This window comes from Lynx canadensis, chromosome A2 (genome assembly GCF_007474595.2).
Source record: "Lynx canadensis isolate LIC74 chromosome A2, mLynCan4.pri.v2, whole genome shotgun sequence".
NCBI classification, from domain to species: domain Eukaryota; kingdom Metazoa; phylum Chordata; class Mammalia; order Carnivora; family Felidae; genus Lynx; species Lynx canadensis.
Genome location: NC_044304.2, coordinates 43009452 through 44162884, shown reverse-complemented (window position 1 = coordinate 44162884; position 1153433 = coordinate 43009452). Strand labels below are relative to the sequence as shown.

At 36.6% G+C, this 1153433-nt stretch overlaps 1 protein-coding gene and 3 pseudogenes across 4 annotated transcripts; 1 reads left to right on the top strand and 3 right to left on the bottom strand.

Annotated features, from left to right (window-relative positions):
- Positions 1-347936: 347936 nt before the first annotated feature.
- On the bottom strand, positions 347937-349636 carry LOC115508495 (annotated as a pseudogene).
- A 31386-nt stretch (positions 349637-381022) lies between these two features.
- LOC115508493 lies at positions 381023-988567 on the top strand (annotated as a pseudogene).
- On the bottom strand, positions 418717-419355 carry LOC115508494 (annotated as a pseudogene).
- On the bottom strand, positions 726925-890499 carry CNTN6 (contactin 6). 4 transcript variants are annotated; one of them, XM_032592341.1, is made up of 20 exons: positions 890330-890499; positions 848086-848181; positions 833706-833909; positions 831344-831446; positions 810276-810460; positions 806361-806497; positions 804747-804876; positions 802616-802766; positions 775197-775324; positions 754148-754323; positions 753686-753803; positions 752874-753032; positions 752612-752761; positions 748687-748757; positions 741015-741249; positions 740786-740901; positions 738973-739159; positions 729080-729192; positions 728152-728320; positions 726925-727299 (listed from the first exon to the last, which is right to left on the bottom strand). In XM_032592341.1, exons 1-20 carry the CDS (start codon positions 890469-890471, stop codon positions 727199-727201), a joined length of 2871 nt encoding a protein of 956 aa, XP_032448232.1. In that variant the 5' UTR covers positions 890472-890499; the 3' UTR covers positions 726925-727198. The 4 variants fall into 4 exon arrangements, with proteins under 4 accessions (XP_032448232.1, XP_032448233.1, XP_032448234.1 ...); XM_032592342.1 differs by lacking the exon at positions 831344-831446 and having other exon boundaries at positions 810276-810455; XM_032592343.1 differs by lacking the exons at positions 831344-831446; positions 833706-833909 and having other exon boundaries at positions 810276-810455.
- Positions 988568-1153433: the final 164866 nt, after the last annotated feature.

The window sequence follows — 1153433 nt, the reverse complement described above, 5'->3', positions numbered from 1 at the left end:
ATTGCTATATATATTTAAAATAGAACATTTCTTAAGAATTACAATGCTAAGAGATTATTTTCCCTTATGCAGAACTTCCTCTTTTCAACTGACAATGACAGTTTAAATTAGTACTAAATCAGACTCTTAGATTATATTTTACTATACTGAAGACTATACACATTGAAATTTATTTATTATGTACCTACTGGATTGCAGCATAAGGCCCTCCCTTTAGGGAGAAATGCTATCCTACCGAAGGCTTTGATGGTTCACAGGATCATGGATTCATTTCATGTGCTTTTTTCTCTGAGTGAAAATTTTTACACTGTCAATTTTGACTTTAGGAGATTTATACTCTAATGTCAACTAATGATGTCAAAATTCAGTCATGCATAAATTCCTTCTTCTTCCATCTAAGACACTGCCTGATTTACTACCATTACTAATTTTGAAAAGAAAAAAGAAAGATAAAAGTTCAACACTAAACAAATATAAATCTGAACAACTATCTGATCACGCCTGACTGCCATGACAATACCATTTAAGACGTTCCACTATATTCTACTCACCAACTGTCCAAATTTAGAAATAAGCATGAATTCATCTTAAGTGTTGGGTTGTTTGGGGATGCAGCAATATTCAGACTTCAACTCAACTATTTGTACCTGTATCCCTTAGCTACAAGGAAAACAATTTCCACACTCAGAAGCCTGATGTATTTGAACCATATAACCCATGTCTCTAGGAGTAAACCTACTGAACAAATACTTTTTTTTTTTTTTAATTAGCACTATTTTATAATCGTAGATACTCAGTTTAAAGCCCAGGTTGAAAGAGTGCAAAATTTTAAGCACGAAATTTGAGTGAAACGAACAATACTCAGCCACATGACATGACGTAATGAATCCCAGTTTGAAACAAGCCTACTGGCATTTTCTAAACTCATTTCTGAGCATAGGAGCTGTGCCATGCCAATGAGCCCATTCCACCCAAAAAAGTAAAAGAATACTTCAAGTCCATTGATGTAGTTTGTTGCTAATCACACCCCAAATTCTGTAATCTTAGTTGTGTACAATATAACAAAATAGTAACAGAAATAGATCCTCAATTTCTACACTTTTGTTACCTGATGCTCCCAGGGAAATAATTTCCTATGAGAAAGGGACCATCTCATTTCACCAAGGTACCACTTAACCACATAAAAACAAAACCTGCTTTTCAAGGGGAAACATAGTTTTGGTGACTGGCAACTGGGAACACTGATGGGAGCCTGGAGAACATTTGATCTATTGGCAACAGAAACCCTTACACTGCACTCTGCCTTGGCATCAGCTAAATCTGAGACCTCTGCAACTTGAGTTTATACATTAATGCTGATTGCTACTTCTCAGTGGAGAAACATTGCAGAAGGTACAGGTGTAGAACACATTCCAGTTTTTTTTTTTTTTCTTCTTCTAGAAAATAACACACATCTGTTCACTGTAAAGTAATTACTGAATGGTAATTAGAACTTAGCACTGGGGTTTAAATAACAAATGGTAGAATTTTTAGGATCTGGCTCAAAAGGAACTGAAGTCTGAAGTCCTATGATATTTCACAAGGCTCCCTGGAGGAAAGGGTAAAACGAAGAGTACCAGACTGTCAGCTAGGAGCCTCAAAGTCCCAGTTCTTCATCTGACTAGTTGTATTCTATCATCCCTCTGGGTCTCAACTTCCTCATCCACAAAATGAGTGAGTTTAACTAAAGACCACTAAATCTCTCAATTCTGACACTATAACCATCCTTTGATTTTTCAGATATTTTAAAACAGTAATTTCAGTTAGTAAGTCAGAGTCCCAATTTGCTAACCAACACCAAACAAAACAATTTATGAAATTGGTGCTAATATTGGCAACATACCTAGAAGCCTCTGAAACTGAAAAATTCATTTATTCATATCAGGAATAAAATCTGTATTAATATTATAAGAGCTTCAATGATCACAAAGTTTCATAACAATCCCCAAATATCTATGGATCACACTTTGAGATTTCTTCTCAAAATTCTTCAACCTCAGTTACACGTAGCCATCAAACAGGGTCAATTTAAAAAATACGTGTTTTGGGGCACCTGGGTGGCTCAGTCAGTTAAGCAGCCAACTCTTGACTTCGGTTCAGGTCATGATCTCATGGTTCATGGGTTCGAGCCCCACATCCGGCTCTGCACTAACAGGGCAGAGCCAGCTGGGAATTCTCTCTCTCCCTTTCTCTCTCTGCCCCTCCCTGTTCACTCCCTCTCTCTCTCTCTAAAAATAGGCATTTAAAAAAAAAAAAAAAAAAAACAACTGCATTTTGGCTCACATCTAAAGTCAGTTAAATAAGAATCGCTGGGGTCAGCCTTTGTCATTCCTATTTTTTAAGTCCCCAGACAATTTTAATGTTCAAGACTGAACTTTAAGGGCATGTTTGAGAGACAGAGCGCAAGCAGGGGAGGGGCAGAGAGAGAGGAAGACAAAGAATCCGAAGTAGGCTCCAGGCTCTGACCTGTCAGCACAGAGTCCAACATGGGGCTGAACTCAGGAATAGCCAGATCACAACCTGAGCCGAAGTCAGACACTTAACCAACTGCATCACCAGGTGACCCTTTTTAATTTTTTTTCAATGTTTATTTTTGAGAGACAGAGTACAAGTGGGGAAGGGCAGAGAGAGAGGGAGACAGAAACTCGAAAGCAAGCTTTAGGTTCTGTCTGAGCTGTTAGCACAGAGCCCTATGTTGGCCTCGAACCCACAAACCACGAGATCATGACCTGAGCAGAAGTCAGACACTTAACGGACTGAGCTTTCCAGGTGCCCCTCAATCAAGCTCTGAAATACCTTCAATATAGAAATTTATTTTTATATCAAACAGGTTTTGGAATGCCTTTAACACGGGAATTTAAAAGAAGAGTTGATTCTAATTCATGTCAGGAAACATGTATCTAGTTCTCTACAGAAAAAGAACAAACTAAAGTAATAGTGGAGACCTGACCCAAGAAGCCTTTGAAAATCCAATTATCAGAGAAATTATATTATTGCCTAAAATATGATAATTGTTAAATAAATATTGTCACTGTCATTCATTAATTAACTACTATTTGCTTTTCTACTCTGTGTTTACCTTTGGGGGGGGGACAATAAAAAGGCTTTTCTTCTGTTGAGCTTTTGATGTGGTGAAGGAAGTAGGCAGATTCAAACAATTCAAAGATGGTAAGAAATAAATGAGGGGCGCCTGGGTGGCACAGTCAGTTAAGCGTCCGACTTCAGCCAGGTCACGATCTCGCGGACCGTGAGTTCGAGCCCCGCGTCGGGCTCTGGGCTGATGGCTCAGAGCCTGGAGCCCGTTTCCGATTCTGTGTCTCCCTCTCTCTCTGCCCCTCCCCCGTTAATGCTCTGTCTCTCTCTGTCCCAAAAATAAATAAACGTTGAAAAAAAAAATTAAAAAAAAAATAAATAAATAAATAAATGCGAACAAAAGAGGGTGGAAACAGAGTTGAGAACCTAAATAAATTAGTAAGGGATAGGAAAAGGAAACAAGAACTAACCTGTTTCTACACCCAGTAAGGACTTGAGTGTGCCAGGACCTAGGTTCCCAACTATGACCAACTATATCCATCACAACACAACACATTACATGCTCGAAGTTTTTTCTACCCTCCCCCCATTACTGGACCCTCTGCCACTTTGTTCTACCTCAGCCTGTGTGGTTGCTGTGAAATTTCATGTGAGCCCACTAGATTTTTCCTCCTGAAGGCCAAGTGCCACATGCCCCCAAATCCCTGCTACCCACTGTTAAGTTCACATTTAGATGATTCACTGCAGCACATGTGGAATCCACTTCCTAAGCATCTTCACAGGACCGGGATGATGGAATGCATATGCATGGGGGAGTTTACCTACAGGAGACCTGAAGGAGCCAGCAGACAATTCTCTCAGAGCTCCTCTTTCTTTTTTTTTTTTTTTTTAAATTTTTTTTTTCAACGTTTATTTATTTTCGGGACAGAGAGAGACAGAGCATGAACAGGGGAGGGGCAGAGAGAGAGGGAGACACAGAATCGGAAACAGGCTCCAGGCTCCGAGCCATCAGCCCAGAGCCGGACGCGGGGCTCGAACTCACGGACCGCGAGATCGTGACCTGGCTGAAGTCGGACGCTTAACCGACTGCGCCACCCAGGCGCCCCAGAGCTCCTCTTTCTGATGAGATGTGCTTTCCTTTAAGATGTGTTGTTGTGTACACACATCAGGAATGTCTCACACAGTCAAAGACGCTGTCCCTGTCAAGCAACCATTCTTGATCTCAAGCAGATCATAAAGCAGTGGCCACCTTGGTAACACGCCTCTCTGCTGTGTCTTCTTGTCTTTCTCATCACCCTTTGTCCTCACTCTCTCCGTTGTAGGACTGCACCTCCCAGTAAAATGTTAACACTGTGTCTTCTTTCTGTTTTTTAGGAACCCAGGATAAGACATGGAGCTTTTCATAGTCACACTGAGGGTAAACTTTCAGTTTTTAATAAAAGAAAAAAATACACAAAACATCTGTTACAAAGATCACACTGGCTATTGTGTGGAAAAAGGATTAGAGGGGCCAAAGCAGAGGTAGGAAGACCATTATTTGGTGATTCAGGCAAAAGATGGCAGTAAGTGGAACTACATCAGGAATAATGCTAGATGCCATCACCTCCTCCAGCTCTCTTCCTGTGAAGTCTCACAAAAGTGGGAATAAAGTTTTTATTGACATTATGAAATAACATATATATATATATAATTTTATGTATTTGTCAACTTACATTTTTGACATAATCATAGATCATGGACATCTTTTCATGTAGGGTAAATACAGGCTTAAATTGTAACTGTTGTATGAGTTCTATATATTCTATTGTGTGGTTATAGCATAAATTTCAACCATACTTATTAAATAAGACTTGAATAAATATCATTGGATACACAGACACAGGGACATGGCCATATTTATTTACTTCTAAAAAAATTCCTGTAAGACAGACATACTATGTTACCATTCAGAAAAGGCTAGGCTATGCTTCAGTAACAATCACACCACAAAATAAAAACTCAGTGCCTTATACAAATTTTTACTTGTCACTCGTACTCCACACTAGCCATGGTTCTGCAGAAGGACCCTGCTCATCACTCTCAATAGGAACAAAGGTTGACAAAACAGCTCCCAACTGGAGCACTACGTGTTGTCATGATAGTAGAATGAGCTAGCACAGGAAATGCCAGCTGGTTCTTGAAATTTTCCCCAAAGTTGTACTTATTACTTCTGTTTTAGGATTTCAGCATTGTCAATGGAGCTACAGCAAGGTCTAAAGGAGGCCCCTGCACAGAGCATAAGGTCAAAGCTTAGTTTGCATCTCCCTGACTAATCTTTCCATTGGGAAGATACTATGTGATTCCAAGGTAAATCACAGGAAGGTAGCGCACTATACAGCCCAGGGTTTAATGAGAAGGCAATGATTACAAACACAGACTTTTAGACAGATGTGGTATCACCATTAGCCATGTATATGATATCAGATATTATTTGAACTTTAGGTCTTATTTTCCTATCTATAAAAGGAGAAATAACACCCCCTTGTGGAAGAGATTAGCTACTTGTTCACCAAACTTAAATTTCTCTCCCCCCTGCACACAGGCCTGGATTATATTTCCCAGGCTCCCTTGCAATGAGGTGTACCACATGACCAAGTTCTTGCCAACAGAATGTGGCTAAAGGGGTAGATGCCTCCTCCAGGTCTGGCTCATGTAAAACCATCTCTCTGTCTCCCCCTCTTGTGTCAGATGGAAGAGAACCTTCCAAAGGACTCAAAAGCTCTGTGAAACGGTGGGCAACACCTAGAAGGACAAATTGTATTAAACTCTTAGGTGAAATAAAAACATCTATTGTGTGGCAGGTGCTACATATAGCATTTAGCTTACACTACTGTACTCTCTTATGAGTTATAAAAATTAATGAAAAATCAAAAGAAAATTCGTATCAGAGTGTCCATAAATACTGCACACTAAACAACTACTAGCTATGAAGTAGTAGTAGTAGTACTGTTCTGACATTTACCAGTTGATACATAGGAGTTTTTTTTTACATAGTCATTTTCAACTTGTATAGGTACCATGCCTGACCAATAAACACATTCAAAACAAAATGAGCTCCAAAGTCATTCTTCGTATCACTATCTTAATATCAAATACTGTCCAATAATAGTCCAAAAGTAAATATGGCTTCCTACTTTTTAGTCAAAAACCCAATCCATAAAAATGTTATTTCAGGGTAAAGCAGTACTCATACTCATTTTTTAGAAAACACTGGTGCAAATGTATATCGATTTTTAGGTTTTGTAATGAAATTTGCTTGATGTGGTTTTCTTCACAAATGAAATGAACATTGACCTGCCTGATTGCATATTGACAATGAAATCATCTTTAGATACAGAAGCCTGTATAGATACTGTCAAATAAGTTAGACATGATGAGCGGGCTCTTTTATAAGTTGACAATACTGGTTCCGACCCTAACTTTGATCTCTCCCTATTGTTTAGCAAGAGGAAGCAGGGAGGTATTATTTCTCTTCTTCTTCATTTTACCTCAAGAGTCCTGTTTCAATGACTGACTTGAGAAGTAAAAGAAGGGAAGAGAGTGCAGGCAAGGAAAAAGCACGTCCTGAGAACTTCTATCTATGAAACAAGTACAGGCAAAATATTCTCACCTGTCAGGAAACATAACTATCTACTAAGACACAGAAATGGAATAGCTGGAATACTCTTGAGTATTCACCACCTCTGTACTTTAAATGCAAAGAAATGGGATGTATTCAATTACTTCACATTTCTTCAAAATGAGACTTTTATTTTTCAGAACTACTGATTCATTGTTTCCTTAGTTACGTGCATAGGATATACCATGTTAGCCACTCATTACACAAGTTTATTTAATAATGTTGTTTCTGAAAAAGAAAAAACCAACAGCCAGTGTTTTGAGAGCCATGTACATGTCACTTTGCTGAGACAAATATTATTCCTATTTCATTCTGGGTTTCTAATATTCTTATTTGGACTCCAGGGCAAAAGAACTGAGGGACTATTTTTAAACTGCATAATCATAATTGTTGTTCATTACTGAATAGCCACTATGCACCTGACAGTGTGTTAGCCTATTGAGAACGAGACATATATAACCCCTGCCCTCTGGGAGCTTATAATTAAGAACATCCTATGTTGCATTTAGGCCCAAAATGGTACCAGGGTGATAGAAGTCCCTATAATTAAATTGCAAGTCTCTGATAGAAGTTTCACTTGGAAAAAAAAAAAAGTATGGCTCCTGAAATGGTCAAAAAAATCTAAAATTAGGTTGCGGAATCCCACTTAAACCAGCGATTATACTTTTCTGCGTTTTCATGGTATTCTTTCTTAATTAGAAAAAAAAATAGTGGTATGTCAAAATGTGAAATACTTTGTATTATTAAATAATATCTTGGATATGACAGAAAATCATCCACATATTAAAAAGTACAGTGAGAAGGCTAAAAAGCTGTTTTAAACTCAACAGTCCATAAGAAAAGACAGTTAACACTGTGGAATTATCTTGCTAAAGATAATTCATTGTTATGACCCCTTTCGTACCAAAAACTCAAAAAAAAATTGTGATTATTAAAAAGAAAAAAAAAATCAGTGACAAAGGACCCAGGTGTCTCAGTCGGTTAAGTGTCTGACTCTTGATTTTGGCTCAGGTCATGATCCCGGGGTCATGGGATCAAGCCCTGCATCTGGCTCCACATAGGACACAGACCTTGCTAGGGATTATCTCTCTCCTTCTCTGTCTGCCCCTCCCCCTCTCTCTCTTAAAAAAAAATAGTAACAGTAAATAAAAATAAATGTAAATATTTAAGTATAAATACTGAAATACAAATGAGATATTTTCATTTTCAAAGTGGATTTCACAGCATTCTATATTGATAATTATGATACATTTGTATATTATTAGGCCCAGAAATCTTGCCCTAATTCAACTTTCTCAATTATCTACTCAGTAAATTATTATTTCAAACTCCAAGTGGTTCTTCAAGAGTTGACAGGTTGATATTCCTCTGACCAGGGTAATTTTATCCAATGTGATGCCTTTGAGAATCCTGGCCTAAAAATTAACACATTTTTCTCAAAAAATTTTTTTTCTTTTGTGCCCTAAATCAGGGAGGAGGAAAAAGGTTCAAAAGTAATTGTTTTTTCTTAATTAAACACTATTTATTTAAAGCATTTTTTTCAAGGCTGTGTAGAATTTTAAAAGCCATCCAGAAGTCTTATGTTGCTTAACCAAAACAGAAGCAGAAATACACAAAAGCGCAAAACTCCAAAAAGAATCTGTGAACAGATTCTACAATTGCAAAAGAAACAGTTTACCTATTTTTTAGGATCAAAAGAGAAGCTTATGCTATTTTTTTGTGTAGTTGCATACAATTTCATTAAATGTGTATAATAACATCAAAGGAATTAATTCATTGTTAAGATTTGAAGGCACTGAAAGTTTGGGAATAATTAAAAAGATGTATGCAATTTTTTTGCTGAGTAATGAATATGTCAATAAATATGAATTACACTAGACCTATTTATTCAAGTGTATACATCAAAGATCCTGAAAGATAACCACTTCTCTGCATTTCCAAGTATCCATAAGAACTCCTCATGGGATACGACAGTGAATGAATATAAAACTTAAAATACAAGTTACAAAACAGAATTTACAATGAAACTCAAAAACTTAAAAATTATAATCGTTTGCTACATTTATGATGAACTTCTGAATATACAGATGTAAAATAAATGCCTGACACTCATATAAATTATTTATGAAGAGATTCCAAGAAAAAAGGAAAGAAATTTGAAGAAACCTTGTTTTATATATTAATATATAACCAAGTCAACATACTGCTTCTGTTCTTACTGGCTAGGCAACTCTGGGCTTATAGTTTGAACTTCTATGTTATTTTTGCCACCTATGTAAAGAGATTATGCCCAGAATCCTATTTCTTGACTAGGAAAAGGGAGGAAATTGATCTGAATTTGACAATTTTAGGGCACTGATTGGGCCACATCTCGTGTGGGTAGAGCTTCCAAGGGGCGTGGAGGGTCAATGCACCTAGATATGCTCTGACATTTTCCCTTTTCTCTCAATATGACCATCTAGGATGATACGCTGACTTGGTACCTGATCCCTCTATGTAACAAAGAAATGCATGCACTCAGAATGGAACTGAGCAAGCCAAACTAGGCCAAGTATAGACTAAGTAGCTTAAGGAGAGTGAACCCTTCCATGCAGTTAATAATATAACACTTCAATTCTATATTAGCCCAAGTCCAGGTTAACATAAAGTGCTCAATTTTGCTTTCTTTTCCTCTCTTTATGCATTTATTTCTCTCATAAATATGATAGGAAGGAAAGAATCTGTGGACAAGCAGACTATGGATATTATCCACATGCACGGCCATCATACCACCATAATGATAGCACACCATTTCTCAGAGAGAGCACTTAGCATCGTATCTTGTACACAGTGTGCATCGCTAAAATGGTAGGTAATGATACATATTGTCTCCAGCAGTCAAGAACCAACTAGTCATTTTGTAATCATTTAGTCCAAATCCTTTCATTTTATACAACGGAAAAGTTAATTTCAAGGATACAATAAATGAACATCCCCTGACTCCTGGATAAGAAAGCATTAACCAGTAAATAAAATAAAGCAATATATAAAATATACATTTACGGTTATATATTTAAAAAATATACAAAGGATAAAATATATGAAGTACGTAAAGTAATACAAATAATACCATGCTGGATTGGTCTTTCTCTGATTTATTTCAACGAACATAGCACCCATGAGGTCCATCCACGTTGTTGTAAATGGCAGGATTTCCTTCTTTCTAGTGGCTGAATAATATTCTACTGTATGTGTGTGTGTGTGTGTGTGTGTGTGTGTGTGCACAACCAATGATGGTCACGTAAGTTGTTTCCATAATGTGGCTATTGTGAATAATGCTGCAATGAACATGGGAATACAGATTTCTCTTTGAGCTCCACTTTCCCGTGGATATATACCCAAGAAGTGGAATTGCTGTATCACATGGTAATTCTGTATTTAATGTTTTTAGGAATCTCCATACTGTTTTTGATAGTAGCTGCATCAATATATTCCCATCAACAGTGCACAAGGATACCTTTTACACACCAACAATTGGTATTTCTCATCCTTTTTGATAATGACCATTCTAACAAGTATAAAATGGTATCTCATTGTAGTTTTGATTCGCATTTCCCTAATAATTAGTAATGTTGAGCATCTCTTAATCTACCTTTTGGTCCTTTGTATTTCTTCCTTGGAAAAAGGTCTATTTAGTTCATCTGCCCAATTTAATATTTTGTTGTTACTGAGTTACATAAGCTCCTTATACAGTCTAGATATTAACCCTTTAATGGATAAATTATTTACACATAATTTTTCCCATTCAGAAGGTTCCCATTTCATTTTGTTGGTGGTTTTATTTGCTGGACAGAAGCTTTTTACTTTGGTGTAGTCCCATTTATTTTTGCTTACAGTACCTTTGCTTTTGGTGTCAAATCTTCCCCCCATCCCCCTCCCCCCAAAAAATACTGCAAAGACCAAAGTCAAAGAGCTTACTCCCAATGTTTGTTTTTGTTTTTCCCCTAGGAGTTTTATGGTCTCAGGTCTTACTTTCAAGTTTTTACTGCATTTTCAGCTGATTTTTGTATATGGTATAAGATAGGGGTCTGGTCTGATTCTTTTGCATGTGGCTGTCCAGTCATGCCAACACAATGTATTGAAGAGACTATTCTTTCTCTATGGTCTGTTCTTGGTTCCTTTGCTGCAAATTAACTGAGCATGTATGCACGGGTTTATTTGGGGCCTCTCAATTCCACTGATCTATTTGTCTGTTTTCATGCCAATATCATACTTTTTTTGATTACTAAAACTTTGTAATGCAGTTTGGAATCAGGAAGTATGAAGTCATGAGGCCTCCAGCTTTGTTCCCCTTTCTCAAGATGGCTTTGGCAATTCAGTCTTTTGCCATTCCATATGAATTTTAGAATGAGTTGTTCTCTTTCTGTAAAAAATGCCATTGGAATTTTTATAGGGTTAGCAATGAATCTATAGATGCCTTTAGGTAGTATGGATATTTTAACAAGATTAATTTTTCTAATCCATCAACAAGGAATATCTATTTATTTGTATTTTGTTTAATTTCTTTAATCAATGATTTCTACTCTCCAGTGTATAGATTTTTACCTCCTTGTTTAAATTTATTCCTAGGTTTCTTGTTTTCTGATTCAATTGTAATTGGGATTATTTTCTTAATATCTTTTTCTGGTAGTTGTTGTTAGTGTATAGAAACACTTCATTTTTGGATGTTGCTTTTGTACCTTGCATCTTTACTGAATTCATTTATTAGCTCTAATAGCTTTTTGGTGGAGTCTTTAAGGTTTTCTATACATACTCTCAGGCTACCTGCAAATAGAGACACTTTAACTTCTACTTTTCTGATTTAGACACCTTTTATTTCTTTTTCTTACCTAATTGCTCTGGCTAGGATTTCCAGTAATATGTTGAATAGAAGTGGTAAAAGTGGGCATCTTTATCTTGTTCCTGATGTTGGAAAAAAAGCTTTCAGTTTTTCATTACTGAGTATGATGTTAGGTGTGGATTTCTTACACATGGCTTTATTATGTTGAGGCACATTCCCTCTAAGGTTGTTGAGTTTTTATGCATATATATAGTAAGATATGTATATATTTTAGTAATAAATTATTATGTTACTAAAAAGGTATAGCCATTCTCAGATTAAATAAGCAGCTAATAAACTGCAGAAGGAGCCATTTTGTGGGCCAGCAGATTTCATTTAAAGTCCAAGCTCTACCAGCAGCTAGCTATGTAACCCTGAGTACATTACTTAGCTTCTCTGAACCTTAAATTTCTATAGTCTGCAAATTGAAGAAAATGAATTACAAGTAATGTAAAAATATTGGGAGATTGACCGTGAAAGGTTCCATCGCCTGAGAGTTTGGAAAAAACCCACCCTCAGTAAGTCCTAACAATCCCATCTCGTTTCAAATCCATGTGGGTATGGTTCTTACATTCCAGAAAGTTTCAAATACACCTAACAAAATGACCCCTTCTACTTAAAAATTCCTACATTTAAGCTGAAAGTCAATGTACGTGACTTGCCCAAGGCCACAGAGGTAGTTTTTAACAGTGCTAAACTTAGAACAAATACTTGTAACTCCTATTTCCATGGTTTTTCTAAGGAAAGCATAGGTGACAACACATCGTGGTGATCATCCCGTTATGTTATTAAATAAGAACCAGGAAACTTGAAGTCAGGGAGTTTTGAAAACATGCACTGTTTTTCTCCAACCAGAAAATGTTTGGGGATCTATATGTATCCTTCAAAATGAAGAATTGCTTAATGGCTACTAAAGCCAGAGAAAGAAATAGAAGCTGCTCTTTGAAGGCAGAAAAAAAAGTCATATTTCCTTCAAAAAGCAAAAGAAAAATGCCTGTAGGAATGTCTCATTCTAACAAGTGACTCTACTATATGGCTTAAGAGCTTTGTTCTCCTAGTTGGTAATACTGAAAATAGCCTCCTCTTTAAGACTAAAAACACTTTCATATATTTTATTTTATATAAAGGAGACTGTAGAGGAGGTTGACGAGGATTGGGATCAGAAGATAACTAAGAATCTTTCAAACAAAGAAAATCATGCATTATATCAGTTTTAGCATATTATCATGATTGTGGCTCACTATCTATGTGATAGATGCTATCATACAATGTCTGAATGCAAAGAGAAAAGTCTGGAACTTTTAAGTGATAAAGACTAAAAAAGAAAAAAAAAAATTTCTCCCCAGCAGAATATGCCAGCTGAAGGATTCTCAAGACTTTCTATTCTGGGGTCATTTCCTAGTACTTCATTCTCTAGTACTTTTTTCTAGCTGCCTGCTGGACCTGGCCATCAATCTAAGTAAGGAGGTCTTCTGAAAAGAAATGAATCTTTTGATAACTGGTTATTTTTAGCAATTTTAAAAAATGTTTAGTCAATGACTGGAGGAATAAGGTACCTGGGTGTAATTAGCAACTTTGTTAATTCTCTATATTTTCAGTTCTGCATTTTTAATTCTCTTCTTGTTTATTTGAACTTGTTGATTAAGTGATTCTCTGCCAGCTACTGTATGGATCTGCCTAGCCATTGATTACTTCAAATGACTGCCTTGAATATTTACTGCTGGTTAAATCTTTTAAACTTCTACCAACATTATCTTGTACCCAATTAAGAACTCATTGAGGTATTTTTTTTTTCTTAACCTCTCTTTTATTGTATTCTTGAAGTGAATTGCAGGTAAAGCAGACTTGTTCTCCTCATTTTGAGGCAGAACTCCTTGGAGGGAGGTGTCTTGTCCTGTGCGAAGTTGCTAACAACAGCTTGGTGCAGAGTCCTGGGTGTGGTGGGTGCTGACTGCTGGAGACAGAAGGAATGAAGAACTGGCTCGTCCATCCATGCCTCCACTCTCTCTCCAGTCTCTTTAATTTCCTTGACATTTCTTAGGGGGAAAGGTGGCACAATCCTCCTGACATTTCCTGTTCTCCCACCCACCACTTTATCTTAAAACTAAAAGTTTACTTTGAAACCTATTTCCAGTGAATTTTATAATTAACCTTTCTACAACATAATTTTAAATGGTGCCTATAGGGGAGTTGAAAAAAAACTTTGAAATTAAAATTTTCAATTCTTCTTTGCTACTCTACTGAAGCATGATGGGGCTAATACCCAAAGTACCACAGTCAAAAAATGCACCACATTCATTCAGGAGAAGATGTCCCTTAAATTAGTTAACTGTGAGAATTTATTGTCTTTATCCCAAAAGACATTGTAAAATCGAGGCATCAGTAACACTTTGTACAGAATTTAAAACTCTCATCCTGCTTTATAATATATTGTTTCAGCTAATCCTCACAATCTCTTTGTGAAGTGGGTAAATGTATTTCAGGATTTCTCCACCTAGGCACTATTGACATTTGAGGCCAGAGGATTCTTTGTTGAGGCAGCTGTCCTGTATACTGCAGGATTTTAGCATCATCTCTGGTCTCTACCCACTAGTCACTAGTAGCATCAACACCATATACAGTTGTGACTATTAAAACTATCTCCAGATATTGCCACATGTCCCCAAGTTTGGGGATGAATGATGACATAATCACCCCAAGCTGGGAATCAATGATGTATCTATAAATCTGGTTTTATGAAGGGCCTGCCATTAGAAACATTTAAGCCACTTATCTAAGTTTGCAAAGACAAACTTCTTTCTTTAATTAACCTCCCAAACCTTCAGAAAATCTTTAACTCTACCTCAAGCATATCCCACAATCTATCCGTCCATCTCCATGTTCATTACCAGGAATAAATGCCAACAAACTGCCTCATGCTTGGGTGAGTATCATCATTTCCTATCTAGGATCACTACTACCTCTCTTCTCTATCAAATCCATTCTCCAAACACCACATGAGTAATACTGATCATATAATACCACTCTGCAGTTTGAAACCTACAAAACCACCCAAGAATATAAAATCCAAACCACTCATCCTCATCTCCCTGGCATCTCACCCTCACCCAACACACTGGTGATAGTGATCTCCTTCACATTCTTCAAACAACTTGATTGTTGCCTTATGGTCTCTGCATAAACTGTTCTCCCTGACCTTCACAGTCCATTTCTTCAGATCTCAGCTAAATTAAACACGAATCTAAAATTACAACTTAAAAATTTCCTATTTTAATTCCCTACATACCACTTACTTGATGTTTCTCCTGCTCTGTTATTTATCTTCTGTCTTTTCCATAGAATGCAAACTCCAGAATAACAGGAATGTCTTGTCTATAGCTGGACTGTTTGTTCACCACTATATTCCTAACATTTTGAACAATCTGTCACAAAGTAGACACTCAATTAATGCATACTGAATCAAAGTATCAATTAATGACTAATAAGTTGTGAACCAGAAATCACATGATTCTTCCATTATAGTATTAAAAAACAGTGATCTCAAAGCTATCAATTATTATAATAGAAATAAGGTCATGACAGGGGGATGGAAGGTCAGTAGAGTCTGCAGGGAAAAGCTTACAATCCATGGCAGAATCACGTGTGCATGCATGAGCGCTCACATGCACACACACTTTTTAAAAAGCACATGTGAGAAATGCCAAAACACTGGTAAAGACATGAAGCAGTGGGGAAGGGAGGGAGGGAGGGAGGGAGGGAGGGAGGGAGGGAGGGAGGGAGGGAGGAAGGAAGGAAGGAAGGAAGAACAGGGTGGGATCACAGAAGTCTGCATTGAGGAAGCAAGCTTAAGCTGCATCTTGAAGAAAGCATAGGTCAATATATATTTCAGCAAACTGCAGCCTGTTAACACTTTGGCCTTTAGGAGGTCAGGATTAATGATGCCAAGTGAGAGGAAACTACCAGCTAGACTATGAGCTAATTACATTGCCTTTATGTTTGCTCTAAGTATTCAGACATTTCTTGGCCGTGGGCTGTAGGACCCAGAGAGATGCTCCTTTCTTGTCTGAGTGAAATGGTGATTCAGCTTCCCCAGCCATTTCTTTGTGTGCTTGCACAGAACAAAAGCTGTCATCTGTGCTGAATGTTGCCAATGTGGCCCTCGGCTGGGATATTGCAACAGCCACTGAATGAGATGAGAACATAAAACTAGTATCTTTTGTGATCAGCATAATTTAAGAACTTGGGATCTGTGACAATAATGACTAAAATGATAAGAGTTGGTTTTCAAATAAAGTGTAATGGGAAGCCTGAAAAAGAAATCGCTCTGAAAATGAAGCTCGAAATGAAGCAAATTAAGTCTCAAGTACATTTATGCAAGTCCCTGATGATTGTGGGGTATGGAGGAAAGAGGAAGAGTATTTTATTTCTTTGACTATACTCTTTTTCTTCTTGACTGAATCCATGCAAAATCAGAGGTCTGAAGTTATTTATAAATTTAGACACTTGAAATGAAAATTGGGGAGGAGGGTTAATCAGAACAAGCATTTTGTGATTCTGATATAACATACGCCTGTATGATTTCACAACCATAGTTAAATTGTTGTGAAGTTAGTAAATAGTAAAAATCATCATGTTACAAATACTTTCATATTCTCCATGTGCTGACTAAAATCAGCATAATACCAATTTGAAAACTAGCACAAGTTTGAATTCCACATGTTCAAACATTACAATAAATCATTCAAAGGCATTATTTTATTTTGCTGTGATATGAGAAGATATATATGTATATGTGTATGTATATATTATGTATGTATATATATATATAACATATATATATATATATACATATACATATTTCAGTAACAATAAAATTGAGAGCAACCAAGCTAACAGGAAAAACCTAAAATCATCCAAAGCTAAAAAGAGTATTCAGAAGACAACTATGTCTTCCACCTTGTATGACAGTATTACAGATCTGCAGTTCAGTATGAATTTGTCACTAATCAAGAACTCCATGTGGTGAAACCAAAATGTCTGCCACACTGTTCCCTCAAGAGAATTCATGCACTATTGAAGAAAATCCTCTGTTTTAAAAACTATGTACCTATCAGCTTGTATCTCTTCACAAGACCAACAGACTTTATTTAGGATAGCTTTAAAAGACAAAAGCATTTATGCCAGAAAGCCTGGAGTTCAAATACAAATTTGACCATTAATGAAATATACTAACAAGAGACAGTGACAAAACCTCTAAGCCTCAGACTTCTCATCTATAAAATGAGGAAAGTAACTTCTACCCTGAAGTATTATTTTGAGGATTACTAGAAAGGTAGCACACTATGGCACAGAATCAGCAGCCCTGGTACATTATATGCATTCAAGAGATGTTAAATGTAGAATAATTCGGATGTATTCTATTCTGGTTATTCTTTTGTTAAAAAAAATTAATCCAAGCAAGCAAACCAAGAAGGTATGAAAAGGGAACTACAATATTTTGAATTTAAAAATGGACCATCAACCTTCATGACATAACACAGGATGAACCCAGGTAAACAGGGCATCCGGGAAAATCTACCAAGAACATTAGAGGCTGAGGAGCCAATTTGCAGTAGGAAGAACTAGAGAAGTGATGCTAAGTTGTGAAGATTTCTTACAAGTTGGTACAACTTCAGGAAGGCCTATGCTTCAATTTACTATTGGAAAAGTTCCAAGGGCAAGTGTCTTTCACAGGTCAGGGGTGGATCACTGCACAAAGCACAGGAGAAGAAAGGATGAATTCATAGAGAAGACACCATAGTCAACTAAGCCAAGAGTTTCACACAAAGATCAGTCGTCTGCCTCCTTTCATGCCTGGCACATGGTAAGCACTATTATTTGCTGAATGATGAATGAATGATACCAACAAAAAATAATGGAAGAGAAATCAGAGATTAAGTGATTCAGTGCTCAGTACTTTCTCTATTGAACAAATGAATGAAGGTTACTTTGAGTCTACCAAGCAACTAACGAATAAAAGGACAAATATATTCTCAGAGTATCCTGTCAATGAAAGAAGTCAAAGTCCATGATAGAAACTAGGATTTATAGTAGGGGTCACAGGAGAGCAAGAATATCCAGTTGGCCATCTTAAAAAAACACTCTGGTACCAAAGTTCTCTCCACCCTGAGCCCTTCAGATACACACCTCAGACTATCTCTTTTTTTTTTTTTTTTTAATGTTTATTTAGTTTTTTGACAGAGACAGAGCAGGAGTGGTAGAGGGACAGAGAGAGGGGGAGACACAGAATTGGAAGTAGGCTCCAGGCTTCAAGCTGTCAGCACAGAGCCCGATGCGGGGCTCGAACTCACAGACCAGGAGATCATGACCTGAGCCACCCAGTCGCCCCCAAACTATCTCTTTCTAAATGAAGCATCAAAGCAAGGTACCAGAAAAACAGCAAAGAAGTGTTAATTCCAGGGGCAGCTGGTTGGCTCAGTCCGTTGAGTGTCCGACATCAGCTCAGGTCATGATCTCACAGCCTGAGTTCGAGCCCCGCGTCGGGCTCTGTGCTGACAGCTCAGAGCCTGGAGCCTGCTTCGGATTCTGTGTCTCCCTCTCTCTCTGCCCCTCCCCCGCTCATGCTCTGTCTTTAATAAACATTAAAAAAAATAGTGTTAATTCCAGCCTGTTCCCTTTACAGGAGATAACTTATAGATGATGCAACTCTGTGTAAATTACTATCTTCAGAAGTTGGATCAGACACAGATACTACTGATTACAGGACCTGCTTCCTTATTCCCATGCTATCTGTAGATTTTTGGGAGAAGTTTTCACTCAAAAGAGGATCAAACAAACACATTGGAGTACTTACTAAAAGCCTAGCAATACATCAGGAAATACTACAACTGTTACCAATAAATCACTGAGAAAGTGGACTTATTTTCTTCCCTGGCAATTAAAATTGAACATGTCTCTAAGCATACCACTTCATCTCCAAAAATAAGTCAGTCGATAAGGAGCTTGAGGATGCTTCAAGCCAAACTACCTGACTGTCACTACAATATTACCTTGAAATACTGGAAAATTGCCCACCATTGTTTTTGAAGTCAACTCTCCACAGGTTGGACGAGTCATGCGATCCCCAGGGTGACACCTATCAGTGAAAGGTTTACCTGATATGATGGAACCAGAATTGTGCTAAACATTTAAAAGGTGTCACTAACTTCCTGTTCTATACTAGCAACTAATGTTTAAACAGATGTTAATTTTGTAAATATTTTTAAATAATAATTAATAATTATTTTAAGTATTTTTAATAATTATTTTAAGTATTTAATAATTATTTTAAGTATTTTTTCTTGTAAGCTGTAATATTATACATAGCACCAGAGTAACAGTTATTTCCAAATGTTATTATATGACAACAGAACTTTTATTTTTTGTATGTTAGGTCAAATTCCTGACAAATCAGATTTTTTTTTCAAATTATAATGCATATACTATAACTCTTATAGCATCATGAGTGAAGGAGATGTTGCTCAAGCAAATATAAAGAAAATATATTCAACATTACTTAACATATGTACTTCCTCATGTTCTATATAACTTGTTTCCAGTGGTAATATTTAAATTGTCTCACTTAGGGGGTGCCTGGGTGGCTCAGTTGGTTAAGCATCCGACTTCGGCTCAGGTCATGATCTCACAGCTGGTGAATTCGAGTCCTGCACCAGGCTCTGTGCTGACAGCTCAGAGCCTGCTTTGGATTCTGTGGTTCCCTCTCTCTCTGCCCCTAACCCGGCACATTCTGTCTCTGTCTCTCTCAAAAATAAATAAACATTAAAAAAAATTTTAAATTGTCTCAGCAATCTGCACTCATTGTTTTACCATATGTCTTTTGATCCATTAAAACCACCAATGGCACTAGAGTTAATAGAATAGAATCACCTCCTTTTGTGACTCCTGAGTTAATGATAAATTTAGATCTGATTATAAAAAGTACACACATATTCTAGGAAGCAAAATTAAAAGGAATTAAATTTGATAACTACTTCCTTGAGTATTCATCTCTAACTGAACTAAATGGCATAGAAAACTACCACATCCTGGTTCTCAAAGCTGAACCAAAAGTTTGTTAGCTTCTTTAAAACTATTTTTTACAGGGGTGCTTAGCTGGGTCAGTTGGTAGAGCATGTGACTCTTGATCTTGGGGTCATGAGTTCAAGCCCCACATTGAGGGTAAAGATTACTTAATAGATAAATTATTTTAAAAATACCTTTTCATATCTCTATTTTAATATAAAAAAAATCTCAAACTTAACATGAGGGACCTTGTGTAGGGCACACAGTTGCTTATACAAAAGCCATTATCCTTCTCTTAATTGGAAAAAGAGCCCTGGTTTTGTTTGGGTTCAACGATTTCTCCTCAAACCTGAGGATGTGATGAAGAGATCAACCATATTAGTCTATTTCAGGAGTCAGCAAAGCAATGCAGGCCATATGTTGTATAAATAAAGTTTTACTGAGACAAAGCATACCATTCCTTTACATATATATCTCTAATCGAGTAACTGCAGCAAAGTCTGTGTTGCCTGCAAAGTCTAAAGTATTCCTTATCCGACCCTTTACAGAAAATGTTTGCCACCCCCTAGTATAAACGGATTCTGACCATCTCATTTCATTTATCAATGACCAGTTTGAATAAATGGATATGACACAATCCTAGCCAGTAAGATATGTGGAAAAGTCTATGAAGAACTTCTAGAAAGATCACCCTTGCTGACCAAGAGGAACCCACATAAATAAACCCTTTTCTTCTTTTCAATATTTATAGGTCTGCATACAGTAAATAAAATCTAGGCAGTATGTTTTTGTTTGTTTCTTTGCTTCCTTAATAGAAGAAAAAACTGTTCGTTGAAGCTATCTGAGTGAAAATAACACGGTCCCCTGATGAAGTCACTGAATCACCAGATTAATCAACCTTGAAGGCTGTCTAACTGAGAGCTTTTTAGGTAAAATATAATAAAGATGCTCATTTTTAAGCCTAGTGGGTTAGGGCTTGCTTTTACTTGCAGCCAAAACATCCTAATAATAATATTCCCATATCCTGGAACAGGAATGTCAGAGAAAGAAAAGATTGGCTGGAGAAAATATAAGGGAACCGATGTGAGTGGGCTAAGGAAGCACCTCCTCTTAAAAGACATTTTATTTTTAGAACACAAGATTTGAAGGGTGATGGAAGATCCAAACTGCTTTCTACCGAAAGCAGTAAGAATTCTGTATTTATTGTACATTTTAAAATTCTACTCTAAGTAATTAGGGCTACTTGCAACTAATCCATGATTGCAAACAGTTGCTATTACAGTTATATATTTTAGAGAGAGTGAGAATGTTAGTAGGGGAGAGGGGCAGAGAGACAGGATCATAAGTAGGCTCCATGTTCAGCACAGAGCCCAGTGTAGGGCTTGATCCCATGACCTGGGATCATGACCTAAGCCAAAATCAAGAGTCAGACACTCAATCATCTGAGCCACCCAGGAACCCCATACAGCTATATATTTTTTAAACAAAAGGACAGATTATCTCACAGGTAACTAGAGAAGGAAGAGATGACTAAATTTACATTTACTTTAAAAGTTTTCTACCAATGTATGTAGTATGACTTAAGTCAATCACATTTGAAATGCCATCCATTCAACAGGTATTTCCTCAACACCCACTATGTGCTAGGCAAGTGAGATATAGCAAAATACAACAACAAAAGATCCTTGCTCTTAAGGAGTTTATGTTATAATGGGAGCAGTGAAACGACAATCCATAAGGTTAATAAGCAATATAAACAGTATCACAGAAGGTAACATAACATGCTAACAAGTTCTAGAACTATATAGGGATTTGGGGGGAAGGAGAGGATTCACTATTAAATAGGAGGGTCCACATGAATTCAATGATAGATATTTTGAGCAAATACTTAATGGAATTAAAGGGGTAAAGGAGTAAGTCCATCAGAGGCTTCAAAGAGTACAAAGTTAAAACGCAGGTTTGTGCCTGTCATGTGGCAGGACCAGAGCAACTGAGGAGTAGTAAAAGAAGAAATTACAAGGCCACATCATGTAAAAATTTGTAGGTTATTCTAAGGACTTCAGCTTATACTCAGAGTGAAACAGGAAGTGCTGTAGGACTTTAAGGAGAGAAATGTCAGGATTTGACACACAATTTAAATACATCCCACTTGGTGAAACTAGCAGTGATTGGGAAGTGGGGCAAGCATAAAGGTAGAGGAAACTATTAAAAGGTTTTATGGTAATCTAGGAGAGACATGAAGGTTAACTCAGACCAAGGGGATTGAAGTGAAGGTGGTAAAAAATGGCATCCATTTTTGAGTGTTGCAAGTGTGTATTTCTATCTCAAAAATCTTTTTTCATCTTGCAGTAATTTCAACTACACTGAAAGTTGCAAGGACAGTTAAAAACACCCCTAAACCCTTTACCTACATTCACCTACCAAGTTAGTTTCCAAGGGCTACTGTAACAAAGTACTACCAACTGGGTGGCTTAAAACCATAGAAATTTATTGTCTCACAGTTTGGGAAGCCAGAAGTCTGAAATGAAGGTGTCAGCTCTAAAACCTGTAGTGGAATCCTTCCTGCTCTCTTTCTAGCTCCTGGTGGTTCAGAGGAAAGCTTTGCAGTTCTTTGGTTTGCAGATGCTTAACTCCAATTTCCACCTCTGTTTACATGGCATTCTCCTAGGATGTCTCTATGTCCTCACATGGCCTGCTTCTTAAAAGAACACCACTCATTAAATGAGGGGCCCATCCTAGTCCAGTGTGCCCCATCTTAACTAATTATGTATGCAATGGCCCCATTTCCAAATAAAGTCACATTCTGAGGTCCTGGAGGTTAGGACTTCAATGCAGCTCTTCTCAGTGGACACAATTCAACCCATAACACGGAGTTACACCATTTTGTCCTGTTTGTTACAAAGTAGAAGAGAAAAATCAGTAGATGTTTCACAGAGAAAGTAGCCATAGTTGTAATTCAAAACAAATCCCATGTTACTTTAAGTAACTCCAACTGCTCTCCTAAAGGATTTAATTTTCCAACAGATGGCCTAGGCCACTCCCCCAATCAAGAGGTGTTTATTTATGCAACATGGAGCCAGGTCTTAGAATACCTCAATTGCTCAGTATGAATATGTGAAAAAAAAGTTTTAAATACTGAAGGAGTAGAGAGGTCTCTGCAGAGAGGGACCAGCCTAATGAGGCACTGGGGGAGTGGAGGGTGGGGGGTGAGAGGCCTCAGGGCAAAGCAGTCCAAAAAGTACAAGAATGGCAAACAATGAACAAGAAAGGTTTTTCTAATTATTTGCTATGGGTTATACTCACACATTTCTCCAGTTTTATCCCTCTTATAGTATCTTTAATACAGAGGCTACACTACTTACTGATTTTTTTTGTGTATAAAAATATATTTATTCAGGGTAAACTTGAATGGGACATGGGAATTGAGTTCTATATGCGCGCTAATGCCCCCCAAAAAAGAACTATATTACACTGGGAAGCCTGAGATGAGAATAGAGGAGATTCTTACAGAGTGAAAGGCTAGGGATTAGTAAAAATTCCTGGGAAAAATCCAGATTTTCAAGGCTATTGAACTGGTAAAGTAAAACCCATTAAGTCCAAGGAATAAAGATGAACCCAACTAATACCTGCATATATGTGGAATATTTACAGAACTTTACTAAGGAGTGTGTGTGAGTGAGTGAGTGTGTGTGTGTATGTGTGTGTGTGTGGAAGAGGTTGAGCAGGACAAAGGTCGGAGTGGCGTGTAGGGCTTCCAGACAAAGATCACGCATGAACTCACAGAGGACTCCAGGGTAGAATCGGAAACACTGATTATGTGACCTTGAATTGAACTAGTAAGGAAGAGTAAGATACCAGCAGGACAGCAGAATACCATTTTCATCTTCCCACTTGAAGTGATGCTGTTCCAAGCCTTTGTGTTCGGACTGTTCTAGAGAGCAATACTCAGCCTCTATAAACCTCTGATTACATGGTAAAAGCTTAGCTCTGGTCTCTATAAGTCTAAGATTCTATACCCATCCTCAGCAGAGAACTAGAGACTAGATATTCAACATTTACCTGAGGGTCACTTACAGAGAGCTCTTCATAATTTGAGTTTTGCAAAGAAGGAATATGGGAAAATATTTTTATCCACTTTAAAAAATGAATTTTTATCCTCTTCAAAGAACAGAAGGAACACAGAGCTCCACCAATTCAAAGTAGAAAAATGTATTTTTCATGAATAATGAACATTTCCAGCTGGCCTAGACAGAATAGAGTGGAAAATGGGTCCCAGCCCCTCCATCTTTTCCTGTCTTTCAGGGGCAATGTAAAGTTAAGAAGACAATGGCCTCACATGACTCCTCACTGTCAGGATCCCATTTTCTCACACCTATCCACCTCCTCCATGAATCCAACTTATTGACTTGCCTGGTATCTTTCAACACCAGCCCTCCTTACTCCAGCACCACCACCTGACACTTTAAATCAATCTGACATGCTTCTCATTCTACTGAATATCATCCCAGAGAGATTTTCTACAGAGTTTCTCAGGGGGTTTCCTTCTCCCATTCTATTATTTCCAGGTATGATCCACACCTTCCATATCAGCCTACTGGTGGACATCTGCATAGGATTTGTTGCATCCCACTTCCTCACATTGTATTCTACTCCAAGAGCACCTTTCTACCCAATCCATCACAGACCTCTCTCTGGGTATACCCTAAATGTGCAAGCCAGTAAGCCCCTCCTCTTTGGCTTATATGTCAATAACCACTTAGAGATACACAGTAATAAAGATAATGTATTTGCAGATTTGGGCAAAAAAAGTAAAGAAGGAGGTCCATTCCTGAAACAACTCAGGCAAATTGTATTAGAAGGCTATGTGATGAAAATGATACTCTAGGACCTACAAATCTTCGAGAGTAGCTGAAGGGAAACAAGAGAAGATGCACAGAAACAGCCTCTCCCAAATCCCAGGAACTTGGGTGATAATTTGCAGCACAAATGGAACCAGCTCTTCCAGGATCTCTTGGTTAGACACAAGAAGGCTTTTTTTGGCTATAGTCCTGGTCTGTAGCAACTGTTCTTAAGGAGAGTTTCCCTTTGTCTTATTCAATGTAAAACCTATCTTCACCCAAAGCCTAATGCAGGCGAAAGAATCCCTACCGCTTTCTCAGCTGCAGCCTCTGCCCTACCCTAAGGCCCAGATCCAGGGCCTGTCTGGAATTCAGCCTCAATTACTGCTCTTACATGCATGTGACTCTGGTTGTAGCCCCAGGCCCACTCTCAAGCCTGTCTCCCAATCAGATCTAGGTCTGTATAACCACTGTAAAAACCAGAAAGAGGAGCAGCTTCTCACCCAATCCGAAATTCTACACTTGAAATGGCATTTGTGGCAGAAACAGCTATACAATTTGTGGGCTTAACTTACCATCTGAGGTCCAAAGATCTCAGAAAGGCTTTACTCCCCCAGCTCTCAACATCCCACAGGACAGCATGAACTTCCAAGCCTACAGGCTAGTCCTTCCTGAAGGATTTGTTCTAAGCAAGGAAATGTGGAAGCAACTTTTGTGTCGCCTTCAAAACAGATACAGAAGAAGGGAGGAATCAGTCCACATCATACAAAAGACTGTGGCGCTAATTAAGCCTAAATATAAGTTACCAGAAATGTCTCAAGCCTGAAAGGCCAATAAGGACTCTCATAGCCCTCTGTGTTGAAGGGTCAAGTGATCTCAAGGAAACTCAACTGAAGCACCCAGGAAGATTCTACTTAGAGGATTCAGATAATTCCCACTAAGAAATGACCTGAGGAGGGGTATAGGCCATAACTTGGGGACTGGCCCAAAAGATAAGCTACGAAGGGGCTGAAAAAGCTATCCAATGAAGACTCACTCTCAGAAGCTTATGCTAAGAAGGAGACAAAGGATTTTGAGTCACTCATGGATTTATCCAGTGGCCCTAGGAAGATCTCCACCAGCAGCATCCTGAAAACACCTAGAACATATACCTGGGCAAGAAGGAAAGACAGATTAATGAGGGGTATGATCCATGAGAGTGAGCATCCTTCCAGGATTATTGGCCATTCTATGCTACCCTCTCCTTAAAAGTCCCATTATCTCCTTTAAATCAGAAACTTGGTACTCTCAGTAAGTCAGAATTATTTTGGGAGCCTTCCTTGATCCTTTCTAGAAACAAGTCTTGGGGCTACAAGCCAAATTGATTTGCTTTCAAGAATGGCAAAAGTGGAGCCTACTTCTCAAGATCCTTTAATTCATAAAACTATGGTATTAGATGTAAAGGTCTCAATATGACCTTTTAACAAACCACATTTTCCTACTCAGTCACCCATGTTTCAAGGGCAGATTTACTCAATAGCTGAGCTGGGGAATACAGGTATTTTTAAATTATCTGGATCATCTTCTCTTGTGGGTGAGCACAGCCAGAATCATGACGTGGTCCCACTTTCATATTTGTGATGATCTTACACAATCTCATCAGGCTAGAGAAGATGGCAAATACATTTCCAACCCTCACACTCTGCAACAAAGAGAAAACCTGGCAGAGTAGAACTTAACTGGAAGCCAACAGGGTATCCCAGAGATGATTATCAGTCTAGCAAGAACAGACTTTGAACCTAGGAATAAGATTGGGAATTGTGCCTCAGAAGATTCCTGCCATCACATAGACGTACCTCAGAGAGTGAAGATATGAGGCATAAAGTTGGAGGTGCTTAGAAGGGACAGTAGTTCCAAGAAGATAGTACAGTTAATGGCTACAGAGTCCACAGTGCCAAAAAACAAAGAAAAGAAGAGAGAGCCACAGAGCTCAGAAATTGCCATTACTAACTGGGAACCTAAGTAATCTAAGGTTTATAATAACTAAGGAATATCCTCATGACCATTATTGTTGATAACCTAAAATATAGGGAAAATGTACTGTAAACACCATCTTTCTTCTCAGTTCAAGATTAAAACAGAAGTAGAGCCTCAGAGCCATGCTCATAACGGTGTCACCAAAGTGCCTCCACCCTGACTCAGTTTGGCTGCTACTGGCAGCCCCACGCCCAAAGCATGCACAGCACCTTCCCATGTTTTATATAACTACATGGAGGGGAGGGCAAGCACTCTAGCGTAGCAGGAGCATGGATCTTCTAAGTTTCAGACCCTGAGATAAATCTAGAGTATTAATGTAGATCCAAATGAAGAAAGTCAGTACACTAGCAGCCCCAAACAAGTAGAGAATCCAGAGGTAATACAGATTTGGGGACCTTCCACACCAGAGAGAAAAAGCCACTCTGCAAAAAGAGACGAACAACAGAGACCTGCTGAGTGAGATATCGCAGTACCTTCCCCAAAAGGGTACAGGCTCCTCAAAAAACAATTCAAAGAAAGGAAGAGTCATTTGTCTCAGTGGGTTCATCCAAGAAAAGGGAAAAGTCAGCAATGTTCCCTGCAGAATGCCAAGTCAGTATCAGCCTCTGAGCAGAGCTCAGGTTCTGTTCAAAACAGAGTTGCCTTTTGGGTAGTATGGACACTGAAGGCCTGGAGCACACATCAATCATGGGCTTGATCCAGGAGAGAAGACTGCATCTAAGGCATATACTTCAGGCAAGACAGCACAGACAACGCATCAAAGAACTCCAGGCTCAGGGAGAGCCCACAGCTGAACAATCCTATAATTACAGACCTTCCTCCTCCCTTAACCAAAGCAAAGTGACAAGTGCCACATTCCACAACCTTTAAGCACATTCTAAGGGCCTGGATTTTTTGAGCAGGAGCAGGCAGTTCAGAAACAGGGACTGATGTCCTAGAAACAATCAAAGTCAACCTTGTCTAAGGATCCTCTTTCCATGCCTCCCAAGAAGTCTGTGTCCCCATTCTAGCCCCACTAGCTGCTGTCCAAGATGGAAGACACCACAGCTCACTCCTGCTCCTGCTCTGGGCTCTGTCTTTTGAGACTGTCATTTCAAGTATGCCTGAAAAGTCCTCCTCCGTTTTCTCCTATGAGGGAAATATCTTTCAGTGAAAATTTTCAGTCCATGTGGACAAAATGTATTTCAACTGCTCTTTCTCTTAAGAAGTTGTTCTCAGTTTCTCCTTCCAAGAATCTTCCCAATCATACGGGTTTCTTCTAATGAGAGAGTAGTGTCTTTGCTACATTTATAGTCAAGGTTTATATAATCTTGGTAGCTTCGGCTGATTAAGTGAGCATCATTCTCAAATAGGACATCCCATCCAAGGTTTTAGTTGCATAGTCATTATTTCCAGTTATATACAATCCAGATATCAAAGAGCTACTCTCCTTCCCAGTGGGGGAAAAAATTGATTTAGGCTCAAAATTGATAAGAACACCAACAGTTAAAGACTAATAAAACAGATTATCATCTTTCACCCAACAGAGAACGGATCTCTATAAACCACTAATTAGCTCACAGAGACTGCCAAATGGTCAGACCATAAAACAAAATTCCCAATCATTCTTGTCACTAATGAAGAAGAACTTATCAGGCCAATAATAAACTCAAACAAACACACACCATGGAATCAGTATATAACAAAATTAAAATGAGAAAAACTAAGTCAACAAAACTCTATGTTTCTTTAGATTTATTTCTAGGAGTAAAGACATGAGTAGGTGTAAATTTCCCATATTTTCCTATATTCCTATATTTTTTGGTGACAAAATTTAGCTGGTTCTAACAATGAAACTTACTGAATATCTCAGTTGAAGATTTCCAAAGCTCTTAAATACAATTAATTGTTAGGAAGTTAAAATCATGATTTTCATACAGCTAAAGGACTGACAGGCATTAAAGACTTTATTTTACTCATAATGAGCTAACCAGTCAGATGTTATGACTGCATCCTGTTTCTAGATATATTCTGAAAGTAGATCCAAAGATTTCCTGAAAGATGGAATGTGTGATGTGATTTACTGGACTCACTTCTTTAGAATATGTGAATCAGAGCTAAAATTTTATCTCCAAACCATATGTATACAGCTTTTTTTTATCCAGCATTTTTATAGTTGGTTTTTCAGTATTTGTGAACACCAAAAGCATGTTCAGTATAATTCAAAACAAAGAAGAAAGCACCTGCTGTTAGGAACAGTCATTTTAAGTTGAAGAAAATTATTCAGGAGGAAAAAAAACACACACACACACATGCTGGGTTAGTGGCTTTATCTTGAAAGTGCCGGTTCTCAACAAAGACAAAAACAAACTTAGGGGGAAATTTTGCTTGGAAAATAGCTCCCAAATCACCAATAATTGGATTATAGGAAGACATTTTGGTTCTACTAATGTTATAATGAATTATATATTCAATAGCCTTTTGGCTGATTGACCCATAATTTTAAACACTAACTCAGATATTTCATATTATATACAATGAGCTGCATATTAAATGGCTTTTTTGGCTGGCTACCCAATAATTTTAAGCACCAATTCAGATAGTTCATAATGCATATAGATGGTAGATATTACATACTGGCTGTTTATTAATAAAATCTTGGGATCTCCTGTTTGGTGATAAAGGGATAAACAAGATACGACTAATGTTGGATCTTCACACTTTACGAAAGATGATTAGCAACTTACTATCACCTCTATTTAGTTAATTTTATTGTGAATTTATTTATGATGTTGCCTTTGAGTAAATAACTAATAGGTAGGGTAGGTAGGTAGGTAGGTAGGTAGGAAGGAAGGAGGGTAGGCAGATAAAGAGATGAATCTGTGTAAAAAATAAGAAAAGTAAAGTTGATAAAAATTGATTTTCCAGTTAGAAATAGCAATCACTCACTCCATCCTGAAACAGGCACCCGCCAGGGTAGTATACTTGCTGAGATTCCAACCTCAGCAGTACTGTCCCAAATATGCTGGAGCGTAAGTGTAAACATGATGAAACATCATGTAATTGATGATAACATTACACTTTGCTAGAACCTATTGGTTCTAACTTACTGTTTTCTCAAGAATCTGTTCATTGTTGGAATGGATTTGCTGTGGTTACTGTAAATGCCTAGAAGCATTTAATACCTATTCTTGCAGAGGAACGAGCAATGACATACAGAACACCAACTAAAATTGGTTCATATTACTTGCTTATGTAGTTTCTATTTTGTATATGGAAATGTAACTACCAAACCACCAAAACTGGTGCTATTGTTATCTTCTCTGAAAATTTATGTTTGATTGGCCCACATCTGTTTGCTCAACCTGTGGTCAACAGGACACATTGTTTGTGTGCTTGTTTGTTTGTTTGATAGTCTAGTTAGAACAATATGGTAGTTAAAAACAGAATGACAATTACTAATTCATAAGTGGCTAAAGGCAACTTTGGCTTTTCTATCATTAATTTTAAGCCAGTCAGGCACTATATTTGAAACTTACTAATTTACAAAGACAGCAAAGTTATAAAAGGAAATGACACTGAATTAATAATCAGACTGGAAACCCCATTCTAAGTATAAAATGCCAATAAACATTTGATTTCACCCCCTTAAGTTTTCCGTTTTTGTACTCAAAAATAAACCAAATATTTTGCAGGTGGAGTTTCAGGATGTTTGACACATTTTGTTGAATATGAATTTTCAGAATTTCACACAAGTCACCTGTCCCTTTATGCATGACTTAGTAGTGATACCCCATCACATTTTACTCCCCACACATGTAATATACAGATTAGCTAACAGTCTTTCAACATTCTGGGGTTTCTAAAACTCCTGGGGTGGCCAAGTTTGTTTTCTGTTACTATTTAAGAAGTTATGCACCAATTCATGAGCGCCATTTTCAGCATGTAATATATTTTTTAAGTAATGCATCAAAAACAATGAAAAAACAATTTACAACATAGTTATGACAATTTTCCAAATACAGGTTTTTTGAAGGTCATGGTAGAGTCATTATAGCTGATGGATTTTCAGGTTCACTTTAAGCAGAACCATTTTGTGTTGCAGATAAAACATCTTTCACTGATAAACTGAAAACAAACAAGTTTCCCATGTAGTTGCCCTCAATAAAATGTTAACACAATGAGTCCAGTCTAATCATGAGCAGTAACCAGATGGCTAGGCAATATTTGACACATGACTTATCTGTCAATGCTTATAGCCACACACTAAATTCACTCTGGGTTTGACCTTGATTGTCTTACAGACTCTGTCAATCACAATGGCATGTGATTCTTCAATCCAAGGTAAATTTCCTCTATAACTACAATCAGATGGTTGCTAAGGCATTGCTGTCAGTCAATGAGTTATCCCCAAAGGTAGGCTTTCTGTAACTGTGTGTGATAGTCAACAAACTTTCAGTTAAAATGCCATCAAAAGACAATTTATGCTGTATTTGAGATAAGTGTTCCAGGCCTAGCTATCAGGAGAGTCCAATAAAAGAGAGTGAATTGGGAACTTAATTCAATGGATAAGAAGGTCAAGAGTAAACCTAACAATCAAATTATAATTTTAAGAAACTCCTTTCTAATCAAACCTGTCACACAATATTTAGCAAAGTCTGGGTCTTTCAGAATCCTCTTGCTAGGACTACCAAATAAGCAAGTGGCCCCCAAATATGTGTTTCTTATTTGAAAAGCAGAAGACAAAATTTGTTGTCAAAGACAGCTAACTTTGGATCGCAGCTCACTATTCATCATACAACTTTGATAAGGTGAAACTTTCTGTGAGCCTCACTTTTCCACTCTGCAATGTAAGGATACACAACTTTTTGGGCTATATGAGATTAAGTTAAGTAATAAATATAAATGTACTTAGCATCATATATGACCTAGTAAAACAGTTCATAAATGTTGGCTTTATTCCTATCCTTCTAGCAAACTTTTTAATATAAAAAGTAGGAGTTTGTTTAGGCTAAATGTATTTTTTACCAGATTATGAAATATAAACTGACAGAAAACCTATAAATCAGAAATCAAACTATACATTATGACTCCTATTTCTATCACATAGATATGATCAATATAATCAATATACCTACACTATTAATTCGGTAGTCACAAGCTACATGTGACTAATGAGAAACAGAAATGTGTATAAATTGGGGAGTGTGCTTAAAACGACAATAAACATTTATTATTTCACATAATTTTGGGGTCAGAAATTTGGGAGCAACTTAGCTGGTGGTTCTGGAGGTTGCAGTCAAGATATCATCCAGAGAGGCACCTGACTCAGATGAAGATCTGCCTCCAAGAGGATTCACTCACATGACCAGCAACTTGATGCTCGTTTTGGCGGTATGTCGTAGTTCTTTGTCATGTGAACATCTCCATGACGCTGTCTGGGCATCCTTAAGCCTCCACATGGCCTCTGGCCTCCCCTAGAGCAAGTGATCCAAGAGAGCAAGGCAAAAGCTGCCATGTCTTTAATGACCTAGTCATGGAAGTCATATTCTGTCATTTAGAAAATGTGACTAATCTGAAATGAAATGTGCTATAATTAAAATACATATCAGATTTCAAAAACTTACTACAAAAAAAGTTAAGTCATTAATAATTTTTAAACTGAAAATCTTTGAGTTAATGATTGTTTTAAATAAAATATATGACTAAAATTAATTTTACCTGCTTCTTGCTGCTTTTTTCATGTGACTACAAGAGAAATTTAAATTGGATATGTGGTTTACATATTATTCTAAAGGACCATGCTGATATATATAGTTGATCTTTATGGATGTCTAAATGGACAAATTTAGGAATTGGTTTTACAATCACACATATAGCTCACCCCATCCTAAATAAAGCTTGTGCGGGGCGCCCGGGTGGTTCAGTCCATTAACACCCAACTCTTGATTTCAGCTCAGGTCATGATCTCAGCGTTCATGAGTTTGAGGCCTGCATCAGGCTCTGTGGTGACAGTGTGGAACCTGCTTGGGATTCTCTCTCTCCTTCTCTCTTTGCGCCTCCCCCTCTCAAAATAAATAAATAAACTTAAAGAAAATAAATAAAGCTTTTGAAAATTAAAAAAAAAAAAAACACTGAGTAGATGAATAGTAAAAGTTCTGAAGAAAAAATTCTGTGAAAAAAAGTCCAGTGTAAAATTGCTAATGGAGGTATTGGACATGAAAAACACATTGTCCTCAATGACATTCATAGTGTATACTCTTAATAGGGTAATATTTTTTGTTATAGTTACAGGAGGGAAAGCATTCATCCATGCTGAAAGTTGAAGTTTATTATCTCAACTTCATTGGATGTATGAAGAATCCTATTAATAAAATCTAACTTTCGCCTCTCCTTACTAGCTCATCCTATTTGGGGTAATATGGAAATGTCAGTTTGATGGCTCATCTTTATCTATAAAAGGGAAGACAAGGAACAAAACTTTCTTATCCCCCCCCCAAAAAAAATTGTCCCATGGATAATTCGTATTTGACCAGAAATATTTTAATCATGTGAGCACTTAATAAGGTACAAATAATTACGTGCAATTACATGATAATTACTTTCAATGTAATTACCATGCCTTTGCAGCTTTGTTAGAGATAATCAGATGGTTACTGGTGAACTGCAAATTAATTGATAACAGGACATTTATAATTGCAAATGATCATGATTACCTTGGAGTGCTATGAGCACATTAGAAATATGAGTAGGATGGCAGGAAGATCAGGGACATTCATTTAACAGGAATGTCACAGAATAAGTAAGATGAGATCATAAATCTACCTGCTTCAGTTCGAGGCTAAAGAATGCCCCGCGCCTGCTGTTAGCAAAATTTTTCGTCCTGTTTCATTCAATATACATATAGCCTATTTGGGGTTAGTCAACCAGTTAGAGATGTTCTCCCTGCATGCACCATCTGCATTGTGTATTTAAAGGGATCTAAGCAACAAATTAGTTTTAGACTTGGAAGATAAATTGATCAAGTGCTATGTAAAAAAGAAATAAAGAGGATGAGAAAAGTAAAATGGCTTAGATTACACAGTGTGAGAGAGCTAAATAATTTTAGATCTCATCATTTTCAGTCTAGTATTACATGACATTAATATTTCACAAACCCAATTCCTTTACATACTATTTCATTTTAGTGCCATACTTATACCTCGACCCTCTCTGACTTAATAATTGATTCAACTGTAACACAGTTCCATTTTAACCTCATCCTAAATGTTAATACCTTAAAATTTATTAGTTTGATGTTAATTCCACTTTTTCTAAATCATATTAAAATTAGTATGCATCGATTAATAAAAATATGATACTCTGTGACAGAATGCCTACCACACTTTGTGAAACACTATGCTATATCACACTCCCACTGTAGGCTAGAATTCCTTAAGGTTAAGAATGACTTAAAATAGTACCCTGGCACTTCAGAAAACAAAAAATGGTAAGCACCTTGTATACAGCAATGTATTATATAATAAATGCAAGGATCTGTGGGTTACCACCATGGCCCTCAAGAAACTCAAAGTTCTCATACAATATAAAAGCCTTACACAAATAAATTCAATACCAGGGAGCATGAAATGCATGCTTTAAAAATGGTACATCCTCCTACAGAATGTCACAGGTCTTAGTTATGTCATTCCTGGCTGAGGTAAACAGTAATGGCTTTGCAATAGAAGAAGAAAATGAGCTAGGGCTTTAAGGGTATTAAAGTCTAGGAATGTCAAGTAAGGACACCTAAGGCAGAAAATATAAAACAAAAAATCATTCTGATGGAAAAAAAAAAGTATGGCATATGTGGTGGTTAACTTTTATGTATCAACTTAACTAGGCTATGATGACCAGTTATTTGGAAACAGTAGTCTTCACATTGCTGTAAAAGTATTTTGTAGATATAATCAACTACTATAATCAGCTGAATTTAAGTAACAGCTACCCTCAATAAGGTGGTGGGCCTCAGCCAAACAGGTTTCCTGGAAAAGAAGGAATTCTGCCTCAAGACTGTAACATAAAAATTTGTCTGTGTTTCCAGCCAGCCACCTTTCCCTACAAATTTCAAATTCAACAGTACAACATCAACTCCTGTCTATGTATCTAGCCTGCCAGTCTGCTCTTCACATTTGAACCTCAAGACTTCAACATTAACTCTTGCCTGAGTTTCTAGCCTGAAATCCTACCCCATAGATTTTGGACTTACCAGCTTCTGCAACTATATGGACCAATTCCTTACTGTACATATGTATACTATACATAATAAACATATTCCTTAACACACACACACAATCCTACTGGTTGTTTCTCTGGACAACCTGACTGATACAGCATGTGAAGATAAAAAGTAAACAAACACAAGAATAAAGGGAAACAAATGCAAAGTAGATTTCGAACAGATAGCACACAAACGCTGAAGAATTCAGATGTGAGGAGGAATTCATAAAGTAGCCACTCAAGATGTGTGATCAGAGGAGGAATACGATCCAAGAGGTACTTTAGGGAGACACATGTCAGTAGTATACCTGATGGATCAAAGAGACAAAAGATACCAGATGTAGAGAAACCAGGTAGAAGGTTATTACCAACATTTAATAGTTACTTTACCAAATCAATAAAGTCTGTGAAAATCACACTGATAATGTTGAAATTCTCTCCTGTAATAAAAAATGGTATGATGATGAAACTATACACTTTCAATTGTACATCTGACTTAAGAGCTCTTTTGAAAAAACACTCAGTATTGCTCATTCTTGCTTTAAACTTTCTTTTTTCATAATCCCTTAATGGGTATGCACCCTAGAATTACTCACCACCACAATTTTGCTTTTATCTGTGTTTGTGTAATTATCTGACATGCAACATGGAAATGGGTATGCAGTGGTATTTATGAAAAAAAATCTCTCTTTCTCTTGAAAGTGACTTTTTAAATTTTTATTCTTGCATGCATCTATATGTGACTGCAGGTTTCTTGGACGCTAGCTACAAAAGTAACTCGTTGTTGATTTTCTATTGACTTCTATCCAACACAAAAGTAACTTCTCAATAAATTCTTAAAACTCAGAGAAAAGTCCATTTTCATGTTACTGACCTTGCTGTGGTATTTACTTCTTGCAATATTAGTGCCAGTACAGATTACAATTTCTTTATTTTACATTTAAACTAACTTTTTTGTCATATTTATTTTTGAGAGAGAGACCGTGCGTGAGCACCCCTGAGTTGAGGAAAGGCAGATAGAGGAAGACAGAGGATCTGAAGTAGGCTCCGTGCTAATGACAGAGGACCCCATGCTGGGCTTGAACTCACAAAGAGCGAGATCATGACAGAAGTTGAAGTTGCCAAAGATGGACACTTAACCAACTGAGCCACCTAGGTGCCCCACATTTAAACTGACTTTTAAATATACATCTCCCAAAGTATATAAAATATCTTAGAATATATCCAATAAATTTAGAAAGCAAAAATGAAGGTGATAATCTTATTCCAGTTTGCCTGTGGCATATCATGCTAATCTTGTAACACTTTTTATTCAAATAATTCTTAATTATAGTCATTAGTAAACATCCTCCATTATTTTGACCATATGGGTACATCACCAAAGCTGTTTATGTACTTAATATTTTAAATTTGTTTTTTTAATGTTTATTCATTTATTTTTTCACAGAGAGAACAAGCATGCACAGGGGAGGGACGTAGAGGAAGAGAGAGAATCCCAAGCAGGCTCCCTGCTGTCAGCCGTGAGAGCCCGATGCCTAACCTACTGAGCTACCCAGGAGCCCCTTAATATTTTAAATTTAAATGCTTACTTCCTATCTGCCATAACCAAGAGAATCTAAGAAACCATGGATTTGTCATGCTAGGTCTATATTCTAATATACATTATAATAGATACATAACTATTAAAACAAAAGTGAATGTAAAATATGCCACACAAAATAACCATGGTCCCAGTAAGTAGTATGAATATTGTACTTAGCAAAACTCTATCAATAAGTAAGTTTAACAGGGATGCCTGGATGGCTCAGTCAATTGAGCGCCCAACTTCGGCTCAGGTCATGATCTGGGCTGACAGCTCAGAGCCTAAAGCCTGCTTCGGAATCTGTGTCTCCCTCTCTCTCTGACCCTCCCCCACATACTCTCTGTCTCTCTCTCAAAAATAAAATTAAAAAAAATTTTTTTTAAAGTAAGTTTTATACCATTTCTTACTGGGGAATAGTGGTAAAAGAGGAACGATATGAAGTCCTCAGTAATGTTTCCTATAAAAAACAGGAATCCCCCCATTGCTGAAAGATCTGTCTATTCCAGAAGGCATATCACTGGCCAGAGGGTTACTGCATGTTCTATAGGATTTCAGAAAGCATGCCAACTACTTTTACAAGGAAGCTACAGAGAGGCATTTTTAAACTAAACATAAGAGAGAATCCCTTCTATCACAGAAATTACAAAATGATGCCACGTTAGGTGCTTTATTTCCATATATAAGGAATAAGCAACCTTTTCAGGTCACTTCAGTTAATAAGGTTTACTGTACAGCTAAACAAGTTGGTAAAGAAGACCAGTTATCTTCCTGTGCGTCTAGTAACTACTTTCTTTACCTTGACTTTATGCTGTCTTGTTTGCCCATAGTATCTGATAACTGCCCTCTCTTTACGCCTTCCAGCTTCATCCAATCCACTTTCTGATCATTTCTTCCATTTTGCCTGACTGGTCAGAGCAACTACAAAGTAGTGAGCCAGAGCTCTGCCAAGCCACTTTTTAAAGATCACCATCCTGCAGCGGCAGGGAGCCATCTCTGGTTCGTTAAACCATGGTTAGTGAGATGCATCATTTGGTATCAAGCACTACCCAAGCTAAATCCTCAGTATGGCATTCAGGGGCCTCTGTTTCAAATCCTTGCCCATGTTTTTTGTTTTTTTTTAAGTTTATTTATTTATTTTGAGAGAGAGCAGAGACAGAGACAGAGAGAGAGAGAGAGAGAGAGAGAGAGAGAATGAGAATCACAAGCTGTCTCTGCACTGTTACCACAGAGCCCAACATGGGGCTCAATCTCACGAATCATGAGATCACGACCTGAGCCAAAATCAAGAGTCTGACACTTAACTGACTGAGCCACCCAGACGCCCCACCCTTCCCCATGTTCTTAAATTGATTCTCACCTTTCTCTGAAGGAGTTTACTACAATGTAGTAAGATAAAAAGAGATTTATATGCAAACATATACAACACCAGACTATTTGAAATTCATGCTATAATAGCAGTCCAAAGTGCTGCCAAATTTGAGATCTTACTCCTGGTTGCAGTCAAAGGAAATTACTATGCTAAGGAGGAAGACTGTAAACTGGGTCTTGAAGAATTAGAGATTTCTATGTTTAGAAATGTCAAGTGAGGGTAGTCTATGCAAGAAATCACACACACACACACACACACACACACACACACACACACACACACACTCAAGGCTCCAGAGGAAAAGGAAGCCATCAGAAGTTTAGGAGACTGATGACATTCTGAGGCTTCTTAAATAGGACAGTAAACCTGGAAGGTACTTTTAATGACCTGTCCAAGTACTTTACTTTTATAAATTTTAAAAAAAAATGACCTATACATATTTATACAGGGAAATGGTCTAGTGCTTGCTTCCACATACACCAAGGATTATTATAGTTTTACCATTATTTGTTTAATCTAAATGATCAATTGTAGCCTCCCTTTCCACAGAAAAGACAACATGGTACATTCTAGAATAACCAAGTCATTGCACCCTTCTACCTTAAAAAGTAAAACCAAAAGAATGAAGACTTTCTTGGTCCTCTACACAACTATTAACCAAACAAACATAGTCTCAATAACGTTTTCTTAGCTCGTGGTTGATAGTTCTAGTCAAATGTACTGAAGATGTACACTTACTTTCCCCTCAAAATCTGCACACTTCTAGTTGACTCTCAAAGCTTATTCCATAATAAAAGAAAATAATAGTAACAACAACAGCTACCCTTATTGAGAAATTATTTCTGCAGATTCCGTGTTAAATGTTGCATATGCATGATTTCATTTACCTCTTATACCAACCCTATGATAAAACTATTATTATGTCTAACAAATGCAAACCAGGGTTCAAGTCAGACCAAATTCTCTCAGGAAGTAAACACTTGAGTTGGCTTTGAACTTGTAAAGACATTTTTTTTTTTTTTTACTCCATTCCTCTAATTTTCCTGCCATGGCATATCCAAACTTCAAACCTTGGTTCACACTGATCTACCTTCCAAGAATATTAAATCTATCCCTTGATAGCCATTAACAGCTCTTATATCCTGTAACAAGCTCTGCTCAAGATGCATAAACCATCACTGTAATAAAAATCTAAATGAGGGGCACCTGGGTGGCTCAGTGGTTGAGCATCTGACTCTTTGTCTCAGGTCATGATCTCACATTTTGGGAGATCAAGCCCCACACCAGGCTCTGTGCTGACAGCATGGAGTCTGCTTGGGATTCTTTCTCTCTCTCAAAATAAATAATCTTAAAAAAAATGTAAATGAAGTACTATACAAACTTTGCAGAAGGAGCATTTAGGTTTCTGGATAAACTCTAATACAGGTAAATTAGGTTATGGGATGAAAACTAATTGATCATTCAGATTCCTGAAGGCTCTACTGCACTGGCTTCCAACTATTCCAGGTCTTGGCTGACATCCATCAACAAGCTAGTACCATCCCTAATCAGCAAGTTAGAAGACTATGCCTGTGTTGTCATTTCTGTTTAAGCCAAACGGTGTGTTTGATCATGGTATCATCCTATTAGGAGTCCTTAACCCATCATATTTGATGATTCTGGCAAAGTACTCAACTCTATCTGTGTTCTCTTGTGTTTTAATGCTAATCAATGGGAATTTTAACCACCATTTTGATTAACTGAAAGCCCCAATTTACACATCTGAACAAACCAATCATTTTCCTGATGACTAATAGCACAATCTACCAATAGAGAGATCACTGACAGTCATTCTAATCCGTAGTCCCAATGATAACTGTCACCTAAGCTTAAAATTTCAAACTTTGTTATTTGTTTCTTTTTAGCCCCTACAGCAAATCAGTAACCAAGTCCTTTGCTCATATTCACTATCTCTTACTTGCCTCTTCCTTTCCAATTCTATTTTTTAAATCTAACACAGGTTTTTTGTTATTTTTTGTTTGATCTATTTAATAGCCTCCTTCCTAACTTGCCTCTATCCCCAGTGTCAGTTCCCACAATCCACTATACACTACTACAGAACAGGTGTCATGCTATCTACCAAAAGAAAGCAGAAACAAAAAACTCCAACTTACCATGTATTCAAGGGTTCCCATGGACTGGCCTGTAGCAATTAATTTTCTAATCACTGTCAATAAATCCTCTGATACTAAGGGGAAAAATCAACGTATAATAAAACTTGTCTTGCTAAAAATCATTCTTTCCCCTGAATGCATTCCACAGGAGTGATTCTCAAACTAATACTTATCAGAGACAACTGGAATGCTTCTTCAAACACAGATTCTGGGAGTAGGATGTAGCAGTTTCTGATTCACAAAGTCTGGGGGATAGCTTGAGAATCTGCATTTCTAACAAGTTCCCAGGTGCTATTGATCCAAGGGCAACACTTTGAAAAACACTTGTCACGTTAAGAGTATCAAAGACAATGCTAACACTAAACACATCAAGAATATGACACTCGGTAAATTAAGTAAATATACATATGATCTGTTCTTGTCCTTTATAGTATTTGAGGCAATTGGATATAATGTTTCACTCATTACTGAACAGACACTAACAATGAGCATGCTTCTATGCGCTTTGGGATGTGTCATTCAGAACAACTCCAAGAATCACAGTTTGGCTTAGGGATCTTGCTTAACAGGTAGAAAATAGACTGTAACTTCCCACTTAATTTCTTACCTAAAATGGAAATTGCTCTACTTATTCCAATTATTAAAATGAAGAATGTTCATCATAAATTTCCAATAATTTAGAAATAAATAATACTAACGTTAAAAATCTCCACTCTTGTCATTTTAGCTACTGCATTCTTGAGAGTCTGGTATTTATTTTCACATCTTTTTTTTTCTATACACAAGACACAAGATTACAAAAATATATATATATCACAAATTACCTCCAATTTTATAACTGTTGTTTACTTCCAAAAATGTAATGAACATTTTCTAAGTCAATCATATAGACTGACCTCATCATTAGTTAGAATCGTTCACACATTCTTTTGTAAGAATGTGCTATTTTTATTTAATTTTGTGTTAGATACATAGGTGCCTAAATTTTCATGTGATCAAAACTTACAGCAACAATAAATAAATAAATACATACATACATACATACATACATACATACATACATACATACCTAGTACCTATACTTTGTGTTTATGGGGAATTTCTAACTTACAGAATTTAAGTTTTTAAGAAAACTTGCCTTTTTATTCTTTTATAGTTCCTGAATTTGGATCAAGCTAAGGAGGTCCTTCCCCAAAAGTGAAAAATATCTTAATATTTCATCTAGTAGTGTGTAATTATTTTCATATTTAAATTTCAGTCTAATGTAAATTTTTTGTTTGGAGGGTTGGTCCAATAAGCAAGTGGGCCCTTTGTATTATGTCATTAATCCATACTACTATTCATTTCATTTGACATTTAATTAACTCTTAAATTTCTAACTATAATTTATTGTTTCTATTAATCTGTATCTGCACAATTTTTTTTTACTCTACAGTTTTTTTAAATTATTTAGCACTTTATTCACTTTTATATCTAATAAAATCCTATATCGCCTCTTCCACAATGCTGTTTCTAAATATCCTATACTTTTCTAGCCACATTTCCTCTAGATCATATTTTGATTCATTAAGTTCAGCCTGCCCTAAATCTAAGTACAAAAATTAATAAAACTGTTGAGATTTTTATTTGTACTTCAATAAACTTATGTATTAATTTGCACACAACTGACATCCTTAGAACGATAGTTCTTTCAACTGTAAGAACATGATGTGCTTTTGGGGGCACCTGGATGGGTCAGTCGGTTAAGCATCTGACTTCCACTCTGGTCATGATCTCACAGTTCCTGAGTTCGAGCCCTACGTTAGGCTCTGTGCTGACAGCTCAGAGCCTAGAGCCTGCTTCAGACTCTGTCTCCCTTTCTCTCTGCCCCATCCGCCCTCATACTCTGTCTCTCTCAAAAATAAACAAAATTAAAATTTATTTTTAAAAAAGATGGTGTGCTTTATATGTCAATCAAGCATTTGTTTTATATTATTTAATAAACGGCAATACTTTTTTCATGCAGCTCGAGCATTTCCTGTTAACCTTATTTCTATGTTTTATTTGTTTTTTCTATGTATATTAATAGTATTTCCTTCACACTTCTGATTGTTATAAGCTACTGGTTTTGTTGATCTGTTACCTGGTATAAAACTCATTAGTTTTAAAAGTTTATAAGTAACTGTAAAACTTTTGTTGTACAATGCAAATATAATCTGAAAACAGTAATATGTCCCTTCACACTATTAATTCTTTTTTTAAATTTTTTTCATGTTCACTTATTTTTGAGAGACAAAGCGTGAGCAGAAAAGGGGCAGATAGAGGAGACACAGAATCTGACGCAGGTTCCAGACTCCAAGCTGTCAGCACAGAGCCTGACACCAGGCTCCAACTCAAGAATTGTGAGATCATGACCAGAGAAGTCGGGTGCTTAACCAACCGAGCCACTCAGGCACCCCTCTTCATTATTAATTCTTAATGTTGTTTCCCTTTACTTTCTACAACCTTCACAGCATTATTGACTAAGCACTGATAAGGGGCATTTCTGTCCCTTTCTGATTGTGAAAAGGAATGCTGTTAGTGTTTATAATAAATTGTCAGGTTTACTATTATTTTTCATAAATATCCTCAATTATAATCCTGCTAAGACATTTTTCTTTATTTTTTTCTAGTTTACTAAGAGCTTTATTGGGGAATGCCTATTCAATTTTATCAAAAGTCTTTTAACATCTATCAAAATAATAATATGGAATATGGAATATTTATCTTTTTCATGGATTGTGATGAATTACATTAATATTCCTCTGAACACTGATCTGTTCATACATTTTTAGAATAAATTTGAAAAGTTTATATCATTTAATGTAATATTGACTTTGACTCACTAATATTTACATCAGCAATCACAAGGAAAATGGTCTACATTTTGTTGTTACCTGGTGCAGGCTTTATCAAATAATATATTTATTTCAGCCTCTCAAAACATAACATTTACATCAGACAGAAAATGTTCTCTTTTAGTTTTAAAATTGAAGTGCTTAAATTACTTAGAGATGGTTTGTTTCTTGAACTATTTCTTTTTGTTTCAATTTTTTATTTAGTTTATAGTTAACATATAGTGTAATATTGATTTCAGGAATAGAATTTTGATTCATCACTTAGATACAACACCCAGTGCTCATCATAAGCGCCCTCCTCATACCAGTAACCCATTTAGCCCATCTGCCCACCTCTCTCCTCTATAAGCCCTCAGTTTGTTCTTCATGGTTAACAGTCTCTTAACAGTTTGCATCCCTCTCTTTTCCCTTTCCTCTATGTTCATCTGTTTTGTTTCTTTCATTTAACTATAAAACCAGCTGATTCTGTGCATTTTGCAGAACTGAGAGTAAATCTAAGACAGTATTTTGCATTTTTCCCTGCAGGTTATTCATTTAATTGGGAATTTTTCTTTTCCTGAATAATATGGTACTGTTTTCTCAAAGAAAATCATCAATTCTGATTGCATGTGTATATCCATAACTGATGACTTTGAAAATTTATTACATATCTAAGGTCTTATCCATTTTACATTTTAATATTACCTATTTATGGACTTCTCATTTTTCTGAATCAGAAATGACAAGTTTCGCTGTTCATTTTACCAGTCTTTTCAAAACACAGGCTATGTTTAATTCTATATATTTTGTAGGTAAACAATTCACTGATTTTTTATTTTTACATTACTAATACTTTTTACTAATTTCTCCTATTTTTACTATTTGTTTTCTAACTTCATGAGTTAAATATTTTGTTTACTAAATTTCAATCTTTAGTATTTAAAAAAAGCAATAATGTTTGTTAAAATATCTATGCATAAATAGCTGACCACATATCAGAATACTGAGTATCTCCAGTATCTTTGAACTTTTTTTTTTTTTTAATAGCCAAAATTTTAGTTAGGCTTCCCTCTTTGACCCAAGAGCCATTCGGAAGTTGTCTTTTTTCTTTTAATTTCCAAGTAATTCTACTTTTCTACCTGTCAACTTATAGTTCTACTGCGCTTTAATTAGAGAATGTAATCAGTGAAACTTAAATCTCCTAATGAGAATCTTCTTTTAGGTCTATTATGTAACAAATTTTCATGAACATTCCACAACACTTTTTAAGGATTATAAAGGCTACACGTGTAGTATAGAACTTTCACATTATGCCTTTGAATTAAATCTTAATTTTAATATTCAAATCAGTGATCCTCAAATGAGAAAAGTGAAACTGTACATACTACAATAACCTAAAAGGTCATACCAAAATGGATGAGATGTGTGAACAACGAATTATTTTACTATAATGCTTTAGTTTACTTTTAGTTACTAAATTAATTTTAATTTAAAATTAGAATGATATTAGGGGCACCTGGGTGGCTCAGTCGGTTGAGTGTCCAACTTCGACTCAGGTCATGAGGTCGCAGTTCGTGAGTTCGAACCCCGCGTCGGGCTCTGTGCTGACAGCTCAGAGCCTGGAGCCTGTTTCGGATTCTATGTCTCCCTCTCTCTCTGCCCCTTCCCCGTTCATGCTCTGTCTCTGTCTCTCAAAAATGAATAAACGTTAAAAAAATTTAAAAAAAATAAAATTAGAATATTAGAAGATGTAGAAGTTTGTGTTATCAAAGAAGAAATATGAGCTTAAAACTGTAAAAACAAAAATCACATTACACTTTTTACATTGAATTTCTCTAATACAATTCTAGGAAGTATGTTAAAATTTCCCAGACTGGTAGCACTGGTGTTAATTTTTCCATGGATTTTTAAGTTTCAAATCCATCATACTTTAATGCATGCTTTTCAGTGCATAAGGGTTTAATACTACTATATCTTGCTTAATGGTTGAATTTTTAACAATAGAAATATTCGTTGGGGCACCTGGGTGGCTCAGTTGGTTAAGCGTCCGACTTCGGCTCAGGTCATGATCTCACGGTTGGTGAGTTCAAGCCCCGGGTCAGGCTCCGTGCGGACAGCTCAGAGCCTGGGTCCTGCTCCGGATTCTGTGTCTCCCTCTCTCTCTCTGCCCCTCCCCAGCTTGCACTCTGTCTCTCCCTCTCTCAAAAGTAAATAAACATTAAAAAAAAAAAAGAAATATTCATGTGTGCCATCTAATACTTTATTAAGTGGACTGTGATAATGGTATAATTAACCCTGATTTTTTTTGGGGGGGTGGGGTGGTGATGGTGGTTGAAGGCTCTTATATCTTTGCACATCCATTGATTCCATGAGTTGACAACCATTTTTTAACCACAAGCTCAACCATGCTAAGCGTAAGTTGTGTAATGGTGAATAACCTCATAATTTTGTGCCATTTTCTTCAAATGTGCCCTCTTTTAAATAGTAAATGCATTATACTTTTAATGTGATATAAGAATATGTTTTATAATTAAGATTTAACTGCCTTCAGTTATAACTTGTATCTTTTCTATCACTTTATTTTAGTTTTTGTGTTTATATTTACTTCTTTCTTTCCCCCCAATTTTTTCAAATTATCAAAGACTTATTTTTCTTGTTTATTATATTCCATTCTCTAGCATACAGATCTCTTCATCTTATCTCTACTATACTTAGTTATCTTAAAATATGTAAGCATATTATCTTACAATACAAACAGACGCAACATCAGTGCTCAATCATTAAACTGTCTCTAAGAGCTCCCTCTTCAAGAACAGCACATAGCATCTGTTCAGTGATCCCTTCACCCTACCCTCCCCTTTTCACTCTAACTTGTACACATTGCCTACTTCTGATATAAGGTGAATTTTAGTTTTAGGAAAAAATATTTACATTGTATTCTTTCTAGTTAAATACTTTCCCTAAACCATTACGTTAACATTTCATGAGTACATTATCAACAGTAAGTTAGTTATGTAATTTACTGGACTTTTACAGGTTACCAAATATGGCTGGGTGTTGGGGCGCCTGGGTGGCTTGGTCGGTTAAGCGTCCGACTTCGGCTCAGGTCATGATCTCACAGTCCGTGAGTTCGAGGCCCGCGTCGGGCTCTGTGCTGACAGCTCAGAGCCTGGAGCCTGTTTCAGATTCTGTGTCTCCCTCTCTCTCTGCCCCTCCCCTGTTCATGCTCTGTCTCTCTCTGTCTCAAAATTAAATAAACATTAAAAAAAATATATGGCTGGGTGTTAAGTCACCTGGGGAACTTATTAAAAATACAGACTTCCAGGCCTTATCTCAAGTTTATATATTTCATCCCTAACTTTGGACTCTAAGAATCAGCATTAAAAGTCTGATGACAGAATTTTAATGCAGTCAGCCCAGGGCAGCATATGTGACCATTATATCATGTCCTCCTCATTCATGACATATTCTGACTCATTTTTAGTTTGGGTATAGTACCTCATTACATTTCCCCTCCTCTCTTTTTCTTTTTCTTTATCTTTATTTGTCAACTCCCCCACCCCCTTATCCCCCCTCCCCCCTCTCCTTTAGGAACAATTCATTTATAGAATTCTTTGAATCCTGTTTTGTATCAAAATGTACTCTTTCCTGGGGCCCCTGGGTGGCTCAGTCAGTTAAGTGTCTGACTTTGGCTCAGGTCATGATCTCATGGTTCAAGAGTTTGAGCCCCGCATAGGGCTCTGTGAAGACAGCTCAGAGCCTGGAGCCTGCTTTGGACTCTGTGTCTCCTTCTCTGTCTCTCTGCCCCTCCCCGCCCCTCTCTCTCTCTCTCAAAAATAAACAAAGATTAAAAAAAATTTTTTTTTAATGTACTCTTTCCCTTCCTGTATGTGCAAAGAGTTTGATTAAAGAATACCAGAGTTGTAACTCTTCACTCAGAGTTATGTTGCACTATCCTCCAGCATTTTGTGTTAGAGATGACAAATTAGGTAACAAATTCTCATTTCCTTGTAAGTGAACTATTTTTTTGTGTGTCAATTATTCTATGAATTTTCTTTTTGTCCTTGGAATTCAAAATTTTCACCATGATATGTCTAAAAGGTTTTATTTTCATTAATCTTCACCAGTCTGTGGTGGGTTCACTTAATGTGAAGGATTCAAGACTTAGTTCCACTTAGGGGAAATGGTAATCTATAACTTTATACTTCTTCCTCATATCTGTTCTATTTCTAAAACTCCTATGAGTAGCTATGAGATGAGCCCCAGGACTTACAGTTTCATCTCCTTTATAAACGGTCTTTTTGTTTGTAGTTATGCTCATTTTGCCAGACCTCCCTTAATTAATTTGGTTTCCAGTAATACCCTTTCTGATATTTACAGTGTTGACTAAGGCGGATGATTTGTGTTTTTTCCTACCTTTCTCTCTCTTTCTGTTTTGTTTTGTTGATTAATTTTTAAAGTTTCCCTATTTTTTTTCATGATTGTTTTTGTTTGATAAATGCAACATGCCCTTGTGTCACTGGAAACCTCAACTGGTCTATTAATTTAGTCATCTCCTATATGTGCCTTTAAACTTTCTCAAAACAGTGGTGGTACAGACTGTGACAGTTCATCTGGCCAGTAGATAACAAGAGTATCTTTCATCATTCCCTAAGTTTGGCAAATAGTGTGAAGTCAATAAACAGGTCACAACAACTCACCTACACTTCTTTTTTGCATGAATGGTAGCCTTGGATACACCTCAAAATTTCAAGTGTATGGGGACCCTTAACCATTTCCCAGTTGTGGGGCACAGTCTTCCCTATTATGTTGTAGAGAGTTAAAAAAGAACCAAAGTCCCAAATAAAACAAAACAAAATCCTGATTGAAGTGCCAGTGTGGTCTAACGTTCAAATTTCTTCACAATGAAAGATTTTTAATTTTTTTTTAAAAATCCACATACATACACATGTGTACATTATGTGAATATTAAAAGCGAGTATTTTTGAATACAACGAACAGAATTTTGAAAACTTAATTCTCAATCAGATAGAAACCTCAAGGCAATGAACAAAAATCAATTCATGTGCAAATCAAGTTCAATCATAATATGTCGAAATGAATAAAATGTATATAAGAAAACTACACCAAATTATGTGGTATTTTTATTTTGCCCTCATTCACACCTACACTACATTTAGTCTGAAGCTTAGGTTCTCATTGAAAAAGAATAAAACTAAAGAAAAAATAAGATATTTAAGACACTGGTAAAAGATGCACAATCAATATCTTATGTACAAACAGCAGTGGTTTCAGCTTAATTTCAGAAGCAAGCATTCCAATCAATCAATTTATACTAAAGAACTGATTCCAGGTTTCTATTAAAAAGTGATTGATTGATGGGCACGTGGGTGACTCAGTCAGTTAAGCTTCCAACTCTTGATTTCAGCTCAGATCATAATTTCACATTTCATGGGATGATGAGGTCATGGTTCATGAATTCGAGCCCCAGTGTCAGCACAGAGCCTGCTTGGGATTCTCTCTCTCTCCCTTTTTCTCTGCCCCTCCCCAACACTCACTCACTCTCTCTCTCTAAGTAAATAAACTTTTAAAAAACTAATTAATATAATTGACCTAAGTAGTTTCTGGGATTCCTGTAAGTGAACACTGTACCTAGCAAAACAACATGAAACAAGAATACTTCCATTCTGATTAACATACACAAACCTCATAATGCACTACTATATGAACCCCCTGTATTTCATGGTCTTATTACTTAACATATTTGAAATAGAAATATGTTCTAATCATGACTTAGTCTTCTACTTCTTTCTCTGTGACACTGTGATTTATAATAACAAACATACATTTGGTCTTTATCCATGGTTCCTCACACAGACCTGCTTTAACTCTTGTAATTTCCCTATTGATAAGAGTACTAGGAGTATCTTTTGCTCTAGTTTTTGGTCTATAATTCTGGTTCCTGACACAGAGATCTTAAATTTCCTAGATCGTAGGAGCATCTTTTTTTTTTCTTTCCCCCTAATGGCACATTCCTTGGTAGTCTAATGAACAGTTCCTGAATGCAGTCTGGTCACCAAGAAGACCAAGCCATTATTAGAAACTTAAAACTTTCAGCCCCAAACCCTATCCTCAGGAAAGGGAAGAGGGCCTAGAGATTGAGTGAATGATTCAACACATCTCCATGATGAAGCCTCCATACAAATTCCAAAAGTATAGGGTTTGGGAGAACTTCCCAGTCAGTGAACACATCCCCCATGCTGGGAGGGTGGGACACCCCAACTCCATGGGGAAAGAAGCTGCTGCAATCAGGGCCCTTCCAGACCTTGCCCTATGTTTCTCTTCTTCAAACTGTTCATCTATACCTTTATCATATCCTCTATTATGTACTAAATGTAAATGTAAGTAAGTCACTGAGTTCTGGGAGCTATTCCAGAAAATGGCCAAACCCAAGGAGGGGATCCATGGGAACCTGTGAATTACACCCAATTGGAAAGAAGTTGTAGGTAACCTGGGAAACTACCCCTTGCATTCGGCGTCTGATGTAGGGGACAGTCTTGGAGAACTGAGGGGTCTCTGCAGACTCTGGCTGATGTCAGAAATGAACTGTGGGGCATTCCACTGGTGTCACAGACATATGCCTGCTGTAGGGAAAAGCCCCACACATCTGGTGCCACATGTGTTTGCAGTGTGGTAGTAGTGTGAAAATGGAGGAGAAACACACAGCAGGAGTGTGTTTTTCTTATACACTCTCTACAGTGCAGTCCATCATTTCAGTCAGTCTTGTGCCAGAACCTGGCACTCTTCTATGCTCAGACTGCATCTGGGAAAATTCTGATCATATATCAACATGCATAATATCTAGAGCTCAAGCCTGAAGAGGAGTCATTCTTGGCACCTCTTCCCACCTCTGCCAACACCCCAACTACAAACCCAGGTCCTTCACTGTGACTTCTGAGCACCTCTCAGATCTCTCTCTACCCTCACTCTTCAAACCTCATTACAAGCCACCATCTAACCCAAATAGCTCTGTTTCTCATCTTCTTCCCTCAACCTATTCTTCATAAGTGCTAAAATGATCTTTTAAAAATACCTGCTCATGACATTTTATGCTTATAATCTTCCAATAACCTTCCATTCCCTCATAATTAAACCCAGAAAACTTAACACAGCCTAAAAATTCATAATCTAGGCTCCTTCCTCTCCACTTACAACCTCCAGCATCTACTTGCTTCAGCCACAATGAATTTCTATCCATTCCTGGAATTACAGTGCTTTTCTCTCCCTGCACCTCTGCAGGGTCTCTGCAAAACACACAGTTTTCTGCACAAATGCCTACCTAAAACCTATCTGCCCTACAAATCTCCATGTTGACCCCCTCTTTTACTCACTCATAGTAACTGATACTCATTTTTGTTCCTTACCACAATCATAAATCAAGTACAATTGTTTATAATCTATTCATCCACCCCAAAACATAAGCTCTGTGAGGATAGCTGTTGTGCCCTGTCGCTCCCAACTATATGATCAGATATAAGTACAGAACCATGTACACAGAAGGAAGGTGCTCAATACGTACTTACTGAATTTATGAATCAAATGTGAAAAATGGAAATCGGGGTGGGGGTGCAAACTTAATAATATACATCCATATACATTGCTGAACAACTTAAAGATGGCCTCAAAAAATGGTAACACACACTTAGCGTCTGTTGAGGAAGTGAACAGCCTCAAGAAAGCCTTCAGCTGGTATGGAAGCAATGCTAGAACTGGGTGATAAAATCACCCTAGCTACTGGTCAGAATATGGAGCATGACAGTGACAACAATAACAACTCAGTGAGGACTTGCTATGGGCAAGGCACTGCCATGCAGCTGGTGTGGATTCTATTCCTTACTCCTCATCACAACCCTCTGAAGTGAGTACCATTGTTACCTCCATTTCAAAATTGTTGAAACCGTGCCTCAGAAACGTCATTTGGCTTGCCTGAAGTCACAGCAAGATAATTAATACTTGGTCACCCAATCGGGACACAAACCCAGTTTTGTCTGCCTTCATAGCCTAAGCTCTTAACCACTATGTAATGCTATCTCCTGATTCCAACACTAGCATTTGTATGACCTTGGCCAAGATAGCTCTCCTACTTGTTTCACAGTTGCCTTTTCAGTAAAAGGATGGTTTTGGACCAAATGACTGCCAAATTGCACTCTACTGCTAACAATCAACAGAACATATATTTATAGAGTCATAGACAGAACACCATGAGATTGACAGTCAATGATACAAATTTTATTTTTCTAAAGATTTTAAGTAATCTCTACACCCAACATCGGGCTCGAAGTCACAACCCCAAAATCAAGAGTTGCATGTTCTACTGAATGAGCCAGCCAGGTACCCCGCAATGATAAAAATTCTAAATTACAATTTAGTAACATGTCCTTCCCATCCCACTTTGGCTTTTCCACAAGCAAATTAGGTAACTCTGCATTTAACTAGACTATTATTTTTCAATAACTTTATCAATACTAGCATAATATATTAGAAAGAGGGGAAAGCAAAGCTAAGAAAAATAACAGTCTGGGGGAAATTTGAAGTTAAATAACAGTGGAAAAGAAACATGCATTTCCTAACAGCAAATCACATACATACCAGCCAGGGCAGGTGGTCCAAGGTTAAACATAAATGTGGGTAAAGGTTTGTCAAAGGATTAAACATTAAAAAAAAAAAAAAGCTGTCAAACTGACAAAAAAAGATTATAGTAGGACAAACATAATCCATTCAAACACTGCTTTAAAAATAAAATAGGGTATTTTAATGGCTGCTTACAGATCTCATATTCTACAAATCACCTGCAAAAAAATGTCTCACATCACAAAACAGAATGCTTCAATAGTCCTCAGAGAAAGGCAGTGAAGGGGGAAGGTTGAAAGTGCCTGGCAGATAGATAATCTATTTAATATGAAATCCACAGGGCAGAGACATTGGATACCTTTCATGAGGACAGTCTCAAAACCAAACTTCTGTTGCCTTTTCTGTTATTTCCTACCGCTCTGAGACCCCTACAATCTCCCAATGATCAGGCAAAAATGGCTTGTATCACCATTTAGATCATAGGTTCATAAGGAACCTAAGGTAGGTTAGAACAAGAGGGGGCAAAATATGCCTAATGGTTTTGTGTTCTGCTTTCATTTATTTATATGTATATATAAAAATACATATACATACACTTTTTTTAATATTAAGAAAGTTCATAAGGAAGAGTTAGGAAGGCATAGATATGGTAGCTTTGGGGATATGCTGAAAAATATTATTTTCTTTTAAAACGCAAAAAAAAGTTCAAATTCATGAAAGCAGTGTGTTTATACTGAGGAGCAGACGTCTCAGTAGGAAGATCCTTTTTAAAAGTATCAATTCTGGAGCATCACTGTTACACAACCAAGTCCCTGATCAGATTTTGTCTTGGGCTAAGAGAGTTAATCAGCACTCCAGGAAATTTTGTAGGCTTGATGCCAAGATTGCTGACGGTGATCTCAGACTTCATCCCTACTTTACACTCTGCCTCTCAGGATCCCCTCATCATACATTAGGCTCAGAGGCTTTGAACTGAAAGCCTATGGGCCAATTATACCTCACAGAAATGTCCTATCTAGCCTGCAGAGTGCTGCCTCCAGTGTCTCATGCTTGATAAAGAATGTTGGGCTGGTTCCCCACATTTTTAAATCTGGAGATGTAACCCCTTCAAAAACAAACAAAGAAAAACCAAAAGATGCCTTGATTCTATTGAAGATCTTAAGAAACGACTTCAAGTTCACAAATGGCAAGAATGGACGGGCAGTGATCAGCCACACATACATACCTTCTCTGCAGCAGCTCCAGCCTCTGCAGATTCAGCCATTCATATATTCTGTAACTAGTCTGATTCTCTTATTTAGATTGCCTGATGGTCTTTGTGGCTCCTGCTGGAATAGACATTTTCAGTTCCCTGTAGGCTCTTTTCACATGTGGTACAGAAAAGAAAATGAGGATAATCTGTCCAGCCATTTTCATGTAAGAATCAAACATTTCTGATGGTTGTCTTTGGTATAACAGGTCCATTTGTCCTTCATAATTCTTTCAGTAGTTGCTAAGACCACAACTACATTTGTATGGTAAGAAACTGTTAAATAAAGCTTTTATTTCTTTATTATTTATGAACTTTATTTTAAGAAACATTGACTATGTATATACTAAAATATTAATGGACAAATAATGAAGGACAGTAGACTTCTGGACACATGTCTACACTTCTTACATTAATACTTCTGGAAAGCAACATACCCCCTTTGGTCTTTTTGTTATAACCTCCATTTTCTGGAACATGAAATTTACCAGAGCTGTTAGAAAGCTCTTCAAACATTTTCATTTCCCACATAGTACAGCATGCCCAAGATTAAAGAACATGTGAATTAAATCTTGGCAACTTCTACTAAAATGAATCCAAGCACTAGTCCTTGTAATTTAGGGTATGAAGTTGAGACTCTACTCTAATTTCAGTATAAATGAAATCATCCTCCTTAATTTGGGGTTCTTTTCATTCATTTTCATAGATTTCTGGGAGTGATTTTATGTAAATGTGTGCTTAATCATGCCTCTTGAATGAAAACAATGATTTATTCTACACCTACTTATGAAAGACTATTAATTTCTGAGAGAATCCAAAGGGAAAGTTTATGTCAAGAACTAAATAAGTAAAGATAAACTGAAAACATTCATTCAAAACTATAGCTTAATGAATACTACAGTTTGGATGGACTATGTATTGAAATATAAAACTAGTATTTATAGGACGCCTCCTCTGAACCAGCGCTGCCCTAGGACATCTTATGGGACGTTTCACTTTATCGTCAGAAAAAACAATTTTTACACCTGAGTCTTAGATCTTAAAAAGTTTTTCCAAAATCATCGAGGTAGTAAACAATAAAGTCACATTTTGAAACCAGACATTATTCCAAAGCTTTCTCATGTTACTTTGCAGAGGTAATCCTCAGTTTATACATGCAAAACCTATGAAGATTCCTTACCAGTCAGCTGCACCCGTAACAGTTTCCAATTTTATAAGCTCTTCTAATGATCTTCAGGAACCAGTCCTTTGGCAGCTTAGGGTTCCACTGATTCCAGAGATTTCTTCCTAAGCCATCCTTTCCTCAGTTGGTTGTGACTAATCCCACCAAGTCTTACCAACTCTCTTCTCTCAACCCCAACAAATACACATACCTTGTTCTTCCCCCCCATCTCACTTCTCTCTGGGTCGCAAATTTTTTATCTATATCTTCTATCTCATATCTGTATCTACATCTCCTATCTCAAAACCCTCTTCCTCTAAGAAGCCATCATTATTCCTACCCCATTCTCTCTTTGATTATCTGCCAGGCATCACATAATCTATTTTTTATATTAATATGTGCGTATCACACTTATCTCACTTCTAAAACATTTTCTTCCATTTGTTACATGTGTAAGATAGTAATTTCATATCAGAAAGCAAAACTCTTTCCTTAGAAATCTATTCAAGGGGCGCATGGGTGGCTCAGTCAGTTGAGCATCCGACTTCAGCTCAGGTCATGATCTCAGTTTGTGGGTTCAAACCCCGCATCAGGCTCTGTGCTGACAGCTTGCTCAGAGCCTGCAGCCTGCTTCAGATTCTGTGTCTCCTTCTCTCTCTCTGACCCTCCCAGGCTCATGCTCTATCTCTCACTGTCTCTTAAAAATAAATAAATGTTTAAAAAAAAATTTTTTTAAAGAAATCTATTTAAGAGGGTCTTCTGGGTGGCTCAGTACATCAAGCATCCAACTTCAGCTCAGGTCATGATCTCACAGCTCGGGAGTTCAAGTCCCACATTGGGCTCTGGGCTGACAGCTCAGAGCCTGGAGCCCGCTTGGGATTCTGTGTCTCCCTGTTTTACTGCCCCTGCCCCGCTCATGCTTTGTCTCTCTCTTCTTCAAAAATAAATAAACATTAAAAATTTTAAAAAGAAAAAAAAGTCTATTCAAGAAAGTGGTGAAAGAAAAATGCATCAGAGGTGCCTGGGTGGCAGTTAAGCATCCAACTTCGGTTCATTCGAGCCCCACATCAGGCTCTGTGCTGACAGCTGACAGGGAAACCTAATGTACACTGGAGTGTGCTTTCGGACGAAGTGACATATAAACTGAGATTATAAAGATGAATAGGTATTACAGAGGGGCACTAAGGAGAAATAAACCACAAACACAAGGACACTTGCCAATGACAGTGACAGCTTCGGATTCTGTGTCTCCCTCTCTCTCTACCCACCCCCCCAAAAATAAATAATCATAAAAAACTGCGTCAAAGAGGCAGGGAGAAAGAAAAGGAAGGAGATTACTAGGGAAACTGGAAAGAGGACGTACAGACATACAGATGAGAGATTTTAATGACCCCCCCCCCAAAAAATGATTCAGAGACTTGTGAAATAAGCACCTCATGAACACACACTTACCTATTCCAAAATATTCATGACATGCTGTCTTAATGAGGGAATGGACCATGACCGCTTAATATAGTTCACAGCAATATGTCTAGTTTTTTTCATGATGTTCAACCACAGAACTGACAAAACTGGGGCCAGAAAATTAACATATTCATATCCTAATTTTATCATCACTTAATGCTGTGATCCTGTAATAAGGTATTTGACTGAGTCTCTTAGCCTCCATCTCCTCATCTATATAAGAATCTACAATGAATCTTACACTCCAATGGAAACAAATTATTACCTAAATCAAGGTTCATATACAGTTGTATTTCTTATTCTTCTGATTTCTGTCTTCATGTCTCACATACGTAATGGGAAGTCCTTGAACATCCACCCCAGGGAGTAGATATCCAATCACTGCCATTGCTAAGTACGGCCACATGGTGGCACTATTTAAAGGATGCTGCCTGGTAGGTTAAGCCATTGCGGCAATGGCTTTTCCTGGTATATAGATCCTTGTACATCTTCCACGGGGCATATGGAAGACAATATCATTTTTTTGAATGCTTAGTTCATCAAAGATGGCCAGTACTTGTGCTTCCCAGTTTATCATGGCTCGGTTGTTTGTTTGCTTGTTTAATTCCCACAAACAGCCACCTCCTGGGCACCAGCAAGTCATGGAAATACTGAGCAAGAATGGTTCAGGCATGTACCATCTAAAATTCCACGTCTTCTCTCAACGATACCAAATATTTTACTTTTAGGCTCAATATTCCCCCTTCTGGGGCAGCCATGCTACTGGCCTGCCCTTATGGGGAAATTCACATATATGCTTTCAAGGGGAGTCATTTTGGAGTATCTGTCACTAAAGAAGAGAAGAAGCAAACCCAAGTGTAACAACCCTCCCCCCTTTTGTAGGACCTCATCTACAAAACATAACTATAAATAGGTCAAATATTTTGATAGAAAAGTAAAGATGCAGTGAGGACAATACAGGGAAACCTAATGTAGACTAGAGGGTGCCTTCTGAGGAAGTGGCACATAAACTGAGATTATAAAGATGAATGGGGATTATAAAGGGGCATTTAAGGAGAAATAAACCACAAACACAAGGACACTTGCCAATGTGGTTTCACAGTAGAGAACAAGGTAGAGAGTGAGAAGATGATGAACCTGGAGAGGAAAGTCAGGTGCAGATCAAGTGGAGCCTAGGACTACATGGTCTCCAAGACACTTCCAAATGACCCTCTGTTGGAGTCAATGGCCATCAGTAACCTGGTAGAAACAAATTTAGTTGTCATTCAAGTCAGTGACAAGAGAAAGGAGCTGGATCCTATAACATAGAGAGAGACTTTAAGGGTGTCCTCTATCCTTATCATCACTCTTCTGAGTAGCTGACCCTTGGAGACCCCAACTCACAAAATTACCTCCCAGGGACAGATAATCTGTGCTTGCATATGTTGTGGCATCCGGTGCCCCACTCCCCTATAAAAGACACAGAGCCTCCACTTTCAGAAGCTGAAAAGCCAGACAGATATCTGAAGCAAATATGCATCGCTATACAGGAATTAATTAATGCAGGCAAGTAAGCATGGGGGGGGGGGGAGAGAGAGAAGGTGAGAGATGGGGGAGGGAGATAGGGTGAGGGACAGAGAGAGAGATGGGAAATCCAGGTTTTAAATTAACCTCTAAACATGATGAGAAGATTATGTATAAGGCTCACTGTATTAAAATCCTAAGCTATTCCTGGAAACAAACCTTTCAGGGCAAAAACAAGTTAAATGAAAACGACTGGCAAGATGCCAAAGTCTAAGACACCAAAATACTCAAATTTTGAAAAGGTACTTCAACTGAGAAAGAGGCAGATGATGGAAGAGGTTTTGTTATTGTCAGATTTGGGACAATGAGCTTTTTTTGCCATCCATCAAATTTATTTACCATGAGCAGAACTTTTTTCCCTGGACAGTCCCATACAGAGAGAGAGATTCTAGTGATTTAATTTCCTCTGTATTTCTTGCTCTTTCAAGGATCACACAGAAGATGATTAAATGGCTTTTCTGTATTGTTTGTTAAATTTGACTCTTCCCACGAATTGGGGGTGGTTCCCATGGGAACCTCTAGCCGCGGTGTAAGAGCAAAACAGATCACAGACAATCATCTGAATCTCCACTGAAAGCACAATTGGCAAAATAATTTATTCAGCGTTTCTATAGGAGCAATTCTTGATAAATGTATAAATACGACTCCAAGATATAAGTGAGTAAAAGTCTGTTTCATTGTTGCTTAACCTTCTCCCCAAGTAAAGATCATGAAACATTTTCCTTTCAAAAAAAGTTATTTTGCACACAAACTCACACAAGGACATTATACCAGAAACTGTCTCTAATGTTACCAGCAAAATAGGCCAGTGTCACTGGAATGGTTCAGAGTGGAATGGAATTTCAGGGAGAAAACAATGACTGTATGCATTTTTCTGGAGACAACAGATTACCATTTTGAAAAATGGCAGAATGTAAATTTAATTAACCAGTATAACCTCATATTGCTTCAAGTAGGCACTATTCACATAAGGTACATCTAGAAATAAATTATACAAAGTAATTCTCTTGTACATTTGTGATTTTTCATTCAGTCCCAAAAACTTTTTAAAAATCTTGAAGATCCCACACTTTCTAATACAATTACCTTGTTGTACAATTTATGCATGACTTCTACATCTCCAGTGCTGTTAACTCTAGTGGAAGCAAACACAATCTCTCATCTAGGAAACAGAAATAGCCTCTTGACTGCTCTTCTCACATCCTTCCCTACAACGCAGCCAGAGCAATATTTAAAAGACAAAGGGATCACTACTTACACACACTTCAAGTACTTCCCACCTCATTCAGAATAAAACCCAATACCATTCTCTCTGTGATGGGGCTAGGATTTAATCTCATATCTATCCTCTTTCCACAAAACTCCTCAGAAAGTTACCTTACTCACCATTTCCAGGTAGTCTCCTTATTATCCACAAACTCATTCCTAATCAGGCTTGCACCTCTGCCTGGGAACTGCATGTATCAAGGTCAACAACAGCCCCCAGGTTACCAATTACAATGACCAATTCTTAGTTGCCTGCCTTTGACAGAGTTTATCACCTTGTCCTCTTCCATATTATTTTTACCCACTTAACTTTTTATAGCAACTCATTTTCCTTCTACCTCACTGGTCGTTCCTTCTCAGTTTTCTCTGCTTGTTGCTCCTCTCTTGGCATCTTGTAATGATGCAGTAATGCAATCTGTGGTTACCTTCTCTACTGCATTCACTCCCATGGTGATCTCATTTCATCCTGTTGTTTTAAATACCACCAATATGCCAATAACTGCTAACTTTCTATCTTCAGGCCAGACCTCTTCTCAACTCCAGACTCTTATATCCAACTCCCTATTTCACTCCACTGTTTAGATGCACTATTGGTTAGTTACTGCCATAAAACTTCTGCGTAACAGATTGCCCTAAAACTCAGTGACTTATAAGCAGCCATCGATTTGCATAGATCTGCAGGTTAGTAAGGGTGTGAAGATCTAAAGTGGGCTCATAGGGCAGCTTCAAGCTGTAGGTCTCGCTGCACTTAGCTGGGACAGATCTGCTTCTCTTGCACTCACTCACACGGGAAGCAACTGGGAGGTCACCAGCTACCCAGGGGAAGTTCTATTCATAACGAAGACAGAAGCACATGAGGCTAAGCCCAACATCTAAATCCCACATTTCATCTCATTTCTAAGGACCCACTGGCCAAAGCCATTTGCACCACAAAGCTTAAGTCAGCAGTGGGGATACACACACTGCCCATAGACAAAGGAGCATTAACCACCATGTGTAACAGATGTCTCCCAGTTGACATATCCAAAACTCACCTAGTCCAAACCTACTCCACTGCACCTCCAGAAGCCTTTAAATTATATTCAGAATCTGACAGTCTTAACTTTGGCTTACTACATTATTGTTCAGGAAGGTATCCCTGCTAACCCTCCAGCGCAGCCCATGCCGCCTAACTTACTCCTCTCCATGCACACACAGATGGTACCTCATTTCATTGAGTCAAAATGAAATACTGACAGTGGTTTAAAGGCCTTACATGAAATACCACTTATTACCTATTCAAACCTGTTTTCAACGACTGTCTTTCTCACTCTGTTCTGCTCAGAAAATTCCCTGAGACTTTATCAATAAACTAGGCTTAATGCTACCTAATGACTTTTGCACTAGTTCCTATCTATGTCTGGCAATTTCCTCTCCTAGGCACAGGTAGCTAACTCCCCTAGCTCCTTCAGTATTTTGCTTGAATGTCACCTGTTCTGTAAGGGCTACCTTACACTCACTATTTTAAATTGTAGCCCACCCACCCCATATTCCTAACCTCCCCCCATTATTTTTTGTTCATATCACTGATCAGCTAATACTCTACATAATTAATCCTTTGTTGGGCTTGCTTATTTTCTTCCCCTTCCGTCCCGGTCCAACCCCTTCCATCTTCTCAGCCTGACAATGTAAATGTCCTAAGAGGAAAAATAAATTTTATTTTATTCATTGGTATATATCCCAAACATCTTGAAAATATCCCCTGGAATCCAGAACGCAACAAAAATGAATTTGTCACTGATACTCATTCTCACCCACACCAAGCTCTTTCTTGCCTTGGAGCCCTGACATTGGCTGTTCCTTCTGCCTGGAATCTTCTTTGCCCAGACAGCTTCCCTCTCATCATTTCTTCTGCCTGGCTGTTCCTTCTGCCTGGAATCTTCTTTCCCCAGATAGCTTCCCTCTCACCATTCCACTCTCTGCCGACAGACCACTTCAACACTGGGGCCGCCCGTGGTCACTTCACCTGAAGTACAACCCTTCTTCTTGGATCTTTGGCCCATTTTCCTGCGTCATTTTACTCATCATACTTTCAAACTTTCAAAAATAACATTTATTTGCTTGTTACTGTCTGTATTCTCCCATGAGATTCAAAGCCCCATGAGAACAGAACCTTGGTTTTTCTTACTCATCACCACCTCCTCAACTCAGCAGTGGACAGTGGGCTAGAGCAACACACACACACACACACACACACACACACACACACACACACACACACACATAGTTGCTTAATAAAGGTCCTCCCTCAAAGAGGAGGAAAAACAAATCTTGGCCACCTAATGTAAAAGAAAAATGATAACTGCACAGAAGGGAGGGAGAGCTTTAAGAAATTAAATAGAGGGAACAAGAGTGTTGTGGTTAAACAGAATGTTCCCAAGTTCAATCATCCTTAAAAGCTATAGGAGAGTGCCCCACTCTTCCCAGATAAACATGCTTGAGAACTACTTTAAGAGGAAAACCAAGAAAAATCAGCTGCTGGTACTCATTTTAGGTTAACTAATTTCCTCAATAAGAAAACATGCATAAAATGAACAAACAAGTTATTTGATGTTTCAAATGATTAAGTGCAAGCTGAGATAGCTTTGAAGTAGCTGCTACATAATCCCCAGGGGAAGATCTGCAGACAAATAACCAGACTATCCCTGGGAAACAGGCTTCTCCAACAAGGGGGAAGAATCAGAAAAACATGTCCTGTATTTGGGTGTAGCTACCTGCAATTTCAAATTTCCAAAGAAATCCAGGAAATGAAGAGACCCTAATTTTCTAAGAATGTTAAGAAATATAATTGTGTTAAGAATTAGTCTTAGAGGGGATCCTAGGTGGCTCAGTCGGTTAAGCATCCGACTTCGGCTCAAGTCATGATCTTGCGGGTTTTGAGTTCGAGCCCCAAGTCGGGATCTGTGCTGACAGCCTGGAGTCTGCCTCAGATTCTGTGTCTCCCTCTCTCTCTCTGCCCCTCTCCTGCTCACGCTCCGTCTCTGTCTCTCAATAATAAATAAATGTTAAAAAATTAAAAAAAAAGAATTAGTCTTAGAATACCTTACAAGTAACAAATAACTGTCATTTAGCCAGTATTTTTATTAGTTTTCTTGCTTATTAAAAACACCATTATAAATGCTTTCATACATTAGTATCTTTATTTCCCACAACCACTGTGCAGTAATTCCCTATTCTATCTCTATTATGGAGATGAGGAAAGAGAGGTACAGATAGTTTTAAAAAGTTATCTGAACTCACTTAGCTTAAACCCAGAGTTTTGCTCCAGGGAGCATGGTCTTAACTCCTACAGTACATGCTTCTTCAAGGGTAATGCCAATATATGAAGGGCTTACAATGAGTCAGCATGGTGCTTAGTGCTATGTAGACATTAGCTGGTAAATATATGTGAATCAACCAAGTCATTATTTTCTCCAAGCTAATCCTGCATATGTCCTTCTGCTTTACAACATAAAAAATAAAAGGCATTCTCCATTTCATCCCATTTTCAGTTTGTGCTGAGACTCAAAGGTTTGCCTGACAATCTTGTGGAAATCCTTTCCAGTTATTGGACTAGAGTGGGTCAAGCTCCCTGTTATGTTGTCACCGTGACAAAGTGAAAACATGTAAGTCAACAATGTAACCTACAAGGCAACTGGTTCTTGCCATTTCACTAAATACTAAAAAATTTTATATTATGGGGAAAACTCACTGCATCAATTTACATAAATTTAAGCATTACTGTTGTAGAAGCCCAGGGCAGTCTACCCCCAAATGTGCCACTGTAGAAAAAGTTTATTTCCAGCTGAAAGTGATAACCCAGGGTGCCTGGGGCGCTCAGTGGGTTAAGTGGCCACCTTTGGCTCAGGTCATGATCTCGCAATTCATGGGTTTAAGCCTGTGTCAGGCTCTGCTGCTGACAGCTCAGAGCCTGGAGCCTGCTTCAGATTTTATGTCTCTCTCTCTCTCTACCCCTCCCCCATTCACAGTCTGTCTCTCTTTCTCTCTCAAAACTAAAATAAACATAAAAAAATAAATCAAAAAAGCGATAAAAACCAAACAGAGGCAGAAAAGTGTTCTGCCTCCATAACTACCTAAATTTACATGGGAAAGAAGAACCTCCAACAAGAAGAGCATTATTAACAGGGGTCCCCTTTACCAAAGGAACTTACTTACCTGCTTAATAGGGCAACCGTGTTTTTCCGAATATCTCCTTTCACCTCCCTGCTAATGAGTTTTCTCCCCTATCCTTCTCCTTAGCTCATATAAACTTCATGCGGCCTGTCTTTGGAATTTCATGTCTGAGAGGATTCCCTGTACATACGCCTATTAAATTTGATTTCCTCCTCAGAAATCGGTCTCATTTCAGTTTGATTCCAAGTCCAGCTAGAGGGACCACAGGGCAGAGGAAGGTCTTCCTCCTGGACAGGGGGCATAGTCGGCAGGATACTTTAACTGGCTGTACACTGCTGACCCCAGACACTGCTTCACCTGAGAGATTCTTGGGACATCTCACAAGCAGCTGGCAGATGAGATTTCTTACCATTTAAGCCTCCTAGTACCTCTATCTGCAGGGTCCTATAGAGCAAGAATGGTGAGAGCCCTTTTCTCTCTTCCTAAATTTACATTAGCAGTAAAAAATATTTGTGGAACTTGTTTCCTGGGCCTAGCGATTTTTTGGTGAAATTTGGTAGAGTACTGTTTGGTTACTGATCCATTTCCTCCCAGATACAGTCCTTGTATTCTTTTGTCTATGTCATTTAATATGCACATGAGGTACAGGCTGTTGCTAAGGGACATATTGGAAGCCAAAGCCACAAAATTAGTGGGCAAGGCTTGAGCACTTAAGAGCTGTGAGAGCTCTCTCCACCTCAAAAAGACTTCTGTGAAAGGCTAAGTTGGTCACTGGAATGGGTGAGATTGACACTCAGTCATCCACCAATCTCAAGAAAACTTCCATGCATCAAGGTACACTGTAAAACAACAAAGTCTCCAACCCTGCAGCATATCCCTCTTAAGTATTAGTGTGGCTCCAAGAGATCCAAGGCTTGGCCAAGACTGGTGATGTGCATATGTTCCCCTCCCCTCCCTGTTTTGTTCTGTGTCTTAAGAGCTTGGCTTTGTGACAGAGAATATTCTCTTTGGTCTCCACCATGGGGGGGGGGGGCACTTTGGTGGGAATCAAATAGACCTTACCTTACTGACTCTGTCCTCTCTCTCTCTGTCTGGCCATGCCAGCTCTCAGGGGTGTTTGTCATGAGAGGTTTTAGCCCATAGGAACCTTTGTCGTCTCAAACTCTGTTCCTCAATAGTACTGGAAAGTCCCATTCCTGTACAGTGTGCCTGGTATGATAGACTAGAGGGCTTGTGACCAGAGGCATCTCACAATTTTGTGTGAGACTAGAGACACCATTTTCACCACAACATCACTGCCTGTGCAACAAAGGTCTTTGCTTTCTTAGACTAATTTTGGAAGTAGACATTGGGTCATGGGGTTGTATCACTTATGCCCTCTTTGGATCTTTGGTTAAGCCTTAAGGCTTACGGGTTTGAGTCACTATTGGATCCTACTCATCAATGGCCAGACAATGCATCCTTTAAGTGGGCTTTTTAAAAGAAAAAATTTGTATTTTAAATTTAAAAGAAATGTAAAATATATTTAAAAGAAAAAAATTAAAAGAAAAAATATATATACATATATACACACATATATATACATATATACATATACGTATATATAGAATATACATATGTATATATGTATATATATGTATATAGAGAGAGTATATATACATATATATTTCAAAGAGTGCTCAGTTGTCCTAGTAGTTTAACTGCTAGCCTTAGGGACTTCCTTGACAAGATAAAATCACAGACATTAGGCTTAAGACTCAGAAACAAAAGTCTACATCCAACATAAATTTCCCTTAAAATCTGACCTCATCTGTCTGTTCTAATTTACCTTTCCCTATAAGGGTGACAAGGAGCACTCAGGCCTAATCTCTAGGTTCAAAGTATACAGGCTGCTCATGTAAATGCTGAAAGCCAGGAAATGAGTTTAACAAAAACACCTGAAAATAGCCATCAGCTTGCTTTGCTCCTATCTTTGAGGCACTGATAATCAGGCTTTGCCAGTTTCGGGCATTCATGTGCAATGCCCATTGCAGGTGTATCCTAGATGCCCCACTGAAAAAGAATTGGTTTCTCTTGGACAGCAGCAAAATCTTTTAAAGTAGAAGCCCCTGTATCTTCACTTTTAAAAGACCCTACAAAATTCAGAGAGAAGTTTAAAAGGTTAATCACTTATTTACTACCCTTCCTTCAGAGGAAAAGGGGACCAAAATTTCTCCTAGTCCCTACAAATGATCTGTGAAAACCAATATTCAAGGATAACAGAAACCAAGGTTGAATTAGAAGGCATTTATTGAAATGCTTTATATAAATAAAATCTTTGGGCTCTAATTTTACTTTAAAATATCCCTATTAGAAAGAAATTTATTTTAAAAGGCAGAGCACCTTTCCTGAATCTACAGGGTTTTTACTACTTATAACTTGAAATAATCTTTATGCCAAAGTGCACATTTTAGGGCACATTTTCCCTGAGAACCTACACTGTTCTTTAAAAAAATGGGAACTTAACCGCATTCCTAAGTATACATTTAAAAAATACATATGATATATCATAGCATCTCTGTAACATACTGTTTTAACGATATCAATCACATAGAGCTACAGAATCTCAAGCAACACTTTTCGTGGTCTAGGGCAATATTACATTCTAACTGTGAAGATTTCTATCTTAATCATATAAACCCAAAGGTGCTTTTAAAGTACACAGTAACTCTGAGGCAGTGGAGCATCTGAAGTACATATACATTCATCTCAAAATGTGAATTTAAGTTCAAGTGACACACTTCTCAATAGGTCCCTCTACAGACTAAAGGTTGCCACTGAACTTGCCATGATAACAATTCTGTGTTATGCATAAAACAACCAAATGCAAGGTGTACACCCCTCAGAGCAACATAAAACCACTGTATACTATTCTGGGATTTTTACAATACTAGTACTCTTTAACCAAACTTGAAGGCCATAGCCAGGCAGACAAAACATTGATATACTAATCCAATGGTGGACATAATGTGGAATCTGCCCAGTTTACTCTCAATCTCAAAACCAAATCTCTCAGATTATAGAAGAATCAATAAAATGTACCTAACTCAATGGAACTGAAGAAAATCTACAATACTCTGGCATTTGAGGCAGCAATAAGAAAACTAATAGACTCACTCTATAGACACCACAAATATTTTTATTTAAATCACTGGAGGAAGGGGTGTAATGTTTAATTGGCACCCAAAGGTAACTGGCTTAATGTTAAAAAGTATTAAATATATATTTCACAGAAAATTATATTTGTCTTTGACTTTGCTTCTCTCAGACCCAAATGTTATTAATTCATCGTAGTATATGATAAATGCCACATACTGGAACTATCTCAAGACATACATTTATATGGAAGGAGAGATATTAACATTCACTGACTCATTTAATTTCATCATCTGATCATTATTAAGTCCATTTATCAAGCCTAATAAGATTTACACCAACTGGATAATTTTACCCCGTCATAGCACAAGAAACAATTTATGCATTTAAAGCTAAGTTGCAGAAGTGCTATTACTCCTACTATGATCTCTGTGAATTATCTTCAGAAATAAAACCTCTCCACCAATCATCTGTATGGGAGCCATGAAATATTTCCAACTTGAGACAGACTATATATGCCTTGCGATATGAAGGAAAAAAGGCCCTAGGCACTATGAAATAAATCAGAGGAAGATAAATGCTGTATAACACTTTTTTATATGGAATCTAAAACAGCTAAACTCAGAACCACAGACTACAATGGTGGTCACCAGGGGCTGGGATGGGGAGATGGGGAGATATTGGTCAAAGAGTATAAACTTCCAGTTAGAAGATGATTGGGTTCTCAAGATCTAATACATAGTGTTGTGATTATAGTTAGCAACAATGTATTACACATTTGGAAGTTGCTAGGACAGTAAATCTTGTTTTCTCATCACAAGAAAGAAAAGGTAACTATGTGATGGAATGGAGGTGTTACTTTAACACTACAGTGGTAATTATATTACAATGCTTAAGTGTATCCAATCAACACATTGTGCATCTTAAATTTATACAATGTTATATGTCAGTCATATCTCATTAAAGCCAGAAAGAAAATATTTTTTTTTTAAATTGGAAGATTATATTTTTCTAGGAGTATGTCCATTTCATTTATTTCAAGTGTGTTTATACAGTGTGATATAAATAAACAATAAAATAAACACATCTATAGGTAAAGTTGAGATTAAAAGATAAAAAAGAAAAAGAAGGAAGGAAGGAAGTTAGGAAAGGAAGGAAGGAAGGAGGGAGGAGGGGTGGGGAGGGGAGGGAAGAAAGAAAAGAAATAAAGAAAGCTGGCCCTAGGAGGGAGCTTCAGAAGAATCAGTGTCATTGGAGTAATATGGGAGTGAGTACGGAATCAGTTACAAGAATCACAATCCAACAGACAGCTCTGATACGAAATGTGAAAACAGAGCAGGGTTATTAATGAGTAGAGACAGACTAAGAGAAGGATACTCCAGGTAAAACATAAGGAAAGGCACAAAGACTAGAAATTGTCATATCTATTTGGGGAAAGACAGATTATCTTGTCTGATCAGAGCAATATGCATAAAGTAGAGACTGGAAAGGAAATAAAACTCCAAAGGTAGGCTAGTCTTGTTTCACGAGAGCTCCAAATCAGGCTGACGAATATATGACAAATATGAAACACAGTAGTGAGCCAGTGAAGGCTGCTGAGGTCGGAAATAACATGATTAAAGATTTGACTGAGAAAGACCTTGCTGGCACCTCCTCAAAAAATGGGCCAGGAAGGTTAAAAAGAACGGAGGCCAAGGGAAAAAAAAAAGTCTTAGAAGATGTTATAAACAGTGGTCATAAAAAAATAACTAACAAATACAAGTAGTCATTTCCATTTGTGACACATAAAAATTAATGAACCCCTAAATTCTGTTCTGGTTTCTGGATTACTTAACATTGATCTATTAAGACTGCTACAAGATTTTTTTTTGCTATTTTTTATTTTTATTGGTTTTCATTTAAGGCCAATAAATGAAAACCACAGTTAAAACTACAAAGAGTATAAAACTCCAATAGCATGCTAGAATGCCCAAACAAAAAGACATTTTCTGCCACACTATGGAATGATAATTAAAGACAAAAGTAAAAACTCTAAAGTCTAAAGAAATGCACATTTACTGAGTGTCTCCCAAGTACCCAGACATGCAACCTCCTAAAGAAATACTGAGTATCACCATGTGATTGATAGGTGACACATAACTAGTAAGTATCTGAATGAAAAACCACCTCATTTTTGACCTACCACACTACACCTGAACAAACTACAAATGGTAGATCATGACTGTCGAGTTATAAAGTCAATATTGTGGGTCAGGACCAGCATATATTTTGAAATGGGATAAAACACACAATATCAGTGAGCATTGATTATATAAAGGGTAATCAATATTTTCTGAAATATTAGTCATATATATAATTGTATGTGTGTATTCAAAAGGATAATACTTTTTTGGCATTAGAGTCAAATAAGTTTAAAAGCTACAGTACTCACTACAAGATCTTCAAACAAGACTTAGGTGGACATTACTCAGGTTACTTTTGGAAATAAATTTTTGGTCTAATCAAATATTCCAAAAGCAATTACTCTATGTTTGTCATATGATGCCTCAATTAGTACAGCAGTCTATTATTTTATTCCCCAAAAGTACAATAAAGAAAATCAATAATACAAGTCCTTGATTTCTAGAATATCCTCAAATGTAAACAAAAATTACTACTTATTTTTAAAATAAACATCATAAATAAAATAATTTAGCAAGTTTAGCTATTTGATGACTTCTAAATTCAGATAAAATAACTACTTCCTTAGTTATCAAACCTCAAAAGTGCTAAAGAAAAAAAAAAACTAATGGCAAGGCATCCTTTTTTAAAAAATTATATTCTAGTACAGTGATAAAAGCATCCAGAATTTGTGTCCCAACCCATGGCTTCAGTCAAATTATTTAACCTTCCTAATCCTCAAATACCCTTGTAATGATAGTGGAAATGATAATACTATTGACCATACCATACTCCATATGTCAAGGGTGGAGTAAGAAAACCAAGCTCTTAGAAAATGTTAAAAAAAATATGACTGAGATTACATTTCATATTTAATGGTTGCTATGATTGATTTATGCAAAAAGCCAATTGTTTCTTTCACTAAATCTCATAACAAACTAAACATGAGGCAAATGAATCACAGAAGCTCAAGTTCTGAAGATATTTTCTCATTATTTCTGATGTTTCATCAATTTTTCTGCCCTTTCCTATCAGTCTTCGTATCCTCTGTTAACTTGGAAAAATTAAAAGCTCTGTCTCCCCTTGCCATACTATTGTGCTTTTTAGGATTATTTCCAAGCCTCTAAGTAGCAATGCCTCAAGTCTCTGTTCTGAAGGATTAATGGTAGAACGGGTAGTGAAGAGAGATGTACTGTGACAAGGCCAGACTTGCTAGACCAGCAACATGACCAACTGTACCTTAAAATTCCCTAAATGGGTTCAGATCACGGTGGTGTGATAAATGTGTGGGCTGCTTTATAAAGAATTGCTTAACAGTGATTTATTTCCGGGGGAAAACAAAATGACACCAGAACTAATTTGATGAAGTGACAAGAGAACACAGATTTTACTTGTGGGTCAGAGATTCTCTTCACCTTTCTGCTATTTTATGTCCAAATGAGCACAGGAAATGTGAGGTTGAGAACTACTCTGTTAAGGGAGAAAATTATGAAAAATAAACCCAGAGCATCAGAGATAACCATCTGTACATCTACTCTCATGAGACCCCCCCCCCCCAAAAAAATGGTTTTAATCTGCAGTGCTTTCCTGGGGAAGGAGAGGTGATGTATATCATGGTGCAAAAACCTTATAGTATTGTCTAATTTCCCTTGCATATGTATTTCTATTTATGTAAGTAAAATAAATTTGGCATGAACAGGGTAACTTCAGTGTTGAGAAATCTGTCCCAGGAAATCCTGGGCAGATTTTTCTCTCTTAGCAAGAAGATACCAGGGTTGCCTGGCTGGCTCAGTCTGTAGAGCATGGAAGTCTTGATTTCAGGGTCATAAGTTCAAGCCCCACATTAGGTATAGAGCTCACTTTAAAAATAAATAAATGAATGAATAAAATATTAAAAAGCAAAACCAAATAAACAAACAAACAAAACCAAGTGGATACCACACCAGCCAGCCACTCGCTGCCTTGTTTCTATTCAGGTCCCCAATTCCAGGTTTACAAATGAGCATTAGCATCATGAACTAGGGACAGAAAGACCAATAAAATACAACCCCAAATCCTCAATAATCTTTGGTGCCATGTGGGCAGAAGGGAATCAACTGCTATAGTAATCAAGTGCCACACCTACCTCCACAACCACCCTTTACACACCTACCCACAATTCCTTGAATGGTGTGTACAGTCAATGAACTTTCTACAATAGGAAACATTCTTCCGAATGGTTCGGAAATGTACTTATTTTTCCCTTCTAGAATCTCTACAAAAACCCATAAGGTAGCCACAAATAAAGTGAGAGGCTATCAAGATTATCATGGAAGCTGTCTATGTGCACATTTTCAGATAAAAAGAACTCATGACTTTTTAATCTAGAAGCAAAATAACAATTTTAAGGCTGGAGGCTAAGATCTCCCGTGTTAAGAACAATCCCAGGGCCTTGTACAAGGGCTGTTGTTAAAAAAATAAAGAAAAAGGATTGTGCTTTATTCACAACTAATTCTAGTTTATCTTCTTAGTCTCAACTACTGCAGTAACTCAAAAAAAGGGGACTCAAAAATCCTACCTCCCATTTATACCACTCACAGTTCAAGTATGATACCTCAGAAGGCCGAAAAGTCACCAAAATATTATGGTATAAATCAACTTGCATTACCCATTGAAATTAGTCACGGATGACTTTTAATTAGCACCTTTACCTTTAATGGCTCATCACAATGCAAGAGCTCAGACTCCAAAGGACACAGCACATCCTTTGGGTTTCTGATTCTGCACTTATTAACAACAGAACCTTGGGCAATCACTCAACCATGAACTCATTTTCCCCTCCTATAAATCAAAGATAATAACAGTGCATAGGTTTGTGAATTAGTTGAGTGAACGTAAGTAAAGGACTAGGAACAATGCCTAGCACACAGCATATACTTAATAAATATTGGTTATTAATAAAATTGGTAAAGAGGTATAACAGAAGGAATAAAGATTTAGACCAAAAATCTGGGTTCAAAATTACACTCTGGAAAGTGACATCACTAAGATGGTACCTAGGTCATCCCTTATTTCACTCTCCCTCACAAGAACACTACCAAGTCTACAAGAACAATATACTACTGAAAATTATAACTTATGGCGGTGAGGCTGAAACATTCCTTCCTACCCTGCACCACAGAGAATGAGAAAGACAACATTAGAATGGTGAGAGAAGCAGCTATATACACTGACTACTTTCTGTCTCCCCCAGGCCAGCAGAGTACCATGATGAGAGGTCGCCCCTGAGCCTCCAGTTCCTCTAGTGGGAAGACAGAGCCTGTGGGGGACAAACATCCCCACGCCCAGCATGGTGGGTCACTTTGTGAGAGCCACTACTCTGATCTCACACCATGGGGATGCAAGGCAATGTGGGGCTCAACCACTAGGAAGATGACTGTAACCAAGAAGGTGGGGAAGGGCCTGCAAAAACGAGCACATGGATCCTGGCAGACTGAGTTTTTATCTGCGAACAAATAGTAATTGTAACTAGCATTTTTGCCCATCTACAGAACCAAGTGGGGAATCCACTCTGACCAGAAAACTCGGCAGGGTGCGGATATGACTGATCTGGATCCTCAAACAAGGAGTTCTGCTGGCCCTACAGCCCAGTTCGCCCACATTCAGGTAAGGAGCTGAATCCCAGCCCCCACCTGTTGTAGACAGTGTTTTGGGCCCCATCTGGTCAGAAGGCCCAGTGGTAAGTCCTATAAGTTATGCGGCCCAGCAGCGCTCAGGCTAAGAAGCAGAACAAAGCCAGTGGCTCTGTTCAGTAAGGGAAGTGGGGGTATAGGTGAGCTTAAACCAACAAACAGATTGTTTTATGGACTTCAGAGCTGCTTCTCCTGCTTCTCTACAGGCAGAGACCAAAATTCATAGCTCTTACTCATTGCTGAATACAGCCTTCAGCCTGTCTGACCAGGAAACCCAACCACCCCAGCACATGGAAAGCTGCAGAGCCCTTTCAACAGCCCTACTTTCAGTGGCACTCTGAACAGACAGCACAGCCTGTGGCTTCTCCCGTTTGCAGACTGAAACTAGTGGCCTCACCCGACAAAGAATGCAGGGCGTATTATTGGCCGGACTGAGGTTCCCAAACAATGAGCTGTATAGGCCCTGCATTTGGTCCTGTTGCCCAGCAAGGGCAGGGAAGATAACTCATAGTCCTCTCAACTACTGAATATAATACTCCCAAATAGTAGGCCTGACCAGAGAATCTAAATTTCAGAGCACAACCTACAGCCTCACTTGGGTAGGAAACCAAGCCATCTGTTCTCAGCCAGTAGCACAGCCCCCATCTCTATCTTCACAGCTAGATTACCCCAAAATAGACCCTAACAGCAGACCCCCGCCTAACCAAGGACAGGGTAACCCAAATGACCTAACTGGTGATGAACTGTCTCTGTCAAAGCAAACCTGTAAAGCCTAGAAGAGGAGCGCAATTACTCAAATACATAGATATCAACCTGAGGAATCAAGGATCATGAAAAATCAGGTAAACATGATAACACCCAAGAAAAGTAATGAAGCCCCAATAACTAACCCTAAAGAAATGGATAACTATGAACTGTCAAATATTTCAGAACAATCCTTTTAAGGAAATGTAGAGAACTATAGAAAACATAGGTAACTAAGTGATATTATTAGGGAAGCAATGCATGATCAAAAGGAGAAATTTGACAGAAAATAGCAACCACCAAAAGAAAACTAAGTAAGTGAACAAAAGAACACAAGAGAGAGTTTCAAAACTGGACTTGACCTGTACAAAAATGATTCAGTTATCTGGAGAATAGGACATTGAAAATCACCCAGAGGAACAAAAATAAAAAAGAATGGAAGAAAGTAAAGAAAGCCTATAAGATTAGAGTTCACACCACCAACAACCATGACAACAACAACAAAAAATCTGCATTATGGAAATTCCAGAAGAAGAGAAAGAAGAAAGGATAGTAAGTATATTTAAAGCAATAATAGCTGAAAACTTCCAATCTGGGAAAAGAAATGGTCATTCAGATCCACAAGGCCCAAAAGATGCTGCATAGATTGAACCTCGATATAGCTACACCAAGATACATTGTAACTTAATTGCCAAAGAGAAAAAGTATTTTTAAACACAGCAAAAGAAAAGAAAGAAGTTACATAAAAAAGGAACCTCCAAGAGACTACTAGTAGATTTTCCAAAACAAACTTTTCAGGGTGGGAGAGAATGGGATGACATATTCAAAATATTGAAAGTAAAGGTCAACCATTAATTCTCGACTGAGCAAAGCTGTCCTTCCCAGACAAAGAAGGGATAAAGACTTCCCCACCAACCAAAAAAAAAAAAAAAAAAAAAAAAGAAGAAGAAAGAGTTTATTACCACCACACCTGCCTTACAGGAAATGCTAAACTGAATAGTTCTTTGAGTGAAAGTAAAAGAAAGGTAATTAACATCCTAAAAATATTAAAAAGGAAGAATAAATCTCACTGGTAATCATAAACGTATAGTCATTGTTAGATTCTATAATAAGTAATACTGATGCATAATTACACTTCTAATTTAGAAGTTAAAAAAATGAACATAGCAAACATAACATCTATAATAATTTGTTACTAGTTACACCCTATAAAAAAAACATTAAATTGTAACATCAATAACCAAAATGGTGAGATGGAGAGGTAAAAATGTACAGTTTATGAATTCTAATGAGGTTGTCAGTTTAAAATAGGTATTGTAAGTTTAAGCTAGTTTATATAAGTCTCATGATAACCATAAGGAAAAACCATGTAGTAATTACACAAAAGAACACAACAAAGATATTTCAAGCACATGGTAAACAAACAAAAAGCAGAGGTAGTTAAGATATTTCAAGCACACGGTAAACAAACAAAAAGCAGAGGTAGTTAAATTCATACCAGACAAAATGAACTTTAAACTAGTGAAAAAAAAAAAGACAAAGAAGATCATTACATAATGATAACTTGATCAATATGCCAAGAAGATGTAACAGTTTTAAATATTTAGGTGCTTAACATTGAAGCACCTAAATATATAAAACTCACAGAGCTAAAAGAAGAAATATACTTTAATACTGTATTAGTTGTGAATTTCAATACTCTACTCTCAACAACAGACAGATCATCCAGACAGGGAATCCATAAGGAAACAGTACATTTGAAGAACAGTATAGACCAAATGAATCTAACAAATATATACAGAACAGTTTATCCAATGATAGAACAATACACATTTTTCTCAAGCAAAATGGAACATTTTCTAGAAAAAGACCATATGTTAGGCCACAAAATAAGTCTTAGAAAATTCAAAAAGGCTGATCTCATACCAAGTATCTTCTCTGGACACAACACATGAAACGAGAATCATTAACAAGCAGTTCTAAGAGGGAAGGAAGTACATGGCAATAAACACCTACATTGAGAAGCAAGAAAGGTATAAACAATCCAGCTCTATACCTTAAGGAACTAGAAAAAGAACATACTAAGCCCAAAGTTAGCAGAAAAAAGGAAAAAACAGATTAGAACAAAAATAAATGAAATGGAGAACAGATAAACAATGGAGAAGATAAACTGAACTAAAAGTTGGCCCTTTGAAGTGAAACAAAATTGGCAAACACTTAGCTACACTAACCAAGGGAAAAATAAAGGCGCCAAATCAACAAAATTATAAATGAAAGAGGAAACATTACAATGGATACTTACGATATTACAAAAGAATCATAAGAAGCTACTCTGAATAATTCTACACAACAATAATTCTTTCTCAATTCTTAGAAACATGCAACTTACCAAGACTGAATCAAGAACAGATAGAAAACCTAAATAGACCTATTACTAGCAAGGGTATTGAATCCCGTAATCAACAATCACCCAATGAAGAAAAGCCCCGAACCAGATGGCATCACTGGTAATTTTACCACACATTTAAAAAAGAATTAACACCAGGGACACCTGAATGGCTCAGTGGGTTAAGTGTCCAGCTCAGGTCATGATCTCACAGTTCATGGGTTTGAGCCCCACATTGGGCTCTATGCTGACAGCTCAGAACCTAGAGCCTGCTTCAGATTCTATGTCTCCCTCTCTCTGTGTTGCCCCTCCCCTGCTCTCACTCACTCTCTCATTCTCTCTCTCTCTCTCAAAAACAAATAATCATTAAAATTTTTTTAAAAATAAAAAACTCATTTTATGAGGCCACATTATCCAAATATAAAACCAGAAAAGGATACTATTAGAAAGAAGAACTAGAGACAATATTCCTGATGAATATACTTGCAAAGATTCTCAATAAATAGCAAACCAAATTCAGTAGCACATTAAAAGGATTCACTATGATCAAATGGGATTTTTTTCATTTTTTTTTAACCATTATTTATTTTTGAGACAGAGAGAGACAGAACATGAATGGGGGAGGGTCACAGAGAGAGAAAGACACAGAATCTGAAACAGGCTCCAGGCTCTGAGCTGTCAGCACAGAGCCCGACGCGGAGCTCGAACCCATGGACCTTGAGATCATGACCTGAGTCGAAGTCGTACGCTTAACCGACCGAGCCACCCAGGCGCCCCAATGATCAAATGGGATGTATCCAGGGATGCAAGGATAGTTCAAAATACTCAAATCATTAAGATACATCACAGTAACAGAATGAATGAATCATATGATTATCTAAATAGATGCAGAAAAAGCATCTGACAAAATTCCATATCCATTCATGATGAAAGTGCGTAACAAATTAGGCACAGAAGAAACATATCTCAACATAATGAAGGCTATATAGTACAGCTACATACTGTATATATACCCACAGCTAACATTATACTCATTGCCATAGAGTAGATTTTCCTATAAGATCATGAACAAGATAAGGGTACTTCTCTTACCATACCTATTCAACAGAGTACTGGCAGTCCAAACTAGAACAATCAGGCAAGAAAAACTGCATTCTGCTGGTGACTTTCTGAGCCTCGAATTCATCTCAAAAATGGGAACATTTTCACCTCCTTGTAGAAGTTTTTGTGAAGACAAAATAAAAAAGGAATATTACTGAACCTAATAGAGTTTTGTCACGTAGTTTATACAAAACTAGAATTGACAATCTTTAGTTTAACCTCATTAGCAATCAAAACATCTATGAAAATACGAGCAGTTGGGTGGCTCAGTTGGTTGAGCTTCTGACTCCTGATTTCAGATAAGGTCATGATCTCATGGTTGGTGAGATGGAGCCCTGCATTGGGCTCTGCACAGACACCACAGAGCCTGCTTGGAATTCTCTCTCCCTCCCTCTGCCTCTCCCCCCACCATCAAAAAAATAAAAAGTAAAACACTGTTAAAAATATGTGAAAACAACTGTGAACCAAATCCGCAAATAAAGGAAGAAGAAAACATAGATAAACAGAATTATTTCATTTGTTAATTTGGTCATGGTTCATTCCAAGTTACAAAGAAAATGGGAAACCTTAAAAAAAATGCAGTCTATAAAATGAAGCAATGAAGATGTACCAGGAGATGGTCAGAAAATATGTGGCTATACTGCAGTATGGTGAGTTTAATCCAGAGGGGATGAGCATTGATACTTCAGGTGACCTTGAGATTAACCACCTATGTAATGAAGGCACAAAGGAGGACATACATTTGAATCTAGTTAAGAGAAAAAGGAGGTTAAGGGCAAAGAGTACTCATCTTGTTTCTTCAGGGGAGCATAGAAATACAGTTCAGTTTCACTAGCTCACAATCACAAAAAATAGAGGCAGCTCATCCACAAAACCTGAAAACCACATGCAAACTTTCTCCTGTATTCTCTTTTTTCAAATTTACTTATTTATTTTGAGAGAGAGAGGCAGAGATGGAGAGAGAAAATCCCAAGTAGGTTCCATGCTATCAGCACAGAGCCCGAAGCGAGGCTCAAACTCACAAACCTTGAGATCATGACCTGAGCTGAAATCAAGAGTCAGATGTTTAATTGACTGAGCCACCCAGGCACCCCTCTCCTGGATTCTCTCTTAAGATCATGCATCATATGCATGAAATCAAACCCTTAATTTCTATTGAGTGCTGCTGCTTCCCCTTCTCCTTTCTCATCCCCCTCCCCAGCCATTCCCCATCCAATCTTTCCCCTTCCCCTCCCCATCCTCGACCATGTGCAAAGGTAGCTGGGCAAGTTTCCAAACTGGTAAGGGAGGTGATGATTAAGAAAACTCAAGTGAGAAATGAAAGAATATCCAAAAGACAGGAATTTAAAGGCCCAAGCTCTAAAAAAACGGAGGGGGGGAGCATATTTTGAAGGGATTACAAAATAGTTTTATGAACAAACAGCACATTCATAGTAGTCATTTGTAGAGCTACATGCTTCCACATATATGGGGAGAAGATGTATGCATCCACACTGAACATTCCTGGCTTCTATTCTTGGCTGTAGCCCCATGGAAAAGCAAAACAATGTCCTACAGGTTTATGTGTACATTATTAACAGGTCTATGACAGAAACAATTAAAGTGTCATAAAGTAAATATAACAGGATGAAGAAATATGTACTGATGGTAGCAAGGTCCACTAGCCAAAGGTTTATTTTTGTATGCCCACCCTTAGTTCTTGACTAAGGCACTAACAGGCAATGATTTAGTGCATTTCAGTCTTTGCATTTATTGAAGCTGGATTCATAAATTGGATCCATCCGCCAAAGGCTTTCAGCTTTTTGGAGGCAATCATCAGAACTCCATGTAAAAAGTATATGATGGTGAGAGTACATGCCTGAACAGAAGCATGGTATAATTAATTCTGCTTGTGGGAAACATGAGAATGGTAAAGGTGATTATATAGTTATCAGTTTGACACTTTGAGAGCCGTAACATTCTAGAGCGTGCATTACTATGGTTTCTTCAACTTCACACCTATAATTCCTTTCATATTGCTGATGTGAAAAATTACAACAAATGTAGGGCTTTATATCCATATGAATTTATTATCTTACAGTTCTGGAAGTCAAAAGTCTGAAATGGGTCTCACTAGGCTAAAATTAACAGTTGACAGGTTGCATTCCTTTTGAGGGGTCTTGTAGAATATGTTTTCTTGCCTTTTCTAGCTTCTAGAGGGGGTTCTCATTCTTTCATTTGTAGCCCTCTTCACCTTCAAAGACAGCTATCTCATCACTCTGACCTCTGCTGACATGGTTCCATCTCTTTCTCTCCCTTACCTCCCTCTTTGCAGAGATCAGGACATTTGGATCTTTGGTGGGGGCCAAAGATCTAGTGGTCTGTCCACCACAACACCCTGTATGACAACTTAATAGAAAGCTGCCTTTTGTAATAGAGGAAATGTATTATAATGCTAAGGTTCTCTACACTTTAGGAATATTTCCCCAACTTTCCCAGAAACTATTATTCCAGCTGAAACACAAATAAGTGATACATAATTTGAGGGCTCCATGTTATCCTCTACCCTGTAGACTCAACACTGAGATTGGTCAGGCTGGTAAATTATAAAACTTGAGAACTTTAAAAGAAAATAGCAAAAACAGAGAGTACTCTTATCACAATGACACAGTCGACTCACATAAATAACAGACCCAGGCATAGACAAGTAGAGAGCAAATGAAAAAGGAGCTAAGGAAAAAAAAAAAAGGAAGTATTTTTTCCAAATGCAATATAAATTTTCAGATAAACTCCAACTTTGTACTAATATACACAGTACCAAAAAAAAAAAAAAAAAAAAAAAAAGGAGAACCATGTTTTCAGATACACCTAAATCTTTATTGGCCTTATCTGGGCAGCAAAGGTACTTATCTTTTTGCTAATCATGTAAGAAGATGTACCGTTCATGAGTCAATATATATTTTAAAAGCTACAGTATGTTAGGTGAGTTTCATGAATTAACAAGAAAAGGCTGCACACATCTGTGATAAATGCCCAATTTAGGAAAGGAAACAGAACAGAAGGAGGGTGGCTACACCAAGAAAAAGTGTTTACTGTGCACTGTAGCAGAGCTTTTGCCATCTCTTTGTTCTGGAACCATCCAGCTGCTGTCACACTCCCAATCAAGCAGTGCTGGAAGATCTCACTTATCTCAAATTTCCATCACCATCCCATCAGAACTTCACTAACAACAAAGCTCCGTAGTTCCAAAGTTGTGTTCCACTTTCAAGATAGTTTGAGGGAGTTCATTTTCAACAATAGATTGCAATACATTCATTCCTTCTGATGGTCGTATCTTTGCAAAGCTGGGTCTATACCAATGCTGTGACAAAATGCAATGGATGAAAATAAACGTGGACAGGAAATAGGGTGACAGTGTCAAATCCAATACCAATATTTGACATGTAATTCAGAGCACAACAAGGAGACACCACCTATTTGAAAGCAATTACGGTTAAGACTGCAATAAAAGTCTTTTTCTTTTAATCGGTGCAGATTTTTTCAACTGGTATAATTTCTTTCAAGTTATGTTGTGACATAAATGCTTAGTCATTTGATCTGGCTCTCTTATTTCATTAACAAAACGCAATAGCCAGAAGGGCACATCTTCTTCTGTTGGAGGAAAAAAGATACAGTATCCAAGTCTCCTAGAAAAACCTTCCTTTCTCTCCCGCTTTCCAGAAAACTTATCTCCTCTACCCAAAATACCATACCGTGACAATTACCTGTTCTTTGGCTGCCAAGCATTTGAAGCCTCTTCTCTTTAGGAAAGTCCCCACCATAAGAAGATATATTTGGAGACAAGTGCTGTTATAGAAACCAAAATAGCAGACTACTCACATCCCCAGCCTCCTTGCTGCTTGGGAACAAATGCCTGATACATGCTTAGCCAACAAGATACACTGTTCCCAGGACTACGAGTGGGATTCAAAGAAGCAAAAATGTTAGGAGTGGTGTGAACACAGTGGCTACAAAGACAGCAATAATCAGTCTCAAGGACAGCAGGAGCAGTGGTACCAGTAGGAACATCCAATGTCACTGTAGCAGCCAGGACTGAGCAGTCGTTGGTGTCCAAAACACTGTTTCCCCGGGAAATTGTAGCTATGGGGATCCCTGCCTGGCCTCGCTGATCCTTGCCATTTTCTAAGACTGACTCTCCAACATTGAATACACTTCAAAAAAACTTCATTTAATTCCACTTAAATCATCTGTGGTAACCTTCTGCCACTTGTGAGTAAAACCATGATGGGTATAGCTCCCCAAACACAATCTTCCTTGTACAGAATGTTCCTGAGCCTCCCAACATGATAAGGTTACATAAAATAACACAAAACTCAAGCAAGTGAACCAACTCGAGACAACAAAACTCATTTTGAATACATCTTTCAAAAAGTTACACACCCCACAATTATCACAGGGAATTCGAATATGGAAATGTAAAGAGAAGACATCCTTTCTTGGAGCACCACACAGTCCCAGAGTTAGGACACTGGAGACATATGCTGCCTGTCCATACATTCCCTTTGTCTGCAGTGGGAAAGTAGTGCCATTGCTGGTACCTCTGCTTAGTTCATTTAGAGTAAGACCTAAATCACTTGCTTTTTATGGGTAAGGCTGACATAACCTTAAGTAGAGCAATATGAAATGTGCCACTATAACGTATGAAATTGACATTTCATGTCCATTTCAGATACAGCTTGATGACCTTAGTCTAAAAGAGCCATTTTAAGTGAGAGCTAGAGTTTTATTTTTTGACAGATGGGTGCCATGGCTAGAGAATTTATCTAGGTTATATCTGAACTCAAATATGATCTACACGATTATTTAGATTTAATGGATTTAGACACTGAAAATATTCTTCTTCTCCCAGATTCTAATTTGTTATGTCACAGATGTCCTATTTAAAGACTATTTTTTTTCTTTTGCATTTCATCAATCACATGAAGCAGAATGACATGCACTTAGTCCTTCAAACTGATAATCCATGTATTTCTATCTTTACTCATTCTGGGTTGTTGGTTAAGAACAGAAATTATAACTAATTCCTACAGTACACTAATAAAAAAAGCAAACAAACACAGTCAATTGTGTTGAGTGGTATTTTTAATTACAAATATCATAAAATGTATTGCCTCTGTTTACACACCCAGAACACTGGGTTCCTTTCCTTCTTTCTTTCTTCTTCTTTTTCACCAAGGAAGCAATGTAGCCATTTTTCTTTTTTAAGTTTTTGTTTTAATGTTTATTGACTTTAGAAAGACAGACAGAGAGAAAGAGAAAGAGAAAGAGCGTGAGCAGGGGAGGAGTAGAGAGAGAGGGAGACATAGAATCTGAAGAAGACTCCAGGCTCTGAGTTTGTCAGCACAGAGCCTGACATGGGGCTCGAACTCATGAGTTGCAAGATCATGACCAAAGTGTGATGCTGAACCTATGGAGCCACTCAAGTGCCCCAGTAGCCCTTTAATTTTTAAGAATTCTCATCTTGCAAATTACTATATCACTTCTGAAATATAATTCTCTAAAAATATTAAAAAGTGCCTTAAATTAAACATTAACAGAGAGAACCTGTGCATTTTGTTAAATTCACTAAAACACAAACATCTAAAAATAGGAGAAAATTATAAATATGTTCAAAAAGACTAAATTAATAGAGTATGAAAAACTAGTCTTGAGTTATTACTTGGCAATAACATCCCTTTCTTGTACAGTTTCTCCTATATCAGTGTATGTTTAGTAACTTTTTCAGTCATCAAAAAGGAAAATACAACACAATCTGGTAAAATCAAAATGAAAATGTAATTGTTTACATAAGTAAATTCTGTGACTAAAGTGGCTTCAGGTACAGCTTCATCTAGAAACACAAACTGTATTATGTCTCCCAAGCTCCTTTCTCCTTTGAATTGAAAACATTTTCAGTCAGTACTTCCCTTCAGGATGGTGAGATAATAGCCAAGAACTTGAGATTACATCCTCACACCTCAAAATATAGAAGTAAAGAAAGCAAAGTCTTATAATTAGCATCAAGCATCACCAGACCTCAATGGATTACCTGAGATCATGGATCAATGCCTCAATGAGAATTATGGCCAAATGTCTCTGAGATACTGCCTACAACACAAACTCAACCCTAAAGCCAGGGATGAAGTCAAGAGCTCTCAGACCAAACAAACCAAATATGGACAGCAGTATCCCTGGCCTCTACTCATTGGGGGACAGCACATCCCCCAAGAGAAAATCAGTAGGTATTTATCACAAGAGTGAAGGACTATGAACTTCAATGGGTTACTGCTGTTTCACAGCAGTAGCCTCTTCTCTCCAATTAGACATAAGTTACAAGAAGCCAGGAACCATTTCCCATACTTAAGATAACCCCATCCACTCTGAACAATGGACACAGATAAGGCAATTAGAGATGCAGTTATAAGGACAATAAACAGTGCATTTTAAATCACATGGTTCGCATACTACTCTTTCATCTGCAATGACCAGCTCCACCTCTCCCCGCAAAAAGTTCTGCCAACACTATCGTCCCATTACTAGCCCTAGAGAGACAACATCAATTATCAATTGATCAATTGATAATCAATTGATTCTTACTTGAATGCTTCCTTCTGGTGACAACAACCCCAGAATGTTAATTTACCATTATATTCTCTCTGACTCACTTATGCTACCATTCTCTTTTGTTTCTGGTTTTCAAGGTTCAAAATTATCATTAGAGTGTATAGGATGGAAAAGATTTACTATCTTAAAGCTGATCTTAAATACACCTTGTTTTTTTCAGACTATAAGATGTATTATATTTTTTATTTTATCTGACACTTTGTGAGGAAATCATATTCCAAAGAATATGCCCCTTTCTAAAATCTTAATATGCATTAGAATCCTTCCTCCTCCTGTCTCTAGCCTTCAGCCTATTTTCATGCCTTCCCTTTCTCCTTATCTCATCCAGCTTCCTCAAGGTCCACACAGGCCATCCAAATGTTCTACTGCCTGGTCTGTAACCCCGTTTTCAATGCTGGAGCCCACAATACTTTTATTTAAGGATTTCAGTGTTCTTCACTAGATTAGAGTTCCTCAACCTTGGCACTGTTGACATTTTGGACTAATACAGGAACTCTCTTGATCATTATAGTGTGTTTAGCAGTATCCCTGGCCTCTACTCATTAGATGCCAATAGCATCCCCATAGTTATGATAACTAAAATGTCTCCAGACATTGCTAAATATCCCCTGGAGACAACACTGCCTCACTGGGCAAAACTGCCCCACTGGGCTGAGACCCCCTGTGCTAGAAGTTAACTAGAGGCACCATCAGGACAACTGAGGACACAAATATGTCTTAGAAATATCAGACGTTTTTATCAGTTATTATGTCAAAGATCACAATACCCAAGTGTTTCTTAAATTAAGGATGCCTCCATGTTCTCTTCTTATAGCTTTCCTATGCTTCAGACTAGATTCTATCATCCACCAACCTGCTGTCCTGTCTGTAGTTTTCTGACCCAGACTGTGGATGAATTCAAATCACCTGTGAGGCCCAGGAGATTTTTTTTTTTTCATTTCATAAACCTGGTTGTGGGGCCAGGGAATCTCTATTAATAAAAAATTTCATAGCTGATTCTGATACATTTCCCTGTATAAGCATAACTTTCCTAAAACTGCATCAAGGATTGAGAGGCAAATGACCCCCAGGAGACCGAACACCTCTGGACACAAGCAAGTATTCTGCCCCCTAATGGAAGTCAGGATGGGCATGCCCCAACTCAACTGTCTTTCCAGTAAGTGAAGAAAGATCATAAAATGTTCTTTTACTTCTGTAGGCTACTGCATCAGATGAGGTCAATTTTTTTTAATCTCATCAGTTCTTAAAGAATTATCATTCATAACCAAAGCATAGGCAAAGTCATAGAAAAGAAATACAAGCTTTATAAGACACATACTCAATTTTCATAAGAAAATCATAAGAAAATAATAAGGTTTTAAATCTAATTCTGGAAAGTGACTTTTAATAAATCAAAAGATTGTTAAAGGACCTAGCCAGTGATAAATGTGAAAAGGAAAGTAACCCTAAATTGAATAATTCATGAACTCAGGCATACAATTTCCTAAAATTATCTAACAATTCAAGCTGCAGTACACATATATTTACTTTGCTATATTAGAATATAAATTTCTCATCCCCAAAGGCTTTCATTTGTCCATTTTAACTCTATAGAGAATCAGTAAATATTAAGGATAATGTAAACAATGTACTTGTTTCAGATTACAAATAAGAAACAGGCTCTTTGATTCTAGGTTTATGATCTGAGACCTAGAAACTGTCCAAACTGAGATAAGAATCCAAGTATTCAGATTCTAAGTTCAATATGTAAAATTTTCCTTGAAATAAAAATCTTTGTACAGTTAAGGAATATACAGAAATCAGAGGCTTTTTAAAAAGCTATGGAGAAACTCTGAGTTATTCTCTTCTGAGAAGAGATCAACATTGGAATGTGTAACTTACTCTTTGCAAAACAGTATTATCTTCTTCTAGTCCGCTCTACTAGCAACAACCACTGTATGTGCAGAGACTCTATATTTGATGAGACAATGACACTTAAGAATACCAGGAAAAACAGACTTTGCAGAAAATGCCCTTTGACTGCAAACAACTACAGCAAAAAGAAAACAATCCAGGTCACCTTTTTTCTTTTTCCAGAAAGAAAAAAAAACTAAATAAAGCTAGAATTAATCAGATAGGAGGGAACGCGCCCATTAGGTGATGATGTCCCAACCAACCCTTACTTGCTCCTCTCTCTCTTCCAACTCCTCCCTTTCAAACTACTACAGGTTGTTCTGGTGTTCCAATATCAAATCCTTCATTTCTTCCCCTCTGTGTACCTCCTACTTCTTTCTTCTTTATTTCATTATCTGCTTGCATGTAACACCACCAAAAAACCAATTTCTCTTTGACATTCACTCTAGCAGCCTTTCCAATTGCTGGAAAGCTGCTCAGGCAACTATTCTATGACTCTTGCTGCCACTTTTTCAAAATCCAACACATCTTATTTCCCCTATAGTTTCCTAGACAAATAGTCTATAAAAACAGAGAAATGAGCCCTGTATTGTCCAGAAGAAGGATCCATCAGATGTTTTACATATACTTATTATCATAACAATAAAGATCTGTTATTGTAGGAAATCCACTTATTATGAAAAAAATAAATATGAATAAAGAAAAGATAGAATTTTTAAAACTCCTCCAGTAAGGAAAAAGAATGACCAACTTGGCCGCAAGCCAACCACAAATATTCACTCTCTATACTTGTCCAGGGAATACAGAATGATCACTATCCTCATCACAATGGCAAATTATAATGAAACCTCTGAGGATATTAGGGAGAAAGGCCTTGGTTTCGGGATTGTGAAAACAATTATAATAAAACAGCTGCTCACCTTCATTTGAGGAGTTTAACACATTATCTCCCTTCTTCTTCATAACAAACCTGATTCTGAATATCTACTGTTGGATAACAAACCACCCAGCAACTCTATGACTTATTACCATGAATTATTATTTCTCAAATTTCTGTAAATGGGCTCAGCTGGGCAGCTATCCCTTGGGGTCTTCCATGCAATTACAGTCAGATGGCACTTAAGACTGAAATTATCTGATGGGTTGGCTGGGCAGGGGTGCCCAAGGTAATTCATGTGTCTGGCCCATCAGTTGGGACAGCTGGAACAGTACTTGTTTGACCACAAGTCACTTTCTCCACATGGCTAGCTTGAGCTTCCTCACAGCATATTATTCATCAGACTTCTAAAATGGCAGTGGCTTTCCCCAAAGTAAACATGCCATAAAATAAGTGGATGCTGCAAGACTCCTTGAGACATGGTCGCAGACGTCGCAGCATCATTTCCACTGCAGCTACTGATTGCACAAAGCCAGTGCAGATTCAGTGTGGGAGATAACTACACAGGGTAGAAATTTCCAGAGGCTCTTTGGGCCATCTTAGCTAACACAATGCCTAATGGGTAACTAGGGAGATAGTGTTTCAAAATACAAACAAGAAATAGGCTCTTTGATTATAAATCTTATGCCCTGTGTCCTAGAAATTATCCAAAATGGGACAGGATTCCAAGTAGTCAGATTCCAAATTCAATATTCAGCCCATACCAGTCAGATCACAATGTTAAAATAGATTACACTTAAAAAGATGAATTAAGCTTTCATCCAAATGTTAATTTCATCTACAATTAATTGTCCATAGGGTGGACACTTTTCAGGGCAGCCTCCTATCCCACATTAATCACACCTTCTTTTGCTAACAGCCATCAATTTTTCCTCAGAAACACTGCTCCACCCACACTGGATTCCAGATGTTGTGCTCTGCCATAGCTAAGGGGAGCACATGCTCAACTATCTCCTCTCTCTTCCACATATGAATCGTAAACACAGTGGCAAAAGGACTGCAGTGTTTGAAGCACATTTTTTCTAGTGGCAATGTCCTAGAAAGAATGCCAACTAATTGTTGCTAATGAAACCCATCCCTTACCCTTGTTATCCCCTGGGGCTGGTAGTCTGGCTACGTGATGCCTTTGCCATAAACTCCCTTTGTACAGATTTAAGCCAGAGTTTACGGCTCACAGGTGAGATACCCTAGGTATGTAATGGTGGGAATAGGAAGGACACTGTAGTCATTGTGATCACCAGCTCTGGGATCTAACTTAGTTCAGTTTAAATAGGATTCTGCCACTTCCTAACTAGGTGTATGTATCCTTAGGCAAATAACTTAAATTCTATCAAGTTGCTCCTCATCCATAAAACAAAATTAACAGTATCTTCAAAGAAATGCCAAGATTACATGAGATGATACGAGTATAGCACAATGTCTGGCTTGTAAGCTCCTCAATAATTGTTAGCTAAGACATTTAATATTACAGGTCCATAATTACTTATTTGCAATTCTATCTAAAAAGCTGTGAAAACCAAACCCACTGACAACAAAACCTGACCTGAGTGAAATGGAGCTCCTCGCGATCTTCACCTCAGTCAAGTGACTATTCTGCTTTCACTGCAGAAACATCAGTATGCTTGGGTGTGGCCCCAAACCCTACTGGAATGGCACATGGCACATAGCACAGGTAGCATATTACCCTTTCTCAAAGGTACAATTCTAAACCACTCTTGACCCCAAGGGTTTCAAATAAAAGAGTACAGACGTATTTATTATTATTCAAGAAATTTAGGGGCACCTGGGTTGCTCAGTAGGTTGAGCATCCGACTCTTGATTTTGGCTCAGCTCATGATCTCAGCGTTCATGAAATGGAGCTCTGTGCTAACAGCATGGAGCCTGCTTGGGATTCTTTCTCTCCCTCTCTCTCTCTCTGCTCCTCCACCACTCATGTGCTTGCACTCTCTCTCTCTCTCAAAATAAATACTAAAAAAAAAAAAAGGAATCTAAAATAAAAACTGCATGCACTGAGACGAGTGGCTATGGAGAGCTGTGAATGATTCTACAAAATGCAACTCTATATCAACATCCACAAGTTATACTAGAAGCCAATTTTAAAACGAACAAACATTTTATACTGAATACTGCTTCTATAGGCAAATTGTGCTGAAGGAACAAATTTACATATAATTGAATAAGCTACTCTACAAATATCGTACTTCCAGTTAAGGCATGTAATTAGAACTGCATCTTCTGGCTTTTTAATTTAGTGTGTGTTTAAGAATTATATTTTATTACCTGAATTAAATACCATTGGTTCCACATTTGTAGGTTTCTCACGGGCTTGCTGTTCAGTCATATCATATCCTCTTACTCATAAAGAATTGGAAAAAATCAGAGATTTGAATTATAATCCCAACCTGGGAATGCTACTTTTGCCTATACTGTCAGATGTGGCTCTCAATGGTTCTGAGCTCCAGAATAAAAGACTAAGCCACTGCAGCATCTTTTCTCTAGGGCTAAATTTTAACTTCATACGAAAGATAGGGAGGCTCTATTTCCAAAATTAAAATGTCAAGCTGAGGATAAACATGTACAAATCCTCATATGACAAAAATAAAAATTGTTAACTTGTTAAAAAGGAGAAAGCAGGCCAAAAATACAGTCACTTGTGTTAAACCACCTATCAACAAAGCGAGACTTAAAAATATCTAACGTAACTGCAGTTTCAGGAATGTAACCTTTAACGGAATTACCTGGTCAGCATAAGTGAAGTATTCCACAGGGCAGACCCTTCCATTCCCCTTAGGAGGGTGGCCTTGCCTAAACAGTGCATTCTTTGCTAATAATTTCCTCTCCCCATCCCTTTTCTGCCTTCAAAAACCTTTCCTTTTCTACAACTCTGCAGAGTTCCTTTCTATTACTATATGGGATGCCGCCCAAATCATGAATTGCTACATAAAGCCAATTTGATCTTTAAATTTACACACCTGAATTTTCATTTAACAATTCAAACCAGAAGGACATATGGAGAGCCTTATTACTTCTGACAATGAGTAAAGTTGTGATGTACTCTATCATTTTTCCACTGTAGTTTTTTAGATCCTTTTTAAAAATTCTTAAGATATATCTTATTTTTTATTAACTTTTTAAAATTTTAATTCCAGTACAATTAACATACAATGTTATATTCGTTTCAGGTGTACAATAACTCAACAATTCCATACATTACTCAGGGCTCATCATGAGAAGTGTGATCTTTAATCCCCAACACCTCTTTCACCCATCCCCCACCCACTCACCCCAGGTTTAAGGTGTATTTTAATTCACAGTGTAAATGGTTTTGGGGAGCAGGCAAATGATAACAGGTAAAATTTACACATAATGCTAGTTGTGAAAAAAACCTTCATTTTGGAAAACAGGTCTATCTGCCAAGCTGCAATATTTTCATGAAATCACCAATATAAATTTGTTTGAAAGGATCTATCTGTTCATACAAACTCTGATATGTGCTATGTCATTTTATGTACAATCTGGTTAAGTAAGTAGGTAAATGAAGAAAATGAGTCTTACAAAAGCCAGGAAGTGTGTTCAAGGTCATGTAGTTAAGTGCCAAGCAGATGATGCAAAAGACCATTCATTAAAAACAACCTAATAACAGGGTGAAGAGCTTCTCTCCAAAGTCTCCAGTTTATTTTCAGTTTTCATGAATTTTTCAGAGAGCATCTGTTTTTAAGTAAGTAGAAACATACCTAGGGAAAATAAGACCCGTTATAAGAAATTAAAATCAAAGTCCAGAAACATGTTCTTCTTTACAAGTGTGCTAAAGGAAATTTAAAGCCATCTACACTTATTTCTGAGAATATAAGGGAATGCAAAATGGCATATCTAAAATAACTTTCTTTATCCATCCCTGCACTGTCCAAAACTACTGATTTCTTCTCATAAATCCCCTAAGGAAACCAGAATTTCTTTTGTTTCTCATTACAAATAGCTACATCCAATACCCAAAGAAGGTCTCTGCATCCATACCCAAAGAATACTGTTTTGGGTAGGTTTAGATGAGTATTTGAGAACAAGGTTGCATGAGCAAGTACCACAAGAAGAGTTCTGTTCTATTTTAAAATAATAATAAATTTAAAATCTTGAGAAATTCAGGGATAAATTGAGAAATTCTTTTATTTTGTTTTCCTGAATAATTTATTGGCCTTTAATGTTCTAATATATATTATGAATTGACAAGAAAAGCATTTCTCAAATATTTATCCTTAGAAAATTATGGTTTGTACTTCTTGAATGTGCCATACGGTGTATTTTGGATAATGTTTCTCAATAATACATCATAATCAATCCATCGATTTAGGATACCTATAAAACCAAAATCTAGCCTATTTTTGAATATTTCTAGTGATATCTCACTACATGCTGAAACAATTTATTTTAAGACCATTCCACTAAGTTGCCTCCCTGTGGTTCCTTTAATATGTCTTGGTTCTTATCTCTTTGCAGATGCAAAACAGATCTTCCACTTGAAAGTCTTTTGTATATATGAAGGCTTCTACTCTAATCCCTTGATGAGAATCCCTGAGTCTCCATCACTATGAACTAACCATCCTAAATTCTTCATGGTTTGGGAGGCTGTCCCTTGCCAAACTGACCTCCTCATGATATATGCTTGTTTGGGAGATAAAAGTAGTGTAGAACGCAGTCCTCAGAGTGTGATCATGTCCACACAGGATGAAAACTGACCCAGTTTTCCAAGGTCCAAGTCCTGAATATGTCACTCACCATGTGAGACTTGACAAGTTAGCTAACTTGGTCTAAGCATCAATCCACTCATTAGTCAAACAGTAGTAACAATAGTTCTTGACATCGTGAGGTTTCTGTGACCATTAAACTTAAAATACTGAATGTGCCACATAATAAGTATTCAGTAAGTATTAGCTACTATCAATATGTCCATTTTGAAATATGTATTTTCTTTTAGCCAATTTAAAAAAAATAAAATTTACCAAGTACTCAACCTTGACTGATTGGCTCAGGGTTGTAATCAGCAGGTAATGGAACAATGAGGAAAGGAAATGGCAGAGGATTAAAAATAAGCCACAAATTATCGGCAAGTAGATAAAGCCCTGACTGTATAATCGTTACCAAACAGACTTTATCTTTGTCTTCCCATGTAGTAACATGTCACTTTCTTTGAACGGTTTCATTGAAACACACTCTGCAAAAGCTTTCAATTTGAACAAAAAATAGGGTGTATAGAAATAAACATCTTTTAACGGCATAAACTTCAACTTTTCCCTGCCCTGCTTGAAAGAATGGCATTCAGAGGCAGAACAAAATTCAGTGTCAAGTAATTTTCTACTCATGATCTGATGCCACTCAACTTTGAGCTTGCTTTTGGCTATACCAGTGGAGCTTACAATCTTTTAATTCAGTGCATGAGTTATAGTTCCCTGTAGCACCTTTTAAGCACTGGCAGAGTTCTACAACAATGATGAATGTATTTCCATTTAGCCCAAACCTCTAGCATCTCTCATAGGCGCAAGAATTGTTGGAACTGAGGAGCTGAACTGAACATAGCATATATTTCCAATATACATTCTGATCCTTCTATAATTGGTGGAGTTGTGAGCTCTTGGCACGAGTATAAAAAGTTGAGACTCAAATTATCTGTCATTCAACTTCTTTGATATTTTAGGAATGTTCTTGATTTTTATCAATTAAAAAAAGTGAATAGAGGAAACAGACTGGTTTCAATCATGTACTTGTTCTCAAAGGATTATTGAGTATTACATAGTTAAGGTAGCCTCAATTTCCCACTATATTAGGATCATATAACATCTCTCTCTTTCACTCCATTTAATTTGATCAAATATTGAGTTCTTTCAACTGAATTCTTAAGAAAAAAAAAACGGGGGGGGGGGGTCGACAGAGATGAGAGAGAAAGAGAGACAGCGATAAAGAAAGAGATACAGAAAAGAGAGAAACAAAGAAACAAAAGAGGAAAAGGCATCCACTAGGTTCTCAAGGATGATTCCCCAGAAAGACACTTCTGAGACTTCTCTGATCCGTTATCTCAGAACATGAAGCTATACCCTCAGCCACACAGGACTGTGGTGGACACCCGGTAAAGGGTAGGTGATCATAGGGTAGTAGTCTACCAGATAAGATAGCCCATAGCAAAGGAACTGCTCCCAGAACTGGGGGATCCAGTCTTTTCATGAAAAAAAAAAAAAAAAAAAAAAAAAAACAGGTAGGAGCACCTGGGATGGCTCAGTCGGTTAAGCATCCAACTTTGGCTCAGGTCATGATCTTGAGGTTCGTGAGTTTCAGCCCCACATCGGGCTCTGTGCAGACAGCACAGAGCCTGGGTCCTACTTCGGATTTTATGTCTCCTTCCCTCTCTGTCCCTCCCCTGCTTACACTGTCTCTCTTTCAAAAATAAATAAATATTTTTAAAAATTAAAAAAAAAAGCAGATAATTCACTGGAAAAGACCGGGGGAAAAAAAAAAACCACAGATAAGAAAGATGAGCAAGACAGAATGAATGGGTAAATCTTATTCAGTGTACAACAGTGGAATAACGATCCTTCAACTATTAAAGCTCCTAATGAGGTCAATGTAAAAAAATCGCATATAACCTTCTAGTCCTGAACTGCCTTCTGCTGGCTGAGGTCAATGTATACTACAGTTGTGTACCTTTCCCAAAACTCACATCCAAACCTTCTATGTGGAAGATATTTCTCTCTTCTTTATTTCTGTATTTCACCTTCCAATAAATTCCCCTTACTTAATAGAACTTAAATAAGTCTCCACTGCTTGCAACCAAAGGAGAGCAAAGCACATCTAAAATTAAAAAAGCCATTACTTGATGAGTTTTCAACCATGTTTAAAGTTACAGTCTCTCCTCCTCCCCTCAATCTTTTCATACACAGCACTTAGTTTTGTATATCTAATTAACCTAATTATCATTCCATTCAAAACAATTATGTGCTAAGGAGCTAACACCATCAAGTATAGGACTATAGAACTGCAAGGTTCACAGTAAATCTTATTAGTTAATGATTAAACAAAGCCCAAAGGACAAAAAAATTATTAAATCAATATTTCTTAATTATAAAGCATAAATCTACTAGAAACCCAGATCTCTACTTCTTCCTGCCCAGAAAGTACAAGAAAAGGTGTCAGATAAAGAAACCAAAAGTAGAATTCACTCATACATTTACTAAGCATTTAATATTAAGGACTGTGTAACACATTGAAAAGTGTCATCCTTTGGGAACACAAAGGAAAAACACAGTCAATTATATTTTTTTTTCCATTTTGGCTCATAAGAGCCTGAGGGTTCTAATTAGATAGAAATCAGTGAGCTCCTCAAAAAATCAAAAGCAAAACCATATATGCATTGGTGGATACTCCATAAAGACAGTGAATTTTTGGAGTGCCTGGGTGGCTCAGTCAGAGCCCTCAGTTCAAGTCCCACATTGGGCTCCAAACTGGATGTGAAGCCTACTTTAAAAATTTAATTAAAAATATAAAAAGTAGAAAAAAATCAGGGGTCACCTGGGTGGCTCAGTCGGTTAAGTGTCCAGCTTCAGCTCAGGTCATAATCTTACAGTTTGTGAGTTTGAGTCCCACGTCAGGCTCTGTGCTGACAGCTCAGAGCCTGGAGCCTGCTTGGGACTCTTTGTCTCCCTCTCTCTCTGCCCCTCCCCCACTCATGCTCTCTCTCTGTCTCAGAAATAAAATTTAAAAAAAAATTTTTAATAAAAAAAGAAAAAAATCAAGCAACAGGGCATTTATTTTTTTAATATTCACTTATTTTTGAGAGAGAAAGAGCAGGGCAGGGGCAGAGAGAGAGAGACAGAATCCAGAGCAGGCTCCAGGCTCTCAGCTATCAGCACAGACCCTGATGTGGGGCTCAAACCCACAAACCATGAAATCAATATCTGAGCCAAAGTGGGATGCTTAATAGATTGAGCAACACAGGTGCCCCTGCGGGGCATTTATTTATTTATTAAAAAAAAAAAAAAAAGCCAGTGAATTGCTTAATACTCAGACCTGCCAATGGCTATATTCACAACTCCAGAGTCAATAAGACAACAGGTCTTAGTAAGTCATAATAAGATAACACTACAGGAAGGGTTTCTGATACAACACAGCGACAATCAATGTCAAATATATCCATCAGGAAAGAAATCCTAAACATGGTGGGAGTTTTAAAATTAAAACACACACACACACACACACAAACACACACACACACACACACTAACAACATACACTAACAACATAAAAACTCAGGGACCTAGAAGTCTTAATAGAAATCTATGCAGACAATGCCTTTGAGAAAAGGGTGACTTCAAAGAGAAAAGAATCCTCTATTTACCAAGCCACTGTTACCTAAAAATGCCCCATTTTAACAACATTCCAAGATGATTTTAATGACATGGTTACTGGGGTTGAGAAAACTAGTGTGAATGCAAGCTGACATTGACATTTTCTCACTACTACACTGTTCATACTTTTTGGATAATCCCTTCTCCTGTCCCTTACTACCTCACCTCTCCAAAATGTTTCATTGGGCTGGACATTTAACCTGACTTCTTTGGCAAACTCTTAGACTGAATATGTTGCTGAACTATTTTAAGTCATTTCCCTCTAATCTGCATTCTATGTGCAAGCCTTGCCACAGGGAGATTCCTCTTGCTCTGCATGCTTTATAGTCTAAGGTTCTGGCTTCTGGCTTCTTTGTCTTTGTGGAATTGTTAGAAATCTTCCTAGGTTCTTGGCTTTGACTAGCCCACAACTTAAAGTATTTTTATCTGTTTATCTATTTACAAACTCACCAGGGCCTAATCAAGAAGAATTAATCTAGTCATGTACCTTCTTCAGCACTCTTAATTGTTGTACATTTCATTTTTACTTGGGAGACTGAGTCAAGATGGTGTCAAGTTGCCTGGTGATCCCAAATGTAGCTTTGATGTGTTAAGTGGTGCAGGACAAGAATTGTAAATCTGAAACTCCAACAGTCATCTCTTAGCCCCAACACACAAAGTAAATTTCTAAGGAAACCTCCAGCAATAAATCATCATATGTCAGCGACTAATTACAGTCATTGTAGTGCTAGAAAACTGCAGCATCTCAATAAATCTTGGGAGATGTCATTTCAAAAACAGGTCATGGGTGGTATGAGAGGACACAGTACTGCTGGATTCAGGACAAGAAGACATATCTGAGCATCCCTCTAAGAGTAATGGCACAGTAGCTGGATCAATCAAAGAAAGGGACCCTTTAGGGGCATGTGGGTGGCTCAGTCAGTTAAGCATCACTTTGGCTCAGGTCATGATCTCATGGTTCATGAGTTTGAGCTCTGCATCAGGCTCTGCATTGACAGTTCAGAGCCTGGAGCCTACTTCTGGTTTCTGTGTCTCCCTCTCTTTCTGCCCCTCCCTCCCTCCCTCTCTCTCATAAATAAACATTAAAATTAAAAAAAAAAAAAAAAAAGAAAGGGACCCTTTAGACAAAGCACCATTTAAAACTGCCTGGATATTGGTCACCAAGGACCTCTTTAACACGTAAAGATCAGTATATGTATGTGATTCTGAAAGCTCACTTGCAATGATGTAAAATAAAAGGGAAAATACTCATGGAAGCAGGTGTAGCTATGTCACAAAAGTCAACCATGACCTTGTACGAGAATGCCTAATATAAGCTGCTCTGCATAGGTATGTGATCACTTATAAGGCTTTGTGAAAATCACTAATGTTGACAGATTATGGAATGAACTTCTGCTAATCACTGAGGGAATACTAAATCAATTCAAAAGTTATGAAGACATTGTTAGGAAAATGTAAATTGTGATGATTTCTTTGGAGGGCAATCTGGAAATAACTATAAATGTCAAAAATGCAAAATGTACTACTTTTAGACTGCGAAATTCCAATTCCTCCTTCAAGAATGTATTCTACAGGTATATTCACATATATCTACAAAACTAATGTTTATAGTAACAAAGGCCTGTCAAGAACATAAATGACAATGAACAGGGTTCCAGTATTATAACTTTGGTACAAGGAAATAAATATTCCAAGTAGTCATTGGCAAGCAAAAAATAGCTATGTATATAGACTGATGGGTACTGATATCTAAAATTCACCTTCATGTGAAGAAAGGTATTCCATTCACTGTTTATATATATATATATATATATATATATATATATATATGTGTGTGTGTGTGTGTGTGTGTGTGTGTGTGTATGTGTGTGTGCGTGTGTATATATATATATAATGTATGCATTATATAAATTTTTATATTGCCTTTTAATTAAAGAAGTAACATACATGTGCTCATAAAAAGTAAACATCTCTGGAAAGTTAAACAAATAATAATAACAGTGACTCCAGAGAAACAGCTAGCAGAAGATGACAGAAAGGAAGTTTAGTTTTGACCAGATACCCTTTCATACTATTAAAATGCATACTCACAGACACATAACCTTTACAGGAAAATAATTAAGAAAAAAATACAAAGGGTTATAAAGGCAAACTGAAATGGAAAGTTCAGACATTATCCAGGGAAATTAAACAACATTAATAGCCAGTCCAAATCAATCAAGGTCCCAGACCCTACTTTTTCATCAGTACCAGATTTTTTCTTTTTAATAATATGGATAATTACCTTAACTCTTCAACAGTGTAGACAATACATTAAATTCTTCAAACTATGAAATGGAATCTCTGCCAAGTTACAGGTTTGACATTTGCTTTAATTCTTCAGTGAGAGGTTTCTTGTATAGCACAAGTTCTACAGTAACCTATTTAACAATTCTACAGGACTGGAGGACAAAGAGGTACAGCCATATAACTTCTTTGAGTTGAGTGAAAATGATACTCAGGGCTGTAATGACTTCCTATCCTTTGGTAGTGACTTGAGAATGAATGAATGAATGAATGAATGAATGAAAGCAAGCAAGCAAGCAAGCAAACAAGCAGGCAGGCAAAAGAAGGGAAGGGGTGGAAAGAAAAGAAGAGGAAACGAAAAAAGACAACACAAGAGACAATCATATTTTTAAATTCAGTAAGTTGGTAAGCCTAGAGTTTCAAGACACTTCAGATATTGAGATAGCCTCCGAGTCAACAATATGACATTCTAAGATTTAAGATCTAGACAAGCATCCATGAGCCAGCCTTACATAGTAATCTATGTTCATGACATTCATAGTCATACTAAAAAAGAAAACACAAAAACAAACAACAAGCCAGCCTTAGATAGTAATCTATATGCACGACAGTCATAGTAAAAAAGAACAAACAAAAAAAAGCTATTTATTATGTAGATGCTTCATGTACGATTTACAAGGTATGAAAGCTAAACATATTTAAAAACTAGTCCAGTGTGAAATTAAGGTTTTCTCTATAATACTCTTAAACTTGAATCCACCTAAATTAACTTCATTTTACCAGTGTTACATTTTCCTACAACCTTCTATTCACGACCTTCACTCCCAACATCCACCTTCACTCAGTTTAGTCTAAGGTTTTCTTGACCAACCACAATTTGATCATTTACACATAATAACAAATCAAGTTATGAATCAACCTCTTCCTTGCCTACTGTCTGGAACTTTGCTAATTATTTGTAAGATTAGCATCTCAAGTTTCAGCTTCAAAATTCATATTCACTATGCCATCTAAGGTAGATCCTTCCTACATTACTCTCCATTGTAGCACCCTCATCTCCTTCACAACACCTATTTCAGTTTTTGTTTTTAATGTAAGTATTAATTAACTTTTTTTATAGTCTTCCCTACTAGAGTCAAAGCTCCATGAAGCCAGGGTCCATTTCTGGCATTTTTCTTTTATACTGACAGGACCTACTGTTGCCCTAGTACTTAGAAGTACTCATTATGATAGGTTCCATGGATGAAAGAAGTGAATTGTAGAAGAATAGTCCACTCACATTTTTCTAAATTATCCCACTTTGACAAGAAGACCAAAGCTGCATCTGAAAACCTATAATGCCACAAAATCATAGGGAGCAACAAATTCTATTTTGAACTTTCTATGATCTTATTTACTCTATATGGCATTTATGAAATTGCCCAATACATGTGAAAATATCACCAATGTAGGAGATGGAAGAATTTGGTGTCATCTGTTGCTCCTCATACTTCAAACATATGATGGCAAGTAGATTTATTTTAAGAAAATGGCTTACAAAGGGGTACCTGGGTGGCTCAGTCAGGTAAGTGGCTGGTTGACTTTGGCTTAGGTCATGATCTCGTGGTTAATGAGTTTGAGCCCCGCATCGGGCTCTAGGCTGACAGCTCTGAGCCAGGAACCTGCTTCGGATTCTATGTCTCCCTCTCCCAAAAATAAACATGAAAAAAAGGAAGAAGAAAGAAGAAAGGAAGGAAGGAAGGAAGGAAGGAAGGAAGGAAGGAAGGAAGGAAGGAAGGAAGGAAGGAAGGAAGTGGCTGACATGATCATGGAAGCTATCAAGTACAAAATTTGCAGAGTAGGCAGGAGACCTATAGGCAGAAGACGTGGGGAAGAGTTGGTGTTGCAGCTTGAGTCTGAAAGCAGTCTGTTGGAAGAACTCTCAGTCTTCCTTGGGGGAGGTCAGTGTTACTTAGAGCCTTCAACTGAAGGCATGAAGCCTATCCACATTATGGATCTCCTTTATTCAAAGTCTCCTGATTTAAATGTTACTATCACCTAAAAAAATTTCATAGCATCACCCAGACATGTTAGACCAAATATATGGACCGTGGTCTAACTAACCAAGTTGACGCATAAGATTAGCCATTATACTTTATTAAAAACACTGTACTGTCATTTACATTTACCCAATTTATTTTATCTGGCAAAATGAAAGACAAAAAACTGAAAACTTGTTATATCATCACAACATATGAAGGTAAGTGTATTTAAAATGAAACATCATTTTCTGAGTGACTAATAAGCATGCAATTGAACCCATACATAAATCCACTAAGTTTTATTGCCAATAGTCAAATCATTTTTTCCCTTTGTTTAAATTTGTGGCCAGAATAACAAAATCTGTCAAACACAGTATTTTCTAGAAGCTTAGCAATACCTAAAAGCCTATACTGATGAAAAATGTTTATACATTGAATTTTGAGTATTCAAACACATTCAGAATAATATATCATTTACCTACACAAATTATCAATTTACTGTAACTACAAAAATTCTGTTTACCTGCATATGCCAATCTCTGTTTGAAAACCCTATTTTCATATGGTTCTCAACATCTGAAATACCTTCCCACACCCTTATAATTTATGAAGACTTACCATGCCTCCAATATAGTTCTGAAAGCATGTACATACTGACGTCTTTTAGCCATATATCGATCATTAAACATAAAAATCTCTTCCTCAGACAGGATTTCAAACTGGTTTAAAGCTTTAGGTCACAGACAGGCATACTAGGGATCTGACATAAGTACTGATATTTACTAGTTGTATGACCTGAATCAAGTTATTTAATCTCTTAGTTTTCTCATCACAATACCTAGCTCATAGGATGGTAAGTTTCAATGATAATAAAAGAATTTAACAACTTGCCAGTACATTGCTAAGTATTCGATTAATGCTACTCATTATGATTAGAATTTACTTAGACAACCCATAGATATATAATCTCTACATGTTTTACATGTATATATCTAGATATATAGATAGATAGATATAGATATATTTTGGATATATATTTAGATATATAGACAGATTTTTTTTCTTTTTTTTTCTCAGAGAGTGTCTCCAATAACTGGGCATATTTCTTCCTAAAAAGAAGTTTCTATTATAAGCAGGAAAATAAAGGTATTTGAATAACTACCTGGAAACTATAGCATAATTTATGTATTTATAGATATATACACATACACAAGTGTGTATGTTTATGTACATATATATGTAAATTAAGTAAAGCCACCCCACACGTGAAACATTTTTAAAAAACTGGATGATATGAAACACACAGTAGGACAAAATTTCCTAAAGGATATTCCAAAGAATATTTCACTCTGTCTTTGGTCTCAAAACTTGCTGCATTTAATGAAAATCATCTGGGAAGCTTTTAAAAAATTCCATTACCCAGAACCCACCTTTATTCTACAGCAACTAAACCAAATTATTTTAATGAGCTGCCAGGGCTGATAGCCACAACCATTAGATGTTTAGGAGACAGGGACTGTCACTGGACACTGCAAGTTTGCCAAAATTCTTACGTCGAAACCTTACCCCCTTGTGATGGTAAATGAAAGTTGGGCCTCTGAGAGGTGTTTGGCCATGAAGGCAGAGCGCTCATGAATAGGAGTAGGGTCTTTATTTTAAAAAGATCCCAACCAAGGGTGCCTGGGTGGCTCAACTGATTAACCATCCAACTTCAGGTCATTATCTCAGGGCTGGTGAATTTAAGCCATAGGGCTCTGGGCTGACAGCTAGGAGCCTGGAGCCTGCCTCAGATTCTGTGTCTCCATCTCTCTCTGCCCCTCCTCTGCTTGCATGTGCGCTTGCTCTCTGTCTCTCTGTCCCTGTCTCTGTCTCTCTCTCAAATATAAATAAACATTAGAAAAAACTGTTTAAAAAAAAAGACTCAGAGTTTACAGTGCTGGTTGCTCATGAACAAGAAAGTAGGTTCTCATCACACACTGTATATGGCAGCAATTTGATCCTGGATTTTCCAGCCTTCAGAACCATAAGGAATAAATTTCTGTTGTTTACAAGGCACTTCATCTATGGTACTCTGATAAAATTAACCCAAACAGCTTACAACATTACTCAAATAAATTTCAGAAACATGTATTCACAAAGCACATAAAGATTCTGAGATGTACTAATGTAAAAAAAAAAAAAAAAAAAAAAAAAAAAGCAAACAAAACCTGTTTAAAAATCCAGAACTTCCTAAGCTCATTTTCCTAAGGAAAAAAAAATTTCCTATGAAAAAATTTTAAAGGGAATCTATTTATATCTTGAAGAATTAGTGTTCTTCAGAACATGCTCTAGTTCCTAAAACTGGCTGAACATCAGAATCACATGGGGAGTATATTCAAAATATAGCTTCCTAAAATTCATCCCTAGAGACTCTGATTCAATACCTCTAGAGCTGGGCTGTCAATCTTTATTTTCTTGCAAAGTGCCAAGGTTTTTCTCACAATCATATTTTGTAGCACTTACCCCCAGAGCTTTTTTTCAGTCCCATAAACATGGCCCCCTCTTCTACTTCCAAGTTAAGATCATGGAATGGTCTTTATACCTAATAATAGGCCTCCTACAACGCCTTGTTTCTAACAGAAAGTAAAAGTTTAGTGGTCAATGGCTATATATGAAAGAGTATTAGAAGATCATTGGGCCTGGGATGCAACTCAAGTAACAATGCCGGATCTAAGCTACATCAGAGACTTTTATTTTCAGGCTACTAGAAGGCACCCTGGAGAAATATTAGGTCTAAGGATAGTAACACCAAGACTCCTATATTTGGAGGTAACAAGTTTGCAGGCTAAGCCCCAAAAGCTAAGCTTTAGCTCCTTACTAGATAACAGAGCCTCCAGAAAGACCTATGTAGAAAAGACTTATCAGTATCAGAGATGCCAAGGTGGGAACTTGCGGCTTCTGATGTTATGAATTATGATGTTACATGAATTACTCATAAAAGACACAGGCTTATGAAGAATCAACATAGTGTCTGTAATTGCATGAAATGTTAGAACTCTTTTTGGATAATATCACTTATCCAAACCTGAAAAAAGGAAGGCAGAAAGATTTGCATGCCAAATTTCCAGCCTTCTTTCCCTATTCTACAGAACCCTGGGATGAGAGTACTCAATTGTAAACTGTGGAAAATGTCATAGGCTGGTGAAGGGAATGACTTTTCCAATTCCTAGAAAGGCCTCAAACTAGTAACTGATGCCTCTTGAAAAGGTAACCTATGTGTCTGTGGTGTACAAGTTCCCAACAGAAAGATAAGGGGATAACATTATAAGGCAGGCGGCAAATAAAAAGTATCTCCAAACATATGCACATACCAGAATAACTTCTTTACATTTCTTTGGTAGCAAGCAAGAATAACCAACTCTGAAAGCCTAAGAAAAAGGGACCTTATAAAAAGCATCTGTGCAAATCACAGGACAGAAGAAAGAAACAGGGAATCAAGCAGCCCCAAAAATCCCCAGGAGCAGATACCACTGGACAGTTAGGCCAGGACAATAACAAAGTAAAAATATATATATATAAATAAACCCTCGTGTTTCTTCAGCCTACATCACTGAGCTCAAGATTCCACATGAGGAGACAGATGCTGATAATTTGAACATTCAGAGGTGCAGGTCACATGCCTGCACATTTGGTACACTGAGGCAGAGGAAGGGCCTAGCTGAGAAAGTCACCAGAAAAACTTCCCCAAACACTTCCTAGATAGAAGTGGACTTGGGATTTATCAACCAACAAGACCAAAAATAGTGGAAGCAATTTTGCTGTTGAGAAGGTGGACTTGTTCCTGTGAATTAAAAGAAAAATATGTCCACTACAGTATGAATACTTATTAGAAATGTTGTCAAGCAGTGTTAATTTCCCTTCAACAATATCTTAGGACAGCAAATGCAAAGGAATCCACCTCAGTCACAGGAGAGAGATATGAAATGAAGCCAGAAAATATGATGGATAGCAGATGGGCACTGGACAACTTGATATGTAAACCTCTGATATTTCAAATAAAATGTATTTAAGAAAAGAATATCTTATACTTAATTGAAATTGCCCACTTGATAACCTACATCCATAAGTCAATTGTTTTCATACTGCAATATAAAATCACTTAATTACCTTGTGAGATGCATTTTTTTCATTACATGCATAAGAACCTTTGTTGTTTGCTCATTTTCTGAGTTTTCTAATTTAAGCCCCATTCACTTATTAATCCCTATGCATAGTGAATTTAAATATGAAATAAAATACATTAAACAAGTATAAATATTTCATATAAATAAAATGAAAATGCAGTTTTGTACTCAGTTTACTGTTATCCTACATAATTAACATGAACTAGCATAGGAAATAAGAACTAATCATAGGTCAGGGATACATCTAAAAGCCTAGACAACTTATGGATACCACTCTACATACTACCCCAAATACATTATTCATATCTCACACAAAATTCAGATAGACTTTCAAATTTAACAATCTGATGTCATCCTGACACTTTAAAATACTTCATGACTGTCCATGGTCTACAGAATATGGTCCAAATTTCTCTTATTCTCCAAATTATCTCACAGGTTACAGATGCTAGTTCGTACAATTCTATGATTCACAAATGACAATCACAACTTGTTCTCTACCCGACCCATGGCGCATCATTCTCATTCTAGTCTATGAAACTGTATAATGCTAAGACTCTGCTGCCATTCTCCCACATCCCTAAGGTTCACTCACATCATACCCAGCTCTTTGTCATTCTCTTTGTCATTCTCTGTCATTTTCTCTCATGACCCATAACACTGTATACACTACACCCTCTTTAAGTGTTCTTTCCAAACCCAACATTCAAATATTGTCCATCTTTCCACTTTATCTCAATTATGAATTCTTCCCCATAATCTCTATACAAGTGCTATCATAATATCCCACACCACATTGTAATTTGAGTTTTCATACTAAACAAAGAACTTTTTGAAAACACAAGTGACATGTCTTTTCACACAAACACATACGCATGCGTGCTTACACCAGAAATCTATCCTTAGAAGTGGCTGTGTAAAAATTCACTAAAGGCTAATCAATTACAAAGATGGGTAAAATGGTAGCTATTGTTCTCAAGGTTGCTAAACTCAGCATAAGCAAGAATGGCTTGAGAGACTCCACCAATAAGGGCTTCAAAAAGAACATGATGAGAACATATTCCCAAGAAATGAAAAAGCTTCCGTACAATGATTTCCAAAGCATTTTCTATTCCATTCATGTTGGCCATATTCTATCTGAATTTCTAAAAAAGTGTGTTTGTGTGTGCGTGTGTGTGTGTGTGTGTGTGTGTGTATGTAGTATCCACCCTAATAGATTCTGACCATCCTTTGACCAAACTTTACTGTACCTATCTTTAATCCTGTAGTACTGGGTTCTTAACATATAATTAAGCACGCTGAGTATATACTTGACACTTAGGCGTAGTATCAGGTAACTAGTCACTTAAGTTAGTTAAGAATATGATATAAATCAATGCCTATCAATCTTTAATGTGAATACAAATCACCTGGAAAAATGAAGATCCTGAATATAAGCCTGAATGGCAGCCAAAGTCCTGTATTTTTCACACAAGTTCCCAGGAAATGCCATCTACTGACTACAATAGCATGAAGGTTTTGCGCAAACTTCCTCTATGAATGATATTCTTTTCTAAACTACAGACTGTATACATAAGCCCTGATAGAATGGATGTTCTTAGTCAATGAGATATAGAGCACAAAACATCAAGGATCAATAGCAAAATGAAATAAGTGATGGACAATTCATTGTATTATTTTCAGACATAAGAGAAACCGTCCCTATACCCCCTTAACTTACTCAGCCAGGTAATTTTAGTAATTGGGGATAGTGTAATCCATCAGTGTAAATATGTTTCTATAGTGCTTTCTAACACCTAAAAGCCTAAGAAGACAGAAATGGCAGGATTTCTACCATCCTTTCCATTCAAAGTGTATCCTTTAGGACTTTCACAAATACTTGGTCTGGTCCTCTGAAGAATCAGAGGTGTAGTACACAATGCATTCGGGAAATAATCTAATGACAGAGAGTACCAGGACATTAATGATTAAACCTGCAGTCAGGCTAATTTCCACAACAAAGCCACAACTTAGATTCTATAAGGTATAAGTAATGGATGGAAATCTGTCAGTGAATTAAGATTCTAATGTGAATCAACTTAGTAGATAGTAGGGGGACAATGTATATCACAATGGAAACCAGTAAACAAGTTCTTATTGTATGCGTTAGAAATACAGAAAGAATCATAAAAGTAATTAAGAAATCTAGTAAGATTAAAAGATCAATTATAAACAAAACTATATAAAAGTATTATTTGAATCCCATAAACTACATAGTAAACATATGTGTATATATATAAGGAGGAAGTAGACAAACCTTAATGTTTCATTCCTTAATGGTTATACAAATAGGAAGTAAAATAACACTAACTCGTTTCTCTTCAAATATGTAAAACTCCTTAGTTGTAGGCATATTAATAATACACCAGTCATTATGTTACATTTGCTAAGTTTTGAAATGCAAAGCACTCATAAAGAGGCTGCTGCTCTCCAGAAGACACTGAAATTCATTTCTCAGTAATGTCACTATTACAAATAAAAAAAATGTGTAAATCTTTTGAAAATTTTCAATCATATTTGACTGAAAGCAACTGGAAACATTTTTATATTTCTACTCTGTCACATGTCAGCATATCCTTTTGCAACATGGCAAGATGGGCTATAGCTGAAATAAAAAGAATACAAATGAGAACCTATTCAGTAATTCATTCTTTTTAATAAACAAGACTCTTGACCACAGCCAAAACCATTTTTCCAAAGTGAAATCTCAAATAGTGCTAATCATATCTCAGTTCCGATACAGTGGCTCCTTATAATAGTCAACCATAAAACAACATCCTATAGAGATGTTGCCTTCCTCTTTTACACAGCCAAGAGAGCTATATCCATGGATAAAGACACAGGAACAAACATAAATCACTTCATTAAGTATTTTAAAAGAATGACATTTCAAGCGCATAAATCATAACTTTCACATGTTTCATCAACATAGGCGTCCTATCAAATAAAGGCATGAAAACAACAGGATCATAATAAGAAACTCAGCATTTTAAGGGGTGATCTAATTATGTGCCTGCCACTAGGCTATGTGTATATATGAATAACTAATTTTAGTCTCACAACCTTGCAACAATACCCCCATCATACAGATGGGAAAATAAAGCTAGGAGTGGGTATATAAGTTAGGCTAATACTACATATATAATACTGGTAGAGCCAGAATTTGAATCATCAAAGCAATCTGAATCACCAAGTCTACCTATAGCCTCTCTTTTACATCACATAAAATAGTAGACTGAATCCTAACCTAAAACACGGAATTCATCATTTGGGATACGCATTGTATTATGTTCCTTTTCTTAAGGAATTAACTTTAATAGGGGCTCCTGCCTGGCTCATTTGGTGGAGCATGCGACTACTGACCTTGGGGTTGAGAGTTCAAGCTTCACAGTGGGGTACAGGGATCATATAAAAATATAATCTTTTAGGGGTACCTGGGTGGCTCGGTGGGTTAAGCGTCCAACTTGAGCTCAGATCACAATCTCACAGTTTGTGGGTTCGAGCCCCGCCCTCAGCCTCTGTGCTGACAGCTCAGAGCCTGGAGCCTGCTTTAGATTCTGTGTCTCCCTTTCTCTCTACCCCTTCCCCACTCTTGCAGTTTCTCAAAAAATGAATAAACATTAAAATCAATTTAAAACAAAATCTTTAAAAAAAAAAAGGGTTAACCTTAACACAATGAATTAAGATGCTACTTTATTTTTTTTTACTGTTTTTAAATTTTTTTTAACGTTTATTTTTGAGACAGAGAGAGACAGAGCATGAGCAGGGGAGGGGCAGAGAGAGAGGGAGACACAGAATCCGAAACGGGCTCCAGGCTCTGAACTGTCAGCACAGAGCCCGACACGGGGTTCGAACTCACAGAACGTGAGATCATGACCTGAGCTAAAGTCAGATGCTCAACTGACTGAGCCACCCAGGCGACTCTAAGATGCTACTTTAAAGAAAACTACTAAAATTTGTAAAAGTTTATGAATTCAGAACAACAGAGGACTGTGGCTCTGAGCCACAGTAACATTAAAAAAAATTTTTTTTAACGTTTATTTATTTTTGAGACAGAGACAGACAGAGCATGAATGGGGGAGGGTCACAGAGAGAGAGGGAGACACAGAATCTGAAACAGGCTCCAGGCTCTGCACTGTCAGCACAGAGCCCGACACGGGGCTCGAACTCATGGATGTGAGATCATGACCTGGGCCGAAGTCGGACACTCAACCGACTGAGCCACCCAGGCGCCCCTGAGCCACAGTAACATTTAAAAAACTTCATTTCAGTTATTGCATAGAATACAAATGACAATACGCTGGTGAACTGCTACTAATAAAAGAAGTGAGCAGAGTTATTGGAACTATGAATCCATGATAATCTATGTTATACAGTGCATATACAGACATTACCACCATCTTAATCATATCTAGAATTGTTGCAGTGTCTCGAACTCTGACTGTTCAGTTCAAACAAGAAAATGGAGAGGAAATACTAGTAATTTTAGGTAAGAATCTACTACCTGGTGAAAGAGACCTGGAAAAGTGCTGAAGAAGATAAAAGGGAATGTCTTTGTATAGTAAAGACAATGAGTACAGACTTTTGAACAAATTTTATTGTACTGCAGGTAAGACAGTCAACATTTCACACCTGTAACACAGGAATCTTCACAAATGTGATTCTGGTGCAAAGCGTATCACAAACACGTCACAATTTATCAAAGCAGTTAATTTTCTATTTCTACTATACTGCATTAACACTTTACCTCTCAGTTCCTCAGTCAGGATCTAGGAAAAGGTGAAACTGAGAAAACAGAAAATGTAAAATATCTGTATTACTCTCTCACTCAAAAAAAAAAAAAAAGTCTGTTCGGTGGATGTGGGGTGGGGAGGTGGGTAGTGAGGAGAAAAAAAGAAAAGGTCCTTCAGAGCCTCATTCAGAATCTAGTCAAATTATTACATATAGTTTGAATGGCTTGTATATCTCTTATTTTCTAGTTCACAAACAGTAAGAAACAGCCAACAAATGGCTAATTCATCAAAGCAAAGAATTAAATATGACCCTCTTAAAGGCATCAGAAAGCAGAGTTCACTCAAGGTAGGTACCCGTATCTCAGCTGCACTTGATGTGATCCTATGGACACAGACCAGTATAACATTATTTATTTCAACAAATATATAAAGCAACTACATGTACTATGTTCTCTATAAACTGCAAAGATTATAATATAAGGAAAATTCACTTAGTGCTTAGAATATGCCATGAACACTGTACTAGTCTTAATTATCATTTAATGTTCACAGAGTCTCTGTAAGGTAGGCACATTCAACTTCACAGATTTTAAAAAATGCCTTGGGAAGGGTTAAGAACATGTTCAAGATCACACAGCTGGCAAGTGGCAGAACAAATCTAGGTCTGTCTGAATAGAAGGCCCATGCACGCTCTAGTCTAGACTACTATCCTATGTTCATCATGGTGATGCTCTGTCATCAAGAAGTAAATCAAACTTAGCCACCTATTTAAAGGGTGAAGTACTATTTTTACACAGATTCCCATTTACAAAAAAACTATTATTAAAGACAAACCTCTATTTATAATTAGTTCCAAGAATTGTAGACAACCATGTTTATATTATAATTTTTACCAGGAATTGGAAATGTGATGTGAGTAAACATTTTATTTTTAAGGATGTCATTCATCTAATTAAATACAGTAAAAAAATAGTCCTTGGACTTGTAATTAATTTGCTAATTTGTGCAAAGCCTAGAATCAATAGCTGGCTAACAGCTAATCAAATGAGTTAATAATGAAGGCAAAAAAAAACCCCACTCATATTTATATTTGATAATTGAAGAGCAATAATAATATAGGTAATAATACAAATCTCTACAATTCAAAATGATGGAAATGTGCCTAGAATCATGCATCAGAATACATATTTAGGGATTTGAGTCACGTCATTTTTTGCTCACTGTTCTTCTCCAAACTGGACCGATCTCAGCATAAGCACAATTGTAACACCTGTCCTCACTGGAAATTTCCATGACAAATCTAAAAGGCACAGGAAATATGAATTATCAAGGTCTCCATTAGGACAAATGTGCAAGGTACAAATTTTCACACACAACAGTTCCAGTCAAAGGTGGAGAGGATACCTTACACGGTATGAACAAAGGAGACTTCTGTATGCATTTTTTTAAACCTCCAGACCATTATGGAATCAGCAGGGCTTCTGCTCTCCTAACCCTCATTTTCTCATGAACCAAACTCCCTTCCCAGAAATACATCACTTTTATTTAGTTAATAGTGATAAATACTTATTTTAACTGCTATGAGCTGAAACTGACCTTGTCCAAATATGGAAAATAGTTTCTCTTTCCAAAACATGAAAACTGCTGACTCTGGCTTTAAATAAACCAGAAAATGCAAACCTTGTCTAAAGAAGAACCAATCTCACAGCCAATTCCTGCTTTCTCAAATATCTCCTAATTACTCTCATGGACTTGTTTGCTCTAGTTATTATAAATTCCTGGTAATATCATTAATGCTCCATGAACATGTATTTTCTGAGCTTAATTTTATTTTTGATGTCTACCATGTTTTAGGCATGTGATATCAAAATATGAATATCATTAATGAATCGAAATATGTTTATTGGAAGCTTACTAGGATTTAGGCACTGAACTAAAAGTACTTTGCAAGTAGTATTACATATAGTATTCAGAAAATTCCTGTGCCTTTAGGTACTATCCAAATAGTATTTGTCCATCAATAAACAAGTGATTTTAATTTATTATATCCTTTAAGTATCTGAAAATTGCAAAATGCGTATCATCCCATTATACAGCTGATGAACCTGAAATCTAGAAAAGGTAGATAACCTGCTATGACACACAATTACACAGAGTACAAAATGGATTTAAGACTGGGACGCCTGGGTGGCTCAGTAGGTCAGGCATCTGACCCTTGATTTCAGTTCAGGTCCTGATCACACAGTTCTGAGTCTGAGCCCCACCTGGGGCTCTTGCACTGACAACTGAGAATCCTGCTTGGACTTCTCTCTCTCCCCCCCCCCCCCAGTCTCTCTGCCCATCCCCTACTCATGCTCTATCTGTCTTGCGTGTAGTTTTCTCTATGTCTCATATAAATAAACATTTTACACAAAATGGATTTAGGACTGGTAGGAAATCTGTGTGACTCCAAAGTCCAAGCCCTTATCCACTGTCTCCAGGAACTCTCATGGTACTGAGTGACAAGCAAGATAACACTACAATGTAATATGTAGGACACTGAATTTGTCCCAATTTGCCCAGGACTTGACAGGTTTTAACACTGAACTTCCTGCATCCTAGGACCCTTCAGTCTTGGGAAAACCAGGAGGGGTGGTTACTTTCATGATAGGTGTCTTATCAGTGGCATGGAAAAAAAAATAAAATAGGAGTCTGTACAGAAAAAGGCAATCATTTTTTATGCCTTAATAGTATTGAAAGAGGCTAAACAGAGTGACAATTGAGTTGAGCATTACACAAACTGTAATAAACACCCTGGAGAAAGATGGCAAGAGTAGACCAGACACAAAGGCAATGTAAACAAACACATGCAAAAAAATCAACTGGCAGGCTCTAGGGTGGGCACCTAGACTGCAGATCTGAAAGGGGGAAACAGGGAAGTGCAAATGGAAAGGAAAACATCATCTAGGAAGGAACAGGATAAACCTTATAAAAAGAAATTAAGCATGAGGATGCGGTTTTAACTTCCACTTCCCTTCACAGTTCTACAGAGATAGACTTTAAAGAAATAAGAGCTTTCACTTTATGATTTAGCAATGAATATATGTGCCTTGGTAGGGGAATGCCAAGTGACTTATTATAAGCAGCAAAAGATCTCGCCTTTCTACAGTCATTCTCACAGTGCACTAGGCCCTTTCTGGCAATGATTATTGTGGATAGGGAGAACTAATGCTCTTTCTTAAGTAGAAGGGCATGTTTCAATCCTTCAGTAGGCAAGAGAGTTTTGCCCAGACCATATGCACTAAGTATGGGATAGAACCCAACGATGGAATATCCTTAAGCACTAAAAATGAGAGAGCGGGAGATGCGAACAGGCAGAGCACAGAGACCTTTTAGGGCAGTGAAAATACTCTGTATGTTATTATAATGATGGATAATATGTCATCATACATTTATGTGTCCAAACTCATAGAAGTACAACACCAACAGTGAATCCTAAGGTAAACTATGAACTTAGGGTGATTATGGTGTTTCAATTTAGGTTCACGTTGGGTAAAAAATGTACCATTCTGGTGAGTGATGTTGATAATGTCTGGGAGCAGGAGCATATGAGGAATCTCTGTACAGCCCTGTAAATTTTGTCATAAATCTGAAACTGCTCTTAAAAACCAAAGTCTTAAAACAAAGGAATGGGATAGTAACAAAGGCCAACATTAAAAGGAAGTAAAGAGGGGCACCTGGGTGGCTCAGTCAGTTAAGCATCCAACCTTGGCTCAGGTCATGATCTCACGGTTCATGAGTTTCAACTGCCTTGGACACTGAACTGCCAGATTCTCTCTCTCCCCCCACTCAAAACAAATAAACAAACATTTTTAAAAAGGAAGAAAAGGAATAGATACTTATCAGGCAAATAACACACACACACACACACACACACACACACACCCACACCGCTTTCTCCATACCTAAAGTGAGAGAAATAGAGAATTGGCCAGTAATCTCACATTTATTTATTAGAAATCTGTGACTTACCATTTGTTGAAAATCTGCTAGTTATTCACCATACCACTTTTTCTGGGCACTCAGTGTGACTCCATTTCTTAGCTTTCCTTGCAGGGAGGAATGGCCAAGTAAAAAAGTTCTGCTCAATGCAGTGTTAGCAAAAGCCATGATAACCACTCCCAGTATGGGCATATAAAAACATCCTATGAAACTTGCCAGGACATTTCTCTCCTCACTCCTTGCCTGAATATGGACTCAGGGGACTTAGGAGGACGAAGCCAGGAAGAGGATAAAGAACTTGATTCCTCGAATGACCCAATGGAAAGCCACTTTATCAGGACTTAAGTACTGAACTATGCCACATGAGCAAGAAGTAGAAAGTATTTTAAGTCACTAACAATTTAGACTTTACCTGTTACACTTTTCACTAGGCCCTGTGGGACCTCACTCACTGGGACTCTGAAAACATTATAATAAGCAAGTTTAAACCTTTCTGTCCTTCTACCCCATTAAATCATAAAAAGGGACTTACAACACACACACACATATATATGTATATATATATACATAGCACGGGTGTGAAGAAGTTTGGATGCAAGGTAAATTTAAAAAAGAATAAAGCACATTTCTTAGAACAAAAGGTTCAGGGAAAATGAGAAGGAAATGAACATGGTCTTTTGAGAAAGAGGTGACTGAGAAGCATCCAAGTTTATCTGTTCACCTACATGATGAGAACACGAGTCATTAATTAATTGGGAAGATGCCACAAATACATACTGAACAAGAAGGAAAAAATGACTCCATAATATTGGAAAATGAATGGTCTTGGCAAAAAATACACTCTCAGTATTAACCAACTCACATTTCTACTGCGGCTATTTGGAAACAAAACTGTAAGAGGTATTTTTGCAAAGGACAAACACACAAGAAAGGTGAGAAGAGGCAAATTGTCTAATATAACTGGGACACCATAACAGGATGAGAACAAAGGGATCATTTTCTTTTACAGGAGACTAGGATTACAAGTAAAAGTCCCTTTAGTCATGCAGTAAGTACTCAAAAAGTTTTGCAAAGCTGAGAAAACAAGGGAAGAATTTTCTTTCTTGGAATTTGGGGATGTTGATGAAGAACAATGCTTTTGATCAAAAGGAAGATGAGGGGAGAATATTTTACTTGTGAAATTGCCAGAAGGAATATGTGCTTAGGCTAAGAAGTTAACAAGAATTTATCTTTACATACTGCAGCATAAAAACGGTAGTCAAGGATTCCCACAATGAAAGTTTCAGAAAAAGGTTATAATTCAAGGCATATATCCTGAAAATTAATTATAAATGAAGAAGCCTAGTCATAGAGAGTCTTACTTTAAATACCTGACCCAAGCAGGTATTCAAGATAAAGCTATATCATATCTAATTATACTCCATTAAATGTTAGATTAGAGATCATCTTTTTTCTTCTTTAGGATTTTTAATTTCCCTCCAGCTTTTTTATACACACAAAAAGAAAACAGTAGTCCAATGGCTACAACAAGAAAAGTATTAAGGCAAGAATAAACAAGAAGTGTAATGAAGCTGTTAAGAAAATCAACTCTAGAGCCAAAGAACTGGTTCAAATCCCAGCTGGGCCCACTTACTGGCTATGTTGAGCAAATGACTGAATTTCTCTAAACCAAGTTTTCCTTATATATACAACAGAAACAATAATAATACCGATCTAGCAGGGCAAAGAACTTAGAAAAATATCTCAAAAATAATAAGTACTATGCATGTTTTAACTGCTTCTATTATCTTTTTCCTTATAACTGTCCTGGCTTTTCCGCCAGGAAAACCAGGGTTGGGGGAAGGAAAAGGAAGTAACATTACCTGAACATGGAGGAAATGTCACATATAGTGATAGAGTGTCAGAAGTGCTGGCTGTTCCCCCAACCATTTCTTCTCCTTCCTGGAAACCCAGCTGTACCACATTGCCAGCCTCTCTTATCGTAAGATCCACCCACATACAACTGAGTTCTGGCCAATGGAATGAAAGCAAAAGTTATATGGAGACCTGCAGGTCTGAGCAATTCTCCAAGTCCTTCTCCTTCCAAGGCTGAAGTGACCCTGCTGAAGATGACAGAAGTCTTGGAGGAATGCTGCCAAGATCATCCAGTTGGGGACTTAACAGGAATGACAGTATGTCATATTGGAGGAAGTACACTTTTCTGATTCATTTGTTACAGCTGTTAACCTCCCCAACCTAACAGAACTAAGCTCCATACCTATACTCTCAGGTTTAATCCCTATCATGATGGCTCGAAATAAATGTTATCAAAGTTTATAGCTAAGGAAACGAAAACTCCAAGAAGTTATGGAACTATCCTGTCCAATATCATGAATGTAATAAGTGGTAGGGCCACATCCAGGTTAATCTCCAAGGTTTTTGATCTTTCCACCCTCCACACAATACTGCAACATGGAAAATGTCTTTCTTTTCCTCACTCTTACTGATTTCCTCACTTTTTTAACCACTGGAACTTCATTCTTTAAATTTAAACTTTTTTTTTCATCTGTATATCCCATTTGGGAGATCCAGGATGACCCCTCTATTACATTCATCTCTTCTGCCTCATTCCATCCACATGTGTTCATGACCAGGAAACAATGCTCTTAACCCATCTGTCACAGGAGACACAGATTTCTAGCAGTTTTCCAACTGGCTACTGTATCAAAGATGGTGAATGGCAAAGCCAGAGATAAGAAAAGGTAAAAACTCCCAAACTATCAGTGATTTCCAAAGTGGGCTGTATTCACTGGAGTACATAAAAATATTAGAACTTCTGTCTCATAATTTTTGCCTTATTTATCCTTTAGCTTTTTATACACATTTTGTAATATAAATATTATATGAATATAACAGTATATGTGTATAACTTAGAAATAAATTTTAGTGAGTATGGTCAAATTTTCTTCTGATAGTATATAATAAAAAATAAAGACCAGTAAGTCTAGGTAATAAATCTGGTCTCCCCCCTCAGATTTAAGATACTGTGTTACAGAAAGTGAAAACAAGAAAACTTTCCACATCTGTGCATACAGACATCTCCCTGCTTACCAAATAAAATAAACTAATTCAATTAAAATCATATAAAAACATGTTTTCACAAACGATTAAATTCTTTAAATAAAAATCAAGATTAAAGCTAAAGTACATGATGTCAATGTCTCTGAGTATAATCAAGAAGAATCCGACAAGTTAAAACAATTATCAAACTTGGCATTATTTGGAACTATAAAGGAGTTTTCTTCTGAAAAGTATAATCACTCAGGTTACCTTTATTTTTAAGAAATAAACTCAAGTAACAGATGTCCTGTGTACCTTTCAGAAGAAAAATTCCAGCCAAAAGATTTAGTGCTTACAGGGAAAATAATTAGAAAACCTACTTCTGAATAAAAAAAAAAAGAAAAAAAGAAAGTGAACTAGGTAAAATCAGTGGATGATATAAAAGCCAACGTTAAAAGGCTTGCTCTCTATTCACTCTTAATGTCCCACCAATATGAAATGACTAGAGAAAGAGGTGCTAGGCTGACTCAAGGAGACAAAGTCCCCCAAGTTAAAGGAACTAAAAGCTGTTTTCATAAAGACTGCAAAATAGAAAATCTGCCTCTGCTGAAATTTTCATGCATCTGACCTGCACCCTTAAACAGCAGGTCTTTTCCCTGATTAGTCTTACCCCCTAATTTAAAAAGGTCAGTTTCTCAATGCAGGTCACCTCCAACCTGGCAGAATCCACACTGAAAAATAATGAGGTTTACCATTACCATTCCTTCTCATCAATCCAGAGCAGTTGAAGTTGGTTTAAACAAACAAAAATCAGTAGCATTTTATAAGGTGGCGAAAACAATATTCCCAAGCAATTTTTTTTTTTTATCCTTAGCAACCTAACATTCCCACCCTGCATTGTGGACAGTCACCTAAGTCTTGAATGAAATCAAGGCAAAGAGAGCAAGAATAAAGTTATGGGAGAAACGTGACTTTTCTCATGAATGCCACAAAAAGCACCTCGAGGTGTCTGTCTCCTTGACACAGTGTTCTTTTTCACTCACTTGGGCAGAGACAGAACAAACTTGCTCATCAGCCCGAATGTAAATGCTTCTGCGTGGACCTGCCTGCTGCAAATCTACCCCACTCCTTAAAGGACATAAACCGTAGATCTCAAAATACAAAAATAAGAGCACATTCCAAATTATTCCTCTGAGTGACTAAACAAATCAATTACATGGAATTATTCCTTAAAATATCAAGCTCCCATCACAAGAAACTGCAGACTCTTCCCGTGCAATCAAAAGACAGTTATTCCGACAAACATGTCCCCGCCCCTATGTTGATTTCAGCAGGAAAACTAGAAAAAGTTCCAGGAGCTTTCCTTCCAGGAGCTCCTCCTTGCAAACAAACCTCCAACGCACCCCAAGATCCACCACCCCACCTCCACGCAGACCACCCACCCAGAGTGATCAGTCACACTGATTCGCCCTACACTACCTCCGCAAGCCTTTTCGCTGCAAATCTGGAGACCCCAGCCAGCAGCAACCAACCTCCTTAGCTTCGCTTTGCGCGAAGCTGCCTCCTTGCTGGGGATCCGCTGTGCTGCAAGAATGTTCCCATGCATCAGACTCCTTGACTGGCTCGCGTCCTCTTACCCCCAACTCCACACCTTTAGTAAGTAACAATGTATACACGAAGCACAAAGAGAAAATGCACACAGGTTTTGAGCCCTCTGCTCCGTTCCAGAAGCAGAGTGCGGGTTGGTGTCCGTGGGGTGCCCGGCGCACATCTCGTGGACGTCTGGGTCGAAGGAGCAGACGAGGCGGTAGTCTTTGCCATTGCAAAGAAACTGCAAATCCCCCTGAAATTGGTGGAAATTTTCACGCCACCCCGACAAGCTCCCTGGGCAGAGCCTGGGTATACCACGTAATGTGTCACAAGAGCGGGGACCCGGACGGAGTGATTCGCCGCTATACCTCCCGCGCTCAGACAGAGCCTGGCACAGAGTGGGCGCCTCCAAAGTCCATGTCTGTTTCGCCAGGGCTCCCTCCACCACGGCTACCGACCCCCTGTTCCCCTGAGTCCTAAATCGCCTCAAATAACAGCCCAAGTTCGCCTTTCTCTACCGTGGGCTGCACAGCCGGGCAATCGGAGCCCGGAGTATCAACATCGGAAGGAAACTCTCGCCAAGAACCGGGCGCCGGGAGCGAGGGCGCACGGAGAAGGGGCAACAGCCCGAACCAGCTGAAGGAACGGATTCTAACGATTCCCCAAGCATTATGCGGTCTAGGCTACTTGTTCTCTAGTTGCCCGGCAGAGCAACAAACTTATTTTCTGACTAAAAAGGGTCGCCGTGGGGTGATGGTGGCGCCGTCGGTGCCCTGCCTACTCCCGGCTTCAGGGCGCTCAGTTCCGGCTGCGCCCCGCCCGCAGGGCTGCCCGGCTCAGGGCAGTACGGCCCTCAGCCCCTGCCCAGCCCTGCAGGAGTGGGAGCCCCAGGGAGCCCCTCTACACTCGGCAGCCTCCGAGAACCATGCCCTTTCCCCAAAATCCGCGAGCCGGAAAGCCCCGGGGCAGCAGGCGCCCAGGCTGGAGCGGACCCTGCCTGCTCGCGCCTCACTTACCCTCAGCACCTGAGCGCGGCGCCCACTACAGCCTCCGGCGCGACGCGGGCACAGCCCGAGGGTCCCGCTGTAGTGGCGAAGCTTCCTACTTGCGACCAATCCTGATGTTGAACCCGGTGCTCGGTCTGGTGCCGCGCTCCGCTCCCTCCCAGCGCTCGCGGCGCCTCCAAAAACCTGGCGCGGCGGAGTTCAGGCAGCCGGCTCCCCAGCCTCGAGGAGGCGGAGACGCGTGGAAAAGAGGAGAGACGCTGGGGGGCGGGGGGAGCCGGCGCGCAGCCGGGCTGAGCATGCGCAGCGCGCGGCCCGAGGAGGCGCGATCCCGGGTGCAGCAGCACCTGCCCGCCCCTGGCCGGGAGACGAGACTCCCAGCCCCTGCGCGCAAATCCGCGAAAGGACGCCTCACCTGAACTCGAAACACCTGAAGACAATTAACCCGGTTCCGGTGCAGGAGTGTGAAGGATGTCCTGCTGCGCTAGCGATGGGGAATAACAGCCGCGATGCCTCCTTCCTTGGCTACCCTAGTATAGGGGCACAAGGAGGCGCGACCTGCGCGGTACACAAACCTCGGGCCTCCCGCAGACCGGGAATTCGTGGAATCTTTAAGGCGCTCTAGCCAGGGAAACAAACACTTCTGCTTTGGGGCTGAGAATCGGCGAATCCGGGGGGGTGGGGTGGAGAATGAGGTGGGGGGGGGGGGACAACGCTGAACTTGAGAAGCCGGAAGAGGGCATTTGGAAGGTTTTACCTACTTGTCCTTAGGCAGAGGGCATTGGCCAGACAGGCTGTGTTACCGACCTGTAGTCTCATACAGTGTGCTTTCAAGCGGGCGGGGGGTGGGGGGGGGGGGCCGTGAAGGGGAGAGAACAGTTGCTATGAAGTAAGTACAAGGATCAATTTGCGGTGTGTGGGGCTGGAGGGGGGAAGCACTGAAAGCTTTGTTTATTCAAAAGCATGTGCTTTGGACAATGACGTTACCCCGAAATTTCTACAGAATGTTGTATTTTCTCGCAGAAATGGCTCTCTTCACCCCCAGCTCAAAACCTCAGGGTAACAATGTCCCAGCCCCTCACCAACTTTGTGCAAAGTGAGTCTGACAGGCAGAGGAACGCCAGTCGGGTCAAACTCATTGGCATGCATTTCCAGCAACCCCAAGAGAAACCCGGGTTCCTCCGAAGGGAAGAAATCTCCAAGGGCTTTGCTGAATCCCAGTCTTGTGCGTCGTTCAGCAGTTCAGAGCTACATAAACAGCTTCCGACCGTTTACACAATCATGTAAACCTACACTGACATCTCCATTATGTGGAAAAGATGTTAACTGGAAAACTATTTTTAAACTACTGGAGTAAGCAACCAACTCCTACAAATACATGCAGCTACCTTGGTCACACAGTTTTGTGTTTTATGGTTTTGATTTTTTTTTTCATTCCTGCTCAGGTAGTGGGCAAATTCAGAATTGGTGGTGTGTTATTCTTGCGATCAAAGTGTTCACCACTTGAAATTCCTCGGTTTTCCTTGTTTCTGAGATTAACGCTAAAGAAAAGAGTTTTTGTTACTGTTCCCCAGATTTCTTGATTGCTTAAATTTGGATAGATATTGTAAGTCCCCTTCCCCACATCCATGTGGTGCGTTTCTCCAATGCAGGCACTTTTGCAATACCGGAATGTTGGTAATGCAAGAATTTTCCATGGTAAATAACTAGTTAAGATGAATTGTTTTTACTCACTCTAAAGGCTTTTGTGTTCCTGCCAGAACCATGACTTATAATGTAATGACTTTTAGGTTGATTGTTTTTCTGCACCTAGTCACTTAAAATTACACATATGATTTTCAGTAAAAATATATGTGACAAAAAAAATGCCTGGCCAGAATTCTCCAGAAAATATTCCTATATATACATGCATAGTCTTAACATGTTCAGAAAAAAAAGTGATGCTTTAAACTTGAAATAAAATTTCAATGAGAAAAGAATAAAGTAGGCTGTTACAGTCTCCCAAAGAGACTACAAATTGAAGCAATTTTCAAAGTTTTATTAAGATTTAGGGCAAAGTCTCTTAACGGTGTTTCCAAATTTCAAATTCAAATAGTTTTGTTTGCATTCTTTCCTTTAACCCTTCTTCTATATCTATTATAAGCAACACATTGTATTCTAGTAGGTTCTGGGAAACTAAAAATGACCAAAACTTAATATCTGCTCCACTGTTTACCATGCAGTTGGAAAGACAGGCATTATGTATCAGGAGAGACAGATTTGGGTCGTGTTGAGGGGATGTCAGTTAAACATTATGATGAGAGGCATTTTTTTTTCTTTTCATCAATAGGGCTACACAGATCAAATGCTAATCTTTATCAGCACATCCCCAACATTTTCAGAGAAGAGCCATATCCCCAACATTTCCCTGAGAAGAACAGTGGCTAGTTTAAAATACAACAAATAACTCAGTCCCTTTTTTCAATCCCACAGGAAAGACTGACACCTCTACCAAGATAGAAAGCCTCTCACTGAAGCTCCCAGGATTGGAGAGTTTTCTTAGGAGAACCAGCCCCTGCCAGGAGATAAGACGACATCCTCACACGTGTGTCCCTGCATATCTGGGGCCCTGGCTGTGTGTCAGTTCCTTGCTCAGGGAAGCTGTCATTGGGATTCTGTGGGGGGAAATGTTCCAAACGAATCAATTAATGCTGCCAGCAACAAGTTCAATACCACTGCACTGAATCCCCTGCTCTATCTGTATCAGTGCATGAATGAATGATTGGTGCTCATGTAATTTGCAAATAATCATCATTGTAATGCAGTGAAAAATGTCTCCTGCCCCAGTAGCCTAGGTAGCATGTAAGCAAAGAACTGCAATAACTCCACCCATCACACCGCCTAAAATAATTACTTACACACATGTGAGGTTTTACTTCCAGGTCTTTTAATATAGCACTATCTATGTGGACACAAGGTCACCTCCTACACTCATTAAACCAATCTGAACAAAGTGTGATAATTCTTAAGGGAAATCAACGCTGAAAATGCTTTTGACTTTTTGGAGACATGGGCAGAATACATCATCAGGTTAGAGTCAGCATGCAACAGTTCTAAAAACTCCAGATAGGATATCTCCCTGTCTCCTCTTGTTATTCCTTCCCTCTACATCCAGGGGAGTTGGGGCTGAGGGGTGGGGGGGTGGGGGTGGGGAGTAGTTGTGGCTTTAATATAGGAGGAAGGAGGAGGAAGGAGGAAGAATATCACAGGAAAAGAATTATGTCTCTTCTGACCAATCTAATTCGATTCAATTTTCTTCTTACACTTTGTATCCAGTAGGATATAAACAAACTCAAAAACAGCACCCTCTTTGTTCTAAATGAGTTGAATAATGTCATCCAATGACAGGGGTGCCTCACTCAGATAATATGCACCTTAGTTTTGTCATTTTGTTTATTTTAATGTATTTGGTGATTAGATAGATCTTCGGGTATAAAGCACCACTTCTGTCCTATCCCCATTTTAAAACCTACCTTCAAATTCACTCTAATCAAGTGGATAAAACAGTATTTTTTAAAGAACTGTGTCACAAAGAGCTTTATGTAACAGATATAATAAAACAGAGCTCAGGTAAGGACTTTGAGACCAGTCTTCCCAAGCTTCCTTCTATGCAATTGTTTTAGGTGACTGATTGATGCCTGAGCTTCAAACTAAGGGCATCAGAATAATAATGGCCGCATAGTGCGATAATGATAATTAGCACACAAAAGCATCATTAATTGCCATGCAGGTTGTGACACACACTGACAGACAGAGCTAAAGTAAACTAGAAGCCTGACACCCCAGCCAAAACACCTTTATAAACATGGCTGTGAGACTCCCACTGAATTTAAGCATAATGAAGTGAAATTAGGAATCAGCTGTGCTCCCCTCCACACTTTTTCCAGATTTTATTAGATTCTTTACATACAAATGCCAAAATAGAAGTTCCAGACGTCCTTACTTTGCAAAAGTAGGTAGTTGATTTTTGTTGTGTGCGGTAGTTATGTTCTATAAACTTTCTGCGAACAATGAATTAGTAACTACTAAAACCATTGCTCCTAGGAGAAATAGGTTCCTGGGACCCTCTGGTGATGAGATTTTTCACAAACCTTTCACAATCAATACACAAACCTTGTTTTATGTGTGCTTCTGCTTAGACACCTTATTTAATATGTATTGTTGATTCATTAACATTGAACTCACAGCCAGCAGCATACTCATGCCTGAACAAAGCTTACCCAGCACATGCATTTTCTCCGTAAGGCACAGCACATGGCCTTCCTGCATTTAGGAACATGAGACAGCACTTCAGCATTATACTTTGGGCCACTTCAAATAGCAAGATAACCATAAAAAGCACAAAAATTTTGAAAAATGTGGCAGCAGATGAACTGCCAAAAAGACACCGCTTTATAATAGGAGAGATAAAACAGGAAGGCACAGCATCATCTTCAGGTATAAAGCACCACTTGTTTTTATCCCTGTAGACTTGTAGACTTCAATGGGGAAACTTGGCAACTGGAATTTTTCACTATTCTGTGTCCACAAATGACGCAAAAGTGTCACAAATATTGACTTGGGGTTTACAAATGAATTTTGGCAAGTAGGCAGGGCAAATAAATTTTACATATGCAAATATGGAATCTGTGAATAATGAAGATAACTATGAAAAATCCCTTTTCAATGGCTAGCCACATTAGTTCATACAATATGTGATTCAGTTTACAGATACTCAATTTACACTCATTTGTTTTAGGAACCCATTATTCTGAGGAAAAAGGTGTATTTTGTACTATCAAAGACTGTCTTCTGCCAGCTTCCTCAAAAAAGTTTTATATTACAATCACATAGGACTTATCTGTTTTTACAGACTACAGCCACTTTGTGTTGATTCCAAAGTGGATTTTGGTATTTTTGTTATTGTTCAACTTTATAATTCATGTAGTTGTTCACAAAGTAGAATAATTTCCAAAACTAAGGAGAAACAAAGATGAAGCTCAATGAACTGAAAAGTGTATCTTTTTAGGAACTGAGAAAACTGGATTTCTGGTCTTGACCCCCAAACAATGTAATCTTAGATAACATAAGACTGGCAATTATCCATGCAGAAGGCTAGATGCAGAGGAAGCCAATCCATGGGCTAAAATTAATCAGTCAGATTCTACCTATCAAATTTTTTTGTTCTATTAAAACTATTTAGGAAATAAATGATTTGTATATGAATCCTTTACAAATGTTGTTAACAATTAAAAAAATAAACATTGTTAACAATTCAGGTTTAAGGGTCCAGCCCATGTTAGGAATTGTTACAAGATACTCCCCACCAATCCAGGCTTTCTAGTATTCATGTCCTTATTTAATTCCTTTCCTTTTAACTGTTGGCTAGACTTACTGATTCACTATTATTGATTCATTAAAATGATGGATGTCACTTTCAACATTAGGTTACACAAAGACTGTGGCTTCTATCTTGAGTGCGCTCACTCTCCCAGATTGCCGGCTTCCACATGGTGAAGAAAATCAGTCAGTCTATGGAAAACCCCACATGGCAAATAACTAAGACCTGCCAGAATTCATTGGAATAAGTTTAGAGGTGGACCTACTGAGTCTTACCAATGGCTATGTAAGTGACTTTGGAAGCAGATGATCCAGTCCCTGTGAAATCTTAATGAATCACTGGCCAACAGCTTGACTTTGACTTCATGAGAAACCCTCAGCCAGAAACACTCCCACTGAGAGGTACCTAGATGGCAGAGAAAAATAATTAATAATAATAATAATAATAATAATAGAACAATTAGTGTTTATTAGTTTAAGATCCTATGTTTTGTTGAAATTTGTTACATAGATAGCTAATTCACCCCCAAGATATTCTGATTTAATAAGTTTGGGGTATGTGGGTCACCTGGGTGGCTCAGTCAGTTAAGCGTCCGACTTCAGCTCAGGTTATGATCTGGCGGTTTGTGAGTTTGAGCCCCAATTCGGGCTCTGTGCTGACGGCTCAGAGCCTGGAGCCTGCTTTGGATTCTGTGCCTCACTCTCTCTCTCTGCCCCTCCCCTGCTCATGCTCTGTCTCTCTGTGTCTCAAAAATAAATAAAACATTAAAAAAAATTAGTAAGTTTGGGGTATGTGAGTTTTTTAAAGAAACCAAGTGATACTAATGCATGTGGTTCCTCAACAACTCTCTTATAAACCCTGGTGTTTGGAGATGAAAGAGTTACAAAGAAATTAGAAAGTTAGTCAATCATATATCTTTCATTTTGTCCTAAACAATTGATCCTATATCCACATAAGCACAATTATATATTTTCTAAAATATTTATTTTCATATTTCACATATTGTTTTAATATCATTTTCTTCCTTGACAATGTGTCCTCCATTTTTTCCCTATCACTAGTTTTCTATGCCCTAATTTTTAAAATCTTGATATTTTATTTTAGAATATGCCAAAAATTAATCAATTATCCACCAATTGTTCAATATTAAATCATGTATGTTTTGCTATGATAAGTAAATCCTTGATAAACATATTGAAGTGATATTTTACATAAATCCTTTATTATTGTTTATTTGTTTTAGAGAGAGAGAGCAAGTATGAGTGGGGGAGAGGAGTAGAGGGAGGGAGTAGAGAGTATGGTGGGGAGAGAATTTTTTTTTATTGAAGTTATCATATAGTGTAATAATGATTTCAGGAATATAATTTAGTGCTATTCACCACTTACATATTACACCCAGTGCTCATCCCAACAAGTGCCTTCCTTAATACCCATCACCCATTTAGCCCATCCCCCCACCCTACACCACACCAGCAACCCTCAGTTCTCTGTATTTAAGAGGAGAGACAGAGAGAGAGAGAGTTCATCTTAAAGCAGGCTCCATGCTCAATGGAGAGCCCAGCATAGGGCTCAATCCCAGGTCCCTGGGATACAGACCTTACTGAAATCAAAAGTCAGATGCTCAACCAACTGAGCCACCCAGGCTCCACTCATTCTTTATTCTTTTAATATTTTTTTAAAGTTTATTTATTTTGAGAGAGAGAGAGAGAGAGAGAGAGAGAGCAAGTGTGCACAGGGTGGAGGGAGGGGCAAAGAGAGTGAGAAAGAGAATCCCCAGCAGGCTCAGCGCTGTCAGCACAGAGCCTGACTCAGGGCTCAAACTCATGAACCATGAGATCACAACCTGAGCCAAAACCAAGAGTCAGGCACTTAACCCACTGAGCTACCCGGGTGCCCTGGGACCCCTCATTTTTAATTATTAAATTCTTTGGGGTAGATATTCACGATTTCCAAAAACTAAAGGTAGGTGACAGCTCTATGTCTAATTCTCAACACCCTCAAAACAATGTAGTAAATTATAATCAAAGAAGATTCAAGTCTAAATTCTGCACATGTAAGAACAGAGCAAGCCCATGTAAAAACCAATCATTCAACTGTGAGCTCAACAAAGTGCCAACTCTGTATCCTATAGGCTCTCCAATGACTCTTTGAATGAAAGATTCCCTAGAGGCAAATGCAACAATATTGCAAAGGCAAGATTCAGTTAACATTTTAATTGGAGTCCGGCAAAAAATCCTCTGAAAAGTGCTCAACACAGAAATGATTGCAAGCATAAGCATAGGACACCATTCCCAGGAATATAAACTATTGAGCACACCAGATTCTCATCCCATGTTCTGCAGAGCAACATTCACTGCAATCTTTCTAGTCAAACCCATATCTTGAGCACCACTCATTTTACCAGTGAATAATCATTGCTACCTTCAATTATGCCAATGAACAAAGCTTTTATCATTGATCTTAAATACAGTTAATTGAATCTCACGTGGTTTCTGATAAGAGGCTTTTCGATGCTAACTACCCACGTCTGGAATATATATTCTTGATTAGGGAACTACAAAAGTTAACTAACCCTGGCAAGAGGGTACATTAAAACCAACACACACGGGTCGCCTGGGTGGCGCAGTCGGTTAAGCGTCCGACTTCAGCCAGGTCACGATCTCGCGGTCCGGGAGTTCGAGCCTCGCGTCAGGCTCTGGGCTGATGGCTCAGAGCCTGGAGCCTGTTTCCAATTCTGTGTCTCCCTCTCTCTCTGCCCCCCCCCCCCCCAACCCCGTTCATGCTCTGTCTCTCTCTGTCCCAAAAATAAATAAACGTTGAAAACCAACGCACACATGCACATAGCCACTAACCATACATCACACTCTGCTAACATTTTTAAATGGACTGAACGCCACATAGCAAAGTAATGCACACTTTTAATATTACGTTTATTTTGCCAAAGTTTGCATCAAGTTACTCTTTCATCAGTGATATATTTTCCCAGTTCCTTGCAAACTTGCTAACAGAATAATATAATTCTACTTATATCTTTTCTAACTTGTGGACATAAAGTGTTCCTCACTCTTCTTTCTTTATTGCTTGTAGGGTCAAACTTTTACATACTCATTTGTTTTCTGCATCTTATGAAATGCCAGTTTGTGTGCTTTGTTCATTTAATTATTTAAGCACTAATCTTCATCCTAAAGATTTTCCAAAGTTTTTGGTATATTTAAGATAATACTATTTTATCTGTTGCTAATATTTCCTTGAGTTTTCTTTCCAACTTTAGAAATATACATATATTTTACATCCTTGTGTACTCAAATTTATTACCTTTTCTTTATATTTCTATCTTTTTTCCAGCTTTGTTAAGATATAAGTGACACACAGTATTGCATAAATTTAAAATATACAATGGGATGTTTGGTAGATGGACATGTTGTGAAATATTTACCACAGTAAGATTAATACATTCTTCACATCATGTAATTACCTTTTTTTGTTACTGTTGAGAACATTTAAGATTTACTTTGTTTCTTCATTCCTTTTCTTTTTTTGTTTGTTTGTTTTATTTTGTTTTGCTCCTCTATCTGAATAATTTTGAATAATGTCTCTAAGCTCACTGATTCTTCCTTTGACTGGGTCAGTCGGCTGTTGAAGCTTTCTGCTGAATTCTTCCCTTTGACCACCTTATGCCTCAATTCCAAAATTTCTGTTTGGTTCTGTTTATGTTTCCTATCTCTCTGTTGAATCTCTCACTTTATTCGTGTATTGCTTTCTTTTCTTTTTTTTTTTTTTTAACATTTTTTTAGTTTTATTTATTTATTTTCAGAGAGACAGAGACAGTGTGAGAAGGGGAGGGGTAGAGACAGAAGGAGAGAGAGAATCCCAATCAGGCTATGCAGTCATCACAGAGCCCAAACTTACAAGGGCTCACAAGCTCAAACTCACAAACTCGCAGGGCCCAAACTCACAAAACTATGAAGTCAGGACCTGAGCTGAGATGGAGAGTCAGATGCTTAACCCACTGAGCCACCTGGCACCCCTCGTATTGCTTTCTTGATTTATGTAAATTGTGTATCTGTGTTTCCTTGTAGCGTTCTAAGCATTTTTAGTACACTTACTTTATATTTTGTTTCTGTCCATTACTTTGGGATCAGTTACTGAAAGATTACTATGCTCCTTTTGTGATACCATGTTTTCCTGATTCCTCATGATCCCTGAAGTCTTGCATAAGTGTCTGCACATTTGAAAAAATAGTCACCTCTTCCAGACATTATGGACTGATTTCAGTAAGGAAAGACTTTAACCTATACTTGGGTCCACCCGGGAGCATGCTGTAACCCCAGTTCTAGTAGTGCAGGGTCCCAAGAGCAGCGGTATGTGGCAGCTACTGGTATGGAGGACATAATGTCTCACTGACTCAGGTCTTGAAGTCCATTACATGGCCAACAGTGCGATCCTTAGAGAGAGCTGCAGGGGCTCTGCAAAGGTTTGAGACCTGTCAGGTTCTCAGTGGTGCCCCTGTCTCTAGCTGCTAAGGACGAGGGCAGACAGCTATGGTTGCCAGAGCCATGATGTGCTTTGCTGCACTGGCCATCTCCAGGTGCCTGTGCTGTCAAAGGGGCCTGCTAAAGACATACCCATAGTGGTGAGAGCCAAGGCTAGCAGCAGAGGCTGGGGCCGGTTGTGGGAAAGCTAACAGTTGCAAGGGTCATGGCTATCAGCATGTACTCCTGTGGCTGCACAATCTCACCACAGGCATGTGCAATGGACGCTAGTGACAGAAGTTAGGTCAGAAGCATACATGTGCATAGCCTCAGGGGAAAACTAAGGGTGCACACACAGTTTTGGGAATCGGCCATGGAGAGCTCTAAGCTGGTGTCTTATACGTGCAGCCACAGAGGTTATGTGGGATGTGAGGGAGGGAGCAGAGAGAGACTTAGGAAGCTGGTGTCTATGGCAGCAAAAACCTGTGGGGCAAAATCAGCAGGAGGTGCATAGTGATTCTGCTGGCCATTGGTTTCTCCAGTGGCAAAAATTTCGGGGGTCCTCTCAGGAGCAGAGAACCATGGTCATTCCTTTTGTGTGGCTATTATTAGTAACCCATGTCTTTCTTGTTTGCAGCTATCTTTAGATGAGTCAATTTGGCAGTTGAAACCAAAGCGGATGCATCCTGCAGTGCACCCCAAAGCTAGGGAAACTGTTTGCTAACTTCATCCTCCCATTCCTGGATAGGAGAACTCTTGAGGTGGGGAGTTCCCTCTTACCACTGAGCAGCACTGGCCTGGGGGATAGGTAAATTGAAACTGTTCTTCCAAATGTTTTTGTATAGTTATTCTCAGAGTTTTTGTTCCACTGCATTTCTAAAGCTTCCTGAGTGGACTCCTGACTTCTCCCAGAGCTATTTTTGTTTGTGGATAGCTGTCTAATTGTCAATCTTTGTAGCTCACAGAGACTGGGATCCCCCACCCCAACTTGGTAACATCACTCCTTACATTTCTATCTTTAATGTCATATTTTTAAACTACCTAGAAAAACAGGCATAAGGGAGGTGAAATTATGTTTAAGTGATTTTAAATGATTTGCAACAAACACATCTAAAGTCTCTAGAAGTGGTTTTAAGGGATGACATCAAATGGAGAAACATTTATTCAAGAAACTCTAATAAAACTCAGAAGAGTGAGACTCTACCATTTGAATCATGATACCCACCCCCACCCCACACCCCAGTTCAGATTAAACTCTCAACTCCAGATGGAATTAAGAATACAGGACTCCTTACTCCTCACCACCCCCTCACCACCCAGCTCCTGATGGAAAGATATGGTATCTTAATGGAAGGGACAGGCCTTTAGTATTTCTTGTCTTACTCCCAACTACCTATTGCAGTAGCTAAACGGCAGGTGAGTGTGGCTGAGAAGTCAGGGTTACCTTCTTCTACCATGACCTTACTCTTATAGCAGACATTCTACCTCTGGCATGACAGATTGAGAGTAATAGAAACCAAATCATCCTTGCCCCAACATATTTGTAGGGTGGAGTTTCCATGTCAAGACAGTTAAGTCTAGAATACCAGATGCTAATCCCTCCCCTCACCCCCTGCCACCATCCAGAGCTCTTCTAAGTCTAGGGGTCACTCAGAGAGAATCATACCAGTGACCCCCACAATCATTTCCAAAGCCATGGCTCAGAGATTTTGCTCTGGTGGAGGAGTAGGCCATAAGAATAGAGAGCTTCTATAGTATCTGGGGAAACAAACAAACACAGAAAAGACAAGAACAACATTGAGTTTATTTGAAAAAGTGTGAGTAAGTTCAATTCTAAGCATGCTCTCAAAACCAGTGTAGGTTTAGTAGAAAGTGACAAGAGGAGGTTGGTTGCTTCCTGAGGGATATTAGGTAAATCATAAGCCAATATGTTTACCAGAGACAGCAAAGAAGAGCCTTCCTTGGGTAGGAACAAAGCTTCAATGTTAAAAACAAGAGAAAAATCAGCTGGTAATTAGTAGAGCTTAGCAGCTGGATGTGATCAGGGGAAAAGACAGACTGAAAAAGCCCTCCTAAAACCACTGTCATCCAAGGTGACTATGTGCATGTCAGGCCTGTGCTCTGTAAGAAGCAAAATATACTTCACACTGTGGAAGAAATGATACTTCTTCATAATAATCCAGTAAGTGACTAAGGAAGTAAACAAGAAAACAATAATCACAAATACCTGAGGCAAAAGGGGAGCCTCCAGAGGTGTTACATTATATCATTTTAAATATCCAGGGGTGCCTGGGTGGCTCAGTCAATTAAGCATCTGGCTCTTGATTTCAGCTCAGTTTATAATCGCACAGTTGTAAGATCGAGCCCTGTGTCAGGCTCCGAGGTGTGCAGGAAGCCTGCTTAAGGTTCTCCCTCTCCCTCTCCAACTGCCCCTCTCCCCTGCTTGTGTGCTCTCTCATGCTCTCTCTCTCTTTCAAAAAAAAATAAATAAATAAAAATAAAATAAAGTAAAATATCCAGTTTTCAGGGGCACCTGGCTGGCTCAGTCAGTTGAGCATACAGTTCTTTATCACAGGGCTGTGAGTTGAGACCCATATTGGGTGTAGAGATTACTTAAAAAAATAGAAAAATAAAAAATAAAATCTTTAAAATAGCCAATTTTCAAGAAAATATTATGACACACAAAGAATCACTAATATGTGACCCATACAACAGAAAGAAAAAAAAAGCCAAGCAATAGAAAGTGCCCATGAGTGTGACCAGATGTCAGATTTAAGCAAAAAAGACTTCAGAGAGCCATTATAAACATGCTTAAAAGATTAAAGAAAAACATGGTTAAAGAAGTAAAAGAAGGGACGAGGACAATGTTTCATCAAATAGAGAATATCAATAAAGAGATAAAAATTATTAAAAAAAAGAACCAAATGGAATTTCTGGAGTTGAAAAGTACAGTAACTGAATCTATATATGAATGTTTGGAGCAGTATTATTTATAATAAGCAAAAAGGTGAAACAACCCAAATATCCATCAAATAATGAATAAGTAAACAAAATGTGGTAGATCCATAAATTGAATATTATTTGGCCATATAAAGGAACGAAGTAATGATAGAAGATAAATGAGCTTTGAAAACATGATAAATTGAAGAAGCTAGTCACAAAACCACATACTATTCAATTCCATTCACTTGAAATGTCCAGAACAGGGAAACCCAGGAAGGCAAAGTAGATTAGTGGCTGCTTCGGGCTGGGTGTTAGGGGTGAGGAGGATAGGGCTGGATAACGGGGTAGTGGTGAAAGATTACAGGGCCCATTTGGGGGATGATGAAAGTGCTCAAAAATTGATTCTCGTGATGTTTATAGTTCTGTAAATACACTAAAAAACAAGTGTATGGTATGTGAACTATATCTCAATAAAGCTGTCACCAAAAAGCCCCTCTATTCTCATCTCAAGGGAACATAAAATCCTAACTATATTTTCTCTTACCATATTTATGCTTTTATTTAAAAATTCACAGTTGGTGGGTTCGAGCCCCATGTTGGGCTCTGTGCTGACAACTTGGAGCCTGAGGCCTGCTTCAGATTCTGTGTCTTCCTCTCTCTGTGCCCCTCTCATGCTTATGTTCTGTCCCTCTGTCTCTCCAAAATAAATAAATGTTAAAAAAATTTTTTTAAATCGTAAAAATAAGAAATAATTGTCTCTAGTTCATCTAGCATTAATTTCAGTTTATAGGTGATTTTAATTTTTAAGCTATTTTTTAATCTACTAAATGATGAGCCCGTTGTCCCCATATCATTGTAAATGCTAGTTCAGCCATAATATTATCAATTCTACTTTTGCCTAAGAAATTAGGCTGTCTTTTGAATTATGTGAAATAAAATGCTAATTAAAAGAGCACAATTAAGATGCTAAAAAAAATTTAAAGATACAGCACGTGGTTGGAAACATTTAACTTAAAGATCCTGCTTTGGGGAAGAACAAATATGAAATAAAAGAGTGACTAACTCTTGGGGAAAAAAAAAGAATCTTTTCATGAGAGCATACTGAAGAAAGAGCAACAGGGGAAGTAGACCAGGTAGGGTATCAGGCAATAAGTCATTCGCTGCTGAAATAAATACAACACCAACTCAGGCATATTCTATTTTTCTTTTTTTTTCTTTTTTTTTTTAAATGTTTTTTAACGTTTATTTTTGAGACAGAGAGAGACACAGCATGAACAGGGGAGGAGCAGAGAGAGAGGGAGACAGAATCTGAAGGCTCCAGGCTCTGAGCTGTCAGCACAGAGCCCGACGCGGGGCTCGAACTCACGGACCGCGAGATCATGACCTGAGCCGAAGTCGGAGGCTTAAGAGACGGAGCCACTCAGGCACCCCATGCATATTCTATTTTTCTAACAAGTCTGTTCTTCAATGAATCTGAAACGCTAATTTGTTTTTTTTTATAAAATATGACATGTATTTAATTAAATATACATATGGATTATTCATTATATTCTTGGAGACCTATGCCAGTATTATTCTTACTGATTATTATATATGTTATATTTTAATATTTGCTAGGATAAGTAATCATTTATATTCTTTTTTCACTGTAGGTTTTGACGATTTTTGTTAGCTGATTCTTCTGAATATACATTAGAATGATCTTGTCAGAGTAAAAATTACTTGGATTGTATAAAGTATAAAAAAATGATGAAAATAATATCTACACACATTTATCAAGTGCTTTTGATGTGCCAGAAAATAAGCATAATCCTTATGTGCCCTATGGCCTTGATCTTTATAAGGCCTCTATGGGATAGGTTTTTTAACTTTTTAAATTATGAAATAAACACATAGAGAAAAGTACATAAAAGCAGAGATCAATAAATTGTTACAAAGTGGACTTCTATGCAACCAGTAAATATATCAAGAACTAGAATATTGCCAGCATCCCAAAAGATCCCAATACCCCCTTACAATTGCTACTTTTTTCTCTTCCCTAAAGATAACCACACTACTGACTGCTAACAAACATTATGTAATGTTATATTTAAGGCACGTTACTTGCAATTAGTGTATAATTGTGATTTATTTCATTTCTTAAATTCCAGTTTGACAATCTTTATCTTTTAAGTAGAATAATTTTTCAGTTAAGTGAAATTAATGATATATTTATGTTTAAATCCACTACATTATTTGTCCTGCCTCTGGTATATTCTTTCCTCCCCCCATCTTGTCTTCTTTTTTAAGGGGGGGGGGGGGATTAATTGTGTTTATCAATCAATTTCCTCTTCTATTAGTTTGATATTTACCCAATCTTTTAGCCATCTTTGGGAAGCTACACTAGAAATCACAAGTGCATCCCTGATTTATGAAGTTTATGTTCCTTAGAATGTTTACCATTTTTTTCAGTAATTTATGAACCTTAGAACATTAAACTCCATTTATCCCTCTCCAAACTTACTGCTATTAGTATTGTGATTTTTAATTCTCTCCTCTATCTATCTAATATGACTTATGTATTTGCCTATATATCTATCTAATCTACTAAGGCACTATAACTATTACATGCAGTCATTACTCATTGTTATTTATCCACATAGTTACCATTTCAGTCTCTTTTCATCTTTTCTGCATCTCTTATTTGTTTATCTGGATTCATTTGGAATTTCCTATATGGAGATCTGCTGTTAATGAGTTCTCTGATACATTGCTTGTCTGAAAATGTCCATATTTCTTTACATGTAAACAATATACTGGCTACACTTGGGGTTCTATCAGGTACCTTTTGCTCTATAAAATCATCATCCCAAAACTTACAGGCTTAAAACAACACTTTGATTTGGCTCAGATTCTGAGTATCAGCAATTTGGATTTTTCTTCTACTGATCCTGGCTACTTTACTACGTGATCGAAGTCAGCTAGAAGGTTGACTAGGGATGGCTATTTTTAGATGATCTCTTCCTCATGTCTGGTGTTGTAAGTGAGACATTGGTTGGACATCCTTCATGTGGATTCCCATTCTCAAGGAGACTAGCCTTGGCTTCTTCACTCATTCTTGTGCAATGAAGCTAGATGGCTTCTTAAAGCCTTACTTGGAATTCTTTTTGCGTAGTTGAAAGGGTCTACTAATCACCTTCTTAAATCTTTCTGAGATCTCAGTAAAGGATGATTTGATCTTTTCTCTGAGGCAAATTCTTTGAGAATATTTTGTTAGCTGGGAGGTTAGAGGATGAGAAACAGCTTTATTTTCTAAACTAGAAAGTCCTGAGCCCCCTATGTTTCCCCTACATTCTGCTTGCAAACAGTTCTTGAATCTGTGACCACTGGATCATAATCACCTGGAATGATAGTTAAAAATTAATATGCCTGGGCCCTACCTCATATCTATTAAATTTTAGTTAAGGCAGTGGAGCCAGGAGTCTGTTTAAAATAAATGTCTCCAGGCAATTATCATGCAAATGTAAGTTAGAAAGCCTCAGCTTCTAGAGCTGGACACTTCCCTTAAAGGCAGCAGTAGAGGGGTTAAATGTAGGGCCATGGAAAAGTCAGAATTAGAAGAATTGTGGAACACACAAAAAATTCAGATGTGAGGGAAACCAGAGTGATAATATATAACCCCAATGCTTTACTGCACACAGGAAAGCTGAGACAAACAAGGTCACCCAGCTGGTTAGTGACAGACTCAGGAGAGGAAGCCAGAACAGGTGGCCTCCAATCAAGCACTCTCCATTTTACCATGCTGCTGCTGCCTCTTCAGTATATTCAAAACTAGAGATTATTTTAGGAAAATTATTTAGACAAACTAGAATTTAGTGATAATATAAACCATCCAATGTTATCTCTCATGTAAAATATATATCTTATTCATGTTGGGTTTTTTTTGTAAAAAAAAAATCAGCCATTTACTTCAGCATTTCATGGTTAAGATTTCTAAATGCTTCTAAAGAAGATGAGTGCATATTTCTTTTTAAGGAAAAATGTTCTTTGTAGGTTTTTCAATGTAACCCACAAATGTATTATTTGCAGTCATTTTAATGCAAGGCAAGACTTTGAATTGGAAGCCCTGAAGCTTTTCCAATCAACGAATGCAAAGCAATTTCAATTGAGATTTAGATTTTAAGAAGTCATCTACCTAGAAATCTTCAAGGGATATACTTGTTTTATTTCATTATGTAGCTCTGAACTTGAAATGGTTAAAAAAAAAAAGGAATGCTTTCTTTCCAATTATTACAGAGATATGTATTTCAGAAAAGAGAAGAGATGTTTAAATGCCTTATTAAAACTTGTTCAAAATGGCTTGCATAAACAAAAAAAAAGTTTAAAACTTGGGAAAAACAGCAGTTTCAGGAAAATTTGTGAAACTCAGACTATATTAGCACTTTAAATTTTCTTAAAATTTTTTTTTCAAGAGAGTAACTTTTGCCCATGGATTACAGGACATGAAATCTCCACAGCACTGAGTAGTTAATTCATTAGGCAGATCCTGGGAGCCCAGGGCTACTGTTGGGGCTTCCTCCGTGTTCCTTCCCAATGTCCCCGTGGTAGCCAAACTCAGCTTTATATTCATGGCTGTCTCTTGCAGAGAGGGGTTTCTTACCATCTGCACCAGTTTCTTACCTTTGCTTTCTATCTGTACAACATTCTGTGTGAAAGGTTTTCCTACCACCCCCCCTTTGCTTCTAATACTTTCCCCTGAAACAGTGCTTCTTTGCCAGGTTTCAGGAGGCTGGGAAATTTTATATTGCTGCCACCATAGATTATGGCTTATTTACGTGGTGGAGGAAAGGATCTGGAGGTGTAAATCAGGTTTTCTTCCTGTATGCCATTAAAAGTTCCCTGTCTAGTCTTTGTTTTGCCCACAATCTTTCTTATGAGCACTTAAGTGAGCCCTAAGGGAAAGAGCTTTCAGAGAACAGACTTCCATTAAGATTGGAGCCAAAACTACTCTGAACTCATAGGCTAACCCACACTTTGTCTTTAACAATTCACTAAAATTTTAGCTATTTTCTTTCAACCCACCTTAATGGCAGCCACCTCTTCTTTGCTCTGCTAAAGGTGAAATAGTTTATCAAGTTCCATCTCTTCTTGGAGGGACTTGGCACTTCAGGGATTCAGTTCGCTCAGTTACATAAAACTGGGCTCTAATGGGCTCAGAAAAAGTTATGATTTTGTAGTTCATTCAGCATTGGCTCATTATTTGGTTGGGAGTAGCATCTTCTTGATGTTTACTTCCTTATTATACTTTTAATGTCTGTTGGAGCTTTTGGCATATCCCCTATTTTAATCCCGATATTGGTGATTTGTGTTTTATCTATTTGTTTTTGATCAGTTTTCATAGATGTGTGTCGATTTTATTCATCTATTCAAAGATCCAACATTTTCTTTCATGATTTTTTTTTTCTTTCACTCATCTACTTTCTATTTCATTGATATTTTTTTAAGTTTATTTATTTAGGGGTACCTGGAGACTCAGTCCATTAAGCATGTGACTCTAGGTTTTGGCTCAGATCATGATTTCAGGGTTTGTGCATTTGAGCCCCAAGTTAAGCTCTGTGCTGTGTCAGCATGGAACTCGCTTGGAATTCTCTCTCTCCATCTCTCAGAATAAATAACTAAACCTTAAAAATATTTAAAAAAATAAAGTTTAATTTGTTTTGTTTTTTTTGAGAGAGAGAGAGAGAAAGAGCACATGAGCAGGCAGGGGAGGGAGGGAGGGAGGGAGAGAGAGAGAGAGAGAAGGAATCTTAAATAGGCTCTGTCAGTGCAGAGCCAAATGCGGGACCCGATCTCCATCTTGTGATCCGTGAGATCATGACCTGAGCTAAAACCAAGAGTCAGACACTTAACCAACTGAGCCAACAGGTGCCCCTTAAATTTTCTTTTTAATATATACATTTGTAATTTTGTGGTTACATTTGTAAATTTCCCTGAAAAGTGTATCTTCAGTTACATCTACATATTTTGATATGTTGTATTTTCATTACCACTTAGTTCAAAATTATTATTTCTATTTTGGTTTCTTCTTTGACCCATGGTCTATTTAGAAGTGTGTGGTTTGATAACCAAATATTTAGGTCTCTTTCCTATTACTTTTTATTACGGATTATGATTTTAATTCCATTTGGGTCTAAGCATATACTAAGATTTTAATCTATTTGAATTTATTGAGTGAGACTCAAAAAATAAATCCCTGTATATGGTCTATCTTGGTGAATGGTCCATGTGCATTAGAAAACAATTTTATCATTTTTATAGTTGGTGGATATAAATATAAATAAGGTCAAGATGGTTAACAGTGTTGTACACACTTTTTCTATCCTTATCTTTATGATTGCAGATTTTAAAAATCCATCCTGTTTTGTCATTTATGGTTCTGTGTTTTGAAGCTCTACTATGAGATATATACACGTTTGGAGCTAATAGCTCCTTCTGCTTAGTTGATTCTTTTATCATTATAAAATGATACTCATGTCTGATAACACTTCTTGTTGCTTTCTTGTTCCTCATTCCTACCTTCCCTTTTTACTCTTCCTCCTCCTTCTTCCATAACAATACATTTTTACCTATCCTTTTACTTTTATCTTATTTGTGTCTTTGATTCTCAAACTGCATCTCATATAAACAAAAAGCTTTCTCTTTTTCTAAATTCAGTTGGACAATTTCTGTCTTTAAACTGGAGTATAATTCTATTTATATTTTATGTAATTATATACCTGGTTAGCTTAAGCATACTATATACTTGACCCATCTTTTCTTCTTCTTTTTTTTTTTTGTTTCCTCATTGTATTTATTTTTAAAAAATGTTTTATTTATTATTTATTTTTGAGAGTGACACAGACAGAGCATGAGTTGGGGAAGGGTAGAGAGAAAAGGAGACACAGAATCTGAAGCAGGCTCCAGGCTCTAGGCTGTCAGCACAGAGCCTGACAAGAGGCTCAGACTCATGAACCAGCATATCATGACCTGAGCTGAAGTCAGACACTTAACCTACTGAGCCACCCAGGCACCCCTATTTCCTCATTTTAGATTGACTGTATTTTTTAATATTTCATTTTATCTTTCTTCTCCACTGTCTTTTTGGTTGTTCTTTTTGTCATATATTTTACTTCTACATATGTTTTTAATCCTACAACATATTTTAAAATATTTGCTTAAACAGACAATAGTCTTCTAAATATTATTTTTATTTTTATTTTTATTTTTTTTTTTTAAATTTTTTTTTTCAACGTTTATTTATTTTTGGGACAGAGAGAGACAGAGCATGAACGGGGGAGGGGCAGAGAGAGAGGGAGACACAGAATCAGAAACAGGCTCCAGGCTCTGAGCCATCAGCCCAGAGCCTGACGCGGGGCTTGAACTCACGGACCGCGAGATCGTGACCTGGCTGAAGTCAGACGCTTAACCGACTGCGCCACCCAGGCGCCCCTAAATATTATTTTTAATGTCTAATTTTATTTAGCCTTTTATTCTTAAATTATTTCAACCCACCTGAAAATAAAATTTCCTTTTGGCATGGGGGTCCTGGAAACAAATTCTATCAAATCTTGTTTCTGTAGAAATTTCTGTTACAATTGATGAACTTAAAACAACACATCATAATCACCCAAAAGGATTCACTCTTGATGTTGTACACTCTATGGACTTAGACAAATATATAATATTTTCCCATATTATCATCGAGGGGTCTTACAGGTTTTCATTTTATATACACACCTATGATTTACTTTGAGTTGATTATTATCAAAGACTTAAAATCAGTGTTTAGATTATTTTTAAAAAATGTTTTGGCATTTTTCCCCAGTATCATTTATTGAAAATCTTTTCCATTGTTTTAAATTCTGTGTTTTATCTATAATTAAATTCGAATGATTTCTATTGCCCTATATTTCAGTTCACTGATCCTTTCTCTTTGTCCAGTGATCTGTAAAGCATGTCCAATAAATTTTCATTTTTAATATTACATTTTTCAAATCTAGAATTTCAAATTATTCTTTAACTTTTGCATTTTCTCTTGAAATTCTCCATGTCTTCCCTCATTTTGTCCATCCATCTCTGTGTATCTTTTTTTTTTTTTAACGTTTATTTATTTTTTGAGAGAGAGAGAAAGAGACAGAGCATGAGTGGCAGAAGGGCAGAGACAGAGGGAGACACAGAAACCAAAGCAGGCTCCAGGCTCTGAGCTGTCATCAGAGTCCGATGCAGGGCTCAAACTCACAAACTGCTGTGAGATCATGACCTGAGCTGAAGTCAGGCATTCAATTACTGAGTCACCCGGGTGTCCTTTCCCTCAGTTTCACACCACTCTGGCAGTCCTAAACTCCATTTTCCATATCATCAGCCCTGTCTCATTATGCCTGATTTCTTCTCCTATTTGTCATAGTGAACTGGGATGTGCACTTAAGGAAACCTTGGGTAAATAGAGTTCACCTATTGTCATGCCCTTCTTTTATAGACGACTTTTAATTGTTATCTAAAGGGAGATATAGCTGATAGAACATGCTCTGTCCTTAATGGATGCAAAATATCTCCCTTCCCAATAATAGTTATTACAAAATCCCCATGTGACAATCCCAATTTCTCAACAATATTGGATCTGTTTCTATAATCTGTATTTTTATCCTTAGTGTTTTGTCACTTGTCTTTTCTAACATTTTGGTAAATTTGAGGTCAGAACATTGAGCACAAAAAATTATAGAGCCTCTGGAGGATGTTATCTTACTCTAGGAAGGATTAATTTTCTTTTAGTAACATCTAAAGCACAAATATACTGAGATGAGAGGAGTTAAGATAGCAGAGAAGTAAGGGAACACTGGGCTTTCCTTATCCCCCAAACACAGCTGTATTGAGATCAGATCACTTGGAACACCTAGGAAATTTATTTGAGAACTGGCAGAAGGATCTCCAAGGTTGGAGGGAGACAGTGTGGCAAGTGTGAGGTGTATGAAAGTGAATTCAGGGAGAGAAAAAAAGCGGTGCTTTAGAAGGGAGGAACCCTTCCCATGGAGAAACAAAAGGAAGAGAAAGAGAGAGGGGTTGAGAGAGTGCAGCATTGGGTTAGCACAGGAAGAAATCCTCTCTAAGCCATCGACTGGGGAGCGAGAGGTACTGAGTATTACAGGTTTTGTTTTGTTTTGTTTTGTTTTGTTTTGTTTTTTTAAACAGTGTATGGTGTTCAAACTGAGATTTTGGAAGTGTACGACTTTCTCTGGAGCAAGCTGTGGCAAACACTCCTGGGGAGAAGGAGGGCCCAATCCCGGGAGTACATAGCATTCTGTAGGGATTTTCTGGGTCACAGTGGGAAAGAACATTCCCCTCCCTGGAGTACATTTGGAAGAGGGTATATTGCCTCTCCAAGGACAAAACACCCTATAGGGACCAGCAAAAGGCCATTCACAGGTAGGGGACAGAGGGATACAAAGAGGGCAAATAACCTGGTTGCTGTTTTCACAGTGTTACACCACAGATTCCATGTACCACACAGGTGTGGGACTGTTTTTCTGGGACAAAGGACATCAGATACAGGTCGGAGAGTCTCTACTCTGGAAGAGGGGGTGGGTCTGTGCAGTGCCAGGTCCTTTCAGATAATGAGTTTTGAATCTCAGCCATGCACCAAAGAAAAGATGCAGGACAGCTGTGGCGTTGGGCAGACTGACTGCCCTCACTATTCTGAGAGGGCTTCCTGAATGGCATGGGGTGTGTGAGATCCCCTGTCTGGGCATGAGAGAGTTGGTGGCGCCATTTTGCCACCAACACCAACAAGGTTGGACTTCAGAGAGCAGCATGGCAGCCCCCAGTGGAGGCAGGAACTGCTTCCATCAAACCCTGCCTTCCTGTGCCTGGCAACCACATATTTACTGGGGCAGCACTGACTGAGTCAGCACAGATGGCATCTCCTCCAGAAGACCAGCAGAGGCAATAACCTGCATGCACCAAGTGTACTGATCATAGAATGCATCAAAGTGTCATCTGTAGTTCTGGTAGAAACAGGAACAGGCTTACTTCTTCTTCTTCTTTTATTTCCTTTGGATGCAGGCTTATAGTTTTTTTGTTTGTTTGTTTGTTTGTTTCATTTCCTCCCTCTCCCCGCTTTTTTTTTTTTTTTTGGTATGGCTTCTTTTTTATTTTCTTTTTTTATTTTTTTTCATTCCTTTTCCTTTTCTCTCCCTCTTTTAAATGAAGCTGTTTTGTTTTTCAGTTTTTTCTAGGTTTATTTTGACAAACAAATCAACACATACATGGTTAAATGTCTAAACACTCCCTGCAAACAAGGAGGAACTCTGCAGAGGACTGGCCAGTGGGAAAGAGTGGCGAAAATGCAATAGCACAAGGCACACCACATACACCAAAAACACCTCCTGAAGTGCCAGGCGCTGGAGAGTGTATGACCCCTTTTTAATATAGCATTACTCTCAGATACAGGAAACATAACAAGCATTCAAAACATGTAAAAGACAGAAACTTAGCCAAAATGATAAGATGGAGGTATTCTGTCCAAAAGAAACATCAAGAAGAAATCACAGCCAGGGACTTGCTCAAAACAGATATAAGCAATATATCTGAACAAAAATTTAGAACAACAGTCATAAGGCTACTAGCTGGGCTTGAAAAAAGCATAGAAGACACCAGTGAAACCCTTTCTACAGACATCAAAGACTTAAAAAATGGTCAGGCTGAAATAAAAAATACTGTAACTTAGATGCAAAACTGACTGGATATGGTCACAATGAGAAATGAAGAAGCTGAAGAGAGAATATGTGATGTAGAAGATAAAATTATGGAAAATAATGAAGCTAAAAAGAATAAGGAAAGAAAACTATTAGATCACAAAGGTAGACTTAGGGAACTCATCGATTCCATAAAGTGATGTAATATAGATATCAAAGGAGTCCCAGAAGAAGAAGAGTAGGGAAAAGGGGAAGAAGGTTTATTTAAATAAATTATAGTTAACCACTTCCCTAATTTGGAGAAGGAAACAGGCATTTGGGTCAATGAGGCACAGAGAACACCCCTCAAAATCAAGAAAAACAGGTTAACACCACAACATATCATAGTGAAACTTGCAAAATACAAAAATAAAGAGACAGCTCTGAAAGCAGCTAGGAACAAAAGGTCCTTAACCTATAAGGATAGACACATAAGGTTAGCAACAGACCTGTCCACTGAAACTTGGCAGGCCAGAAGGGAGTGGCAAAAAATATTCAATGTGTGAATGGGAAAAATAAGTAGTCAAGAATTTTTTATCCAGCAAAACTGTCATTCAGAGTAGAACGAGATATAAAGAGTTTCCAAGACAAAGAAAAACTGAAAGAGTTTGTGACCACTAAACCAGCTCTCCAAGAAATTTTAAGGGGGACTCTTTGAGTAGAGGGGGAAAAAAACCAAAGGAACAAAAACCAGAAAGGACCAGAGACATCACCAGAAACACCAACTGTACAGGTAACAAAAAGGCATTAAATTTGTATCTTTCAATAATCAGACTATAAACAGACTAAATATTCCAATGATAAAACAGGCTATCAGAATGGATTTAAAAAAATAGAATATCCATCCATATGTTGCCTATAAGAGACTCATTTTTGACACCTGCAGATTGAAAGTAAGGGGATAGAAAACCATCTCTCATGCTAATGGACATCAAAAGAAAGGTAGAAAGGAAAAGCATTACACGCTCATGGATTGGAAGAACAAATATTGTTAATGTATCTATCATACCCAAAGCAATCTACATATTCAATGCAATGCATATCAAAATGCCACCAGCATTTTTCATAGAACTAGAACAAACAATCCTAAAATTTATATGAAGCCACAAAAGATCCCAAATAGCCTAAGCCATCCTAAAAAAAGAAAAAGAAAAAAAAAAGAAAACTGGAGGCATTACAATTCTCGATTTCATGCTATATTACAAAGCTGTAGTCATGACTGTCTATCACTAAGACTTCATAGTACTGGCACAAAAATTGACACATAGATCAATGGAACAGAATACAAAATCCAGAATTGGACTCACAGCTATGTTGTCAACTAATCTTGGATCAACAGGAAAGAATATCTAATGGATAAAAGACAGTGTTTCTGGTGTTGGTAAAACTGGATGGTGACATGTGGAAGAATTAAACTGGACCATTTTCTTATACCACACACAAAAATACGTTCAAAATGTATTGAAATACCTGAATGTGAGACATGAGACCATCGAATCCACAGAAGACCTGTGTTCTTACTAGACAAGTTGCAGAAGGCAAGGGAAACAAAAGCAAACATGAACTATTGGGACTTCATCAAGGTAAAATGTTTCTGCACAGTGAAGCTACAAAATGGGAGAAGATATTTGCAAGTGACATATCTGATAAAGGGTTAGTATCCAAGATCTATAAAGAACTTATCAAACTCAACACCCAAAAAGCAAACAACCCAGTTAAGATATGGGCAAAAGACATGAATAGACACTTTTCCTAAGAAGACACCCAGATGACTAACAGACTTATGAAAAGATGGTCAATATCACTCATCATCAGGGAAATACAAATCAAAACCATGAAGAGAGGCCACCTCACACTGGTCAGAGTGGCTAAAATTAACAATAGAAGAAACCACAGATGTTGGCGAGGATGTGGAGAAAGGGGAACCCTCTTGCACTGTTGGTGGGAATGCAAACTGGTGCAGCCACTCTGGAGAACAGTATGGAGGCTCCTCAAAACACTGAAAATAGAACTACCCTACACGCTAGCAATTGCACTATTAGGTATTTACAAAATATGGATTCAAAGTGGTACATGCACCCCAATGTTTATAGCAGCATTATCAATAATAGCCAAACTATGTATAGAGCCCAAATATCCATCGAATAATAAATGGATAATGAAGATGTGGTGTGTGTGTATGTGTATATATGTATATGTGTATATGTACATATACACATGTACATATATACACATATATATACACACATACATATATACACACATATATATGTATATATGTGTGTGCGTATATATATATATATATATACATATATATAAAATTCAGGCATCAAAAAGAATGAAATCCTGTCATTTGCAACAACATGGATAGAGCTAGAATGTATTATGTTAAGTGAAATAAGTCAGTCAGAAAAAGACAAATACCATATGATTTCACTCATATGTTGAATTTAAGAAACAAAACAGAAGAATATATGGCAAGGGGGGTGGAGAGAAGAGAGGAACACCAACCACAAGAGACTCTTAACTACAGAGAACAAAAGAGGGTTGCTGGAGGGGAGGTGGGTGGGAGATGGGCTAGATGACTGATGAGTATTAAGGAGGGCACTTGTGATGAGCACTGGGTACTGAATGTAAGTAATGAATCACTGAATTCTACTCTTGAAACCAATATTGCACTGCATGTTATGTAACTAAAATATAAGTAAAAAAATAAATAAATAAAAATAAAGCACAAGTGTATCACTTTAATACAACCAGGAGTGAGATGATCCAAAGTCATATTTTAGGTTTCACACTGAATTTAGGAGGGGTGTTAACGTTCTTAAGGTGAGGAAGAAGGAAGATTTCATTGGGAAATCATTTGCATCTTACAGGTCATTTTTTGAACTGTTATTACATACTGCACTATGTTTTATGACTTCTTGCAAATACTGAAAATATAAATCACAGCATTTATTATGTGCAAAATATTGCATTTGAATTATACTCTAATAGAGATAAAAATGTGCCTTGTGCTAATCTTAGAGCACTTATACCTCCTCAGACTTAGGTGTCAGGAGACTTGGGGACCTGAAACCTCATGATAAAGAACAGAGTGTAGGAGAGTAAGTCTGGATTGGATTTTTAAAAAAATACCCCAAGTAATTTAGCTAGCCAGCATTCAAATCCCAAAGATAATTTACATATTCTGGAGCAAAGGCAGTCTACTGCATTGAATATGAATAAATGAAATGTCCAGGTGATGACTTTATAATTTTCCATAAAAATAAGCTCATTTCTTTCATAAATGTCTTATTTTTCTGATCTCCTAAATTCTCATTTCAAAATGGGACCTGTTTTTCTGTTTCCACATTTGGTAGGTTAAAAAGATCTGTACTGGTGGTTGGCTAACTCCAAACATTGCTTTATACTAAATGTCCAATGTGTAAGATAGTTCAAATGTGATCTACTCTTGTTAAAGCAGAGATGAGAGTACATCCATTTTACCTGTTAGGAATCACAGGCCTAGGGCCTATAAACTTTTAGCACCTTGAGAACATTTAATAACTGGAAAACACATATAGTCTCCAAAAAAAAAACCTTCAAAAGATAAACTAATAAATATTTGACTGGTTATTTGTGAACATATTTTGTTAACTTCAGTATTCATAAAAATTTCATCACTTATGAGAACATTGTGTGGATTAGACTTTTTTCAATTTGCAAGAATTCCTAAATATGCATTATGATTGTTGAGAAATCATATGCAATAAATTAACTGAATTTCTTGTAGCCACAAAATGTCAACAATATAGTTATAAAGGTATTTCAAATATTTTATTCATGTGGGTGCATTTTGATGTTTGATAATATCTTTGAATGAGGGGTGTCTTAAAATCACAACTGCCTGCCTCCTCCTTCAACCTGTTCCCTTCTGCAGAGGTTTGAGAATGTAGAATTTTAAAACCACAGTAATTAGTATTCTCTCAAGTCTCTTTAAGCTTGTAACACTTATTATTAGCTCAGTTTATTTCCAGAATTACAGTGTGGTTGTTACACATTGAGTAAGACAGAGAAAAGTCCCATGTAGTTTACTTCATGGTTAGGATTATAAATGGCAATATATAATCGCAGTTATTTAAGCTAGGAAACAGTTTAGTATGGAAGTAGAAATAATTCCTGAATGATTTTCAACTTGTTCTTTAGCAACATTGCCTTAGAGATTAAAACAACAACAAAACAAAACAAACAAAAAACCAAAAGTAGGCTGTGGTTAAAGAATGTATTTGAAACTCTGGACTCAACATCCCATGCATTAGATTGCTGTTAATTATCATGTTATCTTAGAAAAACTTATGGGACATGAACCAAACTGCACTCAAATACTACCTGAACTCTCCATATGAAAGATGTTCTTAGAGTTAAAAACACTAGGGAAGTAACAACACAGAGCATCTGGTTATATGTTATGACACTGAGTTCTGAAAAAATATAATCTCTTGAGTCTTTAATTGAATGTCTTAAAATCTCTTGTATTAAAGTTATTTTGGATATACAAGTCGAGATCAGCACATTTTCTGAGCTAGTTTTAAAGGAATATTGAAGAATAGTGTTGTTCTTTATTTAGGTCATTGGAAAATGGTACATTCTCGACGAAAGAAAGAAAGAAAGAAAGAAAGAAAGAAAGAAAGAAAGAAAGAAAGAAAAGGAAATAAAAGAAAGAGGAGGAAAGGAAGGAAGGAAGGAAGGAAGAGAAAGAAGGAAGGAAAGAAAGGAAGAAAGGAAGAGAAAAAAAGGAGAAAAAAGAAAGGAAAGGGAGGAAGAAAAGAAAGAAAGAAAAGGAAAGAAAATGAAAACTAGCATATTAGAAAACATCTTTCTGAGAAATTTACAACTAGAGATATCATCAAACAGCCTTAGCTAGAAGCATTTTCTATTTACTCTTGGTAATTTAAGTTCTGAATACAGTTTAAGCATAACTTGCTTGTTGGGAAATTGTACCAACACAGGAGAATTTCACATTTTTTACTACGTTATTGCTGTGCAGGGCCCTTTTGTGTATGTTAGCATTCGACTTATTGTTAAAAATTTGACCCTGATTAGGACCATAAAACCCTAACTTGCTTACTAAGTGTACCCTTTTATTCTTTTGGAGAAGTGATAAAAATACACACATGGATTTATTCTTCAAATAGGTAAGCATAAATGTATTTGTCCTTCTCCTTAATATTGACAGAATACTCTACTCCAGCAACTTTCCTGCAACCTATTATTACATGAATAAGCTTTATTTGTTATTCATCAGCTTTCAACTACATACTACTCTATCATTTATTTTGATTTTTTTTTTTTACTCTTCATTGTCTGTAATTGCTTCTTAAATACTTTCAAATAAGACTTCTTTACTTATCATTTCTATTCTTTCCAAAATCATTTTCTGTCGTCATGGTGAATCACTGCCACCCTTTTCTTACTGTTTTGTGCTAAACAAGCATATTTTACTGTGGCCTATGTGACTAATTTCATTTCCTGCTGTACTAACAGAAATCTCCCAGCCCTCTGAAATCAGTCTTAGAGGGACTGCTGAAAGACTATTTCTCAGTATGTATAGAATTCTCTAATATTTGTTTCTCCTGGTGACAGAGACTACTGTTTAATTGACTATACTTCCTTTAAAATATAAGGACTTTTTATGAAGTAAGTATGACAGAACGGGTTTTAGTTTTTGTGATTATTCTATTTTTCTAAATTTTTGTGATTATTCTATTACTACAAATATATATATAATATGTATGTATATATATATATATATATAGAGAGAGAGAGAGAGAGAGAGAGAGAGGAGAGAAAGAGAGAGTGTCAAGTGTCTGGTGGCTTGGTCCTAAGGCATAAAGGACTACAGTTGTTAGTATCTACTTGGCAGAGAGGAAAGAAATAAAGAGTTTAATTCAATCAAATAATGTGATATTGTTTGCTATATGTTATTCTAATCTGTCAGAATATTAGATATGTGAATGTTGTACATCAACATCAGAGCTCTTCACCCAGACTGTTGTGGCATAGGAAGGCCAGAGGAAACTGACTTCCATCTTCAATGAATTCCTTGGAGTTCTATGTGTCTGCTGCTAATCATCTTAAACGTGTCAAGCATTAGGGAAATATATTTTGAGGGACCCTTAGACCCACCCCTGAATAATAACTGGGTCATTGCTGAAGGCAGTGAAACACTACAAAGATGTAGTCTTGGCTCACTGTGTCTTGAAAGTTGAATAGTACTCCCAAAGCATTGGATTCAAATAGAGGGTCGTGTAATATACGTCCTTCGCAAGAGTTCGTGCATTCGATGCAAGATTGATTACATATCTCATGAAAGCTGTAGCCTCAGACTACTACTGAAAAGCTCCTGCTAGACCAACAAACCAAGAACTGCTTCCACAGCAGAAACAAAATCTATTAAAGGCACTAGAGACTCAGCCTGTCCTGGAGATTCTCCAAGTTCATCAGGAAATGGGAAAGGTGTGGCTACAAAATGCAATAACCAAATCACCTTGTTACCTAGCATTGCAATAAGGCTAACATACATTACTCATTCATTCATTTGTTCATTCATTCATTCATTCATTCATTTATATAACAATATTTTTTTGAGCATCCACAACATACCAGGCAGTGCTAAGACATGGTATAGGGTGATGTCTGTTTTGTCTTTGTAAGTCCAATACTTGTTTTCTGTGCTTGATACACTGTCCTTGCCTTCAAATTGCAGGATGTGTATTCCACTGACCACAATACATGATACACTGTTAGAGAATCATTAAAAATGAGAAGTCACTTTCAAATATTATGTTCTTAATTCTTTAAATATTTATTCCTCTTCCTCGGCTTTTTTTTTTTTTTTTTTGACTTTCAAACTTTCAAACAGTATTTTCTATCTATTATTCCTTCCCATATAATAATATTTGCATAAAGTATTTGTCTATTATTCTTTCTACTACACTCATATTTGAAAGACAAAACCCATATCATAGGGCACGCCTGGCAATCACAATCAGGCAGCGGCTTAAAATTAGTTTTTAATGTTATCTTCAAATAAGACATAATATGTAGTTGCAGAAATAGTGACAGAATTGAAAAACTTTCATTGGACATTTGTTTGTTATATGTAAACATTTGAAACATCTTATAATTTTGTTGCCCTGGTGTTGATGTTTCCTAATTTTTTTTTTTTAATTTTTTTTTCAACGTTTATTTATTTTTGGGACAGAGAGAGACAGAGCATGAACGGGGGAGGGGCAGAGAGAGAGGGAGACACAGAATTGGAAACAGGCTCCAGGCTCCGAGCCATCAGCCCAGAGCCTGACGCGGGGCTCGAACTCCCGGACTGCGAGATCGTGACCTGGCTGAAGTCGGACGCTTAACCGACTGCGCCACCCAGGCGCCCCTGATGTTTCCTAATTTTTAATATGCCAGGGATGCAGAAAATGAAAATGTTCTGGGTCTCTCTTGACCTCTGAGAAGCCTGAATGAATCTGTAGGATTATCTATGAAATATATATATATATATATACACATACATACATACATATATATATACATATACATATATAACATGAAATATTATACATATATCATGAAATATATATATATATATATATCATGTTTGCATGTAACTGTGACTGTGTTCACTTCTGTGATAGTATCAGTGGCTTATTTATTTGTTGATGATGGTTATTTTCACTAGAGTCTGTTACCGACAGAAAAACTGGTATAAAAATCTACCAGTGTTGAGAACCCTGACAACAAAGAGTACTGCTTGTTAGCTTCTGTAACAACTTTATTAATGAGGTGGGAGGCCCAAATGTGCTCTGTGGAGGTGTTAAAAAAAAATTCATTAACAGGGCACCTGGATGGCTTAGTGGGCTAAGTCTGACTTCAGCTCAGGTCATGATCTCATGGTTCTTGGGTTCTTGTCCTAAACTGGGCTCTGTGCTGACAGCTAGGAACCTGGAGTCTGCTTCAGATTCTGTGTCTCCCTCTCTCTCTGCCCCTCTTCTGCTTGTGCTCTGTCTCTCTCTTTCAAAAATAAACATTAAAAATTTTTTTAAATTCATTAACAATATATATATTTTTTAAAGATTTTACTTTTTAAGTGATTGGTTGTTTGTTGAGAGAGAGAGAGAGAGAGAGAGCAGAGGAGGGACAGAGAGAGAGAGAGAGAGAGAGAGAGAGAGAATCCCAGGGAGGCTCCACACTGTCAGCATAGGGTTTGATCTCATAGAGCCCAACATAGGGTTTGATCTCACGAACTGCAGGATCATGACCTGAACCAAAATCAAGAGTTGGATGCTTAAGTGACTGAGCCACCCAGGCACTCCTAAAGATTTTATTTTTAACACCTCTCTACACCCAGTGTGGGAACTTACAGCCCCGAGATCCAGAGTTGCAGGCTTGACTGACTGAGCCAGTCAAACACCCCTCATGAACAATATTTTTCATCAGTTTAGTATCAGTTCTAATCATTAGATTAGAACATTAACATAGTTAATCAGTCCAGTGGTCAGCAGGCTTCACTGCTACTATCTGTCAGGACAGATAGTGGGCTTATGTTACAAGTATAGACAAATTTTATACATATTACACCTGTTAGCTGGGACCCCAGACTCAATAGTCTTTTGTCTTAAGGGCAATCATTAGCAAACCATTAGATCTCCATTGACTTGTCATACAATTGTTGATAAATGAAGTGTCCCTAAGGCTCAGATTCCTGTAGTTGCTAGAATTCTGAAGAGGTTCATTAGCTTTCATTCACCTAGATATCAATGTCTGTTTATTAGGGTGTGTGTGTGTGTGTGTGTGTATGTTACCCTGTTTTAGCAATAGACAATTTGTGGGATTGAGGAGTCATGTATGTTAGTAGAGTATGTGTGGAGCTGCTCTGCAGCACTTAGATGTGTTAAGTATCAATAACAAGTAATGTGAGAGCATTACACTTGGAAATCTCCTGCCCCTGGCCACATTCACAGTCCTTCCATCTGCATTCATTTTCAAGTATTTAACTTAGATTATCTTGTTACAAATCTAGTGCTTTGAGACATGCTGGCTCCATTTGGTAGAAATACTTTATTTTGACCTTTTTGTTTCCTCACCACCTTTTGCACTGCTTTTCTGTATAGCATGCTTAGGTAATTTTTTGAGAGCCCAAGTTATGAATCGTTGGCAAACATCAGACAGCGTGAATATGCTAATGGTGTGAAAATACATATTACACATTCAATAACTCTGATTTATATATGTGACATATTCTAGTTATTTTACTCCCCAAACTGTTAATAATAATGTTCAGGGGGCAAAATATGTCCTTCTTTTGACCTTTGAAAATAAAACCAGCATTGTATATGCAGTTTTTAAAGGCAACATTTTGACCTTGCAAACATACAGATTTAGCTGCTTTTAAGTCTGTATTTGATTGTTTTAACAACTTTAATAATACTGAGGTTGCTAAATTGCTGATGACTTTCTACTTCTCTTTTGTTCTAAAAAACTCAGGTGGCACACATTTACCCTGGAATACTTGCAAAATAAGGTGATGAAAGATTGTTGCATATACATGTGAATAATATTAACATCAGTAATTTAGTAATCTATGATTGCTGATGACAACTCAGATCCATTTCAACATTGCACCTTTCATTTGTGTAGAGCTTGATGGTTTAGAAAATGATTATCCATACATTGCCTTATTCTGATTTTGATAATCACTGTGATTATTGCCATCATCATCTTCATCATCATTATCTTCATCAAGGATTTATTTATTGTTTATACAATACAAAACAGTGAATAAGAAATTGATGGATACAAAATCCAGTCTTTGATGTTAAAGACAATATTTTTTTCCAAGTAAATGTACAGATGACTTGATACTTTATTTTTCAATTTTTCATATGATTGCAGAGAATTAGGAAGGTTCCACAAAAAAGAAAAAACTAGGCTTAAAATAGGTAAAAGTAGCTTATCTAAGGAAAAAAACACCAGCATCAAAGAACTAGGTAGTTCTACTGATAGTCTAGAATGTTCCTTATCAATTTATTCTCTTCTGAAGGGAGGGACTGAAATATTTTAATAATTGAGAGGTAACATTGTGAAAACACAGCAAAATGAAGTTCTTTTGTGGAACAATAAGAATATAGATAATATCTAAAATAGATTTCAACCTTTTCTTCAAGTTAAAAACAAAGCAATCAAACAAAACCAACCAAACTACATTTATTTTTTCTGACCACTATATTGGAAAGTGGTACTAAGTAAAGATGTCTGAAATCACAGAGTTCTCTAGTGATTCTAAAATTAGCTATAGATTCTGTTTTAGTTTGAGTCATTAGACTATCCCTGACAAAGTTTTTTACAAGAGATCTATTTGGATTAAAAATGACTGATGACTCCTTTCATTGCAGTGAACAAGCAAATTAGTCTGTGTGTGCTCCTTTCCAGAAAGCATATAATAGTATAAATGATATTTACAACAACTGCCCCTGATGAGCCCAGATACACCCTAAATTGCTGTTCTTTCAGCAAAGATAAATATTGACATTTCACTTCTATGTCTACCACTGTCCTAGAAACACATGATCATACCTTCAGCCTTCTCACTTTCTGGGTTATATATTACTGCATTGAGATGTCAAATTCATTCCAAGGGTCAGCAATGGTGCCTTTGGTCATCAATGCCCCTACTCACATCTATCTTCTCTATGCTGCCAGGATCTCAATTCTTTCTCAATGATCTCTTGGTGTGGGAATGATGTTGCATTTACCAGATAACTCACAGATTTGTGCACACATCTTGGAATCTGATGCTAACTACTTTGCAAACACTTAAGAGCATCAAGATTTGCCCCACCTCCGTCTGCTACCTTAGGTAAAATGAAGTACAATGCTCGGTAATCTAGAAGGCATTCTTCCTCACCTAGAGCTCTACCAAGCCTGGGTGTATTCTAAAGAGCTTAATCCTTTAGCAACCCCTCAAACCATTATGCTGGTAAATATTTCTTCAATATTTATCTAGAAGATAGTCTGAGGTATGGGTAGGAAACAGATGGAGATGGAAAAGCATGGCTGTTGGCAGTTTTCAACCTAGATTTTTTTTTTCCTGAACAAATAATTCACCTTTGGTGACAGATTAGCAGATTCCAATCGGAAAAACAAGACTCAACAGGCGCCTGGGTGGCTCAGTGGGTTAAGTGTCCTACTTTGGCTAAGGTCACAATCTCACAGTTAGTGAGTTCAAGCCCCACAGTGGGCTCTCTGTCAGCATGGGGCCCGCTTTGGATCCTCTGTCCCCCTCTCCCTTCCCCTCCCCAATTTGTGCGCTCTCTGTCTCTCTTTCAAAAAAAAAAAACATTTAAAAAATTAGAAAAACAGGCCCTCCAGTTACAGACTGCTTTTTCTTAGAAGACACTTTGGAGGCTCCTCTTCCATGATCATATTTCTTAGGTCTCACCTCCATCCTGTATAACTCCTCAAACTAGTCTTTTCAAACGAACTTTTCCTCACAAGGACTCTGATAAATTTTTTACCCACTTCATTTAATGTGTGTGTGTATGTATAAATTAATATATATATGTATATATATATATATATATATATATATATATATACACACACACACACAAATATTAATGTTGGTGAAGTTTCAGAGCCCTTTATCAAATGACACTCCTGACATTAATCCCAATCAGCTCTTTCCCCCCAGATAATCTACTTACTGACCTCAAAGCCTCCACTATTTGCAGGAGACACATGTTTTGGGGAAAAATATTTTAGTACAATGCAATTCCTTTCTCATAACAATGAATAAGTAGAGGTCCTAAGAAGGGCAATGGTTTACCGAAAGTCATCCAGTATTAGTACTATCAGAAGTAGCTTAGAGCCTAGGTTAGTACTTGTTCAATAAATGTATTTAGATTAAAAAATATGTGAATGAAAAAGGTAATAAAATATAAGGTATTCCATATCCTTAAACAAGTTTAAAAAAACTTATTAAAGGTTATGTAAGATCTCTTTCAATATCTTAACTTTGACTCTCAGGACATATTTTTGGGGTCTCATTATATCTTCCATTTTTCCCCTTTTCCCCTTGGCCCAGGAACCTCTTATACCCTTCATCTAGTTAATTCCTTTGTTTTTTTTTTTTTTTTTTTTTTTTTTTTTTGTAGATCATCTTAGGCATCATTTTCTGTAAGAATCCTTTCCTGACTATATACATTAAATACTTTTTTTCTACTCTCGTCCTTATGAGTAGAACTTATTCAACTGTAATTAATTGTAATTTATATTTGTTTAACAATTTCTCTTGCATACTGTCCTGCAAGCTCTGACAAGCACAGAGACATATCTGTTTTGATTATTTTTTTCTACATTTCTTTTGGAGACCATGCTAATTGTGGCCACAGATTTTGGTATGTGACACAGCCTCAACCAGATTGCTCACATCAGTGTAATCAATCTGGAGAGTGGCGTATGAGCCATAAAGGAGTTGTAAAACTCTAAATGGTGAGGAAGATAGTATTTTTCCTCCTGATTGATAGGATATAATCCAAGTGTTTAAGGCCCTGGAACCATCCTCTTAGGAGCAGCTAGAGAGATACAGACAGAGATAAAGACAGAGGTAGTGAGGTTTTAAGGATTAGAGTTCTGGAATTAAGGTATCCCAACGCTGGCTCCATTCTGCTCCTGCCACAGGATGGTTAATTGAATCCAAGAAATTCAATTTTTAATTTTTTGTTTATTTTGCTTTAGCTAATATGAGTTGAGTTACTTTCTCTTGCAAGCACATTTCTAATAATTCACTGTATTTATAGCATCAAGTATAGTATCACATGTGCTCAAATAATTCTTAAATAAGAAACAAATAAATATTTTTGGATTTAATTCTGAAAATACCTGTCTCACAATAAGGGGTATCTATATTGGTTCTATTCATGCCTTTGAATCAACTGAGATTTAAATATGCTAAATTTTTGATAATCCAATTGACTAATGACTTATAGACTTTAGAAAAACCTTATGAAACAAAATTATGTAGAAATATGAAGTAGAATGAATCTAACAAAATCCTTACATTATAACTTTAAAACACAGAAGTTAAAAACGAGGTTGAAATAAGCAGGACATCAAACAGAAATAAGCCCTATACCTCGGGAATTCAGACATACTAAACTAGGGTCATTTGATTCAATGGCAGGTTGGTTAACTCTTACAGACTATCAGAATAAAGGAATTTATGACTTATTTGGTCTGAACCTCTGTTTCTTCATCTGTAAACTAGAGATAACCATTCCACAAAATGAAGATAATAATTGTGGCATGGTATTTTTATCAGACTTTGGATGTCCTATATGCAAATCTGCCTACCTCTAGCTCACATTGGAGCTTGACTGTGTAAGTTTTCAATAGAAAATCATGTCCATTCTACTATAGAATCTGAATATTCTTTTTCTTCCCTAGCACATAACTTTGACTTGACCAATCAGGTGCTTTATCACTTGAGTAAGTGATAAAAGTATTTGCAATGTTGTAAGTGTTTTATTGCAAGGAGCACATGGTATACCAAACAGTCATTGTTTTTAGGAGACTATTGGGATTTTTGCAGTCTACACCACTAGAGATGTTTTGCCTCCTTCTCCAACACCTGTTCTCTAGATCCCAGCAATTTGGTTGTCTCTCTAATCTCTTTTTAATTAATTCCTTTTAGCTTGATTTATCTAGAACTGGGTTGTGTAATGTGAATACTAGATAATACCAATACCTACTCTAAAAGAACTTTTGTAAAAATTAAATGAGATTTTGTAGGATACTTAATGATGAGTTTGGTTCATGGACCTGCTGCAATAACCTAGTGAAAAGCATAGTTCCTGACATATAATAGGACTACTAAATATTTACATAATGGACATATAATTACAGGAAGAAGTGAAAATGCTAAACCAGAGCACACACTCATACAATTTTGCATGCTTTATGAAAGGAAATCCTGTGTCTTGTAGTTAACGTGGACATTGAGCTATATACATTTGTGTTTAAACCAAAATGCTCAGTATAACAGAAATCATTCTTGAAAACAGGTTGGATCACATCCCTGAAACTTACCTGTAGGCTAGGAATTTGATGTGCTAATTGGCTTGAGTTGGAGGTGTGTTCAACCTTTGCTCTTCAGGTAAAGCTGAACCCACCCCCAACTTAAGCCAATAAACACATGCAATTCCCAAGGCCACAGGTAAGTTTCAGGGCATAAAAATCAAGGGGGACCAATTAGATATGAGCAGATATTTAATGAGGGCTTCTGAGAAAGAGGCTTCCTTGCACTTTTAAACGAGCTGTTGGGATACTGTTCTCTTGACTTACAGGAAGAGAGCAAAGAAATATGTAACTCTTATAGCTTATGGGGACTATTTTCTAACAGCATTAAGATGAAAACAGCTACTGCAAAGGGTGAAGCAAATATATAGAAATAAATTAGGTCTTTGTAATATTGGTGGCCAGCTTAATCCTGATGAACCTTTAGTCTTTACAGTTACTTGTGCCATTAACTACCATTACTGTTTAATCCTACTTGAATGAGACATTCTTTCATTTATAACAAATAGCTTCTTAGTGATTCATCTGCTTTGCCACAATCCAGGTTAAAATAAGTCCTCTGTCAGATAGATATCCATGATCTAAACCCATAATAATCACCCAAACGCCTTGCATCTGCCAATAAAGGATGCCTTTAAGGTATAAAATGTCAGTTGGAATTTTTTCACTTCCAAGTGATGGAAAAGACCAAGTTAACTTAAATGAAAATATTACTCATATTACTGAAGATCTTAGGAGAAGTTTGAGTTAAGGATTCAAGAAACATTGACATGTCACACTTTAAATCCATACATTGGTTATGCACACCTATTAGTCTAAATCTTAATGTCCATCAAGTGGCCAAATGGCCAACAGTAGCTCCATACATACATCTTTCTGCTTCCAAGTTCAGCAGGAAAGGAAAAAAAAAAACTTCTCTTGGACGAGTGTGGAAAAATAAGTCTTACCTCTGATGTCTGACCAGAATTGGGCTACCTCTTGTCTATAGAATAATTACTGTGGTAAAGAGTATATGATTAACTAGGCTGAAGTCACAGGTGCAGTTAGAGGGCCAGAGATGGAGGCAATTCTGCTTGAAAATCTGATGCTGAGACTGAGAAAAAGGGTGGTTCACTGAAGGACAACTGGGGACTCTGACACCAGACAATTTGGGGATAGGAAAGAAATGGAAGACAGCAAATGCGGACTGCATTCAATTAACAGAAATCAAATTCTCAGCAATTTAGAGTTGTATTTTTAATTATAGCTCATATACACTTTTAGAATTAGATGAGACCTACTTGGGTACTTGAGCTTCTGGGAAGTATGAGGCATATAACCAACGTCATTTGGTGACATATCCAGGATTAGAACTCAGAACTTCTCATTTTGGTATGCCTCCAGAATTACAGGAAGAGCATGGACCCTACAACTGGACAAATCTCTGAGTCTCAGTTTCTGCTGTTAAATGGGGATAAGTTTCTTTTGAAGATTAATTCAGATATTAAAGGCCTTTGAAGTGCCAAGTATGAGTCTGGAACAAAGGAGATTCTATTATGACTCTATTGTATTTTGTTATTTTACAAAGTTATGGTTTTTCTTTACCTAAAGGATCATGTAAGTGGTACTATCCTGTTTCATGGAGGACAGAGACATCTTTTCAGACTTCAACATTCTCCAGAATGTCTTCAATATTCTCAGAGAACATCCAAGTGAGTTGTTACTAGAATATATATTCTCCCTAAGCCCAGAAGCAAGTTTTATCCAAGAGAACAGAAGCACTCAAGGATAAGAAATTTCTGGTTTAAATGATCAAGGTTTATCTATAAGGTCACTGGACTGTCTCTACTACGGGCTCAACTTTAAGCATGTGTGACCTTTGACATGTCACATAGCTTCCCTGGCTTTGGTATCTTTATCTGTAAAATGGGAATAACTTTCCACTTTTCTACATAGCATTATTGGGATAATTAAATAAGAAACTGTATAAAAGCAATCTACAGAAATCTCTTGCATTGCTATATACCAATAATGAAGGAGCATAAAAAGAAATGAAGAAAACAACTCCATTTACAACTGCACTCAAAATCATAATATACCTAGGAATCAACCTAACCAAAGAGTTGAAAGATCTGTACTCTAAAAACTATAAGACACTGATGAAAGAAATTGAAGATGACCCCAAGAAATGGAAAGGCATTCCATGCTCATGGATTAGAAGAAAAAAATGTTATTAAAATGTCTATACTATTCAATGTAATCTACACATGTAATGCAATACCTATCAAAATGCCAACAGTATTTTTCACAGAGATAGAACAACCAATCCTAAAATTTGTATGAAACCACAATAGACCCTGAATAGCAAAAGCAAGCTTAAGAAACAAAAGCAGAGCTGGAGGCATCACAATTCTGGACTTCAAGTTATATTACAAAGCTGTAGGCGATCAAAACAGTATGGTACTGGCAGAAAAATAGACACATAGATCAATGGAACAGAGTAGAAAAACCAGAAACACACACACAGTTATATGGTCAATTAATCCTTGACAAAGTAGCAAAGAATATCTCATGGGAAAAAGATAGTTTCTTTAACAAATGGTGTTGGGAAAACTAGACAGCAACAAGCAAAAGAATGAAACTGGACGACTTTCTTACACTACTGACAAAAATAAATTCAAACTGGATTAAAAAGCCACAGTGAGACACCACTTCACATCTGTCAGAATGGCTAACCTCAACAACACAAGAAACAACAGGTATTGGTGAGGATGGAGAGAAAGGGGAACTGTCTTGCACTGTTGGTGAGGATGCAAACTGGTGCGGCCACTCTGGAAAACAGTATAGAGGTTAATCAAAAAGTTAGAAATAGAACTACCCTACAATCCAGCAAATGCACTCCTAGGTATTTACCCAAAGAATAAAAAAATACAGATTCAAATGGATACATGCACTCTGATGTTTACAACAGCATTATTTACAATAGCCAAGATATGGAAGTGGCCCAAGTGTTCATGGATTGATGAGTGGATAAAAAAGATGAGGTATACACATAAAATGGAATATTATTCAACCATAAGAAGAACGAAATCTTGCCTTTGGAACAACATGGATGGAGCTAGAGAGTATAATGCTAAGCAAAATAAGTCAGAGAGAGTAAGACAAATACCATACGATTTCACTCATATGTAGAATTTAAGAAACAAAACAAATGAACAAAGGGGAAAGAGAGAGAGAGAGAGAGATAAACCAAGAAACAGACTCTTAACTACAGAGTACAAATTGATGGTTACCAGAGGGGAGGTGATTGTTGGGGGGATGGGTGAAATAGGTGATGGGGATTAAAGAGTGCACCGTGTGACAAGTGACGGGCACTTGATGATTAAAATAAAAACTTAAAAAGAAAAGATTAAAAAAAAGATAGAAATTCAACCCTCAGGGGGCACAGTGCTCTCTCCTTCCCTCTCCTATCTCCAGAGTGTACCTTCACTATAATAAACTTTCCCTCTTGTGTTACTTGAAAAAAATCAATCAATAAATAAGAAACTGTACATGAAAGCATTGTGTAAACTATAAAGCACTATAAAACATTGATACACAATTATATATTTTATTCACATTAGTAAGCTTGATATTTAATATAGTATCCTTTATATCACTATACATTTACCCCTTTGAATATATTTGTACTTTTCGGCCAATTATGGAAAGGGCTGAACAATATGAAATTGCCATTTTTGTTCTGTATCAAAGATTTTAATTAATACAAAGTATAAATGCTCTTTAATACTTATCCTTTAAGTGGAGAACAAAGTTACTTTTTCCCTCTTTCCTATATATATGGATGAATTGCAGAAGGACAAGAGGGAATCTGACTTCTTTCCTTCTGTTTCTTCTTTATCCTTTCCCCCTTTCTTTTACTAATAGAAATAGTTTCCATTTCACAGTGGTTCACAACCTTGGTTAAAATTTGAATCAGTTGGGGGTTTTAAAGCCTGATGCTTGGGCTATCCCCCAAATCAATGACATGAGCATGTCTGTGACTGGGACCCAGACATCAGTGTTTCTGAAGCTCCCATGAGATTCTGGTATGCAGCCAACCTTGACAATCATTACTCCAGTCACTTCATTGGCAGCTATCTCCACCAACGTTTTCCCTATTGCAAAGTCACTCAACTTATGGTAGTTAACTAAGAAATGGCCACAGTAGGTAGAATGTTCTTTTCCAGGAGGATTCAGAGGTTTAATTTTGACCAAAAAAAATCAAAGATTGATATCAATTTTATTTTCTTTGACATGATCTTAGTTTCAATTTTCTAATTTTTTTTTTCAACGTTTATTTATTTTTGGGACAGAGAGAGAGAGCATGAACGGGGGAGGGGCAGAGAGAGAGGGAGACACAGAATCGGAAACAGGCTCCAGGCTCCGAGCCATCAGCCCAGAGCCCGACGCGGGGCTCGAACTCACATACCGCGAGATCGTGACCTGGCTGAAGTCGGATGCTTAACCGACTGCGCCACCCAGGCGCCCCAAATTTTCTGTTTTTAGTGAGAAATAAAAGGAATAGCAAATTTTCAATGGTATATTCTTTGTACTCTGTAGAAACTATTATCACGTTCCTGAAAATCATATTTTCACCTCCAAAGGTGCATTTCCATGATTTGTTTGGTGATATAACAGTTCCAGTATGCGATTCACACTTTCAAAATAAGCCGTATCACCCTTTCTTCATATGCCTTTTTCCTCTTAAAGTTTTCACCTGCAATTGCATCTTTTAAAGGCATGTTTGCTACCTTTTATGTTGTGAAACTTAAATGTCGAAGGTAAAAAAAAAAAAGTTAGGAAGGGATAATAAGGCCTGAAAGCTTATAAATAAGACCATGGAAGTTTTTGATAAAGGACTTGCTCCTGTATTCTCTTTTGCCTTATAATCAACTCAATGAGCACTCAACAAATCACCATACCGGAAGCACAAAAAGAGAAAATGTGAAGACCAGTGCACAGAGAAAATGTCATAAATAGATTGGGGAAAAGAAGTATACTACAACAGGTATATGTGACGGATATGGACAGTAGAGATTTCCTGAGATCCTGCAGCTTGAAATTTAAAATTCCCAAACTTTTCTACCCAGTGGTCTGCAGGGAGAAAGGAAGGTAACTGCCTGTGGTATGTCATTTACATTCACAATTTGAGCATCAAATATGTCATCTTACTGAGTTTAAAGTTTGGTCATATTTATTTTCAGTGCCCACAATTATATTTCTATTCTGGTGACTTACAGCAAAGAAATAAAAAATTAAACAGGGGTATTGGAAGATTATTTTACTTATAAACACTAGAGTAGAAACTAATATTTCTTAACTTTACATTTTTAAAAACTTATTGCTTCAAAATTGACTAGATAATGCCTTGCCCTATGCCCTGAAGAAAAATGAAGAAGCAGAAGCAGCAGAAGAAGAAAGATCCAATAAAATAAAGTGTTTAAAATTAAAATAAAACAAAGTGGAATACACTTGTAGGAAAACGGAAAAAAGGAGTTAACTGAAAGCCTGCTCTGAACAAGTCCTGTTATTCATCCCTAAATGTAACTATACAGCTCTGGACAGGAAAACTGAGAGACCATCCATTTCATATGTCTGATAACAAAAATCATCTGAGTGAACTTACTGCCACCCAGTATTAATGAATAATGTTGACATAAAAAAAATGAAGAAACAATGTACATTTAGCACACTTGACAACATAAGCAAGGTGATTAAATATCTTAAGGCGACAGCTTGGCTCTAAGAGGCATTTACAGAGGAGTAAAGCTTATGGTAAAATGGAGAGCAAATACTCATGTTAAGTGGATAGCAAGTATTTAGATCAGACTGATTGTGGGCATCTGAAAATGGGAAGCAAATATTTCTAGACCTTCTCATTTCTTTTTTTGTTTGTTTTGTTCTTTTTGCAAGAAAAGCCAGACATCTGGAATTTTATGTGAAAGATTTCACATTATGATCACTTCACATGAATGATTATGTCATGTTGAGAGTTAACTGAATTTATAAAAAAAATATGAGATGTCTAATATTTAATTGAAGGCTGAATATAGTCCACAGGTCAGTTACTTTATTGATGTCTGATTTCTTTGTATTTTAATCACTTAGCTGTATAATTTATTCTTTTAAATCCCATTAATTTATTTTGAATGGATTCTCAATCCTATCTGATGGTTACCAAAAGTTGTCAGTTTTTATTTATGCCTTCAAGTTAACTTTAAGCTTATAGACTTGAGTGGAAGTTTCCCTATCTGTATAATGGGAATTATAAGAGGGCCTAACTGCAAAGTTGGTTTGGGTTTTAAATGAGTTGATGTATACCAGCTTCTATATCTTTGTAAGTGGTAAATGTAAGTCTATATTGCAATTTGCCAGGATCTATCCAATGAGCTTTCACATAGAGGATGCTTTTAAAATATAAGTTGATTGACTAATAGATAGATCAATAGGTTTATGGCAACAAATACCCACTGAAGAATTCTTCTCACCCTATTATACTTGGATATGATCTAGTAACAGAAGGATATAATTGAGAAGAATCAGATTTTAGTTTTAGCCCATGATTGCATGTGGAAGCTTAATTCTTGAAATAATTATAGTATAAACATTTTTGCAATAAATAAAATATGTCTAAATAGCTTCATAAATATTTAAACAGTGAATCCACAAATCCCACCTGTGCTTTCCAGGCAGCATACTTTGAAAGCAACAACATTTTATTAGTTTCATGTACACCATTAGAGCACATTATTTATACAAATACAATTCCATTCTCAGGCCACCTAACCCACTCCCACTTCAGAGGAAAGCCCAGTAGTCCTCAAGAAATGAAATGGATTTCACTCTGGATCTGTAGCTCAAACGACTAAAAAAATGAGGACAGAGCTGAAAATTATCCTTTTGTGGGGAAAATATAAGTGATAAGTAGAAATATTTTCTTTTTGTGATGAAGTCAGCTGTTGAATAATCATGCTGTAGATTTGCGTAGTAAGGAAATCACCTGGATTCAATGATATCTCTCTTCCAGTTTGAAAAATCTAATAATAATAGCTGATGCATATAACTGTAATTATGAAAGCAATACATGTTTTCCTTTTTAGTTCCCTTGTGATAAAAAAGTGTTCTAATCATCGTGTAGAAATGCATATTCCTTTCCTTCAAGTAGTTTAACATTTATGAGAGAATGTGTACATATGAGGAAAAATCATACAAGAAAAAAATTCAGGGAGAAAATAATAGAATATAAATTTTTTTGATATTTTTCCTGAGAAGTGAAGTGAAAATCTGAAGACATAAAGACTTTATGGAATAGGTTCACTTAGGGGAAAAAAAGAAAGCAGTATTGCAAAAAGGAAATAACACAGATTGATTGGCTGGGGGGTCTGAAAAAGGAACAAATAATTTAAAGATTTAGTAAGCATGTTAGTATGATTTTAGGAATGGGTAGCAATTAGAGAATAATAAAAATTAGAAAACTCTGCTTACACACTTTTTATTCAGAGATGAACAAGGCAAAATATAGTGAGGAGACACTGAATTCTTCAGAATAATTTGAGTTCACAGTCCAGTGGCTATTTAATTTTTCATTGTCAGGAAAGATGTTAATTTCTCTCTGTTTCCTTCTCTATAGAAATTGTATGAGGAGTGTTAGCCTACTTTCAGACACTAAGAAAATGTTAAAATATGGCAGGTTTTAGTACTTAAATTACTCATGAAAAAGCCAACTGTTCTGAAAACTAATGCTATAAAAAAAAAGCTCAAGTCCTGTGGAAAGCACTCCAAACTTGACAGAAATATTTAAAAGGTCCTGATTTTTCTAATATTCTAGGTCAGAAAAACTTTACTGTTTTTCATTCAAAGAAATAGTAGAGCAATAGGAATGACATGGCTTTATAGTACTCAGCTTCTCTGATAATACACACATTATAATTTGAAAAAATAAAATTAAATCTATAAAACTTTACCCCCTATCATAAATGTTGTGCATAACATAAACATGTGAATGCGTACATGCATATACCTTATGAATGTAAATTGGCTGTAATTCAAGAGCTCAAAGTTGCCCCTGATAAAATTACTGAAAATAGAAAGATAAATGTAAATAGAGTAGTAGATGACTAACTTAATCAGCTTGTGACAAATCAAGTTTACAAACTGTAAGCATTGGTGACCAAATAAACATTAACTAACAAGGTCGATCTGACTAACAATATATTGATGTGCTTCATTTTACTATAAAGAGAAAAAGACCTTCTTTTTAAGAGCACATAAAACATTCATAAAAATTGGACAACTGTTGGGGCATTAGGTAAATGTTAATAAATTTGTAAAGGGAGAATTTATACAGACAGTATTCCCTGATCATGGTGAAAGAAAATTATGAATGTATAATGAACTTAGTCTCAAAGAGATTCTTTTACTTGGGAACTTAAATCCTTTCTCTCAGTTTATTTTGTTTTGTTTAGAGAGACAGATCACAAGCAGGGAGGGCCAGAGGAAGAGGAAGAGAGAATCTTAAGCAGGCTCCATACTCATACAGAGCCTGATTCAGAACTTGATCCCACAACTGTGAGATCATGACTTGGGCTGAAATCAAGAGTAAGACACTTAACTAAAAAAAAAAAAAAAAAAAAAAAAAAAATTAACGTTTATTTATTTTTGAGACAGAGAGAGATAGAGCATGAACGGGGGAGGGTCAGAGAGAGGGAGACGTAGAATCTGAAACAGGATCCAGGCTCCAAGCTGTCAGCACAGAGCCCGACACGGGGCTCGAACTCACGGACTGCGAGATCATGACCTGAGCCGAAGTCAGTCGCCCAACCGACTGAGCCACCCAGGCGCCCCATAGACGCTTAACTAAATGAATAACTCAAGTGCCCCTAAATACTCTCTCTTGAACAACTCTTAGTTCAAAGAAGAAAGACCGAAACTGAAGAAAATACACAGAAAAAATAAACGTGATATCTATCAGAACCCAAGGGACACCATGTTCAGAGGGAAACTGATAACCTTGAAACATACTTTGATTTTTTAAAAAAGAAAATTGAGGGGCACCTAGGTGGCTCAGTTGGTTAAGCGCCGGACTTCGACACAGGTCGTGATCTCACGGTTCATGGGTTTGAGCCCTGTGTCGGGCTCTGTGCTGACAGCTCAGGGCATGGAGCCTGCTTCGGATTCTGTGTCTCCCTCTCTCTCTGCTTCTCCCCCACTCATGCTCTGTCTCGCTCTCAAAAATAAAACAAGATAAATAAACATGAAAAAAAATTTTAAAAGAAAAATGAGAGCAAAAAAAAAAAGCATCAGATGCAAAAAAGTTTAGAAAAATAACATAAAATGAAGGAAATATAACTAAAAATCTATAAAAAAGGTAAATTCATGAATATTATGGAAACTTTCAAAAATTGTATGCAAATTTTTAAAAACTGGGAGGAAAATAATAAACTACTAAAGAGTCTAATTAAGGAAAAAGGAAAAGAGAAGTGACAACTCTTTAGAGCTGGAGACACTATACCCCAATGAGCCAGGAATATATACTCACTCATAGGTCAAGATCTTTCCCTACAATAGGCAGTTCATAAAGTTTGCAAGAGGTAACTGCCTTTCAAATGCACAGACATTAGCACATGGATACAAGGAACATGAAAAGTCAAGGAAACATGACATATCAAAAGGAAACCAATAATATCTCAGTAACCAACCCCAAAGAAATGACTATCTATGAAATGGTTGACACATAATATAATATAAAATAATTGCTATAAAGTCCAGAAAGCTACTTGAGAACACAGACAACTCAATGAAATCAGAAAAAAAAAGTCTACAAGAAGAAAACAAAAAGTTCAACAAAGAGATGTAAATCATAAAAAAAGAGCTACACAGAAATTCTAAGTGGAGGAATACAATGGATGAAATGAAAAAATACAATAGAGAGCTTCAACATCAGACTTGATCAAGAAGAAGAAGAAGCAGTCTGTGGACTCAGAAATACATCATTATAAATGATCTAGTCAGAGGAGAAAAAAGAAAAAAAACAGTTTTAAAAACAGTAATGAAAACCTATGGGATTTATGGGACATCATAAATGGATTCAATATATGCATTATAGGGGTTTCAGTAAGAGAACAGAGAGGAAAAGGGAAGAAAACTTATTTAAAGAAATTATGACCAAAAACTTCCAAAATCTTGGTAGTGAAGTAAATACTTGGATTCATAATGCTAAAAGATTCCCAAACAGTATCAACTTGAGGAAGAGTACATTCAGACACATTATAATCACATTATTTAATATCAAGGAAAAAGAGAATTTTTTATATTTAATATTTAATATCAAAGGAAAAATGACTCAGTAAATACAAGGAATATCCAAAAGATTGTCAATGAGTTTCTCAGCAGAAAACTTGCAGGCCAGGAGAGAATGTAATGATATATTCAAAGTACTAAAAAAAAAAAAAAAAAAAGAAAAAGAAAACCAAAAAACTGCTGACCAAGAACAATGTACCTGGGAAAATTATCTTTTAAAAATGAAACAGAGGGGCGCCTGGGTGGCTCAGTCGGTTAAGCGTCCGACTTCGGCTCAGGTCACGATCTCGCGGTATGTGAGTTCGAGTCCTGCGTCGGGCTCTGTGCTGACTGCTCAGAGCCTGGAGCCTGTTTCAGATTGTGTCTCCCTCTCTCTCTGAAACCTCTCCAGTTCATGCTCTGTCTCTCTCTGTCTCAAAAATAAATAAATTTCAAAAAAAAATTAAAAAAAAATAAAAATGAAACAGATAAAGCTTTTCCCAGATAAACAAAAACTGAGGGAGTTCTTTCTTCATTGTTAGATCTGTCTTAGGAGAAATTCTTAAGGGAGTTCTTAAATTGAAATGAAAACAGACTAAAAAACAAGGTAAAAGCATATGGAAACATATATCTCACACAGAAAAGTAAATATAGGCAGATAGAGATTAATGTAATATTGTAAAGGAGGTGTGTAAATCACTTTTAACCTTTTTTTTTAAATTTATTTTTTAATTTCTTATTTTTTAAATTAATTTTTACACCAAACGTGGGGCTCAAACTTACAACTTTGAAAACCAAGAGTCACATGCTGTACAGAGTGAGCCAGCCAGGCATCCCTACTTTTACCATTAATATAAAAGGTAAAAGATAAAAATTGTTAATGAACATAAAATGCAAAAAGAAGCAAACCAACCATAAGAACCCACAGTGTGTGTATGTGGGAAGCAAGAAAAATGCAGAGATTTTGTATGCAATTGAAGTTAAGCTGTTATCAATATAAAATATATTGTGGTTATAACTACAAGATATTTTACACAAGCCTCAAGCTAACCACAAAGAAAAAAATCTAAAATAGAGACACAAAAGATAGAGAAACTAATGAAAGGAAATCACTACAAAGATTGATTAAATAACAAAGTATGATAGCAAGAAGAGAGAAAGAAAACAACTACACAATGGGGCAGAAAACAATGAACAAAATGGCAATAATAAGTGTTCATTTATCAAGAATTATTTTAAAGGTAAATGAATTAAACTCATCAAAGGTAGAGTGTGGATGAATGAATAAAAACTAGGTCCAGTGTTATAATGTCTACAGAAGACTCACTTGAGATTCAAAGAATTACATAAGTTGAAAGGAAAGATATGGGGAAAGCTATTTCATGCAATTGGTAACAAAAAGGAAGCAGAAGGTGACTATGTTGTGTCAGGCAAATTAGATTTTAAGTCTAAAACTTTCTCTAGAGACAAGGGAAGTCATTACATAAGGACGAAAAGTTTAATTCAACACGAAGGAAACAATTATAATATATACGCACCAAGAATCTGAGCACCTAAATACATAAAGCAAATATTGACAGATTTGAAGGCAGAAATTGACAGCAATATAGTAACAGTAAGAAACTTAAATATCCCACTTACATTAATGGATATAACCTTTCGACAGAAAATCAAAAAAGAAATAGCTGACTTGAACAATTCTATAAACCAAATCAACTTTTCACCCAATAACAGAATAATGAACATTCTTCTGGAAATTTCTCCAGGATAGATCACATGTTGTTGAAACAAGCTTAACAAATCTAAAATATTGAAATCATCCTGGAAAAGCTGCAGTGTGAGGATGCTCTAGACTGAGTACTGCCATCAGTGTCTTTCCACCTACTCCTCCTGCAATGGCAGTGGCAGCAACAGCAGCACTTAGCAGTGGCAACTTGAGGCTGTACCCTGGGCAAGCCACACACCCCCTGGGTGATGCTCAGCTGAAGGGGTGCTCAGAGCCCCTAAGGGGTGTGTGTAGGGTGGGGTTGCCACCTGGTACCAGCTGGTATCCTGAAAAACCTCCCATACACCCACACATGCCTTTTGTATTACAGGATGCCCCTCCACGAGCACAGGCAGTAAGAGGAAGTGTGTCCTGCACAGGTCCACATGGGAAAAGCAGTGGGAATGGAGACCAGCACTATGCTCTTGTCCTCCCTCCAGAGAAAACAGGAAAATGAGAACCAGCAAGAGTCTGGGTGACAAATGCCTGGATTGAGATTGGAGGACTGTTCATTTGGCTATTGCTTTATTCCTCAAAATTGTGTTACAAGTGCCTAATTAAGGAAAACAATCTGAGGATTAAGAGAACAATCTGCACAATTAAAGGGAGAGAATGTGGCAGGAGTAGAAAATATAACAAGATTTCATAACACACAAAAGACAGAAAGCTAGACAAAATGACAAAATTGAGGAATTCTCCCCAAAAGAAAAACCAAGAAGAAATCATAGCCAGGAATGTACTCAAAACAGATATAAGCAATATATCTGAAGAAGAATTCAGAACAGCAGTCTAGTTGGGCTTGAAAGAAGCATAAAAGACACCACAGAAATGCTTGCTGAAGAGATAAAAAAAATAGGCCAAAATAAAAATTGCTATAATTGAGATACAAAACTAACTAGATGTAATCACAATGAAGATGGAAGAAATAGAAGAAGCAAATAGGTGATATAGAAGAAATATTTTTGTAAAATAATGAGTGAAAAAAAGAAGGAAAGAAAACTATTAGATCACAAATGTAAACTTAAAGAACTTAGTCACTCCATAAAGTGCAATAATATCATACGAGTCCCAGAAGAAGAGAAAGAAAAAGGGAAAGAAGGTTTATTTGAACAAATTATAGCTGAGAATTTCCATAATATGGGGAAGGAAATAGGCATTCAAGTCCAAGAGGCACAAAGTACTCCCCTCAAAATCAACAAAAACAGGTTGACACCAAGACATATCATAGTGAAACTTGAAAAATACAAAGATAAAGAGAGAATACTGAAACCACGTAGGGACAAAGGGTAGCTATATAAGGTTAGCAGCAGACCTGTCCATAGAAACCTGGAAGGCCAGAAGGGAGTGGCATGATAGATTCAATATGCTAAATGGGAAAATATACACCCAAGAATCCTTTACCCAGCAAGGCTGTCATTCGGAATAGAAGGAGAGGTAAAGAGTTTCTAAGATAAGTGAATACTAAAGGAGTTTGAGAACACTAAACCAACTCCAATCAAAAGACATAAGGTATTGGAACAGGTTTAAAAAAAATAAGTCCCATCGATACACTGCTTACAAGAGACTCATTTTAGACCCAAAGACATCTCCAGATTGAAAGCGAGGGGATGGAGAACCCTGTTTAATATTAATGAAAATTAAAAAAAAAGTGGGAGTAGCCATATTTATATCAGATAAACTCGATTTTAAACCAAAGACTATAATAAGAGATGAAGAAGGACACTATATAACAAGAAGATCTAACAATTGTAAATAATTATATGGCCAACTTGAAAGTAGTCAAATATGTAAATCAATTAATAACAAACTTATAGAAACTCATTGAGGGGCTTCTGGGTGGCTCAGTTGGTTGTGTTCAACTCTTGATTTGGCTTATGTCATGATCTCATGGTTCGTGAGTCCAAGCCCCGCATTGGGCTCTGTGCTGACAGTGTGGAGCCCGCTTGGGCTTCCACCTCTCCCTTTCTCTCTGCCCTTACCCTGCTCATGCTCTTTCTCTCTCTCAAAATAAATATATAAACACTTTTTTAAAAAGAAACTTGTTAATAATAATAATAATACAATAACAGCAGGGGCCTTTAACACCCCCTTGCAGCAATGGACAAATTATCTAAGCAGAAGATCCACAAGGAAACAATGGCTTTGAATGACGCACTGAACCAGATGGACTTAGCAGATATACTCAGAGCATTTCATCCTAAAGCAGCAGGATACACATTCTTTTCAAGTGCACATGGAACATTCTCCAGAATAGATCACACACTGGGTCACAAATCATCCCTCAAGAAGTACAAGAAGAAAAAAAAAAAGAAGTACAAAAAGATCAAGATCATACCATGCATATTTTTAGACCAGAATGTTATGAAACTTGAAATCAATCACAAGAAAAAAATTGAAAAGACCACAAATACATGGAGGTTAAAAACATCTGGCTAAAGAATAAATGGGTTAACCAGGAAATTAAATAAGAAATAAAAAAAAATACATGGAAGCAAATGATAATGAAAATAGGACAGTCCAAAATCACTGGGGATGCAGCAAAGGTGATCATAAGAGGGAAGTATACAGCAATACAGTGTACCTCAAGAAGCAAGAAAATCTCAAATACCCAGACCAACCTTACACCTAAGGAGCTGGAAAAAGAACAGCTAATAAAGACTAAAGCAAGCAGAAGAAGGGAAATAATGAAGATTAGAGTAGAAATACATGATATAGAAATTAAAACAAACAAACAAACAAACAGTAAAACAGATCAAGAAAACTAGGAGTTGGCCTTTAGAAAGACTTAACAAAGTTGATAAACTCCTAGCTAGAATTTTCAGAAAGAAAAAAGATCCAAAGAAATAAAAACACAAATGAAAGAGGAGCAATCACAACCAACACCACGGAAATACAAACAATTATGAGAGAATATTGTGAACAATTATATGCTAACAAAGTGGGAAATGAGTAAGTTCCTAGAAACATATAAACTACCAAAACTGAAATAGGAGGAAGTGGAAATTTGAACAGATCCATAACCAGCAAAGAAATTGAATCAGTAACCAAAAATCTCCCAAAAAATAAGAGTCTAGGGCTGGATGGCTTGCCAGGGAAATTTTATCAAACATTTAAAGAAGAGTTAACACCTATTCTCATGAAACTGTTCCTAAAAATAGAAATAGAAGGAAAACTTCCAAATTCATTCTATGAAGCCAGCATTACCTTGATTCCAAAATCAGACAAAGGCCCTACTAAAAAGGAGAATTAGAGATCAATATTCCTAATGAATTCCAAATTTGTATGGAACCAGAAAAGACCTCAGATAGCTAAAATCAAGTTGAAAAAGCAAAGCAAGGTGGGAGGCATCACAATTAAGATGTATTACAAAGCTGTAATGATCAAGACAGTATTGGCACAAAAACAGACACATAGATCAATGGAACAGAATAGAGAACCCAGAAACGAACCCACAAATATATGGCAAACTAATCTTTCACAAAGCAGGAAAGAATATCCAATGGAAAAAAGATATTTTTTTCCATCAGCAAATTGTGTTGGGCAAACTGCACAGAGAAATGCAGAAGAATGAACCTGGACCACTTTCTTACACCATACACAAAGATAAATTCAAAATGGATGAAAAGAGGTAAACACAAGACAGGGAGCCATCAAAATCCTAGAGGAGAAAGGAGGCTACAACCTCTTTGACCTTGGCCGCAGCAACTTCTTAATTGACATGTCGCCAGAGGCAAGGGAAATAAAAGCAAAACTGAACTAGTGGGATTTCATCATGATAAAAAACTTTTCCACACTGAAGGAAACAATCAACAAAACTAAAAGGCAACCTATGGAATGGAAAAGATATTCGCAAATGACTTATTGGATAAAAGACTGGTATATAAAATCTATAAAGAAGTTACCAAATACAACACCCAAAAACCAAACAACCCAGTTAAAAAATGGGCAGAGGCACATAGATGGCTCAGTTGGTTAAGCATCTGCCTTTGACTGAGGTCATGATCTCACAGTTTGTGAGTTTGAGTCCTGCATTGGGCCCTGTGCTGACAGCTCAGAGCCTGGAGCCTGCTTCAGATTCTGTGTCTCCCCCTCTCTCTGCCCCTCCCCCCACTCACACTCTGTCTCTCTCTCAAAAGTAAATAAATATTAAAAAAAAAAAAAAAAAGAGAAATGGGCAGAAGACATGAACAGATATTTCCCCAAAGAAGACATACAAATGTCTAACATACACATGAAAGATGCTCAATATCAGTCATCATCAGGGAAATACAAATCAAAACCATAAGAGATATCACATTACAACTGTCAGAATGACTAAAATTAACAACTCAGGAAACAACAGATGTTGGCAAAGATGCAGAGAAAGAGGAACCCTCTTGCACTGTTGGTGGGAATGCAAACTTATGCAGCCATTCTGAAAAACAGTATGGAGAGTCCTCAAAAAGTTAAAAATAGGGGCGCCTGTGTGCTTCAGTCCATTGAGCATCCGACTTCAGCTCAGGTCATGATCTCATGGTTTGTGGTTTCGAGCCCCACATCAGGCTGTGTGCTGATAGCTCTGAAAGTGGAGCTTGCTTTGGATTCTGTATCTTGCTCTCTCTCTGCCCCTCCCCTGCTCACATTCTGTCTCTCTCTCTCTCTCCAAAATAAATAAAACATTAAAAAAAAAAGTTAAAAATAGAACTAAACCCATGACCCAGCAATTGCACTACTAGATATTTATCCAAAGGATAAAAAAATACTGATGCAAATGTATACATGAACCCCAATGTTTATAGCAGCATTATCAACAATAGCCAAATTATGGAAAGAGCCCAAATGTCCATTAACTGATGAATGGATAAAGAAGAAGAGGTATGTATATGTATATATACATATATGTATATACTTATACATATAAGTGGTATACGTGTGTGTGTATATATACATGTATATATACATATATATATATAATGGAATGTTAGTCATCAAAAAGAATGAAATCTTGCTATTTGTAATGACTTGGATGGAAATAGAGTATATTAGACTAACTGAAATAAGTCAATCAGAGAAAGACAAATACCATATGATTCACTCATATGTGGAGTTTAAGCAACAAAACACATGAACACTGGAAGAAGGAAGGAAAAATAAAATAATAAAAAACTAATGGGCATTAACGAGGGCACTTGTTGGGATAAGCACTGGGTGTTATATGTAAGTGAGAATCACCAAGGTCTACTCCTAAAACCAATACTACACCTTATGTTAACTAACTTGAATTTAAATAAAAACCTGGAACAAAATAAAAACAAAAACAAAAAAACTATAAACATAGAATTGATATAAAAATACTGAAATAAAAAAAAAGACTGAAATCCTTTTTAAGGTAGCACAGTAAAGCTGCATAATTGCACTCAGTGAAGACATTTCTTTTGGGGCACCTGGGTGGCTCAGTCAGTTAAGCATTTGACTTTGGCTCAGGTCATGATCTGATGGTTTTGTGAGTTCAAGCCCTGTGTCAGGCTCTGTGCAGTGACTTCACAAAGCCTGCTTGGGATTCTCTCTCTCTCTCTCTCTCTCTCTCTCTCTCTCTCTCCCCCTTGGCCCCTTCACTGTTCACACTCTCTCCATTTCTCTCAAAATAAATAAATAAAAACAAAATTATTTTGAAAACAGCTAATTCATTAGGTTTCCTAGGTGCTCTTTTCTTTTAATTTTTTTAAGTTTATTCATTTTGAGAGAGACAGAGAGAGCGAGCAGGGGAGGGGCAGAGAGAGGGAGAGAGAGAATCCCAAGCAGGCTCTGCACTGTCAGCGTGGAGCCTGATGTGGGGCTTAAATTCACAAACTCTGAGGTCATGACCTGAGCCAAAACCAAGAGTTAGACGTTTAACTGACTGAGCTACCCAGGCACCCCTCTAGATGCTTTTTTTTCTTTTTAAAGACATTTCTTTCTATATAATCTTTGAAGGAGCTCAGACAACTTGCTAGATTTACAGAGTTGCTAGATATAGTAAATAAAAATATAGCATTCCAAGTTAAATTTCAAATAGATTAACAACGAATAATTTTTAATATAATCGTGTCCCATACAATATTTGGGACATACAACCCAGATGGTCTGAATGGTGCCCTCAGGTACAGTAAACTTTAGACAGGTTTCTTCCTGACTCAGACCCTTGCCTTCCCTTTCTTAGAACATTTATTCTAGGAAACTGGCAATTGTAAATTATCTCTTCCCTTTTGAAGTATAAATCTTGCACAACCCAGGAATGTCTTTCTCAAGGACCTGGGAGCCTTCTCTTGGAAATATAATCATCACAAAAGATAGGGCCTTTATCTCCCAGCTTCTGTGGGAAGATAGTAGCCTAACTATCACAAGCACCAGTTATAAATTCACATTGACCAACCTCCCTCAATGTCTTCTGATACTTTTTCAGTAGCTCACCCTGCACTGAAAAACTCTCTTGTCTTTTTCTTCAATATAGTTAAGTCTAACCTCTCTCGCATATTGCAAATGTATTTCTCTATTGGAATAGTCTTTAAAATTTTTTTAAATGTTTTATTTATTTTTGAGAGAAAGAGAGAGAGACAGAGACAGAGAGAGTGAGTGCAAGCAGGGGAGGGGCAGATAGAGGGAAACACAGAATCTGAAGCAGGATCCAGGCTCTGAGCTGTCAGCACAGAGCCTGATGCAGAGCTTGAGCCCATGAACAGTGAAATCATGACCTGAGTCAAAGTTGGATGCTTAATCGACTGAGCCACTCAGATGCTCCTCCACTGAAATAGTCTTGAATTAAGTTTTCCTTGCATGTTTAACTAGTCTTTAATCCATATTTATACTAAAATATCATACCAAAAAATCTGTCATTTATCTGAAGTTGTAATTTGACTGGGTGTTATAAATTTTATCTGACAACCATATAGTTTTGTAAGATATAATAATAGAAAGCAAACAAACTGAATAGGAAAAAGAAAAAAAGAATAAAAAATAATCAGCTCAGCAGCTCATCAAGCATAATAAGGGATCTCAGCAAAACATCAAGCAAAATAACATTTACATTATAGGGATTCCAGAAGGAGAAGAGACAGAAAAGGGGGCAGAAAATTACGTGATGAAATAATAGCTTAAAACTTCCCTAATCTAGGGAAGGAAAGGGAAATCCAGATCCAGGAGGCACAGAGAGCCCCAAACAAGATCAACCCAAAGACGTCCACAACAAGACACATAATATTTAAAATGTCAAAAAGTAGTGAAAGAGAATTTTAAGAGCAGCAAGACAGGGGCGGCTGGGTGGCTCTGTTGGTTAAAGGTCAGATTTTTGGTTTTGGCTCAGGCCCTGATCTCACATTTTGTGAGACAGAACCGTGCATTGGACTCTGCATTGACAGTGCAGAACCTGCTTGGGATTCTCTATCTGCCTCTCTCTGTCTGCCCCTCCCCTGCTCTCTCTTTCTGTCAAAAATAAATAAATAAACTTAAAAAAATAAAAGCAGCAAGAGAAAAGAAAACAGTTACATACAAGGGAAACCCAGAAATCTATCAGCTGATTTTTCAGCAGAAATTTTGCAGGCCTTAAGGGAGCAGCATGATATATTCAAAGTGCTGGAAGGAAAATCCTGCAACCAAGAATACTCTATGCAGCAAGGCTATCACTGACACTAGAAGGAGAGATAAAGACTTTCCCAAACAAAAGTCAAAGGAATTCATCACCACTAAACAAGTCTTACAATAAAGGTTAAAGAGAATTCTTTGAATGGAAAGCAAAGACCACTATCAAGAGTAAGAAACTTAAGGAAGTAATAGATTTCACAGGTACATATAAATATAACAAAAGTAGTAGATTAATCACTTAAAAAAATACAAAAGCAGTAAAATCAATTATATATAATTATATTAACTTATATATTAATATATAAAGTAATATAATTATATATATTATATTAATTTATATATATAATATATATATATATGTTTTTATTCTTGGTGATCCCTTCATAAACTGACCCTGAAATTATTCATCTATGAAAAGTACAATTTGACTAATAAAGCAGTTCTTAAATAAATACAAAATAGGAAGATCTTTTATCACTGCAATATTCACTTTCCAAAGTAACCAGAGACCCAGAGTCTCAGTCAGATGTGAAGGAAGCAGGTGAGAGTTCTGAGCCACACAAGGATCAGGATAGAAATGGTGAGAAGCACACTGGAAATAAATAGACCTGAAGTTTAGACCAGAAGTGCAGAGGGCATGAGTTTTGCTGATGGGAAACAGAAAAGACAGGGGTTGGCATCCTAACACTAGACATGAAAAGACACCTCAACATAGGCAAAAGGATCAAAGGCAACATGGAACAAAAGCCAGGATGATGAGAAATCCCCTGCCCCACACTTTGGATTCAGGCTGTCAGGGCAGAGAGGGAGAGAGGAAGGGAAGGGGGTGAATCTTACATTTAACTACTTTCCCAAAAGTGATTGAGTTTTAAATAACAGATGACCAATACACTTTGAATTAATGTGTAATTATTTTAAGTACTCCTTTAAAATGGGAACTCATGAGCTATGTTGAATTCAGTTACTGAAAAATGAAATTACTCATTTTCTGACAATGTTGCTTTTATAAATTTCAACATCACTACATGTGGATTTGATCCAGCAAATCTCAATATAGGAATTTACTCAAGAAAAATATATGCTAACATAAATAAGCAAATGTTTGCATATAACAAAGTTAATTATAGCTTTTTATCTTATGGTAAAAAGCTAAAAGAAATCCAAATGAATGAAATCTTGCCATTTGCAACAATGTGGATGGAACTGGAGGGTATTAGGCTAAGCGAAATAAGTCAGTCAGAGAAAGACTAGATATATGATTTCACTCATGTGTGGAAATTGAGAGACTCAACACATGAACATAGTGGAGCAGAAGGAAGGAAAAATAAGATAAAAACAGAGAGGGAAATAAATCGTAAAAGACTCTTAAATACAGAGAACGAACTGAGGGTTGCTGGAGGGGAGGTTGCTGGAGGGGAGGGGGATGGGTTAAATGAATGATGGGCATTAAGGAGGGCACTTTTTGGGATGAGCACCGGGTGTCAAGTAAGAGATGAATCACTGGATTCTACTCCTGAAGTCAAGACTACACTGTATATTAACTAACTCAAATCTAAATTAAAAAACTAATAAATAAAAGAGGGGCGCCTGGGTGGCTCAGATGGTTAAGTGTCGACTTTGACTCAGGTCATGATCTCGTGGTTTGTGGGCTTAAGCTCTGCGTCTGGCTCTGTGCTGACAGCTCAGAGCCTGGAGCCTGCTTCGGATTCTCTGCCTCCCTCTCTGGGTCTCCCTCCCCAGCTTGCACTCTGTCTCTGTCTCTTTCTCTCAAAAATAAATAAAATCTTTTTAAAAAAAGAAAAAAAGAAATCCAAATGACCAGGAACGAGGATTTATGAAAATGAATTCTGGTATATCCATATAATGGAATAATATTTCGCTGTCAAAAAATAGATCCTCAGGAATTTGCATTTTGAGGTGCTTCCTTAATATTTAATTAAGATCATTTGACAGTTTTCAATGAGAATGTAAAAGTTTGGTGACAAGTTCTCATAGTATTTACCTTACCCTTGGTATTCATTATAAGGTGAATTGTTGACTATCATATAATGAAATAGAGTATTCCCATGTAAACTTTTTCTTATGTTCTGGATGCTTTGTTTAAATAAAACTTCTTTCATATATATACTGCATTTAAAACATACCAACCTATTTGACATATCTACTTCAGCGTGAAAATTTTGTGAGCCAAGAAGATACAACCTGAGCTAGTCATTGCTTCATTATTTTGAACACTAGAGAGAACAATATTAAGATGTTCTTAATTCAAAGTGTTGTGGTGAGATATCACTAGGCTTTATATAACTCAGTAACAAGTAAATCCCATAATGCCTGGGGAATAAGAGGTTCTGTTTAATTAAATATTCTATTTTACTCAGAGTTATCACATAAACTATAGATGGTTTCAACTTTAAAGTATTTGACAAATTAAAAAATGAAATGCTGTAAAAATAAAAACTGGAATATAACATACTTTAATTTTGATTTATTTTTAGAGTCTTTAATGTTTCAGAGCCATAGGAAAAAAAACTGTTAGACACCAACAGGAAAAGTATGGTACACAAATGGAAAACTTTTTAGCTTCCTTGAATTTATGTACTATATAAGTCTGCTAGAATTGCAGTAACAGAATACCATGGGCTTCAACAGCAGGAATTTATTTCTCACAGTTTTGGAGGCTAAGATGTCTAAGCTCAAGGTTCAGGCCAATTCAATCCCCTGGTGAGGACCCTCCTTCCTGCAGATGACTACCTCCTTGCTGTGTCTTTTTTTTTTTTAATGTTTATTTATTTTTGAGAAAGAGAGAGAGTGGGGGGGGTAGGATGAGGGGCAGAGAGAGGGAGACAGAGAATCTAAGCACGTTCCACTCTGTCAGTGCCGAGCCCAATGTGGGGCTCCAACTCATGAACTGTGAGATCATGACCTGAGCTGAAGTTGGAAGCTGAACCAACTGAGCCATCCAGGAACCTCTTCACTGTGTCTTCATAGAGCAAAGAGAGAGAGCAAGAGAGAGAGATGGGAATTGACAAAGAGAGAGAGAGAGGGAAAGAGAGAATGAATAACAGAGCATATCTTGGTTTCTTCTCCTCTTCTTATAAGGACACTAACCTCATAATGGGAGTGCCACCCATATCTAAATTTAATTACCTTTCAAAGTTCCCACTTCCAAGTATCATCGCATTGGGGGTTAGGGCTTCACTCTATAAATTTGGTTGGGCATGGGGGACACAACTCAGTCCATAGGACCCACTAACTTTACAAAAGGGAAAGCTTTATTCAGAGAGGGAACAAATTTACTAGCCTAGAATGGCATATAACTATCAGCAGAGCTCAGCTGGGCCCCAAAGCTCCCTAGTCTTGGTCAGTAAAATCTGAGAGTACTCTATCAGGCTGTTTCATAGTACACATTTCTCTTTCTTCTTTATTATAGTTGTTTTTCTACAAAATTCATATATTTTTTTTTTCTACAAATGATATTGATCCTACCAATCTGTAAGTTCTCCGAATACAGAGAATCCATATCTGAAGCATCAACTGACTTATTGTCCATACATTAATTATTTTGTTTCATAAAAATTAAGTTGTCAATTCAGGAGGGCTGTCAAGTGTCTGAATTTTCTAGTTGTTAAGAATTCAAGTATATTAGAATTTACTGCAGTATTTTAGTGATATATTTTATCCTTATTATTTTAGTCTTATAATTTTATATAGGCTTTGTATGAAATTTTGAGCAACAGCATTTACTATACATTACACATGTCTACCTTCCATGTTGCCACTCACTAGTGTTAATAACTAGGCACTTAATTTTTTTCTGATGTGGTTCTGGTTATATTATTTTTCATTAAATTATAGCTTATATAGACAGCATATGGAACATGACAGTGCCATAGACTATGTCTCTTTGGTTTACTCCTTGGACATATGCTTTACATACAAAAAGATATTTCAATTCACCATATGTGATCCACATTTAAAAGTGGAAACAGAGCCTCACAGGAGATGTATCAAAATAGCACAGGCAAACATTTACTATTTGTGCCAGTAAGTGGATCTTTAGCAGAAAACTCAACAACTACCATAGGCAGCAGCTGTTATTCAGTGGACCAAAAATAACGGCCTGGAACGATGCAAGCTGCAGTTTCAGCAGATTTGAACCCCATCCACCTAGCAAATACTTATCTCTCAAAATCCATTCGAATGCCTAAAAAGGCTCTTCAATCGCAATTAACCACTATAATTGTTCTGACCCAGACATGCTAGTTAGGGAGACGTACTCCAAGAAAAAGTTTCCTGAGAGAACAGGTAATTGCCGGGAGGGAAAAAACAACACAGTAAACAGATTGTCGGTTCCCTAGGACAATTTTTGGAACTCAACAAAAAATATTTTCAATAAGTCTTTGGATGGCAAATATGGCTGGAACAATAACTTGTAAAATTTAAGAAAATTAACTAGTTTATCATCAGATGCCTCTCTGAAATACCACAAAAGGTTTTTTTTATGTAAAGTATTTTATTTCATCAGATTTTTTGGTCAGCAGAAATAGCCAACGTGAGTATGTGTTAATATGTGTTGGAAGACAGTCAGAACCAGACATGCTGGCAGTTAATTTTTGATGCATTGTGATAATGATGCATTAAACTCTGACTACTGTTATGGTAGTAGTGGGGAATGCAAGGTTCAGCTAACAAAGTCACCAGCTTAGAACTCCAGCTCTATCACGTGCTTATAGGTAAGTCCCTGAGAAACCTCAATTTCCTCTGGTACAAAGATGATAATTTCATTATCATCTGATAATCAGTGCTTCTGATTATTTCAAAGAGTCATGGTGAGGCCAGGTGTACAATGACCATTACTGCTATCTGACATCATTTATTGAATTCATACTCTGTATCATGTCATTTAACCTTCAAATCAACCTACAAGCTAGTTTATTTCTATCCTGTTTCAACATACAAACCTGCAAATCTCAGTGATTTTACACAAAAAATTCTCATGTAGAATCAGGTGAATCTTCAGAGAAGTTCTATGGCATGCTGTGACTCAGAGATTCATGGTGCTTTAATTTTGTGACGACACCATTTCAACACATGCCTCCCAGGTCCCCAAATCTGGAAAAGAGAGATCCGGAGAGCTGCCATCTGCTCTTAAATGCTTTAGCCCAGAATTGACTAAGAAGAGCCCATTGGCCATGGCTACCACATGACCTGCCTGCACGTAGGGGGCAGAGAATCTGGGGAAGCACACAGTTACTAGATGAGCAGTCAACATATCCACCACAGACAGCGCGGTTTTCCCTGTTTGACAAGTGAGGGGACAGAGGCCCAGAGGCATTATGTAAATTACCTAAGTCACGTAGATGTTTTGTAGGAGAATCTATTTACATCCTAATTTTTTTGATTTAGGATCTTTATTAATATTTTGATAATTTATTACCATGTATTAGTGAATCATAACAGGCCCACAAAAGATATGTTTTTATAATTCTTTCTTAATTAATGACCTTCGCAAATGATGAGAAAATAATTATTTCATTAGGTTCTTCTTTCATGTCATGAAGAAAAAGTTTCTACTGTTTTATTTCTGAAGTTTGGGAAATTCAGACTCAAATTCCTCAGACACTATTAAAACAGGAATTATTTGAAATAAGACAATTTAAACATTTCAATATACACTTGGATATTGTTTATCTTGGATAAACATATACATACTGTTTTAAGAGGGAAGAATAAATGCACATTTTGGATGTGTGTTTAAAAATACGGAAAACATTAAGAAAACCTAACTTTGGTACTCATATATAGAAATTAGGAAAATTAGGAATTCAAGTTAGAAATTCAATTATTTTGTTTGAAATAATTACTTCACTGTGTTTGTGGAATGTGCATATCAGAAAGTGAGTAAGACATATAAGGATTTTAAGAGACAAAACAGATGAACCTAAGGGAAGGGAAACAAAAATGATATAAAAACAGGGAGGGGGACAAAACAGAAGAGACTCATAAATATGGAGAACAAACTGAGGGTTACCAGAGGGGTTGTGGGAGTGGGGATGGGCTAAATGGGTAAGGGACATTAAGGAATCTACTCCTGAAATCATTGTTGCACCATATGCTGACTAATTTGGATGTAAATTAAAAAAAAAAAAAAGAAAGGGAGTAAGAAAGTCTCGTGTTATGAAAATAGCAAAATAAATAAAAAAATATTCTAATGTACTTAAAATTATAAAATGGAACAATACACAAATCATTTGTAATATGGAACATACTACCAGAACATAGCATATGGCTTAATATTTGGGTGTTGCATATGGTAAATGTTTGCTTGCCATATTTGTACTCTTATTTATGGCTTTTCTCATAGTTCTTACAAGAACTAGGAAAACAGAATAATCCAAAGATTCTGATAGGAAAAGAATAGACTGTGATTCTGTTAGCTTTACAGATAGCCATGGGCAAATAAAATTGTATGCAAGACCAGGAAAGCTGATTTTATTGTACTCATGGCTCATCTTCAGAAGTAGCGTGAAATTCTGAAAAGAGAACTATATCAAGCAATTTTGGGAAGTGCTTTTATTGTAACCACTGATCATATTAGCTTTATGTAATAGCACAATCTTTCCTTTTCTTCTCCCATAGACTGTACTCAAGAACCACGATGTGTATTTCTATTCCCAAGAGTTTCGACACCTCAGTTCCTCCTTTCAAATTGGAACCTTAAATAAAATGCACTTTCCTATTTGTTTTTTTTTTCCTAGTCTAAATTCAAAACCTATTTGGCATGGTTTGGGGATATATGATCTATATATAAAGATGGATGGAAACAGATACATGTGGTCATTTACGGACATCAGAAGGAAGGAATAACATCAAAGATGGTTAACATTTTTTTGGTAAGTGTAATGTTCCAGTCACGTTCTAACAGCAATAAATAACTCATAACAAAAATAATAGCTAGTCTTTATTGAGTTATCAGGCTTGGTTTTTTACCAGGCTTCGTTCTCAGTGGTTTACATACAAGAAATCATTTGGTTCCTACAGCCTAAGAGGAGGGTGCTAATATTGATATCTTCACTTTACAGTTGAGAAAACTGGTGCTTAGAATAGTGAAGTGAATTGCCCAAATCACACAAGTCAAATGGGACGCAGGTCACTTGTGAGCCCCTGGCTCCATGACTCCAAGGTATAACTTCCTTTCTTTATACTATGAAGCTCCCTCTATCTACTTGTCATCTTCACCTGTGGCCTCTGAGCAGTTGTCATTGTGTCTCCATGCCCAGTGGTCTGAGTCAAGGGTAGGAAAGAGTATTTCTTCATGCTAACAAAGTTGTCAATGGCATGGTTGGAAACTGTTGATTTCAGAATGGTGGCTAAGATAAATCTGACCAAGTGAGGCTCAAAGAAATTCATTGTTCTTGTGCTCTCAAGTAAAAAGCATTAGAGTATTTCATTCTCTTTACGGAAGAGATTAGAAAAGAACAATTAACAGGCAAAGCTATTCTCCAATCCCTACAAAGCCACTATAAAATAGTATACATCCTTCTTAAAATGGGGGTTTTGGCTCCTGCTAATGAGGGAAAACTATTCTCAAATTACTACTTAATGTCATGTGAAATATATGAAAAACACTATTAAATTGATTTTAAGACTCCTGTCAAAAGCGTTGCCTGCTATATCATTTAACAGTTCCTATTTAAGTTTCCATGTTAGAAAGAAAGTCCTTCTGTGGAAATTATTTTCAGGGAAGGCTTCTTCTCCCCTAAGGAACTATATTTCTTGTCTTAGTAACATGTTTCATTTTTACCCTGGTGGTGGGGCAGCTCAATCCAATATGAATGCTCTATCAAAGAAATCATTTAGCATCTGTGGCAGTCGCTTTATCCTTTTCCTATTTTCCCTTCTTACTGAGGGCACAACTAGGCTATTTTCCAGCCTTCTCTGCAGGTAGATAACTAATGTGAATCAACGAGATGTAAGTAAAAGCTATGTGTGTCATGTTCAGCCTGGCCACCCACTGTTGATTTTCTCTCCCTTCCCCAAATTGCTTGCTGATTCACGATGCCAAGGGTCATCGTTGAAGGTGTGTATTGAAGAGAGGAGCGCCTCTTTCAACCCCACATTCCCACCTCCCTGCCGACAGATATATCTCACATGGCCAATAAATAAACTTCTAATGTTTGAAGCCACTAAGGCTTCAGAGGGTATCAATTACAGGGCCTACTATTTTATTAATTACTAAAGAAATGTGTAACAAACACTGAGTGTTTTTCTTTTGTTCCCCATTTTTAAGCTCTAGTGAAGTAAGATGTGGGGTAGGTAGCAGAGTGAGTTCTAGTTCACAAAGACATTCAGGATCCCATAGGCTCTGCCATCTTTTAAACATCCCTTCCAAGGTTATCCTTTGCTTAGCTGTTAATTAGTGGTTAGCAAGAAAAAAACTGGTGTCAGAGGCAAGAAAGATATAAATGCAAGTTATTCAGTGGCAAAGCATTTGTTTGCCTCTGATAACCTGAAGACAGACAATATGTATACAAAAATTTTGGCTATAGGAAAAGGGGTTGAAAAATGGTATCATTGGTGAGGACTGGTTTCCACTGGCTGAGCAAAACCTGGTGTTAGAGGAAATAAGATTGAACGATAATTAGCTGTGTTTCACAGAGAAAGAAAAACAATAGAAAGTGTCTGGAAATTTAAGGTTCTGCAAGATTTGAGAAACCTGATCGAAAAAGTAGAAGCCAAACAGAAAGTAAGATCAAAAAACTTCAGACTGACAAAGATTCATTTGTACCCAACTATGCAGCAAAATTCCAATTGATACAGAGCTTCCCACTTAAACCAAAAAGCTTCAATATAGCCAATATGTATTTGCAAAAGACGCATGCATAAAGAAGAAAAACAAGAACGAAAACATCACACTTGAAAAACTATGACGCAGAAAAAAAACTGTTAGTCTATCAGAGCATGGAACTGACTAGAGCCAGTTAAATCAGATGCCTAGTAAGATCATGAAGGTATTGCATTTTGAAAAAACCTGCAAATCTAGACTAAAAATATAAGTTTGACTTCTTAAGTGTTAAAATTGGATGAAAGCACATTGAGGGAATTGACCAGTCTCTGAGAAGGACATTCTCATCACCTACTTCAGATCTGGCCAAGCAGAGGAGAAAACATGGAAAAGCCAGTAGGGGTAGGGTCAGAGAATATAGACAACAATGACAATCCCCCTGGCTCCTCAGAAAGCAAAAATTAGGATGTACTTAAGAAACTAACTCACTGCTAGGGCAAAGGTATCTAGCATTATAGACATATATCATTCCATATGACCTACATATAGACCAGAGCACACCAGTGACTGCTTGGTGTTCTTTCATTTTGTAAAAGGACTTTATTGAGATGATTCTGTTGCTTCTTCTCCGCTTAAGTGTGTGTGTGTGTGTGTGTGTGTGTGTGTGCTCAGTGAGGTGGTATATGATACTTTGCCCTTCTTTTTAGAAGGTTATTTATTTATTTTGATAAGGAGAGAGAGAGAGAGAGAGAGAGAGAGAGAGAGAGAACAAGCCAGGAATGGGTAGAGAGAAGGAGAGACAAAAGTCCAAACAGTCTCCACGTCATCAGGACAGAGCCTGATGAGGGGTTTGAACTCAGGAACTGCAAGATCATGACCTGAACCCAGATCAAGAGTAGGGCGACCGTACCAACTCGGCACCCCAATACTTTGCCTTTTTAATCATAGGTGATTAATCGTAGGTGGAGCCATACTGGGTCCTCACGGAGGTATGTGTGCTTCCCTCAGAAACCTCAGAAACTGAGCTACTGCACAGACTGGTTGGGACTGGGAAGGAGATTGATGTGTTCTATGTTAGGTATGACGAGTAAACCAGATACTGATCAGCAGGGTGAACTGTGGCAAAGATTGGCTAACAATTTTCAAACCAATTCCTTTTTCTTTTTCTCTAGGGCATGGTATTGGACTGTATCTCAACATCTGTTGCAGTTAGTTGTGGCCACATGACTGAGTTTATGCCAAAGGAATGCTAACAGAGGGGACATCACTTCCAAGTCTGGCCCATAAAAACGTGTGCAATCTCATCTCTCTTCTTCCCTATCTGCTGATAAAAAGTTAACACTCCGGAGACCTTGCAAAAAATGTGTTGACGATGGTAACGTTCTCTTAGCCTAGAGCTTGAATAAATGCCTGGAGTAAACATCTAGTCCCATTCCAAACAACCTTTATTTACTTGAGAAAGAAATACACTTCTGTTTTGTTAATCCATTGAGATTTCAGTTTTCATTTACAATAGCAGCTGGCATTATTTCTCTTCATTTCCTAATTTTTAGTTAACTATAATTTTTGATGATATATTTTAACATTTCTTTGGTGCAAACTACATTCAATTCATTCAATACAAAAGAGGGAGGTATAAATATAACAAAACATACCAATAAAGTGGATGGCTGTGAATTCATGAAACTCAGGAGATAGTCTAATTTACTTCCATGAAATCAGGAAATTCAGTTCATGCAATTTTGGTGAGTTAAGTAAAGTAAGAAAGAGTAACTGTTACAAATGTGCCCATATGTTTTTGATAATCATCTATCTGCCTAACGAGTATATTTCTGATACTACCAGATATACTACAGCAGCAATTACTTTTATTACTCATACAGAGTCTGACAGACTTTTTAAAGTGAGATACGATTATATTATTTATTTTTTAAGCTATGCATGATAAGGTCAAGCCTATAGAATAATGCTGACGAGCTGTTTCAACACAATACTTTTTGTTTCTTTTAATAGAGAGAATTTTTGTTTTTGTTTTTGCTTTTGTTTTGTTTTTTGGTTTCCTCAGTGTAGACCATATCCAAGTACAAATAAACTCCTATTCACTCAGGAATGATCTCCAGTCCTCCAAGATTAGAGAGCAGGAGCAAAGCTCTTCAACAAATTTAGGTGCTGCCTGAATTCCTTTTGACTACCACCATGCTCCCCTAAATCCCCATGCGCTAATGATCAAGGTGCTTCTCATAATTACAGTCTTGCCTCGCTCAGCTTGGCCTAGTCATTGGAATATGCCCTCTACCTTCGACTCTCTTATTTCAGCTAATGATGCCACCAGTCATATAATCACCCTGACCTGAAATCTTATAGTCAATTTAATACCTCCTTCTTTCTAACCCTGTACATCCATCCAATCAATTTCTAAATTACATATATCTACCTCTACAAAGGCTTTCACATCTTTAACCTTCCTTCTATTCCTGTTGCCTGCACCTCAGTTCAGATCCTCATTACTTTCCTACCTTCTGTGCTATAATAACTTAGTAATTGGCTTCTCTACTTCTATGTCTCCCCATTCCAATTCATCTTAACACTGCTGCAAGATTAATCTTCTTAAACTGCATCTCTGATCATAGAATCGCAGACTCTCAAGATAAAAGAGGCCCTTAAAGGTCAACTGATCCAACCTTCGTTCTTTTCTTTTCATTTCTTAATAAATATCAGAATCGGACATATGTACTTTGTTTTATTATAGAAGTAATGGTTTAAAAAAATCGAACAGTACAAAATAAAAAGCAAAAATCTTACTTCTCTCTTCTATCCCCAGTTTTATTTCCCAGAAGCAACTACTATATGTGCTTTTAGTTTGACTTTTTTATTCTCCTGGTGGTTACTATTATAATTTCTGTAATATAGTTATTACTTTCTTTTCTTGATGTAATAACATTTAATGAAATATATATTTACTTCCCATTGTGAAACATGAGTAAACTAGTATACTTACTCCTTTTACCTACCTTTTAGTTTTTGTTAGTTTTATTATTGTCTGTTTTTTCATATTTCCAGAGCTTATGTTATTTATTTATTTATTTATTTATTAAATATATGAAATTTATTGTCAAATTGGTTTCCATACAACACCCAGTGCTCATCCCAACAGGTGCCCTCCTCAATACCCATCACCCACTCTCTCCTCTCTCCCATCCCCCTTCAGCCAGAGCTTATGTAATTTAAATTCTGTTCTACAAGTCCTCTATTCTTTGCATATAGCTTAATTCTAAAAGTTGGCAAAAACTCCAGCTTCTAAAATGTTATTATTAAATTATATCAGTGTAGAATCTGCAGTGTAGTTTGAAATCTACAAAGGGACATTAAAATAAGCAAAAAAGAGATACAGTGAGAGGGCAGTAATGTACAGATGAGCAGGTTGTGTCCTGCACAAGAGCATTTGTTCAAACGGGTGAGTGTGACTACAATCCCAATTACTGTGCTCTGCTCTGTGCATTAGCACAGCAGAATCACATTTTTCTAATTTCCGAAAAATGACATCAGTGCTAGCCGACATGCTAAGTGGAAGGAAAACAAGGTGAATACAAAGTCATCAAAACCAAGAAAGTTTCAACATAGAGGGAATGGTAAGGGTGTCAAATATTACAAAAGATTAAATAAGAAAAGGATTGTGATATTTTCCATTGGTTACCAATAGGTTTTTGGTTACTAGTGACCTCAGCAAAATCAGATATATTGATCAACGTGGAAGGTAGGCTTTAGTACCTTCATGAGAGAGTATTCAGACCAGAAAGCCTGAGAATATAGACAATTTTTTCTAAAAATTTGGATGGTTAGGGAAAAAAAGAAATCATTTGATTGCAAGTAGTCAAATCTAATAATTTTTTCTTTGTAACATCTTTTATTGCTTTCGAATTTAGATATGTCTTCAGTGTATAAGTATTCACTTATATTTTCTTCAAGTTCAAATATGATTTAATATTTAAAATTTTAAATTTAAAATCCATCTGTTATATATTTTCATATGCAGCATTATATGAGGCTTTAACTCAAACTTTATTTTTATAAACAATCCATTGTACCAATAACCCATCTTCTCTCTGCTAACCTGGAACATCACCTTTATCAATTAATTAATTTTTTATTTTGGGGAATCATTTTTCTGAGTGCTCTTCTGTTCCCTTATTCTAATTCTAAATTACTGAGTCAATGTCAACCTAATTTTATTAGAGCCCAATATTTGGTTATGATTTTTCATGAGAAAGCTCGAGAAGAAGCTAAGGAAAACATTCTTTGCTTGGTTTGAATCTTGTTTCTGTTCCATTTGTATAGATTAAAAAGACTCATTAGCTGAAGGCTGAATCCCCGTTTTCAGTCCTGGCTATCTACAATTTTTCTATTGTCGTTTTCATTCCTTTGTCCTTTTTTGTCTGTTCTCAGAGAGCGTCTCACAGTCTGCTTCCAGCAATAACATTTTCTGCAATGTCGGTTCATCTCCTTACTGCCAGCAGTCTTGCTCAACTTTAGTATCCTAGCATTTATGTTTTAGAGTTTATTTTAATTTTATTTTTTTAGATTTACATCCAAGTTAGTTAGCATATAGTCCAACAATGATTTCAGGAGTAGATTCCTTATTGCCTCTTACCTATTTAGCCCATCGCCCCTCTCACACCCCATCCAGTAACTCTCTGTTTTTTCTCCATATTTATGAGTCCCTCATGCTTTGTCCCCCTTCCTGTTTTTATATTATTTTTGTTTCCCTTCCCTTATGTTCATCCGTTTTGTCTCTTAAAGTCCTCGTATGAGTGGTCATATGATATTTGTCTTTCTCTAATTTCACTTAGCATAATACCCTCCGGTTCTATCCACATAGTTGCAAACGTCAAGATTTCATTCTTTTGACTACTGAGTAATACTCCGTTGTATATATATACCACGTTTTCTTTATCCATTCATCTGTCGATGGACATTTGGGCTCTTTCCATACTTTGGTTACTGTTGATAGTGCTGCTATAAACATGGGGGTGCATGTGTCCCTTCGAAACAGCATCCCTGTATCCCTTGATAAATACCTAGTAGTGCAATTGCTGGGTTGTAGGCTAGTTCCATTTTTAGTTTTTTGAGGAGCCTTCATACTGTTTTCCAGAGTGGCTGCACCAGCTTGCGTTCCCAATTCTAGCATTTTTTCTTATCTCACCAATCAACGTATACTTCTAACCTGTAATTTCATGTCATCTATATTCTCTTATTTTTGCTTTTTCATACCTCCTTAAAGTCTATTCAGAACATAAACCTGGTTTTGCATTTCTTTTTCCTTTATGAAATGCTTGTGTATGTGTATATATGTGTGTGTGTGTGTGTGTGTGTGTGTGTGTGTATGTATATATACACACACACACACACACATATATACGTATATATGTATATTTTCTCCAAATTATGAATGCAAATGAGCCTTTTTATGGCACACGATCTTTTCTTAGATCCCCCACTTTTTAATTCTATACTTCCCTTTGCATGAGAAGCTGTTTACCTCTCATCCTGTTTCAAGTAAAAATGGGACGGTAGATTCTTTATTGCTTCATGCCATGTGGCTGCTACTAAGATCTTCAGATTGAACCCCTAATCTGTTTGTAGAACCTCTGGTCAAATGGTAGGTACTGAACCACTGTTGGCCTAATCTGACTGTGCTGTTTTGAAGGAGGAGATGTCTGATGTTATCTGGCCACATGACAACACAGAAGTAATTTTATTCTTTGTTTATGTGAAAAAGTGCTTGGTTTTTCTTTTGTCGGGGGGGGGGTGAGAAAAGTACCAAAACTCCCAGATTCACTCTTCTTTTAGTCATTTCCATCTACTTCCTACTACCGGCCCTTCATCCTAGAATGCAGGGCACACCAGCACTGCCCCCTTCCTCTCCCTCTGCCCCTTTGCATCTGTGGCCACTCTAGAGATGTAGAAAGAGGTACTGAGGTGAGGGAAAGACTAATAAAGTAGCCATTGGCTTTCTAGCAGGTGAAGGTACTCATTTTTGAGGAAGATGACTTCAGAAATCTTCCTAAGTTTTCGTTATGCTGTATGGCCTTATTACCATTCCTGCTTGTGCCAGATTTTAGTGCTCCTAAAACTTTCTCTCTCTCTATTTGCAAATATTTAGGTCAGGACTTGGTAACTCATTTGATGTCTCATGCCTACCAATCTGCTGCTTCAAAACAGTCACTGTTACCCATTGCTCAGGGAATAGAACCCAGACTGCCCTGAGCCACCTACAGCATCACCCCACCTTTACTGTATCTATAGTCTGATTGCTTTGAGGCTACTTTCAGGTGCCAAATCACCTTCCTTTCCTTACTTGGACCCTTCGTTTTCCTGCCTCCAGAACTTTTTGCATCTTACTACCTCACTTGTTGTGATTTTGTCCATTTTTAAGGGAATTCTCTCTTCATTAGTCTTCCTTACATGGTTGTCAGATGACTCTTGGCAGGAATATAGTCTTGATATACACATTTTGACGTTTGACCATAGCATTTATACAGTCTTCGATTGAATTAATGAAATCTGTGCAACTTGAGGCCACAAATATTTTTAACATTTAACATGTGTGAAATAATAACAATAATCATTAACAACAACAATAATTTCAATCAGTAGGAGACTTGTATTTGAACTTCACCTGTATTCACAAGGTTAGGACCCCAATAGTATTCTTTTTTTCTTCTTTTTCAAACTTTTATTGAAATTCCAGTTAGTTAACATACAGTGTAATATTAGTTCCAGGTGCCCAAAAGCTTTCTTTAGCATCTATTACTGGTGTCATTTTTCCTATATAGATGTGTCAGCCACAGGATGGGTGCTTTCCAACAGCACCTTACAGTAGATGCTCTCTCCATTTTAGTCTCCTCTTAACTGCTACTGCTTCTACACAGGCAGCAGGTTGCACTCCTGCTGACCTTTTGGTGTACAAGGAAGAAAATGAGTTTCCCTTACAGCCTCCATGGCAAGTACACATGTGATTTCATTGGTTTCTTACACTGGTCTTCTTGCATTCTCTTCCTTTTAGCCGGTTCTCTGTCTCTCTGTGTTTATACCTATGTGTGCGTATGTATCAACTTGTCTCTATTTATCTTATATCAAAACCCTCAGCTACAAAAACAGCCACTTAAAAGACACCCTTATCTCATTCCCCCCTTCTATTCCTTTGAGAAGTAATGCTCCAAGTGGGTACTAAACTTCATGTCACTCTGAAAGTCAGCTAATCATCTAAATGACAGCAGTGACATTTGGGACTGCAGGACTCTTGTCTACTGGCTTTATAAGCCCATCTTACAATTTTCATTTATTGACATCAAACAGCTTGGCAATAAAGTGTTTCTTGAAGCCTTGATGAACCCAGATTTCAGATACAAAATCAATTTAATTTGAAAAGTTTGAATGAAAAAGGTGCACTAAACCAGGAGACTGGAAGTCTGGACAGTGAGGGCAGGCTGGTATAGGGAAAGTTAGAACTGGGTTTAAGCATCATGGTTTGTGGTCTAATATAATAGTTCATATCTTAGCTTCTTGATGTACTAGGTAGGTGAATCTTTGGCAAGTTACTCAACAATCCCGAGTGCTTTGCTCACTGCAAATGGAATGTAGAAGTTTAATAGAATGGAATATAAAGTTCCTAGAAAGGTGTTTGAGTGAAAGTTGGCATTATTGCTATTATTGCACTAGATATGCCACTATATTGCCATGTGGCTCTCTATGTATTACTTGACTTTACAGGGCCTTTGTTTCCCTCCTACAACATTAAAGAAACTTGTCAGATGATTTCTAAGCCTGCTTCCAGTTTTTAAGCTTTATTTTTCCAACTGGTAGAACTGGAAGAATAATATTTGGTTTGTTTTCATTCTGGTGTGTTTGTAAGTCTGACCAATAAATCTCTAATCTTCAGGGCCATATCTACAATAGTTTAATACCAGTTCTATACCGGACAGCTCATTAGAATGTGGCCTGACAAAATTTCACAACAAAGTGCCTCCTGGCCTCTTAGTCAATCAATGGCAAAGTGATCTTTTTCTTTAGATTTGGGAGAGCCTGACATCAATCATTAAGACAACCAGAGTTGGAGGCCACTGACCAATTTTACTTATATATTTTCAGACTTATCAATCATGGCCTATTGTACATAAATGTCATTTAGGAGCAGGACCTTGAGGAAGGCACAGTTCTACCCACAACAGGAATGTGGCCCACAGTTTAGATTTGAATAGACATTAAGGTGGAGCGTAGGTGTAAGCAGAAGCCTGGCACGTTTCAGCGTGGTTGTATTCTGACAAGAAAACTCAACAGCTTTTCCATATCTCTGGAACACACTTGGCCTTGTCTTTGATTCATCTCTCCATGATGGGTAGAATAAAGCTGCAATGATCTTTTAAATGATGAAGCCCATCAAAATGCTGGAAGATACTCACCTGTGGTGAGTAGGAAAGCTAATTGTGACTTTTGAAAAGTGACTAAGCTAACAGGGGTATGTATCTTCATCTATTAAAACAAAGGGATGATTCACATAATCTATCTTGAGGCAAATTTTCTATCTCTCTGCCACTTTCTTTTCTTTCCTTTTTTTGTTTATTTATTTGTTTTGAGAGTGTGAGAGAGAGAGCGTGAGTGGGAGAGGGGCAGAGAGAGAGAGGGAGAGAGAAAATCCCAAGTAGGCTCACTGCTGTCAGCATAGAGCCCAATGTGGGGCTCAATCTCATGAACCATGAGATCATGACCTGAGTGGAAATCAAGAGTTGGACATTCAACCGAGTCACCCAGGTGCTCCTCTATGACATTTTCATATGCAATGTTTAATTAGAATCATGTGATAAGTGTGCCAAAAATGCAGATTTCCTGATCCCAAGTCCATTTATTCTGATTAAGTTAAAATAGTGAGGACTGAAGACATACACTTTTTTTAGCATTCATATTTAGAATTCAAGATTCAAGCCTGCAATAATGACAGTGACATTCACACTGGTATAATGGCCATGCATCCTTAATGGATCACTTAAATGTACTAAGACATTATAAATCTTCACTGACTAGCTCTGTGAGATAGGCATTCTTGCTAATTTTACCTATAAAGAGATGGGGTCCTAAAAATATGTAGCAAATAGCTGCATACATATAGTTAGCCGATGGAAAGACCAGAATTTGAGCAGATTGTCCGAACCCAAATCCTGTGGCCTTAACTACTATCTTGCTTCTCAGGGCCATGCTAAAGTTTCCCGCAGCTATCAACATGTCAGTCGTCATTCTCTATTTTTGATAGACTGTCAGACTGGACCCGGAATTTCAAAACCACCTAATTTAACCTCACTTGTTGAGGCCTTCCTGCTTTTGTTTCTGAACTAACTGGAATGGTACCATAATAGTTAACCTTAGAAGTGGAGAGTGAAAAAAAAAAATCAACTTTCACTTCTTTGATTTAGAGCAACCAGGGCACTGCAAGGACCATATGGTAGCTTTGTGTGAGACAGAAAAATACACTTCTTCTAGATGATCCAAATAAATACAGCCAGGGGTAGAACTAATTGGAAAACTTATTCATTCATACCAATGTAGCACCAAGAGTTCTGGGGCTTAGAGAACAGAACTCAGATTGGATTTAAGTCCTGATTGATGCCTTTGACTGGTGCCTTATTCAGGAAACAACCTGTGCAACTGTACTCTGTGCCCCCGTAGGGCGGGAGCGTTTACTCTCTCTGCCCTTCAGTTTCCCCTTCAAAGTCCTATACCTGAAGTTATCTGGCAAAGTTGTGCAAACAAAAACGCAGGTAGAAAATAGGGTACTAGAAACAAAGAAATATGTTTAACTTAGATTCCCATATGTGGAAGTCAACACATAAAGGGCAAGCTTATGTGGAAAAAGTGAAATCTATTCTAGGCGTAATTTATCTTTGTCAGGTGTCAATGGACCTGGCCTTTATTTGAAAGCAATTTAATTAATGAGATTAGTGCCCCTGAAGTTCTTCAATGCTGAAATAAGTGAATCCATATATCCTAATGTCTTGCACAAATTTCTCCCTCACCCCCAACCCTGGTTTAATATACTTTCCAAATACCAATCATTGATCATTCACTCATCAGAATTGAAAAAAAAAAAAAAAAAGGAAAAGGAAAACCTCCAAATTAGCTTTGGATTTCAGGAGAAACAAAACAAAATAAAACACTTGATGGTGGTTGAAAATAAACCATATCGAGGTTTGTGTTCCAGATTTGTTTGTCAAACAGAAACAAAAAACAACAACAACAATGACAATAAAAGCCCCAACCCTTACTTTGATGCTGTTCAAAAGCCTGAGGCAGTTTCTACCCCATTTGTATTTCTGGATTTTTTTCAGCCCCATCTGTTTATTTTCTATTGAGCAATCATAGCAAAACAGAAAGCCAGCTTCTGAGGATCTGAAAGCAGGTGGGATTTGGAGGTAATTTGAAAGGCATGATGATACATTCTCAGAATAGATGATCTCAGATTTGTCCAATACCATTGTTGTTTGGCATTTAATAGTTCCTTTATTTTTAAAAATTTTTTTTTCAACGTTTATTTATTTTTGGGACAGAGAGAGACAGAGCATGAACGGGGGAGGGGCAGAGAGAGAGGGAGACACAGAATCGGAAACAGGCTCCAGGCTCTGAGCCATCAGCCCAGAGCCTGACGCGGGGCTCGAACTCCCGGACCGCGAGATCGTGACCTGGCTGAAGTCGGACGCTCAACCGACTGCGCCACCCAGGCGCCCCTTTAATAGTTCCTTTAAGTTTATGTAGTATTTATATGAAGTAGAATTTATTTGTAGTGAGACAATCTGAAATGCTCAGAAATAATCTGAAATTGAGATCTTTAAATATGTGATTTTTTTTATAACTAGGAGATATAATTTTGGGTCTTAAGAATGGGGAGATACTTTCTTACACTCTTCTAGTAAAGTCCCAGGTTATAACATAAAAACCAGGAGATATATTTTAAACTTTCTTCCTTAAATCTAAACATTTGATTCTGATGCAGTACATTTCAGAAAGTCAAACAGCACAGAATTTTATTCAAATAGTAGCTTCATTTCAGATTGTTGAAACTGATAAGATCCAGAATACCATATATTAAAAAAAAAGACCTATTTCTATAAAAATGGGAAGGGGAAGGGCACCTGGGTGGCTCAGTTGATTAAGTGTCTGACTCTTGATTTCAACTCAGGTCATGATCTCCTGGTTCCTGAGATTGACAGCACGGAGCCTGCTCAGGATTCTCTCTCTCTCCTTCTCCCTCTGCCCCTCCCCCGCTGCTGCTGTGACTCTGTTTCTCAGAATAAATAAACATTTAAAAAATAAAAAATGGGGAGGGGGGAAGATGGCAACATTACTTTGCCTTGACTTTCATTTTACATTTTTGCATGATGAAATTTTGACAGAAAGTCATTCTTGCCAAAGATTCTGAACAAATGTCTTTGGTTTTCCTGGACTTGTGCCAGAAAGGAGCACAGGTTTTTATGACTTGTCTCAACAGAGGGGCAATGGTGACTACTATGGAAAATTTACACACCCCTTTCATTATAGGTGGGCAGAGAGACTTCAGTATGCCCACCCACATACTAAAGGCTACAGGTGACAATGAGCTCACTTCCTAATCAGACACGCATCATCATCTCCAATTTCTATGTACTGAGAACCCAGAGGGTTGTTCATGCCATTAGGAAGCACTGGCTAATGGCCGATTCTGGGCATGCTGCTAACGGCTAACACATAAAAAAATTCTGTCTTCCAAGGAAGAGTGTCTCTGAGGTGATGGAAAAGACATGCATTGATGGATAGATATCTCCATTTTTAACCCAGGAGCAATTAAACTTCAGCATTAGTCAGATTAGGTTAGGGTCTGATTACCCCCAAATCTCAGTCACTTAATAGAATGTTTCACATAAGCTCATTCCAGTGAATACTGGGCAGCCCTTCTGCATCTTGTAGCCATGCCACACAAAAAATACAGCTTCTAAGGACACTGCAGGGAACCGGGGGAATGGATGGACTGTCTTAGCTGAGACATATTACATGTCACTTTCTGTCAGCATCCATGGGCCAAACTACATACATCGGCCTAGCATAATTTCAAAAGAAGTCTGGGAAATGCAGGGGAACACATGGAATAATTGTTGAGCACTAAATATTCTGCAAAAACCACGCTGTAGTACAAGCCTGGGGTTTTCATACTAAAATAGAAAAAAAAAATCTGAAAAAGGAAAGAAACTAGTTTTGCATATCACTTGAGATTAGCCTTGGAAGCTATTTTCTCTTGGTAAAATCTTAAAAAATGAAAGGATACATGGGATTTATGGAGTTTATTTCTGTAGGTTGAGCAGAGCAATCAGCCATTAATTTACTTTAGCAATCTGACTCAAATGAATCTATTTACTCATACCAATACCTAGAGTTTGAATGGAACAGTATTAAGAGGTTTAGCTGTAAAGACAAACTACTTAGCTTCAAAACCTGTCTCTAGTACCTTCTAGGTGCTTTATGAGCAAGTTGTGCAATCCCTCTGAGACCAAGTTTCCACAGTTGAAGTGGGAGTGATGATGTTCATGAGAGTGCAGCTTCCTGGGCTACCATAAAGAGTAAATGAAATGATATGTGCATAGTACAGTGCTTCACATATAGTATACACTCTGTAGCACATGGATATTTCCAATAAGAAAATCCAATACACCAGTTTATTCTATTTTCTAAGAATTCCTTGTGATCAGTGTTTCTTCAGTAGTTATGACCAATAGCTAGCAATAGTCGTTAGCGGAGGACTATTCACAAGTTTGTAACCTATGCATGTGTAGCAAGAGACATAGTACTGAAATAAATGAAGACTCAAAAAGGGGTTCCAAAAAAGAACTTGTTAATTCCCTGAAGATTCAAAGTTAAGGACTGCATCTCATCACCTCCTCATAGGCTCAAAACAGTTAACTCCTGCTCAGAAAAAAAAAAAAGTAATTATATTATTGAATAAGTGACTGATATTTGGGTAATATCTTTGATAATGCCTGCTACTGTGAGAGGTAGTCCACAAGATCTAACTAGACAGATTTTCTTGTACTATAGTCACATTGAATCCTGAGCCAAAATATATACTTGTTAATGCTTTTAAAAAAATATTTATTTTGGGGGGGCAGGCAGAGAGAGAGGGAGACACAAAATCCAGAGCAGGCTTCAGGCTCTGAGCTGTCAGCACAGAGCGCAAAGCAGGGCTTGAACTCACAAACTGTGAGATCATGACCAGAGCCGAAGTCGGATGCTAAACCAACTGAGCCACCCAGGTTCCCCCACCTGTTAATGCTTTAAACTTTCTTTTTTTGTGATAAATTTAACCATCAAACTTCACAGCATGACAAATTTATTTTTCTGCCAAATAATTAACTAGATGCCTCTTCCATATACTGTTTTCTAAAGAGGATTTATTTATTTGTTTGTTTGTTTGTTTATTTATTTATTTACACATCAGAAGCTTCCAGTGGGAGACAGCATACTAACTCTAAGCTGCTAATTCCAACATGATCCCAACTGCTTTAAACTGACTGGTGAATTAACCTAGCTACTGAGATTTATCTGTGAATGGTTAAGATATTTGGTGGGTAATAAGCTATAGAATTTCAGTACCCTTTTTCTGCATACCTTAATTATATCTAATGAGATGTTTTCGAAAAGAAACAAACTTCATACATTTTTGTCTAAACTTCTACATCAAAACCATGTTGTATCAGCTGAAATTGTTCTCATTAAGTGGATGGATGTGAGTGTGCTAATCAGTAACACGGTCTAGGAAGGTGCCAGGAGTCAGCTTCTCTTGTATCACCGGGGACCAGCAATCTGAGTTTTATTTATTCATTTATTTATGTGAGAATAGCTGATACCAATTAAGTAAAATGATTCCAAATGCTAAGAATAAATCCTCTAATGTAAAAATATATTAGCATTCATACTCTTTGTAAACATTTAAAAATGAATGCATTCCACTTTTAACTAATGGCACTCATATTAGTACCTACGGGTCATGGGATGTTGTTGTCCATTAAGTAGATCTTTATGTTAGAGCATGTATAAGAAATATTAGCAAAAAAGAAAACCCAAAAAACTTTCTCTAAACTACCGAACATATTAATATAGTCCAGGTTTGAAAATAAATGGTGTAGAGGAGTAAAGGCTTAATTATATAAGAGTTTTGCATGCTAGACAAACAGCTGTTAGATATTAATCTAGAGGAACACAGGAAACAACAAATCATTGGGGATCAAATAAAGGGCAAAAACGTCAACAAACAGACTGTCAGAAGGCCTAGTATGGAATTGAAGCAAAAAGATGGCATCTGCCAAGGTAAAAATCTTGATTAAAGTTGTCCAAATTATAAAGTTGTTACAGTGCTGAAAATCAGCTCCCAGCAGCAGACTGCTGGAGATATTTAACAGGTGGGCTGGTTTGGATGCTGGAAAGCTCTTAACTATACTGATGAGGGAAAAAGAGTTCAGTATTTTAATGATGGATTAACTTCATACACCTTTGGAGACTGCTTCTAATATGTCTTGAAAATAAAAATGTTTCTTTTTCTCGTCACAGGCTTTGATATAAACTACAGACACCTGGGAGCCTACTGGAGGTGGAACTCTCTTTGGACTGTGTGGTGCTTGGATAGAAGTCGTCACGTAAGTGGGTTTGGATGAGACTGAGCAGGGGCCCTGGCTTGGTGGGAAGGTTTGCTGTGGTCAGGGACTAGTATGGGCAGCAGACCAGGAAGCCACATAAATAAAACAAAGATTAAGGAATACACAATTATTAAAATGTAGAAAAGTAAGTACTAAATGCCAGCAAAAAGGTAACCCTGAAACCAAGACTCTGATGATCCCACCAAATGTTTCATATAGAAATGCATGAACTAACCTGAACAACAACAAGGAAAGAACAGGCAAGTGACTGTACCTAAGGAGGAAAAGCAATTGGAAGTAGGTGAACTAGATTCTGATTATGGGTTGAATCGTGTTGTACCCACAGACATCAGTTTTTCCACCTGAGGGACCCAGAACTATGGTTTACTCATTCCCATAGCCACCTCTCAGCTTTAATGTGATATATTTTTATATCGCCATTTCTTTGATGTGAACAAGACGGTCAGATTTTATTCAAGAATTTAATTTAATTCGAAAAGAGAAATATGGCCGAACATTATATTTCCTATTGTCTGTTCACTGCTTTCCTGTCTGGGCAACATTGGATATTGGTGGGGGAAAAGGGCCTTTTAGCTAGATGATCCTGAGTTTGAAATTTGTCATCATGTTCTCATTTTCTCAAGGTGAATAAAAAATTGGGGCCAGTTACTTAACTTCTCTGAGCTTCAAGTCCCTTGTACCTGAAATAGGAAATAGGAAATGTATCTCCGACATTGAGTCATATCATGATGTAAAAAAGTACTTAGAAGAGAACCTAAAATTAGGAACAGCTTAATCCAGTCTTCATCCTTCTGAATCCTGTCTTCATCATGGCAAAGCAGATGACACAAAATCCTTGTCACAGAACTAACAATTTTGGGGACTGGGAGTGACTTCCCTGTTTAGACAGAGCATTTTCTCTCCAGACAACCATCCTCACTCTGCAATATTATTTATTCATTTACATTAGCTACCTGTTCCTTATAGGCACATGGATAGGTTACCCTTAGGTAAAGTCATAAATAAGTGTTGGTCAGTACCTTAGTTTTTACAAATTTCAGGTGTAAAGAAAATGAGGTGACGTGGCAAAATGGCTTCAATGCAGTATGTAACAACTAAGTGATCAGAGTGTCTTTGTGCAAAACTCAACATCTAATAATACTTTTCAGTCCGTTTTCATTCTAATATTAATTATTTTTCCTATGTTGACTTTATGACATAGAATTTGGAGCAGGAGGAATCTGAATGATTGCCCAGTGCATGCTATTAATTTGCCGAATGAAAAAAATGGAGGCCCACAGAAGAAAAGGTTTTGGCGTCGTAGAAGATCTCATAGTGACTGAACAAGGAATAAAAGCTGGGTCACCTTATTGACTGTTTAACGCTTTCAACTACATCTCAAATTTCTCCCTGAAAGAGTTTACACAAAACATTTACTACTGAGCCTGGCACAGACTCAACACTCCAAAAGTTAGCTGTTAGAATTGCTATTTCCATCTCTTTCCTTTCTTCATACGGTTTCATGCACCTATGACATTCTACTCCTTTCAAGGAATCAAGGTCTGACTTGTACTTTGAACCTGACTTTAGACTCAGTTTCTGGTTATACCACATATTCAAAACTAGCTCTTTCTCTCAGGAAGTCCAATAACTGTTACTCTCTATCACTTCTCAGCACATAATCTGTTGCCTAATGTTGTTACTGAGTTTTTCTTCTTTATGTTTATTCATTTTTGAGAGAGAGAGAGATACAGAGAGAGAGAGAGACAGAGACAGAGAGAGAGAGACAGAGACAGAGAGAGAGAGACAGAGACAGAGCATGAGAGGGGAAGGGACAGAGAGAGAGGGAGAAACACAATGTGAAGCAGGTTCCAGGCTCTGAGCTGTCAGCACAGAGCCCAATGTGGGGCTTGAACTCACTTATTGTGAGATCATGACTTGAGCAGAAGTCAGAGGCTTAACCTTCTGAGCCACTAGGTGCCCCTCTTTTTTCTTTCTTTTTTTTTCTGGAAGTTTACTTATTTATTTTGAGGGGGGGAAAGAGAGAGAGAAAGAGAGAATGAGGGGGGAACAGTGGGGGAGTAGCAGAGAGAGAGAGAGAGAAAGAGAATTCCAAGCAGGCTCCACACTGTCAGCACCACAACCCAACACAGGCCTTGTTCCCACAAACCGTGAGATCATGACCTGAGCTAAAATTAAGAGTCAGACACTCAACCAACTAAGCCACACAGGAACCCCGAATTTCTTTCTTATATGTGTACTGCTCATCTTCTCAACACAATTTCAATTCTATCAGAGGGTAGGGAAGATCTTTGCATTCTAGTCAACTCCCATAGTGCAGTATGCTCAGTACTTTGCTGATTGATGGATGGAGGGACGTACACTCTGTTCCGAGTAACACAATGATAAAACTCACCTCAACTCAGTACATCTATGTCCCGTGTCATCTACTGCTGAGAACAACCAGACCACCACGGCAAAGTTATGACAAATAGAAATTTAAGCTCGCTACACTGGGAATACTGTTATCTTTTCTAGAACAGCTAAGCTTGGAATTTACAAAGTACAGTACTATTGCAACCCCTCAATAAAGAGAACGTAAACCTCTTGCCTCGTTTCCAACACTGCAGAGACCAGACGATCCGTTAGAATTTCAGGCACTACCATCCAAGTTACGTGCTGTCAGTACTTAGTAAAAGGGTCATATTACTAATGTAGGTGAATGTGAAAACCAGAAGTAGAATCTGCTTAGGAATAATTTAGAAACAAGTCTTTGTTTATTCAGCAATGCATGCATGAACTGATTTCCTTGTTTTTACCTCAAAAATGAGGGCTGGCACCCAAATGGACTTTGCAGGTTTAGAGTGAAGATACACAATTCAGTTAAACTCCACACCAATGAGTTAATCATGAATAATAACACATCTCAAAGTTTAGTAACACAACTCAAATTTCCTTTCCTTGCTGCCTTTTTTTTTCCAAGTAGAAGCAAATATAAATTTTAATAGAGCAGATACCTGGAGCATAATGGGGCATTATCAGTGCAGTGTCACAAAAATGAAACCAGAGGTTGTTAAGAACGTTCAGCTCAAAGAGACTATTGGTTTGGGTAGAAATGAATGTGACTATATTTCAAGGAGTTCAATATTCCACAGATTGTGGAAAGGGTCTTAGAAGTTAGTTCAGTGAGGAATGGTTTCTGATTCCTTTCCTTCCTCTTCTGTTCTTGACTTCCATTTGACTTATGAATCTAAGCAAGATCAAGTAACTGTGTACAGTTGGAAAGTGTGGCGGCTCAAATTGCAGGGTACTTTCCTCTGAGTGTTCAGACTTGCTGTGTGTTTTAAGTAGAAAGCAAGATCAGGCTCCTAAGTGTAACTGATAAACTTGTACAGTAAATCAGTGAGTAAGAGAGAGAACGACACAGCAGGTATATCTTGCGTAATAAGTCACATCTCTGACATGAATGAAATTACTTTAAGTCCTACAGCATACTCCAACTCTTACTGATATCGGTTACCCAAGAGATTGCGAATGAAGTCTCATTTTTAAAGTACAGTAGTTGCTGGGGGAGAATATTTCTCCTTCTCATTTAATCCTGTATCATTTTCTTTATAGGAATTCCCAAAATGCCTCCTTAATCTTAGCAGAATGCTGGTAGCGGGAAGGCAGCACAAGGTTTTCATTCTCTTTTCTCATAAGTTGCTTCATAGGTAAAACAATTATCACATAACTGGTCGCACGCCTGTGTCTGACTAATAAATTGCTATATTGCTATTTACAAGGTGAGTGGAACAGCAAGAATTAGCACTGGGACTGAGACGCCTATGCAGATACCTAACTCTCATGTATTGACAACCAACTCTGCTGTAGGATATGCCACACAAAACATTTATTCACTGTATTCCTTTAGCTATTCTTTACTGAGAGACTTGTGCCTGGGCTGGATGTACATAAGTATATAAGAAATGGTCCTTGGATTCCATGTGTCCTGGTCTGAAGGGAAGGAAACATGTTAACAGATATTATGTTTCCCATAATAGATACAATTTTACAATGCTGTTGTTACGGTTTAAAAAGTAGACAGGTTGGGACAGAGAATACTCATTATACTTGGCAGTTTGTTATCACTGAAAATTTCTGAGATTATATCCTCTTTAAATTTTTTCAATGTTTATTTTTGAGAGAGAGAGAGAGAGAGAGCGAGCAGGGGAGGGACAGAGAGAGAGGGAGACACAGAATCCGAAGCTGTCTCCAGGCTCTGAGCTGTCAGCACAGAGCCTGAGGTGGGGCTGGAACTCACAAACGGCAAGATCATGACCTGAGCCTAAGTCGGACCCTTAACCGACTGAGCCACCCAGGCACCCCCGGTATATCCTCTTTAGAAGGGTAGAACCAGAGAGGTGATTGGAAGGTGACTACTAAGAGAGAATGTACTGAGCAGAAACACAGCCGCTAAGTATAGGGCTGGATAAAGAGACTGGGACTGAGCCTGGCTGTGCCACTCTTAAACAGTTTACTTCAAATTTCTGAGCATCAATTTTCTGTGGAGATTAAAAATAGGGCCTACCTATTAAAGATGTTTTGAAAATTAAATGAAGTACTGAGATAATACTTGTAAGAAACTTAGCATAGGTCCCAGAGCCTGTGTTGCATTAATGTTAGTTGCTGGTGTTGGAATTGTTGTTACAACATTACATTATTACAGAGATGAAGGCATTATTTTTAGGTTATTTGTAATCAGTGTTAACAAGACCACAGACTCAGCAGAGTGGATGGGCCCAGAAGTCAGACTGTAAGGTAGATTTTAAAAATGAATGAAGTTAGATGTAAGAGACACTGACAGCAGACTCTCTTTAAAGGATTTTGATGGCAGGAGGGTAAGAGAAAACCATAAGTTTATGAAGAAGCAGGGCTGAATCAGAGTCCATTTACAAATGGCAAAGACTTAGGAATGTCTCTGAGATTGTAGAACAGAGCCCCGGTAGAGACAGACTTTAGAGATAAATGCAAGAGGAGGGGAGGAGAGGAGGAAAACAAATAAATGCAAAGAAATTTCCACACATAAGGGGTGTCAGAGGGAAATGTTTACACATACAAGGCTCTATGTGCACACACATTCATTCTGGGAAGAGCACTGAGGAAGTAAGAGATGGAAAACAAATTAGGCCAAGTGCAAAGTTCAATAAATTCACTGAGCTCTTTGAAGTGGTGCCATATATACTCACTGTCCTTCATGGGCACTCTGAGAAGAATTGAAATGCATCATATATATGATCTATATGCATATAGAGATGTAGAGTACAGAAAGACAGAGAAAGAAAAGCTACTTCACATGAGTTATTTTCTGTTTTTAGTCAATAGAGCAGGGCAACTAAGGTTTCAAAAGATATAATTCATACTGCTGATATGAAAATATAATAGAAGGGAAAGTGAATTTCTGAAATTTGAAACGTGAAAAGTTTCTGTAGATGATTGATGATGTATCCTTTTATCTTATGGTCTCCATTTGGTATTTTAGCATGAAAACTTTTGTAAAACAAGAATATCCATCCACGGTATATTTTATTTCATGTCATGGGTAGGACACATTTGTTGTTTTCTCTGACCAGCCTCCATCTTTCCCTTCTGGTGACAGCTCCTTGGTTTCTGCCTTTACTCTCAGTCCAGCAGTTAGAGGGGGCTGATCAAATCCCCACCTTCTAGGATACCCAGGAGACTTTACGTAGCTAGTTCTAGTCCTAATTTGGGTGTCCCAAGTTTGGGAATAAGAGTTAATCCTGTAACTCTTGCTGGAAATTTTGGGAAAGAGGATTCTTTTTACCGAGGTTGTTAAGCTGGTTGAATACAGATCTTGAGTTGCACGGTCAACCATAAGGGAAAAGCCCTGCTGAGCACAAAACCAGCATGTAATTCTGGATAACATTGAGTATGTGGATCCAGCCATGATGGAGGACTGTCCCTAGACTCAATGACATGGCCAAGTCGATTTGAATTAAACTTCTCTTATTTGCTAATAAAGATTTTTGAGATTCTGTTTTCCAAACCATAAAAATTCATTGTATTTTGTCAGCCACCTTCCTAGTTGGCAGCCCCACTGTGAGTCATTTCAGTTATGATCTCATCATCTCTAACAACCTACAGTGGCTTACTTATTTGACTTTTGACCAGCACAGTTCTTTTACATTGTCAATCCTATATGTATAACTCTCAATATTACAAAGATTAGGGTAAAGATTTTTAAAATTCTATATGGCGTACAAGTATAACTTTTTGGACATTTCTTTAGTACCAAGTGAATTAGTTTTCATTATCTTTTATATGTAGGATTATATTTTGAATAAAACTACATTTGAGGCATCAGAATAACACTTTTATATAGGTTATACTTATAAACATATGTAATGAAATGAAGGCATTATTATGATCTAAAATGAAAACAAGATACAATGTAGAGACAAAATAAAGTGTAGTCAGTAGTTCAAGGGAAGTTTAATAGGGAAAGTGAATTTTTAGCAGAGCCTGAAAAGATGAGATGTATTTTCTAAATGTTAGGTTATTTGATATAAGTTGATTAGGTCTAGGGAGATGGGGAAGGCAGAGAAGGATACTGGAACGAAGGCTTTCAGGATGATCAGTCTTGCAAAGAATATTTATTTCAAAAGTATTTAATAAATTAAATTAAATAAGGTTGCTATACAACTTTAACTTGTCTTGGAAAATTTCATGTGTCTAAGTGGCTTCAAGAAAAATTTAATACTCCATTTATTTTAAAAACAAAGGGACTTCATCTTACTCCTTTAGTCCTTTTATTGGGTATTGGGATACCCACTATGTATGTCTATGTAATGTGGTACACAGTAGTTGGATTATGAAAGCCATGTATGACATCTAAGTTTTGTTGAATGTGGGTAATAGTTTCAGAAGTAATGCATTTGCTTATATTATTTTGGTTCACATTCCTGTTGTAAAAAAATGTATAAAGTATTTCGAGTATAAAGAACATTTTTCCAACAAAGGGAAGGACACGTAATTATACTTGTGAAATACATGCATTTATACACACAAATGTGAGACTCTATAGTATTATACTCCTAGCACATTGCACTATGTCTGGCACAAGAGAGACTGAGTAAATATTTGTTGCATGAATAAATAAACAGAATAATGCTATTTTGTCATTCTTGGAGTTATGCCATGGAACAAGTATATATGCAAATTCGACTACAATGAAATATTTTAGTTGCTCCTCTAAAGAAAGCATGTTGGATGCACTTTAAGGTGGTACTTACTGTTGGATTTTGCTTCATGATGAACCATGTTTAACAAGGTAGCAATATACTTGAAAACATAACAAAGTTGTATCTACATGACACTAAATTTCCTAGATAAAACCTAAAAAGTTCAATAAAAAATATAGATGTTCAATGTGTTAAAGCCAGACGTAAGGCTATTTGATATGCATGGACAATTGATTGCCTTAAATTTTTTTTTTGTCTAGGTATTTGGCTGAGTATCAGGAGAACTAATTAGTGCTTTGTCTTTAAAAAGAAAAAGAATAGATTTAGAGTGCTAACATGGCCCAGTGAATCAAGTACCTAGACTTTAGGAATTCAGTATATAATAGACCTAAGTACACTTTTCAAGAATGGCAGAGTTAGTGCTGAATGTGATGCTGCTGTTGATGATAATGGTAATGGTGATAATGAGCATGATATCACACTGGAGAATCAACTGCAATCCACCTTCCTTACTCTGAGTTCCATCGTGCAGAGTCAGGTAATGGCACAGACATTAAAATCAATCTTCTTGTTGACTAGATCCTAGGAAAAAGAGCTCCAGATGAATTTTAACTGTCTAATGACAGATTTTATGACTAAGGAATTTGAAAAACTGCCACCAAGGTGCAGGACCAATAAGAGAATGTGTGGTATAGAAAGCCAGACAGCTTCACGCCAAATCTGTTCTAAGTATCTGGGAAGATTCAACTTCTGCTTCAGTGTGGTATCCTGGGGTATGTTAGAATTCCAGGCTTTCTGACTTCAATTAACCTCTTTTACAGATGAAGCCAAAAAAAAGAAACATGCATAATAACTGTTGCAAAGACATATTTCAAAGTCATTAAATGCACATTAATAATCTTGGGAATATATAATTTTGTAGGTGACAGATACTATTTTTACAGCTGTTCTTTAGAGAAAGAATAAGTTTCTCTTCATTAAAGACTAATGAGTGACATTACATTTAAGTGTTCACATTAGATATGCTTCTTTGAATTTAATGATGGGGCAATGAGGCCTTTAATTAAATACTCAAAAATCTCCACTGGGAGAAACAAAACAAATTTATCTGCAATTTTAAAAAATAATGGGATCCATCTGTTATATAATAAAATTGAAAATTTTTGGATATTTAGATATATTACCATTGTACCTATGCAAGCTTACTTCTTGATATCCTAATTTACTGTTATAACAAATTAAGTAATATGGTACTTTGTGTTTTATTATATCTTTTGTTTTGCTTCCATACCTTTCATATTCACTCCATATTCATGGAATATGCAGGAATTCCCTATAACCCTCGGGTTGTTCTCTGAATTACTGTTATTGTCTCAATATCCCACAATAGGAGCAGATCTTTAAACAATAATTGAAAGAAAAATAATTATAAGATTAAAGATTGCTATCTAGAAATTCGATTATAACCAGTTTCCTAAATTATGTGATCTTCCTAAATTAGTTTTTCCCCTATTTTAGACCACAGTATGTCCATTTACCCTATGCTAGAATTCATTATGTATTTATTGGAAATACAAAATGTAATTAAAGTTATTAAAATTTTTAAAATATTAAAAAGGAAGCATAATAACATTACTGAATTTTCACAGTAGGTCACATTTAGATGAAATAATTTCTCACATAGACACTATTATTTTAAAGGTTTCCTAATTTCTGGACAACTAGAAAGAGAAAAGCAGTAGTTAGGTGCAGAGTAATTAAGACTACAGTAAATCAATATATCACTTGGGATATTTACTGAGCACTTAGTTTTGTCCTTAGCTCCTGCTATTGTCTAGTTTCGCTAATGGTCATAATTTTGAAAAATATCAAAGAACAAAGCAAAATGTCATTTCTTAAAAAGGAAAAGGATTAAAATGCCTAGAAGGGATGAGGGAAAAAATAACTCTCTCACAGTCCATTTTGATGGACTTATGATAAAATCTTTCATTAGGCAAAGTCTTGGGAAGCCTACTGATGTGGGATTAGATACCTTAGATGAGACTCAAAGCTTATGTAAGGTTGCTAATTATTGGTGGTTGATTTTTATGTTTTTCACGGAGCTCAAGTCTAATCTATATGCTACCTTAATAGTTTTAATGAAAATTCCTATTAATAAACAGAAGATACTGAAGGTTGTTTTTCAGAAGACCAATGAAAGAGTTTGGAGGGCAACAAACTCCCTTGAATTAAGTCGGGAAAGAAGATGCCATGATTGGAGGACCATTTGAGATAAATAAAGAATCTTAGAACTTCATGTCTTCATAAATTGGAAAGAATGATCTTGAAATATTTTGATGATGTATAGTGTGGGATGTGAAAAGAAAGTAATGATTACTTGAGAGTGAGCTTTGGTTTTCCATTCATTCTTTAAAAATTTTTTTTTTAACATTTAAATAATATTGAGTACAGAGACAGAGCATGAGCAAGGGAGGGGCAGAGAGAGGAGGAGACACAGAATCTGAAGCAGGCTCCAGGCTCTGAGCTGTTAGCACAGAGCTCAGTGCAGGGCTTGAACTCACAAACCACGAGATCATGACTTGAGCCAAAGTCAGATGCTTAACCAACTGAGCCACCCAGGCGCCCCTCCATTCATTCTTTTGAAGCACCTACATTGTTCTAGGCATTATTTTGGGTTTGGAGGATAAAGTAGTGTAAAAAAAGAGATCAAGCTCTGAACTTAGGGATTTGGAATACCATTATTAAAACTTAATATTTGACTACGCACTTCTTCAAAGTTTGCAATATTTATTTTTTTATTTGTTAAGGGTCAAGAGGCAACACTGTGAGAATAAGAGTGGTAGACACAGTATACATTTATAGCACTAGCACACTTCATGTCAAACAACATTTCCAATCCCAACTTCAATTCTGGATGCAGAATCAAGTCTCTTTCTAATATAACTTTTACCCCATGTAATAAGAAAAAAAAACAAACCTATTTTGCTCAGGTACACTATAGCAAAGAGAAAATCAATATAAAATGTATGATCTATATTATATTTTATAAGTTTTAAATGTTTATTTATTTTTGAGAGAGAGCGAGAGAGAGAGAGAGAGAGAGAGAGAGCCAGCACAAGCAGGGGAGGGGCAGGGAGAGAGGGAGACAGAGAATCTGAAGCAAGCTCCAGGCTTTGAGCTGTCAGCCCAGAGCCTGCGTGGGGCTCAAACTCACGAACTGCGAGCTGAAATCAGAGATTTGACTGACTGAGCCACCCAGGCACTGCTATGATGTATTATATTTATAATATTCTTGGTAAATTGCAAAGTGAGATCTGTAATGTAGAAGGATAGTGGACCAGTGGGATTTTAAATACTGACTCTGTTATCAGTGTGCAATTCAAAGTGAACTACTCAAGCATCACATGATAGCTTGTCTGACTTCCTTGGATTCTTAGGTATGGCACGGGATTTCTCAGGGCAGATTATTGTATAAAAATAATAACAAAAACTATATTCATTCACTTCACTAATATTTATTTTAAATTACAAGCCACCAGGGTGCTAGTTTTGGGATTTGGCAATGAACATAACCTGGCATGGTTTTTGCCTTTATGGACTTTGTATTCTTGTGAAAGAGGACAAATATTCATTACATGATCACAAATAGATTTCAAAAATTGTGACTGTGACAAGTGTTACCAGTGAATTCCCAAGGCCACCAAAATAAGTACTGCTTCACTTAGTTTTAGGGTTGTAAAACTCTTCAAGCCATATATAAAGGAAAATATGAAGAAATAAAAGTAATGAGAGAAGCATTCTTATTCCAGGCATAGAGAATAGCAGACATAGAGCCCAGTAGCAGGAGTGAGGTTGGTAGATTGCATGTGCTAACTGGCTGGTGTAGTGGGAAATGAAGGAGCATAATGCAAGAGTAGGCGAGAATATGCAGAGCCTTTGGTCAATCTGAGTATCTTTTTTTTTTTTTTTTAAATTTAAACAGCACTGAGAACCCATGTGATAGTTATAATTTACAAATGACATAATTTCCTTTTTCTTTTTACGATTTTTTATTGTGGTAAAATATATACAACATAATATTTGCCATTTTAACCATTTGTAAGTGTACAATTGAGCGGCATTAATTACATCCGCAATGTTGTACAACCATCGCTATCATCTATCTCCAAAATTTTTATTACCCAAACAAAAATCCGGTATCCATTAAGCAATAGTTCTCTAGTCTCTCCTTCTCCTAACTCCTGGTAAGCTCGGTCTACTTTCTGTCTTTATTAATTGGGCTACTCTAAGTATGTCATGTAAGTAAAATCACACAGTATTTGTTCTTTTGTCTTTGGCTTATGTCATTTAGCATGATGTTTTCGAAGTTCATCCATATTGTATCACATTTCAGAACTTCATATCTCTTTATGGCTGAGTAATATTCTGTTTTATGATTGCACCACAGGTTTTATCCCTTCACATGTGGACAGACACTTCCATAATTTCTACCTCCTGACTACAGTGAACTATGCTGCTATGAACACCGGTGTACAAGTATCTGTCGAGGCTTTGTTTTCAGTACTTTTGGGTATATATCTAGGAGTGGAATTACTGGGTCATAGGGTAGTTCTGTTTAATATTTTGAGGAATCCCAAAACTTTCCCCACAGCATTGTTTTACATTCCTACCAGAAACATATAGGGCATCCAATTTCTTATATCTTCACTTGCTAATGTTTGCTTGTTTTTGGGGGTGTGTGTGTGGGGAGGGTCATAGCCATTCTAATAGGCTTGAAGCTGTATGAATAGTATTTCATTGTGATTTGCAGTCCCTTAGTTACTAATAGTATTGAGCATCTTTTCATTTGTTTACTGGCAACTTGGATATCTACACTGGAAGGTGCCTATTCAATTCCTTGGGTTGTCTTGTTCTGGTTGAGTTGTGGTAGTTCTTTCTATATTTTAGATAGTGATCCCTTGCCAGATATAGGATTTGCAAATATTTATCCTATATTGTGGATTATCTTATCTTTTCCTTGAGAGTGTCCTTTGATACAATTTTAACATTTTAATGAAGTCCAGTTTATCTAAATTTTCTTTTCTTGCATGTGCCTTTGGTGTCATATTTAAGAAACCATTGCCAAATCCAATGTTATACAGATTTGCCCCTACATTTTTTTCTCAGAGTTTTCTAGTTTTAGTTCTTAAATTGAGATCTTTGATATATTTTGAGTTAATTTTTATATGGAGTGCAAAGTAAGGATCCAACTTCATTCATTTGCATGTAGTTTTCCCAGTTTTCCCAGCACCTTTTATTGAAAAGGTGTTCTTTCCCCAGGAAGTGGTCTTGGCACCTTCTAAAAAATTAGTTGACCATAGATGTGAGAGTTTACTTTTGAGCTCCCAAATTAATAAATTATTCCATGGATATATATTTTTCTATCTTTATGTAAGTATCACACTATTTTGAATACTGTAGCTTTAGAATAAGTCTTAAAATCTGTGTTAGTCTTTCAGCTTTGTTCTTTTTCAAGAATGTTTTGGCTATTCTGGCTCTCTTGAAATTCCATATATATTTTAACATATATTTTCCCATTCTGGAAAAAAAAAACATTGGGATTTTGGTAGAGATTGCATCAAATCTGTATATCATTTTGACATCAATGAGTTTTTATGAGAAAATTTTATTTTGAGATTATTGCAGGATCACATGTAGTTGTAAACATAATTGATAGATCCTGTGTACCATGCGCTCCATTCCCTCAATGGTAACATTTTACAAAATCACAGTATAGTATTCTTACCAGGATATGGACATTAATACAGCCCAGGTACATTTCCAACCACAAGAATATCCACTGTCACCTTTTTATAGTTACACCTTCCTACAACTTCTTCTCAAACCCCACACATGACCTCTGGCAGCCAATATTTTTTTCTTCATTTCTATAATTTTTTCATCTTTTGGTTGTATAAATGGAATCACAAAGTGTATAACATTTTGCACTTGGCATTTTCCCCTCAGCTTTGTTCACTTTTTTTCAGTCTATATATTTTTTGGTTTTGGATGGCTTAATATCTATTCCATCTTTCAGTTTGTAGATTATTTTCTGTTTTTTTTTTCCATTTTGGTTGAATCTATCTGCTGAATTTATATTTCAGTTACTGTATTTTACACTTCAAAAGTTTCCATTTGATTATTTATGTCTTCTCTTTCTTTATTGGAGGTTTCTATTTATTTGTTGAGACTTTATTTTTTTCCTTTGTTTTAAGGGAGATTGTAATTACTCAATGGGACATTTTCATTAGGGCTTCTTTAAGTTTTTGTCAGGTAATTCTAACAACTTTGTCATCTAGGTACTGGCATCTATTGATTGCTTTTCTTCATTCAGTTTGAGATCTTTCAGGTTTGGTGTGTTGGGTGATATTCAACTGAAACCTTGACATATTTTTATTAGATTATGGGACAGGATCTTATTTAAATCTATTTTAGCTCGTTTCCTCTGACACTGTGTTTGCAGGAGAAGGGGTAGTGCTTCCTTATTTCAGCCAAGAGAAGTAGAAATCTAGGTTCCCCCTTGGTCTCTGTTGATACCCACAGTGGAAGCATCTTTACTCTCGGGTTAAGGCGGGAGTACCAATTTCCCTCTAGGTGTCCACTGATACCTTTCTGGCTGGGATAAATAGAAGTCCCATGTAAATGATTCCCATGTAGCTACCACTAAAACCACAGGGAGATGGCCTCTTAACACTGACTGTACAGTAGGACTCTTCTGATTCTACCCAAGCCCGGTGAGGAGGGGTGCCTCATTATTTCAAGGTAAAAGTCTATAGATCCCACATGGTCTCTATTGACATTGCAGTGTGTGGAAAGCAGTGAAACCACTTACCACCCAATGGAGGTGAAATTACTGGCTCCTTCCTCAGACTTTTCTGACACTATCCTGATGGTGTTGGGGGAGGGGTGCTGGGGTGCCATGTCTGGTGAGCATGGAACACCCACTCCATATTTGCTGGTGTAGGTATGTGTGGAGCCCCAACTGTTTACTGTGGTGTTTGGGTACAGTAGAGCGCTGTTGTCCAAAGTTTTTCTGTTTTGCTAGGCTGACCCTGGTCCTTCAGCTTTTGAGTAGGTTTTATTTTTTGTTTGATTGTATTTTATTTGTTTGTACTTCTTGTCATTTCCAGGTGCTAGATTATTCAGCCTGTAAAAGTTTGGGCTATATGATGTGAAAAGAACACCTAGAAAACACACTATCGTGATTTTTTTGACAACTGATGTTATCACTTTGGTCCTGAGGTCCCTAGCCAGTCTGTCTTTCTCTCTACCCTTGAAAGTCTCCTTTTATATGTTTTACATATAATTCATAAGATATTAATTGTACATACTGGGAGGAATAGAGAACTGTATGTCTATTTCTTCTTCCTGGAAATTTGTTTAAAAAAAAAACAACTGATTTTACTCTAGTGATTTCATTACAGGAGACAAAACAAGATATATTAATGTATTTAGCCTTTTTTAACATAAATATTTGAAAAAATTCAAAATAATAACATAACCATCCATTTTTATTTTTAATTTTTAACTGTGTTGTCCTGCAGAGATTTCATAAGCCACTCCAATATCTCCAAACTACAGTTGTGTATGTGTGTGTGTGTGTACCCGTATATGCAGGCACATACTTTTTTATTTGGGGGGATATCTTCTTTGTTATTATTCTTCCTCTACATAACTCTTCATAAGTATTCTTGTGAATGTCTTGACACTTCCAAAAAAAGACTCTTTAATTTTATTGCATGGATCGTGAATTCTTTCATAGTTGCTCTTATTAGATTGACCTTCTTTGTCAATTCCCTTTTCCCATATATACAGCATACTCCTTAATTGAAAAATTACTATTTATATTCTCTTGTTACTATTTATATGGTTTGTACTTATTTTCTAATTAAAGCCATCTTTTCCTATCACATTCTTTATATCTAATATTTTGTTTAGTTTTTTTTTTCTGTTTAATATCAAAACATTTTTCTGACCTAACAGAAATATGGGAAATAAAAACAGACGCTGTGCATACAAATGTTATTTACAAAGAGTAAGAAGATATAAGAAAGCTCAGGGTCTGTCCCATACTAAACGCTAATGCTCTCGTATGTTTGTGTCTTTGGAGTAATGCTGTCTTTGTAAATAGTTTTATCGAAAGTTGCTACACTCAGTATTTGTATATTGTCTATGGCTATTTTCATGCTACGATAGCAAAATTGAGTCGTTTCAGCAAAGACCTATGAAGCCCAACAACTAAGATACTTACTATCTGCTCCTTTACAGGAAAACCTTGAAGATCCTTGCTTTAGAAGATTGCCATTATTAAAACCTCTAGAGAAATAAGGTGAACATATGCAATACCCAATATTTCTGAAGAATCCCTGATATCCGCATATGGTAATATATTTAAGAATGTGTGTTCCTTTAAACGTTTAATGCCAAGAGAAGAATGTCAGACTAATATGATGTTATGGTATGCAGAGATGGTCTTAAACATCGCAAATATAGGAAAATGAAGAAGGATATCTTCTCTAAGTATTTTGCATTGGCTTTTATGGAAATATATCCCCTTTCTTTATTTTCTTCCATTATGGAAAAATTTTCATGTTTCTTTTGTAGATGTCTCTATTTCTATCAGTTATTATATGCAGTTCCAAAAAGTCCTGGACTTTATCTCCATCCTCTTCCTAGGCAGCTAGACCCATAGAAACAACTTGATTTAGCATGTATTCATGTGAAAATTAAATATCTCTATCTTAGATCTCACTTTTCAGATCCATACCTGCGTATTCAATTACTTACTAGGCTTCACCACATGAGTGGCTTTCAGGCACATAAAACTGACTGAGTTGAGGACCTTACCAGCCGTAATCTCCTCTACTTCCATTGTTCTTGGTGTCAGTGAAAGGCCACGTCATCTATCATGTTGGGCAAGCCACATACCATATAGTCATCTTTGTTTGTAGTGTTCTTCAAGTTCACTCTCATGTTCTGGTTATGTGATTGATTTTAATTTCTTTAAGTGGCTTTGCCATTCTTCATTAAATTAAATATCTATTCCGTGAACATTCTAGAAAATTCAGAGCAATTATCTCTTCAATTATTTTTTTCTTTATTCTCTCCCTGTTTTCTATTTGGGATCACTGCTTATTCTATTTTCCTTGTCTGCCACATTTTATAGTTTAATTTCTATCTTTGATCTATATGGATCTTGTGATTTATCCTGTTCAAAATCCTTTCTTCTACAGCATATAATTTGCCATTTAAATATTTTTAAGTTTTAAATGTAATTTTATTTTTCTTTTAAGAAGCTACATTCCATTAATTTTTGAGTACATGTGTTATTTTTCCATTGTGTTCTATTCTCTTGTTACGATTTCTATTCCATCTATATTTAAAAAATTTTAATGTTCTCATTTTGTTATCTTTTACAAATAACTCTACTATTTAAAAAAATTTTTTTTAACGTTTTATTTATTTTTGAGACAGGGAGAGACAGAGCATGAACAGGGGAGGGTCAGAGAGAGGGAGACACAGAATCTGAAACAGGCTCCAGGCTCTGAGCTGTCAGCACAGAGCCCGACGCGGGGCTCGAACTCATGGACTGTGAGATCATGACCCGAGCCGAAGTCGGCCGCTTCACCGACTGAGCCACCCAGGCGCCCCTAACTCTACTATTTAAGTCTCATCAAGTTTGTTGCAATTTTCCTTCATTAGAGGTTATCTGCTTTTTTTTTTTTAATTAAGTTCCTTTTAAGTTGGGATTGTATCTTTCATTTATTTATTAAAAAAAATTAATGTTTTGTTTTTTTTTTTTTTGAGAGAGAGAGAGAGAGAGAGAAAGCACAAGTGGGGGAGAGGCAGAGAGAAGGAGAGATAGAATCCCAAGCAGCTTTGCACCATCAGCACAGAGCCGGATGTGGGGTTCAAACTCACAAACCTTGAGATCATGAACTGAGCTGAAATCAAGACTCTGATGCTTAACCAACTGAGCCACCCAAGCATCCCAGGGATTGTATCTTTTATAATGGAAGTCCATGGTATTTGTGGAAAGGTCTGATCAGTAGTTTTACATTAATTTTTTATGTAGCTTCTTTAACCAGGAATTAGAATTTTTCTAGGCCCTTTTATAAGGAGGGCAGGGCTTCCAATGTTCCTCCTTTATACAAATATACAAATTCCAGCTCCTTGACTCACATAGGTTCAAGGACAACCTGTTTCCTCAATACCCTTTTTAATAACCATAGTTCTTTGATCTTCTTTTCTAGGCTACTATTCCTCTTATGATTTTATGAAGAAATCTTTCTTCTTTACTGGATCTTGGAGATATTCTTTTATTTTCTTTTTTTTAGAAGTTTGTATTATATTTATCCAACATTTTTATATGTGTGTAGTGATAGATGTATCAGCTTAACTTAATTTATACGTTGAGATTATCCAAGTAATCTTTTCATAAGCAATTGTGGCAACATTGCGCTTCTTTTAAACTATTCTAATAACTTTGTTGTACTTTTGGGATATTGGCTCTAATTTTTACTCTATCCTGAAATGTCTTGCTATTTCAATTTTTTAAAACTTATCTCATAAAATTCCTTCTCTTGCTTTTTCTGCTTCAACCACTCTGGACTTCTTTCATTTCTCTAAATGCACGCTATGCTCTTCTATTGTATTCTTTACATATGCTGTGCCTTCTGTGTCTGGAACATTTTTCCATACCCTCTTCAATAACCAAGTTTATTGAAACTGATGATCCAGAACTAGAAATCTCTGACCCTCTATTGTTACTTAGACTTATTTATTGCATTCATTCATACAATTATATTCCTTTTCTTCAGATCATTTGTAACATTTTGTAATTATACGATCAGTAATATGATAATTAGTTTAATATACAGTGTTCACCCTTTATCCATAAACTGCATGCCCCTTTAGAGAGGAGGAGCAGAGCACTGTTTATTTTGATTCATCATATCATGCATGGAGTCCAGCACTCATTAAGTGCTTACCAATATTTATTAGGAAATTGTTTGTATCATATTGGTTGGGAGAAGATTCCTCTTATATTGACTTAATATTATTGGGTGTGTATAACCTTAAATATATGAATCTAAATCTATTCAATCAAAAGCTATCATATTGGATTCTGAGTTTGACCAAGATTATAATTTGAAAAATTTATGTTTATTTCACATTAAGTTTGACATAAATTGAATAAAAAAAGAAAATGAGAAACTAAGAGTGCTGTTTAATGAGAAAATTTAGAAAGGAAGAGTCACCCCATTAGACAGAACCAAAATATATTACTACATAGATATAGCACAAACGAATTCTGAGACCATCTGTTCTGCTATCTAAAGCTAATTAAATAAAAAAATCTGAGCAATTAAGAAACAACTATCAGCCTAAAGTCTGAATCAAGAATGATTTGATAATAAAAACTATAGCTATTGAAAATACATTTAATTAGGAAGTACCTGAGTAAAAGTCTACAAGTCATTAAAGTAGATTTGAAACAGTGAAGTATGGTGCAAGGATAGTAAAGGAAAAAAAAATTCCAAGGGGTAATGGTTACCTATTGCATTCGATTAGCCTAATGAATCTAGCCTATCTAGGAAATAAAAGCATGCAATTTTAATAGTTCTGGAAAAACTCATAATACACTTTAGAGTATTAAATAACAATATATTAATTAAAAAGTAGAAAAGCAAAAAAGACATTTCCTTATTATATACTAGATACCTAGTTTTTATTACTGGTATAATCCTCAGTAAATCCATGTTGATCATTTAGTTTCAAAAAAATAACAATTACTGAAACTTCTGTTGAAGCTATGTAGATGTGGTAATAAAGTACTTTTCATTTAACACAGTATTCTTCATGTATTCCGTATTTACAGTACATAAAGTATTTTGTATTTTCACTTATATGTATTATTTGACCTTCCTAAAACCTCTTAGGTGAGTAAAGCAGGTAAAATTAGCCCTATTTGACAAATGAAAAAACAGAGTGGGTTCAAGTTCACATAGATGGATCTTAATTTAGTTTTTCTGACTCTTAAATACACTAAAATTGCAGTATGCTTTTTCTGCTCATCAGATAATTAGTATCTTTAAAATTTTTTAAAAAAATATTTATTTTTGAGAGAGAGAGACAGAGTGTGAATGGGGGAGGAGCAGACAGAGAAGGAGACATGGAATATGAAGCAGGCTCCAACCTCTGAGCCGTCAGCACAGAGCCTGATGTGGGGCTTGAACCATGAACTGTGAGATCATGACCTGAGCCAAAGTTGGATGCTTAACTGACTGAGCCACCCAGGCATCCCCAGATAATCAGTTTCTTTATAGGAAGTTAATAAGACTATTTTGAGGCATATTGGAGGAATCTGGGTGGCTCAGCCAGGTAAGCGTCTGACTCTTGATTTCGGCTCAGGTTATCATCTCATGATTTGTGAGATCAAGCCCCAAATTGGGCTTTTTGGTGGGTGTGGAGCCTGCTTGGGATTCTCCATCTCTCTCTCTCTCTCCCCACCTCTACCCCTTCAAAATAAATAAAATAAACTTTAAAAAATGCTCATTTGAGGAATATTATGAAGGGTTTATTTTTCTGTAAGAACAAACTGTCAAATCCTCTAGCTAACCAGGAGATATCTGCGTGTATATTTCACAAATTCTTGAAGTTATAACTATATTGATTTTACATACAAAATCTAGTCTAAGGACAGATAGTCTTCACTGGAGGAAATGCATAGTTATGCATTTGTGAGGGTAAAGTATATCAAGACAAATAAGAAAAAAATCATACCTTAATCTCTTCCCTGATTCTCATCCACAGCCATCAAAGTGTAAGTGGAGCAAACATTCATATCATTGGAGTGTGCTCATTATAAATGAAGATTTTGAGGTCCTACACAATCTATATCTATAGAGGTAATGTCCAGAAACCTGAATGTCTTTATGAGAGCCCCCCGTAAAAATTATGCACAATGTGGTTTTAGAACCATGGCGTGGGTGAATGTTGAAACATGTGGAAGATGATTTAAAATGATTTAGAATGAAATCAAGGGTTTTGACATCTCAGGGGGATAAGGAAAAAGTTCAAAATATAATTATAGTAATATGAACATTTAGCATCATAATTAAGTACACAAATATATTAAGTTAGAGCCAATATTAGTCAAAGGCTTGTAACATATAAAATAAATTTAAATCAATGCAATTTTGATTTTTAGGAGTTTATCAAGGATTTAACATAATTTATTTTGTTCAATGTTTGACCCTGGAACCAAACAGCACTGTATGGATTCTATCAACCCAGAACGGGAAAAATGAACAAGGATCCAATGTTTTGTCATGGGCAATTGTCTCCCCTGTGTTTATAACTAAACAACAGGCTTCCATTTAAAATGGCATCTGGCTAGTCGTCCAACAGGCAGTGTCTCTGAACTTCTCTCTAAAATACCTATTAAGACACAGGAAAACTCACAGCATCACAACAAATGAAGACTGACAGACAACCTATTGCTAGAAAACGGGAGGAATTTCTGCTAACTATAAAGTCGATGGAGTTGGATTGAGAAAAACAATGGTGGCTTCATGAAAGAAAATATCCTCACACTACTGAAAAAGATCAGAAGATACTTTATTTTCCTTAAGTATCCTTCTCTCTTTCTCTCCTTCTTTTCTTTCTCTCTTAGTTACACTGTCTGCTTTCTATATCTAACTTCTAGGATCTTAGACATCCATTCTTCCTTTTTCAATACAGTCATTGCTTTTACAGGTAATCTCAATAATGTCTGTGTCTTCTTTCCTATAGCAAGAACACAATGGAGTAGAAAGTAGGAGTATGAGAGCCCTTAAACAGGGATGCATGCGTACTGAGAAGTGTAGCTCTCCGAAATAAAGCAGTGTAGTTTAAGGCAGAGGATAGAAAAGCTGTGTGGGAAATATATGCAGTAGATTTTCATGTACATCTCTAATTTAATAAGAACTCCTGTGTGTGGGATGAAAGACACCCCTCTTAATTTCAACAGAAAAGACCCTGGGAACTAGGCCAAGAACTGTGCACATCAATTTACTTTTTATATATAGATCTGAAAAGATGATTAAATTTATAATCAAATGGACAGTGGCTGGGGCCAAGGGCATCCTACTAATTGGTAAACACTGTAAATAGGATAGATCTCCATTCATACAAGAAGGAAAACAAAACAACATGTGTTCTATTAAAATCTAATTGCCACAGAGGGAAAGGGGAAAACTGAATATCATTATGAAGGCTCACTTGAAGAACATTTTTAAAAAATGACTTATCAAAGAAAAAGAAGAAAATGTTAAAATATTTCACCTTGAACTAAACCCCAAGATGCAAGAAAAAGTGGTGTCAATGCGTATGCGAGCAGCAAGTATTGAGAGTACAGGCAGTCAGGTATGAAACAGAAGGGGGGTGGGCTGAAAAGAAAACAAGATGAAACACATAGACCAAAGGCTGAGAAGTTAAGAAGCTGATCTAAATAAGGTATCATAAATTAAATCAGGAAAGCATAATTAAAATTTGCATCAGAGACAGTAGAGATAAGAGCTGCTATTGCAGCAAATAAAACCATTCGTGTGAAGCCCACAATTGAGATTCATTCCTGGAAACAAAGGAGAAAGACCAGGGGATTAAAAAAAAAAACAAACAAACTATTAAAGAAAAAGTGAAGCAGATGGAAGTTGGCGAATGGAAATCCAAAATGTGTATTTGAGGTTTTCTCAAAAAAGAAGCCAGAGGAATTAGGATGGAAGTAATCATTAAAGGAAAAAAAAAATGATGAAAAATGTCCCCAGCTGATAAGACTATGACTCTTCTAATAAAAATGCTTCAGGGGCATCTGGGTGACTCAGTCGGTTAAGCATCTGACCTCAGCTCCAGTCATGATCTCACCACTTGAAGGTTCAAGCCCTTGGTTGGGCTCTGTGCTGACAGCTCAGAGCCTGGAGCATGCTTCTGATTCTGTGTCTCCCTCTCTCTCTGCCTCTCCCCTGCTCACGTTCTGTCTCTGTCTCTCTCTCTCAAAAAGAAATAAATATTGGGGCGCCTGGGTGGCTCAGTTGGTTGAGTGTCTGACTTCGGCTCAGGTCATGATCTTGCAGTTTGTGAGTTCGAGCCCCGCATAGGGCTCTGTGCAGACAGCTCAGGGACTGGAGCCTGCTTCAGATCCTGTGTCTCTCTCTCTCTCTGCCCCTTCCCCACTCATGCTCTGTCTCTCTCTCTCAAAAATGAATAAACGTTAAAAAAATTAAAAAAAAGAAAGAAATATTAAAAAAATTTAAAAAAATGCTTCATAATATTCCAAAAAATGGAAATAAAAAGGACCCTCACCAAACCAAAAATTCTAATGAGAATAATTAAGATAAATATTCTTAATAGTATCCAGACAATGAAGTAGGTTATGCATAGAGGAAAAACTTCAATTGGTCTGACTTCTTCAGCGCAAGAGTTATCCCATAAAGGTAAATTTATTGCATTAAAGCCCTCAGAATTTTGCTGTGGTAAATTTGAAACCTAAAAATGTAAATCAAATATCCCTCCATATGTTAAGGCAACAAGAGGATCTTTTCAGATAAAGAAGTGATTAAAATGTACACACACACACACACACACATTCTTAAAAATATTTCTTTAAAATTGATTTAAGTGCATATTACAGCTTATTGAGAAAGGATTAAAAATTTAAAACTCAGGAATGAAGAAAATTACAATCTAGGAGATTTAAGAAATTTTGAAAACATTTAAATACAGGCACTCCCTAACTTATAATGATTTGACTTAACAATTTTTCAATGTTACAATCCTGCAAAAGTCACATGGAGAGAGAGAGAGAGAGAAAGCATGCGAGCAGGGGAGGGGCAGAGAGAGAGGGACACAGAGAATCCAAAGCAGGCTCCAGGCTCTGAGCTGTCAGCACAGAACCCCATGTGGGGCTGGAACCTGTGAACTGCAAGATTATGACCCAAGCTGAAGTCAGACACTTAACCAACTGAACACCTAGGCACCCCTGGTCAAACTGTACTTTGAATTTTGATCTTTCCTTGGCCAGCAATATACAGTATGATACTTTCATGATGCTGGGCAGTGGCAGTCAGCTGCAGCTCCTGGTCAGTCCCCCACCACGAGGGTAAACAACCAACACATTTATAACCCTTTGGTACCACACAATCATTCCGTTTTTCACTCTCAGTATAGTATTCAACAAATTACACGAGATATGTAACACTTTATTATAAAACAGGCTTTGTGTTGGATGATTTTGCCCAACTGTAGGCTGATGGAAGTGTTCTGAGCTTGCTTAATGCATATAAAATATATTGTCAACATATGACATTTTCAGCTAACAATGGGTTTATAGGGACGTAACCCCATCATAAGTAAAGGAAGATCTGTAATTATATCAAATGTTGTAAAGTCACAAGTTTGTGATGAAGGGAGATGTTTAAAATATTAATAATTTAATATCATGATTTGGCTCTAAAATCAAATTTTGTCAAATGAACAGGAGTAAATTTTTTTTTTATTTTTTTTTTATTTTAAAAAAAAATTTTTTTTTTTTCAACGTTTATTTATTTTTGGGACAGAGAGAGACAGAGCATGAACGGGGGAGGGGCAGAGAGAGAGGGAGACACAGAATCGGAAACAGGCTCCAGGCTCCGAGCCGTCAGCCCAGAGCCTGACGCGGGGCTCGAACTCCCGGACCGCGAGATCGTGACCTGGCTGAAGTCGGACGCTTAACCGACTGCGCCACCCAGGCGCCCCGAACAGGAGTAAATTTTAAAAAAGCAGAGAAGTCCAAGCTTGTCAAAATTCTCACCTTTTGTGAATAGATAATAAGGTAGTAAAATGGAATAATTTCATGAAATAACAGAGACTAATTAATGGAGGTTATCATGAAAACAAAAAGCAATTGTTTAAGGAATTTAAAACCAGAGGAAATACTTCAGAATCCTTGAAGATTATGAACAAAAAATACTTTACTATAGAAAAAGGTAGAAAATAGAGGCAAATGCCAGAAAGCATAAAACAAGATTTACGTATGAAAATAAGTATGAAAAGGATTAAACTCTTCTATTAGAAAGTAAAGACAATCAAGGACAAAACATAAGAGATTCATAAATATGGAGAAAAGAGGGTTACTGGAGAGGGTATGGGAGGGGGGGATGGGCTAAATGGGTAAGGGGCACTAAGGAATCTACTCCTGAAATCATTGTTGCACTGTATGCTAACTAATTTGGATGTATATTTAAAAAAATAAAAATTTTTTAAAAAGTAAAGACAATGGGATTTGGCTGACAATCCAATATAGAACTAATTATATGAGCCACACACAAGAGAAAATAATACAGATAAAATTATATTAAAATATTAAAAAATAAAAATGATACCAATTTATCCAGTAAACACACATGAAAATAAAGCAGTGAGAAACTATTTCAGTAAAATAGAAAGCACAAGCATTATACAAGATTAAAAATATCTTTTCACAATAATATGAACTTCAAGAGACTCTATAGCAAAGAGTAAATGAATAAATGAATAAAATAAAATGAATAAAAATATAAGTGAACACAAATACAATTTGACAAGAAGTAATGAGAGAACTCTTGTCTGGCCATATATGAAAATACTCTGTATGATGACAAATACAAAAATCATTTATTGTAATTTACACCATTGTTTTATGTACCACTAAAAAGAAAAAAAATGATTTTCTATGCCATCCTGTAAAAATCATCTCTATTTCAGGGGCACCTGGGTGGCTCAGTTGGTTAAGTGTCCAACTTTGGCTCAGGTCATGACCTCACAGTTCGTGAGTTTGAGCCCCGCGTTGGGCTCTGTGCTGACAGCTCAGAACCTGGAGCCTGCTTCAGTTTCTGTGTCTCCCTCTCTCTCTGCCCCTCCCCATTCATGCTCTCTCTGTCTTAAAAATAAATAAAACATTAAAAAAAATTTAAAAAATCATCTCTATTTCAGAAATGTTTACATATGAAAAAGTGTGCTAATTACAACTGGTGAAGTGCACTATTGTAAAGCTTTTCTAATTGAAACAGCATTACACCAGACACAAAATCCGTAAACAGAAATGTGACGGCCCACAGAACCTTGAAATAAAATGTTTGTATGAATAATATCGTAATTGAGTACATAAGAACTTTAATTTATAATAGGACACTGTAAACGAAATCTAACAAACTGACCGGAAAGGTATAGAATATTCAATAAATGGTATGAAGGAAAAAATACATCTTAGATAAAAATGTTAAGTCCAGTTCACTGAATGGATATATTTGCTTGGGTATAAAAATGATGTAATAAAAGACCAAAGAAATTAAAAGTGAATATTTAAATGACCTTGGGTAGTTAGGACTAGTAAATTACTCTTTTAATAAACAACGAGGGAAAATTACAAAAGGAACTTTTAACTGTGTGAGAAGTTTAAGATTTCTAAACATCAGAAACATTACAAAACTAAAAGCCAAAAATTAGGTTGAGCCATATGGAATCACTGTTTCTGTGGGTTAACATGGCTGAGTATGGGTAACATATGAACAAATTGGGAATAAGTTTAACCAACATGAAAATTAAACTAAACCTTGATTGATTAGAAATCTACAAATTAAAATAAATACAGTAACACACTAGTACCAAAACAGGTGAGGGACAATACTCCATTTCTAGAAGAAACAGATATGGCCAATAAATATAGAAAACATTTCAACTTAACACATATTTTAGATTAAAAAGCAATTAAAAGGGAATATACCAAAATCTTACTTTTGGTCCTCTCTGCGTGTTGAGAATATGGCTGAGTTTAATTTGTGGGATTTTTGGTATTGTTTTATTTTGCTGACACTTTTTTGTATTTGAAAACTATTCTCAAGTGAGCATGAGTTGTTCATTAACATCAGGAACATATATAAATACATATAGTGATTGGGATAGAGCAGATGGTACCCAGCAGAGAGAATAGAACAAATGAAAACAGGAGGCTGAATGTGGAATGTTTCTGTTGGCTGAGGTTGGAGTATGGGAACAGTTACTTGCCTCTCCAAGCTCTACACTTAGACAGCACAGTGTATATTTTAGAGACAAGAGTGTCTGAGGGGGATTTGGTATCACTTTCAACTTAGTAACACTGAAGCCTCAGCATCCTATAACTGAGAATATCTAAGGAGGAAAAACGAGCAAGACTGTATACCTAAAGTAAGAAGTCTGACCCCTTAGTGTCACAGGCCATCTCAATTTTTGTTTATTTTTTTTATCTTCCATACTACTTCATCTATGGTTGATTTAAAGCAAGCAACACATAATTTGATAATTAACTTTTTACATGGGGAAAATGAAACTGATATTAAAGAGGATGGTAAAATTGCTGATACATCCCAATTCCTAATGGTTCCAGGTCCCCAAAATTGCGCGTATTAATATGACCCTAGAAGTAGAAATGGTATCTAGATCAGTAGTTCTCAAAATGTGATCTCAAAATGCATGGGAGTTTGTTAGAAGTACACATTCTCAGACCTCACTAACACCTACTGCATCAGAAATTCTGGAAGTGGGATTCACAGTGTTTCAAAAAATTTTTTAAGGTTTATTTATTTTTAGGAGAGACAGAGAGGAAGAGAGAGCAGGGGAGGGGCAGAGAGAGAGAGAGACAGAGGGCGACAGAGGATCTGAAGGGGACTCTGTACTGACAGCAGAGAGCCTGATGCAGGGCTCAAACCCATGAACCATGAGATCATGAGGTGAGCTGAAGTCGGATGCTTAAGTGACTGAGCCACCCAGGCACCCCCACAATCAATGTTTTAAAAAACCCTTTTGGCAAAAGAACACACAATCCAATTACAAAAAATGGTGGAGATGAATACACATTTTCCCAAAGAAGACATACAGATGGCCAACAGGTATATGAAAAAGTGCTGAGCATCACTATTCAGCAGGTAAATGGAAATCAAAACCACAATAAAAAAATCACCTCAGACATGTTAGAAAGGCTATCATCAAAAAACAAAAGGTAACAAATGTCAGAGAGGATGAGACAATGGAACCCAAGTACACTGTTGGTAGGAATGCAAACTGGTACAGCTGTTATGGAAAACATTATAGTGATTCCTCAAAAAATCAGGAATAGAACTGTCACATGATTCAGCAATCCCACTTGTGATATATGTCCAGTGGAAATGAAAAAAAGATCTTGAAGAGATACCTGCACTTCCATGTTCAGTGCAACATTATTCACAATAGCCAAGACATGGAGCAAACTTAAGTATCTGTCAGTGGATGAATGGATAGAGAAGATGTAGGGTGTGTGTGTGTGTGTGTTTGTGTATGTGTGTGTGTGTGTGTGTGTGTGTGTGTGTTAATATGCAATATTATTCAGCTCTGAGAAACAAGGAAATGCTACCATTTGTGACAACATAGATAGACTTTAGGGCATTACGGTAACTGAAATATATCAGACACAGAAAGACAGATATTATATGAGATCTCTTATGTGTGGAATCTAAAAAAGCCAAATTCATAGAAACGGAGAGCAGAATGGTGGTTAACAGGGGTTGGGGGGTGGGATGAGTGGGGAGATGTTGGTCAAAGGGTATAAACTTCCAGTTACAAGATAAGTTCTGGGTCTAACATACATCATTGTGATTATAGTTAGTAATAGTGTATTATATACTTGAAAGTTACCAATAGAGTATTTCTTAGATGTTCTTACCACTAAAAATAAAAGGAAATCATGTGGCATGATGGAGGTGTTAGCTAAAGCTGTGGTGGTCATCATTTTGCCATATATAAGTGTATCAAATCAACACGTGTACTTTAAACCTACAGTGTTATATGTCAATTATATCCCAATAAATCTGGGGGAAAAAACTCTCTTGCTGATTTTTTTTTTCACACTAAAGGGGCAGGTTTATTTTTAGCCAATAAGTGTCTGGAATTTCAGACCAGAAATATAAATATAAATATAAGCATAAACATAAATATAAATATAAACAGAATATATAAAACCACAGTAAAAATATCACATTTCATTGGGTTCTCCAAAGATGCAAATGATAATCTCAAAAACACCATTTTTCAAATCATGTTCTCCAGAGTTCTAGACAACTGGGTATTTTCTATACCTTTAAAACTTCAGCTTGTAGATTCACAACATATGCTAGCAGCTAAGGATGCTAATAGGTCTAGTAAAGAAACTGTATTTGACCAAGATTGTTTAGTTTTTCTTGGTATCAGGAAATGCCCAATATCATTAGGTGATGGGATATTTACCTAACAACATCATTCAGAACTGCTGTCGCATGAATCATCCTTTGTGAAACATTCTAGCTCTTTCGTCTTCAAGTCCAACAGAGAAAGGGAACAGATCTGCATTTCATACTGGGATTATAGTAGTCAAACTTTTGAAGCTTCCTTTGGAAGGAAAGTGATATGTTTTCCTTCCACGGATATATTCTCCATACATATATTATCCAGCATGGATAAGGAGGGAAAAATATTTAAAGGCTTAATGGAAAATTGTCACACGCCAAACGTCTTATAAGTAACATCCATTGCTACTCTTTTCTCATGGGGAATATGTGCAAAATAATCATTCATTTCATTAGCAAAATTCTCAGAGAATATGAAAATCTTTGCTATTTACATTGAAAAATCCTTTCAAAAATGTATTGAAAAAAGAAATATGGGATGTATATTTATTTTAATTTTGTTATATTTAATTTTGGAAGTAGTTGAGGTCTAAACAAGACTTAAAATTTCTGTGCTCTAGGGGCGCCTGGGTGGCTCAGTTCATTAAGTGTATGACTTCGGCTCAGGTCATTATCTCTCGGGTCGGCTCAGGTCATTATCTCACGGGTCCTGGGTTCAGGCCCCGCTTTGGGCTCTGTGCCGACAGCTCAGAGCCTGGAGCCTGCTTCGAATTTTGTGTCTTTCTCTCTCTCTGCCCCTCCCCTGCTCATGCTCTGTCTGTGTGTGTGTGTCTCTCTCTCTCAAGAATAAACATTAAAAAAAATTAAAAAAAAATTTTCTTTACTCTAAACTTTAAGCTTGTTTCTGTGTTACAACTTTTGCACTTCTAGTTATTCTGCTTGGACTACTGTTCCCCTTTATATTTCCATATCTGGTTCCTTCTTATTATTCAGGATCTATCCCAGAGCATTGACTCAAGGACCTTTTTCTATAAAGGGCTGGACAGTAAATACTTTAGGTTTTGTGCACCATGTGATCTCTCTCATAACTAGTCACCTCTGCCAGGGGCAGCCCAAAATAGCCAGGCATATTATATAAATTTATGAGCTTGGCCATGTTCCAAAAAAACTTAGTTATGAAGAGAGGAGATGGGCTGGGTTTGGCTCATAGGTCTTAGTTCAACAAACCTATTCTACAGTATCAGCAAACAAAACATCACATACTGGAATGGAAACTACCTCCCTTAATCAAGAAAGTGAGCCAAGTGCAACTTGTAGACTTGCGCTGTGAACCTTGACAGGTTTTGGGTATATACTCCAACCAAACACTTTTTTTTAAATACTCTTTTTATTTTAGAAAAATTTTGAGTGACATAAAATTGCAAGAGTAGTACAAAAAATGTTAGCGTACCCTACACCCCATTATTCTATTATTAACATCTTCTACAATAGGGTTCATTTGTTACAATTAGTGAAACAATATTAATATATCATTATTAACTGAAGTCCATATGTTTTCAGTTTTCCTTAGTTTTTACCTATTGCCCTTTTTCTGTTTCAGGGTCCCATTCAGAGTATCACATTGCATTTTACACTCAGCCCTCCTTATGCTAATTATTTTTAAGAGTATAAATTGTTATGGCTTGTCTCTCATTTTTGCTCATTTCCTCTCTTGCTTCTTTCCCCCATTATTCTTTTTTTTTTCAACGTTTATTTATTTTTGGGACAGAGAGAGACAGAGCATGAACGGGGGAGGGGCAGAGAGAGAGGGAGACACAGAATCGGAAACAGGCTCCAGGCTCCGAGCCATCAGCCCAGAGCCCGACGCGGGGCTCGAACTCACGGACCGCGAGATCGTGACCTGGCTGAAGTCGGACGCTTAACCGACTGCGCCACCCAGGCGCCCCACCCCCATTATTCTTTACTCTTCATCCATGTTTGGGCCAAAATATGTTGGTAGCAACTGGTGCAGGTTATAAGATGCTTAGGAAAGCGGCATGGCAGAGCAGATATAAACTTGAGTTTTGCTCATATCCACGAGTTTTCTGGACAGATAATTTAATTCTGTACACATCAGTTTCCATGTTTCTAAGCTAAGAATGGTGGTGAAACTCCTGTCTTTGATGAGCCTGTTTCAGAAGTAAGTGGACTGACCACTTTTTGTGAAAACACTGCCTGAAAGCATTTTGCAAACTCTAAAGCACAATTCCAAAATAAGGATTATCGTTATTATCAAAGGTCAGAATTGTGAGGGCAAAGTGCCCAACCTTTCTTCTTGACTTCAAGGCTGGAAACTACTGTTATTAATTAGATCCACAGTAAAGAGCAATAGACAGAGTTAAGATTGAATTCCTAAGCACTTATGCAGAACTCCTAATGATATTTTATCCTTCACACCAAATTGAATAATCATTAGATATTTTACTGCCAAAATAAAATCTAAGCAGATAAAAATGTATCTCCTGTTTAAAATTCATCATGGTGAACTGTGGAATTATATCAACATGGACATTTTCTATGGATAGCCTCGGTCTTGAGCCAACATGATCTTGTTCCACATACATCAGCATTTGAAAGTGTTACCTGTTTTCCAAGTGTAATGTAAGTAACATAAATATTGATTGGAAAAGCCCCTGTTGTGACTCTGAAAGTGGAAAACACTTCAAAGATGCTTGTAAATAAATTAGAAAATCAGGTGAGCCTACATCAGAATTATTTTAATGTTTGCCTTCTTTTCTCCCCGCCTTGGAGTCTGCAGTATTTTCCTTCCCTTCCTTCCTTCCTTCCTTCCTTCCTTCCTTCCTTCCTTCCTTCCTATCCTTCTTTCCCCCCTTCCTTCCTACCATTCCTTCCTTCCTTCCTTCCTTCCTTCCTCCTCCTAGGAGATGTTTCTCATATCACAAATTATGGACCCTTCTTTGCATAGTGAATGATTGGATTGGACTAAATTCTCTAAAGAGTCGGGGCTATTATTTTGTTTATCGTGGTGCAAGCCCATTTTCACATTTTGTGAAAACACTTCTCTATTGTACTTCTGACTGTGCAACCTACTCTACTAGTTGTAATTGTAACTATTTCTCAGATGCTCTGGAGAAGCACCATCCAACAGACCTTTCTCTGACGGTGGGCATGTACATCTGAACTGTCCACTATGGTCGCCACTAGCCACTTGCAGCTATTGAGCACTTGAAATGTGGCTGGTGCAACTGAGGAAATTATTTTTTAAACCTTTCTTTAAAAAAACACAAAACACGTTTCTTTCATAGTTTTGAGAGAGAGAGCATGCACAGGGGAGGGGCAGAGAGAGGAGACAGAGATTCAGAAGTGGGCTCTGCACTGACAGCAGAGAGCCCAATGCAGTGCTTGAACTCACGAGCCATGAGATCATGACCTGAGCCAAAGTTGGATGCTTAACCGACTGAGCCACCCAGGTGCTCTGATTTTTTAAACTTTTAAACCTTTAATTGATTTAAAGTAAAATGTAAATAAGTGCATGTGGCTAGTGGCTACTATAATGGATGGCACAGATCTAGAGAATTCTTTTACCCTATACATTTTAAAGATGAAAGGCAGTGTAGACAATCTACTTTTTCATTTCATTAAAGTCTAGTTACTATATTTTTGAACCTTCCACTAACCATCCATGTAGGAGAACCTTATTTTAATTCTTGCATTTCTGAAAAATCGTCATAGGAAAAAAAGTACAGAAAATCTGGGGACAAGTTACCTGATTTCTAAAATTGGAAAAAGAGGGGTGCCTGGGTGGCTCAGTCAGTTAAACCTCCAACTTTTGGTTTCAGCTCAGGTCATGATCTTATGGTTTCATGCGTTTGAACTCCAAGTCAGGCTCTGGGCTGGCAACGAGGAGCCTGCTTGGGATTCTCTCTCTCCCTCTCTGTCTGCCCCTCCCCTACTCATGCTATCTCTGTCTCTCTCAAGATAAATAAATATATTAAAAAAATGGAATTGGAAAAATATTTACCTTGCAAAAACAGTTACATTCTATCTTCCAATTGGTTTTTGTCTAAAATCTCTTAGTCTTTCATAATCTCAGACCTGCATCTTTCATAATCTCAGCCCTGCATGGCAGTCTAAAGCAGCCTGACATAAATCAGATATTGTTGCAGCACACATACAGACGATAATACAGTGAAATAGGTGAGAAAACTATTTGTGGTCAAACTAGAGTTACTGCACTCCCTGGGCCATTCTTCTCAGTTCTTGGGACTCCTTTTTTCTTTTCAATCTGTAAGTGGATTTGGTGACAGAAAGTCTCAAGGCTCTCTCTTCTCTATGTAGAGTGGTCTGATTGGCATATTCCACTAATTGTGAACCACTAGTCCTCACTGAGATTTGGCACAGTACAAATCATCCTTGACATAACTGCGGGCACCAAATATTGACAACTTCTTGTGTGCCACACTCTGTTTTAAGTGGTTTTCCTGCATCACCTCTTTACAATAATCCTAAAGACAGGTAACTGCTACTATTTTTTCTATTTTTCAGATGAAGAAACCGAGGTGGCCCAGTTAGAAAGGAGCAAAGCCAATGTTTGAACCCACACAGCAGAATTCCAAAGCTTTCAAAAAAAAAAAAAAAAAAAAAGAATTCCAAAGCTTTCTTTTACCCTTAACTCAATTGTCATGCCAAGATGCCTTGTCAAAAGCTAGGTAGAGGAATTAATGCTACTCCAACATTTGAAGTACTTTCTACCTTGCAATGGGCTTGACCCATTAAATCGATGGTAAATTTAATGTACTTGAAAAAAAAATCTTCTTAATATTTGAACAGAGAGGTTAAAAGAAAATAAGAATGTAAAAACAAATAGATTTCCAAAGAATGCCTCCTAACCTGGCAGCAGCCCCCTAGAGGTAGCAGGCGTTTTGAAAATGAGTTCCAGTGAAGGTGTTGACATATCTTCAGAGGTCTAATTTATTCTGAATTGTTCTCAATTACTTTCTGTTTGAGAAGATGGCAGCATTCTCAATGGTGCCACAATAAACTGTATCATGAATGGTTTAGAAAATAAAGTCAATTAGATACAGAGAATTCATCAGCAGCAAAGTGACAATGGTAGTAAAACTAGCTAACATTAATTAATACACTTACTATGTGCCAGATATTTGTTCTAAGAACTTTATGTGGCTAGCTTTTTTAAATGTTATTCCAGAAACATTTCTAGAATATTAATATGAAGTAAATATTATTATGGCTTCTTTATTATATATGAGAAAATAGAAGCACAGAAAAGTTTAAAATAACTGGCCCAAGGTCACTCAAATGGTAAATGGTGGATCAGGAAGTCCACATCCATTAGGCTGGACTTTCTCTGTGTCAGCAATCCTCAATTCAGGACAAGATGCCTGTGTAGGGATCCTATGGCCTTGATTAGCAACTATATTCCTCTTTTCCCTTCCATAAGAGCTTGCCCAAGAGAAAAGAGAGGAAAAAAATCCAATTATAAAGATGAATGAGATTCAGATCCAACTAAGACAAGGAAAAGGAAACTCAGTTCTGATAGATGAAGTAATTTGCTATATATAACAGAATGCTTCAAGTTACCAGAAGACTGAATATTAACTGTCTTTTAAATTTTTTAAATAAAACACTTTCCTATTTCTGAATGGAAGGCAGTCAGGAAATGTGGAAAAAGGGCAAGCTGAGAAATTACTCAGGTTTCTACCACAACTCTAACAACAAAAAAGTTTCGATCAAACAATGGAGTTCAGGGACACTTATTCTGTGTAATCAACCTTTTAAGAGACTTTGAAATCATATAGAAAGGGTTAAGAACTTCTGGGAATGAAATGCTAGATATAACAATTTCTTAAAAGAACAAAAACAACATTTGATACATTATAATGAATACTTCTTTGAGTTATGAATGGAATTAGCACACATAGTAAGCGTTTAGCACACATAGTAAGCGTTTTAGACGTTTCATTATCTTATTCTTCATGACCTTAGCAAAAAGGCTGCACACCAGGAGACATACAGAATATCCTAATTAAAAACAAACACTTCTAGATTTAACAAAGTTTAGTCTGACAGGTAAAGACATCCAAAGAGTGATGTATTTTTTATCAGTAGTATTCATTTTCCTGCAGCTGAACAGCCATACACTCATCAAATGACAGTTGCTGGAACACACTGAACATAAAAGAATAAATATAATTTTGAGTGCACAGATGATTTGATCTGTTTGTTTTTTGTGGTCATTTCAAAATAGTTAACTCTACAATGTAGACAACGTTTACACAGAGGTAATGTTATTAAACCAGAAAATCTTTAGGTCTTCTCAGAACAGAATCCTGAATTGAAATAAGGCATGATTAATTTATTTCTTTAATGAATATATAAATATAAAGCTGGAATTAGGGCTAGGTCAATAGCAACAGAAGCATAAAGATCCTGAAGAACACCAGTTCATACCTATTGGATCAAGATCCCTGAGGTACATTCAGGAAATTTAATATAAGATCCAGTTCTAGCATGTAGTTGTTACTCAGTGACTTAGTGTCCTCTTCTAGACACTGGAGATAGATAAAAATCTTTGGACTGTCCTCATTACAAGATCATTAAAAAACAAGTAGTATCTTACTGAAAAAGTCCTTTGAAAATTATAAAAGAGATATAAGATATCATTATTGTATAGGTACTAAAAGAACAGGACCAATGCCTGTAGCTTCTAACAAAGTCTATATAGAGCTGGTGTGGTCCCACCAGTCTTGTCTCTTGTATTCAGTTTATATCTCTCATGAGAATCCACCCCAAAATGATCCAAGTGATCCATAATCACCTTGACCTAGGCATGTTGATCTATACCTAATCTTTCTCTCAATCTCTCTCCTTCCCTCCTCCCTCTCCCATCCATTCCCCTACCTCTCTCAAACCAAATAACGGTACATGGATGAAAGAACCAGTAGTTAAGATGCTTTGTAAAGATGATGTTCTTATTGAAACACAAAGCCATTGTTGAAGCATTTCATGTTTTAGAAAGTAAAACTCTTAAAATCTAAAATAAAATCAATAATAGATGAAATGTCAAAGATATTATTAGTGTACCTATTATTATTAGTAAAGCTAATTCAAAGAACACATGATAAAAACAAACTTTTCTTCTCAAGTTAAAATCTCAAATTTGACTTATATCTTTCAGAACTAAAACTGACAATCAGATTTATAGTTCCATTTAATAAGTAAGCACTTATGAAAAAATTCAGATTATTGAAATTCCTCCAAGAACCTAAATCTTAGATAGTTGTACATTATAATGTATAACTGGCTTAGTCAAGTGTGGCAATTCAGAAACACAAGGTTCTTCTGATTGGTAAAAGTCCATATTACCCAACTATGAGAAAGAGAGACAAGAGCTAAAAAGATCCCATCCCCCTCAAATTCCTTCCCAAGACTCAGAGCAAACCTGTTCAAATGTTTATAGCAAAGAGTCACAATAATTCCCATCCCATTTTTCCAGTAAGGTCAATGAAGTCCTAGCTTTCTGTCCAGTTAGGTATTCCAACCATGCCTGCATGACATCATGTTCTCAGCAATCCTCTAATGGCAGGAGAAATGTAAACATCTGGTCAGAGCAAGGTAACCCAAAGTGTCATAATCAGCAGTTAGGCATCAAGGTTAGGACACTGTTCAAAAGGCCAATACTTGTAGGTTCTTACACCATGTTTGTGCAAGGATGGGACCATCTTGACAATTTTCCATACAGGCCACCTTTGTTGAATCCCAACAATTCAGCCAGTGAAAAGCCACCATTAACGCCCTTTATGCTAATTACATGATAATGAACAAATATCCTATTTACTGAAGCTACATTTGGTGTGTGAATTTTCATTGGAGGGAGGCTTCTAAATGTGAGAGTGCCCCAGGAAGATTGTATTTCTCATTCAGTTATCTGTATCTAGATATACAGAAACACACACACATACAGAGTCCATGCAAATTTATGCTAAAGTAAGTTACAGATAATAAAGAATAAACCAATCAGAAGCCATGGTGATTCATGTTAAGCGGCTTTAGCCATCATTACAAACAGCCTGAAATCTAATAAATATCTTAGTCACTGTCGTAGATATCTCTTGATCTTGCTATTTGGAAAGAACCTGGATTGTTGACAGCCAGCAATTATTTACGCTAAAGGCTAATATTTCCATTTTGAAATTATCTCCGTGTTTTTGAACATGATTATTCATAAAATAGTAAAATAATTCTTATCATTTATCTAATGAATTTTCAGCTAAATTTTGATCGGTTTAACAGAGTAGAATATTATATAAACAATTCAAAATAAAACAAAAAACTCTATAAGGAAATGTGAAAATATCCTCAGAATATATTACGTAGATCATTCAGTTTGACTTCAGTGTTTGAAAGAAAAGAGCTCCCCGTGCAAAAAACTTTTGGGGTGGAGGAATAGCAACTGTAAAGTTTCTCATTCAGTTATATTAATTTGACATTATAAAATAAACATATTAAATGATTAATGGTTTTTCCAGTTTGACTGACAACATATCTGCCAAGCTTTTATGAAAAAAAAAACTATTGAATTTAGTGTTAGTAACTGTGTATATAATGTGGAGAAAAGCCTTTAAAATTTTTATTATATTTCCAAAATTGAATTACACTTGAATAGACTTCCAGTTATCTTGCTTTGCAGCGTTGTGCCCCTAGGGATTTCCTCAGGGTTACATAACTTGTAAGAGATTCTGATACATGTTAGTGGCAACTTATATTTATCCAGTGCTTACTCAAGGTACTTGCACTTATTTTATTATTTTATTTCTCTCATAATAGTTCTGAGATTATAATCCGCCTTTTACAGATTAGCAACTGAGGTACAAATAATCACGCAAAGCCTTGTAGCTTGCATGGGGCAGATCTATATTTGAATCCACGCAATATTTCCAGAATGTATACTCTAGAAAGTTATTTTATAGTGCCTTTGTTATATGTTAAATCAGATTTTTAGGTGAAGAAACTTGTTTTTACTGAATCCCACTAATTAACTGAACTAAGAGTAGGTTTGGAGGATTTTTGTGATTAAATGGGTTTAAATTTGAATAGAATATTATAAACTATCACCTGGTTGAGGAGATGAAGTGGTTTTACAGTTTCCAATAAAAAATAAACAAGATTTATTCTGGTTTGGATATTTTCTCCCACCTTCCTTCTACAAATTCAGGAGAATACAGTCCTAACTTTCACTTCTCTTCTGGTCTTGGATTCAACAGGTGGGGCATCCCAATATTCTCGTGTAATGATAACACATAATTACTCCACAATGACTTAAACAAATGAACAATTTTGAGTCCTTTAGAGGACTAAATTACAAATAGTTACTATTTCTGGGTATTTTGTTCTTAAAGTCCTATGGACAGATTTGAACCACTTTTTTCTTAAGGTGTTAAGGTTAAGTCAGGGCAGCCAAGATGTGCACACTGTCATGGAGTAAGCATTCGGCTTATTCAGTAGATGGCACTCTTTCCTTCTATCTACAAACTTAAATTCCTAACATAATCTGGGGAAAATGCTACTGGTGCCATTTTCCAGGAAAAATGTGAGATATATGCCAGGGAAAACTGTTTAATACTCATATTTTTTTCTTTTCTTTTATGAAATAGCACTGTTAAATTCTAAAAAGTAGCACATTAACCAAATTGTTGCGAAAATCTAACCAAAAGTATCTCTATTTTTTCTAGTTTATACCATTAGAGAAAATATATGACATGTTCCACTTCCAAATAGCTATTGCAGATATTAAATACTTAAATATATATGTTGAGAGCATGTGGGTAGAAAAGCAATTTCAGTAACATCAAATTCCAAAATGAAAACTGGGGTATTTTCTTTCTGTTCTTTACTATTTTATGCATCTATAAATGGTCATCTCTTGTTTTCGATTACACAAGAATAATATCTTTGATAACAGCAATCACTATTAATGATAAACTAGTCATTGTGTTCTGCATGGCCAAGTGTTTCTTAGATAAGATTATTTATTAATTTATAAGTATTTATTTTTGAGAGAGAGGGTGCACAAGCACAGGAGGGGCAGAGAAAGGGAGAGAAAGAATCCCGAGCAGGCTCCGTGCTGTCAGCGTAGAGCCCGATGTGGGGCTCAAACTCAATGCACCATGAGAACATGACCTGAGCCTACATCAAGAGGTGCTGAGTCACCCAGGTGCCCCAAGAATTATAATCTATAGCATCTTGTGTGTCAGTGGACTTTAATGTTACTTACATGTAGTTCTTTGACTACCTGTGGCAGCACTTTGGAAATTGTTATAAAAGCATATTTGAAACCCCACCGAACCCCTTCTGAATTTCTAAGGATGGGGACCTGAATTTATATGAACAAGCTGTCCAGGTGATTCTTAAGCAAGTCAGTTTGAGATGCACTGCAGTGGTTTAATGAAGTCAAGTAGCATTAATTGGTAAGACACACCAGGAAAAAGATGTATGTCTCCATGGGATGCGTCCACACCTTTACTCTTTATCTTAGTTTCAAATAAAAATTGGGATTAAAGTGTAAAACATAAAATGTTTCTGATATCCATTTTGTGAGTGAATGAAACTATGAATCACTTCCTTTTTACTACACTCCTAAGTAGATCTGTGACTCTGATAAGCAGAAAACAAAGGATCTTGTGTTTTTGATATAAAGCTTCTCCTTCCCTCACTTTTTTCTCTCCCTCCCTCCCTCCCTGCCTCCCTCCCTCCCTCCCTCCCTGCCTCCCTTCCTTCCCTTCCTTCCTGTCCTTCTTTCTTTTCTTTTCTTTCTTTTTATAAAAGGTTCCAACTTAAATCCCGTGGAATAAACATATAGTATAAATTTAGGACATATCATCTACACAAAGTAAATGAATGGGATCTAAGCAATTATCATTTGCCATTTCCGTAGAGGAAATTATGCCACTTTTTTTTCATTTGCCACATCTGACCTAACCAAACAAGTCTATCAAAGTTTATAATTTTACTCTATAAGAGTGTATTGGATAACTGTAAAAAATTAGGTTTGATTCTAAGTTCTTCAAACACAGAATTAATTTATAAATAATGATAATATATGAACAGGTATTGTTCCTATTATTTGAGATCAAATTGAATCACCAGCACAAACTTATGGAGCACCTGATAGGTCACAGTATAGTTTTAGATATTATGAAGAAAATACCTTGAGCTTAGTTCTTGTCTTGTAGTATAATCCCTTCATGTAATTTGATATACGTGGCTCTCAAAGATATTTGTTCATTTCCACCTTAGGTCAAAAGATCATGGGAGCTTTCCAGTGAAAAATAGGCTTGTGGGTAGCCAAGAATTGGAGAAGAAAAAGATAAAGTGCCATACATTTGTTGCTAGCATCATATAGGAATCTTCTCTCATATCTCAATGAGAGCAGAATCTGTGCTTCTATATGTTTTGAATATAAATTAAACCTATAAAGGTAAATATGCCCCAGTATTTTTTATAATGCTTACCTTGAAAATATTTTGGGAGATATTAAAATAGCATAAAACACAGAACATACAATGTCCATCCAGTAAAATTTGGGACATTGCATGTAAACTTGTTTAAGAAACTGGGTTTAATAATTTCTACTTTGAACTGCAATGTATTGTATGTTTTAAAGTTTAGTTATTGGGGAATAATGTGTTAAAAGTCCTGTTATTGGTAGCAGGTAACACTATTCATGGTAGGATTAATATAACAACTAAATATAACAACATTAATAAACTAAATTGATAATGATGTACTTATAACTTAATATAAAACTTAATATATTAATGGAGAAGGAAGAACAGCAGAAAACAAAACATTAACTAACCCGAGACAACACTAATAGTATAATGACAGCAAAGCAAAATTCAGAATTGCTGGAATTCCAACTTTCCTTGTTCAAAACGATGCCACGTGTCATGAGGCAGCTAAAGTTCTTAAAAGAATACTGAATTGAAGTCTTCAATAAGCTCTAGCAGTACATCAATTTTAGTTTAAGAATACCAAATCTTATCTGTATGCTGAAAACTATAGAAAGCTTATGAAGGTAATTGAAGAAGATTTAAAGAAATGGAAAGACATTCCCTGCTCATGGATTGGAAAAATAAATATTGTCAAAATGTCAATACTACCCAAAGCTATCTACACATTCAATGCAATCCCAATCAAAATTGCACCAGCATTCTTCTCGAAATTAGAACAAGCAATCCTAAAATTCATATGGAACCACAAAAGGCCCCGAATAGCCAAAGGAATTTTGAAGAAGAAGACCAAAGCAGGAGGCATCACAATCCCAGACTTTAGCCTCTACTACAAAGCTGTCATCATCAAGACAGCATGGTATTGGCACAAAAACAGACACACAGACCAATGGAATAGAATAGAAACCCCAGAACTAGACCCACAAACGTATGGCCAACTCATCTTTGACAAAGCAGGAAAGAATATCCAATGGAAAAAAGACAGCCTCTTTAACAAATGGTGCTGGGAGAACTGGACAGCAACATGCAGAAGGTTGAAACTAGACCACTTTCTCACACCATTCACAAAAATAAACTCAAAATGGATAAAGGACCTAAATGTGAGACAGGAAACCATCAGAACCTTAGAGGAGAAAGCAGGAAAAGACCTCTCTGACCTCAGCCGTAGCAATCTCTTACTCGACACATCCCCAAAGGCAAGGGAACTAAAAGCAAAAGTGAATTACTGGGACCTTAGGAAGATAAAAAGCTTCTGCACAGCAAAGGAAACAACCAACAAAACTAAAAGGCAACCAACGGAATGGGAAAAGATATTTGCAAATGACGTATCGGACAAAGGGCTAGTATCCAAAATCTATAAAGAGCTCACCAGACTCTACACCCGAAAAACAAATAATCCAGTGAAGAAATGGGCAGAAAACATGAATAGACACTTCTCTAAAGAAGACATCCAGATGGCCAACAGGCACATGAAAAGATGCTCAACATCACTCCTCATCAGGGAAATACAAATCAAAACCACACTCAGATATCACCTCACGCCAGTCAGAGTGGCCAAAATAAACAAATCAGGAGACTGTAGATGCTGGAGAGGATGTGGAGAAATGGGAACCCTCTTGCACTGTTGGTGGGAATGCAAATTGGTGCAGCCACTCTGGAAAACAGTGTGGAGGTTCCTCAGAAAATTAAAAATAGACCTACCCTATGACCCAGCAATAGCACTGCTAGGAATTTACCCAAGGGATACAGGAGTACTGATGCATAGGGGCACTTGTACCCCAATGTTTATAGCAGCACTCTCAACAATAGCCAAATTATGTAAAGAGCCTAAATGTCCATCAACTGATGAATGGATAAAGAAATTGTGGTTTATATACACAGTGGAGTACTACGTGGCAATGAGAAAGAATGAAATATGGCCCTTTGTAGCAACATGGATTGAACTGGAGAGTGTGATGCTAAGTGAAATAAGCCATACAGAGAAAGACAGATACCATATGTTTTCACTCTTATGTGGATCCTGAGAAACTTAACAGAAACCCATGGGGGAGGGGAAGGAAAAAAAAAAGAGGTTAGAGTGGAAGAGAGCCAAAGCATAAGAGACTCTTAAAAACTGAGAACAAACTGAAGGTTGATGGGGGGTGGGAAGGAGGGGAGGGTGGGTGATGGGTATTGAGGAGGGCACTTTTTGGGATGAGCACTGGGTGTATATGGAAACAAATTTGACAATAAACTTCATATATTGAAGAAGAAAAAAGAAAAAAAGAATACCAAATCTTAGCTACATTTAAGAGCACATTTATTAGGTTAATGGTAAAAATTCCCCAGTTCTATTGCATAAAAGTGAAAAAATCAATGGAATTATACATAATTTACCTGTAATGACTGAGGGAAGGACTTATATGTTTTGCATTACTTCAAAGCCCAATAAGAGAACTGTGCATTTTAGAATAAATCTATTGAGGGAAATGAAATATAAACACTAAACCTAACCTCACCAGAATCATATAAAAATGATGACAATGGAAAGGATGCCCCTATGTAGTATGTGCATAAGACCAAATGATAATAGATATAATGCATATTAATAAGAATTCAGACCACAGAAATCATTTCAACCTGGGATGTGGCTGTTTAAAATAGGCCTTGAATTGTATGAAACCTCTGAAAAGTAAAAGAGGAAGAAAGAATCTTGATGGGTAAATATTATGAGTCAGGTAAGTATTATGAATCAATCAATGTCTAAAGGTCAAGGAATATCCAATTATTACATTTGAAAAATCTGCTCATCTCCAAAATTGAAAAATATGAAGATATATGAATTATAAATACCATATTTACTGGGGTTAATCACAAATCACAAAGTTACATAATATTTTTTTTAAAAAACAAGCAAAACATTTTCAGTGATTCTGGCTCTTACTACCATTGAAAAATTCTATGTTCATGCGATACATGGAAAATCTTACTCAAGATGGTCCAATTTGGGTATTCCATTATGTTTTTAATAGTGGAGTGCATTACTGAGTTGACAAAGGCAATAAACACTTATATAGTGAAAAATAAGCCAATATTGTCAGATTATTTAGTGACGAGGGAATGATACTGGGGGAAGCTTAGAGAGGGGATAGGTAAATGTTTATTTTATTCAGTCCTCCAGATGAAACTGACTTTCATTAATCTTTATATTACATTGATTACAAAAGCACACTGAAGGTTCATCACTATTAACCAAGAAACCAAGAAACATAACTAAGTTGAAAACAGTAAAGATTTCTAAGTCAGTTCACTATAAAATATCAGCTGTGTTCAGTTGAACTTTTGTTTTCTTGTAACAGATATCATTTCTGTTTGTTTACCCTTTGTGATAACTCCTTCTCTCCTTCCTTTGCTTCCTTACTTCATATGCATTTATGCATGTATATAAATGTTAGAGTTCTATCACACTCTTCCAAAAACCTCAGAGGTAACCTCTGTCTTTTAAGTGGATTCCTATCAAATGCCCTGGAGATTATGTGAAAAATGCAGATCCCATTTCTCCAGGTCTCCAGTAGGGTCTGAGACTTTTTTATTTCTAACCAATTAATGTGGTTGGTGATGCTGTGTAGACTACGCTTTGAGTAGCAAAGCTCTGGGCCGATTGGGATTTGGCATATGTGACTAGCACAGCTGTCCCTTCCATGCTTGCCCAGCTCTGTCGCTTTTGTGTTTGAACAGGAGGAGATTTTTCTTACTTTCTTGCCAGCTCATCTATGGACTTAAAAGATGTTTCAATTTTTTCTTTTAATTGAGCAGGCTTAAGTGTTTTTTTACTAAAAAAAATTTTAAAGAATAAAGTTCTAAAACATGCTTATTTATTATTTTTTTAAAGATTTTGCATAGAAGTATATGTATATAGACTTGGAGTTTGTGCGTTTGTTTTGGTTTAGACCTGTGGATAGCCTTACTATAAAAAAGCTATAGCAAGTGTTTATATATGGCCTCACGTGAGTTGTCAGTGGAAATTTTAAAATGTGATTTCTAGTCTTTTGATTGTCTACAAAGTAAAACTTGGAAAACAGCAGGCAGTTTAAAATACCTGTTAAGAGCTGTACAATTTGGAATCAGAAATACATGAATTCCAGATAAGTGCTGCTATGTTAAAGCTATGTGACTTTACGAAAAGTACTTTTCTAAGCCTTGGTTTAGTTTATCTTAGTTTATCTGTAAAATAGGTTTAAAGGAATACATACCTTTGTGGGCTGTTATAAGAATTTAGTGATACAGGAAAGCTCTAGTATTACAAATGTTTAAACACTTATCTTTTTAAGACAAGTTTATAAGGGAGACTGTGATTATTTTAAAGAATGATTAAGATAATTCCTCCTTAAAAGACAAATAAAAATCCCCTTCAAAATTATAATTAGAATAATTTCAGAATTACCCATTATATTAATATCCTCATTCCATATAGTAGCCATTAGTCACATGTGGACATTTAAATTTAATTTTAGGGACACCTAGGTGGCTCAGTCTGTTAAGCATCCTACTTCAGCTCAGGTCATGACCTCCCGGTTCATGGGCTCCAGCCCAGTGTTAGGCTCTGTGCTGATAGCTTGGAGCTTGGAGCCTGCTTCAGATTCTGTGTCTTCCTCTGTCTCTGCCCCTCCCCAGCTCACACTCTGTCTCTCTGTCAAAAATAAAGAAAAACATTTAAAAGGCGGGGGCGAGAGGCTGGGTACTTAGTTGGTTAAGCCTCTAACTTTGGCTCAGGTCATGATCTCGTGGTTCATAGGTTCAAGCCTCGCAGTGGGCTTTGTGCTCACAGCATGGAGCCTGGAGCCTGCTTCAGATTCTGTCTCTCTCTCTCTTTCTCTGCCCCTCTACTGCTCATGCTCTCCCTCTCTCAAAAATAAATAAAACATTAAAAAATAAATAAACTTAATTAAAAAAAAATTAAGTTAAAATTTGAGTTTCTCATGTCCATCAGCCACATTTCAAGCACTCAATAGAAACATATGGGTCAGTGAATAATGCATAGAACGTTTCCATCACTGAAGAAAGTTCTATAGATCTTACATAAAAGATATTAAGTTGATAAATATAGGACACAAAAGACTACTATATTTAAATATAATGTATTGCTAATTTATTCCAGTTTTCTTCGTGAGATGACTGATTTGTTTTTTGTTGTTGTTGTTATTTGTTTGTTGTTTAAATGGACTCAGTGATTAGGTTTATAAAAAGAAAGCTTAACAAGTACGAGTCAAAAAACCAAATAAATGAAAACCTGTCATTCCTTCAGAAATGAAACTAAGCCGTGGTTTCTATGTTGTCATTTAATTCTGCTTAGGTCATACTTTTTTCTGAGTGAGAAATGGGGGCTTCAAGAGAGCCACAGATGTGTATCACTTGTGTATCACCATGAACTAACCAACATATTTATAACACTGTGCAATCAGGCAAGGTATTCATCTGGATAGTCAGCATATGACCAAAAAAAAAAAAAAAAAAAAGGTAACCTAAAACCAAATTTTGGGAACATTTCCAAAACATGCAATGCAATATGAGGCGGCACTGAGTAAAGAAGGGATTTTTGGTTGTGTTTCTAGCAAAAACGGAAATAAATCAAATTGAGGGCATCATTACCAATTTGACCTACCATACAGTAAGTATTGGATTGGTCATTATGCGGTATGGAATTCCTTAAGGAAAAGAAAATAGATTTGGAAAACATACAGTTTTGGAAATACTATGAAGGTGACTATTTCAGAGATTTAGTACGTTGAGGAGAAAGGCTAAGGAAATGAATCTGATTCTCACAGGAAAACAGTACACTTCATGATGATTTAATTAAGCATTCAAAATGGGAAAGGGGTTGGATTAATAAAATTGATCTTTAGATCATATTCACACTGGGACAAAACATAGCTGTTAAAAAGAGGAAAAGACACATTATAGTATATTAAAGGAAATACTGCAGAGTAACTAGATTTGGACGCAGTAAGTTTATAAGATAACAGCATTGGAACAGGTCCAACTGCCCAATGTAATCATCACAACTATGTGATCGGCAACAATATCAATAATGTATTCAAATAATATTGAGTCTCCTACTGCAAACAGATGCATTCCTCAACTTAATCTAATTCACATCTCCCCCAAAGATTGCTTTATCAAATGATGTAACTTGCAATAACATAAGAACTGGAATGTATTATTTCAGTGATATCTAGGTATATTCAAATATTCATTAATTTGGAAAGAATGAAACTGGCAACAACAGGATATCCTGTGTGTGTTGATTTATTTTTAATTTCAAAGAGTTAATTAGTGGTAGAAAAATTACAGGTTGCAAATGAGTCAACTGAAAACTGAACACCATGTTCCTAAAACACAGTAGGTGCACAGTAAATATGGGGACTCGATCAATCATCACAGCTGCTGTATTAATACTTTCACTCCATATATCATGGGAAGCGTTGCAGAGACTAAAGAGAGCACAGATGTGTTTCTTCCATAAAGTCTTTATTTCAAGAAAGTTAGCTAACAAGCTACGGAACTAGCAGGGTTCTTCGCAATTTGTAAAGCATACATACAGCTTAAAGGAAAATGAGTTTACATTTTGAAATTCTACTTCATGAGAAAAACTGAGTTTGCAACCATTGTTATTCTCAGAACTATTCCATTTTTAAAACACCTTTATGTAGGGACCAGTGTTAGGTCTTACTCATCTTTATGGTTAGCTATTCCTTCCTTCGTCCCATGTTATCACGGCATGTTTGTTACACACAGTAGGTGCTTATGACACACGCATATTTAAATGAAAAGAGGGCATTACACAATGCTTCTGAAAAGTCATTGTATAGCCAGCCTGTCCTTTTGATATGCTAATCAATTTTAAGTATGGAAATGTGCTAATAAATAATCTTTATGTGTCTCTAACGGGGAAACTATCTGAGACTTAAACATAATTATGCATAAACTTCCTTTGACAAGCAAAATTATTTTCCAATGATTAAATCAAGTCAGAAGACGTATGGAAAAAGAAAATACCTCAACGCAAGTCACTTGTCAAGGCTCCTGACATACTTGCTTTATTTTATTTTATGTCTTTACATCTATTTTTATGGATTAACTGAAATAACAGTTGTGAAAGATTCTCTGGCACTATTAATCAGTGAATGCCCAAAGTGAGTATTCTCATTTTAGCAGGGGCCAAAAGTATTGGACAAATTGTCTGATCTCTCCCCTTGACTGAACATGCAGATACTTAGCTTAATTCACTACTAATTCATGAGAAATTTTTAACAAAGACAATCTGTTTTATGACTTACAACAAATATTTATTGCTACTCTCATTAACCTAGTAAAATCAAGAAAATGTAATGGTTTTCATTTTCTGTGTCACTGTGTTCATTAGTTGGCATATTGTCCTGTATAAATGCAAGGATAAAGTGCTTTGAAATTCTACTTTACATTAAGAGAATAATATCAATACTGCTGTTGAAATATTTTAGTCGTTGGAGAGGAAATTATTGTTTAATGTTTTGATTTTTTAAACAAATAAAATATCCTATTAATATTCTGTCACATCTTAGAAAGGAATATTTAATGAGATTTACTATCATTTTTCCCCAGTAGTATGGTCTCGATGATTTATAATATAATATTAAGGAGATGTTTCAGTTTTCTTGAGGTCTTATACCATCAAATTTTAAAGACCTTTCAATTATTCCATTAACTTTCTATTTTTCACATGCTATCAAACTTTTTCTCTACCAGGACAACAACACCAAGAAGATTCAAAGCATTTGAAAAATTACTGTGGAGGTTTGTGGGGGAAAAGTATTATTATAAGAAAAGTTGTAAGGTGAGTATTGTTTCCTGTGGCTGGAAGAAAGCATGCTGTGTGAGGGTGTTTGTGTATAAATGATGTGAAATCTGATCTGGAAGGAGAAGGCCGGTTGTGCCACAAGAAATATTTTAATGGAACGTTGGAGGCTTTCACAATAGTGCACTACTGTGGCTTTGCAGTCTATTTTGATCATGGACCTATACGTCTGCACTTCCCATACTAACAACGCACATAAAAGATCTTCCAATTCTCTTCTCTCATCTAGTTATGTGTGGTTGGTGAGTCAAATTGCTGGAGCTGATAATATGAACAAAAAGTATTAGGAAATGGTTTCATATTCAACAACACATTACTGGTAAAGAATTACCTTATATTCTAGGAACAGCACAGTACAAGTGAGAGGACGAAATGAAAAAACAAATAATGTTTTAAAATTTGGTGTTCTTTTCATAAAGTACCAGTTTTGGCGATACACTGAACGAGTATTTAAAATGCCATTTAAGGTCATTTGTCCAACATCCCCAAATGCCTTTCCAAAGCTTCCTTTTCAGTTTTTCAATTGTCCATATACCGTATGTGGGATACTATTGTAAAATTATCTTACAAAAATGCTGTTCATTTTATCCCATGGTATAAAAGCATCTCCCCCAAAATGAACAAAATTTAAAATGTGTTTATTATAATGGTTTAAGTGAGGAAATACACATAAATTCTTGACCCCTGTAAAGGCAAATTTACAAGGTGGCTAAATGGTAACTTTTAGTTTTAGAAAACATTCCAGATACCTTTATTTTGACACAGGACAACTAGAAACATGTATTCTGAATATTTATACAAGGCCCTTGCCTTACACAGAATAACAGTGATGTAGCTTGACTCACTGAGTAGATCATAGCCTCTGTGTCCTGGGGCAGCCTCATAAACTAGATGGCTTTCTACCAGGGCTGCTCATTTCTCCCACAAGCAAAGCACTTTGGAATGAGCCCTGAGACAGACCTTCTTAACTACAGAGACACTATTTCACTCTGCACACCATGGCACCCAGTTCTGTATATTGAACACGAGCTTGCTGGAAAGAATTCTGCATTAGTCAGGTACATATGAAGCTTACTGCTGCCATCTGATCTTTTGTCTTATGCTTCTCTTCAAGAATGCCAAAACAAAAGGCCAACATCAACACCATAATGCTAGAAATAGAGGTCTTTGCTCTCCAACACTAATATGAAGGTGTTCTCACACATGGCATGGTCTAGCAATATCATCTGGGTAACTGACATGTTTTTCACTTTTTAACTTGCTTTTGCATGCAGCCATTTATCAATTGTACCTGCACACTTCCATCTTACTGCCAGGCCCTACAAGAGACTTTCCATATCAGAATCGATACACTTTCCAGACACAATGTCTTAATATTTTTTCTTTCTTCTATTTCTTTTCCTTTTCTCTTTTCTTCTCTTCTTTTTCTTCCTTCCTTCCTTCCTTCCTTCCTTCCTTCCTTCCTTCCTTCCTTCTTTTTTTAAAGAGTAGACAAGTGTCTGTGACTTGGCATATTCAACATTCACAGTTGGGACTATTCCTGAGATAACTCTAATATGTGGTAATAGGTCATTTTGTTGAGGTACAAATCTGAATCATTCTAATCTAACATTACAAGGCTGATGGTCAAAGCCAGTCATTTATCCAGTACAAAACTGGTCAAGAGCCCAACTGCAATGTCTCAGTAACTCAGTGAGTTACCTTTCTCACTGCCTCTCAAGATGACAGTCTCTCTTTCTTTTTCAAGTCATCAAGTGAGATATAAAATACTGAAAACTGAAATGGTGGCAAACTAGGGATATGATGTTACATACTGTGGAAAGCCTGTGTGACTCTCTATGGATCCATGATTCAGGACAAACTTACCTCTGTTGGCAAATGTCGGGATTCTGGGAAGTCTCGGGACATATTCCGTGTAAACTTCGACAAGTTGCCTGTTCTTATTTTCATCTTCAACTCTTGTTCAAATTATCCCCTATGTGCAAAATACTCCCTATCTGCTTATTTCTTTTGTTTTACTTTTCTCTTTACTGTTCTATTTTTAGGTATGAGTAAGACATGAATACAGTCTTTAAAATATTTAAATAATACCTCGGTACACAAATAGTGTTAAAGTTCCCATCATCACTTCCTTACTCCTACTTTGCTCTCTGGAAGTAACCACTTACCCATATGGTGTGTGTCCTTCCAGCACCCTTACTACTCAGTTACATAAAAGATTTATGTACATAGATCTTTTCACTTATTTTTATTTTTTACATATATTGGATTAAAGTAGAATAAGTTCAATGAGAGCAGGGACTTTGTTGGCTCTTTGAAATATCCAGAAGTTCGAGATGTACTTGGTACATAGTAAGTCCTTACCTATTTGTTGGGTGAATATAACTTGCTTTTCAACTTAATATGTCTAGGTGACTATCCCATGTTAGTACCTGAATTTGAAGCTACCTCCTTTTTTTAAATACATATGCACAGTATTCTATAATGTGGGTATAAGATAAATTATTTCACCACTCAAAATTCTACTTTCTGTTTACAAGGTGAAGTAACTATTTTATAGGAATCTTTCTCTGTGCACAATGACTTTTATTGGATCTGAAAGACAGTCATTTTGCCCCCTTCACATTGTATCTTTTGGGATTATTAGATCCTTGAAAGTGTCTGCCTTAGATTATGTGTTTCTGAAGGACAGAGATTGGGATATTCACTTCTTTGATAGAAAAGCTACAACAGTGTTTGGAACAAATGTGGACTTTAGGCAATAAAGCATATTGGCATATACCTACATAGTTGGTGACTAATGTCTGGAGGAAGAATTGTACCTAAAATATATTTGGTGGGGAAGATTACAAACTGTGATTTATTATTATAATTTTTAATCACATGGATCTTAGAAAGAGATTGACTATGGTCATTGAACATATCTTCAGACCTAGAAAAAAGTGGGCAGATAATTGGAATTGTCTGGATAAAACACTATTTTCTTTAAATATTAATTAGCACTCTCCACATCACGCTTTCTCACTTAGAAACGTTGACAAGAAGATATGAAGTTTCTCAGATGATAAAAGTTGGCCTTGTATTTATAAACTGCTTGCTGGACATTTAAGACACCGCAAATAATGCTGAACCATATCTGTTAAAATTTGTAAAAATCAGCATTTTGTCTCAGATTGCATTGAAATTAAATTAAGAAAAGTAGGATGATGAAACCTGGAGAAAAGTCTGAACCTTTCTTACAACGACATAACAATTGTTAAGCTAAGCAACGATTTTTTATTCTTGGATGAGCTTAAATAATGATATATCCACACCAAAACCAATATTTTTATCCCTAGGTAAGTGATTGTTTCTGTCTAATAATCTTAAAATATTGCCTTGTTTGTAATTGTTTTCTTGACATAAAAATGATTGAGAACAAGCCAATAAAATTTGTTGCTGAAAAAGAAAAACATTAAATTAGGCCCCGACTTTCAGTAAAATAGAACCATATGGTACATTTAATTATAAGTTGAGGAGATATTTGAAGTTTTAATTTAAATGTTTTACTTACAACATTAGCTCGACTCTTCTGGCCAGATAATGAACATCCAGCCATAGCACCTCACACAGAAAAACAACACCTCAAAAGATAAAATCAAAAACTGACAACTCATGCACTTTTTCTGCACATCAAAAAGACGTCAAACTCAGGGCGCCTGATACACTACATAGTCCACTAGAATGGTAAATGAAGACCCTGCAAAGATCACAGTGGTTTATATATGGAAAGCATAATGGGCACCCAGGTAGCTCAGTCGGTTAAGCATTTGGCTGTTGATTTCAGCCCAGGTCAGGATCTCACAGTTGGTGGCTTCGAGCCTGTGTGGGGCTCTGTGCTGACACCTCAGAGCCTGGAGCCTGCTTCAGATTCTGTCTCCCTTTCTCTCTGCCCCTCTCCCACTTATGTGCATGCGCTCTCTCTCTCTTTCTCTCTCCCTCCTCAAAAATAAATAAACATTTAAAAAATTTTAAAAGTACGTCAGACTGAAAAAGTTCAGTTAATGGGGTCAACTCATAATGAATTCTATTTCTCTTTTTCTCTCACAAGGTACATTGATTATGTAGTTTATGTTGTTTCTTTGCTTTGTCAGTCACATGGATCTATCATGGAATCAGAGCCTTGGGCACAAATGCCTGTTCTGCCAATTAATTTGTTCATTTATTTATCAATTCCTTAATCACGCAACAAATACTGAACGCTTATCGTGTGCCAAGCTAGGCACTCAGGACAAAATGGTGAGCAAAAGTTGGCAAGATGCCTATATTCTTGGAGATTCGAGTTCAACTACTAGGAATTGATTAGCATTTGTCAAATTATTTAGCATCTCTAAGCCTCAGTTTCATCTGTAAAATGCAAAAATGATCCCTACTTCGAAGAACTGTTGCAAGGTTTAAACAGGATAATGAAACATGTAAAGAAAGAGCACAGTGCCTTTCACAAAAGAGATACTGAAAATGCCAGCTACCTTCCCTTACCCATCCTCACCCCGCTCCTTGAACAAACACGGATGTTTAATCACAGTAAGTGAGCATCCTCAGAAAGCACCGCTATATTGCACAGCTTCAGGGTGGCACGTACTGCCGCAGACCTTATCCTCTTGCCAGGACAATGAAGATTGATGAGTAGAGGCGGGGGGAGGCCTGAACGTGGGGCTCCATCAGGCACTTGATGGATCCTGTGATCCCTGCACCTCTCATTTTGCTTGGTTTGAGGCAAGAGGAACAGGGCCAGGAACAGCTGAGCAAACAAAGTAATCCAGATCATACTTGTGGTAACGGTGACAAACTCTACAAAATAACATCAATCATTTCAGGCAATGACTGTCTTCTCAGATTGTGTTCACATGGACTAGAGGCGGGAAAAAATAAGTGGCTGTTCAATACTCTAGAGTAAAAGCTCTTTTCAACAGGGATGGCTTTGTTGTTTTCCTATTACTCACTGTATTTTATCCAGAATACTCACTCTTCTTGTTCCACCTTCACTTTCAGCATCATAAAGCTGACAGCGCAGGCTGTGAAACCAATTCATCGTGTGGCCTGCCCAATGAATTACATTTATTCCCCAATTCTGAAAGGTGTTCTGCACAAACACAAGTGGAACCAGCTCTTCCCTCATTAGATTATCGAATGGTGAAAACCTTGGGTTTCAGATGAAGAAATTCCACTTGAGCAACTTGAGGGAGCATCTCGCCTCCAAAGAATCCAGTCAAGGACGTTGCGCCCCAGTTGACATTAAGCATTATTATATTCCCCTGCTTGCTTTGTTGCAATGCCTTGCGGACAATTTTCACCTTCTCCTTCCAGCCAGTTGACAGTTACTCTGGTGCCAAAGCAATTGCTGCTGTTGCCGCCTACTGCTTTTTTCCTGGTTTAACAACACTAGTACTTTATTATTCACAGTATCATTAATTAATTAATAAGACAGTTGGTGATGATATGAAGGAAGCTGGACCCATTTCAGTTTAGATCGACACTACTCAAGACATTGGCACAATTGGTGTTTGTTCAGAAATAGTAGAGGATGGCAGGGAATCTGGGAGAGAATAATGGATGGCTAATTTGGACCCAACTAATTAGAAAATCATCATAATTTGGATAGGGAGTAAGCTAGTATTTATCTTTTTACAAGTATAAAAATGATTTCTGAAGCAGTGCCATAAGGCAGTGATTCTCAGTGGGGATAGGGAGCTATAGCAGAATCTGTTACCAAGAAGCATGCCAGGTTTGAAAAAGTATATTCACTATACCTATTTCTTACATAAGCCTGAAAGGAAAGCTGGATAAAACTTCTTGACTAGGGAGAGAGGGAATATATAGAATATAGAGTGAGAAATCAATGTAGGAGGCATGTAGAGTGGGAACAAAAAGCCAAGAAATACTTTAAAAACATAAATTAAATATTTGGAAAAGTATTTAACTTATTCATGAGAACAAACAATTTTCAAGTACTTTAGCAGCATATAGTATATATATTTAAAGGTCCTGGTTACCATGGATTTTAATAACTGGCATAGCAAAATCTCCTTTTTTATTTTTTATTACTTTTAAGCCTAATTGGAGAAAGTACTGTGGTGTAGCAGACAGGGTGCTACCGAGATATACTGGCTTTGTTGCTATGCTGCAGTTAAATTCAGTGAACATTTTGAGAGCATACTGAGTATGTGTTCTAGGAACGGTGGGAGTTCACTTCTTCCTTGGACCTGCTTCCTCACCGTAGGTTCCAGTTACTAATACTGTATATCAACCCCCCCACCCCAATTTAGTAGCATGAAACACCCTGGTATCCTGCTTATAGACAGAGCTAGGGTTTTGAACAGGATATAGCCCAGATTGCTTGTCTCTGTACAGCAATGACTGGGGCCTCGGCTGGTTAGCCAGAAAGGCTGGGATGGCTCCAACACTCAGGACAGGAGTCATCTGGAGGCGTCTTCACTCATGTGTCTGGTTGTCAATACCTGCTGCTGATTGGGCTGTCAGGTGGGCTGTTGGACAGAACACCTACATATGGCTTCTCTACGTGACCTTTTTGTGCGGGCTACTTTGGGTTTCTTCACAGAATGACTGCTGAGTTCCAAGAGCGAGTGTCCCAAAAGAGAGCTAGGTGGAAGCTATCCTGGAAAGACTTTTGGTATTACTTTCACCAAAGTCACACAAGCCTGCTGGGATTCAAGAGGTGGGAACATGAGCCCCATCTCTTGATAGAAGGGATGCCAAATTTGCACTGTAATGAAAGCTTATGGGACAGTAGATGTTGCTGGCAGCATATTTGGAAAACTCAGTTCTCCACAGTGCACTTCAGTTTAGCAGATGACTGCTGATGACTGGCTGAAGAAAAGTTCTGACTTTCACACGTGAAAGTCAGAGGATCTAGTGGTTTTCAAACAGCTGTAACATCATAGGGAATATTGTATTTTCTTCAAGAGACATTATGATTCCCTTCTTTCCCAATCCCCAGGAGGTGACTGGTTTTGTTTGGTAAATACTTTGAGCATCCTCTTGAGTTGACAGAACATAAGGCCTCCAAAAACTCTGATTGGTAACAATACATCCCTTGGTAATTAACTTTCTTAAGGAGAAGTCACCCTGAGATTTGCTGGGATTTGTATCCTCCCTCTACCACTTATTACCTGAATGACCTTGGACAAATTACTTACTCCTTCTTTGCCACAGCTTATCTGTCTATAAAACAGGATATAATAGCAGCAACCTTTTGGTCTTCACTGACAGCACAAAGCCTGCTTGGGCTTCTCTCTGTCCCCTTTCCCCACTCATGAACAAGCACGCATGTGCTTGCTCTCTCTCTCTCTGTCTCTCAAAAAATATTAAAAAATAGTAATCTCTTTTATTAGGCTTATTTATTTTGACACACACACACACACACACACACACACACAGAATCCAAAGCTGGCTCCAGGCTCTGAGCTGTCAGCACAGAGCCCCATGTGGGGCTTGAACTCAGAAGCTGTGAGATCATGACCTGAGCAAAAGTCGGACACCCAACCAACTGAGACATCCATGTTCCCACAAAACAGTAACCTCTTAATAGAGTTGTTTTGGAAATAAAAAGGGGTGATTAGCACTATGCTTAGAATATACCAAGCACTCAATAAATGATTGCTGTTATTATTTAGGAGGGTAGCTTAAACTAACTGAAAGTATTTATGTCACTAAGTTGTTAATAATGATTGTTATTCAGTGCAATAGGAGAAATTTTGAGGAGTGGTATGTTGGGAATGATGAAAGAGGTTTATGGCAGAAAGAAACTCTGGTGTTCAGGGCTAGTGATCTTCCTTCCCCTTCTCCACTTAAAATTTTCAATGAAACCACCATTTCCCACCTGTGTGCTATGTGGTTGCGTGTATCTTGAGGCTGCAATAGAGGTGCAGAGTTTTGCTTCAAATGGAGAGAGAATGAGACAGAAGCAGCCTTGAAAGATCACATATTTAAACTGTTTATTACCGAGCAGCCCTTTCAGGGACTACAGTGGGGAAAGGACAGGTGTCACTCAATTTCCTACCTTTGCCTCAATCAAAGCTATTGTTAGGCCTTTTCTTTCTCCTTATTTTTAGGTTCTGCATAAAGAAAGCTTTTCATCTATGATAAAAAATATTATTTGAAAGCCACTGGGTCTACAGATTCCTCCAGCTCTGAGACTTTCTGAGATCTAATTCTGTGTGTTCTTGAATATCATGCAATTGTGATCATAAACAGTCTTCCACAATTTACATTTAAAATTTTAACTTCGATACCTTGGAGCTACATGTAAATCAAAGCAAAGTTGGTAGAAAAGTCATTTTTTAGATTATTCATAGTGCAATCCATTATCAAAACAAAAGTTTGTATGAATATTAAAGCTTACCATCTAATAAAATGAAAGAACAAAGAGCACGTAAGAATCAGATCTCTTTTTATAAGAACGAGCTCCCTGAAACACACACCCTCATATACAACCACCACCACCACCAGATAGTTTCGCCATATCACTAAAAGTGATTTCCATAACAGTTTTTTTTAACCTTTAGTTAAACTGTAGCCACGTTTCCCAAATTTCCTTTGTGTGGTTCCAGATCAAAGGAAGACATTTATTGGGAGATGTAGGAAGTAGAATGGAGCAGCAGCCAGTTTGTACACTCTGAAGGTCAGGGTAGGGTGCTAGCCACTAGGGCAGCTCACGGATACTGTTGCTTACTTACCAACTCACTTTGTTGGTGAGGGGCAGCCCTCAGCCCCTCGGCCTCTTTAGATCCTGCCACCTCTTCTCCGCTGGGTTTTCTGAGCTCTGGGCCAGATGTGAATGCACCTCATCTAACAGATTTCCTCCATCATCAAAAGTGGAGGCAGTGAAAGACCAGTGCAAGAGGGTCCAGTTTGGCCTTGCTCTCCCTCACCCTAAGCTCAACCCCAGAGAGAAAGGTTACAACTTTGCATAGCTCTCTTAACCAGTTCCCATAGTTGCCTACGGTCTAATCTCAATAGTAACTCCATCACTCATAGCATCATAGCAGTGTTACTTCTTTGACTGAAGCCCAACTGATAGCACCTACTATCATGTTTCTTAGTTATTTATAAACCCATACCTCTATAATCATTTCTTACTTTATCTTCTATAAATCCCAAACAGCTAAGAAGATTTTACACAGTTGAAATTTACTGCATTATATAAAATCCAGAGGCACTGAGTGATCTGGCTCCTGGCTACTTCCCTGCTGGACCTTCTACCATCTTCTTCCACCCTAAACTCCAAACACACTGATCTCCTCAATGAGCCTCAAAACCATGGCACTATGATGTCTCATGGTGCCCTTCCTTTCCCTTCCCTTCCCTTCCCTTCCCTTCCCTTCCCTTCCCTTCCCTTCCTTTCCTGTCCCTTCCTTTCCCTTCCCTTCCTTTCCCTTCCTTTCTACGTGACCCTTCCAAACCTTTCCAAATATGTCTATATTGAATTCCTCTATAACATGTACACAAATTATTTAAGCGTATGTATTTCTTTGTCTAGTGTATTATTCATTTTCCTGACCAAAATACAAATGTTATCACGGCAGAGATCTGAGTTTTATTCTCATTTGTGTTCACATTTTCCTAACACAGTGCCTAAAACACAGCAGCCTCCAGTTGGTGAATAAATAAATTCAGTAGCTAAATTACTACGCTGACATATCAATCCAGGTAGGCAGGGTTGCAGACTTGGAGTCACTGTCCTCTGTTGTTGTTAAGTAGTAGTTATGTAAATTTGAACTTGAACTTGTTCTGAGAGCTATCACAAACTTGCAGGTTCATGCTCATATTCTAAATCATGTTAGAGTTTTGACTTTGGAAATTAAATTCAGGAACAAGAGCATACATTTCTTCTTCCCCCAAAACAATTGTGTTTGGTTATAGATTTCTTTTAATAGAAGTGGTAGTTAAAAAATAAAATCCTGACCAATCTTAATAGCTATCAAACTGCATACGTACCCATCTTGGTTATAATATACAGCCCAGTCCAAGACAGTCTGATAAAATGGAACCAGTGACCATTGCACATGAGAAAATATTAGTAATTTTATTAGTAATTTTTATTACTAATTTATTGCTAATTACTAATTTTTATTAGTAATTTTATTAGTAATTTTACTTCTTCCTGAATATTATTTATAGTCATATGCTCTTATAGAGGTGCTGAGTCCAGTTGGAAATGTAAAAAATGTAACTTCTCTCCCTGGATTCATGTAGAAACAGAAATGGTACTGTCTGATCAACCATGCTATTTCTGATGTTCTCTAGAGTCACGTATCTAGAACAGAGCCAATAAAAATGAAAAAAAAAATCACACATACGCCTACCTAGACATTCTCATTCTCTTTTTTTAAAGTTTTCATATCTATTTCTATTGACTATCTGTGAAGAAGCTGACTGCAGTTGGCCACTTGTTTCAAAACAGAAGGAAGAAAAGAGCTGGGTTTGCCACAGTTGTTGCAGCAGAGTCAGTGACACTGAAAGCATCTTGGCTTTGGAGGCTGTCCTTGTGCATTAACCGCCCTGTTCCTGAACACTCAATCACAGCATGTGACCGCAAACCTGTTTTTTTTTCTTAATTCCATTTTGTGACAAAATAGAACCCCTTTATTTATTTGAGGAAAAAAAGTAAAAATCAGAGATAAAATATATGTTCAAAGTATTACTTAGAAACTTTCGCTGACTCCTAACCTACCTCACTTCCCCCCATTATATATCGCATCATTATATCTTGAACTCCCCCTTAATATAACTTAGCATATTGATATAAAAATTAAGTACAATTAAAATAAATAAATAAAAACTTAAAAAAACATTTAAAAGGGAGCACTGGCTTAGTAGATTAAATATCTGACTGTTGATTTTGGCTCAGGTCGTGATCTCACAGTTCAGTTTGAGCCCTGCTTCGGGCCATGCATGGACAGTGCAAAACCTGCTTGGGATTCTCTCTCCCTCCCTCTCTTTCTGCCCCTCCTCTGTTCATGCTCTCTCTCCCCAAATAAATAAATTTAAAAAGAAAGTTTTTAAAATTCTCTCTTCCATATGAGAGTGTAAATTCTTATGGGGACTCTAGTAAGGAACTGTGTTTTCTCTTATTTACTTCTGTGAAACCATAGATATGTACAGTGCTTGACATACAACATGCATTCAATAAATGTTTGCAAAATAAAAGAATAATATATTACCAGCATGGCTCATTTTTACCTACGTTTTCCCTTTTATACCTTCATTTCTATGTGAAAATAGAGAGATGAAAAATCAAGCACTTGCAAAGTTTTCAGATTATCGTCACAGATGTTATGAGACCAGAGCTGACACATAACAACATTACATAAATGCAGATAACATGATGATAATATTGTGGTTTTCAAATCCGAGAAAACTGTACATATTAAACGTTTGACAATATGCTGAGTCTACAAAGTGCGTATTAATCTTAACACTAAGATCATTGGAGAGGTCTACTTCCTTATAGCATGACTTTTACTTCATTGAAGATGAAAAAACACATCAATTCTTCAATAAAACTTTTAGTATCACTGAAATTATCTTGAATGTTTTCTCTGACCTCTTTTTTAAACTTTCAGCCTTAAAAATAAGTAGGATACTTGGTAGACTTAGAGAGGTGAAGAAGTGGGACAAGTCAGGATATGGTAATTAATCACACCAGTAATTAATCATACCACCTAGGGCACTGCTTCCAAATTTGGCTAAAGATAAGAATCACCTGGAGCATTTGATAGAGAAAAGAGAAAGATTACTGGCTGCAACTGAAACCTACTGAATATGAATTCTAGGGGTAAGCAATATATTTAACATTCATCCCTTAAGGATTCTTATCACCAGCCAACCTAGGATGGACGGCTCAAGGTAGCCCAGGCTTGGGGTAAACCCTGGAAGTTGTCCAATAAATAATGAAGGACATAGTGCTCAGAGCACAGATAATCAAGGCAGGCAGGTCTGTAATAATAGGAAGGAACAGAACAAAACAGGTTTTATAAATTACCATAATATAATCACAGGGATTGTGATAAGAGGAGATATGAGTTCTAGTCAGATAAACTAGTTCTTTTATTTTTTTTTTAACAAGACTGTGTAACTTTGCTTTGCTTTCTAATACCTATTATAGGCATTCTATCCATGTTTCCAGTTTTTAGTTCTGCTTACAATGGACTGATGAGTTTGAATCAGCTAGTCTGTCAAAGCCAGACAGAAAGTCGACAGGCTAGCTCTTGGCCTCTAAGATGTTCACCAGCAGGTCACGGGGATGAGGTTGAATGGAAGACCTCTGTTCCTATGGCTAACTTGGTAAATAAAAGGAATGGACACAGTCTCAGAAAAATCAAACAGATAAACAGATTATTATTTGTCAGGTTAACAAAACAATGACTTATAAATGGGAGAAACATGAAAAAACGACCAGATTTTTGGAACTCCATTTTAGGACAGGGCTTTCTTTGGCCTCAGTAACAAGACCAAAACCCAATTATCAGAATGTGGTTATGCTCTGGTATCAACGTGTTACAATTGACTTTGGGGTCATTCATGTTTTGGGGGTAGTGGTTCTTCAATTCCCCATAAGCACCTGGATGATTCGGAGGCCTAGCCTGACATTGTTTCCACAGGTAAGGATCAAGTGGCATCAGTTCTGAATGATTAAGAAGGCACGGCCATGGACTATAGGAGATTTGTTTTTAGTTGATAATAGCAGGTAGTCTGATTTTTTATTAAAAGGGAGAGATTTGAATAATAAGCTGATTGTGTAGTGACAGACAACCGTTTTGCTTAACTGGAATTTACAATAAAAAATAGTCAAGAAGAACTCCCGGGATCCACCACATCAAAGATTCACTCAAGTAAAGAAGGGAACCTCTAAGACTGAAGTGCCCTAATTAACATAATGCTTATTAATTATAGACTTCAAAAAGCTTTTATTTTCAAAGTTTAGAAGCACTGCTGATGACCTTAATATGTCTTATTATGCATATCTTTACCTCACCTTGCCACTGGGGAAGAACAAATTTTAACTCTGATCTGCTAGCTCAAGGTATTAAATAAACGAGCATTTTAAATTGATGTTTCCTAGGTCACTTTTTTCCCCCTTTGAGTGTGTGAAAGAAACAAACAAAAAAAAAAAAAAAAAAGAAAAAAACAAAGAGTTTTCAAAAACTCCTTTGCCCTTCCTAGAAAAGAATTACTTGTAAGATTCTCTGTACTGTATCCTATCCATTCTAGGCCTTATTGTACACACTGCTAAAAAAATGAAGGGTGAACAAAAGAAACAGATCAGAAGGCGATCTACATTTAAAACAGCAGAAGATTTTACTTGTGGCAGAAAGAGAAGGAAGAGAGGGTGTATCATTAAAAACAGCTACTATTTGCTGGGCTCACTTATAAATATTGTATGGGTATTAAATTAGCTCATTTAACTTCATGACAATCCTGAAGGTAGTGTAGGAGACACGATCTTTCCTCTGTTCGGCATCCTATTTCCCACTTCCTTCTCATTGAGAACACTTGAATTTTGTTTGGGGGCAATGTGCCAATTGAAACTACTGACCTTACAATCTTCTCATACTACAGTTCTGGACAATGAGGTATAAGTGGACCTCAACTGGGGATTCACAGGGAATCCCCTTTCCTTCCTCTTCTCTTCCCTTGCCTGCAAGATGGACATGGTGGCTGAAGATGCAGCAACCATCTTGTAAAAGTGAGAGAAGCGTCCATAAAATTATAGAGCATAGGCCCTGGTACTGACTTCCCAAATGAAGGTCAAGCACCACTTCTTACCAGACTTCTTGCTGTATGAGAAATAGATAATCAGATCGTATGAGCAATGGATTACTTTTTCCTGCAACTGAGTTCATTCCTCATTACAACTGGTAGCCATCCTCACTATACAGATGAGACAATTGTGTCACAGTGAGTTTAAATAATTTGCCCAACATTACACAAGGTAGAAAGTGGAGATTAGAGTGATGAGGGTGCTTGGTTGGAATGACTTGGATAGCTGAATTTTAAAGCTGGCCCTGGGGGAGGAGAGTGCTTGGAGAGCATCTCTAGGGATTGCATAAGATACTGAGAGTGATATTGTGGGAAAATAAAAATTTTTTAAATGTTTTGCTTTCTATTGTAAATATACCTTCTCTTTGGTATTTCCTTTAGAGAGACTGTGATAATGATTTAGATGGATTTTATTTACTTATTGGTTGTTGGATTATGGTTCATATTTTAATGATATGTGAAAATCACTTATGCATGCCTGGCACATTTAAAGCATTAAAAATACTAGTTACTATATTATTAATATAACAGTGACATTCAGGACAGTACTGTGCAGTTTTCAAGAAAACCAACCTGACTGTGAGTTAAACAAAGTCCTCCGCTAGAGTTTATCTGTGACTTACAAGAGAAACCCTTCTAGAATATGTCTATTTAATGCCAAGATTCAAGTAGAAAACAACCCCCCCCCCAATATGTACATGCACACACACACACATACACACATACCATATCAGTTATTTGTTTTCAGAAACCTGACCACACTTATCCAAATTAAAAAAATGAATTGGGGCACCTGGGTGGCTCAGTCGGTTAAGTGGTCTGACTTCAGCTCAGGTCATGATCTCGCAGTTCGTGAGTTTGAGCCCTGTGTCAGGCTCTGTGCTGACAGTCAGAGCCTGGAGCCTGCTTCAGATTCTGTGTCTCCCTCTCTCTACCCTTCCCCTGCTCATGCTCTGTCTCTCTCTCTCTCTCTCTCTCTCTCTCAAAAATAAACATTAAAAAATGAATTAATTTTAAAGTATCTTCATTTCAAATTTTCCTCACTCTTGGAAGCACAAGATAGTTATGATTATAATTTCATATTTGAAGATATGGTAGAATCTAAGGCATTAATGATTCAACAAATGTTAACGAGTGCCTATGTATGTGAAATCTTGTAAGTAACAGGTAGGTTATTTTATTTTATTTTACCACGTATTTTCTTCTTATATAACATTAGATTCTATTTTATTTTAATGTTAGGCTTAAATAAAGATACAATTGATGCATATGATTTCCTGCTCAGAGGGAGGGAAATTTCTTATGGAAGTATCATCTTTTGAGCTGGAGATGAAAGAACACATTATGCACAAATAGATGTTAAAGTAGGGATAGGAATGAAATGCATTCTAGATTGAACAAACAAGAGATGGGAGAATGCTCAGCAAATGTTAGCTGTTGTGGATACTGAATTGCAGAATAGTTGTAAAGACATACTAGATTATTCCTAGGAACGTTAAGAAGTATGGTCTTAGTTTAATTTTTCTTTAATGTTTATTTTTGAGAGAGAGAGACACACAGAGTGCGAGTGGAAAGGGTCAAAGAGAGAGCAAGACACAGAATCTGAAGCAGGCTCCAGGCTATGGGCTGTCAGCCCACAGCCCAAAGTGGGGCTTGAACTCACAAACAGTGAGATCAGACCTGAGCTCAAGTCAGACTCTTAAATGACTGAGCCACCCAGGTGCCCGAAGTATGATCTTATTTTAGCATAAAGATAGGACTTGGTTTTTTTTGGCAGTTGTGGAAAATAACCACATTAATCTTTTAGGAAAAAGACATACTTCTGGTAGTAAATATGACAGATTTAGCAACTGGGAGATGAGTTGTAGGAACAATCACCTCTCTACTTGTTTATGCACAGTTTTGTTACAGCTGATTGTGCTCCTAAATAATATAGAGGGCTACAGTAAAGTCCATTTTTACTGAGGAGAAAATTGTGGCTCAATGAGTTTGAACAACTTGCCCTAAATCTCACAGGTAATAAGTAGAAAGAATGTAGAAAAGATAAGATAGTAAGTATTTTTGAGATGTGTAGTGTTAAAATTAGCATGCAATCAGAAAAAATAGTCTAAAAAGGCTGACTAAGAATTTGGAGAATTTTATAGGAACTGACAGGACATTCAAAGAACATCCAACCTGACCTGGACGTTTACATTCTTGGGGAATAATACAGGAGACGTATTTTTCTGGAGAAGTCTTCCACGTTTGGAGCATGGTGAGAGGTCACCACAAGGCAGAAATGACCAGTGCGCAGGTGAAAGCCAGAGGATACGTGGGAGCCCAAGTGTGGAACAAGAGATACAAAATGGAGGAAAGAACCAGGAAATAGAATCTGGGACCTTTGGGAATGGCGACATATAAAGGGATAGCAAAAGGAAATCCTTAAAAATGTCAATGGGCAAATTATGGCTTTCCTTCTTCTGTGACATATGCTGCATGATGAAGTAGATTAAATATGGCTGCTTTTGTTAAGACAGAAAAGCATCACTTTTTTCTGATTATATTTTCATAGAAGTACGCTTCTAAATTAGCTTTCAAAGTAGCTCATCTTAAACCGATCCAATTTTCCACTGAAAATTGTGCTCTGATTTCCAGGAGACATTGGCTAAAAATGAGGAAATATCTACATAATAAGAAGATATATTCGCAATAAATTATCTCATATGCTCAAGAAAATAAAGAAAACAAAACAGAAAGAAACCACATTTTTTACAGAGATTCATTAGGGTATGTCATGATGGGACTATCTCGAGAAAGCAGGTATTTTGTCCTGACAAACCTAACAGTCTATCAAGGAAATTGTGGTTGAAAGCAAACCATACTGAAGAGCTGTGTCCTAGCTCTAGCCCTCCCACCCTCGTCTCCTTTCCCTCATCTCCTTCAAAATAATTCTTAGAAATTGTTCCCGGAACTAAACCCTCCTCTTCCATTTCTATATGAGGCACAGAGAATTTCTCCCAGCCTGGCTTTGAATACTTAATTTCTGGACACATCTGTTTCTCTTCAGGAGTTAACTTTTAAAAATAACCTTTCAGAAGATGAAAGGGAGGCATGAACATTTTTATTTTCTTGAAGACTCTTCCTTTCTCTTCTCTCGGGAGACAATTGCACCCGGGAGCCATCTCATTCACTTTAAGCCACAGCTATTTGTTTCATTTAAAAAGATAAGGAAGAGGAAAAAACAAAATGGTTTGTAAGCAGACGCAAAACTTAAGCAGGTTTTCTTTAATTCGTGCCAATTAGTTGACCACTGGAGTCTTAAGTTCCTGTTTGGTTCAAAAAACTCCTCTACCCACTCGCCAAACATAAATCTCAAACTCATCGTCCACGCCTAACTTTCATCTTTACCACTTTGCTTTCCAACATTTGTACTTTCTCACTTAAAATTAAAAAATAAGGGGAATAATTACAAATATAATTATGTAGTGAAGGGACTGTTTATGTGGTCTGTAGTTAATTACAGAGGCCCCATTATTCTTCCTAAGTCAACCCTTGTACTCTCTTCCCGTGTCTTTTAAGGAAATTACTGAAAACTATTACAACAAATTGATTCTCATGTAATTAGTAGATTCAAATCAGATGATTTACCAGATTGTAATGAATTGGATTACAATTTACCCTCCCATAACATTTGTGCTTTTAAGCATTTGGGGGACTCTTGGGACAATGATATGCTTTGTTTTTATATTAGTCATCCCACATAAAGCTCCTTATAGAGCCTACAAGGCAAAGAAGAGATTACTAACTTCTAATCATTTACTGGTATGACAGCTGTGGTGGTCCAGATTAGCAGTCATAAAAGTTTACCCCTTAGGTTCTTTTGTTTTTCTGCCTAAGTGGAAATAATAGTGATAATTTGTTTTTATAAACAATAATATTGTTTCATTACTCTCTTCTCTTTCCGTCTCCTCTTCCTGAAAGGCAGCCAGGTTTGGGCCCAGCTGAAGTGGGTATCAGATTCCAGTGGCAGCCATCTGGTGTCAAGGCCCATATGAAGAGGGTGTCTCAGCTGTGCAGCAGCCCAATGGGGTCAGAAGGTTAACTGTGTGAAAACTAATAAACGGGAACTTCAGTAAAGTAGACTTGGAATGCTAGAAGGGGAGGCTGGAAGGGGGAGCCAGACCACTCAATGCGAATTACAGGAAGAACTGTCAATTACAGACCCCTAGAGAACAATCCTCAACAGGAAAGAATCCTCAGTTACAGGCCCCCAGAGGGAAAGACACACATTACATTTTCTACAGGAAATTGACTAACCCTGCAACTCAGCCAATGAGAAATCATTATCCCCCTGAACTCTTACTTTTCTCCAATGGACTTTCATTCAAAACAATCCTTCCCAACTTCCTCTTTCTCCATAAAATAATGTTCCTCTCCTTTGTTGGACTCGCCTATGGTTTTGCCAGATTGCAATTTTCTGCGATTCGCAAATAAAACCACCTTTGCTGGTTAAATAACTGGTAGTTTTATTTTTTAAATTAACAATTTTATGCAGGGGATTGAGCAAATAAATACATATATTGAGAGATAATGGGGAGGGGTGCTTTTCTCACTTGGAGAAGGGAGAGGCAAATACGGAAACGGAAAAAACTAGAATGAATATTCTTTGTCGGATGTGAATGAAAACTATTGGTGTGAATTCCTGATTTCAGTACATAAAGATAAATATCAAAATAAATATAGATATAAATGTTTGTGCCCAGTGGAAGGCCCTGGCTACAATACCTCACTAGCAATGAGCCTACTTAGCATTTAGTTTCTAAAAAAAAAAAAAAAAAAAAAAAAATTATCTACTAAAAGGATCAGGGGAGGGGTGCCTGGGTGGCTCACTTGGTTAAGCGTCCTATTCTTGACTTTGGTTCAGGTCATGATCTCACAGTTTGTGACTTGGAGCCCTGTGTTGAGCTCTGTGCTGACAGTACAGAGCCTGCTTGGGATTCTCTGTCTCCCACTGTCTCTGCCCCTCCTTTGCTTGCTGTCTCTCTCTCTCTCAAAAATAAATAAATTAACTTTAAAATAAAATAAAATGATCAGGGGTTCTTGGAAAATGGCTGATTACAGGGCTGCAGCATTTTGTTGTTCCAGAAAGTAGCGACATGTCCAAAGAAAATGGGGACATGTCAAACAGACATAAAAGCCAGATTTAAGGTTCTGCCACTAACTAAATCTGGGACAATTTAAAAAACATTTTTTAAACTTATTTTTGAGAGAGAGAGAGACACAGGGTGTGAGTGGGGGCAGGGTCAGAGAGAGAGGGAGACACAGAATCTGAAGCAGGCTCCAGGCTCTGAGCTGTCAGCACAGAGCCCGATGTGGGGCTCGAACCCACAAACTGTGAGATCATGACCTGAGTGGAAGTCATTTGCTTAACCGACTGAGCCACCCAGGTGCCCCTAAATCTGGGACAATTTGATGAACAATAAAAATAATTATAGCAGTGGGTTATGATCAATCAATTGAATAAGTGGTTCTACAAAATATAAATAAATTAATAAATAAAGGGAGTGGAGAAGTTTTTCCTTTGAGTAGAATGCCAAGTTAATGAATGTAGAAGAAATGACATACATAGAAAGTCACTGCATGACAGCTATCATCATAAAAGATAACTCAGGAAAGAATGGTTACTAGATGCTATAACCGGTAGGTGAAAGTGTTATAAGGAATGGGATTTTACATAATCTCAAAGTTTCTACTCACAACAATCCTTACTGTTTACACAGAGAGGGTAATATTACAGTGAGGAAGCCTGCAGGCACTGTCTGAAGTGATCACAGCTAACAACACTACCTCTAAGGGGACAGATCAATACCGCTGCGCCACCCACGATTCACTGACAAGTTGGCATCACTTGTGTGATCATCCAGCCAATACGCATAACCTGGGTCTAATGATGTGGAATCCCTGGACAAATCCAAATTGAGAAGCATTCTCCAAAATGACTGCTTTTCATCTTTACAAATGCCTCCATCAAATAGGTCAAAAACTGAAGAATATTCCAGACTGAAGGAAGTTATAAGGACATGACAAATGGGTGCAACCTATGATCTGGGATTGGAATTTTAAGAAAAAAAGGCATCATTGGGAAAACTGATGAAACATAAATGAGCTCTGAAGGTGAAGGTTATGTGGAGGTTATCTGTATGGTACTTGGAAATTTTCTGACATTTTGATATTTTTTTCAAAATGAAGGTAAAAAATATTAACATAGTACCATCGGTATGACTCTGTCCTTTATACATGAAAAGGCTACTAAAAATGGGTACTGATCAACACCACTCTACTGTCTAGTAGAGCATAAATTCTGTGAGAACAGACACCTTCTATATCTTGTGTATTTCTAGCTGGGCCTAACAGATAGCTGTCAAGCTTAATAGTTCTGTGAATAGCTAGATAAATGTACTTCCTCATAAAATACTCAATGAACAAGTGAGTTGACAGTATGTAGAATCTATACTTAGGATTCTTTTGTTCTCATTTTGGTAGTGAAAAGCAATCACCATTCTATTGCTGTCCTTATGGAAGGAGAAATACTGCATCCTAGTTTGCAATGTGTTAGAACACAGATCCAGAATGGAGGCTGCCTGGGTCAGAATCCTGGCTGTGAATTTCAATGATGTATGTGAAAGCCTGTGAAAGACAATTTTGTTTCCAAGCCTTGGTATCTTTATATGTGAAATGGGATGGTAAGAGTACTAACCTCTCAGTGTTCTGGGTGGCTGTAAGGGAGATAAATATGATAGATAAGAAGGAGCAAGAAAAACACAGAAGAATTCACCCCTGCTGGTTTTAAGGTATGTATAATCTTGGGGCGCCTGGGTGGCTCGGTTGAGTGTCCTACTTCAGCTCAGGTCATGATCCCACAGTTTGTGGGTTCGAGCCTGCGTCGGGCTCTGTGCTGACAGCTCAGAGCCCAGAGCCTGCTTCAGATTCTGTGTCTGCCTCTCTCTGCCCCTTCCCTGCTCATGCTCTGTCTCTCTCTGTCTCTCAAAGATGAATAAACATTAAAAAAATTAAAAAAAAAAGATATGTGTAATCTCTCTCCTTTTCCCTCTCCCTCTCCCACTCTCCCTAGTTCTCTCTCCCTCTCCCTCCCTCCCTCCCTCCCTCCCTCTCTCTCTCTCTCTCTCCCTCTCTCTCTACACACTAACACTACACAGAGGGTATCTAAATTCTTGTGGTCTAGTCACTCGCAAAGGGGCAATCACAAATAAAACAGGAAGGGAAATACTAATACTAACATTTATTCATTAATTCATTTGTTTATTTCTTATTCATTATTTGTTGAGTGACTACTACGTGCCAAGCACTGTTCTAGACATGAAAGATATGTAAGTGTTATATCAGAAAAAAATACTAAAATTCAGTTGGCCTCAAACTATATAGTGTGTACAGAAGCCATGAACTCAAACCACAGTGTGCATAGAAATCATGACCTCAAACTATAGTATGCATAGGCACTATGACCTTCAACGACACTGCATGTAGAAATCACTATAAGAGGTCCTGATCCTTTTGTCTGGATGGGGCTCAGGAAGATGCACATTTAATAAGCACTTATAGATGCTCAGCACTATTAGCACTTCTAATAATCACTATTACACATTACGAGTGATTTTGAAAATGTATTTACCATTATCTCATTTAATCCTTACAGCAGTCATAGGAATTGGGTGCTGCTATTATGTTTTATGGGTGAACAACCTGAGACAGAAATGGGTGTCTTGATCTTGGTCATAAAGCTAGCATGAGGCCAGTTCAGGGCTTGACCAGTTTTGTCCAAAGCTAAAGCCAGCTCCATGCTAAGCTGCTCCCTTAACAATTTCAGGAAGCAGAGCCATGGACTTTAGCATGTCTTGTAGCAGCTAGTGCAGCGGGCTGGCTCAGTGAACAGGCACAGAACGGCTGGGGCCCGGTGCCTATCTTTCGTCCAAAGGTGTATCCACATGATGACTCCTGATATGTGAGCGTGTTCAATTGAGGTTCATGAACACGAAAAGTTACTGATGAAAACTCAAAAAGAAAGGTCCTAAAAATGATTATGAAACGACAGATGAATGTTGCCTGCAATAAAACAAAGCACGAAAAACGAGGAAAATACAACCTTTTTCTGAACACTATACAGAACCAAAATATTTTAATCCCCTACACATCAACACTCATAACATGTTCGTCTTCAGTGCAGAATGGTGTGGGGAAGACAATGATCGCAAGAAACTGAGGGTCCACCTGCCTTAGTCACAATCTATACAAAGTAAAATTGCAACCTTGACTGCTTTATGCCATGGTAAAACCTGACAGTATCCATGCCAAGCGGCTTTCTATACACAGTTCGTTCCCATCTCTGGCATTCTTGTTACCAGTAAACAAAGTATAGCCCAAAGCTGGATGGGTGGAGAACACTTGATGCTGAAATTCATTATTTTTGGTCTCTTTCTCTGCTTCTTTACACAAAACTCTACATAAATATATGTCCCTCTTGGCCTCTCTCCCAGTCCCCTTTTGTCAAAGAGCCATCATTTTTAGCTTCTAATGAATCAGAGGTCTTGTCTTCAGAGAAATTCAAGAAGCTTTTAAGTTGGTCGGTTTTGTACTTCAGTCATGATAGCCACAAGCTAAAAATGTGTACGAACTGTAGAAACAAGCCCTAGATGAAGTTTCTGGAGTTGATAGTGAGGATGCCATTCACACTCAAGCCTAGTTGCCAAGCCCTTCTTCTAAAATATATCCTGATGGTAAGGAGTCTGCTCTGAAAGTCTTAGGAAGGATGTAGGAAGGGAAGTTTGGCATTTACTCTGAGACATAGTTTCTAAAACACCAGAATCACCTGTGGTATGTGTTAAAAGCGAAGATTTTTAAGCTCCTCCACACAAACGAATCATGATTTCTAGGGATTTTTGCATTTTTAATGCATACTCAAATATGAGCCCTCAGCACTAATAGTTGATGCATGTTACTAACAATGTTTTGTGAGCTGCTGAAGGCTGTAATCAGGATGTCATGCCTCTGCTTTAAGTCTCTATAACAACAACAATAATAAAAACAAGTTACATGTTTGCCATCGTATACTATAGTCCAGATATGCTAGGCGCTACATATTTCATTGAATTCTTAAAACACTATGGCCCATCTACTAATTTTTTTTCTCACTTATAGATGAGAAAAATGACAGTGAGAGAAGTTATGTAAACTGTTGAGGGTCTAAGAGCCAATCCATAGGACAGCTAACTTTGGAAGCAAGGACTGCATGACTCCTAAAAACATACACAGTCTCAAATGCTATATTCCATGTAAAAATTTATAGTTAAAAACACTTGGCAATTTACTAATTGCAAAGGGTTCTGCAAATAATAAGAAACACACACACACCTAGCTAATACTTGGTCTTTGACCCCCATTTCTGATATCGAGCTCCCAAATGAGTGTCATTTCCTGGGTGATAGGAGTGTCTCACACACAACTCCCAAATCCCTAGAATTTCTTGGATGATAGGAACATTTTTTGTTCTAATGAGGTGGTTCTTAGTGGGCTCCTACATGGAACTTTCAGGACCACTGCCCCCTTTCTTCTTCCAGAGAGGGGAGACGGGCAGGAATATGACAATGAATCATGCCTACATGGTAAAGCCTCCATAAAATTCTTAAACTAGGAGGATTGGACAGCGGCCAGGATAGTGAAAACATCTATAGGCCAGGGGGTGGTGCACAGGGTCAGAAGCTCTTGCACTATGGACCCTTCCAGACCTTGCCTTTATTATCTCTTCATATGGGTGTTTATTTGCATCATTTCTCATATCCTTTATTATATAATAAACTGGTAAATGTACTTAAGTGTGCCCTTGAGTTCTGTGAGCTATTCAGCAAGTGACTGAAACAGGAGGGAGTTGTGGGAAGCCCTGATTTGTAGCCAAGTCAGACAGAAGTGAGGGTAACCTGGGAACCCACTACTTACAACTGACATCTCAAGTTGGGGGCTGTCTGGTGGGACTAAGGTCTTAACCTGTGGGGTCTACACTAACTCCAGGCAGTTAGTTTCAAAATTGTTTGCTGTGGAAAACCCATTCATCTGGGGTCAGAGGGTTGTCAGTGTGGTAGTAAGCAGTGTGAGAATTCAAAAGAAACAGTGAGTTTTTCCTTACATGGGTGTTTACTTACATTACCTCTTTTGATTTTCATCAGAACTGAATGGACTAGGAAGCTATTACTAATTCCATCTTACAGAGAGCCTTAGCTGTAGAGTGTCCCCACATTCAGGAATTGGTTTTGCTAAGACCAAGTCTCCAGATTTCTATTGCCCCAATCTCTGGCAGTTTATTTGTTTCATTACCCTATCTAGCAGGCAAAGAGCTTTTAGTTCCTGCTTTCAACCAGGGTGCTATTACACTTTACTTTTAGTAGCTAGCTGCCGGCTGAGCTATTAGTAATAGGCCTATTTGAGAGCATTTGGTGATGACACTTTGACCATGCTGTTTGGCAGGTGAGAAGAATTACTGAAGATGGTAAGAGCCGCCAGAAAAAAAAAAAAAAAAGAAAGAAAAAAACTAATAAGGCATTGTTCACATTTGGAATGGCAACATCTTGCTCTCTTATCTCCAGATAAATGATTCTCATTTCATTTTTGAATCTGGAGCTAGTAACACTGATTTTGAAAATAAACTTCGGGATAATCTGAGCCCCCAGACCTCCAATGCCATTTTCAAAGCTAATGTTGCTTTCTTCTTATCTGGCTGACACCAGGTGTTTCATAGGGAATGTGTAACATCTACTCTTCCATTTGTAATAATTTAGCATTACCTGAAATATTTGAAAAGGGCTTTATGATCATTTTAGCTCATTACTTCTCACTAGCCCTGAGGTAATTCAGCACTGAAGTCATCAGGTAGATATTATTAGAGCTATTAATACTAATAATAGCAATAAGTTTAGAGCTATTGTCATTTTGGCAAACGGCCTGAACCCTGAGGAGCTAAAAGTGATGATTGTCGATCTATAGGTTTAAAAAAATGGTTTAAATCATATTCAGACTGCAGGGTCTAAAGGTGCTGGGGGAATTTTCTGCAGGAGATTCAACTTTATATGCAAAGAATGATGGCCAGCTTCCTCAGATGGCTCATTACAACACATGTCACAGCATAGAAACAACAACAAAATAATACTATACCAGAGAATCATTGTAACAGGGTCACTGTCACATGTAGATCTACAACAAATCTACACTGGATACCACTTAGTAGATGTGTTCTCGTCACATGGGAAAAGTATTTACAAATAGATGCAAACACATACATGATTCTACTTAGAATATAATTTAAACTTCAAGCCCTGGCTTCTAAGTCAGTATGACCTGTCTTCTCCTATTAGTTTATCTACTGATTACCTAATTAAGCCACCATAGTCTCCTCCCTGATTCTTTAACTTTGAGGCTCGTGCTGGATACAGGACTTTTGAATATGCTTTTCATATTCCCTAAATTACTTCTCCGCCAGATTGTTGCATGACTGGCTCCTTCTTCTCAAGCAGAATTCAACTCAAGTGCCAGTCTCAGAAAAGCCTTTGCTGACCATACTAGCAAGAGAGGGCTTTATGACTTCTGTGTGACTGTTCTTTTTCCTTCATAGCACTTATTGACACCTGAAGTTATCTTATTTACCTGTTTAGTTTTTATGTATCCTTCCACCTTGGCCACTGGACTGGAAGCTAAGCAGAGAGTTTGTCTATTTTGTTCCCCCATGTGGAAGAGAGGTTCTGGCAAAAATTAGGTGCCTGATAATTATCAAAAAACAAAAAAACAAAAAACAAAACTAATATTGACTGGATTCATAAGCCAGGCACACACTGTCCTTAGTGACTCGTATGTATTAATGTATTTATTCCTGACAACAACCCTGTGAGTTAGATATTGCTATAGACTGGATATTTGTGTCACCCTCAAATTCATGTTGAAATCCTAACTCACAGTGGTGGTATTAGGAGGTGTGGGATTTTTGGGAGGTGATTAGGTCATGAAAATGGAGCTCTCATGAATGGGACTAGCTCCTTTATTAAAGAGACCCCGGAGAGCTAGCTTGCCCACTCTGCCATGTAAGGACACATTGAGAAGACAGCCATCTTTGAAGAAGTGGGCCCTCACCAGACACCAAACCTGTATGGCACCATGATCTTGCATCCTCCAGTCTCCAGAATTGTGAGGAGTAAATTTTTGTTGTTTACAAGCCACTCAGTCTAGGATAGTATGATAGGACAAGATAGGATTCAGTAGGCAGAGAGGGAAAGATTAGGACCTGATGTCCCTGGGTGGCTTATAAACCATATAAGAAACATATTTTGGAATAATGCTGGGAGGGTCTGACCACAGCCAACCCCTTTGGGCTTAAGGTTCCTCTAAAGAATATAACAGACACCACCTACTCCCCCTCAGCTTCCCCTCAGGAATTTGACCATCAAAATATCTAACTAAAAATAAGTGGTAGACCATAAAAAATGATATGGCCATAGACCACCCCTCATATAATGGAATCAAGCCAATCAGGAATGGACAAACTAGTACCTAGAGTTATCAAGCCAATAAAGGCAGGACCTGAGAAGGAACAAGGGGAAAGGGAAGGGAAGATCGACCAGAAGTTATAAAACAAAGACCCTTGCCTATTGTCATGGGCATTCACTTTCAAGTGTGCCCTCTCTGTAAAGAGAGCTTTCACACTATTCTTCCTTTCTGATCTTATACTCTAATAAACTTTTGCCCACTGCTCACCTTGTGTCCACCTCTTAATTCTTCCAAGTGGCAAGACAACGAATCCTGGGCATTGAGCCAAAAAATCCTTGCGATAGTAGTTCATTAGAGCTGTGCAAATGAAACCACTTAAAAGCATGAAGTTGAACAAAAATCAAAATGGCTGCACTAATGCTCCAGCAAAACTAGATTATAAACTAAGTAACCTTTCTCCTCTTTTCCACAAACTTCTCCTTGTCCCTTCTTAGCCTTTTGTTTCAGGAACCCAGTACCTGAAAACATGACAAGGACAAAGGAGGCTGGCAGCATGGACACAATTCCTGTCAAAACCAGCTAGATCCTGTATTTCCCTATAAAACCCCCAGCCCCTTCCTCCGGAGGCTTGAAGTTTTTGGAAGACCTCAGCCTGCTGCAGCCTCCTTTGCTCAGCAAAGCAATGAAGATATTGTTCCTCTTTATCCCAAACTCTGTCTTCGCATTGTATTTTGGCTCCAAGGTGTGGAAGTTGGTTTCTGACAACACAAATGGACTAAAACAGCTACTACTATTGTCCTTATTTTGCAGATGAGAAAACTGGGTAACAAAGAGTCTAAGCTGTTGCCTTAAGTTTCGCAACTGGTAACAGAACAAGGATTTGAACCCATACAGTCTGGGTAGGAACACACCAGCATAATTAAACTCAGGCTGAATACATCAGTGAAATAATGTACAGACACACGGGATTACACACACGTATACAATATGTTCATACATTTATACGAACACATACACACTCATGTATTTACACAAGTGTACTGCATTTCCAGAAGTTAAAACAGAATTGTGGTGATGCATCCACGGGGTACATATCTCTTCAGGTCATCTGATAAGAGCAATGCGTATTCATTAAGAGGATGGGAGGAACCAAAGAAAGGACTACCAAGATATCAATATTAACCACATTGGTCAGGAAGTTCTAATGTAACTGACAAGATACCTAAATGCCCCAAAGGGGTCAAGATGAGGTGGAATCATTTATAAAACACAAAATGATGGCCCCAAATAAATGTAAAGTTACAGAAAATAGGTAATCATTTTAAAAATAAACTTCCAAAAATAGCAAGCTTCATCATAATATAAAAGTAATGGAATTAGAGGATCTAAATGTTAAAAAATCTTAAAGATCACCTCATTCAATGATTCAAAAGTTGCATGTTCGTTATACTATTTAGAACGTTTTCATAGATGTACAGACACACACGTGTATATGCATATATTTTTTCTCATTTGACCCTGATATCACATAAAAAGGCATGTAAAATTATCCTCATTTTACTAATAAACAAAGTGAGACTAAAAAAATTTTTTGAATAGTTCGTCCAGCATTCATTTGTAGGTGGATCACTCACAAGTATGATTGGAGGAGAGAACTTCGTAGAGAAAAGTATTACAATTTTTTGAATGACTGCTATGTGTAAGCATTATGTTAGATGGTTTCCATGTGCTATTTTACTTAATTATCGCAGCGATGGTTAAGGTAGATCTTACTAGCTGCCCCCACTCACAGGATCCACCTTAAAAGAGAGAACCAATTGCCAATGGTAACACAGCTATTTAATAGGGAGTGAGTGAGAATGCCAAGACAACACTTCTGACAATACAATGCAGAGTTGAAATGATGACTCCATATTCATATGTATATTTTGTACTCTGTCAATACACCCTGAGAAATTTACATTCACAGTGGCAAGTCTTAGTGAGACAGGTATGAAATACTGTCTTTGGGAAGGGGACTATGTGCAGTCAATGTTTTGGGGAATCACTTGCAAATCTACATTCTAAACATTTAGCAGGAAATATTTATTTGTTATTCAATCAATTTTGATTTGTAAAATCTAGCAGCACAAGAAAAGATAAAAAAAAATAATAAGCACCCATTTGGTGGGAATAGATTTTTAGAATAATTTCTTTATATGTAAATAATTTACAAGGTAGTTGAATAATTTTGGCTATTATACCTGAATGTTTGATGAGAAAAATCTTGCTAATTTAAAAGCTGGACTCATGCAGTTCTCACTTTTTAATACAAAATCAAAAAGCATCAAGGATAATTTGCATTTGAATTTCTGCTGTAGAGTTTCAGTTATTAGAGAGCTAGGCATAGCACAGTGTGAAATCATTTATTTTCAAATTTAGCTATATCAACCATTTACAAATAATCATATAATTTCCCTATATCTTCTTTCTAGCATTAATCCACTATCTATTCTAATGACTTCGCTTGAAATATTTTCTCCATTTGATTAAGATACTGAAGATAATACTATAAATTCTTTTCTACTCAAAATTTGTTATCTTCTCAGAAATCTACTATAGATTTCATGTATCTATATATCTCTAGCTATAAATCTATCTTTCATCTATCTATCATCTATTTATGTACCTACTTAACTACCAATCAAAATATTCTCCATTAGTTATATTTTTTCTAGCAAGATATGAAAATTAACTGACTGCCTATATATCATCTATCTATCTATCTATCTATCTATCTAGTCATCCTTCTTATTATAGTGGTTTAATATTCCAAAAGGAATATACCATTAAAAATAAAATTCTTCCATTAAGGAAGAAAAAAGGAAAGTAATTTCTTTGAGCAACGTTTTGTTTTGATTTGAATATATGTACAATTCAAACTTTAAGCTGTCACTACTTTAAAAAAGTAAGTGGTGAAAACATGGTAATTACATAATTAATATCCCTGTTCTGTTTAAAGTAAAATAATATCATGAAAAATCACCATTATCTTCCTTGAAGGTAGAGACAAGAATATAGCCAGTATCTATTTAAAATTTTTATACACATATGCACATCTGTATTGTTAAATAACTTCTATGAAAAATATTACCTAATAAAATAGGAACTAGTTCTTAGACTTCAGAGAAAATCTGACAACCACTTGTGCATTCGTTCACAGAAATGAAAAAAAAATGTCTATTTTTCCCAACACATACATGATATTTTCATTTGAATTAAAACTCTTTTCTTCCCCCATGAAACACATCTTTCTCTTACTATGGACTGTTGGATGGTTTTAATGTATACATATCTCATACTCATATACAACCAACATATTTTTAGAGTAAATTGTTGGAGTATTTTCTTGTGATAGGATTATTTCTATTATTAGAGACCAAAAGGACAGATCATACGGAAAATAAAACAGAGAAAATGCACATGAGGTAAAAGATTTCCTTTTAACAAGAGATGTTTAAAGCTGGAATAGGTTACTTTGGTGGAGAAGACAGAATTATTTTCTCTGAAAATGATTAAAAATGTGAGTGAATCTCTCTGTGGGTCATCTGTGTCATTCTATTTCAAGGCAGTGCATTGATCTTTATTTTTGTTTAACAGAAATACTTCAAAAATTTTTGATCATAGAAATAAAGTGTGCTTATTATAACAGTACAAACTATTGAAAATAAAATAAAATGAACTTGGAATCCTATATCAGAGTTCAACTTTGAATATTTTAATGTTTTACATTCATGTCAATAAATGCAAGCATATTAGTTAATGAATTTCATCATACATACATTTATTCCTTCCGCAAATACTGATAATGCAATTTCTAAGGATTAGTCACTATTCTAGTCTTTGAGGATAGTGGACAAAAGAGAACAGTCCATGGACCCATACGATTTATATTCTAGAGTGAGGAGACAGAAAAGAAAAAAAAAAATCGAAAAGCAAGTTCATGGTTTGACTGATGGTGATATGAGCCTTGGAGAAAAAGCAGGGCTAGGCAAGTGATGAGTTTTACTAGTTTGCGTGAGGTGGTCAGGGAAGGCCTTGTAATGAGACGACAGTGTGAAGAGGCCTGAAGGGACTGACCCACTGCCAGTGACTTGATAATTTAGAGAGAGTAAACCAGCAAAAAACCCCCAAAAAACAAAAAAACAAAAAACTAGGTGACAGCATGGTGTTTAAGGAATCCTACAGAGACTGGGTTAGATGGAAAAGAGCTCAGGAAATCCTGACTTGAATTTCTTTTACTCTTTTCTATTAGACTCTAAGCTTCTCCAAACCTGTCTCTTTCTTTGATATCAACCCAATATCCTTCCCATCATAGTATCTTGCACATAGCAGGTTCATAATCTGACATCAAAGATTTTACAGATTGAGTGCTGCTCTGAAGAATGAATTTTCTATGCAACTGTGGCCCAAAGCATCTGCTATTTATGCCCTATTTCCCAGATCTCCCATAGTGTATATATGTTATCATCTGTTGGCTTGTACAAATAATATAAGCTGTGTTTCTTAATTGATCTTAGAGAGTATACATAATTATGCTTTTTAACTTATTCAGATTCTCATCTATGAGCCCAGAATGAAGAAACTTTAACTTTTGTGCTATTACCAGAAATATCTGGCTTCCCCAGGACATAACATATGCCATATTGCACTTCCCCTTCTTTACCAAGGTGATACAAAAAACGGGAAGAACGCAGAGATGGCTTTAGATACACAAAGTTTGGATGACTCTGATAATCCATGAGTAGTCAATCCGTTAAATATATGGGCCTATCCATATGTATTATCAAGCTTTCTACAGTGTCAATAGTTTTAATTGAATTATTCCATGTGTATAATTTAAAATGAAAAATTTTAGTTTCTAATCCTTCATAATAGCAACAGAAGGATATTAGCTCCAAATAATTTTAAATGCATGAATCACAGCAAATAAACATCTCCCTTTCTATAAAGAAAAGCAACACTGAGATAACAAGATCTCCTCGGGATCTCAGAAGTTCATCGAGTTTAGTTACCTGCTTTTCAGGATAGAGAGTTACATTCATGTACTATTTTGGGAGGGTGATTCTGTGATCTGGCTGAGAATTCTGACCTTTAGTTAAATACATCTAGATGCTTCTTAAAAATAAAGTCTTTCCTTTGGTCTAAAACTCTTGTGATACCAAAGGACCAAAATATCACACTATAAATGAGGAATCCAAATGGCTGAATGCGATCTTAGATGAAATTATCTCTTACCCACCATTCATTAACCAAATAAAATGATTGAGTCCAAGAAAGACTAAGTGACTTGATTGGAGTCATACAAGTGTTCTATGAGAGTCAAGAGCAGAATGTGTGTCTGTGTTTCATATTTGAAAGTGAGGGCCAAAGTCATGTTAAAGTTTAGCTAATCTGAAATTATAGGCAGAAAATTTACTATGAATAATATTCGCAAAGGAAGATTCCATGTAAATGGGAAAACAAACGTTAACATGTAAATCCTGCAGCTGTCAGTACTAATTTGTCCTTTAAGCTCGGGCGATGGCACGGCTCCATTCCTTATTATCTGGGGGTTTGGATATGACTGAAAAATCAATATGGAACCTCATCATCTTCCACAGTTATTGAGCGTCCACTGTGCATGTGGTGCTGAAGTAAGCGCTCTGCACCACAGCGTCTCCCACAAGCTGGCCCCCAGGGCCAGGGCAGCAATTTCTGCCAGTGATATTTGCCTCAGACTAGTTTAGGGAAGGTGTCCCAACCAAATAACAGCCTGTTTCCCAGCTAAAATTGTCATCAAAATTCTTTTTTAAATTTAGTGATTCCTTATCACCAAACACCATGTTCCCAAGTCTTTTAATACACATGCTTTTCCAATACTGCTGGCTGTTTATTTCGAAAGTGTCTCTGCTCAAAAGATTTTCTTAGTCAAGAGACTTTCTATGATTTCAAACAGTATACGATTTCCACTACCTAGAAAATTTTTGTTAATCATTATGCACTGAAAATGTTTAACTGCACATCACCCAGCTAGGGTGTACTCAGGGAGTTTCACCCAATTACAACATAAGCAGAAGAAAACATAAAGCAAATAGATATTGCAGAAATTACATACTGTCTCTACTAATCAAATATAAATTAATTTTACATTAGCTCATGCTTTGGATTATCCATGCCTCATTTGCTCCTGCTGTTACCTTTTACTATCCATAGATGTCAGATTAATGTGGATTGTTTTTTTAACATTTGACAAATGTCAAAACATAGCTTCTCATATCCCACCAGTGACCTCTCTCTGATTTTCAGCCTATACACTCTCATCTCCATGTGAGTTTTTCAGATCTGATCTCTGTGGGAGTCAGATGCATTCACCAGGGTTTTGCAAAATAATGAAATGGAACACCATAATGAAAGTGTATGTCCCTGGTGTCAGGTTTCTTCATGATTTCCAAAATCATTTAGGTTCAGTGACTGAGAATTGGAAGTGCCTTAAATATGATCAAATGGGGATCAGCACACACACAGATACTGACTCCTTTCTAAATGAACTCTTTCTAAAATGTCACCCTTTTTATGATGGAAATTTTTTCCATTGTTACTGAGAAATAATTGATATATATCACTAATAAGTTTAAGGCATAAAGCATGATAGCTTGACTTATATATACTGTCAAATGATTATCACAATAGGTACAGCTAACATCTATCTGCTCATATGAACACAATAGGAAGAAAAGAAAAAAAAAGAAACATAAAAAAATTTTCCATCTTGTAATAAGAATCATGTATGATCTATTCTTTTCACAACTTTCCAGTATATCACACAGCAGCGTTAGCTATTGTCCCCATTCTGTACATTACACCCCCGAACATGTTTATCTTATAACTGGAAGTTTGTATCTTTTGAGCGCCTTCCTCCAATTCCCTCGGCCCCACCCTCTGCCTTTGGTAATTACAAATCTGATCTCTTTTTCCTATTATTTTTGTTTTGTTTTGTTTTTGCTTTTGTGTCTACATATAAGTGAGATCATATAGTATTTGTTTTTGTTCAACTTATTTCACTTGGCATAATGCCTTCACAGTCCATCCGTGTTGTCACAAGTGGTAGGATTTCCTCATTTTTTATGGCTGGATACTACTCCATTGTGTGTGAGTGCATATATATGTGGGGGGGGGGGAGGGTGGGGAGTGTACCACAACGTCTCTATCCATTTAGCCATTGATGGACACTCACGTTGTTTCCATGTCTTGGCTATTACAAATAATGCAGCTATAAACATGGGAGTCCCATGACCGTGCAGTCATGACCTGAGCCAAAATCAAGAATCAGACACTTACTTGACTGAGCCACCCAGGCGCTCCCTGTTCTCTTTCTGTTTTCCTTCTGGAATTCCCACAATGTGAATATTGTTCCTTGTCATTGTGTCTCTTAACTCCTATTGTCTTTCCTCACTTTTTCATTATTTTTCTTTTTGTTTCTCTGAACGGGTGATTTCCAATGTCCTATTGTCCAGGTAGCTGATTCTTTCTTCTGTGTGATTGAGTCTACTTTTGAAACGCTCTGTTGAATTCTTCAGTTCAGTTATTGTATTCTCCAACTGTAGAATTTGGTGTTTTTTTGAAGACTGTTGAACTTCCTGTTTTGTTCATGCATTGTTTTTGGAATTTCATTTAGTTGTCTGTCTTGTTTTCTTGTAGTTTACTAAATTTCCTCAACGCGATTATTCTGAATTCTTTGTCTGACAATTCATAAATCTCCATTTCCTTAGGGCCAGTTATTGGAAAGTTAGAAGTTTCCTTTTGTGGTGTCATATTTACCTGATTTTTCATGATCCTTTATTCTTTACATTGGTATCTGCACATTTGAGTAATCAGGCTCCTCTTCCAGACTTTACATGTTTGCTTTGGCACAGACGCTTCTTTACCAGGTCACTCAGTTTGGGTTTCTGCATATGTCTGCTGGTAATGTCCTCGGGCAGGTGGGACCTACTATTACAGTCAATTTTGGGGCAAGGCAACAGTTTCAGCTCTGAGGTTGGGAATGTAGGGTGTGTGCCACTGGCTGAGAATAGTTGGAAAGGACTGCTGGCTTGGTTCCCTAGCCAAGTGAGGATGGGTTCCATGGTTGCCCAGAGTCTCTGGTCAGGCTTACTAGATGATGGGAACTGGGTACTATATTCAGGAATACAAGGGGCTATGAATTAGCTTCCCTACACTGGCCAGGCAACAGGAGCCTGTGCAGCTCCTTGCTTGGGTACCTAAATCAGGCCAGAGTGTGCACTGAATTCCTTCATTAGGTAAGTTCCGCAGATTTGCTCTCCTGTCGGGGGAAGACACAGGTTGCGTTCTCTGTTCAAGTGCTACTATTCATAGGGCTGTTAAATGGGCTACACAGTTTACCATGTGCTCTGGTTAGGTTCCCTGGTCAGACAGGCTGAATTGAAAGCTGTATTCAGCAAGGAGTGGTGCTATGCAATAGATTCCCTGCCCAGGCACAGCAAGAGAAGCAGCTCTAAAGAAGGTAGAGCTCTCTGTTTGTTATCTTAAATCAAGGCAACACAGCCCATTTTCCTGACGAATAGGGCCATTGGTTTTGCTCTGAAAACTATTGGCTCTGCCCAACTTCCTCTCAGCTTGAGCACTGCTGGGCTGCATTGCTTCTATGAGTTGTCAGCAGCCCTTCAGGTTATATAGAGCCACAAGACATTCTTTTTTTTTCTTATGAATATATTGTCAAATTGGCTTACATACAACAACCAATGCTCATCCCAACAAATGACCTCCTCAATGCCCATCACCCATTTTCCCCTCTCCCCCACCCCGCCCATCCACCCTCAGTTTGTTCTCTGTATTTAAGAATCTCTTGTGGCTTGGCTCTGTCCCTCTCACTTTGTAACTATTTCCCCCTCTTCCCTTTCCCCATGGTCTTCTGTTAAGTTTCTCAAGATCCACATATAAGTGAAAACATATCTGTCCTTCTCTGACTGACTTATTTCACTCAGCATAATACCTCCCAGTTCCATCCACGATGCTGTAAATGGCATGATTTCATTCTTTCTCATTGCCAAGTAGTATTCCACTGTATATCTAAACTGCATCTTCTTTATCCACTGATCAGTGGATGGACATTTAGGCTCCTTCCATAATTTGGCTATTGTTGAAAACGCTGCTCCAAACATTGGGGTACATGTGCCCCTATGCATCAGCACTCCTGTATCCTTGGGTAAATTTCTAGTAGTGCTATTACTGGGTCATAGGGTACTTCTATTTTTAATTTTTTTTTTTGAGATAACTCTACACTGTTTTCCAGAGCAGCTGCACCAGTTTGCATTCCCACCAATAGTGCCAGAGGATTCCCGTTTCTCCACATCCTCGCCAGCATCTGTAGTTTCCTGATTTGTTCATTTTAGCCACTCTGACTGGTGTGAGGTGATACCCAGTGGAGCTTTGATTTGTATTTCCCTGATGATGAGTGATGTTGGGCATCTTTTCATGCCACAAGACATTCTTAACAGTAGGTGGGGCTGTGATTCAGCTCCTTTCCCTGGCATGTATAAATGAGGGTCTAGGGCTGTCAAAACTCTTGGTTTGAGGAACCAAATCAGGCAGTTCTGCCCCCACTTCCCCAAGTTCCCTGGTCAGACTCAATTGTGTAGATGAGCAAAACTGCTGGTTGGGATTACTTCTTGGACTGCAGATATCAACTTGATCTGTCAAGATCCATGTACCGGTTGTTGCAAGTCTCATGCCCTTCTCACTCACAGTTTGATTTCCAGTTTGATTTCCACTGGTCCAGTAGAACCAATGCAGGTTCTGCTGCAATTACCATGGAACTGGGTCATAGCTGGGGCTCCCACAAAGCTACCCACAATGCCAGTGGGATTGTTCTCCCAGGGTTCTCTTTTCCTACTTAAGGAACCAGAAGTTCAGGGGAGACCTCTCCATGTGGTGCTGCATTGTTCTGGGGGGAAAGGAGCAATGGCTAATGTGTGGCTGCTTCTCTTAATTTTCTAGAGCAGTCTGTCTTGGTCTCCATGGTGCAGGGAGTTGCTTCAGTCTTACTCCCATAAGAACAAGGTGGGTAGGACCAAGAATTCTCTCAGTGGTGTCTTGTTCTGAAAAGGTGTTAGTTCTTGTGAAGGGGTAGTGAAGTCAGGATCAACCTACATCACCAATGTGGTAAGGATATATCTTCTCCCTCTTTTTAAATCTGAATTAAGATTGTAAAGGTACACCTGAGTCCTCAGAAATGTCCTTTAACAATCTCCTATGCTACCTGTACCTGTTCAACTCTTTTTATTTCTTTACACAACTCTGCTTATCTGAAAGGCTGTGGGCAGACTGAAGGAGACCAAAAGAGTAATGTGGTTAAAGAACATTATATAGTGTCCGGCAGGAACATATGGCCAGTTTGTGGGCCAGCAAGTTATGCTGCCTGAGAAATTGTAAACTAGGCTTTGAATAATCTGATTAAATTAGTATTAGTATTAGTATTAGTATTAGTATTAGCATTAGCATTAGTATTAGTATTAGTATTGGTATTAGTATTAGTATTAGTATTAGTATTAGTATGAGTATATTCGTTAAGCATTTTCTTGTTATAAATGTGTAATTGTATCAGATTTACTTGGTGGTGGATAATGGAGATGTTACCTTTTAGCTGATCAAGTCTGAACTAACCTTATATTTTGGAGGAAATTCACTGTCTTGGGATTCTTGGCAAGGCCAGAGATCACTTGGTCTCTTTGCTGCAAGTACCTGAGTGCATTACATAGTCAAGCCTGGCTAGCACATTTCCTCCAGAACTAGACCCTTCAGCTTTTGAACTGAAGAAGCAGAGACAGTGGAGAATCCAGTATGGTGGCCCATGGCAGTCTTCATGGCCATTATGTCACATTTCCAAGATGTTTCTATGTGAGCATCCAGTGTAAGGCTGAGAAGTCCAGTGTTTGGTCCTCTTTGAAATAGTTCCACATTGTCCTCTTTTAAGTGGCTCTGTAGTGTGATATTTGTTTTAGCTATAACCATTACCACCACACCTTGTTTATGCTTAGCTTTTGAAGCTGATTCACTGGACAATTTGGTGAATTAGCTAAATTCCTTTCAATACATTTGTTGTCTGCTTAAATTATCCAGAGTTGGTTTCTATTGCTTGCAATTTACAACTCTGACTACTATTGCTACACTGTGCAATGCATATTAGTGGATAATTATGCATTTTACACCTTGTTGATAATTTAGCGCCCTACAGGGAGTTTATCAATTCCTACATTCAAAAGCATCTTTAGTGAATAAAAACAAAAATTATAACAGTTGTCTTTATGACATCCTATGATTATATTTTCATTTAGATTCCATTGCAAAGATACCAGTCTTTAGATTTAGTGGTGCACTGTGGGTTCAATGTGCATCAAGGACGACAGAGTTTTAAAGATTTATAATTTGGTCCTATCTTGTACATGTCTTTGTTTACTGAGCTAAACAGTCAAATGATATATCAAATCTTGTACCACAGTATCTGCAACGACCAAGATTAAACCATCTCAAATCGTGGTTTATAATAAAAATATCCCCCCCACCCAGAGAAACTATGTGTAACCCAAAGAGAAACAGCAGTCCTGAGGCAAAGATTTAGGCTTCAGGGTTATATAACTTTATCCTGTGTGTAATGTGGAGTGTAAAGCTCATGCTGTTGGACAAGAGGTTTTAGACTTCTGAGCAGGAATGTGCTATACTTTCGAAATAAAGAGCAGTGAGAATACCATTGCCTCTCCCGTCACATTAACAGCAAGACTTGCTCTTCAAGTGCTTCCTGCTGGTTCCCGCCGAGCACAGGAAGCAATGTTCTGGTGATTAAGCAGCAATATCATTATAAAAGCCAAATGAATAATCATTGTGTTAATGAACTTTATCTCAGAAAAGATTAGTTTTTTAATGTTAAGCCTCTTCCAAGATGAGAGAGAAAATGTATTTCAATTCCATTTAATCAACCAGAGATGTTCATAATCTATACAATTTCATATCCTGTCTGCACATATCTCTGTAGTTCTGCACACAGAGTAACTTCAATGTATTATGTCTAAAGATTCTCTTAGATATCCCCCTCTCTCCTCACTTACCTTTCCTGTTCCCCCTCTCTTTCTCCCTGTCTCTCTTTCTCCTTGTCTCTCATGTACACACACAGTAACTTCAATGAATACTGATTATTCTATTATATATTTCCACCTGTCCTTCCCCTATCCTATCTCTGTGTCTGTGTCTGTGTCTCTCTGTCTCTTACACACACACACACACACACACACACACACACACTCACACACACACCCCTCTCCAGGAATAGAGCCATAAAATCTTACATGAATTAAACAGATTAGATTTCTTGGTAACAAGCAACATGTGGTTCACAATTTAGTAATGACAATTAAATCACTGAGATACAAATTGTACCACTTGAAAGAAATTTGGAGCGCTTCTTTGGAAAAAAATGAGAGACTAATTCTCTTTGGAAAAGTGGTTTTATGAGCTTTGGGTCCTGAGTTGTATTATGAAGATCAATATCTTCCTAAACACAAAACCCTCCTTCCAAAAAATAAAGACTTTTGCTAGATGACAGAAGAAAATTTTGTCTTTTGACTATACACCCAAAATACCTGCATTCTCTGTCTTTCTATATTTTATATATTCTTAAGGAAATTCCATAGACATAAAATGAGTGTCAATTACTACTATTATCACCCCATTTATCTCTTCCTTTTGATGCCACTGAACAGGATGATAATATGAAAGAATGCCATAGAGGGTTCCTGATGAGTAGGAGTTCATAACTCAGACACTTTTAATCTAGATGAAATCATCCAATAAGAAATGCAGAATTCTCAAACACTCCAAGAGAAGCAAGCGTCTCATCAAAAACTTTTATGTATTCTATCTCAGAATTCTTACCTGTGGTGTCATGGGTCAGTAATAGAGAAGACATGCATGTTTTCTATCTGTACTGTAGGCCAGAATTTTGCAAAGCTTGGTATCATTTTAGATGATACATAAGCAAACATTTGAAAAATGTATTGCTCTCATATTACAATGTGATTTCATGCATAATTTTACCACAGTAGAGACTAAATTAAAAAGTGAATCAATTTTAAACTGACTTAGAATGGTTACTGAGTAAATCATAGTGCAGATGCTAATGCTGGTAGGGCAAAACTATGATGTTTTTATGTGAATAAATGAAGCCAGACAGCACTGTTTTAACCTTAGTGAATTGCCATTTCTGATGAGATTCCAAAAAGTAGTGAAGAACCATTATCCAAGTGTGAGTTCTCACCAAATCAGACTTTAAGACAAGGATTTGGATACTGGTGGTTTATTTGGAGGTGATTCCAGAGTGCAGGAAGGGAGTGGGGAAGAGAGACATGGAAGGGGGAAAGGCAATCCAGGGCATTGAGCTTATAAATAATTCCAGATCATTCTGAGAGATGGTGCAGAACATAGCACTGAACTGTCCCAGTGAAGGGCTAGGAAGCCCGGGTATTTATCCACAACTTACCATTTATCACTGGCTGATGGTCACTCTTGGGGAAATTAGTCTTCTGGCAATTTTGTTCTGCCCTGAGTGGACCAAGTGAGTCAGAGAACAGGAAATTGGCCTCGACCTTGGCCTTGACCTCCATGATAGACAAAGAGATAAGAGAGGCCCTGATAGCATCTGCTTCAAACGTTGCTCTAAATGCTATAGAATTGATTTAAAATGGCTTTTAAATGGCCAGTGATACTTGATTTATTTTCCAGAGTCTTAAAAAAAATTATTACATTGGGCGCCTGGGTGGCTCAGTCGGTTAAGCGTCCGACTTCAGCTCAGGTCACGATCTCGCGGTCCGTGAGTTCGAGCCCCGCGTTGGGCTCTGGGCTGATGGCTCAGAGCCTGGAGACTGCTTCCGATTCTGTGTTTCCCTCTCTCTCTGCCCCTCCCCCATTCATGCTCTGTCTCTCTCTGTCTCAAAAATAAATAAACGTTAAAAAAATTAAAAAAAAATTATTACATTCTAATTAGGGAAAAAATATTCATCCCAATATAGTTTAAATGAAGTAAATTTATTAACCAAACTATCTATTCTACAGCTAGATTGAATCAACAGGAATCCAATTCTCTTTATTTCCCATTTTGTTTGCGAGATTATATTTATAAATGGTGTGGGAGGAATTGGTAGTAATGAGTTAATGCTCATATATTCAATCTGACTGTGAATATTTCCATATCATAGGCTGAATAATTGTGAAAATAAAGAACAAGAAACAAAGTAGATATTTGGAAGGAAAAAGACAAGAAAGATCAACAAATGATTCTTAACTCTATTAGCATCTAAAAGGGTTTTAGTTCATCCCTTTCTCAGTTACCCTCTTACTACTAAATACTTATTTTTTCCCAGTCCTTCTTGTTCAAGTCCATTAGTATTTACTTTCCTAGGCTGAATCCCAATTCATTTCATGCCAGCCATCACTGGCATCCATTTTTTTTTTTTTAGCTCTGCACTTGCTAGAATCTGTACCATCATTCCATTTTTGTCATCTAGATGGATTATCTACTTCTATTTTTACCCTTGAGGCCAGCTAACAATAAATAAAAGTTATGCCTTAAAGCTTTAGTTTTTGAGAAATCTATGTATTAATTGTGATTATAAGCGCCTATCTCAGATGCTCCAGTGAGAAAGTGTAAAAAAAATTTTTGGGGGGGAGTTTACAGCTGGAGTAAGTGAGGTCCACAGAAGAGTGACCTGTCACCACTGTGTCTCTGGTACTAGCTTCTCACTAAGAACAGTGACTGGAGAGAAGGATATGTTTAAAAACAGTAACTTGACTCCTTAGTCATGCTTTGGCAGGGCTCCTCACTATTGATCAGAAATGGAATTGTAGTCTTACTTCTCAGATTGCGAATTTATTTTTACTCCTGCGCAGTCCTGTAGCTAACTCCAATTTAGAACTGCAGTCATAGCTCGGCTTTGTCCTCTGAGGTACTGGTGCTCATTCTCACTCTGGGAACATATTATTTTGCTCTAGTTTCAACAATACCATCCTTTCTGCAAAAGGTAAAACTGGAGTTAATTAATTAAAAAGTGCTAGGAAATGGCTGCATGCACCCAGACTCAAAAGGAATCACAGCCATTCTTAACTGAAAGCACATGGTCGTTCAAACAGGCAATGATGATTTAGTGAAAACTAGAATCTACACATGAGGAAGAATGCTAACTTTTCTATGGCCATTTCTCCTTAATCTTCAAATCTGTCCACAAGGATTGGCACTAGTTATGATTTTAATCAACAATAAGAAACGTTCATTGCGTGTGTACTCTGTGATGGAAAGTGTTTTAGGCTGGAGATAGGGAGATTAAGAAGGGTTACTGCCTTCAAGTTGTTCACAGGGTCCTTACTGTTAGCGGAAAACGCAAAGTGATTTATTCAGTCAATTATGACAGGGAGAGAGGCTTAAGAGGAACAGAGTAGAGATTCACCATCTATCAGCTTGGTGAGCATGCATGGAGGGGCCTCCTTTGCCTCTGCAGCATACAGAACAGAGTAAAAGAGGTGAATGAGAGGGTTCAGGAAAGCGAAAGAGAAAGAAAAAAAATCATTCTGGAATTATATTCAAAACGTAAGCCAGGGCAATGGAGGATTTCTTTTTTTGGTGCCTTATATCCTTTATTCTACAAATATTTGTTAATCCTTACCATGGGCAGGGCCTGGGACAACAATGAGGATCTTTTAAAAGGAAACAAAACGAATTGAAGTAATTTATAGTTTAAAAGATACTGCAGAGATGTATTAGCCAATCATAACTTGGATCCTCATTCAAAAACAATTTTTTTAATATTTATTTATTTTTGAGAGAGAGATAGAGCGTGAACAGGGGAGGTGCAGAGAGAAAAGATGACACAGAATCTAAAGCAGACTACAGGCTCTGAGCTGTCAGCACAGAACTCCACTTGAGGCTTGAACTCATGAACCACGAGGTCATGACCTGAGCCGAAGTCGAAGTTGGACGCTCAACTGAGTTAGCCACCCAGCTGCTCCGATACTCATTCTAACATATTTATAGAAAATTATTAGACACGTGGGAATATTTAAACACTGACTAGCTATTTGAAGTTATGAAATATTGTCATTTCATTTAGGTTTGGTAATACTATTACAGCTAAATTTTTTTAACTGTCCTAATCTTTTAGAGATACATCCTGAGATATGTACAAATAGAATGAGAACAAAGAAGTAAAGTTTAAAAGTAAGAATTTTATTCATGGTTAGGCAGCTTTCAAATAACATGGTGATTACTGTAAGGTTGGTTCTGGTTTAAATGCCATAAGCAATTAACCATCACTTACACTGACTTGTCATAAACATTTATGATACTATGTGACTGGAGTAAACATGTAACATAGTCCTCCCCACCATTCCTTGTACCGCCTGCGCCCAGTTCTTTGTTCTCCCATGTCCGTTTCATAGACTTGGGGTCAAATCATGTCATCTCCCACTTTCAGACTCCCATTCTTTGAGGTTTAATTCAATGGCCATTTTGGACAAGCACCCTTTCACTGGTCACCTGCACCACTGGAAGAAATATGGTGCGACGCATAAATGACAAATTACTGCATTTCAAAACAAATTCTATAAGGGGCCTTTTGAAATGAAGCAAGCTCTAATTTGAAACCATTTCTCTGCTCTCATAACATTGAAAAAGGAATTGCTGCCTTACTCAGACGCCTAAGGGTGGTGAAAGTTTTCCACCCATCGGGGGATGGATTTTAAAGAATGGAAACGTCTTTGAAAGCCATTATGAACAGAATATAGGAATTCCATTTCTCAGCATTTCCCCTTTATGAATGCAACAAAATGGATTCAGAAAATAAACCTAAGCAAGGATTTGTCACTGATAAACCTTCCACTTGCTTGTCAAAAAAAGTGGTCATTGTCTTGCAGCCCAAAGAATTTTTTTCTTAGATGAACTAGAATTCATTTGCTTTACCTACACAGCCTAATCGCCTCTGCTCCTTCTTGGCTGGGATTATACTTTGGTTCTGTCTGATTATACTGTCATTCAGATCTGCATTTAGAGTAGCAGAAAGAATAAGCAAAATATTAAACAGAGTTAGTTCTAAAGAACTATTTCCTAGTTTCTGTATCAGGAGATGAACAGAAGCATTACTCATACAATTATGAGCAAACCCTATTCATACCACAAGTTCTTCCACAAAGTGCCCTTTTTTTCCTGCTGAAATCACGCCAAATGGCTTAGTGTCGCTTGAGTAAATATTATGTACTTACCAGGTTGGCTTGAAAATAGTTTGGGAATTAGCTCTTGATCCATCAATGGGCAACAAGGAAACTGCAGCTACTGAAAGGTCTGTTAACATTCTCCCCCGCTAGCAGTCCCTGAAGTCAGAGTCATTTTCTACTGTAAGAGTTGATTAATGGGAAAAGAACTCTCATACTAAAATAAAATGTCAATAGTTCAGACACTGAACAGTTTAGCTAGACCAGTTTGAAAAGTCTTGCTCTGTATACATTATAGTGTATACATTACAGTGTGAGTCATTCGTTCATTCATTTATTCCTTCATTCATTTTTCTTTTTCACACTACTCCTTGTGGGCTCTAGGATAAAATGGGGGAATACAGAATGTGTATGAGACACTCTCTACCCCTGAGAAGTTTACAATGTAGACTGAGGGATAGTATTTTCAAAGGTGTATTGAACATGTACTTAGTAATATGCTAAATGCTATTTAAAGTAATTTTGACAGATTGTTCAATTTCATCCTCCTAACATTTCTATCAGGTATATACTATTCTAATGTTCATTTTCAGACAAAGAAACTGATGCTTAGGGAATCGTATTTATCCCTAAAAGCTAGAGCACAGTGGGTCAAACGCTCTGAGAATACAGAAATGGGAGAAATATGTCTGAGGTCTGGACTACCTACAAAGGATGGGGTAGTATTTAGATTTAATTCTGAAAGACAAATTGATACCTGATGCCTACTCTTCTATGGATTCAAACACAGCTCTATTACAGTACTTAGGATTGTACTGTATTTAATTGTATACAGCTATTTATTCCCATGGAGTTACGCACGAGCAGGTACCATTTTAAATGCCTAGGGCCTTGACTGTGTTCAGCATAGAGAGTTTTCAATAAATTGATTTTAAATGTATACATTAACACCATCTCATTGGATGTAATAAAGTGAGCTTTCCAGAGAATTAGAACAGCAGGAGATATGGCACAGAGGTATGAATGTGTTGTCTGATGATAAATGAGCATTCCCACAGTTAAATATATAGAGGGTAAGGATTAGAACTGGAGGAGAGGTCAGGAAAAGGGAGAGATAAGAGTAGAAAGGCAAGCTGGAGTCTGGTTCCAAATGATTTGGATTTGACTTTGATTCAAAGTCAGCATGGGGATAGGATGAACATCAAGACATGGGCTACATTGGTAGAAAGATAATTATCAGGCCAAAGATTATCTAGGAAGTGAGCTAGTCCCAGGATGAGATGAAGTTGGCTAACACAAATCCAATGACTGGGATGGAAGTGACTGCATAGAAGGAAATTTAGAAAGTGAAATCAGGAGTATTAGGGACCGATAAGACCAAGGAGATGCTTCAAAGAGAGATATAGACTAGAAGTGTGACCTTGGACTTTGAAGGGGGCCTGGAAATAAAGTCGAGCCGTTAATGCAACACATATTTCAGGGTGAGATGTTTAAAAACTTGGACTTTAAATTCTCAAAAGTCACCCAGAATAGAATAAGAAAAAAAAGTTTGTCTCTAAATTTCTTAGGTATTTTATGACCTGTCTGAGACTTTTCCTGGGCCACCAAATCTAAAGTTCTAGAGCAGTCTTCTTTACCCAAAAGATGGACTATCTGGCATTGGCTATCCTGAACCTTCAAATATAGTCAGTTGGGTTTTCTCAAGGTATGTTCTATAAGAAAAATCTTTAGAATTCAAGTGAACTCCAAAAGAAGCCCCCAGGTTCACTCTAGGTTCTAAAACCCCAGAGACGGAGTGCACAGCAATTCTTGTGTACTTGCCGTAAGACATGGAGAGCAACGTAACATGTCAAAGTACTGAGCCATCTAGATCCTGTTTTCATAGACATTCATGTAGTAGAATACAGCTGTGTAAGCCAACAGAAAGTAACAGAAATCCCATCTCGTACTGACTTAAAATAAGGATATTTATGGCTTCTCATAATTGGGGATCCAGAAGTCAGGTTCATATCAGGAATGACAAAATTCACTTGGTCAGGTGTCCTTGCTCTAGAGTTCTTTGGACCCTGTTTTCTCATCTGTGTGTACATTCAATCCTCAGGAGGGCGATGAAATGACTATAGTAATGGAACACAACAGTGTTTAGAGAAATAATCAGAGAGAGAAGCTACAGGAAAGAAACTGCTTCAAAAATAGATTAAAAGTTAACCCAGACTTCACTCACAAATGTGTCCTGTATTCTCACTGGTACAAATGTACAAGAGGCCATGCTTGAGCCTATCACTGTCAAGTGGGGTAGGATTACTCCTAGAATCAATCAGCACCCTGGAAGGAAAAAGAAATATAGGCTGTTTGGCAATGAAACTGTTACAAAGGCAGAGTGAGCAGTGGGGTCAGGGACGTGACCCAGAGGCCAGTAACTGTAAGAAGCCACTATTGCCCTGTATTTGGAGAACCAAAAGGGGAAGGGCAGTATAACCCAGGGTTGCTCCTGATAAAATTGCGTCTCTGAGACTGGGTAAAAACAACCTAAGAGACGTCTGTCCCACTTACCCTGCTAGAATACATAGTCTCAAGAAGATTCCCTTTGCCACCAATTCCTTTGCCAGAACCAAAATCAGAAACTTCCCATTCCTTATTTCCCATCTAGTGGCTCTCACTGGAAATATTCACCCAACATGACAGTCTAAGAAATGACATTTACAGGCTCCCTGCTGGAGCAGATGAAAGAATGACTAAGACATTGGTGTCTAAGACAAATGGTTAGTGTGCTCTTGCACCAAATAGGAGTGCACGGGTTGCTGAGGAGATGGTGGGTGAGGGTAGAACTACAGCAGGTATCAGCGGTCATAAAGCACACGAACAAAGTGTGTAAGAAATAAATAGCTCAATAAAAGGAGGCTTTGTTAGCATGGAGGAAAGGAGAAAGAGCACCTGGCAGACTAACAACAGTGTGCATGACAGCTGCTGACAAGTAAACTAAAATTTATCTTCAATGCACACCTGGGTGGCTCAGTCGGTTTTGCATCTGACTTCAGCTCGTCATGATCTCACGGTTCATGAGTTCAAGTCCCACATCCATGACTTCGAGCCCTGCTTTGGGTGAGCCCCCACTTCTCTCTCTCCCTTTCTCTCTCTTTCTCTCTGCCCCTCATGGGATTCTCTCTCTCTCTCTTCCTCTCTCTTTCAGCCCTCACTCTCTCTCTCTCCTCTCTCTCTAATAAAAAAAATAATCTTCAATGACTAATCCAAATTTGTGAAGAAACCTTGGAAAATATCGCTTGAATGAAAATCATTTAAAAAGTGTGTATCTCTTGATAGACTGAAAAGATGGCTTTGATTATTTTTGCTTTTATTGTGGAAACACCCTACATGGACCAAGGAGAAGCATTTCTCTGGGGGATATTGTTATCATTACAACACAAGACCTAAAAGAAGTAATTAATGCATTAACTAAGATCACCTCATTAAGAAGGAATGTGTTAGACATGCTCACACACATTATCAGTAAGTTTGACTGCTTTATCACTTAATTGATGCTAACAGATTTCCTTCTCAGAGTTTTCACTTCACGTTGGCTCAGTGGGAGTCCAAGTATCATCACGGCAGGGCTGGGAATAAAGATTTTGTCAACTCTTTTCCTTGATGAACATGTCATTTAGGAGGGATTCCAACGGGTAAGATAATCTAGGTTTCCAGTGTGAATCCCATGCCACAATCCCACTGGACCTATTTCAAGTTGCTTGGCAAAATATAAAAGACTGCTCCATTAACTTACTTCTACCCTACTTACCCTCTAGAAATTTCTAAATTCCATTTCTTGTCAAACAAACATTCTGTTAAAGACTCTTCTTCCTTTTTGATCATGAATACAACTCAAAAGACAAGTAAACTTTTTATGAATTGTAGAGCTATCCATATTTCACATCTACCTATAATCCTATAATGTCATGGGATCATATATCTGCATTTTTTCTTTTTTTTTTTTTAAGTCTCTCACAATTCCATACTGTTTTTCAGACAATAGGGTCTGGTCATGCCCTCCTTCTTTCTGGTTTTCTTACAAAATGTTTTCCTTATCACTGTTTTAATTCTCAAATCCTCAATAATATTTATCATAAATGCAATTACATTAATTTTTTTGCTATTTTTAAACTCCCAAGAAATGTAAACCAGTTGTAACCATTCAAAAGACACAGAAAAATAAAAATACGAATCTCTTCTTCCCCTCCTCAACTTCCTTCCCATTTGTGGAAATCATGCAAGAATATCCTTCAAGATTTGGAAAGGAGAACAACAATTCTTAAATGGAGAATATTTTAAACATAAGAAAAAACTAATGATCATTGAGTTAATAGGTTAAGGGCCCAAATTAGTACTGGGCATATAGTAACTGCTCTTAAACTTTCGTTAAAGTGAAAACATATGCCAAATTATCCATTGTCCAGATTTTACATGTCTTAATATTTTTATATTTTTACATCACATTGCTTTGTGCTGAAGAGAAATAAAACATTACAAGTTCACTAGCATTTCAGGCCCAGAGCTTTCCCCCATCTCTTCCTACTCTGTCTCATTAATCTCCTCATTCCTGCTCTGTAAAGTCTCTCCTTCTGGTGGACCTACTCAGAACAGACCTGTTCATGGGGAATGAGGATAGACAGAAATCCTAGAATTGGATGCTTAGAGGGTAGCACCCTCAAATAAATCTTGGTACTTTTCTACATATGTACACATCCATAACCAATATATGCTATTGTTTTGTGTGTATTTTTTGAATATACAAAACTGGCATTACACCGAACACATTATTTTGCAACTTTCATTTTCCCCTTCTCATTATGCTTTTGAAATCTATCCATTTTAATCCATGTAATTCTTGCTAATTCATTTTAATTTATATATGTTTTTCAACAGTATGACTAAATGGTATTTTACTTACTTGTCTTTTTTTTTTTTTTTTAATTTTTTTTTTTTTTCAACGTTTATTTATTTTTGGGACAGAGAGAGAGCATGAACGGGGGAGGGGCAGAGAGAGAGGGAGACACAGAATCGGAAACAGGCTCCAGGCTCTGAGCCATCAGCCCAGAGCCTGACGCGGGGCTCGAACTCACGGACCGCGAGATCGTGACCTGGCTGAAGTCGGACGCTTAACCGACTGCGCCACCCAGGCGCCCCTTACTTGTCTTTTGTTGAAAGATTCTCAGGTTATGTAAATTACTCTGCTATTAAAAAGGAAGCTAAAATGAATATTCTTGTCCATGTTGCCCTAAGTCCTTATACAAGAGTTGTTTTAGGGCAAAGATCTAAAAACATACACTATCTCAGTTGTAGCAGAAATGTATTTTCATATTTACTAGGTACAAATCGAATTATTTTATAAATTAGCCATATCCGTTGACACTCTCACTGATGAAGCTTGAAGGTTTCCCTCTTTCCTGCATGCTAACAACTGTACATGTACAGAAATTTGAATGTTTGCCAATCTGGGCATGAAATGGTATCTCATTATAACTTTAGTTTGGCTTCCATGAACATTATTGAGGATATGCTATCTTTTTATATGTGGATGGATTATTTGGCTTTACTTTTTCATGCATTAGCCTTTGCTTATTTTTCTGTTGGGTCATTAGTTTTTTTTCATTGTTTTTTTTCACTATTCTTGGTTATTTAAATTATAAATATCTCATCTAGTATGTAGCTTATCTTCTTACTCTGTTTACGGGATGTGTAATTTTAATGTAGTCAAATTTCTCATCTTCATGTTTTCTCTTCTTTTACCTGTTGTAAATAGATTTTTTTTATATCCTCTTTGGAAAGCTTTAAAACTTCACTTGTTGGCTTTTAGGGCTTTAATCTGCCCAGAATTTATATCTGTGTATTATGTAAGAGAAGAATACCATTTTTCCTTTTTTCCATATGAATAGCCAATTGTCCCAGGATCATTTATTCTTTCATAGCTTTTTTTTTTAATGTCAGATTTGTGCTATCCCAAATCCCCATACATTTAGTACATTTTTCTTGGCTCCCTAGTGGCTTCATCTGGTCTATTTTTCTCTCCCCTCTTTTCTATTTTACTTCTCCCCACTATCACCATAATCTTTTAATTACTCGATGTTATTTTAAGAATTATTAGCTAGATTGCATGATAACAAAGCTTTCCTATTAAAATAGGGTTTTTTTTTTTTTGTTTGCTTGTTTCCAGCATGTCTACTTGTTTATAGTGAGAGCAACTTTTGGCAGAATCACACTTTTTCCCTATGTTTATCAGATACTATGTGTTGAGAAAAAAAATGTTCTGTATATAACCCTAAGAATTTTTAGCTCGCTGTTCTTCACTATCAAGGTAGCTGATGTTTCACATTTGTTGCCTGAGAGAAGGGATGACCCTGAGAATGGATGAACAGAGAATTCTACAAGCATCAGAGGGAAGAGAAACATAAGAAAAAAAAAATTGAAAATAGTCAGTAGGCACCTCTCATTTTCTCCACATCCTCTCCTGCCACACCATTAGATTATGCCTATTCCATGAACTGGAATGAGAGAATGAGATATGAAGTCAATGTTTTAGTGGTGGGTCCCCAAGGAACGACCAGTGCACCTCAAATTCTCTTAGCCTTCTTCTTGGGGGTGATAGTGTCAGAAAGAGCTGAAAATCAGAAAGATTTGCTTTGATTTGATTTGAAAATCAGATAGATTTTGAGTCTGCAAATGAAAGCCAAGCATACCCTACGGTAGCATGATATTCCAAATTCCCTTCACTTCCCAGTTCGTCATTGGAGCAGTACAGCAGAAATGACTGCTCTGTCTCCAGGACAATGGGTATCGGTTGGGAAAAGAAGCCCAGGAATATCATGGAGATGTTGAAGGACTTAGAAACCTTAACTAATTTTCCCACAGCCTCTTTGCAGTCCCAGGGCTACAGGATTCTTTTCCCTGGCTATAGGCACCGTCAGCAGCAACCTGTTGGGCTTTTCCTCAACAAAACAAAACCAAAAACAAACAAAAAAAAGTTTTTTGGAGTTTTAAACTACCCTGTGCTCACCTCTGGTAGAAAAAACTAGAGAATTCTACATATAACATGCACTGCAATTGCCTAGAGTTTCCAACAAGATGTTGTGGTTACTTTTTCTTGTTGTTTATTGGTTGTGTGAGGGAGGCGAATTCAGAAATTAACTTGAGGTTGCCACTGACCTTGAATCTTCTGCTACTTTCCTTGTCAGGAATTTAATTAAATTATTTTATATGTGAATATATATACTTTGAATGACTCACTCCCCCCAAAAGATTGAAAGCACCTGGAGAACAAAGAATTATGGTTGCCTATTCACCACTTTATCCCAAGCCAAGCAGAGTACCTGGCATGTGGTGAACATTCAATAAATAATTGTTGAATGAATGAAAAAATAAATCATATATACACAGAAATATAAGGGTCATACCTAGTCATAATAGGAAGAGCCCTGGTGTGGGAATTAGTGACTCTGGGAATAATCCTGATCTATTTACCAATCATATGTGACCTTGACAAGTGATAACCTTTTCAGGGCCACAGTTTCTTTCTCTGTAAAGTGGAAAGGTTACATTAAATCAGAGATTTATAAACTGGGTTTGCTCTGGGGATATTTTTAAGAACTAGAAAGGATTGGAGAAAGTATGCAGTGGGCAGGCTTAGTATCTCTTGTTTCTAGCCCAGTAAATACAAGATTCATTAAAAATTTTTTTAAAAAAATATTTATTTATTTTTGAGAGAGAGAGAGAGAGAGAGACAGAGTGTGAGTAAAGGAGGAGTAGAGAGAGAGAGGGAGACACAGCATCCAAAGCAGGGTCCAGGCTCTGAGCTGTCAGTACAGAGCTCAATGCAGGGCTTGAACCCTCGAAACATGAAATCATGACCTGAGCCAATGTCGGATGCTTAACTGACTGAGCCACCCAGGTGCCCCGATTCATTTTTTAAAAAATATTAGACTAAACATTTGAAGAGTGTCTCTGTAGCTTATACACACACACAAACACACACACACACACACACACAATCAGGAAGAATAGCTCCAAGTTTCCTTACATCTTCTTGGGATAGACACACCAGTCTATAACCAAAACAGACAATACAGTGTTTCTCTCCATCTTAATTTTGTAGTAAATTTTTAAAGTCTCTAAGCAGGAATAGGAACCTAGATTGTTTAGCCAAGAACTGGCAGGAAAAGAGTTATATCTGAGCAAATGCAACAGGAAACTGGTTCTCTATTGTTTAATAACTAGAAACTTCAAGCATATATTCTAGTAAACAGAAAATATATATAAGTATTCTCATAAGTGTTTGGTGTGTGTGTGTGTATGTGATGACATTTTTGCAAGTGCTTAACATGTACTAGGTTTTTATTAAGAAGTTAAAAAAAACTAATAAAATACAGCAACATTATGAAGTAGGTAAAATTGTCACTCATTTTATATTCTTTAGTCAAAATATTGACTGAGCATCTGCTATATCCCTGTTAGTATTCAGTGGAATGGGCAGTGGTTATCAAAGTAAAAATACATAAGTTCCCTACTTTCATGATACTAACATGAGAAGTGAGTGGTGGGGACAGAAAATAAACAAGTAAATTATTCATAACATACTTGGAGAGAGTATTGTGTCTCATCACTTTTACAAAATATTTTCCCATATGTCTGAAGAAAGTAAAAAAGGAACATGGAATAGAACACAATGGAGGTGGAGTGGGGTGAGAAGAGAAGCTACATTTGAAAGAAGTCTTGGGGAAGACCTCTCTGAGTAGAGAATACTGGAGCTGAGATCCGCATAATGACGGGGGATCCATATTGGAGCACGTCCCTGGGGTCATGAAGGAACTAGGCGATTCGGGAGGATAGAAAGAATGAAGAAACTGAGGCACAGATGGTTTAACTAAATTTCCTCACACAACACAGGCAGTATATGTTACCTGGGTTCGCCCACTTCCAAAGTTGTCCTCTTAAACACTAAGCAATATGGCTTCCCTAGAAATGGACTTGGCAGCTATACAGCTAATATCCATAAAACAGATCAGAGAGCTTCTCAGGATAAAAAGTTGGATGGTTTTGATTATGAGGACATTTAATGACTTGAACTATTGAACATTTGGGAATATCACAACAGTATGATCCCGTGGCAATGATTCATCCTTTCATATTTATATTAGGAAAAATCCTGTAAAATGCCCTCTTCCTGCCAACTGCATAGCTGACAGTAAGATGAAGTACCTTAAGGCAAGGACATGGCCAGGTAATTGGAACTGCAAATTGGTAACAATTAGATCTTTTGTACTTGCATAGCATCAAGCAATAATTGTAATTGACAGTGGGGTAGGCTGTAATTGATGTCCATGATTCCAAAGGAGAACAGAGTAGATGACAGGACAAAGGCTTAGACTGTGTTTGTGAGCATAATAAAAATTAGTAACAATATGTTAACGTAGAAAATAGGGTTAGAAAACTAGGCATAAGCCACAAACCTTATAAACATAATCTTTAGTATCTATCTAAGATATAAACTTCCAAAAATAAGGAGTATGCTGATAGATGATCCTTGTGGGGCAGTACAAACTTACCCTTGCTTTGGAGAGGTTTTAGAAATAATTTTAAGCACGGAATTTCTACAACACTGGGACTTATGCTACAGTTTTGCTGCATTTATTCACACAGTTCTTTCCCATTTTCAGGCCCTAAGGGTTTCATGGGTCCCGGGCTCATTAATTTTTATAATGTGCCTCTGTTGTACATATCAAACTTTATTATTACTCAAACGTGAGAAATGGCACACAGAGTGGTTGTGGAATTCACTCTTTATCACAAAGCAATTGAGAAATGCATAGAAAGCTTTAGTCACCAGCACTAAAACTGAGTCATGTATGTACTATGTCCTTGGGTAGACAGGAAGAATGTAGCACCTAAAGAAGAATGATATAATCTGCATGAAGTAAAGGGCTTAAAGAAATATATGCACATTATCTACCCTTAGCAAATTTCATTGATAGCATTTCCTTAGTTACTAAAAATGTATTTTCCATTTCAAATGCATGACTATTTGGAAAGTAAAAAACTATATGAAGAATATTTACATCTGATATTTTCTCTATGATTATTATTTACTTCTGGGATTAAGATTTTTATTGTATATACTTTTCTGTTTCCTGCTTTATAGTTCAATATAACATCACAAATATTTTACCATATCATCACAATCTTCATAAGTAAAATTTCAGTGAGTGACTGTACATCATTTCTCCTAATGCTGGATTCATTTTTCTCAATTTTTATGATAAACATTGCATCTGTGCATAATTTTTACATTTCAGATTATTTTGAGTTGACTTCTAAACTGGGTAAACAAATGGTAATATTTGAAAAATGACATTCACATCCTAAAATTTAAAATATGATACAGCTAGAGTAGCACTTGTCAAATTTAAAGTGTGTGTGAAGTATTTGGAGATATTGTAAAATTAAATTTCTCATTCACTACGGTGGAGATAGGCCTGAGATTCTGCATTCTAACAACCTGGCAAAAGCTGCTAATGCCACTGAGGCTTGCCCCACACTTTGGTAGCAAGGTGCGAGTGATTTTTTCCCTAAATGTGTCAGTGGTAGATATAGTACAAAGTCCATGTGTGTCAAAGTAAACTTGATATTGTTGCCATCCAGAAACAACATTCAGATTAGATATGCATGTTTAGGTCTATGTGGTATTTGAGGAAAATTCTGATCAATCCTTTTCTGTTTTGTAGAAGAGAAGCCTGAGGACACTGGTCTTTGCCCTCACTTGTAGTTAGATACCCTCTTACATTTCTCCTGAGTGTTCATAGGGTCACAATTCAAACATGAAATTCAAGTGGCAAGACCAAGTAAGGTGTGCAGCACTAATGCTCTTGCAGATCCTACCTATGAACTCTAGACAAAATGTAAACAATGATGTGAAGACACTGAGCAGTGAGCAAAAGCAATCATATTCTAGAGGGAAAATGATGTTTAGAAGAAAGAGAAGAGCACAAAGTGAGTTTCTGGAGGTTACAGCTTTAAGTCTGAGGGTTAAGTCATTATCTGTGTCACACAGCCTTGTTAAAACTCCAAAAGAAAACCCACAGTCTTTCTGCCAAGAAGCAGTGAAAGCAAAATTTTGGGTCAACCACTTCCCCCAAAGTCAGAACATAACCCTGAAAATGAGATATTCAGAAAGGGGTGCCCCTGAACCTGTGTATTGACTCTACTGATATCCCTGGCTGAACCCCCAGATCTGCATATATAAAGCAAGCACACCACTAGTAGCTCTGCTAAGGATGAAGGAAATTTTAGATGCCACCATAGGAGACCAACTTTAACAAAATACATGTAGTGCTGAGTTTATTTATCTACTGAAAGGAATTAAAAAACCCTAAAGAAATGGAGAAACATAACTACAGTCATGGTTTAAAAGACCAAATATTATTAAGGTATCAATTTTACCTCAAATTGATCTATATCTTCCAGGTACTCCTTATCAGAATCCCAGAAAACCTGATTTTAAAATTCATATGGAAATGTAAAGGACCTACATTATCCAAGCAATCTTGAGAAAAATGAACAAAGCTTGAAGACTTACACTGCATTACTTTAAGATTAACTACAGCATGTGATGATCTAATAATTATTTTACTGGTAGGGGGATCAATAAATGGGTTAAATTAATAGAGATCTAAGAAATAGATATGTACTTATATATCCACTTGATATTTTTGACAACGATATGAAACCAATCCAATGGGAGAAAGAATAGTCTTAACAAAAGGGGCTGGGAAATCTGGATATCCTTCGAGAAAGCAATATACCTAGACCCCTACCTCACACTAAACCCAAATATTGAGATGTATCACAGACTTGAATGTAAAATCAAAAATGATAAATCTTTTAGAGACACATGTAGGAGAAAATCTTTGTAACTTGTGTGTTGGCAAAAGTTTCTTGGGACACAAACATCAAAATCATAAAAAATATATATAAATTAGATTTCCTCAAAACTAAAAATTGTCATCAAAAAATCCCACTGGGGTGCCTGGGTGGCTCTGTCAGTAGAGCAACCAACTCTTGATCTGGGTTCAAGTCATGATCTCATGGTTAGTGAGATCGAGCCTCACATAGGGTTCCATACTGACAGCACAGAGCCTGCTTGGGATTCTCTTTCTTCCTCTCTATCTGCCCCTCCCTGGCTTACACAAGTGCATGCTCTCTCTCTAAAATAAATAAACTTAAAAAAAATCCCACAATTTTGGCATGGGAGCATGGATACAATTCTTAAAGTATAAATAAATAGAAAGCCAGCAAAGTCGTAGCTGACTGGGCTCCCACTGGCCCAAACTGAGACAATGAAAACCACAAAATTAAAAGAGTAATGGAGTATAACCCTTTAAATATAAATGATCCATGAAACTACTAGGAAATAAATTAAAAAATAAACAAAGTTGAGAGGGGTGACAAGCTGTTTCCTATAGTAGGATGACAACCAGTAAATGAGGATATTTACACAGTCTCAAATATCTATGCCCAGTTTACCTATGAATTACAAAGGGACAGTGGTAACTTTAAAAGAAGGAATATGGCAGACTCTACCTTTTTTTAAATTTTTTTTAATGTTTATTTATTTTTGAGACAGAGAGAGACAGAACATGAATGGGGGAGGGGCAGAGAGAGAGGGAAACACAGAATCGGAAGCAGGTTCCAGGCTCTGAGCCATCAGCCCAGAGCCGGACGCGGGGCCCAAACTCACGGACCGTGAGATCGTGACCTGAGCCGAAGTAAGACGCTTAACCAACTGAGCCACCCAGGCGCCCCTAGATTCTACCTTTAACCAAGAGATCAAAGATTACCTCATGAATAATAAGACAAACTGATAACATTCACTTCTTCATATGACTCACTGAGAAGGACACAGCATTGCTTACATAGTGCTCCCTGAGAAAATTCCAAACTGAAGAACATTCTACAGAACAACTGAACTGTGCTTTTCAAATCTCAATGCCATGAAAAAAAAAAAAAAAAAAAAAAAGAATGAGAGACTCTTGCATTTTAAAGGCTGGAGAACCAAGACAACTAAATGCCATGCATGGTCCTTGATTAGTTCATAAATGTGTGAAAAAGTCCTATAAAAGGTAATTTGTGAAATTGAATAAGAAATTTATTATTACTATTACTACTGTTGAATTTCCTGAATTTGATCATTTATTTCACCTTGGTTATATAAGGGAATGAATGACCTGGTTTTTAGAGACAGAAAAAGAGACTGAGAGAGATAGCATATAACAAATGCATTGAAAAAATTGTTGAAGGGTATATAGGTATTATGTTACTCTTAACCTTTAAGGTTTATTTATTTATTTTTTTTACAAAATAAAAAGATCAAAAACAAAACCCCAAATAATCTAATTCAAAAATTTTTTTCCGTTTACTTAGGAGAGATTTTGTTTATAAATGGTTTCATCTTGATCTGTGATTTAGGGTTTTCCCCAGCACATGTAGGTTTTCTTTAATAATAACATTTATTGATGCTCATTTTACAAATGTTCTTGTTCATTTTTCCACTTAGGAACAAGAATATTTCTTAGATTTTAAATATCATTACCCATTTTACATAGTTAGTATCTTTCTATCCCACCTATTCCTCCCTCCCTCCCTCCATTCAATTATGAAGTTGGGTTCAAAATCCCAGATCTATGCCTTATAAGGTAGTGATTTAGATTCCTTGAGTCTCATTGTTTTCATATATATAGTGTACTTTAGAGCACACAGCGCATGGATTTATGAGTGAACTTTGTTATTTTTAGTGAATGTTTATTCTAAATTTCTTTGTCCTAACTCTGCATTCCAGTGGCTCTTTGGAAGATGGTTCTCCAAGTCACTGATTTTATTTCCACACTGTTAATTTTATTTTCTTCAGCCACCAGTTCAAATTCTATTATCGCATGTTCATTCCCGAAAACTTTCCCCTACCACTTCCCATTTCAGCTCAATCTATACTCTGAAAACCCTTGCTGCTACTCTTTCTTTGAGTGTGTCTACCTATAGCCAAAGATGAGGCCAATTTTACTGAACACTCCTTAGTAATTCATTCTGAGAGGTCTTCTGTTCTGTGAGTTTTCAGATAATGCTTCCTTTCTTGTATATCGTGGCATTTTGTTTTTCACAGATACCATGTTGGACTTTTTTACAGCTGACTCATCCAAAAAGGATGGGAGAGCAAGCAGTTTGCCATTTGCTAAGTAGCAGACTTGTCTAAGTACAGTGTTCCCAATCATTCCAGTGCTTCTATGTTAGACTGAGTTAAGATCGTTATCTTGCTCCCAGTCTGGCTCCCAGCCACGTTTTTTATATATGGAAGACTTTTTAATTTTCCCTGCAGGATGCCCAGCACTGTATTCATAAGATTGTGTTTCCCAGTATTCAAAATGGCTTCAGAGATACCCTCACCTTGCACAGTTATTTATTTATTTTTGGGGTATTTAATCATGGGATGCTTATAGATGTTTCTGTATATGATAGAAAGACAATGGCTAAGTCTTATTTGTTGGTATAGATTTTTTTAACCTAGGTAATAAAGAAAGGTAAATTATTCATTATTCTTTGACCATCATAGAATCATAAATGATTATAATTTTATCCCCCATCCTAGACCTACCAAACTTTTAGAAGGAATTTGGATCTAAACCAAGCTTTCAGGTCTTGGCAATAAAATGAATTTCTGTCTTAGAATTTTAAAAATTGAGTATTAATTACTTTCAAAGTCTTCCAAGTATTTTAATCAAAATTGGTAGAAGATTCATCAGAATCAGATAGTCTAATCATTTTAAGTAATTTCATTATTTTTATCTGTGAAAAAATAAGTTTACATTACCAGTAGAATCAACTTTTGGGTAAAGCAAAGAGTCAACCTAGAGAAAGTAAAATATATTATTTTAAAAGCAATGATGAATGCCTATTTTTCTTTTTGAATTTCTTTTTCTTAGGTTTATTTTCAAAATTCATATTTTGTGTTGTGCAATAACTACAATATACAGAAGCAGGAGCATGTTCTTTATTTTGAAAATTGCTTTGAAGGTATATACCTTAAAATAAATCAAGTTAAGATATAACTTTTGTTATTAGTTTGTGGTTGTATAGTAGTAAATTGCAGTGAATGTGGCTGGATTTATTTCTACTTTTAGGGATTTATTGGTGTTTTTTTTTTATGGCTTGATATATGAGCAATCATTTAAAATGTTCCATTGGCTCTTGAAAAGAAGGAGCAGTACTTATATAGGACTTAGGATGTGAAATACAGTTACACATAAAATATATCCTGTTAATATATTACTCAGACCAGTGTTGTGTTTGCTTTCTCTATCAAAAACCATGTAAAAATTTTTCAATTAAATTTGTGTTTCTGGCTATTTCTATTTCTAAATGTATGTTGTAAGTATTTAAATCCTATGTTAAGTGCTTACAGGTTTACTACTATTTCAACTTTCTGCATACTGTGGCTTCTATTTTTAATATATATGTATATGAACTATATATATTACATATACGCATATATTCATTCTATCCTTTTTTGTTTACTTCATCAAAAGCTGGCAGGTTATATTTAATAAGTTTATGACTGTGTTTCTCTTTCTCCTTATCAGTCTAAGCACTTATTTTATATAATGTACATGACGGGTTTTCACTTCTTAGATGCCCATCAAAGTTCTATGCTTGTGGATTGTATGTTTTCTAACAAAGAACATCTTTACCTACTTAAAAGCTTACCTTGAACTCCACTTTCATATTGTTATTGGAACCCTTGCTTTATTTGTATTACATTTGTATTTTATCCACTTGTCCATCTCCTTCCTTCTAATCTTTCTAGTTTACTTTGTTTCATCCAAGAGTGTTGTTGAAATCACAGTCTGTTTATGTATATGTGTTTGTATGCCCATTTATTTTAGACTATATCCAAGAATAATTTTTAAAATTAAGCACTTTCTTTTTTTTTAAATGATTTTAATTTAATTTTTTTAATGTTTATTTATTTTTGAGAGAGACAGAGAGAGACAGAGCAAGAAAGGGAGGGGCAGACAGAGAGGGAGATACAGAATCTGAAGCAGGCTCCAGGCTCTGAGCTGTCAGCACAGAGCCGCATGTGGGGCTCGAACCCATGAACTATGAGCTCATGACCTGAGCTGAAGTTGGACGCCCATCCACTGGGCCACCCAGGTGCCCCTAAAATTAAGCACTTTCAATGAAGTATAATTTTCATACAGCACAACATGCATTTCTTGCATATTTATAATTTGGTGAGTTAGACATGTAATGAACAGCATTCAAGAGAGAAAACATTTTCATTATCACGGAAACTTCCCCCTCATGTGCTTTTCCAGTCCTACTCACTATCCAGAAAAACCACTCTTTTGATTTTCATAATCACAGATTAATTTTCCTGTCACCAAGATTTATATAAATGTAACCACACCCAAAATAGACATATGTAGTTATATGCACTCCAAATACTGTATTCAAGATTCATCTATTTTGTTGCTTGTATCAGTAAATCATTTTAGTCATTTTTGAGAGGCATTGCATCGTATATGTACATCATAATTTTTAAGCCAATTTTCCTTTTGATGGATATTTAGGTTATTTCCAGGGTTCAGTTATTATGAATAAGAGGCTACTATGAATATTCTTGGACAAGTCTTTTGTAGACATGTGCACTCATTTCTCTTAGGTATATTATGCAGAGTGGAATTGCTCATTCATAGGGTAGGTACGTATTTAAAGCTTATGAAACTACCAAATAATTTCCCACTGTGGTTATACCATATTTAATCCTAACTATAATAGAACAAGTTGCTTTGCAACAGCAGTTATTGGAGTGGAGTATGTGTATTCCTGGGGGCTCCCTGAGACCCTTTTATAAGGTCTGAAAGATCAAAAATTCTTTCATCATAATACTAAGATGTGATTTGTCTTTTTCTATCATATTGATATTTGCACTTCTGGAAGAAAAGCTATGGGAGGGTGCTACAGGAGAGAAATCTGTTGTTCATTTAAGCATAATCTGAGTAGTGACACCAAATTGTACAGGTAGTCATTGTTTTCTTCACTGTCATATACATAGAGTAAAACAAAATAAAGCAAAAAACTAGAAAAAAATGCATAATTATCATATAAGGATACCTTTGATGAAACAGTAAAATTTTCTTATTTTACTGAACAGTGACCCATGAGTAGACTTCACTTTAATATTCCTTGTGACAAAATAGGAAGAACATACAAATCACAACTGTTGCATTTGGAAGTACAATGGCTATCTTGACAAAAAATACTTTCACTGTGATGGAAGCTGACCACTTCATTCATGGAATACCATTTTCACTTAAAAAAAAATGACTGGTATTCTATTATTATTCAGATTGGATATTTGTTAGACAGTTTTCAAAAATTAACTAAGTGTGTCTGTCACTTCAAGGAAAGCAACTGACTGTATGTGTTACCGATGATAAAAGTTGAGATTTTAAGCAAAAATTTGAATTTTAAAAAATGTGTATGCACCAGTTTCATAATGTTTAAAGATGTGTCTGATAAGATTGGTGGTGATATTAATGTATGTGGCTTTTGGTATTACACAGTGAAGTGTGTCTACATTTGGAAGATCTGTATAACTTAGTAAACCAGTATTTTCTAAATAATATATGATGTCAGTAAATCATGCTTGAAATAAAGATCCATTAAAAATTCAAGACAGACAATGGATTTTGATGTAACAGAATGTGAAAAGTTTATAACATTCATTTCAGTTTCCTGGGGCAGCTACACGAATTCCCAAAACCTTGGTGGCTTGAAACAACAGACAGTTATTGTCTCACAGTTCTAGAAATCAGAAATCCAAAACCAAGGTGTTGGCAGGGCCATGCTCCCTCTGAACATTTTATGGGAGAATCCATTCCTTGCCTCTTCCAGCTTCTGGTACTTCCAGATTTTCTTTGGCTAGTGGCCAAATCTCTCCCATCTCTACCTTCATGGTCCCATAAACTCCTCTTCTGTCTCAAAACTTGCTAAGCATACAGGGATACAAGTGATCTCATTTAGGATCCACCCAGATAATCCAAGATAAGCCCTTCCTCTCATGATCCAAATTTAACCACACATTTTGCAACAGAAAGTAATATTCACAGGTTCCGGGGATTAGGGTGTAAATATATCGTTTAGGGAGGCATCATTCAGCCAGCTATATATGGTTTCATATTCCACATTGTAACTAACATTCAAGGTATTACTACTTTGCAAGTTTTGCTATACTATAAAAGAATATCTACATTAGCATATAAGGCATATAAAACTACTCTTTCCTTTTCCAGTTACATTTCTTTTTTTAAAATGTTTATTTATTTTGAGAAAGAGAAAGAGTGTGCACATGCACGTGCAAACAAGTCGGGGTGGGGGGGGCAAAGAGAGAATCCCTAGTAGGCTCTGCACTGACAGCAAAGACCCCAGTGCGGGACTTGATTTCATGAACTGTGAGATCATGACCTGAGATGAAATCAAGAGTCAGACACTTAACTGACTGAGTCCCCCAGCAGCCCCTACATTTCTTTCTTTTTCAAAAGTACATTTGTGTTGTTTTATTTGAAGTTTATTTATTTATTTATTACTTTTAGTAATGGCTACACCCAACATAAGGCTTGAACTTACAACCCTGAGATTAAGAGTATCATGCTCTTTGGACTGAGCTAGCCAGGAGCCCCTCCAACTGCATTTCTCTTTGAGGCTTGATTTTCCTCAGCTACATCAGCCAACAAAACTTGCCACAATAGACTGAATGAAGAAACAAATATAAGAATGCAGCTTCTAGTAAGCCATTTGTTAAAAGATTTATAAAAATGTAAAACTAAGTCACGTCTGTCAACAAATATTTTTATTTTGGAAAATACAGTCATTTTTCAAGAATATGTTATTTAACATTTACAGGGTTTGTTACAATTTTAAAGGCATTAAATAAATGGATATAGTTTTAAAAATTTTAGGGGCGCCTGGGTGGCTCAGTTGGTTGAGCAGCCGACTTCGGCTCAGGTCACGATCTCGCAGTCCGTGAGTTCGAGCTCCGCATCGGGCTCTGTGCTGACAGCTCGGAGCCTGGAGCCTGTTTTGGATTCTGTGTCTCCCTCTCTCTCTGCTCTTCCTCCGTTCATGCTCTGTCTCTCTCTGTCTCAAAAATAAATAAACGTTAAAAAAAAATTAAAAAAAATTTTTTTTTTAGTTTCTAATCCGGTAGATAGTGATAGATAAATACACATTATGGAAACACATGGGATTTTCACTCATTTTTAAGAGTGTAAAGTAATTCTGACACTATAAGTTTGAAAAGCACTACCCTACACCTTTGACAACATTTGTTGCTATCAATCTTTTTAATTTTGCCATTGTAGTGGCTAGGGAACTAGATCTCATTCTGGTTTCAATTTGCCTTATCTTGATGGCAAGTTATGTCCAGCACCTTATTAATTTCTATCTTTTACTAAAAATGTATTTATTTCTAATTCCTTGAAGTATTTGCTCTGACCTAACCAACATTTAAAAGTGCACTGCTTCATTTTCAGATATTTGGGGTTACACACACACATATATGCCTGTTGTTATTGATACTCAATTTATTATGCTGTCATCAGAGAACATACTCTATTTGATTTCATCTTCTGAAATATATTGAGACATAGTTTTGGCCCTGCCTGTGGTCTATCTAGGTGAATGTTCCATGCTCACTTTAAAGGAATGTGTATTATAAAGTATATTTCTTTAGTTCTAGCTTTCTTTCCTTCAATTATTCCTCCATACTTGCCTAAAAAGGTCTTTTCATGTTTCACCCTTCTTTAATTGCCCATGGCTCTCTAATGCCAGATTCCACAGAGATCTTCACTTACTTTTTCAGATTTATCTCTAGTTTTACCAGCAGTGCATTTGAGGTGTTCCTTGAATATGCCATTGCATGCACACTTCTGTACCTTTCCAGTACAGCTCTGTGTACTTCTGTGTACCCTTTCTTCCTCAAATACCTTGTAAGTCTCACACCCAAGACCTTAAAATGTCTTATCTATGACTTACATAAATATTAGATTATTTTGGTGATGATCCTCTTTAAATCTTCACTAGGCTCTCTTATTTTATTTCTACTTGTTTTATGAGAAATGAAGAGAGAATTGTGAAAACCTCCATATGTAATTGTGGATTTGTTTATGTCTCCCCTAGTTCTGTCCATTTACTTCATATACTATATACTTCACATATAATTGGGTTATTATTCCATCTATTCCTCCTTCTTCCTTTGTGTTATTGTTGTCATATATTTTACTTCCATATGTTACAAAATACCTCCAAAATTATTATATATATACACACACACATATATATACAAATATATGTGTATATACATATACATACAAATACATACAAATTTATATATTTCATATATATTTCATATATATATATATATATTTCAAACTAAGAAAAGAAATAGTCATTTAAATTCATATATGTGGCTATTTCTGGTGCTATTCATTTCTTCCTATAAATATGATTTTTCATCTGGTGCCATTAATTTTCAGCTTGAAAAATTATTTCACATTTATTTTAGTGCATTTCCTTTGTGCTGGTAAAAATTTTTGCAGTTTTCTTTTATCTTACAATATATTAATTTCATCTCTTCTTGAAAGTTATTTTTGTTGCATATGGAATTCTACGTTGATAGATTTCCTTTTTTTTTTCTGTCAGCACTTTAAAAATGTTATTGTATTATCTCTGGACTCTTGTTTCTTATGAAAAGTCAACTATTATCCGTATCCCTCTTCCATTATGAACAAAAGAAATACATGTCTTTTACTGCTGGTCGCTTTTAACATTTTGTCTTTATCTTTGTTTTTTGGCATATTCAATTTTGATATGTTTTTATTTCTATTTCTACTACTTGGGATTTTCTGAACTTAAATCTATAAATTCATAGTTTTCAGTAAATTTGGAAGATGTTCACCCCTTGCGTCTTCAAAAATTTTTTCTGCCCCATTTTTTCTAACCTTGTGTGATTCTAATTATACAGAAGTTATACTGCTTGATTTTGTCCCACATGTCCCTAAGGTTTTGTTTATTTCCTTTCTAACTTTATTTTCTCCATTTAAATTCTAATGACCTTTCTACAAGTCCAATAACCTTTTTTTTTCCTGATGTGGACAATGTTCAGTTATATCTACCCAATAATTTTTTTTCAAAAATTGCATTTTTAAATTCTAAAATATTCTTTTGACTATCCAACAGTATAATTTTTCTAATGTGGTTTATCATCATTTTATTAAATCTGTCCTCTTATAAATTTTTAAACATATTTATGATAGCTACTAAATTCTACATCAGGGACATCTGTTGATCTGCTTCTATTGACTGCTTTTTTTCCTCCAGATCATTTGCCATTTTTTTCTCACGGTTTGTACATGTAGTAATGTTCTACTGTATACTTCACATTGTGAATAATACATTGTAGAACTTTTGCATTTTATCTACCTCTAAAGAATATAGAATTTCATATTTTCAGGCAGTTAAATTACTGGTAAATCACATTGATTCTGTAGGGGTGTGGTTTTATGTTTATCATGGGTATGTTTTTGTTTTATTCTTACCTCTGAGGTATATAGGTCTTAGTCTTGAGCTAACTTGTAAGACATAACCTAACCAAGGTGTTAAGGGAAAGCCCATAGTGCTCAATAAGCTATACCAACTTGATGGGACTGGATTTTGGAACTCTGTCTTTTTAGAATCAACTGCTGAAATCTCATTCCCTTGTGTAATACTTTCTTCTGGGCTTCTTGAATCCTCCCTCTGTATACACACCTTTAAATATTGTCCAAGAATCTGAAGGAGTTATGTGCAGAGTTTGGATTTCCCTTCTGTGGCTTTCCATGAATTTTTTTTCCAATTTCTAGCTACTCTGATAGTACCAAGCTTTGTCTCTTTAGTTCATTTCTGTTTGAATTCCAATCTTATTCTGTGGTAGAAAGCTAGGAAATGTGTTTAAGAAAAAAAGCTGTTTAAATAGCATTCGTTGTCTCAAGGATTGTGTCCTTTATACTTTCTGCCTTTTTGTTTGTTTATTGATAGCTTTATTTTATTTTAGCTGAATTTGTTTGCTTATTGATGGTTTAATATTTTGTACATGTTAATGATCACAAGATTAATACAACACAACCTTATCTGTCATTTCCAGAATTGGAGCTTCCTTATTAGAATAATTTTTATGTTAATAAGAATATTTACCTAATTACCAAAGGCAGTAACACAAATTTGTGATCTGTCATCTTATTTCATGTTTTCTGTCTTATATACTTTCTGATATGTTTGACATTTTCAGTATAATTTGTTTTTTTTTCCCTCTAAGAACTTGATGGAACTGAGAACAATAAGTTCCAATAAACTTAGGAAAAGATGGATGGTTTGGTATTCATAGTACAAGTAGCATCATAATCAGTTTTAAAGCTGTTCAATCATGACATATTACCAGTTAAAATATCAATGACAGACTCTTGCTACGAAAGTCAGCCAATCAGAAACAGATTCCCTCCAATATATATGCCACTGACTGCCAAGCAATCAAAAGCAATCTCACCCAAGTAACCATGATTTTAGTGATCATGTCAACTCATTTACACCTTTGAAAATCCACCGGTCTCTGAACTCAGTGCTTTCTAAGAATTCCACATATGATCAACAGTCCACTCTGCAGAGACTGGGTGGTCATTAACATTTTTCTTTACTATAACACGCAATAAATTCAGTTTTTAATAAATTAAAAAAACAATTTAGTTTTTCAGTGGTGGTCATGCCATCCTTTGGCACTATAAAACATGTTCCTAATTCTACTGATTGTTACAATTCACCCTCCTTCCCCATCTCCACTCTAGTGTTGAACTATCAGGGTTATTTTATATATTTACTTGATTATCTTATTATATTCAAAAATAATGTTTTTGTTATTTCATTAAGAGAAGATCTATCCTATATTCATAATGAAAGAGGTTGTTTGGACTCATTTTGTATTTAAGTTGCTTTAATGCTCCTCTCCAGCCTTTTCTCCTTGATTATACTTCTTAATTAGCATGTTCTTTATTTTGATTCATTTTTGGATTACTTGAAATGTGCCCCTGGATAGTTTTTTTTCAAGAGTGCACAAAGTCTATTTCCTGCATTTTACATATCTAAGATTTTTCATTGTTTTGCTTTCAGACTTCAGTAATGTTATGTTTGCCTAGAGTATTTGAAGATCACAGCCTTTCACACTGAACCATCTACAGACCTTGACTCTTGTTTTGTAGCCTTACTACTGTGGAAGTGTAGGATCAGAGAGGAGGAGTTAAGATGGTGGAGTAGCATGGAGACCCTGAACTTGTCTCATTCCTGAAATGCAGCTAGATCAGCATCAAACCATTTTGAAAACCTAGGAAATTGATCTGAGGACTAACACAACAATGTGCATAACTTGAGCCACAAAACTTGGCAGGTACAAAGTGCAGAGAGATGAACTAGGGGAGAGAAAGACCACGGACGGTAGGGAGCTTTTTTGTGGGGAAAGGATACAGAAAGACAAAGGGGGGAGTGCAGCACATCAGGATCGTGCAAGAAAAGCACTCTGTCAAAAGTAGCTGGAGAGAAAGAGAGAAAGAGTGAAAACACTCGCTAGGGACTGAACAAGAAATATGTTCCCCAAAAACACTGACAGGAAGAAAGGAAAGGGTTTCAATACCACCAGGATTCTATTAACAGTGGATCACAGAGTCTGAAGTTTCAGAGCTCAGTGCCTGACCATGCTCTGGTGAGGAAATAGGGCAAATCCCCTGGAGCAGACAGTGGGGTCTGAGGGGTCCATGTACCACATGGAGAGAGAAGCAGGTCCCCTGCTCAAAAGGCATTTGGTACACACCATATGGCCTCCCCACAAGCAAGGGTGCCAGTGGATCCAGGAGAGTAGCTATGTTTGCTGGTATTGGGACAAAGACACCAGAGTGTGTTGAAAGCTGATGCCTGGTGTATGTTGTGATTTGCTATAATTTCTGAACTTTTACTGCTGTGCAATCACACAAATGTTTTCTGGGGTAAGCAAGCACCCAGCCACTGCTCAGCAAGACCCTTCCCCAGAGAGTTGGCTTGGGTCCAAGCCACAGGGATCTCGGAAAATTGGGGATTTGAAACACAACCCCATCTGAGACAAAACTCTGGAGGGAGGTACCACCTGGCAAGTGGATAGCTTGGACACAGACAGGGTAGAGGTGAGAAGTGGATGGAGGCCTGAGACAAAGGAGGGGTGCTTGTTGGCAGGTCAGTGAACATGTGACCAGGGAGCTGGGTGAAGCCATTTCCACCTCTACCATGCATGCACACTGATCCACACCAATAAGCTGAGCAGCACCACCTAGCAGAGAACGGAACCATTACACCAAGCTGCTTCCAACTTGGCCCTCCAAGCACATTTCCTAGAAGACCAGCACAAGTCACTCTACCTGCTTAGTGTAACTACTATAGAGAGCTTCAAAGTTTCAGTTCTGGGGAAAACTAGATGTAACTTCATTCGGGTTTCTTTCTCTTTGCTGGTTCATTTATTTCCTATTATTTTCTTCTGTTTTTGCTTAAATTGTTTTATTTTTTTCTTTTATTTTCTTTCCTTTCTTCCTCATTCTTGCATACAGAAAGATAAATTTTTATTTTTTTACTTAATTTTCTATTTTTAAAAATTTTTAATTCTACTTCATTTTCTTTATTTCATTTTCTTCTATTTTATTATATAATTTTTTTAATTTTTAAATTTTCTTACCTTTCCCCCCCTTTTTTCTTTTCCTTTTTTCCCTATTCTTCAAGCTTCCTTCAACAAGCAGACTAAAACATACCCAGGATCTGGCTTCCTTTATTTGATTTTTTTGCTTTTAATTTTTTAATTTAATTTTTTATTTTATTAATTTTTTTCTTCCTAAAAAATGACAAAACAAAGGTATTCACCCCGAAATAAACAGGAGGAAGAAATGACAGCCAAGGGCTTAATCAACAGATATAAGCAAGATGCCTGAACTAGAATTTAGAACCATGATAATAAGAATACTAGCTGGGGTTGAAAAAAGCATAGAAGACACCAGGGAATCTCTATATGTAGAGATAAAAGAAATAAAATCTAGTCGGGCCAAAATTAAAAATGCTATAACTGAGTGCAATCTCAAATGAATGCCACAACAGCAAGGATGGATGAAGCAGAGCAGCAATCAACAATGTAGAAGATAAAATTATAGAAAATAATAAAGCAGAAAAAAAGAGGGAAACAAAGGCAAAAGATCACGATACAAGACTTAATAACTCATGATACAGTAACTTATTAAAAAGGAATAACATCCAGATCACAGGAGTCCCAGAAGATGAAGAGAGAGAAAAAGGAGCAGAAAGTTTATGTGAGCAAATTATAGCTGAAAACTTTCCGAATCTGGAAAAGGACACAGACATCAAAATCCAAGAAGCACAGAGAACTCCCATTAGACTCAACGAAAACTGACCATCACCAAGGCATATCATAGTCAAATTCACAAAATACACATACAAGAACAGAATTATGAAAGCAGCAAGGGAAAAAAAGTCCTTAACCTGTGAAGGGAAGACAGAAAAGGTTCTGAGCAGATCTATCCACAGAAATTTGGCAGGCCAGAAAGGAGTGGCAGGATATATTCAACATGCTAACTCAGAAAAATATGAAGCCAAGAATTCTTTATTCAGCAAGGCTGCCATTCAGAATAGAAGTAGAGATAAAGAGTTTCCTAGACAAACAAAAACTAAAGGAGTTTGTGGCTAGTAAACAAGCCCTGCAAGAAATTTTAAGGAGGACCCTTGGAGTGGAGGCAAGATGAAACAAAACAAAAAAGACCCAAAGTAACAAAGACTATAAAGGACCAGAGAACATCACCAGAAACACCAACTCAACAGACAACACCATGGTGCTCAATTTATATCCTTCAGTACCCACTCTTAATGTCAATGAACTAAATGCTCCAGTCAGAAGACACAGGGTATCAGAATGGATAAGAAAATAAGACCCATATATATGCTGCTTACAAGAGACTTATTTTAGACCTAAAGACAACTGCAGATTGAAAGTAAGGGGATGGAGAACCATCTATCATACTAATGGTTGTCAAAAGAAAGCTGGAGTAGTCATACTCATATCAGAGAAACAAGATTTTATTTTCATTTAAAAAAATTTTAATGCTATTTTTGAGAGAGAGACAGAGCTCAAGCAAGGGATGGGCAGAGAGAGAGGAAGACAGAGAATCTGAAGTAGGCTCCAGGCTCTGAGCTGTCAGCACAGAGCCCGATGCAAGACTCTAACTCACAAACTGTGAGATCATGACTTGAACTGAAATCGGACACTTAATTGATGGAGCCACCCAAGTGCCCCAGATACTAGATTTTAAAATAAAGAGAGTAGCAAGAGATGAAGAAGGGCATTATATCATAATTAAGGGGTCTATCTACCAAGAATATCTAACAACTGTAAATATATTTGCCCCCTACATGAAAGAACACAAATATATAAATCAGTTAATCACAAACATAAAAAAACTCATTGATAATAATACCATAATAGTAGTGGACTTCAACACTCCACTTACAACAATGGACAGATCATCTAAGCAGAAAATCAACATGGAAACAATGGCTTTCAATGACACATTGGACTAGATGGACTTAACAGATATATTCAGAACATTTCATCCTAATGCAGAATACACATTCTTCTTGAGTGCACATGGAACATTCTCCAGAATAGATCACATACTGGGTCACAATTAGCCTTCAACAAGTACAAAAAGATTGAGATCATACCTTGCATATTTTCATACCACAATGCTATGAAACTCAAAATAAACCACAGGAAAAAATTTGGAAAGACCATGAATACTTGGAGATTAAAGACTAAAGAATCAATGGGTTAACCAAGAAATTAAAGAGGAAATTAAAAAGTACATAGAAGCCAATGAAAATGAAAACATGACAGCCCCAAACCTCTGGGATGCAGCAAAGATGATCATAAGAGGGAAGTATATAGCAATCTAGCCCTTCCTAAAGAAGGAGAAAAGATCTCAAATATATAACTTAACCTTATACCTAAAAGAGCTGGAAAAAGAACAGCAAATAAAGCCCAAACCAAGCAGAAGAAGGGAAATAATAAAGATTAGAGCAGAAATCAATGATGTCAAAATAAAACAAAACAAAACAGAACAAATCAATGAAACCAGGAATTCGTTCTTCAAAAAAATTAACAAAATTGATAAACCTCCAGCCAGTTTGATAAAAAAGAAAAAGGAAAGGACTTAAATAAATAAAATCATGAATGAAAGGGGAGAGATCACAACCAACACCACAGAAATACAAACAATAATAAGAGAATATTGTGAGCAATATATGCCAACAAATTGGGAAATCTAGAAGAAATAAACAAATTCCTAGAAACATATAAACTACCAAAACTGACACAGGAAGAAATAGAAAATTTGGACAGACCCAAAACCAGTAAAGAAATTGAATCAGTAATCAAAAATATCTAACACACAGGAGTCTGGGGTTGGATGGCTTTCCAAGGGAATTCTGCCAAACATTTAAAGAAGAGTTAACAGCTATTCTTTTGAGACTGTTCCAATAAATAAAAATGGAAGGAAAACTTCCAAACTCATTCTATGAGGCCAGCGTTACCTTGATTCCAAAATCAAAGACCCCACTAAAAAGGAAAACTACAGACCAATTTTCCTGATGAACATGAATGCAAAAACCCTCAAAAAGATACTAGCACACTGGAAGTGACAATGTATTAAAATATTTATTCACCGTGATCAATGAGATTTATTCCTGGGATACAGGGCAGGTTCAATATCTGGAAATTGACATAGTACATCACATTAATAAAAGAAAGGATAACAACCACATGATCCTCTCAATAGATGCAGAAAAAACATTTGACATAGAAAAATACAACATTCTACTTGATAAAAACCCTCAAGTAAGTAGGGGTAGAAGGATCATACCTCAAGATCATAAAGGCCATATACAAAAGACCCACAGCTAATATTATCCTCAATGTGGAAAAACTGAGAGCTTTCACCCTAAGGTTAGGAACACAACAGGGATGTCTACTGTCGCCAATGTTATTCAACATATTATTGGAAGTCCCAGCCTCAGCAATCAGGCAACACAAAGAAATAAAAGTTTCCAAACTGGCAAGGAGGAAGTCAAACTTTCAGTCTTCATAGACAACATGATACTCTATATGGAATACCCAAAAGACTACACCAAAAAAACTGCTAGAACTGATACATGAATTCAGCAAAACCACAGGATATAAAATCAATGTATAGAAATTGGTTGTATGTCTATACACCAAAAATGAAGCAAGAGAAGGAAATCACGGAATCGATCCCATTTACAATTGCACCAAAAAACCATAAAATTCCTAGGAATAAACCTAAGCAAAGAGGTTAAAAATCTATACAATGAAAACTATAGAAAGCTTATGAAAGAAATAAAAAAAGACACACAAAAATGAAAAAACATTCCACATTCCTGGAATAGAAGAACAAATATTGTTAAAATATTGATACTACCAGTACCTAAAGCAATCTACATATTCAATCAATCTCTATCAAAGTAACACTAGTATTTTTCACAGAGCTAGAGCAAACAATCCTTAAATTTGTATGGAACAAGAAAATACCCTAAATAGACAAAGCAATCCTGAAAAAGAAAACCAGAGCTGGGGGCATCACAATTCTGGACTTCAAGCTATATTACAAAGCTGAAATCATCAAGACACTGTGGAATGGGCACAAGAACAGACACATAGATCAATGGAACAGAATAGAGAACCCAGAATTGGACCCACAAACATATGGCCAATTAATCTTTGACAAAGCAGGAAAGAGTATCCAATGGAAAAAAGACAGTCTCTTCAGCAAACGGTGCTGGGAAAACTGAACAGTGGCATGCAGAAGAATGAATTTGGACCACTTTCTTACATGATCCACAAAAATAATCTCAAAATGGATGAAAGACAAAATCATAAGACAGGAAGCCATCAAAATCCTAGAGGAGAAAACAGGCAACCAACTCTTTGACTTTGTCTGCAGGAACTTCTTACTTGACATGTCTCCAGAAGAAAGTAAACAAAACCAAAAATGAACCTCGTCAAGATAAAAGTCTTCTGCACATCAAAGGAAGCAATCAGCAACCACCAGAATGGGACAAAATAGTTGCAAATGATGTCAGATAAAGGGTAAGCATCAAAATCTACAAAGAATTTACCAAACTCAACACTAAAAAAAAAAAAAAAAAAAAGCAAATAATCCAGTGAAGAAATGGGCAGAAGACATGAATAGACACTTTTTCAAAGAAGACATCTAGATGGGCAACAGAAACAAGAAAAGGTGCTCAACATCATTCATCTTCAGGGAAATACAAATCAAAACCACAATGAGATACCATTTCACACCTGTCAGAATGCCTAAAAATAACAACTGAGGCAACAACAAATGTTGGCAAGGATGCAGAGAAAGGGGAACCCTTTTGCAGTGTTGGTGGGAATGCACACTAGTGCAGTCACTCTGGAACAGTATGAAGGTTTCTCAAAAAATTAAAAATAGAACTACCCTATGAATCAGCAATTACACTACTAGGTATTTATCTAAAGGATATAAAAATGCTGATTTGAAGGGGCATATGCACCCCAAAGTTTATAGCAGTTCTATCAACAATAGAGAAATTATGGAAAGAGCCCAAATGTCCATCAATGGATGAAGGATAAAGAAGATGTGGTGTATATATACAGTGGAATATTACTTGGAAATCAAAAAGAATGAAATCTTGCCATTTCCAACAATGTGTATGGAACCAGAGTGTATCATGCTCAGCAAAATAAATCAGTCAGAGAAAGACAAATATCACATGGTTTTACTCATATGATGAATTTAAGAAACAAAACAGATGAACATTAGAGAAGGGAAGGAAAAATAAGATAAATAGAGGGAAGGAGACAAACAGTAAGAGACTCTTAAATACAGAGAAAAACTGAGGGTTGCTGGTGGGGTAGTGGGTGGAGGATGGGCTAAATGTGTGAGGGGCATTAAGGAGAACACTTATCGGGATGAGCACTGGGTGTTATACGTAAGTGAAGAAGCACTAAATTCTATTCCTGAAATCATTATTACACTATATTATAACTAACTTGGATTTAAATAAAAAAATAATTCATTCTTTTTTTCTTTTGTTAGTAACCTTAAAATTTTTTAATTCTGTTTGATGTCTTTAGAACACTTCTTAAATCCTTGAAATAAAATACTTTAATGAAGGTTGCTACTGATTTCCATCTCTTGTCATTCATTTTGCCTTATATACAGCTAGTCCTTTGTTCTGAACTCCAAGTTCTTCTTCTTTACATGATGTTACTTCTATATGCTTGAACACTCATTTCTTTCCAATTTAATTTATTCCCTTATTACTCTAGAAGAAAGCCAAAACTGTACATAAGGGAATACAAGGTCTTCACCATTTGGTCACTAAGTATCTTTTATATTTATCTTTTACTGAATTATTTCCTGTTATAACTAATACTTTAGACATATGGACCTGCTTTCTGAATTTTCATGCAGGATTCATAATCAAGAGTCGTATCTTGTAAAGCCTTCTACAGTCCTAGATTTGTTCACTGTATCCATTACACTACCACTGGTATCAATATGTGTTTTACTAGAGCATGTATACTAATATTCTATAACATTGATGTGTTCTACCCCATCTGACAGTAGACACTTAGAGATTAAGTAAATTACCTGATTTGTTCTGTCACCTGCATTTTAGCATAGTGCTTGGCATAAACAAAGTGCTGTATTTAATAAAATTTGTAGAATAAATGAATGGACTTATAATCTTCATTCTCTGGAAGAACACTGATCAGAAAGTCATAAAACTTAGATTTAATCATGCTTGGAGACTTACTAATTGTATGACTGTATCTCTGTGCCCTTGTGTCCTCACTTGTACCTTGATGGGGTTTGGTTAAATCACTAAGTTTTATTCCAGCTCTGAAATGTCATGACTCTTTAAATTCCTTTCTTCAATCACCAATATATTTTATGGTTAGTAAGGCAGATCTGTACAGAAATTCAACAAAATGTAAGCCAATCAAGGAAATAAAACTATAACAACGTGGCTTTTGCTATAGGTAAGACACACCTTTTATCTCGTTTGTTTCTCATAACAACCCACCAATCGAGATAATGTTATTATCTTCATTTTAAGAACAAGCAAATTGAAGAAGATGATGTGAAATGCTAAAATTCACATACCACCTGTAAATGATGAAACTAATATTGGAAAGTAGGTAGAGTGACTCTTGAGTTCTGTGCTCTTACCAGCATGCTATGCTGTTTCTTATTGTTCTAAACAGCCAGAATTCCATTTAAATATATATTTTCCTTTCCAATAAAGGTCATTATTGCATACTTACATTAGATGTTCACTATATATATATATATATATATATATATATATACACTATATATATATACACACACACACACACATACATATATATATATACACACACACATATATATGTATATATATACACACATACATATATATATACACACACACATATATATGTGTGTGTATATATATATATATATATATTTGTTAAATGAATGAATAAATCTTCATTATTTACCTGACCAAGGTGTTGATAGAGAATGCACACTGTAGCTGCCAGCAGTCTATAAATATAACAGAGACTGTCTAATTTGCCTTCTTGAACTTTCCCATGTTTGTGTGTAGTGAATGCTAAAATAAAATGTTATTGAGATCTTTACAAAGCACCAAAAGAAGCACTTAAAAAGGAAAAAAAATTAAAAAACGAAAATATTTTCCAAGTTCTTACATTTCAGTTCAACAATGTCACAAATAAGAGGATTACTTTAAAATATGGTGGCACCTTTTGGGATGAGCACTGGGTGTTGTATGGAAACCAATTTGACAATAAACTTCATATATTGAAAAAAAAGTTATATTCTAATGCAATAAAAGCTGACCTGGAAATAAAAAAAAATAAATAAATAAAATAAAATATGGTGGCAATAATGCCTCCTGCAGATTAGCATGGAGAATGTATATCAGCAATAAAATTGTAAATGTACTAGGCAGGTATAATTCCCTAACTCTGTTCAGTTCAATCAGGATATTGTGGCATTCAAATCTGAACAGAAATTTAGATGTTAGAATAGTCTTTATGATACAGGCTTTGTATTTTTAAAAATAGAATTTAAAAAATCCTGTAATGATAGGTACCCCTCTTTTGAAATGTTAATACATATAGTTTAAGATTAAAACTACCAAATATTCACTACCTAAGAAACAGAAAATACTGGGAAGCAAAAGAATGGAAACCTGTAATCTCACCACTCAAAAATAACCACTGAAAACATTTGGGTATCTCCTTCCTGTCTTGTGTAGGGGTGTGTGTGTGTGTGTGTGTGTGATTGAGAGAGAGAGAATTTGAGTATATTCCAACATGTAGAGGAAGATATGTCGGCAATGACAGTAATAATCCTACTTCAAATGCAATGTCTCCTGCTCCCTCATACTCTTTAAGGATACTCCACCTGTTATGGAGTCTCCCTACATATTTTTGGTACTCTTAGTATTTACTTTGATTCTTCTACTATTTCAGTTTCCCAGTTTAGATTACTCTATGTTCAAAGCCACTTGGTATTGCTACTACTACTGCTATATTTCTATGTGAGAATATCCACGTCTGTGCCAAGAGCTCTCTTCTGATGTTGGTTCCATATGGAATTAGAAAGAATACTATTCTGTAGCCCGTGTTGTACCTAGGGCTGAGAATCTGTGCTCTACTCCCTTCTGTTATTCACATAGTCATTCATGGAGACACCTCCTTCCTTAAAATTGTGCCTGCAACTACAAAAACAAAACAAGGTCATATGAGAGGCCAGGTACTAATAAATCTACTTTGTTTTCTTGACTTTTGTCTGTCTGCAGCCTTGTACTTGGATGCACCACATGAAATCATCAATATCTAATATCTAACCATTTTTTAGAAGTTATATTTAAATTCTGGTTAGTTAATTTATAGTATAATATTGGTTTCAGGTGTACAATATAGAGATTCAACACTTCCATACAATACCCAGGGTTCATCACAACAAGAACACTTCTTAATCCTCATCACCATTTCCACACTCACCTTTCCTCTGGTAACCATCAGTTTTTTCTCTATAGTTAAAAATCTGTTTCTTGGTTTGCCTCTCTTTTTCCCCGCTTTACTCATGTGTTTTGTTTTTTAAATTCCACATGAGTGAAATCATACAGTATTTGTCTTTCTCTGACTTATTTTGCTTAGTGTTATACTCTATGGTTCCATCCATGTCATTGCAAATGTCAAGATTTCATTCATTTTTATGTCTGAATAATATTCTATTGTGTGTGTATACACACACACACTATATATATATATATATATATATATACATATATATATGTATATATATATATATAGTGTATACACACACACACACACACACACACACACACACACACACTACATCCTTTATTCATTCATCTATCAATGGATACTGGGCTGGTTCCATAATTTCGCTATTTTAGATAATGTTGCTATAAACATCAGGACGCATGTATCCCTTTGAATTAGGATTTCTTTTATGCTTTGGGTAAATACCTACTAGTGAAATTGCTGGATTGTAAAGGTAGTTCTATTTTTAAGTTTTGTGGAAACTCCATACTGTTTTCCAAAGTTTCATTCCCACCAACTGTACAGGAAGCGTCCCTTTCTCCACATCTTCACAAACTCCCGTTATTTCTTGTATTGTTGAGGTTAGCCATTATGACATATATGAGGTGATATCTCCTTTTAGTTTTGCTTTATATTTCCCTGATAATTAGTGATATTGAGCATATTTTCATGTATCTGTTGGCCACATGCATGTCTTCTTTGGAAAAATGTCTATTCATGTCTTCTGCCAAGTTTTAAGGGCATTCATTTTTGGGGGTGTTGAGTTTTATACATTCATTATACATTTTGGATACTAAGCCTTTATCAGATATGTCATTTGCAAATATCTTCACACATTCCATAGGTGGCCTTTTAATTTTGTTTATTGTTTTCTTCACTGTGCAAAAGCTTTTCATTTTTTTATTAATAATTTTTTTAATGTTTATTTATTTTTGAGAGAGGGAGAGAGACAGAGCATGAGTGGGGAAGGGGCAGAGAGAGGGAGAAACAGAATCTGAAGAAGGCTCCAGGCTCTGAGCTGTCAGAGCAGAGTCCGATACGGGGCTCAAACTCACAGACGGCAATATCATGACCTGAGCCAAAGTCGGATGCCCAACCAACTGAGCCACCCAAGTGACCCTAAAAGCCTTTAATTTTTATGTAGTTCTGATACTTTATTTCTGCTTTTGTTTCCCTTGCTTCAGGAAACATCTCCAGAAAGAATTTGCTATATCTGATGTCAAAGAGGTTACAGCCTGTATTCTCCTCCAGAATTTTTCAGGTCTCCCATTTGGGTCTTGAATTAATTTTGAATTCACTTTTGTGTATGGTAGAAAAGTGGATCAGTTTCATTATCTTGCATGTTGTTGTCTAGTTTTCCTAAAACCACTTATTGAAAAGACTTTTTCCCATTGGATATTCTTTTTTTAAATGTTTTTTAAATTTATTTTTGAAGGAGAGAGAGAGACAGCATGAGCGGGGGAGGAGCAGAGAGAGAGGGAGACAGAATTCGAAGCAGGCTCCAGGTTCTATGCTGTCAGCACAGAGCCCGACACAGGGTTCGAAGTCACGAACCCTGAGATGATGACCTGAGCTGAAGTCAGATGTTCAACTGACTGAGCCACCCAGGTGCCCCTCCCATTGGATATTCTTTCCTGATTTGTCAAAGATTAACTGACCATATAGATGTGGGTTCATTTCTGGGTTTTCTAGTCTGTTGTGTTAATCTATGGGTCTATTTTTGTGCCAGTAACATACTGTGTTGATCACTACCAATTTGTAATATAACTTGAGGTATGCAATTGTGATGTTTCCAGCTTTTCTTTTCCTCCATTCCTTTCTTCCTTCCTTCCTTCCTTCCTTCCTTCCTTCCTTCCTTCCTTCCTTCCTCCTTTCCTTTCCTTTCCTTTCCTTTCCTTTCCTTTCCTTTCCTTTCCTTTCCTTTCCTTTCCTTTCCTTTCCTTTCCTTTCCTTTCCTTTCCTTTCCTTTCCCTTTTCCATATTGTTTTTGCTATTCAGGGTCTTTTGTGATTCCATACAAATTTTAAAATTGGTTTTTATAGCTCTGTGAAAAATGCTGTTGGTATTTTGATAGGGATTGCATTAAATGTGTAGATTACTGGGGCACCTGGGTGGCTGAGTTGGTTAAGTGTCCGACTTTGGCTCAAGTCACGATCTCACAGTTTGTGGGTTCGAGTCCCACATTGGGCTCTGTGCTGACATCTCAGAGCCTGGAGCCTGCTTCAGATTCTGTGTCTCCCTCTCTTTCTGTCCCCCACCACTCCCCCAGCTTGTGCTCTCTCTCTCTCTCTCAGAAATAAACACTAAAAAAAGGACTACTAAAAGAACATTGAAAAAAATAAATGTGTAGATTGCTTTAGGCAATATAGACATTTTATCATTATTTGTTCTTCTAATCCATGAGCATGAAATGTCTTTGCATTCTTTGTATCCCCTTTAATTTATTTCATCAGTGTTTTATACTTTTCAAAGTACAGGTTTTTCACCACTTTGGTTAGGTTTATTCCTAGGTACCTAATTGTTTTTGGTGCAGTTGTAAATGGGATTCACACTATTTTTTCTTTCTGCTGCTTCATTATGGTGTATAGAAATGTAACATATTTCTGTACATTGATTATGTATCTGGTGACTTGACTGAATTCGTGTATCAGTTCTGGCAGTTTTATCATGGAGTCTTTCAGGTTTTCTATGTAGAATATCAGGTCATCTGCAAATAGTGAAAGTTTTACTTCTTTGCCAATTTGGATGCCTTCTATTTCTTTTGGTAGGACCTACTCTGGTGTTGAATAAAAGTGGTGAGAGTGGAAATCTCTGTCTTGTTCCTGACCATAGAGGAAAAGCTCTCAGTTTATCCCCATTGAGGATGATAATAGCTGTGGGTTTTTCATATATGGCCTTTGTTATGTTGAAGTATGTTCCCTCTAAACCTACTTTGTTGAGGGTTTTTATCATGAAAGGATACTGTAATTTGTCAAATGTTTTTTCTACATCTATGAAAAGGATCATATGGTTCTTATCCCTTCTTTTATTAATGTGGTGTCTCACATTGATTGATTTGAGAATACCGAACCACAGTTGCAACCCAGGAATAAATCTCACCTGTTAATGGGAAATAATTTTTTAAAGATATGGTTGGAATGGTTTGCTAGTATATTGTTGAGAATTTTTAGCCATGTTCACCAGGGATACTGGTCTGTAGATCTCTTTTTTAGTGGAGTCTTTATCTGGTTTAGGAATCAGGGTAATTCTGCCCTCATAGAATGAATTTGGAGGTTTTCCTTCCTTTTCCGTTTTGTGGATTGTTTGAGAAGAACAGCTATTAACTGTTTAAATGTTTGGTAGAATTGGCCTGAGGCTATCTGGCCCTGGACTTTGTTGGTAGTTTTTTGATTCCTGATTCAATTTCCTTCCTGATTATCAGTCTGTTCAAATTTTGTATTTCTTCCTGATTCAGTTTTGGAAGTTTGTGTGTTTCTAGGAATTTATCTATTGACATTATACATTGTCACTTTGTTGGCATATAGTTTTTCATAATATTCTTTTATGTTTGTATTCCTATGGTGTCCGTTATTTCCCCTCTCTCATTTGTGATTTTATTTATTTGGGTCCTTTCTCTTTTCTTTTTGATGAGTCTGGCTACAGTTTATCAATTTTATTGATTTTTTTCAAAGAACCAGCTCTTGGTTTCATTGATATTTTCTATTGTCTATGTAGTTTCTATATCATTTATTTCTGCTCTAATCTTTATTACTTCCTCTCTTATCCTGGATTTAGGCTTCATTTGTGTTCTTTTTTACTCCTTTAGGTATAATGTTAAGTTGTTTATTTGAGATTTTTCCTTCTTTTTGAAGTAGGCCTGTATTGCTATACACTTCTCTCTTAGGACCTCTTTTGCTGCATCCCAAAGGTTTTGAACCATTGTGTTTTCATTTTCATTTGTTTCTGTGTTTTTTTTTCATGTTTTTTTTAAAAATTTCCTCTTAAATTTCTTGGTTGCCCCATTCATAGTTTAGTAGCAAGTTATTTACCCTCTGTGTATTTGTAGTCTTTTCAAATTTAATCTTGTGGTTGACTTCTATTTTCATAGCCCTGTTGTCAGAAAAAAAGGTACATGGTATAATTTCAATTCTTTTGTATTTGTTGCAGCCTGATTTGTGACCCAAGATGTGAGTCTCCTATTCTGGAGAGTGTCCCATGTGCACTTGAAAAGAATGTAAACACATTCTACTATTCTACTATTTTAGGATGGAATGTTTTCAATATATCTTTTAAGTCCACCTGGTCCAGTGTCATTCAAAGCCATTGTTTCCTTGTTGACTTTCTGTTTAGATGATCTGTCCATTGATGTAAGTGGAGTGTTAAAGTCCCCTACTATTATCGTATTTTTATAATTTAATTCCTTCATGTTTGTTATTCATTGTTTTATATACTTTGGTGCTTTCAGGTTGGGTGCATAAATATTAATAATTTTTAGATCTTCTTTTTGGATTGTCCCTTTATTATGATATAGTGTCCTTCTCTGTTTCTTATTACAGTCTTCGTGGTAAAGTCTAGTTTGTCCAAAACAACTATTGCTACTCCAGCTTTCTTTTGACATCCATTTTCATGATAAATTTTTCTCCATCTCCTCATTTTCAATGTTCAGGTGTCTAGGTCTAAAATGAGTCTTGTGTAGGCAGTATATTTCTGGGTTTTATTCTCTTTTTATCCATTCTGACTTTATGTCTTTTGATTGGAAAGTTTATTTGTTTTTACATTGAAGGTAATCATTGATATGTTTGTATTTATTGTCATTGTATTACTTGTTTTTTTGTTGTGAAGATTTTTTCTGACCCTTTCTTGTCTTTGCCACTTTTGTTCTTTCTTTTCCACTCAAAGAGTCTCCTTTAATATTTCCTGCAGGGCTGGTTTAGTGATCACGAGCCCCTTTAGTTTTTGTTTGTCTGGGATACCTTTCTCTCCTATTCTGAATGATAGCATTGCTGGATAGATTATTCCTGGCTACAGATTTTTCCAATTAAGCATTTTGAATACATCATGCCACTCATTGTCTTTTGGCTTGCCATGTTCTTGTTGAGATATCTCCTCCTAGCCTTATGGGTTTTCACTTGTAGGTTAAGGACTCTTTTGTCTTGTTGCTTTTAAGGTTTTCTCCTTTCTCACTACATTTTGCAAATTTAATCGCAATATGTCTTTGTGTTGGCCTGCTTTTTTCATTTTATTGGATTTCTCTGTGCCTTCTAGATCTGGATGTCTGTTTCCCTCCCCAGATTAGGAAAGTTTTCAGCTATCATTCTTTCAAGTAAATTTTCTGCCCCCTTTTTCTCTCTCTTCTTCTTCTGAGACTCCTACAATATGTATGCTATTACATTTTATGGAGTCACTGAGTTCCTTAAGTCTATTCTTGTGCTGCATATTTTCTCTTTTGTTAACCTTTGTTATTTTGTGTTCTAGGCCACTAATTTGTTCCTCTGCTTCTTCCAGCCTGTTGTTAGTTGCATCAAGCCTTTTCCAATCTTGTTTATTGTTTTCTTCATCTCTGATTGATTCTTTTTAACTCTTGGTAAGAGACTCACTGAGGTCTTCCTTTCTTTCTTCCTTTCTTTCTCAAGCTCAGTGAATATTATTATGCTTGCTGCTTTAAATTCTCCATCAGGTGTTTTACTTATATCTGTATCACTTACATCTCTAGCCGTGGGCTTATCTTGTTCTTTCATTTGGGATAAATTTATCTGTCTTGGCATTTTCTCTAAGTCTCTGTCTTCTTCTCTGTGTTGGAAATGCCAATTCTGTCTCATGACCCTTATGGAGCATACAAAAAGTCAGCAATTTCACATGCTTTAACCTAATGACACCTCCTTTCTCCAATTTGAGGCAGAACCCCAAAGGTCCTGTGGATAACTCTTAGCATTCTTCTTTTATCCATTCTCTTTATGTTCTGCATTTCAGTAATAAAATTCACTTTAATTTTAGTTAGACATTCTGCACAGATAGACACTACCTTTCCTTCTACCTCCTCCAGAATGGCATTTAGCACATCTAGCACATTAATGGCCTTTGTGCTCTGCTCAATTGCTCATAAAATTATATATTTATTCTGGAAACAGAATCAGAAGATGAGGGTTAATCTCCTGGTCTGTCAATTGCAAGTAAGATGGCATTGTGAATCTCACTCGGTTCTCTTGGCCTCTGGGTCCTCATCTGGAAGTGTGCTGACTAGCCCAGATGTCTTATACATTACTTCCACGCACTGGTTGGATTCTTGAATCTGTTGCATCTTTAAAATTATGTGATTCTAATGAGCATTCAGAGCCTCTGTTTAAAGTTTTTCAAAGTTGCTTACCCATGTATGTAATTTCATTTACCCTCTTTGGATATTTTTCACAATTCCTGATTTAGTGCCTATTGTGAATATAAAACTATTTTAGCTTATATGCCATATGTAGACATATGCCTCTTTTAAGATGTTCCTTAAGGGTAGAAACCCTGTCCTATATTTTGAATTCCTCATAGCATCCAGCAATAAGACTCATTATACAATTGTCAAGCTACTTAATTCATGGTAAGAAAATAGACCCCAGTCTTTGTGATACACAGTAAAAGTTAGCACATAAAATGTGAGCTGTAAATTCAAAGACACATTTATTTGAAGTTTTAAGCAACTAAAGTGCTATTAAGTAATATACTGCTTGCAGTATACTGTTCTAGCTAATACCCCCATGGCCTAAAAGGATTCATGTGGCTTCCTAATACTATGCCTACTAACAACAATGACAACTACAATAATAAAAATAAAAGATAGTAAAAGTTTGGATCATAATAGGTCATTTTATGCAGTACTAAGAAAAAGCTGTCAATTAAACTATGACATTCTAGTGACTGTAAGATGCATCCTGATTTCAGAGATACAAAAATGTGACACATATGTCTTAGAATTAAAAAATTACTGAAGTAACAGATAATGATACCTACCTCAATAATGTTAATATTACTGTAACTATTTCTCTATGTTAGGTATTATAAGTGCCTTAAATGTATGACTTTATTTAGACCAGGGAGCTGGTACTATTATTTCTATTTTATGATCATAAAATGAATGTTTAGGGGAAAATAATAATTTTCTATGATTGCATGTCTAGCTAGTAATAGATCTAGAAGATGAACCATCTCTATCTGACTCTACAGAGTGACCTCTTAGCAAGTGTACTATAATCTAGGTGTTGTGTAGTTCTTTCCAAAGTAGGTATTTCTACTTGGAGATATGATTGGGTTTGGACTTTGCATCCTTAACATTGGTGAATTGGAATGAATTCTCAGGAGGGTCCTATTCTACTTGTTTCTTTATGCTCATAGCTTATTTTTCTAAGTTAGTAAACAGGCTTTTTTTTTTTCATTCTTGTAAACAAGATGCCAGGGGGATGCAGTATTAACTGTGGGATGAAGTTCAAGTGTTGTAGGGATTCCCTAAACAAAATTTATCTCTGTAGTTGTTAATCAAGCAATGTGTAAAGGATTTACATCAAGGCGTCTACACTGATGATCAATGAAAATTCCCTAATTTCATATCCTTGGATATGTAAAATATAATTGGTGCATTGGATTAAAACAGGTAATGATTAAATCTCTTGTTTGCTGATCAAGGACATGCTTTTGTCTATAAGTAAAAGACTGAAGGATTTTTGATCCAAAGGGAGTAGAAGACAAATTTATACCGTCACTTATCAATTATTTGGGTGCTGATTATTATTTACCTTTCTTGTCCTTTCCTTGTGCAAAGCCCCAGAGTACATTTGAGATCTTTAGTACTCTGAAAGTAACTTGAGAAAGGAAGGGGATACCGCCAGTCACTTATATTTTCAACTTGTTAGCAGCTCTTGAAGAGTTTGGATGGATGAAAATTAACAAGAACCATGTTATGATGACAAGATTGCACAAATCTCCTTCATAAAGCCCTAAGGTTAGTCATCAACAAAACCAAGATGACACAGTCTGTCATCTACCAGACGGGTGGACTTCGATCACTTATCTATCCTGCCAAACTCACACGGCATGTATGAACATCAAAAAATGTACTTATATTTTATAAAATGGAGTGTTTTACAAATTGTAAAGCACTTTGAACATAAGAATTTTTATTCCCCCTTGCTACAATTCATTGGCTAGATTAATTCAATTGTCAACATCACCTAAGGGCAATTAGAATTACTTTTGGGCAATGTTTCTCAAATCGTTTGTGAAAATAACGTTTTTTTAAAAAAATCATCCATTGTACACTAATTTCACAAATATCAAAAATTGACTAGAGAAACTGAGATATTATATATGAAATAGAAATCCAATTATTTCTCATTAAATTCAACAAACATAAAATTAATGTGTCATTGTTATAAAAGTTTCTAAATCCCTCTTCCCCATTACTGTATTTCTTTGTAGATGGGCTATTAACATTTCAGAAACCAACAATGTTATGTGCATCAGACTTTGAATAACACTAGACTAGGGGACCACACAATATGATACTTAACAGAATTATAAACTCTGAAAGACCTGGTCCCTGATTATGCTCAATGCTGCCCCCCTTACTGTTTTTTGAAGGTCTCACTATTACTCCCCACATCAAGACCACTAAGACTTTGGCATGATGTTCCTTCTGTCTGGCATGATTATACCACTTCTCTTTGTCATGATAATATCATTTTACTTTTTAAATTCCAGATTAAATTTTAGTTCTTCAGGAAATCTGTTCTCAGATTCAGTTATCTTATGTTGTTACAGGTTCTCATTACACCCTGGACCTTTCTTTCTAATAATATCCTTACCTATAATTCCTATCTGTAATCACTTGTTGCCTATTACCAACCACATATTAAAACCTCCTCAAAATCAGGACTGTGTAAATGTCTTTTAAGTTCTGAATCCTAGCAATAGCAACTATCTGCCACATAGTAAAAACTCAACAGATATTGGTGAATTTTAGACTACTTTTCTGGGATAGGCAAGTCTAGGAGTTGATTGCACAACACAATTATTTTTAATAAAAACTAATACCTGTCCCCTTTCCCCCGGTGAATTCTTGGGCACATAAGTTAGGTATTTAGCAGGTCAAAGACAAAACAAAATCTGCCCCAGTTCCAGCAGTGAGTAATATATTATAGGCATACTTATTTTTAATATAGTCGTGGCAACTATTCATTGAAGTACAACTTAAAAAAAATCAATTTGTTAAGGATTTTATGTCATTTTCACCCAAGCTGTCGAAATTTTCTTGACAGAGCAATATATTGTGGCAATGACTTTTAGTACTAGTTGGTATCTATATCACTTGTGGTGTTAATGGTAAGAATCTACAAGGCTCAATTTTGTGATAGCACTGCTATTTATATTATTTCAAGAGAACCTCAGAAGCCTTATTTTCCTTCTCTTAAACATCGATTCCAAAAATATCATATATATGCTAGTTTTATAACTACTCATTAAATGAGCAAAGATATCTATTTATGACCTGAAATTTTTACCTAACACATTAACTTGCCTTGGCATGATAAGCTTGGATATTAATTCATCATTTAGTTTGGATCTATTGTAATAATTTATAATTTAAACCTCTTGATTCACCTGATCATTTCCCAGAACTTTCACTTTCATTCTATTAGCTTTTTTATCAATCCATTTTTCAATCATTTATCCATCCATTAATCTATAGTTATATAAGTGTGGGAAACCCTTTAAGAAATATGCTAAGAATTTTGTATAATTCCCCCCCCCCTTTTTTTTTTTTGTAGTTTAGTTTACAGGTGGGATATGTGGTGGGTTGGTATGAGTGAGTGATCATCTTATTTACATGCTTTAAAAACAAACATGTAAAAACAAACATGCCCCCAGGGGGGCGCCTGGGTGGCTCAGTCGGTTGAGCATCTGACTTCGGCTCAGGTCATGATCTCGCGGTTTGTGAGTTCGAGCTCTGAGTCGGGTTCTGTGTTGACAGCTCAGAGCCTGGAGGCTGCTTCAGATTCTGTGTCTCCCTCTCTCTCTGCCCCTCCCCCACTCATGTTCTGTCTCTCTCTCAAAAATAAACATTAAAAAAAATGAAAAAGAAAAAACAAGCAGTCAGATTTCTACCATGGGATGAAAAGTATTAAGCAGTAGCAAGTCAACATTATAGGCCAACAGTTGTAATAACTAGAAAACAAATCAGACTACATTGAAATATATATATTCTTAAAGGTATTAAGGAAATTAATAAATAAGGAAGACTAAACTTCTTTATTAATTTACTATTATTGTGTAACACATATCATCTTAAATTTAGTGGTTTAAAACAGCATCCGCTTATGAGCTCATAGTTCTATATTTCAGAAGTCTGTGCCCAGTATGGCAAGGCTCTTTGCTTGGGGTCTTAAAAGACTGAAATCAGGTTGTTGCTTGGGGCTCAAAATACTTTCACAACTTCACTTGTTGTTGGAAGAGTTTATTTTATTGTGGTTGTACAAATGGAGTCCCAGTTTCTCTAACCCTTGGTAGGGTTACAGGTAGACCTTCCCCATTGGCACTTTACAACATAGAGGCTTGCCTTCCTCAATTTGTGCAGAGTGGTTTATATGAACACCTGTTCTTCAACTAGCCAGAAAAAAACCTGTGTTTCTGAATGGTTACTGTGATTAGATTAGGCCCACCTAAATAATTTCCCTTTCTCAGAGTAAATCATGCCATATAACATTCTAGTTCCAATTGTAAAATCCATTATATTCATGGGTTCAGGGCTATGCAGAGCAGATATACCAGGAATGGGTGATATTAGAAGCTATTTTATTATTCTGCCCACCACGACTCTCAGTGAGAGAAGACAGTCACACACAAATTGAGAATCCCCAGCTACTTTTATCTGTGGGCATTTGCTGATTCTGAGCTTGTGCTAAAGACAAGTCTTGGTCTGTGAAAAGGGATCTATCATGGAAAGGAGAAACCAGTAATAGACTAGCTTGATACACTAAAAATTAAAAGAACCCTAAACATTAGGTCAGTTATCTCTGTTAGACATATGCTGAGTTCTGGGAGGGTGAAACTACAAAAAGAAAGGAAGAGTAATATCTATTGTTCTGTCACGGTACTTAGGAGACAAAATTCTTGTAGAAGGCAGAGACTTCACACAGATGAAGTGTTCACATATTTTAATGGTGCCTGGGTTAGGAGATAAAGAACTAAGCTACAATCTCTGAAGGCAATCTTGAGTTTTTAGAGTTGAGGAGAGAGATAAGCAAGATTCTTAGTCAAAAGCTAGGCTATGTCTGAGGAACAGAGACATACAGTGGTGGATAGATCTTAATAAAGTGCAACCCAGCTCCAACCCAATTCAATCCTGGATTAGGTTAACGTGACCATCCCCCCTCTTATCTGCTTAAGAAAGGACAGAATTCACGTTAACTGGTGAAAGATAATATAAGAAGTTTCCATGATTCATTTATATAAAGCATGTGGCATAAACTTTTTAACAAAACTGCTAGAAATGAAAAGAGTAAGGTAAATGCGACTGATAATCAAGAAATAACACAAATCACAAAAATATGTCTACAAATAAAACTGATATTGGAGTCAAGAGCCAAGGAATTTACAGTAACTATTTAATAGGGTAAGTAAAAGAATAGAAAAGATAGACAAAGTGAAAAAATGAGGAATTCAAACACAGAATTTTTATCTATAAAAATAATCAAAATATAATTCTAGAAGTTAGAAATATAGTGTCTGAAAGTAACGGCTCATTAATTGAACTGAATAGGACACTGGACATAATAAAAATGGATTAATGAACTGAAACATGTTACAATTATCCAAATTATAGTACGTGGAGAAGAGAAAAAAGTAAGAAGAAACAGAAGAAACATGTAGAAGACCAAAAAAAAAAAAAAAAAGTCCAATACATGTGTCATTGGAGTTTCAGATGTAAGGAGAAAGACTAGAGCAAAAGAAATATTTAAAAAGATAACATCTAGAATTTTTCAATCTAACAAAATATGCCAGTCTAATCCATAGATCTAAGAGGCTCACTGAACCAGAAGCAGAAATGTTAGAAAACTACATTAATCATATCTTAGGTTAAACCAGATGAAAATGAAACAGTACAAGCTTCCAGAGGAAAAAAGAAACACAATCTTCAAAGTCAGAACAATAAGATTAATACATGACTTTTCAAGAGAAATTATGGAACCCAGAAGACAACATAATAGTATGTTTATAGTGCTGAACGAAGAAAAGGAAAAAAAAAGAGCCCATTGAAATTCTATGCCTTCAAAGTATCTATCCAAATGAACATAGAATCGATAAGATGCAAATGGAGAGACATTGTCACCAACTAACCATCAGTACAAATAAAACAGTCAAAAATCAATTAAGAGGGATATAAAACAGTTGACCAATGTGTTTAATAGGTTGGCCTAATATAATACAGGATATGTTCTTTGACCTTGATGGAATTAAATTAGAAATAACAGAAAGACAAGTGGGAAAACCCCAATATTTGGAAATTAAATACCAAAATTCTAAATAATCCATTAATCAGTGAATAAACCATAACAGAAATTTCAAAATATTTTGAGGTAATTAGTAATAAAAATCTTACATTAAAATTAAGGGATTCAGCTAAAGCATTCTTTAGCGTTTTTAAAAAGTTGAAAATATATGACTTAAGATTCAAAAATAAAAATCTAGAAAAATATGATATTAAACATATAGAAAATGGAAGAAAACACATACCAATGATAAATGCAGAAATATATTAAATAGAAGGTATCTATAGAGTGAAGAAAATCACCAAAGCTAAAAACTGGTTTGTAAGAAAAATTACTAAACACTTAGTAAAATAAATTACAAACATCAAGGATGAAAAGACAGCATTACTACAGATTCTACAAATAATAAAAAATAATAAAAGGAAAAATATGATGAAAATAGAGAAAGAGGCAAACCATAACAGACCTTTAAATACAGAGAACTGAGGGTGGCTGGAGGGAGGGGTGTTTGCTGGGGGTAAGGGCTAAATGGGTGATGGGCATTAAGGAGGGCATTTTTGGGGATGAGCACTGTGTGATGTATGTAAGTGATGAAACACTAAATTCTATTCCTGAAACCATTTTTACACTACATGTCAAACAACTTGGATTTACATAGAAAATTAAAAAAAAACTTTTTAAAGAGCATACTATAATTTTATGTCAACTCATTTCATAAATCAAATGGAAGAGATAAATTTCTGAAAATCAAAACTGTATAAAACTGACATGTAAAGAAAAAGAAAAATGGACAATTCTATATAATTCATTAATCCACTAAAATCATATCAAAAAAGTGTCAAAATCTGGTATATTTCTTTCATATATTAGGAAATAATACTAATCTTAAATATATTTCTGAAAAATTAGGAAAAAGGAAAAAGTCTCAGCTTATGTTTGGAAGGCAACAAATATAGAGAAATCTAAGAAATATATTACAACAAAGGAAAACTATCACTATCTCTTATATATAAAGATGGAAAAATCCTAAGACATGATTAATTGTATCCAATATTATATAACAAGTATAATGAAGTTTAAGAATTTACAGATGAATAATGCAAGATTGTTTAAAAATCCACTAGTATAATTCCCCACATCACAGAAAAAAGTAAAGAAAAAGATGAGAAAGTAAACGTCTTTGCTAAACAGTAGCTATAATAATGCTACACTTAACGTCACACATAATAGTGAAATAATGAATGATTTCCTCCTGAGATCAAGGAGTAAGACAAAGACGTCTGTGGGAGATAAGCTTAGGAACCCCCTGGGCCTACACCAATGGGTTCACAAGGCATAAAGAAACACAAAGTCATAAAATGCTCACACCCGAGTTTGGGTAACAAGATTGGCACTCCAAGAATAGGGAGGCACAAAGGGGCCAAGAATAGGGAGGTGTAAAGGCACCCTAAAATAGGGCGGGGGTGCTGAACCCCCAAAAATAGAGAGAAGCAAAGGCCTGAAATAGAATCGGCTCAAAGGTGCCCAAAACATAGGAATAACAAGATTAGATATTCAGGGTGAAAGCACCCGAAGTTTAGTATTATAGCAGAAAGCTGCTTTCATAGGAGAATAAGGCCACGTTAGGTAAATTGGTGAACTGGACTTTGGACCACTGTGCTGCAAGCAAAGCAGCCTGGAGCAGAGATGGTTAACAAAAGAAAAGGTGTCTTATTAACCCTGAGGTTATTCCCCCTATCTGTCTTATCCCCTAGGTTGGCAAAGATAATAAACAAGCAAGGCGCCTCCTGTCTACTGTTAACAACCATCTACCCAGCTGCCCGAGCCCTGGATTTTGTTTTATATTGACCCAAACCCCTAACACTGTGTATCTTCAAAATTCCCTTTTCCCCCTCACATCCACAAGTTAATGTTCCTAGTTTGTTTTTTTGTATACGCCCATCATGTTTGCAAGTCTTCTGATCTATATGAATATGGAGCAAGGACCCTTATTCGGGGCTCTTGTCTTTTTCCCGGACATTAGCCATCTTTCGTTTTAATCCTGCATCCGCTCTTTTGCTAGACAAAAGAGAACTTTAGACTTAGAGTCTCGACAGATGTCCACTTTCATGACTAGTATTCAACACTGCATTGGAGTTTCCACATGGTGCAAAATTTTGGGGCAGAAGAAGCAAAACTGTCATTTTTCAGGGATGAAATAACATATTTATTCCACAAATTATTAAAGTTAATGTAAGAAATCTGCTGTTTTTTGGACATAAAGTCTATGAAATAATTGAAAAATCAATTGTTAAACTACACATCAACATAAACAATTGAGAACAGAAAATGAAAATTTAAATCTGAAATTTAAACCAAAAACAAAAGCAACAAAAGCAAAAATAAACAACTGTAACTGTGTAAGGTGATGGATGCAAACTAGACTTATTGTGGTGATCATTTACAAATCTATATAAATATTGAATAATTATGTTGTACACCTGAAACTAATATGTCAAACATACTTTAATTAAAAAAAGAAAATTTAAAATATCATCCACAAAGGCAACCAAAAATGTCAAATAAAAAAAGAGAAATATCTGAAAAATATGTGTAAGACATGTGTGTTGCAAAATACAGCTAATTATTGAGTGAAATTAAATTACACAAACTATATGTATTTCTAAGATTCAACATTATCGAAATGCCATGATACACTTGATCTATTGCTTCAATGTAATTTCAACTGAAATCCTGGCAGCATTTTCTTGTAGAAATTAACAATGCATTTCTATAATTTATATAGAAATGTAATTGATTTGTCATAGCCAAGTCAGTGTTTAATAAGAACAAAGCTGGAGGGCTTAATTTACCAGCTTTTAAAATACAGTATAAATTTACAATAATTAAAACAGTGTTCATTGAGCATGGACAGGCAAAAAGACCAGCAGAACAGAGTCCAGAAGGATACCCAAATGTGATTGCTTAATTTACATCGGAAGTGACACTGCAATTCACTAAAGGAAACTATGGATTTTACAACAAATGGTGCTGGTATATTTGGAGATGTATATGAATACAAATGTATCTCGAAATTTATATCACATTCAAAAATTAATTCTAAATGTAAATAGACCTAAATATAAAATCTAAAATGAAATATCTTCTAGAATAGCACTATTCAATAGAAATGCAACATGAGCCACAAATGTGCCACATATGTAAGTTAAAATGGTAAGTAGTACCATTTAAAGATAATAAGAAGAGGGGGGCCTGGGTGGCTCAGTTTCTCAAGCCTCTGACTTTGGCTCAGGTCATGATCTCATGGTTCATGGGTTTCAGCCCCACATCGGGCTCTGTGCTGACAGCTCAGAGCCTGGAGCCTGCTTCGGATTCTGTCTCCCTCACTCTCTGCTTCTCCCTCAAGCGTGCTCTGTCTCTCAAAAATAAATGTTAAAACATTTTTTAAAAATAATAAAAAGAAACAGGCAAATCTAGTTTTAACAATGTATTTAATTTAAACCAAAGTAATCAAAATATTATTTTAACATGTAATGATTAATATAAAAATCATTTGAGATTTTTAATTTATTTTGAGATATTAACTTACTTTGTGCTAAGTCCTCAAAATCCAGAGTGTGTTTTACACTTAGTATATATCTCAGTTTGAACTAGCCTTATTTCAAAGGGTCAATACTTACATGTGACTAGTGTACAGCCTCATTCTAGATAAATACGTTGGTTAGAGTAGGGAAATATTTCTCAAACAGGGGGCCACAAACTCATCCAAAACAACACTGATAAACTGGACGTAATCAAATTTAGATTCATTCAGGAAACAAACCATTACATTAAGAGAGTGAAAATTCAAATCACAGAGTTGGAGACACTCCCAACTGTATTTAGAATTTATCAAGGACTGTTACTAAGTAAGAAACTAACAAATCAATGGAAAATGGGGAAACTGTGGACTCCTAGGTAATTTTTTCTTTTTTGTATGTATATTTTTTATATTAAAATATGATTTTAGCCTTTACTTCTCAAAAATAACAATGTTTGTAATAGCCATTTGTTTGTGATTACCTTTTCCTGGGAAATGGTTATATATTCATTTTATTTTAATATTTATTTTATGTATTGTTTAAGCTTTGATATATATTGTACATATGAACAATTTTCCATAAGAAATGATTTTATCATATCCTGTTCTTCTCAATTTATTTATACATTATATATAAACATTTATTTCTACCTATTTACATATTTCTAGTCATCCCAACATATATTTTTATTATGAAACACCACCAAATTAAAAAATCTTTGCCACATCTTTATGGAAGATGATTTGTCATTCTAATTTGATTATCTGATGTTATAGATTTTGTATTTTAATATTTAAAGAAAAATGTTCCTCTTTCCTGCTGGTTTATTCACTTTTAAAATTAAAATCATTCATTTATAGCTTAAGAATAAAAGTTTGAAAGATGTAGGACGCTTGGGTGGCTTAGTTGGTTAAAAATCTGACTTCGGCTCAAGTCATGATCCCATGGTTTTTGGGCTTGAGCTCTGCGCCGGGGTCTGTGCTGACAGCACCGAGCCTGCTTCAGATTCTATGACTTCCTCTCTCTCTGACCACCCCCCACCCCTGCTCATACTCTGTCTTTCTGTCTCTCAAAAAATATATGTTAAAAAAATATTTTTTTAAAGTTTGGAAGATGTACATGAGCATAGTGTAAGTAGTCAATTCAAACTAGGAAAAAAAAATCACTTGAGGTATAGTCCAAAATGGAATTTGGCTATTTTTATTTTAAAAAGCACATCTGATTGGGGCGCCTGGGTGGCGCAGTCGGTTAAGCGTCCGACTTCAGCCAGGTCACGATCTCGCGGTCCGTGAGTTCGAGCCCCGCGTCAGGCTCTGGGCTGATGGCTCAGAGCCTGCAGCGTGTTTCCGATTCTGTGTCTCCCTCTGTCTCTGCCCCTCCCCCGTTCATGCTCTGTCTCTCTCTGTCCCAAAAATAAATAAACGTTGAAAAAAAAAAAAAAAGCACATCTGATAAAAACAAACAATGCTATTTTCCTCTGAATAGTATTAAAAATAACAAGATTACATGATTCTGACTGTGAGGTTAGTGTCTTGGTAACATTATATTAAAACGTAGACAATTTAACTTCACCCAGTAATATCATTTTTTCTTAGGAATACTGCACCCTAGAAGTTGGGAGTATTATAAAGCTCTATAAAGTTCTAAAAATACTCAGAGGGAAAACAAAATCCTATGAACTACAAACAGAGGGGTACGTTCCAATTGCAAGATTAAATCAGTACCCGGTGTTTGTAATGAAGTGTGAAAATTTGAAGTCTTAATTAATGGCCGTTTTCTAGGTACCCTCATTGATACGGTGTTTTGGTAACTGGCACAATAGAATCTGAACTCAGATGAGGCAAGAAAAAGTCTTTTGCACTATCAATCAGGTGAAAGTTTTGGAATAAAAGGACCCTATAATTTTGTGAAAAGACAAGTCAGAATCCAGTTCTGTACCTAATCAGGTTGTGTGAGCCATTTATTTATTTATTTATTATTTAAATGTTTATTTATTTTTGAGAGAGATAGGGGGAATGTGAGCAAGGGAGGGACAGACAGAGAGGGGGAGACAGAGAATCCCAAGTGGGTTCCTTGCTGACAGCAGAGAGCCTAATATGCGTCTTCAACTCACAAACTGAGATCATGACCTGAGCTGAAGTCACACTTACCCAACTGAGCCACGGTGGTGCTTCTGTGTGAACCTTTCCGTAAAAGTCATAGACTTTTATTTATATGGGCAAACACTGAAATCATATGCATAATGGATGATAAAAATTTTTCCATTTCTCTTCATCTGGAATTTTCACATGGAATATGCTTACTAACACAAATAAGAGACTTGCCACCGAATATCAAAATCTGGGAAAACCTTAAGCTTAACGGAGCTTAATGCTGGTGAAAGACTTTACATTTTGCAAAATTCTTATATATCTTATCTCACTTGATATTCCCCGGGTCAGGCACCAAGGAAGGCATAACATAAATGAACAGTTTATATGTATTTATGGGCAACATGATCCACCCTACATTATAACCAGACGAAACTTGTGGTTCAGTGTGATACTTTATAAGAGAGTTTTGTTATTTTAACTAGAATTTAATTTGATCAAACGATAGAAAACAAAGAGAACCTATATTCATATCATATAGCCTCATCTGTATTCAAACTACCTTTTCCAGATCACAAATATCAGCAGGGATAAATATGTAAGAATAGTTCCAGGAGTAATGGAATTATGCCGTGCTGTTTGACGCTGTTGGAAACTCTACCAGAAGTATAGGCTCCAGGCAAGGAGAAAGAAAGCTTTTTCACATGGGGAGAATAACGATAATTGGGGAAGGAGGTTCTCATTACTTCCCACAGACACTGTGCGCCAGAGTTTCACTCAAGTGAACAATGAATCTGCTTACATTCTTTATGGCATTTGAATCTCGTGACCCACTTATTAGAGAGTAAGGATCATAAAAAAAAAAAAAAAAAAAGAAAAAAAAAACTTCTGAAAGCGCAAGAGGGCTAGTGGAGGAAACTGTTAGGTTTTGTTTTCAGCCATACCATTCATACCATATGCCACTGGTTTCCTACTCTCTATTTATTGATTCATTAACCCAGCATTCAAGACCTTGAACTAGACTTTAGGTCTGATGTAGTTTGGAATTCAAAGACTGGGCAATTTCTTATTCTTTGTCAACTCCCTTCATGAAGCACTTACGTTACAAAAACACAAGAGGCCAGAGTGCTTGTTTTCAGAATAGAGGCAGTGGGGAAGCAACCAGGTACACCATGAAAGGGTTAGAACCCCCAAAGAACAAAGTGGATAGAGGGAGCTATGGGTCTGAAATCAACTGCAAGGAAGGCGAGGACACAGAAGCCAGTGAAAGAACTCTGGATCTGAGCCATGAGAGGCAGCCAGAGGACTCACTGAACCACACTCTCTCTTTTCATACCCCTGGAACAGAATTCTTGAATCAAAATACAGGATCCTCTTGTTGTCCTGTTGAATATTCATTTTTGAATATTGAGGCCATTATTGTAACCTGCAAAGATCTTTTCTGATTCTGCATCTACTAATCTAGTGTCGGGTATCATCCTGTGTTGTGTATCATGTGCAGTTTTGACAACTCCCCGGCCATAGAGAATTAAGTCATAAATAAAAAGGGCTGAAACAAGAGAGTTCCAAAGGAAAAAAATATTAAAATTGCCACTTAAAACTTAAAATTCTTGGGGCACCTGGATGGTTCAGTCACTTAAGTGCTAGACTCTTGTTTTGGCTCAGGTCATGAACTCATGGTCATGAGTTTGAGCCCTGCATTTGGCTCTGTACTGGGCCTAGAGCCTGCTTAATATTCTCTCTTCCTCTTTCTGTGCCCCTCCCTAGCTTGTGTGCATGTGCTTTGTCTTTCTTTCTCTTTCTCTCTCTCAAAAAAAAAAAAAATAAAATTCTCTTCATGTCTCCTGGTTAGGAGTTTCCTCCAGCTTTATTGATCTCCTGCTCTACTTTCATTTGTTAAATTTCGATCTCCTTTTTCATGTATCAGCAATAGCCAACTCTTTGAAAAGCCTAATGACATGCCAGACATTTAACAGGAATATAGCACTGGCAGAAGCTTTCTTGCAAAGCTTGTCTTCTGCCTTATTTTATTAAAAAATTATTTTAATGTTTATTATATTTTTGAGAGAGACAGGGAGACCATGAGACGGGGAGGGGCAGAGTGGGAGAGGGACAAATGATCTAAAGCCAGCTCTGTGTTGAGAGCAGAGAGCCCAATGCTGGGCTCAAACTCAGGAGTCATGAGATGACCACCCGAGCTGAAGTTGGATGCTCAAACAAATGAGTCACCCAGGTGCCCCTGCCTTGTTTTTTTTTTTTTTTTTTTCAAATTTTTATTTAAATTCTAGTTAGTTAACATATAGTATAATATTGGTTTCAGGAATAGAATTAGTGATTCATCACTTACATGTTACACCCAGGGGTCAAAACAACAAGTGCCTTCCTTATTACCTAAGACCCATTTAGCCCATTCTGCTTTGTTTTAGATGTACTCCCCTATTTCCTTATCCACTTATGTACTCCATAAAATCTGGGATTATATCTTATCCACCATCTTACTCTGCATACACTAAGTAGAGATTCAGGATTTTTTGGTACAATGTTGAGTATCTGGCAAATATCTCATGAGTGTCTAATTGTCTAACCACTCTGGTCTGGCCTATTAAAATCAAGAAGCAAGATTAACAGATTAAAATACAGACTGGGTGGCTCAGTCGGCTAAGCATCCAACTCTAGATTTCGGCTCAAGTCATGGTTTTGCCATTCATGAGTTTGAGCCCCTCACTGGGGCCCCGCATTGACAAGTGTGGAGCCTGCTTGGGATTCTCTCTCTCTCTCTCTCTCTCTCTCTCTCTCTCTCTCTCTCTCTCAAAGTAAATGAACTTAAGAAAAAGGGATTAAAATATATTCTTTCCTTAGAATATATACTTTATTCTGTATGTTTATGGAACATGGACACACTTTCAGCAAAACTAGCTTTTGCATTCAATTTTTTCTCAATTGAAATCAAAAGCAAAAAAAAAAATGAGTGCTATCATCAGCTTATTTCCTAATGTTAGCTTCCTTAGTCTGATTTATTAGACTTTATGGAATTTAATGGCATATGAGCTGGCTTTTCCTTTTCTCAGCTTAAATCACTGAGCAATTCAAAATATGGGGGATCCATATTTATGAGTCCTCCACCCCAAGTAGAAGAGAATTAGAGGTGACTAAAATAAATCCTTAATGTACTTCTGGAGCTGAGTCCCTCCTGAAAGGCCTTACCAGCTACTCCATAAAGATTACAGTTGCCAAAATACAATCAAGCAAATAAATAGGACAGAATTCCATCCAATGTAAGGGAGGTCTCACATATTTTATTGCACAATGTGGTTATCTATGATTTATAACCTTCCATTTTTCATTCAGAGAAAGTTGCATGTATTCCAAGAGGTTATAAACCTTGATTTTTTTTTGATGCATAGTTCAATCAGCATTATTTACTACAGAAAACAACACTCATGGGGCACGTAAATTTTACTTTATCTTCACTGGCATGATAAATGATTTATCAAGTATACTATGGAGAGGAAAAACACTGTAGCTATATACAGTTGTTTGGATATTAATTTGTTCCCAAAATAAAACTCTGGTTTATGATAACCTGTATATAAACCTGGATTAGCCAATATTTTTTGACATTATGCCGATTCTACATGCAAGAATTGCCTGCCATGCTAACAGTGATATAAGTAAGTGCACTATCAACCATTGAATCATATCCTCAATTTTCTGATGGCTCTGGCTCCCCCACTTGCAATTATTCAACTCAGTAGGTTTTGATAGTCCTGGACCATTACTTTGGACATCAGCTGAGAGAATCTGAAACCCATCCAACTTAACTCCTTCACTGTGTTCAAAGGAGAAATATATACGACTTTGGGTTTAGGGTTGACTAAATTACCTAGCCCATAATATTTCATAGGTAGGCATGGTATAGAACTTGAGTTATTATCAAGACCTTCCATTCTGTGTTTTGGATCAGGGATGCCTAGATATACTACTTACCTTTATACATGTAGCCAATTATTATGTTAACAATAAGAACCATTTATTAAGTACTTATTAATGTGTGAGGTGTTTATGATTTAATGTCTTATTTCATTAGTTCTAAGAACCTTTTGAGTTGGAACTGATTCATACTGACTCTTAAGATCTGATTCTGTTCATCTCCTCCCAAGTCCCTATTCATTAATGTTACAATGGGAACTTGGTATAATAATCTCACCATGGAAAATGATAAATGCTACAAATCAGGATTCTTAAGTTTTTGATTTAAAAGCATAACACTGTAATCTTTGGAAGAGGATATTATTATTTCTATTTTATCAGTGAAGTAATTAAGGTGAAATATCCTCCTTGTAGTCAGTATAATCAGTGTGTAAATTTCAGATTAGGTGTTGAATGCTGCTTACCCACTCAAGCAGTGACAGCCATTGTGAATAAACTGAAGGTTCTTCAATAAATTCAATCAAACGTTTACTTTCCCTAATGCTTTGGTTACGTTGAATTTATTTTAAAAATGCTACAGAGAACAAACGGACGGTTACCAGAAGGGAGGTGAGTGGGGGGTGGGGGGGTTAAATAGGTGATTGGGATTAAGGAGTGCACTTGTGATGAGTAAAGGCTGTTGTATGGAGAGCTGAGTCACTATATTGTACAACTGAAACTAATATTACACTGTATGTTGACTCACTGGATTTAAAGAAAAACTTAAAAACAATCAACAACCAAAAAACCCCAGAAAGCAAAACAAAACAGAATGCAAATAGCCAGTTATCTTAGTAAAGTTTTTGCATAATAAAACAGCTGTTTTCAATAGAAGATTTTTTTTTTTTAATGGGGGCGAAGACTGCTAGGATGATGTATTGGCTCCTTTTCCTCTTGGGGATATTGACACATCAATCCTGATAATTTAACATTCACATCCCACCTGACAAATTTAGCAGGAAACGCAAGGGAATGGAATGGAAGGAAGAAGGAAAAGGTGAAAAAAATTAAAATGTATCAAAATATAAGAAACAACATTTTGAAAAGCATGATAAGATTACATTTAAAAGTCTTAGTGGTTTTCCTTCAACAGAATATCAAAACAGCCAAAAAGATCCACAGTTTTTCTCTCCACAGGAAGGATACAATTCCATGTCATTCATTATAGAGATCCAGAACAGTTTCCAAATTCAAACCATTTTACTTGTTTGACTGCTTGTCTTGTTTCTGTAATCTGTTGTTATGGAAATGACTTAAGATGTCAAAACACTGTTCTGTTTGATCCCACAGGGGAAGGAAGAGTTTTAGGAGGAAAACTCTGAAAGAGGTTCAGAGGCAAACTAAAAACAAATTTGGACTTTGCACTTAAAAATCAAAACACATTTTTTTGCTTGGCTGTGCTTTGATTTTCAAACCACTTCTCCCGTGTGGACACTTAATTCTCTGGTTTGTGAAAGGTTCATGAAGCCCATTTTCAGTTGTTTACCATACACTCGTGAACATGAATAAGTCAATGACACCATTTCTGGCTTTGCACCTCAGAAGTAGTTCAACCATTTTGATCGAATTGACCAGCCAAATATTAATGAAATAAATCAAACCAGTTATTTGGAATAATGGACAGGCTAAATGAGTGCTTAAAATACATGCAGTCTGTCAATAGCTTACTTTCTTTTATAAATGTAGACATTTGTTACAAAGGTCAACTCTTTATCAAGAGCAAATCTTTTATCCCGAAATGTTTATTTTAAAGATCAAATGAGTTGCTATAACTTCAATATATGCTTTAAAATGAAGAAAAGAAAAATGAGCTTCAAAACACCATTATAAAAAATGTGTTCTTGTAAATGCATTTATTCATTCTCATTTTAGGATTTAAGGGAATGATTGCAGTAACCACCTTCACCTGTCTGTTTTTTTTGTAAAGACTGGCTAAGTTAGTTGTCTGTAAATAGTAAACCTAAACCGTTACCCTCACTGCCTGGATGCCATGGGTGGAGGAAAGAAACATAAAGATAAAAGCCTAAGATAGCATTTGCTGGGGGCACTTGGGTGGCTCGGTCGGTTAAGTGACTGACTCTTGATATTGGCTCAGGTCATGATCTCATGGCTTTTGAGTTTGAGCCCTGTGTTGGGGTCCACACTGAGCACAGAGCCTGGCTGGGATTCTCTCTCTCTCTTTCTCTCTCTCTGCCCCTCCCCCACTCTTTCTCAAAGTAAATAAAGTTTAAAATCTATTTTTTAAAGATTAAAAAATAAAATAGCATTTTCTGGGCAACAGTCCTCAGTTTGCCAGTCGCCTTTCAGAAGGGTAAATCCCCACATGTTTAAGTCTTTAGAAGCAGATTCCTCCCCTGGAGACCACATGAGACATACAGCTGCCATCATTTGGCAGGTACTAATCTGTCACGGTGATCTACAAAATGATAAAACTGAGGAAGCCTAGAGTTGAGTTTTACTTGTCAGACAAGCCACTGACCCTCTGTGCCATCTTCGTCTTGAATTCTCCCCGTGGCCTGTGAACTGTACAGTGGTGGGGACTCTATCAAGATTATTTAGCAATGGACACAGAGCTCTCCTAGCACAGTGCATAGCACATAGTAGTTTCACAATAAATATTTGTGAAATGAGATCTAGTGAATCTTAACTTTCCTCAGGGTCCATTTACTGGTCTGTAAAATGGGAGTAGGAGAAACTATGACTCAAAATGTGGTTGTTGAGAAGAAAGTGAGACTATACCTGAGGATGTATTTTTAAAAAGGAAGGCTACTCTTATATTTGTTACTTTATAGGTACTTTTGCTTTTCGACTACTTATGGCAGGCATATATAAAATATATACTTTCTTCATTTGGAAAAGATTAGTTACAGGAGGTGTTAGAAAAAAATTAACTCTAAAACCAGGTGATTTTTTCAACCTTGGATTTTCTTTGTGCAAATTTGATGTTTTCTTTTTTTAGTGGAATTATTTCTGTATTATTATGAACTTCTGGCAATATTACCGTAGGCAGTTTGAAGTCATAAGTATTCTATTATTTAACTATATCATGTTACTAGTCCCCTTACTGAAAGAATATTCTGTGGTTGTGTATCCTGGAATTCTCTAGGTAATACTTAAAATGCTTAACATTGCATCTTTGCATATTTTATACTTTTATTCAATTTAATTCTTCTCTTTGAGTGTTCAGTTCCTCTGTGGTTTCTACTTATCTTTCTTAGTTTCAATCAACTACACATAGGTTACTGCTCTAGTCCCCAAATAAGGGAATTAATCACAAGCTTACTGTTGATAAATTGTAACATTAGTTATTCAATGATCAGTCTTTATTATACCACAGAAAAGTTCTCATAAGATAGGGACAGACTGGGGTGCCTGGGTGGCTCAGTCGGGTGAGCATCTAACTTTAGCCTGGGTCATGATCTCGTGGTTTGTGGGTTCAAGCCCTGTGATGGGCTCTGTGCTGACAGTTCGGAGCTTTTAACAATGAAAAAAAAATATCTCTCACCAGGAACCATTTTTCAACTGTAGTATACGTGTATGGTGATTTCAGAATTGTCAACTGTACCCCATGGAAAATAGTTTTACTAACTAGAATACAGTGCTTATGCACAGTTCTTTTTAATTTTAGCCTTACAGGTTCCACTCATGTATAAACTTGCTTACACCAGCACCTTTTCTCCCAACCTCTTCAGTGAGAAAATTCTACACATTTTTAATACTGTTAGATTTTTTTGGTCACTGTCTGCATTCCATCCTTGAATCCTCTGACCTCCTAAATACTTATATTTTATTTTATTTTATTTTATTTTATTTTATTTTGCTTTTCAAGGAACAATTTAATAACAAGGTAGGTAACATACTTGTCTAACATGGTACTTTTAGATCATGGACGCTAAAGCAAAACATCCTGTTCATTGGGTGAAAACAGCCTGCTTAATGGTGTACACTGCAGTGAAATTTAAAAAAATACTGTAATTATAATTTCAGAACTTCAAAATTTGAGTGTCAGTGTTCTCTTTTTCATATGGGAAAGGAAAATGCTTTTGAAAATCATTTGAAGCTTGGACGAAAATTCCATGGCTATATTCTTAGGATCACTCTGTAGTCTTCATGATACAGATGACACAAGGGAAGCTTCAATTCAACCTTTTACAGAAGACATTCCAGCTCGCATGATCTCATCAACCAGGAGAATGTTGGTGGCAATCACAGTGCAGGAGTGAAGAAGCTGTTTCTTTACACAGTAGTTATCCCGTATGCCTACTTCAGCAGCTACCATTGGCTCACCTGTGTTCAAGTCCACACCTACAAGTTGACCTGATTCTGAATGTTCTGCTTGAACTAGTGTTTCTTGAAGGTCAAAACCAGAATTCTGAGCAAGAACCTTGGGAATAATGAGCAATGCATCAGCAAATGCTCGCACTCCAAGCTGGGCCCTGCCCTTTACACTGGGCTTATATTTAATCAAGGCTTCTGCCATTGCCACTTCCACTGCACCAGCACCTGGAACTACACAGCCATCATCGATAGCATTTTTAACAGCCCTCAAGCCATCTCTTATTGCATCTTGATTTGAGTGAGTGTGTGCTTATTTGGTCCTTTGACCAATAATGTGACAGAGTGAGGGTTGTTACATTTCTCAATAAAGGTGAATTTCTCTTCTCCCAATGTCTATTCATAGACAAGTCCTGCATGTCCCAAACAATCAGGATTTAGGTCATCAAAAGAATTTAGAGCTACTCCACCACAAGCAAGAGTCAGCCTTTCCATATTTCTCCTTTTAGCCCTCCGCAGAGCTACTATGCCTTCTTTTGCAAGAGCATCTAAGGAAAAGGGGTCAATTCCCTTTTGATTAATAACCACGAATCCTTTATCTGAATCACCACAGACTTTCTTTTTCAGTTCTATTATTTTTTTTAACTCTATCATCAATGAATTTTCTTTCAGCTTTTACAAGCTTCTCTCTCTCTTCTGCACTCTTGTAAAAAAAGCCAGAATTCACTTGTTTTTTTCATATTCTAATGACACATTGCATGTGAGGATGTATGCATCTTCTACTCTTTTTTTCATATCAGGATGCCGCGCCCCATGGTCTAAAACAAGACCTCTGATTAAGCTTGTATCAGTTTCAGATTTATGTTTCATCTCCATAGTCTCAACCATGAAGAGGTCAATAGGTTCATCTTGTATTTTGATAGCCAAAATGGAATCCACCACAGCCTCTGTTAAGACATCAGCAAGTTCAGCATGCACTTTAGTATGTAGAGATGTTCTGGCCACATCTATAAGTGTTTCTCTGTCCATTTCTTTGCTTACTTTGACTTGTTCCAAAAACTGAAGTACCTTTTCCTTTGCAGCTTCAAATCCTTCTGTTATTATTCTGGGATGAAGACCTTCAGAAATGTAGAGATCCGCCTGTTTCAGTAGTTCTCCAATGATTAGGACATTGGAAGTGGTACCATCACCAGTTATGTCATCCTGGGCTGTTGCTACTTTGGCTACTAAGGAGGCTGTTGGGTGTTGAATTTGCATTTCATGAAGCAGCACATTGCCATCTTTAGTAAGCTTGATGTCTCCAGCACCAGAAACAAGCATCTTCATGGTGTCTTTAGGCCCCAAGTTGGTCCTCAGCACGTCCTGCAGTCCCCGGGCCACGCTGATGTTGACCGCCAGTGCCGTCTGGGCTCTGGCTACCTCGGCCTTAGGGTTCAGGGTCTTCACGGCCGCCATAGCTAACCACCACAGGAAGAGGAGACCCGGCGTGCGGAGTGCCTAAAGCCGGCTCAGTGTGGCCTCTAAATACTTATATTTTAAATGTCAATTAATCTTATCTAAGAAGCACCCTCACAGAAACATTCAGAATAATGTGTGACCAAGTATCTGGTCACCATGGCTGAGCCATGTTGACACAAAAAAATAAGCATCACACCTTCAACTTCTAGTTGGGTGTTTTGTTTTGTTTTTAGTGTTTTTGTCATGAATGGGTTTGAATTTCATCAAATTCTTTTATTGTAGGTATTAGCATGATCATATGTTTTTTAGCCCAGAGCTGAGATTGTGTTTTTTGCTAGAAATGTAGATGTCCTTATACAATCCTGCTATTGACTTGCTCTCCAAATCTGGTTGATTTTTTTTTTTTTTTTTTTAATTTTTTTTTTCAACGTTTATTTATTTTTGGGACAGAGAGAGACAGAGCATGAACGGGGGAGGGGCAGAGAGAGAGGGAGACACAGAATCGGAAACAGGCTCCAGGCTCTGAGCCATCAGCCCAGAGCCCGACGCGGGGCTCGAACTCACGGACCGCGAGATCGTGACCTGGCTGAAGTCGGACGCTTAACCGACTGCGCCACCCAGGCGCCCCCAAATCTGGTTGATTTATGGAAGGTCTAGATCTACTTCTTTGACTGTAGAATTAAAGATTACATTTAGATGAGCTAAAGGGTCTCTTTCAGACCCAAAAATATGACCCCATTTCTACGCATAACAAAACTTGAAATTAAAGGTCGCTTTATGTTTCATAAAGGTCATGGTCTTTGTATTATCTTATCCTCCAGACCACTCCCTGTGGTTGAGTAAAACAGGCATTTTCACTAATGATAGATGGAGTTACTGCAATTCCTAACAGTGATTTATGCTAAGATCATACTGTTTCTACATGGCGTTGGCAGGATTCCAAGTCAAGATCTTTGGGCCAGCATGCCAAATATTTTCATTTTTTATAAGAGCACAGGTTTATTGCATTAATAAATAAAGTGAACTCTCCTAACAAACTCATCCAAAGATATCCCCACCCTTGCTTTTAAAACTTGTTCCATACATGGAAGTCAAATTGCAAGAAAAGTTTCCTGCAGCTTGGACTTATTAAAAACAATGGGATTTGCTCCTAAGCCTACCTGTTCATTCTCTCTTTCTTGTGCTGTATTTACTAAAGTTCAGTTTTCTACTGCAGATGTAAATCATACGATTACATTTTTATTTAATTTTTAAAACACAACTTGGCCTAATCAGCAAAAGTGTAACTGTTGTGCAGTCCAAATTCCAAAATTAGTGTTAGAAGGATATAATTAAATAGCAAGGGAGAGAAGGGAGAGCTTCTGGCACTTCCTTTCCCTTGTGGGAAGGAAGGACCCATGACTCGAATCATATGACAATAACCATCATCATAAAACAGTTACCATTATGAAGTGCTGTGTGTTATGAATTCTAAAAAAAAATACTTAATGCATTCCTTCTCACACTAAACCTTTGAAGTAACGATTAATATTATTCTCAGTATGCAGATGAGGAATCTGAAGTTTAGAGAAGTTGAATTGTTGGCTAGATGATATACAGACACTAACTGGGAGAAGCAGGATTCCAGAAAGGTCGGCCACATTAAAAACTTCCTGCTCTTAGTATAAACATGGCATTGCTCTACTCTCTGAACAAATACGCAACATCAGAACGATAATGAATAATTTCTTAGAACCAGTTCATACTTAACTTCATGTACCATGTTGGACATAGAATGCTAAAATAGGGAAAACCAAACAAAACAACAACAACAAAAGAAATAAACAAACATGGGCTTTAGAATCAGAAAAAAATACAATCTTACCTCCTAGAAAGTGACACTGGCAAGAAAAGATAATCCAAAGGACTATTCTTTCAGGGTAGAATAACCAGAACTCTCAAAGCTGTCTACCCTTTGGTGTATGCACTAATTTTCTATTGCTCATATAATAAGCTACAACATAGTTATGGCTGAAAATAGCACACTTTCATTATCTTATAGTTCTGTATGTTAGATGTCTGTTACAGATCTCTGTGTGTTAAAATCAAGAAGTCACAGGGTTGGTTCCTTTCTGGAGCCTCTAGAAGAGAATCTGCCTTTTGTACATTCCTTCTCTTGTGGACCCAAACCTCCATATTCAAAGCTACCAATGTTGCCTCTCTTTGAACATTTTTCCACAGTCACACCTTCTTTAGACCACAGCTGAGGAAGGTTCTGTGATTTTAAAAATCTATGTAATTATATTAGACCCTAACAGATGACCTTGGATATTCTCCCCACGTCAAGGTCCTTAATTTAATCATACCTGCACAGTGCTTTTTGCCTTGTAGCAGGACATATTCACACCTTCCAGCATTAGGATTATGGACATCATTGGGGGGTCATTATTCTGCCTCCCTCAGTGTACAAAGCTTGGAGCCTGGGGAACAGTGAGCTTGAGATCAAGCACAAGACTAGATGATAAACACAGAAAACACTGTGAACACCAACCTCAGAGTAAGATAATTTGCTAAACATTAAAGAGATGTGTTTTCAATTCAGTCCACCTCTCTCATCTTAGAACTGTAAAAATACTCCCCTTACCTAAAGCTTGATGAAATCTTTTTTCCCCCCTATTATTCCCTGTGAGGCACCAACAATGTTAGAAGCTGGAACAGTGAGGCACAAAGACACCATGGGCCCTATCTTTCCAGATTCTGCCAGTTCTACCTTTAGGCTGTGAAGACAGGGTGTCCTGGAGGGATAAATATCTGTGTCAACTGATCTTGCTTGGGAATACATGGCCTTTCAGAGTTTGGAGGGAGCAAGATTCTAAGGACAATTCTATCTGGTTCAGATCAATAATAAGCATCATATTCTTCTTGAAAGAACACCTTTTCTAGTATTCACCCCTGCATTCCATATATATATAAATTCCATATATATAAATTCTGCCATAGGAAAAAAGGAGAGAGGGTTGTCACCAGAAATTGCTAATAGGATAGACTTGAATCCTACTTCTTTTAACCTGTGTTTAAACATAACAACAACAACAACAACAACAACAACAACAACAAAAATACCCAAAGAATTCACATAGTAAACACTAATATCTAGTTCAGAAAGTCCTCTGAGAGAATCTAAAATACCAGACACCCTTAAAAATATGCAAACACAGGGGCGCCTGGGTGGCGCAGTCGGTTAAGCGTCCGACTTCAGCCAGGTCACGATCTCGCGGTCCGTGAGTTCGAGCCCCGCGTCAGGCTCTGGGCTGATGGCTCAGAGCCTGGAGCCTGTTTCCGATTCTGTGTCTCCCTCTCTCTCTGCCCCTCCCCCGTTCATGCTCTGTCTCTCTCTGTCCCAAAAATAAATAAACGTTGAAAAAAAAAAATTTAAAAAAAAAAAAAAAATATGCAAACACATTCTCTCCAAGCCACACTCTCTATTCAAAAAAATGAATTGCTAACTTTTACATTTAGGGGATTTGTGTGTAAAATACGAATGAACCCATTCAATTTATCATCCTCGAATAAACCTGTCATAGTGTCACAGGAGTAGGGAATAGCCAATTGCTAATATCAAAAGCTGTAAAAATGGTCCAACTTAGGGTTCCTAGGGAGTGACCCATTTTTGCAGCAGAGTGAAAGTAGGTAGCACAAATTATGCTAGAACAATATCAGTGAAATGTTGAATTTGAAAATCCTACTTGGACAAATGAAAGAAACCCATGAAAGCATGTTAACTGAAATATCTTAACATTGCCAGCATAATCACACGCCATAGGTTAGGAACCAGATACATTCCCTGCTGCCCCCATCATAATATTCTTCCAATTTAGGTGGGTTAATGCCATTGTTAAGCACCTATAAAAGAGGTCAAGGATGAGAGTTTACTTAACATGACAGGAAAATTATGTTCCATCAAGATTCTCAAAATTCTGGTCAGTTAGTTTTAAGAAGTTGGTAAAGTATTGGTTTACATCTCGGAACACAGCATACTAAAGGAAAAATTAGTACCACTACATTTAGTCAGAAAAATCTAGGTTGCACCAGGGCAAGAAATACGAAAACCTCAGTGGTTCACACAACCAAAATCTCTTTCAATGTCCGCTGTGGGTCTAGGTGACTTTCCAGGGCAAGTCTCTTCCATGTGGTCCTCAGAATTCCAGGCTTATCACATCTCCATTGTGTATGAGGCTTTCACTTTTCCTGTGATGGAAAGGACTCTGAATGGGAACTCTCTTGCACTATTGGTGGGAATGCAAACTGGTGCAGCCGCTCTGGAAAACAGTGTGTAGGTTCCTCAAAAAATTAAAAATAGATCTACCTTATGACCCAGCAACAGCACTGCTAGGAATTTACCCAAGGGATACAGGAGTGCTGATGCCTAGGGGCACATGCACTCCAATGTTTATAGCAGCACTTTCAACAGTAGCCAAATTATGGAAAGAGCCTAAATGTCCATCAACTGATGAATGGATGAAGAAATTGTGGTTTATATACACAATGTAATACTATGTGGCAATGAGAAAGAATGAAATATGGCCTTTTGTAGCAACATGGATGGAACTGGAGAGTGTTATGCTAAGTGAAATAAGCCATACAGAGAAAGAGATACCATATGTTTTCACTCTTATGTGGATCCTGAGAAACTTAACAGAAGACCATGGGGGAGGGGAAGGAAAAAAAATGGTTAGAGAGGGAGGGAACCAAAACATAAGAAACTCCTAAAAACTGAGAACAAACTGAGGATTTATGGGGGGTGGGAGGGTGGGGTGGGTGGGTAATGGGTATTGAGGAGGGCACCTGTTGGGATGAGCACTGGGTGTTGTATGGAAACCAATTTGACAATAAATTTCATACTAAAAAAAAAAAAAGAAAGGACTCTGGAGAGATACCTATTGGCATATACATAATACAAAATTCCCAGCCCATTTTGCAGAACAAGGTGCAGCAATGCAGCTGGGGGATGTGGTTTCAGTATAGTAGATCTGAAACCATTGGTGAGAACTGGTATTTTTGTCTACCATACACAGGTAGGTAAAACACCTGGAGGTTGTGAAGACCATGGCATATATATGTGACTATCTATAATGAAGAACACAATATTAGGATGTGGTTGGCATTCTATAGGATAGGTACTAAAAGTTGAAACATGATTCACCAATTTTCACTACCGTAGATGTTATTCTTTTGTGCACAGTTTAAGTCTAATTCTGGCGAGATGATGTAGGAGAAATGGAGCTGTAACAACTTTGCTTATCTATACATTGGTAAGGAAACACTGAGCCACTTAGTAGTTATATGTAACATTGATTATGATCACTTTTGTCTCAAAGATGTTAGATGTACTGAGTATCCATGTGACAAGAATCTGTATTTCATATATGTTGTTTCTTCTTCCTTGTATTGGACGTGGTTTAATATCTTTCCTTGCTTAATTTACTTGCTAATGATAAATTCCTTCAGTCATACAACATTTGAACTGCCTTCTTTCAGGATTAGAGCTACATAGAGATGTATCCTTTTATTTTCCAGTTATTTTATTTTTATTTTTTGTTCATTTGTGTGTGTGTGTGTGTGTGTGTGAGAGAGAGAGAGAGAGAGAGAGAGAGAGAGAGAGAGAGAGAGAGATTGCACATGTATCAGTGGGGAGGGGCAGAAAGCGAGGGAAACACTGAATCCGAAGCAAGCTCCAGGCTCTGAGCTGTCAGCACAGAGCCTAACACGAGGCTCAAAGTCATGAACTGCGAGATCCTGACCTGAACTGAAGTCCAGTGCTCAACTGACTAAGCCACCAGGTATCCCTCCAGTTATTTTAAATGTGGGATTCATTTGTATCATTTTAAAACACGTCCAACTATTCATCCTGGCTATGAAGGAGAACATGGTGTAACTCTTCGAAGTTGTAAGGAAATGACAGTGAGTGCCCAAATCTTTCAATGAGCCACATGATATTATTAAGTTTTCCTATAATTTTGCAGGCCGGTCTGGTCTCTGCACTAAATGTAACTGAGACCATTTACCATGTCTGTAACAGTGAATGGGTGTGGGAAACAGAAATGACACATTCCCTCAATTATTTAATAAAACATTGTAACAACTTTCCTTCCTCATTCCTATCTTTCCTTTTTTCTCTTTCCTCAACAAATAATTATTTAAACATTTACTGTGTACAAATTAACTGTGCTACGTACAATGGAGTTTAAGACAGATTTGATATGCTCTCTAATGTAAAGGAACTTAAATAAGATCTTGTTTCCACAGGGATAGTCTACCATCCACTCCAAAGCCCTTTTGTGATGTCATAGATAGCCCTAATGTTTCTTCAAGGCCATATTCCCTGGCAATAATAAAAGAACAAGTATGTTTGCATAGAGCTAGTTTTGCTTTGGCAGTTCAAAACGTAGGGTTTGCAAAAGTCTCTGATTTCTGGACCTGTGTTTTTGCAAAAAAAATCCATGGTGCCTATTATAGTCCCTGAACATTTTGAAATAATATGCTTTACTTTGCAAGGATAGAAATAGCTCCACCTGTGGACCACCTCTAGGCATTCTTCATTCTTTGGCCCCCTGAACACTTCAAGCAACTTTGGCTTTTGGTTCATACACCATAGAAGAACTTACTCACTTGAAATAAAAAGTGATTAACAACATAAATGTTCAATAAACACCCTGTAGTCATCACTCGGCAAAGAACATGTTCAGCCCACTTTCCCTGTGCTTTCCTCATTTGGAAAGACTGACGTACTGTGAAAGTCTAGTCAATAGTTGTTAGCATTTCTGAAAGCCAAGTGAGTGAATTAGAGATACAAAGAATTCTTTGGCAGACTTTCAAAGTCCCTGATCCACTAAATAACAGTTTCCTATAGCAAGACACTGTTTAAGAATCAAGTCATTTTTTACCTTCTAGATTGGCTTTCTTGAGCTATTTTTTTTTTTTAAGAACTTAAGCATTTATTAAACCTGAAACCGGTGTTATTGCACATGTGGGATTAGTCATGCCAAGCACAGGACAGCTGTATGATGAAATATGACAACTTCAGAAGCTTGACAAGAAATGCAAAATGAAAGATCCTTTGTAAACTGTTTTTAGAGGAAAAAGAAAAAAGAGGTGTTTACAAACATTGAACGAGTGTGAATGTGTTTTCATTGTTTTCTTGACACAGAGTCTTTAAACTTGTAAAGGTAACTAGAGTATATGACTCACTGCTGGGTACAGATAGCTGGTTTGCATTTTGACCCTCTAATAAGAGGCACTGTGATCTATAGTTCATTAACAGTCCACTTAATATGGCACTTAGTACAGCCATGACACGGAAGCCACGTAAGGTGCTCTTATGAAGCTGCCATGAAGGCTTTATGATTATTGGTTTGTATGCCAAACCTTAAGATTAATTCAATAAGGACTAATCAGTATTTTTCAGATATATGGGGATGAGGGAAGTAGGTTTGGTGTCAGTATGTCTGAAGCAGGATCTGGGAGCTTGTGTTCAAAACAAGCTCCTATGTAATGCTGATGCTGTTGGTCTATAGGTCATATTTGAGTAGCAAGGGACTAGATCTTATTTGAGAAAAGCTATACAAAGACAGAAAAACTCCCTGAAATAGACAGACAGACTGTCTGGTGAATAAGCTCCTCCGAATGAGACTTGTTAAGTAAAGAAGCATAGATTTAAAAAAGTGAGTTATTGCAGCTAACCTCACTCGTGTCCATCCATGCCTTGTCTACTACTCAGTGAACACTGGATCATAAACCACAAGGACTCAGGTCCCATTGCCAAACTACATTGTGTAATTGATGCATCACAGAAATTCTGAAGCAATTAAACATTTTGTTTATTTACATCATCATCTTCTGATTCTCTGTTTGCTAGGAACTTTTTAAATTGTAACTTACCTTCTCATGTAGGATTATTTAAAAGGAGAGAATGAAGCTAATGGACTGAGTAAGCTGAGAATTTCTCACTGAAAATAACAGATTTACAATAGGAAGAGAATCTGCTGATCAAAGAATGCCGGATACTCCAATATTTCTGACTGTAAATTTTTATTGAAAATTAACAAAATGAAATTTTGGTCAGTCTCATAGTCTTGGTTGATGTGTAATTGTGTGAAATGGATTAACTCTAGAGTACTAACTAAGTAGTTTTCAGTCTGAAAAGCTCATGATTGATCCTAGACCGAAATGACTATAAAGTTGATCTGGGAGAAATAATTTTAGGACAGACAAGGGTGAGATAAAGAGATTTGCCTTATCAGATACTAAAATTTATTATTAGGATTTAATAAGTAAATATTTCAGTATCTATGTCCCTATATGCAACATAGCTCAACGGCAAAAGACAAAATGTAAAAAAAAAAAAATCCATAAAATACAGCATTTTAAGCCAGATAGAGAAAGAATGAATGAGCATAATGATGTGGGACAACTGGCAAATCATTTAGAAAGAAACAAGCTTAAATCCTTATCCCACACTGTCTTCTCAAATGAATACTCTGTGGGTTAAACAAGGAAATCATAAAAGTAATAGAAGTACAGGTAAACACTTTAATTATATTTATTAGTAGGAAGGTCTTTCTAAGGATGGCATCAAGGGTAAAACCATCAAGAATGAGATTAAGAGAAATAACTCCTTTAAAATTAAAGGGCTTACATGGTAATGCTTTTACCCATGTCTCTGCTATAATCAAATTATGAGTCAACTGATAAATATAAATGCAATAAAGTGCATCAGTAATAACTCTATAAAGAGCTTTTATAAATCAACTAGAAAAAGAGAATCAACCAGTACGAAGATGACCTAGGCACTAGAATAAGCAATTATCAAAGGAAAGGTAAAAAAAAAAAACAACAAAAACAAAACAGGCAAATGAACAAAAATACTTGAAATGGTCAGTAAACACATTAAAATGCATTCGTTCCCAGATGTCAAGATTATTGTCAGTTGGTTTGTGATAAAAATAGCTATCAAATACTGTAAAAACATGCATAAGTGTTTATGCACTAGCTCCACTTTTAGCATGCGTTCAAGGATGTTGGCTGAAATGTTAGCAATGGGTGAATTTGAAAAACAAAATAAAAAAAGAATAAAAACATAATGCACAAGTAATTAAATTGTAGCCTTTCAATATAATAAAGGTATCATTATAAGGGTATATATTTATAGATAGATAGATAGATAGATAGATAGATAGATAGATAGAAGAATATGCTCCTCCTATATTTTAGGTGAAAAAGACAGGGTCTACATTAGCATGCATTGTTAGACTGCATATACCATTTATATATTTATTTTGGATGAAACTTTTTTATGTTTAATTGATTTTCTACATTCCACTGTTGTGGATATCATGGAATCAGGGGGCATCTGATTGAAGGGAAGAAGGAAAAGAAGAGAACATCTTTACTTCTTCACACTTAAAACGTGACATCCCAGGGCCTTTCTCTGTGATGCTTTCTCTACATACTCTCTTATGTAGCCTTCATTGTTCTACACCTCTTCTTTAAGATGCAAGGTTGCATTCATAGGACAGAGGAAAAATCTTTCCCTGTATTCTTCCACAAGTTTGTTAGGTCATTATTTACAGAAAATTCAGGTAGTCTAACAATGGTGCATTTCTAAATTATTTAAGAAACATCTATTGGTAATATAAATGCATGGCATATCATTCAAAACAGAAAAGGGACAAAAATAAGTATCATGATACACATATCAAGATAAAGGAATCACAAAGTCAATGCTTTAATGAATTGTGGATGTCCTTTTCAAAAGCTCGTGTTAATTTTTTTCTATATTTATAGAAATTATTTATTCTTATAAGTTACTTATAATTTGGATCATGTTCATTTACCATTTAAAACCGTTATTTGTATATGTATAGGTAGGACAAAAATCCTAGAAAAATATATAGAATATTCACAGAAATGTCAGTAGCCTGTAGGATTAAAGATAATTTTTACTTTCATATTTTAGGTATTTTCAGATCTGTTTATAATAAACAGAAAATAGCTTTAAAATGTAAAGCAGTAAGGCTATTTCCACATAAAAAAAAATAGTATGTAATAACAGATCTTTGGAGGGCTTTTCCTCATAAGTAACACCCATGTATCACCGAAATGGGGCTGAAAGTATATTTATTGAGAAACTTTAAAAGCAGGTCATGAGGCCTGGTGATTTCAGCACAAAAGGTTAATAGGACACCCAAATTTATTTGGTCCCAGATATACTGGGACATCTCACCACTATTTCAGATACAAGAAATAGCATCAGAGCCTGATGAGGAGTGAAAAGTAATGAATACTTGGTATAATCTTACCAATACCTGGTATAATCCTAGTCCTCCTCTTTCATTTTTACACCCTTTTCTCATCTATTTCCAAATCTATTAGATGTATCATATTTTAAGTGTAGGTGTATGTTTCTACTCTAAGTCGACAGAGATGATTAGAATTTTCAATGTAAAGATTCCATTGGTGTTATCTGCTTAAGAAGACAGATATGACTTGTGAATGAGGGAAACAATGAAAATCTTTGTGGTAGAATATGACTTTCTAGAGAATCCAAGGATAATTTCAATAGACAGTAGGCAAAATGGCACTCCAGCTGGGAACAATAAAGTTACTAAAGGTAGGGGGGAGAATGCATGGCTTCTACATGGATTAGAGAAAAGTAGTTTCATCACTAGACTGTGGGCTATGAAATTTGAGAGGAAAAATTAGAAAGGAGTCCATCTTAGAAAATCTTAATTGGAAGGCCATTTATTTGAAGGTTACAAGAAACAACTGAACTTTTGAGAATGTCTGCAGAAGTGATCACAGTCATAAGTCAGTGTGTGAAAGAGCATGGATTGGACTGGAGAAATGAACATTTATAGACAGGACAGCCACTCAGGAAATTACTGTGTTAATAAAGATGAAATTGTGGCTAGAGATGAGAATGCATTCTAGAGTTAATGCAGATGTAGAACCAGAACAATGAAAGACGATTAGAAATGGCAGGCAACAGTCAGAGCCCTCTTAATAATGAATATTTAGAGGGGTGCCTGGGTGGCTCAGTTGGTTAAGCGTCCGACTTCAGCTCAGGTCACGATCTCACGGTCCATGAGTTCGAGCCCCGCGTCAGGCTGTGGGCTGATGGCTCAGAGCCTGGAGCCTGCTTCTGATTCTGTGTCTCCCTCTCTCTCTGCCCCTCCCCCATTCATGCTCTGTCTCTCTCTGTCTCAAAAATAAATAAACGTTAAAAATTTTTTTTTAAATAATGAATATTTAGAAAGATAATGGAAACGGAAACTTTGGGGGAAGTTCACCACAGGGGAAAAAGTTTGTATTTGCTGAGTTACCGATGTACTGATGTGTCCCAGAAGTGGCATCAGTTTTAGGGTGGGGTGGGCTATAGAGAGGATGATGGGCATATAAATATATTGTGGGTGTCTTCAGCAAACAGGCATGAGAAAATGTATAGATGTAGTAAAATTGGTAGACAGCTCTGAGCAAAAAGGCCAAAGGTTCCATGTTGGAAGGTGAGCACATTAAAGAAGTTTGAGGAGGCAAATAGTGATAGAAGAGGTTTTGGCCTGTTTAGCTCACTGTTATATTCCCAATGCCTAAAATTGCACTTGAGGTGTAGAACGCCTCGATAAATGTTATTGAATGAATTAATGTATAAAGGAGGTGGTTTCACGACAAAGATGTTTGTGAACAGTGTGGAGCACTGCCTAGAAAGAAAAGAAAATGAGGTCTTCTGTATTTAGGAGGTCAACACTGATCTCTGAAAAACCAAATTCAGAAGAAATGAGAAAAGACAGAAAAGAGACCTTTTAATAAATCATCCTTTTGGTTCCACTCTCATATCTGAGTAGGTATTCTATCTTTCAAACCAAAAATTTTCTGTCTATAACATTCAAGATCTGAGATATGCATAACAGTATTTTGTTTTCTTTTTTTTTGCAGGAGGCTTTTACCCTTGGAGCTTTATGCTTTACTGAAAAACAAAAACAAAAAACCAAAACCAACTGTGAATTAATTAAATCCAAGTAGCAGCACAATGTCAGTTCAACATGCAATTCAAAATACTAATTCAGTCCTTGGATAAAGTGGGCTTTGTCCTAAATGCTTAAACATTGATTTTGTAAGGAACAATAAATAGCCACCATGAGTGATACAGTTAATTATTTTCAGTTAGTTTCCCAAGCATTATATTGTGAGTCTCCTGTGTGTGTATATGTGTATGTGTGTACCTGGATGGTGATGTTTGTATATGTCACAGCTTTTTGTCTATGCGCGAAATGATTGAGGAATTCAGAGATCAGTGCAACTTATCTCTTTATTTATTTCTTTTTTAATTAAAAAAAATTTTAACATTTATTTATTTGTGAGACAGAGAGAGACAGAGCATGAATGGGGGAGGGGCAGAGAGAGAGGGAGACACAGAATCCAAAACAGGCTCCAGGCTCCGAGCAGTCAGCACAGAGCCTGACACAGGATTCGAACTCACGGACCGCGAGATCATGACCTGAGCCGAAGTCGGATGCTTAACCGACTGAGTCACCCAGGTGCCCTGCAACTTATCTCTTTAAATAGAAGAGAAATTCATGAGGGAAGTGCTTAGATTTGGAGGGAAGGTAATTGCATTCTAGTTTGAGAGATTTTATGTGTACCACTTCGGAGCGTGCTTTGCTTTTGTTGTTTACTCACACATTTTGGTTAGCATCATTGCATTAAAGTGCAACCTTTGAGTTCACCAGAGAAAAGTAACAAAAGCTTAGCATTAAGAAAAACATCAATTTACTCTGCAGGTACCAGCAGACTGTTTACTTCATACCTTAAAATGAATGGTTATACAATACTTATTTTAAAGCATATTTTATTACAAGACCGTAGGATAGATTTTGTTAGATTGGACACTTCGGCAGTGCAAAAGAGATGAAAAATATGTGTAAATTTCACAGATATTCACTCACAGTTACAGGATGTGTTTGGTAGACGACTTACTGCAATTATGCAACTTTGAAAAGGAGCAGGAAACTGTAGTAGAGGAGAAAAAAGCTCTTGAATCAGACCTGTGATCAGTTTGCTTCTCTGTCTCTTACCCATTGTGCACCCACAGGCAAGCCACATAATCTCTCTGATTTCTGTTTGCCCATCTATGTAAAAGCCAATATGGCAGAGTCGCAATGTTAAGAGTCCTGTAAAATATGGGTGTTTGGAAAGATAATGGAGATAAAAATTTAGGAAGAAGCTTATGGGGAACAGCTGCTAAATTCAAAATAGATTTATTTGGACTTATTTATTTTGACTATTTATTTATTTTGACTATTTATTTTGACTTACAGAGGTATTGATGTATTCACGCAGGGGCATCATTTTGGGAGTAGAGACTATGGAGTCTGTAAGGTTTAACACAAAGCTACAATAAAAGTTTATTCAGCACATACCACAATATATACAAGTATTGTGCTGAGTATTTTCATTTACTTTATAATTAGTGTATAAGGGAAGAAATGATTACAATTCAATTTACTTGTGAGAAATCTGAGGTTGTAAGATCCTGACACACGCAAGGTCATGCAAATAAATTGAATCAAAGTTCAAACCAGGGCTGACTGAGGTGAGACTACTAACCACCATGCACCCTTTCCCAAGTGCAACAGTACATGTGAAAGTGGGCTTGAAAGTAAAAGTACTACCAACATATAAAATGAGATACCTACTCAAAAGCTATTGCACATGAAGACTGACTTAGTACAACAATAAATTCTAATATTTGTTGCATGCTACCCATGCAATTATATAAAATTATATATATATATTATATAATTTTTTTCCAAATTATTCAAGTTCACAGGAACTTGACTGCAGGCAATATGGTTTTAGAATCAGAACGTCCAACCAGCCACCATGCAGCCTCACCTGTGCATGATGATACAATGGCAGTTAGGGATTTTCGCAGAGCCTGAGATTGATTAACTGTTTTGAGAAATTCCGTTTCTTGAGTAGGTTCGTGTCTTATAAAAGGAAGGGCTTGAGTGTGTGCAGTCACTTTTTCATGGAAGAGAATATTCTTGTCATAATAAGCTAAGTTGTTTACTTGTTTTGGTCTGATTTTATTTTGATTTGACTAACTCTGACCACCAGTTGGCGTGGATTTTGTGAAGGGAAAGTGTTGCACATCTCAGAGGAAGTAAGCAGCAGAAGCCTTGCCTAACATCTGGCCAAACATGGAAATTGAGGAGCTTAAAGTCAGACTGGTAGTTTCCTAATGTCTACCTTCATAATCTGACTTTGACCTTTACTCCTTTTGACAACCCCTCTTCTCTGCTCTTTTCAATTAATGAATAAAATGCAGACCTTCCACTGCAAATATCACAATCCTACTGTATATTGCAGAAAACTTTAGGAACAACGGTATATATTTTAAAAAATTATAAACAGGTGTTTTTCTTTTTTGGTCTTAAGGCACAGAACCTACTAAGATTGATTAATTAATTAATTAATTATTAATCTTTTTAAAATCTTTTTTTTTAATTTTTAGGAGTTTATTTATTTATTTTGAGAGAGAGTGTGAACAGAGGAGGGTGGAGAGGAGAGAAAAGAGAATCCCAGGCAGGCTCAGCACCAGCAGCACAAAGTCTGATGTGAGGCTCAAACTCACCATGAGATCATGTCCTGAGTTGGAATCAAGAGTCGGACACTTAAATGACTGAGCCACCCAGGCACCCCTTAAATCTTTTTTTATAAGTAAACCCTATGTCGAATGTGGGGCTTGAACTCACAACCCTGAGATCAAGAGTCATATGCTCTACCAACTAAGCCAGCCAGGCACCCTTAACTTATTAAAATTTTAAATCAAGTATCTCTTTTGTTTACATCACATTCATTCTTTCAATTATTCATTAATTCATGTGTTAATTACATCTTTTCTATATGTCATACACTGAACTAGTCACTGGGAATATTAAACAAATCTTTTCTTCTGAAGTTTTATTTTTGTACATATTTAAAAATGATTAGTTTTGATTCTGTTTTTCTATTTATTATTTTGTTTAAATGCTATTATCACTCAGTGATTGGCAATTAAATATGTATATTATATCATTAAATAATATTATATAATATATACATGACATATTACATATGTATATATGTCATATATATATTCTTTTTTACAACTTCTGGCCACTTATTGCACTAAGTAGGGAGTACCACTGAATTCTTTTTGTTTATCAGAATTCAGTTCCTTCCTTTGTAAATTTCAGCTGTTGTTAAATTGCTCCTGCTTTATCTCACTCTAATTTCTTTTTGATTCTCTTTTTAACAGATTAAAATCCAGGGTGGCTCAGTGGCTCAGTCAGTTGAGCGTCTGACGTCAGCTCAGATCATGATGTCATGGTTCGTGAGTTCAAGGCCCACATTGGGCTCTGTGCTGACAGCTCAGAATCTGGAGCCTGCTTCGGATTCTGTGTCTCCCTCTCTCTTTGCCCTTCCCCTGCTCACACTCTGGGTCTGTCTCTCAAAAATAAATAAATACTTTAAAAAGTAAAAAAAAAAAAAAAAAAAAAACAGATTAAAATCGAATAGGTTTTTAAACTGGTCATTCCCTCCCCTCTGAGTTCAAAGAAGTACTAGCCCAGCAGGCTTAATCCTCCTCAGTGGTAATGGAAAATGAACCCATAAAATTTATTAGGCAGAAAAGAAATCAAACATCCAAAAATATTTTACAGCTCCCCAACCTGGAATCTATCCTAAGCTACCCTAATAAGGTTATAAGATTTTTGTTTGTTTTATTAAACCCATTAGCACTGGAATATTGAGAAGGTTGAATCAATAGTGAATCAGTGATGGGATTTGGGAATTCCTTACTCTTATTTCGTGGGTAGGTAGGATACTCAGGGCTATGACAAAGCACATGACAGCATGGGACACACTCAGTAGTGCGCTTTGAGAATTGTTTCTACGTGAATGTCCAGATATTATAAAATATCTAACTTCCATGACCATTTTGAAGTGGCCGAGCTAAGGAGAATGTGAAAAATTCACAATGATTTACAGATCTTTAAAAGCTAATGTTTCACCAACTAATCACTTCAGAGATGCACATTTTCCTTTCCTGAACGAACACTAACTAATCATAGAATGTTTTGCATTTCTAGTGCTTCTTTCTCTCTTCTCCTTTTCCAGCATGTGAAAGAAAAATTGCCTATGATGCACTAATGTACCTGGTGACCCAATTCTGTTCTCCAGGTAGAGATATTGGTGCTTCTTTTAGATGGCCTATAAACACAATGTTTGTCAAACTAATTTACAAGTTAACCTGACCTCTGAGACAACTGTCTCCAAGATCAATGGGGAAAAAAATGAAGAGAAAGCTATGACTCCTTTAGTGTTGGTTTACCTGTAACATTAAGAAAGGCGAATGGAACAATTAGAAGAGATACAGAGCTTGGTTATATTCTGAAAAAAGGCTGAATTAAAGAGTGCATTAGCAAAGGCTTAGATGGTACAGAAAGAGCCTACAGACCTAAAGACATATTACACATCAATTACGTGTCATACTTTCGTAAATCTCAACCCGCCCTACAGAAACAGAGAGTGTTAGAGATGGACAGAGTTTGGGGATGACTGAGAACTGGGAATGCATCTTGAGTGTTGAAGGACCTGCTCTCCTACTCAGAAAGCAAGCAGGAAAAACCCATCTCTGGATCATCAGGTTGGTGGTCTCTTCCCCACCTAGATGTTTATGTTGCTCCATGGTTAAGAATCATGAAACTAACATCTAGAATGTCAAAGTTAACCAATTTGGGTTATTTATAAAATGATAATAATAACGTTTACCTTTTGGATAGACAAATGCTTATAAGTGGAAAGATATAAACATTGTTAACTTTAGGAATTAATAATAATGGGCTTTCTGGTCACACAAATGTCCATTACACATGCATTGGAACTACAGGTATATATATTAACACAGGCTGGAAGTGGATGAGAGAAGTGTTCTGATACCCAGGGGCAAGCTAGCACTTGCTGCTAATAAATGTAGACTTCCTGCCTGATCATATACTGCTTCCTTTCTGTAGCTCATCTGGGGCTTATCTGGAGTTCACAGAATGGGTAAAGTGCCCCAGACTGCATTAAATTATTTTCAGTGTTGCTGTTAACATGGGGAAAGATAGCCACAATTAAGTTAACCCAACTCAGCCCAAGGTGGGGCAGAAATAATGAACTCTCTGACTTATCTGGAATTGCTAAATTCAGTAGCATGAGCTTTATATTGAAGAGAAAATGTATTTTTCCTCTGGACATGGAGAAATGAATATTTCACTAATGAAAACCAGGGAAATTCTGGCCCTGATTTCAAACACAAATCACAATGTTGGGTTATTGTGAAGTTTTGTATGTAAGTTTTAACTATCTTGTGAAATTCTAGGAAGGTGTATCACCATAGTAATGTATTCTGTTTGCCACAGTGTATGAATAAAACACCCATTTTATGAACACTGTAAGTGGGGTGAAAAATAAACTATCCCAAAGTCAAACAATCAAAAAGAGTATACAATTTTTGAGTTGATTTAGAAGTGATTATGACAAATGGACCATATAAATAACACATAAGGAGGAACTAAGGCTTCCGGCATAATAAGAGGCAGGTATCTGATACAGACCATAACAAAACAAACAAAACAACCATGAAAGTCAACCTAGCTTATGCAAAATGAACGTGGAACTCATAAAATTAGTCCGTTTGACTTATTTTCTACAAAACCTAAGTCTGTTCAAAGCTTTCTCAGTGCTACTTATTCTTAGCCAATCTAAATGACTAGAATGCATTCTAATCTAGGTGGATTAAGCATGTTCAAATAAATATAACTCGAGTAAAATATATATTAACTGGAGGGCATTGCAAACTCATGCTCATCTATTTTTAAATTGTCTCTATTATAAATGATATTCTTTTGGCCTTCTGTCCTCTATGAGAATATACATTTCCAGGTGGATAAGGCCTTAAAAAAATCTTTTCTATAAAATTTGCTAACATGAAAATGGGGCTGTATTGGTCAACATGGGTCTTAAAGCATGTTTAGGTTCCTTGAAACTTCATGTGTAATTAAGACATAAGAGATTATTGATGAAATTCAAGCTTTGATCTTTTTTCTGAAAAGATCATCTTTTAATTAATTTTGTTGTGTGAATATTTAAACTCCACTGAAGTGGGGACTCAAAAAGACAAATAAGATAATGCTTAAAAGAAATACACATTGATCTAACCCTAAGACATTTCTAAGTAGCACAGTACATCATGCCACTGACATTTTCTAAGGCATAAGTTAAGATCTTACCATGTTTCTCTGCTACACTTGAAATTTTCACAAAAAGATTGTGTGTGCCTACTGTATGTACAAAATTGTGTTCTCACAGGAGGGAAGAAAAACAAAGGTTATAAAAATGTTTTAATGTTTATTTGTTTTTTTTGAGAGAGAGAGAGAGAGAGAGAGAGAGATAGGGAGACTGATCAAGTGGGGGAGGGGGTAGAGAGAGAATCCCAAGCAGACTTCCCACTTTCACTGTGGAGCCAGATGTGGGGCTCAAACTCATGAACCATGAGATCATGACCTCAGCTGACATCAAGAGTTGGACGCTTAACTGCTGAACCACTCAGGTGCCCCTAAGGGTTATAAATTTTCATTGAGTCATTAGATGTACAAGGATAAAATGTATTAACTTTTTTAAAATATAATTTATTGTCACAAAATTTATTAACTTTCAATGTAATGACTGAGAACCAACCATGCTTTAGTTACTGTGTTAGGTTCTGATATAGGATAGCATATAAAAACAGTGTCCAGGCCACTAACAAATTTATAGTGGTAAATGAACACGCATAATATACATATAAAGTAAATCACACCTGTGAAAAGCAGTGTGACAGAGGAGAGCAAGGTTCTTTGAAAGCACATGATGGGAAGAAATTGACCTACTTAGATTATAGAGGCCTTCCCTAAGGGAATGATAATTGAATGCAGATGTGAATTAAGAGTTCAAGTGAATTAGGTGAAGGGGACTGTGAATGGCATTTTAAAAGTAGGAACTGAATGTGAAAAGGTTCCTAAAAGAAGGAAGCAAGGTTAATTAGGAGATGTGAAAAAAGATTTTTGTGATTGTATCACAGAGAGGGGGAAAGAATTCTGTATGAGGGAGGATGGGCGCCAGGTCATGCAAATTCAAGTAGGCTAAGGATTTCAGTTTGTCCAGAAACCACTGGGAATTCCAATAAAGGTTTTGATAAGGGGTGGCCAGATTTGCATTTTAATGTAGAATCAATCTGGTAATAAATTGAGGTAAACACAAGAGAGGAAATAGGGAGACGAATACGTGGCTATTGCAGTAATCTATGTAAAAAATAATGATTTCTTGGCAATGCAAATGGAAACCATCCAGATTTGTTGATTGATTAGATATAGGGGTGTGGGAGAGGGAGGTGTCAGTACGTCCTCCCATTTTCTAGTTTTCTAATTTCACCCTTCTAGGAAAAATACATATTTACTTGGTTCTAAAAATTCCTGTGTGCCTGGCTAGCTCAGTCAGTAGGGCATGAGACTCTTAAAAATTCCTAGTGTCAAAGGGTAAAAATCTGGTTCCTGTACCTAGACCTTCAACCTCATCAAGGATGAATCTGCTTTTTGGACAGCCACATGCAAAAGAATGAAAGTGAACCAGTTTCTTACACCCCTCACAAAAATAAACTCAAAATGGATTAAGACCTAAATGTGAGACCTGAAACCATAAAGTTCCTAAAAGAAAAGATATCTATGACATCAGGTATAGACATATTTTTCTACATAGTCTTCTTTGGCAAGGGAAACAGAAGCAAAATTAAACTATTGGGACTACACCAAAATAAAAAAACTTTTGCACAGCAATGGAAACCATCAACAAAACAAAAAGATAAACCACCAAATGGGAGAAGATATTTAGAAATTATATATCCAGTAAGTGGTTAATATCCAAAATAAATGAAGAACTTACACTACTCGACAACAAAAAAGTCCAAACAATCCAGTTTAAAAAATTAATCTGTAAGAAGTAAGTAACAATATATAAACTGGGCAGGAAAGCCCTTCCTTACTCTGGAAGTGGAGTTTCCATTGCTGTCTGGGCCAAATTATCTCTTTCTACATTACAATTAAAAATTACTCTATAAGCATCTTTATAAAAAATGAAAATTGTCAAAACTTATCAAATCATTGGCAAGTAGCTGGTAATCCAAAACAGCATTAAAAAAACTGTTTATTTACTGGTTTTGATTAAATTAATACAAACATACCAGAATGCTAGAAGTAAATTAGTGCTCATTTATAGTGATTGGAGGGTTCTCATATGTCTTATGGCATTTTGATTTACTCTATTGCACTGACTGTCTTCTTCAACTTTTACTTTCCTGTCCTGATTGCACCAGGCACACTTAAGTTTAGTTATAACATATCTTGTGAGTATTAAAACAAAATCACTGCATAATTTTTAGTTAGAATACTCTGAAGCAGAGTAAATAGGAGCTAATATATTTTCCCAGTGCCAAAGCTTCTATATTGCACTTGTGTATAAAAGTGAACTGGTAAACTACATGGGGCCAAATAAAAGCTATCATGTTCTATGTAGAAAAAGAATGTGTATTTGAATGTATGCTTCAAAATATATTAATAGAAAAATAAGTGTTGGAAGATGAGAAATACACACTAGGGATTCCATAAAGGAATGGCTCGTGCATTTATAGCTCCCAGTCAATAACTAACTCATATGAGGTTAAGTCCTCTACTCCTATCTTCTCATTTATAGAATATATATAAGAATGTGTAGCCTACTACTCTTAGTCTGTAGTAGAGTTCAAATATAATATAATTTGTGCAGCATTAGACAAAAACATTATGTATATATTTATATTTATTTTTTGGACAGTCACATGCAAAAGAATGAAAGTGAACCACTTTTCTTACACCTTACATAAAAATAAACTCAAAATGGATATATATACACATATATAGTATCTATCCTCCCCTGTAGAGCTGCCATAAGAAAATAACACAAACTGTGTGGCTTAAACAACAGAAATTTGTTTCTCAGTTCTGGAGGCTGGAAGTCCAAGATCAGGAAATTGGCAGGACTGGTTTCTCCTGAGGCCTCCCGCCTTGGCTCACAGATAGTGAATTTCTGGGTCCTCACATGGCCTTTCCTTTGTGTATACCTTCCCGGTGTCTCTTCCTATTATTGTATGGACACCAGAGGTATTGGGTTATAATGCCATACTTACGATCCCATTTAACTCTAATTGCCTACTTAAAAGCTCTATCTCAGAAAGAGTTACACTGAGAAAGGGCGTCAACATATGAATGCAAGGGGGTGCAAATTTGGTCCATAACACCCTCTTTGCTGTTCATATTCTTCATTGTATACTGTACATTCAGGGAGACAAGCATCACATATTTCCCTCATGAACTGATTATAAGAAAGCCTCAAAACCTATGTATTGCTGAATGAAAACAGGCGTATAGCAGAGTTTATTTCTCTTCCTTTGTCTATCTGAAGTAATAATTAGAGGAGAGCTCTCCATGGTAGACTTGCAATAGACATACAGCTGTTCATTCAGTCCCTTTCAGAGCCAAACACACTAGGTAGGACACACAATTTCTAAGTATCTTTGAGAAATGAGGCAGGTGTGTTACAATTAAATGGCTAAAAAAATGTATCCAGGAAGAATAACACAGCAAGAATTCTGCTGAAACCATGCCAAAAAACTGCCCTCCTTTTCCCCATGTTTCAACAGTTGTATATTTGGAGTAGACCAATATGAAATTCCATATTTAGTAACGGCACACAGAGTACAATGTAATAAACCTAAAATTATTCTTTTTGATCTAGGGTAATTTCAGTAAAGTGGCACATTATAATTATAGACAACCTATAGTGTTGTTGTAGTTTAGAAAATGTTCTTTTCCCCACCTCCCCAAAAATCTTATAATTGTTTAGTTTTTATTTTGGAGAAAGAAAATTACTTTTCCTCTACTTCAACTGAGGAACATATGCAGGTATTACAAACTAATGTGGGCTTCTTCCAGATGGTCCCTGTATTTTCACATTTTTATCCAACCTTGGAATCTCCACATGACTGCACACAGGCTTGGAAACCCTGAAGTTATCAACATCTAGGGCACAAACAGAATGATCTAATAAGAGGGAATCTGGACGCAGAGTTTTGTAACTGGCACCGGGTATCAAAACAAAGTCTGAACAGTGGCAGAGAAGGAGGTCATCTTTTGAGCAGCTGATTGATTTATATAACTAACTTTCTTCCAGAAGATTTAAGGCAGCTTACACGGATATGTGAAACATAACAAGATATGATCAAGGCAAAGACAGAAGGGAAAGAAAAAGGGAAAACAAAAACGAGAACAGAAAATGAAATGAGACTAAGAAAATGGCCTGTGATGCGGATTTTTACACTTGCGTCAGCATACAGATTTGGGCTAAGCTTTCCAGCAGCCTAACTTGAAGAGGGAGACACAGCCAGTCACACAGTTCATAGTCTCAAAAAGATAAACCAAACCAATTAACTGCTCATGAGAAGTACAATTATTCTTAGTACTAAAATTAGAAATTTCTACCATGGATACTCATAAAACAGGCAGTGTATGACTTGGTAACATCTCGTTAAAAGCTTATTAAACATCTTCATTTCCAGCTAGAATACGTCAAAGAAAAATCCACTGAAGAGAGAACGGCTGGCTTTTTCAGGGAGCCTTAAATACAATTTTTTAGACATCTGACCTGGTTTCTACCTATTGTCTCATCGTAACTATTAATAGCAGCAAATACACTCTTAAAAATGTCCCAGTTAGGATAAAAGATTATAGGCTCACTCTAGTTAAAAATTAAATGTTTTCTTTATTATGTCAAGATTTATGTGACAGCCAAGTTACATAACTTTTTGACATTCTAACCCGCTCAAATCTAATATCAGTGGTACAGAGAATAATCATCATTCAAAAATTTTTTTCTCAGTGGATTAGTTTTTCCCTAGGACTGTCATAACAAAGTGCCACACACTGGGTGACTTAAATAAATTACAGAAATTTATTTTCTCACAATTCTGGAGGCTAGAAACCTGACATCAAGTTGTTGGCAGGGTTGACTTCTTCTGAGGTCCCTCTCCTTGGCTTGTACTTGGCCATTTTCTCCTGTGCCTTCAAGCGGCTCTGTTTATGTCTGTGGTCTAATCTCCTCTTCCTACAGAGACACCATTCACATTGTCTAGGGCCCACCGATAGGACCTCACTGTATCTTAATCCCTTCTTGAAAGACCCTATCTGCAAATAAGGTCAGATTCTGAGGTCCTCTTATAAGAGTTAGAATTTTAATTTAGGAATTTGGGAGAGAAAACAATATGGCTGATAATACTTGGCATATATATTTATCTTGTTAGTATTACTGAAGATTATTTTATATCAGATTTCAAATGGAGTTATAACAAAGCTTTCTGCATGGCTTTCCCCACTGTATGGTCAGAACACACACAGTTTCTACTAAGGTTCTGGTTGAAATTAAAGAGAGGGTAGAATGTGTTCTGTCCTCTTTGAAATACTTCATTCTAGTGTAGAGGCGATAGGTGTAAGTTCCCACTTTAACACCCTTATCTTTACATATTTCTCTGTATAATCTCTGATTTATAGGGCACTACTCCATTTCCCAAACACCCTTTGCTCATTCATGCCTCTGGGTATTTGTTTCCCTTTGATTTCAACGTTTTTCCACCAGTGTAGAAATCCTACATATACTTCAAATTCAAGATTAATAAGCTTCCCTGATTCAGCTCTTCATAATTAGTTGACCTTTCCTCTGTCTTACACTATGATTAGCTATGCTTTTAGAATATCCTTACTAGAATATGCAATTCCATGCAGATAGAGGTTATGTCTTTTTTATTTTTACACCTCTCTTCTCTGATCCACTTCCCTTTCCCAATGTTTCTCCTTCATCCTGGGTAAATATTACAGCATTTAGTGCCCAGCTTCATGTCCTATTTACCGTTACTGAATAAATCATGTGACCGACAACAGATATTTGCTATCTACACAATTATGCCTAGCATTGCCTTATCCCAAGGTAAACATCATATTCTCCACGGGCCATAGCGGCTTTTTCCCTGTCACTGGAAAACTCAATGTTAATTTATACTTCATGACATTTGGCATATGCGACTTCCTCTCCTAGCATTTCCTCCCTAATTGTAATTCAGATCTCAGTTAAACTGTCACATCTCCAGTAGCCTTTCCCTGATTACCCTAGTTAAAATAGTTTACCTGTTAAGTCATTAGTCTGCTTTATTTTTCATAGTATTCATGACTACTTGAAGTTATTTATATATTTAGATTTATACACTAGAATGTAAACTCAATGAAGGCAGTGGAATGTCTTTTCATTAGTAGGTCTGCATTGTCGGCCCAATGAGGGATGTTGTGGCGGCAGAGGTGTCTTGGAAGCCACTCTGAGGTTAGGTGCCACGTCTGTATGAGGTGGTACAGTGTGGGCCCATCACCCGACCTCTCACTTGCGTTCTCTTCTGTGGTGTATTAGCACTATTTACGAGGGATGAGTGATTTGAGAATCTCCATTTGGTCTCTGAGCTTGTCTGTTCTGTGACCCCTGGGATAGCTTGGTTTGCAGTGTACTTGGAGGCCACCATTGCATCAAGGTGAAGGTACTACGGGCAGATGGCAGCATAGGAGGGCGCTGGGCTCACCTCATCCTGCCAATCACTTAGATTTCTCCCACACCTGCCTAAATAACCCAGCAAACCACCAGAAGACTAGCAGATAGGACTCTCCAGAGTCAAGCATAGACAAGAGGTCCATGGAAGAGGGTATGAAGGGCGGAAAGGCTGTGCGCGCTACACGGACTGGCGGGAGGGATCCGGGGTGGTGGAGGGGCAGCCCACCCAGCAAGGCAGAGCCCCCAAGTCTGGCTTGCAAAAGCGGAAAGGCTGGACTGCATGAGTTCTGACAGCCAGCGGGATTTAACATCTGGAATGTTAAAAGTCAGCAGCTCTGCTCGGAGAGTGGGAGGGCGAGAGGACACCAGGAGGGAGAGTTGTTGAGCCCCTGAGGACAGAGCTCAGCTCAGCGGGGAACAAAGGCGATGGGAAGCGCCATCTCCCTCGTCCATCCCCCAGCCAAAATCCCAAAGGGAACCAGTTCCCATCATGGAACTTGCTTGCACCGTGCAAACACCCAATGCTGTGCTTGTGTGTATCCATCCCTCCTACGGGTCTGCCTCCCTCCTGGTGCCACAGGGCCCCTCCCGAAGCAGACCACCAAAGGCAAAGTGAGCTGAGTCTGCCCTTCCCGCCCCTGTGCAACTTGTGGATCCACCGCAGTCAATATGCCAGATCCCATAGAAGCAGCACCACAAGCCTGGCAGTGTGCAAGTAGCCTGGACAGGGGCCACACCACTCCACAGTGAGTCCTGCCCCTGGGAGAAGGGAAGATAAGGTACACACCAGTTTGACTGTAACCCCAGTGGTGGGCTGGGGTCTGACTGCAGCCCCGCCCACCAACACAAGTTACTCTGGACACCATAGGGGAAGTGCCCTGCAGTTTGGAGCCACTGCAGGGACTAGCCAAAATGACGAAATGGAAGAATTCTCCTCAAAAGAAACTCCAGGAAGTAGCAACAGCTAATGAACTGATCAAAAATGATTTAAGCAATATAACAGAAAATGAATTTAAAATAATAGTCATAAAATTAATCGCTGGGCTTCAAAAAAGTATAGAGGACAGCAGAGAATCTATTGCTACAGAGATCAAGGGACTAAGAAACAGTCAGGAGGAGCTAAAAAAATGTTATAAATGAGGTGCAAAATAAAATGGAGGCGACCACAGCTCGGATTGAAGAGGCAGAGGAGAGAATAGGTGAATTAGAAGATAAAATGTGCAAAAAGAGGAAGCTGAGAAAAAGAGAGGTAAAAAAAATCCAGGAGTATGAGGGGAAAATCAGAGAACTAAGTGATGCAATCAAACAGAACAATATCCGTATCATAGGAATTCCAGAGGAGGAAGAGAGAGAGAAAGGGGCTGAAGGTGTACTTGAACAAATCATAGCTGAGAACTTCCCTGATCTGGGGAAGGAAAAAGGCATTGAAATCCAAGAAGCACAGAGAACTCTCTTCAGATGTAACTTGAATCGATCTTCTGCACGACATATCATAGTAAAACTAGCAACATACAAGGATGAAGAGAAAATTCTGAAAGCAGCTAGGGATAAACACGCTCTAACATATAAAGGGAGACTGATAAGACTAGTGACGGATCTATCTACTGAAACGTGGCAGGCCAGAAAGGAATGGCAGGAAATCTTCAATGTGATGAACAGAAAAAATATGCAGCCGAGAATCCTTTATCCAGCAAGTCCCTCATTCAGGATAGAAGGAGGGTTAAAGGTTTTCCCAAACAAACAAAAACTGAAGGAATTCGTCACCACTAAACCAGCCCTACAAGAGATCCTAAGGGGGATCCTGTGAGACAAAATACCAGAGACATCACTACCAGCATGAAACCTACAGACATCACAATGACTCTAAACCCATATCTTTCTATAATAACACTGAATGTAAATAGACTAAATGCGCCAACCAAAAGACATAGGGTATCAGAATGGATAAAAAAACAAGACCCATATGTTTGCTGTCTACAAGAGACTCATTTTAGACCTGAGGACACCTTCAGATTGAAGTGAGGGGATGGAGAACTATCTATCATGCTACTGGAAGTCAAAAGAAAGCTGAAGTAGCCATACTTATATCAGACAAACTAGACTTTAAATTAAAGGTTGTAACAAGAGATGAAGAAGGGCATTATATAATAATTTATAGGGTCTATCCATCAGGAAGAGCTAACAATTATAAATGTCTATGCACCGAATACGGGAGCCCCCAAATATAGTATGCCTCCATTGTCTAAAACAGCATATTATAGTAACTTTAAAAATGTTTGATGAATGACTATGTGGCAAAAGCTTACATTTTATGTTATTATGTACCTCAGAAAAGATGATATATATCCTTGTAACTTTATTTCATTTCGATGAAAACTATGTCATCAAAGTAACAATGGCATGTATTTTGTACAATTAATGAAGTCAAAATACTTTCAAGCAAAATAAAAACTGGTAATACTCTTATAAATATTCATCCCAATACTCTAAAAAATTACCCTATGGATATAGAATTACTGCCTGCTTAGCAGTACTGCATGTATGTGAATGTATGTATGTGATTAAAAAATATGTACACAACAAAAGCATAAGCAACAAAAGAAAAAATAAAATTTACTTCATCAAAATTTGAAACTTTCATGCATCACAGGACATTATCAAAAAAGTAAAAATAAAACCTGTGTAATAGAAGAAAATATTTACAATTATATATCCGATAAGAGTCTACTTTCTAGAATAAAGAACCCTCCCAACTCAACAACCAAAAGAAAACCCTGTTAAATAGCGGCAAAGGACCTGAAAAGACATTTCGCAAACATGATGTACAAATGGCTGGCAAGCACATGAAAAGATGATCAACATCTTCAGTCTTCAAGGAAATGCAAATCAAAACCACAATGATGTATCACTCCACATTTACTACGGTAGCAAAAATAATGATAATAATAATATAATAATATTTAATAATAATAATGGATAATAGCAAATATTGACAAGGATGTCAGCAAATGGTAAACCTCATACATTGCTAGTGGGAAAGTGAAATGTTTTAGCCACTATATAATACAGTTTGGCATTTCCTTAAAAAGTTAAACATTGGGGGGCGCCTGGGTGGCTCAGTCGGTTAAGCGGCCGACTTCGGCTCAGGTCATGATCTCACAGTCTGTGAGTTCGAGCCCCGCGTCGGGCTCTGTGCTGACAGCTCAGAGCCTGGAGCCTGTTTCAGATTCTGTGTCTCCCTCTCTCTGACCCCCCCCCCCCCCGTTCATGCTCTGTCTCTCTCTGTCTCAAAAATAAATAAACTTTAAAAAAAAAAAAAAAAAAAAAAAAAAAAAAAAGTTAAACATTGGGGCGCCTGGGTGGCGCAGTCGGTTAAGCGTCCGACTTCAGCCAGGTCACGATCTCGCGGCCCGTGAGTTCGAGCCCCGCGTCGGGCTCTGGGCTGATGGCTCAGAGCCTGGAGCCTGTTTCTGGTTCTGTGTCTCCCTCTCTCTCTCTGCCCCTCCCCCGTTCATGCTCTGTCTCTCTCTGTCCCAAAAATAAATAAACGTTGAAAAAAAAAAAATTAAAAAAAAAAAAAAAGTTAAACATTATTATCATATGACCTTAAAATTCTATTCTTAAGTATATACCCAAGAGAACTAGAATTACTCAACAAATACATGTACATACATGCTCTTAACAGCAGTTTTTCCAATTATAAAAAAAAAAAGAAAACAGCCCAAATACCATTTATGCATGAACTGCAAAAACATTATGCTACGTGATAGAAACCAGATACCAAAGTTCATATATCATATGATTCCACTTCTATGAAATATCCAGGACAGGTCAATCAAGAAAGATAGAAAACAGTTTGGCGGGTGCTAAGTGCTGGAAGAAGAGGCATTGGAAGAAACATTTTAATGGATAAAGTATTTTACTCTGGATTGATGAAAACATTCTCGAACTAGACAGACTTGGTAGTTAGTTGTACAACAATGTGAATATACTCGATGTCACTGAACTGTAACTTTAAAATTTTATGTTATGTGAATTTCACCCCAATAAATTATTTTCAAAACTTATGGTTATGGTTTTTCTAGACAGTGATATTTAATTTACTTGATATAGATAATGAATAAATTTCCTAAGTAGGATACAAACTTTATTATGTATAAATAATTATGTAAATACACATATTACTTAAGCCTATAACACCACTCAGTATAAATTGTTTAATTTTATTTAGAGAATGATATTTTTTTTTTCTTTTAGGGTAAGAGAACACTTCCTGTATTACAAAGAGATTTGCCTGTTTAATTCCTTATCCCAACCTCTGGTAACTACAGCATTCCCTTTTGGACAATATTCAAAACTCGTAATAGGCCCATTAGGATGTTCAACATGATTTTCTTGATCAGTAAGTATTCAAATGAGGCATTTACAATTAATTATTGAATTCTTCTAACTACGTATTCTTTGGATCGTTAAAGAAGCAATCCCATCAGCTATACCAAGGCATCCCACAGAGACCCCACAGGAACTAATACATGCTGAGACTGGATGTCACACCAAGGTAAAACAGACCTGGAGGCCAATTCAACTTTGACTTGATGGGCTACAGACACCTTAGCCCTTTGACCCAAATTTCCCTCAATGTGAGAATATGTGAACAGTGTGAATTGCTCAGTCACTTCGCAGTCTGTGGTCTCTATAAGGAGACAGCTCTAACCAATCACACATGTTCCACGTAAATCACCCCTATGATGGGTTGAAGGGTTGAACTGTCTCCTCCTCAAGTTCATATATTGAAGTCCTAACCCTCAGTACTTCACAATGTGACCTTGTTTAGATACATTCTTTGCAGAGCTAACAAAGTTAAAGTGAGGTCATGAGGGTGGGCCCTAATATGACTGACGTCCTTAAAAAAAGGGAAAATCTAGACACAGAAATAAGCAGAGAGAAAAGATGATGTGAGGAGACAGATAAAAGATGGCCATATACAAGTCAGGGAAAGAGGCCTGGAGCAGATCTTTCCCTCATAGCCCCAAGAAAGAATTAACCCTGTCGGCACCTTGATTGTGGACTTCTAGGCTCAATTGCTGTTGTTTAAGCCACCCACCTAGTGGTACTTTGTTATCATAGTCCTAGGAAACTAATACAATTCATAATTCTTTTCTCACTTGCCCATTTCCCTAGAAGGACTGGAAACAAGAAAGCAAACAAACAAGACTTAAACTTAATATTCATTTTCTTTGTCTTCATTATGGTGGAGGAATCAGAACACTGTTCAAGAATGATTGGTTTCTACTAAAAAAGATATAAACACAAATTTAACTTCAGTCAGCAAGGTTAAAGAAGTCTTTTGTGAGAACTTCATGGAAAGCTTGAGTTTTCCTGATAAGAGGAACATATGTCACTGGTCCCTGTCCTTTCTATTTTTTTCTTTCCTTGAACCAGACAGCAAACCAGGGGCTTTAGCAGCCACCTTGGCAGCATGTGGGGAGAAGTTGGTCCATTAAGGATACTAGAGTGGTAATACATAAATGTCCCAGATGATAATATCATGAAGCAGTTGCATGAATACTTTATTGACTACCTCAGTATCTTCTTATTTATTATTATTATTATTGTTGCTGTTGTTTGTGAGACAGAGCACGTGTGAACACAAGTGGGGGAAGGGTGGAAGGAGAGGGAGACAGAGAATCTTAAGCAGGCTCCAGAGTGGAGCCCCATACAGGGCTTGATTTCATACCATTAGATCATGACCTGAGCCAGAATCAAGAGTCGGACACTTAACCACTCAACCAACTGAGCCACCCAGGCATCCCCACAATATCTTTGATATGCACAAAAATGAACTTCTAAAGTAAAAATCACTCAGTTAACCATTAGTCACCTGTAGTCAATAGTTTTCCTGATACATACTCTTAAAACCTTTCTCCAATAAAATAATGTAGACCTTAATTTATTCTTTTTACTCAACAATGCTTTCATCACATCCTCTTTTTTGTTATTGCTTAAAAAGCTCTTCATGTCTAATAAGAAAACCTAAATGAATAAAGCTATTTGTTTATTGAAGCTGGAAGAAAATACTTCAAAATCATGGCAATAGTTATTCTTGAATATAGGAAGTATGGGTACTTTTTATTCCTTATGTATTCTGTATTTTCCAAGGCTTTTTTTTTTTAAGGAACTTTGTTTTCCATCAACCTTATTTCTATTTTCTATTTAAGAGTCTGAGCAAGTACAGTATATGACTACTTACTGGTTGTTCCTACTGTGGTCTGAGCAATGGAAGCTGTGGACCAGTCCTCCAAAGGGAACTGCTGGAAAGGCACCAATGGTACCTGCACACCTTCAGACAGGGTGAGTAGCAACAAACTCAGGAGGTGGTGTGGTCTATTCATCCTTCAATCTCTCCTTAGTCATGGCTTTTCAGCCATGGCTTCTCTATAGAAGCAGAGATCAGGCACAACCACCCACAGGTATTCACCACAGATGGTGCCACACATGCATAGAAATTCCCAGGCCAGGACCCATCACATCAGACTTCCTGAGTATTCTTGTGGTACCACATGGCAATGTCCACTCAGCACAGATCGACAGTAGGCAGGTTAGCATAAGATGCCTCTGTTAGGTGCTGGTAATCAGTCCAGGGATCAGCATCCCCTGGAACTTGTGGCTTCTGGAAAGCTGCCTGGATTGGTTAGTGAAGTTTCCAGGAGTGAAGTGGCCAGCATTAGGAATGTCTCTAGTGGGAGCAACAAACTTCACGTAGGTCGCTGACCAGTATTCCTGGATAATATTACACTGACAGATCAGATATGAAACTGAAATCATCAGTTTTCAATGACAACAATAGCATGAGCTGCCAGCTGAAGCCTCTCCCAGGTTTTCTTGAGATTTATGATGTAGATGCCATCACCTTTCCTATTGTAGATGTACTGTTCCATTTCAAAGTCAATACTGGTGTCAAGGTTTCTGCTGCAAGGAATTTGAGGACATCCTCCTCCCTCATTTGCCTGGTATCAAGGGCTCCAGACACTGTGAAACTTTCCCTTTAACTTATGATGGGAACCCAGAACAACGCCATATGGACCCCTCTCTGGTTAAAATTCCAAGTTTTTTTTTTTTTTAAGTGGCATATATTACTTTGTAAAGTCAAAATAAAATAATGTCACATAAAAAACTAGAATAATGTTAAATTCTATGAATGGGGAACAAAACAGCAATTACTAATTTAAATATATTAGTTTTTATATCAGACAAGGATAGTTGCTTAAATATTCACTCATCACTAAAACATTTTCCATCAGGTTAAGAGCTTATATTCAGTTAAATATTGCATCTTTCCTCACTCACATTTTGATGTGATTTTTAAAATGAGTATCCAGTTACCATGGCAATAAATGACATAGGAATGCATAGATTAAATTGGAATGGAATCAAAAACCAGATAAATTCAGAATGCATGCAACACCTTCATTTCAGACAAGTACTTTTTCTATCCCCACCATCTTCGTAAATGGTAGTCAATCCAAACAATCTGTCCTAAAAAAATATGATCCTAAAATATGCATTTCTGGTGATTGGAGTCCAACATAGTCACTGCAAAAAAATTATGGTGAGATTTTATGTAGATCACTTAATCATGAGCTTTTTGACAAGAGGATAAATAGTTACCAGAATTCTGTGGCCAAATACAATTAATCCTATTTCCTCTGATAAAAACAAGTGATCCTTGAGTAATTAGGTAGTGAATTAAACTCAGAGGGATAAATACTTAATGTAATTAGAAATCATATTTTGTCAAAATGGCATATATATCATTTGTATATATACGTTATTAAAATTCTTGGGATGAAAAAAATCATACAGCTTTAAGCTAAAACAGAACAATTTCCTCCTTTTTTATTCTTTCAACGTGAAGCACTTTTTGTTACCCATGTAGATAGTAAAATGTTTGGGAAAACTGATGAACTTATGAATTTCCTTAAATATCTGGCTAAGAATCGAACTTTATTTTATTTGACTGCAACTATTGTGCTATAATTACACATTTTTCATTTATCAAGAGGTGTTGAAAAATCTTTTAAAGGGACTTCGGCTTACAAGTTGACTAAACTATGAGTCTTTTCCACTCTCCTAACAAAAGGCTACAAGATACTGTTGAAAGTTCAGAGTGGTTTCTCCCTCAAGCAAATAGTGTTTCCAGAGAATAGCTGAGATTCTCCAGTGTTTTGACTGGTTGATCTCCCAGTCATCTTTTAGCCACAAGCCATAGGGATATTGGCAAACATCTGTTTAGCATAAAAATAATAATAATCTTTATGAGAATGTCTATACATGACTAAACCTGCAGGGTCTTAAGAAGCACAAAGTGATCGTGAACATAGGTCCCCTGGGTTAATAGCAGGGAATCAAATGCATTAGGAAGTCCAGCAGGAAGGGGCTGATGAGAAAAATTCTTTGTTCCTTTGGATATAGCAATACTTAAGATAAAACTCAAGTACATTTTAGAGTGTGTCCAAGTCTAACTTCAGGATAAAATATGGAGTGAATATTGAAAAGAACAGCAGGAAAGCATTAAAAAATTTTGTTCTAAATATTTGCAGTTCAAAAAAATTATTTTCCAGTCATTTTAAGGACTCTCTAGTTTTGAAATCACATTGACAAAGAACTGTCATAAATCTAAAAGAGTCACATGGAGCACCTAATATTTATAAAGATAGAAAAACATTACATTTAATATGACTATCAGAATGTATTTGCTTTACGAAATAAGCTATGTGCGTCATGGGTGGGTTAATGTATTATATCATCTTTTTTTTAGTGATTTCAATTATATCACTGATATAATCACTCTTATAATCATATGTCCCCAATTTTGTTGTTTATCTAAACATACACAATTGTTTACATGCTACATAATTTATATTTACAAACAATATTGTACTTTGTACCTGTGGGAATAAATGAAAATCAACCAAATGAGAGCAAGCAAAGGGTATTTATTCAGAACATGCTATAAAATATGTTATTTGGCTGCTAATTTTATCAGTAAGGCTTCCAGTCAACAGTAGGCTATTAGTAGTTGAGTTTTGGGGGAGCCAAAAGATATATGGGAGTTTTCAATTACATGGGGTTAGCACCCCCACCCCTGCTTCCCTGCTTATTGTATATAGTCTCTCTCTCTCTCTCTCTCTCTCTCTCTCTGTATATATATATATATATGTATATACATATATATATATACACACACATATACACATACATACACACACACACACACACACACACACAGTCTAGCATTGTCCGTTTAAGTCTCCAATAGACTACTCATAACTTGATATTTTTCACTTCATGTATGTGCTGCCAAAGTGAGCACTGATATTTTCTCTTAAATGTAAATTGCTGTCAGACCTGCAAGTCAATGCTTGTATGTTTTCCCAATTTTTTGAAGAGCTGCATAATAATATACCATAGTAAAATATACAAACAGTTGTAGTCAACTGTTCTGAAGGACATCCAGATGGCTTTTAGTATTTTGCTATTTCAAAAAATGCTGTAAACAATGTCTTTAACTAACAATCTTAACTTAATGGTATCATTAACAATATTGGTCAAATTCCCAGATTTTAAATTGCTGAGTCAAAGGTTATGTTTATTTGAAATTTTAATACATACATATGCATCATTTTAAGTGCTTTTAACAAAGTCCCTAAAATGGCCATCACTGTTAAAAGCTGACACCCCTGATGCCCTAGCTCTTGACCTGTAGACATCAATACAAATTAGATGATAGATATTCATTTCAGGGTGGCAAACTAAGCATACCTGGAAAGTCCATAGCACCCCATTCCTAAAAGTCATATTCAAAAAATAAATGGAACAAGGGAATTTTGAGCAACCACTGACAGAAAGTGAAGAAGGAAACTGTACCCTGAAAGATCAAGGGATGTCACTATTTCAGAAGGAATGTTGTGGTTTTAAGAAAAAGTGGGAGGAAACCCATGGACAATGTCCTAGGTCACTGGAGCAACCTGACAGTTTAACCTCTGCCAAATGCCTCTTAGGACAGGCAGTGAAAACCCAATATTCTGCTTCCAAGATGAAGTGATGAGTGAATTTACATCAGAGACTCAGGGCAGTTCCTTGTTATCTGGCAATGAATGCCTGAGAGGAATGAGATCACTACAGAGTCCTAACTGTTCTGTCAGTGTCTAGTTCTGTATCTTATCCATTCTCGCTGATAAGTGACAGAAGGAAAGACCATGGCTGGAGCTGGTGAGCTGGACAAAGAATAAAAGATATAGTCTAAGAGGAAATTGCAACTACTATGATGAATACACAATCTCAACACTTGCAGGGAGGCCATGCCATTGGGACAAACTTACACATATGGAAACAAAGTAAGAGGACAAGATTTTGAAAAATTAAAAATAATGTTTTTAAAGGGAGACTACATTTTATGCAATAATAAGATTAGATAGATAGAAGGAGGAACCAACAAAAGCTATAAAAATAAAAACCAATTTGTTGAAACAGGCTAATGCATGAAACACACATAGCTGTAAACGAGAAAGCTGGAAAACAGAAAATAGAAAAAAAAAAACAGTTCACAAAAGAAAATTTAAGACGTGGGTAATAGGTCCAGATATTCCAGAAAAAATCATCTAAATGGAGCTTCAGAAAAAATAATATGAATACAGAGCAGGCAATATTTACAGAGATAAAAAAGGAACTTCTCTAAGGAAAGAATGATATGAGAGATAAAAGGCACACTCATTGTTGAGGAGGGTTTCCAAAATCAAAGCAAAGCAAATCAAACAAAACAACGTAAACAAATCCAAACCAATTAGTTCCAAATATATATGTATATATCTGAAATTTCAGAACATTTAGGTTTGAATGAAAATCCTAATAATCTCCAGAGAAAGTACATTGTAAAAATAAGGACTGATGTCTACAATTAATTTCTATAATTGATCTGTTGGGAGGCTGCCCCATAATGCACTACAGAGGATGGTGTATCTGTAAGGCACCCTGAAAGGGCTCTGGTGGGCATCTGTGTCTTATGGTCTCTTTGCTCTAAAACATTCCATCTCTCTGGCAACTTGTCACTTTCACTTAAGCTTCAGTTGGTCTGTTCTTCTGTACTTTGACTCAATACCCTATTTGCTGTCTTATTTCCTCCCAAAAAAGATTCTTCATGAAAAGATCTTGTGTTCACTAACACTACTTTTCTGGGTTGGCCTGAGGAACTGTGGCCATGGCAGCTCCTATTTCCATCACCTTATCAATGAACACTTAGGTTGTTTCAAAAAATGTTTGATTTATAAAAAATTCTACAATGTACATTAGTGAACACTGCAGGTGTTTGTTATTCTAGAGCACATGAGCAGGAGCAATGTTGGATCACAGGACCCTCAGGTTTGAAATTTTAATACATGGTGCTAAATTCCCCTACAGGATTACTGTATAGATTGACTTTCTCATTAGCAGTTAAAGAGAGTAACCATCCTCAAACTCTCTTAGACACTGGTTATCAAACATTTAAAAGCATGCCAATTGATTGGGTGAAAAATGAAGTCTCATTGTCAACCTCCATTTGCCACTTTATCATATTTTCTTGTGTGTCCTTATGATTTTTCACAAAATTAAACCTAAAATCACCGAAGTATGCAGTCTTACATTTGTAAGTACCCTGAAACCTGAGAGCCACAAATCATTTCCATATATTTGAAAGTAAATTAAGTTTTCCTAATGAAGTTTTCCGTCAAGAATCTCTCACCCATGGCTAAATAAGGGAGTGTTCTTCCAAAATTAGTAATACTGTGTATTTGTCACACAAAAAATTAAATCATAGAACCAAATTTAAACGCAGTGGAAGCTAATTGAAATGTCTGGTCCATGAATTTCAAAAGTTATGGGCCACATTCAGGTTCTGTTCCATAATTCATTGCATTCCAGATATATTTGTATTATGCTTGCATTACTGACATTTTATGATTTGTTTTATTTGTTTCTTCTTTCTTTCCTCTATTTCTCATTTCTTCAAGTGTGTTACATGAACAATTTTTAGAATTCTATCTTGATTTATTTATAGCAGTTTTCAGTGTATCACTTTGTACAATTTTTTTAGTGGTTGCTCTGAATATTAAAATATGGTCTATTGGTATGTTCATTTAACCACTTTAAGTGGAGTGTTAAAAACTTACTTCCTTTTAGGCCCCTTTACTCTTCTAATATTATATGTAATATTATAATATATATCTTATTATATATATGTGATTGTTTTAATCATTTCCTCAGTGTACTGAATGACACAACAAATGTTTCTATATTTTTATTTCTTCCATCAAATATAACTCAAGAGACTCATCAGGAAAATAGTTTATTATATGTGCCCCTATTTTTATCATTTCATTATTCTTCTTTTCTTCTGACATTATGAAGTTTTATAACTTCTGTTATCATTTCTTTTATGTTGGAAAGTTTTCTTCAGACATTCTTTTTTTGTTATTTTTTATTAACAAAATATTTTGATGTTTATTTTTGAAAGAGAGTGAGTGTGAGTAGGGGAGGGGCAGAAAGAGGGGACAAAAGATGTTAGGCATGCTCCACGTTTTGAGCACAGAGCCTAATGTGGGACTTGAACTCATGACTGAGATCATGATCTCAGACAAAACCAAGTGTTGGCCTCTTAACCAACTGAGCCACCCACACACCTCTAGACATTCTTTAAGGGTATTTATGCTTCCAACACATTTTCTCAATTTCCCTATATCTGAAAATGTCTTTGTTTTTCATACATTCCTGATAGACAGTTTCTTCTAGATATAGAATTCACATCTGACAATTCTCTTCTTTCTGCTCATGAAAAATGTTACGCTCATTTATTCTAGTCTCCATAGTTTCAGATGAAAATTTGGCTGTCATTTGATTTGATATCCCTTTGGTTGCTTTAGAATTTTTCTTTCACTGTCTGTACTTTTCAGAAGTTTAATTATGATGTGTCTTGCTTGGATTCCTTTGTGTTTAACCTGTTTGGTTATGCTAAGCTTTTGAAAAGATAGGCTTAGGTGTCCCACCAGATTTGGGAAATTTTTAGCCATATTTTTTCAAATGCCTTTTCAGGCCCAAGATCTTTCTTCTCTTTTCTAGGACTCTAATAATATGGACATTACATCTTTTGTCATTGTACCATATTTTCCTAAGGTTCAGTTCATTATCTTTTGCTGGATGGGGGTTCATTTATTTTCTCTCTATTGCTCAGATCGAGTAAATTCCCCTGTTCTGTTCTCAAGGTTCTTGATTCTATCCTCATTGAACTTCACTTTACTACTGTGTCTATCTAGTGAATTTTCAATTTCGGTTGTATTTTCAGTTCTATAATTCCCATTTCATTCTTTTAAATCATTTTTAGAATAGATATTTTTCAGAATAGCAAATAATATTGCTAGTATTTTTTTTCTTTTTATTCTCTTATGTTGGGAATTTTTAATTACTTATTGAAAACATGGCTGCTTTAAAGTTTATGTCAGATAGTTTCAATGTCTAATTCATCTCAGTATTGGCATCAACAGTCTTTTCTCATTCAAGCTAAGTTTTTCCTGTTCCTGGTACAACACGTGATTTTTGGTTGTATTTTGGACATTCTTGATACTATGTTAAGAAACCCTGCATCTTATTTAAATATTTTATTTTAGCAGAAAGTCCCTGTTAAGGTTTAACAAGCAGGTTATTGCCTACATTTCTGGGCTGTATCCTAATGAGAATTCTGTTTTCTGATTTCTTGCAACATTAATCTGGTCTCCTTCATTCTTCTGACTGTGTTTGAATTCCCAGTGAATTTTGCTGGAGTCACCTTGGGAATGGACAGTACTTCTGTGGGCCACTGGGGGAAGGATGCTGGACTCACAAGAGAGTGCTTTCCCTGGCCTATTGTTTAGCTGTCTAGTTCCAGTGCTCGTCCTCTGAAGTCTCTGCTTGTGTCTCTGAGGCAGAGTAGGTAGGCGTCCCCATTCCCAATCTTTGCCCATAGAGAGGAGGCTTTTCTTCTTTCTTTTTTCGTGTTTTCTATGCCAGTTAGCAATTTCAGATCACAGCCGTCTGTGGTGCCCACTCTAAGATAGATGATATATGAAAAGAAAATCTAGAAAATTACCTGTGGTTTTGTTCTTCTAGTCTTGAGGTTCCTTGCCAGGGCAACAACTTCTTTCAGTTCTTTTATGACTGTCTATAAAATTATTTCTAGAGTATTTAGCTGTATTTAGAGAGGAGGAACAGGAAAAACTGAATCTATGACATTTTGTCACATGAAATACTTCTTGAAATTGCAAAACACTCACCTATCTTCTCAGGTGTTTCTCACCAAAGTCCGGTGGGAGTTGCTCTTAGGAAAGTACAACTCTTTTCATAGGTAAAATTCAAAAGGGCTGGATCTATTATAAATATATCTGACTTTTAGGAAGAAAACTGCTAAGAAATAAGCTTCTACTGTAAAACAAAACAGCCAAAATTTAAGAGCTTAAAATAATTCTTCAGCTCATGAGTGTGTGAATAAACTGGGCCATTCAGAATTGGGTACTTGGCTAATCTCTGCTAGACCTGCGAATGTGTCTGTGGTCACTTTTTAGGTTGACAAAGTCTAGAATGGCTTCACTCATATGTTTTACACTTGTTGGTTGTTTGCTGGTGTGATGGAGATGATAAGCTCAGAGATTTTCTTTCCACAGACTAGCTCTTTCTTTATGGAAGTGGAAGGATTCTAAGTAGAACAAGAGGAGGCAAGCCCCCCAAAAAAGCATTTTTTTTAAGTCTCTGTTTGCCTTATGTTTGATATTATCCCATTGCTTGAAGCAAGTCACAAACCCAAACTTAAAGTCAGTATAAGAGTTAATTCTTAAAGGTGTGGATGTAGGGAGAGGAAGAATTTATGGCTACTGAACAATCTAACACAATCAAGTTCTGACCCAAACACCATCACAAGTTACCTCCTATTTGCATTATTTTACAATTTATAATGCCTATCATGTCTATTATGTCATTTATGTCTCATAAGTATCAGATGCTTGCTATGTGGAAGGCAAAATTGTCCTTCTTGATATAAAATTCAATATGTTTTTGGCTAGTCCAAATGTTGCTAACTTATATTGACAGTTAAACAAACAAACAAAAGAATAAATAAAGGTTTGATATACATTATATTAGGGCATTTTGCAGGTTCTATGAAAGGTTGGGTATAATGTAAGACCTGATGTTTTTATTGTTTTCTCATCCAAGCTATAATGAGATTGGCTGCATTTATTTTTAAATTAAATTTAATTTAATTTAATTAAATATTTATTTTTTAAAAGTTATTTAACATACTGTTTCCAGGGTGGTTGCACCAGTTTCCATTCCCACCAACAGTGCAAAAGTATTCCCCTTTCTGCACATCCTTGCCAAGATCTCTTGTTTCCTGAGTTGTCTATTTTAGCTATTCTGACAGGTGTGAGGTGGTATCTCATTGGTGTTTTAACTTATATTTCTTTTATGATGAGTGATGTTAAACATCTATCTTTTCATGTGTCTGACAGCTATCTTAATGTCTTCTTTGGAAAATTGTTTATTCATGTCTTTTGCCCATTTCTTCACTGGATTATTTGTTTTTTGAATGTTGACTTCTTTAAGTTCTTTATAGACTTTGGGTACTAACTCTTTATATATGATATGTCATTTGCAAATATCTTCTCATATTCCATCGGTTGCCTTTTAGTTTTGTTGATTGTTTTATTCACTGTACAGAAACTTTTTATCTTGATGAGGTTCTCATAGTTCATTTTTGTGTTTGTTTCCCTTGCCTCCGGACATATGTCTAGTAAGAAGTTGCTGTAGCCAAGGTCAAAGAGGTTGGTGCATATTTTCTCCTGCAGAATTTTGATGGTTTCCTATCTCACATTTAGGTCTTAATTCCATTTTTAATTTATTTTTATGTGTAGTGTAAGAAACTGGTCTAGTTTCATTCTTCTGCATGTTGCTGCCCAGATTTCCCAGCACTATGTGCTGATGCGACTCCTTTTTTCATTGGATATTCTTTTCTGCTTTGTAGAAGATTAGTTGGTCATGTATTTGTGGTATGAATTTCTGGGTTCTCTATTCTGTTCCATTGACATATGTGTCTGTTTTTGTGCCAGAACAATTGCTGTCTTGGTGATTACAGATTTGTAATACAGCTTGAAGTCCGGAATTGTGATGCCTCCAGCTTTGGTTTTCTTTTTCAACATTACTTTGGCTATTCATGGTCTTTCCTGGTTCCATACAAATTTTGAATTGTTTGTTCTAGCTGTCTGAAGAATGCTGATGTTATTGTGATAGGGAATGCAATGAATATGTAGATTTTTTTGGGTAGTTTAGAGATTTTAACAATTTTTCTCTTCCAATCCATGAGTGTGCAATGTTTTTCCATTTCTTTCTGTCTTCTCATTTTATTTCATAAGCTTTCTATAGTTTTCAAAATTCAGATCTTTTACCTGTTTGGTTAGGTTTATTCCTAGGTATTTTATGGTTTTTGGCACAATTGTAAATGGGATAACTTCCTTGATTTCTCTCTCTGCTGCTTCATTACTAGTGTATAGAAATGCAACTCATTTATGTACATTGATTTTATATCTTGTGACTTTGCTGAAATCATGTATCAGTTCTAACAGTTCTTTGGTGAAGTCTTTCAGGTTTTCCATGTAGAGTATCATGTCACTTGCGAAGAGTTAAAATTTGACTACTCCTTGCCAAGTTGGATGTCTTTTATTTCTTATTGTTGCCTGGTTGCTGAGGCTAGGACTTCCAGTGGTTTGTTGAACAACAGTGGTGAGAGTGGACAGCCCTGTTGTGTTCCTGACCTTAGGGGGAAAGGTCTCAGTTTTTCCCCATTGAGGATGATATTAGCTGTGGGTCTTTCATATATGGCCTTTATGATGAGGTATGTTCCTTCTATCCCTACTTTCTTGAGGATTTTTTATCAAGAAAGGATGCTGTATTTTGTAAAATGTTTTTTTCTACATCTATTGAGAAGATCAGATGGTTCTTATCCTTTCTTTTATTAATGTGGTGAATCATGTTGATTGATTTGTGAATATTGAACCAGCTCTGCAGCCCAAGAATAAATCCCACTTGATCATGGTGAATAATTCTTTTAATGTACTGTTGAATTCAATTTGGTAATATTTTGTTGAGAATTTTTGCATCCATGTTCATTGGGGAAATTGGTCTATAGTTCTCCTTTTTAGTAGAGTCTTTGGTTTTTGAAACATGGTAATACTAGCTTCATATAATGAGTTTGGACACTTTCCTTCTGTTTCTGTTTGTGGGAACAGTTTGAGGAGAGTAAGTATTAACTGCTGTATTTTTTAAAATTTTTTTAAAATATTTTTTAACGTTTATTTATTTTTGAGACAGAGAGAGAGACAGAGCATGAACGGGCGAGGAGCAGAGAGAGAGAGGGAGACACAGAATGGGAAGCAGGCTCCAGGCTCTGAGCCATCAGCCCAGAACCCGACGCGGGGCTCGAACTCACGGACCGAGAGATCGCAAGATTGTGACCTGAGCTGAAGTCCGACACTTAACCGACTGAGCCACCCAGGCACCCCTAACTGCTGTATTAATTGTAAGTATTATTGCTGCTGTGTTTTAGCTACTCTTTCCCACTGGTCAGAACCCTGCAGAGCCCCTCCTTGCTTGCAGTGGTGAGTGTTTGGACCTGTAAACATGTGTGCTTTGATTTGTTTGTAAAAATAAGCCTGGAATAAAGGGGAAAAAGAAAAAACCCATGATCCCCCCCCAAAAGAGAAAAGGAAGTGAACAACAAAAAACCCAGAGAATCAACAAACTATAAGACTGATTCAAAAAAAAAAAAAAAAAAAAAAAAAAAAAAGAAAAAGAAAAAAGAAAGAAAGAAAGGATAAAAGAAGGCCAGAAAAAAGAAAGAAAAAGAAAATAATAAAGAAGCCTGATCCAAAAACAAGAGAAAAGGAAATGAAAAAACAAACAAACAAAAAAACCAAACAAACAAGAAACTATGAGCTTGGTTCCAAATGAAAAAAAAAAAAAAAAAGATTAAACAATAGAAAAAAAGAATTAAGCCTGGTCCTATTTCCACCAGAACTGCAGATGTCATTTTGAAGCATTCTATTTTTCAGTGGACTGAGTGCATCGGGGGTGCTGGCTTTGCTGGTCTTCCAGAGGAGAGGCCTAGTGCACTGGCTCTGAGTCAGTCTTGCCCCAGTAAATAAGCACTCGCCAGGCACAGGAAGGGAGGGCTTGGTGTAAGTGGGTCCTATCTCCACTGGGGGTCGCTGTGTTGCTCTCTGAAGTCCCAAGGTATGGGTGTTGGGGAAGATGGCAACACCCCAATCTCCTGTCCCCAGACTGGGGATCTCAACCCCCCTGCTGTTCAGGAAGTTCCCACAGATATGTGAGGGCAGTCAACTTGTCCTGTGCCATAACTCTCCTGAGTTTTTTTCCTTTGGCAAGCCGCTGGGATTTAAAACTCAAAGTCTTAAAGGACATGGCACTGTGTGGACTCAATCCTTTTCCACAGTAGAGCCTCTCCAGGCTTTGCTTGAAGACCTTTCTCCCTGAAAAATGCCTGCACAGTGCATGGAATCTATCATGTGGCACCGTTAAAAGCAGCAAGATTATATTCCCTGTGGGTGCGCCTCTGTCCCCTGCTGATGAAAGGCCTTTTGCTGGCACCTGCAAAGTTGTTTGTTCTTGGGAAGGCAATATTTCCTCTTTCAAAAGTACTCCAGGAAGGGGCATGTTCTGTCCCAATGCATCCCAGAGATCCCTACACCACGCTATGCACTTTGGGGCCAGTTCCTTCCTCCCCTGGAGTGTGTGCCACAGCTCAGTTCCAGAGATAGTAGCTCACTTACAAACCCTCTGAGTTTGAACTCCAAAAGCTGTTTGTAAAAAAACAAACAAACAAACAAACAAACAAACAAACAAAAAACCCTGGGACACTCAGTACCTCTCACACCCCAGTCCATGGTCCAGATAGGTTTTCCTCCTGTGCAAACCAATGCCACATTCTTTCAACCCCTCTCTCCCTTTTGTCTCTCCTAGAAAGTGTTCTCTCCTCTCTGCTGCACCGACATTTTTCTATACCTCACTTCGCTTTCACACACCTCACACCTACACATTTTCTCCCTCCAACTGTGGAGATCCTTCAGCCATTCCACCGATCAATTTCCTGGGTTTTCCAAGTGATCTCACCTCAATACAGCTGTGTTTGAGGGATGAGGAAAGCCCAGGGTTGCCTTACTTCTCCACCATCTTAACTCCTCTCCTTGCTTAATTTTTTTGTTGTAGGCTTTGTTGAAAAGTCCATGGCTAACTTTATCACATTTTCCATGAGTTTATATGAAAACTATATAAACTGCACTACATCCTTTGTGCAGGTGGAAATAATGCTTACTTGCAGTCTATTCTTATATACAACTCTTAAATTCATTGATCATATTTATTGTGAGATGCAAAATCACTGAAACTATCATTATGTCTTCTTTAAGGGGCAGTTATAACAAATATACACTGGCATGTTTTGATTTACTGTAATTTATCCAGAAGTAAGGAGAACACTGTCTTTGATGATTGCTTTGGTATTGGTATTATCATCTATATTTTATTCTATTAAAATATCATTTTAATGTCTGTCTTCAGAATCATTAGTCTAATAATTTCAATTTAAATACTATAGTTCTCGTTCTTCTCTAGAGTTAAAACTAGTAATTTAACATTCATTGTTTCACAAAAATCATTTAGATTTCCTCTTAAATATAACACTCAACTGTAGTTGGGCCTGTTTCTGGGCTCTCTGTGATATCCTTATGAATTCTTTCCACAGCTTATCTTCATCAGCTTGTAACTACTTCAGATGAGCTAAGTATCATCTGAAAACTCACATATTCCATTTTGCATATATTCTTTTAAATCAATTATTACGTGAGAAGCTGAACTACTTTATTAAAATGTGAAACAAGTCTAGACACAGTGTATACTCCCAGGTACCCTACTGCAAACAATTCTCCATCCACAAAATTAATAAGCTATCCTTTTTCTTTGTTTGCTTTTTTTTTCTGTTACGTAGGTGGGTATCTATGAAGATGCCTGCCTTCTAACATTTAATGTCAAGAGTGGAGGGAACCAGTGTTTAGTGAAGGTATGAGATTTTGATACATTGCCAAGGGCTTATAAAAGTCAGTAATTGACAGCTATCTCTTCCTTTGGTCTATGCATTTATTTTTCCTCTTGGCAAACCCTAGTAAGGAAAGATTTATACTATTTATCCTTCAGAGTAACAATGTGACATGTTTTCCACCCACCCCCCTCCAATGTAGGTTATGCTTCCTTAAGTGTGCAATGAACCACTCTATCTTATATATTGCACCAATCAGTTAGGCATGCAAGTGAGCTACTGGTCTGAAATTCTAAATCTTTTCACAATGCTTTTTTTTTATAGGTGGTGTCAAAACAAAGGCAAATTCAAAATAAATAAAACCACCACTTTCATTTATAATGTTAGGGCTTAGAACAAGCAAAAACAGGCACAAATATAACAGTCCATTCTAATTCACTCTTTCTTAGTCATTACTGATATTGACACCACCAAGATCAGACTAGCCATACCTCACCAGCTGAATGAAACATAAGATGCAAGAAACCTCCTCCTGCGGTGATTACTTCATTTCTCTGGAATATTTGTTTATGTCACTGATTTTCATCTGGGAGAGAATTTGCCCACTTTGGGACATTTGGCAACGTCTGGAGACATTTTTGGTTTTCACAACTTTGGTGTGATGGTTTTACTACTGTCATGCAATGGGTAGGGGTCAGGGAAGCTGCTAAACATTACCTCTATTGCACAGGTAAGCCCCTTACAACAAAACACGTGGCCCAAAATGTCAATACTGCTGAGATTGAGAAACACTGGTTTTACATCATCTTCTTTTACATGTGTTCACTGATTTGGTTGGCAACTGCTGTCCACGATTGCCAAAAATTCACCATAATCATGAACCCTGACATGTGTTTTTATAAGTGTTCTGCTGTGTATAGGATTTCACATTTGTAGAACACATGTTTTATAACATATCCATATGAAATACATGATTTTGCTTTTATCTTAAATGATCTGATTATTATACTTAAATAAGCATTGTCTTATAGTATATTATCTTTGGACAACTCCTATTGACTCTTATGTTTCCCTAAAACTAAAACACTGCTATCATACTGAAAGTAATTGCAACACTTTTTAATAATGGTCTAGATATCTACATCCAAGATAAATCTGATTTTGAAATTATCCCCATGAAAGTACAGTGTTTCATAGTGAGCATCACACTTGGAAATCACAGTCCACAGCTTCTTGAATTGCAAAATAAAGTACAGAGACAGATCCAGCCAGAAGAGCAGAGTTTGAAAGCAAATAGTCATTTTCAAGAAAATCTGACCGAAGGTAAAGTAATTGAGACACAGAAATGATCAGATGTCCCTTAGGTCCACTCTTTTAATTCATTTAGACCAAATTTAATTTCTTTCAAGCTAAAGCGTAAGAGGAAATGCTAATTTGCATGGGTGCTTTAGCAGTAATATTCATTAAGACTATTATAGTTCACTGCAATGTCAAAAGATACTCTTTTTTTTCTTTTACAAGCTGATATGTATTAATGAGAAACTTACTGACCCCCCTTTTTCCTGTGTGTGACCCATGGAACAAGAAATCATTAGGATAAAATCAGCAATTTCACAGTTCTTATTCTCTGTCAAACAACTACACACTGACAGATCCTTCAAGTTTGATTCATTAGGCGAGTTTTTCGTATGTAAGGCTAATATGCTATGACTTTTAGCTCTCAGTGAATTTAATCATTGAACCATTTATGTGTGCTTATTCACTTTACTTCACTTTACAGGAGGCATATGTGCTTTAAAATATAGTGCCCCATGAGCACAGAATCAGAATTTTAGGGCTTGAGATCATTGAGTCTCAACCTGTCATTTTACAGAGTAGAAACTGAGGCATATAATGAATGCCAGATGGCACATTAATGAGTCAGACTGTGAATTGTCAGTTCTTAACTCATTGTTAAATACTCTTTGTGCTACCATTTTGCTCCTGTCATATGACTACAAAATTGAATTCAAGGTTGATTTTATTACATGATTATTCTTTTCCTACCAAGAACTTTCAAATAATCATTTTATATTATGGATTATAGATCTAGTGAAAGATTTTTTAAATTATGGACTATTTTGTAAAATCATTTTTTTGCAGTATCAAAATTACCTCAGGAATAACTGCAGTCTTTTACTTTTAGAACATGTCTTTTTCTACTATCTTGTATGTAAAGGAGTAATGGACATATCAGATATTAAAAAAAAATCTACTCCTTACTATTTTTGCAACTTTGGGCAGATAACTCAGTTTTCTTACTATGAAATGATGAAAACATGTTATTAGCCATGAACCTCACAGAGAGTAATAAAATAAGGTAAATGAGATCACCTTTATAAACTACAAACACCAGATTAATATAAGTTAATGTCATCATATTATTAAAACGTATTTTGCTCAGATCCAAAAGTCAATTCTTTTGGGTTCTTCTACTCTATTTCTTCTTGTATTGCTTACTTTTGTTATTTGAACAACTATAACTAATACACACTGTCATGTATAAATATATGAAAAAGTTGCTAGCAGTCGATTAAACCTTATGCAAGATTTTTTTTTAAAGCTGACTATTTTTCGGAGTTCCTGTGTGGCTCAGTTGGTTGAGTGTCCAACTCTTAATTCTGGCTCAGGTCATGATCTCATGACTCATGGAATTGAGCCCCACAGTAGGTTCTGCACTGGGGATGAAGTCTGCTTGGGATTCTCTGCTGTTCTCTCTGCTCCTCCCCTACTTGCATGTGTGTGCTCTCTCTCTCTCTCAAAATAAATATAAACTTTTTAAAAATATATACTATTTTTAGAGAATTTTTAGGTTCATATAAAAGTTGAGTAGGAAGTACAGGGAGTTCTCATATCCCCATGTCCCCACAAATGCATAGTGTGCCCTACTCTCAACATTCCCCAACAGAGTGGTACATTTATTTTTTTTAATTTTTTAATGTTTATTTTTTATTCTTGAGAGAGTTAGAGAGATGGAGCATGGGTGGGGGCAGAGAAAGGGAGACAGAATCTGAAGCAGGTTCCAGGCTCTCTGCTGTTAGCACAGAGCCTGGATGCAGGGCTCGAACTTGTGAACCAGGAAATACAACCTGAGCCGAAGTTGGATGCTCAACCGAGTGAGCCACCCAGGTGATCCAGAGTGGTACATTTAGTACAATCAATGAACCTATGTTCACACAGGTTTGCATAAAACCACAAATCAAAAACCATTAATAAATATGCAAAGAATAAAGAGAAAGATATCCAAATATACCACTAAAGAAAACCAGCAAACCATGAAAGAAAGGATCAAAGAAAGTCTTCCCAATCACAAAACAAGTAATAAAATGTCAATAAATATGTATCAATAATTACTTTAGAGAGAGTCAAATCAAGAAACAGATTCAACTACAGAGAACACACTGATGGTTACCAGAAGGGAAAGCTAGAAGGATGGGTGAAATTGGTGATGGGGATTAAGGAATGCACTTGTCATAATGAACAAAAGGTGGTTAACATGAAAATTTTAAATAAATAAATTTAAATATATACATAAATGATTAAAAGAAGAAAAACAAGAAATTTTATTTCACACTGGCTTCTTTTCTAATGTTCTCCCTTTCTTTATATAGATCTAAATTTTTGACATTTATCATTTACATTTAACATTTTTGCAAGGGATGTCTACTTGCAATATATTCCCACAATTTTTGCTTGTTGGCGACAGTCTATTTCTTTTTTCCTTTTGTAGGATAATGTCACTGGATACATAATTCTAGGTTGGTAGGGTTTTTCTCCCCTCTCTCAATACCTTAAATTTTTCACTTCATTCTCTTCTTTCTTGCATAGTTTCTGAGGAGGAATCACATTTGATTTTTATTCTTGCTCCTCTATTGGTATTCTCTGGATTTTTTTTCTCAATCTCTCAGGGTCGCCTTGATGGTTCAGTCAGTTGAGCATTCATCTCTTGATTTTGGCTCAGGTCATGCTCTCACGGTTTGTAAGTGTGAGCCCTGTGTTGGGGTCTGCACTGACAGTGAGGAGTCTGCTTGGGATTCTCTCTCTTCCTCTCTCTGTGTCCTCCCCCTCATTTGTACTCTCTCTCTCTCTCTCTCTCTCAAAATAAATAAACATTTTTAAAAAATATTTCTTTCTCAATCTTCAATTTCTGCAGGTTTAGGACTCACTAATTTGAATATTTTCATCAGGCTTTGATGTACAGAGGCTCTCACTATTTGTCTGGACCTGATCCTGGGATTATTAAAGCAGATGACAGTGGCCCAGAGTGTGAGAACCACTCATGAAAGTGGTTGGGGTATGGACACTAGATTGGTTCATTTGCCTGTGAAAAGCATGTTTATGGGTGAATGATTTACTATTTCTAGGAATTAGCTAATTCTGAGAGAAGCAGTCCCTCCAGAGACAACAGGGCCATAGATGTCACAGCATCAGAAATACAGAAATAAAGACATGGTTAAGATACTTCTTTTCGTCTTCACTTAAAAAAATTATTAAATAATTCTTTGGTTTTTTTGGTGCACCTAGGTGCCTCAGTTAGTTAAGCGTCTGACTCTTGATTTTGGTGATGATCTCACAGTTCAAGATATTGAGCCATGCATTGGGCTCTGCACTGACAGCTCAGAGACTGCTTGGGATTCTCTCTCTGCCCATCCCTGGCTTGTGTTCTCCTCTCCACCTCTCTCTTAAAAATAAATAAATAATCTTTAAAAAAGTTTGCTTTTTTCATTGTCCTATTTACCCCTCCCCCCGAATTATTTAGAAATTATATGCTCTATGTTTATTCCTTAGTGCTTACCTTGACAACATTGATCCTGTTTCTTTTTTAAAAAATATTTATTTACTTTGAGAGAGAAAGAGGCAGGGAGAGAGAGAGAATCCCAACCAGGATCCACACTGTAAGCACAAAGCCCACAAACCGTGAGATCATGACCTGAGCCGATACTGAGTTGGATGCTTAACTGACAGCCATCCAGGTGCCCAGATCATGTTTCTTAATGAAAATCTAAACCAAACAACTTCATTACCTCCTGAACTTACACAGGAGTCTCAGTTTTACCTTCGTGTTAATGCTTGTCTAAGTTTTATTCTACTGATAGTTTGCACTGTTAATTTGCCATATGCCTTTGCTGAATCTTAACTTTGCTTGAGATTTGTTTTCTTGCTGTTCATTATTCCCCATTCTAGTTTCAGCTTATCTTAGATCTGGTGAGCCATGAAATGCATTAGAGACTTTTCATGAAGGAGTCAACGTTTTTGAAGGAGGCAGATCTTTTACAGTAACTAAGCCACTTTACTGTTGATGTCCAACTCATTATAGTTTACAAATTCCCTTTGGCTAAAAGAGCAAGCATGACTACAAGGAGTTATTTCCTAATCCAGAAAATCAACAGTTTTTAACAAAGGGCTGTGTCAAGAACACATGAAGTGACAGTGATGAGACTCCACATCTCCAGCAGCACAGTCAAGAAGGAACTCAAGACTTTGTAAATCTCGACAATTTTCTCACCTTCTCCTCCTTCCTTCCCCCTCACTTTCTGCTCTGAGGTAATCATGAATACCCACCATTCTCCTCATGTTTGTCACTCATGAAAAGAAACCCAGCACTCCCACATTGTTTCTTATCTCTTTTCCTCTAATCTCAATGCTGCTTTGCACATCCCACTTTCTGACCATATCTTCCACACGTCCCTCACTAAGATCAATTCTCAGCAAAATCTCCTGTATATCTAATGCCTTTCAGAATGTTTGCTTTGTTATTCCCTTACTTAAAGTGAATCTGGCTACCTCTGTCCCAGGGTACTGCTTCCCCTGAGCTTTACCAAGTAGTGTCTTTTTTTTTCTTTCTGCACCCCTCATTCTGAGCCTAAAAGTGGAATGTATGTGCTTCTTGTTCTTCACTGATTTTCCTTCTTTCCTCCATAAACTTTCCAAATTTGTATATAAACCATGAATCTTCCATAAGGACCTCCAGCACCCACCCACACAATGGCATCTGTACTTGCTGTTCTTTCTGCCCACTAATTCACATGACTTGCTCCCTCATTCCCTTCAGGTCTTTGCTCAAATGCCATCTTCTTGGGAAAGCCCTTCTAGGTTGAACCTGACAGTCCCTTTCCCTTTTTCCGGGCTTCCTTTTCCTCCATAACATTTACTACCACCCAATATATTATAAAACAGATTTTACATATTTATTTTATTTTTTCTGTCAACTGACTTGAATACACCCTTCAAAAGGGTAGAAATTTTTGATGTTTTAAGAAAGTCCCCTAAATTTCCAGTACCTAGCATAACGACTGGAGCATAGTAGGCACTCAGTAGAGGTATTTAAATGTGTGAATGAATGAAAAGCAGAGTGCTTATCTAGGTGTCACTAGGTGCAAAGACTTGAAATGAACTTTAGGAGGTTATTTCCTCTTTCCCTTGAATTATGTCTTATTAGCTTAAATTCAAGACTTTGCTTGCTGTAGAGCTTCTATATCAGAGATCTATGTCTGTTTCCTTTTGATTTCTATATGTCTAGAACTAAACCCTACTGTTAGCTCCACCCCCTTACTGCATCCATTTAATTTTCCCAGCATACTTCAAAGAAAAAAGTTCCCACAATTCTCTTTCTGCTAAAGAAAGAAAGGCTGTAAGGCAAACCTCCCTCCTAATTTCCAGGTTAGTGACAGCCTAAGAACCTATACTCAAGGCATGTAAGTGATGAGAATAGAACATATGTGTTTTATTTTTCCTCTTGAGAAACTGAGCAGAGCTAGTCAGGATGAATTGCTTCTAAGTGCAAATGAGTTTTGACAAAAATTAATTGTACTATTAACATTTTAAAATCTAATATTTATATTAAATTTGACTCTTCAATGAAGTTCTGCAGTCTGGTACATGTTAAACAAATTCCACATTTCAAAAGATATAATAAAAACAATTTGCATAAGATAGTTGTTAGAAAGATAATTCTATTTCAACATACTCAAAGTAAATGTAGAATCTGGTTTTAGATGTATTTCCTTTTCTCTTTGCCCATTCTGTGAATAACCTTGGTAGCACAGGAAATTCTAATATTATTTCTCCTAGCCAAAATATTTTTGGTCAGATGAAACATCCATTTCTGTATGTCTGCTGTTCAACAATGAATGGTTTCAACCTATTAGCAGGACAAAATAGTGTCATATGTTGGAGGGAAAACATCTAAGACATGACAGTCCTTGCTGGAGACCATAATTTAAGAGAGACATCGTCAAATTAGGATATGTCCTTTAGTATAGCATATGGTTGAATGAGCAGTTTCTACTATAGTCAAACTGACCTGATTCAAGCTGTACTTCCAATATTTGCTCTATTTGCAATTTGGGGTAATTGATATAAATCCTCTCAGTCTGAAAGGGCTTACATTTGTAAAATGTAGACAAAAAGGGAACCTAATTTATCAGGTTGCTGTAATAATTAAATGAGAAAATACATGTAAATGCATAAACGTATATACACAACCTAGCACATTGCCCAGTAAATGTTACTTATTTCTGTTATTATTTTTTTTCTGGGCAGTGAGCAGATGTAAAACAACATCACGAAGTGATTAAAATAACTATAAGCTTACAGAATCGGGGGAGCCATGATAGCTGTCTTCACACATTCCAAAGGCTGTCTTGTAAGAGATGAGTTAGATTTATTCTGTGTGGTTTCAGGGGATACAATAAGCAGTATTGGATGAAATTTAACTGGGAGAAACATGGAACTTAACATCTAGAAGTGCCTTAAGCAGCATAATGGTTATATGTCCACACTCAATCCCTGTCACCTGCAAATACGCTGTGTTACATGGATAGGAATTTACATGGCAGATACGATTAAGGTTGCTAATCAGTTGACCTTAAGATCAGGCTATTGTCCTGAATTCTCCAGAGGGGCTGAATGTAATTCAGTTGAGTTGTTTAGTGTGGAAGAGGTGGGTAGAAGAATCAGTGTGAGAATTATGTGGCATGAAATAACTTGACCAGTTTTTGCTGACCTGGAAGGAGATTGTGAGCATCTAGAAGCTCTAATACTAAAGGAACAGATTTTACTCTAGAACCTCCCAAAAGGAGTGAAGCCCAGCCAACACCTTGATATTAACCCAACGATATCCGATGCAGACTTCTGACTTCCAGAACAAGGGGATAATAAACCTGTCTCATTTTAAGCCACTAAGTTTCTGGTAATTTGTTAAAGCAGCCGCAGGAAAGTAATAAAAGGAGCACACTAAAAACATGAGCTACTCAAACTAGAAGATAAGTATTTCCTGCAAACAGGATGTTTAGAGAGTGGATATTGTTTTGGGGGCAAGTGATCTAACAAAGGATCTAGACATGGAATAGAGAGTTTGATTATATGAAGCTCAGTTTTGTTTAACAGAAAGTATAGTGAGAAAATCATAGTGATTTTTTATACATGGATTCAGCTATTATTCTTGGTAATTCAAATGAAGCAATTACTTATATGCATGAGGTTAAATGCATCACTCTCAAGATGGAGAGCCTATCCTTCAGTGACAGGTTAAAATGTCCCCAGCCCCCTCTCTCTTTTATTTTTCTTCTACTACTTTGAATTTTGAGTCTTTCTCTTAGGCAACAATATAAATGAGAAAGGTGCTTGTCTATTTGACTCTATACCCATATGTACCCTGAATAAGTAACTAAGCAAGTGCAGCTTTTTCTTACCTTTCTGCTTTGCCAAGCCCTTTTCTCCAACTGACGGATGTCATATCTATTTCTTTAAAGGGGAAGCAGATAAGTTTTGACTTAGTGTGGAAACATCTAACTCAGTTAACAGCACCATTTTCTATACTTACTGTCATGAGACAGATGTATGAAGTGAAAGCTAGGTACATTTTGCTGATGAGTAGATTTTTGGTTCACTGCAGAAGTGAAAAAAAAAACACAGTACACTTAATATGGCAGAGGTCATCAAAGGTAATACGTACATTTGTTAAAGAAAAAAGGTGAAAAATACGAAAGATTGTGGAGTCTGCAAAGAAAACTCAGCAACGTCAATTCCTTTGTTTATTGTCACTTGAAAAGAGAGTAATGATATTTGAAAACCAAACAGTGGATTATAGAGAAACAGCCTAGCATTTTTATTTTTTGTTGGATGACAGGTGAACACTATTAAATGAGCATCTTCAATTTTCATATATTATGTGTGCTTGTGGTCCAATCTGTCATGAAAATTATACTCCTCGTCCTACCATTTACAACATAGTGGTGGCAGAGAAACAGGTTTCTGGTACCTAGTGAGTTGATTGGCCTTTGGTGGAACCTACGGATGGCTCTGCTTTTCCTGGAGTACCGGCTGCTGCATGACAGTCTTTTATGTGGCTTTCCTTTCCATGAGTCAGGGCAGTTTGGCAGCATTTAGCCCAACCACATAATTTGTCACCTCCCTGTGTATTTTTAGCTGGATTATTCCGTCGTTACTACGGGATGCTAAAAATGCAACATTGAACCACTTTACTAACCCTGCAAGAAAACACCCCCACTTTTTCCTCCTCCTCCTTCAATTATTTTTACTACCAGCGGGTAGTGCTGATACTACTACATCTACTGGCAGTTAACACTGATCAAGAATTTATGAAACACAAGCAGTTTCGAAATGCTTTACGTACTTCATTTAGTTTTTGCAAAGCATGATAATTATTACCACTTTACAAGTGAGGAAGTTGGGACACAGAGAATTTTGATAACTTGCCTCCAACCACACAAGTATGCAACCATATCCAGTATTCCTCTTAGGGCTGGTGAGTCCAAAGTACTGCAACTAAAAGTTTTTCTGTTTTTCTATACTTTTAACTATGTGTCTACTGGTAACACCTGCTGTTTTCAATGAATTCTTTCTCCCAAACAAAATAAGGTAGCTCCAAGAAAGGTTTAGAAGAGGTTAATATAATCAGTAACATCACAATGCATTACTTGTATTCATTACTGGATATACTCTCATATTTCCTCCTCCTACATTTCTCTCTTTCCCAGAAGGATTGTATATACACAAAGACTTCCATAACTGAAAGCCAAGAGAAGCTTCTGTTTTAGACCAGATTTTACGCTATAGTGACTAAATCAAGAGATATAGGATAATGATACAGTTAAGAAGAAAAAGCAATCCAAAACTCATGAAAAGAGGAAAATATCACTGAAGAGTTTTGTTTTCCAACTCTTTCCATTTTTTTCTGTCACATCATTACTAAACATTTTCCTTGAAAATGGAGAGTGTCACCCAGTCTATGCTTTCGACCTAGTCACACCTCCCATCTTTCTTGTTCTTTTTAAGGTTCGCTACCAAAGCCAGCACTCAGGCGCCAAACAAAAGTGCAACCCTGGTAAATTTCTCCCAGTAGCTTCCTTTTATGCTTTTCAACATGATGTAGAACAGAAGTCTATTCTCTTTGACTCTGGCATCTTTTATTTGGTCACTTTTAAATGGACCTCATTTTATTTTTCTTTTTGGCAGATAGAGCATATCAGCAGACCTCAGCTTCATATAATTATTAAAACAGTGATGCTGGAATATGGTGCCATTAATAGTTTCCCAGTGGTTCACTAGGGATAAACTGACTTCTGGGTTGCATTACCCCATTATTTATAATGGGATACATTTATTTGGGATTTATAATGGGAGACATTATTGAAAACCTAAATCACTTGGCAAATTTCAAGGAGGGCAGAGGCGATTGGGATTACAGACTAGATGAATGTTCCTACATTCTTAACTTATTAAGAATTACACTTCTTAACATATTCTGAAGTGTATATTGCATAGACCATCATTTCTGTCTTCCCACATAATCTTGCTCCCTGCTTTAGAGGCTCTCAAATGAAAGAGATTTACACCACAAATGTATCACATTTATTCCAAAATTTGGCTATCTCTCTCTTTTTTGTATCTTGATCTTGTTCATAACAAGATCCCTTGTTAGCATATGGAACAGCCTATATTCTGTTTTGCAGAATTGAACACAAAGAGGATATGCCTATCAATATGACTGGCTAGAAAATCCATGATTAAAAGTTATGTTACTCATTACCATGGAAAAATCAAAGTGGGAACAATGCTTACTGACCATTTTTGGGAAACAATGTCTTGCTCATTGCTTTCTGTGATCTTTCTTGAAAGCAAAGCTGTAAATTGCCACATTTCATGGAGATGGCAACACACAGTACAATTTGTATTTATGCAAAAAGATCCCATTACTCATTTTTCTTTGAGATTAGTTTCTAAGAGTTTCTACCTGAAGAAGTGCTAACACTGATAATTATTTTAAGATGTATTAGCTGCTATTTTACCGATCAAAACCTCCATGTTTTTGGGTTGACAGATAGCCATCAGTGCTCTTCATTTTCCCAAGGATAATGGCTGGAACATGTGGGTCACAAAATCAATAACATGAATGATTATTTGCCAGTGAAATCAATAAATATAACTCCTAATAAATGTGTCCATCATGAACGAAAAACATTATGATTATGAAGATTCATATTGCCATAGAAAAGTGAACTCTGAGAGCCCCTCAGTTTGTTTACCTGCAGACAGATTTGGAACAAATATAGGAGCACAGAAGTAAAATAGGCTCAAATATAAATAGGTCTTTGAGGGGTCAAAGGGTTGTCACATGGCCCATGTAAAGCCTGGCAACTCTTATTTGCTACGTACCCCAATAAAACATTATGGCATATTGACATGAGAATATATTATCATCTTTAGGTGATAAATGGTATTAAATGTCACTGGATTCAATCCTCTATCTCATACTTGTGTTTCTTTTACTGTGATTTTTTCCACGTACAGTGCAATACCTCCAGAGATGGGGAACTCACTCTCTTTCCAAGCACTCCAAAATAGAAAAAGACAGCAGGATTGGATTAAACAGTATGGGAGTCCACAGGTAGAGCAGTTCTGTAAGGGTCCTCAACAATTACATTACAAAGAAATCATCACTCATTCAGGAGGAAGGGAATTATTTATGAGCTACATTTTAAAATGGTGTCTATAAAAATTGTTGACATTTATAATCATAATTTAGGGGACAAAGCATTAGTGTTCTACAATATTTTATCATATATATCAACTCCTCAGTTGTTGATGAAGAAAAAATGAAGCCTCATCACATTAATTTAAAAATCTACACAAGGGCTCATCATTGCAAAGCATCTGTTTGGTTACTGTAAGGTGAATAAAAGAGACATGATGTTTATGAATGAGCAAAATGGCATTAGACCTTTCAGGATTGGGATCAAGAGGGTAAGAAAAAAACAAGGTAAAAAATGTCCTTTTTAAGTGTACTGTCATGATCTAGGTTGAACTATCAACATTTTAGCCCTGGTGTCATTGGCATCAAAAGCTATTTGACACATAATGAGGACAGTTGGGATTGACCTATGGAGGAGGAAATGGAATATAAACCAGAGGCAAATCAGGGCTTCCGCTTAACTTGGCAAACAGCCTATTTCTCAAATTACCCATACTGCTTCCCAAGGAGATCCTGAATACTAATGATAGAAGTTAGATTTAGGAACCTCACCAGCCTAAGGACAAGTACTTAGCCCAGGTCACCAGAATTACATCTCTATGAATCCAAAGGGCAGATACTCACCCTTAAACTTTTTTTCAGTTTAAATTAAGGGACCATCTTTCTAACTAACGGAGATGTCAAAAAAAAATGCACAGGCTACTCTATGATATGATAGCATGATAACCACTCTATGTGTGGTTACTATGTTTAAAAAATTGCATGACCACTGTTACTGACGAGTTTCATGATGTTTAGATGATCTCTGATGGGCCCTTCTACCTGTTTAATTCTAGTCACTCACTCATTCTTTCATTCATACAATCCAGTAACAAAACTTGATTCCCTGATTTTCATACAAAATGACCTTTTATTTTTTATTATATCTTTGAGTTAACTGGATATTGTGAAAATCTGAAAGAATCAAGGAAGTGAAATATATCTAAGTGTTCGGTTTCATTTATTTTGAGAGAGAGGTGGGGGGGAGAGAGAGAATGCACAAGTGGAGGAGGCAGAGAGAGGCATAGAGAGACAGACAGAATTTTAAACAGACTCCATGCTCAGTGCAGAGTCTAACACAAAGCCCAACATGGAGCGTGACATGAGGCTCCATCTCACAACCGTTTGATCATGACCTCAGCTGAAATCAAGAGTCAGAAGCTTAACCCAGTGAGCCACCAAGGCACCCCAGTTTCATTTTTCAATGTATGGAATCTTAGAACCACCAATCTATTCATTCACTTGATCTGCAAAAAAATAATTGTTTACTAATTCTTGGGTTTCATATAGATAATAAATTATGCTGATTAGTAGCATTTTACAGATTGTATTCATAGCTTGTTCCCTCACCTTGTACAAGGCCCTTTTCAAATGTCCTCATATTGGAAAAGCCTTCTTTGGCCTCCCTACGAAGAATGGCATTCTCACTCAATCACTCTCTACTCTAGTCCTGCTTTATTTTTATTGACAAAATTTATCACCTTATGATACTGTTGTTTATTTTCTGTCCTTCTCCACTAGATTGTAAATTCCCTGAGAATAAGGATTTGACTGTTTTGTTCACTCTTATCTTCCTACTGCTATGATAATATATGGCACATAGGTGATGCACAAAAACATATGTTAAATGAATGAGTAAATAATTGGATGAATGAATAAGTGAATGTAACTGCCTGAATTAATAAATTACTTTGCATAACCTGAGTGAGTTTTGATTGCAAGATACATAAAATAGTTAACATAAAATAAAGCTATTGTTTTACTTTACATTTCAATGCTGATTTACACTAACAGAAGTAAGCTGAAAATGACTAAAGGAATAATTTTTTTTAAGAATTTTAACCACCCCCGACCATGAGAATTCCATATTCTATCCTGCCTTAGAAAAGCAAATGAGACTAACTTGAAACACAAACATTCAAAAACTGTGTCTAAATTTCCAGGTGTTTCAGTCAAATTTAAAGTTCTAGCTCAAGTCACATAAGACCCAGATCAAATTTAATGAGAGAGACTTTTGAAAGTAATTTCTACAATGGTTAATTCTCAAAGGCATTCCATTACTCTGTATCAATTCATGCTACATGACTGCTGGAGAGGATAGAGATTCTAAGGAAAAGACATTGTTTTGATGCTTTGTTATGCATTGGGGATTCTGTAATATATCAAAATGTGTGAGCCTATTGACATTTTAAAATTACTGTGATCTATATAATATTTTCCTGACTGTTGGCCCATCATGGTTTACAGTTTCCTATGACCATTTTAGTGCTGAATACTAATTTTCAAAAATAAATAATGTTTTCCATATACATGAAAATATTTTTCCTAGTTATAATCTATTCAGTTGTTTATTTTAGGTACTGCACTATGAAAACTAAATATGGCCAGTGGAGTTTTCTAATTATCTTTTATATCAAATTCAACAATGCAGCTTACTTAGAACATGGCAAATACATATTACTGTGAATAAAGAAAACTAAAATTCCCTATGTACATCAGCAAATTGCATGAATACAGGAATGAATTCCTAAACAATTTTAGAAGAGATTTTGTGATTAGGTGCTAGAAAATGAAATACAAATCAGTAGGTCTCAAAATACTGTATTTCACCTTTTACATTTTTTAATGTTTATTTATTTTGAGAGAGAGGGAGAGACAGATTGTAAGCGGGGGAGGGGCAGAGAGAGAGGGAGACACAGAATCTGAAGCAGGCTCCAGGCTCTGAGCTATCAGCACAGAGCCCTAGGCAGGGCTCAAATTCACAAACTGCGAGATCATGACCTGAGCTAAAGTCAGATGCTTAACTGACTGAGCCACCCAGGTGTCCCTGTCTTTCATTTTTTAAAGTGGCAATGTAGCTCAACCTTTTGCCTCATACAAGAAAAATATTATTTTTCTAATTAAGTTCAAGTTTGAAAACTAATGTTTGCAAGTAGAAATAATATTTTGGTAGTTCTTGTTTTCTTATTATGAAAGAAGGGCAGCATTGTACAGAAGCAGCACTGGGTGACAAGGAATTTTGGATTGAAAGCATATGTCAGCCAATATTTACCTGTGCAACCCTGAGTTAGCTTTTAAAAAAAAAATTAATGTTTATTAGTTTTGAGAGAGAGAGAGAGACAAAGAGAGAGCAAATAGGAAAGGGGCAGAGAGAGGGAGACACAGAATCGAAAGCAGGCTCCAGGCTCTGAGCTCTCAGCACAGAGCCCGATGCGGGGCTTGGACTCACAGACCACCAGATCATGACCTAAGGTGTAGTCAGCCGCCCAACTGACTGAGCCACCCAGGCGACCCTTGACTCGGATATTATTAACGGAACTACACTTGTTTCTACCTAGGTCTGAAATGCTATGTAAATATCAATTCGTAGCATCAATTATTGCACTTAGAAAAATATAATGCAGAATTTCTGTCCCTGATGCCTCTAGTCACTAGAATGATGCAGGAAATTAGAAGAGTCAACTTTAACAAAATAGCAGAAAGTTGAACCAATACATGAAGTTAATGTTAGAGCTTCAAGGATCGTGGAGATCATTATATCTGACCTCATCATTTTAGATGTGAGGAAACTGTTCTGAAGAGGTAAAGTGGCAGAAATCCATACCATTGGTAATAAGACAACATGAATTAACAGATAAAAAAACAATACTTCAACAAATTTCTCAATACTTCTTTTTCTTTACTCTTCTTTTTTCTCCTTCCCTCACTTACTCTTTCTCTTTTTAAAATATTTCCTTTCTGTAGCTGATAGTTAGATAACTTTTTGCTTCTCCATTTTTACTAAATAAACACACACAGTGGTAAATTTAGAAATCTAGAGAATCAAGAAAAAGTTTTCCATAATATTATCATTCAAAAATTTCCATCATTTTCTGTAAGGGGCCTGTTTCATTATCGATAATTAGGACCATCCTTTATTCGTCATCGAATGGAAATTTCAAAATGCAAAAGAAAAAATTGCAAAGGAAAGTCATAATGGTGAGAACGTTCAAGCCTTGCTTCTCTGATTGTAGGAAAACTTTCATCTGTATAGCATTTTGAGACTCTTTAGGCAAAGACCAAGCCTGCTTTCACATTGCTATTCCATTAGCTGACAATTGGCTGGTGGTATTTGTGTAGCATTTATCTTTGGGATTTTCCACTTCATATAAGTTGGTTTGAGCAACTAGACATATGGAAGAAGTAAAGGCTGTCAACTCTTCAGTTTCCTTAAAACTGCTACATAAAACATGCCAGTGTCCGTGAGTTTAGACAAAGCTGAAGTGGAATATTTAAGGCATCTTATTGGTCACTGAATCAACAAAACTACTTTGCTTTTTTTGTTTTTTAAAAATTATTTTTAGGGATGGGGAGAGATCATATTAGGGATAGAGCTATAATTCATTTGTTTAGTACTACATAGATACCACCTATATGGCATTGTTTGGAGACTCCATTCAATTACAAGTAAACTCTTATGTCAAATGCAAGTATGAAGACATGCTAATATTAATAAAGATCTATTTCTTCCATAAATAACAATAGATAGGAAACGAGCAATTGGATAGGGCTGTGCGCATTCAGATAAGCTCCTCATTAAAACGAAATTTACCAATGGTAGTGTTGTCAGTTAAGATACCATGACACATACACAATGAAATCATATATAATTTAAACTGTTCTCACTTTACAAAATAGACAATTGAACAACTGTAATTGATTCATGTAGTGCAATTTTCATTCCATTACTTGGAATATATATCGAAAATTGGGGCTGTCAATCAGAGAAAATGAAGCCATGTTTTGTATTTCATAATATTAATTGGAGGAGGAAAAATCATTCTTTGTATTTAAATTCAACAGGGCTATGGACATTTTAGGTAATGTAACAGTAAATATACATGTTCCTTCTAGTCATATAATTAGTTTCAGCACCTTGGTAAATATATGAAAATAGGTTAGTATAAAGCCCTGTGAAATAATTAGACTGGTTTTCATTTCATTTGAATTCACTTTATTGATTGTATTGCTATCTAACATTGTCATTTTACTGACTCCTGTATTTACTTTTGTATTTTGGAGGACTCTGCTTTTATTCAGAGTCTATAAAACTATCCTGACATACTAACTCAACATGGTCATCTCATACCTGTGAGGATCAGTGGACTGAAAGATTTTTGTAATGAAATCTGAGACAACACACACACACACACACACACACACACACACACACACACAGAGATGTAAATATTCATGTTACTGAATTCAAAGGTAAGAGTTTTGCATATTAACTTTCTCCAAAGCATACTCTTTCCCAGGTATTTTTAATTCTTGAATTATTTATGATGTGTGACATATTTTCTGTGTATTTAACTCCAGATTCTTCCAATAGCCAGTTTTGAGCATCATTTCACATATACCCTAAATATACCAGGTGGTAAGTGACATATTTATGTTTCAAAAATCAACTAGCATAAGTCCAGATTAATTTTAAAAGAGCAATGGATAAGCACAAGTTTGGTGGAGGTGTCAAGCCTAACTTATCATATAATGAGTCTTAATTATGATAAAATCCATCTTATTTCCTCACTGTCATGGCATTTTTAAATTTTTCTTTGTTATTCTTACTAAGATAAAAATAATGTGGAATTTTTCACCATAGTGTGGTGAGACATGTAATAACCCTCGAAGAGCACACAGATTGAGAGCCATGTATGTAAATTTAAGTTTCAGACTTGATATACACTTGCTTTGTGCACTAAATCTCTGAGCTTTAGAATCCTCAGCAGAAAAATGAGAGGATTCATTCTATTTGTGTTTCTTCACAAGGAAGCATGATAAAAATTGTAAATCTTTGTGAACTTAATGACTTCAGTAGGACAGTGTTGATCATACTGGGGACAGATACAAGACTTGAACATACCTGAGCATTTCGCATTTCACTCCATACAAGTGGTACCTGCAGTCCTTACTCGCGTAGCTGCAGTTCCTTTAGGTCCCAGAGAATCTCAGAGATGAGCAGATGACTCTGTATTTCAGAATTAAAGTAGGATGAGAAACTGTTTTTATTATGCCTAGGACAAACGATAGGAGAACAAATCATAGAAATGTGATCTCTATACTCACCTCAGAATAATAAAATTTAGTTAAGATTTTTCTCAGCTATGTAATCTGCTATGGGCTTCTCAGTCTCTTGACTTGTCCATTTACCACAACTCAAGCCACTCGTCAAGAAAGGCAAAGGACGGGGGCGCCTGGGTGGCGCAGTCGGTTAAGCGTCCGACTTCAGCCAGGTCACGATCTCGCGGTCCGTGAGTTCGAGCCCCGCATCAGGCTCTGGGCTGATGGCTCAGAGCTTGGAGACTGTTTCCGATTCTGTGTCTCCCTCTCTCTCTGCCCCTCCCCCGTTCATGCTCTGTCTCTCTCTGTCCCAAAAAAAAAAAAAAAAAAAAAAAAAAGGCAAAGGACAATCTTCCTATATCTCTCTTCCCTAGTCCTTGTCTCTGTTTAGAACTTATTTCTACTAGCCAATTATCTGTTCACCTGTTCTCAGTTTACCCATTCATGAAGTCTATTGATTCATTCCTAAAATGGTTGTTGAGTTCATGGTAGGCGGCATACAATCTGCTGAATACCAGGGATACAATGACAAGGTAAGGGAGAAAGCCTTTGCCCGGAAATATTATGATCCAGAGATTAATCAAATAATCACAAAAATATTTCATTATAATTGTGTTAACTGCATCAGTGGGGAAATATAAAATGTTAATACTTTTGATGACAGGGGCCTCAAACTGGATATATGTTTGGAAGGAAGGTGGGGGAAGTGGCAGAACCATCAGAATAGGCCGAACATGTAAAAAATTAGTTAACTGCAATACAAAATGTTACATCCTTCCATAGATATAGGTCTTTATACATAAAGTTAAGTGGAAAATTTTGACATTAGGAGATCATGTGGATTATCTGGGTAGACCCTAATGACCAGTTTCTCTTATAAGAGAAATAGAGAGGGAGGTTTGAGAGAGACCTAAGAGGAAAGGACACAGAAGATGTAGAAACAAAGTGACCATAGAGGCAGAGACTGGAGTAAGGCTGAAGGCCAGCCAGGTCAGTGACTGGTAGCTGGAAGAGGCAAAAATCAAAACCTCCACAACAAGAGGTCACCAAGGAAGCAGGCATGGTCCTGCTAACACCTGGGTTTAAGACTTGTAGTATCCTGACACACGAGGCAGTATCTTTCTACTATTTTAAGCTACCAGTTTTGTGACCATTCTGGCAGCCACAGGAAACATCCAGGATGCAACCTACTCTCCTAATATCACAGTTTAAAATTTTTACATCCATAAAGGACAGTATTTTTGGCCAAGCCAGAAGTTGTAGTCACAGAATTCAAACTTAAAATAGTCATGAAAACTTCAGAAATGAATGTGTGTGTGTATAAAATCTGTAGATAGGTAGATGTAAATAGGTATTCTAAATACAGCATATACACAGACAATACCCTTCAGGGAATGAGAGATAATTGGCCAAATGCTATGGGGCTGAAGGGCTGCCTCCTTTGCAGGTTCGAGTCTGAAGGGAGCATTCGGATACCTTTTGTGACAAGAACTACAGTGTGCAAGGGGCTGCCTTGAATACGATTTGTAGACAAAATAGGTAGCTGTGTCACGGGGGAGGAGGGGAGAAGAACCTTACTAGAAAAAACGTCATTATTTGCATATGCTACACATCTATTCAAAAACAATTGTGGGGTGATTAGCAGAATAAAACACCTTACACATCTTTGATGTTCTCTGGAATCTAAGAGTCTTGATTCTCTATCATTTAAGATTTAAGTTAGGAAAACATGCACAGCATTTGAGAAAATAGGAGTGAGCATTTTGGGACACAAGGTAGACCAGTGGTTTGCAAACTACATTATGTAAAGAAAAGCCCTGAGGTTTCATTTGCTGGGGGGGGGTGGGCGTGGGGAGAGGATGGGTTAGGTATGAGAGTGAATGAGCAGAGCAGCCAACAGACTCTCTCTTGCTGCTGTATTTCACAGCACGTCTACAGTTTTGTTTTACATATACTGGCTTTTGTTTTATATTTCTTTCGTGCCATAGGACTCCATCTCTATACTACATTCGAAAAAAAAAAAGCTAGGCTAGATATATTTACTTGGCTCTAAGTGCTCATCTGTGAAAGCAAAAACTGAATGGTGTGGAGCTGAGCCATCTTTCCAATTCTTAGTTTTAAATCATTGTGAAATGAGTAGAGTTCAAACCATATGTTTTCCTTTATGAAATAAGTAGTAGAGGGAAACACTTTTTTACAACGATTAGTTTGTTTCTCTGCTTCCTGTCAACATTGAAGAGAATGATTGGTAGATAAAGATACTATAATTTCTCGTTAAAGATGTTCCTGATTTTGAAGGAGTGTTGTTTAACTTTCTGAATGTTACAAAAGGTTTCCATCAAATTTTGAAATCAGGTGGTATTAACTTTTGACCTCAAAAATTGAGGCTAGCCCTATCAGAAAACAAAGACTTGGTTTTCTTGCTATCATTGTAGATCAATGTGGACACCTTGATACCTCTCTTCCCCCCCACCCCAAGTAAAAATTCCATTCTTCCTCTTCTAGACAAATTCTCACTCCTCCTGTACTTCAGGATAATCAGGGAGCCACATTCAGATTCACAAAGTGGATTTTTAGTTTTTAACATCTTAATTGTTTGAAAGTTCATCAGACAATGACCTCATTTTCATGTGAGCCTGAAGACATTTCCTGCCCAGGCCCTGCCCTGTGAAATTTCCTACAGATAGCTGCATTTCCTGATCAAATTAAAATTTTTCTTAGCTGTATCATTCCTATTGTTGCATATTAAATAATGCTTGCTAGTTCAAAGGAGATGTCCTCTCCACCTTCACTGCTTTCATAGTAGTATGGGTTCAGATTAAAAAAAAAATCTACCGGGGCGCCTGGGTGGCTCGGTCGGTTAAGCGTACGACTTCGGCTCAGGTCATGATCTCGTGGTCCGTGAGTTCGAGCCCCGCGTCGGGCTCTGTGCTGACCGCTCAGAGCCTGAAGCCTGTTTCAGATTCTGTGTCTCCCTCTCTCTCTGACCCTCCCCCGTTCATGCTCTGTCTCTGTCTCAAAAATAAATAAACGTTTAAAAAATAAAAAAAAAAAAATCTACCTAGGTCTTCCCACATAACGTTTTGTCAGTATTTCAATTGATAGTGTAATCCATACACCAGACTCTGTGGCAGTTTCTGACCTAGACTATATCAACGTATTAATCAATCAACATGTAGAGACATTCAAAGTAAATCCCCCCTTGACAGTCACAAAGTTAAGAGAGAAGGCCAGAGGAAGGAAGCAGCACTTTAGATAACACAAATCAAATGGGTTTAGAAAAAACAAACAAACAAACAAACAAACAAACAAACAAACAAAAAACACCTTTAAAGGTCAGTAGGAAAGGAATGTTACATGACAGTTCTCTGGTTTGGTCAACATTTTGAAAAGCTACATTTCCTCCTGTGCCAAACTTAGCATAATGTGCCTAGGTACTGTACATTGAAAATATAATAATAAATTGGAAAAGGAACCACCATTTGCACTGTTTTTTAATGAAATTGCATGGTATTGTTCTAGAGTGTTGCCTGTTCACTTGTTAATTTTGTATAATACTTGGAATTATAAATAATTTAGCAAGAAAACAGAGACATAAATTTGCCATTTGAAGACGTCAGACTGTAAACAATAGCAACTTAAAAAGAAAAATATAAAGACTTATTTGCTTATTCCTACTTCATCATGTTAAAGGAACTTCAGCTGATCAACACTAGGGCAACTCTGTTAGGGAAAACTTTAATGAGAAAGAGTGAAACCGCGTTTAATGATCAAGAGTAAACAGAGATCAGCATGGAGGTTACTGAGAAGCCTGTTTTTCTTACTTAACTAAACAGAAAAATCTTTTACCGACAAGGATGAAGAATTGAAGGTTCAATTTGCTTGCAATTTTCTACAAAGGAACACTGAGTAATCAAAGAAACAATGATGACTGAAACTTCGGAATGGCGATTATGGGGGTATGCTCATTAAAATATTTTTAAACTTTTTTTTAACTTCAGATTCTCTGAAATTCATGAGAAACCATAACCATCATCTCTGCAATATTGGTTTCTTCCTATCATTTTGAAAAATTATCATCTTTTCATCCATCCTCCTCATCTACACACAAGCAGGCACTATAAAGTATTTAATACATGACCTGAGACCTAGGAGATTCCTTGCCAAAAAAAACCCAAAAAACAAAAAAAAAAAACCCCAAAACCAACAACAACAGCATAGTATAGTTGAATATAGTTTTCCTCACACAGATTTAATCACATGGAGAACACTGACCTAGCATTTTAATATTTTTTCTCCACTAAACCTTGTTTTTTAAAAAAATTATTCTTTTAGCTGTGTATAACTCTCATTCACTATTTCTACTGAATTATATTCCACTAAACAACCCACTGTGTTTATTTTATGTATCACCTTCGTGGGACATCTAAGGTGCTTTCAATTCTCTGCTTGTGTAAAACAATGCTGAAAAGAACACTCTGTAATGGCCACCATATGGTTCTATGCATGAGTTTTCCTCCGGGCAGTCAGGTTGTGGGGTGGGGAGTAAAACCAGCAGTGATATTAGATTAATGCACACTCAATTTCATTATATCTGAAGGATTGCTCTCCAGAAAGTCTGTGCCCGTTTACATCTCACCAGCAGAACCCCTAATGGTTCCATTTTTCACTCATCACCAGTTGAAATTCTCTCACTTTCTCATTGTTGTCAATGTGATGGCATAAAATTATATCACATGATAGTTTCAATAACCATTTTTTTCTAATTACTAAATACATGGAATCTCTCTTCATAACCACTTTTTTATCAAATTACATTTTTATTTTTTTCCTTAAAATTTTTTTAATGTTTATGTATTTTTGAGAGACAGAGTACAAGTGGGAGCAGGGCAGATAGAGAGGGAGACAGAGAATCTGGAGCAGGCTCTGAGCTGTCAGCATAAAGCCCGACCCGACACGGGGCTCAGCCTCACGAATGGTGAGAGCATGACCTGAGCTGAAGTGGATGCTTAACCGACTGAGTCACCCAGGCATCCCTTTATTCTTTTGTGTTGTTGTTATCAAGTTTAACAACTTTTGTTGGTATTGTTGATTTGAAGGCATGTATTCCAAAAAGTAATACCTTATTTTATTTTAGATATTAAAAATATATTCTTCCAGACTCTTAATTTGTCTGTGACATCCTATGTAGAAAAGAAATCCATAATTTTGACCTGATCTAATCCATAAACATCTCACTTTGCTGTTTATTCTTTTTTTCATTCTTCAGGTTATCAGTCCTATTCACTTATTTATTTGAGCAACCATCTGATTTATAAAAATATCCAACAACATTTAAAATGATACAAAATATCAACTTCAAAACAACATCACAAAGTTAGTGTATTTAACCATACTCAGCTTGTAACAGAGCAAATGAGTAAGTGGAATAATTCATGCTGTAGCATATGGCTATATGAACTGGCAAGAGAGAAAGTTGGTAAAGGCAGAGGAACTCTATCTTTTAAGAGTTACAACTGAGGAGAGCACCTGGGTGGCTCAGTCGGTTAACAGTCTGACTCTTGGGGCACCTGGGTGGCTCAGTTGGTTGAGCGGCCGACTTCGGCTCGGGTCACTATCTCGCGGTCTGTGGGTTCGAGCCCCGTGTCGGGCTCTGTGCTGACGGCTCAGAGCCTGGAGCCTGTTTCGGATTCTGTGTCTCCCTCTCTCTGACCCTCCCCCGTTCATGCTCTGTCTCTCTCTGTCTCAAAAATAAATAAACGTTAAAAAAATTAAAAAAAAAAAGAGTCTGACTCTTGATTTTGGCTCAGGTCATGATCTTATGGTTGTGAGACGGAGCCTCGTGGTGGGTTCTGTACTCAGAGCACAGAGCCTGCTTGGGATTCTCTCTCTCTCTCTGCCCCTCCCCTGCTTTTGCTTTCTCTCTCTCTCTCTCTCTCTCTCTCTCTCAAAAATAAATAAATAAATTTAAAAAAGAGGGGCTCCATAATCACCTAGCATCCTCTCAATATTGTACCTACGGTTAGAAATATACATGATGGGAACTCCAGGAATATTCCAGACCCTTCAAGGTCCTGATCCTGTATGTATGTATGTATGTATGTATGTGTATGTGTATATATATATGTATGTATATATACATACATTGGCACAATATAACACTTGAACTGAGTTACTCTGTACTAAGCAGTCATCTGCCTAGGTTCCCTTGAGTGTGCATGGTAATTGTTCAAATTGGATCCTAGGCAATTCTTATAGCCACTTGATATTTCTGCCCCAATTTCTCAATTTTGGCCATTACACAGTCAGTTATACAAGGGATACAGACGGTCCGATCAGTGACTGTACTAAGTCAAGTTTGGCTTTAATGGAAAGGTTGATAAAGTTGGTGTCAACCAGGATGAGGTAAGGTGGGCCTAGCTGTGTGCTATATGGGAAAAATTAACAGGAAGGATGTTAGGGGACTTCTCTTTCCTTGACTGTACTAGGATCTTTCTTTTCTTTTTTTGTAGGTTTTAATCTATCCTTCTCTTTAAGCATCTGATCTCAGAGACTAAGCATATGCTTCATTGTCACATACTTTCCTGGTTTCTTTTGCTTCCCCATGTTCATGCTGCACACTTGTCTCTTAGTCCTTACTCTTTAAACAACTTTTTCATTTGGCTTCCAGGACTTGACTTCCTTTCCATTCATTTTAACCATGTCTCTGGCTAATCTTCAGACTCCTTTTATTCATCTTCTTCAGTCTACCTCTCAACATTCCTCACAGCTCCATTTGCTATCTCTACTCATTGCACAGGAAATTGCATCCAGTTTCAGCTAGGATTAATATCTACATGCAATATGTAAGTTTTGTGTTTGATTGACTAACTGGTGACTCTAGCCTAGTCACATGGATACATCAAACCACCAGATGCACGGAGTATATTTCAAATCAAACTCTTACTTCCTTTGTCTTCCTCACCCCAAGTCATCTCCTCACATAGTTTATGCCATTTCAGTTTATGTCAATTCTATTTCGCCAGTTCCTTCCATCAGTAACTGTAGAGTGCCTGTCAATCATTGTGTTTTCTTACACTTTGCAAAACTTGTTAGCACTACCTTCAATATATCCGTAATATGAGCAATTCCTACTAGCACTAAAGAAATGTGGTTTAAGCCTCAATCAACCTATTCCCAGGTTGATGGTAACAGCCTCTCAAATAGGTCTCTATGCCTTTAAGCTTTGGTGTGCAATGGTGTCTTGTCCGTGCAGCAGGCCACATCCAGATCCTGCCAAGGGAAATCATGTCACTGCTCTCTTCAAAATGCCTAGTGACTTCCTATTACAGGGAAAAAAGTGAAAGCAAGAGAATTCATTTTTGTTCAATGAATTAATTAACGTCTTTTATTTGCTATGATTTAAAAAAAAATACTTATTTTGAGAAACAGAGTGTGAGAACGAGTGAGGGAGGGGCAGAGAGGGAGGGAGAGAGAATCCCAAGCAGGCTCTGCATTGTCAGCACAGAATCCAATGCGGGACTTGATCCCATGAACTATGGAATCATGACCTGAGCCGAGATCAAGGTCATATGCTTAACTGACTAAACCATCCAGTCTCCCATCTTTCTATGATTTTTTAAATGGGGGAAGAAACTAATTTGTATGTTCCATACTTGTCCTGTACTACATAAATGTTTTAATTAATAAGGAGAGTAATAGCTAATATTTATAAAGCACTTACTATGTGCCCTGGCACTGTTCTAAGAACTTTAGTTATTATCACAGTTAAGCCTGTGACAACACTATGAAACATACTTTGATTGTTACCAGTTTTCATTCAAGAAAATTGACGCATAGAGAGATAAGTATCTTGTCTAAATTCACAGCTTGTAAGTAATGGAGCTTGTATTTGAACCCAGGCACTCTGAGTTAAGTGCTTGTACTGAAATTCATTTATTGTGGGAAGGGGCTACAATCTTTGTTTATAGGGTTAAAGAAGTTACGATAATAGACAGTAAGGGAGGTTAAAAATTGTCCAGAGCTTCCAGTATAGTTATAGATCACAAAAGCACACACATTTACCACCTAAAAACATGTGAAATTTGCTAAGAAAGATAGATTTATCCAAATTTTTGTGGAAATAATTGGTAGCAAAAATGACCAAATAAACACTGATGGGGTGTAAATTGCTTGAAACATCTTAGAAAGGATGCTTTAACATGACTGAATTTCTTCAGTATTAAAATTGGGGAAATGATGGGTCTTGACCAGTCTGTTGCCTGCTTTTTTTGTATTTTAATAAAATTTTTATTGGAGAATAGCTACCATTGTTTGTTTACATATTGACTGTGGCTGTTTTCATGCTAGGAGGGAGAGTTGAGTAGTTGTGTTAGAAACCATATAATCTGCAAGACTGACAATATTTTATATCTAACCTTTTACAGAAAAAGTTTACTGACCAATGCTTACAAGAAAGCCCTTGGAAATTATTATTTAAAAAACACTTCTGCTTTGTTTTTACAATTGTCCCAAAGTGTCCAGTTGGCTTTGAGGTGAATCTGGTCATAGGGTCATGAAAGCAAATACATCTCCCCAAAATACAAGTAGTCATTATGATTTCTTACAGGTGTTTACATTTAGATAACAAATCTACTTAAAATCATTTAACACAAGTTGCAAGGCAAACTTTGAGCTTTTAGAGTCCTCTGGGAATCATTTGTTTGATTCATTGACTGTTAAACAGATGTCCTCACATTAGAATTTCAGGGTCCATAAAATGTGATAAGATCTGGGAATGCATCTAAAAAAGAGACCATTAAAGACCAGCTCTCTTCTTATGAATTTCTGTGAGCTCTTCTCCCTACCTGCTAGTCCCTACTTTGTCTCTTTCTTTGCTTGTTTTTGCTGCCCAGGTACTCAGTGGTTAAGCTCTCATCAATTTTCCTACCATTCACCTACAAAAATTAGTAATCCCAGATCATTGGTTATATGGTTCAGAAACATTTAAAATGTATATTTTATATTTATTATTAAAAATAGAATTTCTTGCAAGGTAAAACAGAAGTATTTAGAGGAAGCTTCTATTTAGGTGGTAAATGAAAACGAGCTCCTGTTGATTTATATTGTTAAGAAATTTTTCTTTTAATTTTTTTTTTTTTTTTTAGAGAGAGACAGAGCATGAGCAGGGGAGGGGCAGAGAGAGAGGGAGACACAGAATCTGAAGCAGGTTCCGGGCTCTGAGCTGTCAGCACAGACCACAAGATCATGACATTAGCCGAAGTCGGACACTCAAACAACTGAGCCACCCAGGCGTCCCTTTAAAAATTCTATAAAAATATTTCTCAAATAATTTTATACGTATTAACGAGAAGAAGTAAGAGAAAGATAGATTCTTCTATTCTGGGGTAAAGCAGAAAGCATTCTTCCTTTAGATTCTAGCTAATGGTTGAAAGCCAGAGAACTTGTAGATTCTCCTTGGTGGCTAGTGTTTTTCTGTTTTTCTGTTTTTCTTTTCTTTCTTTCTTTTTTTTTTTAACTCTTAAATAGACTTTATGTTTCAGAAGATTTTTAGGTTCACAGCAAAAGTGATCAGAAAGTAGAGGGAGTTCCCATATACTCCCTACCCGCCCCACAACAGGGCTACCCTCCCCTCTACCAACATCCTTTACTAGAGTGCTACATTTTTCCCAAATGACAAAGCTACATTGACACATCATAATTGTCCAAGGTTCATACTTTACGTTAGGTTTTATTCATGGGTACATTCCATGGGCTTTTTTTTAATATGACATTTATTGCCAAATTGGTTTCCATACAACACCCAGTGCTCATCCCAACAGGTGCCCTCCTTAGTACCCATCACCCACCCTCCCCCACCTCCCACCCCCCATCAACCCTCAGTTGGTTCTCAGTTTTTAAGAGTCTCTTATGTTTTGGCTCCCTCCCTCTCTAGCCTTTTTTTTTTTTCCTTCCCCTCCCCCCTGTCTTCTGGTAAGTTTCTCAGGATTTACATAAGAATGAAAACATATGGTATCTGTCTTTCTCTGTATGACTTATTTTACTTAGCATAACACTCTCCAGTTCCATTCCTGTTGCTACAAAAGGCCATATTTCATTCTTTCTCATTGCCACGTAGTACTCCATTGTGTATATAAATCACAATTTATCCATTCATCAGTTGATGGACATTCAGGCTCTTTCCATAATTTGGCTATTGTTGAAAGTGCTGCTATAAACATTGGGGTACAAGTGCCCCTATGCATCAGTACTCCTGTATCCTTGGGTATCCCTAGCAGTGCTATTGCTGGGTCATAGGGTAGATCTATTTTTAATTTTTTGAGGAACCTCCACAGTTTTCCAGAGTGGCTGCACCAGTTTGCATTCCCACCAACAGTGCAAGAGGGTTCCTGTTTCTCCACATCCTCTCCAGCATCTATAGTCTCCTGATTTGTTCATTTTAGCCACTCTGACAGCCGTGAGGTGATATCTGAGTGTGGTTTAGATTTGTATTTCCCTGATGAGGAGTGACGTTGAGCATCTTTTCATGTGCCTGTTGGCCATCTGGATGTCTTCTTTAGAGAAGTGTCTATTCATGTTTTCTGCCCATTTCTTCACTGGGTTATTTGTTTTTCAGGTGTGGAGTTTGGTGAGCTCTTTATAGATTTTGGATACTAGCCCTTTGTCTGATATGTCATTTGCAAATATCTTTTCCCATTCCGTTGGTTGCCTTTTAGTTTTGTTGATAGTTTCCTTTGCTGTGCAGAAGCTTTTTATCTTCTTGAGGTCCCAAAAGTTCATTTTTGCTTTTGATTCCTTTGTGTCCAGTAAGAAATTGCTACAGCTGAGGTCAGAGAGGTTTTTTCCTGCTTTCTCCTCTAGGGTTTTGATGGTTTCCTGTCTCACATTCAGGTCCTTTATCCATTTTGAGTTTATTTTTGTGAGTGGTGTGAGAAAGTGGTCTAGTTTCAACCTTCTGCATGTTGCTGTCCAGTTCTCCCAGCACCACTTGTTAAAGACACTGTCTTTTTTCCATTGGATATTCTTTCCTGCTTTGTCAAAGATTAGTTGGCCATACTTTTGTGGGTACAATTCTGGGGTTTCTATTCTATTCCATTGGTCTATGTGTCTGTTTTTGTGCCAATACCATGCTGTCTTGATGATGACAGCTTTGTAGTAGAGGCTAAAGTCTGGGATTGTGATGCCTCCTGCTTTGGTCTTCTTCAAAATTACTTTGGCTATTCGGGGCCTTTTGTGGTTCCATATGAATTTTAGGATTGCTTGTTCTAGCTTCGAGAAGAATGCTGGTGCAATTTTGATTGGGATTGCATTGAATGTGTAGATAGCTTTGGGTAGTATTGACATTTTGACAATATTTATTCTTCCAATCCATGAGAACGGAATGTTTTTTCATTTCTTTATATCTTCTTCAATTTTCTTCATAAGCTTTCTATAGTTTTCAGCATATAGATCTTTTACATCTTTGGTTAGGTTTATTCCTAGGCATTTTATGATTCTTGGTGCAATTGTGAATGGGATCAGTTTATTTGTCTTTCTGTTGCTTCATTGTTAGTGTATAAGATTGCAACTGATTTCTGTACATTGATTTTGTATCCTGCGACTTTGCTGAATTCATGTATCAGTTCTAGTAGACTTTTGGTGGAGTCTATCGGGTTTTCCATGTATAATATCATGTCATCTGCAAAAAGTGAAAACTTGACTTAAGCTTTGCCAATTTTGATGCCTGTGATTTCCTTTTGTTGTCTGATTGCTGATGCTAGCACTTCCAACACTATATTAAACAACAGCGGTGAGAGTGGACATCCCTGTTGTGTTCCTGATCTCAGGGGGGAAGCTCTCAGTTTTTCCCCACTGAGGATGACATTTGCTGTGAGCTTTTCATAAATGGCTTTTCTGATGTTTAAGTATGTTCCGTCTATCCTGAGTTTCTCAAGGGTTTTTATTAAGAAACAAGGCTGAATTTTGTCAAATGCTTTTTCTGCATCAATTGACAGGATATGGTTCTTATCTTTTCTTTTTTTAATACGATGCATCACATTGATTGATTTGCGAAGGTTGAACCAGCCCTGCAGCCCAGGAATGAATCCGACTTGATCATGGTGAATAATTCCTTTTATATGCTGTTGAATTCGATTTGCTAGTATCTTATTGAGAATTTTTGCATTTGTATTCATCAGGGATATTGGCCTGTAGCTCTCTTTTTTTGCTGAGTCTCTGTCTGGTTTAGGAATGAAAGTAATGCTGGCTTCATAGAATAAGTCTGGAAGTTTTCCTTCCCTTTCTATTTTTTGAAATAGCTTGAGAAGGATAGGTATTATCTCTGCTTTAAATGTCTGGAAGATTTCCCCTGGGAAGCCATCTGGTCCTGGACTCTTATTTGTTGGGAGATTTTTGATAACTGACTCAATTTCTTTGCTGGTTATGGGTCTGTTCAAGCTTCCTATTTCTTCCTGTTTGAATTTTGGAAGTGTGTGGGTGTGTAGGAATTTGTCCATTTCTTCCAGGTCATCCAATTCGTTGGCATATAATTTTTCATAATATTCTCTGATAATTGCTTGTATTTCTGAGGGATTGGTTGTAATAATTCCATTTTCATTCATGATTTTATCTATGTGGGTCATCTCCCTTTTCTTTTTGAGAAGCCTGGCTAGAGGTTTATCAATTTTGTTTATTTTTTCAAAAAACCAACTGTTGGTTTCATTAATCTGCTCTACATACAGTTTTTTTTAGATTCTATATTGTTTATTTCTGCTCTGATCTTTATTATTTCTCTTTTGCTGCTGCGTTTGGGGTGTCTTTGCTGCTCTGCTTGTATTTCCTTTAGGTGTGCTGTTAGATTTTATACTTGGGAGTTTTCTTGTTTCTTGAGATAGCCCTGGATTGCAATGTATTTTCCTCTCAGGACTGCCTTCGCTGCATCCCAAAGCATTTGGGTTGTTGTATTTTCATTTTCATTTGTTTCCATATATTTTTTAATTTCTTCTCTAATTGCCTGGTTGACCATTCATTCTTTAATAGGGTATTCTTTAACCTCCCTGCTTTTGGAGGTTTTCCAGAATTTTTCTTGAGCTTGATTTCAAGCTTCATAGCATTGTGGTAAGTGTTCATGGTATGATCTCAACTCTTTTATACTGATGAAGGGCTGTTTTGTGACCCAGTATGTGATCTATCTTGGAGAATGTTCCATGTGCACTCGAGAAGAAAGTATACTCTGTTGTTTTGGGATGCAGAGTTCTAAATATATCTGTCAAGTCCATCTGATCCAAAGTACCATTCAGGGCCCTTGTTTTTTATTGATCTTGTGTCTAGATGACCTATCCATTTCTGTAAGTGGGGTGTTAAAGTCCCCTGCAATTACCACATTCTTATCCATAAGGTTGCTTGTGTTTGTGATTGTTTTATATATCTGAGGCCTCCCGTATTCGGTGCATAGACGTTTATAATTGTTAGCTCTTCCTGATGGGTAGACCCTATAATTATTATATAATGCCCTTCTCCATCTCTTGTTACAGCCTTTAAAGTCTAGTTTGTCTGATATAAGTATGGCTACTCCAGCTTTATTTTGACTTCCAGTAGCATGATAGATAATTCTTCATCCCCTCACTTTCAATCTGAAGCTGGCCTCAGGTCTAAAATGAATCTCTTGTAGACAGAAAATAGATGTGTCTTGTTTTTTTTATCCATTCTGATACCTTATGTCTTTTGGTTGGTGCATTTAGTCCATTTACATGCAGTGTTATTATATAAAGATATGGGTTTAGCGTCATTGTGATGTCTGTAGGTTTCATGCTGGTAGTGATGTCTCTGGTACTTTGTCTCACAGGATCCCCCTTAGGATCTCTTGTAGGGCTGGTTTAGTGGTGATGAATTCCTTCAGTTTTTGTTTGTTTGGGAAAACCTTTATTTCTCCTATTCTGAATGACATACTTTCTGGATAAAGGATTTTCAGCTGCATATTTTTTCTGTTCATCACATTGAAGATTTCCTACCACTTCTTTCTGGCCTGCCAAGTTTCAGTAGATAGGTTTGCCATGAGTTTTATGGGTCCCCCTTTATATGTTAGAGCATGTTTATCCCTAGCTGCTTTCAGAATTTTCTCTTTCTCCTTGTATTTTGCCAGTTTCACTATATGTCATGCAGAAGATCGATTCAAGTTACGTCTGAAGGGAGTTCTCTGTGCCTCTTGGATTTCAATGCCTTTTTCCTTCCCCAGATCAGGGAAGTTCTCAGCTATGATTTGTTCAAGTACACCTTCAGCCCCTTTCTCTCTCTCTTCCTCCTCTAGAATCCCAATTATGCGTACATTATTTTGTTTAATTATGTCACTTAGTTCTCCAAGTCTCCCCTCATACTCCTGGAATTTTTTCTCTCTCTTTTTCTCAGCTTCTTCTTTTTCCATAATTTTATCTTTTAATTCACCTATTCTCTCCTCTGCCTCTTCAATCTGAGCTGTGGTCACCTCCATTTTATTTTGCAGCTCATTTATAGCATTTTTTAGCTCCTCATGATTGTTTCTTAGTCCCTTGATCTCTGTAGCAATAGATTCTCTGCTGTCCTCTATACTATTTTCAAGCCCAGCAATTAATTTTATGACTATCATTTTAAATTCATTTTGTGTTATATTGTCTAAATCATTTTTGATCAGTTCGTTACCTGTCGCTACTTCCTGGAGTTTCTTTTGAGGAGAATTCTTCTGTTTTGTCATTTTGGATAGTCCCTGGAGTGGCACGGAACTGCAGGGCTCTTCCTCTGTGCTGTCTGGAGTAACTTGTGTTGGTGGGCAGGGCCACAGTCAGACCCGATGTCTGCCCCCAGCCCACCACTGGGGCTACAGTCAGACTGGTGTGTACCTTATCTTCCCCTCTCCCAGGGGCAGGGCTAACTGTGGAGTGGTGTGGCCCCTGTCCGGGCTACTTGCACACTGCCAGGCTTCTGGTGCTGCTTCTATGGGATCTGGCGTATTAGCTGGGGTGGATCTGCAAGTTGCACAGGGGTGGGAGGGGAAGACTCAGCTCACTTTGCCTTTGGTGGTCTGCTTCGGGAGGGGCCCTGTGGCACCAGGAGGGAGGCAGACCCATAGGAGGGATGGATACACAGAAGCACAGCATTGGGTGTTTGCGGTGCAAGCAAGTTCTGTGATGGGAACTGGTTCCCTTTGGGATTTTGGCTGGGGGATGGATGAGGGAGATGGTGCTTCCCATTGCCTTTGTTCCCCACTGAGCTGAGCTCTGTCCTCCGGGGCTCAACACCTCTCCCTCCTGGTGTCCTCTCGCCCTCCCACTCTCTGAGCAGAGCTGCTGACTTTTAACATTCCAGGTGTTAAATCCCGCTGGCTGTCAGAACTCATACAGTCCGGTCCTTCCACTTTTGCAAGCCAGACTTGGGGGCTCTGCCTTTCTGGGCAGGCTGCCCCTCCGCCACCCCGGCTCCCTGCCGCCAGTCAGTCTTAGCGCGCCTAGCCTCTCCACCCTTCCTACCCTCTTCCGTAGGCCTCTTGTCTACACTTGGCTCTGGAGAATCCTATCTGCTAGTCTTCTAGTGGTTTTCTGGGTTATTTAGGCAGGTGTGGGTGGAATTTAAGTGATCACCAGGATGAGGTAAGCCCAGCACTCTCCTATGCCGCCATCTTCCTCAGAAGCTCCATTCTATGGGGTTTAACAAATTTATAATGACATTTGTATACCACAACAGTAACATGGAAAATAGTTTCCCTGTCCTAAAAATCCTTTGTGCTCTGCCTATTCATCTTTCTCTCTCCCCTAAACCATGGCAATCACTGATTTTTTTTAACTGTCTACATACCTTTACTTTTTCTAGAATGTCCTACAGTTAGAAACATACAGTACCTAGCCTTTTCAGACTGGGTTCTTTCAGTCACGAATATGCATTTCAGATTACTCCATGTCTTTTCATATCTTGCAGCTCCTTTATTTTATTTTATTTTATTTTAGCACTGAATAAAAGTCCATTGTCTGGAGGTACCACATTGTATTTATCCATTCACATACTAATGGATATCTTGGTTGCTTTTTAATTCTGGCAATAATAAATAAAACTGCTAAAAATATCCGACAGCAGGTTTTGTTTAGACATAATTCTCCTACTCCTTTGGGTCAATACCAAGAGTACACTTGTACAGTGTTTTTTAAAGAAATTAAATGTGGAAATTAAATGAGACTTGTTTTCTCTAGTTTACTATAAATGCCAACATTCTGTATTATTTTATACCCAGCCCTCTTACATTTATGTTACTTACTTTGGGCATTTGGAATTTAACTATAATAGCTTAATGGTGTTTTATTCATCTTATGGCAAGAGAGAAGTACTTGTCATTGAAAAGGAGGGAGAAGGAAAGAATATATAAATCATACTTACTTTAATTCACTTCTGATTTTGGTAAGCTAGTCTGAGGATGCCCAGCAAAGAAACCTTTGACTTTTACTGGGTGTCTTCAGGAGAATGCAGAATCCTATTCTTTAGAGATCTTTAATAGTGAAATTGATTCATTTTTTGGTTATATTTTGCCAAGGGCTAGATAGCGGCCTTAGAAAACCTGGTTTTGGTCTGAGTGTTGCAGAAAACAGAAATACTCCACTTCTGCCTATTTCATGATTTTTTAAGGAATATATAAACTAAATAAAACCTTCATGTACTATACAGATATCAAAGGGAGCTCTGAATGGCCTTTCATTGTGTTCTATTACTATAACTCTGAGAAATAATTCCAACTTCTCAAACAGTCAAGGCCCAGTTTATCAAACAATTTTCCTCTGGGTGATAGGATGGATTAGATTAATACATTATGAGGACGTTACATGGGGATATTGCTTTGGAGTCACTCCATTCCAGTAGAGTTCATACCACTCTGAAAGAGAAAGCCTGACTGGGGAGGCACTTGTTTACTGCTATAAATTTGTGTTGCCCTGATATATTTTATAGTGGCAGGATCTGCTGACTGAGAGTATAAGGTGTGAAGAAACCAATAATAGAGTTTGTTTAGATAGTGCCAAGAGAAAGACATGGAGGTAAGGGATGGTAAAAATTTGGCTTTGCCTCTAGGTGGAAATGTAGTTCCTTGTTGAAGAAAGTGACATTTTCTAAGTAACGATTATCTACACAGCTATGTGTCTTAATGACTAAACTGTGTGTGAAAATGGCATACAGATCTATCAGGGAGTACAGGCATAGTTAATTATGTCTGAAATAATAAATATATGATTTTCACAGGATAAGGTAAACAGCCAATTAAAATAAGATATGATACACACTTTCTCTACTCATTAGTCAAAGTATAAAACATTTTAACATTGCCTAAATAATTTACCTCTGTTAAAATAAAGGGAAATGCTTAAAACATTAATAGGGTACTTTACAATCTTGAAGTCAATAAGTTGTTATATGATGGTTATGTAAATAATTCACAACTCCATTCAGCAGAAGAGGACTAAGGCTTTTCTGCAGAGTGCTAATACTTCAAATTTGCCATAGATTTCTTCACTGGGTCAAGCTAACTTCAATGGCTTCTCACAGATGAAGCTTGGAGACATTTTTATGCTAATATTCTACTTCTTTTTCTCCCCATGGAAATATTCCTAACTATGAACTTTTACTGATTGTTGCTATGATCCCAGCACTACTCAGGTGCTATGTAAAGGGACAAATACTGTGTGATCATATTTAGCTTCTTAAGGAAAAATAAAATAGAGTTAAGCCAAAAAATTAAGTAACAAATAACAACCTACACACAAATCAGATAAAATTCCCTTTCAATATTCAAATCTTAACAGACTTCATGATTTAGTATGCAAGAGAAATCTTATGTCTACGGAATAATTTGTCCTAATATAATTCATAAAATAGATTACATGCCCCAAATATAGAATACAAGTAAGAGATCAAGAAGGCAAAGGATCACAAAACACCTTCAGTAGGATTCACTTGAGAAGCAAGTGTGGATAAAATTTGAAGTCAGGGGGAGAAGGCAAACTATGTCAGAGGGAAGGAGTGTGCAAAGTAGTTCAAGTGAAGACACTATCAGAGAGGAACACTTGGAATCTTGCTCTCTGAAATGAAGAGTTCTAGCCAACATCCCTGCTTTTGACTAGTTTATACAGAAAATAACTTCGTAGATGTGGCTCTCTACAGAAGATGACATGTTCTCAATATGTCACCTTATGGAACATTTTAATTCCCCATCCGTAATGATCTCATCCCAAGTGAATCTTCCCAAAGTTTTAATTCAATGACTTATTTGGGATATAAGTCTTTTTTTTTTTTTTATTTTTTTTTTTAACATTTATTTTTGAGACAGAGAGAGACAGAGCATGAACGGGGGAGGGGCAGAGAGAGAGGGAGACACAGAATCCGAAGCAGGCTCCAGGCTCCGAGCCATCAGCCCAGAGCCCGACGCGGGGCTCGAACTCACGGACCGCGAGATCGTGACCTGGCTGAAGTCGGACGCTCAACCGACTGAGCCACCCAGGCGCCCCTGGGATATAAGTCTTTTAACAAATATCTAAATGCTTGAATGAAACAGATTGCTAAACCAAGCAAAAGATATTGGCTTATGTAACAAAGGTGTGACTACTGCCATTTTATTTTGACATTTCCAACTATAGGGAGCAAACTACATATCACTACATTATATACAATTAACATGTGTGTTCTTTGATGGCAGTAGGAAAATACAGGCATATCTGTTTAAAAAAAAATCAATGTTGTAATTGGCTTACCAATGCATCCACACTCTTACCATCCCTGGACTCTGATACATATTTGACATGTTTGCTCTAAGAAATTTGACTCCTTTTTCTGAACAGTTCATAACAGCAGACTGGCCAAATAAGAAAAAAATAAAGTATACCACTAACCCGTTTCTCATCACTAATAGATTCTATAATGGAGTCCAATTGCATCTAATCTCTTCTACCTAAGTGTGCTTGAAGATGCAGCCAGAGAATTAGAAGCTGATACTAGAAAATACTTCCGTTCATGAGGGAAGCCCTTCTCCATCTACAGACTACAAGCATTATCACAATTTCTGGAGATAGACCATTCATCATTTTCTTCTACCCTACCTAAAACTACAACAAGTATTCATCATGCACAAAAAGCCATAGACAGACACATGTGATTTCCAAGTGAATGCATACACACTCTCCATCTCATTCCTTTTGGGACATGATGCTCAAGAGATGGTAATTAATTCAACAAAACATACAGTTCGTAGCTATAATGATCATCACAAAAAGAAATGGCTGATTTTTAAAAACTTAAGCACAACAGAAATACACCTATAACTGAAACTTTACAGAGCAGCATTTCAATCTTCCTTCGTTATAGAGTATTTAAATAATGCAGAGTACCAGAAAAAAAATTGCTACACTGATTGTTATATTTCACTGTACATTTTAGAAGTTTATAAAGGACCATAATATTGCTGAGTTAACTATTTCAATATATTCACGGTGACTGCTAGCTTTTTTTTTCTTATCATTTTGTTCTTAATTTGACAAATAAAAGACAATATTCAAAAGGGGATTTCATTTGAGTATTGTTTGTTTGGATTCCAGGCAAATGATTATTTATTAGATTTCTAAAGTTTATATATTGATTAAAAACTACCAAATCAGTAGTATATCACTGACAACTTCAAAGTAGTAAACTCTCACAATAATGCGATTAATATAGCTCTTCCAAATTTGAACAGTTCTGTTTCCTTGCTTTTATAAATGTGTTTGTGTCTACATTAGAAATGATGTTTGAATGAGCTATTTTTATGATAACTGCATGTGTTTTGAAAATATGAAACGTCTAAAAATGTCATTAAAATACTTAAAATATGTCCCTGAAAAGTGGATTTGAGGTATATTACCCACTTAAAGCTTGGAATTTTCAATTGATTTTGCCTTTCTGAACACCATGACTTTATTTTCAATATACAGTGTCAATTATTTTCTTAGTACCAGAGAGAAGATGCCTCAAATTAACACCACGGCGATTGGGGGCACAAGTGATTTGGAAAGTAATTTTTTTTTCCTATTTCCTATATCTTTTCAGGCACACAACATTAAAACAACATCCTATTAAAAAGCTTCATAAAGTCATAATAGGCAAGACAATCTCAAAGTCAAGTGTGTCAGCTAATAAACCTACAGAACCATTTAATCTACGATTTTACCAGCCATTCAGTTTACACCCTACCAAAATAAAACTTGTGGAAATAAGAGGAGCAATTTTAAGCTTCAAATATTAGATGACAACATATTTGGAGTAAGATGGAAACGGAGGTTTTTATTTTTCTAGATGCTATATGGCATGAACCTGAGTAGGGAAGCAGGGGTAAATCACCGTGAGAGTAAAAATGTTGGTGATTGAGTTGTGTCATATAGTAGACACAGGTATGTCCTTCGGCCCTGTAGCCACTGTCCACACACAGTGAAATTAAACCAACTGAATATAAACTAAGTAAAATTAAACTAATTAAAAGGATTGGCTAATTAAAATAAAGTAAAAACTTCATTCGCTCAGTCACTTTAAATGACATTTCAGTTGTTTAATAGACACACATGGCTACTGGCTACTGAATTGGACAGCACAGGAAAGAGCACATTGATCAATGCACGAAGTCTTTTAATTCAGCCCTGGGTAGAATAAAGGAATCACAAATTAGTGTTTCAATTTAATATACCTAATGTTTCAAATAACCTGGGCAGACCGACTCTTTTTAGTCCTAGGAATATGCAAAGTTTGCAATCTTTAACACGGATTCATTTTTTAATATGTTTTGCTAAATACATAGACAGAAAATTGAGTATGGCTGTCAATCTCCATGAATTTTCACAAAATGAACTGAGTCCACCCTTGTAACCAGCACCTGAATAAAGAAACAGAATTCACTACTGGAGTCCCAGAAGTCCCCTTGCCTCCTTATCACTACCTCCACAAGGTAATCACTATTGTGACCTTTACCGATACCAATTACTTTACTTATTTTATTTCATATAAAAGGGATCATATATTATCTAGTTTTCTGTGTTTGACTTTTTTTTCCCATTAGATTATGCCTGCAGGGTTCATTCATATTATACTGTGAATCTGTAAATGACCAATTTTCATTGCTATATAGCAGGAGCCAGTATGTATATACATGTATGTATTTATATGTATATATGTATAATTGTATATATGTATATAGACATATATATGTGTAAATGTATATACATATACACACATGTATGTATATACATACATACATACACACATTTTTAAGAGACAGCAAATATTTTCAGCTTTGTGGGCCATATGGTCTCTTTCACGACTACTTAACTCTGCCATTGTGGAGTCAAAATAACCATAGTCAATGTGTAAATGAATGGATGTAGTAGCCGTGTTCCAATAAAACTTTATTTATAAAAGCAGGCAGTGGTCTCTACCTGTGCCATGCTCTGTAGTTTGCCAATTCCTGCTGTTTAATTTTCCACTGTGTGACTAAACCACAGTCTATTCATTTTACTATTGATGGCCATCTAGAAAATTGCTAGTTTCAGTTATTGTTAGTGTTCAGGAAGTATTTCAGTACATATTTTTGGTGAATATTTGTAACTTCCTTTTTTTCTTTTTCAACGTTTTTTTTTTTTTTTTTTTTTTTTATTTATTTTTGGGACAGAGAGAGACAGAGCATGAACGGGGGAGGGGCAGAGAGAGAGGGAGACACAGAATCGGAAACAGGCTCCAGGCTCCGAGCCATCAGCCCAGAGCCTGACGCGGGGCTCGAACTCACGGGCCGCAAGATCGTGACCTGGCTGAAGTCGGACGCTTAACCGACTGCGCCACCCAGGCGCCCCTGTAACTTCCTTTTTATGCCTCCTCTACTTTCCATGTCCCCCACTCACTGTTCAGGTATTTATCCTTTGGCACATACTCTAAATCTCACCCCCTATTATAGGATCACATTGTGTTCCCCCCAAAGTACTCACCTCCAGTACTGTGAATGTGACCTTATTTGAAAATTGAGTCTTTGTGGATGGATGGTCAAATTAAGATGAGGTCAATAGGGTGGGTCCTAATATAATATGTCTGTGTCCTTACAAAAAAAGGGAAATATGAACCGGTGATAAGCATAGAGGGAAGACAATATGAAGATAAAGGAAAAATGCTATCTACAAGCCATGGAAGGCCTGAGGCTACTAGAAGCTAGGTGAAAAGCATGGAAAAGATTCTGCCTCACAGTCCTGAAAAGACACCGACCCTCTGACACCTTGACCTTGGACTTCTAGCCTGCAGGACCTTGAGACAACAAATTCCCACTTGTGAATTTACACCATTCATTTGTTCTTTGTTATGCAACGCTAGCAAATTAATATACCACCGGAGAGAGGTATCCCTTGAGCACATATCTATAGTAGCACTCTTCCCCTTGCTATCACTTGGCCTTATTTTACTCATCACTTACTTTTCTTGGTTTTTTATTTTCCCTGCTAGGATTAATTTCTATGAGCAAAGACCTCATCCAATATTTGCTCCAATTTTCCTTACACAGCATACCTAGATGATCAATTAATATTTTGAGATAATGGAATGTGCAGGACAGCTGGTGTTGCAATTTTTCTAAAGTATCTAATGCTTTAGAACTGAAAGTAGCTGGAATAGTCAGGTCCACAAGCCCAAGTCAGTTAAGTGTGGAAGAATTAATAGATTTACAAGGCCTGGACTGAGTGACATTAGTATGAGCAGATTAGGAAGAATTTTAAGGAGTGGAAAAATAGAGTTAGTCTCCAAAATTAGTATGTATTGGGCTACCAGGAAACCATTATTATAGCAGGCACTGTCATGTTCTACTGCTATATCCTAGTTTATTTCACTTCTGTAAGCCAGGTTCTTCATGTAGGCAGTGAGAAAAGTAGTAATGCCTGCCCTACAGGATTATTGCATGGAATTATTAAAAAAATGCCTACAATTTACTCTGCACATGGCCCAGTACAGAAAGTGTGCAATAAATGTGAATTTCCTGATTTCACAATGTATTTAATAGAGGAACTAAGCACTGACAATGCCCACAGTCCGCAGCTAGTAAGTGCCAGAATCAAGTTTTGAATCCAGGATTATTTAGCCTAACTGATCATTCTGCATTCCTATTAAATTTTTTTAATGTTTATTTATTGTGGGGGGGGGAGGAGTAGAGAGAGAGGGAGACACAGAATCTGAAGCAGGTTCCAGGCTCCCAGCACAGAGCCTAATGCAGGGCTTAAACTCACGAACGGTGAGATTATGACTTGAGGTAAAGTCAGATGCTTAACCGACTGAGCCACCCAGGTGCCCCTCTACATTCCTAACTATATGCTCTTTCTGGACATTTTTATAGCTATTGGTTTGATTAGTATTCTTTTTGAGAGAGTAAAAGCCTTTTTCTTTTTTTTTTTTTTAAGAGAAAGCAAAATTGGCTGCTTTGAAAGGTTGCCTCAGTTATATTGAAATATGGTCACAACAGGAGCCTTGACGCTTATGTGTCAAACTCAAATTGTAGACCCCAACGCTTGAAGCAACCATAGAAGTTTAAGAGCCGTGTGCCAGGTCAATTTAAATCCAGTTTGGTAATGACAACATCACAGAGCTCTTTCTGATTCTATGATTTTATGCACTCAGAGATACTTTATTTGGAGAGATTTCAAAGTGTTCGCTCTAATGATGGAAATTTGGAGATTTGAAATCTTAATAGAAAAACTGAAACATGATTTTCATCATTGCCAGCAATGACCAGGAACAAAGAGCAATTTTCACTATGATAGATGTCAGTCAGCAGAGGCAAATCATGGTCATCATGAGCGGTTGTGCAGCCTTCAGAAATGAACATAACCTTGGCATGACAATCTGGTAGGTTTGTTTTATTGATTATTTTTTTTACTTACTTACTTAAGAGAGAGAGAGACAGAAGGAGTGTGAGAGAGAAAGGGGCAGAGAGAGGGAGACACAGAATCTGAAGCAGCCTCCAGGCTCTGAGCTTACAGCTCAGAGCCTGACACAGTGCCCAAACCCACAAACTGTGAGATCATGACTTGAGCAGAAGCTGGATGCTTAACCGACTGAGCCACCTAGGTGCCCTTGGTTGGCTTATTTTCAAAAGACATTGATTGCCTTTATCTTTTGCATCTAATACAATATTACACTTCTCTGGCAATACAACAGACAAAAATGTTACATGTTTGTGGAAAATCAACCTTTTTCCTATTGATTTTAATACATGCTGAAACTAAACTGCAGGGACAATAGATTCCTAATTGTAAAGTAGTGATAGTCAGTACTCTAGCCATATACCCCAAAATGCAGTTGTGTATATGAACATATATCTACAAATAAATGTAGATATTTACATTTATCTAGCCATATACCCCAAACTCAAACCCTCTATAATTTAAGCATATTCATGGCAAGAAAGGAGGCCCAGAAGCATCTAGTAGGAATTGTTAATGGTCTCTAGTTTCAGTCAGACCAGGCATCTGGAATAATGATTCCATCAATGTGTACCAAAGTCATGTAGACAATGAATCTGAGGGTATTTGCCATAAAGTATAGGTGATGCTAAGTGAAATAATCATAGCATCTTTGAAAGCAAGAACTTTTCCCACATTAACTCAAGGTCCTAACTGCATGCTATTTTGAGATTTTCACCCTAAATAATGGTCCAGTCTTTCTTTCTCATTCTCAATGTGTAGTTGACAAAAAAATTACAAAGGATTTTGGCTTTGCAATATTTATTAATCAATGTTTTATTGTGTTAAGGAGACATGAAGTCATTTTATATTACAAATATAAACTTTGTCCTATGGAAGAAATATATATATATAGTGTGTATGTATGTATGTATGTATGTATCTATCTATCTATATATATATATCAAGAAAGAGAGGGAGAGAGAAAGGGGGGGCAAATGTGTGAAAAATGTGCAACTATGTATCTACAACTGAATACCTAGCCCTTCCTAGAACCAAACAGCATAAAATCTTTGTGTTTTAACTTTTGAGCTGATCTTGGCTGTCTGATTCAGTGTTCCCTATTCAGGGACATGTCTGCTTCCTTCGGGACATTTTCCGCCTGCTGACGACAAGGATGCTGTTCCAAAATGAAATTTGGAACCCAATTTTAAATTGAATCTCACCCTCCAGAGTAAACAATAGATGGAAGCTGCCTATTAAATCATCAACTTTTAATTAAATCCTTTGCAGCTGTAGGATCTCCATACTCAACAAGGTGATAAATGCATTGTATTTTAATTTAGTTATTTTTTTTGTATTAAACTCAAGGCAAAAGAGAGAGAGAGACAGTGTGTGTGTACATGATATTTAGCAAGTTACCAAGAATGGATTCACGATGACTTCTTCATCACAACATAGTGAAGTGTTTGAAAACATTGGAGTCAGCAATTTAGAGTCAAATCTTGACTCCAGGGCCTACTAACTCTGTGACCATGGACAAATCAAATGATTTCTCTTAGCCTCAGTTTCTTAGGGAGGTTGAATTACTGGTTCCAACTCTCCCTCCAGTTGTCCCTATATCCTCACCATTGTCAGGGCCTAATTGTGAATGGCAGCTATCACTCCTGAACTTGACTTTGAGCTTGAACTTGTTTTCACCAAAGAAAGGTGGGTGGGGGTCAATGTGCCACTTCTGAACTTAGGTCTGAAGAGGCCTTGTGTTTCTGCTTACTCTCTTGCATTCTGTCATCACCAAGAGAAAATTTTATCCTGGCAGCTGCTTCTCTTTATCCTTAGTTTCCTGATAGACATGTGAGGAGTGGAGCTGTCCCTACCCTATCTAGACTAGATGAATTGTCCCAGCTGACTTGTAAGCACATGAATAATAAACACATATTTTATGACAGAGATACTGTGTTACACAACATTAGTAATAGGAACTGATACAATTTTCTCATTGAGGAAATGAGAATTAAGATGGCCTTTTAGTCAGAGCTTTTGGAAAAATTAACAAGAGCACTCACTCAATTAAGGAATAATAAATAAATGCCAACTATCCATGAGAGCCTTTGGTACAAGCTGAGGGGATAAGAGAGATAAAGTTCCTGCCATTAGGAAGACTATATTGAATATATAATGTGCATATTTAAATATTCCAAACATGGGGGATCCTGCGTGGCTCAATTGGTTGAGCGACCAACTCGGCTCATGTCAGGATCTCGCAGTTCATGAGAGCCCCGCCTCGGGCTCTGTGCTGACAGCTCAGATCCTAGGACCTGCTTCGGATTCTGTGTCTCCCTCTCTCTGCCCCTTCCATGCTCATGCTCTGTCTTTCTCTGTCTCTCAAAAATGAATAAACGTCAAAAAAAAAATTAAATATTCCTAACATGGTAAGCATAGTAATAAATACTGAAATAATGACTATGTAAAAAATGTAATACTGATTAATGTTAGTAATTCTGTTACATGTTGATGTAATGGAAAATGACAAACCTAAATGGAAACCATAGTATGGCATGAAAATAGAATACCTAACAATGACCTTCTTGAACAAAAATTTTCAATAAATAACTTGTTCAGTAATGAATAATTTGTGAAAAAACTGCAACATTATGAAACATATAGGTCTTGAAATTAGCAATTACTGTACAGGTTTTTGGAGAGTGAAAAATTTAAAGAAGTAAGTTAATTTATTGACATCATCTAGTATGATGGCTAGTTTTATGTATCATCTTGACTGACCCAGTCAAGGGGGCCCAAACACTTGGTTAACTATTGTTCTGGGTGTGTGGGTGGAAGATGTTTCTTGGATGAGATTAACATTTGAATCAGTAGGCTGAGTAAAGCAGATTGTCCTCCCCATTGTGGGTGGTCACTATCCAACCTGGTCAAGGCCTGAATGAACAAAAAGGCTAAGAGAGAGATTTCCTCTCTGCCTTATGACCATGCAGCCGGGACACTTATCTTTTCCAGCATTTGGACTTGTACTAGGACTGGACCTTATACAATTGTATCTCCTTGCTTGCTGACTGCAGATTATGGAACTTCTCAGCTTCCATAAGAGCATGAGCCAATTTTTATACCCTTATTTTTTTATATCCTAATAATAAATGTCTTTTCTTTCTTTATAGATATATGTGTGTATGTGTCTATATGTGTGTGGGTACACACACACACACACACACATATATATATATATCTTCCCACACACACACACCCTATTGATTTTGTTTCTCTAGAGAGCCCACACTGATACACCCAGAATATAGAAATGGCTCTTTTCTCTTTGACATTCTGTCAGACCACATTTAAACACTGCAAATCTATAAACACATATTCCAAAACAAACGCAAACAACCACAAAAGATATCTCAAATGAAAGAGATGCCATATATTTCCTTAGTATTTTAAATTCTTATCGTAGAGTGTGCATACAAAGAGATAACCTATTTCTGTACTGATGAAATAATAATTTTTAAGTGACACCAGAAAATCTTTGAATGTTACAGCTGAAAGGAAAAATCAGAGAATTACTCATTCATCATTTTACATGAGAAAATTCCCCCCTGGGGGAAACTCAAATTTGCCAAGGTCACAGACAATGTCAAAATTGAGATAACCGTACTAGGAAGACATATCATTGAGTTCTTATGTATCTCCCACATGATTTACTATCATCATTACATTGGATAATCACTGAACAAGTATGTGAGTTATGTGTTATGATTATTCTAATTTTATAAATGACAAAATATCTTAGAAATGTTAAGCAACATCATGTGTGGCCCACAGAAGGAGTCAAATCAGCCTTAAGCCATTTAACTTCAGAGCAGTGTTTCTCAAACTTTAATGTACATACAAATCCTTGAAGATTTCTGTTAAAGTACCTAAACCTCACCTCAGAGAGTCTGATAGAATTGGTATGCTTCCAGTATTAGCATTTAAAAAAATCTCTCCTAGGTGATTCTAATGTGTAGCCCTGGTTACAAGTCTTACTTGGAGGCTGTATGGCTAAATTCTTTTTATATCTCCCTTACCCTTTAGAAAAAGCATTCAGAATTAGGCCATTACAAATTACAAAGTACACAATCTCCTTGTCCTTAATATTCAATTTGACTTTTAGCAAGGAGGGGAAACTGGAAAACAGGGGAGTCATTAAAACATGTTATAATTAGGATGGAAAAGGAAGCCACTTGGGAAAATAGATGTTAATATAACAATGTTAAAAGCCAAAATAATATCAATAATATTAACAATAACAATGTTCCAACTGTTTTAGACTAAAACGTAACACTTCTCTTCCTACAGTGGTAGATTGGCTTAGTCCTTCCAATTGATTTTCTCCCTAACATAGAATTAAATATTCAAGACCTTTGTCATGTGGATTTCTAGCACCTCTACCAGAGTAGGCAACAAGTATGTCTTGCCTCTTACTCACGTAGGCACTGCACGCTGTTGGGGCTTTAAGTGTAGGTGCAGTGTTCACACAGATCTTTCGTCCTTCTGCCATCAATTCTGGGGAGATTTTGCCCCAGGTAGTGACTGGCACCAGAACAGGAGTTTCACAGAACAGATCTGAACCCAATCCCCAGCCTGTCTCATCCAAGCCCTGCAGAATCCCAGCTGATTCACAGAGCTGTGAGTGAGGAATGAATGCTTACTATGTAAACCGCTATGCGCTGGCGTTTGTAATTTAGTATTGTTAGGTAAACAAAAACCAACAATACACAAAAACCAACAACAAAAAACAACTAATACAGCTGCATTTAAATAAAAACACTCTGTGTTACATATTGATTATTCTTTTCACCCAACAGCTTGTGAAATACTCCATACCTTCCTAATGTTTCTGGAATGGCTGAATGAATTCTAGTGGAAGGCACACTCCTTCCTACTATCAAAATGAAAAAGGCCAGCTAGGGTATGAGCACATGCCCAGGCTCAGCACTCAATTATATTCAACTGGTAATTTAATTTTTGTAATGTTTATTTTTGAGAGAGAGAGAGAGAGGCAGAGAGAGAGAGAGGGAGACACAGAATCTGAAACAGGCTCCAGGCTTTGAGCTATCAGCACAGAGCCCAACGAGGGGATTGAACTCCAGGATGGTGAGATCATGACCTAGGCAGAAGTCGGATAGTTAACTGACTGAGCCACCCAGGCACCCCTCAACTGGTAATTTAAATCTCAATAAAGTTAAAGCAGCAGAAATTGTGGCAAATTTCATTTCTGGGGAACAGGAAAGATGTAAGTGATAGCATTAAATTCTGGTGATGGAAGGCATACACTCATGGAGCTCTATATTCAAAGGTGGTTGTAGCATGGTGTCCTAGCTGGACTGCTTCTGGACACTATTTTGGCTGGACTTGGGCTGCTTCTCCTCTATTTTCTCCTGCTCGTTTTCCATGCCTCATTTCTTTAAAAAAAACCAACAACTTTTTTTTTAATGTTTATTTATTTTTCAGAGAGAGGCAGAGAGACAGAGTGCAAGTGGGGAGGGAAAGACAAGAGAGGGAGACACAGAATCGGAAGCAGGCTCCAAGCTCTGAGCTGTCAGCACAGGGACCTCAAACTCATGAACCGTGAGATCATGACTTGAGCCGAAGTCGGATGCTTAACTGATGAGCCCATGCAGGCCTCATTTCAAGTCCCTCATAGGTCTCCTCTGAGCTGTCGATTAATCTTTCAGTAAACATGACTTCTGCTTAAATCAAGCAGGGAAATGCTTCTCACTTGCAACTAAAATCTTTTCCTGTCCTATTTGTCTTTGTTCATTTAATTCTCAAATATTTATCTAGTACCTGCTATGTATCAGGCACTGTGCTAGGCTCTAGAAATAAAGAGTGAGGCTCTACTGTCAAAAGATACATACATATACACACAGTTGATTCTTGTTATAATTATGTTTTACCAAGTTACCACAAACACCCATTATTAAATGTCATTTAATAAATGTTATTTATTCATTAAAAGTTGAGGGGCACCTGGTGGCTCAGTCGGTTAAGTGTCTGACTTTGGGTCAGGTCATAATCTCATGGTTCGTGGGTTCAAGCCCTGTGTCAGGCTCTGTGCTGACAGCTCAGAGCCTGGAGCCTGCTTCAGATTCTGTGTCTCCCTCTCTCTCTGCCCTCCCCTGCTTGTGCTCTCTTTTTCTTTTTCTGTCTCTCAACAATAAATAAAAACATTAAAAACTTTGAATCATGTCAGTGGCACTATAACTCACACCTAAATACAGCTTATCTCACACCTACATTTTCTCTGTAAAGCACAACACAGCATTCCCATGCTTAGTGATACTAGATAGCACTTCAGCCCTACACTTGAGGGCCATTTTAAACAGTAAAATCATCAAGAAAAAAACGCAAAAATGTGAAAAATGGGCACTAAATATATTCTGAGAGGGACATGTGTTTATAGCATGAGAACTGAAAAAAGAACTGAAAATAACGTATAGTAATACGTAATTCTCCCTCAACTGGGGATGTACATGTTGGGTGACACAAATTTGTCACCCATCTGTGCATATCTGTGAATAATCATGAAAGCCCAGTGAGTATTGATTTGGGGATTAAAATAAACTCTAGCATATAGATGAATTCACAAATATGAAATGAGTTAATAATGAAGATTAATTATATAGAGAGATAAAGGTATATAGATATATAGGCATGTATGTGTGTGTGTGTGTGTGTGTGTGTGTGTGTACAGTTGACCTTTGACCAACACAGGGGTTAGGGGAGGTGACTCAATGCATAGTAAAAAATCCACATATAACTTTTGCCTCTCCCCAAACTTAACTACTAAGTAGCCTACTCTTGAGCAGAAGCATCATTGATAACATAAAGCAATTGATTAATACATACTTTGTATATGTATCCTGCACTGTGTTCTTACAGTAAAATAAGCTTGAGAAAATGTTATTAAGAAAAGCATAAAGAAAATACCATACTATATGTGTCTAAAAACCACATGTGCATATAAGTGAACCTGCCCAGTTCAAGCCCATATCATCCTAAGGTCAACTGTAATTTCAATGTATGATGTGTTTGTAGTAAGAATATGTGAGACATAAGGTTTCTGAGAATGCAAAGAAAATCAGAGGACAGTAAAAGAAGGAAAGCCCCATGTGTGGCAGGCATAATAAGGCAGACTTAAGGCATCATATTCGAAGTGTCATTTGGAGATGAACAAGAGGTAGGCTTTCTACAACAAAGGAAAGCTTATGCAAAATTCTAGACAGGAGACATCACAAACCCCTCTGGGAACGACAAACTGTGGAAAAGGAAAAAAAAAGTAATGGTGGTTGAGTAGGAGAGGAAGGTTAAGTTGGGTTCTGAGAATACATCTTAAGTCACACCAATGAGAACAATGGACAGAAGAGGATATGCTCAGATTTGAGCTTTGGAAAGGTAACTTCCATGATTATGTGATAGTTCAATCGACAGATAATGGGCTATGAATTCCCAATGGGAAGGATTCCTAAAAAATAAAGGGTGTGAAAGTCAACAAGATGAGGAAAATGTAAGCAGGCAAAAGTTTCAAATCCACAGGATTTGAGGCTAAATTAAGTATTACAAAGTGGGATGAAGAACCAATGAGGGGGTAATCAGATTTGGTTTTCACCTTTAAAATCTTTAACAAAGCCTGGGTACAAAATGGGCAGTTTTGCTAGTAAAAACCATGAGCCTGGTTTTCTACATGCCAAGATGTAAACAACAATGATACAGCCAAGGAAAGGTATTTCAATCAGTAGTGAAAGTAAGGAAAATATTGCTCAGCATAATTTTTTAATCTCTTGGTCCATGGTTCCTGTATTATCTGAAATAGAAACAATGAAAAGAGACTTAATAGATGTCTTTTGATGATAAATTTGTTATATGAAAATATAACTTTCTTATAAGAAGTGTCCCAGAAATGTTATTATCAGTAGATAATTCTCGTAACTGTAAGTTACAAGCTATGAAATCAACTTTTCAATGTAAAAATATTTTTTGTTTTACTAGACAGAATAGCAATTATGTGTCTGTATATGAAAATGGCACAGATAGATGAATATATTTGAAAAATAGTAATTGTGTGCTTATATGTATAAGACTTACTGTTTTTCCAATTCACAGAAAAACATTAGCACCTTTATGGATTTCTAGATATACAGCAGTGTAGATATCCAAAACATGTATGTGGATGACCTAACTATGATGTGATACTATAAAAATGTATGCCTGATCACATAATATCAATGGTTTCTAGTTAGTGTCCAATAGTAATCCTGAGTGGAAAGTCTTGGGTACATGTTTCTCTTTATTTTATAAATTGACAGAAAAATTAAGCACAATTATAACCTAATTAAAATTATATAGGCAGCACAGTCTTTAGGTATAGCACTATCTGAACTATGTTTTGCGGACCTTTCAAATTAATTAATTATGCTTTTGCTATTTGATGGCTTCCCTTAGCTTATTTTTGTTTTAAATAACAACTTAAGCATAAGGAAACACAAACAAAATAAATATAAAGGCCAACAAGTAGATAAACTGGCAAGCATCATCACATAAACTCGAAAGCTATCAGAAAGAATGAATTCTGTAACATAGTTATCACTCACAAATCCAAGCTTCAGCCACTTACATAGAATGTGTCCTGTCAATTCTTGCTGGCATGCAAAAATGGAAACCTAGAAGACTAAAACTATCAGAAGATCAATCCTAAAGCCACTTAGGTCATTCCTGTGGGTGGCGGGGAGGGGAACTTCTGCAATTAAGGAATAAAGTAGGAGTTAAACTCTAATATAGTCATTGCAGAATTTTCCCTCATCACTTACTCACTCAGCAAGTATTTATCAAGTGTGGATTAGTACATATCTATGTCCCTGGCACTGCTCCAGGAGCTTAGGATGTATCCGTGAACAAAAGAGACAAGGTTTTGCCTTTGAGGACCTTACATTCTACTGGAGAGGCAGAAAATACAAAGTAAACATAATACTAAGTAAATTATCTGTTAGAAGATGATAAGTACCATGGGAAAAAAGAAAGAGTAGAGTAGAGTAAGAGGATTAGGAGTGCTGGAATACAGATTGCAAATATTCACCAGGGTGGTCACTGTAAGCTTCTTTGGGAACAAAATGCTTGAGCCAAGACGAAAAGGAGAGAAGGAGTTAAGCCAATATCTGGGGAAAGAACTTCCCAGAAAACATGAGTTGGAGCAAAGGACCCAAGGCACTACATTCCTAAACATTTAAGGAACAGTAAGAAAGTCAGTGTGGCTGCAGCAAAGTAAGAGACAAGAATAGAAAAGAAGGAGCTTATAAAGGTATCCAGGATCCTGATCAAATAGTGCTTTGTAGACCTTTGAACGACTGTCTGTAGACCTAGACTTTGACAATGAGTGAAATGATACTCTGCTGATGGGTTCTGAGTGGAGGGATATGATACAGCCTTTAGAAAGGTACCTCTGGCTGCTAGACTGAGAATGAACTGGAGAGGAACAAGGGTAGAGATAGGGAAAACTGAGGTGATTGCAATAAATTGTTCTGCCTTTAAACAATGTTACAACCATCAAAGCATAAACGATTACATTCTGCCAAATGATTAAAAGAAAAAAAGATTGTGTATAATTATAAATGATAAGGAAGAAGTGTCTCCCTTTAAAATTTTTTTAATGTTTATTTGAGAGAGAGGGAGAGAGAGTATATGTATGTGTGTGTGTGTGTGTGTGTGTGTGAGAGAGAGAGAGAGAGAGAGAGAGAGAGAGAGAGAGAGAGAAAGCAGGGCAGGGGGAGAGAGACACACAGAATCTAAACTAGGCTCTCAGCTCTGAGCTGTCAGCACAGAGCGCCACACGGGGCTGGAATTCACAAGCCATGAGATCATGACCTGAGCTGAAGTTGGACACCTAACCAACTGAGCCACGCAGGCATCCCTGCCCCTCTTCTAAATTCAGGGGCACTCCACACATATAAATGAATAAAGGGAATGGACAATCTGGCTTCGGGGTGGAGTTAAGTGGAGACTGATTTAAAATCAGTCAATTTCAAGGTTTCAAAATGTTCTCCCCCCACCCCAGTTCTACTGATATATAATTGACATAAAACATTCTTTTTTTTTCTTTTTAAATGTTTGTTTTTGAGGAAGAGAGAGAGAGCATGCGAGCAGGTGACAGGCAGACAAAGAGGGGGACAGAGGATCTGAAGCAGGCTCTGTGCAGACAACAGTGAGCTCAATATGTTGTCTGTGACAGGAACTGTGAGATCCTGACCTGAGGCAAACTCAGATGTTTAATGACTGAGCCACCCAGAAGCTCTTCAGTTTACACCTTTTGACCAGCTTCAGTCATTTTTCCCACCCCCAACCTCTGCTAATAACACCAACCTGTTGCTGTTTCTGGATTAGATTCCACAGATAAGTGAGATAGTACAGTATTTGCCATTCTCTGTCTTAGTCCACTCAGCATAATGCCCTCATGGTCTATCCACATTGTTACAAATGGCAGGATTTCCTTCTCTTTTATGGTTGACTGTCTTGACCAAGAATTATGAGTTGGAGCAGTAAAGGTGTAACTTTCTTATAAGAAGTGTCCCAGAAATGTTATTATCAGTAGAGGATCCTACACCTTTTCCTAAATTATTTTGGTTAGCACATGGTATTTGTTAGCCTTGTGGTTTCTTCATTAGTAAGGTAACTTCCTAAGTGAACTATAGTAGGTACTCCAAGTGCACTGGTCTAAGCTCTACTCTGTAGAGCCCTGATTTTTCTTTTTAGTTTAGCGAACATTTAAACTTGTTAATACTTATTGGCATTATACAACTCCACAGTTTTTCATCACTGAAAATGACCCCAGGAGGAGCTGGAAATTGGATGTACTTTTTAATTCTCTTTGGAGTCCAAGTCTAAATCTTTTCTTCCAGCCTCTGAACTGGGAGTTAATGATCTCAAAAAGAAGTACTCCTCCCTCAGCTCCTATTTTGCACCTGTATTCGGAGAACGAATTCAAAGAGGCCCACTCTAAACCACCTTGCTCATTCATATTTAATTGATGTACAGTAGGAAGTGATGCTCAACAGATCCATCCATCTATTATCTTTAAGTGCTTGGCTGTGATTTTTTTCTTCTTCATCATTGAGTTTCTTCCCATATTCAAATCCATATTTAGTAGGGTGATCATCACTGCCTGGCTAAACCCAGGGGACAGCCAACCTGGTGTATGCATCCCACAATTAAATCCTGTATTTGGGAACATGGCTGGGCACATAATACAGCCATAGGGCTTTTGCCCCCTGTAGTGGTGATTTCTATTGCATTTTATGCCTCTATATAATTGTCCCAGAAGAAAAGGACTAAATGAAACATGTGTGAAGTCCTTTGAGCTAACATTTAATGAAGAGCTTTGAAATTCCCAGGTGTAAAGCACCATAAAAGTTTTAAGCATTATTATCTTCCTAATAAATGACTTTTCCATTTTCTTTCCCTTGTGACATTTTTACTGCTGATTTCCCCCTTCATTTGAATTTAATTTTTAAATGAACAAGAATGTCTCTTACAAACTTATTTTTTTAAAAATAAGAGGAAAACTTGACTAAACTGCTTATATTAATCAACAGCATTTCAGAAAAAAAATATAATACTGTTTCTCCCTCTCTCTCTCTCTCTCCCCCTCTCTCTCTCACCAGAGCACTGCATTTTCTTTTCAACTTTATGCTAGGCTATTGACAATTATATTAATAGGAACCTTCCCTCAGAGAGTTCAAAGATGTATTGAGTGTATGATCATAAAATGGTCAAATACTAAGTGTTTATATAATTCTCAACACTTATTAAATCCACATAAAAAAACAATTAAAAACAGTACACAGATAAATGTGTTGGAAAGGGAAGATGATGGATTTCAACATGGTTTCATTTTCCTTAAAAATTGTTTAAACTATGTTAAGAGATCTATTGGAAATTAGGTCACTACCCTTTTTTCTAACACAATGAGTCAGATATATTTTGTATAATGCTAAAGTGGTAGATGGTATATAGAAAATATTACATCTAAAATATGTACTATATGTAAAATGTTACCATTTGTAATACAAGATACTATACCCCAAATATATTATTCAAATTTTACCAAGTATGACATGGAAGGAAACACTTCAATTTAAAGGGTTTTTTATATTACTACATGTATACACTTTGCTAGTTTTAACTTTGCTTCTCTAGAAAGCACTGGGAAGATAAAAAGCAGTCCAAGAATCCTACAAAACAACAGATAATTAAGAAGCCTGATTAAGAAACTCTTCTTGAGAGGGCAGTATGTTGATTAGTTTGGGCAAAGAGCTTCTTGAGCAGAATCCGGCCTATTTTGCATCCTGAAAATATGGCCATACATTGTGGGTAACTTTTTTCCTAAATATTTTCTCATCAGCTAGCCATGGTGGAAAAGATCTACTAGAGATCAAACAGAGCTCTTGACTTTTCTCCCACAGCACCCTTGTTTTATGGCTGATTCCACATTCTTATCAATGCTGTAGAAACAAATTTTTATCTCAAGTGAATTTTTTATAAGTCTTTGTGTTCTCCACATAGGCTCCTGCCTAGCCAGACTTTTTCCCCTCCAGCTTTACTTTTCTAAATAATCCCTTAAAAAAACTGGTGGGCAAGATCAACTTACACGTTAGTAACACAATAATCTCCTGTCCATTTTAAGCTTATGCTATATGCTCCTGTCCATGCTATCTTGTACCTCAAGTCCCATATGTAAATGGCTGCATCAAAACCTCATTGTCACTTCCCATTCCACCCCAGATTGATTTCCTTGTCAGCAGCCTTGACATTTTCCAGATATCCAAACTCTCTTCTCCACTTATAGCCTTCCTTTGCCCTGTCCAATTTTGTTATTAGTCCCTGTGCCATATGCTCCCATTCCAAGATGTTTAAGCACTTCTGCCTAAACATTCTGTTGGAAGCAGAAGAATAAAGTCTGGAGGTGAAGACAGAATATGGGAGAGTGGCTTAGAGTTTCAACTTTTGAATAATACTATGTCTGAAGCTTGGCTCTAACATCAGTAGCTATTTTATTCAGGGCCACTTATTTGATGCCTTGATCATTCAATTTCTTCAACTAAGAGTCAAACAGAGAAAATAATATTATTGAACTCCTATTTCTTGGGTGAAAGGATGAGGTGATTATTGTAAAATCCTTGGCACACTAGCTACTCAGTAAATCAGCATCGATGTTATTACCACTAGTGGTGGTAGCAGGGGTGGAAGTGATTGCTCACACTTACTTTTCAGGAATGGGTATCTAAACCTGTAATCCAATAAATTCTGACATGCATAGCTTGACAAATGTCCCAAAGCCTAGAACCTTCCCCACTCCTTCACTGATAGGATAGAGAAAGAACAAAGTAGGAATGAATTTTGTGTTTACCCATTTGGAATCTGGATAGTCTTATTCTTGGGAGGTATAACTGTCTGCATAAGTCAAAAGTCCACAGAAGGTGGAGTTGACAGAAGTTTAAGGCAGACCTTGCTCTTGGCCTTTTTTTTTTTTTTTTTTTTTTTTTTTTAAGCTAACAAGAATTATAGCATAGGTTAAATCCAACATCAGGATTACTGAATGAAAAAGGTGGAGAGCCTATTCTTATCACTCTTTCCTGGACTGTGATAAAGCTTTAGCAGCATCTTTGGGTAGAGGCCTGAGGAATAGTTCAAATGCCGAGTAATAATAGGTATAATGAACTGTAAACCCCAGTCCAATGGAACACATAGCTGCTACTATTTTTGTATAGAGTTCCCAAATTAAGAAAGAAAAATTTCATTATATTTTAATACATTTTCCAAGTTTTTAAATATAATTTTGTAGAATTTCAAGTAAAATTTAAATAAACCAAGTCATCCACGGTTCACTTTAGAAAGATGTCAAGAACAAGAGGCCCTTAGTAAGCAATATTTGATAATGATCATAAAACCATATGGTATAAACCAAAGCAAAGGGATAATTCTTATAATGAGAAAGATACCACACTTGTGGGTATAAACCAAAGCAAAGGGATAGCTCTTATAAAGATACCACACTTGTGGGTGGAAGATTAACTATATAGTGCCACAGGATGAAGTTAATTCTTCAAACTCAACAATAATGTAGTGGTGATATTAATAAGCAGAAGTAAGCTATGTATGGACTTAACCCTTGTAGCCATACTGAACCGAATGTTTTGTGAAAGGTTTGGTATTGTTTTGAATAAGGTTAACAGTCTATGTGATGCCCTGACCAAAAGTGTATATTATGCCAAAGTGACCTATTTTTTAAATCTTCTAATGATAAGGTTTGAGCTATTTTATTGAGAAACTGAATGATTTCAGTTTAGCTGAGTGCCTGAGGGTATATGACTCAGTATAGTTGGTACATGTAAAGCACTCAACATACTGGCTGCTTATGTGAAGATTTTAATGTGGCAGGGACCTCTCCAGCTCAGCCTAGAACACTTTGAACATGAGATGACCTGGGACTTTTCACAATATCCACACCCAACATTCTCCTTCCAGAAAGCAAGATGAAAAAGATGAGGTCAATGTTACACAACATGTATACCAACACTTTCCTCTGTTTCTGTGTAACTCCTGATAATGAACTATGATATCCTTTACCTCCGAACAGGGCCTTAGTCTTAGACATACTCTCAGATTTGCATTCAGGGAGCCACTATTAATCAATAGATTAAAGGAACATACAAAACAAAAATTGTTTTCTATCTCTTGGCTAGAGAGGTAGAGAAGAGAAACATTTACAAAGAAATGGATGTTTAAATATTCAAAAGGTTTCATTCCAAATGCACACTAAATATTAAGTGCATGATTCTGCCCTTTATTATAGATGTAACTGTCACTGGAAATTCCAGATACACATAAGCTTTTATTTTTAAAGAAGAATGAAAAGGATCCTATGATTTCAACAAAGCCAATGCTTCCTTTCCTTTTAGCTTCACCATAACTAAATAAATTAACATATCACATGCATACATTTTCTGAACATATTTCAAAGCAAATAATTATGCATTTTATATCTGCTTAAGTGCACTCAGAAGCTCACCAAAATCCCTCCATATGAGGAGTTAATGTTAGTTTTTCAAAATGCACCAATCCTGGGTAAATAACAATTCTTCAGTTTGGTTAAAAAATGGCAAAACTATTAGAGCTAAGGAATTAAAACACAGAAAACATGGATAAATATGCCAACAGTGCCTACGTGAGATGGAACTGATAAAACAACAAGGTGTGTCCTCCATGGTAAGTGGAATACACTATTTAAACAATGCAAAAAAAGAAAGTAATAAAAATTATGAAGGAGAATAGTAAACCTGCCAAAAGTGTGGCCCCCAACTATCAAAATGTTCAGTCAGGTTCTACTACTAATGCCTGAGCAACTGAGAGTAATTAGGGGATTAGCATCATGTATAAAATTGAAAGCATTATTATATCCTTCACTTGAAAAAAAAATCAATTTAGTAAATGGCTCCCAGATGTCTCTCTATTTTGGAATCGCTGACTTCATATGACTGGGGAATGTTCCGTTCTGCAGACCTCAATAACATGACCTAACCTTTGCTGAAATATACATAACATCCTAAGATAACAATAAAATTTTTGACTGGATGATAATACTAATAAAATAACAAAACCCTTTTAAACATTGATCCTTGGATGTAAGAGTTCTGATCAATGATTAAATGGACCACTTTATCTAGTTCCCTGAAGACTACTCAACCAGGAAACTCTAACCTCTTCTAGAAGGACAAGTATAGCAAAAGGCAATTCAAAGAACACTACATTCTCTTTCTACCACTTAAAAGCAGTTTGATGTTGGGTAGCTTACTTAACCCTTCTCAGGGTTGCATCTGCTTTCCTGATATGTAAAATGGACACTCTTACCTTGTGAGGACCAAATGGCTTATTTTATGGAAAGTGACTTGCATAAAATAGTTCAGCAAAAGCTGGTTTCATAATCACCGCTGCCATAGTTTATAGATAGAATTAAACTTATTTCTCGCTAGAAGTAGGTCGTGTCAGCTCCATAGTTTCTTTGAGCATTCTGTCTTTCAGTATCCTCCAGCTTAGATCAAAGATCGAGAGCTGAAAACTACAGGGAGGTAGTTGTCAACTCACTCTAAGGAATAAATCTGTAGTTGTGTCATCTTAAAATCAATGAACTTTGGCTTGTAGTGATTTTCCAACAATGAAGCAGAGACTTCAAGACCTTTTGTTGGGGATCTTATTGAGGGCTGTTGCTGTAAATCAATTCCTAAAGACATCCCAACATATTAATTCTTTAAATTAGTTACTCGTGATTCACTTCCTTCCCCAATCACCATTATATTACTTTTCTATTGTCAAATAACAAATTATCATAAATTACTGGCTTAAAACAAAACGTATTTATTATCTCACAGTTGCCATAGATTGGAAGTCCAGCTTGGTTAAATGAGCTCTCTGCCTAGAGTCTAATAAGGCTAAAATCAAGGTGTCATGTGGTTGGGCTTTTATCTGGAGGCTCTTTGGAAGAATCCACTTTCAAGCTCACTCAGAGTGTCAGCAGGATTCACTCCCTAGTGGTTATAAGACCAAAGACCCTGTTTGCTGGGACTTAGCCTGGGGCTGCTTTCACCTTCTAGAAACTGACTGCGATTTCTTACATGTCCCCTTCCATCTTTAAAGACAACAGTGTGTCAAATACTTCTCATGCTTCTGATCTCTCTGATTTCCTCTTCTGGTGCTATCAAGAAAAAAACTCTCTGCTTTTATAGGGCTTACCTGACTAGGTCAGAACCATTCAGATCATCTGTATATATTCAGATCAACGGACTTGAGACTTTAATTAGATATTTAAAATCTCTTCACAGCAATACTATATTAGTACTGTCTGGACAACCAAGAATAGAAGTGTTGGAAAGTCACCTTCAGAATTTTGCCTACCACACCTGCACAAACCTGGATCAAACTTTTTGCCCAATATCTCATTATAAGATAATGCCACCAACCACACAGAGTATCCTATTTACATTTTATATGTGCTTATAAGCACATATACCCTTTCTGTTTTTGAGAGACAGAGAGAGAGCGCATGCACAAGGGAGTGGGCAAGCAGAGCGAGGGGCAGAGGGAAAGGGCCAGAGAGAGAATCTAAAGCAGGGTCCATACTCACTCAGCCTGGAGCCCCACACAGGGCTTGATCTCACCCACATATGTGAAATCATGACCTGAACTGAAATCAAAAGTCCGACACTTAACGGAGCTACCCAGGCACCCCCTCACACCATTTCTTTATGGTGCTTGTTCTTTTTCATAATTATATATTTAGTTTTTGTGATTATTTAAGTTACTGTATACCCATTTGACTTTAAGACAATTCTCTTTATCAGCATCACATCCTCAACACCTAGCATACTGATTGGACTATGACAGGTGTTTAGTACACATATATTAAAAAAGTAATTCTGTTACTATACCTGGATAGAAAAGTCCTCCTTTTTGGCTTGCCAACTTTAGCAAAGCTGAGTAAGAGGGCAAAGTTGGCGTCTGTCCCACAGCTTGAGCAAGGCAGAGGGAAATTGCTAACATGGATTCTGCCAGCATCAGTTCCTGGAGAGTATCTCTTGCCCCTCAGGCGTACAATTTAAATTAACAAGCCTTTTCACACCGAGTTTGGGTGCTTTCAAAAGGCACCTTCCCTGGGCGCCTGAGTGACTGAGCTTGTGATGGAACCTTCTAAGAGCCAGTTCTTCTGGACGCGAGCCTGGTAGGTTTTCAAAGCTAGGTGTATTAGGAGCTCATTTCTGAGGTGCAGTTATTAAGAGTTGGAGTGTCCTTGTGAGGTTCAAACACTTTGCTCCTCAGGGAGAAGTTCCAGCTTTTGAGGTGGGTCCTGACTGTGTGTCCCCGCCCAGGGATGGGGGTGGGGCTGATGGCAAGATTGTGTCTCACTCTTTGCTACCAGCTTCAAAGTGGTTTCCTTATCTTTCCCCAAATGCAGGAGTTATTCTGTTAATTTCTAGGTATTTTTCTACGGGGAAATTGTCCCATATGTAGCTGTAGATTCTGTGTGTCTGTGGGAGAAAGGGGGTTTAGGACCCTCCTATAACACCATCTTAAACCTGAATCCTTCCTTATTTTTGGCAATATAATGTTTTCAGAACTACAAAGTACCACAGGTGAGTTTTGTTTGTATTTTGTGAAAAATACCTCAAAGGGGGACACCTGGATGGGTCAGTTAAACATCGGACCCTTTGACTCGGGTAATGATCCCAAGGTCATGGGATTGAGCCTCTCATTGGGATCGTCCTGAGTGTGGAACTTGCTTGAGATTCTCTCTCTCTCTCTCTCTCTCTCTCTCTCTCTCTCTGTCTCTCCTTCTTCCCCTCCTCTGCTTGTGCGCACTCTCTTTCAAAAACAACCCTCAAATGGAAAGGGGATAAGCAAGATTTTCCATTAACTTTTCACACAGCATCTGATACATGGCTGTCACAACAGGTTCCCCATTTTCCCCATTTAAATCTCTTCTTAGGCTAGAAAAATCTTCTGGAAATATTCTTAGGCTGGAAAAACCATATTTTATAAGAGACCACAAAATAACAACCCATTCAAAGACTTCTCTAGTTTCTTTTCATAAACTAAGAACATATCTGTCACAATCTGTTCTCTCTTGATCTTTATATTTTTAGGCAATTCCTACCCTTATACTACTCTCCGCTGTGAATTCCATACTTACATTTGTACTAAGTTTAATAGCATCTTCCCAAAACTCACGTCTACCTGGAACTTAGAATGTAATCTTATTTGAAAGTATAGTATTTGCAGGTGAAAATAGTTAAGATGAGGTACTACAACATTAGGGTGGGTGCTAAATCCAGTATTACTGGTATCCTTATAAGAAGGCCATGGAGACACACAGACCCAGGGAAAAAGGCTGTGTGACTTGGGAGGAAAAGGCTGAAATTAGGCTGCCAGAAGTGAAGTATCACCAAGGATACCTGGAAATCACCAGAAACTAGGAAGAGGCAAGGAAGGATTTTTACCTAAAGCCCTACTGATGATGAGGGAACATAAGGCAAGCTGAGTGGCAAAGCACAAGCTAACACCACCGCCTCCACAGGCAGGATATGTGTGACATTCCTCCAACACTCCTGGCTGCATGATAACAAAGGAAAAGGAAAAACCAATGGCTAACTGAAGATCACAGTCATACAGAACATGAGTCTCCATCAGTTTACAAATGTCTTAGTAAATTACAAGAAAAAGGCAATTTCACCAATAGCCTAATCTCCAGAAACCTATAGACTTAGTTTCCTGGAGCCCTAACATCACCCTCCCATCCATAGTGATGTGGGGACCAAAGGCAAGAAGAAAATTAAAATTAAATTTCTTTATAACCTGAAGCCCATTGACAATTATTTGAGATAGGCAGACTAAAACATTCCTCCAATAAACTCCCAATTGTCTTGCCTTCATGTTAATGCCTTACTAGAGGGAAAAATAAGTTTAGCTCAACAATAGCAAGGCCTCCATATCTTATGAGTCCTCTCTGGCATATAAAAGTTCTTTTGGAAACCTCTCTTTTACCTTTATCTCCCCCAACTCCATAGTATATAATCAATCACTCCTCACAACCCCAGTGCAGCTCTTTCTGCCCATGGGTCCTGTCCCTATGCTTTAATAAAATCACCTTTTTGCACCAAAGACATCTCAAGAATTCTTTCTTGCCTGTCAGCTCTGGACCCCCACTACCACTCCAGAACCACATCACTGACACATTGAGTTTGGCCTTCTATCTTCTAGAACTGTGAGCAAATAAATGTATATTGTTTTAAATCAGGAAGTTGTGGTGCTTTGGTACAGCAGCCCTAGGAAAGTAACAAAGAAGGATATTATGTCTCTTAAAAAGTTAAGCTCTCTTTCATTTCAAGATTTTTGCACAGCCTCTTTCCTCAGTGGCTGGTACTTGTAGGGGAATGCTTTGTGATACCTTGTGCTTATTCTGTGTCCCATATGATAGCTGGCATTAATCTTTCAGGAGAACTTAGTAAAGAATATCTATCTCTACCCTGTAGATATACCTGACTCTACTCCTGCAATGTTGTCTCCATGTCTCTGCTCACAAGTTTTGTGATCCCTGCATGACTAGGCTGAAAGAAGAGGCAAGATAGATGATAACTTTTCTGGTACTAGAATTAGAAACTCTAGCCAAGCATGTGTTGGGGGAGAGAACAGATAATCCCCTAGATAGACATACCAAACGTATGCTATACAATTCCAGAATAGCAGTTGGAAGCCCAACTCCATGGGATCAAAGTCATTTCTGTGAATTATCTTTATTAGTACAAGTGAGTTTCTGAGGAACCAGTGAGGTCTTTTTTCCTGCTTATTGCTTGGTTTATTGTCCTGAGTGGCAAATAAACACTGAGGAGAGGCCACATGCAGTTTTAGAGTTGGATTCCAACATTTATAATATTTTCTAGTTTCTGCTACCTTCTGGCTGATTCTATTCACTTGAATGTGGACAGTGTGGACATAGTCATTACTTCCTGGAGAAAGTTGTCCCTGACTTCCTGAGACTGGGGTACCTACATTGTTCTCATGCTTCTCTAGCATAAATACTCTTCCCCATAATGGCAGTGTTAATTGCTCACTTAATTGCCCATATCTTCTACCAGGCTGTAAGGGCCTTTTCCATTGTCTATAATAATGGTAGGAAAATAGTAAGCACTACATACAACTTATTCAAAGGAGAAATGAACTGGTCTGAGGTTCAGAATAATGGAAAAATGCTTTTGGCTTTCTTAAATAGGTCTATGTGCTATTTTTCATGAGGCATATAATAAAAACTGGAGAACTCATTTCTTACTTATAGTGCCAATGTTGTTTTTCAACAGTAGCTTCTCCAGATGTCTATCCTTAAAAGGGCAATAACACTCCACACTTAAAGGATGGCTATCATAAAACAACAGCAATGAAAAACACATACAAAAAACCCAAATGAAAAATAACAAGTGTTGGCAAAGATATGAGGAAATTGAAAAACTTGTGCATGGCTGGTGGGAATATAAAATAGTACAATAAAAAATGTTTTTTTTACAGTACAGTAAAAATGTTTTTTTACAGTACTGTAAAAAATGGTATGGTGGTTCCTCAAAAAATTAAAAATAAAATTACCATCGACCTAGCAATTCCACTTCTGGGTATACACTCAGAAGAACTGAAAGCAGGGACTTGAACAGATAGTTGTCCGTCCATGTTCATAGTAACATTATTCACAATAGCCAGGGAGTTGACGCTATCCAAGTGTCCATTGGTGGGTTAGTGGATAAACAAAATGAGGTGTATACATACAATGGAATATTATTCAGCCTTAAAAAGGATAGAAATTCTGACACATTCTACACTATCAATGAAACTTGAAGACATTATGCTAAACAAATCAGACACTCACAAAAGGGCAAATACTGCATGATTGCATTTACATGAGGCATCTAGGAGTCAGATCCATAAGGACAGAAATTAAAATGGTTGTCGCCATGGATGAGAGGGAAGGGGAAATGAGAATAACTTAAACAGTAACTTATAAAAATAAATATTTAGGTAATTTATAAATAATAATGGGAACAAGGTTTAGTGTGGGAAAATGAGAAAAGTCTGAAGTCAGATGGCGGTGATGGTTGTACAACAATGTGAATGTACTTAATGCTACTGAAGTGTACACTTGAAAATAGTTAAGATGATAAATTTCATGTTATGTATATTTCATCACCATTCAAAATTTTTTAAAAATCACTGAATAATGAAAAGAGTGTCACCAACTGTTCAGGTCTCTCCATTGATTACACTACTTGGAAGAAGGTACCTGTGTGTATTCTCCCTAGTACCTAATGTGGTGGGATTCTGTGCTTAACAACATAATCAATAATGATGAAATGTTCTATTTATTAGTAAAATGTATCCAATATGTTAAGATGTTTTGAACTCCTCTTTGACAAGGTTATTTTACAAACACACATTTCAGAAAGTGCTGTGGAATGAAATTAAAGGAAAGCAAATCAGGGAGAGTCACAGGGTTTCTACGTCAATCCTCTCTGTACTATCTTGCATATTCATATATTCCCTGAGTGTTCCCCACGTTGTTGGTGATATCTTAGCACTGACACCCTATCATTAGATCGTTCAAGAAGAAAAGCTTAATAAACTGAAATTTGAAGTTTAAGTTTCTCGATTTTCCACATGAAATAATTTCCCAAGTTATTTCAGTAGAAGCTAAGACAGTCTAGAGAATTATTTGAAATAAATATTGAGAAAGAGAATTCATTTAAATGGAGCTAATCCTCCCAGAAATGGATAGCAACAAGATATTTAATCACTACATATCCAGTTAAATCACATTCAGAAACTGTTGGAAATGGAGTCTAGACAACTTCCTTAATTTAGAGGACAGTGTAATGCTTAAGACTTTAATCCCCTTATGATAGATATTGGACTTAGGACTTTGGCACAGTTTTCATGATAAAACCTTTACTCTTATTAAGATGTTTTATACATGAGTCAGTACAAGTCATTTGTAAATCAACAAAATTTATTCAGGTGGTCTTCTAGTCTTCTCTTCTTGAGAAAACATGAATATTGACATTTAAAAAATATGTGATATTATTTTTTGTTTATGGTTTGGAAACCTGTTTTCTAAGACTGATTTAATTTTTTTTTAAAAATAAGAGCCCTTTATTATACAAGATTGGAGATGCCTAGAGTCTGGAATCTGTGTATTTGTTTTGAGTACAAAAGAAGACGAAGGAAAGAAAGAACGACAGAAAGACAAAAAGAAAAGAAAAAAGAGAAGAGAAAAGAAGAAAAGGAAAGAAAAGAAAAACAACACATAATGGCCAGTCAGACTAGTACAGAGACCATAGGGCTTGGGCTCTTTTACTAAATGGAATGGGAATAGTAAATTTTGATCTGATATATGTCATGTAAAAGTTACAAAGCATTCTCCATCAAAAGCTCAGAGAATTAAATTAAAATTATATATCTTATCCCCATTCCAGTAGGTAATATAACCTCAGTAGTGAAATAAAGTCCATGAACAGATTTCTAATTAAATCCCTTATTGTATGAAAATAAAAATCATAGAAATAATACAATTTATTATATGATTTGTCATAAAAAATGCTATAGTAAAGCTTATATACACTTGCATGACTTAATAAATCTTTACCACAAAGTAAACAACTTATAGAATTAAAACTCCCCTGTGAAAAAAGTACAGTAATTTATTGCATCATATAATACCCACATAAGCTGAATAAAAATTACCTTTAAATATCTATAGTCTCTAACGTATTTTAGGAAAGAAAACAAGAAAAAAACTACTTATTTCTAAAGATCAAGTTGGCAAATATAACTGTAAATATATTTTATTACTTGGGAGTAGATCTTTAGAGAAAATAAAACAAAGTTACAGCTTGAGAATATGCATAGTAGATTATTTAACTAAATTAAACAAGTACTTTTCAATAAACACAGAATTTTCCATGGATCTTCACAGAGTCCTAGAAGGAGTAACATTTGCATTTGACTATTGACTAATCTTCAGGAACACAGGAATATGAGTTGTTTTTATTTTTAATTTATGAACCTTTAGGTACATGGCTATATTTATAAAGAGTAGTTATTTTCCTGGTCCAGGATTCAAAAAAGCCTTTTACCTAGTATTTTATTTTCAAAATAAAAGTAGTTTTATTGTGTTTGTTTTATTATGAAATATAGTATGCTTAGCCACTCAGAAGTATAAAGGAAAAAGTGACAGTCATATATACTCCACAATTCAGAGATCACTAGTATTCCTATCTTGGAACATATGTTTCAAAACTTATATCTACGCATAAGTGTACAAGCATATACATACATAGAGCATGTATTTACTTAAGGATGGGATATTTACTGAAGGAAAGTAGCTGTAGCTTTGTGACTATTTTTGAACTTTATATTTTTGGCATAATCTATATCAATAAAACACTATATCAAATTTTCAATTAGCTGCTTCCTATTCCATTATAGGCAAATATGATTATTTATATTATATATATAATTTTTATAATTATTAAGATATATATTCTATAAAATATTTTATAATTACATATTATGCTATTATGATCTATAATTATTTAATCATCATTTATTTATACAATCACCCAGTGATTATGCTGTTTTTTACTTTATAAAATACAATTATAGAGGAATTCTTAATCCATCTGTTTCAGAAGCTGAAAGGTCAAGTAGATAAAAAAAATGCAAGGATACACATATACACACATATGAATATATATATATACATATATATATATATACACATATATATATAATGACACACATCTATATAATTATAGATGATTAGATAATGCTTTGGACAATAGAATCAACAATCTTGATGTTTTATACACATGCACACAAATACATATTAATGTTGTTTTTTCCTGTAGGATATATGTATTTCTCATTTATGTCCATGAAACAATTAGAAAAGAAATCAATAATGAAAAGAAGTCATTTGGCCACAAAGAGAACTCCCCAAAGTAGAAATTTTATAAGAAAACTGCTGCTCATGTACCTTCTACTAAATTAATAATCTAAAATGGCATTTAATAACCCCATTTCAAGGAGCAAATAAAAATGTAAATAGTGCTCCTTCCAGACTCAGAAACAAAATACTTTTATCAAAATCCATGGGAGGCAGGAAAAGCTATTCTTTGAAAAAAATGTATATAAGCTTTAAATGCTTTTATCATAAAAAGAATAGTAGTTACAAAAAAAAAAAAAGTTTTGTGGTTTCTCCAAGGCTAACTAAATGAAATCTTAACTTTTCTGATTCAGATTGAACCTCTACGCATATCACTCTTGGAATTACCTATTTTCTCCATATTTCCCCCTTTCCCCTTCTTTCTTCACACATCTTAGTTTCCACTTCCTGCATCAGTATTTATGGATAAAATGAGCTTGCATTACCATTAGTCCATTGCTAACTCTGACCCCCTACCATTCCTTGTGGGATTGTTGTCATATCTTTTACTTCTATATATATGATAAGCTTCACTTATAGTACTATTTTTAATGAAACTTTTTAAGATGTTAATTCAAACTTTAATTTCAAATTTTAATTTCTTGAAAGTAAATTACAGAAAGAAAGAAAATAAAATCTTTTATATTTACCCATTTACTTACATTTTTGATCCTCACCATTCCCTGTTTTCATATTATCTGTCTACTTTCCAACTATAAGGACAGATTTAAGTACTTGCAACAGACATTGTATGGCCCACAGAGCCTAAGTATTTACTGGACATATATTATCGAGCAAGTTTTCTGATCCTTACTCCAGACCACAGTATTTTATGCAAAAGACATGGATTTTGCTTTTAGCTGGACGCAACTGGTGTTAATGAGATATGAATAAGATTGTGTGACGCTGGAATGGTACTGACTTTTCTCTAGTATTTCTATTCTTCTATCAAACACAGAGCAGCAATTCCCTGCTAAATCTCTGGCAGACTTATCCCACCTGCACAGGCACCTAGCCCTCAGCCATACACATGTGAGGACCTGCATGCACAGAGACATCTGGAAGTTTCTGTCTGCAGAGATCCTTCCTTCTAAAATGCCTCAGTCCACAAATTCCATTTCTTTGGACGCCCCAATCTCTGACTCTGCAGCTTAGCAGGACACCATGCTCTGCTCACTGTCCATCTCTGCACTCCATTTGGGAAACTCAGTCCAAACTGAACAAAGAACTCACCTTGAGAGTTTCCCTTCTCTCAGAGATTGCAGTCTGGCATTCCTTCTGTCTATGGTTTCCTCATATATTCTAATTTAAACTTGTTTATAATGAAGGGAGTAGTGTGGTATTGATTGATCTATAATAGCCAGAAGCAAAACTCCCCTTGATAGGCAGGTACTTTCTATAATTTCTATCAATTTACTAATGTAAATACTTCAGGGACATGTTACTGTACTTCCATTAATTCCTTAAGATAAATACTGAAAACGTAACTGGTAGGTCCAAATTATTTTCCTCCTATAGCTCATCTACACCAGTTTGTTCGATTCATCAATTAATCTTCTAAACTTCCTATTAAAAGTTCTATTTTTTGATAATATATTTTCAAATTTGAAGCTTTTTTTTGCCTCTAACTTCTTTCTTTCCTTCTCTTACTCTTCTCTCTTTCTCTCTCCTGTTATTTCATGAGTACAATACCTTCCTTCCTTTCTGAGTATTTAAATTATCACTCCTTCTTTTTCCTTTTCTGTTTCTTCTCTTAGGTTTTCTTTTATCTTTACAGAGCTTTGTTAGTATTTTGTTTCTATGTCTTCATATCATATTCTTACATATCAAAGACTATTCTCAAATTTCTGGTGATCCTGCGTTGTTCTTCCATATTTAATCATGAGCCACCTGAAAGCTAACTCAAGTTCCATGTATATGGGGCAGTTGGCATTTATACTCTGGTGGGTTTCTCTACAGTGTGATCTAATTAACCAGCTTAATTTTTTCTTCCGGAGACTCTCAAAAGTCTTTCCATAGATCTTTTTTTTCCCCTGAAATATTTCATCTCCGCAGAAGAGTTCTTTAATATGTTTCTTAAGAGAGGTAAAGAGAACTGGGTGTGTACGAGCCTGAAAAACCTACTTTCTTAAAGCCTGCTAATGAGATGGAAGAGGCACTCAATGTTCATTATTAAAAATTTCACCTAATTCTACATTTTATAGTTCAGTGTCTCATTCCCCACTCTCCTTGGATCCTAATGCCCCAAGTTCAAAGCTCTTTGCCTCAATTTCTCCAGATAATCAACCTCCATTTCTGTGGGAAGTTGATACCTACAGGTAGAAGAGGTGGGTATCTCTGGTTCTATCTCTTTATATACATATCCATCCAAACCAGGATGTTGAGTTTGAAAACCCTCATGCCTTTTCTTCCTTGTATTCTCTGTGGTATTGGAGATAGTTGGCCACTGGTTTGGCTGCAGTCGCATCCCCTACTTCTAGGATAGCTGATCACTCCAAGGCATGGGTCTTCTGGAGCTTTTCTGGGAGTAACAGTCTCCATAGCAAATATTTAAATTTAGTTTATTCTTCATGGTTAAGTCATTTATGATTCCTCTGTCTACTTTCCACTTACCAAAAAGAGGTATATTTTTATACTAATACTGTTATATATTAACCTTTGCTGTTGTACATTTATACTTTTTAAAAAATACTATTCTAGGGTGCCTAAGTGGGTCAGTCGGTTGAGCGTCCGACTCCAGCTCTGGTCGTGATCTCGAGGTCTGTGAGTTCGAGCCCCGCGTCAGGTTCTGTGCCAACAGCTCGGAGCCTGGAGCCTGTTTTGGATTCTGTGTCTCCCTCTCTCTGACCCTCCCCCATTCATACTCTGTCTCTCTCTGTCTCAAAAAGAAAATGTTAAGAAAAAAATGAAAAAAGAATAAATAAAAACAATAAAAAGTACTATCCTACCTTTGGAGTGGGGTTTTAGAAAGGAATAAGATAAGAATAAGCATAAATATAAATAAAAAACATATAGAATAGATTCCTTCATTGAGTCCTCATAAAAGTCATAAAAGTCAAAAGCAGATGGTATTTTGATTTTTAGTCCTTTTATGGTTGACAAAACTGAGGCTTAGTGAATTTAAGTACTTTTCCAAAGTCCTTACTTTCCATAATGAGTAAATCTAGGATTCAATGTCAAGAAATATGACTCTGCAGAAACTTTGGCTAATATATTGCTACGTAACTTGGGCTACAGCTCAGTTTCCTCATTTGTAAGCTGCTTGGCTTGGTCTCTAAGGTTTCTTTCAGGTCTAAAAGTAATGTACAAGATGGACAGCAGTGTCAAACACCTAGACAACTGCAAGGAGAAGCCAGCTTGAAGGATTTTATATCTAATGTCCAAAGACACTGCGGCAGAAAAGCAAAGGATGAGCCCAAGTTAGATGTGAAATGCAATATATTGTCTTTTAAAGTTTTATTTGGTTATGTCACATGTCCTTTGGAAAAGTAATAGGAATTAAAAAAAAAAGAAAATATATCAAAGCTTATATAGTAGAGAACAAAAGGAACCACATATTTTACACGAGGTCTGAGGACTTTTTATTTAATGTTTTATTTATTTGAGAGGAGAGTGTGCATGAGTAGGGGAAGGAGCAGAAAGAGAGGAGAGAGGGAATCCCAAGCAGGCTTGATGCTGTCAGCACAGACCCCAATGTAGCGCTCAATCCCTGAGCAGAAATCAAGAATCGGATGCTTAAACAACCGAGCCACCCAGGCAACCCCAATCTGATGACATTTTAAAAGTGACCCTCTACCTGCAGTTTTTCCCACTTCTAATATTTAAGAGTTTTTCAGATGTACATGTAATTGGCTTCTTTACTGGTCAGGATCTGTTTACCATAGAATATTATGTCAACATGTTCTTGCCTTATTAGGAAAATAATTATAGTTACCAAAGAGAGACAATGAATTATTGGTTCATTTTTGCACTGGTTATTCCAGGAGGTATTAGAAAAGGTATTCTCATTTTATTTTTTATATTAAATGCTGTCACATTGTGCAGCAGTGTGTGAAAATTATGAAAATGACAATATTTCAGGTAAGAGAACTTCTGTTTCTGGAATAATACCTTTAGGAAAAAGAGAGAAAATTGTTGAGAGTATGTAAAAAATGAAATCAATGAAGTTTTCTTCCTTCTCTTGGTATTTAAACCACATATATGCATATATATGTATATATATGCAATATGTTTATATATGTACATATTTAATGTAATTTGTTTATGTATATACAATCCTATTGGACATGAATTAATAATTGTTTCTAATTTATCGTCAGTGATAGTTTGTACACATATCTTTTCTTGAGGACGATCGGGATTTCCCTGAAGGAGACAAAACTATTGTAATGGTTGTAATCAGAAATGGGAACATGTTTTTTCTTTAAGAATTAAAAACAAGCTATGGAGTTGAGAAGAGAAAAATTCTACATGCAATTTAGAATAGAAGGCTAATATGGGGTATTTTTAAAAATTTATTTTGAGGGTGCGTGGAGAGGACACATTTAGTGAGATCACTCTGTATTTTCAAATCTGGGGCCAAATGAGAGATAGGACACAGGGAACAGAAAAAAAACAGAGACGACTATTAGCCTTATTAGCGGGAGATGCACAACAAAAGTCACATGCTATTATTCCATCTCTCAATCAACTAGGTGGATGTACCCTAATACAGGCAGCGCTGGAAAACTGCCAGCTTCTCTCCTGAGAGCAGGGTCTGTCCTAATGAGCTTATCGCATAGCTGAGAAGGGACCAGAATACACCCACTCTGCCACTTGGCAGATTTCCAAACAAGGAACCTAGGAGGAGCAGAGCTGAATATACTCAATACTTCTAAACCCACCCATCTCTTTTGTTTTTTCTTGTCCCTTTAGAAGAAATAGAGAAACGCAGTGAGGGGCCAAGCTAGGTATATGACTCTTGCCAATGTCCATCCATATGGTATCCTGAGCCCATGGAAAAGGAAGCTAGCCTCCAAAATAATGCTACCAAAAGGGCATTTCTTATCTAAATTATATTTTTTGATTTGGGAGTATGGAGCTTCATGCCACTTAGAACCTCAAAATCAACTAAAATTAATTTATAGCGATAAAGGCTATGGAAATTCTCAGAACTTCACAGACACAAAATGGAAAACCGTCCCACCCAGAATTTGGACTTCCACCATCCAGGAAATAAATGCACTGAATCATCATAGTAATAACTTTTATGGTCTTTGATGAATTTGCCATAAGCTTAGGTAAGACTATGGGCCACTGGTAGGAAACAATGACCACAAGCCATTAGGGGAAATAATCCTTCATCATGTAATATTGAAAAAAAGCCACTCATTTAGATTGATGCCTCAAAATAGATTTGTACAATCAATAGATGCTGAGTAACAAATAGGAAAAAGAAAATAATTATGCTGTCTTATATTCCATTTACATTTTCCTTTTCCTTTACAAACCGTATGAAGTTTAGAAATAATGGAAGAAGTAATACTGAAAACTAAAGTAATTCAAGAATGTGAGGTTTGGATGAGTGAATATTGCTACTGAAAAAATAAGTGTCTGATTTATTATATATCTAAATAGGTTGCTAAAGACTTATAAACATAATTTGAGCAACATTTATTGGGTACTTATATTTTGTCAGGGAACATTCAAGGACCCTTATAATGTATATATGATCCCTATGAGATAGTTACCATTATGGTCTTTGTTTTATCCTTGTTTGGAAATGAAGTTCAGAAAAGTCCCTCACCTGGGGCACCTGAGTGGCTCAGTAGGTTAAGTGTCCAACTTTGGCTCAGGTCATGATCTCCAGGTTTGTGGGTTTGGGCCCCACATTGGGCTCTGTTCTGACAGCTCAGAGACTGGAGCCTGCTTCGGATTCTGTGTCTCCCTCTCTCTCTGCCCCTCCCCTGCTTGCGCTCTGTCTCTGTCTCTCTCTTTCTCTCAAAAAATAAATGGATATTTAAACAAAAATTTAGAAAAGTCACTCACCCAACTCTCATGACTAGCAAGTGGAGAGTCACAGTAGAGAACAATGTGACTTAATACAATGCCCAGGAGGCATGGTAGGTTACTGTTATATAAAATATATTAAGATTGAAACCCATAGATTAAATAAAAGTATGATTCCAGCAAGTTCGTACAGGCTAAATACATCACCAAAGGGAAGTAACTTTTATTAAGTACTTACTCCATGTATTTTCTCAATAGAAGCACATCCTCCCCTCCTGTGATTAAATATTTCTAAATAAAGAAGAGAAGTGAAAAGGATTTGTATCAAATACCTGGGCAAAAAGTGAAAATTATTAGTCAAGTAAGTTGGTTTTTCCAAACATTTAACTGTCTAAAGAACGATTACACTTTTTTTTCTCTACCCCCCCCCCCCCTTAACTGGTCATTCAGGTACATGTTGCATTACTTAATTTTCCTGGGTTCGATTCCTGGCATGGCCACTTACTTGCTACTGGCATTGAAGCTAATTATGACCACTTCTTAGAACTTATTTTTCCCATTTGCTGTGATAGCAGGATAAGGACTCCTCTAAAATGTCATGTTTTAGTCCCCAGAGCCTGTGAATATGTTAGGTCAGGCAAAGTGGAATCAGGTTGCAAATGGAATTAATATTACTAATCAGCTGGCCATAAGATCGGGAGACTCCAACGCAGTCACAAGGACCCTTTAAAGAGTTGTAGAAGATATGACTGTGGAGGACCAAAGAGATAGCACCTTGAGAAGTACCCGGCCTGTAGTTACTGGCTTTGAATTGGAGGAAGAGGGCCATGAGCTAAGGCAACCTCAAAAAGCTGGAAAAGGCAAAGCAACGGACCCTCCTCTACATCCTCTAGAAGAATTTATGGCTCTTCTGACACCTTAAGTTTAGCCTAGTGAGGACTCATTTTAGACTTTTGGCCTTCACAATCATAGATGAATTTGTGCTGTTTAAGCCACCAAGTTTGTGGTAACTCATTAGAGCTGCAATAGGGAACCAATATATCAGCTAATTCAGGATATGAAGAGTATGGTTGTTGGGACGATTACATGGCATGATCTCTGTGAAGCGATTAGTGAAATGCCTGGCACAGGGCAAAAAGTCAATAAATGGTATCTGCTGGTAACCTAATTATTTTTATAAATATTAATACATTATTATCATTATAATATTCATAAAAACAGTCAAAACATATGTGGACTGAACTACATTCTGCTAAAAACAGTAAGAACGCCTGGACCCACTGGTATGTGTTATTCCAGAGAATGATTGAAAACCTTAATATTTATGGTAGGCAGGATATAAACTGTGATAAGTATTAACATTTAGAGAAAACAGAAACCACAGGAGAGTCTCAGTATTTTTTTATCCTACTGAGCACTTTAATGAATATATTTAAATACTTGGAATAAATCTGTGTTTATTTCAACAAAATTTGATAGCATCAAAATTCCTAAGGGTGTAAGATACTTAGAATTTCCATTTTTATGAATAGCCTCATTTTACAGACAACTGAATATATCTAATCTCCATAGGTTGAATTTTGATCGAAATCATTTTAGGTAGCACCTTGTCCCCCAGTCCCAAAGATGAGTGAAATCAATTTTAACAAAGAATTATATTCCAAATGACTTCCACTATCCAGTTTCAAAAGTGATTATTCCGTGATATAGGTGAAGTTTTTTGTTTTGAAGTAAAGCATATTTAATGATACTTATCACATTCATTTACACAAAAATAGTGCTAAAATACTCAGGTTCTGTGTTTTAGTATGATCCTTAGCTTTTCACTTCTGTTTTCTTTGACACGCAAGTTGATATTTTAAGCTTAAAGCAGATTTATTTTCTTTTTCAGAATCAGGGAAGAGTTTTGAGCACTAAGCTTATATTTTAAATTTCTTTAGTGACACTCCTCCTTAAAAACACATTTTTATGGCACTGATACTGGGTAATAAATTCTCTATTGCTCTTCCTCATTCAAAGCATTTCTCTGAGCAGCAAATGAACTGATGTAACATGGGTAACATAGATAATGTGTTGCATAGAACAGCAATTTAATGGTCGGAGACTTAATGGCCACTCTGTAGGGATTGTCTTTAGTCAACCCTTACACAGGGGACAATAGAAATGGATGGACTTACCTTGGGTTAAATGGATACAATGCATTCATTCATTCATGTATACAATATAAATGTGTTTATTACATAAAAATTTTTTCCTTGGTACTAAGGGGATAATACAAAGATAAGTAAGGAGTAGTGAGCAACTCACTGAATTCTGCCAAGAAGAAGGTAATAAGATTCAGGATTAATGCACACAATTTACACAGGGAATAAGATGTAGAATACTGTGAATAACAAATACGGAGTTAGGAGACTGGTAGGTAAGGAGAAACCTCGATTCACAATAGAAGTTTTCACAAGCGTTGTATTTGTGGCACATTTTCAGATACTCAAATTATTGCCACTCATGTGAAATTAGTAAAAGATATAAAGCAACAATTTTTGTGGTGGTTTCATAGACTCTGAACATCCACAATTTTTAGACTATCCTTGGTAGCCTCTCAGCAAATAACCATGTACTGGTAAAACAACCCTTTTTGTTTACCCACAAAGACACACCTTCTTAAATATGTTGGTAGTATTATCTTTTGGGGGGATTTCCTTGATGATGTCATTTTCTCTTTACTTTCCATTTGTCTTATAATCTGGCCAATCATGTTCTCTGTTCTGCTTAAATATAAAACATTTAAACATCCTCTTCTTGCTTCTTGGATATTTCATTCAATCTTTATATTTGCAATTTTTCTTTTTTTTCATTATATATTTTTTTCTTCATACTTTCCATTTTCTCTTTGTCTATTTTCTCTTTCGGTGTTCGTGGTATTCGTCAGGTGTCTAGCAGTTCTTCTTTGTGTAGTCATATTTGAAAGGAGGCGCTGACAAATTCTTTGGGAACTCTGCAGGGAATTTACACTTGCCCGTTTGGGGCATCTATCTAGGATGGTCTGGTTGAATCATTATGTTGGGTACCTCTAAATGCTTATTGTCTTAGGTTTATTCTTTGGGTTGGTCAGGTGCCCAAGGGGGCAATTTTATTGTCTCCTGTCTGATTCACAGTATTCCAGGAATTGAGGGTGGTCTGATTCTAAGCATAATGTAAACATACTTTTAGAGACTTCCAATATTTTGTCTGGGGATAAAGAAGTAGGCAAATCCCTAAGTGTTTTTGAGGATTTCTAGTACAAATGAGGTTGTCACCCTATCCCTACAACCAGCTTGATATTCATTTTTCTTTCTCCCTCTGCTTCCCAAATTACAAATTTTTCTTTCCTTCCTTCTTCCCTCCCTTCTTTCCTTCCTTCCTTCCTTTCCTGCTTCCTTTGTCCCTTCAATGCTTCCTTTATCTTCTATCTGTCATCTATCTATCTATCTATCTATCTATCATCTATCCATCATCATCATCCCCTTTCCTCCTTTCTTTGTTCTTGTGATTCTATGCTATTTGGTAACAATTAAGGATACACACATGTGCACATGTATTCCCAGGCACTTTAGTGCATTTGAAAAATTTCCTGTGCTGTAATTTTTATCTCCCTTATTTATTTTATAACTGGAAGTTTGTACCTCTTAATCCCCTTCACCTGTTTCACCCATCCTGCCACCTCCTCCCCTTTGGTAACTACCAGTTTGTTCTTTGTATTTATGAGTCTGTTTCTGGTTTTTGTTTGCTTATTTGTTTTGGCTTTTAGACTCCACATGTAAGTGAAATCTTAGAATATTTGTCTTTCTTTAATTTATTTGATTTTGCATAATACTCTCTAGGTCCATGCATGTTGTTGCAAATGCCAAGATCTCTCTTTTTTTTTTTTTAGTGTTTTTTCCTTTAATTTATTCTTGAGAGAGAGAGAGAGAGAGAGAGAGAGAGAGTGAGTGGGAGAGGACCAGAGATAGAAGGAGCTTAGGCTCCAGGCTCTGAGCTGTCGGCTGTCGTGGGGCTCAAACTCAGGAACTAAGAGATCGTGACCTGAGCTGAAGTCGGATGCTTAACCAACTGAGCCACTAAGGCGCCCCATGATCTCAATCTTTTTTATGGCTGAGTAATATTTATATATAATCCATATATAGTATGTCCACTATTTTATAACATTTTATACCCAATTATATATTATATATATTGTGTATCCAATATTTTATTATATATCCATATTTTATATTTACATATGTGTTAGTATACATACACATGCATGTACCACATCCTCTTTATCCATTCACCTATCAGTGGACACTTGAGTTGCTTTCGTATCTTGGCTATTATAAATAATGCTGTAATGAGCATAGGGGTGCATTTATCTTTTCAAATAAGCATTTTCATCTTTGAATACTCAGTAGAATTACTGGATTGTACATTATTTCTATTTTTAATGTTTTGAGGAATTTCCATACTGTTTTCCACAGTGGTTGCACCAATTTACATTCCTACCAACAGTGCATGAGGGTTCCCTTTTTCCACATCCTCACCAACACTCGTTATATCTTGTCTTTTTAATAGTACCCATTCTGACTGATGTGAGGTGATCACGTTAATGTATTTTTATGGAGGGAAGAGAAATTTTAAAAAATGTTTTAAATCACTTTTTAAAAGAACTGTTGGTCTTTTAAAAGTTTTTTTTAAGTTTTTAAAAAAATTTATTTTGGAAGAGACAGAGAGTGGGGGAGGGACAGAGACAGAGGAAAAGAGAGAGAATTCCAAGCAGTCTCCATGTGTCAGCGCAGAGCCCAATGCAGCGCTCGAATTCACAACCCGTGAGATCGGGACCTGAACTAAATTTGGACACTTAACCAACTGAGCCACCCAGGCACTCCTCTCTTAAAGGTTTTTAAATTAGGTATTGATGTTATAGGTAATGCAAGAATGTGGACTTCCTCATGTGAAATGGTGCAGTCTAGGGGTTCTGCATTCTTATGGATACCTATTTCCATTGATACACTGAGGATTGTTTAGGCAAAAAACACAATTCTGTCTTTTCCTCCCACTGTAAGGTGCATGGCCTTAATTTCCAGGTTTACATAGGCAGACCTTAACAAGTGAGCACAGTGGCATCCATCGGATTCAATTTCCCTTGCTATGGAAGGAATCCCCTTCTTTTCTGGAACCTACATATTTCACATTATGGTTATTTTTTCATATTATGTGTTTTTAAATGTAAACCTATATTTACATATTTTGAAAGACATATATACTGTATCAATTGTATGTTTGCAGTGGGAGTGGAGGATTTTCACATCAAATCAATTCTCCATCTTGATTGCAGTCTTCTTATTATTAAAACACATTAAAAATGGCAATTTATAATGCTACCTCAATTATTAGGCATAAAATAAAGCAGAAATGAGGCAAGTTTGCCACATGCGAACAGATGACACTTACATTTATATTTTCAGCTTACATTGATATGTTTATGTTGCTACTGGCAGCAGAGAGAAGCTCTGTTCCGCTCACTCACTATGAAGTTTAGTCTGCTAGATCTTTTGATACTTTACTATTCGGCTAATAACATTCACGCCATTCCCTGTCTTGTGTCTTGGGCGGTGTTTTCATCCCAGATAATCTTTCCAATCAGTATTTTTAAGCATCTTCACCCTTGTATCTCTAATAAATACTTTCATCATTAGTTTCTGGAGTACCTCCAAAATTTCTAGAGCTCCATTCATCAGCTGCCAAAACCAGGGTAAGGCACATAGCTATCCACTAACTAGAATGACAAGAGAGGATAGGAAGAGGGATTATCACATCCTTGCTTTTCCCCAGTAGTCTTTTAAAAATTTCTTTGTTTTTATTCACAGGTTTAAACATTTGGCCAACAAAGTTTATAACTTTCATCATGACTGTTTTTGATGTTTCACAGTTATATTTGCATGGGGGCTTATCTGTTAAAATTCTGCACAGTGTTTTTACTGGGAAAAGAAAGACATTTAGACGATTTGATACAAGATTGACCGACAGCCTACAGGGAACTTCATATATCCTCTTGATTCACCCCAATGCCATTTCTGAGGAGAGGAGAATATAAATGGGAAGTGAAGAATGAGGGATGGCTGGACAATTCATTGTTGTCTTTCAGCCAGAAGTGACAATATGCGCCCTGTTTCTTGGGTCAATAGAAAAAGATAACCAGGTCGTGAGCTTACTGTCTTACACTACATTGGTTCCAGTTAGCTCAGGAAATCACACTCAGTTTCTGAAGTGGAGGGCAGAAACGTACATTTTATGTCATATGGAATATTTTTAAAAAACACAACTGTTTTCCTTCTTCAAAATTATGTTTTAAAAAGGTCGCATGTACACTCTGGAAAATTGGTAATACAATTATTTCCAGTTTATAACGTAATTAAAACAATTCAGTACATAATTGTACACAGCTTCTTCATGGACTCTAAAGGTGGTGGCATAAAGAGGACGCATCATTATTTTATGTCTGTCAGTGCTGGATGTTAAGCCATTGTGTCTTCAGGCCCATCCTTTGATGCTCTGCTGTACTGGTGATGCTGGGACTCTGAGACCACGCTCTTCGCTGCCAGCTGGCTCACTTTCACATCTCCCTTCAAGAATTGCTGGAGGGAGAGTGTACGTCTGAGGCAGAAAAAGGGACTGACTCCTTCCTGTTTGTTTTCTTTTCTTCTGTCTCTGAATCCCTTGTCACATAAATGTGTTGAAAATATTTCTCTCATCCATGGTTTGCCTTCTCATTTCCCGGGGTACTTGCCATTTTAGTATTTTCATTTCGATGAATTTACCAACTTTTCTTCTACTTTTAATACTTTGTGTCCCATCCAAGAAATATTGGCCTATCCCAAGGTCACAAAGAGACTCTTCTGTTTCCTTTCAGCAAAACAGTGCTGCTGGGTTTTACATTGGCAGCTACGCTCAAACTTAAAACAACTCTTGTGTACAGGATTATATAGGAGTTGAGACTCTTTTTTTTTTATCATATGAATATTCATTTATTCCAGAATCATTTGTAAATAGAGGCTTCCTTTCCTACTGAATTGCCTTGTCATCTCTGTTGAAAATGACCAACATGTATGAGAATTTCTGGAGTTTTGTTCACTTTCAAATACCTATTTGTGTCTCTATACACCAATACTACTTTTATTGCAATTAGGAGGTTTAAAACCTCCACATATGTTCTTTTTGCTGTTGTTCTCTGTCTTCTCTTCTTCCTCTTCCTCCTCCTCCTTCTTTTTCAACTGTTTTGTGTATTCTAGAGCTGCTGTCCAATATGGTAGTCAGTTGTTCCATATGGCTTTGAGCACTTGAAGTGTAGCGAATCTTATTTTTTTTTAGCTTTCTTTTTTCAATATATGAAATTTATTGTCAAATTGGTTTCCATACAACACCCAGTGCTCATCCCAAAAGGTGCCCTCCTCAATACCCATCACCTACCTTCCCCTCCCTCCCACCCCCCATCAACCCTCAATTTGTTCTCAGTTTTTAAGAGTCTCTTATGTTTTGGCTCCCTCCCTCTCTAACTTTTTTTTTTCCTTCCCCTCCCCCATGGTCTTCTGTTAAGTTTCTCAGGATCCACATAAGAGTGAAAACATATGGTATCTGTCTTTCTCTGTATGGCTTATTTCACTTAGCATCACACTCTCCAGTTCCGTCCACGTTGTTACAAAGGGCCATATTTCATTCTTTCTCATTGCACGTAGTACTCCATTGTGTATATAAACCACAATTTCTTTATCCATTCATCAGTTGATGGACATTTAGGCTCTTTCCATAATTTCGCTATTGTTGAGAGTGCTGAAATGTAGCGAGTCTTAAATGAGATGCCATCTAAGTATAAATGGATACTCATTTCAAAACATAGTTTGAAAAAAATAATGTAAAATTTCTCACTAATAATTTTTAATACTGGTAACATATTAAAATGATACTTTGATTATATTAGATTGAATAAAGTTTATTACTAAAATTTTACAGTTTATTTTTTACTCTTTAATGTGACTACTACAAAAATGAAAATATGTAGCTTACAATATATTTATTTTGATTAGATACTTGCTATTCTTAGATCCTTCTGGTTTCCATACAGATTTTATTATTAACTTATTTTTTTCAAAATATTCTAAGTTTTTAATATGAATTGCAGTGCATCTTTAGGTCCATTCAGAGAGAATGAGTGTCTTAACAATATTGATTCCTTCAGTCAATGTTAGACCTCTGCATTTGTTCAGGTCTTCTTCAATTCTATTATTTGTCGTTTTCACTGTAGGGATCTATTTTACCTTCTATTTTTTTTTTTTTCTTTATGTAGAGTGATAGGCATTTAAAAATGTTTTTTAGGGGCGCCTGGGTGGCGCAGTCGGTTAAGCGTCCGACTTCAGCCAGGTCACGATCTCGCGGACCCTGAGTTCGAGCCCCGCGTCGGGCTCTGGGCTGATGGCTCAGAGCCTGGAGCCTGTTTCCGATTCTGTGTCTCCCTCTCTCTCTGCCCCTCCCCTGTTCATGCTCTGTCTCTCTCTGTCCCAAAAATAAATAAACGTTGGAAAAAAAAATTAAAAAAAAAATGTTTTTTAAATGTTTATTATTTTTTTAAAATTTTTAATGCTTATTTATTTTTGAGAGACAGAGAGAAAGAACATGAGCAGGGGAGGGGCAACAAGAGAGGGAGACAGAGCATCCGAAGCAGGCTGCAGGCTCTGAACTGTCAGCACAGGCTCTGAACTGTCAGAGTCCTTTGTGGGGCTTGAACTCATGACCCTGAGATCAAGAGTCACATGCTCTACCCACTGAGCCAGCCAAGCACCCCAGAATGATAGGCATTTAATGTGTGTCAATGTTCTGTGAAAAGTGTTGTTTTTAAACATTATTTGTAATTTTTCTACGCTTGTTTGTAGGAAAACAGTTTAATTTTGCATACTAACCTTTATCCTATAAGTTGAATACATTTATTCATTAGTTTTGTTTGTAGATTTCTTTAGCTTCTTTATGAACACAATAATTTTTTCATTAACAAAAGGCAATTTTTACTTTCTTCTTTATATTCTTAATGCTTTTTTCCCTTTTACATTATTGTAAAGGCTAGGACACACTATAGCAATTTTAGGACAAAATCATTCAGCCTATCTCCATTAAATATGACTTTAGCTGTAGATTTTTTTTTAGATGGCCTTTATCAGGTTGATGGAACACCATTTTATTACTAGTTTTCCAGATGTTTCTATTATAAGTGAATGTCGAATTTCGTCAAATGTTTTTCTTGCATCTATTGGGAATATCATGTTCTTTTTAAAATTTTATTTTACTAATATGGTATATTATATTCATTGTTGAATATTAAACCAAGCTTACATTCCTAGAATAAAGTTCACTTTGTCATGATGTACTAACATTTTTATGAATTGATAGATTCTGTTTGTTAAAAATCTGCTAAAGATATTTGCACCTATGTCCATGAGGAATATTGCTCCAAAATTTTCCTTTATAATAACTTCTTCAACTTCTGATATTAGAGTTATGGTGGCCTAGTAAAATGAATGGGTAAAGGTAATCTCATCCATAACTTTCAGAAAGAGATTATGTAAGAATTATTTCTTAATTAATTGCTCAGTGGAATTCACTGGTGATGTCTTTGCAAGAGTTTACTTACATGAAAGTTTTTGTAGAGATATAATTTTTCTTTTCAAATTGGAATTATTCAGAGTTTCTACTTATTATTTTGTCAGCTTGAGGAGTTTATGTTTTTTCAAAGAATGTTAGTTTCTTTTTTTTTTTTAATTTAGTGTTTATTTATTTTTGAGAGAGACAGAGACAGAGTGTACTCAGGGGAGGGGCAGAGAAAGAGGGAGACAAGAATCTGAAGCAGGCTCCGGGCCCTGAGCTGTCAGAAAGAGCCCGATGTGGGGCTCAAACCTACACACTGCGAGATCATGACCTAAGCCGAAGTTGAATGCTTAACTGACTGAGCCACCCAGGTGCCCCAAGAATTTGTTAGTTTCATCAAAGCTATTATAGTTATAGTCATAAAGATGTTTATCAATTCCCCAATTCTTTCAGTGTCTAGAGGTTACGAAATGATGTTCCTAGGTTTTTTTTTCCCCCTTAAATTAGTATTGTGCGTTCACTCTATGTTTTCTTTATCAGTCTTGCTCTATGTTTATAATTGTTTTTGCTTTTTTTGGAGAACAGCTTTTAAACTTTGTTGCTGTTCTTTTTCCTCTTCTACTTTATTGATATTTGTTCTTAATTTTAATATTCCTTTTCACATTTTATAGCTTCCATCGCTCTAATGAATTTCTCCACATAGGTACACAAGTGAGCCATTCTTTCCACTAGATCCTTTACTATATCATATTTATTTTAATGTTGCTATGTGATAATTCTAACATCTATGCCATTTCTCATGTATTTCAATTGATCACTTTTATTTAACCCTGTGTCATATGTTTTCTTACTTTTTCATGTGTCATGTAATTTTTACTGCCCACTGGACATTTTGTGTAAAAAATATGGAAACTGAATAAATACTATTATCCTACCAAAATGGCAATGCCTTCTTTTCTCAGGATGCCAATATGGGGGACTATATTCTAGCCTATAGCGGAACTTGGTCTGTTCTTTGTTGTAGTTTTAATTATTTTCAGTTCACCACTTGCTTCAAATATTTTGAGATGAGAAGAATAAATTTACCTTCAGTGATGCTTGGAATCTGAGCATTGATAAGACTCCAGAACTCTCTTTATGCTTTCCAGTTGAGCAAATACCTTTCTGAACTGTGGGATATATCTCTGTTCTTTCCAGCTGGATCCCAGATTTTGGATCACTGGGGATTTCTTTTTGCTCTTCAGTCCTTCTGCCACATTTCTGTGACTTCAGAGATTTCTTACGACTCTGCTGTCCTGCTCCCAGCCTTTGACGAGTCTCTGTAGTATTCCAGTAAGGACCCAGAGAGCTATGGAGGAAGTGTTCTTAGCTATTATGCCCTGACCTCAGTCTTTGCAGGATGACAGTAGGGCACAAAATGAAGGTCCAGAACTTATCCAAAGGAGAGAGGGTTATCTCTCCTCTGCTGCCCTGCCCTTAGCTTTTCATTCCTTAATGTCTAGTTTGCTATGACAAAATTTCTCTTGCTACTCCGTCCTTGGTGAAGACACTCTTTAAGTCTCTCTCAGTTCTTCTTCCTTGACTCCAGCCCTGGCAACCTACCCCTGGGGACTTGCTTAAGGTCACTGGGGAGAACTGGCAGGGCAGGAGACATTTTCTCAGTAAGGACTGAGGACATTTCCTCAGGTAAGGACTCCTCAAGACACTTTCTTCATACCAGCCACATATTGCTGTAAAAATAAGTTTATTAAAAGACTGGATGGTTTTTAATTTTCCTCTTCTACTCACCTTCAGTCTGAGATGGATATCCCATTTTTCAACACTCTGGCAGATATTAAAGAGAAAAAAAAGGCCATGGGTTTCTTCTTGGCAGTTTTATGACTTTCTAGAATTGGATTTATTTAGACTTCTTTATATTCTTAAATTTCAGTTGGGTTTTTTAAATAACAAAACTTTGATTTTATAGTTCATATGTCTTGTTGTCACTGTTCTGGCAGAGGTTGGTCACATGTAATGTTCTGCTTTCTAATCAGAAGAAGCGGTCTAATATGATTTGTCCTAGACTTACATTTTAATTTTTCTTATATCACCAACTTGACTTCTTTTACTCTTTGCTCTTTATAACCTCAACCTATTTTTAACTAACTGCTTCTCATTTCTATTTCAAAGAGCCAACGTTTTCTGCAACTTATACAAGACAGTTTTATAAAATTTTTATCAATAAAAATATTATCATTTATCAAACATCTAGGCTCTATATAAGGAACTTTACCTGAATTACTTATTTAAATCCTAATAATAATTATGAGGTATTTGTTGTGATTCTTGCTAGTCAAAGCTGTAAACTGAGGCATAAAACCTCTAACTAACTTGCTTTACATCATATCTTAGAATTAGAATACAATATGACTAGGATTCTAATAGAGGTCTGTCCAATTCTGAATCTTGCATCCTTAAACAGAATGCTATAGTGTCTGTTACTATACTTTCTTTTGGGTTCCTATTCAGAGGCGTCTTGGAATTTATGAATCTTTAGAATGTCCTTCTATTTTCTCTCCTGTTTTTAATAAATGACATATTAATTTTACTATCATTATTGTTCTTTGTTGTGTTATAAGGAATAATTATGATACTTAAAATGTTTTTTTTTTTTTTCCATGATCAGTCAGGTACAACGTGGATTAATGTCAAAGGGAGACAAATGAAAGGGAGAAAGGCAAGGCATGCCACTCAGGCAGCCATAAGGGGGCTGTATGGGAGCAACATCAAGGGAGTGGACTTTACCAGTATGTGGGGAGATGAGAGAAAGAGAGAGAGAAACACCTATGGACAAGTGCCTTTACTGGGAGTCAGGATGGAGTACATAGGCAAAAGGCATGAGGGGATTTCACTGGAATGCTTGAATGTCACTAGGGCACAGTTGGGAGTGCAAGGAAGTTGAACTTGTGGCAGGGACTTACCTTGGCTGCATGTGTGGGGTACTCACAGACTGTTTATGGGGATGTTGAGGCACCAGGAAAATGAAATTTACAAAAATTTATTCACTGTCTAATGTAGAAAAATCCAGCCAAATTCCGGTGTTTGCCAAAGATATTAAGGGTAAAAACTGCTTCACTCTCTCACAAATTTTGTTTAAATCCCCTTCTCAGAGATGACTGTCCTTAGCTCCTGGTCCAATTCTGTTCTGATGGCTTTTCTCCCATATGCTCTGCCTTACTCTCTGTAACTCTGTACAGATGGAATACTGGAAATACTAATATCAAGGCTCTTCTGTCTCCATTCCTGCATACATGGTTTTACTTGTGGGAATTATACCTTGCCAGCCACATTAAGTCACAGCCATTTGCCTTTCTCCTAACATTTTTTGTTTGTTTCTTTGTTCGTTTTATTTTTAGTTATAGCAATATCTAGCCACATGCAGAAAGAAAGCTTTGGCTTTCCTCAAAAACCAGTGCCCACTCACCAGGGTGAAATGTCCATGGGTTTTAGTAACTTTAGTAGATACAGGTGTACTGTTTTTTTGTTTTTTTTTTTTTTTTAATGGCTGTTGGTTAGCCTATATGAGCAGATAGTAGATTAGCTTTCAGAGAACAATGGCTCAGATGAGTTGACAACTGTAATTTTGAATTAAGCTTTAAAAACTCTAAGTAAGTGGAAAATTTCCCATATTATATAATTATCATGTATTTTGTGTGGATTTAAATTTCTATATTTTCATATATCATTATAAATATTTTAACAAAATATACAGAGAGGCTGAATTCATAATTGCCAACCAGATGCTGTATTAAACGAAAAGCTCTGAATTAGTAAGTACAGACTATTTTTCTAAGATCCTCTGAGAGCTCACTGAAAACCTCTGAATGAGGGATTTTGCCAGTTCACCTTAGCAAGGAACCCTGTATTGGAATAACAAATCTTTAAAAAAAAAATCTGAATACTTAAAAGACACACTTTTAAAAACTCATAGCTTATATCTAGAAGTCAGAATTTAAATTCTCATTTTGGGGGCACCTGGGACTCAGTTGGTTAAATATCCGACTTCAGCTCAGCTCATGAGCTCACGGTTCATGGGTTCGAGCCCCGTGTTGGGGTCTGTGCTCACAGTTCAGAGCCTGGAGCCTACTTCAGATTCTGTTTCCCTCTCTCACTGCCCCTCCCCCACTCATGCTCTGTCTCTCAAAAATGAATAAACATTAAAAAAAATTTAAATTCTCATTTTTACTTAGTTACACTTTGTCTCATTCCAGAAATAAAATATAAGGCAACTCACAAAATATTTACAAATTCAGTGGAATTTAAAAAATGGTGAATAATTACTGCATAGTAAAAAGAGCATAAAACAAGGGATAAGTTTGCACAGAAATTCACTTTATAATATCCTACAAATTATTATCGATAAGCTATGAATGCAATCTGTTTTGGTAGTCACAGTGTCTTTATAACAAATATAAGCCATTTCCTCAGGAGAAAATGAGCTTTTCTTGCTACCGGAGAAACAAAATAATTATCATGGACCTTCATAGAGAAGACCATCTATGATATAGTGAACATCATCACATATTATCCCTCACTGCAAAAAACCCCCCAAATGTCATAATAGCAAACTTGTCTCAGTAAAAGCAGATCTACAAGAAATACAAAACACAGTGTGAATTTTCCTCTTGACAAAGATACGGTCTAATATAGGGATAGCATTTAACATATAAAGTAAGTCCCAGGCAGCAGATTCTGTTAGGCTCTTTTATTTCTCATGTCCTAGTTTTGAAGAAGAGTTGTGAGATTAAGTTTACAATCTCTGGCAAAAACACAGATTGCATGTATTTTATGTTGACAACTAAGGGCATCGCCATAGATTTGACCCTCAATACTGAGAATAGAGAGATCTAAGCAGAGCTACTCTGTAATGAAAACATGATATCCTGACAGTTTGCCTAGGGTGTGGATGTATTTTTCCTCAAAAATACTTCCAGGTAATTTATTTATTTATTTAATGTTTATTTATTTATTTTTTTGAGACAGAGAGAGACAGAGCATGAGCAGGGAAGGGGCAGAGAGAGAGGGAGACACAGAATGTGAAGCAGGCTCCAGGCTCTGAGCTGTCAGGACAGAGCCCAACACGGGGCTCGAACTCACAAACTGTGAGATCATGAACTGAGCCGAAGCCGGATGCTTAACCCACTGAGCTACCCAGGCGCCCCACTTCTAGGTAATTTAGGTGCAGAAACGTGTTTATTTATAATTATTTAGAATTATTAATAAAGTGACAAGCAGAATGACTTGGGAACAAATCAGCCAACAACATCCCTTACAACTGTACCCTGAAATAAAAACCTCACAAGTATTTTTATGTTTTTAGAGCCACGTAAAGTGATTTTAGCTTTTTTCCAATTTCTAAAATTTAAATGCTACGTTGACTAAAGCAATTCTTTATTTGTGTTCCAGCTATAATCTGGCTCCTGCATGATTTAGAGAGCCCTGAATCTTTAGAAAGAGACCCGTACATAACATGTGCATTATTAATGTCTTTCTATCTCTTCCCAAAATTCATATTGATTATGCCATATATTGTAGAGAATCATTGATCACTTAACTTATCAATTCTTTATGCAGAGTGATGAAGTCCAGTCTATAAATCTATGGCAGTAAATTTGTTGGTCCAATTTTTTCACAGGAACTTTGCAGCATTCAAGTTAATGAAGAACTTGATTGTGCCCATTTCCAAACACAATACCATTTACTGACAGCCAGGAATTGATTGGGTGTGTGTCCCTTTAAATCTTAAGATTGCCTGGAGTTGAATGATTTAGGCATCAGCAGAGTGCACTTTAATTAGCCCTGAGGAAATCACAGTGGGGATGAAACAAGTTGGTTTGTTATTTTTCTGTTTGTACTAACGGCAAATAAAAGCATGTAATTGGATTTTTTAAAAGCACTGTCAGTCCCCTAGAGTATGCCCTGTTTACGGTTATGATAGCCTTATCTAATATGAGTGTCACACCTCCCTAAAAAGGGCCTTTTGTAAAGTTGGAGAGGTGTTGCACCAGGAAGACTCTATTTAAATTGTGGCCCCGCTGTTTAGACCTCCATTTTATACATATAAAAGAAGGGCCTGTCATAGTATTCAGTATCCAAGATGCCCTCTGTCACAGCTGTTCTGCCCAGCCCTGGTACACCAATGTGTTTCACACTTGGAACTGCAATAACAGAGAAGGGGAATTCAATGATGGATAAAAGTTACAGGGGTCTATTTGGGCACGTAAGCAATTTAGATGCTTCTCTATACTTCATACAAGTCACAAGGGTCTAGGAAAGAAAACTCTCTTGTATCCTCTTGGGCACCCAGCGAGTATTCCTTTCTTTCATAGAATGTCAGTTTTAACTGGAGAAGTTTGAAGCATACACAGATATCATATAGTGAAAAATATCTTAAATACTTAGATTAAAAAATCATTCAAATTAGGAAAGAGTAAGTATTTTCCCATTTTTTTTCCCACTCCTAAATTACAAACTTAAAGTATAGATATATTTTAAACTCTAAATTTGTTGGAACAAAACATTTAGGGCTAATACTTTTGTGAAATGATTTCTTTTGGATTTGCTCTCTTAAGTGAAAAATAAGAAGGCATTCTTCTAAAGAAATTGTTTAAATTGAATGGAGAGAGGTCTTTGAGGAATTAATTTTTTAATATAAAACAAGGCATAAAAGGACAAGAAAACTACTGACAAGTAGCCCTTAAGAATAAACACGCAAAAATCCTTAACACAATATTAGGAAGCAAGATCCAGGATTATGCAGAAAATAAAATACTATATGATAGTCACTGGGATTTACCCTGGGACTGCAAAGTGGATTTAATATTTGAAAAATCAATCAGTATAGTACATTATATTTACAGAATAAAGGAAAAAAACCATATGATCATCACAATAAGCACATATAATTATTTGACAGAATTCAATATCCATTCATGATAGAAATCTTCAATAAACTAGAGGTAGAAGAAATGTTCACAACCTGATAATGTGGTAGGGTCCCCTCCCTAAGGAAAGAAAAAAAACCCAAAAACTTCAAGGCAACCTGGCTGTACGTGTATGTGACAACATCCCTCAAGGCCTTGTAACATGAGACCACTTAATCAGATTGCATGTTTGTGTGTGTCACCATATATGGTAAACAAAGTAGTAAAAAATGTATAAAAAACTACTCCACGTGGTAGTTCTTTGGGTACAAACCCAACTGAGCTGTGTTGGCACAAATAAAGTTCCTTCCTGGAAAGAAAAGCCTCTGTGTCATGACTCTGGGTGAGAATCCTGCTACAATAAAAGCTAAAATTGTTGGAGTAGGCAGTTAGGTTCTAAGAGGATGTCTGGAGACCAGCAAAGAGCAAGTCAAGGCCAACTACGAAGTCAGAGGCCTGTCCTGGAAGCACTCCAAAAGGGCAAGAAATTGGATCAAATTAGACAGACCCAAGATGGCTGACAAACTGGGCCAAAGTTCACATTATTCCTTCATTATCCTACATAAACATACTAAAATCTCCTCCCTAAGGGTGCCTTGACAGGAAACCTCTGACCAAATAAGGAAGAAAAGGCAGTGCTTCCAAAAAAACCCTGCCTCAAGTAATGAATATTCTACCCTTTTGTTTACAACTGTCCTTAAAAGACAAACCAAACCCCATGGGCACAGCTCTCCCTTAACCTCACCAGCTCTCAAGTATACTTTCACTTTAATATGCTTTCCTGCCTGTACCGCTCATCCACTGTGTTGTGTCTGTACTTGAATTTTCTACTGGTAAGACCAAGAGCCTCCGGTGACATCTTTTGGATGGGCTAGGTGGAGGCCTCAAGGTCCAAGGTCTCCCCAGTCCACCCAGAAGCAGCATTATACTTTACCAGTGAAAACTAAGATGGGGAATAAGAAAAACAAGTCCATTCCCACCACTTTTATACAACATTTTATTGGATAACTTAGCGCCTAAGGGAAAAAACAGGGGATGAGTGTCATAGGCAGACAAATTGGAAAGGAAGCAGTAAAACTTTTTCAAAGACAAAATGATTGAGTGTGAACAAAAGGAATCCACACAAGAAGCCGTTAAGTCAGTGATACATGATCAATATATAAACAACTGCCTTTTTATATATTAGCAACATATTTAGGAAACTAAATTTAAAAAGGAATGCCATTTAGAACAACACCAAAGATATGAAACAATTAGGGTCACATTCAATAAGAAATATAAGACCTATACACTGAAAATGACAAATGTTGCTAAGAGAAATGAAGGGAAACCTACCAATAAATGGAGAGACAAGCTATGATCACAGACGGGAAGGTTCAATATTGTTAAGATCAACTGTCCCCAAATGGATGTGTACTTTCAATACCATATTGTATCAGGTTTTACTTTCTCTAAAAAAAAGAAATTGAAAAGGTAATTCTAAAATTAATGAAGAATGCAAAGGGACTATAGTAATATTATTTTGTATGAAAAGGAACAAAGTTGATCAAATATGAAATCACAATTTGATTTTGACACACTGTTATGCTATAAAAATCCAGATATAAGTAAGACATGCAGATTAAGGGAACAGAACAGTGTCCAAAACTAGACCACACATATCTGTTCAACTGATTTCCTAAGAAGTAGCCATCATAATTCAATGAAGGAAAGAATAGGTTTTTCTACAAATGGAGCTGGGACAATGAGATATTGTTATAGAAAAAAATGAATGTCAACACTTTTATCATGAAATGAGCAAAAGTGATTTCAAAATGGATTATAGTCCCAAATGTAACAACTAAAACTCTACAACTTCTAGAAAATCATAAGAAACACTTAGGTTAAGCAAAGTTTTCTTAGGACATGAAACAGAAAAGATGAATTGATAAATTGCACATCCTCAAAATTAACTACTCTTCTTTAAAAGCAACATAAAGAATATAGTAAAGCAAACTAATATATTTATCTATATTTATATATCTCAAAGGACCTGTATCCTTAATATATAAATAACCCTTATAACTCAATAAAAAGACAATGTCCCCACCACGATTGGCAGAAGATTTGAACAAATATTTCACAAAGGAAGATATACATAAGGCCAATAAGCACATAAAGCAATACTCAATATCATTATTTATCAAAGAAATGCATACTAAAACCACAATGTGGTATTACTACATACTCATTAAAATAAGTAAAATTAAAGACAGTACTAAGTGTTGGTGAGAATATGCAATAACTAGAACACTCATACATTGCTGCAGATAATGTATAATAGTAAACTTACTTTGAAAACATGGTTTTGTAATTTAAAAAAAAGTTAAATATATACAACAGCAACAAAAACCCCAGCAACAAATATACTACTTGGTGTTTCCTTACAAGAAATGAAAAAAAAAAAAATTTATTTACATAGAAGATGTATATAGAATATTCATAGATGCTTAGTTATAATATCCAAAAATGCAAATAGCCTACTGATCCATACAAAAGTGAATGGATAAACAAATTATTGTGTATACATAGAAATGAATACTATTCAGGTATTGTTTTTTTCTTAAAAAGGAAGAAAATACTGGAATATGCAACAACATAGATGTATCTCAAAAGCATGCTGAACAAAATAATCCACCCCCTCCAAAGGAATACAGGCCTGTTATACATTCTGTTTACCAAGTGACTTTAAAAAAGCATAAAATTATTACCAGTGTGATAAGGAAAGTACTGCTGATGGGGCACTGGTATCACTGAGTTCAGTGGAGGATGTCCTCTAAGCCATGGGTAACTACAGGAAACAATGTTATTGAAGTGAGTCACTTAGTAACTACTGGGCTGATAGAAACTCATACTAGTAGTTTTCAGATAATAATAAGATGAGTGCAATTATTCTAGTGAGTGGCAAGGTCAGATAGAGTCAGAGTGACTGCCAGCACGCCTGACAAAGAGTTATAAGAAGGTTAATGGAAGATGGTCTTCGTAGGGTGTCAAGTTAAGGATGTATAATCAAAGGCTCAGGTTAACTCCCCTAGTAAATGTTTCCCATCCTGAGTCATTTCTCAGATTAACAACCCATAGATTGAAGGAGAGGCCAAGATCCTAGAGGAGGGACCATTCAACACCATAGAAACACTAATGATCCTCCCCATACCTTCCCCAAACAAACCACAGCCATATGTTGAAGAAACACACACACTGAAGAAAAAGGAACACCCAGGCATTTTGTTGGACGCAAAACCCAAGTTGACACTGATACTCTGGAGCCAAACGAGTAACCATGGCCCCAAGTTAGAGTAGTGATAAATGATGACTATGTAAGAAATTGAGTTTTGACTCATGTCCAGTTCATTTTTGGGTCCATGAACTTAATTAGTGATCTTTTCTCCAGTCACCAGTATCATTGAAATGGACATATTTAGTAGTAGGAAAAACCTTCATTTTGGTTCTTTGGCCTATGGGGCCTGTGATGTAGGAGCTATTACAGTGATGAAGGCTATGTGGTAGCCTCTAAATAGCACAGATTAGTGCTATTCTTAAGTACTTAAAGGAGTAATGGTGGCTCTCATCACACCCTTATTTAATTCAGCTGTGTGGACTTCCTTCGCAAAAGAAAATTGCATACTGAAAGAGGACTGTGGATTATTGCAGAAGAAAACAGGTAGACCCCAATTTCAGCTTCTCTTTCAGAGGATATTCTTTTAATTTTTTTAATGTTTATTCACTTTTTGAGAGAGAGAGTGTGAGAGAGAGAGAAAGAGAGATCAAGCATGAGTGAGGGAGGTTCAGAGCAGAGGTGATATTCTTGTTAGAGCAGAGTAATACAGCCTTAGGCTCATGGTATTTGGTCAATAGTTGGGCAAAGGTGTTCTTTTCTACACTATCAGAAGGAAAAAAGGAAGGATAAGAAGCAATTTGCATTCAAATGAGACAGGCAACAGTATATTTTAAATTCTTGGACCTTAAGGACTATATTAACTCTTCTGTTCTCTTTATAATATAGTCCGTAGGGATTTGTTCCATAGAACAGCATGTCACTACATTATATCAATGGCATCCTATCAATTTGGCCAGTGAACAGACGTAGAAAATGGGTTGCAGTTCTCAGCATGATACATGTTCTCCACAGAATAGGAGATAAAAGCTAAAAGATTCAGGGATCCAATGGTTACTTCCAAAATTGAGTACGAGCAATGCCAGAGAGCACATGAAAACTGCCCGAGTGGATTGTCAAGAATACCATGTCATTTTTCACTATTGTACTGATGTCTCTCCCTTAGCACACCCCCATATTCTCATAGAGAGTCCCTCTGTCAAATGGATGGAGGAGGAACAACGTCAAATTTGGCTCATGGATGAGTTAGCTCAGTATGTGAATACAGCCAAAAATGGACTGCTGTTGCAGTATGGTACCAGTTGGCAGAAAGATAGCAGTGACAGAAATGCTCCCAGTACACTGAGCTCTGGACTGGTTATTCATTTTATTCTGGTTAACCATTTTATGTGGAAAGAAGAGCAGCCTAAGGTAAGAATATACATAGATTCATGGACAGTGGCAAATGCCTCACCTATTTAGAACTTGGAATGAGAAAGATCCAAGACCAAAGACAAGGAAAACTGGGAGAAAAAAACCTCTAAATGGATTTATGGAGTAAGCAGAAAGATTTTTTATACCATTTTAATACCCGTCCAAGACAACCCACCATGTAAGAGGCAATAAATAACCAAAGAAACAAATGAGTCTGCCAACTGACTTTTGCAACCTTTGTCATAGGCTACTTGAGTGCTGGCCCAAAAAGCTCCTGAAAGAACCAGTCATGGTATAAAAGCATCTACCCATAGATGTATGGGTCCAACATTATGAGCTTCTGCACAATAAAGCTAATTTAGCTACTCTTGAGCCTGAATATCCAATCTGCCAGCAACAGAGACTAATTATGAGCGACTCTGATATGAAGCGATCATCTCTAAAGGAGACTAACAATCCTGTGGTGGTAAGTTGATTACATTAAAAAACTCTCTATCCTTAAGGGGCAGTAATTCGTTCTGATTGGGACTGACATATTTTGAAGGTGAGGGTACCTTTCCTGCCTGCAGAAATGGGAGCAGTGCCATTATCTGAGAACTTACAGAGCATTTGATCCTTCAACATGAGATCTTGCATAACATTTTTCTCAGACCATAAAGTCCATTTTACAACAAAGGAGCTCTGGCAGTGAGGTACATAACCTTGGGGTCCATGGATTCTATCACCAGGTACCAACTATGTAGGATATATGAGTGTGAGAATCCATGGGGGGAGAGAGAACAGCTTTCTTCTCCACAACTTTAGGCTCTGGGGCTCTGGAGGTCCTCTTTCTTCTAGAACAGGTAAAGTTAGAATTCTATCCAGTTTTAGGTTTTGTCTGCCATCTGTTCATTTTAGGCTCCTCATGCAAAAAACCAGTAGAGAAAGAAAGCAATCATCACATTGGTAGGGGTATTTGACTCTAATCACCAAAAGGATATAGTGTCGCTATGACACAATGGGGGCCAGGAAGAGTAAGTTTTACAGTTAAGCGACTCTTGGTACGCTGTTGACTGATTTCAATGGTCATTGGAAAAGGACAGTGGACATAACCTGAGAAGTACACTGTGACACTTGTCTCAAACTTCTGGGTGAAGAGATTGTATGTGACACCACTAGACAAGACGGTTTGAACAGCGGCGACATTAGCAGAATATGAGGGAAATTTAGAATGAGAAACAGAGGAGGAAGATGAGGGGCAGCCTTAAAAGAGCCACAGCAGAGAGAGCTGTAATTCACCCCATTTAATTTCCCCTGGTATGTCTCCATAAGAATGCTGGAAAAACAGCTCCCAAGGAGGGTGAACTTATTATAAGAAACAGATTCATCCCAGTAGCACAAAGGGTAGATTGTAGTGGATGCCACGGTATGTTGACCACGCCCCTCCTTAGAACTGAGGCACCCATTTGCCCAACTATCAGAATTGTTGACTGCTGATGGCTTACAGATGTGTTAGCCTGCAAGCATCACCCTCAGGCAAAATAAACTGCTCGCCAAAGGTTATGTCCTGTTTCCTGGATTAATTCCCCCCCCCCCCAGTATCTACCTAGTATGGAGATACAAAGACCCAATAACGCTTGCCTCAATTCAGAATAACTCTGAAAGGCCATTCTAGCTCCAGATCACCTGAAACCTCTGTTGTCAGTGAAGTGCTGTTCAACTTGTCCTTCTGCCTGATCCTGCTGCCTTCATTTACTTACAGGTGTTGCTGCTCAGTGAACTCAATATGTGGCCTGTGCACAAATCTCCATCCTAGAGTCTATTTTTAGGGACGTGACCAAAGAAATAGAGCATATTGGAGATAGCACGTCCCAGACTCCTGCCATTAAGTGGGAGCATATGACTCTTAGGGCAATAAAGATGAGACTGAATGAAGGATCATTTCCTGGCTGAAGCTACAAAGCCTAGGTTTGAGTTTTTGGTCCTGTAAGAGTCTGGCTCCATTTTTGTCCTTGATACCATAAAGCATACTTGGTCCTTTGATACAATTCTTTTCTGTTTACATCTATTTAACTAGATTTCTTTGTGACCAAAAGTGAATATGATGACTACCTCCTGTCTGAGTCTTAATTTAGTACCAAGAGATAATTTGTATAGGGGAAGAAATTAGAATGTTTATACTCTTAGCTTTGTTTTTTCTTGGATCATTAATGGGGCAGATTGCCTTTTGGTCAGAGACCAACAGTTTGCTATTGACCAGACCCTTAAAATCAACCTTTTCCTGCCAGGAGTTTCTTCTGGGCCTGAACTGTCCAGTATAAATAATGAGAACACTTAGCTCCATTTAAGCTTGGTTTTGCTTCAACCAAAGTTACTACATGAACTTAATGCCTTTCTTTATTCTACTACACAGGGGTCACCACTCTGAGATTTATTTGATTTTGCAGTCTGGCTAATTAATTTGTTCATTCTGTGCCCTCAGCATCAGCAATGGTTTTTTGGAGCAGTGCTACCAAAGCAATAGATTAATTTACACGGTACAATGCATCTAGAATAATCATTATCCCACAGAATTGTTATTATCCAAATTCTGAAGAGAGAGAAGATATTACCCACGGATGTAAAAAATTTCTATTGTAAATTGCAGGGGAAAAAAAAAGAAAATAGGAATGTATGCACATTTTTTTAAATAGCAAGGCTTTCTGGAAATTTTAATTAATATACTATTTTGCTAACCATACTGGACAAGGAGCTTCAAGTTGCAAGGAACAGAAACCCACTAAATCTATCATAAAGATAGGGAAGAATCTTCTAGAAATTTTATGGAGGACATCTAGATATCTAGAATATATGGGAGACATATAGATAAGTTCACTGGATAAAGGCACCAGGACTGCATATTTCTATTTCTCAATTCTCAAAACTGTGTATCTCTTTTCCATGCCATTCATACCTCCCTGTTTCATTTTTATCGTTGTGCAATTTGCTTCTTACTTTCCCTCATCTATTTGGATAAGGTCCATTCTAGCTTACCAGAAAATGGCAGCCTAAGCCCCTTAATCTTCCATGCTATTAGCTCAGCTACCCACTCTCCTTAAGTATCTCTGATGAATCTGACTGACTTAACTTGGATCAGGTGAATACCACAGTTCAATTGGCCAACTGGCTATCAGTAATCAGGGATCTCATCTGGTTCTGTAAGTCCACTCCTTTAGCAGTGACATTTAGTGGGCAGGCAGGCCCAAAACATGTCTTTAATACTGATCCAAAATTTGTCAAATTTTCTGGGTCCCATCTAGAAAAAAATAAAAATGCTTTTATAATTGAGTTTATAGCTGGTTTTAAGGAAAGCAATTAATTAAATTTATGGTGCCAAATGATGGTCCATGGTGTAGAATGCACTATTTAAGCAGGTCAAGCTAACAATATCAGCTGATGTACAATAAGTGGCCAAATGTTAAAAAAAAAAAAAAAAAGAATGAAAGACAAGCTGTCACAATGGCAGTCATTAGCTGCACACAGATGCACTAAGGTTTGGCCTATACAGCAAATATATGCACAAAAATAAAATATCTAGAAAATCCTTTTTTGTTTTGTTCTAAATTATATTTTGTAACATAAACATTAATTGACAAAGAGACATTCAGAATATGATTCATATGAAAGTTTGTTATTTTTTGCCCACTAGAACATTATTTTTAAGTTTATTTATTTTGAGAGAGAGAAAGAGCATGCAGGAGCAGGGGAGGATCAGAGAGACAGGGAGAGAGAGGATCTCAAGCAAGTTCCACATGGTCATCACAGAGCCAGATGCTGGGTCTGGAACTCACATGATATCATGACCTGAGCCAAAACCAAGAGTCAGATGCTCAACTGACTGAGCCACCCAGATACCCTCCACTAGAACATTAGCACAATATATAATTAAGGTATGAAAGTCTTTCCAGAATTTCTCATACTGTGAACTACTATTGAGGTAGAAAACAATTGCCAACGCTGAAGCAAGTGAACATTTCTCATAGATGGAGTTAGTAGTTGTGTATGGTCATCCTAATCTTGACCCTTCCCATCTTTCTCAGTCTGTAAGCACGTTTGTTGCGTTTGTATCTAATAATTATATGACTACAAATCCTATCTGGTCTAATAAGTGCAAAAACAATCGAGTGTGGAAGCTGCTGTAAGCCAAGATTTATCATTACAATTAAAAGAGAAAAAAAAGAAAACTGAACCAAGTCTAATGCCATCAAAATCCTACAACTTTTATTGAATTTAACTTTTCATAGATATGCATATGTCTGTAACTTATATAGTATTTTAATGGGCATAGGGATAACACATACCCACACACTTTGGGAATCTATATGTTCATAGAGGAATTTCTATTTGTGTATGATGCATGCATATCTCTGAATGTACTAAAAAGTTAAATCTGAGAAAAAGAGTTTTTTCCTTTCAACAAAATTGTTTTTCCATCTTCCTTAATTCCCCAATTTATATAGTTTTACCAAAAATGCATTAAAGACAGATGTTAAATCAAGTCAAAAAATGAAATTATTATACTTATAGACAAAAATATGCTTCCATTATCTAACAATTAGAAGTAAAAGCTAGTTATGCATAATATTCTTAAGATGATTGCTAGATAATTTCCTAGCTTGGTTTATGTTATACAGCAAACTAAATCAATGTTTTTCAACCAGTAGAATATGAGAAATATTAAGATGTTGGTTGTATATAGAAAACCATCCAGAATGGAGACTGAAAATCATAGAACAAATTAAAACCACATTTACTGAACATATAATTTCCCAAATATACCATTGTATGTCAACTGTACTTCAATAAAAAAAAAAGGTATTTCCCCACACCACTATGTTCAATTGAACTATTACTATTTCATTCCTGTAATAAAGCTTTATTGAGTAATGATTCATATAATTCTTATAAAAAGTGCACAAAGTATACAACTCAATTTTCTTTAATAAATTCAGACAGTTGTGCATATATGTCACAATCAACTTTAGAGTATTATCACTTCCAAATGGAATCATACAATATGTGTTTTTTTTGTGTCTGAATTCTCTCACTTAACCTATTTTCACAATGTATCCGTGTTGTATAATGTATCAGTACTGGATTTCTTTTTATAACTGGTATTGTACATATGGATATACCATACAGTGTTTACCCATAAGTTGAAGGACATTTGGGTTGTTTTCACATTTTTGACTATTAAGAAAAATGTTGCTGTGAACATACATGTAGAAGATGTGTGTGAGCATATGTTTTCAGTTCTCTTTGGTATATGTCTGGGAATGGAACTGTTGCATCATATGGTGACTACATGTGTGACTTCTGAGAAACTGCCAAACTCTTTTCCATTTTCATCATCAATCATTAGAATTCCAATTTCTTCACATCTTCACGAACTCCTGTTATCTTTTCTCTTTTCAAAAACAATTTTTGTATTGTTTATTTATTTTGAGAGAGAGAGACAGAGACAGAAAGAGAGACAGAAACAGAGCATGAATTGGGGAGGGGCAGAGACAGGAGACACAGAAGCAGAAGCAGGCTCCAGGCTCTGAGCTGTCAGCACAGAGCCTGAGGTGGGGCTCGAACCCATGGACCTGGAGATCATGACCTGAGCTGAAGTCGGATGCTTAACTGAGTGAGCCACCCAGGCACGCCATATCTTTTTTACTATAGTCATCACAGTGAAGTGACATCTCTGTTGATTTACATTTCTCTACAATGACTAATAATGCTAATAATATTTTCATGTGCTTCTTCATATTTCTTCTTTGAACAAATGCCTATTCTAATTCCCCATTTTAAAATTAGATTACTTTTTATTGTTGAGTTGGAAATTATCTTCTTATATTTGGGATATAAGTCCTTTATCAGAGATATGATTTGCAAATATTCTCTTCCATTCTGTGGGTTTTCTTTTCACTTTTTTGATTGTCCTTTGCAAAACAAGGTTTTAATTTTGATGTTACCTATTTTTTTTGTCACTTATACTTTTGTTGTCATAGCTAAGAAGCCACTGGTTAATCAAAGGCCCCAAAGATTTATGCCTAATTTTTCCTAGTGTTTTATGCTTTTAGCTCTAACGTTTAGCTCTTTGATATACTTCATATAAATTTTGTACATAGTAGGAGATAAACATCCAACTGCATTTTTTTTTGCAGGTAGCTATCCAGTTTTCCTAGCATCATTTGCTGAAAAGTGTATTTTTACCCCATTGGATTTCTTGGCACCCATGTTGAAAATCAACTGACCATGCATGTGTAGATTTATTTCTGTTTTTTCAATTCTATCCCAACGATTTATGTATCTGTCCTGTTGCCAGTACCACACTGTCTTAATAGTGTTGCATTGTAGTTAGTTTCGAAATACAAAAGTTTGAGTCTTTTTTATTCTTTTTTTTTTATTTTTTATTTTTTTTATTTTTTAAAAAAATTTTTTTTTTTTCAACGTTTATTTATTTTTGGGACAGAGAGAGACAGAGCATGAACGGGGGAGGGGCAGAGAGAGAGGGAGACACAGAATCGGAAACAGGCTCCAGGCTCTGAGCCATCAGCCCAGAGCCTGACGCGGGGCTCGAACTCCCGGACCGCGAGATCGTGACCTGGCTGAAGTCGGACGCTTAACCGACTGCGCCACCCAGGCGCCCCATGAGTCTTTTTTATTCTTAACTTTCAAGAATGTTATGGCCATTCTGGGCCCCTTGTAATTCTATATAATTTTAGAGTCAGCTTATTAATTTCTATAGAGAAGTCAGCTAGGATTCAGATGGGAATCACACTGAATCTAAACATCTATTTGGGGAGGACTGCCATCTTCACAATGCTGAGTCTTCTAATTCATGAACATGGGATGTTTTTCCAATTATTTAGATCTTCTTTAATTTTTCAACAACATTTTGTAGTTTTCAGAGCATAAGTTTTGCAGTCTATTTGGCAAATGTATTCCTAAGTGTTTTATTCTTTTTACTACTCTCATGAAGAGAATTTGTTTCTTAATTTCATTGTGTGATTTTTCATTGCTAGTGTAGAATTACAATTGATTTTTACATATTGATCTTGAATCCTGCAACCTTGCTATATTCATTTATTAGTCCTGTGTGTGTTTTTGTTGGTGTTGTATTAAGGCTTTCCTATATGCAAAATAGATCTTTTAATATAAATAGTTTTTCTTCTAGTTTTTTCAATCTGAATGAATTTTATTTTTATTTATTACCTTATTATAGTGGTTAGAATTTCCAGTCCTATCCCGAGTAAAAGTGGTGAAGCACACACCCTTGCCTTGATACCAACCTAAGAGGTAAACATTCAATCTTTTCACCATTATGTATGATGTCGGCTGGTGTTTGAGATGGCTTATATTAAGGAAGTTTCCTCTTATTATTATTTGTTGAGAGTTGTCACAGAGGTAGGTCCATGGGATCACTTTGAATTATTTCTTACAATTGATATTAATCATAACTATCTTCAAAATATTTCAGTTAAAATAGTAATTACTTTTTAATGTTTTTTTAATTTATTTTTAAGAGTTAGAGAGAGAGGATCCCAAGCAGGCTCCACACTGTCAGCACAGAGCCTGACATGGGGCTCAAACCCACAAACCACAAGATCATGCATGACCTGAGCCAAAATCAAGAGTTGCAAGTTTAACTGACTGAGCCACCCATGTGCCCTAAAACAGTAATTATTTTAAGTGATGTCCACATGTCTTCTCGCTATATATTTTCTTTTATGGGTATTAGTATGGATTATGCTTAATCACAAGAATGTTTCCGCTCTCTTAGGAATCAACATGGATTGTTCACATTAAACATTTATGCCAGATTCCTCTAAAGCGTGGCTAAAGTTTGGCTAAAGCTTTTCTAGGAGTATTGATTATTAATTAAAAGGCATTTTATCTTCCTTTGAACACTAACTCTTGAAAGGGCTTGGATAAGACACTTTCGCTGAGAACCGAGTAGCAAGCCAGTATTTTCCTTCCCTCAAAATTTATGGCAATTTCTATGGTTATGAGTTTATGAATCATCTTTCCATGTGTTAATAACTCCTGATGGCCTTCCTTCCTTGCCAGGGAAAAAGAAACTCATATAGGCCCATTAGGCTCTGATTTCACAATCACTGGCTTTAGGCTCCTTATTTTCATAGCCTGCCCTCCACTATTCTGACTTTCTAGCTGCTTTTGCAGTCTTCATTACATTTGAAAATGAGAAAGAGACTTCTGTGTTATGATGAGACAAGAGGAAGCCCAGAGCAAATGTGTCTGGGGCCCAGAGTTTTACAGCTCTTTTAATTCACTCAGCTGATCAATTTAAATCCACTCCACCCTAGAGCACTTGCTCCTTCAGGTCAGCAGCTTCAAGATAGTTCCCAATACCAGTTACAAGCTTTCTAAATCTACCTCCCACAACGTGGAAACTTACTTAGGTCCTAAGCACCACTAATAGAATCTGGGGAAATATAACATAACCTTTCTTTTTCTGTGTAACTCTACTCTTGGTATTTTTTATATGCTCCTATGTTTATACACTAAAAATTTTGCAAATAGATAGGGACTACCTAACTATCTTATGTATGAGGATATTTCTATTATATTTTGTCCGTGTCCAGCAGCAACAGATTAGAGTACATGAACACCAAAATTACATACATATCAGTTATGGTCAAGGCAGAAGCTAAACCACTTAAGAATGGAGAAAATGCAAATTCCCATTGATATACTCTTTAAATAGGTAGGGAAACTGTGAGCTGGATTAGTGCCTAATTAGTGAAAAATACACACAGCCAAGGCGGGGCCCTTTTCATGAGGGCCCAAAAGTCTGTAACTCTCCTGGAGAATGTATGCTTAATGAGGAACCCTGGCCTCCACATTAACCATTTTAAGTAATCTTCCATATAACTCTAGGAAATAGGAGTTATCTGCATTTTATAATTAAAGAAACTGAGGTTAAGAGTTATTATATAAACAACCAAGACAGGTAATCAATGGCAGAGTGGGAATTTGAACATAAGTCTTAAAGATTTCAATGTGCGTACTCTTTCCATTACATCTCACTGACAGCCTATGAATCATAACCAAATGTGAAAATAGTTGAACTAAAATACCTGAAAAGACAATGAGAAAATGTTGAAAACAGTGTTTAGTTAAGTAACAATTTATCTAATTCTTAAAGTCATTCAATTTGAATGTTTTAAAGTGTTTTGCAAAAAGTACAAAGGGTTGAAAGAAGAAATTCAAGCGGGGGCACCTGGGTGGCTCAGTCGGTTAAGCGGCCGACTTCGGCCCAGGTCATGATCTCACAGTCTGTGAGTTCGAGCCCCACGTCGGCTCTGTGCTGACAGCCCGGAGCCTGGAGCCTGTTTCAGATTCTGCGTCTCCCTCTCTCTGACCCTCCCCTGTTCATGCTCTGTCTCTCTCTGTCTCAAAAATAAATAAACGTTAAAAAAAAAAAAGAAATTCAAGCAATGAATAGTTAATTTATTATACCAAAGGTAATTCATTAGGGAAAAAGGTTCTATTTGGAAAATGGTGCTATAATAATTAGATAACAATATGCAAAAAACTAACCTAAGCCCTAATGTATAGCCATATACCAAAATTAATTTGAAATGCATCATAGATCTAAACATAAGAGACAAAATAAACATCTAGAAGAAAACAAAGGAGAAAATCTTTGTAACCTTTGGTTAAGCAAAGATTTCTTAGGACATATAAACCATAAACCTAACAGAAAATTTAACAAATTGGAATATATCAATAGTAAAATATTTTGGGTGATTTCTATTACATATAAGTCATACCTCAATAAATCTGAATAAAAAACATTTTTTTCTGAATGTACACTGTAAGTTTATAGGCAGTGTGTACACAAGGAATCCAGTAAAATCCCTCCTTTCAAAGAATTCATAATTTAATGACATCACCTAGACAAATAAGAATAGCTACATAAGAGTGTGTTCAGGGTTATACTAGAGGAATATCTTCAGAGGCTGAAGAAACATATTGTCTACTTTGCCTTGTGAGAGTATAGTATCTCCCCCCCTTATAGATAAGGAAACTGAAACACAGAAATGTTAGGTAACTTGTCCAAGGCTTCACAGGAAATCATACAAATACTTAAAAGAAAAAAACAGGGGCGCCTGGGTGGCTCAGTCCCTTAAGCATCAGACTCTGGGATTTGGCTTGGGTCATGATCTCATGGTTCTTGGGTATGAGCCCTGCCTTTGGCTCCACACTGACAGCACAAGGCCTGTTTGGGATTCTCTCTCTTTGCCTCTCTCTCTGCCCCTACCCTGCTTTCACTCTCAAGCTCTCTCTCACTAAATAAATAAAAAACTTAAAAAAAAAATAGGAAAATGTCATATCTGAATGAAAGCATGTTTCTTAGGATAAGAATTTCAGAGGCCTTAAAAATTACTGAAAAAACTGGATATAAAAATAAAAAATATATCCATATGACAAAACATTAGGTAGGAGGCTAAGAGACAATTGATAATTGAGGAAAATGTTTTTGTAAAAAAATCATAAGCATAGAGACAACTAATTTTCTTAACCTACAAGGGATGCCTAAATATCAAAAATAAAGTATTCAATAAATATAGGTAAAGAATATGAACCTCATTCCTAGAAAAGGAAATGTAAAATGCCTTTAAATGTAAACAGGGGCTAAACTGAAGTTGTAATAATAAAAATGGAAATTAAGAGGGGTGCCTGGGTGGCGCAGTCGGTTAAGTGTCCGACTTCAGCCAGGTCACGATCTCGCGGTCCGTGAGTTCGAGCCCCGCGTCGGGCTCTGGGCTGATGGCTCAGAGCCTGGAGCCTGTTTCCGATTCTGTGTCTCCCTCTCTCTGCCCCTCCCCCGTTCATGCTCTGTCTCTCTCTGTCCCAAAAATAAATAAACGTTGAAAAAAAAAATTAAAAAAAAAAATGGAAATTAAGCAAGATGCTGCTTTTTATTGATCAGATATGCAAAGTTCAAAAATTAAGGGGTGCCTGGCTGGCTCATTGGGCACAGCATATGACTCTTGATCTCAGAGTTGTGAGTTTGAGCCCCACGTTGGGTATAGAGATCATATAAATAAATACAGCTTATTTTTATATTGGCGTGGTGTGGGGCAACATGGATAATTATACATTGATCGTGAAAGTTGAAAATGGTGAACGTAATGGATAGCAACTAGCAATATTTGTTAATATTTATAATGTGCACACTCTGTATAAGTAACAACTTCTTATGTTTACTTTCTATTTAATTTTCTTTCTATTAAAATTTTCTATTTAATTTACATTCTATTCAATTATGTACAAAGGTACGCATATAAAAATATTTTACATGCTCCTTGTAATAATAAACTAATAATAAATAAGAAAAATAAGACAATGAAATAAAATTTAGGCACAGGCAATCAAACAGGCAAAATTATCAACAGCCAGCTTAAAAGAAAAAAAATGTTTGCAATCTACCTAAGCAGAAAAGAGAAAATCACCTAGAAGGGAAAAATCAGGCTGGCTTATCACTGCCACAGCCTCTCAGCACTCCTGAATAAAGGACAACGTCTACCAAACTGTGACAAAAGAATGCTTTAACTGTGAATATCGTTATCTAGCTAAAATATTATTCAGAGATAAAGATCATGGACAGAAGCTTGGAGATACAAAAAAAAAAAAAAAAACAAAAACAAAACAAAAAAAAAAAAACAAAAAAACAACTCAGGGAAGAGTGTTCTAAGAGAACTTCCTGAAAAAAAAAGAAAAGAAACCTACTAGACAACAAATTCAGTCAATTCAATCCTGCTGGAACCAAACTCAGAATCAAAGAAAACAGGCTGACTGACTTATAATTAATGTTGGTGAAAAAAAAATCCCCCAAATATAGAGTGCAGGAAAATGGGGAATTTTTTTTTTAAATCTTGGAGACAAGAGATGACAGGCATGTGACAAATAAGGAAACAAAAAATGTCTTCACCCTTTACAATGGAATATTAAAGAAAATATTCTAGGATTTTAAGCATTACCAGTTGTGGCAGTGGTTATTTTCAATTTTTTTGATGATTTTTAAAAATTTTAAGAATTTTTAGAAATTTATTTTAAAAATTTAAGATAGTTAAAATTTACTGTCTTTAATGTAACTGATTTCTCTTTATTTAGGTTTAGTCCTAGCATAAGGAGCATCATTTCAGAGTCACATGTCAATAAGTATCAATACTGACAATTAGGCAATAATGATAAAGAGGTCATATTCTTTATAAACCTGAAAAAAATTGTATTTACGTAATAATATACAAATAATAAAGCATTACATATACATATATATATAATTTGTATATGCTATAGATAAATGTAAATTTATATCATAGTAATATAGTTATAAATTCTTTACATAAATATATGAAGTCACACATACATGTAAAACAGGACTTTCTCACTTACAAATAAAAAGTAAACCTGTGGGTATGATATATGTGTATATGTATGTATATATGTGGGTGTATGATATATATAGAGAGAGAGAGTGCAACACAACATGCTTAGTATAGTTTAATAGATAATAGATAATAGACAAAAGCATGGACTTTGAGGTCAGAATGTTAACAGTTCTAGTTTCTCCAAAATTTCCTTAATCTGTGACCTCAGTCAGGTTATATAAACTCTGTAAGTCTCAGTTACTCTACCTGTAAAATTGGGCTAATATTATCATCCATATCACAGTACTGGAATTAACTTCATATAAAGTGCCATGCACAGTGCCTGACAGGACAAATGCCTAACATGTATATGTAGTTGTTCAGATATCCTGCATGCTAATATCATTAGAAAACAGGTTCTCAGAAGGAAGGCGAGAAGGGGAGCCAATCTCTGCCAGCATGGTGAATGGAAGATACATGTTAACTTGACAGAACTTGCAAATAATCCTTGTATTCTTTTCTGTCCTCTCATGTGAAAATTGCTGGCATAAATAGTCCTTCGCCAAAGGGTAGAATGGAGGCTACAATTCTGTAATACTCTTCATTAACTTCCTTACAAGGAATTCTTGTTGTTGTTGTTTATCCAATCATTATTGTTTGGTCTATATTATCTCAGTATAGCAATAAGTAAAATATAAATGACAGGACATAATATTTGTTCACAAAAATTACTTTTAGTTATTGGATTGTATTCCAATTTTTTTCCCAAATAACTTATTTTCCTCTTGTTCATTCAATTCTAGTTCCTGAAAAACTTCTAATTAGCTACCTGGAAAAGAGCTCCCCACCCTTGTTTTTGGGCCACTTTATTAATTTTCTGGATTCATTTCAATGAAGTATTTATTCGTAGTGTTTCCTGGTATATACTTGGTATTTCAAAAGCTGGCATTTTTCTTGCTTGTTTCTGGACACTAATATTTAATCATATAATCATAGGAATTGGAGATGTTTGAGACCTAACAATTCAGTCTTCATCTGCCTGCCAAACCTGCTGCTGTTTTCCCTATCATTTGGCATTGATTTCTATAAAACTGGTGATTTATCCACCAACATAGTTTTAAATGCCATATTTTTGCACATATATCAGGAATATCTACTGCCCAAAGTTTTATGTTCATTCTATGGCCATTTTTTTAGATGACTATACCTCTAATAGTAAGTGGGTACTTGTGAGAAGATATATATATATATATATATATATATATATATATATATACAGAATGTCCAAATCACCAACCATTGTGGTTGGTTTAGTGCACCTGTTATTTCAATGCGTAAAATATAAACCAAACAAATGGTTGGGACAGAGATGAATAGCCTATTCAGCCAAAATTTCAGACCCTCCTCCAAGTATCACTATCATCACTGTATGATTTTTAACAACAAAATACTTTCTCAACATTTAAAAATGCATTACAGATTTTATGGTCTTCCACTTCTAAAGAATAAGTTCTTCCATTTTAAAGCTTCTAGCACATTCTAGAGAGACATGGTTCAGGGGGAGGTTTATTAAATTTCAGATGCATAGTGGTAAATGGATTTAAAACATCAAAAGCAATAAATATTACATTCATCTCCAAATATTTTCCTGCCTGAGACTCGCATACACTTGCTTTGAGTTTTATTGCACTTATAAGGCTTCAGTCCATTAAGCAATATCACTGCAAGAATATTTAGAAAATTACCTCAAACTATAGCTTTATGAAATTATTTTGACAGAAGAATGTGATTTATATATGACCCCTTCTTGTAGCTCTTACGTATTCATAGGTAGAGAACATTCTTAGTCAAAAGACATAAACTGACAGACTGAAGCCTAAACCAATCATCTTCTGCGAACTTTTTGTCCAGGACTTCGAACAGTGGATTAAAACACTTCCTTTTCTTCCACACAAATCATGATTGTCCCCATTTGAAAGATAGATGATGATAAATCAATACTTACCCCCCCCCCACACACACACACACTGTACTTCACTGAAATGCACCTTAACTTTATTCATTCTCCTGCATTACTTGTGCGCCAGTCTGTCCCCTACACTTGATGGTAAGCTACTTTGAGGGTAGTTAGATTTTCCTTCAGCATTTCCTGCATTCTGCACACTGCATGTGCTTTATATACTCTAAATGAAAATACATTAAATAAAATAAAAACCCATCATTGCCTCTTAATGATTTGCAAGAAATTACAAGATTTCCTATAGTTTTTGTGTATATCAGGTGGCGAAGTGGTTAGGGAAATTACCCCAAATTAGAAAAGATTAACAGTCTTTGGGAAATTTTGTGTATCTCTAAGTTAGACAAGGTTAGACTTGCAGCTGATGGCAAAAAAAAAAAAAAGTTGGCCGAAGTAACGGTGAACTGACAAGCTCCTCATTAGTTTTGAAAATTCATATTCCTCTTAAACTCTTATCCCAACATAAAAAACCCAACACAAATCTTCAAACTAGTGTACCACAGTATCTTTTTTCTTCAAAGAGACACTATCACAACCTATAATAGAGAAATACACTTAATTTACATTACAGAGACTTTAAGAGCTTGCCCTGAACTTTAAAATCAGCATTTGGGGAACATCTGGGTGGCTCAGTCGGTTAATCATCCAACTCTTGATTTTGGCTCAGATCATGATCTCACAAGTTCTTGAGATCAAGCCCCATGTGGGGCTCCAGGCTGACAGGGTAGAGCCTCTTGCAATTCTCTCCCTTCCTCTCTCTCTGCCCCTCCCCTGCTTGTGTGGGCATGCACAGGTGCGCTCTCTCTCTCTCTCTCAAAATAAACAAATAAACTCTAAAAAAATACAATAAAATCAGCACTTACATAACATCTTCATTCCAACTCTTGCTAACTATAATTCCATGAGAGAGTCAGTTAACCTCTCTGTATCTCATTTTCCTCATCTACAAAATAATGAATGGCTATGCTTTCCTGATAGGAATGATATAAACATAAAATAAATACAATGCTTTTTATCACAATGCCTAGTATATAGCAACTGTACAATAAAGGACAGCTAAAGTTATTAATGTTAACACAGGAGTTACATTTTCTTTCTGATTACTTCTTCTTACTCTCCAAATAATTGTTTCATTGGGGCATGATAGGGAAATCAAAACAAAATACATTTATTTATTTTAGAAAGCAAGAATAAACACATTGCTTATTGAAGAACACAATCCAATGCTATCCCTTAAAAAGTGGTGAACAGGTAGTAAAGATAATTTGAATAAATAAGAAGAGCCATCGCCAAGTAAGATTTTCCATCTTATTAACAATTAACATCTGAGGAGATGACATCATCTCCTTCCATATTCTTTGGACTAATTCTAGAGATGTGACCAAGGAATTAATTTTGGAAAGAGGAGAGTTTTAAGATGCCTCTAAGAAAGTTCAATAAAAGAAAAGGGTGTAGAGTGTACATGTTGCCCTATTCTGAATGTTTTGCATTAAAATAACTTTAATGGCCCTAAATACTCATAACCAGGTTAAATACTATGTATTCAATAGATTAAGAACCTGAAATATAAAACATACCATTATCTCCTAAAGTAACACTCTAGAATACTTTTGACATTAGGAGATATGTCTTTTTTTTGGAGAGTCAACAAAAAATGAAAAAGCACATGTAAGCATTTATTCTGGACATCAAGAACAAATCCAGAGAGAAATAGAAAACATTCCAGACAAAAGTATGTGTGTGGCTTATTTTAGATCAGCAAAATCCACAGATATAGGAGTGAGCAAGAAATGTGCAAAGTTTTATCTTGGAATCATATAAAATGTGTTAATTCTTTGAATCCTTTTTAGAAAAATTTTTTTTGCCCCCAATCTGTCCAAAGCTATAATGTCGCTGTCATCAATACCTACCTCATTTCTTCTGTGGTGACCAATGAGACATTTGATCTAAATTTGGTATTGTCTTTTTTGCTCCTGAAAACTTTCAAGAAGGTCTACTTCGAATAGTAGATAGAACGGTGTTTTTGTCTCCCTATATATTTCTAGAATTTTTGTTTTATTAAAGAGAAATGATCATCTTTTCACTTTCTGATAATTCTAAACATTTGTTCAGTTCTGTGTTCTTTCTCAAAAGGTTATTTTGAGGAAAAAGAAGCACTTATAAGCATATAATAGAGAGATGCATAATTATTTAATACTAGTCCCAATGCTCTACAAGAATATGATACATATATAAGCATATAAGCATATAATATACATATATATAAGGATATAAGCATATGATCAGAATTTATATATTCTTATCTATAAACATATGTAAAGAGTATAAACACTTGTTGCTCTCTGGTGATATACGTACTTGTTGATATCTGATATTTGTTATACTGATCACAGCTACAAATATCTCATTACAGTGTTGCCAATTGTAATACCCACCACCATGTAATTAATCAATAAACATTATATAACATTTCTGCAGGAGCTGACAGCATAGCAGTGGTAAAATAGATGTGATTCTTGCTCTCATCTCACAGAACTATATTCTGGTCAAAAGAAATAGTCTGTGAATAAGTTACCAAATAAAAAGACAAAATCTCAAGGGAAAGTGATGGAGAATATATTTCAGGCTAAACTGGTATGAGTGATAAAGAAAGGGTGCTACTTTACATGAGTGAAGATTTAGATAAATGTAAAGACATATGCATACACACATGCACATACATATTTCTAAAATAAATTACACTGCCCATATTGTTCCACACTTAAATCTTTATGTTTTCGAAAAATTTCATTGTTTAAAATCTTGCCAATATGTATGGTGATCGGCATTTTCCTCCTCCCAGCAGTGTTGTCATGAATATGCATGTACTTCCTTTGTTCACATATGTAACTGCTTGTCTGTAGTAATTCACAAGAAATGGAATTGCAGGGTTAAAAGTGATGTACACTTAGAATTTCAATAAATATTAATGCATATTTTGATCTCTTAACGGAACTATTTCCCCGTATCCTTGGAAGAATATACCAAAGTTTTAATGGCTGCTCATTTGGTAGGTAAAAAAATGGACACAGCATGGGCGCCTGGGTGGCTCAGTTGGTTGGGGGTCTGACTTCAGCCCAGGTCATGATCTCAAGGTTCGTGGGTCCAAGCACCGCATCAGGCTCTGTGCTGACAGCTCAGAGCCTGGAGCCTGCTTTGAATTCTGTGTGTCCCTCTCTCTCTGCCCCTTCCCTACTCACACTCTGTCTCTGTCTCTCAAAAAATAAATAAACATTGGGAAAAAATTCTTTAAAAAATGGACATTGCTATTTTAATTAGCATTTTTGTGGATGTTAGTGAAGTTGAACAAACATCTTTTTCTTCACTTTTAGGATCATTTTTATTTATCTTTTTGACTTTTTCAGTTGTCCAATCTTTTACCCATTACTCTTGGATTTTTATGTATTTAAAAAAATTTTTTAAGCTTATTCATTCTTGAGAAACAGAGAGACAGAGCATGAGGGGCAGAGAGAGAGAGAGGGAGACACAGAATCTGATGCAGTTCCAGGCTCTGAGCTGTCAGCACAGAGCCCCATGTGGGGCATGAACCATGAACTGTGGGATCATGACCTGAGCCAAAGTCAAACACTTAACCAACTGAGCCACCCAGGCGCCCTGGATTTTTATGTATTTTTTATTGATGTGTGTGTGTATGTATGTATAATAGTTTGAATATACGCTATTTACATACAAATAACAGATACACTACACACATACATTCATATTTTTTGTGTGATTATGTATATTTATATTCACATTGATATGTATATGAACGCATAACCACACAAGAATACAAAACTTTGTACATGTACAGTACATATCTCCTTTACTCTTGCTCTTAACATTGTTTAATGCCATTTACTACGGAATGATTTAAATATCATATAGTTAAATTTATCAATGAAATCCAATGGCTTTTATGTTGCATTGTTTTTATTTTTGTTTTATTCCTATTGTAATGTTACATAATAATGACATTTTCTTCCAATATATTCATACTTCTGTTTCTTACATAATGAAATTTATAAACTTGAATTTATTTTTGTGAGTTACACGAGGTTAGGATTTCTTTTTCTTCCTATTGATAGACAATTTACCCAGCACTGTTGATCACCACTGTACTTTTTCCCCACCAATTCAAACTACCACCCTTTCATGCACTGAATTCTCACAGGTTTGTTTGTGGACCATCATCTTTCTTTATTCCTATGTCAATGTTACATTTTCTTACTCAAATTCTATACTAAGTTCTGACATATGGTAAGCAAATCTCTCTTTTCTTACCCTATTGATCTTTTTCAAATGTTCTCTTGGCTTTGCTGGCATATTTCCCTTCTAAGTGAAGTTTATAAGGAGGATTTTGAGTTTCATGAATAACACTAATGGGATTTTTTTATTATACTGCAGTGTATTTACAGGTTAATTTGGAGGAGTATTCTTATCTTTACAATATTGAGTCATCCCATTCAGAATATGGTTTAGCTCACCTTTTATTCAAATCTTCTTTTATGCGCTTCAGTAAAATTTTATAGTATTCTTCATATAGGGCATATAGTTATTTTTACTAGGGTTATCTTTATGCATTTTATAGTTTGGTGGCTATTGTGAAGCAGATCTTATCATCTATTATATGTACTATCATTGCTAGCATACAGGAAAGCTATAGAAAATTGCATCTCTGCCATATGCTGAATATAATGGCAGTTTTTCTTCCTCCTTTTGAAAATTTATACAATTTATTTCTCTTTATTTCTTTCAATGCTTATGCATTTTATTTTTTTATTTCTTGGCTTGGCTGGTACAACATTGATAAACAGTAAGATAGTAAACTTTCTTTTCTTGTTACTGATTTTAAAGGGGAATGCTTCCAATATTTTACTACTACATGTGATATATGTTCTCTGGTTACTTGATAGAAAAAATTTATTAAATCAAGAAATATTTATAGTCAGCTAAGAGTTTTAATTATTAATTTTTAAATCAGAATTTGGTGGAATATTTTATAAAACAGCTTTAACATTGTTTTTCATCTATTGTAGACATTTAATACAGTAAATTATCTTGGTCCCTTTTTACTGCAGAACAAACCTTGCCATTTCTTGGGAAACACATACTTGGTGATGATATGTAATTATTTTCAGGCTCTGCTAGAATTTATTTGCTAATATTTTAATTAGGATATTTACATTTGTGCTCATTAGTAAGATTGGCCTATGCTTTTATTTGTTCTGTTGTTCTCACCCAGTTGTGTCTACTGGTGGATTTTTTTTTTCTCTTTTACTTCTGTAAAACAAATTTAGAAGAACTACATCTTCATCTGTGATCTAAGCAGTTTATATAACAGGGAGGTTTTAATCTGTTCTTTAACAGATACATTACATTACTTAGATCCACCATTTTTAGGAGAAGATGATACTACTTTGCTTCTTAAGTTTTTTAAATATTTTTTAATGTGGGGTGCCTGGGTGGCTCAGTCAGTTGAGCTTCCGACTATGACTCAGATCATGATCTTGCGGTTTGTGGGTTCGAACCCTGCACTGGGCTCTGTGCTGACAGCTCGGAGCCTGGAGCCTGCAGCCTGCTTTGGATTCTGTATCTCCTTCTCTCTCCGCCCATTCCCCACTTGTGCTCTGTCTCTCTCTCTCAAAAATAAATAAATAAATAAAAGTAAAAAAATATTAAAAAAAATTTTTTTAATGTTTATTCTCGACAGAGCACAGGCGCGAGCGGGGGAGGGGCAGAGAAAGGAGACAAAGAACCTGAAGCAGGCTCCAGGCTCTAAGCTGTCAATGCAGAGCCTGAGTTGGGGCTTGAACTCATGAACCACGATATCATGACTTGAACCAAAGTCAGGCACTTAACCAACTAAGCCACCCAGGTGCCCCTGTTTCTTAAATTTTTAAATTCTCTGTTGATCAATTTGTGTTTTTTATATGATTTTGAGCCATCTGTTATATATTCTCAATCGTTTCATGTAAGTTTACAAATTTGTTATAAATAAGATTTTATGTTGTCTTTGTCACAGATTTTTGGGTTCCTCTTGTAATTGTTTGCCTACTTTTTCATATATTTTTTTCACCTTGTTTTCTTTGATCTTGAAAAAGACTTGTTAAGTTTTTACCTATCTTATAAATCATAACAAGCAGCAGGCCTTTGGTTTGTTGATATTCTTTACTTAGTTTGATCATATTGTCCTAATTACTCATCTCTGTTAAACTGATCTTATCATTGAGTAGACTATTAAATTCAGCCCTTTTATCTCTATAGGACTCCAAATTATTATATATTTTCAGACAATGTTTTGAGGGGTGCGGCAGGGTAAAAACATGTTCACTTTCAAAGATTTATGATTTACCTTTTTTCTTTCTTTTTTTAAATTAATGTATTTTTAATTTATATCCAAGTTAGTTAGCATATAGGATTTTAGAAGTCAATTCCAGTGATTCATCCCCTATATATAACACCCAGTGCTCATCCCAAGTGTCTTCCTTAATGCCCCTACCCATTTAGCCCATCCCCCCACCAATAACCCCTCCAGCAACTCTCCATTTTGTTCTCTGTATTTAAGTCTCTTATGTTTTGTTACCCTCCCTGTTTTTATATTATTTTTGCTTCCCTTCCCTTATATTCATCTGTTTTATATCTTAAATTCCACATGAGTGAAGTCATATAATATTTATCTTTCTCTGACTGACTTATTTTGCTTGGTATAATATCCTCTAATATCCATGTAGTTGCAAGTGGCAAGATTTCATTCTTTTTGATTGCCGAGTAATAATCCATTGTATGTATATATACCACATCTTCTTCATCCATTCATCCATCGATGGACATTTGGGCTCTTTCCATACTTTGGTTGTTGTTGATAGCAATGCTATAAACATTGGGGTGCACATGCCCCTTAGAAACAGCACACTTGTATCCTTTGGGTATATACCTAGTAGTACAATTGGTGGGTTGTAGGGTATTTATATTTTTAACTTTTTGAGGAAACTCCATACTATTTTCCAAAGTGGCTGCACCAGCTTGCTTTCCCACCAGCAGTGCAAAGTAGATCCTCTTTCTCCGCATCCTTACCAATGTCTGTTGTTGCCTGAGTTGTTAATTTGAGCCATTCTAACTGGTGTGAGTTGGTATCTCGTGTGTGTGTGTGTGTGTGTGCGTGTGTGTGTGTGTGTTTTAACATTTATTTTTTATTGAGAGACAGAGAGAGACAGAGCATGAGCATGGGAGGGGCAGAGAAAGGGGGAGACACAGAATTGGAAGCAGACTCCAGGCTCTGAGCTGTCAGCACAGAGCCCGATGTAGGGCTTGAACCAACAAACCATGAGATCACAATCTGAGCTGAAGTCGGACGCTTAACTGACTGAGCCATCCAGGCGCCCCTCTCATTGTGGTTTTAATTTATATTTCCCTGATGATGAGTGACACTGAGCATTTTTTCATGTGTCTGTTAGCCATGTGGATGTCTTCTTTGGGAAAGTGTTTATTCATGTCTTTTGCCCATTTCTTCACTAGATTTTTTTTGTTTTTTGGGTGTTGAGTTTGATAAATTCTTTCTAGATTTTGGATACTAACCTTTTATCTGATATGTCATTTGCAATACCTTCTCCCATCTGTTGGTTGCCTTTTAGTTTTGCTGATTGTTTCCTTTCATCATCATTGGGGAAAAACTGAGAGCTTTCCCCCTAAGTTCAGGAACAAGACAGGGATGTCCACTCTCACCAGTGTTATTCAACATAGTATTGGAAGTCCTAGCCTCAGCAATCAGACAACACAAAGGAATAAAAGGCACCTGAATCAGAAAGGAGGAAGTCAAACTTACATTCTTCGCAGACAACATGATACTCTATATGGAAAACCCAAAATATTCCACCAAAAAACTGATAGAACTGGTCCATGGATTTAGCAAAGTTGCAGGATATAAAATCAATGCACAGAAATCGGTTGCATTTCTGTGCACCAATAATGAAGCAACAGAAATATAAATCAAGGAATTTATCCCATTTGTGATTGCCCCTAAAACCACAAAATAAATAGGAATAAACTTAACCAAAGGGGTTAAAAATCTGTCCACTGGAAACTATAGAAAGCATATAAAAGAAATTGAAGAAGATACAAAAGAATGGGAAAATATTCCATGCTCATGGATTGGAAAACAAATATTGTTAAAACGTCGATACTACCCAACGCAATCCACATATTCAATGCAAGACCTATCAAAATAATACCAGCATTCTTCACAGAGCTAGAACAAGCAATTCTAAAATTTGTATGGAACTAGAAAAGACCCTGAATAGCTAAAGCAACACTGAGAAAGAAAACCAAAGCTGGAGGCATCACAATCCCAGACTTCAAGCTGTATTACAAAGCTGTAATCATCAAGAAAGTATGGTATTGGCACAAAAACAGACACTTAGATCAATGGAACAGAATAGAGAACCCAGAAATGGACCCACAAACGTATGGCCAACTAATCTTTGACAAAGCAGGAAAGAATATTCAATGGAATAAAGACAGTCTCTTCAGCAAGTGGTGCTGGGAAAACTGGACAGTGACATGCAGAAGAATGAACCCGGACCACTTTCTTACACCATACACAAAAATGAACTCAAAATGGATGAGAGACCTAAACATGAAAGAGAAGCCATCAAAATCCTCAAGGAGAAAGCAGGCAAAAACCTCTGTGACCTTGGCCGCAGCAACTTCTTATTCAACACATCTTTGGAGGCAAGGAAAACAAAAGCAAAAATGAATTACTGGGACCTCATCAAAATAAAACTTCTGCACAGCAAAGGAAACACACAGCAAAACTACAAGGCCAACAACAGAATGGGAGAGGATATTTGCAAATGATACATCAGATAAAAAGTTAGTATCTGTTCTTAAGGGTCATTTTCAGTCTAAGTTCATCTCTTTCATTTAGAGTCTTACTAAACCCTCCAGTAAGGAGCCAACATACCTCAGCAATGTGCTTTTTTCTACCATTTTCCCATAATTCTACAGCCTCCATAGGTCAATCATCGGTGTCCAAAATACAAAACATGTGACAATTGAACCAAATATTTTGGGACTATCCACAATCGTCCTTAAAATGCCAGCTTCAAATACTGGGTCTTCAACTGCCTTGACACAGATAATTTCGTGTTTTAGATTATTTTCTTTCCAATACCCCATTTGTTATATTTTTGTAAGGCAACATTCATTTGCTTCAGTAACAAAAACCCTTCTGAAGCCCTGGCAGCTGCAGGACTATTATTAAGCCAGCCTCTACCTCACATTCTCTGTGGTTCTCTTGCTCTACAGTCCTCCATCTGTTGTTTTCATCCATATGCCTGCCTGAATTTCAATGTGATACAAAGTCATGATCATCATGGCAGTTCTAGAACAATGTTTATTTTGTTGTCCTAGGAATGAGAAGATTGTTGAGACATGGTGCTAGGGGTGGAGTGTGGGTGTGGTATTTTGGGGAAGGGAGGAGAGAAAGAGGAGCTGGCTATTGTCTTCTGTTGTAATCATTTAATAAAAAAGGACTTTATTTTTGCCTTGCCTCAGAGGGATAGCATGATTTAGTAATCTTTTGTATTACCGATTCAATTATTCTTTTGTTTTTATCTCTGTTTAATGCTGATCCTAAAAATTGTCAAAGGTAAGCTTTTTTCCTAAAATGTTTTTGCTTCCGTTATGTTGCCACTCTTCTTTGTGGCTATACATAGTTATGTTTGCATAAATACTATTGGTGGCTTTCTATAGTTCAAAGTAGCCATTCGTTTACAAATAGGCTCATACCACAGTTTAAATTCTTTATATCCTGCTTGTTGTTGACAACATCCAAGAACAAATATCCTATTTTTCATCCACCAATTCTTATGTGATATCATTGTCCTTTTTTCAAGAATCTGACTTGACTGGGCTGCCTGGGTGGCTCAGTATGTTGAGCGTCTGACTTCGGCTCCAGTCATGATCTTGCAGTTCGTGAGTTCCATCCCCACCTCGGGCTCTCTGCTGTCAGTGCAGAGCCTGCTTTGGATCCTCTGTCTCTCTCTCTCTGCCCCTCCCCCAGTGTGTGTGCACTCTCTCTTTCTCAAAAATAAACATTAAAAAAAAAGAATCTGACTTGACGACATTGGAAGAACAGTTGCCAGTCAGGCCCTCAAATCAATCAAGTAAGAAATAATCAAGTGCACTGACACGTTTATTGTTTACTTAATGCCAAATATTTGCAGCTAGTGTGTTTAAGCTAAAATATAATCAGTGATGTGAATGTTTGGGCCGTAAAATTATTTAAGGAAACAGTTTTAGGAAAGTCTTCCTCTAACCTACAAATCGTGCATTGCTCAAATTCTGAGAATAAGTGATCGCGCAATAAAGTTTTGGTGTCAGAATGTCCTTACCTGGCACAGAGAGTTTTCTGCTGAGATTCGTTAAGCTTACTGTTTTGTCTTCTTTCTCAGCGAAATTGCATTTTTGCATTTCTGTATGTGATGCTAGTTTTTGGCTTATTATTGTATTTTAATTTTCATTTTTAAGCCTCCACCTTCCTAACTCTTGTGACTTTTATAACTTTTGCTCAAATTAGATAAGAGAATGTACTTTCCAGACCACCTGCTAACTTTCTAATCCCTATACCGCTATTTCCTTGCCTCACAAATCTACCTTGTGTGTTGGCTGCAGGCTACCACTCTCCAGTCAGGCTTGTTCTAGGCCTATACTAGCTTCCCACACTCCCAAGTGTGTGTACTTGGGCTCTACAAGTCATGTGCATCTCCGTACCTGACTATTCCACAGTCATGTTCAACTGACTTGATTGAGTTCACCGAATGTAACTAATGATGTAGAACTTTGACTCTCAACCCTTACCATAGGTTAGAATTATGGGGGAGCTTTTAAAAATTGAAATAAATAAATAATCAAGCATCTTGGTCAGGGGCATTTAAAAAAAAAAATCTTTGGATAACTGCAATGTGCAACCTCTCCTGAGGACCATTGCTTCAGAGTGAAAAATGAAACAGTCAGATTCAGGGAGCACATGTGTATTCCCTCTGTTTAAAGGGACAGGGATATGGGGCTCCTGAGTGACTCAGTCGGTTAAGTGTCTGACTTCGGCTCAGGTCATAACCTCACGGTTCGTGAGTTGGAGCCCTGCATTGGGCTCTGTGCTGACAGCTCAGAGCCTGGAGTCTGCTTTCGATTCTGCGTCTCCCTCTCTCTGCCTCCCCCCACCCCGCCCCCCTCTCATGCTTTTTCTCTCTTGGTCTCTCAAAAATGAATAAATGGTAAAAAATTCTTTTTAATTACAAAAAAAAGGACAGGACTATATAACACTGTGACAGCTTCATCTTTCTTTTTTTTTTTTAATTTTTTAAAATGTTTATTTTTGAGATAGAGACAGACAGAGTGCTAGTAGGGGAGGGGGAGAGAGAGAGAGGGAGACACACAATCCAAAGCAGACCAGGATCTGACCTGTCAGCACAGAGCCCGACGTGGGGCTCAAACCCACCAATCATGAGATCATGACCTGAGCCGAAATCGGACACTCACCAACTGAGCCACCCAGGTCCCCCCTCTCTTTTTTTTTTTTAAGTTTATTAATTTACTATGAGACAAAGAGAGGGAGAGAGTAGGGAGGGGCAGAGAGAGAGAGAGAGAGAGAGAGAGAGAGAGAATCCCAAGCAGGCTTCACACATCAGTGCCAAGCTCCATATGGGGCTCGAACACATGAATCATGAGATCGTGACCTGAGCAGAAATAGAGTCAGATGCTCAACCAAGTCACTGAGGTGCCCAACCTCTTCGTCTTTCTAACACTGTTTATTGCCCCTTTTGTTTCCTCCCTAGATCACACATTGACACTGGTGAGAGAAGTCACATCAAAAAGAAGTAATGATTGACAGCTAACCAGGAAGGGAAGAAGAAAAGAGGTCTCTCTTTTTTTTATTCTCCCCTCACTCACCTGTAGCCTAAACTATAGTTGTATGTCAGCTGTAAAAGGCAAGCTCCTTAACTACAATATCCTGTGTGAATAATATCCAAAAGGAAATTTTAAATCCACCTCTGAATATAAAAGAGCATCACTAGAGAAAAATAATTTATGAGTTAGACGCCAAGGGATACATTCCATAATTTATTTTTATATCATGATCTTTGCTCAGACCACTGCAAACTCCTCTTCAGAAAAAGTGCATCAATTATAAGCAAAAAAGGGGGACTTTAATACGAGAATATATATCTTTCATACCTACTATATGCTTATGCATACGCACTGATAATAGATACTTTGTTGGTTCAAATCATTACAAGCTGTGAACCATGAAGAGAAATGAGCAATAAATAAAGGTCCCTGCTTCTTTTAATAAAATGTCCCCGTGTCACAGCCTGGAGAATGCATTGTAACCACAATGAGCTCAAATATGCTCTACCCAATTCTTGAAAAGTAAATACTGTGTGGCTGTTTAAAATTAATTTTTGGAATGCCTTTAAAGTGCCTTACATATGCATGATCAGAAAATTTAGAGGGTGACTATACACACAAGACGAAGCGATTGGACTTTTGGTGTGTAATTAAATCAAACCTCTACATATTTATGGAAAAGTCCCTTTTAGTGTTATTAAGAACAGTTAACATGTATTAAGTATTTTTTATGGTTAAACACGTCACTTAGTATTTTAGACATACTAATTTATCCACAGCTAACAATAATTCAGTAATGTCAACTATAGAGAGGAGAAAACTGACCAGAGAGAAATTAAGGGACTTGCACAAAGTCACCCAGCTAGTGAGAGCTGGAGCTGGGATTCTGATCCAGGCAGGAGAGCTCCAGAGTCCTTGCTCAACTATTGTGGTATATTGTCTTAGATTCAACGCTGCTATAAAAGCAATCATTGTATTAGGACGTTTGGAAAGGATTATTTTTTTAAGGTTTTTATTATCAATTCCAGTTAGTTAACATACAGTGAAATATTTGTTTCAGGTGTACAATACAGTGACTCAACACTTCCATACATCACCCGGTACTCACCACAAGTGCATCCTTAATCCCCATCTCCTGTGTCACTCTGCCCTCTACCCACCTCTCTTCTGGTAACCATCAGTTTGTTCTTTATAGTTAAGAGGCTGTTTCTTGATTTGTTTTTCTTTCTCTGTCTTATGTTTTCCCCTTTGCTCATTTGTGTTGTTTCCTAAATTCCACTTATGAGTGAAATCATATGGTATTTGTCTTTCTCTGACTGACTGATTTTGCTTAGCATTATGTTCTCGAGCTCCATTGATGTTGTTGCAAATGTCAAGATTTCATTCTTTTTAACAGCTGGATGATACTCCGTGGTATATATGTATGCCACATCTTCTTTATCCATTCATCAATTGGTAGACACTTGAGCTCTTCCATATCTTGGCTATAGTAAATAATGCTGCTATAATCATGAGGTGCATGTGTCACTTTGACTTAGTACTTTTGTATTTGTTCAATAGGACAGGATTACTATTTAACTAGCTTCTAACTATGAGCTGTGACAGGAGAAAGAGCTGCAAGAATTCCTTATATATGATTTCCTTGCATTGTGGAAGCTTTGATGTTTTCTCATGGGAGAACAGAAGATAATATTGACTAGAGGGTAATGAGGTTATGAAGAGAATGAGATTATTTCCAATAATCAACACTCATTAAAAAGTGAGTTTGCCTTAAAAATACAGGATCTAATAGTGTGAAAGTTACCTTGAGCTAATGGCTGCTCAGGTCTGGGAGGGAGCAGGCATTAACCAAAGACCGTATATACATTCAATTATAATAATGACAAATGCTGGTAGGAAGGAATGGATACTAAGTGCTAGAATAACATACAATTGGGCATTTAACCTAGTCTGGGAAGGATGGGACACAGTGAGGAAGTCCTATTTCAGCTAAAAGATGAGAAGGAATTAACAACTCTACTCCCAGTGTAGGAGCATTCCACACAGCAGGGAACAGCATGTGCAGTCTTGAGAGAGGAAGGAAGGAGTTAAGGATAGTTAAAATTATGGTCTCTAAAATGGCATATTCATTGGGTATGCAAAGAAAATGTTAGAACTTCTATTTAAATTTACTTATTTCATTTCAACCTCTAAAATGTTTCATTTTATGTTCTTGTATAAGATATATACTGTATTAGTGTATAAACACATATTAGGATTTCATGCTCAAAATATTTATTGGAAATATGTAGAGTGAAACATGTTTGAGAAACAATGGTTTAAACAACCACAAAAGGAACATTATGAGTGAACTCAGAGGTTGGTGGTGATGGAGAAGTGAAACAGGAAACTGTACTGGATGGCCCTGAAGATCATCCACATAGGGCCGGTGGGGACAGGTGACGTAGTCAAGGTTTAACAGCAAAGGAAAGCAACTGAAAGGATTGAAGTCAGGAAATGCACATTTGACTATCTGGAAGACAATCTCAGATGGCTACCAATTAAACCATTTAGAAATAGGTTAGAGAAGACAAAAAGGTAAGCTTCATAGTGGATTCTAAATCTGCCTTTTTAAAATGAATTTCTATGCATCTTTTATCTTGCCAAATGAGAACCATGTACTGTAGACTGAATGTGCTCCTGAAAAAAATAAAATAAAATAAACTTCATGTGTTCAAATTGCAATCCTCAAAGTGATGGTATTTGGAAATGGGGCCTTTGATAATGACCTAGATAATTAGGTCTTGAGGGCAGAGCCCTGATGGTGGAACTAGCCCTTAAAAGAAGAGAAGAGAGAGCTGACTTCCTGTCTCTGCTATCTGCCATGTGATGGTACAAGGATAGTCTTCTTTAAACCAGGAAGTAGGTTCTCACCAGATCCTAGATCTGCCTGCACCTTGATCTTGGACTTCCCATCCTCGAGAAATGTAAGAAATACATGTTTTTACTTTAAGACACCCAATCTATGATAATGTCATAGTAGCCCAAACTAAGATGCCAGGTGAAACATGGTTGGTTCATCCATCACTTACCTCCTCCCTTTATACGAGCTGTTATATGCCCCCTCCAGTTAGGCAGCAGAGTATTTGGCCTACAGTAAATATGCAGTAGGTCTGGTGTATGAATTACATGATGATCTCAAGGTTAGCATATTCCAAATGGATTTCATTTTTTTCCCCTAACCATGCTTGTGCACCTATATTCCCTATCACAATGAATGGTACACACACACTCAGGACTCCAAGTTAGAATAATTATTTCCCTTGACACCCTTATACCCCATATCTAGTCAGACACTAAATTTAGATTATATCTAAGAGAAGCTACCTTAACCTCACTTCTCCTTGCCATCTCATGGCCGTTGTCACAGACCTCACAATTCTGTTTAGTCACTCAAACCCACACAACTCTTTCCCTGTACTTATTAACTAAACATTTACTGGATTCTAAGTTTATGCCACACACATTTAAGGCATTAAATGCATTATCTCCTTTAATCCTCAATATAATCCAATGAAGAGAGTACAATTATTACTATTCCTTTATTTTTGGAGGAATTAAAATTTAGAGAGTTTAAGCAACTTTTCCTGGTTTGGCCAGTGATTAAAAATAGGGCAGCTATTCATATAATCAGTCTTGTCTACAGCTCATATTCTTACCTACCCTACTCCTCCCACCCACAGTTTATTGCAACGGCAGTATATTCACCACAGGTAATTCACTGATTAGTTTGTTCCTTCACTCATTCATTCATTTTCTACCCATTCATGTACATATACACTTAGTGGGTGATGACTCACTTTTATCTATTTTATATGTTGTACAATTAAGACTCTTGTGAAGCATACTATCTAGTAAGGGGCAAACATTAAGCCAAAATTATTCAAATAATGTAATGGCAATAAATGCTAAGCCAGAATATGATCTTTTACATGTAAATCTGATCATGGTATTCATATTTCTGCCATTGAAGAAATGATCTTTCCCTCAAATACCCTTCCTTTTTGTCTATGAAAAAATTGTGTCATCCTTAAATACTCAAATGTACAACTTTCTGTCACAATGCTGTCAGAATTCACAGTTCCCACCTTTGTGTCCTCGAAGATAATACTTATTGGAGCCTCTATTGTAGTAATCATTATACATTACAGTTCCTTAAGTAGATTTCTCAGCATTCTTCAATTTACTCAGGAATTTTAGTGTCATTTCATATACTTTTGTGGTTAATAAAAAAGATAATGCCTGTAAAGTACTTGGCATATGGTAAATTCTTGATAAATACCAACTATATATGTATCTATTTTACCTATTGATATGTCTAAGCTCATGATGGGTGCAGTTGCTGTCTTCATTCACACAGACTCACACACAGACACACACACACACACGCACACACACACACAAGTTATCCACTATACATAAGACACTACACTTGTAGGTGATGTGGATAAATCTATGTAATCACCTTTGGTAACTTGTCCACTTTCTACTATCTGTTCTTTATCTTTTTTGTCTTTTCTATTCTCATATTAGTGCTGACAGCTCAAAGAAGACCAGTTACCACAGAAGGTAGAAATTTGGTAACAATCCCTCATTCCTTAATTTCTCACTGCATCCCTTTAAATCCATCAGAAAATCTTGTGACTTCTTAAGAATTATATCCCAGATCTTCACTTTAGATTTCAGAAAGCATCTGAAAATAGCTGTTAAAAAGAATGACATAGATCCTCAGACACTAACATAAGCACAAGTCTAAGACATATGATTAAGAAAATATCCCTTAATTTCAAAGTGTCATGTCTAGCATTCAAATCTGAGAGAATGCATGAGTAAATCTTTTTTTCTTTGAATCTTGATTCCTACCATCTTAGTGCAGGTGAACAAGGATCTCTTATTGTAACTGATTTCTATCTCCCTACTTCTACTTTGCCTAATCTTGAATCGCTTTCCCATCCAGGGGTAAGAGTGATTTCAAAATATAAATTCGATTATGTTCCTTCATTGCTGGAAACTATTCTGTGAATCCCTATTCCATATGGAAAACAAAATAGGTCTACAAATCTCTGCATTTTATGGTGTTTGCCTAGCCCTATTGCCCTATATTGTGCCCCTTCTCCCAACTCACGTCACTCTCAACTTCTTCCATTTCGTCAAAGATGCTGTACTCATTGGTAGTTTAAGAGACTTTGCACTTATTGTTACTATAATTATCCTGTAATATCTTCCATGCTTCTTTTCAAATGACTACTTCTTTCATTCCCACAGGTCTTAACTGTCACCAATGTAGAAAGAGCATCCTTGATCATCCTACCCAAAAGAGGGAAACTCTCACCATCATTTTCTATTGGAGGCTTTTATTTGTTACCTTAGAGTACTCAGTGCAGTTGGAAAATATGAAATCCATTCACTTCTGGTTCTTTTAAAATTATTTGCCACTTATCTTAGTTTGGGCATTCCCAGAAGTAGATCCTGAGACAAGGATATGAATTCAAATAGGTCAATTTGGGTACTGTCCCAGAAAGCACCAGTAAGAAAATGTAGAAGTAAAAGAAGCTAATTCATGTACATCACTGGACAGGCTACTATTATGGGTGAATGATTCTTAGTCCCACAAAGGAAGTGTGGGGATAGTGGAGACATGCCTCAGAGTGGGGCGAGGGAGCTGGAGTTTTTATGTATCCAATCTCATTTCAATGACTGAGAGGTGATCCCTGATGGTACAGGGGAGAAAGTGGCTACCACAGTTTTCAACAGCCAGATAAATTTCTCATGCAAATCACTGCAGTGCTTTAGTCAGTGTGCTTGAGAATAATGAGTGTGGGGAGAATATAGCTGCTGAATGAAAAGCACCGGTTACTGAAGAGTCTAAGAATCTAACTCCGTGGACACAGTGGCAGAAGTCTTGTTTAAGATTGTATACCCTGGTACTTGGCACAGAGCTGGTGCTCCACCAATTAAAATGAAGAGATAGAAAATAGGGCTAATGGATAATAATAATTTCTTATAATCCAGAGTTTGAAAAGATTATTAAAGTCGGTCTAGATCCTGTTCACGAGAAGAGAATCAGACAATTCAACTTTGTGATGTAATAACCAGAGCTAAATCTAGTAATGAGTCATTTATGTTACAAATCTGTATTCATTTCCTAGAGCTGGCACATCAAAGTATCACAAAATGGGTGGCTTACAACAACAAAAATTTATCATCTCAAAGTTCTGGAGCCTGGAAGTCTGAAATCAAGGTGTCTGCAAGGACATGCTCCCTTATAAGAAAATCTTCCTTGTCTCTTCCTAGCTTCTAATATTTGCTGACAATCTTTAATGTCCCTGGGCTTGCAGCTGTATGTCTCCAGTCTCTGCCTTTGTAGTCATGGTGTCTCCCATCTGTCTTATAAGGACAGGAGTCATACTTGATTAGGGGTCCATCCTACTCCTTATTCTCTTCTTTACTTAACTAATCACATCTGCAAACTAAATTTCCAAATAAGGTCACATTCAGTGGTATTAGGGATTAGGATTCAACATCAGGTTTTTAGAAGACAGTTTGGGGTCCCTGGGTGGCTCAGTCAGTTAAGTATCCAACTCTTGATTTCTGCTCAGGTCATGATCTCAGGGTTTGTTGGATAGAGCCCCCTGTCAGGTTCTGCACAGAAAGCACAGAGCTTGCTTGGGATTCTCTCTCTCCTTTTCTCTCTGCCCCTCCCGCACTCACTTGTGCTCTTTCACTCTCTCTCTCAAAATAAATAAATAAACATTAAAAGAAATACAAGAGACATTTCAACCCATAACAATATCCTTGAAGTTAAAGTCTAGGGAAGAACTTATTACATAGTGAAAAATACTGTTGCTGTGTTTGTCTCAAATCAACGTCCAAAGTCAACCAAAAGAGTGTGTGTTCCAGGAAAGGCGGGGGGAAAAAAGCTTTCAGGATTTTAAATGGCCTAGGCTCACATACAATGTATGGGTATATTGGTCGCATATCTGCTTGCCAGGAGGCAATCTGGTCTGGGCAGTGAGTTCTGGCTCCAAAGGGACAATACGGAGAACATGTGGAAAGAGGGGCAAGATTCAAGGGCAACTCTTGGATACCCCTGTGATCTCATTAAGGAGACAACTCCAGGGCTTTCCCAGGGAAAAAAAAAAATTCTTTACTCCTCAATTCCCACATGCTTGCCATAGGTTTTTAGGAATCATTTATTCTAGTAATCATTTTCAGAAATTATTGCTTCTGCTCATGATAATTTGTAGATAATTACTCTATGCTTGTGTCAGGCTTATTAGAGAAACAAATAGAAATATTTACTCTTAGATTTACTATATAATCAAGTGTCTTTTCTATCCTTACATGTAATTTTCATGAAATCTAACAATAAAAAACTATTTTGCACTTTGCTGCTAAGACTCATTTTGTCACTTTGTATAAGAGCAAAATGTTTGATCATGGATCTCAACTTCTCTTAGAAATCAATGCGACACTTCAGATAAGAGACACTCAAAGTAAAATACATACAACTCTATTTAAGATGACAAAGCCCATTCTTGTTCCACACTGATCACTGTAATGATTCTAATTTACCATTTAACCCATGATTTTAAGGCAAATGGAACTGCCTTCATTTCTCTAAATTCTTAATAGCAATATTAGCAACAATATTCATATGTGATTATATAGGCAGAGTGAAGTGATGAATAAAACCAACTATAGCTAACAGTCAGGATTTAGGGTTTGTGTTTGTGTTTTTAATAACTGAGACTTGTTTGGGTCACATGGCTGATAGCTTTCCCCACATAATTTATTAACCCACATTTTATAAACCAAGTAGCAAAATTAAAATTGATTTTGAAGAACAGAAACCTTGTAACATTGTACAAGTTTTCAACTATTTTAAGAGCCAGAACTTAATACTTGCTGAAAAATAAATAAGCTTATATCTGACCAAAACTTTCCATGCAAGTTGAATGAGTTTATTCAAAAGCAAAGTCTTCTATTTGTATGCCACAACTTTAAAGGTACAAAAGTCACAAAATGCCAAATAAATTAAATAATCCTTACTAAGAATATGTTGTGCCACTAATTTAAAAAGAAGTATGTTTTCTTCACTCTCCAGAAAAATACAGATGGGAAGTTAGTGGACAGAGATCAAAGAGAGGACAATATTTTGTGTAATATGTACTATTTTTCACACAAAAAATTAATGCCTCATTCTGATCTATTTTAAATATTTCACTTTTCATTTCCCTAAATAATTTATATCTGATACACAAATATATAAAAAGTGAAAAATCTTGGGGCACCTGGGTGGCTCTGTTGGTTCAGGTCATGAACTCGCTGCTCGGTGAGTTTGAGCCCCGCATCAGGCTCTGTGCTGACAGTTCAGAGCCTGGAGCCTGCTTAGGATTCTGTGTCTCCCTCTCTTTCTGTTGCTCCCTCACTTGAGCACTCTCTCTCTCTCTCTCAAAAATAAAGATTTTAAAAATTGCCATTTTTTTTCTCTAAAAAAATTGTATTTTTGCACTCAAAATGAATTACACATATATTTTAAATAGAAAGCCATTTGGGCCATATGTTTTGTTGTTTTTGTGTGTGTCTTTACATAATTAATCAATTGGCTGTCTTAAGGTCCCAGGTCATTATTAAGCTACTTGAGAAAGATGATCAATGTGAAATGAAGGTGGTAATTCCCAGAGACTTCAGGAAAAGTTGGAAAGCAAACAAACCAATAAGCAAACAATGGATTTAAATAGTAAGGCAAAGGGCTTTCCAGAGACACCACAGAAATGCTAGCCAGAAAAATAACAGTAGAAACTTATTACTTGAAACTTAGAAGAAAATAAAAGACAAAGAATCATTCCCTCCTCTAATAGTCTACCTGGTGAGAAGTAGGACTTGGCGGGGTGGTGTTAAAATTAAAGGAACGGGAAAAGAGACTACAGACTCTTTTCTTTTTAAAAAAATTTTTTTCAACGTTTATTTATTTTTGGGACAGAGAGAGATAGAGCATGAACGGGGGAGGGGCAGAGAGAGAGGGAGACACAGAATCGGAAACAGGCTCCAGGCTCTGAGCCATCAGCCCAGAGCCCGACGCGAGGCTCGAACTCACGGACCGCGAGATCGTGACCTGGCTGAAGTCGGACGCTTAACCGACTGCGCCACCCAGGCGCCCCTACAGACTCTTTTCAATTGCAGATTCATTTAAGAAGACTTAGCTGCTAATCATAAGGAAAGGTTTCTGACCCTGAGTGAAGGAACCTTCAGTAGCTAGCAAAAGAAAGAATGGGCAGAGGAAACAGGTAATAGACATAAGTGTGAGCTGGTAAAAATTATTCTAACTTTTGGTGCAATAATTCTCCTAAGATAAGGAACTGCTTTTCCTTAGGAAAGTAGCTGATGACATTAAATGGAGGGTAAGCCTTTAAGGCCATTGACTGAAAGGACAGAGTAAAATAAAGAGATATATAAATTGAGTTTCCTGTAAAAGAAGAGGAAGTGAGATATGAAGAAGGGGAGAGAGATAAGAGCTCAGTCTTAAGAGAGAAGGAGCGAGTCACTATGTAGTCCAGAGTCTGCAGAAGAAAATGATGAGTCAAGAATTGACATTAAAGAAGTAACTATAAGACATCAAGAACTAACATCTGTAATCCAATTTTAAGTTTCAAATGCCTAATATCTTTAGAAAGGCCTCCAGAAACAGGCTTATCTGTGTGAGAGCAATGAGAGAAGCCAGAAATAGGATGTGAAATCCACATGAGACGTGAGATGGAAGTACAGCAGACACGGAAACCAAGGCTGGAAGCAACCGTGAGAACATAAGGGGCTCGCAGCTATCACAAAACACAAGGAGACCTTCGTTCCACATTCCTAAACTGTTCAACATTCCTAAAACTGAGGGGGACCTCAGTAAGAACCTAGATTACAAAAATATTTATTGAGATTCAAAAATAAAACACAAATGCAGCTAATAATATGTAGCAAGGGAAAGAGTGGTGCACTACAAATTGCAAGACCTGGTTTCAATGTTTCATTATCTTCCTTCTGATAGCAACGTACTCTTGAGCCTCATTGGTAATAAGGACACCATAACATCAGTCCATCATTGGGTAGTTGAGAGCAACAAATCTAAAATTGTGTATAAAGTCTATATAAAATATAACATCATTGTATTAAAAGTATTACCACCAATAGTAACTACCTGTGTATTTGTATATCTTTATTTACAGCAAAAGAACTTCCATCTTTCATGGTGTCTGGAAAGAGAGAAAAGTTACTTTGACTCCTCCTTGGCCCCTGAGAGTTTCTAAATCTCTAGAATAAAAATGGACACACATCAAGGAAGAACCCAGAAAGGTTATCTAATTAGTGCCTGCTTTTTACAGAACCACTGCCACCATCACCTGTGCTGTTTTTGAAGCCCACTGGAGAAGGAGAGTCCAAATTTATCTTCCATATCCTATCCCAGGGTTAACAGACCTCAATATCATCAAGCCTTCCTCCATCAAACTCCAATTATTAGGCATTAGCAAGTCCATCCAAAAGGATTGGGAAGTACATCACATACTTTCAAAATTAGACTTCGGAACCAAAGGGCTTCTATTTCCATTTTAATGCCATTTCCTTCAGTTTCTTAGTTTGAAAATCATGTGACAATCCTAGTTATGAAAGGGGATTTCTTTGTATGAGTTTAATATACAATCTCTGTTCCCCTCTGAGATAGCTTAGAATCTAGCTTTGTTTTCTAGATGTTCATATAATTGTCACAGCAACACTCTTGAAATTTGTTTTATCCCTGTACAAATTAAACAGAAACTAAATAAGCTCTGTGAAGTAAAATAGTCCTTCAGAAATGTAAACACTTCCTGTGGGAATATTAAAAGATTTCCACTTTTTTTTCCTTCAAAGCTGCATTACTTTAGATTACAATAAAAAATAAATGAGAGATGGGATTTACTCAACACTATCAGCTCTTGAAAGAAAAGAGAAAAGTAACTTGATCTCAAACTCCTCTCTACATTCCTCTTTGTAAGCTTTCTTCACCAGGTCAAGAGTGATGATAAACTCTACAAGACATTTACATCCCAGGGGAAGGAAGACAATTCACACCTCTTCACAGCCAGAAGGAATCCTGAGGAAGCAGTGTATACAGTTGGGAATTCTTCTCGGTAGGGTCTCCATCAACCCTGGGATGCATTATCCCCTAGAAAGGATGCTTGAAGCTGTAATAGATATGCCAGAAAGGTTGACTCTGATTATCAATGGAATAAGAGAAAATACAATCACTAGGGCTCTGCTACAAATAACACTTTCTCCATTACATTGATTTTCCATTTTCTTTTATATCACTTAAGCCTCTGCATCCATTCTCCATCACCAAAGACAGAAGAATGGTCAACCAATATGGAAATGTCTAAATGACCTCTGCTTATCTTCGAAAGTCCTAACTATCTTATGAAAAGTGACTTACATTAGTGCAGAGTCAGCCTCACTAATAACGATTCCTATCTGTAAGGCATTAATTCTTTCCTACTACAGGAAATACTTTACATTGATCTTCTTTATCATTGATTTATCATTGATCCCTGCAGCATTTTTGTCAGAGGAATGAAACATTTCTCAGGACAAAAAAATGGTGGAGGTTTGAAATGCTGGCCATAAAATAACTCATTGTACCTAAACAGTATGATTTGTGCACCATCAGCATTGGCAATAACAAGAAATTTGTGTTATTAAAGAGTGTTATTACTCATTGCTTAAGAGCTTCGTGTCACTGTTGCTTTATAGCAAAGCCCTCCTGCTAACCATTGATTTTAAACAGGAGGTTTATTTCTAAAGGGGATGTCTCCAAACTCAATCTCACTCAACCCCAAACAATCCACTGTGAATGGAGTCATTGTCAATAAATGCAGAAGGCTCTAAAATTACAGATGCAGGAAATCTATTCTTTGCCATGTTTGCCATTTCACTAAAGCGGGGGGTTGCTACTTCAAGATTTATCTTCATTTTTGAATATCATTATTTCATGAACGAATCATTGCAAATATGATAATTGATGGTCATTTTGTTGAGGAATAAACATTGAGAATCAAGAAATATGGGTCAAACTGTTGGGCTGACTGCTTGGTAGGTGTGTGCCTTGAGAATATTTTGGAGTATTCCTATGCCTTCAGTAAATGATCTCTAAGTTTTCATGGAAGTCTCCAATTCCGTGACTCTATAAGATTAAACATACTGGTTACTGCCTTTAAAAAGTACACTCATGGGCTCAAGTTTTGTCTGCATATCATAGGGAAGATAAAAGATACTAACAAACCCTCAATGCAATGTGTTAACGCAGTCTTTCCTTTGAATGGAAAAAAAAAATAAAAACACACTGGAGCAAGCAAAATAAGTATTTTTCCAAACAAAATCTTTAATTTTTTGCCACCTGCTAAATATCCCCCTTAACTAACAATTTCTGTGACTTTTAAATCCATTTCTAGAAGACTAGTTTTCCTAAAGCGGTCCAGTCAATAAAAGTACCATATAAACAAAATGGAAATAATCAGTTTAAAGAGCTGGTAATTATGGTAATTACACACTGCCTCTTTTGTTAAGCCAGGAAGGGGCAAATTTTCCAAATATGTACTGGGGATTCAGCCATTTGTCACCCATTAAAGTTCATTGAAATCACAATCTAATCCTATCCATTACATTGAACTTTATTTCTAAAATTTATTTAGAGGGCTAGTGAGTAATTTCCTTTTCATCAAAATTTTCTTTAATACTAGCATATATTTTTAAATTTTGTGTGTACATACACACATGCACACATACACAAATATCATTTTGGCCATGTTGATTAATATGATAATCATTTATTTTCAGATTATTATTTCAAACTGTATATGCACACACACACAAATCTATATATAAAATGAGTAATATTTAAGATATTATTTTAGTATTTAAAGGAAAGATACTAGAATTTATTACCCAGAAGCCATACTAAAAATGACTGACAGATAATACTGTAAAATTTTTAAACTCCTATCATGACCCTCATTTTTAATATTAATAATCAATTTGGGAAAATTTTAAGAGACAACTGATGTCTTTTTTTTACAACATTAATTCATAAAATATGTGATTTTGACAGTCACAGTCAACAAAAAAATGACTGTAATAATTTTGAATGTTTAAAGTGAAAAAACTACTAAGAAAATAAATTTAAAGAAAATGTTTTATCATAAATATCTGTCAGGGTTTTCTGCATAAATGATAAAGAATGCATGACATGAACAAGACAAAAAAGAATGCAAGTTGGAGAGGTTCTGGAATCTTGCTGGTAAAACTGTCAGAGTCAATCCAAAAAAAAAAACATTAAACAAAATAAATTGCTGTGTGATAAAATATTTAGAAAAGGAATATGCACTGGTATCAATTGTTTGTTGACATACCGTATTCAAAATTCTCTCTTGAAATTTGCTAGTTCCAAAGGTGAATAAAAACCAGGGAGCTAAGTACTAAAAGACAGATTCCATGTACATGAAATTGAATCAGAAATTAGAGGTTTATGTGGAAGTGGTTTTCACTCTTGTTGGAAAAAGGTATAGATACATACATACATATATATGAAGGCATATAATAGGTATATACACACATACACATATACATATATAAATAGAAATATACTTATATATTCAAGATATAACAATTGTTTTCACTGTTATATAACCATATACACATGTGATTCTCTGACTAATCTCCAAAGGTGGTGATTCTCTAAAACACCTAAAGAGGAATGATTCTTATTAAGACAGTGCTAAAAGAGGCTGAAAAATTAATTGAAAATATAACTTCCTGAGACGTGGACCTCAAACTGTTTTTTCTTTATTCTTTCTCTCAAAATTCCAGTTACAAAATATAAAAAGAGAAGCCAACCAAATCCCATTTGCATGCATAGTAAATAGGAATCAGCAAAAGATAGTGTAGCTTATTAAATTTGCAATGTCTTTTATGAACCGGTCTGTTCATTGTCTGTCTTGAAGAGCTTTGCATTTCCTGTAAAGGATGATAAATATAGCAGTAGGTTCCTTTTAAATGTTTAAGTTCTAGAGACCAATAAATAGCTTCTCTGTTTCCTACTGGAAATTATAAAAGTAATCATCATGCAGACATAAAAATGGCTGCATTTATTCCTCTAAATGGGTTCCACAAGATCAGCTGCAGGAAGTTGAAGAAATGACAGTAAAATGGTGATTAAAAAATATATTTTTTAAGTCCAGCTCCACATACTAGCAAATAATCTCAAAACCAAGCCTTTTAAAAAGTTTAATACACATCATCAATAATCCCTATGCACTTCAGATAAAAATAAAGCAGAAATCAGTATTTGTCAAAGAAAGTTCAATGAGGAGTCCCTCAGTGGCAAAGTTCAGAATCTTGGCAAGAACTCAAGGCCACCGAATACTGTTTGTGAGCTCTCCCTGACAGGATAGTAAACAGACTTTAAAGCAGTGTTTCCCAAAGGATGGACAGAAGGCTACAAGGCTCCTCTTGGTGGATTCTAAATTGGCATCTAAACCGAGTGAAGACAAAAAAAACTTGGTTCAGATATACAAGGATGCAAAACAGAGTATTGATTAAAAAGTAAAGGTTTCCGTGACTCGGATGACCAGGTTTGAATACTAGTACCACAATTGTGACTGTGGAAAGGTATTCGATTTCTCTAGATCTTTGTTTCCTCTTCTGCAAAATGGGAAGAAAAGGAAACAGTATGTGCCTCTTAGAGATGTTATGAGGATTAAATGAGCTAATGAATATATGGCATAGTCCAGTGCCGGAAACATAATCATTAAAAAATAATGGTTGTTGTGATTACTATCATTATAAAATAACCTATGACAAAGGACTGCTTTCTAGTAACCTCAGTGAATTATCAGAATTGTTAAGTATATTAATTAAAATTAAAGAATTTTTGGGGCGCCTGGGTGGCGCAGTCGGTTAAGCGTCCGACTTCAGCCAGGTCACGATCTCGCGGTCCGTGAGTTCGAGCCCCGCATCAGGCTCTGGGCTGATGGCTCAGAGCCTGGAGCCTGCTTCCGATTCTGTGTCTCCCTCTCTCTCTGCCCCTCCCCCGTTCATGCTCTGTCTCTCTCTGTCCCAAAAATAAACGTTGAAAAAAAAATTAAAAAAAAAATTAAATTAAAGAATTTTTAGAGTTTATGGAGGATATTTAGCACTACTGCAAATAGCTTACACAGGCAATTGAAATGTTCACAATTTTTAGTAACTTTATGATCATTGTGGTGTTGGACATGTCATGGTTTTTAATTGCTAATATATGTGTTTACTTTTAGTCATCATTTGCTTTTAATTTGCATGGGACTATTACCTGCCATTGCAAGTCTCTCTGTTCTTATAACTCATTATTTATTCCCAGTGGAAAATGAAAACTGGGATACTGGTCTCTGTAGTTCATTCTCTCGCCTATATTTGTCTTAGGACTTTTGTTCTTCCTAAGTGGTGAGAGTCAGAAAAAATTAAGAACCACTATTCTACAGACCTAAGGGAGTTGATGGATTTTCAGAAAATATTCAACTTTTTCTCCAGGAGAAATAGCACAAAGTGACCTAGATAAGTATTCCTTGAACAGAGATTTAAGTATGCCTTCAATATCTGTTATAATTTATTCACCTCTTAAAATTCATTCCACCTGCCAGTGACTTCATTTTTGTCCTCTTACTCTCTCTAAACTGAACTGCTACAGAGCCTTATTTTCCTTTTCCACCAATAATCTCTACCTCCTGCATTTCACATATTTGCAGTTAGCGCTTTTATTTCCAAATAGCAAACCCCTGGTATTTCAGTTTGAGGCTGCTATTATTTTCGCAAATGCAAGCAGATATAATGGCAATGACCAACAGATTTCGCTAATTAATAACAACAATTTTTACTCCTTATGCCAGCATGATAGATATTCTCAATAGCAATTATCAGGCAATTGCTACAAACCAAAAGTGAATGGCCATCTTCAAGAAGGATATGAAGGTGGAAGGAAAGATCTTTCTAGCTTACTAAACTGTTACAAGATTATAGTTTAGTTTTCTTGGTTAAAAAAATCCTTATCTCCAGGAATTCCCTGCTAAAAGCCATATTTTATTGGGAGAAAAATATAATATAATGACGGTTATTAGGCATTAATGTCTTACTTGAAATTAATTTCTATATTAACCAGTCACTTAGCAATATCCAAGCAAAAAGAGTAAGATCCAGAAAAACATTTTATTCTAGAAATTTCCTTCCTTCTCTCCATCCCTATTTCCCTCCTTTATTTCTTTTACCTAAATTTTTGTTTACTGATCTTCGAAAATATACCAGCCATTTGCTGTGAGTTTTTTTTTTACAGAAGAACATATCCAAGTCATTGATTTCCAAGAACTTTTTTTTCGAGGTTGAGGAATAAACCAAAGATTACAGATATAGGGAAGACTTCAGAGATAAAGTGACATTTTGCCTTAGTCTTAGAAAATGGCAGAATTCTCAGGTGGCATCAGGGTCTAGAATTTACTAGGTGAATGAAACAGCTATCAGATTCATAGTTGGTTCTCTTATCTTGTGGACCCCTTAAAAGAATTTGACACTGTTTATCAGTCCTTCCCTTTAGAAACCCTTTGGTGGCTTCCTGGTCACTGCTCTTCCTTTAGTCTCTTCTTATGTAACTGGTTGCTCCTTAGGGGTCTCATTATCTGTTTCCTCTTAAATGTTTGCCTGCAGCCCAGACCTCTCCCCTAAACCCTCATCTAGGATATCCAAATGCCCACACAACATCTCCATGTAGATGCCTAACAGGCATCCTGAGCATAATTTTCCCCAAACCGAACAAATGTAAAGCCTCTAAGGAGGGAAAATGCTCATTACATTCAAGCAACAGCAAGAAAGCTAGTTTTGTTGGAGCAAAGTAAATAAAGAGAATGACAGCAGAGAAAGTCTGAGAGCGACCCAGAGGCATGGTTTTCTCTACCCATCCGATTCCTGCTTAAATCTGCTCAATGACTGCAGAGTACTGCCAAATTCAAGAAATGGGAGATTTCCACATGCTCAGGGCAAATGTTTGGAGTTATCTTTGAATCTCCAGCTTCTCTCTTCCTCTTCTCTTCAAAAAAACACAGCATTAGTTCTTCCTTCAAAGTGTATGCAAATTCTGGGGCACCTGGGTGGCTTAGTCAGCTAAGTCACTGACTCTTGATTTTGGCTCAGGTCCTGACATTGAGCCCCCCCCTCCCCCCCACGGGTGTAGAGCATGCTTAAGATCCTTACTCTCTGCCTCTTCCTCTGCTCCTCCCCTCCCCTACTCTCCCCCCCACCCACCAAAAAAAGGAAACGTATGCAAAATCCAACCATCAGTAACCACTCCATTGTTAATACTTTGATCCAAGCCAGAGTCATCTCTTGCCTGGATCACTGAAATAGCCTCCTAATTGTTCTCTCTGCTTCTCTCTGCTCTGGTTCCCTGGCGCTCTATCCCCTTCACACTGGCAGGAGAGATCCTTATATGACCAGACAGTATCAATATTCCATCCAAAACCTTGTCGGGACTTCACTCAAAAAAACAAACTCCTCAACCTCCAAGATCCTATATGCTCTAGCCTTGGCTATGTCTCCAGTATCACTTTCCACTCTTTTCCCTTTACCCACTCTGCTCCAGTCTTGATGGCTTCCTTGCTGTTCCACGACATTCAAAACCTTGGAAATTATCATCCATTTGTATTTAATTATTCTTTCTTCACATATCCTGTTGCCATTCAAATCCCTTTCAAATGCATAACATTCTACATTAGAGAACACTACTTCTATTCCTTTCTTCTCTATCCCCTTTATCCAGCTTCATTTTTCCAGTTAGCACTATTGCCATCTACTATACACTTATAGTTATTTGTACATTGTCAATAGTCCTATAACCTATATGGTCTTATTAATCCTAAAGGTCCTTCAGGATATGGGCTGTTCCATTCTCTGCTGTGTCCAGGTCCTGGATCCTTGCCCAGCTAATAATAATTGCGGGGAAAAAAAGTCTCTGAATACATCTTACCATTCATACCATAAAAGTATGAGAGGAAATTATTTGAGAAGTATTGTGAAGTTTGGGAGCAGAGGGAAGGTCACACAAGGCATGTGAAACTTCAGTTGGGCAAAAAATAATCCATATAGAGTTTTAGGTATCATGAAACTACCAGTACAGTGAGACTGGAAAGTAAGAGAGGTACAAATGTAAGGGAAATAAAAAAGGCATTTCTCATTTGAAATTGTGCCCAACTTCATCTCTAGCTGTTCTTATAAATAAATCTAGTGTATCCATGATCATATGTAAGGGCAGGCATGCTGCCCCATCTTCTTTTCTTAATTTTTATCCAACAAAATTATTCCTTTATGTTAGCGCGGAAGTGATGGATAGAAATATTTCCAAAACATGATTTTCATCCTAAGAAACTTAAGTGAGGATTTACAATTGGCTTGCAATAAAATTAATAGAGGAGATTTATTGCCAACCCCCTTCTTCTGTATTGCGTTAGGCTGGTTATGATGGCTCTAAGGTCTTTGAGCAATTTACTCTAAGTACCTCTTATTTTCCCATGGCTCATTTATTTCTACTATATATTGCTTATGCTAGGAATAATTTGGTTTTCTTCCTCTGTACCTGCTGATTCTTTCACAATTAAAGCAGTTTCTTTTCTCTGTCACATCCTGCCTTAGGCTCCTTCTCTTTGGTAGTTATGCTGACATTATTCCAAAATGTCCATAATAAAATTATGATGCTAATATAGACAATGGGTCAATTAGTGTCAGAGAATTCTGTTGATTTGTTTTTCTTCATTTACAGATTGACATCATCAATTCTCATACTAGAGGACAAGACGTCACTTTGAAAAAGTGGCAGTGAACTGTAATTTTTTTTTGTTATTAAAAAAAACAAACAAACAAACCTGAACTCTTGGTTCTGTTCCAGTTTTCAACAACTAGATACCCACTATGGTATCTTCCAATCATAACTGATTGAGAAGAGATCATTTACACTAATCCTCTCACTTAAGATATGAAGACATTGAGATGTGAAGTTAACTTGACCAGGGTCATATTAACAGAAACAAGAAGTACAAAGGGGGAACTTTAAATATGATAGCAAATACAGCATCTTTCAGGGAACTAAACTGCTCAGAGCATTTTAAGATAAGAGGTAGGGGCCCCTGGCTGGCTCACTTACAAGAACATGCGACTCTTGATCTCAGGGTTTTGAGTTTGGGCCCCATATTGGGCGTAGAGATTACTAAAAAATACATAAGTAAAAACTTTAAAAAAAAAGAATTAGAAAATCACTTTAATTGTAAATAGTGTGCAATACATACATATTTTACATATAAAAAATAATGATCGCATGTTTTCATTACTACATGCATGTATTACTATATGTGTTTATGTGGTTAAAAAAAAAACAGTGATACTAGCTATATCTACATAGGCAAATAAAAGGGACAATGCTGAACAATATTAAATAAACCATTCATTGTGACTAAATCCCAAGCCACTGTTTTCAGTTTTCCAGATCACTGTGCCCCTTAGACACATTGTACATCATGTGTTTGTTGGTCTGCATGAAGGTGGTTCCATGGGTAAAATCTATTTAATTATTTTAACACTTAAATTTAAGCATATTAAAGGAAAGAAAAAGAAATTTATTAAAGGGAAACAGGTTTGTTCTTGCAATTTTGTGTCTACTCAAGTCTTTTTACAGCTGATAGAACTAACTGTTGAGTATAAGTCACTAAAAATTGTTTATTCAAACCTGTCCATGTATAAAGCACTTCTATATTCAAGTGGTCTCTGGTCTCAAGTTTTAATTTTTAGTGCAAACACCCATAAACTCTATTAGCAAATTTACTGAAACTCATTTGCATTTCAAAATGACAAAACAAAGATATTAAATATCTTAAATTTAGCTTATATACAAATTAGATATACTTTTGTTTGAAGTTAAAAGGATAGACAAAATGACCCATGATTCTTCAGATAGCATCATGCCCTTCGTGAAATTATTTTAATCTAAAATGGAACCAAAGGATATAAAATGGAAAAATATCACACATACACCCTCAAAAGAACAGAACTTAAGAACTGAGAGACTGATTTTTCCCAAACGCCTGATTTATAGCGGATGAAAACTTGTCCCCTGATCAATGAACATCCACCAAGAATCTCTGTCTATCTTCAAGCCAATGAACTTATTGCTTGGACTCTGGCTGGACTTCCTTGTTTTTGCACTCCTTGCCCTTAAATACAGTCCACCTCAAACCCTCAAAAGACTCACAGTAGCTTGCTCCCAGCCTGTGTTTCTTGAATTGCAATTCCTTTGCTCTTCCTGAATAACCTCAATTTGTGGTAATTCGTGCTTGCCTAAATTTAACTATTTATTTAGGTTGATGTCTTATTTCTTGGTATAAGTTCATGGATCTATCAACTAGGAAAACAATTCCCAGCAGATAGGAACTTTGTTGACTTAAAAACACATTTGAAAATGTTTTAAAAATGGTTTTCTGACAGTAAAATGGAACAATATGTGTAGGATAATCATGCAAGTTGGAATTGACATATATTTGTTTCTGCAGGAGTCACAGGAAAGCATCTCAATGTGACCAACATAAGTAATTAAGAACTATTTCCAATATATACCTCTGTTACCCCTTACTCCTTTTATGAATCCCCTTATACTCAGACAAATTCCAGGCCTTCTCCTTTTTCTCTTACCTTTTCAGGATTGTTTTTTCTGATTTTGCATTCCAAAAGATCAGAGAGGGAAAGAATGTGGGCTGAAGTCAAGGAATAGGGAGTAAAGATTCTTATTCATTAGTCAATTATATCCTCTTCTGTCAAGGGGGTTTCTAGATGCTTATATTATTGTGTAAAAGAAGTGATAATAGATCTCAAATGGTATGTGGGGTAAGATTGTAATGTCACTTATAGATTTGCTAAATTTGTTCCAGTATAGCAAATCCCTTACAGGAATGAATCAAATTGTGGAAAGAAAAGATTTCAACTGACCAAATGTAGTAATGAAAAAAATATATAATGGATAACTATACAGTTTGGGGCATGAAATCAACAACTGGACCATTGAAACTGTGGTGGGAATGTGATTCGAGTAAGGTAATTTAAATGTATAAGAAAATGCAGGGGTGCCTGGATGGCTCAGTAGGTTAAGTGTCCCACTTCTAATGAGGTCAGAATCTCACAGTTTGTGAGTTTCAAGCTCAGAGTCAGGCTCTGTGCTGACATTTGGAGCCTGGAGCCTGCTTCAGATTCTGTGTCTCCTTTTCTCTATGTCCCTCTGCACTTAAAATCTGTCTCTCTCTCTCAAAATAAATAAATATTTAAAAAATTTTTAAAAAGAAAAAGAAAATGCAACTCTTCTTTCATTGGCCAGTGGCATGATGTAATTGGCAGGATGTTGTGACCAGGAAAATAGAAGAAAGGAAGGAGAGATGGCTGCTAGATGGGATTCTCCATCATGAACTTCTTAGGCATTGTGCCTACTTCTGTGAAAACTTGAACACACTTAGTATAAATGTACTGAAATGGTGAATTGACTAGAAATCATTTTAAATTAGAAAGCATGGTATATAAAAAGAGAAGACATGAAGGAGAGATTTAATAGCTGTTTTCAAAATCATATCTAAAGTTTCATCAGATGGAACTCAGAATAAATTTATTTTATATGACTTTCATATATAGAACGAGAGTCAATTAAAGAGAGAGCATGATTCAAATTGAAGATGATAAGGGAGCATAAGGCAGGCTGAGGACAAAGTACAAACTAGCACACCTGCCCCCACCTCCCCAATATGTGTGAAATGTGTGATATTCCTTGGACACTCCTGGCTACCCAAATACAGGAAAGGACAGAAAAACAAATGGTTTAACTGCTAAGACTCTTCACTAGTTTACAAGAAAAAGACAATCCCATCAACAGCCTCAAGTCCAGGAACTCCCTACTGTCTCAATGTTAATACCTTGCTAGAGGGAAAAACAACCTTGGCTTGACAGTAGCTAGGCCTCCAGTAATCTGTGAGTCCTTAGAATATGAAAATTTCTTTGGAAACTTCCCTTTTGACTTTACTTCCTCCAGCCCCATAATATAAAATAGTCACTCTTCACACCCAGCACAGCTCTTTCTGCCCAAGGGTCCTGTCCCTATGCTTTAATAAAATCACTTTTTGTACCAAAGACACCTTCAAGAATTCTTTCTTGGCTGTCAGTTCTGAACCTCATGGACCTCACCATCACCCCAAACCTCATCAGAAGAGGCATTTTCTATTATCAGATACTCTAAGAAGGAAATATGTGTGTCAGGGAATACTGAGTACCTGGGCACTTGGTGAGAATGTTCACTTCAAGAAAAATAAGGTTGGAGAAGGAAAAATCCAAAAGACTAACAATCCCTACTATGCTGGAGACTTTTAGATTAAACATAGCAAGATGATCAAATAAAGTGTTCTTTACTCTAAACAGACTTTCTCTTCAAGTGTCTGTGTATTTTTCCTGAGACTTCAAAATCTTAAAATTTTTTCTCCTGAGATAAACATATCTATCTATTTTATGCCACAGACATCTAAAGGCACCATAACTACAAACATAACCATAGTAACAAAAATAATAACAAAATTTACTATACATGGAACCCTCAATAACTAAGCACTTTACAGACATCTCCTTCACCTAACTCCCACAACAGTTCAGGTCATAGGATGGGATTGATGAATGTGACAGGGCACAAGCCTGGTAAGTAGCAGAGCTAGAATTTTGACTCAGGTTTGTCCAAATTTAATCACTATGGCTAACTATTATACTATTGTTATTCCCTGTACTGTAATGCTCCTTTAAATGAAACATGAATAAAAGGAGCATGGAAGCCAATATTATAAAGAGAACTTGTTAAACTACTCAGATATCCCCAGGTATATACCTGCAATTCATAAATTTTCAAAAGGCACTCTATAACAATGTGGACACCTGTCTTAAAATAAGCCTCACAAGTGAACCAAATGGGCATTTTATGATATAAAAGTCAATTCCTAAGATATTACCTCCTAAGCTTAACGCTATCAGTGCTCATATGAAAAATCAGGAATAATTTATTACAATTCTCCAATGAGGTGAACTTGTTCATTATAATTCATAAATATAGAAAGGTTTTACATCTTCTAGACAAAACCAGTTGTTTCTCTGCATCCCTGGGAATGAAGCTAGTCATACAATAAGAATATCTTCATGAAACTTTATAGAATAAGGAGCAAAGTCAAAGAGCAATGTGTTTTGCATTTTTTTGCTTCTTTAAAGAAATTCTTGTTGAATTTTTAGAAAGGTATAAAGGGCAGTGATTGTGTTAAAGTAGTTTTTTTTTTCTTTGAATTAAACCTTAACTAAAAGAGCAAAAATAGAAATGACAATAGCATGTAGACCAAACATAAAAACAGCCATTCAGTAATGCTTCATTGACAGTTAATTTCTCATGTATGCAGAAAGTAATTAATAATCTGAAATGTCAAAAATAGAATTGAGAATGTTAGAGAAACAGCAACAATAACAAAACAATAGCAAAATGTGAGCTCAAACTCTATACACCATGGCTGAGTGACTCTACCAACATAAACTTCTCAGGTCTTCCTTAGATCCCTTTATGCCTTGAGTACTGATTCACAGAAATGTGTAAGACAGAAAAGATTGCTTTAGGCAAATCAATAGTTTAAACTCAAAAAGATGAGAAAAATATCATACAATTATCCTCAAAAACTTAAAACATTCATTTTGAAATAACGTGTTTTTGGAACAATAAAACTATATCGGCTGATGTGATTTTTCTTGGTCTCTCTGCCTCCCCATAGCAGATAGAAGCTCCAGACAATGTCTCAAATTAAGCCTTCTCCATTCGGGAGCTGGAAGACAGGTTGTTGATTTGCTTCAGTGAGGTTGCTTTTTGGCACTGTGAAAGCTGTCTGCATGCTGGCCAGTACACAAATAAGCAGCGAGAAAAAAAAAAATCCACCATGCCTAAAGTGGCCCCTCACAGCCAGAAAGAGGAAGAACAAAGAGAACATTCAGAACAAACATATCACAAAATTGAGCTGTAGGAAGCAGCAAATAAGAACTGGAGCAAATAAAGTAGTGAGGCCAGTGGATGGCTAAGCATAGCACAAAGAAACGTCTTGGGACTGCAATTTATGATTTTGCAAAAGCACTCAGTAGGCAAACAGAAAGCCAATGTGTTAAGAAATAGTAACAAGGACAAAAACAATCCAAAATAAACTTTCCAAAATTTAAAATTATCATTGTAAATATATAGAGAGGGATGGATAGAACTCTGATAAAGTGATATTTAAACGAGTCAGTTCAACAATTGACTGATACAACAAGACAAGTGGTTTCATTTCCTCAACTGAAAATGGACACCACATCTACTCTGTCTGTACTACGGAGTGGTTGGGAGAATCATAGGAAGACATCTCAGAGTGACTTAATTTGCAAATTGTTACAAAAATGGGATGATGATGATTGTGATGATAAAAATATGCCACACTAATGAACAGCGCTCCCTGTAGGATAAAACACTTTCTGGAAAGTTCAGTTATGAGGGTAGTATAAACATAAAGCCAAATTAGTGGTTTTATTTATGTACTGAACAATCATAAACACCAAAACACATTTCTTATTAGAAATGAAGTATCTTGGGCGCCTGGGTGGCTCAGTTGGTTGAGCATCTGTTTCTTGATTTTGGCTCAGGTCATGATCTCACAGTTTCTGAGTTTGAGCCCCGCATTGAGTTCTGCACTGACCCTGTGGAGCCTGTTTGGGTTTTTCTCTCTCTCTTTCTCTCTCTGCCCCTCCCCTGCTCTCTCTCTTTCAAAATAAATAAATTAAAAAATAATAAATTAAATAAAATTTGGAAAAAAATGGAATACCTTACAAATCAAGGAGAAATAAACTTTTAACAGTTTTCTTTCTTGATGGGTGTTAATGTTAGAGTCACATGTCAAAAAAAATGTTGTTTTTTAAATTTAGAAAATATTATTCCAGTAAAAGATGAAGGGGAGTTTTTCTAAGATAAATGTGTTGAAAAATGGTATTCTTTCTTTCTTTCTTTCTTTCTTTCTTTCTTTCTTCTTTCTTTCTTTCTTTCTTTCTTCTCTTTCTTTCTTTCTTTCTTTCTTTCTTCTTTCTTTCTTTCTTTCTTTCTTTCTCTTCTTTCCTTTCTTTCTTTCTTTCTTTCTTTCTTTCTTCTTTCTCTTTCTTCTTTCTTTTGCTCTCTCTCTCTCTCTTTTTGTCTTAAGAATGTGCTTCTAAGATGTGAGAAATTCTGTCAGGAAAAAGAAATATTTTAAGTGTGAACTTTCCTTGATGTGGCTTCTGTTTGGGTCATCAGAAATGGAAAAAGGTCACATGGCTATTCCCTATTCCTTTCTCCTTCAATTGCAATTGATTTTTATTAGTAACCATGAGCATCAGAAAAAGAGTTTCGGTTTCTGTTAATGAACTGAGGTGTGCAGGTGCATATGATATGTTCATATGAATCAGGGCTCTGAAGTGTGCAGATTCTCCCCAATTTTCTACAATATTTTCTGTTTCTTATCATTATGAGTAAATAATGATGGCAAAACTAATGATGCCATTACCCTGTAATTGGGAATTGAGGCTGTTTAGCAATGATAAAGCATGCACTGAGCAGAGTTAATGGGCCAACCAGGCAGCCCCACTGGGTAGCTAGTCCACAAAGCACGAAGACTGAACATTTGCAAGGTAGGATGATGTTCATAAAAGGCAGTGAGCATCAGGAAATATTTCTCACTGATTACTGTCTACTGCTCTATCAGCCTAGGCAAAGTTAAGAGTGCTCAAATAAAGATTTGAGGTAATTCCTGATGTCAAATGTAAAGAGCCCTTCTCTTCATGATTCAATCTTTTACAAACACCTCACTGATGTTACTTTCAACAAAATAATTCATTATTTTTAAAAAAAGTTTTATTTTTAAATGTCTATTTTTTAGAGAGATAGAGACAGGGTATGAGCAGGGGAGGGGGCGGAGAGAGAGAGAGAGAGAGAGAGAGAGAGAGAAAGAGAGAGAAAGAGAGAGAAAGATACACACAGAATCCAAAGCAGGCTCCAGGCTCCCAGCTGTCAGCACAGAGCCCAGCACAGAACTTGAACCCACGAATCATGAGGTCATGACCTGAGCTGAAGTCAGACGCTTAACTGACTGAGCCACCCAGGTGTCCCAATAATTAATTATTTTTTTAATCCAACCATATTTTGTACATTTTACCTCCTAATTTGTATGTGGATGATGCTATAGATCTTAGGGCCTAAAGGCACATATGTTTATTTATAATACTTTTTCCAGCACAACTGCTGGAACAGAGTAGGTGCTCAGTTAGCTACTGGTTCAATCAATACCCTTACACTTTTTATTAAAAAAAGTAAAGTAATACCTTTACTGTGGAATATACCATGGTTCAATTTAGTGCAAGAAAACTGAAATTCTTGAGGATTTTAATATTAAAAAAAAGTTTTCCCCAAACAGGTTATAATGAAAACAGATTCTCTTGGTTCAGAAATAAAGTCTGGGAGCCATGGAGAGAAAAAGCCCATACAGAGTAGCTTACCCCTGAAACTTTTCCCAGGGTTCTGATGCAGCAAAAGCAGGAAGCATTTCCCCAAGGGACCATTCCCTTTTCACAAACAAAACATGTTCTACAATTTTTGTTTTCACCCAGGTTAAGTGAAAACTGAAATGTCACTAGTGTTATTAGAACAATAACTCCCATTTAGTAATAATAATCACTACTTTTTGCAGGCATTATGGTAAACACTTTTGACAGATTATTTTACTTAATCCTCATAATAATCCTATGAAGGGAGCTCGATTAGCTTCCCCATTTCCCCATTTTTCAGTTTGGAAGCATGGGGCTTAGAGAGGTAAAGTTAGTTTGTCCAGGGGTATACTGTCAGTAAGTGGAAAAGAAAAGAGAGAGAGAGAGAGAGAGAGAGAGAGAGAGAGAGAGAGAGAGAGAGAGAGAGATTTAAAAGAAGTATGATTCAAATCCATGGTCTTACCATTAGACCATATCATAGCATATCGCGCAAAGAGCTTTTCACACACTGCCTCAAGTGAGCCATTCAATGTTTCTTCAGTTAGGTTGAACTGGTGCTTTGAGCTCCATTTTACAGATGGAGGTTTTAAGAAGTAAATAACTTGCCTATGATTTACACAGCTATCAAGTAACAAAAATAGGTCACAATCCATTTTTTCCTCTCTCAGAAGCCAGTGTTCCAGGACGTGTAGTGCCTTACATAACACTCCTATCCAATCCTCAGGCCTGGCCTTCAGCACTACATGTTAGAGGAAAGCTCCTCCTTTTTGAAACCTCTCAAATGCTTTCCTTCTGCTAAGAAGGGACATACTCACCTTTGCATCATTCTTTCCTTCCAAGGAGAGAGGATGTTGCAGCCCGGCCCAAGGCTACCTCTCTTCTCTTTCAATCTCTTCACTTAAGCCTTTTTCCCCCTCGCTCACCAAACACATCTGAATCTATGCATTCAGTTTTTCAGGTCATTTTAAGGTGGATCTGTTATCACAGCTTCCGACTGTACAGAATTCGAAAGGACATTCTGCTCTCAATTATACCCATCAGAATGGTCGCTCTTCATCCTATAATCCCTGGGAGGCATCTCTCTGTGGTTTGGGGATTTAGATATTAGCAGAAGCAGCTGTGAGTACAGTAACATTCACCCAGTTGCTACTGTCACTCTAATCATCACAGAAGCAAGCTGCACCACATGCCACAGAAGCAGTCACAGCACAGAGCATGGGGACTCTGGGGATGCAAGCAGCAGCCAGGGACAGCTCTGTTAACCTTCTCCAAATTTCTGACTGTTGTTGCTGTTGTTGTTTACTTCACTCAGGGTTGCCTAAATTAAAATACTATGTCCCATATTCCTCCAGAAATAATTCTGATCAGCCAAGTGGCGCAGGTCAACACAAGACTTCAGACTAAGCATGTCTCTATCCAGAAGAGATTCAAATAAACTTTCCCTTAATTGGGTTTTCCAAGATTTGGCCTCTATTATAGACATGTCTCAACACATTCTGGACATGCAAATAAACAAAGAGTGAGAGTATAATCAAGCACTCATGTAGCCGGGTATATTGACACCAAATAGGAGAATTTAGTACATAGTTATTCTAAACCTAGAAACTTTTATAGATGGAGACCTGGCTGAGGTCCCAAGGAAGCATCATAGATTATGATAGTAATAAAGCACCACCCCAGGTGCATGTAGACAAAGGCAGGTGAAGTTAAAGGCAGAGGGAAGGCTAAACATGTGGCATATACAAGAAAGTACATGGTTTCTTCCTTTCTGTTGTTGTTCATTTTTTTCTTCCTCCTTTCTTCCCTTCTTTCTTCTTTTTCTTTTTGGGCATTGTTCATGAGTTTTGTCTCCTTCACCTATGATGCTTGATGAAAAAATTTCATTTAAGAATGACTTTGTAATTTTTTTTTCTTATGAACAGTTTTTTTTTTTTCCCAACGAACTACATCAGAGAATCTTGACTATAGGTTACTATTCAAGATACCATGGAGACTTAGTTCCAATCATTCATGAGTCCATTAAACCACTGATTAATTTCCTATTGCGTATTCTGGGTAGTTGCTGAGGATTGAATAATGAGTGCTGGTAATAGGAAATAGAAGCAATAGAAGAGTACTTATACAAACTTTCACCCCCAGGAGCAACTGTACCTACATTCTCTGCTTCCATTCATTCCTCTTAATAAAGGTACATTGTCCATACTCCTAGCTAAGACTAATCCTCAAAATGTATACACGGTGCCAAGCCTTTTCATCTACTAAGAACCATCACACCAGCAAATCCCCTCCCTCTCTAATTTTCACTGTTGTCCTCTCCCTACTGAATCACGCTAATCAGTGTATACATATGGTGTTATTCCCCTCCAAACTTGCATTGTTCTAGTTACTGCTATTGTATTTGCTGCCATATAGTTTCTTGAAATAGTTTATATACTCTGGCTCAATGAGATGTTTACCCTTTACTACCCTCTCCATGACCCAAAGTTGGCTAGTTCCGGTAGGCATGATTTTCTTTTATTGAACCCAAAGTCAACTCTCATCATCTTATTGATCCAGCAGCAACATGTGCCAGAGCAGAGAACCCTCTTCCCAGAAATACTTTCTTCTCTTGGCATACTAGATCTCTTTCTCTCTCTCTTTTTTCCTCTTTTCCATCCACCCCCACTCTTCTTCTTCTTCCTCTTCCACTTCTTCTCCTCCTTCTCCCTCATTGGCAGCTCTTTCTATACCTTTTTCTCTTTTTCCTGACTTCTTAATGGTGGATTACTCCAAGAATCATTGCTGAGACTTCTCTATCTACTCCCCTTGTGACATCATATAGTCTAAAGGCATTAAACACTATCTGCATGTTAACCATTCACAAAATATATTTATGGCTTAGATTTCACTGGTGAATTCCAGATTTCTTTGTTCCTCTGCTTATTTGATACTTCTTACTTGGATGCTAATATATATCTCAAGCCAAACATGCTCAAATCTGAGCTTCTAATCTTTCTCTTAATACCTTCTTCAATTATGTCATAGCTAATGACAAGTCAATCTTTGCAGGCACCCCCTAAAGTGAGTCATTCTTTTTTTTTATTAAAATTTTTTTTAACATGTATTTATTTTTGAGACAGAGAGAGACAGAGAATGAATGGGGGAGGGTCAGAGAGAGGGAGACACAGAATCTGAAACAGGATCCAGGCTCTGAGCTGTCAGCACAGAGCCCGACGCGAGGCTCAAACTCATGGACCGCGAGATCATGACCTGAGCTGAAGTCGGCCGCTTAACCGACTGAGCCACCCAGGCGCCCCTAAAGTGAGTTATTCTTGATACATCTTTTTTTTTTCACACCACATAGGCAGTGAAAATATTCTGCTGGCTGTCCATATCCAAAGTCAAATATTTTTTCCTGTCCCCACTGCCAACAGTATCAACTCTCCATTACACCATTGTAATCACTATCTCTGCTTCTATTCTTGCTTCTCTTTGACCTTTTCCAGTTTCTGACAAACACAACAGCCAATAATCCTTTCCTAAACACCAACATCTCCTTTTGTTCAGGCATAGTAAAATCCAAGTCCTTGAAGTGGCCTCTAAATCATAAAATAATCTGTTTCCTCCCCTCCTCTGTTACCTCTCTAACCTCTCCTAATATTACTTTTCCCATGTTCATTCCACTCCAACAACATTTTTCTCTTCTTTGTGCCTCAAGCACACAAGACATATTTCTATCTTAGCACTAGCTTATCCATCATACTAGGATATCCTTCCCACAGATATGAACAGTACTGAAGGCTCATTTCCTCACTTCTTTTTAAAATAAAATTTATATCTTAGAACAGTTTAGGATTTATAGACAAATTATGAAGATAGTATAGAGAGTTCCCATATACCCCACACTCACTTTCTCCTATTGTTAACATCTTACATTAGTATGATATATTTGACAGAATTAATGAACCATTAATGATACAGTATAATTAACTCAAGCCCATACTTTATCCAGATTTCCTTAGTTTTTACCTAATGACCATTTTCTTTTCCAGGATCTCATCCAGAATATTACATACATTTAGTTGTCTTGACCACTTAGTCACACTTACAACATTTAGTTGTCTTGACCACTTACAACATTTACTTGTCTTGACCACTTAGGCTCCTCTTGGTTGTGACAATTTCTTGGACATTACTTGTTTTTGATGACTTTGACAGTTTCAAGAATTTTATATTTTTAGGGTATCCCTCTATTGAGATTTGTCTGATATTTTTCTTATGATTTGATTTGTGTTACGGGTTTTTGAGAGGAAGTCCGTAGAAGTAAAGCACCATTTTCTTCATATCCTATCAAGGGTACGTACCCTCAACACAACTCATCATTTCTGATGTTCACTTTGGTCACCTGGCTGAGGTAGTAATTTTCAGATTTCTCTACTGTAAAGCTACTCTTTTTCATTCCCTATTTGGTATTGTACTTTCTATATGGAAGTCACTATGTAGGACATACTCAATACACAGGTAGTTATGCTCTACCTCTTTGAGGGTCAAGTATTTACATAAATCCTTTTCATGGGAGATTCTTTTGCATAGGATATTTGCCTTTCTCCCTCATGTACCTAGTTATTCAATCATTTATTTATAACAGTATGGTCTCATGGATATTTACTTTCTGCTTTGGAATATAATTCACTACTAATTTATTTAGTCTGTTAAACAAATCATTCCAGCTTTGTCCACTGGGAGGAAGCAAACCAAAAGGATCTCAATGGCCACTTCCCACCACTCCACTTGGTACTCAGTGACTAGAGTGCAGGTGTCTCTAGAAAGAAATTTGCCATTGTCCCCTCCCCAGGCTTCAGAGACCTAGCTCAGATTTTGCTTGGGTAAAGAAGCAGACCATAAAACAGCTCCTATTTTCACAAAGAAACAGACTTCATTTGCAATAGAGTGTGGAAAAGTTTAAGCATGCATGCACTCTCAAGAACACTAGAGGATGTGGTAAAAGGAACCTTAGAAGAAATTTGTAGATTTAATAAAGATACAGCCTAGACTACAGTCTGGCTAATTTGCAGGGGAGAAGCAGTGAATAAGACAATTGAGAGGGGCCCTCCTTTGGTCAGAAAAATTATAATTCACTGACATCAGAAACTATTCCTTCAAAGGAGACACAATTTAATTCAATTTGTTTATAGAGCAGTTTATATTCTAAAGAATTGCTGAAACAATAGAGCAAACAACTCTCCAATTAGTGGAGATTAACAGCTGGGTGTGATTAGGGAAGGAGAGCACTACCCAAACCACTGTTATCCCAGGATGACTATGGGCACACCCAGAACTATACATCAGAGGCTTAAAATTGCATGTTGGGGGAGGGGTTAGACTTCACTAAAAGCATCCAGGCAGTCATTAAAAATAAATAAGAAATAATAAAAAGTCAGGAACCTTGGCATGGAGAGTAGGTGTAGGAAGAGAGAAGGGGAACAAGTTGCTACAATACATTGTCTAAAAATTCCAGGTTCCAACAAAAATTTGAGACATGCACAGAAACAGGAAAGTATGATCCTTACATTGGGGGTGGGGGAGGAAAGCAGGCAATATAAACTGTCGGTGAGAATGACCAGATATAGGATTTAACAGAAAAAGTCTTCAATACAATCATTATCAATATATTAACAGAATTAAAGGAAAGCAGATATAAAGGAAGATATAATTGACAATTTATATCAATAAAGACAGAAATTATGAAAAGGAGTCAAATGGAAATTGTGAAGTTGAAAATGATAATAATTCAAATTTTTAAAAAAGTCACTAGAGGAGGGGCATTTGGGTGGCTCAGTTGGTCAAGTGCCTGACACTTATTTTTGGCTCAGGTCATGATGTCATGGTTCATGAAACAGAGGCCTACATTGGGCTCTGTGCTGACAGCATGGAGCCTGCTTAAGGTTCTCTTTCTCCCCCTCTCTCTCTGCCCCTCACCTGTTCATGCATGCTCTCTCTCTCTCTCTCTCTCTCTCTCTCTCTCAAAATAAATAAATAAACTTTAAAAAAAGTCAAGAGAGGAGCTCAACAATAGATTGGAACAGAGGGAAGAAAGTATCAGTGAATTAAAAAACATAGATCAATAGAGATTATGCAAGATTAGCCAGGCAAGCTAAAAGGCAGAGAAAAGAAAAGTGAACATAACTTCAGATAAATGTGGGATATTATTAAGCACACAAACATGAATAGAAAAATGAGAGGTAGAGAGGTGCCTGGGTGATTCAGTCAGTTAAGCATCAGACTCTTGATTTTGGCTCAGGTCGTGATCTCATGGTCTGAGATCCAGCCCTGCATCAGGCTCCAAGCTGGGCATAGAGCCTGCTTAAGATTCTCTCTCTGCCCCTCACTCGCTTGTGTGCACACATTCTCTCTCTCTCTCAAAAAAAATTAAAAAAACAAAGAAAGAAATATAAGAGGTAGAGGAGAAAAAGAAATGAACAGAAAATAATAATAAAATAATGACCAAAACTTCTGAAAGGTTTTGAAAAACAGTAACCTACACATCAAGGAAAACTCAATAAACTCTACATGGGATAAATTTAAAGAGATCCACAAATAAACACATCATAGTAAAAAGCTGATGGTCGGAGACAAGCAGAAAATGCCAAAACCAGCAAGAGAAAAATAACTCATTATTTACAAGGGGACCCCAAGAAGATTAACAGCTAACTTCTCAGCAGAAATAATGGAGGCAATCAGGTAGTGGGATAACACGTTGAAAGTGCCTAAAGATAAAAACTGTCTATTAGGAATCCTATATCCATCATAACTATGTTTGAAAAATGAAGGTGAGGAGCACCTGGGTGGCTCCGCAGGTTAAGCATGTGACTTGATTTTGGCTCAGGTCATGATCTCACAATTCATGAGATCAACCTCCTTGTTGAGGCTTGGGGCTGACAGCACAGAGCCTATGTGGGATTCTCTCTCTCTCCACCCTTCACCAACTCACATGTGTGTGTGTGCTCTGCTTCTATTATACCCATTATATACCTAATTTATTTAAATAAATAAATAAAATGAAGGTGAAACTTTACCAGATAAACAAAAATTTAGAGAATGTGTTGGTACCAGACCTATCTTACAATAAACACTAAAGAAAGCTCTTGAGACTGAAAGTAAATGATTTCAGATAAGAAATCAAATCCACGTGAAAAAAGACCACTATTTAAGTAATTACGTAAATATGAAAGGCAGTATAAAAGCATATTGTCTCTTAATTGATTTAAAAAGCTCTTGCATTAAATAACAGGTATATAATGCCGGGCAAAAAAAATACAGCAATGCAACATATGTGTAATATACTTGCAAAGAATAGTACAAAGTAGGAGGGCGGGACCGAAGCTGTAAGGGGCTATAGAAATGACTGCAGTTGGTTCAGCTATAAATACAACAATATAATGTTTGATTTGTAACATTAATAGGTGTAATGTATTATCAATAACACACAGAAAAGGGGAGAAGGGAACAGATCTACGTAGAAGTGGTGCTTCTGTATACCACGGTAAGTAAACTAGTAAAAAATGAAATTAATTCTGATAAGTTAAGATGTATATGGTAAATCATAGAGCTACCATTTCAATGGTTTTTAAATACAGTGAATAATCATTTAAGAGTTAAAATACTATATTGGAAAATATTCAGTTAATGCAAAAGAAAGCAATAAGGTAGAGGGACAAAAAGTAAAAATGGCAGACACAAACCCAACTATATTATTAATGACATTAAATGTAACTGAATGAAACATTCCAATCTAAAAGCAAAGATTGTCAGAATGGATAAAAAATGATGCAACTGAATGCTATCTCAAGGAAATATACTTTAGGTTCCATGATACAAATAGAATGAAAGTAAAAGCGTGGAAAAGATAGATCATACCCACAGCATCACAGTAAAGTGGAGGGAGGGGCTCTGACACTCAAATCAGACAAAATATAATTTAAAACCAGGAATGTTGCTAAAGATAAAAAGGAACGTATCATAAGGACAAAAATCTCAGCAGCAAGCAGAAATAAGCGTTTGCTTGTATTATATATAGGCTGGTTTGGGCTGCAGCAGCTTAGCTGGGGGAAGGGGGTGTGCACCACATGTTCACTCCTTTTCCTCAACTAGCGGGCTGTCCTGGGCATGTTTTCCTCATCAAGATGACAGAGCTGAAGCCAAGCAAGTGGTGGCACAAAAAGCCTTTTATGGTGTTGATACAAAACTGGCTCACACTCACGTCTGTCTTTCTTTAAGCAAGTCACATGGCAAAGCCCAATGCCAAGGGGCAGGCACCAATGAATAATAAAGATCTTTAACTTGGACAAACTAAAAAGTTACATGGCAATGTGTTTGAATATAGGAAAGGACGAAGATTTGGGCCAATGACACAATCCATCCTCCACGTTTCCGTAACACACCACCTCCACTATTGATGCGGCAGTGGCGATAGAACCCCAGCTTCTCAGTGATCCTCTTTGCCTCCTTTTTTTAATGTATCAGGCCAGAAGCAAAGGTGAAAGCAGAGCCAAGCAAGCGGAAATCCTGAGCCTGTGTAAGGAGGGCAATAACCACGTCTCCATCAGGGTTGCTAACTTCTCTAAAGCAAACGATGAGGTTTCTCTATCCTAATGATCTGTGCCCACTGCACATACGTTGGAGGCATCAGGGCTTCCCAACAGTGAGTAACTTCATTTAGTGACCTCTTAACTCAAAGGTGAAAATTTTCAGAGACAGGGGATGCTATTCTACATTACCAATCAATCTAAATGTAATTTCTTATTACGTAAAACTAACTTCACAGACCCAAAGACTGATGTTTGTTTTCAGGATATAGTAGTCAAATTTGAATATTTATTATACCATTAATCTAACTTTTAAACAGATAATCAGTATACAGCTAACCCTTGAACAACACAGGGGTTAAAGACACTGACTCCTATTCAGTCAAAAATCCCTGTTTAACTTTTGAGTCCCCCAGAACCTGACTACTAATAACCTACTGTTTGTTGACCAGAAGCCTTACCAATAGCATAAACAGGCGATTAACCCATATTCTGTATGGGTTAATGTTATATACTGTATTTTTACAATAAAGTAGCTAGAGAAAAGAAAATGTTATTAAGATGATACTAAGGAAGAGAAAATATTTTTGTGGTATTGTACTATAAAAAAAATCCATGTATAAGCAGACCTACAGAGTTCAAACTTGAGTGGTTTAAGGTTCAACTGTATTTCCTTTTAATCTATCTTCTATAGATCTTAAATTTTTCAAAAAAGAGAAAAAACAAAGAATTACAAGTACAGACAATGAGAAACTATGACTAACAAAATGACATTTGCTCTCAAATGAACATCTCTTGCTAAAATTGCAAAAAGTGAAAATATGGTATTTTTCATAAGGCATTTGATAGAGGACACAAGTATCTGTTGTAATAAAGCAATATGGTTTGAACTTAAATTCTTTTTTTTTTAAATCATGTAGTTTTAGTTCAGCTCATAGACTATGAAAATGTATGAAGGTTACTCTGGTACTCTTACCAAGTTTAAAATATGAATCTGAAACATTTAAAAGATAAGACCTAGCGAATTTCATTAAGAGCCCACTGTATACTTCAAATGACACTTCGTGTATTTGAAAGTGAATTGAGGCTTGGGTGTTACAGAAGTGCAAAACCATCCATAAATTATCTATGAATGTGGTAAAGCAAATGAATTCTCAGCCTTCGATTATTTTTAGAATCTTCAACTCCTCAGTCTAACATGCAACCATGAAACAAAACACAGGATCTTCCTAAAATGTATCTATGCATAATACAATTTTTCAGATATCATTTTAGAAATGTTTCTTTATATCTGGGACTTCTCATCAAGATAGAAAACTCTTATCTTAATATATGTTAACTTTGGTACTGTTTTTTCCTTAAAATTGTCACCTATATTAAAACACAGACGCCAATGTTTTTACTCAATTATGTGATCTTGATGATTGAGACATACATACCCACATAAATATAAGTCAGTATAAGTTTCTCTATACTTATTTTATCATTTAGCCAGTTAAATAAATTAATTCATGGTTGACTACAATTTCTAATTTAGATAGAGTTAAGAAGTTATGAAGAGATGCATTTTCAGAGCTAGAAATGGCTTAAATGTATATAGTGCCCATGGGGAGACAGTGATTTACACAACACCAAGCCAGAACTGCAATCCAGATGTACGTGTCCCAAGTCAGATTTTATCTTTATGGATAACGATTTATGTTTTGGTTAAAATTTTAAACTTTTTTTATGTTTGTATATTTTATGTTTGTATATGTTTGTATATTTTTTTTATGTTTGTGAATTTTTGAGACAGTGTGACAAGGGAAGGAGCAGAGAGAGAGGGGGAGACACAGAATCTGAGTCAGGTTCCAGGCTCTAAGCTGTCATCACAGAGCCCGATGTGGGGCTCGAACCCACGTGCCATGAGATCATGGTCTGAGCCGAAGTCCAGCGTCCAACCGACTGAGCCACCCAGGCATCCCAAAAATCTACCTTTATATATTTTATGATTTTTTTTTTGGTTAACACTTATAAATGAATGAAAGTAACTTAAACCATCACTGTAGAAATAAAAACTGGAAGATTAATTCCCTTTCTCCTTTAAAAAGATCAATGACAGTAAATAGCATCCATAATCCAACACCAAGAATTTGATTCAGACATTAATCAACTATCCAGATTCTAGAGCTTACTTGTTGTTAAAGTGCCAGTTAGAAATTGTACTCTTCATAATTAACCAACTTACCCAAGAAAGTGACATAGCACTAGATGAATGATGGTTACCTATGTAAAGTCATTTTATCGTTATTCTAATTGCCTATGATCGATTTTCATTGTTTTATCTATTCCTCCCACATAAGGTAAATACATTATCATGTTATCTCAAATTCAGAAGTTTTCAATTCTCTTTTTGGCCTGTGGCACTGAGTGATGCCATCCATGTTTATAGTTACTCGGTTCCAATCTACTTCAAACCTCAGACGTGAAAAGATGACATTTCTTACACATTAAGATAAACAGTGCATTCCTTCTATCACTTCAGGGAATATGTTAGTCAAGTGCTATAATTTTTGCATTTTGCTCTTTATAATATTAATAGCTATGCAATAAGAAGGATACTATCGAACTGTCAAAAATGATTTGTTACCAGATGTTAGCATAATTTGCCAGCTGTCAGATTTTAATAATTTTTATTTGCCTAAAATGTGACACTTAACTTTCATGGTAAATCAAAACATATAGTGGAACTTATTTGATATTACAGAAACTGAGGGAAAGCTAGTGTGTGGCTTGAATTGAGCACACACTTCACAAATGGTATTTCAAAAACATCTTTTTGTCATAAGTTGGAAAGTTTGTGCTTTGTGTTTTTAATTCACTGTGCTTTCTGCAGAGCTAGACAACTTATAGGTCCTCAAAAATTACAAAGCTACAAAATTTACTTCTAGATAATGTTGTGCAGTTGCAAAAACAGGAAAAATGATCCCTTAAAATAAACATGCATTAATGTTTCTACTTTAAAATATTTACGGTTTTTCATCTACTATGTACATAAGGTTAAATAATATAAATTCAGTCTACCAATAATTTTTCCAGGCTCCACAAGTTACCCCTCTTTGATGCTATGGGCCTTATCGCCCTAGGACTATGCTAAAGCTTGATTTGGTCAATCCACTCAAGTGAGTTGCAGCCTAGTGGGCAAAAAAAAAAAAAAAAACCCACCACAACAAAAACCTACCTCCAATGGTATTGGCTTCTTTTCCATTACTTTGCAATCCATTTAAAAATCTTCAGGGGAACCTGGGTGGCTCAGTCAGTTGAGCATCCAACTTCAGTACAAGTCATGATCTCCCGGTTTGTCAGTTCAAGCCCCACATTGGGCTTGCTGCTGTCAGCACAGAATCTGCTTCACATCCTCTGTCCCCTCTTTCTCTGCCCCTTCCCCTCTTGAGCTCTCTCAAAAGTAAATAAGACATTAAAAAATAAAAATAAATAAAAATCTTCAGCCAGCGAGATTGGCAACGAGAAAGAATTAAAGTTATCTACCAATTTCCCAAATCTGAGTTTTTTTTTCTTCTTCTCCATTTTGTAATCTGTGCCTGGGAAAGCTAAAAATCTACACAGTAAGCTTCGCTAAATTCATATGCAACAGTATCTTTGCTGTTGACTTAGTAAACTTATTGAACCTATTATCACTGAAATATTCAAAGGAATTTACAGTGATGAAGAACAAACATATTCATCTTTAATGGAAACATAAGAATGAGCATATTTTAAACAAAATTATCACTGAATGATACAAAATAACAGAGATCATAATATACAAGTGAACCTAATATACCATTTGTGTTTAGCTTCCAAACATGTATCAAATTCATCCACATCCCTCTATCTCTCCTGATGTCATCCTAGATTCAGCTCACAATTTTCTGTGCTGCTACCTCTAACAGCTGCCTGACTTTAAGTAGGTATTTCATTTTTTTTAATTTAAATATTCTCACTGTTTCTTTTACTGTATTTACTTGAGCTATTTTTCTAATGGCTGCCCTGAAATTTAAAAATGAAAATTAACATTTTAAATCATAACTGTCTTGTTTGGATTCTTATCAACTTGCCTCCAATAGTATTTAAAACCTTATTCTTGTATAGGTTCATTCCACTCCTCCTCTGACCTGTTTTTTTTTTTTTTTAATGCAGTTACCTCAGATACACTTTAAGCTCATCAACAGTTTTACATTCATTGCATTATGAAATTACCTTCCAAATAAAATAAGATGAAAAGAAAGATTACAAACAAACATACATCACCTGTCTTTTATCTGTATAACTATTATTGCTTTTATTTTTTCACGTGGACTCATGTTATTGTCTTGGGTCTTTTCAATTCATCCTGAAGTATTCTTTTTATTACTTATTGTACAGCAGGTCTATTATAAATAAATTATCTCTGTTTTTGCTTGTTTTTAAAAGGCTTTGCCCCCAAATATTAAATCCCTTGTTCATAATCCTTTTCTTCAGTACTTGACTATGTCATCCCTCTGTCTTCTGGCCTCTGTGGTATCTGAGAAGGTTCAAGTGTTAATTTTGTGGTGATTTCTCGCTTGCTGCTTTCAAGGTTTCTCTTTGTCTATGGCTAGTTGCTCAGACTAAATTATTAGATATTATTCCTTCATATATTCTTTCTTTATCTTTCTGTTTCTCATCTCCTTCTGCAACTTGCATTATGCATATGTTGATATTCTAGATTGTGATCCAGAGGCCTCTCAGGCCTTGTTCATTTGTTGTTGTTGTTGTTCTGCAAACTCTATCTCCTAAACTATATTCGGATGTGTTGTTCTTTCTTCTGCTAGAAAAAGGCAAATCTACCCTTGAACCACTCTACTAAATTTTTATTTTAGTTAATGTATGTTTCAAGTCCAGAATTTCTAACTGTTTTATTGACATATTGACATATTGTGAAATCATTCTCATTTCTTTGGCTCAGTAGACATGATTATCTTTAGCTCTTAAAATAGCAAACTCAAAGTCTTTGTAATAAGTACAGTAGATGGGCTCTTCAGGGACACTTTCCATTGATTATTTCTTTCCTTGTATATCAGCTCTAGTTTCTGATTTCTTTTCATGTCTCATAATTTTTAGTTGAAACCTGGATACATTAAATAATATGATGTGGCAACTCTGGAAATCAGAATGTGCCCCCTCACTGGGGTTTGCTATTGTTGCTGTTTGTTGTTGATGTTGCTCTCTTTAGTGACTTTCTTGAACTAGTTCCACAAAATTTCAGCTATCTCTGAAATCTCTGCTCAGATGATCTAGTGGTCAGCTAGTGATTAGAAAGAGATTTCCTTAAATGCCTGGAACCAGTAAGTCTACCATTCTTTGCCAGGTGCTCTTAGTATTTATCCAGGGCATGCCTTCAACGATAAGGCAGGGAGTTTACAATTCTTCATTAGCTAGCTATCACTTCATGCTTCACAAAGCCTCAAGGTCAGCCAGAGGTGAGAGATTAGATACTCTTAGTTCTTTCCTGGGCACGTGCCCAATCCTCCTCATTTGTTTAGCCTACTACATCCCCAAATATCTTGGAGCTCTTCAAAGAACTCTATGTATATATTACTTCCCATCTTTTCTTTTTAAGTTTTTGGTCAGCTTCGTGTTTGCTCGAATGATAATGTTATCACCACCTCAGATAGCTGCAATGCTGACTGTTTTAAATAAAAATGCCCTCAAAAAAGGAGTTTGCATGAAAGACATACTCTGTGAACTGTGGTTCCTAGGGAGCTGCCAGATAGGTCAAATCATGACAATTTTCTGGAGATGGGGCTTTGGGGATATTCAAAACCATTTACTGTTTCTATTGGCTGTTGTGCTGCTGTTTTTCATGACTACAATAATTGGAAGTCTCCTCATTTTCAAGGATATCATAGAGCAGGGGAGGAGAAGAAAAGGATAAGTTAAGATGCCACAAACTTCACTGCTATTGCTAAGATTTATCCATTTTTCTTGAACCAGTGTTCCTCAGATTGGGGCCTTTAGTTCATTTCCAGAGCAGATTTTGACAATTTTTACTAGTTCTTATTGCTTTTATAGATGAGTAGGTTTTGGAAGTCCATACTTTGCTTTTTCTGTTGATACCACTTCTCTTCATGGTTCAATTTCAATCCATAAAGTTTATTTAGAGTGGTTGGGTCTGAGGTATCCACTTCCAAGATGGCTTTTTTACTTACTGGTCTGGCACTGTGATGTATCATGAGTGCTTTATCTGTTTCTTCACATATCTTTTTGTGTGCTAGAACCTCTCCACATGGTTTGGGCTTCCTAACAGCATGGTGATGCAGTCAGCTAGAAATATCTGGAGGCACTCACCTGAATGCTGGTGAGCTTCCCACAGACATCTCCCCCGTCCAAACCAATGTTATGACTGGGCCTACCTTTGGCATTCTTATTATGATTGCAAGATGACCTTCAGCAAAATCACTAGGAAGCCCTGAAGAAAAAAAAAGTTTATTTATTATAAGCCCTGTAGTGTAGGAGGGATGCCAGGGGGGCACACCAGTGAGGTCATGTAGACAAGGAGGAAGGGAGGGAGGGAAGGTGGAGAGAGAGAAGGAGGGAGGAAGGGAGGGAGAGGGGGCAAAGGAAGAGGGAGAGAGAGCGATTATGAATTTGAAGCCTTGGTAAGAGAAAAAAAAAAAAACAAAAAACAAAAAACAAGTGGCCTAAATGTTCAGTTTTGGAAATCAACCAAGATCTTTAAAACAAAGGAGCCTGAGTGAAGAAAGGCATCCTGGCTCTTTATCCAGTCTCACAGCTGACAATGTGTTTATCTGAGATAGCCTTCAGTGAAGTACATGTGTGCCTCTTCAGAGTGGATGCCTCAGCAGTGAAAGCTGGAGAGGCTCTTGCATTAACAAAACAAAACAAAACAAAACAAAACAAAACAAAACACCAATGAGTAGTCAGAGCTTACTACCTGGTATCAGGGTACTTTAAGACCATGACTATGACTTGCTTTCACAACACCAAGTCAAAAGCTGCTGGTCTTTTGCAAGGAAATATCATTTCCACCATACCTTCTTGGGTAATGCAGTTACAAACTAGCCCAAATCCAAGAGACTCAAACCTTTTAAGGGAAAGAGTAGCAAATGATTTGTGGTAATCTGCCTATGTGCCCCATATACATCACCTATTTTAATTTTACAAAATTGTATGGGATGCGTATTATTGTTATCACTTTATAAAAGCTTAAAATGAAACTAAATAAGTTAAAATACATAAAAAAGTATGAAATAGTGATTTGAATCTATGTTATGTTGCTCTAACTCAGAATTTGCATTCTCTAATGATTATAGAATGAGGAAGCATTTTTCGAAAAACTTATTTGCAGGAAAGAGAACTTGAAATTTTTCTGAAAGAGAAAAGTGCTAGGTAATGAAATATTTCTTTTTTTTTTTAATTTTTTTTTCAACGTTTATTTATTTTTGGGACAGAGAGAGACAGAGCATGAACGGGGGAGGGGCAGAGAGAGAGGGAGACACAGAATGGGAAACAGGCTCCAGGCTCCGAGCCATCAGCCCAGAGCCTGACGCGGGGCTCGAACTCACGGACCGCGAGATCGTGACCTGGCTGAAGTCGGACGCTTAACCGACTGCGCCACCCAGGCGCCCCGGTAATGAAATATTTCAAAAACAAAGATAAAATCAGCCTATTTGTTTTTTTTTTATTATATGAAATTTATTGTAAAATTAGTTTCCATACAACACCCAGTGCTCATCCCAAAAGATACCCTCTTCAATGCCCATCACCTCCCCTCCCCTCCCTCCCACCCCCCATCAACCCTCAGTTTGTTCTCAGTTTTTAAGAGTCTCTTATGCTTTGGCTCTCTCTCCCACTCTAACCTCTTTTTTTTCTTTTTTTTCCTCCCCCTCCCCCATGGGTTTCTGTTAAGTTTCTCAGGATCCACATAAGAGTGAAAACATATGGTATCTGTCTTTCTCTGTATGGCTTATTTCACTTAGCATCACACTCTCCAGTTCCATCCACGTTCCTACAAAGGGCCATATTTCATTCTTTCTCATTGCCACATAGTACTCCATTGTGTATATAAACCACAATTTCTTTATCCATTCATCAGTTGATGGACAGTTAGGCTTTTTCCACAATTTGGCTATTGTTGAGAGTGCTGCTATAAACATTGGGGTACAAGAAAATCAGCCTATTTGAACTCCATTTCAGAGGCTGTCTATTTTCAAGTAAGGTCCCTTTCACTCCACAAAATAACTATTATGTAAATAACATCTATTATATTCCCATGAAAAATTCATGGAACACACTTTAGGAAAGACTCAGCAGATGATCATTCTTAACATTTACTAAATTAGCTTTAAGGGGGGCAATCATTAGCAAACATCCCTGAAGTCTTAAGACTTAAGAAAATTGCTATGTTTCTAGGTATAAAGTTGAATTATGTGCTTTAAAGAAGGAGGTGGAGAGGGTAGTGTTTAGGCACATATTATTCATTTACCTTATAAGTAAGCTTAGCAGAGCTCAATTACTGTGGAAAGAGATTGTGTTATATGGGTGACTTGGAACATAGCACTTAGGTATATAGACTAGCGAGACTATAACTACCACTTTTCAAATCCTAGCTTCTCCTCTGAATAGAAGAATTAGCCTTGGACAAATTATTTAAGCCACTGCCTCTTGATTCCTTAGTGTAATATGAGAATAAAAATAATGCTCACTTCATAGAACATAAGGTGAAAAGCAGAAATGCTTATAATACCCTGGGCACATTGTAGGTAGTCATTAAGTATATATGACAGTGGTAATTACAAATTTGGGGTATTCAAAAGTCTAACAACAGTCTACTGTGTTCACAACACAATTAGCTTGATACAATAAAGTCAATAAACTAAAGCCAGGACAATTTTTAAGGCAGACTTCAACATGCATACAGAGAGAAATGCAAGTTAGTTTCCTCAATGCTTCACACATTTCAAGATATATTTCATACATCAAAAGTTGCTTACTCTAGTATTTACAAGAATAAATTGAAGACATTAAATTAGAAGACAGAAATGACTTTTTTTTTCATATTTAGAAAATCCATGTAAGTTTCAAGCTATGCTCATACTAACGAAGTATTTTTAAAAATCCAATAAATATTGAATTTATCCATGCTTAAAATATATTACCAAATGAAAGGGATCAGTTGCAAACTAATATGTACATGACACTATTTTTATTAGAAAATAAAAGATGCATACAGTAAAAATGGAGAAATATGGATCAAACTATCCAAAATTCTGTATCTTTATCTTTGGGCAGAATTACATGGAATTGCATGAAATTACTTTTGCTAATATTCCTCAAGTATTTACATTTTAATAATTATATAGATTTTTTAGTTCATAAAACATTTATTTTAAAAAATGGAATGTGTTCAAATAACAACTTAGAAAAAAATTAAAACAAATTGCATGATTTCAAATATTAACTAGCTGCACCCTCCAAATGTCCAAATGATTTCCTTTCTGGTTAAATCCAAATGTCTTTTCCAAGACTTCCAGAATAAAAACAGAGTGTTGATGTGTGATTATTAAAGATGAAAATTAAAATGTCATCTTTATTAATATATGCGATTGGAAACAAAGAAACCTTAAAATAACTAAATTTAAAAATATGTCAGTAAACATTTTGTGAGTCATATGAGGATCTCACTTCTTAGGAATAATTAGTTAATATAAAGATTCCTTAGCTAGGCAGCATGGTATAATGCCTTCAAATAAAAATACTTCAAGTTAATGGTAGAAATAATATTATTTTGAACATTATCCTGAGAAACTAAGATATTTGCATGTTTCCTACATACAAATGATTATGGAATAACAGAAAAAAATAGAGGCCTACTTAAAACAACTGCTGAATTCTATCAAATTTATTTGAAAATGATCATTTTGCCCCCAAAGATTAAAGGCTTATGAATTCATCAATTTAGCAATTTTGCTTCAATTAAATGAGCTTGAGATTTGCATGTCATTTTAATTCATGTCAGAAATGCTCATGATAATGAAAGTTAAAAAAAAAATCCAGTGTTGAAATAGTATCAGAAACATCAAACACATTTATTGCTTGCCATAAAAATACAACATCATATAAAATGCAGTGGATATATTAAAAAGGCATCTTATTTATTATAACAATTAAAATAGCAAAAGCTTAATAACTAATAAACCCTGAGAGAACTTTGTCTTCTAATAAATTTTGTGATAAACGTAATTTTGACAAGCATGTTTTCCATGATATACCTACAACAATGGCAGCTATTTATTGTACTAAGTGATGAAAAACACATTTCCTTACATACAAATAGCTTAAATATGCATTCTGCAATCATCTTGAGAAATTTTAGCTAACTTTAATTAAATGTTTCTAATTAAAATTGTGTAGATAGGAAGGAAATTAATGGCTTTGTTTGAACTATTTGTTTATTTCATTGTCAAGTGTACTGGATATAATTGCAATGCCAAGAAGAAATCATCAAAATTATTCTTTACCCTGTTGATTTTCTGTTATATTAATTCATTTCAGAACCTGCATTTTTCCAGCTTTAAAGGAAAATTGAAAGAGCTAAATATAAGACCTTGACCTAAGGGATTTTTTCCCCCAAAAAACTATTAGCTAGAGATAACATGTATTCAACAAAATAAAGGTTAAGCTTCAATTAAGCATTCTAAATATATTTAGTAAGATATTGAAAAACTCATAATGCTTCTATCTATACAATTCATAAAAAGCTTTGAATAAAGTAAATTAGAACAGAAGCCAAAAGAGTGCTCAGATGGTTTACTGTGTCATGTGGTCCATGGCAAATTATGGTTGCCCTTACATTATATATAGTTGTTTCTATGAGGAAAAAAAAACAAACATGTATTCCAAAAATAAATAAATAAATAAATAAACTTGTTTCATAAAGCTGCCAATATTACAGAAAGTCTTTGAGGGAATAGCTGAATTTAAATCCAGGTAAGTACTTATTTTCTCCTCCCCAGAGGTGAAGTTTTTCTAGAACCTAAAGCTTGGGTGGAAACCAGCTCCCCTACTTGTTACACTTAAGCTCATTGTTGCAACTAGCATACTAGAAATTTTATTCCCTGCCAGAACTGGAAGAATTAATCTATGGCTTCAAACTCGGGACAAAAACTCACCACTAAAGTATAGATTGAGGACAATTTTGCAAGGCGGAAGTAGAGATCATCCCATGGTCCTGGAGGGAGCCATTGTTTCTCTCTGCTGTGCTACTTCTGAGAAAGATTCAGGACGCCGGCTAGAGTGCAATTTTCTGATTCCTCACTGTGAGTCGGCTTGGCACGTCTTTTTCCAGCAAAATTCTTCTTTCCGGTCTGAAACAGGTGTTGGGATTTTAGCTGCCGGTCACAGAGTATAGTGTAAGGGCTTCATTATCATAAGAGTCTCTGAAACAGTGGCTGAGCAGCTCATTCCTCCCCTCTCCAGTTGCTTTGGGTCTGTGTCCGTGCCTCTCCCCAAACTGCACAACTCAGACATTTTGCAAAGAATATCCAACAATGTAATGGGGAAAATGATCCAAAGAGTTATTCGGCATTGTGTATCTGCTCACTCTTTTATTCTGAGGAAGAGAATTATGATCATTGTAGGTGTGTTCAAATTGAATTTAAAGAGCTTAAGTCACATACCTAAAATCATGTAAGTGATTAATAATCAGGAGAGACAGGAATCTAACCCTGGTCAGTCTTATTTTAATGCTTATGCTTTCTCCAGTATATTTTATTGCCATAAAAGTTTTTCTGTGTTTATGTGTTTGTGTATGAAAGAAGAGAGAGAGAAGGACAGAGATAAAGAAAGAAAAAAATTTTATCTTCCTAATATTTGGATTTTCTTTGCTTTTCATAACTACGTCTGGTATCTTTATAGTTTATTGAATTTAACTTCTGGAAAATGTGTTTATACTTGGAATCCTTGAAATAGGAAGATTCATTTTAAGGACACCTATTTAGATGTGACAGTACCCAAACATGTTGTGGATTCTTCTTTGTGTCAATTAAGCCAACCTGAGACAATGGTTCAGTATTTTTGTTCCCTATATGTATAGTATCTGATTAGTATGGACCAAAGGAGACATTTTACATGAGATTTGAAAGGCAAAAATAGAAGAGTGAGTGAATGAGTGTGTGCGCGTGTGTACATATTGCCAGACTGCATTTTTTAGAGCAGTTTTACATTCAAAGTGAAACTGAGTGGAAGGCACAGAGATCGGCTAATAGCCCCTGTCTCCACATATACATAGCCTTCTCCCCTCCTACAGACATCCTGCATGAGAGTGTTACATTTGTTAAAACTGATGACTCTACACGGACTCCACATTCTCACCCAGAGTTCACAGTTTACATTAGGGTTCCCTCTTAGAGTTGTACGGTCTATGGGTTTGGACAAATGTCTGAAGACATATATCTACCGTCATAGTAGATATACAGACAAATTTCTGTATATCTATAGATATAAAGAAAAATTTCACTGCCCTAAAAATCCTGTGTTTCACCCATTCATCCCTCCTCTCCCACTAACCCTTGACAACCACTGGTCTTTTTACTGTCTCCATAATTTTGAGGACGTAAGATTTTCACACACAGAAGTTAGCTGTGTGGCATGTGAAACTGTTGTAGTTCTCACAGGCTGTTGTATCTCTTCTATATTATTTTTTTGGTGATGGACAGAAGCAGTATTCCAGCTCCTTCAGCTTGTGCATTATTGCCTCTTTCAGCTTCTCTGATTCTTAGGCTTCAGGTATATGTTTAGATCTGAGAAGAAGAACACCAAGTTTCTCCCGCAGGATCTGCCTCTCATGAAATCTGGAGGCTTAAAGGTGGTTAGAGCCTGATGTTGGTTCTAGTCGTTCCTCACAGGCTCCTGTTTGGCCATGCCTTTCCCACATCATGTCCCCCTGTCCTCCCCAACTGTCTGTGGATTTCAGACATAAAGATGGCAGTCTTACTTAGAATGTTAACCAGCTCTCAAAATGGCATAGCATAAAGTCAAATCTATACAGTGTAGCTCCTGTGAGATGGAGCAGAGCCCGGAGAGATGGATGGAGCACAGACACACCTGCAAGAGAGAATGAGCTCTCCTACAGTGATTCCATTTCTCTGTTCCCAGATTGATACAGTGTCTGTTCATCTCCCGATTCCTCATTCTCCCCTCCACCACATACTTTGGTTGGTTTTATCACTATTTTGTTTCCTCTATACATATTATAGATTATTTTTCTATTTAGTTTCTTCCTCTCACGGAAGTTAATTTTTTATATGTTGTCTCTCTTTTATCTTCTACTTCTGTTACCTTTTCCCCACATTGTAAGCATAAGCATGTCTTCTCTTCAATTCATATCAATTTCCTGAAGCTGACCTTATTGATCTTTGCTATGACTTGGAGAGTGCCTTCCATTTTGTTTCTTTCAATGTAACTTGTGCTTTCATTGTTTATCTCTTCCATTTCCTCACAAATCCCTTTGTTTACTTATTATGTTCTAACTCTGTTGTTTCTTTCCTCTTCTTTAAACCCTCTGAAGCTTTGAAATTCTAATTTTCATTATTTTTCAGATTTATTATTTATTCATAACTCTCAATTTAAATCTGCTTTGCTCTGCAGCTTTCATGATTCAAATTGTTTTTCTTCCTGCTGTTTTCCAGGTCTCTCATTTCTTGTGGAGAAATTTACATAAATTCCTTGCGTTTGTTGTTGTGGTTACTCATTTTCAAATGAGAGCACTTTTTGTTCTGGACCAGATAATTTTGAAGCACAGTGTCAGGGAGTAGGTGGGAGCATGAGGTGGACCAGCATCTTGGAATTTAGTCTGTTGTTTTAGAACACATTTTCAGAAGAAATCTGCTCCGTGATGTATCTCTATTCTTTGCTCAGATTGAAACCTCGTTTGTTAAAGTTTCTTCTTCTGATTTACATTGGTTACTCTCCACTTTAAAGATTTTTTTTTTAATTTTATGACACCGAGATCAAGAGTCTCACATTGTACCACTGACTGAGCCAGCTAAGGGCACCAACCGCTGTCCACTTTTAATCGGCACTCTGTCAAAATAACATTCTGATTTTGGCCATGACACCTTATCTATGTTTCCTCACTTGGCATGTGATACTCTATTACTGTTGTGCTTGAGGGTAGGAGTTAGGAAAGCTCTATCAGTACAACTAGTACTTTGATAGTCAGTGAAAGGAATTTCCCTTCTTCCAGAAGATGGAAAAGATAGCTTTGAAGAGCTCTGAATACTTGGTCTACAATATTCATAAACAAAATCATGGTGTTTTATTTGTCTAGTTTTTAATTTTCAAAGGATTTTTAGCCCTTTCTTGATTGTGATTCAGTATTATTTCTATTTTTTTTCTGAAGAAACCTCACTTATTTTCTGTTTTTTTCTCCCTTTCTCCTTTTTATTTTTAGTTGGTTTATAAGATTAAAGCTAGAAAGAGACTTTTTACTTAGAAATTTTGACTAAAGCTTACATTATTTTTAACCATGAAACAGAAATAATTAACATGAGCAACTGTTGATTGCTTCCAGTCCTTATTATATTTACTCACTAGTAGTCACTTAAGGACTTCAACTAGCAGTTTCTGCTCCATTGAATCCAATTAAAATTAAAAGTGATTTAAAAAAAATTAGGAGTTCAAGCTCATAAGAAAATAAGCTTTTAGATCAAAGTATATAATATAATATGTCTGGAGATGAATTGCTTGTCATTATAGAGACTCTTCATATTTCTGATTGGTGGCTAGGAACATGTTTTCATACAGCCCAAACACATAGCTGGTAAGCTTGTCTATCAAAAGTGGTTAATGGAAACCTGAAACAAATGAATATGGTGCCATTGATTTCAATAGTATCATTAATATCTGGAATCTTCTGTTGACCTGTCTTCCCAATCTCATCATTATGCCTTGGAGATCTATACCGGTTCAAGCTGGATAGAAGTTTGTCAATCAGAAATTGTGACTTAGCATGTGTGTCAACATTAAAGGAAAGACCGATTCTATAACCAAGTTGTATCTCACACTTCTGGCCTATTTACTCCCTTTCCTTAGCAACTATTTTCTGAGGTTCTTGGAACATCCTTCATTAAACCACACAAGCTATATCTACCATATTGTAATGGGGGGAAAATCAAGATCGAAGGTATACTCTCCTTTAAGGTGATGGACACCAGGTACAGAGCAAATTCTCTATTGCAAAAGTGTCATTCCTGATAAGACAGGGAAAATCGAGGTGATGAATCCAGTTTGATATCATTCTTTACAAGTCAAGAGTTCAGTTATATCATTTCTCATGAAAAGGTGAGTTGTCTTAAGTCAGTTCCTTTACAATGGTATTGGCTAACCCAGTCACTTGTAACTCCATCACTAAGATTGCCTCTTCTTCCTTCCCACCCCCCCCCCCGCCCCAGATATAAGGAAAAGGTGATGGATGACTATAAGCACTGAATCTCTTTTTTTTTTTTTTACATAAAAGCATTTGAATAGTATTATATTGTTTGTATATACACACACATACATTATCCCATTTAGTCTGATTTAATGGAGACTGCTTGGAGCTGGCATGGATTATACATCCATGATAAACCTTATATGATAACCAGAGAGAATTTGAGAGAATTTTCATTAACTTTTTTAATGTATAATTATTTCAATGAGAAAGAAAGTAGTGACAATATGCATCCTTATCTATTATTACAAATTTTGAATAATTATTTGCTAGGATGAGTGATAAAGTCATAGTGAGTAATTTCATAAGTGAATTCAGCATAAGTTATACATGTGAATTTGCAAAATTCATCTAATTTCTCATACCTAGTTTCTTTCATGTTAAAAAAAAAAGTTTTCCCTGACTCAATGGTTAAAGAAGATGTTTGGATTAAAGAATGACCATGTATGATGAAATAAGTGTAAGTCAAACATAATAACAAAGTCAGAAAGTCTTTACACAGGAGGTACCATCTGAACCAGATGTTGAAGGATAAGCACAATTTATGCAGATGTAGACATGTAGAAAGGGGATCTCAGGCAGACAGAACAGTCTATGCAAAGGCACAAAAAGGAATGATAGGAACGGGTAAAGGGGAAATTTAAGCAGCTGGGTGTGAATTAGACTGGAGGGTATATTCAGAAGGAATGAGGGAGTTAGACATCAGATAGGTAGACAGTTAGATTGTTGCTTTATCTCATGCCTACTATTTTAGGCTATTTTAACAAATTGTGTTCAAATGTTATTTTCTTTTTAATTAATTAGGTTTTTTAAAGTTTATTTATCTGTTTTGTGAGAGACATACAGAGGGTGAGCAGGAGGAATACAGAGAGATAGAGAATCTTAAGCAGGTTCTGTGCTGTCAGCACAAAGCCCAACACTGGGCTCAAACCCACAAAACTGTGAGATCATGACCTGAGCTGAAATCAAGAGTTGGATGCTCAACTGACTGAGCTACCCCAGTGCCCTTTTAATTAATTGGTTTTACATTGAGTCATCTGTAATTCCAATCTTATGGTGATGATGATGATGATGATGTGTGTGTGTGTGTGTGTGTGTGCATGTGTGCATGTGTGTGTTTTCTACAGCTAGCACTTTTGTTTCATACAATTTAAAGATGTAAAAGAAATGCTATAGCAAAGTAGCTATAGGCAGCATATAACTACATTTTGCTTTCTTTTTTTTTTTTTAATTTTTTTAACGTTTATTTATTTTTGAGACAGAGAGAGACAGAGCATGAATGGGGGAGGGTCAGAGAGAGGGAGATACAGAATCTGAAACAGGCTCCAGGCTCTGAGCTGTCAGCACAGAGCCTGACGCAGGGCTCGAACTCAAGGACCGCGAGATCATGGCCTGAGCCGAAGTCGGACGCCCAACCGACTGAGCCACCCAGGCGCCCCCATTTTGCTTTCTTTTTAAGTTCAATCTGACAATCATTGCCTTTTGATTTGTACATTTTGTCCTTTTATATTTACTATAATTTATATTTACTATATATGGCAAACCTGGGTTTTAATATACTATATCTTGCTTTTTGTTTTCTATATGTGACATCTGCTTTTAATCTACTTTTTCTCTTTTATTGTTTTGTTTTATATTTAGTATAAAAGAAATATTTTATAGTAAAAATTTTTTATAGCTCCATTTTATTTGGATGGATTAATAATTGCTTTGGAGTTTACAGTATACATTTTAATATAATGAGTCTATGTTTAAGTAATATTATAGCACTTCAGTATATTATTTAAGAAATACAATGGATATATTGAAGAACTTAAAAATTCAACACCCAAATAAACAATTAATAAAATTAAAAATTTGACAGAATGCATGAACATTTTCCAAAAGTAAACATAGACAGCCAACAGACACTTGAAAAGATGCTCAACATCAATTATCATCAGGGAAATGCAAATCAAAACTTCAATGAGATATCACCTCACACCTGTCAGAATGGCTGAAATCAACAACACAAGACACGAGGGGTGTTGGCAAAGATGTGGAGAAAAGGAACCCTCGTGCACTGTTGTTCAGAATGCAAACTGGTGCAGTCAATGTGGAAAACAGTATGGAGGTTCCAATGTGGAAAACAGAACCACGAACTTGTTGGGATGAGCACTGCGTATTGTATGGAAACCAATTTGACATAAATTTCATATTAAAAAAAACAAAACAACCAGAACTATGATCCAGCAATAACACTACTGGGTATTTACCCAAAGAATACAAACAAACAAACAAACAAACAAACAAAAAAACAAAAAAACCCCACCATTCAAAGGGATACATGCACCAATGTTTATAGCAGCAATATTTACAATAGCCAAGATATGGAAGCAGCCCAAGTGTCCACCAATTGATGAATGGATAAAGAAAAAGTGATATACCATACATATATATACACACACACACACACACACACATATATATATACACACACTATATAGTGACATACTATATATATGTACACATATATATACACACAATATTATTATATTATCTATATATTAATGGAATATTATCCAGGCATAGAAAAGAATGAAATCTCACCATCTGCAATGATATGATGAAGCTAGAGACTATTATACCAGGCAAAATCAGTCAGTCAGAAAAAGACAAATATTATATGATTTCACTCATATGTGGAATTTAAGAAAACAAATGAGCAAATGGAAAAAAGAGAGAGACAAACCAAGAAACAGACTCTTAACTATAGAGAACAAACTGATGGTTACCAGAAAGAACGGGGATATGGGTTAAATAGTTGATGTGGATTAAGGAATGTGCTTGTTGTGATGAATACCAGGTAATATGTGGAATTGCTCAATCTCTATATTGTACACCTGAAACTGATAAAACTGCATGTTAACTAAGTGGAATTAATAATAATGCAAAACGCACAATGGTAGATTTTCTTTACCACTCTGTGCTATTGTTTACCTATTTTACTTTGTCATATTTTATAAATCTCACTACATTGTTATTATTTTTGCCTTAAAAAGTCATCTTTTCAATAGCCTTTAAAAATAAAGAAAATATAATACATTTATGTACAAATTTCCCATTTGCATTGCTTTTCATTTCTCTGTGAAGACCAAGATTTCTATATGGCTGCCATTCCCTCCTGCCTCTAGGATTTACTTCAACAGTTCTTTTAATGCATGTCTGCTGGTGGTATATGCTTTCTGCATATTTATACCTGAGGAGTCTTTATTTCATTTTCATTATTGAAAGATATTCCTGCTCTGTATAGAATTCTAGGTTGACAGACTTTTCTTTCAGTACTTAGATATTCCTCCAATGTCTTATGACTTTTGTTTCTTCTGAGAACTCCTCTGCCATTCTTATCTTTGCTTGTCTTTATGTACTGTGTATATTTTTTTCTCAGACTGCTGATAATATATTCTCTTTATCACTGTTCTCCAGAAATTTGTTTCTGGTGTGCACTGGTGTACTTTTCTTTATATGTCACATCCTTGGGTCTTGTTGTGACTCTTAGATCTGTGTGCTTATAGTTTTTATCAAATGTTGAAAATTTCAATCACTAATATAATTTTCTTTTTCTGTTGCTCTTTCTCCTCATTCTCCTTCAGGAATATAATTACACATACGTTAGGCCATGTGAAGTTACCCCAACATCAGTGATGGTGTGTTTACTTTTTAGCTTTTCTCTTGTTGATTTTAAGCAGTGGCTGTTTCTACATCTACATTTCACTGAGCTATTAATCTCTTCCTGGTATCCTTGTACTTCCAGCTCCATTTCCTCAACTCAAGGTGTCCACCGGACTCTGCCTTAGTTTCCTCCTCCCTTACTGCTAGGTGTACACACTCTTCATATAGTCAACTGCTGCAATTTGGAACACACTTCTCACTCTGTCAGGGGTTGCTACCCTGCAGTGAAAATGTTTAATGCAGGAAATAGTTGTTTCACATTTTGTCAGGTTTTCTAGTTGCTTTAGGTAGAATGGTAAATATCTTAGCTGAAAGTGAGGTACTCTTTAAAACCCACTTAAAACACACAAATTGGTTAACATTAAAAGGATAAAAAAACAGAGATCATCCTTAAATTAATCAACACAAAACTGGAGGGTTTATATTGGTATCAAGCCAAATAGATTTCAGAACAAAAATATTACCTGGGATAAAGAGGGTTATTGGATTATGATAAAAAAATCAATTCTGTACGATGATGTAACAATCCAAATATTTATATATTTGGGTTGGAAACAACCCAAATCTCAACAACAGTTGATGGGATATTACTCACAACAAATGAATGAACTATTAATACACAGAACAGCAATGGATTTCAAAATCATTTAATTTTGAAATAAGTTCAAAATTATTTCATTTTGAAATAGGTTCAAAATTATTATTTCAAATTAATTATGTTGAGTGTAAAAAGCCAGGCCAACAACCCCAACACATTCTATGATCCCATTTACAGGAAATCCTAGATATGAAAACTAATCTTTAGTGACAGAAAACATACCAGTGTTTTTCTGATGATCTGTGGGGAGGGCAAAGGAGAGAGTGACAAGTGACAGTAAGGGGAACATACTGTTATGTTCATTATCTTAATTGCAGTGATGATTTATGTCTGTATGCATATATCAAAACCTCTCAAGTTGTATACTTTACATATGGAGCCACTTACTGATTTTTATTAATCACAGCTCAGTCAACCAGACCAAAACCTTAAAACAGGTATGTGAACAGATTCAGAATTTCATCTCTCTTTGTATTGCCTCCCATCTCAGCTCCCTATCAGTAACACTAATAATTCAGAATCATTATGAGGAAACACTTCAATCACTCATTCAACAAATATTTGTTAGTTCCTGTAATGGACCAGTCTGCACTAGGAGGTCTCTAGACTCATTAAGATTACATTCTATTGGGACAGAAAGACAGAAGCAAGTAAAAATAGAAATAATTGCAATGAATGCCATCTAGAGCACAGAAATAGAGAATAAGAGAGACTTACATTAGAATGATCAGGAAGAGACTTCCCTGGGTCTTCTACTTCTCTGAGTCGAGTTGAGGTCTGATGTTTGAGGACTCATATACCAAAGATAATGGAAAAGAAAAATCCATGTATAAGGCTAGAGATTATCAAGGCTAGCCAAGGAGAATAAGCTAGGCTTTTTTTCCAGAAAATGAGAGAAGGTCATTGTAACTCTTCCTCTAGCAGCAACACCTACAAGATCTTGATTCCATGCTAATTTTTCACTGTAATTTTGCAGACTGGGCCCTCCTCTCAGAGGGGTCCTAAGTATCTTCAGCAGCCATTTATAATGTATTCCAAAGCATACATTCCAAGCTTAAGTCACTGTGAAAAACTGGTGGTGGGGGAGGAAGATCTTAGAGCTTTGAAATATTAATAAAGCCACATATGTTGGATGAGAAAAAAATCTTGTTTAATATCATTTTTACTCTACCTGGTTTATAATATCAATTTAAAATGAGAACAAAGATTATCTAATTACACCAAAGTTCCTCTGGGATGAATTCTACTCTTATGTAGGGCATCAGAGCCAACACAAAAAGGATGGATGGATGGATAGATGGATGGGTGGAAGGAAGGAAGGAAGGAGGGAAGGAAGGAAGGAAGGAAGGAAGGAAGGAAGGAAGGAAGGAAGGAAAGGGGAAGGAACATCAAGGATAGGATTAAAGGAACAAATTTACTTTGAAATACATGTTTCAATATTGCCCATAATACCCATCATTACCTCTTCAAGAAGTGCTAGAAGGTGACAATAATATAAAAATAGCAGTCTATCTATACTCCTTATCAACAGGAAGGATACATCAAGAACACTAAAAATATCAGCACTTGTGTTCTCACTAGAATAATCACGTATTCTTCATTTGTGAATGTGTTCTAGCAAAGATGAGGATGCTAAAACTGTTTGCCAATATTATAAAGTACAAGTCAAGGATGCCAAGTGACTATTAACTAACATAAAGCAATCAATAAAGTCCAAAGGTTGCCTTCAAGGAATGGAAGTAATGGTTACAAATATGTGACCCAGCTGCCAGGAAGCAGGATCTGCAAGACCAGCAGGACTGGCCTCCAGGCCAACACAGAGATTAATAAAACTGAGAAGTGTTTCTGGAGAGAAACGCAATGATAAGATGAGTAATTTCTAAAAAGTTCCTAATGTTCTTTCATTTGGTAAAAATGAATCTTAAACGTTTTCCAAATCGAAAGCTAGTGAATTGTGGTGAGAAGGCAATTATTAAGGGAGAAATCTCTAACACAGCCATCCATGTTGCCTTGCCTTGAAGTCTCTCTTAAGGGCTAGTGCCTAAGAGCCTCTGTTCTGTTAGCTTAGCCGGGATAGCAGTTTGGAATTAAACAGCTAACTTGGTAGGACCCGTTACTCAGTGGGTCAACAGGACAGTGATCCTCAATCCAAAGTGGTCAAACACAGTATTGGCTGGTATTATTCAAACAACTCCCGCTATACACAAAAGTAGAAACCCCAGCACAGCTCAGGTCAAAAAGTAAAAAAGAACCAGTTAGATTTTCCCCACTATTAAAACAAGCCTAGATGATTATGACCATGATGAAGAACCATACAGAAGCCAGATAGTTCTGGATCCATCAGTGAACCTTGGACAAGTCAGATTAAATCAAACATACCTGTTTCACCTTTAAAATGAGGCCACATTTTCCTACTTTACAGTTATAGTGTGAGGATTAAATAAGATAAATAATATAAAAGGACAGTGTACATTGTAAAGCCCACACAGATGTTAGCTATTGCTATGGCAATACAGCCAGGATGGCACAGTGTTCTGTTTGTCATCGTATTACCGTGAGGAAAGGTTCTGGCTCAGAATAAATTTGGACGGCGACATAGTTTAAGTCAACCAGTACAGTGGCAGAAAAACAACAGCTGGTTGTCTATATTAGTCTCTTTCACTGTTTTCTTCAGCACTGGTTTCTATCACAGATAATATAGCCCCTAATTATCAAACAGCATGTGGTTTGGAAGGGCTCAGTGGTTTGTGAAATAAAAACCTTCCTGAAGACTCACCATGGTCATAAGCTCAAATGGATCCAGAGGGGCTTGTCAAGAGGCAATGCATGCTTTAATAACTTTTTAATTTGCTTTTTTTTACTCAAAAGAACTGGATTATTGTGTCTCATTGAGCAAATAAGACTCTGAAAAGAAATGTGGCCATACACATACAGATGCATATTAAGAGATAAAGAAAAAAAAAAGACATAAAGGGAGAACCTGGGTGGCTCAGTTAAGAATCAGACTCTTCATTTCAGCTCAGGACATCATCTCATGATGCATGAGCGGGAGCCCCACGATGGGCTCTGTGTGGATCCTGCTTCAGATTCTCTCTCTCCCTCCCCCACCCCTTCTCTCTGCCCCTCCCGTGCTCTCTCTCTCAAAATAAATAAATAAACTTTAAAAAAAGAATAGAGAGAGATAAAGAAACCTGTCAGGGTGAGCTATAAGTAGTGAACATGGCAAGAAAACTTAGACTGGGCTCCTGGGATTGAGACCTAAAAGAAATCATGCTGTGGGCAATTATGCATTTTTATGTAATTGGAAACCCTATCAAAGCTTTAGCACTATAACATTTTTGAGGCTACAAAAGATATTTTGCCTTAACCAGAATTCCTGTGATATTGGGAGAGACAGATGAGAACTGATAGAAGGGCTGGGCTAGTACCCATCATAATTCAATACCTGGTATTTGCCCCTGCATATTCTTTCCAGGAAATTTGTATTGCTAAATACCCATCTCAACAAAAGAAAGCTTAGGTGATTTTTATGTATCACATTTCACTCATTGAAACACATTTTGAGCACCTGATATGCCTAAGATCCTGGGCTTTGCATGCTTTATCCAGGAATTACAAAGACACCAATGTGTATATGGTATCCCACAATAAAAGCAGATATAGGATATCATACTAGGCTTTAGAAGAAAAGATCATTTCTAACATAATTTCTACTGTTACTTTTTCTTGGGTGCACAGCTAACCAATGTGGAGTCAGGGTATAAATCTTACATTGTGACTCAATCCATGTGCCTAACTACTAAGTTATACTGCTTCTCATGTATTCTAAAGAATACTATGGACTGAACCATTTATAGCATCATCCCCATATAGATGCCATGGCCAAGCATAGCTACAAAATAAGTCAGAAAGTTACCCATAAAAAATTCATATAAGTATAACTTTCTGGTAGGAAGGCTATTCATCAAAGAGGAACCAATGAAAATATAACACTTACATTTACCAGCATCCGGCTAATTATCCAAGAGAAGCCATACCCCAAGGAGGCTATGAGGTTAAAATCAGCATTGCCTCTTTCCAGCTGTGTGCCTTGTGATAGGACAATGATTCAAGCTTCAGTTTGCTGTTATTTAACATGGGGGAACAACACTTTAGTTAACTAAGTAAAGTACAATATATATGGAAGATATAAGTAAATAATTTTAATATAAGATATAAAAGGCTAAAGACAGAAAGGTACAAATAAAGTGATACTATAGTCTAATACCAGCTGGTATGGGTCTGTCTCAAATTGCAGGTAATAAGAAATACCCAGATAAGGGTGACTTTAAAGTTTCACTCTTCCTGTGTAACAGGAAGTCTGGAGGAAGGTGGTTGGGTGGCATAATAATGGTAGGACTCTGAATGGACTTTCCTGAGATGGTCTCAACATCCCCATCACAGTGGCAAGTTGGCTACAGAAAATCCCTATGACCGTATCTCAGTTGTACAACTAAAGAAGTAAGGAATGGAAGGGACTTTCCTTATCTATGCTAATATTACCATGGGAGAAATTCTTTCCTAGAAGACTTTTCCTCATGGTGTGAGACTTTTCCTTTTTGGTGTGTTGGCCAAAAACTGGTCACATAGGTAGATACCATAGTGATAAAGAATAAAAGGCTTCTTGTCTTTAAACTGGCCTTATTCTCAATGAACAAAGGTGGAATAACAGCTGTTGGCGATGCCAGCAAAGCTCAGACACAGGAAGGAGCTTTCCTGAAACAGCGAATTGCAGAGGCAAGGCATAGATGGAGAAGAACTATGGAGTAGGCTCGTGGTAGTAGTAGTACTCAGGAAGATAAACGTATTGGTTTAACTGCAGCGTCTGTAATTTGAAGGGAAATAACAGAATGAGATTTTTGTTTTTTCTTTCAGTTACCAATTCCCAAGTTGTTTTTATTCATAGGAGGTATAGTTGTACCTATAGTCCGATTGTTGAAGACCTTCAATGCAAGGTGAAATCATTGTGCTGTAAATACATTTAAAGTTTGAAAATACTGAGAATCCTAAATACTAGGGCATAAATGTCAGCTGACTGATGCCAAGATGTCTACAGCAATTAGTGACAGATTGATGATGAGAATCAAAGAAGAAAATGAGCAAGAAGGCTAGTATGTATTTATAAACCTCTATTTTCTCTGAAGAGCTAAAATTCCCTAAACGTCCTCAGTGTGCTGACATATTACACAGGACTGAGCCGTGGGGCACACATTGTATAAACATGCTCTCTAGTGCTTTATGCTGTATTTCCCTTTCCTGTTGTTTCCCGGGAACCAGCTGGCTTTCTGCATCTCATGGGGACCAAACTGTACCTGTGACTGCGGCTAGGCATTTTGTATATTCATGAACTTTGTCTCAGGGAGGACCAACATAAGAGATACATTTGTACAAATCTACCCATACTACCAGAAAAAGTAAAAGGATCTTGACTACATTGATGATAGAGTATCATTTTTACCATATATGTGTTGTGAGTTCACATACCTCATTTGTCTTGTGCCTTGCTATATATTTCTACAGCCTAGAAGGCAAAAAACACATAGTAGGAAGCCGGGTGGCGAATGATAATTATTTTATTAAGAGATCTATTTACTAGTTATTAGTTTCCCATTCTGATATTTTAAAGGATAGATAATTGCAATGAATAATTATCTCAAAATGAGCCAATGTCTGGGAGTCTGGAGGTATGTGTCCTTTTCCTAGATCTAAAACGAATTCTTTGGGACCTGCAAATTAACTTCCATGGACCCCAAAGTCCTCATCTATCAAATAAGGATACTTGACCCATGGTTTCTGCATTAACTTAATTTCAGCAAACAGGTAATATTTATAAGGACATAAAGAGGTCCCAAAACACTCCAGGACAGAATTTCAACAGGGCTTCTGAAAACAACTAAACCAAGGGAAACCAACTAAACCTTGGGAAAACTCAGCAAACAGTCTCTCTTGTTTGAATATTTGTTTCGTTTCTCTCGTATTTGTTGATCTGCCCTGATTCTGAATATGATAAGGTGCTAGCACCTACAAAGATAGATTTATTCACTGAGTCCAAATTCAGAAAACGTTTAGGGAAGGTATTATAGTCACATCTAAACTGAATTAATTATCTGTATGAACATCAAAAATGAGGGCTCAGAAGATGGATGATGATAAATTGCATGAAATGGCAGGATGGACTCCACTTGTGCCTTAGGAATGCACAGTCACCAACAAGGCAGGGGTTGTTACGAGCTAAGACTGGAACACAATAAGGTCTCCTAACCCTAGTAGTTGAGACTACAGTATAGACTTCTTGTGTGCAACCTTCATCAGCTGGCACTGTAATGCTGTCCTGAGCATCAGAGAAAACTGAAAGGAAAGATATCTGACAAATAAGAATTTATAACCTGAAGTTGAAACAGTGTAAGCACAGAGATTGTTATACTTTTGATTATCAAGTAAATGAGCCATGGCATTAAATAATCGAAAATATCTGATAATGCAGAGATGATACATATTTGTCTCGGGGAATGCATTAAATTTTCCTAGGAAACAGATTTAGCCATTTAAGTGTTTTTTCAGGCTAATATTAAAATTAGTCTGCATTCCCTAAGCACATATCAATTGCTGGAACAGAGAGTGGGATCAGATGTGTGCTGGGAGGCAAAAAGAAAATCAGTCTGAGATTAACCAGTTCTGAATAATTCATAGATGTGTAATTGAGATATGAGTGACAACTGGCAATTGACTGACAAATAACCTTTGCAGGTATTTATAAAATTGTTGTTAAGAGCACAAGATATATTTTAAATGGTAAAGTACATGGTGACATTTTCCCCATTTAAAACCCATTGTATTTGTCAGGGTTCTCCAGAGAAAGAGAACTGATAGGATAGGATATATACACATCTCTGTCTCTGTCTCTGTCTCTGTCAGTCTGTCTGTCTCTACATATTTTTAAAAAGAGATGGAGATACATTAGAGAGAGATTTATTATGAGAAATTGGCTTATTTGATTATGGAGGCTACAAAGTCCATGATCTTTCATCTGTGGGATGGAGACCCAGGAAGGCAATGGTGTAATTCAGTCCAAGTTGGAAGGCCTGAGGACCAGGGGAGCCCATGGTGTAAATCCCAGGGTCAGGGCAGGAGAAGATGAGATGATGCCCCAGCTCAAGTAGTGAGGCAAGGAAAAAAGGAACTAATACTTCTTTCTTCCGCCCTTCATTCTGTTCAAGCCCTCAATGGGTTAGAAGATGCCCACCCACGTTGGAGAAGACAGTCTACTGAGTGAAATGTAATCTCATCTGGAAACACGTTCACAGACACACTCAGAAATAATGTTTAATCTGGGAATCCCATGGTAATCAAGTTGAAATATAAAATTAATCATTACACCTATGGTCCCAGTCTTCTAACACCAATTAAACCAGAGGTTGAATAATTTGCTGGTATGTTCAGGAGTACAGGACATTTGGCAAACTTTAAGCCTATGTGACTTGGTTTTGTTTTATATTGTGGAAGTTTTTCAATAGGATTGTAAAGTCATTTTAGAGATTGTATTAGTTTACTAGGGCTGCCATAACAAAGTAGCACAAATCAGATGGCTTAAACAGCAGAAATTTATAGTTTTGCAGTTCTGGAGTCCAGACATCTTGAAATCAAGGTATGGGCAGGGACAGTCCCTGCTGAGCACGATAAGACAATCTGTTCTGTGATTCTCTTCTTGGCTTCCAGATGTCCTTCTCCTTGTATCTCCTAACATCTTCTTCCCTTTATGCGACTCTCTCTGTATTCCCAAATGTCCTCTTTTTGTAAGGACAGCAGTGACAATGGATTAGGTCCCAGCCTAATGACCTCATTTCGATGTGATTATTCCTTTCAGGACTCAATTTCCAAATAAGATCAAATCTGGAAATAGTAGAGTTTGGGATCCCAATATATGTTTTTTGGACAGACACAATTCAACTTATAACAGAGGCAGTTAATCAAAATCAAAACAAATAATAAAGCAAAACAAATACCCATACAAAGTATGTAGGCCAGTGAAAAATACTATCAAATATTAACTCCATGTGAGGCATGTAGGTAATGTACGATATATATATATATATATATATATATATATATATATACACACACACACACACACACACACACACACACACACACACATTATTATATTTAAACTCTGCCCTCAAAGAGTTTATGTATGTGAAAAGTTAAGCAGTAATACTTAATCTGTAATTGAAGGCAATAAAAGAATTTTTAAAAATGCAACAGGGAAATTCATGTATGATCGACTAATTAAATTTGCAGTAGTGGTTGCCAGAGTTCAGAAAAAGAGAAGTACCCTGTTGACTAGGTGATGAGATATTCCAGTGCTTTCAAGTAGGTTACAAGCTTTGTCTACATAAGTCTAAAACCTATTTAAGAAATATCCAGCTATCCAATAGTTGATGCTTCTATTATACTGACCTGTTCAGTTTGCTAACCAGTGTCCCACAAGTGCCATTCTTACTTTATTTCTCTGTCTTTGGTGCTATTTAGATTAAGATGTCTTGTTGAATTTCCCCCCATCTCTTCTGTCTTTCCATTTTTTTCATCTTCAAATTCAAATTCGTTCTTTAAACTTAAACCCATAAAGCCCCAAATGATTTTCTATTCACCTATTTTGTGATATGTTGCCCTATATCTGTATTACTGCCTATACCTCCCATTAGAATATTCCAATTATTAGATGATAAAACATGATACACTACATTAAATAATGTATCATTACAAGTAAATAGTTCTCCATTTAAGTTGCCTTGAAGTTAAGGATCATGTTTTATTTGTATCTCCAAAGCTTAGCATCCTTATGGTGAAATGATTCTACATTTTTTTTTAAATATTCCACATGGGAAACTGAAGAAGTAAAAATTCCTTCAATTCACAGTCAGATGAAAATTCCATTTTTAATATGTCTTGAAATGGGTCTGGAAATGTCTACATGTTGGTCAGATGAATCAAAGCTGCTATGGCTTGAGAGAGCCCAAGTGCCTACAACTCAAAAGCTTTGGTTACTAATATCCTAGCTATGCATATGCACAAGAATGCCTGCTCTGAGGGAAAATGATACAGTGGTTGGTTTTGTGACCATCACTGTTTGCACTTTCAAGAATAAAGAAAAAGAAGAAAATCTTTGAAAAATTAAAACCTCCTTCCTATAGGAACACCATATGTCTTGTCTAGAATCAGATATGTGGTTTGAAATATATTGAGCAAAGGGTTCAGAAGAGGAAAATAAACTTGGTCTGTTGTGATATGTTATACCGATCTAATTCAGTCCCCTTATTTCACAGATAGTGGTAATAACTAACATTTAAGGGCCATTCTATATGGCAGGGGGCATGTTGAACACTTTCAGTGGATGGAGAAAATGCTCAGCTTTCATGAAGCTATTTGCAAGCATATGATTATATGCAAATGCAACTTTAAGAAGCATTTTCCATTCAAATTTTTTTTCAACGTTTATTTATTTTTGGGACAGAGAGAGACAGATCATGAACAGGGGAGGGGCAGAGAGAGAGGGAGACACAGAATCTGAAACAGGCTCCAGGCTCTGAGCCATCAGCCCAGAGCCTGACTCGGGGCTCGAACTCACGGACCGCGAGATCGTGACCTGGCTGAAGTCGGACGCTTAACCGACTGCGCCACCCAGGCGCCCCGCATTTTCCATTCAAACAGCACTACTTTTTATATAACTGTTAATCATAAATGTAAGAGAGATAATAAACCAGTGAAAAATGCTATCTCATTTTTATGTATCATGAGATTCTATCAATAGAGACTTTCCCTGTGTTTTCCAAGGATCATAAGAAGTTTTCAGTGGAATGGTAAACAGAATGCCAAAAAGTCTACAGAAATGAAATACTGTTTTCTAATTTGCAAGCTACAGAATTTTGTGACTATATATATATTTTAATATTAGCAACTACAGTTTGGAGGTAAAACAGATCAATACATTATAATTTCACCATATATCTCTGCTCTGATGTTTATGTCCTATTAAATCAGATAATGAATTCATTTCTATATTTAGAGTACGACACAATTAATTTCTCTAAATCGGGAGTTTTATGACTAGAGTATTTTAATGGTGAAACTACAGAAAGAAGGATATTTACAATTTAACAGGATCATCTCAGTGAAGATAACCAAAAAGTACCAGAGGAAATCAGATAATTCCATGCTTCCAGTACAGATTTTTTTGGACAAACTAACTTGTCTCATTCGAAGGTATATACTGATAAAGACAAACTGAGAGACCAAATCATCAGTAATTGATTGAATCTACAGTTACTCACCCATTCTGTCATCATCATTTTAGAATGCTTAATTGGAACAGGAAAGCTGTATTGTCTTGAATTACTTCACATAGTATAAACCAGCCAAAGAGTAAAAAATATCTGCTGAAAGATTATTTAATTGGAAAATATTTCCTTAGAAACAAGAAACTATCTGTCTTTAGAATTCTAAGTATGTTAATGTTACAGATGCTGCAGTAGTAAGGATATGTTTTTGTTGATTTCAAACTATACAGTAAGATATTGGAAATTATTATAAAATCATTCTCTAACATTTTCCTCTTTCATAACTAGTTTAGGTATTAGGTCACAGTGTACTAATGCTTGTTCAATTCTTAGATGGCCATACCAGTTCAAATTAACCTTAGAAAACATACTGAACTTGACCAAGTAAAACTGTCATTTGAATATTGAGCCATCAGGATACTGACAGATACATTACTTAGACCTCTTGGAAGGGTGGAGGAATTATTGTATATGAAATTGAGAGCATTTCCTGGATACAGCATTCAAGAAAACAACAATCAAAATAAATTGAAGGAAAGGGCTGAAGGAAGCTCAGATACAGATAAGGCCAAAGCCCACATGATTCCTGAAAAAGTATGTTGTCACTAAAGGCAAGTGTTTCACAGCTTAAACACTTAGGCTTGGGTAAGTGACTTCACCTCTCTTGTTTCCTTACTTGCAAAATGAGGACATTCAAATGAATCAAAGGAGATTATCTCATGGTTTGAGGAGACCCTTGAGAGTACTCAACCAAACGAAGCTAATATAGAAGATCCACTGTGGGTAGCCATTATGGCTCAAGTTAAAGAGAACCTATTACTTGGTTAGATGGCTTGTTCCATGAAGACATAGTTCTTATAGGTATTAATAACATATTTGAAAGTATTGAAATTTAAAAGATGCTTTCATCCATATTACTTTTGATATTCATCATTTGGATGGATAATCACTTGATATGTTTTAACAAACCCAATCTTTCAAATATGGGCTTGACAATTCAAGTGTCTATCCATAGATGAATGGATAAAGAAGGAGTAATACAGACAGACACACACACACACACACACACACACACACACACACACACACTGGAATATTACTCAGCTATAAAAAAAAGAAATGTTGCCATTTGCAACGATATGGATGGATTACAGGGTATAATGCTAAGTGAAATAAGTCAGTCAAAGAAAGACAAATACCGTATGATTTCACTCATCTGTGGAATTTAGGAAACAAAACAAGTGAATAAAGAAAAAAAGAAACAAACAAAAAAAAGATACTCAAGTATAGAAAACAAACTGGTGGTTATCAGAGGGAGGGTGGGAGGGTGGTTGGATGAAACGGATAAAGGGGATTAAGACACGCACTGAGTAATGTACAGAGTTGTTGAATCACTACACTGTACACCCGAGATTAATACAGCAGTTTACATTAACTATACAGGAATTTGATTGGTTTTTGAAAATATGAGCTTGACTCACTGGAGGATCTCTTTAAGGAGCCATTTTCTTGCAACATACAGATAATTGTTGATATGCTTATAAATATATTTGATGGAAAGATTGTGGTGGGGAAAGGAATTAAGAGGGAAATAACAATCTTAAGTGTAATTTAGAAAAAGCCACTGCTAATTATAAATACATGAGAAATTGAGAAGATACCATTCTGAATGAGATATTTAGAAAATATAAGGTAACATTGTGAGGGTAATGGTTTCAGTTAGTCTAGGAAAACTTCATGGCACGGATGAGTATCTTCCAGTATGTGAATTAGAAAATATTCCATGCAGTGTCATTCTTATGAACTTTGTAATCCTATTGTTAGACTTCAGAAAAAAAAATCTGTCAAACGGAGGAAACAAAGTGAAAGCATCTTTTTAAAAATTTTTTTTTTCAACGTTTATTTATTTTTGGGACAGAGAGAGACAGAGCATGAATGGGGGAGGGGCAGAGAGAGAGGGAGACACAGAATCAGAAGCAGGCTCCAGGCTCTGAGCCATCAGCCCAGAGCCTGACTCGGGGCTCGAACTCACGGACCGCGAGATCGTGACCTGGCTGAAGTCGGACGCTTAACCGACTGCGCCACCCAGGCGCCCCGAAAGCATCTTAAAGTATGATGAAGTTGGAAGGCTGCTGCCATCTTGCTTCTACTTGTTACATCTTACACGACAGAAAAACTCCATGATTCTCATGGAGGACACCTCAACCTAGTGATCCTTTTCCTTTCCAGAAGGTACTCCAAACAAATGGCACCCTCATCCATTTACTCCACAAATATAAATGTAACACCTTTTATGAGACAGTTCTGTCAGAGACAGTCACCCGTCAAAATGTAAGTTACTCCTCTACTGATTACAGTAATGGCTGGTAACTGGCTATCCAGGCAGAAAGTACATTCCCCAGCCTCCCTTGCATTTAAATGGAGTCATATGACTATTTCTTGCCAATGGATTGTGAATGAAAGTGGCATTTATCACTATGTCGTGACATGGTTACAATGTATGAATGCCTTCTCTACCCTCTTTTTCTCCTCCTTTATTCTGCCTGAGCACAGAGGACTCCAGAATGGAAGAGAATAAGAGAGTCCCAAGATGGAAAAAAATGAGTTCCTAAGTCATTAGATGGAGTAAAGCCATATTCTGAGTAGAAACCCTGTATCTGAACTGTGACCCAAGAAATAAGCTTCAATTGAGTTATGTCACTAAAATTTTGATGTTTATTTGTCACATCAGCTTGCATTACTCTAGTTAATATAGAATGGCCCTGGTGAATAAGATGGATAAAAGCTGAGATGAGCAAGAATGGGATAAAAGGTCTAGGTTTTGTTGTAGATTTCTTACTCAGTATTGGACATCATGTCTTAGGATGACTTTTCCAGTATGCAAGTCATTCCATATTATATTTTCTATATTTTTTGTAAAATTTCCAAATCAGCAAGTTTTTAAAGTTTAAACTCCTTTTTTTTTGAAGTTTTAAAGGTGAAAATAATTAAACATGTTCCATTTTTTAATGTGTCTTGCTTAGGTTCTACTGAAGTTTCATATGCATAAAAGCACCAGAAAAGAACATGAATTCACACTAGCCTCCCTTTCATTATTTCATCCAGAGAGCATTTGTACCATGAACTCTTCCACTAACTTTGGATTCTTTCCCAGTTTTGCTCTCCTACTAATATTGATTACTAGAACACTCTCCTAATATACTCATTATCAGAGAAGCGCAAAAGATTCTGAAAACAACCCTTAATTGTGTGAGCATTTAAGATTAATTTGGTTTTCATTACCCCATTTTAAATTAGGCTTCATTTTTGCACTAAAAATAGTCATACCTTGATTTTATAACATAACTCATTCACCCCCTTAACGATGTATTTTATTTTTAAATTTTTTTAATGTATGATCTATCAAGAGATCACAAAAGTACAGCAAACGCTATTTAACATCTTATTGGCCATCTGTCATTCTGCGAATGGTAGTCAATAATGATTTGTCAAACAATTAACAAAGTTAATAAATAGTCACAGAGTAACCTATTCTGCCCCCCACCAGTAGTCACTAGTTGGGAATTAATGTGCTGAAACTATTCAGCATCACACCTGATACCCAACCAGATGGAGAGCAAACTTGACATAACAGATGATGATTAATGATAAGGATAATATAATTCACTAATAACATTTTAGATACTGGAAATCCTTTCTCTTCTCTCTCCTCATTAAGTTTGTAAACATGTATCATATGGGAGAGACTAGGCAGAATGGTACAAGCTCTTAGCAGTTTTTGTAAAAACACATATATTAATGTATAAGATAGAACCAAGATCTAAATTATTTATCAATTCTTCATTTGAATCATCCCATGATATGAAAAATTAGAATGTATATTATTATAAAAATTAAAATGTTAACTTTTATCCAAGTCACCAGGGAACCAAGCATTCGTGTTTGTAAAAAAAAAAAAAAACAACAACAACAACAAAAAAAAAACCCTCTCTAATGGCATCTTTGAGATATATGTATAAGTTTGTGTGAATATATATAGATGGGGAGTGGAAGGGAAGGAAACAGTGATGGCGGACAGTATTGCTGATTATTCAGAAACACGGGCTTTCAATCAGATTATCTCAGTGCAAATCCAAGTTCTGCCCTCTTTGCTATGACCCTGGGCAAATTATACATACTATTCACCTTCCATAATAAAAAGATTAAGTTAATTAATGAAGATGGCCTGGCACATGAAAAGTACTTAGTGGATACTTTACTATCTAAACTGTTCTTGAACCTTTGCAATGGAGAGAACTTCATTTCTGCACAAGGCAGATGACTCATGACTGACAATGCCAAGTTGTTAGACACTTCCGTCTTATGTTGTATGTAATATTTTATCCTTGTTAATCTATAGATATTGACCCATGTTCTATCCTTTAGTATAGCAGTTTTCAAAGTGTGATTCTCAGACCAGCAGCTTTAGCATCACCTGGGAGACTTGTGAAAGATATAATATCTCCAGTTCCCCCCCAAATGACCGTATCAGTCAGGGTTCAACCAGAGAAGTATGTGTATGTTTGTATATGTGTATGTATATGTATATGTATGTATACGTGTGTGTATATATATCTAAATAATTTGTACATGTACTTATATGTTACATATACTACATATAGAGAGAAATTCATTATAGAAGTTGGTTTACACAGTTGTAGGAGTTGGCTAAGCAAATTCAAAGTCTTTAGGGCAGTCCTTAGTTAGGAATGGAAGATCACAAATAGGCTGGTAACCCAGGGGCATGGGATGAAGTTATTGCCCACAGTGGGAGTTTTATTCTCTGTGTCTCTCTCTGTGTCCTTGTCTTTCTCTTTCTTTTCCTCTCTGTATCTCTGTCCATCTCAGGTCTAAAGGCTCTTTGAGGACTTACAGCTAAGTAGGTCAGGCCCACCCAAAATAATCTCCCTAATTCAGTCATCTAATTAGAGTTTTAACTGCCTCTGCAAAACCCCTTCATAGCAGCACCTAGATTAGCGTTGGACTGTTATCAGCTGCTGCTCCCCTCCTTCTTCCTACTCTTTCAAGTTGTCTCTTGTAGCCCACCTAACCAGCAACACACAAAAGGGATTCTGGGGGAGGCAGTTTAGCACAGTCAGACTGACACACAAAAGCACATCCAGTGATTCAGAAACTCTGAAAACAGGGCCTAGCAGCCTTAACAAGCCCTCCAGGTGATCCTGATCCAGGATAAAATTTGAGAACTTGCTTTAGAGCAACATAGCAATGTTCAGTTCTTTTTTTCCATGACAACCATTAAATTATTTGAATGTGGTTAGTATATATTCTTAAAATACGTGCTTTGACATCTGTATGGAAAACCTTTGTGAGCTAGTCAAAAAGTACAACATTTTGTCACATTGTTTCAAAAGCACAGGTTTTTTTTTTTAAATACACTATTTTTTTGCATATTCTCTCTGATTCACCTGATTCACTCTGTACTCCCTACATATTACTTATAGTATTTTAAAATTGGTTAAACTATGTCTCTAAGAATTCATGATAATATGACTTTATTATTTTTCCATAATAAACATTATTTGAATTAAATTTCATGCATTCTATAATCTATGTTCCTATCATCATACATCCACAGATATCAATCTCACAAAGACACATCAGTATATTCATTCAAAATTTCAGCAATGATTATGTGTGTTCCCATGATGTCCTAAAATGTGGAGGTAGGGCTTTATGTGTGAAATGAGAATCATAAAGTCTATTGAGAAAAAGGAGTAGCCTATATAACCTTATCTGTTAACAGCACGATCTTTATTTGAGTGGTACTTGAATTAGTCTGGTTCTTTTTAATCATTGAATTCATATAATTGATGCCCCCTGTTTTATTTCTGTGTTCACCAAATACTTTTTCTGTTCATATTCATCATCTTTCACAGCACTGCCAAAGGAGAAAATATATTATATCTACTGATACAAGACTAGTGACTTGATAGTTACATTTCTTATTGACATTTAACCATTCTCATAGTGATAAACCAAGAGCATCTGATTTTACCAAAAATCTTAGATGTAGGAAGTGAACTCAGATCTATGGAGAGATTATCAATACATATAAAATCAATGGAAAACATTATTTTCTCTTGTGCACCCAAAGTGTGGGCACTTCAGTATTGTTTTTGATATTAAAAATGAGACATACCCTAATGTCTATCAAAAAAACATAAGTAGTTTACACAACAATAATCCATACTATGAGATATTATCTTTCAGCTAAAAAGGAGATAGATTCATAGAAAGATCTCCAAAGCATGTTTTTACATATAAATTATGATATTTTGGGAAACAATTCATTCTATATCAAGGATTGGCCAAACACTTATTAAAGAGCCCAATAGTAAATATTAAGCTTTGCAAAACAAGAGACAAAATTGAGCTTTTCGTGTGGTTTCTTGTATAACTATTTAAAATGTAACAATTAAAAAACATAAAACCACCCTTAGCTCACAGGCTCTAAACAGATGGCTGACCAAATGTCACCCAGAGGATAGAACTGTAGGATCCCTATTCTATATGATCCCATTTCTATATACATAAATGACAAACAAATGTCTATGTATAAGTCTGGAAATATGTACACCAAATTGATAGTATACATATCTGGGGAACAGAAATGATATTGGGATGGGGTTCTGGTAGTCTAGTGGTTATTGCTGTGTCTATTACTTGAAATATTTACACAGATTTTATGCAAACACACACACAGATCAACATTCAAAATTGTTGGGAGATGATACAAACAAGAACACTCTACGTAGTAATCTGGCTGGGTACTGCACCAATCCCAGGGCAATTTATGTAGAGCATTACACTCAACTTTTCAGCTTTTCCTCATATATAGGGCCTCCTAAAGAATCAAAGAGTAGAGGGGTGACTATGTGAAGATTCAACTTCCTTCATTACCTACTCAGATTTGGTAGAGTCCAGGGGGAAAGCAAGTCTCTCTTGAGGGCAAAGACTTAAATTTACCCCTGAGCATGTAATACATTTCCTTCTGCTTCAAGATATCCCTTTTTCTCTGGAATATACCTCCCTTTCAAAATCCCTTCCAGATTTTTACTCAAGATGGAGCTAACTAGAGTATATACAGCAAGGCTTCTAATTATTGTTTGTTTCATCTGCATGATGTTATCATGAACATATTTTCATGCTCATGAGTTAGAGTCTGCACTGGCAGACTTAACTTAGATTTAACTCAGTTTGGTCAGATTTCTGCTATAATCTCAGTCTTTCTCACTTTTGTGATCAAAAGGATGCAAGCTATTTGACAGTTATGCTTGTTTTCTTATTGTATTTTTCACTTCATAAGTTTCTTTTGGTCTATAGGTTTTCTCTGGAATTAACTAACTTGTTTTCTCTTATTTCCAGAAGCTAGCCATAATGTCTTCTCCTTCTATTACACAGGAGATTTTTCCACTGTCTTTCCATTATAATTAGTATTTCACACTTAACATTGCAAAAGTTGTCTCTCCTATGAAATAAGCTATAAAGTTAAGAGGGAGTCACTTCAGTATTCTTCCAAGGTGTCAATACATAGGGTGGTGTAAATCCTCCAGAAGGGCTTTTGTTCTTGTTGTCATCTGTGGTTCTCTTTAAGAAATTTCAAGAGGATTTGGTTGGGGTTAATCCTAATAAGCAGAGTCTATCTTTACCCCACTCAATTTAGGTTAGATTCTAGTTCTTTTCAGCATTCCAGCAGGAGCTCTATTACGCATCCTATCTCAAGCTCCAATATTAAAAAAAAAAAAAAGAATGGAACATACATGGAACATACATGAAGCAACAGATTCTTTTCTAGCACTTTCTATTAAAATTACCAATCCCTACAATGATTTCAGAGACATGACGACAGGCTCCTGGGACCATATAAAAAATAGGTTAAAAACCTCTATGTTGTAACTTGTGTGAGCAAAAGACTTTAAAAAACAAAACAAAACACTCTTTAGATCAGTGCTTCTCAAGCTACCTGTACTGAGGAATCAGTATGTTGAGAAACAATATCTATGAGATTGTCATGTTCCCACATGTCTTATGGGTGAACAAGACAGATCTTTATTTCTAACTATCATTACAAGGATGTTTATACAATAAATAACCTTGTTGGATTAAGATAAGGGTCTCCTTTGGAATAAAGCACAAGTTTGCTTACAATCTGGAATGTAGAGATAGCATCTCCCTTAGGAACAAAAGGTAAGTTTATAGTTTATTATAAAAGATTTAGGTTCACTAAATTTGGGATTCCTGTAGGGCAATCTGTAACATGTCCAAGTGTAATCTGACACTCTTCATATCATCTGGCAAGAACTGAATCAATGAAACAATGCAAAAAAATGCTGATGCTCTGGCTACTCTTTTTTTTTTTTTTTTAGTTTATTTGTTTATTTTGAGAGACAGAGCACCAGCAGGGAATGGGCAGAGAGAGAGAATCTCAAGCACTGACAGTACAGAGCCTGAAGCAGTGTTCAAACTCCCCAACCGAACTGTGAGATTGCAGTGTGAGCCAAAGTTAACAGTTGGAAGCTTAACTGACTGAGCCACCCAGGAGCCTCTGGCTACTCTTAGTGCTACAAGTAATAAACTGTCCTTTGTCTCTGAGCTCAGAGTCAGCTGTATTCCTACTAGATTCATGAAATTGTGGCAGGTTAACCTGTTAAAATCTCAATTCCTTCATACTTCATGACACAATATTGTTTTCCATTTAAAAATTAAAAATTAAAATTTTTTTAATGTTTATTTATTTTTCAGAGAGACAGAGACAGAATGTGAGTGGGTTAAGGGCAGAAAGAGAGAGACACACAGAATTTGAAGCAGGCTTCAAGCTCCAAGCTGTCAGCACAGAGGTCGAAGCGGGGCTCAAACTCACGACCTGAGCCGAAGTCAGATGCTCAACCGACTGAGCCACCCAGGTGCCCCTAAAATTTAAAAATTTTTAAATTTAAAAATTTAAATATTTTTAAATTTAAAAATTTAAATATTTTTAAATTTAAAAATTTAAATTTAAAAATTTAAAAATTTCCATTTGATCACAGACTGGTATACTTGTAAAATAGAAGCCTATAGTAGGTAACTTCTAAAATAACTCCCAATGATCCCTGACTCCCATGTAATATTCCCAAAGATCGGGCCAGATGTTGTGACTGTTTTCTAGTGACTAGAACACAGTAAAGGGGTAGGATGTGACTTCCAAGATAAGCTCACACACAGATTCTGGTTTCCATCTTGAATTTCCTTTTCTTTCTCTCTTGCTTGCTCAGTACAGTGAAATCCAGATTCCATGATTTGATTTTCCCTATGGAGAGATCCACATGGCATGGAACTGACAGTCACCTCTATCCTACAGACAGCGATACACTGAAGTCCTCTAACAACCCACTAGGAACTGAACCTTAGTTAAACTCATGTGAGTGAGAATGGAAGCAGATCTCCCCTATTTGAGCCTTCAGACGAGAATGGACTCCTGATGGAAATTTTGATTGCAGCCTGGTGAAAGACTCTGAAACAGAAGTCCCAGTTAATCAATGTCCAGATTCCTGACCTGCAGAAGCTGATAATCAATATGTGCAGTGTTAGTCCGGTACATTTTGGGGATAATCTGTTAAGTGGTTACACAGTTCAAAGAGTGGCATTAGTTCATGGAGCACCCTTGCTCTACTCTAGATAATAAGTTCTGTGAGGGAAGGAGTCTAATCTGTCTTGCTCATGAATGAATCCCTACATAGGTTATGGTAGATGATAGGTCACTAAAAATTAATTTTGAAAAGATTAACGGACCACCGGCCAAATTCAATTATGGCCAGAGTATCTGTTAATGAGACATAAACTGAAGATTGACAAGTGTGAGGGGAGGCGAAAATCAGGCGGGACAGCTATTGTATTATTAAGAGGATGGAAGAGTTTGGAAGTAATGGATGGAAGTTTGGAAGTAATAGTTTAAGTAATAATGTCTGAGATGTATTTTTGATGCACACATAAACATAAATGAATCTAAACACATATCTAAGAGATGTGGCTCAGATATTTGCATATTTAAACAAACCCCTTGCACCTCTCCTTAATTTTCTATCATGTTTAACTTCCATTTATAGATAGAGCTTTAAAAGATTACCATTTTGTTAACAAATCAGTGCTTAAAAACAACTAGAGTTCCAGGCTGTTTCTATTGATTGTATGACTGAAGTTATTTAAACCATGTGGTCCACAGTGACTGCAACTGTAAAAGAACACTCAGTTAAATGGTCTCTAATGTCTCTTCTAAAAAGTAAAAGTTCTGTGAACCCCTGATCCTCCTACAAAAATTAAGTCAGCACATACTGACACTTGGCACTTGGGCACTTGGGTGGCTGAGTTGGTTAAATATCCATCTCTTGATTTTGGCTCAGGTCATGATCTCATGGTTGTGGGATCAAGCCCTACGTTGGGCTCTGTGCTGATAACGTGGAGCCTGCTTGGTTTTCTCTCTCTCTCTCTCTCTCTCTCTCTCTCTGCACCCCCCCACTTGTATACTCTCTCTCTCAAAATAAAAATAAAAACATTAAAAAAATAAAAGGCAGGTTGAGATCTAATTTAAGGCAACCCTGTAAATTTCAAAAACCAATGTTTTAAAAAATAGAGTAAAATAAGTGCTATTTTACTAAAATAGTAAAATAAGTTCTCAAGACTAAAGGAATTACTTTCCAAAAAGAAGCGATTATTTGGAGGTCACCACAATGTCACTTATTTCACAGAAAGGGTCACAGGGAACATTTCACTAAACTTGATACTTTCCTTAAACTATCATTTTAAAAATTTAATTCTTAACCTGTTTTAATTTTATGTCTTTCAAGGGGTTTTATGTTTACTTTGGATTGATTTCGGCTGACAGAATGTCTATCATTTAAAGTTTTTTTTTAATGTTTATTTATATTTGAGAGACAGAGTGTGAATAGGGGGAGGGGCAGAGAGAGAAGGAGATACAGAATCTGAAGCAGGCTCCAGGCTCCGGGCTGTCAGCACAGCTGGGCTCGAACTCACGAACCGTGAGATCATGACCTGAGCTGAAGTTACACGTTTAAACCACTGAGCCACCCAGGCATACCAAGAATATGTGTCATTTTAGCTTATATTTCTTCTCTATTGTCTGATATTCAAGTGAATTTATGACTTGTAAGTAATAAATCAACTAAGAAATTCCATTATGTATTTATAGAAAAATCCATATTTTGTACTAATAAAATTATACCTTATTTCCAATTTTATCTAATGGATTTTCTTATTTTATATATTCAAATTTTCCCCAGTGGATTTCAGGGAAGCAAATCTGTTTAGGTAACAGGCTTAAAAGCTACCTGAAGTTGACTATCACATTTTAATTCAATAAGAAAGATAGAATAGTTACGGTTTAAGAAGTAAATGGATGAATGTAAGATTAAGAAACAATTCAAATTATCAGTGAATAAAAATTTATAAATGAAGTCAACAGTAATTTTTTACAAAACATAATTCACAACAGAAAAGAAAAATAACATCTAAAAGCCTACAGAAATTTTGTTTCAATAGTAAAAGCTTATAAATTTTTAGGATTTAATAAACCAAGGAATGAAAAGTGCTGACTTAGGAGAGATAAAGCACTAAAGTTGTAAATTAAAAAAGTTTCTATGACTTTTACTTTTTTAAAAACACAGTTTCTTTGCTGATAAAAAGCAAATAAGCATTGAAAGTGTTTATATTCATAAAATGGCAGATTTTGACTCTGTCCACAGAATTCCTCCATATGTTGGGTAGAATTTATACAAGGTGCCTTCGCTGAGATTGTTTACTTTTTATGGCAATGTAGTTATTTCTCAGGTTCTACAAAAACACATTCTCTTACCAGGATATAATTGGACAAACTGAATTTGTAACTGTGAACACAACCAGAAATGTCACATTTTAATATAAAACTCAGCTAATCTGCTGTGACAAGCTTACCATTAAGGGACTGGGGCTATACTTCATATGTGGAAACAATGCTTTAAAAACCTCTCAGGAAACTGAGGCATTAAGTATTGTTTTCTGGCATACCAGGGTCATTGGAAAATTTGGAAGGCCTTGGTGAGAGGGGGGAAAACTTCTCTCGTAAATACTGAAGACAAAAATTAGTGGAGATAGATGGTTCTCTTCTCAGAAAATTTGACTTTACAAAACGTTATAAAAAGAAAGACTTTTATGATACTCGCAGACTCACCATATGGATATTCCATAGGGCTTTAGATTTACTGATCATAGAACAAGGGGGCTTTTGCGTATTAACACTTTTTGCAACTATATGGATAAAAGTGGCTACAATGGATAAAGCTCGTATCACATGACTACATGAACTTATATGCTGTATCAAATAGCCACCGAGATAATTTTGGAAATTATTCCCAAATGTGGGGAAGTTATTCAAAGTAATAATACCATATGCTTATCAAAATATATGTTGTATTTTCAAAATCAGGTATGAATATTTAATATAACTAATGTTTCAAAAGTTTTTACAATAATTTAAAGGAGACAGACAGAAAGAAAAACAATGAAGCAATAAATCCATAGAAAAATCCTATCACAAGCATAGAGTTCTTTCCGAAGCTTAGATTTTAAGGTTTCCAGATGGTTGAAGAGAAAATTCTGTAGTGGTTAAAGAGTACAAGTCTCGTAATATGAAAAAAAAATTAAATGCCATTCTGTGGATAGGCTGCTTTGCGTGAAAAAAATTTTGAAATGAAATGAAGACAGTGAAAAATAAATTTTCTTAATTATATTACAGTTTAAGATACTACATATGGTCAAAACTTCAGCTTTTAGATACTGTGTTAGTTTCTTAGATACTATGAAAGTAGGACTTTCTTTTATTTATTAAACTATAAAATATTAATATTATTGACCCAGTGTTAAAATGCATTAATAAGAATAGTACAGCTTAAAATTTAGCAGTAAAACTGTGATGTATATATGCAACACGCCATGCACACAATTAGAAAATTGTACTGAAAATGATTTCTCTGTTCATGACCTCCTTTCACTCTATTTCAGTCTTTGGAACAGAAATGCACACTTACCAAATCTTTGTTTTTATTTCTCTATGATATTGAGATTAAGGCTTCCAAATCTTTTGAAAATATGAGTAGCTCCCCAAGATAAGCTTATTATTCCACAGAATACAAAAAGTGTTTTCTGGGCTCTGATAATACCTCCAGACATGAAGTGAATTCATTGCATGACATCAACTAAAAATGACCAATTCTGCCTTTGGGAAACTCCATATCTTACTAAGAAGTCTAGATACGACATATAAAACAATACAACACATAACTGAGCAATATCAACTTAACACTGAAGAGAACATCTTGATTACCTTTTGTGATACACTTCATAAATCACTCAATAAAAAAACAAGAAAAATATCATTGTGAATTTCACGATTAGAATTTTTTTTAGTTTTTTTTTAATGTTTATTTTATTAATTTTGAGAGAGAGACAGTGCAAGCATGGGATGGGCACAGAGAAGGAGACACAGAATCCGAAGCAGTCTCCAGGCTCCGAACTGATATCAACAAAGAGACTGATATGGGGCTCAAAACCATGGACTGTGAGATCCTGACCTGAGCTGAAGTCGGACGTTTAAGTGATTGAGCCACCCAGGTGCCCCATGATTAGAATTTCTAGTTAAAACAACAGCCACTCATCTCCACAAAATATTATCTCATGAAACCATTAAAATTGGCTTCGACGGGGCACCTGGGTGGCTCAGTCGGTTAAGCGGCCGACTTCAGCTCAGGTCACGATCTCGCGGTCCCTGAGTTCGAGCCCCGCGTCGGTCTCTGTGCTGACAGCTCAGAGCCTGGAGCCTGTTTGAGATTCTGTGTCTCCCTCTCTCTCTGGCCCTCCCCTGTTCATGCTCTGTCTCTGTCTCAAAAATAAATAAATGCTTAAAAAAATTAAAATTTGCTTCGTATCTGCAGTAGATTCTAGGACTGTAATGTATTTTGAGATATCTGAATGGAATGCATTACATCACCATCACTAATGACCATAGTTACTAGGAGCAATTATGTAAGAGTCTAAAATGAAAAGAGAATTATAATGAACTACAGTGACCACTAGAATATATCTCTCTCTACTTGTCTCCTTTCTATGTTCATACTAGGAATAGATAAGAACTTGGGTTCATGATAGTCAACTTTTTTTAAATCTTAATGCTTTACTATAGCAGCTTATAAAACTGTATTTCATAAGCTAATAAAATAATCTTTTTAAATAGGTCTTCCACAGACCGAATGCTGTGTCCTCTCAAAATGCATACATTGAAACCAAATTCCCAAGTGATAGTATTTGGAAGTGGGACCTTTGGGATGTGATAGGTCATGACAGTAGAGCCCTCTTGAATGAAATGAACACTTTTATGAACAAGGTTCTAGAGAACTCCCTTGCCCCTTCCTTGATGTGAGGATGAGGTGAGAGAATGGACTCTGAACCAGGAAGCAGGCCTTGACCAGACATCAAATCTGCTTCTAACTGGATCTTGGACATCTGGGCCCCTGGAGCTGTGAGAAGTAGGTTGTTGTTTATAAGCTACTCTGTCTATATGGTATTCTCTTTCACCAGCCAGAACTAAGACAGGGTTGTTGTCATAGTTTTGCTCATTAAAAAAATCATCAAGTAAAGACATAATCTGAAAACTAAAGGCAATTCTTTTTTTTTTTATTTTTATTTTTTATTTTTAATTTTTTTTTCAACGTTTATTTATTTTTGGGACAGAGAGAGACAGAGCATGAACGGGGGAGGGGCAGAGAGAGAGGGAGACACAGAATCGGAAACAGGCTCCAGGCTCCGAGCCATCAGCCCAGAGCCTGACGCGGGGCTCGAACTCACGGACCGCGAGATCATGACCTGGCTGAAGTCGGACGCTTAACCGACTGCGCCACCCAGGCGCCCTAAAGGCAATTCTTTAAATTAAACAAATTTAGCTCTATGGGAAAACTTTCACTGAAGGGTTCTTATTTTTCTTTTTGCCACAAACCTCTGACTCCACTGGGACTGGGTTTGGAGATTATACTGCTTAAGGGCTCTTTCTCCCATAATCCACATTTTATCTTCCTTCTTGATGAGGACCAGGCTTTTTGTTCCCTAATCTATGACACACACAATTAACCAGAGATTTATGAATATTAGATGATGGGAAAATGCATCTGGGCTTTAAAATCAGCACTACCAAAGGGCCCAACTCTAAGAATCACCTGCATATCATGTTCTGTGTAAATGCTTCCCCCACTCCAAGAGCATGGAGGATACCACATCAATGATAGTTTTGAATCTGAAGAACACAGAACACACCCCCTTGAAATGGAGGACCCTCTGGAATGTGGACAATATCACTTAATTGGTAGATTTGGATTGTTAAAAAAATACCTTTCCCTAAAGCCACCAGAAATCTTTGTATTTTCTTTTTTCCTTCTTTCTTTCTTTTTCTTAAGATCACAATGGGACAAATGTTATTATGGAAAAGCAATAGAAAAACAGGTGGGGAGGGACTAGAGAAGATACAGTTCACCCTTAAACAACACAAGTTTGAAGTGCATGGGTTCGTGTATGGGTAGATTTTTTTCAAAAAATACATTATATTACTATAAATATATTTTCTCTTCCTTTGATTTCCTGAATAACATATTCTTTTCTCAAAATAACTTTCTTTTCTCTAGCTTACTTTATTGTAGGACTATAGATGTAATACACAGAACACACAAAATATGTGTTATTGTTTATGCTATCATTAAGGTTTCTAGTCAACAGTAGGCTATTAGTAATTAAATTTGGGGGAAGTCAAAAGTTACAGACAGGAGGGGGGTTGGTGCATCTAATTCTTGTGGTTTTCACAGGTCAACTGTATTTTGCAAATATTGAAATGTTTCGATTATAATATTCTTTGTATCAGTCAATTAAAGGGACATATTCTATGTTCATGATGTACTCCCAGGTGTTATGAAATCAGGGGAATTCTCAAGGATTCTGTGAATGAGAAAAGGTTTTAACACCTCAGTATTATGCCAGTAGTCTAAAAACTGAGGACAGCCTGTAGAAATTAATAATACTATTACCACTACTTACATATCTAGCCAGGTATCCATAATAGTATGTCATTAAATTATTAAAGAGGGGTGCCTGAGTGGCTCAGTCAGTTGAGCATCTGACTCTTGATTTCAGCTCAGGTCATGATCCCATGGTCGTGGGATGGAGCCCCACAATCAAGCGCACAGCCTGCTTGAGATCTCTCTCTCTCTTTCTGTCTCTTTCTCTGCCCCTCTCCCTCCGACTCTCTTTCTCTCTCTCTCTAAAAAAGGAAAAGTTACCAAGAGATGGGTCTTTATGGCATCAGTAACAATCTTAAGTAGAATTGCTAAAAATCTTAGACCTAAAACCAAATGGTTTACATAATCTGAAACCCTAATCTTAGAGTTTATATGTGTGAATACATCTATTTCAGAAAACCTGGGTTGCTTAGTAGATTCTCCTGCAACATTCTAAGAAGTTCTAATTGGAAGTTACTATTGGATAACACTCAGTTATAAAAATGATTTAAATACTTAACTGAATTTTAAGTAGAACACCAGGAGAGAAAAAGATTTAAGCAAATGGTTTCTTTTTGTCAAAAATACATAAACCCCTTGAAATAGTACCAGACAGACTCTTTAAAACATAAATCCCTGAAAGCAGCGATGACTATAAGTATGACTGGTTTGGGTATAAAATTGAAAAAGGACAATGTACATTAGCTATTAAATGGACATAATTTTTCCATCATGTAATAATAAAGCTATCACCCACTCTACCTATACACCTCTTAACATTAAAATTTACCTGAAATTGGAAAGATTATCTTATAGGATATTTTGTAGACAATGTCAATGCTTATGTAGACAGCAAATCTATACCTTATACTTGTGGATTCTTTGAATTGAAGGCAAAAGCCATCACTGAGGTATAAGCAATCTGTAGAACCTTAAAAAAATACTTTATTTTGTCTTATTTTCAGAAGAAGAGGATTAAAAGGTAGATTCTGCAAATATCACTGCAATCTTATGTAGAGAGCTATCCAGAAAAAATATTTTTAAAATATAGTTTAAATAATCTACTTCAAGGACATCCTTGGTCACTTCATTTCATTTCTATTTTCAACATTAAGGTATTTTTTTTTGTAGAATTTTCCCGATGTGATGAAAATGTATTGCTAGCTCAAATGAAGCTGAGAAGTCTCAAAAATGTTAATGAATAAATTCTCAACTTCTTGATCAGAAATAGTGTCCTACCGAAAAGACTAGTATGTGGCATTAAGTCCATAATTTATCAGTGAGAGAAAAGAAATAAAGATAAATAATCTCTGAATGGACCCAAAGAGGATGGAAGCAAATGATGTCAGATGACTTCTGAATGCATGAGAGATGAAAGAAATTGAATCCCATTATACGATTATTGCTAATGTACACAACTGAGAGGAAGAGAATAGCATAGGACAAAGATGGCTCAATGAAGAAGAATGATTTGAGGCAAACGCTGTTGAATTGAATTGGAAAGAACTAAACCAAACAATGTCATATATCTGCTGCTTAATAAATGAAAAGTGAATGAGAAAGAGCCATGTCAGAAGACAACTGCTGAGCAAATGTGAATCAAACCAAGATAAATAATGTTCAAGGATTGTTACTGAGACCAGCTGGGTGAGGTAAGATAGATGATACAAAATATCAATCTATAAATGAAGTAGTGACAAACAAAAATCAATGTTTCCACATGTAAAAATAAATAAAAAAGGGAGTATCCTGCAGTGGTATTTAGAGATACAATTACAAAAGTTATACTAATGGCTACTATTGACTATCTATTCCAAATGTATCTTCTATCCTTCTTCCTAACATATCCTTAGTTTGGTTCAATTAGCTTCTCACATCCAGCCAGCCTTTCTTAGCCAGATTGGGCAATAGAAGACCTAATTTCCAAAGACATCTGTAATATGTGATGAATTAATATCTCCCATTTATATACAATGGTACCAGCTATATCACCTTTTGGAAAATAGAGAAATTGTTCACTCAAATTAATTTCTGTATATGTCTCCCTCTGGATATAAATCAGGAAGTGTCTTTCTCCAGAAGCTATGGGAAGCCATCTTAAAACCCAAAAGACAGCAGCCTTACCATGAAGCCAATTGTTACCAGGGCAGAGATTACACAGAAACCATCATTAGACACTGAATTAACCAACCCTGTGACTTTCCTAGGCTTTTAATTTCCAATTATATATGTTTCTTATTACTTAGGGCAATCTAAATGTGTAAATTTTTTGTTATTTACAGTAGAAAGAATTCTAAACGGTATGCCCCTTTCCTGATGTAAAATTACTATCCACCATCACCCTCCAAAACACACACACACACACACACACACACACACACACACTGATAAGAAAAACTACCTCCATTTGAAAAACAATTTTTTTTTGCAACGCTTCTCTTTCAACTGCTTAACATTCTTTTAGTTGCTTAACATTAAGTCTCTTAATTTGGATTGATTCTTGAAAAGCCCACCAGTATAAATTGTGAAATCTAGTGCTCAGGTGTTTGGAGACAGACAAGACAAGTATTTAGAACCAATCAGCTTGTGATGAATATGGTCTAGGTCATCCTACACACTAGGACCATGTTGTTACATCCACTGGGAGCTAACCATCACCACTACCTTTTCAAGTTTTTTAATGAACAAAGACTTTAACTGAATGTTTATCTAATATACTTAAGGAGCCAAAATTATATAGAGAAAATGATTTCTGAGAGAAAAGTCTTCAGGATCTTATTTGTCTATATGTCATATGATGAACTATCTATTCACAAAAAAATCTCAAGCCAAAGCAATTTTGAGAAAGAACAAAACTGGAGATATCACAATCCCAGATTTCAAGATATACTACAAAGTTGTAGTAATCATAACAATGTGACACTGACACAAAAATAGACACATAAACAGAATACAGAGTCTAGAAACAAACCCACACTTACGTGATCAATTAATCTATGACAAAGGGGGCAAGAATATACAATGGGACAAAGACAATGTCTTCACTAAATGGTTCTGGGAAAACTGGACAGCTATATACAAAAGAATGAAACTGTTCCACCTTCTTACACCATACACACACACACACACACACACACACACACACACACACCTAAATGTGAGACATGAGACCATAAAACTCCTTGAAGAAATCATAGACAATAATTTCTATGACAATGGCCAGAGCAACACTTTTCTAGATATGTCTCTTCAGGCAAGAGAAAAAAAAAATAAAAAGTAAACTACTAGGACTAAACCAAAATGAAAAATCTTTGTCAAAGCCAAGAAAACTAGCAACAAAATAAAAGGCAACGTGGTACATGGGAAAAGGCATTTGCAAAGGCATATGAGATAAGGGGTTAATAAGCAAAGTATATAATGAATTCATACAACTCAACACCAAAAAATAATTTGATTAAAAATAGGCAGAGGATCTTAAAGGAATTTTTTCCAAAAAAGATGTACCAATGGCCAACAGACACATGAAAAGATGGTCAACATCACTAGTCACCAGGGAGTTCCAAATCAAAACAATGAAATAGCACCTCACACTTGTCAGATGGATGAAGGCATAGAGAAAAAGGAACCCTCATGCACTGTTGGTGGGCATTTATTTTTTTTTAAATTTTTTTTTCAACGTTTATTTATTTTTGGGACAGAGAGAGACAGAGCATGAATGGGGGAGGGGCAGAGAGAGAGGGAGACACAGAATCGGAAACAGGCTCCAGGCTCTGAGCCATCAGCCCAGAGCCTGACGCGGGGCTCGAACTCACGGACCGCAAGATGGTGACCCGGCTGAAGTCGGACGCTTAACCGACTGCGCCACCCAGGCGCCCCTGTTGGTGGGCATTTAAACTGGTGGGAATGTAAACAGTGTGGAATGTCTTCAAAAATTAAAAATAGAAATACCATATGATCCATTAATTCCACTACTGGGTATTTACCCAATGAAAATGAAAATGAAAACATTATTGCAGAAAGATAGATGCACCCTTATGTTTATAGCATCGTTATTTGCAATAACCAAGGTATGGAAGAAATCCAACTGTCTATCAGCAGATGAATGGATAAAGAAGATATGGTATGGGGAAGATATGGAATATTGGCCAGCCATAAAAAGGAGGAGATCTTGCCACTTGCAGCATGGATGGACCCAGAGGGTTTTACGCTAAGTAAAATAAGTCAGACACAGAAAGATAAATACCATATGATTTCACATATATGTAGAATCTAAAAAGTGAAATAAATGAATAAACCAACAAAAACCAGAAAGAGACCCATAAACACAAGGAACAAAAATGGGAAAAATGAGTGAAGGGGATTGAGAGATACAGGTTTCTAGCTAATGAATAATTGACAGGAATAAAAGGTACAGCATAGGACACATACTTAATGGTATTGTAATAGCATTGTATGGTGACAGATGGTAGCTACATTTCTGGTGAGCATAGCATAACATAGGGACTAGTCAAATTACCATGTTATGCACCTGAAACCAATGTAACATTGTCAAATGTGCTTCAATTACATATATATAATATATACATAATATATATAATATGTATATATATCATGTATACATCATATATAATATATAACATGTATGTATCATATATAATATATTTATGATATATATAACATATATATATCATATATATCATATATATATCATGAATATTTTCCATAAAAATTACTATAATTTCTGCATAGTTTTTCATTATGTGGAAATTTATTAACTAATCCTCTTTTATTGGACATTTAAATATTCATTTTTCCTATTTCTAATAGTACTTCTAGAAATATTTTTTTTTAGTTTTTATTCAAATTCCAGTTAGTTAACATACAGTGTGATATCAGTGTTCATCATAACTAGTGTCCTCAATAAATATTCTTACAGCTAAATCTATCTCACATAGTTCCACCTTTTCTGCTAAGGGATATATTCCTCATAAGTAGAATTGTTGGATGAAATGACATGTACTACAAATACACTTTTTTAAGCCTACAGAAAAAGGGGGGGGGTGGGAAATCTCAGCATAGGTTCAGTGAAGGAGTCTTGGAGAACACCAGTCCCTTCACAACCCTTACATTCAAAATCTAGGCATACTCTAGGAAGGTCCCGCTCTAAGTGCTCAGTCTGAGTCTTCTATTCCTCCCATTGTCTATTTTCTTCTTTGAAGGTCTCTTTCACTTACTGGGTTTGAATTCTCCAAGAAGATGACTCCTCATCTATGTCTGACCTCTTTCCTGAACTCAGTTAAATTATTCTCTTTCATTTTCTTTAACTATGCCAACATCTGATGCAGTTGATGACTTTAACTTTCCTTTTCTTTGGCATTAAGATGACACCTAAGGAACGCTTGTTTAGTTAGAGACAGAAGGTTTTGCATGAGGTCCCATTATCCTTGCAGTGTAATTTTCAAGAAATTTAACTAGAAGACTTCCAATCTATGACTCTTCCTCTGAGCTCCAGATTCATAATTCTAATGAGCTGGGTAAGATCAGAGAAGAAACTAACTTCCAGAGCCTCAATTTCTTCAAGTAACTTGACAACTTTACAAGTTGCCCCGGGTATCAAAAAGAACATGTAAATGTCATCTGAAAATTGTAAAGTTCTATTTAGAGTTATGTGATTATTGTAAAACACTTCTTTGAAGCTCTATTTCCTTTCTCATCTCTCATCACAGATTGGGTTCTTAGGGAGCACATGCTGAGTAGAGTTTGGAGTGTAGTATTTTTTCCACCATGAATCAATACCTGTGAAGGGAAGGAGAAAAAGCAGGATGGTGCCAAAGAATCTGAATTGCAATGCAGGCCTGCTTGACATAGTCTTGGCCAACCATGTGGGGGCCAAGGGGTTCTAGAATTATCTGTTGCAAATGCCTCCTGTACAGCCAAGATGGGAGATCTTTGCTTTGTCCAGTCACTGAGTGGGGGCTATATTTGGCATGTTGTTACCTTGTGTGGACCAGCTTTCTGAAGCTCAGGCAGATCTTGAAGAAGCTGACAGCTGGAGGGAGAATGTCTTCTCACTGCCTCTCCACAACAGGACACCTTCCATTGAGGAGGAGCTGAGGGACACATTTCCAAAATGTATCTCTTACATAAGTTTGCTGTATCTTCTAATTTCTCTGACATCCTTGATACAGGTCTCTGTAAGGATTCAGTCTGAGTCTTCTATTTCTCCCATTCTCTATTTTCTTCTTGAAGGTCTCTTTCACTTATTGCATTTGAATTCTCCAAGAAGATGACTCCTAATCTGTGTCTGACCTCTTTCCTGGGCTCTAGTCCACATTTTAATAGTATTGTAAATGTGTTGAATTTGATTCCATTCTAAAAATGAAATCTTTTTAATAATTCTTTCCTATCCATCTCTTTCCATTTCCATACTTATCATCTAAATTGGCACCAAATACTATAGTAAACAGGCCAAAGATCTTCTGACATCACATTCTTCTGCCTCCATCTATATTTCCCAACAAATTATTTGCTGGATTTCTGAGTAAATTTAGTTTTTTCATTCATAAGCTTGACTTAGATGACCTTTTGGATTGTGATCGAAAGCATCACATTCATAATTTTCCTACAAAAGTTCTCCAGTCTGATCCAGATACCATCAACTAGAAAACCCATAATTGACTACATTTGCATATTGGCTCTTGTGCCCCACCCTTTTTAGTAAGCTCTATGCCCAACATGGGGCTTGAACTCACAATCCCAAGATCAAGAGTCATATACCCTGCTAACTGAGCCACCAGGTACACCATAGCCCTTCTTGTTTTCTGAAGTGTCATTATGTTCTTCTCTTTTACATAACTTTTGGTCATTCATCATCTACCTTAAAAAAATGCATTTTGGTGAGCCTAATCTTTTACTCTTTCAATTGTGTATTATTCCTTAATCCTCTAAATTGTAATGACATTATTTTTACTATTCGCCTAAAAAAATGAAGAGTATTTTGATTATGAAATCAAACTGATATTTTAATAATTCTAAAAATTCTTATACACTAATTATGGACCACATATTATATAGGTCTCAATATTCTAAACTGGGGTGGGGGGAGTTGATGTACATGCACAGAGTACAATTTAGTGGGTAGAGAGACGATCAATCGTTGGATAAATAAATGTAATACTGTTATTAGGTCATTAGAATGGCACGTTCTTGGAACTCTGAATGTACATAAGAAGGAATTTGACATTATCAATAAGGCCAGACAAAGATTCCCTTAGAAATTAACTACTGAGCTGAAGTCTACCTAATAAATAGGAGTGAATTAGTTGAAAATGGTAGGATAGAACTGGCTAGAGAAAATCACATATGAAAAGATACTGTAAGGGGGGAAAGCATGGGAATTAAGAGGAATACACAAAATGTTGGTGTAAGAAAAGCAGCAAGGCAAGGGGACTAAGACATGAAATGAGTCTGCATATATAGGCAGGAGCCAGTACATGAAACACCGTGAAAGACAATGAAGGTTTTTCTTTGGTCTTCAACTAAGGGCACTAGGAAGCCATTGCGAAATTTTTAGTGGTGGTATAATAGTAGATTTTTCAGAGTTTAAGTGCAAATGAAACAAAACTCCACTCACATCATCTTTATCTCTGGTGTAGAGAACAGACTGATGGGGTGCAAAGAAAGACCTGAGTGAAATATTTAGAAAACCATGACCTTATATCTGGTAAGAGATAATGGTATCATGGCTTAGAGTGGAGGTAGTGGAAAGTGAGGGATGCAGATAGATTTATGTTTTATTTAGAAGGCAAAAGCTCCAACACTTGGTGTTCAGTTGGCTATGGAAGTTGAGGGAATGGAGATTTATGAAGGCAATGCTTCTGTGTCTGGATTGCCTACCTGAATGTTCCACTGGTATAGAGAACAAAAGAAAAAAAAAAGATCAGGATTACAAAGAAGATCAAGAGATAAGAATGAGATGCCTAAGTATGAGATGCCTTTAAGAACCACAATAAGAGAATTTAAACGAGGCAGAGGGAATTATTGTATGGAGCTCAGAAGAGAGATACAGCCTGGAGATATAAATTTAGGAGTTAAGTACAAGCAAAAACAAAATTTCAAATTCAACTCCATTCTTACTATAAAACAGTGCACAAATACGGCAAATGAATGTACTCCCTAAAAGTATGTTTTCCTTATGCTTGGACATATGGTCATGTAGCTAGTGTTATACTTTGCAGGCCCTCTTATATCTAAGTGTAACCATGTGAATAAATCCTCACAAACAGAATGTGACAGAATTGATGGGACCAACTTCTAGGTGGTTTATTTATTTAGTTAGTTAGTTAGTTAGTTTTTCTTCATAAAAATAACTCCCCTGATTTACCCTTCTCATTCAAGTGGCTGAAATTAGGTACAGTTGAGCCATCATCCCAGTGCTGATATCCCTAGAAATACTTTCTGTAGCAGAAACTGCTTACCTGCCTGATGCCACCACTGCTTTAGAGAAATAAACTTTTATCCTGTTGGATCCACTGCAATTTTGGGGTCTTTCTGTCACGTCGGTTTAGCGTTTACTTAAATTTTTAAGAGCTCAGCTATAATATAATGAACAAATATATTTGGAGAAATTTATAGGTACATGGAATTTTCAAGTGAATTTTTTAGCTTATGGCACCATGTAAGTAATTGTTTATATTTCTATCTAGTTCTGCAAGTTAGGTTTCATTATTCCTATTATATAGATAGTAAAATGAAATTCAAAGAGCTTCAGTAAATTGCCTAATTGAGCTGACAGGTGATCCAGGATTCAAGTACAAGCCCAACTTCAAAGACAACATTGTTTCTAAGACTTTCTGTTACTGGTTTATATGTCTAACTGTTCTAATACCTTGAACATCAGTACCTCATCTTTTATTTTTTATTTTCCTGGGGGCCTAACACGAGGCCTCACACATGGTTGGAACTCATTAAATATTCATTTATTTCCTTAGAATACAGGCCTAACAGTCCAACTAGAGAATTCACTTCCTTCCATAAAATTCAGTAGTGAGAATGAGCCCAAAGAGACTTAATTTTATTTCAGAGAATCCATATCCGACACTACATCACTGTATATTATAATCATGGTTTATTTGCAAAAGGAAGGCTCTGTTCTAATCTGTCTGAACTCTCAGCATTTTCCATTTTGCTCAGGCATGTAAATCAGCATGGAAGCAAACAAAAAACTTTCAATAACCTACATGGTTGTACCGTTGTATTATTTGTTCTGTTTTTATTTTAACCAGCTGGCCTCATTGCCAAAGAGCACATAAGCACTGAAATCAGCATTTCTCCAAACCACTCACTCAACAAAAATAATTAAATAAATGCTCCTCACCTTTGAAGAATAGTCATTTTCAAGAGCAAATCATTTACATACTTATTGTTAATACCCGACCACTGTGTTTATTGGAATTATTATAATTCCATATGGAATTACTGAAAACCTCTCAGTATTAGATTCTGCATGTTTAACCATCTTGACACTCCTTTTCTTTCATTAGTATTCCTTCAGGCTTGCAAATGGAGAAATAACGTAATGAAAACTTAGCCTAAATCAGATCCATATTCACACGGGCATACATGGACTGGGAAGTTCATTTTGGCTGAATGCACAAGCTCTCTGATTTGCTTCTTTATTAATGCTTTCCTTGTAATCATTAATATAGTTTTATTGCATCCTGGGAACAATGTGGGAGTTAAATACGGCCATTAAATAAATTGAAGCATGTGGTTCGGCTTCCCTGCTACTGTACAGATGGCAAGAAAAAACAGAGAAATAGATGTATAAATCACACATGTACAGTCATACCCACTTCTTTATGCCAATAACATGACTTATCAACAGTTCACAGTTGGATATTTAGGGGACTTTCTTCAATAGTGTACAGTGAATTAGCCCATCCTTTACACCCAATTACTAAAAACACTAACAAAAAGGTGTCCAGTAACAACACACACAGGAAACAAACGCTTGCCTATATTGTCTGAAAAATGATGTCGGCTGCCTTTGATATTCTGTAACTTTTCCATTTATACAAAAAAAAAAAACCAACTTAATCTGCTTTTCCAACTTATGCAGAGTGTCAAAAATTGCCTGATCAATTATGAGTAGTGTAAAAGAAACTGAATGCATTAACAGGTGGAAAGAGTAATTATAATCAATTGGTATCTTTAAATTCAAGTTGTAGGATGATAACTTGTTGGTCTTATACAAACACCCTCATTTTATCCTCTTAGGCTAAAGATAAACTCATAATCATATAGTATGATTACTAAGAAAAGTTAACAACAGAATTGAACTCAGTTCATTTTATCAATTAGATTAAGGCCACTTTCTTATGAAAAGATCCCAAGAGGCAACAGATTAACAGTTTAACTCTGGCAAGACATCCTGAAAACCCATAAACTTCATAAAATGTAGCATAATATTTGAGACTGCGTTTGCTCTTACATTTCCTTTCTACATACTATGCATCTTACTATTTCAATTATTTCAGTGATGGTTACATCCTCAAATATGACAAGGATCATATGTCCATCGTTATCTATTATGAATTCCAAAGGCTGTGCACATAATTGCTCAGACCTTAAGTAAATGCAAAAAAGAGAGATGCCTTAAGAACAAGGATCAATTAGGGGTGCATTTTTCAGTATACACTGGATTTTGGGACCATAAATAGGAAACTATTTAGTTCAAACAGTGAAGGGAGAGACAACTCCATTAGGAAGGGAAAACTTTTAGATTAAATGTGTTTAAAAGAGAAGGTCTTCCCTCTCCCTTGATGGAGGAAATGACAAAATGTAACCACAAAGTGCATGAAAAGTAAAGCAGAGAACGAAAAAAAATGTTTTTTCTCTTCTTGCACATCATGCCCTTCTGAAACATAAGAAGGAGAAAGGGAGAGAGAATGAGGAAGAAAAAGAATGCAAGCTGATGAGATTATAGAATAAACACTAAACCAAATTGTTGTTTAGCAAAGAAAGTATTCATACTTATGTGTGCTGGCTTGATATAAATGCAGATGTATTATGAAAATAAACTTTAAAATGTCTACTTGAGGGGCCTCATATAATTTTAACAAATGCATTTCCATGATTTATATTTAATATACACAGATTAATCTACCCTATCCACATACTTAAGAAATGGAATGGTAAGAGATAGGTACCTCTGGCCAATTTTTTTTCTAGCATATTTCCACCTTTCGCTTTGGGTGAGATAGTTGTAAAATGAGAGTTTGAACAGCAAAATTGTTGTAAAAATCTGTGCCCATAGTTGCAACAGGAAATATATACATTTATGTATTTAATTTGTCCCTATATGTATGGATGCATATGATATATATCCGATATATAAATAATATGATCCTATTCTAATAAAAAGAGCTTACCCTCATTTACTGTTGATTCTAGTTGTCTTACCTAAAACCAGAAGGATAGGCAATAGGTTTAAATTAAGAACAGTTAAGCAGGACTGGGTAGATAAGAAATATATGTGGCATTTATAAATTCTGTTTTGAGATACACTTTTCTGAAATCAGAAAATATTTTGTTGACTTTCCTTATCTGTTTCATGACCACTGCTTATCCTGATTCTTATCTGCAAGAGTATTTAGATGAACCACACAATGGCTATCTAGCTATTTTTCATTTATTTTGGCCACTGTAAGTCCAACTGGGAAAGTTGCATGCAATAGAAAGAACCCTGGATTTAGAATCAGACCATCTGGAAATAAAAATCCAACTGGAGCAATTACTAGCTGTGTGATTTTTCAAGTTATTTAAAATATCAGAGCTTCGGTTTTCCTTATATAAAATGGCAATACTCTCTACATCTTCATACTATTGTTAGGATTCTCTGAGAAATTTTTTTTTAAAAAGCTTTTTTTTTTTTTTACACAGATGATGTTGAATAAGTATCTACTGACCAAATAAATAACTACTTAAAAAAGATGTTGAGTTTTAATTGTTTAGTTAAATGTTTCCATTTATCAAAGTGCTGGACCGCTTTTCATACTGTGATCCTGGTGTTTCTTGTGAAGATGCAATGTGGTATGTTCTCTTACGCTTTCTTTGGGCGTCTGCACTGAACTAAGTGTAGTGTTGGGTACACTGTCCGCTTCATGCCTTTGTATTCTGATAATTCTGCAATCACCTAACATAGGAAGTTCATCGGGTTGCTTTTCTTCTTTGCCCGTCTCCCTCGTTGGCAAATTACTTGTGACTTTCCCTTTTTATTAAGAATCTTAAATCAGATGCATGATACCCTATTGTTCTATACTAGGCCTTCAGGAGGGCTGCTGTCCAGAGTCTAAATGAAGATTGAACAAGTAAACAAACGTTACTGAGAACTTCACATTTAAAACCACTCTTAGAAACAGTAGCAGAAATGCTTTGGCGACATGATTTATTTTTATTTTTTTAATTTTTTCAATGTTTTATTTATTTTTGAGACAGCGAGAGACATAGCATGAGCAGGGGGGGGCAGAGAGAGGGGGAGACACAGAATCTGAAGCAAGCTCCAGGCTCTGAGCTGTTAGCACAGAGCCTGATGCGGGGCTCGAACTCACAGAATGTGAGATCATGACCTGAGACGAAGTCGGACGCTCAACCAACTTAGCCACCCAGGCGTCCCAACACGTTTATAACAAAAACAATGTTGGAATAAAAGTAGAAAACAAAACTTTAACATCAAAAGTCCCCCTTGTGATAAACTGGGTACAAGCAAAACCTAAAGAGAATACAAAATCAAAATTTTTTTAAAAAGAAAAGAAAGAAAACAGAAATAAAAGAAAATTTGAAACTACTTAATAGCAAATGGCTTTTTAGAAATGGTGCTCTCTTAGGATATGTTTATGTGCATTCTCTGCCAAACTTCAAAAGCACAGCATACTTTTTTCATGCTTTTGAAGTCAGATCAGTGTTCAGGAATGGTTAGAGTGTGGCCAGAAGCAAAACTGACACTTTGTTGTTGTTTGGGGGGGAAAAAAAAGTGCAGAAGGCCACAAAGGTACATCCCATTAAAGTAGCTGGGGAATTTCTCTAAATGAAGAATTTTGTAGAGGTCCTTTAGGCCCCACTCTACTGAAGCAAAAGACATAAGCAATTAAAAATGACACCTTGACTATAGTCAGAGATGCTAAGGATACAATTTTAAATTATTCAAACAAAGTATATGTGCATCAAAATTATACTTGGTTAGTAACAGTCCTGATGAAACCTCTTCCTACAATATCCTTAAAGTTTGTTTTATTCAAACAAAGTATATGTGCATCAAAATTATACTTGGTTAGTAACAGTCCTGATGAAACCTCTTCCTACAATATCCTTAAAGTTTCTAGAAAAGATGCATACAAACATCATGGAAATGGTGTGATGGTTTTCCTACACAAATTCCCAGAAGAACTCAGGGCCCATGGAATTTAATAAGAAATTAAAAAAAAAAATCAAAGGTGAGTCCCCTGAAATCCTTATCCAGACACAGAGCAACTTTGAGGGAAGATTTCTGGATTTGGCTTATTCATGCAACCATTTTGAAAACCTACTATGTGCCAGGCACTTCCTGGGCAGTGGAACAAAACAGATGATTTCCTGGCTCTGAGGGTTTACATTCTGGAGAAGGGTGGCCGAAAATACACTGATCTTGCATCAGTTCTTTGAGCGAATATGGAACAAAATAAACAGATACAGCTGTTCCCTTGAGAGTCATTTAACGTAATTCCCTAACTATTGTCCCAGAATCCACTTTACTCTATGGTCACTGATTCTTCACTTAAGACGTCTAGCATTTGTCCGTGAAACAATGTCCCTATTCTGGGAGCTGTGCTCTGCGGAGCCTGCCATGCAGGGATCCTCTATTCTCTTTTGTTGACCAAAATCCTATTCTTTGGGTTTCAAATTATTTGTTTTCCAGTTATTAATAAAACACGCATGTCTTCTGAAACCACTGTCCAGTCAGCATGTACAACATTCTTTTAATGGAGAGTGGAGAGGGAAGAAACTGGAGAGAGAAAGGGACAAGCTTGTATGTCCCATTTACCCTCCTATACACATAGATTATTGATTTTTATTGTCTAAAGTCTCAATAAAAAGTTTTAAAAAAATCCCTAAAAATGTATTTATTTTATAGTCAGAAAAATTTAAACTGTTGAATATTTTAATAAGTATTTTAAATTTCATGTAAATGTCATAGACATTTGTTCTTAATTCCAAAAGTAAAGAAAAGGAGAAACAGTGGGTATGTATGTCCTCTTATTAGTCTTCCCAACAACTAACAATTGTAAAATACTTGAAACAAAAAATTATGGCCATGCAAAAATGTAAGGTCATTTGATCTGTATATTAATAGATATAACTATTAAATAAATACATGGCACAATATTAGCCTTGCTAATAGTAAAAAATGCAAAATAAAACAAAATTGCACTGTATAGCTTGAATAGCCTGTAATGTTTAACTTGACTATTCTTACTTGTGAGGTTGATAAAATCACATACTGTTGACTAGAAATGCAGTTGAAGCTAACACTTTGAGAAAACACAATCATTCAAATGTTTATTCCTTTGATACTATAAAAATATTTTCAATTTGTTTCTAAAATAAGTATTTTAAAAAGAAAAATAAAAAACAATTCGATGTATACAGACACTGCTATGTTTGTAAGAAGAAAAATCTATACAACTTAAATATTTAACAGGAAAATGGCTAAGTAAAATTTTCATGGTATTTAATTTCAAGAGATAACAGGCAGCTATTAAAAGAATAACTATAGAGATTACGGAGTAACATGGAAATTTTCTATAATAAATTACAGTCAAAATTAACTATATACATATGTATACACATGCATGCATGCGCTCATATACGGAAATTTTAGGGGAACATGATGCATAAAAATAGACTAAAGGGTAGACATGTGAAAATATTTAACTTTCAACAGGATGTAAATATGGGTGATTTCTCATTCTATTCTTGTCTGTTATTCCTGTTGCTATATCATCATCATGTTTGTATAATTATACTTTGTTAAAGTGACAGAACAAATGCCAATTTATTCTAGCTTTGGGGCCTGTTTATTCTCTCTCTTGGAATCCTCACCTCTCAAATATCCTCATGGCTTTTTCATTCATCTTCTTCGGGTCTTCATAGAAATGTCACCTTCATAGTGAGGACTATCCTGGCTGTCCTGTTTTAAAATTGCATATCTTGCTACCTGCCAAATGTTCTTACTTCTATTTCCCTTTTTAAAGTTTCTCCTTAACACTTATCGCTGTGTAACTTAATATCTCTTTTACCCGTTTATCTGGTTTATTTTCGGTCTTCAACACAAGAGTGTGAGATAAAGTCTGTACTTCTTAACCAGGAAAACAGGGCCCTTCATGATCTTATCTCAGTCTGCTTTTCCAGATGCACCTGTCTCTAAAACCCTTCTTATATCCTTCATTTCTATCACATATTTTTGGAAATCTTCAAAAAAATAAGAAGCATTGAAGAGAATCTATGGACAGATAGAATACATATAATAAGATGTTAACTGCTGAATCTACTTGGTAAATATGCATTCATCATTCTTTTTTTTTTTTCATCGGCTTTGCAGTTTTGAAATTTTTCACATAAAATGCTGGGGAAAATCCCATGAAAGAAATGTCATATAGGGAGCTTATTTTGAACTGACTTGAACAAACTAACTGCAACAGTATTATTGTAGCCAACCAGGAAATATGAACACTGATGGGAAATTAGCTGATAGTAAGGAAATAATGCTATCAGCTTTTTATTTTTTATTTTTTTAAACATTTACTTTGAGAGAGAGAGCATGCATAGGGGAGAGGCAGAGAGGGAAGGAGAGACAGAGATTCCCAAGCAGGCCCCATGCTGCCAGTTGGAGCCCAAAGCTGGGCTCAAACCAACGAACTTGAGATTCTGACCTGAGTCGAAATCAAGAGTCAGATGCTCATCTGACTGGGTTACTCAGGCATCGCATTATTAGCCTCTTAAAGCATCATCATTTAATAGTTCTTGTGATTATCTTTTAAAAGAACTCATCTCTTAGACAAACATATTGAAATGTTTAGTGGATAAAATGCTATTGTGTCTAGGATAAGATTGAGGATAGCATAGAGGTAAAAAATAAAAAGAGAGTTTGCTATACATTAATAACTGATGGAGCTGGTACCTTGGGGTTTACTTTGCTATTCTTTCTATTTTTGTGTTCATTTGAAAGTTTCCATAATAAAAAAAAATTAGGGGCTCCTGGGTGGCTCAGTGAGTTAAGCATCAGACTCTGGATCTCAGCTTAGGTCATGATCTCATGGTTTGTGAGATTGTGTCCTGCACTGGGTTCTGTGCTGACAGTATGGAGCCTGCTTGGGATTCTCTCTTTCCCTTTCTCTCTGCTCCTGCCCCACTTGTGTACTCATGAGCTAGCTCGCTGTCTCTCTCTCTCTCTCTCTCTCTCTCTCTCTCTCTCTCAAAAATAAATAATCTTAACAAATTTAAACAACACTCTTTTCTCCTTTATCATACCACATGGAATCATTTAATTCTACCTCTTTTGCTGGACCATAGTACAACAATAATTTTATCTCCAATTCCTAGCATAGTATTTGCGACTATGGTAGAGGCTCAATGAATAGCCATCAATTATTGAATTGAAAGTGTCAATAGTAGTATAGTGTTATAAATATTAAGTAAAGTTCTAGCAAAGCTACTTTAAAACTTTTCATTCTTCTCTCACTAAGTAATACAGATGGAAGTCACTTTGCTGATTAAGACTACTAATAATCCTCAGAACTGTATGTGACTCTAATAGTATGTTAAGAAAAATTATACTAAGAATCTTGTCCACTACTTTTCCCAATGATCCTCACTTTCTTTCACTTCTTACCTACTGTCTAGCTTTCACAACATATCTTTACAAAGAATCAACTAAGTGATTCTCTATACTTCTCTTGATAAAACTCAATTTTTTCCTCATGTTTTTCTTTTCTTCCCATCTCCTAGATAAGCAGGTATACACTATGAGCTGCACTGGGAAAGTCAGAGCTAAGAGAACTGCAGACTCCTTCCCTCTCAAGAAGCAAATCAACAACCATTCCTCTACTTCCTGGATTTTAAACAGGTGTCAGAGTTCATGGGACAAAAATTATCTTGACTCTCAGAAAATTGCTTCCTGATATAGAGTTGCTGCTACACACACACACACACACACACACACACACACACACACACACACTCACACACACGAATAGAGTGTCTTTGTAATGCATTTGATTCTATACTCTCTGAGTTTTGCTATTCCTTCTGCTCAGTACGTAACTGAAGCTTTCAAAGGAACCATGCCTGAGGAGCTCTAGGAAAGCAAATATAAAGCAAATTATGCAACTGTGTCATCACTAATGCTATTGCATAGACAAATTACATTAGTAAGCCTTAAGGGACAGTTGTTGATGTGTACACTTGGTTGACAGAAGATACCCATTTTTTTTCCAGAACCGAGGACAGTGCATAAACCTCTCCTTAAGCATATGCAGTTACAATGGAAAATGCTAACAATAATGTTTTTAGAAAAAATAAAGTTGCTTAAATCCCTGTGTAACAAACAAATTTACAACATGTAACATTTCCTGCAAAATATGTTATTTCACTTTTAATTCCACATTTCACTATTTGCCTCAGATGTGTAGTTTTCTAAGACATACAACTTCAGTTCCTCAGAGTAAATCAGGAATTAACTTTATAGTGCTGAAAACTAGAAATTATAGAACCAGATGATTCATGAAAAATAAGTGGTGGGCGTCAGTACAAAACCTTTATGACCTTCCTTACATTCATAGGAATGCTTCTGAAATGAGTTCTACTCTGAAGACCTTTATAAATCTCTAGTGAACAAACAATTGGGATTTTTATTTGGTTGCTGGCACATTTTAGAGACTTATGGAATGAAGTGTGTTGTCTGTTTTCTCAACTGAGCAATTCATAAAAATGTTCCTTTTATTACCTCCCCTTCAAAAAAAAATAATAAAACCCTCAGAGAGAAGAACTTTATATTTTTTGTAAATTATAACTGGGAAAAAATTATCTCTGTCCTGGAATAGCAATATTTAACATCTAGAGAATACATATTATATGATGTTATACTTTCCTTATTCCACAAACAGAACTGGTCATATATCTATCTAGTCCCCCAAATTCATCACTGAATCTTTTCAAATGACCAAATGTTTGAATAAAGAAAATATCAACATGACTGATTAAATTTTGATTTGTAATTAATGTTTGATATTTTATAAATGTAACTATATTTGATCCTGTCCTATTATATATTCACTATGTACATATATATGCAAAGACAAATTCTTATACGTAGATTAAATGCAATTCAGAAAAAAAAATCAGTGTTTTACAAAAAGAAAGCCATTTAGTATTTATTGAATTTATTATAACAATCAAGATCATAAAAAAATTATTAATGGAAGGAAGAAACTTTGTCATCATATGTATTTGGGAGGAGGAAGAAAATTATACACTGAATTTCATACGTTTAAAAACAAGATGAACTGTTCATGACACGTTTCTAAACTTGGGAATATGACCATGTTAATTTTGAAGTTGCATGCAGTTGATTTAATAATTTTTTTTGGAGGGCAGGGAGAATATATGATTTTATGTTCTATTGTCCCCTGTATTATTTATTCTACAACCTTAAAACACTTTGAAACCATGGATAAATAGATACTCATTTATTCATTAGTTGGTCAAAAAAGAAAAAAATAATAATTCACACAGATCAGGTTGTAGTGTTTCAGGCTTTAAATCTATAAGGAGTACATGTAGAAGATTGTAATCACTAGAGTGGTATTCTCATCTGGAACCTTCTGTGACACTGGGTTGAACAAATCTTAACCTTATCCAAGAAAAATTCAAAGGCACAAGTCCAGTTTGTGACTTTCCTGTCCTAATTTCAAGCTGACCTAAAGATTCAATTTTCCTTTGATCTATAGAAGGTAGAAAGTTTAGATCATGTTTGAAGGAAATCAAAATCTGAAAAGAAGGCAAGGAATGTGGCATTGCAGAACACACAAAAAAATGGACAGTATTACTCTCTAATATCTATGAAGTAGTAAATATTATTTAAAATATTATTTAAGAGGAACAACTATTATTTTTTTTAAAAAAACTCCCGCTTTAGGTTTATGTGTGTATATAAGCTATGATATTGATATTGCCACCTAAGAGCAATTTGTAACTATAGGTCTTTCAATACATGGAATTGTTTAATTTCTGTCTTGAATTGTACTGACAGAATTCTTTCTAAACTTAAAAAAATTTTTTAATGTTTATTTTGAGTGAGGCAGAGACAGAGAAAGAGAGGGGGGGTGGCAAACAGGAGAGGCACAGAGAGACAGAGAATCCCAAGCAGCAGAGAGCCTGACACAGGGCTTGAACTCAAGATTGAACCACAGGGCTGGAACCACAAAATCATGACCTGAGCTGAAATGAAGAGTTGGACGCTTAACTGACTGAGCCACCCAGGCAGCCCTAAACTTAAAAACATTTTAAAGAAGCTTGCAATTGCAAAAGAAAAACGTAGCCTAACCATTTACACTAATAGTTACTTTGCCTTTTGTCTGAGGAGACTTATTTTTATTAATCTTTTTCTATTTTTAAAAGGTTTTGTTTTAATGTTTATTTTTGAGAGACAGAGAGAGAGCATGAACAGGGGAGGGGCAGAGAGAGAGGGAGACAGAGAATCTGAAGCAGGCCTGTGCTGTCAGTGCAAAGTCCAACACGGGGCTCAAACCCACTAACCATGATTTGATGACCTGAGCTGAAGTTGGATGCTCAACCAACTGAGCCACCCAGGCACCCCTGAGGAGACTTATTTTCAAAACTAGAGAAAATGTTAACAGGTCAAATTATATGAGAGAAAGATGGAGGGGTGAGGGAGGGAGGAGAGAGGGAGAGAGAGACAGAGGCACAGGCAGAGGCAGAGGCACAGAGAAGTAGAGGAAAATGCTAAAGAGAAGTACAGCATGTCTGAAGGAAATGGTGTTTCATCATTTGTGATTTGATATCATACTTTGCAATGCCTTTCCATCTCCAAGGGACCATGGCTTTCTGAATTCGTGATGGCACCATTAAACAGCTGTGCAACGCTCATTCTGAAACAAAAATGCTCAAGCAGGAACACTGGAATTAACTGTGGAGAATACAAATTAGCTAACAGATTTATTCCTCATTCTGACATAAGAAACAAATATTGATGGCTTCCTGTGGTGTAATACATCCTTATTCATTGCTTCACAACTCACTCATAGCTCCTTCATTTTCTCCTCAATGCTTCTAAATGGGTGATTCATCCTATACTTCTCGAAATATTAGTCTGTTTACAGTCTTCAGATAGCTAACAGATTTTATATCATTAAAGGAGCTCTGTGATGGCTTTCACTGTAGATTGTTGCTCTCTTTCAATTTATTTGCTTTTTTTCTTTTGAAAGTTTTTTAAAAAGAGAGGAAAATAAATGGCATCTTTTATTTAGCAATAATATTTTGATTGTACATTATGGTATGATCTTTTTAATAAATTTTAGTTTTCCAAATACATCTTGCATGGCTAAAGTATAAACTATTCAAAGTAAAAATCCATAACAAAAATGTGTATATTTTCCTTTTTTATGTAATATCATAATCCTCCTGCAATTGTATAGTCAATTTGAATGGAACAGCTCTGTCCACCTTTCCATTTAGAGTAATGCTGAGATAGAGAAAATGTCCCTATTTTTCTTAGGATTTTTTTTTTAAGTATGAATGAAGTTTTCACATTTCTACATCATGGAAATGAGTTGGCACTAGAAATACGTACTATACTGTCCATCCCTGAATATTTCATATTTTGTTTAAGTTAGAACAGCTCTCTTAAACATGGGTAGGCACACCATAAAGGGATAAGAGGACACAAAAGAGGGAAAAAGTAACTTATCCCAAATTATGGAATATATCACATTAAGCAGTAACACAAGCCTTAGAGTTTACTCATATAAATTCTGAGAGGCATATATTATCTGTGCTTTAGAAAGCTAAACACAGGCACCTTGGAATGGAAAACCCGACACTCATACCCTTCATATTCATTTGCTCATTGGTTGAACATGGACCAAAGTCACTGATTCCTAGGAAATTTTTATCCCTTACAGATTGCACACTAGGAATCACTGGCAAATATGCCCATTAATGATAATGGACATTCAACATAAATAACTGCATTCATAATTTATCCCTTAGTGTTTACACAATTGTATAGTCAAAAAATCTCATTCTACAGTGTTACTGGGTCTAAATTATTATTAAAATGTATTCTGCTTTGGAAAAGATGACAAGATTAGAGCTAACACAGTAAAGGGTATGTCAGTCACAATTTGGTTGGAACTAATAAAGTTCCTACAGATATATAATCAAGAACTATATAAAGTATTGCATTTGCTTTCAATTCAATATTCTTCTCACTGTAATGCCAGTATTTCAGTTTGATGATGCAGGAACATTCCACTGAGCTCAGTAAATTTAGATGTTACATTGGAGTGACATATATTATTAAGTGTTCAATGATAACAAGACACAAAAAGGAACCAACTACAGATTTTCAGAAGGAAGTTATCAATATGTATGAATCCAAATAGCTATACATCCAATGTCATTTATGCTAAGGAATAACAGTAAGTAATAAGATAATTGATTAAATATTCATATTTATGTAGGTAATGGTTTTGTAAGAATATAAATGTGGCACCTGAAATGATTTGCTACCAAATATCCAAAGACAACATTAAGGGGACAGTTATGCTCTGAGGACTGATTAAGAATGGTATGATAGAAAGAAATGGATTCTGACTCAGACATCCCAAACTTCTAACCCAGCTCTGCTACATACTTAGCAAGTGACTCAACGTCTCTGAGCTCTACAATTTCAACATTTGTGAAATGCACAATAGAGCAATTCTCAGAAGGGTAATCTTGTAAGGAAATATAAATGAAATCTGTTGCAAACTTAAAAATATATATATATTTACATTTATATATATAATATAAAAATATATATAATATAAAAAATATATAATATAAATATATATTTACCATAATACATATATGTTTTATAATATATAAATATTATGTATAATATTATAAATATATAATATAGATTATAAATATATAATATATAAATATGTATCTTATATATATTTATAAAGAAAGTCAATTACTTTTGTTATTATACAGCATCTTGGCAGAGAAACATATGGCCCTTGGTATCTTTGTCACATTCCCCACTAGCATGCATTTCTTCTTTTCTGCAAAATCTACCCTCTTCATGTCAGTAGGAGATGAATGGGGAACCATGGAGGATTGCATTTTGCAATGCATCACATACAGCGTTGTGTACTACTAAGATATTCTTTAACAACTGCATCTTATTGGGTTAATTATTTAATGTCTCTAGACCTCAATTTCCTTGTATATAAATCACAAGAAAAGATTATCATTTATGATGTGAATGGACTAAAAAAAATACGGTATGATTACAAAGTGGCTCCCCAAATAATTGGTATTTATCATAACTTTATGCCAAATTCTTGGTGCTAACTGATTACTGTTAACCTACATAAATGATCTAATGTTTGGATTCATAGTAGCACAGATGTCAAGATCAATTTTTTGTATGTCCTCATTCTTTTAAAGATAGTCTTGATCATAGCAACTAACGTGATGAGAGTCAGGATGCGCTTGTAACCACTCCAACCTCATTTCCTACAGTCTAGGTATCCTTCTGGATAGGAACTAGACTCTCCAAATGCTATTTATATAAACACCAATAGGTTCTACACATCTCCTAAACACTGAGACGTTTGGGTGCTATATTACTATAATTACACTCCTTATATATACAAACACACCCACATTTTGCAAGTTGTGAATAAATATTACAGGACTTTCAAACTGCTTTCACATCAATAATCGGATTGTCTTTAAAACAGCTCTATTTTACATATGAAGAAATCAATGCCCTGAGGTATTAAGTAATTTGCTTAAGTCACCTAACTGGTGAATACCAGAGCAAGATATAGGAACCAAATTATTTATCATTTTATTTTCTTATTTAAATATGTTACTAGAGCTTTTGAAAAGCCCTCAAGACTATCATACATATAATATAAATGGTATGTAATACATATTATATATTTTCAGACAAATTGTGAAATTCAAGATTTTAGGGATAAAATAAAATGAAGCGGTTATATGCACTTTTTAAGAATTTTGAAAGCAATCCCTTTAACTAGAAAGACTTTCTAAACCATTTAGAGACATGTGTTTCAATGTCTCTGTTGCACTATTACATACCACCATCAGGATCCCGTATTAACTTTCAAATACTTCATCTTAAAGTGAGGGATATGTGTCATTTATAGGTCAATGGCTATTTCTAGCAAAATCAATTTGTTCAGTATATTGATTAGTTTATCTGCTCAAAGGGTTGATTTTTTTTTCTTTTTAAAGTGACTAGCTTTATTATACTATGAGCTCTATTTTAACATTAAAAAATAAGTCATGATATTACTAGTTTATTAATTTTACATAATCCCTATGGATTTAGAGAATATTCACTAAGAGCTAGTTGAATGGGCTGTGCTAATATGTTAACAGGTCTACCTCTCCAACCATGGTTCAAGCCATTATCGTCTGCTGTCTAAATTATTTCACCAGGCTCCTAGTTTCTGTATCCTCAACATCCAGATCAAGACCTTATATGTGGATCCTGAGAAACTTAACAGGAACCCATGGGGGAGGGGAAGGACAAAAAAAGAGGTTAGAGTGGGAGAGAGCCAAAGCATACCTGACTCTTAAAAACTGAGAACAAACTGAGGGTTGACGGGAGGTAGGAGGGAGGGGAGGGGAGGTGATGGGCATTGAAGAGGCCATCTTTTGGGATGAGCGCTGGGTGTTGTATGGAAACCAATTTGACAATAAATTTCATATATTAAAAAAAAGACCTTATACATAGTATGCACTCAATATTTACTGAATAAGTGAATAAATGAGTCAATCTACAGTATGAATATATTGTATAATATAAATATATGTATGTGTGTGTGTGTGTGTATATATATATATATATATATATATATATATATATATATACCCTAATACAATGCTGGGGAGTCCAGTCATAAGTTTTGATCTGAGACAAGGTTCTAGTCATCATCATATATCTAACCCATCCTTACTCTGGCTGCAATCTGGGGACAAGCATTTTAACAGCTGCTTATAGACTCTGACACAATACTTTCTAAGCCTCCCCACTATCTGCTGGGCAGTCTACTGTTCAAGCAGTTAGATATTAGGGTTTGGGAATTCTACTACGGTTGTTATAATTCCCATGAACTGATTAGGGTTTTACCTTTAGAGTCATATTGCCATAGCTTGAATCCAATATGATCAGAATTTACCTTATCAAGGCAGTTCATGATTAGCTGCCTCTGTCATTTCCATCTTTATGCTCATCTTCAGAGAAATCCACAGCACACATGCTCTGAGGCAATTTCTCTTACAGAGGAAACATCATTCCTTGTGTATCCCCTCAAAATCAAACGTTGTCTTTAAAGTCCTATAAATTATAGATAATATAGCTCTTGTGTTCCCTGGAGAGTTGATTCTGTCACTGCTGTTCCTCTTTTAACTTCCAAGGTAGTCTCCAAATGCAAAGCTACAGATAATATCTCTCTGCAACATAGCATCTGACTTTCTGGCAGCCATTTCTGACATTGTCTTGGCAGGCTATATGTTCCTTCCAGGTCTCCTCATAGCCTTGGTGTCTGCATAGGGCTGCTTTCTTGGATGAATTGTTTTAGGCTTTATAGGCTTTCTAATATGAGGGTCATCCTTTTTTTTTCTGGACTATGTATGAAAGAAGCAAGTCTACTTAAGCTTGCACATTACCCTAGAGGTCCTGTCCCAAGATTGCCATTTCACCTCCTAGACTTTGAGCCAAGAATCTGCTCTGTGGGCCAAGAGGCACACATTACATTCTGGGCATGTCACATAAATCTGTCTCTTGCCTTCTGGGTCACTTTCTGGTTTTAGAACAGGCACGGGGCAGCTGGCATCTCTATTAAATTTAAGTGGTCCTCATCCAAGTGCAGAACCTCTGCTGTGAGTGAAATTAACAGCAGGTTTGATGCATGGCTGGGACTCCACTAATATGGATTTTTTGACCACACAGCATAGTTAATATGACTGAAGTGTTCAGAAAATAAACCCTTTATGCAAGTTCTGTTCTTGTGGTCAGACGGGATCAATACCTGTCCTAGAGGTTAAGCAAAACCCGTGAGGTTGTGACTGTCATTGTTTCAATTTGGGAGTATGATTTTTTTTCACTGTATGTAATTGGTAAATGCTAACTTAGTAACTAAAATTGAAAGAGACTCTATTTTTTTCACATAATGTTAGGTCTCACGGTGTTGTGAGCTGCTTGAAAGATATGAGCTGCTTGAAAGATATATAATGTACCCAGATCCAACAGTCAGAAATTGAGACAATATGAACTGTAATTAAGGCAAAAATCTATGTTAGATTATAAGAGTGTCATAATAAGGAGATCTCATTATGGGCTACACTAACAGGAAAGGCTTTATCAAAGGTATAGGATTTGAGTGGATCTTTGAATTGGTGAAGTAGTAAATTCTGAAATAAACTGTGTGTACTCTTGAATTCAAATTATTAACTCCAAATCTCTTCAGTTCTATTTTGACCTACTCTGTTTACAAACTTAACCACATTTTCATGTACATATGTCTTTATCACTCCAAACTGCTTTCTTTCTTTCAGATTCCTGCGGTTTCCTACCTTTGCATCTGTTCACAACACAACATCCACACATTAAGGGTTTATTCCTACTTTATAAGTCTCTCCCCAAACTCAAATTTTTCAAGAACTCTTTTGAGATCATTTGAATCAGAGTGAATTTCTTCTCTCCTTATGCTCATCATAGTCAATAATATTCTTGTAAGGCACTTTGGATTTTGGCAGCACTTTCCTTTGGTCTGACCAGATGAAAATTCCTGAGTGGTTATTTATTGTTTTTTATAGAAGATTGAAAATTTCATATATTTCTGTAAAACAATACATCCTACCTGTGCAGGAAAAAAAAAGAAACCAGGAATCCCTTTCAAAGACAAGCAAATATACCTTTTTACTTTATAACCTTGAGCACACAGAAACATTACATATCTACTGTCTTGAACTGGTTTTGGAAAATGGCTACACAGGAGTGAAAGCACAAGGAGATCTGCAAATTGTATTAGGAGAAGGCCACCACAGCTGCCTTTTCCTAGTTCAGTTTGATTCTGTGGATGGCAAAGAGTATGCGTTTCCAATGAAGATGGAATTTTACAATGTCCATGTCTAGTATCATCAAAACCTTTGTGGTCAGGAGTCTTCATGAGAACCTGTTTCCAACAGCAAGCTTCATCTCATCCCACAAGAGATAAAACAGAATCCTTCCTTTTGTGGAATTATTACTCAAAGAGGCAATCTTACATTTTGCTTATGAGACTTGGTCACTGGCTATTGGAATCCAACCTACAATCCTGCGCATGGATCCTATTCTCCCATCTGCTGGGGCATAGCAGAGTTTACTCTGGGAAATTAGTTGCTGCTTTGGTGCACTCCAAGTGCATCAGAACAAAGATGTAAGGATCAAGCATGTAACTTCTTATACTTTTTTTTTTTTTTGTCTTTTCAGGCCTGAGGTCGAATCTATAACCCACATTAAGGTATAACACCTGCAATAAACAAGACAAAGATGCTGCAGCCCCCTTCCTAATTGACATTCTTAGGAGCTAGGTCAATGATATCATTATCAATATAAAAATATAAAAAAGAGCCTTAAAATAAAATAGGCTTCACTCTTGGTTACTTTTCAAAGGAAGTTAAATTGATATAATAATAAATAAAAAACACATGGGTAAAAAAAAAACCCAAAAAAAGCACAAGCACACACATACACACTGGCTTCATCCTAATAGCCCTCATTCATCCCCTCCTGAGCTGACAAAGTTAAGTAGGACAGTCCCATAGTGGTTACTGTGACATACATCCTAGTTTGTATCTTGGAGAGGCTGTCTTGGCAATTGATACATTTTTCTTGGTATCCTCTCCCTGCAGACTTTAAGGAAGGCCTCCAAGGCTCTGTAAACCCTTCATTTACATTTGAAGAATGCTCCTGTGAGGAAGTCTATAGGCTCATATAATGCTGAAGCAGGAAAGCCTCTGCGAGTCATTAAGCCAAACCTCACTTCAGAGATCAAAACTAGAGCTCAGTGAGGAGAGAGATTTGCCCAAGGTAACCCAACAAATTGATGACTGCCTCTTCTTTGGCCTACTGATTCAAAGCCTTGTGTTATTTTTCCATTCCTATGGCTGCCTCTTTCCAACATTAAGCAAGGGTTGCCTTAAATACTTACCTACCCTTTCTCAAAAGCCTAGTGTTTTTTTTTTTTTACACTATATTCATTCCTTGTACAAATTCCCAGATATGAAATCCAAGCAGGTTCTTATATCTATCTGACATTTATTTCTCTGCTTCTCATCAAAAATTTCTAATTTGGGTTCTATTCCCTCAGGATCTTATTAGGTGACCACATAATCCTGGTCCACAATACCACTCATATCTCAGTAGAGTACAGATGATGTTATGTACCATATCATCTCTAGGTAGGCATCCAGGTTTTTTAATGAAGCCCTTACAGAGACTCTGCCTTAATCAAGTATTAATATCACCACGGGAATTTTGACCTGTTAATTCTCCTGCTTTGTACTTGAATCATACTTTGTCTATCACCACCATGTAATTATTAAGTTCCTTCTATAGGTTAAGCCCTATGGATCCAGGAGTGAATGAGACAGCTATACTTCTTACCTATTTGGAGTTTTTATTCTAGTTGGGAGAACTGGGAAATGAGGTGGGGTATGCTACATTAGCCAAGGATATTAGAGAAGGCATTGGTTATGGTGATGTATTTCATTAGAGATCTATAGAAATGGAAGGGAGGCAGTCATACAAAGTAGTGATGGAGGTCAGTGGGAGGATAGGCCAGAAAGAGAAGGGATTTTGAGCAGGGTTAGAAGTTTAGACTATATTCTTATCGCTATAAGAAGACTCGCTTCAAACAGAAGAATGATTGTTGAGTAGATTTATTCTTTTAAGAGAGAACTTCAGTTATTGTGGAGGAAACAGCCTCTAAGATGACAAAAGTGGAAACAGACAATTTATTCAGAGGGTTATTTCAGCAATCCATTGAGGGATGACACGTGGACAGGGTCATTATCTGGTCTGGAGAGAAATCAACTGCAAAACTCCTGTTTTGGGTGAATTGTGCAATTAATTTGCTGAAATAGGGAAGATGGACGTTACAATAATCCAGATGATTATTTTTTTTCACCCTATGGCTACAGACACTTATTCATGTAACAGTTTCTTACTGAGCGAGCCACCACAGACAGGAGGATTATTCTTTATAGAGAACTCACTGGTTGTTCACCCTAATTATTTTTTTTTAAAAAAGAGATATTACTTATTAAGCATTTCTTTTTTTTTTTTTATTTTTAAAAAAATTTTTTTTTCAACGTTTATTTATTTTTGGGACAGAGAGAGATAGAGCATGAACGGGGGAGGGGCAGAGAGAGAGGGAGACACAGAATCGGAAACAGGCTCCAGGCTCTGAGCCATCAGCCCAGAGCTTGACGCGGGGCTCAAACTCACGGACCGCGAGATCGTGACCTGGCTGAAGTCGGACGCTTAACCGACTGCGCCACCCAGGCGCCCCTAGCATTTCTTATTTGTAAGCATTGGGCTAAGCACTTGCTGTTCGGTGCATTTGGTGTTACTGTCTTCCCTGCCAAGAATCTCTACTCTCTCTTTCTTGTAACTTTCTGATTATAGTTAAAAGTGGGTGCATGACATAGAAAGAGAGAAAAGTAAAGTCTTTTCCTGGGATTTGTGTGCTAGAGCTTGAAGGGAAGACCGATTCTTCTTTTGGCGGTCCTTCCTTTGACACATGCAAACACTGAATAAATAAATATTTCATTTCTGTTTTAATGCAGAAATTAGGGGCCAAGAGAGACAATTCTGTTGGAGATGAGTTCACAAATACCTGAAGACTTATGGAGTTTCCTGGATTCTACAGTCCTTCGATCTGTGAACTTCCCTAGTTCCAGGACCCTTGCCAGAGGCACCCTTATATCTCTATATCTCTATCTCTGTATCTGTCTATATCTCCATGTATTTTTACTTAAAGACAGTTCACATTATATTCCTATCTCAACCGACAAAATCTCATCCATTTCACTCCATAGCAACTAGTTAAATTGTAACTATTACCCCATTTCACAGAAGTAGAATTAAAAAGCCTTAGTTATTGGTGCACCTAAGTGGCTCAGTTGGTTAAGCGTCTGACTCTTGGTTTCAGCTCAGGTCATGATCTTATCATTCATGGGTTTGGGCCTTGCATCAGTCTCCATGCTGATAGTACGGAGCCTCCTTAGGATTCTCTCTCTCTGCCCCTTCCCCACTCTCTCTCTCTCTCTCTCTCACAAAATAAATAAATTAACTTAAAAAAAAAAAAAAGCCTAAGCTGACCCTAGCTTTCACATGGTGATCTAAGTTCCGAATTTTGGATCTTTCTCTGTGTTAAGTCCATGTTACTGATAGCCTGTTTAGTGTTATGCCCTATACCCTAGGTGAAAGGTGGGTACTTATGTATGTGCAGGGATCAGAGGATGGAAGAAACAAAACTCAGTCTGACCGCGGTCCTGTCCTCGAGGGCATTATAATTAAAATGTTATAAACATAGCATGTACATAATAAAAAAAAACATGAACATGAAATAATGTCTCTAATAGAGGGTCAATGAAAGTGAAGAGGAAGGATGATTAGTTCTGATCAGGATACCAGGAGAAGGTCTTTGAACTGGACCTTGAAAGACAAACAGTCCATTTATTATGCCTCCCCAGTCTATGCATATTACCTATTTTACTCATCTATTGTTCATAGCTCAAATACAAGTTTTCCTACCAATTATTTTTTTTCTAATATGGCTCACATGCTTGAAACTAAATGTTGTGTCTATATGCCCCAAATTAAAACTATAGAAATTATCCAGTTCGTTTGACCCATAGAAATAAGTGAAAAGAAAATGTACTTTGATTCAAGAACAAATTATACTGATAGTTGTCAAAGCTGAGCTTTATGTTATAAGATGAAATCTCAGTTCCCTGTAGACCTTTGTAGTTATTTTCCCCTAGGCAATTACTTTTTCATTTTTCCACTGCTAACTACATTTTTTTGCCTTATTTCTGATTCTCATCCTCTATTCCAACCCTTTTCCTGGCTCATGCTAACACTTCTGGCTTATTTGGAAATTGCTTCAAATAGACAGCACTGCTTCTGCTCTTGTATACTATTATTTTGTACTAAGGAGGGAGTAGAGAGCTCACGAATGAAACTTATTTGGAACTCTTTCTATTGCACATTTGACAGCTTGTGTTTTTTTTCAAACATTTGCATTATAAGTGAGTTTTGTTTTGTTTCTGCATGTATTAGTGATTGATAATAAATCCCCCTTAAACATTGCTGTACATTTCACATTGCCTGTGGTTCCTGTAGGTGACACTGTTTTTACACATACATTTCAGTTTGTCCTGAGCAAATTAAGAGCAGATCAGATGTGAATTGCTTCTGGGACTTCGTGAAAGCTCACAACTTGGAGAAAAACAGTACAGAGGGGCGCCTGAGTGGCTCCGTTGGTTGAGTCTGACTTGGTTTCTGCTTAAGTCATGATCTCATGGTTTGACAGTTCGAGCCCTGCCTCAGGCTCTGTGCTAGCAGCATGGAGCCTGCTCGGGGTTCTTTCCCTCTCCTCAGCCTGCGTTCATTCTCTCTCTCTCTCTGTGTCTCTCTCTCTGTCTCTCTCTGTCTCTCTCTCTCTCTCTCTCTCTCTCTCTCTCACACACACACACACACACACAAAATAGAGAAACATTAAAAAAAAAAAACAAAAAAACACAGAACAGACATTCCATACCCCGCATGATCTTCTGTCTGTTCTGACTTTCTACTTCTCTCCTTTTTCTCAGCCTCTCCAAGGCCTTGAATTCCCTCCATCCATTTATTCTTATTTTGTTTAATACTACTCTGCGTCTTCTTGACATTAAACCCAAGTGAAAGACACTTTGAAGACAGACTCCTATTAAAGGTTCAGAATAAGAAAAGGGCACTGAATGACATCAAGCGTTTCCCACAGTATTTTGAATATCACAATTTCACTTAGCTATCAATTTAATACAAAATTCATGCACAACTAGACTGTTCTGAAGCTTCATTAACAATATTTGGTGGTTGTCAGGTAGTTTAAAAAATGAATATGCCTTCATAATCTCCCAGCTTTCAACTAGGCAAAGGTAACATGTTTTCCCCTTTTCACTCATTGCACAAGAAAGCCAGAGATTTTTATAGGACTACATCATTGTAATGAAATAGAAAAGAGCGGGAATTGGATTACACTGGATTATCCTTTATACCTAATTACAATCTAGCCCTTCAGGTGAGTATTTCCAAATCCTTCAGAAATGATTCTGAATCTTATTATCAAATCATTCAGCAATCTTATTGCAAGTGACCAATAATCATCGTGAATTTAGCCCTCATTTGCTATGATGGCCTCGACATCAATGGCACTTTCTTGTCAGCGGATAGAAAATAAATACTCTGTAAGAAAATTCCCTTATAAATCTCTTGTAAAAGATTTATTAAGAACCTGAACACAAAGAGATTATTATTTAAAAGAACCACAAACCAAACATACACTGGCATCAGCTTTGAATACGCATTCCTGGTTCTCTTCTGCCCGGTATTTAGCTCTGCTTAGTATCAGACCCTCCAGGAAGCTCTTCCTGAACACCCCTGCCTCACCTGGATAAAATTTCTTGCTTCTTACTATCAGCAGGACCCTGTCAGTATCTCTAAAATGGTCCCTATCATAGGATGACATTCTGTACTTAAATACCTCTCCCTCCCAAAGAGAATAAAGTATTAGAGAGCAGTAAGTGGGTTTTATTTATTCACTTCAAACAAAATTGCTGACATGAACTTGCTCATTCATTTCTCACATCAAGTTTGTGTTATAAATCCTATTTTACAGAGAAGAATATTAAAATTTTGAGCCTTGACCCAGCCACATACACAGCTAGGAACAGCAGGAATAAAATATGAACCCGGGACTGCCTGACCACAAAATCTACACCTAATGTAAGGCATTACAGCTATCATGGGTCAGAAGGATTAATGCTACTTTGGTCTACCTAAGATATGAAGACACAAATTGTTAAAAATAAGTCCACACATCAGATAAAACATTTGTATCTACAATTTATAAAACTCTAACAATTTTGTAATAAAAAGACAAAAATCCATTTAAAAATGAGCAAATGGGCAACTGGGTGGTGTCTTATTCTTGATTTCAGCTTAGGTCATGATCTTCCGGTCGTGAGATCGAGCCCTGCATCAGTAAGGGGCCTGCTTGAGATTCTCTCTCTCTCCCTCTCCTTTTTTCCCTCCCCTGCTTGTGCTCTCACTCTCTCAAAAGAAATAAATAAACATTTTTTTTTTAAATGGGCAAAGGATTTGAATATACGTTTCACCAAAGACAACATGTAAATGGCTATTGAGCATATGAAACATCATTCCTTGTTATTAGGAAAACACACATTCAAAGGAGACAGACCTGGTTAAAATGGAAAGACAAAGGGCAACAAGTATTGGTAGACTTGTGAAAACTGAAAGGGCCGCATCTCACTCATGGGAATGCAATACAGTACAGCCACTTTGGAACACAGGCAATGTCTTAAAACTTTAAGCATCCACTTACCAGATGATAAGTATTTCCACTCCCAGGAATCTACAAAAGACATGTGAAAATATATGTTGTTAATACAAGGACTTGTTGGGGCGCCTGGGTGGCGCAGTCGGTTAAGCGTCCGACTTCAGCCAGGTCACGATCTCGCGGTCCGTGAGTTCGAGCCCCGCGTCAGGCTCTGGGCTGATGGCTCGGAGCCTGGAGCCTGTTTCCGATTCTGTGTCTCCCTCTCTCTCTGCCCCTCCCTTGTTCATGCTCTGTCTCTCTCTGTCCCAAAAATAAATAAAAATGTAAAAAAAAAAAAAAAATACAAGGACTTGTTAGTGAATGTTAACATCAGCAGCATCATTCATAAAAAAACTGAAAACAATCCAAATGTCCTTCACTGGTAAATAGATGAAACATTTTATACCTAAATGATGAATTACCATTTAGTAATCAAAAGGAACACAGTATTAATCATGCTTCTACATGAATGGACCTCAAAAACACTTTCCTAAGTGAAAGAAACCAGATACAAAAGGTGATGTGTTGCATGATTCCATTTATAGGAAATGTCTATAAAAGGCAAATTTATAGAAAAAGGAAGGAGATAAATAGTTGCTTGAAGCTGGGGTTTGGGACTAGGGTTTGAGTGCAAATAGATACAATGGAATTTTTCAGGGTAATGGAAATGCTTAAAAACTTAATTGTGGAGATGGGTGTGCAATTCTATTTATAACTGTGTGACTCTATTATTGAATCATGCTTAAAATAGTGAATTTTATGGTATGTAAATTATGGATCAATGAAGCTTTAATAGAAATAAGTGTGGACTCTTGGATAATTTACTTTTTATGAACCACTTTCAAGATAAATCTGTCTTTACTTTTACCACTAAATCTGCTGAGGGTCTTCCAGCAAAACCTATTCTCAGAATTCACTTATCTTCCAAAACCATATCTAACCACTTGCTATAACTAGATTGCTCCAAACTTGTTCTGTAAAGGGACAGATAAATATTTTGGACTTTACAGGCCAGAGAGTCTCTGATGAACCTATTCAACTCTGCTATTGTAGAACAAAAGCAGCCAACGGATAATATGTAAATGCATGAGTTTCACTATGTTCCAATAAAACTCTACTTATGAGAACAAACAGTGGACAGGATTCTGTGAGCTGTATTCAGCTAACAGCTGCTAAAGACTAAGTAACCTTTGACCTTCTAGTAAAATGTGAAGCGGCAGTTAATTCTACCCTAGAATTTAGAATATGAAGAAACAAGTCCTCAAAGGATTGCTAGTATCCTTTTGCCGACTGCTTCTGACCTGCTGTTTGATTTTTTTTAATATCCTAAGTTTATTTATTTATTTTTTCAATATATGACATTTATTGTCAAATTGGTTTCCATACAACACCCAGTGCTCATCCCAAAAGGTGCCCTCCTCAATACCCATCACTCACCCTCCCCTCCCTCCCACCCCCCATCAACCCTCAGTTTGTTCTCAGGTTTAAGAGTCTCTTATGCTTTGGCTCTCTCCCACTCTAACCTCTTTTTTTTTTTTCCTTCCCCTCACCCATGGGTTTCTGGTAAGTTTCTCAGGACCAACATAAGAGTGAACACATATGGTATCTGTCTTTCTCTGTATGGCTTATTTCACTTAGCATCACACTCTCCAGTTCCATCCACGTTCCTACAAAGGGCCATATTTCATTCTTTCTCATTGCCATGTAGTACTCCATTGTATATATAAACCACAATTTCTTTATCCATTCATCAGTTGATGGACATTTAGGCTCTTTCCATAATTTGGCTATTGTTGAGAGTACTGCTATAAACATTGACCTGCTATTTGTTAAAAAAATCATAGAATTCTAATCACTAAATTGTACCCTTGAAACTAACATAACACTGCATGTTAACTAACAGGAATTAAAATAAAAACTTAAAAAAATAATAAGGCAAAAAAAATCATAGAATTCCAAGTGGAATAACAATAGCTACTAATAAAATCATTGAGTGTCTTCCAGTGGCCAGGTGCTGTTCTAAGAAATTCACGCTCATTGCCTCATTTAATCATATTAATGGCCCAAAGTGGAAAGCCCAGAGAGAAGCTGTGCTTCTTTATCTAATATAAAGGTAGAATGCATTAGACTCAGGAGACAGGCTCAGGTGTTCTATTTCCACAGGCCACATTTTTGTTAACCACTATGCTGTGCTGCCTATAACCATAAATTGGTGACTGTTTTTGAAGAACAAACTGCAATTTCTGGTTTGGTGGATAGGGACGAGCTCCTTCAGTGAGGATGTGGGAAAACAAACAACTCATTATGAGATCTAGAAATTCAGATTATGTGCAACTTACACTTGGAACTACAACACTCAACACAAGATTCCAGATAAGTGGGCTTTGTTCCTAATTAAGGTCCTTTTTATCAGAGCAATAAAAAGTACTTGAAGTTCAATTTTTTAAAAGACATTGAACAGCGATTTCAATCATTAGCTAGAATCGAACTTCTGTCTTCAACAGACTTCTTTAGATCAATCTTTCCCATGACTGTTTTCTGTCACATTATACCTTAAAGAGAGCAACTCCCCATCTGCAGATGTATGCTATATACAATATATTCCAAAACAGTGATGTATTTTGCTGGAAGGAGTGAAATTCAAAAACAACACCGAAATGCCAATTTACTCTTGTTGTTTACCAAATGTAATCAGGGCAGCTACTGTGCAACTCACAGGGGAAGTGAAGCATTTCTAATTCAACCAGTTAATCCTGTGATTTGAGGGATTTGAGGAGAAAAGAAGAAACTGTTTAATGCACTGCATTAGTAAGACAAGCATCCATGAAAATAAAAGGCTATTAAATTGTTCAGATGCAATATTAAAATGCAACAAGTTTATGGATTAGGGAAGAGTGATTTAAAAGAGAGAGCTATACTGTTTGCAAAATATTATAGTGCTAGACAGAGAACAAACCTAGGAACTCATAGGATATAATTCGATCCCTACATTTTGGAGATGCTAAAGACTTCTGACCAATGATGACTCATTCAGAATCTGGAGGAGCCATATTCTAACAGGGGAAGCTCATTGATGAATAAATTGTGATGATGGCATAATCATAGAAATTTATAGAGCATTCATTATCTGTTGGCTGTATCTCAGCTGGGGGTGTCCAAGGGAAGATGCTAAGACACAGATGAATATCTTCACTCCTGCCTAGACTTCCATCATTTCAGTCAAATACTTATTTTGAAACGAAATTGAAATAGGTAGTGTGGTATAATGGAAAGTAGTCTGCAATTAGAACATGGAGATTTAAGTTCCAATCTTTTCATCTTAAATGTGCCAATTATCATCTTCAGTGATAATTCACGGTAAAAGTTTTTAATTTTTTTAAGTGTATTTTTATTTATTTTGAGAGAGACATAGAGACAAGTGGGGATGTGCACAGAGAGAGGGAGGCAGAATCCTAATTGTGCTGTCAGCACACAGTCCATTGCGGGGCTCCATCTCACAAACCGTGAGATCATGACCTGAGCTGAAATCAAGAGTTTGACACTTAACCATGTTAGTTAACATACAGTGTAGTCTTGGCTTCAGGAATAAAATCCAATGATTCATCACTTACTATAATACCCAGTGCTCATTCCAAAAAGTGCCCTCCTTAATGCTCCTCACTGATTTAACCTAATATATACACACACATACACACACACACACCACATCTTCTGTAGCCACCCATTAGTCTATGGAGATTTGGGCTCTTTCTATAATTTGGCTATTGTTGATAGCACTGCTATAAACATTGGGATGCATGTGCCCCTTCAAATCAGCATTTTTGTATCCTTTGGATAAATAGAAAAATACTTAGTAGTGAAATTGCTGGGTTGTAGGGTAGTTCTCTTTTTAATTTTTTGAGGAACCTCCATACTGTTTTCCAGAGTGGCTGCACCAGTTTGCTTTCCCACCAGCAGTGCAAAAGGGTTCACCTTTTCTGTATCCTCACCGACATCTGTTGTTTCCTGAGCTGTTAATCGTAGACACTTTGACAGGTGTGAGGTGGTATCTCATTGTCATTTTGATTTGTATTTCTATTCATAATGTAAGATTTAGACTGGGTGATCCTCAAGAGTCCTCACAGATTCATCATCCCAGAATTGGACTATGCAATACCATTTTTAACCAAACATAAGGCTTCCCATACTGTGTTTTCTCTATAAAAACTTGAAAACTCCATGTAAGAAAAATCTCCTTCCACTTTTCTTCATCACTTTGTTTTTCTCAATACTCATGATGTAGAAGGACAATCAAGTCTTTAATGGCCGTATTTAGATAATCTTTTAACAGTATTTAATCTCAGGCTTGCCTTTTCCCTAGCCTCACTATAATCAATTGATAAATACTGGGGCATAACATGTTATGTTTAAATATAACCTTAGGCAAAGAATTCATCCTGCCAAATAATATCACAATGACTTTGGAAAAGACTTTCTGAGTGATCTATGGAATTATTTATGAGCATTTATAACCATAGGTTGACCTGATATGACTCTTGTGTAGACATTTTGTCATGTTTAGGAAAGATACATTGTTTTTAAAATAGATTAATACAGAACAGAGGGGCCCTTAATATATTGTCTTAGTTTCCTATATAACAAAACTTTTCTTGTTTGCATCTAGAGTCGTAATTATCATAAACAGTACAAAAGTAACACTCCTTATTAACATCCACCTTGAGTTATGAAATAAAGGCCTTGCCTGTATCCCAAGAGACCCAATGCTAATCATGTTGAGCCATTAAGTTTGCAAAAGTTCAACCACCACATAATGCTTTGCTGGCTGAGGGACTGTCAAAGCCACCATGAAAAGATTCCCTTCAACCACCCTGTGTAATATCACTATAATTAAACACTGGCAAAAAAAGGAGTATGTAGACCAAAGACCATACAGGGTGATCTAAGGGTATGACATTTACCACAGCTTCTCTTGTAAATTGTTGTTCCCATCAGTCAAAAATGTAACCACATCAACATTCCACTTACACAGTTTTACCAAGGAAATTCTACACTGTATTAATGAAATGTCAACTGCATCCACACCAGTGTGAGGTGAAAACTTCACATTTAACAACATTAGAGTCTTGTTACCAGAATGAGCTACTCTGGATTCTAAATACATTTTCCTTTTCATTTTAGAGTAATGGGAGATGCCTGGGACAAAAGGAGGTGGGATGTAAAAGAAACAGAAACAAATGTGACAGATTTCCAGAGTTGCCAATGAGTTGCCTCCCTTCCCATTTTCTTCCCCAACTGTTAACCTTCCACTTGACAACATCAAATAAAAACTTTTGCAAACAGCTTTTCAGTTAACACTTTAAAAAACTTACTTTCATAGCCTCTTCAAGTGGTTATGGTTTTTATTTGGTTTTTTTTTTTTTTGTATTTTTGTTTTTTTGTTTTTTTTTAATCCTACTCCAAGGAACAAAGTTTCCAGGCATGCCTAGGTGGCCTAGTCGATCAGGTGTCTGACTCTGGATTGCCTCTCAGGTCATGATCTCACAGTTGGTGGGATCGAGCCCCACATCGGGGGCTGGACTGTCAGAGCAAAGCCTGCTTGGGATTCTCTTTCTCCCTCTCTCTCTCTGCCCCTCTCACGCTCATGCTCTCTCTCTCTATCAAATAAATAAATAAATACGTAAATAAATAAATGCAAAACAAATTTCTAGAATCTTGCCCCATATTTAAATCTCGGTCTCTAAAGCCCCAATAGTCACAGTTGTCCTCTTCTCAATGGATTCTTTGAGAAAGCATCTGCAAGGTGGTATTTAATTTTTTTCCTTTTTTTAAACTTGTCTTCATTGTTAATAAGTTTACTATTTCTGTAGTCAAAGTATTTTCTTTTATTACTTGAATATTTTTTTTACTATTTATATGTTTTATTTTCTTAAAGTTTTTATTTAAATTCCAGTTGGTTAACATCCAGCATAATATTAGTTTTAGGTGTACAATACAGTGATTCAACTGTTTCCAACAACACCTGGTGTGCATCATAAGTGTATTCCTTAATCCCCATCATCTATTAAACTCATCCCCCTCATGCACCTTCCTTCTCTGGTAACCATTAGTTCGTTCTGTACAGTTAAGAGTCTGTTTCTTGGTTTGCCTCTTTTTTTCTTTTTTCCATGTGCCTATTTGTTTCTTAAAAATACACATATGCGGGAAATCATCTAGTATTTACTTTCTCTGACTGACTTATTTTGCTCAGCAGTATGCTCTCTAGTTCCCTTGATGTCCTTGCCAATAGCAAGATTTCATTCTTTTTAATGGCCGAGTAATATTCCATGTATATACACATACCCAATGTCAGTGGACATTTGGGCTTTTCCATAATTTGGCTATTGTAGATAATACAATATTGCTGGATTGTAGGGCAGTTCTATTTTAAACTTCTTGAGGAACCACCATACTGTTTTCCACAGTTGCTGTACCACTTTGCATTCTCACCAGTACAAGAGGGTGCCTCTTCCTCCACAACCTAGCCAACACTTGCTGTTTATTGTGTTGTTGATTTTAGCCATTCTAACAAGCATGAAGTGCTATCTCTGAGGTTTTGATTTGCATTTCTCTGATGATAAATGGTATTGAGGATGTTTTCTTGTGTCTTTTGCCCATCTGTCTTCTTTGGGAAAATGTCTATTCATATCTTCTGCTCATTTATCTTTGGGTTATTTGTTTTTTGAATGCTGAGTATAAGTTCTTTATATATTTTGATACTAATCTATAAGTAAATACTATATATATACTCAGATCTGTCATTTACAAATAAATTCTCCCATTCTGTAGGTTGCCTTTTACTTTTGTTATTTCTTTTGCTGTGCAGAAGCTTTTTATTTTTATGTAGTCCCAGTAGCTTACTTTTGCTGTCCCTTGCCTCAGGGGACACATCTAGAAAAAAAGTTGCTATGGCCGATGTTAAAGAAGTGACTGCCTGTGTTCCCTTCTAGGACTTTTATGTCTTCAGGTCTCACATACAGCTATGGACCATAGAGCTATGGGTCCATTTCTAGATTTTCTATTCTGTTCCATTGACCTATGTGTCTGTTTTTGTGCCAGTATCACATTGTTCTGATGACTTTAGTTTTGTAATATAACTTGAAGTCTGGAAGTATGATGCTTCCAGCCTTGCTGCTCTTTTTCAAGATTGCTTTGGCTTTGTGGTTCCATACAAACTTTAGGATTGTTTGTTCTAGCTCTGGACAAAATGCTAGTGGTATTTTGATAGGGATTACATTAAGTGTGTAGATTGCTTTGTGTAGTATAGATATTTTAACAATACTTGTTCTTGCAATCCATAACCATGGAATGTCTTTCCATTTATTTGCGTCCTCTTCAATTTCTTTCACCAGTGTTTTATAGTTTTCAGAATACGGGTCTTTCACAACTTTTTGTTAGGTTTACCCCCAGGTATCCTATTGGTTTGGTGCAATTATAAATGGGATTGATTCCTTAATTTCTTTTTCTGCTGCTTCATTGGAGTATACAAGTGAAACAGGTATCTGTACATTGATTTTGCATCCTGGGACTTTACTGAATTTGTTTATCAGTCTTAGCAGTTTTTTTGTAGAGTCTTTTGGGTTTTCTATATGGACTATCATGGCATCTGCAAAAAGTGAAAGTTTTACTTCTTCCTGGCCCATTTGGACACCTTTTATTTCTTTTTGTTGTCTGATTGCTGTTGCTTGGATTTCCACTACTATGTTGAATAAAAGTAGTAAGAGTGGATACCTTCTTTCTGACTGTAGAGAAGCTCTTGGTTTTCCCCATTGAGGATGATAATAGCTGTGGGCTTCTCATATACGCCTTTTATTATGTTAAGGTACGTCCCCTCAAAACCTACTTTGTTGAAGGTTTTTATCATGAATAGATATTATACCTTGTCAAATGCTTTTTCTTTGTTGAAAGGATCATATAATTCTTTTCTTAATGTGATATATCAAATTGATTGATGGGCAAATATTGAACTACCCTTTCAACTAAGGATCAAATTCCAATTGATCATGGTGAATAAATTTTTTAATGTACTGTTGGATTTGGTTTGCTAGTATTTTGTTGAGGATTTCTCCATCTATGTTCTTCAGGGATACTGGCCTGCAGTTATCTTTTTTTGTGGTGTCTATCTAGTTTTGATATCAGGATAATGTTGGCCTCATAGAATCAATTTGGAAAATTTCCTTCCTTTTCTATATTTTGGAATAGTTTGAGAAGAAACATATTAACTCTTCTTTAAAAGTTTGGTAGAAATTGCCTCTGAAGCCATCTGGTTCTGGACTTTTGTTTGTTGAGAGTGTTTTTATTATTCAATTTCTTCCCCGGTTATCAGACTATTCAAGTTTTCTCTTTATTTCTGTTTCAGTGTTGAAAATTTATTCGTTTCTAGGCATTTATCCATTCTTATACATTGACCAATTTGTGGCATATAGTTTTCCATAACATTTTCTTTTAATTGTTTGTATTTCCATGATTTTGGCTGTTACTTTTCCTCTCTCATTGGTGATTTTATTTACTTGGGTCCTCTCTCTCTCTCTTTTATCTGGCTTGAGCCTTATCAATTTTATTAATTTTGTCAAAGAACCACCTTCTGGTTTCATTGATCTGTTCTATTATTTTTTTAAATTTCTGTATCATTTATTTCTGCTTCAATCTTTATTATTTCTTTTCTTTGGTTGGCTCTAGGCTTCATTTATTGTTCTTTTTCTAGCTCATTTAGGTGTAAGGTTAGGTTGTTTATTTGAAATTTTTCTTGCTTCTTGAGGTAAGCCTGTATTACTATGTATTTCCCACTTACTACCACTTTTGCTGCATCCTAAAGATTTTGGACGACTGTGTTTTCTTGTATTTGTGTTTCCAAGTACTTTTTTATTTCTTCTTTGATTTCTTGGTTGACACATTCATTGTTTAGTAGCATGTTGATTAACCTACATGTATTTGTGGTCTTTCCAGAAAGTTTCTTGTGGCTCACTTCTAGTTTCATAGCTTTGTGGTCAAAAAAGGTGCATGGTACAATTTCAATCTTCTTGTTATTTGTTGAAGTCTGTTTTGTGACCTAATATGTGATTTATTCTGGAAAATGTTCTGTGTGCACTTGAAAAGAACGTGTACTCTGCTCTTTTAGGATGGAATGTTCTGAACATATCTGTTCATCTGGTCTTGTGTGTCATTCAAAGCCATCATTTCCTTATTTCCTATTTAGATTATCTGTCCACTGAGTAAGTGGGGTGTTAAAGTCCCCCACTGTTATTGTATTACTATCAATTGGTTCCTTTGTGTTTGTTATTATTTTATATATTTGTGAGCTCCCATGTTGGAGCATAAATATTTCTAGTTATTATAACAATTGTTATATACTCTTGTTGAATTATCCCCTTTATTATGATATAGAGTCCTTTGTCTCTTGTTGCAGTCTTTGTTTTAAAGTCTAATTTATCCAATATAAGCATTGCTACTCTAGCTTTCTTTTGACATCCACTTGCCTGATAAATCTTTCTGTCTCCTCACTTTCAATCTGCAGTTATCTTTAGGTCTAAAATGAGTCTCTTGTAGGCAGCATATAGATTCAAATGCTATAGATAGCATTTACATTCAAAGCAATTATTGACTAATATATATTTATTGCCATTTTATTACTAGTTTTGTGGTTGTTTCTGGAGATTTTCTCTTATCCTTTTTTGTCTTTCTCTCTTCCCTGTTTTGATGATTTTCTTTAGTGATATATTTGGACTTCTTTATCTTTATTATTTATATATTTACTAGTGTTTTTTGCTATATCATTACGATTAGGTTTGTTCACAACCTCTTTTGCAAATAGCAGTCTATGTTAATAGTTGTTCAAGTTTGAATACATTCTTTTCTCCTCTACTCCCCATGTTTTAGGTATATGTTATTATATTATTCATCCTTTTTTGTGTGTGAGTTTACTGGTTTACTGGTCATGAACACCTTTCATTTTTCTTTGTCTGGGAAACTCTTTATCTTTTTTTTCTATTCTGAATGATAGCCTTGCTGGATCAAATATTCCTGGCTGCAGATTTTTCCCATTCAACACTAGGAACGTATCGTTACACTCCCTTCTGACTTGCCATGTTCCTGATGAGAAATCTGCTAGCCTTATGGGTTTCTGCTTATAAGTTAAGGACTTCTTTTGTCTGGCTACTTTTAAGGTTTTTTCTTTCTCACTACATTTTGCAAATTTAATTGTAATGTGCCTTGGTGCTGGCATGACTTTTTTTTTATTTTGATGGGAGTTCTCTGTGACTCCTGGATCTAGAGGTCTGTTTCCTTCCTCAGATTAGTGAAGTTTTCTGCTATTATTTCTTGACATAAATTTTCTGCCTCCATCTTCTCTCTCTTCTTCTAAGACTCCTGTAATATGAATGTTACTACATTTTATGGAGTCACTGAATTCCATAAATTTATTCTCATGTTGCATAATTCTTCTCTCTTTTGTTCAGATTCATTGTTTTCCATTACTTTTCTTCTAGGTCATTAATTCATTCCTATGCTTCTTCCATCTTGCTGTTCATTACATTAAGAGTGTTTCTTGTATCATTTATTGCACTCTTCAACTCTGCTTGACTCATTTTTAACTCTTTTGTCTCTTTTCTCAAGCCCATTGAGTATCCTTATGATTACTGTCTTAAGTTCTTCATCAGACATGTAACTTACATCTGTTTCACTTATCTCTCTGGCTATGGCCTTATCTTGTTCTTTCAACGGGATCCATGTCTCCATCTTGGCATATTGTCTGAGTCTCTGCCTTCTCTGTATTAGAAAAGCCAGTTAAGTTTCCTGCTCCTTAATGTCAAGTAAGGACATTAAGTCAACGGCTTTATGAAGAAGAGGTCATGTATTGCCCAGGGCCTGGTGCTTCAGGGAGCATCTCCACTGTGTGCTGTGCATTCTCTGCTGTTGGGTTTTGGCTGCTCTATCTTTCAGGTCAGTCATATGCAGAGGCAAGGCTCTCCTTGCCTGCTGTCAGAAGGGCTTGGTCTCCGGCCTTAACGTGGCAAATTTTAGCTAGGCGTGCTCTGGTCTGCTTACGAAAAGATATTTGTCACCACCTCCACCAAAATGGAGGTCCTCTAAAATGCTCTTCTAAGGAGACTTGGTGTAGGCTGATCCTCTGAGGGAGGGGACTACTGCACTGGTACTGAGGCAAGCATGATTGAGAAGGGCAGTTCCAACAGAGTACAGGAAGGTGGGACTTACTATATGCAAGTTAGGTAGCCAGTATAGGCACTGCACTGCTTCCTGCAGGTGGTTCTGTGTTTATATTGAGCGGGCGGGGAGAAGGGGGGCAGGGGGGTTGGCATAGGCCAGCTCCTTTTTCCCAGAGAGGTATTTCTGTGAATGCTGCCTCTCAGAAACACACTCCAAGAAGAGCAAATAATCTCCCTACTGTGTGCCCCAGGTGCTCTTCAGACCATGGTTTCCATGCTGTCTGCCCTGGGTTACCTGCCTTCTCTCCAGGAGCAGCACAGGGCCCTGTGGGCTCTATCCCAGCTTAGCCTGTTGATCCTTCAAACTGCAGGCTTTAAGCCCCACTGGTTTCAAGAACTCATGAAATTCAGCTACTTTTCTTTTCCAAGCCAATGGCTTCGAGGAAACTTATTCCTTGGGCATCCTGTGTGCTCCTCTCTCCTTTCTGTGACTGAAACTCCCTCCCTTCCATAGCAGCTGGAACCTGTCTCTCCCTTAAACCACATATCTACACTTCCCACCATTTTTGATGTGGCTTCCTCTCTTCCTTTAGATCTGTCAGAAAAGGTGAAACAATTCAGGTGTGGCAAGATGAGCACAGTGGAAAATACTGGTTGTATGCTGTAAAAATAAAATTGAGAACTCTACATCAACCTTTATATAGAAAGAAGAACTCTCTTCCTGGAAAGTTGAATTCTGAGGTACTTAGGATGATCTGATAGTTATTTATTTGTGTTCATGGGGCGAGCTGAGCCTAGGGTCCTCCTACTCTGCCACCATATTCCTGCTCCACCACTTGAGTATTTTACTTCTGATTTATTTTAAGAGGGTGAATTTGAGGATATCATGTGGGAACACAGTGATTGAAAAATTCTCAGTTGGAGAAAAGAAGAACAAATTCAACTTCCAAAGCAGATTTTAAGTTAAAGCTATTTAACACAATTAAATCTGCAGCTTTGAATGTATTCAGAATTAAGAGCTTGAGAAAATTATAGATCTTTATAGGTCCGCTAAATGTTGCCTACTTTGAAAATGCCTTATGGAAATGAATCAATAAATTAAACTAAAAATCCAACAAGCAAATATCCCTCAAATCCCAGCTCTGTCGATGTAGGTTAGCAGTACTTAGTGAACAGGTCACAGAAACTATAAAGTTGTTTTGACCAAGACAGCCTTAATGTCTCCCTTAGCTTGACTAAAATTTAGACAGATTTCTTCCTGATACTGGACTCCTGACCTCCCATTTCTTACAGCATTATGGGGTTTCCCAACCCCATAATTGCCTTTCTCTAGGACCTGGACACACTCCCTTTGAACTGTACGCATCAAGAAAGATAGTGCCCTTGTTTATCAGTCTATGGGAGGATAGGAGCCTAACTTCTGTAAGCACAAATTAGCAAACACAGAAGGCCTAATCACAGTGACCAACCTCCATCCTTCCCAGTGCTTACAAGTTTTTACACCTTTCATTTTAGCAGAGTTGCAATCAATCTCCCTTCTCTACTGGACCTCTACAGGACCTCTAATGGACCTGAATAAAGACTTCCTTAAGAGACTCTCAAAAACTGAGAATAAACTGAGGGTTTATGGGGGGTGGGAGGAAGGGGAAAGTGGGTGATGGTCAATGAGGAGGGCACCTGTTGGGATGAGGACTGGGTGTTGTATGGAAACCAGTTTGACAATAAAATTCATATTTAAAAAAAAAAAGACTTCCTTGTCTGTGTTAATTTTTTTAATTTTTACATATTTTTAAGACAGAAAGAGAGAGACAGAGCACAAACAGGCAAAGAGCAGAGAAAGGGAGAAACAATCTGAAGTAGGCTCCAGGCACCAAGGTGTCATCACAGAACCTGATGCAGGGCTCAAATTCAAGAACCTAGAGATCATGATCTGAGCTGAAATTAAGAGTTAGGCACTTAACCAACTGAGCCACCCAGGATCCCCTAATTCCCACAAAATATTCTAAAAAAGACTGTTAAAAGCATAGTTGTTAGGTACAAGAAAATATCCTATCTCTACATGGAGTGGGGAAAAATTGTTACCTAATGGTTCTACAGGCAAAATTTATCAAATCTGTGAAAGATGGGTACTTCTTATGTTGTTTAATTTGGTGCATAGCATAGAAAAGAGAAAGCTCTTGTACTCATCTACTAAATTAGCAGAGCCACACCTTAAATCTGACAAGATAGAGAAAAAAGAAAGCCAAAGGTATATTCCATTTTTAAGAAAAATAAAACAAAAATAAAAATACCAGCTACCCGTAACTCATTTGTTTAAGGAATGCAAGGATGATTAAGCTTTAGCAAAATTATATTACTATTTTGCATTAATAGATTACAATAAAATTTATTTTGATTTATGTTGAAAAAACCATTTGTTTAACTTCAATATCTGTTTCTACTTTAAAACCGCTTTCAGGATGTGAGAGAGATCACCATGGTTGATTTGGCATATCTGGCTGGATAGGTGGGTGTCCCCTTCCTCCCTCACCTTTCCATGTGCATCCCTCCTAAAGCTGCACACTCGGTTGAAGAGGATGACCTTCCCCAATAGAGGAAGAATGTTCTTCACTCAAGGATCTATGAGTACCTGTGCTCCCCTGCTAGAACCTCCAAACAAGCTCTCAAAACCCATTTGTAGGACAACATAGTGAAGTCAAGCTTCCAAGACTCCAGACACATCCAAATTAGGCACTGCATGTGGCAGTCTGCCTTTCTTTAAAACAAAACAAAAAACTTCTTTCAGCCTCTTAGGAATAGAAAGATGCATCCTTAACACAATAGAGTAAGCCAAAAGAAACCGAGGGTAAACATTCTTAACGGCACCCCAGGAGAGGAATTCTATTTTTGACCAATTGCTCACTGAAAAAAGGCTAAACTGAGCAGAGTAAGTCCCATCTAGATTTCAGGTCAACCACATACTTCTGTCCTTTGGGACAACTATCTATTTATATCATTTAAAAAATTATTGACTTAAAACCCATATTTCTGGCCACTTTCCCATAGTTAGAAAGAAGATTGCCTAATACATCTTCATTCTTTCTAGACCTGTTCCAAGAACTTCAGACCAAGGACTAACGCTTGTGATTTTATATATACATATTTTACGTTTGGTTTTTCTATTAGAAAGTATTTTGGTTTTAAATTTATTGTAGGCAACACAACAATAAACCTAAATATAAAAATATCAACTGTGTTTACTATGGTGATAATGTAAATCAATGTCTTTCTGGACCTATTTTGCCAATTTATGTTCAATATGAATAAGGAAGCTCTTCAAATTCCTTTGACCTAATTAACTACAAGCTTTACAAATACCAGTTGGAGATGTACAGACAAGTGAACAAACAGTCCATGTGATAAGAGTTTAAATTCTTAAACATCTGTTTTTATTTAAAGATCCCTGAGATTTAATTGTTTCCTTGAACCCCTTTAACCTTTAAACACTTCCAGATACTGCATAACAATATAGTCTGTGACAAAGTTTGATTATGCATGTACATTTGGGAACAAAATACGGTGGTATTTTGCCATATGTGAGCTAGTAAGACCACAGTAGGAAACAAAATGTTTTGAAAACGTACCCTTAATTTTAAGAATAAAATTTTCAAAGATACAGAAGAGAGTGGCTTCTTTCCTGTTTTGATTATTTTCTTGAGGGATATATTTGGACTTTTTTGTCTTCACTCTTTTTGTATTTATTAGTGTTTTTTGGTATATGGTTACCATTAGATTTGTATATCATTTCTTTTGCAAATAGCAGTCTATATTAAGTTAATGGTTGTTCAGGTTTCGACACATTTTTTCTCCTCTTCTCCCCATGTTATGGGTATATGTTATTGTATCTTTCATCCTTTTTGTGTGTGTGAGTTGACTTATTTTTACAGAAAGATTCATTTTTACTTTGTGTTTCCTGCCTTTATACTGTCACCTTTTGTCTCTACTTTCCACTCAAAGTATCCCCTTTAATACTTCTTGCAGAGCTGGTTTAGTGGTCATGAACACCTTTAATTTTTGTTGGTCTGAGAAACTCTTTATCTTTCCTTCTATTCTGAATAACAGCCTTGCTGGATAGAGTATTCCTGGGTGCAGATTTTTCCCATTCGGCACTTGGAATATATTGTGCAACTCCCTTCTGACTTGCCAAGTTCCTGGTGAGAAGTCTGCTCTGGTGAGAGTGGGTTTGAAATTTTAGTTAAGTAAATTACTTATCTCTGTTTCATTAGTTCCCCTTTCCCCTCCTTGAGGTCTTTATCTTGTTTGTTTTTTGTTTTTTTGTTCATTTAGAACATATTCCTCTGTTTCTTCATTTTGCTTGACTCTGTCTTGACTTCAATGCATTAGATCAACAAATAGCCAGCTCCCCCAGAATTGAAGGAGTGGCCTTGTGTAAGAGATGAATCTTAAGCTTCAACCCTACCCTAGTTCTTGGTTATTTTGTAAATCTTTGTGTTTTTCCAAGCAACCTATATTATTTTTAGTGGCTCCTAGTAGTGGAGGGGGTGCCCAGACCAATCAGACCCATAGGGGAGGATCTCAGCACCTAGATCAGGGTGATTGGAAGCCAGACTTTCATGCAACAGCTTTTGAAATATGCAAATATATAGAGCCCAAGGGACTACAAGTTTAAGCCCTGTGGGCTACCAGATCCAGGCTATCTAGAGGCATCCCCTGGACAGCACTCATAAAATTCAGGGCTCCAGATAAATATATAAAGCTTCCTTCTGCGAGATACTGGCAAAGGGGAGAGCACAAAGTTGGCAGCCCTTGGCCTATGCTCCCTGAGATCCCCTCTGTACCCTCTACACATGTGACAAATCTAACACCTATCCTTGTGGCCAAAGATCCAGGACAAGCAGTCCTCTTTCTCAGAAAAAATGGGAGATGTTGGGGCACCTGGGTGGCTCAGTTGGTTAAGTGTCTAATTTCAGCTCAGGTCATGATATCCCGGTTTGTGAGTTCAAGTCCCGCTTCGGGCTCTGTGCTGGCAGCTCAGAGCCTGGAGCCTGCTTCAGATTCTGTGTCTCCCTCTCTCTCTTCCCCTCCCCTGTTCGTGCTCTGTATCTCTCTCAAAAATATTTAAAAAAAAAATGGTAGATACCATCTCCTATCTTTGCAGTTACTGTAGGATGGTAGCCTGCCACGAACGACCTCTCCTATTGTTATAGTCCCATGGGACCCAGGAATACAAGGCCCCCTGACCACTAGTGCCAGGCAATCAAGAGATGTCCCCTGGGGGGCACAACGACAGGGTCACCATATGTGAACATTAGGACACCAACCATGTGTAGAAGTTCCCTCTTACACCCTCCCCCTGATGGAGACACTAGTGCTCTGGAGCACAGCAGAACAGTCAGTGCAAATATGGCACTCTCTGGAAAATAAAAAAGAATAAAGAAAATAAGAAATAAAAATGAACTCACCAGCTTTAGCAATGCAGAGAAAGGGCAGGAAGATGGCACCAACCGCCTTTGTCCTGAAGAGTATCCCAGCACGCCCTGGCCCCTTACACCAGTGCTTCAAAATTAGCCAATGAGTCTTTCACATAAAATCTGGCACTTTTCAAAGGGTTGCTTCTTCCCGGGGCACTGAGGTAGATGAGAGAGTCTGCGCACTAGCCCTTTACGAGCCAGTTCTTGATTAGCCACAGCTTTGCAGGTCTCGTGGCACAGCCCCACAGGTTTTCCAAGTCAGATGTTTTGAAGGCTCCTCTCAGGTGCAGGTCTTAAAAGTTGGTGAGGCTCAATGCTGATTCAAAGCCTTCAGTCCTCAGGGAGATAGTCCTTGGTTTGATTTGCCTCCCACCTGTGTGTTGCTGTACTGGTGTTGTTTATGGTGAGGCTGTGTCCCAGATTCTCCTGCCCACTTTGATGTGATCTTCTCATTTGACTGATGTGAATGGGTCACTCTGCCACTTTTTAGGTTCCCCCCCCAGAGGAATTTTTTCATATATAGCTACAGATGCCATGTGTCTGTGGGAGGAAGTGATGTCAACATCTTCTTAGTGGTCTTGAACTGGAACCAAGAATATAGATTAAAGTATAATTAGAAGAAGTATAATGGTTATTCCTATCAGAATAACTGGTTTTATTGGTCTGAAACCTCATGAGCTCCCTGGGTGAAAAGCGAAACTGACCCCCATACATGGGGGGTAGGGAGAGACTGAAGAAAGCCCACCACTCCGTACAGTAGGTGGAAGGTTTAATAAGCAAGAGAACTTAACAAAGGAGGCTTGTCTTTGTGGCTTCAAGAAGAGATCTCCACACCTGCCTGCCAGAATTTTCAAGGTTTATACAGAAGTTTCGAGTGGGTTCACTCATATATACAATCCAAATGTTCTCAACAACACCTTACTATCTCAAAGCTGTATCCTGGGGCAACTTCTAGAGCAGGGAAAGGAGCGGGATGTACATTCGAAGGACAGGGGAGAGAGTGAGGAGCCTCTGATTGACTGCCTCCAGCTCACAGGTCACCCGGCATCACAGATTTTGATGATCTCCCCCAGTGTTACACAAAATTACAAGTATCTTTTTGTGTATCTGTTTTCTTCTCCCACGCTATAGAAACTCTGGAAGTGGACAGTGTACCTTATTCATATTTTTATAGTTTAGTACAATTAACTGCAGATTTTGCTTTCCAAACATTTTTAATATAGTTTCTATACTAAAACCTACTATGGGAGTTTCTACATAATAGGTACTCACTAACACTTATTGAATGAATTAAATTAGAGTTCAAGACAATAATTGAGTACTAATTTTTGCCCCTCAATGAATGAAGAGTTATGAGTTTTAAATAACAAATTCTAAATATTAAAGGATACATTAGCTTTCTTCTAACATATTAGACTATAAGAATTCTCATTTTTATCAAGAGGAAGAAGAAGAAAATGTGATATGAGTGTCTCAAGACACAGAAAAATGTCCTGATAGGGAAATTTTTATTAAGTAAAATAAGTAATTTTAAGGCAGGAATCTTCTTCTCTGATAGGGATATTCACCCAATCATTAAATGTAAATGTGTCAGGCTATATACATGGACACTTTCTCTCACTGTCCTTTCTTTCCTTTGGTTCTATTATTATCATTCAATGCTTTCAATTTAGTTTTCACTCTGGCATGTTAGCAATGAGAAGCACTGATGTTTCCCATGACTTGTAGTGTGTATTGTCTCACTGAAATGTAATCACTTGCAAGTATGCACAAAAACTTAAAAGTAAGATCTACACTCAGATGTACTGTGCAGATTCCATTCTACAAATAATTCCTATTACAGTAGTCCTCTCTTATCTGTGCTTTCACTTTCTGCAGATACAGTACCCATGGTGAACAGTGCTCTGGAAGTAGATGATCCTTCTCCTGACATATCACCAGAAGGTCAGTAGTAGTCTAATGCTACATCACAGTGCCTACATCATTCTCCTCATTTCATCTCATCACATAGGCATTTTATTATCACACATCATCACAGGAAGAAGGATGATTACAGCACAGTAAGATACTTTGACAGAGAGACCATATTGACATAACTATAATTACAGTATATTTTTACAACTATTCTATTGTACTGTTAGTTATCATTGTTAATCTCTTATTGTACCTAATTTAGAAACTAAACTTTATCATAGGCACGCATGTGTAGGAAGAAACATGATATATATATCATAAGAGAGGCTGCTGTATTGACTTTCCCCAAGCAGAGCTCAAATTAAATCAATCTGTTTTACTTATAAAAAGATCATTCAACTCACTTAAAACAGTTTTATAGTCACAAGCATTTGAATGATATTCATAAGAAATACCTAATTTCACTACAATTATGGGTTATACCTGATACCAATTATTCCCGTATCTTTAATCAATCTCTAAAAAATAATCAAAATACTCACAAAAAACCCGATTGTTATATTCTTCACAATAAAGACGATGTCAGTTGCAACTACTATTCCTGCCTCTTTCCTGAATTTCCTCTACATGTTCTTTCCTCTGTCCTCCTCTGTTTACTTGCTGTATCCCCAGCTGGTCATAGCATGGTTATTTACTACTCTGGAATAGTTCATGTCATTTTAATTATTTCCTGAAGAATCAGATATGGGATCAAGTTTAATCCTGCCAGAGATTTAGACAGAATTGAGTGGCATGGTTTAAAATTTCTTAGAGAAATAGGTAGGAAATACGATCACTTTTTGGATAGGTGAATATGTCCACCTGTGCATGGGAAACACACTATGCAGCAAATCAGTCTTTAGCGCTGTGACCAATTTTTTATCTATATTATATATTTTATTTTAAATAAATTTCAAAGGGGCATACCAATTATTTCTTTCTAACATGTGATGTTGACTGCATGTATGGCAGTGGGATAATTTTAAAGATTTTCTGCAACTCTGAGAATAGTAATAATGCCACTTTCTCAAATAAAGATTTGGGTCGGTATAAAAAATAAAAGAATAAATGAAAAACAACATTCCTCCAAAATTATTCATGGCTGCATTATTTTTGATAGCAGAATGCTGGAAAAATCTAAACGTTTTTCCATCGGCAGCTAGTTGAGTAAACTATGATATGACACACAGGAGAACACTGGACACCATAAACAAAAAGAGTGAGGATGATCGCTATGATCTGATAAAGAGTGATTTCCATTACATAATATCAAATAACAAAGTAAGAGTAAGGTGCAAAGAAGTTCATAAAGTAAGCTACCTTCAGTGGAAAAAAGAGAAGATGACTATATACATATATATATATATATAACTGTTATATATGTTATATATATTTAAATGATATATATGTTATATATATGTTATGTATGTTATATATTAACATGTATTAACATATATAATAATGTTATATATGTATATATGTGTTACATATATATAATATATATTAATAAAATAAATACATAGATGTATATTTACATATCTATATAATCAGATTTATTATGCGTGTTTATATGTGTGTGTGTAGCTAAACACACACCTTACATATTTTATAAAGAAACACAGAAATGACAATACAAAACCTATTTCAAACAGTTAACTCTAGGTGGGTCAGTTGGAACAATATAGAGGGAAAAGAAATGGAAATGAAGCTTTAAAGAGTTTACCTTTTTATATTGTGTTGACTTTAGGATCAGGTAAGTGTTTTACATATTCAAAAACAAAATAAAATCAAGACAATTGCAAAAAGGGGAACTCCTAAAATTGAATACAAACAAAAGTAAATGAATATATATATGTGTGTGTATAGCATAAACACACAGGAAAAAAGAATATTTCAAGTTACATTTCACCAGAATACATAGTTATGTTCTTCAAAAAGAATATTTTAACTTTATGTAGGAGATTTTATGTCAGTAGAAACAATGAATATATTCATTTTGAAAATCTTTTGTATGAATTAAGTGATAGAGCAAATGAATAAATACATCATTATGCTTTATAACCAGTTTTTTCAATATTAGGAAAAAAAGGAGAAAAAATATATTGTTGGAATTTTATTTGGCATGATATATAAATTTGTGATTTTTAAAAATAGAAATACTTCCTAATCTTTACACTGAAAGGTCTAGATGAAATAAAATTGCATTAACCATATGGGCATCTAGATTCCAGAACTTGATTTCTAAAGTCATTCCCTGTGATGAAAGGGAGGTGGGGAGTGTGGAAGGGGGTTGGGGGTGGAATGCATGGACCAAACCTTTTAGGGAAAGTGTTGGTTTTGGGTCTGTGACATGGAAAGTACACACAGGCTGAATTAAAGGCCAATGGGGACATGGTCTGTGGACATAAGATCTCTTTAAAAGTTACCATTACAGGGGCGCCTGGGTGGCGCAGTCGGTTAAGCATCCGACTTCAGCCAGGTCACGATCTCGCGGTCCGTGAGTTCGAGCCCCGCGTCGGGCTCTGGGCTGATGGCTCAGAGCCTGGAGTCTGTTTCTGATTCTGTGTCTCCCTCTCTCTCTGTCCCTCCCCCGTTCATGCTCTGTCTCTCTCTGTCCCAAAAATAAATAAATGTTGAAAAAAAATTTTTTAAAAAAAGTTACCATTACAAAAATTAATAGTAAAGTCACAGATGGGGAAAAAAATCCTAATACATATATCTGACAAAAGGCTCTACTCCAGTCCATCTATCTGTCAAAGGGATATGTATACATCTAAGAAACTATTTCAAGTCAACAATAAAAAGAGGAACAAGAACAACTAAAATTCAAAAAATGAGAAAACAAACTGTTCAAAAGAGAAGATATATGAATAGCCAATAAACTCAAAAAAAAAAAAAAAGAGCGCCTCGATATCATTAGTCAATAGGGACATGCAAAATAAAACCACAAAAAGTTACCTCCTCATATCTATTTTAATAGCTTAAAAAAAACAACAAAAATCTTGATAATATCAGATTTGGGGAAAGTGAGAAGGAACTTGGCTCTCATACATCGCAGGGATGAAACCATTGTTTGATAGCTTAACATGCTAAGCATCCATTTATCTTATCCTATGATACAGAAATTCAACTCTGAGGTATTCACCCAACAGAAATTAAAGTATTTGTCAACAAAAAGATTTATAGAGGAATGTTCATTCCAGCTTACTTATAGTAATTAAAAATGAGAATGTACATGTCTAACAGTAGGATAATGGATTAAAAATTATCTTATATTAACATAATGGAATGCTACACAACAATAAAAAGGAACAATATATTGATGCATGTAACTGACATGGATACATCTCAAAAACCACTATGTTGAGTAAAGAAAACAGGACACAAACAAGTACACACTATATGATTCCATTCATACAACATCCAAGAACAGGCAAAAGAATCCATAATGGTACAAGTCTCCTTCCAGGAGAGGTGGTCTGATTCTTTTCTCAAGGTTAGATTCAGTTCAAATACAGATGTTTCCACCTCGGTGTTGATTACTTTCCACTGCATCACTCCAGAGTTACCTAGTGTTAGTTCTGTTGCGGGTGATGCTAAGTTTGCTCATTTGAATAAGTTGGTGTCTGCCAGATGTACGCATTGTAAAAGTATCTTTCCTCCGTTGTACATGTAGAAGAATATTTAGAAAGTATGAATTTTCAGTATTTATTACTTTCATTTTCACTATAATGTATTTATTCATAAATTAATATAATTCAATATTTAGTAAAGGTTATGTTCAACCACTCACCTAATTCCTGATAATTAACAATTTGCTCTCATGACATAAGACAAACTGGCTACAGCACACTACTGTGCCTATATCAATACTGCCTCATAGATAAACAAATGAATTATATAGTACACTGAGACACAATCAATAATTATATCTCAATGATTTAATGAATGCTGATTGAATGTGATATAATCAAATAGGCAGAAATATGCGGAGATAGAAGGTATGACTAATTATGAAAACAAAAGCAAAAATTAATGCCTTGCAATAATAAAAACAATAGAAATGATTACGAGTTCTATAGTATAGACAAACCTTGGACATGACTAAGCAAGAAGAGAAAAAGGATGCAAATATTGTGCAGAACAAAAAAAAAGAGAAGAAAACTAGGTATAGATGTAAACTTTTAAATTTTATGAATAATTTGCACACCAATACATTTTAACACCTAGAATAAATAACTTTATTGAAAACTATAAAATACTATATTTGATGCCCCCCCTCAAAAAAAATCTTGAATAAAAAGGTATAAAAGACACTGAAGTAGTGGTCTATAATTACCATCTTGAAAAATCGTCAGGCTCAGCTGACTTCAAAGTGATCTCTACCAAAGTTTCAAGAGCCTATCTTATGTGAGTTGTTTCAGAGTTCAGAAGACGGAATAGTTATCAATCCATTTAATGAGGTCACACAGTTCTAATACCAAACCAATAAGGACAGTCTAAAATAATTGAATTAAAAACCAATTTCATTATAAACAGATTTTTAACAATTAAATACAATATTGGCTACCATATGTCTCTATCTCATCTCTTTTGTTTGCAGCACTGATGATTCTGCTCATTTCTGCCTTCAATGATATTCTAAGTATGCTAGAATGTTTTTGGTTTCCTTGCAAGTCTTTCTTCCTTTTCATCTCATGCAGTACTATTTTCACATCAATCTGTTTCTCCTTTTGGCTTTCTGCTCCTGTATTAGAAATCATGTCTTTTGAGTCATATTAAAAGTATCAAGCCCTACTTGAAATTTTTCTTTTATTTCCTATAATAACTCTTAATAGTTCATTTACAAAAGACACATTCACCACTTAAAGGACTAGCCCATGAAAAAAGAATGTAAAAAAAGTGGTTGGATTTTTTTCAAGAAATCCTTTGTGCTAAACATAAGAACGAGATTTACAGAACAGTTTGTCTTTGGAAAGCATAAATTTCAATAATATTATTAATAATATGCTAATGATTACTAAAATTTAATCCTCCCAAATTATTGCTTTTATAGTGCTTATTACGTTTCAGAAATGGCTTTGTGTGCTATGCATATTACACATGAGAAAACTGGAACTTAGATGAGTACCTTGTTCAAGATCAGCTGACTAGTTAGCAGAAGACCCAAAATTCAAATCCATCCAGATGTTCTAAACACCACAGATACACTTTACTATTAAATACTGGGCTCTAAAGTATTATTGGACATACAAGGTACTTTGTCTGGATAGATTATAAAGTAATCAATATCAATTCATATTTCTAACATCAGTTCATCTTTATCTATTTTATATTTTTTGTATTCCATTGTTTTTCCCCAAAGCCTCAGACAATTTTGAAAATGAAATCAAAGAATTTAACATTTTTCCCTTAGGTTAAAAGTGTATGTACTTTTACACAGCGATGCCTTAGATGAGAATGTATAATAAAGAAATAACAAGGAATATTAAAGAAAGATAATGCTACACAGATATTCTTTTAAATATTGTAAAATATAGCAAAAACATGATAAATGACAAATGTCTTAAAAGGTATAAACTAAATAAAGTACTGGAATACTGTGAAAACATTAAAACTGATACTGTAGGACAGTTACAACCATGAAAAGATACTGATAAACAACCCAGTTATTGTTTTCATTTAAAAATATTTTCCACTGAAATGTACACTCTAAAAGGGTGACTTTTATGGTATTTGAATTAATGTTTGATTAAAAATGCATTTTTCTATGGCACAAATTAAAACAAGAGAACACTAGTTGAAGTATACCTTTTCTTCAACTCTAAGAATCAAATGTGTCTTTCTCTTAAACAATTTGAATGAAATGTCAACATAATTTCTCATGCATTTTTGTGCATGGAACAGATGCCATCCATGAAAATACTGACATATATCCAGTAATGACACTGACCACCTGTTTGTACCTCAACCCATGGATGATTTTTTTTATTATTTCCACTTAACGGTACCTTCCATTTTTTCCATGTTAAGTGTTGCCTTGCTTTTTAAAGTATAATTTAAAAAATTATATTCTTTACCTTACTGCCAATCCTTCTCCCCAGAGTACTAGTTGAGAGCAGGAATTCTCAGTTATGGTTCTTTGCTTATTTTAAACAGATTACTCCTGCTTTGCATAAAATAATAGGGCAACACTTGCCTATTAGTGGAGTCTTAATTGCCTGGTTGGTTGAGGCTCTCCTAAACACGTTGCATGGAGGTACATGGAATCTACACTTGGGTGGGGCCAAGTGTAGAAATCATAAATTGTAACAATGCATTTTCAAAACGGCCAGATAGACGTGCACTGTTTGGTTTTCCCTTTCCGTCAACAAACTGAAACAAAGGGCAGTGGGGTGAATTATTTCTTATTCCTGCTTAAAATTCATCAAACACACCTTCCCCCTCATCTAGAAAAGAGGCATTAAATAAGATCAACACATAACTGATGTGAAGATTTTATAAGATAATGTGTATATAAGAGACACAGCTATAATTTTTCAGCATATATCATGCAATTCTAAAATAAATATTCTGTAAATCTGAAAAGATACTCTTAATATTTTTTTTTGTTATGAACTTGGCTGGTTCCTAATGAAGGAAACATCCCTCAAACCTAAGTCAGAAATGATTTGTGGTTTATAAGTTTACATGTGTGTCTCTTGCCATGATGATGCCATGCTCATAAAATCTCCTGTGTTGCTTGTGGCAGTGGGTGTTAGGATTATCCTTCTGGAAGTAAACTTGTTAGCTACGTGGCCAATGCTTTCCAGGTTGCCTGAACTAATTTGGATTCCAAAGCCTACTCCACAATGACTGAATCAGAATCAGTGGGGAGGATTTCTTTTTTTTTTTATCTTTTTCAATCAGGAAAATCTGGGAAACAATTTGTTCAGATTAAAGAGACTGACGTTGGAGTCAGAGGAACAGACTGGATGAGACTTCCTCTACCATCCTTTTAATCTCTCTGGGTCTCAGTTTGTTCATCTCTAAAATGAAAACTCAGGGGCGCCTAGGTGATTTGGTTGGGTGGGCATCTGACTTTGGCTCAGGTCATGATCTCACAGTTCATGGGTTTAAGCCCTGTGTTGGGATCTGGGATGTCAGCTAGGAACCTGGAGCCTGCTTCGGATTCTATGTCTCCCTCTCTCTCTGCCCTTTCCCTGCTCATGCTCTATCTCTCTCTGTCTCTCAAAAATAAATAAATGTTAAAAATATATATATATAAAAATAAAAAATCAAAAGAATCTAGATGATTAGGTAATTATGAGGATGGAATTAATGTACGTATATAAAGCACTTAAGATAGTACCTATACAACTACATTCAATCAGTATTTGCTACATCTGTTATTGTTATCATTATTTTTGTAGTGTGTAAAGGAAGATTATTGTACCATTTTCTCTTTCCCAGTAGGTGTATAGAGTGTGCCATAGTAACATTGGCAGTTAAAGTTACCCCATCTGTAGGTAGCCTTTTGTTTAAGACACTCCATGAAATATGTCCAAAGGTTTGAATCTCCTCCACAGATTAACTCTTTCATGCTTATGTCTGTAAAAGTCTCCTGCAATTAATGTTTGCTAGTAGCCGGTCCTTAAATTATATTTTAAGAACGCTTTATTGTATCCCAACTTCATCTGCAGAATCATTTAAAATTCACAAAGCCTTGCTTTATCACACATCAAATGTCACAGTCTGGCAGTTAATCTTATTGAAAGGTTAGTTATGTGTAGCACCTGCAAAGGTGTCTGAACTGAAGATTCCCAGGATTTGATGCTAAATGGGGATGAAGGTAAAATTAAATTGGGGATTGGAAAGGCAGCTGTGTATTAACTGACTTTTGGGTATCTTATGGTCTTAAAATTTCCAGCATATTTTTCATTGGTTATTGATGACAAAAACAACAACATACACAACAAATATCTACCTTCTCTCCAAAAACAAAGTAGTTTGGGGTTTGTTTCTTTCTGTATAATACCAGAATAAGGTTGAAAACTCTTTTAAATGTATTTGTTAATAGAATATTTGGTTTTTATTCTTCCACTAAACTAAGAACTTTTTTAAAGGATATTTAATGCCATAAATACTCAATTAGATATGTGTAAATTATCTCCAGTGTGCAGTAGGATTTAAATATTAGTCTGTTCCCACTATGCAGAGCATCTGTGACCAGTTTTTGCAAGGATGTGTGCTCTGGGAATGTAATCTTTAATATCTAACTCAATCCAAGTGTAATTATGAAGGACAAACTGCTGGGAAAATGAAGGAAAAATGCAGCCTCTTTTGGATTACACACTTTTGATTACTTCTTAGACAGAAATGTCTGGGACAAGGCAGTTAACAAAAGTAAGTGTAACAGGCCAGCTCAGGTGTGTGCGTTTAGTTCAGTGGGATTGGCTGCCCTCTTTTCCACTTCAGTGGGAATGTTAGATCAGCATTACTGGTACTCCTTGATGTGACTCAGTCCTTAAAACCATACCAGGAGGGCCAAACCAAAGCTATCTGAAGACAGAGTGTGGCCCAGAGGCAATTCATTTACTACTTCTGGCAGGGACTGTGAGGGCTAACCATAGGGCAGATGCTTGATTTTAGTGAAAAATACACTCAGAGTGTGTAGGAAACTATTGTTATATGAATATGACCATAGCACAGTATTCTTTGGGGGGATATTTGCCATAAAAATAATTTTATGTCTTCATAACAATGCTGCTTATGTCTTTATGTGACAATAACTGGTTACTAATGACACCATGTATATAACACATATTCAGAAATAGGGAATTTAACTTGCCACTTTCTAAGGGACTCACCATTGAAAGAGAGCAGTGTAGAGAGGAATCTCAAGGCATTCCTGTTTAATTCCACCAAGGTAAAGGGTTTATTTGAAGGGGACGGGATGTATTTTCCTTTCATGCCAGTGCCCCTCCCATCCCCCACCAAATCCAGGAGCCTAAGTCCTTTTTTGCAAGTGTCCTGGGCCAGGGAGTAGGAAGGTTCCCTAATATTTCGGCATTGTAGACTCTGTAAAGATAGTACAGGGGAAGCGTTTTTACTAAAAAATCAAAATTCAAGCTGCTATTACAGGGATTCCCTTCTCAGAAACCAAGGTCAAGGGTGACTAACATTAGCTCCTCTGCCAGAGCAACGTGTAGAATTCAGTAAAATTGCAATGGACTCATTTCTGCAGTAGGCTCAGGTCCCATTGTCATCATCCCTAATCCCAGTTTTGGAATCAGTTGCTCTCTCAAGCAAGACTTGGCCTGGTTTCAACTTAGTTTCTCCAGATCCAAGAGGTCCTATAAGCACCCTATTTATATTCCTCCTTCTCTTAATTCATCCAGCAAGAAATGCTCTCTTCAACCTGCTTTTCATTGTAGTGGTTATACATAAGCTTTGTGCCCTGCTACCTCAGAGTTTTCGGACTTGGACAAAACGTGTGGGGGTGGGTTGTGGGGAAAAGAGGAAGCCATGGATCGTGTCCCTTTGATTTCTGAAGAGAACTGCTGTGGAGAGCACAGTTGACTAGAAGTTTGAGACTCACTTCAGAGAGGGTGAACTAGGCTTCCATGGGCTGCTCACGGACAGTGGCTGAGGCAGGTGGGGGTTCAAGTGCCAGCCTACTCCTGCTCAGTAAAACGTTCTGCTAATAGAAAACTTGTTAAGGGCTCCCCATTGTTCTGGCAAAGAATTGCTCAGATCTCAGCTGTCATCTGGGGTTCTTCCTACTCAATGCTTCCTCCAGTTTCTCCTTTACAGAAGTCAGACCTGCACTGTGGTAGAAAGACTCTCTATGCCTACTTCTCCTTTCTCCAGGGACTCTCTGGAATGAGGCATCTGCTTCTTGTAGGACATATGTGACTGACATATGTGTATGGTGTATTTGTAGGTATGTGTTTATGCACGTGTACATGTGTCTTCTCTGTTACAATGTATGTTTATATAATGTAAACTAGATCACATACAAGTGGCATACAGCAGAAAAAGTAACAGTAAAATGTGGAAATTTTATTCACGTATATTTGATTTTCCCAGCATGTGAGTATTTTGAAGCCATCTGGGACTTGCTTTCCCAGAATTAAAAGAGGAACCAGGAAATAGAAAATACTACATGAGTGCTTTCTGTTAGTACCATTGGTTGAGTGGCTTCAAGAACCACTAAGGTTTGCACAATTTCTCTGCTGAAACTGCCAACACAAAAGAATCTGCAAAGACATTTCCCACGTGTTTAGAAAAAGAGACTGAATGGCGCAGAAGTCTACACTGTGCATCACATTCTTAATTTTGATGAAGCTGGTCTCAGTTGGGAGTATATCCCTGTAAGGAAGTTTACGATGGAGGAAGAGATGTGAGCCTTGGGAGAAACTGATTATCACCTCAGGGACCAAAGCCATTTGAGACATAACTCTGCTAGTGTTTATATTAAGATTTTTATTGTTTTTCTTTGTACTTTGGTTACAAAATTTAGATGGATTTTAGTATTTTGCCTTTTCTTGTTTCCAATAAGATCATCTTTGTGTGTGATGCTGTAGGACACAAGGTTTTTCCACATTATAGAAGAAACTAGTATATGTCATTATAGATGTATATTTGCTCATTCTTTTTAGAAGGCCAGGGTTTGGCAAATTAAAAGCTTTGTTTTGTAAAGTTGTCCTCCAAATGACCTTGAGGGCCTATTTTGGAATTTAAAAGCACTGAATTTAAAAGCACTGAGCACTGAATTTTTCTTTCTCATTTGTGTTCTAGCAATCCTCTTTCCATGCAGGCAATGGATAATCCAACTGAATTCAGGAATAGCCAGTATTAAAAGTACAAGGGAGAAGCAAGTAAGTATGTTCAAAGATAAGCTTTATGTAAGTTTATTGCTGATGCTGACTAGTCACTATTTCACCCTTACTTACCCTCAAGCTCACACATGCATCAGAATGGGGGTGCCTTGGTGGCTCAGTCAGTTAAGCACCTGACTTCAGGTCAGGTGGTGATCTCATGGTTTGTGGGTTTGTCCCCCACATCAACCATCGACCTCTGCACAGAGAGTGCAGAGCCGGCTTGAGATTCTCTCTCTATCCCTGCCTCTCTGCCCCTCTCCTACTGGTGCTCCTTCTCTGTCTCTATCTCAAAATAAATAAATCACCTTAAAAAAATTCATGCAGCAGAAGAAGAGGAGAACATGTACAGGTTATGGAATCAGGATCACTAGGTAAGTGGACACAGTGAAAACCAATGGTCTCCTTTTCTAAGCAAAGAACAGGAGGAGGAAAAAAAATACTTAGAAAAGTATTATTTATTGTATCAGATGCTCCTGGCTACATCTTCACAGATGCAAAGTATTTTCTCCTCCAGTCACTTAAATGATGATCTTTCTCTAGGAAATTTTCATTCTGATTTTCATTCTGATTACCTAAGAGAAGTATCAAAACATAAATATATTTTCAGGATTGCAGAAAAAAATAAATCTCCTATATGGACTATTGTATCCTCAGATAAATTGTATGTCGTCTCTAGGAGGGAAGTCGGAGGTGAACTTCATTAAAGTAAAATCCAGTAGTGAAAAATAGCTTTTCTCCTGCTCCAGTGATGACAAGAGAAATAAGGGGCATGTATCATGACATGAGGGATTTGGAGAAAATATAAAGAAGCCTTTCTTGACGGGGCAGTCCTGAAATACTACAATATTAAAAAGGATTACCAAGAAACAAAGTCAGACATTACAGTCTTTAGAGCAATATGCTCTAAATGAAGATGGAAGGAACAGAGAATGGTCCTGGCTTACAAGGCCCTCACACATAATAAATCTTATCTATCTTATCTGACTTTAATGATACGCTAATGTTCTCAAAACCCCTGCTGTCTCATTCTGTTCATGAAATACTTGTTCCATGATTTTATATTTTCCTATTCATGCGATTAAGAGAAAAATTAAAGATGAAATTAATCTGTTACCATGATTCTGAAACAATGGTAGGCAGTACAATCATTTGAATATATATATATATATATATATATATATATATATATATATGGCGCCTTATCCAAGACTTAATAAATCAGATTTTCTGGGTTTGCAGCTCACACCTCTATTGTTACTTGTTTTTAAAGTTTAATAATCTGTATTTTTTCCTCCAAAGATTTACTTGAAATGCCTATCAAGAACAAAACAGCCATTTTAATTCCCTTATGGAAAATTAAAGAGAAACTATACTATGAAAATTCAAGGCCATCTGGAGCTTTTAAGTTGCATGATGGTCACCTAAAATCCTTAGTGGAAGAGGTCGGGCCTGAATCAAATAAGATGAATTTAAAAGTCACCTTGCTCTTTTTAAAAAACAGACTTGACAACAAAAATGTTGAGAACAGATATCTTAGGAAGACATAGAACCTGTTTTTAACTCTGTGATTTATATTCAATTACGAGTAGGCTTCACCAGAGGTAGTCAAATTTTTTCATGAAATAGTTTAAATTAAATGGCACATTACAAATTACCTCATGATTGAGTAAATTGAGGATCTCTAGTGTACCAACAAGAATTTACAAGGTCAGTTGGAAGGTGGGGAGGGCCACTGATGTGAGGTCTCATGCTATGACTAGTGTCCACAAGACTTTAACAACTTCCCCTCACCCCTCAGAATAATTCTTTTTTTTTAAGTTTATTTATTTTCAGAGAGAGAGAGTGGGGGAAGGGCAGAGAGAGAGAGAGAGAGAGAGACTTTCAAGCAAGCTCTGCACTGTCAGCACAGAGTCCAATGTGGGGCTCAAACTCACGGACCACAACCTCATGACCTGAGCCAAAGTTGGACACAACCAACTAAGCCAACAGGCACCCCTCAAAATAATTCTTAAGTCACTGTAGACAATAAAGGAAGACTCTGGGGTAACAACTATTTAAGAAAATGATTATCTGCTTTGCATTTTTTAACCTTAATTCGAAGCAAAATGATTTCCACCACCTAATCTAATGTAAACAGTCGTCTAATACCTTTTTCATTTTTAGCAAAATGATTCCTACATTCCAGAGCCACAAAGAAAATAAAAAAAAAATAAAATGTGAGATTACAAAAATCATTAGTTATCCAGAGTTTTTCACATATAGGTTTTACATATGGCTGTAATTATAAAAAGAAAGTTTCTGCATTGTCTTTCGTTCTGGTTACTAGAAGTAACGCCCTCTGGCCTCAGCCCATACCACCACAATACTGAACTTCAAAAGGCATTTATAAGATGGACAGTCGCCAGTATGTAGCCTGCTCCCATCCTACTTTAATATTAGTTTAACAACTGGAAGGATCTGGCTGTTTAAATATTAAACACATGTTCAATTATTAACGAGTGAACATTCTTCTCCTGATTATTAAACCTGTACAGAAAGAGCATTGTGCTAATGTACAGTGAGTGTTACCAGTTGCACAGACTGCAATGTCACACATGCTAAATTGTTTCTATACTGTCTTGGGCATCAAAACAAGGCTCAGCAACAACAAAATCTAATGAACGTGCAATTAAAACTATTGCTCAAAGTTTCCAGTGGGCACAATGGATCATTTCCAAGAGGGATGTGCAGATTATTGCTCAAGGCAAAAGGACTGCAGATTATTATTTTGCCATTGATCTAACAGGAAAGAATTCCCAGCTAATGAACCTCAGGAAAAAGATTAATTAAAGGAATAAAAGATAGCTCCTACCCCCACCCTTTCCAAATGTGAGCAAGTCTAACAATAGGATGTGAGATTCATTAAAATTTGACAGTAAGTAAGGAAAAATAAATGTGATAAATACTGAATTTCTCTATAAGTAACAGCGTTCCATAAATACTAAGTCAATTTGCTAATGAAGTTCAATACATTATAACCTTCATGAAATTTAAATATTCAAAGACTTTAATTAATGAGTCTTAAAATTAATTTAGTCATATGCACTACCTCATTGCAGTTGTTGGTTTGAGTAAATTTTAGGGGGCCCCCCTCTTCCTGAACAGATGATTGTGATCAGTGTATTGTATCTTCTCACTTTCTTCTATTCTTATAAAAGCTGGGAAGAGAAAATAGAAAAGAAATTTGGTAGAACTAAGTTTAGAAATAAAATTCCTTGATGTTGCTGTCCAGCATCCAGTATTTCCTATACACAGGAGCGTTCAGCTACCTTACTAGATTACTATAGATCTATATTTTCTTAAAATTAAGGATTATATGAGTCCAGCAAACATGACATAAATTCTCAAATATTAATTAATGACTTGCTTACCTTCAAAACATATCCCTGTTATTGCTTTAGTTATTACATGATGAATTCTTATTTGCTATGTTGCATGATAAACAGGCTGGGCCATGACAGGCAACAAATATCACCATGAGCAATGACATTCAACTCTCAGGAGACCGTATGTGTGGTGGGAGAGTCATGTCCTGGAGTTTGATGATACTGGCTCTACTCCTACTGCTACAATTAGGAGGTTATGTGTCTCCGGACAAGCCCCGTCCCCTCTCTCATTCTCCGTTGCTCCTTTTCACACTAAAATTTTATAATCTGTAAATTAATAAAGGGAAATGTGGCTGAGATAATGCATATGCCTGGAAAATAATAAGTCATTGGCATTTAGCCTCGGGATGTAGCATTTATAGGAAATGACTTTCATATTTATATTTGGCTTGGGAGAGTGTTAAAACTAGTTTCCATTCCCCACTCACGTGACGTGATGAAGTCAGGTGACTCAGCTTTATGCTGGGAACTGGGTGAACCAATATAGGAATAATGCACAAAGCAGTTATAAGTTTTAAGTCATGAGTTAGAGACGACATTTTATGCTAAAGAACCAGAATTCCCATGTACTTAGTGGAGACCACAGTACAATAAGCAAACGTTTATCAAGCGCCTATTTTGATTCTACCAATTGTGTTTGAAACCCTGAGATCCAAAACAGAAATAAAAACTTAAAGTCCCTGCCTTGAGCACATGTACAAATTAGTTGAGAACACTCCAAATGACAATACCGCATGTTATTCAAAATATACACTTTAATTAAACAATAGTTAAACTAACATGCTGGACACTAAGCTCATGTTTCTTAATGACAGTATAAAATAAGTACACAAGAGAAAGCAGGAATCATTCTATTACTATCCAAAAGGAAATATCTTGTGATATGATGAAAAATAAGGCAATTAACTGAAAATCTGAGGAACCTTGAGAAATAGTCAATGATCTTCAAATATTAAGATCATAGATCTCTCACAAGTTATGGAATCAAAGTACCTGATTCAATTTAAGACTTACCTCTTAAAATAATTTCTTTATGTTGACTGTGGTGTGAATTTGTTAGAAGTAGGAACAGACAGGGCATAACCTATACCAGAAATGGAAATACAGTAAAACTTCAGTTTGCGAGCCTAATTTGTTCTAGAAACATGTTTGTGATCCAAAGCACTTATATCAAAGCAAATTTCAAGAACCATTGACTCAGTCATGATCATGTTACATTCGGCATCACATACTACTTGTATTGCAAGACGTCACTTGTTGATCAAGTTAAAATTTGTTAGAAATGTTTTCTCATCTTGTGGAACACTCACACAACAAGATACTCACAATTCAAGGTTTTACTGTGTTACAATGCCTACACATAACATAGAATTACCTGACAAAAATTTTGAAATATTAATTAATGACTTGCTTACCATCACAACATACCCCAGTCATCACTTTAGTTATATGTGATGCATTCCTATTTCACTCACGCATTGGTCAGAATAAATTTGTTTTTGCTCTCGCAACAAAACTCTAAACCTAAAATGATAGAGGTCCATTACTTGCTTCATACCCACTTACTCTGGGACTCAGGCTACTGGAGCAACCTTAGGCTGGACCACTACTACATGTCATGACCAATGAAAAAGAATGGCAACCACATGTTGGTTCTGAGATATTCATTTGCCAAAGTAAGTATCATGTTCAGATTTTAAGTCAGTAGGGCAGGGAGGCAAAGCGAATATTTATAATAACAGTAATTTTGACCACAACCTTCCACTGGCTCCTTCTTATACAATCATTTTTTAATTAAAATTTTCTTCATGACAGTAATGCATTCATGTACTTCAAAAAAGCAATGCTACGAAAGATTTTTAATGGTAAAAATAAAACAAACAAAAAACAAGGGTTTCATGCCCAAACTCCCCTTCACTGAGCCATTTCTCACAGGCGAATATCTTGTACTTTCTAAGTACCTGTTCTAATCTATTTCTATTTCTATATCTATATCTGTATTTGTAACTGCATATCTATATTTATCTCTACATTTCTAAATAATGAACAATATATTAACAATATGTTCATTTTGTTATTTTGTTATTTATTAATTTATTAGTATTAAATGCAGCGCATTTGCCTTCTATTTTACAGGTAAAGATTTATCATTTTTAAACCACCTACTCACTTTCTTTCCCCAATATCCCAATGTAAGTTATATCACAAACATCTACCAAACTGTCAGTGCATTTTTGCATCTACAGAATTACCATTCACTGTTGGGCAAATATATGACCTATTATTATGTTTATTTTTTAATGTTTATGTATTTATTTTGACACTCACCTTCCAGTCCTTTCCTAAACGGGGGGAAATGGGAGCAGAAGATTTTCCTGGTTGTCTCCTCTTACATGTCTGCAATATTTATATAAAATGTCCAACTGATTAATTATTTACTTGGTTATAGGATTCGAGGTTCAAAGTCATTTGAGGATTTTGATCTATTATCTTCTGGCATCCACTGTTACTCTCAGAAAGTCCAATGCAATTCTTTTTTTTTTTTTTTTTTTGATGTTTATTTTTGAGAAAGAGAGAGAGAGTGGGAGAGGGTCAGAGAGATGGGAGACAGAATCCAAAGCAGGCTTCAGGCTCTGAGCTGTCTGCACAGAGCCCGATGCGGGGCTCAAATCCACGAATCATGTGATCATGACCTGAGCTGAAGTCGGACGCTTAGCCGACTGAGCGACCCAGGCACCCCAGTGCAATTCTGATTCTGATCCTATGTATGTGATTTTTCGCCCTATGAAAGTGTATTAGAATGTTCAGGCTGTGAAACAAAATACTGTAGTGGCTTACCCAACAGAAATTTCTTTCTTACCATTCTGGAAGATCAAGGTCCCAGCCAATGGGGTTTCTGGTGAGAGCTCTCTTCCCAGCTTGTAGATAGTGTCTTGCTTCTTGCTGTGTCTTCTGTCTTCACGTAGCAGAGAGAAAGAGTGAGCTTTCTGGTGACTCTTCCTGTAAGGATACTAATCCTTTCAGGTCAGAACTCCACACTTATAACCTCATTTAACCTTAATTACTCCTTTCACCCAAGGATAGTCACATTGGCAGTTAGAATTTTAACACATAAATTTTGAGGATGCACAAATCAGCTCACAGCAGAAAACACTTAGAATCTTTCCTTTATCCCTGGAATTCTGAAAAGTTCATGATGGGTGGGCTTAATTTGGCTAATCCAATCAGTCCATATAAATATAATATCTTACATTCAATATAACTATATATTTAATATGTAATTATACTTAAATATATGATATCAAATATAATTATATATGTAAATTATTTTCTTTCATTTCCTTGACTATAATTTCTATCCCCCAAATGCTGCACCTCTGCCTCTCTTGAACTCATCTTTCAACTTTCTCATATTATTCCACTGTCTTTTTGTCTCATCTTTTTATTCTGCTTTCTAGAAGCTTCCTAAAGTATCATTCAACTTCTCTCTTTAATTTTTATTCAATTATCCAATTTTTATATCACAAGAGCTATCTTTTATTCTGATTTTCTCTCTTTCACTCTCTCTCACTCTTTTTCACTTGACCTTTCCTTACTTAATGCGAGGATGTTAATTTTAGCTTTTGGAAACGTTTTGTCTCATATAACTACGTTTCTTTTTGCCCTCCTTTTCTTCTGGTAGTTCTGTCCTTGACTCTATTCCTTTTAACCTTGTGGATTTTTATTAATTATGCAAACATTATTGTAGACCTGTGAATATTTACGAATGAAACCAAGAAAATAGGATTAAAGCATTGGGGGTGAGTGCGCATAGGTGGGTTTACGGTTTGGTGGACTTCACAATTGAATTACTGCATGATCGGTTGCTTGTCAATGACAGTATGAGAAGGTTTGTTTTCTAGGACTATACAGTTCTTCCAGAGAATCATTTTCTAATTTTCAATTATGTTAATGCTTCTATTAAGAGGAGGACCATCAGCCTTTTTCCCAGTGTCCTGGGAGCAGTTTGTTATTGAGACTCCTCAGTATCCTACCATCCTTGCTTCTGGGGTCCCATACTTCACCATGGCCTTCCACTCTACATGGTGTCCTCAGACCAGGAATCTCTGTTAGTATCTCCAGAAGCTATACATCCTGCTTCCTGCTGGGTAGAGACAGTATGGATCATCAAAACCTTGTGGCTCACAGAGTGTGGAAAGGATCACTTAGATAACGCTCTTGAGACCAATTCTCTCCAGTTTTTACCTCCAAGTCTTACCGCCGTATCCGGTAGGCTTTGGGATGTTATTTCACCTCGCTAATTGAGTTACCACCGTCCCATTTATTTTCTTTCACAGATTTTTTTACGTTTCTTACCCACAGTTTTCTCACCATCCTTTTTATAGCTTTGTTTGTCACAAAGTATTCATAGAGATTGCGGTTTTTGCAAGAGTTTTCTTCAGTGACAAGAAATGAAGACATTTTCATTGTGTGTGTTACCTGAAAATGTACTGTTGGAAATAATGATTTCAATGGTTATGAAGAACCTATCAGAAAACAATCCTCTTTCTATCTGCTGAGTAACATGAATTCTCAGTATCACTCTTGCCCCTTCCTTTTCAGTGAGCAAATGACAACGTTAAAAAAGAATTACTTACTTTCATATAATGGATGACTCATACTTAATATCTCTTAGTTACTACAATGTTTTCATAGAAGAATTTATAACTAAATATATTAGAAGAATCAAATGAAATATAAATGTTTTATATTATGTAATGATTGTGTGGTATTTTACCAATTTCCAAGATAAGATTGATATGTTCTTAATTATTATAATATGGAAATATATTTTTCATGTATTTGGAAGAAAACTGAACTTGAAAACATCAATAGGGGAGAATGGTTAGGAAAGTGAATTTTGGAATTAGACAATCCTTGGGCTTGAGTGCTTTGAAAGACAAGTGACCTTGGACATGACACTAAAATACCCTTCAATTGTCTCAGTTTTCTTAAGTCTAAAATAGGGATAAATACAGTAAGGTATTTTCTTCATAGAATTATATTGAAAATTACCTGAGATAATTCAGGTACATCTTGAAGCGTAGTTACTGACATCAAATGAATGCCCAATACACTTTTCTAACGTTAAAGTTATTGTAATTGATATTAATGAGACACTGATTGGTGTAAGACTCCTGGATCATGAAACGAAGATCTAGAGGAAGCTTAAAACAGTCAAGGGGTGCTTCAGAGTAAAATGTGAAAGAGAATTTGACAACAGAATGAGTGTCTAATTCTAGAGGTATGTGGGCTGAAGAAATACTAGATATATAATGGGAATGTCAGGACACCAAAGAAAATTCAAGACGAAAGAAACCCCTAAAGACAAAGTAAGTTAAATTGTCCATATTTTGCAATTTGTTAGAAATTTTTGAGGTCTTAATACATTCATCTTTTCACAGTTAAAATTAGAATATGGGGAGACTGATTTAAAAGGCAAAGTTTTCCAACTACGTGGTTATTTGAGGTAAGCCAATGTTAGGAGTAAAATTCAATTTATATTAAAAACTGAATACCCACAATTCCACCAGAACACTAGGTCTATGCAGAGTGATAACTCAAATATATATTATGTGAATAGAACACCTGCATGGACTATGTAAAAACGGGCACATTTTCTTTGTTTAGGTGACACTGCATTTATATGGAAAATTCAGTGCTAAGCTTCCATCTATTCATGTTGTGTCACCTTTTGATTCATCTCTTGTAAAAGTCAATATATCACTATTCTCTGTATGTCAGTGAAGACTGATTGGAGGGCTGACTTTAAAGACAGGTCAGAAAGTCATTGCAAAAAAAAGGTAACAACCTTTACTGGAACAGAATCATGCTAAATGTCAAAGAACAAAAGATTTAAATGCAATTGAAAGACTGACATGCAAAATGTTTAACTGTATCACTGTGATATTAGTCTCCAAATCATGCAAAACTGATCCAGGTTCGTGCAACAGCTATGTACAGTCATTCTGGAATACCACTTCCTTCCCAGTTTCTCTGGAAAAGGGAGAGTGAAGAGAAATAACCAAGTATCATTTTATAGAGGAGCACCTATCTACCCTAAGGCAGGTAAGAAATCTCAACACAAAGGGAAAAAAACAATTCCAAGTTCGAATTCTGGGCTTTCAATCTGTCATCAAGTTATTTCTTTCTTTTTTAAGATTTTATTTTTAAGTAATCTCTCTACCAAATGGCGGGGGGGCTCTAACTTATAACCCCGACATGAAAAGTTGCATGCTCTACTGACTGAGCCAGCCAGGTGCCCCTGTCATCAAGTTTTAAATTAAAAATGGTTCTTTCTCTGGAGGAGTGGGGGTCTTCTTCTCCTTCTCCATCTCCTCTTCCTCATTCTTCTTCTTGTGGATACTATACCCATCAAAGATTCATATGAAAGAGACATACTATCTCTAATGTGGATAAAAGCATTTTGTACAATTTATGACACTCTGAGAAAGCCTTTAGCAATTCATTAAACTTTACTTATTGTTATTCCTGGAAAAGGTGTTCAACTTAGGTCATCCTTGAACCTCAACCCATTTGGAAGACTTGCCCAGTGTTGAGTAGGTAAGGATATTAGAGAACCCAAATGAAAATGGACTAAGGCTGAAGAATGTTGGAAGTGAATTAATGCTATGTTTATACTACAGCAAACTGGCCAAAAGTAGGTATATCTATTACTTACATTAGTTTTAAAATTTGACTTTGTTTAACAAAGTCAAAAGGATTTCACTTCTTACATAATTTATGACATTTTAACAAATATATATTTGTGTTTGTCCTACATCCCACATATTGTGCTTAGTGCTGAGAGAAAAACAAAGAACCAGACCTTTGATTTCAAAGTTTACTGTCACATACAAAGTCAGGCACAAACCAGATAATATTACCATTGTGTGGTCAGGTACAAGTCAGCACAAAATGTCTTACAAACAATTAGCTGAATATAAGAGCTCAGAGTCGTCTTCCTTGCAACATCTTAGCTGGGTCTTAAAGAATGTGTAGTGCTTATTATCGAGGGAAACATGAGAACAGCAGAACTACAATGAACAAAGCTATAGAGACATGAATATGCATGATTCATTCAGATACTACAAGTCGTTCAGCACTAATGTGAGAAAACAGTTGGATAGTAAACAGATATGAGACCACAGAACAGTAACGTTTTATGTCCTATTAGAATTTTCTACAATGATGTAGATATTCTATATTTGTACCATCTGACACATAACCACTAGCCACATGTGGCTATTGAGCACTTGAAATGTGGTTAGTGAGCTGAAGAAATGAATTTTTAATTTTATTTAATTTTAATTAATTTCAATTTAAATGGTCACGTGTAGCCAGTAGCTACCATTTCATGCAGCAAAATTACAGAAGGGCATGCTATCCATGTACAGCAGGCAAAGGCCCTTGGATATTATTCTGACAACATTTGAAAGCCCTTGATGATTTTAAAACAAAGAAGTGGTACGGCACAATTTATATTTTAAACAGATTACACTGACGACAGCATAGAGAATGGACTTAAAGGGAGAAATCATGAGTTAGAGAGATTAATTATAACACCATTGTTATTATCTAAATGAGAGAGCCAGTAATAGGGATGAATGGATTGATATGAAAAATATTTAAGAGGTTAGGGGCTTGGTGGGAAGGAGGGCTGACACTAAGATTCTGGGTTGTGTGAGCATGTTCACAGTAGTACTAATGGCATGAAAATTCCATGGTGACAGCGGTGAGATAAGAGAAAGGCATTTATACAGTGAGTTTGCTAAGAAGAGGAGAGGGTCCAATACTGAAAACCATGGATCCCCCAAAATAAATCTGTCCTCAATCAAGAAATCACTGCACACTGGCACCTGCTGTTTCCATCTTGCCTTCTTTTGGTCAATAAATCATTTTCCCAGGGCTGATGTTAATCCTCAATTCCATGGAGAATGTTCCAAAAGTAAAGCTAACATAGAAAGAAGTAGGGCTGGGGGAGATTTCTAATGACATTTTTTTTTAATATATCTGGATCTAGTATTGCCTAAAATCAGACACTTACAGAATTTTTAGTTACATGTTATGAAGACTGGGTGTTATAGGTAAGTGATGAATCACTAAATTCTACTTCTGAAACCAATATTACACTATATGTTAACTAACTAGAATTTAAACAAAAATTTCAAAGGAAAAAAAGAATTTTTAGTCATATGACTCAATAAATTTCCTTTTCCATTTGGGTTTTTTTTTTGGTTTTTGCCTTTTTTTTGTTTTTTTGTTTGTTTTTGGTTAGACAGTCTCTGTTGGATTTGTAACACTCATAAATGAAATAATCCTGTCTAAATTCTGAACTGTAGTCAATCGACAGTGACTGTTTTGCAGCCCTCACTGCCATCACTGCAGGAAATGGTGCTTTGCACACCAGAAGGTGTATCCCAATATTTTCCCCCCGCTTCTCTTTGGTGTAGGGCATTTCAGTGCAATTAGAGATGCTATTATTTTTTATCGAGATTAGATGGCCACATAGAAACTTTCGAGCATGTCTATTTCACCAGCATTTGCTCAGTAACTGAGATAATCTTGGCAAGTAAAATCAGGTAATTCTCGATTTTAATGAAATTCATTATATGACGCTGCTGTCATACGAAAGACAAGACCAACTAAAATGAAATCTCTCTTTCTTCCTTCTTCTCTTCCTATACTTCAGAGAAGGCTCATGGGGTCAAAGGGTGAGGTTGTTAAAACACAAAGTTTAGACCTGAACGAGTAAGTTCTTTTAAACAGCAGCATTGACACTGTCTTAATATAAAAAGCATTCTACTCATGCTTTCAAAACTGTTAACAATGTTTAAAAGTTATAAAATGTCCAGGGTCACCTGGGTGGCTCAGTCTGTTAAGCATCTGACTCTAGATTGTGGCTCAGGTCGCGATTTCGCAGTTGTGAGTTCGAGCCCCATGTCTAGCTCTGCATTGATGGCAAAGAGCTTGTTTGGGATTCTCTCTCTCCCTCTCTCTCTGTTTCTTCCCTACTCATGATCACCCTCTTTTTCCAAAATAAATAAAATTTAAAAAATACTTTAAAAATTTATTAAATGTCCAAATGAATATTTGACATATAGTGGTATTTCAAAGGTGTAACTGTCATGTTATCAGTAATCACTAGATTCTGAGGGAAGGACCTGGGATCTATTGCCTAGATTCACATTTCAGATCCAACACTTACTGTGTGATGTTGGGCAGGTTGCTTAAACACTCTGTGAGCTATATGTTAAATAAACAAATTTGTGCCTGACAAATAGAAAATACGCAAAACATACTAGTTTTTACACTAGGTATGCAGAGGTTTGCCAACTAAATATGAGTTTTTATAACAATGCAAGTTAGAAGTATATAGGTATTAACTAATTTGACTTTAGGAGATAACAGGTGTAGGGAAAATAATTTTAGCTCAAATGATCCAATCATCTGTCTACTGAGTTAAAAATATGAGGAAGTAAAAGAAGCTAAAAGGATAAAAATCTCACCACTTATTCAGCAATTAATTTAAAATTCATTCTATGAGTTATGGTTATAATGTGACTAATGAAATCAAAAGGAAGAGAAGATTCTAGTATACCAGTAGGTAACAGGTGCACAAAAGAAGGCCTTGCCCCTTCAGTCATCAACTCAGTTGGTCTAGTTTGCTGTTTCTTTTTTGTCAAGAAGCATTAGTATCTGATGATCTATGTGATGATTACTCTCTGGTGACCTCAGTGAAATGTGTTTGTTGGCTTACTCCGGTTTTAATTGATTGATGTTCCCGTTATAGAAAACTCGGCTGCACTCCATCCTAAGTGATGGACTGCTGGCAATGTTTGTACAAAGGCCAACGAGTGAACGGACCACAGAGATAGCCTTTTAGTCCAGACGTTGTTCCATTCTTCCTGGGCAGGGAACAGGCTTGCAGGTGAAGAAACAAAGAGCACATCTGGCTGCTGCAGCTGCCTTTGATGTTTATTTTGTAGTTGGCAAATTTCAAAAACAATCATAGATTAAAATACTTGCTCCTGTCTCTTGATTTGGCAGGTTCCAATGGTGTTCTTAAATGCGCCTTATTCACATGTTATATACAGAAAATTTTTTATAATGTAATTCCTAAGTAGCTGGGCTTAGGACAAGGGCTTGAAACCTGGCTCCTCTGGTTAGCCTAAACATACTGGTTAATTAATTTAACCTCCCTAAGCCTCAGCTAGCTCATTTGTAAACAAATCAAAATTACAATAGCTACTTCCTAGAGTGATTGTAGAATAACATTAGATAAGACGTAGAGATGATTGGCACATAGTATGGCTTAATAAATGAGAGATAATAATATTATCATCACAGTAAATCACAAACGTAATTTTGTAAAATACTTATTAAATATTTCAATTTGGCAGGAGTTGTAGAGTCTCCTTTTCTTAATGACATGGCTTAGAGTTTGCCGTTTTCCTTACCCTACTTTAGACAGAGAGAGAATGACAGAAGAATTACTAAGAAGAAGGGGGAGGAGGATGAATGTATGGGGAAGGTGGAAGAGAAAAAGAAAAAAAAAAGATGCTTTGTTGTTAACTTTTCCCAATGTTTTATTACAAAAAATTTCAAAACTCAATGGAGTTGAATTTCACAGTGAATATCACATAGCCACTGCCCATCTGACTTGTTAGAAATTAAGTATTTTAACAGGTATTGAAATAGGAAGGTTCATTCTAGTTCAAGGAAGAGCTAAGTCTTGCAAGTTAGAAGTCAATGCCACAATTGTCCGGCCAAGTCCAGGCTGAAGAGTGGCTGGAGCAGAATCCTGGGCATCCATGTTATTAAATATGGGGGACTTTCTGTGTTATATCAAAACCGGATCCCTGAGACCACCAATGGAAGGACCACTTCCTTCCATTGGGTGTGGAGAGTGTGTGGGCGTGAAGAGTGAGAGTCACCTACATGCACACTGGAATAATGAGGTAGTTGTTTATCTCTGGGGGAAAAGGACAAATGAGTAAACAATAGAGGGCAAATCACAGTCACTTCGAAGAGTGAGAGAGCAGCCAGTCTTACTTTTTTTTTTTTTATCTGTTTGATTTTAGAGGTATCTTCTCATTATACTTCTCAACTCCTGGTTGCTCAATTCCTGGTTATTGCCACTACTTCCTCCAAGCAGACATGTTATGCAACCTTTTTAATTCTCATCCAGTCATGAATAACCCTTGCCCCTTCCTAAGGCTGGTATTTTCATATGTCTATATGTACATCTGTGTCTATATCTATATATGTGTATGTGTATATGTATCTATTTATCTATTTTATCTTTCTAGACATGCACACAGTTGTTTTTTGTTCCCAATTAAATATTAAGGGGGAAATAAAGCAAAGAATTTGTATGCAACAAAATAGTCACATTAACATGTGTGACTGCTGCTCCTATAATAGTTATCAAGACCCAGGATAAATCACAGTCATTTTTGCTCTGAGTTTCCTAAAATAATTACTCCCTTGGATCAAAACCCTAGTATGTTTCATTGACACCTTGCCTGGCTTACGTTCTTTTCCTTTTCCTTCCTGTTAACCATGAGAGACATCTACTTTCTTCCTACTTGACCATGAAAGACATCTACTTTCTTCCTACTTGTGATGGTCTAAATTGCTTAAAGGACACACACTTTTTTTTTGGCATGCTAGAGGATTATCTTTGTAGAAGATGTCACTCAGAGATTTTCTTTAGTCTTCTATAGGCATGAAAATTTAGCAAATTTCGAACACCGGCAAAGAGCAAGTCCAATAATAAGTTATATTTCACTACTTGTATAATTGATTTCCTATCCTTTTGCCAGTTCTGTAACATTTTTTGAGCCTCCAAATGTTTCTCTTGGAAGGTGCTGACACGTGGTACACCAGACCATGCATGTGCAACAACCTATTTGTTCCTTCGCTAACAACTTCAAAAGACCATGTTTCAGCTCAGTCACATGTCAGACCCTTTAGCTGAGTGTGGGTTTCTTGGCACCATTAGAATTTGGGCAGTACTTGACGTGGCATTTCAAGTTCTCCACCTCAATCATTCCACATATAGAATAGCAGCTTTCTTTTTAACATGTCCCAAATATCTGTCTCCACCACCGGCACAAGGATATGACAGCAGAAATGCATGCTTATTGAGTGGATAAATTTGTGTGTAACAATAGCTTCAGCACAACCTCTGTCAATCTGGATGTAGCTCAGGTTGTCACAGATTGACACGAGGTTATCTATTCCAGTTAGAAAAGAGATTATTTGAGGTATCCCACATTTCTTTATCTTCTTCACTTTTACCACCTTCCTCTTCTCCTTTTCTGTTACCTTTTTTTCTGCTGTGTGGTAATGACGTCCAGCGCATGGTGCCTCCTTGGTGGTCCTGTACCTTCCCTAGCTCTCTCTCCCTGATCTGCAGGAACACGCCTCCAAAGTGTTCTTCCTGATCTCCAAGACTTAACAAGCAATATCTGTGCTCCTTGTGCCCTTGAGCTGCTCGAAATGCATCATGGTGTAGCAGCATTATCTCCACATCAGTCCCGTGTGTGAAAATGAGCGAACAATGCTTGCTGTCATCCCTGGACAGATGATGGACTCAGGGTAAACAACAGCCACTCTGTACCCAAAACATGATAAACCTGCACTAGTCTGATTGGTCCTCTCCTCTGACCTTAATTCTCATCGATTTTTCTCTTGCTTTTACAAACACCTAAAAGGACTTCGAGTTGTCTTGAAGATAAGGAGCATGATCTGGACATGAAGCTTTCTCTTTTTCCTTTTTTTTTTTTTTAATCTTTAATCTTTTGCTGAGCCTTACTGAATATCCTGATGTACAATTAAGTGTATTGGAGGAGAGCATCACCATTTTCTACATTGCAAAGTCAACCTAGATAATGGGCACAGACCCCTCCTGCATGGGGTTAATAGAGGGACAGAGGGACGTGAGTATCTTGTCTATCTTTGTGTGTATTCTGTAGCCTTGTGTCAGATAAATTTTAGTGGACTACAACTTTAAGGTTAAGATAAGCAAAACTTGAAAAATTAAAAATGTAGTCAAACTAGACCAAAGGAGTTAGTTACATAATCTTCCCCTTTCTCATCTTAATAATGTTGAATGAAGAGTATATTCTGATGATTGGTTAGTTAGCAGTTATTGAGTGAATGTCTTATGTTGGTTATTTCAATAGGTTTCAAGGTACAGAAGACTTAACTTGCACTGGCTTATGTTATATAACAGGAGAGCCCAGAGGTAGATCTATCTTTAGGTCAATCTGGACAAAGGGTTTCTGGATATGTCCCTAGTATATGACATTTATTCATACCTTAGTGTTACTTGAGACAGTTTTTTCACTCATGATTGCAGGAGGTTTATCAAAAGATTGCTGCATCTACACACTTACAGGTTTAAATTCTAAGAACATCCCTGCGATTTGTCCTATGAACAGCTGAGGTCATGCACTCAATCTAGGGCCAATCACCATGGCTTACAGAATGGGACACACAGGATGGCTTAGACCAAGTCACAAGCTCTATCCTTGATTAGGCCCCACAAAGCCCATATGGACTGAGACTGGTGGCAGATTTCCTCAAGGGAGAAGGCAAAATTGAAATATTCATACCATTACTTACTGTTTTGAGATGTGTGGGGTGGAAGATGAATCCAAAATAGTCCATGCCCCTAAACATAAAGTACATTATAAAGAGAAAAACTCCATCTGAGAGATTAGGAAAATGTGCTATGGAGATCTGGGAGGGGGACACTGAGAGGAGAAAGGCATCAGCAAAAGCTTCAAGGGAGTGCCATTCCAATGGCCTTGGTAGGATTTCTACTTTCAGGAATAAATAGAAGAGATAGGAAAGGCAGAGCAGCTCTTGGGCCTAATCACAAAGCTAATGGAAGACCCACATAGAAAGCTGTGAGGCATAAGCAAAACCACAAAGGGTGAAAATAGTCAACTTTCAGAAAACTATGGCCTTATAACTCTCTTTAAAGCATGTAAAATGAGGGTGGGTTCATCAGAGGTAAGTTTGGAAAGGTTGCTTAAGACAAAGTTATAGAGGTCTTGGTAGCTCTGGATAAGGGCTACTTAACCTTAAGTCTGTAGGCATTGAGGAATCACTGAAGCTCTTCAACACAAGAATAGCATGATCAGGGCTGTCAGTAAGACTAATCTAAAAGTGGAATGTAATAGCTTAGAGGAGGAGACAAGCCAGATAAGAAATAAGAAATCAGTGCAGAATTAATGAAGGCCTTGGACGATTATTCCTAGTTTGTTTTTTTTTTTTTTTTCCCCCTCTCCATAGCTACTAGTGTATATTTGAGACAGAGCAGGCCAAAAATATTAGAGCACCTTGGGTAAAGAAGTGGGAGAAACAGCGCCACCTATGGGTCAGGACAGACGTGAGATTAATTAATTTGGAAACAACCTGGTAGCGTGACTGTTTTTGTGAAATGATTCTCTTGGCACTGTTTGGGGCAAAGTCAGTGGTTCTTAGCATTGGCACATTAGAATGAGGAAGAAATAGTTAGTCTGGGATGGGACCCCAGGTAAGTATATTCTTAAGGTGAACTCCCCACGTAATTCTAGTGTGCAGCAGTTAGGATTGAGAACCACTGATCTAGTGGGAAGAACATTTACCTGCTCACTTAGTAATTCCAGTTCTAGTCCAGCTCTGCCTAAATTTGCTCTAACGGTGCATGAGACATTTAACTTGTTTCTTCATTGACCAAAAGTAATATATACAGACATGCTACATAAAGCAACTTAACATTGTAGGAGGACAAAACACTCATTTTAGAATCAGACCTACTTGAGTTGAATCCAAGTTCTCCTGCTTAGTAGTTGTGTGACCTTGGGTAAATTACTCAACCTTTTTGAGACTCACAGAAAGATTTAGGAACTTGCTCAGGGTCATAAAAGAAATGAGAGGTAGGGATGGCACTTGAATTCAGGTCTGCCTCAAATGAACCTACGCTCAAGCTTCCTTCAGCCAAGGGAACATAAAAGTGCACACTAACAGCCAGAACACTTAAGTTGGTTATTTTATGTCTGAGCCTCAGTTTACGCATTTGCACAATGGTGAAGTTTGGTTCCATGATCTCTTCCAGATTTACAACAGTTGCAGTGAGCATTTATTGACTTCTCAGTGAGTACCAGATGCTATTTAACATGGAAAGTATGCATAAACTTGAATACTCATGAGTAACAAGCTTCGTGTTATCATGGTCTCCATGTTAAACATAGGAGTGGTCAAAGAACTCACCAAAGATCACACAGCTTGTGAGTACAGGTTTTGAAGCTATGTGATCTGTTGCCAGAACCCTCACTTCTAATCACTACACTTTATTTTTAAGGCTTCTGCTACTGCTTATATGCTGTATCAGTTGAAGTCCATTTTAACTGGGAAATGGTATTAAGAGAATGTGCTTTTGAAGTGAAATGCTACTGTAGGCAATGAATGCCTCATGAGGTATCTTAACACACTGGAGGCTCCTGACATGACAAAATTTCAGATCATTTTGCAAAGTAACCTATTTCCTCTTCCTGGAAGGCTGCCTCTCCCTTTAAAGGGTCATGGAATCAGAGTCTACACTGACATTAAGAGAAAGGTGTAAAGAACAATAAAACTGCCTCCTGTGCACAGATATCACAGAAGAGCTAGTATGCAATGGCAATCTCATAAAAAACATTATTAGCGGAGAAAACGGCACTATGAAATCTAGTGGGATTAATGGATGGGCAGTAAATCTGACAGATCTTGAATGAGGAGAATTTGGATTTAATGTCATTTTGAATTTGCCTACATAGAATCAGAATCACTCTGATAAATTATACTGATGTTACGTGAGGTTTATTCTCCTCCTCTCTTTGAAAGGGACTCTCAGAACACTCTATAGGGGATTTTGTGGTTTTGTTTTCTTTCCGGGAAAGAGAAAACAAACAAGATGAGAGAAGAATAGAAGGAATTGATTGCTCCATCTTTAGGCTAAATGACCTCAAACAACCTATGGCTATGGAAATCCTCTGGCTTTGCAAAGAAACAGATTCACTGGTGTTCTTTTAGGGGTGGAGGCAGAGCATCTTACAGACCTCATATAAATTCTCTTATCGACTTCCCCACTTAAGGAGCCTTAAATAGAGGTATGAGGCAAGTGGTACACAGATATAACGAAGTTATGTCAACTCTATATTCTTCTAAGAAAACAGTGTTTATTAGCAAAATCTGCAATATCAGTATTTTAATACTTTACCAAGAATAGTAATAGAAATATGTCATTCGTATAGAAATGTAGAAATATGTCATTCATTAGGCATGCTAGACTTTTAGACGTCCAAAAACATAGTAACAGGCCTTGTTAAATAATAGGCATCTTCTCAGGTTCTCACTATTTGGTGACATGGAAGAACATTGCAGAGATATTAAAATTATAATCGTTTTCTCTAGGTCCCATCAGTTGATGGAAGTGGAAGAGAAAAAAATATATATATTTATAAACATATTATTTATGTTACATACATAAGCACTACCATGAATTATACCATCCCACTTAGAAAACAGGTACAAACACACTAAATTCAGATTTTTCCTGTTTGAGAAAAGAAGAAAGGTATAATGATACCTAATTGCTTGCAATTAAAATTATAAGCACATCAGGCCAATGGTACATGTCCTACGACCTCTAAGGCCAATTGTGCTTTCGTAAAACAGGTTCTGAGTAGATGTTCTGGAATTTCGTTAAGTTGTGGCAGTTCATATGGAGTTAAATCTGTAATTCAGTGTTTGACTACTCACAATGAATCTAAACAGAAGAAAACTCCCAAAGTTTGTGTTTTAATCGCTCAACAATGGTAAAACATTGTAGGTGATATTAACATACATCTAATTCACTGGGCCGTACAAAATGCAAATCAATAAGAGAAAATTTTATATACTTCCTCTGACTCCTTCCTGCTATCAGTGCTAGCCAAGTGCATCTCTACTGAGCAGACTTTATAGCATTTCTACTCTAATTAGACTCTATCAATTTCCTCCCACAGTGAAATGACCTTGAAACATAGAAAGCTCTTTCATTGCCAGCTTAAAAAATTCTTTCTTGTGAGATTTCAAGCTCTTCTTCATTTCTCAGACCTAACATCTTTCCAGCAAGGGCATTCTTAAGAATACTCTTTGGAATGAATATGCCATAAATAAACATGTCTAACCTTCACCTCTTAAAAAATTAGAATTTCTGAGAAAAATGCTTTTTTTTTTAATCCGAACACTGGAAATTTTTGAGAGGGAGCCAGAAGGTAGGTAGTATTTTGTCTGCTCTGATTGTCGTCATCTAAATTCTCTCAAAACTGATAAGCACAAACAGAAAGCAGACATATTAGAACACGTTGGTTTACAATGAAATCTTCATTTAAAACCACGAGTCAGATATTATGACCTTAGTGAATCTAAAGCCTAAGATCGATTACAGGTTCTTTATGAGTTACTTAATTCCTGGAAGAATACATTTATTTTTCAGAAACATAGTATTGTGCTTTGTTGCCAGAGAGACAAAACTTTAAGATTCTATGTAGTTGTAAATGCCAAATGTACACTTGTCTTCAAAACAACCCCAAAATAGATTATTTTCAAGGAATAAATTGAAGAAAACACCCTATATTCTCAAACCTATTTTTTCCTAAAATATATAATTTATATGTTACATTGTAAAGCAATAAAATAAAATGAGACTGAAAATCTGTTGGATTTATTATTCTTACAAGTATAAAATTGTTATTTCTTGGCATCAAAACATGGGTGACTGAAAAGCAGTCTTTGCTTTAGTTTTATATGATAATATATGGATATAAGAAATCATTCTTGCAAAAAGAACAAGGACATCTCATTCTCATTTTTCAAGAAGGGACAGTGCCGTCATGTTTCGCCACCAGACGTACCCTAACATAAGAACCTATGTGTTTCTCCTGCTAGAGCAAATAGCTGAGAAAAAGTTGTTAGCTAAGTTGACATTGGTCCTTGAATTTGAATAATGGAAACAGAGACTGGGACCTGCTCTTGGTCTAAAGATACCTGAAAGCAAGAAAAAATACTGGAGTAATTTGTTTCAGCAGGACATGAAAAGACCCTGTGTGCCTAGGAATGGAAAGGGAATGAGAGCCATCACATCCCAAATCCTGGAGGACTTTGCAAGGTATGGAAGGAGTACAGAAGTGGCCCCAGCGATTCCATAAAAGTTAGATGAGGGACAAGATTCAGGCACAACTCTAATGGAACCTGGGACAAGTTCTACCCCAACCTGTAACGGCAGAGAGAAGGTAGTAATGTTGAGGCTAAAGGGAGATAATGGCTGCCCATTTCGGAACACCATGTGTCACAGATAAAGCCAGGAGAAGCTGAAGGTTGCGCCTGTAAACACACACACACACACACACACACACACACACACATCCCTGAAGAGGTGGAGAGGCTACCACTTTAGATGGGAACAGAACAAACTAGAGAAAAGCCTCTTAACCACCAACTAGAGTCCCTATGTTAATTAACAATATCATTAATAGAGGATGCTCAGTGCCCTTCCATGCCATTTCTTGTCCAAGAAGATAAGCATATCTTTTACCATCTTTTTAAGATAACAGAATAGGAAAATTACCAGGAAGCTTAGAAATAATTTGACTTCACTCTTTCCTGAATATCTTACATTTCGTGGGCTATGAGATACAAGTAAGTGTTTCAAAAAACAAAATAGTTACTTTTCTGTGAACAAATAAACCCATTAAATAATGGAAGCAAAGTTAAAAAGGACTCTTAAATTATTAATTTAAATTTATTTTTTGCTAACACGCTACCATGAATTGGGATCCTCCAAGGTATTGATTACTAAACTCTAATGTACCTAGGAATCACCTGAGGAATTTTGTAAAAGTGAACCAGTATGGGGTGGGGCCTGGGATCACGCATTTCTAACAAATGACCAGATTATGTTGATCCAGTGTCTGGGAACCATATTCTGAGCTCCAAGGCTCAGAGAAGTTTGAAGGAGGTGGTTATCTACTAATCATCATTTCCCAAATTAACTTCACCACAAAACTCCTTATTATTATTTTCACGAACACTAATGTTCCCTAGCATGAAATCTGGAAAATATACATAAATCTAATCTCCTGATTAAAAGGGAAGTGACTACATCCCTTCTACACCATTTCCAGTGAAGTTCTAAGTTTTGGTCTGGTGAACATATTTTAATTTCCCATTATCAGAATCTGCATGAACGAGGTGTTCTGTGTAATTAACTAAAGACAGGACGACAAGAAATATTACAAGGTTAGAGTGAGAAATTTATATTTTATATTTTTTAAGTAGGCATTTTATTTTTTATCAAATAGGAAAGAGTTAAGCTCTGTTGAGGGCTCATTCTTTTCTCTGATGGAAAATAAATAACTAGTATTCCTCAGGGCAGAAACTAAACTCTAACAAGGAGAAAGAAAGGACATGTTCCTACTTTCTCATCTATGTAGGCATTCTGATTGATCCCTGGGGACTTTGCTTCATCTGGGCAACTTTAATTGGCCTCACTTGGAAATTCTTTTCACCTGGAAGAGACGTCAAATCTTAAAAAAAGAGAGAAAACAATTTTTAAAGGAAAAAGAAAATAAAAAGAAGAGAGAGAAAATGAAAGGAAGGGCAAAGGAGAGGGTGGAAGAGATATTGAAAGAGAGGGAGAAGACGAAAGAAAAAGGGCATGATTGTCATTTTCCTTAGGGAATGTGTATGGCTTCTGGATTCCCCAGGATTACTAAATGATAAAGAATTATCCCAAGTTCTCTCAGAAAAACTCAGGTGGATTTTTAATAAAATAATAACACGTGGGCATAGAGGATTAAATATTTGGCCTTGTTAACAGAATTAATGATATTCTGTTTTGTATTTTATGGTTTTAGCATCTCCATTACACATATTTTTCAAAGAATCCCTTTGCTCTTTACTATTAAGTAGAGCCCTAGAAGGATCCTTAGGTTCTAAACTGAAATCACCTGGTCTCATTGATGTTTCATTTGTACTTTTAACACCAAAAGACAAGAAAGAGAAAAAGGAGCATTAGAGACAAATAATCAAGTAGCCATTCTTAGAATACGCCAGTTTGTTTTTTTTTTAATGTGATTACTCATGAAAATTTGCTGTCCAAAGCATTGGTTTTTAAAGGTGGCTGCAGAGGAGAATGACCTGGGTTGTTTTCCAGGTTCATGATGTTTAACGTTTATTTATTTTGGGGACAGAGATAGACAGAGCATGAACGGGGGAGGGGCAGAGACAGAGGGAGACACAGAATCGGAAACAGGCTCCAGGCTCCGAGCCATCAGCCCAGAGCCTGACGCGGGGCTCGAACTCACCGACCGCAAGATCGTGACCTGAGCTGAAGTCGGACGCTTAACCGACTGAGCCACCCAGGCGTCCCCAGGTTCATGATGTTTAGGCCACACCCAGCTTACTCAATTGGAATCGCCGAGGGCTGACCCCAGGTGTCAGTGCTTTTGAAACCTCCCTGCCCCAGTATTACTGTGTATTCAGGGAGAACCACTGGAAAAGAGAGATACAATTGTATCAACTACTTATACAGTGCCTGTAACAATAGTGTTAGCCACTGTGGTAAGCACTTTACATAAACTATTTGACTTAATTTCTCAAAAGAAGCCTATAAGATAAATGTTTACTATCTTCATTTTAGAAATCACAGAGAGGCTGAAAAGAGTTAAATAATAACCTTAAGTTACACACTCAGCGAACTAGGGTGAGAAGCCTGGTCCTCTCAACACCACATACTCCAGAGTTCATGGCAGCCATTAACTTCAAACAACAATCTGGAAGATGATGTTGTATAATCATCTGTAGGTCATGAGTGTTCTGAAACCTCAGTTTTTTTCTGAAACACTAATATACCAACTGTGACATTGATCCATAACCCAAGATTCTCTATGAAAAGTTAAGTCAACTAGAGTGTTATTATAATACTTTAATGGTACCAAGTTTGTATGATCTCCACATCACATCACGGACAAATTTCCTACATTCCCTCTCCCCAACCCTACACATTCAATACCTTCTTAAACTTTACAGAAAAATAGTGACTAAGATGCATTTAAAAGGAATTTTAGAAAACTGTTATCGAACAAAATTTCATCCCCAATTTTAATCGTTTACTTCAAAAACGATGAGCACCAGAGAAGAATTCAGTCTTTATCCTCAAGTGTTAGCACATTTAAAATACCCTGAAATACTCAGTTCCTGTGCAATTTCTGGGATTAAAGAAAAATCATTCTATTTTTTGCCAGGGTTTTAAAATGTAAATGGCCTCTTTGAAAAACCCGAGCAATATTAGCAATGCTAGCTCTCGGCTATCTACCCTAACGTCCTCCAGTGTTTTGTTTTACTGTCCATGTGGTGTTCAAGGCTGTTAACAGACTTCTGTTATAAAACTCAGAGCAAATCTCTGCCATCCATCTATTTAAAGACTTAAGCAAAAAAGAGAAGGTATTCCAGAAGAGAACACATTTAGCCAGTGATGGCTGCTCCTGTTGTAACTAGTGTTAACATTACCTCAGCCCTGGGGCAGCAGCGGGCGTCAGCTTGGCAGCTAATTGCCTGATTTTAATTTATGCACCTGTTTATTTACAAACTCCATGGCCTGTGGGGGGGGGGTGGGTGGGAATGGGATGGTGACTAGAAGTGTGCCAGGAGCAAATTTTCCCTTTTGCCTTACTCTACTGTTTTTTTTCTTGCCTGCTGTTAGCTACTTTCTTCATCAACCTGGATTCCCCGCCATCCCACGTAGCAGGCGTTCACTTCACATTTGGCCCTTTGCTTGATTCTCCGCTGGCCAAAGGGCTCAAGTTGTGGCAAATAATGGCCGAGGCACGCATCAAAGTTGTTTTTCGGCTACCGAAAACAAAACCCCAAGTTTGCTAATGGTGGAAATATACTTGCTTGGAGAGTAGAGATCCGCCACCATTACATCATACACGTTCTGCCCCAGGGTTCTGCTGACAGCCCCTGAACTTTTTCTATGGCTGCCTAGTGACTGTTCAAAGGAGAGAAAGGTAATCGGATAATCCCATAATCAGGCGATAGGTGAATAACCGAAACCCTGGTAAATTTCCAGAGGATAAAAGAAAACAAAGTTTCTGAAGGTCTGAAAGCAAACCTGTAGGCTCACCTGACCACATTTTCTGTAGAACTGGAACACAGGTGAGCTGGAGGCCGGCAGGAAAGTCAACGGAGCTGCTTCAGGACTGTGTCACATGCGCAGTTGTGCAGGACCCACACGCCGGGTTAATGTCCTGTGGCAGCCTTCTTGAAATTCGTAATACAGTCCCAACAAGGGGCCCCACATTTTCATTTTGCTCTGGGTACCACAAATTATGTAGCTAATACAAAGAGTGCCTCACTATCACTGGAATAACTCACAAATACGGTGTCAGTTCACTCAGGTTTCCACAGTTAGTCCTTATAGAGTGGGTGGAACAGAGGGCGCCGCGACGTAGAAAAAATAAGGGCAGAAACAAATACGTCCTTGCTAGTAGCAGTGACCTATCTGACGCTTACGCTCACGTGGGAATTCTGAAGGTCGGATGGTCATATTACTGGGCAGAATGCTGCAAATGTGTCAATCTTGAAGTCACGTCAGTCAAACTTTTGAAACAATACTGAATTGTTTGCTGAAAGGAGTCGTGACCCTCATACTTCCCTAGTGTTTTCACTAACCCCAGACCCCCCAGCTTCTCACCAGGATCCCTCAGAGCCGTCAAACTCTCCCAGGAACCTCCCTCCATTGACTCAATGCTCCTACAGTCCTTATAGGACCTCAAGACCCATCGTCTTCCCCACAGGGTCCCGCAGACTCCCTAAGGCTCACTTAAGACCCTGCAGGACCCTGTACCCTCCTTCATAGCTGCTCAGCTCTCCATAGGCTAGGCCAAGTTCCCAAAAGCCTGAAAAATATCCTCAGTCTTCTCTGAGCCTCATGTGCCCTCGGGTCCCTCAGCAACTCCCAGCTCAGGGTGTCCCAGGCTCCCTTCCTGCACAGAAATTGGGAACATTCTCTTCAGGTGAGGTGTCCTAGGTAGGACAGCAAAGTCCTCCGGCTTGTTAACAACTGGGATGACTACTGACAGCTTCTTGCTTCCTCCAGAAAACGTTGAGTGGAGAGGAGGGCAGTTTGAAAGAATGGGTCCCTGTTCCTTAGTGCTTATTTGGACCTGGGATATGAAACAAGAAAGGTTAAGCTGCCGTTGAGGAATTGTGGGCTCTCAAAGGCCATGTGGGCTCATTGTTTTTCAGAATCCTCAGAAAACCTTCCCCATGGAACAAGGAGTTAAGGAGTTGGGGACAAAAGGGGAATGGGTCAGATAATCTGCAAGCACCTATATTTAGACTTGTGATATTTTTTCCCCAAACATTTTGTCAATTATGGGTATGGTGATATATTTAACACAAACACTTAAAATGATGCTTAATTGCTGTGACCCAATTTTGACATTTCTTCATTTGTAAATATCTGCTGGAAACCTCAAAACAGGAAAGTGCAGAATTTTCTGGCCATTCTCCACATCTGAGTGATTCCATCAGCAAATTCCAGTGCTCAGTTACCACCAGTTCACCCTTCAAAGGACCAGCTGTATCCACTCACTCATTTACTCTTCCTTTCAATAACTATGGCCTGAGAACACACTGTCAGCCACCGCAACAAGGGCAAGAAAGGGTGCTGGCATCTTTCCACACATGGTGCTGTGAGTGAGACATGCAGTTACATGCTGTGTTGAGAATGATGATAAGGGGCACACAGGGCTTGGTGGGAACACTTACTAAGGAAAGCCAACCCAGATTTGGCACATCATGTTGTACCAGAGAAATAAAGAGATGTTGAGTCTGAGATCTGAAGTCTGAGTGAGTGCTTCCTGGCAGAATTAGGTACGATAATTACAAGTAAGAGAAAAGACTGTGTGTGATTCATACTCAAGAAAGAGCATGACACCTTCATAAAGTGAATGGTTCATTATGTCAGGACCATAGATGGTGGTGGGGAGGTGAGAAAAAAATTGGGATAGGGTCTCATATGTCAATCTAAGAAGGCTTAGATTTTATTTGAGGGCATTAGTAAATGCATTTCACATTAAGCCAGGAAATGAAAATATTCTCAACTCTTCAGCAACCAACTCTGGACTCGAAATCATATAAAGATTGACAACTGTACAGTAATAAAGTGAGCTATTTTACTCAGTCATTTGCAAAGTTGTATTGCATGCCTGCTTTGGGACAGAGACGACGCTAAAGGCTGGGGATTACAGTGATGAGCAAAGAAGTTTTGGCTCTTGCCCTCATGCTGTTGCAGTGGAGACAGCTTCTGGGCCAAGTGAAAATGGAAGAAAAATAGAGCCCTCTCAATGTCTTGGTCCCGATTGCCCCAGCTGGCTGCCAGTAGCCAATTTTGCTACCCTGCATTGCACAGATCAATGGAAACCAGGGAACCTTCTGCCTTAGTTACCATAGCTCAGACTAGAGTGAAGAATAAATGGCACTCCCTGCTGCTTTTTACAGTCTGGAGAAAAATTTCCAGGGCTGAGGAAGAGCTACATGATTACTCTTGTGTGTTGGTCTGATTGTGGACAGCTGTGAAGTCAAGCCAGCGGGGAAACAGGCAGACTCACCAGTGAACTAACCATACGTTCTCAGCGGGTGCAGATAACATGGCACATTTTCGGCACTAAATGAAATCCTTATGTTCCACCCAACAGGTAATCTTAACTAATTCCTGAAGTATCCTGTCTCCCTTTTCCTTTTGATCAGACTTTGGGAATTCACCTTTGTTAGAAGGATCCCTGCCACCTTCTGAATTCTCAGAACATACTCACCTCATGTCACCAAGTAAGGAGGACCACTGAATAGACACCAAACCAAATTTCTACACTTGTATGGATTTTTACTGTAGTTATACATATTCATAGAAATACACCAACTTGAAGAGAGCTCTACTTATTTAATGTTGAGAAAATAATTCTAGGCATATAAGGTGGAGGTAATATCAGAGCCTCGGATTTCGAAGAAACCTTTTCAGACTCTTAAAAAAGAGAAAAATTATCACATGGATATGTACATAGACTAGTAACTGAATCATAAGTACAAAAGAGTTTTGAGATTCAAAGCTTCAAAATGCTATTTTCATTATGGTTTTGGTGCCAGCGCAAAGCAATTGAGGTATGTGTGTGCACATGTGCATCTGGGTGTATGTGTGTGTTTGTGTTCTGAGTGCACCTGTTTCTCAAATTGTAAAGTATTTAGCCTTTTCACTCTAAGGGGGACACTAGAGGAAATTATCTGACAATTTCATCTTAAAAAAAAACACACACACACCCAGAGATTTCCATCTTTAGACCAGAGTATATAAACTTGGATTTCAAAAACAAATTACCCACAATTTGCTTTGCTTGAGTTACCAGGATATTGAGGGAGGAGAAAAAAATTAAGCTGGATCTTACTGATACTTATTAATATCTCAGATATTGAGGGAAAATATTTTGATTGGAATCTTACTGCTACATCTTGGTCTCGCTAGTGAGTGGAATTAATGTTGCATTGATGTAGTGTTCAAGTTTTCCACTTACTACACTGCAGGTCTGTAGCAAACACATCATTATTTTCAAGGAATGATTCTTTTAATAATAAAAAACACAATAATACGTCTATAAATGAACTATTGACGTCTATAAATGAACTATTGACGTCTATAAATGAACTATTTATTTTAATTCTGATGTATCACTGAGTTACCCAAGAACTGAATCTTCGTCTGTGCAAAAATGGAAGCATTATTTTTTGAAAACCTATTCTGAGAACATTTGCAAACATGTCATACAGTCCAGATAAGTCAGCTCTTGAAAAGCTGTATATAGAAACACCAGCTTTTTGTTATGGCCTCCTAATGAAAACTTTCTACCCCTGCTTTACTATGTTTCTTTAATAAAGATATTTATCAAAAAAGTGTTTTACAATTGTTTACTACCTTGACTAAAATTGTGTCACAAAATACAGATATAAATACTCTCATGTCTCTCTTGGTATATACATATGTGTGTATGTATATATACATTTTTTTTAAACGTTTATTTATTTTTGGAACAGAGAGAGACAGAGCATGAACGGGGGAGGGGCAGAGAGAGAGGGAGACACAGAATCGGAAACAGGCTCCAGGCTCTGAGCCATCAGCCCAGAGCCTGACGCGGGGCTCGAACCCACGGACCGCGAGATCGTGACCTGGCTGAAGTCGGACGCTTAACCGACTGCGCCACCCAGGCGCCCCTGTATATATACATTTTAAAGATGTTCTATTTTTTATTTGCTGAACATTATTATTTAGTATGAATAGGTGTTGAATTTGTCAAATGTTTTCTCAGCATATGTGTATATACACACACATATATGTCTATTGTGTTTATTTGACATACAGAAAAACATAAATATAGAGTACATTTCATTGAGTTTTAGTAAATATATATATGTGTGTGTGTGTGTGTGTGTGTGTGTGTGTATTAGTGTATTGCTAATTTGTGCTTGGTTACTTTTGTTTGACATAATAGTAAAAAAAAATACTCTATAGTGCATAGAGGAGAAATACCCTATATTCCTCAGTAGTTTCCTATTTTACTAATATACAACAGTTTATTATATTGATGGTCATTTGGGATGTTTCAAACACTAGGCTTTTATGAATGAGTCTCCTATCAGCATTCTTGTACAAACCTTTTATGTACATATACTTTCAAATTTCTTGAGTATTACTGGGTCATAAGATATTACGTATGTGTTTTTAATTTTTAATTTTAATATTTTCTAATTTTAATTTTTTTAATTTCAAGTTTTCTACCTCATTAATTCCTTTTCTCCCTTCAAAATGACAAAACAAAGGAATTCACCCCAAAATAAAGAGCACGAAGAAACGACAGCCAGGGATTTGACCAACACAGATACAAGCAAGATGTCTGAACCAGAATTTAGAATCATGATAATAAGAATACTAGCTGGAGTTGAAAATAGATTAGAATCCCTTTCTGAAGAGATAAAAGAAGTAAAAAATAGCCAGAATGAAATTAAAAATGCTATAACTGAGCTGCAATCACGGATGGATGCAGCGCCGGCAAGGATGGACTTGGCAGAACAGAGCATCAGCGATATAGAGGACAAACTTATAGAGAATAATGAAGCAGGAGAAAAGAGGGAGATTAAGGCAAAAGCGTACGATTTAAGATTTAGAGAAATAAGTTACTCATTAAAAAGGAACAACATCAGAATCCTAGGGGTCCCAGAGGAGGAAGAGAGAGAAATAGGGGTAGAAGGGTTATGTGAGCAAATCATAGCAGAAAACTTTCCTAACCTGGGGAAAGACACAGACATCAAAATCCAGGAAGCACAGGGGACCCCCATTAGATTCAACAAAACCAACCATCAATAAGGCATATCATAGCCAAATTGACAAAATGCTCAGGCAAGGAAAGAATCATGAAAGCAGCAAAGGAAAAAAAGTTCCTAACCTACAAGGGAAGACAGATTAGGTTGGCAGCAGACCTACCCACAGAAACTTGGCAGGCCAGAAAGGAGTGGCGGTATATATTCAGTGTGCTGAATCAGAAAGATATGCAGCCAAAAATTCTTTATCCAGCAAGGCTGTCATTCAAAATAGGAGAGGGGTGCCTGGGTGGCTCAGTCGGTTAAGCATCTGACTTCTGCTCAGGTCATGATCTCACGGTCTGTGAGCTTGAGCCCCGCATCGGGCTCTGTGCTGACAGCTCAGAGCCTGGAGCCTGTTTCAGATTCTGTGTCTCCCTCTCTCTGACCCTCCCCCATTCATGCTCTGTCTCTCTCTGTCTCAAAAATAAATAAACATTAAAACAAAACAAAACAAAATAGAAGGAGAGATCAAAAGTTTCCCAGACAAACAAAAATTAAAGGAGTTTGTGACCACTAAACCAGCCCTGCAAGAAATTTTAAGGGGGACTTTCTGAGGGGAGAAAAAAAGACGGGGGGAAAATACATACATATATATATATATATATATATATATATATCAAAAGGAACAAAAGATTAGAAAGGACCAGAGAACACCACCAGAAACTCCAACTCTACAAGCATCATAATGGCAATAAATTCATATCTTTCAGTACTCACTCTAAACATCAATGGACTCAATGCTCCAATCAAAAGACATAGGGTAACAGAATGGAAGATAAAACAAGATCCATCTATATGCTGTTTATAAGAGACCCACTTTAGACCTAAAGACACCTTCAGATTGAAAACAAGGGGGTGGAGAACCATCTATCATGCTAATGGTCAACCAAAGAAAGCTGGAGTAGCCATACTTATATCAGACAATTTAGACTTTAAAATAAAGACTGTATCAAAAGATGCAGAAGGGAATTATATCATAATGAAGGGGTCAATAGACCACGAAGACCTACAATTGTAAACATTTATGCACCAAATGTGAAAGCACCCAAATATATAAATCAATTAATCACAAACATCAAGAAACTCATCTATAGTAATACCATAATAGTAGGAGACTTCAACACCCCACTCACAGTCACTCATAGCAATGGACACATCATCTAATAAAAAAATCAATAAGGAAACAATGGCTTTGAATGACACACTGGACCAGATGGACTTAACAGATATATTCAGAACATTTCATCCTAAAGCAGCAGAATATACATTCTTCTCCAGTGCACATGGAATGTTCTCCAGAATAGACCATATACTGGGACACAAATCAGCCCTAAGTACAAAAAGATCGAGATCATACAGGGCACATTTTCAGACCACAATGCTATGAAACTCGAAATCAACCACAAGAAAAAAATTGGAAAGGTAACAAATACTTGGAGACTGAAGAACATCCTACTAAATAAAGAATGAATGGGCTAACCAAGAAGTTAAAGAGGAAATTAAAAAGTATATGGAAGTCAATGAAAGTGATAACACCACAACCCAAAACTTCTGGGATGCAGCAAAGGCAGTCATAAGAGGAAAGTATATAGCAATCCAGGCCTTCCTAAAGAAGGAAGAAAGATCTCAGATACACAACCTAAACTTACGCCTTAAGGAGCTGGAAAAAGAACAGCAAATAAAACCCCAAACCAGCAGAAGACAGGAAATAATAAAGATTAGAGCAGAAATTAATGCTATTGAAACCCAAAAAACAGGAGAACAGATCAATGAAACCAGAAGTTGGTTCTTTGAAAGAATTAACAAAATGGATAAACCACTAGCCAGTTTGATCAAGAAGAGAAAGGAAAGGACCCAAATAAAATCAAGAATGAAAGAGGAGAGATCACAACCAACACAACAGAAATAAACACAATAATAAGAGAATATTATGAGCAATTATATGCCAATAAAATGGGTAATCTGGAAGAAATGGACGAATTCCTAGAAACATGTACACTACCAAAACTGAAACAGGAAGAAATAGAAAATTTGAACACACCCCTAATCAGTAAGGAAATCGAATTAGTAATCAAAAATCTGCCAAAAAACAAAGGTCCAGGGCCAGATGGCTTTCCAGGGGAATTCTACCACACATTTAAGGAAAAGTTAACACCTATTCCCCTGAAACTGTTCCAAAAAATAGAAATGGAAGGAAAACTTCCAAACTCTTTCTATGAAGCCAGCATTACCTTGATTCCAAAACCAGACAGAGACCACACTAAAAAGGAGAACTATAGACCAATTTCCCTGGTGAACATGGATGCAAAAATCCTCAAGAAGATATTAGCCAACCGGCCCCAACAATACATTAAAAAAATTATTCATCACGACCAAGTGGGATTTATACCTGGGAAACAGGGCTGGTTCAATATCCGCAAAACAATTAACGTGATTCATCACATCAATAAAAGAAAGAACAAGAACGATGTGATCCTCTCAATAGATGCAGAGAAACCATTTGACAAAATACAGCATCTTTTCTTGATAAAACGCCTCAAGAAAGTAGGGATAGAAGGATAATACCTCGAGACCATAAAAGCCATAAATGAACAACCCAATGCTAATATCATCCTGAATGGGGAAAAAATGAGAGCTTTCCCCGTAAAGTCAGGAACAAGACAGGGATATCTCCTCTCGCCACTGTTATTGAACATAGTATTGGAAGTCTTAGCCTCTGCAATCTGACAACACAAAGAAATAAAAGGCATCCATATCGGCCAGGAGGAGGTCAAACTTTCACTCTGAGCAGATGACATGATACTCAATATGGAAAACTCAAAAGATTCCACCAAAAAACTGCTAGAATTGATTCATGAATTCAGCAAAGTTGCAGGATATAAAATCAATGCACAGATATCGGTTGCATTCCTATACACCAACAGTGAAGCAAAAGAAAGAGAAATCAAGGAATGGATCCCATTTACAGTTGCACAAAAAAAACCATAAAATACCTAGGAATAAATCTAACCAAACAGGTGAAAAATCTATACACTGAAAACTATAGAAAGCTTATGAAAGAAATTGAAGACACAAAGAAATGGAAAAAGATTCCATGCTCCTGGATAGGAAGAACAAATATTGTTAAAACGTTGATACTACCCAAAGCAATCTACATATTCAATGCAATCCCTATCAAAGTAACACCAGCATTCTTCACAGAGCTAGGACAAAGAATCCTAAAATTTGTATGGAACCAGAAAAGACCCTGAATAGCCAAAGCAATCTTGAAAAAGAAAACCAAAGCAGGAGACATCACAATCCCAGACTTCAAGCTATACTACAAAGCTGTAATCACCAAGACAGTATGGTACTGGCACAAGAACAGACACTCAGATCAATGGAACAGAATAAAGAACCCAGAAATGGACCCACAAACATATGGCCAACTAATCTTTGACAAAGCAGGAAAGAATAACTAATGGAATAAATATAGTCTCTTCAGCAAGTGGTGCTGGGAAAACTAGACAGCAACATGCAGAAGAATGAACCTGGACCACTTTTTTACAGCATACACAAAAATAAACTCAAAATGGATGAAAGACCTCAATGTAAGACAGGAAGCCATCAAAATCCTCGAGGAGAAAGCAGTAAAAAACCTCTTTGATCTTCCTTCAGCAACTTCTTACTCAACACGTCTCCAGAGACAAGGGAAGCAAAAGCAAAAAATGAGCTACTAGGACCTCATCAAAATAAAAAGCTTCTGCACAGCAAAGGGAACAATCAGCAAAACTAAAAGGCAACTGACAGAATGGGAGAAGATATTTGCAAATGATACATCAGACAAAAGGTTAGTATCCAAAATCTATAAAGAACTTATCAAACTCAACACCCAAAAAACAAATTATCCAGTGAAGAAATGGGCGAAAGACATGAATAGACATTTCTCCAAGAAAGACATCCAGATGTCCAACTGACACATGAAAACATGCTCAACATCACTCATCATCAGGGAAATACAAATCAGAACCACAATGAGATACCACCTTACACCTGTCAGAATGGCTAACATTAACAACTCAGGCAACAACAGATGTTGGCGAGGATGCTGAGAAAGAGGATCTCTTTTGCATTGTTGGTGGGAATGCAAGCTGGTGCAGCCACTCTGGAAAACAGTATGGAGGTTCCTCAAAAAACTAAAAATAGAATTACCCTATGACCCAGCAATTGCACTACTAGGCATTTATCCAAGGGATACAGGTATGCTGTTTCGAAGGGACACATGCACCCCCATGTTTATAACAGCACTATCAGCAATAGCCAAATTATGGAAAGAGCCCAAATGTCTCTCGATGGATGAATGGATAAAGAAGATGTGGCATATATATATATATATATGTGTGTGTGTGTATATATATATATATATATATACACACATTAAATGGAGTATTACACGGCAACCAAAAAGAATGAAATCTTGCCATTGGCAACTACGTGGATGGAACTGGAGGGTATTATGCCAAGTGAAATTAGTCAGAGAAAGACAAAAATCATATGACTTCACTCATATGAGGACTTTAAGAGACAAAACAGATGAACAGAAGGGAAGGGAAAAAATATAAAAACAGGGAGGGGGACAAAACAGAAGAGACTCATAAATATGGAGAACGAACTGAGGGTTGCTGGACGGGTTGTGGGAGGGGGATGGGCTAAATGGGTAAGGGGCATTAAGGAATCTACTCCTGAAATCATTGCTTCACTCTATGCTAACTAATTTGGATGTAAATTTTAAAAAAAATAAAAAATAAAATTTAAAAAAGATATTATATATGTAATTATATTAGAAACTGAAAAGTTTTGTAATATTGTTGTCTCATTTTATACTCCATGTTCGTTATCTATGAAGCTCAGTTCTTCTCATCCTCCTTAACTCTTGTCATTGTCAGACTTTTTTTAATTTTTATTGTTTTTACTATTAACCATTCTAGTGGATGTCAACCAGCATCTTATTTTGGTTTTAACTCATGTATTTCCATAATAACTAATAATGCCAAGCATCATATGAAGTGCTCATTGGCTTTTTATAATCTCCATGAACTATCTACTCATGAGTGTTTTGCCCACTTTTTAAATTGGGTTACTCTCTTGCTATAAATGGTTTGTATTCTGGACTATAGTCCTTTGTCAATGCCTATTTTATTTTCTTCCAGTTTGTGGTTTACCCTTTCATTTTCCTGACTGTGACATGAGGAAAGATTCTCATTGTGATGAAGTGTGATCTATCAAATATTTTGCATTGCTATTGTTTGCAGAAATCCTTCAATAATCTTTGCCTACACTACTATTATGAAGATACACTTTCACCTTTTCTTCTAGAAGCTGTACAGCTTTAGCTGTTATGTTTAGGTTTATGGTCTATGGTTCATTTTTCTGCATGGTATGAAGTACGGATTTAGGACTCCCTCCACCCCCACCCCCAAAACTTTGCTTTGGCATCAACTGTTGAAAAAAACCTTTTCATTTACCCACTGAATTGCATTAACATGTCAAAAATCAATTTACCATATCTGTCTGTCAATTTCAGCACTTCATATTAGACACCCGTGATTCATTTGTGTAACCTTATGTGAACACCACACTGTCTAATAATTGCAGATTCAAAGTGAATCATGAAATCAGTTGTAGTAAGTCCTTCAGGTTTGTAGCATTTCTTCAAGATTGTGTCACATAGTCTGGGTTCTTTGGGTCTTCATATAATTGCTAAAATAAACTTTTCCATTGCTTAAAAAAAACTTGAGCTTTTGTTGGGTCATGTTGATTCTGTAAATCAATTTGAGAAAAATCGGTATCTTAATATCATATCTTCTAACTCACGTCCAGGGAGATTCTCAATTCTGTATTTGTTTTGTCTATAAATAATATTTTATAGTTTTCTGTCAAATATTTTCTTGCACATGTTTCATTACATTTATCCTTGGTATTTTTGTTTCTTTTTTGATGTTATTGTGAATGGTATTTCTATATTTCTATTTCCCAATTAGTTGTAGACTGTGTGTGTGTGTGTGTGTGTGCATGTTTATGTGTATATTTCACTGACTTGCATTCTGTGCCTGTGCCAAATTCACTTATTAGTTCTGTTAGTTTCCTTGTAAATTCCTTTGGATTTTTTAATGTGCACAATCATATCTTTTAGCATTATTTATGTCTTTTATTTCTTTTTTGTTCTATTACTCTACCAGGACCTCCAGCACAATGTTGAATAGAAGTAGTATGAGAAAACATCTTTCCTGGGGCGCCTGGGTGGCTCAGTCGGCTAAGCGTCCGACTTCGGCTCAGGTCATGATCTCGCGGTCAGTGAGTTCGAGCCCCGCGTTGGGCTCTGTGCTGACAGCTCAGAGCCTGGAGCCTGTTTCAGATTCTGTGTCTCCCTCTCTCTCTGCCCCTCCCCTATTCACGCTCTGTCTCTCTCTGTCTCAAAAGTAAATAAACGTTAAAAAAATTGAAAAAAAAAAAGAAAACATCTTTCCTTATTCCTGATCTTTTTGAAGGAAACTTTTTAATTTCCCAGAGTTAATTATGATGTATACTTTAAGATATTTGCAGATGTACTACATATTAAAGATGTTCTATTTTTTGTTTGCTGAACATTATTTAGTATGAATAGGTGTTTAATTTGTCAAATGTTTTCTTGGTATCTGTTGAAATGATATGGGTTTTCTCCTTTGTTAATGGGGTGAATTCCATTGACTAATTTTCAAATATTAAATTCAACATTTCCTTCCTTACTTGGTTATAGTGTATTATCCAGTGTATTTATCACTAGATTTGATATGTCTATATTTTTAAAGGAATTTTGTGTCTATGTTCCTAAGTTGTGTCAGTTTGTAGTTTTTTCTTTTAAAATCTATGTTATATTTTCATTATAGTATACATATTTGTATTATTTATAATGTATTTATAAACACATATTATTTGTTATGTATGATGTGAATCTTAGTTATAAATTTATATACACATATTTCATTTAATTCTTTATTATTATCTTTATCTTTACCAAATCAGATGGTAAATTTTCACCTTTACTTTATTGTCTTAATAAAGTTACAATTAGTATTATGTCTTCTTTAAATACTTGGTGAATTCACCATATAGTAGTCATCTAGACTAACACGGGGAAGAAAAGAGAGAAAAATAAGCAATTGAAACAATAGGAAGGAAAATAAAGTTCAGAAGGTCAGAATAAAGGTCTTGGTTGCAGAAAGTCATGGGCAATCTCAAGTCTCAGCCTCTTTGCTCATATTTTAATTCTGTGTCACTTTGGTAATGGCCCAACTTTCAGGGAACTGTTTTCCCCCCTTGTTTAGGTCAAATACCAGATTTTTGGCCAAAGGTTAGGAGAGAGAGGCAAGCGACTGAGATTGGTATTCCCAAAAGGAATACTTGGACAGTTGGAAGGGTGTTTCCCAAAGAAAATAAGGGGTGGTACAGAGATAAAAGAGAGAGAAAGGAGTGAATGGGAAGAATAGTGCATATCCATTATAACCACCAGTTAGTATGGAGTTCTCTTATTAAGATGTTTGACTTTCATTACTCTAGGCTCTGAAAAGAGGGTTGAAATCCATGTGTTGTCAGGAGAAGGGGTATATTTCCTTTAATCTAAAGTGTTAATAATACAGTCTTTCCAAAAAGCAGTTTTGATGAGAAATAGTTTTGGGTCCCCAAAGAAGGTACACTGGCAATAGCTATACATCTTGAGTAGATGAGTTCCTCTTAACAACCTGTATTTTTTTTAACCTCAAAGTAACCTACACGCATTTTAATTGCTGGAGTTGCTGGAGTTAATCCTCCAATCATTTTCTAGCCATTGTGGTAAATAATAATCTTCATTAATGCAATGACACTAAACACTAATCTTCTAATTTGCAGTAAGAAGTACAAGGAAAGCATAAAGATCATTACTCAATAGGATAGGGAAAAAAAGGGAAAAGAATGTCACGCAATTTAAAACCTTATAGCTAAAGAGAACCTCAACACATTTAAGATACTTAATTTTCACAACATGCACAGATGCTAATCTTTAAAATCTCATACACTAAATGGAACTTTAACTCTCTTTCAGTTCTTTTTCTCTGGGATCGTAAATTAACTTTCCCATCACGAGATGGAGTTTTTTGGGGTGCCTGGGTGACTCAGACGGTTAAGCATCTGACTTTGGCTGCAGTCATGATCTTGCAGTTTGTGATTTCCAGCCCCGCCCCGCTTTGGGCTCTGTGCTGACATTTCAGAGCTTGGAGCCTGCTTTGGATTCTCTGCCTCCCTCCGTCTCTGCCCCTCCCCTGCTCATGCTCTGTCTCCCTCACTCTCTCTCAAAAAGAAAAAAACATTGAAAAAATTAAAAGAAAATAAATGGATTTTTTTCACTTAATTATTTTGTTAAGCTATTTGGATTGTTCAGCTTTATATGAAATATGAATTAAAGGTCCTTGTGTGATGAGTTAAAAAAATCTTAATGGTAATAAGAAAGACAGTGATGGCAACAAGAGTGCTCTGATGTTTGAATGTAATTGTCTGAAGTTCATATGTTATAGAAGTTACAGACCTTACTGGCCTTCAGTCCAAGATTCAGAGAAAATTCCTTCCAGGTGAGATAAAATGCTTATTGTGGGGAAGGACAGATGAACAAAGTATCTGTTCAGGGTCCCAGAATCATAGAGCTTGTGAGTGAAAATGGATCCTAGGGATCATTCCAGGTTACACCTTTCATATCATTAATAAAAGAATAGGTCCTGAAATAGTAAATGATTTTTCCATTTTACCCAGTCAGCTACTGCATCGAGAACCAAGACTTTAGATTCTGTCTTCAATATTCTTTTCCCTTCACCTCTGTAGGGATCATAAATCAGAAAAATTACATCTATAAAATGCTTTTAACATGACAGGCACTGCGTTAAATGGTTTATGTAAATTTCCAAATTAGTACTCATAACTGTAGGCCAGGTTTGCAAACGCATATATTATTCTGTACCCTCCTCATCCTCCCAAAGGCAATTCTTCCCGCACGGCCCACGGCCAGTCACTATCCCCCACAAAGTCTTTCTTCCTCATCCCTGCTGAAATTTATCTTTTTTTTATTCTTTAAAATTTTTTTTCAATGTTTACGTATTTTTGAGAGACAGAGACAGAGCGCGAGCAGGGGAGGGGCAGAGAGAGAGGGAGACACAGAATCTGAAACAGGCTCCAGGCTCCACACAACCAGCACAGAGCCTGACGTGGGGCTTGAACTCACAAACTGTGAGATCACGACCTGGGCTCAAGTTGGACGCCCAACCGACTGAGCCACCCAGGCGCCCCGATCTTTTTTTTTACTCTAACCTGCACAAATTTTATTGTCTTTTCATATGAAGTGATCACACGAGAATGGCATGCTACTCCATATTTTGACAGGTGTCCCTTTTCCACAAGCTAGAGTGTAAGCTTCCTGAGAACGACAGTGAAGGTTTCTCTGTCCCATTAGTGCTGTGAAAATGCTTTCCCTGCATGTGGTAGATGACTGACAATTCCTCTTGTGTGACTGGTTTAAAAGGTAGCATTGACGAGAAAGCCAGTAAAATTAAACTCATTCTTCTTTTTTTTTTTTTTTTTCTGGAGTATTTAATTCTGTAAGTAGTTATCCTGAAAGGTTGAGAGTATTTTTATTTTTATTTATTTTCAATTTTTTTTTGTTTGTTGACATGTATTTACATTGCATTTACTTATGCATTTTTATTTAAATCCAAGATAGTTAACATATAGTGTAATAATGGTTTCAGGGGTAGAATTTAGTGACTCATCCCTTGTATAAAACACCCAGGGCTCATCCCAACAAGTGCCCTCCTTAATGGCCATCACTCATTTATCCCATCCCCCCACCCACCTCCCCTCCAGCAACCCTCAGTTTGTTCTTTGTATTTAAGAGTCTCTTCTGGGGGCGCCTGGGTGGCGCAGTCGGTTGAGCGTCCGACTTCAGCCAGGTCACGATCTCGCGGTCCGTGAGTTCGAGCCCCGCGTCGGGCTCTGGGCTGATGGCTCGGAGCCTGGAGCCTGTTTCCGATTCTGTGTCTCCCTCTCTCTCTGCCCCTCCCCCGTTCATGCTCTGTCTCTCTCTGTCCCAAAAATAAATAAACGTTGAAAAAAAAAAAAAAAAAAAAGCTGACTGGAGGTTTAAAAAAAAAAAAAAAAGAGTCTCTTCTGGTCTGCCTCAGTCTCTGTTTTAATGTTATTTTTCCTTCCCTTCCCTTATGTTCATGTATTTTGTTTCTTAAATTCCACATATGAGTTTAATCATATGATATCTATCTTTCTCTGGCTGACTTATTTCGCTTAGCATAATACATTCTAGTTCAATCCATGTTGTGGCAAATAGCAAGATTTCACCTTTTTGACCACCGAGTATGTGTATATATATATATATATATATATATATATATATATACCAACCACATCTTCTTTATCCATTCATCAGTCAATAGACATTTGGGCTCTTTCCATAGCTTAGCTATTGTTGGTAATGCTGCTATAAACATTGGGGTGCATGTGCCCCTTTGAATTAGCATCTTTCTTTTAAACACAGTAGTCTGTTACATTCACATGTTTGATATGTGGCTCAGCCTAAGATGGGTTGATTTTCAAACTCAACTTCCCTTATTCCCCAGTATCCATTCCAAGGACAAGGAATAGACAACTTGGGGAACTGGGGTGGGGTGAGGAAGAAGCTTTCTGATCAGTACCAGTGATTACTACCAAAATGGTTAAAAAGTACAATTTAAGGGCACAGTGTTTAAAAACACATTCTGGAGAGCTGGGTACTATAGTTCAAACCACTTAATGTCTATTACCTAGTTCTACCTACATGGACTGGGAAATAATCTCTTCTATGTCTAGTTTTAGTCTCAACACTAATTTTTTGTCACCCTGAAGAATTGACTTACCTCACCAGATCTTAGTTTCTTCTGCTGTTAGACTAGGAATGTGGACAAGTGAATCCAGCTCAGTATGGCTTTTTTAGGCCTGCAGCTACAAATATAAGCAGGCCCTGCTTTGAATGGGAGACCTGGATCAGATGATGCTTTTCAGCCTTCTCTCCACACCTTCACACCTGTTCCTCCACTGCTTCCCACCTTATTGGCTGGACCCGCTGTTGCTCGCTCCTCATTCTGCAGCATGAAGTTGAGGCATGATCTGCGGTAATTGGCACTGCGCTGAAATTTAACAGGGTGAGTGATTATGTTCCAGGATGTTATCCGAACTGCAGACAAGGAAGCCAATATTTAAGTAGAATCTCTTTGGCAGCCACTTACTCTCATTTATTTGAAAAAGGCTCCTTTGAATTGAAGCTTCTTTGAAATACCAACTTTCAGATCACCTTGTGACCAGCACTTGGTAGGAGTAAGCGTTTTACCATGCGAACTAACACATCATGGAGCCAACAGGGAGGTAAAATCTGCTAAGCGGGTAGGAGTTCTGTTTTCAGTATAATTAAACTTTCCCTCGTTATTAAAACATGTCAGAATATAATGCAAATCTGAGTTATTCGTCATGCAGTGATTTGGAGTGTGACAGGACAATACCTCCATCTTATCCTTACTCATGTCTTAAAATGTTATCAAAGTTGTCTTTTTTTTCCTTTCTTTCTCTGTGCTATTTACAAAAAAAAATGTTCTGCTTAGACTTTAGTTCTCAAACTTTAAACTCCTAAGACAGATGAGCAGTTGAACAATAAGACATCTGGTAAACAAAGTGCTGCTAGCCAGGGAATCACCATGGAAACCACCAAAGACGTGGATTATGAAGATGAACAACAGTGAGTTAATTTCTTCTCAGGGTTGTGGCATTTTGGTTCATTGATTCATATGTTGAGGTGTCTTTTAGAGGAAATGCTGTCAGAGACACACAAGAATCTCTCATAATTCATTATGGAGTAAAATCCAGAACAAGTCAGACTCAAGTTCTTCAAGTAAGAAAAACTAACATTCAAAATCTTCCAAAGAAGCATAAATCCTAGCTAAAATATAATCATGCGTAACTTGAAAATTGAACCACTAAGTATATCCCAGGAAAAGCATTACTGTAAGACTGCAATGATTTCTATCATTTCAGATGTTAGATCATAGAATTCCTCCATGTAATGAATCATCAGATGGGGTTCCCTGTCCAACTCCCTGTGCTTATTAAATAGCAGTTAATGCTAAATGTAAAGTGCAGGTTAAATCCAGCTATAGAATATTACATCTATTTTGTAGTTAGATTATATAAAATGTGATCAATGGCAATTTTTTAAAGTTTAGAAATAAGCCACAGTTTAAGGAATATAGTGAGTCCATTTTGAAAACTGAAAAGTTGTCAGATGAAATACAATTGATTAGTAAGAAAATGGGCTGGAAGGGACCTTAAAAACTCATCTGATCCAGCTGGAAGTCTTTAATTTGCACTCCAGCAGTTAAATGTCTAAGCCTTCTAGAACAGATAGATGCCTGTTCTCTACCTGACATTCTCCAGGGAGAAAGTCTCAACAACTTAATTCAATAACCCCTGCCAGGGTTTTATCACCTTGGCAGTCTAGAAGTTCTTCTTTATATTCCACAGAAATCTCTCCTGGAGCCTGTTTTCTGTAGGTGGGTTTGTGGTGAACATAAAACAGAAAGTGTTCTGTGTCCTCCTCAGAAACATTGCTCACATAGCCAAGTTGTTGCCTGTTAATAGTATCTTCTCTGGCCCAAATTACAACCGTTCTCTCAGGTTTTGAACACAGAGGATATATTCCTGGATCCTCTGGAATTCCTTTTTCCCTGACCATGAATTTTTGAAATAGGAAATAGCTTCACTCTAATCTTATGTTAAGCTCTAGGGAAAATAATAACACCTCCATTTGTACAGTACTTTGCAATATACAATCCATTTCAACGTGCATTATTTCATTAGATCTACAACATCAACCGTGTTAATTAGGCAGAGAATGAAATCCTCACTGATATTCTCAGGATTATGTAAACTATGTGTTCGTGTGGATTAAAGTACTGGTAAATAAACCCAGCTGAAAATATTCAGCCCCTGAAGCATACTAGAAACAGAGCTGTTTTGCCATATTATTTTAGGTATTTGCCTGCTATTTATTTCATGTACTCACCAGAGACCGTACATGCATTTTATAGTTAGCATAATCGACTTTTGTATTCATGGTATATGTTTTTATAATATTGTATTTAGAGTATATGTTTTTCCTAAGGCCATAGAGCTGGCAAACAGCAGAGCTGGGATTTGAACTTGTGCGTCCAAAATTAAGGAGCAGAGATTTTCCAGCTTCTAAAGAGCTATCTCTTTCTTGGCATTGTTTCTTGGTAGAGAGACATAAAACACAACAAAATAATAAAGCACTATAATGAATATATTAGGTAATGTCTGAATCAATGCTTAATACAATACGTATCACATAGAAAGTGCTCAATTAATATTAGCTCTTAGTATTATCTGAGTTCAATGCACAATAGAGGAAGAAAGCAGTCAAGTTGAGATCATTAAAACCAAAAGAAAGTGATTACATCTAATGTTAGTTCAAAAATCCTTTAATAAATCCTTATTTTTACAGAAAATTACTTATAATGCAATTCCTATTACTTGAGAAAAACTTCAGAATGACTTAGAAATCTAAAAGTCAAAAATGCAACACAGAAATTCTCCAGAAACTGAAGAAAGCTTGATATTAGGGGTAACCTAGAGTCTATATTTCTGAGTGTAGTGCTGTAGATAAATTAGGTAAATTATTATAGTGGACATTAGATACAAATGTCTACTGCTGTGAAATGTCTAATATTTCAAATCAGCTCTTTGATATTCTCTCAAAGAGAATAATGAATAATTTATTCATCTCTTGACTATGATCATCATTATGTGATGCTTCTGAAATAGAGATTTCTCACTTTTAACCCCTTTTCTTTTAAAGGAACTCAATCTAATGTGATAAGAAATTCTTTTCCTTACCGTTAAAGGACTACAAGTACACTATTTCTTTCTCTAAAAGCATGACAATGCTTTCTTTCTTAGTATTAAAGGTATAAGTAGGCTTTTTATATTTTATCTACTGAGAGCAATGAATTGAGGTTTAAGGGTTAAGTGTTCTGAATTCTAGTTCTCGGTTGTTTTACCATCAAGATCAAGAAACTTAGTTTCTCAGTTCCCTTAGCGCTATGGACAGAGAGTTTGTGTCCCCTCAGATTCCTGTATTGAAACCTAGTGCCAAATGTGATGGTATTAGGAGATGGGACCTTTGGGATGTGCTTAAGTCATGAGGGTAGAGTTTCATGAATGAGATTAGTGTCCCTAAAATAGAAACCCAGAGGACTCCCTCACCGCTTCCTCCTCCCGAGGACCCAGTGAGAAGTCGCCATTGAAAAGCAAGCAAGCTCTCACCTGATACCAAATCTACTGGTGCGTTGACTTCAGACTTTCCAGCAACCAGCACTGTAAGAAATAAAATCCTGTCATTTATAACTACCTAGTCTAAGGCATTTTTTATAACAGTCCAAATGGACTAAAACATATGCCAAATACCAATGTTCTGTTCACAGGGTTGTGTGAATCAGGTAATGCAAATGACAGCACTTTGAAAATAAAGGGTTTTCTTTCCCTGCCCCCACAAAGAGTTTTATAAATATAAAGCACACTTTTTATTGTGTCTTTTATTTATAAGTTTCCTTACAGTTTTTATTTTTTTTTTTAATTTTTAAACGTTTATTTATTTTTGAGACCGAGAGAGACAGAGCATGAACGGGGGAGGTTCAGAGAGAGGGAGACACAGAATCTGAAACAGGCTCCAGGCTCTGAGCTGTCAGCACAGAGCCCGATGCGGGGCTCAAACTCACGGACCACGAGATCATGACCTGAGCCGAAGTTGGCCACTTAACCCACTGAACCACCCAAGCGCCCCTCCTTACAGTTTTTAAACATGCATATTTATGTTGATTAATTGGCACCATACTCCTTTTCCTTCTTCGTTTTCCTTTATTCAACACCTTCTCTGTCTGCAAAGCTCTGACACAATTTTCAAGTTTTAGTCAAACATTTCTTCCTCTGAGAATCCTTAATTAAGTTTCCAAGACTGAGATGGTTACTTTCTCAGTCACTGATCTCATCTCTGGCTTAAGAGTCAAGCTGTTTTTTACTAGACTCAATGCATCACGTAGATCAGGTCATGTTCCTTAGAAACACACATAATGTATAAGGAGTCATTCATTGTAAGTGCTAACCACCATACTTACGTATGGGAACACAGATTCAAATTATTTATCTCACACTCACTCCTCCCTGAAATGAGTCCACACCCATATTATCACAATCAAATTATGCATATATTATGCAGAAATTTTCCCACAGCCACATCTACCTGGCTTCCAAGCCCTGTGCCCAGAAACTCCATCAGCCCCTTACCACGCTCTGTCTCCCAATGTTTTTACTAACTAGGCAACAACGAGGCTCAAGTGGGCTACATAGGTAAGGGCATACCTTTTCTGCCAGAAGGTCTTGGATTGGAAACTTGACTCTGCCATATGTTTTTGTCAAAGCTTGAACAAGTTAACCACTTTGAGTCCCTGTTTACAAATCTGTAAAATGGGGATAAGAACACCTGTATGTTGCAGTGGGCTCAATATATATTAGTTACTTTATAAATATGAAGTGTTATTATTATGGGCTTTCAAATTTGACAATTGTAAGATCCAACTAACACCCCCCAGGAATCAGCTGACTTTGGATAAATTTCAACTTCTGTGTGTATCTGTTTGCTAAAGACACACACACACACACACACACACACACCCCTTCTGTGCTACAATACAAAGAAGAATAACATCATTACACTTGAGGGATTTATCTTTGAGTGTATAGGTACAGGGTACCTCCAAAGCTAGCACTGTAGTACCTCTCTCAATGTTGGTCCCCTGCTAAGGGTGATCTGTTTAGCATCCAGTTGGATCTAGGCCTGCTAGACAGAGATGTTTGATTAACAGGAATCTGTTGTTCCACTTCTTGGAAGTAAAGATGCATCTTTTTTAGCCTTAAATACCTATCAACTCTGTATTTCCTGTACTGTAAAGGCAGTACACTTATTTATGTTCATGTAAATAATAAAGTCCCCAGAGTTCAAGTAGTTTAGTAATTTGCCCATGGTCACAGAACCAGTAACAAAATGATAGCAACCTCAGTTATTACTCATTGGGTTTTTCCCATGAGCTGCCCAGCATAACTGGTATTTTCAATGGGTTGTCTCAGTTGTAGGAGATAGGTATCTCTTATTTTATTTTATTTATTTTATTTTATTTTATTTTATTTACTTATTTGAGAGAGAGGGAGGGAGAGAGAGTGAGAGCAGGGGAGAGGCAGAGGGAGAGGTAGAGAGAGAGAGAGAGAGAGAGAGAGAGGGAAGAGAGAATCTGAAGCAGGCTCCACACCCAGTGCAGGAACCCAACACTGGGCTCAATCTCATGATCATGAAATCATGACCATGAGATCATGACTTGAAATGAAATCAAAAGTCAGATGCTCAACTGACTGAGCCACACAGGCACCCCTTATCTCCATTTTAAAACTTTTTTTAATGTTTATTTTTGAGAGAAAGAGAGAGAGAGAACATGATCAGGGGGAGGGGCAGAGAGAGAGAGAGACAGAATCTGAAGTTAGTTCCAGGTTCTGAGCTGTCAGCACAGAGCCTGACACAGGGCTCAAACCCACAAACTGTAAGGTCATGACCTGAGCTGAAGTTGGAACTCAATCAACTGAGCCACCCAGGCTACCCCTTTTCTCCATTTTAAAGCTAGGGCAACTGAGGCCAACAGCTGTGAAGTGCTCTGCCCAAAGGCCCAGAGGCAAGATCGGAAACAAGTACTGATCCAAAACTTAAGTCCCATCAAGCATTCTCACAGGCATTGTTATCTGATAGACTTGTGGGCTCCTGCATAGGACTGGAGTGTGGCTGCCTTGGTTGGAGTCCTGATCCCATTACACAAGCTGCATGACTGTGGGAACGTTTATCCAATTCTGTACACATCGGTAAGATAGTGATATGATAACAGTCTCAATCTTGGGGTTTTGGAATAATTCACCATTATAATATGGGATTAGTAATTAGTAATTTAATAAAGGTTTAGTAATTAGTAATTTAACAAAGTGCTTAATAACTACTAATTTGTGCGTTTAGTAATTAGTGATTTAATAGAGTGTTTAGTAATTGGTCATTCGATAAAGTGCATATTACATTCTGAATAATGCCTGAATAATTCTATCTATTGCAACACCAGTTGACAATCCCCATTGCTTGTTCATTTCCTTTCTCAATTTTCAATTCTTTAGATTCATACCCTTGTAGTAAGGGAGAAAATTGTGCTTTCATACCTCTCAAGGGGGAGGGGAAAGGTTGCTTTTATGCATTGGTCTTTCCAGCCCACCCAAAAGACCATTGCTTCTCTCCAGAGTTCCTCCACTTCTGCACAGATTTGATTGTTCATTAAAGCTATCTTTCTCTGAGTAAACCTGCTCCTCTTAAAATGGAAAAGAGGATGTCTATGAAAATGATAAAAATGGAAGAGATTACAGACTGCGTCTCAAAGGAAGATATCCTTTTTATTAGAAACAGATTAAAGGAAAGGAAATCAATCTTGTGAGATCATGAAAATCTGGAAGAGTCTAAAGTTGATTTATTTATTTAAGATTTATGCCCAGTCTACTTCCATAAAGGATTCAAGGTAGTGGCAGAGTAGGCTAAAATCATTTTCTTGTAATATGTTTCAGACTGGAATTAGAAGTTCGTTTTCTAGCAGATGAAGTTAAGCTGATTATACCAAATGAGCTATTGAAAATCAATACCATAAAACCATTCCATTAGTACCTGTACAATCATCCCAGGATTATAAGTAATATTTATATTCTCAAACATTGACATTTTCAGGAAATGAGATGCAGAACATTTGCGCGAGGCACAGCCACCTGTGGTTGCTTGGCTTTGATGATTAAAGCATGTTGCTAATGAGGCCAAGGTCATGGGCGAGCTCCCTACATAGCCCAATTATTCCTCCTCTGCTACCCTCTGTTCAACTATGAATGGAACCAGATTCCTGCAACAGCTGCCTTGCTATAATGTGCGAGGTGTTACTGAAGCTAAGAGAGAATTCCTGGATCATGACAAATACATTCCCACAGTTGGATGAACACCCCCAGGTGCATGGCACAATGGCTATGTCTTTCACATGGAAGAGATTGAACACACACACACACACACACAAATGCTCTTTCTTGCACACACACACACACACACACACACACCTCCCTGAGAGAGGCAGAGTGATACAGAGGCACAATACCTGGAGGAAAAAACATCTATTTTGTGCAATCAGAGGGAGTTCAGATCCAGTCCCAACATTGACATATACTGGCAGCAAGGGCTTCGATAGGTAATTTGCCTCAGTTTTCAAAAACCACAAAAATGGACAATATATTTACTTTGGAAGGATGGGGGAATATTAAAAGGCATAATTCATATATTGCACTTATATTAGATACATCGATGATTAAAAACTTATTTTACTGTTAGTATGAACCAGAAATTATAGTAAGTTCCTTACATTATCTCATTTAATCCTCATGAGGTAGGTGCCACTGTTACCCTTTTTTTTTTTCATAGTGAATTAAAGCAAGATTTAAGGATTCTTAGTCTCTTGCCCATTGTCACAGAATGAGAAGAGTTCATAACTAGTGCCCAGACGTAAGCCAGTCTCACTCCTGAGCCCACATGCTCATGGACCGTGCTATATCCATGCTGCTTTCCCTAAGGATGAGCTGCTATTATTCTAGCCTCTGTTACCTGGCCTTTAATGATGTGTTCCATTCTTTGACACAAAAATATAATTTCACCTCGTCTGGGCTGCCTGCCCCTTCAGCACAAATCCTTTGGTGGGTACCATTCCTATCATACCTCAGGAATCTGCTACAGTCACTTTTGGTGGCATACTCCCTCAGGTACCTATGTGACATAAACTCTCCATCTCAGGAGACTCTTGCAAGGAATAGATAAATAAGAACCACAGATTACTTCCTGCTCTATTTGTATACATCTCTTTTTACCCCTGGGAGGTCTAACAAGATGAATTTCTAAAGCAGATGTACTGGGAAACTGCACAACACTAGTCTGTGGCTCATTATTCAGATGTACCCATGATTTGAAATTTATACTTTTTTTTTTTCCAAGTAGGCTCCATGCCCATCTTGGGGCTCGAACTCATGACCCTGAGATGAAGAGTCGCATGCTCCATCAACTCAACCAGCCAGCACCCCTGAATTTGCTACTCGTGAAGGCCAAATAAATTATATCCACCTGATAGTGTTGAAGTACGCTGCTATTGTGAACCCAATCCTTTTTTCTCTGAGAGAAGATATTACAGCTTCAGAACAACCTTTATAAAAGGAAATCCACAAAAAAGAAAAGAGAATGTAAATCCACAAATTCTCAAGTCGACAGTGTTTGCACTCAAGGATATTGTTGGTTAGCTATCAGACCTCTCAGTTTTGGTTTCTGAGATAGTTTGATGAAGTGGAAAGAACATGAATGTTGGAGTAAACTGAGACCTATGTTTTAATTCTGAATCTGCTACTTACTAGCAGTATACTGAGGTGATTGCCCTACCTCTTTGAAATTCTGCTTTCTCATCTGCAAAAAGGGGCTAATGATAATATCTAATTCCAGTCCACAGCGACAGTTATTACAAGTAATGTAAGCAACATGCTTGATGCAAAGTAATCATTATCTATAACTATGAAGCATTATAGTTAGGATTTCCTAGAGAATTACCTCCATTGATTCAGGAGTATAACATATAGCCTAGGCCACTCTTCTTCCAAACAAGTCTCTGATTATTCTTTGAACTGTGATGGTAGGGGTATCAACCAGGGTCCCGATGGCACACTCCAAGTCAGATCTTTTGATGAGGGTTTATGTAAAAATGGACTATTGATAAAGATAATAGATAAAGACAGATCAGTTACTGTAGCAGCTATTGCTTTTGTGTAACAAACATACCTTAAAACAGTGTTTTAAAACAACCATTGATTTGCTCACATTTCTGTGCAGCTATATTACACTGGAATCAGCTAGACAGTCCCTCTTCTGGTCTTGCCTGAGGTTACACAGTTAGATACAATGATCTGGCAGATCTGATTAGATGGTCCCAGACAACCTCATTTACATTTCTGAAGGTCAGTTTTGGCTGTTGGCTGGGCCAGCCTCTTCTTGTGGCCATTCATGTTCAAGGAGTCTAACCAGGCTTCAACAAGAGATGCTGTCAGATTTCCAGGAATGGAAGGGAAGAAGTTACAAAGCCTCTTGAGTCTGATGCTCTGGGACTTGCTTTAAAAAGGTCTCTTTTACCACGTTCTCTTGGTCAAAGCAAGGGGCAAGTTCAGACCTGATTGACAGGATAGGGGAATACACTCCACCTCTATAATGGAGGAGAGAAAAGGCACATTGCAAAGGGGCATTCATACAAGGACAGGAGGAATAATTGCGGCCAATTCTCAAAGCAATCTAAATGCACAAACCCTTGGCTCAAAGGCAAGAGGAACCATAAGAGAGAAAAATGCACAGAATCAACTGCCTTGAGAAAAGCAGTGATGGTAGAAGGACCTTCTTCAAATTTCCTTACAGTGTCCCCTATTAGAGAAGTTTAACTGCAAGCCAGAGAAAAAGTAACTAGTTAACATAATCCTTATAGACAAAAAAAGGGGAGTAAACGGTGGAGAATGGATCTGGAGGAACAAACAAAAGATATACAGCATAGGAAAGGAGTCAGTGTATCATAACGGATACAGAGTCTACATTTTGTAGTTGGCTAGACCTGTGTGAATTCCTGCATGGTACTTGTGAGCCATTTCTTCTCTATCAACTTTAGATTTTCATTTGTGAAACCAGTATTAAAAAATACCTTCTTTGAAAGATTACTGTAAAGGATAAGTTAGATTATATATATGTTACCTAGCACGGTAAACAGGCAATGCATAGTTAGCAATTAAAGACTTGAGTGTCCATAATCATTACACAAAGCCAGTGCATATTGTTTTTCCTAAAACGTACTTCTTATGACTTCCATTGGTTGCCTAGAGATTGGGTCTTAATTTTCTGTTTATCTGTTTCCTTTCTCTTTTGAACTTCGAGTAGGCAAATCCTGACTGGAAGACTCTAGGGTTCATTTCAAGCCTAACAGCCTACAGAGCCCTTCTCTGCCGCTCATTGCCAAGGAGCACATCCTTCAGCTGAGATGCTTCCGCTGGACTGGCGAGAGATGCTGGTAAAAGCCGGGGCTTGATATAACCATGTTTATGCAAATGTCATAGAGGTCTCATTTACCAGCAATTTCTCTTCTCAGCCTCTTGCTTCACACGAAGGGAGTGCATAATCCCCCTGCAGTGGCAATTACAGACACCTTAGATGGCAAGAAAAATTGGTATGTAGTGACACAGAGAAAGAGGAAGCACTTTTTTGTGAAAACTGGTCCCCCAGAAGCAGCCTCTTCCCTCCAGTCTATTCAAGCTGCAATCTAGTCCCATATACTAATGGTCTAAACCATACTCTTCAGCAGGTGCTGAACAGTGTTTCAGAACAGAAGGTTTCAGCACTGAGGACACAGGGGCACCAAGCCATTCCGGTATCCTCTGAAGGAACTATGTACACTCTGGGAGTGACAGACATCTTGGGGAGTTGGGGAATCATCTAATGGAGCATTTCCATCACGGGTTTGGGGACATTATTGGGACATTTCAGTGAAATTTTTACAAATTTCTTGTCTATAGTGTTTACTGTGATCAAATAATTTGGGAAATATTGTATTAGACCAAGTTAATGGTTCTTGAGTGTAGGGTTTCTGGGATCTCTTAGATTGATAAAGTGCCTTGTGAAACTCCTGGAAAGGGGAGAGAGTAGTACTTCCTAAATATAATTGACCATGGAAGATTCCTACTGGGGAAGGATCTCCTGCCTTCGATATTTCATGGTTGAAATGTTGGGAGCAGTTGAACAAATAAAATCAATTAGTGTGTGTGTGTGTGTGTGTGTGTGTGTGTGTGTATGATTCTCCATTTCCAGTATGAAATCCCATAAAGAAGTAGAGACCTATGTGAGGTCTCTCCACAAAATATTGTGAGTTAAGGGACAGATGGTCTTATAACTAGTCTTGTGCTAGACTATCTTAATGGATTAAAATTCAGTGAAAATTTTAATTTTTTTTTAACGTTTATTTATTTTTGAGACAGAGAGAGACAGAGCATGAACGGGGGAGGGTCAGAGAGAGGGAGACACAGAATCCGAAGCAGGCTCCAGGCTCTGAGCTGTCAGCACAGAGCCTGACGCGGGGCTCGAACTCACGGACCGTGAGATCATGACCTGAGCCGAAGTCGGCTGCCCAACCGACTGAGCCACCCAGGCGCCCCTAAAATTCAGTGAAAATTTTAAAAGAGCCTGTGTCCCTCATGCACCAAACTCTACTGGCTCTTTAAATGTAGGACATTTGTTCTGAAAGGAATTCTTCTCTCATAGAGATAATTGGGTTGTGCTCATTCATCCCCAGTCTCTCACTTTGCAGCCTCTGGGGCCAATGATGCAAATTTTTCTTTACTGTGACCAACCTAGGCCTTTAGGAACCACCAGCCCACATCCCTTTCACACGGTGGAACAAATGGCAGGTCAGATGGTGAAACAATGTAATGCTAATATCTTGCTTGTGAGGTGCTTTTAACTCTACAGTGTACTTTCACAAACTGTGTGCAATTTCATCCTCACAACTCTCTGTAGAAGAGACAATGAGTAGAACAAAGTTCTTTAAATCTTATTTAAATATCTGTAAATATTTGTTTGAAAGTCAACACATCCATGAAGCAACAAAGATACAGCTCAAAGTTCTTGAAGTTTTATTCTGTTTTGTGTGTGTGTGTGTGTGTGTGTGTGTGTGTATGTGTTTAAATGTGCACTTCTTACGGTATGTTTTATTGAATTTGTCCCATGTGATTTTCTATGCAAAAAATCGTCCAATAAAATTTGGAAATGCTCCATATCATATAATGCATATCCCTCAAAGAATCACAACACAAAGTAGCATACTGAAGGTTCTCAGAAGCCCTATAATAAAGAATTATAATTCATTTAACCAAGTTTATTTCAAAATGGACATAAGCTCTATGTAGTCTATCATTTAAAAATAGCTTATTTGGCAAAGCAAATTTAAGGGTATATTGCTCTAAAGCATACAAGTATCAATGGAGAGCAGGGCCAAATAAGGAAATAATATTTGTTGAACACTGACACTATCCACGGTGATTTACATGCATTGGATCATTTAGTCATCACACCGGCCTCATGTGGAAATTACTAATATGCTTTTTTATGAGAGAAGAATCAAGTTCAGAGAGGTTAAGTGTACGATTCAATATCATCCAACTGGAAAATGATGGTGTTGCAAACTGATCTCTCTTCTTCCTGGCTCTAGGAAGGGGACATTCACTCTGATTCTCCCCAAACATTCTAAAAATTTCCTGCAAATGACTTCAAAGCCTGGTTTTCAGGAGAGCTTCCCACCTCTCTAATTACACTTGCTATCTGAGCTCATTCATGTACTGGCCCATCCTTCTATGGTCTCTTCACACATTCTTCAGTTCTGGGTTGTCACTTTATGTCTGGTGCCATTAGTTTTGATTTCAAGATTCCTCATATCTAAATTATGAATAATTTATGAGCAATCATTAGTAACCATTACAGTTATAAACATTCTCAGTACTTTAAAAGAAGGTAGATACACACACACACACACACACACACACAGAGTAAAAGAATTCTATGATCCACAATCAATTGACAATCTGAGGATAACTCTGGTAGAACTGTAATTTCTTTTAAGTATTATGTGTGTAGTACATCTTCAGCATCTCATAAAACAGGCTATATAAACAGCATTTAGTAGCACTTTGAAACCAAGTTTATCTTTGCACTTTCATTAGCATAAAGCTGTGCTATTTTCAAATAATCAAAATGAATGAAGCAGTGTAGCACTGGTAATGACACATGTATGTATGTATGTGTACACACACACTAAATATACGTATGCATAATACAGTTGTATATATATACATTTATGCTATGTTTATATATTCATCTCTGTGTGTGTGTGTGTGTGTGTGTGTGTGTGTGTGTGTGTATTCACATGGTTTTGAGTTGTTTTTCCATTGCCAATTACATAAAATGGGTTTTCTTGTTAGACTGTCTGGGTTTTATTTCTAACTCTCCATTCACTGTTTGAACTTGGCAAGTTTTTAAAACTCATTATATTTGCTTCCTATTACTGCTATACCACACACTTAGCAGCTTACAAAAACACAAAGTGGATCTCAATGGGCGAAAATCAAAGATTTGGCAGAAATGCATTCCTTCTGGATGCTCTGGAAGAAAATCTGTTTTCTTGCCTTCCCAGCTTCTAGAGGCTGCCTGTATTCTTTGGATGGTCCCTTGTATCTTCAAAGCCAGCAATGACCCACCTAGTTTTTCTCCAGCCTGGTAACACTGACTCTGCGTCTCTTCTTTTGCCTTTAGCTTCCACCTTTAAAGACCTTTGTGATCATACTGGGTCCATCTGAATGATCCAAAATCATCTTATTGCAAGAGCCACAATTCAATCACATCTTTAAAATCATTTTTGCCATGTAATGTAACATACTTACAGGTCCTGGGGATTAGGACATGGACATCTTTGGAATGGGGAAGCATTTTTCTGCTTATCATACTAACTGTTCTCATAAATCCTATTATCTAAATGATGGGAACCACATTTCAGGTTTTGTATGTAAGAGAACTGGAATAACTGAGACAATATCTGATATGTATTATGAGAGGAAAGAAATCAGCATTCTTTTTGTGAAAAACTTTTTATAACACAACTCTAAAATTTTTAAGGCTATTTTTAATGCATGGTTGGAACCAAAGCAATATGGGTAATTAGAGAGTATGTTCTCCTTCTCATAGTTGCCTGGAAAATTTTGTCTTGCTGATAACAGAAAAAATGAGACTTGTTTCCATTTACTTCTTTTAGGTATTACAGGTCAATTTCATCTCATGAAACCAACAAAGTTAGTAGTGATAGTTGCCCACAGCATTGTAGTAGGAAGGATTCTGATGTTCAGCAGGAACAATTGTCTTGGGTGCAGGAAGTTGGGTTATACATGCCAGGTATTGCCACCTTTATTTCCCTGGTTTTGTGTGTGTGTGTGTGTGTGGGGGGGGGGAATTGTAACTATTGTAGATATGAGATAAAGAGGCATTGCAAATATAATTTAATGAAAATTTCCCTGATTTCTCATTATTTTCTGTCCCATTAGAATGATGAGGAAATCTGAGAACTGCCTTCTAGTTTTGAGGAACAAGTAACACAGCAAAAGCTCCAAGATGAGCTCTATGAAGAGAAAAATCTTTTAGAAAAGATATAAGTAATGATCATTAACTCATTAATTTAACCTTTTGTAATTAAATAAGTTGTGTTTATATATTAGATACTTATTAGAGTTTATTAATTGTTATTTATTTGTTTCTAAATAAGTTCCATTTATTGAGAGCTTCAGAAACTGCGAGGAAATGTATTGGGTTCTGGGGATACAATGATGAACCAAAAACCACATGGCTTCTATCCTCATGGAGCTTATGGTTTACTGGAAATTTTAGGAATTAATTTAAAAATAACACAAATATATTTTGAAGAACTAGAGGCTTGATAAGTGTTAGGGGAGAGTATATTGGTACAATGGGAGATGGTAAGAGGAGAATTTTACTTAATCAGAATGAATAGCAATTAATCTGGTGAAAGAGGCAAGAGTAGCTGTGTGAGGGCAATAGGAGACTCCAGGGCAAGATAATACCATGTGCATAATTCCTGTGGTGAGATGGGGCACATCATGGTTGGAGGGGAATGAAGGTCTGTTGTCTTGGCACCCCAAAAAACCAGGGCTACAGTGATAACAGTGGAGTTTAAAGAGATTATTAAAAGATAAGATAAATAGCAGAGAGATAAGGCAGGAAAATTCCTGAGAAGGGGGCAAAAATCAGTATATGGCAGAAGACTTTTATTTGATAATGGAGATTTCACTCATAGGAAGCTCTTCTAAAGTCATTTAGTTCCTACAACCTGCATCTTATGTTTCTACTTCTCCTCTCTTATTTTACTAGAGCTCCTGTCCCACACCATGAGAGATACTATACCAGGTGTGGAGGTCATGGAGTCCCTGTTCCCCATGGAGTTGCAGATATGAGTGGAGGAAGATGCATTTCCTGTAAGCCAAGTAAGAATCCTAAATGCACTTTCTCAGAGAATCATGGTTTTGTTTTAAGATTTTGTTCTTGAGTTCCATGAATGCTATTCTGTCAACTCTTACAAAGCAATACGCTTTAGTGGGCTGCAGAAGGGACCATTTTCAGCAATATTTCTATGAAACAAAGTGAGCATTATGTTGTAACATCCAAATGACAGCTTTCCTAGAACAACACAATATATTTATAAGCTGGTAACTGTCTATACATTGAAAGTGTCTTATTTCATCTTATCTGTAGACTATAGTTTGGAAACAGCTAGAATTATCCCCCACCAAGAATTCACCTAAACCTCTAGGCATGTCGAATGCCAAGACCGTATAGGTAGGTTAAAAGGGTAAAGGAGAATCCATTTAGGAGAATAAATTAAACATTGATCTTGGTGATAGAGATGTTCAAATCATTTTACCTTTGGATATTAACTTGTCTTCTGGACAATGGAGGAAATAATGCGAGAATTTTCTCTTTGCCTTAAAATGTAAGTTTACAGAGAATAGCTGTTTCTTTAATTGTCACAAAGCCAACAGAGTCGTTAAATACAAATTTCAAAAAATAATTCATGTACAGTCACTTGTCATGATATCTTAAAATGTTTGTTCATCAGCCTGCTTGAGATAAACGAATAAAAGATTCATGTCGATAATAGGCTCCCCCCCATTTCAAGAAACTCTTCTTATAAATATTACAAAAAACGTTTTTCAGGCAAACAACAGTATTTAAGATCATAATTTTATATTCTTCTATTTAGATTACTCTTGTTCTAAACTATATAGCTGGCAAAACACACTCAGACTTGTTAACAAAGAAATAAAACTTTTTTCATTTTCTCCCTGCCTTCTTGTCTTCCTTGTACATTTCTCAAAAGCCTACTACATGCTCAGCATAGTCATTAAGTGCTGGAAAATTCACAGCGTTCAATTATTTTGCCATTATGTGAGAGAAGCTGGAAGGTGAACCAACAATTGAAAGATCAAGTGCCAAATGCGGTGACAGGGATGTATGCAAGGAGCTCAAAGGATAAGTAAAGGTGAGAAGTGCACTCACAGTCTCAGAAGAGTGTGGGACAGAGTGGGAACACTGTGCCAGTGGCTGTCACTAGGGCTGGTTACTGAAGATGCTGTCGAAGGAAGGAGGGCAATCCCTCCAAAAAGGGGGGCATAAGCAAAGGTCTGTAGGAACAAAATACAATGTCAGGGAAGAGCAAACCATTTGGTTACTCTAAACTTACTAATTCAACGTTTGATAATAAACTCTTTTTTGAAATGAAGTCAAAGAAAAAAAAACCCTATAGACGTTCTGTTGGTTTCTCATTTTGGAATTAGGTTAAACTTGAAGAATCTTTCTGTTCTGAACCAATCAGTAGTCAATCTTAATTGCCCAAGTATTTTGCAAATGGAGTTTTCCAATCATTTTGAATGAGAGTTAACTTTATCTCTGAGTATCTTAGGGATAAAAAAAAATGTTTTAACTTAGTAAAGTCAAGGTGGTAATCCGAATTTACCTAATTTGATGGCTGACTCAGGATCTTGCACTGTTCAGGATTTTTGTTATAAAATAGAAGCTATGCATCATTTGTACCATTTAAGTACTACTCCATTACTACTCAATTACCTATATATAATAGTACATTGTAAGGAAGAAAAATCTGATACTTAGAAAACGAAGTAGGTTACTTTGAAAGTCACCTCAGAGGTTAAGGGTCACTACCACCAGTTAATGAAGAAGCTGGATCCCTCAGGGAAAAATGTATTTCTTGACCCCAATTTTAGCGATGTATTCCTTTGACATCTTCACCCAGATATTTCATAGGTATCTCCAACTTACCATGAACCCCCCCCAAATCTTAATGGTCTTCCTATCTTCTGTATTCCTAGGTGTGTTCCTTCTCTAGTTTTAACCACCTGATAATAACAAAAAAATTAAGGCATACCTTACCTGAATTATAGCCAATTGATAATATTTTAAAGTGTGTTGGTGTTTTTTGTTTTTTGTTTTTGTTTTTGTTTTTTTTACATTTATTTATCCTTGAGAGAGAGAGAGAGAGAGAGAGCACAACTTGGGTAGGAGCAGAGAGAGAAGGGGACACAGAATCCAAAGCAGGCTCCAGGCCTCGAGATGTCAGCATACAGCCTGACGCGGGGCTCGAAGTCACAAACTGTGAGATTATGACCTGAGCCGAAGTCGGACGCCAAACCAACCAATTGAGACACCCAGGTGCCCCAATAATTTCTTTTAAGATTTTAATTCCACTTAGTTAACATAGAATGTTATATGAGTTTCAGATGTAGAATGTAGTAATTCAACACTTCCACACAACATGACAAGTGCCCTCCTTAATCCCCATAACCTACTTCACCCATCTCTCCACTGGTAACTATCAGCTTGTTCTCTCTAATTAAGAGTCTCTTGATTTGTTTCTTGTTTTTTTTCCCTTTGCTCATTTGTTTTGTATCTTAAATTGCACATATGAGTAAAATCATACAGTATTTGTCTTTCTCTGACTTACTTCCCTTACCCTTATACTCTCTAGCTCCATGGCAAGATTTCATTCTTTTTTTTAATGGCTGAATAGTATTCCGTTGTATATATATACCACTTCTTCTTTATCCATTCTTGGCCAATTGATAATTCTTGTCAAGTCTACAGGTATCCATCCCCTGCTAAGTCACCATTAACTATCACATGGACTACTGTGAAAAACTCTGGTTCCACCCTTGACTTCCTAACAATTCATTTACCACTCAGTAGCAAGAGTAATGTTCTTAAAACATACATAACATTTAAAACTTAAATGCACATCCCTCCTCATTATCTGCGATGTCCAAGAGGACTGAATTCCAGCTGAACTCTGCATATGCCCCTTCTGGTGCCATTCTCCATCCACACTGGCTTTCCATGAATCATTAAACACACTGACCTCCTTCTCCTTAGACATTTGCATGTATTTTACCTTTTCTGTTTGAAATACCCTTTCTCCCCATTCTTTCCATGTCCAACTTCTTTTCCTTTTTCAGGTCTTGGTATAAATGGAAATTTCTCTAAGAAGATGTCTCTGATCACTTATTCCAATGTTAATTTCCCATTGTGGTATCTTATCACAGCATCTTCCTTATTCCCTCCTAGCATTTACCACAATTTGTAAATATTTTATAACTATTTTTTTTGATGGCAGTGGGGAGTTGGTTGGTATATCACCTCTCCCTAATATATGTCTATTTTTCACTACATTTTCCCCATTTTGTAGAGCCAAGCACAACGTATTGAACATGGTAAACAATTAATGTTTCTTGAATGATTTGATGACATAAACATAGATCTATTTGATGAGTAATTGTAATGTTTCTGACCTGAATATAAACAGAAAGATATGTTTTTTTAAACATTTCATTTTATATAGATATTAGTTTTTCTTACATTAAAGTCATAGTTCATAAAAGCTAAAATGATGTGATCATGTAAATAAGTATAAGGTAATATGCTATAAAAAGCAATGACAATATTTATTACTAGGCTTTCAAAAATGTAGAGTAAACCTGGGAATTAACATAATTAAAGTGGTGACAGAAAGAAGCTATCCCTGCTACCTAATTTGAAAGCCACAATCGGTGTTCCCTAGGACTAACTACATTTCATGAAACACAAAAGTAGCTCACTAGGTTAGTGCCATGCAGGAAGGCAGACCCAGAAGTACCCAAGGAAAGCTGGATTCACATGAAAATTGACTTCTGAACACTGACAACTATATCAATCTTAAAATAAATGAACACTAATGACGTCTAACCTGTCCGGGGTTGGCTTGTGTCTTGGGTTGAAAGTGTGCAACCTCTTTAGTGACAAAGGACTATTTTTTTCCCCTGAAATTTCCAGTAAATCCATCAGGTATTCGGAGCTTTTGGAAACAAATATGACTAAACATTACAATACGGCCTAAGGAAGTAGCATCTGAGAAGAGAATGTCATAGCTTTGTGTTATACTTGCCAACTAAAAATACTCTTCTGGCTGAATATATGGATTTAATATTGCAGCATGACAAGATTATTACATTTCATTATAGTGTATGGTCAAGTATATAGCCTTTAGTTAATTTGGTTGCAGGGAAAAAAATTACAATGTAGAACTTGGAATGATCCAAATGCCTTCTTGACACTGTGGGTGTCACTTCCTAGCTTGACTGTATAATTCTCAGAGTCATGTCTCTACAGACAAACTTATGAGTATTTTTCCCAGTAATAATCTTCCAAGGGAAGGAGAAGGTTTTTCATAATTCTGCGTTATTTTCTATTAAAAATATTGTCCTTTAAATTGTTTTCAATTTTAGAAGACTGAAAAAATATTTTATATGTGGATATAGCTACATCAATTATATATCACACCAAATTATAACATTGTTAAGATGTAAGCTTCATTAAAAGACAACATTATTATGGTAAACTTTACCACTTTTATAGGAGCAGTAATGAGATTCTATCAGTTTATGCCCACAATGTATGCACAGTAATTTATGCCTCCTTTTGGTTGTTTGTTCATCCAGAATCTATTTTTTGAGCAACTATTGGATGTCAGACACTCTACTTATGTGATGGATACAATAGGGGATATAAAGGTAAGGTCCACCTCTTCTGGAACTCATTTTATAGAAAAATGGGACAAGAGGTTAATAATATAATATAATAAAAACATAATGTATACTAATATATAAAATAATTTATATGATATATGATACATAACGTGACATAAGGTAATGTGAAATAATAGAAACCATAGGAAGTTTTCTGGTGAAGAATATTAATTTCAGATAGACACATCCAGGATCTTAATTTTTATCGACAGGTATGAAGTTAACATTAATTTCTCTTCTGTCCATTAATAGCAACAGGTTGTAGGCAATCAAGTTATCTTTAACTAGTTACAATGCATTTTTCAGCAATCATCTAGCTTGAAATACAAATTGATTCTAAACATTGCTCCAAATAATTTAAACCATATCCCTGCTTTACTTTTAAGAGTCTCTTCAGAAATAGCTATACTCTCTTAAGAATGTAGAAGGATGAAATTAGTCCCATGTGAGTTTGCAAGTCTAAATATAACAATAATTTAGGATGACAACACTTTCACTTTTAAACAAATAAGAAAAAAGATCTGATTCAGAAGGCCAGTAATATATTCAATTATGCTTTGCTGTCATTAGAAAATAGGCTGAAATTAATCTGCTCAAAGTTGGGAGATTTTATAACTACTGCACTTAAAGGTAATAAAAGTTGCCTAGAATCATTACTGTTAGTATCTAAAGCCCTTGAGAATACTTGAGGTTTGTTATGAGTAAATATCATTTGAGAAATTCTGTTGCTATGACATTTACTTCACAAGCTGAAAATTCCATCATGGATGGATGTAGATTATTTTGTTTGAATGAAAATTATTTAGTCCATGCAGGCCAATATGAATTTGACTAAAATTTCAGTATCTCAAAATTATTACCTTTCGCACTTTCCAATTACTGTTTTCCTCTAGGCATGGTACCTGGTCTCAGTCACTAATGTATACTTTTTCAAAGTGCCATTGCAAAAAGTCAATATACTTCTGGGAAAAAATTATCATAATAAAAATCATTAGAATTTATGAAGTGCATTCTATCTTCAAAGTGATTCATAAACATTAATTAATCACCATCCAAGAACAGGTACCTACCCAACACACCATTCGGTTCCAGGAATACGTGACAAATTTGCCATGATTTCATCCAGCATGCTTTTATAGGGACAGGGTCTTTGATAGGGACAGGAAGCAAAACACATCATTACATCAGGATTTCTTTTCTCTCTCATTGAGCTGCAACTTACTGCCTTTATTTAAAGTCATCATATTTTCTTCTCTCCTGAGCTTTGCTCTGGACAAGATAAATATCTTCTAAGATATGCCTAACCAGATTGTAAAGTATATGTTTTTCAAAACAGGATCCTTATTCTGATGTTTTCTCGAAACCACTATATTCCAAGAATTTTATTTTTGTGTATTACTTCTTTTAAGAATATATTATTTACCCACCAAAATCTGGACTTTAGGTCAGCTTATTATTTTAGTCAGGCTTATAAAAGAAAAATACTTATTTTCCTAAGGAAAATGGGGGAAAACAAATCTCCCTAACAGTTGGCTGCATAAATCTGTCCAGAAAGCAAAATATGTGTTGTAAGAATCATTCTCTCTACCCAGGACTGTACCAAGTGCTGTCAAGAAGAGGAATATTAAAAATAATGGAGCAGATAAATTTACCTTTTTATAAAAATTCTCTTGCTATGTAAAGAAGTGAAAGAACTCCTAACAACTATTATTTATAATTTCATGAAAGAAAATAAATGTTCATATGAAAAAGTAGAAAGAAAATAACTTCCAAATTAAAAATAAATTAATGTTTATTTATTTTTGAGAGACAGAGATAGAGTGCGAGCAGGGGAGGAGCAGAGAGAGAGACACAGAATCCGAAGCAGGCTCCAGGCTCCGAGCTGTCAGCACAGAGCCTGATGTGAAGCTGGAACTCATAAACTGGGAGATCATGACCTGAGCCGAAGCTGGATGCTTAACTGACTGAGCCACCCAGGCGCCCCTCAGGTTTTAAAATAATGAAGAAATTCAGGATTTTTATATTTTTTCTACATTATTATCTTAATTATATTAATAGCTTGTTATGAAAGGATGAACAGACTTTCTAGGCCTGTGGTTTACATATACAAACAATAATTCCATAGAACACAGCACCTTGCTATTCAACGCATACAGAATAAGACCCTGACATACAAATTTTAGGTCAATAGACCAAGCCAAACTCACTAATTTGATGGTAATGAGATAAAGAAGTTAAAAAAAAAGGTAAACTAACCATCAACTATTTTAAAACTTTTGATTTTCTCAGAAGAATAAAGCTTTAAGTAATGATAATAATTGAATTGATTTTTATAAAGTAACATACTCTTTTTTGTCAAGTAATTTTATTTTAAAATTGAACATGTAAAGCAAACCAGTATTCATGTTCAACTTCATGTCATCAAAGAGTGGACATTTCACCACATAAAGCAAAAAAATGTGTAACCTCTCAAATAGTTCACAAATTATTCATTATTAAAATCTCATCACACTGTATGAATTTTCTCATTTTGCCCTGAACAATGAAAGTTTTATCACAGCTTTGCACTTGGGGACCTCTAAAACACAGCAGCAATTCTCAGTGGAGAGTAGAGATGGGTCAGAATCTCTAAGGGTTCTTTGTGACTTGAAAAAGCATACTCAATTTAATCATTGTTTTAGTAATGAAAATTCAATTAACTCAGAGTTAAAGAAAAGCTCAAGAAAGCTCAACACAATCATTTAGGCTAGTGAAATATAGAAATAAATTGGAAAAGCTATATAGAGTGTGTGTGTGTGTTGTGAAAGGTAATGAAACACTGTCTTATACTAAAAGAAGTCAACTATGCAGCTTGATAGAGAATTGCAAGGTTTTAAAGGAACTCAGAGATCTTGTAATCCAACATCTCATTTTACAGATGAAGTAACTGAGAAGAATATTTCAATAATTGCATGTCAAAAGTTTATAAGGTTAGAATTTAATTATTTGAAATCATCAAAAACAGCAGTGTGATGGTTAATTTTATGTGTCAACTTGCCTGGACTGCAGGGGTTCCAGATATTTAGTTAAACAATATCCTGGGTATGTCTGTGAGGGAGTTTCTAGAAGAGCTGAACATTTGAATCAGTAGATGGAGTGAAGAAAATTGCCCTTCCCAATTTGGCAGGGCCTCATCCAGTCTGCTGAAGGCCTGAATAAAATAAAAGGCTATGGAAGAAAGAACGGTTTCTCTGCCTGACAGTCTGCTCTAGAACATTCATCCTCCCCTGCCTTCGTACTCAGACTCAAAACAGAAATTATACCATGGGTTCTTCTGGTTCCCAGACTTGGATTGGAACTATGCCATTGACTCTTCTGGGTCTGGAATTCTTTGCTTCCATAATTGCATAGCAAGTTCTTAAAATCTTTCTCTCTATATATGTGTATACATTTTTGCAACTGTGTATACACACATCTTCTCTCTCTCTCTCTCTCTCTCTCTCTCTCTCTCTCTGTCTTGGTTCTGTTTCTCAGGAGAACCCTGATTAATGCAAGTACTGAGTTCAACAGTGATGCGATTACCAAATTGTTGATTTCTGTTGAATTAAATATGTAGTTCTATAGCAAATAAAGTAATAAGTATGGCATTTGGGGAGTGTATACAAGTTGACATCTCAAGATGGAGTCTAGACTGATAACATACAGAGGCTTAAAAATAGTAGATTCACTTAGGAGAGAGAACGATTATTTTATCACATTTGAAATCCAAATAGAATCCATACCATCTCTCACCGTATTTTCTGTTAAATAAAGCAAGTCCTCTTATGGGCCACCTTCTGGTGTACAGTTAGAAATCGGACACTGACCTAGAGGATTTTAGTGTGAAGAATAGAAGAGAGGACATGGGGCTGATTTGAACTTCACATTACCTGGCAGCTCAGAGCTTTATAGGGTCGTAAATCTGCTGTGTCAAGTCTCCTAACCCTTATTCCCTTTTCCTCCTTGAGCTGTTTCCAGGTGCAACCACATTTCTTCTCCTTCCTGTAAGAATTATGAAAATAAGTTATCATGTTTATAACAGTTTCTACCAGCAATAAAGGGGTCCACTGGAAATATTTTGTAAATGTTGGGAGTATACACATCACACAGAATGTCTTCCTGAAGTGGATTAATGGAATCATCACTGGTTCCATTCTTTAGTGCCATTTAGTTTCCAGAGTAGGTGGACAACTCATTTTTCTTGCAACTTTTTTGGATTTTGACATAAGCACAGGCTGAATTTGTTAGCATAGTCTATTGGGCACTTAAGGAAGTATAGTAACGTGTTTCATTAGGGGTTTAATTCATAGCGGCAGATGACAGCAGCTCTATTTGTTGAAAACTTGCATTGTGGAATTCATTACACTCAACATTTGTGTACGTTATGTCCTTTAATCCTGATAATAGTGATGTGGGGATGTTAAAAGATGTGTCTAAGGCTTCACTTAGTGTAGAAATTTAAGTAAATTAAGAGCCAAAACAAATGCTATTTAGTATTAACACCAAATTATGTTCCAAAAATTTTAGTATGGGTTGATAAATAATAAATAGCAGATATTGAATAATGTATAGTTTTAAACCTCCAACAATTGTGAATTAAAGCACAACTGCAAACCTATAAGAGTTATTGATAAGAACTGCCTTAGCCTTCGGACTCATACACATACAGCTATGTATCCAATTCGCTTAATCAGTAGAAACAAAAATCTCATAGTATATTTAACTCTCAGTCTCTGCTTTGTGGAGGAAGACACAAATCTTGTCTCTCACTAAGTTGAGAAAACCATTGAGACCTTGTGCCGCTGGTATTTCTGATCAATACAGATGTATCTTGGACAGGCAGCTGTTAACATGAGTGTGCCAAACAACATTTGCTCTTGCTTATTTATTTTGCTCCCTCAAAGCACAGCCATATCTTAGGGCATGGAGGAGAATAAGGCTCATTAATTTGTACTGTATGCTTGACACACTATTCACGCAGGGAGAAATTCTGAACTATGAAAAGTCATTGTCCATCTGCTCCTGACTATACTGGGTATTTTAAATATCTCTAAAATACATTAGAAATGAAAAGAACAAAATCCAATTTTGAGGACTGTGTGATTTGAGGGTTGTGAGGATAATTCAAATATTTTCAACATAATTAAGAGGTTACACCATATGAAGAAGGCAGAACTAGGGTGGCCATTTCTCAACCCTAGCTCCCTAGGACATCAAGACTGATTGGCTAGGAGCTAGTACAAGCTGCCAGGAGGCCAAACTCCTTAAGGCTGTTTGTGAAGGAAATGGATGGCCACATAGAATGGCACTGTCCCACTCATTAACCTTACCTTCACCCAGACTGCTTTCTCCAGAATGTGGATCCAAGAAGTAGAGCCACTGACTGAAATAGGTTCACCTTACAGAAGAGCCAACCCACAAAAATCTTTATAAGACTTGGACAATGTAGGACTATTTTCATAGTTGCAGAGAAGATTGGCTTATATATGTGTGTATTTATTTATCATAGATTTTATTATATGAAAAAAAGGCCACATGCATTGCTAACAATTTGCAATAATTACCTGAGACTTGTTCATGCAACTTTTTTTCTTAGGAGATTTCAAAATTGATTTAAAAAATTAAATTTTGCTGTGAGAAACTGCCTATGATATACCAGACTTGTTAAATTGTTTTAGATGGTTGCTTCTTCCCCTTCTTTTCTTTTTCTTTACCATAAGGCACTTTCTCCTGCCACTATTATTACTGGGATTCTTAGGAAAGTGAGTTGAAAAGAACATCATGTATATACATATATTACTGGGTACAAATATTTCCTGGCCTCACCTCATTCAGATGTAAAAGCACATCACGCTTTGGAAAAGCTTACATTTTTAAAGAATCCCAACTGTAAACAAATAATTACATTTTATTCCAAGTAGGGTGAACATTTTTAATTGTTACATAAATTGCCTGAAGCATGTAAAAATATACATATTTTCTATGATAACTCAAATCTATTTCATATTTATCATCATCATCAAGGGGAGTTATTTATACTTTCCATATAAGTCACTTAAAAGCCATAGCAGTTACAACTCCACGGATCATTTGGCACTTTCAGAATATATGAAATCATGTGCGAACTTTAAAGTTCAAAAGTGTTTAAAACTGTTTTATTAATGTACCATAGATATTTACAAGATCTTAATAATATACATTTTTTTTCTTTCCAAACAAGTCGGTATTAATGATGTATTTTGTGATAGGGGCTGGAGAGCTTATTTACAGAATGATTTGTTTTCAAAAAACTCTCAAAGATTTATGGTTTTATTCATCGTACAAGTGGCTGAATTGCAAAACAGTAAAAAATGATGACAATTGACAGGAAACAGACGCTAGGTTCTAAGACTGGAACTCCTCTGGAACTCAAGTCTGCAAAATATAAAAATAAAATGAAACATCTTGAGAAAAAAATACAATTGCTTGTTAGATTAATTTTCAAGACCTAAAATGCATACTATCATTTGTCTTCAAATAACACGTTTTAGTATACTAGTTTTGTTTATATTATATACAAGGAAGTGTCTTTAGTCCTCTATCCTAGGCTATCTGTTTTAAATGTAAAAATGAAAAAGGAAAATGCTTAAATTGACCAAGTCTGACAGAAGGGTAGATTAGGATTTGCCAACATGTGGTGCCTGATGATTTCACTGAGGCCCAACTTTAAGCAAGTGATTCATCTGAAGCAAAAATAACAAATCTTATTATGTGCTAAATCCAACTGATTGGTGTGACCTGCTTAGAACACTGTATGGAGAGGATCTGAGATTTGGGACTCAGCTCCCTATGCAAGCCATGATTGATTAGTGACGTCTGCAATGGATATGGGAATAGGGGTATAAGTACATGCGTTTCATATTTTCTGTCCCTGCTCCAAGAAGCCTGTGAAAACCCACAGAAACACTTCCTGATTTTTGTACCAAGAGAATGAATTATGTACCAACGACACACAGTTGTGTGTTTTCTTTTCTTTTTTTTTTCTTTTTGAGATTCAAATGAGGAAACATGAAACTGTTTGTAATAAGTATGCATGTTGCAAATTTGAGGAATTATTTAAAGAAAGATTGACTCATCACCTCTTGTTCACAACTGAAAATGGAAACACAGACCTTTTATTTTTTCACACAACATTCAAACAAGAATTGGAAAGCTTCATAGAGCCTAGATTTCAGGCTGCAGCTGTCCAGATTCAAAATCTACAACAGCGATGGTGATTCAACTTACTTGACATTTTTGGTATCCTAATTTCTTCACTGCTGCTTCCATCCCCACCATCACTAACTGTTCTTATTTCAATCAAGTAGTCTTCTTCAAACGGAACCAGAAGCTCAGCCGATGTATTGTTTGTTTCCAAGATATGTGTTTTACTCTGTCTGTTTTGCCGATACAGAATCTAAATAAAATAGTGAATTGAAGTTAAAAGGACATGTTGCTTTTTTAAGGTCCAGACACTCTTATGGAACACTCTACAATGTATCATTATACATGCTGTCCTCCTTGAATGGAAATATCCAGTCTATGCCTTTTCCTTAAATTTAGGCATTAAAAAAAAAAAACAAAAACAAGAACAAAAACAAAGATTTTGTCTTTGGCCAATGCTTCTGAAATGACAATAGATTTATCTCAACTAAATAGCTTGAGGCTATTACCTTTGGAGCTTGCTGTGAAAAGTCACTGGTTAGTTTGGACCCATTTCAAATACTGGATATATGCATTTTCTAGGAGATGATGTCCATTACCAGTGATAGAAATAATTTGCTGTGGGTATTTGGCTATACTCTTGTTAGATTCCTTTTATATTGTTAAAGGCTTACATGCCACTGCAGCCTAAGTTCTAGAAATTCTATTTGAGTATATTCGTAGATTTCATTCTCATCTCACCTTACTACTCACACACACCATCATCTTCTGATGGCAAGGGGGAGTCGCTTGAAGAAAAACTTTATTCTTGTTGTACCATGATGCGTTACTGTCCGCAGTATATAAAAATTTTCAGTGAAGAATTTGAAAGAGGCAATGTTAAGCATTTTTCAAATAAGCTTTAAAGATTCCTGTATTTTCATATGTATAAATTTATTTCTTATTTGGCTGTGACATTCTTGGTTCCTTAGTAATTTAATTGATATTATTAAGGGAGAAACAAAATACTCACCTTGTAGCCCAACACTTCAGACTCATTTTCCATGGTTTTTACATGTTCCCAGTTCAGGCATAATTTAGAGTTTGTCAGCTTCCAGGCAATGTTAGCTGGTGGTTGGCTTGGTGCTTTAAAGAGATAATCAAAGATCCAAATGAATATTAATTAGCTCGTGGTTACTGTATGGCCCATCAACATGAAAAGGGAAAATAAGTCCTGGATGATTATCATAGCAGAAGCACAACTTTTTTCAGTGTCATTTGAAATATCATACTAATTCTAATCAGAATAAGCAAATTCATTTAAATTCTGGTCATTTGGGAATGTGTTTGTGACAAACTTATGAATTAATAATGGCTTGTTACATGTCCAGTATTAATGTATTAATCATTGCTTTTGAATTGGTTTACTTTACCAATATATAACTAGATGGAGGGCTCTGTTATCTAGTGTTCCATGTGGTCATCAATCAAAGAGCATGTCAAGCAAACTCAGGCTACAAACCCTTTATACATATCAACACAGAGGTTACTTCCTAGCAGTCTTTTCCATTTTAATCTTGCATTAGTTAGGACTCTGACTTTAAGTAACACAACAAACTCAAGATACTATAAGCAAAACAGTAAGAGATTATGAAGGATACAGGGGAATCTCTTAGAACCCATGGCAAAATGCAAAAGAGCTTTAAGAGGGACAAAGCAAAAATGTCAAAAAGCCAAGAAGTTCTTTCTGCTTCCCACCGTTGTGTCTGCTGCATGGTCATCTTACTGTAGATGCTACAGATCTCTTTGTCATTCTCAGCGTATGCAGCAGAAATCATGACTGTTCTCCATATCTGACATTTGAAATCTACCCTGTTCAGAAATAGTCCATGCTAGAAGCCCCAGGAGAAAAACGAGGATTGATTGCCTTTGGCCATGTCTATTGCACTCTAATCAATTGTGGCTAAATACTAAGAAAAATGCATGTCATTGAATATAGAGCTGTTCAGAAACCCAGAAAAGAGAAAATAATTACAAACTGGGGGATCATCCCAAAAGGTGTTTACTCTAAATCCAAAATGCAGCTTTTAGTTCCCAGAAATTAAGGTTGTCTAGGAGAAAGGTGGTAAGTAGTAAGAGAAGATGGTCTTCAAATCAGCCTTCTCAGGGCAATAATGGATCTAGTCCAACTGTAGAATTTTACATACAAGAAAACTAGAGTCCAGGTTGGTGGTCCAGTTATCCAAAAGCAAGCAGTTAAAGAGTGACTGAGTCACATCAGAATCCCATTCTCTTGATTTCTAAGCCAGTGTTCCTCCATGACAACATGCTGCTTTTCAAAGATTTGAGTCCACATGATTATTTTTGAGATTTAGGAAACTGGAGAGATTAAAAATAATTTAGCTGGAAAGCAGAGGCAAAGATAAAACTACCCAGCAAGATGTTTTTGGCATCTTATTTGAATTTGTGAGGCTGAATGAGCATAATATTTAACTCATTATAACACTGATGGAAATGATTTCTTTCAGAGCTTTGACTCAACTACTATTTAATCCCTTATAAATTACTGGATGAGTCTTGCTTGGGGTGTCTGAAATTTTATTACCATATATTACCATTGCTGTAAACCCACAGGGACATTACTCTTGTCCACCTAGTTACTGACACCTCAACTGAGACACGGCTGAGAAATGTTTCTCCCCTGCTTCCAGTAGGGCTCAGTTCCTACTTTACAATGGATTTGTCACACTGAATTATAATTATTCTTGATTGTGTGTTTCTTTAACTGTATTGAGGGCATGTACCTTGTTCAACTCTGTATTCTCAACCACTGGCACAGTGGTTGGCACATAGAAGACATACAGGCATATATGTTGAATAAATGACTACAATAAGATAGCTAAAGAAAAACCACTCAGAATCCTGAGTGATTGTCTCAGGCTATATTGATTATGTACTGGGATGTGGTCAGATCCATAGGTGACACAAAGTGGCCAATCCATTCATTATTCTTTCCTATAATCAAGGTCAATTGCCATGGACAAGCCTCAAGCAATTCATATGATTTATAAGATAGGCCAAATGGATTAAACTTTCCCTAGTACATTTCTTGACTATATATACCCAATCATAATTAAAGGCCTAAGAGTTTTGCACTTAGTAAGCACTCAATGCATGTTTGCCAATATGTTTTATTCCTGAAGGACTAGATAGCAACAATAATAGTTTTGTAACTATTCTCCCTCAACTATCCCAGGGTGCCTTTTCTAATATTTTTCTCAGTTATAAAAGAGATCATATAAAAATTCTCAGAAGATACCATAGTTTTAATATCTAGTATGCTCTTGTGGCACATTTCTTTTATTTCTGTTCTTTAAAATGAAGCACTAACATTAACAGCATCATATAATCAATACAGGGAGAATATAAATTTGCTCCTTTGATGTCATTGGCAGTGATGGACTCTGAAGTTTTCATCTATTTTTGTGTCTATTTTGCAGTTCATTCAGAGGAAAAGTACTGTTTTTAACACTACAAATCCACTGGTGAAGCTCCAGGCTGGGAAACAGAACTGACCCTTCTATCAACTATGTTTACAAGGAGTTTATGACTATGGTAATGACACCAAAACGGTTGCATTTGCTTATCTACCCAAGCATAAGTAAAGTGTTCAATGGACATAAAGTGACAAAAGTTCTACCAAGAATGAATTCTTGGTGTGAATGGCCAATGGCATAGATAAATTCTTTGCTATCTTGCTATCTTGGAGGTGGAAAGAGCTGGCCTTTAAAGTCAGAGAGATGTGAATCTGTATCCAGTCTCTTCCAAGAGGACTTGGTTTTTCCATCTTCAGAATGAGTCAAAAATCTCCTAGTTTTTAAGAGTTTTAGCTTATATGCCATAAAATATGAAATGTTCAGCACTTGGTTAGTGTTACATGCTAAAAAGCTCAGTAAATGCTAATTCTCTTTCCTAAGAGTAACAGCTCTCCACTCAGATCTTATGACATAATTAATTTTTTCAATTGTGTTCAAAGTGTTTTTTAATAATAATGTAATTCCAAAGTTTGCAAATGACCCACTTCTTAAATATAATTAGAGTAAATTTAACATTCTCCCTTAATAATATTTCTCTTATTTGGGTTCTGTGGATGGTTTTTTAAAGACAGATCACAACTTCTCTGGTCCTTTTCTGTGTCCGTAGTTTTGTACAGATTTGTTTTTGAGTGTTGAATAGTAAGGACAACATAAGAGGAGTGGTTTTTTTTTTTAAGAAAAAAAATTTTTTGTTGTTGTTGTCATTCCCTTCTCCCTGTTCTGTGGAAGTCCTCATACTGAGAAATTCGTATATTTTATATTAAATCATTTCCTATAGAAAAAAAAAAAGACAGATGGGGGTGCCTGGGTGGCTGAGTTAGTTCAGAGTTTGACTCTTGATTTAGGCTCAGGTCATGATCTCATGGCTCATGAGTTCGAGTCCCATGTCAGGCTCCGGGCTGGCAGAGTGAAGCCCGCTTGGTATCCTCTCTCTCCCTCTCATACTTTCTCTCTCTCAAAATAAATAAATACAGCTTAAAAATTTTAAGAAAATCTCTTATAAAAAAAAGACAGATAAAGTGGTAGAGTTTTAGCTCCTCATAGTCAATCATCTCTCTTATCTTTGTCCATGCAGATGACTCCAATGCCAATGCCTTTTGTCTAGTATTTAAATAAATTTTCTGCAAGTAGCTTTAGAAAGTTGCTTGATATGAACACTATTAAACAGTTCTGGTTTCATGTGCTTAATGTACATAGTTAAACTGGATTTCAAATATCTATGATGACATTGAGATTTCCATTACCTTGAAAATCTAAAACGTTGTCACATGGCTAATGTGAAACACATGCCATGGATATCTGTACCAAGTTGGTCAATGGTAAACTCAACAAAACAAGCACTTTTCTAATTTTTAAAAGCGTTCTATGCAGTTTTCAGAGACGAAATCATTTTCTATTAATCAAATGACGGAGTGACATTAAACTAGCTGTCTACAGCTCTAATGCTTTCCTTGTGATCAATTTTTCTGTAGATGGCATTTATATTCAACTGTAGTTCACACTGTGAACTCAATTCAAAAACAACTTCTTATGTTACACTTCTAAGTAACAGCATGGGGTTGACATTTGGGCAAGAGAGAAAGAACATAAGTGCAAGATGAAATAAAAGCTTAATGCTTCCTTTATGTCTAAATATGGATTGATTGCAAATTTACAGCAAGAAAAATCTAGTACAGAGTACTAGTCAGTCAACGACAGGGGCCAAATTGAACCAAAACTTGCAAACACTTTGTGTTGCTGGGTCTGAATATTTCTTTCTATATATGCAGTAGTTTTTTTTTTTTTTTCTTTTCTTCTTGGAATTGAGGTAAATTTTTTTCTTCCTTTGATTGTAATCTAAATTCCATTTAAGCGATATCTGTGTGGCTCACAATATATTTTCAATGCCCCTCAGTTTTCTTTTAGAAATAGATAATTTTTCACTAAGCTATGATTCTTGTTATATCACTGATATTTACTTAAAAAAAAACAAAAAGGCATCATCATTATCACCAGTAACAATAATAACAAAGACTTCAGAAGCTTTGCATAAGCTGTTCTTTCTGTTTGGAGATCCCTTTGTCCATACCTCTTTTTTTTTTATTTTTCATGCCATATCAAAATATATACCCTTCACTACAAAGCTCCTCCTTTTTATGTATATCTCAGCCTCTTATTTTCTTTGTAGTATTTTTCACAATTTATGATTCTTTAATTTTTTTTTTTTTTTTTTTGCTTTGTTTTCTTTCAGGTTGCCTCTCCATTAAAAGAGAAATTGCCTGAAGGCAGAGATTTTGGCTGTTTTAATCTCCGTCAGCCACCTCACCCTATGCATAGCTCATGTGAAGCACTATTTTTCTTGAGTGATTGACTGATTCATCATGCTTCCAAAAAAAGGCTCTGTCTTCTCTTTAGCTTGCCCAATCAGAATAGGCAGAGATTTTGGTAAATGTGAGCTTTGCTTTCTGAGAATTTACAATGGATGATCAAGTATCAGACTTAAAATCTAGACAGTGACAGTATGAATGTGTGATGGATGCAGAATTTTTGCTGTCACCACTCTTCTGAGGTAATCTTGATGTCATCTCAAGGACATGGAAAATCAAAGTTAGATCCAGGGATAGCATTTGGAATCAGAGCAATCTTCAATGTTTCATTAAAGGCATTCCTCATCTTCGCTTTGGTTGTCCTTTCATGACCCTTGAAGACAATTTCTGCAACAATTTATAAAGAGAAAGAAAGTAGAAAGTGCTTTCCTGTTTTAAGAAATGCAAAGAAAATGAAATCACCACTGCAGAAGAAGTACAATAATGTGTTACGATGCACTGAGCTTGTGCTGTATGGCGGCCTCTGGGGCACCTTGGTGTACATAATATCCTTTAGTTCTCAGAGAAAACTCTGGAGGAAGCCTCATCTGTTTTTCCGATGAGAAAATGGGTTCTGAGTCATCAGGGAATTAGACCTTTCACACAGGTAGTGCATGGCAGAGCTGGGACTCACAGACAACCTTCTTTCACTCAGGAGTCCCTTTCTCTTTCCAACACTATCTCACAATGAGCCAAAGTGGTGGAACACCCAGAAAAATTGCAAATACATTAAAGGGGAAAATAGGGGAAACTTACAATTTGGTAGGAAAGATATTTCACCGTTGACAGGCACGGCAGGGGCACACCACATGGAGAGAATACATGAAGTGAGGTAAGTGAATGTTAAGCTGTGGAAGATCAATAATTCTCATACTACCATGGCTAGCTAGCAAGATAAGTATAGAGAAGGACTTTGGGATAGATGGTGAAAGATCCTCTTGGCCTTTGTTCTGTGGAATAGAGGAGACAATGAAATTCTGGAAGAAGAATAGGACACGATTCCATTTTAGGAACAGAAATCCAAAGACCATTTGAGGTTTACACTGAAGATTTGAGAGTTTGGAAAGAGAGAGACTATGTAGATGGTTAAAGATGAAGATTACAAATTAGCACAGTATTCATGGGATGAAGAGATTCGGAGAATCCATCCATGTTCATTGTGTCTCTCAGTCTAATAGATGCCAAAACAACCTGACTAGGCATTTCTTTTCATATCTAAGGATTAAAATACGAAATTCTTTGATTTGTTATAATAATTAAGTGAGATAATGTATGTGGAAAATTAACACAGGGCTTAGGATATAGACATGCTCAGTATTTTATAGCTGTGGTCAACATAATAAGGCCCTTTCCCTGAAACATTTCCATATCCTCATCCCTGGAATTTGTGGGCTTAATATTTTGTTTAAATTTTTTTGTGTTTATTTCTTTTTGAGAAAGAGATAGAACATGAGTGGGAGAGGGGCAGAGAGAGAGGGAGACACAGAATCCCAAGCAGGCTACAGGCTCCAAGCTGTCAGCACAGAGCCTGACGTGGGGCTCGAACTCCCAAACCACGAGATTGTGACCTGAGCCAAAGTTGGAGGCTTAACTGACTGAGCCACCCAGGTGCCCTCTAATTTTTTTTTTTTTTTTTTAATGGAAAAGAGGACTGTGCCGGGTATGATTAAATTAAGGATCTTTAGATGGGAAGCAATCCTGGATTCTCCAGGTGGGTGAAGTACAATCCTTAAGAGGGAAGGACAGAGGTAGGAGGGCAGAGTCAGAGGAAATACAATGACAGAAGCAGACGGTGAGAGTCACAGGGAGATTTAAAGATAAGGAGCTGCTGGCCTTCAACATAGAGGAAAGGGTCACGGCTAAGGAGTGCAGGTGGTCTCTAGAAGCCAGGAAACACAAAGAAACACATGTTCTTCTAGAGACTCCAAAAGGAGCAGAGCTGACACCAACACCTTGATTTCCAACTGCTGAAAATCATTTCTGGCTTCTGACCTCTAGAAAGGTATGAAAATAAATTTGTATTTCTTTGTACCACTAAGTTGTGGAAATATGAACAGTAACAATAGGAATAGGAAAAAAATTCTATTCTATTTTCATAATGACAATGATATAGAATGTTACAGAAGATAATTAGAGGTTTACTTGGTATTCAAATATAACTCAAATGTAATCAGTTAGAGACCTGTAGAACTTCTTATTCTCAAGTCCTTTTGGCTGGGACACTGAAAGATACAGACTGGTGAAAGCCAACATTAAGAAATATTTGAACAAAATTGCCCTAAAGAAATTAGGAGTTATAAGGGTTTTCATTTGTTTGATTTAATCAGGAAAGAATATGAATGCTTAAAAATAATAAACTGCATTTTAAATTTCCTGAATCTCCTCTCAATTTTCTCTCAGCAGATACATCCTAACATTACATCTTGGTGAAATCGTTCCTTGTTAATCAAACTGTTTTCAAAGGATATGTCCCATACTCTTTGACAACGATGAGCACGTGTGAACACTCAGACAAGCCACCTATGATCATCTTGGCATTTAATCCAAATTTCAGTTAAGGCCACTTGAAGTATCAAGTACTTGAAGGAGGGCAACTGAACAAACATGGGGTCACCATGTCAAAGACGAGTTTTATGCTTAAACACATAGAGTAAGTTGGCACAAACTAATGCATGGTTGATTTAAGTTGTACAGATGATCAAACTAGCAAATTCAGGTTGCAGAAAAGGAAGTTATTTTGAAAGCTTCTTAAAGTAGTTTATTATTCGGGTTCCAGTCCACCCTAAACTGGTCAATATGAGTACAGATAATATGAGCTGACTTAAGCGTTGCCTCAATTACTGCACTATCGTGTCTGTCCATCAATCACAATACAAATCTGTGAGGTTTTTTAAATACTATCTTTACACATTTCAAATCACCCTTGATAGTGCCTGAGATAGGAACTGAATTACACAAACGGGTTTCTGTGAGTTTGGCATCTCTGAATACCTGGACAATCTTAAAACCACTGGAAATTTCCATCCAGATTTGAAGATTAGCTGAAAAAGGTTAGACTCCAGAAGGACTCCAGAAGCAAATCATTCATACCCATATATGGCAATGGCTTCATTGATTTGGTCAGCATGGGATAAAATGGGAAGAGAAAGAGAATTACATTTCTAGTTAATCAGTTCTTGAGGACTGCTCATGACCCAGTCTCTTTCAAACTGGGTAGATTGGAAGAGAGCTGGTTTAAGAATTATTGGCCCCACTCTCCCCTTGAAATGGACTGATCCTCAGAGGCTGTTTGCTACCTGTCTGTTTCTCCCTAGCAGTTTCACAGCACCTTGTATTTTTCAAGGTGCTCCTATAATCAGCACTTCATTTATGCCTCACCAATGATTTGGGAAAGGAGTGAAGGTAGAGAGAATTTCCACTTAGCAGATAAGAAAATTAAAGCAACAAAATGGAATGCCTTGTCCTGTTTCAGGTCATGAATCAGTGATGCATCCAGAATTAGAACCCAGGTCTTTGGCTACTTGACTGGTGATGTGGACATAAATGCATCATGTATTCTATAGTCAAAGGTTTAAGAACTGAGATGATGTCTAAGTTCTTTTTGGATAGGACAAATATATGTTTACGGGAAAAAAACTTTATGTCACTTGATTTTCAAACTGACTTCAACCACCTGTTCTTTTTCAATACACAGAAAAGAATACTGCATTTAACAGAAAGCTATCCTTTTCCTATGTATCCATATCTTAGTCTTCGTCCAAATTCAACAACTATATTTGAACTATATAAGGTTTGAACTGTTTCTCAAAATTCAGCAACTATATTTGAATCCTCTTTTTTATTGGGATTCAGAGACCAAAGAATGTGTTTTTAAAAGCCCGTGAACACAAATAATTTATGTTCACGTGCAACAGGTAAGGAATATACAAGAATTATACAGTCATAAAAAGGACATATGGCAGCTGCTCCTAAATCATATTTGATCACTGTGCCTCATAATATAGAATACTTGTGTAATACCAGGCTCACTCATAGAACATAATGCAACAACGATCAACTACTCATCCTTTATTCAGTAGGCCTTGCCTATGTGGAAGACAGCTGGCTGACTATTAAGGGAGTTAAAAAGAAGCAGAAGAGTTCATTCTTAAATCTGAGGGACTTCTAAGTATACTGCAGTGATAAGTTATTCTAGAAAGAAAGAGCTAGACATCTGGCAGTGCTAGGGCCACATCAGAGTACAGTCTAATTCTCAAATGATAAACAAGACAAAATAGAAACAAATGAAAAACAATTTACCAAGCACGTACTAATGTATGTACTAGATATATTCTTTATGTCTTTCACTCTTGAAGAAAGCCTTGTGAGGAAACAGGTACTATTATTCTCACATTTTCCAGGTGAGGATATTGGGACTCTGCAAGATTAAATAACCACTCAATAATCCAAGAATGAGAGGTCAGTTTTTTTTTTGTTTTGTTTTTTTTTGTTTGTTTTTTAATGTTTATTCATTTTTTGAGAGAGAGAGAGACAGAGCGTAGGAGGGGGAGGGACATAAAGAGAGGGAGACAAAGAATCTGAAGCAGCCTCCAGGCTCTGAGCTATCTCCAACTGGTGAGCCATGAGATCATGATCTGAGCCGAAGTTGCATGCTGAACTGCCTGAGACCCGAGGCACCCCAAGAGGTCAGGTTTTGAACTGAGGTTGGGAGAGGGCATCAGAGTCTATGCTTTTAAACATTACACTCTCCTATCTTGCATCTATATACACAGAATATTTTCTCTTTTGGAATTCCAAAAAATCAAAATGGTTTCTTTTGATTGTTATCAGAAAATTTCAACAATTATCCTTATTTAAGGGACAAACTAACCAAACAAAGCAATAAGTAAGACGAGAAGATGGGAGGAATGAAATGGAGAATGAGCAAAGGAACATGTTTCTATTTATAGATGAATCTTGGTCCCTGCAGTGGGATGCATACTTACGAGACTTTTTGGTGGTAACGTTGACTGGGGGGCTTGAGGGCCCTGCCCCTGCAGTGTTGTAAGCTCTCACGGAAGCAAAGTAGATGGTATTAGCTTTCAGCCCTGTGATGTTTTTGGTTGTGACATTCCCACTGACTCTAATTTTCCCAATCATGGATTCTTTGGAGTCATCTGTCCAATATAATACCTGATCATTAAAAACAAAGAACAAACAATTCATTGTTTGCCAGCAAGTATCAACCATGGTAGGTTATGGGAAGGGAGGAGCATAGGAGCACAAATAGAAGAATATTTTCTAATTACAATGGTTATACAACAACAATAAAATAATCAAAGTCTAAGATTTATAGGGAGGAAATTAAAAAATAAAAATTCACAATGGAAATCAGAGAATCTAGAGTTTTTTTAGGTTACCAAAATAAAATATTGCATGAGCTATCTAAAGGTTATCGACTGTAACAAAGGGTATATATAATCACTTGGACCAAAGCAAGATTCATACCATCAACAAAGGACTTCAGTTACATTTGGTTCTTGATATTTCCTCCAGAGTTCTTTGAGTGACAGGTTAATTAATAATTCAACTTATATCAGGCTCTTCCTATACATTAGTACTGATTTATGCACATTGAAAAAGACAAAAGAGAATAAAGCTTGGTGCCTGCCTTTGAGTCCCTTATAATCTAGTTGAGAGGCTAGAATATATAGGCAAACAAAATGCAGAGGATGCCTTCCAAGTAAGTGATATTGGGAAAAAATGCTCTGGGAATTTGAAGAAATCCAAAATCAGGGAGTGATCAGAGAAGAGTTAGAGGAGGAAACTAGAAATGAGCTTTCATAAATAAATAGGATTCAGATAAGAGGTAAGGCATTCCTGGATTAGAGTAACAGACCTATCATATGAATAGAACTTTCTGTTTGGACTAGAAACTGCATTAAAAACAAAAGCAAAACAAAAACAGTGTAAAGAGCAACTAAAGAGGTATAGATTTATACTTTATTTTTTTATTTTTTTATTTTTTTTTTTAATATTTTTTTCAACGTTTTTATTTATTTTTGGGACAGAGAGAGACAGAGCATGAACAGGGGAGGGACAGAGAGAGAGGGAGACACAGAATCGGAAACAGGCTCCAGGCTCCGAGCCATCAGCCCAGAGCCTGACGCGGGGCTCGAACTCACGGACCGCGAGATCGTGGCCTGGCTGAAGTCGGACGCTTAACCGACTGCGCCACCCAGGCGCCCCCTAGATTTATACTTTTATTGTAACTCCAAAATAAAATAAATGTGTTATCCATTTGGGGAATCACTGAATTTGCAAGCTAAAGAATAAAAAGTAATTAAGAAGTCTCATTGTTTAACTTTGTGAGAATTAAGGCCCATAAATATGATTTACCTCATTCTATACAGACTATAAAGGACAGATTAATGAAAATCTAGGATTTTTTTTCTGATCATTTAACTGCCTTTTCTAAGATGACTACATCTATTCAAGTCCTGCTCCAATTCAAAGACAGCTTTCTCAATAAAATTCTTCTATGATTCAAGATCATTGAGGATTAGATATTTATTATTCCCCAAGAAACAAATATGATGGTGATTTGAATGTATAAATGAGATAATCATCTGGTCACCTTACAAATGGCTACCATTTGTTAATTTGCTTGCTTAAGATAACCTAGAAAGATCTCTTCTGCTCACTCCACAGCTATAGACATACAACCTAAGAACTAGGTTAGTAGCATAGGGCTACTGAACAAGAATTGTATGGTTAGCTGGCATATTCATAAGTGGAAGTGAAATTAATATGGATTACCTCATAGCCCAGGACTCTTCCAGTGTTTCTATTCCAGGCAATAGCATTCCATGAAACCTCCATTTCCGAAGCAGAAAAACTCTGGACAGAAGTTCCTCTTGGAGCCAGCTGAGGTTCTATCATTCAAAAAAAAGACACAATCATCTTCAGTAGAATGGTTCATGGAAAATGAATGCAACATATGCATACATTCCCAAGTATGACCATTCCAGGGCTGACCACAACTTACCATCTTCCCCGGAGTAGACAATGGACACGGTACTCAGAGATCCTTCTCCTTCATTATTATATACACCCACTTTGACTTCAAAGGGAGAGAGGGGGGTGATACTTTCATTTCTGTAAACAAATCTTGATGATTCTACAGATGGTACTCTTTCCTTGGTCCAGGTTGTTGAGCCAACTGGCCGCAACATGATGATGTATCCAAATTCCTCTCCATTCTGTAGTTCTTCTGGAATTGACTTGGGCAGAAGTGATCAATCACTGAGTATTTACAAAAATATTTTATGGAGCTACTATAATTTATATTGATTAATTGGCGTTTCTTTTGTGTAGACAAACATGGATATTAACCTTGTTTAATGAAACATTGAAAAAATAATAATACTTTTATTTGGAACGCCAATTAGGAAAGTGATCCCAATTAAAGATATTCAGATAAATAAATGAAAAATTTAATGGAAATGTAAAACAGGTTTTACATGTTTATATCTCTTTCCATGATTATTCATTAAGTTGCAATAATGAAATGTTATAAAAATAGTTCAGAAGATTGTAAGACTGTATAAGTTAAAACATAATTTGGATATGAATTTTTAAACTCGGCACAAAATTAACTTATTAACTATTTCAATGCTAGCTATATTTTCCTTTCATAAAATTTTCAACATATTCTTAAAAGATACATGTAATTATTATATAATAATATTTGCTTTAAAACTTATAGAGCATCACTCAAACACAAAAGCATAAAAGAACTTCCAGTATTTTTAAAACATACATCTTCATTAGTAGTAACATCAGGGTGTACTTTTCCTGACATTTTTAAAAACAAAACAAAAAAAATTTGCTTATTCTCACAGAGACCAAATCCTGTAAGACTCACTTAAAATGTAAACTTATTAAAATTACAACACAAAAATAGATATTAGTTCCCCAGAACTCTACAGATATTACACTATAAATAATCACGTAAAATAAACACACAAAAATGAATTTATGCTTGAATTTAGACACATATTCCATCTGTTTACAAGAAGTTTGTATTTTAAAATCTATGAAAACGTAGGTTTTTTTTTAAAGAAAAATGTCTTCCTTGTCTTTTCTTTTTGAAATATTTTGATACGTTATTAAAGGCATACCTGACAGGACATTAATGCTCCAGTCCCGCATACCTACAAGTCTTTTTAGGAGGTTTTCCTTGCCCATACATATCCATTCATTGTATCAAATTATCCCAAGACCTGGACCACATCTAATTACCCAGCAATGGGCACCAGAATCAATGGTGCCATTTTAATCACTATGAGGCCCTGGGTGCCAAATCTTTGTGTTCCGTAGTAACTGATGGACCCCATCAATTCCTCTCCCCAACAGAATTTGAATATGAAACATAGGTGGGGCCAATACCTGATAAACTTAGAGTAGGCAAAAAATAGAAAATATACAATGAATATAGTAGGGATAATGGAGCAATAGAAGTTAGGAGGCAATGGCAGCTATAAATCACATAGAGAAGAGACAGAATGTAGCAGTTAGCAAAATAGGAAGTTGTAAGTAAAGGAAACGGGAAGAAGTGAGCACAAGCCATGAGGGACCATTGGAGCTGGATCACCAGAGTAGCCGGCAGCAGACTAGAGCTACTGTGCTCTGAACAGTGATGAACGACGTTCCAGTTCTTCATTTGACCTGCCTGCTTGGTTAGTGAGACTTTTTTCCATCTTCATTACCTCCCATGTAGCTTTAAAAGAAATCCCCATTAACTGAGACGACCTGAGCTGGGCTCTGTTTCTTGCCATGTGGAACAGTCTAACAAATACAGAAAGTGAAAAGAGGAAGAAAAATACAGGTCCAAACACCTGGGGAAGGAAATGTTCCCTTGTACTAGCACTTTTTACAGGGAGATCAGAATTAAAACAGTTAATTTTTTGTGGAATGGAAGAGATTTATGAGACCTTAAGCTACTTGCCAAAGCATGTGATTTGTTTCTGATGCTACTCTGGTCTCAGATTTAATCAAGATGTTTAGCTCATCTGAGAAAGTTAGTGATTTTAGTTTTTGTTAGTCAAGACAATTTGTGTTTCTCATGATGTTCCCTCAAGAAAGGTCTGAGTCTAACATACATAGTTTAGAAGGGTGCGGTGGGGAGCGGTGGGGAGGAGATACTTACAAGATACTTGTTAAGGGTCTTCATTTCATTCTTCCCATATGGGCAGGGGAAAAGGAGCTATTTAAGATGGTCAGGACAAAGCTTCCTTCTTTAAGGAAAGCAAGTGGTCAGTAGAATAAAGAAATTCAGAAATTCTTCTGATAGTAAAATCTATTAACGTTGGTAAAGACTAAGAACGGAATATGTATTTACAACATTTTTTTTAAATGTGTTTATTTATTTTTGACAGAGAGAGAGAGACAGAGTGCGAGTGGGGCAGGGGCAGAAAGAGAGGGAGATACAGAATCCAAAGCATGCTTCGGGCTTTGAGCTGTCAGCACAAAGCCTGACGTGGAGCTCAAACTCACAAACTGCGAGATCATGACCTGGGTCAAAGTTGGAAGCTTAACCAACTGAGTCACCCAGGTGCCCCTGGAATGGAATGTTTCGAATCGACCAAGGACAGCAAACTGGCCTAAGAGCCAAATCTGGTCTGCAGTCTGGTTTTGAAATAAACACAGTCACAACTGTTCATTTATATATGATATGTGGATGCTTTTGATGATGATGGCAGGTTTGGAAAGCTGTGAGGGACAATGTATAGCCCACAAGGCAGAATAATTTTCCTGAGCAGCCCTTTACAAAAAAATGTATATATATAATATATGTTTATCAACTCCCAGTATAGGTGTTTATCTCGTACTTCACAGTACTTTATCCCATATTCCTAATTTTATAGTCCTATTTCATATGACATATTTACCACAAGTATCTCAAACTTGAGAGTATCTTAGAGAATAAATTATGATAATATGTGAATAAAGATACCCCTAAAAAAGGAATTGGCATTTACTACATTCCAAGTTATATATCGTGTGTAGGTTGCTGGAAACAAAACAAACCACAACAAATAAATAAACACAAAATACACATTACTTTGGCACTGGAGAAAACACAAGAAGGATGTTTATTGCAGGCAAATTATACCATGGTGTACTTACATGAGCAGCAGTCTGGAATGACCAGTAAAGCTGTCACTTATAAACCACAATGGTGGATTCTGACTGAATTTAGAATGGTCGCTGGATGTGCATTAGTTTTGAAAGTCCGTCAGGTACTATTACTTCTACCATAGCAATGACTTTGGCCTGGCATGGTCTCTCCACTCCCAATTTCTTTTTTAAAACATACTTGAGATAAGATAGGGTGGTAGCTTTCCTGACCTTCCATGCTGGATTAAGATTGTCCTGTCCTGTTGGTCTCTGAGCATTCAGACCTTTTTAAAATTTATATTTGTAATCCCACTGCTTGGAACAGAGTTCCAACATTCATTTGTGTTCATTGAATTGAAGCAGTTGCTAAATGCCTTCTTGTGGCTTTAACTAATGTATGTGTTGCCTTCTAAAAATATATAGCCTATTCCTGAAGGAAGTTTGGGCATCAGAAGAATTTGGCTCAGTAACTGAATATACATGATGCCAAATGTGAATGATAAATGGGAAACTACATTCATTAATGCAGTTTCTGCAAGTATCTGCATATCTGATACCACAAGAAAAAACACAGAGGAAATTATTTTGATTTATTATCTTTTTTTTAAATAGAGGCCAGCAAATTTTTTTTTTTTGAAAATAGAGGCCAGATAGTAACGATTTTCAGCAATGGGAGACATATAGTCTCTTGCAACAGCATGAAAGCAACAATACATTACACCTGAGAGCACGGATATCGTGTAGGGGAATCTGTATAAAAACAGGGAGCAGGCCATAGGTGATGGTTTTGGGAAACACTTTAAAGAACAAGGACGTTATAAATCATGGAAAGATTTTTTTTCTTCTTGTAACTGACTATTTAAGAATAGTATTCATAGGGGGTGCCTGGGTGTTTCAGTGGGTTAAACATCCAACTCTTGGTTTCAGATTGTGTCATAATCTCATAATTTGTGAGTCTGAGCCCGACATCAGACTCCGTGCTGATAGTACAGAGACTGTTTGGGATTCTCCCCTCTTTCTCTGCCTCTCCCCTGCTTGCTCTCTCTCTCTCTCAAAATAAACAAATAAACAAAAAATAATTGGACAAAAAAAGGATTTCCCATTCATCTCAAATATTGAATGTGCAAAAACATTATCAACCTTCAGCAATTTCTCACCTTAGAGGAGAAAAAATAATGCGCGAAGTCAGGCCAAACTCCTTGTACACTATGATGAAATGTTTATTTGACCTTCAAAGAACACTGAACCCTAAATAACCTACTTAGCATCGCCCAAAAGCATATGTCTTATAGGCTCACTTGGGAGTCAATGTCTTTGTGGGAAATGTGTTCAGAGGACAAGAATAATTTGATAAGGTTACTGCTTAAGGCACACACACAGGGACTCGTGCCTATCCTGAACCATGACATCATGTGCAGAAAAGTGGAATTAAAATTTAACAAAAGAGCATGGAGCAAGAGCTCTGTGTTCAAATGCTGAGCTGCCCATCACCCATATCACATTTATTTTTTTTCTTAATGTTAATTAATTTATTTATTTTGAGAGAGAGAGGGAGAGCAGAAGAAGGGCAGAGAAAGAGAGGGACAGAGAGAATCCCAAGCAGCCTCCGTGCCATCAGTGCAGAGCCTGATGCAGGGCTCAAGCCCACGAACTGTGAGATCATGACTTGAGCTGAAATCAGGAGTCGGACACTTAACCGACTGAGCCACCCAAGTGCCCCTACCCATACCACATTTCTAAGCCTCTGTGTTCTTATCTGAAAGTGGCATTACCCACCTCCTGGCATCACTGTGAGGACTGAATGACAGGAATACCCAGTGTAGCACAGAAGCCCTATACATGCTCTACAAGGGTTGTCCCCTCTCCCTCAGGCCTCTGAGAGTGTCTTCTCTGTCAGGACACATCCACCCATCCAATAGGTACTTGGACAGGCCATACCACATTCCAGGCACTGTGCTGGGTTCACAATGTGTACATGAAACTACATGTTCCAAAGAAGGGATGACTTTCAGAGTAGCTACACCTGGCTTCTGGCTCTGTCATGTACAACTGAGAGAAAACAACATCTCTGTGAAACAGTTTCCTCACAGACAGAAAGGGTTTGCTACCACTACTCCTCTTTCTCTATATTTAATGGAATTCTATAAGGAATAAAATGGACCATGTAGATATAAAAGGTCTTTTGCTACTGCAAGATCATTTACAGATGCAATGAATTACACTTACAGAAACAGGGTTTCTACACCTCGGCATTATTGGCATTTTGGGCCAGACATTCCATGTGGTGGGGGCTGTCCTGTGCACTGCGTCCCGGCCTCCGCTCAAAAGCAAGCCTCCCCCAACTTCTTTGTAACAACCAAACGTGTCTTCAGACATTGTAAAATGTCTCCTGAGAGAATAACATTGTAAAATGTCCCCTCTTGTGCATGTCAGCCGTGATGGTTTTTAATTAAAACATCCATGGCCATCATGCTCTTAAGTGTAATGTTAAAAAGTCCAAGTAAGTGGATGCTTTGGCAGTATGAAAGTTGTTATCAAAATGCCAAAAACATGTACACAGGTAATAAAAAAGGGCAGGGCTCTTTTATCAGTTACACCTGAGGCTCAAAGCTGACAACAAAGTTATGACACAATATGCATTCCAAGGAAAGAAATCAAGCCATTGATAGGCAAAATTTAGCCCATCTTCGATGACAAAGGTATATCAAAGGAGTGTCTGTTTCTTTAGGGATAGATTAGTAGGAAAATATCTCCTCTGACACAGTTGTAGAAAAAGCTGTGCATTCCCACCCCTCTACCTAGGGAAAGTAAAGGGGCCACTTCCTTTTTTTTTTAATTTTTGTAATGTTTATTATTTTTGAGAGAGAGGGAGACAAAGCACAAGCAGGGAAGGGGCAGAGAGAGAGGAAGACACAGAATAAGAAGCAGGCTCCAGGCTCTGAGCTGTCAGCGCAGGGCTCGAACTCACAGAACGTGAGATCATGACCTGAACTGAAGTCAGCCGTTTAAGAGACTGAGCCACCCAGGCACCCCTAAAGAGGCCACTTCTTATCATTTGCCTAACCATCTGAAGAGGCCTCACAAAGAACCAGCCGGTATGTGCTCTCTGGAATTTGGGACACATGGGTTCTTTTAACTAAGAAATGCCTGAGAAACTTGTAAAGGGGAGAGAGATCTGGACAGCACATGGTGGCAGAGTGAAAAGAGAGGTTAAGCAGGCATGTACTATACTCCTAATGAACACAGAGCAAAGGTGTTTGCTGAGGGTAAATGTGCATCTCATGCAAGGGACCTGTCCATGAGCAGCTTTGAAAGGGACTCTATCCACAAAGACCATCTAGAAGAGAAAGATAATCTACTCTAGAAGAGGCTAGTATGAACCAAGCCAGACCCCAGGAATTGAGGAGACTTTTTAGCAGTCAATTGGCTTTGCACCAAGGAATTATAACTAGGAGTCCCCAGTGGGAGATCTTCTGGATGCCCCACTCCCCCAACCAAAAAACAAAAGCAAACAAAAAAAACAAGTACACTATAAAATAACAGCATCTGATGGGTACAGGAGGGGGAAGTGGGGGGGGGGGGCGGTGAAACAGGTGATGGGGATTGAAGAGCACACTTCTCATGATGGGCACTAAATAACGTGCTCTATATTAATGTCACTACATTGTACACCTGTAACTAATATCCCATTGTATGTTAACTACACTGGAATTAAAATTAAAAACTTAATAAAAAAATAACAGCGTCTGGTCATTTGCCACTTTTGGAATACACCAAAATCAAATTACAAGTGTACCAGCAGTCAGGATCTTTTCAGTACTTTTCCTCTTCTCCCAGCCCAAACCCACTATAACTCTGGAGAAACAAGAGGTAACAGTGAATGAGGAAGGAGAAATTCAACAGCAGAATGGGGAATAGGTAAAGATCTGACTCTACATTGCCTTTCACACTGTAGAAGCCCTAGGTTGAGGCAAACCCAAGCTACCAGAAACAAGAAAGGTTACGTTGGAGGAAAGTCTAAAGTTTATGGTAATAAACCAGGCTGAAATTTATAACAAGTATAAAAATGAGCCCATATGTTAATTCATAAGGATAATAATCACAAAACCTACACCATTTGCTCAAGCTTTTATCTAGATGCAGGGAAGGCCTTAAAAAACAGTGATAGGAAAAGAACTTTCTACTTGCACGCTACAGAGTCTAACTCGTGCACAATAGTCCCAGAGACAATAAACACAATAATGTCTAGTCCCTCAAGTAATAATTAAAATGCTACTGACAAACCTGAAATAGACATTGAAGTTGTTTTTCTTATATGTGGGAGAGAATTGTGTTGAGTCTGTTATCCTTTCTCACTTGAGTAGAAATAAGAAGAGTTTCCAATACCTCCTCTAAGTAATTCATCATGGGGAGTCTTTTATAGCATGTATTTTTATATATTCTCCGTAGTGATCAAATAAATCTTTTTGTTTTTCAGTATTCTTCCTGGCCAGCTAAATCTTTTTCTTTCAAAATAACTCAGTTGGACAGAAAATTACCTCCCACGTAATGACGAGTTCCGAACGACTTCCTCCACCTCCGTTGATGTTTGTTGGCGCCACAACAGGCACTGAAAGCAACCAAAAGAAATGTGGGATGGCAATTATTAAAGTACATCTTCATCAGGAGGCATTTTGTTTTTAGATTTCACCTTTCAACATCTCATGCTGCACATTGTGAGACAGTCTTGCATTTTTAATGAACATAAATTATGTTTACACATATCCAAATTTCTAAGACAGAGGACACAGTTGTGTTTGATACATGAGTACCCTGGCTCCAAAATTAATTAAAAATCGAGTAACATCGTGTATTTGACATTATTATGCATCATCTACTAATTGGCAAAATGATGTTCCATTCAGATGGTAACAGTGACACTGCTGATTTAGGGCCTAATTATACAGTTGTGCTGTAAACAAGTTACTGAGGCAGTATATTAATTAATTCTTTTTTTAATAAACAAACTAAAATGATTTTTCTTTTTTTTTTAGTCATCAAGATAGTTTAACATTTAAAAATACATTCTTAAAAATATGTAAGTAAGTCTTGTAATTATAACTCTGTGTTTAAATCTCACATCTCTCAGTACAGAACAGGAAGGTTTCTTCCCCCTAACCTTTCACTTGCCAGCTAAGGACGCGGCCTCCTGTCAGGGATGTGACTGAGGGGATATTCTCCATTTAACTCTAGGACTCTAAGGCTCTGTGGTAGAACATTCCAGATGACGATCATTTTTGTGAATTAGAAAACAATTATGCCCTTCAAGTATACCCTTGTGAGGACTAGTATAATGAATAATAAGTAGTCTGAGGAAAATTACAAAATTGATGACAGTGGTATATGTGGGCCTTGTATATCATCAGAATGGGGTTTTACTTTACACATGTGGAAATGTTAAAATATAATCCTTTCATGGAATAATGGCAGATGTATCCTAACGCTGTGATAATGGATAGCTCTGCAGGATATATATATATATATATAAGTTTAAAGCTTATTTATTCATTTTAAGAGAGCGAGGAAGAGAGAGGGCAGGCTAAGCACCATCAGTGCAGAGCCCTACAGAGCAATGAACCCACCAACTGTGAGATCATGACCTAAGCTAAAATCAAGAGTCACTCAGCGGACTGAGCCACCCAGGTGTTCCTGCAGGATATATTTTCTAAATGTTGAAACATATGCAATTATCTGTCTTTGACCATTTGGATTAAAATCCAGAGGTGGGAGGGTGGGCGTGCCTGGGCACGTTCGCCGACTGGTAGGCAGGAATTAAAATATGCAATGTTTAATTGCCCATTTCAAAATTTTTTTCCCACTGTGGAAACCATTCAGACAAATCTAGACTACTTATTTTATTTACTGCCATTTGATACAGATGTTGAACTTCAGAAACAGCATAGTGATATGATAGTCTAATTGTTCTTTTTAATAATAGCACCTGTCAGGCATGACCCATTTTCATATTCAAATACACCCTAACCTTGCCTGCTTTAACCTTCACATGTATTTAAAAGATTGTCTTGTACCTAGACCCTACTTTCTAAGTCTTCCATGGCCTTTGGCCAAAAACAACGTAAATCAGAGTGGGTTCTATAGTTGCAAGTTTTATGGTACTTGAAAACATATGGTGACACTTTTTCAGAACCATTAAATAGTGTAGATACATAAGGAAATTATTTTAGAGTAAACTTTAATTTGCTTTTTACCAAGTTTCCAATATTCTGGCTAATAAAGTTCCTTTTTTATTCCATTTTCAAATGAACCATATTAAACCTAAAACCATACTAGGAAGAAGGGTCTTTAAGGAGCTACAACAGAAAAGAAAAGAAAAGAAAAGAAAAGAAAAGAAAAGAAAAGAAAAGAAAAGAAAAGAAAAGAAAAGAAAAGAAAGGAAAGGAAAGGAAAGGAAAGGAAAGGAAAGGAAAGGAAAGGAAAGGAAAAAGAACACACTTCATTCAGTATGATTCAGAACCTCAGGGTAATTATTATGAACACCGAGTCTCATTATGCTACTGAAAGAAGAGTGTCAATGGTTAATAGAAAGTAATGTACAATCCTTACTGTAAAACTTTAGTATTAGAGTCAAGCCTGCCAAAGCTACCATGATAGAAATAAGCTGTAAACAAATGACCTAAAACTCAAGCTAATATCAAGTCATAGGCGACCCCTGGAGATTCTTTTCCAATCAGTCTATGGTAAGGCCTGGGAATTTTTATATATACACATCTCCCTGTGCCAATCTCTTGCTCATCTAGATTAAGACCCATGGTTATGGAGAACGCTGATGCCCAAGTCTCAAGGTCTGAGTTCAAATCCTGCCTCTGTCTGAAACAGTCAGCCATGATCCTGATCTTTCTTTTCCTCCTCTGTAAAATGAATGACTCTCCTCTCACCTCTAAACTGCTAGGATGATTTAACTTAAGATATTACTGTCAAATACGTTGTTTTCAGTTCCAATTCTAAAACAAAAATACTTATATTATCTTTAACTTGGAAAAGCCTCACTGACATTGGACAGTTGAGCACACTTAATTGAATTAGTTTGTGCTTGTTAAGCTGAGCCAGGGACAACAGAGCGATCCCTCACTTATGTCGCTGAGTAAGAAAGTGAATTTGTCAGCAGTACGCAGCAAGAAGATCAAATGTGACCGTGGATGTAAAGTTAGGAGTGGAACAAAACGGATCCATTGAAAAAAGCTTAAGAAGGGGTGATTTCTGAGCCAGGTTCCACCTGTATTTTGCTGTTCAGCGAACCAGCTGATGCTCAATTAGTGCTTCTGTTAAATGAGCTCAGGATTTACCTCATTTGCATGGGAAATAATTTATACTATTGCTCAATGAAGCTGCAACTAGGTCAGAGTTGAGAAATAGATGGAAATGTGTGGCTGACTGCACCAACAGAGTCTCAATTAATTCTTGGCTACAACATTTAATGAAACAAGCACTAACTCATTTGCATCTACAAATGTACAGATTCCCTGCTGGAGTTTGGCTAGAAAATAGATGAGAGGAGAGGACAGTTTCTGAAAAACTCTTATTTTTGATATGCCTGCTTAGCTATAATCATCTCTCATTGAACTTATATTTAGGAGAAAATATTCCTTGCTTTGTGTACCTAAAAATGTGAAAATGAAAGCTGCTGGTTTCCTGCCACTGATTTGGGGCCCCAAATCCTACAAGACCCATAAAAATGCTTCTTACTTTTTCTTTGTAAGATCGATACCATAAAGAACAACTGTATTCCCCTTGTATTCAAATATTTCTGCATTAATCAGTGTAGATTACTTGTCATAAAAGACATAGTTTTACTCATATTTTATGTAAAAATAAGTAGTTTATAGAAAACTCTGGACTTCAAAAGACAGCATTTTGTATATGAAAAATGCACCACACAGTTTTTTTTTTAATTCTAAAATTCTAGGTGCAACATTAAAATCCACATACTGGTTGCAGCCCTAGTCTGTGTTAGTTTCATATACTAGGAGAAAAAGGATGTCATTAAGATGATAACTACAATAGTTCATGTAGAGAATTATAATCATATATTCTACCAGTTACCTATTAAATGGTACTTATTAAATATAATCATAATCTTATATTTACTGGTGTGAATATAATATATGTCCTATTTCTGACACAGTTGTGATCATAATTTTCTATTTCACCTAAAGATGCAACATGAAGAGTAAAGATGCATGTTTTCCCTCTCTTATCCAGATTTTGCAACATCAGAATTATACATCTGTCAAGAATCTTACCTGATCTTCCCTGAGTGGCTTCCCTGGGCCATCAGGGTGGCTCAGTCACTTAAGCATCCAACCTGGGCTCAGTTCATGATCTTATGGTTTGTAAGTTCGAGCCTCATGTCAGGCTCTCTGCTATTAGCACAGAGAGCGTGTTTAGAAGACATTAATTTCTTACCTGACGCTTTGGTTCTTAACAATTCTGATGCTTTACTTGGTTCTCCAATCCCAATGCTGTTCCCAGCAACGACACGAAATTCATATTCCACCCAAGGACTCAAACCAACCACTGTTGCATTGTACGTCTTACCATTGAGAATTTCTGGAACTGAAAAGAGGGGGGATTCAGGCAGGAAAACCAGCACTACTTAATATCAACCAATTGAACAAACAGATACACCTGTTTTAGAAAATTACCCCCAAGCCCTGGTGTCACTTACCAGTCGAAACAGCCTGCCAACCCACAGAAAATGGTGTCCGAGCCTGAACAGTAAATATTTGAATGGGACTATTATTATCTGAGCCTGGTCTCCAGCTTAGTTGAGAAGTAGTACTGGAAATGTGTTCCACTCTTACATCCTCAGGGGGACCTGGTGGACCTTGAAAAATACGTTGGATGATAACTATGTTGAAAATTATTAAATTCATTGATTTGGGACGGGGCAGTTTATTTTTCTCTCTTACGCTTAGAAAATAAAATATTGAACACAAGGTATTGTTAACAAATTATATGAGATAAAGCCCTATTAGTTCAGTTTACATGGTGAGATACTAATTTAGAAATGCTTCCTTTGAAGATTAGAAAAATTCAATCATGAGATGGGTGAATATCACCCATTAGGGAGCTACTCTGAAAAATTGAGAACTCTCAAAAATTGGGAACATCTTTCATCTATTCCTTTTTCAAAAGGTACCTTGAGTAAATGAGACTTATATAGAGAACTACAGGAATATATCACTTTGACCCTCTTCTGATAAGAATGCTTTATGATAGATAGAAGGCATGGCTACGTTTTATGGACTGACACTGCTTGCTGAGACTGATCGTTCGTTATAAATACACAAAACCTACTCCATTCAATATCCATATCCACACTACATATGCCATGGAGTCCTGAGGTTTAGAAAATAAAAAATCTGTATTTTTATCTCACTTCTTTATCATGATATGGTTACTCAGAGATCTACCATTCACTTATTAACATTTTTTGCTGTGAATAAAGTGCTCATTTGTTTCCACCATTATGCTTACCTCTAACAATGATATCTGCCACAGCAGATAAACTTTCCAGAGTTGTTTTCACTGTGCATAGATATTTTCCTGAATGATTTAACTGAATATTCCTTATCATCAAATCCCCAACAGATTCCTGCAGATAGAAAGCAAAAAGGGGATAAAACATAATCATACCCAGCAGGGCCCATTTTTTTTTTACAGCTGGATAAATATTAAATATGGGACAGCATTGAAATTAAGAGATATACTAGTATCATTGCCGTTGCTCCTATATGATCCCTTTTCCTATCCCCTTAATTATCTAGAACACAAGTATTACTATGAAAGTCATAAAACAAAATAAAACAAAAACAGATGCAGCTTCATAAACGGGTTATCCATGCAAATAAATATGGGGAGAATAATTATGGAAGATGTTGATTCACGTGAAAAGACTTGATTTATTTTATTAAGTACTTAAAAATTTGGGCAACTTACTCCTCCAATCCTTTCAAAATGAGCCACTCCTTTTTTTAAGTCTATGACATCTCCATTGAAAGACCATATAAATATAACTTCAATGGAGGGGTCATGGGACACCTGGCATGGTAGGACTATACTCTCTCCAACTGTAACATCCATTTTGGAAGGTGGAATGGTAATAACAGTCCTCTCTGTTGAGAAAAAATATTATTATTATGAGAAGCTTATAAAATGTGAGCATATGGCAATAAAATGCATATTTTGAATGGTCATGCAATTGTTTGAAATTGTATAAATACAACTTAGAACTCTACCATATTCAGTAGGAATAAGTGTATTCCCCTTGTATTCAAATATTTCTGCATTAATCAGTGTAGCTTATTACTTGTCATACAAGTAAGACATGGTTTTACTCATATTTTATGTAAAAATAAGTAGTTTATAGAAAACTCTGGACTTCAAAAGACAGCATTTTGTATATGAAAAATGCACCACACAGTTTTTTTTTTTTAATTCTAAAATTCTAGGTGCAACATTAAAATCCACATACTGGTTGCAGCCCTAGTCTGTGTTAGTTTCATATACTAGGAGAAAAAGGATGTCATTAAGATGATAACTACAATAGTTCATGTAGAGAATTATAATCATATATTCTACCAGTTACCTATTAAATGGTACTTATTAAATATAATCATAATCTTATATTTACTGGTGTGAATATAATATATGTCCTATTTCTGACACAGTTGTGATCATAATTTTCTATTTCACCTAAAGATGCAACATGAAGAGTAAAGATGCATGTTTTCCCTCTCTTATCCAGATTTTGCAACATCAGAATTATACATCTGTCAAGAATCTTACCTGATCTTCCCTGAGTGGCTTCCCTGGGCCATCAGGGTGGCTCAGTCACTTAAGCATCCAACCTGGGCTCAGTTCATGATCTTATGGTTTGTAAGTTCAAGCCTCACATCAGGCTCTCTGCTATTAGCGCAGAGCCCTCTTTGGATCCTCTGTCTACCTCTCTATCTGCCCCGTCTCCCACTCTCTCTCTCTCTCTCTCTCAAAAATAAATAAACATTAAAAAAAAAAAAAAACTTCCCTCCAGAAACATCAGTCACAATGTCAACCATTGTTCTACAAGTCCTAGTGTTCCAGTGACCAACATTTCAAAGCTCATTTCCAAAAATACTCTAGTTGAATTTGAGAGTCCTGATTTCCCTGATTAAAAGACAGGCATAGTGGGGCGCCTGGGTGGCTCAGTCAGCTGAGCATCTGACTCCGGCTCAGGTCATGATCTCACAGCTCGTGAGTACGGGCCCCATGTCAGGCTCTGTGCTGACAGCTCGGAGCCTGGATACTGCTTCAGATTCTGTGCCTCCATCTCTCTCTGCCCCAACCCACTCACATTCTGTCTCTGTGTCTCTCAAAAATAAATAAACATTAAACAAAATTTTAAAGAGACTCATAGTAATAGATCACATCTGACTACATTTTTTTTTTATAACAAAATAAATACTTCTGATTTTAGAGGGATAAAGATTGACTGAATAGGAAATTCAGTAACCATAAAGAAGGCCTGGACATACACTTGGACTCAGATATGCACTATCTGACCAAAATAAAATATTTTTTTAAGGAATTTACATTTAAGAAATAGGGGTTTGGGAAAATTCTACTGAAAAAAAAATACTGTACCTAAGGAAGTTTCAAAACTGTGAAATGGGAGACTGGCAGATCTGTTTCTCTAAAGATCATTTGTAAGATAAAGTTTAACCCTAAAGGAGATGGACTGAACATTTTACTTTCCTTCTGTCTTCTTCATGCTACTCCAGAATCCAAACTGTACTGAGCCTGAATTTCTGTGTTCAAATGGATTCGTGTGCCTCTGTGTTCTATCAACAGAATGCTAAGTCTTACTCTAATATTTAAAAATTGCAACTGTTACCTTGGTAAAAGTTCAGGAGCAAAAAATAGAAATTAATAATCTTGGGTTTTAAGGTATGTATTGATAAGAGAGCCATGGAAAAATAAAAACACATACTGTATTTCTGAATATAACACAGAAAATCTAACTCAATCTACCTCAGATGTATCTTTATGCTTACATAATTTAAAAATGTTCTCTCCTTTATTATATTAAATGCATACACTTTTCATTCTAATTATTTTTGGAGAAAAGTTTGAAGAATGATTCTGTGGACTCAATACATTCCTAATTTCAAGACTTCTTCACTGCTCTCCCCCAAAGTAAGGATAAATGATAACCAGGGTTTCAAGAACATTTTTTGGAACTAGAAAATATTTTCCTGATGTAATTTCTTGGAAAAAGAATGTATCACTAATGTCTTATTTACATTTATGGGAGGATGAGTTGGCTAATTGGATGCGTTGGTTGAGCAAAACTGCTCTGATTTAAAGTTTTAGATCATGCAATTAAAGTAATTTTCAAACATTAAAAATGACAGCAACTCCTTCCATTTATGGCACCACAAAGTAGCAAAGTGAGACAAATCATTCCCTGTATACATAGCTCATCGGTAGGACACTAATAATGACTAAAACTTCATGAATAAGAAATATTTGTATTATTATAATTTATAATGTTTAGATATCATCACTAGTTATTTCACTTATTAACTGGTATTTACTGAGCACCTACCAAATTCTAGCAATCTGCTAAGTATTGGAAATACAAAGGAATATGGAGGAAAAAAATCAGCAACAAATAAAAACCATACAGTGCCTGCTTTCACAGAGATTTAAGTCTAAAGTAGGAAGTTGGCATGAATCAAATCATATTAATGGGTACATAATTACAGCTGTGATAAGTGTCATATATTAGAAGTGAATGATTCCATTAAAATGGGGAATCCTGAGGGGTCAGTTTATTGAGAAAGAGTTGTTTTAGCTGAGAGTAAAAGGCAAATAGGAGTTTTGGTAAAGACAGCAGGTAGGGAGAAGGTGCCCATCCCAGCAAGATGCAAGAGCATTTATAAAGAATCTGTGCGAAGAAGAAACATAGTACATGCAGGGCAGTTATTGCTGGAAATCCCAGTATTAGAGAGTAATACAGGAGTAAAATTGGAAAATACGAACCTGGGCCATAGTCATAGTCATAGTGAAGACATAAGCCTGAAATATTTTTAGGATCTGCTACATACTTTGTGGGTCACAGTGTGAAATGAAAATGTGGGGTGACTTGGGTGGCTCAGTCAGTTAAGCATCCGACTCTGGCTCAGGTCATGATCTCAAGGTTTGGGAGACTGAACCCCACGTTGTGCTCTGCACTGACAGCCCAGAGGCTGCTTGGGATTCTCTCTCTCCCTCTCTGTGTCCCTCCCCACTCTTGTCTCTCACAAAATAAATAAACTTAAAAAAATGTACTGAATATAAAGCAACTTTCTTTAGGAATGTTGTATAACTTATAAAATGTAATAGGGTAATAGTGATGCATTGGAGCAACATAAACTTACAAATTGCAAAATATATATATATTTTTGTTGTCAGTTTTATATAATACATTAAATAATGCCTTATTAAGGTTATATCTGGCTTGATCTAAGCTTTCTCTCACCTTTCCACAAATTTGCTTCCTAAATTATTAGAATGTGTTTTACACAATTTCATTTTCACTTGAAGTAACTGATATCGGTTGCTCATGATGAATGCAAAATTACAAATATTTTTCGATATTTGATTTTGCAAAGCATCTTTCTACTGATATAACTGTTACAGAACTGTAAACAGTAGTTTACAGGATGTGACGACATTGGGATAGATATATTTTGAAATATAAATTTTAGAACATCTACAGCTGATGATTCTCATGGGACAATATTTCTTAGAAGATTTAACTCTTCATCCAAATGCATTTCGTGTAATTCTGAATTAAATTTTAGGTGTAAATGTAAACAGTGGAACTTTAATGCTCTTCTGACATACCCTGTAATTTCTGAAGGCTGTACAAGACACTGAAAGTGTCTTCATGACTTGTGTATACTCCCAAATGCCTGTTTACGCATTCTCTTGCCTTATCTTCAGTTACAGGGAAACACTCATTAATAATTAGGTCACCTGGAACTTCCTATAAAAAGTGTTCTTTACCATTGAGTGGAAAAGTCTTTACATTTAATTTGTGTTTTTAAGCCTCTGGATATTAGCTTTCCAATGTTGGACAAATGTTCAAAAACAAGGTATGCTAAACTCTTTGAAGAATGTGAATAACTCTGTGATATGCCTTATTGCAATGCTCAGGTGTAGGCAATTATTTTGTAAGTCTTTGCTAACAAAGTTACTGCCTGAACACTGACAGTTCCGTCCTGGTGCTCAGGTTGAAGAGTCACTATTTGTGCAAGTGTCACAAAGATTACACGGACTCTGGGCCAGCGGGCCTCTCAACGTTACTTCCTGGCACTGACTGCTTTGAGCTCCTCGCTCCTGTGAGGCCCTTTGCAGTCGGCCACTGAAGCTTCTGGGGCTGCTGTGACCAGCACCTCCACCAACCTGATGGACCCACTTTCAGGGCCTCAGAACTCCTGACTGCCACGAGGCAGGGGGGTCTACACGGTACCGACTCTTAGGCGTGGACGCTGTCTGCTTGGTCCATAGGGCTGAGCCTGTTTGCAAATGGGCTGCTGCTGCTGAACCTCACGTGGGCGCACCTGCCGCCACCCAGTATAGTTCCTCTGCTTGCGCGCATGCTCCGCTGTCCCGGTAGACTTCACTGACAAAGTAGGACTTCAGAGACAAGATGACTAAGCATTTCAGGACAGTGACATCAGGGCGATAAACCAAAACGGGGCCTTTCTCAGCACAGGGTCCTATGCGGAGGAGCCGCGCACACCAATGAAGCTAATCCTGGGTGACACGCTTAGAAATGTACTCTTTTTGCGGAAAGAAAATGGGAAGCGTTGAAAATATGAAGCAGAGACATACCATTATCTGTAGGGTGGAAAAATAGATTATATTTAAAAAGAAATAGCTTCTATGTAAATAGGCTTTTTTATCCAAAAGAAGAGATTACCCGAGCGTCATTCCCCTACGCATAGTCTCCTTGTGGGTGAGGGGGTGCTTGGACAAGAAGTCTTTTACCTACTGTGTCTTCTCCCCGCACCACATGCAGATCTGCCCTAATCCTGTGTAGGTGGCTCTGAGCCACCAGGCTGCTCATTGCTACCCTACAGAGCTCTCTCCTACAACCACGCGCAGCTCCGGGCTCACAATTCCAAGTGAATACCCCGCAGAGACAAAATCACACTCGCAGAGAAGGGGAGAGTGGTTCTTGTGCAGCAGAAATATACAGAATCTTTGATGCCATTTTAGGAAAAAAACAAGGACTATTCTTTAGTTCCTTAACCAGTCGAGACTGCTCCTTTGCAAACACTTGCACTCTTAAGAAATTCTAATATCAGACACTTTTATTTTTATTTTTTTCCAAACCATTCAAATCACTCTCAGGGAGTGGAGGGAGGTATATAAACACATTTACTCTTCTCCTTTCTTGGGAGTCCTTAAATACCAATAGAGTAGGTACAATAACATGAAGTTCATGGTTAAGACTGAAGTACTTCTTGTATTTATGGATAAATGAGACCATTATGGCCTGAATTATAACAAATTAAAAAGGAAAGAAGTCACCTATGCTATGCTCTCCCACCTGTGAAACTTTGAAATTCTTTAAGCCTCTTTCTCTTGGAACAAAAGATAGTTGCTCCTTTTCATTCTGAATCATTTTCTACTTCTTGTAGCAAATTCCTTAAGTATTTGTAGAAATTCTAGAAGTTTAATCTTTGTAGCATGCATAACAACTCCTCAGAGAACATGCTCAAAATGTGAAATCCTCAACTCCTACCAGAAATACTGATTCAGTAGGTCTGTGAAGGGAACCAAGAATATGGACTTTTAACAGGCCACTTTTTCAGTCGATTTTGCTGTAGTTAGTCCAGGGACCACATTTTGAGAAATACTGCTTCAGGTTTTGAAATTTGAACCTGAAATTTCTATTTAAGGAAAATCCAAGTTATGTAAATATATTGTCAGAAAGTCTCTAATGCTTTAGATCCAGGAAAAGGTCGTATCTAGTAAAATGGAATTGGTTAGTAATGCTTCAAAAAATAAATACATAAAAATGGACTTTTGAGGTTATTTAAGTGTAATTAATTCTCTATACCATATCTGCCTTTACAGTGCCACAGTATATTTTAGCATATTAAAAGCTCTGAGAATTTTGGATTAAAGGAACTTCTTAGAGCACATTTAATTCTCAGTTTCCTACGCTTACTAGATAGGGACCAGTTTTAATCCATGTAACACCTCTTAATACATCTTGGGATATAAAGATTCTGAAAAACAATGTTTGGAAGTATGATTGTCATGGGTGAAGAGAATTAACACACACACACCATACACACGGATACGTGCTTATCTGTGTGTATTTACTTAGCATATACATATATACAGAAATGCATATTTATGAGACAATCATGTAAATTTGAACTGTAAATAATTCAGAATCATTGCTAATTTTGTAATACAATAAAACTGGTTTATTGTTGTATTAAAAAGAAGATTCCCTTTTCTTTTAAAGATACATTATGAAATATTTACACATGAAATTACGATGTTTATGATTTGCCTCTAGATATCTGAGGTGGATGCTGAGCAAGTAGTAGGTGGGGGTATGGATGAAACAAAGATAGATATGAGTTGATGATTAACAACCCTGACTGATGGGTGAATAAGAGTTCCTTATACTATTTTTTCTACTTTTCTGTGTGTAATACTCATTTGTAATAAAGGAAAAACAGAAAGAAATGATGAAGTTAGTGAATAATTTATGTACAAAATAAGGGGCATCTTTCCCATTCAGCTTGTAAAGTGATGAAATGATGAGGACCCACCACTTTTTTTTTTAAGTTTATTTTGAGAGAGAGAGAGAGAGAGAGAGAGAGAGAGACAGAGAGAGAGGTGTGTGTGTGTGAATGCGAGTACACGGGTGTGCTTGTACATACATGCCAACAGGGGAGGGGCAGAGAGAGAGGGAGAGAGAGTGTCCCAAGAGGCTTCTTGCTGTCAGTCCAGAGCCCGATGTGGGGCTGGATCTCAGGAACCATGAGATCATGACCTGAGCCGAAATCAAGAGTGGGAGGCTTAACTGTCTGAGCCACCCAGGAGCCCAGGACCTATCACTTTTTGAAGATTATTCTAAATATTAATGACAAACATTCATGAAGAGTTAATAAAATTATAGAATTTTAATATTTCCATTTTCAATCTCTTTTCATGAGATACAAATCATATAAAAACAGCTTGATCTAATAATCCTGTTCTGAAGAAGTAAAATGAAAGGTTTAATAAGATCTATAATGCTTTTGATGAATAGCCTTACTCAAATTCATATTGCTGTAATAGCCAAAGATGCTTCCAGAATACATCTTCAGTTATAAGCATCTCAAAACACATGAAAACTAATATTAAAAATTCTGTCAGAATTCCTCAGCATGATTTCTCTAAACACAAATGAGACTTCTTCCATGTATCAATTGCACATTATGATCCCTAACTACATTTTTAGAAGCTAGGGAATGGCAAGAAAATATGTAATTGGGCTTTCTTGACCATCCGGAAAATATTCTTTTGCGTCACTTTGTATTTGTTTCTTTCTTTTGTACCTTCAACTCAGTTGGAACTTTCATCTAAGAGTAATAATCTTTCAGTGTGACTGTTCAGAATAGTAACTTCTCAAGTATTTCTGAAGTTATCAACTTCTCTCCAACAATGGACAAAAACAAGAAAAATCACCAAACCTTTCTTTACTCTGTACAAACGTGAGTCTGCCTTCATTTGTCTAATGACATTATAGAAAATGTTGCTAAGACACCAACATAAAGGAATCTAGTGTACAAATAGCACTTCAAACAGGTGACAAAATTCTCTGATATTGTGAAGGCTAGAAATGAATACTTGAAATTTGGTCCTCTTCCTAAGTCCTCAGAATCTCAATTTAACCTACATAGGAACATACTAACCCTTTCCATGCCTCTTATTTTTTCTTCCATTTACAAGCTTTGATCTGGGATATTTTATTGTAGCCATAGGGATGTCATCAATACTTCCTGTAGTGTACATTTGATAGTGATGGATTCTCAGAGGTTTTGTTTGTATGAAAGCATCTCTAATTTGTGTTCATTAGGGAGGATATTTTTGCTGGGAGTTGAATTCTTATCACTGTGGTCTTTCAGCCCATTAGAAAAGCCATTCCACAGACTTTCGGATTTTCTTATTTCTGTTGTTGTAACAACTGCCAGTCTTATTGTTGTTATTTTGAAGATAATGTATCTATTTTATCAGGATAGTTTTTCTTTTCTTTTTTGGTTTCACTACTATGTGCTTAAACTTTCCTTTGTGTTTACCCTAATTAGGGCTCATAGAATTTCCTGAAAAGGATGGCTGCTGTCATTTTCAGGTTTTTTGTTTGTTTGTTTGTTTGTTTGTTTGTTTTTAAATCTCTGGCAAATACTTCTTCAAATACTGTCCATCCCTCATTTTCTTTCTCTCCTCTCCAGTCCTTGTGGAACTACAGTATCACAATATTGGAACTATTCATATCCAATATATCCTTATGTCCTTTTGTTGTCTTTCTCATTGCATTTTCTCTCCATGTTGCAGTCTGGATATTTTCTGTTTACACACTCTCCATTTTCCTAATTCTTTTCTCTGCCACATCTAATCTGGTATTAAATCAATCTCTATTGTTCTTAATTGTAGCTTTTGTGGTTTTTAGCTCTAGACTTCCAATTGATTCTCTTTTATTGCAGTATAGTTGACACACAATATTATATTAGTTTCAGGTGCACAACATAGTGATTTGACAACTGTATACATTACTCAATGCTCACGATAGTAAACAGTCACCATCTGTCACCGTACAGTGTTATTACAATATTACTGACTATATCTCCTATGCTGTACTTTTAATTTTCATGACTTATTGGTTTTACAACTGCAAATTTGTACCTCTTAATCCCCTTCACCTATTTTGCCCATCGTCCTCATCTCCCTCTCTTCTGGTAACAACCAGTTTATTCTTGTATTTATGAGTCTGTTTCTGTTTGTTTGTTCCTTTCTTTTGTTTTTTAGATTCTACATATAAGTGAATCCATATGGTATTTGTTTTTCTCTGTCCAACTGATTTTTAATACATGTCATTTCCCTTCTAAAATTTGCCATCTTGTCATCTATTTTTTAACATATTAATCACAATTAGTTAAAACCCTTGTCTAATAACTTTCATACTCCTCTTGGCTGTGACTTATTGCTAATGTCTGATGTTCAGCTGGGTTTTGATCCTGGCTCCAGCTATTCCTGGTAATATTTTACTGAATATGCATTGCAATGTAAATAAATGTTGTATTCGTTTATATTTTTTCCAAGAAGATTTATTTTTCTAAGCAGGCAACTAAAAACAGCAGAGTACAATCAGGACTGGATATGAATGGAGACTGAATATCAGTCTTTTTGATCGGTGGTCAATTGTGTTCTGTTTTTATTACCAGGGCAAAGTCCTTCCAGTGCCTCCATTCAAGGTCAGGTTGTATAGTAGGTTCGTTTTATCTGGAAAATTCTGAGCCCCAATTTTTGTCTTCCTTGCACCATGAAGCAACCAAAATTTCTGTTTGAGATATTTTCTGTGTTTGTTTGTTTGTTTTAATTTTTAAATTTTACAAATTCTTGATTCATACTGCTTGGGAAGTGACAAGTTCCTGGAGGAGAAAAACACTGGGGAGTGTTGTGATCACCTATCTGTGCTTTTCTTTTCTCCAGAATATTGTCCCTTATGTTGCAAACACCTTGGTTACTGTCATAATTCCTTGGAACTGCTATTTTTATTCATTTTTAAAAGATTTTAACAATATTTGGGGGCTGATATTGGTGTGAAAATCTACTTTGATTAGTCAGGACAAAAGTTTCTCCAAATATTAATAATGTTTAATAAAAGACTGTGTGTAGGGTTGAAAATATTTAGGCCATTTATCTTTGGGTGTTTATACATTATATAACATATATATATTTGGGTTTATATACATTATATAACATATTTGGGTTGGTATAGTTGGGTTTATATACATTATATAGTGTGTATATATATATATATATATATATATATATATATATATAAAATAACAATTGGAGAAAGAACTGGGTATTACTTCCTATAGAAGTAGAAACCCTTGGGGTGTCTGGGTGGCTCAGTTGGTTGAGTGTCTGACTCTTGATTTTGGCTCAGATCATGAACTCATGACTGTGAGATCGAGCCCCATGTTGGGCTCTGCATGGAGCTTGGAGTCTGCTTAGGATTCTCTCTCCCTCTCTCTCTCTCTCTCTCTGTGCCCCTCTCTCTCTCTCTCTCTCTCTCAAAAAAAGTAGAAACCCTTAACATAAGTGTTTATTCAATGTTTTATTCATAACTCTCTAATTAGTTTCAAATCCTACACCTTCTTTCAGGTGTACATCAGTATGAATAGTGAGCAAATGAAACAACACTGAACTGAAGATCTATTAGAGGACTTCCATCGTAAGAGGCAAAAAATCTCATTTACATTTTAATAGGAATATTCTAGTTTCTAGAGGAGAGACAGGTGGAATCAAGACAAATACTCATGAGGTTGTATGACTGAGTTTCTCAACATCAACATTATTAATGTTTTGAGCCAGATAATTTTGTGTTGCATGTTCGTATGGGTGGATTCAGAGTGAGGTAAGGAGGGGGCCCTGTGCATTACAGGCTATTTAGCAGCATCCTCCACACATTGCCAAAGGTCTCCTTGGAGGTCTCGGAGGCAAAACCAGCTTGGTTAAGCACCTCTGTGCTATAGCAATGCACTGGAAAAAGGATGGTAGTAGTTACAGTTTGGTAATCGCAGTGGTGAGAAGTAGTTAGATTCTGTACATATACAGATGCTAATGCCATTTGTTGGACAACTGGATATGGGGTTTGAAAGAAAGCAAGGTGTAAATATGACTACAAAGATTTGGAGTGGCAACTGTCAGTACAGACTGTTCTGAATACAGAGGGAAAGACCTAAATAGGAGCAAGTTTTGGGAGTAAGAGTTAGGAGGCCAATGTTAGCACGTTGGATTGAGGTAGAAATGTGAACGTGGTGTATCAATTTGGAATTTGCTTACGTTTGGTGTTTAACATAAGAGGACAGAATAAGACACCAAATAAGTGGGAGTAGATATAGCAGAGAATAAATGCAAGGAAAAATCTCTGGCATACCCCAAATTTAGGAAATAGTAAAACTGAAAAAAAAAAAAAAAAAAACAGCGCAGGAAACAAAAAAGAAGTGACTTAAGATGTAAAAGGAAAACCTGACAAATGCAATGTGCAGGCAGCCAAGTGAGGAATGTATTTCAAGAAGGATGTGATCAATAGTCTGATAGGTTAAGTAAATGAGGACTGGGACTGACTACAGTATTTAATAACGTGGAGGTTACTAGTCACCTTGTTAAGAGCAGTGTTGATGAAACGGTAGGGGGAAAAGGCTGGTGGCATTGATTTAAATTAAAGTTGACCAGAAGGTTTGGAAAAAACAAGCTCATATAGATAACTTTTGATATAAAGGAGAATAGTCAAATATGGCAGTAGCTGGAAGGGAAGCAGGGTCAGAAGAGGTCTTTTATTTAAATTATGAGAATAATAATACAAAAGTATTTGGTGGGGATGATGCGTTACACAAAATAACAGAGATGAAGGAGAAAGAATGTGGTAGAGAAAGAGACAGAGACAGAGTGATAGGGAGAAAGAAAATTGGTAGATTGATGTCCCTGAACATAAGAGGGAATCATATCTAGAATACAAGTGGAAGATTTGAGTTCCTGACCCATCCAAACTCTGCTTTATTGATTTCTTGATAAGTTTTATTTAAGCAAGAAATAACTAAAGCTTGGCTTTTTGTAAATGTTGATAGAGAAAAATAGTATCATTATAAAAAATAAGATATATAATATCCTGATGAAGGTAATTGATTAAACACAGTGTTTATTTTCAGTTCTTTAAAAACATTTAATAAATAAAACCCAAAGAAATTTTTTCAAAGATAAAGCAACCAAAACAGGGGTCAAAAGGAGAAACAAAATTTGAGAAATGGTAATGAAATGAAACGATTTCTAACTGATATACCATAAATATCAATCCTATGCTGGTCGTGAAGAAGGCTGAGAAGAAAATTTATTGAATGTGTCAACCCCCCTTTTGCACTTTATGAATAGAAAGCTATATGATTTCTACAGCGTTTTCCAGTCTCAGCAGAAGACTGGCAAAATTATTCTCCAGAGAGGATATGAAACAGAGGGTCTCTGAACTGCTGGGTATGAGCATAGTTGAAGGTGGGGACTCTTACTAAAAACAGGGAAATTAAGGAACATGTACATAGTAAGCGCTGAGATCCATGTCTTATAACATCATTTAGCTCTGAGGGTGCTGTCTGCTGCCCCTCTGCTCTCCAGGCATGAATGTGGGATTAGAAGTGGGGGACAGTTGTCCTAGGCATCTGATAAACCTAAGAGAAAACACCTAAACATAGTGTCTTTAAGAGTTTCCCAAGGATACATCCCAGCCAGATCTTCCTAGTGTGAAGTCCAGCAACTTGGTCAGAGCTTTCTATAAGATTTTTAGTATTCCATTCTTAAATATGAGCAGACAACTAAGATTCACAAAGTATCTCGGTACACCTCTTAGTAAAGGGTGAGGATTAAGACAAAGAGAAGAAAGGAATTTGGGACCACGGAGGCCATGCAGGTAAAACAAGCTAGATAAAAGAAAAACTGAGCAATACTTTTATGAGCAATATTTTTAGACAGAGAGAGAAAAAATGCAAGGTACCATATAAAGGAACAGTCAGAAAATAAAGGACACTTAGAGATTTGAAAAAAAATAGCAAAAACAAAAATTCAATAAAAGGTCTGAAAGACAAAGTAGAGAAAATTTCCCAGAAGATAAAACAAAAAAGATACAAAATGGATACTAAGAGAGAAACAAACAAAATATATAGTTCATATATACATGCATAAAAACTACATCTACTATCTAAATCTATATAAATATGTAAAATATAATAAACTACACACACAGATACATATATATATATATATACATACTTGCACACACATAAACTAGACTACCAGTTTACGTAATCTAACTTCTTCAATAATACGGATTATAGAAGAAGAAATGGAATAAATTAATAAATTATTCAGGAAGATATTCCAGGAAGAAGGGTGCGAGTTTTCAGGATGACAAAGTGTACCAAATGCCCCATGTAAAGGCCGGAAATAGACATGCACCACCTCACATCATCATGCAATTGTGGCATGCTGGGAAAAACCGACAGAGAGACAGACAGAGATATAAAAAAGATGTCACACACAACAGTTCAGAAATCAAAATGGTTTCAGCTCCCAGAGCAGACTAACATCTCCAAATTGCCAAGGATAATGAATTCCAATCTAGAATTCTATTTCCAACTAAGCCATCAAGCAAGTGTAAGCATAGAATGAATACATTTTCAAACAAGAAGGATCTCCAAAATTGGCATTCCTCTTGAATTATTTCTCAAAAATCCACTGGAAGATGCATTAGACCAAAATGAGGGAGCATGTTGAGAAAGGCATGATGCTTAGGCAATGGGGCTCCCAAACACAAGGTCAGGTTGATTTTTTTAAGGGAGACAACTGAGATAGAATTGAGGAATAATTGGCAAGTCCATAGAAAATGCAGCAAACGAACAAAACAAGAAAATTACTAACTCTAGGGAAAGCAAATACAGGAAATTCAAAGCTAATCTCTGAAATAAACCCTGTAGAGAGATAACAAACAAACAAGGAAATCAGTATGATAGAGTCTTTAATTTTCCTCTAGCAAGCCAGAAATGGAGGAATTTTTCATCTGTTATAATGTACTTTTCCTCTTCATATGTCTACTTGCATAAGGCTGGTAAGTTTAGTCAAGAACAAGTTTTATCCGCTCAGACAGATAATTTTTCACAGATTAAAAAAGACACACAGCACTTGGTATATTCTACCATAGGCAGTGTAATAGCTTAATTTCAATGTGTAAAGTAACCATGGTCAATATATTCCAGTTTACCTGCAGGTACTATCACCCATTTATCTTTCACCTCAATATTTAAATGATGTAGAACAAATATGAAAAGCCTTCCAAAATCCCAGAAGAAAAGAAAGAACAGTCCAGAGAAAGTAAATGTCTAAAATTCAAGTTGTCTCAACGAGAAAACATGTCTAAATATCATGCAAGGTAACACTGAAAAATTCCCTAGCAAGTAATAATGTAAAATGTAAACACAGATCTTTTATATCAACAAGTAATCAGAACAGAGTCTGACATCTATTTAAAAAGAACATGCACAGTAGAGTATGCTTAATGAATTAGATACACCAACTACTCAGTTTCGAGGCTGTTACTATGTAATAGGCAATGACTATTTTTGGCATCACATTTATATTTCTTATAAATAGATAACATTCACTCAGTCCTCCAACTGTAACCCTGTGCTAGGCTGTAATAAAACATCAGGTGGAAGAACACTGTAGTTTTATAGGAAATGGAATTAGGAAATTTTATTTTGTTTGGTGGCAGAATCTAGTAGCAAGGGGATGTTTTCTTCTGGACATTTATGTTGAGGTGAGGGGAGGCAAAACGAGACAATAAAAGCTAGAAGATGCTAATCAGGGTGAATTGTATTCATCTGACTACTTTTTTCCCTTTCACCACCACCCTCCTCCAGCACCATCCCTCACTTAGGCTAGAAAGAATCTGCCAACTGCTTCCTTGAGTATTCAGGATCCAGACGCTGAAGACAGAACTTGCACCTGAGGGTCTTTTCCATCCTAATGAAGCACATTATTCCTAAAAAATGGCACCACAACATAAGTGACCACTGTTCCACTTTAGAAAGAGATGGCTTGAGCAACAGAGAAGTATAACAGTTTCTTTTAGCATCAGGCCGGAATCAAAGACATACCAAAGAACTTCTTCTACTTCCTAACCAAATACTCAGGACACATATGTGTACACGTTGGGAAAGGAGATTGAAGACAAAAATACTTACAGTTCAAGATATTTTTCTACTGCACAGACTACACCTACTCTTGGTAAAAGTTTTGTTCTTTTTATGTATGTATGTATATATCTATATCTATCTATCTATCTATATAAATATATATAGATATAGATATAGATATAGATATAGATATAGATATAGATATAGATATAGATGGATAGATATAGATACACTTTTGAGAGAGAGAGAAAGTGCACATGAGCGGAGACAGAGAATCTTAAGCAGGCTCCCTGTTCAGCATGGAGCCCCATATGGGGCTTGATCCCAGGACCCTGGGATCATGACCTGAGCTAAAACCAACAGTCAGATGCTCAGCTGACTGAGTCACCCAGGCACCCCTGTGTTGTTCATTTTTAATAAAATCAGAAAGCAGATACCTAGTGGTTTAAGACAAGTGAAGGAAGCCAGACGCCAAAGCATATATATATTGTATGATGGCATCTGTGTGAAGTCAGTGGCAGAAAAGACTCCTAACAATGGTTGCTTCTACAAGTAGGGTGGGAGCAGGAATTAAAGGATTAAGACGGGGCATAAGGGAAAGTTCTATAGGGTGATGTTAATGTTCTATATTTAGTAGAGTTTGGGATACACTGATTATGCATTTGCCAAAATTCAGCAAACACACTTATTATTTGCATATTTCATTCTATGTAAAGTTCATCTCCAATGGATAAGAGCATATAAATAGATACCGAACTCTAACAAGTGAGAGCTGAAGTATTTAGGGAAAGGACTAATCTTTGCAGGTTACTCTATTTTCCTTTTCGGGGCACTCTAAACAATGCCATGTGAAACTGCATGTGTCTCAGGTAGTTATTATTACATAAAGTTACTGGAAGATAAAACAGAAGAAGGAAAAAAGTTCTGCCACTTACTAAGACAGGGGTCATGGTCAAGTAGTTTTAGTAATCTATGCTTCAGTCTCCCCTTGTGTAAAAGAGATAATAATTATTGGCTTCCCAGTGTTCTGAGGGATCACTGAGATGATGTTCATAAAGCACCTATCACAGTGCCGGGAACACAGTATATATTTGATAAATGGTGGCTAATAAAAAGTGGAATAAAGAATACAACACCAATAACTATAAAAACAAAGTCTTCAAGATGTCAGTAATACAGCTAGGTAGTAATAAAGCTAGTTTATCTAATTCCAAAGTCTGTGCTTTTCAATTCCTTGAGGAGTGGTCTATACTCATCTGTCTGGTTTCCTTCACTTTGCTTAAAAGACTAGCTATCTGCTTCTTATTTTTATTAAGAATAAACAAAACAAAACAAAACATTAACCAGTTTTGATTCAATTTGTTCAGGGGAAAATATCTTGAAGAGTAAAAACAAACCAAAGGAGCAAACCTGTAATTCATTAATATCTGTCCTTCACATTATATATTATACAATATATATTTTGAAAAATAGCGGCTTACTATTTTATCTGAGTGATATGTACTACATTTTTACAAGACTGTGGAGTGAACTGTTACAAAGACTAAAATAACACCGATATTGTATTTGCTTAAACAGATGTTTTTTTTTTTTTGGGGGGGGGTTGTTTGTTTGCATTTCTACTTGCACAGATTATGGAATTCAAGTGTCAAGAATTCACTCAGAAGTATTTTCAATATTGGTGGGGGAAAGAAAATTCCTAGCCAGTGTACAAATTCACTATTTTTTTTAACTTGAAAAATGCTTCCACTAATCATTTTTAAACATTCTGAGGAAAATATTAGCAGTACTGGGAGACTTCTCTGCAGTGGTGCTTTTAGTCACTAAAATATGACAGATATTCCAGCGTCCCTTGTCATTTCGGTGAAATTGTACTTTTGGTTTACTCAATAAAGCTGAGCTTCTCAATAAAGCTGGGCTCAACACCTGAAATCCTTTAAACTACCTTTTAAAGCCACAAAGCCTCCAATTATCTACCGATCTTGGTATTTCTCTTAGTAAATGTAGAACCATAATGGTGCACACCATCATTCCGCTGGAGAAAATGGATAGGCCATTCTCTATGCTGGTATAATAAAGACTTCTATCACAAAGAATAAACAACTAAATGAGCAGCAATAAACTTAATTTGCACATTAGATATGCTTTTCCAAGTTCCGACATTTCAGTTGAAAATAATGCTAAAGCAATGAGGCCTATAATTGAACATCCAAAACTTCTCCAGTGGGGAAACAAAAACAAATGTTGCCTGCAAACAAGATCATTTTTATAGCCTGCTGTTACCCTGCTTTTTAATAATTTTTCAAATGCCAGATCAAATAATTTCCTGTTTTATGTGATCTTCATATACCTCTTAGTGTATGTATACACTGTCATTTTAATCCAACTCCTCCAAAACGAAAGCACTTAAACTCTCTCTCTCTCTCTCTTTTTGATTTCCTGTTTGTAACTATGGAACATGTCCTCAGATTACACTGGGCAACTTCTGAGGCTCTGGTGAGGCTGCTGCTAATTACACTCCCAATGTTTGAATGGAAAATTGCTTTATCCTGCTGCATGAGTGAAAGAGAAATCTCTGACATACAGTGCAGATAACTTCAGAATCCTCTTAACACAGATAAGCCATATCAGCTAAAAAACTAAGCTGGAAAATATCTTACTCTTGTAACTATTATCTTTTTACATGTTATCTAACAACAACATTTCTTGCATGACTGAGGCTGATAAGTAAATTCAAAGAGAGATGATTGTTTTATCAGCTTTGCTGAAATTTCTCATTTGCTCCTTACCACCCTATTACCAGGAAGGTCACTATATGCTGATTTTGGTGTGAGAAATAAAATTATATTTGACTCTGTAATGACAATCAGATGAACATTACAGACTAGAAAATACAAACACACACATACACACAAACCTCAAATCATCTTAAACAATCAGATGACTTCCCTCAATAGTCAAGAAAATGGTTGAATCAATGCGTAATACTACCGTTCTTTCTCAGATTAAAGCTTCAAATTTATAGGTTGTAAAATAATAATTTTTTGTCAGTAATAACTTGAACATTCCCACTTGAAAGAGAATGAGAAGATATGCTAATGACAGACTTATCTTAGACCTGTATTTACATAGCAATCCCATAGTGTAATAAAAATTATACATACAGATCAATAAAAAAATAAAAATTTCTAAAGATGCTTTTATTTGTACAGTATACATTTTGTGTTTAGGTAGTTACTTTTAAATGCATGTATTTGTGTTACTATGTATGTATGTGTTTCTTTGTGTGTGGTTCTTGTCCATGGCAAGAAAGCAAATAGATTCCCTTTAAAACAGAATGTGGGTATTTCATGAAGGTTAAAAATAACAAACACAATTTCCTTCTCATTATTAGATATAAATGAGTGAACATTACTTGATATTCATGCATGTTGATATATGTTTTTTTTGCATATGTAGATGATTCTCTTCTTTGTGCTGAAAATACTGGAATAGTGAGTTCTCTCCATGAAGTCGTAGGATTTTCACATAGCCCCACACTTGCTCCCCATTGAAGAGCAAGGAGTTCTCTATGTATTAGAAATACATGACTACAAACCCTAAAATAGGGAGAGTGAAAGCACTTAGAAGTTCATTATTTCCCTTTGATGCTCTTTGTTGCAAAGTATCCTAAGCTTTACCCCTAAAAAACAGAAAGTTTTCATATTTTAGAGCAAGGGAGTCAGAATGGAAATTATCTAAGAATGAAAGAGTGTAGATAAAATCATTTCACTCAATAGATAATTATCTATTGAACACATACAGTTCCCAGGACATTCCTGCCTTCTTTATGCTTCTTTCTAAAGGAAGGAAAGATGGAGAGAGGACCACAGACGTAACAAATAAGTGAATTATAGAGTATGTAAGAAAATGAAAAATGCTACAGAGGAAGGAAGAATGCAAAAAAATTAAGGTGACCAGGAATGCAGACTAGGATCATTTTTGTTCCAAGAGACCCAGCAAAAGAACACTAGAAACAAACAAAACTAAGTAAAGTTTTTGTGTTTTGTTTTGTTTTAAACTGAGCAACCTTATTTAATTTCTCCCTTGTACAGAGAGTGGAATACTTGGGGATTATGGTGTATTTAATGGACTGTTCCAAATTACAGAAGAAGCTGTTTGTATCCTAAGAACTTGGAACCTATCTAGCAAAAAACATGGCTGTTACATATGTGAAATACCCAAATGCTCCCTTGAGAAGTAAGCACAGTTCAGATGCTCCAGAGTTCCTCAAATTTACCTGAGTCCGCTCCTTTTACTGTTCTCCCACTCAGCACTCAAGGACAGCGTCATGATGCCAAATGTTTGAAATGTGATGAAGAGAAACTATTCATTCAGTCCAATATATCCATTAGATTCCCTCCCCCCACCCCCCTTATTCTCTGAGATGAAGGGTTCTCGATCACTGTATTGTAGAAGCAAAACCATCGGTCTACCTCATGGATCACCAGTGTTCTACGGAAACTTTCACTGAGAAACTACATTTCTACTGCTCATATCCTGTATCATTTACATTTTACATCTGAATTCCCTCTGGATTTCTCCATATTTGGGAAAATTAACTATGATGTTGCCCTCTACCATATCTTAACCTTCTACTGTGATAAAATGAATATATACCATGTACAACTTCTTAATTTGAAACAGGGTAATGAATCTCCTCTTTTTTCCCTTAATGGACATATCATTTCTTTAAACATAAAGCATTTATACATTTCAGTAAATTATTATTACCAAATATTTCCTGGAGAGATATCCTATCATTAGATAGAGCGATAGCATAGTCCTTGAAATGTGAAGTCCATCTCTGTCTTAAAAACCTGATGACAATACAATCTTAAGGAAATCAAGTTTTTAAAAACGTGTGACACTGGTTAGATTTTGACACAAGTTATATCAATCACATTTCCCCTGAGTGTTTCAGACAATTGTCAGCAAGTATAATGTAATATGCTTAAGACAATGTTGGCAGAAATATCTTCCAGGGATAAAGGTATTTTTTTTCCTTGAGACATTTTAAGGGATAGTTGAAGTGTAGTAGCTAACTACTTTTAATTTAATATATTTATTTTTAATAGAAATGATGACAGAGCACCAATTGCTGAATGTAATTATTTGGGCTTAATTAGCTGCTCAAACTACTTTCTCAAGACAGTCATTTTAATCATCCAGGAGGCAAGGAAATGATAAAAGTGACATAGCTTCCAGTAAACATACGAGTTTTATGAACTGAGATTCAACAAAGTAAAGTGGCAAAAATGGGGAATAGATACTTGAATACTAATTATGTCCCTCGGTGATATATGGAGGTACATTTGGATTGACAGTGGCTTCAAAGTCTGAAGAATGGAGAATGCAGTTTTCTCATCACAAATTAAGTGAGCTTATATGTTAACTGCGTTGGGAATATAATAATGACTTTGACAGACACAGATATTTTAATTTCATTCTCTTTGAAACAAACTACTTAGAAAGTGTATGCAAGAGAGTCTGCATTTCACCAGCTCTGCACCTAGAGTTATATAAATAAATGAACTGGTTATGTACTTGGCAATCATATATCCAGGTAAAAATTCCACGTAAAATGAGAGCTTCTGAAGGAAAGTGAACCAAGAAAAATATTATCAACTGACTTTATCAAAATGTCCATAGCTTCCTACAATAAGGCATTTATGAAAATTCAAATGTTTTAGGTGCAGTTGTTAATTCTGTTTAATTACTCACTGACAGCATTTCAACTGCCAAAGTATTCACATCTACCACGTATCCCACTGGCAACGTAAACATACTATTAATGAATATGAGAACACAGCTCTTAAATAAATTGTGAAATCAAATATTTTACATATACAGTATGATACAGGTTTGACACTATGATAGAGACTGTGATATGCATACATATCTCCAATGTTCATCAAGCACAAATGAAGATAATAAAATACCTTTTACGACTAGGCTGCCAGTGTTCTTTGCGATGCCAAACTGATTTGTAGCTGTGCAAGTGTATGATCCGGCATCTGACCTGGTAACATTATATATCTTGAGGCTGCCATCCTCTGAGAGAAACACTCTAAAAATAAAATGCAAAATTAATAGAAGTAAGGCACTTAATATTAAGTCTTAAGCGTTTACTTTCATTTTAAAACATTACTAAAACCACGGACATATTCCTTTCCTTTATTCTATTTTTGACTGTGAGCATCTCTGAATCTCCAAAGAAGAATAAATGACATTTGCTTTTAGTCTGACACAGTGTTGTTAATTATACTATCACTTGAATTATCACTGTTGATTTTGATGCCTATTAAAAATAAAATGGATAGTTGATACTACAATGCCCTTTTGCTTGATTAATAACACATTCACTAAACATTTTGAGAAGTCACCTCCCTGGTGAAAATTGAACCTGATGTTAGAGAAATGCAAGCTAATTTTCATATTGTTTAGTTGTGGCTTTATAAACCAGTTCTTGTTTAGCACTTTCAGTCACCAAACAATGGAGTTCTCAATGACAGTGTTTGCCACAACTAGTGAGTTGGAGGAACCATCGACATGGTTCCAAAGCCAAAGAGCACAGGCTTACCCTGTTATGCAGCTGTCGCACAGAAAAAGGTAAGAGCATAAAAATAATGAAGTCTTCATGAATCAGACTGAACTAAATGGTCCTAAAATACATGTCATCATACAGTACATTATGAAGGGACAGCAGTTTAAGAAGCTCTAATCTTTCATAAAATGATTCTTAAGTTTTCTCTGAAACTCAGAAATAATCGAAAGCAAATATCAGACCACTGTTGTAATCAGGGAAACCCCAAGATTGGTCCTGACAGAATCACCATCAAATATTTTAATAAGCAGAAAAAAACTGAGAAAAATTAAAGCATGTGACCAATTTTATGTCTTAAATTTAAACAACTTAAAAAAATAGCTCTTAAAACATTAGTAGGTAGCCACAGTTGTACAAAAATAAGTGATGAAGGCTAATTTGTAACAACAATAATTTTAAAAGAAATACAGACATAACCATTGGCAAGCATGCCATATCTATAAAAAATACCAAACAGTATTTGTTTAATTGCAAACCTATCATTGTGTCTAATATGTGTATCACACAAAATGTAGCTAATATAATTAATTGTCCACTTTGAAACCTAGAGAATATCAGCCAACTACAATTTTTAGGAAGCCAGGTTCTGATGTCAGGTTTATTATTAGTGATGTGTTCCACATTCTGCCATCAAGTGGGTAGCAGGGGCCACTTCTGGGTTTAGAATGTTCCACGGGCATATAATCAGATTTTTGTTTAAGTCATTATCTTGGAGTGCTTCCCAACAGCAGACATTTGATATCTCATTTATTTTCTGAAATATCTAGATTTCTTGATCACAGTTTACACTAACAATGGAATCATACCATTAATGACATAGTGGTAAATCTATTCTACTATGCAGCAAACTCCTGGCCAAATATAATTCTGTGTCTGATTTAATTAGGAGAGGTCAGTGTGAGAAGCATTTGAGTACATCACTTACTTCTAGTATTTAGGAAAAACTAGGATTTTTCAACAACATAGCAATGTTAAATTTTGGCCAATAAAACAATTTAAGTGATATAAAATATATATATGCTGATATCTAAACACCATCATCCAAATTTCCAAGCTAGAAATGCCAATGTTTATATGTCATATAATTTTTCACATAGCTTTCAGAATAGGACAATTCATATATTAATTTTTTTTTCAACGTTTATTTATTTTTGGGACAGAGAGAGACAGAGCATGAACGGGGGAGGGGCAGAGAGAGAGGGAGACACAGAATCGGAAACAGGCTCCAGGCTCTGAGCCATCAGCCCAGAGCCTGACGCGGGCTTCGAACTCACGGACCACGAGATCGTGACCTGGCTGAAGTCGGACGCTTAACCGACTGCGCCACCCAGGCGCCCCTAGGACAATTCATATAAAAAGTGGTTTAATATTACCCTGAGTCCACTACACTTTTCAGGCTCATGGTAAATGTTCAATAATGTTTGTTAAATTGAATTGAAATTGTCATCATTGAAATTGATTATTTTTATTGAAATCTTTTTTATTAATATTATTTTAATGTTTATTTATTTTTGAGAGAGAGAGAGAAAGAGTGCGAGTAGGGGTGGACCAGAGAGAAAGGGAGACACAAAATCTGAAGCAGGCTCCAGGCTCTGAGCTGTCAGCACAGAACCCGACTCAGGGCTTGACTTCACAAACCATGAGATCATGACCTGAGCCAAGTTGGAGGCTTAACCAAGTTTCTGTGAAATCTTAATCAGTGAACCAATATTTCTCAACAGCCTAGACTGTTTGAAAGAATAAGAATGAAGACTAGGAAAAATTACTATCTGCCCAAAATTAAATAGCTCTTAAGTATTAGAGAATGAATTGAAAGTTATATCTAATTATCTCTAGCACTCATCCTCTATTCAGAAGCATCCATAGTAATTTGCAGTAAACAAATTCTCCACGTTTTTTTTTTTTCTCATTCTGCTTGTTAATTATGACGTTCAAGAAATTCCTGTTGAGTCATCATTAGATGCCCTTAGAAGAGTCATATTGTGTTTGCTTCTCAAATTTGGTCTCATCCCAGACCTCCTGAATCAAACCTTGCATTTTAACAAGATATTCATTGATCGGTCCACAATAACGTTTGAGAAGCAGTGATCAATCAATTATAAGTTAAACTTTAGTCTGTAAAGATTATCTTTATTTCTAAGAAACTACACTTTGTTTATAAGAGCAATATGCAAAACTGTATAAAAATAAAAAAAAATGTTAAATCTAGATATTTTATAAAAGTAACCAAACTAGTAACCGCACTGATTTATCACTTATTAAAAACAGATGATTAAAAAATCATTCAGTAGCAATCTAAGATATAAAAAGACAGAGATTTAACTATAACTGGAAATCTTATAACACAATAAATAGTATGAGTATTTCAACTTATTTAATTTTTTCAAACAATAAGAAGTTAAAATACAGTAAGAAAACTTAATCTATGATAATATAGATGGAATCAAACCACATAATCAGAGCCCTAATTTTATGCAGAATAATTGAACCAAAAATAGTAAAGAAAAGTGAGAATTTCCAGCTCTATTACATATTAAAATATGGCTTACCAGAAATGATTAAAAGAGAGAAAGAAAGAAAGACCCAACTAAGATCAAACTGTACTAAACAGTTGACATTTTCAGATAAGGAAGAATGCACCCATAAAAATTAACTGTAACATTTTAATTCATGGTTTTGGTAATATTCATAGAGAAAGATAAAATTTGAATTTTTCTATTCTGCTTTTAGAATATTCTGGAAGATAGTTTAAAATGGTATCTGGAGGGTTGGAAAAGACATATTAATAAAATACATTAAAATATTCTACCTTGATTTCATATAAGCATCTCTAGTGTTTAAAACAAAACACAGCCACAAGTAAGGTAAGCTTAAGTATCAAAAAAGTGATAAAATATTCTAGTAATAAAAATAAAGATTTTTTGAATAATTAGCCAAGAGAATATAGTTATAGAGAAGGAAGCATAAGGCAATAAATTGATTTACTATATAATATATATATTTATATTCATATTAGGACTTACTGTAGAAATTATACTGCTAATAGACAATAAAAGCATAACTGAAAATATGTGAGCATCATTTAATGTGGTACAGCTTCTGAAAATTCATTAGTAATTTACAAACAGAATAGAGAGTCCAGAAACAAACCCACGATTATATGCTCAATTAATCCATGACCACAGAAGCAAGAATATGCAATGAGAAAAAGACAGTCTCTCCAACAACTGGTGCTGGGAAAACTGGATGGCTACATGCAAAAGAATGAAACTAGACCACTTCCTTACACCATACACAAAAATAAACTCAAAATGGACTAAAGACTTAAATGTGAGACCTAAAACCATGAAACTCCTAGAAGAAAATATCAGCCGTAGAAATATTCTTTTAGATATGTCTCCTCTGGAAAGGGACACAAAAGCAAAGTTAGACTACTGACTAGACCAAAATAAAAAGCTTTTGCACAGCAAAGGAAACCACCAACAAAATGACAAATCAACTTACTGAATGGCAGAAGATATTTGCAAAAAATATAATCGAATAAGTGGTGAATACCCAACATATATAAAGATGTTATACAACTCAACACCTCCCACAAAAAGATAATCCAATTTAAAAATGAACAGAGGACCAGAATAAACATTTTTCCAAAGAAGATACACAGGAGGCAACAGAAACATGACAAGATGCTCAACATCACTAATCATCAGGGAAATGTAAATCAAAACCACAATGAGATATCACCTCACACCTGTTCCTAATGGCTAACATCAAAAAGACAAGAAATAACAAGGGTGGGAAATAACAAGTGTTGGTAAGGATGTGGAGAAAAAGAAACCTTCGCACTGTTACTGGGAATGCAGACTGGTACAGCCACTTTGGAAAACCATATGGAAGTTCTTCAAGAAATTAAAAATATAATTATCATATGACCCAGTAATTCTTCTACTAGGTATTTACCCAAAGGAAAAAAAAGCACAAATTCAAACAGATATATGCACACTTATATTTATTCCAGCATTACTTCTTTCTTTTTTTTAAATGTGTGTGTGTGTGTGTGTGTGTGTGTGTGTGTGTGTGTGTTGAGAGAAAGAGAGAGCGACAGGGTAAGAGCAGGGGAGGGGCAGAGAGTGAGGGAGACACAGGATCTGAAACAGACTCCAGGCTCTGAGCTGTCAGCACAGAGCCCAACACAAGGCTCGAACTGTGAACCATGAGATTATGACCTGAGCCAAAGTCAGACACTTAACCAAGTCACCCAGGCACCCCACAGCATTACTTCTGATAGCCAAGATAGGGAAGCAACCCAAGTATCCATCCATAGAAGAATGGATAAATAATGTGTGGTATGTATTACTCAATGGAATATTACTCAGCCAGAAAAAAAAGAATGAGATCTCGCCATTTGCAACAATAGGGCTGGACCTTCAGGATACAATACTAAGTGAAATATATAGTGTAAGACAAATACCATATGATTTCACTCATATGTGGAATCTAAGAAGTGAAACAAAGAAAGAAAGAGACAAAAAAAAAGTCTTAAATACAGAGAACAAACTGGTGGTTGCCAGAGGGGAGGCAAGTGGGGGTGGGTGAAATAGATAAAGGGAAATAACAAAGAAACTCTAATACCAATTTAAATATACAAATAGAAATGGAGCAATGCTAAGACTTTATTCCTTCCAAATGTATTCAGCAAATACTAATATCTATTGAGTTCAAGACTCAATGTTAGAAGTTAACAATAGAAATAGAGAACTAGGGCGTTAATTAGCAAGGATACACATCTCTATGATTAAACACAGTGGTCAAAATTGAAGGAGGTTATGAACTATATTTACAAATTGACTCTGCACAGGTCCTGTACCAATTGTATAATAAATACCAAATCGCTGAATCTTTAGGTCAGACGGGACTCACAATTGTTACCATCCCCAAGTTTCCTGATGGGGAAACTTAGACACGGAAAGTAGCAGTAATTTGCTGAAATTACCCACTACGTATTGTAGGGCCAAGATTCCGATCTCTCTTTTTCTTTAGAACAGGAAGCAACTACCTGAGCAGATGCTTTTTCACTTCAAGTTTCTAAAGCATAGTTTACTGGTAGTATAGTTCCTAAGATCACAAACCTGAGCAGTTTACATATTTTATATATGTACATAATCTTTGCATAGAATGATCTTTAACATTGGAGATTCTTTTTTTTTTTTTTTTTTTTAATATTGGAGACTGTTAATCTCACCTTCAGGGTCCATATGCATATTTTCTCAGGGTTCTAAATTTTTGTGAAATCTTAAAGGCAAGTTTGATATCTCCCACATTGGGATAGTGTTAAACATAAACATGAGATAATAATGATGGCAATACTAATACTAAGAATTCTCTTTCTTCTTTTCTATGCCATCCTATGCAGTAGGGTATTATTAGCAAAGTTATTAGCAAACACAAAGTTTAGCGTCAAACTGCTGTTACTGAATCTGGGCCCTAAGATTTAATATTTGTAACAAATGGCCAAGTTACTCAACATGCCAAGTCCTCAGCTTCTCACCTGTACCTTGGGGATATTAGTATTATCTGTGTCAGAGTTGTGAGGAATAAGTGATGGAAACTATTGAAAATGCTAGCACTATGCCTGACTGCTAGTTAGCAGGCAATAGGTAGGTTTTTAATGAACCAGTTTCTCATTGTTCCAAAGAATATAGGCACTTTTGTAACTCCATGAACACTGACAACATTATTTTTTGTCACACTTCACTTTGAACAAAGAGACTCGAGAGGTGTATGCCAGGCGTTTTGAAAGGAGCCTAATGCCAGAAAGACTGTTCCCAGCATTAAGTTTCACTGCCTAAGAGGCTTCGCTGAATTCATGCAACCTCCTGTGTAATTGTCAAACTACTCTTTCTGATCCACAATGTTCTCATTTTTATTTTGGGATGGAAAATAGGGTTGCTATGATAATTGAATTAATTAAATGCTAGCTATTAATCTCATGCTTACTCTCCATCGATACTAGTCTTTTGCCTTTGCTCTACTGCACGACTCAGACTAGGAATTTTTCTTTAAATATTTGCATATAGTGCAAGAAAGAGAGAGAGAGAGAGCACATACCTGTGTTGGTAGGAGCAGAGCAGAGAGTGAGAGGGAGAGAGAGAATCCCCAGCAGGCTCCATGCTGTCAGAGCAGAGCCTGATGCAGGGTTTGATCTCACAAACCATGAGATCATGACCTGAGCCAAAATCAAGAGGCAAATGTTTAACCAACTGAGCCATCCAGGTGCCCCTAGGATTTCTGATTCTCATTTTGACTCTTACTCATGCCTGATGTCTTAAAATCCTTTTGTCTGATTGGATTCAGCAGCACATTTTGAGGTTTTCACTAACACATGGTTATCAGTCCCTGACTGTGTTGGATTTGGCATTATGTTCTGATACTCAACTTACACTGTATGTATATTTCCTCCTTAACACTTCCAATATAATCAATTCACAGTTTAAGCAATAAACACCCTTCCTCCCCCTCCCAAGTCTCTATCCTTAAATATTCACTTAATTAGAATATTTAAACTGTTCACACAATTGAATAGAAAAATTTTCCCTAGGGGCACCTATATGGCTCAATTGGTTAAACCTCCAACTTCAGCTCAGGTCAGGATCTCGCTGTCTGTGAGTTCAAGCCCCGCGTCCAGCTCTGTGCTGACATCTTGGACCTGAAGCCTGCTTCAGATTCTGTCTCCCCCTCTAGCTCTGCTCCTCCCCACTCAGGCTCTGTCTCTCTCTCTCTTCCCCCCCCATCAAAAATAAATAAACATTAAAGAAAGAATAAAAAAGAAAGAAAAAAAGAAAAACTTTCCCTATATTACCAAAGCTTAGTACTCTATTCAGATGATTAAATCACAAACAGGCATTTGCATTTAAAATGTTCTGTGAAAATTAGAATTTAAAGACATTTACATGAGTAGATGTATCATCACTATTCAACATTTGAAAAATTAATAGTTGGCATTTGTAATGTACCACACTATTCCTTTAATTGCATTCTGTGCATTAAAAAGTTAGAAATTCAGAACTACAAGCTGGATCTGACAGTCAGGTGACATTGGTAGATTTTGGCATGAGAAAATGGAAAATGTGGAAAACTGTGCCACCAACATAGGTAAACATTTCAAGGTTAATGGATAAGTTGAAGGAACACTATATATAAAGTGACTGAACATCCAACATTTCAATCTTTCTACTGTCAAGGAATGTTAGTGGCACAAACAGAAAACAAAAGTAATATTCAACCCATTTGCCAGATTTCATATCCTTTGACTTCTTCTTAATGAGTTATTGTGAACAAAATACCAGGAAGATGGATTACCAATCAAGTGAAGTCATAGGACTCTTTTACCTGAAACATGTATGTCAACTCTTGTGTCATTATAAGGAACTACAGAAAGACTAATGTAGAATGTTTTTATCCTTGCTTTCCTGGGTTGCATGTGATAACCTATTCGTCCTACATGTCCTAAATATAATAGAGATTCACATTCACATGTAGTTATGACTACAGTGGATCTAATGTATATTCAACCTTCGGTGACCCTACATACAGAAAACAAATCTATATACATAGATCTCACATGAATAAAAATTAAGAAGGCTCTTATTTTGTTTGTTTGATATCAGCCATCACCCATCACAAAGTTTGAGGATGGAGAATACTAGCAATAGCTAAATTTCATGAACTAAAAGAAATTAGGACATCGCACAATTATAATTTCTTATTGCTGAAACTAGAGCAATACTGCTATTTTTATAGTTAAATTATTAACTGGAGTATTGCTTCCAGTTCTGTCTAAAGATAATACCATAGACCATGAAATTTTAATTGACGGACTAATTTTACTGATACCTCAAAAATGTAAAATAGATTGGATTAAAATGAGTTAGATAAGAAGTAGGAAAGTGTGTATAAATTCTAACTACACAATTTAGGTTTAAGGTAAAATATCCCACTGGAATCCATTTTAGATCAAATGTTGATATTACATTTTAATAATTTTAGCACCTGATTATCATAGTTAAGGTATAATATCTATGCCAATTTCACTGTCATTTAATAAGCTATCTTTTAAAAATTCCTTATTTTAGCAAGCTACAAAAAATGACTGACATGATCTACAAACAAATAAATAGCAAAGCTTGCTCATTTAAATCAGAATAAAGTTTCTCCTTTCCATCTTTTTATGTCAATAACTTTAAATAGCTCTAATGGCAATTATACACAAGAAATAGCTTACACCTCTGGCCAAGGGTAATTTAAAGATTTAATCAATGAATTAGTGCAACCCTATTTTATCATTCCTTCCATGACCATCAGAGCAGTAAGAAAAAAAAGAAAGAAAAATGAGATAAACCCACACAAACAACAAAAAAGAGAAAGAGATGAGATAGAATAAAAATGAAGTGCTGTCTCGAGAGATGATTGAATGGGTGACAGAAAAAATCTACCTCTCTACTAAATGATGTAGATCATTCTCAGTAAAGCACCATACACTTACAATATTGAGTCAGTTCTAAACGAGAGGAAATGTATACCAGAACATTCAAGAAAATTTATGGAAGACGTTATTTGTCTCTCGTTTATCTGCCATTCAGGAAAAAAGCGCAAATATTCTTTTCACGAAAGCGTTGTATAAGTCTCAGAGAGAAAACAAATGTTCATAATTTGCAAATATTTCTTAAGAGTGTCTCCTTCACAGAACTGCCAGATGAAAACCTGGATAGAGGCTCTTCCTCAAATACCTGAGGATTTGCACTCCAATTTGCTTAGCTGAATCTCATCCAACTTCCCAAACCTACTCTTGATTCCCACTGTTTCAGACATTCTCTCAGGTTCTCTTAGTGTCATTGGTTGTCAAAGGTCCAGATAATACAAGCCCACCCGCAAAATGGCAGCCAACAGATAACCCTTTTTCTTTCCTTCCAAAGACTTTACCCATGTAGTTTCTGCCTGGAGATACTCTATGTGGCTGACTGATGCCAAACTACCAGTTATGTGTCTGTGTTCTTAAAATGAGTCAGTGGCTAGTGCAATAAAATACCCTGCATTTTGCTGCCTGTCTTTAACTGCCTCAATCTTAGCTCTGTTTCCCGGAGAACCTGGGAAAGCAGCTTTCTCTACCAAACTGCAGCACTTTTTTTCCTCTTTTTCAAAATATTAAAGATTAGTAATTTTTAATAATTTAAACATAGCCAGGATGTAGTCTTCTGATCCTGAGTCAGCACTTTTTCTATTGAATCATTATATGAATCATTATGCTGCCTTGTATTTTGAATTTTCTTTTTTTTTTAAATTTTTAATGTTTATTTACTTTTGAGAGAGACAGAGAGAGACAGAGAGAGAGAGAGACAGAGAGAGATTGAGCACGAGCAGGGGAGGGCCAGAGGAAGAAGGAGACAAGGAATCCAAAGCAGGCTCCAGGCTCTGAGCTGTCAGCACATAGCCCGATGCGGGGCTCAAACCCACGAACCATGAAATCATGACCTGCGCCGAAGTCAGATGCTCAAGTGACTGAGCCACCCAGCCGCCCCTTTCTTCTTTTCTTTCTTCTTTTTTTTTATCACAGGAATTTTAGGTTCATAATAAAATTGAGAGAAGGGTACAGATATCCCATATACCCCTGCACATGCATAGCTCCTCCCATTATCAACATTCCCACTGGTGGTACAGTTGTTACAAGTGAGGAATCCATGCTGACACATCATAATCATCCAGGGGCCAGAGTTTACCTTAGGATTCACCCTTAGTGTTGTATATGCTTGGGGTTTGGAAAAATTTTTAGTGACAGGTATCCATCATTATACTATCACACCAAGAATTTTCACTGTCTTAACAATCTTCTGTGCTCCAACTATTCATTCTTCCCTCTCCTAACCCCTGGCAATCTGATATTTTACTGCCTCCAAAGTTTTGCCTTTTCCAAAATGTCACATAATTGCAATCACCCAGTATGTAACCTTTCAGATTGGTTTCTTTCACTTAGTAATATGCATTTAAAATTCCTCCATATCTTTTCATGGCTTGATAGCTCATTTCTTTTTAGCACTTACTAATATTCCAGTGTCTGGATGTGGCACAGTATATTTATTCATTTACTTACTGAAGAATATCTTGTTTGCTTCCAAGTTTTGGCAATTATGAATAAAGATACTATAAATTATAGAGTGCAGGGTTTTGTATGGAGACAAGTTTCAAGTCCTTTGGGTAAATGTTAGCAGGTATGATACGTGCATTGTATGGAAAGAACATGTTTAGTTTTGTGGGAAACCTCCAAACTGTTTCCTAAAGCGGCTATACCATTTTGAATTCCCATCAGCAATGAATAAGAGTTCCTACTGCTCTACATCCTGACCATTTAGTGTTTGTATTCCAGATTCTGCCATTCCAATAGCCCTGTAGTAGTATTTCATATTTCATTTTAATATGCATGTTCCTGATGACATATGATGTGGAGAATCTTCAAATGTGTGTTTGCCATCTGTATATCTCGTTTGGGGAGGTGTCTGTTCAGGTCTTTGACCCATTTTTTTATGATAATTGTTTTCTTATCCCTGAATTTTAATCAGTGTTTGTGTATTTTAGATAACAGTTCTTTATCAGATGTGTCTCTTACAGATATTTTTTCCTAGTCTGTGGCTTGACTTCTCATTCTGTTGACATTGTCTTTCACAGTACAGTTGTTTTTTTAAAATTATTTTAATTAAGTCCAGCTTATTGTATGTTTTCTTCAGGAGTCTGCCTCTGGTGTTTTATCTAAAAAGTCATGGCCAGGCGTGCCTGGGTGGCTCAGTCTTCTGAGTGTCCAACTTTGGCTCAAGTCATGATCTCACAGTCTGTGAGTTTGAGCCCCGGGTGGGGCTCTGTGCTGACAGTTCAGAGCCTGGAGCCTGCTTCAGATTCCGTGTCTCCTTCTCTCTCTCTGTGATTCTTCCACACACACTCTGTCTCTCTTTCAAAAATAAATAAAAATTTTGGGGCGCCTGGGTGGCTCAGTCAATTAAGCGTTCGACTTCAGCTGAGGTCTTGATTTCAAGGTCCGTGAGTTCGAGCCCTGCATCAGACTCTGTGCTGTCAGTTCAGAGCCTGGAGCCTGCTTTGGATTCTGTGTCTCCTTCTCTCTCTGCCCCTCCCCCAATCACGCTCTGTCTCTCTCTATCAAAAAATGAATAAATGTTAAAAAATTGTTTTTAATAAATAAAAATTTAAAAAAAATTTTAAAGTCATGGCCACACCCAAGGCCATCTAAGTTTTCCCCCAGCTCCTTACCTTCTGGGAGTTTTATAGCTTTGTTTCTATGTTTAGGTCTATGATCCATTTTGAATTCATTTTTGTGAAAGGTGTGAGGTCTGTGTCTAGATTCATTACAAAAATTTGTTTTGCATGTTGGTGTCCAATTGTTCCAGTAGTATTTGTTGAAAAGACTGTCTTTGCTTCATTGTATTGCCTTAGCTCCTTTGTTATAATTATCTTTTTAGACAAGTGTTCATTCTCTAAATAGACTGTAAGGCTGAGTTTTTTGAGGTAACTGCGGGGATTGTAAGACAATGGACTCTAAAGTCTGCTTGCTTTGTCTGTGTGCTGGTTCTCCCTTTATGGCTGTTGCACATTGGAAGCACTTGCTTGATTTCCTTGTAAGATTTACCTGTACCTGGGGATAATGGAAATAATAACAACATTGGTTTGTTTTGAGAGTTACATTTAAAAATATTTTCAAAATGCTGGGCATTAGCCTGGAAGATAATGAAAGCCCCCAACATGGTAACTCTTACTCTTTATTTCTTTGTATTTTCTAAGAATACCTACAATTCATAAATACTTAATAAATACGCTTTTTGATTGTATTTACTCTGAAATCTTTAGCCTTTTTTTTTGTAGGTCTACATGTATATTTATTCATATTATGAGAACATACAGGAAACCAACAGAAAGTCACTCAGACAAATAACCTCTGTGTAAAAATGGACGCTAGGTAGAGGTATAAGCAAAGTCATTATTTGGCTAATTGACTTTCTGTTAGTTTGCAGACTGCCATATAGAGTAGCACAAGAAGAGATACATTCAAATCAGTCTAACCAAGGATAAGACTTGAGTACATACAGCAAACCTTAATCATTCTTTTGTGCAGTTCCAATCTTGAAACTGAAGTTTTAACAAAGGCCATCCTAAAATCTTTTAAAATTATTGTGTTGATATGGACTCTGTTGGGGGGAGGTGGGCATTCCTAACTATTTAACTGACTCACAGAAAATATAGCAGTTATATCTGTAGTATTTTCTTTGCCTCTGTCCTAGCTCCAGACAAATAATAGCGTTTCTTGGGTCTCTGGAACAGAGTTACGTTAGGCACAGCGTGTTTAAATTTATATGTGCAATGGGAGGTGGCTAAGGCAAGGAAAGTAAAAAATGAAAACCTACATGGAGTGGCATCACTAATTGGCAGCACAAATAAATTCAACGTTGCTATGTTTTGCCACAAGGCACATTTCTCTTGGTGCCCTAGAGGAAAACAGGCATGCATGGGTGCTGTAATGTTACCCCTTTATCACCACTCCCAATAAACTAGAGGAACATATATTTTAAACACATTAAATAACTAAAGATATGCTTCCCTAGAAAGGATTAATCAAACATAATTTGGGGGTCATTACACAGCGAACTGAAAGGGTTTAACTCGCAAAGGATTGTTGAGAAGTGTTACCTGGAGATTAAAATGCACTCAAACACTTCTCAATTTATATGGAAGTCAAAACGTCACTGCTACCAGTGTCTAATTTTTTTTTTAATTCCTGATTTTCTGCAGTTGTATTTTATGCCTCATGTGTAATTAATCGGTGCCAACAGTCAAATGTTTCAAAGTTAAGTCCCAGGTTCAACTGTCCTAAATTCCAAAGCAAAAACCAAGCATCAGATATTCAGACCTTAAAATGTATCAAAATGTGACTCTTTATTTAATATATGCAAATAATTTAAGCACCAGCTTTGTAGTGGCTGACACACAACACAAACACAGATTCTGGGTGACTGAATGGTGACACAGATTAGGCGATGGCAGACAAGAGTAGTTGCTAAATAACATAATTATTTGGTGTCATGATATGTCTTTATTCCAACAGCATGCCAGAGTGTGCTGCTGTTTCCCGTGAAATGTTAAGGAAATGTGATTTAACATTAACAAAACAGCATCAGATGGAAAGCTTAGCTAAATTAATCCAGTGAAAGAGGCTGTTCAGTAGAGGAGAAGGAAAGAGAAAGAAAAGTGTCTCCATTTGCTGAAGTATTTTGGGATGCTGGAGAAAACACAAAAGAGAATTAATACAGATTCATATGCTAACGTGCCTCACAACCGAAGCAGAGCAAAAGAAGACATGGGAAATTATAAAGTTGACAAAGGACAAAAAAAGTTTGTGAACACAGGACTTAAAAGGCATTTTTTAAAAAAAAGTATGCTCATAAAATAAGTAGAGGAGAATCAATTGAAAACACAATGAAACAGAAAGAGCTGTGCAGAATGAAAGTTCAAACATTGCCAGGACATTTTGATTATACTTTCATTACATATATGATGATGAGCCTATTGTGGGATCTCAAGACTTTGAAAGTTTGCAAATGTAAAGTTGTATCTGAAGCATACTTTGAGACAGATGAGATTCAGGTACAGCCAGGTGACCTTAAACCTGGAATTTTACCCCTGAGGTCCTTGGTTTCCCTCAAGCATAGCAAGAGAGGAATTTGGGCTGGGACATTTATTATTATTTCCCTTTTCACTCTACCTCTGGGGCGTCTGGGTAGCTCAGTCAGCTACGCGTCCAACTTTGGCTCAGGTCACGATCTCACCATTCATGGGTTCAAGTCCCATGTCAGGCTCTGTGCTGACAGCTCAGAGCATGGAGCCTGCTTTGGAGTCTCTCTCTCTCTCTCTCTCTCTCTCTCTCTCTCAGGCCCTCCTCTGCTCTTGCTCTGTCTCTCAACAACAAATACATGAAAAGAAAAAAATTCACTCTATCTCTGTCCTTCAGCGATTTCAGAAGGTAATATATCTGGGAAATGTTTTCCCCTGCTGTCCTGAATGTGGTTTTGGTGGTAGATGCGAATGGAATCTCCAATTCTGATTCCTTTCTGGCTACTGAACTATTGTATTCCTCAGAGTTTACAGAACCAAACTTACAAACATGGCTGAGGATGGGATACCAACTTAGATGTGACTCCGTGTCTGCTAACTCTAATTATATCTTCTTCTTAATTGTAATACATAATTACATATCTAGATCAAGTCCCTCATGGACCTTAGGGAGTTTATCCTTATTTACCAAATTTGCATATCTATGCCTATATGTCACCAATAATTATATTGTATGTTAAATTAACAATTTAATCAGTCTGGCACGAAACAGACACTCAGATCAATGGAACAGAATAGAGAACCCAGAAATGGACCCACAAACGTATGGCCAGCTAATCTTTGACAAAGCAGGAAAGAATATCCAATGGAATAAAGACAGTCTCTTCAGCAAGTGGTGCTGGGAAAACTGGACAGCGACATGCAGAAAAATGAACCTGGACCACTTTCTTACACCATACACAAAAATAAACTCAAAATGGATGAAAGACCTCAATGTAAGACAGGAAGCCATCAAAATCCTCGAGGAGAAAGCAGGACAAAACCTCTTTCATCTTGGCCGCAGCAACTTCTTACTCAACACATCTCCAGAAGCAAGGGAAAGAAAGGCAAAAATGAACTATTGGGACCTCATCAAAATAAAAGGTTTCTGAACAGTGAAGGAAACAATCATCAAAACTAAAAGGCAACCGACAGAATGGGAGAAGATATTTGCAAATGACATATCAGATAAAGGGTTAGTATCCAAAATCTATAAAGAACTTATCCAACTCAACACCCAAAAAACAAATAATCCAGTGAAGAAATGGGCAGAGACCTGAATAGACACTTCTCTAGGAAAGACATCCAGATGGCCAACCGACACATGAAAAAATGCTCAACATCACTCATCATCAGGGAAATACAAAGCAAAACCACAATGAGATACCACCTCACACCTGTCAGAATGGCTAACATTAACAACTCAGGCAACAACAGATGTTGGCAAGGATGTGGAGAAAGAGGATCTCTTTTGCACTGATTGTGGAAATGCCAGCTGGTGCAGCCATTCTGGAAAACAGGATGGAGGTTCCTCAAAAAATTAAAACTAGAACTACCCTACGACCCAGCAATTGCACTACTAGGTATTTATCCAAGGGATACAGGGATGCTGTTTTGAAGGGACACATACATCCCAATGTTTATAGCAGCACTATCAACAATAGCCAAATTATGGAAAGAGCTCAAATGTCCATCGATGGATGAATGGATAAAGAAGATGTGGTGTATACATACTCACACACACACACACACACACACACACAATGGAGTATTACACGGCAATCCAAAGAGTGAAATCTTGCCATTTGCAACTATGTGGGTAGAACTAGTGGGTATTATGCTAAGCGAAATTAATCAGTTAGAGAAAGACAAATATCATACAACTTCACTCACATGAGGACTTTAGAACACAGATGAACATCAAGGAAGGGAAGCAAAAATAATATAAAAACAGGGAGGGGGACAAAACAGAAGAGACTCTTAAATATGGAGAACAAACAGAGGGTTACTGGAGAGGTTGTGGGAGGGAGGGATGGGCTAAATGGGTAAGGGGCATTAAGGAATCTACTCCTGAAATCATTGTTGCACTATATGCTAATTTGGATGTAAATTAAAAAAAAAAAATTAAAAAATCTAATCAGTCATTTGAATCATTTGAATATTGTAGATAGAGGAGGCTAAGCCATTAAGAGGACTGATTTATTTTATTTTATTGGTGTGAATTAAGACTCCATCTAATGCAACAACATACAGACTTATTCTATACCTTTTATTGATAGAAAATTAGAATGTGACTGTATATATCACTGTTTTTAGAAGAGTTTTAGTCTTAACTAAAAAAAAAAAATGAATAAGTAATGTATATAGTATGACGTTCTGCTTTTGGCTCCACAGATGGACACTGCATTACATCGGAAAACTAACTAAAGGTCTACATGGTGGTACTGAAGATTACACAGAACTTTGGAGTCAGATCTTCCTGGAAGTGAACGTATTTCTATGACTTAAAAGTGTGTAACTTTAGCTGTGATGTTTAACTTCGCTAAGCCTTAGTTCTAACCACCTAAAAAATATAAACAAATAACACACCCCTCATAGGCATCTTTTAAAAGTAAATGAAATGATGTCTCTAACATCGCAACACACTACCCACCCATGATAGGTACTCCATAAGTTGATGTTATTACTAGTACTAGTATTGTTATTATTTGAGGAGACTCAGGGTCAACGACGAGAAAGCCGGATTTCTGACTGTATTTGTTAATTTAACCTTAGAAGGAAAACAAAAATGTGTATATTTAAGTATACCTAAGCATCCCTAAGCAGGCAAAGAGTCAACCATTGGATGGCTCTCAAAATGATTTGTGTCTGTACGTGCAGGAATTATCTCCTGCAAGGAGGAAGGTAGGTGTATATCCAAACCTTTCAACCGGCATCATGTGTGACACTGTGTACGCGGTAAGACAGACACATAATCAACCTGTTCTCCGCACTTTTGTTTTCTAGGAAAAGTTCCTCCCTACACTTCAAGGGCCAGCTCATGTCCCTCCAACCTGCTGAGGCCTTTTCTGAAAGGCTGTAAGCTGAGTCAGTCCTCACCATCTTTTGTCTGTGATAACACACACCCCGTTGCACTGGAGCTATTGACCTGTCTGCTTCCCCCACAAGACTCGGAGCTCATTCAAATTTATAAACCCAGAATTTTTTCACAAGGCCTGTCAAAGTGGTTTGCAACTGTGCGTATAAATAAATGAATAGTTTGACAAGTCACACTTGAGAATCAGATTTGTCACTCCAAATCAGCAATTCTCTAACTGTGCTCTCAGGAAATATAGGGGCTTCTCAGGGCACACTACGGGCTGCTGGAAGGAAGGCAGCTTATGGCTGAGGGCAACTGGGCGGGGCATTGAGAGGGGCTCTGGGTCTCCCTCTTGGACATTAGTCAGATTGGTTCACTATTAGCTGTTTTATGAAATTGGCTCTAGCATTAGCTTCCTTTGGAAACAAAACAAGAACATCTTCCCTGCCAAAAACAAAACAAAACAACAACAACAAAAACAATTCTATGGGAAAAAAAGAAAAAAAAAGACAAAGGAAAATGGGAAATAATAGCCAGTGACTAAAAAAAAAAAAAAAAAAAAAAATGCTCTGACAAGCCTCACTCTTCATTGTGAAGATATTAACAAGACTGACTTTCACACAGTTGGTTGGGCTTTTATTTCTTCAACTGGATCATAATTTCTACAAGACAGCAATTCTATCCATCCCATTTATTTCTATTGATTTACGTTCTAGATGTCCACCAGCATGGATGAAAAGGTGTGGGTGTAACAAATACCTGTAGAGCAACCATTTCATTTCTTTTTTTTTTTTTTTTAATTTTTTTTTTCAACGTTTATTTATTTATTTTTGGGACAGAGAGAGACAGAGCATGAATGGGGGAGGGGCAGAGAGAGAGGGAGACACAGAATCGGAAACAGTCTCCAGGCTCTGAGCCATCAGCCCAGAGCCCGACGTGGGGCTCGAACTCACGGACCGCAAGATCGTGACCTGGCTGAAGTCGGACGCTTAACCGACTGCGCCACCCAGGCGCCCCAACCATTTCATTTCTAAGTAAGTAGCGTTGTATTTTAAGCACATCAAGTAATCACTTCTTTCCACAAACGTCAAACTAAGAACAAAAGGTCATTTGTGTAAATTGCACTAATAACTGACCTTTTCTTCCTATAAAATTATTGCTGCTGAATATTTATGTAAATTTTGGAGGATATAAATGTCACTCAGAAATTAGAAGCACGCACTGAAGTAAGTGGATACCATTCCATGGCCAATTGTATTCATGTTTCCAAACAGCAACTGAACTAAGGACTTCTATCTCCTTGGCAGTGAGATAAGACAAAGAATCAAGCACTTTAAATAGGAAGCAAAGTTCTGGGGGGAAAGGAGATACAATGAAGTTTCTATTTCTCAAGCAGTATGTTTGCATCAAACCAGTGTTTCTCTAGGGGGTGTTCAAAAGTCTCAGCTTCTCCTCAGAGCAGAGGGCGTGAACTTACAATAAAAATGCAGATTCCTCAGTCCCGTTTCATACCCACGGACTGAAAATCTTGGACATGGCTCTGGGATCTGCATTTTTCACAAGGTTCTTATGCATGATCAAGTTTGAAGCCTACTGATACAGACTACAAATTCAAACTCTACAATGGATCTTATATATTTTTCGACATAAGGTACGGTGCAAGAATATAAGGTGCTCTTTATTTGGGGAACTTTTTTGCTTGGTCATATTTGCCCTTGGTTTAAAGCTACAGGATGGTGTTACCCATCATTAAAACATTTCAAATAGGGAACCAGACCAGTAAGAGTCTAACCCAAGGCAGTGGTGTAAAACAGAGCACACTCAGCTGGGCAGGCTGAGTTTAAAGGCAGGCTTTACATCTTTAATGAACCAGAGCTTTCTCTGACCATGGCAGGCAGGTGGTTTCACACGCACTCTGCTGAAGGGTCAGTGCACCGGATCGGTAGAGGCCAGTGGGGATAAAGAAAGAAGGATTGGATGGCAAGAGGGAAAAAAATGAGGGCAAGACTGACAGGGGCGCACAGGATTTCAGCTTGTTAAATCTTTGCGTGACAGAGGCAAGAGTATCAGATGGCTCTTGACATCTTTAGCATGTATTCCCTTGGAAAGGCTCACCTTAACAAGGCTCTCAGGAGTTGAGTAGGAACAATTTAAAATTTTATTACATAGAAGGAGCACAGAAGGGAGATTGTAATAAGCCTGGCATTATGCAGACTGTCATTCTTCCTTAAACATGGGAACATATGGTTCATTTGCCTATTTGATACTCATGCTACCTGATGTACTAAGCACTATTACATTAAGTAGTTGGTGATATGAAATAAAATTAGGTTTATTTGCTTGTTCCATTAGGAAGCTTTGCAAGGAGGAGGAAGAGATAGAAAAGCCTGTGTGCTGGTGACAACATTCTTGTTAAAGTTGCACTGAATAGACTTGTGTGGAGGGGATATTTTATGAAGGTTGAGCACTTGAGGATAAAGGTAAAGGAATAAGGTAAAGTGGTGATAGAGAAAGGAGACATTGAAAGATACATAGAGAAGGGTCAAACAGGAAGGAGGCATCATATCACTGGCTCTCTTGCATCCAGGCGGACAGACCCCCATTAGGTGATAACCCACAAGGTGAGATGGTTGGAAAAAGGCTCCTGGGAAAAGCAGAATGGTGGCAAAATGTTGGGCAATGGCCTATGTAACCAAAGGAACTACTCTGTCTAGCTAGTTTAGCAAAGAGTGGAATGAAGACAAACTGTAATTTTTATTCTCTTCATCTTCTGTGTCAATACGCTAAGGGCTTTCAAGTAGATCCTCCCAAGGGTACTCTTTTTGCTCATGAAGAGAAGAAAGATGACACTACTTGCTCAAGAACCACTGATTCTTTCTTGGCACAGAGAATACCCTGTTTCTCTTACCCTTCTTTCTCTTCATCTCCTACTCACTCATCTCTACTTCCTCTTTCCTACTCATTCACTGCCATTTTTGACTTCCCCCCTTCCCCCGCCCAGCACTTCCTCACAAAGGACTACTGCGTTAAGAGGGAGAGCTCAGGGCATTGGAGCGCTATGCAGTTGGAAGTGGGCCTGCCAGGTTTGGGGCTTGAAGGCAAAAATACTGAATAAACTCCATTACTAGATTCCATGCTATCTAAGGGATTCATATGCTCCCAAAAGGTATATGTACTGTGTCAAGGGCCCAGGGCCACACAGGGTTTCAGAGTATCAGTATTAGAGAATAAAGCACACAAAATTCATGGATGTGAGGTCTGTTTGTAACTCTCCCTCCCTCCTTCCCCCTCTCTCTCTCTCTCTCTCTCTCTCTCTCCCTCTCTCTCCCCCCTCTCTCCCTCTCTCTCTGCCCCCCCCCTTTCCAACCCCAAGTGGATAGAGGTAATAAAATTGGTTCTAGGAGTTCACCAGTCCTCTGATATCAAGTCTGGGAAATATAAAAACATCCTAAGGCCAACTGCCAAGGGCTAGAACCTCTACTTTTCAGTTTGATAGTCAGTGAATCTCCAAGTATCTTTTTATTCAGCTCTTTGAGATTACCCGGGTAAAGATAGTAGAAAAGTAACCATATGTAACTATGTGACAACTTTGTTCCTCAGGAATGTATCTGCATATGAAAAAAGTGTACTTTAATTTTAAGATATATAATGTATCTGATATAATGCCTGACTTATAGAAAGTGTTTAAAATGGTTATTTTCATTATTACTGACCATTTGTCTGCTATATAACAGGATTTTATTTTGTTTTCTTTTGCTTTATTTTATTTTATCTTAGGAAATGAGAGAGAAATGTGTATTTTTCTTTCCTTTTGTTTTTTAGAAGAATGAAGAAATTTGGTGGATTATATATTAATTCAATTATATTTCAATAATGGGAAAACATTCTATCTCTTTATTTTTATTGTTCAGAGATTTTATGCACACTCTGACCAAATCCCAGGTGGTTTAGGCACTGTATTTAATGCTGCCTGTCAGAGGACAACTTTGAGCTGTCTGTCCAGCAGGTTAACATTTCCTATTAAATTTACGAGGTGATCCCTGAGCAGATAGCCAGCAGTCGCTGAGCACAAGGAGATAAATAAATCTAGGCCTTTGATTTCTGTCAGTTCACTTGCTAAGTGGATCCATGAGGAAAAAAAAAGAAGCGATTAATCAAACTTAGCCGATGTGAAATTGATTCCCTCAGTTGCCTCAGAATGCCTTGCAGAGATACCTTTGTGGTTTTTACCCTGGCTGGTAGAGGTAAGAATGTGTAACTAGGATTTGCATGAAGATTAGGATAACAGCAATAAATGCACCCAATAGCAGTAGAGTATAGAGATCACCCAGCCTTTCCACAGATACCACCAACTGAGTCTCATAGAACCATGTGGGAGAGACAAGTACTATTTTCTCTAAGTGAGGACTAGTGAAGTTAAATGACTTGCTAGAAGTTATCAACTACATGAGAGGTAGGGTTGGGACTTGAACCCAGATCCTCTGACTCCCAATAACTTCAAAGACAAACACTTGCTTACGAAAGGATATTATGTGTCACATATTTGACTCGCTTAACATTTTACCCACCACACCTAGTCCAGTGTTTGGAACAAAATAGGTGCTCATTAAATATTTACAGACTGAATGAACACATCTTGGGCCTATTAATTATTAAGTACGTTTTTGGTTTAAATGCAAAATGTCTTAAGTCAGGCGGATACGAACAACCCAAAGTAAATGTTACCTTTCATTGATTTAGCAACACAGAAAATATTTATTGAATGTCTATTATGTCCCAGGTTTGAGCTGGGTGCTGGGCATATAATGGTAAAGGAAACAGTGGTTCTCACCACGCTGTGGTGCTACAGTGTGGCTGCTAGGGCTCTCTAACCTCTGAATCCATCCAATGAGATCATTTTAGCTGTTTCGAACAATTTAAAGCAATCACCATGTCTGGCTCAATCGCTTGGCCACCTGAGGAAACCAGCGCAATATATACAAAATTATAAGTATGATAGCAGCTGCAATTTTAACCTGGCACACTAATGTTTTGCATTGATTTCTATTTCTATTTCTAATATATAAACCCTATTCTGGCAGTCACTACATGGGTATAGGGTTTAATGTTTCTTAAAGTTGTTTTGATTGTAGTTCACCTTAAATAAATCCAGAGAACAGTCACCTCAAAGGAAAAAAAGAGAGCGAGAGAGAGAGAATATGCTAGTGGTTTTATACAAGGTCAGGGCACTCATCAGTGACAGAACTGGGACCAAAATCCCCGTTTTCTTTTTGTTGTTGTTGTTATTTTTAAGTTTTTAATGTTTATTTTTGAAAGAGAGAGAATGAGTGGGAGAGGGGCAGAGAGAGAGGGAGACACAGAATTCAAAGCAGGCTCCAGGCTCTGAGCTGTCAGTACAGAACCCAACACGGGGCTCGAACTCACCATCTGTGAGATCATGACCTGAGTGAATGCAGTCACCCAACCGACGGAGCCACCCAAGCACCCCAAAATCCCCATTTTCTAATTCCCAATGCAGGATTCTTTGCAATACATCCCCGTTTTCACCACAGGAACGTACCTCTGCTTCTGTTCAGTTTAGGTGTTACTGCTAAATGACTTGTAGCTCCAAAAAGAATGAAGTAGATGTCTTAAGACCATACATTCCCAGCAGGAAACCAGGAAGCCTGTGGACTGTAATGCCATCTATCTATTTTCAGATGTAGGAAAACTTTTCTACTTGGACAGTCTGCCATGAATACAAGTACTTATAAAGACAGAAATCGTAAAAGAGTCAAGACTTCAACTGAAGCACACAGGCCAATAAGAAACATATTAATTATATTTAGAATTCTTGCTTGATCTGAATTACCAACACGTGAAAGTAGGTTAAATCATGTAATAACAGCCATTCCAAAAATGAAGAATCAAGTATGCTCTCTGTTACCTGTTGAGTGGAATAGACCTGGAAACAGAGATGGGCAACTTGGCATAGAGTCTAAGCTTTATCACTTACTATATAGGTGATGTATGCTGTCTCATTTCATGTAAGAGTAGAGGAAAGTGTCAAAATATATATATTGCCACAATTTTTTTATAAGTAGGCAATACAGTAAGATTACTTTGAATAAGCTTCTTTTTTTTTTTTTTTCTTTTTCCAACGTTTATTTTATTTTTTTTGGGGACAGAGAGAGACAGAGCATGAACGGGGGAGGAGCAGAGAGAGAGGGAGACACAGAATCGGAAACAGGCTCCAGGCTCTGAGCCATCAGCCCAGAGCCCGACGCGGGGCTCGAACTCACGGACCGCGAGATCGTGACCTGGCTGAAGTCGGACGCTTAACTGACTGCGCCACCCAGGCGCCCCTTGAATAAGCTTCTTTAGAGTCCTTTCAACCATCTCTAGGTAGTTACACTTTACTGGAAGCAAGAGTTAGTGACAATGAAATTTCAAAGGAGACAGCACCGTATACAAGTTTTATAACAGAAAGTAAAAATGTGCATTTTCCCACACAGGTCAAGAACTAAAAACTATTCCTACTTGGGATCATTGTAAACATTTAAGTTGTTGTCCATATGTGGCTTTTTAAACCTTTCTATGTGTACAACTGTGTCATGTTTTAACAGAGGTATGAAAGGGTAGGAATTATATTTCTGTTTCTCCTGAAGTGAAATAAGCAGTCTGGCATGGCATTTCAAAATGTACACTGGGATTCAGTGTTTTTGTCTTTGAATTTAGGATCTAGCTCTGTAAAACTCCTTCCTACTCTCCTTCCTTCCTTCGTTTGTTCCTTCCTTCTCTAATTTTTACCTTCAACTTCTTTGGAAATCCCTATGATGAGACTAGAAAAAACCCATTAAGTCAACACAAATAAAAACACAGGTGCAGTATTTCCCAAAAAGCAGCATGAAGCCATGCACTCAATGAAACCAGTCAGGTCAGAAGGCAATAGAAGTAGGGACAGGACAGGGATCATGCAGAGACACAAAGTCTCATGGATGGTTGTATGACCTTTGCAAATTACTGCTTAAGGTAATCTAGAACTGGCAGAGATACACCTCTGTAATTACTATGTACTTCCGCGGCTCAGATTTATTTTTTTTTTCAATTTTTTAAGATGTGTGCTCAGGAGAAAATTCTTTTTGTTTCTTTTTACTGAAACCTATAATGAAGTCCTATAGCAATGAGAGAACGAAATTAGAGAAGAACCATCTGTGAATAGAAATCACACAGATCACTCCTTTAATTAAAGTGAGACACGGGGTGCCTGGGTGGCTCAGTCGTATGAGCGTCTGACTTCATCTCAGGTCATGATCTTGTGGTTGAGAGTTTGAGCCCCAAGTTGGGCTCTATGCTAACAGCTCAGAGCCTGGGGCCTACTTCAGATTCTGTATCTCCCTCTCCCTGCACTCTGCACTCCCCTGTCACTCAATGCTCTGTCTTGCTCTGTCTCAAAAATAAATATAAACATTAAAAAAATTAATTCTAGTGAGACAATGCTTATTCTGATATGCTCTTAGTGATTATTCAAAAGATGAAAAGGTCCCAAATTCATTCTAGATGGGACAAAACAAAACATAAACCTGAAAAGTCATTTCAAAGCAGTTTCCCTCAAACCTTTTGTTTTCCTCTCATTTCCTTACTTTATTCAAATATTCTTCCTTCTCTTTCTCCTCCCCACATACATGGTGCTTAAGTGTTTAACGTTTATAGAAAGTAAACAACACTCATTCCTGCTCCTTATGTGAGGACTTTGAGTCACTTTAGGAAATGAAGTAATCAATTTGTCCAGACTCTCAGTACGAAGTGCTGCATTTGATACTTTGGAATCTCTTGAGTTTTCTAATTCTACAGCAGTGTCTTCGAACCTCAATTAGGTTTTAGGAATCAAAGAGGAATCATTTAAAAGGAATCCACATCCAAAGCTGTTGAGAATACCTGCAGTGATCTCCTAGGCAGTCTACACAGAGGAAGGAGCGCAGTCAGGGCTAGGGAAACAGATTTCCCCTTCATCAATCTTTTCCCCTTGGCTTTGAAGCTTCTGCTCTTATGTCTCAAGGCATCTTGTCCAGAAGAGCTTTTCCCTAAAGCTGGTGACGTCTTACATATTCATCCTTTTTGACACATTCATTCGTTCCACAGATATTTATTGAGTTTAGGTTCTATACCAAAGGCACAGGGCATGCACAGACAGATTTGACAAAATCTCTGTCCTGGGAAAAGCTTCAGTGTAGGGCTATAGAGACCACTGGAGACAGGGGACAGCAAGGAACGAGAGGGCCCTGGAAAGGTCTTTATCTTGTCTATCTTGTCACGTCAGGAGAGCGTCTTCAAGGCTCTAGATATAACCCTGATAGCACTCTATACCATCTGCACTTCTTGTTTTTTTTTTTTTTTTTTTTTTAATTTTTTTTTCAATGTTTATTTATTTTTGGGACAGAGAGAGACAGAGCATGAACGGGGGAGGGGCAGAGAGAGAGGGAGACACAGAATCGGAAACAGGCTCCAGGCTCTGAGCCATCAGCCCAGAGCCCGACGCGGGGCTCGAACTCACGGACCGAGAGATCGTGACCTGGCTGAAGTCGGACGCTTAACCGACTGCGCCACCCAGGTGCCCCACTTCTTGTTTGTTTTAACCCCCTTTTCTCTCTCTCTTGACTACAAAGGCAGTCCTAGATCAGAAATAAAAATGGCATCCCTGCCTCCAGCCTATGACATTTTTACTGGCTCAGAAGATTCAACGCCAAAACCCAGATTTCTAGTTTTTCTGGAAATGTTTGAAGTTCTACAACCCTGTCTCAAGTTCTATCTTCCCACAAAAAAATGTCTACCGAAACTGGGAGTGACTATCTGGTTTTGGTGTAGAATTCACTCTCCAGACCTGTCTCATACTCTGGCAACCACCATATCTCCATATCTTATCATACATCATGCTTCAGCTGTCCTTTTTCTTTTCTTATACACGTTTTTTAATGTTTATTTTTTGAGAGAAAGAGAGAGACAGGGTGCCAGCTGAGGAGGGGCAGAGAGAGAGGAAGACACAGAATCTGAAGCAGGCTCCAGACTCTGAGCTGCCAGCACAGAGCCTGACGTGGGGCTCGAACCCACAAACCATGACATCATGACCTGAGCTGAAGTGGGACACTTAACTGACTAAGCCACCCAGGTGCCCCTGTCCTTTTTTTTTACATGGCCTGTCTTGTTCATTTATGTTACTGGACTGGTAGGCTACGCATATGAGTTAACGACACATATGATCTGACAAATAGCTCACTGAAACATTTTCCTATGTTCAGCACAGTGGCTCATGCAGGGTAGTATTCCACTGCACATCTGGTCACACGGTAACACGCATGGGTCATTCCAATAGAGCCACACATATTGCCTAGTTTCCCTAGGTATACAAGGTTCTATAGTACAATGCAGCAAAATTTATTCTAAGTAGAGAAAAACACCTGTTTTGCTCTGTCTAAACTCTCATAGAAAACATGCCAGTGCTGATCCAGGATTTCTCAATCACATCTAGAACAGAAGGAAACCTCTTTTCTTTCTCTACAGGAACCTCTCTACATTTTTTTTTTCATGTGGAGAATTCATTTTGTCATGGGGCGAACACCTGTGTGACTATTTAAAAACCACAACACCAGGTGTGTGAGTATAAGTGTCTCTCTCTTTTATGTAATGCTCTTCTCACTGATTTCTCAGCAGGCTGGGTCAGGAAGAAGCTGCAAGCTGAATATAGAAAAAAAGGTCTTAAAGGATTTTTTAAAATATGTCTATTACAAGTGCATGCACTAAATATGTTGCAGCAAAATTATACAAATAGGTCTCAAGTTTGTAAGATTCTTTAGTTTTTGCTGCCATGTGAAAATGTTTGGTATCTGTGAGTACCCAGTTGTAAGCTTACCCTAAGGGAGAGGATTTAGAAGACTTAGATTTGGAAGACGTTATATGGCAAAATATCTCAAAATATAAAACAAAAGAGATCTATTTACCTTTTGCTCTGTCTCAGGCTCTCCATTCCTCTTTTCCAGGAGATAGCTGCCCTAGGAAAAGCAGTTGGTTTGCATTCGATAGTGATATCCCCACCAACTTGTACAACTGAAGTTTTTTTAAGAGGATTTTTAGAGAAATCAGGAGCTGAGGCTAAAAACAAAATTAAAACCAAATTGTTAAGTTAGTCACTTAATTAACACGTGGTAACCTGATGGTGTAGTATACGAGACAGGATTTAAGGTTAACATGCAGGGCTTTTTTCAAGCTATTCTGCTCAGGTTGTTCTGGGACAAGTTACCAATTTAGCATCTTGGAGTTCTATTTTCATTTGAAAAATGAAGTTGACAACAGATAATTACTTCAGAAATTTACTGAGGAGATTAAATGAGATAACATCTGTAAAGAACTCTAGCATAGTGCCTGGCACAAAGTATGTGTTCAATAAATGTAATTTATTTTTGTTTTGGTTCTAGTCATTGAAATAACAAAGGGCAATCAGAGCAGGGGAAGAACCAAGTTACAAAGAGCCACATTCTAAATCGTGTTTACAACAAAGAGGGTGAAGGTGGTCCCATAAGAGAGAGAAGAAGAGATTTTAACCCTGATTAGGGAAATCATTAAATCTCTTCCAGTCAAGGTAATGATCCTAAATGGGAAATATAAAATATCACTGAAATAAAGCAGAAATACTCTATCACTTTGTCAGATTTATTCAGGCAAGCCTTTAACCAGCTAAATGGAAATACTCTGCCTTCGGTAGAAGCAGGCAAGCTGAGCAGATTTTTTTTTTAAATGTCAGTTTCAACTTTGTCCCCACTCAATAAATGTTGAACAAATACCAATTCATGAGGGTGAGAAATTATTAGACTGCCTGGATGTATCTGAGTCTTTCCAGCTTCATGAATGTGGGAAGCCATGTGTCCAATCCTCACTCCTAGCCTGAAGTCTAAGTGGGCTGAAATTCCTTGAGATATGCCATGGTCTCTTGTTTCTGGGCATTTAAAGTATTGCTTCTCTTTACTGACTTGTGCATGCTTTTTCTACGGATCTCAGGCTTCAAGAGAACATCCTCAATTTAGGTTATTTTCAGCTTGTCATGAAGTCTGATAACACCTTCTCAGTTATTCACTATAATAATCATATTTTAAAATTTAGCTTTTTTTCCTCAGTGAAACTATAGGTTCTATGAAAGTAAAGATCACTTAAGTATTGATAATTATATCTTTACTACTTAGTACACAATAACTTTTCAATAAATAGTAGTGATTGAAAGAATAAACAAATCAATGGCCATTGTCCATAAGCTTATGAAACCTTGTCTCTTTGCTTGATCCTTCCTCTCTCATTCCATTTCTTCCTACCATTAAGAAAACTTTGTGATAAAAGAGACTGGTGGGTTATTTGTTGTAACACACACCACTGAGAATAACATTCTTGAACTGCTTCTATCCCAAATTTTCTACTACAAGGACTCATCTGCCCAGCTTTGCTTGAGGTCTGGGTGGTCTTGTGACAGGGTTCTAGCCATTGTCATAAAATGATTTTACTGTAAGGATGCACAGAAATTTTGTATTTTCTAATGAGAGGGATAGATTTGGTCACTTTTGTCCCTTCCCTCTCCTTCTCCCTTAAGTATGGGTTTTATTCCTGTAGCTAGAGCAGTCACTCCCTCAAGGCTACAAGCACGAGGGAAAATTTAAAGGATAATATTATCAATCACGGTGCTGTGGTTCAGTTACCACTCCTGCAATTCTTGTTAAAAGATAAAATAAATACCTGCTTAAATCACTATAAATTGAGATTTTCTTTTCCTATTTTTTTGTTAGCAGTTGAAACACTCCTAAAGGATAATTTTGAGTTGTACTCAAAACATGTGCTATGATCAGCTTTGGAGGACCCTTGTTCTGGCTTGGATGTACTCAACAGCAGACTTCTCTGGAAGCACTAATGTATTGCTCAAGCAGAATAATGATTTTCACCCTGCCTTTTTTTTATAGTTAATTTAGACATTTCCCATTATTTCAAAGGAAAGCAATCTCTAATTTACAGAAAACTTGGGTTGATACTATGTATAATCATAGCTCACTAAAATGTCATTTTGAATTTTTCGGTTATAAATGAATGACTTACCTAATACTCTCAATTCTGCATTTGCATAAATTATCTGATATTTGTTTTCTGCAGCACACTGGTAGACACCAGAATCTGACACATTCAGCATAGTTATGACAAGTGTCCCGTTTTCTATTTGAATTCTTTCCTAATAAAAGAAAAGCCACATAAAGATGTTAGTGTGTTAATGTAGGCACTCTCTTAACCAGAATACACTATTAAACATTGGTACATTTCTACAATATATGATATTTTGGTGCATGAGAACTGATGTTTATGAAGATGGAGCTTAATATACTGCAAGATTCCGAGCAGCTTTTTGAAGTTAAAAAAAGAAATATCCTTCCTATAATTTTAGTAGTTAGTATATTGTACATTCTCTCATTTCTTTGAAAATTGGCATTGTCTGCATAGAATGTATGTTAACTCTGTTATATGGTATATAAAATAATTTGGATGATTCTAGCCTTCCAATTATTTCAGGAAATATGGCTAATAATAATGTTAGACATGAATATAATGATTAGAAATATCCTTGGCTTTCCATCATAAGGTCTCCCAAAGACCTGAAATGTGATGGCTTGGTAGTTCTAATTGGAGGAGCTAAATTCTCCCTTTCTGAAGCCTACCATAGTATGCTGAAACAGCCAAATCTGTTACAGAGTCCCATTTGGAGTAGAGAAATACAATTTTGAGTGCACATAATGAAATAGCTTAATAGAGCAAATATAATTTTAAAAAAATATTTCAGTATACCTATTACCATCCTTTAAGGATAATGAAAGTAGGCTGGAAGAAACAGAAAATGTTCTATGCAAAAAGGCATTCAGGAAGAAAATTTCACTAAAACCAAAACAAAGAAGAGCATTATTTTCATCTTCTAAACACTAGATGTTCTTTGTGGCCCAAGCTGTGCCTACAAGTGCAAAGTAAAAGGGAGAATTAACACAATTATTTGGATAATGTGATGGGGGGGGGGCCAATTTTGTCTCATTTTCAGTATACTGTACAATAAAGTATGCTCCAAATTGAAAAATGTGGATAATTGCCTCAGTTCTCCACATCCTATGGGTTTAGAGTCATTAGTTTTTGTAAAAGCCAGATAGTGGTTAATGTTTAAGAGCTTGGATTCCGTAATCAGATTATGTTTAGAACAAATTCTAATATTTACTAGCTACTGTGTAACTTTGGACAAGAGACCTAACCTGTCTGAAACCAATTTTCTTCATCTATGGAAGAAATAATACTAGCATCTCTCTCATAAAATTGTCATGAGGATACAAAAAAACACATGGAAAAATATTTACATAGGACCAGGCTCATACAACAGTTTGGTGGATGTTAATTAAGACAGTGATGGTGATGATGATATCTGAATACGGATCTATCACTGAGTAGTGTGTGACCTTATGCAAGTTGTCCTCTCTACCCTTAATTTTTTCATTTGAAAAATGGGGATAATATTAATAGCTACTTTGAGCTTATTTAAGTATTATATAAATTAGTGTATGTGAGGAGTATACTGCCTTTCCTAGCACCTACTAAGCATCCCATAAACATTAGCTGTTACTGGTAGTAAAAAAATTTCCCTAGGAGATTAGGTGAAATTTTAATATCAACATAGTTGCTTACCTCTGGAGTGAGGCGTTCACCATTCTTTAACCAAGTGTACCAAGGATTTGGCTTTCCACTAGCTTTGCATTCCCAAAACAAACTGTCATAGATAGACAGGTAAGTATTTTGGATTTTTTGTTCCCATTCTGGTGGGGCTGTTTCAAAAACAGATAAGAACAACTACTTGGCAAGTCAATTATCCAAAACATTGCGCAACATTCCAAGGACTATAGAAAGCAGAAGGACAAAGCTAACTGGGCCCAATTGTACTGAAAACACACGATTGAGGGAAGGGAAATGTAGAAGCCTCAATGTGGAACAACAGAAATCTTGTAAATATCAGTGGTCCTTCGGCATAAGATAAATGTTTGCCATTTGTCATTGTGATGTCCCTTTATAGCAACTTGGGAGTTGTAGGAAAACGTCCAAATGCAGAACAAGGCCAGAGAATAATTTCATGGTAAATATTAGTACATAGGTCAAGTTAGAAAATGTATACTAAATCAGAACCCACGGTGAGCAAAGGCCCATGATTATATTTGGTTTGAACTAACTAAAAGGAAGTTTATCTATATCAGACATAATTACAATTCAATAGCTTGAAGCACAATTCAAATATGAGCCTTATCACATTTTAGGAGGATTAGATTCCAATTTTTTTTCCCCAGCATAAAACTCTTGATAGGAAATGAGAACTTTCGAGTTTTATTTAAGCTCAGCACCTAAATTTAATCCTGGGCATCCATTATCCAAAACCTTATTTTGAAATATGACCAAGTTCTACATTGTACTGAGGCAAAAAAAAAAAAAAAAAAAAAAAAAAAAAAAAAAAAAAAAAAAAACAAAAAAACAAAAAAAACCTGGTTTAATTAATGTTAAAGTGTTATTTAGGTGTCAGGTGGTAGTATCCTTACTATAATTCATAGAAACAGGTGGGGTGTAAATTAAATGTTCTTTCATAAAATGACAGGAGGCTGCCTGGCTGTGTCATTTATCCCTCTTTTATTTAGGTCTGTCCTCAGATACGTAGGAGTGAATGCAATTTCCTTCAGAATTGCAGGCTTTTATAAGCTAGATATGTAATTGCAGTTAATTCTCCCTCTAGTCATTTGTAGAGATGTTTGCAGACATGTGAGATAACCTGCTAGAGAAGACATAGTTAAAAAACAGAGAAGCCAAACTTTGAACCCTGAAAGCAGAGCCTAAGTTAAGGGGTAGTGTTCATTTTGCCTGTTAGGAATGCCAGCCCAAAGATAAGGCATCAGGAAGAGGAAGAGTCTACAGGGAAGGAAAGAGGCAATGCAAGGGTCAGTTATTAAGTTAGCCACCAAGATGGGCCACTGTTACTTGATCCTCTGTGAACTTCTAAGGGGTCTTTATAACTGCCTACTGAGGAAAAGGAAGAGGAAGCATTTATTCATTGGTTTCTGTCCACTGTCATTCAAGGTTAGTATAGATGTTCTATATTAGCAGACCCAGGTTGTGTGCACCGAAGTGCTGAGTAGGCTCTAAGAGAACAAAGAAAACTGAAGGAGGAAACAAGACGGACTTGGTGTGGCACCTGAGACAAGACTCTATCAGGTTATACCAACAAAACCTAGAGCTGGTGACTGTAGCAGTGGATGGAGAAAGAAGTGTGACTGAGAGTCTTTGAAAGTTGTACGGGTATGTCTGACTTCCAGGGTTTTCCCATTGCAACATCTGCTTCCACTAAGATAAAAGGTCCTTCAGAGAGCTGGTCACTGAGAAGAAGGAATCATGATGTCTCACTGTAGTAGAAACTAAGCCTGGGATTATCACCTGTGGAAATCGGGACAACTTCCAGTTACAGAATATGATTATCACAGTTTTGAGGGACATATTAAGGCAAGACTTAGATGAAGTAGATGTATGGATGAAAGTGAATCATGTTTCTGAATGTTATTAGCAAAATTTTACAATTTGTGAAGATTGTTGAGAAATTTTCTTAACATATGTTTGACCTGGGAGAAGAAATAAATACATATAAAATTCACATAGGTTGTAAAAGTTTGAAATACATATGGTTTTAATGCTTAATGAGATAATTATAACTTTACAATGTATTTATTTTGTTAATACGTAAATTCTTTGCATGCTTCAGATTCTAAAGACCAAAGTTTTAAATCTTCAACAATGTAGGGAATGCATGAAACAAAGGACCTAGGATTTCAGGTCAACTATATGGGCTTGGATTTTAGATTTTCTTTCTTTCCCTACTGAGTGATTATGGAAAGTCACTTAACTTCTCTGAATAGGTTTCATTTTCTATAATGATATTATTATAATGGTATCATTTTCTATAATGATGATACTTAAAGATTTCTTTTCGAGGTAATAAAGATGGAATATAGAAGAAAAGGGTTCTGAATTTAAACACCGCAATATAATAAAACCGTTTCTTTTCTTAAAATTATCAGGTATTATGCAATTCTCAGGTACTTGAGTCAATACTCTGCTCCTTTGGGAGCATGATAACAAGTAAATCAATAGGTTAATAAGAAGTATAATATTTATCTTATTGACCAATTATCTGTTATTACCCCACAAGGACCATTTGGATTCATTAAATGGCTAATGACAAATATTTCTACTTCTTACTATCATTAAGAATGACAAGAATTAATATTTGTAAAATCTGCTGTGTAAGCTAACAGTTTCTGTACAGAAAGCACTTTCTTATTGACTTCTGGTTTATAAATACCTTCATTTCCTGTTTAACCACTGGGTTATATCTTTGTCTACTTAATAGAAAAATGAAATCTCTATTAAAAACTAGTCAAAGCTTTAATATCTTGGTGCCACCCAAAACTCCCAGTCACATCCTTACTATTTTATTTACAATGGATTCTAGATGTGAAAGAATGTTTTAAAAAATACCTGTATATATAGCTACAACTGTAGACGAATAATCAGCAGGACATAATATTCTATATATATAAAATAATACTTTTCATTCAAGGTTAAAATAGGAAATTCTAAAGGAAATGGAAAATAATATAATCAATGCACAATTTACTCTCCCCACAGGATACTCAGTCGCTATTCCTATGAGGTAATTACAATACCTTAGATTTTTCCAGTTATGAAAAAAATACATATTTTCCCCAATTACTTTATCATTGTTTGTAAACATGTCACACAGAAACATGTCACACAGAAAAGTATTTTTGGTCATGTGTAAATACAGTCTTAAAAAGTTCTCCAGTACTGATATATTAAATTTGGCAAAAATAAGTTAAGAATATCTTAAGGGCACCAAACATTTTGATAATTCTGGGGTATATATTATGGTTTATTTTCTGTAAAAAAAAAGAAGCAAACTTTATGCAACTGTATATTTTGGTCTGAATAAAAGAAGACATGAAGCCAATTTTTATATAATATTTGCTTTCGTTTGAGATTCTGGTAATTGAGACCAACATATATTTTAAGTGTAGTAATAACATTATTTTTCTATTATCTACATATGAACAGACAAAATCTGGGAAATAGAAACAAATACTGAAAACTACCATTCAGTATTATATTTCTCCTGTCAGTCTCTCCTTTTGTGAATTCTACTTAGGATAATAATTAAGACTGTCATGAGCTGTTGCTGAATGTTTTATGGGAAATATATTGAATTCTATGGTACTTTGTGTTATAAACTTTTATAGCTTTAATGTGACATTGCTGATACTTTCAAGGCAATTATAATAAATAATAGCAAGTAAAGACCATGATGGAATTAAAAGCGTATTTTAAAAATGGTCATGCCCACCTGCCCATCAGTGTATTAAGCATCCTAACCTACACATGTGTTTTCTTTATTTCTCCTATGACATTTTCCACACCATGCTAACGACCTTCACTATCTCCTATGAAGAATATTACCAAAAATTTCATATACTTTTTGAAATTCTATTAGCTTACCATAGAAAATGAGTTGACCCTTTGCAAGGTTTCTTCCTCGAAGGTTGCCTGCAATGCACTCATAGAAGCCTTCATCTTCCTGTTGAAAGTTCGGGATTTCAAGAATAGCTTGGGATTTGCTGTACTTGATTTTCCCTGGCAACGGGTTTCCATCCAACCTCCTCCAACTAATATCGGGGACTGGACTAAACAGTTATACCTCATTAGAATAGAAGATGATTTAGTCTTTACGACAGCAGGATAAATTAAGAGTGTCCTTAAGAATAACTCTCAAGGAAAATTTTCCAATCAATCTATTATGTTATGACTACTTTTCAGATCATGCAAGCATTCACCATTCACTCATCCAGCAATTTATAATACTTCTTAAGGGCCTGCTATGTGCAAATCATTGTGCTATTATCAGGAAATAAATTGATGAATAAAATAGATACATTATCTACCCTCATGTTGCTTAAAGACCAGCAGAGAAACATACAATAAATAAATAATAAAAAATAATACATTTGTAAATTGCAGTAACTGCAAAAAGGAAACAGAGTGCAGAAATAGGAACAAGATTTTATCAGTGTAAATATGGTGGTCAGGAAATTCTTTGCGAGCATGTGACATTTAAGAGTAGGCAAGCTTCTTCTACATATTATAGGTTTTAAGAGTAAAATACAGATTGCTCTATAGCTAAATTGGTACTAATACATAACTGAAGACCTCTGTGATGAATGAGCTAGATTATCAAGCAGGACCAGTACTATGTAATAGATCTACATAAATTGGGAGTATAGGTTTTATCATCCTCAAAAGAATGTACTCATTTATAACTTATCTAAAATGAAAACCAAAAATAAATAAATAAATAACGTAAAAGATAACTTTACATTGTACCATTAGAATTTGTGGAGTTCCTTTATAGATTTAGCTTAATATCTTATGTCTAATATCTTTAGTCTAATATGAATATCTTTTAAAATAGCAAAATATATTTACAATATCTGAATTGAAGAGCTAACAAAGAGTGATGAATTTAGAAATTTGTGGTGAGAAAGACCTTACTTTTTACAGATATAATATAAAGAAATGCAGGCTACATGTAAAGTTATAGCAGGATTGTAAGATCAGTCCCTAATCTATTTACATTAACATCTTTCCTTTCCTACTGCCAAGTCATTCTTCTTTCCCTAATAGATTTCCAGATGATTTAAATGTTTCTATTATAAATTTTTAAATTAACAATAATAATGAAAGTAAATCATTTTGCAAAGCCAAATTGTAAACTTTGTCAAAGATACAGGATTTCTTCAAGTTAACAAAAATAATGTGGGGAAACCACCTAATGAAATACAAAGTGGTTGACTACGAGGTGTGGGATTTGAGTAGTAAACAACTGAAGAAAATTGGTGATGGTGACTCAGTAGAGGATTCAAATAAAGCAAAATTGATCAAGTCCAAGGAATTTTTTATTGGCAAACAATGATGGCCCTTCCATTCAAATCAAAGACATAAACAACGTAGAAAGCCATACATGTGCTCCTATAGATTTGCCAGAAAACATATCCCCTAGTCAGTGTGTGATTTGTCTATTCTTCTCAGAATTAGTATATAGTTAAAAACGTGACTTGAATTCTTATAAACACACAAAAAATAATTATTATGATACACTTAGTTTTTGTCTTTTTAAAAAGACTTTCCACTTACCACAAATTTAGGTTGACATTTTAGTAGAATGGCATATTCCTACCAACAATTAACCTCAGATAACTGGTTTTCTTATATATATTCATTTTATGGAATACAAAACTACAAATAAAAATGAAATTCTAGAAGAAAAATTATTCATATAGGAAGATCTTCACCAAGTCTGGTAAATTTTGTAGTATATGCCTTATCATCTAATTTTTTAAATATATGTTGTACATATGTGAAGACAGTGAAAGTTATTATCTGTGAGTAGTAGGAATATTAATGCCTTTAATTTTCTTCTTTCTGCTTATCTCTATTTTCCATTATTTTTCTACAAAAGCATTCATTATCTATGTAATAAAAATTTCTAAGAAAATTTACTTACAAAGAGAAAAATAAATAGAGGCTCAGATACTTGTCTAAATTCATGATCCTTTCCCATTTTTTTATGACAGTGTACCTCTGAGGTTTATGACCAATACATGAAGAGTATTTAACTGAAAAACGCTTTTAACTTAAAGCATTCAGACAAAACAAAATCAGTAAAGACTGAGTATTTGCCAGTTATATAATAGTTCTTTATTTTGATTATGAAAACAGAAGTCAATTTTTAACATAACTATCTAAATCTGAGTCTGTTTGGCATTTAATAAAAATAATTGTAATGATATCACAATAAATAGCTACTGCTTATTAACCACGAACTATGTGCCTGGTATTATGTATGGGTAAAACATGCAAAGGTCATTTCATTTACTTTTCCTATAGTTACAGGGCATAAATAGGATTTATTTCCAAGTTTCTTTGCCCTAAAAGCTGTGTACTTAATCATAAGGCAATACAGACCCTACAGCTTTTGTAGGATCACCCACGGATTTGGCATTTGTGGTTTTACAGTAGTGGCTCTCCATTTTTTTTTTTTAATTTTTAATGTTTATTCATTTTTTGAGAGGCAGAGAAAGAGTGTGAGTGGGGAAGAGGGAGGGAGGCAGGGAAGGAGGGAGAGGGAGAGAGAGAGAGAGAGACAGACAGAGAGAGAGAGAGAGACAGAGAGAGACAGAATCCAAAGCAGGATCCAGGCTTGGCACCAGCAGCACAGAGCTGAACACAGGGCTCGAACCCATGAGTGGTGAGATCATGACGCTTAACTGACTGAGCCACCCAGGTGCCCCGCCCCCCGCCTTAAAAAAAAAAAAAATGTTTATTCAAGTGGCTCACCATTTTAAGTGTCCAAATTAAGTTGGGGTAAAAAGAACAAGTCCCATCCATCCTAACTATTCCTACTTTCCACAGAAGAACTCAGTGATAGCACCGAAGTCTCTCTCGATACACTTTTTTCCATTAATGGATGAAACGGCATATCCGATAGAGATATACCTTTCCAATAGAAGTAATGCAGCAGACAGTGTCAGTACTCTAATTGTGTGCCTTCTGATCCCTTAGCCACCACAGATTCTGAAGTGCTATTACCCTCAACATTGAGTATCTGTATCTGTTTGTGACAACCACCCTCAAGCTGCTGTAGCTAACATTCCCTTCAAAGAGTTCAAAGCAGCTAGGTATTTACATATCCCCAGGGACAGCTATCAATCAACAACTGACTAAATGCTGTGATACAAATATTCTATCTTCCCTGCCCCTGCTGGGGGCCGTCTCTCAGGTGTGAGTCTCTCCAGAGCTCCCATACAGGACTGAGGCAAATTTAACTTCCATGACATTTTGCTTGATACCATACTCTGCTTGGCTACTCTTCCTTCCCTGTCCCACTTCTTCATTCTCCCGTGGGTTCTTTCTAAAAACTCTTCTAACCAACCACTTGCAAAAAATTATCCTTTCAAGGTCTGCTTCTTGGAAAACCAATTTAGTAGAATTCCCAATATGCTCTGGCCTTGTTCTACTTTAATTATAACATCGATTTTAAGGAAGCCTTAAATAATTCTCAGTATGGTATGGCTATTAGACACACATAGAAATGGTATTCTGAAGTATTAAACATCAGCGGAATACAAGACCAGAACTAAGCAGTAGAATCCTAGTGGAAAGCCTTGGCTGCGGAACATACAAGGTCTAATTTACACCAGAATAATAGCAAAAGGCAAGGGATGTAGAAATGTAGAAGAGACACAAGGCTGAACACGGAGATAAGTTTCTCACATAAAAAAGAACATCTTTTTTTTTTTTTTTACCTCATTTGGGGGCGGAGTGATAAATCTTCTCCCACAAACCATTTAATTAGGGAGATTATAATATAATCTTCTAACGTAAGATTATTCAATTTTGAAGAAGGGTATAAGAATTAAGAGTCCTAAATTCTCAATCGCAGTGGATCCATATTTGGTTGGGTCATTGGTTGGTTTCTGTCTGCATTTTGATTTTCCTTTGAAGAGCCTCCTAACTTTACTTCATCTGATTTGAATTGAAAGGACTAGACCTCTGGCTTCAGGAGAGAGCACAAGATAAAGGTCTTGCCATTAGAAGCAGATGCACCATAGTATCTGGGATTGGTCAATTATGAGAACCAAGACAACCAATCAGAGAAAACAATACTCAATTCTGTGAATGGTTTTGGAAGAGCTGTTGAAAAGAGAATCTTTTTTTTCACTGTGGTTTGCTCAGACAGAATAGAAACTTGGAACTTCTAGGCAACAATTTCCTTCCCACCAAATGGAGCAAGTATCTTTGAAAGCTAAAGCTACTACAAAGGCAAGAATCTTGGGATTCTTCACACGCCTAGATCAAGTCATGCCTGATGCCCCCCCCCCCCAAACCTCTCTTTGAACATTTCTGTAAGTCAATACATTTCTTTTTCTTTTTTTTTGGCTTAAGCTTGTTTGAGTTGTTTTCATGATGCTTTCAACCCTCTCCCCTCCACCCCAACAAAAGACATGACAAATAGATTCTGATGCCTGGATTTAGATGCTGTGTGACTGAATTATACAAAATGGTGGATTGCTGGTGGATCCTGGGTGGCTCAGTTGGTTAGGTGTCTGACTCTTGATTTCGGCCTAGGTCATGATCTCATGGTCTGTGCTGACAGTGTAGAGTCTGCTTGGGATTCTCCCTCTCCCCCTCTCTCTGCCCCTCTCCTGCTCATGCATATTGTGCTCTCTCTCTTTCAAAATAAATAAACTTAAAAAAAAAAAACCAATATGGTGGACATTACATTTTATACTCCATACATTAGAATTCTCACGGCAACTACACTATCAAAAAAATCACTCAAACATTTTAAAAGTTTTTTTTTTTTTAAAGAAGTCTTATCAACTGTATTTTGTGACTACATTTCATGTTAAAATTACTAATGGGAGAAAAATCAAACGGTTTTATAAGAATTCACAGTTACTAATTAAATGCTGAGATTTTTTTTCAGATTTGTTATGTCACTGCTAAATGTGAATGCCATGATCCTCCTGATTATCACTGGTAATGTGATATATAGAGACAGAGAGAATAAGTGCAAAACACAGATTACATAAAAATACATATGCATTTTAATCAAAAGTTCCCATTTTGTCCTGAAACTTCTTATGAAGACACTAAATGAACTGCTTTAGATTTCACACCCTCTGTCTTTTCTAAAGGCATCCCAAATGGACAGTGGGTGGGAAGAACTGGAATCTACAAAAAATGAAATTATGTTAGTAATGAGTCTAGTTTGTTAATGCAAGCTCACTTTTCTAAGACATACTGTGCTATGTAAATAATAATAATTATAATAATGAAGCTGTCATAATAGAATACTATTTATGCAGTACAGAGCAGAATGCAGCTCTTATCAGCTACTTATCAGCTATATTTTGTTCCACCTTATAAACATGAATTTTCTCATTTGTGGAATGGGGATTAATAATAGTACATAATTCACAGGATTTTGTGAGGATTAAATGATACAATCCATGTCCCATGTTCAACATGCTGTTTAGCACACATTAAACACTACATTTGAGTGTTAATGATAAATTAAGAGAATCATTTAAAATCATTATTATGTTATTGTTATCATTTCAAAAGGAAAAATCCCAGCTGCTATTTATTTATTTTCTGTTCTCTGTTAAGGACTCCCTTCACTATGCATTCAACATAAATTGATTTATGAACCATTTGCAAATTAAAAATAGATCTCCACAGGGGTGCCTGGGTGGCGCAGTCGGTTAAGCGTCCGACTTCAGCCAGGTCACGATCTCGCGGTCCGTGAGTTCGAGCCCCGCATCAGGCTATGGGCTGATGGCTCGGAGCCTGGAGCCTGTTTCCGATTCTGTGTCTCCCTCTCTCTCTGCCCCTCCCCCGTTCATGCTCTGTCTCTCTCTGTCCCAAAAATAAATAAAAACGTTGAAAAAAAAATTAAAAAAAAAATAGATCTCCACACTGTCAATGAAACAGGTACACAAACATACCCATATGATTCTAGAAGTAATTTCCTGCTTCTCACTGCTTTATATATAGGCTGCTAGGATACTGTCCCGGATCATAGGGGTCATGCTTATTTCCTCACCCTGAGGGCAGAGATCTCTCAGGTGAGATACTACATGTTTTGCTGTGAACCACCTTTGTTTTCCAACATGGTTAATCATCTAAGACCATGGTGGGAGGGAGGAAAGGATTATACAGAGTTCTCCAAAGAGAAACAAAGTCCTGTGTAAGATACCTGAGCATTTTTGTGAATATTAATACTCATTAACTGAGTGCTTACTATGTACCAGGCATTGTGACAGATGGCTTCCATTTGTCATCTAAGCTAAATACTCAGCTGGCAGCTGTTAACAATTCTAATTACCCTTTTGGAATGGAATTCACGTTGAGACAGGTAATTTCTGTTAAATTATTGCCTGCCAATTCTCCTCCACTTAGACTTCCAGTACAGGCTAATTTATTGTGATTCACCTTCCAATTCTTTGAGTTACCACCCATTCAATTATAAACACTAGTAGACTACTTCTTCTACTGTGGATTCAGCATTCTCCCTAGGATCTACCTAGTTTGTCCATGTTGGTGATGTTAGTGATGCAATATTCACTGGCAGTTCATCCTAGTTTAAAATAAGAGGTCTATTTAAAATGCATACTTTATAAATATAAATACATGAAGAATGCCATGGAGCAAGGGGGATCTTTGAGGGGTCTTCAGAATGGAGATTATCGTTAAATCTCTTGAAACTGTGCTGTTACAGAAGGGAAGTCAAAATACATGGTGCTGTCATTATCCTAATGGCAAATATCAGCCATATCTGGCAACATTTTGCTTTTAGCTTCAATCCCTCCTTGTCTTCTTTTTTTTTTGAAGTCTTCCCAAATACAATGTAGAAATTTAGCTTGTATATAAAGCTCAATAAATAAAACCAATCTGAAGCAACTCTCTTATCCAAAGTTTCTTCAGACCATAGGTGATGCGCTCACGAGTCTTGTATTTCAAAAGGAGCATTGCAAAATCCTTTTCTGATTTGGTTACTATTTGCTAAATAAAGTTTCCTGAAATTTCACAGTAATGAAATACTACCAAATAATAACAGCAAAGTTTTTTCTCTCTTTCTTTGTTCCTCTGCCCCTCTGGTTTTGTGCTTCTTAAATAAGCATTGCCATAAATAAGGACTTTTACTCCATTCTCTCTCGTCATTATGCTTTTACTGAGAGAGCATCCTATTAATTTTATCTGAAGACGGAGTATACATTTGTTAACCATCTGGCCTCGTTCCAACCTCAATTGGAAGTTAAATTAAAGCTCTTCACACACTACTAGAAACTGTGCTTCAATTCTATACTATTAGCCCATAAATAGAATTTTCATTACTAGTGCTATTTGAGAAAGTTTATATTTCTCCCCTGGATTTCTTAAACCTCATTATCCACAGCTTAAATCCAGGCTATCCTAAGTTTTTAACTAGAAACTGGTACAGAGAACCAGTTTCCTAAGATGCTTATATTTGGGATTATTCTTAACTTGAACCCCATTTCAGAAAATCCTGTCAGTGGCCATTTTTAATCGAAGACAGTGAAGCAGAATAACAAAACCAGCAAAGAGTGCCTTTGTTAAATTTTCAGACTGTTCAGCTAGCTACTTTCATTTCCCCAACTTGAAATATTCATACAAAGAGCTTGGAATGTAAGATTGTCCTATGGGGATACAATGTGGATATGTTCATGAGTTCTGTAGAAAAGCAATCTCAGTGTTACAGAAAAAGGAAAACTTTTTTTTTTTTTCAGTGATCTAAACGCAGTCATGATCCTATTCTACTGGTCAGTCAGTGTCTATGCCAGGTTTCTCCGAGGGAAAAATTTTATGGTATGCGTGTATTCATCTGGTATTTCACAGTACAGTTGCTGCAGCCAACTGAAAAACTACAAACGGTTTAGTCATAATAGCAATGGTAGCAGAGTGGTACTTGCATGTAGGGTAAAAGGACACAGGCAGGTTTTATGTGACTGAATGCAAATTGCCCAATTCTCTAGCCTCCGCTTTCTCGTATAACTAGAGATAACAATGGGTACATAGAAGGCTTCTTGAGAAGATCAAACAAGGAAATACGAGAATCCACTGTGAAATACAAAGTTTGAACCACAAACAAGGTTTACTAAATTTCCTTATCACCATGATCATCATCACATAGGGACAAGAAGGCTCTATTATTTAAAGATTCCCTAAGAATTTTATTGCCATTTTCTATTCTTTTTAACTAAAGTAAAATAAGTACTAATTTGCATGTGAAACATAAACTGGAGACCAGCATTCCAAGGTGAAAATGATACTGCATTTAGAAGTTAATTAACAGCTTGTCCATAATGTTTTGTCAATACATAATATTAACCCTAAATAAATACTTCTCTGATTGTGTGAACATTATGCTGCTCTAAAGTAAAGAAAATGACACTTCAGTTAAGGTATGTGAGGTTGTGGAAGCCTATGTTCTGTCAAATTTATAGGGCTTGATTTTAGCTCTGATCATAACCATATGCTTTCATATAAAGACATAAAGGAAACATTACATATGGTATGCTAATATATCATCATCCTATCATTCATATATGCAATATGTATTGAACACATATTATATGCCTGGCACTGTGTTAAGTGCCTCAGTGAAACCATTATAACCATACTGTTTGACACAGGATTACTGTTATCCACAGTACAGAAGTACACAAGGAGACTGGGGCGGAAAAAGGCTGGATAACATATCCAGTATCACACTGTAAACTTAAAATAAAAAGGTATTTGAACCAAAGTGTGTCTTTTCATAGAGACTGAGCTCTAAACCATCATGTTTTCCTTCTCCTGCATCAACTAACCAGATACAAAACAGGTTATCTTATTAGGATGTATTAGGATGTGCTTGGAAAATTTTCTTTATCTAACCAGTGGATAGAGTTCCTTTTGTCCAAGGTTCAGAAGATGAAATGATAGAATTGTTTGTTTGTTTGTTTGTTTTAACATATTGAGATACCTCCAGATTCCAATAAAGGTTGTAGAGAATGGTTTCAAGGTCAGCTGGAAAAAAGGAAGCAAGTAACTTCTTTTCCTTCAGCTCAATACCATTGTGGATTTGACATCTCTCTCATGCAGTTGCCAACTATTTAAAAAGTAAGAAATGTAGGTCTCCTAGGACAGGTGGTGATAGACTGAGATGGGAAGATGACGAGTTGCTTCCAGAAGCACATATATTCTTCTTGGATGAGTTTTAGAGCCTTCAAATTAGTTTAATTTTAGAAACAGCACTGTTAAACTCCACTTTATGGTTTTTGGGGAAAAAATGAAAGGAGTATTTGACACTGGATTCAGAGTATGCACGTAAGATCAAAAGAGACCCAACTTGTAGGCTTGGTCCCTGGTCTGTGAGAATGGCCCCTTTACAAGTACTCTTCAGGAGAACAGGGCAACACATTTCAGAATACTTAGCTTTTTAGGTTCCTTTTATCCAATAATTCTAATTTTCTGAAAATATACTGAGGAAGTTCTCATGGGCATGGGTAAAATACAGCCACAAGAGTATTCCTTACATCATTATTTGTGGCAACAAAAAGTGGTAACAAAACAAAAAGAAATATAGTGTCTACCAGGAGGAGGCTGGAAGAAAATACACATTCAAATGTCCTCCTGTCATCACAAATGAGGGTAAAGAAGGCGTTTAAGGACCTGCAGATACATTCATACTTTATGGTTTTAAGATTTTTAGAAAACATTTTACAAAATAATGTATGTACACATGAACAACGCAGTATATAAAAGTAGTATAGGGTTATAACCCAAAGTATGAAATACATATTCACTGATCAATACTGATAGAAATAAACGAATAAATGGGCAGGGAAATACGACAAATCTCCCATGCAGAGGAATGCCAAATAAAGTATAAGGATTCAGTACCTTAAAGGAGGTGAATCACAACTACCTATTCATTAAAATATGGATGGTGTATACTGACCTCCTTCAAGCAATCAATATGGAAAGAGAGAAAACTCAGTACATTTACAGTGGAGAATCTTAACAAAAACTCCATCAGCCAAGTGATGAAGGCCAACATCAGCAGTTATAAGTCATTGTGATGGAATAGTAACAGTGATACGATGTGGTGAAATGGCACTTTGACTTGGTGTTCTTCCCCCAAACCCATAACCTCAGTCTAAATATGAGGAAAATATTAGACAAATTCCAACAGAGGGTAATCCTACAATGACAATGACTGTTGCTCCTCAGAACTGTCAAGGTCATCAAAAACAAGGCAAGTCTGAGACACTGGTAAGCAAAGAAGAATAGGGAGACCAAAAAATCTCAATGTAAAATGGTACCCTATATGGAATCTTGGAATTAAGAAAAAAAGACATTAGACAAAAACCAAGCAAATTTGAAGTATGGACTCCAGTGAATAAAAGTCTTGGTTCATTAATTGAAACAGATATGCCATATTAATGCACAATGTTAGTAATAGGGGAAATGGGTGGGGCTATATGGGATTTCACTGTTCTATCTGCTCAGTTTTTCTGTTCTAAAACTGTTATCCAAAAGTCTATTAATCAAAGGAAATATTGGTGAAAGAAGAAAAAAAGAAGCAAGAACCTCCTATTTTCCAGAGATACAAAGGACCCCTTAAACAACAGCCTAAAATTAGCTCTACCAAAGGAATTGAGAGTGACCCCCTCTAATCTCAATTGAACAAAGGGCAGCCTGAGGAAAAGATAATCAGTGAGACTCCCAGAGTGAGTATCCTTGACTCTTTCTTCACCAAAAATTTGTAAGGAAAGAGCAGATCCCAAGAAAAATGTATCATCATGTGTTGTTACACCCATTCTATTTTCAGCAGCCTGCAAACTCCACAGGGCTTTCATGTAATTTTCTTTATTTCCCCGGAGCCTAGCCTGGTGTCTGTGGCTTGTAGAATTCATTCTGACTGGCTGACTAAATAAATGAAGGAATTAAGGAATTAATGATTGAATGTGGCATTCAAAGCATATTTGCTGAGTTAACAAATACTTGTGTTCAATTTGCCAAATGAGTGAAGGAATGACAATAACCCTTATACATGTTATTGAACACAGAACTTTGAAATGGTAAAGGTATTATTCTGAGCAAGTCCTTGAGGATTATATTAGCACAAAAATATAATGCATGGGGTGCCTGGGTGGCTCTGTTGGTAGAGTATGCAATTCTTAATCTTCAGGTCATGAGTTCAAGCCCCACAGTGGTTGTAGAGGTTACTTGATTAAAACAAAACAAAACAAAACAAAACTAACAAACAAAAATGTGTTTATGCATATGTAATGTGAATATATAATGTTATGTGTATGTGTATATATAATGTAAATGTATATATGTGTATATATAATGTATGTGTATGTATACACACATACATAAATATTTATATGTGTGTGTATATATATATACACATGTATATACATGTATATTTACACATGTATATACACATGTATACACACACATACACACACACATATAAAATGCAGAGATCCTTTCTCTCCTGTGTGTTCCTTTTTACCTCCTCAGTTAAAGCAGCACTGACAATTACCATAATTAATAAAATTGTTAGTATTTATTGATTACCTCTTATGGGCCAGGAACTTTGGTATATAAGTAGGTAAGTTTAATAGTATTTCCAGTCCTTACAATAATTCTATTCTATCTATCATTCATCTATCTATCTATCTATCTATCTATCATCTATCATCTATCTATCTTCTACCTAATTTTGCCTTTGTCTTACAGATAAGTAAACTCATCAGAGTAGTCCAGCTATTCACAGGGGAATTTAGAACTTAAACACTGATCTTTTTGATTTCAAAGTCTACGCTTTTTCCAGAAAGCAATGTTGTCTTGAAATGTTAGTGAATCCACTAATAAGTCATTCAATCCTAGGGTGAGTGCATGTATATGTGTGCTTGCTGAGGATTAATGTCCTTCAATTTTTGAAAGATTGGCTTGAATATTTGTCAGTTCTCAGATGTGCATGCACAGCAAAGGGGGGGGTAGTTTATGAAGTTTACCATAGAATTTACCAGAATTTTCAATTTACCTCAAACAACATCGTATCACAATAACATGCAAAGCAATTAACAAGCACCTAAAGACTAGGTCTCAGTGTGGGGCAAATGGGACAAAACATACATGGAATAATAATATTCTGCTCTCCAGCTACTCAATTCAATCAGGGGGAAAAAAAGCCAACTTACTTACAAGTCATGCAATTAGGAAAATTTTACGATACTTCTTTGATTTCTTTTAAAGCAACTGTTAAAGGCCTAAAAAATGTAAACGTACCTAGTTTGATTTGAAAATGCCATTGTCCTCCTGAGGTACCATAGTGACCTTTCTGTGGTATAATTTACAATGATATCCATATGTGTAAGAGAAAAAAGTAAACAGTAGATAGCTTCTCTGTCATCTGAAAGTTCTGGAATACCTAAAAACATCTTGTTGAAACTTCAAATTTATTGCTTAACATTAATAGCCAAGCTGGGTATCTTTTCCTTCATAAATTAGAAAAAAATAAATAAGATATACATGTCTACATAAATATAGTCCTGTGTGAAGGCTTCAGAACACATAGAACATTCAGTGCTGCTACTAATTTTATTTACATTTCTGAGCACTAACAGCAATGTTTCTAAATTAAGGTTAAAAAAAGAAGAAGAAGAAGAAGAAGAAGAAGAAGGAAAATGTGTTTGGTTGTTTCTAAGAGAAGTATTAGAGTTATGAGGGATATCAGTTTAATTTCTTCACTAAGAGCAAAGGCCTATATTTCCCTAAAAGGAGACACTAAAATCTATCCGTCAATCATACTACATTTGCATAGCACCTACAAACAGAGTTTCTTAGGGTGTTTCACAATATAGTTAATTTGCAGCTTAGGTAATTAAGAGTCTGCCATGTTGAACAAATGAGACAAAGCTGAGACTTGAAAGCTGTGATCACGTCAGTTCTGAAACCCCAACACGGAAAGTGAGTTACACATCCCCAAAGTCCTAGCAATTAAAGTTCAAGCAGGTATCTCAAGTTCTGTCTTAACTCTATATTCATGCTGGTCTATGGTGTTTTAGGATGGTCAGATTCTATGAGTCAACACTCGAGTCAGCTTTCCCGAGACCTCACTCTCTAGTCACCCTGCCTGCCTGATGGCAGCAGTCTCCCACATGGGTTTCTGTCACTGAAACTGTGTTTTCTGTTCCATCTCTAATCATCTATCCCAGATTTTTATAAATGGTAGATACTGCCATCATCTCATACAAACCCATGGGGGGAATGCTCCTCAGTGGACCTGAATGATTTTTGGAAACGCTTCTTGCCTCTTATTAAAAATCGCCTGGATTTTAAAAAAGGTTATCTTTTTATTTATTTTTTTATTTTTAATACATAAAGATAAGGCTCACTTGTTGCTGAAATGTTAGTAATTACAGAGACTCTAAATGGGAAATACATCTATAATTCCATTCCTCAGACAAAATCTTTTAAATATTTTACTGAAATTTTTCAAGACTTTGTGAGGAAAACATTTATAGAATTGGGGCTAACTGCCTCTACCCACAGGGAATAAATTCATATATTAAAAGATAATTTAATGTAAATATCAAATGGCTATGAGTGTGAGTTTTGAAGTTAGAATCAGTGAAATTTACATTTCAATTCCAGAGTTAAATTTATGTTGATTTAGACACTTAATTTCTCTAAACTTCACTGTATTCACCTTCATAATTAGCATTAAAAACAATATCTGGCTTCTAGCTATGTTCAAATCACTGGGACTATATTTACCCTCCTACTGGAAACAAATGAAAACCTGGACAATTACATGAGGAAAAAACCTGACCCCAGAAACAGAACAATGGACAGCACAAAACTGTGATCCCTGAAGGAGGGGAAATACATGAAGCAAGCCTTTGGTATCTTGGTTTTTCTATCGACAGGCCCTTTCCAGAGGAAAGAATCAGGAAGGGGAACCTAAATAGGGCATTACTGTTTCACTGAGTTCAGGAGTCACATGAGGCCAAAGCGACTGGATTGTACAACAGAGTATCAGAGAGGATGGGATTATGAAAAGAAAGTGCACAAGTGTATCACATGGGACTGAGCATACAACAATTTTCAGAACTCAAACAGGGCTGTAAGACAGCAGATTTCCTCCAAGCTATAGAAGAGAAATTTAATAAACACTGGAGCATTCAGTAGGGGCATGCATCTTACTAGTTAACTAGCCTGAGACTAAAGTCTACTCTATAGCTAGCTAGGCTTCATAATAAGCCACAGAAAGATCAAGCAGATTTATAATACCTTAAATCCTGTCAATAAAATCTAGTATTTTAAATATACACCACAATATGGCATATAATAACATAACATTATGTCTATAATTCAAGCTAAATTACCAGATAACCTAAAAATATAAAAATGAGAATCATGACTAGGAGAAAAAGAAGTCAACAGAAACAGATTCATAAATTACAAAGATGATGGAATTAGCAAGCAAGGACTTTCATATTATCAGTCGGGCCCTGTATAACAGCAGGGCATTATACCTGATAGAATATGCAGACTCAGGCTCTACTTGAGAAAGAGTCTCTACAGGAAAACCAAAGACAGCAGGGGAGACCAAAGACAATAGAGAAAATGTTACCTTCTGACACCATAGCTACAGGAAACAAAGGTGGCAAACAGTAAACCCAGTTTAACTCCTTGCTAGATAAACCTCACCCTAAAATCTAGTTACCTCAATTCCTTGTAACTGATAAACCTCATCAGTGGTTCAACAACAACAACAAAAATACAAAGCATGTTGATAAGCAGTCTTCAGAGACAAAAACAAGCAAGGGAAACATACTCAAACATGGCAAATATTTTGGGATTATCAGACTGGAAATTTAAAATTACTATGATTAATGTGCTGAGGGCCCTAATGGAAAAAAAAGAAAGCAGACAACATAAAAAACCACATTATTAATACAAGCAGAAAAAAATGAATTTGTAAGAGATGATCAAAAGAAAATGCTAGAAAGAAAAACCATTGTAATACAAATGAGAATTCTTTTTTTTTTTTTTAACGTTCATTTATTTTTGAAACAGAGAGACACAGAGCATGAACAGGGGAGGGTCAGAGAGAGAGGAAGACACAGAATCTGAAACAGGCTCCAGTCTCTGAGCTGTCAGCACAGAGCCCGACGCGGGGCTCGAACTCACGGACCGTGAGATCATGACCTGAGCCGAAGTCGGACGCTTAACCGACCAAGCCACCCAGGCGCCCCAAATGAGAATTCTTTTGATGGACTCACCTGTGGACTGAATATAGCTGAGGAAAGAATAAGTGAACTACAAGAAATATCAGTAAAAGTTTTCCAAACCAAAACACAAAGAGAAAAAAAGAATGAAAAACTAAAAAACCCACAAACCCTCAGAATATCTAAGAACTGTGGGCAATTATAAATGGTGCAACAGATGTCTACCAGAAATACCAGAAGGAGAACAGAGAGGAAAATGAATAAAAGAAATCGTTGAAGTCATGATGGTTGGGGATTTTTCAAAATTAACAACAGCTACCAAGTCCTAGTCGCTGGAAGTTCAGAGAACACCAAGCATGATACAAGTCCCAAAAACTAGCTACACACTCAAGAGGAGGAATATTCCATGGGGAAAGAAGGGATATCATCTAATTATGCAAGTCTGCATGTACTGCTTTCCAAAAACATGTCACAAAAAACAGTAAGTATTTTAGGAACTGTCTTAGGTTCTAAAAATGAAAAACTTAATAAGAATAAGAGATGACATTGACCTTTCTTTCCCCCTTGTATCCACCTATTCACCTGATTTCCTCCCTCCCTCCCTGTCTTCTTCCTTCCCTTTCTCTATTTATCTCTCTTATTTACCAAAATATGTAAATCCTTGTTAAATGAATATATAGTTGATAGCAAAAAAGCATTCACTAGTCGTTTAACAAAAGTGTTTAGAAAGAGTGTTAATAAGAAATAGAACTTTGATTTCATTCCTCCCCAGATTAGCTTTGCTCAGTTTTGTGTTTATCGGACATCTTACAAAGTGTGGCATCTCAGAAAGTGAACAAGGAGATTCAAACTTACTTGTACAAAGTAGTCCCTATATTTGGAAAAAAAATAACTAAACCCAAATGCGGCACGGCAATATATTCATGAAGAGATGTCAGAGAATATGATCTATAATTATCTTTCAGTAGAGTTTCTAAAAACACTTTGTAATAAACGTGCAAATATAGATTTATAATTTAAGAAGCAAAGGTTTGATTTTAAACATTTTCAGATTGTTAATTCTGCCTATCACATAATTAATTTTCAAGAGAATGTATTGTTTTTCATGTTTATTAATTTGCAAATTTTTAAAAGTTGGTAAAATATTTGAGAGATATCAAATTTTATAAGGGACCAAAAAGCATTCTCAGTATGTTTGCACTAGTTCAACTGCAATGCAATTTGCTCTCTGAAAACTGCTGGCAAGCATATATAAAAGTTCTTTTTGATATACATATGTATAATTTTGCAAAGTACACAAAAATTTTCATATAGATTTTGTCTATCTGAAGAAATGAGAAATGTATCTACACTAAAATTACACAAAGCATGTGTTTCTTATACTGGATATTTTAACACTATCACTTTGACCCAGAGGATGCTTTGGACTTTCTGTTTTAACCCCAAGGACATAATCATAACATAATCAAAACATAATCTCAACATTGATTAATTTTGTCACATAAAATCTTATGGAGTATACTCCATTAAATGAATTATTTCCTTGACAATTTTCTATGAAGTGCAGTTAAGTAATCTTCATCATTTCCCATTCTTCTTAATTTTATTTCCTCTGCAACAAATCTTTTATGTATAAACTTAACAATGAATGTACCATTTATCCATCAAGTTGTTTCTGGACATACACATGAGATTAAACATTTCAAGAGGGTTTTTTTTTTAACCTATTATTTTTCCAACTTAAATTTTCCTGAGTCGAATACTGCTAGTACAAATTATATCAGGAAGCTTAGGTATTCCCACATATTTTTAAGGTAATAAATTTTACCATATGTAGTTTCACTAGTTGTCACGTTTTAATGTATTGACTGTTTCCATCACCATGAGGTTAATTAAAGAGATGATTTCACTTATTGCTAAATCATTCCATTTGAGACTTTTTAACAATTTATCTCATATATCCTAAGGCTTCAGTTCCCTTGTTTGGATTATTAATCTACTCCTTCCATTTACTTCCAATGTATTCTTTTAGTATGTACTCATGACTGAATCCTAAGAGTGAAGTCAAATGGTGAACTCTAAATGGGATGGTCAAAGTTTCCTAACTCTGCCTTTTTTCTTTCTTCCACTCCTCCATTTCATAGCAAGCTGAGCTTGAAATTGAGCGTGGATATTTTTTGTAAACATTTTTAAATTTTATTTATTTATTTTGAGAGAGAAAAGAGGCAGCACAAGTGGGGCAGTGGCAGAGGGAGAGGGAGAGAGAGAGAATCCCAAGCAGGATCTGTACTGCCAGCACAGAGCCCAATGTGGGGTTTGAGCTCACAAACGGTGAGATCAGGACCTGAGCTGAAACCAAGAGTCAGATGCTTAACTGACAGATCCACCCAGGCGACCCAAGTGTGTATTTTAAGCAATATTTTGACTGCCATAAATATCTCTTTCCAAAATGCAGTCCAAGTTATAATATAACGACCCATCTATTTTAATGCATGGCACGTGTGCAGGTGTGGGTATGCGTGTGTGTGGTAAGAGGCGAGAGAGGGAAAAAGGTGGGGCTGGGGGAGAGAGTGAGAGATAGAGAGAGACAGAAGGGAATGTGGCAAAGATTTATACTTGGTCAGTTCAGGTGAATGATATGTATGATTGAAGTGATTGTGCAGTTATTACTCTTCCAGTATTTCTGTAGGTTTGAGTTTTTAGAAATGAAATGTAGAAATAAATAAAATTAGGAAACCTGATATGTGAGCAATCCAGAACCTTTATTAATCGACTAAGTTTTCTCCTTACTGCTGCTCTTTTCTACCCCAGAACTGACTCTGTTTGTTGCTCTCTCTTATACTGGCATTAGTATGAGACAGAAAGGAATGAGCTGCAGTGATGAGAACTTGTGTACCCTCTGAGATACCTGTTTCTAGTTCCATCATACCCACTAACTCAAACACTGGTTAGACAAAAGATAATAGATTTTGAATTTTGGGTTCAGAATAACTCAATGAACATTCACTGCCTAAGCACCAAGTTCAATGCTAAATGTTCTTTATGTGTATTATCCACTTTATACTTCAAAATAAACATAAAAGGCTGGTATCACATTAAGTCCTCTCGGATGAGTACATGTTAATTTGTGGAGCTTAAGAAGCATGTTGCTAACAGTCAGACAACTCTTGAGAAAACTGGGAATTGAATCTGTCTTCACTGGTTTCACGAGCAACTATCTTAATCATTTATTCAAAAGATTCTAAGTTCAGAACTTAAAAGGAGATGTGACTAGCTTTGAATTGCCCTTGTGTTAACAGGAGCTTAAATTGATTAGGTTATTTATCCAATTTGAGCCTCAGTTTTCTCATATATAATAAAAATATGATATACCCTGAATAATTATGAGGATTACATATAGATAGATTACATATATGTATATACAATCTAAACTCTTACTAACAAATGTTTAACAAAGGTAATTTATTTATATGAAATTCCTGAGAACCAGCCTCAATAATTTTCAAAGTTTTTTTTAATGTAAGAATATTTTCTTTAATTACAGGAATCCATCCATATTCCCTGATGCCAAATATGATAGAATCAGCTATAAATGAAATTTCAGTTGCTATCTTTCATTGTTTTTTTTTAAGTAAATTGTCTAATTCTCAAAGTATTTTGCTGACGCTTTATGTTTTTTTATAAACTTTAATTTTGGAGAAAGCTTGAAAATGGTGAAAGTTTATCATGTCTTAAAAGGCAGGAAGACAAAAACTGTGACAGAAAGTTCCCATTTGTCCTTTTCTTATGCATGATTTAATCAGTCAATAATTATTTATTGGACACATACTGTGGAACCAATACTGTATGAAAATAAAATATGGTATTTTGAATACATGAAAAATGAGTACCTTCAGGAATTTAACTTAAAGATCTACAAAATTTCATATAGAAAGTGATGAGGGAGTGTGAGGCAAGCAGAGGGCAAAATACAGGTTGGCACTGCAGCCCCCGAGGTGGAGGATGTGTGATATTCTTCAGACACTCCTGGCTACCCGAGAACAAAGGACAAGGGTTTGGTGCCTGCCATGGTGATGTGGGAAACTAAGGCAAATGAAAAATTAAATTCCCTTACTGCCTATAGCCCACTGACAAGTCCTTGAGACTGGCAGAGTGACCTCCCTCTAGGACCTCAGCTGCCTCCATGATGTCACTTTGCTGGGGGCAAAAGAGACCCTTAGCTTAACATTATCCCAAACTCGAGGATCCTGTAAGTCTACTCCCTTTATCTCAACTGCCCCAAGATATACACAATCATATGCCAAGCTATGGGGCCCCTGATACATACATCTGAAGGGTGTCATGACTGAGGTTTCACTAAATGGTAATAAATGCCATTTCCCTAGCAACAGCTAGCCCCTCAAGATCCTGGAAACCTTGCTTCCAAAATACTTAGAGACTTACCCTGACCCCCTCCCAACCTGAGAGTATATAATGAGTTACCAGTCATGACCCCAGGGCAGCTCTTCCTGCCCATGGCTCCTGTCCCCATGTTTTAATAAATTCACCCTTTTCGCACCAAAGACATCGTCAAGAATTATTTCTTGGCTGTTGGCTACAGAACCACCCCACCATCACCCTAAAACTACATCAGAAAGGAACTTAAAAGGATTTATAGTAGCCAGCATTATTTGGCTTGCTCAGTATATTTACTTAACAACAAAATGGAAACTTTAAAAAACATTTTTCAAATTTGTAATGTAAATCCCTTTTTCTAAATGTGGTGCCTGCTTTCAGAATAGACTGTATTTAGAGATAGACTGTATTTAGAGGTGAACCTTCAAATTTCATAGCGTCACGTCTCTTATGATTCAAAATATGTTCTATAGAAAAGAAAAGTCATCATTACCTGGGAGCTTGTTAGAAAGGGAGAAATCAAGCCTCACCCCAGACCTACAGAACTTCAGTTTAACCATGTCGCCAGGTGATTAATTCATCTGCACCCTGTTTTTAAACAGCAGATCTAGTCTAGCCATCCATCTCTTTGTGATGTGGGTACTCTTATTTACAGGCATAAGAGTGAAGTGTGCATAGTGCCTTTTGGCACAAAGAGATGTCTGCACATTTTATGCAAAATTGCAGATATTTGACTGCTTAAACACATTCCAAACCTGTTGGCTGATAAACACTCATCTGCGGAAAACAAAGTGCCTCCACTACAGGGCAAGTTGAGCTCAATTCTAATGATCTGCTATGAACAATGGCCTTTAATTAGTTTTATTTTGGAAACTTGCAGTTGCAGGTTTTTCATTAAAGAGAACTGCTGATTAATCAAGCAAGAAGACACTCCAGGCAATATATTTCTGGCTGTAGGACAAGATGGAGTGAAGGGCATGTTGAAGTTTTAGTGACTTGCTCACCGTCTTATACAAGTACACATATTCCTTTGCAAGATGCTGCCTAAATGGTACTCATTATGCTCAAAGTAGAGGAACTATCAATACATTCGGGGAGAACTGCAGGCCCACTCATTTTCAGAGTATTAGGCATGTTTGTTTAAATTCCAATCAGAAAGTTCCACTTTTGCCCAGCATTTGAAATCTATTTGGTAATTTACCTTACAGCAATGTTTGAATAACAAAAAGGTTTTTTTTTTTTTAAATTAAACAACCAGAAACAAAACAAAACAAAACAAAAAAACCTTACTTTCCAAGGGCAAAGCATTCCAGTTTTACAGATGAATCCTTTGCAGCTTGTATAGTTTCAGGAAAACGCACTTCAATCTTTGGTTCATATTCCCCCATCACACCTGTTAAATATCAAAAGAGCTAGCAGCATTTCTGGAGAATAGAAGTTTTCTGTGAAGTAAATGCTTCATTAACCAAAATCTGATTATTTTGTCCTTCAATTAACAATATTTTTATATACTTTAATGAGTGACAGAGGGCAAAGAAAAACTACATGATGCTACTTACAGAATTAACTCATTCCTGTCTTCCTTAAATAAGAAATATCTAAAATATATCAAAGTATCAGAATAGAGGCATCCCACATTTCCCTGTATTCCATATTGAATCTTACAAAAAATGTGTCTTCCAATTAAGGAACGAATGCATCTAGAATATAAAATGTTTCTGAATTATCAAGAACATTTGTTCTCTAGAGATATCCAGATCTATCACTCCTTCACAGAACTCATGGGGCCACATCTGTTCAGGAGTAAGGAAATTTTTGGTTAACACTGTATAAAGTCTCTTAATACAAAATAACAGTATTTTTGCAACAAAACCTATAAAGTAGTAACAACAGTTGAGATAAATAATGGCATAAATACTCTTACGCCAGTTCATTAAGAATTTACTCTTAAATGGTTTTGATGTATGTACACTTATAAAAAAACATCTCTGTTATATAGTTTTAACTTTTTCAATAAGGAATTATGGATATGGGATAAGAATAAGACAGTAGTCAAATATATTGTAAACATGCTACCTACCAGAGGTGGAACAGAAATCTATCTTTAGGCTATCCTCATTAACTTAGCTAATTTAATCACTGGCAAATCAAAATTCTTCAAAATTTTGGATCCCCCCACTTTTTTTTTCTTACTTACATACCAAACACCAGAATAATACATTCTAAAAATAAATGGTTTATTGGTGGCCAGTGTAACCGCACAAAAGCTAAAACTTACAAAATATATATCAAATAAAAATACTTGATTTTTAAGACCTTGATCATTCCAAACATTTAAAGAAGCTATGGTTGAGGAGGTAGAGAGCACTAGTTACTAGTTCAGTCAACTACGTTGGTTCAATTTTCTAGGTTCTATTCTCTTGACATCTGATATTTCTTCAGGGACTACTTTTAGAAGAGGTTTGATATTTTTTATATTATACTATTACATTAATATGGTATAATTCTTCTGATCTCTTTTTACCACATATGCATTAAAGAGAATAGAGGGGATGGGAGTATGAAGGAATTAAGAAGGGGAGAAGCAGAAACTACAAGTAGACCAAAAAAGGAAAAACATGGTAGAATTTATATGCATATTATTGGCTTATGAGCTCTTTCTGTCGTGAACAGAGTACTCACTGAAGGGGAGATACTGTGAATAAATCTAGTGGTTGCTGAATTCTGAATTAAGACTATGCAAATATATTTGGATACTTAGTGATTATAAAAACTCTGTCATAAGAACTCCCTGTATGGAATTGGTTCCATAATTCTGTCAGCTGTTATTAGCATTATGTTCTTGCTTTTCTTAAAATGCTCAGAGAGGAGAAAAACTCTATGAGGTACTACATTTCCAGCCCAGATCTGATCATAAAATGCATCAACAGGTTTTCTATCTTTACATTTACCACTGTGAATATTTAAATAAAGAATCAACTGGAGGGTTATTCTACTTTCATAACTTCCCTAGGTTTCCCAGCTTTCTAAATCTTGTGCCAGCTATGACTTGACGAAGCTACAAGACTCATCAGAGACCAATCTGAATTCTGTTCCTTGGAGGACTATAATTAGTACGAATCCTGGGTTTCATTCCTCTTTGGAATGCTTGTAATTAATGTTTGCTGCTTTGCTTTCCTTGGATGTGAACCTTTTTTTCCCCATTTTGCCAGCCAGGTAAATAAAGGATGAACAAAAAGACAAATATGAAAGAGAAAGAGGCATTAAAGAAAGGCTGCATCATATGCTCACTGAAAACACAGTATTTGATTAATAAGTTTGGCAGCACCCACACGTGCACACACACACGCCTACTTCTCCAAACAAACTTTTGTTTACATAAAATGTTCCTTAAGCAAAGAAAGTATCTGTTCCAATGCCAAAGAGATGGTGCAATATACTCAGAATCATGTATACTGTACCGTGTGAGTGAGTTATAGAATTTTCTACTATCTTTTTATGATTTCTGATTTTCATCATGGTTGTCGATGAAACCTCCACTCACTCATGATGTGGCTCCTCTGAACCAGAGGGCAGCAGAAAGCTCTAGAGAACTCCCCAGGCTTCAAGAGCAATGGACAAAGTATATTCCCAAGAGACCTCATCATCTTACCATCAGTGCGCTGCACTAATGGGGTGGGTGGTCCTTGAACACTTCTCTGGGCTTCCTTGTTTGTTACGAAGCAAGTATAGTTGCCCACATCTGATGGTTCCACTTTGGCAATGTATAGGTTTCCTGTCTCTTGTGATACAAACCGTCTGTTGTCCTCTTGGACATATAAGGGGTTATCATTGAAAGTCCATGCATAAGATAAATCTGGAAAACAGAAAAAAAAAGTGTTATTTTTGTTGTATTCACTCTTACCTGAAACTTCTGTGTCCTCCTCTCCTTAACTGGAATAAAATTGTGCCCCTGTTTGTCTAGTTTATGACTGTTGTCCTGTTATAATTGTAATATTCCCTTATATTCAAATGTATCCAAATTTGGATGATGAATTATATGGTCACCCTGCCCTTCATTAGCTTTGTTCAATTAGGAATGCAATGATGGGGTATTAAGAGAATAAGTAGATGATATACACAATTTACATATATAAGTGGATTATATATATATATATTTGCATATATATACACATTATATATTGTGTATATAAAAGGGATGATATATATATGCTTTATATATATAAGTGGATGATATATATACATATTTATATATATATGATTTATATATACAAGTGGATGATATATATGACTTTTATATATAAATGGATCATATATATATATAAACATATATATATATGATTTCCAGAGATTAATTGATGTATATGTATATGTTAAACATACCATAAAATGCACAGATCTAAAACATTCAGTTTACTTATTTGTAACAATTACAAACCCTATATAGCCGCCCTGCCAAAATAAAATATGGAACATTTCTATCTCTTCAGAAATTTCCTTATGTCTCCTTCTGGTCAATTTCTACCATTGTAACTACTGCCTAATTTCTATCATCATAGATTATTTCTGTCTATATTTGGATTTCATAAGAATGAAATCAAGTAGAATGTACTATTTTGTGTCCGATTTCTTTTAACATATATATATAGTTTTAATGTTCATCTACATTGTGTGACTATCAGTACTCCTTTGCTTTCTATTGCTGAGTAATATTCCATTTTATAAATAGACCACAATTTGTTCAGCCACTTTCTTGTTGATGAGCATTTGGATTGTTTCCAGGTTGGGATCATTATGTATTAGGTTGAAATAAACATTCTTTTATAAGACTGTCTATTGACATTTTCATTCCTCTTGGATAAGGTCCTAGGAGTGAGACTTAAGGTAGATAGACATATGTTTAACTTCATAAGAAACTACAAAAGAATTTTCCAAAGTTGTTGTATCAGTCAACCTCCCTACCAGAATTATATATGTGAGAGTTACAGCTGTTTCACATCTATGCACAAATCACATGTCTATCTTTTTAAATTTTAGCCAGAAATCTTGGAACAAACAAAAATATTCTCATGGATTAAGGTTTTTAAGTGTGATACTATCTGAAACCTAAGACATTGTGTATACCATGAAAACTAGGTAGAACTGAACTTATGTCTAAGGAAGTAAAGAATATAACTGGTTCAAATACGGAGGTACTGGGGGTGAAGAAGGGAAATACACATGGTTGAAAACATCTTCACCTGTAGATGAACTTGGAAACCACACACTAGGAAATCACAGCTCATAGAACAGTTGAAGCAACTAGGGGCCTCTTGGTCAGGCAGAGGCTCTGGGCCATCATTGTCATCTGCACTTTTATTAAAAACCGGTGCAGAAGCATGATACGGTAAAGCCAAAAGAGACTAATTATTTCTGATATGTTCTAGAAGTCTACCCCAGGTGGAAGCAGACCGGCTGAAACATTTTTCACTAACCTTACTGAATTTAAATTCTCTAAAGGATGAGGAGGCAAAACAGATCGATAGCTATTCTTCCCTTAAATTTCATCTACATAGAAACACTCATGAGAAAGTGGGAGTATGGGAATGTTGCCATCTTTATCACCTCTTTCTCTGAGGAAAATATATAAAGCATTAACAATATACTACCAAAGATTACAAAGCAGAGGAATGATGAGCATTGCTTGAGATGTTACACTTAGGAAACCAGACTTTAGAAAGCATAAAAAGAAGGAAGGAAGGAAAGAGGGAGGAAGACATAAGAGCCTACAGATAGACCATTAATAGTGGGGAGGAGCCAAAGCATTAAATTCTAACAATAATTCATAAGTTATTTTAGTAAAAATGAATTCATCTATACTGACATAACTCTGATAATTCTCAGGAAGGAATAAAATATGAGAGGATATGTCAGAGAACAATCAACAAAAATGCCACTTATGTATAGAATGTGAAAATGCAGAGAGTGGCATTAAGCCTATAAAAGTAGTATTCAGATAGAAAAAAATCAAAGATGTATGGTTATGTGTAAAGTATGTTGTAAATCAAGATATTTAGTATTGTGTGTATGTGCATGTGTATATGTGTGTCTATATAAATTATTTAATTCAGCAACCTAGAAATGTATACGACGGTGTTCTTAGGGTAAGAGAAAGAAATACAAAAGACTTTTACTCTCTACATAATGTGTTTCTGTCATATTACAATTTTAAATTACTATATAATATTTGTACAAATGGGAAAAATAGGATGAAAATCATGTCAGGAAAGCTAAACACCAGAATGAATTACAACTTGTAAAACAATAGATGAATAATATTTTTCATCCTTACTCTGAACCATTCAGACTGGAGTATTATGTTTTATTCAGAGCACATTAGAATCACGAAGCAAGCTTGTTAAAATACAGATAGCTAATCCTACTCTTAGCAATTTGGTTTCATTATATCTGAGTGAAGTATCATGGAATCTGTATTTTCAACACCCTACAAATGGCTCATGTGGGTGAACTGGAATATTATGTTCAGAGCACTTCTTATTGGAAGGGGAATTAAAATTCTCAAGTATATCAAGAGACAGATAACCAACATAGCAAAGGCCAGAAATTAAGTCACAAAAGAAAATGATAAGAACTTAGATTGTTACCCTGGGAGCAGGGTGAGGAAGAATAATTGAGCTGTCTTCATAGACTGAATTGCTGCCAGGTGTATGAAGGGTTAAGTAACGCCCTTTCTCTTGATGTCCAGGAGGCAAAAATAGGACTTTGGCTGTTGGGGGTTACAGAAGGCTATATGGTCTTTAATAAAATGAAGACCATCCTAAACTTCAGGACTATAATAGCAGGTGATTTATGAGGTAACAGCTCTCTATCAAAGATGACAAAGCAGAGGAAAGATGAGCATTGCTTGAGATGTTACGAAAAAATATTTATTTTTGCAATGAATGGGAAGTTAAAGCTATGAATTGTCTACTCCACCCTCAACGTTCCTTTGATCTCTCTGAGTCTAATGCTTTTAGATCAAGTATGCATAAATGCAATTCACTTTTTATTTTTGAAAATATGCCTTGACATTCTTGTCCTGTTCCTGGGTATTGAATCTTCATTGCTTTTACAAGTCTCTACTGGAGTCTTTTATCATTTCATGTGGTCTCTTGCTTCTAAGTTTCTTTACTGATGTCCTTTGCTGCTTCACTTCTAAGCCTGTTACTCTGTCTCCACCAAAGAGAAGATGCTCAAAGGGTTTTTGTTTGAAACTGAGAGCTATCTAGATAGTAAATTTTTCTTCAATAAAGAGAGAAGGAAAAAATGTAGTTCAGATTCCCTTGCTGTCAGTGACTCCTCATCTTTTGAACCTTTTGTGAAATAAAGACAATCCTGAGAAAATTCCCAGGGCTATGTCCCAGCTTAGGGATCTTTATTCAATGCTGATTTGGGAAGAGGAATAATCTCTAGTTCTATGAAATCCAAGGTAACCCTCTCACTTAACAGAAATTATAAGTTGCCACTAATGCCCAAGAAATCTTTGTATTCTTTACCCTATAATCTTGAGACCTGAGACTGTAATTTCCATTTCTCCCTTGGTGAATTCATTTTCACTTTGCTAAAACTTTCTGATCTATCCCTGCATGTGATGTATCTTTCTTCAATAGTGGAACATTTAGAAGTTGCCAGAAGAATGTGGTTCAGAAATAAACAAAATTATATAAAAAGTAATGAGCACTTTTATTTCATACCTGTTTCATCAATCCATAAATTCATTTTGTGAGGCTAATTGGCTATTAATAATATGCCCATTAAATAGTACAAGGTATTGGAGCTAAAAGTATAAAAGTAATTTCCCCAAATCACATTGTTTGCAGGTGCAAGGGGTAGGACTTGAACCTAGCTCTTTCAGATGCCAAATCCCCTAGGCTATTCTTCCTTACCCTGACACTTCTTTCTAAACACCCAAGCTCTCTGCCTATCCAAGCCTACTGAGAACTAGGACACCTGTTCCTCTCTACCCATCCTCTCCCTCCATCAACAATGTCTGTCCTGTGTTCAATTTCCTCAGAATCTTACAGAATGAAACGTTGATCTGTCACTCTCAATCACTTCAACCTGTTTGTAGCTAGTACTAGTGGGGAATAGTATGCATTTTTTAAACCACTAAGAAGTAATTATTTTCTCCAAAATGGCCTCACTAGAATAGAGATTTTGAAACTTCAGGGTGCATCACAATCACCTAGAGGACTTGGTAAAACACAAATTGCTGGGTTCTACCCTCCCGGTTTCACTCTCAGTAGGTCAGGAAAGGAACCAGAGAATTTGCACTGCTAACGAATTCCCGGGAAATGCTGACACTGGGGGCGTCTCAGAACACTGCTTTGAAAACCATTAATACAGTGGTAATTCTCAATCTCTTCTGCATAATCATACTAGGAAGGGAAATGGCTCAGAGTTTGACAAAATGGTGGCCATCTTGTATATTTCTCCTTGGGCGGTACGTGGGAGTCTGGAAAAGAGGATGTTCCTCAGTTCATGGATTTGTGGCATGTCTGGGATGGAAGGGACCTAAAGATCCTCCAGCCCAACCTTCTCTTTTTACTGGTGAATGAGAAGAGGGGACTATGGCAGTAGTTCTGTAGTAGTTCTAGAATCCAGGTACCCCTTTGTGCTCCTCTGTGAATTGGTGAAGAAGTTAAGCTGCAAGCCCTTCCAGTCACTATATTTTCCATCCCGCCTTTCTCCCTTCTCCCTATGGGTCACCTATTCCCATCCACCCAAACAGCCAAACTACCGCGGGGGCTTTTATCTATTTTGTTCCATCATCAGCCACTGTAATGCTTAATTTGTATATTTTTAATGGGGAAAGAAAAAAAAACCTTACAAATTAGAAGTTTAAAATTCTTCCCATTTGGCTTTTCTTAATTAAATGTATAATTCATGATCCACTTAAGTTGAAACCATTGAATTTTTAAATATTTTCTCCACCACCTATGACATTTATGTTATTAATGATTGTGATGCATTTTCCCTGTGATGATTCAGCAGTAACATTAGAACTGGATGATAATTGGTCCTTCCTGAAGCACTGCCTGTGAAACTGTCAGTTTCACACTGACACCATCCTCTACAACTTTATTATTAGAAATGGCAGATCTGCAGTAAGCAATTGAAGATTCTATCTGTGTTCCCTCAAGCATACAACAAACACTGTTTTCCCTAGAGCATGATTACATTTTGACATAATTTACAGCCTTATATCTTGCACTGCAATATTTAAAACACAAACACAAGAGATCCATGCTATTGTGCCCATTATATGGGATGTCATTTTTATTAGAGGAGAGGTATCCCATGTGGAAGAACAATGACACTGAGAACTTCTATTGGCTCTATAAGATAGACTTCGAAATTGGTAGCATGTGTCTAGAAGTAGAAAATACATGAGAAGAATAAAGAATCTGAAGCATTGTTCTCAGGTTTAGTGGGCAAATCTCCCCTTTGGAATAACCTGGAATGCGTGTACTTTACTGTAAACCTTGTGCAATGCTTTGGAGTTAAATGTGACTGGCTGTTGGGTGGTAAATCATGGGTATGCTAGCTCAGCGGCAAAGACCTAATCCAAGAAAAATAATTCCTTTTCTGGGTTGAAGTCATTGATACTGGTATTGAGCAAGTTTATGATGCAGCCCAGAACACTGCCCTGACACCTTTACAGCCACTCCGATTTGAGTTCCCATTTGTTCCACAATTACTGCTTAACCACCTAGGTTTTATTAGATGCCTTTTGATTTATACACCCGTGTTCAGAATCATGGAGATAGCTGTTTTTATCATTTACAAACAACCACTAAGTAAAGGCCCTCTGAGTTCCTATTAGTGCTAGTTTCCAAAGAACTCTAGTACTGCTCATGTCCTAGAGAAGAAATGAAAACACAGCCAGTGTCTGAGTGAACTTCTGAGAAACCTCCAATTGTAAGGAAGAGGGGCAAATCATGAAGGCAAATACAAAAAGACCAGACTTCCTTTTTTCTGCTCAATTCCATCCTCCATAGATGAGCTAAATACAGAAAATGTAAGTGATGGGCTATTTCAGTGGTTCTCAAGCAAGGGTGATTTTGCCTGAGAGGGACTATTTGGCAAAGTCTGGAGATATTTTTCCTTCTCGTTATTGGGGGAGGGAGTGCTACTGGTACCAACAGGGCACAGGCCAGGAACGTTGCTAACCATCTTCACAATACACAGAACACAGGACAATCCCTATCACAAAGAATCGTCTCATCCTGAAGTGTCAATAGTGCTGATGGTGAGAAACCCTGGGCTCTACAAATGGAAACAGGCTGTAACACAAGACTTGTGTCTGATGTTATGGAAAGTAAGAGAAAACATTCTTACTGGGTATAAATAAGATTCTGAAAGTAGACACAGGAAATGTGGTCCATAGAACTCTGGTCAGCTACATGATCTTTCTGATTCTAACGTGTTACAGTAACATTATGCAAATTAATTTACCTCCCTGGGTGCTGTTTACATAATCTCCGATAGAGATAAGAGGACTTGCTATTTCCATTTATACTTTATTCAGCAGTTATCATCTATTGTGGGCCAGATTATGTCAGATCAGATTAGGCAGGAGAATAAATGCAGTAGTGTTTACACTCAATGTATGTCTTCTTGGTCAAGTAAACAATTACTTCTTTAAAACAATTACTCAATTTCTAGAATGGAGACATTTTCTTTGAAAGTGTTATATGAGTTGAGGTACAGAAAATGCTGAGCTGAGTGCCCAGTGTACAGGAGGTATTCATTATCTCATCCAATCATATGCTTTAAACACTACTTACACATGGTGTTAAAAGAAAAAAAGAGAGACATAGACAATAGGTCCCAAATGGAGTCACTGGTGCTAAGTCCCACCTTGGCAAACCAAATTCCAGTTTCGGCCTCTCCCAGAAATGTGACCCTTAACCAGGCAATCTGGAATTACCGGGTCAGCACTTGTGAGGCAATCCACTGGACAGACCCTATTTGTCCTCCAGAGGAAGGTGACCTTGCCTGAAACAATTTGCTAGAGCGACTTCCTTGCTTTGCCTCTTTCTGTCTCTAAAAGTCTTTCATTTTGTACAGCTCTTCAGAGCTCCTTCCCATTTGCAAGATGGTTTGCTGCCCAATTCATAAATCATTGAATAAAGCCAATCAGATCTTTAAATCTATTCAGTTACATTTAGTTTTTTTAACAATGGTAACTTCTGAATTGATTTCTCCAAACCAGAGCTTTCCCCATAAACATGTAAATCCAACTGCCTACTCAAAATTTTCATTGTTCTATCTAATAGACATCTGTAAGTTAAAATGTACCCAAACAAATTCCTGATGTCTCCCATTCCAAAATCTGCTCTCCCTTTATTGGTCTCATCCCAATAAATGGCATTCCATTCTTCTAATTGTTCGGTACAAAAACTACTCCTTTCTCTTACAGTCTACATCTAATCTTCCAGGAAATTATTTTAGGTATACCCTCTGAACATATAGTGAAGATGGTTATTTATTCATCTGTTTGTTGCTATCATCCCAGTTCAAGACACCATTATCTCTCCCCTGAATCACTTTTAACTCCTTATATTATTGCCCTTTTATGGTCTATTCTCTAGAGAAAATTTTTTTTATGTTTATTTATTTATTTTGAGGGAGGGAGGGAGAGAAAGAGAGAAAGCGAGTGCAAGCAGGCTCTGCACTGTCAGCACAGAGCCCAATGTGGGGCTCAATCTCACAAAGTATGAGATCATGAAGTGAGCCAAAATCAAGAGTCAAATGCTTAACCAAGTGAGCCACACAAGTGTCCCAATAATAAAAATTTTAACTGGAAGTCAGATAAATTATGTCAGTCTTTTGTTCAGTACCACACAAGGCATTCTAATCTCAGTCACAGTAAAATTCAAAGGCTCTAAAATAGCTCTAAAGTAGTGCTTATATCCTCATTTAGTCTCATGTTTGCACACTTTTCTTTCTCTATACTGGTTTTATTGCTATTCTTCTAATGTGCCAGATACAGCCCTACCACAGGCCCCTTGCACATGTTGTTCCCTCTGCCCAAACTGTCTTTTCTCGATGTCTCACTCTCTCATTCTTTTAGTTCTTTTCTCAAATACAAACAAAGCCTACTGTGGCCTCACAATATACAATAGCAACACCCACCACTCCTGACCCACTTTAGTTTTCTCCCTAGATTTTATGACCATCTGTCATATTTTTATACTTGCTTATTATAAGATTCATGAAGGGAAAGACTTTGTCACATTGTTCTCCACTATCCCTAAAATTCACTAAAATGAGTGGCTTAGGATGTACACAATAAATATTTGTTGAGTAAATAATAGTGCAAGTTCAATAATGATGGCTATCACTGTCATTACTATACCAACAGGCAACTCTTGAGCCTGTCTGCCTTTTACACACTCAAGCAACCCCAAAGTAATGCTGTTGTTGCTGATTTGTCCTACTTACTAAGAGAACACCACTGTCATTTACTCCAGAAACAGAAGGGGGAAAAAAAACTAACTAGGTAGAAGGCCATATGAAAATTTAGCACTTTTTCCTCTATGTAATTTTCCTCTTGATTCTATAACATAATTTTGAGACTTTGCTGAAAATGATTTTCCATTTATGTTGAGTTGTCAACATTTTTATTGATGAAAATACAAACGCTGGGCTCAAACAGCAGTGCTATCTTCCTACCACAGACATAGATGCTCCAAACTACTGGCATAAATTCGACTGTTGTACCAACCTAAAAGTTTTATCTGAGAAGACAATGGAATATTTCCTCTAAAACAAACTTTAAGCCTATGATGTTTATGAGCCCAGGATTGAGAATTTTATATTGAGACAATAAAGGGAAAGAATGTGCTTTACTTTAGACATGATGAAACTATAATTTCACAGTGAAGGTGATCTTAATTATTTTAGACAACATGTACCATTCTTTCACTCTGTCATTTTTAAAGAAAATTTCAGGGGTGCCTGGGTGGCACAGTCAGTTAAGCGTCTGACTTCGGCTCAAGTCATGAACTCACAGTTTGTGAGTTCCAGCCCCGCATTGGTCTTTTTGCTGACAGTGAGGAGCCTGAAACCTGCTTTGAATTCTGTGTCTCCCTCTCTCTCTGTCCCTCCCCTGCTTGTATTCTGTGTGTGTGTGTGTGTGTGTGTGTGTGTGTGTGTGTGTATGTCTCAAAAATAAATAAAAGATTAATTTTCTTTTTCTAAATAAAAAAAACTTCATGTGAAGCTGGGTTAACTCACTGCACCCATGAAGATCTACTGATGGTTTATTTTCAAATTCATCCAACAGCTTTGGCTTCAAGTTTTTCATCTCCATTCAAAAAGTTCAAGATAATTTTGAGTTCAGTGATGTTGCAAATGACTTATGCAGAATCTCCATTAAAGTGACAAGGCTCTTAAGCAAAAGTACATCCTTGAGGTGAGTGAAAACCCATAGTAGAAAGACTTCCCTGCAACAAAGTTCATAGTCTATCTCAAGGTTCAGTGACCCCTCCCCCAAATGAATAAGCAAAATAAATAGTGTATTGCCTCCTTTTGTCACATAAACCTGGATACAGAGAAGAGATCATAGAATCCTCTAGAGACCTAGTAAAGGAAAGGAAAAGTCTTTTTAGCTGACTAGTAAATTTTAGCTTTGCCAAGCACCAAGAGTCTAACTAGAAGACTTGTATTTTTCTTTCTTTCTTTTCTCTTTTTTTTTTTTTCTTTTGAGACTTGTATTTTTCTGTCATGGGTATCCAAATTATGGATAATAACTATAATAGACAATAGAAGGGACTGTTGGAGATTGTGTAGAGACGAGGGAAGTCATAGACTACCAGTGAGAGAGTTTAGGAGAAAGGAAAACAATGTCTAATAGGGTATAAAGTGTTTCAACCAGATAAACATTGTAGCACTCTCTGTGGTCTTGAGGCAAAACTTTCAGAAAAATTTATATTTCTCTGTAACATTCTAGAATTATATTTTTTTAGGAAGATGGAAACGGGGGCTTAATCTGGCTCTATTGGCATAGATTCAGTCACATTCATGGAGTTTATCTGTAGTTAAGAAATAGGATTAAGGAAGCAAATATACTTCTCTCCTCAGAGTATAGGGAATGGTTCCTGTTTTGTGTCCAAATATCACATTTCTAAGAGATAAAGCAGAATGTGCCAGTTTTGTGTTCTGGCATTATTGCCTAGGTTTCTTTCTCTTTCACTATGGGTCCCTTTCCTTTCGAATAAACTTTATCTATAAATTCTCTATTTCTAGAAGAACAGCACACTCACAGTTACCTTTAAAATTGGGTAGGAAATATCCACAAGAAAGCCTATTCTGAAGTCAGGTCTCCTTTGGTCTATATGGGGAAAAAAAGGACATCAATAAAAGAGCACCTATTGAGTTTGGTTTATGCCGATTACTCTACTTCACTGAGTGATCACTAATCATTTATATGGGAAATCCATCTACACACTTTTTCCTTTTGTTTTGTTCCTGGAGCCATTTTCTTCCCCCAGGTCAATTTATAGAATTCAACCTATTTGATAATTTTTCTTAGTCTCCCATCGTTCTTGTTTTTGGCTTTTGTTTTATAAAACAAACTACAATGTATCTGATAGGCCTGCCTTGTTTTTAAAATTTTTTTTTTAATATTTATTATTGAAAGAGAGAGTCAGAGAGTGAGCAGGGGAGGGCCGGAGGGAGAGGGAGACACAGAATCCAAAGCAGGGTCCAGGCTCTGAGCTGTCAGCACAGAGCCCGACGTGGGGCTCAAACTCACACACCGTGAGATCATGACCTGAGTTGAAGTCGGACGCTTAACCAACTGAGCCACCTAGGCGCCCCAGGCCTGCCTTGTTTAACAAATGTTTTCCAAGTTTTTTTTGTTTTGTTTTGTTTTGTGAATACACTAGAGAAAAAATATACATAACTCAGAATGTTCTGATAACATCACGTTTAAGATAATTTCTCCCTTATCTTGGCTAGAGAGATTTGAACTATTAGAACGAATGGATGTGAGGGGTATTCTTTGCTGTTGGCTCTGAAGATGGAAGAAAACATGTGGCAAGTGCAGGCATCCTCTAGAAGATGACAGTGGCCCTTGACATCTGGCCAGAAAGGAACTGGGGTAAACCTGAGTTCCACAATGGCGAGGAACCCAGTTCAGCCAACAACTTGAGTAAGCCTGGAAACCGAGCCTTCCTCAGACTTGTCAGAAAAGAATGCCATCCGGTCATGACTTTGATTTTGTCCTTGTAAGAATCTGAGTAGAGACACCAGCCACATCATCCTTTGGCTTCTGACATATAGAACTGTGAACTAATAATTGGGTGTTGCTTGAAGCTACAAATATATACACACATATATACATCCTAAACCAGAGAAAAATTACAAAGACAAAAATGTCTATGTGTAAAATTGGCTCATTTTAAACCAGCTGTCCACTAAATCAATTTGAAGGTTATCCAACCAATATGTTTCTCTACATTCTTGAAGTCTTTCTTGGCACAATTCACCTTCACAGGAAGGTGAGAAAGGAAAAGGAAGAATAAAGAATTGTTTCAAATGAGCCAGTTAAAGACACTCTTAAAACTTTTAGCAAACTGGAGGTGTAAGAGTGTTGAAACTGATACACAATCTGAGGTTTAACCATTAACTACAGAGCTTTCTATCCAAAGGCAATTTTTTTTTTTTTGGAAGTCAGAAATTCCTCTACTAGAATCTTGTCTTCATTTACTAACTGAAAACTGATTTACTTAGTTTATCTGAGTCTTGGTTTCCTCATTTAAAAATGATTATTCTTAATGATCAGAATCCTGGGAATGATAAAATCATGCAAAGTCCTTTTTGCTCATGATATCAAGTCAATAATTGGTAGTCATTGTTACTATTATTAATACTTTCCTCTTCTAATGAATTGATGACTCTTTATATAGTTGGATCAAAGGGTGTCTGTCAATATTCCCCTCAGTTTTGATTGGGAGAACTATAAAGAACAGAAGAAAAGTATTCCAGTATTTCTGCCTTTGTAGAGATGAGGAAGCATGCACAACCCCAGGAGCTCTCAGGATGAAAATTCCTACAATAGCCGGATGAAGTCAATATTGACAAATACCTTGGAATCCTGCTAAAAACATATGATATAATCAAATTTGGTATCTGACAAATTTGTCATAACTTGCATGCAATAGCCATTAGTTATTCACTTAAAAAGGTCTTAATGGAAGGCAGTTTTTGTCTATGACTTAATCTCATGGCATTAAGCAGAGAGAACTGTTACAATAAGGGTCTTACATGCTTTAGATGATCAACACATACTCTAATGGTGGTAGGTAACAAGGTAATAGGGAAAGCTTTTCCTATCTGGCTGCCTTTTAAAAATATATGACATTCATTTACAAATATTTGACATTTCTGCTACCTTCATTCAGGGTAAACAAAGTTGAAAATAATCTTCAATTCTGACAAGTTTCTTTGACCAAAGTCACAGCATAAAATGACATAGACTGACATAGACTGACAGCACAAAACAGGCATGATTTTGCCTGTCTTGTCATCTTAGGTTATACCACTAAAAAATAATTTCCCTATGGTTAAAAAATAAGCGGCATTATATTTTTTCAATGCTGTAGAATAATACTATTTTGCCTCAGATAGCATTGAAAACAGTATAACTCTCCCCCAATATTTTAGGTGAGCATAATTGTTATACTACTGTGTAATATTTTTGAATAAAATATTGTTAACTTCTAATCAGTTTCTTTTTTTTGCATCAGCATTTCATGTAACTGTGTAAAAATGAAACAAATGGAAAAATATTTTCAGGTTTTAAAAGATCATAAATAATATTTTGTTTAATATTAGGGGTAAAATAGCTTTCATTTTATTTTTAAGTATTTGTTCTATCTGCTTTCAAAATTCTCCCATTCCAGAGTGGGACTAAACTATAAAAGGGCTGCTCTAGGAGCCACTCTGGCTGGATTTGGAGCTCGGCTCCAGGACCTATCAGCTATGTTACCACAGACTAGTTACTTAACCTCTCTCTACCTTATTGTTCTCATCTGTGAAACAATAATCATAGTATTTCTTTCATGAAGCTGCTATGAGAATTTTAAAAGTTAATACATGTAAAGTACTTAGATCTATGCTGTATAAGTATTTGCTATTATTATTACGCTAACTATAATATAGTCAGTATGATACTGAATTGAACCAAATCAAATAACTCCATGGATATTGTGATGCTGCTTCTTCCAGATTCACTGTTGGTTAAGAATCCACCATATTTTACCAAATCATTTGACCAAATGCAACCCTGAGGGGGTGCGAATGAGTAGATGGTTTAGGTCCTTGGCAACAAACAGGTTAATTCATGGATCAGTCCAGATTCTTACAAACTAGAGATTGGTGTCGAGTGCATGTTTTCACCATTGCTAGGAGATACTCTGATTTGGTGCCATCCAAAATTTGCTTGTAATTAATGTGGTAACTCTCCTCTCACAATAGTTAAGGTGAGGTTCCCAAGAGGAATGTTGGAATTTGCTTTTCCATGGATGTCCATAGCAACAATGAAATAACAATCTCAGCTTTCTTTTCTGAATAAGTACTAGCCATTACACTCATCAATTTGCATTCATTAGCTCACTCAACATTCACAACAGCACTGTAATACAGATTATCAGTTTGTGTCTCAATTCTACAGAGGAGGAAACTGAGCCAAAGGAGGTTAAACAAATTGTCTCCTGACATTCAGGGTGACAAGCATCAGATTGCATCAGGGGTCATTTTTACTTGGTACTCAGGTACTCATTTTCACTTGAGTGACTGCATGAAAAAAATTCTTTTAAAAATGATTTACAATGGAACTGTTCAGATGCGATAGGATGAACTTGAAGGGACTTGAAGTTCCTTTTGATTTGATGAAGAGCTATCTTTGACTCCAAGATGTGCCTTCTTTACTCATCAAGAGACCACATTAATGGTGTGACCCAAAGTACCCCCCACCATACCTCCAAAGTGTGGTGGTGGGCCACAGAGAAGCACCACACCTTGACCTTCTCGGACGGACACTGTGCTTCTTGTTTTGGTTTCAAAGTCTTCAATATCTTGGAAAACAAACAAAACAGCTTTAGAATCATCTTGCAGTAACAAACACGTTAAAGAAGAATCTCAAACTTATTTTTATTCTTAACAGTAATGGACACCCATACTTGGCTGACCAGAAGATTTAGTTGATGATCAATTTATCTACACTGATTTTTATCTCTAAAAATCTCATTTTTTCCTTCTTTTTTCTTCTTTCTTCTCTTCTTCCTTTTTCATATAATCAGAGTATGTGATGAAAACATTTATTAACAATACCTACTATCTGTTTACTTTTATTCTCCCAGGCAGCCTGTAGCCCAGCAGAAAATCTTTAAAATCCAGCACATATTTACTTTCTTTGCCCAGGGAAGGTGTGATTAAAAAAAAAAAAAAAGTATGTATATGCAGCAAGTTTGCTGTAATCTTCTAGCATCTTAGATTAATGGTTGGTATTTGATGTGCACATGAAGTCTGTGAGAACTTAGGATGGAATAGAGTGAGGGAAAGAGTTCAATGTGACTGAACCAATGAGAAAGAAGGCATATTTTCTCATTTTCTTGTTCTACTCCATCAAAAAGTAGCATCATGATCTTGTTTGGAGTGTTGTAATATCCTATACCATAAAACAATCATATAAATTCACTGTTAGAAGAAAGCTAACTAGTTATCTTGTTAAGCCATCCACAGGAGGTACAAATCTTTCAACATTCCTGGAAAATGGTCATTCAGCATCCAGGAATGAGTAAATTGTCGAACTTCTCTGAACCCTAGGTTTTTTCACCTGTAAAATTCTTTTATACATTCATTTAGTCTTTTAACAAATTTGTATTGAATCCCTACTCAAATGCAGGAAGCGTATTAAGGAGAGAATATGTATTGGTAAATGAATCAGGCATGTACATTGCCCTTATTGTGCTTGTTATCTAAGAGGAAAACTAGAACACAAGTTAAAAAACAAAGCAACAAATGTATAATTTACAAATTGTGATAATTATTATGGTGTGGAGGCTGCTGGTTGTCTACAAAAATGATATATGCTCCCTTCTTCCATAATAATAGATTTGTAGATCAAATACACTGCTCCAACCAGAGGCTACGTTTCGCAGACATCTTCGCACTTCATACGGTAAGGAGAAATGAGTGAAACTTCTATTATGTGTGAAAGGAAATGTCCACAGTTGTATGTTCTCCACCCATACCTTCAGCATCTAGATTGCCAATGACAGGAAAGATCCTGGTCAAGTTGAAAGAGCCACCATTAACCCGGGTACTTGAGTGATTGCATGGAGTACAACCACAGGTGATCTGGAACATCCACTCTGGATCATCACAGAAAAGATAAATAAACTCCTATATTGTTTGAGGCATTTATTTTGAGGTCTCTGTATTATAGCAGTTTAACCTTGTTTTTCTTTTTTAAAATTTTTAATGTTTATTTTTGAGATGGAGAGAGAGAGACAGAACGCCAACAGGAGAGGGGCAGAGAGAGGCAGATCAGAATCCTAAGCAGGTTCCAGGCTCTGAGCTGTCAGCACAGAGCCCGATGCAGGGCTCAAACTCATGGATCATGAGATCATGACCTAAGCAGGAGTTGGACGCTTAACCGACTGAGCCACCCAGGCACCCCAGCAGCTTAAACTTTTATCTAACTGACCTATCTTGTAAGTGAAAAGAACAGGATACAGATGTTATGGATGAGAGAGAGCCATGCAATGGTGATATGGAGAAGGGAAAATATTCCTTGCAGAAAGAAAAACATGTTTAAAAACCTAGATGTAGATAACAGCAGGGAATTTTCATAATATTGAAAGAAAGCACTATTCATCGGCACATAGTGGGCAGGGGTCAATGAGAAACTGCAGTAATCAGGACATTTGGGGCTATTATATTATAATGGAATTATATTAAAAGTAAAAAGGGAACACCAAGAAACAACTGAATAATAAATCAGTGCAAAAGGTGAAAAATATCCACAAGGTCATAGAATAGAATGCCATCCATGATTAGAAAGAATTTATTAAATATAAAGGACTCATGTGGAAAGTTCTTGGAAAGTGAGTTAGACTATTAAGTTAAAAAAGTGCTAAATATTGCTATGACCTATCCCACTGTGAAAGAATGAAGTAAAAACCTAAATATGAGCATCTCTTTTTTAATTGGTATAGAGAAAATTATAGAATATATATATTTTTATTATTCACCTTGGTTATCTCAAGGACGTGAATGAAAGATATGGAAGTGGAGATTATTAGATCTTTACCTACAGCTCTCTTTATCTTTAAAAATATAAAGATTATAAATTGTGTGTGCCTTTTTTGCTTAACAACTTCATTGTAGTATAATTGAAATTAATTTGTGGTGTGATTTAGAGAGATTGAAGACTTCTATTTTGATTATTGTGTGTGTCTTATCCATGAGTTATCTAAATGACAATGTCATGTAAGCTATAAGACATATGAGCCCTGAATTCACGGGTGAGGCAAGGTCCAGATTTATGAGAATGAAATTTAAGAGCATATATATAGCATTTAAAGCCATAGGAATGCACGTAGTCCCCATGGGATGACTCTCAAATTTTTGGCAAGAACAATTTGGTAGATAGTCATCTAGAATCAAACTCTAAAAATCTCCAATATTTACAGGTAGAGAACTATAGAGAAAGGAAAGAAGGAAGGAAGGGGAGGGAAAGAGGGAAGGAGAGAGGGAGACAGAAAAAGGGAAAATAGGTAGAAAGCAGCATCTAAGACATGGAATAAGATGCGGACAGAAAAATGTATTAGGCAACATGAAGGTCATACATAATCCTGACAGGAGAAATGTAAGTAAAATTATGGAGAAGAGGATAAAGTGGATTGAGGGGTGAATAGTAGGTAGTAGATAAGAATATCGGAATCACAGGTGTGTAAACTCTTTAGAGTTGGCTATGAATGAGAGGTAAGATTTCGAGAACAGGGAGGAGTTTGGAGGGCAGCGTTGCTATATTGATATAAACAATTAGATAAAGAGATTGCTGATTCTAAGACACAGATTAGGGTGAAGTTCTTGAAAAGTCAGAAAAGTGGTAATCAGAGCTCCTGTGGAAGCAGTGACCTTTTTAAGAAAGGGGTATCAAGAAAAAAAAAGATATTAACTACTGATATAAGATAGACAGTAGGATTATTTGCTGGTTAGATGAGAACATTTTTCATGGTGGTTTCAAATTTCTCAGTGAAATGGATGGGACAGTGTTGGATAAATCATTGAGGAAGGGAAAAATGCAATACATAAACCTACTTATCAGGGTTGCGGTAGGGATTAAATAAAATAATCAATTTAAAGTATCTAAACTACAGTGTGTTATAGAGGAAATAATCAATATGTGGTAATTATTGTGATTATGACATACCAACTGATCAAGTCATGACACTATATTTTCATCTTCCTGATACAAAGTAAAGAGGAATGAATTTGCAAACACAAGTCAAATAGCATATTTTGGTTCCAATAAAATTTTTTGTAGGTGAATGTTTCAATTTGAAGCATCCTTGCTGTTCAGTTATTTCCCAAAGATTATTTTTCATACGTTTGCTCTGTATCCATGAAAAGTAAGAGGTCTGATATATAAATTTAGTAATTCTTATATACACTCGACTTTTAATAATACAAATATTTGGCCAATATAAACTCTACTTATCCCCAGCTCTACCCCCTTTTCTTCCCCCACCTGCTCTTGATTAGCAGCCATTCGCTTTACACTAATTCAAGACCTGGCATGCCTTGTCTGTTTCTTACAGAGGATTTTTAATCAAATATGTGCTTTTTTTTTCTTTGCCCTTGAAAAAGCTAAATCAACCTACATATGTTGGTACCATTGACGTGAACTACTGCTTTGACTTGGAAGTTCTTTATGACTTGCGTTTGCATAATTTTAAAAGTGACTCAATAAGAATCAAGTTAACAAACTCTTTTTAAAACCAAAAATCAATATATTGTATCCACTGTTTCTATTTCTTGTTGTAACAACAGATGAGCATTTGAAAAAAATGTGTTTCCTACTATCATTATTGAAAGGTCCCATTAAATTGTCATTATTTTTTAATGGTCACAAAAACAAAAACTGTCATGAAGGAGTAATGAGAATTTGAATGATTCTATGAAATTAACAAGCTTTGGATTGAATTTTCTCAATGTCACATTGTTAGTGTGCCATACCCCCAGTAACATCAATCATGTTCTCAGTGTTAATCAGAAGTCATTATAACACATTGTTGATAAGATGGCTGATATTTTAATATATTCTGTGTTCATTTCCACTTAAATAGGATCCGCTTGTAACATAATTTCTTCATGCCTTTTATGATTACAATGGGGTATCTAATAGTTGACATGAAAGGAAATCAACATCTGTCAAAAGTCAAACAAGTCCTGTAAGCTATCAAAACATAGTCATTCCAAAATGATACTAGTTCACAGGTTTTAATTAATAATTCAGATTTTAAAACTGTTTAACAGCACATAAATGATAGACAAAATATAATTTTGCCTTATTTAAACTAGGTGCCATCTTATGTGAATACACTTTGATGAAGATCTGGTTTTGTTTTTGTTTTTGTTTTGTTTTTTTTAGAGAGAGAGAACATGTGCTTGTGTGCTCACAGGTGAGTTGGAGAGGGGCAGAGGGAGATGGAGAGAGAGACTCTTAAGCAGGCTTCACGCTCAGTGCAGAGCTCGATCTCACAACCATGAGATCATGACCAGAGCTAAAACCAAGAGTCACACTCTTCACGGACTGAACCACCCAGGCACCCCTGATAAAGATCTGTTTTAAGTATCCAACTTGTAGCCTTTTTGCTAGCCAGAGGCACGATATATTTCAGATTATTTTGAGTCAAAGGCTGACTGAATTAGGTAGCCATTGGAGCATTCAATGAAATTTTCTTTGCTCTGTAACTCCTTTAAAGACTAGATTTATTCTTATATATGGAGAGGCCGGAAAGAATCACCAGTTTCTATTTTTGTCCTATCCATTTTTGCTTAAGAGAAAATAGCTTAGTGTGAGATCGTTCCCTGAGATGGTCTCAAATTCTGTATTATTTGGAGAAATTCCCATAAACCACAAAGGTGACCTGCCCAGGCTGTCCTTGTGCTCAAGGTATAAGTCCTGCAGTGACGGTTGTTGTTAAAGACCTCGATTGTTGAGGTTGCTCTCATTAAGCCATTCTGATGACCATGGCTTATCGGATCCTGTGGTTTTATTGCTGGTTTTGGAGGAAGCATTTGGCAGGAGCATAAGCAAAAATGCAGTCACAAACAAGGCTCTGTTCCAAAGGCCAGCAGGAAGTGCCTGAGAATGGCCCATAAAATGAGCTTTAAAGAATTATAGGGCCATATGCTCTCTCCTGGAGCAACCAAGGTACAGAGAAGGGACAGGGGCTACCAAAATGTACTTAAAATTAAGTCCAAGCAATGCTAAGTATTGCAGCATCTAATTGTAAGGACAATACATCTGTGTAGCTGCCATGTGTAGGAATGAATCTCAGCCTAATTAAAGTGAGAAAACTGTATTATTTGCTGCCAAGGCATGAGGATCACTATCAGAGGATGTGCTTGGCAACGTCAGCCCCTGACACAGAAGGAGGCCAGCGGTTTGCCAACTCTCATAAGCTTGGAGGAAGGCTATGGGTGCCCAGGGTTCATTTACCCAGAGCAGGAAGACAACACCCACAAAGTCAGGGATTGGGACAGATACTCACCAGGAAAACATGCATGCTTCAAGCAGGACATACTACAGCTGAGTTGTTCAAAAGGTGAATAATAATATCAACTGGATCTTTATCTACTTGCCACACATTATTTTAATATTTTAAATATTTTTTTTCTTTCTTGAATATGTCAAGAATAACTACTACATGCCAGACACTCCGTGAAGTTAGTTTCATTGAATTCTCACGGTGACCCTGGGACACAGGTACTGCTACCACATTCACTTAACAAAGAAGGAAAGTGAGGGTCATAAAGGATCAGCAACAGAGCAAAGACCACAGTTTCTAGATGTCAAGACCAAACTGAAAAGGAGGTAGTCTGGTTCCAGAGCTCACACTCTCAATCATGATGCTATTCTGCTTCCAAATGCTCACTGGGGTCTTCCTGCCATTTACAAGATATAAAATAGGGCATAACTACCACTCCGTTCAAACAAACAACACAAAAGGTTAGTGCCTTTCCAAAGAATCTGCAAATTCCTGGATTGGGGGAGGAAGTACTACCTTTTCAAGTTTAGAAATCGTTTGATTCCCAATATCCTCACTTTTCAGAACCCCCGTTGTGTCCTCTCCAGGTGTGTTTCCTCATTTATCTCCACCCTCACATCCCTGCAAACAAAGACCTCAACAGCTTAGCTTGGCCAACATAGAGAGATACTCAGCTCCCGCCCCTCCCAATAGGAAGCACCACCACTGCAGTATTTGTGCCTCTATCAATCTTAGGGATTTAGTGAGATGAATCCAACCAATGTTCGATATTTGGTTCTTAAAAATCTATAGTTCTTCTCTCTGTTGTTCACGTCTGCTCTTTTTTTTCTATAAACTTCCCACTCCAGTCCTCTTTCAGGAACAGAGAGAAATTAAAACCCTCCCCCTCTCTTCTACAAAGCTCACCACCCTCCAGCTCCCACTACCACACTCTGAAACGGAAAGATCTGCCCTAGTTCACACAGCTTATAAGTAAAGGAAGTAAAATTAAATTCCAAATACCATGACTCTAGGGGGCATTTGCTTAACTGCCAGACTGTACTGCCTCTCTCAGTAGAGCTTCCCCATTACACAGACCTTATGATCTGCCCCCAAACCAGAGACAGGGCTCATTTTCTCTCTCTGCATTTCAAAAACAATGCTAATTATCTGCTACTTTGAGGACACTGAATCTGATTTTTAACTCCAAGGTTTCTTTTACTGCTCTTTGTTTTTGCACCAGTAGAATACTACTCCCCCCTTTGCAAATTCTGCATTAGTTTTAGCACAGAAGGTTTGCACTGGAGTCAGTAGCATTGAAGAGTGCCTGCTCACCTTCCTGAACAGTCTCCACCTTGGAGGTATGTGCTCTGTTTTGGCCTATGGCACAAACATTTTGCTGGGCGAGAAACCACTGATACCCTGCCCAGCAAAAGGGAAATGGTGAGAGATACCAAGAATAATTTTCTAGTTCTGTATTAGTCTCATGGAACTCCTAGATATGATATTCGTAACTTTTCAAATCCAAGTACTCTTGAAGAATATCAAGACATTATAGTAAGGTTATTCTGAATTCACATCTCCTCTTCGGTTTTCCCCTTTGAAGAGGGCCACTCATGAGAATATCAAATTGTTCATGTTACTCTTTACTTTTATTTACTTACTTTTATCGGTGGTTTGGAGTAAGCTGAAGATCTTGGTTCTGTAAGTAATTTTCCCAGGACTTTATTAAGTTGCATACAAAAATACCTTTACTTAGACCATTTTCATTTTCTACCATCAAGTTCAGGATGCTATATGCTCAGCTACAGTGTTCATGATATTATTGTGTTTCCTAGCATAACTCACTAACATAACATGACATAACCTAATAAAGCACAACACTATTGTCAAATCCTGTAAAAGAGGCAATAGCTGAGTCTCAATATTGAACATAAATTGGGAATGCTAATATCTAAGCATGAAGTAAGGAGGTATTTTAAGAGCTTCTGGTGTCAAATTCATTTATAATCTGAGTTAAAATTCCTCCCCTCTTTTTATGTAAAAAGATTTTTATAAAACTTCATAAATAAGTGGAGAAGTTGTTTCTTGGTTTCCTGGGAATAATGAATTCACTGAGAATCATTTCCTTATGGTGCTTAAGAGAAAAAAAAAACATATAGGATAATAGTGAGGAGGGGCTGATATATTCTTTTCTATCAGCTGAACATCTAGGTTTTTGGAGAGAAAAGTATTTATTATATGGAACATTGTGAGCAACTATGGAATACTCATTTGGTCTATTAAAATGTACATGTAAGACTGAATTTAATTTTCTATAAAGAACTCATTTGTCTGACTAATGCTGGGATAGCAGTGACATCTATGACCAAAAAAAAAAAATACATATATATATATATATATATATATATGCAGACAAATACTAGATATGGCCTGTTCCCAAATTGCCTCTTATTAAGCTTTCATATTCCCTACAGTTATAACTAGCTGGATGAAAGAGAAGCAGAGGGGAATGATGGAGCGATGGAACTTTGATAGCATAAGATAGACTGAGATGACAGATTACTTAACTGAGATGTCAGATCTACACTGCCGTGGAGATCTTCAGTGTTTCTGGAAAGAAAAGAAGCAATCTAAGTAGGCATGCAAAGATTAAACAAGCCACTAATGAATTCTGTACAAGGTTATCACTGAAGAAATGAAATGATCGAGAGCACAGGTTTCAGGTAAGACTCTGGGTTCAAATGGTCACTTCAGCACATATTTGCTGTTGATTTAGGGCATATTAATTAGTCTGTTTATATCTCAGTTTTATATGCATTTTTGAATATATATTTATTTATTTTGAGAGAGAGAGTATGTGCATGTTAGCAGGGGAGGGACAGAGAGAAAGAGGGAGAGAGAGAATCCCGAGCAGGCTCTGCACTGACAGCATGAAACTTGATGTGGGGCTCCATTCATGAACCTCAAGATCATGACCTGAGCTTAAATCAGGAGTCAGATACCTAACCAACTGAGCGATCCAGGTGGCCCTAGTTTTTTCTAGTTTTACAATGAACCTAATAATAGCATGTGTCACACAGGAAAAATGATGTAATGTCTTTAAAATGCTTAAAAGGTATTAAGCGCAAAATAAATGATGTTGTGGATTTAATTATAGTATTGATGATATACTTGCACATCACCAAAAGTTGGACATTTTGAATTTTTAAATGGGTTTCATTTCCATTTTTCATTTCAGTATCTGATGATTTAGCAAATCATGTTTTCTTAAAGACAGAGCCCGAAAATTCCTTTTCTGTCCATCCAGTGCCCAGCTCAAATGCTCAGTGAATAAATAAATTAAAAAAAAAATGCCTGAAGTCAAAAGTATGTGAATTTTATTCCAAGTATTGCCACATCACGTTGTATTTCATTACAGACCATGTTTTGCCAACTTGACAGGACTTGTTAGATGGAGGGCCATTGAACCTCTCCACTCAGAAAGCAAGGCAGCTCAGCGGGAGGCAGAAATCACTTCTTGGCTTGGTTTTTCGGGAGCCAGAAAAATCCTAGGCCACCCTGCTTCTCCCAGGTCATGGGCTGTGCCTTTTGGCATATCTTCATTTTCCCACCTTTTGTTCTTTGGGGAGGACAATGCTGGTACCTTTTCAGTCAGTAATCTCTAAAGAGATTTCTTCGGGCTGTTTGTGTTTGCTAGAATTTATGAATGATACATATAATTCTCGAGTGCACAAAGGGGAGTTTCTAGAACAGGTCAAGTCCTCAGATGAATAAAGGAGGCAACACTGCGTGTGGAAGATGGGGACTCAGTGGTGTGTGTCAGTAAGGTATGTCTTTCTACCAAAATGAAGACGGGAGGATTTTGCTGAGTCCTGACTGGCCGAGAGAAAACCTAGTGTACTGTGGGCATCAAACTCACTAATCCAAAGATGGTCGGTCTTTATTAGATCTTGGTTAAACATTTGAATTGAACAGCTAAGCGCTCCGGAAAATTGCAGTGGAAGGGGCTTTCTAGCATAGGGGAAGGAGAATTCTCTTCTTTACTGAGACCTCTCCCAGTTCCAGGAGCTTTAGAAACATCATAAGGTTTAATCTTCACGGCGGCCCTGAGATGTAGGTACTATGACTCCCATTTTGTAAATAAGCATACCACAGTTCAAAAGATTAAGTAACCTGCCCAAGACCAGCGAGACAGGGGCTGGATATGTACTCCTCCCTAACTCTAACTCCAGAAACACTTTCAGCTATTCAGAACATTACTCTGAGTACTCCACAGGGAAGGAGGGAAAGAGAGGAAGGGGAAAAGAAGAATGAAAAGCAGAATTTCTTTTTTTTTTTTTTTTTCCAAAAGCAAGTGAGCACAATCTGTCCTGCCTCTTGGGAGGAAAGTCTTAGCCTGGGTTCTTAAGTCTTCAAACATAGTAGCAAAAAAGCCAAACTGACCACTGGCCACCGTGAGGTCTGAGGGAGTTTTGCCACAGGTTCAGTTCTTAGCTTCTGTGCCAGGTCATCAGCAAAGAGGGCTGGAGGTGTAAGTTCTGGTGGCAAATGAGGGGAACTTGTGTCCTTTCAGGAACAATCCTACTCATAGTTTCCTCTGCTGCCACTTCTGTGCTGGTCATTAGAGAAAAGGGAGTGATTTCCAGGAAACAAGGCTCCAGGCCCCTTGACAACAGTTAATGGGAGCCATGGCACGAAATATGTGGTTCTTTTCAGACACAGCCCATAACAAGCCCATTTGTTCCTTGTGATGTTTTAGTCAGAAAGTTCAGTTTCGAAATTTGCAACCTATGTAGAAAATAAAAGGCAGGGTTTCCCAGGTAATGGGGCAGAGCCCCTGGGTAATGTGTTACTACTCCTGTTTATATATTTAGTGTGGAATGAGGGCACTTCTTCAAAGACCCCCCACAGACATAAGATAGAGCTTCTATCCTACTGACTTCAATTTGCAGGAACCTGCAGTACTGGAATTAGGGAGACTGACTTCAGGGTTGTTGCTAAATACTGTTATTTTTCCATCAAATTGTTTTACTCTGAGCAAGGTCTTTGGAGTCACATATGCAATCTGCATTTCCTTTGCAGGTTCCTCCTGCTCAGCCCTCAGGGTAATTAAGGTCCCAGTGATAAGGATTTTGCATGCATTGTCATTTAGAGACAGAAAAAAAGAAAGAGAGGGACACACACACAGAGACAGACACAAAAGGAGACAGACACAGAAACAGAGAAGGAGAAAAAGAGAGAGAGAGCATGAGAGCCTATTTTAAATTAAAATCCCATTACTTTCCAAAGCACTTTCACTTCTGTCATCTTTTTTAATATTTATAGTAACCTTGAGAGGTAAACAAGAGAGATTACCGTTGTGTGTGGTAGGTATAATTGGTTGTACGGCAAGGCACTTAAGTTTATGGAAATAAATGTTTTTAAATTTTAATAGCTACACAGGGATTTTTAGATTTCCTATCTATCTATGATGAATTACATTAATTTTCTAGATACAGTGGTAATAAGTGTGTACTTTCTAACATATTTATGTACTAAAAATCAAAGCAATTTGATTGAAAAAAAAACAAATAATAGTATAGGTGGTACACGGATATTTCACACCCCACAAAAGTGACGTTAGAGATGCCTGAGATTTGGGAATCTGATTTAGGAAAGTGGTGGATCCAGAGGACATGGTGGAACCCCAGACAGGATACATTTGAAGGGACCAAAGTGGTCTGTGTTGGCAATGAGCAGGGATGAGGGGATGGGGACAGAAACAAAAGTAAAATCAACTTCCAGCATGCTAGAGGACTTTCAGAAAAAGACTACTCAATAAAAGATGATTCTCGGGTCTTTCCTCCCTCAAACTTCCACACATGTTCGGATGCAAAAGACAGACTATGTGAATGAATTTTTATTTTAGCGAGTGCACTACTTGGGGCAGAATTAAGAAGTCTCACTTTTAGGTCAAAACTAAGATCAAGAAAGAGGAAAAAACCTCTAAGAGTTGAGCAGGGAAGAGGACTTCAGCAGAGGCAGTGTTGGAGTTAGAAGGGCTGGAAGGAAGGTCTGTTCGCTGGGATATGCAGGAATGTGGACACTGATCCTCCTGGAGAGCAGCGAGTAGATTTTATAAGATTTTAAGAGCAGAGAGTGCAAACTGAAAGGAGTTTCCTATAAATGCAAGCGGTCTGAGCTACAGGACTCATTTCTGTCAAAGGTAAAACTGGGACATTCGGTCTCAGACTTGTACCACCAGGACACACAGCCTGCATCTCATAGACAGGTGCGCAAAAGATAGGGGTGGATTTAATACATTAACAAAAAGGTAAATCGATTGCATTAATTATAATTTACCATAAGAATCTCATCAATGTAGAGTTTATTCATGAGTGCATGTATTCATGAAATTGATTTTAAAATGACTCTATTCCCGCGCAATGATTTGTAGGACTTCCTTTTACAAAATGAGTAGATGGGCTGGTCTTTGCTTTCCCAGTACATGGCACAGTGCTGGCACACAGGAGATACTCAGTAAATGTTTGATTAATGATGAATGAGCTCAGAGAAATAACAATAACTGTAAAAAGCTTACTAAAGCTATTCAGGGGTCCACATGATATCAATTCTATTACCCCTTTTTACTTGTTGTTCAGAAAATTCCAGACACAATGAATACTTTATTTTCCTGTTTCTCAGAACACACTAAATTTCCTCCCCTTTAGAGCCTTTGGCCTTATCATTTCTTCTGCTTAAAAACTTCTTTCCAGATCCCCAGAAAGCTGGATTCTTCTTGACATTCAAATCTCAGCCTGCAGGCTACCTTTTTATGGAAGTCTCTCTTGGCCAACCAATCTGAAGTTTCAGCTTCCTATCACCCTCTATTTTCCCCCCAAAGGTCTAATCACTGTCAGAAATTATTATTAGTTAAATTTATTTCAATATTTCCTAAATAGACAACGAGCTTCAGGAAAAGAGGGACCTTGTTTTCCCCACAGTAACTAGGTCAGTGCTCACAAAAAGCAAGTGTTCAACAAATGCATGTTTAATGAATTAAGAAAGTTATAACTCTAAAGTGAGTGAGTGAATAGCATATACCATGCATAGAGTCTACAATATTTTCTCTAGGAATTGAAACAAGGATACAAATTTTATTGGATCAATCATAAAGATGAGGCTAGGATTTATTCTAAAAAATGATATAGTAGTCAAACTTCAAAATGGTCCATAAGAACCAACTGGTGGTATTCACTGCCTTGTCTAGTCCCTTCCTACTGCACTATGCTAGGATGTGTCTGGGCAACCAGTGGGGTATGGCAGAAATGATGGCAGGTCTCTGCTGAAGTCTGGTTATAAAAGACTGTGTGTGGCCCAGGAGAGAGAAACAAACCCATGAGCAAAAGGAAAGTATTCATTTTCTTTAAAAAGAAAGAGTGGTTACACAGTTGAAAGAAAAATATTTGAGCTTTGAATTCACATAAGCCTGTGTTTGGATCTAGCTCTTGGATTTACAAACTATGAGACAATGAAACGTTCATTTTTCACTTATTTCCAGTGTTCTTTAATATGCCCAGTGTCTGATAATAAAGGACAGTCAACAAACATTTGCTGGGAAAAAATAGATGAGTAAATCTAATCTATAAATGTTTTTTTTAAAAATACATAATTGGGGCGCCTGGATGGCTCAGTCGGTTGAGCATCCAACTCTTGATTTCAGCGTAGGTCGTGATCCCAGGGTAACAGGATTGAGTCCCACAGGGGGCTCTGTACCAAGTGCAGAGCCTTCTTGGAATTGTCTCTCTCTCTCCCTCTGCCACTCACCCCACCTTTTGTGTGCTCTTTCTCTCTCTAAAAGAAATAAAAATAAATAAAAACCACTTATATTAGTGAGTTATTATGAGAATTAAGTGAGATACCAAACATGACCTGTTTAATATACTGTGTCCAATAGGCCTCAGTAAGTTATAACTGTCACAAACTTTATAGTTCATTTACTTACATGGAGATTTGTATATATTTCTATTTTATGTTATGTTCCTTTTTTCTATTATATTTATCACTTTGTATTTATGTGTATATTTAACTTTCATAAAATTTACACTGCATGTGTGGGCATTACAAGCACATTATATGGTTATCTAAGTAGTATGCATTAGTGTTAAACATATTCTACACAAGAAATGCTAAACACAAAAAATTAAGAAAATTGCCAATAAGTCAACTAACAAACTAGCAATTAAATTGATGGAACTAAATTTCAAATTCCAAGGAGTATGACCTACAGTTGTTACCACAATGCCATAATGCCTAAAGTATTATGTCGATTTTCTAATTTATTCCAATTTCTGCTGATAGAAAAATCATTGTGTTTGTTCACTATTTTATATGGGTCTCTGACTCTTAAATATGGATAACAAACAGAGGGTTACTGGAGGGGTTGTGAGAGGGGGGATGCACTAAATGGGTAAGAGGCATTAAGGAATCTATTCCTGAAATCATTGTTGCACTATATGCTAAATAATTTGGATGTAATTAAAAAAATAAAATTAAAATTTTAAAAATGTGAATACAAAAAAAAATGTGAATATATGGGTCTTTGCATACCAGGGAAAGAAATTCACTTAAGGTAGTCTGAACTAAAGGAGAGGGCAGTTCAAAACGTACCAAGAAAAATTTCAGGCCAACAGCGTAGTGGAAACACATCTGAGAACAGTAAGGTTTACTCAGCTGTTCTCTTTCCATCTCTCTTTTTCCCTTTTCCAAGGGCAACTGGCCTGTGTCCTCTCTGCTTTCCTTTCACCATCAGCTCTATTTACTTCTTTGCAGACTGGTCTCTTTGTGTTTGCTTCGATAGTTCATCCACCCATAAAATCTCAGCCTGTAAACCACTTTGCCTTTTCCTAGCCACTCCACAAACTTGACCCTACCATGAAGTTCATTTGTGTCTTTTACTTGAGATTTTTGAGATGTCCAATGCCAGAAAAGAGGTTACCTATTTATTAGTAACCTAGACCTGCTCTTTTATAAGGTAGGTAGAGACCATAATTAACATCTTCAGTATGACGATTCATCAAGGAGATCACTATGCAATTGTCTCAATTAGGTATTTTGCTTATTTTAGGGATAGAATAAGTTCAGTCCAATCACTTGTTCAGTAATCAAGTAGAAACAACTGGGAGATACCCTGTTTACTCATAGAAATACTAGAGCCGAGAATATAGAAAACACAAAATTCCTGAACTGCTATCTTTTAACTTTTACATATTCTGTTGCTTATTAGATAAGAAGCATCTGTGACCTTTTTAACTAAAACTATGTAATAAATGTAAATATCAAACCGATGTTTTGAATTTTCTCACATTATGAGTGTCACTTAGGAAAACAGAAGTGTTGTGGTTCATTTAAGGTATGGTTGTAGTAGCCACTGTAAAAGTCCCCTAACCCCACAGCCCATCTAGGGATTACCTATCATTTGGAGGGGGCAGTTAATAATTGAGGGCTTGCTACCTTCCGTACCTTGTTCCCTTTGCCTGAGACTGTTTCGAGGAGGATTTCTTTATTCTATGGGAACAGAATGCCTCAAATTCCAGTGTGTCTGGGGACTTCATATCCTCAGGAGTAAAACTCAACCAAGGTGTATGGCAGCTGCTATGAAATACCCCAGCTTCCTTGCCCTAAGGGGGAGCAAGCATGAGTTGTGTTCTCTAACGTCTGCAGGAGGGGCAAAGTCCTACTGAGCCACAACTGTCCACAGTGCTAACCCCATTACCTTACTCTTCGTGGGTCTTCTCCCTTCCCGATAAACGTCCCTACTCTTTCACCATGCTTTCTGAGAAGAATTACTCCCCAAATGTACTACTTAATCCAAATCTGTGTCATGATCTCTGCCTTCAGAGAAAGTCAACCAATTAGAGTGTGCGACAAACATTTAAAGCAGGTCTCATCTGCCAATTTATTAAGCAGCTACTATTTGCCAAGTAATGCTCTATGAGCCATGAACGCAGCAATGAACTAAACAGACAAAATTGATTCGTCTCCTGTGGGAAATCAATGTTTCTCTAATTTTTTTTTCATGGCACACATGGAGTTTTCTGAAGCTTCGCATTAAATTTGAGCAGTTTTCCTTAATTATTTCTTCATAAAGCAGAGAATATGATTTATTATGAAGACAAATCAATTTCTGTTTTTCTTTGAGTGCATAATTACCTAAAGCACCAGTGATAAGGGGAAATTTGTTGTTGTTGTTGTTACCACTATTAAAATGTTGAAGAGAGACAGAGAAACTCACCGTGGTGTTCAGCAACCCAAACACGCCACAACATCAAACGCCTGCCCTGAATCCATCTTTGGGACTACACAGTTAATGGCATAAAATATTAAGGCTCACCTTTGGACCGCAAGAGGTGTTGTGCTGCATAGTAAGTGCGAATGGGGCCTCCGGATGTTTTCAGCCTGAACCCCCATCTGGAAGCCACAGGCAGGCAAGGCCACTGACTTGCCAAAACAAACGAAATGTTTTCAATATTCTGTGTTTCTGAAAAGTTCTCTTGCTTGTCATCACAAAGTCACTTACAATCAGGGAGTCAATTTGTATTCAAGAGGTTCTCTTTCTATCTGCAAATGGTTTATAGGCACTTTTACCAAATTGCTTCTCTACAAGAAATAGACAGGATCTCATCTGCATTGGCTTAGGAATATCTCTGCCTGAAGACAGAGAAATGGGCTAGATGACCCTCAAGAACTCTTTAAACCACAGAATCTGTAAAAATGTCTTCTAAAATTTTGCTTCCAATGCACAGAATTTTCGGGTTAGATCATTTAAACACAGATTTTTTTACTCATCTATAGAGAAAGTGACTTTTTAACATTCATGAATATGATCATTATGTATGTATATAATTACATATAATTCCATTTTATGCTATATATATGATTATTACATATTGATACATCACTATGAAAACTTCTCTATTTAGTGACTCAGTAAATCATCAAAATAATTTCTAATATAGCTATACAGCTAGAGTTTCTCTAGTGTCTAGTTTCACAATTAGTGAATAGTTCAGAATGCAACTTGCCCAAAATCATACATTTTTTAAGTGATAGAGCCATAATTAAAAAACTCAACTCATTTAACTCTGTTCCTGTCTCTTTTTTCCAGTTCATGCTACTGCCTTTACATATTTAATGTTTAGTCTCCTCCATGTTTTCCCGGCCAGTAAGTTATTTTCCTTGAATAAAAATAGGAGCAGTTTAATTAAATTTTTTAATATTTATATTTTGAGAGAGAGAGGGAAAGACAGAGAGAGAGAGAGAGAGAGAGAGAGAGAGAAACAGACAGATGAACAGAGCACAAGCAGGGAAGGGGTAGAGAGAGAGACACACACACACAAAATCTGAAGTAGGCTCCAGGCTCTGAACTGTCAGCAGAGCTTGAACCCACGAACTATGAGATCATGACCTGAGCCAAAGTCAGACACTTAACTGACTGAGCCACCCAGGCAACCCTAAACAGTTAAAATTTAAATAAAAATAGAAACCTAGCATCGTGTGGATAATAAGCCAGAACATAGATGATACTTTATTTATTAATAGTTTATTAAAAAAGTCATTCACACATGAAAACGTCTCACCAAAACGTGTTTTCATGGCATGTCCATTCCTATGGATTAATTAGAAAAGCATTATGGCACTGTGGTTAGAAGCTGGGATCACCAAGTGAGACTGATTTCAAATGCCTTTCTACTAGCAAATTACTTGATCTTTGTCTGTTACTGTTTATTTATCTGTGACATGGGTTTACAACAGTAACTACCTTTTAGTTTTGCTAAATGATATGAGATTTTTAAGTATCTGTTCAATAAATGTTAACTGTTACCATTGGCAGACTACATCTAAAAATATATTCTAAGTCTACCTGAGGGCTCAGTAAACTACCGTGAGCTAAGTTAAGTCCACTGCCTGTTTTTGTAAATAAAGTTGTACTGGAATACAACCATGCTCATTTGTTTCTGTATGGTTGCTTCTACCCTATAATGGCAGAAGCCTTGGCCTGTAAATCAAAGATATTTACTATGTTGCTCTCTACAGGAAAGTTTTGCAACTTCCTGGTCTACCCCCCGAATAACACTCCTTGAGACGAATATCTCAATCAAATCTGCATGATTGGTATGTGACAGCCATGAAGGACATCTGAGAAAGAAAATGGAAGGTACCCTCAGACAAAGGTAGCTGCACCATGGAGCAGATAAAACCTGAACCCAAGAGCAACGACATGAACTGGAGATATAACTCCTCAGGAGTACAGTGATATCAGAAGGATGATACGAGAGGAAAAAGTTGAGGAAGTTGACTTGTAACAGCTATGATCCCCAGACACAAATGAAACTTCTTTTATTTGAAGAACTAAGCTGCTTCACCCACACTTTTTTATTAAAGGTATTTATGAGTACTCTTCCAATTCCTTACACATAAACCATGCGCCACCCCAGCCAGGCCACTGCACATTCAAGCTTTGTGACTCATATGAAGCAAGATTTACCTGCATTACAACAGTGAAAGGGAAATAAATTGGGTGATTTCATTACTTTCTGTTCAATGAAATCCTTATTTTATTGCTAAGCTTTGACACTTTTTCCAGAACCTCAACTATCCTTTCTCTCGCCCACTAAGAAGTAGCAGCAGCACCAAAAAATCATCCAGACATCTGGATATTGCATCCAATAATTTATTGGAATCTCAGTCATACTGCTACAGTGAAAGTAGAGGAGATAAAAGGAACTTCACCCACACTACAAATAAAAGAGTTGGAATAATAGCCTTTTTCCCCTCCTTTCAAAATATTAAATTTTATCAAGCAGAATCTAACAGTTCTGGGACCAGTACATGCTTTGTTGTTAACAATATCTCAATCACACATATTGCTTTTCCAATACAACCTACAGGGGACTGATTTGTGATAAAGCTTATATAGGAAATGCAGAGGGGGAAAGACATATGGCCACATAAATCAGGTTAAAATGAACTTGATGGAATGGACTCAAAGGCAACTCTTCAGTCACTTTCTCCAGTTTAGACTCTGCATTTGGTCTTAATGGCTGCCTTTGAAACTTTTGTATCTGACCTATTCATAAGAAGAATAAAGCACCCAAAACTCCTAAGATCTAGGCAGTGCTGCCATTTTAAGTTTGTCCTTAGATGATAAATGGGCTTTCTCCAGAGTAGAAACAGCACCCTGTAGTGCAGCTTTGTGCTTTGTAGAAGAGGTTACCATGTCACCAGCCAGGGCTGCATCCTGTGAAGGGGGACATGATGAATATATGTGGGGGTGGATAATTATTTAGGATAATTGGAGACTTCACTCTTAACTACTACACTGTACTGCCTCCACAGCAAAGACCTACTTAGATTCTCCCTGGAAAATGGCTGCTTAAGTTTGTCAACACCTGACTGTTTAATAAATAAAAACGAGAAAGCTTTATAGGATGAAGGTGAGAAAGCAAAGCTAGAGGTTTTACCTCAAGCTCATTACAAAAATAAATAGTAGGTGAATAAGAACCTAATTATAATAAATGAAATTACAAGACTACTAAAGGGGAATAGTTTCATGAGCCTGGGCCTAAGAAAATGTATATATATGTGTCACACACACATACATACATACACACACACACACACACACACACACACACAAATTATAAAGGGAATGAGAGATAAATTGAATCACAAATAAACCAAATCAGTTATACAGGCTAAAATACCAAATGAAAAGTTAAATAGAAATGGAAATATCTTACGTATTTTATAATAAAAAAATTAATATACTTAATAAATATATTTAAGAAGGGGCACCTGGGTGGCTCAGTCAGATAAGCGTCTGACTTTGGCTGAGGTCATGATCTCGCAGTCCGTGGGTTCAAGCCCTGCATCTGGCTCTGTGCTGACAGCTCAGAGCCTGAAGACTGCTTTGGATTCAGTGTCTCCCTCTCTCTCTCTGTTCTTCCCCTGCTCAAGCTCTGTCTCTCTCTCTCACTCAAAATAATAAATAAACCTTTAAAAAATTAAAAAAAAAAGAAATATACTTAAGAAAAATATGAATTCCTCAATACAAAAATAAGCAAAGACCATGTTTAGGAAATTTGAAAAAGAATTTCCAGTTTCCAGTAAGCATATGAAAATGTTCAATTTTATTAATAAACCCAAGAAATTCAAATTAAAACAACAAAAATTTATCACTCATCAGATGCTAAATGAAAAATGATGTGATATATAATATTGAGAAGGACTGAGGAAATAGTATACTCATCACGGCTGCAAGTATAATTTTCTATAACTGTTTTTCAAGGGTTGTTAATCAAGATGTATTCACATTAAAAATGTAAAACCTATTTTCCCTAGCAATTCAACTTCCTAGTATCTACTTTAAGGATATAATTGGCCAAATGAGTAAAGGAACATATGATAGATAGTGATTATAGCACTGTCTAATGAAGTCTACCAAATTCCATTAATAACCAATTATTTACAATAATATGGTAAAGTCATATAATCAGATACTATATAGCCATTTAGAAGCACAAACATATCTGTCTATATTCCTTAATGTCTAATATTTGGAATTATTTTGGATTTATTTCTGGGCTCTCCTCTTTCCTTTCAAAAATTTCACTCTTGGTGACTTCAAGTACTCCCATGGCTTCAAGTAACATTTATGTGTAAACCATTGTCAACTTCGTATGTCTGCAGTATAGACCCTCATGTCTAACTATACGGCAGCTCTAAAATGGGACACTTAATTTCTTTCCCTCAGGAGTTCTTCAAGTCTTCCTCATGAAAGTGAATGATAAATATCAACTATCCATTTGACCATCTTTGATATCATCCTTTCCCTTAAAATCTACATCCCATCTAGCTGCAAATGTTATTAACATCCAAAGTTTCTCAGCAATGTCTCCACTTTCCCCATTTTCTGCTACTCTCATACTCACGTTTTCATTGTTTAACATCTGAATAGTCTCCCAAAGTGTGTTACTACTTGCACAATTACAATCTTTATTATGTTATATTATATCATATAATATCAGCCAAAGAAATCCAATTAACCTAGATTATATAATTTATTGAATCCATGTACTAGATTAAACTGGAGTCAATTAAAATGAGATTATGTAATCTATTTCTTAAAATATTATAGGGGCCCATTATCCTTGGAATACAATTCAAAATCTAGAATATGAGCAATGTGGTCAAGATGATTTGGGTCATGCCACTGTCTCCAACTTTCTCTCACACCATTCTATGTTTTCTATTTTTTTTCTTCTACGGTTTTAAATGTCTTCTCTTCTTCCAGCCTGTATGCCTTTAAGCATGTTTGTTGTCCTTCTAAATGGAATGTTTTTCAACCGCATCCCTCACATCATTTATACTTTGATCGCAAAGTGGCCCAATTCCCTACCTCTCACCACATCCACATCTTTGCAATGTGACTTTACAGCAACTTTCATCATAGGTATAGTCTATTTCACCACGTTTCATCTAGTCTGGCCTTGTGAATAAAATGCAGCAGGAAGTAACAGCATGCCTATTGTGAGCCAGCTTCAAAACACATTTGCACTCTGTTGATCTTTCTCTTTCTCTTGCAACCCCACCCAGCCACCATGGTAAAAGCTTAAACTAACCTAGAGGATCATGAGAAACTGGAGAAGAACTGAGTTAGGCCAGATGCCCTAGTCTGGGCTGAGGAGCCCACAAAATCAGCAAAGTTGCTTACTTGACCGCTAATATGTGAACGCACATGAGACTAGAAAAAACACCTAGTAACTCAAAGACTTGTGGCCAAAATTAAAAGTTTACTGCTGTAAACCACAGGTGTTGCTCATTGTTTGTTTCACATTACTATGGAATTGGATGCAAAAAAATACAATAGATAACTGATAGTGCATAAATTCCAATTTTTATCCATCAAACATTTCATCTGCATTGAGTCTTACTTTCCTGTGCCCCAATGAATAACCCGTATACTTTAGTCTCCCAAGAGTTTCTTCAACTATTAAGAATTGTTAATGTTATATATTTATAGGAACCCTTTTCTACTGCCTAGCTGGACTCATGAGGGATAGGGGCAAGGTTGTTTTTTCAAGAACTATACTCTCAAGATATGACAGTGCCTAACACATTATAGCAGCTCAATAAAAAGGTGAATAAATGCATAAAGTGTAATGAAAAATCTTTATAATATATTGTTCTTGAAAAAAACAAGATTAAATGTTGTATATTTCCATCTCTGTGTTGAAATGGAATAAATTTAATTTTATTTTGCAATGAAATACTGTACAATAGTCAAAAGGAAGGAAGGAAGCCAACATGTAGAAATATGGCTAATTTTTTTAATTTTTATTTATTTATATTTAAAGTATATTTATTTTGTTTTGAGAGAGAGAGACTATGAGCAGGGGTGGGGGGCGGACAGAGAGAGTGGGAGAGAGAGAATCTCAAGCAGGCTCTGTGCTGTCAGCACAGAGTTTGATGTGGGGTGTGATCTCACAAACCATGAGATCATGACCTGAGCCAAAATCAAAGAGTCTGATGCTCAACCAACTGAGCCACCCAGTTAACCCGCAAAATGGCTACATTTTAAAAACATAAGGTAGAGTGTAAAACAAGTTGCAAAAGGAATTACATTCTGATGTTATTTATATGCAAACTTAATAGAAAGGCAACGAAGCGGCACCACCATACTTGGAAATGTTATCACCAACTTCAGGAAAGTGGTTACATCTGGGAAGGGGTAGGGGAGGAATGAAGGGAAAAGCGGTAGTATCGCCACATTTTATCTCTTTAAAAACATGACGTGAAGCAATACTGGCAAAATATTAACATATATCTAAATACAAATTTACAATATTTTTCTAGGTATTTGCTTGACGTTTGTTATAATTAAAAACTTTTAAAGAAATTAAAGTAGGTCATTTAGAATGATCCTATTTATATAAATGTATGTGCGCAGGAGGCGGGGAGGGGGCACCTGGGTAGCTCAGTCAGTTGAGCCTCCTCTGACTCTTGATTTCACATCGAGTCATGATCTTCCAGCTTCTGAGTTTGAGCCCGGCATCGGACGCCACACTGATGGTGCAGAGCCTGCTTGGGATTCTCTCTCTCTCCATCACTCTTTGCACCCCACCCTCACTCTCTCAAAATTAATAATATTTTTTCATGTTTATTTTATTTTTGAGAGAGAGAGAGAGAGAGAGAGAGAGAGTAAGTAGGGGAGGGGCAGAGAGAGAGAGGGAGACACAGAATCACAGAATCCGAAGTAGGCTCCAGGCTCGGAGCTGTCAGCACAAAGCCTGATTGGGGGCTCGAGCCCACACACTGGGAGATCATGACCTGAGGTGAAGTCAGCTGCTTAACCGACTGACCCACCCAGGTGCCCCAGATCTCTCTCAAAATGAATAAATAAATTAAAGAAAAATGTATGTATGTGTATGTGTGCATACAGGCATATAATTAAAGTGTACAGAGGTGGCAATTTTATTTTTTAGTTTTTTTTAATTTACATCCAAATTAGTGAGCATATAGTGCAACAATGATTTCAGGAGTAAATTCCTAGTTCCCCTTACCCATTTAGCCCATCCCCACTCCCACAACCCATCCAGTAACCCTCAGTTTGTTCCCCATATTTGTGAGTCTCCTGTTTTGTCCTCCTCCCTATTTTTATATTATTTTCATTTGCAACTACGTGGATGGAACTGGAGGGTATTATGCTAAGTGAAATTAGTCAGTCAGAGAAAGACAAAAATCATATGACTTCACTCATACGAGGACTTTAAGAGACACAGGTGGCAATTTTTTAAAGAATGATGTGTCTTGTGGTTTTCTCATATTTTACATCATTTAAATTGTCTTCAATAAGCATGAATTATTTACCCAAAATATAATAGACTTATGCTAATTTTGAGAAAAGAGAGATTGAGATCAAAATTATGCCTTAGATGACCAGGTAAAAGTTCAATATTTCTTGATAAGTCCAATCAGTTGAAAATGGTGTCAGTAATATGCATGACTGCTTAAGAAATCTATCGAGAATTAGCAAACGAAATTACCTTGAAGGTTCTTACTTTCAGCCTGCAGCTACAATATCAGCATTTATCAACATATGACAATTATAGGGAGAATATAAACATGGATAGCTCTATTTACATCAAGAAAAAGAGGGAGAGTCGACTTCAATATTTTTATGATCTCAGTTTTGCGAGGAACAAGGCTACTCAGTTAAGAGAATAAGCAATTCGACTATAAACCTTCTTTCTCTTGCTCTCAGGAACCTAAGTGCAAAGACTATGGTGTCACAGTGCTGGGCTCTGTAAGGAGAGATGGTATGAGAGCCGAAGCAAAGAAAGTCACCAAGCCCTCTGACGCAAAGCAAGATGAAAGTCTGGGAGGGTAATTAAGTATGCTGTAGGGCTTTTGTCTACTGACAAAAAAAGGAGGATGATTGAAATAGATTAATTAGATTAGAACATCCACATTGAATCACTGTTGTCCCTGTCTCTAAACAAAATCTTATCTGTTCAGAGAAAGAAAATGAAGAAACTGAACATTCTGACTTTCCCAAATGTATCTGTGCAATTTCTTTTTCCAACAGGGGATCTTTGTTAAGGAAATGCCACGAGAAGATTAGTAGGCCCTGGACTGAGCCAAACACCAACAGGATTTAAAATGACCCAACTTGGAGGTTCACAGAGATCTATCTTACCACTACCTGTCCATCTCCTCAAGTCAAGTTGACAGGAAGGGCCCTTCCTTTGTGTACAGAATATGCTTTCCCCTTCAGCTTTGCATCTCCTGAAGCTTAGTCCTCAGGAGTCAAATGAGCATCTTAGTCAGGAGACTTGAATTTTAAAACAAGGATCATGACTATCAAAAATACAGAAATGTGAAATCTTGATTATACTCCATATTTTATTATTTTTGTTAGCTATTTCCTTTCTTTCAAATAATTGGGAGAGAAATGCCTTAAAGTTTTATTAAATTATTTTTGTAAAGTGAAAAAGCAGTTCACAAATAACAAATATTCATATGTATGTGTGTATATAATTAATTCACATAAGAAAAAATTCTAGAAGAATCTACTAATGTTCATAGTGGTTGTCTCCAATGCAGGTATATTATTAACTTTTCTTTATTTTCTAATTTTTATGTATCTTTGAATATTATTATTACTTTAAAAATTTTTACTTTTGGGGGAGAAGTGGCAGAGAAAGAGAGGGAAACAGTGAGTTCCAAGCAGGCTCCACACTGTCAGTGGAGAACCCGCCTCAGGGCTCAAACCCATGAACCATAAGATCATGACCTGTGCTGAAGTCAGATGTTTAACTCACTGAGCCGTCCAGGCACCCTTATATTTAAATATTACAGTAAATATTAAATATTACTTATATATTAAATATTACAGTAATATTAAATAAAACTTGATCACTAATAAGGAGGAAAAAGGCACACAAAAAGAAGAAACACAGGTCTCATTACTTGTCCCTGAAAGGCAGCATGTAATCAGACTTTAGAGAAGTGAATTTCAATACAGAAAATGAGTGTTAGAATGTGTTAAAAGGGAAAGGAAAGTTGGGTGACATCTACACAGTGGGTATAGGTTGTGGGACAAAAACAAAAGACCAACACTTGAAATTCAATGGTGTATAAAATCTGGGTTGAAAAAAGAAAGAAGTTGCCCTCATTGTGTGTTTTAATGTTTGATAGGCTTCATTTTGGAGAAATGACTCTAGACACAGGCAAGTGAACCTCATGTAGTTGGGCAGAGTGCCAAATTATGTGAAGAATCCTTGACATGGTTGGTACAGGCAAAGTCCATCCTGGCCCAGCGACTAGGCAATAGAATTTTAAGGCAAAACCAGACCTGAGTCAGGACTAAGTATCAATTCGCCCATAACACAGAATAATTAATGGGTTGGGAAAATGTTGTTTGAGATATTTTCTGCGATGAATCAGTTGAACAATACAGTTGAGAAATACTGGCTAGTGTGTTTCTCCTCACACAGACGACCTTCCAATATTGAAGAGTCAGGTAATGCAATAACATCTTTGAATTTCACGATTACTTGCCTTCCTAATCTTAATGTCAGGCAGTATTAGGGTACAATTGGCTGTAAGTGTTTATGAATTAAAAGTGAGACCAGGTGTCATGGCTGGATTTTTCTCTAGGTGAAAATTTTCTTTTGGATTTCACTATGGTTTGGATTCCACCAGATCACCAGATGAATACAATGAAAGGAGAAATGAACAGTTGAGACAGTCAACACAGAACAGTCAACACAGACCAACACTAGAAAGAAGATGTTTCAAAGATAAGCCAGGGAAGTTTGTCCCAATAAAGGAGGAAATGATGACAAGAGGGACAAGGCATAACTGTTAAGATTACTATATTGTAGGAATCAGTGAACCAGAGTACTGTTGGAGTTCATGGACAGGAGATAGCGAGCAGGGCAGTTAAGAAGTAATGTTCCAGAGTTGAGAAGGTTGAAAATCATAAATGGGCTAAGCTTGACATTTTAGATATTTGACAAGGTCCTGGAGTCAGGGTGGCTTTTGCTTAAGTTAAGAAACAAAGTCAATGGAAGACAAAAAAACAGGGAACTGAGAAGTCAAGTTATTAAATTTTGAATGTTGAGTTAGTGAAAACTGAAATTGTCAAGGATATGACAGGAATGTTATGAACAGAGTAACAGTGATCTAGGAGATAAAGTCTTCGGGGAACTATGGGGGTGATCTCAAGACAGAACACGATGGCTACATGGGTAGCATAGTCTGATGGAATGATCATAGTGCCTAGGGCATTAGTAATAAGAAAGGAAGAATTATCTAGACGTGACACTGAGGAGAAAGGAGGACTCTATCCCTATTCACAGACCAAGTAGAAGTGGTAGCAGCAAGAGAGTGTGGGAGAAAATAGTCACCATTTTGGAGGGATACCAGAGAAGCAGTGGCCTCAGATCAAAGCCAAACTTCAGTCAAAATGATATGATGAGGAAAAGGTTGAGAGCAAAAAATAGAAGGATTCAGCTGATGACTGATCTTTGGTTTCATGAGATCTCGGGAAGAATTTCAGCAATTAAGGAGGGCTGCAAAGTGGATTCAGAAATGGGAACATGCAGTCATGCACAGATCAGGGTTTGGGCAATGGGGGAGGGGGTGATCTTGGAACTCTAGCCTTATTATAATGACTTATGGATACCACAGGGGAGGCCTAACACCTCAGACATGGTCATGTTAAGGGAAACTTGTGCAAGGATGTGCAAGGATGGTTATGTGTTTATGGGAGATCTTGTCAAAACCCCTTCTTCATTCCTGCTATGAGAATGTGGAGTTGAAGTGGAGAGACAATTTCATCCAGGGCATCACAAACTCTGGCACTTCTTTCTGTGAACTGCAGAGAGGTGGAATATGCAGACGGGGTAAGTGGGACCATAAGCAGGACAGATACATCTTTAGGACACCTGCCATTGGGGATGCTTTGAAAGGCTATGGCTGTGTTCCAAGCCTGACGTCTGTTGCCAGTCAAAGCCAGGTTTAAAATCCTACCTCTGCCACTAACTCAGGTGGGAATTGAAGCATGCCCAGGAACTTTTTTGCCCGGTGCTTGGCTTACTGAATATATGTTACCTTTTATTAATGCTAATATTTACATCGATAACAAGAGTCAAGACCCTCAGACAGCCAGACTTGCCAAACAGAAATGTCATGAACCCTGATTTCATGTCTTTTTCATGAAACCGGCCAGATTTCATGTCTTTTTCAATGAAAACCATAGGATTACTTTCCAAAAGAATATTGAAAATGGTACAAAGATCAGAGAGCTTTCCAGAGAGCTGAGAGGCTGGCATTGCCCTCTAGCACAGTTGTTTACTTTTGATTACTTTTGTGTAAAACTGATGAAATAATTAAAATAAATCCTTTGTGTTCAAGGGATAGAACACTAGTAAGAACTCAAGTAGCTCTTATGGATGGGATTTCTGGAAGAATTAAACAAGGGTTACGTAATCTCCATTCATGAAAGAATTGATCTATGCAAAACAGCTTATTAATACATATGTGAAAGTTGATCTCTCAGTTGTACAATTCTCAAAAAGGGGGGAAAACACCCTGCAGTTGACTTGTGAAATGATGTATGAAGATCTAGTCTCATCCTCATTTGCATTTTCTGGTGTCATGATAAAAATATTGCCTAGTTGGGGGAGCTGGGTAGCTCAGTTGTTCAAGCCTCCAACTTTGCCTCAGGTCATGAACTCGTGTTAGGTGAGTTCGAGCCCCGCGTCGGGTTCTGTGCTGACAGCTCAGAGCCTGGAGCCTGCTTCAGATTCTATATCTCCCTCTCTCTCTGCCCCTCCCCAGCTTCCACTCTGTCTGTCTGTCTGTCTGTCTGTCTGTCTCTCTCTCTCTAAAAAATAAATAAACATCAAAAAAAAATGAAAAAAAAAGAATTCTTTTTTAATAAAATAGTATTTCTGACAGGGGATTAGTTAAAAACCTCATACTTTGGATAGTTCTCAAGCACATTTTTTTCCTTGTTCTTTATTCTAATGTTTTATATACATACATGGTGACCCTGTGGTTATAGCTGCAGAGACACAAATAGAGAAAATATACTTATTGTGCAAACTGTTCCCATGTGTGTTAGGGACATAATAGGTGCTCAAGAAATATGAATTATTGGAACGTATCACTGAATATGTTGAACAGCCATCTTATAGTTTGGAAATACAGATTAACATTTGCTTTTCCCCTGGATTCATGTAGACCATAACAGAGCTGACTCCTTGTATCCCCTTGGGTTGACCCCTATATTAACACTACTAGTGGATTGCCTTTAGGCAGTATTCTAAATCTTATTTTGAGACTGTGTTTCCTATTCAATCTGGTATTGAAGCTGACAACAGTAGTGTCACCTGGATTCTTGCCAGAAATATAAATTATCGGGTCCCACTTTAGGCCTACTGAATCAGTACTTGTATTAATAAGATCCACAAGTGATTCATATGCACATTAAAATTTGACAAGCGCTCATTAAATGATTATGGAAGTGAGCTAAACCATCAGAATGAGTGGTATCAAACCCCAGCTTCACTGTTTTCTAGTGTTTCTGGGCATATTATTTCACTTCTCTGATCCACATTTTCTTCATCTATAAAACCAGGATTATAATTTTACATGGTAGTTTTGGGGACTGAACCAGATTATTCTCTTTAACTAGGAAGAACTGTTGAGAAGGTTGGTACCTCCTTTTAGGAACATATGTCTAAAGCATCTATCATGGAGGGCATTGTCAGATCACAAAACTTGAAATGCTCCTGCCTTATTTCTATAAATTCCTATCTCTTCACTCCTACGAAAATGGAGCAGGGGATAACATAAATATAGTAACACCAATTCAGGATCCAGAACGACTTTCTTCCCAAGCATCTATCTTATCAATACAGGAAGAGGCTTAGCCTAAGAAAAGTACACAGAGGAATGAATGTTCAAGGAGAATATTTTAACCCAGTTTTCTGAAATAGGTAGGTAGGAGTTCTGCAGGGAGCTATGCTTTGTAAAGTTTCCACCAAGAAAAGCCACATAATATATAAACAGAGTGAGCACTGGATTCACTCAAAGTTTGAAGAATTCAGCAACTCATTTCTATTGTTCATGTTTCTGAGATCCTACTGATATAATGGCTACAGCCAGAAATCAGAGACTGAAGGGATTCACACATACTGATGGTAACAATGGCTACAGTAATAGAAAACTGGGCACATATTGGGAAGCCTCCCAACAGATGTTATGGAAAAGGTCTGAGAAGTACCCAGTGAATGTTAGCTATTATTTTTGAGATAGAAGAAGCTACCATAGGAAACTCAGTAAGTGTGAGAGCATGTTTGTGAGGGGAATGCCATTTGCTGAATCGCTCACTTTGCTCTTGATGAGGATTCACAGGAGAAACCTCTCAGGTTCTAGAGTCAGAGCAATTATGCTCACAGGAACAATGACATGTTTTTATCCCATGAAAGATATGAACCCCCTTTCTTATGTGCTGGCCACTAGAAAGTTCAATTTCAGTAAGTGGATAGAACCTTATGGTACTTATTTCTTATACTTTTTATTCTCTTCAAGCTCTCTTCTCCTTGAGTTCAGCTTAAAATTTGAACCTCATTTTTTTCTTTATCCATATCATTTATTCTAGTAACTATCAGACATCAAGAATTATCGTTAAGACTGTAGTAATTATTAGAGTGTGGCATTTGTACAACCATAGGCTGATATACCAAAGAAACAGAAGAGAGAGGCTAAAAGCAGTCCCAAGCATTCATAGTTGATTTTTTTCAAAGCTGACACTATAGTAGAGTGAAGGAAGAGCAAATTTTTTTAAGGAATGCATTTTTTAATATATTTGCTGACTCAGTTGGACCTGTAAAGAAAAAAAAACATATATATACTGAACCTACCTTGTACCATGTAAACAAATAAATAATTTCCAAGTGAACTGCAATTTTAAACATGAAGGACAAAACAATAAACTAAAAGATAACATAGAAAAATATCTTCATGAGTTCATGCAGGGGAACATCTCTTAAAGTTTTTCCAGAAAGGATCATTACATATAGGAAAAGATTGACAAATTAGACAATATGGAATTTAAAATTTTCTGTTTATCAAAAGACATAACTAAGAGAGTAAAAACTGAAGTTGTATAGTAGAAGAAGCAGTTTCCTATATATAAGCAGCAAAGTGCTCAGATCTAGAATCAGTCACTAAGAAAAAGAAAAACAACTCTAAAAAAATGGAAAATGGTTTAAATTTTGTTTTGAGATTTTATTTTTGAATAATCTCTATACCCAACATGGGGCTCAAACTTACAGCCCCGACTGGGGTCAAGAGTTGCATGCTCTACTGACTGAGACAGCCAGGTACCCCTAAAAAATGATTTAGATTTTTTAAGCTGGGTGTCAGGGCAAAGGGGGAGTTGCAGGTAGCCAATACACATATAAAAAGGTGCTCTGGGTGCTTGGGTGGCTCAGTCGGTTAAGCATCTGACCCAGTTTCACCTCAGGTCATGATCTCATGGTTTGTGGGTTTGAGCCCTGCATCAGGCTCCAAGCTGAAAGTGTGGAGCCTGCTTGGGATTGTCTCTCTCTCCCTCCCTCTCTTTGCTCCTCCCCGACTCGGTCACATATGCGGGCACGTGCTCTCTCTCTCTCTCAAAAATAAATTTAAGGGGCGCCTGGGTGGCGCAGTCGGTTAAGCGTCCGACTTCAGCCAGGTCACGATCTCGCGGTCCGGGAGTTCGAGCCCCGCGTCAGGCTCTGGGCTGATGGCTCGGAGCCTAGAGCCTGTTTCCGATTCTGTGTCTCCCTCTCTCTCTGCCCCTCCCCCGTTCATGCTCTGTCTCTCTCTGTCCCAAAAATAAATAAACGTTGAAAAAAAAATTAAAAAAAAAAAAATAAACTTAAAATATGGGGCGCCTGGGTGGCTCAGTTGGTTAAGCGTCCGACTTTGTCCCAGGTCATGATCTGACAGTTCATGAGTTTGAGCCCCACATCAGGCTCTGTGCAGATGGCTCAGAGCCTGGAGCCTGCTTTGGATTCTGTGTCTGCCTCTCTCTCTGCCCCTCCCCCATTCATGCTCTGTCTCTCTCTCTCTCTCTGTCCTTCAAAAATAAGCATTAAAAAAATAAAAAAATAAAAAATATAATTAAAAGGTGCTCAGTGTCATTAGTTATCTGAAAAATAAATTAAACCAAAATAAGATACACTTAACATATGTTCTCCAAATGCTAAAATTTAAAAAAGAGTGGCAAATAAATAAATCCAAAATGGATGAAAGACCTAAATGTGAGATAGAAAATCATCAAAATCCTAGAAGAGAACAAAGAGAGCAACCTCTTTGACCTGAGCTGGAGCAGCTTCTTACTAGAGATATCTCCTGAGGCAAAGGAAACAAAAGAAAAATGAACTACTGAGACTTCATCAAGATAAAAATCTTCTGCACAGCAAAGAAAACAATCAAAACTAAAGGTAATCTTTGGAATAGGAAATGATACTTGCAAATAACACATCCGATAAAGGGTTAATATCCAAAATCTATAAAGAATTTATCAGGGCACCTATTGGGGGAGGGGGTGCTTAGTTGGTTGAGTGTCTGACTCTTGATTTAGGCTCAGGTCACGATTCCAAGGTGGTAGGACAGAGCCTTACGTCAGGCTCTGTGTTGAACATGGTGCCTGTGTAAGATTCTGTCTGTTACTCCTCTGCCCCTCTCTCTAGACTTCTCTCTCGCGCGTGCTCTCATTCTAAATAAATAAATAAATAAATAAATAAATAAATAAATAAATGTAACTTATCAAACTCAAAACCCAAAAACCAAATAATTCAGTTAAGAAATGGGCAGAAGATATGAACAGACATTTTTCCAAAGAAGACATACCAATTGCTAACACACATGAAAAGATTCTCAACATCACCCATCATCAGGGAAATACAGACCAAAATCACAATGAGATACCACCTCACACCTGTCAGAATGGCTAAAATTAACAAAGGAAACAACAGATGTTGGTGAGGATGCAGAGAAAGGCAAAACCTTTTACACTGTTGCTGGGAATGCAAACTGGTGCAGCCAGTCTTGAAAACAGTATGGAGGTTCCTCAACAAGTTAAAAATAGAACTACCCTATGACCCAGCAATTGCACTACTAGGTATTTACCCAAATGAAACAAAAATACTAATTTGAAGGGGCATATACATACCGATGTTTATAACAGCATTGTCTGCAATAGCCAAATTATGGGAAGAGCCCAAATGCCCATTGAATGATGAACTGACAAAGAAGATATGATATATAATATCACTCAGCCATCAAAAAGAATGGAAACTTACCATTTGCAAAGACATGAATGGAGCTAGTGTATTATATTAAGCGAAATAAGTCAGAGAAACACAAACACCATATGATTTCACTCATATATGGAATTTAAGGAACAAAATTGAGGTGCCTGGGTGGCTTAGTCGGTTAAGAGTCGACCCTTGATTTTTGCTCAGGTCATGATCTCATGGTTCATGGGTTCAAGGCCCGCATCCGGCTCTGTCCTTACAGTGCAGAGCCTAATTGGAATTCTCTGTCTCCCTCTCACCCTGACCCTTCCCCACTCTCTCTCAAAAATAAATAAACATTAAAAAAAAAGGAACAAAAGAGATGAACATGGGGAAGGGGGAGAAAAGAAAGGGAAGCAAACCATAAGAGACTCTTATTCAATATAGAGAACAAACTGAGGGTTGCTGGAGGAGAGGTGGGCAGTAGATGGGCTAAATGGGTGATGGGCATTAAGGAAGGCACTTGTCAGGAGCACTGGGTGTTACATGTAAGCAATGAATCACTAAATTCTACTCCTGAAACCAACATTACACTACATGTTAACTAACTGGAATTTAAATAAAACTTAAAATAATAACAATGAAAAAAGACTGGCAATGGTTAGTGTTGTCAAGGAACCATTGTTGGTAAGAGGCTAAATTAATAAAATCACTATGGACAACAGTTGGTATTATCTTTTACAGTTGTACATATGCATACCCAAATGCCCTGTAATTCTACTCTATTTATTTACAACAGTGAAATGTATTCACAAATGTACCAAAAGATATATATATATATATATATACACACACATACATATATATGTATATTATATGTATATACGTATACATATATGTATGTATATGTGTATATATGTATGTATATATATGAATATTCATAAATAATTATTCACCTTTGCCTCTTGAAAAAAACCCAGAGTTCCCTTAACAGCAGATGTCATTCATAAACTGTAGTATATTTATACCGTAAAATATTATATAGCAATGGAAACGAATGAACAGTGACTACCTACAGTGTGGATGAATCTCACAAGTATTATTGGCTACAAAGCCAACAATGAATATGTGTTGTGTGGTTTTATACATATGAAATTCAAAAAGCTAATATTTAATTATAAACTGACAAGCAAGGTATTGGAGAGGAAGGAGGAAGTAGCAACTGAAAGAGTATGAAGGGGAGGGCATTCTGGGGTGTTGGTAATATTCTGGATTAATCATGCTTTATTGAGCTGTTTCTGTGTTTTACAGTTTTCTATATGGGTCAAACCTTTTGGAAAATATAGCATATAAATTAATACCTTAAAATATGATAAACATTTCCAGATGTTGGCAGCAAAACCTCTTTACATTTGTATTTACTTTTTAATCTTATTTTGTCTATTTTTAAGTTTGTTTATTTATTTAGAGAGAGAGAGTAGGGGAGGAGCAGAGAGAAAGGGAAAGAATCCCAAGCAAGCTTCATGCTTCAGCTTGGACCCCAATGCAGGGCTTAATCTCATAAATCTCAAGATCGTGGCCTGAGCCAAAATCAGGAGTTTAACGCTCAACTGAGCCCCACAGGTCCCCCTGTATTTCTAAATACTTGATTCTAATTTGCTATTTGGTAACATTGGGCATATATTAACAATAAATCTGAGATAATATTTCCTCCGATTCTTTAACACAAAAATTTTGCTAAAATTCCCAGTTGTTTTATAAATCTCAGAAGCAAAATCTCAATGATGCATGCTCATAACTTCCTCAAAACCATTTGTCAAACAGCAAGGGAATAACAAATAATCATTTTACCTTTTGGTTTCTCTCTTAGTTTTATAAATCAGAAACTCTCAGTTTTGATAGGATGAATAACTTAATTTTTAACATTTCCTCTCCCGCCCCAACTCAGTCTGTGCAGCTTAAATGTGCAATTTTATTTAAATGGACCAAAAAGACTAGGTCCCACTGAATATAAGTAGAGGTGGGAGGTGAGAGGAGGCCTGAATTTTGAGAGTATCATTTCTGATAAGGTACATAAATAGACGTCCAGCAGTGATAGTGAAGGAAAAAATGAGGCTAAAACATTGGATAACCTGCTTCCCTGTTGATTTTAAAAATAAATATAATAGTGACTTGCTGTAATTCAACCATGTGACTGTTCCAATTCCCCTTAAGATAGGCATTGCCTTTAAAAGCAAAGACAAAGCTTACCCCTTAATATTATCAATTGGTGGTTACTAGTATATTAAGACAAATTTAGAATATTAATTTCATTGAAACACTGTTTAGTACTATTTCCCAGATGATAATGAAAACCCAGTAGTGAAGTATCAATTTTCTTTCAAGAAATTACAGAAAAATATGGATGTCCCCATTTTGTTTAGCTAATTCTTTTCCAATGTACCAAAAAAGGTTAAAAGCCAACTAGTATTTTCATTTGTAATTAGATATGCATTACCCACTTAACACATACTTCACAATTATCAGAGACTTTAAATGTTCCAAATGTGTTTCTAAGTGTTATTTAGATTTTTTTCCCTGGGTCTTAATTTATTTTTAAGATATAAATGTACTTTATCACCATATTATCAGGATCATGTATAACTGTTTTTGCATTTCTTATATATGAAAAAAAAAATCTGAAGGCATTCTAAACTGATAAAAGACCTCTATATTATGGCTTTTACATGGATACTTTTCCTGTTGTGCTGTGACTATGGTTTTTATTCATTTGAATTCTGTTTTACTTTCTCCATCTATAAATCAACATATTTAAAAACTATTTTGAGATGGTGACATGAGAAATTCTGGTCTGCTGTTGGTTGGGTGATCTTGGGCAAGTAACAGAGTTCCCCAACTTGAATTTTTCCAACTATAAAATATGGTTTAGAATAGCTTACCGGTATAGACTAAAGATGAATGGCATTGCAGATATAAAATTCTTTGCATTCTTCAGGAAAACAATGATGATGAGTTTAAATGCCTATTTTTGTAGCTCTTTAAAATGAATTATTATTGCATTTTAACCTGGAACCCTCTAAAATAATTCCTGTGATACAGAGCAAGAATTCTTTTTTTTTTTTTTTTAATTTTTTTTTTCAACGTTTTATTTATTTTTGGGACAGAGAGAGACAGAGCATGAACGGGGGAGGGGCAGAGAGAGAGAGGGAGACACAGAATCGGAAACAGGCTCCAGGCTCGGAGCCATCAGCCCAGAGCCTGACGCGGGGCTCGAACTCACGGACCGCGAGATCGTGACCTGGCTGAAGTCGGACGCTTAACCAACTGCGCCACCCAGGCGCCCCCAGAGCAAGAATTCTTTAACCCCATGTTATAAGAGTGAAAACTGGGTTTGGAGCACCCCTAAATATGTGTACTATAGTTTTAATAATATCAGTAACATCATTAATGTATCAGACTAATATTTATATAAGAAACGTACGGGGGTGGTTCAGCTGGTTAAGTGTCCGACTTCAGCTCAGGTCACGATCTCACGTTCTGTGAGTTCGAGCCCCGCGTCGGGCTCTGTGCTGACAGCTCAGAGCCTGAAGACTGCTTCAGATTCTGTGTCTCCCCCTCTCTCTGCCCCTCCCCTGCTCATGCTCTCTCTCTGTCTCAAAAATAAATAAAAACATTAAAAAAAATTAAAAAAAAGAATGTGGCATTTTCAAACTATGATTTGTAAACAACTTCAAAATCCTTAACTACGTTCAAAATATTTCCATTATTCTGAGGATAAATACTGATGTCCCAGCCTTGGTCTATTATATTATAGTTGCATAGCCAGGTCTCTGCCGAGCAGTCCATTAACACCTCACAGTCACCCTTACCCTCTGCTCAACGTGTAATCAGTATTGTCCTGATATCGATTCTGTATGAAATGCGTAATATTAACACCCCATTTTATGCATGAATGAACACTTGTGCACAATGTCACAGTGAGTGGAGAATATACTCCAAACACAGTCATTTTGCCTCTGGTGCCTCTGCCTAAAAGCATCACACCATGATGGGTTTTTGTGTGCTTCTTTGGCATTTCATAGTATCACTCAATCATTCCACTTTTTACAGACTGGGTTTGGATATAAAGGGACTCCAAAATTTGGAAGTACCTGCCTTCAAATTATTTTGCAGACTCTTCCTAGAAAACTAGTCATTTCATGAACTTGGCCTTTCATGCCTGGTCTTTTGTCAATCTCCTCAGATTTTCTCTGGTATTTGAGCTTGTTCACATATCTGCTTTTCTTCTTGTTATCCTTTCCTTTTTTTTTTCTTTTTTTAAGTTTATTTATTTATTTTGAGAGAGAGAGAGAGATAGGACAAGCAAGAGAGGGACAGAGAGGGGTACAGAGGATCAGAAGTGGGCTCTATGCTGACAGCAGAGCAGGGCTCAAACTCAAAAGCCGTGAGGTCATGACTTGAGATGAAGTCAGGCGCTTAATTGCCTGAGCCACCCAGGTGCCCCTGCTCTCCTTTGGCTCTGAATGTTCTTTCACTCACCTGTGTTTGGAAAACAAACTAGTATTTCAAGGCTTAATTCAAGCCCCCATTCCCTTTGGAATACTTCTATTGCCCTCTCTCCAATCCAGGCAAACCTTATGATTCCCCACTCTGGGCTCCATTGTAGGTTAGGTCTACTTCTCTCACTTCACCTGATACTTTTTTTAAGGAGGTGCGATAGGTGGTAGGAATGTGGATTCTACATTCTGATTGCATGGATTTAAACACGGACTCTGCCACTTATTGGTTGTGTGATATAGTGTGGGTTAGTTAATCCTTCTATGCCTCAATTTGCTCATCTGAAAATTACCTCATAGGGTGATTGTCAGGTTCACTGGAATCAATTTACTTAAAGAGTTTAAAATAATGCCTGCTGTCTAATATGTACTATATAGATGTTAGCAATTTCTTTCTTTCCTGTTTTTTTTAAGGTTTCACCTGTCTGCTCTGTGAAGACAGGGAGTAGCTATTTCTTATCTATCATTTAATCTTTCAGCCCAAGCACAGAGCTAGATTCATATAAATAAGGTGTTTTCTGGGTGGTTGGCTTGAATAAATCAATGGTCAGTTAGGAGATTCTAGTCCAGCTACTTTTTCCTCTGCAATAATGGGACAATCTTATTTGAAAGGGTATCTGTGATTAAATATTAAACAATGCATAACCAAAAAGTCCTATTCATGAGTAACTCTTATCCCAAATGTTTATCTATTCATTGGTAGAGTTGCATTATTACAAGAATCTCAAAAATATATATATATAGCTCAGTGAAATCACAGGTTTCTTTTAAAACACCTATCTTTTTTTCTCAAGGTTGACATTTTGAAGAGCAATGACAGATGCAATGTTCTCTCACACAAGTACAGAGTAATTCATTAACATACATATGAAAGGAAGAAGTCTACATTCAACCTTTACCACCAAAGTCCTTGAGAAATAAAAGAAATTCAAAGCAGCTACAAGTGTAGTTTGTAAAAAGTCAAACTGGTTTTATCATTCAAGAACACCAGGTTGGTAGCAGGAGCTTTTGGTAAATAGACACCTACAGAATTTGCTTTAGGGTTGAGGTTGGGGGGAAAAAGGAAGAGCTTAAAATAAAAAATCTACCTGAGAATTTGGAATGACAGAATCTTATGTGGAAGAAGTGAAGGGGTCTGTTTTTGTAATCAAGTAATTCAAAACATACCTTTAATAAGTCTTGTCTTGGTCACAGAGCTGGTTAAGGACAGATTTGATTTGATTTGGAAAGACATTTCATGATAGATAGCTTTGTATACATGGACCACATTTCAGCATGGTTTCATGGTGGGATGAATCAGGATGAGGCAAAATGTTATGGGCTGAGTCTAAAATAAACTCTGAGGGTGTTTTTGAATTGCTGAACATCCAGATAAAAGTTACAAACAAAAGCCATCAATTATCTAGAGGTATGTACCTACAGAGTCTTTCCCAGGGACAGGTTAGGTTCTGAAAGGCTGTTCATAGTTCATTTGTTCTGAAGGTCAAAGGGACACTATACAATTGACTGCCAACCTGTAGGGAGCAGAGTTATTGATACAATTTTGTTTTGATGTGTATCTTTGTTCTTACTATAGAAATTCACATGAGTAGGGCTTCTGGACCTAACTTTTCTATCAATAAGTAGATCAAATACCTTATATTAAATGTCTTACTTTGGGTTCCTTAGAAGCAGAGCCTAGGCAGACATTCAAGTCTGTATGATTTAGTGAGAGAACACTCCCAGGATAAAGGGAGGGAGGGAAGCAGGAAAGCTCCGGGGAAGGAGCTAAACAAGATGGGGTTCTCAGCTGTTGTCCAGCGTTAGCCTGATCCCCTGGGGAGTCTGGGGCATAAGTGGTAAAAGAGGTGCAGCTGTGGTCGCTAAAAGCTGGAGATGGGCACACTGTCCATTTACAGGGATCTGGACAGGGTATCAACAGCATCTGTCACCAGGATTATTGTGAAGTTTACTATCTTGAAGATACGGCTTAATATTTTCACAAGTACTATGCCAAGAGCAAATTAAATTTAAAAAGCACACATATTTTGTGTGGGCAGTGTTGGGGAAGGACTGACTACTATAAGATGAGAGGCATGAGTTTTAGAGTCTCTACTTTTATACTCAAGTTTCACCTGGTTCTCTAACAATGTACCTTTAAAAAAGCACCAATCTCTGTGAGGCTCAGGCTCTTAATCTGTGAAATAGGAACAACAATAGCATCTATCTCCTATGGTGGTTGCTGGGCTCAAGAAAGGTAACATATATATGTCAAAGCACCTAAAAGTCTTGAAAACAAGAGATGAAGAAACTCGTCTGGAGAAAGTGTAAAATGTAAATTAGAAGACCTTTCTATGAGTAACTGTAGCAGTTTGAAATATGTAAATGTTTGACCAAATTGAGGGAGGCAGTAAAAAATAACAAGAAGAATTAGAGCTTTCATTTCACAAATGCCTTTAAAGGATGGGGACTTTGCAATTATCTCCAGTAATCCAGGTCATTGTTCTATGGATAATGCTATAATTCCATTGAATAAATTTCTTAACAGAGGCTTACTATTGTTTAGAGGTGGCCTGATTTTACCAGTAGACATTTGACAATGATAGAATTTGAACTCAGATCTGTCTGTATCGAAAATCTTACCATTCCATTACCATTGTTATCCTACATACCAAAAGCCTTTTCTACCAACATGGGCACTGTTGGGAATTTATGAAGGTGGTGGTGAGGAATTCAAATTTAATCGAAGACACAGGTCTTGTACTTTAGGAACTTTCCATTAGGCTGGAGACTAGTATTTAGACTACTTTCTCTGTACAAAGAACCAAAACAGATACTTAATAAAGAAACCTTACTCTTTTCTTTTCTTTTAAGAATTATGATGAAGGAAAAAAAAATCCAACTCTATTCCACTGAATTCTGATGATACTATTTAAAAAAAAACATAACATAAAATTTACCATTTTAACCATTTAAAGTGCACAATTTAGTGGAATTGAATAAATTCAGATTGTGTAATCATTACTACCATTCACCTCCAGAACTTTATCATTATCCCAAACTGGAACTCTGTATTAATTAAAGTTAACTCCCGAATCTTCCTTCCACCCAGTCCCTGGGAGTCACCACTCTGCCCTCTGTCTCTATGAATTTTCCCTTCTAGTTACCTCAGATATATTAAATCATACAATATTTGTCCTGTTGTGTCTGGCTTACTTCACTTAGCAGGATTTTTTCAAGGCTACACATGTTGTATCAGAATTTTATTCCATTTTTAAAGTAGGATAATATTCTATTCTACACGTACACACACACACACACACACACACACACACACACACACACTACATTCAGGTTATTTCCACCTTTTAGCTACTCAGAATAATGCTGCTATAAGCATGGGTATATAAATATCTGTTCAAGTACTGCCTGCTTTTAAGTCTCTGAGGTAAATGCATAGAAATGGAATTTCTGTGTCATGTGGTAATTCCATTAATTTTCTTCATGAACCGCTAGACTGTCTTTCAGTGACTCTACCAGTTTACATTCCTATCAACAACGCACAAATGTTCCAATTCTTCCACATCCTTGCAAACATTTGTTATTTTCTGTTTGTGTGTGTGTGTTTTACTAATAGCCATCCTAATCGGTATGAAGCAGTATCTTACTATAGTTCTGATTTACATTTTCATAATGGTTAGTGATGTTGAGCATGTTTTCATAGGAAAACTTATTCTTGATTAGATATGTCCCTTCTATCATTTTCTCTCTTGTTTTTTTTTCAAAATAGCCACAAGCCTTTGTTCATATTCCACCTATCTCCATAAACTTTTGCATTATCTATTTATGCATATATAACACATTCAAATACATTTAGCAATGCATGTGTGTATATACATGAGTGTCTGTGTATATATGACCACATGCATATATGTATGTGTATATATACCTATATAATGCTTATATCTATCTATATCTATATTTATATCTGTATCTATATCATCTGTATCTATGACTAAATACACACACACACACACACACACACACACACACACACACACACACATTCAGAAATAAGACTACCCCCAAAATGGCCAACCTAAAAGGAAATGGGTATGAAGCAAGGGATCTTTGGAACACAAGACTTGCAATGGCAGATAGACTCAATTCTTAATTCATGTATCTGTTGATGACTACATTGGTTCTGCAAGGTAGGCTTTGAACATATATTTTATTAGTAAAATTTCAAAACAATTACTCTTTCAAAGTAACAGAATATACCTTTCCATGAGCACCCAAGAGACTAATTGCTAACTCTTTGGCCCCTGATATATCCTGTGAGGCAGGCGTGGGTAGAAGTGGGGTGGGGGAGGAGGTGTAAAGAGAAAAATTCAAGGCTTCTATTTCATCCATATCAACAAATATAATTAGTTTCAATCAAGGCTATCCCTGGATCCAATATGAAACATTTCAGTCCCCGGAAACCCTATGTATAAAGGATATAAGAAGCCATATGTCTATTGTTCATCTGCTAATGTCCTCAAATGTCACCAAGGTAATTACTTGGATGACATTTATGTGATGCAGCTGGACATTGTTACAGTTAATATAAAGTCTGCCTTTGGCAACCACTTTATTTCCACCTACATCTAACTGTGGGTGTATGATCACATTTCCTGGGAGAATATCCACCTCCCCCAAAAGACATCTCTGTCCTCAGCTTTTTCTCCCTGTGCTCTGCACACTAATATATAATGAAAAAGAAGAAGGGAAAAAAAGAAAGAAAGAAAAACAGTAATGTGTCATATATATATTTCTTAAAATTTATATCTGAAACTTTTAGAGATATTTCTCAACATAATTTATCAAATATAATAACAGTTATTTTCTTCCTTTTTTTGAAGAAGATTTTGACTATCCCTAGGAGTATGGATTCATTAAATGCACGCTGTCAAAACTTTTTACCTCCATAAATAATCACCCTCAAAGAACAGATGATTGGCAAAGCTAATATTTTAATATGAACAAAAATATTGTATTAAACAAACACAGGGATTAAATTTCCCCCCACAAACTCACATGCAAACTGGAGCTTCGCCTTCTGACTCAGTATTGTCCCCAGAGTGTTGGTGGCCAGGCACTGGTACATGCCAATATCTTGATCTGTGCGGGGACTACTGATTGCCAAATTGCCTTCATCCAACCTGTAGTGATAACTCATGGTAAAATCAATATCTGTGCCATTTTGCTTCCACCTTCAAGGGAAAAAAAATCAAATTATGTTAGAATATACAGAGTTGACCATTCCTTGTATTAAACAACAGGCAGCTGTACTACTAAGACCATGTATGTACGGATGTATATATTTACGTATTTATTTATTTGCTAGTACCATTTAAATCAGCAACAACAAACATGGTTACATGTGAAGACAATCCTTCAGTTTCACCAAAGATGACTGTATTTAGGAACTCAGTGATATCAACAACTACGTTATTTGAAAGATCTTCCACTCTTGATGAATCACAAACATTCACCCAGATGTGTACAAGAAGGCAACATAACTCTTGAAATGAGAAATAAAACTGAGACATTCAGTCAATAATACTGGCCATTCTATTCCTTTAGTGACTTTTCAAATAACATATACTATACCTGAACACCCACAACCGATACTGCAAAATTGGACGTTGAAAATGATTTAGAGATAGAAATCCGAGAAGCGTATATTACAAATGGCATAAAGAAAGCCAGTAAAGATTTTACAATGCCAATTTGAGGCTGATAATAAAACAATAATAACCCACCTACTTTGGAACATGATTGTCTCTGTGAGTCTCTTACTTGGAAAATTAACCATGCAGAATATATTTCAACAGTACTTACAAATGCCAAACTAAAATTATTCTTTAATAAAACAAATGCAGTTTGAGAGATTTTATTTTAGGCAGAAAATAGTCTCTTGACTTACCTATTAGTCAACTATAGGTACATGAATTAAGTAGCAGAAGGGCCTTACAGTTATATTTATTTTCAAAGAATGATAAGATGTTTTAGAAATTCCACTTGGTCATTTTAAGATGAATGAATACCCAGTAATTATCTTTAATCAAACCCAGTTCCTCCATGTTTCACCCCCTTTCTTCAAAATATCCAAACATTTTGAAGTATAAGTGTTGCATATTTAGTTAGATATATTCCTAGCTGTGTGTAGTCATAGAAATCATTTAGGAAGAAAGACACTTAAAAATATTGAATTAAGACAATCAGTCTTTTAGAAAAACAAATGAATGGCTTTTTCTAATGGAACATAGCCAATGTCCAAACCATGTACTTTCAGGATTTATGCCAGCTTTGCTATTATTTTCCCTTTCATGCTAAGATCGTATTAAAAATATGTTGAAGAGGGTGGATAACTGTAAGAAAGAAATTACATTTTATAATGTTATTCTAAGTGTCATTGACTTTTTTAGGAGCATCTTGAAATATCCAATGTAGAGACTATGGTAAATGTCTACTGTAGTATGAAAGAAATACAGACATAGGTAACCCTCTACCCTATTCAAACAGGTAAGTGATTGATCAAATATAAAATCAATCAGAGGTTTTTGATAAACTCTGCCGCTTTAAAATTATTTAGCCAATTCTTGTGTACCTCAAGTTCTTTTTAACAAAAAGAAGTTGAAAGAAAACAGCCAAAAACAGTACACTTTCTGTCAAATCTTTTTTCTAGAGAAATTTGTACAGTTTTTTGTTCTCAATATTAAAAATCAAATATAGAAACATTTTCTGTCTTTAGGCCTTTCTCAAGATTCCAATATTCTCCTTACCAGCTTTATAATACTGTCTTTCACAATTTGCTTACAGGGCATGATCTTTGGACCTCTATGTTCCTTTTCATTTTCAAAGCAAAGGATATACCACACTTAGTTTGCCAGCTCTCTTTAATGTTGGAATCAATCGCTGAAATAACTGCTGTCATCATTACATGCTCCTAATTAAGCTCAGTAATTGTTTTTCAACACAAATTCAAAGTTGTTGGCTTAGCTGCAGCAAATGAATTTTTCACAGTATCCCCATCATTCTAATCACTGTGGTACAATGATTATTAAACTGTGCATATAGATCAGGGGTTCAACTCTTGGTGTGGGCTTTGTCCTAATTAATATGTTTAAATCAATGGAGAAATAGTATTAATGATTTCCAGTGATTGTCATAAACACATTACTGATAGGAATTCAGACCCAGGAGAATTTTCCTATAATGCAAAGTAGGAAATTTGCTTTAAATGACTATTTTAAGCATCTGCATTAATATCATATTAATTCCAGGAAACATAATGAATTTGAACTAAAATCTTGACCTTTTTCTGGGGAACATCCTTTAATATTAAGTAATTAAGCCCTGTATCAAGAATATAATGGCTGGGGGGGTATGTTTATTGTCCTTAGATAATATACGTATGTGCGTATGTGTTTCAGAACTGGACCTTGCTACATTAAGTGTTTGTTAAAGTGCTTATTTCCTAGCCCATCCCTAAATTTCTGAAGGAGAACTCCAAAATCTAAAATTGTAACAGTCTCTCTGGGTGATTGTAATGTGTACTAAATTTGATTCCATTGACCTTGGCCTATACCAACAGTCCTAGGCCTAGCTTTGACATTCCCTTCCTGTGTATCCCTGGATGAGTCATCTAATTTTTCCAGAAGTCATATCCATTAATCATAAAATCTGCACAATTATATATATCCTGCTTTATCCCATGGGATAAAGAAGGCATCTTATTAAGAAGATGACGTGAGAAAATGAAAAGAATAGAAGGCAGAAGGACAACTTCTATGATTTTTATTCAAAGACACCTTGCGCCTGGGTGGCTCAGCTGGTTAAGCGTCCGACTTTGCTCAGGTCATGATCTCACTGTTCCTGCGTTGAAGCCCCACAGTGGGCTCTGTGTTGACAGCTCAGAACCTGGAGCCTGCTTCAGATTCTTTGTGTCCCTCTCTCTGCTCCTCCCCCACTCACACTCTGTCTCTGTTTCTTTCTCAAAAATAAATAAATATTAAAAAATTAAAAAAAAAAAGACACCTAGACCTCAGACTTAAGACCTCATGACTAGAGCAGAGTAGACTAAGTTAAAAAAATCTCCTCTGGTGATCCGGTCAAGAGGAGATCTGCCAGAAATCCTCTATGACATTTGCAGATGTACTTCTGATATAGTTTATTCTGTGTACAAATCATTTACATAGGTGTTGCTTCACTTTCCCAAATAAAATATATATTCTGAGCTAGAAGTAAACTCATGGCTATCTGATTATCTAAGACTTTTATTTAAAAGAAATACTACCCAAGTACCAACTTTATGTAATCCATTTTCCTTCCCTTTGCAAAGCTTCCTGGCTAGACTTTAATTTTCATGTGTTACTTGGCCCTTAAAAAAATTTAGAGTTATCCTTTCCATGGGAAAGTTTTGTTCAAACTTACCTAAATTTCTATATCTTCATGCTTGCACTGAAACCTTGTTTGTGAAGGTGTTTACTGCACTGGAAGTGACTAGAAGACAAGTTTCTTTTAAAATGTTTCCAACGTTATGCTTTATATATAACTTATTTTCTGCTATGAGATTTTTTTCCCTAAAAGGAAATTACTAAAAGAAGTTACTAAAATCAACCACACCCTCACTTTATGGATAAGGAGGAAGTTAATGCCAGGAGAGAGAAATGATTACTCCAAGGTCACACAATGAATATCAGAACTGTGACTAGAAATGATCATTCCTTGCTTTAATCAATAGCTCTTTCCTGTGGCTTCACGGTATATCCAAATAATGTCAAATAATGTTAGAATCTGTATCATAAAGGTTTTCCTTCTATTATACACACACACATACACACACACACACACACACACACACAATCTAAGGTTATGAGTGAGTCTTTTTAATAAAATTTAAGTTAGAAAGGGTCATATTAAAACTAAAACTTTACATTTTGTTGCTAATGTGCATTATCTGAAATATCTCTGCCCTTTGCTTTATTATCATGGAAATTGGGTCTGAGTCTGCCATTTTCACATTAAAAACAAGTTCTTTTTTCACTCTCTTTCCAAAGCCTCTTGTCTATGAGTATTTTATGCTATGATATTACAGATGAGCTAAACCATGTTAAGGGGATTTGAAATAATAAGCTAAATTACCTGTCTTTAGCCTACTAATTCACACATATCTTAGAAACAGAAGCCTTTAGCAACAGTGAAATTTGTAGTCTCTTCATTCAGAGTATTTCTTCATAGGTAAAAACTAATGAGTAAATTGTCATGAGAACCACTATCTTATATCCTTCTGCCTGTAATAAGCCAGTAGATATTTTTAATTAAGTGCAGAACTGATTGATAATTGTGGAAACAAATCTTTTCCTTTCCTTGCTTTTTCTGTTGTTTTTCTGTTTCTTTCTTTTCTTTTCTTTCTTTCTTTCTTTCTTTCTTTCTTTCTTTCTTTCTTTCTTTCTCTTTCTTTCTTTCTCTGCTTTTTGCTACCTGTTTTTCTATTCTTTCCTTACCTGTCTCCTTCCATCTTTCCTTTCTTTTTCTTTTCTCATTTTTCCTTCCCTTTCCTTTCTTTCTCTTTTCTTTCCTTTTTCCCCTCAATTCTAACCACGACATGGAACTGCACGCCACCATTGTCAAGAAAAATTCTCCAAACTTTCACTATTTGCAGACGACATGATACTCTAAATAAAAACCTGAAAGTCTCTACCAACAAAATTCTAAAACTAATACATGAATTCAGCAAAGTCGCAGGATATAAAATTAATGTACAGAAATCTGTTGTATTTCTATACACCAACAATGAAGCAGAAGAAAAAGAAATAAAACAATCAATCCCATTTACAAGTGCATCAAAAACTATACGATACTTAAGAATAAACCTAACCAAACAGGTAAAAAATCTACACTCTGAAACCTATAGAAAACTCATGAAAGAAACTGAAGAGGACACAACGGAATGGAAAAACATTCCACGCTCATGGATTGGAAGAATAAATATTGTTAAAATGTCTACACTACGCAAAGCACATTTAATGCAATCCCTATCAAAATACCACCAGCATTTTTCACAGAGCTAGAACAAATAATTCTCAATTTGTATGGAATCACAAAAGGACCCCAAACAGCCAGAGGAATCTTGAAAAAAAAGCAAAGCTGGAGGCATCACAATTCTAGACTTCAAGCTATATTACAAAGCTATAGTCATCAAGACAGTGTGGTACTGGCACAAAAATAGACACATAGATCAATAGAACACAATAGAAAACCCAGAAATGCACCCACAATTATATGGTCAACTAATATTTGACAAAGCAGGAAATAATATCCAATGGAAAAAAGATAATCTTTTCAACAAATGGTACTGGGGAAACAGGATAGATAGCAACATGTAGAAGAATGAAATTGGACCACTTTTTTACACTATACATAAAAATACACTCAAAATGGATGAAAGACCTAAATGTGAGATAAGAAACTATCAAAATCCTAGAGGTGAACATAGGCAGCAACCTTTTTGACCTAGGCTGGAGCAACTTCTTAGTAGACCTGTCACCGGAAGCAAGGAAACTAAAGCAAAAATGAACTTCTGGGACTTCATCAAGATAAAAACTTCTGCACAGTGAAGGAAATAATCAACAAAACTAAAAGGCAGTCTATGAAATGGGAGAAGATATTTGCAAATGACATATCTGATAATAATAACTTTAGTATCCAAAATCTAGAAAGAACTTACCAAACGCAACACCCAAAAAACAAATAAGCTAGTTAAGAAATGGGGAGAAGACATGAACCGACATTTTTCCAAGGAAGACATACAGATAGGTAACAGGCACATGAAAAACTGCTCAAATCACTCATAAGAAGATAAATACAAATCAAAACTATGATGAGATACTACCTCACTGTCAGAATGCCTAAAATTAACAACACAGGAAACAAGAGATGTTGGCAAGAATGCATAGAAAAGGGAACCCTCGGGGCGCCTCGGTGGCGCAGTCGGTTAAGCGTCCGACTTCAGCCAGGTCACGATCTTGCGGTCCGTGAGTTCGAGCCCCGCGTCGGGCTCTGGGCTGATGGCTCAGAGCCTGGAGCCTGTTTCCGATTCTGTGTCTCCCTCTCTCTCTGCCCCTCCCCCGTTCATGCTCTGTCTCTCTCTGTCCCAAAAATAAATAAACGTTGAAAAAAAAAATTAAAAAAAAAAAAGAAAAGGGAACCCTCTTGCACTGTTGATGGGAATGCAAACTAGTGCAGCCACTCTAGAAAACAGTATGGAGCTACCTCAAAAAGTTAAAAATAGAGGGTGACTGGGTGGCTCAGTTGGTTCAGGGTCTGACTCTTGATTTTGGCTCAGGTCATGGTCTCAAGGTTCCTGAGTTCAAGCCCCACATGGAGCTCTGCACTTACAGCATGAGACTTGCTTGGGATCCTCTCTCCCTCTTTCCCTACCTCTCCCCCTCACACACACACACACACACACACTCTCTCTCTCTCTCTCTCTCTCTCTTCTAAATAAATAAATAAATAAATAAATAAATAGTTAAAAACATAACTACTACCCTATGACCCAGCAAGTGCATTACTAGGTATTTACCTAAAGGATACAAAAATACTGATTTGAAGGAGTACATGCACCCCACTGTTTATAGCAGCATTATCAAAAATAACCCAACTATGGAAAGAGCCCAAATGTCCATCAAAAAGAATGAACTCTTGCCTTTTGCAACAACATATATGAAGCTAGATTGTGTTATGCTAATAAGCAAAATAAATTAGAGAAAGACAGATACCACGATTTCACTCACACATGGAATTTAAGAAATAAAATACATGTACATATGGGAGGGAGAAAAAAAAAGAGAGAGGGAAACAAAGCATAAGAGACTCAAAGAGCACAAACTGAGGACTGATGGATAGAGGTGCATGGGAGAAGGGTTAGATGGGTGATGGGTATTTAGGAGGGCATTTGTTATAATGAGCACTGAGTGTTATATGTAAGGAATGAATCACTGAATTGTACTCACACTCGTATTGCACTGTATGTTAACTAAATGGAATTTAAATAAAAATTTGAAAAGGAAAAAAAATCACTCTTCTAAGTCATCCTAATGAATAAGACAGAGATCTAACAATGGTTCCTGGGTTGGGAGTAGGGTAGTGGAAAGTGGCAACACTTGAGGATATTGAAAATATATAGTAATTTTTTTTCATTTGAGCGGTGGGTATCCAGCTCTTTACCTTTGTAAAAATTCACTGAGCTGCATCCTTCAAATTAGGTAATTCTAAACACTTCATTGTGTGCATGTTTTACATCAAAGACAAAAAATAAATAAATAAATAAATAAATAAATAAATAAATAAATAAATAAACAGTGTGATGTCAGAAGTATGACTTTACCTATAACTGGGTGAAGGGTAACCAGTGGCAGCACAATTCAGGATGATTTCAGATTTTGATAAATCCAAAGGAAAAATAATGTCTTGTGGCTCCTGGGTAAAAACAGGACGGCTCAAAAGACCAGTACCTGAAAAAAGAGAAGAGTAACACCATATGAAAACATTTGATCCTGCTTTGAATGCAACTGTGTATTAGATATGAAGTCATACACTTTTAACTTTTATTTTGAAACTATCTCAAAAACATAGAAAATCTTGCAAGAATAATACAAAGAAATATTTTTTCTGAACCCCTCTGGATCATTTCACAAACCAATTGCCCCAACACCCCTAAAAACTTCTATATTTCCTAAAAAGGACATTCTTTTACATAACTACAATAAAGCCATCAAAATAAAAAAAGTGAACATTGACTGAGTACTAGTGTCTAATCCTCAGGCCCCACTTTAACATTTTCCTAGTAAAATCTTTCACAGCAAAAGTACCCAGTCGAGAGTTACAGATTTTATTTAATCGTTGTATATTTTCAGTCTCCTTCAGTGTGGAACCGTTCCCTACTCTTTCCTTGATTTTTCTGACTTTGACATTGCTGAAGATTACAAGTCTGTGATCTGGTCAAGTTTCACTCAGTTTGGGCTTGTCTGAGCAGTCAGCTACCAAGAACAGGGTAGGGGTCCTGGTAGGAGCTGTAGGTTGAGGGTGCATGTAATAAAAAGGGTCTACAAAGACTTTTAAAAACAATAACAGAATCAGTGAAAATTGGCTCTTATTTTTAAAAATGATCACCTAAGAAGTCTCCTCCCCACCAGCCAGAATACACTGATTACACTGTCTTACTCTGTCCCTCTGTTCCTCTCCCCAGCTGGGTGCACCTTAGTGTCTGCTGTTTCACTATGATTCAGGGATACCATGTGCTTTATATTACACCCTCTCAGGTGGTACAGGACTTCAATTTGCCCCAATACTGCTGAAGTTAACTTTGGTCACTGATTGTGAGGTATTGTCTATCAGACTTTTCCATTTTAAAATTATTTTATTCCTCCTTATACTTAGTAAGTACTTTGTGTTTAGAGATTTTGAAACAATTCAAATATACTGTTCTTCAATGAACACTTAAGTGTTTTATTAATACATTTCTATCAAAATGGTCTACTCTATCAGAGTGGATAAATGATTTCTTATTTTATTAAACAAGTAATAATCTATTATTATTTTGATGACCAAATTGTCAATGATTTGGCCAACAAGAGCCCATTTAATGTAGTTTATCTTTTTGACATGTGCCTATCATTCTTTGAATACTTCCTTACTTTATTGTACAACAAAATGTCCCAGAATTATCTTGTGTTTTTTCTACTGTAGCCATGGAAGTAGTCATCTACTCTCCTAAGCAAATCTGGATCCTTTTATTAGAGAATGGTATTTAGAAACCATGATCTGGATGCTAAGTGTACGCAATGTTACTGAGGTGTTCTTGCTCCCAGGCCTTCTCACTCAGTGTGTGTGTATGTGTATATATAGAAATATTTATGCATTTGTTCAATTCCCCTATATATAACTAATCTCCAGGGAATGCCGCTGTAGATTTTACAAAGGTCCTCTTCATCCTGCACAGGTTCTGACATGTGCTCCCAAGTTACTACCACACCTGCCCTGAAACCACTTATTAAGCTATCCCCTCTCTTCTCACCTCACTCAGGTTCTGACCTTGTGCAGTGCCTCCATCCTGTGTGTATTCTTTTTCACTCCACTTGATCTCTGACCCAACATCCAGAGTCATATTCCACTCTCTGTGGCAATGGAACCCTTCCGAGCCTTCTTAGACTCTGATATCCTGGGCCAGGCTACACCACCATAGGCATCCTTATCACCTTTCTTGGGCTCTGCCACTTTGCCTCTGAGCCACCCCTGTGATACCCTCTGCCTTACATGGATAGATTTTTCATCCCTCTCAGTCTCTACCACCTCATGCTGGGCTGCTGTAACTCTCATCATCCACATTCATGTGGATGCCTACTTTACTTAGCTCCCTTCATGACATTTGGACTGAACTGTTAAGAAAGAAAGGGAAAGGAAAGAGGAGGACGAAGAGTTCAATTCTCACATTTAAGGTGAAATGATGTTTTGCTGTTAGATTTTAAGTTGAAATATGGGGCGCCTGGGTGGCGCAGTCGGTTAAGCGTCCGACTTCAGCCAGGTCACGATCTCGCGGTCCGTGAGTTCGAGCCCCGCGTCAGGCTCTGGGCTGATGGCTCGGAGCCTGGAGCCTGTTTCCAATTCTGTGTCTCCCTCTCTCTCTGCCCCTCCCCCGTTCATGCTCTGTCTCTCTCTGTCCCAAAAATAAATAAAAAACGTTGAAAAAAAATAAAAAAAAAAGATTTTAAGTTGAAATAAACAACACAAAGTATAAATCTCATCATACCAAGACTTAATGTTAGGACACCCAGTCCAGACTCTAATTGTTGTACGTGAGAGACATGTAAGAGCATGGTGATCTCCTCTACCTACCATAGTTCTACAGCATCTCAAAGTTGGTAGATGTTTTGTAGACCACTCAGGCCAGACTTTGTGGTATAGAAATGCAATGGTACCTCTGAATCAAACGGACCTCAGTGGACTTGAACAATTCTCAGTATCTTCATTGGTAAAAAAGATATATGTATCTTAAATGATTGTTTTCAGATTTAATCATACACTGCTTATGAAGTATGGCATATTGTTCCCAGTACAAGTAAATGTATAGTCACCATATCATGACGATCACCATCACCATTGTCATTGTCACCATTATTACAGACAAGGAAATTGAAACCCAGGAAATTGAATCGTCTTTTTTGAGATTCACTACTTGCTGTAAGAGAAAGCAAGAAATCAAACTCTGGTTTCCTGATTCCCTCTTCACTGTTTTCACTATCCACTCAGATCTACTTCCTTCTCATGAGTCTTCCAAAATATTTGTAATTTATACTTATATTACAATTATATATTTATAATTTCAGTACATTTCATTAATAACCTAAAAGTGGAGACAGACAGGTTTTAATTCTAGCCTAGTCAGTTACTACATAATGGTGGACAAGTTACTTAACTCTCAACTGTAAAATAGCAACACTTAGTCTTATGTGTTTGTGTTGTGAAGCCTAGTTGAAAAAGAGTGAACTGAAAACATAATACAGACTCTTTTTACCCCAACACCTAATGAAATGGGCAAGAAATTATAAATGCAAACAAACAAGTAAACAACAGAACTGAACAATGCCTGAACAAGAAAAGGGACAAATGCCATTGACTTTAAACTAATCAAAACAAACGAAATAAACAACAAAAATAACTGAGCCGTAAGAAGAGTTCAGGCCAGGCTCAGGAAATGAGTTTTTGACTCCTTAATCTTATCCCTATCTCCACTGGTGAAATGAAAAAATGCTGAGAACTCTCATAACAACCTCTAGTTCTGGAGTTAAGTACATTTGTATATGCATCATGTTTGTTAATCTTATTCCTTTTCTAGCTGAAGAGGAGTAAACAGAGCTTATGGAGAGTAAAGCAGGAAAGTGTGAATAGTAAAGATGACTGTATTTTACAGACAAAGAGTTTCATGCCTATATACTCACTTGGTAAAACTCTAGAGTCCAACTAATAAACAATACATCTGTCCAGCGAAGTATACCTATAGTCCTCCACCAATAATATTACCAAACACCACTAAAAAAATACCTTAAAATAGAGAAAAGTACCCAAGTATTCTGATAAAGGCTGAACTTCCCTCAATCTCATCATTCCCTCAAGTTACAAAATGAGGGTCCTCATGACACATCCAGCCTCCAAACTGGAGCTAAGAAGGAGAAACAAACAAACAAAAGAGTCCCTGATTTGATGAGATAAAAGTTAAGAAATATCCCTCTCTATAAAAGAGTACATGAATTGTTTATACACATTTCCTCAAGTATGAGCAAATGAACGGGAATGGAAGAGGAACTATGCAAATATATTTCAAAAATGAAAGCGGAAAACATAGTATGCCGAAGATAGACAAAATACCAATCAAGAAGAAAATGTAACTCAAGGAACTCCAGGAAATTTCTCAAAATCATTTCATGCTGTAGAGTAAGAACATGAATTCAGACAAAGCTAACATAACTGGATGGCAATGAAAAAACAAACAAATAATAGAATCAGATAAATCAGGAGGTTGCAAACTTAAGGATACAAATTGTAAACCAAACAACATCGCTAAAGATCTGATAAATCAATTAGAATAAGTAAGTAATCAGATACCTGCTGAAGTCAAATTACTGACATTAAGGGAAAGTTTGAGGTAATTGTAATTAATGACGTTGAAAAAGCACAGATAAAAAGCAATTGAAAAACAGGTAATGAACAAGAAAGATAAAGATGAACCAACATAAAATCTTCACCATTGAGACAGAGAATAAAACAAATATATCAGCAGCAGATATCATAAAGAAAATTTCCTGTGAATTCAAAGAATATACCATGTTCTAGGGACATCTGAAAGAAAGCACTCAATACCAAGGCATGTGTGATCTTAAGTGATTAAGTGATCTTCAAAGTTAAAGAAAGACTTAAAAAGACTAGGCTGAAACCAAATATCATCTAAAAAGTGGAAGAATATATTAAATTAATCTCAGATTTTAAAATGGTAGCCTTCTACACCAGAAGACAGTGGAAAAGAAAGCCTGTAACATTCTGAATAAAAGTGTGACAAGTCTATTATCACCTACCAAGATATCTTCCAAGTTTAATGGCATTCAACATTCTTTAACATAAAAAAGAAACCTTCAGAGAATATAACATAAATGACTATTCTTAAAGAAATGACTTAGCAATGAAATTCAGCCAATTAAAAATGAACCAATATATAGCTTTAAAGAATGAAGGAGCTATAGGATGAACACTGAATATATTTAAATATAAAAGTAATACTTATACCTCATGTTATTTTTAGTTATAGGACAGAATATGAAAGCTGTAAACTTGGATAATATAAAAATAACAATATAAATAGAAGAACGAAGGGTTATAAGGGAACGTAGTTACAAATGTTTAAGTGCTAATATTTTCTTTTATAGCAAAAAGTCAACTTATAAAAATACATATATATTAAATATAAATTACAATTTTTAAAAGCATAAGTACTGTAACTTCTTGGTATTATTTAGTGCATCTTTTACCCTTAGAGGACTCTTTTAGGAAAACAAATACAAACATAAATATCTTTGTTGACTCAAATCATTTATTACAAGTTCACAATTCTCCTCATTTTACTTGGCTTCAGTTTGACTTTTGTTAAACTAAAATACAATTAAGTCTTCATGTTAAAAGTAGTATCTATTATAAAATCCCATTTTTATAAAAGCATTTTTCTATGCATTTATCTACCTTCATATTAGTCTATATCTCTGTATTTATATGCATAGAAAGATGGCTAAAATCTTACCAAATTTTAATAATTTTTATTTTGGGGAGAGTTTTACTTGGGATAAAAGTTTTTTTTATATTTGCATAATTTTTCATAGTTTGAATGTTTAAAATGAACATATACTATACTAAAGAAAATACAGGTGACTCTTGAATATGGGCTTGAATTGCACAGTCTACTTATATGCAGATTATTTATAGTACAGTATTGTAAATGTATTTTCTGTTCCTTAAGGTTTTGTTAATAACATTTTATTTTCCCCAGCTTACTTTATTGAAGGAATATAGTATATAACACATATAACATACAAAATATGTATTAATCAACTATTTAGGTTATTGGTAAGTCTTTCAGTCAACAGTGAGGTATTGGTAGTTAAGTTTGCAGGGACTCAAAAGTTATATACATGAATTTTCAAGTGCATAAGGGGTCAGCACTCCTAACCCCTATGTTGTTTAAAGGCCAACTGTGATGGAATTTTTTTAATGTTTTATTTACTTATTTTGAGACAAAGAGTGTAAGTGAGTGGGGAAGAGGCAGAGAGAGAGGGAAAGAGAGAGTCTCAAACAGGCTCTGCACTGTCAGCACAGAGTCTGATGTGGGGCTCGAACTCACCAAACCTGAGATCGTGACCTGAGCCAAAATCAAGAGTCGGATGCTTAACTAACTGAGCCAACCAGGTGCCATGGGATTTTCCTTTTAAATGAAGTCAAAAGACTGAAAACAAGTAAGTTGAAGTGGTAATTAATTTTTGACAGTAGAATATGAATGGCTTTTCTGTTCCTTTTGTAGAAATTACCAACCACCCTCCTGCCCCACAAGAAAGAAAGCTGGTTGAAATAATGCACATTGGCCATCTAGCATTGCACCACGCACAAGAGAGGCACACACGAAATATTAATTAATTTATCTTCCTTTACCTTCACTTAGAGAAAAGTGCTGTTCAAATTCCATACAATCTAAATTTGGGGTATAACTTCATTTAATAATACCTTGTATTTGGGAGATGATTTGTGGTTTTCAAAAGACCTTTACATACACCAATTATTAAATCCTGGGGCATCTGGGTGGCTCAGTCAGTTGAGTGCCCAACTCTTGATTTGGTTCAGGTCACCATCTCACAGTTCGTGGAATGGGGCTCTGAGTTGCACTCCACATTGACAGAATGGAGCCTGCTTGGGATTCTCTGTCCCTTTCTCTCTGCCCATCCCTGCTGGTTCTCTCTCTCTCTCTCTCTCTCTCTCTCTCTCTCTCTCTCTCTCTCAAAATAAATAAGCTTTAAAACACAAAACAAAATAAATCTTAATCTACCATTTGGTAGATTAAGAATTTATAACTAATAGAACAAGGCATTTTCTATCAAACTGGTTTATTTTGAAGCCACAAAAGCTTGGTTGTAGTGAACTTGGTTGAGTTCATACCAGTGAAAAGTCTAGCTTGTCAACTAACTGGACTCTTTTGGTAGACTTTCAGCTTTTTTATTTTTTTTCATATTGTAATGGAATGATTACATAATAGCATACTTTTGCTGCTGTGTTTATACTGTCAGAAAGCAAAGACAACATTAGTTTTTCTGTACAAGAACACCTGAAACTGTGACAATATGATATCAAAATCAAGAAATTAAAGTGCTTTTTCAAGTACTTTTACTTTAAGAATATACTAGAGGTTAGGATGAGTGTTGACAATAAGCAATTAAATAATTGTATTAATAGTACCATTATAAAATCACCTATGATTATAATGCTACTCTATAAAATTGTTTCATTTGACAGTAAAGCAAGAAGTTTGCAATATAGGTTCAATGAAAAATAAATACTTTTAAATGACAATTTAAAAAAAAACATAGTTATTGAAAATTAATGTAGATTTGTCTCGTTTTCCTTCTTCTTTTGTCTTCCATTTTAATATATATTAATTATTATTAATTATATACATATATTAATAGATTTATAAATATATTTATATTTATATAAATATTTTATATTATATTTATTATAAATATAATTTATAATAAATGTATTTTATTATATTTATATAAATTATATAAATATAAATATATTTATAAATATATATAAATATATACGTATATTATTAATTATATATACATATATATGTGAATATATATATATCCTATGATCTGACTCCAATACTGGATCAAACCTACCAGTGTCTACAGTTCACTGTCATCTCTTGAATATCGAGAACATTTAATTGTATCTAAGGCAGTCACATGTTGGCATTTCTGAACAGTTCCATGAACATCTTCATGGAAAATCAGCTTTTAACCTATGTTAAAAGTCATGTCATCTTCTTTTATACTAAATAGGCAATTTTTTAATAGCAAAAAGTCCTATTTGATTTACTTTACCCTTCTAGCCATGGTTAACTAGACCAAAGGTGAACATGTCCTCCTGGGCTGCTATGTTTCTCTCTCTAGGAATAAGCAAATAATATTAAGACATGATTGCTACTTGTAAAGATATGACCTATTCAGGAATATTAGAGCAATCCATTTTCCATAAAACTCATAAAAACTTAGAGAATGCTAGTCTAGTCTACAGACTGAGACAGTAAGACAGGCAGTAGAATGATGGAGACAAAGAATAATTGAACAAAGACTGGCTTTATTCTGTGAGCTTTTTGATCTTTGGTTCCAGTTTTTAGTGAGACCTGCCTCTGGGTTCTATGAGGTGTCAACTCTACCATATCTGTTTCTTGCTAAGAGACTTAGAAAGACAGATTCAAAACAATAAACAATAGACAGAAACCAGTGTTTTTGTGCTTTTCTTCTCTCTAGAACTATGAAAGCACAAACAACCTGGGTAGTCAACCATTTGTTTTCAGAAGTTATTAAGGGGAAATTCAAACACCTGAGAAGGTTCATATCTAAAAGAACACAAAACTAAACAGTGTATTATCCATGGTTTTACTTGAATCCCAATTTTTGAGCTTGGGCAAATTTCAGGTTTCACAGAGGGGTAATAAGACTAGACATCTCCAAGGTCACATCCAGATAAAGAGTTGCTGGGATCTTTCTTTGTGTCACAATCTGTCCCTCCGAATATAGTTCCCTACCCCGGTTCCTGGCACTCCCTAAAATGTCTTCTACTGAAGAAGTTACATTTCTAACATCATTTTCCAATTCAATTTCAATTTTTTTATTTGAAAAACAAAACAAAACAAAAAATAAGTAGAGTCTAATGACTTTGCTTGGTTTTACCAAAGAAGAAATTAAACCAGGCATGTAACCAGTATGATTGCATGGGGCTCAGCTCTTAGAAGGGCCCTGCACTTCTGGTTCTGTTCTGAAGTCACTGCCTTAGCACTCTTAATACCATTAGCCACATATTTGAGTTTTATAAGTGAAGTTTGATGAGTCTGGTGAACATTGAGTGCTTGATGCCTTGGCTAACATTTGGTACCTCCTCCTGTCACCAGGCCTGCCTCCCCAGGACCCTGCATTTTTATTTTTCACTGTGCCCTGCAAATTATGTAGCTGGTCCTAACTAACGCTTACAGAAATTAAATGATTTGCTCAGGGACACTGCTAGTGAAATTATAGAGCTAGTACTCAAATTCAGATTTGACTCAAAGTCCAGGATTGCACACACTACACTATAACCAGTTCTGCATAGTTTCAGGATTTAAAAAAAAAGGCTCTCTCCCCTCTGGCTTTCTTTCCTTTCTATTGCTTTCTATTACTAAGCCTCTTAGTTTCCAAACCAAGTTCTTAAGCCTGTTGAACCTAACCTAGACTAAGTCAATTATGTCTTCTCTGGAATTCATGTTCAGAGGAAAAAAACATCAAGGATTTTGGGGCTCATAGGTTTAGCTGTCCAATAAAGAGTTGGATATATTGATGTGAGGGCTGGGTTGGAGAAACTGATTTTTGGAAACAGTGGTTGGAAACAGTGGCCTTTAAGTTCTAACGAAAAGAAAACTTTGTTCTAGCAATAGTTCAATGGTAATCATTCTACAAATATATTTTATACTATTTCAAAAGTGTAGGTTTCCATGTCCACTGCATCATTATTTACAAAAGCCAAGACATGGGAACAACCTAAGTGCCCATCAGTGAATGAACAGATTAAAAAATGTGGAAATACATAAATGAAATATTATTTGCCATAAAGAAGGAAATACTGTAGTTTGTGACAATATGGATGAACCTTAAGGTCATTATGCTAAGTGAAATAAGTCAGACAGAGAAAGACAAATGCTGTAGGATCCCACTTGTATGTGGAATCTTAAAAGAATGAACTCATAGAAACAGAGGAAAGATCTATGGTTGTTAAGGGTGGAGATGGGGAGGAGTGGGGGGCAGAGGAGGGAAATAGGTGAGGTTTGTCCAAGAGAATAACCTTTCAGTTATGAGATAAATAAGTTTCGGGGATATAATATACAGCATGGTGGCTATAGTTAACAAGAGTATAGTGTATATTTGAAAGTTGCTAAGAGGACAGTTATTAAAAATTCTCATCACAAAGAGAAAAAATTGTCACTATATGAGATGATAGATGGGCTTACTAACTTTATATGGTAATCATTTTACAATACATACATATATCAATCATTATATCATAAACCTTAAATTTAGACAATGTTATAGATCAATTATATCTCAATAAAGGTGGGAAAAAAGGTACAATTTCAAAATAGCCTTAAATTTAAACCTTGATCAGAATGAAGCCATACGTTGAAATTGGCACTCATTTGACAACTTAGATAATCAGTGAGTCCTTATTCAAGCAAACATCAAAAATGAGGGGGCTCCTGGGTGGCTCAGTCAGTTGAGCATCCGACTTCAGGTCAGGTCATGATCTCCCGGTTTGTGAGTTCAAGCCCTGCATCGGGCTCTTTGCTGACAGCATAGAGCCCGGAGGCTGCTTCGAATTCTGTGTCTCCCTCTCTCTCTGTTCCTCCCCCGCTCATGCTCACTCTCACGCTCTCTCTCTCTCTCTCTCTCTCTCTCCTTCAAAAATAAATTTAAAAAAACATTTAATTTTTTTTTAAATGAGGGGGATGAGTTTAACATCTACCTGACAGTGGCCATACTTGAAATTCTTTCATGCAACAGACATTTGAGAAGATAATTCTTAATTGAAAAGCTACTTTGAACATAATAGAATCATTCTGGTTATTTTCATATCAGACACTCTAGCAGAATGAACTAATGGCATACACTTGGTGTAAGATGTGTACATGGAGACTTGCAGTATTTCAGTCCAGGCAGCAATCTATGGTGACCTAGTGATTCAAAGGCTGAGTATTAAACCTGCCTGGAAAGTGTATGACACATCAGAAATGGTACACAGATCATAAAGTAAATCATAGCAAGAACTGTACATTACCATACAGTTCACATTCTGTTTATCATTGCAGTTTAAAGCCAAACCAAAATACAATTTGATATCATTGCTTGTTTAAATATTGCCAGGACACAGTGATAAAGTCCAATGGAAGCAAATTCAACCAAATTTTATTAGCTGTAATTATTGGCTAAACCTTCTTCAGGCACAGATAATATAAAAATAAATAAATAAATTGCACTCAAGGAGCTTATAATCAAATAAGAGCAACTGAGACATGTACTAAGAGCCAGGTCTGAAGTTTAACTTGTACACAAATTATCTTCATCCTTATAAGAACTCTGACAGGTGGATTCTAATATTACCGATGTACGTGTGAAGACATTGTGGTTTAGAGGATTTAAGTAACTTGCTCAATATTGAACAGCCAGAGAGAATATTGTAATCCAATTTTGAATGCAGGCAATCTGACTCCAGCACACACACTCTACGTCACGTGATATGTACTCCAGAAAGGGAAGCAGACATAAAAATAAGTAACCGCAATATTACAGAATAAGTATTACACCAAAAGCATGATTATACTTTAAAGGGAGTTCAAAGAGGAAGTGATTAATTCTGCCTAGAGGTTATGGAAGACTGACAAAAAAGGTATTATGTAAGCTATGTGTAAAACAGTGAGAATGCCTTTGAAAGGGAAGGGTGTAGTAAGGAAATTCTAGAACTAGCTTGAATAGAGACATAAAAATATGTGTCATTCAAAAATAGATATAATTAGTCTGGAAGGTAGGGGAATAATAAAATATAGAAATGGAATCGTATATGTAGAGCATTTTGAAGGCCCTTAAATGACATTACAGAGGTTTGAACTTGATGTGTTAACAGTTAGAAAACATGGAAGTGCTTTCAATTTTAAGCAGGACTATCTGACATGCTTAGATCTATGATTAACTGGAAGAACAAGGGAAGAGAACCACAAGTCATGGAGATTATTTATCAAACATTTGAAAACACTGAGATAATTGGGGCATTGTCAGTAGAAATGAAGAGAATGAGAACAATGCGAGAGCTCTTCTGAAGTGTTTCCAGGCAATACCGGCAGAATGATAAAACTGATTTGAAGTGAGAGATGAAGGAAAGAGAGCATTAAAGATTCCTCTGAGCTAGCTGTAACTGATGAATGCATGTATGTTGACTTCCTGAACTGTTTTTTTTTTTAAGTTTATTTACTTATTTATACTGAGAGAGAGAGAGAGAGAGAGAGAGCGCACAAGTTGGGGAGGGGCAGAGAGAGAGGGAGATACAGAATCCCAAGGAGGCTCCACACTGCCAGGGCAGAGCTCGATGTGGGGCTCAAACTCAAAAACCATGAGATCATGACCTGAGTCAAAGCCGAGTATGATGCTTAATCGACTGAGCCACCCAGGCGCCCCTCCTTGACTGTTAACAGAAAAACAAAAAGGGGAAAGATGAGGGCACTGAGGATGAAAGTAGATGAGAAAACAGATACAAGTTTCATTCATTTTTCATTTATTTACTGAACAAGCATTTCTTCGTGGGCTTACCATTTGCAGAAACTATCTCTGGGTCTGGAAAACAGAGTAAGGAAAAAAAAAACCTGCTCAAATTGCTCTTCTAATGGAGCTTGTATTTTAATTGGGGGAGACATAAATTAAGTCAACAAGGACCACATGGTACCTGAGATGGTATTAAGTGCAATGGAGAAAAATAAAGAGTAAGAGAGCTAGGAATTCTGGGCTGATGTGGAGGAGTGTTATTTTATAAAATCTGGCAAAGGAAAACATCACTGGTCTGGTAACATCTCAACAGGGAATGGTCAGGTTTGGCAAGTAGGGCTGGTAAGCCAAATAGGATGAGGGGGAAATATACCATCGGGCTTAGCAATGTAGAGATCACTGAACACTTAGCTTGAGTTAAGTGGAGTACGAATCCTGAATGGAGTGTGGATAAGGAGTGATGTGAAGAAAGGAATAATGTATAATGATAATGTATAAAATGATCATCAGGAGAATGAAAAAGTGAACAGAGGGGACAAACGAGATAGGCCATATCAGGAAAATTCGTGAAAGATTTCAAAATGACACAGGAAAATTGCTGGGTATCCTGTCCAGTGCATTTTTTGGAGTTAACTCTGCCTTTCAATGTCTTTTCTCTATTTTACAACAATGTAAGGAAGAGAAAACTGTGAAGGATGCAAATGATTCTTATCCATTGAAATGCAAATGAACTGTACCCAGTGCAATAAAATTGTTTTTTCCCCCTTTTCCCTTGTGGATAAACCAGGTTTTTGTTTTGTTTTGTTTTGTTATGTTCTTTGTGTCAGCTTCCATGAGATATAATTGATATACCATGCAATTTAGTCATGATAAACCCATTCTGCCTCCATTTATAAATATACTTTTCCATTTCTTGTTGCCTATGCACATGTGGTTCTTTGAATTCTACTTTGAACAGGTTGCAACATCTTACTGGTCCCCATGTTAATTCATTATTTAAACAAAATCTTTCAATGGGTTAATTTTTATTTGTTTGAGATTCATGATTTTGCTATTTAAAAAATGTCATTAAACATGTTAAATTTGAGTTGCCAGACAGACTCACAGATGTAGAACCAGTAGCCACCTCTAAGCAGGAGTTGGCTGGGGAGAAAGGCAGAGTTGAATGGCATTGTTCTTTAAAGTTAGTACCAAGGTGGAATTGAGTAAAAGGAAAGCCCAAGATGAAAGACCAGAGATTATCAACATCTTTAGAACTGACAAAAGAGAGAAAAGAGCAAAAAAATTCTGAGGAAGATCTGTATGAGAAAGTAAGACTATTTTACCTGAATCACTGTATTAGTTATCTATTGCCACCATAAGAAATCATCTCAAACTTAGCAGCATAAAAGTATGCAAATCCATTATCTTATAGTTCTGTAGGACAGATTTCCAAAATGACTCTCAATGAGCAAAAATCATGGTGGAGCTGCACCCCTTCTTGAGAAGCTTGAGAGTAGAATCTTTCTCCTTGCCTCTTCCAGCTTCTAGAGGTTGCCCACATTCCTTAACTTATGGAGCCCCCTTCTCATATCAAATGAATCTGACTATTCCTCCATCGAATTGTCATCTAACTCCTTCTTCTACTTTTAAGGTCTCTTGTAATTACATTGGGCTCAACCAGAAAATCGAGGATAAACTTCCTTTTAGATCGGCTGCTTAGCAACCTTTATTCCATCCGTAACCTTAATTCCCCTTTGCCATGTAACCTATCACATTCACATGTCCCAGGGATTAGGACATGGACAACTTTGGGGCCATTATTCTGCTGAACACATCCATCATATGAGAGGCCAACAAAGGAGAGTTTGTTTTTATGTTAATTTAATTTTGAGAAAGACAGCATGAGCAGGGGTAGAAACAGAGATGGAGGAAGACACAGAATCTGAAGCAGGCTCCAGGCTGTCAGCACAGAGCCTGATGTGGAGCTCAAACTCACGAACCATGAGAACATGACCTAAGCTGAAGTTGATGCTAACTGACTGAGTCACCCAGGTTTTAATAGAGGACATAGTTAAGGTTGCTATGTGTTAGAGAACAGTGGAAAACAACAACAAAAACTTACTTGGTAATCAAATAACCTTTTGTTTCCTTGGGAGAAATATCATTATCAAAGTCAAGATGGATTGGTAAGCAAGGCCAAGTTTAAGGTGAACCGAAGATGTAAAGAAAACTATGGCATGCAGTATAAACAACATAGAAGTCAGATGGCAAAGAGAAAGAGAGAAGTGAGCAGGGCCTAGAGAACCTGTTTGTATGTGTATGTTTCAGTTTTGCTTATTTGTATGGTTAGGACGAAAGAGACAAGCTGATGTGTAGGCTGATGCTAATGAATCAACTGAGAGGCAAACTCAGATTCTTTTGAACTTCTGGGTCTTTGATACTACTACTTCCCTAATTTAGAGGATTTCAATATGAACCTGTGAGAATTAACAGCATGCTTTCAAGTATACAAAGTACCCAAAAACACTTCCTTAAAATGTCCCTGGAAATTTCAGTGAAGACTAGTGAAGATGTTAGAAAACCCTACAAAACCTATTATTATCATTGAGATATGAGAGTGGCCCCACTGGTTGCCCTCTAAGGTAAGACTGTCACCCCCTGAAATGGCACTGATTCCATGTGCATACTGATAACAAACTGAATGGAGAACATTTGGGAGAAGATAAACAAATCACTGAGAAAAGCACTGTGAAAATCTTGAGCAGCCAAGATAGAGACACATCCCAAATGTCTATTACTTGATGAGAGCGGGTGCCATTTTGGTAACAGAGTGTGACAACTAAGCATGCTGACCCATCAATCCTGTTTCTTGCTTACTGCCAACATGAATATCTTAATGAAATCTGTAGGCTTGGGGTGAAAGGTCACTCACATGGCCTCTTTTGGAAAGCTGAGACTATACCGCATTCCGAGGTATGTCATTTACGCCTTTCTACTTTGTTAAGTTGAATTTCATCTCTCATTCCAGGCACGTACCTCTCCTGCCCTCTGTGCCATGCAAAAATGCCACCAAATTTGTCAGAAAAGATTTGCCCTTTGTGAAACTAGGCTGATTAAGTTTTATCAGCTCATATCTCTCTGAATGTTTGGTAACCTCATTCCTTATTACTGTCTCAGAGATCTTGCCTCCAGCCAAGGGCAGCTCTGCTCATTTATAATTTCCTGGTTCTTTCTCAGCAGATTAGGGTGAGGTATTTTTGTTTTTGTTTTGCCTCTATCTCTCTCTAACTGTGAAATATTTTTGCTAAGATTTCCTCATTTTGGTTTAAAACTTATTTAGAAATAGATTTATATTTTTCCCAATTTACCACAATGAAAGTCTCTCAGAAATTTAAATTATTGGTTGATAAAAACCTCTCATGCATTTCCTGTACTTGCCAATGTGATCTTTCTTATGAAGAAATGCTCCTTAGAGTGGATGAGCAGTTGTTCTATTTCTCTCTTGCTACATCAGTTTAAACTTCATAAACACCATAATTACACTAGACTAAACTCAGATATGAAATAAGAAAATGAAATAGCATCCCCTGATTCATTATGCTATATTGTCTTCCTCCCAATATAAAGATTAAATGACAGGGATGATTTACAGAGATGACAAACATGAGTTCAATTTTTCTTTTTCAGACTCATAATCAACAAAAGCTTTTTTTTTCTTTTATGAGTGGGGAAAATTGGTTGGTTCCCTGTATGAGAAAAGCCCTTGACATTTTCTGTTGATTCTTCCAAGGTTCACACAGTACTAAATTTCGGTCCTGTTTTTCCTCACTTGAGTATTTGAACATAAACAGTTTCTCCAGTGATGCTACACTGACTTTGTAAACATTGACTGCACAAAGATGAGTATACATCAAGCTTTTCCTTCTCCTCCTTCCTATTCATGTTCTCTTTTCACGTTCTTTACCAACCTGTTTCCACGTTTGTCACCACAGGGGAAAAGTTAGGAACATCATACATCTCACTGGCATGGATTGGTATGCAAATGTAGGAGACAGTTTTATTTACTCAACCAGCATGGTTTTTAAGTTTAAGGTTATTAGTTTATTCCATTATATAAATAATGGATGTGTATAGAATATTTGCAAGTCTCAGAAATGTGAAGAGAAAAAAATACCCAATTTGGATACTGGTAGCAGTCATTCCTGAATCTTTTTCTATACTATGCTGTCAATTGTTAATCTCTACCAGGACCCAGTTAAAAATATAACATAAGTAATTTCACTGTTAATAATGAGAACTTGTGAAATTTTAGTTTTAATGGAACTACACATGTTGCAAGTTTCATAATAATCCATCATGTCAAAATATATTTAAATAAAAATGTTTACATCGTTCTATATTATGGTTTTTTATTATAAATAATGCAATAACAAATGCCTTTCCTATACTGTATTTGTTATTATTTTCTTGGCATAATTTTCTAGAATTAGAATTGATGGAGCTAAGATAACTAATATTGGGGGTGTTCTGATAATTATTGTTAACATCCATCTAATTGAATCTTGTGAAGTCAGGGAATGCTTTTCAGTGCAAATTTATCCCAGTGGGGATTCGAAAGATAATCAATGGTGATGATGACATTTTTGACAATTTACTAACATTACATGTAGTAACTTGGCATTTATTATCTGATTTAAGTCTTACCCCAAACTCTGTAATGAAACTGCTGATCCTCCCCCATTTTACACAAGTTAGAACTTGAAACTAGTCAGTCTAACAACAGAAGCCACAATCTTAACCACCCCAAAGTACAGGAATTCGGGTGGAGGGATTCTTTAGAAAGGGGGTAGGGTAAGTAAATACAAATGCCTTTTAGCTACCTTAAAGAATGAGGAACTCATCTGGAGGGCTCTGGGAAGCCATAAATGTGACTTAAGCTTGTAACACATTTTCAGTATGAAAAACATGGCCAAATTCTGCACGCAAAGTGCCTAGGAAGCAGTAGCTGCCAGGCTTGCATTAACATAGCTCAACAGAGAATCCTGATAGGAAGTGCTCTCCAGATAAGAAGGAACTAGACTTTGGGCAAATCTACTTTTTTTCTTTATTTGCCTATTAGACCTCAAAGGGTCCAAGTGCCTAAGGGTTCTTTCGATGCCATGATCTTGGCTGTTCTTTCTACTGCTTTGGAGAAATCGCAGATGGCCTACCACCAAGTGTGACATACACTCTAAGACTCAGTTCAAACAGAGCTGGGTGGACGCAGCTCTCTGAAGCGCTGAATTAAAGTGGATGCTGTTTTGTTTTTCTAGACAAAGAAAACAAAATTCTATCCAGCTCTTTTATCTTTGAAATGTAGACATTCGTCTTAATTTTCCATGCTATTCCAAAGCTAAGTACAGAGACTAACTCAAATTTAGCAAACATTGGGGCGCCTGGGTGGCGCAGTCGGTTAAGCGTCCGACTTCAGCCAGGTCACGATCTCGCGGTCCGGGAGTTCCAGCCCCGCGTCGGGCTCTGGGCTGATGGCTCAGAGCCTGGAGCCTGTTTCCGATTCTGTGTCTCCCTCTCTCTCTGCCCCTCCCCCGTTCATGCTCTGTCTCTCTCTGTCCCCAAAATAAATAAGCGTTGAAATTTAGCAAACATTGCTATCATATATTGGCTATTACTAATTTTATTATTTATTTTATTTGTTTCTCTTGGTGCTAGCATGGAAGAAGCTGTTTTATGAACTCTTCACAAACACCAATAATTCACAGGTGACAAGTGCTTTTGCTGACAAGAGCACAAGTGATAATAATGGAGAGTCCACTTCTGAGCTACGAGTCTCCTCTTAATCAGACTACTTAGCAGTGTACATAGGCTTTATCAGTAGCATGCACAATTTCTCCCCCTGCCCCTGCAATGACTAAAAAATAAAATAAAATAAAATAAAATAAAATAAAATAAAATAAAATAAAATAAAATAAAATAACGGAACCAAAACAGAAAAGAAAGGAAAGCTCTTATCGAGATATATTTTATGGAAGTTTTCAGTTTCAAATTGCCATTTTTAGGGGCATCTGGGTGACTCAGTCGGTTTAGCATGTGACTCTTGATTTCAGATCAGGTCATCATCTCATGGTTCGTGCGATCAAGTCCCTCCTGGGGCTCTGTGCTAACGGTACAGAGATTCCTTGGGATTCTCTCTCTCTCTCTCTCTCTCTCTCTCTCTCTCTCTCTCTCTCTCTCTCCTTCAAAATAAATAATAAATAAACTTCAAATCACCATTTTTAAAATACCACATACATGCAATATTATTAGTTTCCTAGGACTGCCATAACAAATTACCTCAAACTTAGAGGTGCACACCAACAACTTTATTCTCTCACAGTTTAAAAGGCTTGAAGTATAAAATGAAGGTGTTGTCGGGGTTGATTTGTTCTGGAGGCTCTGAAGGAGAAAACATCCCGTGCCCTCTCCCTTGGCTTCTGGTGGTTCTCAGTGATCCTTGGCATTCTTGGGTCAACATCACTCCAGTCTCTGCCTGCATCTTCACATTGCCACCTTCCCCTTCACAGTATCTCTGCGTATCCTCTTCTCTTCTCACAAAGACACCAGTCACGGATTTAGAGCCCAATCGGAATCCGGATGATTTCATAAAAGTGGCTGTAACTAATTCCATTGGCAAATACCTTATTTCCAAATAAGTTCCCATTCTTATTTCTGGAAGGACATGAATTTTGTGGAGGATACTCTTCAACCCACAACACTTACCTCAACATTTTTTGAAAGATGTTTGTGTGGTAACACAGGTTATGTGGAATATTTGGGGAAAAACCTAAACAATAAACTAAAGGGATTTAAGTCTTTCCCTTTATTCCTTCAGTAGAGCTGTTGCGAAGTTCTCAGACACTTCACCATTAAAATAAGAAATGTGATTCTTCAAGGGGCAACCTAACATTCAGTGTTTTTCAAACTTCTTTGAAGAAAGATTTTTGTTGATTTTCATTTTGTTTTGTTTAGTTTTCTTTTGTATAGTTCTTTGGAAATGCTAGAGAAAACAAGCCTCAAGTAGTTCATAAAATGAGGTTCACTTGTTTTTCTGCCTTCCAGTTATCTTTTGGAATTCTGGTCTAAACTCTAGTACAGCTAGACTACATCTCAAGAAGCCCAGCGGAAATAGCAAACTTGTCTGTTTTTTACTTCTTCTGTAATTTTCTGGAATCTTAATAAAAGTGAAGCAATCACTTTTTGTTTTTAATTTTTTAATGCTTATTTTTGAGAAAGACAGAGAGACAGAGTGCGAGTGGAGGAGGGGCAAAGAGAGAGGGAGATACAGAATTCAAAGCAGGCTCCAGGCTCGGAGCTGTCAGAACAGAGTCTGTTGTGGGACTCAAACTCACAAGCTGCAAGATCATGACCTGAGCCGAAGTCCATCACTTAAACAACTGACCCACCTGGGCGCCCCTAAAAATAACTTTTTAATACAAATTATTATGAAATGTTAATTGCTTTCTTTCATGAGTTGAGAGAATGAGGTGGTTTCTTTGAATAATAATAACTATTATGTAATTAACACACATTATTGAGTAGATTGAATGGATGTCTTATAACATATTATTTAATGTGTTTTAATCCTTCTAATCCTGTAGGTATTATTTCTATTTGACATTTAAGGAGGCTGATGTTCCAAAGGCTCTGACTTCTCCATGTCCACACAGCTGGTAAAATGAGAAGCCCGTGCTCTTTCTCACTATGTGCGCTTCCTATGCGAGTACAAATCTATTTTATTATATTGTGTGTGTGTGTGTGTGTGTGTGTGCGCGCGCGCGTGCACTGGATTTACATCACTAAATGCTGTAGATGCTACTTATTTATTTATTTTCTTCTTTATGAACTGTATAGGTTTCATTACATGTGTAATTAACTTGGAGATAAAAATGTCCACATACACATAACCTCTCATGACAATTTCGTTCTAACAATTGAAACAATGGTACCCCTAGCAAATCACAGGAGCTGATTAGCCAGGTTTCAGGGCTTGGAATTGCTGACACCACTATCATTGTTACATCCAGAAAATGTATGAGGTTAGAGATAAAATGGTCTAATTAACCAGGAGCCGCTTCAATATCCTCAATGACTAGACAAAGATTAATCAGAAAATGGAACCCTGCTTTTCAGATGGTGGAGAGATAATGTGGAGATGTATGTGAATGAACAATGACACCGAAATGACTAATAACCAATTATGTCTATAACCTGAAACAACTGTTTGAGAAATTCTCTAAGGCAGACATGGGAAATGAAGAGGGGAGTCTCTCAAAAATCTCTCATCTCAGAGAAAATGCTTTTGTATCTCAAGAGTTTTAGAGACTCTGAGAGATACAAAAATGGCAAAATATTAATAATAAAGTTAATGATCTAAACTCTGTTTTCATCACTGACCTACAGGTTTCTTTTTCCTCAGCTATTGGTCAGTGACTGACATGTGGGAGCTGTCCTAGGATGGGCAGAAAGTTTAGTGGATGTCCTTTATTTTACTATTTTTGTTAACCTCTGAGTCCCCAGGACCTGCAATAGTGATTGTGGTAATTGCTTAAAATACATTTGGTGAATATAAAAATGGACAATGCAATTAGGAGTCTAACATAATTAACAGAATTCCTATAAACCTATCACCACACACTTTGTTGGCTAGAAAGCATTTGATCTGTTTTTGTTTTCATTGTATGTTTTTCAAATGAATATCTACGTAGAGCTTTGTGTGTGCCAGGTCCTGGTTTGAGGGCTTTGCAGGCCTGATGTCACTTTACGTTCATCACAACCTTTCATTCATTAAGAATCATTTATTGCTTCTTCTGTGCCAGTCACTTTTAGGGGCAGAGCACACAACACAAAACAAAATAGAAAAAAAAAAAACCCAAATAAACAAAAAAAAAACGCTGTCTCCTCCTGGACCTGAAAAGAAGAAAGTGATTATTACTACCACCCCTTTTTGAGCACAGCAGTTAAGCTATTTGTCTGAGGTCATAAAAAGCCAGGTTCCAGGGTAGACTCGGATACCTAATTACAGAGCCCCTAGTGCTAATCAGAGCAATCGTGCCTTTACACCGGCCACCACGGTAAAGGCTTTCTGCACCGTATTTTAGGAAATAATCTGCAGCGATCACTATACTAAAGAAAGAAAGAAGATACATGTTCTCTGGATGACTGTTCAGCCTGAGCAAATGCCAAAAGCTGTTAAGCAATGCCCATTGCTAAAACAAATTCTTTCAGATCGTGTCGCCAAGGTTAAAGGAGATATTTCCATAACTACAAGCAAATTAATTTGGAGTTTTGCATCAACAATAATGAGATGGGGCAATAAGAAGGTAACCTTTTATGTGTCTTTTTGTTTTATGACAAAGACAGCACCTTTCCAGGATGGGAAAAAAGGAATTACTTACCGCTGAGTTTTGTGCAAGCCTTTAATGCTGCCTCCTTAAAACAAAACAAAAGAAAACAAACTTCTTTGGCTGCTGAAATAATGGGTATAGGTTCTTATGTAGAATATAGAAGTTATAGGGATGTGTAGAAATGTAGAACAAGATTACACTAACAGTGTAGAAATAAGATTACACTATAGGTGAGAATAGTAAGATCCAAAATAATAATGAATGAAGATCTACTATCTGTCAAAATAGCCCCAGGAGTTGTCTATAAATGTACCTGAAAAGATCTGGGAATACCCAGGGTTATTTAAGGGGTAAACTCTTAAGAAGACAGAACTAAGGTGGGTCTAACCAAAGGCTAGAAGTCTTAACCAGGTACATGTTACCATAAATAAATAAAAAGCGCATTAACAACATAAAAGTGTCCTCTACATAAATCCAGAAAAGAAAAGCAGAAAGAGTAAGCATTTGGCAGTGTTTTTATAGTACTCTTCAGGCAGGGGAGATTTTACCCTGACAACTAAGACAATAACAATACTAATGCTGATTAGACATTTAATGGGTGTGGCAACTAGTTTAAGTGCTTAGTAAAAAATTAAACTTGCCCAAAAGAATGTTTGCTTTTTGCCCTAAAATGTAATCCTTAACTCTTGGGAAGTCATAATAATGTATGTGAAAAGAGCATCTGTTTTCCTGGGGCATTGGGCCACTCCACATTGTCAACGGCAACAATGTGATTTACGGTGGGTGGTTGGGGCTACACTGCATAGTCTACAGTAACAAGATGATTTGTGGTGCAGTGTGTGAAAGGTAAGGGGAAGCATAGGCTTTGTGGTATCATACTGACCTTTGGAATGGCTTGAGCCTAAGGTAAGCCACAAGAACAATCAGCCAAATCTGCATGATTAAGCATGAAAAACAGCCTCACAAACACAAAAACAACATCAAGACTCAAGTGAGTTTCCTTGTGTATTGCCGTGCATCTTTCCTGGGAGAAGTAAGCACTATCTGCGCATGTACTAGGAGAGTACAGCTGGAAGCCCTGTGCATGGGACTTGCCTGGACTCTGCTCTAAGCGCCTCTCTCTTTGAATCTGTATCATTTCATTGTAACAAGCCATAACAGTCAGTATGATAGCTTTGTGGAGTTCTCTGCATCCCTCAAGGGAATTATCAAGTTTGAAGGTGATCTTGAGGATTTTAAGAACTTGCAGTTAGTATCAGAAGTGAGGATGGTCTTGGAAATTCCTAACCTTGGCAGGGCATTACACATATTGCTTAATACTCATAGCTAACCCATGAGGTTCAAGATCACACAAGTGAGAAGTAGCAAAGTTAAGGTTTGAACTCAGGAGTCTGATTGCTAAGATCAGACATTACTCCCCACCAATATAGACAATGTTGTAAGGGATGGTACTTTGTAAGGGACAGGGAGAATTTACAAGGCTTTGACAATCACTCTAACAAATATCTCTCAAGACTATCCATATTTCATGCTGGCCAACCAACTTCCTGATACATAATTGTTTTAAAATGTGTTTTTTTTGTTATTATTTAGATATAGGGAGGACAACTGATTGGGAAATGGATGCCAGTGAAAAGACTGCTTATTACAGTTCCCAAGAAGAGAGGACATGCCACATCATGCAAGGCCATACAGGGGAGCACCAAGGTTAATCGGGGCGCAAGAGTGAAGGAAGAGGCAAAACATCAAGAAGGCTTAGGGGAGACTAGTTTGAATAATTTCATCAGTCTCTGGGGTATAGGGACTGTCCCTAATTGTTTGGGACCTGGCCCTGGAGTGATTAGGGCAGGAGAATATGACCAAAGTTTAAGAGCCCAGTAAAGGAAGTGGTTGGAGTTATGGGGACTGGATTGGTTAGTCCGCACATGAAAGCCCACTCAAAGGTGAGTCCTTTAATATCTGTAGGAATTGGTTAGCCTTGGGAGGGGCAGGCTCACCAGGGTCAGAAACGCTCAAGATGGTAAAGTATCAGACATACAGAAAAGAAGAAGCCATGATTAATACAATAATTTACGGTCCCAGGTAGAAAGAAAAAGGAATAGGGCATACATTCTCAACGGTATCAATATCAACTCCAAGGAAGTAAAAATTGGATGTGGGAGTGCAGAGGGTAGGTACAGGTATACAGTATATAGGGTATTAAAACATTATGGGTGGAACACTCAGAAGGCTCCTTTGTGTTATCAGGAAGGTGTTAATGAAATACAAGTGGAGAAAGACTAGAATGGAGTACCTTGGATAATGGATGTAAATATTCTACAAAATAAAAACTAGAACAATCTATTATAATCTATTATTAATATATTGATATATTAATATAAACGATTATTTTATGATTTACATATAAGTATCTTATATATTTTCTCAGCAAGTGTTTATTCATAAAGACCTGATCAACTCTGTGCTAAGAAAACCTAATTTCTAACTCCACAGAGCTGAGAATCAGACAGAAACGTAACAACTACAACTCTATGATGCTCTGTTTGGGTACGACGATTCCTCCCAGAGATTTCCTGTCTTCTCCTTCTAAAATATCAATAATGTTATAAAGACATCTTATAAAACAGAGATTTCTACCTTTAAACAGTCTGGGGGGTTATATTCATCAAGAGTTTGTTGATCTTAAACTGGCTTAAGAGTATTTCTGATGAAATTTTCTTTTCTCTTTTCTAATAGTTTCTGCTGGAACTGAGGGAATAGGGGAGGTAATAAGAAATGCAGGGGGTAGTGCCCACTTTGATAGAATGAAGCAAAATTGGCCTGACACAGACAAAATTATCATAGAGCTTACATAAGGATGACACAGGTTTTTGAGGCATTCCATTTTTTTTTTAATTGAAAAAAGACATGAGAAATTCCCTGGGCCAATACAAATGTTTTGTATCTTGTTTTAAGCAGTGGTTTGATGGTGAGTACAATTATTAAAACTCATTGAACTGAACACTCAAGATCATTGTATTTTATTGAATATTTTTTTTATTTTTATTTTTATATATATATATATGAAATTTATTGACAAATTGGTTTCCATACAACACCCAGTGCTCATCCCAAAAGGTGCCCTCCTCAATACCCATCACCCACCCTCCCCTCCCTCCCACCCCCCATCAACCCTCAGTTTGTTCTCAGTTTTTAACAGTCTCTTATGCTTTGGCTCTCTCCCACTCTAACGTCTTTTTTTTTTTTTTTTCCTTCCCCTCCCCCATGGGTTCCTGTTGAGTTTCTCAGGATCCACATAAGAGTGAAACCATATGGTATCTGTCTTTCTCTGTATGGCTTATTTCACTTAGCATTACACTCTCCAGTTCCATCCACGTTGCTACAAAAGGCCATATTTCATTTTTTCTCATTGCTACGTAGTATTCCATTGTGTATATAAACCACAATTTCTTTATCCATTCATCAGTTGATGGACATTTAGGCTCTTTCCATAATTTGGCTATTGTTGAGAGTGCTGCTATGAACATTGGGGTACAAGTGCCCCTATGCATCAGTACTCCTGTATCCCTTGGGTAAATTCCTAGCAGTGCTATTGCTGGGTCATAGGGTAGGTCTATTTTTAATTTTCTGAGGAACCTCCACACTGCTTTCCAGAGCGGCTGCACCAATTTGCATTCCCACCAACAGTGCAAGAGGGTTCCTGTTTCTCCACATCCTCGCCAGCATCTATAGTCTCCTGATTTGTTCATTTTGGCCACTCTGACTGGCGTGAGGTGATACCTGAGTGTGGTTTTGATTTGTATTTCCCTGATAAGGAGCGACGCTGAACATCTTTTCATGTGCCTGTTGGCCATCTGGATGTCTTCTTTAGAGAAGTGTCTATTCATGTTTTCTGCCCATTTCTTCACTGGGTTATTTGTTTTTCGGGTGTGGAGTTTGGTGAGCTCTTTATAGATTTTAGATACTAGCCCTTTGTCCGATATGTCATTTGCAAATATCTTTTCCCATTCCGTTGGTTGCCGTTTAGTTTTGTTGGTTGTTTCCTTTGCTGTGCAGAAGCTTTTTATCTTCCGAAGGTCCCAGTAATTCACTTTTGCTTTTAATTCCCTTGCCTTTGGGGATGTGTCGAGTAAGAGATTGCTACGGCTAAGGTCAGAGAGGTCTTTTCCTGCTTTCTCCTCTAAGGTTTTGATGGTTTCCTGTCTCACATTTAGGTCCTTTATCCATTTTGAGTTTATTTTTGTAAATGGTGTGAGAAAGTGGTCTAGTTTCAACCTTCTGCATGTTGCTGTCCAGTTCTCCCAGCACCATTTGTTAAAGAGGCTGTCTTTTTTCCATTGGATGTTCTTTCCTGCTTTGTCAAAGATGAGTTGGCCATACGTTTGTGGGTCTAGTTCTGGGGTTTCTATTCTATTCCATTGGTCTATGTGTCTGTTTTTGTGCCAATACCATGCTGTCTTGATGATGACAGCTTTGTAGTAGAGGCTAAAGTCTGGGATTGTGATGCCTCCTGCTTTGGTCTTCTTCTTCAAAATTCCTTTGGCTATTCGGGGCCTTTTGTGGTTCCATATGAATTTTAGGATTGCTTGTTCTAGTTTTGAGAAGAATGCTGGTGCAATTTTGATTGGGATTGCATTGAATGTGTAGATAGCTTTGGGTAGTATTGACATTTTGACGATATTTATTTTTCCAATCCATGAGCAGGGAATGTCTTTCCATTTCTTTAAATCTTCTTCAATTACCTTCATAAGCTTTCTATAGTTTTCAGCATATAGATCCTTTACATCTTTGGTTAGATTTATTCCTAGGTATTTTATGCTTCTTGGTGCAATTGTGAATGGGATCAGTTTCTTTATTTGTCTTTCTGTTGCTTCATTGTTAGTGTATAAGAATGCAACTGATTTCTGGACATTGATTTTGTATCCTGCAACTTTGCTGAATTCATGTATCAGTTCTAGCAGACTTTTGGTGGAGTCTATCGGATTTTCCATGTATAATATCATGTCATCTGCAAAAAGCGAAAGCTTGACTTCATCTTTGCCAATTTTGATGCCTTTGATTTCCTTTTGTTGTCTGATTGCTGATGCCAGAACTTCCAGCACTATGTTAAACAACAGCGGTGAAAGTGGGCATCCCTGTCGTGTTCCTGATCTCAGGGAAAAAGCTCTCAGTTTTTCCCCGTTGAGGATGATGTTAGCTGTGGGCTTTTCATAAATGGCTTTGATGATCTTTAAGTATGTTCCTTCTATCCCGACTTTCTCAAGGGTTTTTATTAAGAAAGGGTGCTGGATTTTGTCAAAGGCCTTTTCTGCATCGATTGACAGGATCATATGGTTCTTCTCTTTTTTTTTGTTAATGTGATGTATCACGTTGATTGATTTGCGAATGTTGAACCAGCCCTGCATCCCAGGAATGAATCCCACTTGATCATGGTGAATAATTCTTTTTATATGCTGTTGAATTCGATTTGCTAGTATCTTATTGAGAATTTTTGCATCCATATTCATCAGGGATATTGGCCTGTAGTTCTCTTTTTTTACTGGGTCTCTGTCTGGTTTAGGAATCAAAGTAATACTGGCTTCATAGAATGAGTCTGGAAGTTTTCCTTCCCTTTCTATTTCTTGGAATAGCTTGAGAAGGATAGGTATTATCTCTGCTTTAAACGTCTGGTAGAACTCCCCTGGGAAGCCATCTGGTCCTGGACTCTTATTTGTTGGGAGATTTTTGATAACTGATTCAATTTCTTCACTGGTTATGGGTCTGTTCGAGCTTTCTATTTCCTCCTGATTGAGTTTTGGAAGAGTGTGGGTGTTCAGGAATTTGTCCATTTCTTCCAGGTTGTCCAATTTGTTGGCATATAATTTTTCATAGTATTCCCTGATAATTGTTTGTATCTCTGAGGGATTGGTTGTAATAATTCAATTTTCATTCATGATTTTATCTATTTGGGTCATCTCCCTTTTCTTTTTGAGAAGCCTGGCTAGAGGTTTGTCAATTTTGTTCATTTTTTCAAAAAACCAACTCTTGGTTTCGTTGATCTGCTCTACAGTTTTTTTTAGATTCTATACTGTTTATTTCTGCTCTGATCTTTATTATTTCTCTTCTTCTACTGGGTTTAGGCTGCCTTTGCTGTTCTGCTTCTATTTCCTTTAGGTGTGCTGTTAGATTTTGTATTTGGGATTTTTCTTGTTTCTTGAGATAGGCCTGGATTGCAATGTATTTTCCTCTCAGGACTGCCTTCGCTGCGTCCCAAAGCGTTTGGATTGTTGTATTTTCATTTTCGTTTGTTTCCATATATTTTTAAATTTCTTCTCTAATTGCCTGGTTGACCCACTCATTCGTTAGTAGGGTGTTCTTTAACCTCCATGCTTTTGGAGGTTTTCCAGACTTTTTCCTGTGGTTGATTTCAAGCTTCATAGCATTGTGGTCTGAAAGTATGCATGGTATAATTTCAATTCTTGTAAACTTATGAAGGGCTGTTTTGTGACCCAGTATATGATCTATCTTGGAGAATGTTCCATGTGCACTCGAGAAGAAAGTATATTCTGTTGCTTTGGGATGCAGAGTTCTAAATATATCTGTCAAGTCCATCTGATCCAATGTCTCATTCAGGGCCCTTGTTTCTTTATTGACCGTGTGTCTAGATGATCTATCCATTTCTGTAAGTGGGGTGTTAAAGTCCCCTGCAATTACCACATTCTTATCAATAAGGTTGCTTCTGTTTATGAATAATTGTTTTATATACTTGGGGGCTCCTGTATTCGGCGCATAGACATTTATAATTGTTAGCTCTTCCTGATGGATAGACCCTGTAACTATTATATAATGTCCTTCTTCATCTCTTGTTACAGCCTTTAATTTAAAGTCTAGTTTGTCTGATATAAGTATGGCTACTCCAGCTTTCTTTTGGCTTCCAGTAGCATGATAAATAGTTCTCCATCCCCTCACTCTCAATCTGAAGGTGTCCTCAGGTCTAAAATGAGTCTCTTGTAGACAGCAAATAGATGGGTCTTGTTTTTTTATCCATTCTGATACCCTATGTCTTTTGGTTGTTGCATTTAATCCATTTACATTCAGTGTTATTATAGAAAGATACGGGTTTAGAGTCATTGTGATGTCTGTATGTTTTATACTTGTAGTGATGTCTCTGGTACTTTGACTCACAGGGTCCCCCTTAGGATCTCTTGTAGGGCTGGTTTAGTGGTGACAAATTCTTTCAGTTTTTGTTTGTTTGGGAAGACCTTTATCTCTCCTTCTATTCTAAATGACAGACTTGCTGGATAAAGGATTCTCGGCTGCATATTTTTGCTGTCTAGCACCCTGAAAATCTCGTGCCAATTCTTTCTGGCCTGCCAAGTTTCAAAAGAGAGATCAGTCACGAGTCTTATAGGTCTACCTTTATATGTGAGGGCACGTTTACCCCTTGCTGCTTTCAGAATTTTCTCTTTATCCTTGTATTTTGCCAGTTTCACTATGATATGTCGTGCAGAAGATCGATTCAAGTTACGTCTGAAGGGAGTTCTCTGTGCCTCTTGGATTTCAATGCCTTTTTCCTTCCCCAGATCTGGGACGTTCTCAGCTATGATTTCTTCAAGTACCCCTTCAGCACCTTTCCCTCTCTCTTCCTCCTCTGGGATACCAATTATGCGTATATTATTTCTTTTTAGTGTATCACTTAGTTCTCTAATTTTCCCCTCATACTCCTGGATTTTTTTATCTCTCTTTTTCTCGGCTTCCTCTTTTTCCATAACTTTATCTTCTAGTTCACCTATTCTCTCCTCTGCCTCTTCAATCCGAGCCGTGGTGGTTTGCATTTTGTTTTGCATTTCATTTAAAGCGTTTTTCAGCTCCTCGTGACTGTTCCTTAGTCCCTTGATCTCTGTAGCAAGAGATTCTGTGCTGTCCTGTATACTGTTTTCAAGCCCAGCGATTAATTTTATGACTATTACTCTAAATTCACTTTCTGTTATATTATTTAAATCCTTTTTGATCAGCTCATTAGCTGTTGTTATTTCCTGGAGATTCTTCTGAGGGGAATTCTTCTGCTTGGTCATTTTGGATAGTCCCTGGTGTGGTGAGGGCCTGCAGGGCACTTCCCCTGTGCTGTGGTGTATAACTGGAGTTGGTGGGCGGGGCCGCAGTCAGTCCTGATGTCTGCCCCCAGCCCACCGCTGGGGCCACAGTCAGACTGGTGTGTGCCTTCTCTTCCCCTCTCCTAGGGGCGGGATTCACTGTGGGGTGGCGTGGCCCGTCTGGGCTACTTGCACACTGCCAGGCTTGTGATGCTGGGGATCTGGCGTATTAGCTGGGGTGGGTAGGCAAGGTGCACGGCGGCAGGGGGGCAGGCTTAGCTCGCTTCTCCTTAGGTGATCCACTTCAGGAGGGGCCCTGTGGCAGCGGGAGGGAGTCAGATCCGCTGCCGGAGGTTTGGCTCCGCAGAAGCACAGAGTTGGGTGTTTGCGTGGAGCGAGCAATTTCCCTGGCAGGAACCGGTTCCCTTTGGGATTTTGGCTGGGGGATGGGCGGGGGAGATGGCGCTGGTGAGCGCCTTTGTTCCCCACCAAACTGAGCTCTGTCGTCCGGGGGCTCAGCAGCTCTCCCTCCCTTTGTCCTCCAGCCTTCCCGCTTTCTGAGCAGAGCTGTTAACTTATGACCTCCCAGACGCTAAGTCGCGCTTGCTGTCGGAACACAGTCCGTCAGGCCCCTCCGCTTTTGCAAGCCGGACTCGGGGGCTCTGCTTGGCTGGCGAGCCGCCCCTCCGCCCCGGCTCCCTCCCGCCAGTCCGTGGAGCGCGCACCGCCTCGCCGCCCTTCCTACCCTCTTCCGTGGGCCTCTCGTCTGCGCTTGGGTCTGGCGACTCCGTTTTGCTAATCTTCTGGCTGTTTTCTGGGTTATTTAGGCAGGTGTAGGTGGAATCTATGTGATCAGCAGGACGCGCGGTGAGCCCAGCGTCCTCCTACGCCGCCATCTTCCCTCTTCCTCTTGAATATTAATTATACTTTGACTTTTCAAAATGAGTGTGGTGGGAAGACTGAATAATGATTTAAATCTGAGGTTTGCAGGGTTGATTCCTTCATATATAACTAAAGTTGAGCAAATACAGCACTAACTATATGCTTGCTGTATTTTATGTAAGAGATTAAACTGCATTGGAAAATCACATATTTGTAAAGCGAACCATAGAGATCATGAGAAAATAGAGGCCCCAAGAGGAAGGTGACTTTACAAATATAGCACCCAGAAGAAGAGTGACATTAAAGAAATAATATTCAAAAATATGCATTGATTTTTTCCCATATTCTCAGTACTATATTAGCATTTTAAACTTTTTATTTAATGATCCATAACCTAACAAACAACTCATCTATGTGTGTTCTTAGAGGCTGTTTGTAATCCTTCAAGGATAAAAGTACCTATGATGGAAAAAGTAAGATAGTCTCAATGGAAGAGACATAGAGTCAGCATAGTGTGAGAAGAGACGTAATATAGTCAAGAGTTTGAAGGTCTGAGTTTGTATCATAATTTTGCCACTGACTGTGTGACATATAACAGAATATGTTAACACTCAAGCCTAATTTATCAGTAGAATGAGGGGTAGAACACATCTTGGGTTTTAATTTACAACAAAGGTAGTGGCCTTCTTTTTATTCTGTTGGCTTGGTGGACATTAGTATTTGATCACAGAATTCTTTCCCATTGAGTTCAAATGTAGCCATCAAGGAATTCTCATTGCAGTCAGTACTAAATGTGGGAATTCACAGCTAAATGATTGGAGTTAACATGGGGAAGACAATGTATCATCAGTTCAGGTGTAGATAATCTGAATTTCCTGGCCCTAACAGCCAAAAATTGTTAATTAGGTTATTTTATATGTCTATTCATTAAACAGATACTTGCTAAGTGTGCCCAGAATGTGCAAGTCAGTGTGGTAGGTACTTTCAGGGATGCAGAAATAAACTGGATGAAACCAAAGGACTTACAGGTTAGCAAATGTGATGATGCCTCTACATTTGTTATAAAAAATAAGGTAGACAGTGATAACAGCAGTGAAGGGTGTTTAGAAACGAGGTTGTGTGAGTGTGTGTGTTAGGGGAGGTGGGGAAAGTGTTCATAGGAGACAGCGATTCGGGTACATTTTGTTTCTTATGACATGAAAAATCATAAACTCGGGCCACAAGGCTGTTGTGAAATCATAAGGTAGCATAATAAATTCTAGCTACACCAAGCTAGATGACAGTCAACCCATGCTGAGTCTTGGTTTTTTCAGTGAATGCCTTTTTCAGCCTCTTCCCACATTAAAGATGGAGATCTGCATGCTAAAGGTGAAGGTCCTGCCAGATTTGTGGTATCAGTTGAGTGAAGTAACTCAAGCCTATTTTAGACAGATATGCAATCACACATGTGCACAGAAAACAAAAACAAAAACAAAAACAAAACTACCTTATACCTAAACACCAGGGAATTGAGCCCATAAGATAAAATTGAATTGAGCTTCCTAATAGAAAAGCATTGGTAATAATTTCACATAATAATTTTCTACAGAGGCTTAGAAAGAAGCCTATTGTTCTCTAGGAGATAACTAAACATTCCTCTCTCCTAAATTTAAATTGTGAATTTTAACTGTATTTGTGACCGTTATTTATCTTGGTTATAAGAAAAGTTAATTTTTAGTATTACAAGGAATAGTCATTTCTCAGTTTTCATTTTTGGATTCATTGAAATAGAAAGCATTTTAAAAACCGCAATTGATTTGTTTTTGTTTTTTAACCAAAATCCAGTCCTCAGAGACCATAAAAAAATTGAATGTACACTGGGTGGCTCATTCTGTAGATCTAGTAATCTTTAAAATTTTTTATTTTATTTTTTTTAATTTTAATGTTTATTTATTTTTGACAGAGAGAGAGACAGAGCATGAGTGGGGAGGGGAAGAGAGAGAGGGAGACACAGAATCCAAAGCAGGCACCAGGCTCTGAGCTGTCAGCACAGAGCCCGACATGGGGCTCGAATTCACAGACCATGAGATCATGACCTGAGCTGAAGTCAGACGCTCAACTGACTGAGCCACCCAGGCTCACCTTAAATTTTTTTGAATATTAGCAAATGTAAACTTTTAAAATGTTATTATATTATCACTTCCTATAGATTCCAAAGGGATAAAATTCTTGCTAATCCCATAAACAGTAATTTAACGATCATCAATATTTTTTACATAAAATCTCATTTTGGGGGAGGTAGTTTATACAAAGTGGTATCTTGTAAGAATTCTTTCAGTCTCTTCTAGGGAAAAAGAAAAAGATAAAGATGAATAGATGCAAATATTGCCCTCCAGTTCTGAGAGTATGTACCAGCCACTGAGTTCATGAAGACTGCCTCTTTTCTATCCTTGAGGTGGGGGGTACTATTTTTCAGTTGCTATTGATGGTTCTTTGATTATTCACTTTGGCTTATTGGGTCATTATTAGGGGGTGTGTGTGTGTGTGTGTGTGTGTGTGTGTGGTGTGGGGAATAGACTGATGGTGGATAAATGAGCTCTTGTAGAGGAAGATGAAGAAGAAGAAGAGGAAGCAAGGTTGGTGGGAGTGGGATCCAACAGAGGTAAGAGTTGTCCACTCAAGGGAGTGATACAGTGTGGGGCTCTTATTTGGGAAACCACTGGGAGAACTGAGGTAAGAATCACCATAGGGAGCTCAGGGAGTCAGAGATAGGCTACCTTCCCCAACCGTGTAGACTTTGTGTTCCAAAGAACAGCCATACATGGGACCTTTGTTATCCAGGCGGTCAGGGAGTGGTATAACAGCTGCACAGGGCCCCATGCTTATAAGGATCCCACATAATAACTTATGAACAAGGAACCCTGCATTTTCATTTCTACCTTGGCCTCACAAATAATGCAACCAATCCTGAGTACGGGCAATACTGCATCCCTACTGTCAATCTCCAGACCATTCCACCTTCTCTACTGCTGTCTCCATGAAAACTACAGGACCAAAGGTAAAACCAAGCACCTGCTGGGCTACAGGAGAGAAAGTATTGAGCTACACTTGGGGAATAACATGAGGACTTAACATGGGGAAATGCAGCCATTGTAGCCTGACACCATGGCCTGTAACTGTGTATATAAACATACTATATTTTCTATAAAAGATCCAAATGAAAATTGTGTATATGAAGGATTTTTGTACAACAACCACCAACTTTAATTATTTCATCTCCATTGGCTTTCACAACTCAAAGAAATGTAAAGCAAAGTGTGAAAAGGTAGGAAAGAAAAAGAAAAAAAAAATGTATGTATGGAAAGAACTGATGTCAGCTACCAAAAAAAGTACTTCATTAGACATCGGGAAGCTTTTGGAGCTTGCATAGCTCCCTATGGAAGGTGTTTACTTAGGGGGGAAATCCACCATTGAAATTGATCCATGGGGAAGTCTAAGAATTGTAAAAACAACAAAGCCTTTTGCAAGTCATTCTATGTGGATAAAATAGGTGAACCTCCCACTGGGGCATTTATGAGGACACACTGGCCTTGCCTCTTCATCTCCCTTGATTGGTTTCACTCTTCAACTTCTTTTTCTCTTAGGCAACATGAAACAGACCTTTGTATATGACAAGATTTCTTTTATGTGTGTATTTGAACAGGGTAGGCTGGAGAAATCATACTGAAAGGGGCAGTTTATCATACACCTCTTTTCCCCTCTCCTTTATTTAAAAAAGAAGACTAGATTGAATGGCTTCAGAAAGCCTACTGAGTGTGGCAGACATTTAGCCATTGCTAAAGCAGCCCCACGCTATAAAAGGTCTACAGCCAGCGAGACTGCACAGTGCTTCTTGCTGCAGCCACGTTCAGGTTGTCTTTTCCACTCAGGAAGCTAAATTAGGAGTTAAGAGGCACCAATTTAGCATTTCATGCTCTAAATGAAAGATGAAAGAGCCCTAACTCACAGGAAATATTAAAAAAAGAAAAACACCTAAGTGTAAAGCAGAGTGGCTACATGACTTGCATTTGGATTTTATTTTGCCGGTCATGCCCTAAGACTCAATATTTTGGTCATGCTAAATTAAAGATGTCTTTGTGAAAGTTTCCCAAAATGATCAAAATGAAGGTCATTTTCCTTCCTAAGTAATTCTGGTAGAGTAGGTGGAATTTGTGAAACCATCTGTAAAAACTGGGTTTGGATTCACAAGAAGGTCTGAAGGTATGAAACATTTTCACATATAAACATAGATTTGCAAATCTCTTTTGAAATTATAGGTAAGCCTTCAGTAACATCAACTATCTTTGTGGCTCAATTCTGACACCCATCTGGATGTGGCTCAAAATGATTTCTTCCACAAATACACAGAAAAAACTCCTTTTTATTTTGGCAAATTTGGTATCTTGTCATCTCTTTCATTTTCTACAATATACTAACATATATATATACATATATATATATATATATATATATATGTATCTATCTTCTATATTAAACAATAAATACTTCCATCACAAAAATCATCTTACTCCCTTTTATATTCCTCATATTATTTGGGACAGTGCTTTGAAGCTGGTAGATTAATCAATTAATATTTGTTAAATGAATGAAAATAACAAAGGCCTAAAATTTATTGATAATATTACATCTCTAAGAACTAAAAAAACCAGTAAGGAAAAAAAATAGGACATAGCTCCTAATCTATGCAAGTCACTATTTTCTTAATTTATATAATCCTCATAAAACTTCATGAGATGTCATTATTAATATTTTAATGTTTCAAATAAGAACAGTGAGATACAGAGATAAGTAATTCAAGTTTATAGAGCAGCAGAGCAAGGATTTGAATCAATGCAGTCTTCAGTCTGTGCTTTTAATTACTATGCTATATATAGCTTTTCTAACAGATTATATTTATTGTGTCTGTTGTAAGTGCTTTACATGCACTAACTCATATCTATCATGAACTCTGTTTACAGAAGCTGGCTATAAGCCAGGATTGGATATATTAGCATTGTAACTGGCCTTTAACAATACAAAACATAGGCTGAGAATTGTATACTTTTGTGGTTTTATTCTAATGCAGTGGTTATCAAAATGTGCATTGAGAACCCCTAGGGGTTCCTGACTTCCTTTCAGATTGTTTATGCAATCAAAGCTCTTCTTGATACCAAAGTAAGTGATTTGTATTTTTTTGTTCTTTTTCTCCTCACATGTTCTAAATAACATTCTTTTTAAAACAAATGATTTTCATTGTGGAAAAGAAGAGTCTCTAAGTGTAAAAACTACAGCAAATAAATATAAAATTAAACAAGAAATCATGGATAAGCTTCTTAAATGCAACAATTTTAAGCAGAAGGGATTTTGAGGTCCCTGTATCCCACAGGACTGGTTCTATCAACTAGTGAACCATGTGAAGTTCCTTATTAGATCAAGATTTAACAAGCAATGATTATTCCACAAATTTTAGGAATGATTCTTTACTGTCTAACTCCTTGTAACGCCATGAAGAAATTTCAAGTGTACATACAACTTTTAACCATTCCTAGTAAAGCTACTTAATTGCTCTAATTTACATAATAAGTATATCAATGCAATGCTAAAAAAGCACTAGTTGTTCCTAATTCTATAAACACAAACAACATATTCTTATATAATACTATGAATTTGACAGTCTCATATTATTTCCTAACTTGAACTTCAAGTGAAAAATACCAAGATTGAAAATGTTCTACATCATTTCATAAACTTGATGTCCACATAGATACTTAATTCCTAGGCTATGTAACTCACATGTAGTGTGCAGTTATCTGTTTGAATCATATCTTAGGACCACTGAAATAACTATTACTTATTTTCAAATGTTCATTAGGAAAGTTATCCTTATATTCCAGTGAAACCAGTATATTATGGTACTGTAGTATAACTAGTTCCAAATTTGGGCTTATTATTATTATTGTTGTTGTTGTTATTATTATTATTATTATTATAACATGAGTTTGTGTCCTTCAGATGTGACATTAACAAAAAATTAAACACCTGGCTTCATGGACAAACATCCACCATTACATTAAAGGAAAGTATCTTTGTAATATTACTAAACTCAAAGCACATTCTTCTCAATGAAACATTATTAGAATTTTTGGTACCCGCCACAGTAAATAATTAATAATGAAACTTTCCCACCTACTGTCAGAGCATTATCTTCTCTGAAATTTCCAGGTCACCTAGATTTCAGTGACACATGCTATTTCTTCTATTGTACTTCTATAATAATCACTTGGCAAAATTGTCCAACTGCTGATTGTGGAATAGAACAAGTATAGTGTGATCCCCAGTGACCTTTCCTCCATATTCACACCCTTTTCTAGTTCCCTGCCATTATGAGCCCAGTGACCTACTTCTAATCAAGAGAAAAAAGCAGAGGGGATGGAGTATCCTATCCATGATGAGTTACATAAGACTGTAACTTCCATCTTGCTAGAAGAGTGTCCCTATTGGGTAATTAACTTGCATACTTTAACAAAGTAAGCATCTGTGTGGAGAGGGCCATGCGGGAACTAACTGAGGGCAGCCTCTGGGCCACAACCTGTTAAGAGATGAGGTCCTCAATCCAGCAAAACTCAAGGGACTGAGTCTGCCAACAACCTTAAGGGTTCAAAAGCAGATCCTTTCCCAGTTGAGTCTGCAGATAAAAGCCCAGTCATGGTTGATACCTTGAGTACCACTTTCATATGAGATCTTGAAGCACAGAACCCAGATGAGCAGTGCCCAGAATAGTGACCCACAAAAACTGTGACATAATAAGTGCATGTTGTTTTAAGCCACCAAATTCACGGTACTATTATTCTGTAGCAACAGAAAAATCAATATAGTGATTCAGATACCAGTTTTCTTTTTTTTTATGGATTTATTTAAAACATGTTTTTTAAATTTTATTTTAGGGAGACAGCAAGTGAGCAGGAGAGAGAGAGAGAGACAGAGACAGAGACAGAGAGAAAGAGGGAATCTCAAGCAGGCCCTATGATCAGTGGGAAGCCTGACACGAGACTTGAATCCTAGTCCCCGGAATCATGATCTGGACTGAAATCAAGAGTCCCAACACTCACCGAATGAGCCACTCAGATACCCCAAGATATCAGTTCTCTTTATACGTTGCCAGAAACAGAATTGGGGTTTTGATTCCAAGAGGTACTCTTACTTATTAGAAAAGGAAAATTTATATGAAAATGTGTCTACAATGCCTAGAAAATAAGGGACACTGAGGATTATAAATATATGAAATCCAGTTGTATATTATGTGATCAGTAGAATACTGGCCCTAGTGAGACATTTTGGTACTTAACTAATGTTGAAGGAAAAGATATGGCCTTGGCCAAGAACCTGCTTACGCCACCATTTGATCAACCTACTTCTTTTTAAATGTATTTTCATTAATATTTTAAATGCACTTAAAATTACTAATTGACTAATAATAGGTATTAAGCCATGGTTTATCTTTGAATAAATGGAACTGTCTTTTAATAGAATTTGCCACCTTGTATCTTTAGACTCACTTTCTTTACCTTCTCTAGTTTGATTTTTCTTCACTACATTAACTTTTTTCAATGATCATCTCAGTATTAGAACGATTCTGTTTCTCTGAGAACTGTAAATTTCAATATTAACTTAGAAACATTGTATGTTGCCTTTTAAATTCCGTGTCTATGTATATAGAATATTTTATCTTGTCCTTTTTAAAATTCACAACTCTAACCCACACAAGAAGGACCAAAAAAAGACCATGCCTGTGAAAATTGCACCAGTGTTTTTCAGTAAGTTAAGTGAATGATAAAATAAAAATGAAATAATTATTTGAGATAATACATTGTATGTGTTTAACTTGGACTCCTATAGAGCTGATCTTTAGTTTTATCTTTTGAAAAAGCTATAGAGTGAATTTTTCTAGGATTACTTTTAAAGAAAGAAATTAAATTGTCCATGCAACACCATTACATATGCAAGAAAAAATATTCACAGATGCATGATAAACATTTCAATTGGATTACACTTTTATAGCTGGAACTGAAATATAATTTTAAGCCACAAGCATTCAGGCATGTTTCATCAATTTTCTGTTCCTTTGCCCATATGAAATGTGTGATAAATGATATAAATATATGCATACTTTGTATAAGAGTTACACTTTTGAGGTTAAAAACAAAAACAAAACAAAAAAAGGTAGAGAAAATGGCAAAAGGAGATGGGTGAGTACTTACCTTCATTTTTAACACAGAATACAAATTAATTATATGCTTTAAACTAAGTGAATACATATTGTAACTACATATTTGATCCTTGCTCAGGACGATGACACAATTTTGAATTAAAAAAAAAAAAACAACAAACATCAACAGGACTTGCTGGAAATGAACTACTGAGTAACTATAGTTCTACAATGACTTCAGAGAGCAGTGTGCCCTGAAGCACATGTTTCTAGGACTGAGAAAACAAACCATATGGAAGGTCTGTTAACTGGAGTACCTGCCTGAAAACTGGAGAAGGAAGATGCTTATCTTCACACTCCAATGCTGATAAGGAAAATATAATCATTAAAAGTTGATGCATAGGAATGTTAAGCCAGTGTTATTTGTCTCTCTGGGATACTTGGATAAAACATTGAGTAGATTTGACTACCATTCCTAAACAAAAGGCTTAGAAGAGTGGCTGGAAATAATTAAAGTGATATTAATCGGTGAATATCAAAAGGTCTTGAAATCATTCAGTATACACAGAGTGCTTTGGAAATATAAATCTTTGAGAAACAGAAGGAAAAGATGTGCTTGGGTGACTGCTGTGGTGACAGGTGTGATGTCAGTGGGGTTGACAGAGGCGAAGGCTGATAGTGGACAGAGACAGTATTTTGCTACGGGGTGTGCAATAGGTACAGGCTGAATATTCAGTAGTCTTTTGTAAATGTTATTACTATTTGGATTCTTTATAAAGAATAAGTCCAACTGAGCAGAATAAAATGCTCTCAAATATCAATTTTCCACACTCATGAATAACGTGGCTGTTTAAGCCATGAATCATTAACATGGCAAAAACAAATCAGAAGGGTAAGTACCTTGTGTGCAAGACCACTAAGCTGGAAATAAGTCACCTTGAAAACTCAAAACTACATAAACATAGTACTTACAGACACACCTATACACATAATGCTGAGAAGTATATATAACTTTGTGTCTCCACAAGATATTGCCCAGAAGTTTAGATGTTTGTATTGAAAGAGCACCTAAAAAAATAAACAAAAATAAATTCTATATTTCTTGCTCTAAAAACTGTTGTTATTCAATTTCTTACATGGAAAACAAGATAAAAATCTCAAAAAAACCCAGAAAGATTTGGACTAATAACTAAAGTAGCTCTCATCATTTGATGATGCACATTTCATTAACAATGTGAGAAGTAAGTTCCTCCTAATATGACCTCCATATAGAGATAGCAACTCCCAAGTTTTTCTCCGCTTTGTGGGGGTATGGGTAAGCAACTATGTGCAGCAATGTGTTTTATTCATTGTGCATCTCTGGAGAAAATCAGGTCACCTTCAATGATCTTATCAGTCAAAGAAAATAGGACTGCTTCACAAAGCTATTAAAATGGAAGAGAATTAGAATGTATAAAAAGCTTTCAGATGCTGGGATCAAAGGGAAAAAGGTCACAGACTAGGCAGGGATTGTTGCCTTGGCTGAAATTCATGGTTTTGATTAACATGAAGTTGTAAATGGCTATAACATTGTAAGCAGTCATAATAAAATAAAGTAAGAAAGAAAGGCCAAGGACATTATAGAAATGTAGAGGAAAGAGTCAAAAGAATAATGCTAACAAGTGGAGAAAAATAAGCAACTAGAACAGAATTATAATAACATGCTTTGGGGTAATTTGTTTATGATTCTCAAAATGCTTTAGCATATACTGGGGAATCTAACCCTCACAAGAGAGGTAAGTATTGTCATCCATACTTCATAGAGATGGAGACCAAGGTTAAGATGTAACTTTTGCAAGTTCAAAGAACTATTGGCAGCAGAGCGACTGTTCTCTTCCAAGCCTTCAAAACACTCAACAGAACATTGTTAAATATCCACAAATGTTTATTAAATGAATAAGCTTGTACTTAAGCCTACTTTTCTAATTCCAAATCTAATGTTCTTTCCAGTTACCTGACTCCCTCAGTAAGTGATAAATCTACGCAAAACCATTTCAACTCTGTTAAAAACCTATGCTGAGACAGAAGTAAGTAAAATACTTAGTAAATGTCTATTTTTAAACTAGAATTAGCTGCAGGAGTACCTTAGGTGACAATGTCCAACTAGGATGACAGAAAATGACTCACCCATTTTGGTTGAGACTAATAAAAATATCATAATCCTATCAGGCAACAGATTATGTCTTAATTACAGGTAAGGTAACTAACCACTTTCGATGTGTCAACACAGAGAAATGGGAAGATAAGTATTATGAATATCCATATTTACTTCTCCTAGATTCACTAGTTCTTGTCTCTTACTCCCCCTTTCTTTTCTTTGCATGCTCTGTGTCCTACTTTTTTTTTCCTAAATCATTTGAAAGGCAGTTGCAGGGAACCAACAATTTTTGCCAAGGATGCACAAAGCTGAAAATATTATGCCAACACTTTTTTGAACCAACTTTGCTTGAACCAATAAGAGCTGAGATCACAAGAATACAAACTAGCTCCAGATATGAAGAACACCATGCCTAAAGGATTGATGGTAAGCTAGCATTTTTCCTTCCTTCGTAACAAATTGGTAAGGATGAGCATGGGCCTGGTGGCTGCAGATAAAATAAAAATTCACCCTCACTTTCAAGCACTCGCCACAGAAACTCTTGGTGCCAGAGATAAAAGGGAACTTTGCACTCAGTCGCGGGCTCCTTCTTTGGACCTTAGCAGAAGCTCACAAAAAATTGTTGTAGTATAATCCTTATTGTAAAGACAAGGGGAGGGAAGAGCAGCCACTGCAAAAAGGCCCCAAACCCGATTCATACCCTTTGCCCCCATCTATGGAAGGAAAGCTTCAAACTGCAGGGAGAAGTGCCTTCGGGAAGGGAAGTGGTGAAAACACATTGTAGCTGGAGACCGGAAATGTAAACATAACAAATCAAATACATCTTTCCCAGAGTTATAGCTGGGAAGAGGGCAAGAAGACTGACACAGCCATATCCTGAAACCCAGGAACATAGTGTTTGCCTAAAACTGGAGCTTAGTCAGAACAAGAATGTCCCTCCCACTTACCTTGAGGCGGAAGAGAGGCAAGTGACATCTAATAGTGGGATACAACTTGGGGACTTTCAAAAACATGTGTAAAGACTCTGTCTGAGGTGCAGTTCGAAGAGGAGAACCCCAAAGAGGAGAGTGGAATAGACACCGAGAAAAAACTCTGGCAAATCAATCCTCACCCGAAACACAGTTATCCCCAAAGAAGTCAAAACCAGCGGTCAACTGAGGATAATTAAAGCAAATCTAAACCCAGTACCTCTCTTGGCTAGACAGACTCAAACTCCCACACTGGAGGCTTACCAGAGCTAAAAGCACCCCCAGTCCCAGGGACAGAAACTATTTAGTCTTAAGATGTTCAGCTTTCAGCAAAAAGTTTTAAAGCATATGGGAAGACAAGGAAAAAATAACACTACCAAGGAATAAAACCATCAACAGAACCGGAATTGGATATGACACAGGTACTGGAGTGACCAAATGGACAATTTAAAATAACTATGATTAATACATTAAAGCTCTAATGGAAAACACAGATCATATGCAACATCAGCAGGATAACTTATACAGACATGGAAAAAATCAACTGGATATGTTAGAAACGAACAACAGTGATAAAGAAAGCCTTCAACAGTCTTATCAGAAGACTTGACACATTCAAGGAAAGAAAAGGTGAAACTGAAGGTAAGTTAATAGCAACCCCTAACCTAAATCATAAAGAAAGAATATGTGTGAAGAAAGCACGAGAGCCTCCAAGAGCTGTTAGACAGTATCAAACTGTCTAACTCGTATGTAATTAGAATTTCACAAGAAGAAAGTGAGACCAGGGAAATAAGAATAATGATCAGGGTTAAAAATATTTAAGTGAGTCATATTCAAACAGAAAATATCAAGACAAACAGAAAATCTTAAAAACAAACATAGAAATGACACATATACACAGAAAAACAAGTACAAAAATTGCACACTTTCCCTCAGAAATCATGTAGGTTAGAGGAAAATGAAGGATATCTTCAAAAGGCTGAAAGAGGGGTGTCTGGGTGGCTCAGTTGGTTGAGTGTCCATCCCACTCTTGATTTCTGTTCAGGTCATGATCCCAGAGTTGTGGGACTGAGCTGGGCTCTGGGCTGCGTGTGAAGACTGTTTAAGATTCTCTCTCTCTCCCTCTGCCCTTTTCCCCCACTCATGCTCTCTCTCTCTCAAATAACAACAAACAAACAAAGGGCTGTAAGAAAAATGTGTTTACCCACAATTCTATACTCAGTAAAAATATCTTTCATAAACGAAGAATAAATACAAATTATCCTTAGACAAACAAAAATTCATAGAGTATATTGTCAGCAGATTTGCACTAAAAGAACTATTAACGAAAGCTCTTCAGATGGTGGATGCTAGACAAAATCTTTGAAATAGGGAGATTAAGTGTGTAGGAAGAAGGTAAAAATACAATTTACTGCTGTAACAGTAAGTTGCAGAATATCACATTTCATCTCTAAATACCTCAGCATTTATTTTTTAATAAAGGGCTATTATCCTGCAATAATCATAAGAGCATTATCACAATTGAGAAAACTGACACATATACAGCATTTCATTTTAGTCTATATTAACTATATTCAACTGGCCAAAAATATGTATTTTTTTATACCTGATTATGTTTTTCAGGATCACATCAGAATTGAATTTTTGATACAATTTCTTTAGTTTCTATTAATTTGGAACAGTTCTTCTATGTTTTCTACTTTTAATCACATCAAGAGTTTTGAAAGGCATGTGCCATGAAGGAAGTTTCTCAACCTGAATTCTATGGCGGTTTCCACAAGATTAGATTCAGGTTAAACATTCTGAGCAAGAATATGACATAGAGGATGTTCTATATATCTTACTGTATGAGGAAGCATACTATTTCATTTGGTCCCTTGAAGAGTGATGCTAATTTTGATCACGTGGTTAGAATGGAATGTGTATATCTTGCCAGTAGGGAAGTCTCTTTCTTTGTAATGCAGAAATAATCTGTGTGATGATAATTTGAGACTATGTGTAGTATATTTTATTCCCCAATAAATTATAAACATTTTAACTTTCATCCAAGCTAAACATCTATATAAATTGATTTCTATACACATCGTTTCTATTTTCATAAATGCCTTTTGCAAAATACAACTTTATTCCTTGTTTGTTAAATAAACAGATATAGTTCAATTAAGGTTACAATTTCCTTTAACACTTCATTTACTTGACCAATAATGGTCTTAGACTGTTCTCCTTTGCTTTTTGTGATACAACACCCTCTAGCTTGCTTCAGATCTTTGTGGTCGCTACGTCTTCATCACTTTTGCCTGCTAAATATTCTCTATTAGCCACTCTCTTCAACTAACCAGATTGAATCCAGTTGTGTCACGTTTGGTCATGGTACCTCTTTGTTCCTCTATGCCTATTATATTTTATTCATACCCATGACATGATGATTTCCAAGTTCACCAAGGCTCCAACTCAGCCTTATATTTTTGGCTCCATGGGTATTCATTTTTATAGTCCACACTTCTATAGAATAATAAACTTATATGGAATAAGGAACTCATGTTCAAACTCAACATCTGCTTATCTTCCTTCTGCAGAAAATGGCACCATCATTGAACCGAATGCTCCACCAGACACCTGGGAGTCTTCCTTAACATCTTCCTCTCACCTCTCTGTATAATACAATGCAAAGTCCAATTTTTAGACCTTAGAGTAAGCCCCCAATCTTTTCAAATGATTCTATTGCTACAGCCAGATCCCTACATCAAATCACTGACTTTTTTTCTTTTGCCTTGATTACAATGATTGCCTTTTTAACTTTCATTCTTTACATACAGTCACCATTGAGCAGCCAATGTAGTATTTTCAATATAGAAATTTGATCACATTTTTGTTGTTTCTCTCCCCTATCCTACCTCCCTCATCCAGCTAGAAACCACTCAGTGACTAGATTATTTTTGGACAAAAGGAGAAATGCTTAATAATTTGCACAAGGAGTACAACGTCCTATATGACTTGATCCCTGCCTCGCCCTATTGCTTCATCTGCTGTTCTTCCCATTACTACCTTCTACTGCCTTTCTTTTGGCCTTGAACTACCTGTGTTTCCTCCCACCTAGTTTCTTTGTTGTTTATTTTTGCCTGTGTTACAAATGCCTTTTCTCTACTGCATTTAATTAATGGTCAATTATTCAGATTTTAGAAGGTCAATTCATCAAAGTAGTTTCATTGTATTCGCTAAATGAAGTGAGCTTTCCATATTATAAGCTTTTAAAGTTGGGTATATTTTAGTGCTCCAATCACAGGTGTGTGTGTGTGTGTGTGCGTGTGTGTGTGTGTGTGTGTGTGCACGCATGCATGCACATGCCTAAGGGTAAAATTACTGGTCTGTAAGCTCTGTAAAGATTGGGCCCTTGTTAGTTTTGCTCAGTACTTTGCTTACCTATAGGACAGTGCTTGGTATCTTAATTTAATTTTGTTTGAGTTTCTCCTATGTGTCCTTGCTGATTTAGGCACAGAGATTTAGAAGTGAGCAGTAGGAGACATGTAACAATTGTTGAATGGATGACTAAGGTTGTATGAGATTACTGTGGACCCCAAATCCATACAGATGGTTACTAATTATACTTCCTTCCATAATTATAATCTGGAATTTAAAAAGAAAAGGAAAAAATGGGAAAAGGATTCAGTGGTTGTCATTACCATCATTCAATATATAGGGTTCCATTTATGATGAGAAACCTGGAAAGTCCATGAGAGGCAGCTAAATAATTTCAAACTGGAGCAGAGTCCACTCTACTGTGCATGTGGGTGTATATGTTTATATACATAAAATATATAATATAAATACATATAAAGATTATACATACATACGTTATATATATGTATATGTATATATGTATATATTATATATATGTATATTATATGTATATATATATATAATATATATATATATATATATATTAAGATTCAACCTGAAAACATATACTACATTGTTTTGTATTTAAAGAAGTAATTCTTCTCATTGTTTCTCAGAGGGTATTCTACAGGCTCCCATACCCATTAAAATACATTTAGTAAATTGGGTTCCTCTGAAGAGATGTACACATTTGTTAGCTTTACCTCTGGCTGTAGCTAAATGAACAGGAAAATCGTAGGGGAAAAAATAAAGCCTTTGTGAAAGTGAATGTATTGTGTGGGTACCAGAAAAATGCCTCAAGCGGAGATTTGCAGAGAAGACCCATTTTATAAAGGGCTATATTAAATTAAGTAAGTGCTTGGAATCTCTGGAGAGAGACACTATGGAGATATTTGAATAAGCACAAAGTTAAGTAGCAGTGGATACAGAATTTCCTATTACTGGTGCTGTCTCTGGTGTATTTTACAAGCCCCTTGTGAGGCAAAAATACTGTATGCATCAGAAAAATCAGAGAATATCAAAGAAGGAAAGGAATTAAGAACTCATAAATTCAACCCCATCAGTTTACAAATAAACTGAAGTCTAGATAAGTAATGTGACTTTTCTGGTGTTAGAGAGCAAATAGCAGCATAACTTAGTGGAATACTGGTATAGTCCATTATTGTAGGTGCCTTTGACACACACACACACACACACACACACACACACACGCAAAATATTAGGAAAGGAGCACTTCCTGCGACTTTTGTTTTTAATCCAACTTTTATATCTTTGAAGATTCTACGAAGGCATTCATTTTATAAACAAAAAATAAAATGAAGATGAAAATATATTACTTGCCAAGTAATAAAATACAATACCAACAGAAACTCACTGAAAGACAGTGTAATAAATGGAACATCCTTGGGTCTGGGGATTGGACAAATCTGGGCTCCAAGCCCTAAGTGTGCCACATACTAGCTATGTGAAATTCAAAAGCTGTTTAGCTTTTCCTCATTAGTTTCCTCTGTCTAAAATAGGGATAATAATATCTATTTCCCTTTACAGTTTTCTGAAAATTAAATGAAATCATTCATGTAAAGCAGTTAGCACAATATTGGGCACATGTTAGAAAGGTTAATGAAGACAGCTATTTTTACTGGAGCATTCACACTAAAGTCTATGCAAACTTCCAGATGAAATAAGAGCATTTAGCAAAAGGGTTAGAATTCCAAAAGAAGAAGCCAGAAATGAGTCAGTAATAAGCAGAACTGGACTGATTAACTTGTACTGCAATGAAGAAAAAAGATAATGTATATAACCACTGCCTATACCAATAGCAAGGATGTTAAACTTTTCTAGGATGAATCAAATATAGTAATCCTCAAAAATGTCCTCTCCTTAAGGTTTGCCTGGAGTGATGTCACAGCTAGCTGGAAGGCCAGAAGGGAAAGAACATCTTTAGATAGGAAGACAAGTAGGTTAAATGAGCAATGACACAGAGTCAGTTCGACTGTGATATAAATAGTGCTGAGTTCTGTCTCTGTTTCGCAAGATGAGACCCTTGGCCTGAACCCATTCACTTCTGGAGAAAGATCTTCCAGTAGAAAAATACATACCTATGTGAAATGGGCAGAGATTCCTGACTCTGATGATGAATAGCCAAGTTAGACATGAACAGACTAGCAGACTGGAGGCCAGCTGCCTCTAAATCATTTTAAAAAAGAGACAGCTTGCTTCATGACAGGTCAGTAGATAGAAACTTGCCTTCCCTCTGAAGTATATGAGTTGCTTACCAAAAAATCTGACTATTCTCTATGGTCCTCTGGGACATAGTTGATTCAGGGTTTTAGTGAGATGATTATCATTTTAAAAGCAGGCTTAGGTTGTCACACATACACACACACAGACACACACACACACACACAAATATAGTTAATGCTGGCTGTCCCCACTTTTCATAGGAATTCCTGAATGCTATTATAAGGGTACACTGCAGTGGGCACAGAATACTGAGTCAGGCAGAACAATCTGGAATGGTCATTTACTTATAGTGCAATGTTGGAAACTTAATCTATTACAGTCTCAGTTTCTTCATGTGAATTTTTGCTATAAAGACTAAATAAGTCCTGATACACTGTTTTCAGTTAAAAGCCCATTTTGCTTTTTCAAAAATGTATCACCAGTATAGTATCTGCAGAAGCCAACAAAATCCTGCTGTTTTTGGAGACCCTCAGAAACTGACGAAAGAGTAAACTAAGGTTTAGAACAATGAAAAATACTATTTTTTAAAGCACCTCTGAGGAAGTAGGTGCAAAGATGGGAAAGAGAGCAGTATGAATTGCATGTAGTTATTCTTTCAAGAGGGCACAAGCAGAATATCTTTGATGGGACATATCCCTAAAGCAGCTGTCAACCACTGTGAAGAGATGGTTCAGTAGGAAAGGACAGGTCTGAAGACACAGTAGGTTTGAAGGTGTGAAATCAGAGGCTAAGCCTACATGGAAAGGCAGAGTGTAACTGGTACTTACTTGGAATTAGGAGAATTCTTAAATCAAGAGTATACAGGAATTGTTTCAGCTGGGAGTGCTTTTGTTCCCCAGGAACTTTTTGAGCCTGGAGACATTTTTTGATTGTTGTGACTTAGGTGGGGGGGATGTTATTGGCATCCAGTGTGTGGACGTCAGGGATGCTGCCAAATATTCTACAATGCACAGGACTGTCCCATACAGAAAAGGATTATTTGGTTCAAAATGTGATTAATTATCAGGTCAATAGCATTGAAGTTGAGAAGCCTTGATTTATGGATAGGAGACTGATTCTGTAGCCAAAATTCTGAAATGAAATTTTGAAGCACAATTTTGGGTAATTTTATCTGCATTGCCACACTTCCTCCCATCTGTTTCTGGCACCCATAATTATTTCTTTGTTTAAGTTTGGGGTTTATCTGTAGTCATAATAACCCAGTTATTCACTGAGGATAATGGGGGTGGAGGATGGCCTATTTTCCATTTTATTTTTTTAAGTTTATTTATTTATTTTGAGAGACAGACAGAGAGTTGGGGAGGGGCAGAGGGAGGGGGAGAGAGAGAGAATCCCAAGCAGTCTCTATGCTATCAGCAAAGAGCCTGATGCAGGACTTGATCCCACAAATCATGAGATCATGACCTGAGCCAAAACCAAAAGTCAGACATTCAAATGACTGAGCCACCCAGATGCCCCCCTTTTATCCTTTTAACATTGGATTTTGACTCTGAGCAACAAGAAGCACTAAGAAGTAGCCAGCCAAAGCCCAGGGATCAAAGACACAGCAAATTTCCCAGTTGACTGAGTTTTAAGAGCTGCCCTTAGAGATATAAATGCAATCTACCCGTAATGAATATTGGTCATTGCTGCTACTTCAACTGTTACTATTAACACAACTCTTACCTCTACTTCTACTATGATCACTAGCTATCACTGATTGAGCACTGTGTTAAGCACTCTGCATTCTTCTACATCTATAGTAATGTGAATGTGAATAGTAATATGTAAAACTCACTCTATAAGTAGTAGTTATCTCTGTTAATAAAGGTGAAGAAACATGCTGAGGAAGGCAGGAAATTTTCCAGGGGTAAGCCAACTCCCTAAAGGACAGCGATGGGATTTGTACCCAAGTATGCCATTCTCCAAAGCCCAGGTTCAATGCTAACTACATGGCAGTGTCTATGAGGAAAGAATAAGGAAAGGAGAAAAGAGTTGGCCATGGGATACAAAACTTTTGACACTCTTAATTTGATTCTCTATGTTTCCTGTGCTAAGAGTTGGGTAATACAAGCTAATAGAAAAAAAGAAGCACTTTTGAGCTTCATATAAATGTTTTAAGTTGCACTTTGATTATTCTGATTTATGCTAAGACCTCAATCTGTATCTTCCTGGGATATCAAATTCTTGAAATCAAAGGACTCTAGAGATCAAGCATTTCCCCTCCCAAGGAAGTTTGCAATTTAAATAGACACTCTGGGTTTTAGACTCAGGTCTGTTATTAACTGAAAGTCTTAGGAGGTAGCTTTACTCATTTTTTTTAAATACATAATGAAGAAAATAACATTTTTCCTTTTTACTTTATACTGTTGATTATTAATTGTTATGGTATAATTAAAGAATTCTGAATAACTTAAATGGATAAGTATATTAAAAGTACTGTTTTTCCAATAAAATTTGAGATGAAATTTAACCTGGGCCATATATATATATAACTTGATAGTTCCTAAAACAATATACAAAAGAGCTAAGTATTTGATTATTTATCAAAGTCAAAATTCTTCATAGTGTTTGGAAATTTAGAACAGCCAATTTTTTTCAAATAAAGTGAAAAGTCTGGGGAGTGGGTTTGGGGTCACTCTTGATCAGCAATGCCAGCAGCTGGGACAAAAGCTGGATATGAAGAAAGAAACTGAGGACAAGCTCTTAGCTTACCTGGGTCTCTCTCATCACAATTACTTACATATAGCTTTCAGAGAAATATATCATTTCTATCTACTCAGTCTCACTCAAATTGCCTTTTTTGTCAACTCCGGTCTAAAACCATACAGGGGAGGGAAATTTAACATAGTTTTAGCTAAGCCAAGTACGTCAATCCTTCTTTCTGGATTCAGATTTCCCCTGATCATTCCCTAGTTATCTATTGAAAATAAGCAGTCAGGGGCACCTGGGTGGCGCAGTCGGTTAAGCGTCCGACTTCAGCCAGGTCACGATCTCGCGGTCCGTGAGTTCGAGCCCCGCGTCAGGCTCTGGGCTGATGGCTCAGAGCCTGGAGCCTGTTTCCGATTCTGTGTCTCCCTCTCTCTCTGCCCCTCCCCCGTTCATGCTCTGTCTCTCTCTGTCCCAAAAGTAAATAAACGTTGAAAAAAAAAATTAAAAAAAAAAAAAAGAAAATAAGCAGTCATGTAAATTGTGAAGAATCAAATGATTATAGATTGGCTAAGTGTTTACCTTCTTAATACATCAGCTGCTAAACATGTATTTCAGTCTGTCTCCCCACATTAATCATTTGTTTGGAGTGTCTGAGCATCCCACTGAATTAACTGATTGACCACCTTGACAGACAGGCAGACTAATCAATGAGCTTTGAAGACTGGGACAGGAGAGTACTGCATAGCTTTAGCCATGAAAATGTGGCATTCGACAACTCAACTGCAGCACTAGAGTTTAAAAATAAAAAGCATCACTCATGTGTGACTACACTCCATTGGTGATGCTTTTGAAAATAAATTTCAAAATAACAATCAGAAAATGCTTGATGAAAGGACAGCACAGAGCAATTCATTCATAATTACCCAAAGGAACAGCATAAGATGGATAAATAAAATTCACAGATGAGTCCCAAAGTGCTTTTTAGCTGAAAGAAGCGGTGATGTACTTGTACCTTCTTTCATCAGAACTATTAACAAATAGTGAGTTATGTAAGGCTTTTCGTCTTAAAATCACCGAATATCAAGACTGTAAAGGACTGTGGTCACCTTCTGGTACATGGATTACAAACTCCAATGCTACCAAGGGCCAAACTGGAAGGAGACTAAAAGGCCAGTCCTCAGGTACACATTATTTCCCCTGGTCTGACTTCTCCTGCCTCCTTTTTCTATTTTATGCTCTCGTTTGAAATGATTTTGATGTTGTAAAAATACAGGCAATTGGCAGATGCAAAGAGGCAGAATATCCAGCTAGGTGGTAAACAGAAAAACCCAGCAGTTGAATAGGAGGTGATTTTTCTGGAAACAGTTCTCTAAAAAAAATCCATCTGTTGGTAGTTAGACTTGTGATGAGCATGGCCTAACGGATACACTTGTGGAATCACTAATTTGTACAACTAAAACTAACGTTACATTATGTGTCAACTATATTTCAATGGAAACTAATAACCTGTTAAAAACATAAATAAAATATAAAAAATCCTATCTGCACCATCAAACCTTATGTGCTTTGGACTCTGGAAATAAGTTCTCTAACACATAGCATGGTCCAGCTTCCACAAATATTTCAGCACACAACAGAAAATCATTTGGCAAATTGTCAGTTTTTAATTAAGACGGACTGGAAGTCTGGGTAAGCAAAATAAATTTATAGTCATGATCTTAGATATATTAAATCATACTTATGGCCTTGGATTCAGTTTAGCCATGCCACATAAAGAGTACAAAATGGAAAGAATAATTGGCAATTATTAAGAGATATGGTGGCTATGAGGTTGATTTGGATAATTTGCTCCAAGAAAGCACTCTTCCTTCAATTATTGGTGATTCTGAATCAGATATCTGATGAGGAAAAGGATGGGGGGTTTGCACCCGCCTCCCTTTCCAGTTGTGCAGTTGTGGCTGTGTAGAGCTCCAATGGCAAATGTACCACTTCTGTGTTCTTTGATATAAGTCCTTTTTGTAATTCCCACACATGCAAGTACAGGAAAAAGACATAAACAAAAAGAAACAAATCTCCCTGCCCTTTTTGACATAAGAAATCATCATTGTTTCCTGGCTCAGTGTTGAGAACTGATTATATAGCTGGTGAGCATTTGGGGAGAGTTTTGTTCTTTGTTCAAATGTTGGTTTTAATTCCGTATGTACCAAATTTTCCATGGTGAATTTCTGGTAATGTGAGAAGACAACACTTGTGGTTTGCTGCAAGCTTTAGGATATGCAAGCTTCATTTATTAATTATGAGAAGAGAAAGAAATTCTCTTCATCTGTTTTTCTGATAACCTATCAGGTACATTTTCAGATTGAGATCTGTTTTTTAGTAGCATTAAAGTCTGTTATGTTTGTTTCTGAAATTAGCACTAATTCTATAAGATAAACAAAATATTTTGTATCTTTTGGCTATGTGAGGTGATAGATATCTTAATTAGCTTAAGGTAGTCATTTCACAATGTGTAAGTATATCAAATCATCACCTCGTACACTTTAAATAAATACATAAAATTTTTTCAATTATATGTCAATAAAGCTGGAAAAATAATTTAAAAAGTTAAAACATATAAAGTCTAATGCCCACCAATAGTTGAATGAGAAGATAAACTGTGAAAGATTCTTACAATGGAATCCTATACACTAATGGCAGTTAGCCAAAATACTGTTATACACAACAACCTGTGTGGATCTCAGAGTTAATGTTGAATTTAAAAAGTTACCTGGTAAAGAGTACATATTGTATGATTTTATGTATGCTATAATCATACATGTAATATGCATGATTATAGATAAATATGACACATATAAGTTATATATTACATATACTTTGCATATAAAATATCAACCTAATCTATGTGATTAGAAGTCGGATACTGGTTATCCTTTTGAGTCTCAGCTGTGATTGGAGGGATGTCAGCCATGGTATGCATCCTGATTTGAGTAGTGATTACATTGGGTGGGTTAGTTGGTGAAAATTCATTGAACTGACACTTAAACTTAATCCCAATGACCAAACTGAACATGAGTAAATCTGAATTGCTAAAGGTGGGATTCTGACACAGCATTTTGAAAGGTTCTCATGTGATTCTTTAAAATATACTAAGGTGTTTCTTAGAAAGGAAAGGAAAGGGGGTGCCTGGGTGGCGCAGTCGGTTAAGCATCCGACTTCAGCCAGGTCACGATCTCGCACTCCGTGAGTTCGAGCCCCGCGTCGGGCTCTGGGCTGATGGCTCAGAGCCTGGAGCCTGTTTCCGATTCTGTGTCTCCCTCTCTCTCTGCCCCTCCCCCGTTCATGCTCTGTCTCTCTCTGTCCCAAAAATAAATAAACGTTGAAAAAAAAATTAAAAAAAAAAAAAAAAGAAAGGAAAGGAAAGGGAAAAGAAAAAAAAGAAAAGAAAAGAAAAGAGAAAAAAAGGAAGGGAAGGGAAGGGTAGGGAACAAATGGCAATATACAGCACAAAATCTACATAATTTGGAGGTATACTGGAAAAACCCAGCCCTTTATCATGACTTATGACACCCTGGGTAATTCTATCTCTCTCTCCATCTCTCCAACCTTCTAGTTTACTCTGATTTAAACTCAGTGAGCCACATGAGAGAGAACCAAAATGAAATCAGCATAGAAAATATCCAGACAACCCACAGAATTACAGAGTTAGCTACACAGCAATAGGTAACTGTATGTGTTTTCTTAAGGTTTGCATAATATTTTAATGAAACAGATGTTTTAAATCTCTTTTCCCCAATTTTATCTACTTCTACCTTAATGACACTTTTTCAAAAATGGCCTACTTTTCTACCTCAAATTCCCTGTTACTCGGGTGAGATGAGAATTGCTGTAAGTACAGGTGGTTTTCTATTTCCCTGTGACTCTTCCAAATAAAACAAATACTTTTATTATTTTTACAATGCAGAGGCTCTAAAATGAGGCACTTTGCACCTACAGAGTATACAAGGTGAATTACTGATAATGAGAAAAGAAAATGTTACAAATTCTATAAGTGTTTATTTTGTCTAGAATTTTAATTTATATTTTTTTTATTTTTTAATGTATATAACATAAATATCCACCCGTTGGATTAAAAAAAGAATCACAAATAAAGAAGTTGGTCATACAATTTTGGAGACTACCTCTTTAAATCTGATTACACTATGAGCAAAAGCTGGCCCCTAAACACAACTGACATCAACTTAAAAAAAATTGTTACATATATTTGAGTCTTGTCAAGAAGCAATGTCTTGAATAAATGGTGAACAAAATTTTTCATCCGAGCATTGCATTCTCATAAACTCTGATATTTTCTAGCCTTATGGTTCTTGATGAGTCTTGTACCTCTGAATTTCAATTTCCCCAGCTAGAGAAGAAAGATAAGGATCTTTCTTCCAGTCACTCTCAAGCACAGATGAAGCTTTAAAATACTTTACATAAAATACTTTATAAACTATGGGGCACCTGGGTGGCTCAGTTGGTTAAGCATCCGACTTTGGCTCAGGTCATGGTCTCTCGGTTCGTGGGTTCAAGTCCCACATCAGGCTTTGTGCTGACAGCTCAGAGCCTGGAGTTGCTTCAGATTCTGTGTTTCCCTCTCTCTCTGCCCCTCCCCTGCTCACACTCTGTCTCTCTCTCTCAAAAATAAATAAACATTAATTTTTTTAAAAGTGTAACTTATTAAAAAATGCTTTATAAACTATAAAGCACTAGGTATAAAGTATACCTAATCAAATATTAAAGGTTAGTTTTTGTTTTCCCTTCAGAACTGAGAATTCCATTATTATACATTTATTTTCAACAAGAGTAAATACAATATTTCTGAGAATGAGTACGTGAGAAAAAAATGACCTATTTTTAAACAAAGTGTATGGAAATAAAATTCCACTTCATGGAATAAGTATTAGGAAGAAAGGTGAATTATTTGTTGCTTGGAGGAGTATTCAGAATAGAGGTCACATTTGAACATGGGTAAGAAAAACTGGATTTGACTTCTGCAGAAGGAAGTAGATCTGAAGAAGGACAATGCAGGCAGAGACATTCACATGAGGGGAGACTTGGGAATGAAAAAAAGTGCAGAGATCTCATTGGTAGTACGGTCTGACTTAAAGGAAGGATACATGAAGGAGAAGAAGAAAAACCATGGCTCAAGACACAGGCTGAATTAAATTATTGGAGAACTTTCAATATTTGTTGAAGGAAATTGAATTTGAATGCTTGATTAGACAGTTTGAACTTCATAGGAAATGGGATCTGTGGAGGTCTTGACATAGAGAGTTGACAAAATCCTCTGTGCTTGATGAAGATTTGCCTTGATAGAATTTTGTGTCAATAAGCTATGTCTTGTGAAGGATACAGGGGATGCCTCAAAATAGGGAGAACATTTAGGAGGCTACTCCCAAAGTCTGGAGGAGAAATCATGGAGGATTGACTTGACTGATAATCCTGGAACTGGGAAGGAATGGATAAATATATCTTGAGATGAAATACAGCTCAAGGGTTTTAAATATTCAAGTGATTCGTGACATAGTATCAGTGAGTATCAACTGTACAATAATATTAAAATAGCACTGGCTGTGTGTTAAGTACGCTAGTCCTTGAACAAACAACACTGAAATTATTCCTGCCTAGGTTGAGTATGTCTGAGCAAACTTCTTGTGTTCAGTATACATCATGAATTTTTTAAAAAGTAAAAAAAAAAAAAAGTGCCTGAAACCAAATGATATATTGTGATTAAAATGCATATGTTAAAAGTGGATTCTAAAAATATAAAATAAAATTTTAAGTGTTTGCAAATATTGTGTCACCCATAAGTAGCCATGGGGGCTTACTTTGAGAGGTCAATCACTTACTAATTTATTTAAAAATATTTATTGAGTGCTTACTATGTGTCCGACACTGTACTATATGTAAGAGATGCAGCAACGTATATGACCTGAGATATTTTTACCTACATAGAGCTTGTATTCCACTAGATATAGACAGGAAATTGACAAGCAATGAACAAATGTGTAAGTTAATTCCAGATAGTAACGGGGCATTGGAGACAGTAAAAAAGGTTGATGAGAGTGACTTGGGCCAGTGGTGGGACCAGGTGCTGGCTACCTCGGTAGGTTTCTGAGAGATCATTCCACAGAAGTGACTAATCTGAGATGGGTGTTAATGGAAAGAGCCAGCTATAGAAAGATTTGAAGAAGAATGTTCCAGGCAACTCAACAGGAATAGAAGAGGCCCTGAGTAGAGAACAATCTTGATATTTCTGGGAGCAAAAGAATTATGGCTCTAGTGTAGTGAGCAAAGGGGAGTTTAGATATTTACAAGTTGATATGAAAGAAGCTGAAAAAAGTCAGATTGTCTAGTGTCTTGCTACCCATAAGGAGTTTGATTGTAAATCTCAGGAAAGTTTTAAGTAGAAGAAAAACTCTATCAAAACTCCCATGTTATTTTCAATTTGTGGTTAAGCTATTTCTGGTACCCTTAAAATAAAAACATTACCTGATATTATCACCACTAGAGAGAACCTGACCATCTCCCTTAAAGACTCCAAATTGAAAGAAAGCACTCTTTCCCACATCCCCGTCTACTAAGGGTCAACATTCCCTTTGGAATGTTTCATCTGCATGCCAATCATTTCCTTCTAGTGCTGACCAAAGAGAAAAATTTTTCTACATTGTTATCAGTTCTAAAAAACAATTTCATTTAGGGTTTAAGAGTCAATTACTTTGAAGGAAGATTTTATAATCGTATTAACACCTTTATCAGTAGGCATTGCATAAAAATGGTGTTTTCAGCATTTCTAAATTGGGCCATCTCTATTAGAAATTGCAAAGATGTCACTTGACTTAAAAATATAGCCTGGTGTTCCATTCCTGAAGGTGCTATTATGCTAACAATAAATCTGAACAAGACCGTAGGCAGAGTGTGGGTTGTGATGTACTCAATATTCATCACACTCTGACCCAAAGGAATATCCATTATGTGCTTCTGGGATCCTTGAGCAAAGCAGGTTTATTACACCTGCCAATTTTCATGGATTTGCTGTGTGATACATTGTCTTCTTTGAAAAAATCTTGGTCACAGTACATATTTCCATTCTTGCGGCTTTCTCTCTGAGGTAGTTCATTTACTCTGGTTTTCAATTCAGTAGAAGGTTATGCTTGAAACAGAGTAAAATTCAAGCAATCATAAATACTTTTCAGTGTCTCCTTATCATAGACTTCTGATTGTGAGTGTTTAGAAGGAGGGAGATCTTCCCCCAGATTCAATTTCAGGCTATTCCATTTGCAAAATGCCAAGCTATGTAAAAATACTGATACAAAGGGCTTTTATTTTTCTTTATTTGTATAAGCCCTAAAACCAACTTTATTTAAATGTTAAGAATAAATTACTTTGAGAGAAGTTTTAACAATAATATAACTACATTTGTCAGTAGACACTGCATGTAAATGGTGGCAGGGAAGACTTATAATTTCTAGTCTCAATTGCTTCCTCATGAGTAATTAATAGAGGGGTGCCTGGGTGGCTCAGTCGGTTAAATGTCTGACTCTTGATTTCAGCTCAGGTCGTGATCTCAGGGTCCTGAGATGGAGCCCCATGTTGGGCTCCCTGCTAAGCATGGACCTTGCTTAAATTCTCTCTCTTCCTCTCCCTCTGGCCCTCCCCTGTTCATTCACACATGTGCTTACTCTCTCTCTTTCTCTCTCTCCCTCTCTCAAAAACACAACAAAACAGAACAAAACAATTGCATAGAATCACTGAATAAATATGAATAAATAATTTTTTTAAAGAGTAATTAATACAGAAAGAGAAACCAGCTCATTAGACCCTGGTGACATAATATAATATAGATGGAATGCGTAAAGGAAGCCTTTAATTCTACTCTGCCAATAAATGTTGCTAGTTCCATGTTCCCCTCCTTGAATTGTTCAGTTTCTCTCTGAAACAAAAATGAGGTTCCGAGTGAATAACTAGTACTTCTTTAAGACTTACCAAATAGGTGTTCAGTCCATAATTTTGTGAGATAGATACAGAAGTGCTCAGCCATAACAAAATAAACACAAATGGCACATAGATAAGCTACTTACATTTATGAACTAAGTGAAAAGTTTGGAAAAACTACCACTTAACTTACACTTAAAATGATAATATTTTGTTAAAATAACAAAGTTTAAAATAGAATAGGACAAAATTCTTAAGAAGATATGAATACTGCATGTCATAGAACTAAAATTCTTTGTAACTAGTGAGAGTTGCTATTTCTTATTATGTTCTATAATATAATACCAGACATTGACCTTCATTAGCACCATTATTAAGGACTTCCAAGCATCTGTTAGGCCCTGGTTTTAAAATTATGCTTTCTCTAAGCTCAGATAATGCAAAAGAGACATAGCACATGATTCAGCTGATGTTTAATTTTACCCTATTGCTTAGTGTTTAAAATTTTTTTTTAAATAATTGTCTCATTTTGAAAGTTGAAAACTTGAATTTACCAATTTGCTTATAATTTATCAATCTTTATATAAAAATCAAAGGAAAGCAAAAGATTTACAGAAACTCAGGTTTTGGGCACCTGGGTGGCTCAGTTGGTTAAGTGTCCGACTTCGGCTCAGGTCATGATCTCACGGTTCCTGAGTCTGAGCCCCACATTGGGCTTTGTGCTGACAGCTCAGAGCCTGGAGTCTCCTTTGGATTCTGTGTTTCCCTCTCTCTCTTCCCCTCCCCCACGTGCACTCTGTCTGTCTGTCTGTCTCTCTCTCTCTCAAAAATAAACATTAAAAAAATTTAAAAAAATAAAATGAAGAAACTTGGATTTCTCACACATGTAATGTTCTAACATCAACACAATCTGATCCTACATGGTTTCCAGCTTCTGCATTACATTCACTATAGATTTGATCCAGCGACTTTGTTTAATATTTATGCAAGAACAAAATTTTTTTTTGTGAAAACTTCTTGTGCGTTGTCTAAAAGAAAATGAAACAGAGTTTTCTTCCATTTATCAACATGGTCTCCAAATTATCCCATTAATGTTTTTGTCTTCTCTACCCTAAAGACATGCAATGCACATGCCGTAGCAATTTGGGGGCTAAAAATCAAACTTCTGAGTCTATATTAAATCTGTTGATGCTTTTTTTCCTCCTAGGAAAATGGTGTTTTTTTTTTCATTCCTTTATTTCTTCTGTTGCTCGTTTCCAGCAGTAAGTAGGCATTTATCCTAAGTGGAATTCTATATTTAACTTAGCATCTTCACTAATTTACACCAAAAACAAATCTTTCACCCTGTATTAGACAATATTATTTCCATCACAAGGGAAAGATTCTCAATATAAGTTAGCCTAAAATGACAAAGGGACATCTTATTGGCTTATATTACAAAGCTAGAATAAAGAAAGTGTGCCTTTCTCCCCTGGATTGTCTTGCTTCTGTGTTAATTTCATTTTCAGACAGACTCTCCCTTTAGAGTGGCCCCAAGTACATCCTTACACTAACAAAAAAACCACACAAATGGAATGCCTCTCTCATTTTATTTTAGCAAAAACCTAGAGATTTGCTAGATATAATATATAAATAGACGGAAGGTTGAAAAAAGCAGCAGATGTTCTCTTAGAACATTTCCATGTTATATACTCTCTACTACGTTATTTAAATAGCAAGTTGTACTTTATTGAAATTATCGACTTACTTGCTGGTTTCCATTTTTAGACTGTAGGCTGAAGTGAGTGGGGACTATGGCCTTCCTATTGCTGAAGGTCAACATCTAGTTTAGTGCCTGGAACATTTGAGGTCCTAATACACATCTGTTGAATTGAATGGAACTCCTTTAATTTATTTGATAACTATTTCTAGACCATCTGCTAGGTGATAGAGAAACAGAAGAGAATATGGCAGATGGAAACTGTTAACCTCATGGAATTTCCATTCAAATGTTTTGAAACCTTTAAATGTTACTAGAATTTCATCTCAAAAACTCTATGACAATAACATCATAACGCATATCTGCTGGGATTGATTAGATCAATTGTTTCTCAAAGGAAATTATATGACTAAATTTTTCCACTTGATGATAATCCAAATAGGACCAACAACACTGAATCTCATTCGTTCTGTTTACTGAATGAATGTTTACTGAATGGCACTACCAAGTGCCAGGAAGATATAGTTCCTACACTCCTGGAGCATAAGGTCTAGGGAGGAAGAAACATATTGCATTGGTTTCCTACAGCTCCTGTTAGCACAACTTGGTGGCTGAAACAGCACACAGTTATTTTCTCATAGTTATGGAGGTCAAAATTCCAAGATGGGTTTCACAGGGCAGAAACTATGGTATCCACAGGGCAACACTCCCTCCAAAGGTGTTGGGAGAATCTGTTTCCTTGCCCTTTCTAGCTTCTAGAGCTTCATTCCCCTCATTCATTGGCTGACTGTCCCTTCCTCCATACTTAATGTCAATGGCACAGCATCTTCAAATCTTTTTCTGATGTTTTCATATTGCCTTTGGCTCTGTGTTCATTCCCACTCTGCCTCTTTTCTTGTAAGTGCACTTGTGATTTCCCACACAGATTTTTCAGAATAATCTACCCATTGCAAGATCTTTTCAACTTAATCACACCCTCAAAATGTTTTTTTATTTAATGTAAAATTCAGTTTTCAGATATCAGATATCAGAACCTAGATATTCTTGGGGGCCATTATTTAGTCTATTAAACAGATTAATAAAATAATATAAAAGTATAAGATTACCAGTTAGGTATCTTAGGAAATGGGCCTCAATTTACTCACAATATTAAAAACATACTAAAATAGAACAATAGAACTTTTAAAGACTCAGAATTAAAGATTTTTTTAAATGTTTAATCATTTTTGAAAGAGAGAGAGACACAGAGTATGAGCAGGGGAGGGGAAGAGAGGAAGACGGAGACACAGAAACAAAAACTGGCTCCAAGCTCCGAGCTATCAGCACAGAGCCCAATACAGGGCTTGAACTTACAAACCATGAGATTATGACCTGAACTGAAGTCGGGTGCTTAACTGGCTAAGCCACCCAGGTGCCCCTAAACACTCATAGTTTTTAAAAAATGTTCTAAAATTATAATATATGCCTAATGGACTATGATATAGTAAAGTCTTAAAGGCCTATGCCTATAATAAAGGTGCTAGAAGAAGTTGTAAACTTAATTAAAACAAACAAAAAGAAAACAGGAGAAGAGTTTGGGGGCAAAATTTTGTTTTAATTTAGAGTCTGGGGAGATTCAAAATATTAAAAATTTCAAAAGATTATACCAGTGAAAATAGGAAGGAAAAAAAACAGATAAATGTAAAAAAATTGCCAGTTTTTGTAATTAATAAAAAGTAAGTTTTGAGGGGCGCCTGGGTGGCTTGGTCGGTTAAGCGTCCGACTTCAGCTCAGGTCATGATCTCGCGATCAGTGAGTTCGAGCCCCGCCTCGGGCTCTGTGCTGCCCGCCAGAGCCTGGAGCCTGTTTCAGATTCTGTGTGTCTCTCTCTCTGTGCCCCTCCCCTGTTCATGCTCTGTCTCTCTCTGTCTCAAAAATAAATAAATGTTAAAAAAAAAATTAAAAAAAAGTAAGTTTTGAGAAAGCAAAGAAGATATACCTATGTGTAGAAACAGCACTTGTGGCATCATCAGATAATCTAATTTTCCAAACTAGCATAGTATCTGCAAGTAGGGAGACAACCATGAGAACTCTTAAAAAAACAAAAAAACCTCAAACATATTTAAAGCAATGCTCTCTTGTGTATATCATTATCAACATCCTTGCCTCTGGGGCAACGTTTAGCTCAGATTATTTTATTTAAATAGCTAATGGCCAAAAAAAAAAAAAAAATCTAACGTGTTCCTTCACAAGGAAGCTGTGCACCAAGGATATGATTATTTTTCTCTTTAGACTTAAGCAAAAGGACATGTTGAATCACATCCAATTTGGATAAATAAAAGTTAATAGAAGAATTGGGATTTCTCAAATCTGATATGTATTCTGAGAATAATGATTTATTTTAATTTAACACAAAAGGTCTTTTAGAGATACTATGCTGATTCAATATACATATTTAAAGGGCAAAATGTTAATGTTAAATTTTGACAGAAAGCCGAAATGTGAAGCTAAGAAGAGAATTTCTTATTCATACATGTATAATTTGAGGACACCTTGATGGCTCTGCTCTGTCCTTTTTTAATCTATTATTTAAAAAGGGACATTTCATTTAACTTGGAATTTTTGTTATAGAGAGTTAGAAATGACCCAAATAAAGATAAGGTAATCACTTTGAATAAATATGACTATAGCACTTCTAAATACTGGATTTTCTAGTGGTAAAAATATCTTTATTTATATGGTTTGCTGGTTCTAATGGTTGATTTCTACATATTTTAGCATTTTCAGAACTTCCAAGATTAGTGTATCTTTCCATTTCTTGGAATTGCTATTAATTATGTGTCTCTTATAATTATTGATTTTGTGAATTATAAATTACTATGTTGGTTTCTGTGTTCTCCCAATATATTAATGCTTTTTTTACAAATACATGATCTTCAATAGTGCATTACCACAGTTGGTGGGAAGCGGCATGATAGGGTAGACTGGTTGCTCTGACAGTGAGAAAATCTAGCCAACATCCAAGCTCTGTGACAATTCACTAAAGTAAACTTGACAATTAGATTAGAACCCTATGATCCTAATAGACTGTGGTTGATGATTTAGAAAAATGGCCACTATTATTCACTTTTCTATGTTTGTACCTCTTTAGATTACAGCTTTGCAGCTTTTCTACCAAGAGATGACGTATATTTCCTTACCCCTTGAATCTGGACTGGTCTTCTGACTAAGAATGGTTAAAAGAATGTAGCAGAAATGATACTGTATCAGTTGCAAGCCTTGGCATCAAGAAATTTTGCATGCCCCTGATTTCTCCTGAAACTTTGAGCAGTCACCATGTGAAAGAGCCCAGAGCCACAGAGGATGAGAGATCACTTGGCCAAGGCAGCCCAGTTGTTTCAGCTAAGAATGTTCTTGACCAGCCAGGTCCCAGATGACCCAGGAGGTGACCATAGATATAATTCACCAAAGCCAAAGCCAAAAACAACAGCCCAATTGAGCCCATCCTAAACTGCCAACCTTCAGACTTGTCAACTAAACACATGGTTATTTCTTGCTTTTATCTACTTAGATTTGGGATGGTTTGTTACACAGCATAAACTAAATGACACACAGATATTAATGGATTTAGGTTGAATAAAAGAACATGTATCATTGAAATGGAAAGAAAAATTTCAAAAGTTGTTTCTAGTTTGGATACAACATTTTTTTGAATGTTTATTTATTTTAAGAAGGAGAGAGTAGGGGAGGTCAATGAGAGAGGTAGAGAAAGAGAATCCCAAGTAGGCTCTGCACTGTCAGTACAAAGCCCATTGTGGGGCTTGAACTCACGGCCTGTGAGATCATGACATGAGCCAAAACCAAGAGTCAGACACTTAACCAACTTAGCCAACCAGGTGCCCTAATTTCTGATATAACACTTTTATAATATAATTCTATGATATAATTCTATATCACTTTTTCTTCTATTTCAATATAGCTTTTTTTTATACCAAAAGCTTAATTTGAGAGAAAATAAATATTTCAAGTTTAATTTTTAAAGATTTCACTATAAATTAAATAAAAAAGAACTACTCTCCATTGTTTACTGATGCAAAAGTCATTAATTGCAGTCTTTTAAAATAAAAGTTTCATGTTTAACAATTTGTAATTGAAATAATGTTAGTTATGCTTAAAAATGGAGCTTGATGCATTTTTAAGGATTATATATTAGCCATAGAAAGTACCTTAAATTTTTTTATCACTTAGGAATTCAAATAACATAAATATTATGCATATGAAAATTGCTTCACATATAGAAAAAGTGCCAATAGATTATCAATAAAAACTCATAATAAAAGAACACTCTACCTGCACAAGTATTTATGAGTGGCAGCAGAATTACCAGTTTCCATAGCAACCTCATTTCCACTTTGTAAGGTCAAAATTTCTCCCATACAATCGGCAGCAAAAAAAAATGTCTATCTTCCAGTCAGTATCTCAAGAGTCTGAAAGAAAAAAAATTGTCATGAAATGACAAATATACTAACATGAATATTTAAAAATGTATATGAATTTTTGCACATTATTCAATTAAATATTAAAATATTATTGTACAAAATAAAGCAACCTAAATGTCTACCTTTTACATATATGTAATTTTGCAAAGTTTCCATATTTTCAGGTCATATTTTCAAACTTTCAGTTCACACCTGAGATATACATATCATTTGTTATGAGATTTGACACAGTAGATAATGGGCTGAAAGGCAATTCAATTGAACGTATTATGTGGATAAAAACTTTTATTCATATAATTTTGAATAATTGCTTACGACATGTTAATGAGGATTAAAAACATATTTAACCAACTCCTGTAATCCTGTTGTTGCTTTTATTTGTGATTCTAGGTCATTAGAAATAGGATAAAATACTACTCTTACAATCACAAGAATGATTTTATAAATTTCATGGCCTTCTCTAAGTTTTTTTATTACTTTTTTTTGAGAATATATTCATTCAGAAACATCATCTTTCCTAATGTTACCAGCACTAATATTAGTATCGTGCTACAAAATTTGTACCAGAAATGAATTTCTGGAAGTGTTATCTTTCAAATATGAGACATTATTTTCTTATGGTGTTACATTATAATTTTCTCTAATTTATTTTCACATTTAAGATATCTAATAATAAATGAAATTAAGATCAAGTGTTTTGTGTTCTTTACTCCAAAAAAGAAATCTAACAATAGATTCTTAAAATTCATGATTTTTAAAAAATAAAAAACAAAAAACTCACCATCTCAAAAAAATATATATAGAATAAGCTCAGAATAAATTCACCTAGATCACATTTGATAAAATGATTATACATGAAATGAAACAATCCTTTGGGAACCTTTACCTTATTGAAAATATATATTTCTTGCAACTTTAAATACCTTTTGGAAGTATGTGAACTTTATATGTGAATCTAACAAAAATGAAATTTTGATCACTTCCTGATATATTTTTAAATTTAAAAAATATTTCTTTTCTTTCTGTTGCTAATTTTTCACCTTAAGTTAAAAACACTGACCATATTAATGCTTTTTATAAACTCTAAGTTAAAGGCTTTCAAATTTAATCAAGGAATAAAAACCACATTGAAAACAAATAATATTCAGGTTAATGAATATGCTATGTTGATGTGATAATTTTTTTCACAAATTCTTCCTTTCCATTGCTTTTGGCACCACCTATTCTAAACCTTAAACTACTTAAATTTAAATTAAATCATATTCCATATCAATTCTTCACTTATAATTTGTTCAACAAATTTTTATTTATCTATACCCGTATATCCATTCTCTGAAAGACATTAGATTCTTAGGTGTTAGTGATAAATCCAAGACCCTTTGTTCCCCTCAAGGTTCTGGCATCTTATGACAGATGACATTTAAGAAAACAACAAAATCAATCACAGATATATACACTGGTGAACAGTTATGTGTGGTAAATATGGTAATGCTTTGAACTAAAAAACGAGATTTATGAGATCTATGGGGTGGGGTTCAAGCAGCATTTTTGAGCTGAAGCCTGAAGGACAGGTAGCTGTTAGCCAGGCAAATAGTGGCTGTACATGGTGTGAGGGGAGTAGGTCTGCAGGGACTAATATGGGTAAGGATGGAGAATGAGACTAGCAGCCTAAGCAAAAGGGAGAAAGTAGGGCATGGTCCTGAAGCAGGACTAAGTTTGCATTTTCAAAGACTTGAAAAGGATCCAGTTTCATTCTCAGAGGGACAATGGCAAGAGACAACAGGTGGAAAAGGAGAAAGAGGCTCAAATATGCAAGGCCCATAGGCCATGTTAACAAGTATTGGTGTCATACTTTCAAATTATAATTGAGGATTTTAATCAGAAAAAGTCAACTTAATTTACCTCTTATAAACATCACTCTGGGTGATGCGGAGAATGATAGGGATGGAGTAAAACGTGGACTTACACAGATAAGTTAAGAAGTTACTTTAGTAGTCCAATAAAGGGATACTGATGGTTTGACGAGAGTAGTGGAATCTAAGATAAATAAAATGGGATCTCTGAATAGTCCTGCTGCCTGAAATCTCTTGTCCTTTCCATGCATGGAATATTACAAACAAAACTACCTACCTAAAACAAAGGTTTGGTTCAATTATGCCAGCATTCTAAAACCTGTGATCGCTCTCTATTGCATAATCATCCAAAGTATTTGGAATGCTATTGAAGGCAACATACAATAAATTTCTGACTATTCTTTTCCATCAAGATTATTCAGTAAATACTTCCAGTATAGGCTCATGGATCCACTAATTATTTTGCATATGTATTATACATTGTCTCCGTATGCATGCTCTCTGACTTGCATAGAACTCCCCATTGAAGCCTAAATCTTCCTTAAAAACCATGTAATGTTAGCATGACCACACATCCTTATTTTTCCCTGACAGTTTCTGTTTATTGAAATGTCAAAGCACAACTAATAACAGTACCCCTTTTTCCCAAAAGAATCCTGGTTTACAAGACAAATTATAGGGCCAACTTATTTGATGAACATTCATTATTTTTCCAACCCAACAATTGTTCCCTCTTCTTTTGATAAAAGCTGTGACTTTCTTTTGAGGAACAACTTCCCTAAACATTCTCACTCCATATATATTGGAGTGGGAATGCCTCCACCTTGTAGTTCCAGGAATGAGGGTGTGACCAGGGCCTTGACAATCAGAAATCCATTCACCTCGGTACAGTGTTTTGTAAAAGGAGGGGCATGTAAGCCAAACGAATGACAATCAAAGTCAGGACCTTTGTCAATATTACTAGGATGATTAAGTTGCTAAAATATAAATCTGTTGATCCAATATAATATATTTCACAAGGGCTGTCTTGACCCAGTTTTGTAAACATGGCTAAAAACTCTCAATTCCAAAAAAAAAAAAAAAAAAAAAAAAAAAAAAAAAAAAAAAAAAAAAAAAAAAAAAAAAAAAAAAAACCTCTCAATTCCCTTTGGCAGAGTTGGCTTAGCCTTCACCCCAACTATCCCTCTTATAGAACCTAATACTCCTGAGCTATAATGCATACCATCCCAATTTCCAGAAGCCTCCAGATACCTGAAACCTAGGAATGGTTGCTTTTTCCTTGGGCTGGTATAATTATCCAAAATACCCAATCTCTCAGAAGCCCACAAAATCTAGCTAGTCCTACCTCACGTACCATCCATGAGCTGCTTCTTATACTCCCAGCTTGCTTTTATCCTGTCAAGAGTTCTGCTTCATCTATTCCAGTTTCATTTTTCTGAGTGTTATTGTGTTGTTTTCTGCCATTCAAAAAACCTATAATCATACCTGATATCATGAAATTATGAAACCATCTGTCATGCTTAAACCCCTGGAATTTCCAGATGCGAATCAATAAAATGAATTTTTTGCCTAATCCAATTTATGTTGTAGGTTTATCTCTTGCAACCATAATCATCAGAACATCGCATTCATTCTTTACCCTGTATTTATATGAAGTGTTTCTTAAAGACCCAGAGCAAACTGACATGATATACCCCCCAAGACTTGTATTCATCAAAGTCTCCACTGTACTGCCAGAGTTTTCGTGCCTTACCTTTAAGAAAAACACCATATGTAATACTTGCAACAAGAGCTGGTGTAGTACGTAACGTAGAGGTCATAGTTATGCCATAGTCTGTGCTTGGTTTGTACCTGATGGCCAGACAATCTAGTATTATCAAGAAAAAGACGAAACTGGGAACCTAAAGACGTTGCTTCTACTATTGTCTCTTTCTCCTAACCAGCTGGATAATTCATTTACAATCACACTGACTGCCAGTTTCCTCTTATGAAAATGGAGGTTTGACCTAGAGAATACCTTTATATTTCTTCCAGCTCTAATATTCTAACATTGTTCAATTCAACCCAGTGTACAATTACAAAGCAAATATTGCCCTTCACCACCTGACTGTTTATCAGCATTCTGTAATGAAGGCAGAGCCCAGGAGATATTTCCTTTGGCAATATTTTATAAAAATAGGTTAAATAGCTATTATTTATATATCAGTTGTCATTTGTAAAAGTTCCATCCATAGACGTTTAGATTACCTGAGGAAGGAAAGTACTCTAGCTCAGTGAGAATAATCCAGATCAGAAGATGCTTGTTATTTACTCACAGCAAAATGGCCTAGAAATATTCAGTAAGTAAAATTTATGCTGGTCACTGACACACAAAATAGCCATAGGAATTATTTCTAGTTTCCTAGAATCCTAAAGATTGCTTGAGGCAAAATAAAGGAGGCCAATATATAAACTTAAAAGAATTTCCAGAAGCTCTAAAGAAGTTTCAAAAATGCATCACCAGCACTTTGTTTTAGATGAAAATTTTAGGCCATGCAATCTTTTAAATATTACTTTGACCTAGAAAACCAGGTGTATTGGTTCATGACACGACTGCTAAGTTACTGTTGCATTATTACTGAACATACTCTGTCCTCTTTAGACCATGTGTGTTTCCTTTTTCTCTGGTGGAGTTTCTCAATGTAAAAGTATCAAATTTGAACACTTCAACAAAAGAATATGCATAGGTTCCCCGTCCCTTTCTTGCAATTCCAGAATCTATCTTTTCTAAATCTCTGAAAATTAAAATATCCTTGTAAAGAAATGGCAAAATTCGCTGGGTGGCAAAACTGGTCTTAAATTAATGTGAGGTTTTTTAGTCTGTTTTATCCAACTTACCATGTGTATTTACATGTTTTGCTGCTAAACCAGAAATGCTGGTTGACCGAGCCATTGTCCACCAGAGGTGTCGTCTAAATACATATGAAATTGTACCACAGTGTCTTTTAAACACTAAAATAGGGATCAGAAAACCAGAGATTGCTGACAAAATTTGATCCCCTGTTTCTGTAAAGTTTCACTGGAACCCAACATGACTGCTTATTTATGTACTGTGTATGGCTGTTTTTGGGCTACAAAGCCAGAGTTGAATACTTATAGCAGATGAGACCATATGACCCTCACAACTTAAAATATTTATTATCTGGTCCTTTAGACATTTAGCTCCTGGAAATTCTTTCATTCATCCCTACTCTAATATATTCTAAACTCTAAAATACATTTGGCTGTAAAGATTTCAGGTAAAAGATTGTGGAACTGTTTTTATGTAACCCTATGTATACACTCAGCAAAAATATCTTGTTAAGTTTAGCAGGACAAAAAAGGGTACTGTATTTGTAAGTAGCTTCAGCCAGTGAGTGTCCTGCCTTAAATCGACCTCTTTAAGGGGCACCTGGGTGGCTCAGTAAGTTAAGCATGCAACTTTGGCTTAGGTCATGATCTCACAGTTCATGAATTTGAGCCCCGTGTCAGGTCCTGCGCTGTCAGTGAGAAGCCTGCTTTGGATCCTCAGCCTCCCTCTGTCTCTGCCCCTCCCCTGCTTGTACTCTCTCTATCATAAATAAATACACTTTAAAAAATTAAAAAAAATACTGACCTCTTTGTACCATGTATTGTTGACCAGCATCTAACCCCAGAAGGCAGCTAAGAGAAGAATTCTGAAGCAAGTGCCGTGACTGTGAGGTCATACCTAATATTAATTATTCTTAACCCAGACAGCACAAAACAGTATCTTTGTGTGGTTCAGAATAATTGTACTTTTAGAAATAGAAAGCTGCCATCAATCTACCCCTTGGCTATGAAACTATTCATCAGTCTAGGAATTGGATAAGATTGCCAATAAATCAGGAATTATCAAAAAAAGTCAAGCATTGGCTAAACCGCAAGCAGCCAGGAAATTTGGTGGGGGGGGGGTGCTGTTGTCATGTGCAGCTGTGATACTCCAGCAGACATGGGAGACAATGGGATTTATCAAAAGAGAGAAATTCTTTTTCTTTTAGAAAAGAGTTTTCCAACTTCTGTTTGCACTGGGAACTAGGGACAGGAGCTTAAATAAAGAGGCAGGTGGATGTGCATGCGTAGCTCTGCAACAAGCCTTTGAAAGGGGCTCATACAGGATTCTAGTTGGTACTCACCAACCGTACTTACAAACTTCACAAAATGCTTAAGATGACCCAATACATTACATTGAAGGACAAGAGGAAAACATAGGGAGTTATTCTTGTCTAACTACCAGTCTGATGCTCTTTAATAATAGATTTATCTAGGTGACACCAGTTTGGATGATAGAGAATTGTTCATTAATACATACTCTTTATAGAAATCCACAGGTTAATTACAAATTATACCTATTTCTTACCTCTTTTGGACTATGCGAAATGATTTTCTCAGTTTGATAGGGAAAAAAATGTAACTACTGCTACTACTAAATGGCTTGGTGATTGCTCTAAATACAGGGAAACAGAATGGCCCATGCAGAAATATTACTTAAAATATTGGCCAACTTCTCTCTCTAATTGTGTCTTACTTATGTTGCTTTAGCAGGAATGGAAACCATTGTTGAAAGTGCATTAGTCCTAATGGGTTTTATTCTTCCTCTACTTACAACAACATTGCTTTGACATTAAAGAATTTTGTAGCAGAGATCAAGATCCATTTTCAGATTGCATGTTCATCATCAGAACAAATGTGCTCGGCACTAATTGCCTTTTTGTTTTTAATTGACCAGTTAATTAACTGCAACAGATAAATTAAAAATCCCAAATCCATTTTCTTCAGGTAGCTCCACTGTTGTATTTTAGCATGATAAAATTCTGTGGATGGACAGAAGAAAAGATGCTTAACAATTTTTACAATAGATTTCCAACCTCAGCATTCATGGAGTTATTTACTATCAAACTGAATCAATAATAAATTAAAAAATGAAATATTTATGATCTGAAAAAATCTGGCTTTGTCTAGGAAACCCCAACTGCCATTAAGTCAGGCAAAGTAGCAAGATAAATTGTACCATCACATTCTTTGTTTTCAGAATATAATGCTATCACTTATGATAATTGTTATGCCAGCTCTCAAAATAGGCAGTCATAATAGATGATAGATTAGTAGAAAGATATAACACAGCGTGTTTAATGCAATCATAGAAGAAGTATTACTTCTTTTCTTAGAGGAGGCATGATTACATGTTAAGTTGTTAACAGCACGAAATAAATGCAAATATGTTTGTTATGAAAATAGTTAGAATAATTTCTACATTGTTTTTTTTTCTTAGAGCAACCAAGCTGTAGAGCTCAGTCTTCAATATAGTTTATCCCATATGCCTCTGCTTAGGTAGCGGAGTCTTGCTGAACGAGATCAGTATGGGTGTACCTGGGTGGCTCAGTCGGCTGAGTAGCCAACTCTTGATTTCAGCTCAGGTCATGATCTCATGGTTCATGGGGTCAAGCCCCACATGAGGCTTTGTGGTGGCAGCATAGAGCATGTTTGGGATTTTCTTCCCCCCGCCCTCTCTCTCAAAATAAATAAATAAACATTAAAAAAGAAAAGAAAAGAAAGAAATCGGTATGGAGAAACTTATTTTCCAACTGCGAAAAAAATCATTCATCCAATGGGTTGCAGAATTTAAAGCAAATATATAGATAATATAGGCACAGTTCTTTGCTTTCATAGGGAAGGGCACTGAGGCCTAGAACATGTAAATATTTATCCCAGTTCAGTTTATAATCTAGAGTAGACCTGGGACTTGTGGGCAGAAGCCTGACAGAGGGTTCACCTTACTATTTTTCCCTCTTGATCTGTGCCATGGGACTTGCCACCCAAGTATATCTTCTGCTTCTATGAGCCCATTTTCCCAAATACAAAATGCAGATAGCTATACCTCATAGGAATGTTCTCAGTATTTACATTAATCAGAATAAGATAATGCAGAATGGGTAATACTAGTTTAGAGGATTTGTAATGTCCACTCTCCACTCCTAAAAGGGCGACAAGAAATATTTGTTCAGCCAAATCTTAAGTTTATTAGACTTACTGCAGAAAAGAATATAACTTGACATAGTCTTAGCACTACCTCGGAAGTGGAAGTAATGGATGATATATATAAGATTTTATGGCCTGAGCTGAGTGATTTTAAGATTGTTCTTGCAAGACGAGAACCTGAGTAGGACTGGGCACAGTTTATGGAATAATAGCTTTAGATTGATGGGCACCATGAGGTGAGACTCTTGATGTGGGTCTTGAAATGTAAGTTTTATCCTGAGGAAGCAAATATCTCCTGAAGCAAATAACTAAATGATTTTTTTTCTTTCAGTATCATTTAACACAGGAATAGGAATATGCCCGTTTTAGTTCTCAGTATAATAGAACGGATGGATTGCTAACCAACCGCGAAAACAGAAGTCAGGAAACTTTTCCTTAAAGGATCAGATAGTAAATACTTTGAGTTTTGCACATCATTTGGCCTTTGTCACCACAATTTAAACTGGACTGCTGTGGCATAAAAGCAGCCAGAGACAAGACAGTAACAAATGGAGTGTCTGTGTTCTAATAAAACTTTATTTACCAAAAAACAATCAAGGATAGGGTTTAGTTCAAGGCTGCAGTTTACCAATCCCTGGCTTAAGAATGACATAGAGAGGAGCTGATGGGGATAGCAAGCATATCAGATAATAAATTTCAGAAATATCTGGATTACAAAGAACAAAGTATATGCATTTATTCCATTACTGTTAATCCAGGTATTTTTTGAACTTTGTGACTGTAAGATGATATATATGATTTGACATATATATGTAACATATATATATGTATGAAGTATTTTTGTGTTGTTTTGTCTTTGGGGAAAATATCAATAGACTTATCTGGGGAGCAGTATTATAGCAGCAGAGAAAAAAGAAACCCTTTCATTTCTTTCTATGCTCAATGAAAACTAGTCAGAATATGCAAATTTTTTAAAATTGTTTTATGCTTTGCTACATTTTTCACATTAAAGAAAAACAAAAAAACAAACACATAAGTATAGGCCAAAAAATAATCTAAATCTAGCAAAATTGTATTTAATAAAAATACATATTAAATCTTACACTTACGTTTAAAACATTGATCTACTTATTTAGAACTGGAGTAGGGTGTAGAAAGTGACTTTATATCAATCCATGGTTAAAAAAGAGCACAACACACACACATGGGATGATTCTAGGCCAACATTCAAGACCTGCCTATTTTTTACATAGGGGCCAAAAATCAGATATAACCAAGACTGCATTAATAAAAGCATAGTGGTCAAAACAAGGGAGGTGTTATTTCTGTCTTAACCTATACTTATGTAACCACATAGAGGGACTGTATTCTCTTCTAAACATCATGGTTTAAGAGGAATTTTGACAGATTGAAACTCCCTCCTGGGGAGCAGGGCGAGGATGATGAAGTGCCTGGGAGCTTATGAGGGTCAGGAGAAAGAAATGAGTGTGTTTAGCCTGGAGAAGAGACGATTTAGCTGGCAGAGGAGAGCCATCTTCAAAAATGTGAAGGGCTGTCTTGTGGAAGAAGGATTAGACTTATTATTTGTGTCTCAGGAGAGCAGAACTGTGACCAAAGGGTAGACATTTCAGGGCAGCAAATTTCAGCTTAATATCAGCCCAGAGCATTTTAACAAGTAGAATTGTTTAGCCAGTGGTTAAGTATACTGGCTGTGAAACCTAGGCAGCCTGGGTTTCTATCACACAACCTACAGATGTTTAATAGCTTTGTGACTTTAGAGGAAGTAAAATGGCCTCTCTGAGCCTGAGTTTCACGATAACTGTAATGGAGAGAGGAGTATCTACTGCTTGGGGTTTATGTGAGTATTCCATGAAATTGTTCCTACATAGAGTAAAAGTGAAATGGTTTCTCCTTGAGATACCAAGTTCTTTATCATTACGAGTATATGAGATGATATACTTTTCTGGATATTATAGAGGGCACTTCTGCATCAAGGAGAAGGTTAAACTAGATGGCCTCTTAAGCCCTTCTACACTTGTAGGTGTTTTATTCTATATAAAAGCAGGAAGCCAGAAATCCCCTGGACCAGGAGTCATTAAGCAGTGGTCCAAAAGTGGGATTTTTCATAGCAGAGTGTTTAAACATTGGGAAACCCATATAAAAATGAACATTTGGGCTTACCTTTAACTCTTTTTCTAATGTTTTTATTTATTTTTGAGAGAGAGAGAGAGAGAGAGAGAGAGAGAGAGAGAGAGAGAGAGAAATGGAGACACAGAATCCGAAGCAGGCTCCAGGCTCAGAGGTGTCAGCACACAGCCTGATAATGTGGGCCCTGAACTCACCAACTGCAAGATCATGACTTGAGGTGAAGTTGGATGCTCAACTGACTGAGCCACACAGGCGCCCCTGCACTTCTCTTGAAATATCTAAAGATTTTGCATCACTGAGTCCATATTTCCACACAATAACAACACAACAAAAAATAACTACACAACAAAAAAGCATGAGCAACGACAACCAGCCTTGGGGGTGCCTGGGTGGCTCAGTTGGTTAAACGTCCAACTTCAGCTCAGGTCATTATCTCTCAGTCTGTGAGTTCGAGCCCTGCGTTGGTCTCTGTGCTGACAGCTCAGAGCTTGGAGCCTGTTTTAGCTTCTGTGTCTCCCTCTCTCTCTGATGCTCCCCCACTCATGCTCTGTCTCTGTCTCAAAAATAAATAAATGTTAATTTAAAAAAAAAAAACAACAACAACCAATCTCAGGAATGTGTGGCTCTTTTCTACTGTGTGCCTTAGTCTGGAGGACCTCAACCGTCTAACACTGAGTCCATCTCACTCTTTCATACCACCTGCTTGGTTTTTGCCATCTCTGCCTGATACCAGCTGGACAAGATACCTGGAAGCAGAGTCTGTTTGGATTGTATGACAGCATGGAAAAATAGAAGGAGGAGGAGCAAGAATGAGATACCCGGGGGCTGATTGAAAGGGAAGAGCACAAGAAGAACAGTAATATGACTGTTCTGAATACAGACCAGGTCCCAGGCTCTATGCCAAGGACTGTACGTGCACCATCTCACCTAATTTTCACAGCATCCTATGAAGTAGGTACCATGACTGCTCTCATCATACAGGTGAGGGAACTAGAGGTGGGAGGGGTAGGGAACTGGACAAAGCGCACCCAGTGGCAGAAAAGTCCCTTAGCTGACTAGTATCTGTTCATATCCATAGCCTGTTGCTTTCTACCACAATGGTCAATTTTATAGACTTCACAATTTTGACCAAAGCTGGCTCTGGGAGATTCAGTTCAAATTTCTTAGCATTAAAAAAAGAAAGATCTTTCCATATTAAAGTTGTAAATGGATGATTCCGCCTTCAGTGTGAATAATTTGACCTGTTATAAAGCTATATGGCGCTGGGCAAGGGTTTACAGTGTGTGCTTTTCAGGCTTAAAAAAAAGAAAAAAGCAGCATGCAGTCAGATATGCAAAACACTAGGTTAAATGAGGTAAACAAATTGCTTTCCTGCAGGATTTTCCAGGGTCTCTTCTACTTGGAAGTATAACGTAACATTGGAAGAGAAAGGTATAGAATGTAGCATTTCTCAGACTTCTATGATCTTGGGATCCTGTTTTCTGCAGTGTGTTTTCTAGGGTGAATGCTCCGTAAAAACACTTGGGGAAAACCTGATCCAGACAAAAGAGCCCAGGACCAGAAACGCTAAGGTCTCTGAGTCCCACCTCTGCCAATAGCTAATGATATAATGTAAGTCTTGCAACCTCTGTTCTTAGGTTGCTTACGGTAAATATTGGGACAGTAATTATCTGTCCTACTGGCTGCTCCTACTTTTGTAGGGATCAACTAAATAAAAGATTTGAAAGAAATATCTAAGTTGGAGAAAGCCCAAGATATACAAAAGGGATTAAATTACTAAAGTGTCTCTCTCCTGCATAACTGATCAGGAAAATTGGCTGAATTCTAACCCCTTTCATGCCAATCAGTGATTTTCTGACCACATTTAATAGTGTACCTTCTTTTTTTAATGCCTAGGTGTGTGAATTTTCTGACCTTCCTGGAAAAGAATTGTGAAAGGAAAATCTATATATTCATATCATTATGAATACATTAAGACTATGCAGTTACAGGCTCTCTGCTGAGAAAGAACACACTTTCTTCCAAGGCTATACATTATGGGAGAAAGGGTAAAAAAAAAATAGTGAACACTCACAGCAGGATGTACACTGATTCCATTCTGTTCCTTTTGGCTAAGGTTCATGGTCCCCGGCCCCTGGACAATTGGACCTTTTGCCTTCTCTTCCATCAACCTGTCCCCTGATATGTGCTCCCATTGGCAGTCCTGACCTCATGGAAATGGGAGTCGCCTCAGGAGGAAAATGCAGTTGCCTGTCAACATTGTTATTACAAAAGTCTGGGAAATTCCTCTGCTACTGAGTGGCTAGAATTTTGAAAATAATAAAAATAAAAAGGAAAGAAGGAAAAAAAATGATTCATTTGGGAACAGGGAATGCCATTATACCTCAGTCTCTTAAACGCCCCATTCCTTGGTGTTTTGGAGTTACAGAAATGCTGATCAAGGATCTCTTGTTGAAGGCGTGTTATTCCTGTTAAATACATGGGTCCTGAGAGGAGAGTCTGTGGCAAGAGGCATGGGGGACTGACTTCATTCCCAGGCCTAGGCACATTCTATCTCCTTTGGAGATAGCCCCTGAAAGCTAAATAAATGTATCTGTGGACCTGATGAGACACTTTCCCAAGGGCAGTGTGTTAAGATATTATCACAGATTCCCCCCACTTCACATCTGCTTCTTGCCCTCTTGCTAAGAAGACTTAACTGTCTTCTACTATTTAAAAAAATACGTTTATTTATTTTTGAGAAAGGGAGAGACCGAGGGCAAGTAGGGGAGGGGCAGAAAGAGAGGGAGGCACAGAATCTGAAGCAGACTCCAGGCTCTGAGCTGTCAGCATGGAGTCCAACATAGGGCTCAAACTCATGAACTATGAGATCATGACCTGAGCTGAAATTGGATGCTTAGCCGACTGAGCCACCCAGGCGTCTCCCTTCTCATATTTAAAACTCCTGTTTTTATAAATTTTACCTACTTTTGTTAACTGATTTATAGTGTGAAAGGTACTTTCTCAAATAAAATGTCTCCTTTTGATTTCTTAAATATACCAGGAAAAAGAAAGTGAGGCTTAGAAAGATTAAGGAGCTTTCCTAGAACCACACAGGAAGGAGTGTCCATACTCTTTTAAAAACATTGGTTTGTATTTTGCACCTTACAAATTTGGGTGATTTGAGACAACACTGTGATCCTAATTTGCATTCAGACCTAGGTGAGCCTTGTGAGGTGTTAACAGTGGGGAGGAAGTAAAAAGATGATGTGAAAACCATACTCAGAGGAAAGGAGAAGTGCCCTCTGCAGAACATTCCCAAGGGTAGGCTGGCCCAGAAAAAATGAAGGACCAGGAATCCAAAGGGCTCAAAGAGAGTCCACCACTTCCTGTAATCAGCAACATAATTTCAGTAAATTCGGTGACATTTTGGGTCTCAGAATTCTAAACTGAGATGGGAGAGCAGGCAATTCAACAGATAACCAGGAGGGAAACTTCCAAATAATGTAACACTACTTCAAGTGTTAGGTCAAAAGCACATAGATAGTATGTACCTGAGCTGGAGCTTGTACCCAGAACTTTTTTTTAATGTTTACTATTTTGAGAGAGAGAGAGAGAGAGAGAGAGAGAGAGAGCGAGAGAGCATGAGCAGAAGAGAGAGGCCGAGAGAGGAAAGAGAGAATCTCAAGCAGGCTCAGCGCAGAGCCTGATGAGGGGTTCAATCTCACAGACCATGAGATTATGACTGAGCCAAAATTAGGAGTCAGAGGCTTAACCGACTGAGCCACCCAGGTGCCCCTGTATCCAGATCTTTTGATTTCAAGACAAGGGCCCTTTTCATATTGTACACAGGAAGCACAGGATTGTGGTCAGCTATCTGGATATATGTGTTTGGAATTACTCTGAAAAGAATACAAATTGGCTTCTAGCATAGGAGGCAGGGTGAATGTGAAGGTAGTTTGGGGAAAAAGTTCTAAGGAAGGAAGGGCTAAGGAGACTAAGGGCAGAGTGTTGCTCTCCAAGATGACATTGGTTCTGTCGGATAATCCATGTCTCAAGGGAAATGAGAAGAAAAATAGTCATTGATTCAGTGGTTCTGTGGACTCTACAAGAGATAACAGTGGTAGGAAAGAGTCCATTCTTTGTAGCCAAGCTGCTAATTTGAGTCCAGCCTCTGCCTCTCACAAGGAGAAGACGTCATACAGGTTATTTAACGCTTTTGTGCTTTAGTTTCCTTATCAGTAAAATGAGGATAATAATAATCATAGCATCTTTCTAGGTTTAAGGTGAGGATATGTTAATTGATATAAACTGCTTAGAACACTATCTCATATGAAGTCAGGACTCAATAAATAATAGCTGCTATTATTATTGTCATCATTATTATCATTACTAGGTACAAAAATAAAAAAAAAATTAAAAGATCATATCATTTTCAAGGATGCTCCTGTCTTTGATTATGTTGGTCCATCTTCCAAGAATTCTCTTATTTTAGCATTCTGCCAAGATTCAATGACCTTTATTCCATGAAGATTTGTATTATACCTTCATTAAGAAATGCTTTTGCTTTCCTTGCAACTCCTAATGGATTTATCTTTAATGAAGGAATGGATAAAATATTTAAATATGGCTGCTTTTTTCACGATATATTTTGTATCATCTATTTTTCAGGGTTGTGTTTGTGTGCGTGTGTGTGTGTGTGTGTGTGTGTGTGCCCTTGTACACAGGAGGGGTTAAGTTACAATAATTCACTGAGTAAACGGGTGATTTGTTGGTACTTTTGAGTGACTTAAATGTATTTCAGGGTGTTATGGGAAAAGCCATCCACAAGCAATAATTTTGAGTGTCACTGTTCTCTTTGTTATCTTGATGGAATTTAGTACAATCTCCTTGAAGGGTGATGCACTAGACCTTTTAAATAAAGGGGATGAAGAGAAATAAGTACGCTTAACCTGGACTACCTGCCTTCAAGAGATTGAACTGTGGAGAATGAGAAAATAAGAGAAGGAAGAACTCTTTTTGCACTACAGTGACTCAAGGCAAGAATGATATCACCCATGCACCTCTTCATATCTTTTGTACCCATGTGTCTGCTGTGGCATCAATGGGACAAGTCACTCTCCACATCTCCAGAAGAAGTGCATAACTTCTAGGAAAAGGCAACACCTTCAGATTCTGCATCTGGATCTCCAGTAGCTTAAACCTGCCCTCCCAAATACCAAATGGTACCCAGGCACAAGACATTTTTGGCCTACTGGTTGCCAGCAGATTTTAAAAGTTTGAAAATGTATTGATCATGATGCAAGACGTTATTCAGAGGTTTCAGCCTCAAAGACATACAAGCACAGCTGCGTATTTCACAAGTTTCAGGCCCAATCTGATTGTCAATTCCCAGAATACACTAGTTTTTCAGTGGATGTACATATATAAATAAACTAAGTGTATACAGAAAAGCACGTATATCTTTTCTTTCCAAATTGCCTTCCTTCACTCTACCTGATATAAACTCCCTGATGTCCTGGCCAGAGTAGTATTTTTGGCACAATATTGTTCCTGATTTCTCTATTGCCTCCTGGGGACCTGCCTTTCAAACATCTAATGTGAATATTCTCATGAATGCCAATGATATACAGCTACATTTTTCCTTCAAACTTTTCATCCCCCAGGCACTCTGAGTACTCTGTGACTACTTCCAAGATATCCATAAGTAGATGAATAGCAATTACTTGTAATAGAGGGTAGAAAAGGCAAGGGCATTTTTATTGGTTCTGGGAAGATTTAACTACATTGATACAGCATTTACTGAAAATCCCCATCACCCTCAGAGGATGATGAATGGCCACCTCCATCTCAGCTCTGCCCCGGGAGATTCCTGGGTACAAAGTGCCCTGAGGTCTTCCTTCCCACACAGAGAAATTTGTCTCCATTCATTCTCACATGTTAACTTCACTTGAGTTTAGTGAGCAGTGAACACTTTATTCACTCCCAATTCAAATCAAAATAAAGGTTTAATTTGCTTCCCTGTCTTCTGGGCCTAATTTCCCTTCAATGAACACTCATACTCTCATTAACTCAAGGAGAAAAACCCCCTAAGTAGCCTTTGATTAGACTCTGAAGGACTAACTGTTCATGTGGAAGCTTGCACACAGCTCCCACCAGCATTAACAAGAAACTCCTTTTGTGGATGTACCACATACCCCAGGGCAGAACAGACTATGAGACATGACCAGCAGGCTTTATGTGACCAGTGGCCCATAATTCACAGTTCAGCTACTTCTGAGTTCAAGTGTTGAATTTCTAGGATACATATCAGTCCTCCATCTCCCCAGCAGACCCACCATTTGCAGGTAGAATACCAAGACATCAACTCTTGCTAAGTGTCAATAACTTTTATCACACAAGAGATATCAGAGCAGGCTTGAACAGAACTTGGTTTTATGGAACATCTTCAGGGTCTGCTTCTTATGTTAATGGGTCAGTCTCCCAGATGAGAAAAACAAAAACAAAAACAAAAACAAAAACAAAACAAAACAAAACAAAACAACAGTTCTCAGTTCCTTTGCTGTTCTTTATATTCTATGACTTCCACTTATTATTTATATTCAAAGAATCTCTATAGACAAAGCAAAAAAAGAAGTTCCACCTTAACAAAGAAAGGACTTACTCTCCCCAAATCTAAATTGAATTCCACTTGTCACGGTTGTTATAAACCAACTTAGAGTAAGATGACGAGTTGTATGTTGGCACAGAGGTAGAGCCTTACCTGTATATGTGTGTATCTTTTCATGCAGGTGGATTAATTTCTTTATCAGACATTATTTTCTTCTTTTGAGTTCCCCCCAAAATAGACTGTGAATTAAGGAGATGAATTCAAGAAGTTGAGTTGGGAGGCAATCCCGAGAAACACCAGATGGGAAGTGATTATTCAGACAGAGGATGAAGATAAACGTTTGTTATCAGGCCTGTTATCAGTGTGCTCAACTGAACCTCAGTCTTTCCGGGAAACACTGGGTACAAAACAAAGTGCGGTTATCCCAACTGAGGGGCATAGAAGATGGGTATTTATTTATAGTTTCCCCATCCATTATTGATTGAGTGTTGCTTCTGGAAGCATTAACTCTCAGGCAATTCTACTTTGTCTTGCATGGAGGAAAGCATGTTTCCCACATGAGAAAATAGTCAGAGATAGTTAGGTTTCCACAGTAGTAGCTTCTCTTCAGGGTTGTACTGGTGCATTGTGGGGGTGGATACTGGGGTGGGAGATTCATTCAGCAAATGGACAGCATCTGCTACAATTATTAAATCTTTGCCATCTATTAGACATAGGATTAGACATTAACCTTAAAACACAGTCAGTGCCTTTTATAAAGACTAGACTTCAAAAAGGATTTTTATTATGAGAATATCAAGGTTATTGCTATTAATCAATCTTCTTCTTTTGCAATTGGCTTTTTCATTAAGTAAAGAGAAGATAGAGAAGACAGGACTTTTAAAAGATAAATCACACTAAATATTAAGATTTGGCCTTTCAAACCAATTTTCAAACTCAAATATTAAGGAAACATATCTATGTCTACCTAGACATATATGTATGCATATATTCAAAAGGATTTAGTAATTAACAAGGGTAATGATGAAAAGTTAAAAAAGAAGACAAGATATTTTATACAAATAAACAGTGCCTAATATTAAGAATTTCCAAAAGCATGACCTGGGATTTTCAATCAATAACTACTGATAAATACACAGAAACTCATATCTAAAACCAATTCATGTACCCTTCACATTCAAGTTATAGCATAGATGCCTCCAGCAGTTCTCATGTAGAAAGTGTTATATGTACCAACACTGATTCTGCAAACTTGTTGGAGTTAAGACAAACTTATTTGTATAGCATTTTGAATATTAGAATGCATTTCACATTCATGTTTACTTAAAATTCACAAATACATGTGAGAAAGGTATTATTTATATTTTAGGAAAAAAAAAACCCTAAGAGATGAGAGTGAAAAATAATGTGACTTGCTTTACGTCACAAAACTAGGGAACGGTGAAGTCAAAAATCAGCCCCAATCTTCTAACTTGTGCCTACATGCACAAAGACAATGCATCCATAGGCACTATTTCACTCGGAACTTTTGGTCAGACCAACAGGACCAAATTTCTTGAGTTGCGTGTGAATGGAGTGTTTCCTGGGATGCAATATGTTGAGTTCTACAATCAGGACCATCCCAGGAAAATGGGGAGAAGTGAGACCTCTAAGTGGCCCTTAATATGCAAATAATTTTAAAAGCACATGCTGAAGTCTTTGGCACTTGTACTGTTCAGTATATGTTCTCCAGAGTCACAGTTCTATAACAGCACCCTTTGGGTCCTTTAAGACTGATAATATTTTGTAACTCTCCTTTTCAAATGAATCCATTTTTCCCTAAATGATTTCCAAGAATGGCATTAGTTATGTTAGCATTCTAATATCCTTCCTAGAATGTATTTTTACTCATTTTTCACTTATATCCATTTACATAAATATGAAAGAAACCATACAAATAAAAGAAGGCATATACCTAGTTGTTCCAATATTGAAACGAAGATTAGATAAGAAATGAAAAAAAAACCCTACCTATCCAAAATGGCTTCATAGAACTTAATAGTACGCAGAAAGCTTGAATTATTAGAAGTCCAATATCTTTCAATTTATAATTTGAATACATTTGGGTTGCTAAAGGGACAATCAGAAGTTCTAAAGATATCACTTGATCAAAAACTTCAGAAACAAACAGCTCCCACAATATTTCTGTGTAATAGTGTGTATATCTATAGAAAGCTGTTAACATTCAACAGGAAAAAAAAATAGGTCAGTAGCTAGTGACTTTATCTTCTCCAAACCAGCATAGCTGAATTCCTTACTTTTAAACTCAGTGATTCCATCCTTGAGGCTTCTATAGGACAATCACTTATATATATATATACCTAAGTTTTGCTATAGGTACTATCTCTAATTTTCTGTGTGTCTTTGAGAACATACTTTGCTTGTTTGCAAGCCAGTTGTTTACCTGATAAATCATGGAGCAGGGAGGAAATTGAATAGATTGAATTAGGGAAGTTGACCTGATGACAAGGATCATGATAGTTGGCCCTAGGTTAATGGAGGATCACAAGGTGGGTGGGCCCACTCAGTATCTTAGCCACACAGGTCCTCCTGTTCACTTCAAGGTATCATCATGTGGGCATGAGTGTAACAAAGTAAGCATTATGTAACAGAATATCAAAAACACAAAGTTATGGTGCCTAAGTAATGTTGGCAGCTGTGGTATGAAAAAATATTCTGATGTGAGAGAAAGAAAGATAGCAATTTCAAAATGATGAGGTAATTGATGCAGATATTGACTGTATCTCTATAATTCAACCAATAATAAATTCATTAAACCATTTCAAGGTAAAATCTAACACTAGCTAGAGGGAAGGCGATTACATAAGTCTTACTAGCACATACTTAATTTAGAATGTTTCTTGTAGACAGTGCTTCCCTGCTATAAAACTTTTGAACCGCTAGGCCCAGGAGTGGTTACTCACTCAATTTAAAAAATAAATAGCCTTTGCTACCACTCTCAATTTTTTTTTCTTGAACAATATATGTTATATGTATATTCACATAAATTGAATGGCTATATCAAATATTGAAGTTTCATATACTAAAAATATCAGTTCAACGATTGCTTTAGCTTAATGGAAGGCCTTAAAAAATTCTGGGAAAACAGAAAAGATCTTCTCTTTATAAGTTAAGTTGTCTTACCCAGTGGGCAGGAATTCAACAAAAAAAATACATTTAATGCTGAGAATACTTTATATCAAAGAAACAGATTAAAAAGTAAAAAAAAATAATCATTGTATTCCTTTCGTATACAAGACATGAAACTAATCTATTGACTTCACAAATTTCCTCTGGTTGTGTCAGCCTAATCTAATAATTGGCTCTAATTGAATCTTACGATTATAAGAAAATAATCAGAGAGGTCTATATGCTTACATATATTTCTGACAGTAGATATCAATACAGATACATTTGACTTGAAATGTTTAGAACTCAAAGATTTTCTATAACTGAAAATAGATTTGGCTTATGACATACAAAGTATCAATCTTATGGAGTGTTCTTCCTTGTATCCTTATATAATAATATTATTGGTACATAATAAGAAACATTTCTATGAAGTTCCAATTTAATTAATAAATTATTTATTATAATTGACAGATAAATTGTGTTTTTGTGCTTGTATAATTATTATCAAACTGTGCTAGGGTACGTCCTTTATTTTTTTTAAGTTTATTTATTTATTTTGAGAGACAGTGCTTGAGCAGGAGAGGGGAAGAGAGAGGGAGAGAGAAGATCCCAAGTAGGCTCCTCACCATCAGTGCAGACCCAGACGTGGTGCTCAAACTCACGAACCATGAGACCATGACCTGAGCCGAAACCAAGAGTGGGACACTTAAGTAACTGAGCCACCCAGGGGCCCCTAGGGTATGTCTTTTAGGCAACCATGTTTCCACATCTCTTAGTCGAGGAAAACAGGCATTTTTAACTTTTCTATTATATGTGCAAATAAATAAATAAGTACTTTTACAAAAGTATGTATAAAATATATATGGTACATATAAAACATAGGAAATATATCTACTCATATAATTCATATAGCATATATAGAATATTATTATAACAGCTATATATTGATTATATATTACATATTTCTATATTGTATATAGCCTATATTATTGTATGTATGCATAGATATATAGATACAAATACATACAGCATTTAGAATGGTTAAGCCACCAGTGTTGTGTTGACAACCTATCAGACTATTAGGAGATAAGAGGATTCAGGACTAATGAGAAAAGTACTTTCTCCAAATGGCTTTCCTTCTATCCTTCCTTTGGTCGTGTGGGAAGTTCCTAGCTGGTGTTAGCAGGAGGAGGCATGTGGAAGACACACAAGAAGAACCACCAAATGTAAAGGTTATGCAATCTTTGTGAAAGCTTTTTTCATTTTTTTTTTTTTGGCTTTACCCAGGGCATTATTTTAAGTCCCTAAAATGTGATATCTGCAACCAAAAAAACTAATTTAACAAATATTGATTGATGACCTGCTAAGTGCTCTTCATGTTAGTGATTAAAAAAAATAAATAAATAAACAAGGCAAACATGGCCCCTGCCCTCTTGGAGCTGTTATTCTAAAGACGGTGCCAGCAGAGACAAAAAGAAAATAGCCAGAATCACAATAAATAAAGATTGCATTAAGTACTAAGAAGGCAGTAAATGGGGGCATCTGGGTGGCTCAACTGGGTTAAGCATCTGACTCTTGAGTTCAGTTCAGATCATGATTTCACAGTTTGTGAGACTGATGCCCACGTTAGGGTCTGTGCTGATGCACAGAGCTTGCGTGGGATTTTCTCTCTCCTTCTTTCTCTGCCCCTCCCCTGTTTGTCCTCTCTCTCTTTTTCAAGATAAATAAATAAACATTAAAAAATGGAAGTAAGTGGAATAATAAGACAGTGACCTCGGGTATAACGAGGTGGGGAGTCATTGCTCTTTTAAATAAGCTGATTAGGGAAGATCAAATCTCTGAAAATCCTTCCACCTAAATATACTGCTAAAATATTGCCTTACTGTATGCTAAGATGAAGGTGAGGAATGAGCCTAAAGACCAGATTTACCTTAACCAGAATTATGAGAATTATTTTAATAAGCATCTATAGTCAGTACATACTCATATCCATGTATACTTTTTTTAATGTATCAAGTACTGATTAACTTTCTTTTCAGTTCTTTACATTGCAGAACAGGAAATGGAGGCTCAGAATGTCTGTAAGCAAAATAAGTTAATAAAATCTGAACGTTCTCCAAACAGTTCTCAATTTAAATATTTGGACAAATGTACAGGAAGACAAAAATACTCTGAGGAACATAATATGCATTTAGAAGATTGTTAGATCTTGGCAAACTCCTATAATTCTAGAGTTTTTGGTATGGAGCTAATGGTATAAAGAAACTTAGAATTTTGAAAAATGCTAAGAAACACAGAAGCAAACTAAATGAAAACTACAATCCCCAAAAGGCAGAACACACGTAGCACACCATAATAACATGGTGTTGGCTTCTGTCTTAAATCTTTCTCCTAAGATGACACTATGCGAGGGTGTTGGGACTGGTCAAGTAACCATTAGGATATATTTTCAGCACTTTGATTAGATTAAGTGAAAAAGTAGCCTTTGATTTACAGAAATTCACATCACATTCAACTCCTACTTGAAACACTTCTGGTCCTTAGAGCAACACTGGAACTTGATGCATCGTGCTGACACTATGACTTATTTTTTAATATTTGTAAAGGGCAATAAGTGAGAATGAGTTCTTATATCATTTTACAAGCTGGATGGCTGGTTAGTAGTCATTTTTATTCTGACCTGGCTTGAACTTGCACAATACTCACATCGCCCCTGGCATTTGACTGTGTGCAGATTACATTTTGTTTCTCTCTCCAGAAATTGGACACTGCCTGGGAAATCAGAAATTTCCTAGAAAGCCATATTGCACGCCTATTGATTTAAGAGGCTGACATGAGCTACTTCCTTGTATCCCAAATTCCATTTTCAAACTTTGCTTATATATGTGATAATTTATTCAAGAGCCAGTTCTAAATATTAGTGCTCTGAAACTCTGGGTCTGTGTCTCAATCTTTGAATAGACACTGGATCAACCATTTGATAATTTAAAAAAATCAAATATATTAATAACTAATTATGGGTGAGGCAGAGTAGCAAAAATTTACATAACTAAAATTAAAATATTTTAATTGGTTATTTATATTTTAGAGACACATCTGAGGTGTTACACACTTAAAACACTAACTTACATTTCTTAATTCCCATCTTTCCTAATGTTGCAGGTAAAGGAAAATGAATTTGGGATTATTTGTTTGTTTGTTTGTTTGTTTGTTTCCTTACTGAGAGACAGAGAGAGTGAGGGCCAGAGAGACAGAGACAGGAAGAGAGACAGAAGCAGGGCTCACCCAAAGTGGGGCTCATGTTGACCCAAAGCAAGGCTCATGCTCACCAGATGTGGGGCTCAAACTCACAAATCATGAGATCATGACCTGAGCTGAAGTCAGATGCTTACCTAACTGAGCCATCCATGGCCCCTCATTCATTTATTCTTGTAACACACACACACACACACACACACACACACACACACACCCCACAACAAAAGAAAACAAAAAAAACCCACAGCAAACAGTATTGGGTATGATTCTCCAAGACTTTAAAGAAATTTACATGTCATTTTAATAAACTCTGACAAATGCAGTGACATAAACAGGGCTGGTATTTGGTAAAAATGCTGTGAAAGTACCTTTCTTCATCTAAGGGGAATCAGGAAAACATCCTGGAGGAAGTAACTGAGATGTGAAGAATGAGCGGAAGGGAAACCTAGTGATGGTGTTGGGGAGTGAGAAGGAGAATAATGTTCTGATCAGAGGGAAATATATGTGTAGAAGATGAAAGTAAAAGATAACTTGGCTGATAGAACAAACTAAGTGAGGTTCACTATGGCTAGAGCATGAAAGAAGAGGGTAGGAGAAGGGTGAGATGTTTTGAGGCAACAGAAGAGATGAAGATCATGTAACAACCTAGAAAGAGAATGGCCGTACTCACTGGAGGAAGGCTAGCAGCATTGTCATAATTAAGAGTTTATCGACCTGAAAAATAATGATAACTTGTTATGGCTAATCCAGAGTTGTGTGGAGGAAAAAGAACCGACCTGCCCATTTTAGACTGTGTAGCAACACTCTGGCATCCACACACCAGAGGCCAGAAGCACATTTCTCCAGTTATCATAATCAATATCTTGACATTGCCAAATCTAAGGGACAAAATCACCACTGGTCCAAAAGCACATTAAGAGGATTATACAACATGATCAACTGAGATTTATCCCAGGAATGCAAAGATGGTTCAACATAAGAAAATCAGTGAAATACACCATAGAGACTTAAAGAATAAAAACCATGATTATTTTAATTGGTGCATGAAAAAGGATTTGACAAGGGGGGTCTGGGTGGCTCAGCTGATAAAGCACATGGCTCTTGATTTCAGTTCAGGTCATGATCTCACGGTTCCTGGGATCAAGCCCCATGCCTAGCTACGCACTGACAGTGCAGAGCCTGCTTGGGATTCCCTCTTTCTTTCTCTCTCTCTCTCTCCCTCTCTCTCTCTCTCCCTTTCTCTCTCTCTCTCAAAATAAATAAACATTTTTTAAAAGGATATGACAAAATCTAACACCCATTCATGATAAAAACATTCAGAAAACTAGGAATTTTTCTTTTTAACTTTCTCAAGATGATAAAAAGAATTTAAGAAAAACCTACAGCTAATATTATACTTAATAGTGAAAGACTGAAAATGTTCCAACAGGATCAGAAATAAGACGTGCATGTCTTCCTTCACAATTGCTATTCAATATTGTACTGGAAAGTTCTTTAGGTAAGAAAACAAAAGAAACAAATCCAGGAGAAAAACAAAACCATCCCTTTTGCAGATGGCATGATCTTATATTAAGAAACAAAACAGATGAACACAGGCGAAAGGGAGAAAAGGAGAGAGGGGAGCAAACCATAAAAGACTCTTAACTAGAGAGAACAAAATGAGGGTTGTTGGAGGGCAGGTAAGCAGGGGATGGGCTAAAAGGGATAGGCATTAAGGAAAGCACTCGTGACGAGCACTGACTGTTAAATGTAAGTGATGAATCACTCAATTCTATTTCTGAAATCCATATTACTTTATATGTTAACTAACTGAAATTTAAATAAAAACTTGAAACAATAAATAAATATTTTAAAAGTTAAACAAAGAAAATCCCAAAAAAATCTTCAAAAAAGCTAATAAACAAATTCAGCTAAGTTTCAGGGTACCAGATCAATACATAAAAAATATGTAGTGTCCTATGCACCAATGAGCAATCTAAGATGTAAATTAAGAAAACTATTCCATTTACAACATCATTCAAAAGAAGAAAATACCCGTGAATAAATGTAACCAAATAGGCACAAGACTTGTACACAGAGAACTAAAAAAAACTGCCAAAATATATTAAAGAAAACCTAAATAAAAAAATGCCCATGTTCATGGATGGGAAAACTTAATATTGTTAATTTGTCAATGTCAACTACTTAATGTGATCTACGGATTCAAAGCAATACTTATCAAAATTCTAATGGCGTCTTTTGTAGCAGTGGGGATTTTCATACATTGCTGATAGAAATGGAAAATGTAAAAACTACTTTGGAAAATGTTTCTTAAGTTAAAAATGCATATAATCCTTTAATTACAGTCTTAGGTATTATCAAAGGCAAATGAAAATATTTATCTACTGAAATAATTTCTCAAAAAAGTTAATAGCAACTTTATTCATAGTAGCTCTAAACTGGAAGCAACCCAGATATCTATCAGTAGGTGAAAGGGTAAACAACTAATAGTATATTCACATAATGGAATACTGCTGAGCAATAAAAAGGAACAAAGATAGTAATACAGGCAATTACTTAAAGGAATCTCAAAAATATTATGCTAAGCTTTTTCCACACTACGCAGAAAGGGGTCCATATCGTGTTGCTCTGAGTTCCTATTGTAGTTTAGAGGGATACTTTCATAGTGTCTGGTGCCCTTGATGTCCTGCAAGTGAAGGAAGACAATGTCCTCAAATTCCTTGCAGCAGGAATCCACTTAGGTGGCACCAACCTTGACTTCCAAATGGAACAGTACATCTACGAAAGTAAATGTGACGGTATGTACATCATAAATCTCAAGAGAACCCGGGAGAAGCTTCTGCTGGCAGCTCAGGCCACTGTTGCCATTGAAAACCTGGCTGATGTCAGCATCACATCATCCAGGAATAGTGGCCAGCTAGCTGTGCTGGAGTGAGCTGCTGCCACTGGAGCTTACCTGTTGCTGGCTGCTTCACTCCTGGAGCCTTTACTAACCAGTTCTAGGCAGCCTTCTGGCAGCCGAGACTTCTGGTGGTTACTGATCCTAGGGCTGACCACCAGCCTCTCTTACGTTAATCTGCCTAAAACTTCTCTGTGTAACACAGATTTTTACTTTGGGCTATGTGGACACTGCCATCCCTTGCAACAACAAGGGAGCTCACTCAGTGGGTCTGATGTGGTAGATGGTGGCCCGTGAAGTTCTGCACAAGTGTGGCACCATTTCCCATGAATACCCATGGGAGGTCCTGTCTGATCTCGACTTCTACAGAAATCCAGAAGAGATGGAAAAGGAAAAGCAGGCTGCTGCTGATAAGGCTGTGACCAAGGAGGGATTTCAGGGAAAAGGGACTGCTCCAGTTCCCAAGTTCATTGCTGCTCAACCTAAAGCCCCAGACTGGTCTGAAGGCGTGCATATGCCCTCTGTGCCTATTCAGCAGTTCCACACTGAAGAATGACCCACAGCTCCCACTGCTCAGGCCACCGAATGGGTAGGAACAACCACTGACTAGTCTTGCACTGCTTTTCCACAAAGAGCAAAGGCAAACCAAATGGAAATAGTTTCTGAAAGTTGAAAAAAAAAATGCTAAGCTAAATGTCAAGCATAAAAGAGTACTATACTATACAAAGCTCTAGAGTCCGAAAACAAAACAAAACAAAACAAACAAAACTAATCTACAGTAATCAAAGTCTGATAAGTGGTTTTGGGTATGAGATGTGGTAGAATTAATTCTGGAAAAAAAATCAAGAAAGAACTTTGGTCCATGATAGAAATAATCAATATCCTGATGGAGGCAGATAGTTACAGGGGCATATACATTTTTCAAACTCAAATTAAAATATGTATGTACATTGTATGTGAATTATACCTCAATAAAGTTGATGAAAAGCATATTCTGGAGAGAAGATGGAGTGAAAGAAATGTACAAATGAAGGGTAAGAAGATAAAGAGAAAAATATATTTATCTAATGCTTGACTTTTGTGTGTTTATGTACATAAGCAATTCTCTTTTAGGCATATTGTTGGCTTTTTTCTTTTTCTTTTTTTTGTGTGTTTGTTTGTTTGTTTGCTATTAGTCTAATTTACTCTGTTCTATTCACACTCCCTTTCAATGTTCCTCAGCACCTGGTAATGACACCTCAGTTTAGTCATTTGTCAGAACTTTTAAGAAATAATAAAAATACCTAAATATGTATAATTGCAATCATAGAGTTTTTAACTTGAAAGTGTTCTAAGAGTTGAGCTGCACCAAGTAGGCATTCTCCTTGGATTTTACAATTTCCTATCTCTCTTGCACACACATGCACGCGCGCGCACACACACACACACACACACACACACAGACTTTTCTAATGTTAATATTTCTCTTTCTCTATGTGACTAGACATTAATGTCCTAAGGGCTAAAATCAGACCATCAACGGATACATAAAATGACAGTCATGTTATGATCTATATCTACACACTTAGAACTGAAATCATCACTTTACTAACAGCTTAGCTTAAAAATGTGTATTACAATGATGTGGAAGAGGGAATCTGAAAGAGCCTGTTACACACTCTCCAACAGCCCCCTCTTTCACTTCTGCCACACTGACTTCTTTTCAAAATCATTCCCTAAGTGGGTGGAAACATTTGAAATGGATCAGTGAATTTTACCCTTTATGTATGATCCTATAAAACAGTAGCCACTCACCATTCTCACCTTATAAATTTATGGATCAGAGATTACATTTGTAAATAAAAGAAAACAGGGAAAGAGAAATGACATTTTCTACAGAGGAATTGGAAAGCAGCCATCTTATTAACACGAAGGTCGTCGGTCTGGCAGAAAACCTTAATAACACAAATGCTAAACGTAACTCTCAGATGTCTCTTGGAGTTGCCAAAATCATTTCCATTAAATTATGAATTAGAGAGACCTGACTGTACGAAAGACAAAGTGGCCAGTACTTGAACTGAGGAAAACAACATGAATTGGATTGGTTTGGGAAATAAATAAATATTCAGCCTTTCAGCAATTATGCTACCTATATTGACCACCTGTCCACCAACCATAACCTCAAAAAGAGAACAGAATAATAAATGAGAAAGAGTTGGAAAAATTAATGACAAGAAGTCATTTATCTACAAGGGCTTATTTTCTGCATTTGTGAAAGCAAGACTTCATGGTCCCTGATCTCCTGGTTTTGGTCTTGGTTGACCTGACACCCAATTTTTGACCACACCTGATTTTTCTTCACTGAAACCTCTATCAAATAAATATTGAATTATCTCAAGAATAGCCTGCTCAATACATTCTTTAAAACGTTTACTTATTTTTAGGAGGGAATTTTATTTCAAATGAAACTACATTTTCTCCATTCTTCTTCTTTTTTATTGACATGACTATTCCATTAATCATACAAGTCAAGTATTTCAGAGTAACTCAAAGCCCCAAGCTTTCCCTCCCACACCCACAAATTTAGTTAGCTATTAAGTCTTCTAGATTTAACTTCTATTCTACCAAAGTCTTATTTTGACCCTTAGAATCACGTCTAAGTTGATAACTGAGGTGCAAAAGACTTCCTTCATATTCTGGAATTTAACAATAAAGATAATAATAATGGATTAATAATTAGTATTTAGCAAACATTACTATGTGCCTGGAGCAGTGTCAATAATTAGCTGTGCCACATATGGATTATATCACTTAATCCTCCTGAAAACATGGGATATACATTTGTTTATATTGGCTTTTCTCAACCACAGACTCTGACACTAGGACTTGCTTATCTGGGATGTGATTATAGGAAGCACAGGTGAGATTCTGGGAAATGCAAGACAGAGACTGAAGAAAACCTCATAACATGTCACACTGTTCCTCTGCAGACACTGTAAGGAACCACACAGTGTACACTTCAGTATTGTTCCATGAAGGGATGGAAAAGGTGGCGTATTATTGACCTATTCCTTTACTTCATCTGAGAATATTAAATCCCTGGCACTTCTGGTCATCACTTCCAGTTTGCCTTCTGTGTTGAAGAGCAAACTCCTGGAGGCTCTCAGACAAGGAAGCAGGGGTAACACAGGAACTTGAAGAAGGGAAGCTTTTGTTTCTCCAGTGGGATCTGTGGGTGACCTTAGAGGCATACTGACAGGACATGGATTAGTCTCCTACAGTACTAATTAATGTCCCAAAGTTCCTAATGTGGAAATTGATACAGCACCTTAGACAGGCTAACTAACTTGGCCAAGGACACAATGCAAGTTGTGTAGCCATAGTACAACAACAGGAAGTAGAGTCCAGGGCCTGAAACTTTGACCATTGGGCCACGTTGCACCTCCGCCTCTTAACTGTCAGCCATATTGCAGTTCCACGGACAGACTTGTTATTTCTGATCTTTGCTTTTAATCATCCTTGTCTCTCTGGCTACTATGTTCTTCTGTCCTTGCTAATCTTGTAAACACCAAATAGTATTCCAAACCTCGATCAGAAATCCTTTCTTTTTATTTTTAAAATTTATTTATATCCTTATCCAAGTAACACACACAGATATAAGAAGCCAAAAGTGCTAGAAGTCTGAGCATAATAACAACAATAAGGAACACAGATCTCCCTCGTCTGTACAAGTATCTACTTTCACTCTTAAAACTCTTTCCACAGGAATTTACCTCTCTATCTTTAAATAATATGCATGTTATGACAACAACTTGATTCCTAAGACAGCATCCTCCATTGACCTACAGTTATGACAGGTGACAATACGACTCTCCTACATCCCTATTGCCCACCCCCTCATCCCACCACCAAGGTTCCCAAGCATAATCCTATCTCAGTTTTTCTTTAACTCCATATTCAGTGTTCAAGCGGTTATGACTACACAAATACTGTCTACAGCAGATGCAAATAACATGATCACATTTTCTTCTCCTTTTTTTTTTGTTTTTTCAACAATTCTCTGTTTCTTTAAGAGTTAATAATTTCTTCACAGCTTTATTTCCTTTGATGTCTTCACATGTATGAATGAATCTTCCTTGCTTTTCAAGAGGTCTGTAAAACCCTTTTGCTACAATGTCTTCCTGGTGCATCCTGTCAAATAATCAGTCCACTCTGTTCATTCCCCTAGAGCTATTCCCTTGAAGTCCTTCATACGTTGCTCCAAGATGCATTTGCTCTTTTCCAGGTTTGTGGAAGTGCTGTTATTCATCTCTCTTATTGGTTCTCCTGTTTCTTAGGCTCCATGACTTTGACTTCCTTTGTTTATTCCTGAGTATTTGGAGCATTGCATCCAAGGTCTGATTACAGGGAGTAAATTTCAAATTAGAGTATGGAAAAGTGTTCATTTTACCTTCTTATTTATTTTTATTAAAAAATTTTTTTAATGTTTACTCATTTCTGAGAGACATAGAAGAGCGTGAATGGGGGAAGGGCAGAGAAGGAGGGAGACACAGAATCCGAAGCAGGATCCAGGCTCAGAGCTGTCAGCACAGAGCCCGACATGGGGCTCAAACTCACGAACTGTGAAATCATGACCTGAGCTGAAATCGGACCCCCAACCAAGCAAGCCACCCAGGCGCCCCAATGCATTTTACCTTCTTATTTGCATAGGATATTCGTTCTATTCCTATTGTGCCAAGAATTCGCTCTGCATTCATTGTGTTGGATATGGGAGTCCTTTGAATCCTAAGACCTATACTTTTTTTGCAATTGGGCTATTTTTGTCATGGTATGTTTTATATTTTTTCCCCCTCTACTTTTTTTTTCTTTTATCTTGTCTATGTTTTAGAAATTCCCGAGGATGTTGAACTTCATACATTAATTATTTAACTTTCTTATTTATTGCACTCTTACCAACTTATTTTTATTTCTAGTTTCCTTTCTGGATAATTCCCTCAACTTTAATATTACAACTCTGTGCTGAATGTAGTTTGGTGTTGTTGTCATTTTTGTTATTTAGCTATCATAATTTAAACTTCTAAAACTTATTTGTAATTCTTGTATTGTTGGTGTCTTTTTATTTAACTTCCTTTCCTTGGATGAAAAAGCTTTTATCATCTTTGATTTTTTAAAAATTTAAAAATTTATTTGTTTTTGAGAGAGAGAGAGAGAGCATGAGTAGGGGGAGGGGCACAGATAGAGGGAGACGCAGAATCTGAAGCAGGCTATAAGCTCTGAGCTGTCAGCTTAGAGCCTGATGTGGGGCTCAACCCATGAACCATGAGATCACAACCTGAGATGAACTCAGACTGCTAATGAGTATGGCCACCCAGGCGTCCTGCTTTTATCATCTTTATTAAGAAATTGGTGATATTTTTGAAGTTTGGTTATTTTTTTCTTTATAATGCCATTTTAATAGTTATTATTTAGTTGTAGGCCTTACCCTCTTATACTGAGAGGGCTTCTTCAAATGTCTAGTAATCCTAACTGTTCAATCCTATATCTGTATTTGTGGATGTGGTTTATTGGCTTGTGGTCTTAATTCTTAGGTTTTTCAACTTTATCCATTCTTTACTGAAAAATTCCTAAACATGAGTATTTCTGACTCTATAATTGGAGTCTTTCAATTTCTCTGCAGAAGGATCAACTAAACACTCAGTTTTCTCTCTGTAATCTCATGCTATTTCATTTTCTAAGACTGGAAGTTTACAACCTCTGTAGCTCAGTTCCTCTGCAAATATTCCTCCAATTTCCCATGGGCTGTGTGTGTGTGTGTGTGTGTGTGTGTGTGTGTGAGAGAGAGAGAGAGAGAGAGACAGAGAGAGAGACAGAGAGAGAGAGCGCGACAGACAGACAGTCCACTGACAGGAAAAGGTGAATACCTGGGAGCCCGTGTTGAAGACTTTCAAATAAGCCTTGATTTTCAGTCTCAGCATCCCTGCTACTACCAACTTTCATGCTCCAAGGTGGCTTCCGTTCCTGATCCTTTTAGGAGAATCTGCAATATCATTCACTCACCTCTTGCAGCTTTCTTTCTGTCAAAGCACTTCGCTGTGACTTTTTTCATCTTTGTATTTCTTTTCACTATGTAGCCTCCTGCTTTGTGTTCCTGTATTTTTGAGTTACACCAGACTCTGTTTCATTAACAATGGAATTTTTGTTTCTGCCGCTTGTCTTCCCAGTTTTTGTGAGCCTTTTTAAGGAGCACAGAGGGTGAGAAATCTTTTTCCTGAACACCTTGAGATTAAAAAACTTTTTCACCAAGTCTTCTTTCTTGGCCATCAATAGCAATTATTCTTTACCTCTTCTGAGCTAACATTTTACTATGTCTACATTTATGTTCTTTTATTGATTACATTTATCATGACTCTTTACAGATCTCTGTATTTCTGTTGACCTATGAAACAGGAAAGTTTTCTTTTCTTAAATTTATAGCCACATAATTTCACATAGGAGCTAGCACATAGAAGGTGCTTAATAACCACTGGCCACATTAAATTAATAATGGAGAAAGTAAGAGGATGTCATTACTTCTTTTCATCTCTCCCTTCCTGCAACACACAGAAACTCAGCTTTCAACATCCCCAAGGCTTGATTCATTGGGTGAATAAAGTCACAGCTAATAACAAACTGCATTCAAGTTATGTGATGGCTAGATAGGAAAGAGGCTCACACTGGTGAATACAAATACAGAACTCTTCAATTAATGCTATCACTCACCCTGCCATTGCAATCATCCCTCTTTGCAGTTTACTTATACCCTCCTGTCCTGCCAGAGTCTGTGACTAGAATGGTGAATATGCATACGCCCACACAGAACTGAAGAGTCTATTCTTTAGTACATGGATCGCAGGCCACCACCTTCTTGAACTCTTACCAAGTTTTCCACCTGGAAACCATCTCTTTCTCGGTTGAATTATGTAATATTTCTGATATCATACTGGCTGGCTGTGAGCATTCAAATATCGAATGAATGGGCAAATAAATAAACGGTGACTCTACATCGGGAGAAGCTTGTTCGAGGTGTGTGCCCATACCACCTAGAGATATCCTAGAAAGATGATTCTCCTAGTGCATTGTGGAAGTGGGGATTTTTGACTAGTTTGTTTTAGTAACATACCAGTAGGTGTAATTATTCATGAATTGCTGTGTGCAACCTAACACAATAGGTAACTTAATAGATGTCTCCAGCTAAAACTACAGTACTATCTAGGATTAACCAGCTGACAAAGGAGAGTTGTCACTGCATCCTAACCACCTGGGCCAAACCTCCAGGACAATCAGGGCATCACAGACTCAGTAGTCTCATTGTGCCAGAGTTAGTGAATTTATTTACTGAATTTGATTACTGCACCCTGCAAATATTTTTAATTATCTCTTAATTTAATCCCTTAAGATTTTTTAATGTTATTATCTTTCTCCAGAAATCAAGCCCTTTTCCTAGAATTTACAATGAAGTTGTACACATATTGAGCAATCTATTTTATTGCATTAATTACTCCCAGGCTCACATTTTTCATATGATAATTTGTTATTTACTTATCTTCTCAACCAATAATTAGACCATAAATTGAATAAGTCATGATTCTGGAAAAATATACATATGCCTCTCATTCGTTCAGCAGGAGGGTACAAAAATATGGCATTTTTTCCCCATTAAGAAGAACCTAATTTGAATAATATCAATATTTGTGCATGCATCTGGCTACTAGTTAATCCAAAATAATCTAACCCTCTATTTATTATTCTAAACAGCCCTTGCCTCTTTAGAAGTTAAAAGTGATAGAGTACTTGCAGCCCTATGCTTCCCTTCCAACCTCATCTCCTACCATTCACTTGAACTCGGTTTTCTTGTCAGGAACCCCAAGAGATATCAGAGCCTGAGGAAAGGCACTTTGACTTTCATCTTCACAACCCAGTACCAAAAGTACTGCCAGAGAACTAATAAGTATTTAATAAGTGATAGTGTAATTACTGAATGCTCCATTATAACTGCACTGATTATTTTATAAATGCTACACATTTTGACCTTCATCATTCATTTATCTCTTCTTCTAAAAAATAATTTAATGTTTATTTATTTTTTGAGAGAGAGAGAGAGAGAGAGAGAGAGCACAAGCAGGGGAGGGGCAGAGACAGAGGGAGACACAGAATCTGAAGCAGGCTCCAGGCTCTGAGCGGTCAGCACCAAGCCTGACCCGGGGCTCAGACTCACAAACTGTGAGATCATGACCCGTGTCGAAGTCGGATACATAACCAACTGAGCCACCCAGGCACCCCTCATTACCTCTTTTTATGGTTGCTCTTCTACCCAGTGAAATTTCCTCCTGTTTTTTTCAATGCCACGGCCGTCCTAAATCTGTATGTGACCTGCTTGGAAGGAGCTGGTCCTTCTGACACTTAACACCACACTCTTCCATAAACCTTTGTGTCTGTTTTCCCTATTTTACTGTGGGCTCCTTGAGAAAGGTATTTCTAAGTACCTGAGAAATTATAGGTGCTTTAAGTTTTGAGTGAACTGATGCCTAAATTTCGAACACGGGCTTCCCTGAGGCACTGGGACAATGCAGTGTACAGGTTCTACCACTTTTTTCTGATCACGCTGCTCAGTAATTTTCTTCTGGCATCCTTAGGCCAAAAGAAATATCTAACACCTCCATTTATAAAGTAGTTTAGTTCAAACAATTTATGTTCTAACAACTTAGGGGGCTGTTCAAAAATCATAATGTGTGTATTTTGGAAGAAAAGTAATACTTTTATTCCACTGACAAATAACCACTTTTACCTATGGTAAGTGTGCTCCTGTTAGGCAGAACACAACTTCGCATACCTTGGGATAAGAGTGTCCTGCCTTATTTCCTGTTCCATATTGACTGTCATGCAGTATATGCTTCTTACCAAAGCAACTGCTGGAGACCCTGCTTCAACAAACATATGATATTGAAAGGAAAGTAGACAATATAGTGCTGAAACAAACCTCAGAGTAGTAGTTCATGCAGTAACTGACAGAAATTGAGTAACTACTGTGCTTCTTTGAAACATTTAATTATATGCTGTGATGCCTCTGTGAGATCACTGGGATGCTCTGGGGTGTCTTGGCTTCCAGTTCAGGAATGGAGAGTATACTGGCAAAACCCACTGATTTTGGCAAAAGACCCTGGTTTTAAATTCTGGCTCCATGTTTGTTTGTTTGTTTATTTATTTATTTATTTATTTAGAGCACAAGAGAGAGTGGGGGAGTGGTAGAGAGAGGGACTCCCAAGCAGGCTCCATGCTGTCAGTGCAGAGCCTGACACAGGGCTCGATCTCATGAACCGTGGGATCCTGACATGAGCCAAAATCAAGAGTCAGATACTCAACGGAATGAGCCACCCAGGTGCCCCTTGGCTCCACTGTTTAATGGCTCTTTGAGGGTAAATAATTTTCTTTGGCCCTCTGGGCCTTATTTTACTTACCCGTAAAACGTGGAATGGTATCACTTATCTCTTAGGGTTTTTATGAGAGTAAATGTGTTAGTCCATGTAAAAAACTTGGGAATCATTACTAATGTGAACAGAATATCAGGCATTTGCGATACAGATGAGTCAAATGCTGCATGGGTGTCTTATATATCCTCAGTGGGCTACCACTTTCCCTATACTATCTACCACATTTTTTTATCCATAATGAATCTAATGAAACTATACCACTTGAAACTCACTAATTACTATATGTCAGGCACTGTGCTAAACCTTTAGATTCATTAATGCCAATCAATCCTCTGAACAACCATAAGAGAAAGAGCTACTATTATTTGCCAGTTTTATAGGTGAGAAAACTGGTGTAGCTAGAGAAGTCAAAAAGTATGTCCCAGTTCGACTAGCTTCAACTTCAGCGGAGCAGTGTTCAAATCTACATGTGCCTGACGGCCAGCGTGAATTCTTCACTACTCCTTCTTCTCTTGAACCAAAAGGGAAAGGTAGATTCTATCTCTACAATGAGAATCTCAGATCTTCTCATGACTGAAAGATGAAGAAGGGGTCGTGAAAACAGGTGCAGGCTGGGGGCAGGATCCAGGAGGCCTTATATTCACATCACTCACCATGCGGGCTTCATCTCAATGACAATCCTCACAACACTGGCAACCTGCTCATCATTTTTTTCCTCAAATACTGATTTAGAGTAGGAGATAGAGAAATCCTCAGGGCTGCTGAATATTAAATGAAAATCTTAGCGGCGTCATTATAAGATATGTCACCTTACTGCAGGATTCATCTATAAAAGGAATTTATTTTCCCCAAATTTGCCGTCTTCAAGAGAAACTATTTTAGAAATGTTCAGAAGCTGGATGTGAGCATAGTCCACTCTCCAAGAAACAATGGATGGTATTGATTTCTTCCAGCCACTCACACCTCCATATGAGTTTATGGGATCCTAAATCAAGAAGCAATTTTTGTTTTTTGACAATGATATAGAAAGTACCTACTTTCTCCATGATAGTATACCTGCTTTATGTGGTTTTTCAATTAAAAAAAAAAAAAGTTTCTTCTATTGTTGAGCAGAGTTGTGTATGTTTTAAAGTCAAACTTATAAAAATGAATATTTATATATCTTAAATCAAAAAGCAATTCTGCTCTTCTGACATTAATATTTAAAAAGATGATTTCTCCATCTCTTTGTAAGACTTTGTTGAATGCCTCTGATGTAAATACCAGATGTAGACAACATAAAGCACTTTTCCTGATGAAGGACACTGGTCTAGTACATTTTTGGCCATGTAAAATATACAAGAGTAATACAACAGCTGAATAGAAGTCCTCAGATATAATACAACAATTTTTAAATGCCACCCATAAGTAGTTTAAAATTCACCTGCACATGAAAGCAACTAAACCTATTGGGAGAAGAAATATATGAAATATGTAAAAAGTTATAATAAAAGAAAAGAGGAAGAGGAAGCATTAAAAAAATTTGGAACTGCCAGTATTTCCTTTGTCAAAAAGCTGACACAGCTGTATACAAATACAAAGCATGTGTGTGCATATAAACAGATATATGAATTTATTGCTTTCCCTCTTAATTGATATCACAGGATCATCATCAAAACAGGTAAAAGGAAGAGAATAAAAAAAGATGCCATTTTTGTAGCTATTACTCAGATCCTCTTTTCAAATCTGCTCAAGAGGCAATAAATAATATAAAATTAATTATTGTGCATTCTAAATAAGAATATAGTGTATATACAGACTCAAAATGCCTATATACTGTTTTAAAAGGTCAACAGAAGCAGAACTACTGGTTTTGTTTAGAGTTAAAAATCATACCAAAGAAGATAAGCTTTTTTTTCAACCAGGAAGAGAAAAAAACATTAGCAGATAATATCTTATTTGCAGTAGTATGACTTCTTTTAATATACTGTAGGTTTTATTTTCTTCTGGCTTTAGTAGGTTTTAAACAAGAAAATTAACAATAAAAGGTTACAGACTGCTTCAGAACATTACAATATTTTACTGTAAAATTTTTCACACATCTACAAAAAGCTTTTTTTTTTTCTTTTTTTGAGAATGAATAGGGAAACCACAGCCACTGGATTTGCATTTTAAAATCTGAGACTCAGTGTCTACTCTGTAGTCTTGGGCAAGTCTCTATCTCCATACAACTCAGGCACTATGAATTAATATCCACATTATTAGAGTTTCATGAAATGCTATTTTCCTTTTAAAATGTTAAGCTTAATTGACACGGGTATATTTTTTATAATGTTAGTAAAATTTTAAAAACCTACATTTTCACCATGGTTAATATTAAATTATTTGAAGTTGAATAGACTGAATATATGTAAACAATCAGGCTCACTGATAACTTAGACTATTATAATTTCCATAATATTTTAAATATTTATAAAAACAGACATATTTTGTTTTCTTGACTGTTTTAGGTGTCTTGCCAATCAACCCTAGGACCCTAATAAAGAAAATCCTTCTAAGTATTTAATTTTTTTAAATATGAAATTTGTTGTCAAATTGGTTTCCATATAACAGCCAGTGTTCATCCCAACAGGTGCCCTCCTCAATGCCCATCACCCACCCTCCCCTCCCTTCCACCCTCCATCAACCCTCAGTTTGTTCTCAGTTTTTAAGAGTCTCTCATGCTTTGGATCTCCCCCTCTTTTTTTTTTTTAACATTTATTCATGTTTGAGAGTGAGAGAGACAGAGCATGAGCAGGAGAGGAGCAGAGAGAGGGGGAGACACAGAATCTGAAGCAGGCTCCAGGCTCGGAGCTGTCAGCATAAGGTCGGATGTGGGGCTCGAACTCACAGACTGCAAGATCATGACCTGAGCCGAAGTCGGACACTCAACTGACTTAGCCACCCAGGCACCCCTAAGTATTTAATTCTTGTATATTACTCTCATAAAATAGTAAATCTTAACTTCTCTCAAACATTTCAAAACTTTTTAAAATAAAAATTAGTACATTTTTAATACTTTTTGATTTAAACTGCTACCTTTAAAGTCTGATATTTAATTACAAAGGTACAAGTCTAACTGGGCAGAGACTCCTCAGAGTTGAAGTATGACAAGCATTCTACACACACACACACACACACACACACACACACACACACCACCACACACAGAAACCAGTTCTAATTAGCACAGACTCAATCCTAAACTTAACTCAAAGGTATTAGTATCATGGGTTTCATTTGTCATCTATATTTCATTCAAAAACATCCCATGTTAAAAGACTTTTATCCTCTAAGGAGTTTTACTACCTCCAATGAATTTTAACTTTGTGGGGGACAGAAATCTGAGGACAAAATTTAGGTGCGGGGAGCTACCTTATGTCTTGGGTGATTTTCTGCCATATTACTCACATGGACACACGGAACCTTAATTATAATTATATTTATGATAACAACTGGAGATTTCAAATTTAAACTCTTCAGATGGAGGTGGATTTTGTGGGTCCTAGTTACTCTTAAACAGTTTCTTGTGAGTCAGTTTTGCAACCGTTGACCCCGGTTACAGCTAACTTTGTTCAGCAAACTCCTCACAGCTCAATTAAGTCCATATGTATTTCTTATTATTCTCACGTGGCTGGACCACAACTCTTATAAATATTTCTCTGCCGTAGGAGTCACAACTCTGAAATCATGATAATTATACACATTAGCAGCTAATATAAAAACTGAAAGTCGATAGAACAGAAAAGTGTACCATCTTCAGAAATTCAACTGGAGCATGGTCAAACATTACTAAACTATTCAGTGTTTATTACTCCAGAAAATTTTAAATTCTGGGCCATTTCATTTTGATCTTTTAAAGTCTAAAATATGATTAATGACATATTTAAAAAGCAATCTAATTTTAAGCAGAGGAAAAGTTATTTATTTTGCCCTCTCACAATATACACAATAAAAAGTGGCATTTTTGACATCTACATGAATGGCAACTGCAAATGAATGTTCTTGAATTTGCTATGAATAAATATGCAGTCACATCATAATTATATAGAGAAGTGAATCAATTTAAGTTAGTTTTCAAATGAACAATGGAAATTTTAAGAAAATAGGTATGCCATAAGTATTATTTTAAAGCAAATAAGATATATGATAGTCATTTCTCTAGCTTTCATGTGAAAAAGTACCTACTTATTAACCAGGTCAACCGAGTTTCTCTTACCTACTAATATCATAATGCTTGAGGAAATCAGTGTGGTTTTAATATTATCACCATTAGTGACCACAATGATGTATGCTAGCAAAACAAAATAATCATGCTACAAAACGGAAATCCACATGGTGACACACATTGTAACAATGAAATTATGCTTAAAAAACAGAATTTTTTTGGTTATTTTTTGTACTTCTAAATTGTTCTACAAGCCCAGAGAAATATGTGACAGTCTTTGGGTAGACTCCTAACCAACAATATTTACAACCTGATATAAAATAACATTCAAGACCAAAGTATATTTAAGAAAATCACTTATGATAATTATAAAGGTTTTTGAGAATGAAAAGAAAAAGTCCTCCATATTCTTGACTTGAGTAAATGGGTATCTGTCAAACTGCTCTACTCTTCTCCCTCCAGCTCACCTCAAAGTCCAAAAACAGCACACATGTCTTATATTTTGGACTAGGTTCCAGTTCTAACCAACTCTGCACATATAACACACATCAAGGTGAATATGAATCCAACAGAGATTTCCTGTCAATTTCCTAGGAAAGAAGGAGGTAGGAAAAAAGGCTTGCATTTATAGCACTTAAAATTTTTAAGGATCTGAAAATCCAAAATTAACCACATACAGCTTTCAGAGACAAGCGTATGCCACGAAACTCTTGGTACATATATTTTTTAAAGTTTGTTTGTTTGTTTATTTTAAGAGAGTGAGAGCAGGGGAGGGGCAGAGAGAGAGGGAGTGAAAGAATCCCAAGCAGGCTCTGCACTGTCAGTTGCCGGGCTTGAACCCACCAACCCTGAGATCATCGCCTGAGGCGAAATCAAGAGTCAGACGCTTAAGTGACTGAGCCACCCAGGCACCCCGAAACTCTTGGCATATTTTTAATAAGGGTGCATTGATTAGGGGTCTGCAATGTGAAAAATAGGAAGCTTGAAGATACTTCATAGCATTATGTTTTCCTTGTAAAAATTTTGATTGTAAGTGATTGTAACTGTTTTACTTATTTAATGCTCCATGACAAACAACCTCAAAAATTGGTGGTTAAGGGGAACTTGAGGGGTTCAGTCAGTTAAGCATCTGACTTCAGCTCAGGTCATGATCCCGTGGTTTGTGAGTTCAAGCCCACATAAGGCTCTGTGCCGACAGCTCAGAGCCTGAAGCCTGCTTCAGATTCTGTGTCTCCCTCTCTGTCTGTTCCTTCCCCCACTCACACTCTCTTTCTCTCTCAAAAATAAATATAGATTTAAAAATTTAAAAAAAAAATTGGTGGTTAAAACAATTCATTATTTCTCACCCACAAAGTCTGGCTTCAGTCAGTTAAACGTGAATTCAAGTAACATATATCATCTCTGGGGTGTTGCAGTGGCAGTTAAATGCCAAAACCCGGGAATGAACCAGTGGGTGAGGTTGAAGGTGGGGAAAATGGGGGAAGGGGTTAAATTCCACTTATTATTTTTTTTTTATTTTTATTTATTTTTTTTAAAAATTTTTTTCAACGTTTATTTATTTTTGGGACAGAGAGAGACAGAGCATGAACGGGGGAGAGGCAGAGAGAGAGGGAGACACAGAATCGGAAACAGGCTCCAGGCTCTGAGCCATCAGCCCAGAGCCTGATGCGGGGCTCGAACTCACGGACCGCGAGATCGTGACCTGGCTGAAGTCGGACGCTTAACCGACTGCGCCACCCAGGCGCCCCTAAATTCCACTTATAAGATAAATAAGTTCTGAGGATATAATGCCCTGCAAGGTGACTATAGTTAAGAATACTGTATTGTATATTTCAAAGTTGCCAAGAGAGTAGATCTTAGAAGTTCTCACTATAAAAAAAGAAAAAAAAATGTGACTATGTGAGGTGATGGATGTATTAACTAACCTTATTATGATAATCATTTTGCAAAATATACATATATCAAAATATGTTGCACAGCTTAAAATAACATGTTATATACCAGTTATAACTAAAGAAAGCTGGAAAACAAAATGCAATATGTAGAAAGTGTACTCAGTAACATGCATACTTGATATTTGATTTTGCATTTGTTGTCTGTGCTGTCTCTGCTTAAAGTAGATTATACTGACATTTTCTGAAAATAAGTCATTGGATAAAATGAGCAAGAGCTCCTGTTTAAAAAAAAAAAAGAAAGAAAAGAAAGATTTAGAGATTATTTTTTCCTGCAGTATAACCCGATTTATAAATGTCATGATTCTAAACCAGAAATAAAACAAGTTTGTTTGATGGCTTTTATCTTATTATTAAATATGCCAAACAAAGTGTGAATATATTCCGGTATAAATCAAACAAAAGAATGTATTTCTAAAATACTGTTAGGCAAATCCAAATATCCCATCTCATTATTTTCCTCCAAGATAAAATGGGATCATATATGAACACAATAAGTTATATGAAGTTAAATGCAGTTTAACGAAAAAATGAGAAGCTCTTCTTCTGAGCATCTGGAAAACCAAGTTATGTATCTCACATTCTTTCAGCTATCTGAATAAGAAATTATCATACACGTCACATGGACAGTCTATTTCTCTGTAATTTATAAATTGTTGCCAAATCCAGAGATGTTTACAATTACAGCTTTACCCTCAAAACTATTTCCGATACCTATGTGCACTTCTGAATTGTCCTGATCTGCCAAATCTCTGAAAGATCATAATATACATCAACTTCAAAGATAGGTCAAATACAATTTGTAGTTCTATAATAAATAACTACTTAAATTTTTTGATTGCTTCATCATGGACTAGATTACTGTGGTTGCCAAGGGCAGAGACATAAATTTAAGTTCAGCATTAATTATCATTTTAAAATGACTTATTTTGTACACCATTAGATTTAGATGACACTGTAATTGTATACTTGGAATAAGCACAAATGTATTTAACTTTATGTTTCTCTGGTAGAATCTACATTCATTAATCAAGCATGTGTTGAGTACCCACCACATGCTAGACCGTGACCTAGGTGCATGACCTATATAAATTTGAAAACATAGTCCCTCTCCTTAGTACACTTCAAATGTATTCATTTACACTTTATGATCTAATGCACAATCTATGTTAAATATGGATTTAATTATATTAAGACTAAGAACAGTAATTGTACACCCCCTTATAGTTACAAAAACATACTTGGAAACATTAACTCATTCAGTTTTCATGTAGTCCTTTGAATTTTTGGAAGCCAAATGTATGTATATACATACAAACAGAGGTTCAGGGAGTATTTCACACATTTTACGAGGTTTCATGCTTAAAATGCTGTCATATTATAAACTTGGAAAAAAGTTTGAGACATGTATGAATATTAAGGGTGATCTCCTTGATGTGTGATGAACTTCTTGAGCATGAGAAAAAATGTACAATCTCAATGGAAAAATGGGCAAAGGATATGGGCTGACCTTAATAAAAGGAATAGATACAAACATGCATGAAATATTCAGACCATATTTATGGAAAAAGGGTTATTTACAGCAATATTAGAACATAGTTTATTTGTGTGTTTATTTTGCCAATCCAATAGGAGAGTACTCAAAATTAATAATATGTAATGTTGGGGCACCTGGATGGCTCAGTCAGATGCTTAACTGACTTTGGCTCAGGTCATGATCTCAGTTTGTGAGTTCAAGCTCCAAGTCAGGCTCTGTGCTGACAGCTCAGAGCCTGGAGCCTGCTTCAGATTCTGTGTCTCCCTCCCTCTCTGCTCCTCACCACTCATGCTCTGCCTCTCTCTCCTTCAAAAATAAATAAACATTTAAAAAATTTTTAATAATATGTACTGTTTACAAGTGTGTGGCAAGGGGAACTCAGGTGCCTGGAAGCACAGATGGAACTGTCTTTCCAAAGGACAATTTAGTAATATGCATGCTAACATATTTAAAATAATACATGCTATTGGAGCACATGAGTGGCTCAGTTGGTTAAGCATCTGACCTCTGATTTTGGCTCAGGTCATGATCTCACGGTTTATGAATTTGAACCCTGCATCAGGCTCTGTGCAGACAGCTTGGAGCCTCCTTGAGATTATTTCTCTCCCTCTCTCTCTGCCCTGCCTCCCACCAAAAATAAATAAATAAACATTTAAATATAAAACAAAATAACACATACTATTTAACACTGAAGTTTTAATACTAGGGATTTATTTTTAAAAAATAATCAGAGACATATGTAAAATACTCAGGAAAAAATATTCAGGTATAGGCATATAGTCATCATAACATTTTTCGTAAGTAGAAAATAGTTCTAAAAAGCTAAATACTTGATGATACATTATTTGTTTGAGAAAATTTATGGACACCCATCCGGTGAAATATCCCTCGGATTCAGGAGAATACTGATGATTACTCAAAATGCTCACAGCATGTTAATTTACAAGAACAAGTATAAAATAGAACATATAGATTCATCTCAATGTTGTATTTTATACATGCATGCACATGCACAAAAAATGACTGAAAGGATTCTATATCTTGAGTGACATGACAATATTAATGTGTATATTTTGCTGCGGTCTCCAAATTTTGTATAATAAAGGTATATAACTTTTATAATCTGAAAAAAAGATTAAAATAAATGATATTCTTGATCCATTTGATACAATTGTGTATTTATTCAAAGAAAACAAAAACATAAATTTGAAAAGATAAGAAAACCCTTATTTTTATCGCAGCATTATTTACAATAGCCAAGATAAAGAAGGAACCCAACTGTCCATTGATATATGAATGGAAAAGACTTGATACACACACACACACACACATACACACATACACACACTGTGAAACATTACTCAGTCATAAAAAAAGAATGAGACCAAGACAAAACAAAACAAAAAACAAACAAACACAAAAAGAATGAGATCTTGCCATTTGTGACAACACGGACAGACCTACAGGGAATTATGCTAAGTGAAATAAGTTGGACAGAGAAAGACAACTACAATTTCAATTTCTATGGAATATGAAAAACAAATGGACAAAGAAGCAAACCACAAGACAGACTCTTAAATACAGAGACAATCTGGTGATACCTAGAGGAGAGATGGGTAGGGGGTTGGGTGAAAAAGGGAAAGGGGATTAAGAGTACAAACTTCCAGTTATAAAATAAGTAAGTCATAGAGATGAAAAGTACAGATTAGAGAATATAGTCAGTAATATTGTAAAGACATTGTAGAGCGACAGATGGTGTCTATGCTTGTTGTGATGAACACTAAGCAATGTATGTAATTACTGAATCAGTATGTTATATACCTGAAACCAATATAACATTGCATGTTAATTCTACTTCGATAAAAAATAATTAAAAATAAGTAAATAAATGATATCCTGTTTGTTTTTTATTTTCCTCACTTGCTATATAGAGTAATTTTCCAAAGTTAGTTAAAATTTGATGTAGTTTGCAAATTATGAACAGATCTCACCATTTCAGTAAGTCCGTAAGTATCATTTAGTTGATGAAAATGAGTAACATTCAGGTAAAGGAGTTGGGACATGTGATTAGAAAATTATGTGACCGTTTATATACTATGAGATGCTACTTTTTGCTAATACATTCTTTTTTAGGCAGATTATGACTTTTTTGCATAACCTAGAATACATCACTATCTATCACTATCAAGGGATAATTATTATTCCGAGCAAATACTTAGCTCTTTTAAGTAGTCTTTTGGTGTTTATTGCTGTATCATGTTATTTTATTCTAAAAAGTTATCATGGAATTAGATAATATATTAATTTCTAATGCTCATTTATTCAGTAAGTTATAAAATTAACAATGTTGCCATCTAATTTGTAGATATGAATGTTTAATTGAGTTCAAGAGCACATGTTAAAATTTGAAATTCACAATAGCAGGACTCTATACTGCCTTCTTCAGAATTAAATGTCCCAATGCCCGGAATAGCATCAATCACACCATAATTATTCAGTCAATATTTCTGAAATTAATTAATATAATAAAATCACTGTCTACTGTGAATTGGGCACTGGATATACAAAGAAGAAGTCAGGATCCAAGTCTGCTAGATCTGAGATGTTAGGAGACAGCACAACCAATGGGAATAAAACAAGTTAAAATATGACTCAAACTTCTAGGACTACCATGTGTTAAAAGAAAAAAAAAAAAAACACTGAGAAAAAAACCCTTTAAAACTATGTTTATAAGACAAGAGCAATAATTAACTTACAGATCATAATTTTCAATCATCTATAAAGGTGAGATTAACAAATTTTGGTGCTATGAAATGTTATTTAATTAAGCTTTAAAATTATCTTTATTATTGTTTATTAACAGTACGTTTTATTTAACTGTAATATTAATACTGGTAATTAAATATGTTAAATTATTGATCAAAGTTAACTAGAATTTTTGGATAAACTGGGGTGATTTCATGCACAAATGAAAGCACGAAATAAATAATATCCAGTGGCTAAAACTGTGAGAATGGAAAAAATATTTTAGAACATCCAAAGATATATTTATGAATCTTGATATTTCAGTGGCATAAAATGATTTGTTGTTGTTGTTCCATGCTTCTCTGTGAAAAACATCACCTTTATCTCATAAGTAAAGAAGTCACTAATAGTGAAAGGAAGTGTCTCAAGTATTGCACAGATAAGGGATGTATGTGTTGTGTAAATATATGAAAACTTCTATTTGGCTTTCTTTGTTGAACTACACATGGAAAAAAGGTGATTTTGCCTTTTAAATTCCAGCCTCTTTCTATAATAAAGTTGTTTCTGTCATTACATAATCTCTCTGAACATCTTATGACAAAGATGGAAGGAGAGGGAAGTCAGCAAACAAAAAGCTTTCCTTCCCCACCAAAGTTCCCTGTATCTTGACAGAAAGATGCAGATAAAAGCCTCATTCTTCTGTCTACAAACCAAAGAGGCACAGTTTGCACAAAATATCAACTTAAATTACATGTAGTATACCCACGATGTCAATTTTAGGAGAATTTGTGAATACACACTTTTGTGTTAACTTAGAGGAATGTCTGAATTAGTTTATCTGTCAGCAGTACAGATTCACAATTAAGCATGTTTAAGAATTCGCTGGCTTGGGGCGCCTGGGTGGCGCAGTCGGTTAAGCGTCCGACTTCAGCCAGGTCACGATCTCGCGGTCCGTGAGTTCGAGCCCCGCGTCGGGCTCTGGGCTGATGGCTCAGAGCCTGGAGCCTGTTTCCGATTCTGTGTCTCCCTCTCTCTCTGCCCCTCCCCCGTTCATGCTCTGTCTCTCTCTGTCCCAAAAAAAATAAATAAACGTTGAAAAAAAAAAATAAAAAAAAAAAAAAAAGAATTCGCTGGCTAAAATTAATTCCTAGAGAAAACATCTTCATCTTATACTTCAAAACAAAATTAACTTAAAAAAAAAACTACCTTGTATGAACACTTGAGGAACTGTAACCTTTTCATCCCTAGAAAACTTTAAGGACTTTCTTTAATTTACTCTTATATCAGCCAATAGGAAATTAGCATCATGTCTGATTTCTGACCTTCTCTTTCATTTATTGCTTTTTACTGATTGGAGGACTTTGACACATGCTAGAGAGGAAAATTATGCTCTTTTGCCAAGAGCTCTATTCCAGCAAGTATATTATACTCCTGATATTTACAAAGATCTACAAAAAAGATCTACAAAAAAACAAAACAAAACAAAAGACTACAAAAGTCTCCTGACACTGCCCCTTTATCATACAAATGTAAGAAGCCAAATCAATTAAACTTTGAAATTATGGACAAATAAAAGCATTGAAAACAAAATGTCCATATTGGCCTCTTACATACAAGGGTGATAAATTACTAGGAACTTTGCAAAATGTCTTCTTTGAGTTTCTCTTTCCACCTTTAAAAGAACACTAAAAAAAGTTGTTTTTTTTTTAAATCCATCCAATATTCTCACTTTTAATCAACAGAAGTCATCTAAAGAAAGAATGGTCCACTTAGCAATCAGCTTGACTCTGTTATGAGGAATTACTGTGCCGACAAACATTTTGAATAATTTCCTCTACATTTTAAGAATTTGTACACCATTAAACCTAAGGAATTAATATAGTTACCACTCCTAGAGGTTATGTAAACAACACCTACTGGCCAGCCCTTCTAACTAAATTCTGGAGTGTTTCCTAGCATATTTTCTCATTGAATGAATTGTCCTTTTGGACTAAACCAAGTATATTGATACATTAAATTAATATTTGAGGAATTAATGGAAAGAAATATACAACTGACCTTACCTATATCTTATAAGCTAATGTGATGATCTAGCAAACAAATGAAAAATTAAAGAAAACCATCTTTAATTTCTGTGAAGAATCTTATTTTAAACCTAGCATTAACTTGTGGTTCAAGGTTATGGAATGACTGTATGCCTTGATCCCTGCAGCACCACTAAACTGATAGAAAACACACCAAAAGAAATATATGAAGTCATAATACTACCAGAAGAAAATAAAGTACCAGCAAGTCAGAAAGCCTGATGACCTCCTAATAGATGGAAAGCATATGAGGAAAACTGCAGTCAACATGGCAGTATATGATACTATGCAATATGATATGGAAAGGTATCATTTTTGTATAGAATGTAATATATCAAATCCTTTATGTATGTATGTGTGTGTGTGTGTGTGTGTGTATGTATATATAAAATCAAGGCTATGAATGAGAAAGATAAATTGTAAGAGAACCAAAATAAAGAAGAAAATCAAAGTTAAACTGGTGAGGCTCCAAAATGAGGAAAAAATCTCAGAGTTAGCTGTAATGACCCAAGGAAAAGAGGGCCCTCCATTAAAAAGGAAACTTTCAAGGATTCTGCTTATCTGCTGGAAAGAAAGGGTCTTGCAGAGGGAGGCTGAACATCAAGTTTTTGCCAAGCTTAGTTCTAGGGCCAAATTTATTCTATATGTATGTTAAGGTAATTTTAGGCTAAAAGTGAACATAGAAACTAGTACCAAATGGGGAAATGACAACAACTCTAGAGGCAAAAGTGAAGCAATGCCACAGAGAAGCATCTTCAATTCTGATAATGCTGGTCTCTCATTGAAATTGACATCTGCTGAAGATGAATCTGTCATAAAAGGAGATGACAAACACCAAAAAGAATAAACCACCATGAGGGAAATTCAGCAGACATACGTAATGAAGTAATTTGTCTGTAAAAAAATCAACTTTAAAATAAGAGAATTATTAAAATAAAAAAGAACTTTAAAATAAGAGAATTTTTAAAATAAGCAATAGAAATTACAGAAATCCAAAATATTTGCTGAAAAGAAAAATAAATTTATGAAGTACAAGGGAGAGGAAAACACAGAGTGAAACACAAAAAAGAAAGGTATGAAAATAAATAAAACAAGTCAAAGACAGAAGAAAAGAAGAAGGTTCAAATACTTAATGAGCATCTTGGAGAAAAGAGAGATGGAAAAGAGATAGGAGTAAATATATAGTAGCTGAGAATTTTTCAAAATTGAAGTTAGACATATTTAGGAGCTTGTCGACGCCAGAATGGTATATATTTAAAATAAATCCACACCTACGCACATTGTAATAAACCCAAAGATGTCATTGCAAAGAGGAATTTTTAAAATCTACCAGAATGAAAGAAAGACAAATATATCTTCAAAGATGTCATAGTTAGACTATGAGCAGTCTTCTCAGGAGCTAAATTATATTCCAGAAGAGCAGTGAACAGAATATGCACAAAATGTTGAGAAGAAAGTTAACAAGGTTAACTTGGAATTCTAGAATCAACTGCATTATTATTTAAAATGTGAGTAAAGTAACTAATTTTTAGAAATATAAATTGTAGGAGCATTTAAGACCGTTTCTATAATGACCTTCAAATGGTCTTCAGTACACACGAAATGAACCTAGGAGATGTATGTATATGCACTAAGAAGAAATGGTTAATAAGCAACTCAGAAAAACATGTCATAAATCTAAATAAACGTTGACAAAAAAGTGTTAGGAGAAGTTTAAAAATAAAGTGAAAATAAAAGAGTAGCAACATGGACATTGGCAGAAATATCTTGGAGGAAATTTAAACAAGCCATTGTCCTGTTTGTAAAAAGGATAGCTACATTATCTTTTGCTTTATTAGAAAAAATAAAGTTTCATTTTTTGTTAAAATATGTATGTTCACTAAAATGTAATAGAGTATCTGATTTCTAAGCTAGTAAAAATCGCAAAAAAATGAGTATAGAATGCTTCATACACCCAATAAAAGTCAGTCAATAAGTACAATAAAATAAACTGTTGAAAAATATCTTTGGCGGGGCGCCTGGGTTGCTCAGTCGGTTAAGCATCTGACTTCAGCTCAGGTCACGATCTCCCGGTCCTTGAGTTCGAGCCCCGCGTTGGGCTCTGGGCTGATGGCTCAGAGCCTGGAGACTGCTTCCAATTCTGTGTCTCCCTCTCTCTCTGCCCCTCCCCTGTTCATGCTCTGTCTCTCTCTGTCTCAAAAATAAATAAACGTTAAAAAAAAAAGAAAAAAAAAAGAAAAATATCTTTGGCAAGTGGGACTAGAAATATGTGGGAAGATATCAATTTTTTTAATTTTATTATCTTTCCTATCAGATCAAATTTTATTATTGTTTCCAGCTTCACAGATTACTTTTTTAGGATTTTAAAATTTTAATAAGAAAAAAACCCAGAAAAAACAAAACCATTACCAACAGGAAAGAAATCACAAATATTTTTTGATGGTTTTCTTTGGTGAAAGGGATTATGGCTTATTCTTTTCTTCTGTTTTTCTGTATATTGTTTTTATAATGAAAAAATTAAATAAACCATTTTTATTGATTACCTCTGATTGCTTGGTGCATGCAGAAGTACCATTTCTATTTTTAGGCTATGTGAATCTGAAGGCCAGCATCTCTGAATCTTGTCACAAGATTCCCTGAGCTCCCTTTTCATATCTAACTATAATTTACACCTCCAAATTTAATTCTCTATTAATTACCCAGTATAATTGATGAGATGATGCTTATAATATTCACTTTTTTATTGTTTTATATCATATTTTCTCAGTCAATCCCAAGGCTCATAGACAAATGTTGTAATAGTAACACTAATATAAAAATGATCAAACAACTAATACAAAGTGCTTATTAATTTCAAAGCCTTCTCCCAAGGTATTTTTCACAAATTAACCTATTTATTCCTCTTGCTTTGATTGTGAAGTCAGGTCTACTATTATCTCCATTATGGAGAGGAAACAGGGGTGTCGAGAGGCTAAGTTACTTTCTTGAGACCACAAACCTATCCTGTGCCAAATGTAGAGACGAGCAAGTATATAGCTGATGTATGATCCTTCTGCCTCCAGAAGCTGGTGTCACTTTATATATACTAGAGAGGATGGAATATCTTTTACCAGTAAGATCATGTGTTTTCTAATTCATAGGACATGTCATTCTCTTATGGCTTCTTTAAAAAAATCTCAATATCTAAGCGATTTTATTCATATATTCATTTAATTGGAAGCTTGTTACGTATAAATTTTATGCCCACCAAATTTATGTCATAAAATATTTGAGACTCCTAATTTTGATTCATGCTACTAGGACCCTAATTCACTCTAAATTACCTTAGGATTCTTTGTAAGATAGTTAACTAGGCCATAGACTTCATCACTAAAGACTGACAGGAAAATTAAAGAATAAGAGAATAAAAAAGGAAAATATAATCATAATAATAAAGAATAAAAGAATAATAAAAGAGAGCCCAATGACTGCTTTTTGTCCTTCTCTAGTATACCCTATTATGCCTTCATCATAACAAATATTTAATGCTAGAATATATAGTGTAGACAAACATGATTTTGACTAGAATAGTTCTTGTCAATATGAATAATGGGAATAATTTAATTTTCTAATGAAATTTCCATTTGAAAGAATTCTTCTAAGCTGAAAGATTTTTATTTAAAGTTCATTTAAGAGATTTTTATTCCTCTATTGTTCTACAGAAACAACAAACAGAAAGAAAAACATAGTGATGTTGATGGGATGCAAAATCAAAGTAAAAAACCTTCTGTGTTTAATAAAAATGTAAGTGAGTACAACCCCAAAACATAGATTCTGAAGCACAATTCCACTGCTGCCAAATACTAAAAACAAACAAACAAAAAACAAGCAAACAAAAACATGGACCTCCATGAAGTAGGTGGATGGAGTCACAGGAAAGCTGGCAAGTATTTTCTCCCTTATTTACTTTTAGGAGGATACAGATTATCCCCAAACATGCCAGGTTATACTCCCTTGCCCGCACACATGGACAGATTCCCTCATTATCACATCTCCCACCACAATGGTACGTGGTTCTACAATGTGTTACAATCACTGAACCTACAATGATACATCGCTATCACCCAAAATCCATAGTTCACACCAGGGTTCACTCTTGGTATGGGATATTCTATGGGTTTAGACAAATACACAGTGACATGCATCTACCATGATAGTATCACACAAAATTGCTTCAATGCCTTAAAATCCTCTGTGCTTTCTCTATTCATCCCTTATGCATACATTTTTAAGTAAAAAGATAAAGGGGAAAAAATCTAAGAAAAATGCAATTGAAAAGTATAAATCTCAAGAAGAACCAGCCACAGTTTGAGCAAAGTGCTTAGGCAATTACTCTTATAGGAATTAAATATCTCTAAAATATAATCTTTCTGTATATATTTTTAAAAATAAAAATCAAAGTGAACTAAAAAAGTAGAACATTAAAAATAAAATGGGATAATATGATAGATGTGGAAGACAGAAAAATGAGATCCAACATGCTCATAACTGGTGACCCTGAAGAAAAGGAACAAATGATTTAACAGTAAAAACAGAATGTAACAACAACAAAATTGAAATATAAAAATGAAAATCAATGGGGGACACCATGTTCAAGCAAATTGATAAAGACTGACTAACTCTAGGACATACTCTGGCAAAACACACACACACACACACACACACACACACACACACAGCATCATGTAGACACTCATCAGAAAGAAGCAACTTATATTCAAGATGGAAATCTCGTACACATCTAATAACCAGTGGACAGCAACATTCAGTATGGCAAGAATCTCCAGCATTGTTTCCAATAATTACAAGTTTCTAAAGGAGAAAATCTGTCTGATTCAAGAAAGATTAATGTGTCTTCCATGTATACCAAAAGAAGAAAATGTCTTATGTAGGCACACAGACAATATACCATCTATGACTATTTCTTTGGTGGTGGGGTACTACTTAACACTGAAATCCAATAACCCAAGAAATAATTCAAAATTAAGAATAGAGGAATGATGAATTATGCAGTAATTGGTAAGGACTGAGGTTTTTCAAATTCCAAGTAAGTCTAACCAATACTGTGTGAATTAAAACAGAATTAAAATACCATAAATCTCAATAACATAAAACTGATAATACAATTGAAGTTCAGGTGGTGTATGTAAGGGAAATAACCATAAAATACATGCACTAATTTCTTTAAATATCATATCGAAGACTTTACAAGAGATTGTTTAATATTTAAAAATGCATCTTATGAATAGTGACTTCAAACTATTAATACTTTCATAATTTTTGTTCTTACCTCGAGTGCTTTTATTATGGACCTAATATCTCCTTTGGGAAAAAACAAATACCCAAAATTTAGCAATTTCTTCAGTTTCATATCGGCTCATTTTTTCCCTATTTAATCCAAATCTAAAATAAACTCAATACTTTTTTTAAAGGGTAGGGTAAGATCATATTCTTTTAAAAGAACATCTATTATCTATCTATCTATCTATCTATCTATCTATCTATCTATCTATCACTGATCACATTATCAAAATGTTTATTTTCCCAAAACAAATAAAAAAGTATTCTTCTAAAGTTTCTCTCTCTGTGCGTCTCTCTCTGTCTCTGTTTCTCTCTCTCTCTCATTTTGTTATTAGAATTTAGGCACAGGATGTCTCCAAATATCTTGACTGTTATTTACAGGTGACAGGATTTTGTTTTTGAACACTTGTGTTTAGCTTGTTTAGCTTGAGTTATTTTTAAGGAGTATAGCTTCTGCTGCTGAATTCTAATTAATATGGTGTTAAAATATATACATAAGTAAAAAAAATTTCATAACCCTCTTCCTTCCAATAAAATAATTAAAAAGGTACAAATTTACTTTTATATTACTATTTTCAGTTATCAAAAACACAAAAGCATACAAACAATTTAATACACTTCATATTCTTTTCCCAAGATAATTGATTCTTTTTTTTCTAAACTTAAACCAAATATGTACTAATTCTCCAAATGACAATGTGAATTTGTTTTCATTAGGGAAAGTTACATGGAGAATACTAAACAAACTATTCTGGCACTTAACTAGAAATGTTCAAAGGAAGTAATGCAATGGCAGTTTATAAATGAGTAGTTTTTTAGCTAAGATGTGATAAGTTATGCATTTATACAACCTCATACAAAGCCTTATAAAAAGTGCAGATTTATATACTTGACATCTTTGGATTGCATAGCCATGATATTGCTTTAAAACAATCATGGAAGTATCAAGGATGAAAAGACTCTGTGTTTCTGTTTGTGATACAAATCATGACAGTATTTTGTGTGTGTGTATTTTGTGTAGGTTTACACATGTGTGTGGGGGGGTGAGGTATGGGAGAGTGTGCTTAAATATATTCTTATCTTATAAAATACAAGACACATATATTGATAAAAGCTTTAACAACAATAATGAAAGATAAACCCATCAGATACATGAAGATTGTTCAAAACTAGAAATTCAATATTCAACATATGGCTCTTTCTCTTAGAAAGATTTTTAAAAACATTGCCACTGTAGATCAGCTTATGAATACCTCATTTTCCAAATTGATTCTATGTAATTCTACTGTTCTCCCTATTTTTTCTCTCCATATAACTTCTGTTTACTCATTCTGTGAATATTTCTCAGAGGACATAGTCAGGATGCTGATTATTTAAACATAAGTAGTTTTCAATTGGAGAAGCAAGTACTATGAATTCCAATTTCTCCCCAAACCCCCAAAGTTGATAGTATTCCGTTAACATAATGGGCTATACGTGGCTAATCTCAGAGCTCTTACAAGTTTTGTTCCCAAGTCATCAACTTCTGAAACTTTTCATAAACTATTACAGGTACCTTAATACTGACAAGCTTACCTATTGTAAAGGAAAAGAAGCGATTATCAGGAAGCTGGGTGCGAAGCAAAACGCCAGAAAAAATTTGGTGGGGTCATGTGACCTCCAGTCTTGCTTTACTCCCCTCCAGGGAGCGAAATCCCTCCCCCAGGAAACTTTTTACAACCATTCCTTTAAATCATCTGTTGGCCAATGTAAACCCCACCCCTCTACCCTACGATGAAAAAAAATTAGCAATCACATTTTCTCATTTGCCGTTACAGAAAGGGCGTGAAGCCATCTGAAAGTACCAGAATTAGCACTGTCATCCCGTCTTGCCCATTAGTTTTACTGCAGCAAAGACTAGTGAAACACTGAAAAATGTACCTGTAGTCTCTCTGTCCCTGGTTTGATCCTAAGCTCCCCAGAATACAGATTCAATACATTTTCTCTCACGAGGAATAAATGCATTTTAAGCATCAACATCATAGAAACATAGCATAAATAAAGCAGTGACTTCTCCCCCAACCCCAGCTTTTACCTGTTATGCTAATACAAAGACATTGAGAGGAAGAAAAGCCGCAGCTTGCCCAGCAAAATTCTCAATGCAGCAGACAGCACAATTTTGTACTTACAGATCTTACCAGGGAAATGTCTCGGGATCTTTACAATTTTTCTGCAGAACTCTGTTTCAAGCTCTCAGCCAGGCATGCTGTGCATCCAGGCAGAACCAAGCCGTATGGAATGTCTATGCAGCTGGGAGATAATGGGACTCTTTTTCCCAGCTGGGACCGCAAGCCTTTTATCCACTGAGTATTGCGTGGCTCTTCTCTGGTCTTAAGCATGAAATACGCTCCTCTCCTGCTGCATTCCTGACGGAACCTAGACAATTAGTTCTTGAGGCACATGTGCAAATCCCCCGTTTGGAATATTCAAAAGGAAAATTCTCCCTAGACTGAAAAAGCAGCTCTATCTTCACCATCCTTCACAGAATCAGACAGAGCTGAGAACAGCTGCCATTCCAGTGGCATGAAAGATTAAACTCACCCTCCCCTTTCTTTGACTACAGATAGTCACTCCTGTTGGGTCATCAGAAAATCTCCTTTATTGAAAACTGGGTCAGGCTAACTACTTATTAGGTTTCCAATAGGAAAGGAAGTAATTTTTTTTTCTTCCTCTGGTCTCACTGCATTGTCATTTGCAAGCAAAGATTAAGCCAGTCAAGGGTCTGCACTGATTTAGACTGTATTCAAACATAAGTAAGCTTTCTGAAGCACACCAGTGACTCCTGCTACTAGTTAAGGTGAAGAGAAAGGGGAAATAAAATCAAAGGGTCTCATGCACTGTCACTAAATCCTTTCTAAAACACATTTTAAAAATATGTGCAGGAGGCTTCTAAAAGAGAAGTGTGTAAAGAAAGTGGAGTCAAGTCCAAAAGAGTATTGCTGTTCTCCTAGGTAACATACTTATAATCTCCAGAGCCCAAGAACAAGTGTGCATGTGTTTGCAAAACAACCCTGTAAGGAAGAGAATGCTGTGCTTCACACCCAGCCTTACAAGTAAACTTTAAGTATGTCTGGGTCTTGTTATTGGTTTGGAAGGGGCTAACTTTTTACTGGAAAAAAAGCTAACAATAACAACAAAAGCTAATGATAGGAAAAACAGTTGCAAACACACAGAGACACTAACCCATATGAACATGGCTACAACATGAGAGCAGAATAATCTCTTGGACTTATTTTCATGTCATAATGAAAAGAACTTCCATTCTCAGCCTCCAAAAGAAAATGGATACGGGGAAAGTAAGTCCACAAATCAAATGTGAATAAATCAAAAGATATCCTTCAGACTCAGTTTGTTTTTATCTGATGAGCCATAAGGTTTCTACGGCTACATTTCATGATTACCTCCTATGAATCTCCATGATTACATTCTTCTGTAAATATATCAGTCATGGACCTCATTTCTACACAGGGTCCAACCACCATCATCAGAGGCTTGAGAAACAATTAATGCTTCTTAACACTAGGTGAACTCAAAATGGGTTCTAATTCATGAGAAAGCAAACTGGATGAATTATTTTATAGTTATAAAATGTGTCCTAACTGAATGTCTATTTTTTTTTAATTAAAAGTATCTCTGCCTCTTTTAAAATCACAGTACTATTTATTTATAAAAATGCCAAAATACCTAATTTTTCTACTAGGTATGAGAAAAATAGTCCCAACATAGCGGGTTTTTCCTTGAATAGGAACTCATTCACTTTAAAGGACACTCCTTTAGTTAAATCTCCAACACTCTGGGGCCTCTGGGTGTCTCAGTCAGTTAAGCATCTGACTTCAGTTCAGGTCATGATCTCACAGTTTGTGAGTTTGAGCCCCGCTTCCGGCTCTGTGTGGATACTGTGGATTCTGTCTGGGATTCTCTCTCCCTCTCCCCCCTCCCAAAACAAATAAAAGAAAAAAAAATAAATCTCCAACACTTCTACCCCATATTCAAAGACTGTTGATGGCTTTGATAACTTATTTCACTGATAAGAAAATAAGAATCAAAAGAGAACTTCAGTAGCTCCTACCATTACATCTAGTCACAGGTGCGCACCCGTACCCATAAACTCTGCCTTCACTCGTTCTGCTCTGGGTAAACCACACTCCTTCCTCAGGCCAAGCTCTTCATTGTGCTCTAGTTGCAGTGCTGTCTTACATACTCAAGGGACTGTTGCAGGTATGCGTCCTTCTCTCTTCAGAATCAACAGGTCTCCCTTTTGTATCATTATAGCATACAGATTTGCTGCTATTTTGCCCATCTTAAAATCAACAACCTTTTTGACCTCACATGTTCCTCCAGTTAACACTCCATTTCCTTGCTTCTTTTTACATTAAAACTTCTTAAAAGAGTTGGCAATACTAATTATCTCCAAATCATCCATCCTCATTCTATCTTAAATTCAAGTTGCTTGATCTTTTGTCTCCCTTCCAATATGTCGCTTGCAGCTCCTTCTAAGAAACTTCTGCTGGCATCTTCTCATTCTCTTTAATCTTTAATCACTGCAGTGCAGTGGGATGTGCATCAAAGTTCTAAATTAAAATATGCACACTAAAAACTAGAAACAACTATTGAGATAAATGAAATAAAACCTAAGTAAATGAAGAAATATACCAAGTTCACGGACTAGAAAACTCATTATTTTTTTAAAATATTTATTTATTTTCAGAGAGAGAGAGAGAGAGAGAGAGAGAGAGAGGGAGAATCCCAAGCAGGCTCCACGCTATCAGCACAGAGCCTGATGAGGGGCTCAGACTCATGAAACATGAGATCATGACCTGAGCTGAAATCAAGAGCCAGACACTCAACCAACTGAGCCACTCAGGCACCCCCAGAAAGCTCAATATTTTTAAGAGGTCACTTATCTCTAAATAGGTTTTTAGATTTGAAATAATTCCAATCAAAGTCTTAGCATGTTAACTTGGCTCAATTGCCAAATGATGCTAAAATTTATGTGGAAATGAAGCGAAGAGGGTCAAAATTTATATGGAAATGAATCAAGAAAAGTAAAATAAAAAAGATAAAAAACAAAATTGGAGGAGTTGATTTTATCATTCACTACTAACCTGAAGTGATCAAGGCATTATGGTGTTGTAGTACAGGTCAACAGAATATAATACAATGTCCAAAAATAAAACTGCACTTACAGGGTCAGTTGATTTTAGACAATAGTGTCAAAATAATTCAATGATAAAAGCATCATATTTCAAGAAACGATGCCTGAACAAATGGATATTCATTTGGAATAAATTAACTTTGAACCTTACCTAACACCATACACAAAAAAATTCCTTGAAACTTATCACACACCTAAAGGTAAAACTTTAAAACTCCTAGAAGACAATATACAAAACCTTGGGCCAGGCAAAGATGTGTTAAGATGCTTACTCACACATTCACATTCACATAAAAAAAAAAACACAAAACCTAAGAGAAAATAAAATAGAAATATTAGGCTTCATCAAAATGAAAATCTGATCTCTGAAATACATCATTAAGGTATTTTTCCAGCTCAACAACAAAACAATCATTTAAAATAATTTTTAAAATATATGAACACACATTTCACCAAAGATACCATTTTTTGAGACAGAGAGAGAGAGAGAAAGTGCCTAAACAGGGTAGGGACAGAAAGACAGGGAGACACAGAATCAGAAGCAGGCTCCAGGCTCCGACCTGTCAGCACAGAGCCTGAATGGGGATCAACTCATGAGCCATGAGATCATGACCTAAGCCGAAGTCAGAGGCTTAACTGACTGAGCCACTCAGGCGCCCCTTCACCAAAGATATCTGAATGGCATTTAAACACATAAAAATGGGTGTTCATCATCATTATTCATCAAGGACACAAATGAAAACAACAACAAAATACCACTGCACACCCATTAGGAAGGCCAAAATTAAGAACACTGAAAATGCCAAGGGTTTCTGAGGATAAGAAGCAACTGGAACTCTTACACCTGACTGGGAGAAGTATAAAATGTTAAAACTACCTTGAAAAGCAATTTGACAGTTCTTAAAATATGAAGCTCTATTCATATACATTTTCCCCCAAAGAATTGAAAACTGAAAAACAAAACAAGTCCATACAAAGACTTGCAATAAAAAGTCACATCATGGGTGCCTAGGTGGCTCAGTCAGTTAAGTGTCCGACTTCAGCTCAGGTCATGACCTCACAGTCCATGAGTTCAAGCCCCGCATTGGGCTCTGTGCTGACAGCTCAGGGCCTGGAGCCTGCTTCTGATTTTGTGTCTCCCTCCCCTCAGTTCCTCCCCTGCTCACACTCTGTCTCTCTCTCTCTCTCAAAAATAAATAAAGATTAAAAAAAATGTTTTTAAAGTCACAACAATTTTTTAATAATAGGTAAATTTTGGAGACAGCACAAATGTCAATCAGCAGGTTAATTACTCTTATGATAGTTTCATAAATATAAAACTAGTTATCACTAAAAAGATAAAAATTACAAAAATTCACTATTTGAATTAATCTAAAAAACACCAAAAAATATATTCAAGAAAAGTCAGGGGTGCCTGGGTGGCTCAGTTGGTTACGCGTCAGGCTTCGATTCAGGTCATGATCTCACAATTCATGCATGGGTTCAAGCCCCATGTTGGGCTCTGTGCTAACAGCTTGGAGCCGGGAGCCTGCTTGAGATTCTATGTCTCCCTCTCTCTCTCCGCCCCTCCCCGACTTTTGCGCTGGCGTGCGCGTGCAAGTGATCTCTCTCTCTCTCTCTCTCTCGCTCTCGCTCTCGCTCTCGCTCTCTCTCTCTCTCCCTCCCAAATTAACAAACATTTAAAAAAAAGAGAAAGAAAGAAAAGTCAAAGCAATTCTATACTGACCAGAAAACAGAATGGTTGCCCAAGGCTGAGGTGGGTATAGATTAACTGCCAGTGGTTAGAAGGGAATATTTTAAAATAATATTGTTTTTGATTGTGACAGTGGTTACATGAGGATAGGCATCTGACAAATCGTATCAACTGCAAAAAATGAATATATACTATGTCACGTAAAGTGTATAAAGTTGAGTTTTAATAAATGAAGATGATGATGATAGAGAGTAGATTCTCTTAAAGCTTTGGAAAACTAAAAAATGGACAAGCCTTCCGTTCTGACCAAAAATTATCATCGTTGTTACTGTTATTGTCATTATTGATTTTTTTTTAATGTTTATTTATTTTTGAGACAGAGAGAGACAGAGCATGAACGGGGGAGGGTCAGAGAGAGGGAGACACAGAATCTGAAACAGGCTCCAGGCTCTGAGCTGTCAGCACAGAGCCCGACACGGGGCTCGAACTCACGGACCGCGAGATCGTGACCTGAGCCGAAGTTGGCCGCTCAACCGACTGAGCCACCCAGGCGCCCCTGTCATTATTGATTTTGGTGGACAAAGAAAATCACCTCTCTAATCTAGGATTGTCAGTCATTTCAAAAATTTGAGATCTGGGTCAATTGGAATCACTTAGATTTTTCTAGGGGATGATGATAATGATGACAATGATGAGGATATTGAGAGGTACCTTTTACAGCCAAAAATGTGGTAGGTAGTGTTGTAAGTACTTTATTCTGGTAATTTATTTAATCCTCACAAGAACCAGATTAGCATTATGTTATTCTTTTCCACATCTAACAAGCAATGACAATGAACGATACAGAAGTTAACTAAATGATCCAAGAGCACCCGAACAGGAGATGGAGGAGGGGTTGATCCCAGGCAGTCTGGCTGAGGACTTGGCATGTCAAACTCTGTGAGAGGCATGGTAAATATTTCTTAAAAAGATTTTTAAAACAAGTAATCCTGATTTTGGGGAAGCTTTACCACGACATGTTTTGCGGCTACATTGCTTAATGGATAAAGGTTGTGTGTATGTGTACACGTGTATATGACTATATATATCTCATTACATATAGTGCTTTATACAGTATACTATATTTATATATAGTGAATTATATCTTTATGAGTACATAAATAGGCATGTGTTTATATACATATATACCAACAAACATATAACTATACACGATTGCACCTTTATAATTTTGTAAAAATCTTTAGGCATATGTAAAAATGTGTTGACATTTCTTAGATTGGAATTATACTTGGCATCCCTGCCTTATTCCTGGTTTGAAGTTCCTTATATACTTGTACATTAACCAAGCTTTTTTCTTTTGCCAATTTGTTTTATATATCTTTCTCATAATTGTCATACGGCTGGATTTTTTTAAAACCCAGTACGACTCTACATTTTTGATAGGGTACCTTAGTGCACTTGCATTTACTGTGACATCTGACATCACATTAAAGTTGATTTATTGCCTTGCAGTTTTGCTGAGGCATGGAGTCAGGAGTCTTCTCACATGTAAGGAATCCTCACGTGCCCACATGGTCTGGGGGACACTGAAACTAAGAGTTCAGTTTGCATCCAGTGCAGGGAGACAGCATCATTCTTCAGGACGCCCCAACATCAGGCGCAGGATGACAGGTCTAGACCCTCTTAACGGCCTGTGTCACAGAATTCCTTCGGCAGTGAAACAAACTTAGGAAACTAGGAAGCACTGTTTTTCTTCCCCTGTGGGCCTCAAGGATAATCCACCTCGATGGCTGCTAGTTTTTCTGCTTCCCTGTTATGAGGAAATTCAATTTCTGTCTTCTTCCCAACACTTCCAGGTAAAACACTCAGGCTCTCCTCACCCACCAATTCTTGAAGTGGGCCCCTGAATTTTATAAGTTTCAAGCCTCACGGAATCTTGATGTCCTCTGCCTCTTGCAGGAAACAAATATGACTAATAACTATTACTTGTATACAACTGCCTTCCAGTGAAGGCACCTCTCATAGCATTTTTTCTCTAAAATAATTAAAAGATGAACACATAATGCTTTATTGGACTTATACAATTATTTTCAAGTTATACGATATACCAACATAGGCTGTATTTTTTTGTTGGTGTTACTGTTTTGATTGTTTGGTTTATTTTTCATGCAGATACACATCTGTTCTGAAAAACCCAGGTTTAAAACATATATAAGATGTTTTCCCCATGCCCACCATAGGTAGTTCTTCTACTATTACTAAGTCATAAATAATTTTCTATAATTTCCTGAGTGTTGCCTCGGGGCTAGACATTAAGGCTAAAATCTCACTTGATCCTTATAAACAACTTCATGAGGTAGGTATTGTCACCTTTGTTTTAAGGCACCTGAGCTTTGGAAAGATTAAATAGTATGCCGGAGATCCCACAAACAGTAAAAGGCCAAACACAGATTTCAATGCAGGTTCACTTACCCGCCCCCCTCCCCACCCCACCCCCGCAAATCTGTCATTTAAAACTCTTTACCAGGAGCTCTCTGCCATAGCCACTGGTGTGACAAATGGAAGGCAAAAATAACTGCTATAATTTTTATGGTCGTTTCCACTCTTAAAGACATAATTAAAGGTTTCTCTTGAATACAGTCTTTTAAGCTGTAACTGCACAGACTTTAACAATTAACTAGATAGTTAAGCTTTGAAAAGGACACAAGTATTAAATGGTCACAGGAAATCAAAATTATTTTACTCCCTTCCCTTTTCCTTTTTGGTAAGGGAGAGGTAGGGATCAGTGTCAGGAAGGGAAATCTGTTACACATATTTACTTTCTTTCAGGAAAAAGCACACTGAAAGATGGGTGATAACAATTTTTTTGGTCTTCTGCCCCAGCACAAAATTGTCTTTTCACTTTACACCACATATGTGTAATGTTACAGATATTCAAAAATTCACTTTCCTCCGTGGGGGAGGAGGGGAACATAACTACATTTTGCCATGAAATGTATTGCTTTTCAAAGTGATAACAGTCCGTGAAATGCATGTATTCCCCTTCTACCACATGTTAAGAAAATGTATAATTTAGAAAGCTATTGCAATAATTCAGTTTGAGCTCCTTGATTATATTCGTAAAAAAACATAAACATTGTTATACGGTGATAACTTACAACAGAGAATAAGACCTGGCATCTTGCGACATGGATTGTTTTGCCTCAACCATAGAAGGGCACTGCAAAATTGTTCCATGGAACTGCCTGCCACCTGCTGCTTCCCATACTGAATTCTAATGAACACCAATTGCTTTTGCAAGACTCTCATTTTAGGAGTATTATTTACCATGAGACCCAATGTGATCTTTCTAAATCATAAGGTAAACTGCTTGGGCTCTAAGTGAAAATAAATGTATTTCATTAATGTGGCTCCTCTTCTACTGTAATTGTTTTAACCCTAAATACTGAGAGGTTTTTCCATGTATAATAATTATTATTGTATCCTATTTCCTGGACACAGGGAAGACATCATACAACATAAGCTCTAAAATCTGGATTTTCACCAAGAGTTTAGTGGCTTTACCAACTTTTATGCCTGTCCCATTCTTGTCTGCTTTTCTAAATCATACAACTATTGCATTGTCTTAATGGTGGTTACACAGAAAATGTGAGTTTCACGATATTTTCCATTAAATAGAATTTACCTATTGGCTCACTGGCATTATTATCAGAAATACAGTATAAGCTTTTTCTTTCACAGACAATATACTGGTATCCCTTTCAAAATCATACAGTAGATCAATATATCAGCTTCAATCCTTTACCCTTCCCCATATATGTGTGTGTGTGTGTGTGTGTATATATATATATATATATATACACATACACCCTTGCCATTGCTTTATTGGAGGTGGACTATACATCCCTGTCCCTTGATTTTGAACTTGACATATGACATACTTGGACCACCAGCATGGAAGTTGACTGGCTATAGGTCTAGCTTTTAAATACCCTTAATGTGTTTCTTTTTCTTTTTTTTACTGTGTATTCAATTTTGAGACAGAGACACAGAGTGTGAGCAGGGAAGGGCAGAGAGAGAGAGAGAGAGAGAGAGAGAGAGAGAGAGACAGACTCTGAAGGAGACTCCAGGCTCTGAGCTCAGAGCCCAATGTGGGGCTCAAACTCATGAACCATAAGATCATGACCTGAGCCAAAAGTTGGATGTTTAACTGACTGAAAGTAACCAACTTACTTTCTTGTTCCTGTCGTATTGCCAGAGAAAACCATGTTGTGGCTACCTGCAGTTCAAGGAGGATGAATGATACTCGGAGGAGAACCACTTTAGCAGATCCACACAAAGAGGTAATAAGAAAGCTGTCCAGCTCTAAGGGCAACCTAGGTGAGCTGAAAAAACCTGAACTATCTTGCATACCTGAAAGATAAAACTGATTTTAGTATTTTTTAAAATTTTTTTTAATGTTTATTTATTTTTGAGACAGAGAGAGACAGAGCATGAATGGGGGAAGGGCAGAGAGAGAGGGAGACACAGAATCGGAAGCAGGCTCCAGGCTCTGAGCCATCAGCCCAGAGCCCGACGCGGGGCTCGAACTCATGGACCGCGAGATCGTGACCCGAGCTGAAGTCAGACGCTTAACCGACTGAGCCACCCAGGAGCCCCGATTTTAGTATTTTAAGTCATGAAATATTATGGTATTTTTTTATTCGGTAATAGCAAGTGGACAGAGCTATTGTTATTTACCAAAAGCAAGTCAACATAGGCTGGATTTTGCTTAGAGCAGAGCCTGAGACAAGGACTTTCTGTCTTTTGTCATGTATGAGTCATTTACTTGAAAATGTGATTTACTGGGGCACCTGAACAGCTCAGTCAGGTAAGTGTCTGACTCTTCATTTTGGCTCAGGTCATGATCTCATGTTTGTGGGACCAAGCCCCGTTCTAGTTTCCGTGCTGGCATGCAGAGACTGCTTGGGATTCTCTCTTTCCTTTTCTCTCTGCCTCTCTGTCTCAAAAATAAATACATAAAGTTAAAAAAAAGAAAGAAAGAAAAATGTGATCTACAAGTGAGGGACAGGGAGTGTTAAATGGGAGCAAGAAAAAAAAAAGCCCATAAAAGATGTATCACTTGAGTTTTCTAACACTGAGTATAAATGACTGTTCAAGTCTATGGGGATATCTAAAAGTCTACCATATCAAACTCTTTCAGGGCCATCCATCTAGACAGAGCATGGGGGCAGCATTTATCTATTTGGCTCTAGCATCCAGCAATAAGACAACCATATACTTGATCATGTAAAACAGGACAACTGGGACACCTGGGTGGCTCAGCTGGCTAAGCATCTGACTTTGGCTCAGGTAATGATCTCACAGTTTGTGCGTTCAAACTCTGCATCAGGTTCTGCACTTACAGCTCAGAGCCTGGAGCCTGCTTCAGATTCTGTGTCTCCCTCTCTCTCTCTGTCCCTCCCCCACTCACACTGTTTCTGTCTCTGTCTCTCTCTCTATAATAAACATTAAAAAAATAAGATTTGTTCAAAAAGTTGAAAAAATTTAAAAAAGGAAAAGAGGACAATTATGATAGCGAAAAGAGATAGTATTTTAGCAATGCTGGCACAGCTGATATAATTCAGATCTATCCTGAGCCAATGAAGATGTATGGCTACCCTATGTATTGGCACAAGAATGTTTTGGGAGGAATTAACTCTCCTACACATCTATGGTACACACACACACAAGTACCAATCAAGTTTGTGTGGGTCCTCAATACCATGAAATCAGAGAAACTGCTGAAGAGAAATGGGAGTTGTGAGAGACGAAAGACTTTCAGGTTACATTTGTGTGAGGCTACATGAAACACTGCTTGAATATTTGGTCAGGCTGAAAAGATATGAAATTGGGCAGAAAAAGGCATCAAACTTAGTTCCCACTTTGAATCACTCGGATCTATTAAAAACCTTCATTAAGTCCAATCAGCAACAGAGGCAGCTTCTGGATTCAGCCAGACAAATTCCCTGCAATGACTTAAAGGCAAGAGGCTTGGTGTAAAATGGTTATGCCCCACTGGAACTCATTTTGGGACCATAACTGTTATCCACAATATCACCCTGTACCAAAAAATCTAGATTTGCCTCACCCTCAGCTAGCACTCAGCCTGTTCTAAGCTGTTTGTTCAGGTAACCCAGACCTTCTTCCTTTGGAAGGTAGGACCCTTAGATCCCTTGTCCTAGTAAAACAACCTTGTTTTTCACAGTTTTCACATAAAACCCAGGAGATATTCCAATGAAGAGTCAACATTACAGATATATTCCTCCAAGACCCCATGGACAGCAGCAATGTTGCTTCTAATGGCATTAAGGGTTAACTAGTCCCAGAAATATATTAATTTCTTTCTTTTTGTGTGAGTTCATGAGAACAAGATGATTAAAGAGATCAGATAGTTGTAACAGAATATTTATTGTGTCCTCTAATGAAAGTTTTCCTCCTTTATGATTCAGGACCTCTCAGCTAAATGATCTGGAATTGGGATGGGACACAATTATGTGAATGGATAACTGGGCATGATGGTAAGAAAAGCCAATTATCCTATTCCCTTTCATTTCTTGGCCCCATGTATTCCACCCAGTGTTGACACGACCATATATCAAATGAACTTTTAGTATATATATCATATCTTAGATGACCAGGCTCTAATTCTGCAGAGTGTGTTCTTAGAACTGTCAACTTAGCTGAGTCTTGAATAGTTTATTCCATCATTATATTTGACTAGCTGTCTTTGAGTGATAAGGTTTCATGGTACAAATGTTGAAAATCCCATTGTCATTCACCAAGTGTCACTCATCCTTTGACATAAAATGGATCCCTTGCGCTTAGGCAATGATATATAATATACCATAATGATAGATTAGGCATTCTGTAAGTCCTCATGGGGTAGTGCTGGCAGAGGAACTGCAGGCAGAGAAGGAAAACCTATATCCTGGGTGGCTTTCAATTCTGATAAGAATAAATCACTGTTTCCTTCAGAATGGATGATGTCCATTAAAATCAACTTGCCATCAAGCAGGTACCTGGACTCCATGAGGAATGGTGCCATATTGAAAAGTCATGATTTGTCTCTATTGCTGGTAGACTAAGCAGTCAGTAGTGGCAGTAGCTAGTCACCTATATGTTGAGGAAGTTCATGTTTGAATTCATGTTATGAATTCATACATAAATCCATCCACGAGGCCATGGTCACTCAATCCATGGCTCACTATATTAAGACTTGTGTGATCAAGGACAGAGAGTGATTGACATTCCAGAACAAGTTACTGTCTTCAATTTGGTGGTTAGGCATCTCTTTGCAGTGGATGACATCTGTTGGGCATTAATAGGAGGCACAAACAAGTGCACTCATCATGCTTTTTCCTGTAAGTCTACCACCATGACTCTTTGTTTCTTGTGTCTGATTTTTTACACTTATTATTTCCAGACTCTTTACTAAGTATGCAAACCACTCACTATTATTGCTCAGTAGTCCCTGTACATTCATAACTAAGGTCGATTCTTCCCTACAAAGAGAACAGTGAACAGACTGCTCACAGATTGGTCCTCTAGGAAGATTCTCATTTACTCCTTTGTTTAGAACCACGCTTGAAATGGGATATAATGAGACAGCAGTTCACTTTTGGCTCACACCAATCTCTCATACCAACTGAATTATTATGTATGCTTGAAGTGTTTTCCCTTTTCTTTCAGTTGGTCAGTATTTCTAGGGACAACACATGGTGAAAAATATAGAACACGCCCTAAGTTATGTATCTCTTTATTAAGGATAGGGGGAACATGGTGAAATAAATCATGTTTATTAAAAGGAATATCTCAGGATGCCACAGCTATTTAGAAACCTAAAGATGTCTACGTAGCAGTCTCAGAAGCTTTGTAGTTTTATCTGTCATCATATGGCATGTTTATCTTATTAGGACATCTCACTTACTTGTCCTTCTTGCTTACAAGATTAATCAGGATAATCTTCAGTATAGTGCACCAATGTGATACTCCACATAATTCCAAGATCATCAAGATAGCCATAGACTATACATAAGAACAAGGTAAGAGAATTAATATAGCACATAACAAGACAGTGGATATGTACTGTTATCCTTCACATGAGAAGACAATCTAATTTTGCTTCCTTTTGCTGATGCAGACTGAGAAAAGCGCATTCATTAGACCATTGTTAACATTCCAAATGTCAGATAGTGTACTGATGTGTTCCAGTAAAGATAACACAACTGTATAGAATAGTCCTAAGTATTGGGAGGTCCTGCTCCAATCCATGTGTTATTTTGTTGTTGTTATTGTTGTGGTTAAAGGAGCAACATAGGTTAACTAAATGGAAATATGATAGGACTACCATTCCTACATCCTTTTGGTCTTTGATAGTGATGCTAATTGCCATAGTTCCTCTTGGGATGTGGTAGTCCTTCAGATTTGTTATTGCCATGATGTGGCAATGAGAAAGAACATTTAGGGATCTTATACTTGGCTCTTTCTACTTTAACACCTCTTCTGCTACAAGATGGGATAAAATTTGAAGGTTCTGCTCGCTGGATGTTATATATATTTATACAATCATACTCAGAGATTGGAAAAATAAAGATAATTGGTCCATACATACATTGGGCTTGGATTTTTTTACACCTGGTTTCCAGAGCCCACACTCTAACTAGAGGACTTTATGGCTTGCCATGTACCCAAGTATCAATTCAGAGTTCATACCTAACAATACTCAAAAACTATGGACATTGCCCTTCCCAGAGCACAATTACTCTGGTAAACAGCCATTGTTCTACTAAGAATTAAAAGCATATTTACTATGCATAATTGAAGTGTCATCACATACTATTCCTGCTCTACTTTCAATCAATGGGCCTTGGGTTAAGACTGGCATCTGGAAACAGATCTTATAAACATAGTGGCTTTTTCTTTGTGATCTTTGACATCAAAGATGTCAAAGGCTCCTTAGCCTTATTTTTTTTAATGTGGATTTTTAAAAAAATATTAAAAGTTCAGTAACTCCTTTTTTGACTGGCAATGTGTTGCATTTGAGGATACACCATGATCTATTAGCCATTGTCATTCATCTCTACAATTACAGAATTTTGACTGTCACTCAGGCTTGTTGCCAATTATAGCAATCATATCTAACTTGCCTTTAAAAGTAAACTGCTGACAAATAACATTGTCATTCTGCAATTCCATTATTCCTGTTGATACTAAGAAGTCCTGTTCTATTACATGTAATAGTGTCAAATCTTGTCTACAGCCACCACCAAAGGACCAGTGACCCCCTTGTTAGGGTGGTCTTTATTACCTTAGTGAAAGGATTCTCCCCTTTCCCTCCAAATAAACATGGTAGGAGAAAGTGGTTTTTCCTGCACCACATAAGAAATCCATGTTAACCTTTTAAGTTTCCTGTGTCTTCTGACTCTTACCTCAATATAGTAGCAAGACAATTTTATCACCTAACCTCTCTTACTAGATATATTTGCATTTTATCACCTAACCTCTTTTATTAGATATATTAGCATGTCTAAGTTTCTAGGAGCTATCATAAAGAGCATTAATGACTGGTTTCAGATGTCCTTCCCAGAATATTGAGTAGGGATTCACAGATGAGTAGTCCTGTGACAATTTATTTTCCCCTTACATATGCCTTGGGTTTTATTCTTGGCTCCTTTAAAGCAGAAGCAGAGTGGTTACAATTAGTTCACACTTACTGGTTAAATCAGGAGGATAAACCGAGGGAGCAGAGATGAGGGATGGGGAGGGCAGAAAGAGGAGTCAGTAAAAGAGTGAATACACTGAGTTGTCTATGGGTAACTGTTTGCTACATCCCAATGGGTTCTGAGATTTAGATGAGACTCAGAGAATCATCTATCCATAAGTTCATGACCCTCACTTCTCCAAGTCTATCTCACGGGGGCATTAACTCCTCCACATCCATGCTTTGTGCACATGTGAAGGCTGAAAAGGTACCCAGGGTTGTCCCAAAGCAACTGGGGCAAAGAAGCCTTGGAGCAGAAGATGAAGGGTACACTGAATGAACTGAAGCAAATGCCAACAAATGGCATCTGCAGGAATCTGGTCAAAGACTGTGCAGAGTCAGCTGACACAGGAGATGAGGCTGGAAAGATCTGAAGCAGTATCCAAGAACAATCTGATAGACAATGCGTTGTGAAACAAAGGGATGAAAATAAAATTGTTGTAATTTTTATTAGTTTCACTTTTTAAATAGGTAATTTTAGTACTTTTCAATGTACAAGGTTAGCAGAGATATATTTTGTATTTGTTAATGGCTGCATTCTTGCTCTCCTCACCTTCAGTCATACTTCCCAGATATAATTTCAACTTCATGGTCTCCGTTACTTTGGACTTTAGTTTCCAAATTCTATGTTTGTTTCATTGATATGTATTTATGGTTCTAAGTTTGGTTATATAACTTTAGACAGCATCTTCTGACTTCTTATAATGCAAGCATTTATCACCTAATATTTCTCTCTACATCATGAGGGTTTTTGCTATCTTAATATTTTTAGGTATTTTACTGATTACCTTTTAATCTATAAATAGAACACTTAAACCTCTTATCATCTCACCAGTTTAGAAAGTATTTCTACACACTACGCCGTATTAAAGATTATTAACATTCTGATCCTTTTCTCCATACTTCTCCAACACCACCCAGCTCTCTTCTTCAGCTATGTCTCCTGTCAATTTGTCAATTGTGGTAAAATTTTTTTGGGGTATAGTAAACCTAAGACTTCTGTAAGTTTTGTAAATCAGTGACTGCCAATACTTAAAACCATTAGCAGCATTTTAGCAATTTTGGATTCACATTTCTTCCCTGTGGTTCCAAGGTCCACTAGTTCTCATTTGATAAAAATGATTTCTGGAATCATATTCAGATAAATTCCTTTATTTTCTTAACTCATCAATTGCTTAAGATCATGCTACATGTAATTGTACTTTATGGATGCCTTGGATGCCGTGTTTTTGTGATTTTGTTATTGCTTTTAGTTTGTTTTTTTCTTGTTGAGAAAAATAGAAATTTTTCTTTCAAATATTAGTTACCAGTATCAATCATTTTTTAGTTTCATATTCTTTCTTTCACTTGATAGACTCTATATAGTTTTTTTTTTTTAACGTTTATTTATTTTGGGGACAGAGAGAGACAGAGCATGAATGGGGCAGGGGCAGAGAGAGAGGGAGACACAGAATCGGAAGCAGGCTCCAGGCTCTGAGCCATCAGCCCAGAGCCCGATGTGGGGCTCGAACTCACGGTCTGTGAGATGGTGACCTGAGCTGAAGTCGGATGCTTAACCGACTGAGCCACCCAGGCGCCCCTCTATATAGTTTTTTAAAAGACATTCAACTTAGATTTACTTGAACTGTTTTTACTAAATTAGACCCCTTCTGGACATCATCTTATAGCTTATTTTCACTGTACTTTTAAGTTTTTTTTCCATTCCATTTTTTCTCTGGCAAAAACACACATGTGTCTTGTGAATCTTCTTGTCTTAGAAATATTTACTTTGGCCTTAGTTCTTTGGCTGGTATAGGATTTATAGTTAAAATGATTTTCCCCAAAAATTTCAAAGCACTGTCTTCTAGAAACTGGTTTTCCTGATGTGCTATCTGATGCAGCCTTAATACTCAATATTTCATTGATTATCTTTGTTTTTCCAGGAACTTTTAGCACTTTTCCTTGTGTTCTGAAGTCTTATGATGGCATGGTTAGGTGTATCACTTTTAAAAATATCCCTCACCTTATCATTTTTTTAGATTCTTTTTATCTCTACATGTGTGTCTCTCATGTGCTGGGACATTTTATACTATTATTTCTTGATAATTTCTTCCTTTCCCTTTATTCTGCTCTTTATATCTAAACATCATTATGGTTTTGTGTCGTACGTCTTTGATAGATCTTATATTTACCATATCTTTTCCATTTTACAATCTCTGACTTCTTTATCTTAATTATGCTTTTTATCTCAGTTATTGCACTCAATGTTTTGTGTTTGTGGGTATATATTTAATTGAATTTTTGATATTTTCAATTTTAATAATTTTTATTTCATTACGTAGCTTAAAATTTGACTTGGTTGGGAAACCGCCCCTTCCCTCCACTCTGGAGGAATTATTCCTTTTCTCCATGATTCTAAATATAGAACACTTAACTTCTAATTCTAGAAAATACTGTCATGAACTGAATTGCCTCTCCAATTTCACATGTTGAAGCCCTAACCCCAAATGTGAAAGTATCTGGAAATAGGGTCATTATGTGGTAATTAATATTAAATGAGGTTATAATGGTAAGTCCTATTCCAATATGACGGAGGCTCTATAAGAGAAAGGAAGAGATCTTTTTCTCTCTCTGCCATGTGCGATCATAGCAGGAAAGCCGCTGTCTGTAAACCAGGAAGATAACCTTCACCAGAACCCAAGCAGGCTAGCTCATGTACCCTGAACGTGGATTTCAGGCTTCCAGAACTGTGAGAAAGTAAATTTCTGTTGTTTAGGTCACCATGTCTATGCTATGATATTTTGTTATAGTACCCTTAGCAGCCTAACATAAATACCTATCTTTCTTGGTTTATTCTTTATCATGATAACAGCAAATAACATTTGTGTATTGATTTGTAAAGCCACACCTCTCCTGATGAGTTTTTGACCTTAGAGAAAAGGAATACTATTTCTATCTATAATTACAGCCATGCAATATATGCTATTTGGTCAGTGCTCACTAAATAGAATTTTGTTGGATTGATTTTGTTGACCAAGTGAGATGTGTGATAGTTTAGGCAAATCTTAAGACACGCTATAGTCAGGCAAGGCAAGGCTATGCCATTGATGAGGGAGCATAAGGCAAGCTGAGGACAAAGCACAAGCTACCAACACTGCCCTGCCCCTGGGTGGGATATGGTGATATTTCGCAGGCACTTCTGGCTGCCCAAGAACAAAGGAAAAGGAAAGGAAACAAATGCTTAACTGATAGATCTCACAGTCAAGCAGGACAGAGTCTTCATCAGTGTATATATGTTTTAGTAAATTATAAGACAAAGGCAATCTTATCAATAGCTTAATCTCCAGAAACCTGTAGACTCAGTTTCCTGGAGCCCCAACATCACCCTCCCCTCCATAGTGATAGGGAGAACAAATGCAAGAAGGAAATGGCAGGTAAAATTAAATTCCCTTGGGATGCTTGGGTGGCTCAATCAGTTAATATTCCGACTTTAGCTCAGGTCACAATCTTGCAGTTCATGAGTTCAAGCCCCACTTCTGGCTCTCTGCTGTCAGTGCAGAGCTGGCTTTGGATCCTCTGTTCTCCTCTCTCCCTGCCCCTTCCCTACTCATTCTCTCTCTCAAAATAAATAAACTTAAAAAAATATTAAATTTCCTTATCACCTGCAGTCCACTGACAAATGAAACAATTACAAAGTATAACATTTCTCCAGGAACCCCCTACTGTCCTAATGTTAATAGCTTACTAGAGGAAAAACAACCTTAGCTTGACAATAGCTAGGCCTCAGTTATCTTAGGAGTCTTATTTAGCATACGAAAGTCCTCCCAGAGGCCTCCTTTTTGCCTTTACTTCTCCCAACTCCACAGTATATAACCAATCACTCTTCACAACCTCAGTGCAGCTTTCTGCCCACAGATCCTGCCCCATACTTTAACAAAATTACATTTTTTTTTGCTCCAAAGACGTCTCAAGAATTCTTTCTTGGCCATCAGCTCCAGATCCGTACCACTCCAAAACCCCATCACCATGGTCATAAATAAACCTGGAATTTCACTTGCATAACATTACCCAAGCCCAGGGCAGGTTAGGCAGCCTATGGCTGTCTTCCAGCAAGTAATTCAGAGAGTAAGCTACTTCTATCTTTCAACATTGTCACCATACAGTCTTTTGTTTACACCTGTGCTGAGGACAGAGAAAGCTTGGGGAAGACACATCCATGAATTTTGCCAAGACCAGGACACATTAATTCTGCTCAGGCTCCCCCATAAAAATGAATCGTTTGAATCCATCTAGATTTATGGAACCCAGGAAATGGATATTGGGTAAACAATAAACAGTTTATGCCGGCTGCCTTCTATAATATGTTGAGAGTTGAGTTTAATAATCATCATGTCTATGTTCTGAAGAACTTGCCAACAAAGAGAGTAGAGCAGTGATTTACCAGCAAGCAAGAAGAGTTTGTGATTTTACTTCTCTTTAAGTCAATAACTTATGAGTTTTAATGTAACATATACCCTCTATAATTAAGTGAAGAAATTATCTTACGGAATTTATCTAAAGTATCAGTTAATTAAATATAAAAATGGAAGAAACAGAGCAGCAAATGTAAATATCTGTCATCGTATGCTAAGAACAAAATAACTGTCAGACACCACGTATAGTTACATCTTACTCATCTAGTAGAAACACTATTCCTAGAAAAATTATATGATATTTAATTGCTCAACATCATGTGGGAAACAAAGACAGAAGAAAATGGCAGATAAAATTAAATTGCCTTGTAACTTGCAGCCCACTGACCAATACTCGAGGCTGGGGAATAAAACATTTCTCCAGGAACTCTCTAATGTCTTAATGTTAATGCTTTGCTGGAGGGAAAAACAAGGACAATACCTAGGCCTCCAGGGTCCTGCGAGTCTTCCTTAGCATCTGAAAATCTCTTTGGAAAGGTCCCCTGCCTTTACCTCCCCGCAACTACCAAGTATATAATCAGTCTCTCCTCTCCCTGTGGGTAGCTCTTTTTGCCCAGGGTCCTGTCCTTGTGCTTTAATAAAATCACCTTTTTTTTTTGAAACAAGGACATATCAAGAATTATTTCTCAGCTGTCAGCTCCAAACTCCCATCACTACCAAACCCCATCATTTGATGCCCAACTTCCTGCTCATGGTCCTGTTCCTGTGCTTTAGTAAAATCACCTTTTGTTTTTGCACCAAAGACACCTCAAGAATTCTTTCTTGACTGTCAGTTCCAGAACCCACCTCCATTCCAAAAACCCCATCAAATATATACAATACTCGTCTTAACATCTGAACATAGATTAAGTGCATATAGTCATTTGGATAAATTAAACATAAGTTAAAAGAATTTAAAGGAAAAATACAAATTTCGTCAAGGTGGGCTGGTTATCTATATTAATAGATAATCTATTATCTATATTGTAGCTCACAGTGCTACAACACATTAGACAATTATTCCATGTTTACTTTCTCAGTTATGATACTATTTAATGAATGATAAAATTTGAAAATTTCAAATTAACCTCTTATTAAATCAAATAAACCAAGTTAACATGATTGGTAGAAAATAAACAAACTGATTTTGAAACCTGAAGTTCAAAGAAAACTCCCCTAAGAATAAAATGTTTGAGCCAACCTCTCAAGAATGGGTAAGAAATAATTGTGGTAAAGGGAAAAAAATATGACCAACAAGTGGGAACACTTGGGACAAAGGTCCTGTATGAGAAGGGAAGCAATGAATAAATAAATATTCAAAACATTAAGTCAAGGCAAGGCTGAATGAGAGTCAGCAAGGAATGAAGGTGTGGGCAGGCAAAGCTGGAATGGCTTCCCACATTTTGCATCCTCATACAATGCCAAATAAATATGTAATAATTATTCTCAATTTATCATTCACTCACTCATTTAATCACCATTCTTCTAGGGATTCATTATGATATAGATTTCTGAGGATAGGAGACAAAGAGGAGTTTTTGTTTGTGTTTGTTTGTTTTACCCTGAGGAGCTCACATTAAATCTTTTATACAACAAATGCATGAATTTGCATGCCTACCAAGCAGGCACTGGGAATTCTATCTTGCACATCATGTCCTTCCTGCCAACTGCCACAAGGTCAGCATGGCTGAGGCCATTCTAGAGAGACCATGCCCTACTACCACCTTCCATGTGTATTTACTGAACACTTCCTGTGTCTTGGAGTTGTGTTCATTGCTCCCACTTTGGTATGTCCTTCACCTTTGGATCAACACAGGCTTAGCCTACACAAAGATGTACAAGTGAAGTAGAAATTTAGTAAACCATTTGGTACGTTCATCTGCCTTTCTCTGGAGATAATTTCTTTCTGCCATGCAGCAACAGATTTGAACATTTGCCCCACCTGTATCTCAGACCAAGGAAATAAAAGGTACAAATCAATATTTGGAGCTTATCTGTAATGGAATTGCAAGCCCTTTAACAAGACAACTCACTGTCAGGACTGATGTGAGATAATAGGATATGTCTGGGGGAAAATGGGAGGAAGGGTTAAGCTCTGAAGCCATTTAAACAACCTATATTTTTTCTGGATAGTTGCAGATAAATAACCGTGCATAAATTATATACCATCATGAAACTCTACCATCCTAAGATGTCCTCAATATCTTTATAGAAGTTTTGTAGCTAGTCAGTTTCCAATTTATTCACAGCATGTATTTCACAACTTTTCTTTTAACAATCTATATACTAGAACAGACTGGTTTCTAAAATCCAGATATGTGTGTGTGTGTGTGTGTGTGTGTGTGTGTGTGTGTATTTCTGTGGTTGCTGTTGTTACTAACACTTGACTGAATCTAGTAGCAGATAAGTTGGTTACCTCTTAAAATGACTTTCTAAGGGAGAAAAACCTAAAACAAGAAAAGAAAACTAAAATGACAATGGGTTTGCAATGTTTACCTGCAGAAGTTTGATAAATGGTCACTAAAATTATTTCCTTTATGAACATTGCAGGGTAGAGAGGTCTGTCAAGACATATGTCTACCAACAAACCAGTAGCCCTAGATATCACTTAATAGCTAATACCATGAATTCAAACATCATTCGATATTCATTCAATTATCATTATCTGAATTTGGTATGTGTCAAGTACTGGGCTAGGTAGATAGTTGGAACATAGAGATACCGCTTTAACTTTGTTCCCTAGCAGAAATTCTGAGTCGGGAATTCTTCTTTGAGTAACTTAGGAGCTAATTGCTCTGGATAAAGGGAGGGAGGGAAGCAGAACCTGGCAGGAGAAATAGCTAAGCAGCTATAAAGTAACTCCAGCCTTTCCCAATGGGAAGCTCTGGAACACGGATTGTACCACTAAGCTGACTCCACCTTGTGAAAAGGAAAATAGCTGCTGCCCCTCATGTCAGTTAGTTTGGGCTCAGGCTTTGGAAGAGGGTGCGTGAGGACAGTACTCTCTCTCAGGCGCCACAGCTCCAGTTTTACTGAGGGTACTTACCTTAAAAAAAGTAACAGTAAGCCTTTAACAGCCAAGGCTCACAGTGGCAGGAGGGTACATGCACTGGCCTGGAAAAGCAATCTACACGGGGCAACACCATCCACTACAGAAGTTTCTGTTCTGATCACATGACAGCACAGGACTTTAACTTAACCACTTAGAATGACTTACCTAGCATTATACGGTTATTAGAGGAAGCAGAATATCTTACAAAAACAAGCAAACGGATACACATTTAAAAGAAAAAAAAATTACCATTAGCATTTTTCAAAGATTCTCCTTAAAAAATGTCCTCTGAACTCTCATAACCAATATCAAATTTTGTCATTAGAAGTGGCCTGCTTGCTTGTTTCACTATTTAAATTGTTTACTCTTTATCTGGCCACGAAATAACTTTGAAAACTATTTCTTCCCCACACTACCAGAAAACAAAGAGAAACACAAAAGTACATGTAGAAATACAGATTTGCTTTTTCTTAAAATGTGCAGGTAAATATATACATTTTATCAATTTATTCCCCAATTTTCACTATCTGACTTCTATTAATAATTTAGCAAACACAGATGAACTCTAAAACTCCAATATATTTTTTAAAATGTTTATTCATTTATTTTGAGACAGAGTGTGCAGGGGAGGGGCAGAGAGAGAATCTCAAGCAGGCTCTGTACTGTCAGCATGGAGCCCGACACAGAGCTCAAACTACGAACCGTGAAATCATGACCTAAGCCGAAATCAAGAATCAGACACTTAAGCGACTGAGCCACCCAGGCACCACCAAATACCTTTTTTTAAAATAATTTTTTAAATTTTTATTTATTTTTGAGAGAGAGAAACAGACAGAGTGCAAAGAGGGGAGGGGCAGAGAGAGAGGGAGACAAAGAATCCAAAGCAGGATCCAGTCTCCCAGCTGTCATAGCACAGAGCCTGATGGGGCTTGAACCCACAAACCGTGAGATCTTAACCTGAGCCAAAATTGGACGCTTAACCAACTGAGACACCCAGACTCCCAACACCCCAAAATACCTTAATGGAGAAATCATAAATAGTTTTTCCTCTCATGTCACTTTCTAACTTTCTACTACTTTGTTAGTACATTGTTGATTTCACTATTAAATAACATCACTTTATACTTTTATATATCTGTACTGATGAGACAGCTCTAAGAAGGAGGAGTGTCTGATTTTTCATGTTTTCTGAATGAAGCAATGCCTTGAATATCGGAGGTGCTCGATGGATGTGTGTTGAAATGGTGACTAGACAGTGAGGTTACATTTTAAGAGGCAGTCACTTTCTAAAGACAACAAGAAAAGCAACAATTCTATAAAATTAAAAATATCCTTGAAAAGTTTATAAAATTCCCATTAAGAAACATACATGGTTTTGTGTATATATTCCTATGTCGACTCCTCTAAATCCATTGCTCAATATTTTTTATGCTTTTCAATTATTCTTCAATTTCTTCCTCAAGGAGAGTGCTGATTTGTCACAACCTACTTAAAGATCACTTACACCACACATTTAGCTCTTTTCAAAGGTCAGGAAACCCTGAAACAACCTTTATACATACTTATCATAAATTTTGGTAGTTCACATTGGTTGTTTTTGGTGTAACTATATCCACTGCTTGTTTAATATGAGTAAGGAGATAGGGGCTATCCTATGATTAGAATTAAATTTGTGTAAGATAAATACATTAATTATTCAATTTCATTGTCTTACTTCTCAAGTGAATATAATTAGCTCATCAACTTCAAAAAAGGACCCATCTCCCAATGGTTTTATTAAAATTTCCAAATTTCCTCATATCTTATTTTTTCACACATACTCATCATCTTAAAAAGCAGTGAATGAGTGGTTTCTTTTAGATCTTTACAATGCAGTCATAACCGGTAGCCAAACGAGCATGTACCCATCCCCTCCCTTAACAGAGATTTGCTTTTCTATATGCAGAATGGCGCACTGTTGTGTTTACAGGACTGCTTCCAGCAGCTAATTATTGTAAACAACATAATGCTATATGGTACTGATAAGAGTAAATATGATAATGACCATGCATCCTCATCATAGCGTCATCTTTGGAAAACCATTTCTGAAAGTAAGCAATTGATGATAGTTGGAAGAGAAAGCAAGAGAGGGAGAAAATTTGATTACTAGGTTTTAGAGGTTTCAATTTGCTGAAAAAGTAAATCTCTAACATAATGACATGCAAGAATGTGGAAGAAAAGGCTCCATTACCACTTGGACAGCTGTTTACATTTTCTTCCATCTGGAACACAAGTGAAAAGAATAAAATTTTGTTTGATTGCAGCGACCCAGGTCAGCGAATTAAAAATGCAACAAAATTCCCCTAAAGCACCATGGTCCACAAACGGATGTCCCCTAAGCCAATACAAATTTATTTCTTCCCCAAAGCAACCAGCATTCTGGACTGTGAATAAGATGGAGACTTTTCCCACAGTTGTTCTCATCTCCCTACCTCTGCTGTCATGCATTGTTTCCTCCTGCAGTACCGTTTCAACCACACATCCCATTTCCATACTACGATCAAACAAGAGGACATTCTCAACAATGGGGAGAAAATGATACAAGTTTTAGGAAATTTTAACAGGTGTTCTTTGTCTAATCACACAACAAATAGACACTGATTCCCGGTAAGCAGCTTAAAACAAAATTGCACTAGTATCAGCATTGCAAGAGAAACTGGTCTACAGTGAAACCAATTTTACTATGATATGGAGAACAGACTGAGGTTTCTCTAAGGCTTACTTACCATGCTAACTTTACTTATAAACAAAATGACAAAGAAACTTCTAGCTGAGGAATAAAGTATCTCTATGATGTTTCCATATTGTATTACAAATGTCTCAGAGTATTTGTAGAGGCATTACTCTAGTCTCATTTCATACTGCAGTAAAATGAATTAAACACAGTTTGAAATTTATACAGTAATTCTGTATGTATAAAAAGTAATCACATTACTTTTGCAGTGAAAATATAAATATATTACACGTTGTGGCTTTTAACATTCTTTGACTATTTAATTCCATTATTGTATCAGTCATTTTCAGTCTTTTATATAAAATACCAGGGTATATTTAGACCTACATTAGTTTTCCATTGCTGTTGTAACAAATTTCCACAAACTTTATGGTTTAAAATAACATGAATTTACTAACATACAGTTCTGGAGGCCAAAAGTCCAAAACCAAGTTTTTTGAGAAGGCTACATTCCTTCTGGAAGCTTTGAGAGCAAACCCATTTCCTTGTTGTTTTCAGTTTTTTGCTTTCCTTGGATCTTGGCCCTTGCCTTCTCATCTTACTCCAACAACTAATTTTCATGCTCACACCCCTTACTGCCAATTCTGATCTTCCTGCCTCCCTCTTATAGAGACACTTGTCCTTAAGAGGACCCTTGATTACACTGGGTTCAACCTTCCCAACTATCTCAAGATTCTTTACTTAACCACATCTACAAAGTCTTCTTTATAACACAAGGCAAGGTACTGACAGGTTCTGGGGATTAGGACATGGACATTTTAGGGAGCCCATTATTCAGCCTATAGCAACACCTTAAAATTTAAATATGAACTGATTGTTTCCAACATCAAATCATGGGATGTAAATATCACACTGATTTTTGCTAATTACTCTTCTTCATTTTGATAATGATTAATAATTCTATAGTAAAGTATGTTATTTCTACGCTGTAATAATAAAGTGTCATGGAGGTTTGCCTGTCCATTTTAGAAAACTGTCATTTAAAATTATTTTCTTGAGGGAATCCTGGGAAGATGGCAGTATAGGAGGACGCTGGGCTCACCGTGCGTCCTGCTGATCACTTAGATTCCACCCGCACCTGCCTAAATAACCCAGAAAACCACCAGAAGACTAGCAGAACGGAGTCTCTGGAGCCAAGTGCAGATGAGAGGCCCACGGAAGAGGGTAGGAAGGGTGGAGAGGCGGTGCGCGGTGCTCCACGGACTGGCAGGAGGGAGCCAGGGTGGAGGGCAGGCCCCCTGGCCAAGCAGAGCCCCCGAGTCTGGCTGGCAAAAGCCGAGGGGCTGGACGGAGTGCGTTCTGACAGCAAGCGGGACTTGACATCTGGAAGGTTATAAGCTAACAGCTCTGCTCGGAGAACGGGAGGACAACAGGGAGGGAGAGTTGTTGAGCCCGGGACTACAGAGCTCAGCTTGGCGGGGAACAAAGGCGCTCGCCAGCACCATCTCCCTCGCCCATCCCCCAGCCAAAATTCCAAAGTACACCAGTTCCTGCCAGGGAACTTGCTTGCTCCGCGCAAACACCCAACGCTATGCTTCTGCGGATCCATCCCTCTGGCGAGTCTGACTCCCTCCCGGTGCCACAGAGCCCCTCCGAAGCGGATCTCTGAAGGAAAAGCGAGCTGAGCTTGCCCCTCCCGTCCCTGTGCACCTTGCCTATCCACCCCAGCTAATACGCCAGATCCCCAGACCACAAGCTTGGCAGTGTGCAAGTAGCCCAGACGGTCCAGGCCACCCCACAGTGAATCCTGCCCCTAGGAAAGGGGAAGAGAAGGCACACACCAGTCTGACTGTGGCCCCAGTGGTGGGCTGGGGGCAGACATCAGGTCTGACTGCGGCCCCGCCCACCAACAGGAGTTATTCAAGACAGCACAGGGGAAGTGCCCAGCAGTCCGCAACCCCCCGGACTATGCAAAATGACAAAACAGAAGAATTCCCCTCAGAAAAACGTCCAGGAAATAACAACAGCTAACGAACTAATCAAAAATGATTTAAACAATATAACAGAAAGTGAATTTAGAATAACAGTCATAAAATTAATAGCCAGGCTTGAAAACAGTATAAAGGACAGCAGAGAATCTCTTGCTACAGAGATCAAGGGACTAAGGAACAGCCAGGAGGAGCTAAAAAATGCTATCAATGAACTGCAAAATAAAATGGAGGCAACTACGGCTCGGATTGAAGAGGCAGAGGAGACAATAGGTGAACTAGAAGATAAAATTATGGAAAAAGAAGGAGCTGAGAAAAAGATAATAAAATCCAGGAGTATGAGGGGAAAATAGGGAACTAAATGATGCACTAAAGAAAAATAATATACGCATAATTGGTATTCCAGAGGAGGAAGAGAGAGGGAAAGGTGCTGAAGGTGTACTTGAAGAAACAATAGCTGAGAACGTCCCAGATCTGGGGAAGGAAAAAGGCATTGAAATCCAAGAGGCACAGAGAACTCTCTTCAGACGTAACTTGAATCGATCTTCTGCACGACATATCATAGTGAAACTGGCAAAATACAAGGATAACGAGAAAATTCTGAAAGCAGCTAGAGATAAACGTGCTCTAACATATAAGGGGAGACCTATAAGACTCGTGACTGATCTCTCTACTGAAACTTGGTAGGCCAGAAAGGAATGGCAGGAGATCTTCAATGTGATGAACAGAAAAAATATGCAGCCAAGAATCCTTTATCCAGCAAGTCTGTCATTTAGAATAGAAGGAGAGATAAAGGTCTTCCCAAACAAACAAAAACTCAAGGAATTCATCACCACTAAACCAGCCCTACAAGAGATCCTAAGGGGGATCCTGTGAGACAAAGTACCAGAGACATCGCTACAAGCATAAACCTATGGACATCACAATGACTCTAAACTCATATCTTTCTATAATAACACTGAATGTAAATGGACTAAATGCGCCAACCAAAAGACATAGGGTATCAGAATGGATAAAAAAACAAGACCTATCTATTTACTGTCTACAAGAGACTCATTTTAGACCTGAGGACACCTTCAGATTCAGAGTGAGGGGATGGAGAACTATTTATCATGCCACTGGAAGTCAAAAGAAAGCTGGAGTAGCCAAACTTATATCAGACAAACTAGACTTTAAGTTAAAGGCTGTAACAAGAAACGAAGAAGGGCATTATATAATAATTACAGGGTCTATCCATCAGGAAGAGCTAACAATTATAAATGTCTATGTGCCGAATATGGAAGCCCCCAAATATATAAAACAATTACTCATAAACATAAGCAACCTTATTGATAAGAATGTGATAATTGCAGGGGACTTTAACACTCCACTTAAATGGATAGATCATCTAGGCACACGGTCAATAAAGAAACAAGGGCCCTGAATGACACATTGGATCAGATGGACTTGACAGATATATTTAGAACTCTGCATCCCAAAGCAACAGAATATACTTTCTTCTCGAGTGCACATGGAACATTCTCCAAGATAGACCATGTACTGGGTCACAAAACAGCCCTTCATAAGTATACAAGAATTGAAATCATACCATGCATACTTTCAGACCACAATGCTATGAAGCTAGAAATCAACCACAGGAAAAAGTCTGGAAGACCTCCAAAAGCATGGAGGTTAAAGAACACCCTACTAAAGAATGAGTGGGTCAACCAGGCAATTAGAGAAGAAATTAAAAAATATATGGAAACAAACGAAAATGAAAATACAACAATCCAAACGCTTTGGGATGCAGCAAAGGCAGTCCTGAGAGGAAAATACATTGCAATCCAGGCCTATCTCAAGAAACAAAAAAAATCTCAAATACAAAATCTAACAGCACACCTAAAGGAAATAGAAGCAGAACAGCAAAGACAGCCTAAACCCAGCAGAAGAAGAGAAATAATAAACATCAGAGCAGAAATAAACAATATAGAATCTAAAAAAACTGTAGAGCAGATCAATGAAACCAAGAGTTGGTTTTTTGAAAAAATAAACAAAATTGATAAACCTCTAGCCAGGCTTCTCAAAAAGAAAAGGGAGATGACCCAAATAGATAAAATCATGAATGAAAATGGAATTATTACAACCAATCCCTCAGAGATACAAGCAATTATCGGGGAATACTATGAAAAATTATATGCCAACAAAATGGACAACCTGGAAGAAATGGACAAATTCCTCAACACCCACACGCTTCCAAAACTCAATCAGGAGGAAATAGAAAGCTTGAACAGACCCATAACCAGCAAAGAAATTGAATCAGCTATCAAAAATCTCCGAATAAATAAGAGTCCAGGACCGATGGCTTCCCAGAGGAATTCTACCAGACATTTAAAGCAGAGATAATACCTATCTTTCTCAAGCTGTTCCAAAAAATAGAAAGGGAAGGAAAACTTCCAGACTCATTCTATGAAGCCAGTATTACTTTGATTCCTAAACCAGACAGAAACCCATTAACAAAAGAGAACTACAGGCCAATATCCCTGATGAATATGGATGCAAAAATTCTCAACAAGATACTAGCAAATCGAATTCAACAGCATATAAAAAGAATTATTCACCATGATCAAATGCGATTCATTCCTGGGCTGCAGGGCTGGTTCAACATTCACAAATCAATCAATGTGATACATCACATTAATAAAAGAAAAAATAAGAACCATATGATCCTGTCAATGGATGCAGAAAAGGCCTTTGACAAAATTCAGCATCCTTTCTTAATAAAAACCCTCCAGAATGTCGGGATAGAAGGAACATATTTAAAGATCATAAAAACCATTTATGAAAAGCCCACAGCTAACATCATCCTCAATGGGGAAAAACTGAGAGCTTTTTCCCTGAGATCAGGAACACGACAAGGATGTCCACTCTCACTGCTGTTGTTTAACATAGTGTTGGAAGTTCTAGCATTAGCAATCAGACAACAAAAGGAAATCAAAAGCATCAAAATTGGCAAAGATGAAGTTAAGCTTTCACTTTTTGCAGATGACATGATATTATACATGGAAAATCCGATAGACTCCACCAGAAGTCTGCTAGAACTGATACATGAATTCAGCAAAGTTGCAGGATACAAAATCAATGTACAGAAGTCAGTTGCATTCTTATACACTAATAATGAAGCAACAGAAAGACAAATAAAGAAACTGATCCCATTCACAATTGCACCAAGAAGCATAAAATACATAGGAATAAACCTAACCAAAGATGTAAAATATCTGTATGCTGGAAACTACAGAAAGTTTATGAAGGTAATTGAAGAAGATATAAAGAAATGGAAAAACATTCTGTGCTCATGGATTGGAAGAATAAATATTGTGAAAATGTCAATACTACCCAAAGCTATCTACACATTCAATGCAATCCCAATCAAAATTGCACCAGCATTCTTCTCGAAACTAGAACAAGCAATCCTAAAATTCATATGGAACCACAAAAGGCCCCGAATAGCCAAAGTAATTTTGAAGAAGACCAAAGCAGGAGGCATCACAATCCCAGACTTTAGCCTCTACTACAAAGCTGTCATCATCAGGACAGCATGGTATTGGCACAAAAACAGACACATAGAATTGAACAGAAACCCCAGAACTAGACCCACAAACGTATGGCCAACTAATCTTTGACAAAGCAGGAAAGAATATCCAATGGAAAAAAGACAGTCTCTTTAACAAATGGTCCTGGGAGAACTGGACAACAACATGCAGAAGATTGAAACTAGACCACTTTCTCACACCATTCACAAAAATAAAGTCAAAATGGATAAAGGACCTGAATGTGAGACAGGAAACCATCAAAACCCTAGAGGAGAAAGCAGGAAAAGACCTCTCTGACCTCAGCTGTAGCAATTTCTTACTTGACACATCCCCAAAGGCAAGGGAATTAAAAGCAAAAATGAACTACTGGGACCTCATGAATATAAAAAGCTTCTGCACAGCAAAGGAAACAACCAACAAAACTAAAAGGCAACCAACGGAATGGGAAAAGATATTTGCAAATGACATATGGAACAAAGGGCTAGTATCCAAAATCTATAAAGAGCTCACCAAACTCCACACCCGAAAAACAAATAACCTAGTGAAGAAATGGGCAGAAAACATGAATAGACACTTCTCTAAAGAAGACATCCGGATGGCCAACAGGCACATGAAAAGATGCTCAACATCGCTCCTCATCAGGGAAATACAAATCAAAACCACACTCAGATGTCACCTCACACCAGTCAGAGTGGTTAAAATGAACAAATCAGGAGACTATAGATGCTGGAGAGGATGTGGAGAAACGGGAACTCTCTTGCACTGTTGGTGGGAATGCAAATTGGTGCAGCCGCTCTGGAAAACAGTGTGGAGATTCCTCAAAAAATTAAAAATAGACCTACCCTATGACCCAGCAATAGCACTGCTAGGAATTTACACAAGGGATACAGGAGTGGTGATGCATAGGGGCACTTGTACCCCAATGTTTATAGCAGCACTCTCAACAATAGCCAAATTATGGAAAGAGACTAAATGTCCATCAACTGATGAATGGATAAAGAAATTGTGGTTTATATACACAATGGAGTACTACGTGGCAATGAGAAAGAATGAAATATGGCCCTGTGTAACAACATGGATGGAACTGGAGAGTGTGATGCTAAGTGAAATAAGCCATAAGGAGAAAGACAGATACCATATGTTTTCTCTCTTATGTGGATCCTGAGAAACTTAACAGAAACCCATGGGGGAGGGGAAGGAAAAAAAAACAAAAAAGAGGTTAGAGTGGGAGAGAGCCAAAGCATAAGAGACTGTTAAAAACTGAGAACAAACTGAGGGTTGATGGGGGGTGGGAGGGAGGGGAGGGTGGGTGATGGGTATTGAGGAGGGCACCTTTTGGGATGAGCAATGAGTGTTGTATGGAAACCAATTTGACAATAAACTTCATATATTAAAAAAAATAAAATAAAAAAATAAAAAATAAAATTGTTTTCCTTTTACAAAAATAATAAGTCTCTTTATAATACTTTTCACACAGGATATACATATGACATATATATGTATATATGTATATATGTATATTTATCATGTTTATCATGTATATTAATAGAGCAAATTTTGTGTTAGAACTGTTTTTCTATTGTGATGACCAATTTCTTTCAATCACGAGAAAAATTAAATTACTATATGCTAGAAATGAGAGCTCTGTAATTTTAAATTTGGGGGAAAATTCTAAAGGTAGATATTATTATGCCCAGTTTAAGCATGACACAACTGTGACTCAGAATCTGGAAATAGGCCAAAAGACACCCCCTCAGTAGAAAATATCTAAATTCCGTCCTGCAGATTATATCATGGGTATAGTTTTAGGTAATGGCTATTTTTTTTAAATTTTTTTTAACATTTATTTACTATTGAGAGACAGAGAGATACAGAGCATGAGCAGGAACGGGGCAGAGAGAGAGGGAGACACAGAATATAAAGCAGGCTCCAGGCCCTGAGCTGTCAGCACAGAGCCCAATGTGGGGCTTGAACTCACAGGCTGCGAGATCATGACCTGAGCTGAAGTCAGATGCCTAACCGACTGAGCCACACAGGCACCCCGGTAATGGCTATTTTACAGTGTGTTACTATGTGCATTCTAGTCTGGCTTCCAGGTTCTGTTATAAATGAATTCTTCCCCCATTAGTCTCCAAATGAGTTTAGTAGTAAGACAACACACACTAAGTGAAAAAGCATCATAACATGAAGTGAACTTCAAGTTTCCATGGACACTTGAGAAGTTACCTACTCCTTTGTCATTCTTCTTTTCTCAGTCTTCAAAGGTTGTTTTCATGACATTTTCTCTAGGAGGCTGCCCCAGACCCACTCATCCTTACACAGAGTTACTTATCATTGATTCTGTGCACTTTATGTATTTTTTTTATTTTGATGTTTATTTATTTTTGAGAGACAGAAGGCCAGCAAGAGAGGGACAGAGAGAGAGGGAGACATAGAATCCAAAGCAGGCTCCAGGCTCTGAGCTGTCAGCACAGAGCCTGACATGGGGCTCCAACTCATGAGCTGTGAAATCCTGACCCGAGCTGAAGTGGGACACTTAACCGACTGAGCCACCCAGGTGCCCCGATTCTATGCACTTTCATAGCCCTGCCCTCCATTATCTCCCCACTGAGCAGACTGCGTGGTTCTTCCTCTCTACTCCTCCACTTTAAATCAGGGGAAGACAGACCTGCCCGTCTGGTTTAAAAACTGTATCACCATCACCTAGGGCTTGGATGTTAGAACACATCTCACAGGCAATAAATTCTGGTGGGTACTAAATATATAACTGACCATAGAATGAATGAACAAATAAGTTAATGAAATGTGAGTGTTGCAGAAATTTTGAGAATGATTGCTAGAGCTTTATGTTTGATTAATACCTGATGGTGTCCTTCTAATTTTTCTTTTGATTTTCAATACATACTCAGCATCTTCTTCACATAATGCTGCATTATATATAAAGCTGCTCAGTTGGATTAACAACTCTAAAAACTTAGACTGACAAAAAAAACAAAAAGTCTTACCTTTGGTAATATTTCTTACAAAAATGATAGCAGTGTAGAGATGAAAAGCACATCTCTAGGACCTATTTAATAGATATAGAAATGATGTAAAACATGCACTTTAACAACTGTATTTACTCAAAGGAAGAGATGTAGAAGTTTTTGTTAAAGAGCAGACTGCATTATAAAAGTGACCCATTGATTACCGATTTTAATTTTTTTTAATGTTTAAGTTAATATTTATGTGTCTCCCAAAGTGGAAACTGAATCACACTATGTAAAAGTATCACCACTTGTATTTGTATAGGAATCTTTCCTGCAGTATTGTTTTTGGTAAAGTTATAAATTCTTATTCTAAAGCAAACATTTAGCCAAGATTAATCTTTTTATTTTTTATCCATGTTTTCATATACAGAACTTGCTTAAGGCAAGGTACATCTATATAGGCAAAATCCATTTTAATTTTAAAGAAGAAAAATAGCTAAAAGGCATTTTTTTGGAATTGGAAAATTACAGATAATTCACAGTTGAGGGACTACAATGCAAACTACCTACTAAGTTGTTTTGTTGTTGTTGTTGTTGTTGTTGTTGTTGTTTGGTTGTTTTTTTTTTTTTTTTTTTGCCCCCTGAGGACACGGGTGGTATTCTTTTGCCAAAGGGAAAAATCCATTTGTCAGAAGACAATTAAAACTAAATCTAGTAGAAACTCCATGCCTACATGTTTTTATATAACAAAATCTCAGTGTCCTCAAAAAAATTCAGTATATTCATTGGTGCTCTACCTTTATCAAGTTTTTATTTTCAAGAAGCTTGGTTCATGTTTTATCCAAATTTGCCCTCAACCCATATGATGGCCCGTGATTTCTGCATCTCAGACAGTTGACTTTTGAGTGGTAGGGGAGGGTCCCCAGACTCCACTCATTACATGCTGCAGCAGGATTCTCAGAGTCATGACCCTGAGGCTTTTCTTTCCAGGAAGCAACTTTATTCCTGCCAGCACCGTCCAGTTGGATTCCTACCCAAAGAACACCAGGAGGTGTAGCTTTTTATGTATTTTCTGCTTCTTTGTCTCCCATATAGAGTAACACACAAACATGCAGTCTGATTAAGTGGTCTCATGTTACAAGGTCATGAGGAATGTTGTCATGTATGGGTATAGCCAGGTTGCCTTGAGGTTTGTTTTGTTTTGCTTTGTTTTGTTTTGTTTTTTTCTTTCCTTAACCAGGGGACCCCACCACAGTGCCAGGTGTGACAATCAAAACTGTCCCCCAGTATTACCAGATGTCCCCTGGGGACGAGGTGGGGCAGCAAATTCACACTTAATTGAGACCTACTGGCCTAGACAAACAGAAGAACCAAAGAGAATCAGTGCTGTGTCTGTTAAACAGAGATTTATTCTCTGATTTTCCATATGATACAGAGTGAAGCACTTCTTTAAGTAATTGTGAGAAATAAGCCCATTGACCCAATCAAAGGAGGGACGTGAAGACTCCGAGAACAATGACATGAGGATTTAAACAAAGTTCTTGCAAGAACACGTGTCTACTAAACAGACACACTCCGGGCAGTTCCAGCAGGCGATTTATCTCCTAGCACTCAGAACACCCCTGTTTCCTCACTGGCTGAGAACTGCAGAGATTACAGCCTTACCCAGAAGTCATCTATGCCCATGTAAGGCAAAAAGTAGTCTGATGGAACAAGTGTACATTCCCTGAGGTGTCACAGACACTTTTAGTCTCTCCTCCTTTTATTCTATGGCACATAGTCATTGCAAAGACCAGCAAACAGCCCGAGAACCTAAGCCAGCGAAAGGGAGAGAAGAAGAAGAACCAGGAAGTGAAATGTCTAAAGGGTTGGGACTCCTTTGTGTGTGTGTGGTGTGGGGGGAATTCATACATATTTCCAGTAGGTTGTAAATCTGCTGCTAACTGGACAGCCCAGCTTTTATTTAGTATTTCTGAAAATGAAACATCTCCCTTACTTCTCACAGTAATGATCAGGGTCACTGCTTGCATTCTAAACCGTGGATTTTGTGCCTGACTTTCAAAACCGAAGGTATATATCATACTTGGAAACTGGGCAGAGGGCACATACAGACATGCCTTGGAAACAGAAATAATCCACTTGATGATTTCCACTGCTGAGATTTATGACTTCAGAGTCAAAACCTCCCCTCCCCCTCTACATTGCAACCCTTAGTTGTGATGGCCACACTCACTACCCCAGTGAAAGCATGAAGTTAATTCAGCCATTTTGACCCGACAACACATAGTTCCTGGCTTTTCTCAACAAATTCTAAAGGTCACTGAACTGAAACTACTGGAGGTATTAGTCAGAAAGTTACACAGCCAAGGAACAAAAACAACAGCAGCAGCACACACTTCAATTGTGAATAGAAAATTATACAATATATGCCCCTCTCCTTTAATGTTACATAACCTACAGACACACACACACACACACACACACACACACACACACACACACCGGTTTTAACTTTCTTTCTTCTTGTGATTATATTAAATTGAGTTGTTTATCTATTCTGGGGCCCCTCTGAACTGAAGGAATGGCTTTCTCCTTGTGTGTCCAGTTCCTGCATTTATGCTGCTTCTGAAATGCTGACTAACATGTTAGCCTTTTCAATTCGCTTGTCTCCTAGGGGAGGAGCTGCACATTCTTCAGTGACTATCTAATTATTTCCATCAGAAAGGAGAGTTCTGAAAGGAATAACATTGCAAAGCTTCTGGGTTTTGTTTTGTTTTGTTTGTAAGTAAACAAGGTATGGGAGGCAATATTTACCAAAGGGATTTCAAGTAGGATCTTGGGGAAATCAGATTCCCTGGATCTCCTTATGGTGTTCAAGGTAAGACAGTGAGTATATGCACAAAATATTACCAAAGTTACCGGAAGTAAACAATCTGCAATTCTTAACTAATTTGATAAAATGAAGGGATAACTGGATTATGGATTAATTATTCATACAGACTGGACTATGAGTTTTTGGTCTGATTCGCGAAGTTTAGCTGGTTCCTGCAATGCAATAAAATAGAACATGTCTACTGTTCCCATGTAGCAGCCTGGTATGTACATTTGTTTGGGTACAGTGAGAATGAGGCCAAAATTCTGTCAAAACACTTTAAATTCAAACAGAAGAAATAGTACCATTCTAATCATCTCCTTAAACCTCCTACTTTGCACACAGAAAAGTGTATAGTATCAGTTTCTTGAAGGTGGACAAAAATTAATATTCAATTGGAATTTTCACATTTCATCTGTTTTCAGATATATGTTGCTTCACAACTTACTTCAAACTCTGAAATGGCTTCACCCTCAATATGTGGGTTATACTGATCCCCTAAACACTATGCATGGCAATTACCTGACACTTTGAGGTTATCCTGTGAAATAAAATGCGTATCCAGTATTACAAAGAAGCTTCTGTCTACCTAATGATGCATATTAGCACATCATTTCAATTTTAATGAAATCAATGGCTTACTGACATGCCCTGATTTATGCCTCACAGCAACTAAATGAGTAAGTGCTACTAACCCCACTGCATGGATGAGGAAACTGAGTCTTAGTTTCATAAACTTCACATCACATGGAAGCTAGTCCGGTTTATACAGCTTCAATGTGTAGAAATGAGACTCAGAACTATGTTTGTCTGAAATCAAAACCATACTCTCATCTAAGAATCCTTTCCTTTCTTTTCAAACTAACCATCCTTTAATTCCATTTGAAAGTAGGTCTGTGTGACTTTCTAAAAATTAAAAGAAAAATATCAGTCATTAAAAGAAGAGTTCTATATTTGAGCATTAATTTTCACCTAAAATGATTCTATAAAGAAAATGAGTTAATTAAATATGCATTACAAACTTCAAACTTGGATTAGACATACTCCTGTAGATATTTAAAAGACCAATGTTTGTAATTTGTTCCCAGTGAACAAAAATTTATTAAGTGAGTGTTAAGGACAAGGCAACAAACACTGTGAGGCTCTAAAAATGCAATTTATCAGGAAACAGAGGAAAAGGAGAATGAGATAATTCTAATAGAAAAACCAAAGCATTACTATAAGATTTTCATGAAAGCATTAGACAACACAAGAGTTTAGTTATACTTTGTTTCTTAATAGTCTCAGAGTGGGAAAGACCTTTCTAATTATGATACCAAATACAAAATCCATAAAAGAAAAACTAATGCAATCAGCTACATAAAAATAAATTCTGCATGAGCAAGAAAAAGTCAAAAGCAAATTACATACTTAGATAAAAACATTTAGTATTTGCAGATAAGAATCTAAAGAGTCTGTAAACTCTATAAGAAAAAGATATATGCACAATGTTATTCATTACAATATTGTTTACGATAGCAAAAAGGTTAGAAATATGTGCTCATCACTGGTTACATATATATGTTACATGGATACTATATCATTATAGATGCATTTAAAAATGAATTTTTTAAAGGTATAATATAGAAACATTCTTGAAAATATTATAAAGTATTCAAGGTAGAGCCCAGGATAAAACTAACCTTAGGCTAAACAAAAGTATGCAATTTTGTGTGTGCATAGCTGTCTTTATCGAGTTAGCGTACCAGAAACTAAAAGCAGTGTTAGCCTACACTAGGATCCAAGGAACTAGGAGATAGAGACAGGACGGATACTTTTCACAGTTACAAGTAAATTCATTATCTAGTCACATTTTAAATTAAACAAACAGTTATTTTAAAAGGAATATCTTATAAAAGACATTACTGGGAGGCTACCAAGGAGTAATCCTGAGTCATCATAAAGAGTCGAATACAATAATGGAAGATAACTGAGTTGGCAGGAAAGAGAATCAGTTTAGCTTGGGACACAATGAATGGGATGAGTTTGAGAACAGATGGATTCATCATGCTGAGGCATAAGTAGGTAGAGGTCTCTGACAGAGAGATGGCAATGTGGGCCTAAAATTTTGACAGTGTTCAGCTTCACATTGCTCCAAACCTACAGCACTAGGCCACCTGCATTTCATTCTCATGCCAAACCTAGTCTTGAGTACCCAAGCCTAATCCATACATCCTGCCTCTTTCTGAGGTCTGAGACAGGAATTTTGATGAATGGAGGATGCCGAAGTCAGGTGACTGGTATAGAATTATGTGAGGTTCATAGACATCAACATTGAAGTTAAGGGATAGTAAAGAACACCACAAGCCAAGTGTGATGTTATACTGTATAATTTTCCTTATATTTTTTTTCTCTACTGTGTTTCTTAATATCTGTGGACACTGGCTTCATCGGCTTATGTTAATAGTTTTGTGTCCTTCCTCTGGAATTGGTACGCTGATGTTTTGGCCTGGTTCATTCCCATGGGCCACAGTTACAGACAACAGGTGAGTCAAAAGAAAGTATCTCAATTCTGGGAACATTTCGGAAGTATTCAAAACAAAGGTGATCTCTTTCACTAGGGATACTTGCTAAGATATAAACGTGTAAGCTTAGAATTTCGGGGGTCAACTACATATAGTGAGTGAGCTATTGGAGAATGAGATCAGCACTGAAGAAGACAAGTGCCTACGTGCATACACACACACACATTCATGTATGTGTATGAGAAAGGGAATAGATCTAGGCTATATCATCTGAATTCTGGAACCAAAGCCAAGTCCTTCCAAAATTTTATTATTATTTTTTTAATAATTTATTGTCACATTAGCTAACATACATTGTATACAGTGCAGTCTTGGCTTCAGGAGTAGATTCCCATGATTCATCACTTGCATACAGCACCCAGTGCTCATCCCGATAAATGCCCTCCTCAATGCCCATCTCCCATTTTCCCCACCCCCCAACCCTCCATCCCTACCAATCCTCAGTCTGCCAAAGTTTTATTTCTTGAGCCCAAAACTTCTTTGTATGTATGTATGTATGTATGTATGTATGTATCTATCTATCTATCTATCTATCTATCTGTATGTATGTATCACCATCACTCTTATTCCTTAAACCTCCTCAGTTGAAGTTTTATTACTTAAGAGAAAACTCATTTATACAACATTATACTTGCCAAAATGGTAGTTATAATTATAAAACTCCATGAATCAAATTCTGTCTCTATTTCAGGGAAGACCCAATCTCATAAAATTTGTGAACATTGAGTATATAGTTATTTGCCAAACAGTTCTAAGGGGCTCAATAAACACTTGTTGACTGATGACTCTCATGTGGCTATTTCAATATACAATTGACCCTTGAATAACACAGGTTTGAACTGTGCAAGTCCAGTTATATGTGGATTTTTAAAAATATAAATACAGGGCAGTACTATAAATGTATTTTCCCTTCCTTATGATTTTCTTAATAACATTTTATTCTCTCAGCTTATCTTATAGTAAAATTATAGTACACAATACATATAACATGAAAAATATGTGTTAATCTACTGTTTGTGTTATTAGCAGAGCTTCCAATCAATAGTAAGCTATTATTAGTTAAGTTCTGGGGGAGGAAACAGTTATATACATTTTATTGACTGTGTACAGGAACATGGGTATCCTTCCATGTTGCTGATGTACTTCAATACATGGGGTGAGAAACGACTAAAGTCAAGGTTTTGCTTCACTGAAATGAGGATTCTGGTATGTGCAAAGCATACTCAGTTAATGGGCTTTATAAGGCTGAATACAAGATCCTGGTGCTTGGATTTTAATATAAGACAGGAAATCTATTAATAAGAAGCTACATTTCTTTTTTTTTTTTTATATATGAAATTTATTGACAAATTGGTTTCCATACAACACCCAGTGCTCATCCCAAAAGGTGCCCTCCTCAATACCCATCACCCACCCTCCCCTCCCTCCCACCCCCCATCAACCCTCAGTTTGTTCTCAGTTTTTAACAGTCTCTTATGCTTTGGCTCTCTCCCACTCTAACCTCTTTTTTTTTTTCCCTTCCCCTCCCCCATGGGTTTCTGTTAAGTTTCTCAGGATCCACATAAGACTGAAACCATATGGTATCTGTCTTTCTCTGTATGGCTTATTTCACTTAGCATTACACTCTCCAGTTCCATCCACGTTGCTACAAAGGGCCATATTTCATTTTTTCTCATTGCCACATAGTATTCCATTGTGTATATAAACCACAATTTCTTTATCCATTCATCAGTTGATGGACATTTAGGCTCTTTCCATAATTTGGCTATTGTTGAGAGTGCTGCTATGAACATTGGGGTACAAGTGCCCCTATGCATCAGTACTCCTGTATCCCTTGGGTAAATTCCTAGCAGTGCTATTGCTGGGTCATAGGGTAGGTCTATTTTTAATTTTCTGAGGAACCTCCACACTGCTTTCCAGAGCGGCTGCACCAATTTGCATTCCCACCAACAGTGCAAGAGGGTTCCCGTTTCTCCACATCCTCTCCAGCATCTATAGTCTCCTGATTTGTTCATTTTGGCCACTCTGACTGGCGTGAGGTGATACCTGAGTGTGGTTTTGATTTGTATTTCCCTGATAAGGAGCAACAAGAAGCTACATTTCTTATGACTAACCTTATTTCACTAATAACTTATAGTTTTATCTTCCTACAACGTAGATCTTTGGGTTTCTCTTTAGCTTTAGAAGAGAAGAACAATCAGTAATGTTCTACAAAGTACGAACAACATTTAAATTGAAGTCAAAATTAACAATGGGTTATAGGATCAGACCTATGATCAGACCTATGTAGCTTATAAGTTAACTGTTTTAAGTGCATACCACATATATTACAAATAACATATTGTTATGTTTGGCTCTGCCCAGAAGGCAATAAATAAAATCTATGTCTAATGGCATTTACATATTAGTAGTGGCTGAAATTTTATAGATGCAGTTTTATGGCCCAAAGAAAAAGCAGTTATTTTGGGGTCTCTACAGCTATAAACCTGTACATAGATTTTTACAGTGCTGAGTAAGCTTGGATAAAATTAAAGCATAAAATTTCCCCACATGACTACTTTGGTTATCCTTGGGAATATTATTCATCTGAGGATTTTTATTTCAAATAGCAAATGTATGGAAGTAATTTTTTTTTCTTTTGCTTGATGTGGACCAAATTAATGAAACTAATATAAAAAGCAGACAGAAATTGTCAAAGACACTTGCAAGACATTTTGTATTGAAATGTCCTTGTGTTTTGACATTCTGATTTCTTGTTTTCTGACAGGGCTATAATTTGCTTTAAGAATTGTTTTAATCAGTTACCAAATGTTTCTTATGCTGCACTGGATAGAAGTAATTGAATTTTGTAAAGATGTCGCACAGTAGCTGGGGTAAGATTAAAAAATTTATTTCATTGACCCTTCTTGCTTTCAAACCCAGGGTCTAATTAAAAACAATGCTTCCTAAAAGAGGTTATCATCAAAGATAGTTTTAATAAAGCTTTACAGGTTAGCTTTGATAACATCATCGTTTCCTTTAACAAGACGACGAATGTGGTTGCTGCAATGACCAAATCCAGTAATTAAACATCTCACAGCTAGCCCATGTTCAAGTTGCATGTTCTGAGAGCTTATAAATCCATGAAAATAAATCTCTCTGGGGCCATCTCGACTTCAGAAAGATAATTTTAAATGAGCTGGAGAAATGAACCTTGCTCTTTCCCTAAAGTGTGTGGTTCATTGCAGAATGCCTATTTATAGAATTACTTTAAATATAATCACAACCTCTTCTTTTGAAAAAAATAAAAAAAACAAAACAAAACATACTTTCACTATTTTTTTCACTTAACTTGTAGATGAAAGCTGTCTTCCTTTAGTTCTGAGATTCTATTTACATAAGGCAGGACTGAATATTAAAGAAAATAAAGTACCCCTTAAAAACCTGTGAAACACTGGGTGCCTGGGTGGCTCAGTTGGTCAAGTGGCTGACTTCAGCTAAGCTTATGATCTCACAGCTCCTGAGTTCAATCCCTGCATCCGGTTCTGTACTGACAGCTGGATCCTGCTTCAGATTCTGTGTCTCCCTCTCTCTCTGTCCATCCCCCTTGCATTCTCTCTCCCTCTCTCTCTCTCTCAAAAATAAACACTAAGAAAAACAACATCTGTGAAACACCAGATCATAATCTAATGATTTCTAGAATTTTTACAATTCATAAAGGCTTTAGAAACCATCCAAAGAATAAGACACGCATTACTGGGGATACACATTTTCTTTTGCCTGTTGAGTATCCATGATTTTTTCTATTAATGATAACTCAATTCTCCTTTGCAAAATCACTCCTCCCTGACTCTGACAGCACATGGTCCATTTTCTCCTAGTTCCATCTATCTAGTTTTCTGGAACACATTGGTATTTGGTATTTCCATAGCCTGGATTTCTGGCCTCCCCTTCAAGTCTGTCAGTGACCCTGGGTCCTTTGAATTAATTCATTTTGGGCTGGTGAGAACTCAAGTTGGTTTATGTGGCTTATTCTCAAAGAATCCTTGCTAACTGTAGCTCATTAGATGAAAGCTCAATTAGGACAAGAAATGCGTCTATCACTGATTCATGCAACAGTGTGTAAAATACTGTAAGTGCTCAAACAATAAATGCGAAGTTGATAGGTACAATTTAGAAGAATGGAGTGAAACGTCAGATCTCACGGGCAGATTATTCCAGAACCTAAGTCAAAGATTACATTCTCTTTGATATTTCCTTCCATTGTTTCTTCCCAATAAACACCCTTCCCTTAAACTATGCATGCTCTGCTCCAGCTTTGCTGAAGAAAGAGGTGCTGACATTACTGGTCTTTAACATGTATGCCACTTCTGTACTATGGTTAATTTATACTATACTGAGACTTCCGGTGTTTATTCTGAGCATAAAAGTATCCCAGGAATGCCACTGGCTGACAAATTTGTTAAAGTTGCAATCCTTTAAATCCTCTTAAGGTCATAAATTACAAATTATGACATTAAATTGAAGACAGATCTTGACCAATTATTTTCTCACTCTTATTCATTCAACATAGCGTACTGTCCACTGGATAGGAAGAAAAAAACCAACAAGATTATGCAGTTTAGGTAAGAATACAGAGAGAACATGAATAACTCCTTGGCTTAAAGGGGTATTATTTTCTAAGGAGTAAAGTCAAACTTTTGAACATATCCTGTAAGGCTGCCCACTTGCTGGTCTCATTTTTCTCTTTTACACCTCAGGTGCCACCTGCTTGAATAACCAGTCTTCCTACACTCCCATTGCACCATCCATCTCCATATATACTGAAATCTCAAAGAAACGTCTTAGGTGCTTACTCATACCCTTGCCCACACCACTTTCTCCACCTCTGAAGCCATTCCATGTTTGTTTTTATTTGTTTGTTTTTTATCATCCTTTGAGACAGAAAAAAATATGAACTGATTCATGGGCACTTTTTCAGAAGACTCAGATATATTTATGTATCCCTTTTTCTCTCTCATAATATATTCTATAAAAATCTATTCTAGTATTAAATACGTTTTACCATAATTATTTTTACATGTTTATCTCTCCAAGTATTCTGAAGGCTCTTCAATGATAAGAAATGGGTCATGTTCATTTAATTCTTCACCCCACTCTCTGCATATTAACTGGTACACTGTAAGCTTAACATATATTTGACAAACAGAAGAATAAATGAATAGAGACAAGATAAAAAGTGAAACCCAACTCCCAGGCCAGCTATTCTTTCTACTGCATCAAGCTGACCTTATCCATGGCAGACATAAAAGATATTATATTATGATTTAACTGTAAATTAAACTGATTTCCTTTAATCTCAAATATATCTATGAGTAAACTGTGTAAGACTAGAAAGGAAGACAAAGACAATTATTCTGATGGTTTGGACTAGACATTTGCTAACTCAAATATCTACATGTTTCAGAAAATGTTCTTTTGTTAGAAATACTCAATTATTTCACTTTTCACTTCACTTTGTTTGTATATATGTGGACCTTAAGCTCATCTTAATATTGTGGTTTATATTCACTCACTTCCAAATTTAAATGCATTTCAAACTAAATAAATAAATAAATAAACAAACAAACAAACAAACAAATCTCAACCCTCAAGTGTTGCTTTGATTGGGTAATACGAAATAAAAGCAGTTTTTATTTTACATATTTTTTGGAACAATGCTAGCCTTTTTTTTTAAATTGAAGTATATTTGACACATAATATTACATTCGTTTCAGATTTACAACACAGTAATCTGACACTCTTTTCCATTATGCTATACTCACCACAAATTAGCTACCATCTGTCACCATACAACACAATACCACTGACTATTCCCTAGGCTGCCTCTCATCCCCAGATATAAACACAGCTTATAACCCTGGTTGACTGGATAATTGCAACTGTGTAGACTTGGTCTGTGTTTCCTTGCCAGTGTATATTCATTCTCAAGGCCTAGTTTCTATTAGACTTAATTACACTCCCCTGCTACTTTAAATTGAGGGTATCCTCAAAATGAGGGTTTTGTCTATTAAATTTAATGACTTCCCTCTGTAGATCAAGTGCCTAGGATGTTGGTATTAAATGGAGATGGTGCTCCTACAGTGAACATACATTTGTAAAACAACTCCAAGTTTTGCAGCACCATGGTTCCAACCAGCTGTGTTCCAACTCTTGCATGAGTTCATTGGTTTTTAGTAAACATGACTAATGGAATAAAATGCCTCAAATGAACAAGCACACATCTCCCCCGCTCTTTTTTTCCCTCTACATGTCCTCTGAACATCGATCATTTAGTTCTACTTGACTAGTATTTCATCAGGGAAATAGTATATGTATTCTACCACCTTGTGGCTAATGTTTACTGTACATGAACCTTGAGGCTATATATGCTTTAGTAATAATTAATTCATTAATAATATCTCTCAGGGTGCTTTAATAGAAACAGAAAGGTGACAGAAAGGAAAAATACAACAGAGAATTGTGCCAGTTGTGTACCAAGATCTATTATTACAAACACTTAACTCAGATAATTGAACTCTTGGGGATGTCATCACTTGAATTTTCATTTTAGAATTCTCCCAACTTAATTCCATGGATCTTCACATAAGCAACCTTAATAGTGATGATTTGTCGATAGAACTTCAATCCATATCAGAAAAACAGAACAAATACATTAACTATTTTCTATTAATAAGAACATTTACTTGGAGTTGTAATACCTGTGTGCAAATCTCTGTCTGCCATCTACTAGCTAGGTGACTTTGAGCAAATTCCTTTGGTTAAAATTAAGATGATAATTATAATCCATGCCGTACCTAACTTCTGAGGTTGTCAGGATAACTAAATAAGAATTTTCATATTAAATCTCCATATTAAAATTAACTTAAGGTATCTCTATTCATATAAGTATATAAATTCAAAAAAATTGTTTAAAAGCAGCCAAGATATTTGGCACAGTCATTGAAAAATGCCCATTCCATAAACAAACTTTGTCCATAGGACTTTGAAATGGTATGACTGAATTTTTGACCCAAATGATAGTATGTTTTGGCATCTTGAGGATGTAATTTAAAATAGCAATTACTTTATCACCTTTTATTACCTTCTCCCAGACAAAAGCATAGGCCAGAAAACTAATTATCAAAAGAAGTTTTCATTAGGCAAGAAAAAGGTGATCAAATTACTTGGGCCAGTTCTCAAATAACTATTTTTATATGATCTAGATATTTAAGTGAATTGTGTATGCTCAATTATCTGTTCCTACAATCCAATCCATACATCGATGTTCCTCTGGTGCCTTCTGCCACCACTTTTTAAAATTTTTTCATGTTGCAGTAACTCTCGGTTGTATTCAAAACATAGTTAAAATGACAAGTCACTTAATCTCTGACCTTGGACAACTAGAAAGAAATTTTCTGTACCCTGTAAGGATTGTGGAAGGACCTATTTAACTTAAGAACAAAAAAGAAATAAGAAGAAAATCTGTCCCATGAAAGAGAGATTCTTTAATTCTTTATATAGCTCTTGAGGACACAATGGACTTCAGTTGTTGAAAACAATAATAGTAATGACAACAATGATTAATATTTATTCAGTACTTGTAAGTACTAGGCACTTTGACAAATGTTTTATATGCATGTTTTAATTAAATCCTTTGAACAACCTTACCAGCTAGTATAATTACTACCCTAACTTAACAAATGAGAAAACTGAGACAAAGAGAAATTGAGTAAATTTCTCAGTATCACATGCAAGAATTCAAACTCAGAGCTATCTTCCATCACAGTCCACTCTTAATCTTTTTACTACATTGTAAAAAGCACAAAATTCAACTCAACACAACTTTATCTGAGTTCTCCAGCAAGAGAATGAGCCCGTCAGTGTTAAGAATTTTTATTCATTAAAAATGAACTTGAGAGAGTAATGAGCCTAAAGTTACTGTACAGATGAGGGAAATGAAATCCAGAGCTGCAAAGTGGCATTTTCACCCTCACAGAGTAGTTGGAAGCAGAGATGGGATGGGTAGTCTCCTGTTTCCCACTCTAGCGTTCTCTTCGCCATACACAGTGCTTTTTAATTTGATGCTGGATGATCTCCATTGATGATGTTGTAGCGATGTTTCAGCAAGAAGCAGTGCCCCAGACTGCGTGAGCTATTTTTCTGCCTGTCTGGCTAGCTTTCCTTTCCTTATTCCTATAATTGACATTACTCCCCTAGGTATAGGAGTGAACAATAACTGTTAAAATTTATGTCCCAGGCAAATGTGATTGGCCCAAATCATGGATAAATCAGAGACCTTCCTACGTATTCATCCATGGATTTTAGGGACACTCTGTGATTTTTCACTGGAGTTGCTGGTATGTGATTGTTGATTTATGTTCAGAAGGAAACTGCTCCAGCACATGAAAACAAACAAACAGGAGGTCAAAAAGAGGCCTGAAGGGATTAAACCCTGGCTTCCAAGTTTTGATGAATTCAACCTCTGAATTACCTCATATCTCTCCTTGACTATAGGAGTCAATTAATTTCTCTTTTCTTTAAGTTAGAGTTGGAATTCACATTCTTGCAACCGAAAGACAGAAGCCTAACTACCCAAGATGGAGAGGGTGAACTCAATTTCCCTTGGGTATCTTTCTGAATCAAGTCATCGTGAATCACTAATCCTGATGTTTACTACATTCAGTCATTCAACAACACTGCCTGTTTACCATCAATTCATGAAAGGACAACACGTTTATTTGAGCACTTTTTGTGAGGTCAGGCGAAAACCTCCCCAACAGATAGCCCTGTTTCCAAATGGCAAAATGGAGAGAGAGTCTAAAATTAAATCCCAATTTTCATAAAATGTTTAGTTTCTTCAGGAGAATTAAACACTGTGGCTAGAAATCTTTCTTCCATACTATTAAAAGAGGCACTTTACTGAAACATTTTATGAGAAAAATCTTGTTTTCTCACACAGAAACCCCTTTGTGACCTTATACTCTAGGTCATTTCTTACCAAGCACTTATTTATTATCATGTAGTCATGGGAGCTGACATGACTATTTGTTGTGCCTGAAATGTAATTATAATTCTCTTGCTGCGTCTCAGAAACAAGTCTTTGAAATGGTCAATGGTCAACGCAGTAGAAAGACATGAGCCTTTCACAATTGTTGCAAAATTTCTTGCTCAGGATACTGAGTAACTTTGGAGAACAATTTGTGGATAGGCTGATGACCAGCAACTCATGTAAAAGTGGCCATAGCGATAAAAACTCGGAACTGTAGACAATACACCTACCTATGATAATACAACTAAAAACATCACCTCAGTGCTTTCATTAAATATAAAATTATTAAACTTTTAATGTTGTCCATGAATTCAAAAGGTCCACATATATGTTGCTAGTTCTATATCATTTTTCACAGTGAATTGGAAAGAGAGATGTGGTAGTATGAGGCTGCCATTAGGATCAGGAAAAACTAGCAAATATACTCGAGTCATGACAGATACTATATTATTATATTTTATGTCGAACTGTGATCACTTTGTCACTTACATGTTCAAAATGAATTCAAAGTCTTTTTATCTCTAATTATCAAACAGGAATTTCTAGGAGCTGTCAGATACTCAAGAAGTGACCATCTTTATACCACTTTCCAGTCAGTGAAATGGAAATTTTTCCAAGTCAAAGTATTGAAGAAGTGCCTACATAGATGCTTCTATCACATGTGATGGGCTTATCCAGCTGTCTGTAACTTGAATCACTGACTTTGTGTCAAGACTTGCCAACAATGGAGTGACCTTAGGGAGGTCAGGGCATAGCAGAAATTATTGAATGGATTGATGACACATCAGGTTTAATGTGGGATTATGACTAATTTTCTTAAGTGCCACTTGGACAATAAATAGAAATAACTTCACAATATACTAAACACCTGATGTTTCTCTATTCTGTCGCCAAAATATAAGTAGTCATGTCAAAAACACAAAGTTATTTGAAACTGACTTGGGGAAAAATTCTTTTTTCAGTTGGTTTACCACACCAATCAACTCTTCTCTGTAAGTGATTAAGACTTAAGTTTGAAAGAAAAATCTGTAAACAGGAAAGAAAATTAAAAACTACTCTATGCTTTTCACATCTCCCTCAGGATCCAGTAATTAAAAACCACATTCAGCACCAAAATATCAGCTGTACTTTTCCTGTGAATTCACAGCCTTAAAATAGTGATGTCCTTTCAAGAAAACACTATTCAAAATGACAAGGGCAGGGCATCACTAGGCGAAGAACCATTAACTTTCAACCCTTTGTCCCCTCTCTAATGTTTTGTAAAAAATACAGTAGTAACAGATAATTTATCTACCTCATTCTAAACCACTCTTCACTAAGTAATCTCCCCTTTTGGGGCCTCTTTCTTTTCTACAACTTCACAATTTTGCATGTATTTCATACATACAGCCTCCTTTGACTTTAAACAGAGATTCGTATTTTTAAAAATGAAAAAGCCAAAGGACATACAAAAAACAAAAACATGGCCTTGGATGGGAAGAATATTCAACAAAAAATTGAGTCAAAATTAAGCAATACAATGAAAATATACACATCCAAATAACTCTGATTTCAATTATTAGGATCACCCATTTTTTTTTTTGTCCTCATGAGACTGCTTCCGAACTTATTCATTTTGATGACAAACGTGATATTATCAGGTATAATTTTATGAAAGAATGAAGGATAAAGTAGGATATTACCTAGGTTGGTAATTCTGTTAATCTTTGAGGGGGCTTAAGGAATAATGAATATTTTCCTTGGTACACAGCTATATGACCACCATCATCCTTGTTCTCCTCCTCATCGTTATCACTATCATTATCATCATCATCCATTCATTAGTTATTGTATAGTAAGTCCTAAGCTCAGCACTTTACATACATTAACTTCTTAACCTGGCAGGAAAATAGGAACAAGACGTGGTAACAAATTTATAAGGTGGATAGTAATGTCATCTGAAATTTGCATATGAAGTAAAGAGAAGTAAATAAATGCTTGAGCACATAGAAAGAACTGGCATTGAACCCAAGACTTGAACCCAAACAGTTTGAGAGTCTTGCTTTCATTCTAATTTCTTAATTCAGTTCCAAGAAGCTTAATGCAAAAATTTCTTTTGTAACATTCTTCGCTAGTTATGTGAATTATATGTTACTCAAAGACTGAAGATTACTAAAATCTAAAAGATCCTAAACATTTCTGAGAGTTTCTGGAGGACAGGGCGTCATTCTTATTTTTTGTAGTAACCAAGCACATGCAGTGGTGCTAAGCAGTTTTTAATTCATATTTTATCAAAGTAAAAGAAGAATATGGCTTAAAGAACTAAATAGTTCTAAACTGCTTAGAATAAACTCCATAATTTCCTACTACTCTCATCCCTATCTTGAAGAAAGAGTTTTCTTTTGGATCTTCCTTCTATATTTCCAAATAGCATGCTTATATTGCTATCTCTCAAATGATATCTGGAGACTGATATTTATAAATTTTGTATTTTGGCTCTCCTACTCTCTACTTTTCCTACTTCTATTCTCCAAATGTTATATCACAATCTTTGTTTAATATTTGGTGTTTTAATTATCATAACCATGTGAATATTATTTGCTATTGAGTCACAATGTACTATGATAACTCTTTCTTGTTACTCCTTTTGTTTTCCTTGGAATTATCGTTGCTTATTTTTATTGCTTAATAGTCTTTGAAGCTTTTTCTAAGACTTCCCACACCCTCTAACAGATCTGAAAATCTACTCAGCACAGTATTCATATAATCAGAACTGTCATAAAATGTCAATTTCATTTTTTAAGCCATTATAGGTATTTCTTCTGAAGTCACTTGCTGCTCCAAATTATTCTAGTATCCTTTATCAAGTCCTGTAGTACAGAAATCAAGTTTTCTCTTTGACCTCATCTTGGAATTATCTTGATCACTCTGTTGTGATAGATACTCTGTTCTCTAGATCCAAAGCCTTTCCTTTTGTACTTTCTCATTACTTTTGGAGTACATCCTACTTTGGATTCCCATAAAACAGTATATGAAAGACTGAGACACTGAATATCTGAAAACATCATTATTCTACCTTCTTACTCAATTTATAAATCTACATTTAGCCATACCATTTATTATAATAAATACATGAATAAATAAAATATCATTTCACTATGAATTTTAAAGACATTGGATCCAATTATCTTCTAGCTTCAGTGTGGATGTTGAAGGGTTTCTTGCCATGCCAGTTTTCAATTCTTTGTATGAAACTTTATTATTAAAATATGGAAAATTTCAGAATCCTCTCTTTATAACCAATATTTTGAAAAAATAATAACTGCATGCCACATAGATCTTTTTAATTTTTTTTATTCTTATTTTTGGTGTACCCTTTTAAAATGGAGACTGACTTACGTCAGTTCTGGGATTTTTTTTTTCTCTTATGTTATTTCTTTGCTAATTTCCCATTATTTTATTTGTTGCTTTTTTGGAATGGCATTTAGAGGGATGCTGGAAATTCTCACTTACTTGTTCAATTTTCTTATATACTGCCAACTATTATCCATTTGTATCCCTCTAGTTTCCAAGAGAATTACAGAATTTATATCCTGTAAAATTGTACGTATGTTTTAAATTTTATCTAATAATTTGTTTAATTTCTAAGATCCTTATCTCGTTCTCTAATTGCAATCTGTGTAGCTTTTGTAAAACTTCCTGGGCTCTTGCGCTAGTATTTTGGGTACTGATATATATATATATATATATATATATATATATATATATATATTTTTTTTTTTTTTTTTTTTTTTTTTTTGAGATGTTCTACTTTCTGCAATCTTGTTCATCCTGAGTTAGGTTGGATTTTTGTTTGTTTTGGGGGGTTTTGTGTGTTTTTTTTAAGTTTATACATTGATCATCTTCAATCTTGGAGAGGTTCCTCAACTGTAGCTATTTGTTTATATCATTTGGTTCTTCCTAGTATCAGCATTTAGCTTTCTCTTCTCTGGAGTAGTTGAGTTCAGCCAAAAAAAAAAAAAAACATGCTTCTATATATTAAAAAAAAAATTTTTAATGTTTATTTATTTTTGAGAGAGAGACACAGAGCACAAGCTGGGGAGGGACAGACAGAGAGGGAGAAACAGAATCTGAAGCAAGCTCCAGGCTCTGAGCTGAGCTGCCAGCCCAGAGCCTGACTTGGGGCTCAAACTCATGGATCGTGAGGTCATGACCTGAAGTCATAAACTCAATCAGCTATGCCACCCAGGTGCCCTAAGATGGTCCTACATTGCTCGTTGAAGATGATAAGCCTCCATGCCAGTTTTATAAAAGCATTTCCAGGGAGACACCGGGTGGCTCAGTCAGTTCAGCATCTGACTCTTGATTTTGGCTCAGATCCCAGGCTCATAGGATTGAGCCCTGCACTGGGCTCCAGGCTGAGGATGGAGCCTGCTTGAGATTCTCTCCCTCCCTCTCTGCCCTTCTCCCCCACTTGCTCACACTCTCTCTAAAATAAATAAAAACAAAACAAAACACAACACACAATAAAAACCTTTCCAGGAAGAAAAAGAGAACTCAAGCCCCACAGGTGAGTAAGCAGCCTCCTACCTTCCTGGGATCTAAAGAGTTGGGAGTAGCTTATTTTAATTACTTCAGAGATTAGCTCTCCCATCTCCTGGAATATAGGTTTATCTACCTGACTATGAATAATGGAGGTAGCAATTATGGGTTCTTCTTGTTCCATATACAAACTTTTTCATCAATATCTCTTTGAAGCATCCACCACCAACCCCAACTAACCTTTTTTCAATAACCAGTGCCTTCAAACTTACAGCCTTCCAAGAGTTCTATGGAGTATGTCAGCCTCCACTTTGTTAGCATTTCCCTCATCTGTTATGGATATGTGACATTTTTTCTGCCCCTGCTTATTCTATTATCATGTATTCATTTTTATATTGTGATTTGGAGATATTGATTTATCTTAGATTCATGAAGCCAGAGTATAGATCCCTGTTTCATGCACTTCTTACAGTATAAGAGGAGAAAGGGCCTAAAACATTTCTCCACCACCTTAAAACTAAAAGTCTGCTAACTATATGATGGCTTCTATAAATGAACAAATGGATTAGTAAACAATTATAAATATTAGTACATTGTTGGTCTGGTGGTCATTGTATATGTGCCTCAAATACTTGCTGAAATTGAGTATAAAGTCACAACATAGTAAAATCAGCCTGATTATTTTTTCCTTTTCCAACAAAGCTTCTCTCCTTTCTAATTTTATGAGAGATGCTGAAATTGACCAGCAGGCGTGGAAGACTCCACTGGGAAATTTTAAATAAAGGAAATTGATGGCTAGGTAAACATAGTACTTAAATTTAAATATATCTAAGAGCTTAGCTATTATTCTTAAGTACCCCAGTCATCTCCCCTAAGCCTACCCATCTAATTATTCAGAATGTAAGGCGATGTCATTGCTTACTCCACTATCTTCAGTGGGTAAGTGATTATATCTAAAATACAAAAATGCTGTTTTACAAGCTCTATCACATTCTCAGGAATTTTACTTAAAAAATTTGGGTGACTCAAGCAATGATAGTTGCTAACTGGTCACAATTGCTGATTGGCCCTTCATAAGAGAAACTTGTATTAAGTTTCTCAAAGACTAAGAAAGTGCGTGTATATTAACTTTATGTGCAACAAGGGTATTATGAAAAAAAGTAAAAGTCTTTATAACTGATTATAGAAAAACAACTTGATCTTTATATAAAACAATATAATCAGCACACAAAAACTATAGTATGTACAGAATGTTTAGGAAGTATTCAGGTTCAGAGAGTCCAAATTAAGCAGACATTAAAATGTACAGGCACATAGCTCAAACATGCTCATCAATGTTTTAAAACTTTAGTAACTTCTATCATAACTATTTAACATTGTAGTATACACAGTTGGTCCCTTTGTGTTGAATTCTATAAAGTATCACCAGACAACCTATTAATAAGTCAAAACTAACTTTGTAAGAACACACAGTAAATGAGAACACTATCTTAACAGAATCTTACCAGTTTCTTAGAAAGGGAAAGTGGTAACTGAGGTATTTACAGCACTTGCGGTCTGAATTTAAATGTTTTAAGGAAAGTTCTTTAGGGCAGGAAAATGATTGGGATAAGCCAAAATTTTAAGATAATAGTTAAGTCTTGCTGGAAATATCTAGACAAGAGCCTTTAAAGGATTCTTGATAAGTAAACTGTTGTTCAGTAAGCAAACAGTTTGCTCAGGTAAAAAAAAAAAAAAAAACTCTTGTCTGAGATTAACTGACTTTCAAGAATTTGCTGAAGAAAATAATATTTGCATGTAGGTTTACACTTCTTGGACAAAATTTTTCTGCAAAACACAACTAAGGCATCTTAACCTAGGTGATTTAAATTCTTTTCTTTCCTAGACAAATCTTCCCAAATTCAAAACTAAGTCATGGTGACACAGGTGGTTTCAGTTATACTTCTCTTTAAAATAATGTACTTTTGGATTGCATGGCTTTATCCCGACCTCTAACAGATACATTCTGATTTTTCGCTATTACTATGGTGCACTTTGGGCCAAAGAATAGAGAAGGAGGAGTGGTATCAACAAAATGGCACCTCCAGGCCCCACTCCTCTAACTGAAACCTTGAAACCCAAGGAAAACTATCAGAAACAACTTTAGCAGAACCTTGCAGAGGTGTCAAAGTTTTATAGAGCCCAAGCAAGCACCGGATCAATAAAGTCAAAGTTAAAATGGTAGAAAATCTTTGTGATATTTTTACTTGTGCTTGTCCCATGCCCTCATGGGCATGGCATCACTCTTTTAGAAGTAAACCTATGTTCCCAGTGTGGAACTGATTCCTCATCTGGCAAGAGTAGAGAAGCCCTTAATCACAAATTATCATGTATGTCCACTCTAACCTGTTTATGGGCTATCTGAATGACTGATGCAAGGCACTCATCTTTGTTTAAAATAGCTCAGAAGTCAGCTGGAAAAGCAGTAGGGATTGATTAAGAAAAAAATCATTAAAAGGTAAATTAACAAACCACAGGTATCTGGGACAAATGATTACAGTAAAAATATACAATAGCCTGCCTAAAGTCCAGAAGAAAAAGGTAGAGAGAAGGTCTTTGGGAAATTAGAAAGTTGCATGCACTGGAAGTATAGAAAGCCAATTTTGAAAGCTTTCCCAGGGTAAGATGCAGACTGGCGAAAACCTTAAATTTTCACTTTAAGCTGAATCATAGGCTAAGTGAAAGCCTGGTTAGTGTTGAGGGAGTGGCTTGGCAGAGAACAAAGATGCCAAGACTAAGACAGGGATTTTGATCTTTTGTTTGTTTTGGCATTTAACACAATTTAAATAATAATATTTTTTGGCATTTAACACAATCACTGCCAAAACAACAAAAGAAAACCTAAGGAACTGAGAATATAGTGATCACACTCAGGAAGGAATTATAGTCCTTTCAAATACAGTTTGGGAAAATCAATAATCAGACTACTATAACCATCAGCAATTTTAAAAAATAAAGCAAAATAAAACAGCAAACTGGAGAATGAACAGAATTTATATTTATAGTTATGGCATTATAACATTCAAATGTCTACAAAAAAACCCACCATGCATTCATGGCCAATTCATTTTCAAAAGGATGTCAGGACAATTCAACGAAGAAAGAATATTCTTTTCAAAAATATTGTACTGGAAAACTGGGTATTTTCATGCAAAAGTGAAATTGGACCCTATACCATATACAAAAATGAACACAAAATAGACCTAAATGTAGGTTATACAACTCCTGGGGAAAAAAATGGGGATAAATCTCTATGTTCCTGAATTATAAAAAAAAAAAAATGTGGTTCAAACAACACTATCAAAGCAGGGAAAATAGAGTTCCCAAGAGAAAGAAAATATCTGAACTTCATGTATCTGATAAAGTGTCTCATTTCCAGAATATATACAGAAAACATGCTACTTGATAATAAAAAGATACCCTAATTGAAACATGGGGAAATAATTTACATATATTTCATCAAAGAATATACACAGATGGCTAATAAATACATGTAAAGTTGTTGAGTTATTAGGCAAACCCAAGTCAAAAGCAAAATGTCACGCCACTTCATACCCATCAGAGTAGCTATTAAAAACAAAACACAACAGGGGCTCCTCAGTGGCTCATTCAGTTTAAGTGTCCAACTTGTGGTTTTGGCTCAGGTCATGGTCTTGCGGTTCATGGATTCAAGCCCCGTGTCAGGCTCAGTGCTGACAGCATGGAGCCTACTTGGGATTCTCTCTCTCCTTCTCTCTTTGCCCCTTCCCTCCTCATTCTCTCTGTCTCTTTCTCAAAATAAATAAATACACCTTAAGAAAAAAAAAAACAGACAATAACAAATGTTGGCAAAATTGTGTAGAAAACATAATTGTCATACATTAGCAGTGGGAATGTGCAGTGGTACAGTGACACTGGAAAACATGTTGGCAATTACCCTAAAAAGTAAACAGAGTTGCTATATAACTAAGACATTCTGATTCTAGGTGTATACCTTAGAGACGTGAAAACATGTTTACACATGAACTTTTACACAAATGCTCAAAGCAGTATTACTCACAACAGCCAAAACAAAGAAACAACTCAAATGTTCATTAAAAGACAAATTGATAAACAAATGTGATGCTGAAAACCACTACTGTTTCTCTTCCTCACTTCACCCTCCAAATACAGTAATATTTAGCCTTAAAAAAAGAATGGATTACTGGTACAACATGAATTAACCTTGAAAACATTATGCTACGTGAAAGAATCCAGAAACAAAAGGTTACCTATTGTAAGATTCTGCCTAATGAAATATCTAGAATAGATAAACCAAGGGAGACATAAAGCGGCTTAGTCATTCATAGGGGGAGGGTTAGAGAAGCAGAAGTGAATACTAATGCCTATGGAGTTTCTTTATGAAAAAAGTTCTAGAATAAGATGGTTGTATAATCTTGCGAACAAACTAAAAACTCCTGAATTTTATACTTTAAAATGGTGATTTTTTTCATCATATGAGTTATATCAAAATTTAAAGAGGTATATATGTGTGTATATATGTGTATATATGTGTATATGTAATATAAAATAGAGATGGACATTTTGCTGGATGCTTTTGAATAAGATCTTCTTTCTTAGAAAGAGGTACTTATAAGATGATAAACTTTTCTTATGCTGGACATTGTGTCAGTTAGGAGTTTTGGAACCACAAAACCTAGCTGGCAATCATGGTTGTATCTGGCATAAGGGTAAAGTCCATCTGTGAAAGAAGAGGTAAACCACATAAATCTTTGATGTTTTTAGCTGTGGAATCAACCATGCCCATATCCAGTATGTGTCAGGAGTGCTTGTCATATGATAGTGAATCTTCTGGTTTAAGCCTTTTATTTAGGGTTGTGGTGACTTGGATGCCAAAAGCACCTCATAAGAACTGTGGATTGCAGAGACAAGACTGGTTACTATTGTAAATTCTAATATACAGAACTCCAACATACACCGCAGCATTCCTTTCAACACTATACTTTTAAGATATTGTTAATCAGCAAGATACGTACAATTTTTTTTAAATGTTGTAAATTGATTTCAGACCTGTGCTGTTTTTCCTCTGAAATTTGTCCTAGACCGGTCATTAATCATGCATTAATTACCTAGATCAATTTTCATTTGGAAAAGATGCCTCACCCATATTCCTCTTACAGTTATATTCTTCTCAGCGGGAACATTATTTTCAGATGTACCTTTTGTAAATCAGTTAGATTCATTATTACTTACACTTACTTGTCTCTGTTATTCAACAATTATTAAAATAATATTTCCATTGTATATATTTTTATAGTTAGCCTTTATTTGTGGCAAATAACAAATTTTCCATTTGTTTTAGTGATATAAAATCTCTATTTGAAATAAATTTACTTGAGTCAATATAGATATTATTACCCACGTATTGGCACATGGAAATTGCAAAAATTTTTAGAGCTGTCCTTTGCTGCCTGTATGCATTTATCAGCTTCATTCTGTCCTTCTGGGCTAGAGTTTCCTCTGCAAAACTATTGCCCCTTCTAATCTAATATTTTACAATTTTATAATTGTTAGTGATAAAACTTCCTACATGTCAGCAACCTTTGATATGTATAATTAAACTGTCATTTTTCTGTTTTTCTGCCTGTCACTTTTGGAATGGGGGTACTAAATCTCCTACTTCTTTATTCTGCTAATTATATCTCATAGTTTATCACAATTTGGGTTGTAATTTTCACAGTAAGCTTATCTTTAGTGCATTCTGTCCCCCAACTGCCAGGGGAGTCCTAGAGCATCAGCAACATTTTCACCTGGAATATCTCTTTGTTGCTGGATCTTGAAATTGCCTTTCTTTCCTTATTCCTTCCCTTTCTCCCTTCCTTTCCTTCCTTCCTTTCTTCCTTCCTCCTTCTTTTTAGATGAAGAATGCCACTATCGACTTGCTTTTGTTATACTTTTCCGTAATTTATAAGTACTATTGGGGGAGGGGGGATCATTCCACATCAGCTCAGCTGCCATATTTCTAAAAACTCATTTGTATTTATATTTTGTATTTATATATTATCATGGGAGCTTAGGTTTTCATTCACATTAGGGAAGAGATGTGTTTATAGCTAGATCAACTTTTTTTTCATCATAACTCGATTGTATTGCACAATCTAATCTATTCTATAAATTAGAAGATTTTAAAATAAGCGGAGAAAGCTATTTTTCATGGTACTTTGATTATCTTTAGTCACTTATAATTCAGCATGTAATTCTTGTATTAAAATCCAAACATTTAAAAAAGTACAAATATTCTTAAGAAAATTCACAATCCTATTTAAGGGTACATAAGTCTTTTCATTTAGTTATGCAGTGTGTTTTCTTGCCAAATGTGATTTATTACATAATTGAATAGATTTTCATTTCAACATGAAGCACTTTCTGAAAATCATCAACATGTAGAAATGGCAACAGTTCCCCTTAAGCTTTGAAAACAATTATGTTAAAGGACCAGTTTTGATTGACTTTAAGAAGTTCAAGAGTTCAGAAAATAAAGTAGGTCAAGTGTTAGCCATATTTTCACACTGTAGCAAGTGCGATTGGCACATGGACATACTAGTATTTCACTGAGGTGAGTGTTCTCAATCCCACTCAATCATTACCTTTTGGTTTCTAATTAAAAAATGTCCTTCATAACTTAGCTTAAACATTAATTCATACTGGAAAACTTCCATGACCCTTTAAATTGAGTTATGACATATGTTTATACCTGATCACTCTATGTATTACACTTCATTGGGGTTACATGTTTAACATATTTTTCCCACTGCCCTACAATTCTCTGAGGGCAGTAACTGTAATCTGGTTTCCTTCTGTATCTCCGATTCTTAGACTCTTTGAATCTGGAAGGTGTTCAAGAACTAGGCACTGAACGTAGGAATGGATGAATACACATATTATTCAGAACAATTCCTATATATTGTGTTAAAAGGTTTTGGGGAAAAAAAAGTTATGTGATGAAATCAGAACAACTGCTACTTTCACACTGTGGTCAAATGTGTTCTCTGGAAACTGAATGACAGCAAAGAACATAACTTTTTTAGATGTTGCTTTTAATCTACCTTTTATTGTTCCAAGGTTGCTCATCTTCTTTTGTATTATCCTTTATGCTTGGGTCTCAATTTCCTTTTATATAAAGTGAGGACAATACACTGGATTGATGATCTTGAGGAATATTTTAAAATTAATATACTAATCCAGGTTTTGTATGTTGGAGTTTCCTGTTTTCTTTAATGTATCTTGTCATTTCCCTTCTAATATTCCAGGAGGAACTTTAGAACTTCTTTAGGAATTCCTGCATTCCAAATAAATGCTTTTTAAAAAAGTAATAGCAGTAAGTCTTAATTTTATATTTTTCTCTTATTCCAGGAAAAATCATTTGATTGATTGACTCTGGATTTTTATATATCTTAACCATCCAGCCTCTTTGAGTACCTCTAAAGAACCTATATAGGCAAGGGAAAAGGATATCTGAAAACAAGTGAATAGTATGGTATTTATAATACTTATTTTATAAGGCAGAGCCCTAAATCTCATTTTTTGCTAAGAAATCTTTCTACTCCGTTGAGGTTTCTCGGAGAGATATCAATTCTGTTCACTTTTGTAGAACTTTAGTTTTCCCCATCTTATATTCAGATGATTTCTGAATCTGTTTTCTATTATCTCCATTGTTGCAAGTTTTCAGCAGATAATTTTCTAGTGTATTTATTTAAACAGTATTTTTGAATACAGTCCCAAGAAATATGATGTGGTAACCTACAAATTAGAATATACTTAGAAAATATAACAATTTCCAGCCAGCATTACTGGTATATTAATTTCTATTGTAGTCTTACATAATTGGGTTATAAATACGCAAATATCATTCACATTCAACACCCCCCCACACACACACAATGAGTAATGCTTCAAAATGGCTTTTTCAGAAAGTCAGATACCATGTTTTCACTTTTATGTGGATCCTGAGAAACTTAACAGAAACCCATGGGGGAGGGGAAGGAAGAAAAAAAAAGAGGTTAGAGTGGGAGAGAGCCAAAGCATAAGAGACTCTTAAAAACTGGGAACAAACTGAGGGTTGATGGGGGGTGGTAGGGAGGGGAGGGTAGGTGATGGGTATTGAGGAGGGCACCTTTTGGGATGAGCACTGGGTGTTGTATGGAAACCAATTTGACAATAAATTTCATATATTAAAAAAGTAAAAAAAAATTAAAACAAAACAAAACAAAATGGCTTTTTCAGGTCCTGGTTTATTCATTTGACTAAATAAATCTGTAAGGTGCAGTTACAAACTACCAACGAATCTATGACATTACATTAAAAGAGAAAGAGCAGAAAAATTTCTGTTTATGCACTCCTGGGAACAAATGTATTACTTGTGTAATATTCTTTGTAGCTAAAATTAATACCTGGACATTTTAAAGTTATTTAGTGCTATATAAATCAGCATGTGAATCTTATTAGTAATGCTATCTCCACTTTTTTTTTTTAATTACAGTTGTTTCAGTACAGCACAAAATACTTCAAGTTTAATTTGAATATTAAAGAGTTTTATGGCAGCATTTTGGCTGCTTCTTGGAGTGAGTTCCATTTGGAATTGCAGTCTTAAGTTTCATAGGGCTTTTTAAGAAAGTGATTAATTATTTTTGCTATGGTGTCTTATAATGTGTGAGTCTGATTATTTCAGTGTTACATGGGCTCTAGTGTTAGATTATTTCTTTTTCATTTAGTTCGAAGGCTCTTTCTACTATGCTGTTGCATTCCTTTTTTTTTTAACATTTATTTAACTCTCTGAGAGAGAAAGAGTGAGACAGAGCATGAGTGGGGGAGGAGCAGAGAGAGAGAGAGAGAGAGAAAGAGAGAGAGAGAGACAGAATGTGAAGCAGGCCCCAGGCTCTGTGCTATAAGCAGACAGCCTGATGCCAAGCTAGAACCCATGAACCCTGAGATCATGACCTGAGGTGAAGTTGGACTCTTAACCGACTGAGTCACTAGGTGTCCCTACTATGCTGTTTCTTAAATCTAAAAACAAAACAAAACAAACAGCTTTAGATCATATATGAAATGTGAGGTTTATATATCAATTCAAGAACTGGAAGTAAGAAGGCTTAACTCTGAAATCTAGAGTGGTATAAAGAATCTTAACATTTTAAAATACAAAGAGACTTTAAAAATCATCTTGTTCAATCATAATATAATTCCATTATGGGTCCCATGTTTTGATATATACTGTCTACCATACAAACTATAATTGGTGAACTAATTGTTAATGCATTTCTAATATTCTATTCACTAAAGTCATAAATACCTAAAATTCAGAAATTGTGGTTAGTATACAATAAATATTGAAACATCAAATAATTTTATCCTCAAACACACAAACTTTTAAGGCTTGTACATCACTATTAAAAAGTAATTTTTAGTAAAAAAAAAAAAAAAAAAAGTCTGCACCCACCCCATTACTACTGATAAGAATTTCAGTTCATAAAGAACAAAGGGCCAGAGTAAGCAGCCTTCATTACCATGGACTTGTCATCCAGGATAATTGTTACCTTAGAAAACTGAGCCCATGGGTCTGCATAAAACAAAGAGTATCATAGAGATCCGAGCTTGTGTCAATGCTAGTATTTAAGCCGTTAATATTGTAGACTACTGTTTCACTCTCCAAATTTTACACTGTACCTGGCATATGACAGGCATCCAACACAGGTTTCTTGAATAACTTGAATTAAACAAGCAAAATAAAACAAAGAGAAGTGTAGTATTATGTTGTGAGTGGAAATATAAGATATCTGTGTTCCTTCATTTGGAGTGGAGAAGGACAATCTTAGAAATCTAGATCAAAGGGAATTTTAAAATAATTTAGTCTAACTTCTTCCTTTTTCAGTTCCAAGGTAATGACATCATGTGATCAAGATCATAGTGCTGGATAACCAATGGCATTTCCAGTTCTTGAACCCAAGGTTTCTTTCTAGGTGATATAAAAATATTTTTGCGTACTTCATTCTTCACCTACAGCCAAGGAAGACTGTTGTATTCATACAAAAAGAAGGTGAAATCCCCTACCTGGGCATCAATGCCTAAAGATCCCTGTTTTATACATTCTGCTTCTGTTCAGTTCAGCTTCAGACCATGAGAAAGGTTGTTAGCAATCCTGATAGAAAAGGTTACACTTGAATTTCTTGATCATGGTATTTATAATGCTTCAAGCGATATCATTCAGCAGGCAGCTGAGGTGATATTGATTTTACTAAAGAGAAAAAATTCTCATACAGCATTTCTGAACCATTTGTTGGCAGACTAGCTGTTAGTTATGGTCTGTATCTATTAGATCTAACTCTGGTCAAATGGTAATGTAGGTGCAGCAGTTGAATCCTATCTATCAAGGGTGATGTGGGATATTTTTTAATGTAACAGATTTCATCTACTTTGAGCCCCCAAGTTGAAAATTGGCTATCTATGTTCTGAATCTTCAGATTATGAGCAAGCGTCTTGGGTAGGGATTTGAAGCTAAGGACATAAAATGGTACATTGTTGTGCCAACAACCACTGGGTACTACTTATGCCATTACAGCTATAAGACAAAGGAACTATAAATAGTTATTTTTCACAGCTAACAGGGAAGATCCTAATCAATCAAACTCAATTAGTCAGAAATGGAAAACTTCAGGGGTCCCATATCTCTGTGGCTCATTCCTCTGGTGTCTAGAAACAGGCTTTAGATCACATATTTTCCATAAGAGATGTTTCTCTAAAGCTGTAATTGCTTTTCCTCCAATTTCCTTGGTGAGAAAGAACAGGAAAACCCACATTTACTATTAATTAGTCCACAACATTCCAGAAATGTGATTCTGGATAAGTCATGTATTACTTCATCTGTCATATGAGAGAGTTGAAATATATGATTGTATGTCCTTTAACATCAACATTTGTATGTGAGATTCAATAAAACATCTTTAATCTAGGTGACCTCACTTAATTGTTATAAAACCTTAAGTATAAGTAAGTATAAATATAAGTATGAAAGTATAAAACCTTAAGCATAAGGCTCAGTTAGAATTTGTTACTTGACTAAATTATGACAGAGCCAGGGTCTGAATGCTGGTGGTTGTGCTTCCAAAGACCATACTATTTTTACTATATCTAATGATATTTTGGTCATCAAGCATGTTTGTTTTTTAGTAAATATGTACATGTATATTGTGGAGTGGTATCCTTGGATTTCTATGCCGAAGTGTAAGCTAAATAACTCAGTGATTCTGTCTAATTTACAAATATAAAATAGAATTCAAAAGAAATAACATTTGCAAGGTTAAAAATCTAACAGAAGATAATGTCTACACATACTCTGTAATCTTAGAGTTGTTTTTGAATTCATTATGGCAGTGTGTGTGTGTGTGTGTGTGTGTGTGTGTGTGTGTGTGTGTGTATGTGTGTGTTTGGGGGAATCTAAGGGCTTCAGTGATATCAGCCTTGTTTCAAACAAGATTTCTCATAGCAAAATTATCTAGCTTTGGCAGGCTTCCTCAAGTTTTTCCTATGATCTCCATCACACATTGTCCCCCCAAAGAAATTACATTAGAAAAATCTGGCTCATAACAATAGATAATGCTAGTTAACACCAACAGTTCCATTTTGTTCCTTAATCAGCATCAATTTTCCCTTTATTTAAAGTTAAAAGAAAATAATATTTAAGTAGCATAAATAGTGTTTAAGGCTTCCAAATCCAGGCTTTAATTATTAATGTCCCAATGGTCTTTTCAATTGACTTGAGGTTGTATAATTATCTAAACTTTATTTATGTATAATTAAAATTGTCAACTTTAAGTTTATTTTTTAAGTAGATGATCTCTGACTGCACAAATATATGCCTTCAGGCATATATGCACACACACACATTCCTATGGAATCCAATTTAGATCTGTAGTTTCAAAAGGGTAATATTAAGTTATACATAAGAGCTACTGGCCTAAACTTTAGCAGGCCAGACCTACAAAACAGTCTTAGGATTAGGAAGATTCTCAAACATAAAGAGAAACTCATAACTAATGAAACTCTTATGAACACACAAATCAAATATATATTCCTTTTTATGTGACCCAAGAGAAAGAAATATTAGATTAACCGATTATGTTGCCAGATGATTAATCTTTTGATTGATTTGGTTGAAAGATATAAGTGGAAAGTATTTTCAGAATCATGCAAAATGTTGGCATATCTGGAACTTACATTCCTTTGAACATTCTCTTTCTAAGCAATATTTCTTACTTTATTTAGACATACAAGTAAAAACAAAGTGTGATTCCACACCCACGTTATCATCCCTGGAAAATTTCTCCTTAAGTGCAACTGCCTATGATGTGCAAAGAGGGTGAAAGTCTTACCATCATATTATCCATAGAAACCTTTATGACATTCAGAAGACAGCAAATTGAAAGAAAAAAGACTGAATTTAAGACAACATTAAAAATGAACAAGACACGTTGGTACTTTCAACAGGGTTACTGGAAACCTCTCTTTTCATTAATAACTGTAGACATAAGAGAAAGAAAAAGTATCTTAAAGAATACTCTTTTAATCTAAATGGAAGGACTGCAAAGCATGCAATTATAAGTGTGTAAAAAGTCAGGAAGTGAAAAAGCCAAAATAATGAGAGATTCTTGTAATATCTAGTGTCACAAAGTTGCAGTTCTGTCAGAAGTTTTAGTCTCAAGAGGTATCTTGGAAAGGAAAAAAAGCCTCAGGAAATAATAACTAGAACTTGGCAAAGAAAAGCTCCTTTATGAGAAGTGCCTGCAGGGCAGAAATAATTGGAAGCCGAGGCTTCCTTTGCCCTGACAGGTGCCCCTTGGTTTCACCAGGAGTGGACTTCCTAAAAGACCCAAAACAGAATATAATAAAAAATCATCGGGGGATGATCTCAGTATTGTATTTGGACAAACAGAGGGAAGAGTGAAGAGAGACATTAACGAAAATGGACATTCAAACCATGTCCACTGTGGATCTAGGAGACAATTATTGGGGTAGTTCAGGCCAAAACATGCTTTACCCTCAGGTATACAGTGGGTACTTCCTTGGATGACTGGGATAATAGTTTCCATGCCCCATCTATTTTTTTGGGTGCTGAGCTGGTTTGAAGAAGAGTACTGTTTAGTGGAAGGAAACCTCTCTGTTGGTGGCAGTGCAAACAGTGCCGTTGAGAATTCATTTCATCTAATGGAAGGTTCCACATTCATAAGAGCATAACTAAAAATACAGAAAAGAGAAATCAAGGGAAGAGGAAAGTATGATATCAGCTACTACTCTTTCAGGACAAAATGCTATTTTAGCTACCAAGAAAGAACCAAAAATTTGACTCAAGTAAAACAAAACTATGAGTGTTTGATAATTAAAACAAAACAAAACAAAACAAAAAACCTAGTAGGGGGCACCTGGGGGGCTCAGTCGGTTAAGCATCTGACTTGATTTCAGTTCAGGTCATGGCCTCAAGGTCATGAGATCAAGTCCTGTGTTGGGATCTGAGCTAGGTGTGGAGCCTGCCTAAGATTCTCATTCATTCTCTCTCTCTCTCTCTCTCTCTCCTCATCCCTCCCCAACTTTCACATGCACAGGCATGCTCTCTATGAAAAACATACACACATACACACACACACACACACACACACACACACACACACACGCAAACAAAAAAAAAACCTTGGATAAAAACTTTAATATCTTAATATATATTGAAGCCGTTTAAAATTATCTATCTATCCATCTATCCATTCATCCCTCCCAAGTAGTACGTGTGGAGAGAAAAATAGAGAAATATACAAATAGTTGCTTTATGAAGACCTTCACAGTAAGGAGCATTGCATATTTTTAAAAGGTTTGCTTGATGTGAGATGTTGAAGAAAGCAAGCAGCGTTCCTTCAGGCTCATAATAATCTAATAACATGGAAACTAAAAATATTTAGAAAATTTTATTTCACACTATTCACTTAGAACTTCGCTGTGTAAAAAATAATTAATTTAGTAGACTGATGCTTGCAAAATTTTTCATTTAGATTGGGTCGAAGATACCATTTGGGCTGGATTTACTGTGAGAGCATGGTTAGCTTTCAAACTCAATTTCCAGAATCCCCTTCACTAGATGGGTACAATTTAAATCTGACTTAATGAGGAACTTGTGTGAGATTTAGATGGTATAAATGAAATACTGACTATAGAAAGTAGTGGCTTTCTATACCTTATCTCACTCTGATGCAATCCTTAGGTAACCTCTTTCTCATCTGCCTTGCAACAACTATTTTTCCCAACTGATGGCCTGTTGACTACAGTGGCCCCAGATCCATCACCAGATGCTTGGCTTCATAACCACAAGGAGCCACAGCTTTCTGTTGATCCCCTCCCTTACCTTCATCATGTGATAGAGAAAAAAACTACTGGATCAGTAAGTCAGAAGGCCTCCATTCTTATCCAGAATTTGCCAGTTTCAGGAGCTTGGGCAATCACTTACTTCCTTTGCGACTCAGTCTCCTCAATTATACAATAAAGGAATTGGACTAGAGATACTCTCAGGCCTTTTATAGGTCTAAAACTTGATCTCTGTCTTTACCAGTTTTTTATTACCAGCTCCTTTGTGCAAGAGGTGAATCAAGTAAAGCACTTCATCACCTCCTCAGGTATGTCTCCATACTTGGCCCACAAACCCCGGCTGCTTCCTGAAATCAATTCAGTGCTGCATGTTTTACGTCTGCTCTGACAGACAAAATACTAAAAACTCTATTTTCAGAAACTCATTTTGGGGTGTCTGGATGGTTTAGTCAGTTAAGTCTCAGATTCTTGATTTCAGCCCAGGACATGATTTCATGGTTAATGAGAGCCTGCTTGGGATTCTTTCCCTCTCTCTCTCTGCCCCTTCCCCATTCATGCTCGCTCGCTCGCTCTCTCTCTCTCTCTCTCTCTCTCTCAAAATAAATAAACATTTTAAAAAACAGAAACTTATTTTATTGTTCTGGTATTTATTTCTTTTTTTAATGTATGAAAACAAAATGATTATAAGCAAATTCTTTCAAATAGGGATGAAATGATTGCATTATGAACATAGGGAAACATTAATGTGGTAGTTTTCTATACTTTTAGTTACTTTCAAACAAATATAAATTATGCCTCAGTTCAATCTTATGTTCTGAGTTAAAATCGCAAAAAAAAAATAATTGCAAGGAGAGACTTAAAATAAGGACATTTTGGGGGTGCCTGAGTGGCTCAGTTGGTTAAGTGTCCAAGATTGGTTCACGCACTCTGTTCTCTCTCTCTCTGTGTCAAAAATAAATAAACATTTTTTAAAAATTTTAAATAAAATAAAATAAGGACATTTTGGACTATTTTCTTGTTTGAAGTGAAATTGAGAGATAAAAGTAAAAAAAAAAAAGATTCCAAAGTGTTCTTAAGAGTCAGGAAAGAAAAAAAAATCAACTGGAAAGTCATTAAGATTAATTATTATTTAATTATTACAGTAAACAAAACACTAAAATAATCTATCAAAAATACTTCTAAAACATCTTGTGTGTTTTACTTTGTTGATATTTTTTTTTTTTGGTTTATGTTTATTTTTGAGAGAATCAGAGCATAAGTGGGGGAGGGGCAGAGAGAGAGAGGGAGACACAGAATCTGAAGCAGGCTCCAGTCTCCAAGCTGTCAGCACAGAGCCCAAAGAGGGGCTCGAACTCACAAACTGCAAGATCATGACCCGAGCTAAAGTCAGATGCTCAACCAACTGAGACACCCAGGTGCCCCTTGTATATTTCACTTTGTAATGATTAAATAATACCAAGTCCAATGTCCATCAGCTTTTACTGTAATAAGCTCATGAAGGTTTTCATTCAAAGAGAATGCCCAGGTAAGTGATCCTTAGTTCAGCTCAGAGCTTACTACCATGTTCTTCCATCTTCCTTTAATGATGATATTTAGCTTATCAATTATTTCAAACCATTTAGGAAGAAAATGAGTTATCTAAGCATCCATTCAGTCATGTGATGGTTAATGTGGAAGCACTTACTATGTGCTGAACGTGTGGGAGGGATTTGCTTAATGCTTTTCCCATTTAATTTTCAGAGGACCTAAACTGGGTAACATGATCTGCATTCTACATATGAAGAAATCAAGGCTGAGAAAACACAATGATTTGCCAGAGGACACAAACCTAGAGTGCCAAACAAGCATGCGAAGGCCAGTGGGGTTGATTGCAAAACCCACACTTAACATTTACAATATACTAGCTCTTGGGACTGCTGGGCAGCTCCATCAGTTAAGTGTCTGACTCTTGATTTCGGCTCAGGTGACAACCTCACGGTTTGTGGGTTCAAGCCCCTTACCAGTCTCTTCACTGACAGCACAGAGCCTGCTTGGAATTCTCTGTCTCTGCCCCTCCTGCTCTCTCTCTCTCTCTCTCAAAATAAATAAATAAACTTTAAAAACAAACAAAAAGTTACTATATACTAGCTCTTACATATAAGCACATATGGCATTGAATTTTAACAGTGTGTAAGTCTCCTGCTTATGGAAGGAGAAAATGAGCCCCATCAAGTTAAGTGACTTGCCCTGGTAGTCAGAAGCCACAACACGTTCAGAAGATTGGAGATGCTTGTGTATGGATACAGACAGAGTTCAATTGGGAGAGGTAGTATCAACTGTAGTCCCTCAAGGTGTCTTCTTTTAACCTCTAGTATTTCAAGCAAATAGTCTCTTGCGATTTTGTATACACAGTCTAAAAATGTTGCTAAATACAGAACTCTAATGAAAGGAATACTCTACCTAAAATCAGAAAGATGAACCAGATGGCCTATCATATTCTTTCAAGACAGCCAAATGATCTTCATATTTTCCTAAGTTTATTGAATAATTCTAAGTAAAGTTCATGGCCATTTTTTAAAATTTTGTATTGATATTATTTTCAGTCATTTTTGTTATTATGTACTAGGGTATTATGACTTCTATTACTGCTAAAAATTTTTACTGAGAAGAAGTAATTGAACAAGTGGTTGCACTGACAATTATTATTTTTTTATTTTTTTTATTTTTTTTTTAATTTTTTTTTCAACTTTTTTTTTAATTTTTTTATTTTTTTTTATTTTTGGGACAGAGAGAGACAGAGCATGAACAGGGGAGGGGCAGAGAGAGAGGGAGACACAGAAACGGAAACAGACTCCAGGCTCTGAGCCATCAGCCCAGAGCCCGACGCGGGGCTCGAACTCACGGACCGCGAGATCGTGACCTGGCTGAAGTCGGACGCTTTAACCGACTGCGCCACCCAGGCTCCCCTATTATTTTTTTAAAGTACAGTGAACTCCAATCTGATAATATACTCTGTTACATTCCTAGTTGTGCTGACACTTATAAAACCTTTCAGGTTGAAATCACATTTGAATCATTTGGGCTCAGTTTTAGTTAAGTAGAGAAATTTAAAAAACACAAGATAAACCATATTAAAGTTACATTTTAACCAATTCATTTAATAAGTATAATTTCTTCTTTACCTCATGTCTTTCAATCATAACATTTAATATAAATTTAAATTGGGATTTTTTTATAAAGTTAATATTGTAAAGTTTCAATTATTTAATTAGCATTCTATCCCTTTATCTCCAACTGTTTCAAAATTTATTTATTTTTTCATCGTTGACTATATAACATACGTCTCTTAGCTCAACTGTGACCTTTTTTTGAGGGGTTTTCTCTGATACCGCCAAAACATTTTAATTTCTTCTCTGATAGTCTATTGAAAATATGACCTCAATTGTTTAGAGGGAACACACCTCAACACAATAAAGGCCATATATGACAAATACTCAGCTAATATCATACTTAATGGTGAAAAACTGAAAGCTCTTCCTTTAAGGTCAAGAGCAAGACAAAGATGTCCACTCTCATCCACTGTTTTATTCAACATTGTACTAGAAGTCCTCGCCACAGAAATCAGACAAGAAAAAGAAAAGCCAGCTAAGTTGGTAAAGAAGAAATAAAACCATCTCTATCTGCAGATGGCATGATACTATTTATAGAAAACCCTAAAGACTTCACCAAAACTATTAGAATTAGAAATGAATTCAGGAAGGCTACAGGCTACAAAATTAAAATATACAAATCTGTTGTGTACACTAATAAAAAGTAGCATAAAGAAATAACGGGGAAAAAGTCCCATTTATAATTACATCAAAAAGAATAAAAAAAAAAGAATAAATTAACCAAGGAAGTGAAAGACTTATACACTGAAAACTGTAAGACAATGATGAAATAAATTGAAAAGGACATAAATAAATGGAATGATACTCCATGCTCATGATTTGGAAGAATTAAGACTGGTAAAAGGCCCATATTACCCAAAGCAATCTATAGATTGAATGCAATCCCTATCAAAATGCCAACAGCATTTTTCATGGATCTAGAACAAATAATCCCAAAATTTGTGTGGAACCACATAATACACCAGATCGCCAAAGCCATCTCAAGAGACAGGAACAAACCTAAAGGTATCACAAGTTCAGATTTCAAGCTATATTATAAAGTTACAGTGATCAGAACAGTATGGCACTGGCACAGAAACAAGTCAATGGCAAAGGAAAGAGAGCTCAGAAATGAATCCAAATTTATATTACAAAAGAGGCAAGAAGATACAATGGAGAAATGACAATCTCTTCAACAAATGATGCTGGAGAAATTGGACAGCTACATGCAAAACAATGAAAGTGGACTACTTTCTTATACCACACACAAAAAGAAACTCAAAATGGATTAAAGACCCCCTGAAACATAGAACTGGAAAAAAAAAAAAAAACATAGGTGGAGCACCTACATGGCTTAGTTGGCTAAGCATCCAATTCTTGGTTTTGGCTTAGGTTGTGATGTCATGATTCATGAGTTCAAGTGCTTGTCAGGCTCCTTACTGACAGCTCAGGGCCTGCTTGGCTCTCTCTCTCTCTCTCTCTCTCCCTGCCCCTTTCTGCCTCTCCCCTGCTCACTCACTCTCTTACTCAAAATAAATAAGTAAACATAAAAAAGAATAAAGAGATAAAAGAAAATACAAGCAGTAATCTCTCAGACAGCATACTTAGAGTAAATTTTTCTGGATATTTCCTCAGGAAAGGAAAACACAAGCAAAAGTAAACTATTGGAACCACTCTAGCCACTATTAAACATAGTGTGGAAGTTCCTCAAAAAATTAAAAATAGAAATACCATACAATCCAGTAATTCCACTACTGGGTGTTTACACAAAGAAAATGAAAATACTAATTTGAAAAGATATATGTATCCCTATGTTTGCTGTGGCACTATTTACAGTAGTCAAGATATAGAAGCAACCTAATATGCATTGATAGATGAATGGTTAAAGAAGATGTGGTATACATATACAACAGAATGTTACTCAGCCATAAAAAAGAAACAATCTTACCATTTCAATAACCTGGATGGACCTAGAGGGTTTCATGATAAGTGAAATGCCACACAGTGAAAGACAAATACCATATGATTTCACTTATATGTAGAATTTTTTAAAAAATGAACAAACAGAACAGATTCATAAATACAGAGGACAAATTGGTGGTTACCAGAGGTGAGGAGGTTGGGGAGATGGGTAAAATAGATGAAGGGGATTAAAAGGTACAAACTCCCAGGTAAAAATAAATCATGGGGATGGAAAGTATAGCATAGGCAAGATAGTTAATATTGTAATAACACTGTATGATAGATAATAACGACACTCACTGTGATAATAATGTATAGAATTGTTGATTCACTATGTTATGTATATGAAAGTAATATAACAATTGTATGTCAACTCTACTTTAGTTTTAAAAAGTCCTCACCCAATTCATCATCTCTTTCTATATTGAAACCTTCTGCAATGCGACTTTATAGCTCTTCCCATCATGAGTAGAATATGTTTCTCTACTCGTTGGATCTAGGCTGGTGTGTGAATTGTTCTGTCAAATAAATGCAATGTATGTAAAACTTGCCAATTCTAAGGCCCCGCATGCTATTGCTTGCTCTCTTGATATGCTGTGATTACCATGAAAACAAGCTCTGGATAATCTGCAGGATAATGAAAGACACAAGGCCTAGTCACTATGCCAGATGACTGCCAGCCAAGCGTCAGACATGAATGAGGTCCATCCTAGGACACCTAGCCCTCAGTTCATAGAATGCCAGCTGAGCACAGATGCATGAGTGAGGCCTGCCAGGATGATCCCAGCGTAGCCCAGATCAGTAGAACTACTCAGCTCACCCACAGATGTAAGAGCAATGATATATGCATATTAAGTTAAACTACTAACACTAGGGATGGTTTCTTATGCAATAATATACAATGAACCTTCCTTTGTTGATGCCAAGCACATATTCCTCTTTCCTTGCAATTAACATTTCTTACATATGATTTTAATCTCGGATCATTTCAGCTAGGCATATCTTGAATGCTCAAATATTGTAAACACGATATAAAAAGAGCCATGAGGAGAAGGAGGAGGAGGAGGATAAAGAGGAGGAGGAAGAGGTGGAGGGGGAGGGGGAGGAGAAGGGGGAGGAGGAGAGCCACATGTAGTTCTTATTTAACCACTCAATTTTTTTTAACATATGAAATTTATTGTCAAATTGGTTTCCATACAACACCCAGTGCTCATCCCAAAAGATGCCCTTTTCAATGCCCATCACCTACCCTCCCCTCCCTACCACCCCCCATCAACCCTGTTTGTTCCCAGTTTTTAAGAGTCTCTTATGCTTTGTCTCTCTCCCACTCTAACCTCTTTTTTTTTCCTTCCACTCCCCCATCAACCACTCAATTTTTAAAAATATTTTTAATCCTCCACAAAGTACCTATAATACTAGGAGGTCTCACCGGAAAAAGGAAAGAACTGTGGAATAAGCATCCAGTAGGCTAACTGCTAGCACAGCTTGTTTCACATAAGTGACTCTAAGGAAGCTTCTTAACCTCTCTGAACCTTCTAAAATTTTAAGCCCAGAGTGTAAGCCCCTACACCATGCTTTAGAGAGAACAGCAGCTGGACACAGTCCCTCTGCCTTGATAACAAAGCCAGAGAACATGCACTTTTATTTTCCATTTTACATCATGGGCCCAGATTTGAAAGGCTTACTCACTCCAAACTCTCTTGGACATCTCTTTCATGTTGTACCACATTAGCATTTCAAATTATCTTTCTTTCTAGCAGCTCTTGCCTTTGCCATTATGTTAAACGGATAAAATGTAAATAAACTGATTCTTTTTTTGGTAAGGAAGATGAATAATATTAATATATTATTCGCCTAACTGGGCAAATGGTAAACTGATGGTCTCCTCTCATGGTAAAAATGGGCTTATATACTTGGGTAATTTCACTCACTACTTCCATCCAAAGACTTACAACCATAATGGAGTTTAACTGAATGAAACATACTGTTCTGAGGATGTATGAAATACGCATATGTTGATATTAACAGTAGTGACATAAAAAAAGAAGCAAAAAAATCACCTGATAACTATCTAATCAGTAGAGATTATACCCGGTTTTGAGAGAAATTTACAGGTGTCATCAATCTCATCATACTTTGCTTGGCTACATTTAATTACAACTATTTGCAGATTGCAAATAATGATATACATATAGTTGGAGCTAAATAGCAGATTGCAGATAAAAAATGATATATTTCATAAACAGTGAGTTATCAATAGAACCGCATTACAAATCTCTTAGCAAAAAGAAAAAAAAGTACTTTCATGCCCTAATATTATCTAAACACAAATTTTGAAGCAAATGTTTGGCTCTCATAATTCTAGAGTACTTGATTTTTGGAACATTGCACTTGGTTTGAAAACAGGGTAATTAGCCAGGATTGGCAAAGTGTCTGTGAATAGAGTACATGTTTGTGGTTATTTGGAATGCATAGGGATCTACCATTCAATGGTAGCTCTTGTGTTTATTCTTCACAAATGAACCTACAAAATTATTAGAAACCTATGAATGATACTGAACAATTAAGAGACTTGTTTTATTCCATCAATTCTACTTATTGAGCACAGATACATTTTAAAATTTTATTCGTTTCTCTTATTACATACCTAGCTTTTCAAACCTATACTGACCCAAGGAACACTAGCAGAGTGTAAATTTTCATTCATATTTTTTAGGGCGCAGGCAACAAAAGTAACCAACTCGCTTGCTTTGTAATTCTCAATGAATTCATTCACTTTGATAAACAGGGTCTAATCCTTTAATTTAGAAAGGCTCTAGTATGACTTTGAGATTGCCTTAGGTAGGAGGAAAATATAATTTACTTGTAGTGTCCTAGTGGATGTAACTCTTGGATCCATTGAGAAACCAAAATGTACCTATGGAATTAATCTGGGGCTAGAAAAATATATGCTGATAACTGAGCTATAGTTTTACTAGGAATCCCATATTTTATTGATTCTATTAGGCATATTTTTCATGACTTAACATCTCTAAAAGATAGATGCATAATATTCAGAAACATCTTAAAATTGCTGCTGGCCAGGCAGCATTCATGAGAAGTTTGTTTGCACACATGCCAATTTTTTTTCTTTTGGTGGCATTGCTGGATACCAGAAACCCTTTGACATCTAAATTATTAAACCATCTGAGAATCACTGGAGAAGGACTATGTGTTCTAGACATTGTCTGAAAACCTTCAATTGTTAGCATCTGGTAAAGTTAGGAAAGCAATAAAACTTGAAGAACCAGTGGCAAAGCTTATAGAAGAACACTGGATGTAGCAGTGAAGTAATATTTTAAGAAATAATGCCCCCCACTCCAATGTCTTGGACAGCACAAAATACAATATGGTGTGGAAAACCACAGATATTAACAGCTCTTGAGTTGCTAATCCAAGAGTATTGGATTTCAATGCTAAGACACTTCAGGAGTAACTTAAGTGTTTTAAAAGTTGTTTCCCTTTTTACATACACACATGAGATAATTATCTGAAGATCTTTGAAATGATCTTAATAAGTACAGATTTTAGTTGAAAAGACCCAATGAAGCAATAAGAGAGCATGACTCTTAGTTGATTCTGAAGCAGATTTTCTGTTTTAGTTTTACAAAAAAAGATCTGTCTATTTAATGACATCTTAAGTACGGTGCTACTTAAGTAGGGTGACACATAAGTAGGGTGCTACGTATTTGAATAACATCTATATGCTAGGGATATGAGTTTATTCTTAACACGGTTATAAAATAGACACTGAAGACCCATGCATGCTGTAATAAACCAAATGGTGTATTCTATGAAGACAAAATTATTAATCAACTCCATCGTTGGACACTGTAAAAATATTGCTTATGACCGTAAAAGTCTATTACAGAATTTTATTTGTTTTTCAGACATGTTACATTTAGGTTTCCTGTTCACTAGAAATTTGAACAACTACCTGTTATTTAAAAAAATGGACTTTATATTTTAGGGGTTCCTGGGTGGCTTAGCTGGTTAAGCATCTGACTGACAGCTGACAGCTCAGAGCCTGGAGCTTGCTTCAGATTTTGTGTCTCCCTCTCTCTCTGCCCCTCCCCTGCCCATGCTCTCTCTCTCTCTGTCTCAAAAATAAACAAACATTAATTTAAAAAAAAAATAGACTTTGTTTTTTAAAGCAGTTTTAGGTTCGCAGAAAAAGCAAAAGGAAGGTACAGAGATTTTCCAAATACCCTGCTTCCATACATGTACATCCTCCCCATTATCAATAACCCAGCAGAGCAATACAGTTGTTACACTTGAATGTGCAGTGATACATTATTATCATTTAAAGTCTGTAGTTCATATTAGAATTCATTCTTGATGTTGCACATTCTGTGGGTTTGGACAAATTTATAATGATATGTATCCACCATTACTGCGTCACAGTGAGTAGTTTCGCTGTCCTAAAACTCCTCTGTGTCTATTTATCCCTCCAATGTTTTTTATTATCTCCATAATTTTGCTTTTCCTAGATGCTGTATAGTTGAAATCACACAGTATTTTCAGATCGTGTTCTTTCATTTAGTATACTATGCATTTAGGTTTCCTCCATGTCTTTTCATTGCCTGATAACTTCTCTTTTCTTTTAGTGCTGAATAATATTCCATTTTCTGGATGTACCACAGTTTATCTATCCCTTTATCTGCTGAAGGACACCTTGGTTGCTTCCAAGTTCTCTCAATGGTGAATAAATCTTCTATAAACATTTGTGTACAGGTTTTTGTGTAGACACTATTTTTAAGTCCTTTAGGTAAATACTAAGGAGCATAGTTGGTGAGTCATATGGTAAGATTATGTTTAGTTTTGTAAGAAAACACACTATCTTCCAAGGTAGTGGTACCATTTTGTGTTCCCACCAGCAGTGAACTAGAGTCCTTTTTGCTCCATATTCTGGCCAGTATTTGGCACTGTCAGTGTTCTAGTAAGTGTGCACTGTTACCTCATGGTGGTTTTAATTTTACATTGCCCTAATGATGAATGATGTGGAGCATGTCTTTGTCCCATTTTTTAGTTGGGTTAGTTTCTTTTGTGTTGAGTTTTAAGAGTTCTTTGTGTTCTGGACGCTGGAATGTGGTAGTAAACTGAGTAGACAGAGTCCTTGTCCTCATGAAATTTATATCCTACTTTGAACTTATTAAACTTGGAATACAGGGAAAACTTGTTCTATTTTTGCTATTTATATCAATAGTCACATTCTTTAGGCATAAAAATCTTCATCTCCCTTTCAGTGACTACTTTAACACATTAGAAATATTTCTTAATGGAACTATAAGTTATGAGTCCCTTCTTATAACCCCCATATAGCATCGGTGTTTTGTGGATATAGATTAGAGAAACCTAGAATTAATGAGGATTTTAGTTGTTTCAAAAATAACTTTATTCCCTGATGAAAATATGGTAGGTAACCAATTATTTTTATATGACCAACACCTTGAATTTATCCTTTAGATTAAATATTGTTTTATAATGTGTATATTTACAGAAGGACTACATTGTTCTTTCTTTGAAACGTGAATTTGATTTTTATAAGCTCTCACAGAGAAAAAAATTAAATGTCTCAGGCCCCTTTAATATAGGTACTCAATATTTCTTTTATGTTTACAAATATACAGAATTCGGTAATTTTTCAATTAGCTTATCCATAGAAGAAATACTTTTACAATAAAAATGGCAAACATCCAAAATTCTCTGCTAACAGAAATAATTTAGAAATGCATTTCATAATTTCAAGTCTTTTGAACAAAACTAGTTTATTGTCTAAGACATAATTGGCTAGACATATTACCATTTTTATTCTAAAAAGTTTAGTTGAAACTACACTCTTTGCGTCTCTATCCAAATCTATTGGTGAAGTTATGACTGCAAAAGTACAGCACAATAAACATACTTTACATTTAAATAGTGCCTAACTTTCTGCAAAGCATTTTATATTATAATCCCATTCGATACATATATAACTCCTAAACAGGCAATTCTGGTATTATGAATGTAATTTTATGGATGAAGAAACTGAGGCTCAAAGAAGTTATTTCCAAAGCTTACGTGATATGGCAGTGTTGGAGTTTAAATCATTGAACTTCTGATTCCTAGTCTTGTTTGTTTCTTATACTATATTGACTACATTCTGCAGACTACCATTCTGAGAGATGTAATACTGAACATATTTTTGAAATGCCTTTATGTTGAATAAACTTGAAATATGCCAATTACTGCAGATTCACAATGTATGTTAGCACATCAAAAAACTCTGTAAAGTCTATTGTTATTATTTAACTTTTTAAAAATTTATTTTAAATTTATTTAAAAATTTTTTAAATTTATTTATTTTGAGAGAGACAGAGATGGTGCCATTGGGGGAGGGGCAGAGAGAGGAGAGAGAGAATCCCAAGCAGGCTCCACACTGTCAGCACCGGAGCTTGATGTGGGGCTCATACTCACAAATTGTGACATAATGATCTGAGCCAAAATACTTAACCTACTGAACCACCCAGATGCCCCTTTTATTTATGTATTTAAGTAATTAATTAATTAAAGTTTATTTTCTTGAGAGATGGGGAAGGAGGTGGACAGAGAAAGGAAGACAGAGAATCCCAAGTAGGTTCTGTGCTGTCAGGGCAGGGCCCAACACAGAGCTGGAACCCCCAAACTGTGGGATTGTCAAATGAGCCGAAACCAAAGTCACTTAACCAACTGAGCCATCCAAGCACCCCAATTTACTATTTATTTTTGAGAGAGAGAAAAACAGAGAGAGAGGGAGAAGCACACAAGCAAAGGACGGGCAGAGAGAGAGGGAGAGAGAACATCCCAAGCAGGCTCTGCACTGTCAGCACAGAACTGGATGTGGGGCTCAATCTCACAAATGGTGAGATCATGACCTGAGCCGAAATCAAGAGTAAGGACGACTAACCAACTGACCCACCCAGGGAACCCCAACTTTTTTATTTCACCCTTTCTCACATCTATATATACATGAAATTCTTCTTCAAGAGACACATATTCATATTCTGTGTAAAAGTGTTCTGTAAAATATATTACTCCAAAGAGCAATAGTGTATTATGTTCTATTGCTGGTCTTGTCTTTTATCCATTGTTTGTATTTTGTAGACCAAAAGCACTTTATGGGCTTCCTCAATAGTGCTATGTAGTTTCTACTCTCAAATTGTTTTCAATTCTCCTAAAAGGCAAATTACTTCACTGAACTGAAACATTTCACAAATTACATTATGCCATGATGGACACGGCCAGTAAGCAACGTGGTTGCCGAGAAAATAGGAAGATGGAGAGATCCACAGGGGCAAAGGTTTCCTGGGTATGGTCTCATGGGGAAGCCGGTTCTAAAAGAGTACTGAACTGATTTCTATTCGAATTTAGGCCTTCACTTCTCTGTGTGTGAACTTGGATCATTCAGTTCATTTAACATCTCCAGATTTTCCCCCTTATTCTTCTATAAACTGTTTTTTAACTAGATCATTAGTTTTCAAACTGTACCTGATAAAGTACTTGAGAGATCATAGCCCAGAGGAAGTTGGGAGAAGTTTTGTGGCACTCACTTCCCTTCAGATTCACCCAGAGACGTTTCCCTGCTTTTGATACTGGTCCTTCCCATCCGATTTCACATGAACTCTGGGCTCACAGGATAAAATGGACTTTGAAAACAGTTCCTATGGAAGATTGGTTTCGTTCCCTTTTAACATTTTCACAAATGAGAATGAAAAATCTGACCTATTTTAATTTTTATAATGACTATCAATCTGTGTACAGAATTACTTTACACATTTCTTAAAATATTTACAAGAATGGTGTCATCAGCTGATAAAATTTCCAAGTGATCAATTTAGAAAACGATTGTTCATTCAGAATCAGAATCTTGATATCCATCAGTATTTGTCACTAATATGTGACTACTCACAAAGCAAAACTTCAGAGTATTCATTTATTGCTCAATATAATATTATATGTGGAAGGGGGGCAGGACACACTCTCTCCCCCAGAATGTGTCACATTGGCACGTGGTTTATTTTGAGCTGAAGGCACTTAAGACCATGTGGGCTCAAGAGAAACTTTTATCCCTTCTTTAACCACACAAAAGAATCTAAATTGGGGGTATTCCCCAGAATGAGGATTATTAAGATATAAATTTTACCTGAGTGGTATATATGGTATACGTGAGATATGGTATATGTGATTGATATATATATATATATATATATATATATATATATATATATATATATATATAGGGTATATATGTGATATATGGTATATACACACATATATATGATATATATGGTATATGTGATACATGGTAGGACAAATATCTAACTAGCAAATATCTGTTTTTCTTATTGCCTTTTCAAGTGTGTTACTCTCCTCTGAAGTCCCAAATTCTCGCCCCCTTCTTCCTGGTTCAGAAGGACAAGTATACCTCATTTTGCCTGGCTGTCTTTGGAATTTTCATATCTATGTGGATTCCTGGCACATACATGTATTAAAGTTGATTTTCTCCTATTAATCTGTCTCATGTCAATTTGATTCTTAGTCCAGATAGAAGGACCTCAAGGTGACAGGAATTCTTGCTCATTGACAATGCTAATTTAGAAGGTAGTCTTTATGTATTTTGGTTTCTGGAATTGCTGATCAATCACCAGCAGAAAGTTTGAACACTAAGGGGAAATTACTTTGATTATTCCTAAAGATTTATTTAAAGTTCAGGATATATTCCTTTTACGAACATGGATTTATAGCAGTATCAGAACAAAGACATATTTGAGTTTTGGAAGAAGAGTCAAGATCTGAGGAAGGTTTCATATTTCAAAGGTTATTTAGATACTCAATTGTCCTTCTCTTGGGGTGACGTAGATTTTCCAAAAGAGGACATTTTAAGATGAAACAAAATATGTTCATTCTTTTCTATGTCAACAACGACTCTGACTAAAATTATACCTAAATTTTGTTTCCTGCAATAATCCAGACTCCACCATCACCTTCTGTGGGATTTAGCAGGCAAGTCAATAAAGCTAAGTAGAAGTAGATTGCCTTTTGGAGATATATTAATGGGCTTCTACCACATAATTGTTCTCTAATTATTGCCTGAACGTACCTACAAAAATTAAACAATTTATCCCCTACCTCTAGAGTGACTTGAATATTAAGGATGTTTCATTCCCATCTCCAAAGTGTTTAGGATGAACTTTCTTTCAGGAAAGTGATGGTGGATACAAATATACAGACTAACTGCTTAAGAATCCCTTTGTTAAGAACAAATTGTTGAGTCCCTAAAGTACCACAAATAAGTTATTTAGTCTACATATATATAGCAAAAATAATAATAATAATGACAGTAACTTTCAGTTAGGTTTCCCCAAAATTAATTTTATGCTGTTCCAATAACAAATTGTCTTTAGTCAATATATATGGGAAAATTTTTAAAAAGTAAAATTATTCCACCACAAGACAGCTCATGTATCTTTTCCTTCTGATTTCGTAACTATATGGATTTATCAACAGTCAATTCCAACCAACACTGAACCAAACACCGAAATGGGCTTGATGGGTATACAGTTAAACACAGTCACCAGGTTTGAGGTGGACCATCCCCATTTTACACAGACAGCAAACTATACAGCAGTTCATTTTATGGTTCCAGCAATGAAACTTACGGTCTGTGCTTCTTTGAAGCAACTCACTTAATTTGTCTGAGCTTCAATTGCTTAATCTACAGAAAGGCTTATGTTAGAAAACTCAAGTAAGAGAAAGCTCTGGGGACAGGCAAGGCAAATATATAAAGGAAACATTTCTTACCCTTGGGAGACTTCACTGCTTGATCATGACAGGGTTATACAGTAAAGGAACCACAACATGTTAATATAAATGTAAGTACAGCATTTTAAAAGGAACACAAAATCAAGAAGTGGGAGAAAGAGAATGTATGTTTCTGTGTGTGTGTGTGTGTGTGTGTGTGTGTGTGTGTGTTAAATTCAAAATCAAATGTAAACACATTTTAGTTTAGTACGCATGGACCTATCATCACCTTACTTCTGTAAAGTAACATGAAAACCTCTAAAACGCTAGTGTCTCTTACTGCTCTTTTCTAAGGTTCAATCTGATACAATTTTGAAAGAAAGTGAAAACTCAATCAGACACCCTGAGTAGATCAAAGAAAATACAAACCTTTATCTTTTGTGTTTCCTTTCACAATTTAGCAGTTCCAAGCTTAAAGGCTTCAGTGGCCATCTCAGCAAAGAATACCTCAATCAAATGCTACAGTGTGTTAATGCATCTTAATAATAATAATGAAATAGCCTCCTTTAATACGAGTAAAGGTCTTCACTTGTTATTCATTTAAGAGCTTAAATCTCAGGTTTAAAATGAACACACTTTCCTCTGAATGTCAGTCCACTTCAGCAGGTGTAGAAGAGTAAAATGCCTGGAGAGACTATAGAAAGTTTCTGCTTCTTAAAATCATTCTCCTCCTTCATTCAGTGGTTAAACAAATATTTGCTGAATGTCTATGAAGGGCTGGATTATGCTGAGTGCAAGGATATAAAAGAGATTGAGAAAAGAACCAACGCTTGCAAATTTCTTGAAACAGTGGAAGAGAGAGGTATCTATATAACACCAAGCTCATTAATGAATATGTATATATAGATCCTCACCCCAGGTTAGGTAACATGCTTAGGGTGCTAAGACGGTGGCAGGTCCAGGGACAGTTTTATACTTAAGGAAAGACTTTCAGGGAAAACCAGTCAGGCCCTAGTTGGCCTGTTCTATCTAATTCTGGCTGTTCTCTCTACTTCTGACACTGGCCGCCAACACACTACCTCAGTTACAATGTTCTTTTTTTTTTTTAATTGGGTTCCAAATAAATAAAGACTGTCTTCTAGTGATATTCCCATTCTTTTGTACTGAATGAGGGAAGAGTATATACCTTCTTTCTCCTTTCAGAGGTACAAGATTCAATGAGGGAAAAGATATGTCAACAGTCCAGAATTTAGGAGAAATGAATCTGCCACGATTTTCTTTTTTCTCTCAGAAAGATGACCAGTTTTCAAAGTATAGTACTTTCTTTTCATCTTTAAAATAAAAACAGAGGCTGACATAGACTGTAGTCAGGAGCAAGAGTTTTAGAGCCAGGGTTGTGTTTAAATATGGGTATTTAGGGGCACTGGGTGGCTCAGTGGGTTGAGTGTTGAACTCCTGATTTTGGCTCAGGTCATGATCTCATGGTTCATGAGTTTGAGTCCCGCATCAGGCTCTGCACTGAAAGTGTGGAGCCTGCTTGGGATTCTCTCTCTTTCACTCTCTGTCTCTCCCTTGTTCACTCTTTCTTTCTCTCTCTCAAGAATAAATAAATAAACTTAAAAAAATAAATACAGGTATTGACTTTGATATCTATCGATTCTATGATCCTGGGAGAATGACTTGGTTCTTTGCGCCTCAGCTTCCATCTTTAAAATGGGCTGAAAACAACCTTCTCATAGAATTGGGATGAGGAACAAATGAGCTAATGTAGGCAAAGTGGTTGGAATAGTAATTAACACACACTAAAAGCAAAATAAATGTTAGTTATGCTAATGTATACACATAAATCAGTATGGGTAGGTTTGAGCTCAGAAGGAAAAGTCAAAGAAATAACTAAAATTTATGTTAAAAATAACCATTTGTCTGGTGCAATCATTTTTCTACTCATTTAACACCCAATAAATATTTACTGAGTCCTTATTATGTGGCATTGGAGATATACAAATACATACAAAATTATCAAATGGATAAATACCTTGCCCTGCTAGAACCTAAATTCAAGATACTGGAATTGTATAGGAAGGGAAGTAGAATAACTGACTTTTCAAATCACATCCTGGCCCAAGATGTTAAGAAATTATTTCAAGAGGGGCGCCTGGGTGGCTCAGTCTGTTGAGCGTCCGACTTCGGCTCAGGTCATGATCTCACAGTCTGTGGGTTCGAGCCCTGCATCGGGCTCTGTGCTGACAGCTCAGAGCCTGGAGCCTGTTTCAGATCTGTGTCTCCCTCTTTCTCTGAGCCTCCCCTGTTCATGCTCTTTCTCTGTCTCAAAAATAAACATTAAAAAAATTTTAAAAAAATTAAAAAAAAGAAATTATTTCAAGAAATTGTTTGTCATTAAAATGAGCATTTGCTATATGGCAGGCTCTGTGCTCAGCACTTTTTCTCCATTTCTTTTTCCTTTGTGACAGACCTGTAAGTGGAGTACTATTATCAGCTTTTTACCAGGGCAAAATTGTGCCACAGCAAGGCTAAGAAATTTAGCCCAGATCAAGCAATGCTCCGTAGAACTAAAAAACAGGAAATCTGATCCTGAGGACACATGTTCTTTAATATTATCTAGCATCAAATCAAAAGCAAAATGAGATACAACATCACACCTGACAGAATGTTGAAAATTAACAACTCAGGAAACAAGAGATGTTGGCAAAGATGTGGAGAAAAGGGAACCCTCTTACACTGTTCATGGAATTGCAAATTGGTGCAGCCACTTTGGAAAACAGTATGGAGGTTCCTCAAAAAGTTCAAAATAGAACTATACTATGACCCAGCAATTGCACTACTAAGTACCCAAAGGAAACAATAATACTGATTCAAAGGGGCACAAGCACCCCAGTATTTATAACAGCACTATCAACAATAGCCAAATTACGGAAAAGAGCCCAAATGTCCATTGACTAATAAAAGGATAAAGAAGATGTGGTATATAATACAAAATATTACTCAGCCATTAAAAAGAATGGAATCTTGGGGACATGATGTATTTTTAATTATTTTACTAGTTCATGAAATTAACAGGCAAGTGCTAATAATATTTTTTAAGTTCTTTTATTATTATTTATTTTGGGAGAGAGGAAGACAGAGAGAGGAGGAGGGGGAGGGGTAGAGAGAGAGAGAATACCAAGCAGGCTCTGCACCACCAGTACAGAGCCCAATGAGGAGCTCAAACTCATGAACCATGAGATCATGACATGAGCTGAAACCAAGAGTCAGACGATTAACCAAGTGAGCCACCCAGGCATCCCAGCACTAAGAATATTTTACATACAAGATAAATGAGGCTCAAAAATGTTAGGTAAGTCACCCAAAATTACAAAAAAGGAAATGTTTAAGCTGATATTTGAACCATTATCTTGCTGACTCCAGAAGTCATGAGCTACACCAGTGGTATAGATTAAGATATTTCAAGCAGTTTCAGATTTACTCTCTAAAGAAGGTAAGAACATTTAGGAAGTGTCCTGGGAATAAAATACAATGACTACTTTTGATATGTTTGGTTCAGCACTTTATCAGGCCTAAACCCGCAATTCTTCAGAAGAGGTGCAAAATTTGGCTCAAGGTTGAATACCATTCTTAATTTCGTCTTTTGAATATACTATGTAGGTCACCTCCTAAGTGTATAACTCTATCCATAATTTACTTACACAGTGAGATAAAAGTTCCATTACACTACAAGACTGATTACCCAGGTTTTTTCATTAAATGAAGTTAAAAGCCCAGAATTTTTATCTAAAGACCATCTGACGAGTGTTGTGCTGACATGATACTTTCATCTCTGGTTGGCACTGTAGGGTACATTTTCATTACTTAGCAATTCCTTGCAAATATTGCTCAGGTTATGCTAGTGTGAACTCTAAGTCCTCTGAAAGGATCTGACAAGATAAAATGGCTGTTTTCCAACTATTTCCATTTCAATCTTATATATAAGCGATCAGAACTCTGTATAATACCTATCTGGGGCCATAAAGGCCTCTGATGTCAGCTCTTTCCATTTCCCACTAGACCAATGTGATAGATAAGAATGTGTACTGTCTCCTCTGTTGTCCTTTTTCAGTAAAGTTTTAACTTGTCACAATTTGGGATGCTGAGTATAACAATGAATTATTCACCTAGAAATCTGAAAATAGAATTTCATTATATGCTGATAATGTATGATCTTTTTTAAATGGGCAAGTCCACCTAAATTTTTTCTTACACGTCAGAGAGAACCATTTCAAAGACAGTTCAGGTAAGAAAGGGAAAAAAATATTAAACTTCTTCAACAACCCAGTCTTCATGGAACTGATAAGTAGGTCAAAGTCACACTTCAATGTGTTTCTGAAAGAGATCTTAAGACTTAGCTAAAAAAAAAAAAAAAAAGAAATTCATAACTAAATGATGATTAAAGTTTACATCGTTGTCTTATAAAACATCTGGATAATGTTGGTGCATGGATATTACCAGAATATAAATGCCCACAAAAGGAAATACACAGTTGGATTTCAGGGCAAATGGACTGATTCATGGCATATCTAAACATATGTATTGACTCAGTGGGCTATATACAGCCTAGTTCTTCTACATGGATTTACTTCAAGGCTTACACAAATATATCTATAGATGACTATATAATTGTAATAAAGCACAGATAATATATTAATGGTGCTCCTGCTGATAACTTACATTTATTGAGTTCTGACTATATTCTGTCTTCCAATTGAGTATTTCCTTACAGTATTTAAAGACATAAATTTTCATGCACCTCACATGACTCAGGTGTGATTCAAATCCACCCTGCTTAATTCAAGAGACAATGATTTTTAACTGCATCTTAAATTACAGGTATCTTCTAAAAATGAGACACAAGGACATGCCTGCTCACAAGATATATTAATTTTTGTGGTAGCTCCTCATATGCAAAACAAAACAAAACAAAAGAAAAACAAAACCCTTACAAGTGCTTGCCTTTATAAATGCGTGGTGGTTTCTCTCTATCCCCCAAGTTTGTTCTTGCTGTATTTGTAAGTTTTCTTTTTTCTTCTCAAAAAAGTGCATTCAGTTTAGAATTCCACTTCTGGTTATAATTTAATAACTTGTACTAAACTAGCCCTTCCACTATATAAAACTTTACAATTTGACAAAGTATTTGAAGTAACTGCTTTTAGGCAGTGGGCAACAGGTAGCACAAGATGGTAATGACTGAGAGAGGGGAAACTCATGTGATTAGCATTATGATAACCCATTCTCTGTCTGAGTATAATTTCATAATCACATTTCAGAGAGCTGTAACCCAAGCATAGCTTGGGTGTCCAAATGAGCTGAAAAGGCAGATAAGGAAGTGTAGGCAACTAACAGGGTTAGAATCTATAGGACAGAACAACAGAGTGATGAACAGGGGCTTCCTACATTCACATGGGGAGTTTTTGGCTTAGGATAGGGCTATACAAACGGAGGGTAAGGCTTTCCAAGGTTTATCAGAAAATGTAAAAAAGTACTCTACATAGACTTTGACAAGTTAAGGATGTATATGGTTCTCTATAAAGAACCAAGTAAAATATAAAATGAGAACTAGCTATAAAGTCAATAAAGAAAATAAAATGGAATGCAGAAATAGATAATAACTTAAAGAAAGAAAAGTGAAAAGGGAAACAAAACACTAAAAGGGCAAATGGCAGGGGTGCTTGGTTGACTCAGGTGGTTGAGGGTCTGACTCTTGATTTCCATTCAGGTCACGATCCCATGGTTGTGAGATTGAGCCCCGTATCAGACTCTATGCTGAGTGTGGAGTCTGCTTAAGATTCTCTTTCTCTCCCTTTGCCCCTCTCCTCTGCTTTCACACTCTTTCTTAAAAAGAAAAAAAGAAAAAGAAAAAAATTAAAGTGGCAAATGGCAAACAAATAGTAAAATAATACACTTAAACCAAAGTGAATGATAGTTTTATTAAGTTTAAATGTACTAAAAATCCCAATTAATAGGCAGAAATTTGGTAGACTGGATAAAAATGAAGTGAAGAGGGGCACCTAGGTGGCACAGTCAGTTAAGCATCTGGTTTTAGTTTGGGTCATGATCTCGAGGTTTGTGAGTTGCAGTCCCGCATCCAGTTCTGCCCTGACAACTTGAAGTCTGGAGCCTGCTTCGAATTCTGCCTCCCTCTCTCTCTGCCCCTCCCCTGCTTGCATTCTCTCTTTCTCAAAAATAAATTAATAAATAAACATTTTTTTAAAAAAATAAGCAAAGATATAGCATGCAAATAATAAGCATAAAAATGATGACATTCCAGGGTGCCAGTTAAGCATTCGGCTCTTGATTTTGGCTCAGGTCATGATCTTGCACTTTGTGACTTCAAGCCCCACGTCAGGCTCTGTGCTGATGGTGCAGAGCCTGCTTGGGTTTCTCTCTCCCTCTCTTTCTGCTCCTCCCTCTCTCTCAAAATGGATAAACATTTTTTTTTTAAACAAGGTGACTTTCCTATATTAACATCAGACAACATGTATCTTATGGCCAAAAGTATTACAAGAGATAATAAAGGACAATACGTTGTAAGAGAGGCAATTTACTAGGACACATAGAAATAACAAAAATGCATATACCTAATAATAGGCATTAAAATGAATGATTTAAGGGTGCCTGGGTGGCTCAGTCGGTTAAGCGTCTGACTTTGGCTCAGGTCATGATCTCACAGTTCCTAAGTTCAAGCCCCGCGTCAGACTCTGTGCTGACAGCTCAGAGCCTGAAGCCTGCTTCCGATTCTGTGTCTCCCTCTCTCTGTTTCATTGCTGCTCATGCTCTGTCTCTGTCTCTCTCAAAAATAAATAAACATTAAAAAAACAAAATAAAATGAATGATTCAAAAACTATCAAAACGGGAAAAAATAAATACACAATTATAGTTAAAGATTGCTAACATCCTTCTTTTAGTAATTGGACAAGGAAATGCACTAGGCTATAAAATGTCTCAATAGATGTCAAAAGCTGAAATATTGCAGAGTACATTATGTAAACACAACAGAATTAACAAATTAACAATAAAATAATGAGAATACGTCCTACATATTTGAAAATTAAATTGCACATTTTTCAATAATCCATAGACAAATGAAGAGATTACAAGGGAAATAAGAAAATACTTTGAGGAATGAAAATGAAAACTATGTATAAAACACATAAATACCAAAATATCAAAAATATCACTAATAAAGCTTAGAATAAAATGTTACAACTAAAAATGCTTAGAAAGAAAATTAGAGCTTTAAATGCTAGGATTAGAAAAGAGTTGGGGGGGGGGAGACCTAAAATTAATGATCTAAATTTTTACCAGTAAAAGCTAGAAAAGTTGGGCAAATTATCCGAAGTATACAGGAGAAATAAAAGCAAGGAAAGAAGGGAGGAAGGAAGGAAGGAAGGAAGGAAGGAAGGAAGGAAGGAAGGAAGGAAGGAAGGGAGAGAGGGAGGGAAGGAGGAAGGGAAATTAAGAAGCCAAAAGTTGTTTCTTTGCAAAGATGAGTATCATTGATAAAACCCTATCAGGAGTAATAAAACAAAATACAGGAAATATAAACTGCCAACATCAGAAATGAAAACATGTATAATTCTACAAAACCTACAAATATTGATATGAATGGAGGGAAGCTTGTGAAAAAAAAATTATGCCAAGAAAATGAAAAGTTAGATGAAATGGAAAATTTGATAAAAACACAGTATATCAAAATTGACTGACAACCTGAACAGACACATATTTGTTAAAAAAATTCAACTCACATTTTTAAAAAAGAAAAAAAAATAAAGCTTCTTATGAGAAAAATACCAGACCTAGGCACTATCATTGACAAATTATGTAAATATTAAATGAAGAATTTGTGCCAATGTTACATAAACTCTTTTAGAAAATAAAAGAGAGAACACTTCCCATCCAATGTTGTAAGGACAGCTGATCTCTGATATCAAAAGCTGATGAAGTCATTTGAGAAAAAAAGTTTGCTGTGCAGTATGTCACATGATCCCATCGACACAAAAATTCTCAATAGAATATTAAGAAATCAAATCCATCAAAAAAAAAATGGAAACTACATCTTAACCAAGGCTTTTATTTTTTAATTTCAGGAATACAAGATTGGTTCCATATTCAAAAATCAATAAGATTCACTAAATTTTAAATATAAAGGATAAACATGTTTTAAAGATAAAAAATTTTATGATATTTAGTAGATGCAGAAGAAGCATTTAAAAATTCAACACCTATATATGATGAAAACACAGCAGCAAACTATGAATAACAGTAAATTCAACATTTTTTTTAGTTAGTTTGTTTATTTGTTTGTTTCTTTGTTTAGAGAGAGAGCATGGGCATGAGAGAGGCAAAGAATCCCAAGCAGGCTCTACTTTAGCGCAATAAGGTAATAATAATAATAATAATAAATAATAAAGAGAGAAAAAGAGGTGATAAAATGTCCTTATTCAGAGATTACATGATAGTCCACATTACAGATTTGTACACAAAATTTGTTGTAGGAACTAAGAAGTAAATCTTCGAGTCACAGAGTACAAGGTTAATATATAAAGATCAACTATATTTCTATATACTACCATCAAAAACTTATGGGAAATTGAATTTTAAAATATTATTTATCACAGCATCAAAATTAAAATAATTAGAAATCAATTTAATAAAATATATGAATAACTTTTCATTATCAACTAGAAAATATAGTTGAGAAATTCTTTAAAAAATCCTAATAATAAATAGGCAATTATGTCATTTTCATGGTTCGAAAGATCTCCTATTTTTAAAATTATCATTCTCTTTAAAAAATACTTTTAAGGATGGAACTAGAGTGTATTATGCTAAGTGAAATACATCAGAGAAAGACAAGTATCATATGATTTCACTCATATGTGGAATTGAAAAACAAAACAGTAAACATAAGTAAAGGGAAGCAAAAATAACAAAAACAGAGAGGGACACAAACTCTAAGAGAGTCTTGAATACAGAGAACAAACTGGGGGTTGCTGGAGGGGAGGTGGGTGGGGGGGAAGGGCTAAAGGAGTGAGGGACATTAAGGAGGGCACTTTTTGGGATGATCACTGGGTGTTATATATACGTAAGTGACAAATCACTAAATTGTATTCCTGAAGTCATTATTACATGTCTACTAACTTGGATTTAAATTTAAAAACAAATAGTAATAGGGATGCCTGGGTGGCGCAGTTGGTTAAGTGTTTGTCTCAGGTCATGATATTGCAGTTCATGAGTTTGAGCTCCATGTTGGTTGAGCTCAGTGCTAACAGCTCAGAGGCTAGAGCCTACTTCCCATTCGGTGTCTCCCTCTCTCTGCCCCACGCCTGCTCACCCTCTCTCAAAAGTAAGTAAACAGAAAAAAAATTTTTAAATAAAAAATAAAGTATTAAAAATTTAATATGAAGAAAATTTTCATTGTCTACAAATTGATCTATAAACGTAAACCCGTCCCAAATAAAATTCTAGGCTTTTTTTTTTTAACTGACAAGTTGATGATCAAGTTTATATAGAAATGCAAACCACCTAGAATAGTAAAAACTTATTTAAAAAGGAAGAATCAAATTGAATGATCTATTTACCTGATTTCAAGAGACACTGTAAAGCTATTCTTCAAGAAAGAGAGTATAAGATAAAGGAAAACATAAGCACAGTGTAGTACTCGCACAAGGATCCATGGAACAAAGTGAAAGAATCCAGAAATGGCCTGCATGTAGGTCATTTTTGACAAAGAGACCAAGATAAATTAACAATGGCATCATAATCTATGCAGCACATGTCCTGGAACAAGGAGACATCCCTATGGGAAAATAGATAAACCTTGGCCTCTATCAGTTTCCTAGGGCTCATGCAAAACTTTACCATCAAGTAGCAACTTAAAATGGCAGAAATTTATTCTGTCATAATTCTGGAGGCCTGAAGTCTGAAATCCAGGTGTCAGCAGGGTTAGTTCTTTCCAGAAACTGTGAGAGAGAATCCATTCCATGCCTCTCATAGCAACATCTGCAGGCAACCCTTGTGGCTTATTGACAACATAACTCCAATCTCTGTGTGTGCTTTCACATGTCCTCCTGTGTACATCCGTGCCTCAAAGCCCTTTCTCCTTTCTCTTACAAGGCCCTGACTCACTGGATCTGTGTCCCACCCTAATTCCAGGATGATATCATTTCAAGATACTTCATTATCTGCGAAAGTCACATCTACAGGTACAGAAGGTTAGGACTAGGACATATCTTTTGGGGGCCACCATTAAACCTACTATAACTCCTATCTTATACCATGCACCCAAGCTACTTGGAAATGAATTATAGCTCTAAAAATAAAAGCCAAAATTATTAAAAATCCAGGGAGGATAAAACATAAGAGAACATTGTTATGATCTGGATAAGCAAAGTTTTCATAGATAATACACACAAAAAAGCTTGAAAACATAAAAGAAAAAAGTGAGAAATTGGCCTTCAAGAGAATAAAAATCTTCTGATCTCAAAGGATGCCAACTAGAAGTTTTAAAGTCAAAACACATACTAGGAAAAAAAATCATAATCTATGTCTTACAAAGGAAATGTATATAAAATATTCAATAATTTCTGATAACTCACAAGCACATGAAAACAAGCACATAGAAAAAGGATCAATATCAGTGGTTGTCAAGGAAATTCAAATTAAAACTACAATGGCATATCACTTCCCATCTGTAGAAATGGGGCTGTACAGAGGGCTCAATGGGCAATTGTTGGTGACAATGTGGAGCAGAACGAGTGGAATTCTCATCTATGGCCAGTGAAATTGCTATGTGGTGCGACAACCTCAGAGAGCAGTTTGGTTGTCTCTTAGATACTCACTGTCTGTATCATCACCAACCCCCCCCCCCCTTTTTAAAATGCATGTCCACATATAGGTGACCTCCACTTTTCAAAAGTTCACCTTATACCACCCACATTGATGAAAGATCTATCTTAGCACCTGCTTTTGCTAACTAAAAGAAATCCCAAGAGGATTTTAGCTTTTATGAAAAAAAGGGAAATAGCTAAACAAACATTTAGTGTTTGTTTTGCTGTTTAGAGGCAGTGCGTATCCTCAGCAGCAAGAGTGGCCCCACCAAGCTCCTTCCTCAGGAACTAAACTTAGCATCTCAGCAACAAGCTGGCATAGCTTTGAACTGTATCTGTGAGCATCTGTTCTTTTTCTGGATTTATTTTGTGCATTCATTAGCAAGATGTGCCCTCAGGTATCTGAAAAGCCTAAGAGAGGTTATTTTGGGGGTCTGGGAATACTAAAAAAAAACTCCATATAAATTAATGGTAATTGCTTCACTTCTTGATACCAGTTTCACTGATGAAAGTTTTCAAAGCAACACTCTACGTACTTTCCAACGGTGAGGGAAACCTATAAAGACTTATGCACAAATGCTGAAGTCCAAGATCAAGATGTCTGCAGAGTTAAGGTGTTCTGAGGTCTCTTTCCTGGGCTTGCAGTTGGCCGTCTTCTGTGTCCTCATACTTTCACCCCTTGGTCTATGGTGTGCTCTCACCTTTTCCTATGAGGACTCCAGTCATTTTGGATTGAGGCCCACCCATATTACCTCATTTTACCTTACTCATCTCTTTAAAGGTCCTATCTCCAAATACAGTCACATTATGAGGACCTAGGAGTTAGGACTTCAACATAGGAATTTGGGGTGAGGGGCACCATTCAGTCCGTAACAATGACTTCATGTGAAATCAATGAAATTGGCACAGAAAAGTCTATCTATTTTGCAGGAATTCATTTATACGATATTATGAGTAGGCCTAAGCACTATATAATTCGTGATGGAAATTGCCTCAGTATTGCGTGAGGTATGAGATGATGGTGGTGGTGTGTATTGACTTCAAAAGAAGCCAAGGGAAGACTGACATGCTCCATATCTTATTGTTGGTTAAACAGGTATACGTATCTGTCTAATTACACCTTAGCATATTTGACCCCAAGAAAGGATATGCAGATATTAGTTCAGTAAACAGTTAGCACTGTGTTGATGTCTGGGGATAACAGTATTCTCCAAAACTTACTTTTTTAATTTTAAATTTTTAATTTTTTTAATGTTTATTTATTTTTGAAGGAGAGAGAGCCAGAGTGTGAGTGGGGGAAGGGCAGAGAGTGAGGGAGACGCAAAATCTGAAGCATGGTCCAGGCTCTACATTGTCAGCACAGAGGTCAACACAGAGATTGAACCCACAAACCCGTGAGATCATGACCTGAGCCAAAATCAAGAGTTGGCACTCCACTGACAGAGGCACCCCAGACGACCCCTCTCCAAAACTTGCTGGAACACCCTGTTCTACCTTGAAGTTAATTTAACAGTTATGTGTATCACTCTTATATTACCAATAAAGAAAAGGTTACAGCACAAGATACACAGGTAGGAAAGTATTGATAACAACATTCAAACTGTGACAGTTTCATTCAGATCCCATGTTCATAACCTACATTTGTTGCAAAGATTTGCAATCGAATGGGTCATTTTTTTACTACTTGATTCTTACATGAATTTGGGTGGATTGCACTGATATTCTATGTATTTTATTATTCATAAAATGGAAAAGATAACTATTGGATAGGTCTCTTTCAAAATATGTTAAAATTCTAAAGCATTTTCTAAAAAATATGTAGTTTTTGTTGAATTAAATATAGCATTTTTAAACTATGAAATTCAGTGAATGCAAGCAATTCAACCAATTGTCCAATTCTCTCTCTTTTATTTTCTTAAATATGGAGTAATGAGGAAAGTTTTCTCACCGAAATGTGAGAAATTTTGTTTTTCTGATTATTTGTAGGAAAATGCTCTTATTGTTGCCCATTTCCTCAAATTATTTTTATAATGAAGACCAGAATAAAATGTACAAACTGATGCTAATTTTAAGGCAAAAATCGCTCTTAGGAAAATTTCAAAAAGTCACCATGTATGGCACAAAAATTAAAAAAACACATAAGACAATAAAAAAGCAAGAGAGTTACCAGCACTCGAAAGATAATTTTAAAATGATATTGAATACAGGGAATATTTTCAGATTTTGAAACAATCCTGCATGCTGACTGCTGAAAAAATACAAAGAAATGTTTTCTCTACGTATCATATCTAAAGTCACATATATCACTTGTGTGCCTATGTGTGTGTGTGCATGGTGAGAATCTCTTAAAAGAAGCAAAAACATAATTTTTGATAATAAGAAATATCATAGAAAATTAGGTAGTAGATGTACTAACGATTCTTCACTAAGAAATCTTTTTAATTTTATCTGAGTTTAATATATAGATTTTTCCAAATAAGGTGGTGGTGCTTATTTTATTACTGCATTTATACATATTTTATGCATGTATATGTATGAATATAAATGAATGTATATAAATCTTATTTTCCATATAGTGACTATTTTTAATGAATCAATTCAGTTTTAAAATAGGAGAACCAGGTTCTACACAATTAACACATTTTTTTTCAGCAATGATATGTTTCAGCATCTTGCACTGTTGTTCCTCCAATAACCATATTTTGTACATGTACATTGCTATGACAATTTCATTAAAAATATTTTGTTTTAAAAATGTGTGAAAGTTTTATGCTATATTTAATCTACAAATATTAATTATTGAAGACAATTCTGCCTAGGAACATGGAATCATTTTAAAGACAAATTGTGCTTAATTCAAGTGTGTGTGTGTATATGTGTGTGTGTGTAAATTCAGATATATATATTTTAAAACTCAGATGTCAATTTTTTTCTGTCTCTGAAGATAGATCATATGTCTACTGAAACTGAGGGAACTCAATGTATTTATAAGATTTGATTATTATTATTTTATACGGATGAAAGGTTTAGCAAAGAGTTTAACTTGCTATTAAAAATAAAAGTACAAGAACTTTTATTAAAAAATAAAACAGTAAAAATGGATGCTCAGTGCAACTGGTTAGGCTTCTCATTAGTCACTCATTTTTACTCATTCTTGAAAGAATGAAATAATGACTAGCAGTACTCACTAGTCTATGTTTCATCAAGAATTATAATAGTTTATAAAACTTTATGCTTTATATCTGGGTAGCGGTAATCATGCAGTATATTTTTTATTAATAAAAGATATCACCTATAGCTGACTCTAAAGGAAAACCATGTCTTTATAAAATTCTTAAATATCCGTTAAAATGGAATGTCTTCTTTTGACAGGCAATCCTATATGGTATTCCTCTAAAAGTGCCCTTTGAAAAACACATCCTGCTGGTGCTTACAACTCTTTTTTGACCCATGGTGTCTTTCTTTTAAAGCACATCACGGCAAGTAATACCACACAATTGTTGCTGTTTCATATCTTCTTTTTGTAAGTTTAACTCCACAAATGATTAATGTCTGTGTCTAACATGGAATTACTAGGAGGATGAGGGACTTCCATAAAGCATACAATTAAGTTTCAACCTCTAATTATGATAAGAAGAACCAATGTGCACAACCAAAAACGAAGGAATGAAATACGCACGGTGCTATATAGGTATCAAGTGACCGGAGCTAAGTATCAGAATTCCAGAATGGTATCAAGAGCTGAACCACTTTTGGAGACACCAAAGAGAACCATTCACGTTAACAGCGTTGTACTGGTTAGGAACTGGATTCCCTCCCACCTGGACAGCATGACAACCTTTAGAAACTCACATATCACGCTGAGGCATTTTGGCACCAGTGAATGCATAACTCGTTTTGTTGGATGATCTGATTGGGTTATTCTTTCAGGCAGCATCCTGTTTTGCTATGCTGTATTCTTGCTCCTGCATTCAGTGCTTTTCATGAGTGCCCGAGAATACATTCAGATTATCTTATTTTATAAATGAAGGTACAGACATATAATTTTTACAATAGGAAATATTTATCATATATCTTTTTTATGGAAGTTCCTCAGATATTTAGAATCACTGCCATAATTTGTATATTGATGGGAAGAATTGAGATGTTTAGCCATTTCCCACAAGAAAAATCTTTGATTATGCTATTGCAAATTGTATGAAAATAACAACAAAAAAAAACCTCTATCAAACAATAATTTTAATATGTTATCACTTCAGAGTTAATAGTTAGCTTCGGTTTTATCCCCCAAATGGCAGCTTTGAAGAATTTTGTTGATATACTATTTAAATACAAAAAAAAAAAAAAGATATAGAAATCACTAGTGTCATCTGTTGGTGAAACTGAAAAATACAAGATATTCTAGAATTGGATTTCTTTAAAAAAAAAAACAAACTGTTTATCATTCCTATAAGATCCACTGAAGAGGCATCTGTGGGATTATGTGGCTAACAGAATTGTTTTGTGCTTCATTTTATCATTTCTTCTCATTGAAAAAAAATGTGTACTCTTTTAGCTCATGGCTGAGGAACGGCAAAACTGTTTTGCAAAATGAGTTAGAAATGTGAGGCTGTCTTACATAAATGGATATATATTTTTATAGTAAATAGGGACGCTATTGCAGGATAACATAATAACAATACCTCCCTACCCTTTCTACTACTAGCTCTATTAAAACAGTGGAGCTGCTCTGAATCTGAGGGAAATAACACGAAGTACATTAAGTTTGGGTTGTGGGAGGAAAAAAGAAGCATATTCAAAATTTTCTTTCAATTGACTATTAATTCCTATTACCCCAAACAATCTACATATTATCACTTTTCTTCTTTCAAAAACTCCTACCTGAGTGAAACAGCAGTGATTTAAAAATACAAAAAGCAAGTGAGTCCCCGTAAAACAAAACCAGTGCTTCCTATTACAGGCTTTGAAAAGAGCTATAGCGTGGGGGGGTGGGGGGAGGAAAGAGAGAGACACAACCAGAACTGATCCCCTTCTGTTGTACCAGGGGACTTCATCCTTGCCACTTAAAGTGGTCTCCAAACAGTATCCCTGACAATTTCTAGAGTGTTGCTAAAAATACACAATCTCGAGCCCCACTGAGATCTTCTGTTGACTAAAAAAATCAACATTTAAATAAGATCCTCAGGTAATAAGAATGTTAACCTTGGATCACATCACTTACCCTGTTGAGGACCCACCATGACATTAGGCACATACTTGTACCCTCATTTTACTGATCAAGAAATAGAATTTCAGAGAATTTCCTTCTACTTACCCATGTGTCCCAAATATAGCCAGTCTCCAGCAAAGTAGGGAGACTTTATTAGTGAACTTATCAAAATGATATTTTCCAGAAATTTTCATTTGCTAATTTAATCACATGTTATTTCATCTCTACCATTTATTAATGAACACTTTTTTCCCCTATTACACAGAATAGAGGCTGTTTCATGCATCTATATTCCTAGTCCCACATTTGTCATGCTAAAAATGTTTAACAAGTTGAGAGTATGTATGTGTGTAATTGTATCAATATTCTTCATAGCTTAGGGCAAATTTCTCAACTTCTATTAGTTTCAGAGTCATTATCCATAAATAATAATCTGGTAGAATAGTGGCTTTCAATTCTAGGACCTTCAGCCCTTTTAGAGAAAAAAAATTTCATAATGCCTCCTTTATTATCCTAAAATTAAATTCAGAAACAGTATTACCTATCTCTACACATGATCTAGGAAAATGGAAAAGTTATATAATGCTGTATGTTGATATGCTGGAGAAACAAAAGGAAATCAATTGATGAAATAATGTATTTTTCACTGTGTAACTGTATTAGTATGACTACATTAGATGATAAAATACAACAGTCACCTGTTTGCAATTAATCCCCCAGAATTACCATGAATTTTGTAGCCAGAAATGCAGACAAACAGTTGCAATGGCTGTTTACATATTAGCGATGTGATTTCAAACCCAAATGGCAAACAACCCTCAGTGAAATTATGAGGAAAGAAAATTGTTTTGATCTCTTGAGATGATATAATTTGGCCAATCTGGAGGGAAAAAAAAAATTGTGAAAATGACTGGACCAAATATTAGCCATGCTTCTCTCTGCCACCCACAGGCCTTTGACTGGACTTTGACTCACTCTTGCATTTAAGTAAGCATGGGAACAGGGAACAAATCCTCCTTGACGGTGCCTCCCCCAAATCCACAGCCCTCCAGGGAAACGCTCCCCGATTAACGGCTCTATCACACCACCTGCTCATCCCACTCCCCATCTTCTAGTTTCTTCCAACTTCATTTACTTCTCCTTATGAAAGAAGAGCCATTCTGCCTGATCTCTGAGACTTGCAGATCTTACGATCAAAGTATTCTCTCTAATGCAATAGTCTTCCTCCTCCTATTGCAATAGTCTTTTTGAATAAAATCTCTCTTTACCTAAGTCTGAATTTTTTTTGACACAGTTCTAGAAATTCAGAAAGGTATGTGACTAGGAAAGATAACCGTCTTTGAAAGGACCTCACATTGTGGTCATTTTTCATCCACCTCTTCTGAAATTGTCAAAGGCAGCCATCATAACTGAATGTTAACAAATTTCCGGAAGAGGAGTAAAATATAGTAGGCTACGCAGTCCCAATCCCAGAGCTTACCACTTGGCACTAGAGCCTAACTGGCAGGGTTGAATGCAAAATATTTTGTGTTTAAAAGTAAAGCAGAATTATATAAAAGGCTCAAGTGATTATGAACAGATTTTTGAAAGTTAAGTGACATATGAAAAGCTCTTTTCATTGTGTAAGATTTTCCCATGTATTGTGATTCGTAGCCTGCTGGCTACCAAATGCCATTAGTATTCCCAGTCATTGTGATAACCAACTCATCCCACCAAATTCCGAAATACTGCCTAGAAAACCATACTGTCCCAATAAGAAGCACTGCAAAGAAGATATCCATCCTTTTTTCGGTTGGAAAAATTCCACAATTCTAAAGCATTGTAAAGAATATGTACAAAAATGGTCTGTGTGCAACAATGTATGTCTTTCACTAGTCTGAACTAAGAAATCCCTGAAATACAAGTGTGTGTGTGTGTGTGTGTGTGTGTGTGTGTGTACGTCACCTCACTCTAAAAGCATTTGAGGAAGTAACACTGCTTCTTTAATCTTTTGATATATTTCCAAGACTTGTAGATAAAAAGGTTGACATAACCACTTTTTTTTAAAAAACATGAAATTTGGGGCACCTGGGTGGCTCAGTCAGTTAAGTGTCCAACTCTTGATTTCAGCTCATGTCATGATCTCACAGACGTGGGATCGAGCTGTGCAATGGGCTCTGCTCTGAACACTGAGCATGGAGTCTGCTTGGGATTCTCTTTCTCCCTCCCTTCTTCTCCCTCCCCCTGCCCCCCCCACCCTGCTCATGCTCTCTCTCTCTCAAAATAAATACATACACATTTTTTAAAAGTTTAAAGATTTTTTTTAAATAGGAAATTTAACCCCTTTAAAGGCTGCGTATGTCTAAATTGTATAATTAACATTATTCTAAATGTACTACAGTGTGTATTACACACAGAAGTTCTAGTAATTAAAATTATAGGAAATCATTTGATTTTATTCCCAGTCCGTCACTCAGTAAGTCAGTCACTCAAAAGATAATTGGAAACTTACGCAGACAAGATAGTCCTCAATAAGCTAGGAAATGCTCATGAAACAGATTTCAGTGGGAGGAGAAAGGTAAATAAAGGTGTAGACCTACACACAATAAAACCATCAAATAGACACATAAAAGAATAACAAATGCTAAGGAGACAAATGAAATGGAGCTGTGCTGGAGAACAATCAGGTTGCTGTTTCAGACTGAGAGGTTAGAAGAAGCATTTCTAATGATATAACATGTAAGATACATGTAAGTATTCAGAAACAAGCAGAGGTGTAAAGATTACGAAGAAAAGCCTGTCAGGCCAGGGGGACAGCTTGTGAAGTGGTCCCACAGAAAGAAGCCCAGTGTAACTAGAACTTGGTGGGTAAGGAGAGAGGGGGTCACAAGAAGTCAGAGAGACAGGCTGGGATCAGATCAGAGTTTACTGAAAAGTCTTGCATTTGTAAAAACCTAGCACACTACATTTTACAGAAAGCTCTGGAAGGAATTCGTGCAGCTCATCCACCCATGCATCCATTCATGCATCTGTGCATGTATTTAGCTATTCGTCCACGCATTGCTGCATGCATCTGCCCCTCCATGCATGCATGCATGCATGCATGCATCCATGCATGTATTTATCTATTTGTCCGTGTGTTGCTGCATGCATCGGCCCAACCATCCACCCATGCACCCATTCATGCATCCATGCATGTGTTTGTCTATTTGTCCATACATCGCTGCATGCATCTGCCCACCGATCCGTCCATGCGTGCATCTATTTGCTCATAAACATTTATCACATACTATGTTCTGTTTTTTTTTTTTTTAATCGGAAATGTAATGATAAATTCCCAATTATGGACCACAAAGAACTCCTGGTCTGATGGAAAACACTATACTTTACAATTAAGAAGAGAGAATCAAGGCCCCTCCTTCTGTCACTTTGTTGCCTGCTGGGAGTTCTACCCAGGTGAGTTGTCATTCCCCTGGCAGTCACACAGTAATGACTCTGTGGTGTCTGACAACAATCAAGCCCTTATCTTCAGATAACTCGAAAGATAAAGCCTGTGACTGCTGCATCAAACCAGACTAATGTGCCTCTCTCACTTTATGAGAACACATGCCTTTGGATATAGCTTCAGACGGATACACTGGTGGTGACGATAAACAGATGTATTACATTGTCTGCCTAAGTGTACAGATACACAAATAGATAAATTCAACTGGGAAAAGGCAGGCCTTGGGATATCAGCACCTCATCCCTGAGAAAGCTGATTGCTAGTGCCTTGAAAGAAGGAATCTACTTACTTGTAACAACGACCATGCCAGGCTGATTTGACAACTTCTGAAGTAAATATTTTAAAACCATAATGGAAGAAGAAACTACTTCACCTCGAGTCCTTGTAAACCAAGGGAAGCTTGTCATATGACATTTTCTCCTCAGTGACTTTATGCTGTAGTTCGCCTAAAGGCACAACTATTAACTAGATATGATGGCTTTATTATTTAGATTCTATTTTGAGGAAGACAAAATAGGGGAGGGGGGAAGAGTGAACTACACAGCATGCTCATTAACAGATAGATTTTTCTAACTGTTTCCTAAATGGAATTTCTGTTTCATCTGACCTCTATTTTATTGCCTCCCGTATTTGCTGGAAAAAGGTTGAGGGCTTAGCATGATATCTTAACTGTGATGGTTCTGCTGTAGAGAAAAAGTTAAAATGTCTTTAGCTGAGGAATAGAGAAGAGATTCACTAAAGATATCTTGCTGTGCAAATACAGCAATGTCTCACCCTATTCTTCCCCATCTTCTTATAGAAAAAAAGAACAATCTCCTCCAACTTTCACCTCTAAAAATTGCCACTGTGTTATAAAATCCCATAGAAATGATGTAGTTGACTCTTTCACTAGGGGTCAGTTCAGAAATGCTAGTATCTAAATAATAATACAGTTCAGGCTCCCTGTACTTAGAAACAAAACAGTTAGGATTTACCCTTTCCCCCCTGCAGTGTTCCTGAGATAAATCTTTCCAAGAGAATTCAAGCTGTTGTTAAAAGCATGTCACCATTTCAGCTGGCTTGAGAGTTTAACAGCCTAGGGTCAGAGTTAAATAAAAGGTTGTTTGTAGTCAGACACAGAGGAAAAAGCAAGGTAAAGAAAACTATTTCCTGATTCCTGGCAGAGTGAGCATCCTACGTAGTGCAGAAACATTTTGGGATTGAGGTATGTTCATCTAAACTGAGTGTGAAAGGCTTCTATCATTTGAAATGCAAAGATTACAACTAGGATACAACTCAGATAATTAGGCCACAAAACTTATCTTCTCAAGAGCCAGTACAGCACTTTACCTGAAGTACACACGTGCACTGAAATACTAAATAAACAACTACTACAGCGTTCTTTAAAGTCAATGAATCATGTTATCAAATTTTACTTTGATATATATTTAATATATAGTTTATTTTAATACACACTTAATGTCTATGTATAATACATGTAATCTGTATGAGGTTGTAAAAGAATAGGAAGGTTCCTAAGATGTCTCTGACTCTGTAAATGGGGGGTGGGGCTCCTAATATTGTTATGCATAACATACAAGTATCTATGTAGAATGAGAAGATAAGAGTGAATGTATGGGTCATGGTAGTCATGAATTTGACTGGTACCTTCAGTCACATTCACACTCAGAGAAACATCCCAGGAGTTTTCAAGACTATAATAAACCGAGTTCTCTGAGAAGAGTTTGAGGTGAAATGATGTGATAAGCTCCTCACTTATATAGACCTGTCCTTGGAGAAATCCAATTTCAAATGCTCGGGGACTCTATCCAAAGAAATCAGTCCAAAAACATACCAGGAAATCTATAAATCCAAGATGTTAAATGTCAACCGAGTGTTAGTTGGATTTAAAAGGTTGGCAATTAATCTCTAGAGACAATAGTTGCATGTATTGGAAAATGCTCATGGAATACAGCTGTTAATCAGAAATATTTGGCAGATAGTACTTTAAATTAGCTAAAGAGCTGATAAAAATTATCAGAGTACTGGACTATATTCAGGCTTATTAGCTTCCTTACTGTGGCACGGGGAATGTAGTCCAAAAAAGAAAAAAAAAAATATATATATATGGCTTCAGAATGCATAGATATCTAGCATGCCATGATCAGTCATGGGGCTTTGATTACAGAGATGACTAAAGACAACTAAACTGTAACTTCAGTATTCATGGAGATACATTAGTTTGGTGCCATTCTATATCCCAGACTCTGCAAACAAGTCACTAATTCTTGGTTCACAAGACAGAAGGCCAGCATTCAAATTCCACCTCCATGACTCACTAGCTATGTCATTTTGGACAAATCCCTCAATTTCTTTGAGCTTGTTTCTTCATCTGCAGAATGAGAAAAAAAAAATCACAGTAACAGCACCAAGAAAAATAATTGTAATCTATCTCAAAACTATTTTGGGTACCAAGTCCAATGAAATAAGTGAAAATGTTTACTAAATTACATAGTTCTCTGCAGGAGGTAGCTACTGATGAAGTCGTGGGGCAATGGGTTGTTCGTGGGGTCCAGAGCTGACAGCCAAGACAGAATTCCTGAAGACGTCTTTGGTACAAAAAGGTGATTTTATGTACGTATTTATGTATTTATTTATGTTTATTTATTTTTGAGGGACCAAGAGACAGAGCACAAGCCAGAGAAGAGCAGACAGAGAAGGAGACACAGAATCTGAAGTAGGCTCCAGGCTCCAAGCTGTCAGCACAGAGCCCCACATGGGGCTCGAACTCAAAAATTGAGATCATGACCTGAGCTGAAGTTGGACGTCTAACCAACTGAGCCACCCAGACGCCCCCAAAAAGGTGATTTTATTTAAGCATGGGGACAGGACCCATGGGCAAGAAGAGCTGCACTGGGGTCGTGATGGGTAACTCATTATATAGCCTCAGGTTGGGAGGAGGTCAGGGATACAGTAAATCTCTAAGGAATTTTGGAAGCAAGGTTTCCAGGACTTGAGGGGCTAGCTGTTGCTAGGGAAATGCCATTTATTACCATTTAATAAAACTTCAGTCATGAAACCCTTCAGATGTATATCAGGGGGCCATGAGCTTAGTATGATTGCCAGCATATATCTTGGGGTAGTTGAGATAAAGGAAGGAGATTTACAGGATTCTCAAGGCTGGGATAATGTCAACCTAAGGTTCTCTTTTGTCCCCAGCAAAGTGTCTTTATCCAGGCAGCTGGGCTTCTAGAGAGAGGTCATTCTGCCAGTTTCAAGGACATGTCAGTGGGCCGTAGGCTGTAAAGGAATTTAATTTTTCATTTGCCTTAGTTTCCCACATTACCATGGCAAGCATTTAACCCCCCTTCCTTGTTCTTGGGTAGCCAGGAGTGTCTGAGGAATATCACACATATTCTACCTGGGGTGGGGATGTGCCAGCCTGTATTTTGCTCTCAGCTTGCCCTACGGTTCCTCAACAGTTATCATGTCTCAGCTCCTGTGTTCTACATTTCTTCATCTTTGATCATCACCACGAATACATGCCCACTGATTCATCTCTAATGTGGCTTCTTCTCCATCCTTGTGCCCAGGCAGCACTGCTCCCCTCCCACACCAAATCATTCCATGCTCTGAACCAAACACCAGTGTTTTCAAAATACAACTTATCTACAATTTCCTTAAGAGCTTTAAATAACACCCTCTCCCCTTTTCCTTCGTTTAAAAGAAACCTTTTGGGCACCCAGGTGGCTCAGTCAGTTAAGTGCTCAACTCTTGATTTTGGCTCAGGTCCTGATCTCACAGTTGTGGGATCGAGTACTGCGTAGGGCTCGGTGCTGACGGTGTGGAGCCTGCTGATGTGTGGAACCGGCTCTCTCTGCTCCTCCCCTGCTCTCTCTGTCTCTCAAAATAAATAAGCAAACAACAAAAAAATAAATCTTATGTAAAATAAATGAATTTAAAAAAGAAAGAAAGAAAGAAAGAAAGAAAGAAAGAAAGAAAGAAAGAAAGAAAGAAAAAGAGCGAGCAAGAGGGAAGGGAAGGAAGGAAGGGAGGAAGGGAAGAAGGAAGGGGGGAGGAAGGAAGGAAGGAAGGAAGGAAGGAAGGAAGGAAGGAAGGAAGGAAGGAAGAAAAGGAAGAAAGACACATTTTGTTTAAGATCATTTTTTTTTTTTTCTTTTTTCCTCCTTCATTAGACCCAGAACAAGGCTGGAATTTTTCTTGCTCCCGACTCTTACCTGCTCATTAAAAAAAAAAAAAAAAAAAAAAAAGCAGAGTCTTCTGAGCTTATTCTAAATTGGTAAAATATTTCATGGGCCTTGGGAATGATTAAATTAGGTAGGATTCTGATTGTTCTCCTTTGCACCGCTCCTCCAATCACAACTGTGATCTAGAACCAAGCTCTGCAGAAGACTTCAGCTGCTCCCTGGCCCTCAGGCTGCTGGGTAGGTTTGGCAGGACAAACCTGAGCAGAGAGCTGCCCCTCCCTCACCATCTTTCTGGCAGTGACAGGGTTTCTCTACAGCTACAGACTCTGTTAGGTACCCTCTCTCCCACAATCTGGAATGATACTCCACTGATACCTCCCCACGTTTTTAGGTCTGAGTGGTAAGAGCTTCTCATTTTTGTGTTAGACTATTGGTACCTCACCCACTGCTAATGACTCCCTTAACTCTTCCCACACTAAAATGTTCATGTATTAAATTCTCTTCAGTTACACCCTTGTAATTAAGCCACCGTTTTTCTGCCACAATGTTGATTGATGTGTAAAGCGTTTGGTATAGCACCTGTCATGTAGCCAACACTCAAGAAATACTTTTTACATGTAACAATAATATATGAAATGATGAAATGATTATTTATTATTGTTAACAATCCATGTCAGTGTATCCATTCCTGAGAAACAACTCTAAATTAGTAAGTGTGGGTCTAAGATTTCCAAAGACAAAGAGCTCTGTGAAACTTCATAAAGACCCACTATTTTGTTTGCCAGTAAATTTAAGAGTTTGTTTTTGTTTTTTGTTTTTTGTTTTTGTTTTTGTTTTTGTTTTCAGAACTGAATTCAATGTTTTAAGTCCTATTTTAATTGAGGTATTTTTTGTTTTGTTAAGCTGATTTTTGAGGTCTTTTATTTCACCTGGTTTGTTTCTGATGTAAACAATTTTAGTTGAAAAGACACCTCAAGTTGCATATAGTGGATGAGAGGCAATTTAAGAAGCAGTGGAAAATAACTGGGGTTTTAAATACAGCATTATAATAGTTGAAAAGTATTTGTATGGAACGTTATCGCTCTCCTTTATAACACTTTGCAACTTTAATGAGAAAGCCACTATATTATTTGAGAATCATGAGATAAATAAGAAAAATAAAATGTACTCAACCCAAATCACTGAGTTGTTGTGAATAGCAGTTGAGTTAACATAGGTACAAAAGTTACTCTGTATAAGGTAATGCAGTTACAGGCATTAATAGAACACACATGATAGGCCAGACACTTTGGAAGGTTTTGAAAGGATACAGATGAGTCAGCACAATCCTTGCTGGTGGTGGGCAATACGGGGCAGGGCCAGGGAATTAGTCAATAACATCTATTAGGTTTCTGAAGCTACTCTAACAAAGCACCGCAAACTGGCTTAAACAACAGCAACTTATTTTCTCACAGTTCTGGAGGATAGAAGTCCAAGGGCAGGGTTTCACCAAGCCTTGCTCTTTCTGAGGTTGGGAGGGAAGGATCTCTTTCAGGCCCTTCTCCTTGACTTGGAGATGGTTGTTTTTCTTCCATGTCACATTAAATTGCCTTCCTTCTATATATGTCTGTATCTAAATTTCCCCATTTTATAAGGGCACTAGTCATATTGGATTAGGGTCCACCCATAACCTCTCTTTAACTTGTTTACCTCTGAAACGACTAATTTCCAAACAACATCACATTCTGAGATATGGGGGTTAGGACTTCAACATCTAAATTGTGGGGGTGGGGCACAATTCAACGTGTAACAATTAATACAGAGAATGACTATAGGCTGTGATAAAAGAACACACAGGGTACGCTGAATCAAGATGTTGACCTGATACTATTAAAATTCTACCTTCAGCCTCATTTTCTAATTTCTCCCTGTATTTAATAGGTCTAAGTCATTTTGCGTTTTCTCAATATCCGGCACTTTCCTATATTAAACCAAGGAATACACATCAATTAATTAATCTGTAAGTCATTACAATCTCCTCTTTCCAAGTATTTCAATGGGTCCAAGCCCGGGGTTCAAATCCCTGATAAGTCACTGAGTAGCTAAGTGACCTTGGGCAAACCAGGTAACTGCTGTGGACCTCTGTTTTCTTCTACTTGTAAAGCAAAGGTTCAGGTAGGAACCTTACTAAGGTATCCTTTAGCCCCTATGTTGTGAGGTTCTAATTTATTATGTGGATGCTGCTGCATACCAACCAAGACGCTTTTCTTATCTAAGAGTTCAGGTAATAAATTTACCAAATTCTATATTTAAAAAAGCACAGGTTGTACAGAATATTTAATTGATTCATTTAGAGATAAAAAGTTAATGTGAAATTTTTAATCTTCTAGGAGGAGACATTCAATTAGAGTGTGCCTAGTTTTGATTTCTAGTATGATTGCTCTGCCTAAGTGAAAAATAAAGTGGAAACTTACTTGCATTAACTTAGGGCCTTCAAACACATCTACCATTTTATCTGGATACCTTATTTCCCAGAACTATCTGGTACTTTGCTTTGATTTTGCACTTTATGGCGTGTACTTGTTCTTGAAGGGGTCCACGATATGCCACGATGGCATAAGGATTATTTTGAGCTGAAGGCATTAGAGATTCGACAGATACAGGAAGAGGCTTCTGTGCACTCTCCTTATCTGCCTAAAAGCAGAGACGTGTAGAATTCAACTGTCATAAGTAAACCCTCCCTTAAGGCAGGATTCCCTTACCAAGGTAAATGAGTGACTCCTATCACCAGGGATGAGACATTGCATAAACAGACCTTACTAAAACAAAACTACCTTCCATTAGTTCCCCCTGTATATTTTCTCAGTCATTCTCTGGCATTTATTTTCCCTTGAAATCCTAACCCTCTCCCCTTATTAAACTGGTATGAAAAGCCCCAAATTCAAGCCACTTCTTTAAGTTAGATTCTACGTTCTCCCTGAGAGGTGTACCTAAGTGGATAAACTGTCTTTTCTCTTGCTGATGTGTCCTCTATCAGTTTAATTGGCAAGCCACCACCCCCCCCCCCAGCCCCAAATTACCTAAGAGTGTAGAGGAAAAGTATTTTCTCCCAGACATTCTCTGCATCAAACCAACAATTTAGGAAGTATTTGACTGATAAATATATTCAATTAGCTAATCTAATAGCTAGAGTGGGGATAGTTGAAAGTCATGCTTTTAAAAGCAGAAGGATGCAGAGTCCTCATATTGGTTACTTGAAGGGCTATTACAGAAAAGGAAATGTTGCCTATCTTAGTAAAACAAGCGTGGGCCATGAACATCACAGCACCCTCTTCTTGGCCACAGCTCTGAGATGTTCCCTGAAGAGATGATGCTGGTGCAGAGTCAGAGTGATAACAAATCAGCATCTTCAGTCGAGCAGGGCAATGCTGCCTTGGGGAGCACTCCCTTCTGCTGATAATTCCACACATTACACTGAAATATATATTAGCATTCCAGTGGGTTCGGTGATATAGGTGTTCTAATGTCCCCCTACCGTGAGTCTGCATAATGCCCTGAGAAACACAAGTCACCATCCCAGCCTGTGTTAACTCACACCAAACTGCACATTTGGAGAATTCGATTTCTTCCAGAATTCAAAGAAGCAGAAGGAATGTGACTACCTGATGAAAACCATGCTGAGTAATAAAACAGCAACTCCTTATATAAAAGTTGATGTGTGGAAAACTTTGCAAAGTTTGTAATATGGATGGGGGGCCCTCTCAGCAGCCAGATATTAATACAGAGATGGTTTTAAGGGAGACAGACTAATCTTAAAGTGAAGGTCACTGGAGGGGGACTTTCTGTTTTTGGTCCTTTCATTTGCCAGGTACACTTGGTGAGACCTGGGAAACTTCAGGCTAAGATGTATATTCTGTTGAATTGGCTCCAACAGTCTGTTCAGATATGAACTTGCTATTTATCCATTCATTCCACAGCTATCCTTTTAGGGACTGCTACGTATCAAGCACTATGCTATGCAGAGGAGACACAGAAGGGAATAAAACGACCCTGTTTCTGTCATCAGGCAAGTGGAGTATGCCTGGAAGATGGAGTAGAATGTGGAATAAGAGCAAGCGTAAAGGAATCTCAGGAATGCAGATCCTAAAAGCTAGACCAGAAAATGAAACTTCACACTGGAGTCTGGAGGGATCTGTTGAAGGAATTTAAACACAACAGAAGCCTGTCTTGTTCTGCATTTCAGGAGATCATTTCCAGCAAGCCTTGGGAAGGGTGGATTCATGGACATAGGAAAATAAATAAAGGACACCTCATATATATTGGAGACATGGTTGGCGGGGTGGGGGAGGAGGGTGGGGGGTGGTGCCTGCGTGGCTCAGTCAGTTAAGCATCTGACTTCGGCTCAGATCACGATCTCGAGGTTTGTGGGTTCGAGATCCACGCCGGGCTGTGTGCTGACAGCTTAGAGCCTGGAGCCTGCTTCGGATTCTGTGTCTCCCTCTCTCTCTGCCTCTCCCCCACTTGTGCTCTGTCACGCACTCTCTCTCAAAAATAAATAAATATTAAAAGAAACATTTTGTAATTGGGGATGGGAAGTTCTGAAGGGGCCCTGTCATACACAGACCACTCACAGCAGCCAGCACAGCCAGGACTAAGAAGAAAGAAAAGAATTATCTTGACAAGGGAGGACATTTATCACTCAGGAATTTCATGTCCTGCTCTCATGAAAAAGAAGGAAGTTGTTCCCTCCCTCCCTCAGCAACAAAGTATTAACTACTGCCTGCAGGTAATGAGAAACTCTTGTTCTTTACAAGTGAAACTTTGTTCAAAACAACCGTTCTCAATTTCTTCCTAACACCTAATAAAAGCTGGCCTTCCCCTTATCCCTTTGAACTTACTGTTTACCATAATTTCTATGCCCCAAATTGCAAATCTTCCAACATTCCCAACTAAACGTGCTTGCTAGTAAAAATAACTGGCTATTTTATTTTATTTTAAATGTTTATTTATGTATTTTGAGAGAGAACATTGCATACACACGCACACACCTGGGGGAGGGGCAGAGAAAGAGGGCGAGAGAGAATCCCAACCAGGCTGGCCCTTCTGCACTGTCAGTGCAGAGCCTGACATGGGGCTTGATCTCACGAACCTTGAGATCACTACCTGAGCCAAAATCAAGGCGGATACTGAGCCACGCAGGCACCGCTTTGGCTATTTTGTTCTTAAGGTTGACAGACAAAGCAAAATAAAACCCATAATTTTCTTCTCATGAAAATTTAATTAATAATGGCTAAGAAAGGCACTTAACTTTTCTATGCCTTAATTTCCTCACATATGAAATAGGTCAGTTGCACTAGATCAGAGGGTAGCAAACAGTATCTCTCAGGCCAAATTCAGTAGCCTGCCTGTTTTTGCTACTGGAGTATGTCATGCTTATTCACTGTGTATTGTCTATAGCTGTTTTTGCACTACAATGCAAGAGTTGAGTAGTCATAAGTGACTATGAAGGCCAAAAAGCCTGAAGTACTTACTATCTGGCCTTTGCAAGAAAACAAAAAACGAACAAACAAACAAAAAAACCCAACCCTGTACCAGATAATCAGTTGGGTTTTTTCCAGTCATAATATTATTTGAGCTTAATCAAATACTAAACTAAACATCTATAACCATAACCCACCCCCGCTTCCCTTCTCAGACATGCATTATTTATAAAGTAATGAATACACATACATAATGATTTGGGTTGTTTTGGATACTTGAATATATTGGTTAACTGAGAGTCACACATGATCAAAATATGGATTAGGACATTTTCAATACGTGGAAAGCTTAAAAAAAGGAATTAAACCTTAAATACAGATTTAAACGAGTTTAATACATGAGGATACAAATTATTTTGGAGGGAGTTGAAATAACGAATATTTGGTACAAAGTGCTACAAAGTAGAATATGTAAGGTAAAGGATTTAATATACCATAATAAGAATGATATCTCAGAAATGATTTACTACACCAATCCCTTGACATCTCCTTTTCTAATTATCATTCATTTAACTTCTAAACATGTTTTAATTGTCTGTACTATGGGACTTCTGATGGCCTGACACACCTCTACAGATTCACTGAAGGATAGCAGAATTGCTTAGGGACCTCCTCCTCTCAGGGCATCATAGTTTATTGTTGTTAATAATGGAAATACATCATGTTTATATAACACCTGTCCTTGGAAGAACTCATTAGATCACTTATTCTCTGAGATTTTTATTTAAAATTTCATGGCTCTTACTTAAATCAAATAGTTCTTAGAAATATGGAGAAACAGATCATTTTTAGCTATGTTTTATCTACAGGAAAATCAAAAGCCAGAAACCACCATTTATTTTATTTTGCCTCTTTTTCTTTCTTATTTTTGTCACTTAGTGACAAAACTAGTTAAGTGTAGTATATTCAGAAATGAGATCATTGAGACTGGGGTCTATCTCCTAAAGTAGAAGTGATATGACATTTCCTCAGTTGGATTAAGGCAATAAATGTTGAGATTAGAAAGCTAATTTCCTTTCCAACTTTCACGAATTTTTGAAGCTCTCCAAACCAATTTCTGTGAAGAGAAAGATAGATACAATGCCAACGTAGGTAAATCCCAAAGGTATTCCAAAAATGAATGTGAACATAATGGTTCTAGTAACAATATCTCAAAGCTTTATTGATTGCCTGCTCTTAACACTGTCCTTGCTAGGAATAAAGTTCTGCCTTCATGACCACTCAAGTCCTAGAGGCTATTCTGAGCTTACTTTAAATGTTTTTTCTTTCCCCTGGGCACTACCAAGCCCCCCAATCCTGGATAATTTAAGGCTGATCTGGATAATGTTAGCACATATTGAGTGTTTACTATGCTCCAGGCACTATATTATCTCATTCTAACAGCAGTTGTAGAAGAGGAACTATTAATTTTATTATTCTTATTTTATAAATGAGAAAACTGACTTTTTTCAAAGCAGGAGAGAAAAACTTATTTTCCCTCTACTCTTCTAGGTTCTTGACTGAACAACCCCTAATACAAAAAAAAAAAAAAAAAAAAAAAAAAACAGATTAACAGGACAAAAACAAACATGTTTAATAACATGTATGCCTCCTGTACACAAGAGAGATACCCATTTTAGAGTAACTCTCTAAAATGGCTCATGCCCTACACCTTAAAGACAAAATAAGATGTTGTAAGGGTGATGAGGGGTTTCCAGGAAAAACACGATGAACAAGGATATGGTTGTTAGGCCATTGTGTCAGTGCCTTCTCCATTGGTAACAGTTTCTAGAGATTTAGTCCTCCTCATCTTCCTGGTACAAATACGGAGACACCCTAATAAATGGAGATTTTCCTTATAGATGTAAATGTCTCATAAAATGGTAACTTAAAACTGTTTTCAGAGCTTTTTCTATGTCTGTTGTTCCTAAAATAATCGGTATGCCAAAGAGGCATATTTTGGGGTGGCAAGTTCTGTTCCGCTTTACCAGTAATGGCAAATATAGACACAAACCCAAGCACCCTGACTACCAGGTCTCCACTAATAGTAGTGATTTTGTTCTGCTACCTCACTGATCAGTCCTGTATATCTGATATTTTGCTTTAATATTTTGCAAATAAGCCTTATAATTTTAATTTAAATAAAGCATTTGCACTTTTTCTCCCCAATCATATAGTAGACCACTTGAGGATAATGACTGTCTTATCATTATTTGGAAGCCAGATACATGTGCGCAAATATCTCCTGAATGATGTAAATAAATGAATGTGTGAGTACCAGTGTGCCTGTGTAAAAGTCTAATGCAAATGTCAGAGGTCTTATAAAAGTAATTATGAGCCTTATCATCCTTAAAATTGGAGGTGTCTCCTCCTTTAAACTTCTGTCTCTTGTTAGGTGTATTCCTCATCCAGAATTCTTTAAATTCTACCTACTACCATACATATTTGAAAATGTTTTAAATTATTAGCTCCTTTTTAAAATTATTAGCTTCTTTTTAAATTATTAGCTTCTTGAGCTTAGGAACAAAGTCATTTGTTTTTGTCTTTTATCTCTACTGTTCTTTTTTCTTTTTGTTTTGTTTTGTTTTAAGAAAGAGCACGAGAAGGGGAGGGGCAGAGGGAAAGGGAGAGAGAAAATATTAAGTAGGCTCCACATGCAGCGTGCAGCCTGATGTGGGGCTTTATCTCCCAAGTATGAGGTCATGACCTGAGCCAAAATCAAGAGCCAGACACTTAAGTGACTGAGTCACTCATGCGCCCCTCATCTCTACTGTTCTTAACAGACTGCCTTATGTATGATCTGCAAAAAATATAAATCTCTTCTGGATAAGTAACTAAACATCTGTTGATTTTATGTGTCAATTTGTTATTTTGCTATTTTTTGATGAGAGTCACAATCTTTACCTTTCACGATTAGATCCTTTTCTTAACCTAGAAAGTGTTCCAAACTGTGTGAGATCTTAAAGTCCAAATCACACTATAATTGGAGTTCTGTCGTAATGCTTAGCCTTGACGCTTACAAAAAGTTTTATCTAAGGCATGAATTTGGTTAGTTTGAGCTGGTGTAGTAATATCGAACTGAGGTCACCTTGAGATCAGGAACATTATCTTCTTCCTTCGGAATACACATTATTTTAAATTAAGTAACTCTGGATATAAAGAACAAGTGGTCTGGCTTCACCACATAACACCACATAACTGTATCTATAGTAAGAAATGCATTTTGAAAACCGGTGACAGGCTATGGAACCAAATGCCCTTTTTCTTTTTGTTCAGTTTTCTTGTAAACATGCTTTATTTCTTTTTTTTTTGTTTGTTTCTTTTTTGGTTTATTTTTTAACTCTCTTCTGTCTTCTGCTTTCTGTATAGTTCTAAAAATTTTCACTTAACAATACTTATATTCCTAAATCTCAATTTTTATTAATATGTTTTCATACAGAGTTTAATTTTATTTACTCAGTTAAATCGAGTATCTGACTCATCAGTAAAGATAATATAAGAAGGAGTAGGGATGTGACGGCTCAATACATGAGTTTTTATTACGTTTTGGAAAAAAGTGTGAAGATTATTAATTATCAGGTTTTTAAGGTGGGAAACACAGAAAGTTTACCAAGTTCAAAAACATCTACAAAAATTATCTTCAGAATTCATAAACTGTACTTTATCTTTCACTGTTGATGAGGACCCGAGTGGGTAACTCTGGGGTCAGGCTGTAGGCTCTACCAATTCTTCATTAATAATAAAAGTTAATATTGATGATATACTTATCATGTTCCAGAATGGTATTTTACATAGATGACCTCATTTATTTTAGTTTACGTGCAATAATATGTTCAGTTAAAGCAGAAATAATGAGAGAGGAACAGAGTCACAAAGGAAATAAGAGGGAAGGTTCCCAGGCTTGTTGAACTCATGTTCTTAGTTTGATCAGGGAGAAAACTTGCATATACAAAAGTCATGGATGGTTAGAATTTTGCAGGGAGGGAGTTTCTGCAATAAACAAAATCAATTGCCTCATTTTACAAATTAGAATTGGATCAGCCAGTTGAGGTGATTTGCCCAAACATATTAGCAGCTGTGCCTGTTAGTCTAATGCTTTCAAAAATCCACCTCAAAATTTCATAGACTGGAAACAACCACACACTGTTATAACCCATAATCGGGCAATCAGTGCTGGGTCCATGGGACAGAGCTTCTGCTCCCTTTATGTCTTCTGAGCCTGGAGTGTTCGAGATGCTTCTTCATTCACATTTGTGGTACCTTAGACAGCAAGGCCAGAAGCACTAGGGGGTGTCCAATCACCTCACCTTTTCCACTTCACCTTTGCAAGCGGCTAGCCTGGGGCCTCTTCGCAACATGGCATCTGGCTGCCAAGAAGGAGGATGCTGGAGCCCGGATCCTTTTAAAGGTAAGGCCTGTAAATGTCACTTTTGCTCCATACTATTGGTTAAAGCAAATAACCAATCCGATGTACAGTAGAGAAGGGAAGAAGACTCTATCTGGGGATATACACATCAGCATGCAAAGAAATTAATAGTGACCACCTTTCCAGAGGATCACAACAGCACAACTGAGAGGAAACGCATTACTCATTCTATTTGGTTCTGTCTCAAAACTATGCCTCTCCTACTTGTATGTTCATAGCACTGTACCTGTTGGAGAAGACAACTGGAGATTCTGATCTCTTTCATGGCCTGAGTCCTTGCACCAGATGTTTGTTAGACACATTACACACACTAAATAATTATATATTGATGTTTACTTACACCATAGTACTATTCCTTCTCCCCACCCCCAAGACCACATTTTTTGAAAAGTGTCCTATCTTTGAGATAAAGAGTGGGATGGCCATGGAAAAACAAAAGTCAGTTATTTACTGAGAGCTTACTATCTGCCAACGGCCAAGTGTGCGATGACCACATAATTGTTTTGTGTAAAACTCACTAGAAACTAGAGAGATGTGGCATCTCTAGATAGAGAGATGAGGGCCAAAGGTCACACACCAGAAGACAGAACTAAGAAAGGAATCCCAGTATCTTTACCTTCTGGTCCATGGACTTTTCACATTCCAGGGTGTTAAGAAAGCAGAGGCAGTTTACTCTTTCAAGAAGTTTGGCCATGAAATGAAGAGAAGGGAAGGAATGTGGAGACAGGGAACAGAGAAAGGAAGAAAAGAGAAGGCCAAAAGAGAAGAGGAGAGTAGGAGAGAGTAGAGAACAGGACAGACAGAGTCCTCAGGTTTAAACATATAGAAGAACTGTGTGTTGGGGATTAGGGAGGTTGAACATATCCGACAGCTAATTTGAGCCAGTAGAGAGTGAAAGATGAAAGATTCAAGTAAGGAACCAGTTACTAGAGGGAGCGATATCTCAGAGGAAACCAGAGCACATACTGCTAGGGCAAAACATGCTGGCCTTGGCGGTGAGGATGGGCATTTCTTTCTCAGACACAGTGATGATAGAAGAGGATGAAGAAAGGCCTGACGACTTTGGAGGAGAAGAAGAAAGTTGAGATATCGTTTGAGTGATTAAAAATCTCAGTGAACACCATTTCATGGTAACTATTCAAATGTTGACTAAAAAAAACAAACGGTGCTACCAAAAGCAAAGAAAACGTAAAGAAGATGCTTCTATATTGTTCCTTAAAAAACAGTGGCATCTTTCAGAGAAAGGAAGAAAGAATAACCACAGCACAAGATACTTCTCTCTTTCTTTTTAAAACATCTTATCTTTAATTTTGAAATAACCCCTAATATCAGAAAAGGATGAGGATTCAAATTAGAGCTTAATATTGTTGAGTGCTAAATTCTCCAATTATTTCCTGTCTTCTGAGATTTTATAAGTAGAAGGTTAAGAGTCTTTTCGATATTTGAAGCAATAAAACACATTCTGTAGATGATATTAACATCCTTTACTTAGAGTGCACTGAACAGGAAAAGAGGTCAAGTTCAAGATGAAAAATATGGCCACATATCCTCAGTGTTACCGAAGCCTCTGTGGTCTTTCCCATTTTTAGAAATGCTTCAGCCTTTCTTAAAAACAAAAACAAAAACAGAAAACTATGTGATGGGTTGTACAAGGGTTTGCTTTTCCTCTTTTCAACTAAGACTCTTTTTAAAAAGAGCTTAATATTTCATCAGGAAAGACCAAAAAATAAGCTTCAGGAAATCAGCCATAAAGGCATTAAGAAGTCTCTATGAGAATCGCCTGCAGCAAAGCTGAAGAGACGTCATCCACTAATCTTAACATTAGCTGACATTAATTTTGAAGTAGTTATTGCTAATACGAATCATGAATAACAGATTAAATTATATTTATTTACAGTCTTTACCATTCAAGATGTTTTCTCCCTTTGATAGACATACTTAAGACACCCCTTCACGCTAAGCATATGTGCTTTTTCTCTTAAGAGTGGGCAAGAAGCACCTAATCACCAAAAACCAATTGTAGTGGAAAGAAGGAGTCTCCTACGTTTTTATTTATTATGCCTAACTTTCATTTCACCAAATATGAATACCAACATTTCTGTTGGAAAGTTAATGAGTATCTTCTACCTTCTCAGTCAGCATTCACAGTGCAAAATCCTTATTTGGACTGTTAAGGGTATGCCAGGAAGAATGGCAACATTTTCCTGGGTATGGAAGAATTCCAGGTAACATGACCTGTCTAGAAACAGACCACCTGGATATAAATCCCAGCATCATCACTTACTGGTTGCGTGACCCAGGACAAATTGATTCTTGTTGCTCTTAGTTTCCTTAAGGAAAGAGAACAGCAATGCCACTACATAGGTGTCATGATGGTTAAGTGAAAGTCATTATCAGAACATCTAGTATTAGACTTTTTGTTTTCTTATTTTATTATTTCAAGCACTCAAAAGTACTATGGAGTTTAATCTACGGTTCATGTGAAATAATACAGATGACTGAAAAATAAAAATAATAACTCTCAGTTGGGTTTATACACTACCATGTAGCTCAAATGTCACTTTTTTGATGAGGCTTATCTCATTTAAAATTGGTATCTGTATTCCTCTGACTCAGTAATTACAAAATTCCCAATCTGTTCCATTTGTTTTTCTACCACACTTATGTCCTAACCTGTACTACTTATTCTAGTTATATTCTTTCTCCTTCCTCTAGAATGCCAGCAACTCAAGGACAAAGATTTATATTGGTTTTATTCCCTAGTATATCCCAAGTGCCAAGAAGAGTGCGTGGGATATAGTAAATTCTATACGATTGTTTGTAGAGTGAAGGGAGGAATAAGAGAAGAAAAGATAGAAGCAAGTACAACAGTTCTTGTCCAAAAGGGTGGGGGAAAAAAAGGAGTGGGGGAGGGGTGGAGAGGAAAAATGAGTACATCCCATATAAAGCTTTAACTGTTTTAAGGACATAGGAACATTATGAAAATGTTCGTTCTCCATGAGTAGTTCATTAACCTTTTATAGCTTAAACCATGACAACGAATTCAGAGTTTTTAATAGTATAAACTTCTTCAACAGAAGAAAAAATAGCTCTAATTACACACAAAAAATAAGCATAAAATTGATGGCTTGAATAAGGCCAGGGGTGCTTGTTCTGGCTCATTTTGCTTATGGATTCTTTTATTTTTTACAGGGAGTTTTGGGTAAATTGGGGCCACAGATAGCCAGTAATCATCTCCCTCAGAAGTGGAACCCACAGAACAAAGTTAGCTCTCTCCAGTCCCAGAGCCAACCAGAGCTTACTTAGAACCCATCAACTCTAATTCTTACTTGAGGGCATAATATTAATCCTGCTTTATCAGCTCAATTACAGGTCTGCTGTCCCTCTTAAGGGAACAAGATACTCAAATTACTTAATTAGCATGTGAACTGGATCCAGAGGTACAACCACTTGGCAGGGAGAACACATAACAATCTTATGTCAAAAACATCACCAACAATCCCAGTAGTTGGGTGGGCCAAAGTCAAACACGTGCTTCATCTCAACTCTTATAATTTAGAAAGAAATTCATAAATATTCTATGAAAATGGTTCACAAAATCAACAACTGGGGGTGCACAGGGAGGGTTCCCTACCGGGGGTGGTTAATTTATTCAGTTTCAGTAAGTCACTAATATGTTATCTTCATGGGTGATAAAATCTAGAGAGCATTTTTATACAAAGGCTTTTGCATGTTACCTTCTCTTTTCTTCACACCCCACTGTCCCCACCCATGCCATATACGCAAACATTATTTCTACTAATTACATAATTTCCACATACACACACTGGGATATGGTGGGAGTGGGATTTTCATAGCACACAACCTAATAGTCCAGAGTCCAGATATTTAGGGTGATCATGCATCCCTGTTTGCCAAGAATAGCCCTAGTACCTCAATATCCCCCCTTTCATTCTCAAAAGACTTTCAGTTTGGATGACAAATGTTATGATCACCCTAAAGATATTGTAGTCCTGATACCAAGAGAAAAGTTTCAAAGAAGACACATCAGAGTAAGTCTATCTTCCAAGGCCACTACCCATTAGTCCTGTATACACTAGAGGGTCCCACTAAAAGCAACATTCACTCAAGGAGACTCCAGTCATCCATGCCCTGATATATGTCATTGCTGCATCTTGAAAATGTCATTCAATTCATAGGTCCCAAGATTTCACTAATGTATTTTTATATCAAAAACCTATTGTTGTCAAAAAAAAAACCCTGATATTTTAAAACCCCAAAACCCTTTATCCAAAACTACTTTCACATCACAAAACAGAAAAGGTGGTATCTTACCAGGCATGACTTCCAACACCTGAGTCAAGAGCTAATGTCCGCTTGCTCTGTACCTCAACAAAATTATGTATCCATGTCAAAAACACAAAATACATTCTTAAAAACATATTTGTAGGTATTTATACTACTATAATCATCTGAATCTTGGTGAAAAATAAAAACTGAGCTGTAATAAGTAAAAGAAGCCCATCAGTTGAACTCAAAAGACTTTTAAAATGTAAATAGACTATTTCCCCTACAGATTTTATGCCATTGGTGGGGGACAGTTTTATAGATTTCTGTAAGCCATCCAATTAAGCCACCTTTTCATTTGATGATCTCTTTGCTTTTTTTGAAAAATCATGATCACCTTTCCCTTTGGTGGCATATTAAAACATAATGAACAAACTAAAAATTTGTTCAAAGTAGGTGAACATGCAGGCATAATACAATGAGGGTACTGATGGTGGTTTAACTACCATTTCACTCTTAGGCAGTGGAGAAGTGACAAATTGTGGGCCATGAAATCATCAGCTTGCAGGATCATGTCATTTAAATGGGAGGATTACACAAGGCTTGTATCTGCAGAAAATGACACTCCTCTCAAATTACGACTCCAGCTACTCCAGTGGCAGAAATGACCATCATCAATATGAGAAAATGTTCAGGATCACAGGAAATGCTGTCCTCCATTTCTCTTCCTTTCCGATACAGCTCTCTGCTCTCCAAAATGAGATAGCTGGGCAGTTGTTGGATCGTTTCCTAATGATTAAAGATGCTGCCCGCATTACACCATACGTTTTGTTGCTTGTATGTTGGGGCTCTCATAAAAGACAGATACCTCACTACAGGAGAAACATGTTTAGGCAATGCCCTTTTCCCAGAATCTGATTAAATCATGATGCTTAAAAGAGTTTTGCTTTTAAGATACAAGTAGTTTGAGCCCTATTGGCACTGAGTTTAAACACTACAAGCAAAATATTAGTTTTGGGTCTGTGGTGTATCCATAGCCCTGAGTGTCTCCAACAAGCTTATCTGGAGGATTCTGTTTATGTGAAAGAAATTGCTATGATCAATCACTGTGTAGTAAGGGATCAAACAAAATGCTGAATCGAGAAATGTTTTCCATTGGCCCTGTTCAGCAAGAGACAGGAGCACTACAAGTGAGCTGTTATATATTCTGCAAGAAAACCACAATTTATGTTCTAGATTTTTTTTTCTGTTGTTGATATGAAACCTCCTGTTTCAGGATCATTTTTTTTTTCCAGCTCATATTATGCAGTCTCCATAGAACAGAAGGCAATTTCAGTGCCCAACCTTAGCTGTTATGAGTATTTTAGAAGCTTCTATTTTTCTTGAAATAAAAGAAAACCTCTGAAATTCTCAATGTGCATTGCAGAAATGAACTCAATTTGTTTCTTCTCTATATCCACATCAGGGTGGCCAAAATCATTATTACCATTTCATAAATACATTGAGAAAGTGAAAGAACATTGGGGTTATAGGAAGCTGTTCAAAGAAACAGCAACAATGAGAAAAAAAAAAATCCAGGTATGATAATGACTCAGATGTCCATAGGTCCGTTCAAAATTTATTTTTGATCTCAAAATAATTTGAGACCTTTCACAATCTCACAGGGCACAGCTGGCATTTGAAATTCCATAGTGATTAACTTGGCCTGTTTATATAGGGTTAGCAACAGGCAACCTTTTAATGTTTTAATGCTATATTAGTCATTTCCTTTTATTCAGTTCTCAACCCCCATTAGTCAGATACTTACAAATGTGGGGCCATCTATTATGTCCCCTCACTTTCTGATGCTCCAATTAGACCCTGCCAGTGGTTTCCCTATCTGGTGCTCTCGTATATAAACTCGGTCTTCTGTATTGTAAAAGCCACTGCTCAAAGACTCATTTTTAGAGCAATTCTCTGAATAGGTCATTCAACTGCTTGAAAGTTTCATGGACCTTTTCCTGTAGAATAAATGTTAAACTTCTTATCTAAGCATTTAAGGTTTTCCTGGGTGATGCTGATTTATTTTTTTTCTCCTTAAATTTCCTTCCTCACTTATTTTTTTCTCTTTAATCAAACTCTACACTTCAGACAAATACTCTTTATTGTGCAACTTCACTAATTTGTTTTGGGGATCCCAAAGGCCCTTTCTTGCTCCTGAACTTGCCTAGAACTTGATTTTAATTTTTTTTTTAATTTTTATTTTACACAGGGCAGGGAGCAGAGAGAGAGAGAGAGAGAGAGAGAGAGAGAGAGAAAACCAAACAGGCTGACCACTGTCAGTGCAGAGCCTAATACAGGGCTCAACCTCATGAACCATGAGATCATGACCTGAGCTGATACCAAGAATCAGACACTTAACCAAACAAGGCACCCAGGCGTGCCTAGAACTTAATTTTTCAAGAGCATAGATATTATCCTTCAAGCCTCATTTTTACCAGTATATCCTCTATGACCTAATTTCCCATCATTTTGTCTGGAGAAGAGAAACTCTATCTTTCCTATCTCCATGGCTTATTGCCTGTTACCACACTTAGCACTTTTTACAACATATCCTAGGGTTTTATATGCATGCTTTAGTGTCCCTGGGCCTGCCAGACTACCATTTCCTTGAGAAGAAGATAAGGATCTTATCTTATCCATTTCAACTTCTCACTCATAAATAGTGATGTACACATGGCAGGTGCTCCGGAAGGTTTTGGTGAGTGAATTGAGAGAAGTGTTTCATTTTTTCATTTCAGTTGTACTAATCAAAACTTGTTATAACTTTCAGTCCCTCATCAAAATCGCTTCATTAAGAAATTAATAAGCTGGTTTATGAAAATGGAAGTTAAAGAGTTAATGCTTTAGTATTATGTCAGGTGTCTACATTTAGAAAGAGGCCTCTTAGAGGCACTGCCTTGGAGCATTGACAGCTTTTATAACATGGACAGAAATAAATTTTCATCTTGCCCTGCCAACTTTATATACTATTCAACTTAGAGGGTTTGCCTTTTCTGCTTGACCATGAAATGCCAGGATCCCTTTGCCCTCAGGACTCAAACCCCAAGCTCCGCTGACCCAAATCTTTTCCTCTTAATGGACACTTTACAGAGTGCTTCTTCTACAATTTAGTTTATTTTGGTAAACCCAGCCTGGGCTCCATGTTCTAAACAATCTGGGGAAGTAACTTTATAAAAAAGTAAACTGTTAAGAAACTGAATATTCAAATAGACAATAAGGAGACCATTTATAAAAACATGACTCTGACCCATAGTCTGTTGTTACTAGCCCAACATAGTAACCACCTACCAACTATAGTAACTGCCCAGGACACCAGGAAATAACCCCTTTAACAACTGGCTCAAAAGGTCGGCAAATTTTTAATGATTGACAGCTTCCTTAATTTTTTACCCCATTTCCAGCAGAACCAAACTGAGAAAGCCAAACAGGCACCCCTAACCACTAACATAGGATGCTCTGCTTCTAGTTAGCCTGACTACAGATTCCAGTGCCAAAAGCCTCCATTCGGTCCACACCGGAAGCCTTCCCTTTTTCCCACTATTGAAATCTTTTCCACTTCTTTGCCTGCCTTTGAGACTCAGCTAAATGCAAGTGATGGTAGCTGACTCCCTTGCTATATCACAAGCTCTGAATAAAGAGACTTTGCTTGCCCTAATTTGGATTTATTTCCACAACATATAGTGACATTAGTAACTAGAATGTTTTAGAGAGTACTCCTCTGTGCTCACCTGGGAAAGTGAGCTTAATCTTGCTCTATATCAGATCTCTATTCTCATGATTCTGTGAGTTGGCGGAGTTGTTCTTCTCTTTACTGATGATGTAGCATTCAGCAGGTGGGTTCCCTGTACTCAACTGGAACTACTGGGATAGCTGGACAGCTGGACCTCTCTATGTGGTCCTTTGCTCCACAGCATGGCAGTGTCACAGCAACCACGTAGGACCTCAAAGACAGAATCCACAGGGCCACTGGAGATCCAGACTCTGAAGCTCACACACTGTTGCTTCTGGTACATTTCTTGTTCAAGTGAATCACAAGTGCAGCCCAGACTCAGAAGGGTAGAAAATTCCTCTTAATGGAGGTTCTATAAAGTCACACCATATAAGAGCCTGCCTGCAGGAATGGGAGATATACTTGACCAGTAAACAATCTAGCACATGCTTATATGGTATATTTCCACCACTTGTGTCTGCCTCTACCAATGACTAAGCAGCACCAGATTCCCAACCATTTCTGGACTAGGAGTGGTAACAATAAGGTGATCATGGATTAGGTCAACAGAGCCTCCTGTGATAGGCCAAGGATCATCTTTTAATCTTCTTAAATAATTCTCTAGTGGTTTATAATTCAATCCAACCAATGTACAAAAAGGACCCATATTTTCAGAACTGTGATAGTTGCAAAGATACATAAGATGAGGAGAATATTCAAAGAGTTGATGATGTACAAAAGAGGATTAGATAAGTAATCTAACACTGATACCATAAGGTAGGGTAACTTAAGAGCCATGGGTGAAGTTATATTACAAGAGGAATAAAAAGCTTCAACTTAGTGCACTTGGTAGGGTATTACTGGGAGTATGTGTTGTTCTGTTTTCTCTAAGTATTGTTTTATAAATGTACCTTCTTCACTTCATGAGCTTCTGGCTGGGCTGTCAATCAAAAATGCTTGCTATTACCAAGGTTATCCAGACTGGCCAATCAGATTTCCCAAATCCCTGAACAAAATAATTGGACCACATGATCGTACTCACACAAGTAGAGCAAACTGGATTCTGTGTTTCTTCTTCCCTCCCCCCATTCCACCTTCTGTCCCTCCCTCCCTTCCTTCCCCTCTCCCTCCCTCTCTTCCTCCATCCCTCACTCCTTCCCTCCCTCTCTCCTTTCTCTATTTCTCCCTCTTTCTCACTCTCTCCTTCCTTCCTTCCCTTCCCTTCCTTCCCTTCCCTTCCCTTCCTTCTTTCCTTTTCCTTCCTTCTTTCCTTTTCCTTCCTTCCTTCCTTCCTTCCTTCCTTCCTTCCTTCCTTCCTTCCTTCCTTCCTTCCTTCCTTCCTTCCTTCCTTCTTTTCCAGGACTGATAAAGACAGTAGAGATTTACTGCTTTTAGAGAACTGTAAAGTGTAGCCTGGAGCCACTGGATGGAGAAGTAAAGGGAGGCATTTTCCCTACCACTTAGAGAAAACTGAAAACTCCTAGAATTCCCAACTTTTTATGGCAATACATGAGTTTCTCTCATTCAAGTATGTTTGAATAAATTTTTACCATACACAACTGAAAAGGCACACTGACAAAAAGAGTATTTCAGTTTGGAAATGGCTTTTTGAAAGGCTTTGTTGTACAGGTAGACTTCAACAGAGAAAAACATAGGAAGACAACATGAAATGCAAGAGAGCAGGGCAGGATCTGGCAGGTGAGAAAATCCCAATTTGACTGACGCAGATGGAATACAAAAGGGGAAGGTGGGAGACAAGGTGGCAGGTATTCTCGAATCATGAATGGCTTAGAATGCCACAAAAGACATTCTGTATTTAGTCTTTTGACTTTAGGAAAGTCAGTTAACATTACTGCATAGAGTAACTCAATCAGTGGAAAGCAAGAGTGACTAAGAACAGATTGATCATACAGATGGCAATACAAAAGAGAAGAAATCAAGAAAGAGCTTTGTTAATTAACTTACTTGTGGATAATCATTTCATAATGTATATTCATGTGAAATATCACACTGAACACCTCAAATACATACAATTTTTGTCAGTTATACCCTAATAAAGCTGGAGGGAATGAAAGAAAGATGCTTTTAAAGTAGACTCTATCACAATTAGAAACTCATTGTCGTGAATGAAAGGAGAATTGGACCGAGGTTTTGAGCTTTATGTAAAGAAAAGAAAGAAAAGCCTTTCTAAATTCTGAGCTTCTTGAGGGCAGATTTTAGAGAAAAATATTTTAAGCAGGGAAAGGGAAACAGAAATCTGGTTTATGTTTTAGAAACTTTGTTGACTACAGTGGATAGACAACCTGCCAAGGAAGGAAGGAAGGAAGGAAGGAAGGAAGGAAGGAAGGAAGGAAGGAAGAAAGAAAGAAAGAAAGAAAGAAAGAAAGAAAGAAAGAAAGAAAATGTGATCAGAGCAGTTAAATATCTTGCCCAAGGTCACACAGCTAGCAAATGGCAAAAGTATAATATACATACTGAGAGTCTGGCTCCAGTGTTATCCCACGTGCACTTCACTCAGCTACCCTTGTAAACAATTAATTGTTCTTCTCATATTAAAAATATCTTAGGGGGCCCTGGGTGGCTCACTCTGCTGAGCATCTGATTTTGGCTCAAGTCATGATCTCACGATTTCTGACACTGAGCCCTGTATTCGGCTTTGCAGTGATTGCGTAGAAAGCCTGCTTCAGATTCTCTGTCTTCCTCTCTTTTTGCTCCTCCACTGCTCTCTCTCTCTCCCTAAGATACATAAGCATTAAAAAAATATTAAAGCACGTGGGGTGTCTGGGTGGTTCAGTCAGTTAAGCACCCAGCTCTTGGTTTTGGTTTAGGTCATGATTTCATGGCTTATCAGTTCAAGCCCTGCATGGGGCTCTGTGCTGACAGTGCAGAGCCTGCTTGGAATTCTGTCTCTCTCCCTTTCTCTGTCCCTCCTGCCCCCTCTCAAAATAAATAAACAAACTTAAAAAAAAATCTCATCCCAGTACAAATAGCAATGACTCATTTGAAATAATAGCTTCCTAACTCATGTCCTTCACTTGAGTATTCTGTCTCCTTGAATCCATCCTCCACCGAGCTATCACAATTATCTACACACACACACACACACACACACACCAAATCAGGTTATAGCTCACCCTTCTTCAATGCCTTGTTATTATGGAAAGGATAAAGTATAAAATCCTTTTAGACACAATGATGTCTAAAATTCAGCACACCCAGTTTGCTAGGGCTGCCATCACAAAATACCACTGACTGGATGGCTTAAAAAACAGGAATTTATTGGCTCACAGTCTGGAGACTAGACATCCAAAATTAGGGTATAGGACGACTTGATTCCTTCTGAAGGCTATGAGGGAAGGATCTGTTCCAGGCCCCTGTCCTTGGCTTCTAGACAGTAGCTTTCTCCCTGTGTCAACCTATCTCTATGAGTATCTGTGTCTATGCCCAAATTTTCCATTTTATAAGGACACCAATCATATTGGACATGGGCCCACCCTAATGACCTCATTTCATCTTCCTCCTCCTCCTCCCCTCCCCTCCTTCTACTTCTTCCTCCTCCTTCTTCTCCTCCCCCTCTTCTTCTCCTTCTCCTTTTCCTCCTCCTCCTTCTTTAATAGAGAGCAGAGAACACAAGTGAGGGGTGAGTAGAGGGAGAGAGGGAGAGACAGAATTCCAAGCAGGTTCCGCAATCTCAGCACAGAGCCTGACGCAGTGCCCAACCTCACAAAGATCACGTGAGGTCATGAGATCACGTCCTGAGCTGAAATCAAGAATCACATGCTTAACCCACTGAACCACCCAGTTGCCCCCTAATGCCCTCATTTTAACTTGATGACCACTGTAGTCAAAAATCTATCTCCACGTTAGGTCACACTTAGAGGTACTAGAGGTTAGGACTTTAATGTATGAATGGGGGAGGGGCATAATTCAGTTTATCCCAATGGCCTTGACCTCTCACAATTTCCTGCCTTCATCTCTTTCTCTAGCAATCCTGATGCACTTGTAGTCCTCACACACACCACTCACCACCATCACCATTCTGTTTTCACTATCTGATGAGACTGAATTTTCTGTCAGCCCTGCACTGTGTAGCAGTCAGTCCTCCATCATCCCTTTGATCTGCTCAACTCCTATAAATTCCTAAGAAGACTTTCTTGAGGCTTAGGATACCTGAATGCCCCTGTAAAGCCCAGGGCTTGTGTCTGTCACAGCATGTCCCACATCTAGGAATTAGGGGCTAACATTTATTTGCTAATATCCTAAGTTTGGTGTATACAAAGCAAATACTCAGTTTATGTATGAAAAGAGAGCTTCTCGAGATATTAATTGGCCTGAGCAAAGCAATTCTTCCCTCAAAGCAGGCCTGTGTACAAAGACAGCAAAAGAAGGTTGCTTCATGAGCAAAGAGTCAGAACTGAGTGAATCAGATGATTCAAAGTTAGATGGCTCTGGGCTTGGATGGTCTGATAATCCTTTTCCATAACAGAGATAAGGACACCAAATTTGATAGTAGGAGTGGTAGAAATAATAATAATTGTAAAAAGTATTAACATTTCACATTAATTAGGTACCATAGGCATTTTATGTAAAATGAATTATTTTATATAGTCCCTACAGTAACCTAGTAAAATTGATGCTGTTATCTCCAAATTAGATCTAAAGAAATTAACACCCAGAAAGGTTAAGCAAATTCTCCAGAATTTGAACAAGTAGTGTCTGACTTCAGATTCCTCAATCTTACCACCTCACTCTGCTACTGGAAGCTCACTGGAACTCTCTTTCTACTGATCAGAGTTTACACAGAAACTTCCAACTACTTCTTTTATGGATCTACTCCTCTAATACTGATCAACACATCTTTTGACAAACGCATGTTTTTTTAGATTTCAGTTATGTCTTAACGCACAGAAGCTGTCCTTTGTCTATCATACATAGTTGCTTACCTGTGCTATTCTCTCTTAAGTTTTGGGTTTAAATTTCAGGCAGCAATTCAGGGACGCCTGGGTGGCTCAGTCAGTTGAGCCTCTGACTTCAACTCAGGTCATGATCATGGTCTGTGAGTTTGAGCCCTGCGTCAACAGCACAGAGCCTGGAGCCTGCTTCTGATTCTCTCTCTCTCTCTGTCCCCTCCCCTGCTCATGCTCTGTCTCTCTCTGTGTGTCAAAAATAAACAAACACTAAAAAAATTAAAAAAATAAATAAATTTCAGACAGCAATTTAGAAAGTAGAAATTTTAGAAAGATGCCTAACAGTTGCCTGCGGGGTCTGGCACCATCACATTGTATTATAATGATATCTTTTATTTATGTCTATCTCCTCACTAACATGACAGTTGTGTATTCAGAGGACTGTAAAGTATTCATTTTTATGCCCCTATGTCTAACAGAATTCCCGTTGCATGGTAGATATTAAATAAACAATAGTTGAGAATATTAGTTATGTGTGCATTCATGTGTATGTGTGTGTGTATTTGTTTGCAAGGAACATAAACACTCTGGCTGGCATAAGAAGAAGAGGATTGATTGGAAGAATACAGAGGAGTCTGCAGACTCAGAGGGGAGACGTGAAACAGGAGGCTTAGAAAAGACAGGGCCAGTGTAGCTCGAGGGGTCTATAGGTATTGATGGACTATCTTTCTCAGATAAAGTATCTGGAAGGAATCAACTCCTACTATTTCCAAGCTTTGTGTCAATCAGATAAAAATGGATGAATAGGGGTCATGCAGCAACCATCTGGCCACAACAGGGCTGACTATCTGGACAGACATCCTGCCAGACTGTAGCCAGTGGAGACAGAATTAGTTTCCTCAAAGCTGGAGCTATTGTGCCTAAAGGTGAGGGAATGTACACTGACTACCAAAGGAAAAACAAAAACGAACACCACTATTCTAACTTATTTAATGATATGAAACTTTCGGAAACCTGAGCTTGGCTGGCATTCTTAGAAGTTATTAGGCATTTGGGGGATTAGAGATATGAATCCAAGAATTATTTACCTATGATTGCTACTTAAGGTTTTGACAAAAAGGAAAATCACAGAAGAAGAACTTTAAAAAATAAAAATACAGAAAGTGATGAAACCACTAATTTTTAGGGGAGAAAAAGAGAAGGTAGGAAACCTTCAGAAAATGATATAACCTTTCTAAACCCCAGTTTATTTTGTTTGGTTTGGTTTTTGTCTTTAGCAAAATGCAGATTACAATATGGTCTACTTCTTTGGTGAGTTATGAGGATGAAATGAGATAATTCATGTAAAGCTCTCACCAAACTGTGCACCTGATCAATAGATGATAACTCTCCTCCTATCAGTAGAAGGAGAAAACAGAATGCCATGTGTTAGAAACTAAGGAAGTTGGGGAGCTCAGGAGGTTTCATGCTTCAGAGCAACTGAGAAGAATAAGACTGGGCATATGATGGTTATCTAGTCATTGGAAATATTTAGGAAATATTTTCGGGAAATGAGAAAGTATTAAAAATTGAAAGAGTGGTAAGACAAAGAAAGCATGGTTAGGGCAGACTTTCTTCCAGAAGGCTGAAATCAAAGGAAAAAAGCTGGTAATTAGTCAGATTCTCCTGGCCAGCTGCCAATTTGAAATCTGCCCTGTGATCTGTATCAGGCATTTGGAATATGGATGTCCCCCTCTCTTTCTGTGCTAGAGCCTTGGAGAGGACAATTCTGAAATAAACTCAGACTTTAATTATCTGCAAACAGGTGTCTATTTTTGGGTCTCAGGAGAGATCTTTCTAACTGAAAATTCATATTCAGGCCTAGTTTTTTTTAAGTGTTTTTATTTATTTTTGAGAGAGAGAGAGAGAGAGACAGAGCACAAGCAGGGGAGGGGCAGATAGAGTGGGGGACACAGAATCAGAAGCAGGCTCCAGGCTCTGAGCTGTCAGCACAGGCCCCTATGTGGGGCTCAAACTCATGAACTGCAAGATCATGACCCGAGCTGAAGTTGGGCATGTAACTGAATGAGCCACCCAGGTGCCCCTCAAGCCTAGTTTTTGAAAAATGAAACAAAACAATTACAGTAATAAAAAAAGACAGCTGACAGAAAATAATATTCACCTCTCCCCCAACACATGCGCTTCTGAAACATCTACTCTCAGAACTCAGAGAGCTTCATCAGTATGTCCTGGTTGCAAGCCAACATAGAATCAGTCTGTTGCTTGAATTTCCTTCAAAACAGTTCATCTAGGGCCCCCACCATCCAAATTTTTATTAAAGTGTGTGTGTGTGTGTGTGTGTGCGCGCGTGTGTGTGTGCGCGCGCGTGCGCGTGTGTGTGTGTGTGTGTGTGTGTCTATGTGTTTACTGAACTTGCATAGAGATCAAAACCACTAATTGGAAAAAAAAGAAATCTTTCCTATTCCTACTACATTTTTGGTGACATAGGGGAGTTTTTAAGCATAGATTATTACAGACACCCAATTATTTAAGCTGAGCTCTATGTATACATTAATGATAAGTGTGGTTTCCTTTTGTGCTTACTACTCTCCTACTGAAATTCTATACATTTTTATCAACTACTCAAATACTTTCTTTCCTTAAATTCTGCCCAAGTCTTCCATTTGCAATTAATCTCTTCCACATAATGTTTTTTTTCCCTCCAAGTCTACATTATCTTCTAGTGAATTTCTCTACACTCCACCAGCTAAAAGTTCCTTGGGGGAAGGTACTTATATTTAGGTTAGTCTTTACAACAGAATCTAGCATTCAACCTAGCAAAGAATCTAGCAACATCAAACCCTTGCTCTTAGTACAAATTCAATAAACACACATGGAACTGAATTTTATTGATGTGTATATTCTTTCTAGATCAAGGACATACTGTTGTATTTATTTTGTTAAGTTCATTTTCCTGAATACTCAAAATTCTATTTACACATCAACTGATGGTAGGGGTGTTGAGGAAATATTCTCCTACAACTCAAGTGACTTCAAATCATTGAAGATGTAAAGCACATGCCTATAGTTATTCCTTCCTTTTTTTCTTCTTCTTCACACCTATTCAATCTAACTACAGTTTGTTGAGCAAGAAAGACCCCCGCCACCCTCCCGCCGAAAGCTAAAGTAGTGTGCAAATTAACTTCAGTAGCAGTCAACATAGAATACAAAAAGGCTACTGGAATTATGTTTCTAACAAACTCAAACATGGTTTTAGTGAAAGCCCTTTGTTTCTGTGTTGAAGAAGGGCTACCATATCTCAAAATGTAGTAAAAGCTCTTTATCTTACCATTTTGCCATGGCCTCTGGGACTCATAAACTTTGAGAACACAAAAGAATACTAATTCTCACTAGATCTCTTGCCCATTTTACAGATGATGAAACTGACATACATAAATATTATGTAACTGTCTACACATATAACTACTTATCATGGATATATTTGACATAATAGCTGCAGTAGCAGAAAACTTACAAACACATTCACAATGTCTGCCCTTAATGAAGGGCACTGATCAAGCTATCTCCCTTAAAAGTTATGGGATTACTTCTGCTCCCCCATGGCCAAGTGTCTACTGCTCATCTAGTGTAGTTTCTGCATCATTCATCAACACTAGACTGAAATGGCCACCACCTCCCTGAGAGCTGTACAACCAGAAAAAGTCAACTGGCCCAATCGTTGACCTAACTCGAGTTGTACTCATGCCCCTATATCTTCTATCTATATTGATGAGAAAGATTAAACAGTACCTTTTGCTAGGAAAATTATGTCTCCCAGATCCCTTGTCATTGTTTTACTGGTTTTGGAGTGTCAATCTATTTTTGCTGGAATTTCAGGTCAATTATGGTTGCATATCACAATTTTCACACCCTATAAATGGTTGTTTTGCTGACAATTGCTGCCTCTGATGTTTGTTTTATGAAATGGGTCAATGCAGTAGGATTGAGATATCAGGGTATCAATGGCTGATAGCACAATTACGTATAGTGCTGAAAATTCCATGTTTCATGTAATTCACTACATGTTATCAATGCATTTCAACTCAGCTTGAAATAGTCAACAAGTGGACAGTGACAGTGCCCACTGTGATACTCTGTCACTGGAACCATTTACATTTTTCCAGAGGTAGTTACCACTTGCCTCATTAGACATTTGTTTAACCAGCATCATCAGTTCTCTGTCTCCAACTTAGCATCGGAAACTAAGGCTTTAATAATGAACACAAAGTGGTTGAAGACTGGCCCAATCTATACTGATCACTAATGAAATACTGATGCTTTCAAAAACTCTTCAATACTTAAATTGGGGAACACACAAACCACGTTTAGTTTACAGAGTACTTAAAACAACTGAGTAGGATAATTGATGATTAAAATACAAAGGATCTGCAATTTGTTCCCTAGAATGGGAATTAGAACAGTAAAGACAATGCACAGATTCCTAAATGAATGATACAGTACACATGAGAATGGGTTTTTCAAAAAATCATAAAGGCAATTCATAGCACAGATATTCCAGCAAAAGGTTATAAAAGAATCAGGACTTTCTTCCCTCTCTATTGGGAAGAGTACCATAGAAGAGAAACATTAGTTATCTCAAAAAGCTATGTAATACCACCAAAAGAAACTGAAAACTGTGTGAGACTCTTAAGAGTAACCAGGGAATACAGTTTCCAGTCATATTTCCCTCCCATGTGCATTAGATCTTAGTTTAATAGAGTATCATGACTCTGTGATATTTCTGGAGCTGGCTTCCTCAGGCAATCACATAATTTAGCTTTTTGAGAAACTCCATATGGGACAGAAGGCAGCTAAGGGAGTAGAAGGACATGAAAATGGCGCTCCATGGCATTGCCACAATGGAAGAAGCCATTAACTACCACTAACATAAGGATAAAATCCCTTGCACATGAAACATAAATACAACAGCCTTGATAGAAGTCTGCAAACTTATAGTGCCGAACATAATAACAATAGAAGAAAACGAAACTTGTTTTGCTCACTAAGATGACACTACTAAACCATTAATAGGTCAGATACTTATATTTTCTTAACAGAAATGGTGATAAGACTGGACTCAGCTATATAAACCCTGTATCCCATCTTCCTTGTGATAAACAACAATTATTTGTAAGATAATAACCACCACTAGGTAAAATGCTAACTGGAACATCCAGAGACTAAATTCACAACTGTGTTCTCTTTACCATCGGGCACTTAATAGATTAAGCTATTTCATAACTCCAACATACACATGTATTTTACCTGAAGCAAACTTACTTTCATGCAAAACAGGTCCCACTATTCTCCTCTGTTACCACTCCTGTTTTAATTAATTGATTACATACGTATTTACTTGTTCTATTGTCTTTCTAATCTTCACTAGGTGATAAACTCTGAAGGCAGAAGCTACAATTCTTTGGGTCATCACTCCTTAGTGCCTAGAAGAGTGTCTGCTATAGGGTAAGAGTGAATAGATAATTGTTGAATCAACCAATCTGTAATCAAAAGAAAAATAAATGGTGGAGAGGTTAATTCTAAAATTATTTCCCAGAGGATAATGACACATGAAAAATTTGGTATTTTAGCAATAGATCTAAAACTGAAAAAGAAATAAAAGGAAATCAGTAAACTCTTTAGCAGAGAAAACAAATTTTCTAACTGTAAGCCAGGGAAACCTTGGTTAAGTTTCAAACTAGAAATCACCTTTATACTTTATCTGCAGCATTGGGCTGCATATCATGATGATCGGTAGCCTCCAAAGGCTTTTGAAATATATACCAGCTCCAAACTCCTCAGCACAGCAAACCCCAAATTTATGTCCACTTCAGTCTTTGCCATTTCAGTGATAATTTACTACGTGGTCTGGAGATAATAAGCAAATCCTATATATTTCTACTCACTTACATGGACAAGTGCCTTCAATGACTAGCAAATCATTTATTTTATAATACTGTAGCTCTAGCCAAACATGCTTATTCTCTCATACCACATTTGCATTTGGTGACTTGGTATAATCAATATTTTTTTCATTGCCCATTACTTTTGAATTAGAGTGCTTACTGATGATTTTATTTTTCTGGAGGGAGGTTGAAAGTTGAAAAGTATATGTGTTGAAGTATGAGACGCATGTTTGGAGAATGGAATGTGAAGGTGAAGATAGGTAAAATGAAGAGCTTTTGACTTGGCCTTATAGATTACAGAAAGTATGTCACTTGATACACATAGCTTCCCTAATAGTTCATGCTGTTAAATGAATAATATTCCTTAAAATGTCCCATCTACAAATCATTTGGTGGATGCTTCTTTGGAGGTGATATCACTCCAATATACAAACAGACCAAGGCAGGAAAACTTTTATAAAAGCCACAGGAAGTTGTCACCTAACCTTAGGTTGAAAACCTCCAGTAAGGAAAAGTGAAGGAACAAAATGTTGTTGTTTAATCTGCAACACATTCCATCCCTTAGCAAGTTCCTCCCATCCTAGCCCCAAACCATACCTCTAACTTACTTCATCTCCATTGCTCATGGCACCCTCTGTCCTTAGCAAGCCACTACCAAGCCTCACCAAGCCCACTGTATTTATCTCCTAACTTGTTTACTTCTTTATCCAGCAATTGCAAGTCAAACTAAAATTTTCAGAACATAAACTGTCATATCCCTTCCCTGCTTAAAGGATTCCAGCAGCTTTCCATCTCACCCATAATCAAATTCAAATTACTAAGGACCAACATATCAGTCCTGACCACAGGCTTTGCATGTTTAGTTTCTTCAGCCTGCAAAGTTCTCCCCCTTTCTTCCATTGGCTGAACCCACTATTCCACCAGCATCATCAGCTCTGTCTAGTGAAGAAGAGCAGTCATTCACTCCCTATTAACACTTGTCTTGCTTGAGAAAATCACATGTGAACCAATGAAATTTAGCATAATACTGACACCCCCCTACTTATCAATCATATATGAGCTAATTTGAGTTACCAAAACACGCAGAATGGCAGAAGAGGCATGGTGGTAGTTGAAACAGTGATTTGGATGACAAACATATTTTGGCTTAAAGGACATCTTCACAAGTTTTCTTTGGCAGTCAACACTATTTGGAAAAGAAGAATATTAATTGCTTTACCTCAGGATAATGAAGCGTGGTAATAGACTTATGATCTATTTCACTTGAAGGATGCATAACATACTATCTATCTTTCAGGGGGCCTTTTTCTCTATCGTGTTGACATTCTCATGAAAAAGTTTGGACCCCACAGAGGCTTGCATTTGATTTTACAATTCTAAAGCCTAATCTTAGTGATGTTAATATTTAAGGAGTTTTGTTCTTCCTTTAGAAAATGGCATACTTCTAGGTAATTAATGCCATGAACACTATGGCTAGTGGTGGTCTTAGAATACAAGCTTAAATGTTAGGAACTAATCCTTTTGTGAATGTTCTCACTTGTTTTTGACTAGCTGTTAATAAAAGATGACTGATGAAATCATGATGGATGCTGGCCCTTTATTGTTGACCTTTCAAATTATGAATCGGTTTCACATTCAACACGTTGATTAAACATCATTCTCCATTATTAAACATTCCTTTTTAAAGTCTATGCTATATTAAATCAATACCTAAGCTTTATGATTTAATAAATGAATTGTCTATAAGCTAATTAAATATGTGAAAACCTACATAGGAAAATTAAGATTAAAAAAATTAGGTGTAGGTTTATAAATAGCCACTACTCATTCTTCTAGGCTGAGTGATTAATGTTAACAAGTGGTAGGGATGGT

Coding starts and splice junctions, on each gene's coding strand:
- CNTN6 (XM_032592341.1), bottom strand. CDS start 890,471: ATGAGTTATCACTACAGGTTGGATGAAGGCAATTTGGCAATCAGTAGT. Junction 831,447..833,705: donor ATTAGTGCAGCGCACTGATG/GTAAGATGATGA, acceptor GATATTTAACAG/GTGTGATGGGGGAATATGAA. Junction 727,300..728,151: donor TAGGATACCAAAAATGTCAA/GTAAGTTGAATC, acceptor TATATTTTGCAG/ACTTGAGTTCCAGAGGAGTT.